This window comes from Homo sapiens, chromosome 15 (assembly GCF_000001405.40).
Source record: "Homo sapiens chromosome 15, GRCh38.p14 Primary Assembly".
Taxonomy (NCBI): domain Eukaryota; kingdom Metazoa; phylum Chordata; class Mammalia; order Primates; family Hominidae; genus Homo; species Homo sapiens.
The window spans coordinates 26793607-27612432 of NC_000015.10; the positions used below are offsets into that span (position 1 = coordinate 26793607).

General features: G+C 40.9%; 2 protein-coding genes, 3 long non-coding RNA genes and 5 pseudogenes across 13 annotated transcripts, besides 20 other annotated features; 4 read left to right on the forward strand and 6 right to left on the reverse strand.

The window, feature by feature from the left end:
- Positions 57508-58004, reverse strand: RPL9P26 (ribosomal protein L9 pseudogene 26; annotated as a pseudogene).
- On the forward strand, positions 73113-155602 carry GABRA5 (gamma-aminobutyric acid type A receptor subunit alpha5). 8 transcript variants are annotated; one of them, NM_001165037.2, is made up of 11 exons: positions 73113-73778; positions 75123-75187; positions 75569-75728; positions 87240-87361; positions 89560-89627; positions 89731-89951; positions 121197-121279; positions 143579-143722; positions 146319-146471; positions 149609-149820; positions 154328-155602. In NM_001165037.2, exons 3-11 carry the CDS (start codon positions 75643-75645, stop codon positions 154625-154627), a joined length of 1389 nt encoding a protein of 462 aa, NP_001158509.1. In that variant the 5' UTR covers positions 73113-73778; positions 75123-75187; positions 75569-75642; the 3' UTR covers positions 154628-155602. The 8 variants fall into 8 exon arrangements, with proteins under 8 accessions (NP_001158509.1, XP_016877544.1, NP_000801.1 ...); NM_000810.4 differs by having other exon boundaries at positions 73456-73505; XM_006720459.3 differs by having other exon boundaries at positions 73553-73812.
- Positions 135485-136033: an enhancer, noted in NCBI's record as "H3K4me1 hESC enhancer chr15:27174238-27174786 (GRCh37/hg19 assembly coordinates)". NCBI's record gives its function as "activates a minimal SCP1, AML or CMV promoter by ChIP-STARR-seq in primed H9 embryonic stem cells {active_cell/tissue: H9 hESC(primed)}" and the evidence as "EXISTENCE:reporter gene assay evidence [ECO:0000049][PMID:30033119]".
- Positions 151010-151589: an enhancer, noted in NCBI's record as "H3K27ac-H3K4me1 hESC enhancer chr15:27189763-27190342 (GRCh37/hg19 assembly coordinates)". NCBI's record gives its function as "activates a minimal SCP1, AML or CMV promoter by ChIP-STARR-seq in naive H9 embryonic stem cells {active_cell/tissue: H9 hESC(naive)}" and the evidence as "EXISTENCE:reporter gene assay evidence [ECO:0000049][PMID:30033119]".
- Positions 171290-171756, forward strand: TVP23BP1 (TVP23B pseudogene 1; annotated as a pseudogene).
- On the forward strand, positions 177575-748378 carry GABRG3 (gamma-aminobutyric acid type A receptor subunit gamma3). Of its 2 annotated transcripts, NM_033223.5 has the most exons (10): positions 177575-177982; positions 183396-183544; positions 233148-233215; positions 533203-533423; positions 535200-535282; positions 687044-687181; positions 726366-726518; positions 733827-734023; positions 734327-734386; positions 738994-748378. In NM_033223.5, exons 1-10 carry the CDS (start codon positions 177930-177932, stop codon positions 739273-739275), a joined length of 1404 nt encoding a protein of 467 aa, NP_150092.2. In that variant the 5' UTR covers positions 177575-177929; the 3' UTR covers positions 739276-748378. The 2 variants fall into 2 exon arrangements, with proteins under 2 accessions (NP_150092.2, NP_001257802.1); NM_001270873.2 differs by lacking the exons at positions 726366-726518; positions 733827-734023; positions 734327-734386; positions 738994-748378 and having other exon boundaries at positions 687044-687731.
- Positions 228281-228782: an enhancer, noted in NCBI's record as "OCT4-NANOG hESC enhancer chr15:27267034-27267535 (GRCh37/hg19 assembly coordinates)". NCBI's record gives its function as "activates a minimal SCP1, AML or CMV promoter by ChIP-STARR-seq in naive H9 embryonic stem cells {active_cell/tissue: H9 hESC(naive)}" and the evidence as "EXISTENCE:reporter gene assay evidence [ECO:0000049][PMID:30033119]".
- On the reverse strand, positions 245372-278499 carry LOC124903449 (uncharacterized). Its single transcript, XR_007064545.1, has 4 exons — positions 278415-278499; positions 272674-272808; positions 246992-247068; positions 245372-246892 (listed from the first exon to the last, which is right to left on the reverse strand). It is a non-coding gene; the product is annotated as an uncharacterized LOC124903449 (long non-coding RNA).
- Positions 246022-246523: an enhancer, noted in NCBI's record as "H3K4me1 hESC enhancer chr15:27284775-27285276 (GRCh37/hg19 assembly coordinates)". NCBI's record gives its function as "activates a minimal SCP1, AML or CMV promoter by ChIP-STARR-seq in naive H9 embryonic stem cells {active_cell/tissue: H9 hESC(naive)}" and the evidence as "EXISTENCE:reporter gene assay evidence [ECO:0000049][PMID:30033119]".
- Positions 246524-247023: an enhancer, noted in NCBI's record as "H3K4me1 hESC enhancer chr15:27285277-27285776 (GRCh37/hg19 assembly coordinates)". NCBI's record gives its function as "activates a minimal SCP1, AML or CMV promoter by ChIP-STARR-seq in naive H9 embryonic stem cells {active_cell/tissue: H9 hESC(naive)}" and the evidence as "EXISTENCE:reporter gene assay evidence [ECO:0000049][PMID:30033119]".
- Positions 258708-259207: an enhancer, noted in NCBI's record as "H3K4me1 hESC enhancer chr15:27297461-27297960 (GRCh37/hg19 assembly coordinates)". NCBI's record gives its function as "activates a minimal SCP1, AML or CMV promoter by ChIP-STARR-seq in primed H9 embryonic stem cells {active_cell/tissue: H9 hESC(primed)}" and the evidence as "EXISTENCE:reporter gene assay evidence [ECO:0000049][PMID:30033119]".
- Positions 264086-265285: an enhancer, noted in NCBI's record as "CDK7 strongly-dependent group 2 enhancer chr15:27302839-27304038 (GRCh37/hg19 assembly coordinates)". NCBI's record gives its function as "activates an origin of replication core promoter dependent on BRD2, BRD4, P300/CBP, MED14 and CDK7 cofactors, with strong dependence on CDK7, by STARR-seq in HCT116 cells {active_cell/tissue: HCT116}" and the evidence as "EXISTENCE:reporter gene assay evidence [ECO:0000049][PMID:35650434]".
- Positions 293586-294086: an enhancer, noted in NCBI's record as "H3K4me1 hESC enhancer chr15:27332339-27332839 (GRCh37/hg19 assembly coordinates)". NCBI's record gives its function as "activates a minimal SCP1, AML or CMV promoter by ChIP-STARR-seq in naive H9 embryonic stem cells {active_cell/tissue: H9 hESC(naive)}" and the evidence as "EXISTENCE:reporter gene assay evidence [ECO:0000049][PMID:30033119]".
- On the reverse strand, positions 293664-307303 carry LOC107984766 (uncharacterized). The gene is made up of 4 exons (XR_001751460.2): positions 307217-307303; positions 305210-305346; positions 295011-295074; positions 293664-293748 (listed from the first exon to the last, which is right to left on the reverse strand). It is a non-coding gene; the product is annotated as an uncharacterized LOC107984766 (long non-coding RNA).
- On the reverse strand, positions 364129-367713 carry GABRG3-AS1 (GABRG3 antisense RNA 1). Its single transcript, NR_120343.1, has 3 exons — positions 367416-367713; positions 364660-364790; positions 364129-364549 (listed from the first exon to the last, which is right to left on the reverse strand). It is a non-coding gene; the product is annotated as a GABRG3 antisense RNA 1 (long non-coding RNA).
- Positions 383536-383830: a silencer, noted in NCBI's record as "tiled region #5301; HepG2 Repressive non-DNase unmatched - State 24:Quies". NCBI's record gives its function as "represses a minimal TATA promoter and a strong SV40 promoter by Sharpr-MPRA in HepG2 cells {active_cell/tissue: HepG2}" and the evidence as "EXISTENCE:reporter gene assay evidence [ECO:0000049][PMID:27701403]".
- Positions 399508-400009: an enhancer, noted in NCBI's record as "H3K4me1 hESC enhancer chr15:27438261-27438762 (GRCh37/hg19 assembly coordinates)". NCBI's record gives its function as "activates a minimal SCP1, AML or CMV promoter by ChIP-STARR-seq in primed H9 embryonic stem cells {active_cell/tissue: H9 hESC(primed)}" and the evidence as "EXISTENCE:reporter gene assay evidence [ECO:0000049][PMID:30033119]".
- On the reverse strand, positions 414483-415023 carry LOC100420466 (dual specificity phosphatase 3 pseudogene; annotated as a pseudogene).
- Positions 432808-433308: an enhancer, noted in NCBI's record as "H3K4me1 hESC enhancer chr15:27471561-27472061 (GRCh37/hg19 assembly coordinates)". NCBI's record gives its function as "activates a minimal SCP1, AML or CMV promoter by ChIP-STARR-seq in primed H9 embryonic stem cells {active_cell/tissue: H9 hESC(primed)}" and the evidence as "EXISTENCE:reporter gene assay evidence [ECO:0000049][PMID:30033119]".
- Positions 460987-461491: an enhancer, noted in NCBI's record as "H3K4me1 hESC enhancer chr15:27499740-27500244 (GRCh37/hg19 assembly coordinates)". NCBI's record gives its function as "activates a minimal SCP1, AML or CMV promoter by ChIP-STARR-seq in naive H9 embryonic stem cells {active_cell/tissue: H9 hESC(naive)}" and the evidence as "EXISTENCE:reporter gene assay evidence [ECO:0000049][PMID:30033119]".
- Positions 477746-478246: an enhancer, noted in NCBI's record as "H3K4me1 hESC enhancer chr15:27516499-27516999 (GRCh37/hg19 assembly coordinates)". NCBI's record gives its function as "activates a minimal SCP1, AML or CMV promoter by ChIP-STARR-seq in naive H9 embryonic stem cells {active_cell/tissue: H9 hESC(naive)}" and the evidence as "EXISTENCE:reporter gene assay evidence [ECO:0000049][PMID:30033119]".
- RNA5SP391 (RNA, 5S ribosomal pseudogene 391) lies at positions 486712-486830 on the reverse strand (annotated as a pseudogene).
- Positions 546920-547636, forward strand: SERPINE4P (serpin family E member 4, pseudogene; annotated as a pseudogene).
- Positions 547161-548360: an enhancer, noted in NCBI's record as "BRD4-independent group 4 enhancer chr15:27585914-27587113 (GRCh37/hg19 assembly coordinates)". NCBI's record gives its function as "activates an origin of replication core promoter dependent on BRD2, P300/CBP, MED14 and CDK7 cofactors, and independent of BRD4, by STARR-seq in HCT116 cells {active_cell/tissue: HCT116}" and the evidence as "EXISTENCE:reporter gene assay evidence [ECO:0000049][PMID:35650434]".
- Positions 564894-565394: an enhancer, noted in NCBI's record as "H3K4me1 hESC enhancer chr15:27603646-27604146 (GRCh37/hg19 assembly coordinates)". NCBI's record gives its function as "activates a minimal SCP1, AML or CMV promoter by ChIP-STARR-seq in primed H9 embryonic stem cells {active_cell/tissue: H9 hESC(primed)}" and the evidence as "EXISTENCE:reporter gene assay evidence [ECO:0000049][PMID:30033119]".
- Positions 618798-619352: an enhancer, noted in NCBI's record as "OCT4-NANOG hESC enhancer chr15:27657550-27658104 (GRCh37/hg19 assembly coordinates)". NCBI's record gives its function as "activates a minimal SCP1, AML or CMV promoter by ChIP-STARR-seq in primed H9 embryonic stem cells {active_cell/tissue: H9 hESC(primed)}" and the evidence as "EXISTENCE:reporter gene assay evidence [ECO:0000049][PMID:30033119]".
- Positions 660248-661447: an enhancer, noted in NCBI's record as "BRD4-independent group 4 enhancer chr15:27699000-27700199 (GRCh37/hg19 assembly coordinates)". NCBI's record gives its function as "activates an origin of replication core promoter dependent on BRD2, P300/CBP, MED14 and CDK7 cofactors, and independent of BRD4, by STARR-seq in HCT116 cells {active_cell/tissue: HCT116}" and the evidence as "EXISTENCE:reporter gene assay evidence [ECO:0000049][PMID:35650434]".
- Positions 674637-674931: an enhancer, noted in NCBI's record as "tiled region #4259; K562 Activating DNase matched - State 5:Enh". NCBI's record gives its function as "activates a minimal TATA promoter and a strong SV40 promoter by Sharpr-MPRA in K562 cells {active_cell/tissue: K562}" and the evidence as "EXISTENCE:reporter gene assay evidence [ECO:0000049][PMID:27701403]".
- Positions 718971-719552: an enhancer, noted in NCBI's record as "NANOG hESC enhancer chr15:27757723-27758304 (GRCh37/hg19 assembly coordinates)". NCBI's record gives its function as "activates a minimal SCP1, AML or CMV promoter by ChIP-STARR-seq in naive H9 embryonic stem cells {active_cell/tissue: H9 hESC(naive)}" and the evidence as "EXISTENCE:reporter gene assay evidence [ECO:0000049][PMID:30033119]".
- Positions 794331-794459: a silencer, noted in NCBI's record as "fragment chr15:27833083-27833211 (GRCh37/hg19 assembly coordinates)". NCBI's record gives its function as "represses an EF-1alpha promoter that drives an FKBP-Casp9 reporter gene in an ReSE screen in phorbol 12-myristate 13-acetate-treated (for megakaryocytic differentiation) K562 erythroleukemia cells {active_cell/tissue: K562(+PMA)}" and the evidence as "EXISTENCE:reporter gene assay evidence [ECO:0000049][PMID:32094911]".

The following is an 818826-nucleotide window of genomic DNA, read 5'->3' on the forward strand; positions in this document are numbered from 1 at the left end:
AATGTATTTATTTATTTAAGAGATGTGGGTCTTGCTGTGCTGTCCAGCCTGGACTTGAACTTTTGGGCTCAAACCATCCTCCCATCTCAGCCTCCTGATAAACTGGAACTATTCAGATGGGTACCACTGTGCCTGGCATGTTTTTTATTCCTGACACTCTTTCAAAACATCTGTGTATGATTCTAGCATTCTGTCTATTGTAACAGGAATATCACTTAAGAATTTTACCACACATCGTTTCATTTAAAAATATACAGCTCTTGGAAACATGCGTCTATTTCCCCTTATGCAAACAGCAACAGAAAAGCATTCTTTCAACAGATGAGCATGTTGAATCTAGCTCCTGGCCAAAGTCTTGTGTGTGATTTTTCAGGCCAACTACAGACAATTACAGATGCTTTACCTGGCAGTCTCATGGGGTAAGCTGCCCTCCCCACACCAGACCTGGTGCACAGTCAGTGCACTGCAGTCTCTGATGGGAGCGGCTGCAACTACCAGGCCCTGGCCAGCCATGCTGTTAGGCATCTCTCTATTCCTATCTCCCAGGCCTGTTGACTGGGGACCCTTCTTATCAGGCATAGATGACTTTGAAGGCACGTTCTCCACTGTGACTCAGGGTTTAGTACTTTTCCACTCCTAGCCCTTGCCCTGACCCATCCTCGTAGCCCCCAGGTTCATAAATGTAAGCAGCCTTTCTTTGGAGAAGAGCTATGATCCCCACCTCTGAGCTGATCCACCTGCCCCACACCTTACACTGTTCTGTGGGGAAAATGGGCTGGTGAGTGGCGGTTAGGACTGACACTTTGTCCTGAGTAGCCTCTTGCTTATACTCTCACAGTTGGTGACCCAAGGCTTGGCCATTACCTTCATTTTGGCTTGTCTTAATCAATGACTTCCAACAACTGGCAGCTCAGCTTTCCAGCTCAGCTCTTGACATACATTTTATAAAAACAGAATACGAAGAACAAAGTGGCCTTCTCCTAGGAAACTGTTAGCTGTATCTAGACATTATACAAGACACATTCTATTTAATATGCAATATTATAAGTCAGTGTCTTGGGGCCAAAACCTTTGCTTCCATTTTGACACTTGCCTTCTAGAACATTTCAAGAAATGAATGATTTAGTCAAATGGTGTGGACCTTATAAAAAGGCTATTGTAATATTTTCAATTATGTTTTCCAAAGTTTATAAGTTGAAGTCACGTGAGGAGTATGACACTCATTAATTCAGAATACCCACCTAGATGTTAGTTTCATCTTCTAATCTGTGAGCATTTGATGATGAGTGAAAAATAGCAACTCAAGGGTTTTTTTAGTACAGCACTTTTATTATTAAGGTAAAATGTTTTAAATGAGACATTTTTACTTTTTCTTAAATTGTGTAATCATGCATTTCTCTAAGGGGATACACACAGATACACACACACAATTGATTTTAAAGCAGTTTTAGATTTACAGAGAAGTTGCAGAATAGGTACAGAAAGTTAACGTATAAACCACACTCAGTTTCCCCTGTTATTAACACCTGACATAACAGGCATATTTGTTACAATTAATTAACCAATATTGATACATTACATAAATAAAGTTTATCCTTTATCTAGGTTTTCTTCCTTTTATCTAATGTCCTTTTTCTGTTCCAGGATACTACTCAGGATCCCCTGTTTTTTTTAGTAGTCGTGTCTTCTTAGGCTACTCTTAATAGTGAGAATTGTTATGCCTTCTTGGAAAGTTGACCCCTTTATCATCATGCAGTCTCCTTTTCTTTTTTTGGAGTTTCGCTCTTGTCACCCAGGCTGGAGTGCAGTGGCACGATCTCGGCTCATGGCAACCACCGCCTTCTAGTTTCAAGCGATTCTCCTGCCTCAGCCTCCCAAGTAGCTGGGATTACAGGCACCCACCACCCTGCCCAGCTAATTTTTGTATTTTTAGTAGAGATGGGGTTTCACCATGTTGATCTGGTCTTGAACTCCTGACCTCATGATCCGCCTGCCTTGGCCTCCCAAAGTGCTGGGATCACAGGTGGGAGTCACCATGCCCAGCCACAGTTTCCCTCTTTACCCTGATAATCTTCTTTCTTGTAAAGTCTACTGTGTCTGAAACGACTGTGGCGATGCTAGCTTTGCTTTCGTAGTGTCAACACAGGGCTTTCCGGGGCTGTGGTCATAAACCTGGGTTGCTAAAATCAACAGAAGTGGGTGCTTTCATGGTTTTGGGGCCAGAAGTCTGAAATCAACACGCAGGCAGGGCCATGCTCCCTCTGAAGGCTCTCGGGAAGAATCCTTCCTTGCCTCTCCCTGGCTTCTGGTGGTGGCTGGAATCCGTGGCACTTCTTGACTGTCAGCTGTGTGACTTCAGCCTCTGCCTTCATCGTCACATGCTGTTCTTCCTGTGTGTCTCTGTGTCCTGTGCATCCACGTTCTTTCTCATAAGGATGCCAGTCTTTCGATTTAGAGCCATTCGAATCCATCTTGACTAATTCCATCTGCAAAGACCCCATTTCAAAGCAAGGTCATGTTCTGAGGTTCTGGTTCTGAGGTTCCGTGCGGACATGATTTAGGGAGGACACTGAACACTATTCCACCCAGCACAGCATTGCTACGTTTTTTCCCACCTTTTTTTATTTTAAGAGATGGGGTCTCACTGTGTTGCCCAGGCTGCAGTGCAGTGACCTAATCTAAGCTTACTGGGGCCTCGAATTCCTGGGCTCAAGCAATCCTCCCGCATCAGCCTCTTGAGTAGCTGGAATTTCAGGTGTATGCCACCACACTTGGTCTCATATTCTTATTTTTTTAACCTATGATTTTTTTTTTTTTTTGAGACGGAGTCTCACTCTGTCGCCCAGGCTGGAGTGCAGTGGCACAATGTTGGCTCACTGCAAGCTCCGCCTCCCGGGTTCACTCCATTCTCCTGCCTCAGCCTCCCAAGTAGCTGGGACTACAGGTGCCAGCCAACACTCCCGGCTAGTTTTTTTGTATTTTTAGTAGAGACGGGGTTTCACCGTGTTAGCCAGGATGGTCTCGATCTCCTGACCTCGTGATCTGCCCGTCTCGGCCTCCCAAAGTGCTGGGATCACAGGCTTGAGCCACCGCGCCCAGCCAATCTACGATTTTTATCTTTATCGTGGGTTTCTTTTAGAAAACATTTATTTGGGTATGGGTTTTCGATCTAGTCTTGTTCTCTGTGTTTTAATTGTTGCACTTACACCATTTCCATTTCCATTTAAAGTAATTATTAATATACAGTAGTTAAATTAATCTCCATCATCTTGGTAACTGTTTTCTGTTCATTGTATTTGTTCTTTGTTTTTTTCTTCTCTCTTTTGTGCTTTAATTGAGCATTTTATGTGGTTTGATTTGTTGCCTTTATTAACACATTATTTTTTATTATTATAAATGTAATAAGTTATTTATTTTTTAATGTTCTTAAGGGTTTCCCTAGAGTTTACTATATATTTTAATAAATCCAAATTCACCTTAAAACAACAATATACTTCATTACACATAACGCAGGGACCTTAAAACTATTTCCAGTTCCCTTATGACACTGCTGTCATTCATTTCAATGATCTATGTGCTATAATCACTCAATACATGGTGACGACACCTACTTTAAAGAAATAGTTACATTTTAGATTAGTTTAATCTACATTCTAACTTCTCTGATCTCTTCCTGTCACTCCAAATCTGACCTATACAATTTTTCTCCTCAGTGAAGAAAGTCTTTTCATATTTCTTGCAAGTCAGGTCTACTGATTTTGAATTCCCTGTTTTTGTTTGTCTTAAAAGAATTGATCTCTGCTTCACATTGGAAGGACAATTTCAGTGGATATAGAATCGTGGGTTGGTTTTTGTTTGTTTGTTCAATATGGTAAATATTTTATTTCACTCCTTTTGCTTGCATGGTTTCTGAACAGCAGTACACTCTAACTCTTATCCTTGCTTCTCTAGAGGTGAAGCTCTCCCCAGCTCCACACTGCCAGCTTCTTTCTAGTTTCTCTTTGTTTTTTGTCTGCTGAAGTTTAAATAAGATATGCCTAGGTGTAGTCTGTTAGTTATGTTGTTGTTGGTTTTTAGTTTTGGTATTCATTCTTCTTGGTGTTCTCTGAACTTCTTGCATCTATTGTTTGGTGTTTGTCATTAATTTCGGGAAATTCTCAGACATTCTCAGTTCAAATATTTCTCTTGCCTCTGCTTTCTCTTTCTTCTGTTTCTGGTATGCCAGTTATGAAAATGTACACCTTTTAAAATTGTCCCAGTGGCCAGGCACGGTGGCTCATGACTAACTGCAGCACTTTGGGAGTCTGAGGCAGGAGGATCATTTGAGGCCAGGAGTTGGAGGCCAGCCTGAGCAACACAGTGAGACAGGATCTTGACAAAATTTTTTTTAAAATTAGCTGGGCATGATGGTGTGAGTCTGTAGTCCCAGCTAGCCTGGAGGCTAAGGCAGCAGAATCACCTGAGCCCAGGAGTCAGAGGCTGCAGTGAGGTGTGACTGTGCCACTGCACTCCAGCCTGGGCAACAGAGTGAGACCTTGCCTCTTAACAAATAATAAAGAAATAATACAATTGCGCCATAGTTCCTGAACGTTCTGCTGATTTTCGTTCTCTTTGCATTTCAGCTTGAGAAGCTTCTGTGCCCTCCATCTGCTGACTCTTCCCTGCCCGTGCCCAGGGTCCTGAGAAGCCCATCGAAAGCATTCTCGATTTTGTTGAATTTTCAATTCTGTTCTTGAGTTTTGAGTTCTAGCATTTCCTTTTGCATTTTTCTTAGAGTTTCCATCTCTCTGCTTACATGATCCATCTGTCCAGGCATGTTTCTACCTTTCCCATGAGGGCTCTAATGGAAACACATTAATCACAGTTATTTAAAGTCCCTCTCTGGTAATGCCAACATCTGTGTCCTATCTGCAGCTAGTTTTGTTGTTTACTTCAGACTATTCTGTTATTCTTGCCTTTTGGCATTATTTGTAGTTATTGTTGAAAGTCAAACTCGTATCATGTAATGGGGGCTGTGGTAAAGAGGCCTTTAGTGTGAGTGTTTGTGTGAACCTGGACGGGAGTTGGCCTTTACTGAATGTGTGCAGTGGCTTTAGTTGCCAGGGGTTTCCAATTCCTCCAGTGTTCTTGTTTTTGTCTCCCCTCTTGATTTTGGGCTCCCAAATTACTCTTTCGTAGACAGACTCTGTGCTTTTCATATTTTTCCACTGCAATTCCTTGTTATTCTACAGAAGCTCTGCTGGTGTAGTGGCCAGGTATGGGAAAGGAGAATAGTTTATAATGTTTTGATTAAGGCTGGGCATAGAGGCTCATGCCTGTAATCTTAGTGCTTTGGAATGCCGAGGCAGGAGGATAGCTGGAGCCCAGGAGTTCAAGACAAGCCTGGCAAAATAGTGGGACCCCATCTCTACAAAAACAAAAAATTAGCTATGCATGGTAGCGTGTGCCTGTAGTCCCAGCTACTCAGGAGGCTGAGATAGGAGGATCCATTGAGCCCAGGAAGTTGAGGCTGCAGTGAGTCCAGATCACACAAGTGTACTGGGTGACAAAGACCCTGCCTCAAACAAATAAAATTGTGCCATGGTTCCTGAACATTCTGCTACACACACACACACACACACACACACACACACACATTTTATTTCCTTTCCTTTATATATATATTTCCTATATATATATTTCCTATATATATATATTTCCTATATATATATGTATATATGTGTGTGTGTGAATATATATACATATATAAAGTATATATAAAATACTTAAATCTCAGCATTTTGCCATCCTGTGTAAAGGCTATGACCTTCACGATTACATTTTTTTTCTCCAAAGTAGTAATGCCCTTTAAAAATAAAAAATAAAAAAAGCCCTTACCACGAGGCAGGTAGTCTAGAGGTGTCTGGTGTGGGAAGAATATCTTTCACCAGCTGGGATAGGACTCAGGGCAATTCTTTTCCCTGGAGTGTAGGCTTTTGTGGCAGAGAAAATAATAATTAATTCCCCCCTTCTCCTGCCAGAACACTAGGGACTGTTTCTCAGATCTTCCCCATGAGAACCTGGTGGCATTTTTGCAGGTAAAATCCACACGAGTGTGGACCACGTCCCAAGACTGCAGCCCCCAGGATTTTCACACCCTGCCTCGTCAGTGCTCAGCCTCCATCAGGTCATCAGAATGACCCTGTACGTGTTCCCACACATGGATGTTGATTTTAAGAATCTTAAAATTCATTCCTAGAAGTAGAGGATAAATTTGTTTTTATACCCTTGCATAAAAATTGAAGTACATTTTAGGCTGTCCATGAGGAATCTTTCTGGGGTGAACTCCAGCAGCCCCCGCTGCACCCCCGGCTCTCTGCTCTGCCCCTCTGAATTGCCCTGTGTCTCCAGATTTCTGGGAGGCGATTTGCCTCGCGACTCCAGTGCTCTGATAGTCCCACAAAAGCTGCTCATTTTCAATTTGCTGGGACTTTTCTTGTTGTAAGGACAGCAGTGACTACTCCAAGTTCCTTTATGTGGTAAGGATGAAATCCGAAGCCTTAAATATATTGTTTAATTAAAAGCAATTGACAAATTGGCTTATACTCATATACAATAGCCTTCTTACATTTTTCTGAGTATAATATCCAGGTGAGCTCATGAAATTAATTTTTTAATATAAGGCATTAACTGATAACAAGTATTATGTGATGGGGTATGATAAAAATAATGAGTGTTCAAAATATTCTCCATCAGTATGACTGTTTAGTGTTACTGTAGGCTTCTTCATGTAGTTCATGCCAGTACCCTAAGCATGATCAAATATTAAAATGTATATCACTTTATTTATAATTCAAAGACAAGAAATGAAATGCAAAATATTATCCATTAAAACTAATTATTAACAATGCATATAGTTCCCCTATCATTTTACACAAACTTGCCCTTATTTAGTCTTTTTAAAATTATACAAATAATAAGTATCATTTTGGAAAATAAAAAAGAATATAAGATTGCTCTTGTTCCCAACACAAAATAATATCATTATTATTTTAGTGTATATTCTTGACTTTTTCAATGTACACTTTCGATATACAAATTATTCTTTTTTATTTTTATTTTTTTTCTGGAGATGAGGTCTTGCTCTGTCGCCCAGGCCAGAGTGCACTGGCACAATCACAGCTCACTGCAACCTCAAACTCCTGGGCTCAGGGAATCCTCTCACCTCAGCCTCCTGAGTAGCTGGGATTACAGGCACATGCCACCATACACACCAAGCTCATTTTTAAAAGTATTTGTAGAGATGTACAGACAGGATCTCACTATGTTACCCAGGCTGATCTTGAACTCCTGGGCTCAAGCCATCCTCCCACTTTGGCCTCCCAAAGTGCTGGGATTGCAGGCATGAGGCACCATGCCCAGCCACTTTTATTACTTTTAAATTTGGATAATTTTATGCCTTATTTCCAAGATCACTAATGGTCTTTCTAAAACATAAGCAATATATGGACATCTTGGAAATGAGTAATCTGCAACATACTCTTGTAATGCAGGTTCTATTTCCTCTTTTATTTCTCTAATGATGTTAATATATGTATATAAAGTAAATGATAAAGATAAATAGTAATGTAAGGAGAAATTGACAAACCCACAAAATTAGTGAGAGATATTAATACAACTCTTTCAGAATAAATAAGAATATAAGAGATTTTTATAACAAGTTTAACTAGCTTGGAGAAAAAAATAACCTAATACGATAATGTACGTATATTTAACCAACAGAAATTTTGCAAACACATACAGACCAGTCACAGGAAAGACATTATGCAAAAGCAAATGTCTACAAATTTTTTAAAGCAGAAATCAATGTGCTCTAACCAATGTGATAAAATTCCATATTAACAACTAAAGGATAGCCAAAATATCTCTTCACCTAAAAATTAAATCACTAGGAGAAAGGAAAACTGAAACAACTATATATTTAGAAACAAGAGAATGTCATAAATTTTAACCTTCCCCCAAAAAACACATGTGAAAATTGTTGCCTTGAATCAATTCATTGTACAGTTAGAAGGAATGAAATTTGGGAACTAAATAAATATTCAAGTCAATGCTTTCTTTAAAAGAACAATAAAATTAATCTAAATGAGGAAGAAGGAAGGAAGGAAAGTAGCCACATTAAAAAGCCAACATGAAAAATAAAAGATTTCCTATACACCATTAGAAAATGTATTCGCAAACAGTCTTACATTAACAATAACTATAAAAGATACAAGATTTCTTGGAATGAACCTAATTACAAAGCTTAAGCTTACATAAAGGAAAAGCTAAAGGAAAGGAAATAAAATGATCCATCTTATTTCTGCACTGGAAGAGTCAACAAGATAAAGGTGTTAATTTTCTATCACTGCTTCCTTAGTTTATCCATTTCCTTACATTAAAAAGGTTAGGATTTAAATTTTTTTTTTATTTTCACTATTACCTACTGCTGAAATAACTATCCTAGTACATAAATCTTAGTGGATGAAAATTTCTTTAGAAATAGAATCATCTATTACTTGTATCTTTAAATTTACTAGTATTGACAAATTGGTTTCCAAAATTGTTGTACCCATTTATACATCATAACCTGTTATACATTATAATGTGTTATCAATAGGCTTACCTATTGTCATCAGTTCCACATAAGGGTTTTTCATTTTCCTACATCATTAACACTCTTGGCATGATAAAACATTAATTTTTACAAATATAATGAATATGAACTAGTAATAGATTACTATTCAATTTGCACTTACTTTATCATTAATTAAATGTAATAACTTTTATGTGCTTATTAGTTATTGGGATTTTTTTTAAATTTGTGAACTAATCATTCATATTTGCTGCCCATTTTGTGTATAATATATATATGTACATACACACACATATATATATTCTGGATATTATTTATGGCTTACTGAAGGTTGCAGACATTTGAATTTTGGGCTTGTATTTTCACATTTTTCCTACAGAAGTTGTAATTTTTGGCAAAGTCGATTTATCAGCCTCCTCTTTTGCAATGTGTGCTTTTGTGTGTGTGTGTGTGTGTGTGTGTGTGTGTGTGCGTACTTCAAGAAAGGCATCTATTCCACCACTATCATCGAGATACTCTCTCGTGTTTTGTTCTATTCAAGTTTTACAATTTATTTCCTCATTTTTTTGTCTTTTGTCCCTCTGGTGCCAATTCTGTGTAAGGGATGAGGTATTCCGTATAAGGGATGAGGTACGGACCTGGCTTTATCCATCTGGTGCCAATTCCGTGTAAGGGACGAGATACGGACCTGGCTTTATTGCTTTTGCATGCATGGCCCGTTATCCTAGTGTCATGAATGAGTAAATCCACATTTTCCTCTCTGATTTATGACACCACCTTTATCACACTCCATATTCTTGTGCTCCTGTTGCTTTATTTTTGGGATTTCTGGTCTAGTCCATTACCTAGTGACCTTCCTGGAACCACATTTTATTTACCATAGCTTTGCTGTAACACCCAAAATGTGGTTGAATTGGTCCCTAGCTACTTCTCCTCTTCTTCAGTTGTCTTATCTGCTCTTGAATTTTAGTATCACCAGGTCAGGTTTTAGAAAGAGCCCTGCTGAATAATTAGAATTATGTTGAATTTACTATCACTTTGAGAAGAAATGCCACGTTTACGATAATACCATCCATGAACATAACATATTTCTGCATTTATTTAGGTCTTCTCTATGCCTTTCAATAAAATTTTAATCTTCTCCACAAGGTCTTCACATATGCTTAGGAATGATATACAACTCAGCTATAAAAAGTTGGAGTTCTTGATTACTATAAAGTCAATTTTCTAATTAGTTGTTGCTGGGGAACTCAAGTATTCTAGAGCTAGACCCTCCGAGTTTGAGCAGTTTTGCTATTATATATATGACTTTATATGCAGCCAGTAACTATGTAAGAAGTTCTAATTCTTTATCTTATTTCCCTCTATCTTTAATTTTGTTCTATTATCTTGTTTTGCTGGTCAGGACCTCCAGTATTCTAATAAATACAAATGCTGATAGCAGATGTTAAAGATTGAAAGGGGTTGTGCTTAATGCTTCCTTATTAACTGTGATGTTAATAGAGCCTTATGCCCCATCATAGCCTTTAGGATGCTGTCTCCTATTGCTAGATTGCTAAATGTTTCTTTGCTTTTTAATGAGCTAGTATTAAGTTTTACCAATTTTTTAATGTGTCTGTTGAGATGAGAATATTTGATTTCTTTAAAGTCAACTATTATGGAGGTATAATTTACATACAGTGAAATGCCACATATTGTGAATGTTACATTTTTGAGTCTGGGCTTTGCTGTATGCCTACGAAGTTTCCTGTGACTGTTCTGGATAAGTTTGATGTTTTCAAGACTGGCTTTTAAGCTTTTTTCATGATGAATTCAGGTGCATATCATATTCCTGAAGGTCTAGTTTCGCCTCATTACTAGGACATCTTTCTGGGGCCTACAGAAAACCTCATGTATTCAAGTGTTCTCCACTCTGGATTTGGGGAATTCAAATGATTCTTGGCCCTGTGTGATCTCTGATGATTTTTTTTCTTTTTTACTTTTAATTTCCCAGTAGTTAGTCTTTCCTGCACATTTTTCTTTGCCTGGCCACGTGGAGGTTTGCCCTACTCACGTGCAGATGGATGTTCAGTCTCAGGTGCACCCAAGCCTGTGTCTGCAGCTCCTTCTCTGTGTATCTGCCTCCACTCTGAGAGTCTTGCACCATGTAATGATGACCTCAGCCTCTGAGGACCCTCTCCTGCTCCTCAGCTCAACCAGGCTGCCGGACTGGGATTCCCCTTTCCTCAGCCAAGTTCTGGAAATTACGTCCAGGCAGAAATCTCAGTGACCAGAAGCCTTATCTCGTTTGCTGCTCCTCTCACAGGGATGACAGCCCTGAGCCCATTAAAGTCCCTGGGTGGAACGTGCAGACAGCTGCCACTCGGCACCGCCCTGACTGCCTCTGTGTGGGAAAGGCTTCTGCAGCTGTCCCACCGCACATTCCTGAGACAGCAGGGGCCAGACAATAAAAGGAGGCTGACTGTAGGCCCACGAAAACCCTGATGGTTTTGTGACTAGTTTCCTAATGCTCTCAAATATATAAACTCAACAGAACTCTTTCTTTCTTCTTTCTTTCTTTGTTTCTTTCTTTCTTTTTCTTTCCTTTCTTTCTTTTTCTCTTTCTTTCTTTCTCTCCTCCCTTCCCTTCCTTCCTTCCTTCCTTCTTTCTTTCTTTCTTTCTTTCTTTCCTTTCTTTTTTTTTCTTTCCTTTCTTTTTTTTTCTTTCTTTCTTTTTTTTGACAGGGTCTTGCTCTGTCATCCAGGCTGGAGGGCAGTGGCACAATCATAGCTCATAGCATCCTGGGCTCAGGTGATCCTCCTGCCTCAGCTTTCCCAGCAGCTATCACCACAGGTGTGTACTACCACAGCTGGCTAATTTTTTTAAAAAAATGTTTGTACAGTTGAGGGTCTCACTAGGTTGCCCAGGGTGGCCTCAAATTACTGGCCTCAATTGATCCTCCTGCGTGGACCCTAAAGTGCTGGAGTTACAGGCATGAGCCACTGCACCCTGCCAGAACTCTTATTTTCAAACTTATTGGTGCCAAATTTATAGGTGGACAGAAAGTGGAAAAAAGCCAGATACAAAAATGATGATAATCACTTTTTTTTTGCCTAATATTCACAACATATTTGCATACAAGCTTTCAAGGAAAGGGAAAGCAGACACTCCTAGGACAAAATATACTCTCCTAAGGTTTAGACCAGATTTTCTCTCGGATCTTGTCGTGATGGGTCAGACACATACGACTGTGAATGGAGCAGAGGCCACTTTCTCTTGGCTACAGTCCCCTGGTTGGAAAATAATTGCAGGTGTTCTCACTCCAGGAGCTTGGTGATGTCAACTTGTCTGGAGTATGGTGTTAATAGATAAGTACCAGGAATAAAGATACGTAAGTCGGAAGCCACCTGATACTCTCCATTTGATGAGAAGGAGGGTCAGGTGGCAGCATGCATCACTGTGCCTCCCACCTGCATGAAGATTGACAAGGAGCCTTGTACTATCTCCTCCTACTGGGGATCCTGCACTAGGTACTGACGGTGATCAAAAGGAACACAAATATTGGCGGCACCTTCACAGTACTAGTCACACTTTTACTATTGCTGCCAAATATAGATGATGTGAAAAACGCTGGACAGGAGAAGCATAAATGCAAAGTTCCCCTGCAAATCTATGCTAACATTTACAACTACCATCCATTGCTTTTTTTTTTCCCAATTCAGCATTAACTGCAAGAGCCAATATCAGATTTTGACTCGTTCAATTTAAACAATGGAACATAAAAGTCATGCTACACTTAATTTCTGCTGTAAGTAAAATGAGATTGAATTGCACCCCAATAGATAGAAAATCCACCCTGATGTTCAGTGTTGGAAAACAGATACAAATATATCTGCACAGTGGAGTGTATCTTGCATTGAATGTAAGGTTTTGAAGGCAAAGAAACTAACTCAGTGCAAGCTCAGGATCTCTTTGGTTTTTCTCACTGGAAACGACACTAATTCTCTACATATTCCACTTCAATTCGAAGCTGCTCATTAACCATTCTGCTTACAGGGCTTAGTTAAGCTCCTCTGAAATTGGATTCTGTCCTGGGGGAAGCTAGTTCAGTGATTGCATCCTGTGGAACTTGGCACACACTGGTCTCTCAGCCTGTTGTCACTTCTACCCCAAGGACTGACCTTGGGTTGCTTTTACAATGGCATTTTTCCAGTTGCAGTGCCTTTGGGTTTCCTGGTACCTGGCTTTCTTCTTGTCTACGTTAATGATTTCCCCAAGAGGTCATTAAAATGGTCCGCTGGAGGTAGAAAATGAGAGCTCTTTTTTTTTTTTTGGACATTAAAAAAATCTCATTTGCATTAATGCGTTTTACAAAAAGCATAATGTATACATGGGTAGAATTGAATTATATTTTACTGTTAGTATGTATGACCAAAAATGCTTGGTGGAAGCTGTTCCTTCAAATTCCTCCTTCCTTAGTCCACATTCCCTGAACTTGCTATGAAGGCGGCTGCTTGCCTGTTGCCCGGTGGCCTCTGACAGTCCACAGAAACTCTCCACTTCTGCACCCCTGATGCACATCCTACTGCTTGGCATGGTCTGTGCTGATAGAATTGTGCACAGAGCATGGGGCAGGAGGTGGGGGGCAGCCCGTCTGGGGAACAAGGAAGTACCTAAGTGGGAGTTCCAGGGATGCCGAGAGACGATGTACATTGACAGTTGTCAATCAGTGGTAAAACACAGCCAAGATGTGGCAGATGCTTCAGAGAGCACGAGAACTGACACCAACGTCAGTACCCAAAAGGGAAACTGAGCTCTCAACAAGTTAGAGGCCAGGATTTCTCAGCAACAGGGCCTGACTGTGGCCTGGAAGCAAGCCCAGGAACATTACAATTCTGCAAGCATGAACACTACAGATCAGGGAGGACTCCTCCCCCGCTTAGCAATTTCCATTTTGTTCTCAAAGTGATTCCATCCATGAACTGTGTGGAAGGATGATACTGGAAGACTTTACTCTGTTTCTTTAATTTTTCATAGATAATCACATATGAAAAAATAACAAACACAGTAGGAGAGACGTTTAATTGGAAGGGACGTACATCAGTAGGTCACTGAGATGAGGAAGTCGGTCTCCAGTGGGTCCGCGTTTGTTGAGAATTGCTTGATGGCCTTTAAAATACTCTCATTTCACTGGTACAAATTGGATAACAGTTATCCAAATTCCAAATCAATAAAAAGATATTTTGGTGTTCAGGCCCATAAATCATTCATTAACATACTTTTAGTGTCCAAAATATAACAACCTAGCTTTCCACTTGTCAGCTATGACTGACTAACTTTCTGGAAGACTAATCTTCCCACTTAGAACAAGAAGAAAATAAATGGATAAAAATAGAAAAAAAAAAAAACAAACTATGTATGTATGAGGGCGTTTGAGAGCTCTTAAAGTAGCCAGGACTGAAGAGACTGAAATGTTGGAAGGAAAACAAATTCATTGAGGTGAACCCGACCTTCTGTGTCACGTTTGCTGTGCTGCAGCTGGCAGCCTTTGGGTATGCTCCAGTAGACCTCCAATGTCTGTGTGTGCATCTCAGTGCGTGACAATTTGGGGTTTGGGGAAGTTTAGAAGGCTCTTCTAAGTGGTGGCAGGCTGGATATGAGGTGGGGGTAGGGTGGGGGATACAGACACCACCTCCCTCCCAACGCAGCCCTTGGGAGTCGGTACAAAACCCCCTAGATCCCTCAAAAATGAAGTATGACAAATGTGAGACAGGTGTTTTGAGCCATTTTCCAGAGTTTCCTTGAAGGGCTCAGCTCCAGTTGCTTCCCGTGGTAACTGGCTTAATGAAATAAATTTATTAGCTGCCCTCCCCTCTCTATCACTTCCCCATGCCATGACCAGTGTCCCTTGAAGCCTCCAAATAAGTGACTTTTACTGTAACATTTATCTCAGCGTCTGCACTAAGGCAGCCCAGTTGATGATTCGTTCGCTGTGTGGGGCAGAGGCTGTGAAGCTGAACAGAAAGCAGCTGCGGAGGGCGCGAGGCTGAGGAGAGCTTTCGTTAGGCTGGCAGGCCTGATGAGATGAAAATGGAGGATCAGGGCTGCCACACAGCCAGGGCCTGGGAGGCCAAGATCCGGGAAAAAAGAAGTGCAGAAAAGTGATTTCAAGAGTTTGACCTGTTACTCTCCTAAGCCCTTTGCCAGTTCCTGAGCAGCACAGGCCAAGAGGCAGAGAAGCTGAGCAGCTGGCAGGTCGTGACAGGCTGGAAGGCTGAGGAGAACCACCAGGGTTCCCATCATTCTAGGAAACAAAAACTGGGATTCGGAACTGGGCAAGGTGGAGAGGCCCAGGTTCTCATGCTGGGCTTTCGTGCATGACCCTGGGGAACGACAAACTAAGAGGCAGGGTAACCAGAGAGAGCAAAGAAACTTCATCTAGAACTGTGCTGACCAATGTCAGCCCCAAGCCACATGTGGCTATTTACATTTAAATTTACTAAAAGTAAATAAAATTAAAAATTACTTCCTCAGTCACACTAATCATAATTCAACCGTTCAAACGCTCCATGTGGCTAATAGTTACCATATCAGACAGCATACACATAGAACATTTCCATCTCCATAGAAAGTTCTATTGCACAGTATTGATCTAGGATTTTTATATTTTAAAGCACATCTCTGGCATTAAATCAAATTTAAAAAACATACCAGGACCTAGAACCTAAAAAACTAGCAATAAAATTGTAACCGTGGTGATCCAGATATTAGAGTTATCAGATGCAGACTTTAACAAAACTTTGATTAATATACTTGACATAGATGACAAGATAGAAAAAGACTTCCAAGAATGAAAATCTGTATGAGCTAATTAAATGGAAAATAAAAAATACAATGGCAAATTAAGAACACAAACTATGGGCCAAATGGCAGATCAGATACAATGAAGAGAGAAATGGTTACGTGGAAGATAGGTCAGTAAGAAATAACCAGACAGAAGTATGGAAAAAAAAAAAAATGAAGTATGGAGACACAGAAAAGAGAATAAAATACCTAAGACTATGATGAAATAGGTGTAACATGGTTCTAATTAAAGTTCCAGGAGGGGAGAACAGATCTAATGGTGTGGAAGCAATATTTGAAGAGATAATGGCTAAGAAGGCATTTCTAAAATTGGTAAAACGAGATTAAGCCACAAATTCACAGGAACTATGAAACCAAAGCATCTAAAAAAAAAAAAAAAGAAAATGACACTGTAGTAAAAGTTTTGGAAATCAGAATAAAAGAAAAATTGTACACACATCCCCAAAATGCACAAATTAACTTCAAAGAGCAGCAGTAAGACTGACGGTAATTGACTTCTTAACAGAAAAAGAACAACAAAGAAGGCACTGGAATCTGATCTTTAAAGTGATGAAAGAAAGTACATGCTAACAAATAATTCTATTCTCAGTGAAAACATGCTTCACTTTTGAAGGAAAAATAAAGACATATCAGACAAAAAACTTAGAGAAATTGCTGTCAGTACACTTGCACTAAGAGATACTGAAAGGAGTCCTTCCCATAGATAATATACTTGCTAAGAGAAACATGGTAGTGTATAAAAAAATTAAGAACTGCACGAGTAGTAAATATGTCAGTAAATCTAAATGAATATTGAATGTGTAAAACATACTTCTAAGCTAATTATAACAACTTGTAGGGTTTAAAATGTATGTAGAATTAAAATTAATGATAATTATGAAGTAGGACAATTATAATTCATATGAGACTCTACTAAAAGAATGCCTACTATAATATCTATGGTAAACAATAAAAGGATAATATAACTTAAAACTATTTGATCATTGGCATAAAAATGAAATACTTAGGGATAAATCTAACATGTAGAAGATCTATGTGAGGAAAACTACAAAACTACAACCTCAATGAAATAAATCAAAGATCTAAATAGAGAGATATTTCAGGTGCATGAACAGGAAAACTCAACACTGCCAAGATGTCAGTTCTTTCTAAGTTGATCTATAGATTAAACATAATACCAATCAAAATTCCAGCAAATTGTTTTCTAAATGTTGACTAACTAATTCTAAAGTTTATATGGAAAGGCAAGAGGGCCAAAATAGCCAACAAAAGACTGAAGGAGAAAAACAAAGTCAGAGGACTGACACTACCCAACTTCAAGACTTCTTATAAAGCATTCCCCTGGAAAACCAGCCCAAGACAAGGAAGCCCTCTCTCACCACTCCTATTCAACATAGCATTGGAAGTCCTGGCCATGGCCATCAGGCAAGAGAAAGAAATAAGGGGCGGCATCTAAACAAGATGAGAGGAAGTGAAACTATCCCTGTTTGCAGATGATATGATCCTATATCTAGGAAACCCCATAGTCTCATTCCAAAAGCTCCTAGGCAATATCATTCTTGGCACAGGAACCAGCAGATTTCATGATAAAGACACCAAAAGCAATCACAACAAAAGTAAAACTTAACAAATGGAATCTAATTAAGCTCAAGAGCTTCTGCACAGCAAAAGTAACTATTAACAGAGTAAACAGACAACCTAGAAAATGGGAAAATTTTTTTGCAAATTATGCATCTGATAAAGGTCTAATGTTCAGAATCTGAAGGAACTTAAAACAAATTGACAAGAAAAAAACAACCCCATTAAAAAGTAGGCAAAGCACATGAATAGACACTTTTCAGAAGAAGACATACATGCAGTGAACAAGCATATGATAAAAAGCTCAATGTCAGTGATCACTAGAGAAATGCAAATAAAAACTACAGTGAGATACTGTCTCACACTAGTCAGAATGGCTCTGAGTCAAAAAATAATGGTGGTGAGTTTGCAGAGAAAAGCGGTTACTTATACACTGTTGGTGGGAGTATAAACTAGTTCAACCATTGTGGAAAGCAGTATGGTGATTTCTCAATGAGCTAAAAACAGAACTACTATTTGACCCGGTAATCCCATTGCATTATAGATCATTCTATTATAAAGTCACATGAACTTGTGTATTCACTGTAGCACTATTCACAATACAAAGAACATGGAATCAACCTAAGTACCCCTCAATGGTAGTTTGGATTTAAAAAATGTGGTACGTATACCCCATGGAATACTATGCAGCCATAAGACCATGTCCTTTGCAGGAACATGGATGGAGGTCATTACCCTTAGCAAACTAATGCAGGAACAGAAAATCAAGTACCACATGTTCTCACTTGTAAGTGGGAGCTAAATGATGAGAACACGTGGACACATAGAGGGGAACAACAGACACCGGGGACCTACCTGAAGGTGGAGGGTGGGAGGGGAGAAGACCAAGAAAAACAATTACTGGGTACTAGGCTTAGTACCTGGGTGATGAAATAATCTGTACAACAAACTCCATGATATGAGTTTCCCTTTATAACAAACCTGCACATGTATCCCTGAACCTAAAATAAAAGTTAAAAATAAAAGACTTCCCATAAAGCTACAATTATCAAAAGGGTGTGGTATTGGTGAAAGAATTCATAAATGTATATAGGGAACAGAACAATGACCTGAGAAACAGACTCACACAAGTGGAGTCAACAGATCTTTGATGAAATAGCAAAGGCCATTCAATGCACGAAGGATAGAATTTTTAACAAATGGTGCTGAAACAATTGCACATCCACATGCAAAGATATGTGTATATATATATATGCCTCATATATATATGTGCTTCATATATATATGCGCCTCATATATACATATGCCTCATAGATATAGATATAGATATGGAGAGAGAGGGGGAGAGATCTCATACCTTCATAAAAATTCATAAAAGTTAACTAAAAATGGATCATACACCTAAATGTAAAATGCAAAAACATTTAGAAGATAATGTAGGAGAAAACCTAGGCAACCTCAGGTTTGGTGTTGACTTTTTAGATACAACACAAAAAGCACTATTAATGACAAAAAATTGGTAAGTCAAACTTCATTAAAATTAAAAACTTCTGCCCCATGAAAGACGTTGTTCAGAGGATGAAAAGACAAGCCACAGACTGGCAGAAAATCTTTGCAAAACACATGTGTTAAAGTACTGATTTCCAAACTATTAAACAAACAAAAAAACCCTTAAACTCAACAACAGAAAAACAAATGTCCCAATTAAAAATTGGACAAAACCAAAGTAATTTATAGATTCAATGCTATTCCCATTAAACTACCATTGACATTCTTCACAGAATTAGACATTCACAAGCAAAAAGACCGAAGCTGGAGGCATCATGCTACCCAACTTCAAACTATACTACAAGGTTACAGTAAGCAAAACAGCATGGCACTTGTACAAAAACAGACACATAGACCACTGGAACAGAATAGAGAGCTCAGAAATAAGACTGCACACCTACAACCATCTGATCTTTGACAAGCTTGACAAAACAAGCAATGGAGAAAGGGTCTTCTATTTAATAAATGGTATTGGGAGAACTGGCTAGCCATATGCAGAGAATTGAAACTGGACCCCTTACTTACACCTTGTACAAAAATTAACTGAAGGTGGATTAAATACTTAAATGTAAAACCCAAAACTATAAAAGCCCTAGGAGGAAATCTAGGCAATACCATTCAAGACATAGGCATGGGCAAAGATTTCATAATGAAAATGTCAAAAGCAATTGCAAAAAAAATAAGCAAAAATTGACAAATGGGATTTAATTAAACTAAAGAGCTTCTGCACAGCAAAAGAAACTATCATCAGAGTGAACAGACAACCTACAGAATGGGAGAAAACTTTTGCAATCTATCCATCTGACACAGGTCTAATATCCAGAATCTACAAGGAGCTTAAACAAATTTACAGGAAAAAAACAAATGACACCATTAAAAAGTGGGCAAAGGACATGAACAGACACTTCTCAAAAGAAGACATTTATGTGGCCAACAAACATATGAAAAAAAGCTCAACATCACTGAGCATTAGAGAAATGTAAATTAAAACCACAATGAGATACCATCTCATGCCAGGCAGAATGGCAATTATTAAAAAGTCAAAGTCAAGAAACAACAGATGTTGGTGAGGCTGTGGAGAGATAGGAACACTTTTACACTGTTAATAGGAATGTAAATTAGTTAAACCGTTGTGGAAGACAGTGTGGCAATTCGTCAAAGACCTAGAACAAGAAATACCATTTGACCCAAGAATCCCATTACTGTGTATATACCCAAAGGAATATAAATTATTCTATTATAAAGATACACTCACATGTATGTTCACTGCAGCACTATTCACAATAGCAAAGACAGAAGATCAACCCAAATGCCCATCAATTATAGACTGGATAAAGAAAATGTGATACATATACACTGTGGAATACTATGCAGCCATAAAAAGAATGAGATCACATCCTTTGCAGGGACATAGATCAGCTAGAAGCCACTGTCCTCAGCAAACTAATGCAGGAAAAGAAAAGCAAACACCGCATGTTCTCACTTGTAAGTGGGAGCTGAACAATGTGAACACATAGACACAGAGGGGAACAACACATACTGGGGCCTATCTGGGGGAGGGGGTAGGAGGGACAGCAAGCTAATGGATGCTAAGCTTAATACCTAGTTGATGGGTTGATAGGTGCAGCAAACCACCATGGCTAACATTTACCTTTGTAACAAATGTGGACATCTTACACATGTATCCCAGAATTTAAAATAAAACAAAAATAAAAATAAACAAAATTGGGCAAAAGACCTGAATAGACACCTCACCAAAGAAGAAACATGGATGGCAAATAAGCATATGAAAAGATGCTCAACATCACATGTCCTCAGGGAATTACAAATAAAACATAAATGCTATGCCCCTACACACCTATTAGATTGGCTACATTGAAAACACTGACAATACCAAATGCTGACTGAGCCATAGAGCAACAGAAACTCTCATTCATTGCTGGCTGGGAGGCAAAGTAGTCCAGCCACTTTGAAAGACAGTTTGGCAGTTTCTTATAAAACTAAAGATACTCTTACCATTTGATATGGTTTTGCTGTGTCCCCACCCAAATCTCATCTTGAATTGTAATAATCCCCATGTACCATGGGTTGTGCCAAGTGGAGATAATTGAATCATGGGGGTGGTTTCCCCCATACTATTCTTGTGGTGAGTAAGTCTCATGAGATCTGATGATTTTATAAATGGGAGTTTCCCTGCACAAGCTGTCTTGCCTGTTGCCATGTAAGACATGACTTTGCTCCTTATTCGCCTTTTGCCTTGATTATGAGCCCTACCTAGCCATGTGGAACTGAGTCAATGAAATCTCTTTCCTTTATAAATGACCTGGTCTCAGGCATGTCTTTATTAGCAGCATGAAAACAGACTAATAAACCATTTAATCCACAATCATGCTTCTTGGTATTTATTAATTTGAGTTGAAAATGTATGTCCACACAAAAATCTGCACACGAAAGTTTATAGTAGCTTTATCCATAATTGTCAAAACTTGAAAGCAGCCAAGATATCCTTCAATAATTGAGGGTCTAAACAAACTGTGGCACATTCATATTATTAAAGATTACTCAGAGATAAAAAGGGATAAGCTATAAAGTCACAGAAATTCATGGAATGTTCTTAAATGCATACTGCTCAGCACAAGAACCCAGTCTTGGCAGGGTACGTGCTGTAGGGTTTCAACTATATGACATTCTGGAAAGGCAAAATGATGGAGACAGGAAGAAGAGATTAATGGTTCTTAAAGCTTCAGGGGGAGGGAAGGAGGGTTGAATAGATTAAGAACAGGAGGTGTTTAGGGCAGTGAAACTACTCTGTATGATACTATAATACACACAGAATATGTTACTATTATACTATACTTGTTCTCAAGTACAGATATGTCATTGCACATTTTTCAAATGCTGTAGAATTTACAACACAAAGTGTGAACCCTAATGTTAATAGTGAATAATAAAAAACATCAATATTTTGGGTATACTTGTCCTGGTTCTCAGAAAAGGGACACTCCCACAAGTGGGCACGTTAATAACCTCAATAACAATGAAGCTATTGTTGCTTGGTCACTTTGGGTTTCTCATGCCAGTAAACTTGATGGCTAAAACTGGAGTTGCCATATGGTCAGGGGAGTTGACCCACGTCATTATGAGGAGGAAGGTTACAGACAGGAATATATTTGATTTTCAGATATCCATTGGAGCATTTCTTGATGCTCACATGTGGATGAGTAAATAAAATTATATATATGCAAAAATGATAAACTAGAATTATGTTTAATAATAAATTATGAATTCTACCAATAATATTTAACAACTACTATAGTTTATATTACAGTACTGAGACTGGGTATATGAAAGGAAGGAAGGAAGGAAAGAAAATAGGAAGGAAGGAGCGGTTATATTTTTACATAGAAAAGCTTTGAACATTAAAAAATAATGGGCCCAGAGAAGAATGAACTTTGGCTGGAATGTTAGCTGATTTGGTTTGGAGGTTGGGAGTGGTTGGTATCTAGAGAAGTCTTAACTGTGAAATTGTAGTGTAGCTGAATCTTTAAAGATTAAAGGAAAGTATTACATGATTAGTTTTCTTTAAATATATGACTTCTAAACAGTTACTGCAAGATTTTGTTGTCAGTTTGTTTCTTTCTAAGAGAATATCAGTTGGAGAATATGATTTTATATGCACAAAATAATTACATGGGCATTTTTTTTTTTTTTTGCCAGTCATTGTGGAGCAATGTGAGAGCATGGTGATAAAGGTAAGGAACATGTTTTCTTTTTTTAACTCCTCTTCTGAGTAGCTGTGTGATCTTGGACAAGCCTAAACTTCGTGGGCTACCTTTCGAAACATGGCAGATGAGGACGTCTGAAGCTCCTTCCCATGCTAAATCACTTGATTTCAAACTTGCATACACTTAGTCCTAGAATCAGATGCCCTGATAGAATTCAACAAAACTTTCATTTAAAATTATAGCAAAATTACACAAGTTAAGGTGATACTATTTCATCATTATATTCTTTTAGTCTCTCTCTATGTATTCCTTAACATAATTTAGACAAGCATTTCAACAACAAAATACATAAAATAAGTTATAGACTTATATTACAATCACTACTAATACTCATAGCATTAGTAAGAAGTGAAAACCTTTCATTGATAAAATGCAGGCATCATGGACGTACCTGGTTTCATAAATGGCATAAAATGTTCTGTGTTCTTTGACTGCGTTCCTGAAAAAAAAAAAAACACAAAGAAGGATAAAAGGTAATCTTCATGATTATTGCTAAGGTCTAAAAGTCCTTTAATAAGCATGTTCCCAAACTCTGTCTATTTAAGATATCTTGACTAGCATTTTGTGAAAATCAAGAAATAATATTTAAAGAAATGTACACACATTTTTAAAAAGTAATACACATCGTATTAGATAAGCTTAGGCCCTGGTTTCTGCTCCAATAGTAGCTAACGTGGTTACTGAACCACTGTTTAAATTTTAGTGAAGGAGACAGAAAACAAACAATAAAGATAATTTCCAATTGTGGTATATCCAGTAACAAAATTAAAATAAAATATTATAATAGAAAATCATGTGAGAGAAGCCATATTAAATAGGATGCAAAAAAATAAGTTTCATTGGCTAGGTTCGGAGGCTCATGCCTGTAATCCCAGCATTTAGAAAGGCCTAGGTGGGAAAATTGCTTGAGTCCAGGAGTCTGAGACCAGCCTGGGCAACATAGTGAGACACTGTCTCTAAAAAACAATACAAAAATTAGCTGGGTTTTGTAGTGCAGGTCTGGTTCCACCTACTTGGGAGACTAAGGTGGGAGGATCACTTGAGTCCAGGAGGCCGAGGCTGCAGTGAGCAAAGATAGCACCACTGCATTCCAGCCTAGGCAACAGAGTAAGACCCTGTCTCAAAAAAGAATAAAGTAAAATAAACAAAATGAACAGGGCATAGTGGCATATGCCTGTAGTCCAGCTACTCAGTAGGCTGGGGTGAGAGGATTGCTTGAGCCCAGAAGGTCAAGGCAGCAGTGAGCCAAGATTGTGCCACTGCATGTTAGCCTTGGCAACACTGTAAGACCCTGTATTAAAAAAAAAAAAAGAAAAGAAAAATTTCCATAGAGAACAAATTTTTAGTTGGAACCCGAGGCATGGAAGAAGTTAACCATGAGATTTGTGGGAAAACAGAGGCAATACAAAGTTCAAAGTTCCTAAGGTATAAATGCATCAAGTATGTTTTGAGAAAAAAATCATCAACATCTTCACCCTTCACCATCATCATACAATGGTGAATGATGATTCACCCTTAACATTTTTAGAATTACTATAAATCCACAGTAAACCAACCTAGACAGTATAGTATTGGTGAAAGGGCGAGACATATAGGTCAATTGAATAAAACAGTGACTCCAGAAATACAGTAAATCATTCTTGACAAAGAACAAGCTTTTCAGCAAAAGGTGTTGGAACAATTGGATATTCATATGCAGAATTAAACCTTATTGTTAATGGTAACAATAGAAATCATAATTATGTATTGATTACTATGTACAAGGCACTGTATTTCTTATGCTGAAAGAGTCGTTTAAAATAAGAAAACTAAGGCAAGTAAACAAGGGAAAGACAAATCCATAACTGAAGGCAGAAAAACTATAACTGATAGTAAAAAAAAAAAAAAAAAAAAAGTGCCATTGTTGTGGAAGGACACATCAATGTGTCCTGAGGCCTGGCCTTTAACCTTCCTCCGACACCTGTCACCAGGCAGGTCAGCTGCTGCCTCACACAGAATTACTGGACATCTAAAAAGTACTTCTAGAATTAAAAAGGAAAAACCAGATAACATTTTTGACATGAAGTGAAATTACTGACAAAGATGGAGCAATAAAGTAAAAGAGGCAAAATAAATATATCAAAGACACAAGAGAATATTAGTAGCATGGGATGAAATGACATAAAAAAGAATATGACAAAGTATCAGTTATAAAATATGAAACTGTTTTAAGAAAGAACATGTGGAGAGGAATAAATAGAATGTAAATGACTGAAGAACAAGTGAGTGGCCTGGAAGATCATACTGGAGTCTCAAAAGCAGCACCGAAGAATCAGGAGTTAGGAATAGCAAAGAGAGAGAAAATATGTAAGTGACAACATCTGGAAAATAGGAAATAACAGAAGTGCAAAAAAAGAAAACTCCCCAGGAAATAAGTTCTGTGATAAAATTAGAACAAATTTCCCAGAATTCAACAAGAACTATTTTAGATTAAATGAGTCTGTACAACACAGAAAATATATGGGCTAATATACCAAAAAAAAAAAAAAAAAAAAAGTTTAAAGGGACCTATAAAGGTTTCTATACTGCACTTAAGCAGGTACAATTTTTATTCTAAATAGACTTTTAAAGATTCAGTATATATATTGTAATCCCTAGAGCAACCACAAAAATAACTATACAAAGAGTTGTATTTAAAATTAAAACATCACTTAAAATGAAAACTTGAGCCAATCTGAACACTACACCTGGGATAGAGACATTAAATGATCTGGTAACATATGCATTATTTAGGCCACAAAGGAAAATCTTCCACCAATTCCAACGAACCAGTGTCATACAGACTGTTTTTTAAATGTAATACAATATATTCCTGCTAAAATTTTACATATTTTGGAAAAATGATTCTTAGATTTAAAATAATTTTGAGGATTATAAATACTTAGAAATGGATGGCAATGAATACACTACAGGCCAAAATTTCATTTAACTAAGAACTGCAAGCAGAATTCACATTAGAAAATCTGTCAGTGGAACATACCATGTTGGAATGCAGGAAAAAAAATACGCTTATCTGAACAGATTCAAAGAAAGATTCTGAAAAGTTCAAAAATTTTTTATGATATTAAAAACTTACTCAACTATTGCAAAAGCTAAAGACACCGCAAAACAACTATTAGAACAGATAAACTAATTCAGTAAAGTTGCAGGATACAAAATCCACAGGCAAAAATCAGTAGCTTTCCTAATGCCAACAGTAAAAAATCTGAAAAGAAATTTAAAAAGTAATCTCATTTACAATAGCCACAAATAAAATTAAATACCTAGGAATTAACTTAACCAAAGAAGTGAAAAAAAAAACTACAATGAAAACCATAAAATACCAAGGAAATAAATTAAAGAAGACAACAGAAAATGGAAAATATTTCATGCTCATGGATTGAAAGAATCAATATTTTTTAAATGGCCATACTACCCAAAGCAATTGCAAAGATTCAGTGCAATTCTTATTAAAATATCAATGACATTCTTCACAGAAATAGAAAAACAAACCTAAAATTAAATGAAATCACAAAACACCCAGAATAGCCAAGCTATCCTAAGCAAAAAGAACAAAACTAGAGGAATCACATTACCTGACTCCAAATTATATTACAGAGTCATAGTAACCAAAATAGCATGGTACTGGCATAAAAACAGACAAACAGACCAATGGAATAGGATAGAGAACCCGGAAATAAATCCACACACCTATAGTGAACTCATTTGCACCAAAGGCGCCTAGAGCATACACTGGGGAAAAGACAGTCTCTTCAATAATTGGTGCTGGGAAAACTGGATATCCCTATGCAGAAGAATAAAACTGGAAAACTATCTTTCACCACATACAAAAATCAAATCAAAATGGAGTGAAGACTTCAGTCTAAGACCTCAAACTGTGAAACTACTACAAAAAAATTGGGGGAAAATCTCCAGGACATTGGTCTGGGCAAAAGTTTCTTGAGCAATACCCCACAAGCACAGGTAACCCAAGCAAAAATGGACAAATGGATCACATTAAGTTAAAAAGCCTCTGCACAGCAAAGAACACAGACAGCAAAGTGAAGAGACAACCCACAGAATGGGAGAAAATATTTGCAAACTACCCATCTGACAAGAGATTAATAACCGGAACATACAGGAAGGTCAAACAACTCCATAGGAAAAAAAAAAAAAGAACAACAACTAATAATCCAATCAAAAAATGGGCAAAAGATTTGAATAGACATTTCCCAAAAGAAGACATACAAATGGGAAACAGGTATATGAAAAGGTGCTCCCCATCACTAGTCATTAGAGAAATGCAAATCAAAACTACAATGAGATATCATCTCACCCCAGTTAAAATGGCTTATACCCAAAAGACAGTCAATAACAAATGCTGGCAAGGATGTGGAGAAAAGGGAACCCTTGTGCATTGTTGAAGGGAATATAAATTAGTTAAACCACTATGGAGAACAGTTTTGAGCTTCCTCAAAAAACTAAAAATAGAGCTGCCATATGATCCAGCAATCCCACTGCTGGGTATATTCCCAAAAGAAAAGAAATGAGTATACGGAAGAGATATCTGCACTCCCGTGTTTGTTACAGCTCTGTTCACAATAGCTATGGTTTGGAAGTAACCTAAGTGTCTATCAACAGATCAATGAATAAAGAAAATGTGGCATATATACACAATGGAATACTGTACAGCCTGCTGTATATAAAGAAATGTGGCATGAAATAAGCCAGGCACAGAAAGACAAACATCACATGTTCTCAATTACTTGTGGGATCTAAACATCAAAACAGTTGAACTCGTGGACATAGAGTAGATGGTTACCAAAAGCTGGGAAGGGGAGTGGGGAGTTGGGGGGGAGGTAAAAATGGTTAGTGGGTACACAAAATAGAAAGAATGAACAAGACCTGCTATTTGATAGCACAACCAGGTGACTATAGTCAATAATAACTTAATTGTACATCTTAACATAACTAAAATAATGTAATTGGATTGTTTGTAACACAAAGGATAAATGCTTGAGGGGATGGATACCCCATTCCCCATGATGTGGTTATTTCACATTGCATGTCTGTATCAAAACATCTCATGCACTTACTATGTACCCACAAAAATTAAACATAAAAGAAGATTTAAAAAGTAACGCAGCGAATTAGAAATAGAAGGAAACTTCTTAATCTTGGAAGATGTTACATTCCAAAAATATATATAGCATATAAAATCTGTAGCATACACATGCTTAACAGAGAACCTTTACATGCCCTCTCTTTAAGATCAGGATAAGGTGAAAATGCCCACTAGAGCCATGTTAATTTAATGTCATTTTGGAGATTCTAGATAATAATCTAGGAAAAGAATAGAATTGTCAGGTGTCAGGATTAGAAAGGAACAGATAAATCTATTGTTATGTTAGATCACATGATAATTTGAATAGAAAAAAATAAGATAATAAACAAATACATTATTAAAACAACAAGAGTTTGGCAAAATGTCAGATTTTGGTCAATTTCCAAAACCAAATATTTCTCTGCAAAAGTAAAACTACTAAAAAATATAATACTTTACAAAATATAAGACCATAATAAAAGTAAAATATAATTAAATATTGTTGCTGTTGCTCTGCAGAAAGAAGATGGACCCTCATCCAAAATCTGGTTTGGCTGTTGCCACACTCAAACTGAGAGGGCGTGAAATGTTTATCACTCGCATAGCAGAGATCTTGGGGGACAGCGTGGCAGGCTCCCCAAACTGGACTTAAAGTGATTTGAGAGAGTGGGGAAAGGGAGGAGACTGGCTAGGTTGTTTTTGTTGATGTTGTTGTTGTTTTGCTTTGTTTTAATACCGACAGGGTCTCACTATGTTGCCCAGGCTAGGTTGGAACTCCTGGGCTCATGCAGTCCTCCTGCCTCAGCTGCTGAGTAGTTGGAACAACAGGTACACACCACTCACTGCACCTGGCTTGGCTAGGGTTTTGTATTGCATATAGGGAGTGAGGCCGCCTGGGTGAGGAATTCCGTACATCAGTAGGTGGTTGCCTGGCTTGAAACCCCAACTGGTGCCAAAGGAGAGAGCACCAGGTTTTTTTCTAAGCTTGCCCAGAAATGAGGCTCAAGGCTAAGAAGAAGGAACGAGGCTTAAAAAGCTGTCTCAGGCCGGGCGCGGGGGCTCACGCCTGTAATCCCAGCACTTTGGGAGGCCGAGGCGGGAGAATCACGAGGTCAGGAGATCGAGACCATCCTGGCTAACACGGTGAAACCCCGTCTCTACTAAAAAATACAAAAAATTAGCCGGGCGTGGTGGCGGGCGCCTGTAGTCCCAGCTACTCGGGAGGCTGAGGCAGGAGAATGGCGTGAACCCGGGAGGCGGAGCTTGCAGTGAGCCGAGATCGCGCCACTGCACTCCAGCCTGGGCGACAGAGCAACACTCCGTCTCAAAAAAAAAAAAAAAGCTGTCTCCGGAGTCAGACATTAAACAATTAGGGTTGGATTCTTTATTACAAACAGCGAAAAAATAAACATAAACACACAATCAACGTTAAAAGTAACTTTTTAAAGTGACTGACAGTTTTCTAAAACAAAAGATATTTCTTGCACATGGTTACGATGAGCTAAAAATAGAAACATGTTAGTTATTCCTAAATTAATCTATAGATTCAAGTCATTTCCATCGAAATTCCCACTGGAGTTTTTGAGAAACTCAATACATTGATTCAAAAATTTATGAGATACAGAATGTTTTGAATAATTAACTCTTTAAAAAAAAGCAAAGAAGAATGATTAAGCATATCAGATACTGTGATATACCATAAAGTTATAAAAATAAGTTATAAAGTTATAAAAATAAGACCAGTAAGGTGCCGGCTCAACAAGAATCTGCAAGGCTAATGTGACACAATAGAGATCTCGATGACATATTTAAACTTAGGCTCATAAAATCTGGAAAAGTTAGTACTAAAAACCAATGGCCAAAGGGACATTTTAGCTTAAGGTTTTGGAAAAACTGAGTCACTACATAAAGAAAAATATAAAAATACAATTTCATGATTGCCTTGAAGTTAGTCTGATATATATATATCAGACTATATATATGATATATGTTATATATACTATGATATATATAATGTATATATATAATATATAATATATTATATTACATATTATATATTACATATTATATATTATATATTATATATTATATATTATATATTATATATTATATATTATATATTATATATATACTATGATATATATATAGTTAATTAAAACGTTAGAAAATTACCTTCCATAGGCCCTAGGTGTGGGCAATGTTATGGGTAGTTTATTTGCCATTATTCTAGGGCAATATGTGTTTGTTTCAAATAACGCAGTAAGTTGGAAAACTAATCAATTCACTTTTTCAAGACATTATACATAATAACACAGTGTAGTCTGAAAGAAACGAAGTAATACATAGATTTTGCTTTTAATAAACATATCTGAAGCATTTGGTTCCAGGTATCTTAAAAACTAAATGTGAAAGGAAAAAAATTGAATAGATGGCAATGTAGGAAAATACATTTGTAACCTAAAAGCAGGGATGGTCTTCATAACCTAAATGCCGAAAGCACAAATCACAAGGTATAATATTGCTATATTTGATATGTGATTATATCAAAAGAAAAAATTATGTTCCATATGGAATATGACACAGTTTACTGACAGATCACAGATTGTGGGGAACTATTTGCCAAGTCTAATACCAAAAAGCATCCATACCCAGATTACACAAGGACTCCTCAAGTAAACAAGAAGAAATGTAGGCACATCAGTTGAAATACTAAGCAAAGGATATGAACAGATAAAGTGATTCAGAAAAGAAGCCAGAAAGCAAAAGAGCATTTGGAGAGTTGTTCAAACATTATAGTAATTAAAGGAATGCAAATTAAAACAATAATCGGATATCATTTCACTCATAAGAGATTGGCAAAAACAGCTGGGTAATGCAGTGTTAGTAAAATTCTGTGGATAGAGGAAACCTAATCTGCAGCCAATAAGAATACAGACAGGTGCAGCCATTCTGCAGAGAACCTGGGGGCCCTGGTCCAGTTAAATATGCCCAGATGTGGTGACCATCAGTCCCGCTGCTGTGACCATATAGAGAACAGTTCTCACACAGTTTGATGATGGGATGTGTACAATTATGTTCATCAGAACATTGTCTTTGGGAGTGGTGGTTAGAGGCAATCAAGTTGTCCATAACTTGGGGAAATTTAAGACATAATGGATTCATACGGAAAATATTACGCAAAAATAATAGGTCACAAAATAGTTGTAAGCACTGAAATAGAAGATAAATTTTAAAAATACAAAAAATTAGCCGGGCATGGTGGCAGGTGCCTGTAATCCCAGGTACTCAGGAGGCTGAGGCAGAAGAATTGCTTGAACCCAGGAGGCAGAGGTTGCAGCGAGCTGAGATCGCACCATTGCACTCCAGCCTGGGTGACAAGAGTGAAATTCTGTCTCAAAAACAAAACAAAACAAAATAGAAACATAGATTGGAGTGGAAAACGAGAAATAGATTAAAGTCTATATCAAAAGCTATTTATTTAATGTAAAAGTGTATGTTTGGAAAGTAATATTACAAACTGGGTAAGAACGAATACAAATGAAAGAATATGTATCAGTGATATTTGAATGGCTGCCTATGGCAGGGGAATGGAATTAGGGTATGAAAGAGAGAGAAAGTAAAATGCCATCTATATTTAGAAATAAAGAAAGAGGGGCTTTGCAATCGCAGTCTTTACTGCGATTCAAGGCACGATTACCTTGAAGTTAGCCTGAAGTTTACATATGTGGTGAAAACTACCTTCTACAAGCTCTAGGTGTGGAAAACTTCATGGGAAATCTTTTCGCAATGATTCTAGGACACTATATATTGTGTTTCAAAGCATGCAGTAAATTAGAAGGTTAATCAACTCATTATATTAAGACAGGTTACACACAATAACCCAGTATAGTTCCAAAGAAAAAGCAATCAATTTTTTTGATTCTCTGGACAAAAATCCCGAAAAGAATTAAGTCAATCTCAACAATAATTTTAAAAGAAAATTTTCAATAACCAAATAGTACTTACTGCAATGAAGGATTTTCTTTCCCATTTTTAAAATCTTACAATATATCACATTGCTTCAAAATAACAAATGAACTAGGCTATGCCATCCCATCAATAGCTGCAGAAGTGATATTTAATAAAAACCAACACTTCTTTTCTTTTATTTTTAAAACAAAATTTTAATAAACTAAGAATAAGAGTTATTATTATTTTAACATAATAAATAATTTACATGTTCTTCAATGAACTATATGTACATCCTCATGGTACTTCCTGCATAGTGCAAGTACTATTATGATTAATGAATGATATGTAAATATCTTAAACTGATAATATCTTCAAAATAATTTATAGTAAAATTAAACAGTGAATAGCTGGGTAGTAATTACAAATGTGGGAATCTGCTTGTAGAAAATAACATGTGCTGATTTCTGATTATTAAAAAAGCTCATGGCCAAAAAGCTGATTATAAAAAAGTTGATATTTATCTCAATACATTTTACTACTAAACTATTAGAAACAGCATATGTGTCCAACAATACAGAAATTGTTCAATAAAATATGGTAACAGACTTTTAAAGGAATATTAATCAGGCATATCATCTATTTCAATAATCTTTAATGATATAAGAAAATGCTCACAACACAATATTAAATGACATCCTAATACTAAACCTTGCCTGTGTATGCTTAGTAAATAGATGAAATTTAAATAATGCATAACTCTGAGTATTGAAATAACGAGTTAATTTTTGTAGTGTCCAAATTCTTATACCATTTCATAATCATAAAGTGACTATAAATTATAGATGAATTTAAAAAATAGAATTGAGATTATAGGAAAATATCTTTCAAAAAAATTTTAAATCTCTTGTAATTTTAAACATAATGTATATTTTACAAAAATTAAAACACTTAGGATATATGTTACATAACGATTATATCAAAAAAATGAATGTAGCTCAAAACAAGTATATGAGCAGTTATGCTGGTATTTCTTTTTCCCAGAACCTGCCAAGCCTTGAGCAGTGTCAGACAATCAACAGTCATTAGAAGACGAAAAAGCCTCGATGACTTTTACAGAATTGCTCTTCAATAATGTAGTTTCTGACTGTTTGACCAGCCTCTTTTTACATTTTCTCCTGAGGCTCTGAAACTTTCTTAATCTTCTTAGTGATGAGAAATCTTTTGCTTTTTTTCTTGCTCAGAAAAATATCTTTGGAGTAAATGGCTGGCAAATTGAATTTCTCTGCCTTGCAAAGCCTTTTTAATGCAATCAATTGCAATGTAAGTGGAAGCTGCCATTGCAAGTCTAGTAACACCAGTAATATTCACAGGAAAAGCTACAAAATCAATCTTGGTATGGAAATATTTGTTGTAAAATCAAACTAGTGCTTATTGCCAAGGCGATTACTATGACTGATCAAATGGGTATCAAGCCTTCCCACAACACATTTAATAGAAGCATGGCTTCTATTAATTATTCTATTAATGCCATTTAATAGAATAATGGCTTACCATCTTCATCTGCAAAAAGCCAACACCTCTCTCCAGTTCCATGACTAGCTGTGCTTTCTGCTTACCTCTTGCTACTTTTTTTTTTTTTTTTTTTTTTTGAGACAGCCTTGCTCTGTCGCTCAGGCTGGAGTGCAGTGGCACGATCTCGGCTCACTGCAACCTCCACCTCCTGGGTTCAAAAGATTCTCCTGCCTCAGCCTCCCGAATAGCTGGGATTACAGACACATGCCACCACGCCCAGCTAATTTTTGTATTTTTAGTAGAGGCAAGGTTTCACCATGTTGGCCAGGCTGGTCTTGAACTCCTGACCTCAGGTGATCTGCCCACCTCAGCCTCCCAAAGTGCTGGGATTACAGGCGTGAGCCACCTCGCCCAGCTACCTCTTGCTACTTTTAAAACATGGCCTTTTTCTGATTATAAAATTAATGCAGGCTTATTACAGAAGTAGTGTGAATTTTACAGTCACAGACTCTGGTGTGCAAACATAACCATTTACTTCAAATAATTGTACTTACCAAGCCCCCACCTGCCAAGTGCAGACAATTTATGTACCTATGTAATTTCCTCAGGCATTTTGTAACTTCCACTTGGTTCTGAGTCTGCTGCTTCCCTTCTCTGCCCTGTCTCCTGGGGTGACCTAAGATTTAGGGATGTTGTTGTCCTGGCATTGTGGGAAGGTGAGACTCTGGGCCCAAGTTTGCAGTCTTTTCTCATGGGTTGGTGAAATGCTACTGTGGAAAGTGTTGACTTCCCCACTTACTTTCTTGATGACAGAAGATAGCTATTTCGGGGCGTGCAAAGTCCCATTAAGTTCAAAGGATGTTGGCCTTTTACTTAATAATGATGTCTCCCTGCCTGTGGGATGTGAAAGTTTATGACCCAGTCTTTGCCAACGCAATCCCAGGGGACGGTCTTTAGGAATCTTCTGCAAAACATTTGGTTCCTACTGATTATGACCCCTTATTTACTCTGCACAATATCTTTGCCATTATCAAACCCTGAGGTATAATGTCTAATCCATAACATCTTGCCTCACCCAGGTAGCTCCCTCCTGCCCCAGCTCACACTGGCTATTTTTCTTGCTTGCTGCACAGCAGCTGTGATCTGAGTGTCAGAGGCTTTCGAACCAGAGCGACTCCATTTTGAGTGACGGCCGGGGAAATAAGGCTGGGACTTGCTGGCCTTCATTCTCAGAAAGTTAGGTATCCTGAGCCTCTAGATATTTAAGATGAAGGGGACAAATTAATAATGTTTACTAAACAGACCCAGACTTGGGAGTGTCTAGATATCACGACATCTGGAGAACAAAGGCATTCCTAATATTGCATTAAAGCTAATAATATTGATTCTTGCAAAATATAGTAAGGATTAAAAAATTAATCCTTTATCACAAATCCTTGTAGCAGAGCACATCTCCCCATATATACAAGCATTGTACCTAGGGTGGATGCGTTCCTCCTCTTATTTTCAGGAATGTCCCACGTCCCACTCTGTCTATGGAGTAGCTGTTCTTTCTCCACTTTACTCTCTTAATAAACTTGCTTTTACTTTGCACTAAGGGCTCTCCCTGAATTCTTTCTTGCAGGAGATCCAAGAACCCTCTCTTGGGGTCTCGATCAGGGCCCCTTTCCTGTAACACCAGGACTTCCAATAGTTGCATTCATTTGTTGGATACAGTTTCCTGAATCTCAGGTGTTTTTTTTTTTTTTTAATGTTGATTTCCTCACCAACTGTACAGAAGCACATGCTGGAGTAAATTCCTCAACATGGTACACAGAAGGTACATCCCATAGGATGGCTCAGATTACCAGTAGCAAAATTTGTTGAAGGAAAAAAATGGGAATTTAATAATTATTTACCTGAAGAGTCTGTAAGTGGGGTAGGTGGGAGACACATTTGGATCCAGACTCTGAGCTGTCCCACTGTTACAGGAAAGGGGTCCCGATCCAGACCCCCAGAGAGGGTTCTTCCATCTCGCACAAGAAAGAATTCAGGGCGAGTCCACAGTGCAAAGCAAAAGCAAGTTTATTAAGAAAGTAAAGTGTTGAAAGTGCAGCTACTCCATAGACAGTCGGGCATTTCTGAAAGTAAGAGGAGGAAACGTGTCCACCCTAGGTACAATGCTCGTGTGTGTATGTATATAGGATAAAAAAAGATCATGAGGAGATGTGCTCTGGTACAAAGGTTTGTGATAAAGAATTAATTTTCTTAATTACTATATTTTGAAATAATATTATTATCTTGAAAGAAAAATTAGGAATGCGTTTGTTCTCCAGATATCAGGATATCTGGGCATTCCCAAGTCTGGGTCTGTTTAGTAAACATTATCAGTCTGTTCCCTTAACCATAAACATCTAGAGGCTAGGAATACCTAACTTTCTGGGAATGCAGCCCAGTAAGTCCCGCCTCATTTTCCCAGCCCTTGCTCAAATGGATTCGCTCTGGTTCCAACGTCTCTAACGTCTCTGGGATCCTCTCTACTCCATCCTTCTTTCTTCAAGCATTCTGATATTTCAGTTAGGCTGACTGTCCACATAAGAGAAAACTGAATGAATGAAGCCCTTCAGGCCGAACATACACGTCGGGCCATCCTGAAAAGGACTGACAGTTTCTTCTCAGCATTCTAAGGGTCCTCACACCTGAGACAATCAATGCAGCCTTTTCCTTCAACATGACTACAACATTTATTTGTAATAGAGTTAGATTCATTGGTCACAGTTTGCTTCGACCTTGGCTTCTATCAATATCCTCGTTGATTTTAAAAATTGGAATAAAATATGCACTTAACTCTTTGTGGTGTATAGTTCCATGGGTTTTCGCAGATGCCTAGGGTTATACATCCATCAGCAAAGTACCATACAGAATAGACAATTCATCACACACACACACACACACACACAAACACACAATTATCCCTGCATGGCCTTTTTTGGCTGTCATCAATCCTTCATCTTCAGCTGCGAGCAACCACCGATCAGTTCTCTGATATAGTACTACCTGTTCCAAAACACTGTAACAGTTGAATCAAACAACATACAGTCATTTGGGTTTGGTTTCTTTCACTAAGCAAAATTCACTCCAGATCCATCCATGTTGCATGAATGAATAAATGTTTCTTTCTTACGACTAAATAGTGCTCCACGTTATGGATGCACTAGAGACTGTTTATCCATTCATTTGCTGAAGGCTGTCTGGGTTGTTTCAGTCTTTGCAAAGCATGAAAAAAGGTGCTACATATTTCATGTTCAGCAGTGGTCCCCAACCACCAGCCATGCACCAGGCCATGGTTACAAACTGGGCCAAACAGCCGATGAGTGTTCCCCAAGCCAGGGAGTGAAGCTTTATCTGTATTTACAGCCGTCCCCTATCACTCACATTACCACCAGCGCTCTGCCTCCTGTAGATCAGTGGGGGCATTAAATTCTTGTGGTGGCATGAACCCTGTTGTCAGCTGCATACACAAGGGATCTACTTTGTATGCTCCTTATGAGACTCTAATGCCTGATGATCTGTCACTGTCTCCCATCGCCCCCAGATAGGACTGTCTAGTTGCAGTGTGTCCGGAATTGGTGAGTTCTTGGTCTCACTGACTTAAAGAATGAAGCCGAGGACTCTTGCAGTGACTGGTACAGCTCTTAAGGTGGCGCGTCTGGAGTTTGTTCCTTCTGATGTCTGGATGTGTTCGGAGTTTGTTCCTTCTGGTGGGTTTCTGGTCTCGCTGGCTCAGGAGTGAAGCTGCACACCTTGGCGGTGAGTGTTACAGCTCTTAAGGCGGTGCTTCTGGAGTTGTTCGTTCCTCCCGGTGGGCTTGTGGTCTCGCTGGCTTCGGGAGTGAAGCTGCAGGCCTTCGCGGTGAATGTTACAGCTCATAAAAGCAGTGTGGACCCAAAGAGTGAGCAGTAGCAAGATTTATTGCAAAGAGCGATAGAACAAAGCTTCCACACTGTGCAAGGAGACCACAGCAGGTTGCCACCGCTGGCTCCCGCAGCCTGCTTTTATTCTCTTATCTGGCCCCACCCACATCCTGCTGATTGGTAGAGCCGACTGGTCTGTTTTGACAGGGCGCTGATTGGTGCGTTTACAATCCCTGAGCTAGACATAAAGGTTCTCCAAGTCCCCACTAGATTAACTAGATACAGAGTGTGGACACAAAGGTTCTCCAAGGCCCCACCAGAGTAGCTAGATACAGAGTGTCGATTGGTGCATTCACAAACCCTGAACTAGACACAGGGTGCTGATTGGTGTGTTTACAAACCCTGAGCTAGACACAGAGTGCCGATTGGCGTATTTACAATCCCTGAGCTAGACACAAAGGTTCTCCAAGGACCCACCAGAGAAGCCAGATACAGAGTGTCAATTGGTGCATTCACAAGCCCTGAACTAGACACAGGGTACTGATTGGTGTGTTTACAAACCTTGAGCTAGATACAGAGTGCCGATTGGTGTATTTACAATCCCTGAGCTAGACATAAAGGTTCTCCACGTCCCCACCAGACTCAGGAGCCCAGCTGGCTTCACCCAGTGGATCCCGCACCAGGGCTGCAGATGGAGCGGCCTGCCAGTCCCGCTCCGTGCACCTGCACTCCCCAGCCCTTGGGTGGTCGATGGGACTGCGCGCCGTGGAGCAGGGGGCGGCGCTCATCCGGGAGGCTCCGGCGGCACAGGAGCCCCTAGACGGGGTGGGAGGCTCGGGCATGGCGGGCTGCAGGTCCCGAGCCCTGCCCCGCGGGAAGGCAGCTAAGGCCCGGTGAGAAATCGAGCGCAGCGCCGGTGGGCTGGCACTGCTGGGGGACCCAGTACACCCTCCGCAGCGGCTGGCCTGGGTGCTAAGCCCCTCATTGCCCGGGGCCGGCAGGGCCGGCTGGCTGCTCCGAGGGTGGGGCCCGCCAAGTCCACGCCCACCCGGAACTCCAGCTGGCCCGCAAGCGCCGCGCGCAGCCCCGGTTCCCGCTTGCCCCTCTCTCTCCACACCTCCCTGCAAGCTGAGGGAGCCGGCTCTGGCCTTGGCCAGCCCGGAAAGGGGCTCCCACAGTGCAGCAGTGGGCTGAAGGGCTCCTCAAGTGCCGCCAAAGTGGGAGCCCAGGCAGAGGAGGCGCCGAGAGCGAGCGACGGCTATGAGGACTGCCAACCCGCTGTCACCTCTCAGCAGGAAAACAAGCTTGGGGCTCCCATTGATTCTACGTTATGGTGAGCTGTATAATTATTCCATTACTACAAGGTAATAATAATATAAATAAAGTGCACAATAACTGTAATGTGCTTGAATCCTCCTGAAACCATCCTCCCCACCGCATCCTGCCCTAATCGGTGGAAAAATTGTCTTCAATGAAACCAGTCCCTGGTGCCAAAAAGGTTGTGTGAATGTAAATTTTCATTCCATTTGTATAAATACTTGGAAGTGGCTTTCCTGGGTTAGGTGGTAAATGTGTGTTTAATTTTAAAAGACTCTGCCAAATGGACTTTCAAAGTTGCATTAGATTAGACTCTAATGCAGCTGCTGATCTGACAGGAGGCGGAGCTCAGGTAGTAATGTGAGCAAAGCGAGGCAGATAAGTACAAAGTTCTCTTGCTGACCGCTCACCTCCTGCTGTGTGGCCCGGTTTGGATGCGAACAGTAATGTGTGAGAGATCCAGTTTCTCTGCATCCTCACCAGGACTTGATGGTTTCAGTTCTTGTTTTTGTTCTGTTTGTTTTGTTTTGTTTTGTTTTTAAGTTTTAGCCAGTCCAGTAGATGCGTAATTGTATCGCATTGTAGGTTACTATGCATTTCTCCAATAACTAGTGATGTTGAACATCTTTTATATGCTTACCTGCCATTCATGTATCCTCTTAGGTAAAATGTCTGTTCAGATCATTTGCCCATTTAAAAAAGTGTGTTGTTTTCTTATTTTTCAGTTTTGAGAGCTTCTTGTATATTCTGGGTAGAATCTGTATCTGATAAATTCGGTTATCAGATATGTGGCTTAAAAATATTTTCTTCCAGCTTGTGGCGTGTCTTTTCGTTTTAACAGTGTATTTCAAAGGGCAAAAATTGCTGAAGGCCAATTTATCATTTTTTCCTTTTATGAATCGTGCTTTTAACATCATATCTACAATTAACTTCTTCCAAAACCAGACTTTCACTGATGTTTATTATTCCTTCTGCTAGAAGTTTTACCACCTTTTATTTTATATTTAGATCCATGATCACTTTTAATTACATCAATTTATGTAAGGTGTTTTTTTAAAATATGAATATTCTATTGTTCCAGCACCGTTTGTAGAAAATTCCATTATTTCTCAATTGAATTGTTTTTGCACTTTTCTCGTAAGTCAGTTGACCTGACTTGTGTTGGTGTATTTCTAGACTGTCTACTCTGTTTCATCGATCTATGTCTCTAAATTTTCATCAATTCCACTCTCTCTTGATTATCGTGATTTTGTTATGAATCTTGAAATCAGGTAGTGCGAATCCTCCAAATTTGTTACTTTTAATGTTTGTATTAGCTATTCTGTTTTCTTTGGCATTCCTTATATTTAAGCATCAGCTTAATATCACTAGAATATCACTAGAAATATCACTAGAAACCTTGCTCAGATTTCAACTGAAATTACATTGCATCTATTGATCAAATTGGGGAAACCTGACATTTTAACATATTGAATCTTCTAAGCCACAAACATGATATATCTCCCTTTATTTAGGTATTCTTTGATTTCTTCCATTACCTCTTTATACGCGTACAGACTTTGCATGTATTTTGTTAAATATATACCTAAGAATTTAAAAATATAAATTATATTTTTAAAATGAAAAAATCCATTTGTCAATAGCTAACCTGTAGACATTATATGGACTTTTGTATATTGACCGTGTTTCATAAGATCTGATTGAACTCACTTTTTCTTGAAGTTTTTCTGTAGATCCTTTTGAATTTTCTAGACAATTATGTCACATGAGTACAGACAGGATTTACCTTTTCATTTACAATATGTAGGTCTATTCTTGACTTACTGCACTGGGTACAGCTTCCAGGAAAATGTCAATTAGCAGTATAAGGAAGGGGCCTCCTAAGGTGGTCTGCTAAGGGTGGAAACATTCATTCTTTCACCATTTAGATTGATGATACCTGTAGATTTTTTTGTAGATGCCCTGGAACGGGTTAAGGAGGTCCCTTTCTAGTAGTTTACTAAGAGTTTTGTATTTGTTTCTTTTATTCATATAAAATTCCCATAACAGAAAATTCATCATTTTAACTATTTTAAAGTTTATGACTCAGTGATTTTTAGTATTTTCACAATGTTGTACAACCACAGCTACTAATTCCAGAATATTTCCACACTCCAGAAGAAACCCGTATTTCCAAATTCCCCTCTCTCCCACTCCCTAGCAACCACTAATCTACTTCCTGTCACTATAGATTTGCGTATTTTGAACATTTCATATAAATGAAATCATAAAGTAGTGTTTGTGTGTGTGTGTGTTTGTCTTCTTTTACTTAGTGCAATGTTTTCGAGATCCATCCTTACTCTACTATGTAGCAGTACTTCATTACTTTTTGTGGCTGAAACAAATTATATGGATGGACTACATTTTGTTTATCCTTTCCTCAGTTGTGGAGCATTTGGGTTGTTTTCACCTTTTGCCTGTTATGAATAATCCTGCTATGAAAAGTCCTATATGTTCATATATGTTTGTATGAACATAAGGTTGCAATTATTTTATGTAAATCCCTAAGAGTGGAGTTGCCGTATCACATGATAAATTCTATTTTTTTTTTTTTTTCCGACACGGAGTCTTGCTCTGTCGCCCAGGCTGGAGTGCAGTGGCGCGATCTCGGCTCACTGCAAGCTCCGCCTCCCAGGTTCAAGCGATTCTCCTGCCTCAGCCTCCCGAGTAGCTAGGATTACAGGCACATGCCACCACGTCCAGCTAATTTTTTGTATTTTTAGTAGAGATGGGGTTTCACCGTGTTAGCCAGGATGGTCTCGATCTCCTGACCTCATGGTCTGCCCTCCTTGGCCTCACAAAGTGTTCGGATTACAGGCGTGAGCCATGGTGCCTGGCCACTTGTCACTTTCTTGATAGTGTCCATTGATACACAAAAGCTTTTGATTTTGATGAAACTCAATTTAGCTTTTTTTTCCTTTGATTACTTGTGCTTTTGGTGTCATATTTAAGAAACTGTTGCCTAATCCAAAGTCACAAATATTTACACCTACATTTCTTTGAAGGAATTTTATAGTTTTATCACCTATATTTATACATGCTATATTTTGAATTAAATGTTGCATATGGTGTGACATGGATATCCATCCTTTTGCATGTGGATATCTGTTTTTCTAGTGCCATTTGTTGAAAAGATTATTCTTTCCTCACAGAATGCTCTTGGCACCCTTGCCAAAAATCAATTGACCAGAGATACATGGATTGATTTCTGGACTCTCAATCTGGTTCCATTGATCTATATGCCTATCTTTATGCCAATATCACACAATTCTGATTATTGTAGCTCTGTAGTAAGTTTTGAAACCAGGACATTTGAGTCCTCAATCTTTGTTCCTCTTCTTCAAGGTTATTTTGACTACTTGAGGTCCCTTGCATTTCCATATGAATTTTAGGATGGATGCATAAATGTCTGCAAAATGAGGCAGTTGGAATTTTTATAGGGATTGCACTGAATCTGTAGTGAATATGGGGAGAAATCCATCTTAATGGTATTAAAATTTCCAATCCATGAACATGGAATATCTTCTCATTTATTTAGGTCCTCTTTAATTTCTTTCAACTATGTTCTGTAGTTTTCAGTATGTTAAGACTTACACTTTCTTGACTTAATATACTGCTAAGTATTTTATCCCATTCAATGCTATTGTGAATGAAATTGTTTTTAAAATATCCTTTTCAGATTGTTCATTGCTAATGTATAGAGATACATGTGATTTTTCATATTGATTTGTATCCTGAAACTTTGCTAAACTAGTTTATTAGTTGTAATAGGTTTTTCAGTATGTATTTGTGGATTCTTTAGAATTTTCTATATATAAGATATGCCATCTGTGAATAGAGACAGTTTTATTTCCTTTTCAATCTAGGTGCTTTTTATTTCTTTTTTCTTGTTTAATTGCCTTGGCTAGAAATTCCAGTACATTGTCAAATAGAAGCAGTGAAAAGGGATACGCTTATCTTCTTCCCGATCTTAGCAGATGTTAGCTGTGGGTTTTTCACACATGCCCTTGATCAAGTTGAGGAAGTTCCCTTCCACTATTAGCTTGTTGAGTGTTTTATTTTTAGTCATGTAAAAGTGTTAAATATTTCCAAACGCTTTTCTGCATCTATTGAAATAATCATATGGTTTATTTTCTATTTATTAATATGGTTTTTTACATCCATTAATTTTTGCTAAGAGTTTTTATCATGAATCGCTTTTGAATTTTGCCTGTTTCTTTCGCACCTATTGAGATAATTATTTGACTTCCTTCTTAGTCTGTTGTACAGTAAACTACATTGATTGATATTTAAATATCGAACTAGGCTTCCATCATTGAGATAAGAACATGATTGTGATGTAAGTTTTTTATATGTTTCTGAATTTGATTTGCTATTATTTTGTCAAGGATTATTTGTATTAGTGGTTTTTTGGGATATTGAACTGTAGTTTTCTTTTGATATAATTATCTGATATTGTTATTAGGGCAATTCTGGCTGAAAATGTGACTGTGAAGTGTTCTCTTTTCTATTTACTGGAGAAAGTATAATAAAGTTAGTATTATTTCTTCCTTAAACGTTTATAGGATCTGTCAATGAAAACATTTGGGCTTGGAATTTTTTTATTGAAGGTTTTGAGCTATCAATTCAACTTATCTAATTGACATAGAACTATTCATTTACATACTTCCCTTTGAGCAAGTTTTGATAGCCTGTATCATTCAAATCATTTTTAGGTTTCATCTAATTTTGTGAATTGATGGGCATAGAGTTGTTGCTATCATTTCTTTGTTATCTTTTTAATGTCTGCAGAGAAGTTGTAATATCCACATGCTTGCTATTGTTGACTATAGTGTTCTATATACACTGATTCAGTCAAGTTGTTGGATAGTATTGTTGAGGTTAGCTAGATCCTTACCAGTTTTCAGCCTACTGTTCTATTATTTCTGAAACACCAGAGGTTCCATCTAGGTCCTGCTGCCCACCGCACAGAAAGCCAATCACTGAGACAACAAGGATTGCCAAGGAAGAAGGCTTTAATTGGGTGCTGCAGCCGAGGAGATGTAAGCTCAGTCTCAAATCCATCTCCCTGACCAAATAAAACTAGGGGTTTGTATAGCAGTGAAGAAATGTAACCATGTGTAAGAAAAAACCTAGGGAGTGGCAAAGACGCAATCATGGTAAATGAGGGTCCTGGCATCTGATGTGGTGATCTGGTGTGTTTCTGTTCTTTTATACTTTTTTGAGAAGACTGATATGGTGAGTTTCAGTTCTTTGATACTTTTTTTAAGAGGCCAGAAGGTCCTTTCCTGGGGAAGGAACGCAGATAAAGCAAATATAACTTTCAAGCTTTAAGACCAAAAGGATACATTTCTATGTGTATTCAAAATGGACAGTCTGTGGGACTATTGGGTTGGTTTCACTGTCAGTTACTGAAAGAGGAATGTTGAAGTCTCAAGTATAATTATGTATGTGTACATTTCCTCTTTAATCCCATCAGTTTTTGCTCCATGTATTTTGTAGCTCTACTGCTAGGTACATAAACATTTTGGATTGTGTGTCTTCCTGGAGACATATTCCCCCTTTATGTATGTCCCTCTTACTAGTATTTTTTTCTATCTCTTCCAACTCATTTTTGTTTTTCCCTCTTGTTTTACCTTTTCTTGGGTTACTTGAGCATTTTGTTACTCATTTAATCTTCTCTATTGACTTTTTTATCTTTTCCATTTTTATAGCTTACCACAGAGTTTTCCATATACATTTTAATTATTCATATGTTCTCTTCATATATCATACCACTTTATAAACAGTGAAAAAATGTACAGTATTTTCCCAATTTATTTCTCATATCCTTTGTGTTATTGTAAATTTTACTTTTTCATAGGCTATAATCATACAATATGCATTTTTCCTTCTTTTGATTTAGGCAGTCAGTAATCTTTTAGAACAATTTGAATAGGAAAAGAATGTAATAAATAATTTTATTTTTACCTTCACTGATTACATTTTAGTGTTCTTTATTCCTTTGTGTATATTAACTTCTATCTGGTATCATCTTTCTCTTCCTGAAGACCTTCCTTAAATTTTCTTCAGGAGAACTGCTGGTAATAAATTCTTACAATTTTTTTTGTCCAACAAAGTCTTTATACCCACTTCATTTTTAATGATACTTTCACTGAATCACAATAGGGGGTTTTGCTTCCTTTCCTTCTTCTAGCACTTTAACAGTGTCACTCTGTTGTCTCTTAGCTGCATGGATTCTGAAGTCAGCCGTAATGCTTATCTTTGTTCCTTTGAATATATCATATTATACTAGTATAAAAGTCATTGCGGTTTTTGCCATTTGAAAATAATGCAAAAACTGCAATGACTTTTGCACCAACCTAATAGTGTATATTTTTTTCCTCCAGCTGCCTTGAAGATTTTCTCTTAGTCTTACACATGTATCACTTTGGCTCTAATATGCCTAGTTGTTTGTTTGTTTCTGTTTTTTCTTGCTTGATGTTCTCTGAACTTAGATCTGTACTTTGGTGTCTTTCATTTATTTTGTAAATAACTTGTCCATTATTTCCTTTGTTCCATTCTTTCCACTTCTCCTTCTGATATTCCAGTTATGACCATGTTCATTTGTCCATTTTCCTGAGAATGGTCCTGCCAAGTTTTGCCACTGTGCACAGGTCTGGTTGTGGGTTATACACATTACCTCTATGCGCAAGTCTGGCTATGGAGTCTCTTGCGTGGCTTCCTCATAGACATAACTAACCTCCTGGTTTCTGTCCCGGTTAGCAATCTTGCCTGGTGTTTCTCCCGCTCTGGGATGCACCTGGCAGTCCCCCTCTGGGATGCACCCGGCAGTCAGCTTCTCCAAGGTTTCCCTCTCTAGGCAGCCAGGTGTTTGCTGCTTCTACTGTTTCATCACTCAAACGTCTTCATCTATTTTGCATTATCTAGATTTTTAAATGTGTGATATATGTTCTCTGATGCCCACGTCTCGTCGTTCAGCTCTTTTGCTGGTACTTAAGGAGTTCTTGGGTCACTCTGCAGGAACACTGGAGCCCGGCGGCCCCACTCTCTTTATTGGCAGCTCTGGCGTCCTTCCATCACCCACTGCGGCGTCTTGGCCACGATCGGACAGTTCTCCTCATGGCCACAAGAGGGCGAAGAGGAGCTCGCCCTGCCCTTCCGAGGAGGCCAGGTCACCCCTCCAGCCTCCTTCAGAAAACTGCGACTCTACCTTCGTGGAAACGGCGCAGAGGGGTGAGATGGAGCGGGAGAGCACGGAGGACGGAGTGGAGACAGGGGCTAGATTATGTAGGGCCTGTGGGGCTCTCAGGTGTCACTGTCATTTTATTCTAAGTGTGAGGAGGACCCATTGAGCTGGGGCTGATGGGATTTCTTTTGTTTGTTTTGTTTTTGTAAAGATCACGCTTGGATTCTCCAAGGAAGAGAGATGGGGCTTGGAGAGGTGTAGGAGGCTGTAGAAGGGCGAGTTAGGGCTCAGCGGAACCCAGCGGGCGGAGACTAGGACTGAGCCCTAGCTCAGACCCTTTGAATGTCAGTTAATTACAATCAAAAGAAGGTGAAAATTTGCAACTTTCATTCATTCTCCAAAAGGACAGTTTTTCCGTATGTGTTCATTTCTCCTTCACCTTCCTTTTTATTTTTTATGTTTTGTTATAATAAATGTCGAATATCAAAGCAATGTATAAAAACAGACACATATGTGAAAGCTCCAATGTTAATGCTTCAAAGTAAGCCTGTGCAATGCACAAAAAATTAAAAGCAGGTCTTTCCCCCTGTTAAGTAACGTGCTGTTTGATATATGCTATCCTTCATTGCAGTGTGCATACATTAGAGATGAAAGCAGACCGAGCTATAACGGTACTAATAATTCTATAATTTAGTGCTTGCTCCCACATTTGGACACGGTAACGTAAAACCTATGGAAACTGACGTATGTTCAATGGGTTTCTCCAGCCAGATATTTTCACTCTTAACCTTTTATTCAACTCTTTTTTACATCTTTCAATGACTTTTTGTGATTCTATTCATTAAAACCTTAGTGTACTTACATTTACTCTAAGGTGTTTTGTCAACTGTGTTTAATGTGAAAGAGATTATCTTTGTATTTTTACATGCTTCTTGATGATTTGTAAGGCTTCACTTAGAACACATGTGGATTAAGTAGCCAGCCACCTTTGTAAACTGTTAAAAACAATTTCTAGTATTTATTGCAGTGTTTGGGCTTTCTCTGTATATAATGACAGCACTTGAAGATGAAAACACACATGCCCTTTCTTTCCTTTCTTGCCCTTTTGCTTTGGAGACAGCATTCTAAATAGTACTAAAAGACAAGGAGGGTAACTTCAACAGAAATACATAAAAATGGTGATTTCATATATGGTTCAAAATTAAATTGAAAAATTGTCAATAAATATGAATAAAATATATAATCCATTTAAAACAATTCTCAGATTGGCTGGATATTTTTCAAACAGCAAAATCCAGCCACATGGTTTACAAGAGACACATCTACCACAGGATACATTGCTTGTGACTCATGTTTACTTACAAAAATGTCTATTTCAACTATGATCCGACTCAATAGAAAGATTAAAAATAGAGAATGCAGAGATATATACTAGAAATAATTACCCTAAAGGAAACTGATGTGGCTGCAGACTTTAAGGCAATCAAAGTAGACTTCTACTTTAAGTAGACTTTAAGGCAAAATAATTACTGGAAATCAAATGGATATTTTAGAATAAAAAAATTATCCAATTTACTGAAAAGATAAACTGTTTGAAATTTGTTTTCATATACCAATGTATTCTTTTAAACTTTTAAAGAAAACATTTATGGAATATGAGGGAAAGCAGATTAATCTACAATAACAATGTAAGAATTTCAGTACACATATCTATTAATAATAGACAAAATATTCGTGAAGCTATAGAAAACTTGAGCGCTATGATTCACAAAATTGACCTTATGAACACATATTGAACACTCTATCCAATAAATGTGAAATACATGCTCTCTGCAAGGTCGGGTGGAATATTTACAAATGTTATTCCATTGTACAGCCTGTCTCAATAAATTTCAAAAGGAGAAAGTAGTGTACTACTTTCCTTAAACATAATGCAATTAATTTCAAAACCAATGGAAAAAGATAAACACAAAATTGCCATTTGCTAGGTAATCAACCCATAGATCAAAGAAGAAATAAGGATTTTTAAAAATCCAAAATGAACTATATTTTTAAAACTACTTTGAACTTGTGGAATACAACTAAAAATTATTTGGAAAAAGTTTATAGCCATAGATGCTTATTTTGGAAGAGAAAAGATGTCCAAAGACTCCTGGAAGGCAGGCAAAGAAAACCAAATTCTCAAAAAATAGAAGACAAGAATAATGAATAAATAAAACAGCAGAGATTAAAGAAAAAGAAAACACACCTATAACAAAGATAATAGAGCCAAAATTCAGTTCTTTGAAAAGACAAAAAATAATGACATCCCTGGTGAAATTCCAACAAGAATGAAAAAAAAAAAACACACTTAATCAATATTAGGAATAAAACATGAGCACCACTACACAAATCACAAAAATAATAAGAGGATATTGTGAAAATCTTTGTTCTAATATTCTTTGACAATGTAGATAAAATGATCACTTTCGGACAAAAATAAATCTTACCAAGACAGACCCAAAAAAGAACAGAGAAAGTCTAGCAGCAAAAATATGGTTGCAACATAGGTTTATTGATTATTGTTTGTTTGTTCCTTTTATGTCTGAGGGTACAGTGGTGAAAGCAAAGCAAGCAAGTAGGGTAGCCGAGGTGACCGTTGGGGCTGACAGCATCTTCAGCAGAACCAGGTGAGAAAGAGTCCCCGTGAGGCCCATGGTAGAGGAAGGCACAGGCAAGCACTGGAGAGCTGCGAGTCTCCGTGGGACCAGCAGCTACTCTGCAGTGGCAGGGAAGATGGAAGCATCGCCTGGCCCTAGGAGTCCTGGAAGGAAAACGAAATACTCACTCGCCCACCACCGCCTCAATAAGAAAACTGTAGGCTGCGCAAAAATCTAAAGGAATGAATCCTAGAAAAACCAGAACAGCCCCAAAGGCTTCCCTCAGTTAGAAGTAAGTTTAACGGATAGGTGAACATTAAACGGGAAACCCACATCACTTGGCATGCCAGGAAGAGCAAACAAACACTTTCTCTCCAAAGGACAAGGATCCACCTGAAAGAAAAACGAATGGCAACAAAACCTAAAGTGGGCATCCTGGGATCCTAGGAAAAAGAAGGCCCCGAGATCGGGGCAGGGGCAGGGGCTGCAGGCGGCCCTACAGAGCCGGTAAAGGTGAAGGCGGTGCTCTGCGGTGGGAACGGGAAGCTTCCCCAATCAGACTGCATCCTGAGGGACAGGAGCGGACACACGAGGGTATTTTTAATAGTTTGAGACAGTTGTCCTTTTAAAAGGGTGTCCTTGAGCCATGAGTTGAAAGGGACCCTGGACAGTCGCTGCTGTCACAGAGTTGTCCTGATAAAAAACAAAAAAGGATTACAAAACACGTACTTGGAAAAATGTTTAAATTCCAACAAATATTGAAACCTACCGGGGAAAAAAATGTGATGAAAAGAAACCTAAAGATGAAAACTGCAGCTGGTGCTGTGAGCCCCCCTCTCTCATGTTCAGGGCATGCCAGCCCACTCCTGGCGTCTGCTCGGCATTGCCGGGGCATTTTCTGTGGCTGCGTCCCTAGAGACACTGGGTCCGCCTTAGAAGTAAACCCTCCTGGAGCGCCCCTCCCCCAGTGGTGGGGGCTGCTGAGCACCTAGCTGGAGTACCCTTCCCCCGGTGGTGGGGGCTGCTGAGTACCCAGCTGGAGCACCCTTCCCCCGGTGGTGGGGGTTGCTGAGTACCCAGCTGGAGCACTCTTCCCCCGGTGGTGGGGGCTGCTGAGTACCCAGCTGGAGCACCCTTCCCCCGGTGGTGGGGGCTGCTGAGTACCCAGCTGGAGCACCCTTCCCCCGGTGGTGGGGGCTGCTGAGCACCCAGCTGGAGCACCCTTCCCCCGGTGGTGGGGGCTGCTGAGCACCTAGCTGGAGCACCCTTCCCCCGGTGGTGGGGGTTGCTGAGTACCCAGCTGGAGCGCCCCTCCCCCGGTCGTGGGGGCTGCTGAGCACTTAGCTGAAGCACCCTTCCCCCGGTGGTGGGGGTTGCTGAGTACCCAGCTGGAGCGCCCCTCCCCCGGTCGTGGGGGCTGCTGAGCACTTAGCTGAAGCACCCTTCCCCCGGTGGTGGGGGTTGCTGAGTACCTAGCTGGAGCACCCTTTGGGTGGCTTGTTCAGGAGAGCACCTTTACCTCAGCTTTCTGAGTTCCCCAGGGGAAGATGCTGCGATTCTACAGAAAGGAAACTTCCTTGACAATGCAGCCTTAATTGGTTATCGTCCTTTCCAAAAAACACTTCACTGTCATCCACTTCCCATGGTCTGCTTCTGGGAAAACCCAAATTAAAGACAAAACCTCTAATCTAATATTTCAGAATGGTTGAAAATTAAAAAAACTATAAGATTGATAAATATCGTAAAAAACACACGAAGAAAAATAAAAAACAAAAAGAAGAGTGAAAATGTTCAACAATAAATAAAAAAAATATAAAAAAGGCAAGAGAGAAATTAATACATGTAAGACAGGCAAGGGAGATCTAACATGTGTAATACTGAAATTCCCAAACCAGTACACTACAGCGATGAAACAGAACAAATATTTAAAATTAGAATTCTAGAAAACTTTAACAAAATAAAAACATTTTATCGAAATATTGAAGACACATTGCATAAATGAAAGAAGCCAGGCTCCAAAGGGCATATACTGCATGATTGCACCTCTATGACATTCTGGAAAAGGTAAAGCAGGGGAGACAGGAAAATGAGCAGTGGGTATCAGGGGTTGGGGGAAAGGCAGGATGAACAGGTGGAACACAGGAGATTTTTTAGGGCAGTGAGACTTCCATATGATACTGTAATGGAGGCTGCATGACATTATACATTTGTTAAAACTCATAAAATATACAAAGAGTGAACTCTAGTATAAGCTGTAGAGTTTAGTTAATTATAAACTATCAGTATTGGTTCATCAACTGAAACAAATGTACCCCAACTATGCAAGATGTAAATAACAGGGGAAACTGTTTGGAGGGAGAAGAGGTGTGTGGGGGCACTGTGGACTCTGCACTCTGGTCAATTTTTGTATCAACTGAGAACTTCTTTTAAAAATTCTCTATTAACTTTAAAAGTGGAGGAATGGTGATTTTTATATTAGGAAAGGTATATAATGTAATAAAAAGTATTAAATGAGAAAAAAGATGGGTATTTTTATAAAAGGCTACCTTCCCATGTGAATATATAGAAGGTATAAATATCTACACCCCAAATAAAAAATAAACAACTTTTGGACACAGAATATGAAAGAGATCCTAGGAGAAATAGAAACTCCTAACAAGAGGCATTAACATGCCTCTCTCAGACAAGGCCAGATCAAAGAGTCAAAGCATTCGTTAGAATATAGAAGATCTAAAATTATTCAACGAAGCAACTCCAATAGAAATATATTAACCTCAAAACTCTGCCATAAGGGAATATACCTTCTTTTCAAGTGCAAATAAAAATTTATAAAAATTGATACAGTATTAGGCCACAAAGAAGAAAACAACTCTATAAATCACAATGAAAGAAATAATGTGCCATACAATAAAACTAGGAAAGAAATAAACAAATAGCAACAACACTGTATTTCTCTACCTATTCCCTAATAATGTCTCCATTTAAAAAGTCTTGGTTTAAAGGGAAAATGCAAATTCTTCGTAAAGTTACACTGTGAAAAAACATGACAAGGCCAGGTGCAGTGGCTTACGCCTGTAATCTCAGCACTTTAGGAGGCTGAGGCAGGCAGATCACTTGAGATCAGGAGTTTGAGACCAGCCTGGCCAGCATGGTGAAACTCCATCTCTACTAAAAATACAAAAATTACGCAGTTGTGGTGGTGTGCCCCTGTAATCCCAGCTACTTGGGAGGCTGAAGCAGGACAGTCACTTGAACCTGGAGGCAAGATTGCACCACTGTACTCCAGCCTGGGTGACAGAGTGAGATTCTATCTCAAAAGCAAACAAAAACCCATCACATAGGAGAAACACAAAAATGTGATATAAAGTATATGCCTGACAAAAAAATAATGTTTAATTTGTTATTAAATTAATATTAAAAGTATTACTTAAATTAGGCATTAAAATAATTTAATATTATAATGCTTTACATATTAATAGTATATATTTAAAATATAAAATTATAAATTGATAATTAAGATTATTCATTATTAAATTTTAATTAATTTTGCATTAGCAAAAAATGATAATAAATGGATTAAACATCCAATTCCAAAGAGTCAGAGGTTGACCATTGTTTCCAAACCATGTGTGTAGGTGAAGCCAGCCTTGGGGATAGAAAAAAATAAAGGCCAACTCCCCTTATGATTTGGGGACATGAAGAAAGACCCTGCTATCTAAATATACTTCTTTCCCCTAACTTAGATATGACAAACACATTAAATTCTACCCTTAGAAAGTATTTCCTTTAGTTTTCCTTTCATATTGCAAAATACCAGGCATAATTAAAGCATATTAAAGTTCATTGGTTAAGAATGAACTGGATAAATATTCCCTTAGCAAGAATGACCTGGGTGAAAACGAACAGGGAGAAACATAATGGAAAATAATCAAAGCAGAAGGGTGAAAAGCCAAAATTGAAACCCAAAGTAATCAATAAATGCAAGCTACTGCTTAATAGTATTCACATCACACATTCCAGCTTTTCTACTGGGAAGTGCTGAATTCCATTGAAAAATAACCTATTCCAGCTCCCGGAAGTGCAGAACGTTGTCTGAGGTCAGTACAGATGTGCACATGAAATGTTGCATAGCACTGCAAGTCCCAATGTCCAACCCAAGACAATCACACACTCGCCCCCTGCAGAGCTCCATCCCTAGTGGGAATGAGTTTGCCGTCGCTTTTTGGGTGGGGTGGATTCACACCGAGCACATACAGAACTCAGCCCTCCCGCTTTCTAAGCACGAGAGCATGCTTTCAGATCAGTTACTTCTGAGCCTTAGTTTCCTTGTGCATCAAAAGGAATAATTAGGGAACCCCCCTCAGGAGGGGTTTGTGATGACTAATAATGAAAGTAGTAGGCCTGCTGCAGTGTCTCATGCCTGTAATCCTAGCACTTTGGGAGGCCGAGGCGGGCGGATAACCAGACACCAGGAGTTCAAGAGCAGCCTGGCCAACATGGTGAAACCCCGTTTCCACCAAAAATACAAAAATTAGTCTGGTGTGGTGGCACGTGCCTGTCATCCCAGCTACTCGGGAGGCTGAAGCAGGAAAATCGCCTGAACCCGGGAGGCAGAGGTTGCAGTGAGCCAAGATCGCGCCACTGCACTCCAGCGAAACTCTATCTCAAAAGACAAAACAAACAAAACAAAAACAACAAACCAACAAAACAATGGTTGTGCAGTGCTCCCAAGCAGCGGGTACTGGGACAAATGCTGTCAGTCTTTAGCTCGCAGACTCCCCACTACACCCTAAGCATCGGGAATTGGTGTTACCTCCAATGTAGAGAAAAGGGAAAGCTGAGACACCCGTTTGAAACGGGGAAGCTGAGGCACACAGTGGACACACCTGTCTGACTCCGAGGCCCGCACCTAACGGCCATGCTGGCCCAGGAGACAGTCAATACACGTTACTTCGGCTAATAGGATTATGATCACAGTCACTTGGCATTTCTGTTGGGTTTGCAGCAAAAAATAACCGAATATGGTCTGTGAAATGCTCTTTGAAAAAGGGATTTTGGTGCTGAGTTACTTCGGGAATCATTGCATTTTTCTCTCTTTTAGACGGTCATAAAACTGATTAGCATATGAAAAGCTCTGAGAAGCCTCAAAATCATGCATCTCTTTAAACCAGAATTTGATGAACTTAGTTGAACCAAAACCCCGCTGATTTTGCTTTTCATATAGTTGCTGCTGTCCTAAATATCCTAAATAATACTTTCACTCACATGTTGGGGGACAGCGTGGCACACTGACCTAATTGCGTTATAATAGCTCTCACTTGCATCGCATTTACAGATTTCCAAACAACTTGCTGTGCATTTCTTTCATCTCGCCAGAACAGATGTTTTCCTTATACTGGAAGAAGCTGAGGCAGAGAAAGCTTTGGAAACTTTGCAAGTTCACTCAGGTCCAGAACTCCTACAGGAACCCACTTCTTGTCACTTTCTGTTGAGTTCTTTAGCTCATCACAGACATGGGAGGACACTTGATGGGATGACGGGTGGGCTGAAGAAACATTTGAGTGCATCCACGTTAACTTTGTCTTGTATTCTGGAAATAAGGAATGGCCCTACAGCGAGGAGGAGCCACCTCTTCAAGGTCCAACAGAGATATACAAATGGCATAGTAAAGAAATGAAGAGAATCATAGTGATAATCCAGTTTAATGTGTTTTTTTTTAATATTTACATAAATGAGGAGACCGAGGCCCAGTGAACTTCAGTGATCTGTCAACTTTGAAGGAGCGCATAGGCTGGTCTGAGTCCAGGAGGCATCAGTGCGCCCAGCCACCTCTGCACCCTACCTGGCTTCTGCTCCTCCCCTGAGTTGGCTGATCACGGTAGTCTCCCTTGTGAATCTTCTTTTCCTCCTTTATTTTTTTTTTTAAATTGTTGGAAGGCCCATTGTTCAGCCACGGAACATCTCATTTCTTTCTATGCATGCTCCCTACGTGATTCACAGTGTCTGCTCTTCTCATTTTGCCTCTCGATACTCCCTGTCCACCCTTCACTGCCGTCTCTGTGTCTTGGATGTTCAATCTGTGGGCTATAACAGGTGGGCTTCCTTGCTGTCTCATTTGGCTCAGTCAATGGCAAGCATCAGCAGTTCATCAGTGAGCAGGTAGAGGGGGATGCTGGGAGTGCCCGTGCTTCAGCTCCTATACTGCCAGGACGTGGTCTGTCCATGGCATTGTCCTGTTACCGGTGACACAGCCCTTTCTGGTGGTCCTGCTCCCATGGCTACAGACCGCTCTCCCAGAGTCTACACCAGCTTCCTACCATTTTTATGCTCTGAGTTCTAATGGTGACCATTGTTGGTGCCCTTCATGAAACTTTTTTCAGTTGCCCCTTAGTCTATGCCATCTTTTTCTTAACAGCATTTCTATGTCTATAGACAAAATTGTTTGAGTAGAAGGACCCTATATGTGCATCTTCATCTCAGACATTTCCCAAGAACTCAAGATTCATGTTTAATAAGCATTTCAAACTTAAAATGCATAAGACTAAGGTGATATTTCTTTCTCCCTTTCAAATTTGATCTTCTCGCAGTCTTCCATGTTTTAAGTAACTGGCAATCTTTCCAGTTGTTCAGAACTTAATTTCTCTGTTTCCCATACAACCTCACGTCTGAATGGCAGCATAGTCTGTGGCTCTGTCTTCAACAGTCTCTTAACACCTCTGCTGCTACTACTTTGGCCAAAACTATCATCATCTCTTACCTCAATTATTGCAACTGGACTCCACCCTTCTGCCCTGGCTCCCAGGCATCTCCTTCTGTTAAATTAAATTAAATGTGGCCTGAAACTGCCTTCGTGTTTCAAGTTCCTGCATAGAGGACTGTAACCCACATTAGTATACAAAAAACAACTGCAACCTAACTTAAGGGTATTATTCTTGTAACAAATATCTTAGTGTCAGCCAGTCACAGCCACTGAGCTTCAGCCAATCACAGGCTGCCAACTCATCAGACCATGCCTGTATAAGGCAAATGCCTCATCACCACGCAATGCCCCAGTAAGGCAAATGCCCAGCCATGACTAATCAAGCTGTTTCTGTATGGCACTTCCCTTTTTAATGTATAAATACTGCCTGCCCATGTTGCTGGGTGGAGCTCTCTGAAACTCTGCCTGTTCAGGGTGCTGCCCAATTCATGACTCAAATCATTCTTTGCTCAATTAAATTCTGTTTAATTTAATTTGTCTAAAGTTTTTCTTTTAACACTTCCCAACACAGATCTTGCTAAAAGAACATCAGACCAAGTCATTGCTCTGCCCAAATCTTCTGGTGGTTTCACTTCTCAGAGTAAATAGCTAAAAGTCTTGCTGTTACCTATAGGGTCATATGGCTGGCCCTAAGACTTCTCTGCCCTGACTGCCTCAAGCTTCAGTCACCTAACCCTCCCACTACACTGGCCTCAGCTCCAAACTTTGAGTATACCTGGTGCCCTCCTGCTGACATCTCCTGAACTTCCAGTACTTTTCTCCTTGTTGTTCTTGTCCTGGATTTCTGAAGGACTCACTGCTTCACTTTCTTCAAGTCATATGTGATTTTTCTCTGGACACCATAGGTAAAATCTCAAACTGTTCCTCCTCCAACACTTCCTGTCTACTTTCATTTTATTTTTCTCCTTATCTTTTATCACTAGCTGACATACCATACCTGCCTTCTTTTGTGTTTGACATCTCTCCACTGGAACATAAGCTCCATAAAGTAAACATTGTTGTCCATTTTACAAAGAGCAAGGCTGGGACTCAGGGAGTTGAAATGACTTGAACAACAGGGCAGGGCTAGCAAGTGAATACACCTGGGTCCAAGTGATGATCTTTCTAGGATTTCCACTAATTGGAGATGCCTTAGAGATGTGATGAAGAACTGGATAAAACTTCTGTGGATGTGGACACATGGGACATGGGAGAATGTTTTAAGGGGACATTAAAAATGATACTTTATAACAATAATTCATACTTTTCGGGGAAGAAGAGTGTTGTTTGTTTTCATTTTATGCCCGAACTTTACCTTCTGTGTTAAAGTGTAGCCCCCTTACTTGGATGAACACGGAGTGTCAAGCGAGCAAAAGAGTGGTCTGAGAGCTGATAGTTACTGGGCACTTGGGCTAGGTGGGCACACCACCTTCACATACATTATCTCAATTTCTCCTCATCTCCCTCCTAGGAGGCAAAGGTCATCATCCTATTTAGAGATGGAAGACCAAAGGGCCCAAATCCCTTGCACGAAGGTCACCCAAATAGTAATTTGGGTCCAATGTCAGTACTTGGACCCAGATCCGTCGGACCCCAAAATCTGTATTCAGAACTGTTTCTCCTGACTGCCAATACTGTTTTTGGTAGAACAGAGTCCCAGGAATCTCAGTTTCCAGTCACTCAGCAGCAGCTTCATCTGTTGAGTGTGTATTGGAAGGCTTCTTTGCTTACGTTAGGAGAAATCATTATGTTTCTTTTAAAACTATGTGGCTCGTTGATGTTAATTTCTTCTAAGCACTTAAGAAGTATTTTAATTTATGCTGGCATTTGAATTAGTATGGCATTATTTCAAAAGATGACAGTAATTCAAAATTCTGAAGGCTGGAAAACATCCAATCAAAACAAAACCAAAAGCTAACAAAGCTAACAACATCATAGTAGGCAGCACCTTTCCTTGAGGAAGGCAAACTGTTCTGCAGGCATATGCCAATCTGGAGATGTCTCTGCTATTTTGTCAAAGTGGGGATTTTAACCACATTTAGCAAGTACTGCTATAGCCTGTGAATGTGAACGATTTAACTCAAATGGAAGTTTAGTGTGAGACTGCGTTTCCCGGGTGCTTGCCACCTCTTTTGTATCACATTCTCAATTCAGATCAGTGTACTGTGGTCTATTTTTACCTCTCCCAACTCAACATACTGTTGGTTCTGTACAAATATGTATTGGGTCTTCCATTGATCAGTAAAATAGTTTTATTGTTCTTAAAAATATATGACAAATTGGTCTTAGGTATCATTCAGCATCTTGTTTCAATGAAGAACTTCTGTATCTTATTCGTCAGCTTTCTTTCTCACAGAAATAGATACCATTCCAAATCTTCTGGTATTCTTTTTATTTTATTTTATTTTATTTTATTTGAGACAGAGTCTCACTCTGTTGCTCAGGCTGGAGTGCCGTGGTTCGGTCATGGCTCACTACAACCTCCACCTCCCAGGTTCAAACGATTCTCCTGCCTCAGCCTCCCAGGTAACTGGAATTACAGGTGCCTGCCAACATGCTCATCTAATTTTTAAATTTTTTTAATTTTTTTTTTTTTTTTTTTTTTTTTTTAGTTGAGACGAGGTTTCGCCATGTTGGCCAGGCTGGTCGTCTTGAACTCCTGACCTCAGGTGATCCACCCACCTTGGCCTCCCAAAGTGCTGAGATTACAGGCATGAGCCACCGCACCCAGCCTCTTCTTTTGATTTTTTTAACCTGTCATGGCTTGCTGAATCAATGCAGCTGAACTTGATACAAGTTCCATGCCATTTCACTTAGGAATTAACTTGTTTTCCTGGGCTTAAAATATCAAGCAACACCCGACCTCATCCAAACTCTGCAGATATATTTTTTATCCAAAAAGTTGTGAATGTCAGCAGGACACCTGGTCTCCTGAATGATAACTTTGTTGGGAAGGTGAATGCAGGCAACTTCATTTTGTAGTGGAGATCCTTGATCATGTTTGGTCAATGACAATATAGAGTGCAAAAATAGCTGATTTCTTTCTTTTTCCTACCATTCATCAACCCAGGGCTGCTTGTTTTTCTTTCCAAGGAAGCTGAGTTTCACATTGATGTGATTGAGGTTCCTCTGCAGGACTCTTCTGGGGTCCTTCATAAAATGTGGATGTCCCTTCTAAGTGATGTTGACATTTTATGAGAGGTCAACTGTCTGGTTGTTGAGAATGATGATCATTCTCACTATAGATGCTGCAAGAATGGACCACGTGCTGATATTCCCACACTCTCCTCTGTTACTTGTTCAGAGCCTTACCGATGGTGTGTGGTGAAGGTATGCTAAACTTTTACATTGGACCTGTTGTCTCTGCCTTTCCCAGCACTTTTACCCTCTTACCTATTTTATTTATCTACAATAAACTATTCCTAGTGTGTGTGTGTGTGTGTGTGTGTGTTTAAGCTACCAGACATGGATATTTCCCCTCCTTCTTGGCAAGTATGTGGTCAACTCTAGATGTATTTGAAGTCCTATTTTTAAATACAGGCTGAAATGGGTATCATAAGGTCCAACATTTGTGTCTAGGGGAAGCAAACAGGGTGTGAAACACTATATCCTGAAAGAAAATAATCTTCCAATTCCTTGTAGAGAAGCAAAACACATTTATATGCTGACTTGATGTGCAAGTTTCCAAGGCTTTCTGTACATGCACCCAAATTAGGCTATAAACACCTAAACCTTTAAAAATAGCTTCATAGTATAAGCATTGTTATGCAATTTGCTTTTTTTAAATTTAAGAATATGTGTATTGAAAACAAAATGAATTATTTATGGATAAAAAGATATGATATCTTAAGTTTGCTTAAAAGTAATTCTGAGGGTATGAGCGAGTGAGGGTAGAGATGTCACAGGACTGGCCGTGAGCTGATAGCAGTTGTGGCCGGGCCATGTGTGCAAGACAGCACGTGTTTGACCCTAGTACCAAATTACCATGGTTATCCTCATAGAAATAGCAGTAGGCATATGCATGATTATTTCTTTTTTTATTTTTGAAACTATTTGTATTGCAAAACAAAATCACATACAAAGTGCACACAACAAAATATTTAGGACAACAATTTATCATCAAGCGAACATCTGTTGAGAAATGGCACTTTGTGCTCTTGCTCTCCTGCTTCTCTATGAGCTTAGTGATTTACATTAATCTTTTCTTCAGAAAGAACTTTTGGCTTAATTTTTCTGTTTTTTCTTCCATTTCATGTATTTCCTGCCTTATATTTAGTATTGTCTTGTTACTTGTTTGGCAGATACTGCTCTTTTTTTAAAAAAAAATTATCTTCTTAAGGTTAAATCTTGGGCAACTGAATTTAGATTCTGTTTCTTATCTAATAGAACCATTTAAAGTTATAAGTTTTCCCCTATACACTGCTTTATCTTCACCGCATAAATTTTCATATATTGCATTTTCATTATTACATTTAAAATATTTTCTAATTTTTCTTGTTTTTTTATGATCTGTAGGTTATATAGAAATGTGTTATTAATTTCCAAATACTTAGGGGACATTTTCAGAAAGCTTTTAATTATTAATTTCTAACTTAATTACATGTGGTCAGAGAACATACTCCATATGATTCTTTAAAATTATTGAGACTTGCTTATTGCTGCAGCATATGCTCTATTTTGGTGAAGGTATCATGCATACTTGAAGAATACAAAAAAGAATATTCTGCAATTGCTGAGTGCGGCCTTATGTAATACCAGCCAAGGCCAGGAGGGCTGTTACTGTTCGTCACTTGCATGTTGCCAATATGTGTAAGTGAAAATTGGTTTTATACCTGAACCTTGTATTCAGCAATCAACTAAACACATGTATTAATATTAATAATTTATCTCTTGATGGTTGGTTTTTCTGTGGACATAACAATATAATCCAGTTATAATGAAAGTTTTATTTCTCATTTTCTTTTCTTTTCTTTTACTTTTTTTTTTTTTTTTTTGAGATGGAGTCTCTGTTGCCCAGGCTGGAGTGCAGTAGTGAGATCTTGGCTCACTGCAACCTCTGCCTCCTGGGCTGAAGTGATTCTCATGTCTCTGCCTCCCGGGTAGCTCGGATTACAGGTGCCCGCCACCATGCCCGGCTAATATTTTTAGTAGAGATGGGGTTTCACCATGTTGGCCAGGCTGGTCTTGAACTCCTGATCTCAGGTTATCTGCCCATCTCGGCCTCCCAAAGTGCTGGGATTACTGGTGTGAGCCATTGCGCCCAGCCTTCTGATGCTCTTTCTTAAGTTTCTGTTTATTTTAACTGATGTGTTGATAATAGATCTTTCATCAGATTAAATATATTCCTTTAGATACTTCATGTTGTTTTTAATTATGAAAGATAATTTAATTTTTTCTATATTTACTAAATGGGAATAAAGTTTTTTGGTTGTTGTTACTTGTGAGCTGTAAGAATTGTGCAAATGTTAAACTAACTTCAGATTCCAGAAATGAGTCCAAGTTGGTCATGATATTTAGCATTCTTATAAATTGCTGGATATTATCTGATATATATTTATTTATACCTCTTTTTATCAAAGAGATTGTCCAGAACATTTTCTTTTTTGCAATTTCCATTTAGATTTTGGTATTGCAGTTTGGCTTTAGAAAAATGTTGGAAAATATTTCTTTATTCTTTGAAGAATATGTAAAGTATTTGTTTTATGTCTTTCTAAAATGTTTTATGGAATCCAGGCCTAGAGTTTTCTCCATTAATTTTAATTATGGATCCAATTTTGTTAGTAGTAATGGTATTCATATTTGTATTTTTAATGCATCAGTTGTGAGAAGTGTGTTTTTCTAGGAACTTCTTCATTTCACCCAAACTGTCAAATTTTGGCATTAATTTTTTATAATTTTTAAAAGTATATTTTAATATTTATAGGATCTGTAGTGATTACCCTTTTAAAATTCATAATAGCAATTATGTATACCTTCCCTACCTTCCCTCCTTTGTTCCTGATCAATCTGGTCAGGAGTGAATCATTTTTATTTATCTTTTCATACCAACTTTTGGCCTTTTCTATTGGATGTTGCTATAATTTGAATATTTGACCTTCCAAACCTCTGTTGAAATCTGATCCCCAGTTTTCAAGGTGGAGCCTAAAGGGCAGTGTTTGGGTTATGGGGGCATATTTCTCGTGAAAAGATTAATGCCCACCCTAGGAGGGAGGGAGAGAGGCAGTTCTCCCTCTGTTTGTTCCCAGGAAAGCTTTTTAAAAAGAGCCTGGCGCCTCCCTCTCTTCTCTCTTGCTTTCTTTCTCACCATGTGATCTCATCACACACGGGCTCCCCCTCCCCTCCCACCTTGAGTGGAAGCAGCCTGAACCCTCCCCAAATGCAGATGCTGGCACTCTGCTTCTTGTACAGCCTCCAGAACCGTGAGCCAAATAAACCTCTTCTCTTTATAAATTATCCAACTTCAAGTATTCCTTTATAGCAACACGAATAGAGACAGCTGTTATTTTAAATTTATTTCTGCTCTTATTTTTATTTTTAAGAGCCAAGTTCTCACTCTTGTCTCCTAGGCTGGAGTGCAGTAGTATGATCATAGCTCAGTACAACCTTGAGCTCCTGGGCTCAAGAAATCCTCCTGCCTCAGTCTCCTGAGTAGCAAGGACTACAGGTGCATAATACTGTGCCCAGACAATTTTTCTATTTTTTTTACTGACAGGGTCTCACTATGTTGTCCATGCTCGTCTTGAACTCCTGGCCTCAAGTGATCCTCCCACCTCAGCCTCCCAAAGTGCTGGGATTACAGCTGTGAGCCACTGTGCCTGGCCTCTTAGTTTTGTATGTATTTCTTTTTACTTTCTTTGTATTTAATATGTTTTCCTTTTTGTAAATTTTTTTATAATTAGGCTTTTTCCGTGTGTATGTAATTTTCAGTTCCCATCAGATCATAACTTTGGCTGTCTCCTGAAGTATTGATGTGGCATATTTTTTATCATTCAGTTTAAAATATTTTAAAATTTCTTTTGTGCATTCTTCTTTGACTCAAGAGTTATTTAGAAGTATGCTTTCTAACTTTCAAATATTTTGAGATTTTACAGGTTTCTTTTTTCTTATTCTGTGAGGTTTTTGCTTGTATGTTTTTTGTTTTTGATTTTCAGCTTAATTCACTATACTCTGAGATCATACTCTTTATTTCTTTGTTACCCAATCGACATATATTCTGCCTTGTAGGGGACAGTGTTTTCAGTGTGTGGCCGTGTAACTTTAAACAGTGTTAAAAACAGGGGATTCTTTAAGTCTTCTGTATATGTACCCGTTCTTTTCAGTTGCTTTTTAAAAATCACTGCTGAGAGAAGTGAGTAAAGCCCTTCCATGATGATTGGAGATTTTTCTGTTTCTCTCTTAAGTTCTGATAATTCTGACAATTTTTATACACTTGAGTCTAATTATTTAAAAGATACTACAACTTTGGAATTATTCAGAAATTTGGAATTATTAATTATTTGAAATATGAAATTACTATATCTTCTTAGTAAATTATGAGATACATCTCTTTATCTCTAGCAAACCTTTTTGCTTTAAAGTCTGGTTTATCTGATATTAATATGACTATATTGGCTTTATTTTGGTTAGTGGCCAAATGGTCTATCTTTTCTCATCCTCTACTTTCAAACTTTCTAAATCCTTGCTTTTAATGTGTATTTCCTTCAACAGCACATATGGAAGTCATCTTTAGCACCTTTGCATGGTTACTTTAGAATTTCATGTATCCTGACATATCAAAGTCTAAGATAAATAATTACTTTTACAAATTTCCAGACAAATGTTGATAAACTTGTGACTTCAGTCTCACATGAGTCTCACTTTTCCCAAAACAATTAGTTGTGATCTGAGCGGTAACTCTAGTCCACAATTCTTATGATTTGTAGGAATTACCTGCTTGATGTAATGGGCCGTAAGACTTGCTTTTGGAGGGTGATCATGACCCTGCTTCTACTGAGCTTTCTATGGAGCTGGGTAAGCTCCCCATTGTGTTTTTTCATAGCTAAAACATAAATGCTCACCAGCTTTACACAGAATTGGCCAGCTGGAGCTCATAAAACACAGAGGATGTGGTGCACACTCCTCATTTATTATCAGAATATGGATGCATCTATTAAAGGTCAATTCATTTTCTTTCTTGATCTCACAATCACATAAAGAAAAAATTAAAACATTTCTAAATGTAACCTGCATTAGAATAGGTATAAAACTAGAATAGAAACTTCTATTTCTGGAAATATAATGGGATTCTCTAAATGGCTACCTACACAATGAAAGTAAATCAAGGATAAATTATGACAGACCTATACCATGTAGTGATGTGCTTCATAGAAAGTAAGTGAAATTCCCAAGGGTGAATGTTGAAGGAAACAACGAGCTGGATCTGCTGAGTAGTTACCTCGGAGACATGGAAGACTATGCATTGGACCCAAGGAAAGTGGGGGCCCAACTGGATATTTCTACATTCAATTAGGACACGTAAATTCTTACAATCGCAGTGAAGGGGAGGGCCAGCTAAAAAGCTGCTTTCCAGAAAAGAGAGTTTTTTAGGAAACTTGTTTCTGCTGTGGCTTCTGAAGAAAAGAAGAAAAAGGAAAGGAGAAGGAGGAGAAGAGGAACAGGAGGAGGAGGAGAGTCTATTATGAATATGTGAGGCTGTAGAACTGCCTTGGAGTTTGGAAATCAACTCTACACCAACCTCTTGGTCAGAGAAAAATCAAAAACGATGACAAAAAATTAGATTAAAGTAAATCCAGGTCGGTAAACCCAACACAAGCAGAAAAAATAGAAATCCTCATGGAAGAAAAGTATTCCCAATTGCAACTTGCAGAATTTACATACATAAGTACACAATTACCCAACACCAAGTAAACGAGGCATCATCACAGAGGCAGTCAATGGGAGAAACAAATTAGACCCACAAAAACTTCAGGTACCGGAATATTCAGACATCTAGATAAAATAGCCATGCTGACATTACTATGTATTTTAAATACAAAATTATATATATGATTTATGTCTATATGCACATAATTATTGTATTTAGAATATATATAAATGTTAGAGGCCAGTGTGGTGGCTCATGTCTGTAATCCCAGCACTTTGGGAGACTGGGTGGGCAGATCACTTAAGGTCAGGAGTTCGAGACCAGCCTGGGCAATATGGTGAAACCTTGTCTCTACTAAAAATATAAAAAATCCTATCAGGGTGAGGTGGTTCATGCCTATAATCCCAGCTACTCAGGAGGCTGAAGCATGAGAATCCCTTGAACCTGGGAGGCAGAGGTTGCAGTGAGCTGAGAGCATGCCACCGCACTCCAGCCTGGGTGACAGAGTGAGACACCATCTCTAAATAAATAAATAAATAAGAAAAGTCAGCAAGGAACAGGAAACTGTCAAAATGAGAAGGCACATCTGACAAACCAAATACAACTTTTGGAAAATAAATGTTGTTATTAAGACTAGATTCTTATCCATAGCTTAAATAAATGAGACAGCATGAAGGAAAATTCACAAACTGGCAAGTAAAAATAAATGTAGCAAGGAAAAGCAAGTTGGAAATATGTGAAATTAAGAAATGTGGATGACAGAGTGAGAAGTCCTAATGATAGCTCATTAATATGCTGGAATGAGAAAATAAGTAGAACAAGGGAGCAGTCCAGATTTTTAAAACTGTATTAGAAACCACAAAATCATAGAATAGAAAAGCATACAATACATTCCACATAGAAAAGCATCTAAAAATGTACACTGAGACACACTGAGTATACTCAAAAAACACTAAAAGAGAGACAAAGAAAGAGAGAAGGGGAGGGTCTTACCAAGATATTTTCAGATTGAAAAAAATCCCAAACACACACACACACACACACACACACACACACACACACACACAAGCATGTAATCCAGCAGACATATACTAAGGAAATCTAAACAATGAACTTCAGCAGAGAAGAGGAAGAAAAAAGACTCCAGGAAAAAGATTTTCGATAGTAAAAATAGTGAAAGAAAAGGTAAAACTTTAAAAAATACTGTGTAGAAATCACAGTAATAATAGTGTCTAATCCATGGTGTTATAAAAATGAGGGATTTAAAATAGTGACTGGAAATGACAGTGTGTCCAGTCAAGGATGATAGGTGCTCAGATTTTAAAAGCACTTAAGTTAATCAGACAGAGGGTGGACTCTTGATGAATTTTTGACTCTTAAAATTTATTTTTTTATTTTTATTTTTTGAAATGGAGCCTTGCTCTGTCACCCAGGCTGGAGCACAGTGGCATGATCTCGGCTCGGCTCACTGCAACCTCCGCCTCCTGGGTTCAAGGGATTCTTGTACCTCAGCCTCCAGAGTAGCTGGAACTACAGGCACCTGCCACCACACCCAGATATATATATATATTTGTATTTTTAGTAGAGAGGGGGTTTCATCTTGTTGGCCAGGCTGATCTCGAACTCCTGACCCCAGGTGATCCGCCTGCCTCAGCCTCCCAAAGTGCTGAGATTACAGGCGTGAGCCACCGCACCCAGCCAGACTCTGAAAATTTAAATGGAAAAACACTTAGTAGAGAAAAAATTCTTCAATTTGTTAGAGGAAAAATAAATGGAATCGGGAAAAAGATAAGAAGGGAAGAATAAAAACGACAGAGCAAATAAAAACATGAAATAAGATGGGAGAAAGTATAAAAATGAATGCAAATGTATACTTGATCATTATCACTGCAAATAGTGTAAACCAGGGGTCAGAATTTTTTTTTCTGTAAAGAACCAGGGAATAAGTATTTTGGGTTTTGCAGACCAGTTGATTTCTGTCACAATTATGCACCTTTGTCATTGCAGCAAGAAAGCATCCATGGACAATGTACAAATGAACAGCTGTCTTCCAATAAAACCTTGTTTATAAAACTAAGCAATGGCTGGATTTCACCAACGGGCCATGGTTTACTGACTCCTGTTCTTAACTTATTTTAAAAATGCGGAAGTTAAAATTGGGAACAAGGCAAGGATGTCCTCTTTTACCACTTCCATTTAATTTCCTACTGAAAGTCCTAGCAAGTGCAAAATGGCAAAACAGGGAAATAAAAGGTATGCAGATTGTGAAGAAGAAATAAAATAGTCTTTGTACATAGATTCCACATTGCAACTGATATTTGAGAAACTGCCGGTTTCTTAAATCTTAAATGTTTTAAACACACACACATGCACACACCCTGTAACTATGTGAGGTGATGGACAGGTTAGATTGATTGTGGTAATTATTTCACAATACATATTTATATCACATTGGGCTGGGGGCAGTGGCATGTTCCTGTAGTCCCAGCTACTCCAGAGACTGAGGTGGGAGGATCGCTGCAGACCAGGAGTTCAAGGTTGCAGTGAGCTATGATGGTGCCACTGCACTCCAGCCTGGGAGGCAGAATGAGGCTGTGTCTCTCAAAAAAAATAAAAAAAAAAAAATGAGGCTGAGGTGGGTGGATCACGAGGTCAGGTGTTCGAGACCATCCTGACCAATATGGTGAAACCCCGTCTCTACTAAAAATACAAAACTTAGACAGACATGGTGGCGCACGCCTGCAATCCCAGCTACTCAGGAAGCTCAGGCAGGAGAATCACTTGAACCCAGGAGGCAGAAGTTGCTGTGAGCAGAGATCATGCCACTGCACTCCAGCCTGGGTGACAGAGCGAGACTCCATCTCAAAAAAAAAAAAAAAAAAAAAAAAAAAGAGAGAGAGAGAGAATCAAGTGGAAGGTCCTTGTTGAATGCCTGGGACATTCAATGGAGTCACCACAGGAGACACATATTAGAGTGGGCTAAACTGGTTCTAGAATAAAGCTATTATAAACCTGCTGTAACAAAGCTTGAAAACAAGCTTCTAAAAGATCCACCTGAACTTCAAGTAATTTAAATTCCTGCCAGCATGAGGTACAACTTTCTTGAAAGGAAGACAACCAAACCTAGACACTCAACAACAGGATATGAACAATGTGTAACCTCCAATACGAAAAATTAGCAGAAGTGACAAGAAGCAGAAAAATGTGGTTCATAATCAGAAGAAAAATCAGTCAAGCAGTCAACATAAATAGAACCAAAAGATGACAAAGTTAGCAGGCAATGGCTTTAAAATAGCTGTGATAAATATGCTCTTAGATTTAAATATGAAAATAACAAGGAGAGACATGAAATATATTAAGGAAAAAAACAAAACTTCCACAGATGAAAAATGCAATGCCTGAAGTGAAAAGCACATTGAATAGGCTCAATAGCAGTCCAGACACTGCAAAAGAAAAGATCAATGAACTTGAAGAAAGAGAAATAAAAAGTATCTAAAGTGAAGTACAGAGGAAAAAAAAACTGACCAAACCTCAGTGACCTATGGGGACAATAGAAAGCAGAAATGGAAGAGGCAGAAAGAAAGATGTAAAAAAAAAAAAAAAGTATAAAAATTTTCCAAATTTGATGAAAACTATAGGCTAACATATCCAAGGCTCAAAGAATTCCAAAACAGAATAGAAAAAAGAAAGAATAAAGGAAAGAAAAATACACCAAGTCACAAATTCTAATTGAAATACTAAAAAAAAAAATGATGAACATCTTGAAATCAGACACAAGAAAAAGACATATTGCGTATAGAGAAATAAAGAGGAGAATGACAGCAGGCTTCATGTTAGAAAAAATGCAAGCCCGAAGACAGTGGAACAGGGCTTTAGCGTACAGTCATGGGTCACTTAATAATAGAAATACGTTCTGAGAAATATATCATTAGTTGATTGGTGTCATTGTGTGACTATCACAGAGTGTATTTACACAAACCTAGATAGTATAGCCTACTACACACCTGGGCTGTATGGCATAGCCTATTGGCATTAAAGATAAAAAATGAAACACCTGTTTAAGGCACTTGCCGTGAGTGGAGCTTGCAGGACTGGAAATTGCTCTGGGTGATTCAGTGAGTGAGTGGTGAGTGAATGTGAAGACCCAGGACATTACTGTAGACTTTTTAAACACTGACTATACACTTAGGCTACACTAAATTTAAAAAAAACTAAGTAGTTGTGCTATGACATTACAATGGCTATGATGTCACTAGCTAATAGGAATTTTTCAGCTCCATTATAATGTTATAGGATCACCATTGTATATTCATTCTATCGTTGACTGAAATGTCATTTTACATTGTATGACTGTATTTGTTTCTTGACCAATGGGCTCACATCCTGATAAATCCATTGCAAGCTGAAACTATCATAAGTCGAAAATGCATTTAATATACCTAACCTACGAAACATCATAGCTTAGCCTAGCCCACCATAAACGTGTTCAGAACATTTACGTTAGCTTATAATTGGGCAAAATAATCTAAAGCAACACCTATTTTATAATAAAGTGTTGAATATCTCATGCAATTTATTGACTACTTACTGAAAGTCAAAGACAGAATGGTTGATGGGTACTTAAGGTATAGTTTCTCCCGAAACATCACTTTTTGCTCCATCGTAAAGTAAAAAATCATAAGTTGAGCCATTGTAAGTTGGTGAACATCTGTACATATAAAAATATCTGTATATACAGATACATACAGATACATTCAAAAATTTTCAGAATTTTGGAATTCTATACTGAGAAAAAGTATCTTTAAAAAGTGAAAAATGAAAGAAAAACGTTTTCAGAGAAATAAGTTTGTAGAACTCATCATAGAACACCTGTGCTGCAGGAAGTAACGAAGGGTTTTCTATGAGCAGAATTAAAGTCATATCCAATAAAATTTTTTTCTCATTTGAAAACCTATTTTAAAAATAATTGATTGTTCTACAAGGAACTCAATCAAAACAGCAAGAAAAACAAATTATCCCATTCATATGAGGGCAAATGACATCAAGAGACATGTTTTAAAAGAAGATGTACAAATGGACAATGAACATATGAAAAAATGCTTGACATGATTAATCATCAAGGAAATGAAAATTAAAGGCGCAATAAGATACCACTTTACTCCTGCAGGAATAGCCCTTATTAAAAAGTCAGCAAACAACAGATGTTGGCAAGAATGTGATGAAAAGGGAGTCCTTATACACTGTTGGTAGGAATGTGAATTAGTACAAGCTCTACAGAAAACAGGACAAAGGTTTCTCCAAGAACTAAAAGTAGATCTACCATTCGATCCAGCAACTCCATACTGTGTATCTATCTAAAGGAAAAGAAGTCACTAAATCAAAAAGACCTGTATATATATGTTTATCACAGCACAATTCACAATTGCAAACATATGGAATCAACTTAAGTGCCCATCAACTGAGTGGATAAAGAAAATTTGGTGCATATATATACCATGGAATACTGCTTATCCATAAAAAAGGATAAAATAACATCACTTGCAGCAGCTTGGATGGAACTGGGGGGCCATTATCCTAAGTAAGTAACTCAGAAACAGATAACCAAATACTGCATGTTCTCACTGATAAGTGGGAGCGAAGCTGTGGGTATGCAGGGACATCCAGAGTAATGAATGCTGGAGACTTAGAAGGGAGAAGGATGGGAGGGAGGTGAAAGATTACCTACTGGATGAAAAGTTACCTACTGGGCACAATGTACACTATTTGGGTGATAGATGCACTAGAAGCCTCGACTTCACCACTGTCCAATTCATCTATGTAACCAAAAACAACTTGTGTCCTTAAATCTACTGAATGTTTTTTTAAAAAGAAAGGACATGTCAACAAGAGTTGGCACCTTCATATTCTACATTCACAAACTAAAAACCAAAAAAAAAAGAAATTGATTGTTAAAGTAAAATATAAGTCACTGAATGCAGAAGTCATATGTGTGATAACAGGAGTGAATAGGACAGGAAGAAAAAAAGAAGTATATTATTGTAAGTTGCATGCACTACACTGTACATGAAATGGTATTATGTTAATTAAAGTTAGACTGTAGGCCGGGCATGGTGGCTCGCGCCTGTAATCCCAACACTTTGGGAGGCCGAGGTGGGAGGATCCCTTGAACCCAGGAGTTCAAGACAAGCCTGGGCAACATAGTGAGACTTGGTCTCTACTAAAAATTCAAAAATTAGCTGGGTGTGATGGTGCATGCCCATAGTTCCAACTAGTTGAGAGGTTAAGATGGGAGGATCACTTGAGAACAGGAGTTCGAGGTTGCAGTGAGCTGAGATTTTACCACTACATTCCAATCTGGGCAAGAGAGCAAGACTCTGTCGCAAAAAAAAAAAAAAAAAAAAAGAAAAGAAAAGAGAAAAAAGATAGGTTATGATGAGTTAAAGATGCCTGCTGTAAACCCTAGAGCCATCACAAAATAAAATGAAATATGGCAAAATAGAGATATGATAAATAAAACACTAAAGAAGATAAAATAGATACAATGAAATTAGAAAAAAATTTAGTATCATTTTAAAAGCCCCATATGCCTCTATTTTCCTAGTTACATAAAGGAGGCAAAGTGTGAAAAAGAATAGACCATGTTCTTCTAAGGACCCATGTCAGGTGTCAGTAGAATGGAGGTGATGCAGGAGGGTGGGAACGGATGCCCCATGTTTTTAAAGCTGTGGGGTGTCTTCTCTTTTTATTTTTTTAAATCCAGAAATGTAGATCTGTTCATTCATCCATTCATTGATGTAAAATCTGGTTTCTGAGGTGTTCAGCTTGATGACTGATACATGTATACTTCACCACCACAATCACATGCACTCACATTTCCATCACCTCGCAGAGCTGCCCTCTTTTGTGTGTGTGATGAGAACCCATAAGATCTACCCTCTTAGCAAGTGTGAAGTATATATCGCAGTGTTGTTAGCTGTAGTCACAATGTTGTATAGTAGATCCCCAGAACTTATTCATCTTGCATAACTGAAATTTTGTACCCTTTGACCCACATCTCCCCGTCTCTCCTTCTCCCAGCCCGTGGCAACCACTATATACCCAGTAACCCCCTTTCTGGGGATATAGTCAAAGGAAATAAAATCAGTATCTGAAAGAGAGATCTGAACTGTCATGTTCATTTTGGCATTTTTTACAATAGCCAAATAATGGAACAACCTAAGCATCTGCCAATGGATAAATGAATAAAGAAACTGTGAGATACGTACACACACACACGCACACACACACACACACACACGTATATGTATAACATACATATACGACAGTATATTATTTAGCCCTAACAAAGAAGGAAATCCTGCCATTTTTGACCACATGGATGAACCTGGAGAACATGCTTGGTGAAATAAGCCAAGCACAGAAAGACAAATAGCACATGATCTCACTTATACCATGGCACTGTGTTCATGTCTCAGCCACATTTACCACACCCAACCACGCAAACACAGCCACTGTCTCAGTTCCTGCCCCTGACCGGGGTACAGGGTGGGTGCTCTGTGAACACGTGTTCTACTCATGGCCCAGCTTCCCCACCTTCAGCTATTTTAGGCTCTGACACTGGAAATGAAATTCTTATGAAGCCCGGGCCAAGGCTGAGGTTGTGTGGAACTAGGGTGCCCTCTACTGTCTTCCACAACGATCACGACATTGCTTAATTTCATTCAATGAAGAGAAAATGCTAATGAAACAAATGGGAATTCAACGGATAGCCTATTATTTCTCAGCACAAATACAGAATTCTATAGTAAAACAAAAATCATTGAAATGGTAGTAAGCACTCTTCTAGCAATGTGAGTTTCTGTAAGGTTCTGATGGGCCTTACGATTTCACTGTCCCCTCAGGGCAGTCCATCTAAAGTGAGGCTATGTTATGTTACATAAACACTAGGAGGAGAGAGAGTGGCATACCGTTTCATTACAGGGAAGAGAAAAGAATTTAAGCAACATGCTGAAATACAATGTTAAAGAATGACTCTAACTTAAAATGATTTTTATATATTCAATAATATGTGTTGTGTGGACATAAAGCTGATAGAAAGTGTACCAAAAAAAGTGGAAGTTTTAAACATAATCCATCAAAAGAACATATTTCCTTACAGCTGACATTTCTTTTATTATTAAGAATTAATGTCTATAACCCTCGCTAATACAAAAATCATCCCTTGTTTATATACATTTATTTTTGCAAACTCACACCGAATGACTTTGTGTGACAAGCTGTGAAGTTTAAAATTTACCAATTCTTCCAACTCTTTGATTTGCATTATGCTGTTTAATCCTGAGAGAAGAGCAGCTGTCGCTGGTATTAGGTGTTAGAATTCCAACACCTAATAGGTGAAAATTATATTAGGCTGATCATAAAACCATGTTGTTAACTTTTTAAAATTTAATGTCTCCCAAGGAATTTCACCCTAGTGGTACATCTTTTGGGAAATTAGAAAATGAAGAAATGCATACGTTCAGTGATCCATTTTAGAATTAGAAAATTCAAATTAGCATCTTATTTCATTCATATTTCCTGAAGAACCACTGGAAACAGTTATTTAATAGTGTGGCTAAATGTATATTCAGAGAAACACTTCCTGTATATTTGCACATTTATGTATATTTATGTCCTATTCCTGGAATAGATTTACAAGTTTTGTTTTTCAGAAAATTTCAGAATTTCTGGAATGTGCAGAAGTATTAACAGGTAACTTAGATTTGGAATACACTGTATTAGAGATAACTGGAAAAATGAGAGGCTTCCTACACTGGAAGGTCAAAGATCTTTCCTGGAGGGGAGTTAGGAATTTGCCTTTACTTACCATTATTCTGTTAAAAGAGATTATGAATAATGCAGTTTCACAAAAGGAATGGGACAATGGTGTAAGTAAACCTCCCCATCACGTTTTCAGTGGCTTTCCTTTGAGTCTTGAACGTTTTCCACTGGGTGTTATAGTCGAGAGTCCCCCACCTCCTGAGGAAGCAAGACCTGGCAAACCCAAGACGATGCGCTCTTACTTGTGTTGTTTGAAGGGGCCCTGCTGCCGCGCAGTTGTCATTAATGCCACCCTCACCTCCCAGGAACTGCACCACTAGGACGGACGACACACCGACGTAATGACCATAGTAAGACCCCATGTACGTGGCTAATGAGGCAGTGACCCGACGTGGCTCGGAAGCCCTGCTGGGGAGATCCCGCCCCGTCACCCCAGAGGCGCTCTCCGACCTGCAGCCCCCAGGGCTCCTGGCCCTTTCCCGTTTGCCACTGCGGCTTGTTGTCAAGAAATGGAACTTCAGAAAACCCCCAGATATACACTGCGTTAGGTAAGGATTTCATTCTAATCGAGTCCAATGTGACCCTGGCTTTCCCTCCCGTAGTTATGCATTCCTGTCTATGAGTGAGATGAAAAGAATGTCCACAGGCCAGCTTCTTTCAGAAGCGCCTAAGAGATGCGCATGTAAGGGGTGCCATGGAGCACCCGGGAAGGACCCAGGCCTGGGCAGGGAGGCGTTGGGGCCGGCTCTAGGGAGCAAAGCTGTCGGAGTCCAGGCCTCTATCACCCGACTGCTGACACTGCCCTCCCATCCCTGCTCTACAAGCGGGCGGTGGTGACTACACGAGGCGCCGAAGATGCTGTTGAGGGCCCTGGAGAAACTTCAGCAGAACAGGGCCTCTCCCCTTGCAGGCCGAGCCGGGGGCCCTGCGCCCTCCCCCTCCGCCCAGCTCGGCCAAGGGCGCATTTGCTGAGCGTCTGGCGGCCTCTACCGGAGCACCTCTGCAGAGGGCCGATCCTCCAGCCCAGAGACGACATGTGGCGCTCGGGCGAGGTGAGAGCGGGCGCGAGTGCGCCGGGGGCGCTGGGGGGCTCTGCGGCGGGCGGCGCGCGGCCCGGGGCGCGGCGCGGAGCGGAGCTGCAGGGCGGCGGCGGGAGCGCGGGGCGCAAGAGCCGCTCCGCCGGGAGTGCCGGGGAAGTTCGCGCTGGCAGCATGGGGCGGTGACGCCGCACCGGCCTTCCGCGCCTGCCAGCCGGGCGAGAGCAGGCGGAGGAGAAGGAGGATGCATCCTCACCGACGGCTCGCCTCCCGGGGCCGGCGCGCAGGGTGAGCCCTGGGCGCGCTGGGCCGGGGCAGTGGGGTAAGAGGACGCGAGCGGGGAAGAGGACCGGCCGCCCCGGCTCGGTCCGCACCCTTCTCCTCGGGGCGCCTGAGCGGCAGGCTGCGTGGCCGGGGAGGAGAGGTGCAGAGCAGGCGGGGCGCGCAGCCAGGCCAGAGCGCAAACTTTACCCTGGCGACTGCGGGGCTGAAGCCGGGCGCGGGAGAGAGCGGGGTCCGGGCGGCTCATCCCTGCCGGACGGGGCACCAGGGCGCGGTGACCGGTTGGGGGTGGGGGACACCCGTTGCCACCATCACGGGAGCCGGAGGGGTGAGATCGCCCACCTGGAAAGCCAGCGTCAGCCCCGGGGCTCTGAGGCGCGCGGCGTCCCGGCGCTGCTCGCGGGGTGGACTCGGACCCCGCGGGGGTGTCGCGCGCGTGTCGCGCGGGCTGCTCGAGGCCAGGGGACTTGGAGTCGCTGCTGCACCGCGCGCTCCCAGCCCAGGAGGAAGGCGCTGCCTGGCGGAGCGCTTGGCTCGTACCCGGGGCAGGAGCAGGGGAAGTCTGCGAAAGCCGGGAGCGAGCCGGGGAGGGCCGGGGAGCTGGAGACCCTCGGCGTGCCGCTGCGGACCGCGCGGGTGGCGACCGCGGGTGCCAGGGCGACCCAGGCTGCGGCTCCGCAGTGCAGCCCCCGCGCCCACCTGCCCTGGCGCGCCGGCCCTGGTGAGCCTCTGTGGGGGTCCGGAGGGTCGTGGGAGCGCAGCCTCTCCTGGGGGTCCCTGGCTCGGGGCTGAGGGGCGGCGGGAGGCGCCGCCCGGGTTTCCCGCATGCAGCGCCGCGTGCTCGCCGCCTGGCTCTGGCCCGGGCCCCGCGACGAGCCCCCCGGACGCGCCCAGGCGACCACCGCATGGCACCCTGCCCTTCTTGGCAGGAGTCGCAGAAGGCCTTCGCTTCCGAGGTGGAAGTACCTGTTGTGTCTCCCAATTCCGGAGTTTGCGGGGGATGGGGGTTGGGGGGGCTTCTTGGGAAAATGCTTCTTTTCGAAGCATACTGTTCGGATGCCTGTGAGCACCTATTTGCGTTATGCGCATACTGAGAAATGCGTGTTTTCAGGAAGGTTAGTCGTTGAGCCCAGGGACAATGTCTGCCTGGATCTCAAATACATTAATTAGGGTCCAGCATTGAGTGGAGAGACTTCCACAGATGCAGTGCTTAAGTTATGTAGTCACGGGGACCGAATGCCGGGAAAGTAGCCACACTCTTTTATAGGCAGTTGTCACAGTATTGTGATCCTGCAGAAAACCTGTTTCTTAAATGTGCTTTTCCCCACTTCTTTCCACGTACTTTCTCAGTGCCTTGCAGAGAGAGGAGTAGCTTGCTGGCTTTGAACGCGTGGCGTGGCAGATATTTCAGAAAGGTAAAATTACTACACTTGTGGATTTGACGGATACAAAATACAGTCGCTCAGATAACTACAGCGTTTATTTTAATAATTGGACTAATGGTTTATTTGATAACATGCTAAAAAACAAAACAGAGTATTTGAGTGGAAAACAACGAATTAGGGTGATTCTGCACCCTGAGTAGAAGTAAAAATAAGCCTCTTGTTACTTATTTTTATGCTCCAACTTACTGCCCAGTGAGGGTGATGGAAAATACCTGGTGTGCAGCTGTCCTGGGGAAGGACAGCGGGCTCCTTTCTTTGCAAATTGTTGTGATAGCAGTGTGATTTGATTCCAGGAACTGTGACACAACAGCATTGATGTTCACGTGCTTCCCCGCTTTGTGTGCTTTTCAGCTTCAAGAACAAGCTGGAGAAGGGAAGAGTTATTCCTCCATATTCACCTGCTTCAACTACTATTCTTATTGGGAATGGACAATGGAATGTTCTCTGGTTTTATCATGATCAAAAACCTCCTTCTCTTTTGTATTTCCATGAACTTATCCAGTCACTTTGGGTAAGTTACCATCTGTGCTTTTATTTTATGATGTTAGGGACACTGGTGCCTTTCAGACATGTTACGGGAGCAGCACATCCATTGAGCAAGTCCTCGCCTGCCACCATTGCAGTCCCAAGCCCTTCACTTGTTGTAAATAAATGAAGTCATTGCCCTGACCCACGCTTTCTTCCTGAGCAAGGCTGCTCCTCACGTGGGGTCTCTGAAGTGAGTCAGAGAAAAAAAGGCAGATTATGTTTTCAGAAATGGAAGCTGAAGATGATATCCGAGTCAGCTGTGATTCTTCCTACTCAGGTTAAAACAAGATTCAGGAGTTCACATGCATGAAGGACAGTCACTGCTTGTTAGACAAGGCAGTGCCAACATTTCAGTTGCCCTCCACGGTTCCATTATGCAATCAAAGTTGCCTTGAAAGCCAGGCCTATGCTACTTGGCATTGAAAAGGACTCACAATGGTCCTGGCCTGAGCCAAGGCCCTAGAACTGTGACCATCTGAATGCAGGTGCAGACACCATAAACCACAGGTGCCTGAAGATCTGAAAGACACCCCTGAGGTTCTGGCACTATCATTTCCAGTAACCCCTCTTTCATTTTAGCCTTTAGTATCCGCATACCAACTCTAACCTTTTTTTTCATGAAACTAGTGATAACCCACATCGTGGATGAATGTTCTTATGAGGCTGCTGTTCCTGTTCTGACCCGTGCCCTAGAATTGTTCTGGTTAATCAAAAGGATTGTAACTTGAAGTTGATGGCATATAATTAAGAAATTAAATGTCAGGACAAAAGTTGCCAAGCGTTAGTGCTGCAAAAATGGGGTCCAGAGGTTTCACAGCCTATCCACATTTATGTAAATAATCACAGGATGGGGAATATCCAGTGGCTTGGCAACAGCCTGTAGACAGCCTTCCCATCTGGGGGGAAAGAAGACATCCCCAGGGCCATGATGTTTTCTGTCTGTCCTCTGTACATTTTCTGCTCTTCTGACTCTTCTGTGCAGAGGAAGGGGTGGGTGTGGGGGCCTTGCTCAGGTGCAGTGGCTGGTAGAAGACAGCATTGGGACTTTAGTCCACATCCACCCCGGGGCAAGCCTGAGCCATCAGCTGAGACTTTGTCCAGCAGAGCTGAGCTAAGGAAGATGCCTGTCCCTCACCAACAGAAGCCAGGCAGTGTGTGCACTCTAACCACACTGACGGGAACAGGTGTGTGGCATGTCTCAGCCCTTTGAGCCATTCTAAGTATTCCCTTGGGAAAGAGCATTGGCCGTGGCTCTTGCCTTGCTTATCTTGAGTGGATGCCTCCCTTCCCATGCCTTCAGATTTTTTTTTATCTATTAAATGAATGTTTTCCTTTACAAGTTCTCTGCAGCTGCCAAAGCCTGTAAACTAGCATGTTCACAATGTTCTTCTGAATGAAATGTCTGTACATAAGTGAAATCGCACAGAATATTCAAATTTGTCATCTAATGCATTAGGTAGTTGGTTTGTTTGATATACCGCATATATTTGGTAGCATTTTGGTGGTGAAGAATATATCAGGATTGGAAACTTATATTTTCTTTAAAATATCTTGGCTAGGCCAGGCGTGATGGCTCATGCTTGTAATCCCAGCACTTTGGGAGGCCAAGCGGGGGGCGGATCGCCTGAGGTCAGGAGTTCGAGATCAGCCTGGCTGACATGGTGAAACCCCATCTCTATTAAAAATACAAAGATTAGCCAGGCCTGGTGGCACATGCCTGTAATCCCAGCCACTTGGGAGGCTGAGGCAGGAGAATCGCTTGAACCCGGGAGGTGGAGGTTGCTGTGAGCTGAGATCATGCCACTGCACTCCAGCTTGGGCGACAGAGCAAGACTTTGTCTCAAAAACAAAACAAAACAAAACAAAACAAACAAAGAAACAAAATCTTAGCCAAATGTATTATGAATTTGCATTGAATAAGCATGAAATGGTTTCACTCCCTGGTAGATGCAGGTCTGAAATAGGAAGTAATGTGTGTAAGTAGTTTAGCCCCAAGAAGCAGGTATGCTTTCTTATTTAGTTCTGTAGCTTGCTGAGGTCATCTTCAAAATAGAGGGGTATCTTAGTCTCTGAAAGCTAACACTGAGTAAGTGGTAAAATACCCCTCAAACTTTCCAGAAAATTAACTGTTGGAGCAGTTTTTAATCTTTTAGGTATATGGCCAGTAATCCATCATAAAACAGCACCGACTAATTGCAGCAAATATGTGCGATACAGAAGTCGATAATGAAAGGAATCTCTTTAATTCCACCACCCAGAGACAACCATGCTTCCCATTTGGTGCACTGACTTCCCCTTGCTTCTGTGCATGTTTTTTATACAGTTGGGATCAGGCTGTGCAGTTTGGTACTGTGCTTTTTTCCTACCCAATACATGATCACAATTTCTTTAAAATGTATTATTTTAAATGGCTGCATATTTGACAGGGCAAGAGCGCCTTGTGTTAGCTTCTTCCCTAATTGGGGATGTTTACGTAGTGAATGATTTTGCTGTTATAAATTTTCCTGTAGTGAACGTATTTGGCTTACAAGTTTTCTTAGGTATTTGAGATTATTTATATTAGAAGATATTTTTGTAAGAGGAATTTTACATCAGGTTCTTTGAGCACTTTTCACTCTTGACCCTGCGCGCCCAATTGCTTTTGAAGAAGTGGGGTTTCTAGCAAAGCGGGAAGCCAGGTTCACACATTCTGGCCAGCAGGGCATGTTTTTCAACAGCCACAAAAGACATCATAAAATACATCAAGCCCCTATTTATTTCCCTTCCTATAGGAGACTCCTCTCACTTGTATATTATCTAAATGGACTTAAGAATAATTGTGTCAAATCCCGATTGAAATTTCCTAATATTTAGTTAACTTTAAATCTTGAAAAAATAGCTACCACAACGTGGAGCACCTGTCTTTATGTTTCGTGTTTTGGTTTTGGATGAATCCTAGGAGCCACTGTATGAGCTGAGCACCGTTAGCCCATCTTCTAGCTGGGAAGGAGGGAGGATGAATGCCTAACCTCAGAAGTCAGGAGTCCTTACTCGGAGCTTCCTGTGTGACTCCGCCCCCTGTCACTTCTTGGGCTCCCTGACTTGAATGCACACATTTTGCAGGGTAGCCCTGGATCAAACCAGTCTAGACAAGAGGGAACGTAATTCTAAAAGGTAGTACCTGCTTCAGAGTGGAGAGAGTTTTCAGTACTTGGGGATTAGCGGGAAAAAAGAGTCTGGGTCAACTCAGTTTATTTTCCCTCCAAAGAAAGAGTTTATGTGATTGGGTTCAAAAGAAAGGGGAAAGGAGAAGCATCAAAGGGTTTAATTTGAACCTGATTCTAGGACAAGAGAAGTGCTGACTCCTGAGAGGCCAGAGAACTGGCAGTGGGTGAGGAGGACTATAGAGAATCAGGCAGGGAAGAAGAAGGAAAAAGAAAAAGAGCAGGGCTATGTGCGTGGACCAAGTCGAAATGCAGTGTTTGTGAAACGTGTGTGGCACTGGCAGTTGGAAAATTTATAGATGTGATAAGTGCAATGTACTTGGTGATTATATAGGATAACTGATATGAAATTGCTTTGAAAATACATGAGTGTTCTTCTCCTTCTCTTGATCATATTCTAAATTTGATTGGAGTCACCAGCAGCTCATTTGCAATAGTCTTCCTAATTCTTCTGTTAGTTTTAAATTATGGAACAGAGACCAAGTCAAGTATACAATACAATAAGGCCCTTTTTGGACACTCAGCCCCGTGCTAAGGTACGTTTGACGACCTGGGATTACTTGAAGTACTATATTTATTTTAGTAAGACCAGTAAACAAAAGTACATAGTATAGAAAAACCAGTACAGAAACAATATTGGCACCAATATAATGTCAAAATACATAATATTAGATTTAAACTGGAATTAATTTATCATCATTAAGAAAATCATACTTTATCAGACCTGATAGACCAGTGACAATTGTGAGATAAAATTGAGGATTATCAGCTTAATAATAAGGTAAAGGCTGAGTCCATTGATTTTATTGTCTTAAATATATTTTGGAGGTTTACTGATTGATAAAAAAATCTGTTGAACAATTTTAATATGTGGGAGCTGCAACTCAAATAGACTTTGGAAAATAAGATTTTATAAGCAGCAATTAAAAGTAGGTTATTGGAGAAGTGGCTTTTGAACATGAACAGACAGAGTCTTCTTTATCTGTCTACACAAGTGTGCCAGTGTGGACGTTTGTTTTTGTGAAGAGAACCATTCCATACCCTCACTCAAGGACAGTTCCCTTCTTTTAAATAGAGCAGAAAGTACATTCTCTGAATCACGCAGGTACTCATGATATCTTTTTAAATGGAAAGTTCTCCCTTGTGAATCCCCAGATGACAAATTCTTCCTGCACCATAGCTGCGGGTTCATGAGGCCCGGGACAGTTATGATAACAATTCTGAAAGCACTCAGAAAGCCCACTGAAGCAGGGAGCAGGAACACAAGTGGTGGTGCACCTAAAGGCTTCAGCGACCCTGGGAGAGCCAAAAGGCAGTTCTTGCACGTGGCAAAAAATGTAGGTGGTTAAAAGAGGACTATAGGGGAATGTCCAACATGTTTTTAAAGGTACCCAAAGTAAATAATTCTCAGTTATCTGCTTTATAAAGGAAACTTTCAGCATGTTCAGCAGGCACTGAGCAGGCAGGAGAGTCGGCCAGCGCAGCTCTCCGCCAAGACTGTCTGGCAGTCAGCTCGGGAGTGAGTCACCGACTCCCTTCAAGGGGAGAAGGAGCATGTGGGCTTTCGGGTTTTTACAAAGGTTCAAATTGCATAAGATGCTCATTTTAATTAATGAGAAATTTCAGAGGAAAGTACTAGAAGCAAAAATAAAAAGAAATCTCATCAGAGAAGTCTGCTGGTACTTCAGCATGTATATGAGTGTATCATATACACTCATTTATCAGCATGTATATGAGTGTATCCCCTTAATATTCACAATGCATTTTTTTTTTAAATGCACTGTTTAATTTACACAAAATTCTTGATTTGCAGGTGAAAAGAGCTCAGGTGTTAGAGCTTAGAGAAGTGTGTCCAAGTTTTACCATCTGAAAGTGATAAAAGCAAGGGATCCCTGAGAATGCAGGCTGGGCTAGCGTGCTCCACTGCAGGGCCTGCTCCAGAATGTCCTAATTTTTATTATAGTGCCCTGAAAAGGGAAGGAATGGGGGGAGGACTATATATGGGAAACCAAAGAATATCCTAATCTAGAACTCACATGTTACCACTATGAAAACATTGTCTACTGCAGCCCAAATAAACTCCAACACGGAATATAGATTGTGAACTGGAATACTGTGGAGAAAGATCATTTGCTAGTGAGAGTAAGACCTGCAGTGAAACAGGCTTCAGCAGTTCATTGAAAACTCTATTTTATTTGTATTTATTTAACAACTTATTTTAAAATAAAAAAAAGTCAACCTAAAAGTGAATGAAGCACAGAACCAGTTAATTTTTAGTTTTAACAAGAACAATTGGGCCATCACTGTACTGTCAGTTCGGTTCCTGTTTCAGGACCGCTGGTGAATATTTAGGATGGCATTAAGTGTCATTTTGACAGAGGGCAGTGTAGCTGCCCGGCTTCGATCTCTGTCCACATGCTCTCTGTGTGACGTCAGAAGAGTTACTTCACCTGCCTGCAACTCAGTTTCTAATCTCAATGTGGGATTAATCATGGGTCTCAATGTGGGATTAATCATGGGTCCAGGATCACAAGGCTGGTATGAAGGATCAATTGCCAACCTATGCCAAATGCTCAAGCAAGCCCAGGTCTGTGTCAGGGGAGGGTATGCTAAGTGCACCAAGCCATTCTGGGTTCTGTGTCCAGGAGACTCCTGGGGTTTACTGGACCCAGAGTGTGAGATGGTGCCTGGCCTCAGCCTGAGCACAGTAAGGTCATTGCCTTGCCCACATCTGCAATGTCTCCCTCGCAGGGGCATCCTGGGGGACATTGCCCTGCAGCTACACCAATGTGGACCATGCTCTCACCATGCACCAGGCACTGTTCCAGGTACTGAGATGCACAGAGCAGAGCAGGGGCAGAGTGGGGCTTGCCTCCCAGGAGGGTACACTCTGGTGTGCATGGAATAAGTGTCAGTAGGTTATGATGATTGCTATGAAGAGTAATTCAGAGTAAGAGACAGTGCGTGTGCTGGAAAGAGATGCTTGAGCAGAGATCTGAGGGAGGTGAGGATGTGAGCAAAGCTGTTGGCAGAGAAACCTGAACTGGCAGGAGGAATGGCGGGTGAATCCCAGGCTGTGTGGCAGGTGCATGCTTGATGTGTTAGGAACAGCGGAGGGGCAGGCGTGAGGAAGTGGGAGACGGGGAGGGAGCGTCGTCAGGGAGGAAGGGCTGGGGTTGGGATCACATTCCGAAAGTGCTATAGGCCATGCAGGGGAGTATCAGGAAGGACAGTTGACTTTTATCTGGAAGGGCAGAGAGGGCCACTGAGTGGTTTTGAGTAGGTTTGAAACATGATCCAATTTAGATGTGATAATGATGTGACTTAAACGTTGAAGCTCACTCTGGGTGCAGAGTGAAAGAATAGAATGGAATCTGGAGTGAGGTGAGAGGGGGTTAACCCGAGATGCAGTGGGGACAGTGAAGAGGTGATTGCAGTGGCCCAGGGGAGTGGCTGTTTTGGCCAGCAGCATTAGCTGATAGGTTATTGTGGGCATGAAGGAAAGAGAGAAGTCAGGGATGACCCCTAGGTATTTTGCTAGAGAACCCAACAGGTATTTTGCTCCATCACCTGCCTATGATCGAGCTGGAGAGGGCAGTAGGGAAGAGGTTTGGGTACAGAAGGTCACAGGTGCAGTGGTGGTGTGGGAAGCCCCTGGAGACACCACTAGGTCTCCCAGTGAATGTAGAGGTCTGGAGGACAGAGAGGGATTGGGCTGGAGGTGTGGACCTGAGGTGTTTCCATACTTTGGGAGGCATTTAAGCCACTGGTTTGGATGAGACAGTCGGAGGTTAAGTGCACACAAAAAGGAAAGGGTGTCTGGATCGTGCCCTGGGGCATGCTTGTGTTCTGAGGTCAGGAAGGTAAGAGAGGCAGCAGGACTGAGGGGAAGAGGCAAGTAAAGGGAAAGACAGACAGAGCCGTGCCCTGAGGCCCAGTGGAAAGGATTGTAGGAATGTTGCCCACAGGTCAACTAAGCTGAGGACCAAGACTTGATCTTCAGATTTGGCCATGTGGAGTTCATTACTGGCCTCCAGAAGAGAAGCTTCCTTGGGATGCAGGTAGTGAAGGCCTGGCAGAGTGGTTACAAGAGAAGGGAGGGGAGGCAGCGGGGGTTGCTCATATGGACAAATCTCCCAGTGAGTTTTCATGGAAGACGGGCAAAGAATGGAGCAGTGACTGGAAGGGAATATGGGGTGAATGAAAGGCTCTTTTAAAGAGCGGTGGTATTAGAGCGGATGTGCTTGCTGATGGGCATGGCAAGAGAATGGGGAGAATGTGTGTAAGGACTGGGATGGAACATCACTGTGTCATCACCTATGCAGGACCCCCAGTGTGGCTGGGAGGAGGAACAGGGCTGAGTCTAGGAAGGAGGGCAGGGTGGGAGAGGTGGCTCTGGCCTGTGGGGCCATAGGGCTTGGGTTTTACCTTGTGGGCAGCAGGATTCTGAGTTGGGCAGCAGTGCCAAGGGCAAGAATGGAGAACCTCCATGAAGATTGAGGAATACACTTCAGTAGGATTTCAGGAGCTGCAGGGAGAACTGGGGGATTTTAGGATTTGGCAGGAATATCGGAGAGTTCTAGCATGATGTTCCATGGCACAGACTCAGAGCCTCATAAAACAATGTGGTGCCTGTCCATGTTTTCCACCTTAAGAGGGGAAAGCTGTTATTTGGAACCCTGGGATTGACCCTCACTGTCCAGCCAGTGTCCATCTTGGTTTTGTTTTTCTGTTACATTGTTGTTGTTTTTCTAATATGGTGCTTAAGTGATCGGTAATGGGCATTTGAGGAAAACATCACACAATGGTGCCATTTAGAGGTACTCATTTAATGACCTGAAAGTAACAGACAAATAAACAGAAGAGACATTTTTCAGAAGTCATTAAATACTGGGGAAGAACAAAGTTTAAGAAGACAGATAAGCTGCAGCTTAAAACAAGCCCAGTTCAAGGTCCAAAGTAATTTCCAGTCAAAATACGTCTGCAGTTGCCATTATCGAACTCACTGTATGTAAGTCAGAAGTGGTCATCCATATAAGAGAAGCACGTCACACACTGCCTTCACTAGCACCCGTGGTGGAATGACAATACCGAAAAGATTTTTTCTTCTCCAGAAATGACGCCACAACTTGTACTCTTTCAAGTACCAAATAAGGAAAATGTTGGAACTGAGAATATGGCATAAGTGGGACATGTTTTGTAGAGAATATGCATTCAATATAAGGAAATAATTCCTATTTTAAGAGAACCTAGTGAATTAACCCAGACTAAAATTGAAGGGTAAGTCACCAAATTTTCAAATATTTCTGTTATGTCTAAGACTGTTGTTAGTAATAGGGATATAATCTCAGCTCACAAAAATTTACTTCCCCAAAGAATGGAGCCTTTATTTGTCCTTGAAGCACTCGTGGACTCTGGTCGACCTCAGGATGAGCAGAGCTCCTGGGCTGTACTCAGTGCAGTTGAGAAAAGCAGAAGTGGCGCGTCGGCGAGTGTAGGCTGCCTGCTGACCCTAAACGGAGTGAGCGCTTTATGGGCTGAGGACATCTTGGTTTCCACCTGTAGGACTCATCCGTCACACGCTGCACATTAGTGCTCACCAAAGGCATAGCCCTGGATTTCTGTGTTATTTTGTTTTTCAAGTGCTTTCAATGAGCCAAAATGGAACAAAGCAAGCTGAAGTTCCTCCTTAGCTTAGCAGCAGTTCTTAAAGATCATACAGCTTGATAGAGGCGCTAGCCAGTTCCCCAGGCATGTGTGAAGGTCTCCTGTATGAAGGCACTTACACACCAGGGGCTGAGAAAACACAGCATTTGCCTTCTATGATACAGCACGAGCCTTTCTCTCCATGGCTGTGAAAGCGGTGTATTTCATAACCACGCACTGCAGATGAAGCATTTTTGAGGATGGCCTATGGACAGAGGAGGGCCTCCAGCTCATGAAAAAACAAAACAAACAAACAAAAAAAAACCCCTCTGCTCCTACCCCGATAGGCATCATCAGAGCTTTTTAAGAATCTGTTTCTTCCCTCCTAGAGGCTATCTTCAGTTAATACAGCAAGGACAACACTGCAAATCCCCAGCCATGGCCCCATCGTACAAAGAAAGGTCTACAGATAAAGGCAAAAGGCAGTATGGCAGGAAAGGGCAGACACTGACATTCCTCCAAGAAAAGTGTAATTATGTGCAAATGTGTGTAGATATACTGAAACTAATGAAAATAATTTTGATCAAGAAGTAGAATCCGAGCTTTGAAATTCTTAAGCATAGCATTCTATTCCGTCACTGTGGGAAATGATTAGGGTATTTGTGAGTGGGATTCAGAGCCCAGTGGGATGGTGTTTCCCTAAAACTGGCAGAGCAGGAGTGTCTTTATCTCCGCTTCTGGAGAGAGCCACGGAAAACAACGCTCACAGAGACATCACTGTGGCTGCACAGCCTCCAAATGGTCAATCATGAAGTCAAGCCCTTGTCTCTGGACAGCCAGGGCTGTTACCATCTAACACAATTTAGGAACATTTTCACAACAGAGAATGGAGTAGCTTAGAAAACTTTAATTTCACCATTAAGATCTGCTTTTTCTACTAGTACCTCAATTGGTAAGATAAAGAGACAGCAAAGACCTTCCAAAAACTGAGCACCTGGACGTGGTCTAAAATTGAGTTGCAAACTCGGTGACAATTATGAAGTCCATGAGAAGTGCATCATGAAGCCAGATCTGGTTTGACCAATAGTTACACAACTGGGCAGGTACAAAATATAACCTTCTTTTTTCCCCCTGCAAAACTCTGAAGAAGAAGGCTGTTCACTGGGAGGAGCTATGCTAGGCTTAGTGCTATGTCTTTCCGAAGTGTGCAACTACCATGGATGTTGGAGAAAGGGGAATTTAATGTTTTTAAATATGAAATCACAGAGTTAAAAAAGTATACATCTGTGGGCTCCGTACTAACAGGAGTGAATTTTAGCTTGTTAGAGCTTCAAGTATATGCATTTTTATGGTGATGTGAAACTTAGATCAAAAGAGCATTATTCCTTTATTCTTTATTCTCTCATTCTATTCAAAAGGGAATAGCTTTAGGGCCAGCAAAGAATTGATCTGTTAGATGCAATCAATAAAAATGACTGACTTTTAAGAACAGGGTGGAGCAGGCCTGCATCGATTCTGACCTCAGCATCTCTCCATGGCTGGTGGCTCTCAGCTCTGATTTCAGCCTTTTCATGGGAGAGAAAGCACTTTAAGCACAGCTAGGGCCCCACAGCTGGGCACTTCAGGGAAGTACCAGGAATCACATGTTCTTCTCCCAAGTGCCCAGGGCACTCGCTTCTTGGGAACCACAGCTGGCTTTCAGTTTGGTAAGTCCCCTTGAAGCCAAATTTGCAGTCAAGTGCTCAGTAATTCAAAACCAGTTGCTATTTGCACATCTGAAAGCAGCTGTAGAAACCTGAGGTGGGATCCATGCTCTTCAGCTGTGGGGCTGTCTTCTGGGCTTGTGGTCTCTCTGTCCCCCCAGATACCATCCTCAGTTTGTCTAGATCTGCTAGGGCAGTTTCTAGTTTTGTTCTGCTCATATTACATAAGCTTTTGGAATCTGGATAACTTGATTGAACAAACAAAAAATGTTCTTGTGTCTTCCCTGAGGGTCAGCCCACTTTTCTTGAGGGCTTATTGTGTGACGCTGGGTCCCACAGAATGTGTTGTGAGCTGGCACACTGAAGGGGCAGGACCCCAGAGATGACACAGACTCCATCATGTCTGTCACTCACTCTCCAATCCTGGCATATTATTCACAGCACAAATGCTCCCAGACCAACTAAGGATGCAGTGAGGTTTGGGAACAACAACCTCGGAAAGTTTCTCAGCGTCCCCTCCATGCCCCAGCGCCCAGTGCAGGTGACTCTAGCAATATGAGAACTCGGTTTTTGTGTGTTTAAACCAAACTTCTGAAATCCCCTGTGAGTGGATTAGGCTCTGCCAGTCCATGCGCAATGGCTAATTGGTTGTTAAAAATGGCTAAAATATTGACATAAACCAATTCCTTAGAATCACAGAATGATAGACTTTGAGCCTCAGGTTAGGTGGTTGGATAACTAGCCCCAAGCAGAGTATCCTTGGATGTTGGAGAACTGAGGTGTATCAAGGCCAAACAATCCCCTAGGCACTATGGGAGCTGTGTTCTCAGATCCTCGTCTCAGGAGACAAGCCTCCACGTGACTCCCTGGTTTCTGTATCTTGAGAAGAATTTGTAAGAAATAATATGTTTTAACGCTTCCTCTTGTTTCTCTTTTTAAAAGCTTTTCACAGATGCCAACCAGTTCAGTGAAAGATGAGACCAATGACAACATCACGATATTTACCAGGATCTTGGATGGGCTCTTGGATGGCTACGACAACAGACTTCGGCCCGGGCTGGGAGGTGAGTGTGCTCTCCTCAGCTGAGCCCAGCAAGGATCCAGGAAGGGCTTAAGTCTCGTCTCAAGCTTGTGTTTGCGCTGATTCAAACAATTCCTAAAAGAGCTTCCCTGCCAGGATTTTGGTATGATGGCTGTTCCACTCTTGCCAAGAATCATGCACCCTTTGTTATTGTCTAGACGCAAGATCCTTTGTTATTTTCTAGACGCAAGATCCTTTGTTATTTCTAGGTGGAAGAAGCTGGGGGAAGTGGTCTTCCCAAACATCTTTGCAAAATCCCCTCTTCCCAGATAATCTTAATGTCTAGTCTGGTTAACTTAAGGAGGAACCAGCTTTTAGGCGTTACTAAAGCTGAGATTACCCTATGTTAAGAAATAATATAAAATCAACCTCATAGTCTTGTATCTATGCGAGTCCTTTTCAGAAATCCACTGTGGAATGCAGTCATCCTTTATATCTTTATGGGTTATGCATTTAGTGCTTCACTATGGCCATAGTCCTAGTATTTACTTTGACTTTGTGGAATTCAATAAAAATGAACTGATGTAGATTGTTCTTGTAGGGCACACCTGGCACAGCTTCATTGTTGTGCTAAGAATTGTGTGCAGTTTCCAGGCATGTGCAATCCCCTTGGCTCTACAGTTTAGATGTGGAGTCTGAACTTGTTGGGTTAGGTGAGGTAGACACTTTCCAGTGAATACATTCTTGGAGGAAAAAATTTAGTTGTCTAGTGTTTGCATTTTTTTTTTATTTGAGATGGAGTTTCGCTCCTGTTGCCCAGGCAGGAGTGCAATGGCATGATCTCGGCTCACTGCAACCTCTGCCTCCCAGGTTTAAGTGATTCTCCTGCCTCAGCCTCCGGAGTAGCTGGGATTACAGGTGCACACCACCATGCCCAGCTAATTTTTGTGTTTTTAGTAGAGATGGGGTTTCACCATGTTGGCCAGGCTGGTCTTAAACTCCAGACCGCAGGCGATCCACCCACCTCGGCCTCCCAAAGTGCTGGGATTACAGGTGTGAGCCACAGTGCCCCGCCTAGTATTTGCATTTTTAACAGGGAGATCCACTTAAAGCATGAGTTGCCACTCTCTGCCTTTTGGGCACAGGCTCCTTAACAGTCTCTTACTCTGCCCTCTGAATTATGTTCCTAGGCCTGTGTGCCCAGCAGTCCAGTCCCTTGAACACACTCAGAAGGGTCAGAGCATCTAGAGGAGCCCTAAGCTGCTGTCAGTGCTTGTGGTATTCTCTCATCCTCTCTGCCTTCCAGTCCTACAGAGTAGGAGGATACCATGGAAAGCCTCCCGGGCCACCCTGCTGGGGCTGGCATCTCAGTGAGGAGACAGGCACACTGCATCATACAACACACAGCATCACACAGACACCTGCCCACGCACAGATGCACGCCATGCAGACGATCATCACACCGCGAGCTGCTGGAGAGGCAGGCCCACAGTGCGGCTGGAAGTTACCCGGTGTGGGCTGCAGTGCACTTTGAATTGCTTCCTACTCATGACCACGGGGACTTACAGGGCTGTGGTAGTGCCCAGGGAAGTACACAGGTTTTCCCCCAAATATTATTAGCCACTTTTATCACTTTACCTATTTCCAATAATTTTGTTTGAAATCACAGTCTCCCATGATAGGGCTTTCTATAATAACAGTTCGAAACGCTACATAAAGAGAAGTGGGTCTTCCTGTCTCAGGGCGCACTGGGCACATTCTCAACATCGTTTCCCGGAGACCACCCAGGACCTCCTGCTTTGATTGGAAAGTCAGCTCCCCTCATCCTGAATTGTCTGATGCTTTTTAAAGCCCCTCTCTGTGGCGACGGCGTGGCCCTGAGCTGCCAGGCTGGCATCATTGCTCCAGGTTTACAGAGGAGGAAATGGAAGCTCGGGTGTTTGCAAAACCCCAAGGCCCCACGGCGAGGCCTCAGCCCAGGTCTTTCCAGGACTGCTCCCCAGGGAGCAGAAGGAGGAGGAGAGCCAAGCTGTGTTCTGTATGATGGGAATTTCATTTCATGGTATAGCGGGGAGCAGCTCGATTTCATCTGGTAATTGTCAAGTCCTCCAAATTTACCAAACGCACTGCAAAAGCCCCCGGTTGCAGAGGGTGACCCTGGTTACTGGACTGAGAGCACGAGAGTGTGCCAGACGCGCAGGGTGGGTCGGTGCAGCCCAGGGACCTGTGTCTGTCTTTCAGAGCGCATCACTCAGGTGAGGACCGACATCTACGTCACCAGCTTCGGCCCGGTGTCCGACACGGAAATGGTAGGTCCCGGGGCATGGCTGGGCAGACAATTCTTACTCCGCGCCGCAGGCCCCCGCCCAGGCCCCGTGCCCTCTGACTGCCTCGTGCCTTCCTTTCCACTAGGAGTACACCATAGACGTGTTTTTCCGACAAAGCTGGAAAGATGAAAGGCTTCGGTTTAAGGGGCCCATGCAGCGCCTCCCTCTCAACAACCTCCTTGCCAGCAAGATCTGGACCCCAGACACGTTCTTCCACAACGGGAAGAAGTCCATCGCTCACAACATGACCACGCCCAACAAGCTGCTGCGGCTGGAGGACGACGGCACCCTGCTCTACACCATGCGGTGAGCGCCGGGCGGGGGCGGGCGGGGCCGGGGGACGGTGCGGGGCAGGCGCGGCTGCCCATCCTGCCGCAAGAGCTGCGCCGCGGAGCTGTTCTGACCATAGGTCTGAGACTGCGGCGCGTGTGTGCTGGGGGTTCCCCGTTGCCATCTGCCCACACCAGCGCTCTTGGACGTTCTTTCCCAGGGCTGCCATAGGTCCGTGGCCGTTTGTCATTTGGACTCGTTTATTCGGTTCAAGCTCAAGAGCATCTTTGGAACCATGGCCCATATAATGTCGGATAGGGAAAAATTATTATATTAAACTTAAACATCTAAGGAGGACCGGGCGTGGTGGCTCATGCCTGTACACCTTTAATCCCAACACTCTGGGAGGCTGAGGTGGGAGGATTGCTTGAGGCCAGAAGTTCGAGATTAGCCTGGACAACATAGCGAGACCTTGTTTCTACCAAAAAAAAAGAAACAAAAAAAAACAAAAAAGAAATTCACCCAGGCGAGGAGGCATGCACCTGTGGTCCTAACTACTTGGCAGGCTGAGGTGGTAGGATCCCTTGAGACCAAGAGTTTGAGGTTGCACTAAGCCATGATTGTACCACTGCGCTCCAGCCTGGGTGACAGAGTGAGATTCTGTCTCGAAAAAAGAAAAAAAAAAGAAGGGAATTTTTTATTTTCTTTTGTTGCAATTGTGTAGCCTTTGGAAGTTTTAAAAGCCTATTTCTCACATGCTTGGATAACATTCCAATGTTGAGGTTAAGTTTTAGTATTTATAATTTAAATGGACTGTTAGTCATTTTTAAAATTTTGAATTATTCATTGCCTTGGATAAATCAACAAATTGGTCAATGAGAAAGGCTCCTTTAGAGTTTTTCAAAGTTTCCAAAGTGGGTCTATGGAAGTAGGCTTCAGAAAATATTTTTTAAATTGAAAAAAACAGCATTAAAGTCAAGTTAAAAAAAAGGAAGCACATTCCTTTTGCATAGGTACTGGAATTTCTCTATCTTGCTACAATTTTTCACGGTAAACTTTATGTTTAAAAAGAGTAATCATAGTGGAAAGTAATATTGATGCTCTCATCTTTGGAGGATCTGTGTTTCCTAGCATATGTTCTGGTGAATACTGTAACACACTGTGTCCTGTTGATTAAAGGGGAAAAAAAAATCAAGCTTTTAAAGAACTAAATTTTGTTCAGAGGTCTTACAAGGGACTGCAGACTGAGGCCTGTAGCCTGGGAGCCGCCTTTTGGAGGGGGTTTACCAACGGCGCGGTGCAGTCTTTCATCCTGCTGCTGTGCACTTGTGGTGGATAATCAGCCTGTGCAACATCTCATTGCAGCTTGGGTGCAAGAGCACATTTGGTTATGGTTTGCGGAGGCATAATCACTAACCCCCTCAGACCCTACCTTCTGTGTAGGAAAACGCAAGGACTGGTGCTCTTATCTTGTAAAGAATGTAGTGACTCAGGGCCAGGCACGGTGGCTCACGCCTGTAATCCCAGCACTTTGGGAGGCCGAGGCGGGAGGATCACGAGATCAGGAGATCGAGACCATCCTGGCTAACTTGGTGAAACCCCGTCTCTACTAAAAAAAATACAAAAAATTAGCCGGGCGTGGTGGCGGATGCCTGCAGTCCCAGCTACTTGGGAGGCTGAGGCAGGAAAATGGCGTGAACCTGGGAGGCGGAGCTTGCAGTGAGCCCAGATCGCACCACTGCACTCCAGCCTGGGCAACAGAGCAAGACTCCGTTTCAAAAAAAAAAAAAAAAAGAATGTGGTGACTCAGGCAAGAGATGTGGGGGGCGTGAGCTCTATCCTGTTTGAGCTTCAAAGCATCTTTCTGGAGACACAATCAGGGACTTTGTGAAATGATGCTGGCAGGTGGAAATGAGCAAAGGTGGCTTCTCTCACATTTGTTACCTTGTCTCACAGTTCCAAATCTATTTGACAGCAGGACTGTCCTGGTAACAGCCCAATAAGGAGCTGTGATGAGTGAGCCTAGAGCACACAACTTGGCATTTTGTCTTTCCTCGCATTGATCTTGAACGTGTTTGCCCATAGATGGAGATGTGAGTTTTGAGCATCAGTGTCCTTGGACATTACCTTGTTGATTTAGAGAGGTTGTTGAAAACCTGAGAAATATTTCAAGGGTTGAGAATAAGTCCTTAGCCATCAGTCCATGGAAAAAGGAAGGGTTTGGAGAGAAGCGAGTGCAGTCTCAGCCCTGTGTGTAGACAGCAGGTGTGGAGACAGAGGCCGAGGTGTTGGAGGATGTCTAGGGGTTCACGTAGGGCTGGGAGGAATGCTGGATGTGGTTACTGTGGGGATGCCTGTGTTCTGCTCATGGAATGAGAATACACTCCTGGTCCTCGTCGGACTAGTGTTCTTGATTCTCATCCTAATTAAATCTAATCTTACTTTAATCTTTGGGTCCAAAGCCTGAAAGGTGTACCATATATATGCAGTTTGCTGTTGTTGTTGTTGTTGTTGTTGAGATGGAGTCTCACTCTGTCACCCAGGCTGGAGTACAATGGCACGATCTCGGTTCACTGCAACCTCCACCTCCCGGGTTCGAGCGATTCTCTTGCCTCAGCCTCCCAAGTAGCTGGGATTACAGGCGTGTGCCACCACACCCGGCTGATTTTTGTATTTTTAGTAGGGAGGGGGTTTCACTACATTGGCCAGGCTGGTATTGAACTCCTGACCTCAGGTGATCCACTGGCCTCGGCCTCCCAAAGTGCTGGGATTACAGGCGTGAGCCACTGTGCCCAGCCAAGGTAAGCAGTTTTAATTCTAGAAGACAATGGGACACACTCTATTCTCTGAAGCATTGTTGTCTGAATGGGATGGAGAGTTAGTGTCATTCCTTACAAGGGGAAGAGGCAGGAATGGGGCCGCCTACTGAGTCTGTATAGCAGGCAACTTCACAGACACAGCGTCCTTCAGCCCTCAGACAGCCCTGCCAACCAGGTGACACTGTGACCATAATGGACAGAGAGAGTAAGGCTTAGGGGTGTTTGGTAACCAGCCCAGGATCACACAGCTAGTGAGGAGGTCACAGGAATTTGAGCTCATTTCTGAGCAATGTTCTTGTTTAATCCACCACATTTGAAAATTCGAGGGACACAACATCATTAGATTGAGAGTGGCTTTTTGGGAGTGTCATGCCCAGAAGGGAGCCAAGGAGAGGTGAGAACCAGAGCGACTTGCCAGTGGTAATTAGTGGCTGTTTGTGCGGAGGAAGAGTCTGCTAATGAGCTGCAAGGTTGATAATGAGTTTTCTTTTTCAGTCATATACAACATTTGGAAAGTGGAAATAGTTCCACTTCCAAGTGTTATGAATTTTAATGCGATAGAGCTATAGCTAGAATGCTACAGCAGTTTTACCTATTGATTTAGCAAAGCTGGTGAAATGGCTATGCAAACTACTGGTGAAATAGGAATCACCAAAGCACGAATCACCCTGTGGTTGAGCACTTCAGTGCCAGGGTCCTTCTGGTTGGGAAGACGCCACACTGTCAAGTCATGGAAAGCCAATGGTATACTTTGATCCAGTCATTCCCACATAGTATCCATCTCAAGGAAATAATTAGGACTATGGAATAAGCTTTATGCACAAAGGTGTCTATTATATTACTTATGATACCAAACACTGGAATAAATATTAAAATTTGGTAAATTTTTCAAATGAAAATGTATCTTTAATTTTTTTTCAGATGTTGGACCTAAGTAAAACGACAAAATATGAAAGTGTAGAACAAACTAGGTTTCCATGATGCCTTTTATTTATTTATTTATTTTTGAGAAAGAGTTTTGCTCTGTCATCCAGACTGGAGGGCAGTGGCGTGATCTCGGCTCATTGCAACCTCTGCCTCCCGGATTCAAGTGATTCTCCTGCCTCAGCCTCCCAAGTAGCTGGGATTACAGGTGCTTGCCACCATGCCCAGCTAATTTTTGTGTTTTTAAAGTAGAGACGGGGTTTCAGCATATTGGCCAGGCTGATCTTGAACTCCTAACCTCAGCCTCGGCCTCCACCCACCTCGGCCTCCACCCACATCGGCCTCCCAAAGTGCTGGGATTACAGGTGTGAGCCACTGCACCCAGCCCCCATGATGCCCTTTTAACCTGAGACAAACATCTAGAAATGTTTGCAGGAGTTCACTTACCATTTTCTTAAAAGTGACTCCATATAGGTTATTGTACTTAAATATATATATTTTTAAATTCCCTTTTATTTTTAATCGACCCATAATAATTGCACATCTAGATGAAATACAGACTGATACGTGTATTCAGTGTATAATGATCAAATCAGGGTGATCAGCATATCCGTCACCTCAAACATGTACCATTTCTTTGTGTTGTAAACATTCAAAACCCTCTCTTCTACCTTTTTGAAAATACACAATAAATTACAGTTAACTGTATTGAATAAGATTTTTTAATGGGAAATCCCTGCCATGTTTCTGAATTCCTTTAAATTAGTATTCAGAGTTACACACAATTGAGTGAGCTGGCATTCTTTACATAAGAGATTCAAAAAAAGCTGAGGGAATGTATGCTGTTTGCTCCCCAAATGTCTGGCAGTGAGCCCGAGGCATTTTTCTGGAACTTATCCATGATGTTGGCTCTGAAGAACTTCCTACCACGAGTGGGTCATGCATTCACTGAATTTTACAAGTGAAATTCAGTAGCTTCTCAGAATCAGCCCAAAGAGAGCAGCAAACATCTCCTGTTGCGTCCTCAAGAGGCTGCCTATAAAGTACTGAACAATTTCTTTGAGGACCATTTTTCAGCAAATGGAGTGAGCCAGTTTACAGAACCATGCCCAGAATTAGGCTTCCAGCACTAGGCAGGGCAGTCAGGTCACTCCAAGGAAGCTCAGAGCAGTTCCTCCCTGCCACGCCTTCCTTTGCAGGGCTGGAGAGGTTAGGGGAGCTGAACCCAGGGACTGGCCCGAGGTCATCTAGGGTCCAGATGGATGACCGTCCCTTAATTGTTTTCTCGGGTGAGGGGAGATAGAGCCTTTGGTTGTCATTACATAGCAGCAGGTCCATAGTCCCCTCCAGATAAGTGCCTGAAGTACAGGGTGGCCACCTGTTTCAGAGACCCCACCAGATCTGACATACATACACCATTACGTAAGTTATAAAGAGCATATAGAGATAATAACCAAGTGAATTGGGAGGCAATGGCTCCCTTTCATCTGCCATCTTCCCACACCTTCTAAAAGTGCCAACTTATGTGAGAACACACAGTGAGGGTCACCTTAGGGAATGTCCCCCTGGTCTTTGGGCCCCTGGCAGGAGAGCAAGTCCCCCCGGTAGGCTCTTGTGTGACTGCAACAGGCAAGGAGGGAGTCCCTAGAAGGCTGGCTCTGCCTGCACCACGTGGTTCTGCCTGGCTCAGAGAACCCGGCCGCTGCTCCACCCAAGGTCACTTGCCCGTGCCTGTTTAATAGAAAGATCTGGGCAAACATTGTAGAATGTTGACATTTTTACATTGTAGTAGATACGCTGCACCAAGTAAAATACCACTAGACAGTCGTGCACTGAATACCGCTCTGCATCATCTCTTTTGCACACTATGTATTCCTCTGTGCTGTTTTTACTTTAAGGAAGACATATTTTGATGATTGCTTACACTCCACTCCATTTGGATTTTCCCCATGAGTGGAAACCCCTGCTTAATTCATGAATTGGGGAAATACGATGTAGTGAAAAGATCGTGGACTTCGGAGTTAGGCTGACTTAAATTCAGGTCCTGACTGTCATTTAGTAGTCATGAGTCCTTGGAAATTATATTTTAATCTCCTAGAGCCACTGTCTTTTTTTTTTTTCTGGTTGGTTGGTTTTGGTTTTTCTCTTTTCTAATGCAGTATAGCTAGCTGCAGTCTGTTTCGTTCTTATTTGAAAACGGCTAGTAAATACACATATTCCTTAAACGGCCACTTGAGGGCAGCATTGTCACATTTTTGCTTCATGATTGGTAGTCAATATCAAATAGCATTAATAGGTAACTTGGATACATACATATCTGGAAGTTTTGAACTAGACACTGAGATGTGTTTGTATATATGTACAAGCATGCATAGCTATACATTGTCAAGTTCAAAGTGTCAAGTTCAAAGCTTCTTTCATGAAACCAGATGTATTGGCTGACTTGCAATTTTTAAGGTAACACATTTTATATTGGCAAGAATCAAAATATGATTTAAAAATTTATAAAACATAGAAAATTACAAAGTGCGGAATATGGTTATGATAACACCAAGACCAAAGAGAATCAATGTTAATATTTTAGTGTGTATCATGTTTATGTGTCCCTGCGTGTAGACATTCATGAATACATATGTGTATGTCTGTGTGTATGCACACATAGTCTCCTATAGTTTTTGAGTGGCCTCATTCACTGAAAACTTTTGTGAATAGCTTTACAATTTTAAAATATACAGCATTGAAAACATTTCCCATGTCATTAAACATTGTTTTGAAACTTTGTGATATAGCACATCCCATCATGTGGTTATCCTGTGTTTATATGATTTCTGTAAAAAAATTCACGATACATCTATTTTTTTTCTCTGTGATAACATTCTGGTCCAAGCACCTACGTATATCCTTTGAACAAATCCCAGGAATTGGACAAAACATAAATTTTTGATATTAATACAGATTTTCAAACTGTTCTCTAGAAAAATAGTACCAGTTTCACTTCCATCAACAGTGAGAGTAGAGACCACCTATTACTTCCTCTCTGGCACCTTATATACAAAAATGAACATGAAATTTCTGCCCATTTTGCTACATGAGATCCAATTAGCCAGTCCATTGAAAACCATGCATAACAGTTACTCATCTCAAGATTTGTAGTCACTTCAATTTTTTTTTTTTTTTTTTGCTTTGGGACGTGCCTCACAGAGCTCCCTTGTCCTGATTTAACTTGAATTGAGCCTTGTTCCCAAGGTTGGAGACATGGAGCCTGCCTGGGACACCACTGCCCTTTCCTCTGTCTGGTCCCGCCGATCTCCCTGTAGGCACGCAGCCACACCATCCTTCATGTCCTCAGTCACTGAAGACAGAGACTTTGCACCAGCCTGCTGTGGCCCCACTGCCTTTGACTTCCCAGCTGAAGTTCTGTGTTCCCCACAGAGCGTCTTTTGGACATATATGTCTCAATCATGTATAACACATGCATGATACACGTGTCCTGTGTAATTCCATATACTCCCTGTCATCCCGGCACTGGGCACTCAGGAGGAACTTATGTGTGTGCTTGTGAATGAATGAACCATAATGGAATGTATGAGATCTCCTTTTCCTAAATGAGGCCATCTCACCACCCAGACCCTAGTATGAGGGACTTGGAAAGAGATCCAGAGAATGTCTGGTTCACAGACATGTTCTGTGCTTAGGTTTCTGCCAATTTAATAAAGAGTCAGATTTAGTTTTGCTAAAATTGTACTTGCAGCATACAAATAAGGACATTTCAACACACATTTCTTGCATATTTGGTTTGAAAACGTGACCAGACATATTCTGGGCCTGTTGAGAAGGCCATCAGTCTGCAGCCACTGCAGGCAGTTCCGTCTGGCCAGGCCATGCTTTGGACTCTCGGGCACACATCTCACACAGGACCACATCACCCTTTGCAAATGGACCATCTCCAGCACATGTTTGCTTTCTTAGGTCCTGACCCCACAAAGGCTGCAGACATCCTCGTCCTAGTGAAACAGAAACCAGAGCTTCAGAAATATAAACGCATTTAAACTACATAACATACATTTGGTAGTATCTTTATCGTCCTTCACAACAGATGTGATAAATGAAACAGGTAAAAATGATCACATGGCAATTAGCCCATCGATAATGTCCAAGTGCCAAACCTCCTGGCCTCTCCCTATTTGCATAGATAGAATATATAGCAAGCATGCAACAGGAAGCTAGCTATGCGCGCTATTCAGCCATGGGGACTGAAAATAATGTCCACGAGGTGGCGCCGTGGCCTCGTGCATCGAGGGGAAGACTGACAGGAGGGCATTCTAGAGCTTGGTTAAAGCCCCGGATTCACCGAAGCACGTTTAGGGAAGACAAAGTGCTTCATGTCTGCAGAGTGTTCCTGAGCCTCTTGGCAGGTCTGCGCGGCCTTGAGGTTGCTCAGAGCCAGGGAGGCTGCGCTCAGCCTCAGGTCCTCCCTAGTGCGCAGCCAGCCTGCACCCACCACCGCGCTTCCGGACACCAGAGTCCCGAGTCAGGGCCACAGTGCTGCTGCAGGCATCCCTCCCCTCCCGGCCAGCGGGGAAAAGTGAGCCAAGTGACCCGCTCTGCTCATTTCAGCTCGGACGGTGGTCCCTTAAGCAGGCCGAAACTGATGGTCTCATCTCCTGCACGCTCTCTGGCCTTGAGCGCAAATGCCCCAGAAACGTTGGCCAAGCGCACCGGGTGGTGGAAAATTCGGAGCAGCCACCGCCTGGCAGGAGTGAGGCAGATGCGATTAGGATTTCCATGTTTACCCTGAGAATAGTTAGGCGTATGCCCCATGCTGCTGGAGAAGGAAGACTTGGCAGAGGCCTCCGTGCCCAAAGTGTTTCCCGGTTGGCCCGGAATCCGGAGTTTTTGTGGTCTTCACTCCTATGATTTGCACTGTCTGAAACGGTGACTAGACATTTATCACACTTTAAAATTAAGGTCGAAAAACATTAATAATCCAGGTCCCCCGTGTGCCAGCCACATTCCCAGCAGTGGGTAGCCGGCTGTGAACGGTGGCTTCCGCGCTGGCGGGCAGTGTGGACGGCGGCGTCACCCAGCCCCGGGGAAATGCAGCCCCGTGGCAGCCCCAGGCTCCCTTCTCCGGGCCCTACCCAGCCCGCGCCCCGGGGGCCCAGCAGTGGGGGGGCTGCCTTCCCCGGCCGCGCGCACATGACCTGCGAGTCCGCGGACACAGGGAAGCTTTAAAATATTTCAAGGCAAGTTAGAGTATTTATGCTACAATCTTTTAACGGAGGCGATTTTTCTAGAGCATTTTAGAAGTTTGAATGATCAAATAAACTATGACATCTAGCAGGAAACTAATACCCATTGCTAATCTAAAGTTTTATTATTGAAATTAGCTTTCTTCTCAGTAGGATCTCAAGTTTTTTGCATTGCTTCAAGCAATATTAATAAGGTCCGAGCAGAGGGGCTGTTACTTTCCGTTAGCATTCACATGGAGAAGAAGAGGATCGTGGGATGGAATCAGCTGAAGGGCCCCTTGGGGCAGGAGAGGTCTGGGCGGCTTCCGGAGGCTTCTCTGAGCAAGTTGTGCGGGGAGGATGGAGCAGTGTGTGGGTGTGTATGGGTATGTGTGGTGTGTGTGTGTATGAGGTTGTGTGTGCGTGATGTGTGTATGGATGCGTGTGTGTAGTGTGTGTATGGTGTGTGGTGCGCGTGGGGGGTGTATAGAGTGTGGCGTGTGTGTGTAGTGTGTTGTGTTTATGGTGCGTTTGTATGTATGGAGTGTGGTGTGTCTGTTGTGTGTGTACGCTGTGTGGCGTGTTTGGGGGTGTATGGTGTGTGGCATGTGTGTGTCTAGTGCGTGTGTATGGCGTGTTTCTAAGTGTATGGTGTGTGGCGTGTGTGGGGTGTGTATGTGGTGTGTGGTGTGTGTGTGTATAGTGTGTTGGGTGTGTATGGTGTGAGCGTATGGTGTGTGGCGTGAGTGTATATGGTGTGTTGTGTGTGTATGGTGTGTGTGTATGGCATATGGCGTGTGTGTATATGGTGTGTTGTGTGTATATGGCGTGTTGTGTGTCTATGGAGTGTCGTGTGTGTGTATGGTGTGTAGCGTGTGGCGGGACTATATGGAGTATGTGTATGGTGTGTTGTGTGTGTTGTGTGTGTATGGTGTGTGGCGTGTGTGTGACTGCCCCTACTCAGGTCCCTATGTGAAGTTATGAGCAGGGCACGGCCTGGGCCTGGACCTCCCTCCTGCGTGTGGATCTGATGGGAGCAGCGGTGGGGAGGACTGCAGCTGGTCGGGCTGCCTAGGGCTCCCCTTCCTCTGCCTCGTGTCCTTCCCGCTCGCCCATCCCTTCGACCACTCACAGTTTCACTAAGCCCTGTCTGCGGAGCCCAGGGCCTGCTCACCCTGGAGTGGCGCAGGGGAAACAGGAGGATCTGGGGGCACAGGAGTGGGCGAGGGGCTGAGTCTGGGGGTGAGGGGAGCAGGGCCCGGCGACCAGGCGGTGGGCACGGAGTCTGGGGTGAGCTCGAGCTGCGAAGGTGGAGAGGCTGGGCCAGGGGACCCGCGTGGGCAGCAGCATGGACCGGGGCGTCAGAGTGCAAGATGTGAGACCTATGTGCGCGCGGGGCGGCGGCAGCCGGTCAAGGGGCAGCAGGAAATCAGACCTCAAAGGTGGCCGGGGACAGATTCCAAGGACCCTTGCTTGAAGGCTGGTCACTGTTTCCTTTGGGCCTCCAGGAGTGTTAGGTCGAGGACTGGAGAGGGGAGGCAGTTCTCTCCGCGCGCCCCCTGTGCTCCCCAGACGCCCTTTGCACTGAAAGCCAAGGGCCGGAGGCTGGAGCGCAGCGGCCCGGGCAGAAGCCCTGCCCAGACGGCGCCGGACCTGGGCCCGGACTCTGCGAGCAGCCCAGCCCTCACTTGGACAAAGGTGGAAACGGAAGCCTTCTGGGAGGGATGCGTATTCCCGCGAATCCACTACACTTCTCTCGGGATGCTTTTCCTTCTTCAGGCCAGGCTAGCAACGCAAACCTCGACTCCAGAGAGGCCGGTGTGCGTCCAGGGGCCACCCCTTCACAGGCCGCGCCTGCACCCAGCGTCTGTTCTCACTGCCGGCCTCGCGGGCAGCCAGTGGGTCCCCGGGTGAGATGGTGCGGGCAGCGCTCCCGGAACGATCCCGGGCCCCTCCTTCCCCCCGGGCTCTTGCCTGCGCCTCTTCCACACAATTTGCGATTTCCGTGGCGTCAGATGGCTGTTCTTTGTCACCTGCTTGTAAGAGCTGGTCCCATGATGTCAAGCCTCTTCTCCTGGTCAAATCCAGTTTCCCCTCAGTTTCCTTCATCGGAATTCCTTGGCCTTCGTCATTCTTGGCTGCATGAACCTTTGATTTCCTGTACTCTCTGGTCCTGGCTCTAGGAATGATGTTATATGTAGCGCCTGGCGGTGTGCTGTGCGCTCACCGGAGGAGGTGTCCCTATTTTGCAGGTGATGGAACTCAGTTCTGGGACCTTTCTGAAGTCCCGCGGATCCATAGGCACAGTCCGGCCGCAGAATATCTGGTTCCTCCAATGTTTTTGTCTTCCAGTCTCCGTCTTGAGTATCTTTTCTGTAAATTCATTTGTTTCCGTGGGTCCGACTTCTGTCTATTTTATTTTCTGACATGGTTTAAAACACACCCAAGCCCTGATTTCATTCTCGGTGGCTCCTTGGGCGCCCCCTCTTAGGCATCCTGCTGGGGTCTGAAACTGAGCCCAGAGCTCTTCTCAAACAGGAGCTGCTGCCTGGTTCTCTGCTAACCAGCTGGTTTTATGTATGGATGGCTCCTTTTCGTTCTTTCTCTACCCGGGGGCACAAGCCCTTCGTTTTTAGCCCCTGGCTACTGCTGCAGGTCGCCCACCACGTCCTGACCCCACCTGCCGCCCCCTTCACCCTTCAGTCCCCCCACCTCATAGATGGCTGCCACTGCCACAGCTGGTTCCTTGTTACCAGATTCTCTCTCCTATTAATATTATTCCTTCTGAATATGGATGCCAGGACCAAGGTAAAAGACCACCCGGACTTACCATGTTAAGGATTTGTAGCTTGTGGACTAACTTGCGCATTCGTAATTCCACTTCTGTGCCTGTGCAGGCTCTGCCACTATTCTGCTTGGGGTGCAATCCGAACTCCGTCACTAACAGTGTGACTTGGGAGAAGTTATCCAACTGCTTCATGCCTTATGGAATAGAAATAGTACCTGTCTTCTAGTCTTGTTGAAAATATAAATGAGGCTGGGCGCGGTGGTTCACGCCTGTAATCCCAGCACTTTGGGTGGCCGAAGCTGGCGGATCACGAGGTCAGGAGATCGACACCATCCTGGCTAACAGGGTGAAACCCCGTCTCTACTAAAAATACAAAAAAAGTAGCCGGGCATGGTGGCACTCGCCTGTAATCCCAGCTACTCGGGAGGCGGAGGCAGGAGAATCGCTTGAACCCGGGAGGCGGAGGTTGCAGAGAGCCAAGATGGCGCCACCGCACACTCCAGCCTGGGCGACAGAGCAAGACTCCGTCAAAAAAAAAAAAAAAAGAAGAAGAAGAAGAAGAAAAAGAAAATATAAGTGAAAAGAGTTTTTTTCACAGCACCCAGCCCAGAGATACTCATTTAGCTCCTGTTGGCCATGCTGGGTACAGAGTCTCCCCGAGAGCTGGACCAGCCTCCCCCTGCCTCCATGCACAGTGGTCCGGATCCCCTTCCACCCTTCCCTGCACCCTGTGGTCGCACATTCTTCCTCCGGGTTATCAGTGCCCATTGCTCCCACCCTTCAGTCATTCCCTTGCTGGGCAACCGCTGACCGCTCCTTTGCCCGACATCATACAGAGTCTTCGATGATTTGGAATGTATTTTCTTCCTTTTTAAGGGCTCTGAAGTGTCTTTGTGTAAGTGTGTTCCTGTTGTCTCCAAAGAAACAAACATTTATCGGTGTCTCTGCAAAGTAGCCAAAAAAAGCTTTACAAAAGAGGTGTATGAAATAGCACATAATTTCTCTCAGAAATTCAAATGTTTTAACCCTGCTTTAAAATCTCCCTGACCAACAATCATGATTCAACTAATTTGAGTAGATTTCCTCATGGTCTGTGTCAGTCTCTCTCCCATCATTTGTCAGGCCAGAAACCCAGTGGGTTTCAATTAATTAAAGGAAAATTAATTGGATATTACTATGGGCTGAATTCTGTTGCTTCCAAATTTGTTTTTATTTTTCTAGGGGAAGAACAAATAATGTTTACTAGAAATAAACAGTCACAAGACTTTCTCCATCTTTTAATTTAACCAGGTCCATGTGTTAAGCAATTACTACTTTGTAATAATTTATTATTTCAATTTATAGTACCCCAAAATAGGAGTTGGTAGGTTTATTTTTACAATGAGAAGTGCTAGTGTGATTATACACACTGGCCTAAAGATGTTGAGGGAGTATATGAAGGAAAAAAGAAATTGCGTAGTGATGAGTGTGAATTAAACATCAGAAGGACGCTAATTTACCACCTGGTTAACCCAGTCATCACCAAGTTGGCCCAAGGTGATTGAGCAAGTATCTATATCACTGCTCCATTTCCTCGGGTGATTTATTTTTCTATATCTTTTCAAAAAGTTTTATTATGTGAATTTAAGCAGTGTAAATTAATATGTAGAGAAAAAAATCTCTACATCTTACAGATGTAGAGAAAAAAATCTCTACATCTTAGAGATGTAGAGAAAAAAATCTCTACATCTTAGAGATGTAGAGATGTAGATTTTTACATCTCTAGATGTAAACACATTTACAACACATTTATGACAGCACCTATGGAAAGAGAGGTCCCTTCACTGCCATTATAGAGAATACATGAGCGTGAATTTTAACCAGCCAAAGCAGCTATGTGACATGCCTATGTTGCTTCCAAATTCTTAAGTCCTAACCTCTCAGTTGTCAGAATGCGACTGCATTTGGCGAAGGGGTTCTAAAGAAGTAATTAAATGAATTTGAGGTCATTAGGAAGGGCCCTCATCCAATATAACTGGATCCTTATACAATGAGGAGAAGATTAGAACACGGGCACCCACAGAAGGAAGACCATGCGAGGACACAGGGAGAGGACAGCCATCTGCAAGCCAAGCACAGAGGCCTCAGAAAGAACCATCCCTGCCAACACCTTGATCTCAGACTTCTACCTCCAGAACTGTGGGAAAATACATGTCTGTAGTTTAAGCCACCCAGCCCGTGGTACTTTGTAATGGCAGCCCCAGCAGACTACTACAGAAGCTCCAGTGCTGTGCAAATGAAGAGCCCTGACTCGGCAGATACGCTGCATCAACTTCACACTCAAGGTGTCAATCCATTTCTTTACAAACTCAACAGGAGTACAAGTTGCCCCTTGATAACACTTAAAGTTTCAGGATTCAAATGTCTTTTAATCATAGAGAGGGTGGAACAAGATGCCTCTCGTTACTTTCCCTGTTACATGTCAATTCCTCCATCACAAGTCTCTGATTCTTTGCTGCACTAACTTAAAAGAAGTAGACCAGTCAACATCACATGTCGAACATCCCCTGTGTCTCGGGGATGCAACTGACCCACGGAGGGGCTTTTTAGTGCCCATTTTATCACATTGTTTTCTAAAAAATAATGCACCTCTTCCAAGTTCATGACACTTGGGGACTGGTAACTCAGAGCTCAATAATTTAAACGACAGCAAGAACAACCTGCAACATTTCCTCATTCACAGAAACTCCAGATATTCCCAGAATATTTGCCTGGCCACTTAGGGGTAATGATAGACTGACATAAAATGAGTTGCCGTGGTAGAAAATAGAGCATTTTGAAACGTGCACTGGAAAGAAGAGATTTAGGGTTGGATCACTTTCTTAGAAATTGAGAAGAATGCTACTGATTGGCAGATAGGTGGAAAATTGCTGTCAAGTTTCCAAGTATGGAAAAACAAATCCTCTGTTCAGTGAGTCAAGGCCCATGGGAAACGTAAACCAAATATTTGCATAGTGGAGGATGCTGTACAGCTGTGCTGGTGAGGCTACCTCAGGTGGGCTTCTGAGTGTCACTTTATACATCAAATTTCTATCCACTCACCCACACGCTTCAACAAGCACCCTTTCTCTCCACTCCCCAGAGAGGGGATGTGGTGCCATCATTTGAAAGAGTCTGCGTTGTTAAAACAAAGTGCTTAAATGGCATTATAAATATTAGCTCAAAGTATTCATTGGTTATCAGAGGCATTCAGAATTGTGGAAGAGGAGATCCAGCGATTGAAAGCAGCAACATCTGTAGGATGGAAGACTGGCACCTGTAGGCAGGGACCCTGTGGGCCTTCACATCCCCAGTCAGCATTCCCTCTGACCTGCCTGTAAGCCCAACAAGCTATGGGCTTTCTTATCTCCATTTCATTTACCCAATCTTTATTTCCTTTTTTCAGTTATCTTTGGGCTTAGCGTGCTCTTTTTTTTTTTTTTCTAATGTGTAAAGTTCCTTAATGTGTAAAGTTCAGTTATCAGTTGAAATCGTTTTTCGTTTTTAATGTGGGCATTCAGAGCTATAAATTTGACTCCAGGCACTGCTTTTGCTAGTCCCATAAGTATTGATAACTTGGGTTTTTGTTGTCATTTATCTCAATATTTTTTTCTTTTTTTAGGGACAGGGTGCCATCATAGCTCAGTGTAGCCTGAACTCCTGGGCTCAAGTGATCCTCCCACCTCAGCCTTCCAAGTAGTTAGGCACATGACACCATGCCCAGCTAATTTCTTTTATTTTTATAGAGACAGGGTCTTGCTATATTGCCCAGGCAGGTTAGGAACTGCTGGTTTCAAGCAATTCTCCTGCCTTGGCTTCTTAAAGTGCTGGGATTACAGGTGTGAGCCACCATTCCTGGCCTCAAAATTTTTAAAATTTCTCTTATGATGTACTCTTTGACCCATTTGTTATTTAGAAATGTGTTTAATTTCCACATATTTGTGAAAGTTTCAATTTTCCTTCTGTTACTGATTTCTAGTTTCATTACATTTGGTCAGAAGAGATACTTTGTATGATTTTACATTTTTAAAGTATGAGATTTGTTTTGTAGTTGAACAGATTGTCTATCCTGGGCATGCTCCCTGTGCGCTTGAGAAGAATGTGTATTCTGCTTTTGTTGGATAGAGTGTTCTATATATGCCTGTTAAGTCCATTTGCTTTATAGTATAGTCAAAGTCTTGTCAATGTTCTCTCTAGATACTCTACTCATTATTGAAAATGGGATATTCAGGTTTCCAACTGATATTGCAGAATAGTGTATTTTTCTCTGAGGTTTGTTAGTTTGGTCTGATATATTTTTGAGTTTCCATTTTGAGTTTCATATAGGTTTATAATTTCTATACATTTTGATGAACAGAGCCACTTATTATCATGTAATATCTTTGTCTCTTGCAACAAATTTTGTCTTAAAGTTCTCTTTGGTTTTGATGTCAATGGAATGCCTTTTTCATCCTTTCACTTTTGACTTTTTTATGGTTTTGGAACTAAAATGAGTCCTCGTACATGATAAAGAATTATTTTATATATCTATATCGATTCTGCCAATACCTGCCTTTTAATTGAAGTATTTAGTCCATTTACATTTAATATAATTGCTGAAAGGAAGGACTTTCTACCTTTTTTCTATTTGCTTTCTATATTGCTTATTCATTTCTTGTTCTACAGTTCTTTCATTTCTTCTTTTGTGTTTAATTGATGTTTTTTAGCGTACCACTTTAATTTTCATGTAATTTCTTTTACTGTATATTTTTAAATTATTCTATTAGTGGTTACCCTGCGGAATAAAATTAACATCTAAATTTATAACAATCTGGTTTGGGTTAAAACCAACTTAGTTTCAGTCATATATAAAAAACTTTGCTCCAGTAGCTCTGTCCTCCCATTGTTATTGTCATAAATTGTATCTTTACACATAGTTTGTGTAACATAGATTTGTAAATATTTATTAACATAGATTTACAATTATTATTTTATGCATTATTTTATGCATTATTAAATAATTATACAATTTTTTTGTATTTAAAGTCATATGGGATAAAAAATGGGTTACAAATCAAAAATATCATCATACTGATTTTATATTTACCTACATCATTACTGTTACTGCTGTTCTTGATATGGTTTTGAGTTATCCTCTTGTGTCCTTTTATCTCTGCCTAAAGGATTCCTTTGGCATTTATTATATGGCAAGTCTTATAGCAACGAACTCCCTCAGTTTTTAAAGAATGTATTTTTTAAAAGAATTTCATTTTTGGAGCAGTTTTAGGTTTACAGACAAATTAAGAGTATGGTACAGAAATTTTCCATAAACCCCTGTCCCTATACATGCATAGCTTCCCTCCTTACACATCCCCAACCAGAGTGGCACATATGTTACAACTGATGAACCTAAATTGACACATCATTATTACCCAAAGTCCATACTTTACATTAGGGTTCACTCTTGGTGGCGTACATTCTGTGTGTTCAGACAAAATTATAATGACATGTACTCACCATTACGATATCACAGGAGTATTTTTGTTGCTCTAAAAATCCTCTGTGCTCTGCTTAATTTTATCCCTCTCTCCCCTGAACCCCTGACAACTACTGACCTTTTTACTTCTTTTATAGTTTTGCCTTTTCCCAGAATGTCAAATAGTTAGAATCATACCGTGTGTCATATTTTCAAACTGGCTCACTTCACTTAGTAAAATGCATTTGAGTTTCCTTGGCACAACACTGCATTATCTGCATACACTATAGTTTATCCATTCATCTATGGAAGGACATCTTGATTGCTTCCGAGTTTTGGTAGTTATGAATAAGGCTGGTATAAACATTCTTGTGAAGGCTTTTGTGTAGGCATAAGTTTTCCATTTCTTTGGGTAAATACAAAGAGCACAATTGCTGATACAGTAAGGGTTTGTTTAGTTTTCTAAGAAGTTGCCAAGCTGCCTTCCAAAGTAGCTGAACCAATTTGCATTCACGTCAGCAGTTAATGAGCAAGTTTCTCTTGCTCCACATCCTCTCCAGTGTTTACTGTTGGCAGTGTTCTGGATTTCGGCCATTTTAGGAGATGTGTAGTGATATCTCAATGTTGCTTTAATTTGTGTTTTTCTGATGACATATGTCGTGGAGCATCTTTTCATATGCTTATTTATCATCTGTATGTCTTTTTTAGTAAGATGTTTGTTAAGGTCTTTTATCATTTTTTAATTGGGTTGTTTTCTTATGACTGAGTTTTATGAGTTCTTTGAATATTTTGGATAACAGCCCTTTGTCATATATGCCTTCTGCAAATATTTTCTCCTACTGTGTGACTTGTCTTTTCATTCTTTTCACAGTGTCTTTCACAGAACAGAAATGTTTAATTTTAATGAAATTTGGCTTATGAATTCTTACTTTCACAGACTGTGCTTTTGGTATCTCATCTAAAAAGTCATCACCAAACCCAAAGTCATTTAGATTTTCTCTTATGTTATAGGAGTTTTATAGTTTTGCATTTACCATTTAGATCTGTGATCCATTTTGAGTTAATTCTTGTGAAGGGTATAAGGTTAGTGTCTAGATTCATCTTTATACATGTGCATGCCCATTTGGTCCAGCACTTGTTGAAAAGACTGTCTCGTCTTCAGTCTGTGGTCTTTTGCTCCTTTGTCAAATATCAGTTGGCTGTATTTTTGGGTGGCTATTTCTGGACTGTGTTCTCTTCTATTTATCTAGTTGTCTATTCTTTCACCAATTCTACACTGTCTTGATTACTATAGCTTTATAAGTCTTGAATTGGGTGGTGTATGTCCTCTGACTTTGTTCTTTTCCCTCGATATCATTATGGCTACTCTGGGTCTTTTGCCTCTTCATATCAATATTAGAATCAGTTTGTTAATATCCACAAAACAACGTGCTTGAATTTTGATTGGCATTGCATAGCATCTGTAGATTGAGTTGAGAGGAACTGAAATCTTGACAATATTGAGTATTCCTATGAATGAACATGGAATTTATCTCCATTTTGTTCTTTAATTTATTTTATTAGAGTTTTCTTGTTTTTCCCCTAAATATTATATACTAATTTTGTTAGATTTATACCTAAAGATTTCACTTTGGGGTGCTAATGTAACTTGTATTGTGTCTTTAAAATTTCATTTGTTCATTGCTGATATATAATAAAATAATTGACTTACATACATTGACCTTGTATCAGCAAGCTTACTCTATTCATGTATTAGTTCCAGGACTTTTCTGTTGTTGATTCTTTCAGATTTTATACATAGACGAGCATGCTCAAGCTCAATTGTGCTCAAGCGCAATTTTGTTTCTTTTTTTCTTTAATCTATATAAATTTTACTTCCTTTACTTGTCTTATTACATTAGCTAGAACTTTCAGTATAATGTGGAAAGGGTAGTGAGAGTAGACATCCTTGCCTTGTTCCTGATCTTAGTGACAAAGCTTTTAATTTCTCACTATTAAGTATGATGTTAGCTGTAGGTTTATGGTAGATTTTTAAAAAATCAAGTTGAGGAAGTTCCCCCATATTCCCAATTTACTGAAAGTTTTTATCATAAACAGGTATTAGATTTTGTTAAATGCTTTTTCTGCATCTATTAATATGAACATGTGATTTTTCTTGTTTAGCCTGTTGATGTAATGGATTACATTAATTGATTTTTGTTTTTTAAAAACTTTCATATTAGGTTCAGGGGTACATGTGCAGATTTGTTATATAGATAAACTGTGTCACAGTGGTTTGTTTATAGATTATTTTGTCACCCTGGTATTAAGCCTAGTAGCCAATAGTTATTTTTCCTGATCCTCTCCCTCATCCCACCCTCCACCCTCAAGAAGGCTCCAGTGTTTGCTGTTCCCCTCATTGCATCCATGTGTTCTCATCATTTAGCTCCCACTTATAAGTGAGAACATGTGGTATTTGGCTTTCTGTTGCTGTGTCAGTTTGCTAAGGATAATGACCTCCAGCTCCATCCATGTCCCCACAAAGGACATGATCTTCTTTTTTATGGCTGCATAGTATTCCATGGTGTATATGTACCACATTTTCTTCATTGATTCTAACTTTGATGGGCATTTAGGTTGGTTCTTTGTCTTTGTATTGTGAATTGTGCTATAATGAATGTAAGTGTGCATGTCTCTTTATCATAGACTGGTTTACATTCCTCTGAGTATATACTCAGTAACAGAATTGCTGGGTCAATGATATTTCTGCCTCTAGGTCTTTGAGGAGTTGCCCCACTGCTTTCCACAATGGTTGAACTAATTTACACTCCAGCCAACAGTGTATAAGCATTCCCCTTTCTCCACAACCTCACCAGCATCTGTTATTTTTTGACCTTTTAGTAATAGCCATTTGACTGGTGTGAGATGATGTCTCATTGTGGTTTTGATTTGCATTTCTCTAATGATCAGTGATATTTAGCTTTTTTTTCATATACTCATTGGCTGCATGTATGTCTTCTTTTGAAAAGTGTCTGTTCACATGCTTTGCTCGCTTTTTAACAGGATGTTTTGTTTTTTTTTCTTGTAAGTTTGTTTAAGTTCCTTATAGATTCTGGATATTAGACTTTTGTCAGATGCATATTAGACTTTTGCAGATATTTTCTCTCATTCTATAGGTTGTCTGCCTACTCTGTTGATAGTTCCCTTTGCTGTGCAGAAGCTCTTTAGTTTAATTAGATCCCATTTGTTCATTTTTGCTTTTTGTTGCAGTTGCTTTTGCTATCTTCATCATGAAATCATTGCCCATTCCTATGACTAGAATGGTATTGCCTAGGTTGTCTTGTAGGGTTTTTATAGTTTTGGGTTTTACTTTTAAGTATTTAATCCATCTTTAATATACTTTTAAGTATATGGTGTAAAAAAGGGGTACAGTTTCAATCTTCTGCATATAGCTAATCAGTTATCCCAGCACCATTTATAGGGAGTCCTTTTCCCATTGCTTATTTTTGTCAGTTGTATTGAAAATCAGATGGTTGTAGGTGTGTGGCCTTATTTCTGGGGTCTCTGTACTGTTCCACTGATCTATGCAGCTATTTTTGTACCAGTACCATGCTGTTTTGGTTACTGTACATCTGTAGTATAGTTTGAAGTTGGGTAGAATGATGTCTCCTGCTTTGTTCTTTTTGCTTAGGGTCGCCTTGGCTATTCAGGCTCTTTTTTGATTCCATATGAATTTTAAAAATAGTTTTTCTACTGTTGTGAAGAATGTCATTGGTAGGTTGATAGGATACAGCATTGAATCTGTAAATTGCTTTCAGCAGTATGGCCATTTTAGTGATATCAATTCTTCCTATCCATGAGCATGGAATGTTTTTCCATTTGTTTGTATTGTCTCTGATTTCTTTCAGCAGTGTTGTATAGTTCTCATTGTAGAGCTCTTTCACCTCCTGGGTGAGCTGTATTCCTAGGTATTTCATTCTTTTTGTGGTAATCATGAATGGGATTACATTCCTGATTTGGCTCTTGGCTTGGCTGTTCCTGATGTATAGGAATGCTACTGATTTTTTATATTGATTTTGTATCCTGAAACTTTGTTATTTATCAGCTGAAGGTGCTTTTGGGCTGAGACTATGGGGTTTTCTAGATGTAGGATCATGTCATCTGCAAACAGGGATAGTTTGACTTCCTTGCTTCCTATTAGGATGTCCTTTATTTCTTTATCTTGCCTGATTGCTCTAGCCAGGACTTCCAGTACTATATCGAATAGGAGTGGTGAGAGAGGGCATTTTTGTCTTGTGCCAGTTTTCAAGGAGAATTCTTCGAGCTTTTGCCCATTCAGAATGATGTTGACTGTGGATTTGTCATAGATGGCTCTTATTATTTTAAGGTATGTTCCTTCAGTACATAGTTTGTTGAGAGTTTTAACATGAAGGGTACATTAATTGATTTTGGAATGCTCCCTCAGTGGCTGTTTATCTGGAATATCATAATTTCTTCTTCATTTTGAAGGATCATTTTGTTGGAAATAGAATTCTTGGTTGACAAGTTTTTTTTTTCTTTCAGCACATTTAGTATTTCCTCCCACCACCTCTGGGCTTCCATGGTTTCTGATAGAAATCACCTGTTTATGTTACTTAGGATCCCTTGTGCATAAGTTTCTTCTCTCTTGCTTCTCTAAAGATTCTCTCTTCATCTTTGACTTTTGAAAGTCTGATTATAATGCAGCTCAGTCTGGATCTCTTAAATTTATACTACTGGAAGTTTATTGAGTTTCTTTTCCTTCATAAAATTTGGGACATTTTCAGCCATAATTTTTTTCAAATATTCTTTCTGTCCCTTTCTTCTTTTTCTCTTGTTCTGGGATTCCCATTATGTATCATTTGATACTGTTGATGGTGTCTTGTTAGTCTGTTAGACTCTGTTCATTTTTCTTCATTTTTTTTCTTTCTGCTCCTCAGAATGGATGATTTCATTTGACTTATCTTCAAATTTGCTGAATCTTAATCTTTCTTCTACCTGAACAATCTGCTGTTGAAACCCTCTAGTGAATTCTTTACTTCAGTTGTTGTTTTTTTTCACCTCCAGAATTTTTTTGGTTCTTTTTATAACTTCTTTTTATTTATATTCTCTATTTGTTGAGACATTGTTCTCCAGGTTTCCTTTATTTTCTTATTTCTTTTAGATCTTTGATATTTAAGACAGTTGATTTAACATGTTTTCTAGTAAGTCTAATGTCTGTGTGTCCTCAGAGACAGTTTTCATTCATTTATTTTTCCCTTTGAACAGGCCATTGTTTCTTTGATGTATTTTATTTTTTTCTTGAAAATAGGATATTTTGATTATTATAATGTGGTGACCCTGGATGTTATATTCTCCCATGTCCATAGTGGTTTTTGTTTGTTTGTTTATGCCTGTTGTGATTATTGTTGTTTGCTTGTTTGGTGAGTTTTTGAGCTAATATTGTGAAATCTGTATTGTTTGTTCTACAGGGCCACTCTTTCCTTAGTTCATTGGTCAACTAATGATTTGACAGAGATATTTTTAATGCCTGAAACCAAAATTTAAAAACCAAAACAATAAAAGCCTCTCTCAGTCTTTGCAGATAGGGTCTGTGTGCATGTTAAAACACTCTTTCAGTGCCTAGCCAGATAGTTTACAACATTGCTATAACTTTGCTTTCTTCTTGTGTGGAGTTTGAAGGTCAGCCAGACATGAAAACTTTGGGTCTTTTTAGGTATTTTTTTAGTATGTGTCCAGCCCTGGGCATGCACGTGACCTCTTAGATTTCCTGGTATAAGTGGGAGCTTTACAGCCCTTGTTCATTATGTATACCTTTCCTCAGCCTCTTCTTTCCTAGCTTTATGATGAAATAAATGCTTTAATTTCTTAACGTTAAACTTTGAATTTTATTGTGAGAAAGAACCTTTTTTGTGGATTTGTGCTGTTTCTCTTTTGTAGTATTTTAAAAAAATCATTCAGGCTTATGTGTATTTTCCTACATTTGATCTGTTAAAAAGATTTATTATGGAGTGTGTAGACGCACATAACAAATTAAACAAAAATAATTCCATTTCACGTCAATTATTACAATGTCCTCCTGAGAAACATGAGCATTAGAAAAAAGCAACAGCTATGTTAATCAAAATAGATCAATATACTTTATATCTCTTTTGGATAAGAAATATACTAACATCTCAAAATTATCAAACTTACGATGGTTTTCCCAACATAAATAGGAATTGCTGACATCTTCTTTTCAGTGGCCAAAGAGGAATGAGGATCCTAATAGTGCAAAGCACAGTGAGAAGTTTTAGCCCAGTATAATTCTGATGGTTGGTCTCATGTACCTCCTTACTACATTCAGGGATACAAAAGAAATCCATTAGCCTTAAAATAATTCATGAAATCTGTAATTCAAACTCAAAGTAAGCCGTATAATTTGGATCTATTTTTAAAAAGGAGACACTTTGTTATCTCAATAGCAGATATTTTAAAGCAAGGAACTCTACAGTAATATAAACCAAAGCGTGGATCATTTTAGTGTATTCTTATTTGAAAGACTTTAAAATTTCAGTAATACCCTAAGTTGACTTTTACAAGCTTGCTCTTCACTGAGTTTAAATTCTATTATGTATAAAATAGGTCAATGTACACTTTATTCTTCTAGCTTTCTGCTGCCTACTCCCCATTCCTGCCCCGCAGCAGGACTTGATGTCTCATCTATTTCTTATGACAGGCAAAATCTTGCTTTGGATTTGACGGGGTCAGACTTAGTGCTAAGGTAAAGATCCTTAGGAGGTTGGCAAACCAGGACAATCACAATGGCCAGGCACTGAAAGAAACTAGGTCTGCAGTTCTTGTCTGGATCAAACACAACTGCAGTGGATCTACAACCATCACAGAATGGGACCAGTACACACGTCACAGTCAGAAAAAAAGGCGAGGGAATTGCTGAACCTGGCAGTGGCCTTTGGGTTCCGACAAACTCTGATCCTGACTTACCAACGTTTCTGTTCCAAAAGTTCAGTTTTCATATAGTTGACTGAGCTTCAGAATACATTTTTCCTTGAAATATTATTGTAAGCTGAAGTTAGGTTCCTAGAAAATCAAGCAGTGCCTAACTACAGGTATACAAATAACACACATGGTACATCGTGATACTGACTGCATATAATAAAACAAATACATCCGTGCATTCTTTTCTTTAGTAAACAAATTTGGAGTTATTTTTATGAGCACAGTAGTACAGGGGAGAAAAGTCTAGCCAGGCAGGATTTGGGCATCAGGCAGGGCTCATGGGAAAGTTTCTGAAGGAGAAACAGGCTACCTGTATTGCTAGCATCAGTAACTTATTAAATATATATGTATGTATGTATTTATACACTTGTATGCATGCATATGTATTTCAGTTCTTTTTAATTGAATATTTGGATCAGTATATCTTCATTTGCTAATCTTGATTTGAGTCAGTTCTAGGGAAACAGGCCTGTAATCCTTACAGCTGGGTTTCCTTTCCAAGACGCCCCACTCATAGCACAAACTATGCTCCGTGTGCATGATGTGAATCTCCTCTTCCATCCTTGCTAAGGATGTGACTCAGGTGTAGAGTGAAAATTCACCAGCAGCATCCCTACTGGTGTGCTGAATAAGCCCTGCACAGACTTGCAGCTATGAGTACACCAGAGGCACCAGAGTCAGGCTGCAGCCCAATAGAAGAATATTGCCTGCCGTCATGCCAGCTGCAGAATGCCAAACGCTGTGTCTCCAAACCCTGCAGGCTTTCCGATGGGGCACAACTCTGGTGCATAGAAAGTTTTCTAAGTTAAGCATTGGTGTGTTTTTTACAAGGCCTCTCAGGACTAGACAAAGATCATGATGAAATTAAGCCTTGTTTCTTTTCTGTAGCATCAATCTTTAGATACTGTGTTGATACTGAATTTCAAGGGTCCCTAAATAAATTCCTGTATTGCCTGAGAGTCACGGGTAGCATCTTCACAGGGAGGTCATGTTTCCAATAATTCCAGCTGAGGCACAGCATGCTGTTCAATAACTGACCCAGCTAGGATGCCTCACATGAGATGTCTATTTCATTATCAAAGTCTGAATTTTCACTGCAGTGAACATGATGTGAGCTACTTACAAATTGGCTAATATTACTAAATTTATTTGTCACCTTTGTGAAAATGATTTCAAAATATGCATGGGGCTGCTCTTTGGCACAATAACTGCTGGTCATTAGACTTGTATGAGCTTCCTGTTGCTGCTTAACAAATTACTACATAGTTAGTGACTTTTCAACACAAATTTATTCTCTCACATCACTGGAGACCAGAAGTCTGGAATGGGTCTTGTGTGTCTGAAATGCAGCTGTGGGCAGGATGGCCTCTCTTCTGGCTTCTCTAGGGGACAATCTGTGTCCTTGCCTCTCCCAGCCTCTGGAGGGGCCAGATTCCTTGGTTCATGGTCCTGCGTCACTCTTGCTTCCACTTCCGCCATCAGATTTCCTGCTCTGATTCTGACACTCCCATTTTCCTCTTCTACGTGGCCTCGTGATGACATTTGTCCCACCCAGATAACCCAGGAAAACCTCCCATCTCTAAAGCTTTAAATTCACCACATCTGAAAAGTCCTTTTTGCTATAAGGGAAACATATTGACAGGTAGGAAGAGTTGGGACATGGACATCTTTGGAGACCACCATTTTGTCATAGCATCAATAGGAAATACAAATTTTGGCTTAAAACACAACAAAGTTATTGTCTTGTAATTCCAAAAGGGTCCCAGGAGGCTACAGTCAAGCTGTTGGCAGGATTGCATTTCTTTTGGACGCTCTAGGGGAGAGGCTGTTTCTTGCCTCTTCCGGTTTCTAGAGGACACTTGTATTCTTAGACTCTTGGCCACTTTGCACCGACCTCTGCTTCCTCATCACATGTTTTTCTCTGAATCTGACACTCTTGTCTCCCTCTTAGAAGGACCTTTGTGATTGTATTGGGCTCACATGGAGAATCCAGGATTATCTCTCCATCCCAAGATCCTTAAATGAATCACATCTGCAAAGCCCTTTTGCTGAGTGAGGTAGCATACTCACAGGTTTGGGGTTTTGTGCATTGGCACATGGACATATTTGCAGTGCTGTTATTTTGCCTGCCACTGTCACACCTACTGCATTGATGCAGGATTTCCACAAGAATAAGGAAGGCTTCGATTTGAAGAAGATTTTAGTAGAATTTTGGAGACTTTCTTTAATCACCTCATTGTCATTGAACTGGTAATAGCCAAAGCCTTTTTACCCTTTTTATACTTATCAATTATTTATTTCAGAGAATGAAATAAATGTTTTTTTTTCTTTTTTTTGACACAAGAAGACTGGACCAGATTGGTTAGGCAGTTTTACAAAGGTCACACAATTAGTTAATAGCAAAGCTACTCTAGAATTTGGCCATTTTACCCATCATAAAGCACTCTTCACCCATCAGCTGCTCCTGACCAAGCAGAGAGCTCTTTCTTGAGTTTAGGACCCTAAGCCCTCAATTACGATGACATAAATCCAAATTGAAGCAATTATCTTAAATTATAAAAATGCCCGACCGGGTGTGGTGGCTCACACCTGTAATCCCAGCACTTTGGGAGGCCGAGGCAGGTGGATCACAAGGTCAGGAGTTTGAGACCAGCCTAGTCAACATGGTGAAAGCCTGTCTCTACTAAAAATACAAAAATTAGGTGGGCGTGATTGCGGACACCTGTAATCCCAGCTACTCTGGAGGCTGGGGCAGGAAAAGAGCTTGAACCTGGGAGGTGGAGGTTGCAGTGAGCCAAGATCATGCCACTGCACTCCAGCCTGGGTGACAGAACGAGACTCCATCAAAAAAAAAAAAAAAATCCCATTTCCTTATCCTAAAATCAAGATGTTCTTCAAAAATGGGACATTATGCTTCAGTAAGTGAATGCTTGAATGTCTTAACAGAAATTGGAAGTAAAACAGAAATTGGACCTTTGTAAAAATACTGGATTCCTGGGTCTTCCAGTAATTCAGTGAAGTCTTTCCACAGTCAAGTTTCTTAACCTTTTGGGCTTGATTTTCTTTATCGAAAAAGTGAGGGTTTCAAGCAGGTGACCTAGCTGTCTCTCTTGCGCTATGACAGTCACCCACTCCACAGAGGCCTTGATCTCAGCTCTGTGTGGAGGCGGCTGGTTCCACATCAAAGCATTCCACATTTCAAGAGCCCCATGAATAGAAGGCTTTCTTTCACTGAGAGATACTTTTTGAGTATTATAAAAGCATAGGCCATTTTTGAAATGTTTAGAGGGATCGAAAATTTAAATTTATTTCCTGACTGAGGCTGAAACAGTTCTTATTGAGAGATTTATCTGAATAATACATTCATGTGTTAGAGGAGAGACACTATCATAGATGAAGTATACTTTCCTGAGGTTTAGAATTCTAAGGGGCTCTATAAAATTGGGAGAAGTCACAAGGCTCTAATAATAGCATTTATTGAGATGGTAATTGTAGAAAAACTGTCTTTTTTACATTTTTACTGGAGTTATTTTTTCTTTAAAAGTGCCTTTTTTTAGATCCAGCTAAATGCTGTCCACCTGTGTTTGTGTACCCTCCCTGCCCCCACCCTTGCTGCATGCACACACACACACACACACACACACAAACACACACACTCCTGCAATATGCTAAAAGCCAGCTCCTTGGTATGCATTCCTTGTCAGAATGCCATCTTTCAACATTGTCAGTGCAGTAATTTTCGGAAGGTGGGCAGTTCTCAGGGCCAAACAGCTAGAATGAAGCCCACCATGGCAGAAGGAGCGGCTCTGGTCCCTTTTATAAACACACGGTATTGGCCAGGAGAGGAGGAGGAATGAACCAGGAGCTGGCAGAGTGCCTCACGGGGCCTTTGGGATGAGGTTTCCCTGGGGTCTGCTCTGAGAGTAGGTGCATGCAACAGAAACGTCACGTCTGGTGCCTGCAATGGCCTGGTGGATTGGAGCTGGATGCCAGCACAGAGCAATGGGTTGGGGGTAACTCGGACTCTCCAAGTTGTCAGGAATTCAGCCCGTAGACTGACTTCTAGGCTGCTTCCAGACCCAGTGGGAAACTGAGTGCCTGCCGGGGTCTGGCAGACATGGCAGTGTCTGGAGAGAAGACAACCATCTCCATATCCACCCTGACGATGGCATAGACTGTGTGGGGTTATAGTGTTGTTAGCATCTTTGTCAGAAGACTCAAAGAGTAAAGCCAGGGCTGCTGGTTGAGGTCTTCAGTAGCACAGCTGGGCTAAGACAGTCAGGTCACTTGAAACGCCCTCCCCTCCACCCCACCTCAGACTGCTCCCGTGTGAGCCCCGCGTGTTCCTGTTACAGCCAAGGCCACAGGCGATCGCAAAGCATGCCTCTCCTGATCAGAAGTGTTCTCTAAACTCCCACAGTGCTGTTTCCTCGTGTGCTCATCTTCACATTTATTGCTATGGATCTAATCTTACAGCTTTGTATATACTTCCTATTTCCTGACTAAAGTCTTCCTTCTTAAGGAAATTCTAGATATTTTCAGATCATTGTGATTTTGTCCTCAAGAACACATCTGACCCGTTGAGATTCTCTGTTCCAGTACTGCATCACTTGACAAATTTGCTAACAACCATATAAAGTAACCTGTTTTCCTTTGTGTTGGCTGAATGCCATCCTTATAGGTGACTTTTTAAAAAGTTCTAATTTTCCTAATTCCAATAAGTTTTTTCTTTATTTACCTTACCAATTTCATAGTCTCTAATAACAGCCCTTTTTCATAATTTATGATTGAAGAGGTCAATTGCAGGTTATTTATCAGGTAAAATAATATAAAAGTCCAGCAACAGCTAATTGATAATTACACATACAGACAGAAACACACACGTACACATGGATGCTAGAATCAAATATTTAACCTTTCAATGTCATGATTATATAAAGATTTTGGTGATGGGGGAAGTACTTCTGTTCTAGTGTTAGGTATAAACAAGACTGACTTTTATATACCAAGAATGAAAAGAAAATATATGTACATGTAGAAAAACTCAGGGCTAAATGAAGGTGAAATCATAAGTGAAGTGGTCGATGTTTATAATTATCTTCTTATTCTGTGAATATGTGTGGAAAATCATTTAAAAATTCCTCTCCCAGCCAGATGCAGTGGCTCACGCCTGTAATCCCAGCACCTTGGGAAGTCGAGGCTGGCAGATCACCTGAGGTCGGGAGTTTGAGACCAGCCTGGCCAACATGGTGAAACCATGATTTCTACTAAAAATACAGAAATTAGCCAGGTGTGGTGTCAGGCGTCTATAATCCCAGCTACTCAGGAGGCTGAGGCAGGAGAATTGCTTGAACCCGGGAGTGGAGATTGTGGTGTGGCAAGATTGCGCCACTGCACTCCAGCCTGGGCAACAGAGCAAGACTCTGTCTCAAAAAAAAAAAAAAAAAAATCCTCTCCTTGCCTGAATGTGAGACTTTTGTGTTGTGTTCTAGGTCATCTACACACACAAGCCTCTGTGAGTCACTCCATCTTTGGGGAAACCTTCCGTCAAAAGTTGTGGCAACAGAAGATTTCGTATCTTTGATGGACACAGACCTCCCTTCCACTGACATGTATTTTAGTTTCATTCAGAAAATACATACATTGACTCCTCAGTCTGCAATTACCATGTGAATTATGTGACCAATTTAACAGCAAAAGGTTAATCTATTTTCACAGAAGGAAGTAGTAAAAGCAAAAATGGATGTTTATGTTTTGATTCTCACCCTAGGCTAATCAGCGACATTCAGTCTTATATAACAAGGAATGAACAATAGCACTACTGTAACCTTGAATTATTATTTGCTCTAAAAATAGAATTATAACATGCACTTGAAGTTGAACGTTTTGTATCTTCATCTTTCATTGTATGTAATTTCATTTATTTTAAATAATGGAAAGAAAAACTAACAAACAGAAGATGGGCTCATTAATAAAATTTAGAATCATCCGTAATTGGCAAAGGTGGTAGAGAAATGAAAGCACCACAGTGTGGCGGCTCTGGGAGTGCACTGGCTTCCTACACAACAGAGCCCTGCCTATGCCGCCTGTGGTGGTGCCTTTCAGGGACCTCTGCAGCCAGGGCCAGGCAGCCTGGGTGATTGTTATTGTCATGGCTCCACCACTGAGCAGCTCTGCATTCTAGGCCCCGAATTCCTTAATATCCGCACCTCACTTTTCTTCTTTGTAAACTGAGATGGTTATAGCACCAGATCTCCCCGTGCTGTTAGGGTGAGATGAGTCAATGCAGGTAGAATCCCTCACAGGCTGCCTGGCACAGACATGCCAGCTCTTGTTACCATCATTATTGTAGTTACCAGTGACAGTGGTAGTGCTCGGTGATATTATAATTTGGAAGACTAGGCCTGGATTAAAAAATAATAATTAGGGTGTACCAGAAGATTGTTATGATATTACAGGTTCACTTACTATACAGTTTCATATTGGCCCATTACACAATGGTTATAGCCAGGTTCCGGTCAAAATTTGGGCGTGTAGGAAAACTCTGCACTAAATGTACCACGTGAAGTTATAAGTGAAATAGTAGATATTTGTAATTGTATTACTTCAACTTTTTCTGTATTTTCCCATATTCTACGAATATATGTGCATTTATTCTACATTTATATTTTTTGAGCTTATAAGCAATTTTAGAAAATGCATGTTTTCAGTCCCGTCAAGGAAAGCTTTATGATAATGCTCAATAAGGGATAGGAAACAAAGAATAAATAACTTTTAAAGGCATCTTAAATTGCTTTACAAGCAGTAATATATGTATAGGTACACACCCTAAGCCACCGAAGTGCTGAGTAGATTTGATTTAAGCCTTATTTCTGAATGATATTCACCTACAACACAAACTTACGTAATTTGGTGGGGATAGTTCAGATAATCTCATAAGAGACATTAATTTTTAAAAGTACTTAATATGGCTTTCTGGGACACGATGGTGGCTCAGTGAATGGCTAGAGTGAGAGAGTCGTTCAAAGGTCTTCATCTTTTATTTTTCAGCTTGACCATCTCTGCAGAGTGCCCCATGCAGCTTGAGGACTTCCCGATGGATGCGCACGCTTGCCCTCTGAAATTTGGCAGCTGTAAGTTATTTTCACAAGTAAGAGCCTTGGACATATACTTTGGGGATCAATTCCACATTTATTCAGAAGAATTTAGGTTCTGCATATACATAAGCACAATAGGATGCAGTCTGTTTAAGAAGCGTGGAGAGTGTATTGTTCTCCCCAGACTAGCTTTCTTGTCTGCAAAATGGGGTCATTAACACCTGCCATACATCACAGATTAGGATAAACTATGACAATGCCAGTGACATCACTGAACAATCTGGAATGTGCCCCTCTGGGGGTGTTTCTCCTCAGATCTCAACCGGGCAGTTCTTTTTTGTTTTTGCATCTCAGATTACAGGTCACCTGGTCAAAGGTGACCAGTGCCCAGTACTCAGCCAGTGATATTTTTTATTGTGCTGTAATCATTGCTGTGTTGACTCACTTCTTCTAGAATGTTCCATAAGAGCAACAGCCTCATCTGTCATGTTCATAGTCAGTGCTCACCCACAACACTCAGCATTTTAGGAAATATGTGCTGCTTGAACAAATAAACAAATTATTCATATCACAATACTATAGGTATACACTTATACAATTCTAATAGGAATTCCTGGATTCCAGCCATTCCAGACAGAGGAATTGACAGTTGAGACAGTTGAAAAGTTCTGTGTCTTACAGGAAAATGTAATCCATTTTCTTTACTGTGACAATTAGAATGTTTAAAAATATTCTTGAAATATTTATTTCTCCAAGTATTAAATTTTGTTACACTTGTTTCAGCATCATCCCCACATGTGAGCTATTGGGAGCAGACTTGAAACTGATCTAGTTTCCATCTTTCTTTCTACTCTTCACTTGTGCACATGCTATATGAAGTTTTCACTTTGAAAGCAGAATGTTCTCCTTGAGATGAAGCATGAAAACTGTGTGGGTTTGAATCCTGGCTATCCCACTCCTCTGCTGAGTAACTGTGGGCAAGTTAATTAGACTCTCTGAGCCTCTTTCCTCATTTGTAAAATAGATGAGGGCTGTTATAATATGTTTGAAACTGGCAGAGTAACACCAGTTAAAGTGTTCAATAAATGCCCATCATCATCATTACCATAAAAGTTCATTATATTTATAGCTTCTTGACAGGATGCATGTCTCATCACTATAAATCATCTCTCTTTCACCATGTAATGCCTATAGAACTAAGTTTTGTCAAATATTAATATTGCCACACCAGTTTCTTCTTTAATTCTTGCCTGGGATATCTTTCTACTCCTTTTTTGTCTGTTTCCTGTTTCATTATATATCCAAGTTGAAAAGTTCTGTGTCTTACTGGAAAATGTAATCCATTTTCCTTACTGTGACAATTAGAATGTTTAAAAATATTCCTGAAATATTTATTTCTCCAAGTATTAATTTTTTTACACTTATTGTTTCAGTTATTTTCCTTTCCTCTTTAAAAAGAAACACCACTTGTTGAAGAGATTATCTTTTCCTCATTTTTGTATTCTTGGCACTCTTGTCAAAGATCAGTTGACTGTATATGCATAGATTGATTTCTGGACCTTCTATTTTGTTCCATTGTTCTCTATGTCAGCCTTTATGCCTGTGCCATACTGTTTTAATTGCTGTGGCTTTGTAACATATTTTGGAGTCAGGACATGTAATGCCTCCAGCTCTCTTTTTTCCCAAGATTGTTTTGGATATTTGGGTTTTTTTGTTATTTCATATGATTTTAAACATTGTTTTTTCTATTTCTATAAAAACTGCTGCTGGAATTTTGATGGGCATTGTATTGAATCTAAAGATCACTTGGGTAGTGTGGACATTTTAATAATATTAAGTTTTTCATCCATGAACGAGTGGCATCTTTCCATTTGTTTGTGTTTTCTTTAATTTATTTCATCACTATTTTGTAGTTTTCAGTGTATAGATTTTTCATCTCCTTGGTTAAGTTTATTAATAAGTATTTTGTTCTTTTTGATGCTATAATAAGTGGGATTGTTTTTCTAATTTCTTTTTCAGATAGTTCATTGTTAATATATAGAAATGGAACTGATTTTTGATGTTGATTTTGTATTGTGAAACTTTAATGAATTTATTGATTAGTTCTAAAAGTCTTTTGGTGGAGTTTTTTGGGTTTTCTGTATGTAAGATGATGTCATCTATAGATAGGGAGAGTTTCACTTCTTCCTTTATGATTTGGATGCCTTTTATTTCCTTTTCTTGTTGAATCGTTCTGGCTAGGTCCTAAAGTATTGTACTGAATAGAGGTGGTAATGGTGGGTGGGTATCTTTGCTTTGTCCCTGATGCTAGAGAAAAAGTTGTCAGTTTTTCACCATTGACTATGCAATTCACTGTGGGATTTTCATATGTGGCATTTATCATATTGAGGTAATTTTCTTCTATTCCTTGTGTATCGAGAATTTTTATCATGAAAGGGTGTGGAATTTTGTCAAACACTTTTTCTGCATCTACTGAGATGATCAAATGGTTTTTGTTTTTCATTCTCTTAATGTGATGTATTACATCAATTGATTTTCATGTGTTGGACCTTCTTTGCATCCCAGAGATAAATTCTGCTTGGATACGAATCTCTTAATGTGTTGCTGAATTCAGTTTGTTGATACTTTATTGAGGAGTTTGGCATCTATATTCATCAAGGACATTGGCCTCTTGTTTTCTTTTCTTGGAATATTTTTGACCACTTTTCATATGAGAGTAATGCAGGACTCATAAGTTTGAGTCTTTGTTCCTCTTTAGTTTTTTTTGAAGAGTTTGAGAAGGATTGGCATTAATTCTTCCTTAAATGTTTGGTAGAATTCACTAGTGAACTATCTGGTCCTGGGCTTTTCTTTGTTGGGAGGTTTTTGATTATAGATTCAACTTCCTTACTAGTTATTGATCTATTTAGACTTCCTATTTCTTTGTGATTCAGTCTTAGTAGGTTGTGTGTATCTAGGAATTTACCAATTTCTTCTAGATTATTCATTTTATTGGCATATAATTGTTCATTGTTGTCTTTTACAAGTCTTTTTATTTCTGTGGCATCAGTTGCAATGTCTCCTTTTATTTCTAATTTATTTGACTTTTCTTTTTTTCTGAATCTACATAAAAGTTTGTCAGTTTTATTTTTTTTCAAGGGACAAACTCTTTGCTGATTCTCTGATTCTGTTTATTGTTTTTAGATTCCCTACTTTGTTTATTTCTGCTCTAATATTTATTATTTTCCTCCCTCTACTACATTTAGACTAGTTTGTGCTTCTTTTTCTAATTCCCGAAGGAGTTAGGTTGTTTATAAATTTTCCTCTTGGTGCTGCTTTTCTTAGATGCCAATAAGTTTTGATATGCTGCATTTTCATTTTTATCTGTTTCAAGGTATCTTCTAAGTTCCCCTTTGATTTCTTCTTTGGCCCATTGGTTGTACAAATGTGTGTTGTGTAATTTCCACATATGTATGAATTTTCTAGTTTTTCTTCTACTGTGGATTTCTGGTTTCATTCCATGTGGTAGGAAATTTCTGTCTTCTTAAATTGATTACATTTGTTTTGTGACATAAAATGTGAATGTTCTGTATGTGCTTTAGAAAAATGTGTATTCTGCTGCAGGTGAAATGTTTTATGTATGTCTGGTGTTGTTCCAGCCCACTGTACCTCTTTGTTGATGTTCTGTCTGGTTGTTTTATCCATAACTGAGAGAGAGGTATTGAAATCTACTACTATTATTGCACTGCTGTTTCTCCCTTCAGTTCTGTCAATGTTTGCATTATATTTTCAGTTGTTCTTACGTTGGGTGCATATTTACTTATAATTGTTATATCTCTCTGGTGAATCAATCTTTTTATCATTACATATTGTTCTTCTTTATCTCTTGTGACAGTTTTTAACTTAAATTTATTTTGTCTTATGTAAATATAGCCATCCCTGCTCTCTTTTCATGGCCCTTTATCATGAGATACCCTTTTCCATCCCTTCATTTTCAGTCTATGTGTGTCCTTAAATCTACTGTGAGTTTCTTGTAGATAAAATAGAGTTGTGTAATCCCAGTACTTTGGGAGGCTGAGATGAGTGGATTGCTTGAGCCCAGGAGTTCAAGACCAGCCTGGGCAATGTGGGAAAACACCATCTCTACAAAAAACAAAGTTTTAAATTAGCTAGACATGGTGGTGCATGCCTGTAGTCACAGCTATTTGGGAGGATGAGGCAGAAGGATCACCTGAACCTAGGAGGCAGAGGCTGAGGTGAGCCATATTTACCCCACTGCACTCCAGCCTAGGCAATAGTGTAACACCCTGTCTCAAGAAACAAAACACACACAAAAAAAGAGTCGGATCTTGTTTTCTTATCCATTCAAACTCTCTTGTGTCTTTTGATTGAGGAGTTTAATTCATTTACATTTAAAGTAAATACTGATTGGGAAGGATTCACTATTGGCATTTTGGTAATTGTTTCTATTTGTCTTTTATCTATTGCTCCTCTTTAACTCTCCTGCTGTCTTTGTGCTTCATTATTTTTTTTGTATTGATATGCTTTGATTCCTTTCTCTTCTTTTCTGTAACTTCTATAGTTATTATCTTCGTGGTTACGGTGTAGCTTATATAAAATATCTTAAACGTATAACACTATCTTATGATAATATCTTAACATCAATTACATATAAAGACTACACTTTACTACTATTTCCCACACACTTATTTACATCCATTTATATTGTGCATCATTAACATTTTTAGTTGTAATTATTTCTAATACTTTTGCCTTTTGACTTTTATACGAGAATTAAAAGTGACTTATTCATCACTGTTACAATAATACAGTATTCTTTATTTGTCTGTGTAAATACAGACAAATACCTGTGTAAATACCTTTCCCAACAAGTTTTATACTTTCTTATGCTATTGTGTTGCTATTTAGCATTCTTTCAACTTGAAAAACTCTCTTTAGTATTTCTTGCAAGTCAGGTCTAGTGGTTTTGTATACTTTCTGCTTTTGTTTTTCTGGAAAAGTTTTTGTCTTGCCTTCATTTTTGAAGGAGAGTTCTGCCAGGTATACTTTTTTTTCAGCACTTTGAATGTGTTTTATCATTCCCTGCTGTCCTGCAAGATTTCTGATAAAAAAAAATCCATTCATAATCTTATGACATGACTATTTATAACAACTGGCTTCTCTCTGGCAGCTTTGAAAATTCTTTCTTTGACTTTTGACAATTTATTTAATGTGTCTTGGTGTGGATTCTGGGTTTGCCTTATTTGGAATCCTCTGTACTTCCTAGATCTGTTTCTCCATTTCCTTTCCCAGGTTTGGAAATTTTCAGCCATTATTTCTTTAAATAAGCTTTTGTTGTTGTTGTTGTTGTTGTTGTTCTTTCTCTCTCTCTTCTCCTTTTGAAACTCAGTATACATATTAGTCACTTGATGGTGTCCCATAAGTCTCTTAAGCTTTCTTTTCTCTTCTTCATTCTTCTTCTTGCTCCTCTGACTGAATAATTTCCAGTGATCTATTTTTGAATTCATTGATCTTTCCTTCTACTTGATCTAGTCTGCTGTTGAATCCCTCTGAGGAATTTTTCAGTTCTGTTATTGTATTCTTTAACTCCGTGATTTCTTTCTGGTAATTTAAAAATATTTTCTGTCTTTTTATTGAAAATTCACTTTGTTCATATATTGTTTTCAGTAAGTATCTCTATGATGGTTATTTTGAATTCTCTGTCAGATAAATTATATAACTCCATTTCATTAGGCTCAGTTTCTGAAGATTTGTCTTCTTTCATTTTATGGAACATATATCCCTGTTCCTCATTTCTTTATATTCTGTATTTGGTGTGCACATTAAATAAAACATTCACCTCTCCCAATCTTCATAAACTGGCATTGTACAGGGAAAGACCTTCACCAGTCCACCTTTGCCAGAGATTCTGGGGACCTCTCCAACCTTGGTGCTAGTCAAACTCACTTTCTTTATTCTAAGCAGCTCCTAGGCATCTAGGGTCTGCTGGATCCCACTAGCACTCAGAGACAAGCAAGACTGAAATCGGTTCCTCCGACAGCCCTCAGAGAAGCTGTCTTTCTGCGTTTTCTGCATTAGTTGATATAATCATGTGAGTTTTCTTTAGCCAGTTAAAATGGTGGGTTACATTCCTGCCTTGCAGCCCTGGAATAAACTCTGTTTGGTTATCACATATAATTATTTTTATATATTGTTGAATTCAATTTGATAATATTTTGTAAATGAGTTTTTGCATATATATTCATTTTTTATAATATCTTTTGTTTTGGTGCCAGGGTAATCCTGGCTTCATAAAGTGGGAAGTATTCCCACCTTTTTTATTTTCTAGAAAATACTGTATAGAATAGGTGTTGATTATTTAAGATGTTTGTTACAATTCTTCACTGAAACCACCAGGGCTTGAAGGTAACTGTTTAGGGAGATATTTATGATTTAAATTTTCTTAGTATTTAAGACTATTTGAATTATGTACTTCTTATTAGGTGAGTTTGGGTAAATTGCGCTTTTTGAGAAATTGGTTTATTTTATCTAAGTTATATTAAATTTGTGTAGAGTTGTTCATAGTTGTTATATTACTGTCTTGATGTCTGCAGTGTCTGTAGTGATATCTCTTATTTCTGACGTTGGTAATTTGTGTTACTCTTTCAGCAAGATTGATAGAGGTTTTTCAATTTTATTGATCTTATTATTTGTAGCTCTTTGTTTCATTGATTTCTCTATTGCTTTTCTATTTTTTATTTCACTGATTTCTGCTTTCATCTTTTTATTTTCTTTCTTTTGCTTACTTTGCATTTAGTTTGCATTTCTTTTTTGTAGATTCTCAAGGTGGGAACTTAGGTTATTGATTTGAGACTTTTTTCCCTTCTAGTGTGCTCATTTAATGCTATAAATGTTTCTATAGCACTGCCTTAGCTGTTTTGCTCAAATTTTTAGTCATTGTATTTTCCTTTCATTCCATTAAATGTATTTCTAAATTTCCCTTAAGACTTTCCCTTTGACCCACGTATTATTTAGATATATGTTATTTAGTTTCCAACTGTTTGTAGATTTTTCTGTTATCTTTTTGTCATTGACTTCTAGTTTAATTCCACCATATCCAGAGAATGCCCTCTGTATAATTACAATTCTTTTAAATTTGTGAGCATTGTTTTATGCACAATATGGCCTACTTGATATTTATTCTGTGAACATCTGAAAAGTATGTGCATTTTGTGGTTGCTGGGTGGATTGTCTACAAATTTTGATTATATTATCTTGATTATGATGGTGCTGACTTCACCTCTATCCTTGATGATTTTCTGTCTCATTGTTGTGGATCAGTTGTTAATAAAGGGGCACTGAAATCTTCAGCTATAATTGTCTATTTGTCTATTTCCACTTTCAAGTAAATCAATTTTTGTTACACATATTTTTTAGCTGTATTATTTGGTGCATACACATATATAATTGTTTGTCTTCACTATTTAATATTTCTCTCTGTCTCTGGAAATTTTTCTCTGCTTTGAAGTCCACATAACTTGATATCAATGTGGCCAGTCTTGCTTTCTTTTGATTAATATTTGAATGATAAATATTTTTTCATGTTTTTACTTTCAGCCTCTATATATCATTAGATAAAAAGTGAGTTTCTTATAAATAGCATAGCTCAGATTTTTAAATTTACTTTCCCAATATTTATCTTTTAATTGATATATTTACACTCTTTATATTTAATGTAATGAATGAAATGTTAAGGCTTAAGTCTGCCATTTCTTTGGCTTTCTGCTTTTTCTGTGTTTTTATTTCTTTGTTTTCTTTTGTCTGTCTTACTGTGGACATTTTTTACTATTCCATTTTGATTTATTTATAATGTTATCATGTGTACATTGCTGTATAGCTTTTTCAGTGGTTCTTCTAGGTGTTACTTACTTAATTAACTAATTAATTAAAGAGACAAGGTCTTGCTTTGTTGCCCAGGCTGGAGTGCAATGGGGTGATCATAGCACACTGCAGCCTCAAACTCTTTGCCTAATGCAATCCTCTAGACTCAGCTTCCCAAAGTTCTGGGATTATAGGCATGAGCCACTGTGCTTGGCCAGTATTACTTTATATATACAAAATTTATCACGGTCTGCTGTATACTCATTTTGCCAGTTCAAGTGAAATATGAAAACCTTACCTCCCTTTATGTCCCTTTACCTTTCCCTAATCTTAACACAGTTGTCTTAAATATTTCCTCTACATACATCTTGAACCACATCAGAGAGAGTTGCAATTTTTGCTTGAACCATCAAACTTAATTTTGAAAACTCAATAGACAAAGGAAATTTTATTATATTTATCCATATTTTTACTTACTGTGTTCTTTTTTCCTTCTCAGTGTTCCAAGATTCATTCTTTTATGGTTATCTTTCTGTTAAGCAAACTTTCTCTAGCCATTATTTCAGGGTAGGTGTGCTGGCAATAAGTTCTCTTAGTTTTTATTCATCTAAGAATGTCTTGACTTCTGCCTTTGATTACTGAAGATATTTCACTGGATATGGGATTAAGCTTTGACAGTTCTTTTGGCGCTTGAAAAATGTGCCACTTCCTTCTTGCCTCCAGGTTTCTGATGAGAAATCTGTCTTTCAAATTTTTTTTCTTTATAGGTAAGGTCTCATTTCTGTCTTGTTACCTTAAAGACTTTTTTTTTCTTTGTTTTTAGTGTTCAGAAGTTTGACTATGATGTTTATTGGTGTAGGCATATGATATTTATAGGTTTATTGGTCTACACCAATAGCCTTTCTGGTGTGCTTGCTTGTTTCTGTAGGTTTTGGTCAAGTTTGGGAAGTTTTATGAATTAATTCTTTGAACACTCTTTCTGGTCCAGCCTGTCTCTGTTCTTCCCTGACCTCCAAGACATGGATCTCAGCTCTTTTGTTACACTGTCATTTTCATCTACTTTCTTTCTGTTTTACAGATTGGACAATTTCTGTTGTTCTGTCTTCAATTCACTGATTCTTTCCTTTTTCCCCTCCATCTTATTTTGTTCCTCTAAGGAACTTTTTATCATGGATATTTTACTTTTTAATTCTAAAACTTCTATTTTTTTTTCTATAGCTTCTGTTCTGTGTTGAGACTTTCAGTTTTTTAAAAGTTTGTTACCAGCATGTTTGTACTTGGTCGTTGCATCATTTTACAATGGCTGCTTTAAAAACATCTTTGTCCAGTAATTCTGATCTCTGTCATCTCTGCTTGATTTATTTTTATTGAGTTTCATCTCCCTCATTCTTGGTTTGACGAATAATTTTCTATCATAACCTGGATATTCTGTATATTATAATACAAGGCTTTTTTTTTTTTTTTTTCTCACTGCTTTGTCAGGGGAAGGTGTGGTACAGCCTCGTTACCACTGGGTCAGGGTAGAAATCAGGTTCCAGCTTAGCCTCTATTGATACAAGAGTTCCTGGGATTCCTTGTTAATGCTAGTGTGTACAGGACTTCCAGATCCATGCTAGGCCTCTACTGATAGTTCCCTAGATGGGAGGAGCTGAGGTGATTTGTCACTTTCCACATAGCTTTCACTGACACCATATGCATGGCCTCATTACTGCCAAGTGGTGGAGAAAGTTTGGAACATCTACTAATCCTCTGACATGACTCCCATAAAGAGCAAGAGGGAGTTGCCCCTGCTGGTTTAGATGAAACTCCAGGCTTCCTACATGGCTTTTACTACCATTAGGGGACGGGCCTCATTGCAGCTTGGCAGGAATCAACGTCCTGGCCCCCTTAGTCTGTGGCCTTCTCTGGTGTCACTCCATCAGTGGGTTGGGCACCTGGTGAGGGCAGAAGTCTTAGCTGTCTGTTCAGCATTTGCTAGCCTGGAATAGGGCAGGGCCACGTTTTTTGGGGGGATGCTTGGTTGGAGTACAGTGGCCAGTGTCTAAAAGGTTTCTTGTCCTACTAGGTTGCACCCTTTCTGGTCCTGTGGCTAGATCGCACAGGCATCAGTTTTTGTCTGTTTGTGCCCGTTGGTGTTTCCAAGTTGCCAGCTTCTTTAGCTCCAAACCTGGGATGTGTAAGACAGGAAGAAAACCAGACAGTCACCACTAGGCCATCCCTTCGGTTCCAAGACCTATCTGCCTGCTTCTTTCTACCATTCAGATTTTTCCTACATTTATTTTATGTATAATATGCACTTTTATTTATAAATATAAATATATGATATTTATTTTTAGTGGGAGGAATAGAGGAAAATGCATTTTCATCTTTCTGAAAGTGGCAATCCCCCTAGATTTGTTTTCATTTTAATTTATACTTCTTGTGGTTTTCTGAGCCTCTTGAATCTAAATTTGTCTTTCACCAAATTTGAGGCATTTTGACCATTATTTCTTCTAATTTTTTTTTTCTGTCTCATCTTCTTCCTCTTTTTTATCTGAGGTTCTAATTACATGTACTACACCTTTTGGTATAATCCCATGGATCACTAGGGGTGTGCTCATGTTTTTAACCATTGTCTTGCCTCTATATTTTTTATATTGGATAATTTATATTTAGTGCCTTAAGTTCACTGATTATTTCTTCAGTCATTTCCAATCTGTTCTTAAGCCTAAACAATAAATTCATTATTCAGTATACAATATGTATCAAGTTTAGCATTTGTATTGGATTCTTTTAAAGTTTCAATTTCTCTACTAGGATTTACTGTTAGTTTTTTATTACAGCAATTTTTTATTATAAAGCATTACATATTCTCTTTTGTATTCTTAAGCATATTTATAATAGCTACTTTGAAATTCTTAGATGCTAAATCCATCATCTGAATCCTATTGGGATTAGTCTGCACTGATTGCGTTTTCTCTTGAGCACAGGTCCTTTTTTTTTGTTTCTTTTACGTATAATAATTTTGAATTGTCTCCTGGATATTTTATGGTTATATTGTACAGGCTCTGGATTCTGTTAAATTTAAAGTGTTCATTTTTATTTATTTGTTTTTAAGCCAGTTAACTTGGCTGAGTGTGAACTCCCAGTTCTGTCTTCCTTGTGGCAGGCAAGCCCTGAAACACAGGTGGTTCTCGCGCTGGAGTTGGGCTGGTATAGGCTTATGCTCCCCGCATGCATATGCATAATTGAGGGGCGAGTTAGAGATCTGGGGAGAGATGATGTACATCTGTATACATCACTGTGGGCCTCTCTTGTGGTTCTTTTCCTTCTAGGATTTTGCACCTCACTCTCCAGCTGCTGCTTTAATAGTTCCAGGCTCTTCTTTAGGTTCTTCAAGCAAGGGAGATGGAGGGGTCCTATCTGAGCATCAGCTGCCTTGCAGCGCTGACCCACAGCTTCTTAAGTGAAAAGCCATTCTTTCCTCTAAATGGCAACTCCTGTCCATTTCTGCTTGTCTTTGAGTCTCTCCGGGGCTTTCAGGGAGTAGTTTTTCATCTGACATCCAGAGATAATGGATGTTACCTCATAGCAGGCATTCTGCCATTCCTGGATGCAGAAAATGTTTTGATTTCAAGAATTTCATTTTATATTACTTCCATCATTCCAAAGAGATTTTTGGAATTAGAAGAGGAATTATAAGTGATGAGCCAAAAGTTAGGTTAGATGGAAATAATTCAACTTTTTCAAACTATGATCTTTAGATATATACAGAGATTAAGATATACATTTATTTGAGGAGGCCAGTATAATGGAAAGGGACTATCTCTGGGATTTATTTAAATCATTTGCTTCCATGGGGTGGTTGGGGACATCATTACTTAGAACAAAGGACCCTCTGAAGATCCCTGAGGCATTTCATTTGGGAATCACTGATTGATGTCTTTGAAAGAAAATTACTTGTTTATATCCTCAGAGGAAGTGGAGTTGTACAACTTGAAATTATGCCACTCTGTATATGAAAATTGTGCTTTTGATGTGATCAAAAATAAAACACTCTAAGTCAAAGATGATTGTTTTTTTGATCATTGGTTAAGTTCAAGTCAACGTGATACCCAGATGTAATGCTACTGGTGAGCAGGGCAGGTAGCACAAAAGTAAGTTTTGGTAAAGAAAACTACGTGATGTCCTGATTATTTCCTAAATTTTCATCTTTAACAATGAACCAACTGCAGTTAAATCATTTATCACACTCAAAGCTAAAATACTCATTCAGTGAAAGCTCTTCACTTTCTATATTCAGTCAAATAAAATAAGATTCATATTATATATAAGAAGTAAAACCAATAGAAGTGCTCCTTGAACTCAGTAGGAATTTTGAACTCTTATGTCAAATTTATTTTTATCTGCCTGCTATTTTTTTTTTCTTTTTTGAGACAGAGTCTCACACTCTCACCCTGGCTGGAGTGAAATGGCACAATCTCTGCTCGCTGCAACCTCCCCCTCCCGGGTTCAAGGGATTCTCCTGCCTCAGCCTCCCAACTAGCTGGGATTACAGGTGCCCGCCACCATGTCCAGCTAATTTTTTTTTTTTTTTGTATTTTTAGTAGAGTTGGGGTTTCACTATGTTGGGCAGCCTGGTCTTGAACTCCTGACCTCGTGATCCACCCACCTCGGCCTCTCAAAGTGCTGGGATTACATGTGTGCACCACTGCGCCCGGCATATCTGCCTGCTATTGAGATTGATATGATTTGCTTCAGAGGTTGATCATTCATTTATATTTACTGTTAATATTATTACTATGAAAAACAATAAGAATGATTTTATTCATATGTCATGTATTGTGTGTAAACTGTTGACCAAGAGCTAGAAAACTGTACACACTTCACCTTTCCTCAGTTATATGATTTCAGCTCAGCACATGATAATTCTAAGAGAAGAATTGCTATTCAACAAAGTTTTTTTCTTACTTGTCTTTCATCTTTTAGATTTACTAAAAATAGATGCTTGGCCAACTTGTTCACTTATACCATTGGCATCTGAGCATGCAGAGGCTAAATGTGATAGTATAATGAGTTTCAAATTACTCAATTCAACAGTTCTCTGCTATTAGGAGACAAAGGAATGCAATATGTGTCATTATTCTAATGAGCCACATGCTCTAGTTTCTCTAATGCAGAACTGAATTAACAGACATTTCTGTTATTGGTATCTCTACTCTTAAGAATTCCATCAAATCTTGAAATTAGTCTCAGCTTACAAAAGGATGTTTCTCGGTCCATAAGGAAATTCCTTAAAAATAATGGCATGGTGTCCATTCGGAAGCAAATACTTAAACACAACAAGACTATTTAGGAAAAAAATATATTTAGATTATGTCATTCATTTTATTTGTGGAGTGATTCATTAAATATTAAGCCATGAGATGACATCTGGATTCACGAAAATATGTACTAAATTAGAACTGGAAGCTTCTTTGGTAGTCATCCAGTAGAGAGAATTTCAGGAAATGAGGGGTGAATTTCACCGGAGTGAGCTACTATTCCATTCAGACACATGAATTATGCCTGCTGTTGCATTCATCATCCCCAGCTTCTAGTGACTCAGGATGAGCGTGGATGATCTAGAACACAGGTTTCTGAGTGCCTCGTGTGAACATGTTACAGTCTCGACAGTTGTAGAAACATACTGAAGTTTTAACTGTGCGGTGTCTGAATTTAGATTGTTTCAACAATCACGTTGATGCGTTAGTTACCCTTGGTTGTCACTGGAATCTGAATGTTTGTTTCCTCCCCAAATCATGTGTTGAAACCCAATCCCCAGTGTATTAAGAAGTGGGGCCCTTACGAGGTGATTAGGACGTGAGGGTGGGGGGTCCTCCTGCGTGGGATTAGTGCTCCTATAAAAGAGGTCCCAGAGAGCTCTCCCGTCCCTTCTGCCATGTGAGGACAATGAGAAGGCACCCAAGCAGACTAAAACAATTACCATCTAAGAGATACTCTGAGTGTTGCTTTAGTCTGGTTTGGCTGTTATAACAGAATACCACAAACTGAGGGACTTAAAAACACCAGAAACTTATTTCTCACAGTTCTGGAGGCTGGAAAGTTTTGGATCAAGTTACCAACAGTTTCAGTGTCTGGTGAGGGCCTGCTTTCTGGTTAAGACAGCATCATCTCACTGTGCCCTCACACGATGGAAGGGGTGAGTGAATTCCCAGGGGCACCTTTTATAAGGGCATTAATCCCATTCATGAGGGCTCCATCCTCATAACATAATCACCTCCCAACGCCCCACCTGCTAATGCCATCATCTTGGGGCTGAGGATTTCAACATATGAATTTTGGGGGGGACACAGTTATTTAGTCTATCACATTCTTCCCCTGGACACCCAGCATTCATGCTCTTCTCACATGGTTTCAGTCCAAAAGTCTAAAGCCCAAAGTCTTAGCTGAATATCCTCTAAATCAGATATGGGTGAGACCCAAGGTATGATTTATCTTTGGGCAGAATTCTTTTCAAGCTGTGAAACTGTGACCAGACAAGTTGTGTGCTTCCAAAATACAATGGGGGCAGGCACAGGATAGACATTCCCATTCCAAAAGGAAGAAGTGAGAAGGAAGAAGGGAGTGAGAGGTGCAGAGAAAGTCCAGAACCGAGCGGGGCAAGTTCCATCAGACCTTAAAGCTTCAGATTAGCCCTCCTTGGCCCACGCTTTGCCCTGCAGACCCATGGGGAAAGAGTTCCATATCTTCCAGTCACACTGGGGCAGCAGCTGTGTCCCAGCAGTTTTGCCAGGCAGGGATTGGGCCGCATGACTTTGGGGATCCCCTGCCCCTGTAGCAGCTTATGCCTGTGCCCCACAGCTCTCTGGGACTGGGGTCCTAATGGCTGTGCTTGGAAGCCCAGTGCTTTGAAATCTAGGTGGAGGCCATTGTGCCCCCTCTGCTCTGTTGAGCGCAGCCCTCACCACACCAGGGCCCCCCAGAACCCCTGCTGGGGTGGCTGAGGAGTGTGGTGCTGGAGAGCAGGGAGCAGAGCCCAAGAGGTAAGGCAGTGCACATCAGGGCAGGGCAGGGCGCCTCTCCGTCCTGCAGGTACCAGCATCCCTCCTTTGCATTCTCCCATTGTCTTGCACAGCAGCTCTTGGCTTCTGTTGGGGTGGCTGACTAATGAATGTCTTTCTTAAATGGTCCTTTGGCCACACCCATCCCGGTATTCTCTCCCAAACAGGCTTTCTCATTCCTTTCAAAATAGATAGGTTGAACATTTCCCAAATCTTTAAATTCTGCTTCTTTCTTCTTCTTCTTCTTCTTCTTCTTTTTTTTTTTTTTTTGTTTTTTGTTTTTTGAGATGGAGTTTCACTCTTGTCACTCAGGATGGAGTGCAATGGCACGATCACTGCAACCTCCACCTCCCGGGTTCAAGCGATTCTCCTGCTTCAGCCTCCCGAGTAGCTGGGATTACAGGTGCCCGCCACTACGCCTGGCTAATTTTTGTATTTTTAGTAAAGACGGGGTTTCACCATATTGGCCAGGCTGGTCACAAACTCCTCAGGTGACCTGCCTGCCTCAGCCTCCCAAAGTGCTGGGATTACAGGTGTGAGCCACCATGCCCAGCCTGCTCCCTTCTTAACTAACAATTCCATCTTTAAGTCATTTCCCTCTCCTCCCATTTTACAATAAGCTATTAGAGAAACAGGTCACTTCAACACTTTGTTTAGCATATTTCCTTAGCCGATATTCAACTCCATTACTCCTAGTTCCACCTTCCACGAAAACTATGACTATAACACGAACATGGTTCAGTCAAGCTCCTTGCCACTTGGTAACAAGGATCACCTGTCTTCCAGTTTCCAATAACATGTTCCTCATTTTTTGTCTGAGACCTCATTGGAATGACCTTTACTGTCCATATTCCAACCAACATTCTGCTCTGGATTGCTTATATATTCTCTAAGAAAATGGAGACTTTCTCTACAACTCTCCTCTTTTCTTTCTGGGCCCTCACCAGAGTTGCTTTAAACAGTCCATTCATGAAAATGTAGGCTTCTTCTAGCACACATCTCTTCCAGCCTCTACCCATAACCTGGTCCCAAAGCCACTTCCACATTTCAAGGTATTTGTTATAGCAGCACCCCAGTCTTGGTGCCAATTTCTTTCTTTTTTTTCTTTCTCTTCTTTTCTTTTTTCTTTCTTTCTTTCTTTTCTTTTTTTTTTTTTTTTTTGAGACAGAGTCTCACTCTGTTGCCCAGGCTGGAGTGCAGTAGCACATTCTTGGCTCACTGCAACCTCCACCTCCCAGGTTCAAGCAATTCTCCTGCCTCAGCCTCCTGAGTAGCTGGGATTACAGGCACCTGCCACAATGCCCCGCTAATTTTTGTATTTTTTTTGGTAGAGACGGGGTTTCACCATGTTGGCCAGGCTGGCCTTGAACTCCTGACCTCAAGTGATCCACCTGTCTCGGCCTCCCAAAGTGCTGGGATTACAAGTGCAAGCCACTGCGCCCGGCCGCCAATTTCTATCTGGGTTCATTCAGTCTGCTATAACAGAATACCAAATATTGGGTAGCTCATACATAACAGGAATGTATTTCTCACAGTTCTGCAGGCTGGGAAGTTCAAGACCAAGGTGCTGGCAGATTTGATATCTGGTCAGGGTCTGCTTCCTGGTTCACAGACGGCCATGTTCTCATTGTGCCCTCACATGGTGGTAGGAGCGAGGGGTCTCTCTGAGACCTCTTTTATGAGGCCTCCCCCATCATGACCTAATCACCTCCCGAAGGCTCTTACAACCAATCCCATTTAGGATTAGATTTTAACATAAGAATTTTGTGAAAGACACAAACTTTCAGTCTATAGCAGGTGTGTTAAGCATTCAGCACTCAGCTAGGTGCAGTGAGGAACACAGAAGCATGAACCATGGCCTGTTTCCAAGGAGCTCATTATGGGCACTTTTGGAAAATTGGGTTAAATACCTTTGTGCAGTTGAAACCATTTGGAATTCATAGATGGGAATATTTATTATGAGGACCATGCTTTGAGCTGAATCTGGTAGGATTTGAATGGAAAGAGGTATAACGGAAAACAGAACAAAACACAAATGGCCACCGATCAGTTGTCAAGATATTGAAACAAAGGAGAAGCCTCATCTGGGGAAGTGACAGGATAGCATCACCACTCAAACAGGAAGGGTCTTAAATATGAAAGAGTCAAAGTAGCAGGCAGGATATGCAGAAAATTGAGAGTGGACTCCTCCCTTACACCTTATACAAAAATCAAATCAAGATGGATTAAAGATTTAAATGTCAAACCCAACACTATAAAAACCCTGGAAGAAAATATAGGCAATGCTATTCACGATATAGGCATGGGCAAAGATTTTATGACAAAAATGTCAAAAGCAGTTTCAAAAAATGCAAAAATTGACAAATGGGACCTAATTAAACTAAAGAGCTTCTGCACAGCAAAAGACACTATCATCAGTGTGAACAGACAACCTACAGAATGAGAGAACATTTTTGCAAGCTATCCATCTGACAATTGTCTAATATCCAGAATCTACAAGGAACTTAAACAAATTTGCAAGGAAAAAAACAACCCCATTAAAAAGTGGGCAAAGGACATGAACAGACAATTCTCAAAAGAAGACGTTTATGCAGCCAACAAACATGAAAAAAAGCTCAACGTCACTGATCATTAGTGAAATGCAAATCAAAACCACAATGAGATACCATCTCACACCAGTCAGAATGGTGATTATTACAAAGTCAAGAAACAACAGATGCTGGTGAGACTGTGGAGAAATAGGAATGAGTTTACACTGTTGGTGAGAATGTAAATTAGTTCAACCATTGTGAAAGACAGCGTGGTGATTCCTCAAAGACCTAGAACCAGAAATACCATTTGACCTGGCAATCCCATAACTGGGTATATACAAAGGAATATAAATCATTATTCTATTATAAAGATACATGCACGCATATGTTCATTGCACCATTCACAACAGCAAAGACATGGAATCAACCCAAATGCCCATCAATGATAGACTGGATAAGGAAAACGTGGTACATATATACCGTGGAATACTGTGCGGCCATAAAAAGGAACAAGATCATGTCCTTTGCTGAAGCCATCATCCTCAGCAAACTAACACAGGAACAGAAAATTAAACACTGCATGTTCTCACTTACAAGTGGGAGCTAGAACAATGAGAACAGATGGACACAGGGTGGGGAATAACACACACTGAGGCCTGTGGTGGGGTAGTGCGGGGAGGGAGAGCATCAGGAAAAATAGCTAATGAATGCTGGGCTTAATACCTAGGTGATGGGTTGATAGATGCAGCAAACCACCATGGCACATGTTTGCCTATGTAACAAACAGGCACATCCTGCACATGTATCCCGGAACTTAAAAAAAAAAAAAAAAGTAGCAGGCAGTGTGAGTGATGTTTGTTGAGCAGACGAAGAACATGCAAAAATCACTATTTGTGGGGCTGAAAGCAAAAGCTGGGAATTCCCATGAAGTCATTAGAAGTGAGGGAGCAGAGAGCAGGGTGGTGGCCAGATATGAAAAGTGGATGTAGAGGGGAAAAGAGGGACGTAATTCAAAGACAGCCACTCCATTTTAAGACCAGATGACTTGGGAAATACTGTTTTCCATGAGGAAATTGGAAATAATTGGAAGGAGCTGGTGCATTGAAGGTAAAAAAGCCAATTGGAGTATGAGGGAGGGGTAAGCAATTGTTACATGAGAGATTTCTTCCTAAACACGGCTGGCCTCCTGCCTTGCTTCTCACTGCTGTCTGCAGGGCAAACAGTCTTTTCTGCTGGGAGAGTGACAGTCCTTTTTCTTCTTTCCTGATCTGGGCCCATTAAGTTCATAAATAGTAACAGCATGGTCTCTGACTCTCTCCCTGTCAGGCCAGTCATGGCCATAACCCTATGTGATTCTGCAAGGTCTTACTGTGGCACAGTGATGGGAGTGTATCTTCACTGGTACCTGGGCAGACGTGTTATCTGTTCATCCCCATTGGCTTATTCCTCTTACTTCCCATTTGATCTTGGGCAAGGGAAAGGGTGTGGCCAAACCCCACTCACGTCATTTTTACTGTCAAATTTAAAGCAGAGATATTGGGTGTCCAGTAGGCCATCAGAGATAACATGTCTTTATCTGTTTGTATTTTTCAAAGTTTTACCATTGATGTGTTAGGTGCTGACCTGGTGTTCAGCTCAGGAGACTGCAGATGGTGTCATTGGGGTGCTGTGACAAGGTCTTGTGCTGCTGTTACTCTGCTCATTCCCACCCAGGCTTTCAAAGAGAGGGGAGGCTGAGGCGGGTGTATCGCTTGAGGCCAGGACTTCAAGACCAGCCTGGCCAACATGGCAAAACCCCATCTATACAAAAAATGCAAAATTATCCAGGCATGGTGGCAGGTACCTGTAATCCCAGCTACTCAGGAGGCTGAGGTGGGAGAATCGCTTGAACCCGGGAAACAGAGATTGCAGTGAGCCAAGATCGTGCCACTGCACTCCAGCCTGGGTGATAGAAAGAGAATGTTTAAAAAAAAAAAAAAAAAAAGAAAGAAAGAAAAAAAAGGAAAGAAAGAAAGAATGGGAAGCCTAGAGATATGGGTTTAGATAACTCAAACCCTGTACCTTTTCAAATCCCAAAAATTCCAAGAACCTGTTACATTCTAATCTGCATTGTCACAAGCAGTGAAAACACAGAGTCACACAGTCGCCGGAGCTTACCAGAGACTCACAAACTGAGTTTGCTTTGGACCAAGAATAAGAAAGTAAATTAAAGTAGAAAGACCTTTTCGGATTTGACACCAAGCAAAAATCATTCCCCACACGGTTATGTCCATTATAGCTGCTGTTGATGAAGTACCTACTGTGAGTCAGGTGCGTGCTAAATACTCGACATTCACATATCCACTTTGTCATCAGTGTATTAGGAGATGGGGGTTTTTTCCCCGATCTACAGATGGGGAAATTGAGGCTGAGAGCTCAAAGAGGTTGCTCAAGTCCACCCTGGTAGTGAGTGTCAGGCCCATGCTGCCTTACTTCCTTTGTAGTTATTCAGAAGACCCATGGTTTCTGAAATACCTTGAGAATTTGTGCCACTGCCACCTCCCACTCAGGATTTGCAAGGCTAGGAGAGGACAGGCAGGGTCAACTCAGGGGAAGAAGCCTGAAGGAAAACGGTGATGAATTTCCAAGCCCGATGCGAGTGAAAATGTTTCAGACCTTCTTGCCTGGCTCTGCTGATGTGTGGTCAGAAGAGGGTGAGCTTTATGTTTTCCAGAGCTCTAAATCATGACAAATGGCACTGCAACCTGATTGCCTCATTTACTCTTGTCCCGGCAAAAAGATTGAACGCCACACTGCTGACACAGAGAAGGAATTTAGTGTTGGTTGCTGAACAGTGGAGCTGAAATGGACACAAGGGGTCATTTATTCCCACCCTTAATGTGATGAGGAGAGCAGAACTTGGTGATGTCCAGCTGACGCACTGCAACCACATTGTCTCTTGCTGCTGTCATTATTAATGCTATTAACATCGTCAATATCAAGAGGTCATTTAATATTCACTAGTAGTTTGAAAAACAAGATCACGTGAATTATGATGATGCATTATATGTCACTCAGTGATTCTAGGTATCTTTCATCCTTACAATGATTATTTCATTGGATTCTTACTGTAAGGTAAGGATTATCATCCAACCTCTGCCCCCTAACCATGGAGAAAGCGGCTCACAGGACTTGCACCCAGCGAGGCCTCAGGTCAGGCTGGCCTCGGCCCCAGCCGGCCTCCCCACAGCTCTCCTTGCTGGCAGTGCTCAGGCACGTGCCCCTGGTCTCGGGTTAGTATGCCACTTGGCCTCGAGTCCAGGAGGAGCCATCAGTGACTGTGCCGTCCCCAGTCCGATTGAGGAAAGTGATGAGTGGGCCACAGCCTCCACACTTCACGAATCCCATCGCGTCTCATGTCCTCAGTCTGCCTCCCTCCAGGCCTTTGCAGGAGGCCTCTCCACCCTCAGACCTCTACAAGTCCCAGAGGACCCCTATATCCTCCCCCCTGCATCTCTCCTTCTCTTCCTCTCCCTGCTTCCCTTTCATCCTTGAGCAGATTTGGCATTGAGTTGTTAGCTCCTCATCGGCTGATGAGGGCAGCATTGTTTCCTGTGCTCTGCACACTGTTTAGGTGAATGTTTGTGTTCTCAGATGGCCCCTGAAATGGCTTGGCTGTGTGTCCCCACCCAAATCTCACCTTGGATTATAATAATCCCTACATGTCAAGGGCGGGACTAGTAGAGGTAATTGGATTATGGGGGCAATTCCCCCATGCTGTTCACGTGATAGTGAGTGAGTCTCACGAGATCTGATGGTTTTATAAGCGTCTGGCATTTCCCCTGCTCGCACTCATTCTCTCTTCTGCCACCCTGTGAAGAGGTGCCTTCCGCCATGATTGTATGTTTCCTGAGGCCTCCCCAGCCATGTGGAACTGTGAGTCAATTATACCTCTTTTCTTGATAAATTACCTAGTCTTGGGTATTTCTTCATAGCAGCGTGAGAACGGACTAATACAGTCCCTGACTCCCAGAACTGCCCTAAGCTTTGGGCTCCTTTGCAAGCTTCCAGATTAATATATTCCAGCCTAGTCACATCTTTTAGAGGTTGCCCACTCTCCTCGGCTTATGGCCCCCCTTACCCCATCCTCAAGCCAGCAGTGGTGAGTGGAGCCCTTTTGTCATGCTTCTAATCTCTCTGATTAGGGAAGTTCTCTGTTTTTAAGGAGGCAAGTGATTAGATTGTGCCCCCTGGGAAAATCACATATAATCTTCTGATATTAAGGTCCAGAACCTGAATTCCATGTGCAACAGTGTCTTTTGCCAAGTAAGGTACCATATTCACAAGTGTGACACCAGGGGTGCAGGTCCTGCTTGCCACACCACCTTCACACCCAGGATGGCGTGGACAGCAGGTGCCTGTTGCAGAGTGGAAGGCTTGGAGTAGGGAATGCGGCCGGGCGCTGCTTCAGGTGCTCTGTGCTTGTAAATCTCGATGTAGGTCATGCAGTCATAGCCAGAGCCCTCAGACATGGTTGCTGTTTTTATCCCATTCTATGATGAAGGGACTGAGGCACAGAGAATAAGTGACCTGCCAAAGTCACAGAGCTGGAGGGACCCAGGCACTCTGGTCTCAGAGCTCATGTTCTCACCTCCTGCACCATCGTGCGCTCTGCAGAGAAACACAAGTGTACCGGGAAGTGCCAGACAGCAGCCTGGCACCCAGGCCTTTAGACATGGGAAGATGCCGAACTGCAGTGGCGTCTGCCCTGGTCCAACCACCCTATGCATTTTTTAGGTCATGGAACCTTGACTTTTCAAACGTTCTCATCCTCTCTCTTGCTACTTTAGTAAAAGCTTCTGTGTTTTCCAGGCTGGGAATGATTTCATGTTTATGTCACTTTCTGCCCCCTCCTCATACAGATGCGTACCCTAATTCTGAAGTCGTTTACGTCTGGACCAACGGCTCCACCAAGTCGGTGGTGGTGGCGGAAGATGGCTCCAGACTGAACCAGTACCACCTGATGGGGCAGACGGTGGGCACTGAGAACATCAGCACCAGCACAGGTGAGGGCTCGGCACGCGCTGTGCTGCCAGGCGCACTCAGGACACCACACCCTTGGAGAGCTTGCTGCTCCCAGCACCTCTCTGCAGGGGCCACGTGGGAGGCCGCACAGCAGCCTCCCACACAACCTGTCCTGGCCAGCTGTGCTCTCCATGGGCCACAGCTGTATGAGAGCTGGCCAAAGGAATCCTCCCAGCCTGCCCCTCCCTGCAGCTGCACACAGAGGCACCAGCTGTGGCCGGGGGTTGCGGTGGACCTGCTTATATAACACCCCCCTAAGCAGGAAAGGTAGACAGCTTCCTACAAATACCCCAGTTACCTGCTTCCCCACCTCCTGCTTTAAACAGTGCAGAGATTTCCCTGGAGTTGAAATTGGGAAAGCACAACCAGGCAGCCTACAGAGAAGAGCTGAAATGTACAAGAAGGAAGCAGATGCTCTCAATGCCAAGTGCCCTGGGCTGGCCTGAGCCCTGCAGGGCCAATATAGCCCCATCCCAGCCTGGCTTCCCTTGACACAAAGTTGGTGGGGAAACCAAAGAAACAGGATGCATTGCATCTCCAGAGCCTGCAAGTTATGTGGCCAGATGTCTCCAGGACAGGAAGGCCCAGCCATAGAGGTCAAGGTCACCAGGGGTGCTGTGAGCAAGGGAGGGGATTTTGAGCTCCAAAGAGCCTCTGCAGCCTTGGAGAAAAGCCTAAAGGGAGGGAGGGGGCCCTGATGGCAGAAAGAGCTCTAAGCCCCAGAGGATATTTTCAGGGGAACGCTCTGTCAGCATAGCTGATTGTCAGCACCCCTACCGTTGCAGCTGGCCGAGCACACAGGCCATTTAGTGCATAGCCTGTTCTGCATGCACACACACGCAGTCAGCACCCTGTTGACCCATGGGCCTGCGCGCTGGGCATCCCTGGGGGATATGAGAGTCTGGGAGGATGGCTTCACCATTTGGTTACCATGCTAAAGGGAAAGGCAGAGGGAACCGGCCGGTTTTATGCAAACCAGTGGAAAGTAGTGCAGCAGGAGTTTGGTGTAAGCAATTGCGATGCTGAGGGAGGATGCTCCAGTTTGGAGCTGTTTCATGTAGTTCTTTAAATATTAATAACTGGGATTTCTACTCCTATTTGCATTCTACAATCTTTTAAAACAAACACTACCAAATTTTCCTACCCTCAACTCAAAAATAAAACAAAATGAAAAGAACTACCGCCAAAATAATTAGAAGTAGGAGAGTAATTTCAAGTCCTACTGTAAAACAGAATGCCATTTCACTTCTTCAAGTGCTAAGGAGACAAAGACTTGGATCACCAGTAGAGATCCAGTCCTTGCTACCAACATACCCTCTGCCTCTTCTTTGCCCATTTCTCGGCTCTGCTCCCTCACCTGCTGCGGACTATGGGGAAAGTGCACCTTTGCACTGCGGGCCTGTCCAGGCACTGCTGAGATTGTTGGCTCCTCTTGTGTTAGAGGGCAGATTTTTGCCACATGTGATTGCTATGGTTCCTTCGTCTCCGACATATGCCATGTTTTGAGTTGGCACTCAGTGAAGCATCCACAGTGGCCCTTGCTGAGCTGTGGGCTTCCATCCCAACAGTAAGCACTGCAACTGTGCTGTCAGACTCTAATGTCCCAACACGCAGTCCCTGCAGCAGCAGACCACTACTCTGACAGACAGACCAGGGCCTGCGCTGATGGAGCCCCCAAAGCCTGTTCTCCCCACGTTCACAGTGCATCCCAGCTCTCTGGCCATACCATCCACTCCTCGCAATTCAGCCAAAGTTTTTTGAATTGCTCTTCCTCCACCCCTCAAAGAACACTTCCCATCTCCCCAAGGTGAGGCAAATCCAGGTAGCAAGAAGACTGGCCCAGCGGGCCTCACACTCCCTGACCACAGCTCCCGACCTCAGCTCCTTACCAGTTCACCGTGAGGACGGCATCATTCTCAGCAATGAATGGGAGGTCTCCTCGTGCCTCCCACACAGCCAGGCAAATCCAGAGAAGGCACTGGGGCATCGCCAATGAAATGCCCCCGATTTCAAAGAACAGGCGACACCTCTCTGGTAGGTGGCAGAAGGGTTGAGCTGCCAGGACCCAGAGCCTCCTGAGCTGCTGCATCTCACTCTGCACCTGCGACACAGCCAGCACAGGGCCTGCTGCTGGTGGGAGTGGTCGTCTCACCTCCCTGGAGCCTCTAGACTGGAAACAGGAAGGACTCTGTCCACCCTCTGCAGGGCTCTGTGAAATCCTGAGTTACATCTGGGGAGGCTAAATCCTGAAATCCTAATTGCAGAAGCAGGCGAGGGAGTGGGGGGAGAGAGGCACAGATTGTGACTGGAGATTAGTAAAACACACAAATCTGATTTTCCCCAGGAAGAGCATCCGTCATCAAAGGCTCTTCAGAGACCAGGGGTCATAAGACTTACTTATAAAATGACCGATAACAAATTCATGCATCCTCCTGTGTCCTCTCCTTAACCCAGATCATACAAATGAATGCTTGTCCAAACCGACAGGGGAGTGGAAGGGAGGCTCCTGGTGAACTCCTTGGATGCAGCAAGCAGAGACTCTAGGGGACTGATGTGCAGTCATTTGCTTATTTGCAGGCGAATACACAATCATGACAGCTCACTTCCACCTGAAAAGGAAGATTGGCTACTTTGTCATCCAGACCTACCTTCCCTGCATAATGACCGTGATCTTATCACAGGTGTCCTTTTGGCTGAACCGGGAATCAGTCCCAGCCAGGACAGTTTTTGGTGAGTGTCCCCAAGCCAGGCCTGGACACTGGTGTTTTGTGACTGACCCTAACCACCCGGAAGCAACAGCAACAACCTCCACGAAACTTCTAGTGCTGCCTCTTTGTTGTGTGACCTGGAAAAGAAATTGACCCACTAATTAAGAATTTAATGTTAAGGATTAGAGTTTAGGATTTCTCTCCAAAGAAGGGTTTAAGGAATATCACATGGTCTATTTGATAGTTATTTACTTGTTGAAAAGCCTTTTTGTGTGGTTTGACATTGCCAGCATGTATCTGTTTTATGTGAGATTTTGCTATGCAGGTTGAGCATTCCTTATCCCAAATGCTTGGGACCGGAAGTGTTTCAGATATCAGATTTTTTTTAAATTTTGGAAGAATTGCATGATACCAGTTGAGCATCCCTAATCTGAAAATCCGAAATGAGCTCCACGGAGCATTTTCTTTGAGCATTACGTCGGTGCCCAAAAAGTTTTGGATTCTGTAGCGTTTCAGGTTTTGGATTTTTAAAATAAGGATACTCAGTCTGTAGAATTTTTGGTTCTCACCAAGTATGACTTTGTAAGTTAGGCAGTTTTCTTTGAAATGTGCCTGCCACTTTAAAATTAACCACCAAATAACAATCAATGAGATACAATAGTAATAAATTAAATATATATACCTGGTAAGAATCTAGAGCAGCATCATTTTACATCCCTAAGACATAAACTAAATTGGGAGAGCTCTAACTCAGGAGGTACCTCGGCCCAGCAGGCACAGTTGAGCGTCTGAGTCTTAATTACCTCGAAGCTCAGCTTCCTCAGATTCAGGAAGATACTAAAGGCAGTTTTGCCAGTCAGTCGTGATCCTGGATGCTCACATCTTTGTAAACTGTAAAGTACGATTCACACATCAGCATTTGCTATTGCAGTTTCCTTTCCAAAGCAGGAAAATATTAGCGTGCATTTTATCTTAATGCTCCCCCAGGGTGTAGGCTGATCAAGAGCACAGGGAGTTCAGGAGTGAGTGGCACAGGGGTGCTCCCGTCTGATCATCACTCTGCCTCCAGTCAAGAGTCCAGCTTCACTTACCAAGCCTGAGCGAGCATCAGGATTGTTTCAGGAAGGTGTGGAGGTTGGCTGGTGGCCAGGCAGTGCTCCCCAAGTTAATGTGCCTGATGAACTCTTTAGGGGAAATTTAGCTGGTAGGCAGAAAAAAAGCTGGGAGGGTATTGCCTGTTATTGTTGGGTTTTTTGGCGGGGGGTGGAGGGAGATTCCCAATGCATGTTAAGATATTAAAGGCCCAAGAAGAAGACTCAAGAGGCTTGTTTAAGATCATGCATAGAACACTTCCCCCGCAACACAGTGATTAAGTGGATTTCTCAAAAAAAAAATCAAAGATTTCTATTGATTCCTTTGGAAGTGTTGATTTCATGCAGGGAATGACGTTCATGGAGTACTTGTAGAGCTGTGAAGGATGGCATTGAATGAAGCCCCAGCCATACTACGTGTCCTTGGTGCTGTGCTGGTCTCCTGGGACTGCCGTAACCAAGTCCCACACACTGGGGACTTATACAGCAGAAATGTATCATCTCACACTTCTGGAGGCTGGAAGGCTGGGATCAGGGTGTTGGCAGGGCTGGCTCCTCCTGAGGCCTGCAAGGGAAGGATCTGTTCCTGGCCTGTCTCCTGGCCTCTGGTAGCTCTTTAGCTCATGGCAGCATCACTCCCGCCCTCACACGGCATGCTCCCTGTGTGCATGTCTGTCTCCAAGGTTCCCCATTTTATAAGGCATCAGTCATAGCAGATGAGGGCCTATCCCAGTGACCTCATTTTAACTTAATTATTTCTTTAAATACTGTATTTCCAAATAAGGCTGTAATCTAGAGTACTGGAGGTTAGGACTTCAACATATGAATTTTGCAGGCCCACAGTTTGACCAATAGCAGGTGTGTTACACCCCCATCGCCCACACAGGTGCACGCTTATGCAGAAGGCAGGGCTAGCAGGTGGAAGCTATGTGAACTGCGAGAGTCCAGCAGGCCTGGCTCCCAGTGTGGGTAGTCTCATCTCCTTGCTGGCGAGCTTGGGCACCTCGCTAAACACTTTTAAATCTTCAGGCTCCTCCACCTGCCAAACAGGGATACTGACACCCATCCAGAGTGCAGCTTAGACGAGAGTCTGACACTCAGTGGACCCAGTAGCTGGTGCATAATCTGCCAGTCCAAAGGACTGTCCCCTTCCAGGGATCCAGCCTGGCTGTGTGGTCACTGCAAAGTTTTCCTAGTGGCCACAGGCACCATGCACAGCAGGCTCCAGGGGATACTGTTCCCTCTTTGAGGGAGTGACATGCCCAGACCCAGATTTAGATATGGCGCTTCTGTTACTCTCTGGCTCTTACAAGTCTGCAGTCGGGTGAAAGTCTGTCTCACCTGTTTGCAGGGAGCCCTCTACTTCCAGGTGCATAGTAAGTCACTGGGAGGCACCTACTGGCTGCGGCATGAATGTGACTGTCATTCTGCCTTGGATCTTGCCTTAGTGCTGCAGAATCGTATCACTCACTCTACACGTCTTTGTTGAGCACTGGCTGTTTGCCTGGCTTTGTTCATGGCAGTGGGAGCCAAAATCAGACCTGAATCCCTGCCCTCCTCAGTTCACATTCTAAAGGGAAGGGACAATCAAGACACAGAACATCAGCAATCATCTATCTAAGTGCAGTGAATGTGCTAGATGTTAGCAAAACAGTAGAGGAAGGCGCAGGCTGGGATTAAAATCACCAGTCCCTTGGGAGGCCGAGGTGGGTGGATCGCATGAGGCCAGGAATTCGAGACCAGCCTGGCCAACTTGGCAAAACCTCGTCTCTATTAAAAATACAGAAATTAGCCAGGTGTGGTGACACCTGCCTGTAATCCCAGCTACTCAGGCAGCTGAGGCACAAGAATCGCTTGAACCAGGGAGGCAGAGCTTGCAGTGAGCCGAGATTGTGCCACTGCACTCCAGCCTGGGCGACAGAGCAAGACTCTGTCTCAAAATAAAAATAAAAATAAAAATGACTAGTCCCCTTTGTGTCTATCACTTTGGGCATGTTGTACTGGGGTCCTGGGTGCCAGCACTGACCCCTGTTTCCGTTTTTCACTCTGCCCTGCCTGACCCCCGCAGGGGTCACCACGGTGCTGACCATGACGACCCTCAGCATCAGCGCCAGGAACTCTCTGCCCAAAGTGGCCTACGCCACCGCCATGGACTGGTTCATAGCCGTGTGCTATGCCTTCGTCTTCTCGGCGCTGATAGAGTTTGCCACGGTCAATTACTTTACCAAGAGAGGCTGGGCCTGGGATGGCAAAAAAGCCTTGGAAGCAGCCAAGATCAAGGTACTGACTATTTCTCCTCCTTTCTTCCAGGTCCCCTTGACAGAGAAAGTGTGCCTGATTCTATCCAAACATGAGACAAGGTGCTGCTCCTTCCTACCCGCCAGCCCCCGAATGCTCCTTTCCTCATATTCAAGGCCCTTACCAAGTCTTACTGACAACAGGTCCAATTTCACTCCAGCAAAAGGCGATGGGGTGTGAATGGCTTGGCCCTATTTATATTCAAGCCTATTATTTTGGCAGAAGTAACTCCTGCATCTTGAGGGACGACTTGTCTGGTTTTAGTTGTGGAATCTGTTCTTACGCTCATTTTATCTCATTTCACCATGCAGGGTGTCCTCTTCAGGTGGCCCTCAGGTCGAGAAGGGGGCACCAATGTAATGGAAGGAGTTCCTCAGCAAAGCACACCCAAGCCCCACCGAGTGCATGATTGAACCCCCTTACACCAGGCACATAAATTGTTGTGAAAGCATTACTCTGTTCAAAGCAAAGAACCACCAAGTATTTAAAGGATGATTTATGCCCAAACATTTGAAGAAAAAATGTTATTCCAAGCTGCACTGTTTCCTTGGGGAGATAAGAATAACATTCGTGGACGGTAAATAAAGCAGCATGTGGTGAACGGCTAATTTCGCCACACAGAAAACAAACACACAAATCTCTGTATGGAGAGAACAGGAGGTCAGAGCCATCGGGGCGACCTGAAAGTAAAACTTAATCTGTCCTTTGGAAAATCAGCATGAAGGGAGTCCTGGAAGGCATTAGAGAGGCCTCGAAGTGTAAGTCCGACCTCCCAGCCAAGGGCCACAAGCCAGTTACAGCAGAGCAGGAGGCCCTGGTTCCACTGGGAGACCTGCTTCCATCCCATCCACAGCCCCGTGCTTGCTCTGAGGGTTTGACTCTGCTGTCAGGAGTTCTGGCCTGACCTCGCCTGTTGGGCCTTCACTATTTCCAAGTGCCAGGAGCCCCTCCCCCACTGTAGTTTCAGCATAGAAGCCCCACTTCCAAGCCTAGCTCCCAGGTTGGAGGAAGGCCTGGCAGGACCCATTCTGGGTGCTCTCATGAAGGGAGGAAAGGGGAAACCGGAGGAAGGGCCTCGGGCATGGGTATGCTTTGAGGGCTGAGAGGAGGGACAGGAGTGATCTGACTGCACTGGGTGATAGGGACTCGGGGGCTGGGAGCAGGCTGTTCTCAGACGATAGAGGTTCTTGGCCGACACGTTTGAACTTGTTCCTGCAGACCAGGGGTCCAGAGAAGGTGCTGTGTGGGGAGGAACGAGAATGGAGTCTGGGGAGACGGGGCTTCCCAACACCCTGCACTGTGTTGCTGGAAGGTGCTTGTTTGTCACCTGCCTGGGACATAGATGGTGCATGATGGATAGTGGGCTGGAGCCTGGTCTGAGGTCAGGGAGGAGCCGGAAGTCCCTGGCAGTCACTGAGGTTGTTGGGCTCATGCCTGTGAGTCTAGGAGGAACGTGAGCCCCCGGGTGAATGGAGAGAGCACACCTGTGGCTGGGTGTTCTTGTTGGGTGTCGCCGACACTGTCAATCACCATGTCCGCCCTGCCTCCTGTGGCGGCTGATCTAATCACCATAGATCTGAATTCTGAATGGAGGGTTGGAGGGAGGAGAGAGGATGAAAGTGACCTGCACTGTCTAATCCGAGGAGAGAAAGGGTCTTCTAGAATAAGCCGCGTGCCTCAAGCTGGCTTGTGGAATGTTCAGACTCGTTCCTGGGAAGGCAGTGGCGCTGGGGGTTCCACCCCTGCTGCCAGGAAGGCTCTGCGTGCTGGAAGCCATGGTGCATCTGCAGGCATGCAGGCCTCACACCCCGCGGTCAGACACTGGCGCGAGCGTGAATACCACAGCCTGGTGTCAGCCTACTCGAGTAAACTGTTCCATGGAAGTAGAGAGGACTTTAAAAAAATAGACTGTGTTCACCATTGTTCCAAGTTGGGATCTCCAGAAGCAAACACTGGGTCAGAGTTTGGGGTGTAAGGCAGTTTTTAGGAGTGAACGTTTGGGAAAGGAAACAGGAGGCAGTGAGATTCAGAGAGGAAGAGATCGAACCATGATGCAGGCCCAGCAAAGCCCAGGCTAACCCGCTGGGGCGTGTGAGCTGATGCCCAGTGGAGTTGCCTCATGTCAGGGATGTGGCCAGGGCTTTAGACTCCTGCCTCGCTGCCCACCAGATGTGTCTGATTTGCCCAGGAAGGGCCTGACTCTGGCCAGACAGCCCTCTGCAACTCAGGCTGCCAGAAGTTCTGACACCTGGCCACACTGCCTGCAGCTGGGGAGCACGTCCTTCTGGCAAGGCGGATTCCAGGGCGCGTGTAAATCTCCACCACCAGCGCCGTGACTATGCTGAGTCCCAGGCGGGTGCTCCCTGCCACCCGCCCCCACCCCTGCTGCACATTCCTTCCCAGTAAAAACGCACACCCTCAGGACAGAGCAGTATCTTCTAAAGGGCTTGCCCTTCACTTGGTTCTACCCAGAGATAGAACCATTCTAAGCAGTAACTCACATGTATGGATTTCTTCTGGCAGATCTGCATGAGCTCTCAGTGATGGTGGGGAAGGCGGGGACGGCAAAACTGCCATCGCATTTCCGAGGTGTGGCCCGCCTCCCTCAAGCTCCCGCACGGTTTCCCCAGGGGGTCCTCATGCCCCTGCCCCTGGCCTGGTTTTGGTTCACCTGTTTCACCTGTTTCCCCTGACGCCTGCTCCACGCTTGGGCTTTCTGCTTTTTATCTTTTCTTTATTCTTAATGGTTGACTTATTTTCTTTACTCTCTTGTGTTTTTCAAGTTTTAATTAATGAGACTATATTACTTTAGTAGTGGAACACAGGTTGTCTAACATTTTATTGTGCACATTTTTAAACATACAGCAATGTTTAAAGAGGTTTACGGTGAAAACCTGTCTGCTGTTAACACTTACGTATGCCTGTGTCCTCACCACCTGTCACCTCTCTCTCTATCTGTCCATCAATACACCCATCCTCAATTTATCTGTTTTTTTTTTTTTTGCTACATTTCAAAATAAATTTCAGATGGCAATGCATTTCCCACTCCATATGTCAGCATGCATGTCATTATAACTAGAGTCCAATACTAGCTTACTGTTTTATTCCTTTGAAGCAAAATTTGTAGTGTGAAACGCACAAGTACTAACAGCACCTTTGCTGAGTGTGGACAAATATGGACATTGTGTGTAACTCAAATCCCTGCCACAGTAGAGGACATCACCAGCCTCCAGAAAGCTCACCATGCCTCTTCCCAGGCAGTGCTTGACCCCACCTCTCCAAACATATCCACTATTTTTATTTCTTCCACCATAATGTAACTTACCTGTTTAGAATTTTATATCCAAAAAAAAAACTTCACAAAAAATGTATACAAGAATGTTCATAGCTGCTTAATCCGTAAGAGTTAAGATTAGAAAGCCCAGGTGTCCATCGATAGGATAGTAAACAAACGGTGGCACATTCATGCAAAGGTAGGTCACTCAGCCATAAAAAGGAGGGGACGACTGATATACACAGCAATATGGGTGATTCTCAAAAGCCTTGTGCTGGGTGGAAGATACCTTCCCAAAAGAATGCATTCTGTACCATGATGTTTAATCGCATCCTTTCCTCCTTCCCAGCAGGCCACATCTTAGGGCTTCCCTTATATCCACACACCGTATTCCCTCCCGCTGGTGCACTTGAAGGTAAAGAAGCGATGGCTGCCTTGCAGGGGGCAAGTCCTAATTCCGTTTATGGCAAGATCTTGAGAAATGCCAGACTTTATTTTTTTTCTTTTATTTTAGGTTCAGAGGTACATGTGCAGGTTTGTTGTATAGGTAACTCATGTCATGGGAGTTTGTTATACAGATCATTTTGTCACCCAGGTACTAAGCCTAGTACCTAATAGTTATTTTTCTGCTCCTCTTCCTCCTCCCACCTTCCACCCCAATGTCTGTTGTTCCTCTCTTTGTGTTCATGAGTTCTCATCATTCAGCTTCCCCTTGTAAGTAAGAACATGTGGTATTTGGTTTTCTGTTTCTGTGTTAGTTTGCTAAAGATAATGGCCTCCAGCTCCATCCATGTTCCTGCAAAAGACAGGATCTCATTCTTTTTATCATTCTTTTTTATGGCTGCACCATTCCATGGTGTATATGTACCACACTTTCTTTATCCAGTCTGTCATTGATGGGCATTTAGGTTGATTCCATGTCTTTGCTATTGTGAATAGTGTTGCAGTGAACATTCTCATGCATGTGTCTTTATGGTAGAATGATCCGTATTCCTCTGGGAATGTATCCCGTTATGGGATTGCCAGACTTTAATAGCAATCATAGCTCTCATGTGTGCCCTGTCTGCAGGCTACCTGGCGACATCAGTGGAGGAGGGCCCTCTCCCAGGCTAAACAGGTGTTTCTCTCTTTTGAGAGGTATACCTTTAGAACTCCAAGGTGAGCTGACCATTGCCTGCAAATGGCGTGTCCTTACATTCGTATTATATTTTGCAGAAAAAGCGTGAAGTCATACTAAATAAGTCAACAAACGCTTTTACAACTGGGAAGATGTCTCACCCCCCAAACATTCCGAAGGAACAGACCCCAGCAGGGACGTCGAATACAACCTCAGTCTCAGTAAAACCCTCTGAAGAGAAGACTTCTGAAAGCAAAAAGACTTACAACAGTATCAGCAAAATTGACAAAATGTCCCGAATCGTATTCCCAGTCTTGTTCGGCACTTTCAACTTAGTTTACTGGGCAACGTATTTGAATAGGGAGCCGGTGATAAAAGGAGCCGCCTCTCCAAAATAACCGGCCACACTCCCAAACTCCAAGACAGCCATACTTCCAGCGAAATGGTACCAAGGAGAGGTCTTGCTCACAGGGACTCTCCATATGTGAGCACTATCTTTCAGGAAATTTTTGCATGTTTAATAATATGTACAAATAATATTGCCTTGATGTTTCTATATGTAACTTCAGATGTTTCCAAGATGTCCCATTGATAATTCGAGCAAACAACTTTCTGGAAAAACAGGATACGATGACTGACACTCAGATGCCCAGTATCATACGTTGATAGTTTACAAACAAGATACGTATATTTTTAACTGCTTCAAGTGTTACCTAACAATGTTTTTTATACTTCAAATGTCATTTCATACAAATTTTCCCAGTGAATAAATATTTTAGGAAACTCTCCATGATTATTAGTTGACCAACTATATTGCGAGAAACAGAGATCATAAAGAGCACGTTTTCCATTATGAGGAAACTTGGACATTTATGTACAAAATGAATTGCCTTTGATAATTCTTACTGTTCTGAAATTAGGAAAGTACTGCATGATCTTACACGAAGAAATAGAATAGGCAAACTTTTATGCAGGCAGATTAATAACAGAAATACATCATATGTTAGATACACAAAATATTTCCCTGAGGAAAAAAAATCAACTGCTTAAATTTTTTGGGAAGAAAAAGAAACATTTCTTACCCCACACCACCCACTACCTGAACAATAGCCAAGAAAGGAAAGGAGATGTTAAAACAAACAGTGTTTTGATGACATTCTCAGCACTTGGCCCATGTGATCGCTGTCTCTGAAACACTGACCACCTCTCCCTACAGCCAGCGTGTAGTGCTTCAGTGGTGAGAAATTGTAATTGAGTTATTTTCCATTTTATTTCCTTGTATGTATTTCATGACTGGACTTACTGCTCTGTCAGCTTTTGTATATGAATCTTAAATGTTCATTAAAAAATAAAAAATGAACTGATCTTGTGGACATATAGGATTCTTTTTTTTTTTTAATTTCATGTTTTGGTGGACTCATTTCCTGAAAGTGGCATAAATGGAACCCACCGTGAAATTGCTTGGGAACGAATCAAAACAAAACAAAACGTTTACTTGGTGGCTTGTCTCTGGTCCAACCTAATTCCACAGAGTAGCACCTGGAGAGAAAACTTACTTAAACCACAGCGAGGGTAGACAGCTAAAAGCAGGTATAGTCCATCACAAATTTCTCAGTGGTGCAGTGTCGCTTGGGCCTCTACTTGACAGAGTCTTCTCTGAGTGTGTTTCAAGGTGGGTGTTTGTTGTGGGCATGGTGACTACTTGGTTCTTTACATATGGGAAGATTTCATTATCCCCCCGTCCCACCCCACTTTTTTTTTGGGACAGGGTCTTGCTCTGTTGCCCAGACTGGCATGCAGTGGCTCAATAATGGCTCACTGTAGCCTCAACCTCATAGGCTAAAGCAATTCTCCCACCTCAGACCCCTAAGTAGCTGGGACCACAGGCATGCACCACCATGCCTGGCTAATTTTTAAATTTTTCAAAGAGACAGGGGTCTCACTATGTTGCCCAGGCTAGTCCTGAACTCCTGCGTTGCCCCTTCATTAACTGGTTTTAGGATCTCACAAATGGAAGGGTAAAGACCAGCAGAAAAGATACTCTTCAGTGCGCACATGAAGAAGCATTTCCCTATTATAAATAATGATGATATTTGTATAATGAGAGTGTTTTCTCTTATACCACAGCAAAAATCCCAGCCAAAAAAAAAAAAACAAAAACAAAAAACAAACCTAAGGCTCAGTAGAAGATCCTGTTTTCGTATACTATATAGTTACATTCCTCTCCTATAGTCTGTAGAGTTTAGCTTTGTGCTGTGGTTTGGAGAAAAATATACTGTAAATTATGTCCAAATGGTTACATGCATAAACACCCTCTTTAAACATCTCAATCCATCGATAGAAGAGTAAGCAACAGGTGTCCTCACCACCTGTCATCTCTCCCTCTATCTGTCCATCAATACACCCATCCTCAATCTATCTCTTTTTTTTTGCTACATTTCAAAATAAATTTCAGATGGCAATGCATTTCCCACTCCATATGTCAGCATGCATGTCATTATAACTAGAGTCCAATACTAGCTTACTGCTTTATTCATTTGAAGCAAAATTTTTAGTGTGAAATACACAAGTATTAACGGCACCTTTGCTGAGTGTGGACAGATACGTACATTGTGTGTAACTCAAATCCCTGCCACAGTAGAAAACGATGTTTTCCATATCAGGTGTCAGTAACTTTCTTGACAAGTTCTAGCCTTCATTACAGAAAACCTCCAATGAGCTCCAGTTTGAAGATACGCCTACCACATTTACAAGCTGCTGAACCTTAATTCTGATGAATATTTAGTGAAAAAGGTCACATTAGCTTTCTACTTTCTGATTTTGTATTGTAGATATTTCAGCATTTGTTATTTTTAATGAGAACATAATAAGAATCACCTTGGGGATAATGATAACAAGGCAAGAAATAAAAAGTTCTGAAAATAATTATAAATTACAGTACCATACTTTTAGAGCAAGGATATTTACACATATATCTTTTGACATCACCACAAATAGAGAGAATATTCTAATGTGTTTTTAATCAGTATTACTTCTGTACTTTCTCTGGAATCTAAAGACCTATCCAGGAAAAGCCTTGACTAATGTTGTCCTCAAAGTATGTGTCTGTATACAAAAAATTGGGTTCAAATGCCCCTGGAGTAACTATCAAACTTAAAATAGCACAGCAAACATCCTCTGTTGAAGATTAACAAGGAGGTTGTAAATCTTCTGACCTACTTGTCATTCTCATGTCTTAGAAATAATGCTTTATGTCTCTCATGGGACTGTGAAAAGAAAATAAGTCTCAAGACCCCAAAATCACTAAAGCAAGGGAAAAGTGAAACTGGGAACTATCTCAGGCAAAGCTGCCTCCCATTTTATTCCTAAATAAGATAGCTACAAAGATAAGAAGCTACATACCTCCCTCACAATTTGCCCACAAAGAAGTTCCTTGTGGACAAAGGACAGGCAAAACCCAAAATCATCCCTCTGCTCACGTGAGACAAATGCATATCTGATTGCTTTCTTTGCTTTACTGGTTCACTAAACCAGGCTGTCTACCTATGACCTGGAAGCGCTGTCCCCGCTTCGAGTTGTCCCACCTTTCTGGACCAAACCAGTGTACATCTTACATATATTGATTGATGTCTCCTGTTTCCCAAACATGTATAAAACCAAGCTGTGCCCCAACCACCTTGGGCACATGTTGTCAGAACCTCCTGAGGCTGTGTCATGCGTACATCCATAAACTTGGCAAAATAAACTTCCTAAATTGATGAAGACCTGTCTCAGTCAGACACTCTTAGTTTACAGGACAAATTATGAGAAGCAGGTACACTAAATGAGTAACCTCTATTTTATAAACAGGGATACTGCAGCCCAAAGAGGTTAATCCATTGGCTCAGAATCGTATCAAAAGTTAGGAGGACATGCAGGCCTAGATCTTAGTCCTCATAATTTCTAACCCAGGGCTCACAATACCATGCGATTGCTTCCAGATGGAAGTTGATTTAGAACAAAAATGTAACCTAAAATGGAAAATCTTGCTTCAAGCCCTGATTGAGTGATTATCTATAAACAATGCCCTAGAGAAACTTTTTTTTTTTGCACTTTTTTGCACTGAAAACATCATCTTTAAGTTTGCCCCTTCTTATATAAAGAAGGGTGTGCTTCTGTGATCTTCAAAACCTCTCCTGATGGAATGGACCTGTGTTAGGGTAGCACTCCCCCCAACTACCATTCAAGGAGAGAGAGAGAGAGAAAGAGAGAGAGAGAGAGGAGCACTGATTGACTAGAGCCAAGGATCTTGATGTGATTGTTCCTCCCAGAGCTCCCACCTGAATGATGATGTGACTGCCTTGGGAGGGATCTGCCTCGAGAGAAAGCATAACTCACTGTGACACTGAGTCTTCAATCAACATCATCCTTCATTGTAAGAACTAACTTCAAATCAAAAAGAACCTTTTCTTTGGAAAATTGGAAATTCCACAGTTTACTCAGTGAAAACAGTATTTTAAATATTTAAAAATTAGTCTTAATGTCTTTTTACCATATACTAGCACATCTGGGACAATCAGTGCCCTGAGCAAACACGTTGAGCATTTGAATATGAATTACTCTGATCACTGATATTACTTGCCAGGTTTGCAGTGATATAAGGTAATGATTTTGAAGTCTGCAAAAAGGTTCATTTCATCAAAGATTTACATGATTATCTGTTTTTCACTGTCATTTTCAATAGACTATCTCTACTCTAAATTCAAATGCTCTGTAGCCTGTTTTGAAATGAGTGTGGGTTCTTTATGGAAACTTGTAATTTGAAAAATATTTACTCTTCACAATTTCCCTAATATAAAAGTCTGAAGAGATATTTAAGGAAAAAAAAAGTCTGAAGAAATGTTTACTTAACTTTTCTGAGTTCAGATTGAAAATCAGATAAACCAAGGATCAGGCACTCTATTTTGCAATGTAAGACCTCAGAAGGAAAAATTTGAAGTGAGCTCTAATTGATCCAATATGCTCATTTAAATCCAATTTATTCTACATTCTTCATGATGCTATCATTGTCTCCCTACCAGCCAGTATTATTCCAGGCCTGTAGCAGGAGCTAGATGAATGTGAACTGACTGAAGAAATGAATCCTGATAAGTGGGTGGACTGGATTTGATGAAACTCCTTCAGGTAGGGATTGCAAATTGGTGGTAATATTCCACCCAAAGGAAATCCTTTCTTAAGAATTTATAAAATAAGAATTTCAAAGATTTGTGTAAACCTATCCATAGTTGACCTAACAACATTAGGAACATGATCCCACAAGGTGACAATTGTCTGGGCTTGAGTGACAGGCTGCTCCTTTAGGTCGGGTGACCACGTAAATTTATCTTCCAGACGTGAGACTTGCATAGTGGTGGATTGAGGTCCTCCGTAAATCCTCTCTCCACAAAAAGCAATGAAAACGCTGGCAAGATTATATAAAAGCAGACATTTCAGAACTCCGGAAATAAAATCAAAGGCATACAACAAATTAAAAGTGTTTACTGAAGAAACAGTACTGAACTTCAATAAGAACAGTGAGGTCTATGCCATTTTAACTTAGAGATTTGCCTATATCCCTCTCAGCTCCTTGGCATGGTACCATGAAGACCAGAAGCCTTGTTGCCACCAGAGGGGGATGATTTAATTTGGAACTCTACAAAATGCCCCATCCCCAGAGTTTTGCCACTATTTGACCCGACTTGGAGCTCCATGGGAAAGTTTTATTCCCAAAGCATTGTTGATGATAATGATGATCAGCATCACTTGAGGAAGGTGAACTCTGAAGCCTTCAAGACAGTGATGCCAGCTAAGGCAAGAAAGACACCAGCCAAACATGTAAAAGGAAGATCTGGGGAATCAGATCTAGTTCACAGTGGACTATAAAAATCTCAGACATATTCCTGAGGATCTGAAAGCCTGTGTGTATGTGCAGGGTCGTGTGAACAGTCAAGAAAGAGCAGAGAGAGTCTTAGTTACTTACTCATCCCTGGCTGACCTTGATGTCCTGTGAAAGCAAAAAGTGAAAGACAAGGAAGACTTAATCTGCCTAAACTTTGAAAGCATGCTCCAAACTACACACAGATCCTCACAGCAAAGGGTGAAAAATGTATTACCATAAAGCATTCAAGAAAATTAAAGACCGATCATTGGCTGCCCTAAGCTATGCTGACATATGGGTGACCCCTATAAAGCCAGGACTAAAAATGAAAACAGACAGAGACTTCAGTATAGGGAATGCAAACACTAGCATACTGGTCCAGGAAAGTAAACAAACAAAGCCTAACCCCAACAACAACAAAATACAACAACAATAAATAGTGGGAGAAAGGGATGATTAGATTTCAATGGTATTAAAATATATGGCTAGTGTTTCCAGTTTATTATATTAGGAGGCATGCAAAGAAATTGCGATGTGCAGCCTGTATACAAGAAACAAAACCATCAAAAGATACTGGCCCTCAAGGTGCCCAGAAGTTGGATTTAGTAAATAGACTTTAAATCAGCTATTTAATAATAATAAGAAGAAAGAATATAATATATAATAATAAGAAATAATGGTTGAACTTCCCATAATTTATTAAAAGCATTAATTTACACTTCTAAGAGGCTCAACTAAGTCTTAATATAGTAAGCTTAAAGAGATACACACCTGGACACAACGTAATTGTTCTGTTGAAAGCCAAAGACAGAGGGAGAATCTTGAAAGCAAGAGAGAAGAGACTCATCATATACAAGGATCCTCAATAAGAATGACAGCTGACTTCTCATAAAAAACCATGGAGGCCAGAAGGCAGTGAGACAACATATTCAAAGTGCTGAAACAAAGCAGGGAACCCCCCACCATCAACCAAAACTTCTATATTGAGCAAAATTACCCTTCAAAACGGCAAGTGAAATAAAGACATGCCCAGGTAAATAAAAATGGAGACAATACATTTATAGCAGCCCTACTCTACAAGAAATACCAAAGGAAGTCTTTTAAGGTATATAGGAATGATAAATCAATGTTAACTTGAACTCACACAAGGAAAGGAAGATCACCATAAAGGAAATTACATGGGTAAATATAAAATGTAAATAAAGTTTTTACTCTTTTCTTCTTTCAACCAATTTAAAAGACAATTGTATGAAACAATAATTATGAAGCTATATTGTTGAGTTTATAAGCATAATTTGTATAACAATACTATCACCTTGGAGAAGGACAAGTCATGATGTTGGAAGGAAATTTCTATATACTTTTGAAATTAAGTTAGTAATAATCAGCACTAAATTGTTTTAAGGTAGGATGCATATTTAATCCCCAGAGCAGCCACAAAAAATAAGTAAAAGAAAAGGTAGTGAACAATCCAAAGAAATTAAAATAGTGTACTAGAAAATAACACAAAAGAAAACAAAGAGCAAAATATCAGCTATAAATTCAACCACATCAATAATTAAATGAAAATGCATTACACAGTCCAATCAAAAGGCAGAGAATGTCAGACTGGATTAATTAAAAAGGACATAACCATATAGTTTCAATAAGAGGTATGTTCTAGATTCAAAGACACAAATAAATGGAAAGTAAAAGGATGGAAAAGATATACTATGCAGACAGTAACTGAAAGACTGCTAGAAGGACTATACCAATATCAGAAAAAATTACTTTAATACAGATAATATTACTAGAGACAAAGAAGGACATTTTATAATGGTAGAACAGTTAATTTATCTGGAATATATAACAATTAAAAACAGATATGTATCTGTGTACCTAACAACAGAGCCCAAAATATATGAAGCAAAAACTGATGGAATTCAAAGGGGAAATAAACAGTACAACAATAGTAGTTGGAAACTTCATTCTCCACTCTTAATAGTTGGTAGGACAACAAGATGCAGAATCAGCCAGGATGTAGAAGGCCAGAACAACACTATCAACCAACTTGATCTGCTGACATCTAAGGAACACTGCACCCAACAGCAGCAGAATACATATCCTTTTCAAGGCCATTCTCCAGAATAGAGCATTTTTTTATGCAATAATACAAGGCTTAATAATTTTATTTTTATTTTTATTTTTTTTGAGTCAGGGTTGTTCTCTGTCACCCAGGCTGGAGTGCAGTGGCATGATCAGGGCTTACTGCAGCCTTGACCTCCCAGGCTCAAGTGACTACAGGCATGCACCACCACACCCAGCTGATTTTTTAATTTTTATTTTTGTAGAGACAGGGTCTCACTATATTGCTCAGTCTGGTCTTGAACTCCTGAGCTCAAGAAATCCACCTGCCTCAGCTTCCCAAAGTGCTAGGATTAAAGGCATAAGCCACTGTGCCCAACCAAGTCTTAATAATTTTAAAGAGATTGAGATCATACAAAGTATGTTCTCAAAAAACAATGGAATTAAATTAGGAATCTATTTTTCAAACCAGGACACTTTTAAGAATCATAACGATAATAATTACATCAGAACAACAGGCATAAATTAAAATGCTCTTGAGCAAATTAGAACCTGTGCTCATCCTGCCTTTAGCAAGGAATCCATCATATAGTTCTCATCCAATCCATACTTTAGTCATCTCCAGTGTGAAGCCTGCCTCACCCTGTAGGCCTTTGAGTTTGCAATGCCTCTGTTAGACCAATTTTAATTGGGTCATTGTAGGAAACATGCACTTTATTTTCCAATGAATTAGTCTTAAATTCTACCATGCCCCATTCCTATTTTATCTTTCACATTTGTATTGGTATTAGGCATAGTGTGTGTATATATTTATGGGGTATAGGAGATATTTTGATACAGGCATTCAGTGCATAGTAATCATTTAAGAGTAAATGGGGCGGGGCATCCATCACCTCAAGCATTTATCATTCTCAAGTACACATGAAAAATCTACAAAATTAATCACATGCTGGGTCATATATCAATATTAAAAATATTGGTACATTCATAATATAGACATTATATATATGTATATTTTTTGAGACCAGGTCATGAAACTGGCCAGTTTTTGTATTTTGGTAGAGACAGGGTTTTACTACATTGCCCAGGCTGGTCTCAAATTCCTGGCCTCAAGCGATCCACCCACCTCAGCCTCCCAAAGTGCTTGATAACAGGCATAAGCCACCATGCAGGCCAATAATATAAAAATGTTATAAAATAACACTTTGGTCATAAGTAATAATATTGCAAATGAAAACAGCTTTTTAAAAAAGTATCTTCCAACTAGAAATTTAAAATTTCTTCTATTTAATAACAAAAGGATGAAAATAAAGATTTTAAAATGTCATAAAATTTCTAAAAGTCAAATTTAATTTAAAATTACACATAAAAATTTATGACATACAAGAAATCATTGCTCAGACTAATGTAGCAAAAGTTTTCCCCTATATTTTCTTTTAATGGTTTTATAGTTTCAGGTCTTACTTTTAAGTCTTTCATCTACTTTGAGTTGATTTTTGTGCATAGTGTGAAATAAGAGCCCAATTTCATTCCTCTACATGTGGCTTCTAGTTTTTCCAACACAATATATTGCAGAGACTGTCCTTTCCTCATTGTGTGTTCTTGATATCTTCATGGAAAATTTATTGACTCTACTTGTGTGAGTATATTCTTGGGCTCTCTATCTCTATCTCTAGCCACTGGTCTATGTATCTGTTCTTATGTGAGTGCCATACTGCTTAAATTACTGTAGTCTTGCAATGTATTTTGAAATCAGGTAATATGATGCCTCCAGCTTCATTCTTTTTGTTCAAGATTCCTTTGATTATGCGGGATCTGTTGTGTTTCCATAAAAATTTTAGAATTGTTTTCTATTTCTATAAAAAAATCATTGGAATTTTGATAGGGATTGCATTGAATCTTTGATGGCTTTGGGTAGTATGGAGATCTAAATAATATTAATTCCTCCAATCCATGGACATAGGACATCTTTCCTTTTATTTGTGTTATTCATAATTTCTTTCATTAATGTTTTATAGATTTCAGTATACAGATCATTCACCTCTTTGATTAAATTTACTCCTAAGTATTTTATTTTATTTTATTTTATGATGGCACTGTAAATGGGATTGTTTCATTAATTATTTTAGGATAGTCTGTTGTTAGTGTATAGATATGCTACTGATTTTTTATGTTGATTTTGTATCCTGTAACTTCCCTGAATTTATTTATCAGTTCTAACACCTTTTGGTGGAGTCTTTTGGGTTTTCTACATAGAAAATCTTTAATAAAAAAGACAATTTTATTTCTTCTTTTACTTTTTGGATGCCTTTACTTGCTTAATTGCTATGGCTAGAACTTCCGGAATTATACTGAATAGAGGTGATAAGAGTGAGCATCCGCATCTTATTTATGAACTTAGAGGAAAAGCTTTGAACTTTTCACTATTGAGTATGATGTTAGCTATGGGCTTGTCATATATGGCCTTCATTGTATACAGTACAAGAAAATTTAAGGGAATTGCTCTGTGACATTGGTCTGGGCAATAATTTTTTGGATAGGACCCCAAAGCACAGGCAATGAAAAGCAAAAATAGACAAATGGGATTGTATCATACTAAAAAGCCTCTGCACAGCAAAGGAAAAAACTAGCAGAGTAAAGATAAAACATATGGACTGGGAGAAAATATTTGCAAATAAAATATTTTCTTTCTTTCTTTTTTTTTTTTTTTTTTTTTTTTTGAGACAGAGTCTTGCTCTGTCACCCAGGCTGGAATGCAGTGGCATAGTTTCGGCTCACTGCAACCTCTGCCTCCCTGGTTCAAGCCATTCTCCTGCCTCAGCCTCCCAAGTAGCCGGGACTATAGGTGCACGCCACCACACCTGGCTAATTTTTATATTTTTAGTAGAGATGGGGTTTCACCATGTTGGCCAGGCTGGTCTTGAACTCCTGGCTTCAAGTGATTCACCCACCTTGGAAGCCTTCCCAGCATTACAGGCCTCAGCCACCACACCCACCTCAAATATTTTCTATAGGAGTTAATATTGAAAATATATAAGGAACTCAAACACTTCGATAGCAAGAAAACAAATAACCTGATTAAAAAATCAACAAAGGACTTGAACAGACATTTCTCAAAAGAAGACACACAAATGAGCAACAGATACATGAAAAAAATGCTCAACATCTCTCATTATCAAGGAAATTCAAATTAAAACAACAAGATATCATTTATACCTGTTAGAATGAGTATTATCAAAAAGACAAAAGATAACAAGTGTTAGGATGTGGAGAAAAGGGAACCCTGGTACACTGTGGGTAGTAATGTTACTTAGTACAGCTATTTTGGGAAAACAGTATGGAAGCTCCTCAAAAAACTAAAAATAAAATTACAATACCATCCAGCAATCTTACTTCTGGGTATATATGCAAAGAAACTGAAATCAGTCTGTCAAAGAGCTCGCTGCACTTCCATGTTCACTGCATAATTATTTCAATAGCCAAAAAATGAATGCAACCTAAGTGTCCATTAGTGGATAAATGGATTGAAAAATGTTGTCTATATACATAGTGGAATACTACACAGTCTTTAAAAGAAGGAAGCTCTGTCATTTGCAACAACATGAATGAACCTAAAGGACATTATGTTAACTAAAGTAAGCCAGGTGGAGAAAGGCAAATACTGCTTGTTTTCACTTATATATGGAACCTAAAAGAGACAAATTCATAGAAGCTGAGAGTAGAACGGCCATTACGAGAGGGTAGGGGTGAGGGTAGGGAAGGGGGAGATGTTCATCAAAGGGTGCAAAGTTTCGGAGAGGAGAAATAAAGTTTTAGTGATCTATTGCACAGCATGGTGACCATAGTTAATAATAATGTATTGACTATTTTAAAACTGCTAAAATAGTTTTTAAATGTTCTTACTGCAAAACATGATCAGCAGGTGAGGTAGTAGATAGGCTAATGAGCTTGATTCAACCTTTTTACAATGCGTATACAAATGGAACATCACATTTTATCCTAAATATATGTCCAATTATTATTTCTCAATTTTTAAAAAGTGGAATTATAAACTAAAAAAGAATAATACTTGATTTTAAAAGTTTATGAGATACTTTTAAAGCATATTAGAAGAACATTCATATTGTTAAGCATATATCAATATCAATAAAAAATATAAGAAAATGAACTAACTTCCCACTCAAAAACTAGAAATAAACCAAAAGAAAGCATAAAGTAAATAAAATAAAGATAAAAGCAGAATTTGATCAGATAGATAATATAAAAACAAGAGATGTAATGAATGAATCAAAACTCTAGTGATTAATAAAATGAAATACACAAACCATTTAAGAAAAAATGGGGAATATAAATAAAATAAGAAATGACACAGTAAAAATAAAAGTCATAACAGATGACTTACCCACCTTTATTCAAAAAATTTAGAACATATACATATTGGAGAATTTCTTGGGGAAATATATTTTACTACTGAAATTGACCCCATTATAGATAGAATGCTTAAGGGGGCCATTTGCTATGGAAAAAAGAGAAAATTACCAAGGAACTTTTACTCGCCAACACACACACACACACACACACACACACACACGCACGCATGCACGCACGCACACACACAGAGAGAGAGAGAGAGAAAGAGAGAGAGACAAAGGGCCCAGGTGCCTTTACAGGGAAATTCTACCAAACATATAAAGATCATGCCAGTCTGATGCCAAATAAATTTTTCCAAAACCTACAAAATTAAGGAAAACTTACAAATTTAGTTTTAGGAGTAGAAGAATGATTCATTAGAAAGAAATTCAATAATATAATTTACTGTGGAGAAGAAATATTTCTCTCCATTGATGCTCCCCATTGGGTCTGACAAGTTTCAACACCCATTCTTGATTTTTTTATAAAAACCCTGAAAATAGTAAGGTATGGGCATCTCCTCTGTTTTCTCCTTCTGTCAGTCTGTCTGCCTCCACAAGAGACCTTTCCAGGATGATCTGGAATAGGAAGAGTGTGCCTATTATCTCCTGCCTTTATCATTTTTACAGAAGGCATTAGCCACTGCAGTTAGACACAAGACATTTATTAGGGGCATGAAAATTGGGTATGATGAAGTACATCTATTTCTGCTTGCAGATAATATGATAGTAAAACTGGAAAACACTGGAGAACCAGTGATAAAACTAACACAATATTAAGAGAATTCAGAAAGCAAGGAGGATATAAAAATTACATAAAATAATAGAAATGCTTATATTCATGATTAGTAAGCAATCAGAGGACACTGGAAGAGAAAATACCATTTAAAATAGTATCAAAAAGATAGATAATATTCTCACAAATGAACTTAGTAAGAAGTATGAAAACCCTATGAGAAGTACTTATGAACAAACAGAAAATGTAATCATTGTTATTGTGTAGGATAACTCAATATTATAAAGATGCAGATTCTCCCTCGGTTAACTTATCCATGTAATAGAACCCCAATAAAATATGAATTTTTTTTCTGAAGCTATATATGTTGAGATTAAAGTTAATTTGGAAGAAAAAATATGCAAGAATACAAGAAAATACTGAATAAGATGAACTGCTAGCCGTAGGCCAACCAGATATTAAAACACACACAAAATCTTTATAATTAACACAGTGGTACAAGCAGATTACTCATTAATTAGCTATTGAAAAGAAATACAAAAATAGATCCAGGTATACATGGAAACTTAGCATATGATAATTATGGTATTTCAAATTAGTGTGACAAAGTTGAACTTTTGAATAAGTAGTATGGGAAGACCTGGATGGTTAGATGGAAAGTATTTAAATTACATCAATACTTTACATATTACTTAAGATTGTGATTCAAATGGATCAGAGATGTAAGTGTAGAAGATGAAATCATAGAGATACCAGAATAATTCATAAGCAAACCCTTTTATAACTTGGGTGAAAGTTATCGGGAAAGGTTCTAATTATTTCCCCAAATCCAGATGCAAAAAATATTGATAAATTTGACTAGAGAAACAGGTGTAAAAATTTCATGATCAGTAAAGTATAACCAAAATCAAAAGACAACGGATAAATGGGAAGAAATTATTTGCAAGTTATGCCACAGAAAAATGCCTGTAACATGTAAAATTTGAGGACAAAATATGAAAAAATTTGATAGAAAATTGTGCAAAGGACAAAAAAGATAATTTGCTAAAATACAAGATGGTCCTAAATATTTCTTTTTCTTTTCTTTTCTTTTTTTTTTTTTTTGAGACGGAGTCTCACCCTGTTGCCCAGGCTGGAGTGCAATGGCACAATCATAGCTCACTGCAACCTCCACCTCCCAGGTTCAAATGATTCTCTTGCCTCAGCCTCCTGAGTAGCTGGGATTACAGGCGCCCACCACCACGCCCAGCTAATTTTTGTATTTTTAGTACAGATGGGGTTTTACCACGTTGGCCAGGCTGGTCTTGAACTCCTGACCTCATGATCCGCCTGCCTCAGCCTCTGAAAGTGCTGGGATTACGGGCATGAGCCACCACGCCCAGCTGGTCCTAAATGTTTTTAAATGTTCAATATACTCATAATTAACAAAACACAAATTAGAACTGTGTTGTGATATCACTTTTTACCCCTTAGCTTGGTAAAATCTAGCAAATTTGAAAATTCACTACTGACAAGACTATTGAAAAATAGGTGTCTTCTTTCATTGATAGTGGGAATGAGAAATGGAGAAAACTTCCCTATGAGAAGGAAATTTGACAATATATGATAAAATTACACATGTACCCTTTGACCTAGAAATCTGACTTCTGGAAATTTACCCTGAAAATACACCTTCAACAGCATAAAAATTGGCATGCACAAAGTTATATGATTCAGTATTATATGTATTTGCAAAATATTGGGAACTATGAAAATACCCCAACAAAGTACATTAATTTAAACATTATGATATTTACATGCAATAGAATACTATGCAGCTATGTAAAAAGGATAAGTAAGAGCTGCATTAACTGGTGTATTTCCAAGGTACAATACTGAAGAAGTTAAAGAATCAGAATGCAAAAGTTTTATATAGCGTGTGATGTTTGATGTCAGAAAGGAAGTAGAATTAGAAAATAGTTATTTTTCTGTTTATTTTTGGAGAAAGAAAAAAATAAAGCAGAAATTCATGAAATGTATTATGTAGAGGAGGTGTCTGTGTATCTGTGTGGCAGAAACAAGTAGAAACAATGGGGTGGGATGGCACTTCTCTTGATATGTCTTGTTTCATTTTGTATAGTGTGGATTTTTGGGATCATGTTAAAATTTCACATATTCAAAAATAGAATTAAATCCATAATAATGAGGAAAAGCCCTAGAGTGTAATACAAATAGAAACTAATGAACTCAGCTCCACTTTAAATTAATAACATAACCGCACTGGAGAAAAAAAAGTAAATCAAATAACTTTTGAGCATAGCATTTTGATTACTCTCTTGTATTCTTAGCTTAAAGGGGGAGAGCAGAAACATCTGAAAACACATTCTGAACTCAACCTAGGGGTCTTCTTTTCATTGTAGCATGGTTACTGTAATTCTGAAACTATATCGTGTATATTGCACGTTGAGCAAATTAAAAAATATATTAATTTTGTTGAAAATTGGGAATCTTATGGAAGGAGTTACAAATAGGGAAAGTTCAAAGACAAGGAAGGATTTTATGGGTGACATAAGTACATCCTCATTAATTCTAGTGTGTGATTAAATAGTATTATTATATCATAATATATGACATTATGCATTCTGTCCTCTAAAAGGTCTGAAAGCAAGAATACTTCAGAGCAACTAGATTTGTTTTCCAAATACCATTCTCTATTAAAAGGAACCAAGGGGAAATTTTGAATTCAAGGGTAGGGAAAAAGAAAATATGAGTGGCAATCCTGTTGCTTCAGAAAGTAAGCGGGGAAAGAAAGGTAACTATGTGAGGTGAAGGCTCTGCTAACTGGTTTATATGGGAACCACTTCCCAATGTATACCTGTATCGAATCATCCCCTTGTATGCCTGCAATACGTACTGTATGATTTGTCTCTTATACCTCAATACACCTGGGGAAAATTTTAAATTTTTTTAAAGATAAAAGAATTGAGACAAATCTCAAACAATAAATATTGGGGGCATGCTAAATACAGGAGTCAGCTTGAAGAGGTTCCTATTGTCAAAATCTTGGATGATTTGAGAACAACAATAAATAATGACAGTAATGGATCAAAGTGCATTAAATAAAACAAGAAACCATGAGTCTCTACAGAAAGTAACACTAGAAAAAGAGGAGGAGTGCTTCCTATAATACCAACTAATAAATGTAGAAGAACAGTAAAGTTAGAAAATCACCATTTTACAAGCAGCAAGCAAGAATCATCAATGCATGTTAAAACTAAGGTAGTTAAACATTTTCAAATAATTTCCCCCAAAGAACAGTCAGCCATTCAGAAAGAAAAAGAAGGAACTTTAAAGTGGAGAAACCTGGCAGATAACAGCTTGACTAAGTGATCAGTGTGATCCACAATGAGATAAACCAACATCGTGTGTTTCCTACAATAACGCATCAAGAAAAGCAACATTACTTATGTCATATTTCTTCCCAAAATACATAACCTGAATCTGATCATGAGAAAGACTCACACAGAGGTACATTCTACAAAATACTTTTGTCTACTGAAACTACTGTGTTGTGAAAGATCAAGAATGGCCACAACCTGTTCTGGACTAAAAACAGACCAAGTGGACACAATAACTAGTGAAATGTGTGATCCTGAATGGGTTCCTGGGCTATATGGGAAAAATGCTATTGAAGGTATTATTAGATCAGTTAGAAAAATTAGTCTATGTACTGTAGATTAGATAATATTATAGAAACTTATAGTATTATTTTTACACATTTATTTGTAAACTTGTGAATACTTCCAAGAGAACAGTTTTAAAAATTGGGGGAAAATTTAAAAGCTGATGTATACGGAGATGCAAACAACCTAGAACAGCAATAAGTAAACAAATAAATGAACAAATTCAGAGCACTAACAATAATAGATATTAAGAAAATGAAAGGCCATAGTAATTTTTTAAATGTGATATTAGGGGGCCGGCACAGGGCTACCATGTTGCATCAGTACAGTAATGATGACACTGAAGACATTTCAGTGTTGGATGTGGAAGAGACAATAACAAAACAAAACAATCCAAAATCAGATATCCAGTGGCCTCACGTTTCCAGCTATTCTTTCAAGTCTGTGCAATTGTGGTCTACCTTCTTTGCAAATTGGTCAGCAGCAGCTTTACTGCTTGTATGGTGACAACTATCTTGTCATGTGACTTTAGGGCAGTGACGAATGTCACAGGTAGACTAGTGGTGGGTCTACGGTGTTGGAATCACATGATGAAGATGGAAAGAGCCATTGGGTGCTTGAGTCCAGAAAGGCATCCTCTCGGGAGGACAAAACTGTCTCAGAGGCTGAATCAAATCTTTTGGTTGGGACTTAATGCCTGTCCAGTGCTGTGGGTGATATTTATCTTTAGTGGCCTCATCTCCTTCAGGGTAAAGTGGTTAGCAGTGGTTATCATGAGTGTGGTGCTACAAGGTGCCAACCTATATGGCTACATCAGGTGTAAATAGGCAACGGAAAGAATGTAACCAGCATGGGTCCCTCATACTTGGAAAGCAGTTTTTAAGACAAAACACTGAGGATGATCAGACTTTGTGAACAGAGAGAGAATGCTTATGTGCTTTGTTACAGTGGGGAGCAAACAGAGATTGTTGACTCTGAACATTTTAGACCTCGGTCCATGATGCAACAAGGAATGTTGGCTTTGTTTTTCACTTAAAATCTTTAGTTAAAGCAAAGCAAAGTAGTTTTCTTATTAAGTTTTTATATCCTTTCCAGTAGTTGGGGCTAGAATGCATGTTGTCACTGAAGACATTGTCAACATTTGTTTTATGGTGTACATAAAATATGCACACAGTCATGTCATATCAATATATCCCAAACTAATGAAAGTGTGTTCATTTACATATGTAATGGAGACCTTTGTATTTTGGTCCATAGAACACAGAAGGATGTTCTTAGTCTATCTCAAGCTCTATATGTTTACATATTACTTCTGTATATTACTTTCCGAAGTAAGTTTTGCTTCCACAGTAAGAGTGAGCAGCTTGGCTCATGTATACCTTAGAAATTATTGTTAATTTTTAATATATACTTCACGTTGACATTTCTTAGACATACGCAAGAAAGTAAAAACCACATTTGGGCCAGTGATGTTAACTAGTTTCTAAAATGTTATTTATTTTTATTCGTAACAAGCCATTTACTTAAGTTTATGTAAAGGGATAGTTTATGCTTAAGGGATAGCAGAGGTTGTTGCTGTTCTGTTTATTGTATAGAAAACATGGCCAGATTTTAATTTAGAACTTCCTGGAAGCTCTTCAGTGGACTTTGAGCTAATACAATATATCTTTTGTCACCAAAAGAGTATTATTCTTATGTCATAATGAGAACAATAATTTGCATGCGTGGCATAATAAATGCCTAAAAGACATTTTATTTTATGACTCTATTCTTTGCTATAATAGGGATATTGTAAATCATATATTTGTATAATATTGGTGGTATTTATTAAAGCAATAGATGTAATGGTAAACAAAAAAATATGAAAACACAAAAGAGCTTCTACAAATAAAAAGAAAGCCAACAGTCTAGTTTTAAAATGGGCAAAAGACTTAAATGACACTTCATAAAAGAAGATATTCCAATGGCTGGTAAAAATTTGAAAGAAGTTCTATGAAATCAAAACCAGAATGAAATACCAGAATGGCAGGCCAGGCGCGGTGGCTCATGCCTGTAATCCCAGCACTTTGGGAGGGCCGAGGTGGTGGATCACGGAGGTCAAGAGATCAAGACCATCCTGGCCAATATGATGAAACCCCGTCTCTATTAAAAATACAAAAAAATTAGCTGGGTGTGGTGATGTGCGCCTGTAGTCACAGCTACTCGGGAGGCTGAGGCAGGAGGATTGCTCGAACCCGGGAGGCAGAGGTTGCAGTGAGCCGGGATCGCGCCACTGCACTCCAGCCTGGTGACAGAGCGAGACTCCGTCTAATAGAAAAAAAAAAAAAAGAAATATCAGAATGGTGACAAAAATAATGGCAAGGCCACATTTCATCAAGGGTATACACCAGAACTCATATATTGCCAATGCGTGATGAATATAACTGCTTTAGAAATCTCTGTAGTAATATTTATAATCATGAAACACATGCCTTCCTTGTGATCTGGACATTCTATTTTCAGTCAGATAACCAAGAGAAATGAACACATATGTCCATCAAAAGACAAGAATATTCATGTTAGCTTTATTCATAACATCCCAAAGTTTCAAACCCAAAAATCCATTGGCATAGGAACAAATAAATAACGTGTGGTGTATTCACACAATGAACTATCATGCACAGCAGTAAAAAGTAATGAATGACTGGTAATGTAGCAATAAGGGTACATCTCACAGACACTGCACTGAGTGAGAGAAGCCGGAGGCTAAGTGGATAATACTGCATGACCACATGTATGCGAGGTGCAAGACTGGGCAAAACCAGGCTTCTGTGGCCAAAGCCTGAATAGTTGGTTACCCAGTGTCGGCACTGACTTGAAGATGGCCCAGCCACTGGGAATTACATAATTATATATTTGTTATATATAATAATCCAGATGCTATACATATGCTATTCATATACATATGGTATACACATGCGAAATAGTTCACTGAGCCATACTTTTAAGATCGGTGCATTTTTGTTGTGTGTGCATTATCCCTTGATAGTACCGTTTTGATTGACAAGGGAAAGGCGCTTTTTCAAAATATAAAACCACGAAACATCATGTAACCCAGAAGTACAGTTTTGGGAGTGGGAGAGATGTTTCTCAAAGCAGAACCTGGGGCAACCACGGAGCAGCGGATGCGCGCTGAAGGGCGCGTGGGCAGCGGGGTGGTTCCGCGGCCTGCGGGGCGCAGCGCGCCACCGCGGGATCTGAAAGGCGCTTCCTGGCAACGCTGCTAGGGTCCCGCCGCCCCCGCCGAGGTGAAGTCCAACCCGCAGCTGCGCGGGCAGCCCAGGTCTTCCCCAGAACCTCCGGAGCCGAGGACCCAGCGCCAAGCCAGGAGCAAAGCAGCGCGCCAGGCTGGAGCTGTTCCGTCATTACCGCCACGTCTGCGCTTCGGTTGTGAGAACCGATTCGTTACCCTAACCTCTTAGGACTAAGAGCCAGTCTTCTGGTGGCGCTCGCTTTCACTTACTTTTTATTTCCCTTTCTATTCCCGCGAGCTAGGGGGAGAAAGTGTAAATCCCGCCCGCTTCTCCAGGGCTGAAAATGGAGAGGCTGAGGCGGCTTGGAGAGTGCGCACTGCGCATGCTCCGCAGAGCATCCCCGCAGGTCAACCGGGGCAAGGGAGAGACATGAAAGCCTGTGGCTTCTCCTTTGAAGATTCTTTTTTTTTTTTTTTTTTTTTTTTTGAGACGGAGTCTCGCTCTGTCGCCCAGGCTGGACTGCGGACTGCAGTGGCGCAATCTCGGCTCACTGCAAGCTCCGCTTCCCGGGTTCACGCCATTCTCCTGCCTCAGCCTCCCGAGTAGCTGGGACTACAGGCGCCCGCCACCGCGCCCGGCTAATTTTTTGTATTTTTAGTAGAGACGGGGTTTCACCTTGTTAGCCAGGATGGTCTCGATCTCCTGACCTCATGATCCACCCGCCTCGGCCTCCCAAAGTGCTGGGATTACAGGCGTGAGCCACCGCGCCCGGCCCCTTTGAAGATTCTTAACCTTGCATTTTGCTTTCACACTTAACGCCTAGAAAGCTTGCTTTGATTTTTCCCCAACCTTTCAGCTCATTTAGCTTTAAAAAACAAAATCTCGTTCCAGGAAGAGGGGAGGGGCTTTCCAAGAGAAAATGTTCAGACGTATCAAGTTGACCTACTCAATCTAATAAATGAAGCGAAGCATTCCAAAGGCCAGAGGGGATCATCTTGCATTCATTCATAATAGCACGTTGAAATATGCAAGAAAGGAAAAGAATAAAGAACACAGGGATGTAAAAACAGTATTGCGTTTTCTTGTTCACTGATTGAATTGTAAAAAAAATAATAACAACAAACAAATCTCAGGACACTTCTTGTTTACTGATATTTTACAAAATCACTCAAGTAACAGTCTATTTCTATTATAAACAACTTGTGAGTATTTTAACTCATGCTCAAAAAATAAATAATATGGTAAGAAGTCCAAAACTTTCATCAACTAGCCCAACAACAAATGTCAGCTGAGCACCTACTCAGGCAGACAGTATGGTATAGTGATTAGGAATGAAACATTGGAGCCAGCTGCCTGGCTTTTAACCCCCAGTCCTCACCTACTAGCTGTGTGATCCTGGGGTAAGCGACTTAACTTCTCTGTGCTTTTTCTCTATATGCGAAACGGAAATAATGTTGTGAGAGTTAAAATGAGTTAATCAATGTAAAGCCTTCCTGTCGGCCCTGGCCCCTGTTATGTGATCAATGTCAGATGGTTATTTTTACTTATGTTCCTATTACTGTGTTAAGAAGGGAAACACAAAAGAATTGTTTCTACTTGCAGCATTCTTGCAGCACACTCAGGCGTGGTGGCTCATGCCTGTAATCTCAGCACTTTGGGAGGCCGAGGCGAGCAGATTACTTGAAGTCAGGAGTTGCAGAAGAGCCTGGCCAACATGGTGAAACCCCATCTTTACTAAAAATACAAAAATTAGCCAGGCGTGGTGGTGGGTGCCTGTAATCCCAGCTACTCAGGAGGATGAGGCACGAGAATCACTTGAACCCGGGAGGTGGAGATTGCAGTGAGTCCAGATGACACTACTGCACTCCAGCCTGGGCGATAGAGTGAGACTCAAGTCTCTTATGTGGAGACGACATAAGCAATGAAGGAACAATAAATCATCATCTAACTGATTTTTAAAGTGCTCAGATTTTGGTACAGAAAATTAGAGATTAGGGCAGAGTATGATAAAGGCTCATATTCCCCTGAAGCCTAAAGGAGTGGTACAGGTGTTGGAAGTGGAAGAATGCAGGAGCGTCAGAGTCTTCATCAAAGAGGGGACCTTATAGGGCATGTGCACCTAAGTAGGAGGGATGTGCTGGGCAGAGGAGGATGAGAATGCCAGAAAGAGTCCTGGAAAGGCGGGGAGCTGGGTGAGTTCAGCACCTCACAGAGACAGAAAGGTGATGCCAGGGAGATGACAGCTCCATTGTTGAAAAACAATATTGTCATTAACAACTGCACTCCCCTCCACTTCATGCCTATCCAGAAACAAGGGGGAACACACCAGAGGAATACAGGCCCATGCCACCATGCCCAGCTAATTCTTTACTATTTTTTGTAGAGACAGGGTTTTTGCACATTGCCTAGGCTGGTCTCGAACTCCTGGGGTCAAGTGATCCGCCTGCCTCGGACTCCCAAAGTGCCGGGGTTACCGGCTTGGGCCACTGTGCCTGGCCGAACAAAGCTATTTGACAATATTAAAGAAACAGTTATCACACCCTTACATAATTCTATGAATAGCAGTTATAAAACATTTTCTAAGAACTTTTTGGGGGTGATAGAAATGTAAAATTCCTAGTGGATTTACTACACTGTTGCGATTGCAATACTTACATGGTGCAAGACTAACTTTCTGAATGATTATGACAAATGAAAGCGTAAATGCCATTTTCGGTTTTTGGAATATGAAAATACATGGAATGAGGCGCACCTCATGCTTCCACCAAACGGAACGTCTTTGGCTTCTTGCCTTAGGATCTTTCTAGCTCCTACCTTTAACATGCCTTTCCACCTCTACTGTTTATTGCTATGTGTTAGTCTCTCTTTTCTGTAAGAAAGGCATAAATCTGGGGTGCTTTTTTCCCAAATATTCCCGCAGAAAGCCACCTTTCCAAGCACAGAATCTTATCAGTGCCTAGGAGTTCAGCCGACTTAGCACGAAGAGTGCGATGGAAGGGCTGCTTTTGGCAAACCGTCTCAACCCCGGGCGACGGCGGGCACGGGAGGTCAGGGAGCGCTGGAGGAAACCTGCACTGGGGTAGAAATGGCTGGAGGAAGGCGGACCGCGGGCTCGCTCTCATGGTGCCAACCCCGGGGACCTTTCTTCAGGCTCCCTGCGGGATCCCCAGCCTCCCCTCCCCCTCGGAGCTCCGCCCCCTTCCTGGCCTCAAACTCCGAGTCCATTCAAACCTCGCCTTCCTCGCCCTGCGCGTTGTCAGGCGTGTAATTGGGGAAACTCCTCCCCGCCGGGACCGCCTCGGAGGCGCTGCCAGGGGACAGCCGCCCAGCTGCCCCCACCTCCCAGCACAGCGCACACAGCCCCGGCCTGGGCACCCGCGCCCGCTCGCGGCTCCAGGCGGGGTGGGCGGCGCCGCGCCAGGGGGTCCCCGGCGCCCATTGCTCCCGCCGCCCGGTTGCGCGGACCGGCGCTAGTGCGCGGGTGGGGGCGGCGCGCCGCGGTGGCCCGGCGTCCCGTGTGCGTCCAGTGTGCGCCCCGCGGGGGCGCGGCCAGCGCCAGAGTAGATACCTGTCCCGCCCGCCGCGGCCAGCAGCCTCGGAGGAAGCCAGGGCAAAGAGGGCCGGCGGAGACCAGGTCCGCGCCGGAGGAAGCCGCGCCCGGCCGAGGCCCCGGACCCTGCGCCCCGAGCTCCACGGCACCATGGCCCCGAAGCTGCTGCTCCTCCTCTGCCTGTTCTCGGGCTTGCACGCGCGGTAAGTGGCGCGGGGGCCGCATCCCCGGAGGCCCCGAGCTGGGCGACAGGGCGGCGGGGGGCGCTGTCTGCTGGAGTCCCTGGCGCGCCAGCCGTCGGCTGGGCTGCGGCACGGCGGGCCGGGAGGGGACTGGGAAGTCGGTCTGCACCTCACCTGTCCCAGCTCCCTTGGACACGGTCATCTGCTTTTTCCTCTGCAGCCGGGAGTGTGGGGACTCAGATTAATGGGCTCGTCTCCTGACGCTTTTAGGATCTGGTGGTTTTAAGGGGTTTTGAGAACCAGGTTCAGGGGGCAGGGGCCATTTCTGGCTCCTTACCGACCCCTAATTCCCACCTCAGCTGTTTCAGGGGCTCACACACACACACACTTTGGCTGACATTCTCTGTCATTTCCATCACTCTGAAATTTCCAAGAACCCGGGAACCGTGGTTCTAACTGCCTAGTTTAGACCGGGCTGGAAAGAGCTAATGCATTGGAGGCAGGCGCGGGGGGATTGGAACCAGGTGGGCAGAAGAAAGCCCTGCTTGTCTGGGAGGACTCCCCTCCCAGGTCCTGCAAACACACACACACACCTTCCACATCAGCCACTTTCACACAGAGGAACACACGCACTCCCACCCCCATAAAGCACGCATGTCGAAATGGATAATAAGGCTTCTGCCTGGTAATGTAAGAAATCATCTCACCATAAATTCCGCAACCTTCCTCCCAGTACACCAACCGGCTAATGGGAGCTTAGAATCACTCTAGAAGAGATGAAGAGGGCGCATGAGGATACAAGGACAGTGGGACCCAAAGGGTTAAATCCTGTTGCTGTAAACACAACTGGAGATTCTGGGTTTAGTTTCTTTAATTCTGTCTCTCTGGCTGGATTTCTGGCTAGAGCTTGCAGACTGTCCTGTTATTTGAAAATTGGAGCAGTGTCTGGCCTTTACCTCTTTCCCCACCCTAGGAAGCTCAGCGTGCCCCTATCCCCCAAACCCTCTTGTTTTGACGCTTCTCCATTTCCTGGGTCTGGGAGCTAGAGAATCAGAGGGCATCCTTGCGTGCACAAGCCTGGCCACCATCAGGAGGCAATGCCAGGAGGCCTTGCCTTTTCATTCCTATTTGTGAACTACCAAGGAGCTAGGAAGACACATGAATAAATCCTACTAAACATGAAGGGGGCCCCCAGTTCTCACTCCTGAATTGGGCAGGGGTGCTTACCCTGAGGAAGGAAGCCCTGGCCCTCCCCCTTGCAACTGCTCCTCTTTGCTGAGTTGAGTGTGGAAGCCGACTCCACCGGTGACTCACAGGCAACTCTTTCAAAGAGACAGAGCACTCCTTGGGCCTTTCAGCTGAAGTTTCTTTCTGTCTCAAGAGGCAGCTGGTGCAAGCAATGGAAACATGCTTTCTGAGGTTGCTTCTTCCTGGTTGTATCTCTGTTTAGAGATGGAGAGGGAGGCAGACAGCACCGGGCATAACGCTGAGGCCGGCAGTCACATCTCTGCCACCTTTCTATTGCCACCAACTCAAACGAGTGACCAGCCGTTCAGGGTTCAGTAATCAACTGTTTAGGTCTCTGGATTCTTAACATTCTAGAAGAAACACTGCCTATTGTCCTCACTACTGCATGTGCTTAGTAGGAAGATACCTCAGCCTCTGCCTTAAAACAGTCCGGTTACTGGGGATTCCCAAATATACACAAAATCTCTTGGGATTCTTCATCCTTCCATTCTACTAAGACAGACATAATGATTTTCATTTGTTCTCTATTTGGGCTCGTTCCCCAGCTTTCATAATAGAGCTTGCAGATCAGTTAAAAAATCCAAATTTTATACTAACTTTATTGCTATATGCCTCTTCTTTGAGAGTGTCTTTGTTCTCTGAATGGGTTTTACAGACATGTGAAATAATCTGATGTGCAGTGTCATCTTTCAAAACTGTTTTAAATTTGGAGGGGTTTCTCATTTGCACTCTGAGTCCCTTCCTGCTGTGGAAGTTCCTTGGATAAGGGTCTGATGGCTGTGCTTTGTGGTGATGGCTCAGCAGCTCCCCAGAAGGGGGGACTCCCCATTTTGACACCCATGGGCATCATAAAACGCACTGATTCCCACTCAGACCTTGGTGATGCCTTAACTGCTTTCTGAGGTTTAGGAACTCCTTTTAATGCTTAAAAATACTTCAGACTTTTTCTCTGTCCTTCCGCTTTAAGCTAAGGTGTAAGACATGAAAATAACATCTGAAGGTTGAGTTGTTGTTTGACTATGACAATACATCACTGATTTATTTTTAAGGAAAAGCTAATTTCAGTAATGGTGTTTAGGATCCAACAATGCAAGTAACAGTGCTCATAAAGATTATATATAACTTACTTAGAATTTAGGGAAAAGAGAATATTTCTATATTATCCACATTCTAATGGGTCCCCTGAGATGAGATTTCATTTTTGTCAAAGCAAGGATTTTCCTGTGGGCCTGGTGGTCTGGCACTAGCAATGTGAGGCTTCTATTTCATTTTCAGGATTTGAGGGAGAAGGGTGCTCACTGCCCAGGGACCTAGAGCATCTCGGCCTCACTCTGCCCACTGCCTACCCAACCAGGCTACACAGCTGGGGCCCTGATATGCCTCCCAAAGGGGTGGAAGAGAACGTTCCTGCTTTCTTTTTCTTGGTCCCCCTCACTGCCACCTGTCCTGGCCTCTAAGGAGGAAGCGCTTGCAATTTCAGGAAAACCCTCTCATCACCACTAGAGGGAGAATTAGGCTTATTACAATACCTGTAAGTAGCTGGAAGTAATTTTTAAAAACTAAGGCTGCGTATATAGAGAATGATGAAAAGCTGGTTACTGTGCTCGGTTTGTGTGTATGTGATTATCAGGGCCATAGACAATAACACAGGGTGGAGGCTGTGGTCTGGCTCTGTAGTGGTGGGGGTAGGAGAGGGGAGGAGAACGGGAGGGGAGGGGAAGAAGAGTGAGGCAGACCCCCTCACAGTGCCCAAGACAGAGACAGCAGAGGGAGGGAGGAAGGCACCTGGGCTGAGTCGCCAAGTGTCCTGAGCATGTTGTGCCTGATTCTGCTGAGATGAGCTACCGGCCTCTCCTCACTGCCCCAGATGCCCTTGCTGTGGAGTGATTTGCCCTGTCCCGTGGGCAGTGCTTGATTCCCAGCTATCTAAATGCTTCAACCTGCTCTTTAAGTTTTAAAAAATTTTTGCAAGATGATAAAATTAACATTTCTGATAATATTTCAGATGACACGAAATATTTTTTAAATTTATTATTATTATTATTATTATTATTATTATTATTATTATTATTATTTGAGATGGAGTCTCGCTCTGTTGCCCAGGCTGGAGTGCAGTGACACTATCTCGGCTCACTGCAACCTCTGCCTCCTGGGTTCAAGCAATTCTCTTGCCTCAGCCTCCTGAATAGCCAGGACTACAGGCATGTGCCACCATGCCCCGCTAATTTTTTTTGTATTTTTAGTAGAGACGGGGTTTCACCCTGTTGGCCAGGCTGGTCTGGAACTCCTGACCTCAGATGACCCACCCGCCTTGGCTTCCCAAAGTGTTGGGATTACAGGCGTGAACAACCATGCCCGGCCAGATGACATGAAATATTTTAGAGTAACATTTAAAATTCTGTAGTATTACTTGTAAATGTTCACTTTAATAAATAATGAAATGCAACATATTCCTTACTGAATAGGTGCCCCACATTTAAAAATTCCTATCGATCGTGAATATCCAATGTGCATAAAAATCAACAGCAATTTATAGTTTCTATGGATGATTCAATTTAACCTTCTAGCCAATAGGTACTCAAGAAATAGAGTTATACTTTAAGATCAGCCTAGGAAAAACGTAAGTGGGGAAGTCATTCTTTGAGACATATGCCGTATACTCATTGTCAACATCTCTCATTTATGTACATGTTCATACAGGTGTAGACTATCTGGCCAACACTCTAGTCTACGTTATGGCTAGTTAACACGCTTTAAAAGACTCATGTATATATTACATAAATATGCATGTGCATATATATGAAGACCTAAATTAAGTGGAAAAAATGAATATGAAATTTTATTTTTTAAATTAACATCTTGTTAATTATAGATAATTTAGACAATTCTCAAAATTAAGTTCCAGAAACTTATATCCCAGAGCACAAGTGTCCTGACATGACACTAACATTCTGGCTCCCATCTGGGAAGCTAAACAGAAAAGAGTTCATATACAGTCAGGACAAATCCGCTTCCGTGCAGTTTTCAATTCTTTTTATTCTCTTCTGTGAAGAAAAAGTCACTAAAGCATCCACACTGACAAACTAGAAAGGAAAAGTTTGGTTTGTTTCACATGCTTTCTTGCTGGGGTCAATGGTAGTCTGCCTGGAAATGCTGCTTTAAGGCAGAAAGAGACTGTCTGCTCTCCAAGCCCAAATAACTATGGTGTTGAGACGGCCTCACTCATTGAGAAAACCAGCTTGTCAAGTACAAGTGTGTGCCAATTATAAACCAAACATTTTTTAAAAAACCCAAAACTGCAGAACCAAAAAAAAAAAAAGGGAAAACTAGCCGGTCATCCTGAGGCCTCTCCATTCAGGCACTCCTGTCAGTGTGTGTCACACGGGAGAGGAGGCTGTCCAGCTCCTCCCTGCACAAAACAAGCTCAGAGATGCCCAGGCATTCACTGAGACTCATTTACTAAGAAGTCAGAATGTTGAAGACTTATTAGAAAGCTTAGTTCTTCATGTCTGTGTTAGCCTGCTGTGCAGGAGATGAATCAGTTTGTGTTGACCGAGGCGTGCAAGATTGCTAGAGGGTCTTCACCAGTCATCAGCGAACATCGCTGTCCTTGCCTCCAATCTGAGTGCCGGCAAAGCAGACCCCCTCACAATGCTCAAGTGCCTAGACCCCCAGATTCCCGCCTCCAAGAGAAGCACTGAGTCAGACTCAACTATTTTGAATGAGTCCACTCTGCAAAAGCTAATCTCACCTTCAACGAAAATGAGGTCTTGGTGGTCAGGGTGGAAACACCACGATGCAGTCACCATATAGAAAACCTCTAGAAGGTTTGTGCCTTGACCTTCACAGGCTATCGGGGTGGATCCAAGGGTGTGTTGCCTGCTGGTTGGCCCTCTGGTGTTGTTTACCTGCCACGTTGTCTGTAGTTTAACTGGGATGGGGGATGGTCTTCTGGCATTTAATAAAAACATACCATGTTAATAGCAGTAGCATTCTTCCTATGGAATCATTCGTATTTTGTGTTTCTTTCTTTTTAGAAAATATTTTCGGGTTTTCACGTGTGTGGTTGGGCTGTGGGTACTGGGGACTTTCTACCCATTTCATGGTACTTGGATAGGACAAACTTAGGCTCTTCCTAGAGCCATTGCTGCCACTTATATGTCGCATTTTTGTGCTGTAACTCCAGGTCCAGAAAGGTGGAAGAGGATGAATATGAAGATTCATCATCAAACCAAAAGTGGGTCTTGGCTCCAAAATCCCAAGACACCGACGTGACTCTTATTCTCAACAAGTTGCTAAGAGAATATGATAAAAAGCTGAGGCCAGATATTGGAAGTGAGTGTTGTTTTTTGTTATTCTAATAGAAAAATATGCTGTAGTGATATGAAGTTTTTACTTTTGAGTAATTGTGAATTCCAAGAGTATTGCAAAGATAGTGCAGAAAGGTTTCCTGTACTTGTCACACAATAGATAACTTAGTGTGATACCAAACCAGGAGACTGACACTGGTGCCATGCAGGAACGTGGCTCTGTGTCATTTTATCCCATGTAGACTTATGTAATGATCCTTGCAGTCAAGATACAGAACTCCTTCATCAACCGAAAGTGGATCTCGTATCACCTCTTGCTATCCCTTTACTGTCACATCTGCTTCCTTCCCCCAAAATTTCTAACCATTGTCAGCCTCAAATTTGTTCAATTTGTTATTTTATTTTTATTTATTTTTTTGTCATTTTGAGAATGTCACGTACATGGAATCATTGACCTTTTGAGACTGGCTTTTCTTTATTCAGCAAAATGATTTTGAGATTCATTCAAGTTGTTACATGTGTCAGTAGTTTGTTCTTTTTTACTGCTGAATGGTTGTTCATGGTATGAGTGTATCACAGCTTCTTTAGCCATTCATCTGTTGGGGAACATTTTGATTGTTTCCTGTTTTTGTCTATTGCAAATAAAATGACTGAGCACATTTATATACAGGTTTCTATGTGAGCATAAGATTGTATTTTTGGGATAAATACCCAGGAGTACGATTGCTGGGTTGTGCGACAGCAGTATGTTTAATTGCTTAAGGAACCGTCAAACTGTTTTCCAAAGTGGATACACTATTTTTCGTTTCCCCCAGCAATATCTGAGAGATCCAGTTTCTTTGTGTCCTCACCAGCAACTGGTATTTTCACTATTTTTTATTTTAGCTGCTCTAATAGGTATATATTTAATAGGTTGATACCTCATTGTTGTCTTAATTTACATTTCCCTAATTGTTAGTGATACTGAACTCTTCTTTTATTTTATTTATTTATTTATTTTGCCATCAGTATAGCCTTCTCATTGAATTGTCCCTTCATGTTATTTGCCCTTTTAAAAATTGGATTATTTGGTCTTATTTTATTTTTTTACTGCTGAAATTGAGAGTTCTCTGTATATCCTAGGTATGATCCTTTATGTCAAATATGTAGTTTGCTTTTCATCCTTTTAATAGCATCTTTCACAGAGGAAAAGTTTCTAATATTGATGAAATCCAATTTATTGATTTTTTTTTTATGGAGCATGCTTTTAGAGTATTGTCTAAGAATTCTGCATGAAGCCCTAGCTCTTGAAAATTTTCTCCTTTGTGTTCTTCTGAAAGTTTTGTAATTTCATCCTTTACATTTTAATTTGTTATGTCTTGATTTTTATATAAAATAAATATGTAAGATTTAGATCTAATTTCTTTTCCCCACCCTCCATGGATGCCCAATTACTCCAGCACCATTTGTTGGAGAGACTATCCTTCCTTGACTGAATTGCTTTTATGAAGTTGTCAAAAATCAGCTGGCTTGACTGGTGTGGGTTATTTCTGGTTCTCTGTTTCGCTCTGTTTTATCTGTGTGTCTGTCACTCTGTCAATACCCACAATTTTTATTACCATAGCTGTATAATAAATCTTCAAATTGGATCAAGTAATTCAACCTCTTTATTCCTCCTTTTCAACATTAGCTCATCTTAACTTCTAATAGTTCGTATGCTTTTCAATATACATTTTAGAATAGTTTTCTCTGTAACTACAGAAAAATCCTGCTGGGATTTGGTAGGAGTTTGTTAAGTGTAGATATCAATCTGGAAAGAACTGGCATCTCTACTATGTTGCATCTTCCAATCCATGCATATGATAGGTCTCTTCATTATTTAGATCTTCTTTATGTTCTTGTATCAGTGGTTTCTAGTTTTCAAGAGGTATGTCCTGAATGTATTTTGTTAGATTTATGACTAAGTATTTTGTTTTTTGGAGCAATTGCGAATAGTACTGTATTTTAACATTTCATTTTGCCTGTGTTAATTTCTAATATACATAAATACAATTGATTTTGGTATGTTGATGTGTTCTCTGACTTGCTGAACTTATTAGTTATAGAAGTTTGGGACTTTTTTTGTTTGTTTGTTTTGTAGGTTCCTTGGCATTTTCTATGTACACCATCATTGTCATCTGCAAATAAGGAGAGTGTTCATTCTTGCTCTCCAATCTGAGTATCTTTTATTTATTTTTTCTTGCCTGTTGCACTGGCTAGAACTCCCAGCACTGTGTTGAACAGCAGTGGTGTGAATGGACATCTCTGCCTTGTTCTAGATCTTAGGGGCAAAGCCTTCAGTCTTTCCCCATAAAGTATGATATTAGCTGGAGGTATTTTGTACATGTTCTTTATCCAGTTGAGAAAGTTCTCTCTATTCCTAGTATTCTGATACATTAAAAAAAAGTTTCATGATACTTAAAAAAATCATGAATGGGCTTTGAATTTCACCAAAGACTTCCTTTTACTGCATCAATTGGTATGATTTTATGATTTTTTTCTTTAGTCTGTCAATATGGTGGATTATATTAATTGATTTTCAAATATTGAATCAGTATTGCATTCCTGGAGTAAATCCCACTTAGTCATGGTGTTTAATAATACCTCCTTTTGTATATTGCTGAATTCTGTTTGTTAATATTTTGTTAAGGATTTTTGCATGTCTATGTTTAAGGGACTATTTTTTTGAGTCTTGGGTAATATGAGCTTTATACAATGGGTTGGGACGTACTCCCTCATCTTCTGTTTTCTAGAAAAGATTATATAAGGGTTTGTGTTAATTCTTTAAATGTTTGATAGAATTCTCCAGTGATACCCTCTGGGCCAGGAGATTTCTTTTCTGGGAGTTATTTCATTTCCTTAATAAGTCTATTCAAATTATCACTTTCATATTAGGGTTGTGGTGGTTTTTTTCAAGAAATTGGTCCATTTCTTTAAAGTTGTCAAATTTATATGTTTAGCATTGTTCATGATATTCCCTCATAATCTTTTGTGATGTCTGTAGGACCTATAATAATATCCCTGCTTCATTTCTGATACTGGTAACTTGTGTCATCTTCCTTTTTTTGTCAGTCTTGCTAGAGGTTTATTTTATTGACCTTTTTAAAGAACCAACTTTTTGTATGATAGTTTTTCTGTTATTTTTGTTCCCAATTACATCAATTTTGCTTTTATACTTATTATTTCCTTTATTTTTCTTGCTTTGGGTTTATTTTGGTTTTCTTCTTTTTGAAGTAGAACTTAGATTCTTTTGGCCGGGTGCGGTGGCTCATGCCTGTAGTCCCAGCACTTTGGGAGGCTAAGGCAGGAGGATCACGAGGTCAGGAGATCAAGGCCATCCTGGCTAACACGGTGAAATCCCGTCTCTACTAAAAAATACAGAAAAATTAGCCAGGCGTGGTGGCGGGCGCCTGTAATCCCAGCTACTGAGGAGGCTGAGGCAGGAGAATGGCGTGAACCTGGGAGGCAGATGTTGCAGTGAGCTGAGATGGCGCCACTGCACTCCAGCCTGGGCCACAGAGCAAGACTCCTCTGTCTCAAAAAAAAAAAAAAAAAAAAAAAAGAACTTAGATTCTTTTATTTGAGACTATTCTTTTCTTATGTAAGAACTTTTCCTTTTTGTACTTCTTTAATTTCATCCCATGAATTTTGGTATGTTGTATTTTCATTTTCATTCAGTTAAATGTATTTTTTAATTTCCCTTGAGATTTTTTTCTTTAACTCATGAATTATTTAGAAGCCTGTTTTGTAGGGGAACAGCAGACACTGGGGTCTATCTGAGGGTGGAGGGTGGGAGGAGGGAAAGGATCAGCAAATATAACTAATGGATACTAGGCTAATTACCTGGGTGATGAAATAATCTGTACAACAAATTTCCATGACATGAGTTTATCTATATAAGAAACCTGCACATGTACCCCTGAAGTTAAAATAAAAGTTTTTTAAAAAAACAAGCTTGGTTTCATAGAGAACTTTCATCCCAACAAGGACATGATTTTTCAACTGAGAAACATTCCCAAATTTTACTCTTGAAGAGGGAGATTAACCATTGTGTTTTAGGTTTTGAAATGGAATTGTTTCCAAATTTTGGCTTTTGTGAATAAAACTGCTGTGAGCATTTCTGTACAAAAAAAGAGAGTGTGCTTTTAGTTTCCAAGTACTTGCACATATTCCTATTATATGTTACGGATTTCTAGCCTGATTCCACTATGATCAGAGAATATACTCTATATGAGTTTAATTCTTTTAAATATGTTAATGTTTGATTTACCATCCAGGATATGGTCTATCTTGGCAAATGCTCCACGGTCTTGAAAAGAGTATGTATCCTGTCATCAATGGATGGACTGGATCCTGTTGTCTGATAGTGTTGTCCAGTTCTATATCCTTGCCTATTTTCTGTCTAGTTTTCTATTGATTATTTGAATAGATTGACAATTGATAGATTAAAAAGTAGATTCTGACCCAAGAGAGGAGTGGTATATTTGGCCAGGAGGGAAGTGGCACATACAATTGCTGGTACAGGCATGCACTGGCCTTGTGGTGACAGTAAGGGGAAGTGGGGATTGCAGCAGACGCACCGTCGGCAGGATGTGCCTGACCGTGGCTTGCTTCTTCTCCTTCAGGAGGCTCCACTGCCTGATAGCTTCCTAGCACTCACACTGCCCAGGCACACTGTCCCTCCATTTTTCCAAGCCCAGGACTCCAGCATGTCTGTAGCAGGACCTAGAACTATGCTGATTCCAGTAGCCATCGAATTTCAAAATCCATGTGTGTAGTGTGGGAGACTTTGAAGATGCGTGTCTAGTGCAGCGTTGGAGAAATCATATCACCCTTCATGCCTCAGTTGCCTCTCCTATGCAATGAAAGAGAGGGACTAAAATGACTCTTAACTTTTCCTTCCAGCTTTAAAATATTTCTTCAGTGAGTGATATATCTAAATTACCATTGCACAAGTTCACAAATTCAATTGTCACCACAGTGTTTGCATCCTAATTAGATAGAAAATCTTTCTAGTGTGAAGAGTGTGCAGCAATTCTGCATTTATATAGAAAGAGATGCTTTAGAATATGTTACTAATTTCCTCCTTGATTGTCAGACACTGGTCAGTCAGAGAGCAAAGATACCCAAGACTGGTTCCTTGCTCCTCTGGATAAGCTAAGTCCAGTTGGAAGTTCATGTATCCTGTGGTAGGCTACAGTGAAGCACCTTCCTCATGGTGTCACTGGGCACCACATGGATCCCCTGAGGTAGAAAATTGCAAATGGGGAGACAGTGGGTGAGCTTGGCTTCCAACCCAGATCTCTCTGGCTCTATAGCAAGATGATTTGACCATTGCACTATTTGTAGAAAACTCAAGGCAAGCCTATTCAAAAATATTCCTCACACCCCAACAATGCAGCGCTTGCAAGAAGATATATTAAGGTGCTGCCATGTGCAATAGGCAAGCAAAATTCACAATTCTAGAGATTTTTCCACTGTGTACACAAGGAATTGTGAATTTCCCAAATAAAACAGCATATGTACACACCAAGAACAAGTGTTCATTTCAAAGAAGGCAACTCCCCTAAAGCATCCTGTCATTTAGTCCTCATAAGTCATCATCACATGTGAGAACATGCTCTGTGCTTTGTGAGTGAAAAGATTTTTAACAAACAACTAAACATAAAGTTATGAGGTAGGATGCTCCTCTTTGGTTTTGTGACTTTAACGTTCCACCATGATCATCATCTGGTCCCTGGGGCAGCAGAGGGGGCTGATGAAAGCACCCATGATCCCTGGGACAAATTAGGACTTGTCTGCCTGTCTCATTTAAATGCTAAATCACGTATCATTGGCAGAACCCAGCAACTTGATGATATTCAATCAGAAAACAGAGTCACTACCCAAGAACAGCTCTCCCGGTAAAAGATACTGAATTAGAAACCATTTTCTTTCATGGCTCAGAAGGGCTCTGCTTTAAAAGAGAACTTCCTATAAACATCTGAATCCCTTTTCTTTTCTCATGACTTTTTTTTTTTTTCAAATCTAGCCAATTTCATTTGCTATAACCATCAGGCCTTCTCATCCCTTATCAAGGTGCAGTGAACTTATATGTACATAATGTGCTGTACATGGATTTACTATTAGTTTGTGGGAGAGGCCAGCTCATTGCTCACTTCCTTTACACCCCCGACCCTGGTACACCCTGGGAGCCCCCGGGAGGCTCTCCACACTTGCGATCTTCTGATGGCGAGAGACAAAGAAGGGGACTCTCCAGATAGCACTTCGGAGTAGATAGGGGCACTCCCACTTTGGTCTAAATTAACCTGTTTAATTTGAAACTCTTGAAAGTTGCACTTCGCTTCTCAGATAAAGACCAAGTCCCTTAAAAATGACATTAAGATGGAAGGCTGAGGCAGGAAGATTGCTTGAGCCCAGGAGTTTGAGACCAGTCTGAGCAACATAAGAGACCTTGTTTCTACAAAAATAATAGTAAAAAATAGTCAGGTGTGGTGGCACATGCCTGTGGTCCCAGCTACTCAGGAGGCTGAGGCAGGAGGATGGCTTGAGTCCAGGAGTTCAAGGCTGTAGTGAGCTATGACTGTGCCACTGCACTCCAGCCTGGTAGATGGTGCAAGAACCTGTCTCTAAAAGGAAAATAATTTTAAAAAGACATAAAGAGACAAACCTCAAGCCTCAAACTATTATCTGTTTCTTTTCTACTTCTCCACTACCATTTGCTGACTCTGTGAATCACGTGCCGGGTACTTCAGGGACACTAGACCTCCTGTTTTCTTCTTCTGGACCCTTGATTTTGCTGCTGTCCTGGCCCGTTTTTCCCCCGTCTGTGCTGAGCTCACCATGCCTGTCTTCGAGCCTCGTTGTCGCCCCCTACAGGAAGCCCTCCCTCATTTCGTGTCCCTTCCCCACCTCCCCACTGTGGTGGTGAGTTTCTTCTAGCATCAGTTTTTTCATCTTTGAAACAATGATAATACATTTTGAAGGCCTGTCTTGAGGATAATGTGGTATGGTGTGACATGAACAGTTTCTACAGCATTGTTGTGTACTTTCCACATTGTACAGCTGAGGACTGGTCTTTTTTTTTCCCTCTAGGGCGCTGTTTCCAATTCCTAACTATAGAGGCATCCATGTATGTTGGCATCTCCCAACATACGTGGTCCAACTGCAGCAGGGCGATCCATCATCAGGAAACAATTGTGCATCACTGTTATTTTTAACAACAAATAGATGGGATTTAATAGACTCGTTCGTTCATGTTGCGTGGAAGTAACAAATCTGCATGGAATCCTCTAATTAGTTTTCATAATACAAATTGTGATCATTATGTTTTAAAAATAATGACTCCTCTCCTAGACATTATTTCTTCTCAACTAACTTCTAAATTATGGATATATCTGTTTTAGTTCCCTTCTTTATCCATCCTTTTAAGTAATGCTTCAGCCCTGTCCTTAGCTGGTTCAGGGTGATGTAGGGTGTCATTTTTCTTGGAACAGATCTTGTCATGTGAGCTGGGAAAGGCTGGAGGAGGATAAACCTTTTAAGAAAATCACGAAAAGGAAGAGAAATGGCCTAAGTAAATTTCACTTCCTTCAGGGTTTCAAGAAACTTAAACCACTCTACTGAAAGCAGATGATTAGAGAATACAGATTCCCTCCCCAGTATGTGGGCAATCAATCTGTGCCAAATATGGTCATGCTGGGAAAAACAGAAGGTTACATATTGGCTTTTAAAAGTGAATAGACACTCTGTGGAGTCCTGGGCAACGCTGACTGATGGGTTCACTGAATCCAGGCAAAACATCTGAATCATCTTGTCTTGGCCGTATCAATGGCTAGAGGGCTTCTTCAAGTGTTTGCATATCTGAACTTCTGTTCCAGGCTTTTCTAAAATGTATTTTCCCAGTTCAGTTGAAACTTCTGCTAAATATGGAATAAGAATATTCAGTATGTGCTGAAGCTGGTTGCATGGTGAGGAGGTGAGGTGTGTTATGGCTGCAGCCCATGGCAGGAGATCCCAGCCTCCTCCTCTGCCAGGGCTGCCCACACACCCCACCTGGGCAGGAATGCTGGAGGAAGGTGCCACCAGGGCTTGCTTTCTTCCAGCTTTCCAGGCTGGACATGACACCGGGCACTGACTCAGGATGGCTGAGATGATGCAGACAACTCCTTGCTGGGCAGCGCGAGAGGAATCCCTGCCCGTTCCTGGATGAGGAAGTGAAAACAGAAAATGACTGTAGAGTGGGGCTGTGTCCCCCAAATAGGTCAGGAGTTAGTTTTGTTGCAGATACTAGGTTTTAAAACAACTAAAAGCAATAAAATATGGGCCTTGAATTATAATTTTTAAATGAGTCTTCTTATGCAGCTCCTTGATGTCTTTCAGTGAAAAATTATAAGCACAGTTGAGTTGCCTTAGAACTCTAGGCTGGAAGCTGAGGGAGCACTGGTCACAGATGGGCCACCTCCAAGAGGATTGGATTAGCCAGTGGAAAGCAGACGAAGCCCCCCACTTGCATTTTTCTGAGCTGGTCTTGGTGTTAATGGAATAACCTCGCCATGCCCCGCCACAGGTTTTGAGAGATTATGTTGGAACGCCCTGTTTAAGTGAAATTTGGAGTGTATGAAGGGCCGTACAAAGAACCAGATGTATGATTAAGATACTATGATTGATAATGAAGGCATACAATAGTCCTTCATCCTGATTGTTTCCGTATTTTAAGAAAAATAGGAGACACAATGTTTTAATCCAAAGGAGTAAAGTACAAATGCCACAGTGTAGGTGAAGGAAGTGGGAGTTGGAGGTAGAGTGTGAGATATTTTGGGGTCCCTCGATCCACTGTGTCCTGATGACTCACCATCTAGGTGCCCCAGGCTGGTGGCTGCCTGCCGGACCACCCCTCTGACTCAATGAATCAAACCAACCTTTTCCTTCTCCATGCACATCTGGTAACTGTGTTAGCTGTTCATGTAGTTCAGCCTGGCCAGTCCTCACCTGAAATCCACAGCCCACCGTGCATACAAATGACTTGTCATTTACCAGCAATTACTGTATATCCAGAAAATAATTCAAATGTATTCACTCCACTCTCGGAACAGATGTAGGAGGAGAGGAAACAGACATTCTTAATTGCTGTGCTTGAAGTAAAAGCTATTACTGTAGAGTTAGTTAACTGATTCTCTCACAAAGTTAATTCAAATGCATAAGGGAGGTGGAGAATAAATTTTGTAGAGAAATTATACCTGTCATCTCCAGGAGAGACTAAGTAGACATCCAAAGGCCGCCGAGTTCAGACCTCAGCTTAACACACGTTGGCGGCTGAACTTTCCCCACCTCTTCCTCACCACTTTGGGCAGCTGACCCTTCGCACACACACCTGAGCACCTAGGATTGCACCATGCCACCCCTATCGAGGTAAAGCTCCGTGTGAGACAGTGCTGTGTTGGAGCCCACTCATGCACTTCACAGTTCATTAAAAATATGTGCTGGATTTCAAAAATAGGGAATATATAATGTGGTTTCAGCATCTAAGTATTTTATTTTTTCTTATATGCTGTTTGGCAAATAACTCAGGTGACATGTCCTGAGGTATAATCTAGTGCTGGTCTTGATTTGAATATTCAGCTCAGTTCATAGAATAACAAATGATCTGTTTCTTATGTTTATTCATTACTGCTCCAGGAATTGAGCAATGTGGATTAGAAAGTGTTTGAGTGAGAAAAGATCTGGACTCACATAATGAGTTATCCCACCAGTTACCAGCAGGTTTCAGAGTGAAAGAGACAGCCTCACTGGACCGTGGGTTTCTGTCTCTAAACGAAATAATTAAACCTATATTCCAAGTCCTGCTGTAAGAATTACAGGTAATGCACTTTGGAAGGCCAAGGTGGGCGGATCACGAGGTCAGGAGATTGAGACCATCCTGGCTAACATGGTGAAACCCCATCTCTACTAAAAATACAAAAAAATTAGCTGGGAGTGGTGGCAGGTGCCTGTAGTCTCAGCTACTCGGGAGGCTGAGGCGGGAGAATGGCGTGAGCCCGGGAGGCGGAGCTTGCAGTGAGCCGAGATCACACCATAATTCATAAGATGGCAGGGGGCATCAGGTGCCTTCCATACTTCCCAGCTCCACACAGTGCTTCGGCTTCTGTTTCGGGTTGGTTTATGAGTACCGGAATAGAGCCCTTAGACAACTTTACTGTCGTAAATGCTTTGCCTTACATTGAACTTTCAGTTCAGCTGTCTGCATTTCATCACTCTGTAATTAACATCCATATCCAAGACATCTTACAGATCCTCTTATGAAGTATTACTGTGCCTATACTGATCAGATTATCGTTCTCATAATCCATAATTCAAGGACCAATGTAAACGCAAGATCATAGTTTCCTAGGATATCATGGTTTGAAGGGATTCTAAAGGACATCTAATCCAACAGTTCACAAACCTGGCATTACGTCAGAACCGCCGGAAGAGCTGGAAGTCAGAGCCCAACCTCAAGAATTACTGAATCGGAATAGTTATTCCGTTTTCTAGTTCCTTGATTTCCATTTTGATAACCGTTCTGCTTACTTTGTGTTTCATGTGTTGTTTTTCTAGTTTTGAGGTGGAAGACGAAGGCATTGATTTGAGACGTTCTTTTCTAATTTTCATATTTAGTGTCATTAATTTCCTCCTGTGTATTACTTTATTAGCATCCTATAGATTTCAGTGTTTTAATTTCACTTACATTCAATAAAAAACAGCTCCTAATTTCCTTTTTGATTTCTTCTTTGACCAATGTAGTATTTAGTGTGGTATTTATTTTTCAAATATTTGAGGTTATTCCAGATATCATTCAGTTATTGATTTCTAATTTAATTTCACTGTGCTTAAAGAACATACTCTGAATAACATAAATCCTTTTAAGCTTATTGAGAGCTGTTTTATGGCACAGAATATGGTCTCTCATGCTGTGTACTTGGAAAGAATGTATATTCTGCTGTTGTTAGATGCAGTTGTTTCATAAATTAGACAAATTAGGTGAAGTTGGTTTATACTTTTGTTAAAGTCTACTTGCTGCTTTTCTATCTATTTCTATTAATCAAGAGTGAAATCTTGATATTTCTAGCAATAACTGTAGCTGTATTTTTCTTTAGTTCTATCAGTGTTTGAGTCATGAATTTTGAAGCATTATTACCAGGGGTAAATGCATTTAGGATTTTTATGTTTTCTTAATTAATTAACCACTTTATCATTGTATAATGAACGTCTTTATACCTAGCAACATTCTTTGCTATGAAATCTACTTTGTCAGGTGTTAAAATAGCCACTTCAGCTTTTCTTTGACTAGTGTTAGTATGGTATATACGTCTTTCCATCCTTTTACTTTTAACCTATGTTTGTCTTTGTGTTTAAAATGTGTTTCTTGTAGATGACATATAGGTGAATCTTGCCTTTAATAAAAAAGCCCAATCTAACAATCTCTGCCTTTAAATTGGAGTCTTTAGACCATTTATATTTACTGTTGCTATTGATGCAGTTTGATTTCAGTTTATGATCTTTTTATTTTTCTTTCTTTTTTTGCTCCTTTCCCCTCTTTTTATGATTGTCTTCCTTTATTTTCCTAATTAGCCGTAACTACAATTTTATATTGTTATTTTAGTGGTTGCATTAAAGATTTATAGTATTGTATACATTTTTAACTTATCACAGTCTACCTTCAATTAATATTATACCCTTTCAGCATGGCTGAAAATATTTTTATTTTGCCTGTGTGAAAACATCTTCATTGAAATATGATTCATATACCATAAAATTCATCCAATTATAGTGTACAGTCCAATGGCTTTCAGTATATTCACAATATTGTGCAGCCATAATTTAGGTTTAGAACATCTTCATCTGTGCAAAAAGGAGAAAGCTACTCACTCAGGGGTAGTCACTCCACATTATCCTTGCCACTCTTCTTTGAGCCCTTGGTAACCAATAGTCTAATTTCCATCACTATGAATTTGCCTGTAATGTACCTTTGATATAAATGGAACCGTTAGAATAGGTGACTGGTTTCTTGAATGTTTTCAAGGTTTATCAATGTGATAGCATGTATCAGTACTTCTTTCATCTTATTCTTAGTTGCCAAATCATATTCTATGTTTGTGTTTTGTTTGTCTCTTCATCAGTTGATACTGATAACATTAAACAGGCATTTTGATTGTTTTTCAATAGTGGATATTCTAAATAATGATGCTATGAATATATGTATATAAGTTTTACATGGATAAATGTTTTGATTTTTCTTAGATATACATGTAAGAGTGGAATTGCTGGATGATTTAGTTTTTGACCGATTTTATTCAACTTTTTTATTGTTAACTTTTGTGGGTATATAGTAGGTATTTATGCTTATGAGGTACATGAGACATTTTGGTACAAGCATGCAATGCATAATAATCACATCGAGGAAAATTGGGTATCCATTGCCTCAAGTGTTTTTTTATGTTACAAACAATTCAGCTATATGCTTTTAATTATTTTAAAATGTACAATTAAATTATTTTTGACTATAGTTCCCCTCTTGTGCTATCAAATACTAGGTCTTGTTCATTCTTTCTAACTATTCTTTTATATTCATTAACTGTCCCCACCTTCCCCTCCTCCTCACCACCCTTCCCAGCCTCTGATAACCATCCTTCTAGTCTCTATGTCCATGACTTCAATTGTTTTGATTTTAGATCCCACAAATAAGTGAGAACATCCAATGTTTGTCTTTCTGTGCCTGGCTTATTTCACCTAATGATCTCCAGTTCTATCTATGGCATTGCAAATGACAGGATCTCATTTTTTAATAGCTGAATAGTATTACATTATGTATATGTGCTGCATTTTCTTTATCCATTCATCTGTTCATGGACACTTAGGTTGCTTCCAAATCTTGGCTATTGTGAACAGTGCTGCAATGAACATCAGAATGAAGATATCTCTTCCATATACTAATTTCCTTTATTTTGGGTATATACCCAGCAGTGGAATTGCTGGATCATATGGCAGCTTTGTTTATAGTTTTTTGAAACACTTCCAAAATGTTCTCTGTAGTGATTTATTAATCTACATTTCCACCAACAGTGTACAAGGGTTCCCTTTTCTCCACATCCTTGCCAGCATTTGTTATTGCTTGACTTTTGGATAAAAGCCATTTTAACTGGGGTGAGAGGATATCTCATAGTTTTGATTTGCATTTCTCTGATTATCAGTGATGTTGAGCATCTTCTCATATGCCTGTTTGCCATTTGTATATCTTCTTTTGAGAAATATCTATTAGAATCTTTTGCCCATTTAAAAATCAGATTATTAGATTTTTTTTCCTATAATGTTTGTGTGAGCTCATTATATATTCTGGCTATTAATCTCTTGTCAGATGGATAGTTTGCAAATATTTTCTCCCATCTGTGAGTTGTCTCTTTACTTTGTTCTTTGTTGATTGTTTGCTTTGCTATGCAGAAGCTTTTTAATGTGACGTGATCTCATTTGGCCATTTTTGTTTTGGTTGCCTTGCTTGTGGGCTATTACTCAGGAAATTTTTGCTCAGACCAGTGTCCTAGAGAGTTTCCCCAGTGTTTTCTTGTAGTACTTGTAGTAGTTCCATATTTTAAGGTCTCGGATTGAAACCTTTAATCCATTTTGATTTTTTTTTTTTTTTTTTTAAGACAGAGTCTTGCTCTGTCATCCAGGCTGAAGTGCAGTGGTGCAATCTCGGCTCATTGAAACCTCCGCCTCCTGGGTTCAAGTGATTCTTTTGCCTCAGCCTCCTGAGTAGCTGGGACTACAGGCATGCGCCACCAGACCTGGCTAACTTTTGTATTTTCAATAGAGATGGGATTTCACCATGTTGGCCAAGCTGTTCTTGAACTCCTGACCTCGTGATCCACTCGCCTTGGCCTCCCAAAGTGCTGTTATTACGTGATGTGATTTTTGTTAAGGCAAGTGATGGGGCCAAGTTTCATTCTTCTGCATATGAATATCGAGTTTTCCTAGCACCATTTATTGAAGACATTCTTTCCCACCAGTGTCTTATATTCTCAGCACCTTTGTCAAAAATGAGTTCACTGTAGGTGTATGGATTTGTTTCCAGGTCCTCTATTCTGTTCCATTGGTTTATGTGTCTGTTTTTTATGCCACTGCCATGCTGTTTTTGTTACTATAGCCTTGTAATGTAATTTGAAGTCAGGTAATATGATTCGTTCAATTTTTTTTTTTCCCCCAGGATAGCTTTGACTATTTTGGGTCTTCTGTGATTCCATATACATTTTAGGATAGTTTTTTAAAATTTTATTTTGGTGAAAACTGTCATTGGTATTTTGATAGGGATTGCATTCAATTTATAGATTGCTTTGGGTAGTATAGACATTTTAACAATATTTATTCTTCCAATCCATGAACATAAAATATCTTTCCATTTTTTGATATCCTCTTCAATTTTTTCATCAGTGTTTCATAGTTTTTATTACAGAGATCTTTCACATCTTTGGTTAATTCCTGGGTATTTAATTTTATGTGTAGCTATTGTAAATGGGATTACTTTTAATATTTCTTTTCTTTTCTTTCTTTCTTTTTTTTTCTGAGACGGAGTCTTGCTCTTTCACCCAGGCTGGGGTGCAGTGGCATGATCTCGGCTCACTGCAACCTCCACCTCCCGGGTTCATGCCATTCTCCAGCCTCAGCCTCCTGAGTAGCTGGGACTACAGGTGCCCGCCACCATGCCCAGCTAATTTTTTGTATTTTTAGTAGAGATGGGGTTTCACCGTGTTAGCCAGGATGGTCTTGATCTCCTGACCTCGTGATCCTCCTGCCTTGGCCTCCCAAAGTGCTGGGATTAAGGCATGAGCCACTGCGCCCAGCCTAAAATTTCTTTTTTATATTGTTCACTTGGCATATAGAGATGTGACTGATTTTTGTATGTCAAACTGTATCCTGCAACTTAACTAAATTTGTCAGTTCTAATAGTTTTCTTGTGGAATCTTTAGTTTCTTCCAAATATAAGATCATATCATCTTTACACCAGGATAATTTGATGACTTCTTTTCCAATTTGGATGTTTTTATTTCTTTCTCTTCTCTGATTGCTTTAGGTAGGACTTCAAATACTATGTAGAATAACAGTGGTGTAAGTAGGCATCCTTGTCATGTTCCAGATCTTAGAGGAAAGGCTTTCAGTTTTTTCCCATTCAATATGATACTAGCTGTGGGTCTGTCATATACAGCTTTTATTGTGTTGAGATATGTTCCTTCTACACCCAGTTTTTTGAGGGTTATCATGTAGTGATATTAAACTTTATCAAATGCTTTTTCAGCATGAAGTGATCATATGTTTTTTGTCCTTTGTTCTGTCGATATATCACATTGATTGATTTGTGTATGTTGAACCCTTCTTGCATTCCTGGAAGAAATCCCACTTGGACATGATGAGTGATCTTCTAAATTCATTGTTGAATTCTGTTTGTTTGTATTTTGTTGAGTATTTTTGCATCAATATCCATCAGAGATATTGGCCTGTAGTTTTCTTTTTTTTGATGTGTCTTTATTTGGTTTTGGTATCAAGGTAATATTGACTTCATAGAATGAATTTGGAAGTATCCCCTCTATTTTTAGGAACAGTTTGAGTAGGATTGCTATTAGTTATTTAAATATTTGGTAGAATTCAGCAGTAAAGACATCAGTTCCCAGGCTTTTATTTACTGGGGAAATTTTTATTATGGCTTTGATCTTATTACTTTTTATTGGTCTGTTCAGGTTTTGGATTTCTTCATGGTTCAATCTTGGTAGGTTGTATGTATCATCTAGGAATTTATTCATTTCTTCTAGATTTTCAAATTTATTCACATATAGTTGATCATAGCAGCCACTAATGATCCTTTAAATTTCTGCTGTATCAGTTGTAATGTCTCCCTTCATTTCCAATGTTACTTATTTGGGTCATCTCTCTTTTTTTCTTAGTCTGGCTAAAGGTTTGTCAATTTTGTTTATCTTTTCAAAAAAACCAACTTTTTGTTTCATTGATCTTTTGCATTATTTTCACTTCAAATTCTTTTATATCTGCTCTGATCTTTATTATTTCTTTTCTTCTACTCATTTTGAGTTTGGTTTGCTCTTGATTTTCTAGTTCTTTAGAGATACATCACTAGGTTACGTATTTGAAGTTTTTCTTTTTCTATGTAGGCACTTACAGCTATAAATTTCCCTCTTAGTACTAATTTTGCTGTTTCCCATAGACTTTGGTATGTTGTGTTTCCATTATCATTTGATTCAAGAAGTTTTTCAATTTTCTTCTTAATTTCCTCATTGACCCACTAGTCTTTCAGGGCCATATTGTTTCATTTCCATTTGTTCATATAGTTTTCAAAATTCCTCTTGTTATTATAGTTTTATTTCATTGCAGTTAGAAAACATGTTTGATAGTATTTTAATTTTTTTGACTGTTTTAAGACATGTTTTGTGACATAACATATGGTATACCCTTGAGTATGATCCATGTGTTGAGGAGAAAAATGTGTTTTCTGCAGCCCTTGAATGCAGTGTTCTGTGAATATCTATCAGGTCCATTTGTTCTATAGTGCAGATTAAGATGAGTGTTTCTTTGTTGATTTTCTGTCTGGGAGATCTTTCAAGTGTTGAAAGTGGGGCATTGAAGTCTCCAGCTATTATTGTGCTATTGTCTGTTTCTCTCTTTAGCTCTAATAATATTTGCTATATATATATATCTGTGTGCTCCAGTGTTGGGTGCATATATATTTAAAATTATTATATCCTCTTGCCGAATTGAACCCTTTATCATTGATAATGATCCTTTTTGTCTCTTCCCATAGTTTTTGTCTTGAAATCTGTTTCGTCTGATATAGCTACCCCTTCTGCTTTTTAGGTTTCCATTGGCATGGAATATCTTTTCCCATCCCTTTATTTTCAGTCTATATGCATCTTTATAGGTGAAGTGTGTTTCTTGTAGGCAACAGATCAGATCATTGGGTCTTTTTTTCCCATCCATTCAGCCCTCCATGTCTTTTGATTGGAAAGTTTAGTCCATTTACATTCAATGTGATTATTGCTAAGTAGGGACTTACTTATGCTGTTTTGTTACAGATATTCTCGGTTTTTTGCAGTCTTCCTTTCCTTCCTGTATTTCTTTTAGTGAGTGTGGTTTTCTCTGGTGGTTTGCTTTAATTTCTTTCTATTCTTTGTGTATACGTTTTATGTTTTTTGATTTGAGGTTCCCATGAGGCTTGCAAATACTCTATAACTCATTATTTGAAACTGATGATAACTCACCACTGATAGTAAAAAAAAATGCATGCAAAAGGAAAACTAATAAAAACTCTACACTTTAAATTTGCCCACTTTCTAACTTTTGTTTCTCTTTATATCTTATTGTACTGTCTATGTCTTCAAAGGTTGTAGTTATTATTATTTATTGGTTCATCATTTATTCTTTCTATTTAAGAGCAAGAGTGGTTTCCACATCACAGTTAGTGTTATACTATTCTGTGTTTTTCTGGGTGCTTGCTATTATCAGTGAGTTTTGTACCTTTAAATGGTGTCTTCTTGCTCATTGTTTGAGTGTGTTCTTCATTTTCCACACTTTTGTTAATTTACCACATTTCCTTCTGTTATTGATTTCTAATATAACTACATTGTGGTTGGAGAATAGACTTCACATGATTTCAGTCTTTTAAAATTTATTGAGGCTTGTTTTATGGCTTAGCATAAGCCATGCTCCGTCCCCTAAAATGTTCTATGTGCACTTAAGAAAAATGTTTATTCTGCTGTTATTGGATGGAGTGTTCTATAGAAGTCTGGTAAGTCTCATCATTTTATAGTTTTGTTAAATCCGTTTTCTTGTTGATCTTCTGTCTAATTGCTCTATTACTGAAAGTGGAGAATTAAGGTCCAATTATTGCACATTGAATTATCTGTTTCCCCTTTCAATTATGTCAGCTTTTTCTTTAGGTTATTTTAGGCTGAGTTGTTAGGTACATAAATATTTACATTTATTATATGTCCCAATACATAGGCTGTTTATCAATATGAAATATTTCTCTTTATTTTCTAGTAGCATTTTCAGTTTAAGGTGTATTTTATCTAATGTTAGTATAGCTACTTTGTATCTTTTATGTTTGGTGTTTGCATTGTATACCTTTTTCCATCTTTTGCATTTTAAACTGTTTGTATCTTTGAATTTAGAATGTGTCTCCCCTAGACAACATGGTGTTGGATCTTGTTTTTATGCCCATTCTCATAATTTCTGCCCATTATATTGTTTAATCAATTTATCTTGAATATTATTGCTAATATGGTTAGACTTAATCTGATGTTTTGCTTTTTTTTCTCTATGTGTCTCAAATCTTTTTGTTCCTCTTTTTCTCGTTTAATATCTTTTTTTTTTTGTTAAGTGGATATTTTCTAGTAGAAGATTTTGGTTTAATGATTAAAAGCTGTTTTGGAATCAGCAAGAGAAGCCTGTAACAGTAGGCTTGTCATTAGCAAGCCTACGGCAATATACATGTCATTGAAATTTTTGCTACTCTTAACAATATATATCTGAGATTATACAAACTTAATTCCAATTGAACATAGAAATTTACTCTAGATACCTCTGTTAATTCACCCTTTTTATACTGTCATACATATTACATCTCAATATATTACAAACCTAAAAATTTATTTTCACATTAGTTGTACAACCTTATGTCTTTTTTATATGCACCATTTAAATAACATATTTATTTATCATTTATGATGTATCATGTCTTCCTGTGAATTAGAGTTACCATCTGGGGTCATTATCTGCTCCAATGCAGCTGTATTCCTACTCACGTCCTTGTGCCGTTATTATTAAATATGTTGCTTGTCTTTTGTTATTGTTAGATATATGTAGTTAAATATATTTTATTATTGTTAAATATATTACTTGTTATAGGCCCAACAATGTAATTATATATGTACTTTTTTATGCAATTGCCTTTTAAGTTAGTTGAGAAGATTTATACAATTATATTATCTTTTATGACAATCTATGTAATTATCTTTATTAGGGCTTTTTGTTTTTTTTGTTTAAATTTGGATTTTTGTTTGTGGTCACTGGCTTTCAGCATAAAGAACTTCCTTAGTGTTTCTTGTAATGCAGGTGCATTAGCAACACATTCTCTGTCTCCTTTCTTGTTTTTTAATGTGGGAATTTTATGTTTACTTTTCAGAGATAGTCTTTTTATATTAATCACTTTGAATATGCAGTCACATTGTCTTCTGGCTTCCATCGTTTTGGTAATAAGTCAGTTGAGCCTCTCTTGTATGTCATAAATTGTTTTTCTCTTGCGGCTTCCAAGATTTTCTCTCTGTGTTTCAACATTTTGACTATGTTGTATCTGGGTATGAATTCCTTTGTGTTTTTCTTCCCTTGGAATTTCTGACCCTTTAACCTCCTTCCTCTGGTAGTCCAATTATGTATATACTGGCTTATTTATTTATTTATTTATTTATTTATTTTATTTTAATTTTTTTTGAGACAGAGTCTTGCTCAGTCACCCAGGCTGGAGTGCAGTGGCTCAATCTCCGCTCACTGCAAGCTCCGCCTCCTGGGTTCATGCCATTCTCCTGCCTCAGCCTCCCGAGTAGCTGGGACTACAGGCCCCTGCCACCACGCCCAGCTAATGTTTTTGTATTTTTTTAGTAGAGACGGGGTTTCACCGTGTTAGCCAGGATGGTTGCAATCTCCTGAACTCGTGATCAGCCCTCCTCGGCCTCCCAAAGTGCTGGGATTACAGGTGTGAGCCACCACGCCCGGCCTATACTGGTGTATTTAATAGCACCACACATCTCTCTGAATCTCTGTTAGTTTTTCATCATTCCTTTTTCTCTGTGTTTCAGATTTCACTTTTTCTATTGATTTATCCACAAGTTTGATGATCCTTTCTTCTGCCAGCTCAAATCTACTGTTGAATGTCTCCTGTGAATTTTTCATTTTGATTATTGTACTTTTTCGTTCTGGAATTTCTATTTGGTTCCTCATATTATTTCTATCTCTTTAATGATATTATCTGTTTCATAAGATTTTGTTATCATATATTCATTTAATTCTTTAGATATGGTTTCCTTGAGTTCTTTGAACCCATTTAATTTGTAATGGCTCTTTTGACATCTTTATTAAGGGCAACATCTGGGACCCCTCAAGAGTAGTTTCTATTGCCTGCTGTTCTTTTTTTCCTGTGTATGAATCGTACTTACCCATTTATTTGCATTTCTCATATTTCAAAAAAACTTTGACATTTGAAAAAATATATAACAACTCTAGATAATAATTCCCCACCCTTCCAACATTTACATTGATTTTGTTTGCTTGTTCCTTTATTTGTTTAGTAACTTACCTGTATTAATCCCAAGAAGTCTACTTCCCCCAGAGAAGGCAACTTCAGATGTATTTGCTCAAATTTCTTCCTCCTTATATTCATTTTTTAGCCCAGCTACCTAGTGTTGCCTCTTGCCTAGGTCAGCATTATCTTCTGCTTATTGACCAATGTTTGTCCATAAGTCATTTTAGACAGTTAGATTTTTCTCTTTATCAATGGATATCTGTGTGTCTTTGAGTTTGTTATCACAATTTAGGAATTTTACATTTTGTCCCATGTTCAGCTAGGGACTAGTAGCTTGGATTTTTCCTCCTTCTAATTCCTGATATATTACAGCCTTAGTTATGTATAGTCTCTCAGATCATGAGAGATGCAAGTAATTTTATTTAAAGCCTAGTTCCCTTAGGAATTGCCTCTGGGTCAGGGTAACTTATTGTTCATCCAGTATTTGGTCAGCAGTTGTGTTTAAGCCCTAGTGAGATTTACAATCTTTATTGATGTATTTGTGGCTTGGGAAATGTTTTCAGCCTACCTTGTGTTTTTCTCCAATTGCTCCTGGGTGAGTATAACTTAGTGCCTGTGCACAGAATTTCTGATGCCCAGTGTTGACTGTGATTCCAGGAGAGCTTTTTGTGATTGCTTCTTTCTCTGGTTCTGTCTGTTAAATTTCTGGTTACTCTACTGCTTTGTTTTTTGTTACTAGTATTGTAAATCTAAGAGCGGCTTCTTGATTGCTCTCCATCAAGAGCTTTGTTGTTTTCAACAACACATTTAGGCATGGAATTCTCCACACTTTGTTCCAAATGATGCCATCCTCCTTGTCCAGAGTTCTTAATCCTTATGGCATTCTTCTTCTTCTGGGCAGAATCCCCATGCCAGTATATAATGCCAGGGCCTGGGACAGCAGCCCAATACTCCCAGAGTGATATCTCTGCTGCACAACAGGCATTGGGGTGGTGCTGGTGGCAACCCCTGATCTTGGCTTGTTCTTTCTGGCATGGAACCCCCACTCTTCAAGTAAACAAGGTGAGAGCACCTGGAATAAACTCCCCCTAACTATGAGGAAGGCCTTGGTGGAGAAAAGGAATATCAGTTCTCTGGACCATGCCTGGCTGGAATAGAACTTCTGAAAAATGGGGCTGGAGAGAGTGAGAAACACTGGTGACCATCCCCTTCTAGAGTGAAATCATTATCTTACACTCAGAGAGCCCAGAGAAATGGGAGGCTTTGCTGTGTTGACCTAACTTACCCAGCATAGAGTATCAGATTCGAGTTTTATAAAACGAATCTAGGGTGGAGGAAGAGGCCACAGGCTCTCATTGTCCTCACAATGATTTAGTAAAGTTTTTTGATTGAATGTTTCTTCCTTTGCTGTATACCCTTAAAACAATTTCCAGGGATTTTAAATGCTTTAAAAAATAATGTTTTTCCGTTAAATGGGTCTTTATTTAAAAGAGAGCTGCCATGCTCCTCATTTTGCCATTCTGGAATTCCTATCCCTTGCCTTTGTTTTTGATGTGGAATTCTGGGTTAACCACTTTTTTGACCTGTCAGTTGGCCCTTCCTTATCCATGGGTTCTGCATCCATGGATTAAACCAACCATGGGTAGAAAATATTTGAAAAAAAAAAAACACAATGAAAAATAACAATATACAATAAAAATAATACAAACAAAAAAGCAATAGAATGTAGTGACTATTTACATAGCATTTACATTGTATTAGGTATTATAAGTAATCTAGAAATAATTTATATAATGGATGGTATGCATAGGTTATATTCAGATACCATGTCATTTTATATATGAGACTTAAGAACTCATGGATTTTGATATAGACAGAATATAGGGGTTCAGGAACCAATCCCCTGCCAATACCAAAGGATGGTTATACTTTAAGGACATTGAAATCCACTGTATTTCACCTGCATTGTTTCTGATGAAGAATCTGCGGTCATAGTTTCCTTTGTTCCTTTGTGTTTCATGTGTTTTTCCCCCCTGTGAATTATTTTAAGTTCTTCTCCTTACTACTGGGTTTGAGCATTTTGATTATAATGTGCCTTAGGGTAGTATTCTTGGTATTTTCCCTAAGTATGAAAAATACTTAGGGATCTTGAGCTACTTAGATTTTTGGCTTCGTACTTTTCATTAAATGTTAAAAATTTCAATCATTATTTCCTCAAATGTATATTTTTCTGGTTCTTCCATCTGTTTCCTCTTTAAAGGCCCCAATTGCACATATTTTGTGGTGTCTGAAGTTGATCTACAGCTTGTTGATGCTCTTTCCTTTAAATATTTTTCTTTTATTTAAGTTTTATTTTAGATTTTATTGCTGTATCTTCAAGTTCACTATTCTTTTCTACTGTGATGTCTAACCTACAGTTAATCTTTTCTAGTATTATTTTTAATCTCAGATATCTTAGTTTTTATCTCTAGAAGTTTGATTTAGGTCTTGTTTATATCTTTTCATGTCTCTACTATTTGAATATCCCTGTTTTTAAAATTTTTTCAACATATGGAATACAGTTAATGACTCTAATTATCTTTGCTTCTAATTCTAATATTTGCTTCATGTCTGTTTTGCTAATCTAATTCTAGCATTTGTATCAGCCTGGTTGAATTTTGATTGATTATTCTTCTCATTATGATTGTGTTTTTCCAGCTTCTTTGCATGCCTACTAATCTTTGTTGACATTTCAGACACTGTGAATTTTATCTTGTTGACTGCTTGATATTTTCATATTCCTATAGATATTCTTGAGTATCATTTTGGTGTATAGTTGAGTTAGTTGGAAGCAGCTTGATTCTTTGAATCTTGTGGTTTAGGTTTGTTAGACAGATCTGGAGAAGTGTTCTGGCAGACTCTAGGGCTAATTACTCCCCACTACTGAGTCAAGATTTTCCTGAGTACTCTACCCAAAGCTGGTATGCCTTGGTTCTGTATCTCCACCCAAATCTCATATTCAATTGTAATTCCCAGTGTTGGAGGTGGTGCCTGATGGAGGTGAATGGATCATGGGGACAGTTGCTCATGAATGGTTTAACACTATCCCCATTTGTACTGCTGTTGTGATAGTGAGTGTGTTCTCATGTGATCCGGTTGTTTACCAGTGTGTATCGCCTCCCCCCACCACCACCTTGCTCCTGCTCTGGCCATGTGACAGTGCTTGCTCCCCCTTTGCCTTCTTCCATGATTGTAAGTTTCCTGAGACTTCCTTAGAAGCTGAGCAGATGCCAGCACCATGCTTCCAGTACAGCCTGCAGAACCGTTAAACCATTAAACGTTTAACCATGAGCCAGTTGAACCTCTTTTCTTCATAAATTGTCCAGTCTCAGATATTTCTTTATAGCAATGCAAGAATGGACTAATATAAAAGCCCTGTGAATTTTGACTATTTCCACTCTAGCTGTTGGGAACAGATCCTGTTCCCAGTCATATGGGGAGACTGGAAACCATTCTTCATCCTTATGGATGGTTTTTGGATGGTTACAAGTAGTCTTCTCACACACATGCACTGGTTACCCAAGCGAGGACCTTTACAGGTCTCCATGTCACGAGCCATAGGCTAGAAACTCTTTCAAGGCCCTAAGCTGGGGCAATTCTAGGGATAATTTTGCATGTTTGCAGCCTCAGTGACCACCGTCCTTCATTGCCTGATATAGATTGTCTTGAAAAACATTGTTTCATATAGTTTGTCTGATTTTTGATTGTTTCAAGTGAAAAAGTAAACCCAGTTCCAGTTACTTCACCTTGAATGTAGAGCAGAAGTGTTCTTCCTTCTGGCTGAGTTTGATGTCACAAGCAATTCTTGCCTTTCCTGTCACCCCTCTGAGGCCCAGGTGGGCCAGTGGAGCCACTGAGCACCGTCCAGCCAGTCCTCCAACTGTCTGTAGACACATTAGGTGTGTCCAACCCAGCTGACTCCCGCACACAATGCCACTCCACACAATCATCAGTTGTTGGCCAATGATGGCTGCTTCTCTGCAGGTTAGCATTTGTGGATGTTGAATTTCTTCTAGACACTGAGTTTGAGGAACTACTTCTTAGATTGGGAGTAGCAGGAGGACTTACTTGCTTTAGCTATGGTTTCACTGGGATACTCTTTATTAGGTCGTGTTTGTCACAGGGCAGGGATGTGCAGTTGTTAGGAGGATAGGTAGAGTCATATTAGCTTTGTGCTCACCACTGTTATGTTTCCAAACAAGCCACTGCTAGGTTGTGGAAAGAATGGAAATAATGAGGTCATATGACCTTTCTCCAGTGGTTTGTTTCCTCCAAGGCAGTCCTTGAATCTGGATTAATCAATTGACCACTGGCTGATTTTAGGAAGAGATGGCAGAAGGGGACTTTTCTTGAAGAGAGGTTCCCATAACTCAGTTTTTTTTTTTTTTTAAGATATGGTCAGTGCAAACTAGAGTGTTTAGGGATTGTTTGGGTATTATGATGTAGATGAAGATATAGTGTGATAACTACTGTATGTGTGGTTATATAAATTTTAAAGTGATTACATAGGAAACCATTTTTACCTGAGTCAACCACAACAGTGAGAAGCTTCAACTTTTAAAATATTCCTACCAGTAAACTCAACCTTCTTCCAACAACAAATAGACTTCAAAAATAGTCAGCATTTTACTAAACTATTTAAAACTTTCCAGCCATTACATCACTCATTGTATAACTGTAATACAATTTGCTGAAGGCTGCTGACTGAACTCGCACTCGAAGGACACACAGTAGTGTTTTCTGTCAGGGCTCACTGGCCCACAGGGGGATTTTCCAGTGTTGTCCAGGACACCAATTCAGTGCCTGAATCATCCACACTTTCCTGGCAGCAAGCTATCCTTCAAAGATAGCACTTCCTCCCTCAGCATGGATTCTGATTTCACAAATAGTTTTAGAAATTTTAGCAGTGGGCTCATGGTGGTATTTGTCTAAACTATTTAACATTTTCTCTCAGCATTTTAATTTGTTAAATATCTTAATGAAGCCATTCTACTTTTAGTGCAGCATTTCATTTTTTTCTTTAGATATTATTTTTATTTTTAAGCTAAGAAATTTATGCTGTAAAAATGTGGGATGTGCGGAATAGTATAAAAACTAGAAATAAAAGCCATGCAGCTGGACATGGGGCTCATGTCTATCATCTCAGCACTTTGGGAGGCCAGGGCAGTAGGATTGCTTAAGGCCAGGAGTTTGAGAGCAGCCTGGGAAACATAGTGAGACCGTGTCTCTCAAAAAAAAAAAAAAAAAAAGGAAGGAAGGAAGGAAGGAAAGAAGGAAAGAGAGAAAGAGAGAAAGAGAGAAATAGCTAGATCTGGTGGTGTGTGCCTGTGGTCCCAGCTACTTGGGAGGCTGAGGTGGGAGGATTGCCTGAGCCCAGGAGTTTGAGGTTACAGTGAGCTACGATTGCATCACTGTATTCCAGCCTGGGTAACAGAATGAGACCCTGACTCGAAAATTAAATAAAATAAAATACAATAAATAAACAAAACAAAACAAAAACCATATGCCCCTATCCAGAAACTATCACATGTGAATATTTAAATATGTTTTCTTCAAGCTTCTATTACATTTATAAATTACAGAATTTGGTTTTTCTCACATAGCCTTATATCGTTGGTATTCAAGTATCATGAAATAGTTTTTATTTTTTTATTTTTTATTTTTTTTAATTTTGTATTTTTATTTTATATTTATTTATTTATTTATTTATTTATTTATTTATTTTTTATTGATCATTCTTGGGTGTTTCTCGCAGAGGGGGATTTGGCAGGGTCATAGGACAATAGTGGAGGGAAGGTCAGCAGATAAACAAGTGAACAAAGGTCTCTGGTTTTCCTAGGCAGAGGTCCCTGCGGCCTTCCGCAGTGTTTGTGTCCCTGGGTACTTGAGATTAGGGAGTGGTGATGACTCTTAACGAGCATGCTGCCTTCAAGCATCTGTTTAACAAAGCACATCTTGCACCGCCCTTAATCCATTTAACCCTGAGTGGACACAGCACATGTTTCAGAGAGCACAGGGCTGGGGGTAAGGTCACAGATCAACAGGATCCCAAGGCAGAAGAATTTTTCTTAGTACAGAACAAAATGAAAAGTCTGCCATGTATACTTCTTTCTACACAGACATGGCAACCATCCGATTTCTCAATCTTTTCCCCACCTTTCCCCCCTTTCTATTCCACAAAACCGCCATTGTCATCATGGCCCGTTCTCAATGAGCTGTTGGGTACACCTCCCAGACGGGGTGGTGGCCTGGCAGAGGGGCTCCTCACTTCCCAGTAGGGGCGGCTGGGCAGAGGCGCCCCTCACCTCCAGGACGGGGTGGCTGGCCGGGCGGGGGGGGCTGACCCCCCCACCTCCCTCCCAGACGGGGCGGCTGGCCGGGCAGAGGGGCTCCTCACTTCCCAGTAGGGGCGGCCGGGCAGAGGCGCCCCTCACCTCCTGGACGGGGCGGCTGGCCGGGCGGGGGGCTGACCCCCCACCTCCCTCCCGGACGGGGCGGCTGTCCGGGCGGGGGGCTGAACCCCCAACTCCCTCCCGGACGGGGCGGCTGACCCGGCGGGGGGCTGACCCCCCTACCTCCCTCCCGGACGGGGCGGCTGGCCGGGCGGGGGGCTGACCCCCCCACCTCCCTCCCGGACGGGGTGGCTGCCGGGCGGAGAGGCTCCTCACTTCCCAGACGGGGTGGCTGCCGGGCGGAGGGGCTCCTCACTTCTCAGATGGGGCAGTTGCCAGGCAGAAGGTCTCCTCACTTCTCAGACGGGGCGGCCGGGCAGAGACGCTCCTCACATCCCAGACGGGGTGGCGGGGCAGAGGCGGTCCCCACATCTCAGACAATGGGCGGCCGGGCAGAGACGCTCCTCACTTCCTGGATGTGATGGCGGCCGGGAAGAGGCGCTCCTCACTTCCTAGATGGGATGGCGGCCGGGCAGAGACGCTCCCCACTTTCCGGACTGGGCAGCCAGGCAGAGGGGCTCCTCACATCCCAGACGATGGGCGGTCAGGCAGAGACACTCCTCACTTCCCAGACGGGGTGGCGGCCGGGCAGAGGCTGCAATCTTGGCATTTTGGGAGGCCAAGGCAGGCGGCTGGGAGGTGGAGGTTGTAGCCAGCCGAGATCACGCCACTGCACTCCAGCCTGGGCACCATTGAGCACTCCATGAAATAGTTTTTAAACTGCATCTTGATTGTTTTATGTTTCCCAGTTGTCGGACATTTATTTGGTCTTAAAATTTTCATTATGATAAACAACACCAATGCAGAAATTTTTTACCTGCATTCGACATTTGTATTAGTTACATATTGCTGTAAAATAAACCGCCTTAAGATTCACTGGCCTACGACTGATGACTGTGTGGACTGGCATTGTGAGCGGGAGTCAGCTGGGCTGGACATACCTAATATGTCTACAGGCAGTTGGAGGACTGGCTGGATGGTGCCCAGTGGCTCCATTGGCCCATCTGGGCCTCAGCGGGGTGACTGGAAAGGCAAGAATAGCTGGGCCCCTCCGGGTGGTCATGCAAAGATAGCATTTTATTTTATTTTATTCTATTTTATTTTTCTGTAAGTTATTGGGGGTACAGGTGGTATAACAGTTTTAGAAATTTTCTAGCAGGATCATGGCAGTATTTGTCTAAACTATTTAACATTTTCCCTCAATATTTAAATTGTTAAATATCTTATTTTATTTTATTTATTTATTTATTTTTGAGATGGAGTCTCTCTCTGTCGCCAGGCTGGAGTGCGGTGGTGCAATCTCGGCTCACTGCAACCTCCGCCTCCCGGGTTCAAGCAATTCTTCTGCCTCAGCCTCCCGAGTAGCTGGGACTACAGGAGCAGGCCACCACGCCCAGCTTTAAATTGTTAAATATCTTAATGAAGCAGTGTGCTTTGAGTGCAGCATTTCATTTTTTTCTTTAGATATTATTTTTATTTTTAAGTTAAAAAGAAATTGTGAGACCTTGAACAAACTTTTGAGTCAATTACTATATAGGAAACAAAATCATGTTATCCTCTTTTACCCTTTCTCTTATTCGTTGTGCTCAAGCCTCTGATCTAGAACTGGAAGAAGCTTCAGCTCTAGCCACGTTGCTGCAAAGGACAGAATTTCACTCTTTTAATTTTGAGACAGGGGCTTGCTCTGTCTCAAGGTGTCTAGTGTGAGCTTATTCATATAGGAGCAGTCGGAATTTGGATGAGACTAGAAGCAAGTCTTGTTCAGAATTCATACAGCATCACTTTTATGATATTCTGTTAGTCAAAGCAAGCTGCAAGTCTGACCTAGATCAAGTAGAGTCTACCCTTGGTGGTAGAGTTTGTGGCCAATTTCAATTTACCATGACAGTTTTTCCCTAATTTGTACCTTTGGAAGTGGAACTACTTGTCCAAAGGATGCAAACTTTCCATAAAAATTAACTTGATATATATGTTCACCAGCAGTGCATCAGAGTGACCATCTCAAAATCTTACCAGCCTTTTACCAGTTCTAGGCAAAGCTTTGAATGTAATGAATAAGAGAAAGGGTAAATGAGAATAACATCATTTGATCTTGTATATAGTTATTGACTCTCATCTGGACCAGTGTTTGTGGACTTTATCTAGACATATATTTTCTCAAAGCAAAATCTGGAAAAAGTTTCTTCAATAAAACTTTTTTTTACATTCCTAGTTTTTTTTTTGTCTTCCAACTTTTTTTGTTTGTTTGTTTTTGAGACAGGGTCTCGCTTTGTCGTCTGGGTTGGAGTGGAGTGGCGCTATCTAGGCTCATTGCAACCTCTGCCTCCTGGGTTCAAGCAATTCTCGTGACTCAGCCTCCCGAGTAGCTGGGACTACAGGTGCCCGCCACCATGCCTGGCTAATTTTTGTATTTTTAGCAGAGATGGGGTCTCACCATGTTGCCAGGCTGGTCTCAAACTCTTGGGCTCAAGTGATCTGCCCACCTTGGCCTCCCAAAGTGCTGGGATTACAGGCGTGAGCCACTGTGCCCGGCCCTCTTCCAACTTTTATTTTAGCTTCAGGGGTACAGATGTAGGTTTGTCATATAGGTAAATTTCATGTCATGGGGATTTGGTGTGTCCAGATTATTTCATCACCCAGGTAATAAGCATAGTAACCGATAGGTAGTTTTTTGATTCTCACCTTCCTTTCATCTCTACTTTCAAATAGGCCTGGTGTCTGTTGTTCCTTTCTATTTGTCTGTGTGTACTCAGTGTTTGGCTCCTCACTTGTAAGTGAGAACATGCAGTATTTGGTTTTCTGTTCCTGCATTAGTTCACTTAGGATAATGGTCTCCAACTCTATGTTGTTGTAAAGGACATGATCTCGTTTGTTTTTTTTTTCTTTTTTTTGAGACAGGGTGTTGCTCTGTTGCCCAGGCCGGAGTGTGGTGGCACAATTGGGCTTACTGCAGCCTCGAACTCCTGGGCTCAAGTAATCCTCCCAGCTCAGCCTCCTGAGTTGCTGGGACCACATGCACACACCACCAATCCAGAGTTGTTGGGTATTTAGTTTGATTCCATATCTTTGCTGTTGTGAATAGTGCTGCAATGAACATACATGTGCATGTGTCTTTTTTTTTTTTGTTTTTTGAGACAGGGTCTTGTTCTGTCATCCTGGCTGGAGCACAGTGGCATAATCTTGGCTCACTGCAGCCTCTGCTCTCCAGGCTCAAGCGATCCTCCCATCTCAGCCTCTTGAGTAGTTGGGACCACAGGTGTGCACCACCATCCCTGGCTAATTTTTCATATTTTTAGTAGGGAAGGGGTCTCACCATGTTGCCCAGGCTGGTCTCGAACTCCTGAGCTCAAGTCAGCCTGCATCAGCCTCTCAAAGTATTGGGATTATAGGTGTGAACCACTGTGCCTGGCCCACATGCATGTGTCTTTATAGTAGAATGATTTGTATTCCTTTGGTTATATACCCAATAATAGGATTGTTGGGGCAAATGTTTGCTCTGTTTTAAGTTCTTTGAGAAATCACCATACTACTTTCCACAGTGGCTGAACTAATTTACATTCCCATCAGCAGTGGATAAGCGTTCCTTTTTCTCTACAACCTCACCAGCATCTGTTATTTTTTGGCTTCCTAATAATAGCCATTCTGACTGGTGTGAGATGGTATCTCATTGTGGTTTTGATTTGCATTTCTCTAATGACCAGTGATGTTGAGCATTTTTTCATATACTGCATATATGTCTTCTTTTGAGAAGTGTTTGTTTCATGTCCTTTACCCATTATTGATGGGGTTTTTTGTTTTTTGCTTGCTGGTTTGTTTAATTTCCTTATAGATTCTGGATATTGGACTTTTATTGGATGCATAGTTTGCAAATATTTTCATCCATTCTGTAGGTTGTTTACTCTGTTGATAGTTTCTTTTACTCTGCAGAAGCTCTTTAGTTTAATTAGGTCCCTTTTGTCAATTTTTGCTTTTTTTGCAATTGCTTTTGATGTATTCATCATGAAATCTTTGTTCAGTATATGTTATCTACTGTCCATCTTCTCTTTCTGGAGCATAATACAAACTCTTACTAAACATACTACAGCTAGTGTTACATATGACAGGTAACTGGTATTGAATTGAAATTAGCCTTAAGTGTTCCCAGCATATGGGCCTTTTAAAATTAATTTAGCTAAATAATTATATTTTATGTGCATTAAAATAACAACAGAAAAATTCACATCCAGAATCAGTGTTGAAAATATGTAAGTATGTATTAACCTACTCAAATGCATTAGAACGTAATCACTAAGTATTTGGCATTAGTTTATACTGTTAATCTGGAAGGTTAAACATGAGCCCACGTGGCTAAAAAGAGTAACTCACTCTCAATAGTCTCATATTCTGAATATTTGTATTGCAGGTTCAGGTGACTTTTTCTTGTCACTCAAAAAATGTGCACATGCCCTTAATTTTCACTCCAAAAATAGATGAACAGTTCTTCCAAATATAGATGGGATAGGAATCTTTTGGCTGACAATCACTCAGAGATTCAGTCGAGAATTGAATCTGGGGTACTCTGCTGTGCTAGAAGTTGGCAGGCCTGTGTGGCCTCCATAAATAAAACTAATTAATCTGGCTGTTTTCTTAAATTCCCATATTGCTTGTCTAAATATCAGGTGCTGGCAGCTTTTTTTTTTATAACATTCTCCCCCCACCACTCCCTACCATCCCCCTGCAAAAGGGCACACACCTCATTTTTTTAAGTTGGAAGGAAAGGGAAGGAGAGAATATTAATCCGGTAAATGGCACCCGCAGAGCAGCCACTGCTCACTTTCAGGGTCGCCGTGAGCGGACATCTCTGCAGTGCTGCTCTGGGGTAAAGCTCAGCTGAGGCGATGATGGGTGTCAGTTGGCCTTTTCAATGGCACCTCGCTAGGGGCTGAGTCAGAAGAAAATCCAGCATCTGTTCCCATTCTCAGTTCAGCTGCAGCCCCCATGGATGAGGAATGTTTCCAGAGAAGAGAGGTAGGGGTGGGACGGGGCGAGGATGTAGAGCAAGGAGAGGGAAGAAAGTGCAGGGGACAGGACGGTAGGCTCTGACAGTCCTAGGCTGAGCTCAGACTCTGCTCACGGTGCCGTCTGGAAGACACTGCGTCCCCAGCTCACTCTTCAGCTGCCCTGAGCATCGACACATACTCCACAGGTGCACACTGGACTGCTGCGGGCTCCTCTAGGTTGACATAAAGAATTCCAAGTTGAGAGAGCTCGAATACTGATAGCAAACCGTGTAGAACAAGCCGTCAGTGTTGTAATAGGGTGGGTTGGTCTTGGGAATCTTTTTGCTTTTCTTCTCAGTTTTGTTCTGATGTCCCCTTACTGAGCTGGTTATATAGACTGGAAAGTACTAGTCCTACCAAGATATTTGCATTTTTGTCAGAGGACACATGACGATTGAAAAAACCGTTAGGATCCAATATATACATCCTACATATTTACATATTTAGATAAACAAACAAGCAAAAGTTCTAGCCAGGTAAGGAAGAAATTTGGGAAAGGCTGAGAAAGGTTTCCAGTATTTTTCAGCTTCTAATATGTATTTGTTTGCCTAGGACTTTACTTAGTGAGCCTACTGCTAAGACCATACTCATGTTCTAAATGCTCAGGGAAAGCTAACAATGCCTACATTAGGACAGTTCTCATCCTCAAGGCAATGAAAGCCTTTTGAGGCCCAAACAGTATCATCAATCCAAATTTGGAGCCAGATTCAAAAGGGCAGCCAGGAAGGTCTGGCCATCCTATGGTGATCACACATATGCCCCAGCACAGAACTGACCATCTCTCCTAAGATGTAAAGCATGCTTAAAGTGGGAGTCCTAGATTCCTCAGGCAACTTCTTCTTCCTCTTCCTCTTCCTTTCCTCCTCCTCCTCCTGCTCCTCCTCCTCCACCACCTCTTCCTCCTTCTGCTTCTGCTGCTTCTTCTTCTTTCTTCATTCTTCTTTCTTCTTCTTTTTTTTGACAGGCTCTCACTCCTTCATCCAGGCTGGAGTGCAGTGGTATGATCATGGCTTACTGCAACCTCTGCCTCCAGGGCTCAAGTGATCCTTCCACCTCAGCCTCCCAAGTAGCTGGAGCTACAGGCACATACTACCAAGCCCAGCTAATTTTTGTAGTTTTTGTAGAGCCGGTGTTGCATACCTAAGCTAAGGTGTTGCACACAAGGCTGATATGTCACATACCTAGGTTGATAGCTTGGGATCTAGGGTAATTTGTTGGATATCCAGAGCTGTGTGCCACCCCTCCTCCATAGGCACCTTCCTAGGAATTTTGTCCTCTCTCTGTTTGTGCTTTCACCTGAAAGAAAGATTCTTCATCAAGGAACGCCCAGGCCACAGAATGAACAGGGTGATAACTTTAGCAATCAGGGTAAGCAGCTAATTAAATATTCTAGAAATGCAGTAACTTGCTTGATTCTTTTACCTAGAACAACTGAGATAGCTTCACTGTGGTCAAAACAATAGCCCCAGGCATTCCTAAATTTAAGAGAAGATCCAGGGTAACATCAGTTTGGCTCTTGGACAATAGCAGGGTTAGATTAAGTTGGGACTGGCCAACTTCATGCTCTCAAGTCATTTCCACACCATTTTCCACCTTCTCTCTTGAAGCTCTTGCCTCCTTTGAGCTTCACTTTCACACATTTCCCTCTCCCCTTTCTCATCTCTGTTGTTCTCTATTTAAAAACACACCCATATCCCAAACTCCTGGTTGTTGTAGATGTGGGACATGCTCAGTTTGAAAGAGCTTAATCTCCATTGCCTTTGCCGTTCCACTATCCTCAGATCTGGTCCTTGACATAACTCAGAGAGGCTTAAATACTGAGGTTGTTTTTGTTTGTTTGTTTGTTCGTTTTGTTTTTGATATGGAGTGTCACTTTGTCGCCCAGGGTGGAGTGCAATGGCGTAATCTTGGCTCACTACAAGCTCTGCCTCCCGGGTTCCAGCGATTCTCCTGCCTCAGCCTCCAGAGTAGCTGGGATTACAGGCCCACACCACCATGCCCAAGCTAATTCTTGTATTTTTAGTAGAGTCAGGGTTTTGCCATGTTGGACATTGACAGCTGGACTCGAACTGGCTGGTCTCGAACTCCTGACCTCAAGTGATCTTCCCGCCTCGGCCTCCCAAAGTGCTGGGATTACAGGTGTGAGCCACTGTTCCCGGGCAAACACTGAGATTCTTATTCTTACTTTAAATTCTAACCACAGCATCTACTTTTTCAATTCTGCAACTCTCTTAGGACTTTCAGAAATGTTCTTTATCTTTATTGTGACGTGTACAACTTTGACACTTTCTTCAGAAGGACCCATTTCTCTGTCTGCTTCAATGAAATATCTTCTCCTCTCTCACTGTCCCCTTCCTGGCTTCTCTTCCTCCTTCCATCACCCATATTCCTGGCCTTTCAATACATTATCTTTCAGTCTCTTCTCTTCATTTTATACAGCATTTTATTTGATAGTAACACCAGCCTTTGTGGCTTCAACCCCCAACCTCATGTATTAAAATATGTTTTCCAATCTGCTAGTTTAGCCTAGGTCAGGATACTACTTAGATCTACAATTCTAGGCTGGGCGCGGTGGCTCACGCCTGTAATCCCAGCACTTTGGGAGGCTGAGGCAGGCGGATCACAAGGTCAGGAGATCGAGACCATCCTGGCTAACACGGTGAAACCCTTTTTCTACTAAAAAATACAAAAAATTAGCCGGGTGTGGTGGTGGGCGCCTGTAGTCCCAGCTACTCAGGAGGCTGAGGCAGGAGAATGGCGTGAACCTGGGAGGCGGAGCTTACAGTGAGCAGAGATCATGCCACTGTACTCCAGGCTGGGCGACAGAGCAAGACTCCGTCTCAAAAAAAAAAAAAAAAGATCTACAATTCTAATTCACCTCTGGAAAATTGAGGTGCATGGCTATTCTGTCAGATTCTTGAAGTTCTCACATATAGACTCTTAACACATTTTCATTGAGTTCAGTAGTGGTGGATAACTAAATAGCTTACTTTTTCTGCTGCTCTTTGTTCCTTCTTGTAGATCCAAGCTTCCATATGCTATAATTTATTAATAGTGTAAAGAATATTTTAAAATATTTTGAATACTGCAGATCAGATGGAGATGAATTCTCTATTATTTTTCTGTGTGAAGATGTTTATTTCATCTTGATTTTTGAAGGTCTTTTTTGGGGGTACAGAATTATAGGCTAATATGTTTTTCTTTCAGTACTTGAAAAAATCTCACACAATTGTTTTTTGATTTCTGTTGTTTCTTATAAGGTGTCAGCCATGATCTTAACTATTTTTGTTATTTATGCAATGTACCTTTTGTTGGGCTCATCTTAAGAATTGTTTCTTTATTAACTTTTCAGCAATTTGATAATGATGTGCCCAGGTATGGTTTTCATAATGTTCATCATTCTTGGAGTTTGATGAAGTGCTCAGATCTGTGATTTGATGTCTTTCATCACTTTTGGGAAATTCTTGACTATAATCTTTACAGATATATTTTAAAATCTCAATATCTTTTTGTGGGATGCATTATATATGTATTCTCTTTGTAATACATTAGATGTTACTGGGTTGTGTGCTTTTTCAAGGCTGTATTAACTCTATAGGAAGGAATGGATATGGGGAGTGAATCACCATATCCAAGGTAGACTCTTCTTTCCCACACCATAGTCAATCTTTATCTCAGTACCTGGTTTTATTCCTTTCATAGTACTCATAACTATAAAAAACAGCTGGTTTATTGATTAGTTTACTTGTTTAATCTCCGTTTCACGCACTGTGATTTAAATGCTAAGAAAGTGGAGACTTTGTGTCTTGATTATGCTCTGTCCTCAGACATTAGAACTCTGTCTAGCTCACCAGTCATCCACTAATTATTTGTAGAATGAATAGTGGTAAGCAGAAAGGCAAAAACAAGATTTACTTACCACTTACACTAGAAGGGAGGCTGTTAAAAGGTACGTATTAATAAAACCCTTCAAACAGTTTATAATACTGGAAATGTTTGAACTGTAAGAATAGATTGGAAGGTGAAAGAAATTTGAAATAATTCAGTGAAAAATAAAATATTTTGTAGTAGTTAGGCTTATCAGCTGTAATGGAATCATAGGACTTCACATCTGGATTTCTAACTACTTTAAGATACTTCATATGAGTGGAATCTTAACATATTCGTCCTTTTATACTTGGCTTATTTCACTTAACATGATGTCCTCAAAGTTCATCCACCTAGTAGAACATGACAGGATTTCTTTGTTTTTCAAGGCTGAACAATATTGTATGTATATGCCACATATTCTTTTTTCATTCACCTGTTGATTGACATTTCTGTTCCTTCTACGTCTTGGCTATTGTGATGTGCAGGAGTTTTTAAGTTTAATGTAGTCCATTTGTCTATTTTTGCTTCTGTTTCCTGAGCTTTTACTGTCATATCCAAGAAATTATTACCAAATTCAATATAATGATCTTTTCCAATGTTTTCTCATAGACATTTTATAGTTTTTGGTCTCATATTTAGGCTTTTGATCCATTTTGAGTTGAATTTTTTATATGATATATAGTAAGAGTGCTAACCTCATTCTTTTGCATATGGAGATACAATTGTCCCTGCATCATTTATAGAGACTGTCCTTTTCTCATTTTGTAGTCTTGGCATCATTGTTGAAATTCATTTGGCTACTTTATGCAAGGATTTAACTATGGGCTCTCTATTCTGTTCCATTGGTCTCTATATCTGTCTTTATACCAGTATCATGCTGTTTGATTTTGTAGTAAGTTTTTGAAATAGGAAGTTTCAGACCTCCAACTTTCTTTTTTTTCCCCCAGGATTGTTTTGGCTATTTGGGGTCCCTTGAGACTCCATATAATTTTGGAATTGGCTTTTCTATTTCTGCCAAAAATGCAGTTGGCGTTTATATTGGAATTATATAGAATCTGTAGATTGCTTTGAATAGGACTGACATCTTAACAATATTAGGCCTTCCAATCTGTGAAAGCAAGATGTCTTTTTACTTACTGGTGTTTTCCTTAATTTCTACAAACAATGTTTTGTAGTTTTTGGTGTATAAGTCCTTTGCCTCTTTAGTACAATTGGCGTACAATTATTCATAATAGTCTCACAATTTTTCTTATTTTTGTGACATCAGTTGTAACATTCTTTCATTTTTAAGTATCGTTATTTGAGTCTTCTCTCATTTTTTTCTTAGTCTAGCTAAGGGTTTATACATTTCATTGATCTTTTCGAAGAATCAGCTCTTGGTTTTGTTGATTTTGTTTCTATTTTCTATTTCCTATTTCATTTATCTCTGTACAATTTGTATTATTTGCTTTCTTCAGCTACATTTCTTTATTTTTTTTTTTTTAGTTTTTTGAGGGTGTAAACTTAGATTGTTGATTTGAGGGTTTTCCTCCTTTTTTAATGTAAGTCTTTACTGCTATAAATTTCTTCCTTTGTACTGCTTTTGTTGTAGCCCATAAGTTTTGATATGTTGTGTTTTCTTTATTTGTCTCCATATATTTTCTAAGTTCCCTTGTGATTTCTCCTTCGACCCTTTGGTTGTTTAAGAGTAAATTATTCAATTTCCATATATTTGTGAATTTTCCTGTTTTGCTTTCCTGTTGATTTGTTTCATTCTATTGTACTTTGAGTGATTTAAATCTTAAATGTGGTAAAACTTGTTTTGTGGACTAACATGTCTTCTATCTTTGAGAATGTCTAGTTGCACTTGAGGAGAAGGTGTATTTTGCTGTTGTTGGGTGGAGTGTTCTGAATATGTCTGTTAGGTCCAGTTGGTTTGTAGTGTTGTTCAAGTCCTCTGTTTCTTTGCTTATCTTCTGTCTGGTTCTTTATATAACTGAAAGTGAGATATTGAAGTCTCCTACTATTATCGTGTTGCTGTCTAGTTGTCTCTTCAGCTCTGCCAATGTTTACCTTATAAAATTGGGAACTCTAACGTTAGGTGTATATATACTTATGGTTGTTATGTCTTTCTTGTGAATGGACCCTTTTATTACTGAATAACAATCTTCTTTGTGTCTTGCGACAGTTTTTGACTTAAAATCTCTTTTGTCCAATACAAATATAGTCACCCTTGCTTTCTTTAGGTTCCCATTTGCATAGAATATCTTTTCTCATCCTTTCACTTTTAACCTATGTATGTCCTTAGATCTAAAGTGAGTCTCTTATAGACAGCATACTCTTTGATCTTTTTAAAATCCATTTAGTCAATCTATATATTTTAATTAGGGTTGTAATCCATTTACTTAGAAAGTAATTACTGATAGGGAAGGACTTACTGTTGCCATTTTGTTAATTTTTTTTTCTGGATGTATTATAACTTTCTGCCCCTCCTTTCCTCTCTTGCCGCTCACTTTCTTTTGTGTTTGATTTTTTTTTTTTTTTTTTTGAGATGGAATCTCGCTCTGTCACCCAGGCTGGAGTGCAGTGGCGCAATCTCGGCTCACTGCAAGCTCCGCCTCCCGGGTTCACGCCATTCTCCTGCCTGAGCCTCCCGAGTAGCTGGGACTACAGGTGCCCACCACCACACCTGGCTAATTTTTTTTTGTATTTTTAGTAGAGACGGGGTTTCACCGTGTTAGCCAGGATGGTCTCGATCTCCTGACCTTGTGATCCACCCGCCTCAGCCTCCCAAAGTGCTGGGATTACAGGTGTGAGCCACCGCGCCCGGCCGTGTTTGATTTTTTTGAGTGACCTGCTTTGATTCCCTTTTGATTTTCCTTTGTGTATACTCTATAGATATTTTCTTCCTGGTTACCATTACATGAAATATAACAATCTCTATTAAACTGATAACTTCAATTGCATATAAAAATTATATTTCTTCTGCTGTTGATTTCTTGTTTCATTCCATTGTGGTCAAATAAAATACTTTGAATAATTTAAATCTTCTTTATATGTTAAGACTTGTCTTAACAAGTCTTAAGTCTTGACATGTCTTTAAGACTTGTCTGCCCACACTTGATGTTGTTGATGACTCCACCTACCTCTTTGTATACTGTGTATGCATTAACGTAGTTTTATAATTACTTTTTATGCTTTTGTTTTTTAAATTCTATACCTGATTTAAAAGTAATTTTTATATATTTATATGGCTTAATGTTGCTGTTTATCATTCTTCCACTTCAATTTGAAGGACTACTTTCAGTATTTCTTATATAGCAGCTCTAGTCATGATGAACTCTCTCAGCTTTCCTTTCCTTCCCTTTTCTTTCTTTCTTTCTTTCTTTTTTTTTTTTTTGAGAGAAAGTCTCACTCTGTCACCTAGGCTGGAGTGCAGTGGCTCTATGACTTCAGCTTTACTTTATCTGAGAATGTCTTACATTCTTATTCATTTTTGAAGGAGAGTTTTTACCATATGTAATATTGTTGGTTGATTTTTTTTCCTTTCAGCATTTTGAATATATTATCCAACTTCATTCTGTCCTGCAAGGTTTCTGCTGAGAAATGAGGTTATAATCTAATACAAGCTCCCTTGTACATGATAAGTCACTTTTCTCTTTCTGCTTTCAAGATTCTCATTGTCTGTGACTTTTGACAGTTGGATTATGATGTGTCTCTTTGTAGATCTCTTTATTTTTATTCTACTTATGGTTCTTTTAGCTTCTTGATTATGTATGTCCATTTCTTTCCTCAGATTTGGGAAGTTTTCAGCCATTATTTCTTCAAATAGTCTCTTTCCCCCTTTCTTCCTTTTAAATTCGCATAATGCATATGTTATTCTGCTCAACACTCTACCGTAAGTCCCTTAGGCTCTCTCTGCTTTGCTTCACTCTTTTTTTTGTTTTTGCTTGTCTTGATAATTTAAAAAGTCCTGTTCTTAAATTTACTGGTTCTTTCTTCTATCTGATCAAGTCTGCTATTGAGTAGTTCTCGTGAATTTTTAAATTCGCTTAATGTATTCCTCACTCCAAGTAGTTTTGTTTGTTTCTTCTTCTTAGTTTCTGTCTCTTTTCTGATATTATCATTTTGTTCATTTTTAAAAATTTCATTAGTTTTTTCCATCTGTGCCTTCTTTTACTCCATTGAACATCCTTACGACAGTTATTTTGAATTATTTATCTGCTAATTCATATATTCCCATGCCTTTAGGGTTAGTTTCAGGATATTTAATTTGTTACCTTGGGCCCAGTCTTTGTGGTCTGGTTTCATGCAGGAAGGACTTTCACCAGTCAGCATGGCCAGAGACTCTAGAGACCTCTAAAGCCTTTTCTGGGGATGCGTACTCCCCGGACTTGCACACTTAATATATTAGGTTGGTACAAAAGTAATTTCGAAGAACCGCAATTACTTTTGCACCAAGTTAATAATGGGTGTGTTGCTTTCTACTCAGGGGTTCACTCTGATGCCTGTTTGTGGTACTGCAGTTTCTTTGGTGGTGTAGCAAACTGAGGTACTGGCACTCCCCCTACTGTCATTCCATCGTACTGCAGACTCTGGTGGTAGAACAAACCCTGTTCATTGCCTCTGTTGTGAGTCCACCAACCTGCCACTCTGTTCCTCTAAGCACTTAAATTCAGAGAACACAGAAACCAGTCACTTGGGCAGCCCCACAAAAAGTCGGAATGTTGAAAATATCCTACTCTTTTCTTTCTTTCCTCAGGGAGAAGTTGGGAATGTTCTGAACACACCCTGTGGTACTTGGCGGGAGGCACTCTGGCACGTTGTGTGCCAAGAATTTTCCTACGGGGACTTCTGTGTGGCTGGCTTTGCACTGGCCAGGGGTGCTGCAGAGACCTCTGAATTGTATTCTAGATTTCTCACAGAGGCAGTTGGTCTGTATCGTGTGGTTAAGTCAGTAGCTTCACATGGAAAGTAGGGTCTGGGGCTTTCTACTCTGCCATCTTGCTGGTGTCACTTTGTTCATGTCACTCAGGTACAGTGAGGTTTGTCAAGCACTGAGGATTTTCATACCATCCTCAGTGCCCTCTTTATTAAAGGCATAGTGCAGTTAGCCCTTCACATCTGCTCTGAACTCACAGCTCTGCTGGTCAGTGCAGTTCTGCATTCCCTGCCAGATGGTGGAAGGGAGAAGCTGCTATTATGAAGGGAGTTGTTAAAAACTTATCTTTCCTGTTATAACGAACAGAATTCATGTTTGGAAAGAGAACTTACTTCAAATATTCAGTTTATAGATGGAGAAAATGAGCCCCATCAAATTTAAGTGACTTTCTCAAGGCCATATGGCTACTTCAGAGTCAAATTTATAACATTACTAGACTTGGCAGATGCCTTCCTCAATTCTCTTATATTCTTATCATCAAATCCTTTCAGGAGGTGGAAATTTAGATCTGAGCTTTCGAGTACCTACCCATCAGAGCTCTGAAGGATTTGTGGTTCTGAACTTAACACCAGTGTTTTTATTCTTTTAAGAATAGGAATTCTCAAGGTCTTTTAATAGTATATTTTATATGAATGTGCAAAAATGTAGAATGTCACTGTTTGCCTCCTTCCCTGTTACTTATCATATCTGACCCACAGTGAAATGACAATAACCTTATCTTTATCTTTGTCAACTCTTGCTGGCCTTCTTGAGATCACATATTTAAAGGGTGTTTGGGAAAGGAGTGAGGGCTTTGGAGTTGACATCTATAGTTCTGGGATTAATGGAAATGGAATTAGCTGTAAACCTTATATTTAAGGGTCTGAGCCAAGTAAATTGGCCAAATTGGACCTTAACTGAGCTGGAATGGGACCTGTGATAGTGACTTTACCGTCTCAGGGCTTCAATACTAAGTTATAGAAAACATTTTTGCATGGACTCAGAGTATTGGCAAAACTGCAATATTGACCAAGTTTGCTTATCCCATGTACCTTTTACCCAAATTCTTCCACTTAGTCCCCATAATAGTATTCTCCAAGTTAGAAAAAAAGCATTTGAAAACAAATCTTCACTGAGATGCTGTGGATAGGTTTAATATAATCCTCAGAGACAGGGAATTTGTGTTTAAAAAATTCTTGAAAGATTATTTGTCACGATAATCATGATGATGATGGTAAAAAACAGTACTAATCCCATTGAAGTATTTGTTCCCTAGAGTCTTTTTTTTTTTTTTTTTTTTTTTTTTTTTTTGAGATGGAGTCTTGCTCTGTCACCCCGGCTGGAGTGCTGTGGTGCGATCTGGGCTCACTGCAAGCTCTGCCTCCCGGGTTCACGCCATTCTCCTGCCTCAGCCTCCCGAGCAGCTGGGACTACAGGCGCCCGCCACCACGCCTGGCTAATTTTTTTTGTATTTTTAGTAGAGACGGGGTTTCACCATGTTAGCCAGGATGGTCTCAATCTCCTGACCTCGTGATCCCCCCGCCTTGGCCTCCCAAAGTGCTGGGATTACAGGCATGAGCCACCGCGCCCAGCCTAGAGTCTCTTGAAGCCTCACTACCAAAATAGAAACTCCGGGAGGTTGAGGGTGGAACCCCGGATTCTCTGCTTTGGTGAAGCTGCAGAATCCCAGTTAAGTCACTCCTCACTCCTATTTTAACTTCCTCTCTGTAAAATGGGAACAGGAATGCTACTGCATACTGATTAAATGCAAACTGCTTATGACAGTGCCATGTAATAAATCTTATCATCCTTCATCTGTGGACATTAGCAGAGGGAGAGAAGGCAGAACTGAAGGAAGGTTGGTGATGGGGTGTAGGGGATCCTCTGCCTAATACATCATTGTGTTCAGTGGGACTCTTAGTTTAGGGAAAGGAAAGGGACAGATGAGCCCCCGTTCCCCACCCTTGTCCCCAAAAGCAGGAAAGATGGAAGGGAGGTTCCCAGTTATTGGAAGAGCCTCTTATGCGTTGGGGGCATGAGAGTTAATGTTATTTATTCATCTTCTGAAAATTCATGTGCTGATATTTAAATAATTACGTCATTTTTACTCTTTTCATGAAAACATAGAAACTTAAGTGCCTAGGGTGATTTTTAAGCATAAACATTATTTGAAAGGCAGCAAATGCAATATTTTGGCATTCTATTCTGCGTTTAATTCCAGGGGCCTTAACAACCATAGCTAAAAATTTACTGAGCACCCACTATTTACTGCGTTAACAGCCCGGCCCTCCACTCTCATCTTGAATTAGGTTCTGTTTTCAGCCTCTCTTCCACGTAGGGGAACTGAGGCACAGAGATCTGAAGAAACTTTTCGAGATGATAGAGCTGGTGAGCAGCTGAGCCCCCCTGCAGTCAGGCCGCACCCTCCATGGGCATGTCCCCTCACTTGACACGTCTGCTCAGAATTCCTCAGGGTCTGCATGCCTCATCCTCACTGCTGGTGTGGGGCAGCTCTTTAGGGATTCCCTTGCATGGACAGCTGTAAACACCTCGACCTCTTCCCCCTCCACCTTTTTGTCCTTGTCAACACCTATTGGTCCTGTAGCTCTTCTGTTGGAATCTCTGTTTCTGTTGTTTTCTATCTCTTTGTTTTTGAGACGGAGTCTCGCTCTTTCGCCCAGGCTGGAGTGCAGTGGCGCTATCTCGGCTCACTGCAAGCTCCGCCTCCTGGGTTCACGCCATTCTCCTGCCTCAGCCTCCTGAGTAGCTGGGACTACAGGCGCCCGCCACCACGCCCGGCTAATTTTTTTTTTTTGTATTTTTAGCAGAGACGGGGTTTCACTGTGTTAGCCAGGATGGTCTCGATCTCCCGACCTCGTGATCCGCCCCCCTCTGCCTCCCAAAGTGCTGGGATTACCGGCTTGAGCCACCGCGCCCGGCCTGTTGTTTTCTATCTCTCGCTTGTTTTTGAATGAATGTTCATGGTTTCATTTGCTCTCGCGATGTCACTCTCTACTTTTTCCTCTCCATGGAGGTGATATAATTTTTGTTGTAACAGATGATTATTTTTAGGAACATCTTTGTCTCAGACGATCTTTTATCAGCTCTTTTCCCGCTTGACTACTTGGGTCAGCTTGTAATCGTCATCATGTTCTAGGGGACATTTAAAAATTATTCTCTTTCAAAAGTAAGACAGTGCTAGGTAATCGGTAAGGTGACTGTTGTTTATAATAATCTATTGTATATTTCAAAATAACTGAAAAGGAATAATTCAGATGTTCCTAGCACAAAGAAAAGACAAATATTTAAGGCAATGGATATTCCAATGACACTGATTTGATCTTTATAGACTATATAAATGTATTAAATTAACACGTGTCCTAAAAATATGTACATCTGTTATGTATCAATAAAAAAAATTAAAAGAGAAAAGAACATATTTTTTCGTGTTGCAATTGGCAAGCTCATGAGCATTTAACATGTAAAGTTAAGTAATTATAACTTTACAACTGCAATTTTTACGAACCATAGTTATGCAACATCCAGGGGTCACCTACAGTGCCAGATGCTGTGGGAAGGGTGAGGGTAAATCACACAGACCTGCCTTCCAATGACCAGCTTTTCTTGTTGAGGGTGCTAAAAGGTGCCCATGACCTAAAAGTAGGAAGTAATCATACAAGGTAGGGATTCAGAGAAAGGAAATACATCTTTTCTTCTCCACTACTGTATGTTAAGTTAATTTCCCTAAAAGACCCCAGACACTTACTCGAAATTTATGTGAGTGGCTGAGTCCAGTGGCTTACACCTGGAATCCCAGCACTTTGGGAGGCCCAAGCGGGAAGGCTGTTTGAATCTGGAAGTTCAAGACCAGCCTGGGCAACATAGCGAGACTCTATTTCTACAAAAAAAATTAAAAAATTAGCCTGATATGTTGGTGTGTGCCTGTAGTCCTAGTTACTTAGGAGGCTGAGATGAGAGGATTGCCTAAGCCCAGGAGGTCCAGGCTGCAGCGAGCCATGATTGCACCACTGCACTCCAGCGTGGGCAACAGAGCAAGACCCTGCCTCAAAATAAATAAGTAATAAAATACAATAAGTTTAAAAATTTGCATGAGAACTATCTTTTGTAAGAGATATTAATCAAAAGACTCAACTCAGAAAGAACTAAGTGACTATGAATACTGGTCCTTGTGGCCCTGGATGCCTGCCACCTCCATGCTCTGGGGCTCTGTGTAAATCCATAGGCTCATTCCTCTGGGATGCCTTCCTGCCCTGCCACCTTCCCCTGGTAGATGACTGCAGAACCCATGCCCTATGAACGCATGCTGAGCCAAGCACAATTTCTCTGTCTTTTTTTCTACCCTTTTCTTCCCCCTCTCCTCAATTTTTCTAAAGTAAATCATGCTGTCATAAGTCTGGTTTTAGAGAGAAACTTCTTGGGGTTTTGAGAAGCCAGCTCAATACAACTTGCCACTTCACGCTGGAAAAGTTAGGAGAACATCTAGAATCAGATCAGCCAGGCTTCTTCTCTTCTTCTTATGAATCATGCCAGGAATTAACCCCATTTTAGAAGGACACAACTTGCTTATTAACCCACCTGACTTATTAAATAACATCTGTGCCCACCTCAGGGGGCCCAGGGCCAAATAAGGAACTATCAAAGTTAGCAAAATGAGACACTTATTACCATATGAAGATCATCAGGAGAGGGGCTGAGGCGAGTTTAGCAGGAATCTTGTACTATATTAAATGTGATTTTACCTGTCAAGTCCCAAAGGAATTGATGTCGGGAACTTTCTTCAAATAAAATACAATTTATTTCCTTTTGACCATGACAGGATTCCTTTAACGTCCACAATAAGCAAGGCAAAGCATCTGCTCACCCCTAGTTTTTGGTACGTGGCTCTAGGTGCATCCACAGACAGACCCGCCCGGCCCTGCATTCCTTCCCCAGCAAGGCTGCTGTCAGGTCCCCCTTCCCACTGGGGCTGTCTCCTCAGCTCATCATGATAGTTCAAATAGCCCTCCACCAAGCTCTCCTCACTGGCTTCTTCCAGGATGAAGACGGCCATGGAGAGTGGAGAAAAACAACCAAGCAAAGGTCTGCTTTAGTGTTGTGACAGAGGCAAAGAGAAAAGGCAGCCCATGTACTCCCCTTAGGACCACCTCAATCCATCAACGGAGCAAATGTGGCTGATGCTTGTTGAGGCTTAGCTGGCGGATCTTTGCAAGGTTCACATATGCTGCACAACTTATGAGTTTATGATTCTTCTCAGACATACTAATTCTCAATTCTTAGGAAATAATAGCAACCAGATAAGTAAGGTAGAATTCAAAGGAAGAATCCATTTTAAACCGAATGTATGGGACTCAGTTCCATCATCCCTATTTTAAAATATTCCTATTTCTTTTAAAAAATAGAATCTGCTTTCTTTCACTCAGAAAATTGCTCCCCACCACCCCATTTCTGGCTTTCCTACCTTCATATCCCCATCTTTCTCTTGGCTACATAGGGCTTATTATATTGTAGTAAAATACACATAACATGAAATTTGCCATCTTAACCATTGTTAAATGTACAGTTGAGTGGCAGTAGGTCTGTTCATATTGCTTTGTAGCCACCACCACCATCCATCTCCAGAACTCTTTTCATCTTGCAGACCTAAAACTCTGTACCCATTAAACAACTCCCATTTCCCCTTCCCCAGTCCCTGGAAACCAACATTGTACTTTCTGTCTCTATGAGTTTGAGTGCCGTAGAAGGCTTATATAAGTGGAATCATAGTATTTGCTCTTTTGTGACTATCTTATTTCACTTAGCATAATGTCCTCAAGGTTTATCCATGTTGTGGCACGTATCACGATATCCTTCCTCTTTAAGGCAAAATAATATTCCATTGTCTATGTATACTACATTTTTTAAATCCATTCATTTGTCGATGAGCACTTGAACTGTTTCTACCTTTTGGCTACTGTGAATAATATTAGCATAGCTATTCAATCTGTTTGAGCCCCTCCTTTTAATTCCTTTGGGTGTATACCCAGAAGTGGAACTACTGGATCATATGGTAATTGTATTTTTAGTTTTTTGAGGAATCATCCTACTATTTTCCACAGTGGGTATATCATTTTTCTTCCCACAAACAGTGCACAAGGATTACAATTTCTTCATATCCAGGCTGGCACTTGTTATTTTCTGTTGCTGTTATTGTTGTGTTTGTTTGTTTTTAATAGTAGCCATCCGAATGGGTGTGAGTGTTATTTTGTGGTTTTGATTTGCATTTCCCTAATAACTAATGATGTTTTCATGTGCTTATTGTCTGCTTGTATATCTTCTTGGGGGAAATGTCTATTTACGTTTTTTTGCCATTTAAATCAGGTTAGTTTGTTTTTGTTGTTGAGTTCTGGGAGTTCTTTATGTATTCTGGATATTAACCACTTATCAGAGATACAATTTACAAATATTTTCTCCCACTCAATGGGTTGTCTTTTCACTCTGTTGTGCCCTATATGCACAGAAGTTTTAAATTTTGTTATAGTCAAATTCATTTATTTTTCTTTTGTTGCCTGATGTTCTGGTGTTATATCCAAGAGATTGTTGTTAAATCCAATGTCAGGAAGCTTTCCGCCGTGTTTTCTTCTGATAGTTTTGTAGTTTTAGGCCTTACAGTTAGGTCTCAAGTCCATTTTGAGTTAATGTTTGTTTATGGCATAAGGTAAGGGTCCAACTTCATTCTTTTGCCTGTGGATATCCAGTTTTCCTAGCACTGTTGGTTGAAAAGACTGTCCGTTCCCTCATTGAATGGTCTTGGCAACTTTGTGAAAGATCATTTGTCAGGGTTTAGTCTTGAGTCTTTGAATTATAAACCTTCAGCTGCCTGTGGCCAATCTCCTTCTTGGATTCTACTGTCAGAGCCACTATTCTAATGCTTCAATTACGTTAGCATGACTGCTTAAAAGAGCATCTACTGGCCGGGCACAGTGGCTCATGCCTGTATTCCCAGCACTTTGGGAGGCTGGGGTGGGCAGATCACCTGAGGTCAGGAGTTCAAGACCAACCTGGCTAACATGGTGAAACCCCGTCTCTACTAAAAATACAAAATTAGCTGGGCGTGGTGGCAGGCGCCTGTAATCCCAGCTATTTGGGAGGCTGAGTCAGGAGAATCGCTTGAACCGGGAGGCAGAGGTTGCCGTGAGCTGAGATTGCGCCATTGCACTCCACCATGGGAGACAAAGCAAGACCCTGTCTCAAAAAAAAAAAAAAAAAAAAGCATCTACTAAAAGCGCTTCATTTTCCTTGGCATTTTGTGAGTGTGTGTGTGTGTGCGCACACTTATTGCAAACTCTTATCTCTTACACCCTTCATGGCACTGTTGCACTTATTACATTTGCCGCTGCTCACTGCAAGCTGTTAAGGCTTTATGTTTGTTGGTTCTTTTTATTTAATGATATACAAATCTCTGGAAGCCCAAAGTCTAATAAGTTGTATGAAACAACCAGAAATCTCTCTCACTAAATGTAGGTCCTTAACCAACTGACTTAACACCCTTTGGTATAGCATAATCAAAGGTTCTGCAGTATTTGGAGATGGAACACTTGTTGAATCCAATAATTTGAAGAAAGATGCTACCTAATTTCCATAGTAGTTAGCAAAGCTTAGTCTAAAATGAAGAGTACTCCTTTTATGAAACTTAAGCACCATATACATAGTGCATGGAATTGTGTTGGGGCATTTTCCAAAATGCCAGCTGCTCTTGCAGCTCACGTGACTTGGCTGTACTGACAGACGTTGTAGGAGTTGGTTCAAAGTCATTATCATTGTTTTCATTACGTGAAGGTCTGGGGATCGTTGCCCAGGGCACAGACCAGTTTATGTGCAATTTTACGAGACCGAGAGCTCAGAGCTGCCATTCATTGTTTCAAAAGTAGAGTGTGGAATTCCATTTGTGAATGTTCAGTTCTTCAGCACAATTGAAGGAAGCACATTCACATAATTGCATAGACTACACTCTTGTTTCTATAGAAACAGTCTGTTTCATGGGGAAAGGTTCAGGAGTCTTGTTCATATTCCTCCTGGGCAGAAATTTTCTGGAATTGGCTCTGCGTCATCCTTTGTCAGCCACTGAGTGCAGGGTGAAGGGAATGTCCTCCTTTCAGAGGACATCAGCCCCCGACTCAGAGGTCCGTGGGCTCAGCTGTCTCATTATCAGGCTTGCTCAGTTCTTTTGCTGCCATCAAAAGAGAAACTGGTTTCCCTTAAAGCCAAGTGAGCCAGGGTAGCCTCTGACATACGGCGTTAGAGAGATCAACCTGTGATTATATAAATGTTATGCCTTCATAGTTGAAACAGTAATTCTTTGACTTATTAACATTCCATTGTGTTTTGAGTTGGATTTAAACTCTGTGATGTATGTGCATATATGTATCTTTAAGTTATATTGATAACAATAAATAATATTTCTCATTTTTTATTGGTGTATAGACTCACTAGAACTTTGCCTTGAGTTGCTTTGCTTTGGAAGGATAGCTTGACAGCTATGTGGTGGACACATAACCCAACAACGTCACTGACATTGCTCCTCTCTTGTGTTGAGTTTTATAGCAAAACTTTGACATTAAATTACTCATGCAGTAGCTCACCTTGTATCTCCTATCTTTGCCATAAAAATCAGCTTAAGTAACGTTACGGTATATCTTTATAGTCTTCTATGACTGGCAAATTGCAGTGTATAAATATTCTATTTTCCTAGATAGAACTGAAAAGATACAAGTAAGAATCTCTCATCCTTCGAGAATTTTGAAAAGAAAGGCAGGCAGGGCTTGAATTATAATTACAAGAGAAGTCCCAAAGAAAGCCCTGCTCATGTGTGTTTCCACCATGTCCTTGTGATGCTATGTATGAGACTTTAGGACTTGAATGTGCTCTCCTCTGTCTTTCTCCGGCACGAAGTATTAACATACATGTATTTTTCTCCACAGTAAAACCGACCGTAATTGACGTTGACATTTATGTTAACAGCATTGGTCCTGTGTCATCAATAAACATGGTAAGAAGCTCCTTTATTTTCTGATCTAACGGCTGTTGCACCTCTTCTTGTTACATTCTCATTGTGGATTTCTGTTTGAGATTTATCATGCCGGTTTAAAACTCACACTGACTTCTTAAATCTGTAACACTTATTGGAATATTGAAAATGGTAAAAAAAAAAATGAAGAAAGATAGCTTGTGATGGTAGTAGCATTTCCACTTTTAGTTTCTTCTTTCAACATCCAAGAGACCTGTCTTTTATAGTGTTTCTTAGGAAAGGATTCGAGATCACTCAGATTATACTTTTGTCTTCAGTTTGGACTTTGAGAGTAAATAAACTGCCTCTGCTTTTTAGTATGGGATCAAATATGTGCTTTCCCCGAGTAGGGTATTCCCACAGGCTTATAAGCAAATTCAGCTCAAGAACTATTGGATGTGAAAGAAGCCCTTCCCTGTGCAAAAGTGCCTGGCTATGAAGTGAGTGTGGGGGTATTGAAATACGTTAGGGTGAGAGCCTTCTGTGGTGGGCTGAAGGCCACAGTCCACCTGCCAGCAAGGGGTTAACAGGACTACCTAGGATCCCCAAGCAGGCCTGTCTATTGCAGCCTCAAGCATTGTCAGGAGCTCCCCCCGCCTGCGGAGGTCCTGCCTGTGCTCCCTGCTGCACATTTGCTCCTGATTTGGGGAGACGTGAGGCCGAGGGAGGGGAATTGCCAAAATGCTGACTTAAATTTCTTCTTTTCATTGCAGTGTTCTGTGGATGGAAATAACCCCTCCAAAATTAGTAGCAAAATCGTTTCTTTTCATTGCCAGATTTTAAAAGTGTTCTTTTCTCTGGTGATATAAGGGTTCCATGCAGGGGTAAAGTTATATTTGTGGGTGATTCACTTAAAAAATCTCCATATCATCCCTAAACTGGAGCAAAGAAGTGGAATGAATAAAGGAGAATTATTTCACACAACCTATGTGCTGCAGATGGCTGTATATTAAAATCAAGTTGTGAGTGTAATATTCCCTTTTCCTGATACATCATTATTCAGTTGACTGCTCAGAGTAACCCTTTCTTATGTATGTTTCTTGTTCTGGAGTTTTATTTTCTTGCATTTGTTCCACAACCGTTTATTCAACACCTTTACGTCTAACATGTGTTTATGTCTAACACTCAAAGAAGAAGTGCCTTCCTGGATATATGGTTACAGAATTATTTCAGGAAGTCAATTGCATTTGCATATAGAGGGATTTTCCTGCAGGCCTTTAACTTTAGAATTTACTTTGTGCCTCGTGTTAGGCTTTGTTATTGGAATAGACGGGAATTTTCATGTGGAAATCACGGGCTGCAGAGAAGGAGGCCGAGTGAGTGACAGGCTCCTTCACGGTGATACGGCCCTGCTGCAGGAGTGGAAGGGACTTCTCCAGTGAGGTCCTCTTCATCTGAAACTTGACGGATAGGCAAGAGTGTGCTAGGTGGGATAAAGTTTGAAGGTCCTTAGTAACACAGGAGGACAGAGTGCGTCACACAGCTGGGGACGAGGGAGTGATGTGTGGAGAGATGCCTGGAGGGGCACATGGGGGCAGCTGTGACCAAGGCCCTGAAGCTGCAGTTAAGGGTCGGACCTCAGCCTTCTCTTCATCCAAAACAGATCCCTGCGTTTGGAAACTGTGAAAACCTTTTCCCATCAGAGATCTGAGCAGGTCATATTTCATGAGATTTGTTCAAATCCAGGCCGGGCACAGTGGCTCACGCCTGTAATCCCAGCACTTTGGGAGGCTGAGGCAGGCAGATCACAAGGTCAGGAGTTCGAGACCAGCCTGGTCAACGTGATGAAACCCTGACTCTACTAAAAATATAAAAAATCAGCTGGGCATGGTGGCAGGCGCCTGTAGTCTCAGCTACTCGAGAGGCTGAGGCAGAAGAATCGCTTGAATCCAGGAGGCGGAGGTTGCAGTGAGCCAAGATTGAGCCACTGCACTCCAGCCTGGGTGACAGAGCTAGACTTCATCTCAAAAAAAAAAAAAAAAAAAAATCCAGTAAGATCGCTAGTCAGACCCCTCTCTCCCTGAAAAAAAACAAAAACTACATGATGATGCAGAGCTCACATTAGGGACTTGAAATCATGAACTCTGATCCTTCCCTGTGGGGTGAGAAACGACCTTAGAATGGCCGGGGGCATTGTAAGCCCTGGGCCCTGGAGAAGAACACGTGTGCACCAGCATCCTGCTCATCTGGAGGCTGACACAGCAGGTTTCCAAGGCTGAGCTGTGGCAGGATGTGGAGTAGAAAGCTATTTTCTATTAACTCTCTCATTTGTAAAACTTGCCCTGAATATTTTGAAACTTCACTTAGTCCAGTTGGTTTTCTTTCTAGCATGGCTCTCTACCCTACTGAAGGGGTGGGGAGCCTGTGTGGCTGCCTGCTGCTGTGTGAGTTGGAAGCAGCTGGCACGCAGCCCTGGGGAAGCCGAATGCTAGCAAGTGCTTTCCTCTGCAAACAGCGCCGAGGCCGCAGTCAGCGCTCAGCAGGGATGGCACTGTCTAGGCCATTCTGGAGTCTGATTTCCTGAGGAAGACACAACGTACTACTAGCCTACCTCGGCTCAGCAAAGCATAGAGGGCAGGCAAGGATTTGTTTAAAATGCACACACACACACACACACGCATGCACACATGCACACACTCGTGCACACACACAGGCACACACGTACGTGTGCACACATGCATCACACGCACACATACAGGCGCACACACACGCACACACACGCACATTTATATGTTTAATTCCCATGTTCTCCTTGGGTGAGTTGCTGTGTGTCTCTCTCTGTTCCTTCACGCACATTTGCCATCCGACTAGTGTGAGGCATTGTCCTGGGTGAAGGTGAGACACGAGGAACCAAGGCCTGCTTTGGTGGGGCAAGTCTGTGGATGAGCTGAGTGCCACAGTGGAGGTAGGTTCCCTTCTAAGCAGCCCCGAGCTGGCAGGCTCTGGCTGGCCTGAGGGAAGTTTCAAAGCCCTCAGGAGGCAGGGGCCTCGGGGACCACTTCTGGAAGAATGAGTGTTTCTTACCTTTGTGCTGGGAATGCTTTGCTGGGACGCCAGAATGATAAGGGCATCTCACATTGCCGAGTGCATCACATAGACCCGCTATATCTGTGCAACCAAACGACGCAATTTTAAAAGAAGTAAAGGGCTTAAAAATGAAACACAGATCTTAGGAAAAATAATAGAAATTTTAAAGTAGAGAACTGACGGTGTAGGTGGGTATTGGGGATTGAGTTAGCAATAAAAAAGGATATAAGAAAGACTAAAACAATCAAAGAATACAAGATGAGAAGAAGCACAATTTAGAGATGCAGACAGGGTTTAAGGATGTAAATTTGTATTGGGGGTTTGACCGTAAAGGTAAAGCCTGGTAAAATTATGGCTTCTTGTCCAAATAGTCATTTAACAATCAATGAAACAGGGAACAATGACTATTTCACTTTCTCCTTCCTCTTCTTCCTCCTCCTTCTTTCACACTTTCTGCCTTTTATTGATATTATTAACACTGAAGATTCTGCCTCAGCCATTCCTTCTGTGGAGTGGAAATGAAGTTGTGTCTCAATCTATTGTTTAATAGATTATCTTTGTCTTGTTTATCCTGGAGCTGTTTATGCTTTTTCTAGTTATCGAGATTAGAAACGGGACCAGGGGAATGTTCCTCTACATGAAGCTTTCACAGCATCCTCTGCCTTTGTCGCTGCAACATACCTAAATGTGTAGCATTCATCAAAGAAAGTGTGTGTGGTTTGTTTCCACACCAGGAAAGCTGCATGCAAGGGGGCTTGTGAGTTTATTTTTGAGAATATCCACTTCAAGCAGCCTTTTAGGAAAGCAAAGAAGAAAACCAATGTTCTGACACTCTGTGCTATTGACCCCAAATCCTTTAATCTTCACAAGACCATAGTGGAGAAGATATTGACCTTCCTGCTTGTTTGAGTCCAGTAAGTGGAAGCTTGTGGAAGACATCTTAGAGCAAGGTTCTGAGTGTGACCTGCTTGGCAACAAAGCCCTGGCTTTGTTTCCTAGTCAATATGGACACACAGCAGCTGTACATACCTGTAGGGCCACAGCCTTAACATAGACACAAAAGGCTCAGTGTTAGGATTACTTTTCTGTGTTTTTTAAAAGAATTAAATTAATAAATTTTTTGAGCATTTTTAGGTTTACATAAAAATTGAGCAGAAAGTAGAGTTCCCCTATATATTTTCCTCTACACACACACAGACACACACACACACACACACACACATACAACACATAACACATTATTATTAACATCTTGCATTAGTGTATTGTATTTGTTACAATGAATGAATGCACCTTAATCCATCTTTATCATGCAAAGCCTATGGCTTACATTAGGATTCACTCTTGGTGTTGTTTATTTTATGGATTTCGACAAATGTCTAATGCCATGTATCTGCCACTATAGTATCTTAAGAACAGTGGCACTGCCCTTAAATCCTCTGTGCTCCACCTGTTTATCCCTTCCTATCCCCAGACGCTGGCAACCACTGATATTTTTACTGTTTCCATAGTTTTGCTTTTTCCTAAGTGTCACATACTTCAAATTATACAATAGTCAACCTTGTAGGATGGCTTTTTTTCCTTCGTTTTAAAAAGTACTGATACCAATTCATCTGAGGAAATCTAAGACTTGTAGCGAGCCACTGTAATGTGACTATAGCGTGACCATGTGTTACCAGAAATTGATGGGATGGCTCTGTGGATTGTGGGACAGGTCCAACATCACCAAATTATACTATATGATAGATCACCTACACATTTAAAACTGAAAAGATGACATGCAGCCAGAGAAATCATAAAGAACACATGAGGCCTCTCAACCCTATCTCTGCTCCATTCCACTTGTGGCTGAAGCTTTAAGAAGTGAAGTCAGGATACCAAGTCCTGATTAGGGCCTGTGGAAGGTAAATTCCATTTGGTCATTACTGGAGGATGATCTATTGCTTTGTGGAACTCTTTTGGAGTCATCTAAGCTCAGGAAAGTTTAAAATAAGTGACAGCTGAAGCACCGTGGTGCTCCTGACCTTGTTTGGTTTTTCTTTGCATTTCTCCTGCGTAAAGTTCATAGCAGTTTTTGCATCTGTAGTTCGATAACTTTCAGCAGTGTTTGAAAAAGAGTGGCCATTATTTCTTAAATATTGTTTTGGCACCGTTCTAGGACTCTGCTCATGTGAAGGTTACATGCTTCTCCCAGGTCCCACTTGCTTTTATGCTTGTGCTGTTTTTTATTTCTTCCTTTGCACTCCATCTTTTGGCATATGAAGTCACTCTTCATCTCTGTTCTGTGATGTTTTAAAGCTGTCTATTGAGTTCTTGATTTCAGTTATTATGTTTTCAGTTCGAAAATTTTAATTTGATTCTTTCTAACGTATGTTAGTTCTCTGGTGCGATTCTCCATCTTGCAATCTGTTTTCTGGAACACATTAACCATGAAGTCCCTTCTGCCATCTCTGGTTCCATTTCTAATGTCTGTTTTCTTGCTTCTTTCTATTACTTGGTATGCCTGATGTATTAGTCTGTTTGTATTGCTGTAAAGGAATATCTGAGACTGGGTAATTTATAAAGAAAAGAGGTTTATTTGGTTCACAGTTCTGCTGGCTGTACAAGCGTGGCACCAGCATCTGCTTCTGATGAGAGCCTCAGGAAGCTTCCAATCATGGCAGAGGTGAAGGGGGAGCCAGCTTGTCAATGGTGAGAGGGAGCAAGAGAGAGAGGGAGGAGGTGCCAGCCTCTTTTAAACAACCAGATCTCTTGTGAACTAACAGTGAGAACTCACTCATTACCATGAGCACAGCACTAAGCCATTCATGAGGGATCCATGTCTATGATGCAAACACCTCCCACCAAACCCCACATCCAACAAGGGAATCACATTTTAACATGAGATTTGGAGGGGATGAAACATCTAAACCATATCACCTGGCAATTTTCATTGTGTACAAAGATTTGTAGAGGCATTGAGTGGTTTTTCCCTTGCCTCTCTGTAGGTCTGAGCTGGCATGGGGCTGACCTGCAGTCTTGCAGAGGCTCCACTGGACTCTGGTTCCCCTGCCTTTCTGCATCGTTCCCCAGAGGTCCCAACTGAGGGCCTGGAATGTGTCAACACCAAAAAATGGCTGAAAATACAGCCCTTCTTTTTAAGCCATTTTTACAATTGTTTTTTAACCTCTTATGTTGTACAACTTAGTCAGTAAATGTGTCGAGGAGATAACCAGTATTGGTTGGCTTTCTTCTCTGACATTCATATTCCCTGAAATTGTGGCCCCTCCTTTTTTGACTTCTTGGCCAGTTTTTCCCTCAAGCTCTCCCGGGTTCTTTATTCTCTCTGTCCAGGTTTTCACATTACGTGCCCTGTCAGCAGAAGACAAGTTCTCGGGGGAAGTGGCGTGCAGGAAATGTTTACCATGGTGAGCCTGCTGCCTCTGTTTTGGCTTCTTCAGATGGATTTTTGCTTAGCTTTCTCGCTTGCTCTTAGTGAGGGTGCCAGTCTACTGCAAGGTATCCCATCCTAGCCATGCATCCTTGATTTGGAAATTTAAGTTTAGGTGTAATAAGGATTGATTCTGGATAGCTAGCAAGGAAGTAAGTTGGAGCAGAGTCAAAGCAGATACAATCTGACTGGGAGATTTTTGTTGTTGCTTTGGTAACCTCCTGAACTGCCTTCAGGTTAGCGAATAAGAGGATTTTCTAGGGTCCATTGTTTTCAGGTTTTTTCTATAAAATAATGATGCTTTGAACGACACTAAAGGATACGAATTATGTATTTCTTTTAGCAATATTAGCTTTAGATGAAAAAAAGCATGTGGCCCTTTTCAGTTGTTTAAGAGGATGATGGTCTTATATGTGGTTTTAATATTATTTTATAAAATGAACAATATTTCATTTTCCACTTGAAAAATGAAAAAATTTTATTGCTGTCGTAGATTTTTTTGTGGTTTTATGCATTAATATAGTATATAGTAAATGTTCAAAAGGATTGTTTGTTGCTATTCTTGCTATTGTATTACAACCTGTAAATTTTGTGACACTTTCAGTTTTATGTCATCCGTGAATTCTCCCCTCAGTGTTCATGGCCTTTGGACCTGAGGAATTGGCATTACTGGCAAGCTTCTTAGAAATGCAGAGAATCATGCCAAACCCCAGATCTCCTTGAATCAGAATCTGCATTTTAACAGGATCTCCAGATCATTGTCATCCACCTTAAAATGTGAGGGATACCATCTAACTCACCATGACTTCTCCATATGAAAAGCATACACAACTTACCCTGTATGAAAACGTATATGCCTGTATTGATGCCTTAATTTGATGTTTTCTATTCTCGAAAAGCATACAACTGCTCTGGCTTTGTGGATCTCCTGTTGTCCTCTTTCTGCAGAGTTAGAGAATAGTCCATCACTGAAGATTCAGGCCACGCATGTAACTCAGGGCCAGTTCTCTTAATGCTCTCATTTTATGTTGGGGCAAATTAAGAAGTCTGCCCATGGCCACGTGGTCAGTGTGTTATTTATTTGTTTTGTTTTATTTAAAAAAAGAAGTGAAAAATAATACCTTTGCACATTAAGTGTGTGTGTTCAAGATTTGTTTCATCACTGGAAGAATAACTCTTTCCACACTAATAACAATAGGAACAATAATATTTAAGGTATACATGTTAGTAAGTAAAACAATAGAGAATAGCCTGGAGGAGCCACACAAGCTTTGTGGGAATGATCTCTGCAAATTAAAAAAAAAATCTCCAAGAACAAAAAAGAAGATGACACTTAAAGGCTTTCGAGCCTGAGATCCATCGAGTCTTGTGTGGCAGATGCCCATGAGCCCTGGACCAAGGCCCACATGTCTTTTTGGTCACTTACTTACCCCAATCATCCAGTCCAGAGGCCCTTGTAAATATGTGTCAAGTGAGTGAATGGATAACAGTCCTTATCTCCCTCTGCCTCTCACGTGCATGCCTGCTAGTCTGTTTTTGTGTGTGAACACATCCTGCTCTACATGCCTGTACACTACTGTCTTCAGTTCACAATTTCCTTAGTTAATAGGCTTCTTTTGCTCCAGTAGTCTTAGCTAACACTGTGTCCAGGGCTTCTGTTGTTTTGAGGATGTAATCCTGACATTAAACCTATGAGGCCATGGCTGTCAGCACCTGAACTCACAGGTAATGGAGCAACGCAGCTTAGGAGACGCCTCTGAGAGTTCATAGGCCGTCCATCTGGAAGATGAAAGGACCACCACGCACATGTCTCCATCCCTGGAAGAAGAAGAGAACCCAGGTGGGCTTGGCTAAAAGGCATGTCTGACATGTAAAACTGCTTAATTTTAAACTCACACTCTGTGTCCTCTTTTCTCTGTCCTCTGGTGTCTTAGAACTTGTCACCATTTTATACAAAATGTCATTAGAGATGCCACCTGGTAGGATGGGGTGTTGTCTATTGTAGGAATGAATGGTAACTTTTCAGTGATTTAGGGACACTGAGATGTCGGTAATCATGATAAGACACCGGATCTTTGTTAGCAGCGATCTCATGCACTGACTCCTTCAAATGTGTGAATAGCTTCTTATTTTCCTTTCATCTTGAACTTTTGCACTTCGATTGGATATTTCACAATTGATTTTCCTCATTCTTCACAATGTGAGCTACATAATGTCCCTCTGACAAGAGCACCGTCTTTATGTTCCACAAAACTCCTTTTGTGAAAAGGTGGGGCTGTTGGGTTGGGCCCCCTATTAGCACATTTGAAGAAACTCTCCCGCTTTACCTTGACAGGTTTGCTGCAAGCCCCCGCACAGGCCCCACTTGCCTAGAGACAGGGAGCCACGTGGAGCTTGCCACAGCTGAGTGTGCGTGGACAGCAGGATTGGGGAAGGACAGGACGAGGCACTGTTATGGGCCCTATGGTGGGTGCTGATGTGCATCTTTCACAGAAGCCCCTTGGGCAGCACTGTGGAGAATGGCGGTGGGGGCTGGAAAGGCTGAGTTACACAGATGTGAGGGGAAATGTGAAATTCCAGGGTGAGAAATGGTGAGTTCTGAGTCTGAAGATTTGCAGTGGGCTGCAGAAGAGGCTGTGGATTTGAGAAATATAACCTCCAAGACAGTGGGAGAAGTCAAGGGTGACTCACATCCTAACAGCATTTGCTAATCCAATAAATATGGCTGAGCACCTGCTATGTGCAAGATGCTGAAGCAGGTAATGGGAACACAGCAGTGAACGGAATTAATAAAGCTGTGGTGTTCATGAGGCTTCAGTTTATTTGAGGTAAGACATCGAATAAACAAATATGCACACTGTTATTTCAAATTGTGGACAGTTTTATAAAGAAATTAAACTCCTGGGTGTGGCCACCCCGTGAAGGTTTCCTTTATAGAATTTGGGCCGGGCAGGAGAGGGGAGGAAGCTTCGACATGAGAGCTCCTAGGCGCCAGATCACAGGGGAGCCCTGCAGACCAGTGTGAGGGGCCTGCGTTTTGTTCTGGGCTCTGGAAGAAGCCTATGCAAGGTAGTAAGCAGGGAAATTGTGTAACGTGTTTCACTTTCAGATGCCGGCCGGGCGCGGTGGCTCATGCCTATAATCCCAGGACTTGGGAAGCTGAGGCGGGCGGATCATGAGGTCAGGAGTTGGAGACCAGCCTGACCAACATGGTGAAATACCGTCTCTACTAGAAATACAAAAATTAGCTGGGCTTTGTGGCATGCACCTGTAATCCCAGCTACTCAGGAGGCTGAGGCAGGAGAATCGCTTGAACCTGGGAGGCAGAGGTTGCAGTGAGCTGAGATTGCACCATTACGCTGCAGGCTGGGCGACAGAACAAGACTCCATCTCAAAAATAATAATAATACTAATAATGCTGTACACTGACTATGTGAGGGGTTGAAAGGCCAGCCTTCCTTGACCTCAGTTCCTTGGAGACAGTAGAATACAGCTATGAATCTTGTTGATGGAGCCTTTCATATGTTGAATTATGTCCCCCACAAAAGGTATACGTTGAGTCTCATCCTCCAGTTCCTTAGAATGTGACTTTATTTGGAAATAGAGTCATTGCAGATGTAATTTATTAAGATCATTCTGGAGAAGGGTGGCCCCTACTGCAGTATGACTGATGTCCTTATGAAGAAGGGAGATTTGGAAACGACTCACACACTCACAGGGAGAACACCAGGTGAAGAAGGAGACAGAGATCAGGGTGATCCTCTATAAGCCAAGGAACACCAAAGATACCAGCAAATACCAGAAGCCAGGGCAGAGCCCTGGAGCAGCTTCTCCCTCACAGCCCCCAGAGAGCACCAGCCCTGCTGACACCTTGATCTCGGCCTTCCACCTTCCAGAACCCGGAGAGAAAACACATTTGTTGTGTGAGCCCCGGGCAGTGGTGCTGCATTACCGTAGCAGCCCAGCACTAGCACTAACACAGGCCTAGCCTACATTTCGCAGGTCCTGTCCATATATAAGAGATTCTGTAAGAATTGAAGAAACAGGAGAGAAACACAAAGGGTGGCTCGACAGTCAACAGGGACAGGTTTATTTTCAATAAACCTGAGAGGGTCGACTGGCTAAGTTAGGTCAGAGGCACTCTGTCTTATAGACTAAGAGTTTGTAAGGATTCAGGGTGGGAGAGTTTATCAGAGTCTTGGACTGCTTCTGTGCCTCTTTGTTGTGCTTATCTGGGAGGGAGAGTTGTGTGTCTCTTCCCATACATCTTTCTGCAGCTGCAGGCATATCCCCTGAGTCTGCTTTTAGCTTCCCTATCTTAGTACACCTGAAGGAAAAGGAAGGTGCTTATTAAGGGCCACTGTTTTACTGGGGCCCATTGGATGAGGGCAAAGTTTGGCAGTTACGCAAGAGACTTTCCTCCCACCTCCTTCTGTGCCCGAGCTGTCTTATCTGTGTTTTACTGTCTGCTCTTTCTGGCTGCTGGTAGTTAGAAGAGAAGTGATTTCCTTGAAATGAAGGAGTCTAGAAAGGGAGCTGGAGTTTAAAGTGACAGTGTTTGTCCAAGATCATGGTGCTCCTGCTCTGTCAGATTCCTACTTTCCACATGCCACCAACTTGCTGCTTGCCTGGGAGGCTGCATTTCACCCTTGCCCTCACCCCGTCCCCAGCATGCAGGGTCCCAGCCAGGCTCTGGCCAGCAGATGCAGGGAAGAGCCTGCAGCATCCCTCTGTGTGCAGCTGCTTAGCAAGGTCGAGAGCTGTCCCGATCGGGTCCTGGTCCATGCTCCGTAACTAGTCCCAGAACAGCCCCATCTCAGTCCGGTTGGCCACTGTAACAAATACCTTAGACTGGGTAGTTTACATACTGCAGACATTTATTGCACACAAGTCTAAGACTGGGAAGTCCAAGTCTAAGACTGGGAAGTCCAAGATCAAGGTGCTGGCAGGTGCAGCGTATGGTGAGGGCTGCTCTCTGCTTCTGTGGTACTTTCTGTGTGTCGTCACATGGTGCAGGGGACATAAATGTGAAGGACGACCTTCCTTCATGTCTGCATGGTCTCTCAGTCATGTCATTCTGTACCAAGGTCTTATTACTCCCCAAACCCAGGCATTCTTTTGAGGCATCAAATTCTGAGGCTGGGAGTTTGATGAGTTTCTTGCCTCTCCTGTCCCGTGGTAGGTGTGCCCACCACCTGTGGACACTGGTGCTGCTCACCACACTCTTCCCTGGCACCACGCTCTTCTCCTGGACACCACCGGCTTCCCTTCCCTGTGTTAGGGTTGGCAGAGCCTGAAAAGCTGGGAAAGTGGCACAGACTGTGTCGATATCTTTCCCACTTTGTGAATGACCTCCTCATATTCTCCAGGACCAACCAAGCTCTTGGGGCCTGGGGCACATGGGAACCATGCAGTGTGGCCTCTCAGGGGTGCAGGGAGCCCCGCCCCAGAAAGGCAGAGGGTAGGGGGCAAGTGTGTTGGGGAGTTGGGGATGTCAGAGTGACAGCAGAAGAGCTGGAGCTCAGCCATGGGAATGTCAGCAAAGAACTGTCAGGAAGAAACTGATCTCCTGAGAGAGGGAAAGGTGTGCCACTCTCCCCTCCCGGGTGGAGCCTGAGGAGATGTGTGCCATGAGCAAGGTGGCGCCTTATCAAAGAAAAGCAGAGCCAGCAGAAATCAAATCAGTGATGGCACATTTTATTCAGGACTATTGCAAAAAAGACTCCAGTGAAGAGCTGGGTTGGGCTCCGTTACAAGTACAACGGGGACGAGTGGGCACTGATGGCCAAGGAGCAGAGGGTCAGTGGGTGTAAAGTTACTCAGAGGAGACGCCAAGTCTGCGGGCAGTTCTGGCCAAACCAGCCTAAAGGGTTTCCTGCTGAAGGCAGGTCAGCATGTCAGCATGTTTCTGTGGGGAATTCTTGCCAGACTGACTTAGCTGGGGTTCTTGCTAATGGGCCTAGGAGAAGGATCAGGGCCTGACTAAAGACTGGCCAAGCACAGGATCTTTGTCACATTGAGGACAGGATGTGGAGCTAGACTGAGCTAGACCATGGGGCTGCCTGCTACAGGAACACTGGGCTTCCTGCACTGAATAAGAGAGGAAGGTACAGGAGTGCAGCCGGCCTGGTGGCCCTGTCATTTCTTAGCCGGCTGCACCACGGAGTGGCCTTAGGTCCCTGCATGCTGCTCAGCAGTTGTGTGTAAGGAATCCCTGCATTGGGAGGAAGCTGAATCCAGTGACTGCCAGCTCCACAAGCATGAAGTGTTATGAAGACGCCACAAAGAGAGTGCTTCACAGCATCATTTGATTCTTCAGCCCCCAAATCCATTTTCCAACTCAACTCTAAGTAGGACCCACTGTTTCCTGACAGTGCATGCAGTTGTCAGGAAAGCACAGAACTTTCTTTTGTCAGCATTCCCTAGTCTTTTATGAGGCAGAACTGTATTCCTGAGGCCTGTGCTAAAGTAAATACCAGACCCTGTCGGTGTGCAGGAGGCACCCCTCGCTGTCACCCCGCGGTCCGCCATTGAGGTTGCGTTGATGTTCCATCCACCCCTATTGCCCCTGGAATCTTACTATGGAGCTGCCCTAGACTTATGCAACCACTCACCGAGGAGAATCTGCCTCTTATTTCATCTTCCCAGGAAGTTCCTCCTTGCTGGGACACTTCTTCTCTTTTCTGCTCCCTCCATCCCACTTAATTCTTGGTTCTCCTTTCCTTACCTTCCCCAAGTCTCCATTGGCCTGGGCCGCTGCCCTTCAGCCCACACCTTGGCAGTTGGTGGTGCCTCGCAGCACGGGATGGCAGAGAAGGGCTGGGCCTGTCAGGATGAGGTGAGTGTCCCAGGCAGGTGGGGGTCCAGAGGACGCATTTCCACTTGCTGTGTTCGGGGTGGCCCATGACAGGTGCTGAGCTGCCAGGCTTCCGTCCACAGAAACCAATCTGACTGTAACTTCTTTGTCCCTTGAAGAGCCCTTGAGATGCAGCCAGGGTACAGAGCAGGCAAATCAAATGGCTGGTCGTTGCAAGCAGGCAGGCAGCTCCTGTGCTTCCCATAGGGCATAGCTGACTGCTCCCAAGTCACTGGGTGTGTCCAGAGGAGAGTGAGTTGCTGGGGGTTGGATGGGGTGGGGAAATACACACATGGGTTGGCCTCTCTGGTCTCATCCAAGATGAATGTCCTATGATTCCATGAGTCTGTGACACAAAAGGAAAATTTGATTTTATAATACAGAAGAAAGTCTTTTAAAATTTCCTACCAACAATTAATTTTGCCAGTGATTTGCAATCACTCACCTTTTGTTTCTTGATGCTCTCATTTCTCCCATCCTCTCTCATAATACAGCAGTCTAAAGATAGAAGCGTCCTTGGAACTGTGCAGGGAAAATGAATTAGAGTTATCAAAGAAAGTATTAAAATACTGTTTTCCTTTCTCTTTTCTCTCTTTTTTGGCTGCAAAGTTACACGTTAGAGATTTTGAGAAAGACATTTAAATGAGGAAAGCAATTAAGGTTTAAGCATTGGAAAGGAATTTACATGAGATAAGAAGGGACCATATGAAGTTGGTTCTCCTTTCTTCTTCTGAAATTGTTCTGAACGACTCTATCATGATAAAACTGATGAGCAAGACCCTGTTTCTGTGAAGAGTAGGCTCTGGCCTCTCTGTGAGGTGTGCTCGTGCGGGGAGAAACCTCTTCCAATATCCAACATTCAAACAGCATTTGTGGACCATATTTACTGAAATTTTTTTCTCTCTTTTGCAATGTCGAATGAACCAAAAACCACTGAAAAGAGACAAATTTAGATGGTATATGCACCATTCACAATGCTTATTATAAAACTCCTATAATTTTTGCATCTTGTTTAGTTTATGTGTGCTTTTTAACGTAAACTTTTTTTGAGGCAGGGTCTCTCTGTGTCACCCAGGCTGGAGCACAGAGGTGCAATCTTGGCTCATTGCAACCTCCTCCTCCCAGACTCAAGCGATCTTCTTACCTCAGCCTCCCAAGTAGCTGGGACCACAGGCACACACCACCATTCTCAGCTAATTTTTGTATTTTTGATAGAGGCAGGGTTTTCCCATGTTGCCCAGCTGGTCTCAAACTCCTGAGCTCAAGCATCTTCCTGCCTTGGCCTCTCAAAGTGCTGGGATTACAGGTGTGAGCCACCACGCCCAGCCAACCTAAACCTTTTTAAACCTATGCTGCAGACATAATTTCTACCATCTTCCTAGATCTCATGGTGTGGCTATCCAGTAAATACTTCTCACTCAGTAAATTCTTAATTGAACATCCTAACTTATTCTAAATAAACTTTCCCTTTTTGGTTTCCATATTATTCGTAGTGTGTTCATGTACTACATTTGCCAATCATCAAAGCCAGAAACACTTGGAATCATCTTTGATCTTGTGTCTTTGACTTTCTGCATGTGTCTGGTCACCAGATGTGTTGGCCAGGTGATCCTACCAGCATGCAGTTTGAGCTCTGAACTCCTCTCTAAGCCTCCAGGAAGACACAGCAAGAGGAGAGGTGCCATCAGTCCCAGGACTTCGGGTCCTGCAGGGGGAGGACTTTGCCGTCCCTCCCTGGTTGAGGTGTTCTGGTACTTGAGGTGGGGGATGAGACCTCTGAGAGGTCTTCATGCAGATGAAGGAAGGGTGGCATCCTTCCAAACATTCCTGTTCTACGTGCAATGCAGGTCTCCTCTTTTAGGCCTTGTTTTGTGTGATTTGATTTCTTCAGTGGAAACTAAGGCAGGGAGCCCAGGCTGACCTCAGTGAACGAGGTTCTCCAAAGGACAGAGCTGCGTGTGAGGACACAGGATACTGTGGTCTGGCTGGATGCAAGCGGCTGCCCATGTGGGTCCCATCTGCCTCCCCTCTCAGCAGCATTTGTCCCCTAGACCAGAGAATTCCGGTTGAGAAGCTCCCGAATCCCCACCCTTCGTTCCTCTAAAGACTTACACAGGAGCCAAGCATATGAAATGAATGAAAGTTGGAGCTTCAGGGATGCGAGTGGGCGGAGGGAGCTGGGGCCTCCCCTGCCACCTGAGGGCCCTCACCCGAATGCTGCAGCCCTCCTGCTGCTCGCTGACTTGGACACATCCTCCTCCATCCCTCTTCCACACTGCTGCCAAGCCGCCCTCCAGAACGGGCCAAGGGGCCTGGCGGCCCTCTGCTGCCAGCTTCAGAGGATGCCCGTTGCCTCCCTGTTGCAGTGCGGTGGTTGCAGCTGGCTCACCCTCCCTGGGTGCTGTTCCTGGCTCCTCCCCTGCCCTCCACCATGTCCCGCACACATCACCACACTCGCTGGTGCAATTCTGTGGGAGCCGCCCCTTGCTTCATGCTCCCTTGGCTTCCAGGCTCAACTCCCAAACTCCCGGTGCCTGGGTGTCAGTCTCTCCACATGCCCTTGGGGCTATGCCCTGGGTGGTGCTGCTCCCTCCCATGGGAATGCTCAGCCACCTGGATGACTCTCACCGTCGGGTCTGACAGCCTGAGTCAGGCTGGCCTGTCCTGGGAAGCTTTCTGCATCACTCTTAGCAGGGCCAGGGCCTCCCTGTGGTGTGGCCTGGAAGTGTGTGCAGACAGGTGCCAGACAGTTGGAGATGCTGTTGTCACTGTCCTGTCTTGAGGCTTGCATGTTGCACTCAGTCATAAGCTGTCAAGGGTGGGGGCCTTGTATCCCTTTCTCCAGCCACGGGCTCCGCGTCCAGCCCTGATCAGATGCTCAATAACTGTCTTGTTCTATATGAACCTAACTTGCTCGTGCTCCTTCCTGTGTCTGGAATCTCTTCCCCCCACCCCATCTTTCCAGCCCCATTCTAATACCCTCCATCTCTTCAGTAAAGCCTTCCTTCACAAAGCCCAGGCAGAATTGTTGATTAGATGGAATTTGGTGGGACCCTCAGTTTTTCTACAACTCAGAACAACACCACATTCCCCGACTGTTGCTTTGATGTAAATATTGTATTTATCCATCAGGCTAGGAGTGTGCAGTTAAGGATTGTTAAAGAGTTTATAGGAGACCGTGGGTTTAGACTGAGCTCCTGCACTAGGCATTGGCAGACCAGACCAGCTCAGAACCAACTCACTCATGTTCTATATCAGCAAACTGAACTCTGAAACAGGCATTTTCCAAGGCAGAGAAGCACAGCAGCCCGTCAGAAGGGGCCAGCTCACCTGAGCTGGTATCATAGGAAGTCCCCTCTGTTTTAACCCAAAAAGGAGAGTAACTTTGAGATGGCTGATCTGCTGTTTGTCCCATGCTTCTGCTTCCTTCCGCCCTTTTCTGCCCGCAGAGCCCCCTCCTCTGCTCAGCTCGCTGGAACACTCATTCTATCTCATGGAATGAGGCATTGCTTGATTCTAGAATTGTCCTAATTTTTGTCTTTTAACAGTGTGAGTTAGTTACCTATTGCTGTGTAACGAAGTACCCCAATGCTTTGTGGCTTCAAAGAACACATTTTTTACCTCGCAGTTTATATGGTCAGGAATTTGGGCAGAGCTTAGCTGGCTCCTCCGCTTCAGGGTCCCTCCCAGTCTGCAGCAGTGCTGGGCCTGCAGTCCTCCCGAGGCTGGGCCCAGAAGAAGCTGCTTCCAGAGCCGTCTCCTGCCTGCCAGCAGGATGCAGCTCCTCTCAGGCTGTCGGGCTGAGAGTCTCAACTCCTCCCTGGCCTTTGCCTGGCCTGGCTCAGTTCCTGGCACAAGGGCCCCTCCACTGGGAAACTGGCTTTATTAGAAGGAAAGAGGAAGGAAGGATCAGGGGAGGTGAGAGAGGAGAGGGGAGGGGAGGATGTTTTTATAATCTAACCTCGGAAGTGATGTCATGTCACTTTGGCCATATCTGTTGGTTAGGAACAACACATCACTAGGCCCAGCCCTCGTGTGCTGGGAGGATATACTCAAAGCCTGAATGTCAGGAGGGGAGATATTCAGGAGTTGTTTTGGAAGCTGAAGACCACACACTTATTTTGTGCCAGTCACTGTTCTAGAAGTAAAACCAGACATGGTTTCTGAAATTAAGGTGATTTCTGTTCTTGCCCTAAACACGGTTTTGATATTTTTAGGCAAATCGAAGCTATCAATAGGTATTGACTAAAAGAAAATATAAATAGATGTCAAAATGCAAACTTGTTGATATCCATTGTTGTCAAAATACTTATAATTTTCACATTTTGAAATCAAATGTTGATATTAAATATACCATTGCAAAAATATTAAGATAAAATATTTGCATGAATGAAGAAAAGCAAAACCTTTTAATACATAATGATAAAGTACAATGCCAGTGTTAAAAGAAAACCTTTAGACAAATTAAATTAACAGAGTTTAACTGAGCAAAGGGTGAATCATGAAGGGGGCAGGCCCTAGAATCAGAATAGGTTCAGAAAGTCTGTTACTACAACCAAAAAGTAGTCAAACAATGTTAATGGACAGAGAAAAGGAAATGAGGGACAGAAACAGCTCCATTGGTTGCCACTCAGTGTGGCCTTATTTGAACCTGGTTTAACCAGTTGGCCGCCTGTGACTGGCTGAAGCTTGGCGGCTGTGATTGGCTGAGACTCAATTATTTGTTACAGAAGCATACTCATAAGTTAGCCTTTCAATTTATTTACATACTGAGTTAGATTGGAGCTTATTACACACAGCTGGTATGGAGGCCTCTAAAGCCCAAATTTAGTTTGATTTAACAGCAGTCTAACAATCAATACTAAAAAGTAATCTTAAATTGGAATACCCATAAAATAAAGCCTAGAAGATGCAGGTAGTCATTAATTCACATAACTACTGAGACAGATTATTATAGAAGTCAGAGGGGTTATTTCAGAAGTGGAATGAGAAGCTCTGAAGCTGCATTATATATAAAGGAGCATGGCCTAGATCAGACCTATTGGAGAATTCCCTGAGGCGCTTATGAGCCCAGAGGGCTGAGCAGAGGTCAGCCAGGCGAAGGGGTGATTTCAGGTTGTCCTGAACAGGACGGAGTGGCAGGTGCAAAGGCCTCGTGCTAGGTGCCGCACAGCACACCCCGAAACTCACATGAGGGTAGAACATACCCACTTCTCTCACCGGGGGAACAAACTCCAGAAGGTCAGTTCCTTATGCTCTGTCATTATTAGTTTGCACACAACCGAATAGTGTCCCTTTATCTGATTTCCCTTTCCGGTGTGCACCCAGCATCTACTGCAAGATAAACTATCTAGAATGAAGGAATTGATATATGCTTTGGCAACAATCAATTTAAGCAGCTCTCAGCTAGAGCACAAAACCGTAAATCTGCTGCAATTGCTGGGCATCAAGGGGCATCAGCAGTTGCTCTGCCTCACTTTATCAGAAGCAGGTGCACACTCATGGAAGGCGAAAGAGAAAGGAATTAGGATCCACTGAGTTTCAATGTGCGCCAGTTTGCACACATTACCTCATTTTGTCCTCAGGGAGCCCACAACGTCTTTTTGGAGACAGGGAACCAAGTGCAGTGAGACAGCGGTCAATGCCCGTGCCCAGGTCTTTCCTCCGGAGGCAGCGTGGGCTCTGCAAGGCCACCTGTCTTCACTTTGCAGCAAAACCAAGTCCTCATGCAGGGGCCGATGAGTTCTAAATGCATGGAGAAACACTGGCTCAGCCTCTTCACCTGCACATGGTGATACTAATTATGTTTGCTTTGCCAGAGGAGGATGTGGGCAGACGTGGGAACTGCAGAGAGCTCCGAGTTCCGAGGGAAGCGTCACGGAAGTGTGAAGGGCGAGGGAAGGGATGCCCTTGAATCCTTACATACTTCTTTTTCTTTTTTTTCTTTTTTATTTTTTTGAGATGGAGTTTCACTCTTGTTGCCGAGGCTGGAGTGCAATGGCACGATCTCAGCTCACCGCAACGTCCGTCTCCGGGGTTCAAGTGATTCTCCTGCCCCAGCCTCCCGAGTAGCTGGGATTACAGGCATGCACCACCATACCTGGCTAATTTTTTTTTTTTTTTTGTATTTTTAGTAGAGACTGGTTTCTCCATGTTTGTCAGGCTGGTCTCGAACTCCTGACCTCAGGTGATCCACCTGCCTCGGTCTCCCAAAGTGCTGGGATTATTGGCGTGAGCCACCACGCTTGGCCCCTTATATACTTCTTAAAGTTGTTTCCCCTTACTCAGTGTCCCCTGGCTCACTCCTGTATTCTCCAGCTGCATGAAGACAGCCACGGGTCTTCCCTTGCCTGTGCTGATCACTGTGTGGTCATTCTCCTGTATCGTTAGTGCTGTGCGCATCCCTTACTGGCTTGTCCATCTTTCATTCACAGCTTTGTGTTGCAAGAGAAAGCTAATCCTTCCCACTTCTGTTGCTCTGTCATGTATTGATAGCAAATTCATTAAACTCCAGTTTCAAAGTCACAGCATGTTGGTGTTACATCCCTTTTGGATATGTGAGGTATCTTTTTTGGAGGTCTGAAAATAGGCACACACCTTTAAAATGTCAGTCCACTCTTGGAGAGGAAGAGGATGTTCATTTTGCCGTTGTCTTTCAGCTTTTTCTTTTGGAGGTAGAATATAATCAGGCACATCTGTGGCTCTCAAACACTTAGAGGAATTTGATGTTTTCAGACAAAGTGATGTTATCAAATGAAGTGTTATTGCCACTGTACTTCTTTCTTGTTTTATCAGTTTTATTATTTATTTAAAATGTCTCTTGAATGACTCTGTTCTTTAATCCTCTGGGATGGTGAAAGACGATGTAAGATAATGTCTGCAGTGGGACCATATGGTGTCAGTTGCTTGCTCAGCTAGTTGTTGCATAATTTTTCATGCTGGTTTCCTCTCCAGAGATAAACCACCACATACTCATTTTAAATCCAACATATAGGGTATCTTCAGGCCGCTGTGTTCTGAAGGAACATTCTGGCCAAATGTTCCATATTCCCCGAGACTTCCCAGTCTTACAGTTATCATACTGCTGACATTATTGGAGAATTAGCAGTCCAGGGTGCACTATGCATGTTTGGGTAAGGGAAACATGTCACCCTCGCAGGTCTCATAATTATCTGTAGAATCACTGAATAAGATGAGGCCCAGCACCTCCATTACTGTAATTCATGGGCACTGACTATCATTTTGATTGAAAATGTGTGCCCATGGCCTGGCTTACAGGGAGCCCTGACGTCATATCATAGTTAATTATGAAAATCAGATATGTGTTCATGATTCTTGGTTCTCATAAATCTGTTGCATGTGAAAAACTTCAGCTAAAAGTCAAGGGCTGTTCCCTTTGTATCAACTTTGTTTAGTGAATAAGAAAGGGAATTTTTAATACTTGAGAAATATTTGGCAATGCACAGTTTAAAGTTTTTCAGATTTATACCTTGCAAGCCTCCTTATAAAACAGTTAATTTTCAGTGTCTGAGACTCATGGTCAGGTCGATTTTAAAAGGACAAGCTGAAAATGATATTGTCTTTGCTATTGGGCTGCTGCCGACTTTGCAGATCTGGGAGAGGCAGTGTGAATCTATTTCTGGGCTAAAAATGGAATCAGGATGGATTACCTTAGTCTAGGAGACAACCTTTAATTGTGCACTTTATCTTTATTTGGATCTATTAAGTTTTAACTGGTGGTCATTTTGCTAAATGTGTTGAACCCAGATAAAAATTTAAATTGTGAAATAACTGAATTACAGAAAACGAGAGAATCAGATGAGCAGGGGTCCCAGAAAATGCATTGAGAATAGGTCGTTTGCATCCAGGCAAGGTACAACACAGATAGTCGGTGAGTGAGGGCCGCCATGGCTCAGGGAGTCTGGAGGGGGCTCCATCCTCTTCCAGCCTGGGGAGAGGCCCCAGCAAGGGGTGCTGCAGGGGGGTGAGTACAGGGGCCCCATACCTGCCAGAGGACTGCACCCCACTGCCCTGGGAGCAGGCTGTGTGCCTCTCATGTGCTCATTTACTCTGAAGAGGGTGTGGAGGCCCAGGCTTCCTTTCCCTCAGAGGTGCCACTGACATGGTTTGTGTGCCAGCCCACCCTCTGATCCAGAACGTCCAGACAGAATCTCTGGGCAAATGCAAGCTCCAGGTGCCAGGCTCCCGGCTGACCTCACAAGCAGACTAGATATGGATGTGTTCGGAAACAGGGAGTTCATCTGGCCCCGGCAGCAGGAGCCAGCTGGGAACTCAGCAGAGGAGCCCAAAGCCCCAGGAGCTGACCTCAGTCCCTCCATAGGGCCTGCAGGCAGGTGGCTGGGGCTTTGCTCTTCCACCCGTCCCCCATGGTCTTATGAAGATCTTAGGTGTCTGAGAAAAACAGGCAGGTTTCGGTCCCCTGAAACTGCCACTGGAGCTAATAGCATCAAATCATAACATTAATCAGCTGCCCACGGGTGGGCAGGCATTGTCAATTTCCTTCAAAAAGAAAGATGTCTTCAATGACGATTTGAAATTTCCTTATACTTAAATCTCTCCTGAGAGATGTGGGGATTAAATATGTCACCATCATGTGGCTTCTGTGCCAGGTTGTGGCAACCTCATCTCAGAGTCCAAGGCACCAGGCCCTGGTTCTCCTAACCCTGACCATCTCTGACTGTATCTCCCTCTCCTTCCTTCCTGCCCCCTGCAAATGGATGGAAGTTGGATTCTTCTGTGACAGCCAGGTCCTGACTTTCCTTCAGGTGTTTGGGGGCTACCCTGGGGCCTGCTGCCCACCACGCTACGGGGCTCTGTGAGCCTCGGACGCACAGCCTGTTAGAGGAAGTCAGTACTCGGACACTAGAGAAAGATGCGGCTTTGCAAGCTCAGAGATTCCCAGGAAGTGCTGAGCTGCCTTTGGGCAGGGTGGCTGCATGAGCATGCATCTCCTGCACATGCAGGGTTGGGTTTAATGCTCTGGTGTCTCTCTCTTGATGTGCGTAACCGTTTTTGATTAGGGAGCCCTGCATTTTTATTTTGTGCTGGGCCCCACAAATTATGTAGGCAGCCCAGCTGCTGATGTGTCTTTGCCTTCAGGTAGTTCATGCTTTCGCGTTACATGGGTCCACAGACTACAGTCGCACAAATCAGAGCTTCATTTATTTAAACCCTCATATGGTCTTAGAATTTCACTATCTTCCTGGAGCACCTGCTAGCTGTCTGTGCTTCACACTGTTTGTATTAGTTTCTTCCAGTTTCTAATCTTACTGCTTCTAACTTGGGAGCTCAATTTCTTCCCAGCAGCCTTACCAATCACTCCCCTGAGCTGAGGACCGACCATAGAAATGAAAGCCACACACCCAGCAGGGATGCCAGTGATCATGGTCACGGAATAAGGCAAACCCGGGCTCAAATGCTCCCTCCCAAGTACTGAACATGACACTTTTCATTTCCCTTATTTGAAGAGCAGGCACAATAAAAACACCTATCAAATATATTTAAGAATTACATCAGAAATGCATAAACAGGTAGATGTGTTTAGTGCAATAGCTCATAGTTAACTCCCTGAAAGAAGAGTAAGAAAGGATGAGTGATGCGTGCACGCTGCTAGACCAGGAGAAGAGCAGGGCTCTGGGAGGGGCACAGTGAGCGGGGATGAAAGGTCATATCCACCTGTGTGACAGCAGGACACCTGTGTGCCCTCCCTGGGCCTCTGTTTTTGTATTTGTTAAACCCTCTTGTGGACGGGCTGATTGTGGATTAATTAGATAATACATCAAATGCCTGTGATGTTGTCTGAAATATGTTGAATAAGACCTATAATAAGTGGGTTTCTCTATTCTGTTCTGAGACGGGCCTTTCCAAAAGCAGAGAGGAAACACACAGCTTTTTGGTAGAGGAAGAAGATTTAAATTTAATCTCTGGTACATCCCGTTCTGATACCTATGTATATGCAGATTCTAAAGTGAGATTTAGTCTCTATATTGGGCATGGACTGAGATAGTCTCCACATGTTCTTTGATGACACACAAAGAGATTAGCCGTAGGGAAAAGACACAATATTTTACTTCCTGTATGAAGGAAGGCATTTGCTTTGAGCTGTTTCCTCCTTCTTCTGTGCTCATGCCTGAAACTCTGTCCCTGGGGCCCCCTGGTGACCCCAAACTGCATTCTCCCCTGCTTCCCGAGGGTGGGTGAAATTACTGTCCCTTTCTCGCAGGCACAGCAGGGCTGTTCAGGTCTCCAGCCAACTCCCTTCACCTGGGAGGTGGCAGGGCAGCCACACACCATTGCCTTGCCCTTCGTCCTGCTGTTCCTAGGATAAGATAGCATCTCAGGGGATCTTAGGAGGATCTCTGGGTTTTACTACCAGTAAAGCTGTAAAGCCCTTATTTGCCCAGGAGAACAAGATTTCCTCGAATACCTAAACTCAGTAATGTAGAAGCAGCTGAGTTATTAAGATTCAGACTTCTGGAGGGGGCTGTTTTTATTCTTGGGTGTTTTATTTCCAAGTGGATGACAATAAGTTATTTTTATAAACTTTTTAAATTTAATTATAATATTATTAACTATTTCTTAAGTTATAGACTAATTATCTGTAATTACAAGGAAATTACTTATAGTAGTCATACAGTATTACCACTGATTACTATATATTAAGCATTACAATTTATTACCAATAGCTGTACATATTTTGCTTATAATATGATGTTTAATATCATGGTCCTGCTATTGCAAATTATGTAGTTTTTAAACTCATGAGAGGAAGAGATTTATCCATTTTATATGGTAAGAGGAAAATGATCCAAATATGGTCAAATTTATACTGCTGTTAGCTGTAGCACATAAAAGTCATACAATGCTAGGTGTAACCAGATAAATTGAGGCAATAGGACTCAGACCACAAATTCTTTGTATTTATTAGATGACCATAGTGCAGTTGTTTTTTACATTTGCCTTAAATTCTATAGACTTTCATTCCAAAGGGAAAAAATCTAGACAAGCTACAATTGTTGACTCTCCTGTTTTCAGTCATTTTAGGTAATGATTAGACCTGACCTAAATTTACTGGCAATTTAGAATCTCAGAAGAAATGCTGTTTTATTGATTTTATTTTTTTTATTGAGGTTATGTCCCTCCAAAATGCATCTATCCATCAATGTCCATCCAGAAGATAAACTATAGTGAATTAGCCATTGTTTATAATGGATACACATTTTGATGAATAGTATATGTTGTGGACTGAATTTTGTGTCTCCCCCAAAATGCATCTGTTGAAATCCTAACTCCCAAGGTGGTGATATTAGGAGGTGTGTCCTTTGGGAAGGGGATTAAGTCATGAGGGTGGAGGCCCCACACATGGGATTAGTGACTTTATAAAAGGGACCTCAGATAACTCTTGTCCCTTCCTCTGTGTGGGGACACAGCAGGAAGATACCATCTAAGACAGTAGTCCCCAACCTTTTTGGCACCAGGGACCGGTTTCATGGAAGACAGTTTTTCCACGGACCAGGGCTGGGGGTTTCAGGATGATTCAAGTGCATTACATTTATTGTGCAGTCTACTTCTATTACTATTATATTGTAATATACAGTGAAATAATTATACAACTTATACAACTCACCATCATGTAGAATCAGTGGAGCCCTGAGCTTGTTTTCTAGCAATTAGATGGTCCCATCTGGGGGTGATGGGAGACGTGACAGATCATCAGGCATTAGATTCTCATAAGGAGTGTGCAACCTAGATCCCTTGCATGTGCAGTTCACAATAGGGTTCGTGCTCCTGTGAGAATCTAATGCTGCCACTGATCTGACAGGAGGCGGAGCTCAGTAATGTGAGTGATGGGCAGCGGCTGTAAATACAGATGAAGCTTCTCTTGCTCGCCCGCCTCTCACCTCCTGCTGTGTGGCCCAGTTCCTGACAGGCCTTGGACTGATACCCGGCCACAGATCGGGCGTTGGGGCCCCCTGATCTAAGAGGAAGAATGCCATGTCTGGTAGAAGGATGGTGTGTTCTCTGTCCCACCCCCATGAAATTTCTGGTGGGGACTGGTCTGTCTTTGTCTCTTGAGAGTGCTGAGTTACGTTGATCACAACACCTCTGATCACCTTGGGGGGGTGCTGTCACTCCCGTGCCGCAAATGGTGACCAGATCAGAGAAAGGACTCAGCCCTCAGGTGGTGGCACCATAGCCAGTGGCCAGTGGGGCCTCGGCGTGTGGCACAGGTGGTAGAAAAACTTGGCATTCTGTGGGCCAATGTGGAGTGTTAGGCCTGGAGAATCACAGAAAATCTAAGCATAAGGCCCTTCATTCCTCCTGTAACTCCTTGACAAAAGAAGTGCCACAGTGCCTGTGAGGGTGCATGATGGCAGGCCACTTCCCTCCTGCTGCTTCTAAAACACACGAAATCTAGTATCAAGACAAACAAAAATAAATGAGCAAGAAGATTCAGCAAATGGATCAGCAGATGATTAAAATACCTAATGTAGAGCTATGCTCATAGTTTAAAAAGTCTAGATACAGTGGACAATTTGGGGGAAAGATTAACCTGGATCAAAAGAAGAGGGAAACACAATTTCATACTATACTGCAAGACTACATTAACCAAAATAGCATGGTACTGGCACAAAAACAGACATACGGACAAGTGGAATAGAGTAGATAACCCAGAAATAAAGCAACACACATGCAACCAGATGATCTTTGATAAAATTGATAAAAATAAGCAATAGGGAAAGGACTCTCTGTTCAGTAAATAGTGCTGGGAAAACAGGCTAGCCACATGCGGAAGAATGAAACTGGACCCTACATATCACCATATACAAAAATTAACTCAAGGCGGATTAAAGGCTTAAATGTAAGACATCAAAATAACAAAATCCTAGAAGAAAACCTAGGAAATACCCTTCTGGATATTGGCCTTGGCAAAGAATTTATGGCTAAGTCCTCAAAAGCAATTGCAACAAAAACAAAAATTGACAGTGGGACCAAATAACTAAAGAACTTCTGTACAGCAACAGAAACTATCAACAACCCACAGAATGGGAGAAAATATTCACTATGCTTCTAATAGAGGCCTAATGTCCAGAATCTATAACTAACTTAAATCAACAAACAAAAACAAATAACCCCACTAGAAAGTGAGTAAAGGACATGGACAGATACTTCTCAAAAGAAGACATACAAGTGACCAACAAATGAAAAAATCCTCAACATCACTAACCGTCAGAGAATTGCAAATCAAAACCACAGTGAGACACCATCTCACGCCAGTCAGAATAGTTATTACTAAAAAGTTAAAAGCCAGCAGGGTTGGAGAGGCTGCAGAGAAAATGGAACACTTATACACTGTTGGTGAGAAGGTAAATTGGTTCAGCCATTGTGGAGAGCATTTTGGAGATTTCTCAAAGAAGTAAAAACAGAACTAGCAATCCCATTACCTAGTATATACCCAGTGGAAAATAAATCATTCTACCAAAACGACATATGCACTTGTATGTTCACTGCACCACTATTCACAATAGCAAAGACATGGAATGAACCAAAGTGCCCATAAATGGTGACAGAAAAAAGAAAATGTGTAAATATACACCGTGAAATACCGCGCAGCCATTAAGAAAGAATGAAGGCATATCCTTTGCAGCTACATGGATGGGAAGGTGGAGGCCGTGATCCTAAGTGAATTAATGCAGAAACAAAAATGAAATACTGCATGTCATCACTTATAAGTGGAAGCTAAATTTTGGATACACATGGACATAAAGATGGGAATAGACACTGGGGACTTCAAAAGGAGGGAGGGGCCGGGTGTGGCGGCTCACGCCTCTAATCCCTGCACTTTGACTAAGGCAGGTGGATCACCTGAGGTCAGGAGTTCGAGACCAGCCTGGCTAACCTGGTGAAACCCCATCTCTACTAAAAAAAATAGCACGCACCTGTAATCCCAGCTACTCAGGAGGCTGAGGTGGGAGAATCCCTTGAGCCCGGGAGGCGGAGGTTGCAGTGAGCCGAGATCGCACCACTATACTCCAGCCTGGGCGAAAGAGCCAAACTCTATCTCAAAAAGAAAAAAAAAAAGAAAAAAGGAGGGAGGGTGTGAGGGGGCCAAGGACTGAAAAACTGCCTGTTGGGTTCTGTGCTCACTACCTGGGAGATGGGACCGATCAAAGCCCAAACCTCAGCATCACGAAACATATCCAGGGAACAAACCTGCACGTGTACCCCCTGAATCTAAAATAAAAATAGAAATAAACAAGGAAGAAGGAAATAAGCAACACTGGAAAAAACTGTAAAAGTTATCAAAGAATTTCCTCCAAAACAGGTTCCAGAGCCAAAGTCACGTTTTTCAGAAGCAACATTCCCAAGGCTGTAAGACTTGACTGAGTGTTACAAGAAAGGCGGAAATGCATCCGTTTATTTTGTGGTGCCGCCCTGACTCCCATACAGAAAACTGGCCAGGACAACGCAGAGCTGCAGATCCGTCAGATGGAATGGATACAGATCAGTCTTGATGCCAGGGACGGTGCTTCAAAAGCAGCTATTACTCTGAAAGGACACTCAGCAGATCCGGGGGCTTCAGGTTGTGAGATGAGCTCTGTATCGAGCGGGGAGGAACAGCTGCTGTGCACCACACTGAAGCCCTGAGACCAGCGGGGAACTACCTGTCTTTATTAAGATCGACTACAAAAGTCTAAGTTACTGTCCTCGTTTTGAGGGGGACTCTGAGTGGACCCTTGGTGGAATGGTTGTCAGCCACAAAGCAAGAGCGTCAAACCTGAGAGTGAAACTGGGCAAAGTTTGTAAGTTACAGCCCAAGGGCCAAGACCTGTTTTTTTTTTTTTTTTTTTTTAAATGACTTGTCAGCTAATAATAGTCTTTACATTCTTAAAGGATTGTGAAAAACAGCAGCAGCAGCAACAACAACTAGCCCCCCAAACAAAAGAAGGCTGTGTAATAGAGACTCCGTGTCCCACACCAGAGCAGCCTGTGATAGAGGCTCCGCGTCCCGCACCGGAGCAGCCTGTGATAGAGACTCTGTGTCCCGCACCGGAGCAGCTTGCTAGCACGTCCCGGGCTTTCACCCCGTAACATCTTAAGAAGGATGGAAAGACCAATCAGTACAAAAAAATAACCTGAACTTGTTACATCTGTAACTCGGGGAAATTAGTTCTAAAGCTATCATTATTTGCTAATGTTATAAGTATTTATTTAGGAAGTCAAAAGGAGATAATGGAAGACTTAGATACAGGCGGAGCATCCCAAATCTGAAAATCGGAAATCCAGAAGGCTCCAAAATCCAAAGCTTTGTGAGCACTGACCTAATGCGACAAATAGAAAATCCCACACCTGACCTCACATGGCAGGTCACAGTCAAACGCTGGCGCAGAACACACGGTGTTTTCAGCGTTCCCATAGGAATAATAAAATTACCTTCAGGCTACATGCATAAGGTGTGTATGAAACATAAATGAATTCCTGTTTATACTTGGTTTCCATTATTAAGATATTTCATTATCTGTATGGAAATATTTTCAAATATGAAATAATCTGAGATCTGAAACACTTCTGGTCCCATGCATTTCAGATAAGGGATACCCAACCAGTAATGATGGAGATTATCAAAGGTTTGAGAACAAAGCAAAAGCATTCTCAAAAGTCATTGAGAAAAAAAAATCATCCCAGAAATACTAGGGAAATATATGGTTTTTAATTTTTAAAGAGTTTTATATTATTTTAATTGGCAAATAATAAATGCACATATTGATGAGGTACAATGTGACACTTTGATACATGTATACATTCTGCAGTGATCAACTCAAGGTAATATTTTTTAAAAATTTGCAGGAGGAGAAAAATCACAAATAGTCACAAACAGAAAATAAATGTACAGGCTGGGTGCAGTGGCTCAAGCCTGTAATCCTAGCACTTTGGGAGGCTGAGGTGGTGGGTTACTTGAGTCCAGGAGTTCGAGATCAGCCTGGGCAACATGGAGAAAACCCATGTCTACAAAAAATGCAAAATAATGAGCCAGGTGTGGTGGTACACACCTGTAGTCCCAGCTACTTGGGAGGCTGAGGTGGGAGGATCACTTGAGCCTGGGGGGAACTGAGGCCGCAGTGAGCTGTGATTGTGCCACTGCACTCCAGCCTGGTTGACAGAGTGAGACCCTGTCTCCAAAAAAAAAAAAAAAAAAAAGAAAAGAAAAAAGAAAATAAACATACATATTGAGATATTGAACCCGTTGTTTGAGTCAGGCATGGTTTTAGGTCCTGAAATGAAAATTAACACCAGACAACCAGCCTGAGAATTTGCAAGAATGTTCTAAAAGTGATCATGCAGTGCTGGAAAAAGCTGTGGAAAGAAAGTGAGAAGTGTTGTCCAGTGTTGGTGGGAGAATGAAACTGGGGTGTGTGGAGAGCGTTTGTGAGAAGCCTCCGCCGGAAGGAGCTCAGATCCTGCTGTTGGTGCTCCAAGCTCAGACTGAATGGGAAGTTCACAAGACCCCCCACGGTGGCTTCCACTGCAAACAGAAAACCAGTGGACGTGAGGATGGGAGAGGTGGTGGATGAGCGTTTTCATTAAAGTTGTTGATTTATTCTGCAATAAATGGAACTCGTTTGTAGGGTAGCTTTTTAAGAATGGCTCCAGCACACTATTCTGGATTCTTCACTGATTTCTCTTGAGACCCAAGACTGTGATCGGGAAAAAGCACCTTCTCATCATCTAGTTCCTCTGTGTGCAGTGTGTGCTTGGGTCCTCCTTAATGAAAAATATTGTCCCTGTCTCCTATCTCCTCTTGTTCAGACTCTATACTCTTCCCTGCTTATTATCAAGGGAAGGATTCAGAGACAGGGTGTGGAGTAAACATTGCTCTCATGTCCATTGTCCAGGTGGAGAAATAAACCTTCCAACAGTGGCCAGAACCCCTAACCCCAGCCCCTTCTTGAAGCTTTTAGTCCTTGATTCCATTTTTTTGGTCATCAGATTTTTAGCTGGTGGTTTTTTCCAAGGGTGGATCTTTCTTCCTAACTCACACACATGAAACTCCTCTGCTTCTTGTGCCCATTGTGGCTGACAACTTCAATAAAGAAGTTTTCCGATCTGGCCAGGACAAAAGTCACAGAACATAATTTTTATGGGATTAAAACCATTTCTGCTCTTGTAGTTTCAGTAGAGAATGTTTTCTGAAACCAGCTTACAGGAAGGCATCAACACTTACGGTGATTTATGCCTCTGATTTTTAGGAGAAAATGGTAAATGACAAGTACAATGCCTGAGATTTATTAAAACAAAAACATTTCAGAGAATGTCATGGGGTGGTTTGAGGTCTGCTCAGTTTCCTGTGCCTTATACATCTACGGGGCTGCACGATCCTAGAAGACGTGTCTGAGCCCCCTGGAAAGGCCTCTGGGCTGTGGAGGGCACCTGTGATGGAGAGAGGTGTCCTGGCCGCCAGGTCACCCTCGGGGCTCCCATTGCTCATGTCCTTCAGGTGTTTCCTAAGTAAAAACTGGTGTTGTTGTCTGGGAATCTTACCACGTACTTATTCTTTGGAAATCTATCATACCAGCAGGTGGAATCGGTGTAGTTCAGGACATTCGCCATTTAATCGAGACATAGAAAAGCCATGTTTACTTGCCTCAAAGAAGTCCCACTGATGAAGAAATAAAGGAAGTTTCCATGCACATCCACTACCAGAAGGAAAGTCATGACAGTCCGCTCCCATTGCAACTCGAGAGGATGTGTGCATTGGCCTCTGCAACCGGGCTTCTTACAGGACATGAGTGCATTCTCCATCCACTGGGAGGCGGCTTGTATACTCACTCTCACAGTGAATCTGCCGACAGTTCTCAAAGCTGAGGAAGCATACAGGCTTTGCCCGTGGTTGGGTGGTGAGGCTGCATTTCGTGCTCATCTGCTCCATCTGCAGAGCCAGCCTTGAATTTTAAAGTCCTGTCTTACTGGACTCCTGTGATGACTCACTATGATAACGCATCAGAACACATGGATCTTAAATACGCAGGGACAAAATAAGAGAAGCGCTGATTTCTCCAAGGAAGTCCAGGTGTTCCCATTTACGGTGCATCTGAGAATGGAGATGATAGGGACAAGAGTCCACACCAGGCTATCTCCGCACAGCAGAGCTCAGAATTACAGATGGCAGAGCCTTGCTGAGCAGTTTAGACGAGGGTAAAGATTTTTGAGTATGCTTTTCATTGTAAGTTTTGGAGGCGTCCATTAGGGCCACTCAGCAGAGGTCTGAATCATCTGATTGCTCTGTTTGACTCAGTGTTGGAAGCCTGTTGAACAGGAAATGAGCTATTTCTTGCTCAACCAGGAGTTGTAGCATCTTTGAAGTTTGGGAAGTTAATTTATAAATTCCCAACTGTCCGGCTACATGTCAAGTGTCTGGTCATTGTTTTGATTTGTTGCAACCTGTGAAAGTACTTTTTTTTTTTTTCAAAGTCAAATTGCCATATTGGAAACCAGGAGCCACCATCTTTAAACAATTAGAGATTAGAGATTTGCTATGACTTTACCTATACAGTGCTTAAGACCGATTTAGTCTATTAGAAACCAGTAAGTTCGCGGGCCTCATCAAAATTGATAAGTGATTAGCACTGTCTATAAAACTATGCCATATCGTATAAAGTAAAATTGCTTCTTAACTATCTTTGTGTTGCTATAGTACATATTTCTGAAAAGCTCTTAGACTAAATGCAACCGTCATCACCAATAAAACCATTAATGAACCCTATACACAAATGAACTTTGAATCCTGTGGCCACTATTAAAACAATTTTAGATCTTGATTTGCCATTTGGGGAATGCTAAGCTGCTGTAACAGCAGGCTCAAACTAATTCACTGAATTGGAAAATATGGAAATTCTTCATATAAGAACTCTGAAGTGAGCATTTCAGGCTGGCAGGCTGCCCTGGTGCCCTCTGCCATTCAGGGAAGCAGAAGACAATGAAGGCTCTGTCACTCCCAACACGAGGCTGCAAAGGTTGCCATACATGCTCTTTCTAGCCAGCAGGAAGGCCTGAAGGGCACCCCTACTGCTCTCTACATTTCCTTTGGGGAGAGCTGAGTCTTGGGGCCACAGCCAGCTACAGGTGGTTTGGAAGCGGGGTTCCCATCTGACAGAGACCATGCTCCCACCTGCAGCCCTTCTGTTGTAGAAAATTGGCAAAACGGATTTTGGTGGACAAATAGCAGTCTCCATCACCGTTCTGTTATTTTATAAGCTGAATCCCAGTTATGAGATACTATGTTGGCTATAATTTCAAAGTTTCTATTGATAGCTGTTATAACACTTTTATTCCAATTTGAAAATTTGGATCAATAAACATTGAATTGGAGATATAGTTCCAAATCAAGAATATAACTGTTCACCTCTTACGCTGTTAAGAAACCTAAAGGCATTTGACATACACTGTTTTGCATTTCTATGTTAGATGTCCAAGAGAGGAGACATGTGTTCCAAGACTGTGGTCCTGAGATGGCATGAAGGCGAGTGATGCAGAGTGAAAGGGTTTCCTGCCATGGGCATAGGTCTGGGTCCTGGCAGACAATGGTGCTTCACTGTGAACAAAGACACAGTTCGATTATTGACCACTAGGTGGCACCACGGAGAATAGAAATGTCTGCACCAATCACCAGGGAGCTGGGAGTGCTCTTTCCTTAAGGATCTGTATTCTATTGTAGCAAAAGGTGGCCATTCCTGCTACCTCTGTGCAGTCAAAGCTTATTGAAGAAAGAACAATGTTCTCTTTTTAGATTTTCTTCTCTTAAGTAGAAATTTATTATAACCTTTAGTAATGCTATAAAATTAAACACTAGACTTTCCACAATGTGGTCATAAACCAAGAGATAAGGAAAAATGGCAACTACATTATTTTAAAATGTGTATTTTGATTTATGTGACAGTAAGGGGAGTTTAAAATCCAGTTGGTTTTTAACATTTTTGTATCTAACTGCTTGTTGTCAAGAGCTTTCCCAGGAGAAGAGATTGTCTAAGACCATTATGCATATTTGTCTAATGTGAACTTTGGTTTTATTTTGCAGCAAGAAAGGGTGGGGTGGCACCTATTTGAATGCAGCCCACTGGCCTGTTGGTGCAATTCCTCCTTGGCCACACTGGCCCCTGAGCAGGGTTGGAGCTTCCCTTTGCAGGTTGGTGCACAAAGATGTGGCATGCTGCTCCAGAAACTGCTCTGGGAAACTGCTGGTGGCCCCACAGGCTCTTGGAACTAACAGACTGTGTCATTATCACATGCTGCAAAGCAAATCCCTGCTTGTAAGGACTCAGCTCAGCTTTAGAAGTTCCCTGAGACTTCGAGAATGTCAACAGATGCATGCTTTCGTGAGTCCGTGCCATTCAGTGAACTTGATGGAATCATTCTGTGTGAAACGTTAAGTGGCGTGGGGATGATGCAGAGACTATTTCTGACGAGTCCCTGCCCAAAAGGAAAATCAAATGATGAGGCAGCAGGAGTCACGTCTAAGTGGAAATACAGAGACCAAGCTGTAGGGTGTAAGGAAGGAGGGACCTTTCTTCCTTTGCCACTTTCACTGGTTATTTTATGTGCTTGAAAATAGCCACAACACTTTCTCCCCTCCATAAAGGGAATGATGGCTTTGGTCTAGTTTTTATATGTCTCTCTTCAGCTCTCATGTCTCCTAGTGGTTCTGACTACAAATAGTTCCATTGTTTCTTCTGTATGGTCCTAATAGGTCTCTGAGGTTTTTTTGGAATCACTAAATGCCACCAAATACTCTCTAGTTTACTTAATAGGGCGATGGCCATACCTCCCTACAATTTTCCTGAGTGACACCATAAGTAGCACATTTTGAATGTAAAAGATGAGAAGGTCATCATACAAAACAGGAGTCTATGAAGAATGAGGCAATTGCCATTGCTTACCTGTGTTTAATATTTTCTTCTCCCAATAAGGTAAACCTATAGACAGGTGTTGTCTATGCTGGTAAGAAGTGAAAGGCCAATTGGTTGAGAGTTTATTGTGTACTTTTACGACCATGGCCGTGTTCATCAGGCGTCTGCTCTTACATCGCTGGTGCAGTGAATGGTGTCCTTGCATCACTCGAACGAGGATGCCCCAGTGGCTAACGGTGTGAGAACACCGCACTGCCTGCTCTCACACTGTATACGGGGCTGGGTGGGTTCTGAACGCTGGCCATCTGGCTGATTAGGGTTTTTAATAAGTCTATCGTAACAAAACAATGCTCCATTGAGGTAACTGCTCTTTTTTTTTTTTTTTGTTAAAATTAAATGTCATATTTTGCCCTTTCACTAGAAAACAAACTGTTCAGCTGCATAAAGCCCTCCAGATTATGATTTAAACTGTCTCAAGTTTCATCCATGTATTTATGAGTGATGTTCCCGCATGCCAGTCACAAGCAGTAGAGATTTATGGGCAGTACTGGTTTCAAAGAAAATGCTCAAGTTGATTGATGGGGCAAGTCTCCCTATCTCCTATCCCCCTGCTCCCCACCAAAGAGAAAAAAAGTCTTTTCCCTGCTAACTGCAGTGCCAGCTTTGACCCTGACTTAGTTGATAACCTTGAATAAATTGCATTCCAGTAGCAAGCCAGATGGATTTTAAAGGGTATCCGGGCCTGGTGGAAGCCTCAGCACCCCTCTCCCGCCCCGTGTGGAAATCCTGCTGTGCTCCCGAGAGGCACTGCCTGCCCTCTGCTCTGGCATTTTCCCTAGGAGGCACTTCCATGTTTGAACAGTTCCTATGACTAACAGATGCTTCTCAGGAAGCTGAAATCAGCCTCCTCCTTCCTTCTGTCCACTGACCCTATACTTTGCCTTCTGGAGTGCTACAGAATCTCTCTCATCCACCATCATGGGCTGCCTTCCGGGCAACTGGCGGCAGCTGTCATGTTCTCTGAGTCTTCCTGTCCCATGAGAGTGCCTGTGATAGAGTTTCCAGACCTGGCCATCCCACAGGACTATTGGCTGTGCAAACGGGGACTCCCCTTTGGAGCCAGAGTCTGTGGATGTGGAGTCACAGGAGAGGGAGCTGGCTCCGCTGTGCTTATATGTGCAGGTGGGCATGTGGGTGCTGGTGAGTTCACCCTGACCACTTTTAAAAGACTGAGTATCGGCTGGGTGTGGTGGCTCACGCCTGTAATCCCAGCACTTCAGGAGGCCGAGGCAGGCAGATCACCTGAGGTCAGGAGTTTAAGACCAGCCTGGCCAACATGGTGAAACTCCATCTCTACTAAAAAAAAAAAAAAAAAAAAAAAATTAGCCTTGCATGATGGCAGGTGCCTGTAATCCCAGCTACTCAGGAGGCTGAGGCAGGAGAATCGCTTGAACCTGGGAGGCAGAGGTTGCAGTGAGCTAAGATCCTGCCATTACACTGCAGCCTGGGCGACAGAGAGAGACTGTGTTTCAAAAAACAAACAAACCAACAAAAACAAAAAACAAACAAAGAAAAATCACTGAGTATGTCAATCTTTAGCTTGAGAGCAGGAATAGATAGTTTTAACTAACTGTGAACAATCCTTTAACCAGATGTTTTATGTTCATGTGCAGGTGCCACAAGGGCCAGGTGTAGAGAGTTAGTACTTACTAGTTAATGCTCCATTAATTTTCACTGAACTGTAAAGGATGTGTTTAAAAGATAAAGTAAATCCTAAAAGAGAAATTTAACAGTTAATTTCTTTGGCGCTATTACTTTATTTGTAAAATAAGTGGATTTGGCCAAAATTATATCTGGGATCTTTTTGGCACTAATATCTGCTGATCCTTTCAATAGAAAAGAAATTCATGTATCATGGTTCAATGTCGTGAGACGGCATTTTGCACTGCAAAATGTAAACAGCAGGTGACGCGTGATGCGTTTTCCCCCCCAATGAGGAATGAGCTCAAAGGATGAAATGTGTAGTTTTAATTACTCCCTTGCCTAAGCCCGACTAAACTGTTGCAAGATGAGGACAAAATTGGAGCCATGACAAAAGTGGAAAGCAGCTGACCAACACAGCTTCCCTTTCAGTGTTATCCCTGCCTGCGCCTCAGGGACACACAGGAGTGTCTTCGGGTGGACGTTTTCAGGTGGAGATCCAGATCTGCAGGTGTCTTTGGCAAACCTTGTGGAGTGCCTGATGTAGTTTGGATGTTTGTCCCCTCCAGATCTCTGTTAAAATGCGATCCTCAGTCTCTGAGGTGGGGCCTGGTGGGAGGTATCTGGATCATGGGGAGGATCCCTCACGAACGGCTTGGGCCATCCCCTTGCTGATGAGTGAGCTCTAGCTCTGAGTTTGCACCAGATCTGGTTGTTTAAGATTGTGTGGGCCCCTGTTTCCCTGGCTTGCTCTGCCCTGACCATGTGATGCGCCTTCTGCCCGTGACTGAAAGGAAGCTTCCTGAGGCCTCCCTAGAAGCAGATGCTTCCTGTACAGCCTGCAGAACTGTGAGCAGTTAAACCTCTTTTCTTCTAAATCACCCAGTCTCAGATATTTCTTTATAGCCTTGCGAGAATGGCCTAAGACAGCACCTTAGGAATGAGCCAGCTCAGGCCAGGTGGGGTTGCCCTGCAGCCTGGCGTCAATCACTGCCATCTTTGCAATGAGCACAGAGTCCGCCCCTGCAGAGCCCCCCAGGTCAGAATGAGCAACACAAGCTGTTCTGGGAGGCAGGAAAGACCTGCTGACCACCCGGCCTGCTCACCCACTTCCCCACACCCCTTCTCCTTTTGCCTCCTTTCCTGACATGGGTGTCATTTCAGGGTTGACATGAAACCCACACAGTCCATCCCTTACTGCCCTCTAGGTGCTGTCCCCAGTCAGAGAAATGATCAACCAAGCAACTGTTTTTGGAGACGCAGTAGATTCGTTTAATGTGTTTATCTCAAGATGCAAATGATCCCTTGAGTTTGGAGAGAGAAATGGAAGGAACTGGACACGTAGTGGGGTGGCAGAGAGTGCAGGGTGGAGGTACAGAGGAAGTCCGCAGCCTCTCCCCAGGAGGGCGCAGGGTGGAAAACATGCTTTTGATACTGGATACTTGCAGTGTTGGCTAGCATGAGGTGTGAGAAGCAGATGGCCACACGTCACTCTGGTTAGAGAAGTGAAATGTTTCAGCCTGAATCGGGTCTTGACCATCAGGTGTGAGAGTCCCTCCAGGCCCGGCGGTAAGGCCTGTGGTTGCGCTGGAGTCATGTGAAATTGGAGCTTGGTGCAGCGTTTCTGACCCTTCTCTTCGTCCATGAATCTCACCCGTTCTCAGGAGCCCCAGCCCACTGGCTCCTCAGGAAAGGGAACGCTGGGCTTTCTGGCCTTTGTCTGGCTTGGTTGGGTGGTCTTGTTGAGGGGTTAGGGCTGAGGTGGGCAGCTGCCTCTTTGTTTGCTGTCCTCTAGCCCCTGTGTTTCAGGAAGCATCCTAAATAATCTGGTGGGGTTGCCTTACTGCTTCCATCATCCTCCAGCCACTCTTCTTTCATCTCAGCTGGGGGCCCAAAGCATTATTTAAAGAATGAGCGTGCAGCACGCAACCCACAGGAGGGCCTCATTTGGGCCTTCTCATCAGAGCAGGGTGTCCACAGGTGCTTTCAGGACTCAGGGCCTCTGCACACCATCCCGTGTGTTAGCAATACTTTATGATTTTGTAGCCATACATGACTGGTTATTGATGGTGCACTGAAAAATCAGGACTGAGTCCCACCTTCTCTTCATGACCATCTAAACATCTTTAAACGTGTGTCAAGTTGTGTTCCTTTTTTAATTAATATACAATTGAGACACTAATTTTAGTCAGTTAAATTTTGTTCCTCCAATAGAGTCACCAGTAAAGAGGCTGACATCATCATTTTTCCTGAGAAGGAGCAGGTGCCGTGTGGTGGGCTCCTGCACCCTCTCTTTGAGGCACCCCATTGCTTCCTTGGCAGCTGGTGACTAGTCTCACGTTGGCTGCCACTCTCAATGGGGACACTCAGGAGGAAAGGCTGTTTATGGCGGTCTACTTTTTACTCACCATAACGAGTGGATGAATGAATGAATGAATGAATACTAAGTGAACAAATGGATGCAGGAATTCTGCTTTATGATCTGCACAATGAAACGTTTAAATAGGACTTGGCTGTTGCTTCTGTGCTGGGGATTCAGCAAAACCTGCTGCTAGACAGTCATCTTTATGTCTAAAAACTGGAAAGGATCTGAGGCTGTTACATTATTATTGCAAGAATTGAAGGCAGAAATCCAGGAATGTGTTTTTCCCTGGTTGGTCGGATGTTTCCCGATGGTGAGGACACAGCAGCCCAATTTCTCTCTCCCTTGGTCCCCGGAGAAGCTGCTGTGAGTAGCCAGTGGGTCTCGGTTCCTTCCATTCCCAATATCCCCTGGGTTTGGACCAGAACATTTACAAGGAAATGTGGAGTCAACTCCAGTAATCTCTGTGTGCTTTGTGTTGTTTTGATAAAAGATGTGTAGCATAAGACTTTCGTTTGCAAAGAACTTACAAGAGAAGAGACCTTAGCTGCCTGCTGAGCAGCCTTCCGGCAGTCACCGGGGTCACCTTGCCACCACTGAACAACCAAAATGCTGCCCAATAGGACACAGCACTTTACTTGCTGCTTTTTGAAAAATAATGGAAAAATAACCTGAACGTTCTTTCAGCCTTGATCTCCATTGGATTCCTCTCCGGGGAATTTAACTAGACAGCTGCAACACTGTGTGGACTTCGGTTTCCAAACAGAGAAAATCCTGGTCAATTTAGACATGTCAACCTGGATTTATACTTTTAATGGGAAAAATATTCTCTGCAGGAAGATGACATTTGCCTCCTATTCTGAGAAAATGACTGATTTTGCATGATCATACTCCTATACTGTTGCTCAATGATAGCTGAAATAAATCAGCGAAAGTGACATTGGCTGTTTGCAATGATTAAACATTAGATGTCTGGAAAACATCCTTTGGTCATTTATATTCAGGATATTTCAGACATCTCTGATACTCCTTTTTTTCCTAAGCCCTGATAGAGCTAATAGTACTTACTATGATATAGTTACGTTCATACAAACCTCACTCAATACTAACAGTGTATCTTTTAAGCATCAAAGTCATCACCTGTTGTAGTTATTCCATCCATTTCTGCATATTCTTGAAGTTGTGTGGCCATTTTTTCTGTGTTTATGTCTTTTGGAGGGATAGGGCTGTTTCAGCGTTGCTGTTGAATGGTCTAGAAGACTGGCTGGTCCAAACCTGAGACAAGAAAGAGCTCCTAACATTAGAAACAATTGGGACTGCTTTCAATGAGATGCCAACACATAGTTGATGCTATGATTTTAAATATGCCTGGAAGAAAAAGAAAAATAGGCCCCATTTAAGTGGAAGCATTTAAAAGTAGACCTCAGGCCACCAGAAGGACTTTCAGAAAAACAAGTGGTATCCACAGGTGCAGGGAAAGACCTCTTAGTCTGAGAGCAGGTATTACAGAATGTGTGGGCTGACCACAGAGAGAGGCCAGAGCCTGATCAGCATTCAGGAGGTCATATGTGGGTCACTTTTCCTGGACGCCCATTCTGTTCTATCTTGAAAAGTGATATCTTGTTCATTTGCATGCTTCCAGAATAATCCCTTTCCTGATTTTATCCCGTTAAATCCTTCAAGTTCTAGGAGTGAAGAAATTTGTATTTCTTTAGAATATCACATAGATACACTGCTGCTATCTGTAATGCTGAGAAATAGAATGTCAAGGGTGAGGCAAACAGAAACCACAACTACATACTACTTCAGTGCAACAGGACTTTGAGGGGCATGGTGGGATAATCTGACTACTAGCTTCTCTCTGGCCAAGAAAAATACAAATATCAGCAAGTACAGGAGTGCACTGTTCCTGGGTTTTAAATCACGTGCACACATGAAAACATAGCACAGCCCTGCCCAGCCTCCCTGCGGCTGCACCTTTGCCGTGGAGGGAGCATTTTGTCGTGTAATGTTCTCCCGTCCCTCCAGTGGGAGCATCTGGGGCTGGTGAAGACGTGGCACTCCAGGAGCCGAGTGGACCTGGGGTCACCCAGATAAAAGCCACCAGGCAGGGCTTCAGCTCTCTGCCTTCTCCTGGAAGTTCGTGTCTGTGTTTCACTACGCAGCTGGCGGGGCAGGGCTAGGTGTTACATGGACTTTGCCTCACTCCCCATCCACCCGCACCCTTCTGTGTCCCCTCTCGTGATGTATGATGGAGGGAGCGTGTTCCTGCTAAGGGCTCGCCTCTGCCCCTTTCCGGAGAACATGGAATCACCTTACCCAGAAGGTTTTGTCCCATGCTCCCCAGGGTGGCCGACAACCGGGTCACACCCAGGGCCTTTGCTGCAGATGGGGTGATTCTGTGATCCTTGGTGCTCCAGAGTGCCCCTGTGGGCCAGGCTGCAGCTGCCTCCAGCTGAGACCGCATCCTTAGCTTTTCCTCCTTTCTCCACTCCCCTTCCCTTTCCTGACTCATCCCATTTCAGGCCCCGATTTTGGGGAGGCTGAGCCCATCAGCTTAGGCACCTGGAACTTTAGGTCTGTTCAGGCGGCTCTGCCTTCCAAGCCTGGCTGTTCAGGCCTCCTCTTTATTTTGTGAACACCCAGCTATCCTGTACTAATCTCTTTTCTGTTCTAAGTCAGCTAGGGTTGGTGTCTCTTGCTTGCAATCAGGAGATCTAACAGCTTTATGCCTGGATCTGCTAGGATCAGATCAGAAGAGGGAAGCTGCATCATACTTTGAACATGAAAAGTTTAATATAGAGAATTACTAATAGGCATTGGAGTAGAGAAGGCTTAGCTAGTAAGTAGAGTGCACAGAAGAATACAGGAATAGCAGAGAAAAGGAGCACATTAAAAAGAAATAGATACCTAAGGAGGGATCATGGCCATGGCTCAATGGATGGCAGAGGGGTTGCTGCAGAGCTGCACCCATGAAACCTGCCAGAAATCTACCCTCCAAGCTACCAGAGAGATCTGCTCACAGGAAGGTGTCTCACTGGGGAATTACTCCACTGAAACATCACCCGAGGAAGGTGCTGGTGGAAGCTGCTGGCTGCGAAGCATAACCACTGCTGTGTAACAGAGGAGCCAGGTGCTGGGGGAGATGCTCGCACTGCAGGAGCTGGGCACTGGGGAAACTGCTGCAGGAGCCTGCGGCTGGAGGAGCCATCCACACTGCAGGAGCAGAGCATTGCAGAAACTCTGTGCACTGTAGGAGCCTGGAGCTGGAAAGGCCCTATGCACTGTAAGAACTGGGCACTGGGGAACTGTATGGGTGGCAGCGGTCTGGCTGCAGGTGTCTGCTCAGACAGCACTGCAGAAACAAGAAGGAAACTTTTGGCAATGTTTCTTCAGCATCCTCTGCTGACAAAGCTTACTGCCAGTTAGCAAAGGAGATATATTTGTAGGGCCCAGATCCATTTTCACAAAACAGTCAATGAAGGGTGAATTCAGAGCTGAGAGGCATGGATTGATACTTGGAAAAATGCCTCATTTCCTTACATGTTGCACTGGCAGGGCCTCTTAGCTAGTCATGGATATGACAGGGAGTCTGTGATAAACATGCAGTGCAGTTGCAAAGAGAAAGACTGAAGTGGGTGAGTTGTATCTTCTTCAAAAATGAAAGTGAAAAACATTTACCTGGGAACTGCAGTTAGGGCATTTTGTTTAATCAGTGCTCCATAATCTCTTACTCTCCCAGTCTCCCTGAACCTTCTGAGAGAGATGATACCTCCTGTTCTGGGTACCACATGCCACTGTTTCCCAGCAAGCACACCACTCAGGCATCATTGCAGGAACTGCTAATTTTAAGTAGGACTTTGTTTCCCCACCTTGCAAATGGGACCCTAAATCCCAAGGGAGAGAAATAACTAAGAGAAGGCATGTTTACGCTGGGTCAAATCATTTTGCCCTCGTTCTTGTTTTGTCAGCTTGCAGTTCTGTGCCACAAGGCAGCTGCAGGGGTGCCGTGTGCCCTTGAGACATGGGTCTGCTCACAGAACCCTCAAGCTGCTCAGTGCTTCTTAACAATGAGTAATACTTCCAGGGTTTTATATTTGTGAATTTTCTAAAGTCAAGTATAATTTTGGGATTAGACACTTGTTCTAGACATTCATGGCATAGTGGAGGGAGCACTGGACATAGAGGCAGGCTACATCCCTCTAGGCACCTGGGCCACCCTGAAAGCCTCTCTGTGTCTCCTGTCTCAATTGCTGTGGGCCCACAATGAATGAGTTACATGAAAAAGTTCTAAAATGTTGTGCACTTCTACGGTTCTACCGTGTATCAGGTAACTGTACACTGTCAGAGAGACTCGCGCAGGAATCAAAACTGTGCATACACATCCATCTCCTCTCTTTCGCTGTGTGCATATAAGGGTCTGAGTGTGTTTATGTGTAAATATGAAAGGGAAAGGCTAGCAGAGTATAAACTAAAATGTTAACTGCCGTTATTATAAGAAACAGGATTATTATTTAAACTATGATTTAAATTTCCACCTGTATACTTTACTGGATCTTCCAAATGTTACACAATCTGGAATCATCACTAGTATTATCAGGAAAAGTAGAACTTATTTAGAAGTAATATTCAGCTCATCTGTTTTCAGAGTATAAATACCCATGTTGAAACACATGCAAAAATCAGATGCCTTGGTCGTTAATATCCACTGGAGAAATGGGCACAGAGAGCTTGCAGTAGTGCCTGTGGATCTTGCAACAGTACATTGTGGAACAGTGCTTTTTCCAAATACCATTCTGTCTCTGCTCATGCTGGTAATTCTATCGTTTCCATTGGAAGACAATGCAAGCTGCCCTTCCCAGAAGAGGCAGGAAGAGAAGTGAATTAGAGAGAGGAAGGAGAGAATTGTGTGTTGTGAAAAAAACAGAAAACCAAGGAAGAACAAGATGGCTATCCAATGCTCCTGGAGGGGAGTCCTCCCCCACGTGAGGACAGGGCAAGTGCCCAGATTCCACTTATGTCATCTTGTCTGCAAAACAAAACCTTTTGCAACAGCCTGAATGCAGTTTGGACCTTTCTCTGTATCTTCAGTGCCGTATACAAAGAGACAGATAATCAAATAAGGATATTGCTTCCCATTGGTAGGATGTGCATTTGGTGTGACCCAGGAACTGTTCTGGAACATTATCAAGAGGTTATGACCATATGCCAAGTTGAAAATGTCTGTTTTCATCATTCAGAGGGACTGTGACCACATAGAACATTCCATTATGCCAGGCTTCCCTCCTCTGTTCAATCCAACTGCACTCCACGTATGAGTGAAACTCATTGAAAAATCTTGTGAATATAAGTTTCACATCAGTAAAATTTCCTCTCTTGCACCCTTAAGAATGGAATTATGCTTGTCACCAACATTTGGAAGAATATTTGGTCAGTTCATATTTTTGCCCTTTTTTGCTTTAGAGATTGAAGTAGAGGATTTGATGAAATGTTAAGGTTTATGACAATTTGTATAAATGAAAAACCTGGAATGTATTTCTTCTTGGCCCTGAGCAAGCAGTGACCCTAAAGGCATTTGGGAAGCCAGAAATGGAGTGCACTGGTAGGGTGATTTATTTAGAAAATAGGAATCTTGGAAATAAATCACTAAAGTAAGTGTTTCAGTGATGGATGGTCACATCTTATTCTGAATTTAGAAAATGAGAACTACCCAATTCACTCCTTTGTGTTCAAAGGTAGCCCCTCAGAGCCTCCCTGTGGCTGGCTGAACCCAGCTCCGCTTTGCAGGTGCAGACGGGACTGCGAGGTCCTCTCCAGCCTAAGGACCTCCTGAAGCGCTGGGAGAACCTGCTTGGTGGCTGCTTTCTAATGCCCTGTTCATCTGAATAACTAGGAGGAAGTCTGAGCTTACAATCAGTGTCTGTGTTGTTTTTCAAAATCTGGGCTCCCTCGTATCCTAGGCAACCATTTAGAGGAGAGAGAATGCAAAGTGGGAGGCGTCCTGTGTGTTTAAGTCACAACCCCTGGTCCCTGGGTAGTAGCTGTGTTGATATTGTCATTTTGACCCTTTGGGGCCAAAGCTGCTAGGAGCCAGTGGTGTTTGGTGGCATTGTGTTGCATGTAGAGGCCAAGGAGGGGGCATTTCTACCCTTTTGCCACCCTACCCCCTTCTCCTCTCTTCCCTCTGAGTCCAGTCGCCTCGGACAGCGCTGATTCGAGGTGAGGCTAGAGGAAGGCCTGTGCTAATTGCACACTAGCTGACATACCTGCCCCACACCTGCTTTGTTGCTTTTGCTGGTAAATGCAGCAACGACACAGCAAACCTGAGTGCTCCCATTAGGGAAGCTGGTGCACCTGTCCTGATAGAGCTCTCCAGCTTGACGGATGTCTGCCTTTCAGTACCGTGTCCATAGATGTGATTGCTTTTCCTGACTGGGGCAGTCTGCACACTGTGGGAAGGCCAGCGCAGGTGCAGCAAAAGCACCTGGCGGCTCTCTCTGGCTGTAGTACGGTGAGGCTGGGGTTTTCTCCCTCAGCGATAAAGCAATATCAACTGGAGATATGCTGAAGACCTATTTTCTAGAGGTGTCAAAATTGTAATGTTTGCAGACAGATATGGATATTTACTCTGAATTTGGGTTGTTAAGGTATTACCTTCTTAAAGTGTATCTTAAGCTTGAAGATTGTATTCAAGCGTACTAAGATGGCTTTTCTGGTGAGCAGTTATTACTTGATTAGTTGATTACTTTCCTCTTTCACAGTTGTGGGGATAAGAAAAAACAGTCTCCACAGCTCCTCTCAGGCTGGAAGATAGATCAGGTCATTTCCTACTAAATCAGGACGGTATTTAAGCCATAAGCAAAGCCGCACAAAGAGCTCACCTGATTGGTTAGCTATTGCAGTTCCTACAGCCTTGATTTTCTCATCCCGCCCTTAAAAGTAAGAGCCTTTCGAAGTACCCCACCTCCAATCATGCTTTCGTAATGACAGCTTCCTTCTGCTCCTGAAGGTCCTGAAGGCTGCCAGCTCTCCTTGTGAGTCTTCTCATGGTCTGAAAACTCAAGCCTGCAAGGAAATACATTATTTATTTTTTCATATTACGAATGGAATTTCTCTCTGTGTCCCCAGTCCACTCGGTAACATTGTGAGGTACATCAACTTTGTCTTCAGCATCCTACCTCCTTCTCCATGGACACCCTTCTTTTTCTTCATTCCTTCATTTCCTTTTCTTCATTCCTTCATTTCCTTTTTCCTTCATTCCTAACCACCCAGGTATTCATCTTAGTCCAAGATTCTAGAGGACACTCAAAATAGCTTCAGATACCACCTCTCTCAGGACATTTCATCTCACTTCATATCAGCCTGTAGGATTCATTTTATTAGGGTATGCTAATTGTTGTGACAGATAGACTCCAGAGGGTACAATGACTCAAATGACACCAGTCCATTTCTTGCACAAGTGACTTACTGCGGAAGGAACAGGTCGGGGGCAGTGCGTCTCCAAGCTGGCCTGAGGGAGAAGGCTGACAAGGACTTTGCCTTCCTCAGCCCCTGGCTCCCAAGGTGCCCCAGGATTGTTTCCATACCACCCACCATGAGGAGGAAGGGGGGTTTGCCAGAGGCACTGTGGGCCAGGCTCAGAAGTGCCACGCTTCTCTCTGCCTGTGGACTCACTCAACTGCAAGACAGCCCAGAAAGTTAATTCCCAGGAGAAATTGTTCCCTGTGGAGTGGAAAATGTGGAATTCTGGGATATGGCTGGCCATCCCTGCCACAGCCCACTGCTCTGGCCAGCAGATAGTCAGACTGACCCTATTTTCCAAATGTAGGCCAAATACATTTACTACCAAACTAGCAACAAACAAACAAACAAACAAAAACAAGTTCCTGTCCAGTGCTGCATCCAGCCCAGGGTCCCGGATACCTGAGCAGTCTGTTGAGTGTGGGGTGACTTGATGTGTCCAGGGATTGAGGACTCCCAGCACACCCATCCAAAGCATGATAGGGAAGCAGAGGCAGAATCCTCTCTAGAAACTCCCTCCTGGAAAGGGAATAGAGGAGTTCACACAGCCTTCAGGAATGGAGCCTCATGAGATCCTGCCTGGCAGATGTCCTGCAGCATGTCTGCCTGGAAGAGGAGGGGACCCCTGGTGCTGGCTGTACTTCTGCAAGGTCTTTCTTGTCCATGGTCCTCCAGGACCTCCAGTGAGGTGTGTCAGCAGCATGCCTCAGGGGTGCCACCCCATGTGCCATTTGCTTCTGCTTCATAGTGGCTGTGTCCAAGGCAGATGAAACAAGAAGCTTGGCTTAGAGATGACATCTTCACCTGGTCATTAATGAAGTGCTGCCACCAGCTGTGACTGGGAATTCTCAACAGGCTTTTGTAGCTTAAAGTCCTTTATAATTCTGCCTGCTATCATATAGCTCCAGATGCACATTCCTGGATTCCCTTTTCTTCTACTGTTTATTTCTGCTTTTGCACAAATCCATGTTTGACTGAGCTCACCTTGTGAACTAGTTAGCTATTGCTATTTAATAATGTCTCCACAAGCTCAGTGGCTAAGATAACACACATGGATTAGCTCACATATTCCAAGGGACAAGAGTCCAAGCTTGACTTGGCTGGGCCTTCTGCAAGGTGGAGATTGGGGTGTCGGCCCTGGCTGGGTTTCCATCTGAAGGCTCAACTGAGGAAGGATCACTGCCAAGCCCTCGTGGTGGTTGTTCACATGGATTTCCTCACATCAACAGATGGCCTTGGTTTCTGTATTAGTTTGTTTTCATGCTGCTTATAAAGACTGGGCAATTTACAAAAGAAAGAGGTTTAATTGGACTTACAGTTCCACGTGGCTGGGGAAGCCTCACAATCATGGTGGAAGGCAGGGAGGAGCAAGTCCCATCTTACATGGATGGCAGCAGGCAAAGAGAGAATGAGGAAGACAGAAAAGGGAGAACCCTAATAAGACCATCAGATCTCTTGAGACTTAATTTACTACCAGGAGAACAGTATTGAGGAAACCGCCCCCATGGTTCAATTATCTGCCACTGGGTCCCTCCCACAACACAGGGGAATTATGGGAGTACAATTCATGATGAGATTTGGGTGAGGACACAGAGCCAAACCATATCAGTTTCTTACTGAGTGTTGACCAGAGACTACCACGTGGCCTTTTCTGACAAGGCTGTGTTTCGTCAGAGCCCCAAGAGAGAGAGTGTTCCAGCAAGGTGGATATCACAGTCATAATCACAGGAGTGACATGTGACCGCTTCCTTCTGTGCTGCTGGCTAGAAGCATGTCTCACACGCTGCCCACGCTCAGTGCAAGGGACAAGAGTCCAAGCTTGGCTTGGCTGGGCCCTGTGCAAGCCAAGCTTGGACTCTTGTCCCTTCCTCGGAGGATGGGACTGCCCAAGGCTGGAGTACCAGGAGGTGGCTCTAATTTCAGCCCATCCTGGAACCTTTATCAAGAACCTACTCTGTGTGAATATATTCCATAGCATTTACTTTTTTTTTTTTTTACAAGATTGAAGCAACTATTATTATCCTTACCTCGCAAATAATAAAATTGAAGTTGAGATCCCTTAGTGTCTGACACTAACTGGTGGAGCAGGTGTTCAAATGTAGGATTTAGTGTAACACATCAGGAGTGTGTGTGTAGGCAGTGAATGGATGGCACAGGTGGAAAGCGAATCGAAGGAAGTGAAGCTGAAAAGAAATGTTGGGGTTGGTTTTTAAAGAGTTGGACATTACATGGAGGCTTTATTCCAAAGTTCCTGGAGGAGCCACTGTGTTTGAATGATGAGAACATGTACTCATCTTCATCAGTTTTAAGTAATAGTTGTGGTCAGACTTAACAGCCTACATTCAAAGGTGAGGTTGAAGGACATTTTTATTGATACTAATATATGAATAAAACCCAATCAACTTCAAGTAAAATGTGAACACGATTTTCAAAAACAATTTTTTAGAATTTCACTTAGATATTGGTGATTTTTTTCTCATTTGTTTAGAGTAATATAACTGACTATTAATAATTCTTAAGATGAGGTGAAAATTATTTAACTGAAAGGCTTCCCTCTTTTATTGAGCAAAACATCTCATGGTATTTAGTGGAATAGGTTTATGCTAATTTTAAGACATATTGAAGCTTTTTAAACAAAGACATTTTATTTGCAAATGATTACGTGTGGAGGCTTTACACTGGTTGAGCTATGCTATGGTTTCTTGAGAAGGGAAATGGAATCTTGGTTTATTTTGGCATCCTAGCATCAGGGATGGTGCCTACCACATTGCAGGAGCTCAGTGCTGGACTATGCAATGAATAAGTTATAAAATTTATCCTCAATCTAGTGCAAAAATGAAGGCAAACCCTAGAGCTGAAGGCTTTGTACATTCGGCAGAGAACTCTTTCCATATTGTTTATATAAGAAATTCATTCTGCCCTCTGAATAATTCATGGGACCTGAGTCAAACAATCCAAAACCCAGAAAGCAAGCTAGAGGAGATGTTCAAAGTCATATCATTTAGACCATTAAAAGAAATCCGTGTCATAAGGCAATATGAGCTTTGCACTTCAGAGGATGTATAAGTCATTTTGTTGAGGAAGAGGTGGATTTTCTATGGAGGTATCAGGATGGCTCCCTGGTGGGGGTGAGACTTGTGCTTGAAGGACAAGTCCTCTGTCAGATCATGAGGAGTGTGAAGGATTCCAGTCCAGGGGAACCCAGTGTAAAGGTCCTGATTTAAGGAACTGTCATCCAGATGCTATGTGTCTGTTCTACCATGTGCTGGTCCTTTCCACAGTGCGAGTCACGGAACGGAAGTGCTGCTAGTGTTTGCGCAGCATGTGAGTTTCTCTGTGTCCCCGCGCTGAGGGTTGCAGAGTCATTTGGGGGGCTTCCTCACAGTCTTGAGCTTGCAGGTGTTTGGTCCTGAGTGTTCATCTTGTAGACTGCTGCATTCTTTTCTGCCATCAGTGGTTTCAGCAAGAGCCCTGGCACCAAGAACTTTGTTTTCATTGGTTGACAGAATGGCAGAACTTGACAGGTCTAGACCTTCTCCCCAGTCCTTTGGCAGGTGGAAAGTGATGTCCCCCAAAACATCCATGCCAAATCCCTGGAAGCTGCAGCAGCTGACATGTTTATAAAAGAGCCTTTGCTGATGACATTGAGCCAACTGTCTTTTTTTTTTTTTTTTTTTTTTTGAGATGGAGTCTCACTCTGTTGCCCAGGCTGGAGTGCAATGGCATGATCTCGGCTCACTGCAACCTCCACCTCCTGGGTTCAAGCGATTCTCCTGCCTCAGCCTCCTGAGCAGCTGGGACTATAGGCGTGCAGCACCACGCCCATCTAATTTTTTTGTATTTTTAGTAGAGATGGGGTTTCACCATGTTGACCAGGATGTTCTCGATCTCCTGACCTCATGATCCACCCACCTCAGCCTCCCAAAGTGTTGGGATTGCAGGCATGAGCCACCGTGCCCGGTGAGCCACCTGTCTCAAGATCATCCTGGACTTCCTGGGTGGGCCCTAATCCAATGCTGAGTGTTCTTAGGAGGGAGGCAGAGAGAGGTGGACAGAAGAGAAGATAAGGCAGGGCATGGAGTGACACTGCCACAAGTCAGCAGACACTAGAGGCCATCAGAAGCCGGAAGAATGGGGAATGATTCTGCCCCAGAGCTCAGGAGGGAGCATGGCCCTACCAGCACTTTGATTTAGGATCTCTGGTGTCCAGAGCTGTGAGAGAAAAACATTTTGTTGCTTTTACCAACCACGTTTGTGGTATTTTGCCATGGCAGCCACAGGAAGCTAATGTATCTTCCTTATGAAAAGTGAAGACATTGGTTTCTGAGCATTCAGGTGACCTGCTCCAACCCGAGGCTGCCCTCTGATGATCCCCAATAGCCTTTGAGTTTGGATTCTGTAACGCTGCTGAAGTTTCATGCTTGACCTATCTGTCTTCCTCTGCAATTTTCCTGAACAGACCACACAGTGAGGCCAAACCATGGGCAGTCTTAGCATGACAGTGGCTGGGTGTTCGTGGAGGAGAGAGTTTCTAGGGAGCACCCTGCATGCCCAGCCTCTCTGGGTATCACTGTGTTGCAGCGCGTTTGTGGTTATGTTTCATTAGCAGAGCGGTTCCAACCGTGCTTGCCTGTCTCTGTTTCATACAGGCTTTCTTCAGATGACAATTAGGATTACCAGGTCCCCATGCACCCAGGGTTTGTGGAGCCACACACCGGCTTGTTAGGATCCTTCCAGCCAGCTGCATTTTCCAGAGCAGCTGGACTCTTACTCTCTCATTTTTTTTTCTGTTCTGTTCTATTCTGGGGTGCATTATCTTTAGAAATGCCAAGACAAATGGAAACTAATTTGCAAATGCCCCTTATGGCTTAATTGATTGCTTTCTGTGCTGACCTTCGTGGGTAAAAGGCAGCCAGCAGGAAAAGGAACATCTTCCCCAGACCCCGTGTGAGCCTTCTTCCCCATCACTCTGTCGATTTCCAGAATGTTTTGAGAAAATTGGGTAAAGATGGAAGCAACCATTTTCTGAGATGGCAAGTGATTTGCCAGGTTTTGTAATGCTCCCCTGATCTCTCTCCTCTTATTCAGCTGCAGATTACTCTGGAAATGAAAGGAAGGACTTTTTTTCTCTCTTGTCCTAAACAGTATTTAAGGCTGAGTCCTATGAGGACCAAAAAGTTAGCACTAAGATTGGGCCACTGTGGAGGGCAGTTCTCAGCATCATCACAGCCCAGCAAATATCAGGGGAGCTATTGTGCACCCCAGCCATTCCTCAGCCTCCCCGCCGGGGGTTTGGGGGAGGTGGCTTCAGGTTCTGAAATATGTGCCATGTTTCTGTTTCTCTGGCGCCCTCTGTGATGCTGGCTGGACACACAGACGGGGCTTTCCTTGTGTGATGATCAGTGTTATATGTCAGCTTCACTGGGGGCCATGGAGTGCCGGATAGTTGGTCAAATATTATTCTGGATGTGTTTGTGAGGGTGTTTTTATATGAGATTAACAATTGAGTCAGTAGACTAGGCTTCCCCAATGTGAGTGGGCCTCATTTGATCTGTTGAAGGGCCGGATAGAAAAATGAAAGGCTGACCTCCTCTAAATGACACTGTCAGTCAGTCAGTCAGGTGCCAGATTTATAATTGTGTGAGCCAGTTCCTTCCAATAAATCTCTCTTTCTCGACATCCTTTTGGTTCCGTTTCTTTGGGGGACCCTAATATACCTTGTTTTGCTTTATTATTTGGGGTTTTGATCACTTACTTCTAACTTTGAAAAACCAAGTTTTTAGCTCTTCTATATGCTATGGAAAAATTTCTTTTTATGAAAGGAAAAACATGCCTTAACCACAGCATATCAGGAAATCTGTAGATGTCAGATGAAACTGCAGTAGAGAAATGGAAACATATGCCAGGCAAAGGGTACCGAGGCTATGATAGGAGAAGCACATCTCTGTAGATGTAACACCAGCTGTCACTGGTCACCGCCCAGGGGCTCCTCGTCTTTAAAGAGGGGATAATAAGAGTGTCTTCTTGATTCCTTTGTTTTCAGGATGAAAGGAGACCATGCTTGAAGTGTCTTTCGCATGAGGACCATATTAAGGGCTCAGTAAACATTGGCTGGCCAGTAAAGTGGTCAGTGTTGGGTTGGATGCTGTCCCCCTGCAATGCATATCCTTCCTGGAACCTCAGAATATGACCTTATTTGGAAATAGGGTCATTGCAGATGTACTTACTTAAGATGAGGTCACACAGGACTAGTAGGGTGGGGCCTTAATCCATTGTAACTCCTCTTATAAGAAGAGAAGAGACAGAGAAAAACACCCAGTGGGGTAGAAGGACTCATGTCCATGGGGGCAGAGACTGGAGTGATGCATCTGTGGGCCAAGAAGTGCAAGGATTGCTGGCAACACCAGAAGCTGACAGAAGGCATAGAACCGTTTCCCCCAGACCCTGCAGAGAGAGCATGGCCCAGCTGATGACTTGTTTTGGACTGTAGGCATGGTCGGGTGTGAGCAAGGCAGCAGCACCTCAGGAGACATGTCCAGTGCTCAGGGAGGCTTCATGAAAATCCCTAATCAAAGAGCCAGGAGTTGCTAAAGGAGCCTGCATATGTAAAGAGTAGAGAAGCAACAAGATAGTGCCAAAAAAAAGGCAAATAATTTTGTTTTTATACAATATTGAGGAACTTTTGGAAGTCAGAATACTTTTAAAAATTAAGTATAATAGGATTTAAAGGACAACAGGAGCAGGGAGGCACATGTGTTTGCAGAACAGATAATCACTGTGATTTTCATACAGAAGCCACAAATAGAGTGAATTTAGAAGATGCCGTGTGGAGTGTGTGTGTTGGGAGTGGGTGAGATTTCACTGCAGGATTGATGTAAGTCTTGGCGAGGGCTAACAATCTATCAAGCAGCTTGGATAAAAGGGACAAATGGAAGTGGAGCCGTTTCAAGAACCCCTGAAGGAGTCTGGCAGGAAGCTTGATGGTTCTCACCAGTGAGACCCAGCCTCGGGCCTTCTATTCATGGACAGAATTAAAAAAATAATAACATTGCCATCACTTTGCTATAAAGCAAGGTAAATTGAACATACAGTCTCCAACACTGTCCCAAAACAGCTCTGAAAACTGGATCATGCAAGCCTCAGACATAGCATCATTAAGACCTCTAATGGCTAAGGATGAGTTAGTGGAGAATTAAATAAAAATCAGCCCGCACTTTCTCAGGTTTGCTTTTCTTTTGATTGTCTTCCTGGAAGAAAGGTATCCTCCCAACATCACTCCCAGCTCACTCAGTATGCAGAGGTGGAGCTTTTGAGGGCTGGCTCAGGCTAAGCATCATCTCTAGGGATCAGGGGAAATGCCAGCTGATCTGCCAATATCTCCAAGAAGCCAAGTCCATTTGGAAGAGAGTCATCTTCCTAGAGTAGATGCGTCCTCTCTAAGGTTGCCTCAAGGCTCCCCAAACCATTTCTGTAGCAAGGGGCCATCTTGCTACAGAAATAGTCTAGAAAGTCAGGCATGGTGGCATGCACCTGTAGTCCCAGCTACTGGGAAACTGAGGCAGGAGGACCACTTGAACCCAAGAGTTCAAGGCCAGCCTGAACAACATAGCGAGAACCTCTCTCTAATAAGTAAATAAATAAATAAATAAAAATTAGCTGAATATGGTGGTGTGTGCCTGTAATCCCAACTACTTGGGAGACTGAGGTGGCAGGATCACTTAAGCCCAGGAATTCAAGTCTGCAGTGAGCCACTCCAGCCTGGGTGACAGAACAAGACTTCATCTCTAAAAAACCAAAAACCAGAAAACAAAACATGATTTATAGTCATTCTGATTAAGCTGGGCATGATGGCTTGCACATGTATTCCGAGCTATTCAGGAGGCCAGGGTGGAAGGATCACTTGAGGCTGGGAGTTTGAGACCAGCCTGGGCAACACAGCGAGACCTTGTCTCTAAAAATAAAATGAAATGAAATTAAAAAGTTTTAAAAAAGAAATGTCCAGGAACACACACTGGAGAATGAGTGATAAGACACCGTAAGAGATTGCTTATAAGCAGTGGCCACAGTTATGGCCCTCTGTCCACATTCTTCTACAGTGTGAGTTTCCAATCTCTCCCATCCAGAGGCAAGTCTCTTTCTGGCCCTGGGACTTGCTTCCAACAAGAGGAGCTGGTGCTAGTTAGCCCTCACCAAGCCTGGGAGGCAAAAGGCCTTGTGGTTCCCAGTGACTTGCTTGGAACCCTTCTAACCACCATAGAAACCAGGCAAGCTAGCCTGCTGGTGGGGGTGGTGGTGGGGAGGGGGACAGAGACCTCTCGGAGAAGAGGCAGGCCACCCCACTCAGGTCCTCTTAGGTGAAATGGTCCCTAACGGGTGGCTGAGGGCACACAGCTGAGTGAGTTGAGCCCACTTTGGCTAAGCCTGGCCCACATCAGCAGGACCACAAGTTGACCTGGAGACTCCTGAGCAGTAATAAATGGCTGTTGCTTTAAGCCAGTGAGTGTTGGTTATAGTAAAAGCTAACAGGTATAGATGCTGCCCCCCACAAACAGGTGGCTTGCAAATTAGAAAGCTGGGGCCCAGAGGCTACAAGGATGCTAGATACATACTGATAGAACTAGGATCTTTTAATTCTCATGTTTTGCTGAGTGCTTCTCCTACTAGATTAGACTGCTTTGGGTTGGGAAACTGATGAATTATAATACATATTCTGGTAGAATTAGTAGTTTCCTTAACTATTGTACTTTTATTAAATATTCATTTGAAATTTATTAAATATTAATAAATTATTGAATATTATTAAATATTCACTCATTTATTCTTGAATAGAAATACATTCATTGATTGAAAAATATGTTCATTGTTTGAGGAGTTCTTGGCCACACAGCTATGTCTTATCAATGTGTGGGTGCAGCAGAGGAGGCTGGCCCCAAATGGATGTCACAGCACGCAGTATGGATCACTGACTTACTCCATGGGCCAGGAGGGAAGGGAGCTGGAGTAAACACTGAGTGGCAGGCAGGACCGAGTCCCCTCCCATGCCACTATGATACCAACAACATGGGCTTCCCAGAACCAGCGGCTGAGAGCCTGTGACTGAATCCAGCTGCTGTGGTCGACCCCGCTCCCCAGGAGACATACTGCAGATGCTCATGCTTTTCCCGTATGGGTATGACATCGATTTTCAATAGAAAGGAGGCTCTTGGAGCTATATTTCCTGGTGTGGTAGATCCCTCCAGTGGCTGTTAACAGGTTACATTTCACTGAATTGAGTTCTAATCTTCAGTGAGAGTTCTCTTGGGGACCCAGAGAGTGCTTAAGTTAGAGTGTTTATCTGAACACATCCTGGTGAATGTTTAGTAGTGAAGCAAGGCACACAGTCACATCACATTACAAATAAAATGCCTCACTGTCATCATGAGAAGCTCTGTGGTCAAGATTCCCTTGCCTGCTTCTGGTGGAGGTAGGTTCAGACATGGCCCTGACCCTGTGGCTGTGTCCTCCCTGAGATGACGGAGAGAGTCCTGTATGCTGATTCACAGGGTCAACAAGTGTCAGGCACAAAAACACTGTGGAAAAATAAGTCACAGTGCATTTGACCTCTGACCTGAAAAGCCACCCAATTTCACATGAAGCCTCTTTCCTGCTTTTCATGAAAGGAAATGAAGTTGCAGGTATAATTGTAGAAGAAAGATTCCAGAATGCCACAAATGCATAACCTTGCATTTATGCGGGGAACGCACGAGCTTGTATGACATTCATCAGCATTCATAGCTGAATTTTAAACATAATAAGACAAAAAAAATTCTGCAGGCAATGTTTCAGATCAGAAATGTTATGAGAGGAATCATGACAAGGGGTGCCCTGCATTAAATGGAACCTGATTAGAAGCCACTTGGGCAAGGGTTGGGTCTGCGTCCCACCCCCACAACTGAAGAAGGATGTTGTGGAGTATTCAAGATCACGATAAAACCACAGAGTCATTCCGTAGTTGCAGAACGTGATTGATGTGGAAAGGATAAAGAAAGCAAACTCATTTAGTTTATGAACAGTAGGATAAGAAATGACTGCCAGGAACCACAGATGCCTTTTAAAGTCCGCTGCAATGAAAGCCGCAGTAGACCCTGGCTTGGTGAATGAAGACCAGCCAGGACAGCAGCAGGAATGTTGATGCTTGCTAGAGCTCTGTTCCCTGAGGGACCTGCTCCCGCTTCTCTGTCACTCATGCCTTCTCTGCTGCAAGAGGTGAGCCTCCCCGAACTCCCTGCATCTTGGCTTCTACTACAGAATTCTCAGGACTACAAGTTTTCTCCGTTAACCATTTATCTTGTGCTTTATAAAGGCTGTCTGTGTGTCTGTGTAGTGCAGCTTGTTTCATCATTATATTTTATCACATAAGGTAAAGATCAAACCAGCCTAAACTATATAAAATACATTTTCATGTTTTTAGTGATAACTTACAAGCTCTAGGCTTGTTAGCATAACACAAATGAGGCAGGGAAAAATAGAGGCAGTTTTTATGACTCAAATGATACTTGCAGACAAGCATTAACAAATGCTGTAGTAACAAAGGCTAAGATCATTTTTTTCCTGACTTTCATTCAGAAAGGAAGTGGCATCAAAATTTTAGTCATCTGAACCGACAAGTGGTAAAATTTGGATTCTTGAAAAGTAAGAGCTATTGATTTTTTTTTTTTTTTTGAGTTCTGTCACCAAGGCTGGCGTGTAGTGGTGCAATCTCTGTTCACTGCAACCTCCGCCACCCGGATTCAAGCGATTCTCCTGCCTCAGCCTCCTGAGTAGCTGGGATTACAGGCACACACCATCATGCCTGGCTAATTTTTATGTTTTTAGTAGAGATTTCACCATGTTGGCCAGGATGGTCTCGATCTCCTGACCTCATGATCCACCTGCCTCGGCCTCCCAAAGTGCTGGGATTACAGGCATGAACCACCGTGCCCAGCCAACTTTTCTATTTTCAATTAATTCCCATGACTTCCAAGTGCCTGCAGTTATATGCAATGGCCAAAAAACCATGGCCTCATGAAGGATGTTGAAATCTACATATGGATCATTCTTTCCAAACAGTGTCACAAAGCCCCAGGTACCATCTGCAGTATGTGTTCACCATGTATGTGGGGCATGGGTGTTTCAAATACCCGTTAGCAGTGTTTAAATAGGTAATTGTTTCCCACACTTCTCTTTCTTTATATTTCTTCAATAAGCCTCCGTGTTGACATGCTGTGAAGGTAAGCTGCCAACCTTTCCCTGTCTACATGATCACAGTCCACCTATGACTTGTCACCACATCATCCACAGCAAAAGTGTGTGCAGGGAAGCCTGGTTTGGTGTCTGGGCTGGAGGCACAGTGGAGAGACTCAGCCTCAGGCCTCACCCCACCTGAGAACCCTGGGTCCCAGTAGGCAAACGTTTCATCTCATCCAGGCCGTCTTGCCTCAACCACTTTGCTCACGCTCCATCCTCCAGCTGAACTGCTCAGATAAACTGATGGAATGTTGATTCTTTCAGTTCAGACTCAAATACCATCTTGTCCTTGAGCCTTTTGGGATTATCCCACGTGCCTCTGAAATCCTGCGGTTCTGTGTCTCTCTTAGACCTTTGGTTACAGCCTCTTTTTCATTTTTGCTTCTGAGTTTTCCAGGCACATTTCTTATTTTTTAGAAAGACAAAATTCTTAGTGTGTGTGTCTCTACCTGGCAAGGTGCCTCCAAATGGGAAATGGAGGTTATTCTGCCCTGACCCTCAGCCAGAATGTTGAGATATGATGGAGATTGCCTCAGTCTTTAACCCAAGGTTCTTTTGTAGTGAGACAAATAAGCAAACACTGAGAAGACTGGTCCTGGTGGTACAACCATGAATGTGAACCTGGGCACTTCAGGCTAGCCTGGGGCTGCATGGCACAAGAGTCAGAGAACCTTCTGGAAAGACTGTTCAGTCTTTAACCATTATAGTCAGTAGTTAACTAAGTATGTCTGTTTTCGTCATGGGGACCAAATAATTAGCAAATTGGGTACTGTGTAGGAAAACCGTCCTCAGCCACATGGAACAGACTCTACGCTAGTTTTACCTGGATTCAGCAACTGACCACTGACCTCCATCACTGCAGAAGCCAGGAGGCCAGGGTCTCCAGGGGGGTGCCACTCTCTCTGAAGAGCTGCTTCCTGGGCTCTTCAGAGCCCCCTGCAAACAGATGGGATCAACATAAAACGTGGCTCTCCTTCTGACACTGTGTCTTCTTAATTCTCTGTGTGAGCACCAGCCCTAGGGGCCACTTCCACAGGCCCTGGGACATGTACAGTAGTTGAAGGGCCTCTGATCTTAGCAATTCATAGAAGTGACTTTTGGCAGTATTCGTCAAGAAGCACTTCAGGCTTATTCGATACTCAGCAGGTGCATGTTTGAATGAGAGTATCATGCACCACATAAGAGGGCAAATAAGGGTTTCATTTCAAGGCTGGTGTGAACAGTCATTCTGACACTTGTGTGAGAACCCTGGAGGAAGTGCTGGAGAGGAGGGGAGTCTGACCTCATGGGATGTCACATCTCTAGGCTGTGATCTTGTTATTTGTAATTTTTTGCATCATAACAGATCACCTTTCACAGACTTAATAGATCTGCCTCATTCTGATTGAGGCAAAATAACCTATAGCACTGGTACACCAGCTATTTTTTAACCAGTGTGCTATTGATGGTGTCTTCAGCTTTTCTCCAAACAAATCAGTTGGAAATATATTTACACAGGCACCCTTAAATACTTTTAGGAATATTTCTCTGGGATATGTGCCTAGAAATTCAACTGCTGTTTTCAAGGTCTATGCACTTATATTTGTATAGTTACTGCAAAATTTCATTTTAAAAAATTTGAAATATATTGTCTCAAATTACTCCCATCAACAGTGTAGAAGGTTGCTGTTTTCCCTCTGACAATCACTGCATAACATCAATTATTCTAACTTAAAAATTGCTAATCTGGTGATCAATAACAAACTTTTTTTTGTTTATGAACTATGATAGGGAGAGATTGAATGAAACAACACAGGCCTGCATTGGAGGGAGGTAGCAAGCTTCAGTTAATTTGAAAATATCAAAATGCTAATTTTAAAATACAATAAAAATTGTTCAGCTTATTTTTTCTCCCTAGCATATTATTTTAGTATACTGAAATCCTTCCTATGTTCTGCAAATCTACAATGATCATCTATGCTCTTTGGATATATCCTGCTTTTAGATTCAGAATAGTGACCTGTGTACTTTATAGTAACTAACATTTTAAACATTTCATTGAAGAACTTAAAACCAACTCCAAATTTGCATTATATATGGCAGAGCTCAACGTAAGAACTTCCTGTTTTATCAGCTTCTAAACTTTCCTTGGTTTTTAAGATTAAATATTACATACAGTTTAACAAAATTGAACCTTTTGGAGTTTTGGCAGTTTTTTTTTTTTTTTTTCTTGTAAAGGACATGGAGTAGAGGGAGTAAGGGGTCAGATAAATGAATATTTGTGGATCCGACATGCCAGGCAACAATTCATAAAATATTCCCTAGGAGCAGGAGGAGGAAGGGTCACTGGTGGAAGAAAGAACCCCCCTTCATCTGTGAGCAGCCTGCTCCTACTGGGGACAGAGCAGGTCAGAGTTCTGCGCATTTACAAAGGCAGCATGGGTTGTGGGGGAGGTGCAGTTCCAGATCCATGTCTGTGTCACTCGGGCACGTCTCTGAGCTTAGACTGGGAAGTCCAACTTTATCTCTGAAAATGAGCGCTGTAGTTACTACCCTGCCTCCCCTGCCAGAATGTATTGAAAATCCAAAGAATAATATGTATGACAGCACTTTTCAAATTGGAAAGTCCTATACAATGGAAAGTTGTCAAAACTGTAATTAATGTCAACATGGAAAGGAAATTGAACAAAAATGAAGTTATTGTATTCAAAGCTTTATAACATACATTTAGGTTAGTTCCACAAGCATTTTTTCAATGGGCGGTTTATTTGAATTGCTGCTGCTTAGGTAAAGCATGCAAAAAACATTCAGGTTTGCCTGGATTTGCTGATTTATTTCTGTCAGATTGAAAATGTTTTGTTTGTAGCAGTTTCTGGTGGGGAGAGTTTTGAGTTCTGGAGGCTCTCTCTGAGGTGCTGTCCTGGCTTCTCTGAGGCCTGCTGGGTGAAGCACTTGCCTTCAGGTCGTCCTTGTGGGCCACTGTGTCTGTGGTTCTTTCCATAGCTGGATGCAGGACAAGGGCAGGGACAGGGAAAGGAACCCCTCTGGGGAGCCCAGACTTCCGTTTCCAGAAAGTGTCTGCAGGCCAAAGAAAACACGCAGTGCCCAAATCACATCTTTGAGTTCTTGCTTCATGAGCCATCACAGTAACAGGTTGCACGGGGCCAGCCCCCGTGCTTGGCTGGACTGACTGGAGACTGAGAGATGGGTGACGTGACCTGAGAGGCCCCTTCCAGTCTGCGTCTTCAGCAGCGAGGGAGTTTGAGCTGATCGAAACCACACTTGACATCGAGCGAGGCTGCTGCTCAGTGAGGTGCAGCGGGCATGTCTATGCCATGCCAGGGCATGGGAGCCTTGACCTCTGGGGACTTGGTGCCAGGGCAGGGGCCTGAGTGGAATCCCGGCCTGCATGCTTCACCTCGGGGTCCACAGTTCGTGTTCTTCTGAGCTCTGTAGGATGAGTGGCTCACTGAGCATTTATTGACAGCCTACTTGTGTCAGACCGCCTTGGGGTGCTGGCAGCACAGTGGTTCACAGAACAGTATCTGTGCACTCACAGAGCTGACACTTGAAAGTGTGGGCCAAGATGACTTTTAAAAAGGACATGTGAACATGCCACATGGTGATAAAGTCTTTGTGGAAAAGTAAAGCAGGAAAAGGAAGTAAGGAGGGCCTGAGGTGTGTGCATGTCAGGGTGAATGTGTGTATGCATGTATGCAAATGTGTGAGATTGTATGTGCTGTGCATGCATCTGTGTGTGCATATGTGGTGTGCTGTGGAATGTATGAGTGGGGGTGTGTACATGTATGTGTGTGGTATGTACATGTACTTGTGTGTCTGGTGTGCTGTAGTGTGTGGTGTGTGTATATGTAGGCACATGTGTGTATGAATGTGATGTGTGTATATGAGTGTGATTATGTGTGGTGTGTGTGCATGTGTATGTGTGTGTAATGTGCTGTGGGGTGTGTGTGGTGTGCTATGGGGTGTGTGTGTGCATGTGTGAGTGTGGTGTGCTGTGGTGTGTGTGTGATGTGCTGTGGTGTGTGGTGTGTGCTGTGGAGTGTGTGTGTGCATGTGCGTGTCTCTGTGTGTGATGTGCCATGGTTGTGTGTGTGCATGTGTATATGAGTGTGTGATATGCTGTGGTGTTTGTGTGTGGTGTGCTGCAGTGTGTGTGTGAGTGTGTGTGATGTGCCGTGGTTGTGTGTGTGTGTGTGTGTGTGCACGCATGTGTGTGGAGAGGCCTGAAGCAGCTGAGGGTGTGAGTGGGCCTGGAAAGGCAGCCTTGCAGGCGGGCTCACGTTTGTTAGATGGGCGCCGCGGTGCGTTCTGGGAGTGCTCGGGGCGGGCGCGGGGGCGGGCGCGGGGGCGGGCGCGGGCCAGGAGTGGGAAGTGGTGGCTAAAGGTGGGGTCCTCGTCCTGGCGCCTCCAGGGCTCTGGGGAAGCCCCAGGAGAAGGAAAGGGTGCGCTATTCAGAGGGCAGGCGCTCGTGGGAGGCAGGGCTGGGAGTCTGCAGCCCCAGGGGCTTTACTCTGGCCAACTGGGGAGGCTGTGTGCCGGGCAGGCTGCGGGTGAACACTGCCTGTATTAGTCCAGTTCTCACACTGCTGTGAAGAACTATCTGAGACTGGGCAACTTTTGAAGAAAAGAGGTTTCATTGGCTCCCAGTTCCGCAGGCCTAACAGCCTGACTGGGAGGCCTCGGAAACTCACAATCCTGGTGGAAGGCGAGGGGGAAGCGGGCTTCTTCGTCACGTGGCCAGGAGAGAGCGAGCACCTGAGGAGGTAAACAACCAGAGCTCCTGAGAACTCACTATGGAGAGCAGCATGGGGGAAACCGTCCCCAAAATCCAGTCACCTCCCACCAGGCCCCTCACAATTGGAGGTGAGATTTGGGTGGGGACGCAGAGCCAAGCCATGTGAGTGCCCGAGGAAGCGGTGCTGCACTTTGCAGTAGAGGACTCTGAAGGGAGACGGGGTGAGCCATGGGGGAGATGCATGGGGAGGATCACAGCCTTGGCTGGGAAGGAGGGGAATGGGGCTGTGCCGGGTCCAGGGCATTGAAGCCCGATGAACACGGGAGAGCCTGGGGGTGTCAGGCTGGCTGGCGCCGGGCTCTGGAGCCCTGAGCAGGGCGTCTGAGAGCAGAATGTCGGTTCTTAAGGCCTGGGCAATGACCAGGCACATCCTCTGGAAGATAAGAGCTGGGGCCATAGGGCAGGAAGGACCGTGGAAGGACCAGACTTGTGGGTGCAAAGAATGGACAGGAAGCAGGGCCTTGGGGTCAGGAGGAGCCGCAGGGAAGGCAGAACGGTGGCCAAGCATTGGGGAATCAGCTGCGGAATCCACAGAGCGCGACATTCCCTTGGATTGGAGAGGACAGCTCGTCTGCAGGCAACTGGGAGGAGCGAGGTGGACCTGCTGCCTGCAGTCCCCATGGTATAGACACTTTGGGAGGAGGGTGCAGGCTGCAGTGTCCTCTGTGGGGAGCACACCAGAGGCTTCTTGTCCACATTCTAAGTCTAGTCTCTAGGGCAGGCTGGCATTAGTATGGTTCAGTCACCTCCCCAGGTGACTCTAGGGTACATCCGGGGTCCATAGCCCTGGAACCAGACTCAGAGTTGAAAGGCAGTTCGGAGACAAGCATGTGTTTGCACAGGACTCTACCGTGTGTGACCATAGTAGCAGCCCCTGCCAGGCCTCAGGGTAGGCGGGGGAGAGAGGCTCTTGGATTGGAGACCCCCGAGCACAGGGCACAGTGGCAGATCATGCAGGAAGGCTGTGGTCATGCGAAGGGAGGACATCTTGCCAGGACGGCAAACACTCATCTGCTTTCTGCCTCTGTGCATTTGTTCGTTCTGAATATTGCATGTGAATGAAATCATATGCCATGTGGCCTCCCTCTTGTGACTGGCTTCTTTCACTCAGCATCATGTTTTCAAGGTTCATCCATGCTGCACCCCGTGTCAGTACTTCATTCCTTTTCATGGCTTAATAATATTCCACTATATGGATATACCACATTGTGTGTGCCCATTCATCTGTTGATGGGCATTTTAGTTGTTTTCACCTTTTAGCCATTTTAAATAGAACTGCTATGAACATCGGTGTACAAGTTTTTGTTTGAACACCTGTTTTCAGTTCTTTTGTGTATAGACAGGTAGTCCCTGACTTAAGATTTTTTGACTTTACAATGGAGTGAGAGCACTACACGCTCAGTAGAAACCATACTTTTGAGTACCCACATAACCATACTGTTTTTCACTTTCAATAAATTACATGTGATATTCAACACTTTATTATAAAGTATGTTTTGTGTTAGATTATTTTGTTGAACTATAGGCTAATAAAGAGCTCTGAGCATGTTTAAGGTAGGCTAGACTAAGCTATGATGTTTGGTAGATTAGTTGTATTAAATGCATATTTTACTTAAAGTATTTTCAGCATATGGTGGGTTATCCGTAGGTAACCCCATTGTAAGCTGAGCAGCACCTGCGTTTAGGAGTGGAATTGTGGGTCATATGGGAATTCTATGTTTAACTGATTGAGAAACTGCCAAAGTGTTTTCTATAGCAGCTGCACCGTTTTACAGTTCCACCAACAACCTATGAGGGTTCCAATTCCTCCACATCCTCTACAACACTTATTTTATTTTAGTTTCATGGTCATCCTAGTGGCTGTGAGGAGGTATGTGATTGTGTTTTTGATTTACATTTTACTAATGAATCTAGGATGTCTTTCTATTTATTTGTGTTTTAAAAAAATGTTTCAACATTTGATAATTTTCAGTATACAAGACTTGTACTTCTTTGGCTAAAATTATCCCTAAGTATTTTTGACTCTATTGTAAATGAAATAGTTTTCCTACTTTTGCTTATTGCTAGTGTGTTTCCTCTTCAGGCTTTTTATTGCTGGCATATGAAATTGGTGCAACTGATTTTTGTTGAGTTGATTTTATATCCTGCAACACTGCTGAGTTTGTCTATTAGCTCTAACTGTGGGTGTGTTCTTATATTTTATACATATAAGGGTGTATCATATGTAAGTAAAGATAGTTTTATTTCTTCCTTTACTATTTGGATGCCTTTTACTTATTTTTCTTGCCTAATTGCTCTGGCTTGAACTTCCAGTAAAATGTTGCAAAAGAGGGCATACTTGTCTCGTTCCTGTTCTTAAGGGAGAAAGGGTGCAGTCTTGTCATTGAGCATGATGTCAGCTGCAGATTTCTCATACATTTTATCATGTTGAGGAAGTTCTGCTTCTAGTTTATTGAGTTAATTTTTCATCATTAACAGATACTGTATTTTGTGAGTTCCTTTTTTGGTATCAATTGATCATTTTGTTTTTCTCTTCATTCTGTTAATGTGATGTATTGCATTAACTTTTTGTATACTGAATGACTGTTGCATTTCTGGGATAAATCCCACTTGATCATGATGTATAATCCCTTACATGCTACTGGATTCAGTTTGCTAGCATTGTGTTAAAGATTTTTGCATATATATTCATAGGGGATATTGTTCTGTCGTTTTCTTTTCTTGTGATGTCTCTTCCTGGCTTTGTAATGATGACCTCATAGAAAGAGTTAGAAGTTTCCTCCTCTTCTATTTTTGGAGGAGTTTGAGAAGGACTGGTGTTGATTCTTCTTTAAATATTTGGTAGGATTCCCAGAAAAGCTATCTGATCGTGGGCTTTTCTTTGCTGGAAAGTTTTGATCACTGATTCAACCTCGCTGTTTGCTCTAGATCTGTTCGGATTTTCCATTTTCTTTGTGAGTCACTTCCCTGCATATGTCTTTCCAGGGAAACCCCTGTCAGGTCAAAACCAACAAACGTGGTTCCTTGGGTATAAGATCCACTCTGCTCTTTCCAGAAATGTCCACATGGGAAACTCGGCCTGCCCTATTCAAGATGGCTGCTGTACTGCATCGTGGGGCAGAGCTACGGCAAGCTAAAATCCTGCAGTGTTCTCCTGTCCTGTTTCAGTGGCAAACATTCCTTGGTTGTTATAACCCTGTGGCTATCTTTCGGCATGCTGGTAAGGTTGATTCTGCCAGTTTTTGTCAAGTTTTTCAGCATTTCTTAGGAGGAACACCCCAGAGGTCCCTGCTCCACCACTTTTGCTGATGTCACACCTGTTAAATAAACTTTTCTTACGCACTCACTGTTTTATGAAGCAACAGTTCTTTTACTGTGGAGTTTAAAGAGTCTCATCATTTTCCTCTCTCACCTGGCCCTCTACGGGAAGCACCCTCTGATGTCCCATTCACCCCGGGCTTCTGTGTCTGGATCACACCAGCCATGTCATTCTGTTATGACTCAGTTTACTAGTTTTTGACTTCCTTTCTGACAGAACTGGGGAATCTTTAGGGGGGATGGTCTCCCAGATTTGAGTCTTATAAAGAATGCTTCTTTGTGTGTGTGCATTTCCAAATAAATGCAAATGAGGCAGGGCGTGTCTTTCATGTTTTCTCTGTTATCCTATTTTTATGTGTCCATGTTCATCTCTCTGCTCTCCTCTCCCACTGTCTGAGACCTCACTATCTGGTCCTGCCTGCCTTGGACAGCTGTTTGCTGTCAGGTAGCTGCTGTGTAAGGACCCGCAGCACTCACAGGTAATGGTTGTTCCTGTGTCTGCAGCAACAAGCGGATGCTCTGGAGGCTCTGTGTCGTGTTGCCCCGTCCGTGTGAGCTGCCGTGCAGCGGACTGTGCTTAATCTCGGGTGATTTAGTGCTGGAGAAAATAACAGTCAGGCCAGCCATTGAAAAATAGATGTGCTTATCAAATATGTGTTTGCTTTGTGTGCAAGTTGAATTACAGAGTTTTCAGAACAGGAAGGGCGGGACCTTTGAGATGACTTGCTCGGTGTCTTTGTTTTACAAAATTAAGGAATGGAATTCACAGAAGTCCATCAAACAGCAGCTCTCTCCCTCCCAGAAGAGTGTCCCCCCTGCAGCCCCACATAATTACCAGTATCTCCATCCACAGGGTCTTCTCCTTGAGTTTTCACTAGACTTGGTCTGGTAGCTGAGTTTGTAGATTCCTGCATGGTGCAGTTGAAAGGGAATTGAGAAGGGGCCTCCTTCTGTAATTTGTTTTCCTGGCACACATCCCCAGTCACTGAACCCTACCCCACGGACTCCTCTAGACAGGCAGCCATTGGGTTGAGAGAGAGGATCTCCTCTAGAGTGGGTGCTCACTCAGAGAGTGCCTGAGCATTGTATCCTGGGCACCTGAGGCTTGAAGCTAGTGAGGAAGGGAGTGTAAAAATGAGAACGGAACAGACCAATGTCACATGTGGCCAGGTTGGTGAGGTGGAGGCAGGAGAGCTGTGATGAAGTGGAGGGGTGCAGCCAGGCTGACTCAGGCTCTGACACTTACTGCATGACAGTGAGCAGACCCTTACATGCCCTCCTCATTGGTTTTCCCATCTGTGCAATGGGATGATGATGATAATAGTCAGGAGTTCTGAGAAGAGCGTATGAAGCACTGAACAGTCCACTGGTGCTCTCTGAGAGTCAGCTGTCATGACATCGTAAGTACTGTTTGTTATGAGCTGCTAAGCCCTGCGGCTCCCTGCTGGAGTCGGGGACTCTGCTGTTCATATACACAAGGCCCAGTCCTGAGTGTGCATTCTCTTGACTTCTAATGTTGATCCTTCTATTGGACATACAGAAAGATTATGCATGGTCGTAGCTATGATGTTTTGTTAAAAGAAAGGCCCTTAAAATTTTTATTTTTAAAAATTTTAGAAAGATATCAGGCTAGAAAATTTTGGCAACAATATTTGGGCACTCAAGATAGAAACCCAATTTCCAGTATGATGGATACTCTGTAAGTCAGAGAGTGACATAAAGAGCCCTAAAAAAGGAACTTCAGAAGGTATTGACACTATTGCACCTTTTTAAATGTCGAGGTCCCTTCAGCGTGTAAATGGGTTCATGCCTTACTTCATGCTGGGAGGCACAGAGCATAGTGGCTCACAGTTTGGTCAGAATACCTGGTTTCAAGGCCAGTGCCATGGGACACCTTCTCAGCCCCATGACCATTCACATAAAAAATAAAGATGTTATTAGCAGTATTAGTCCTCCTGCCATTGTTCTGACACCTGATGTTGGTTTTATGCATGCAGATCACATTGCACAGTCTTTGGCACATGGGAGATGCATATAGTTACCCTTAGTGGTTGCGAGTATTTGCTCCATACAGCCCACAGACCTGAATTAAGCTGGCTGCTTCCACGAGTCCTGTCCTGGGTTCTGTGCCAAGGACCCAGGTGCTTGCCTTTTCCATTTTAGAGTGAAGGCCACAGCAGTCAAGCCTTCAGAGGCTGCAGGGGTGAGCATTATTTCCTCATTACTCCTTTGGAGACCAGGGGTCAGAAAGCCGGAGTGCATGGCCCAAGGCATTTGAGGTGATGAGGGTTTCCAGATGAGGACTATCAGGCTCTGCAGCTTTTTATTGCACCAGCTGCCTTCTTAAAAAATTGTCTGCCTCCATATTTGCAGTGTACTTGGTCTAGAAAACAGTGTCTCCCAGTCTCAGCCCCAGATAATAGATGATCTTGTTTTAATGTGTTTGGAATGTGGCCATACAGATGGGATTGACCTTCCTGGATTCTAAGAAAAGCTTCTGGGCCTGAGGAGGCACAGATTCCTGGGGCTCAGGAAACATAAATAGAGGGAAGCAGTTCTGCAGGGAGCAGGGAGAGCCTTCCCTTGTTGGAATTGGGCCTGAGAGCATTATGTCACCTACATTTGCAGAGATGCCTGTCTCTCAGAGGGTGGAGAGTGTAGGACATAAATTAACTCAATAAACTAGAAGCAGCACTTTTATGCTTTGTGCAGCATAAACTCAAAAGATTTGCTTTTCTGATTACAAATAGATATTTATTGTTAAAATTTAAAAATATAGCAAAGCACAAAGAAGAAAAAATCCTAGATATTACCATTTAAATTTTAGTATATAGTTTTCCAAATATATATATTATGACAACAAACATACACACAATTTACACTGAGAATAGCATTTTCTAGCCTGTTTTATACACAAGACACATAATTATCTGTGTCTATACCATAGTTTCTTTTCTTTACAGCTGTACCTCAAAGCTCTGCCTCAGTGTTTAACCCTAATACACTCTCCACCCTCTGAGAGACAGGCATCTCTGCAAATGAACAGGACTGGATTTTCGCCACACCGATGTCTCCCATTGTCAGTTTTTTAAAAAATGACATTTCAGTAACAAATTCCACCAGGACTTTGGACTTAGACTGTCTTATCACCGTCATGTCAGCAGCAAACAGCTCAGGCCCCTGTGTGGCTGGCTCTTGGCAACTCTGTTGAATGAAGGCATTTATATGGTTGTTTTGGCAAAAGTGCATGGATTACAGAACTTCACTGTGGTATAAGAATTGGTAAATGCATATGCAGACACACACATGCTTCTGTGATGATAAAAGAGAGTTCTGGAAATCAAGACACACCCCATATACTTTCTTGCGACAGGTGTGGGAAACACACGCTTTCTCATCACAGTGATTTCCCTTGTGTAGGTCTCGGTCTCCACATAGATGCTGGCGAATGTGCTGGAAGGTGTGGTATCTCACAGTGAACTTCTTCCTCGTGGCGTTACACGTGGTTGTCCCTCATAATTTAATTATTTGTAAAGCTGTCCCACAATTTTCATAACCGAGTGTATACTCATCACTTTCTAGCAGAGAATGATGCCACAGCATGGGAGAGGAGACAAGTATCATCTGCTCCCTATTCTTTCACTAAACTTAGGTTTTTCTCTTTGGATGTTGTGCTCCAAGCAGTGAGAGGCTGGGACTTTAGTGTCCTCCCAGTGGAGCGCAGGAGGAGAGACCTGGTCCGGGAAGCACGTGCCTTCCTCCTGGCTCTGCCTCTTCTGACTTCCTCTTCCACACCAACCCGTTTTCAGACACGGATGCCTGATCCCTTCTCTGCATGCAGAAACTGAGCTCCTCCTGGCTGCAGGATGTCCCCCAGGACCCGCCTTCCCTTCCTGGGCACCCACAACAACTCTTCCATTTCCAGCGGTTCAGCCCAACCTGGATTATCGCATCTCATCAACAGCCACCATATGGTCAGCCTGGCAGGCTGCAGATCCTTGCATTTGGAAATGCTCCAATTCATCACATACGGTTCCCAGCAAAGTATAGCCAGTCAGCTCATACTAACTCATGACAAATTGTTCTTTCACGATTCACAGTGGGCACCGTCACACAAAGCAGGGTTCTGGTTTCTGCGTGTCTTTTCTTCATGTTTGTCATTTAGTTTAGCAAATATTTATTGAGCACAACTGTGTAGGGGCTCCAGGCTCAGCGCTGCTGAGGATTCTGAGTTTCATCAGAGGAAGTCTCTGCCCTTCAGGAGCATCTAGTGCAGTAAAGGGATAAAACATGTCCACAGACATCTGGTCAACCATATGAATCATTGTTCCTCTGTTGTATTTTGCAGATCAGAAAAAATTGTATCTTTCAGCAGAGAGATGATTAGTTAATTGCTCACCTTTGTGCTCACAGCTTATTCATCTTTGGACTTTGAAGCCAGGGCTGCTGAGCTGGAATCTCAAATTGTCTTAGGACAAGGATCTCTGCACAAGGCATGAAATTAGAACCAGCATTTTCCTTCTCATTGTCAGTAGCTCTGTGTATACATTTCATTTTTGTATCTTCTGGGAGGGACCAATAACTATAAGATACTAACTTCTGTTTGCATATGTTTTTCAAATCTGGAACCAGTTTCCAAATAATTAATAAATTCATACTGGGTCAGAAAAGGGACCAGTTTTGGATCCTGTCCACCTTCTTTTTGTATTTGTTGTTGTTTTTCTATTGCTGTATGTGTCCAACTCTACGTGAAAGCACTTGTGAACCACACAAATGAGATTCTTTTCTTTTCTTTCTATCTTTTTTTTTTTTTTTTTTGGGAGAATGTGTCTCACTCTGTTGCCCAGGCTGGAGTGCAGTGGCCCAATCTCGGCTCACTGCAACCTCCACCTCCTAGGTTCAAGCAATACTCCTGCCTCAGCCTCCCAAGTAGCTGGGATTAAAGGAACATGCCACCATACCCGGCTATTTTTTTTTTTTTTTTTGTATTTTTAATAGAGACAGGGTTTCACCATGTTGGCCAGGCTGGTCTGAAACTCCTGACCTCAGGTGATCCTCCCGCTTTGGCCTCCCAAAGTGCTGGGATTACAGGTGTGAGCCACCGCGCCTGGCCTTGAATGCTTTTCTAGTGTCAGATCCTTCTACCAGACTTTGAGCTCTGGTGGGCAGATACTTGGAGATGCTGGCCCGCTGCTGGGCATGTAAGAAATGGAAAGGCAGAGGAAGCTGCCCAGAAAGGCTGCAGATGTTTTGAGGCAAGAGTATGGGCTCCTGGGGACCCTGGGTACTTGGGGCTTAGAAAGAGGGCCCTATTTCTCTGGGCTTAGGAAGAAAGAGTATCTTCCCTGTAGACACAGCTCACCTCATTCACAACTTTTCCTGAGGCATAGAAAAATTTTATTCAGTTATTTTTACCTTCTCTCCTTCCCTCCTTCCCTCCCTCCTTTACTTCCTTTGTTTTTCTCTTTCTCTTTTTCTTTCTTCTTGTCTCTCCTTCCTTTTTCCAACCACTCCCAATCATTTTTGTCTTTCAGGATTACAGCTTTAATTATAATATTCTCTAAATTTTCTGTTCACCCTGCCGCAGAGACACTTAACTGGTGCGATTCTGTCTCCCACCTACCCAGTCCCCACTGAGTGACTGGAGGTGTTCTGCTGCTGAAGCCTGGGGGAGGTGTGCTACTGGCAGTGAGCGGGTCAAGGCCAAGCAGGCCACTCAACAGCCTGAATATTCAGGAAAGGTCCCTCCCTAAGGAATTAGCTGGCCCAAAATGTCATACTGTCAAGGATTTGAGAAGTGCTGCCCTGGAGAATAAGGATATCTATGATAAATGACATTATGATAATATTACAAGCCTGCTGTCATTATTAGCTAATTTTTTTCTTCTTAAATCTATTATTCTTTTTTTTTTTAAATCAGATGTCTTATAAGAAGAGAAGGAATTAAAAGAAAAAAAAAAAGAAACTGTAACAACAAAGTCCTGGGTAACACACAGAAAGAGTTAGGCCTGAATGATTTGGAGTTATCACAATTTTAGTATTTTAAATTTTTGTTAATATGCTCTGAGAACACAGGAAGAGAAGATTCAGTCTTTTAAAAAATACTGAATGTTGGCCAGGTGTGGTGGCTCACGTCTGTAATCCCAGCACTTTGAGAGGCCAAGGCGAGTGGATCACCTGAGGTCAGGAGTTCAAGACCAGCCTGACCAACATGGTGAAACACCATCTCTACTAAAAACACAAAAAATAGCCAGGCGTGGTGGCAGGCATCTATAGTTCCAGCTACTCGGGAGGCTGATACAGGAGAATTGCTTGAACCTGGGAGGCAGAGGTTGCGGTGAGCTGAGAGCGCACCACTGCACTCCAGCCTGTGTGACAGACAGACACTCCGTCTCAAAAACCAACAACAACAAAAATACACAAAAAAACTGAATGTCAGTATCTCAGAACCTAATTTTGAAGATATGATATCCTTTTTTTAAAGCCAACTTGACTTGGGCATTAGGAAGAGGAAATATTTTGTTCGTTTTTAAATAAGAAGTTTGACAGTTGTCATCAAGATTATTTTAAAGAGTTTGAGCCTTCCCTAAACCTATTCCAGGATTTGGTACTGAAAGTCTCCTAAGTCTAGTAGGACAAGCAAAGTCTCTACTTGTCCAAGTAAATTAGAAATTCTTGCAGAATTCATATGTGGCAAATTATCATATGGAAAATGACAAAAATAAATGATTCCAGAAACATAAAAACCCTCAATATACTAGATAAAATGTGTCATACCAGAGAGTCTTCTAGTGCCAGTCAAGATGGAGCTGCCCCTTTGCTCTTGGTTTCCTCTTAGGACCAAAAGTCCCTGGTCATGACAAAACAAGCCAGCACAGGAAAAGAAGAAGGCGGATTGCCTGGTGACCTTGGGACTTAAGGGACAACACATGATGAGTTAGCCCCAGTCCCGTAATATGTCCAAAGTGCCGAGGATATGATCAAAACTCACTTGAATTACAGCAAAACAGGAAAGACACCCTTGAATAAGAGAACGAAATGAGTTTTGCCAACAGCAAGATGAATGAGATGTTGTAATTATTGGGCAAAATATGTAGTATGCAGAGAAAATACTTAGACAATTACATCTAAATAATGAGGACAGTAAAAGGACCTAAATGGAAGTAAGTTTTCTACACTTCACTCAAAGTGCTAAGCCACTCTGATGACAGTAGACTGTGCTAAGTTGTTGCGTTACTTGCTTGGGCTGCCATAACCAAGCATCACAGCCTGGGCACTTTATTTTCTCACCATTCTGGAGGCTGGAAGTCCAAGATCATCAGGTTTGGTGTCTTCCGAGGCCTCTCTCCTTGGTTCCTAGGTGGCTGTTGTCTTCCTGTGTCTTCGCATGGTTTCCCCTGTTTGTTTGTGCCTGTGTTCAAGTTTTCTCTTCTTATGATTTTTCTTTTTGTATTAGATTAGAACCTACTGTAATAGCCTCATTTTAACATCATTACGTCTTTGAAGACCCAATCTCCAAATGCAATGACACTCTAAAGTGCTGGGGCCTAGGACTTTAACATTCGAATTTTGGAGGGACACAATTCAGCCCCTAACATTTATGTATTCATGTTGTAATATCCAGAGCAACCACAAAGAAAACTGTACAAGTAATATACTAAAAACATTATGAATAAAAAAAAAATCCCATAAAATGTTCAAGAATCCCTGGAAAGATAAGAGAAGTAGAAGAATGAGAAACAAAGGGGAGGAAAACACAAAAAACCACCAATCATCAATATTAGCAATGAAACGTGGTCTATCACTATAGATTCTACAGCCACTAAAGGGATAAGTTGAGAATACTATAATAGACTTTTAACTAATAAATTTGACATTATTCTAAAAATCAGAATTGGCCGGGCACGGTGGCTCACGTCTGTAATCCCAGCACTTTGGGAGGCCGAAGTGGGCAGATCATGAGGCCAAGAGTTCGAGACCAGCCTGGCCAACATGGTGAAACCCCGTCTGTACTAAAAATACAAAAAAAATTAGCTGGGTGTGGTGGTGCATGCCTATAATCTCAGCTACTGGGGAGGCTGAGGCAGGAGAATGGCTTGAACCCAGGAGGTGGAGGTTGCAGTGAGCCAAGATCGTGCCACTGCACTCCAGCCTGGGTGACAGAGCAAGACCCTGTCTCAAAAAAAAAAAAAAAAAAAATCAGAATTAATGGACCAGTTTTTTTAAATTCACTATCTACCAATAAAAGAAGTGGAAACCTGAATATTCTTCTACCGATTAAGTAATTGAATTAGTAATTAATGTTCCCAAAAAAGAAATCTTGAGTTTTATATGGTGTAACTGGAGAATTTTACCAGTCAGCTAAAGAAGAATTAACACCAATTCTACAAAATCTCTTCCAGAAAGCAGAAGAGAAGGAAACATTCCCCATCATTTTTTATGAAGCTAATATTACCTGATACCAAAACCAGATAAAGACAGCATAAAAAAGAAAAACAACAGAGCAGTTTCTTTCATGAACTTGCACGCAAAACTCCTCAACAAATATTAGCAAATAGAGTCCTGCAAAGTTTAAAAGAATTATACATCATGACCAGGTGGGATTTCTTTCAGGTATAGAAGGTTGATTCAGCTTTCAAAATCAATCTGTGTGATCCACCATATTACAGGCAAAAGAAAAAAAATCATACAATTATATCATTTTATGCGAAAATGTATTTGACAAAATATAATACTTATTCATGATAAAAACTCTCAGCAAACTAAGAATAGGGGAAAACTTACTCAGCTTGATACTAAGCATCTACAAAATGCACGCAGAACTACAGGTAGCATCAAACTTGATGGTGAAAGACTGAGGACCAGGAACAAGGCAGGGATGTGTGGTTTCACTGTCATTTTCAATGTCGCACTGGAAGTCCTAGCACCTGCACGTGGCAAGAATAAGCAATTATTAGGCAAGTAGATTGGCAAGAGTAAAATAAGTGTCCTGATTTACAGATAAGCTGATTGTCTACATGAAAGTCACAAGGAATCTACCAGATAATCCTAGGACTTGTGAGTTCAGCAAGGTCTCTGGATAAAAGATTATCACCCAAATTCAGTTACATTTGTATATAATAACAAAAATCATGTGAAAACCAAAATTAAAAACATAATAGTTTTTACAGTTGCTTCAAAAAATGAAATACTTAGGTATAAATCTAACAAACAGGTACAGAATCTATTAATATATGCTGAAAATTATAAAATGCAAATGAAAGAAAGCAGAGAAGCCCTAAGTAAATGGAGAGATGTATTTTTTCATGGATTGGAAGATTTAACATAGTAAAGATGTCCATTTTTCCTTACGTGATCTGCAGGTTTAATGCAATTCCTACCAAAATCCAGACAAGCTTATTTGAAAATTTTCACAGAACAGTACAACACCTAGAATAGCTGAAATAGTTTTGAAAAAGAAGAATGAAATTGGAGGAATTAGTCTGCCTGATTTCAAGCTATATTATATAGCTACATAATCAAGACAGTGTGGTATGGCAGAGGAGTAGACACATAGATCTGAATGGAGAATCCAGAAATGAACCCATGCAATTACATCGACCTGTTTACTGACAAAAGTGCAAGAGCAATTCAATGGAGGAAGAAGGCACTGGAACAACTGGGCATCCATAGACAAAACAAAAACAAAACAACACCCTAGACCAGGGGTGTCCAATCTCTCGGCTTCCCTGGGCCACACTGGAAGACCACAATTGTCTTAGGCCATAGATAAAATACACTAACAGTAACGATAGCTGATGAGCTAAAAAAAAAAAAAAAAAAAAAAAATTCTGAAAAAAATATCATAACGTTTTAAGAAAGTTTATGAATTTGTGTTGGGCTGCATTCAAAGCCATCCTGGGCTGCACGTGGCCTATGGGCCACCAGTTGGACAAGCTTGCCCGAGACTTTAACCTCACATCCTATACAAAAACCAACTAAAAATGAAATATAAAAGATGTACCACGTCCGGCCTCTCTACGTCCATGTGAACCAAGCCACGCCATCGTGGACTCCCCTGATGTGGGATGTCTTCCAAAGTGGATCGGTACTCCTGAGCTCTGTGTTTCAGCAAGGCCCGGGAGTCCCATTACACACATGGGCTGCTGCCAATGTTAGGAGCTGGGAGAGCTAGTCAATTCATTTCAGTCTTAAGAACATAAAATTCTGAAAATTGCTGTGTTCTACACAGTTTTAGAAATGAGTTTGGTTTTTGTTATGACTTGCTTCTTTCTTTGAGGATTTGGAAATGACTAATCAGAATTTCCACGAGGGAGCTAGAAACTCGAACTGAGCTCTAAAAACTGATTAGGAGGCCTATTCCTTCTTATGAGAGGTGTTCAGATAAATGCCTGGGCTCCATAATAACAATAACAACAACAGATCATAATACTAATATTAAATTTTTATAAAATCATGCTTGGTGACAACTCTGTGCTTTTGGCTCACTGGGTGAGAGGATTTTCTATTATGGTCGTGGGGACTGCATTTGTTACTTAAAGTCTATTTGGTAAGTGTATGGAATCTTTGGCTGAAGATTATTCCTTGGTCACATAACTATAAACAAGTTACTTTCTTCACTAGGTGCTTCAGGAATACGATGCTATGGGTTGAATTACAGTATTTCCACCATATAATTGTGAGCTTACTTCTCCTAATAAAAGTACTAACAAGTAAATAGATTTTAATAACCACTAAATGTCATGTGTGGTTGTTAATATCTTATTTACCGACATAAGTATATAATTTGTATGTGTTGATACTTTTTCTTCCATAGTACTCCCCCAAGTACCACCGGCATTAAAAACTAACCATGTCTTAAATATTGAAAATTCCAGGAAGAACAAATAAAACTGCCATTGATAAAAATGATGTAGCTCTATTTCTAATGAATACTTTCTTTAATTGTTTTGGATTATTATCCTGTAAAAAGTTGAAAGCTTGGATTATGCCTTCAGCATTCAGGTTTGTGAATTATGAAACTAGTCTTCGTCCTAGTCTTTCTTAGTTGTCAGTGAATTTGGAAGATTTAACAGGTGTTGTGATCTGTATGAAATTGATGCTGGAGCAACACACTCCACCATGCTCCACAGGTGCTCTTGGAAGGTTCTGGGCCTGCCCAGAAACCTTACCTCTTCTTTGACGTATACATATTTTCCCTGTACTGACAACCCACTCCTCAGGAATGACTCTATTTTGTTCAGGTGTTAGTAATGTTTAAAAGTTAAACCCTTTGCAGTTGGAGGCTCACATGAAACACCACTCCCCAGGCACAGTTAAAGTAGGAGTGTCTGAACCACAGAACCCTGAGTATCCCCACAGCAGGTTCACCCAGGGTCCACAGCAGGTCCATCCAGGGTCCACAGCATGTCCAACTAGGGTGGCCAGCCTTCTGGCACCAGACCGTACAGGGTTGCCCCTGCAGCTGCAGGGAATCAGAAGCAACAGAACCACCTTAATAAATACCAAAGCTCGGTTAGGGAGCATGGAGAAGAGAAAAGCAAAATTAACCCCTCCCCTTTCCCTTTAAGTGTTTTTTCACTTTTAAGATTACAAACATGTTACACATCCATTGTAACAAGCATACAATACAACGGCCTATTAAAGACAATGAATTTGCCTTTCCATTCCTTGTTCTCTCTCAAGGAATGACCAATTCTTGAGGTCATTCTCTCAAGGTGACCGCTCAAGGTGACCTCAGAACTCTTGAGGTTCTCTCTCAAGGTGACCAATATCAATAGCTTGGGGCATATCCACCCACAGTTTTCTAGCTGCTCTTATATATGTCTTCAGCTATAGAATTATACACCTTTCAAATGACTGCCTTGTAAATGCTCTTTTGACATATCTGTTTCCCATGGTGAGGATTTTCTTTAATAATTAGTGGGAAGATAAATAAGCACTTGTATTAATGAACAAAAGGCTGGCTCAGCCAGAACCTTATGGAGCTGTGCTGCTCAATATTTGGAAATTACCAAGTTGAGGTAGTTTCATTGTACCTTACTTGTTTATCGAGGTTATAGAAAATGAAATGGCCCTTGCCTTTTAGTGTTTCAAGAAGAGAAAATTTAATGAAATGTGAAGTCACTTAAAAATATTAGCTTCTGTTTTTAGGATCTTTAGCTATTCTGCCTCAAAACAATTTCACTAATTTTATTTCTATATCACGTTTTCTCATTTCTGCTCATGGCAATTGGCTGAATCAGTGGTACGAGCCAGGACAGATGAAGTTAAATCGACCAAGTGCTGTTGCCTTCCAGAGGCGTGGCATGAGTCAGTCATGGCCAAAGTGGCGCGTGAGTTTGAGTATGAATGTAGATGCTCCCTATCCAGTCTTAGTAGGATGTGGACTTTAAAAATTTGTGTTTGTTTATTGGTTGGTTTGTTGTAGTTTTGTGTATGGGTTTTATTGAAACTGTTCTCTCATTCACTCACTCACTCCCAAGGAAACACTGATATATGGTATGTCTAGTGACGTGCTGTGCATTTGTTCCACAGACACCAACGAGGCATGGCTTAGGTCGCCTGGCCTCAGTGGGTGTTTTGCCTGTAACTTTTTCTTTTGCATCATGATACTTTAAATGAGCTGATCTGCCTAGGTAGGAACAAAAGCCCCAGGTGCTGTTTGCTTCCTCAGCTGAATCGAAGACAGACTGTGCAATACACTGAAATACACTGGGATCACACAAGACAGAGAAAGCCATGGTAACAAATCATAGAATTTCTTTCCACTGTTGTCTATGTGGAACTATACATTTTTCAAACCTTTTAAAAGAATTGAGAGAACCAGAGGAAACAGATAGAATAATTTGATATTAAATGGCAGACATAAGCCCTAACATGTCAATAATCACTTTAAGTCTAAATAATCAAAATACACCAATCAAAAAGTAGAGATTGGCAGAGTGGATTAAAACATTAAAAAATTTCGATGACTCAACTATATGCTGTTTACAAGAAGCCCACTAAAATTTAAATAACATAGATTGAAAGTAAAAGAATGGAAAAAGATATACCATGTAAATATTAATTAAAAATTTAAAAGCAGGAGAAGCTATGGTAATATTCAATGATGTGAAATTCAGAGTAAGAAAACTATTAGAGATGAAGAGGAACGTTACATAATGATAAAAGGATCGATTCACCAGGAAGACATGATGATCCTAAATGTGTACACATCAAGCAACAGAGCCTCAAAATACATGAAGCAAAAACTGATGAAACTGAAAGAAGAAATGTATAAATCTATAATTATACTTGGAAAAGGTATAGTAGTATACACTTCCTGAATTGTCAAGCAGATTTGATCAGCCAATCAACCAACAAGATCTAGGTTACATGTATGGAATACTCCACCCAACAACAGCAAAATACACATTTTTTCAAGGGCTTATAGAATGTTCATTGAGATATACTGTATCTTGGGTCACAAAACAAATCTCAGAAAATTTAAGATAATTGAAATCATAAAGAATTTGTTCTGCAACCATCATGTAATCGGACTAGAAATCATTAACATAACGTTTTAGGATGGCGGTTATCAAAAAGCCAAAAGACAACAAAAGACAACAAATATTGGTGGGGGTATGGAGAAAAGGGAAACTTGAACACTGTTGGTGAAGTGTAGATTGGTGCAGTCATTATGGAAAGCAGTATGCTGATTTTTAACAAAATTAAAAATAGAACTACTATATGACCTCTCTTCTGGGACAAAATGAAATCACCACTTCATATATATATCTGCTTTCCCATGCTCATTATAGCGTATCCACAATAGCCAAGATATGGAAACAACCTAAGTGTATATGGATGGACAAATGGATAAATAAACTGTGGTGTGTATATACAATGCAATATTATTCAGACTTTAAAAAAGAAGAGATCCTGCCATTTGCCACAACATGAATGAACCTGGAGGATATTATGCTAAGTGAAATAAGCCAGATACAGAAAGGAAAAGTTTGCATGATCTCACTTATATATGCAATGTATAAAGTCCGTCAACTATACAGAAACAGAAAATAAAACAATAGTTACCAGCGGTGGGTCCTGAGAAGGAAATAGGGATGTGTATATCAGAGGATACAAAGTAGCAATATGTAGGATGAACAAGTTTCTAGACGTCTAATGCATAACAGGAGATAATAAAATTGTACTGTATTTGGCATTCCTGGGAAATAAGTAGATTTTAGCTGCTCTTGCTACAAAAAACAAAGGGCAACTATGTAAGATGATAGATTTGTTAATTTGCTTTACTATAGTAACCATTTTATTATCTATATGTATCCCATAACATCACATTGTATACATTAAGTATATACAATAAAATTATTTTAAAAATATTCTGAGCAGTCCTGCAGGAAAGAAAGGAAAAAAAGAAGGAATGAAGGAAAGAAAGAAATGAGGAAAGATTTCAAAGGTATCTAAGTTTTTAACTTACAGAAAATAGAAAAAGAAAAGCAAGAAGAATCCAAAGCAGGCAGAAGGAAGACAGTACTAAAGAGCAGAAACTAATGCAAGTGAAAATAGAAAAATAGAGAAAATAAATGAAACAAAAAGCTGGATCTTCAAAAAGTCAATACAATTTATAAGATTTAGCAGGACTGACAAAAATAAAAGGAGAGATGATGCAAATCATCATTATTGGAATGAAATGAGGGATATCACTATAGGTCTGCAGCTATTGAAAAGATAAAAAAGGAACACTCTGAATAATTTTATGCTCATGAATTCAGTAGTTTGAAGAAATGGACTAATTCTTCAAAAACTGCCAACTACTAAAACTCTATCAGGGTTCAATAAACAATCTAGCCCTATAGTCATTAAAGGAATTTAATTTATAATTGTAGTAGTCTGCCAAGGAAATATCCTGGCCTAGATAGCTTCACAAAACAATTCCATACAGTCTCTTCAATTTTACACATTCCTTTTGGAAATGAGAACTAGCACTAGCTAGGCTTTCCAGTAAGATATTGGAGAGAGGTAGAGAAAAAAATCATCCTCGCCATATTCTTAGTCTTAGGAGAAAAGCTTTCAATCTCTTACCATTAAATATTCCTAGTCTTAGGGGAAAAGATTTCAGTCTCTTACCATTAAATATGATGTTAGGTGTAGGATTTTTATATATTACTTTTACTATATTGAGAATGTTTCCCTGTATTTCTGGTTCCTTAAGGTGATCTTCATGAATGAGTGTTCAGTGTTGTCAAGCGGCTTGTCTGCATCAGTGGGTAGAATCGTATGGTTTTTCTTATTTGACTTACTCATATGGTGATTTACATTGATTTATAAATATTGAACCAGCTATACATTTGGGAAATGAAGCCTCCTTGCTTGTGATGACATTTATGTATTCCTAGATTTAATATTTTTAATGATTTTGGCATGTAGCTTTATGAAAAACGTGGATCTCTAGTTTTCTTTTTTTGTAGTGTTTTTATTTATTATTTTTGTTATTAGGGTAATGCTGGCCTCATAAAATTAACTGGAAAAGTTCTCTCTAATTCAATTTTCTGCAACAGTTTATAGAATATTGGTATTATTTCTTCCTAATAGATGTTTGATAGAATTTGCCAGTGAAATAATCTGGGCTTTGTTGTTTTTTTCTCTATGGATGGCATTTAATCACTAATGCAATGTCTTCAATAAATATATGCTGTTCAGGTTGACTATTTCCCATTGAGTGAGTTTTAGTAGTTTGTGTCTTTAAAAGAATTGGTTCATTTCAACTAATTATTAAATTTGTTGATATAGTTTTATTAACAATTTATCAAATTTGCATAGAATTTTATCTAGTATTCCCTTCTTTTAATGTTCATGGGTGATTAGTAATAACCCCTCTTTCATTTCTGGTATTGATAATTTGTGTCTTCTTCATTTTTTTTTCTTGGTTAAACTTGCAAGAAGTTCATTAATTTTATTGATCTTTTCAGAGAACTAGCTTTTGGTTATGTTGATTTTCTCTATTTTCTTTTCAGTTCCATTGTTTTATACTCTTAGTTTTTATCACCTCCTTTCATCTGTTTGTTTTAGGCCTAATTTTCTTTTCATTCTCTAGTTCTCTAAAGTAGGAGCTTAGGAATTTTGATTCTTTTCTAATACATTTGTTTAATGCTACCAGTTTTCCTCTCAGCACTGCTTTAATTTTGACTGACAAATTTTGATCTTTATTTTGTTTTTAATTAGTTCAAATTATTTTAAATTCCTCCTGAGACTTTTTCTGTGATTTATGGGTTATTGCAGAGTATGTTGTTTAATTTTGAAGTTTTAATTTGCCAGCTACCTATTAGTCATTGATTTTTATTTTAATTCCATCATGGACTGAGAATAGACTTTGTATGATTTCTGTTCTTGTAAGTGTGTTAAGATGTACATTATGGTTCAGTGCATGGTCTATTAAGATATACATTATGGTCTAGTGCATGGTCTATGCTGCTCAATGTTGCATGAGACTTGGGAAGAGGGCTTGTTCTGCTGTTGTCGGATGGAGTATTCAATAACTGTCAGTTAGATCAAATTGGTGGATAGTGCTGTCCAGGTCATTTATATCCTTACTGGTTTTCTGCCTGCTTTGTCTGTCAGTTAATGATGCAGTCGAATCTACCTAGAATAGTGGATGTCTCTGTTTCTCCTTTCATTACTATCAGTTTTTCCTTCATTTATTTTGATACCCTGGTATTTAGGTTTCTACACATTTAAGATAATTCTGTCTCCTTGGAGAATTGACCCCTTTATCATGATGGAATGATCCTCCTCATTTCTAATAATTTTTTTTGTTCTGAAACCTGATTTTCTGTAATTAATATGGCTATTCCAACTTTCCTTTGATTAAAGTTAGCACTATGTACCTTATTGGCATAGGAAAATGCTCATAATAAAATAGGCAAAAAGGGAGAGAAAGCAGCTAAGAGATCTCTTAGCTTCGTTTCTCTTTTTCACCTATATTATTATGAGCATTTGTGCACAACATTCTATTGTATGTATGTACCAGAGTTTATTTAAATATTCCTCCGATGTTACACATTTAGATTGTTGTAAATTAAGGTTGCAGAGCATATACTTACCCCACAGTCTTTCTTTGGATATATAATCTTTTTAATTAATAGATTTTATTTTTTGGAGCAGTTTTAGGTTTACAGAAAAATTGAGCAGAGTTTACAGAGAGTTCCCATAGAGTCCTTCTCCCACTACATGCTGTTTCCCTTACTATTAGTGTGGTTAGTTGATTTGGTACAACTGATAAGTCACTATTAATGCATTTTGTTAACTTAAGTTTATAGTTTACCTTAGGGTTCACTCTGTGTTGTACATTCTGTAGGCTTTGCTGAATGTGTAACGCTATGTATCTACTGTTACAGTATCATACAGAATAGTTTCATTACCTCCGATCCCCTGTGTTCTACCTAGGCATCCCTTCCTTCTGACAAATCCCTGGCAACCAATGATTGTTTTCCTGTCGCCATAGTTTTGCCATCCTTTTACTTTTAAATACTCAGAGTTGTCATATTTAAAATGGTTTTCTCAGCCGGGCGCAGTGGCTCACAGCCTATAATCCCAGCATTTTGGGAGGCTGAGGTGGGCGAATCACCCGGACTCAGGAGTTTGAGACCAGCCTGGCCAACATGGCAAAACCTGTCTCTACTAAAAGTACAACAATTAGCCGGATGTGGTGGCACGTGTCTGTGGTCCCAGCTACTCGGGAGGCTGAGGCAGGAAAATCACTTGAACTCGGGAGAGGGAGGTTGTAGTGAGTGGAGATCGCGCCACTGCACTCTAGCCTGGGCGACAGAGCGAGACTGTGTCTCCAGTAAATAAATAAATAAAATAAAATGGTTTTCTTAAAAACAGCATTTAGCTGGGTCTGGGGTTTTTGTTTCTTTGTTTGTGTTTATATCCACTTTGTCTATCTCTGTCTATTAATTGGTGTGTTTAGGCTGTTCATGTTTAAAATGATTATTGATATATTTAGCTATATATCAAAAATCTTTTAACTGTTTTCTATTCCTTGCATTTGATTTTTGTCTCTTTTTCTCTCTTGTTTCCTTTGGTTTAACTGAGCTTTTTATATGATTTCATTTATCTTTTTTTAAGCATATCATTTATGCTTATTTTTAATTTGTTAATAGTCCTAGTGTTCCAATACATGGCTTAAAATAATGTCAAATTACTTTCAAATAACACTATTCTGCACCATGTATAAACCAGGTACCTTGTAACAGTGTATTCCTTATTTCTCCTTCCTATGTCTCATACATTACTGTTGTTAATTTAACTTATATATATACTAATACATTGTTACTGTTATTGCTTCAAAGTTATATTTTAGAGCAATTTAAAATAGTAAACATAAAAGATTTTTTTATTTTACCTCCACTTATTGCTTCTCTGATGTTCTTTCTCTTTTTATGTAGCTCTGAGTTTCTGACCTATGTAATTCTGCTTGTAGAACTTTTTTTTTTTAACATATTTTTTGTAGAGCAGGTATGCTGACAACAAATTCCCTCAATTTTTTTTTTGTCTGAGGAAGTCTTTATTTCTCTTTCATTTTTGGAAGCACAGTTTCACTGGATGTAGAATTTTAAGTTGGTGAGTTTTTTTTTCTTTGAACAATTTAAATATTTTCCTTCACTCTCTTCTTGCTTGCATAATTTCTGATGAGACATCCACTGTAATTCCTAAACTCACACTTCTATAGGTGTGGTGTTCCCCACCCCAACCCATCCGTGGCTTCTATCAGGATATTCCATTTGCCTTTGTTTTTTGCAGTTTGAGTATGAAATGTCCAAGTGGGTTATTTTTGGTATTTTTCCTGCTCAGTGTTTGATGAGCTTTCTGTATCTGTGATTTGGTGTCTGTCACTACTTTTGGAAAGTTCTTACTTTTATTACTTCAAATATTCCTTCTGCTTCATTCTCTCTTTATTCTCCTACTGGTGTTCAAATGATGCATGTGTTATATTAATATATGACATTGCCTCATAGTTCCTGGGTGTTCTATTCCAGTTTAATTTTTTTCTTTTCCCTCTTTCTGTTTCAGTTTGTGCAGTTTCTATTTACTTATGTTAATGTTCAGTGATTCTTTCCTCATCTGTTTTGAGTCTACTCATGAACTTTTCAGAAGCATTCTTCATTTTTCTTGTGCGTGTGTTTTTTTAGTATCTGCTTTTGATTCAGTTTTAGAATTTTCATTTTGCTTCCTTTGCTCTTGCATGTCCTCTGCTTTTTCCCTGAGAGTCCTTAGCATAATCATAGTTACTTCAAATTCCCTGTCTACTATTCCCAACATTTCTGTCATGTCTGATTCTGTTCTGATGATGGTTTGTCCTTTCAGACTGTGTTTTTACTTGCCTATTGATGTGCCTTGTACTTTTTTACTGAAATCCAGACATGATGTGTTGGGTAATAGGATCCAAGGTCAATAGGCCTGTAGGGTGAGGTTTCTCGCTAGACTGCTGGCAGCGGGCTTTGTTTCTTGTGTGTTGTATCTGTAAGTAGCAGAGCTTCACAGCCTTCTGGTGTCCTCATTTTTGTCTTCCCCTTTGGATTTGGGTCTCTCCTGTGTGCTGTTCTTCAGAGAGGGTCTACGCCTTGTAGCTGTTTCAGCTGTAACCCGCTGCTATAGTGGAGCTGCCTTGGTATAGGGGCTGTATATGGGGTGGAGGGAGCATTCTGTACTTTTCTGCTTCAATCTGTCTTGTAGCAGGTCTGCATCTCAGGGCTGTGAGCTTCCTAAGTGTTTCTGTCCCTACTCCAGTGATAGTTTTACCCCCAACCTCCATTCCCCAGGGTGGGATGGATTTTCACAGTTCAGCTCTTGCAAAGTGATTTCCCCAGGAGAGTAGGCCTTTTCATGGAGAAGGTTCTATGAATGTTTTACAACAGTTACACTCCCCATTCCTCTGCCAGGACCAGGAGGGGATCTATTTTGGATCCTTACCATGAGAATCTGGTGGAACGCTTGAAGAAAAGTTCAGTAAAGTGTAGGATCTCCCTTAAGGCAGGGTCCCACAGTGTTTTCTGACTCTCAAGCTAGTCCACACTCAGCCTCCAGCAAGTCATCATTTCAATTCCCATCATTTTATGGCCCTTGTGGATTCTGCTCCAAGCAAGCAGATCTTTGCAGTGTCTCTCAGGATGAACCCATCTCTCCACATTTTAGGGTAACAGTGTTTTCCGGTGACTTCAGTTCTCTGATGGATTTAGAAAGGTCAGTGATTTTCAATTTGTCCAGCTTTTTCTTGTTGTAAAGCAGGAGTAACAACATCCTAGCTCTCAATATATGTATGCGCAGATTCTTGATGTCCTCTTTAATTTCTTTTTTATTTTCCCCTTAACCCCGTATCTTCAGCATTTACTTATTTCATTGATTTTTTTTTTTTTTTGGTATGGGGTCTCACTGTGTTGCCCAGGCTTGGAGTGCTGTGGTACAATCTCAGCTTACTTCAACCTCTGCCTCCTGGGTTCAAGCGATTCTCCTGCCTCAGCCTCCCGAGTAGCTGGGACTACTGGTGCCCCCCACCACAGCCGCTAATTTTTGTATTTTTAGTGGAGATGGGGTTTCACCATGTTGGCCAGGCTGGTCTTGAACTCCTGAGCTCAAGTGATATGCCCTCCTCGGCCTCCCAAAGTGCTGGAATTACAGGTGTGAGCCACCATGCCCAGCCACATTGATTACTTTTTAAAACACAATTTTGTGATGCTTTTATGTCCATTGTGTGGACACCCTATCAATCAGTCAGCTAACCCCTTATGAGCGATTAACTTGCTAGTTTACAGCACTGTGGTTTGTTTACAGACCTTTTTCCCCGTTGTATTATATTTACAGCTAGCAATCCCTTACAACATGGAAACTTTGTTCTTCAATTCTAAGAATAAAGTCTAGAAATGTTTCTTTGATAATTTTCTGTAATATATTTCTTCTGATTTTCCTTTATAGAATTCCTACAATTCAGATGACTTCTGGAGGGAATCATTTATTTTGCATATATTTTCTCCACTGCTTTTCAGCTCTGTTTTCCTAATCATTGGGCCTATATTTTTTCAACTTTATCTTCCTTTCATTCTATTTGGACTATCTTATTTTTTTTCCAACAGTTATTTTTTTTCTGAACTTGTCTCTTGACTGCAATAATGATTATCTCTTTAAGATCAATAATAATAATTTATTGTGTATTATTTCCCTGTACATTCTTTCTGTTTCCTCCAAGTTCCCTTTTCTTCCTGTTGTTTTAGTTTCTGTTTTTGCGTTAATTTTTTCTTTTTAGTTCTCTAGTGACCCCCTTTCTGGTCTGCTCATAGACTGACTTGATAGCCATGTATGTGACAAGTAGATCCAAATCATGTCATGACATAGAATACCAAAGAAGAGTTACCGGATGGTGAATGCAGAAACTGCAGTGGTGTAGTGACCCAGGTGGAGGGCTGGGGGTGATGCTCTGGTCATTGTCCATCAGGGCTTTCATGCCTATAGAGGATATACACTGTGGAGCTTAAAGGCCTCTGCACAGTCATTATACATTTACAGCAGAGTGGCCCTAGCTTCTTCATTGGTCAGTTCTTTATACCTTCCACCCAAGGACCCCAGCTTCCTGCTTTGAGCAGTGGGCCTCTTCAGGTATTCACTTTTAAGTGAAATAAGTTTTACCAAAAATTTAAAATCTGACCTAGAACATAGTCTCCTAGATGACTGAAGTATGTTTAATCGCAGGTGGGGATGTGATACTTCTATGGGGATAAACCTAAGACTGCCTGATTGCCTGGATGCCCTAAGGTGTAATTCGTAGAGGAAAAGGTGGACAAATACTTGAGTCTTTCCCCTTTACTTACTAGTTTGAGTGATGCTAGGGAACCAGCTCATTATTTTGCAAAAATGACCAACATATTTAAAAAATACCTTTCTAAAGGCAAGAGATAAACATATTTGATAGATTTCAATCCATTGTGCTTATTCTTACTAAACCTTATTCTTTCTTATCTTTTGCCAGTGGGCAGAAATTAAAATTTATTTCCAAGACCTTTGGATATACTTTCAATAGTTTTTAATAGATTATTTGCAGTCTGTTATAAAAGATGCTCTAGGCTTGTCTCGTACATTTCTTGGCTCAAACATAGAATGACTAATTATTCAAAGGTCCCTGGTTTCCTTTTCTACCAAATAGTATTTAGAGACTGCTTTCCAGATCCCCTGGGGGTACTGATTGCCATTACAGTAGACATTGTTTCTAGGATTTTTCAGTGGAATGTTGTAGAAAATATATATGTTTAAGCTATAATACATCATGAGCTCACCATGATACTTTAATTCAAATTCAGGGCTACCTGATCTTACCTAACTTCATCAATCTTATAGCTGTGCATTCTTTCTCCCATGGTTGGAGATTCCAGTTCACTGACTTTATTCTTTATTTGCTTTAATCCATAACACATGCATAACAGTCCCAGTATAACCATACCAAGAAGCAGTGATTGTTTGAATTCTGAAGTGCGCTTTGCTGTATTCTCCACAAAAAGAGAATAATTTTAAAATGTTGACTTGAAAAATAGTCATGAAAGTAGCTGAGTGAGCATTAATTAAACATCCTGCTGTGTTTTCTGCATAGTTTTAGCTCATGAATGAAGACAGTGATTTAAAATTGAAAGCAGAAGACAAAGTTAACTGACTAGATAATGAAAGGTGCAGACTTATTAAAGGCATAAGAGAATGCTTACCCAAAGGAGTTATCATTCTTTTTTTTTTTCATTAAACCCCTTCCATTCTAGCACAGAAGGATTATTCTATTTGCTGATGGAAATATACCATCACATGGAACTCGCAGATGTAATTAGCATTTGCAGGTTTCATTGCAAAGATATTTATTATCATTATTACCTGAGTTAAGTCTCTCAATAGATGCTATTGGTCCTTGAATTCTGGAAATATTAATTTTTAGATAAATGTTGATAACTTTCTTGCTGTTAAAATTTATCTTTCATATTATCACAGCCAAGAAATAGTTGTAAATAAAAATGAAATAAAGGGAAGTGAGCTACTTCTGTAATTTTTTTTTTTGTAAGTAGGCTATTCTTTTTCACTAATGGTGGCAGTTAGGCAGGATTCTATTGCTAAGAAGCCTCAGAGGACCCCAAACAACCATGCTTACAAAGCCATGGTTTATTGCAGGAAAAGGGTTCAATTCAGCAGCAGTATTAAATAAAGAATATCCACGGCAGTTAAAGGCTCCCTCCGGGTCCAGCTGCGAGCTCCATTTGGCCTTATGGAAACACCTCTGCTCTGAGATCACGAACCACTGACCAGTGCACAGAACACGGTGGACCCAGGGAGCTGAGGGCGGAATGTGGTCAGGATGTTTTAGTACTCTCCTGATCACGTGGGCATTTTCCTGCCACACATCCAACCCAAACAGCAGATACTTCTGCGTTTCTCATCAATAAACAATGCTGAAAAGTTGGTACGAATCCCCCAAAACTCCTTGGATCTGTGTTTGCCATCAGTATTGCCAATGATTATGTTTCATGCCTTTACTAGGTGCTAAGACTATGCAGGTACATTTCTTATTTCAGTCTGACAGCTCAGGCTAATTACAGGCCTGCTGGAACCAGTCCTCCCAACATACCTTTGAACTTCATATTATCTCAATATATATTCTAAATCAACATTTATTTTCATTGTAATGTCCCAAAATTCTTTCATGCATTTATGAACAGAGTAAAACTTTCAAAATTTTCAATTTTCAAATCAAGGCAGTTACATATACATCTTGTAAACAGGATTTAATGGTGACTCCTGTCAAACGAAAACCAGAGCTAGACAATGAAGGGGTAAAGTCAGATTTTACTCAAGACACTGTTACGGTAGGAAAATGAAGCCCTCAGTGCAGAACTTGGGCTCAACTCCAGATTTAACAAGGAAAAGTGAGAATTTATATGCAAGGAACAGAGGGTGGGATCCAGTGGAGGGAAAATTACTAAGGGGAAACATCAGGGTTAAAGAGATTCTGGCTAAACCAACCTCAACCAACCTGCTGAAGGCAGGCCATGGTGGCCAGATGTCGCCCAGGGGATGGAGGAGGATAGAGAATGTCATCAGATATCAAGGGTGGTGAGTTCTGGCTAAACTGACTTAGCAGGATTCATGCTACACTTGGGCCCCTGGGGAACATGCCCAAAGACGGAACCTAGCTGGACTCAGAGGAGGCTGATTAAAGTTTGGTCAAAGAGAGAGTTTTTGTCATTGTTCCTTCTTCATTTTTTCCGTAACAGTTACAATAATAGCCTTTATGATTTGACTTTTATATATTTTTTTCTCATATATGTCTTGTGTTTGTTCTATATCATTTTATCTTGCATTCCTTAATGGCAAAAACACTAGAAACATCCACTATCTACCTATGTCATCCAAGGCAAATTGCCAGGAATAAGGAAAGATTCTAGCAAAATAATACTAGTACTACCACTTCTACTATGACAACTACTTTTATACTAAGAAAAAGAAGGAGAAGAAAAGTGAGGAGGAAAAGAAGAAACATAGCCACCATTTACTATGGTTGCAGTGTTTGTATTTCTCTAAAATTCATGTTGAGACTTAATCTCCAATGCAATAGTATTAAGAGGGGGGCCTTAAGGAGGTGATTGGGTCATGAGGACTCCTTTCTTGTGAATGGGATTAAGGTTTTCATAAAAGAGGTTTCACACAGCATTTGGCCTTTTTGCCCTTCTACCTCTTCTGCCATGTGAGGACAGACAGCATTCATGCCTTCCTCCCTGTAAGGGTGCATCAAGAGATACCATCTTGGAAGCAGAGAGCTGTCCTCACCAGACACTGAATCCACCAGCACCTTGATCTTGGACTTCCCCACCTCCAGAACCATGAGAAATACATTTATATTATTCATAAACTACCAAGTCTCAGGTATCGTGTTATATCAGTACACACAGAAAGACACCATTTAATCCTCACAACAGCCATCTGAGGTAGGTTCTATTACTGTCCTGAATTTTGGTTAAGCAAATTCAGGCAGAAGGATGTTAAACAATAGCTCAAGGTCACAAAGCTAATAAGGGAAGGAAACAATTTCAACCCAGACAGTTTGGCTTTGCAGCCCAAAGCCTTTGTTTCTTACCTTGAACTCCCTTTTTAAAAAGAAATCTCATTTCATTGAAGTATTTTCTTTGAAACTTTATTCTTGTCTTACATATGTAAATGTCTTTCCCACCCCCTACTCTGTGAATCTGAGCACTAAATTTCAGTTTGAAGTCTTCTCCTCTGGAGCCGAACAATACTCAAAGTTTTTTAGGTGCAGATACTAGCAGACCACAGAGAAGTGAGTCCTCTCTGTGTAGCCTAAATGAGTCATATTATCCCAGCCTTCTCCCAAGACACACGCATTGGTCCTCCTATACCATTTTGGGGTAGGGTTGGGTCAAAGGGACTCCCATGAGGAGCACTTGAATTGAAACAAATAAAATATGTTTTCATATGAACTCTCTCAAAAACGTCATAGAAAATGATTGGCAGATTTCCAGGGGTGAGGTGTTCTTCAGAACAACCCATTCCCATTTCAGGGCTGCTCAGATTATTAGAAAGTTTTTCTTCATCTGCTAATACTATTTCTGACCTCTGGAATGATTCAGACTAAGCCTACTTCTTACTAGCTCTTTATCTAATGAAAAATAATTTAAATAATAATGACAACAATAATAACCAATAATGCTGATAAGTGCTGCTGTGTCCTGTATATCTTTCTAAGCCCAGTGAATGTGCTTATACATTGGCTCTTCAAGAATGCCCTCTAGAGAAAGGGGCTGATATTCTGATCTTTGTTTTACAAATAAGGAAACTTAAGTGTAAAGGGGGTAAGTAACATAACATGCAGGTGTAAGACCTAGATTTGAACCCAAGCAGTCTGGCTCCCGTACTTAACCAATGTACGGAACCAGAATGATACAATGGCACATTGTCCCTCTCACGACCTCTTCTCTTAACCAGTTTCAAGGCTTCATCTTTCCAGACCATTCTTCAATGCTTTAGTTTATAGTCTATCCATTAAGTCAGTCCATAATGTAATTCTTTAATAATAACTTATTGAGTGTCAAACATGCTGCCATGCTTGGTGGAATTCTCCAGATGACTCTAATTTGTGGTACTTCTCAAAAGTGACCATGGTTCTCCAAGGCCTGGAACAGAGAGGGAAGGGACTACTGGCAGCATGGCTTATGTGTACGTATTATATGGTACACGAGATAAGGATGATGGCATTGACTAACATGGCATTTCAACCTACTTGCTTTCCCTCCGAACAACATGTCACTCATGAATTTGGTATCCAGGCCCTCTGTTTTATGTTACTAATTCTGATATTGCAAAAAGAACAGCACCAGGGCAGATGACTGAGACGTGCCATGGCAGCAATGTCCATTAGTGTCATTTGTGCATGTACTTAATATACAACTACTGTGCATCTGACTCGGTTCAATTTGTGAATCACCCAGTGCCTTAAGAGTTCCACTCTGAAGCTGTTTGTCTTACCATGTAGACCACACTGGTGCAGTCTGAATAAAATTGGTAACATAAAATTTTACCAAAAGTCATAGGAAAATCTAGGGTTATGTCTCAGTCATTCTGCTGATTCACTAATGAGGATATGAAATTTAAAAACCATACCCTTCATGCTATATTTACCCTTCATGTATTATTAGGACTTTCTGGGTTCTTCTGTTTTCTTTAGATGCTTTGGAGTCTTGGCCCAGAGAGTTTTATAATTTTGGCAAATACTGATGTCAGGTTTGATGGAATACACCAAATGTTGCAACCTAGTTTCAACCTAGTTGACTGAGGGGATCAGTACACACTGCCCCAAAATATGGCACCGTGGCCTTTGAGGGAACAACAGAAGCAGAAAGGTCACTCACAGACATTCTCCTACCATTCTTCCCTGAAGCAGGCCATAAAATAATTGTCTAATCTTCCACTATCATAAGAACCTCATCCCAGCGGTATTCTCCCTGTACCTCCCTGTACCCGGAGGAAAGGTATGAAATGTGGAGACACCAAGAAGAATCTGAACACACAGACCTTGCTAAGTTCTCCCTGTTTCCTCATTGTCAGATCACACCTCCTTTCATCCAATTACACCTCTATGCAACTGTCCACTCTTCATCAGACCCAAGCATAAACATATGCCATTTTCCCTGTTTGTTTGGGTCTTCGTTTATGAAGGCTCCAGTGTAACATAAATCTTATACTAAATACATTTGTATGTTTTTCTTGATAATCTGTCTTCTGTTATACGAGTTTCAGCCATGAACCTTACAATGGTTAAGGAAAAGATATAACTTTTTCAGTCCTACATGTTTATGGTGAAATATGTCCTGTAGACGTGGTTAGTTTGGTTTGCATGATGATAGTTATCTACTGCTGTGTAACAGGGGAGCACAGTGGTGTAAAGCCGCATACACTTACTGCCTCATGATTTCTGCAGGTCAGGAGTCTGGGCATGTCTTCAGTGAGTTCTTTGGTTAAGGTCTAATGAGGCTGAAGTTATTGTGTCCTTGGGCTGTGTTGTCATCTAGAGTCTCAAATGGGGATGAATGTGCTTCACTCAGGTCATTCATAGAATTCATATTCTTGTGATTTCAGGACTGAGGTCATTGGGTTCGTATGGAAAATCATCTGGAGGCTTATCACAGCTCCCAGCCACTGCTCTCAGCTCCCAGAGGTGCCACAGTTCCAAGAAGCCATCTCCATTTCCTTGGCACATGGGCATTCCCAGCACAGCTGCTGACTTCATTAAGGCAGCAAGGAGAGCCCCTAGAGCACATCTGCTAGCAAGGCAGAGTCCTGTGCAATGTAATGGGATCATGGGAGTGACGTTTGTCACCTTGCTGTACTTTATTGGTTGGAAGCAAGCCACAGGTCCTTGTCATACTCAAGAGGTGGGGATTAACCGAATGTGTGAACACCAGGAGGTGGGGATCATGGAAGATTCCTTTGAGTTCGTCGGTGACAATAATGTTTAAACAACTGAATTCACTGCTAACAGGAAATGTCAGGAAATTTCATATTAAAACTCCATGTGTCCCCAGATCTTAGAAAGCCTGATGCCAGATCTGCTTTTACATGCCAGATCTGCTTTTATGTGACCAGTATCAGTGTGAGCTGAGAAATAGCTGCTTGCTCTGAGCAGTTGCATTGCTACTCATCTCATCACAATCCTTTCTTGCTTATTGTATGTTGCTGTTGTTTATTGTCTTGCATGCATAGGTGCTTTTCACACATCTAGGTGCTTCAATTATTTGTGTTATCTGGCTGGCCTCTGGTGACATTTGTGTTTTTATAACTCCTGGTCTATGTGTGATGTTACTTCTTTCCTTAGGGATGCATACTCTTGTTGACTGTTCTCATTGCTTGTGGAATTCTGGCTATTGCTTTTGCCAGTGATTGTAGGGAAGGTCATGATATTTTATCTTTGGCCCCTGATAAAGTAATTAGTAATTATGGAGTGATAAAAAGTAATAAGCAATTATCAAGGTCTAATTGCGTGTGGGCCTTCTGCTTGTCTATAGGCGCTCCTGGACTGGGCTCCTAGTAAGCAGGCTGCTGGCTGTCATTGCCAACCAATACTCCTTTGGCTGAGGCCAATTCTTGAAGGCCATCTTCTTGTTATCACAAGGTTGACTTACAGGAAATGTATTAAAATCTCTTAAGTTTTTTGACCGTGTCTCACATAATATAGATATTCACCTGGGTCAAAGGCAGCCTGAGATTATAGCTCCATTGTCATAAAAATGTCAGCTAATCTCCCCAGTTGTTAATATCTCAGTACTCTTGGGAGACTTTGCTCATTTTAAAAATCAATTTTTGCTCAAGCGTATGCCAAACTTAGTTGACCTTAAAATAACAAAGTAAGTAATCTGAGGTCATCCACAGCCTGGCATTCAGAGAGTCTGCTGCCTTGGGGAAGGAATGCCATTCAATTTTTGGATTCCATTTTCACTTCGTTTATTATCTCTAGCTAGCAAAATTCTTTTAGACAATGAGAGGGTGGCATTCTTACAGAGTAGCTTATGGGTCTGGTGCACTGCACACGTCAGCCCCATGATGGGAACCAGGTAAGGAATCAAATGTCTGGTTATTCTGGAAGCTGGTTAATTTTCTCACCAACAGAATGGAGTTTGTGTCTGGGGTCAGTCTTTGAAGCTGAACTGAGATGTTCACGGTTGCTGTAAGGTAGATGTTCACAGGCTCCAGATGCCTTTGCCCTTGGAGAGTGCTCACATTCGTACCTAACAGCTTCAGAGATGAGAGCCTTAAAGAGGGGCTCAACTTCCCTTCGGCGATACCACCCTGGTTCCATCATGTCTAATTTCCCTTTGAGCAGATGGCACCTAAGTTATTCAGTCAATAGCTATATGCATAACTACATAGTGACTCTGGGTTGTGCAGCTAATGTGACTAACAGTGACTGTGTAGAGGCTGTGCCTGGGGCTGTTCAGCCAGCCACCACCACAGTGATGCTGTGCACCCCTCTAAATGCTGTGCCACCTACTGTTCCAAGCTCTTTACATACTTAGAAAGGATATGTAATTTGCCCAAGGTCATAACGCTAGAAAATAGTTGAGCCAGTGTATGAACTCAGGCAGTGTGTTTCCACCACAATATTATACATAACCTTAAAAGGTTGAGTCTATAAGATCTGTTTGGCTAATAAAAAAGAGTGAGATTCTGTTTTTTTGCAACAACATGGATGGAACTGGAGATCATTATGTTAAGTGAAATAAGCCAGGCACAGAAAGACAAACACCACATGTTCTTACTTATCTGTGGGATCTAAACATCAAAACAGTGGAACTCATGAAGATAGTAGAAGGATGGTTACCAGAGGCTGGGAAGGGTAGTGGAGATGGAGCGGGGAAGTGGGAATGGCTAATGGATACAAAAAATAGAAAGAATGAATAAGACCTAATATTTGATAGCACAAGAGGGTAACTTTAGTCAAAATAATTGTACATTTTAAAATAACTAAAAGAGTGTAATTGGATTGTTTGTAACACAGAAGATGAAGCCTTGAGGGGATGGATACCCCGTTCTCCATGATGTGATTATTATACATTGCATGCCTGTATCAAAACATCTCATGTACCCCATAAATATATACACCTACTGTGTACCCACAAAAATTAAGAATGAAAAAATGTTTTAAAGATCTGTTGGCCAAATAATATAGATACTAACATTTATGTGCTCAACACTGTACTGTTGTATATGCAGTGTGCCATGGGATTATCAGACCAACCCTGTGATAGAAGCTATTATTATCTTCTTTGACAGTTGAAGAAAGTGAAGCAAAGAAACATGAAATAACTTGTTCAGGTTCCCACAGCTAGAAGTGGGTTCAAACCCAGCATCTGCACTGTTGTTAACCAGTCTGCCACAGATTATTCCATGTGTGGAGGAATTATCCCTATGACTCTGCTTTGCACTTGGTAAAAAATAAAAGCAATTGAGAGAGAAAAGCAATGCAACATGATTTCAGGGAAACTCCTCTCCTACAGAATGGAGGTGCAGACAGCCTGTGCCCTGGAGAAGGTCACTGCACTGCTCGCAAGGCTGGGCTGGCTCCATGGCCACCAGTTGAAAGCCTTACACCAATGGTGTCAGTAGATGCCTTGGTACGACTTTAGCTACTGCCTCATGCTCCACAAAGTAGAGAATTAGGTGACGATTGCACTTGAAGCTTAGTAAAGCAGCGGAGACCCCCTTCACCCAGAGAGCTTCACTCACTTCCCCGTGTAGCTCATTTTGGTATTTGGAAAAGAGGCTGTGTTTAGCATGGAAAGCAAGCCGGGAAATTGTTTCAGGAAGGTTAGGGTGGTCCCCAAAGCCAATCTGGCCCACCTCTAGTAAGATGAAGGGCAAAGATGGGCCTGGCTGGCAGTGATGGTGTGGAGCTCAGGGGATCCCCTTTTTCCCTCTCCCTTTCCATCTTTTTCTAAGAAGCGTATTACCCTCACATGCTGATTTTGCCTAATAGGACATCTGTGAAATCACTCTTTCTCTTTGTCAGTGAAACTTTAATTGAAGGTTGGAATATGCTGATGGGTAAAATAGGTGTGTCAATATGTTAGTGAAAAGAAATAGATGAGTTCTCATTCTTGTAGGTATCAGATATCTTTTTGACTCTTGGACATTGTTATGGTCTGAATGTCTGTGTCCCTGCAAAATTAGTATATAGAAACGTAACCCCCAAGATGATAGTGCTAGGAAGTGGGGCCTTTGGGAGGTGATTAGGTCCTGAGGTTGGAGCCATTATGAATGGGATTAGTGTGCTTATAAAAGAGGCCTGTGGGAACTCACTCACTCCTTCCAGCATGAGAGGACACAGCAGGCACTGTCTATGAGGAACAGGCCTTCGCCAGACACCTCATCTGCTGGAGCCTTGATCTTAGACTTCCCAGTCTCTAGAACTGTGAGCAATACATTTCTGTTGTTTATAAGTTAATCAGCCATAGCAGCACAAATGGACTGGCATAGACATCTCAGCCCGTATTCTTTGTTCTAGCCCATCGGAAAATGATGGGTGCGTATGACACACAGTCCCAGTGGTGTCCCGAGTGATTAGCACAGTGGGAGTGATAAAAATGACTCCCATTCCAGCCCCTGCTCTCAAACGCTTGGTGCTGAGTGGGGTGAAATACACACACGAGGATGATAATGGAGGCATTGCTGCTGTGTACAGCAGGACTCGAACCAGGGAGGCAAGCAAAAGGGGAAGCCGAGGCCACTGTGGAGGCACAGCAGTCCCTGAGGTCACTCAAGGGGTTAAGGAAGCTGGCTTTTGGGCCTGTTCTGGGAAGGGCCATTCACCACTCACTAGACATTTTCTGGACACCCAGGCGGCCGGAGCCTTCCCTGCTGACTCAGCCCTGCCTTGGAAGCCTACGCTTTAGTGGGCTGAATTAAATTCCAGATTGGTAGAGGGGTGTTTGGAGGGCAGCGGTGAGGAGGTCAACCCTCAGCAGTTTAACTCATGTTAAGATCACAGAAGAATGGTCTGTGTGGATATCTTCTTAGAGCCTGGGGACAAATTGCAATGTCCATGATTTCTACCGAAATAGACACTTCTGGATATTGTAAAGCCATAGTGTTAGCCAATAAATATAACTTGTGGAAGGGGATCATTGGAACAACAGTGGTAAGAAATTCCGTTTACCACATTGTATCTAGTTCTGCTGTACCTAATCTTCTAGGATCTTCAGGGCAGCCCTGTGAGGTCTGATTACACTCACTTCACAGGTGGGAAATGAAGGCCAGTGGCTCTGCTGCTGGGCTCTCTGTCCAGGCTGCATGACCAAACCACCTCTCCTCCTAGCATCTGGAGCAGAGCCTTTTTTCCATGCAGGTAAGGCAGATGTCCTTGCCCTAATTTACAGTGTGATCCGGGGAAATGGAGGGAGAGACGATGATGCCCATGACAGAGTCTTGACAATGGGTCATTGCTGAAGTCCTGTTATCATTGATTAATCATCACGGCTTCCTGGTAATGCCTCAGTCTTTCAGAGCCTGACTCAGCGCCTCTTGGCTTTAGATAACAGCTCTACCAGGGAAGCAGGGGAGTAGGGGGAAGGCCCAGTAGACCCTGGGGGCAACAGCTGTGGGTGCTTGAGCCAGCTCACCCCAGGCACCAGCTTGTTGCCTCAGGCAAGGCCCCATAAAGGTTATCTCTGCTTATAAAACCCTGGAGGAGCTGTTCTGGTTCCTTTGAAAAATAGACTTTGAAAGCTTGCCCAACCTTTTTCTTTTTCAGCAGTGCTGCTGAGACTACCTGTTTGATGTGTTATAATTACATTCACTCTAATTATGGCTACTGATTTCTTCAAAACCTCAGCGCACTCTGGTACTATTCTTCCTGCTTGCTTACTGCTGTGTGGGATTATTTCTCCCTAGATGTTCACCAGACTTTGGCTTTTAATGACAGCAGCCAGTTGCATTTCCAAAACATTTTAATTTAATTATATTTCTCAAACCAAAGAGATGTAGTGTGATGATATGCCGAAAGACTTTTTATTAGTAAAAAAAAGAAATATTTCAAATGAAATGTATCGCTGTTTTTTATAGCCACTGTTGTACAGTGGAAGGTAATTCAAAGATAGGTAAAGAAATAGTGTTGTCACAGAAAGATAAATATTGCATGGTCTCACTTATATGTGGGAGCTAAAGAAAAAACTTGAGCTTTCGGAAGCAGAGAGGAGAATAGAGGTTATTAGAGGCTGAGAAGGGAAGGGAGGAGGAGAGGGTGGGGAGAGGTTTGTTAATGCGCACAAAGTTATAGCCAAATAGGAATGAGTGCTGCAGGGCAAGTATTGTTAGCAGTAATTTATTGCATATTTTCAAGAAGCTAAAAGAGAATTTTGACTGTTCACAACACAACTGATAAGTATTTGAGGTGATGGTTATGCTACTTACCAGGATTTGATAATTACATATTATATACGTATATTGAAGTATCACTCTGTATTCCATAAACATGTACAATTTTATGTGTTGACCAAAGATAAAGGAAAAAATAAGATATTAGCATTGTTAGACATTAGCTATTAACTTTGTTCGATATTAGCATTAGGTGTTAGATATTAGTATTCTTTGCGGGAGCGCTGTGTCCCTGAAAGGAAGAGTATCTCTCAGAGGGAAACAGAGACAGCAGCCATGCGCCACATAGCAACTGGCCGCTGTCTGCCGCAAGGCTGGGTTGTGTGCACTGTGGCACTCGTCCTCAAGTCTGCTTGGGACTATTGCAAACACCAAATGAAACACCATCTTCAACTTTGCAGCCAAATGCCTCTTAATAGAATGAGGGCAGATAATATGATCTATTAGGAGCTTCCAAATGGCATGTTCCAGTAAAAAGGAAGAACTGCCTTATGCATGCAACTCAGCAGAGATGATGATTAGACACAGTGATTGCAGATCACAGCGCAATTAAATGTGTCTTCCCTTAGCCTAAATCCACGGGGAGATTGGAGAGACACAATCTCACGTGCTTACAGCAACCAGCGGCATGACATAAAACCAGTGAGTAGCAAGTTGAGAGAACAGGGCTTCTTTATTTTACACTTTCTTTACTAAACACTTTATATATTGTCTTATTGGATCCCCACAAATATCCTAAAGATAAATCATATTATCACCTTAATTTACAGATAAGAAACTGGGGCACGGAGAGGCTCAGTAACTTAGTCAAAGCTACCCAGCATGTAGGCAGGGGAGGGACTCGCGATTAGGTCTTGTCTGACTTGGTGAATCCACCGTAACATTTGACTTGCATTCGGTCCTCAATCTTTCCCACCGACAGTAGCATCAGTACTGTTCTCAGAGTGCTTCCAGGCCTCTGACTTCTGACCATCTTCAGGAGGGCACTTCCTGGCTGTGGCTGTGGCTGCACTGTGGTGCGCCATGGCCAACTGGCTGGGGGAGGCCATGGGTTTTCCATGGAAGCGATGGGTGTCACTTCCAGGCCTGAGCATTGAATGCTGGGGCGAGGCCTTTCCGAGCTCCCCTGCCCTCTGCTGTGGTGAGTCATCTCCCCAAAGTGGAGCAAATCCATGGTGAGGATGGAATAGCACTGAGCCACTGGGCAATAATGCTGTTGTTTGAGGCCTCTGAACTTGCAGCACCGCCTTTTGCCATAGATTAGTTTAGCCCGCCATGATGGATTCGAGACAGGTGCTAGGGATGGATGGCATAATGACCCAAAACCTGAAATATGCAGCATTGGCTTCAGGTGACAGCGATGGTGATGGAGCCCTGAGTAGGTGGAGGACATGGTGACCCTGGCATGTAGTGAGGTAGCATTCGGCCTCAGGGGCAATAACTTGGAAGGCAGGTCAGGCACCTACAGACCTCATGGCCAGCGGAGAGATTGGAAAATAGATTTTTAATAGTATACATTGCTGGGTATTGATTGCATTTGGCAGGGCATTAAAAGAAAAAGATGATCCTAAAAATCAAGTGGTTTCAGCAATTCCACTTCTAAGTGTATATACAAAAGAGTTAAAAACAGGGTCCTGAACACATCTGTGTATACCAGTTTTCCTAGCAGCATTGTTCACAGTAATTAAAACTTGGATGCAACCCAAGGGCTCACTGATGGGATGAATAGATAAAATATGATAGATATATAGAATGGAATATGATTCAGCCCAAAAAAGGAAATTCTTACATGTGCTATAATATGCATGAACCTTGAGGACATTATGCTAAGTAAAATAAGCCAGTCAGAAAGACAAATTCTGTATGATTCTACTTTTATGAAATACTTAGAGTGGTCAAATTCATAGAGACAGAAAGTAGAATGGTGGTTGCCAGGTACTGAGGGGTGGGGGGTGGGAGCCGTTTAATGTGGACAGGGTTCCACTTGGGGAAAGTGGAAAATCTCTGGGGTCTCCTTGGAAATCATGTCTGCTTTTAGGCAGAAAGCACAGCTTCTTCTGTGAATTCTAATTTCTGCACTTCACGGTGGAGGGAGTACTTAAAGATACCAACGAACAGAATGCCAGCCCCCACACCTTTATACCTGCATGGCCAACACGTGCTTAAGCAGTGTTTGTTTTGGTGACCGCATTATTCCCTTTTTCCCCAAGTCATCAACTTAGCATTCAAAGCAATAATCATTCTTTAAAAAACAAAACTCATACTTCATCTATATTTTAAATAACAATACACGTGTTTACAACAAAAATAGCCTTTGGCCTTGGCAGATTTGGACAGCACACAGTCGGCAGTAAGAATAGAGACCCCCCACTGGTAGGTGTGGAGGGTGGAGATGAGCCTGGACAGCTGCTCTGTCCTGTGAGCCAGCCACGTGGGTGCTGGTGATAAAGCGTCTCCTCAGTAGATAAGAGATTACAAAGTGAGAAGCAGGAAATGTGACCTGGGTATGGAAGGCGATAAAATGGACACATCTCATGACATATAAAGGGAAACCTTTCATCCTTTAACATGTGGTTTGAGGCCAGGGATGGTGGCTCACGCCTGTAATCCCAGCATTTTGGGAGGCCCAGGAGGGAGCATGGCTTGAGGCCAGGAATTCAAAATCAGCCTGGGCAACATAGTGAGACCCTGTCTCTACAAAAAAGATAAAATGTGGTTTGTTATTGCGAATAGTGCTTGGCGTCCATATCTGGTGGAGGAGAGCTTGTGGCTGCTGTGGTGCTGTGTGTTGTGTGTCGCTCTACCTTGTGGAGGGTGCTGGATGCCACAGATTCACCACACACGTCTCCCTTCATGCATGATCAACCCATGAGTCAGTGCTTTAAGACTTATCTCAGGTACCGGAATTATTTAAAATAATTGTCCAGAAGGCTTAGTTTTGGGGAGATCCATTGAGCGAGTCATCTGCCCACGCCTTGAAGCCCATAATCCTGAGGTTGAGCTGCAGCCAGCATGGCTTCCCTTCTAGTGTGTGAATGTTTTACAGAGTATGTTGTCACTTGCATTGACACGTTGCTGATATTTTATATATTTGGATGGGGCATTGATGAAATAAGTGCAACACTGAGCATTTGTAAAGCAGAACAATTTGACACAGTTGTTTTGTTAGAACTTCTCCACAACCATGGGAAGAAGGCAGAGATAGAAAGCCGAGTCCAGAACTGAAATGACTTATTCGCAGAGCCCTCTGGCTCTAGACAAGTGACAATTTCTGGGGTTCTCCTACTATTCCTATTGCAGGCTGCAGTTACCTGCCAGCAGAACGATACTGTGTGTCTCATTATTTCAATGAGGTCAATTGGATATTTTTAATTGATTTTCAGTTTTGAATTTTATTTATAAAATGTAATTTACAGTGATGTGAGAATTAGAAGATATGGAATTTATATCTACTTTTAAGTTCTCACATATTTAGATAAAACTAAAAATAATTTAAGTCAATATTGGAGGTTTGGGAAATTTGGGGAGGGTAAAAATATACATAACATAGAACATGTATGGTATGCATATAATATAAAATGTATCATTTTGAGGGTATAGTTCAGTGTCATTAAGAACATTCAGATTGTTGTGCTATTATCACCACTGTTCAGCCAAAGAAATTTTCATCTTCTAAAACTGAAATTTTACCTCCTTTAAACAGTGACTCCCCAGTCCTTGCATTCCCTGGTCCCTGGCAACCACATTCTACTTTCTGTCTCTATGAATCTGATTACTCAAGGTACTTTATATAGTGGAATCATACAGCATCTGTCCTTTTGCTACTGTTTAATTACATTTAGCATTAATGTCTTCAAGGTTCATTCATGTCTTAGCATTTCCTTCCTTTTTAAAGATGAATAATATTCATTATGTGTATATGCCATATTTTATTTAACCATTCAATCTTAGATGGACACCTGTGTTGCTTCTACCTTCTGGTTATTGTGAATAATGCTACTATGTGTACACAAATATCTGCCTGAGTCCCTGCTTTCAATTCTTTTGGGTGTACACCTGCAAGTAAAATTGCGGTCATATGATAATTTATATTTTTCTGAGGAACTCCCATACTGTTTTCCATAGTGGCTATGCCATTTTACATTGTTACCAGCAGTGCAAAGAAATGCCAATTTCTCCACATCCTCGCCAACACTTGTTAGTTTCTGTTTTGTTTTTTTTTTTTTCATAACAGCCATGCTAATGGGTGTGAAGTGGTGTCTCATTGTAGTTTTGATTTGCATTTTCCTAATAACTACTGATACTGCACAACCTTACATGTGTTTATTGGCCATTTCTATATCTTCTTTGGAGAAATACCTATTCAAGTCGTTTGTCCAGTTTAAATCAGGTTGTTGTTGTTGTTGTTTAAATAGTTGCTCTGTTGTAGTTCTTTATATATTCTGGACATTAACCCATTATCAGATATGTAATAATATGTAAATATTGTCTCACATGCTATATGTTGTCTTTTCACTTTGTTGATAGGGACTTTTGATGCATAAAAGTTGATTTTGATGTAGTCCAGTTTATCTATTTTTTTCTTTTGTTGCTTGTGTTCTTGTGTCATATTCAAGAAATAATTGCCAAATTTAATGACATGAAGCTTTTCCCCTTGGTTTTCATCTAACAGTTAAGTTTTAGCTGGTATATGTAGGTCTTTGTTAAAATTTGAATCAATTTTTGTATGTGGTGTAAGATAAAGTCCCAACTTCATTCTTTTGCTTCTGGATATCCAGTTTTTTCAACACCCTTGTGGAAAGACTGTCCATTCTCCATTTAATGGTCTTGGAACCTTTGTCAAAAATCATTTGACAATATTTGTGTGGCTTTATTTCTGGGCTCTTTGTTCCACTGGTCTAGATATCTGTCTTTATATAATTACCATACTTTTTTGATTACTGTAACTTTGTAGTAAGTTTTGAAATCAGAAACTATGAGACCCCCAACTTTGTTCTTCTTCAAGACTATTTTGGATATTTGGAGTCTTTTGAATTTCTATATTAATTCTAGGATTTTCTTTTCAATGTCTGCAAAAATATCATTGGAATTTTAATAGAGATTACATTAAATCTATAGATCACTTTGGGTAGTATTGACATCTTAACAATATTAGATCTTTCGACCTGTAAACACAGAATCTTTCCATTTTTTGGTATCTTCCTTAATTTCTTTCAGCATACACGTCTGTTGTCCATTGGTTCAGTTTATTTGAGTGTCTTATTCTTTTTGGTACTATTGTAAATGGAATTGTTTCTTAATTTTCTTTACAGATTGTTCTTTGTTACGTGAAAATATAACTGATTTGGGGTGTTGACTTTGTATACTGTCCTGTAACTTTACTTACTTCATTTGTTAGTCCTAACAGGTTTTTTTCTTTGTTATTATTTTTTTTGGTGTGAAATCTTTAGGCTTTTCTACATATAAAATCACGTCTGTGAAAAGAGATAATTTTACATCTTCCTTTCCAATTTGTATGCCTTTTAATTTTCTTTTCTTTCCTAATTACTCTGGCTAGAAATTCCAATACTACATTCAATAGAAGTGGTAAAGTGGGCATTCTTGTCCTGTCCGTGATTTTAGAGGAAAAGCTTTCAGTCATTCACTATTGAATGTGATGTTGCCAGCGGGTTTTTATACATGGCTTTTATTGTGGTGCATTCGTTATCTTCTGTTCTGAGTCTTTGAGTGCTTCTTTTCACAAAAGGGCGTTGAAGTTTGTCATATACTTTTTCTGCATCAATTGAGATGATCATGTGCTTTTTTTTCTTCATTCTGTTAATTTGGTTTATTGCACTGATTGATTTTTTTATGTCAAACTATCCTTGTTTTTCAGGAACAAACCATACTTTTTCATGCTCTATGGTCCTTTTAATGTGTTGCTCAATTCTGTTTGATAGCATTTCATTCAGGATTCTTGTATCAGTAGTCAAAAAGATATTGGTTTGTAGTTTTGTCTTCTTAGAGTGTCTTTGTTTGGTGTTGGTGTCAGGATAAACCCAACCTCATATAATGAGTTTGGAAGTGTTCCCTCGTCTTCAATATTTTGAAGCATCTGAGGATAATTGGTATTAATTCTTCTTTAATTTTTTTTAAAGTTTTATTTTTGATGGACATGTAATTGTTATACATACTTACACGGTAAAATGCAGTTCTATTTTTATTTTTTTGAGGAACAGCCATACTGTTTTCTGTTATACCTGTACTAATTTACATTTCTACCTCATCAGCGGTTCTCCTTTCTCCACATCCTCACCAGTGTTTGTTATTTTTCGTCTTTTTGATAATTGGGGTAAGGTGATGTCTTACTGTGGTTTTGATTTTTCATTTCCCTGATGATTAGAGATGTTGAGCATTTTAAAAATATATATTTGGCCATTTTCATGTCTTCTTTTGAGAAATGTATATTCAGGTCTTTTGACCAATTTTAAGTTGGATTATTTATATTTTTGATATTGAGTAGTTCAAGTTTCTTATAAATTCTGGATATTAACCCCTTGTCAGATGTATAATTTGCAAATATTTTCTTCCATTCTGTAGGCTGTGTCTTAACTCTGCTAATTGTTTCCTTTGTTGTACAGAATCTTTTTAGTTTGATGTAATCCAATTTGTCTATTTTTGCTTTTATTGCCTGTGCTTCTGAAATTTTATCCAAAAAAATCCTTCCCCAGACCAATGTCATGTAGCATTTCCCCTATATTTTCTTCTAGTAGTTTCATAGTTTCAGGTCTTACATTTAAATGTTTAATCCATTTGAGTTGTTTGTTGTATAAGGTGAAAGATAGGGGTCTAGTTTTATTATTCTGCCTGTGATTATCCAGTTTTCAGAGCACAATTTATTGAAGAGAATTCTCCTGTGAAGCCATCTGTTCCTGGGCTTTTTCTTGTTTGGAGGTTTATGATTACTGATTCAATCTTCCCAGTAGTTACAGTTTTTTTTTTTTTTTTTTTTTTTTTTTTTGTGGCTTATTTTCTTTTTCTTCCTGATTCAACTTTGAAAGGTTGTACGTTTCCAGAAGTTTTCTATTTCATCTGGGTTTTCTATTTATTGGTGTGCATTTTTTTTAGTATTTTCTTGTAATCCTTTTTATTTCATTAAAATTGGTTGTAATGTCTCTTTCATCTTTTGGTGCTGAGTTTAGTTACATGCATTTTCTTCATTTATTAGTCAGTATAGGTAAAAATTTATCAATTTTGTTGATTTTTTTCAAAGAATCAACTCTTATTTTGTTGATTTTTTTTCCTATTTCTTATTCCATTTATCTGTGCTCTAATCTTTATTATTTTCTTCCTTTGCTAGCTTTGGGGTTAGTTCATTTTTCTTTTTCCAGTTCCTTAGAGTGTAAACTTAGATTATTGATGTGTCATCTTTCTTCTTTTTAATGTAAGCATTTACATCTCTAAATTTCCTTCTCAGCATTGCTTTTATTCTGTTCTATAATTTTTTTTATGTGGTCTTTTAATTTTCATTTACCGCAAGATATTTTCTAATTTCTCTTACGATATTGTTTTTCTAGGACCTGTTGGTTGTTTAAGAGTATGTTGTTTATTTCCACATATTTGTGATTTTTTAAGTTTTTTTCTGCTTTAGATTTATAGTTTTATTCTATTATTGAGATTTTTTTCCCTAAACTATAGAGAAAAGTGAATATGATCATCCTTCCATCTTAACATACAGCTGGCTTTCTATTAGAAAATACTACTTTTTTTCTACCAGCCTATTGAGAAGTTAAGATGTTTTTAAATAATAGATTCATTTTTTAAACATGTGTCCTGAATTAATACCTATGAATGTTCGGGTTCTCCACTTCCACATGCCTTTTCTAATCAGTTATGTATTATTAATGGAGACTCCCACTCCTGTGTGGTGTTACACCCCCATTTCAGAGTCACAGAGTGACTTCCTGTAGCCATTGCCCAAGGCGCTGGTGAGGCAGCCTGTGGATTACTTATGGCTCAATCCTGAGCTATGAATTTCCCTTTCCTTTTTTTCTGTTTTATGCATTTCTACCTTTGAAACAGGCTCCTACTGACATGTTTTTATACTGACAAAAGGCTAGTTGCTCTGCTTCCAAGTATTTAATTTGCTTTCTAAAATCCAAATATGAATTTCTCTGGGAGAGCTTTTTATTAGTTTTTATGACAATGAAGTTTTTCTTGATTAGGCAATTTGTGACAAGTTAATTGAATTTGTCATGTGCAAAGATGAAGAGCAAATTGTTACAAACTGCAAATGCAATTGGGCTGTTAACTTCAACATGATAAATCATTTTTGTTGGTGTAAATGTCTAGGTTCATCTTACGGTATGCACTTTTCAGATTTCACAGTTCAACAAGACCCACACACTTTAGTGGGTAAAACAGTTCTCACAGAGGATTAAACATTTGAAGTTCTTTGGACTTTTTGAATTTTATAATTGCAGAAAAATCAAGAATATTTTACTTATGAATCAAAGAGATTATCATGTAGCACCATGGCTCCTGATTCTTAAGGTCTCTCTGTAATTAAATGCTTTGCTGTTTATCTCCCACCACCAAAGGGAAAGCGAATTTCACATCACTGAGCTTGTCCATAGGCATCAGAAAGAATGATCTTACACTTCCTTCATTTTATTCTTTAGGGAGTTACGAATGTTAGGAAATGGCCTTGGCTGTGAACATGATTGGCCTGAGACCAGGGTTAAAAATGAATGTCATTAACTTAAGCATACACTTTATTAACGAGCAGACTGCAGGTACTAAACACAGGATTTGTGCAAGAGACAAAACAGCCCTTGTCCTAGACATGCTTCAGTTCCAGCCACTCCTTGTCCTCACCATATTAAAAGAACCTCCCCCATCTCCAATTTTCTGTCAGGGCAATCCCCCAAACCTCCCTTTTTTAGAAACACCCTCCTGTTCAAGATGACCACCATGGTGACTCTCCGCTCTGTTCAAAGTTAGCCTCCTCTGTTTGGCTTCTGGGGGCTCTGCAGTGTGACACCCCACTGTCTACCTAGCACTGCTGAGGCCCTGTGGTCACCACACTGGGCTCTGGCCTAGTCCCACCCATGCCCGGCTTCTCCTTTCACTTCCCTCCTCTCCTAGTGTTCACTGTCCTCCTCAGAAAGACCCAGGTGCACGTTGTCATGGTTTTGAAGGTGTCGCTAAAGTCACCTCCTCCAGGAAGCCCTCCAGGGCTTCTGCTGCTCATGTTGGTCTTGCCCTCCACAGAGGTACTATGCGATCATTGTTGGCATTGTGGAATTGAATACTCTTTCCAAAGCAGATGATATTATGAAAGAACAATATTCTCTCTGAGAGAATCAAAATTCCCCTGAAGCTAGGGATCCTTCCTGGAGCTTCTGTGTTGCACTTCCAAATCTTACAGGGCTGGTCCTCCATTGACTAAAAAAATAAGATACAAATTTCCAGGAGTGCATTAAGGTGTTGCCCACGTTAGAGTCAGCTTTACAAAGTGCAATGAGAACAGTTATGACCTTGAATGATAATATGGGACTTTTAGACACCACACAAAGGGACATCAGTAGTCTCTTCTGAAAACTTTTATTCTAACATCTAATTATACTGATGAGCAAACATGTGTTTTTAGCTATAGTAAAGAGAAATGCTTATGTAGGCAGTGATGCCTCTTTTCTATCATGGTAAATTTCACTAGTTTTGATAGATGGGATTGATATATGGCATATGTGTGTGTGTTCCTGCTTAATTAAAGGAACTAGGAACTGATCTTAATCAAGCAGAACTCATTAATAGCTTTGAGAATAAGAGCCAGTGTGGCCAGGTAGAGCTTCTTTGAATGAACATATGAGGGCTAATTTCCTAAGTGGCTGTTCTTATGTGCTTGAAAGCAGTCTGTTCTCATAAGCAGCGAGGGGAATTCTGTGCCCAGTCCTCATTTGTTTAGCAGATCTTTCAAAGTAGCTCCACTATCCAGTACTTAGTGTAGATATTTAAGGCTGATCATTTGGATGGATCAGACAGACCATGTCTCAAAGCATGCTGGTTGTATGAGCTAGGGCAAATAATGTCAAATTTTTAGCACTGACTTGAGGGTTCTTGTGAGAGTTAAAGGAGATAAGGGAGGCCAGGCGCAGTGGCTCAAGCCTGTAATCCTAGCACTTTGGGAGCCCGAGGCAGGTGGGTCACGAGGTCAGGAGTTTGAGACCAGCCTGGCCAATATGGTGAAACCCCATCTCTACTAAAAATACAAAAATTAGCCAGTCATGGTGGTGTGCGCCTATAATCCCAGCTACTCAGGAAGCTGAAGCAGGAGAATCACTCAAACCTGGAAGGAGGAGGATGCAGTGAGCTGAGATCATGCCACTGCACTCCAGCCTGAGCAACAGAGCCAGACTTTGTCTCCAAAACAAAACAAACAAAAAACAAAGCAAAACAAAACAACAAAAAAGAGAGAGATAAGGGAGAGAAAGCACAAGGTTGTACCCAAAGCGGATGCTCAGAAAGCTCAGTTCCTCCCTTCCCTCTAATGGGAGCTGTGAAGAGCTGACAGCACCACGAGGGGTGGCAGGGAGTCCACAGCTCCTTAATGTCCTGAAGGAAGAGTAGTGGTAGGCTCCATCCTTTGAGCTCCAGCATGCCTTGTGAAAGGGGTGCTATGAACATGAATTAAATATGAATGCAGTGATAAAACATTTTATTCTTTTTAAGGCTCTGAAGAGCTATACTTGTCAGAATGATTTCTGCACCAGGGAATCATTTAGATTGGTCTTCAAAGAGTGAAAATTTGGAACTGAGTTCTATAATGGCCAACATGGAATGTAAAATTGACATATATAAGCTTTGAAAGAGTAATTTTCAAGAGATTTTTTTGACTGCATGTTCTAATACCCTTAAATTATGTCTGAACATAATTGAAAGCAGATTCAGATAAAGTGTAGGTTTTAACTTTAGAGGGTGGAAGGTGGCTGTGCTTAATCCATGTATCTTCTGTGTCTTACCAGCTTCTGTTTAAAAGTGTGAGGGCTGGGGTGATCGTGTTTCAGGCATGGGATCAGCTGTGGATGACAGAGACCATTTCTCCAGTGGATGATCTCCCGTAATGTGATCATAGGGCAGCTGCCTTGAATTCTGATTATGTGGAAATGGGCAAACTTTTTTTTAAGAATAAAAAATAGCATTTCCCAATTATGTTATCTTGGATATAGTATTCTAAATTTACTCCCCATCCTAGAAAGTATGAATTAATCCTAGATTCCTCCTCATCCAACTCAAGGGGTAAGTCACAACATCTCACAATTCCAGCACCTGAATGCTCCCAGGGAGCCCACCCTCCCCACCTCACATTTCTCCGATGACTGCTACAGCCCTAACCTAGGGGGCTCTCTCCTGTCGCCCCCGCCTCCAGGTCACTCCTTTTATTAAATACTGTAACAACTCCCACTTGCCTCTTCTCCAAGAGAAGAGCCTGACGCCCACCAGGATGGATGAGATGCTTCCTTACCTGAACCAAGCCCCAGCTCTCGCCGCTCCAGCCCAGCATCCTGAGGAGCTGCCTGACTCGTACCTGCCTATAAAAGGTTCCCTGTTATCTTAATGCTCTGGGCCTTTGCCTGGGCAGCCACCCTGCTTGCCGTCCTCAAGATGCAGTTATCAATACCCCAGGAAGCCTTTTCTGAGCCCTGGCCCCACACTCCCACGGTTAGTCTTTGAGTACTCCTCCATAGCATCTATTGAGAGCTCTCTTTGCATCTCTCTCCTAGTCCATGGACTCTACAGATTCGTCCCTACCACTGTCTCCAATGAAATACACATGGCCTAGCACGTGGTGGGTGCCAAATGAAGGCTCCTGGACAAACAAAGGAGCCTTTCTCTATAAGAACAGAGCTTGAGGAAACTCGTGATAGAATTGTGACCAAGAGAAGCAGTTGATGAAAAAGTCTCCAAATAAATGCTGGCAAGATTCTCTTTCCAAATGTGAAAATACACCTGTGAAAAAAATCACATGATGTGATTTTTCTTTTAAGAATTAGATCAGTGTCCATTTCATATTAGGTCTTCCACACACCCTGCATACATACTCTCTGGACAATGAAGCCTAATGTATAACATGCATTAATACTGAGAGAAGTCGTGTGACCAACTGTTTCATAACACTGACTCCCTAACTTATCTCTGTTTTCAAACACAGAGTTCACAGGACTTGTCTCTAGTTGTAGGACTTTGTGGCTACATCCAAGGCACATGTGGTTTTTCGTTTCATAAAGCGATAGATATTCTGTGGCAAATGCTCAGGTGACTTCTTGTCTTTCTCCCCTTTCCTTTGGTGGTGGTGGGTGGGCAAAGGTTACTTTTATTTTTGTTTAAGGTAAGTAAAGGTTTTCCCTTCTACTTGTTGATCTGCCTCTCCAGGGGCTGTGACAAAGTCTTTGTTAGGATTTGACACCCATGCACCCATCAAAGAAGGTGGTGCAACAGCACTTTCAAAAATATCTTTACATTTTCTGAATTTTCCTTTGTGCTCATTTAACTTGTTATTCCTACCCTATATTATTTGTAAATATTTTAAAGCATAACAACAACAAGAATATTATAATTTTCTTAATCCTATTTCCCAGTGGCAACCACTTTCAGCCTTTTCAGCTATTTATTCTGATATTTATGCCTGTAGTTCAGAATAATCTGCATATCCTGCTCTTCTGATCCAACTTTAGACACAAACAATTTGTCTTCTTATAAGGATTGCTGGGGACTGTGGGTTAGTCATGCCCCTTTTCACACCCCTCCTGGTAACTACATCTAAACTGGATAAACACAAATAAAGGCTTTTTCTTCTGACCACGTAAATATGGTTCACTCTTGGGCTGTACTATAATATATAGCCCAAGTGTAATATAACATCCTTTCTCATCAAACTCTGTTTTTCCTTGGACTAAAAAATGGGCACTTTTTTCCCAATGTTCTTGGAATGCATCACTAAATCTTCCTTCAGCCTCCAAAAGTTTGTAAAATATGTCTCCACAGAGTTCTTTACACATGAGTTCTGCATGCGGATTATCCTTCCCTCTTTTAAGCCTGTCCTGCTTCCTGTGCACTTGGAGTGCCCCCCTGGATGCCTTCATCTGGACACCTTTCTTCACCCTGAAGTGTTGGACGTCCTTTGTGCCAATCCCAGGCTTTCGTCATCTTTTGTTATGTTCCATTGTAGGGTGGAAAATTATTATCCCTCAGGATTCTGAAGGCATAATTCCATTGTCTTTTGGTTTTGCCTGTTGTGAGTCCTATATCATTCTGAATAATTATCCATTGTCCTGTTTTTCTTCTCTCTGGAGGCTTTGGGAACTTTTCTTAATTCCTGGTGTTCCAAAATTTTATTACAATGTGGATAGAAATGTTTTTTTCTCATTCATTTTCTTGAGCATTTTAGGAGCTTTTTTCTGTCTTGGGTACTGTATAACTCAGGGTTCTCCAGAGAGGAAGACCCAACAGGGGATGGGTGGATAGGTGATAGATAGATAGATAGACAGACAGACAGACAGACAGAGAGGTATATGAGAACTGGACAGACAGACAGAGAGAGAGGTGTATGAGAACTGGTTCACAGGATTATGGAGGCTGAAAAGTCCCATGATGAGCTGCCTGCAAGCTGGAGGACTGGGGAGGCCCGGAGCATGGCTCAGTCCAAGCCTGAAGGCCTTAGACCCAGGGAAGCTGATGATGTTACTCTCAGTCCAAGGCCGCAGGCTTGAGAAACTGCGGCTGGTTTGGGGGGTGCAGAGAGGGGATGGTGCAAGTCCTGGAGTCCACAGGCCAGAGAACCTGGCATTCTAATGTTCAGCTGTAAGAAAAGGAGCTTCAGGAGAGAGAGAGAGAGAATTTGCTTTTCCTCTGCCTTTTTGTTCTATCTGGGCCCTCAGCAGAATGGATGGTGCCTGCCCACATCAGGTGATGGGGATCATCCTTTCTCCATTCACTGATTCAAATGCCAATTTCTTTCAGAAACACCCTCACAAACACACTCAGAAGGAATGCTTTCCCAGCTATCTGGGCATCAGTAATCCAATCAAGTTGACACCTAAAATTAACTCTCACAGGTACTTACTTTTTCTGAAATTTTTTCCCAGAAATTCTATATCTGAATTTTTAAACATTATTTGTGATACTATAAAACATATATTTGGTCTGTGACCCTGTTTCCTGGCATACAACTCCCCAAATCCTTAGAATCTCCCAAGAAATGTGTTTTGTATGCTAATGAGCTGACTGATGGCTGGCAGTCCCTAGGTAGGTTTAGGATGGGGCCAGTGACCAGAAAGATCAAGGCAGGATCAAGGGGTTGAGACTTTTAGCCCCACCCCCAACCACTGGGGAGCAGAAAGAGACTGAAGATTAAGCTGATCACCAATGGCCAATGGTTTAATCAATCATACCCACATAGTGAAGTTTCCATAAAAACCCAAAAGGATTGGGTTCAGAGAGCTTCCGGACAGGTGAGGATGAGCAGGGCCCCGGAGGCAGGTGCCAGGGAGGGCTCGGAAGCTCCACTTCCTCCCACAGGCCTTGCCCTGTGCATCACTTTATCTGGATATTTTGCAATATCCTTTATAATAAACCAGTAAAGGTAAGTTTCACTGAGTTCTGTGAGATGTTCTAGCACATTAACCAAACACAAATAGGGGGTTGTGGGACTCCTAACTTGAAGCTGGCTGAGGGCCTGGACTTGTGACTGGTGGCAAGTGCGGGGCAGTCTTGGAGACTGAGCCCTCAACCCGTGAGGGCTGACGCTATCTCCAGGTGGACAGTGTCATAATTGAATTAGAGGACACCCAGCTGGTGTCCATTGTGGGTTGCTTGCTTGCTTGTTGATGGGGAGAAATCCCTACACGTTTGGGCACAGAAGTCTTCTGTGTTCATTGTTGTTGTGGAGTTAGAGAATATCAAAAGAAATTTGAGTTTGAGTGTTTTTAATCTCAGTATTTAATTGATAGTTTATCATTTTATTCCCATTTTCCCCTCCTTTTTAGAACTGACATGAACTGGGATTGGACCATCAGCTAATATTCTGTTTATTAGTCCTTTAGGTTTTTTTAAATTTTATTTTACCTTCTGGGGAATTTCCCCAACTTTAATTTACAAATTTCTATTGAACTTTAATAATATTTCTTATTATATACATTCTAAGACTTATTTTCTTGTTCTCTGATTGTTCCTTCATAATAGTATCTTATTCTTGTTTTATGTATGCATTGACTTTCATCTTTTTGAGAATATTAATTGTAGTTATTTTAATATTTTCTTCTGCGCTGTATGTTGTTTATTCATCTATTGATTTTGTTGTCTGTTTCATGGTTCTGATTCTCTGATTTTTGACATCTCATTTATATTTAAGAGTGAGGGACTGAAAACGGTTAAAATGTTTGTGTGTGAGAGAGAGCTTTACTGTAAGGTTAGCTGTCGTCCTTCATATTTTCTCGCGGTAGAGTCCAAAATTGTCAGCCTTTGTGTGGTTGCTTTTTTTGTTATTGTTGTTCTGTGGTTCCCTATACAGAAAAGTGGGTTCAGATGCCCTGCCTTAGAGGTAGTGTTTTGGGTGGAATAGTGGTGGATAGAAGCTTAGCTTTTGACATTAGCCTTTGTGATTGTGGGAGAATAGATTATTATTCCTGTAAAAAGCCCTAGTTCACTGAGAAGCAGCCCTCACACACCATAAGAATTAGACCGCTTTGTCTAGTTATTTGCTTTGATCTGAAAAGACAGTAAGATATCTCTTATTTCCACAAAAAGGACCAAATTGTTACAGCCCAGACTAGATCCTAGGTTAAGCTCCAAGGTGCAAGGAAGATTGGAGTGTCTGTTTTTCTAGGTATTCATATTTCAAGGAGGAAGGAACTGGAAACATTAGACATATTTCTAGGGCTCTCTGGTTCCTGCGAGATTTTATTCACACATCAAAAGATTGGATTTAGGACTCAGGTCTATTGCATCTTCTAGGAGACTCCTTCAGGAGATGCAAAGGAAAGCTGCCCTCTTCCTATTCATAAGCAAAGAAAAATCAATTTTCCTTGTCCTGCACCTCTGAGGTGTCCAGCTACTCATGTAGGACAAATGGCTTGGTGTCACTCTAGGGATAAGGTCTATGGCAAAGAGGGAGGGTAGTGGCAGTTAACAAACTTCTTATTTACCATAAAGTATTTAATAAAAAATATGTCTCTCTGATCCTGCTCATCCTGAACAATATGTGTGCACCATTCAGGATACAGTGAATGAAGACCCGACTGAAAACCTAGCAATAGGACTACAGAGGAATTAGTCTGTTTTTCTCTTTTGGGGACGTGTTTTTGATGATGCACTGCCTTTCCTGGACTTGTTGGCCGTTTCTGCTGTGTGCTCACCCATCTCTCATCTGTCTTTGCCATTGCTTTCTGTCTTCATGTATTTTAATGGGTTTTAAATATTTCTAGTTTTATTTCAGTTTATAATCCTTTTTCTTTTCTTTGATATTTTTTGAGAAAAGAATTGAGTGGAAAAGTTTTTACACATTCACCTTGATTTTAAAAGTATTTCAGATGTCCTCTTTTTAATTTGAATTTACATTCAGTATTTCACAATTTATAATTTCATAATGGAACTCTAGTTTAACTCATTATATAAAATCTGTATAATTTTTCCATTTTTCATTGATAACTTATTCATTCATTATATTTTGGTCTGATAACTACTCTGTTTAAGAGTAGAACAATGTATTAGTCCGTTTTCACGCTGCTGATAAAGACATATCCAAGACTGGGGATTTACAAACTGAAGAGGTTTAATTGGACTTACAGTTCCACGTGGCTGGGTAAGCCTCACAATCATGGCAGAAGGCAAGGAGGATCGAGTCCCATCTTACATGGATGGCAGTTGGCAAAGAGAGAAATGATGAGGAAGACGCAAAAGTGGAAACCCCTGATCAAACCATGAGATCTCGTGAGACTTATTCACTACCATGAAAACAGTATGGGGAAAACCACCCTCATGATTCAATTATCTCCTACCAGGTCCCTCCCACAACATGTGGGAATTGTGGGAATACAATTCAAGATGAGATTTGGGTGGGGACACAGAGCCAAACCATGGACACTTCAAATGAGTTTACCGTGCATGACTTTTCCCCTTGGTCAAATTTAAATGGCAGTGTTTTGGGCAAGTCAGTCTTCCCTACACACAAGTGTGCTTTATCACTTCACTTTATCCCTTCATGTTGACAGGGGTTACTGAGGATTTGTTTGTTTGTTTGCTTGGTTTTTTTTTTTTGAGACAGGGTTTTGTCTGTTGCCCAGACTGGAGTGCAGTGGTGTAACCATGGCTCCTCAAGTGACGCTCCTACCTCAGCCTTCCCAGTAGCTGGGGGGACTACAGGCGTGAGCTACCACATCTGGCTAATTTTTGTAGTATTTGTAGAGATAAGGTTTTGCCATGTTGCCAAGGCTGGTCTCAAACTCCTGGGCTCAAGTGAGCTGCCTGCCTCAGCCTCCCAAAATGCTAAGATTACAAGCATGAGCTGCTGCAGCTGATAAGATTATTTGGATTTATTTATGTATTTATTTATTTATTTTACAGTCAGTGTCTCACTCTGTCTCACTGCACTGAAGTGCAGTAGCATAATCATAGCTCACCACAGCCTTGATCTTCTGGGCTCAAGTGATCCTCCCACTTCAGCCTCCCAAGTAGCTGGGACTACAGGCATGTGCCACCACGCCTGGATAATTTTTAAATTTTTTGTAGGGATGGGGGTCTCGCTGTGTTGTGTAGGCTGGTCTAGAACTCTTGGACTCAAGCAATATTCCTGCCTTAGCCTCTCTAAGCACTGGGATAACAGGTGTGAGCTACCATATCTGGCTGGGTTTCTTATAAGAAGAAGCAACAAGAGAGTGTAGTGCAACCCTGCCTTAAATAGTAGATTTGTCTCAGCAGTGTTTGTCAGTTATTCTCACAGGTTGACATTTATTTGATTTATCAAATGAAAATTTTACCAAAGAATCTTTCATGCTAGCAGAGAAAAGCAAATCAAGTCATACATTCTCAATAAATGGAAAAGCCCAGGTGACAGGATGATATTTCACAACAACATTTGAGATGATGCCGTGGAAAGCTGCGAGTGTATCCTTTCTATAGACTTGAAAAGTGACTAACATTCTGCTAAAGCTGGAAGGATGTTTTGGGGTGAGCGACCATAACAATAATGTAAAATGTTATATGATTCACTTTGAAATGACCCTTTCTAAAGTAACAACTTGGATTGCTAACCAGCATTGGGTTCTTTTAAAAAACTGATTTGGATGTTTATGTGTCCCTCTCTCAATCAATTCATAAATTTGTTGACCGTGAGGTTTGGTGTGATGAAGATAAATACACCTTCGTAGTGTAGAGAAATAACTAGAAAACGGGAAATTTATTTCTCAAATAAAAGATAAGGCAATATTTTGTTACTTTTTGGAAGACATTTTAACACAACCCAGATTGCCATTAACAAGCCTTATGAAATATTAAGAACCCTAACAGTTGGTAAGAAGAATAGTAGAGTCAGGACCCCCATAATTAAGATACTCCTCCAAAAAAGCAATAACAATGCTGACAATTGGCAAATCATCCTTTCAAAAATATGCAATTAACTAAAGGCTTGCAATAATCTAAGTAGCATTTATTCAAGTAAAATATCTCAGTCTTGGGAAGAACACTGACTGTGTGGCATCTTAACTTGCTTCACTTTCATGACCCCCTCCCCAGCTCTGAGATATCCTTGAAAACCAGCAGCCCACAGATCATGCTGAAAATCAGCAGCCTGGTAGCCCCTGGAAGAGGCAGCATGGGTTTGTAGTTCCCCTAAAGCAACATTCTTAGAGTATTGTCATTATTCAAACTGTCTGGTAGTTCTCAGGAAACCACCATTCAAAGGGCATGTCTTTATTTGACCTAAATCAGAGCTCTCCCAGTAGAAATAGTCTTTTCTTCGGAGTACTTGTTGAAAACTATTTGTCACAACACCTGCCTGAGATGGCAATACAAGTTGGGGGAGAGAAAGCTCACCAAAAAATTCAAAGGAAAAGCTAAGGAGTGAGATGTGCATAAGAGGCCTTTGAAAAGATGGAACATATTCCTGGAAATCCAGAAGTTCACATATATGGCATATGTGCAGGGCTTTGGGCATGCCCAGTGTCATATGCATACCCAGAAAATACCTAAGAAGGCCCTGTGCTCTCACTTATGACTGACCTTGGAATGCTAAGTGAATGTTAATAAAGAATTGTAACATATCTACGTGAGAATTGAAGGTGTATTCCCAAAAAGGACACACAGAGCAACTTGGCAAAGGCTGGGAGATTTATTACTTCTAGGCATTTAAGAAAATTTCTGCCCAACCACTAACTTAGCTAAGATGTCAATAGCCACAGATAACAAAGAATACAGCCTTTACAGAATTAGTTCAGAAAAGCTATTAACAAACAAACAAACAAATACAGCAACAAGAAACAGGAACAACAAACTCTGGGAGAAAAAGGAATTTGATATCACAAGATTTGCCACATTATGTTACTTGAAATGTTCTGTTTCCAACCAACATTGTGAGACAAACCAAGGAAAAATAAGGAATGAACCATATACAGGGAAAAATAAGGAATGAACCATATACAGGGAAAAAACCGTCAATAGAAACTGTCCATGAGGAAGTTCAGTCATTGGACTTCTTAGACAAGGACTTTAAATCAGCTACCTTAAGAACATTCTACAAACTAAGAAAACCATGTATAAAGAACTAAAAAGAAGTAAGAAAGACATCTCACCAAATGGAGATTGTAAAAAAAAAATAGAGCATATAAAAATGAATCAAAATAAAATTCTAGAGTTGAAACATACCATATTTGAAGTGAAAAATTCACTAAAGGTACTCAACAGCAGATGTGAAGTGTGTGAAGTGACAGAAGAGAGCATCAGTTAACATAAAGTTAGGTTGATTGAGATTATCCAGTCTCAGCAACATAAATTTTAAAAATGAAGAAAAGTCAACAGTCTCAGAGACCTATTACTCTCTATTTACTCTACTAGGCATATATACATATATCTATCTCTATCTATCTATCTATCTATCTATCTATCTATCTATCTATCTATCTATCTATCTATCTATTGTGCCAGAAGGAGAGGTGAGAAAGAGAATTAATATTTGAAAAAATAATGACCAAAATCTTCAAACTTGATGAAAACCATTTATTTTCATATCAAGTAATCTCAATGGACTCTCAATAGGAAAAACTCAGAGATTCATGCTGGATACAGTTTAATCAATCTGACAAAAGCCAAGGAGAAAAAATCTTGAAAGCAACAAAGAGAAGCAGCTCATCATGTACAAGGGATCCTCAGTAAGCTTAACAGTTAATTTCTCCTGAAAACACATAGATGTTAGAAAGTGTGGAAAAATAGACTCAAAGTGTTAGAAAAAAAAGACTGTCACATAAGAATTCTATATCCAACAAAGTGATCCTTCAAAAATGAAGAAGTTAGACATCCCAAATAAAAAAGAAAAAACAGAAAACGTATCACTAGCAGACTTGCCTGCAAGAAATACTAAAGAGGGACTATAGGACTTAAATGAAAAAACACCAAACAGTAACTCAAATCTACGTTAAGAAATAACCTGCCAGGCACGGTGGCTCAAACCTGTAATCCCAGCACTTTGGGAGGCCAAGGTGGATGGATCATCAGGTTAGGAGATTGAGACCAGCCTGGCTAACACGTTGAAACCCTGTCTCTACTAAAATAAATACAAAAAGTTAGCCAGGTTTGATGGCCGGTGCCTGTAGTCCCAACTACTCAGGAGGCTGAGGCAGGAGAATGGCTTGAACCTGGGATGCGGAGCTTGCAGTGAGCTGAGATTGTGCCACTGCACTCCAGCCTGCGTGACACGGTGAGACTCTGTCTCAAAAACAACAACAACAACAACAAAAACTAGTAAAGATAGCTAAAAAGGTAAATACAATTCCTCCCTCAATATTTTTATTTGTTTTATTTTTTCTCCTATCAAAATTAAAAAGCAGCTGCATAAAGCAACAATTATATTCTCTGTTGATGGACATCATAATATAAAATGGTTGAGTTGGTATGATAATAGCACAAAAGTGAAGAGGGATGGAACTATATAAGTGCAAAATTTTTGAATATTGTTAAAATTAAGTTGGTTATGCGAGCTAGCTTATTGTAAATTAAGATGTTATTTGTAATTCCTAGGGTAGCAACTAAGAAAATAACTAAAAAATAATGTAGTAAAAGAAAGGACAAGGGGATTAAAGTGATGCACTATAAAATATTCATTTAACACAAAAGAAGGCAAAAGTAAAGGAATAGAACAAAAAAGACATAATATATAATAAATAGCAAAATGCAGATATAAATTCTACCTTATTCATAATTACATTAAATGTAAATAGTTTAAATATTGCAGTCAAAAGGCAGAGATTGGCAGAACGGCTTTTAAAAAATATGACCCATATATATGTTGCTTATGAGAGACAGTTTCAGTTCAAAGACACAAGTAAGTTGTAAATGAAAGGACAGAAGTAAGATATACCATGACAAGAGTACTAAAAGAGAGCTGGGGTTGCTATATTAATCTTGGACAAAGTAGACTTTAACACTATAGGAGGCAAAAAAGATACACATTTATCTTATATGTGTATATAATATTAATGTATATAATGATAAATGAGTCAATTCATCAAGAACACATAATAAATATAAACATATAAGCACCTAAACAAGAGAGCCTTAAAATATATGAAGCAAAAATTGACAGAATTGGAGGTAGAAATACATAATGCTAAAATAGTGGTTGGCTTGTTCAATACCCCACTTTCAGTAATAGTAAGAACAAGTAGACAGAAGATTAACAAGGACATAGAATATTTGAACAACACTCTAAGACAACTAGACCTAACAGACATCTGTACAACCCAATGACAGTGGAATACATATTCTTTTCAAGTGTATTGTAATTCTCCTTTATTCTCTGGGTGAGTGGGGGACACAATTGTGTATTATGCCATTAAATAAGTTTTAAGAAATTTGAAATAATTGAAATCATACCAAGTGTATTTCCCATTCAAAATGGAATGAAATGGGAAATCAACAACAGAAAGAAATTTGGAGAATTCACAAATATATGAAAATTAACCAATATACACCAAAATAAAAAGTGGGTCAAATAAGAAACCATAAGGAAATTAGAAAACACTTTGAAATTTAAAAATGCAGAAACACAGTATTCTAGAACTTATGAGATGCTGCAACAGCAGTGCTTCATAAATAGATAGCTGCAGTTGACTATTTTTAAAAAGTGAGATTTCAAATAAATAACTTTACCTTTCCCCTAAGCAACTAGAAAAAGAAGAGGACAATAATCCAAAGCAAGCAGAAAAAAGAAATAATAAAAATTACATGAGAAACAAATGAAAAAAGAATAGAAAGCAATAAAAATTTAACAAAACCAAAAGTTGTTTTTTTGAAAAGATCAACAAAATTGACAAACTCTTAGCTACACTGATCAAGAGAAAAAGAGTAGACGCACATTACTTAATTAGGGAATGAAAGAGGAGACACTACTACTGACTTCATGGGGTGGGGGAAGAATTACAAAAGAATACTTTGATTATTAGATTATAATCTATAATATTTAGATTATTACCTAAATTAGTTGCAGTGAATTTATTAAACTTAATTAGATGCAATAAATTCCTAGAAAGACACAAACTACCAAAACTGAATCAAGAAAAAGTAAAATCTAAAAAGCCTCATAACATAAAAAAAGAGGTTTATTTTAGTAACCAGAAGCCTTACCATCGAGTAAAGTGTAGACCTAAATGGCTTTGCTGGAGAATTTTACCAAACCTTTTAACAAGGCTTAACACTATTCTTTGACAAGCTTTTCCTAAAAATTGAAGAGAAAGGAATGCTTCCAAGCTCATTCTATGAGGCCAATATTATCCTGATCTCCAAGCCAAAGACATCACAGGAAATGAAAACTACAAATCAACACCTCATACAAATATACAAATACTGTTGCAAAGATTCTCAACAAAATACTAGCAATCTGAATCCAGCAACATATAATATGATTATACACCAGTGACCAAGTAGTATCTAAAAAATGCAAGGATGGTTCAACATAAAAAAATCATTCTATGTAATACTCTGTATTCATAGAATAGGCACAAAAATAACAGAATCATCTCTATGGGCAGAAAAAATCATTTGACAAAATTACGCATTCTTCCATGATGTAAACATCCAACATACTAAGAAAAGAAGGTAGCTTTCTTAACCCAATAAATGTAACCTATGAAAAATCCGCAACTAATATCATACTTAATAATAAAAGTCTAAAAGTGTCCATCTTAAGATCAGGAACAAGGTAAGAATGTTGCTCTCACCATTTCTACTCACAATTTTATTGGAGGTTCTACCTAGTGCAGGCATCTATTAATAATTAAAATGATAAAAGTCGTATTTTTGGAAAGAAGGAAGTAAAACTGTATTTGCAGATGACATGCTCTTGCATATAAAAAATTAAGAGCGTCTGCCCCCTCCAAAAGACATTAAAATAATGAATGAGTTCAACAAGTTGTAGGATACAAAATCAATATAAACAGAACATATTGAATTTTATACATTCGCAGTGAACACTGAAAATTAAGAGAATAATTTCATTTATAGTAATATCAAAAATGTTAAAATATTCAGGAATAAATTTAACAAAATAAGTATAAGACTTGTATACTAGGAACTAAAATATTCTTAAAAGAAATTAACAATCTAAATAAATGGAAAGACAGCTCATGTTCATGGATTGGAAGACTTAACATTGTGAAGATGGTAATAGCTCCAAATTGATCTAGATTCAGTAGAATCCCTGTCAAAATCTCAGCCTCCTTTTTTTTGCAGAAATTGACAAGCTATTCCAAAAATGTGTATGGAAATTGCAAGCAATCCAGAATAGCAAAAAACAATCTTGCAGAAGAACAAAGTTGGAGGATTGACAATTTGCATTTTCTGAATCTACTGCAAAACTACTGCAGTCAAGACAATGTGATACTAGTATAACGATAGGCATATGCATAAATGGAATAGAATTGAACATCCAGAAATAAACTCTTACATTTATGGTTGTATCACATCTCAGATTCTCTCGTAGAACCTCCGGAAGGAGCACAATCCTGCCAAAACCTTGATTTTTGACAAGGGCTAAAGATAATTTACTGGGGAAAAATAGTCTGGCTTCCCTCTAGGCTTCAGTTTCATTTGAAACAAGGATAAGCACCATCCGGACAGCACCTACCTGAGAAGCTAGCCATAAATACTCAAAAGGATAAAGTTTTAAGCACTTGGTTTAGAATTTAACATATAATACTAAGCAGACATTTATTACTACTGTGTGATCTTGGGCAAGTAGGTTAATCTCTGATTTTCAGATTTACTGTGTGTAAAATAAGTGTAATATCTTTCTTACAAGAGTAACCTGAGATAACGTTAGAAACTCAATTAACTACCCCTTACTCCTCCTTCCTGAAGGTGTCCAGAGGTGATACAACCATCATTTAGATGTTTCTTTTGGGAATAGGAAGGGTTGACCTTCTTTCTTTCCTTTTTATCACATTTATTTTTTATTCTGATTATAAAAGTGATATATTTTTAAATACAGAGGAAAAAATGTGAACCTGTTTACACCAAACCATTAAAGTCAGTTTCCTCTGGGGAGTGGGAGTGGCAAATGGGTGTTTTCATTTTGAACCTTATTGTGCTTGTGTAATGTTTGAATATTTTACAACCAAGTATTACTTTAGAATTAAAAAATGCATGTATACTATAAAACAGTATTAACATATCTTTATTTTATTTAGTTCAGCGTTTCTCAAAATGTATTCCGTAGGCAATAGTTAACAAGATGTTTCCATGAAAAAAATGTGAAGGTGGGCTGGCCGGGTTCCATTGTCAAATAATTTTGGAAATGCTATTAAAACACGTTTGTTCTTCTCTAGAGCACTCACAACAACTTCTATCAACTACGTTGATCCCAATGAAAATACAAAATGATTTCACTACTAACCCTTGCCATTTTCCATGTAACTCCTACTCACTCATCAGAAGGCACTTTGTGAATTACCTGTGCACTTTGCCATTAGTGAGTACCTCACACAACTCGTTACTGGCAGAGTGCAGATGAGGGACCTGAGTTTTCCAGCCTGACTACTTACAGCCCGCTCTTCTGACTCTGTAAGTGCAACCTTTAGTAGCAGGGGGTTGGGAAAGGAACAGGCACTTCAGAGAAGAGAGAATTTGGTCAAGCTGCTGAATTGACTGTGAGTTTTCAGAGGGAGGAGTTCAGCAGGGATTTTTACTGGCTGCTCAGGTAATGATGAAGAAATCCTGCACAACATCTCATTTCCAAATTTACTGATTTTTCCCAAGATAGCTGAGATGGGTTTTTTAAAATTAAACATTTTATTTTGGGATAGCTGTAGCTTTATATACAGAAGCAAAAAATAATACAGGGATTCCTCTGTAGCCTTTACCCACTGTCTCTCAATAATGACATCTTGCAAAACTATACTACAGTATCACAACTAGGATGTTGACATTGGTAAAGATAGATAGATCCTGTTCACTGCAGGATCTGTCATGTTGCCCTTTTATGACCACACACATTTCCCTCATGCTCTCACTCCCTACTTAACTCCTGGCAACGACTAATCTGTCCTCCATTTTTATAATTTTGTTAATTAAAGAATATGACACAAAGGGAATCACACAGACTGCTACCTTTTGGGACTGTTTTTTTTTTTTTAATCAACATCTTTCTCTGGAGATTGATCCAGGTTATTGTGAATATCAATAGATGGTTACTTTTTATTGCGAGTAGTATTCCGTAGTATGCTGGGCAGAATAAGAGCCTACCTAAAGATGTTCATTATCTGATCATCAGAACCTGTGAATGTCTTGTGTTATGTGGAAAAAAAGACTTTGAAGGTGTGATTTGGTTAAGAATCTTGAGATGGAAACATTACCCTGAATTTCTTGGTTGACCCAACGTATCACAAGGATCTTTATCAGGGAAAGAGAGTAAAGGGAGAGTCAGAAAAATAAATGTGAAAAGGAAAGCAGAGGCCAGAGTGATTCTGTGTTAGATTAACTCAACCCAAATGGAAGAAGGAGACCCTGACTCAAGGACTGCAGGAGGCCTCTGAAACCAGAAAAGGCAAGGAAACTGATTTTCCCCTAGCGCCTCCAGAAGGAGCACTGTCTGGACAACACCTTGGTTGAAGCCCCTTTTGGCCTTCTGTTGAGTTCTGAGAACACTTTATCTATTCTAGGTACCTAGTCCTTTGTTGGATATGTGGTTTGCAAATATTTTACTCCAGTCTGTAGCTTGTGTTGACATCCTCTTAGCAAAGTTTTTCATACAGCAAATTTTTTAATTTTGATGAAGTCTAACCTGACAACTGATCTTTTTATGGGTCATGCTTTTAGAGAAGTAGACCTTTTTTTATAGGTCTAAATTGCAAATATTTTCTTCCTTAGTTTTCCTAAAGGTTTTATAGTTTCATTAATTCTGTGATACATTTTGAATTACTTTTTGATATAGGTCAAGGTTAGTTAATCTTTTTAAAAATAAATGTCCAATTTTTCCAGCACAATTTGCTGAAAAGACTATGTTTCCTCCATGAAATCCCTTTTACACTTTGGTCAAAAATGAGTTGGCCATATATTTGGGGATGGAGGTCTTTCTGGGTTCTCTATTCTGTTTTATTTATCTATTGTTTTCCTCCACCAGTACCAAAAGGTTTTGTTTACCATAGTTATTAAAAATTCTTGAATTAGGTAAATTCATTCTTCCAACTTTACTTTTTAAAAATTTTAAAAAATTGGTTTTGCTATTCCTGTTCTTTTGCATCTCCATATGCACTTTAGCATAATCTTCTCTGTTTCTACAGAAATCTTGCTGGAATTTTGATAGAATTTTTATTAAACCTGTCTGTCAATTTGTAGAGAATTCATATCTGTATTATGCTGAGTTGTTGAAGTCATAAAAACCATCTGTCTTTCAGTGATTTTAGATCTTCTTTGATTTCTCATCAGTATTAAATGTCTTTTCATATCTTTTGTCCCTTTTCTAATTGGATTTTTTACAACATGAAAAATAATTTTGTTCTTTGCATATTTCAGATATGATTTCCTTAAGTGCTTTTCAGCAATTATTTGACACCAGTGGAGCATCCTACAATTCAATTTTTCTTGTATAGTTTTACATTTAAATCTATGATCCTTTTCGAGTTAATTTTTTTTTTTTTTTTTGAGATGGAGTCTCGCTCTGTCGCCCAGGCTGGAGTGCAGTGGCGCGATCTCGGCTCACTGCAAGCTCCGCCTCCCGGGTTCACGCCGTTCTCCTGCCTCAGCCTCCTGAGTAGCTGGGACCACAGGCACCCGCCACCACTCCCGGCTAATTTTTTGTATTTTTAGTAGAGACGGGGTTTCACAGAGTTAGACCAGGATGGTCTCGATCTCCTGACCTTGTGATCCGCCCGCCTCGGCCTCCCAAAGTGCTGGGATTACAGGCGTGAGCCACGGCGCCTGGCCTGAGTTAGTTTTTGTATAAGATCTCAGGTGTAAGTCAAGGTTCACATTTTTGCTTATGAATATCTCATTATTTCAGATGGTTATTGAGATTATCTTTTTTTCATTGAGTTGTCTTTGCATCTTTATAAAAAACCACTTAGCTCTTTTTGTGTAGGCAGTTTCTAGGTTCTCTATTCTGTTCCATTGATCTATGTGTGTATCCCTCTGACAATATCACACAATGTTGGTTACTGTAGCTATACAATAGGCTGTAATATCTGGTAGAGTGATTCTTCCTGCACTCTTCTTTTTCAGCATTGTTTTAGGTACTTTGCTTTTACCTATAAGTTTTAGAATAATTGTAGCTCTATATATGAAATATTTTTAAATAATTTTTATACAATTCGTGTTAAACTTACACATTAGTTTGGAAAGACATCTTTACGATGTTTAATCTTCTAATCCATGAACATGGAATATCTTTTTATTTAGATCTTCTTTGATTTCTTTCATGAGCATTTTGTAATTTTCAACATATATCTTCTCAACGTATATATTTTTTCTGTTTCCTGGCTTCTTTCAGTATTTTCTCTTATTCTTTGGTGTTCTGAAGTTTACTTATGTTACCCATCTGTTCTAGTGTGTTGTGTACTTATTTAGAGTCCCTTATATTAATTGTAGCTATTTTAAATTCTCTGATAATTCCAAAATCTGTGTCATATCTGAATCATTCTACTCCGATGTTTGCTTTCTCTCTTCAGATTGTGTTTTTTCTTGCCTTTTGACATCACTTGTAAATTTTAGATGAAAGGAAGACATGATACATCAGTAACAGGAAGTGAGGTAAATAGGCCATTTGTGTGAGGCTTTATGTTAACCTTACTAGGAGTTGGGCTGTGCTTAGTATTTGTTGCAGTATATGTAACAGGAACTCCAAATTCTTTATTTTTGCCTCCCCTTCCTGTCTTTTGGCTTCCTTAAGAATCCCTCCTTGTATAGAATCTGCACCTTGAGGTCTTTCAGCTGTAAACTAATGTTATTTATTATAGTGGAGCCCTGTTGATATGTGGCATGGTGTAGCAAGAGGGGAAATTTATATTATCTTATGATCAAATCTGTCTTTTAGTAGCCCTGTATCTTCAGGCTGACTAAATTTTGGTCAAGCAGAGAATCTTTTTCAGTGCCTTTTATTTCTTTCTTTTGCCTTCTTACACTGGCTAGATCTTCTAGTACTGTGATGAATGAGAGTTGAGAGTGGGCATCCCTGAATTGCTACTGAGCTCAAGGGGGGAAATATTCAGTAACTCACCATTACCTGCAATGTTTACTCTATGTTGTAGATGTTTATCAAGTTGAGGAAGTTCTCCTCTGTTCAGTTTGCTGAGAGGTTTTACTAAGAATGGGTGTTGCATTTTGTTTGATACTTGCTCTGCATTGTGACTTATCCAATCATGTTATTTTTCTTCTTGAGCCTGTTAATGTGGAAGATTATATTGATTGATTTTTGAATATTGCATCAGCCAGGAATCCTTGGAATAAACCCCGTGTGGTCATTGTATATAATTATTTTTATATGTTCCTGAATTCTGTTTGTTAATATGTATCTTTAAGGTTTATGCACATATATTCATGAGGAATATTGGTTTATACTTTTTTTTGTCCTTGTCTCTATTATTTTGATATCAGGATGATGGGGCTTCATAAAATTAATTAAATTTAGCAACGTTCCTTCCTTATCTATTTTCTGGAAGAGATTGTATATAATTTGTATTATATTTTTAATATTTGGTAGAATTCTCCTGTAATTGACATGCTTTCTGTCAATTTTTGAGTACTTTTTCATCCTTACTGTCTTTCCATTCTTCCTGGACTTCCATGACACAAATACTAGATCTTTTGTCTGACTGGTCTCTGAGGCTCTGTTTATTTTTTCAGTCTGTTTTCTTGCTGGTTTTTCAGATTGTGCAGTTTCTATTGTTTTATATTAAGTTCCACTGATTCTTTCCTCTTTCCTCAATTCTGCTGCTGAATGCACCAGTGAAGGCTTTTAAAAATTATTTTTGTCATCAAATTTTTTAGTGCTAAGATTTTCACTGGGGTCTTCTTTATGTCTTCTACTGAGAGTTTGTTTCTTTGCTGAGCCTTTTTATTTTTTCATTTGTCTCAAGCATATTAGTAATTGCTTGTTGAAACATTTTTGTGATGGCTGCTTTTATCTTTTATTATTTTTTAAAATCTTTGCCACATAATTTTAACATCTTTGCCTTCTTGGTATAGATGTCAACTGATTATCTTTTTTCCTTCAGTTTGAGAACTTTCTGGTTCTTGGTAGAATGGGCTGAGTGTTTTTCAGTTGAAAACTGAACATTTCAGATATTATTTTATGCAACAGTCTATCTTATTTAAGCTGTCTGTTTTGGCGTTCTGCAACAGCACTCTGGTGGAAAGGGAGTTGGAGTTCATCACTTCCAGGTTGCTACAGAAGTCCAGTTTCCGTCCTTGGGTTTATTTATTGGGTTTATTTACCCTTGGAGGCTGTCTCCTAATCATTGCTGGATAGGGAGGGAGTTCTAGCTTCCCTCTAGGTCCCTGCAGATAGTGTGCTGGCTGGACGGGTACAAGTACCTGCTTCCACGTGGTCTCCAACTATATCATTAGGAGAGGAAGCTCATTACTGTTTAGAGGAAATCAAACGCCTGTCTCCCTCGTCAGCACTCTCTGAAACCACCTTAGTTGAGGGATGGATGCCTTATTGTAGCCCAGTAAGGGTAGAATTCAGGGCTCCTTACTCAGCCTTTGTGAGCGAAGCCAAGTCCACCATTTTATCTATTCTGTTTGGCTAGAAAAGAGTGGTTATTGTTTAAAAGTATTCTGTCGTGGCCAGGCACAGTGGCTCATGCCTGTGATCCCAGCACTTCGGGAGGCTGAGGCAGGCGGATCATGAGGTCAAGAGATCGAGACCATCCTGGCTAACACGGTGAAACCCTGTCTCTACTAAAAATACAAAAAATTAGCTGGGTGTGGTGGTGGGCGCCAGTAGTCCCAGTTACTTGGGAGGCTGAGGCAGGAGAATGGCATGAACCCGGGAGGTGGAGCTTGCAGTGAGCCGAGTTCAAGCCACTGCACTCCAGCCTGAGTGACAGAGCGACACTCTGTCTCAAAAAAAAAAAAAAAAAAAAAAAGAAAGAAATAGAAGTATTCTGTCTTGTTAGGATGCCCCTTTACTTGTCCTTTAACTAGAGAGAGCTGGCTTCTGTTGAGAATTTTTAAAATTCCCATGCATTGGTGTGTCTGAGTTTTTAGCTTCTTCAGTTCCAAATCTGGAATGAAACGAAAAGCAAAGAAAGCCCAAGATACTCGCTACCATGTCATCCCTTGGGTCCTGATGCCCTAACTGGTTTGCCTTTTGTCTAATTCTCAGTCTTATTATGATTGTTTTACATGTAATATCCAGGGATTTTAGTTGCATTTAGCAAGAAAAGTAGAGACAAGTATGTCTCTTCCATCTTACCAAAATGAAATGGATTTATATTTTAAAAAATTTTCCTCAGCTCACTGTTTTCTTGACAAGAGAAATTTTTGATTTTGGTTGAAGATGAATTTGTTTTCCAGCTTTTACTCTGAAGGTGATCAGCAGTCAGAGTTTTGTTCAGCAATAGGGCCATGAACATTTGGAACTTACAGATAGAATTCGATGGTGTGGAGTGTTTTCCTGTCTTTTACAGGCTTATTTGCCACCACTGATTTCTAAGCAGTTCATGCTTTGAAGAAATCCACACCTGACAAGTCATTTCTTCCCATCATTTTCCTGCCTGCCTGTGACTTATGTGTAGAATGACATTATTTTCTAAAAGCAGAGTTGCAGGAGATGAAGACTCCCTCCCCCAGCCCCAAGTCCAACAGAGAAAGAATCATATTTCTGAAGTGGAAGAGAAGAATATGTTATTGGAAAAATTATTTGCACTTGCAGGTAGAGAGTATTGCACTATAAAAAATGAAACACAGATGACTCGAATTCAATTGCTGCATGTCTGGAATGGAAGATTGGGAACTTATATTTGGGAAAAGAAAAAGACTGAATTCTTTTTAAAAATTATAGTTTGCAAACTCATAAGATTTATCTAGCGTTAAACAAATCCTTAGGGCACTGGAGTTTTATTCCCATGTGATAGTTTTCCCCATAATAGTTGGTAATATATGAAATGTAAGTTTTTCAGGATTCAAATACAGGAATCATAAGCTGAAGAAAAGCCAGTAATCATTTGTCATTTGACAGCAGTGGATTAAAAATAATAGACTTGAATTTCTTTAGGCCCTTCCCGTATTTCATATGCCCCCTGTTGTCTATACCCCTGCCTTTCACATATTTTGTTATCAACCTGAACTTTACAAAGCATGTGAGATACTTACCCTTGTGCTCAAGTCAATCCTGAGCTTGGAGAGTAGGCAGACAGGTTCCAACTCTAGTTTGGCCATTACTACCTATGTGACACTGGGTAAGTTATCAGTCTAACCTCCTTACCTATACACTGAGGGTAATAATATAACCTGCCTTAGCGATAGTTCTTACGCAGACATATTGCAATATCAACGCATAAGTGCTCATCATCTTAATCATTACTGTAGTGAGACATCACAACAGACAAGGCACAATATAAGACTGTGTGCACAGTGTCAGAAGTTCTGATGTTTGATAGCAGCTCCCCAAATGTCCTGTTCATGGAGGTCCCTTGCTGAATATAAATGATAACCTGCTTGTTCCATGTGCAGTCATTCATACTCCATGGAATCCTGCCTCACTTTCCTGAATGAAGTGGGTGGCGTTCTTACATTCTTAGTCAGCTCACAAGTACTTCCTGGGCATCCACTTCTAGTACGCAGGCTCTGGCTTCTGGCTGTTAAACAGTGAACCAGACTATGAGCTGGCTCTCCGGGTTTTTTCCTTTGCTTTCTTGGGTCAGGTGAAGTTTTCAGGTGGGAGGAACTTCAGGGATGCAGGTGGAAGGGGAAATACAGCTGCGAGGAATAAGACCTGAGTTGAAAGCTATTTAATACATGGAAAATGGTCTGGTTGATTTAGGGTAAATTACACCAGGACAGAGAAATAGGAGGAAGATAAAATATACCTGGATCTGTAAATTAGACACTGAAGGACATTGTGCAACAGTGGACGGACAGCATCCATGGTGGGGGTGGATGTGTCAAGTCTGTCATTTGGTGCCGAGCCCCTCAATTAAAACCCATACTGATCCTGTACCTAAGAGTCCATGAAGAAGTGACTGTTAAAGATGATTTTCCCTTATTCCATGTTTATTTCAAAGTGATTTTTCATTTACTCTCAAATTATACTTATAAATACTGTTTACATTTGCTTTATGTTAAAGATTTTGTGCAATTATAGCAGTAATTAAAAGGAATTACAATAATCATACCTGTTTTCATAAGATTTCTATCTGAGAGAGACAAATTATTTTATCTTCACCATGGACCTGGGATGAGTTTCTTTTTAAATAATGTGCCAAGGGTTAGAATAAACTGCTATGTAGCTAAGTTAAAAATTTAATAACAAATAAATGGCATTATTGTCAAATATTAAAAAAGGAAAAATAAAACCTTCACTATTTCCATGATAAACCATGTCATGTGGGGAATACCTCCTTATTAGGTGAACACATCTTACAGCTGAAATTTTTCGTATGGCAAATTACCACCTGAATATTTATTTAGAGAATGGTCTCTCATTTCACTCTAGTTTGAAAGATGTTGTCTTTAAAGCCATCATATTCCTCACCCACACACACTGCCCACCTGTTTCCACCAAAGTGCTGTACTTCATCAGCCACAGGCCATTGTAGTCAGGAAGTCATGTACAGTGTTCTCTCCAAACCGCTCACTTTGCTTATGGCACCTACAAAGGACTTTATTTTTTATTTTCTCCTCCCTCTTCCTCCACGCCCTCCTCCTCCATGTTCTGCTATAAAACTTATATTTATCTAAGCAATTTAATTTTTATGGTTAAAAGAATAAGATAATACTAAAAGACTCAAAAAGAAAAATACAGGCCGGGCATGGTGGTTCACGCCTATAATCCCAGCACTTTGGAAGTACGAGGCAGGTGAATCACTTGAGCTCAGGAGTTCAAGACCAATCTGACCAACATGGCAAAACCCCATCTCTACTAAAATTACAAAATTTGGCCAAGTGTGCTGGTGCGCACCTGTAATCCCAGCTACTGGGGAGACTGAGGCATGAGAATCGCTTGAACCTGGGAGGTGGAGATTGCAGTGATCCGAGATTGCGCCACTGCACTTCAGCCTGGGCAATAGAGTGAGACTCCATCTTAAAAAAAAAAAAGTGCAGCTCCCTCCATCCTGCCTGAACCTGGGTTCATTTTCCATTCTTTAAGGGATTTCTTCTCTTATTTTCCATCATGTTCCTAGTAATATCCTTATATGAACATTTGATTATTCGTTCTCAGCTACATTGATGCCTCCTGGAAACGCTAGACTTTCCCTGTCTTACACTCTACCCATTTTCCCCTTTTGTTCCCCCGCTCACCTTCCAAAACAATCATGAACCAAGATTTGGTCAGATACACATTCCCTGCTTACAATGTTACAGTCATGTAATTACTGAACTTTGCAGAATGTCCTAGTGTGACCTGCTTACCTTATGGGGAGGAGGTCGCATAGATTATGTTTGTCCAGAAGGCGATTAAGTCCCTTTAAAAGAAAATAATGTCTGACATCCAAGCACTGTAGTGTTTTGTTGGCAGCTGTGATGGAAGCACACAGCCCTCTCCATGGGTTGGAAGGCTTTAGCCAACCTCCATGGCCACAGACTCAGATTACCCTCCCTCCCATTCCCACAGGGCTGCCTGCCACAGTGGCCCACCTGAACCCCTCACTGTCATACTGCAAGACCCTCCTGCTCTTTCCTGGGTGGACTCCCTGGTTCCCCACCAGATCTTCCCAGTCTTGGTCATTCTGCTTCCTTACTTTGGTGGAGAATATTCTCCAGGAATCTTCTGAGGAATGTTGCATGGAAGGTAACTTTGTGAATGGGTAGAAAATAATTTCCCCTGAGAGTTGTGCAAACATAGATCCACTGCTTGTGGGTGAGTTCTGGGCCATCTTTCCTTAGGTCAGTCTGATTGTGAGCTGCTTCTTGCCCCAACCCCCTTTATCCTCAGCCACAACCAGAAAGGTCTTCCCCCTTTTATTCTGGAATTTCAAATGGTAGTATTTCTGATTTTCTTTTCATATGCCATGGACTAGGCAAGTCTTAACTATATGTAAAGTCATTTGATTATTGAGATTGTTTGGTATTATTTCTTTGATAATTCTTTTATTACTTTTCTCTTTTATAAGACTTCTCTGTTTGGTTTTATGCTAGTTTTTGGGAAATCCCTTCAAATTTACCTTCCAACTACTGATTTTTTTTTAATTTCTGAAGGATCTTTCTAATACTTAGGATGTTTCTTTTTTACAGCATCCTCCTGTTATTTCAATGAACCAGTAACTTTTTTTTTTTCTTTTGGAGGATCTTAACCATAGTTTCTGGAAGTTTTCTTCTGGTCTCACATTGCTTCTGTTTGTTTTGGAGTACATCATTCATGATAGAGCATTTCCCTACTGGCCTCTCATGAATAAGTAGATATGAAGCACTCCTGGCTGGTTGGAAGTTCTCTATGGGCCTCATATTAGGATGAAAACTGGGAATTTCAGAGAAGTACTGCTTGTTAGTATTTCCAGGTCTTTTTACTTTGGCTTGTTAATTTCCTCAGATGGAAGATTTTTTTTTTTCTATTGTTGCCTGGGAAGTTGCAAACCTACAGACAAAATGCTGGGAGCCTGTCAAGGAAAGGGGCTGGTGCACCCACCTGTTGTCTCTGTATGTCACTGAATCCAGGGTTTCTCTGAGTCAGCCTCCAATCAACAGCTCTGTGGCTCGGGAATCTTGAGTTCTCTTTCTTCTGTTTTGGACCCATCGTATGTTACTACTTAGAGATACGTGGAACCTCCAACTCCTGTGGTCCTTCAGAGTTTCCCCTGTCAAAACCTATGATGGTCTGAGATGTTACCTTACTTGAAAGCTAGTAAGTTGGCCTGCCATAGTGTCATGGTTTCTGGAAGAAGACAAGAGATGCCTGGGTCAGAGACAAAGGACATTGTTACACTGTAGGCATTGATGTCACAGCAGGCATTGTGAGCTTCATGTTTGCCTCTGTTCTCCTTGCCCCCCAAGTTCCATGGGGGCAGTGTGAAACAGCCAACCAGTTTGTGCCACAGCAGAGGAACCCTGAACTTAGGAAACCTCCATCTTTTACAATGTCTGCATACGTTTTTAATGATGCTTTTTGATGAAGAAAAGCTCTTAAAGAAGTTAAATTTGCTTGCCAATGTTTTTTCTTTTATGTTTAGTGTTTTTGATGTCCTATTTACAAGTTATTTGCTTATTTAAAAGTCATATACATTTGTATTTGCTTTTTTCTTAAAATTTGAATACTTTAGCATTTTGAATATATTAGCATTCACATTTTGGTCTGTAATTCACCTCAAATTAATTTTTACTTGTGGTATGAGGTAGGAGTTCAAGGTTCATGTTTTTCTCTTCATACTGATATCTAGTTGCTACAGGAACACGTATTAGAAAAATTAGTTTAAAGCATGTGCAGAATCTTAAAGACCAGGAAGGTGATACTGTAGTTAATACATCACAGCTTCTATAAACTAAAGGATGTGAAACCTAATGCAGCTGCCATTATTGTGTGCTACCAAATGACAGGCTCTTCAAAGGAAACAAAGATAAAAGATATCCTCCCTGTCTTTAAGGAACTTAAAAATATATGCATAGAAATAAACTTACACATACACTATAATTTTATTTATAAAAGTGAAGGGAAAATTTATGCAATAAAACTGATAATGATTCTCTAAGACTGTTTACAGCTTACTAGTACTGAAGTTGTCCCATCTGACCCAAAATATCTGGGGATGCTTAGGAAAAAATTAAGGATATAGGAAGAATTGTATATTATGACATATTGAGGAATTTCCTGGGAGAGAGCCCAACCCAAGGACGGTGAACTTGATTCATTAGCAAAGCTTTGGTCCACAGAGTTAGGGATCACGCTGAGTGTAGCATTTGGTACTCTGTTCACTCCTTGGGTACCTGAGAAGGAGGTGGTAAGGGGAAAGCTAAAACTGTTTCACTGAAATCATGGTAAGGTATTGACATGGTAAAGCAGCCATACTTTTGGCCTTCTTAGATATGGGTCTGTACAAAAGGATAAAGTGAATATCTCCTCCCTGTGCCACTGGCCACTGTGCAGCTTTGGTCCTCTTGGGCTAGATGGAATGGTAGTGGCACTTTTTTGACTTGGTAGGTAGGGGCCAGATCGGGTGCAGTACCTGGCAGTAATGGATATCAATGGTATCCAATGGAGAAACACGCCAAATGGAAAAGGGAGTACCTAGGGTTTGCTAGAATTGGAATAGGGAAAGAAAATGGGCATCACAGGATGACTGGCCAGAGACTGGACTGGGCCTGCTCCTTAGCATGTGTGAAGCATCTTCTGATGCCCCTAGATATAGCTGATGAGCTGAAGAAACATTGGCAGGAGGTATGAGGGTTCTGCATTCACAGTTGGGATAAGGGACCAGCAGAAAATTAGCTTGCACACATAAGGGTAAGGCAACATCATTGTTTTCAGAATTCAAAACATTGAAATCCTCTTACTTATTTGATCTTAGTAGCAACCCAAGGGACTGCAGCTGTTTTTCTAAAATGAAGAGCTCCACGTGATCACGTGGAGGTTACGAGATTCACCTACAATCTTAGTAGGTGACCCAGCTCTGGAGCCTGGGCTGGTGGCCATCACTTTCACTCTACCTCTTCTTGCCCTCGCCAGTCTCAGTGTCCCATGTGGCTGCTCCCTACATTACCTCTCAGCTCCCCCGACCCACCTGCCTACCAAGCCTGGTCCCAGATGAACTCTGCTGAAATACACCTCTCACCATGTCTCATCTCTACTCAGTATCCTCAGAGACTCCTACTGCCCTCTAAATTAAATCTAGGCTGGGCACCGTGGCTCATGCCTGTAGTTCCAACACTTTGGAAAACCAAGGAGGGAGGATTTCTTGAGGGCAGGACTTGTGTTCAGCCTGGGCAACTTAGCCTCAGCCTCCCAAGTAGCTAGGACTGCAGGCACATGTCACTATGCCCAGCTAATTTTCCTATTTTTTTGTATAGATAGGGTCTTGCTCTGTTGCCCTGGCTCCAGAGTGGGGTCACCTACTAAGATTGTAGGCAAATCTCATAACCTCCATGTGATCACATGGAGCATTTCATTTTAGAAAAACAGCTGCAATCTCTTGGGCTGTTACTAGGATCAAATAGGTAATAGGCCGAGACCAGAAGATTGGTTGAACCCAGGAATTTGAGGTTACAGTGAGCCTACGATTGTGCCACTGCACTCCAGTGAGACCCTGTCTCATAAATACATAAGTCAGTGCTTCTCAGCATGGTGGCCATATCCACACTCCATTTTTTATCTCTCACTCTCTCTAATTCTCCAGCCTGAGTGATTTCAATTTTCCAAACCTCTTGAGTGTCCCCAAAACTTTTGTGAACTTATCTCTCCTAATGTAAGCATCACTGTCTACCATGTGCGAGTGGGCTTGCTTGTCTTAACCATTCCATGAAGTAAACAGTTCTGTGTGGCAGGGAACGTGCAGGTCTTCTTGGCATCTCTCCCCTGCAGGGGCTGTGAGAGCCTGTGAGGGGTGCCAGTGTCGCTCAGCTGCACCTTAGGAGCGGACCAATTCAGTTACGGGGGGATGGAAGAAGGAAATGTCAGAGGGACCCATGTCCATGTTCGCAAGCAAATTTTATTGTAATTACACATAGAATAAATTAGAATGTTTCACACATAAACATTCCAAAATTGTTTTCCCACTTTTACTTGGAAAATGCTCAAATGTAAAGAAAAGCTGAAGAATAGTATAATAGACACCTATTTACTCTTCACCTAGATTAATTGTTATCCTTTACCACATTTACTGTCTCTCCAAACACACACACACACACAAACACAGCTTCTCTTTTGCCAATCCTTTGAAAATAAGTTGCAGACATTACATGTCAGTCCTGAATATTTCACATGTACCACCTAAGAATGAAAACATTCCCCCGCATACTCACAATACGGTAAATCAAAGTTGTCATTTAGTATCAAATCTACAGTCCAAAAATACTACTACCCCTAATGTTACTGTAATTGGTATTAGCACATTAGTGTTAGTATTAGCACACAAGACAAATAGTACTACTGGGTTCTCAGTTGCAGCTGAAAGATCTTTCATAGCTTTGATCCAGGTTTGATCCAGGAATCAAAGCTTCACCCTTGACATTTTTACTTGTTGTGTCTCTCCAGGCTCTTTTGATCTAGATTGGCACCCTCCTATTCAATTTGATGTATTTGTCATGACATTTACTTTCCTGAAGATTCCAGGGCAGTTATCTGTTAGACGGGTAAAATGTCCTGCATTCTGCAATATCTGATAGCTCTATGATGATGAGATTTACGTCGAACCTTTTGTGGCTGTAATATCACATTGGTGAAATCATTTTAGACATTAAGTATCAAGTATTGCACTGACTACTGTTTTGAAAGGGGATCTTCTCATCATAATCTGTACACATTCGTTAGTTCTTTACAAAATAAGGAAGTGATATTAATACAGGTGGGCTCCTCTCAGTGGAAAGTGATGTCTCTCGTATCAAGCGATGTTGCTTCATGAAGTGTTTAGAAAGCCAGTTCCAAAAGCAGATCAGTAATCAATCTTGGATAAGAACTTTTTTCAAACCATTCATATAAATGTTGTCCAAGACATTTAGGATGGCAAAAGTGCTTCTGAATATTTTTACTAGTGAAATTTGAAAAAAATATAGAATTTAGAATTTGACATACCAAAAACTGATGGTTCTTGAGATCAACCATTCAGGGCTATTTAGTTTCCTCTCCCAGATAATTTTCTTTCCTTTTTGCCTGATATGAGGCAGATGGAGTAGGGCTTCATGCCAGAGTACCTTGTTACTGGTGGTATGTTTACCGACAATTAGACTTCCAGCATTGGGCAGTGCTGGCGAGGTCACCTAACCCAGCATTCCACCTCCGCCCAGGCGCTGATCCCCACCAAGCACACAATGACCTCCATGACAAAGCCTCTGTGTCAGGGCATCTTTGACAATTGAAATGCTGGAAAATTCTGTGTGAAAATGTCCTCATTCTTTCACTGGTCAATCCAGGTTCTAGTTCTTGTCATGCTTTATCCACCTTAAAACCCTTCAAATATTTGAAGATTGCTCTTACATTCTCCAAAGATGTTCTTCTCCAGTGTTAGCATCCTGAGCTCCTTCTGCCTTTCCTCTTCAATCTCCCAAGTGCATCATTTCTGCTTGCTTTCTCTTTAACATGTGTGCTCTAGCATTCTGTCTCCCCTCTCTTCCTACAGTTCTTTCCTCACACAATAATTTAAGTCTGCCATGCACATGTCATGCCTGTGAAAACCAATATAAACTGCTGGTCCTTAGGGAGCTCACCAGTCAGTGAGAGGAGGATCAGGCCAGCAGAGGATGCTATTGACAGTGAGATGGTACCTGTCTGGGGCACCTGTCATACCTGTCGCAAAGGAGGAGGTGGTTGCTAGCCCTAGAGGAAGAAAAGGCAACCTCAGTATTGGAGGAGTGGCTGTTTTCTAGGTAGGGGTGGGCATGGCATAAGTCCAAGAAGTGAGAGATGTAAGAAGACATGCAAAGCTACAAAGCAGGGGAGAGCAAGACACCAGACAGTGGGATGGGGTGGGATGCAGCGAACCAGCACAGTGAGCCTTCTGAGCCTTTCTCAGTGGCTCTGATTACGTCTTTAGGCAATGCGAAGCTTGCAGAATGAGATTCACATTAGAGTGTAGTAACAGGGACAGACACACCTTTTATTTTAGAAGGAAGTTGGATGGAAAATGCATCCATATCCATCTCCATATGAGATAGTGAACTTTCTCAACTAATATTCAGATAATATTCAGAAATAACAGAGGGGAAAAGTACAAAAAGAAGTGTATTCTTCTTTTCTTTGAACAAATTTTCTTATGGTATCTCAGCTGATTGCAAATAGAGTATCACCATTAATTCCATTTTAGTATTGATTTGCTCTTTTAAAAAATCAATTTAAGAAATGCCCTAATGTGGACAACATCTTCTTCTTTGGGTTTTAGAGTGGTTTGTTATTTTGTAGGAAGAGTGAAAGGTGTTTCTGTCTTCTTCTTCCAAGCTTGAGACTCTTCAGGGGAGCCTCTAGGGTAATAAAGGTCTTGCAGGGAGGCCACTGCCTGCGCCCCTGGCTTGGCCCATGCATGAAGGCCGTGTGTGGAATGATGCCTTTCAGCTCCCATGACTCGCAGCCCACCCCCTACACCAGCAGGCACCAGCCACACCTATGATGTTCCAGCTTCCCGCAAGGAACTGGGATTGGGGTGGCAAAGCAAACAGCTCCTGCTGTTTCCTAGGAAATGAAGACACTCCACTTATTATTACAAATAGATTATGCAAATAAAATCACAATTTTACCCAGTGCAGCAAAGAAATCCATTATACTGCAGGGTGCATGTCTCAATGCAAAGACAAAGCACTGAGTTCCTTAGCACGTATTTTAAAGATGATAGGATGTCTCTTCTGGCCTGAAACCCACTCCCTTGTCACCTCCGAGGACTTCATGTTGCAACAAGACTCTTTATTGAAAACCGAAGAGAAACAGAGCTTTATTCTCCCTGGGTTTAACTCTCCTGCTCAGTGTGACCTGCACTAATTTTGCTCAGCTCTTCTGAGTAAATACTTCTTTAGCTATCAGCCCCTCTCTCCAGGCCCTCTCACATAGAGCAGGGGCTGTCTTCTCATGCCTGTGTCCCCGGCTACTGCACACCGAAAGCTTAGTCTCTGTGCTTTGTGCCTGTTGCCTGGGTGAATGGTTGAAGGGATGACTGCAGATAGCCCATGCCCGAGGTCCCCTGGGCCTCCTCTGTCATGGGCCCCCTGATTCTTTTCCTCTCTTTCCACATCTGCTAAAGTAAGAAGTACATTTGTCTTTTGTCCTTTAGAGCACTTGGCCATTTGAAAATTGCTTTCTCTCCCTGGACTTATCTGCTGTAGCTCCCGTGAGAAAGGCAGGGTGGACATTGTCATCCCATGTAGAGAAAGAGCACCCAAGGTGCAAAAACCAAAATTAAAACCAAGATGTCCTGGCTGGGCTCAGCTTAGCTGTGCTCACTGTCTGCTTCAGCACTGCCTGCATGTGGTGGGTGGCTCAGAGTGAGGCTATTGTTCTTAGTTAACAGAGGCTAAAACTAATCAGATTTTAAAAATAACATAAATCCCTCCACATACTACTAGTTGGAGCTCAAAAATGAGACCCCTCTCAAGGGCGCCCACCTGGAGTGTCCCAGAGGAAAGACAGCAGAGGAAACAGCTGCTCCTCCTCTGACGTCCTCACTCCAGCTAGGCCTCCCAGCTCTGCAGGCCTCCCCTCTGTCCTCAAGCCTGGTGAGGTGCACACCGGGAGAAAAGCTTCCAACTGGGAAGAAAGTGACTCTCTCTGATTGCGCTGCATCGGCTGCCAGGGTCCGTAGGGAAGGAGTGGCTGCACCCCATGGCAGTGGGGGTGGAGGTGCGATCAAGGCGATCACTGGTACTGTTACCCTGCACAGTGTGCAGGAACAGAGGCCCTGGCACCTGGGACTGCAGAAGAGGCTCCCTCGCAGTCAGATGCCCGCTAGGCGAGCAGAAGTGATGGAGGGACCCGGCCCAAATCTCACTCTAACACCAGCTGTGTAGCCATAGGAAGGTGACTCAGGGGACCCCCCTTTTCTTTATGGGAAAAACAGCACTTGGTCATAAAGCTGTTGTGAGTGATCTCTGAGACCTTTCTAAAGAAGCTCAGTTAAAAAAAAAAAAAGGGAAAACAGACATCTCCCAATACATGGCTTGACGTCCAAAACCACTTGATGTCATGGGGGAGCAGCTGGAGTTGAGAATGTGCTCATGCAGTGTGAGCATTTGAAGGTTGAAGCTCTCATTCAATCAGATTGAAGCTCTCATTTTTATCATGTTGAAACTCTCATTCAATACCTAAGTTCCCTCCACCACTCCCCAGCAGGCAGTCGCCCCACACATGTCTGAACACACACCGTGATTAAGCAAGTTCCCCTGTGAAGGGCACAACGTTCAGTTGTTTAGGTAAGAAGTTTCTCCTTCTGTTTTTTCTTAGGACTCTTGTATCATCTGAATGTTTGTGACACCCCCCCACCCAAAAACAGTTCACACCATAAAGCCTGTCAACATAATGAACTATCAATCCAGAGTCAGCCCATCAACACAGTATCGCCTAAGGTGATGTGGTAGGAGGTGAGACCTTTGGGAGGTGTTAGGTCCCAGTGGGGAGCCTTCGTGAATGGGATTATTTCCCTCAAAAAGAAACTTCAGAAAGACATCTTATCCCTTCCACTGTGTGGGGACACAGCAAGAAGATGTGGTCTGTGAACCAGGAAGTGGGCCCTCACCAGACACCAAATCTGCTGGTATCTTGATCTTGGACTTTTCAGCCTTCAGAGCGATGAGAAATAAATTTCTCTTGTTTGTAAGTTGCCCAGTCCATATTATTCTGTCATAGCAGAATGAAAGGACTGAGAAAACCATTCTAGCCAAGTTCTTGCAGAGGAATTAAGCCCAGGCCTGAGGAGAGAGCCGTGCAGCCATGACCTAATGTGTTTGGCAGTCAGGTCCTTCTTGCTCTTTGTTAATGAGTCTATTAGAATAGATAGCTGAGCACACAATAGGCATGTGGGCCAAGTACTGTGCCAAGGACTGGGAGTGCAATGGTGAGCAAAATAGACATGGGCACTTGTCTTTGTGGAGCAAGACAAGTGCAGGGAAGAGCCACTAGTCTCATATTCACAGAAAACATACTTGTAGATATTGGTCAGTGCTACAGACAGATGTCATGAAATGTACAATGGGAGAATTTATCTGATTAGTAAAGGCAGAGTAGCCTTCCCTGGATAAGTGCTGGGTGTGTTGGAACCTGGAGGAATATCATGAGTTGAGCAAGTGAATTGTACTTGGGAGTGGAAGAGCACTTCCTGGGGAGGGAGGAGGAATACCTTGCAAAGGTGTGAGGCTGGGGAAGCACCGCCCATTGGAGGAACTGATTGAAGGCCAGTGAGTGAAAGGAGGGGAGGGACGAGAAGCATGTTGGTAGGTGGGTCTGGAAAGGTAGGTTAGGGATAGATCATTTGGGCCTGGTGAGTGCCGAAAGCTATGGGAACCATCTGAGGGGAGGCCGTGGTGATGGGGATGTGATCAAAACTGTGCTGCCGACATTTCCCATGGAGGTCACACACAAGAGGAGCTGCAGTCGATGACCAGCAACAGCATAGCCCAGCCTCTTTAGATAGCAGCCCTCCCGGCCACTCCATCTCGGCAGGCTCAGGCTGCCATAACAGAATACCACGGGCAGGGAGGCTTGGACAAAGGACATTTATTTCTCACAGTTCTTGAAAACTGGGAAAATCATACTCAAATTACTGAAAGACAAAGAAAAAAATCCAAAAGCAGCCAGAGGGGAAGAAAGACATTACACAGAGGAAAGGGAATGTTAGTGAAAAGATGCTTCTGCTATCACAGATACTGCAGACCAAAAACAATGGAAAAACATCCTAAGTACTGATGGAAGAGGGAGAGAGAGAGGAAAGAAATCTTACCAACAAAAATCCTGTATCCGGGAAAATACCTTTTAAAAATAAAGGTCAGATAAAGCTATTTTATGATTAACAAGTGAGAGAATTCATCACTAGCAGAATTGCATTACAAGAAACAGTCAAACTTCTTCAGATTGAAGGAAAATTATACCTTGGATGGAAACGGGAGCCTACTGAAGGAGTGGAGAGCTCAGACAAATGCAGACATGTGGGTAAATTTTTTCCATTCCTTCATTTCTTTAAAAGATGTTTGGCCATCTAAAGCAAAAATAGTTGAGTTTATAACATGGGTAGAAATGACATATGTGACAGCAATAGCCCAGAGGACAAGAGAGGGAAAGTGAAAATATACTGTTGTAAATCACATAGACCATGTAATGTGCACACAAGATGTTCTTTTGTAATAGATACTGATAAATATATACATATATGTATATATACATGTGTGTGCATACATATGTATATATATTATGAACCCTAGAGCCACCATTAAAAACAACACTGTGAGGTAAAGCTTAAGAGTCAATAAGGGAGATAAAGTAGAAACTCTAAAATGCTCAGCTGATCCAAAAGAAAACAAGAGAAGAAGACAGAACAAAAACAGATGGAACAAAGAGAAGAAAAAGCAGGATGAAAGACAGACAGAAACATATAAGTAATTATATCAAGTGTGAACAGACCAAATGCCTCAGTTAATAAGTTCATTCCATCAGTTTCCCAGTGGAGGTATCAGTGCTCTCAATTATTTTGAGAACATGACAGTGGAGGTGTGTTCCATGGACCATGTGAATCATGTAAAGAATGTAACAAATAAGATGTGGGCAAGAAATATATGATCTCATTTTTATTTTCGTAGCACTTTTCCTTAGTTGTCCTGAGTGTTTAAAATGGAAAGGCTGATGTAAAAATGTGCCAATTACCAGTGTATTATTTATGCGTCCCCAAATAGATTTTGAATCTCTCATCTCAAGCAATTTTCAAATTGAAAATATATAATTACTACTTTCAAGTCTGTCCCTTCCAGATTGGGCTTTTAGCACTCGCTCTTAGCTGACTCAGACGATTCATCAGGTGACAGAAAAGCAGGGAGCGGGGCACTGTCTGGTGCTGGCTGAGGATGCTGGGGACCAGAGGAGAGGACCAGTGTCTCACAGCCATGATGCTCAGGTTCACTGCTCAGCAGGGGCTGGGGGTGGGGTGAAAGCCTGGGCATCAAATGTTTCTGCTAAAATATAGTCTGTACACCTAGTAGGACTAATAAAACATCAGGCTTGTAGAATCCAGGCCCCTAGTTAAGAAATGAATTATAGCTTTGAATATCTGCATCAAATTTTTAATCATGGAATCCTTTCACTTTATTTCACCTTGTCTCTTAGTAGTAAATGAAAATTATGTTTTTATTTCCCCTGGCCTACCAATGTAAAAGCTAGAAATAAAGGAACGTTGTCGTACATAGATGCCCTCATTGAGTCACTACATTGAGTCACTTGGAAGTTCCCAAGACATATGCCATGCTATCACTTTTCTCCCCAAATTGTGTGTGTGTGCATGTCTAACATATATATATATATATACATATACAGATGTATACACATGTATATATATGTATATGTATATATATATATAGAGAGAGAGAGATGCTATACCAACAATTAGGAACATAATAGAAAGAAAAATATATTCCTTTTCTTGCTACCTGACACCATAGCTTTTGTCTGTTTCTGTCTAGTATGTGTATATATTCTTAGAGATGTTACCTAATTCTTAGGCCAACCAAGATACATATGTGTGGTGCCTGCTTGAGCCAGGCACTGCCTTTCTATGTGCAGTGAGGAACTATGAATAAAGGAGATTTTAGCTTCCAAGGTGTCTGTCTTACCTAATTTTCTACGACTGTAATAGAATATGCAGACTGGGTAATTTATAAAGAAAAGCTGTCTATTTGGCTTTTGGTTTTTGGAGGCTGGAAAGTCCAAGAGCATGGTGCTGGCATCTGGTGAGAGTCCTCCCGAGGTGGAAGGTGTCACATGCCGAATAAGCACGAAAGACAGAAAAACGGGGCCAAACTTACTTTAATCAGGAGCTCGCTCTTGTGATAACTGACCTGTTCCATGATCATGGCATGAATCCATTTGCCTGATAACCTCTTAAAAGCCATGCCTCTTAATACCATTACAATGGGAGTTAAATTTCAACATGAGTTTTGACAGGACATTCAACCCACAGCAGTGCTCAAAGGAGAAGAGTGTATACGTGGAGCAAAAATGTGATATGACGGGGCTAGGACAGTGTGGACAGGTGCATGGAAGGAAGTGTTATGATAAGTGAAGCTTTGCACAGGTCCTTGGAGTAGCCCTTTTGAAATCTTGGAAGGCTCCTTAGTTCTTAGTGTGCTTGTCACTTAGTGGCTTTCTTGGCTCTAGAGTTCCTCTGGGGATTGTCAGGACTGGGCTCTACGCTGACCCCACCCCCAACTCCCGCCACCACCCTTTCTTTCTCCCTTGGCTCTGAGCCCTTCACTTGACGTTTGTGAATGGGATTGTTTATCCTCAAATTTGCATACTGCACTTTTGCAAATTAAACTCCTCTGCGACACTCTGCTGCCCACTTCCACTGGCTGTTCGGCACTCAGAACATCATTACCTGGTCTCCTCTCTCTTCTAGCTGCAGGAAAAGACCTGGTCATCGCCTCCTGCAGTGTCCAGGTAGTTAATACATAACGGCCAACATGCACTTGAAACCTTAGTCCACAGTGAGCCAGAAGTGGCCACTGAATCCCTTTTAGTCAAGTTAAATATGACTGCAGACCCGGTTACCCAGGGCAGATGCCTTCCTGCCCTTCCAGGTATCCAGGGTTATTCTTGGTATTCTCAACTTTTGAGAAGGGCCCCCACTCCATAGACAGCGTCATCGTCCAGGTCTGTTCACCTGGAAGGAGGGAGCTCATTCCTCTCGGGCCAACTGTGATCCAGGATTAATTAGTGGGTCTGAGAACAGCTACCCTGAGTGAACCACACAAATGAGGCCGCCAGCAGCAATTTGTACCCTGCGTCATTTGGGTGGCCTGAATTCCACTCATTCATCTGTGAATGCACTTAAACAAACATTCCTCCTTCCTGCAAACTTCACTCTGGGATTAGGAGGTCTACATCACATCAAATGGTTAGATTCATCTCCTGTGACAGTGCATCTTAACACTCCATTCTAAAAGTCTAGAATCATTTTCTAGCTCTAAAGTTGATCTGTCAGGTCTTCCTTCCTGTTGTATTTTACCTACCTAATTTATTTCAAAATGTTCTGGATGTGATCTACTTTATAGTTGCAGAGAAATGTATGCAATTAGAGTCCCGTTAGCAGTACAGCAAAGAACTATTGCATCCTAACAGGGCTGCAGCACTGAGAAAGTAACTCAAACTTACATACCCATTATACCTCCTCCTTGGTTAATGATTCTAAGCCATCTGGATATGGGTTGATTTAGTTTTATTGAGAAAGAGAGAGAGATTCTGAACAGCATTCCTCGCTCCAAAATATTTTAAGAGTTTTCTTTTCACCTGAACCTAATTATAAATATGTATATTTGGAGTACTTTTCCCTTACCGTAACACTTGTAAGAAAATTTTGTTATGAAACATTTAGACCAGGCATGGTGCCTCATGTCTGTAATCCCAGTGCTTTGAGAGGCCAAAGCAGGAGGATCACTGGAAAAGAGTTCAGGAGAAGCCTGGGCAACAGAGCAAGATACTATCGCTGCCAAAAAAAAAAAAAAAAAAAATTAAACATTAGTGTGGCATGGTGGCTTGCACCTGTAGTACCATCGACTCAGGAGGCTGAGGCAGGAGCATCAGTTGAGCCCAAGAATTAGAAGTTACAGTGATCTGTGATCATGATACTGTACTCCATCCTGGGCAGCAGAGTGAGACTGTCTCTGAAAATAAAAAAAGAAGATAAAATGTTTAAATACCTACAACATCAAAGAAAACAGTATAATAAAACTCTGTTTACCTATCATCTGATTTGATAGCTATCAAGATGTTTTTGCACCTTTTGATATTTTTGATGGTGAAATATTTTAATGCAAACCCAGGCCTCTTATCATTTTGCTCCTACATACTTGAGAATTCATTGCTAAAAAATACGGACTTAAAAAAAAACGAATGGCAATGTTATTTTACTACCAACACAATTAGCAGCATTTCTCTGGCATCATGTCTTACCCAGCCCATCTCCAAACACCATTGTGTGGTTGCTTTGTTTAAATTAGTATCAGACTGTCCAGTGCATTTGGTGATACCCACATGTCTTTTGAGACATGTCCTTGATTCTCAAGCATTGATTTGTTCAAAAGATTTGTCTGCTTGCTTTCTCATGGTATCATTTAACTTGTTCTATTCCCCACATTTTCTGCATTTCATATGTTGTAACTCATCACAGGCCATTTTTTCCTCTTTTAATAGCCAGAATCCTTTGGTACAAAGCAGCTTTCCCTCATCAGTTAGAACTATTTGGTTCTCCCAGAAAGCCTATTGTACAGGAAAGGGAGGATAAATGCTGAAATCTCTCCCTTTATATTTGCTGAGTGGGTAGTGCCCTAGTTATCTCCAGTGTGGACCAGTGACTGCCTCTCTCTCTCGTCTCTCTCTCTCTCTCTCTCTCTCTCTCTCTCTCACTCTCACATCTTGTTGACTCTCATTATAAACTTGTAGGTCCTTATGTTTTCAATGCATTTTAATCAGATACCATCATTACTCTATATGATTCTCAGATTGTCCTATCTTTGGCTAACGGAAGCCCCTGCAAGTTGGCTTTCATGACTTTTGACCTCTCCTTAGTGGTCCTTGGGCATCACATGCTGTCCCAGCATTTCTGTACATTTCTTTACCAAGCCCTAGAATAGGTTGATCCTCTAAAAGGGACTCTGCCCCTCTCAGAGGGGAATGGCATTTAGAAAATACCATCTGACACCTTGGGCATCGGCACATGGACACGTGGGCATTGCTGTTAGGTCGTCACAGTTTCTAGAACCTTCCATTGCTCTGAGCTAGGAAATACATATTGTTTAAAACCAATCAGGACCAAGATTGGCCCCTAATCCTGTGTCTCTCGGCCTTCCAGGGGACCTTCTTCTGGGGATGGTGGGTTTTGCTGTTGTGAGGTCTCCCTGGCATGTGCTTCCTGTGCACCCCTCCCACCCAGGGCACTGGCTGTCTCCCTTACCCCAGGGCTTCTGCCCTGCTCGAGGAAGGTCCTACCTCCACCTGCAATGTGGAGCCTGCAGGACTCCCCCAGCCTTGTCACCACATGCTGTCTTATTGCCCCTGGTTTAGGGGGTATGTGTTTGTGGACAGCCTGTGGGGCTCAGGTGTCCCTTGCATCATCCACAGCCCTGACACCTTGGTGCTAACCCCTTGCAGGGCTCACTGAAGTAAGTGCTATGGCCACACTGCCAGTATTTGCGGGAGCAGGGGGTTTCCTGATACTTCTTTGTTTGCTTGTTTCTAAATATATCATCCATAGGTTTTCCAGGTTATCCTGTTAATCTGTTTGACTTGCAGTAAGAATTTGGAAAAATTCAGAAACACTGCAGCCACCCTGATTCCATTGCCCACTAATAATGTCTTTAACTAAAAGCAGTCTGATTAGACAAGAGCTAGACATGAGGCTCTCACGGGGACATTACTGGCATTCCCAGTGGAGACGATAAAACAAAGCAAATGGTAAATGGTAGGAAGCATGGCAAATGGGCCCACAGTACTCCAGACATCCCTTGAGATTGCCCTGGAGAGCAGATGCCTGCATTCTTTTCCCTGTACCATGCATTCTGACTTTTGTGCTAAGAATAATTTAGTTGTTGCTTTAAACATTCTAGTTCACCTGTAAGTGCTGGTTACAGTGAAGGAAAAGAGACATTGTTCCTTCCTCTGATCAGCCTGCTGAGCCTCCTCAGAGAGGCCTGGGCAGCAGGCCTGGGGCAAATTATGCACCAGAAAAGGCTTAGAGAGTCAGATCAGCTACTTTGCTTTAAAAAGGCATAGGGCATCAAGCTGGGATTCTGGCCTATGTAAACAGTATGCTGGGAAAAAAAAAAAAAAGAAAGAAAAAAGAAAACAAGCCAAAAATGCATTCTATAGCTCACATTTGAATGCTAATGAAAATTAAACCAGTTCCTTTTTTTAACTTTAAGAGACCACACAGCTTTTACTATGCTAATGTGTAATGTGAATTTCTCAAAGAGCTAGCCTTCAGCATTTCCCATGCTAACTTAAACCACTCATCCCTTTTTATGCCTTTATTTTAAGAGTTCCACCTCTTTCTAAATCCATGCTCCCACAAAGCACTAGTGCAAGTTGAGTGCTGTAGGGGCTATTGTGCTTATTAGCACCAAAACGCTGAGTTCAATAAAAGTAATAGTATTTCTTTTCTAACCACTCATTTTCTGAACCAGTGTTTACTGAATAGCTTAGTGTTGTTCTAGGTTATGCCAAAGGATCTTAAGCTTAGGACTCTACTTTCAAGGAGACACAAGTGTTAATGAATCATGATAATAAAACATGAGGAGTACCAGCAGTTATGGAGTATAAGGAACTGCAAGTAAAGGCATGAGTGATCCTGTGCTAAGAATAACAGTTGTCACTTTAAACATCTCTAGTGATTGACTCTGCCTTAGAAAGTCAGGAAGGCTGCCCAGAAGAGGTGACCAGAAGGTCCAAGTTCTAGAACTTGCATGAAGGTCCTGGGCTTTGTTACCCTTGCCCTAGCCAGGCATCACAGGACAGTAGCATTGATAGAGGCTGGCATGGGGGCTTTTGAAGGAAGTATCTAGAGTCAAAAAAGACTTAGGGCATGCCATAGGGTGGGGAGCTGAGGGAGCTGGGGATGGGCAGCCCAGCTACCTGCGTTTACTATTATGTGCTGGAAAGAGAGCTTGGAAAATGCTAGAGATGAGATGCTGAACTCACTGTCTAACCACCCGACAGTTTCTTGCCCACTGCATAGAAAAGCCAATACACTGAGACAGCAGTGTTGCAATAGAGAGAAAGAGTTTAATTATTGCAAGGCTATTTAGTGGGAGGACAAGAGATATTTTTATAATCATTCTCCCCGAGAACTCAGAGGCTAGGGTTTTTAAGGATAACTTGATGTGCAGGGGGCTAGAGAATAGGTACTGCTGATTTGGTGGGGATGAAGTCACAGGAGTGGCAACACTGTCTTTGTGTGCTGAGTCAATTTCTTGGGCAGCAGCTTATAGGACTGGTTGAGTCAGATCCTTGGTATGAGTTACAGGTCCAGGGGAAGTCAGTTGGTTGCCACAATGCAAAAGTCTGAGAAATATCTCAAAACCAGTCTTAGGTTTTACGATAGTGTTGTTATCTAAAGGAGCAACTGGGGCAGCTAAAAATCTTGTGACCTCCAGCTACATGACTCTTGAGTGGTAAGCAATTATAGAATAGCAAGCAGCTTATCATTTTACTATGCCTATATTTTAGCAGTATTCAAGCCCCATGATCCTAACTTTGGCCTTTTGTTAGTCTTACAAAGGTGGTTTTAGCCCCCAGAGGGGGTCAGTTTTGGGAAGGGACTGTTATCATTCTTGCTTCAAAGTTAAGTTATAAACTAAATTCCTCTCATAGTTAGTTTGGCCTATGCTCAGGAATGAACAAGGGCAGTTATCTTGTGAGGTTAGAAGCAAGATGGAGTTAACTGAGTTTGATTTCTCTTGCTGTTATAATTTTTACAAAGACAATTTCAACTGTTTGATTTTAAATAAGGTAGCAAAATAGCCTCAGAGACTGAGTCAAAGAAAACCAGAGCTGGGCAGTGGTGAAAGCAATAAAAACAGATTTTGTTTTGGACTATTGCAGTAAGGGAAAAGAAGCCTCAGAATAGAACTGGGCTCAACTCTGGACACAGCATGGGCAAGTAGGAATTTGTAGCCAATGAGCACAGTGGTGGTCAGAGGATGGAAAAATTACTAAGAAGAAACATCAAGGGGAAGGGAGATCCTGCCTAAACTCACCTAACAGGACTCTTGCCGGAAGCAGACCAGGGTGATAAGACATCTCCTGGGGGATGGTGGGTGGGAAGCTCAATCAGGTATTGAGGGGGGTCAGATACCCAGATGGAGGATTCTTGTCAATACTGGATTGCACAGGGATGTGCACAGGTGGGCCTTGTTGGGGAAAAGGTTCAGGAGCCTGACTAAAGTTTGGTCAAGAAGAGAATTTTTGTCAACTGTATCCAAGTTATTAACTCTTGGGCTAATGGAGTATTGTGTGGAAAGAGTTGATGGTTTGGTTGTGTGAGTCACACCTACCTGGTTGTCTGACTAGTTTTTGCAGTTCACTAGTTGTGGGATGCTCCTTAACAACTGTGATGTGCATTTCAATCTCTTGACAAAAACTCTGCAAGGATGCTGAAAAGATTAGCTTAAACAAATCCTGGAAAGCCATGCTTGGCATATCACAGGTTCTCCAAACGTGATAAGTATTATTCACTCATTTAATACTTGCTCTTGGTAAATGAACTGTACGGGGCCAAGGAAGAGCTTTCTCTTTGGCTCTCCGAAGGTTTGCTGAAAAGTCGGTTCACAAAAGGAAGGTTAATAGGAGAAAAGACATACACATTTATTTAACATGTATATACAATAACCTTCAGACTGAAGACCCAGAGACACGGGGGAGATTGTCTGTTTTTATAATTAGTTTCAACAAAATATGGACAGTTGTGTAGAAATATGATTAAACAAAAAGGGTGTGATCTAATGGTCATAGACTGAGTGGGAAAATACAGCAAGGCATATCGGTCTAGATTCTTCTTGGGTTCTCTGAAAACATATTCCTCTTTTCTGGGTATGAGGCAGGCCCCTCTCTAGAATGGGGGTCTGATGACCTACAGTCAAACAAAGTAGGGCAGATAATGTCTTTATGGGCCAGGTTTTACACAGATAGGGCAGAGGGAGTGGTACGTAATACTTTTTAGGGTTTATGGCTGGCTTTGTAGGAAAACAGGTTCTGGTTTCTATGACCTGCCTTGGGGAAGAGGGATTCTTGTTTCTATGGCAGCCTCAGAGGAGAATGGGACTGAGAGGAGAGCAGGAGAAGGTCAGAGGAAAACTTTTCTTTTTGGGGCCTTCATTTTGGGTTATAGTTTTCTATCCCCAATAAAACAAATAAACAAAGAAAACTCATGGAAGCTTACAAGTCAGAAATTATGAAAATCCTCTTCAGAAATTCTAATCAATGCCTGTATCAGAAATATTGCTTACTCCTATCATCAATGCATTGCCGTGATTTGCCATTTCAAACATGCCCCGCGTGGCAATCCACCTTCCCCTCAGGAGCAGCTGTAACAATTTCCCACATGTGGCCAATGCACTTTATCATATGTGTCCGTGAGAATAGCACATTAGCCACATTCAAAATAAGGTACGTTGTGCTTTTTCCATTTTTGTTGATAATGATGCCCTCAGTTTTGTAATTGCTTATTTACCTTGTTTGCATAAAATCTTCCCCTGATTTTTGTGATACAATTTCGCTGGCTTTATGCTTGGTCTGGCTCTGAGAAATTTATCATTTTCCCCATTGGTAGAGTATGAAAACTTTAAGCAAGAACTACCCAAGTGAGCAGTTTCCAGTTTCAAATTGTTCAGAATTCACTCATTTCCAGACTACAAAGATGCACAGAACCCTCGAGTCCTGTTGTCCTGCCGGGGGTCCATTCATCTTGTATCTTCAGAAGTTTTGTTTGATTCTCTATTTGTTGCCATCTGTTCTGTGTCTTTTCATGGTGTGAATTTTGAATGCTGTGGGAAAGATGGAAGCCAAAGATGCACCGGGTCTTTGGAAAAGAAAACTATAATGATTAAAGGGAGGAGAGCTGCGTAGAAGAGAGACAGTGGGGTCCTCTTAGGCCTTGTGTGCATAAAATAAGCTGAATGTTTGTGCCCTGTTACCAGATTGTTCTCTTGATTCACAGTTCATCGCCTCCTAGATGAGGCTGGGCGTGGCTCTGAAGAGCTGCAGCACTTCTCTCTGGCGGTACATTTTGCACACTCATGGTTACATGGAAGTGGCTAAATGGCCTTCTGCAGAGCCACTGCCTGATCGAACATCTCTGTGAGTCTTGGCCTTCCCCAGGAGACTGTGGGGCTCGTTGCACTTGTTTTACCAATCACAGAGCTCACAAAGAAGTTGTCCAGGCCCGGGGGGTGAGATACATAAATTGAGCCTGCCCATAATGAACACACACTTTTTCTGAAGGACCTTAGCACGGTCTAAATAAAGTTTGTAAACCACTGATGTAGAAGAGGGAGTAGATGTACATTCTGGTCACAATAGCAACTAGAGTAAACGGGCAAATGGCTTGAGTGAAAGGAAAAAAAAATGAGATTGAACAAGAAGAGCAACTGTAGAATTCTTCAGGTTATGACTGCCATGTGCTTTGAGGCAGTGCATTTGCATCCTGAGGTCACGTTGTGCATCCATTGTCACACTCGGGACTCTCTGCCTACCCTATGCTTGCACTAGATTCATCACGAAGCACCGACTGCTGCGCTTCCCTCAACAAACCCTGCTCCACGTATACCCTCAGGTTCAACTCATCGCTCTAACCATGTCATCCTGATTCACTCAACTTTACCCCAACTCAGATTCTGTTTCTAAGGTGAACTTACACATTGTGCCATGTGTGTGTCTGTCTGTGTGTGTTTGTGTGTGCACGCGCGCGCACCCCAGGTCAGTTCTAGCAATAATTGAAAAACAGAAACCTATTTTCTTTAATTATTTTACTAATTTCTACTTGATACCTCCTGGCCCTAAATCCACTGACTAATGCTCTTATCCACTCACATTTTGTCACTATCAGCATATATACCCCATGTAGCCACTGAAAAGGTCTATCTTATGTCTACTTAAGGCTGGAGGCTTGGACTAACCAATCTAACACAGGATTATCGTTCCAGTTTAGTATTTTAGGGTTGAAAACCCCTCTCGCTTTGGGTGTTACGTTCAGCTGCTGAATTGTGCTGACTTCTTAGGAGGGCCGTAGTTCACAACTTCATGAGATGGCACAGGGCAGTAAAGGCCTAAAGGGTTGAAGGGCTGACCTTGAATAAATAAATATGTGTCCATGAAACCTCTGTGGCTCCCAGCATGCAGGGCTGGAGGCATTGAATGCAGGCACCTGTGGGGAGGAGCAGTTTGTGGCAAGCAGACTTTACACGGGGAAGGACCAATGCTAGCTGCCCACGAGCACAGGCAGTAGGGTAATTGTCTGCAGAGGATCTAGAATCAATACTCCCCAGGCTGTCTCTCATCAAACCCCAAAGTCCTTCATTCTAGAGATTTGCCACCAGGGAGAGAAAAACAAGAGTTAGTTCTCTTACCCATGCACACCTTTATTTGGTAGAGGCTCAACCAAGACTCTTGTTTTGGGGGAAGATTTGTATGAGATTTCTATCCTAATACAAATGGCTGCGGATGCTGCAGATGGGGAAGGCTGTAATACAGACTTGTGGCTGCACAGAGCCACCATACTTAGGGCATCAGGCTGATGTTAGGGCCTGGAAAACAGGTTTGAAGATTTCTGTCTGAATGAATTTCTCCCTCTATTTGTTCTATGCTATATGCAAAGCCATCTGACTCTACTCGTACATCCTGCCCACGTCTTTGTGGAAGCAGTTGTTTCTCTTTCTGTTATATATCTATGGCAAATACTTATTCCTCCACTTAATATACACACTTTAAGTGGCTGCTGCATGTAAGCATTCCTGTGAGTGATGGTAGGAAAACAGCAGTGGACAAAAGATCCCAACGCTCAGAAGTGAGGAGTTCTGGTCATTTTCAGATTATAAGGTCATAGCTAAGATGTTTCTGGGCTTTTTTTATTCCTGTCAAACTCTACCAGATACTTAGCAATCTTTCTCATCCAGTTCTGTACACGAGAAATCATTGTGAATTCTTCAAACTACCAAACACCACTGTAACATAGCATTTCTACTATAATATAATTTCTACTATGATATGCTATATAATATATAATATAATAATATTATAATAATATAATATGAATGTAACTGAAAACAAAATGCAACCCCATTGAGTGTTAGTAGTAAGTAGAAAGCCACAAAGTTGATTGTAGACACAGATGTTAGAGTGATGTGCTGGAGCCAGTACAAATGCAGATTCCAAGACATCAATTTCACATCAGCTCTGGGGATAGTCCCTGGTGGAAGTCACCGTCTACAGTTTCTGCAGCTGACCTTTAGGCCACATGTTCTATGCTGAAATGCAGGCAGGTGCCTGGGAAGCAGGGGTGGCTGGGACCTATGTAATTCACTCTTACTCACTCGTCGTGTTAGGTTGTTATTCGAATGTGTACGGTATTTATTCAAAATTACAGGTGATAAAATGCCATGGACCTAAGAAATTACTCTCAAATACTAAAGACTTTGGCAGCTACATCCATGGATTGTACAGGTTTGGCTGGGCTGTATGATTTTTGTAAATGATGTTTAAAAGCATGTAGCAGGAAATCAAGCTGACTGTGTTTGAATGTGAACCCGCCATGTGAAAGCAGTGACTTTAGAATTGGACACCCCTGGGCTTCCGCTCCTGGTCTATAAAATGGAGGTAATGATTCTCTGTGCCCAGTGTGGTCCTGAGAGTTGAATGAGATGACGGGAGGGGGTGCTTAGCTGAGAGGCTGGTGCACAGAAAAGCACTCCCCACAGGGCCGCCAAGCAAAGAGATTTGTGCTGGAGTCAAGTGCTCCATTGGATGTGCTGTGCGCTCGCTGAATTTGCAACTGCTGGGAATTGAAAGGGCTTCTGCTCGGGGCCAGGCTGTGTGGAGGCTCAATGACCTAATGAACAGGATGTCCATTTGGCCGAGATGAGCTGCTGCTGGTGCAGGCCGCTAATGGGAAACCAGTGTTTACGGGAAACCTGCAAAATCATCCTTTGATAGCTGAGGATGTCGTCTGAGGGTGAGATCAAGCCAAATAGAGCGAAAACAATAGCAAGAACATAAAACTTCTGCTTTTACGAATCATTTTTAGCTTTTAGTGAAGCTGATCAATTCGTTTTAGCGAGAAGAGCCTTAGGTGGTTGTTTTCTTTAAATCCTTAATGTCTAATTTGTGAAATATTATTTTACAGATGACTTTTTTTTTCAATTTTTTTTTCCCTATGAACAGGCAGCGAAATAATCAGCCAGAGGTTAGTGTGTGACAAACATGCTTTATTTTCTTTCTAATATGTATCTGATCATGTTGTTGTGTATCTGAATACAATATAAAAAAGCTATCTTACTCTCCCTAGGCCACAGAACAACTGGAAAGGAGAAAATAAAACAAAACAAAGCATTAGGCTTGGCTTTGCAGCTTATGTTTAGCTCCTGGCCATGAGCTGATGGCAGCGAAAAGGGAGGGAAGGAGTGATGGAGTAGCCTGCCTGAGGTTGCACAGCTGCGTCGGGAGCTGATTGAAAGCCAGGCAGCGTGGATCCAGACTCCATGATTTCATCCACCACACTGCACATTTAATTAACAAAAGTATTATTGTGAAGGGGGTGAAGAGGTGATTGAAATAGCACTGGACCTTAAAAAACTGTTGAAGGCTGTTTGCCTATTGAAGCATGCATTATATTCTTCTTCGAATTATTTTAAAAAACAAACATTGGAGTTTCAGAAGTAATGCACAAGCATACATTTCCAATTAAAAATAAGTATAAAGAGCAGAGAGTTGTATTATGCAAGAGGAATTTTTCCCTCTGTTACTCATCCACATAATCTTGTTCCGTTCCTTTCAGGCAAGCTCTGTTAACAATTTTAAGCGTATTAATCAGACAAATTTAATATATATTTAATCTATGTGTTTTAAATGCATATGTTTGCACATAGTACTCTAGGATGTTCTCTGAGGGATTTTCCTATGCATGGTTATTCATCACCTCACATTTATTCATCACTAACTCTGTGCCAGGCACTTTCCCTCTACCATTCTGAGTAATTAACTCTTACCTGGGGTAACAAAAGACATTAACAAGAGAAAAACAAACAGGAGTTTATTAACGTGTATTTCATATACACATGGGAGATAGCCAGGGAGCAAGTCATTCTCACTGAGGTGGCTTAGAACTCCAACTTATATAACATCTTCACAATGAACAATAAAGTTTTAGCGAAGTGACAAGACAAAGATAAAGGACCTTGAATTTTTAGGGAAGGCAAATTATGGGAAGGAAAAACAAATGGGAAACTAATGATAGATCAAGGATAGGAAGGTTTGTCATGCAGGTGCCTCTGCTGCTGTCTCCAGGCTGAGAAGGATATCAAGTTGTTTTCAGTGGCTACCCTTTCCTCTCCCTGACAGAAAGGGTAACTGGGACATTTGTGAACATTTACATCCTGTTTTCAGGCAAAAAGGGAGAGGGCAGAGAGTTTTTCCTGTATCTGGATTCTTCTCGATTGCCTTCAGCTCAAAGTAATCTTTATGCCAAAACAGCACATTTTGGGGTGGCATATTCTCATCTTCTACACTGGCAACTGAAAATATAGATATAGTTATTGGTCTCATGAAGCTTATGCTCTGGTGGAGGAGGCAGAATTTTTACTTTAAAGGAAGCACCAAACACAAATAATGGAAGAAATTGTATAAAATTGTTGTTGTTAATAAATCTTGAAATGTTTGGTAGAGTTCTCCAGTGAAACCATCTGAGTTCAAACACTTATTTTAAGGAAGCTTTTAAATTATGGATCCAATTTATTTAATGGTTATGGGACCATACAGGTTGTGTTTAATGTAGTTTGAATTTTGGCAGTTTGTGGATTTTGAAGAACTGGTCCACTTCTTTTTAACTGGCAAATTTCTGAGTGTAATATTCTATATGGTCACCACCATTATCCTTTTAATGGCTGCGAGAGGTGTAGCAAGATCCTGTGGTTCACTCCTGATATTTGGCAATTTGCGTCTTATTTTTTTTTCCTTTGTCATTCTTGTTAGATGTTTATTGTTTGCATTGATTTGAAGAACCAGCATTTTGTTTCCTTGATTTTTCCTCTATTGTTTTCTATTTTCAGTTTCATTAATTTTTGTTCTTATTTTCATTATTTCCTTCCTTTTGCTGACTTTAGGTTTATTTTGCTCTTCTTTTTCATGTTGCTTGACATAATAATTTAAATTATTGATTTGAGACCTTCTTTCCTAATATAAGCCTTTACAGCTGTGAATTTCTCTCTCAACAATGCTTTAGCTGCATCCCACATATTTTGATATGTTAAATATTCACTTTCATTCAGTTCTGTGTACTTTTAAAATTTTTCCTTTGACATATGTTCTTCACCCATAGATTATTTTGAAGTATGTCATTTAATTTTCATGTGTTTGGATATTTCCCTTTTGTCTTTCTCTTCTTTATTTCTCTTTTGACTCGTTATGGTCAAAGAACATACTTCCTTCATGTGTTTTCAGTTACTTTAAAATTCTTGAGATTTATTTTATGTTGCAGGATATGGTATATCTTGGTAAATATTTTACACATGTTGGGAGAAAATGTGGATTCCAATGTTATTGGGTAGAGTTTTCGGTATATGTCAATTAGGTTCCATTGGTGGATTGAGTAGGTCAGATTAATGTTCCTGATAATTTTCTGTCTAATGGTTCTGTCAGTTGCTTAAGTAAGGTTTTGATGTTCTCAATGATAGCTATAAATTTGTATCTTTCTTCTTCAGGCCTATTAGTTTTTGCTTCATGTATTTTGATGCTTTTGTTTGGTACATACATATTTGAGATTGTTATGTCTTCCTAGTGGAATAATCTTTTTATCATTATTTAATGTCCATTTGTGTCACTAGTAATTTTTTTCTCTGATGTCTACTTCATGAAATACTAATATAGACACTACTGCTTTTTCTTAAAATTAATTTTATATATTTTTTCATACTTTTACTTTCAACCTACTTACACTGTGAAGATTCTATGCTGTTGAATTTGATGTGAATTTCTTATAAACAATATGCAGTTGCATCAAGGTTTTTAAAATCTGTCTTTTAAATGTTGTATTTAAATCTTTTTTTTTTTTTTTTTCAAATTTTATTGTAGAATCGGGATACATATGCAGGTTGGTAACAAAGGTATATTGTGTGATGCTGGGTTGGAGTATGAATCAATCTGTCACCCAGGTAGTGAGCACAGTACCCAATAGACAGCTTTTCAGATCTTGGCCTGCTCCCTCTTTCCTCGAGTAGTCCCCAGGGTCTATTGACCCCATCTTTATGTCCATGCGTCCTCTTACTTATATGTAAGAACATGTGGTATTTGGTTTTCTGTTTCTGCCTTAGGTCACTTAGGATAATGGCCTCCAGCTGCATCCATGTTGTTCAAGGGACATGACTTCATTATTTTTTATGGTTGCATAGTATTATATGGTATATATGTACCACATTTTCTTTATCCAATCTAGGTGTTGATGGATATGTAAGTTGACTCCCTGTCATTGCTATCATGAATAGTGCTGTGATAAACATGTGGGTGCATCGTATGTCTTTTTGGTAGAATGATTTAGTTTCCTTTGGGTATATATCCAGTAATGGGATTGCTGGGTATAATGGTAGTTCTGCTGTTTTTAGTCCTTTGAGAAATCTCTAAACTGCCCTTCACAGTGGCTGAACTAACATTTTCACCAACAATATTCCCTTTTCTCTGCAGCCTTGCCAACATCTCTTATTTTCTGACGTTTTAACAAAAGCCATTCTGATTGTTCTGAGATAGTATCTCATTGTGGTTTTGATTTGCACTTCTTTGATTACAAGTGATGTTGGGCATTTTTTCACGTTTGGTGTCTTCTTTTACAAAGTGTTCTTAATCTTTGCCCATTTTTCAATGGGGTTATTTGTTTTTTGCTTGTTGATTTCCCATTCCATAGGTTGTCTGTTTACTCCCTTGATAGTTTCTCTTGCTGTGCAGAAGGTCTTTAATTAGGTTTCACTTGTCAATTTTATTTTGTTGTTGCAATTGCTTTTGAGGACTAAGCCATTCAATTCTTTGCCACAACTGATATTGAGAAGGGCATTTCCTAGGTTTTCCTCTGGGATTTTTATAGTTTGAGGTCTTACATTTAAGTCTTTAATCCATCTTGAGTTGATTTTTATATATGGTGATAAATAGGGGTCTAGTTTCAATCTGCTGCATGTGGCTGGCAGACCAGTTATCCCAGCATTATTTATTGAATAGAGAGTCCTTTTTCCATTGCTTTTTATTGTTGGCTTTGTCGAAGATTAAATGGTTGTAGGTGAGGAGCTTTATTTCTGGTTCTGTATTCTGTTCTATGGGTCTATGAGTCTGTTTTCATACCAGTACCATGCATTTTGGTTACTGTAGCCTTGTAGTATAGTTTAAAGTTGGGTAATGTGATTTTTGCTTAGGATTGCTTTGGCTATTCAGGCCCTTTTTTGATTCCATATGAATTTTAGAATTATTTATCTAATTCTGTGAAGAAAATGGCATTGGTAGTTTGATAGGAATAGTGTTGAATATGTAAATCACTTTGAGCAGTATGGCCATTTTAATGATACTGACTTTTCCAATCCATGAGCATGGGATGTTTGTCCATTTGTTTGCATCATCTTTGATTTCTTTCATCAACGTTTTGTTGTTCTCCTTGTAGAGCTCTATTACTTCCCTAGTTAGCTATATTCCTGGATATTTTATTCTTTTTGTAGCTATTGTAAATGGGATTGTGTTATTGATTTGGCTCTCAGCTTCAATGTTAATTTTTTTTATTTTATTTTATTATTATACTTTTAAGTTTTAGGGTACATGTGCACAATGTGCAGGTTAGTTACATATGTATACATGTGACATGCTGGTGTGCTGCACCCACTAACTCGTCATCTAGCATTAGGTATATCTCCCAATGCTATCCTTCCCCCCTCCCCCCACCCCACAACAGTCCCCAGAGTGTGATGTTCCCCTTCCTGTGTCCATGTGTTCTCATTGTTCAATTCCCACCTATGAGCGAGAATATGCGGTGTTTGGTTTTTTGTTCTTGCGACAGTTTACTGAGAATGATGATTTCCAATTTCATCCATGTCCCTACAAAGGACCTGAACTCATCATTTTTTATGGCTGCATAGTATTCCATGGTGTATATGTGCCACATTTTCTTAATCCAGTCTATCATTGTTGGACATTTGGGTTGGTTCCAAGTCTTTGCTTTTGTGAATAGTGCTGCAAGAAACATACGTGTGCATGTGTCTTTATAGCAGCATGATTTATAGTCCTTTGAGTATATACCCAGTAATGGGATGGCTGGGTCAAATGGTATTTCTAGTTCTAGATCCCTGAGGAATTGCCACACTGACTTCCACAATGGTTGAACTAGTTTACAGTCCCACCAACAGTGTAAAATGTTCCTATTTCTCCACATACTCTCCAGCACCTGTTGTTTCCTGACTTTTTCATGATTGCCATTCTAACTGGTGTGAGATGATATCTCATTGTGGTTTTGATTTGCATTTCTCTGATGGCCAGTGATGATGAGCATTTTTTCATGTGTTTTTTGGCTGCATAAATGTCTTCTTTTGAGAAGTGTCTGTTCATGTCCTTTGCCCACTTTTTGATGGGGTTGTTTGTTTTTTTCTTGTAAATTTGTTTGAGTTCATTGTAGATTCTGGATATTAGCCCTTTGTCAGATGAGTAGGTTGTGAAAATTTTCTCCCATTTTGTGGGTTGCCTGTTCACTCTGATGGTAGTTTCTTTTGCTGTGCAGAAGCTCTTTAGTTTCATTAGATCCCATTTGTCAATTTTGGCTTTTGTTGCCATTGCTTTTGGTGTTTTACACATGAAGTCCTTGCCCATGCCTATGTCCTGAATGGTAAAGCCTAGGTTTTCTTCTAGGGTTTTTATGGTTTTAGGTCTAACGTTTAAGTCTTTAATCCATCTTGAATTGATTTTTGTATAAGGTGTAAGGAAGGGATCCAGTTTCAGCTTTCTACATATGGCTAGCCAGTTTTCCCAGCACCATTTATTGAATAGGGAATCCTTTCCCCATTGCTTGTTTTTCTCAGGTTTGTCAAAGATCAGATAGTTGTAGATATATGGCGTTGTTTCTGAGGGCTCTGTTCTGTTCCATTGATCTATATCTCTGTTTTGGTACCAGTACCATGCTGTTTTGGTTACTGTAGCCTTGTAGTATAGTTTGAAGTCAGGTAGCATGATGCCTCCAGCTTTGTTCTTTTGGCTTAGGATTGACTTGGCGATGCGGGCTCTTTTTTGGTTCCATATGAACTTTAAAGTAGTTTTTTCCAATTCTGTGAAGAAAGTCATTGGCAGCTTGATGGGGATGGCATTGAATCTATAAATTACCTTGGGCAGTATGGCCATTTTCACGATATTGATTCTTCCTACCCATGAGCATGGAATGTTCTTCCATTTCTTTGTATCCTCTTTTATTTCATTGAGCAGTGGTTTATAGTTTTCCTTGAAGAGGTCCTTCACGTCCCTTGTAAGGTGGATTCCTAGGTATTTTATTCTCTTTGAAGCAATTGTGAATGGGAGTTCACTCATGATTTGGCTCTCTGTTTGTCTGTTATTGGTGTATAAGAATGCTTGTGATTTTTGTACATTGATTTTGTATCCTGAGACTTTGCTGAAGTTGCTTATCAGGTTAAGGAGATTTTGGGCTGAGACAGTGGGGTTTTCTAGATATACAGTCATGTCGTCTGCAAACAGGGACAATTTGACTTCCTCTTTTCCTAATTGAATACGCTTTATTTCCTTCTGCCTAATTGCCGTGGCCAGAAGTTCCAACACTATGTTGAATAGGAGTGGTGAGACAGGGCATCCCTGTCTTGTGCCAGTTTTCAAAGGGAATGCTTCCAGTTTTTGCCCATTCAGTATGATATTGGCTGTGGGTTTGTCATAGATAGCTCTTATTATTTTGAGATACGTCCCATCAATACCTAATTTATTGAGAGTTTTTAGCATGAAGTGTTGTTGAATTTTATCAAAGGCCTTTTCTGCATCTATTGAGATAATTATGTGGTTTTTGTCTTTGGTTCTGTTTATATGCTGGATTACATTTATAGATTTGTGTATATTGAACCAGCCTTGCATCCCAGGGATGAAGCCCACTTGATCATGGTGGATAAGCTTTTTGATGTGCTGCTGGATTCGGTTTGCCAGTGTTTTATTGAGGATTTTTGCATCAATGTTCATCAAGGATACTGGTCTAAAATTCTCTTTTTTGGTTGTGTCTCTGCTGGGCTTTGGTATCAGGATGATGCTGGCTTCATCAAATGAGTTAGGGAGGATTCCCTCTTTTTCTGTTGATTGGAATAGTTTCAGAAGGAATGGCACCAGTTCCTCCTTGTACCTCTGGTAGAATTCGGCTGTGAATCCATCTGGTCCTGGACTCTTTTTGGTTGGTAAGCTATTGATTATTGCCACAATTTCAGCTCCTGTTATTGGTCTATTCAGAGATTCAACTTTTTCCTGGTTTAGTCTTGGGAGAGTGTATGTGTTGAGGAATTTATCCATTTCTTCTCGATTTTCTGGTTTATTTGCGTAGAGGTGTTTGTAGTATTCTCTGATGGTAGTTTGTATTTCTGTGGGATCAGTGGTGATATCCCCTTTATCATTTTTTATTGCATCTATTTTATTCTTCTCTCTTTTTTTCTTTATTAGTCTTGCTAGCGGTCTATCAATTTTGTTGATCCTTTCAAAAAACCAGCTCCCGGATTCATTAATTTTTTGAAGGGTTTTTTGTGTCTCTATTTCCTTCAGTTCTGCTCTGATTTTAGTTATTTCTTGCCTTCTGCTAGCTTTTGAATGTGTTTGCTCTTGCTTTTCTAGTTCTTTTAATTGTGATGTTAGGGTGTCAATTTTGGATCTTTCCTGCTTTCTCTCGTGGGCATTTAGTGCTGTAAATTTCCCTCTACACACTGCTTTGAATGTGTCCCAGAGATTCTGATATGTCGTGCTTGTTCTCGTTGGTTTCAAAGAACATCTTTATTTCTGCCTTCATTTCGTTATGTACCCAGTAGTCATTTCAGGAGCAGGTTGTTCAGTTTCCATGTAGTTGAGCAGTTTTGAGTGAATTTCTTAATCCTGAGTTCTAGTTTGATTGCACTGTGGTCTGAGAGATAGTTTTGTTATAATTTCTGTTCTTTTACATTTGCTGAGGAGAGCTTTACTTCCAAGTATGTGGTCAATTTTGGAATAGGTGTGTGGTGCTGAAAAAAATGTATATTCTGTTGATTTGGGGTGGAGAGTTCTGTAGATGTCTATTAGGTCAGCTTGGTGCAGAGCTGAGTTGAATTCCTGGGTATCCTTGTTGACTTTCTGTCTCATTGATCTGTCTAATGTTGACAGTGGGGTGTTAAAGTCTCCCATTATTACTGCGTGGGAGTCTAAGTCTCTTTGTAGGTCACTCAGGACTTGCTTTATGAATCTGGGTGCTCCTGTATTGGGTGCATATATATTTAGGATAGTTAGCTCTTCTTGTTGAATTGATCCCTTTACCATTATGTAATGGCCTTCTTTGTCTCTTTTGATCTTTGTTAGTTTAAAGTCTGTTTTATCAGACTAAGATTGCAACCCCTGCCTTTTTTTGTTTTCCATTTGCTTGGTAGATCTTCCTCCATCCTTTTATTTTGAGCCTATGTGTGTCTCTGCATGTGAGATGGGTTTCCTGAATACAACACACTGATGATGGGTCTTGACTCTTTATCCAGTTTGCCAGTCTGTGTCTTTTAATTGGAGCATTTAGTCCATTTACGTTTAAAGTTAATATTGTTATGTATGAATTTGAACCTGTCATTATGATGTTAGCTGGTTATCTTGCTCGCTAGTTGATGCAGTTTCTTCCTAGTCTCGATGGTCTTTACATTTTGGCATGATTTTGCAGTGGCTGGTACCGGTTTTTCCTTTCTATGTTTAGTGCTTCCTTCAGGAGCTCTTTTAGGGCAGGCCTGGTGGTGACAAAATCTCTCAGCATTTGCTTGTCTGTAAAGTATTTTATTTCTCCTTCACTTATGAAGCTTAGTTTGGCTGGATATGAAATTCTGGGTTGAAAATTCTTTTCTTTAAGAATGTTGAATATTGGCCCCCACTCTCTTCTGGCTTGTAGAGTTTCTGCCGAGAGATCCGCTTTAGTCTGATGGGCTTCCCTTTGAGGGTAACCCGACCTTTCTCTCTGGCTGCCCTTAACATTTTTTCCTTCATTTCAACTTTGGTGAATCTGACAATTGTGTGTCTTGGAGTTGCTCTTCTCAAGGAGTATCTTTGTGGCGTTCTCTGTATTTCCTGAATCTGAACGTTGGCCTGCCTTGCTAGATTGGGGAAGTTCTCCTGGATAATATTCTGCAGAGTGTTTTCCAACTTGGTTCCATTCTCCCTGTCACTTTCAGGTACACCAATCAGACGTAGATTTGGTCTTTTCACATAGTCCCGTATTTCTTGGAGGCTTTGTTCGTTTCTTTTTATTCTTTTTTCTCTAAACTTCCCTTCTCGCTTCATTTCATTCATTTCATCTTCCATCGCTGATACCCTTTCTTCCAGTTGATCGCATTGGCTCCTGAGGCTTCTGCATTCTTCACGTAGTTCTTGAGCCTTGGTTTTCAGCTCCATCAGCTCCTTTAAGCAATTCTCTGTATTGGTTATTCTAGTTATACATTCGTCTAAATTGTTTTCAAAGTTTTTAATTTCTTTGCCTTTGGTTTGAATTTCCTCCTGTAGCTCATAGTTTGATCATCTGAAGCCTCCTTCTCTCAACTCGTCATTCTCCGTCCAGCTTTGTTCCATTGCTGGTGAGGAACTGTGATCCTTTGGAGGAGGAGAGGTGCTCTGCTTTTTAGAGTTTCCAGGTTTTCTGCTCTGTTTTTTCCCCATCTTTGTGGTTTTATCTGCTTTTGGTCTTTGATGATGGTGATGTACAGATGGGTTTTTGGTGTGGATGTCCTTTCTGTTTGTTAGTTTTCCTTCTAACAGACAGGACCCTCAGCTGCAGGTCTGTTGGAGTTTGCTAGAGGTCCACTCCAGACCCTGTTTGCCTGGGTATCAGCAGCGGTGTCTGCAGAACAGTGGTTTTTCGTGAACCGCGAATGCTGCTGTCTGATCGTTCCTCTGGAAGTTTTGTCTCAGAGGAGTATCCGGCCGTGTGAGGTGTCAGTCTGCCCCTACTGGGGGGTGCCTCCCAGTTAGGCTGCTCAGGGGTCAGGGGTCAGGGACCCACATGAGGAGGCAGTCTGCCCGTTCTCAGATCTCCAGCTGCGTGCTGGGAGAACCACTGCTCTCTTCAAAGCTGTCAGACAGGGACATTTAAGTCTGCAGAGGTTACTGCTGTCTTTTTGTTTGTCTGTGCCCTGCCCCCAGAGGTGAAGCCTACAGAGGCAGGCAGGCCTCCTTGAGCTGTGGTGGGCTCCACCCAGTTCTAGCTTCCCGGCTGCTTTGTTTACCTAAGCAAGCCTGGGCAATGGCGGGCGCCCCTCCCCCAGCCTCACTGCCGCCTTGCAGTTTGATCTCAGACTGCTGTGCTAGCAATCAGCGAGACTCCGTGGGCGTAGGACCCTCCGAGCCAGGTGCAGGATATAATCTCCTGGTGCGCCGTTTTTTAAGCCCTTGGGAAAAGTGCAGTATTCGGGTGGGAGTAACCCGATTTTCCAGGTGCTGTCTGTCACCCCTTTCTTTGACTAGGAAAGGGAACTCCCTGACCCCTTGCACTTCCCGAGTGAGGCAATGCCTCTCCCTGCTTCGGCTTGTGCACGGTGCGCTGCACCCACTGACCTGCGCCCACTGTCTGGCACTCCCTAGTGAGATGAACCCGGTACCTCAGATGGAAATGCAGAAATCACCCGTTTTCTGCGTCGCTCACGCTGGGAGCTGTAGACTGGAGCTGTTCCTATTCGGCCATCTTGGCTCCTCCCCCGCTTCGATGTTAATTTAAGCTGTTTACATTTAAGGTAGTTATTAATATATTAGGAGATACTTGCATTCTAGTTGCCATTATAATGTTTGTTTTCTCTGTCTCTCATTCCTGTTTCTTTTTACTTGTTTTCACATGGATTACTTGAATAGTTTTTAGAATTTAATCTTAACTTATTTATAATGTCTTTCAATATTTTGTTTTGTATGATTTTCTTCATGGTTACTGTAAGAATAAATACATACATAATTAAATTATAACAGTCTCAATGTTTTACCACATTAAGTAATGTGTAGAAACTTTACTTTCATTTAGTTCCCTAGTTTCTCCTTGCCTTTTGAATATAATTATCTTAGGTATTTCCTGTATATACGTTGAGCACAACATCAGATGGTGTTATGATTCAACCATCAAATGCTGTTTTAGAAACTCATGTAAAGATGGATTGTCAATTATATTTTTATCCTTACTCTTACATATTTCCATACTCTTCTTTCTTTTGTGAAGTTCCAAACCTTCCTTTATTGTCATGTCCTTTCAGTTTAGAGAACTTCCTTTAGCAACTCCTTAAGGGATATTTCCTAGGCACAAATTTGCTTGATAGTTCTTTGGCTGAGAGTGTTTTTATTTGTCCTTTATTTCTAGAGGTATTTCTACTAAATGTAGAATTCATAGTTGACAGCTCTTTACTTTCAGCACTTGAAATATATTGTCCAATTTCCTTCTAGCATTCATGGTTTTAGATGAGAAGTGTGTTATCATTTGCATTTTTTAAACCTATATGCAATGTGTTATTTCTCTCTGGCTGCTTTTAAGATTTTTTACCTTATTTTTCATGATGATATTTCTGAGTATGGATTTTGTTGGGTTTATTTTACTCGAGGTTTGCTTAGCCTCTTGAATATGTAGGCTTATATCTTTCTCCAAGTTTCAGAAGTTTTCAGCCATTATTTCTTGCAATACTTCCAATAGTGTTTCAATCCTCTCTCTCTCTTCTCCTTCCAAAATTCTGACAGTATAAAAGTTAACTCTTTTGAAATTGTCGTACTAGTTCCCTGAGAATGTTTGTTTGTTTATTATTTATTTTACAATCTACTTTGTCTTTGTGGTTTAGATTAGGTAAAATAATTTTAATCTGTCCTCAATTCTATACAGTCTGTTTTGTGGCATCCTCACTATTAAGCTCATCCAGTGAGTTTTTAAAAATTGTGTTTTCATTTAGTTATTTTCTGAGCTTTTTCATTTAGGAATTTCTTTCAGGAATTTCTTTCAAGAGAATGAATAACTGCTTGTTGAAGCATTTTTATGACAACTGCTTTAAAATCCTTGTCCGACAATTTCAGCATCTGTATCATCTTGATGTTGGCATCTGTCAATCTTCTTTTCCATGCATCTTGTGACTTTCTGGTTCTGGGCATGATGAGTAATTTGTTTTCTCTTTCTCTCCCTCTCTTTCTTTCTTTCTCTCTTTCTCTCTGTCTGTCCATCTGTCTCACTCTGTCACCAGGCTGGAGTGCAGTGGTGCAGTCTCAGCTCACTGCAACCTTTGCCTCCCAGGTTCAAGCGATTCTCCTGCCTCAGCCTCCTGAGTAGCTGGGACTACAGGCATGCACCACCACGCCCAGCTAATTTTTGTATTTTTAGTAGAGACAGGTTTTCACCATGTTGGCCAGGATAGTCTCAATCTCTTGACCTCATGATCTGCCCGCCTTGGCCTCCCAAATTCCTGGGTGAGCCACCATGCCTGGCCATGTTTTTGTTTGTTTGTTTTGTTTTTGTTTTTGAGAAAGAGTCTCACTCTGTTCTCTAGGCTGGAGTGTAGTGGCATGATCTCAGCTCACTGCAACCTCTGCCTCCCAGGTTCAAGTGATTCTCCTGCCTCAGCCTCCTGTGTAGCTGGGATTACAGGTGCCCACCACCATGCCTGGCTAATTTTTGTATTTTTAGTAGAGACGGGGTTTCACTATTTTGGCCAGGCTGGCCTCAAACTCCTGGTCTCAAGTGATCTGCCTGTCTCAGCCTCCCAAGGTGCTGGGATTACAGCCATCAGCCACCGCACCCAGCCACCGCACCCAGCCAGCATGATGGGTAATTTTCTATTGTAGACTGAAGATTTGGGATATTATGAGACTCTGGATTCTGTATATACTTTTTTCACAGGCATCTTCCCTTGGAGGTGTAGTTGGAAGGCCACATGGCAGTGAATGCTCAGCATCCCTTCAGCCCCACTGACACCACCCTTGCAAGAGTGGAGCAGTAACCCGATGTCTCATTGCAGATGAGTCCAGTGGCATTTCAGCTCCATCCTAGCCCTGCTTATACATTCCTGGTCAGCTCTTTTGTCTGATTTCCTCTTCTTATAAATAACACCCTCTTCCTTATACCAGTGTTAGGCATCCTTCATGTTTGAGTATCACCAAGACCTTGCTCCCCTGCTCCCCTCAGCCCTCCCAGAGCCCTCCTGTTCCTGCTCTCTCTCTCTCCAGGCCCCTGCCCGACTTGCTGTCTGCTCAAACTGTGCTCGCTGTGAGCTGCTGGGAACTCTCCCAGGGCTCAGCCTTGCCATTTCTTTGCTTAAAATGCCGAAGTGTCTTTTTTGCCTATCAAATTATGTATAACCTCCTCCCCAGGGAATTAAGGGCTCTTGTTTCTAAAATATGCTCTAAACTGCCTCTCTGCCTTTTCTCCTTTCCAAGTGAAAACCTCACAGATCAGTATATTTATAGGAAGACCTTATTATGTAATTTAATAATAATTCCTACTTGGATCCTCTGTGGCAGGCACTGTGTTATGTCCTAATAGACAACATTTAATTAATCTTCATGGTAATCCAATGAAGTAACAGACGCACAAAGAAGTTAAGACTTTGGGATCTGCGGTTGTCAGCCCCAGGTACAAATCCCATCTGGATCGTAGCTCTTCCTCCTGAAATATGGGCAGTAGCCTCAGGATTGTTGTGAAGCCTAAAGAAGGTAATGCATAAGAGCTCTCAGCATGAGGTGCTGTGCACAGTGAGCATTCAGTAGGTGATGTAGTTGCTGCTGTTGCCAGTATTTAGTATTATTGCCATGCTTTAGAGTGAGGCCCAGTGAGGTGAAACAAATAGCCCAAGAGCACACAGCTCTATTAAGTAATAAAAGGCGGATGTCACACTCTGCAACGTTAAAAGCACAGGGTGTGAGAAGGAATGGATAGAACGATCCTTCTCATTCCTCCCAGATATCTACAGATAGGCCCTGATTTATGCTGATTTGAATTGTGATTTTTTTTATTTAATCATGGGTTGATTGGTGTACTAAATGCGTTTTGGATTCCTGATACTTTGGACTTATGATGGATTTATCGGGACATATCTGCATCAGAAGTCAAGGAGCATCTGTACTTATATGAAAATTCTAGACCAAAGACTGAAATATACTTTTCATTTAAAATTCAATGTTAGCTACCCGCTTCTGCCCCAAACAGCTTTCATGATGAAACTTGCCTTTTTGATCCATTATGTGAGCAAGAAGAAGTTTATGTTCACAGAAGGGCTTTTGAGAATACTAATGGCACTCTCCATAGCAACTTAAGCCCCCACTCTATTTCCTTTAACGGCTATTTTTTTTTTTTTTTTATCATCAGTACCATGTGAATGAGAGAGCCACTGCATGAGCCCTGGAGGCAGCGGCCTTCAGGGTTGATGTTCTTAGGGTTGGGGTGATGTTGAGCGGTGCATTTAGAAGTAAACATTGCACGTGCGTTTTTTTTGTAAACTGTCTCAAAAGAAAGAATTAAGGATAAATATTGCTTGGCTTAGTTTTAGAAGGAATGGTACCAGCTCCTGCTTGTACCTCTGGTAGAACTTGGCTGTGAATCTGTCTCGTCCTGGGCTTTTTTTGGTTGGTAGGCTATTAATTACTGCCTCAATTTCAGAACTTGTTATTGGTCTATTCAGGGAGTAGACTTCTTCCTGGTTTAGTCTTGGGAGGATGTGTGTGTCCAGGAATTTATCCATTTCTTCTAGATTTTCTAGTTTATTTGTGTAGAAGTGTTTATAGTATTATCTGGTGGTAGTTTGTATTTCTGTGGGATTAGTAGTGATATCCCCTTTATTATTTTTCTTGTGTCTGATTCTTCTCTCTTTTCATCTTTATTAGTCTGGCTAGCGGTCTATCTATTTTGTCAATCTTTTCAAAAATCCAGCTCCTAGGTAATACCATTCAGGACATAGGCATGGGCAAAGACTTCATGACTAAAACACCAAAAGCAATGACAACAAAAGCCAAAATTGACAAATGGGATCTAATTAAACTAAAGAGCTTCTGCACAGCAAAAGAAACTACCATCAGAGTGAACAGGCAACCTACAGAATGGGAGAAAACTTTTGCAGTCTATCCATCTGACAAAGGGCTAATATCCAGAATCTACAAGGAACTTAAACAAATTTACAAGAAAAAAACAACCCCATCAAAAAGTGGGCGAAGGATATGAACAGACATCTTTCAAAAGAAGACATTTGTGTGGCCAAAAAACATATGAAAAAAAGATCATCATCACTGGTCATTAGAGAAATGCAAATCAAAACCACAATGTGGTACCATCTCAAGCCAGTTAGAATGGTGATCATTAAAATGTCAGGAAATAATAGATGCTGGAGAGGATGTGGAGAAATAGGAATGCTTTTACACTGTTGGTGGGAGTGTAAATTAGTTCAACCATTGTGGAAGACAGTGTGGTGATTCCTCAAGAATCTAGAAGCAGAAATACCATTTGACCCAGCAATCCCATTACTGGGTATACACCCAAAGTATTATAAATAATTCTGCTATAAAGATACATGCACATGTATGTTTATTGCAGCACTATTCACGATAGCAAAGACTTGGAACCAACCCAAATGCCCATCAATGATAGACTGGATAAAGAAAATGTGGCATATATACACCGTGGAATACTGTGCAGCTATAAAAAGAATGAGTTTATGTCCTTTGCAGGGACATGGATGAAGCTGGAAACCATCATTCTCAGCAAACTAACACAAGAACAGAAAACTAAACATCGCATGTTCTCACTCCTAAGTGGGAGTTGAACAATGAGAACCTATGGGCACAGAGAGGGGAACATCACACACTGGGGCCTTTTGGGGGTTGGGGGACAAGGGGAGGGATAGCATTAGGAGAAATACCTAATGTAGATGATGGGTTGATGGGTGCAGCAAACCACCATGGCATATGTATACCTGTGTAACAAACCTGCACGTTCTGCACATGTATCCCAGAACTTAAGCATATAAAAACGAAAGAATTAAGGAAAAATAGAGCCAAAGGTTACTGGAACAAACGAACCACGTATTGACAGACTGCTTTGTTTTTTATTGTGTTGTTAGGATAGCCATTATATGAGTCTGGTCCTGGACGGGATGCACTTTTCTTTTAAATGAATTTGTTCCTTACTGCAACAAAACAACATTTCCCAGAATATTTCTCAATGCTAGGATTAACTTGATTCCCGTTTGATGGAGTATGAGCGAAAGAGAATGTGTTCCCCACTGGGAGGGTGAGGACTCTAGCCCAAACTACATCCACTGGTGTAGTTTGGATATCTGTCCCTTCCAAATCTCATGCTGAATGTGATCGCCAGGGGCCTCGTCAGAGGTGTTTGGGTCATGGAGGTGGATCCCTCATGAAGGGCTTGGTGTCCTCCCAGTGGTAATGGGTGAATTCTTGTTCTATGAGTTTACGAGAGAGCTGGTTAATTAGAAGAGCCTGGCATCTCTCTTGCTCCCTCTCGCCAGCTGATGTGCCTGCTCCCCCTTCCTTTCCACCATGAGTAAAAGTTTCCCAAGGCCTCACCAGAAGCCAAGCAGATGCCAGTGCCTTGTAGAACCATAAACCAAATAAACCTTTTCTTCGTATTAATTACCTAGTCTCAGATATTTCTTTATAGCAATGCAAAATGGACTAAGAAACTTACCCTTTAAATTTTTGTGGCTGGTTTGTATTTTGTTTTGTCTTTTTTTTTCTTTCTTCCTCCCTCCCTGCTTCCTTCCTTCCCTCTTTCCCTTCAGCCATTTCTCTTTCCCTTCATCCTTCTCTCTTTCCTGTCATCATTCTCTCTTTCCCTTCCTTCCTCCCTCTACTCCTCTCTTCCTAGCTTTCTCCTTTCCTTCCTCCCTTACTTTCTCCCTCCCTTTCTCTCTTCCTTCTTTCCTTCCTTTCTTTCCAGAATCCTAAAGCTTTGCCTCTGCCTCTTCCAAACAAAAAGTAAAACAAAGCAACAAGTAGGATTGTTTACCAGCTGCTCTGTGGCCACTAAAAGAAATAAGTTGTAGTGGGTATAGACCAGTAATGTTTATTGATTGACATTGCCTCTGTGCAGCTGTTGACCTGTTAACTTTAAATTTAGTTTATGTGGGGGCAGGCATGGCTGTCACACTCACCCTAAATCTTCTGTCTATTACAGAGGTGGAATTCCATGAGCCATATTAGAAACACTACCTTCTCATTCTTCACTCTTAAAATATATGCTTCCTTTTGGGAGTTTTACATGAAGTAAAATGAGAACCTCATCTGTGTGTTTCCTGGGTGGGCCTTTGAATCAAGAATGCAGGCTGTTCCTTCCGTGTGTTAGGTGCTGCATGCAACCTCGCCTCTCCAGGTGCCCCAGACACATTACTGAATACAGCAGGGACAGACCCCTCCTTCACGGAGCTCATTTTCTGGCACAGGCAAAGTGACCCTTTTCACCTCTTAGAGGAGCAAGTTGGCAAAGTTTTTCTGTAAGGGGCTAGATAATAAATCCTTGGGACGTGTGGACCAGCGGATTTCTATGGTACCTACTACGGCCAGGCAGTGAAAGCAGCTGTAACTTATGTGCAATGATGGGTATGGTGATGTCTCAATAACATTTTACTCACAAAAGCTGGCCTCGGGGTGGACTCGAGCCCAGGTGTGCTACCCGTGGGTTACAGTCTTCACTTCTGACAGAAGTCCTTATTTAAGGCCTCGAGATTTTCTTCACTACAAATTTTTTACTGAGGCTGCCTGCCCTCCTGGCTGCTTTGAGCTGTCTTCAGCTTTTTAGCTCATCCATACTTCATGAGACACAAAGAACAGCATGTCTGCATTCTGTGTACAGATACTCAGCCTTCTCCATGCCCTGCCTCTGGAATAGTCTCCATTAATCCGAACAAATGTAGAGTTGGGGAAAGAAATAGAGCAGAATATTTGTGTTTAGCCCTTGTCTGCTTGGATAATGGTGTCTGCTTTGATTTCTCAAGAAGACTTTAAAAATAAACCATTCTCTGTTGAGCACCTGTTGAGTTCTGGGAGTGTGCTGAGTCCTCAGAATACACAGCTGCAGGACACAGCTTCCCGCCCCTCAAGTATGGACAGGTCAGGGAGAGAGTTAGACAAGCAGATACTCAGCAGAGGTGAACACAGGGAGGTTGGTGGACAGAGCTCAACACCCGATGCCAGTGGGGCATGGGGAGTGAGGGGTGCGTGTGTGTGTGTGTGTGTGAGAGAGAAAGAGAGAGAGAACCACAGAGAGAGAGAGAAGAGAAAGAGAAGAAGACAGAGGAGAGAGAAGAGAGGGAGAAAGAGAAGGAAAAGGAGGATGAGGAGGAAAACAGAGGGAAATAGGGGAGGGAAAGTGAGAGGGAGGGAGGAGGGAGTGTGAGCTGAGGAGAAGCAGCAGAAATTTCCATTAAGGGTCTGTAACACTTACACCTTGAGAGCTGGATTAGTCCAAAGAGGAGGCGCTATTACACAGCATCCCTATAGGGTGTGTAGGAGCTGACTTCAGCCAAGCCACAAGGGGTTTAGGTCACAGAGGATATGGGTCTCTGGTCTTTTATCCTTTTATTCCCCTTTTAGTGCTGTTTATAATCGGAACAATAATGAACTTATAATTCTAAATAATTGTAGATATAAAAGTAAATAATTTAGATACAGATAAAAATGCGACATTATGTGTTCTTAAAATGATACAGAATATACTAAACTAAATTGAATGGCAGAGAGTAAACATGAAGTTAAAAGTAGCAATTTGCACATCAGGGAACAGAAAATCTAAGAGCTGATTTCTGTAAAATAGACAAGTTTGTGGTAAGTTTAATTCATTAAAAGAGCAAAAATGTAAACACAAATACCATCATACAAGTATATTCAGCAGCATTTCATTGCCAATTTTCATTTTGCTATCACCTTTTTACTTCCTTTCCCCATCTCCTCTCTGCTTCTATCTTCTAACTTTTTGTCTTCTCCAAGAGAACCAACGGAAGTGACCCAATGCATACCCTTTCATACATTTCTCTATAATCATATAATCCTATACAAAGACATATACCCATATATATTTTTGTTTCCTTTTTATAAGGTTAGATTCTTATTAAAGATATTTTTCTATACATTCATTTTTTTTCTGTTTCACTTAACAATACATCTTGGTCAATCCTTCAGGTCAACAGACACAGAAATCATTCATTATTTGTAATGGCTACCCGCTTTCGGTTTTCCCCACTACAAGTAATGCTACACAAAACATCTTTGTCTGTATTATATTATGTGTCTCTGTAGAAGGTATTTATGGCATTTGCATTGCTGGCTGGAAGCACATTTGTAAATTTTAATAGATTGGCAGGTTGCTTTCCAGGAGAGATGTGGTAATTCACATTCCCACCAGCACTGTATAAATGTGACCATTTCCCTACATCTTCACCAGAAATTGGCATTATTTTAAGATGTTCCAGTTTTATCAGTGAAAAACTGGTGTCATATTATTGCTTTATATTGCATTTTTTTGCTTCTTTCAGCATTATTTCTTACGTTAATTGGTCATTTGAGTTCATCTTTCGTGAATTGCCTATCATATTCTTACCCATATACCTCTTTTCTCTTTTATATGGTTTTATTATCAAGGAACTGCTCTTTGACTATTATGAACATTTACTCTTTATCTGTTATGTATTTTTGTGAAGTTATTTCCTCAGTCTCTCATTTCCTTTATGATCATACAAAATTTTTAGTTTTTATGTGGTAAAATATGTTCATTTCCCCTCATATATCCTGTCTTGACTAATAGGATATACCTCTCCTAACGGTTACACAGTACTTCTACTAGGTTATCTTCTAAAGTATTTATTGTTCTAATTTTTTACCACTAAGTCTTTAATCTATATGGAACTGTTTTACCTTTCCAACTTTTATTTTAGGTTCAAAGGATACATGTGCAGGTTTTTTACATGGGTAAATTGCATGTTACAGGGATTTGGTGTACAAATAATTTTGTCATCCAAGGAATCAGCATAGTACCCAACAGGTAGTTTTTCAATTCTCACCTTCCACCCTCCACCTTCAAGTAAGCCCCAGTGTATATTGTACCCTTCTTTGTGTCCATGTGTACTCGATGTTTAGCTCCCACTTATAAGTGATAACACGCAGTATTTAGTTTTCTGTTCCTGAGTTAATTCACTTAGGATAATGGCCTCCAGCTCCATCCATGTTGCTGCAAAGGATATGATTTCATTCTTTTTTATAGCTGCAGGTATTCTATGATATGTATGTACCACTTTTTCTTTATCCAGTCCACTGTTAAGCATCTAGGTTGATTCCATGTTTTTGGCATTGTGAATAGTGCTGTGATGAACATGCACATGCGTGTATCTTTATGGTAGAATGATTTATTTTGTCTTTGGGTCTATACCCAGTAATGGGATTGTTGGGTCGAATTATAGTCTGTTTTAAGTTCTTTGAGAAATCTCCAGAAAGCTCTCTACAGTGTCTGAACTAATTTACATTCCCCAGTAGTATATGTGTTCTCTTTTCTTTGCAACCTCACCAGCATCTGTTACTTTTTTGACTTTTTAATAACAGCCAATCTGACGGGTGTGAGGTGGTATCTCATTGTGGTTTTGATTTGCATTTCCCTAAAGAGTAGTGATATTGAGCATTTTTCTATATGCTTGTTGGCTGCATGCATGTCTTCTTTTGAGAGGTGTCTGTTCATATCCTTTGAACATTTTTTAATGGAGTTGTTTGTTTTTTTCTTGTTGATTTGATTAAGTTCCTTATTAAGGAAGTTAAGTTTCTGAAAGTTAGGCCTTTGTCAGGTGTATAGTTTGTGAATATTTTCTCCCATTATGTAGGTTGTCTGTTTACTCTGTTGACAGTTTCTTTTGCTGTGCATAAACTCTTTAGTTTAATTAAGTCTCACTTGTCAATATTTTTGTCGGAATTGCTTTTCAAGTCTTTGTCATGAAGTCTTTGCCACAGTCCATGTCCAGTACAGTATTTCTTAGGTTTTCTTCTAGAGTTTATGTAGTTTTGGGTTTTACATTTAAGTCTTTAATCCATCTTGAGTTGATTTTTGTATGTGGTGAAACAAAGGGGTCCAGTTTCAATCTTCTGCATGTGGCTAGCAAGTTATCCTAACACCATTTATTGAATAGAGAGTGCTTTCCCTATTGCTTGTTATTGTCAGCTTTGTTGAAGATCAGATGGTTGTAGGTATGCAGCTTTATTTCTGGTTTCTCTGACTTGTTGCATTGGTCTGTATGTTTTTGTACCAGTACCATGCTGCTTTACTTAGAGTTATAGTATAGTTTGAAGTGATAGTGTGATGCTTCCAGCTTTGTTCTTTTTGCTTAGGATTGCTTTGGCTATTCAGACTCTTTTTTGGTTCCAAATGAATTTTAGAATAGTTTTTTCTAATTCTGTGAAAAAAATGTTATTGGTAGTTTGATAGAAATGGCATTGAATCTGTAAATTGCTTTGGGCAGTATAGCCATTTTAACAATATTGATTCTTCCCATCCATGAGCATAGAATGTTTTTTCATTTATTTGTGTCATCTCTGATTTCTTTCACCAGTGTTTTATAATTCTCATTGTAGAGATCTTTCACCTCCTTGTCTAGCTGTATTTCTACATATGTCATTCTTTTTGTGGCCATTGTGAGTGAGATTGCATTCTTTATTTGGCTCTCAGCATGAGTGTTATTGGTGTGTAGAAATGCTACTGATTTTTTGTACATTGATTTTTGTATCCTGAAACTTTGGTGAAGTTGTTTATTGGATCTACGAGTCTTTGGGCAGAAACGATGGCATTTTCTGGGTATAGAATCATATAGTCTGTGAAAATGATAGTTCAACTTTTTTTCTTCCTATTTGTGTGTCTTTTTTTTCTATGCCTTTTATTTCTTTCTCTTGCCTTATTGCTCTATCTAGGACTTCCAGTACTATGTTGAATAGCGGTGGCGAGAGAAGGTATCCTTGTCTTGTTCTGGTTTTCAAGAGGATTGCTTCCAGCTTTTACCCATTCGATGTGATTTTGGCTGTGGATTTGTCATAGATGGCTGTTATTATTTTGAGATATGTTCCTTCAATGCCTAGTTTCTTGAGGATTTTTAACAAGAAGGGATGTTGAATTTTACAGAAAGTTTTTTTGTCTCTATTGAGATGATCATGTGCTTTTTGTTTTTAGTTCTGTTTATGTGATGAATCACATTTATTGATTTGCATATGTTGAAGCAATGTTGCATCCCAGGAATAAAGCATACTTGATTGTAGAGGATTAGCTTTTTGATGTGCTACTGGATTTGGTTTGCTAGTATTTTGTTGAAGATTTTTCATCTATGTTCATCAGGTATATTGGCCTAAAGTGTTCTTTTTGTTGTTGTTGCTGTATCTTTGCCTGGTTTTGGTATCAGAATGATGCTGACCTCATAGAATGAGTTAGGGAGGAATCCTTCCTCCTTGATTTTTTTGAAATAATTTCCACAGAATTGGTATAAACTATTCTTTACATACCTGGTAGAATTCAGCTCTGAATTCATTTGGGCCAGGGCTTTTCCCGGTTGGTAGGATTTTTTTTTTTTTATTACTGATTCAATTTTGGAACTTGTTATTGGTCAATTCAGGTTTCAGTTTCTTCCTGGTTCAATCTTGGGAGGTTTTATGTTTCCAGGAATTTATCAATTTCTTCTAGATTTTCTAGTTTGTGTACATAGAGGTGTTCATAACAGACTCTTAGGGTTTTTTGAATTTCTTTATGGTTGGTGGTAATGTCTCCTTTGTCATTTCTGATTGTGTGTTTTTGGATCTTCTCTTTTTAAAAATTAGTCTAGCTACTTGTCTGTCAATGTTACTTATTCTTTCAAAGAACCACCTTTTATTTTTATTGATCTTTTGTAAGCCATTTCGTTCACTTCAGCTCTCATTTTCGTTATTTCCTTTCTTCTGCTAACTTTGGAATTTATTTACTCTTGTTTTTCTAGTTCCTCTAGGTGTGATGTTACATTGTTAATTTGAGATCTTTCTAACTTTTTGATGTGCACATTTAGCACTATAAACTTTCCTCTTAACAGTGCTTTAGCTGTGTCCCAGAGATCTGGCATGTTGTATTTTTGTTTTCATTAGTTTCAAAGAATTTCTTGATTTCTGTCTTAATTTCCTTCTTTACCCAAAAGTCATTCGGGGTCAGATTATTTAATTTCCATCTAATGGTATGGTTTTGAGAGACTTTCTTGGTACTTATTTCTATTTTTATTGTGCTGTGGTCTGAAAGTGTGGCTGGTATGATTTCGTTTTTTGGAATTTGTTGAGAATTGCTTTATGGGCTTAGCATATGGTAAATGTTAGAGTATGTGGCGTGTGCATATGAGAAGACTGTATATTTTGTTATTGGGTGCAGTATTCTGTAGATGTCTTTTAGGTCCATTTGATCAAGTGTCGAATTTTTATCCCGAGATCTTCGTTAGTATTCTGCCTTGATTATAGGTCTAATACTGTCCGTTGGGGGTTGAATTATTTCACTATTATTTTGTGTGGTTATCTAAGTGATTTTATTAGTCTCTACAAACTTGTTTTATGAGTCTGGGTGCTCCAGTGTCGGGTGCATATATATTTAGGATAGTTAAGTGTTTTTATTGAATGGAACCCTTTATTATTAGGTAATATCCTTCTGTGTCCTTTTGATCATTGTTGGTTTAGTCTGTTTTGTCTGAAATAAGAATAGCAACCGGTGCTCTTTTTTTTGTTTTCTGTTTGTCTGATAGATTTTTCTCCATCCCTTTACTTGGAGCCTATGGGTATCACTGCATGTGAGAGGTCTCTTGAAGATAGCATACAATTGGCTTTGGCTTCTTTATCCAAGATGCCACGCTGTGCCTTTTGAGTGGGGTGTTTAGTCCATTTATGTTTAAGATTAATAACAGTATGTGCAGATTTGATCCTGTCATCATGTTGTTAGCTGGTGGTTATGTAGACTTGATTGTGTAGTTGCTTTATAGTGTCAGTGGTTTATCTCCTCCTTCTGATCTTGGACTAGCAACCAAGAAATAAAGCACTTAGCACGAGTGCCTTGGGCTCACCAACACTGTAATTCAGGACAAAACCCTTGTAATTTTGCAAATGATGGGGTTTTTAAATAGGCTGGACTTCAACACCTTGTTTTCTAAAAGGGAAAAATATAACCATGTCCAAGACATAGCTTTTCTCACAAACGAAGTGACTGAGATAGGTCCAAGGGAAATACTCCAAAGCAGTGGATTCCGAACTCAAGCCTTCCAAAGATTCACATTTTGAAAGCTCTATGAATTTAGGAGAGTCCTTCAGGAAAATTTGTTGCCCACCTAAGGGCTTCTTTGTGTAGGTACCATTAATCCTAAGGAAATAATTAAAATACAGCCTCTAGTGGAAAGTTCTGTCCACTGACAACTGATGGATTGTCAGTGGACAAGCTTCAGACCTTATGATGCGACAGCAATATCTCTGCACAGCACGTGGAAACTGTGGGGGACACCAGGGGGGCACAGATGTGGTAAGGAGAAGAGCCTGTGTTTGCACAGCTCCTTTGCTAGCGCTCAAGGTGCTGAGGTATTCACTCAGGAAGTATCCAAGGGTTTGGGAAGGGCAATCATGAGGGGCCCCTTACATCCCAGGCCTTACATTTCTGCAGACCTCCTGCCCTGGCCACTGAGAATCATGCAGGCTATAGGACTTCCCTCTCTGAGTCCCCACTTCAGGGAAAAGACATCATAAGTTACAGAAACAGGACAACCAGGGAGCAAGGATGCCCTCCTTAGCAAGCTTCATGTAGGGAAGTGGCCCAGGACTTGTTGAGACAGACTTGAGGGCAAGTGGCTCGTGATGCTGGGATCAGGGTACAGTGTCACAGGATACCTTCAACCAGGGCCTCTCCCACTGAACCTCTCGAGCAAAGGTGGTAGGGGCACCCCAGGGTTTCACCTTCCCCTCCTTGGCTAGTTTGTCATTGAGATGGCAAAGCTGAGCCAGGAACCCATCATTGGGGCTGATCTCACAGTTCTGCCTCATGATACTCAGGATGGACTTGATGTCCAACTTCTGACAATCATAAGGTACATGATAACTAGAGCTGGAGATGGCTGTAACCTTCCCAGCACTGGACGAGCACCTGGCCATTTTGAGCCAAGGCCTGGTCAGTGAAGTCTGTAGCCCTTTCAAAGTAGGTGCTGAGGTTGAACTCCTGCACTTCATTGGCCTTGATGCCCAGGTAGGTGATGCCAGAGTCCTTGGAGAAGTTGGCATTGTTTATGTGCATGAAAGACCTGCCCTCAGTGGTATTCAGGGCATGAATACTGCCTAGTTTCTGAAGCTTGGGGATATCCTGATCCACAGATGTGTTGCCCATGTAAATCTTCAGGGTGACCTCATTGCAGGGCTGGCTTGGGAGGCTGTAGCAGCCACTGCTGTCTGAGAGCAGGTCACTGAGATCTTCCATGGAGCGTTTGAAAGGGCCTGTCATGGCAGCAGTGGGGCCCGGCATGCTGTGCAGGAGCCAGCAAGGGGGAGTCTGGCAGGCCCTTTTGTCCTTTTTAATTCACTGAAGTTTTCCTACCAAATAAAATAATGCCTGGTACATCATAGGAGATCAATGTTTGTTAAGTGAATGAATGAATGAGTGCTGCTGAGAGCCAGAAATTAATCTTGAGGTCAGTGGGATGTCATATACGGATTCTATGCAAAGAAACTAATATAATCTGATCTGAATTTTTGGAGGACACTACAGAGCAACCCTGGCCACACATATAATTTCACATTTGTATACAAAGAAACTGAAGAAAAAAGAGAGCAAGAAACTCACCCAAGTTCACAGAGCCATTGATTCCCTGAGCCTGGCGGACCTTGTTGCTGATGCTTCCTCCCCACATGGAAATGGAGACAGAGGCCAGCACGGCTGCTCAGGGCACACCCAGCTCACCGTGGCTGAAATGGAGATCTGTGTCTGCGAGGGATTTTGGAACATTTGCATCATTGTCCTGATCATTGGCCATCAGTCACAGCACCCACTTGCTGTCCAAAACAGAATGGAGAGTCCTGTCATCCAAAGAAGGAGTTCAGGCCAGCCAGGCCAAACGAAGAGTGGTTCTGAGCAGCACGCAGATGATGGCCCCTTTCTGGGCAATGGGAAGCAGTGTTCTTAAGCACTGGGAAATGCTCTTTCTTTCTTTCTTTCTTTCCTTCCTTCCTTCCTTCCTTCTTTCTTTTCTTTTCTTTCTTTCTTTTCTTTTTTTTTTGAGATGGACTCTTCTTCTGTTGCCCAGGCTGGAGTGCAGTGGCGCTATCCCGGCCCGGCCGGTGCTTCTTAACAGTTTTGGTCTACGCAAGCAATGTAAGAGGAAGATGTCTCTGAGGCCAGAAACCTGGGTCAGGGCTGCCCTCAAGACAAGGAAAGGCCCCAGTACCCAGCAGGGGCACCACACATGAGCCCATTCCCTTGGGTGCTGGGCTGTGCCCAGGTGGGTGGGCCTCCCTGGTCTTATACAGGGCAGCTGTCTCTGGAGGCCACCAGAGCGAGGCCACAGGAACCCTAGGAAGGGGAATTTGCTGGTGGCTGGGGCAGCTGTAAGAGAATGCCACAGACTGGGGGCTCAAACAGCACACATCTCCTGTTTCACAGTGCTGGAGGCAGGAAGTCCAAGATCAAGATGTCAGCCAGGTTGGTGTCTTCTGAGACCTCTCTCCTTGGCCTGCAGACAGCCACCTTCCTGCTGTGTCCTCACACGGTCTTTCCTCTGCACGTGCATCCCTGGTGTCCGTCTGTGTGTCCCGATCTCCTTCTCATAAGGACATCAGTTATATAGGGTCAGGGCCCACCCTGATGACCTCATTTAACCCAGGTTACCTTTTTAAGGGCTTCACCTCCAAAATCAGTCACTTTGGGGGTTAGGATTTCAACATATGAATTTGGGGGGACACAGTTTGGACCATAACTATGGGATGTTGAAGCAGGATGCTGAAAGCTTCCAAAGGAGGTGGCCTTCCTTTGAAGGGACCTCCAAGGGTCGGGTGAATGTGGACAGGCAGCCACCTCAGAGAAAAGGGCCCCCATTCCTCCTCAGCACCAAGAACACCTGTAACTCCTTTGGAACTTTTATCTCCGTATTTCAGACCACATGCACAGTCTCTGTCTTACAGATGCGAAAATAAGTGAGTTTAGATGAGTAATCATGAACACGTTTTCCTGCATGTGGGAGATTTTCTCCTTTTGACTCATGTAGTTTTCAAGGGCATATCCTGCTATTGTCCTCCTGGCTTTGAGCTGCCTGCCGTGTGTGCATTCTCTTTCCATCACACACGCGCACCTGCGTGCACACACATACACATGCACACACGCGTGCTCACATGACAACCCCAAATTGATACACAATTGCACTTCCAGAGCATTGCCCACCCTGACAAGCACCACGTCTACTGTGCCTGATAAATGGAGACTAGTATGTATTCTCAGAGTGCATGCAGACAGCAGAACATGCACTCAGTGATGGTTTATGTTGAATGTTTAAACACTGCCATTTTGGAAGTCAAGTGTCAGCAGGGTGGGAGGTGTGGTGTTCCCACAGCTCTGAAAAGAACACCCCATGAAGATTCGAGCAGGCCCCTTTGGGGACACAGCCTCCACTGGGAGGAGCCAAGTGGGCTGGCGCTGTGTGAGCATTTTGCTTGACAAGAGTTGTTAGAGTAGACCAGAAGGCCTGTTTCCGGGAAATATTTTCTCCATTTCCTCTCTACATAGGTCTCTCCAAATTTCTTAGAAGATACACAATTAAGGTGTCTCCTTAAGGACTATTTTACTATTTTCCAGAAAGTAGAAATAAAAGAGGGGGTAGAGAAATATCAGAATTATCAGAGCATGTCTTAGCCTGTAAGGGAGTAGATTTTTGTCATTGTAGGAGCTAGAGGTAGAAAAAGACATGGAAAGGAATGAACCAATGAGGAAACACCGCTGCTTGGCAGGCCAGCATCTTGAATGTCCTCATCACACGAGTGTGTCCTGGATCCCACCCAAGGCCCTCCAGGAGTGGATCTGCCTCTAGATTTCCTGCTCTTATCCACTCTGTTGCTAGATCACAGAAGCAGTGCCATGATTTATTATTTAATAACCTACAAAACATTATTATAGAAATGAAACATTCAACAGGAACTGTGAAACCATTTACAATGGAATCAACAAGACAACAAGACGTTTGATGTAAGAGAGAAGGACTGCTTAGGAAACAAATAATCCGTGAAGCGTGGAGCCGCCCCATCCTAAAAACAAATACACTTTAGAGTAACTGAATTTAAATACTTCTAAATCAGATACAGTTTTTAAAAATGTATCCTTTTATATTATAGTCATGCTGAATTAAGTTTGAGGACTATTGCTCTGCAGCTATACACAGATACATTGCAAAATGACTAACAGCTTAAGCTAAAATGGTTTTCCTTTTACTGAATTGATAGTACAATTTAGAATTACAACTTTTTTGAGGCTAGCTAGACTAGCCTGCTAACCACCCCTAAGCATTCTGTGCAGTGTGATAAAAGTTATCCACATCCAAGTCCACCTCTCTGTGGAGCCAGTTCCATCCTCCCACCTAGAATTGTGCTTTTGTGCTTTTCTGCAGGACTTACTATATATTCATGAGCTTGCATGAATTACTGTCATTTATCTGCAAAAACTACTACATTGAGTATATTCTCCTAGAGGATGGAACCACATCTAACTTATTTCTAGATGAGTTACCATGCCCATCCCCTGAGAAACTAGTTCTTGTTTGCTGTTGCAGATCACTCGAGGGTCATCTGTAAGAGCCTGGAGGCCGACCCAGCTACAGTGAAGAAGAATTTCTTAAAATATCCCTTCAGTGTTGGCTCTGTTTCCTTTGAAAAACAGAGCAGAGGCTATGGTGGCTAGACCCAAGGGATGAAAGGAAAATTGGTATATAAACTGCAGTTGTTTTCAAGCTGATGTCAAGTCTAGAGAAAACAAATCAGTGTAACTGTATACACCTGTCTTCCCAGGACCTAAAGGGGAAGACAAGTGATTACGGAAGCAGTAGTGTCTGAGGGACAAACAGTGGCATACATGTAATCTACTGACAGGGACTCAGGAATCTGGCATCGCTCCGGGTGTTTCAGCTCAATTATAAGGCATTTAAATGATCAAGTAGCTGATATTTGGCCCAGCTTCCTCAGTTCTTCACCTCAGTTTCAGTAGGCTTAAATGATAGTTGAAGTCTTGGCTTTGTTTACAGCATATCCATTCAGTATTTGGGGAAATAATTTTTAACTGAAGCCCTAGTTATGGGGTAAGTTTCTTTTAGGAAATCCTTTACACTATTATTTTTTGAGATGTCATTTTCTTCTGTCAGAATGAGATTTTAAAGAAAATCCTCATGCTCATTATTTTGTGGTGAAATACACATCCACCGTACCATCTTAGCCATTTTCATGGGACCATTCACTAGTGTGAAGCACATTCACGTTGTCGTACAACCGTCACCACCGCCCATCTCTAGGACCTTTTCATCTTCCCACACTGAAACTTTGTACTCACGAAACACTAACTCCCTTTCCCTCCCCCTGACCTTGGCAACAACTGTTCTCCTTTCAGTCTCTATGACTTTGATCATTCTGGGGTCATTCTAGGGATCTCATACCAGTGGAGTCTTATGGTATTTGTCCTTTTGTGACTGACTTACTTTACTCAGCATCATGTCCTCAAGGCTCATCCATGTTGTTGCATGTGTCAGAAGGTTCTTCCTTTTGAAGGCTGAATAATATTCTACTGTATAGATATACCACATGCCACATTGTGTTTATCCATCCCCTCTCCAATGTCTCCTGGCCATTCATACTTTAACAATTCCTCTCTAGTTGTACACTCTCTTTACTTCAGTCTACTCTAGTGCTGTATTACATAAGAAAATGCATTTGGGCCAAATGTCTGAAGGTACATGTTTAGCTTAGAGATGTGACTAAGGACCACCAGGGGAGGAGGCATCTAAAACTCCTCAGTGACAAAAAGGAGGAGAAGTACAACTGCCTGGTGTGGGACAAGAGACAACTAGTCACAACTAGTGAGAGGCTTCACATAATTTCAGCTTCTCTTCATGGTTATGTCAAAATACAGTTACCACCAATTTAGTTTAAAGATTAATTGGCTTTTATTTGCAATTCTAGAATTGAGAAGCTCCTCATTCTGTAAAACAGAGTAAGTGTTCAGATGAAATGAGCTGATGAGGTTGGCTTCCTAGGCACAAAAGGGCTGAAGAAAGCAGAAACAGGGAGCAAAGAGTGGACTGGTCATTTCAGTTACTTTCCTCATAGCGTTAAAACACAGGGGACTTCATTGTTACATTAACTCAGATAAACTAGAACCTCTTGGGGATTTTTGAAAACTGGCCTGTTTCAAAGTTCAGTTGGATTATGTGGAACATGAGTGAGGCCATCCTGGTTTGTTCTGAGATGCTGGGGCCTTGTGCAGGGGCTCATCCAAAACAGCGGCCTCCCATAAACTGTAACACTTATGCACAGAGCTTCTTAAAGGAAATCATTCCCATGAAGTTATATTTCCAAAGCTCAGACGGTGAGCACCTTTTGGAACTTTGTTTCAACCATGTAATGTTTCACCACTGTACTGGCCTTCAAACTCCACTGCTCCACATATTCAGCTCCACACTTGTGGTGAAAGCTGCACAGGCAGGAACGTGGAGCAGGTGTGTTTGCTTGTTTGCAACCTGGGATTGGAGGTGAGTTTCAGCGAAGGGGGAAACTCAGAGTTTCCAAAGTTTGTTACGGAGTGCTTCCAAGGTAACAGTCTATTATTGACCATGGATTTGGTGAAGTAGAGCAGTATTTTTTAGCAGGTAAAATCACAGACTTTGGCTTCGCTAAGATGTGTGATTGAGTCTCAGTCTTGCTAACTGAGGCAATCTGGAGAAGTCACCTCACCTCTCGGAGCCAACTTACCTCTGATGGGCTCAATGTCAGGATTCAGTCTATAGGGTTGCTGTGAAGACAGAAGGCATTGTTAAACAGGTGGGGGTTGCCAGTTATCTAGTAATGGTAGTCATAGCAACAGCAGTGTTTTTAACCACGGAATGTGAAATGAACATTCTGATTAGATGCAAGGCTACTTACTTAAGGAGATGGCCATGAGATGCCGACAAGGCCCCTGTAATGGCCATGATGGCCGCGTCGGGTATGCTGGGGACAGATCCTCCTCTCCTCCTGAGCCCTGGTCCCTTTTCCTAAAGGCAAGGTTTACGGTTAAATACTCAAACAAAAACAGTGTAGGCATTTAGGGCGATAGCCTCTGACTTAACTTTTCAGTTTTGGGTAAGCTACGTATGAAGAAAAAAGCTGAATCTTGTTATTAAAAAAAATTCTGTATACTTTCTATACATTTATTTCTATACATTTCTAAATGAATTAGAAGGTTAAATGCAGGTTCCTCATCTTCTTAACTAGCTTCTTTAATTCAAAAATTTCTAAACAAATTTAGCCATAAATCTAACTGAAACTCTCACATCCACATTTTTTTTTTTTTTTGGTAGGAAGCTTGACTCATTTCATCAAATAGCCTTTGAGAATCCTGGTCACTGGTATTGAAACAACATTGCAGGGTATTGAGTATTTGTGCAGGCCCTGCTGGTGAGGTGAGACTCATCTCCTTCTTTGGAGAGCTTCAGGGAGAGTAAAGCTCCTTCTCTGCCAGTCTGTTCTTCGAAAAACAAACTGAAACATAGCAAAACCCAAAAGGTCCAAATCCTGTGATTAGCTATTAAAATGAGTTGCATGGAACCCTATGGCTATTAGTATCGTCGTTGGTATTGTGTAAATGCACACACACTACGAGGATGGCCAGATTGCAGATTTGTGTTTTGCATTTCTTTCCATGGCCTTCATTTCTTTTTCTTTTGTCCTAGATAAGTCTGCCAGTTTCTTAGCTAATTTTTACTCTATGTCATATTCCTCCAATATGCCTTTAAAAAGAAGCAGCTGGCATGTTTTAGATAACTCCTTGCAGGGGGAAGTGAGAACTCTGAAGGAGGAAGAGGAGTCAGGGAGGCTCTTGGCAGGGTGATGAGGGCCCCTTGCCTCCACAGCCCCTGAACTCCCTGGCTTCTCTTTCTCTTGATAACTGTTGGGTGCTCTGACTTTGCTGCCCTCAAAAACATGTTACATTTGCCTTGGCAAGCCCTCCTCATGTACTTTTCAGTGCATTTCCTAAGGGCCAGGATTGGAGAGAAGCAAGGGCTCTCCCAGATGCACCCCATTCTTGCCATTTAACATTATCTATGCTACCCTGCAGTTACACTGTCTGCAAGCTCTGACCCAATTTAGGCTCTATGTCTAACCTTAATAGATTGTTCTAACCTCTTCCTGAACATTGCAAGGATCCTAAGACCCCTTTGTCTTAGGATGGCAAAGGCACAGTTTTCCTCTTCTTAGCTGCACCCGTTATTAAACACATTTGCAAAACTTGCATGGGAGGCTTGAAGTCCATTTCTCAGGTATGAATGACAGGATGAAGACCAGGGCATTCTGATTGCTCGAGTCAGGGGTGTGGGTCATGCCATGACCAGTTTGTGCTGGATGAATGTGGGCAGTGACCCTGTGTGATGTCAGTAAGCTTTGCTGTGCCTTTGTAGTCCCAGGGATGGATTCGACTAAGCCATGTCCTCTCCTTCCAAGTAGTTCTTTGGGCACTGGTGAATATGTGCGTGTTGTTACCTATAATTAGGTGTGCAATTTACAAATAATCTATACTCGTGTCTTTTTCTGAGCTGTGCTTGCTGGCCCAGAAGAGGTGAAGGGTGGCTTCAGTCCCATTTATGTCACTTAATGAATGGAAGGAATTGGCTGGGATAAACCTCCATGCTATCAAGGAGACTCTGCAAAGATCTCTGCCTCACTGATGTTCTAATGGAGCATTTGCTCAGTTGCAGCATGTTGCCCAGAGCAGAGAGTAGCCGTCCTGTAGATGGCAAGAACTAAGGAGGTGGATCCCAGGCTGCCTTTGTGGGCATTGCAGACCAAATTCGGGTGCAGGGCCCTCTGCAAACTCAGGTTGAAAATGCAAATCAGGTAATGGAGTCAGTGATAAATTGATGAGCGAAGGTGAAGTATATCTAGCTTTTAAAAAATAAAAGGGAGGATCTGCCACAAGTGGTAACCCTTAGAGACAGTGAACATGGGAAAGAGGCAGCTAGCTCAGCCCAGCACCTCTGCACACAGGGTTCACTCTGCAGAGCTGCTGGGAGTGGAGAGGGAGTGGGCATTCCACAGCTACATCTGCAAGGCAGGACCGTTGCCCTGGGTGCAGTGCAGAGGCAAAGCATCTTTATGACCAAGGCACATCCTCAGCTTATTCTGACATTTACCTCCATCCGTGTGTTTTTAAGGCAAATCCACCGCACATTTCTGAAACACCCTCCTGGGAATCGATCGTTAGTCACCAAATTTCAATGGAACTCAAAGCAGAGCTCATGCTGTGATGAATGCCTTTTCTGTTTCTACCAGTGTGATCTTCCAGGCTTTAAACTTGCCATTACTTCTGACCAATTCATTTCTTTTTTTTTTTTTATTTTTTATTTATTTATTTATTTATTTTTTAATTTTTTTTTTTATTATACTCTAAGTTTTAGGGTACATGTGCACATTGTGCAGGTTAGTTACATATGTATACATGTGCCATGCTGGTGCGCTGCACCCACTAACGTGTCATCTAGCATTAGGTATATCTCCCAATGCTATCCCTGCCCCCTCCCCCGACCCCACCACAGTCCCCAGAGTGTGATATTCCCCTTCCTGTGTCCATGTGATCTCATTGTTCAATTCCCACCTATGAGTGAGAATATGCGGTGTTTGGTTTTTTGTTATTGCGATAGTTTACTGAGAATGATGGTTTCCAATTTCATCCACGTCCCTACAAAGGACATGAACTCATCATTTTTTATGGCTGCATAGTATTCCATGGTGTATATGTGCCACATTTTCTTAATCCAGTCTATCATTGTTGGACACTTGGACATTTGGGCTATAAAGACACTTGCACACGTATGTTTATTGCGGCACTATTCACAATAGCAAAGACTTGGAACCAACCCAAATGACCAATTCATTTCAATTAAGGAATTTTTGAGTGTCTCCTATGGCCCTTTGTAATATGATCAGTGGACTGGAAGTGAAGCCCCAGCCAACACTGCTCTAGGTATCTGACGGAGAGCTTGATGTCTCTTCTGTTTCTTTTCACCCACCAGTGGGTATCATGCTTCTGAGACACTGGCCCCACTGCCCTGGCTTCCTGGCCCTACATGGGACCTTCTGATGGTCTTGTCCATTTTTATTGTCCTGTGGGATCTGCCCCAGGTTCTAGAAATGAAAGCTCTGCCCAGCCCAGCAGGGAGCCTCCAGGATCCTGCTCCGTGCTGTGGCCTCAGAATTTTGTATCTCACCCTTTCTTACTCCATGTAGTGCTTTGTATTTTACACACCAACGAGTATCATAGTTAAGTGCACTCTCACTACGATTTGAGTCACTGGCACACACAGAGGGACGAAGGAAAGCAAAACATTCTACTCTCAACATAGGCACACATAGTGTCAAAAAGAGGACTTGGCTGTCCTCTCCTGGCAAGGTCACGTGTGGGCACACCCTGAGGTTAGACACAGGCCAAGTCGCCACAGGTGCCTTCTTCCCAGCGGGACGGCTGTCCTGCCTCTCCCTGAGCTGGTTATTGATGGGAGGAGGGTGAACTGCAAACCAGCCGCAGGGACAGAGTAGGGAGGCGGAGGAGAACCAGGGCCAGTCTGTCGCCTTCAGAGGTGACCTGAATTTGGGAACCTCCCCACTTCTCCGAACTGCAGGGGAGCTTCCCGCGCTGTCTCCCAGGCTGGAGTGCAACTCTGCGATTACAGCTCGCTGTAGCCTCCACCCTCCAGCCTCAAGTGATCCTCCCACCTCCGCCTCCCAAGCAGCTGGGACTACCTACAGATGTGTGCTACCATGCCTGCCTAATTTTTTTTTAATGTTTAATATTTGTTAAAGATGAGGTCTCACCATGTTGCCCAGGCTGTCCAGCCTCAGCCTCCCAAAGTGTTAAGAGTCACAGGTGTGACAAAAGCACCCAGCCCTGTTGTCAACGTTCTGTCTTATTCGTGGCAGGAAACTCCCTTAAGAGGGGTTTTATGGCAATCCTCATTTCTCAGAATTTTATGCTCTTATTCAGAAAAGGGGAATTCTGAGAAGGCATCTTTCTGCACTTGTTGATTCTCAATGACCTTTTGCTCAAAATAATCCACATCCCAAAGTGACATATTTTGGGGTGATGTCTTCTGAACCCCTTTACTCAGCAGTGATGGAGGCTTATGTCCCAGGGCTGCTGCTGCTTGTGTTTCCGTTGCTCAGCGTCTCCACTCGGTTCCCATCTGTCTGACTCAGTTGAGTGTGGTGTCCTGGCTGGATGCCTCCTGTCCCTGCTGAGGCCGAGCTCTGAGAGTGATTCTCACATCTCATTCCTACCCTCAATGCAAATCTTATGTGCTGGGTTTTTCATATAAGGAAATGAGGTTTAGCATAGTGCTCGGGAGTCAGATGTCATTGATTTTGAACCGCTGCGACTGATGGTAATGGGTGGTGACCGTGGCCAGGTCACCTTCCAGAGGAGTCTGCCTTTCCTCACCCCACAGTATGATAAAGGCTCTGCATCCATTCACATTCACACACGGAGAGGAAGTTAGCTTCCATTATTGTGAATCACAGAGTAATGAGGAAATGAACAAATGGATGCAAATCCCCCTGGTCTCCTCTCTCCCTGATGACCCTGGCCATACCGGGGTCTGGGAGGGCAAGCATTCTCTCCACCAATCTCCCAATGGAACCACGCGTGCTCTGACCTGGCCTTCTCCTCTGGCTACAGCCCCAAGTCCTAGCTTCTTCCCCTGAGACCCCAGAGTCTTTGATATGCTATCTCTTGGCTAGTTATCATTCTCTCTCGCAGATTTCAAGTCCCAAGGGGACCCTGTGCCATATTATTTTCTATTTCTATTGCTCTACACTGTGGAGAAGCCAGTATTTTCATGTGTGCAGTGCTCTTGGCCTCAGGGCGGGCTGGCCTTGGGGCGGGCTGGGTTTTAGTTTGGGACCATTGTTTGTGCTCCTCCAAGGTAGGCAGAGTCCAATTTGGGCTCAATCCCTCCCTTACTCTGAGTCAGATAAGGTCTGGGCAAGATAACCTCCATTCCCTTTATGGTTTTTAAGTTGTGGAACTGAGTGAGACACATTCTGTGGGTCTGCCTCTTTCCACCCCACAGTCCAGCTCCTGCACCTGTGATGGGGCAGCTCAGGGTGGGCAGGACGAGGACAGTGGTCATGTCCATGGATCCTGTGGCCCTGGATGCAGCATCCCACCCCTCTGTCCACACCCTCCTTAGTCCTCCCCACCTGTGCCCAGCACCTCTGTGCCCACCAGGCAGACAGCGCCCAACCTCCCAGCTGCAGCCCCCAGACTCTTGCTGGCTGGCCACTGTTGGGTGTGCCTAACGGGGAGTGCCACCAGGGACTGGAGCATCAGTGGTTACAGAGTCCAGAAAACTGAATGCCTGTTCCCTCCTCGCCTTGCCTATAAAACATCTGCCTACAATTAGTATGATTTACTTAACACATGTTTTCAGAAATGCATTAATTAGATCAGTGTCTGTATTTGCAGGGACTTGTGCAACTGTTTTTCATAAGAACGACTCCTTATTCTTCACCAGCAATAGAGGAGGGTGGTCATTTTACTAGTTAGTAGGGGATGCTTCTTCTTGTCACCAAACTGAACTTGGGTCGGCTCACCCAGCATGCAGACAAGACCAAATACTGTCACTGGGATTCGCAGCAAGAGAGAGGCATTTATCACAGGGCACCCAACAAGGAGGATGGGCAGCTCACACCTAACCTGACCTTCTTGATGGCTTACAGGCAAGAGTTTTTAAAGGCAGGGTACATTTCAGGAAAGCAGAAGTTACAGGCAAAATTTTATATCAACACATGGAGGTTGTACATTGGTTTGGCCTAAAAAGGTGGGATATCTTGAAGTGGGAGTTTATAGGTCATAGATAGATTGAGATTCTTTTATTTATAGTTGGTTAAGGAACCAAAGCTTTGTCTAAAAGATTTGAGGTGAGCAGAAAGGAATGTTAAGGGCTGACCTTAACATATGGTAGTTAGGATAAGGAACCCTGGTGATTGTCATGTGGTGTTATACCAGAGTCAGGTCACCAGGGTAAGCCACAGTATGCGGGGCCAGATTAGCAAGAGTGATGGCCTGTAGACGTGACCTTCTTTAGGCTCCTCAGGAAGAAATTTAGAACAAAGAACGTGGTCAGAATTCAGTCCCGTTTCCCCCTTATCTGAGGACTGTGTGATGTGACAGCAGTGGGCATTTTCCATCTGGTAGGGGCCTGGGTTTCTGAAAAACAACTCAAGAACATATGCTAAGATGTTCTATAGAGTCCCTAGAACATCTGCAACTCTAACCTGTTTGGAGACTGTTGCTTAAGTTCCTACTGTCTTCTTGCCTATTGGGTTGCCCATTTATTTCTCTGGGGTCACTGGGTGCCTGGAATTTCCCTGGAAGGGACTCAGAACTTGAGGATTCAAGATTTTTCCTTTATTTCCATGCCGAGGGTGGGGTGGCAGGGCCCTAAGGGGGATCTCTGCCCTGTTTCATCATCTTCATTAGCTGTAATCAGTAATCGCAGATCAAGTATTCAGTTCGATCTTCAGAATGGACAATAATGCAAAGCATTATTCAACCTTTCCATTGGATGAACCTGGAATTGCTTCTTTTTTTTTTCTTTTTTCTGCCTTTTATTCAATAAATATTATGATGTCCTTAATAAACAAGATTCAGGGAGGAAATTGCTCAAGCTTATAGGATTAATTAAGGGGAGTCAGAACATGCTCTAACTAGATGGGGCATTTTACAAAACAGATGATTAAAATCTTATGAGACGTTTGAGAGAGATCGACCTGTTCAGAGAGACAGAAGCATGATGCTTCTCCTTTCTTCAGTGACCTTTTTTGTAGACATTTGCTATGCTCCTTGATGGACAGTGTGCTGATCTGGTAGAGCAAGGTTTTATTCTCTTGCCATCTGCTTGCAAAAGAGTGAGAAGACCAGCCAGTTCCCCATGCGTTATTAGTTTATGTTACTGTACTTTCTAACTTTAAATCACAAAGCATATTGATAACCACATGATTTGAAAAAGAGTTGAGGAAATTAGAAAACAAAAACAATCAACAACCACAAACTAAACTAAGGTAGACTGCATGGGTGCTAATTTTTAGTTTGAAAATACACAGAAAATTAGCCTGTTTAAAGTGATGCCATTCTCAAGGTGGTCTCTCAGAGAGACCCGGAGAGTCCCTTGGGGTACAAAGGCTGGGGGGCTCCCATGGCTTACCTATCAAACATTTGATCTAAATCATATTTCCAGTTGTCTCTGTGAATTTTGTCTTGTTACAACCAAGTAGCTGTTTTCTAGAATGTCTAAATGGCCCTTAATAATTTCTCCTGTATTTGTCTGGATCAACGTAGCCTGTTTTAGTTTCATAAAACATTTCTTTCCTGTGTTTCTCAAGAACTCAAAATTTAAGGTCAACAAAATGACCTTGCTCATCCAGATGGCAAATAAAGATGATGAAGATGCTGTTTTCTATCTATATTTTTTTGGTAAAGCCATGCACTAGGAGTTTGTATGATTGTCCCCAAATGGGCTACATGATTGAAATCCATTTAGTTTGAGGATAGCAGGTGCTTTTGGTTTTCCTGAGCTGAAGTTCTACATTATTTTTAAAAATCTTTAATATATTCTTTCTGCCTTTCAAAAGGCAAATTTTCCTCAATCCCATTATCTCTTCCCTCCTCATTTTCTTCCTGGAGAACCTTAGTCCCTTAAATCTCTAGCACGTTCTTCCACAGAAGATGCCCCAAATGGCTCTCTGCTTTGTGAGTGCTACACCTGGGTGGAATCACCCCTCTCCTCTTTCACAGTTGAGAGTCAGCAGCTAGAGACGTCCCAGCCAGCTGCGCAGGCTTGAATGCTGGCTTCATCATTTACTGGCAATGCCATCTAAGGCAGCAGTGCACCCACATGCAAAATGGGGGAACAGAAGAAGTTGTTTTACAGAGATCCAAAGTGCTTAGAAGAGTACCTGAGAGATACTTAATACCAAATAAGTATTACCTATAATTACTATTAATATGATTCCTCTTGGACCTTGGACTTCATGCTGGAACTTTCTGCAAAAGATCCACAAGCAAACTCCTTATTTTCTAAAGTGAATTAGTAGAGGACATGGACTTTGGATTCCAAGTACTTTGATTCGGGTACTTGAGTCATGGGTGCATATTGCAGGAACTTAGTCACTTAGTCTCTCAGTGTAAACAATGACCTAAGAACTAGAAATGGCAAAGGACAGAATGCACAACCCCAAGAGAGGAGCTCTGTGCCCATGAGTGTGATTAAGACCTTAAGAAGTCTTGGAGTGGATTCTTACATTAATTAGATGCTCTACATGACTCATTACAAACCAGATATCATGGTCCTCTGATTCCAGCCATGGCGACTGCAGTGTTCCCGGGAGACCACTGGCTGCTGTCCAGTGAGTGCACTCTCCTGGGAATGGTTCCCCACGGCCCTGGAACACACAGAGTGGCCATGCCTTAATTCTCCACACAGTCTCACTTCAGAATCCTGGCCATACTTGGACATCCAGAGGCCAGAGTGGAATGAAAACAATCAACTTTCAAGCATAAGAGATTCTCCCACTTCTTCCTTTGTTCACAAGTTTTGTTGATTCTTATTTACTTTTCTGAGGATAGATATGGTATAATCCAAAGTCATGATTCATTCATTTTAAAAGGATGAAAAGTGAGGCTGTGAATAATTTAAAGATGCAACATCCATTTGTATCTTTATAGCATTTCATTTTAATCCAATATTAATGTGGGTCAGCCCTGATGAAATTCTCTTATCAGCAACTGTAGTATTTTGTTTATTGTGTCAAAATCTGAGAGCAGTTAATAATTAGAATATATTTTTTCTACTGAAATAATAGAAATGTTACCAAAAGGCCAGGGACTCTGTCTAGGTCCCTTGCATGCTGCACAGAAAGCCAATCGCTGAGACAAGTATTGCCAGGGAGGAGGAGCCTGGATACGGCAATCTGATGAGTTTCAGTTCTTTGCTGGAGGGTGGATTTCCTGAGGAAGGAACTCAGATGAGACAAATGTAAGCTTCAAGTTTTAAGACCAGAGGGTCAATTTCTATGTTTACTTAAAAACTCATAAATATTTATGTGGGACACTTGGGCCAGCTTCAGAAAGGCATTACAAAAAAAATGGAATATGAAGAAAATAATATTTAAAAGATTCACAATCTTACTACTGTAACACAGCCACTTCTCACATTTCTGTAGGGTTTGCAAAAATGTTTAAAATACTAGATGTGCAGATAATGATGCTGGACAGACGGATGGGTATGGAAAGGTGTCTAGTACCTTGTCCCCCGTGCCACACTTCACACTCACTGTGCTCTTGCCTCCCCTGCTGGGCAACACTCAGGTGAACCCAGTGAGTGCTGCCCCTGACCCTCCTGACCCACGTCCTCATTGCAGGCACACTGATTGCCCCCCTTTTTGTGTTACAGAACACTTGCCTCTACCATCTCTTCTGTATTTTGGATCATTTCTTTGAGATAAATTTCAGAACCTGTCTGGGTGTAAGGTGTGCTGTTCCTTAACACTGTATGTCTGCCTTCCCTTTAGTCCCTTTCTCCCACTGGAGCTGGAGAGGGGAAGATGCAGGTGAGAAGCCTGGCACCTGGGTGGGGTACCCAGAGCGTGTGGACTGAGCTCCGAGGAAGTACCAGGTGATGTACGTGGAAGCCGTGGACTGAGCTCCCAGTGGCCTCCAACTTCCCGGGCTGCTCCCTGCATGGCGGTGAGGGCCTTGCTGAGGCCAGGGGTTTGGGGGTGCCGCATGTTTTCATCCCCGGTGCTTTCCGTGTGTGCCAGCACCTAAGAAGTAAAACATTTTTCAAAGGAAAAGATCATGTTTTCACCAAGCTGCTAAATTTAAATCTGGATTTTAGTTTCCCTAAGTGCAGAACCGTTTTCTTAGAAGGCCTGAAATGCTGAGTAGTGTTAGCCAGCCTTACCAGCTGCATAGGAAGTGGTTCTTTGAGAACCTAAATAATGTCTAATGCTACCTGACCCTCACAGCTACCCAGGAAGCAGGTCCTCACCTGGGCCTGCCCTTTCTCCCACCTGCACTGGCAGTGCTGGCTGATGGGGTAGCCTCCAGTTGTCTGTGTTAAAGCCCAGGGTGATGTCATGCAAGGCATCCTCTCTGTGCCTCAGTTTCCTCACCTGAATGCGAGTGGACTGGATTTCAACAGGTTCTTCTTGCAATGCTTTTCACTGTCCTAGCAAGGAATTGCCACAGTCACGACTTATGATGAGAATGTATTTGATCTCTCAGGTATTTAAGATGGAAAGGTTAAGAAGTAACAGATTTGATTATTTTCACATCCCTGCAATGAAACTTTCTTGCATGCTGTGCATATAGGATAACGTTAGTGTATTCCATCTATCATTCTGGCAGTGCTATTTGTGAGCTTAATGGAGCTCCTCTTTCATTCACAAGGCTAAGCATTTCATAGCCATTTCTGTAGGAAGCATTATTTAATGGGACCCTAGGTTTCCTTCCAGGAGGGGAGCTGAACATGGTCACTCAGTTGCTAGGAATGGTGGATGCCTCTGGTGCCACCCACCGCCTGGGGTGAGGAGAGTCTTCACCCTCCTTGGAAGCTCCCACCTCATTCTGTTGCTCTGACAAAGACTAGAGTTCCTTCTTCCTTCCTCCAGGGTGTGGTCATCACATTTATTTGGTGATTAATCATCAAATGATTTGTTCTTCCTAACTGAAGTATCTTAATTCTGTTGACTGACTTAAAATAATCACAATGTAGTACACAGGCTTTTATAATTTTAATTGAAAACAACAGATATACCTGAAAGCTGTCTTCCCTTGTCCTTCCCATGACAGTGCCCATAAACTAAAGCACAGTTGCCTTCGCTTCCCAGACACCGCCCTGCAGGTAGCAGAACTGGAGCCGCCACCTCCCCGCCCCCCTCCACGTGGAGGCAGGCAGGTAGCAGAATCGGAGCCGGTGCTTAGGGTGGACTGCCAATTGTTTAGTCTGAAGATTTTACTTACAAGGGTGGGCTGCCGATTGTTTAGTCTGACGATTTTACTTATAAAGTCGGAGTAAGTTTACCTGTAGATCAAGATTTATGATGTTTTTCATTCCTGTCTGAAGAAGAATCTAAGGGAGAAATGCTGGGCATTTGGGTTGTTCATTCCCTCTATGCTTCCCACCTGCCTTCCACCCAGAGGGATGAAGAGGCAAGCATGGAATCCTGCTTCCCTACCCACCACCAGGCTATTGAGGGCATGGCCCAGGAATGGTGTGAGGGACTTTGTAGCCTGTCTAGTAAAATGCATCTAAAGTTGGCAGCTGCCCTCTAACAGGTGCCCTCCACCTGCCCTGGTCTTCGAGAAGTCCTCCATCAGAATAGGGTGCTGAGAGAGCTGGTGCCCACAGGAAGTGCATGTGGGCTGCTGCAGATGGAGAGGGAGCCCTAAGAACAGACTCCACATGGCCGGAGCTTCCAGGGGAGGAGGAGGAGCCCAGATGAGAGACCCAGAGCCTGTGACTAAGATGATTGGCAGATTAGGGGCTCCCTTTGGAAATGATGACCACTTTTTGCATTTATTTCTCTGGATGTGTCTTGCAGGCAGGCACAGGCACAGAAATGGCAACATGGATGCTTTTGGTGCTGGGATGTCCCAGGCAGGCGTGAGTTGATGCAAATAGGCAAGAGGTTGAGGCCAGGGCAGAGAGGGGCTGAAAGTCAGTAGGGCCCTGAGCTGGCAGAGGGGTGAGAATAGAGCGCCCAGGGATGAGGACCTGGCACTCCTGGGTATGGATGCACAGGCACCCTGGTGATGCCCTCAGGTGACTGTCAGGGCACAGGTCCATACCTCTCACTGCAGCATCCAGGAACTCAAGGGACAGGCTCGGGTGCTGCTGACATGGACAATGTGCTCTCAGGGACTGAGCGTGGTCAGGGAGGATGACATGAGCTTTGTACTCCCGGTGAGCTTGGTCCAGGTCAAAGCAAATCGCGGCCACTAAGTGGAGGGGGTGGGACCGCAGTGTCCTCACCCAGCTTCAGAGACGACGTGGCCCATGCTGATGCAGGACACTGGCTGGGCCCCAGGCAAGCTGGCCAAAGTGATGTGTGGAGAGGAGAACCCTGCACAGCTCCTGCTCCCGGCCTGAGCCACCACTCAGTGGTGACTTGTGGGCTGCCATCCGGATGCCCCGGGCTTCAGAGGAGCCACCGGTGCTTCCCCCAGCAAACGGGCACTATGCGGGGCAGTTGGCTGCCATTTTCAGCCAGTGCATTCACCAGGTCTCTGGTTCCTGGAGTGACGGGCACATAACTCTCCTGACCAGCAGATCCCCCTCTGGCCCTGAGAGATGGGGACAGAGGAATGCTCCCCACTTCTTGGCAGGCACCTTGTCCCTTTGGCCATAGCCAGCATCTTATCTAGTACTCACTTTACTCTCTGGAACAAATGAGGCCTAGAGGGACTTGGCCTAGGATACGTTGTCCCTCACTTTCAGAAAAGAAACAAAAAGCCAGGCCTCTGCCTCCTAAAGCAGTACTATTTATCCCCAAAGAACATTTTATTCTCCTTTAATAAAACGTTGATATCAGGGAAAAAAAACTGAAAGAAAAAGGAAAGTAAACCATGTTTCACATGAGGTGCATAAACAGCCAGCCGCCTGTAAGGTGAGGTCTCTAAGTGTCCTTCAGGCTTAACTTGCATAGAATGTTGTTGATTTAACACTAAGGTATCAAGTTCATTAACAGAAATTAGAACATGTAGTAATTACACAATTAATTAAGAAATAAAAACAGGCCAGGCTTCGTAGCTCATGCCTGTAATCCCAGGGCTTTGGGAGGCCAAGGTAGGAGGATCACTTGAACCCAGGATTTCAGTTTGAGACAAGTCTGGACAACATGGCGAAACCCTGTCTCCTCCAAAAACAGAAAAGTTACCTGGGCCTGGGCGTGGTGGTGTGCACCTGTAGTCCTTTGTTACTTGGGAGGCTGAGGGGGGAGGATCACCTGAGCCTTAGGACATTGAGGCTGCAGTGAGTCATGATAGTGCCAGTGCACTGCAGCCTGGTCAACAGAGTGAGATTCTGTCTCAAAAAAATAAAAAATGTAATAAAATATATATTTTTTAAATTATCTGGCCGTGGTGGCATGCACCTGTAGTCCTAGCTATTTGGAAGGCTGAGGCAGGAGGATTGCTTGAGCCCAGAAGTTCAAGACTCCAGTGAGCTGTGATTGCACCTGCAATCTAGTCTGGGTGACAGTGAGACTCTATTTCTAAAGAAAAAAAAAAGAAAACAACCATGGCAATTTTTTTTTATCTACAAAATTTAATTACTAGATTTTACCCATGGAAATAAGGAAATTTCAGGAAACCTTATTCCACCATAACTACTTTTGAAAAATAACAGATGCTAAGGCAATTATTTGAATATGCCAGCCTACCCAGCATGTTTTTCTTCATCATCTTGATACATCACATGAAACTGCTGGTTTTATTTTTGCTCATAATTAGGAACAAATATTTTTAATTGTCTTAGTGCATGTTTTAAAATTTTTAAATGCTCAAAAGGGTTAAATGAAGGATAATGCTTAGTGCCTGTGAAAACACACTAAATGTAAAATAAATAAAACATTTTAGCACCAATGAAATAATACATAATTTTGTTATTTTAATTTTTATTTTAGGTTTGGGGGTATATGTGAAGGTTTGTTACATAGATAAACACATGTCCTGGGGGTTTGTTGTACATATTAATACATCACCCAGGTATTAAGCTCAGTTCCCAATAGTTGTCTTTTCTGCTCCTCTTCCTCCTGCCTTAAGCAGACCCCAGTATCTGTTGTTTCCTTCTTCATGTTCGTGAGTTCTCATCATTTAGCTCCCACTTATAAATGAGAACATACGGTATCTGGTTTTCTGTTCCTGTGCTAGTTTGCTAAGAGTGGTAGCCTCCAGCTCCATGCATGTTCCCGCAAAAGACATGTTCTCATTCTTTTTTATGGCTGCATAGTATTACATAGTATATATGTACCACATTCTCTGTATCCAGTCTACCGTTGATGGGCATTTAGGTTGATTTCATGTCTTTGCTATTGTGAACAGCGCTGCAATGAACATGCACATGCATGTGTCTTTATGGTGGAATGATTTATATTCCTCTGGGTATATACCCAGTAATGGGATTGCTGCGTTGAATGGTCGTTCTGCTTTTAGCTCTTTGAGGAATCCCCCTATTGCTTTCCAGAATGGTTGAACTAATTTATGCTCCCACCAACAGTGTATAAGGGTTCCCTTTTCTCTGCAACCTTGCCAGTATCTGTCATTTTTCAACTTTTTACTGATAGCCATTCTTACTGCTGTGAGATGGTATCTCATTGTGGTTTTGATTTGCGTTTGTCTAATAATCAGTGATGATGAGCTTTTCTTCATGTTTGTTTGCTGCATGTATGTCTTCTTTTGAGAAGTGTCTGTTCATGTCCTTTGCCCACTTTTTAATGGGGTTTTTTGTTTTTCTCTTGTAAATTTTATTAAGTTCCTTATAGATGGTAGATATTAGACCTTTGTCAGATGCATAGTTTGCAAATATTTTATTCTATTCTGTAGGTTGTCTGTTTAATCTGTTAATATTTCCTTTTGCCGTGCAGAAGCTCTTAAGTTTAATTAGATCCCACTTGTCAATTTTTGCCTTTGTTGCAATTGCTTTTGGTGTCTTTGTCACGAACTTTTTGCCCGTTCCTATGTCCAGGGTGGTATTGCCTAGGTTGTCTTCCAGGGTTGCTATAGTTTTGGGTTTTACATTTAAGTCTTCAATCCATCTTGAGTTGATTCTTGTATATGATATAAGGAAGGGAGTTCAGCTTCAATCTTCTGCATATGGCTAGCCAGTTATCTCAGTTATATCCCAGTTATATCATTTATTGCATAGGCAGTTTTCCCCATGGCTTGTTTTTTTCAGCTTTGTCAAAGATCAGATGCTATAGATGTGCAGCCAGCCTTATTTCTGGGCTCTCTATTCTGTTTCATTGGTCTGTGTGCCTAGGTTTTTTGTGTGTGTGTGTGTGTGTGTTGTTGTTTGTTTGTTTTTTGAGAAGGGGGTCTCACTCTGTCACTCAGGCTGGAGTGCAGTGGTGTGATCTCAGCTCACTGCAACTTCTACCTCCCGGGTTCAAGCAATTCTCCCACCTCAGCCTCCCGAGTAGATGGGATTACAGGGGTGCACCACCACGCCCGGCTAATTTTTGCATTTTTAGTAGAGACAGGGTTTCACCATGTTGGCCAGGCTGGTCTCTAACTCCTGACCTCAGGTGATCTGCCCGCCTCGGACCCCCAAAGTGCTGGGATTACAGGTCTGAGCCTCTGCGCCCAGCTATGTGCCTGTTTTTGTACCAGTACCATGCTGTTTTTGTCACTGTGGCCTTGTAGTATAGTTTCCAGCTTTGTTCTTTTTCCTTAGGATTGCCTCAGCTATTCAGGCTCTTTTTTTGGTTCCATATACATTTTAAAATATTTTTTTCTAGTTCTGTGAAGAATGTTGTTGTCAGTTTGGTAAGAATAGGCTTGAATCTGTAAATTTCTTTGGACAGTATGGACATTTTAATATTGATTCTTCCTATCCATGAGCATGGGAAGTTTTTCATTTGTTTGTGTCTTCTCTGATTTCTTTAAAAAGTGTTTTGTAGTTCTCATCGTAGAGATCTTTCACCTCCCTGGTTAGCTATATTCCTAGGTATTTTATTTAGTGTGTGTGTGGCAATTGTAAATGGGATTGCCTTTCTGATTTGACTCTCAGTTTGGTTGTAATAACATAAAATTCTGAACTTCATATAAATCGAACCAAACCTGTAGAATGATTCTGAGATGCACTATAATGGTAATCACCTGAACTTGATCTACAGCTCAAACTACCTGGTTTTTAAAAAAATAGTCAGTTTATTTCCACATATTTTGACTATTTTCTACCTGTCAGAATGTCACTATAGACGGCCGAGGAGGGGTATGGAAGACATACCCTTTATGTGCTCAGACCTCAGAGGGCACAATTAATTCATTGCTATTCTTACTTTCTGTATTAGATATTACTCCTGTTACTGTTATTTTTTAATTATAGATTTTTTTCCCTAGAAATATGTGTTCTATATGCAAAATGAAGCATAGGCTTTTATAATTTGTATATGTTTGTAAAGTTTGCATATGCTTTATTTTAAACCATTTGCTTATGGTTTGGGTGAATAGGTTTCCTCTGTTTCATTTCACCCTTTAAGAATGAAGAAAATAATTACCCCACCCTCTTTGGAATAGCTGCCATTTGAAAATGGGAAATGCTTCTATTGTGATCTACTTATTTATTTATTTTTACTTTTGGTATTAAGCCACCAAACGACTTAGCTCAGAAAAAAAAATTAAGTGTCTAAAAATAAATTTTACAAATTACAGCCCTGAGTTTACCATTCTGTTGTAGTGTGTCATTAAGAACTGGCTGCAAAGTACCATGCAGCAGGGTGAGGAGCAGCTAAAATCTGGGCTATTGTTTGGTCCTTTGAATAGTGAATGTAATTGTTAAACTATATTTTAAGTGGTTGAGCCAAGTTTAAAACAGTAAAATGTGTGTGTGTGTGTGTGTGTGTGTGTGTGTGTGTGTGTGATTTCTTCCTAATATTAAAGGAAATTCAAGAAAATAGAAAAATTTTAAAAACACTTATTCTATAGGAAATATCAAATATCCATATCTCAAACCTACGTTTTTAGGTACATACATACAAGTGCTACACTGGAGCTATTGTATCAATAAACCAAGAACTTATAAAGTTGCCTTTATATTTCAAAGTATTTTCCAAACATTTACATTTTCAAAAAATCCTCTAACAGTTCTATATGTTCAGTGCCATATGCTCAACATAATAATATAACTGTAGTTAAACTAATGATAACTAAGTCACAATAACATGGATGACTTTGCAGGCTGCTGGAGCAGCAAGGTTTTCTTTGCAGAACAAAGCTTGAAGCTTTGAAGCTCCTCTGATAAAAGTGTTGTGAGCGGGGTAGGGAGAAGAGGAGCAGGAGGCAGAAGAGGGCTTGGTCCATTCCAAGGAGATTTTAGACCTGAGGGAAGTCACCTGTCAATTTCTGAATGTCATTGGATTATCTGCTATAATTCATGAATGTGGGTTTGAAAACCCAACGTTAGTGACTCCCAGAAAATGTCTTTTGGAGATGAAAGGCAGGGGCTGGTCAAGGCTGACATCCTAGAAAATCCCTCATATCCTGGCTGTGGAATTGAAAATAGAGGATTTAACTTACTGTCATTTTCCTTTTTATTTATTCATTTGTTTGATATTGTAACACTTTTAGGTTTTGCTTGGTAGACAGAGAATATCTAAATAGTATTGATTTTTCCACAGTTATATGAAGGAAAGAATGGTCCAATTATCTAAACGTTGTGAAACATATTAAATTTTTTTAACTTAAAGATTTTTTCTACTTCATTGTCTGATCTAAACCATAGATGGAGAAACTGTAATGCTACTCTCATTTACCTGAGGTTCATAAGATTTTCTCATACAAAAATCCAATTTTCATCCAAGTAAATAATAAAGCTGACTGTACAATAAATCATATCATACCAGTGAAGACATCAATAGGCTCTCCCAGCTCTTCCAATTCTAGTAAAAATACTTTTTTAATATATGAAAATGATCGACAAGAAGCAGAATAATTTTAGATTAATTTTTTCAGGAAAAATGGAAACATTGACTTTTATTATAATGGAGTAAAATTCAATTTTATTGTAGGAAATTGTATGTCATAATTCAGTCTAACTTTGAGGTTAAAAATGGTGTTTAACCACCTGGAATATGAATTGAGGGCAGATTATAATAACTCAGTACAATAAAAGAGAATGAACATGACTCATATTGAATTCAGTAGATGCTTAAAGTAACCCACTCTGCACGCGTCTGGTTTGAACTGCAGTCAAGGTGAGTGTGGTGTGAGCAGCTGTCATCTTACCCGGGCGTCCACCTGGAGCCTCCTTCTTGCCTCGTTCCAGAACCCATGTCTCCATGAATAAAGTTAGCATGTGGCCAACTCACTGGATTGAATGTAGCCATCAGTTAGGACCAAGGAAGAGACCCGGGATACTTCAGTGCCTTGGGGTAAATTGGGGCAGCTGTTCTCCTGCCAGACCATGTTCTGAGTGCTGGGACTAGAGGCTTTTCCCTACAATTCTGCTTTTAATCATTCAGTCTTGACTTGGGGATAGGAGACAACAAGGCCTGGCTGAAAAAGGTGAGGCCGTTATTCTCCTTTTCTTGATGAATATGTTTGGAGCCAAAATACATTATGAATTCAAATAATTTTCTACTAATAAACATTTTTAGTGAAAAATGTTACCATTTATTAAACATTCCTTCTGAAATAAGATGAAATAGTCAGGCCCATGGTGGTTAAATTTGTTCCCGTGATCTCTTCTACTACCTGTCCAGAGGAAATGAGCTGGGAGAGCCACTTACCTCCTCATTCCCTCGGAGGCTGTGGTCAGGAGGGGCAGGACTGCCAGGAAGCACAGCCAGAAGCCGGTAGGCTGCTGTGGGCATCAGTCCAGCTGAATGGCACCCAGGCCCCAGGCACCTCCTCTTGTCCCTGGAGTGGAAGAGATGGGGGCTTGGGTTCTGGAGACCCCGATCACTTGTGTTGGAAGCTGCTCCCACCCAGAGGCTTGGTCATGTGAGAGCCTTGGCTCACTGGGGAGAGGGTGGGGAAGGCCTCCTGGAGGACAGGGGCTGTGTTTGTATTTTGCTTTGTGCCCACATACCTGTGTGTTAGGCTTCTATTTTAATTTCCAGTGGTTTTATTTCGTGGAACCTTTCTAGCGAGCGTGAAAACCTTTCTAGCGAGCATAAAAAAGTGGACAAGGGTGTCTGTCTTAGTCAGCTCAGGATGCTCTAACAGAATACCTTGTCCCTGGAGTGGAAGAGAATTCAGGATAGAGTGGGGGCTTGCAAGCAACAGACATTGACTTCTCACGGTTCTGGAGGCTGGAAGGCCAAGGTCAGTGGGCCAGTCTGGTTGGGTTCTTGGTGAGGCCCCTCCAGGTGTGCAGAAGGCCACCTTCTCCTTGTGTCCTCTCAGGATGCGGGCATCTCTCTTCCTCTCTTCATGAGGCACTAATCTCATCACGAAGGCTCCACCCTCATGACCTAATTTCCTCCCAGAGGCCCCACCTCATAAAGCCATCACCTTGGGGAGTCGACTTTCAACACACGAATTTTGGGAGGACACGAACATTTAGTAGATAGCAGTATATGTGACTAAGTGAACCCACTACATGAACATTTTTCTACAAAAGATACCAGACGCCTGTACAAACTACCAGGGAACCCAGATTAGGATACCAATAGAAAGTAGGGTTGAGAGTTCATCCTCATTCAGGTTTTGTATGTTTTCTATAAACAGGGAAGCTATTACACTTCATGTGAATTATGTATTCTATATCAGTTTTATATTTTATACCTAATTATGTGGGTCAAGTTATTTCAATTTACAATATGACATTTTTTCCCTCTACATTTTGTGAACCAAGCATCTCTAATTCAGACAATCACCTATGGGAGAGGGAGCTTTAGAGAGAAATATCCCCAAGACTTTCTTCCTTTTTTTCTGTTAGTCTAAGGAGATTAAAAAATAAGGAATAAAATTCTGTAATTATGTTGAAAAGGAAACCAAAAATCATTTAGAACCAACTACCTCTATTCTGTCTAATTCTATTCTGTCTAGTTCTGTGACATTTGGTTGCTGGATTCTTATTTTTTGGAAATAAAAACAAGCCTCCCACAGCCCACAGAAGCCAGTGCTGCAGACTCCCAGAGGAGGCTCCCTGGCCAGGACCATGATCCAGAGAGCAGACATGTAGCTTTGGGCCCTTCTCAGGAGCCCCATCTCAGCCCTGCTGTGTGTTTGACTGGTGATCTTTGGAGGTACATTTAGAGTCTCTGGGCCTCCGTCTTCTCATCTGTACAATGGAAATAACAATAACACTTCCTTGCTAAGGTTGCTGTGGTGCTTAGACATGTCAGCAGGTCCTGTAAGCTCAGCTCCCTGCCTGTCATGTAATAGGCAAGCTGTGTGATCTGCCTTTCTCCTCTTCTTTATCACACACATGAGGAGGGTACACATTCTCGGTTCTGGAGACCGCGGTGCTCTGAGCCACCTGCTCCTGGGTACTGGTGCTGGACTAATGTGCTCTGGGATGATCACCTTTTAGTTACTAAGTAGGTGTCTCTGTTACAGGATTTATTTGCTCAGCAGTGAAATCTTTATATTGAAGTGGCTTCTCTTATGGATGACTAAAGATTTTGACTCCTGTCCAGTGACCCTCTCTCATGAATGACGTAATAATTAGGAAGCAAAGGGATCTACTCCAAAGCAGGCCTGTGTTGTCAAGGACCTGCTGCCCAGATGGTGAGAGGGGCCACCTGGGCTCCTGCAGCAGCTGAGGTACCCAGCGTGAGGGAAAGGGGGTTGCTGTCAGGGTGGAGGGAGATGAATAAACAGTCCTCTGTGGTCTGGTCCACTCTCCAAATAGCCACAGTTCTGGCCTGTTGGCTGAGGGCGTGGGGGGCTGTTTTGATCCCCTTTCTACCCAAGTAATGAGAGAGAAATGCCTTAATACCCTTAAGGAATCTAGTTGTAACTCAAAGAGGCTCCTACTGGAATCTCCAGATGTCCTAGATTTTGTTTTGTCTTAAAAGCTTGTTAAAAAATGAAATTGTAATTTAAACTCTTTTCACATTTTTTGTAAGAAATAAAACATAATGTCCGCCAAACCAGAAAAAGGTGTAGTCAGTATACCTATCCCTGCACAGAAGATGGTTTGTTCACCTCTGAGAGACAGGAATTTAGAGGTCATAGGTCAACCTAGTTCACAGGTGAACCGCCACAGCCCAGCAAATCCTCAGGCTTTCTTAGATGGTCAGGGGAGATTGCCAGGGTTATCTCTCAGTGACTCCATCATTTGCTCCACATGGCTCACTGTGTTTGTGAGATTATGTACTTATCTTTACAAACCGTCGTTCAATTTAGACTTATTTCTTAAAACTGGCATGTGGAAAGCTGAGGTGTGGGTGGGAATTTTGCCTTCCTGGGGCTGGGTTTGGATCCCTAAAGAAGGAAACATAATTTTCTCCTCCATCCTTCATGAGTTCTTAGCTGGGACTGCCTGTAACCAAAGACAGATTAATAAGAGAAAACAAACAGAAGTTTATTGACACGTATGCCTCCTGTATACATGGGCAATAAACCAGAGAAATGAAAGCAGATCTCAAGGGTAGAGTTCAAAGAAATATCTTAGACTCCAGGCTCAAATGCCATTGTTCTCTGAAACAAAGAACATTGTAGAGGAAAAATCCAGTTAAGGTGGCTTGGGAAAGTGCTGGGAAAACGAGAAACAGATGCAGAGGTTTGCTCTGCAGACCTCTCCACTGATGAGTCTCTAGTGATTAAGATGATGAAAAGTCCTCCTCCTCTTCCTGCTGCAGAGACGGACACACCCTTACTAATGGTTTTTCTTGATAGAAGTAAAGTTCTCTACAAAAGATCACTTTGCAGAGCTTCTTCTGAGTCTGCAGTTGCTCAAAATAATCCTTATATGAGAGAGACATATTTTGGGGTAGCATATTCTGGTCTCCTAGTTATATATATTTTTGGCTGGTGTGTCCTGAGCCCCATCAGATCCATGGTACAGACCCAGAACACTTTTCTGTAAACCGTGTCCGGCGTACATGGAAGCATCTCAGGAGGAAGCCTGCTTATCCCTGTGGAGACTCTGATGTGCTCAGCGCTACATGAGTGAAGTCCCTCAGTCTCCCAGGGTCTACTTGCACAGCACTGGAGGGAGACTGAAGAGCAGAGCTGAGCTTCTGAGAAATAAGCATCAAATGCTAAGGTCCCCAGCCCACTGAATGGACCCCCTGACCCACTGTTGGCTGAGAGAAACCTTAGAAACTGAGTTCCCGGCCATGACAGGACAGGAGGTAGGACACGCCTCAGTGTACCCTTCCTCAGTAACCTTTCACCAGAATTCTCTCTAAGCAGGAAGCAGAAACCAGCTCTGGAAAACAAGAAATGAACAACTTATCCCTTTATCGCCCTTAGCCAGTCACCTGAGGCCAGGATCAGACTCCGCCTCCCTCTTTACAGCCTCAGCGTGACAGCCCACCAGTTTCACAATACACCTGTTCCTGATTAGAGACCACCAGCCACAGAGTGGCTCTGACCAGCCTAGGGAGGATGCACAGTGAGGGTTTCTTGTCCTCTGCTTCACCGTTTGACATCAGAGGGCCAAAAACTCTATCCTCGGATCATGCGAACACTGCCATTTTTTTAACATGGGTCCCATGAAGAGGCATGAAGCGCAATTGCACGTGTGTTTGTTTTATCAATATTCGTGATTCCTCCAATAGCTTATTGAATATACGTATCCATCCCCCCACTCAGCAGACATTCCTGCTCCCTTTACCCCTCCCTTGGAGGACTTGCTCTGGGCTTGTGCTGGAGGTTATGCTTCCCAGCCTGCAGGACGGCCACCCGTATGAAATAAAGCTCTCCTTTCCAAATGGATCGACCTTGCGATTCTTCAGTTGACACTCATTTGACGCACTCTGAATCATTCAGCCATTTCAAATTGATTTCATAACCTGTGCAAATGAAGAGAATTCAAGAGAACATGAAGCCTAGAATGGCTGTGAGGGTGAGAGCCTCCTTCAGACATATTTATCACTTCTCTGGAAGAGGAGATACAGAATGGGTTATTTAAATCCAGTGCTGACCCACGAGCAGAGTTTCAGGACACCAGTATGAGTGAAGACCTAGAACACAGAGGGACTTAAAGAGGTCAGATATGTAAGTATGGATTTTAAAAGAAACATGACCCAATTGTTCTGGAGTCATGCAAACTAGAACAGATGGGAAATCATCCTTCATGTTTTTCCAAGACTTTTGAAATGTGTCCAGTCCTGGGCTGCAGGATCAGGATGCTGAGCTGTGAAGAGGCTGAGCTGGACCTCACGCCAGCAGCCGGCAGTCGCCAACAGCCGGGCAGCAGGACCTTGACCTGCCCCGAGAGGAACAGAAAACAGCTCCATGGGTTCAAAAGACACACAGGGACAGGGATAAGTTAGGAAAGGTGACCACGGCTACAAGAAGCAAATGGTGTCACAGAATAAGTGCAAAGTAATGTATTAAACTGGATGTGATTTTCAAAAGAGAAGCAACAGTGCATGGTTTCAAATCAGCTTAATAAGTTACTTCCTGCCAGCTGCACCCACAACATAAAGCTTTGTTAGAATGTCTGGCTGTGGGAGGCACCTCTTCCCACCCAGCTTGTGTCCTTGCTCATTGGGACTTGGGATGCCACGGCCCATTCAACTGACTTTACAGCCAGGCAGGAAGCACCAAATTTATAGGGTCTCTATGAGGATTAAGTGGATAATATGTGTCTGTAAATTTAATTATATTTACACCTGTTATGCTTAGACTCTGCATGCCCTCTTGAACGCTGTAATACTGTTATTATGTCTGGGAAGAAGGAAAGAAGGAGAAGGTGAGAAGAAGAGTTAATTTAGACCTTGTTTCCATTCAGCGTTTGGAAGCTGAAGCGTTTAGTCGTTCATACTGGACCTGGTGTGATGGGATCATCTTGAGATTCTGTGTCTCGCAGACAGCAGCGGTGGCAGATTCTTGCTTCTTTTTTTCTTTCATTTCTGTTTCCTATCAGTTATGTGATAAATGAGACGTCAGGATGAGGAATGTATGCTTCCCTAGGAAGCAGTCACTGAACTTACAGTTGTTTGATGTGTTTAAGTGGATACAGTTGGGAGAGACAGTGTTGTCTGACCGTGGGCCCTAACGCCCACCGGCCAGAGGAGCAAACTTGCCCAGCAGCCTGCCTTGCCCCACGCCCAGCATCCACGGCTGCCTTAGCTGGAGGGAGCCGCGCGGGGGCGCAGTGCGTCATCACTGCAGCTATTTCACATTATTAGGGAGGCCACCGCGGGAGGCCCTGGAGGATATTGTGGAGTTACATAGATCTGGATGAGAATCTTATTAAATTATGTACTGTGTCCCTCCTTCTCTATTCTGTAACAGGAGGAAAATAAGAGGGAAAGGGATGGATGACAGCCCCCAAATTTCTATACAAACTTTGCCTAAGTTGTATAGACATGTCTTAGGTCTGTGTGTGACATGTAATTGACTAAATAATTATTACTTGTTAATTCTGCATATATTCCCGTTTTCTTTCTTGTTGCAAAGGAGTTGGATATTTTCGAACTTTTCAGTCACTTAAGAGTTTGTTTTCTATGACAAGGCAAAGTAAAGTTCCCTAGAGTTAGCAGTAACTTACATGAGTTTAATTTATCTGAATTTCCAAAGAACAGCCAACGTTGCTATTGTGCTGTACTAACCCAGGGTTAGGATTGCTTCAGATGCTTCCACATATGTCACGATTGTTAGTATCCCAACAAACAAAATAAACAAACAGAAACCAAAATTTGGCATGCGGAAGTGTCAACCTAAATAACAGAGCGAGTCTCTCTAAAAGAAAAGGCATTTATGTGGAATGAAGCATTACAATGGGAATACGCTTGCCATAGTAAACTAGGTGTGTGTTCAGGGAGGAAAAGGAGGACAAAGATTTTTAAAGGAAAAAAATGAGGAAGATTACATACTGATTTTGCAATAATCACTTTTGGATACGAAGATGAAGGAAAGGGTGACACCAGTCCGAGGTTTACACAGGCAGTTGCTTGGCAGATGTCCTTGAAGAAGTATTTTTTTGTCTAAAGCTGCAATGGCCTTTGTCCAAGGCTATGTTTTGTATGGAGTCTTTTTTTGTTATGAGGCATACAAGTGTGAGAACCCTCTCTTCGTGGCCTTCCCTTGCTCTGTTTGTCAAGGTTTTCTCAACATTAGTGATTCTATTTTGATTCTGACAATCACAGAAGAATATTCGCTAAATATTGATTCTTTCAAAGAAAGCATAAGCTCTTTAGTAGTAAAAGTCTTTATAAAGCTTAGGATTATCTTTGCATTTTCTAGCCTTGTACCTCTGAACATGTATATACTTTTAAACACAAAGATGTGCCTGAATTTGTTAGGCTAATTTTAAATATTTATTTTTCTAATATGAAATTTAGAGCATTGGTTTAAATAATAAACATCTATTAAGTGTTCATGAGATGCTTCAGAAATTATGTATGTTATTGATAAAAATTTTTCCCAAGTTGTATCAAGATGTATTTAGGTCTAAAGGATGAAAAATTTTCCCATCTGCTTAAATATATTGGTTTCTGCCATTTTTCTAAAAATGTATTCTCAGTTATCCTAAAAAGTAAATGATAGTCGACAGCCATTTATAAATTCCTCTAATATAAGAATTGTCATTGCCTTAAGCTTTCACAGCAGTTATCTAAGATCTCTTCACATTATAAACCAGTACTAATTTATATGCTTGGACCTCCAGCTAATTGTATTATGATAAATTACCATATCCTTATTATAATACTAGTAATGATTGGTTATGCAGCGGATGTTAAATTCAGTCATTTAGTACTGATGCTTTAAAACATTTATGAAAATGCCTAATTAATTAGTGTCATCAATTACTTAGTAATTTCCCTGAATTTTAAACTTCAGTATGGCAGCCTAGACAAACCCACTGGGATCTCTCACTTGCTCTATTAAATGATCATCGTGACTCTCTTTCTGAGGCCCCCTCAATGTTGTTAAGATCATTCTATAATTTTAAAAAATGAACTAGACTCAGCTCATTATCTTGCTATAGTGAAAGCAGCAGGTGTGGTCCTGAGAGCAAAGGGCAGAGTTGGGGTACACACGTGAGCGCTCAGAACCCTGGAGGTGGGAGCTAGTCCACAGTGCTGGAGGCTAAGAAGACCAGTTAGAGAAGGTAGGAGCCTTGCTTGCCGACTCAGTGAGGCATCATATCGATTTCTGCAAATGACGACTCCATCCAAGTTGTTGATTACATGATTTGGGGAAGTTACATCACAATTAGTTAATATGTTATAAGTCTCATACCATTTCATTAAATGTGCATAAGAACAATGAAATGATTTTGCTTTCCTTTGAATTACCAAAATAAATCATTTACAATATTTATTACATTTTTCCTAATGTTAAAATATAACAGGGAATTATAACTTAATTTTATCCACAAAGAACAACAAAGCAGCTGTTTAAATGCATTAATAGGAGTCTAAGCTTAGATACTGGATACTTTTCAGATAGAACCCTGACTTTAACATTTTTTCGTTTAGATCTGATCAATAACTTTTCACAGAGACTTAAGTGTATTTTCTATTATTATGATAAAATAATGTGTGAAATGCAGGTTTCAACACTTAACTGAACGTGATCAGTTGATACCATTGTGTGTCCCCAGGATCATGATGTTTGTTTTTAATTCATTTATTTTAGACCCTGAATCTTCTTCTCAAATAAAATTTCACATTTCATATGGAATCCTGATAAAAATGGAAATGTTCTTACTGAAGTTGAAACAAGATAAAGCCCTACCATCTCCATCAACCCATGCCTCCCTTCCTGCCACCCTCAACAACCTCTTAGATAATTCCAGATTATCTCAAGCATCCATAGGAAAGGTTGTGACAATAAGTGTTTTAACACACAGTAAAAATGATTGGATTAGATCTTCCTGAAGAGGCAACTATGAATTATGTCTTCTAAAGTCTTTTCAAGGTCAACAGATTTTCACATACTATATGGTACCCGAGGTCACAACAGGTCATTGGTCATGAGGTGTTTGTGTCAGTGTGAGTGTGAGGGAATGGGAAACCTGTATCTCTCCATGGAGTAAAAGTTAGTGGCAGCATTATTTTCTTTGTTTCCTCCTGTATTCTTACCTTTTTAATTGACCAAGTTTAGACATTGGGCAACAGTTTCTAGAACTGTTATACAAACCAGTAAAGGACTTACAGCAGCAATGGCCTTATTTCCATCCTTATTTTGGGTAAAAGAGTGTGACTCCTTTCTAGGAAGTATGCTATTTGTGTGGTGGTGAATGTCACACTTCCTGGAGCAACAGGTTTTCAGCACACGCTCACATTTAGCATGCAAACCAGGCATTCAGTGACAGGACTGTGTTGTCATTAAGACTGTTTGGATGCTGCATCTAAAAATTCACTTTCCATTTAAATGTTTCTCTTTCATGCACTATTTAATTTCTGACACACATCAGCCGCTATTCTAGTGCATAGTTAGTAGTCCACAAACATCCTATAATTAAATTGAACATCTGTCTTTTCCAAGGTGAATAATTCAGGTGAGCCAGATTTCTTCTCACGCTATGTCTCTTTCACTGTCATATGACATTATTGACTTTGTGTTCTTTTAGTTTTTCTCATAAAAGGTTCACTTTTGACAAGAGTTAAAACTAGATTCAATATTACTGTATGTGAATTCTGTATATAAGTTAAGAATTGAATTTGACAAATAGTAACAGAGACTGAATATCAGTGGCTTAACCATACAAGTGGTTATTCTTCCAGAGGATGTTCAGCTGATATGACAGCTTCATTAAAACCACTGGAACCCAGGTTTCTCCCTCAGAGCTCTGCTGTGTCCCGAATTGCTTCCATCCTCCAGCACGAGATGCCTGGTTTGCCTGGCCCAACTGCTGCACCAGCATTTCAAACAGCAGGAATGAGGAAGGGTGTGAGAATGACTCACAGAAATGCTATACAGTAAGCAATCTTTTTAGCAACAGCTCAGATGTGTGGCTGCACCAAGCTGCAGAGGTGGCTGGGAGATTCTGTTCTCTAAGCTGGACATGTTTTATAAGAGTTCCCTTATAAGGATTCAGGGGTTAATGAGAGGCAACCAGGTGTCTCTACCATGCTGTGACATTAGTTTAGTTGCTCTGGGCACAGAATAGTTATTTTTAAAATCTTTGAGTATATGTGATTAAGACAGGTTGTCTCTAACCAAATTATTAATTAACTAGGGACAATCCAGTGAGGTCTTGCCTGAGTGGTCCCTAATTTACATAGAAATTAAAAGTTACTCATATTACTTTGATATTTTTAAAAAATGAGCTTGACATCTCATTTCCTCTGAAAGAATTCATTGCTAATACTTCCCAATCAGAACAAAGTTACTTCTAGAATCCAATGTATTTATCAAACCCATGCTCAATTTACGTTCTATTCAGTTGAAACTGAGAGTAGGTATGTGTTAAGTCTTGATTTGACAGAGTAGGATGAAGAATAGTGCAGTTCGGGCCAGCATTTGCTAAAGAGTGGAGAAAGAGTCTCAACAGAAGAATGCATAGGTGACAAATATTTAATTTGGGGTAATTTGCTGTTTGTTAACTATGAGATTATTCTAAACACTTAAAATAGAGCCATTTCTTCATGTCTCTCAGAGAGATTGGCACATAAATATTGGTTGGGTTATAAATATTAATTGAAAGAATCAATGAATGAATTGAAGCTCTTAGGACATATTTAATTTATTTGTGACTATGTTCGGATTTTTCCTCAACATCCATTAGTAAGAGACAGTGCAGCTGCATAAATCCAAGGTGGGGTGTATGGTCAGAGTCACCATAGATGATTACGACCCGTAGCGTTTTGATCTCTGATAGGAGTTACAGACTTCAGTAGCCAATCAGGTCAACTTCACAAATATCTTCTGCCTCTAGTGATAAAGAACACTCATAATACAACCCCCTTCTTATAATCACTAGAAAAATAAAATGCTAGGTAAGAGGCAGGGTGTGTGTTTTCCATGTAGATGCAAGAAGGAAGACACTCTAATGTTACCATCGTGAACGCTGTGAAAATAACACCCGAAAGAAAACAAGCAAATGTTATGTTTGATTGGGAACTTGCTGTATCAAGGGGTCAGCCAATCTCACTTGCATTTGGCAGAGACTCAAATGTAGGCAGGGGATGGGGAAGAAAGAAGGCATATCTTCAGGCACACCTGAACACATCATGCTTCAGGTATACCCTGCTTGCAGGGGACGCTGGAGGCAAACGGAAGAGGGCATTCCCGTGGGATTGGTTAGGGGGCATATTTGGCTTCCTGGGGTTGTTCTTAAATTGGAAGCAAATGCAAAAATGATGGAAGCTGGCAGTTATTGACCAAGTTGAGAATATTTTGGGCTGACTGTTTGCAGAGTTTGTGGTTTTGCCTCCTGGGCTGGTTGCTGCAAACGTTGTTGCTCAGAGTTCTGTCTTTCTATATGGTTTGGCCATTGTCTATTTGCATATTCATTTTGTTAATACCAATTCAACATCAGTTAATACTAATAAGGTTTAAAGGGCCTTAAAATGCATCTTCTTAAAATGCATGGCAGAAAATTTTAAGAAAAAGGACCCCAATCATGGTTTTTCCAGTAAATGGAAGTTTTTTTCAACTTTACGCACTCAGTGTTTATTTGTTGTTTCTACTTGTTTATTTGTTTTGGCTTTGCTTAATCTGAAATTGATCCATGGGGTTAAGGAAAGTAGAAAAGCATTTAAAATATTTACTAAGTATAGGGTGTGCAAATACTGGTTCCTGGTCACTGTGGAAAGATTTAGAGGGAGTAGAAGACATCATCTCTTAGCCTGCTTGGAGATGAAGAGCATATGGATGTGAAGACATTTAAGAGGTAAGGTTGAAAATATAGCTTCTCCTATCCACCAACCATCTTTTTTAAGCATCATGAGGCTAGGCTGTGTACCAGGGCTTGGAAAATGAAAATGAAAGAGAGGTGCTCACTGAGCTGTGGGAGTTGTGGTTTACATATGGAATGAAATATGTTAACAGGTCTATTAACCGCCCACAGAGTCAGCACCATAGCAAGGTATGGGCGAGGATGGGCAGAGGGCAGAGGTCCCAGGAGACTTACTGCAAAGAAGGGGTAAAAAGGCAACAGAGCCTTGCCTGGTGAGCATGCTGGGAGCATCTCCCCCAGGAGGTGCTGAGGTTCAGGACATCTTCAGAACCACACAGCGCTTAGCTAACAGAGAACATATCATGCCCCATCATGTAACATGGCTTCAACCTAGATAGGTCTGTTGCGTTTACTGCATTTGATGCTTGTTTAACTTGCTGCACATGTGTATTGAATATCTGCAGTATTTTTGAATTACAATATCATTTGAATAAAAATCCCTTTTAAATAAATATTTAAATCTTAGCTGGGCATTGTGGTTGTGGCGTGTTCCTGTAGTCCCAGCTACTCAGGAGGCTGAGGTGGGAGGATCGCTTGAGCCCAGGAGTTTGAGGCTACAGTGAGCTGTGATTGTGCCACTGCCCTCCAGTCTGGCACCTGAGTGAGACCCTGTCTCAAAATTAATTAAATTAAATTAAAATATTTACATAAAATTATTTCCTTAATTTTTTTCTTTTAAAGGAGGGTTATTTTTCTTTTTAAATTATTTGTTTTGAAAATTAAAATTTCATTTTTAAAATTTAGCAACAGTGTGTATGGGGTGGTCATGGCTGGTGTAGGTTTTTAAAAATTTCCACGGGCTCCTTGCTCCTGAAGAAGTGAGTGAAAGTTTGTGGGGGTTTCTGCCTTCTGCAGACATCTCACGGGTCGTGTGGATGAGGTGATAGTGCTGGACCCTCCTCCTTAGTCCTGTGGGATGTCATACAGGGATGCATTGCTTTGACTGATGGAGCCCAGTCCCACAGAGGAGAACTGCCCTCCTCTGCTGCGGTGTGGGAGAAGGGGAGGTGAGGCATAGCCAGGCCTTGGAAGGTGACGATTCTGGGCAGGTAGCAGGTGCCAGGCAGAGTGAGTGACTGAAAAAGCTGGTGAAACAACCCAGCCGTTTGGAAACACCAGATTTTTCAAGGGGCCTGCTTTCTCACTTACAAAAGACCTCATAGGGCAGTGTGGATTTGATGAAATAAGACTGATAAAAGTTGTAACATGAATGTCTAGTACTTAATTAATTTTAGATAAATGGTATGAGTTATATGAGAGCAAATATATTGAGTTGTTGAAATTATTGAGAATCATTTAGCTAAAAATTAGATTTTGCTAAAATCTGTCTTCAAAAATCAGCCAAAATATGTGTTGGATATTGTGTTAGTCTGTTTTGCACTGCTATTAAGGAATACCTGAGACTGGATAATGTATAAAGAAAATAGGCTGGGCATGGTGGCTCACACCTGTAATCCCAGCACTTTGGGAGGCTGAGGCAGGTGAATTACAACGTCAGGAGTTCGAAACCAGCCTGGCCAACATGGTGAAACCCTGTCTCTACTAAAACCACAAAAAATTAGCTGGGCATGGTGGCTGGTGCCTGTAATCCCAGCTACTCGGGAGGCTGAGGCAGGAGAATCGCTTGAACCTGGGAGGCGGAGGTTGCAGTGCACTCCAGCCTGGGTGACAGTGCGAGACTCCATCTCAAAAACAAAAACAGAAACAAAAAGGAAAACAGGTTTATTTGGCTCACGGTTCTGTAGGTTGTACAAGGGCGACACCAGCATCTGCTTCTGGTCAGGACCTCAGGAAGCACTTAATCTTGGTAGAGGTGAAGGGGGAGCAGATGAATCTCATGGCAAGAAAGGGAGCAAGAGAGACGCCATGCTCTTTTAAACAGCCAGCTGCCACGTGGACTCATCACTGCCAGGCACTCATGAGGGATCTGCCCCACGACCCAAACACCTCCCGCCAGGCCTCGTCTCCAACACTGCGGATCATATTTCAACATGAGATTTGGAGGAGGCAGATATCCAAACCATATTCGATCTCCAGGAACCTGATGACATGTGGATGCAGTCTCTTTCTCTCTTTCTTTTTAAAATAAAATAAATATATAAATGTAAATATATTTAGGAAACTTTTAATCCCAAGACAATATGGTATATTCTTTACATGGAGGAAACAAGTTGGACTAGAAGGGAGAATGTTGCTGAATCATGTGGTCTTTTTATGAATAATTACTTTCTACATATATACTTATTCCATTTCCAAATGGAAGCAATGTGCAAAGATAAATAGATAGGTCTAGTATAAGGTGGTTTTCATTCTCTAAAGGTTACGTATCATTTTGTTACGAATGTATAAGACATAACATAAAACATTATCTACAAAACTTTTCTTTTAAGGAAAGTACCCAGAAAACCTTTCTTAGCTTAAATTTTTTTTTATGTTGGCTTTAAGTAATATCAAATTTGGGCAAATGTTATAGTTAAGGGATAACTCTGGCTCCTAACACTAGGATTTCTAATCTAGCATCAGTAGTTGCCTTGAATTAAAATAACCACAGACCTATTTGGATAAATATTGTGGTTATCATGATCTGATTATCAAGCAGTAACTTGCGAGGACCTGCCATGGAAGAAAATTTCTCCTGTTTGTATAAATATTGAAAGGCAGCACCATAACAAAAACAGTGTGACCTGAATGGAAGAACACGTTAAGTAGCGTTGTGATTTGCAAATGTTTCTTGTGCTTGATGATTGCGTGTGTTGCATGTGTGTTCATATTTGAATAAATGTACACATGTACATACTCCTATCTTTTTATTTTTATAAACAGGGTTCCTCTCTTTCACCCAGGCTGAAGTGCAGTGGCACAATCTGGGTGCAAGCAATTCTCCTTTCTCAGCTTCCCGAGTAACTGGGACTGCAGGTGTGCACCACCATGCTGAGCTAATTTTTAAATTTGTATGTAGAGATGGTATCTCACTATGTTCCCCAGGCTGGTCTCAAACTCCTGGCCTCAAGCAGTCCTCCCACTTTGGCCTCCCAAAGTGCTGAGATTATAGGCATGAGCCACCCTGCCTTGCCCACTCATCTTTAAAACCCCCTCATAGAGACTCTTCTCCTTGTGAGTCCTTGCCCCTCTAACCCTCGGGCTTAGTGCTCCTGCCACTCTCTTCCAGCCCCAGCTCTGCAAAGCCCCTCTCAGGTGGCCTTGCTTGACCACATTTTCTCTCCTGGTGCCTCCAAGAACAGTCATCTGTTTCCTAGACCTGACCTGGTGTGGCTGCAGCCACACTGTCCTCTGTAACATTTCTAGATGCCATCTGATGCAGAACACCCCTGAATGGCATGCTTATTCTGAGAGATCTTCTCAAAATTCTACCCCAACTCTACCAGGAAAGGAAAGGCTGTGTATTTTAAGAGATAGAAAGGAGCCCTCACTGCTGTAACATGGTGTATTAGTCCGTTTTCACGCTGCTGGTAAAGACGTACTGGAGACTAGGCAAATTAAAAAAGAAAGAGGTTTATTGGAATTACGGTCTCACATGGCTGGGGAGGCCTCACAATCATGGCAGAGGGTGAAAGGCACATTTCACATGGTGGCAGCAAGAGAGAGAATGAGAGCAAAGTAAAACAAGATTCCCCTTATCAAACCATCAGATCTCATGAGACTTATTCACTACCATGAGAACAGTATGGGGGAAACTGCCCCCATGATTCAATTATCTCCCACTGGGTCCCTTTCACAACACATGGGAATTATGGGAGCCACAATTGAAGATGAGATTTGGGTGGGGACACAGAGCCAAACCATAACGCATGACTACACATAAGTAGATGTCCAATACCAGACATGCAGAGAGAAGGTAGAGACAGGAGTGACTCCACTGTCACTGTCTGTGTTTCTACTTATTTTTCCTCCCATTAACTCTACAGAACACTTCTTCAGATAATTGGCCAAGGAGTTTCCACCTCCTTATTTTCTAACTCTTATTGTGGCTGTGTGGTCCTCTGGACTGGTGGCCTGTCTTGCCTGCAGTTTCTTTCACACGTGGAAGTGCTGCTCTAGATTCTGTTTTAATCTCACTGCTTTCAAAAGGACCTCGCGCCCTCCTAGGAGCAGGTGCCCTGGAAGGGGCTTCTCTGATAACCCCATTTTGGTAGATCCCTGTTCCTAGGGCTCACAGCCACTTGTTTGTTTCCAGTGTGGCTGATGGGTCCACAGGGCTGTCTGCCTCTGTTGACCTCTGGCCTCCCACTAGTCCTGTGGCTACATGGTCAGAGCTGAGTATACCATGTACAATGATTGGATTACTTATTACTCAGCCACTGGTATAAAAAGGCCAGGCAAAGAACTACAGTAAAATTCCAGGACACAGCACACGCATCTCAGACACAAAATATAAGTATTTTCCAACATCCCATATTGGCAGAAGTTAAATGCTCTGTCAGCCTGTGTACCTGCCCTGTACTGCCCACAGAGGTCTAGCATGTGGGTCTTGTCACCTTCTTGGTACTAAGAATGCCTTAAAATATTCAAATCAGTGATCTGTAAAGTTTTCATGATCCCAGCAATGACCTAAAAATGGAAGAGTTTTAGGTGAGAAGGAAAACACACACACACACACACACACACACACACACACACAGAGAGAGAGAGAGAGAGAGAGAGAGAGAGAGACAGAGAGAAGCTGCTGTGGCTCTTGAAGAGGGCAGGGGCTGTGGAAGCTGTCACCTGGGGCTGTACCATGAACGGGGGATTCTTTTAACGCGAAGCCATCGGCGACTGGCCCCGGAGGCTGAGGACCCCGAGACAGGCCCTGCCCTGGGCGGATGTCAAGCAAGGGAGACCCACTGTTTGCCCCGAGGAGAAAGGACACAGAGTTTAGTCAAATGGTCGGAATAACTAGCGACAATGCATACAAAGGAATATTCAACACGCGACCTGGGTGATGTGGGCTGTTGAAGTGACTGGACTCAGGTGATGCGGCTGCGGGAGGTGGTGAGCGATGCTGGAAGCTGCGTCCCGGCCACCCAGATACCCTGGGAGTGCGTGGCGCTCCGGGGAGGCTGCTCCTCCGCGTGGCCAGGAACAGGCCAAGGACCAAAACCAGATGACAGCTGGCATGAAACCGCGGGGCTGGGCACATCCCCTGTTCCTCACATGCATCCCAGAAGCCCCCAGATTTCCTCCGCAATCCCGGCTGCGTGCCCTTCCAGGTCGGGGGCCCCCACCTCACCTGGGCCTTGCAGAGCAGCATGACCCCTGAGTCCCAAATGAGACCATCTCTGTTTTATCAATGACAGATAAAGTACCTTCTTAAATTTTCAGAGTACTGTCGCAGCCAGATGGGCAGCTGCCCCCGGTTACGACATCTGCTTCATAAGGTTCTGTGCTCACCACTGGATGCACTGTAGCTTTTCTTGTTTTCTTGGCCCCTGGTTGAATTAAGTAGGACCTGCTGTGCCCTGAGCCCCTCAACAGTGTGACAGAGTGTGAGTTCAGCCATGCAGAAGGGATGAGTGAGTAAATGTATTAAAGAGAGAATGTGATTTAAAAAGATATCACCTTATGAAAATCATTCCAATTCCTTCAACCCAAGCTGCAAAACCTTTTACCAGACACCGTGGGGGAGGAATGGCAAAAAGAAATCAATGATACTTCACTTAGCTACATCCAGAAGGAAGTTTCTTCATAATTCAATTAGGTGCATTAAGATAATTACATTATCATAATGTGTGGAGGTGGAGTGGGTTGGGTGTGCAGGGGCAGGAAAGAGCTGGCAGCCTCAGTTCAGGGCAGCCTGGAGAAGGCACTGAAGTCTATGGGGTGGGGCTGAGTCAGCACGCACAGGTGGGAGGGGAATGTCAGCATTGCGTCTGTGTGTCCTCCATCCTCCTGTCTGTTCTTTTCCCTCCTCTCCAAAGCCCCCTCACCAGCCCCCACCAGGTGCTCTGTCGCCTCTGCTGGACTGGCCAGCCACGTGTGAGTTCAGGAACTGTGATGCCTGTGCACCTGCCACACTCCCCTCACCGAAACCCCTAGAGGAGCACCATCAGCTCCTCCCTTGAAAGCTCCTCCCTGCTACCTGGAGAGTAAGCTCTGATCACCTCCAGACCCATGCTGTCCAGCGCCACATGCTAGTCACAGGAGGCTGCTTACATTTAATCAAGTTAAAGGTAAATAAAGTCAAGCATTCACTTCCTCAGCAGCACTGGCTGCATTCCAAGTGCTAACCAGTCATGTGTTTTATGTGCACATTTCTAGCCTTGCAGGAAGCGCTGCTTTTTTTTGAAAAGGAGTCTCCCTCTGTTGTCCAGGCTGGAGTGGTGCGATCTTGGCTCACTGCAACCTCTGCCTCCTGGGCTCAAGCGATTCTCCTGCCTCAGCCTCCCTAGTAGCTGAGATTATAGTCGTGTGCCACCATGCCCAGCTAATTTTTGTATTTCTAGTAGAGACGGGGTTTCACCATGTTGGCCAGGCTAGTCCCGAACTCCTGACCTCAAGTGATCCGCCCACCTTGGCCTCCCAAAGTGCTGGGATCACAGGCGTGAGCCACCGCGACTAGCCTCAGGAAGCACTACTTTAGACAGTGCCCGTGACAAGAGTTAAATATCTCACACATTTTCTTAGTCAATTAAGTCGGAGGTGGGAAGAGTGCAGAGGCTGAGGCCACCAGGGTGGCAAGGAGAGGACGTGGACGGCAGCTGCTCCTCCTGGGCAGCACCCGCTGGGTGCAGCGCTTCTCTGTGTTGTTCCTTCCTCCCTGTCTTGCCTTCAGGAGGCCCAGGGAGAACTGGATCTTCAGCCACACTTTACAAACTGCTCGCCATCACAGTGCAGTCCACACTTGCAGGTCGCAGAGAACACACCACTGATTTTCCCACGCTGATAGCTCTGACGTGAATCGACTGCCACGCCTGCTGCCTGGCTCATTCTATTATCCGTGGACTAGTGACTGGGAAGGTCAACCTTGTTGTTCTGATTCTGCTTGGCTGTTTTCGAAAGTTCCCCTAAGAGAGAATGTCTTTCCTCGGCCCAGATTTCCTCTGCTGTGAGGTCTTGAACTTAGTTCCTGCCTCTCTTGTCCTCAGCGGTGCCTGTTTCATTTCAGCTTCTGCTTCCAGATCCTTCCTTCACAACAGATCCCAAGCAACAGACACCTGATTTCCAAGGTGACGGTCAGCCAGGCTTTTCCCAGACAGGTTGGAAGAAGGGAAACACTCCTTCAGATATCTTCTGCTCAGAGACGCAAAGGGAGCCCAGGAAACTTGGACAGTGTAGAATACATGGAGAGTCCAATCTCCCTTGGACACACGTATTTGCATTTTTGTTTTATTTCATTGGCCATTTTATTTACAAAGTGTATTCTTCATACATATAAGTAGTACCATTTTGACTTGAAATCTACAGATGAATTACAGTGCATTTTAAAGAAATCCTAATCAAATATTAAATATTATGTAGTGCACCCTAAGTTCATTTGAATGGGCTTTTCTTCACAATGCAAGCATTTGGGTGAGGTTTTGGTTTATTTTCTTCTAAAAAAAGTAACTGTGTAGCCTTTATGTCTACACAGTGCACAAGTAGAGTTGGTTCTGTAGGGGGAAATGCAGGTTCACCTGAGGGCACGCAGGGTTCAGATGGAAAACAAAGCCAGGACAGAGGGGGCTGGAGGCTTTCTCTGCTGGGTCCTACCCCCTGTCTCTGCCTCTGCCGCCTCTGATAGCCCGGGCCTGCGTCCTTGCCACAGTCAGATGTGGCTCCTCAGCATAGCTGTGCAGTAAGAGCCCTGTGAGCCTGCGGGGACTTACCTGCTGGGCCCTGGGGGCTGAAATGATGCATGCAGATTCAGTGCAGATGTGCCCGCTGGAAAAAGATGGCCCTGAGGGGATCTGTCATTATTTGTTAAAATGAGACTTGACATCTCCCTCACCCTCCCTAGTGCCTGACTCAGCTTTTTGTGAAATCGGGGGACACGAGGGTGATTGTTTGTGAAATCGGGGGACATAAGGATGATGCCTGAGAGACGGGGGGTGGCCGTGGGCTGGCCTGGCCTCCTCACCAGCCCTCCTTCTCACCGATGTGTCCCTCTGTGTCCATGATGCCCTGTCCGAGGAGTTGCAGTCAGAACTGGCCCCCGGTGTCTGGCTCCCGAGGTCCTCCCCTGCTCCCAGACCCCAGGCTGGGCAGTCCTTCTGTGTCAGCACTACCTCCCCATCTCTAAGCAGGACGTCCTGTATGTGGGTGGCTGTGTGGATGCCATGCCAGGAGCCACACAATGTCCTGTGAAGGTTCAAGGCTCAGCATAGAGGAGACCAGATTGTCCAGGTCGGTCAGAACATGATGCATCCGCCCCACCCCAGCCAGGGGATACTAGCGCCGTCTGTTAAACCCGCTGGTCCTCTGAGGAATTTCTACAGCTTCCTTAAACCTCAGGTTTCTGAATTACAGCAGAAATTGAAGACATCTGTGGGGCCTCCTGGGGCCGACTTCCCTTTTGGCTGGGAATTTGACTTAGTGAGAGAGGGCACCTCCCACCTGCAGGTCTGACCCCAGGCAGAATATTGTATCTGGAAGAGATTTCTGAGATAATTCAACCTCATCATCTTATGGATAAAGAAACTCAGGATCCAAAAGGTCCGTGTCTGGAGGATTTTGTTATAAATAATTGCACAGCACACTGTCTAGTGATTTAAAATTCTAAACTGTAATCCATTTGTTAGTCTCCAACACCGGCTTTGTTGTAATCTGGCCATGTGTCTTCAAGGGCTGTGACAGCTTACTTGAGGTCCATTTGCTTTGACCAAAAAAGAGCCTTGGCCCCGACACCAGCCCAGGTCTCAGATGGTTTTGAGGTCACTGCTCCGGGCTGCGCCTTGCACGTTTAGACACCACGCCGAATCGATGCTGCCTATGGCAGGCTCACAGAACGAACACGGAACAGTTCTGGGTGTCACTCATGTAGTCACCGGGCTGCTGGACCCACTGCTGGAGTGTGTGTCTGTCTCTCAGGAAGGGACTCCCTAAGAAGGCACCGCAAAGGCTGGACGCATCAAATCATAGGCCCATCTTTTTCACATGGGAGGGTTTGGGTGTTTAGGGAATGGATTGACTCATGCAAGAATGGCCAGAGCAGCTCCACACCCCAGCCCTGGGATGCTGGGAGGGGCCTGAGGCTGGATTGCAGGGTCATGGTGGCTGCCACCCCTTTCCTGTCCCCTCTCCTTCTGCCTTAGCGTGGAGGCTGCTTGCTCTTCCCTCCCCAAGCTGTCCACTCAGCTGGCCCATTTGTCTCCTTATGGCTTTGAGAATCTGACTGCCACAGGAGAACTCCCCACCTGGGGAAATTCACCTGAGGGTTTCCTGTCCCTGGGAGTATTGATGCCTTCTACTGTAAGTTATGAAATGCATTTTAAAGGCAAGAGCCTCCCTCTGGCTTAAGCATCCTCTGGGAAGCTGGACACAGGGGCAGAGCGGCTGCATCAGGCTCTGAGAGTTCAGGCGCCCACAGCCCTTTCCCATTCCGCAGGAGCTTCCCTCGATGGAAAAGGCAGAATTCTCTTCTTGATCTCCCTGGCAAGTCGGGGGCTCAGGCCTTCATCTGCCACTGTGCCAGCCGGGTTGTCTTTTGCAATATAATGGAATGGGAAGGAATAATTTCCATTTTACCATGAGCTGAGTTTTGGTTCCTTTATTTTCAGCTTCTCGCAGTAGCTCAATTTCACATTAAGGAGAGGAATGAATGACTGGCTGGTGATATTTTAAATTTCCTGGTTTAAATAGAGTCATCCTCAGAGGTTATGTCGCTTTCCAATTGACATTTCTTCCCCATAACGAAAGAAGTGACCTGATCTCATGCTTGAAATTAATTGTCCAAATTACTGACTATAATAACCTTGCTTTGAAGAGTCTCTGAGTTTCTTTGGAGAACTTGTTTTTCTGTAGTTTTTGGATTCTTCAAATAGCTGCAGAAACCCAGCCCTGGAATGCACTGGCGACAATGCAGGTCCCTGGCCTTCAGCGGCTCCACACACTAACAGGCGCCCCTGGAGATATGCCAGGTGGGGATGCAGGCTGGGGAGGAAAGAACCAGGCTGCGAGGTTTCCAGAGGGAGGGAGGCAGGGCCAGGGAGAGGCCAGGGACTCTCGAGAAGGCGCAGGGGAGAGATGCCGTCAGATGGAGCATGTCACACAGGAGGGTTCTCGCCTGTTCTTCTGAGTACGCTACTGTGTTGTTTAGTTAAGGGAGTTGCATTTTCTAGTTTGTATGGATCTTCTCTGTGGTTGCTTGTCTTAGTCTTTTGGGCTGCAGTAACAACATACTACAAATGGGGTATCTTATACACAACAGAAACTCATCTCTCACAGTTTTGGAAGCAGGGAAGTGCAAGATCAAGGTGCTGGCAGATTCAGTGCGTGATGAGGGCCCACCTCCTGGTTTATAGGTGGCCGTTTTCTCACTCTAACCTCACATGGTGGAAAGGACAAGGCCGCTCTCAGGGGCCTCTTTCATAAGAGTGCAGATCCCATTTGTGAGAGCTCCCAAAGGCCCTTCCTTCTTCTAAAATAATCACTTTGGGAGATAGATTTCAATGTATGAATTTGGGGGGGACACAAACACCCAGGTCATAGCACTGCTCTGTGGAAATAGAGCACAGTTGGGTAGGCACAAAGTCAGGGAGCAGGGAGACAAATAGTTAGAGCTTTATTGAGAGAGAGAGAGACAGACACAGACAGACAGACAGACATGGAATGAGAGGTGAGGTGCCTGGGGTGCTCTGAGACAGAATTGGGAGGTGCAACCACAGCCGGCCCTGATACCCCCTGCACCAGATGCCTCCCACGGCCACTCTGGGCTCTGATCCCTCTGCTCAGGCCTTTGCAGTTTGTCCAGGCCCAGCCCCTGCAAAGATCCTGGCTCTACATAGACTCCTTCCTGCTCCCAGGGCTGCCTGACAGCGGCTGCCTCCTGTGGGCTTCACTGTTGATGCCAAGCAGGCAACAAGTTGCACTCCTCCCCACAGGGCTCATCCTCAGGCAAACCTGGGGTGGCGGGAGCAGGAGCCTGTGGATCCACCCTTCTGCCTCTTACCCCCTGGGCTGGATTCCTCCTCGAGAATGTCCTGTGAAATCAAGAGTCCCAAGCTCCAAACACCAAGGGTGGTACAGTCAGTGCCGTGGGATGATTCTCTAACAGACTTTCCTGGCAGGTAGAACCCTTGCCACGTGCCAATTCTATAGGACCCAGACCATGGCAGTGATCAGAGTTGTTAGGATTCTCAGATCTTGTTTCACTCTTAGTTTACTCAGGGACAAAACGGAACTAAATAGGTGTTTGGGTGCTGCCTGTTCTCACAGTTACCATTCTGTTTCAGACCATTCCTTTTACCGATATCTTTTCAAATGGCAGCTTGTATTCCATTTTCATCTTTCCTTTTTTTTTGGAAATGTATTGATGATCTGTCCTCACTCTTTTAAATCCTGGTACTTATTCAGCTCCAGGAAGCACCTTATGTATTTTATCACATGCATCCTCCCAGACCTTGGAAATGCTGATTTCTGAACTTCAGCTCACAGGAGCAGGGGATGATACATCTGCTGAGGGCAGAGCCAGGCTGGTAGCCAGGTCTGCTGCCTTCAGGGTGGGCAGGTTCTGGGGATGCACAGCACCTTTCTTCCAAATTGGCTTTGAAGATGCCAAAGCTCCCTAGAAACGGGAAGAGCATGTGTTTAGTGACTTTTTACCCATTGTTAGTGAGTGTGGAAGGCAGAATAATGACCCTCTCTCTCCACCAAAGATGTTCACTTCTTAATTCCCAGAACCTGTGTCTATGTTATTTTACATGGCAAAAGAGATTTTGCAAATGTGATTGAGTTATGGATTTTGGGATGGGGAGGTTATACTGGATTCTTCACGTGGGCCCAATCCAATCACCAGGGTCTTTGTAAGAGGGAGGCAAGAGGGTCAGAGTAGATGTGACCTAGAAAGAAAGGACAGAGGGGCCGGGTGTGGTGGCTCATGCCTGTAATCCCAGCACTTTGGGAGGCCGAGGCGGGCGGATCAGGAGGTCAGGAGATCAAGACCATCCTGGCTAACATGGTGAAACCCGTCTCTACTAAAAATACAAAAAATTAGCCGGGTGCGATGGAGGGCGCCTGTAGGCCCAGCTACTTGGGAGGCTGAGGCAGGAGAATGGCGTGAACCCGGGAGGCAGTGCTTGCAGTGAGCCGAGATGGCGCCACTGCACTCCAGCCTGGGCGACAGAGCAAGACTCCGTCTCAAAAAAAAAAAAAAAGAAAACAAACCCAAATTTTAGGCTCTTATGTTAAGGGTAGGGGGGGCGGGGAGAAGAGAAGGGGGCTGGGATCAAGATATGACCGATGACCTCAGACATTTCGGGGTGCCAGCAAGGTTCTGAGGAGGGTGGGAACTCCTTTGTCCTTGGTCAGGACAGTCTTTGCTTCTATAAATCATTAACAAAACGTGGTCAGTTGTTTACATACGTCTTCTTTAACCCCAGGTTAGTTTTAAAAACCACATGATTCCTGGTTTTGCCTGTTACCTCAGTGCTCTAAGATTATCCTATCCTATGCACAGGAATGGGTAAAGACCCCTTAAACAAAAATGGAGTGAGTTATGTTAGTTCTTTTGCTGTTCCACTGCTACACTTTGAAGGGCCCTTAGGTCCATGTCATATTGTGAATACTGCTGCAAAGCACGGGACTGCAGACGTCTCCTGGACATACTGATGTCATTTCTTTGGACAGATACCCAGCAGTGGGATTGCTGGATCATTTGGCAGTTCAATTTTTGATTTTGTGAGGAACCTCCATGCTGTTTTTTTCTAATGGCTATACTAATTTACATTCCCATCAACAATGCACTAGGGTTCCCTTTTTACCACATCCTTGCCAAGAATTATCTTTTGTCATTTTGATCATAATCATTCTAACTGTGAAGTGATGCCTCGTTGTGGTTTTAATTTGCATTTCTTCGATGATTAGTGGTATGGATCATTTTTTAATAAACCTGTTGGCCATTTTTTTTTTGAGAGGTGTCTCTTTAGGTCCTTTGTCCTTTTTAAAATCAGTTTATTTTCTTGCTATTGAATTGGGTTCCTTGTATGTTTAGGGTATTAATCCCTTATCGAATGTACAATTTGCAAATATTTTCCCACATTCTATAGGTTGTCTCTTTGTTGATTGTATCCTTTAGTTGGGTGCAGTCTCATTTTTCTGGTTTTGCCTTTATTGTCTGTGCTTTTGGGATCATTTTCAAAAAAATCACTGCCCAGACCAATGTCATGGAGCTTTTTCCCTGTTTTCTCCTAGAAGTTCTATAGTTTCAGGTTTTACATTGAAGTCTTTAAGATATTTCTGAGTTGATTTTCATTTATAGTATAAGGGTCCATCTAGTTTTATTCTTTGCATGGGGATATTTAGTTTTCCCAGCACCATTTATTGAAGAAGCTGTACCTACCATTTCCAGTTCTGGAAAACTGAGAGGATTTTGTAATTTTAAAAAATTTTAGACACATGGTTTTGCTCTGTTGCCCAGGCTGGGGTGCAGTGGCATGATCGTAGCTCACTGCAGGGCTCCAGCCTCAGCCTCCCAAGTAGCTGGGACTATGTGCATGCACCACCACACGTGGCTATTTTTTTTTTTTTTAACTTTTTATAGAGATGAGGTCCTGCTATGTTCCTCAGACTTGTCTTGAACTCCTGGGCTCCAGTGATCCTCCCACCTCTGCCTCTCAAAGTGTTATAGACGTGAGCCTTGTGCCCAGCGTGAGGTCTTTCTTATTTTAGTTAATAAAGTTATAAGGCTTCATAGTTCAAAAGGGAAAATGCTATTTATATTTAAAGAACAATCAAGTGATTTGTGGATTCCCCACAGCTTCCTTGGAAACGCCCTGCTGTCCTTGCTAATGGGTAATGACGGGCTGAGGGGTGGCCATGGCCTCACGAGGGCATTGTAAGGGAAAATTGCAATTTCTGAGGGCAGCCTAAGTGGGGAGGTGACCTCAGGCACCCATGGTTAGTGGGTGCAAACAGGATTAGGCATATAAAGCTATACCTTATTACCTTATTTCAGTATCATGGTAATTTTAATGCCCAACATAAACAATAGTAATGAAAGCATGATATTTTAAAAAGTGCCTGCACCATTCACCTCTGTCTCTCCTCCCCCTCTAGTTTCCAGGTTCACCTTGTTCGCAGCCTGAGAAATGGCTCCTCTGTAACTCCTGGTTCTGAGTGACCCATGCAGCATGCGGGACCATTTTCCAGAGTCTCTGCACCCTCTGCATAGCTGAGTGTGAGCCGTGGGGCACACACTGCACCCTCCTGGCCTTCTCGGGTTACACTGCCAGCCTGATGCTTCCTTTGGCTTGCTCTGAGACCAAAGCAAAAGAAGACTCTTTTGCTTAGCACTTTCTTTGCCCTTTTATTTCTAGTTGACATGTAATTACTGTACATATTTACAGGATACAGAGTGATATTCCCATACATGCATACAGTATGCAATGATCGAATCAGGGTAATTAGCATATCCACCACCTCAAATATTTATCATATCTTTGTAGTAGGAACATTCACAATCCTCTCTTCCAGCTTTTTGAAAATGTACAGTAAGTTATAGTTAACCGTATTCACCCTACAGTGCTGCGGAACACTGGAACTCATTCCTCTTATCTGGCCATAGTTTTGTATCCAATAGCCAACCTCTTCTCTCCGCAGCCTCCTCCAACACGCCTTCCCAGCCTCTAATACTCAGTTTACATCCTACTTCTGTGAGCTCACATTTCCTTTTAGCCTCCACATTTACATGAAAACATGTGGTATTTATCTGAGCCTGACATTTTGCTTAACATAATGAACTCCAGACTCATCCATGTTGCTGCAAATGATAGGGTTTTATTCTTTTTTATGGCTGAATGGTATTCCATGTATACACCACATTTTCTTTATTCGTCTGTTTGGTCACTTAAGTTGATTCTGTCTTGACTATTGTGAATAGTGCTGCAGTAACCATGGGGCTGCAGTATCTCTTTGATGTACTGATTTCCCTTCCTTTGGTTAAAGGAAGTAGTGGCATTGCTGGGTCATGTGGTGACTACTCAGCCTATCAGGAGGCTTTAGCTTCCTGACATCTGCCACTCACTCCCCTGCCAGTTTGGAGGTGCAGCTTTGTGCCATTGGGCTCCGTCCTTCTCTGTCTTGGGGATGTCCTTTGGTAGGGTGAGCAGAGCGGAGGCTTTCTGCAGAGCCTCCTTGTTTCTACTTATTGTAGTCAGGACATAGCTTTACAGGCTCTCCTGTTGTCTCAAAGCCTTGAGAATGTGTCTACTTGAGATGCAAAGAAATCATTATTTCCTTACTTTTACTAATTCCAGGGCAGCAAGGTCCTACTCTCTTAGAGTTCCCAGCTCCTCCACACCCTTCCATTGGTAGTAAGAGTTAAGTTGAGAAGAGCTCTTGGCCTTCTGGGGGTTAACTTGTCAGTAAGTCTCTTCACTTAGCAGATAGAGAGGGAAGGTGCATATTCATCCCTCTTTCCACCATCCTTTCCATTGAATGAGGTATTAAATGGCACTTCATTTACAATGGAGACAAGATATTATGTGAAATATCTTGGAAGGTGGAAGGCAGGTGGAGTAGGGAATCCACATATGGGGAAGATCAAACGCCAAATTCAATGGCTAGAAAAACAGAAATTTGTACCACAACACCTGTCTGTGAAATTTTGCGACCCCAGGGATCAAATTCAGCTGTGAATGGAAAGAGAATTAGATAGATTGAGAATCTTCCTCAGTGACACTGGATGTTGCAAGACAAAGGGCCTGGGAAGATGTGTTGAAACTTCTCCAGAAAAATAATGTTGTGTCCTAATTTCCATCCTCGGGACTCCTGTCTATCATGTGTTGTCCTAGTCTGCCCGGGCTGCTATAACTAAGTACCACAGACAGTGGGGCTTAAACAATGGAAATGTATTTTCTCCATTCTGGAGGCTGGGAATCCAGGATCAATGTGTGGGCAGGGCTGGTTTCCCCTGAGGCCTCTCTCCTTGGCTTGCAGATGCTGCTTGCTGTGTCCTCACATGGCCTTTTCTTACTCAGGCAGTCCCCATCTATTTTTTCGAATGAGGACATCAGTCCTGTTGGATTAGGGCCCACTCTTACTACCTCATTTAACCTTAATCACCTTGTTAAAGGCTCTATCTCTAAACACAGTCACATGGGGGCATAGGACTTCAGCGTATGAATTTTAGGGGACAAAATTCAGTCTATAACATGGTGCACGGTAAAATAAAGACACCTGTAAACAGTAGGTCTTTATCTGCGAGTTCTGCATTCCAAGGATTCAACCAATCGTAAATAAAAAATATTTAAATTGTGCTGGAGGATGTGCATAGGTTAGACGCAAACACCATGCCATTTTATCTCAGGGACTTGAGCATCTGTAGATTTTGGTGTCTGTGGGGTCCTGGAACCCATCCACCACATATACTGAGGGATGATTGTATGTTCAAGGACTCAGACAGTTGGCCTCCTTCCAGCAAAATGGCATGATAAATCAAATGTCAAGAAAGACACTGGATCCAGGAAACAGGAAGGCCAACATAGGGGCCTGATGAAGGGGCCCCAGGTGTTGCTGGGTGGCAGGCTGGAGAACCTGTCCTAATGAGCTGATGTGGTCGGGAGCAGGAGTGAGGCTCTGGGAAGAGGCAGGTGTGCACTGAGAGGTATGACACGGGGCAGCACAGGACAGAAAGAGGAAATCACGGGGAAACGCACAGGATGCATGGAAATACAAGGACACAATGGTATTCTACAGTAGTATTCTACCTGTTTTGTGGGTTTAAAAAAGTATACATTGCATAGTCACAATCATGATAATTATTTATTGATTTTCAACTTTAAAAACAAATACGCAAACTTTAATTATGTTTATAAATGACAGAAATTAGGATCTGAGGAATGGGAGGAAAGGATGGAAGCAAAGGTCAGCTTATTCTATTGCACTAGGAATCAAGGTGTCTCTAGAAGAAGAAAATGGTTGGAGGTAGATTATTTAAAGTTACAAAGGTAACCAATATAACTAATAGTCTTATATCCATATTGGGAAGACTGGTTTGATGTATTGGAGTCTAAAATTGATAAATCAAGATGTATTTTAATGAGAAGGTATTACCTAGAGATCTGCAGTTAACTGTCAGGACTGGAAAGAATGGAAAGAATGAATCTCTCCCCAGTCCCCCCAGTGCCACTGTCTCTGCTCAAGATGGAGGGATTCGGGTTGGTGAGATGGGCAGGGGTGCTGTTAATCCCCATCACACACCCTTACGTACTACAGTATTCATATATATACATATATATATGTATATATATATTTTTAATATATGTGTATGTAATTGAATATGAAGGTGTGTAATTAAATATGTAAAATATTTTTAAAACATATGAAATATATTTGATATTCATCAAACTGACATTTTTGTTGACAAAGACTTATGAGTAAAAACTATCCCTTTCCTTTCTTCTTCATATAAACCTTCCCTGGCGTATTTCCATCTGTGGGAGCAACTTCTTACCTTGCAAGATTATTGAAAAGTTTATTTCAACCCAAACAAAGGATGCTTTTACATTGTTACACTTCTATTAGAATAAAAATGCCTCCACTCTCTATATTTATATCTGAGAGTTTAGGCCAATAATAATGTTTCTTCTGTTATTTTCCCTGTAAGCCTCTGGGTTCCATTTTGGCTGCATCTTATGTATGCCCAAAACCTCTTCACTAAATGGTTTTACTCTTTATGGTTTCTTTCTCCCTCTCTTCCAACGAATCCCCAAGGAAAGATTCCATCATGCCTTCCAGCCAGCCATGCTCTCTCAAATTCTTTCCCTTCTAGACTTCCTTCATTAGAGCAGAAGTCAATGATAAACATCCTGCATCTGGGCATCCTTGCTAAGGCGATGGCAGGAGACCATGTGTCCCTGAAGGAGAAGGAAAGGTCACGTGCACCAGGCAAGGGGAGCTGAGTGCCTCGGTCTTTAATGGGCCCTCCCGCGCATTTGCGTCTGTTTGCTGTTTTGAGGTCTAAGCTGGAGGTAGTCTGTGGACTCTTCTACCCAGTAATCCTGGGTGTCTTTAAACAAGATCCCTCTCCACATTGCTGATGGTAAGAGTGCTATGTCCAAAGCAAGAATGCAACAGGATGTGTAGAGCTCATCACCACTGAGGGCCTTAGTGATTCCTTTCTCCATCTCTACTTCCCTTCTTCAGTGAACAGTTTCTTCTCAGGACCCAGTTCTGCAGCGTCAGAGGTTGATACCTGGGTCACCTTTCTCATTGCCGCCCCTACCCCATCTGAGTATTGAGGAAGCTCACACATTTCCGTCACATGTTTGTCATTCTTACTCATTTGAAGTGGGACGATGTCCTTACCTGGTGTAGATATTGTCTTCGACTATTGGAGAACTTTGTAGGGAAGCGTATGTAGAATCAGAAAACAATTACATGACTTAGAAGAAATCTATTGAATTAAGGTTCTTTTTAAAATTTGCAAATGATTTTGAGAAAATGGAGTCCACGTAATTATATGCCTTGTCTCTGTTTCTTTATTCTGCTTAGTGCCACTTTCCGCACAAAATAAATACATTTTTTTAAATCAGCAAATAATTTTGAGATAACAGAGAGTGCACTAACTTATATGTTTCCTCTTTCTTTCTTCACCATGCCTAGTGCTATTTTCTGCAAGAGAGAAACACATATTTTCTCCACTGATTACTATATTGATTTGGCACAGGTGAGAGCTACTGGTTTTGAATCAACCGGACTCTCATTCCCATTGTAGCCCAGGATAAATATTAAATAAATTCCACTTTGGAAAGGGAACCATCAAAACCCACTTAGGTCAATGCCAGGGGCTGTCACAGATAATGCAGAACGCTAGTGCCGCATCAGCAGTCATGACAAGGTGACAGTGACCGTAAACTTCTCGGAAAGAAATCGATGAGAAATTTACCACTAGGGCTTATACGGAGAAACAAAGGTGATTTAAATTTAGCACAGAAATGTGGCGTTACAGCCAGAATCTTGTTTTCCAGAGTTTAGTGATCCATTGATCTCAACCCCTGTGGTCAGTCATCTGTAAACTGTTAAGTCCTGAGAAAATTAACCTGCAATATGTAATGCTGTTTTCTGCTGAAGTCACCAGGTCCTAATTTCCTCTAGCTGTTCCTTCTATGACAGAAACGACTGATACTAGGATATTTCCCCACATTAAGAGGTTTGAACTTGTCAAACACTTTCTCAAACAAGCAGATGAGACCTGTGATTAGCCATTTTAGGAGCAGATAGGAGCGTCCGATGCACAGATGGAACCCAAAATATTTAAAACCTTTGTTTTCTTTCCATCTATCTGTGGGAAAATTTTTAAACTTCAATTTATAAACCCCAAATGCTATGCCTGACTCATCTCTGCAAAGTTAATGGTATTCAGTTATGATTTCTTACACACATATTTGTGAATTCTTTTTATGTGTGGGGTCATACTGCAGGCTGAGACAGTGCATATGGTCCCATGTTTAGACAACCACCGGACGGACTGTCGCTTAATAAATTGCAGTGGTAAAACGCCTGTAGTCCCCGCTGCTCCGGAGGCTGAGGCAGGAGAATGGCGTGAACCTGGGAGGCGGAGCTTGTAGTGAGCCGAGATCGCGCCACTGCACTCCAGCCTGGGCGAAAGAGCGAGACTCTGTCAAAAAAAAAAAAAAAGAAAAAGAAAAAAAAGAAAAGTGCTGGAAAAGAGAAGCACAGGATGCTTTGAGAACATATACCGGGGAGACGTGCCAGATATAGTAGGGGATGGGAAGGGCCGCTCCCTTGAGCTGAGAGACTGTTGGGCAAGGGAGGGGCACAGAGGAGAGGGCAGGATTCAAATCAGAAGTAACAGCAGAGGGAGGATCTAGAAGCCAGAAGAAACAGACAGCGGCCTCTGGAGAAACTGGAGAAATGGTTAGAGAGTGTGAGATTAGCCCAAATACTAAACATAAAATAAAAGTACCATATCCCTTAGCATCCATCCTTTTCAAAAAATAAAAATAAAAAAAAATCAAACTCTAAAAATCCACCTAACCAAATTAGTCCTAAAAACCCAATTACCCTAAACTAAATGCTTCCCCACTGCCTTATTAAAAATCAAAACTGCCCCTCAAAAATATTAGTTTATCCCCTTATAAAATACTATATGAACTGCCTTATTTACATTGTACTACTAATGTCCCTACATTTAAAACCAAACATCAGTTCCTCAAAACCTATAGTCTACTTTCTTTTCTCTTAAAACAAAGTATCCTAACACAAACACTACCCCTAAAGCTCCCAGCACATCAACACCAACCTAAAAATCACATCCTCGTCAAAAAATTTATAAAAAACCCTCAAACCAGCTTAAAAAAAAAAAAAACCTTATGAATACTCCTAACTACTAAAACTACAATCCAAACAACAACAAAAAAGTAAACTCACCACACCTAAGTCAAAAAACCACCACCATCACCTTCAAAATTATAAGCCATTATTCCAAAGTCAAGCCCTACCAAATTAAAACAAAAAAATCTTAATTCTTAATTCTTTTATACCTTTTATATCGTCTCTCCCTCTTTCCTCACTCTATTACTAATTCACTATTAATATAACTGAATCTAACTCACCCCAAACCATTATTCTTAATACTTATCTTTTATACCTTATAAAAATTTAAAAAAACAAAAACAACCAACTTCTTCAAATAAATATCTCTACCCTATTCCTCTAATTTCTACAATTAACCCTAGTTCTCACCATTATAATCATCTACAACCAAAACACCGTTCCTTTACTCCCACAGCCTAACAACCTTATAATAATTAAAACTACATCCTTTAAACCACCCCATACCAAAGTTAAACCTCTACAAAAAAGTTTACATCAATCTAAAGCCCCTCCTCCATTTTACCAAAAAACCCACTCTCCCTAATTGCCAATCTCACCAATACAAACCTATCCTTATTTCTATTACTACCTCTACCTCCGCTGACCCTAAGCCTGCCCCCAGTCACTTCTATAGTATAAAAGCCAATGTCAGTTGAAAATGAAACGCAAAAACAAGTCATATTAAAAATAAAAACTTCTACTCTCCTTTGTTCTAAATACTCTCATAACAACCAGCCGTACAAAAAACACCCGTCTATGCAAAAATAAATTTATTTTAATAAAAATCCTTTATCTAAATACTCATTTTTCCTTAAAACTCTAAGCCTTATTTCTAACAGACAGCAAAGGGTGGGTACCTGAGATACAGCAATAGAGACAGGTGGAAGACAACCCAGGTTCCCTGGGCTTCACATCGGAGCGAAGGGAAGCGCCGAAAGCATTAGGCAGGGAGTTACATGAACAGACACAGGTCTTCAAGGACCATGCTGGTCCCAACTAGGAAACATGATTTGAGCGAGCACTTCCATTCCAGCTACCAGTCCTTTATCAAGTATGGACGTTGCAAATACTTTCTCTCAGTCTGCAGCTTGCCTTTTCATTCTCTCAGCTGTGTCTTTTAAAAGCAGAAGTTTTCAATTTTGATGAAGTCCAGTTTATCAATTGTTTTCTTTTCATGGATCATGCTTTTGGTGTTTTATCTAAAAACTCATCACCAAATGCAAGGTCAAGAAGATTTTCTCCTGGTTTTTTTTTTTTTTTGAGAGTGACCTTCGCTCTTGTTGCTTAGGCTGGAGTGCAATGGCAGGATCTCGGCTCACTGCAACATCCACCTCCCAGGTTCAAGCAATTCTCCTGCCTCAGCCTCTCAAGTAGCTGGGATTACAGGCATGTGCCACCATGCCTGGCTAATTTTATATTTTTAGAAGAGATGAGTTTTCTCCATGTTGGTCAGGCTGGTCTTGAACTGCCGACCTCAGGTGATCTGCCCGCCTCAGCCTCCCAAAGTGCTGGGATTACAGGCGTGAGCCATCACACCTGGACCTGATTTTTTTTTTCTGGAAGTTTTAGTTTTCAATTTTACATTTACATCAATCATTCATTTTGAGATAATATTTGTATGCAATATGAAGTATGGATTGGAATTCTTTTTTTTTCTGCTTATGGATATCCCATCTTTCAGTACTTTATGCTGAAGATTATCTTCTGCATTGGTTTTTACCTTTGTCAAAAAATTGGTTTTATGGACTTTGTTCTGTTCCATCGATCAATCTGTTTGTCTTTATCACACTGTCTGGATTACTGTAGCTTTCTAATAAACCTTGAAATCAGATTTTGATCCTGCACATTTGTTCTTCTCTTTCAAAGTTACTTTGACTGTTTTAGGTGCTTTGCATTCCTACAAAAATTTTAGAAATAGCCTGTCAATTTCTAAAAAATGTCCTGCTGGGATTTTGATTAGGAATGCATCAAATCTATCATTTGGGAGAATTAGCTCTCAATATTGAGTCTTCTGACATACAAACACAGTCTATTCCTCCATTTATTCCAGTCTTTTAAAATTTCTCCCAGTAATGCTATGTGGTTTCAATGTACATATGTTTTACATCTTCTGCCAGATTTATGCTCATGTATTTTACATTTTTGATGGTATTGTAAATGGTATTTTTTTATTTGAACTTCTAATTGTTTGTGGCTAGTATATAGACATACAATTTATTTTTGTATATTGATATTGTATCCTGAAACTTTGCTAATACCTTTCTTTATAGTTTGCATAAGTAATTATATCATCTATGAATAACTACACTTGTACTTCTTCCTGCCCAATCTATATGTCTTCTATTTCTTTATTTTTTCATGTGTTATTACATTGGCTAGAACCTTCAATATAAAAGTTTAACAGATGGAGAGCAGATATCCTTACATTGTTCCTGATCTTAGGGGGAAAACATCTAGTCTTTTACTTTTTTTTTTTTTTTTTTTTTGAGACAGAGTTTTGCTCTTGTTGCCCAGGCTGGAGTGCAATGGCGTGATCTTGGCCCGCTGCAACCTCCTCCTCCTGGGTTCAAGCAATTCTCTTGCCTCAGCCTCCCAAGTAGCTGAGATTGCAGGCATGCCCCACCATGCCTGGCTAATTTTTGTATTTTTAGTAGTGACAGGGTTTCACCATGTTGGCCAGGCTGGTCACGAACTGCCAACCTCAGATGATCTGCCTGCCTCAGTCTCCCAAAGTGTTGGGATTACAGGCATGAGCCACTGCACCTGGCCATCTTTTACCTTTAGAGTATCATGTTAGCTCAAGGATTTTTTTTTTTCTTTGAGACTGTGTCTTGCTCTCTTGCCCAGGCTGGAGTGCAGTGGTGCAATCATAGTTCACTGCAGTCTCAACTTCCCAGGCTCAAGCAATCCTCCCACATCAGCCTCCCAAGCAGCTGAGACTACAGAGGCCACCAAGTCCAGCTAATCTTAAGAATTTTTTGTAAAGAGGGGTTCTCACTATATTGCCCAAGCTGAGCTCAAGGAATTTATAGATGCCATTTATCTGATTAAGGAAGTTCTCTTCTATTTCTAGTTTACTGAGAGTTTTTTTTAACACAAAAATAGATGAATTTTGACAAATTATTTTTCTGCATCTATTGATATGATTATATGCTTTCCTTTTTTAGTTTATTAATATGATTACTTAAATTATTGCAGTGAATTACATTAATTGATGAGCAGATCCTAGGCCAACCTTACATTCCTGCATTAAACCTCACTTGATCATGATGCATCTTCCTTTTTATGTGTTGTTGGATTCAATATACTATTTTTAAAAAAATTGCTTCTATCCCCAGTGAGGTATATTGCTCTGTAGTTTTCTTTTCTTGCAATGTCATTTTCTGGTTTTGATATCAGGGTAATCCTGGCCTCATATAATGAGTTGGGATGTAGTCCCTCCTTTGTAGTTTTCTGGAAGGTGTGTAGACAGTAGGTTTTATTTTTTACTGATATTGTTAGTACATTCACTAGTGAAGTCATCTTGACATGGAGTTTTTTTATGGGAAGAATTTTTACTGAAATTTCAATTTTAACATAGATATAAAGATACTCAGATTATCTATTTCTTCAGTGCAATTTGGCCATTTGTGTTTTATAAGGAATATGTCCATGTCACTTCAGATACCAATTTATTGTCATAAAGTTCTTTAAAATATCCTCTTATTCTCCTCTTAATATAAGTAGAATCTATGGTAATGTCACCTCTTCTGGTTTTTGATACAACTAATTTGTCTTCTCTTTTTCCTGCTCAGTCTGGATATAGATTTGTCAATTTTATTAATCTCAAATAACCAGCTTTTAGTTCAGTTGATTTTCTCAATTTTTTTATTTCATTAATTTTTACTCTGATTTTTATATTTCCTTTCTTCTATTTTTTGGAGGCAGATGTGGTATCAATTTGCTTTTCTTTTTCCAGTTTCTTAAGGTGAAAGCTGAGGTGATTGATTTAAGGTCTATCTTTAATATTGCCTTTAGTGCAATATATTTTCTACTAGTTCTGGTTTAGATACATTCTGCATGTTTTGCTATGTTGTATTTTTCAAATTCATTTCAAATATTTTATCTCTGTGCAGTTTGCCTTCTAACACTCTGTCTTGCAAACTCTACCCAACTTGGCCTTCCCATACTCTCAGCTTCATTTCTTCACCTCAAGGAGTCCTCTTGGCTTCCCCCTGGGTGTTCCTTTCTCACACTAAGACCCAGAAACTCTTCTAAGCCAGTTAGCTGGGACAATCATAGGGGTCACCTCCTTTGATTTTCATTTCTCAGGGATTACTGAACCTCGTACACTGTTGCCCAGGGTCTGTCTTGCAAATCTCTTGTTTCATTTATCTTGTTCATTTTTTGTAGTTATTTCAGGCAGGAGGGTATATCTAATCCTTCTTCCTTCATCTTGGCCAGAAGCATGAATCACATCCTTCACTTCTGCCAGTGTCCAGCAGGCATGCCTCTCAGCTGGACTACTGCATCGCCTCTCCACTGCCCCCTAACCAATCTGTCATCCTCCTGCCAGGTCAGTTGGCCTCACCCAGAACTCCTCAGTGGTATCCGTGATTTCAGTGTAATATCTACACAACTTTAATTTGTAACCAATACTTTTTTAAAAGTTTCTATTGGTCTACTTTATCCTGTACCTCCCTTAGGCCCCCTGGACCTGCCCACCACCACCTGATTCACTAATTTCAAGTGACATGTTGTTCTTGTTACCCTGTGCTTTCTGTGTGTGCTGTTCTTTTCCTAGCATGGCCTCTAATTCCAGGTTTTCCCAGAAAGTTCCTATCCTAATTTCAAGCATCAGCTCAAAGTTGTATCCTCTAACCATCACTTCCCCACACTGTGTTCTCGCTCTTGTGTTTGCACTGCATTTTCTACATATCTCCCTCCCAGCAAGTTTCATATTTTAAATGAATTTTCACACATCTATGTGACTACAAGACTCTAAAGCCCTTGAAAGCAAACCACAGCATTTATATTTCATCTTTTGTGTCTCAGGCCCTGCGTAGTCCTGACATTAATAGGTGACATGAGTACATTTATGGGCTAAAACATAAGTCAGCTTGAAATCGGCCTGAGGATCATGTATCAAAAGGCATCACTGGGTCAGCAGGAGTGGTGATGGGCAGCCGAATGATCTTTCATTGTTAATTTTCATATATATATATCCATATCTGTCTATCTATCTACATGTCTGTTACAAATATATATGCCTATATTAAGTTTTAAGAATCTTGGGAAATATTTTACTAATATAAACTAATATTAACTATAATATTCACTAATATTAGCTATGTTATTGAAACATTGAAATTTGAATACTTCTGCTATGTCCTCTTATAGAGAAGTGATTCCCTTTCTACCCAAAATTCAAAGAAATTCAAGTCCATTGCAAAAGGGAAGTCAGGAATAGATAATGAGTGTTCTAGATAGAATCCAAAATAGCAGGGTGTAGAGTAATATAAAAATGGTGACAATAATAATACAACTCTTAGAAAAATGAATCAAGTTTTTCTCCATTAATATTATGAATGATGTGTGTTTGGGCTTAGGATCTAGAAATGTCTCTGTTGCAGGAGAGAAAAGCCATGAAGAGGAGGTGTGTAGATGTCTGATAATTGATTTTTGTGTGTGTGCCTTATGTCTTTAAAATACGAACGTTGGTGTTGGTGTGGAGCTTGACCGTGCCAGTTTGTTTAGTAGAGTCCCTCAACAGCTGGTCATGTGGCCCTGTTTGTTCGACTCAGAAATCATAGCCAGACAGATGGAGAGGAAAAGTTCTATTGAAAGATAGTAAGTGAAGTAAGCCCTGCACAGAAATATTAATACTGCCTGATGTCACTCATATGTGGAGTCTGTACAAGTTGATTTCACAGAAGTTGAGAGAAGAATCGTGGTTATCAGAGGCTAGGGAGGGCAGGGAGAAATTGGAGAGGTTGTTCCACGGGTACAAAGTTACAGTTAGAAGGAATAAGTTCTGGTGTTCTGTGACCCAGTGGGGTGACTACAGCAAATAACAATGGAGTGCGTATTTCAAGAGTGTTAGAGATGTAACTCTAAGAGTTATCACCAAAAAGAAATGGCTAAAGTGATAGATATGGTCACGATCCTGATTTGATTATTATACAGCTTATACGTGCACTGAAAGATCACCCTTACCTCATAAATGTGTAACATTATTTCATGTCAATCATAAATGAAAATGTAATTTTTAAAAAGGTGATGCACCATGATTCACTATCCAGGACCAAACATTATAAGGGGAATGGATTAACTCAGGCCATTCTTTGGGGGAATGGGTGGCCAGGAAGAAACAGTAGAGGAAATTCAACGGATGAATTCAAGGTCCTGGGTGGTGAGGATTGTTATTTGTTGTGATTTTACAATAACTTTAAGGACTGAGATATGGAAGCCTGAGCAGAGAGGTGAAGCGCTAACCCTACAGGAGTTTAGCTCTCTGTCCCTCTGTCCTCCCATGCCAGGAGGTCCTGCAGACAACAAGGAGTACCCGAGAGGACAAGGGAGAAAGGCTGTTCCACAAGTGAGTGCTCCCTGCACTTGCCCTGCACGCTGAAAGGGCTTGTCCCGACATCCTGACCCATTCTCCAGCCCTGCGACAGACCTTTGAGGTGTGTGTGGCTCTTCCACCAGAACTGCCTCCGCGGGTGCCTCTCGCTGCCACCCGCACTCTGTCCTCCTCGTGCTCACTGCTTTCCACGGGTCTTACGCAGGGAGCTGCGCAAGCTGGTATGCCAGGTGCTGCAGATGAATGAGGCCTAGACCACGCCCTCGGAGCTCAGGCCATGCCCTCAGAGCAACAGGCCACGCCCCGGAGCCCCCAGGCCACGCCCTTTAGGAGATCTCCCCAGAAGCTGGGGTGAGGGGTACAGAAGAGGATGGCTGCTGGGTATGCAACCTAGAGTCAGTCAGTCAGTCACAAACATGGCAGGAAAATAAGCTGTCTGTAAGTACCTACTCTTACAGCCTCCCCTGGGAACCGTGTGGGAGCAGGTGTGTGGTGGCTGGCACAGCGCCAGAGGGACCTCCTGCACCAAGAGCCAATGCACCTTAGATCAGGAGAGAGGAGAGCGGTCAGGGACGCATAGGCAGGTGATGGGGAGGTCTGGAGGAAGCTTTGCTGTTAAAACTTGTCTTTTCCATCATGCTAACTACTGTTGAGGTTCACATCTAACTTAAACTGGGGTGGCTTAATTGCATAAGTATCCCCTGGGAGCTTGTGCATTCTGGGGCCCTGGGTGGTTCTAGTTAACCAGTTTCCCCAGAGGTGACTATTCCGCTTCCCTCTGACTCTCCTTGAGGGGAGTCTCAGGCCCCGCCTGGTGCACAGGCAGTTTGTTCAGTGGCACTCACAAGAGGGAAGTGGGGAGCAGCTGCTGGCATGGGCCAGATACAGTCAGGTGTCAGATGCCCTGGGCAGGGTTTCCATCCAGACTGTCCTCAGAGGCTAGTGGATTTCTTCCCTCTTTCTTATACTGTATTCATTCCCCGTGGGTAACTAGGTGTTTCCTTGACAAAAGGAGTTTTAGCTATTCTCACAAGGGTGAGCTTTAAGGTTCATGGAAGTTGCATCTGTGCTGAGGTGGCCTCATCTCTTGGGCACCCAGAGTATTTAGGTTCCACTGTCACAAAGACTCAGTCATCACTGGGCCAGGGTTGGAACCCCCAGACGGGGTTGTGTCATATTGCTAAGTGACATACAGTTTGGGCTCTGTGAGATACCTGAGTGGGCTTTATGTTGTCATTGATCTTAGAGCCATGGTATGTCTGTAACAGTATAGTACAGTGGTATTTTCAAAGACCTCTGCAAAGAGGTGTCTATGACTGCACCTACTCTAAGCTGTTCCAAAGAGTGTTTTTGTATTTTTTTGAAAGTCTGACTGCTAAGTCAGGGCTGAATCATCCACACCAAGACAAGAGTTAAAGACTAATTAGAGTGGCTACAGCCCACAGTGCACCATTCCAGCCACCTCTGAAGGGAGCAGAACACTGGTGGGGGTGTGCTTTGCTCTCATTCAGAAAGAAGAGTGCTTCAAAAAGGCATTGCTTGTTTTATTTTTTTCCTTCAAGAAAGTAACAGAAAAAAACCCTGGCTGCTCAGAGATTCAAAATAGAATCAGGACAAGTAGACATTATGAGTTTTAATAATGAGCTAATAGAAAAGTGTTTTCACTAAAATATTTTACCATTGAAACATATACCCTACAACAGGCATTGAAAGATTCTGTCATATAAAGGGTCATAGAGTAAATATTTGGTCTGTTGCCGCCACTCATCCCTGCACTTGTGCAAAAGCAACCATCGACTACACATAAACAAATGAATGTGGCTCTGTTCCAATAAAACTTTATTTACCAAAATAGGTGGTGGGCTAGATTTGGCCATAGTTTGTTGACTCTTATTCTACAATGATAAAAAAAAATACAAGGAGTAAAAATGATAGAGAAATGTGTCCTCTAAGCCCAAAGTAGAATTGTCTCGGGATTCTATCTGATACATGAAAGATGCTGCATTTTTTGGAGTAACTGTATACAGTTTATTTCAATCATGTGTCTAATACATTTTTCTTTTGGATTATAAATTTTGTCAATAAGGTTCAGGCTACAGCAAAGAAACTGAACAGTCAAGGGCTTAAAAAACATAGAAGTTTATTTTTATTATTTCATGTAATGGCCCTGCTTTGAGCCATCAGGTCAGTGGAGTGACTCTGCTCTTGTAAATCAGAAATCCAGGTTTCTAACTTGTTTTGATCCATCACTACCAAGACATTAACATGTTCTGCATGGTTGAAACCAGGTCGAGTCTGTCTTCAGTAGGTAGCAAGAACAAAGGGAGCACAGAAGAGGAAGCTGATGGCTCAAGGCGCAGAAGTCGTATGAGCTATTCTCAGTCCACTGGCAAGAAATGGTTAGTCTTATGCTGTGTTGCATGGGAGATAAGGAAGTACAGTCACCTGAACATAAGACAGGTAACAGGATTATCTGCCTAGTCAGCTGCTGTATATCAGTGCCTGGTGCAGTGCCTGGTTCATAGTATCAGTATAATACACATTTGAATGACTGAAACATTTTCCCGAGTATAATCCTAATCACATTTCCCAGACTTTCTTATCTGGTATATCTATTATCTATTGTTGCATAATACATTGCACCCAAACTTAGCTTAAAACAACAAATGGGATCTTGCCATGTCTGGGGTTCAGGAATTCATGAGTAGCCTAGCTAGGTGGTTCTAGCTCATGGATTCTGAAGAGGTTATAGTCAAGCTCCTTTCTAAAGGTTCAGCTGAAGGAGGATCTCCTCCCAAGCTTGCGCATGTGGTTGTTGGTGTGAGACCTCAGCTCCTTACCGTGTGGATCCTTCCATAGGCTGCCTGAGCTTCCTGACAACATGGCGGTCATGATGCTCTGGAGAAAGAGACATAAGCATTCCAGGAGGACACAGCCTTCACTTATGTATTGTATAGGATCAAGGACAGAGTAGTGACTGGAAGTGACAATCCATGTGCCATTGCATGGTCCGACTGCTTGTCCTGCTGCTGAGCTACCCAAAGACTGTGGTATTTGCTTTTCTGTCTTAGTTTGTTTAGTGTTGCTGTAACACGACACCTGAGGCTGGGTAATTTATAAAGAAAAGAGGCTTGTTGAGCTTCCACAGGCTGAGAAGTTCGAGGGTATGGTCCTGGCTTTTGGCAGGAGCTTTTGTGTCTTGTCATAACATGGCAGGGAAGGTCAAAGGGGAAGTGGACAGGTACAAAGAGGCACCAAATCCAAGGGCTGTCCTGCTTTGCAACAACCCACTCTCTCAAGAACCAGACCAGCCTCACCACAGCAAGAACTCACTCACTACCATGAGAACTGTACCAAGCCCAGTGGCCCAAACACCTCCTATGGGCCCCACCTTTCCATACCACCACACTGGGGATCAAATTTCAACACGAGTTTTGGTGGAGACCAACAAACCATATCCAAACCATAGCAACCCTCAAGACTCACCCACTCCTCCATGGAGCACTTCTACCCTCATCTGATTTACCATCCTTCCTACTTATATAACACAGACATTATACATGCATAGTGCTTTGCTTACTTTTAATGCCCAAACAATTATTATATCATCCTACCTAAAATGACACTGCAATGAGTCATGACAAGTAATAGCATTTTCATTAAAAAATAAATTAGTCTTAAGGCACCACCTTATGAGAGATTTTTTTAATTTAAATATTGTGCATTTTCCACCAGTTCTTAAGTTAGTAAAGTGTTTTTGGTAGACATAAAGACCAACGCCATAGAAATGCCGAGAGTTTCTAAACTGAAGTCTAGTGAGGGCAAGAGGATAGAATTAGAGCTGCAATAACCTGAACTTGGAGCCACAGCGTGCTGCCTGAGCATAGTGAATTTGCTTAACCATGACCTCTAGGATTTAAGCAACAATAAAATGTAAGGATTTTACCCATGATGAGGGGCATTAATGAACTCAGCCATGCATGTGACAGTCTCAAATGTTAAGTAGATTTGCAGTCTATGCATTTTAAAAGTCCCCAGGTTGTCAAGTAACCTTGAGCTTTTGGTGAATACCTAAGTATCATTGTTTAAAATTTCATGGTTCTTTCTATATGTACCTGCTATCCCTTTGAATTATATATGTAGTTTTATCCCATTCTGGCAGGGGGTAAGACCAGCTTTCATATAGCAAATACTTTAAATATTGTAAAATAACAATATTTTTAGTATCTTAAACATTTTGTTGAGATAGAGCTTTTAAACTGGTCCTACTCAGTCAGGACCTATGGGAATTGAATGGAGAAAATGGTGTTTAATGAGCAGTGTCCAGGAAAGTTCATCCCCCTCTTGGGATATACGTGTCTCAGACTGCATCAGCCAGATCAGCCAGTTCAGTTCCCCCAAAGACTGGACTGAATTTCTGATGGTTCCCAGTGCTCATCACTCTTCCTCTGTCTGTTTTGGCATGGGAGAAAATGTATCTTCTTGTTAAGAACAGACAAATGATCAGTTGTCCTCAGTGTGTGGCCAGGTTTCGCATTCCTTTTCCTATGACAAAAGGAAACTAATCATTTAAATTAAAATCACCAAGAGAAATGTAAACATTAGCCCCTGATTTCTGTGACTGCAGGTCCGATGGGGAGGCTTATGGCATTATTTAATGGTGAGAGCAAATGACAATGAGCACAAGGAGGTGGGAGAAAGTAGGGGGCTCTGAGATTGGAGTGGCAGAGAGATCCTGTTGGGCAATAATGACCTTCTGCAGGTTTCTGTTGACTGCACATCAGTCTCTGCATCTGCAAAAAATATGCATGATCCTGCAGGACCACAGGACTTGTGGGAACAAATAAGAACCCGCAAATGAGAACGAGCAAAGGCTGTTCATTCAGAGTTGCTTTAGTAAGGGAGATCAGCCACCATCCCTTGCATTTGGCAGAGACTTAAGAGCAGGCAGGGTGGGAAGGCTCTGTGGTAGAAGGGAAGGCTTTGGGTAGGCCTTCCCTTGAGGAAGCTGGCACAGGCTAACAAAAAGCCAGGCATTCTTTGTGATGGATTTGGGGAACATATTTGGCTTTTTCAGGTTGGTTCTGAGTTGGAAATGACAGCACAAATTAGGGAAGCTTCAGTTATTGACAGATCCCGAATATGCTGTGCCAATGGTGCAAATGTGGTGGTTTAGTTTCCCAGGCTGTTTGCTGCAGAGGTTTCCCAGGCTGTTGGCTGCAGAACTCAGAGTTCTGTGGTCTGGCCATTGTCCGTTGTCTGTTCTTTCAGACTAGAATATTTCATGGATTAAATGAGATGCTGCCAAGCACCCAGAACAGCACTTCATGCACAGTAAAGCTTCAGTGTACTGTATGATAATTTTAAATTATTAAGAAATAAATAAGGCTGGGCCGAGTTACTAAGAGAGTTGGGAATGGGAATGATTAGCTTTTTTTTTTAAGGAATTTTGTTTTATAGTTCACTAATCATAAAGGAACAAGAGTGGCGTGGTGCAGGTCTGTGTTGCCTTCTTGCTCATAGCATCTCAAAACAGGAAATGCCTGGTCCACACAATGCATTAAAGGGTAAGGAAAACATTTGGACAAAGCAAAGTCGAAGCAGGCTCCAAATTTGGATTGTGAGACACGTATTTTATGTAGCTTGTGTAGCTATCATTCCATGCCATTGGGATCACATGTTTTATGAGGGTAGTACAAACACTTCTATTCTATATCACTTCTTCCCAGCTAAAATAGAAACAGGAGTTTGATTGATTGGCTATCTGGGAGAAGTTTGTGGTTTGTTTAGATGAAAGTAAAGGAAGAAAAAAATCAGAACTTGGTAACTAATAAGATGCTCAAGAAGGGAAAGCCAGAGTGAGATAGAGGTCTGCAGCCAGGGGCTGACATCCTTGCCTGTGGCAGGGAAGGAGGAGAGAATCTGCTGGGAAGGTTGGTGATGAGGGCAGGTCCATGTATAGGCTGGCAACAGAGAGACATCTTGCAAACAACTTCATTTTATTTTCCTGATGAAATCCAGAAAGGCAGTTCTTTGAGAAAGGGGCAAATAAAATGAACATTACAGAAGAGGATTTCTATGAGCGGTCATGCAAAAAGTGTGACAGATGGTCACCTGCTGTTTTCCAGCCTTCTCTCCCTTATCCACTTTGTTCATTGTTTACCTGCTCCCTAATAACTATGTAACATTGCAGGGTATAGACATTTGAGTACAAACTAGTTTATATTGTTTAATTATGAAGACAGAGCTTGTAATTAGTTACCTTAAATTCTTTGATGACTTCTGAGAATCAATGATGCCTAACTGGAGGAGATTGATAGCCATAATTAGTGGAATCAGTATAAAAATATTCCCAGACGTTCATTGTTCCAGGACATAAAACTCATAATTATATAATGAGCTATTGATAAACTGACATTGGTGACATTGGTGACTGCAATGGATTCAGCCTTTTTCTCTACTTTTTCTCCTTATTCTCTGCTTCACAACAGTACCTATAAAGATTACAAAAGACTTTGACCTTAATTCTAACTACTGTAATTCTGAATAACTGCAATTAAATCTGCTACTGTTCAACAATAAAAAAGGAAGAAATTTAGAGGCCATTAAAGCATTATCTTTTATTTCTTTAACTTTAAATTTTTATATTATTATAGTTTAAGAGGAATTTGAAAAAATAGTACTGAAAGGTCTAGGTACTATTTACCCCACTTCCCTCAGGGACCACATCTATCATAATAACTATAGTAACAATAGCCAAACCAGAACACTGGCATTGGCACAATTCACAAACCTCATTCAGATTTCACCAGCTTTATACACACGCATCTGTGTGTGTCTGTATATAGCTCGATGCATTTTTTTTTTTTTGAAACGTAGTCTCACTGTGTTGCCCAGGCTGGAGTAAAGTGGCATGATCTCCACTCACTGCAACCTCCCCATCCCGGGTTCAAACGATTCTTCTGCCTTAGCCTCCTGAGTAGCTGGGACTACAGGCATGCACCACCATGCCCGGCTAATTTTTGTATTTTTAGTAGAGACGAGGTTTCGCCATATTGACCAGGCTGGTCTCAAACTCCTGACCTTGTGATCCGCCCGCCTCGGCCTCCCCAAATGCTGAAATTACAGGCGTGAGCCACTGCGCCTGGCCTCGGTGCATTTTTACTATATGTCTGGTGCCTGTAACCACCACTACAGAGGAGACACAGAACTGTCTTGTCACCACAAGGATCTCAGGAAGAATATGTTCTTGTCTGTTCCTTTACAGCCACACCCATGCCACCCCCCATCCCTAATCCCGGACACCACTAATGTGTGCTCCAAGAGTGGGTTTTGAATTGAATTGTATATTAGGTATTGCTCTGAGATTGCCTTTCCTCACTCAGCATAATTCCCTTGACATCTCTCCAACTTATGTGTATCAATAGTTTGTTCCTTTTTAATCCTGAAGAGTATTGCCTGGTATGCATGCCCAACAGTTTGTTTAACCACTCACTCCTTTAAGGCCATTGGTGTTATTTTGGATATTGTGATTATGAGAAAGCTGCTGTGTATAGGTTTTTGTATGGGCATAAGTTTTCATTTCTCTGACATAAAAGCCAAGAGTGTAATTTCTGTGTAATATGGTAAGCGTATGTTGAGTTTTGTATGTTTGCTTTTGTTTTGTTTTGTTTTGTTTTTTGCAGTAACTACCAAGCTGTTTCCCAGAGTGGCTGGATCATTTTACATTCCCAGTAGCAATGCAGGAGAAATCTGAGTTCTGTGCCTCCTCTCCAGCCTGTGCTGTTACGTTCTGTTTCCTTTCTAAGTTTATGGCTTTAATTTGCCTTTCCGGAACTAAGGTTAATGAAGTTGTATGCTTATTTGCCATCAGTATCTCCTCTTTTGTGAAATGTCAGTTAGTTTCTTCTGCTCATTTTCTAAGTGAATTGTTTTTGTATAGTTGGGTTTTGAGAGTTCCTTATATATTCTAGATATGTGGTCTTTGTCAACTATTTTCTCTTAGTTTGTAGACTGTCTTTTCTTCCTCTTAACAGGGTTTTGGAGAGCAAAGATTTTAAATTTTGAAGTCCTGATTTATTGATTTTTTTCCTTTTATGCATTGTGTTTTGGATTTCATGTAGAATAGCTCTTCACCTTGCTAAACATCTTGAAGATTTTCTCTTAGGTTTTCTTCTCAAAGTTTCATAGTTTTACATTTTGCTTTTAAGTCCATGATCAATTTTGAATTAATTTTTGTGTAAAGTATGAGACTTAGTTTTAGGTTCATTTTTTTCCCTATGGATATCCAAGTGCTCCAGCACCATAAATTGAAAAGATTCTCTTTCTTCAAACGAATTGCTTTTGCACTTTTGCTGAAAGTCAGGTGGTTATCCTTTCATGGGTCTATTTCTGGATTCTCTACTCTGTTTTATTGATCGATGTTTCTCTTCTTCTGCTAGTACCACACGGTCTTGATTACTGTAGTTGTATGTATAAGTCTTATAGTCAGGTAAAGTAATAAACTACTACTTATTCTTCTCTTTAAAAAATTTTTTTAGCTACTCTGATTTCTTTGCCTTTCTATATAAATTTAGAATACATTTTTATAGCTATGGGATTTGGGTAGATATTATATTAAACTAACAGGTTAGCGTTATGATTAGAGCAGTGACATCTGAAATATTGAATCTTCCAATCCATGAAAAAAGGATGTCTTTCTGTTTATATCTTTGATTTTTAAAATTCGTGTTTTTTACTTTCAGCATATAGATCCTATATAGATTTTGACATTTTTAAAGCTATATATTTCATATTTTACAGTGATTGGAAACTGTAACAGGTTTGTTATTTATATTGCATTCCTGAAATGAAATTCCTTTGGTAGAACTAGTGATTTTTTTTAATTAGTTCATTTTTTTCCCCTACTGATTTTTTTCCATTACTTCTTTCTTTCTAATTTCATTGATTTCTGCTGTGATTTTTATATTTTCTTTGGAAAAATTTTGCTATTCTTTTTTCTTAAGGTAGGAGCTTAGATTATTGATATGTTTTTCTTTCCTCTTTTAAAAAATGTTTTTATTTTTAAATAAAATGAATACAAAAGTTTAAAATGTTTTAAAAACAATTTTAAAATTTAAGCCTATAGCACCTGGTGTTTCCAGGCAGTCTCCTATTCAAGTGCTGACCAGACCAGGCCCTGCTTAGCTTCTGAGATCAGACTAGATTGGAAATGTTCAGGGTGGTATGGCCATAGAATCTTGTTTTTTAGTGTGAACATTTTGTGCTACACTGTTCCCTCTCAGCACTGAGTTAGCTGCATCTCACACAGTTTGATATGTTTTTTATGTTTTATATTTATTTTCATTCAGTTGAATGTATTTTATTTTCTTTGACTTCTACTTTGACCCATAAGTTATTTAGAAGTATGTTTTATAATTTCCAAATGTTAGCAAACTTTCTTGTAATCTTTCTGTAATTACATTTCAGTTTGAATCTGTTAGGATCAGAAAACAAACTGTATGGTTTCAATTCTTTTAAATTTGTTGAGGTTTGTTTTAGTGTCTAGGATACGGTTTATGTGGGTAAATGTTTGATGACTGCAAGAAAATAATATCTTTTGTTGGTGATGGTAAATTCTACAAATGCCAATTTAAGCCCATTCATTAAATATATTGTCTAACCCTTTTATATTCTCACTCATTTTTTGACTAATTTTTCTGTCAAAGTTGAGAGAGGGGTGTTAAAGCCTCCAACTATAACAGTGGATGTGTCTATTTCTCTTTTCAGTTTTATCAGTTTTTGTTTCATATATTTGAATCTGTGCTGTTTATGTATATACCTTAAGATTGCTGTGTCTTCTGGATAGTTTGACTATTTTATTCTTAGGTAATGTTCCTCTCTGACCTTGGTAATTCTCTTTGCTCTGAAATCTACTTTATCTTATGCTTTTCTGTTGATTAATGCTTGCATGATATATCCTTATCATCCTTTTACTTTCACCCTACCTATATTATTAAATTTCATGGAGTTTCTTGTAGACATCATGCTTTTAAATGCATTCTACCAATATCTTGTATTTGGTGTATTCAGATCATTATATTTAATGTAGCTATGTATGTGCTAAGCCTTCCCTCTGCTATTTTATCACTTGTTTTTTTCTTTTTCCCACCTTTGCCTGTTTTTCCAGATTAAAAATAAATAGACTTCATCTTTTCAGGACAATTTTAGATATACAGAAAAATTGAAAGGATAGCATCTCTCTGTTTTTTATTTGTTTCATTTTCCTGTGGTTAATTTTTTTTTTTTTACAGTTACACTTTGATTTACCTATAGTTTTTAGGGGGTATATCTTTTTGTATAGTTTTTTAAATGGTTTCTCTGGGTGATACATGATACATATACAACTTTTCAAAATCTGTTGGTACTTTGTATTTTTCGGACACTGTACTTTTCCTACTTTGATTTAAATATAGAAATATTACTTTAATTAGGATAAATTTGAATTTATTCCTTTCTTTTATAATATGTTTGTCTTAAATATATCCTCTACATACATAGGGTAATACAGCAGACAATATTATAATTTTTAATAAATATATTTTTTAAAAAACTGAAGAGGAAATAATAATCTATTATATTTACCCATATTTTCACTCTTTCTACTGTTCTTAATTTTTGTGTTCTAAATTTTTTACTTTTATTATTCCCTTTCTGTTTGATAAATTTTATTAAGCTGGCAAGAAATTTTCTCACTATTCCTTCATTTGCAAATGTTTTGTTTTGACCTTCATTCCTAAAGACATTATTTGCTGTGCACAGAATTCTGGGTATGGGCATTTATCTTCTGTTAGCATTGGAAATGCTATACCTTTTCCTTCTGGCCTTCGTGTTTCTGATGAGAAACCTGTTATCATCCAAATCATTGCTCCCCATGAGTGTTTGTTTCTCTTCAGCTGCTTTCAATATTCTCCCTTGGTTTTGGTTTTCAGAAGCTTGATTTTAATGTGTCTTGGTATGGATTACTTTGGGGTTAGCCTGTTTGGGGTTTGCTCAGCTTCTTTAACTGTAGGTTAATGTCTGTTGCCTAAATTCGGAAGTTTAATTGAGTAACTTTCTGTTTTATTTTCTTTCTTCTCTCCTTTCTTGACTCTAATGATGTGAATGTCATATCTTTTGTCACAGAGGCCACAAGTCCCCGAGGCCCTGCTCTTCTTATTTCCCCAGTATCTTTCCTCTGTCGTTAACATTGGGTAATTTCTCTTGCTCTAGCTTCAGTTTACTGATTGCTTCCTCTCTCGCATCCATTCTTCTATTAAGCCCATTTAGTAAGGTTTTAAAGTAGTAGTTACTGTCTTTTTCAGTTCTAACATTTCCATTTGGTTCTACTTTGTATCATAGGTTTTTTTGTGTATGCGATTTTTCATTTTTTCATTTGTGTCCATAGAGTTCTTAACTGCTCACTGGAGCAATTAAATATTTCCTCTACATACATGCTTTATAATTCTTGTCAGATCATTCTAATGTCTTGTCATCTGGTTGTTGGCTTCTGTTGATTATGTTTTTCCATTCAAGTTGAGATAGCATGAGTTAGCATCTACCTGGTTTGGTAGCATGAGTGATTTTCAATTTTATCCTGAGTATTATGCGATGAAACTGGATCTTCTACCTCATCAGTCCTCTGCTAAAATCGTGCTAGGTGGACACCCCCCCAGCCTCACTGGCCCCAGGTAGGGAGGGGCATTCCTAACAGAAGGTGGTGGAGACGGTTCAGGCTACCCTTGGCTCCCTCTGACACCTGAGAAAGTCCTGCTATTCTCAAGTATGTAGATGATCTATCTTAAGTATATAGATGACACTCCACTGCAAGGGAGCAGGGTGCTTTGTTGTGCTGAGTTACAGTGGAAATTCAGGCTGCGCATTCACCCCCAACCCACGTCATCCTCTTGGCAAGGTGGAGGGCTTTTCCTACTGCTGGATGGAGCTCCAAGTCCAAGATTCCCACTTGGTCTCTGCCAGCACCATGAAGGGGTTGGGGCACTTTGTCACTGCCAAGCATTTGTTGATGGTGTTGGGGTGGGGCATGAATTTTCTTCTGGTATTTTGATGGAGTAGGATGTCTACTAGAAAAAGTTGTCTATCTTGGCCGGGCACGGTGGCTCATGCCTGTAATCCCAGCACTTTGGGAGGCCGAGGCGGGTGGATCACCTGAGGTCAGGAGTTCAAGACCAGCCTGGCCAACATGGTGAAACGCCATCTCTACTATAAATACAAAAATTAGCCAGGCTTGATGGTGTGTGCTTGTAATCCCAGCTATCTGGGAGGCTGAGGCAGGAGAATCACTTGAACCCGGGAGGCCGCAGTTGCAGTGGGCAGAGATGGCACACAGTTGCACTCTAGCCCAGGCAACAGAGCAAGACTCCGTCAAAAAATAAAGGTGGTCTATCTTGGTAGGCTATTTTTTCCCATTCCTTTGGTGGGAGATCAGTCTTCGCTCAGGGACTGTATTGTCTGTGCCCAGGAGCATCTCCAGTTTACAGGCTTCCCCAGCACTCTGAGGCATATGAGGCATAAAGGAAATTCAGGAGACTCACAGCCATGTTGGTTTTTGAGTCCTTGGATCTCTAGCCCATCTGCTTTCTTCTTCTTACCTTTCAGGGTCGTCTTTCACAAATTATGAGTGTAATATCCAGAGTTTTAGCTATACTTCATAGGGGATATAAAAATAGATAAGTCTATTTCATCTTCTCCAGAATTAAAAGTTCTCAGTCTCTTTTCTAAGAGAGGAAAACTCAGAGACTTAGATGTAGAGACTTAGACTTTCTTCTTTGCCCAAAGAACTCACCTCATCTGTAACCTGGGGTGCAAGGGGGGAGGCAGAGTACAGGCTCTGTAACCAAGGACTGAGAGAGAGGAAAACTCAGAGATGTAGAATTAGAAGTAGAGACTTATATTAGACTTCAACTGAGAATTAAAAGTTTGTGGCCTGATAAAATAAATGACAAACTAAGCAGTACAGGTATTCTCTTCCTTTCTATTAACAACTGGGGCTTATTATAAAAGGTAAGTTACTTTATTTGATGTTACGAATCACAGAAAAAATATTTAGAAGCCAATTTAGGATGTGCTTCATTGGGAATTAAATTTGTTTGTAAAAGTCTAAGACTTAATTTTAAAAATTCCCCAAATATTTGCCAAGTGACCCTTGATATCAGTGGCATGAAAAAATAGAAACAGGATTTGATAGATAAGAAAAATAAAAGTATCATCTATATACGTAAGAATACCACGACATTTTCTGTGTGTAACCTACATTTCTGTGTCTCACACACTCTCTCTCTCACACACACTGTCCACAGAACCAGAGGAAATGGCATCTTCACCCCTTTTTTATTGTTGAAAGAGCCTGGAAACTAGCAAGAGTTCAAGACCAAGAGAAAGCTGTGGGCACTTGGATAAGTCTAAAAATCCTCAGAGTCCAGATAAGCAAGATTTGACAAGAGTTTCCATGGAGACAGAACATAACTTATTACTGGCCTATAAACTAGATAATTTGACCAGCGATCTGCAGACAGGACTGTTGCTTCTTTCCTCAACTTTGCTCCAGGCCATAATGATGAAAGCAAAAACACTTGTATCTGTGTTTCTAACAGCTTTGAGGAGAGAGGCTGCTCAAGAGAGAAATCAACCTATGGAAATTATATACATATTTTCTTTCCTCTTTTGGAGGTGAGAAACAGGAAAGAAACTTGTTGAAAGCAGAGATTAGATCTAGCTAGAGATGAATCCCAGGCTTTTAGTCTAATGCCTGTATTATTTCCTTAAATTTGTTCTGAGGGTTTCTTTTACTTTGGATATAATAAAGAGTGTTTCCACTGGAGCCTAAGAACTATGGGTCGTAGTTGCCTTGGAGATTTTGTGATGGGTGTATCTCAGAGCAGATCAACCTGCTCCTTCCTACCCAGCTCAGCTGGTGTAGTTTCCAGAATTTTAGACTGAAGTTTTTCTATAATATGTTTTGTATAATGTGGTAGCTGCAGTTTGCATCTTCCCTAGATAAATTTGCTGAGCTTTCAGGTGTGTGTGTGTGTGTGTGTGTGTGTGTGTGTGTGTGTGTGTGTGTGTTTTCTTCTTTGCCCAAAAAAGTCACCTTATCTGTAATCTTGGGTCCAAGGGGGAGGTAGAGGACCAGCTCTCTGCCCAAGGACCGAGAGAGAGGAAAAGTCATTCAACTCCCCTGAACCTCATTGTTCCACCAGAAAAATGGAATTACAATGTCCCCACAAAAATTTTGTCAGAATTTAGTGAACATTTTTTAAGTATCTGAAATTGTATATCATGTTTGAATTATCATAGACATTCAATAAAAGTTATAACAAATAGAAAAATAAATATAGTAGTTATTACTGAGTGGGTAATATAAAACATCAAGTGATGTAGAAGAGATGTCAAGTCTGTTAGCATAAGCTGTTAATATTAGGATGACAGAGGCACTGCCATTAGACACTGAGCTATTCCAGCTTTTTTCATGGTCCTGTTTCTGACTACAGAATCTTTATCTTCTTGAGTAAAATTAAGGCCTATGGTGGGGAAATGGATCCCATTGTCTCTGACATCCACAAGGCAGACTGGCTCACACTGGGCAGGAAGTGAACTGTGTCAGCAGACCTCCACCTTACTTCTGCTCAAGTAGCAGTTCCTTCGTCTCTGTTGCTGCTCTCGACATATGATGACCAATGAGAGTGCATCTCACTCACCTCTCTATCAATGACACAGTGCTTGGCCCATCGTAGGATCTTCGTAAATATTTGATGAATTAATTAGGTTGGGATCTTACTTAGAAATAATCCATTAAAAACTAAGTAATCATGGGGATCGATCACAGAACATGAAATTAATCTTATACTTTATACACCAGGCAAAAGTGCAAATGAAATGAGCTGTGCATTCAACTTTCATTCACTCATCAAGCATTTTCTGAATTCTTCCATGGAAATGAACTGATATGTACGGATATGTACTGATACGTATGGAGCATCAACCCTTTACATGCAGGGCACTGTTTGACTTGCTTTAGGATTTACAAAGTTAAATGAGGTAGCCACTTCTCTCCAGCATAAAGCAGGTGATGATGGTTCAGTTTGGAAGGTCCTGGAATCTGGGCCATTTTCTTTTTCCACGGCTGACTCCTTTGTCTCTTCCACTTTCCACTTGGAAAGCTTCAAACAGTTTCATCTTCTTCCTTCAAGGAGTGATACAGGGACTTCTTGAGACTGTGACTTGGGATAGGGATACAGACAAAGGAAGTCGGTCAAATGTGGAGAGAAAGCAACAATGGAAGAGAAGGGAATGGTAGCGAAAGGAGAGTAGTGTTAGAATTAAATCTTCCCAATAATTAGAGAAATCAAATATAAACAAACTTACATAGAAATGGTACAATTTGTATTTATAGTGTTTGGGAAAATGGACAAGAAGCATCAATAATTCAGTCTAGAGAGCTCAAGTGCTTTTAGAAAAGAAGTTTTGAATTACTACTAATAAATATAAAATCTCACATCAAGTAGTAGAAATATAAGGAGTACCTTGGTGAAGAACAGAAACATGTTATAATTCTGATGAGTGGACCAATTACCTATGGCAGGGAGAGCCCCTCCTTTTTAGACGTGTCCCTGCAAGTCTTAGTTCCACGCCTGCTCTGGGCTGCCCTACTCTCTCCCTCCAGATCCTTCCACAGTGTCGGTCTAGAACTGGGCGTGTAATAGGCGACTGAAGTGATCCGTGGCTCCATGATATAAAGCTCCATGGCACTGTATGCTGCGGTTGTTAAGTGGAGTGTTCTAGAAATAACATTTAAATCTTGTTGGTTGATGGTTTTGTCCAGTTATTCCATACCTTCATTTTTCTACTTAGTAGTTCTATCCTTTTCGAAAATGAGGTGTTGAAGCCCCCAGTTACCATTGTGAATGTGCCTATGTATCCTTCAGCACATTTTCTGTGTATATTTTGCACCCCTGTTGCTTACATAAAATGTACATGGGAAGAATTATTATTCAGAAAATATTAAAAAGTCCTTTAAATCACCTAAGGAAACAAAATGACAGAACATCAGAAAAATGGGCCAAAGGTATGGACCAGGGATTTGGAGAAGAGTTAAACTGAATCAAAAAGAAAAAAGAAACCCATTACTAAACAGTGATCCAGTATTCAGAGATTAATGGTGAAATAATAATTGATTTATTAGATTGCAAATCCTAAAAATCTGACAATACCAAATATTGGGTGAGGATATGCAAAAATAGGAACTCGTATATCTTCCTGAAAGAAATGAAAATTGGCAAATTACTTTGGAGCATAATGTGATATACTTCTATACCTTATAATTATACCATTTTAACTAAATATTTCATTGTGAATGAGTCTTAATGTTTACTATGAATGAAGGAAGGTTTTTCTTGAGCTATTGAGGATCTCTGACAGCCTTTCTCCTTTATAATTTCTGATGTTGAGTTAACCTGAACTCTTGGAATAATATCTATTCATTCAAGATGATTTGCTGTGTCTTTTTTTTTTTTTTTTTTTGAGATGGAGTCTCGCTCTGTTGCCCAGGCTGGAGTGCAGTGGCGCGATCTCGGCTCACTGCAAGCTCCGCCTCCTGGGTTCATACCATTCTCCGGCCTCAGTCTCCCAAGTAGCTGGGACTACAGGCACCCACCACCACACCTGGATAATTTTTTATATTTTTAGTAGAGACAGGTTTCACTGTATTAGCCAGGATGGTCTTGATCTCCTGACCTCGTGATCTGCCTGCCTCGGCCTCCCAAAGTGCTGGGATTACAGGTGTGAGCCACCGTGCCTGGCCAATTTGTTGTGTCTTATACACTGTTAGTTTTGATAAAAGTATTTTATTTAGGAATTTTGCCTTTTTATCTGTGGAAGACAGAATAATGGGCCCCCAGACATGTCTACTTCTCAATCTCTGGAAACTGTGAATATGTTACATCAGTGGTCTTCATGGTTTTCATCTTTTTTGGCACCAGGAACCCATTTTGTGGAAGACAGTTTTTCCACAGACCAGGGGGCAAGGGATGGTTTCAGGATGATTCAAGCACATTACATTCATTGTGTACTTTATTTCTATTATTGTTATATTGTAATATATAATGAAATAATTATACAACTCACCATAATGTAGAATCAGTGGGAGCCCTGAGTTTGTTTCCCTGCAACTAGATGGTCCCATCTGGAGGTGATGGGAGACAGTGACAGATTATCAGTCATTAGATTTTCATAAGGAGTGTGCAACCTAGATCCCTTGCACATGCAGTTCACAATAGGGTTCATGCTCCTCTAAGAATCTAATGCTGCCACTGATCTGACAGGAGGTAGAGCTCAGGCATTAATGTGAGTGATAGGGAGCAGTTGTAATCCCAGAAGCTGAGGCAGGAGAATCACTTGAACCCAGGAGGTGGAGGTTGCAGTGAGTCGAGATCACGCCATTGCACTCCAGCCTGGGCAACAAGAGCAAAACTCCGTCTCACAGAAAAAAAAAAAAAAATAAGAGGAAAAAGTTAAAATATTAATGGTCTTATTTATCCAGTTATGTACCAGTTCTGAAGCTCGTCCAAATTTCCACATAATGTGATTTTCCTTGAGCCTGAAGAACCTTCATCATTTCCTGTAGTGCAAGTCTCTTGGCAATGAATTCTTTTAGTTGTCTTCTCTGAAAGGCCTTTGTTTTACACTAACTTTAGAAGGATGTATTCACTGCGTATAGAATTCTTGGTTAAGAGTTTTCTTTCTGCACTTGAAAAATGTTCCAACATCTTCTTCCATAACTTTGAGGTGAAATCAGTATTCAGTGAAATCATTACTCCTCTGTATATATATAATGTCTTTTATTTGTTACTGTGTTTGAGATTTTATCTGTGGTTTTCACCTGTTTGATTATGATATACCTAGACAAGATCTTCTTCATATTTGTCTTGCTTAGGTTTCCTGTGCATCTTAAATCTGTAACTTTTTTCCTTGATCCATTTAGGTTTGTATTTGTACATTATTTCTTCAATTGCTTTCCGCCCATTCTATGCCTCTACTCTTTTTTTTTTCTGAGAATCCAGTTACACAAATGTTTAAATCTAACAAGTCCCTAAGCCTCTGTATATTTTTATTTTTATTTTTTTATTCTTCAAACTGGATGATCTGTCTTTGAGTTTCTGGCACTTTACCTTGTCATCTATATTATTCTGTTAAGTTGCCCTATAATGAATGTGGAATATGACAAAATAATCTTAACTATTTACAAATGAAACAATCTCAGTGATGGGGGCAGGGGAAAACCTGCTGTCCTAGCTATCTGCAAATGAGTGGCATCTGTAAGACTCAAGACAAAGAATCTAGGACTGTACATAAGCACTGTGCTCTAATTGATCAAGTTGTATCCATGGAGCTATGGTCTAACAATTCTGATACCACTGTACAGTATACAAGAATTAAGTGAATGAATGGAAGATGGTGGGATCTGGGTTTCCCACAGTTGGAATGAGAGTTTACAGATAAACAAGGGGAGGAGGCTGGAATTATGTATGTGTTAATGATTTATAGTTGGAGACATCAGTATGAGCCCACATGTAGCCTAATATAGATATAGATGATTACGTATAGAAATATTTATAGATATGTGTATATACGTGGACTAATACACACACATCATTTCCTTGTTTTGGCCGGGGATAATGAGACTCCAGTGGTAACAAGCATACCTAGTACCCAGATATTGTTTTATAATCCCAATCTCTAATAAAAGGAACCAGAGCCCCTTGGAGAAAGAGCTGATTCTGTCACTGGAGAAGGAAATATATCAGAAGACTCTTCAATACCTTCTAGTGCCAGAAAGCAAGGACATGCTAAAACAAAACAAAACAGAAAATGCACTGATGGAGGTATGTCGGAGCCAGCTGAGAGACCTCCCTTCAAAAAGCTTGAAGATTTTCAGCCATAAAATACATAAAGTAATATTGGATTATAAGCCAAAATATAAAATAAATATTGACGAACAGATATAAATAAAAGATTGAATAAGACATTAGAAGAAGCAAATCTTATATACAGAAAAATTTCAAATGATTTATGTAGGTATTTCCTGCTACGAGATAGAGCTTAACTGCCCCATCCACACACACAATTGAGTGTGGGCTCAGTAAAATGATTTTCTTTTAAAGAATGGAATATGTGAAAGGGGCAAGAAAGTGACTTTACAGTGGAGAAAGCTGGCAAATATGATCTTATCCAGATGATCAAGGGTGACATCAGCAGGGCTAAATCATGGTGACCACTTGTACTCTTGCTATGATACGATGAGAGCACCACTGCACCTCTGTGTATCCCCCCAGGACCATAACACCAATCTAATCACTAGGGAAACAACAGAAAGATCACAGTTTAAGGACATTCTACAAAAGTCCTGACTAGTACCCCTCAAAACTGTCAAGGTCATCAAGAACAAAGAAAATCTAAGAAACTGTCACAACCAAGAGGAGCCTAAGGGGGACATGATGGCTAAATGTGATCTGGTGTCCTGGGCGAAATCCAAAAGTGAAAACAATATTAGGGAAAAACTAAGGAAATCTGAATAAAGTATACACTGTAGTTAATCATACTAGTGTAAAAATACTGGCCCATCAATTGTAACACATATACCATACTAATGTAATATGTCAATAATACGAAAAAGTAGGTGTGGAATATTTAACTGTTTAGCACCACTGCAATTTTTCTGTAAATCTAAAACTCTTATAAAAGTTTGTTTAATATTAAGAAAATAAATAATAAGTCATGGAAAATGCATTTGGAGTTTACTGAATTGTACAATGAATTATAAGTGCCCCAATAACAACGGAAGTGCTCATATTTTCTTGTAACACCTCTTTCAGTAATTATAGAAACGATCATATTCACAGATAATTTTATACAAGGAGTGTGTGTGAATTCTTTGCCAAGTTGCTTGTACTAAACATTTCCAAGATGTTCAGCAACATTTCATAACTGAGTATTCTAAAGTTAGACATAACTCATACTTATGAAAGTAGATCAATGGTTAATGGCTTTGGATTTGGGGATAAATATGGCTTTCTATGTAACTTTAGATATCACTTATATTTTAAGAATGTTATTTTAAATTCACTGTAGGTTGTTCTTGAGTCATCATGCTTTGTATGTTAATATCTGCCCTGTGCTTGGATGAAATATTAGCGTAACCTTGGCTTTTGTGCTAAACATTAATCATTATAATCATTCCCATCTATGATCACTCCCCATATAACTGAGTCCCACCAAAATCCATCAAAGTGGCAGCAGATGTGCTTATTTTAAAACAGTAGTTTCTATTTAATTTCAAGATGAAAAGCTGAACTATACAGTCCACTTCACAAGTTTCTTATTTAATGAAAACAGTTTAAAGAAAATGAGTATCTTGTCTTTTTAGAGTTCATGTTCCAAATTTTGTCAAAATCATTGAACTTCTTTAAAGTGAATTGAAGAACAAACATCTGCGTCCTCAGTGGCAGAGTGGAAACTGTGAACCCACATGGTTTGACTACACACATATGTGTCTACACACTGTTGGATCAGCTCTCCAATAGAGAGAAGAGCCTAGTGTTTTTCTTCTATGTTCAATAAATTTGGGTATTGATCAGATGTATGTGTGTGAGAGAGAAAGGGTATGGCGGTGCCTCTCCACATAACTGACTCTGCAAGTGTCATTGGGACATTTGTATGCAAGGATAGAACAGGTTACCTCCCCATAATTGTTGCTAAATAATAACCCACTGTTCAACTCCCACTTATGAGTGAGAACATGTGGTGTTTGGTTTTCTGTTCTTGTATTAGTTTGCTGAGAATGATGGTTTCCAGCTTCATCCATGTCCCTGCAAAGGACATGAACTCATCCTTTTTTAATGCTGCATAGTATTCCATGGTGTATATGTGCCACATTTTCTTTATCCAGTCTATCATTGATGGGCATTTGGATTGGTTTCAAGTCTTTGCTATTGTGAATAGTGCACATGGACACAGGGAGGGGAACATCGCACACCAGGGCCTGTCGGGGGGTGGGGGGCTAGGGGAGGGATAGCATTAGGAGAAATACCTAATATAGGCAACAGGTTGATGGGTGCAGCAAACCACCATGGCACGTGTATACCTATGTAACAAAACTGCATGTTCTGCACATGTACCCCAGAACCTAAAGTATGATAAAAAAAAAATGAAAAAAAAATCCTTCCCCTAATTCAGATATTCTGAATATAGCAACTTGTTTTTATGTATCATTCTGGAAATTTTCTATTTTAATTATGTATAACCACATATTATGTACATATATGTAATCATACTATAGATGATACAAAAATAGAATTGTACCATAATTTTTTTCTGGAACTTTCTCTATTCAAATAAAGTATAATGGGCATCTTTCTCTATTAGCATAAAACAAAACAAAACAAAAAATAATAATAATTCACTTGAGTTAGCTGAAATGAGGACTGTGTCTGAGCAGACAGATGGGGGAGAAGCAACAATGTGAAAAGCAACTTTTCCGAAGTTGTTACTATAGCTACCAGGATGCAGACTATTTCTATCACAGCAGCAAACAGAAGAGATTTCAGATAAAGGACAAAAGGAAAAGAAATCAGGACTATTTCCATAGCAACTGGGAGATCTGCTGATCGTGGGTAGACTACACTTTTCTCTACCTAACGATATTGATATTAGTCATTAATAATATTACAGGAGGAGATATATAGAAAGCCCTAATCCTGAACTAATAGCTTAAAGCATAAGATAGGGAAACTGCATTCATTGAAAATGCCACGAAGGTTCCTGGGGCGATGCCGTGAACTTGCATGCCTGACACCTTTAAAGGCTGAGGGATTACTGACTGCTACTACTAATGTTGCAATTTGTTTGTTGTGAAATTCAGAGGAAATTTCCTTAGTTTGTTTCTACCAAAGATGATGGTGGATGAGTGTGAGATGTAGAGTAAGTAGAAATTGGAGAAGTGATATAAATAGAATTAGATTTAGAATTAATGGAGGGAATCTGAATGGAATTGCAACATTATATAACAAAGATCTGATAAAAAAGAAAAAATATAATTGATGCAGCTGTGTTTATTGGGAGTAAATGCTGGGGGGAATGCAGAGAGAACAATTAGAGGTTAAGAATTGAGAGCTGGGGCCAGGCATGGTGGCTCACGCCTGTAATCCCAGCACTTTGAGGGATCACTTGAGGCCAGGAGTTGGAGACCAGCCTGGCCAACATGGCGAAACCCTGTCTACTAAAAATACAAAAAAAATTAGCCAGGTGTGGTAGCGTATGCCTGTAATCCCAGCTACTTGGGAGGCTGAAGCAAGAGAATTGCTTGAACCTGGAAGGCACAGAGGTTGCAGTGAGCCAGGATCATGCCACTGTACTCCAGCCTGGGCAACAGAGTGAGATTCTGTCTCAAAAAAAACAAACAAAAAAAAAAACAGAACAAAACTGGAGAGCTGGAAGGCACTTTAGGGATTATGCATATTCAACTTGCAAATGAAATGTTAAGAGGTATTCATTTGTGCACATATTTATTGATTATCTACTACAGGCCAGATACTACTTTCCATTCTTGGGAAATACACATCAGTGATCTAAACAGACAGGAATCCCTATGTCCAGGGAGCTACATTCTCAAGGGAAATCATAGGCCATAAAAAGTAAAGATTATAAATAAGAAAAGTATAAGGTATGTCTGTGCATGTGACAAATGGTAAAACAAAATAAGCAGAATTTAGAGCGGAAAGGTGGGATTGTGATTCAAATTAGGATATCAGAATTGGCTCCATTAAGTATGAAACACTTGAGGGAGTTAGCCATCCCAATATTCTGGGAAGAGCATTCCAGTAAGAAGGGAGAGGACAAATATCACATGCCCAGATTGCAGCAAGTCCAGGCAAGAGCCCAGATCCCTGTCATCTGTAATCTCTGTATCCTGCTACCTTTTCTTTTCTTTTTCCTTTTTTTTTTTTTTTTTTTGAGACAAGCTCTCACCCAGGCTGGAGTAAAGTGGCTCCATCATGGCTCACTGCAGCCTCTGCCTCCTGGGCTCAAGCAATCCTGCCATCTCATCTTCCCAAGTAGCTGGGACCACAGGTGTGCACCACCACGCCCAGCTAATTTTTGTATTTTTGGGTGAGACAGCATTTAGCCATGTTGCCCAGGCTGGTCTCAAGCTCTTGGGTCAAGGGATCCTCCTGCATCAGCCTCCCAAACTGCTGGGATTACAGATGTGAGCCACCACACCTGGCCTCTTTTCCCAGTCTTGGACAATGGTTCACCAATGTCATTTCTTGCTCATTTGTTCCAGTGCAGTGGTTCTTACGGGGTTGTCTTTGGACTCAGCAGCACTGGAATTACCAGGAAGCTTGTTAGAAAGCAGATTCTCAGGCTGTAGCTGGGACTTCCATAATCTAGCACTGTGGAGGGTGAGGCACAGCAGCCTGTCTTAACACGCCCTCAGGTCATTCTGAGAATCACGTCTGTAAACCAGGGGCGCATTCTTTTCAGTGACCCCTCTCACTTCTGACTGTTGTCTGTAGAATCTTTCAGAAACCAGTCCCAATTTGCCAACCGCTATTCTAGGCCTCCTACACCCTGATCTGGATGTTTGTAAGAAGAAAAGGTGCAACAGAATTTATTCCGGAATGGAGAAGACACACCCTCAGCGCGCCCTCGTCAGAACCCAGAATGGTCAGAATAGCTGGCCAAAGAGGAAGGAGACCTGGCCAGGTGCAATTCTCGAAGGACAAATGAAGCACTGGTCAGATTCCGGGGCATCAGTTCACCCAATCTTGAGAAAATTCTGGGGGAAAAGAGTTCCATTCATGGTGAATGAAAGAAGAAGCTTTCTAGAACTAATCTGAAAGCAAAGTGTCCCTAAAGAGAAACCCATCAAAAGTCACTGCTGGATTTTCACCCAAAGTGAGGCAGAGTAAGTTTTAAAATTAAATTTTATTATTTCGCCTTCCTTTCCAGTTCTTAATGTTAGAATGGTACTCCAGCTTGGAGTGGGAAAGTACATGGTTGCCTTGCATCTTCCTACTTCTCTCACTTTAATTGGTGTAAAGCCTTATTTAACTGTCTTTAGATTTTAAGATTTGCTAGACCTCAACTCTCCTGTAACCATTTCAAAAGCACGGGCTGGGCTTCTGCTTCTGATAATGGCGAACGAGGGAGATCAGAACAAGGGACCCAGTGAAGGTAACCACAAGGGCTGGACAAACTGTCAAAATCCTGCTTGAGATGAGAGATGGCTGTGAAAACTTTTGGAACAAAGATTCAAGTGATAAAAAAAATTCACCATGGGTAGCCAGGCAGTTAGGGCCATGCTATTTTAAGAGCATCTTCAGACTTTGAAAATAAGCTGTTAACAATATGCGGAGACTCTCAGCAGAAGTTCTAGGCAGGCCTACAGGCATGGGGGACAAAAATTAGAGTGCAAGCCCCTCCCAGAGGGGGTCTGGTAAAGTCTGCAAACTTCAGGTTGTAACTCTCAGAGTCTACAGCCAAGGAGTAAAAGTGGAATAGAAATAGATGCACCCTGAGTCCCACTCCTAAAAGGGGGAAAGGGTAAGTGTGATCTAGGCCACTTCAAAGGAGCTGGGGTGGGGACAGTAGCATTCTGCTTTTCCCAGAATGCCTCTCTCTGCTCTATGAGCTGGCAATGGGGGAAATGGTAGCCCTTGATCTTCTAGCCTTGCCTTTCCTGGTGTGGAACCTTCGTCCTACAAGTGAATTGTGGCAGGGGTCAGTGGGGCCCTCATTCTTGGTCTTCCGTGCCAGGAGTAGAGCTCTTGCCCTTGGTGAGCAGGACCTGGGTGGAGAAGGAGCCTCTGTCCTCTCAGCTGCACCTGACTTGAAGACCTGCCTTATGAGAAATACTAAAGGACATTCTTCAGGCTGAAAGCAAGTGACCCTAGACAGTAATTTAAATCCACATGAAAAAGGCAAAGGCATGAGTAATGTGATTATGTAATTATGAAATACAGGATACTTGCATATTTCTTTTTCTTTTAACTGACTGAAAAAGAAGTTGCATAAACAATATGTGTAGAATTGTGTTATGGTTATAACATATAGAAATGTCATATACAATAAGACAAGGAAGTGGCTGGGAACAACTGTATTTGAGTAGGATTATTGACACTGGGTGCTAACTTGAGTAACTTTCATTTATTCCATAGGAATAAATGAAAAGAATCAGAAATGGTAAGCAAGATGGTTAATATAATAAATTCTATACGTATAAATAGTCATGTGCTACATAATGATGTGCTACATAATGATGTTTCAGTCAACAGTGGACCACATATGTGACGGTGGTCCCATAAGATTATAATGGAAATGAAAAATTCCTATCGCCTAGTGATAGCATAGTCATTGTAATGTTGTAGCTCAAAGCATTACACGGTGTTGGTGGTGATGCTGGTGCAAACAAACCTACTGCACTGCTATAAAAGTATAGCTCGGGCAATTATGCACAGTACCTGAGACTTCATAATAATAATAAATGACTATGTTACTAGTTTATGTATTTGCTTTACTATACTTTTTATCTTTTTTGTAAAATGTACTCCTTCTACTTTTTTTTTTTTTTAATTTCATTATAAGACAGTCTCAGGCAGGTCCAGGTATCCAGAAGAAGGCGCTGTTATCGTAGGAGATGACGGCTCCATGTGTGCTATTGCCCCTGAAAACCTTCCAGTGGGACAAGGTGTGGAGTTGGAAGACAGTGATATGGAAAATCCTGACCCTGTGTAGGCCTAGGCTAATGTATGTGTTTGTGTCTTAGTTTTTAACAAACAAGTTTAAAAGGTAAAAAAGATTTAAAAATTTTAAAATAAAAGAAAGCTTATAGAATAAGGATGTAGAGAAATAAATCGTTTTTGTATAGTAGTACATATGTTTGCATTTTAAGCTAGATATAACAAAAGAGTCAAAAAGTCAAAAGAAAGTTTATAAAGTAAAAGTGTTACAATTAGCTAAGGTTAATTATTGAATAAATAAAAATATATTTTATACATTTAGTGTAGCCTCTAAGTGTACAGTGTTTCTAAAGTCTACAGTAGCGTACTGGGATGTCTTGGCCTTCACATTCACTCAGCATTCATTCACTGACTCACCCAGGGCTACTTCCAGTTCTGCAAGCACCATTTGTGGTAAATGACCTATACAGGTGTAGCATTTTTTATCTTTTATACTATATTTTTACCATACATTTTTTATGTTTACATATACAAATACTTAACATTGTGTTACAATTCCTTAGAATATTCAGGACAGGAACATGCAATGCAAGTTTGTAAGCTAGGAGCAACAGGCTATACCACATAACCTAGGTTTGTAGAAGGCTATACCATTCTATGTTTGTGTAAGTACACTCTATGATGTTCACACAACAACAGATTTGAACAATGCATTTCTTAGAATGTTAAGCAATGTATGACTATATAGTTGCTTTCCTTTCTTCTTTCAGAGATTTAAAAACATAGATTATATAAAATAATAATTGTAACAATGTGTTGAGTTTGTAACATATGTAAGTTTTATACTATAACAATAATAGCACAGAAAATTGGGGAGGGAGAATAGTGTTATATAGGAGTAAAGTTCTATATTCCACTTGAATAAATTGGAATAAATTTAAAATATATTTTAAAGGGTAACATGTATATTGAAATCCCAAAACAACTACTAATAATATAATTTTTTTAATAAATTAAAAATCATTATAGATCCTCAAACGTTACATCAGAAAATATCCACTTAATCCAAAAGAAGTAAGTAAAGGAGCAAAAGAATAAAAACATACGAATGATGTAAAAAGCAAATGGTAGATGTATATTGAACCCTATGAATAACAAATGTGAATGAATTAAACAATCCAGTCAAAGGCAGAGATTATCAGACTGAATAAAAATAAAAAGACCCTCTAAGATGTTGTCTGTAGCAGGCACACATTAGATTCAGGAATCTAGGCTGAAAGTAAAGGATGAAGAAAGATATACCATGTGTAAACCAGAGAGTATCTGAAGCAGGTCTCAATCAGTTTAGAAGTTTATTTTGCCAAAATCAAGGACGTGCCTGGGAGAAAGGTTTATGCCTTTCTCCAAAGATGATTTTGAGGGCTTCAGCATTTGAAAAGGAAAAGTGGGCTGGAGGGGAAAGAGGGAGGTTGTAGTAATCCATATGTCGCAAGAGAAAAGGAGCAGGTAGGGGAATAGTCAATTATGTATTCGTTGGGTACTCAGTAAATCAGCACGTTACATAAGATAAGGTGAGCATAGCATGGCTAACTGTGGGGATATTTAACCTTTTATTTGTAGGTACTTGCTTAGAAACAAACGGAAAGGTAGCTTCTTGCATGACTCAATTTTAAGCTTAATTTTTAAGTTTAATTTTTTTTTTATATTTCCAATCCTTTATTTTTCTTAATTATACCTTAAGTTCTGGGGTACATCTGCAGAATGTGCAGGTTTGTTACATAAGTATATATGTGCCATGGTGGTTTGCTGCACCCATCAACCTGTCATCTACATTAGGTATTTCTCCTAATGCTATCCCGCCCCTAGCCCCCCACCCCCCAACAGGGGTCAGGTTCCTGACCATATAATTAATATGTTCAAGATCAATGTTTTTTATCCAGCAGCAAAAAATAAGTTCCTGTTCTGGGTTAAATGAACAACAACAACAAAAAATGCTTCATTTTTATCTCCCATTGTGTAAGACATAAAACATGGCCACATGGTGGCTCACATCTGTAATCCCCGCACTTTGAGAGGCCAAGGCAGATGGATCACCTGAGGTCAGGGGTTCGAGACCAGTCTGTTCAACATGGTGAAACCCCTTCTTTACTGAAAATACAAAAACTAGCTGGGTGTGGTGGCAGGTGCCTGTAATCCCAGTTACTCAGGAGGCTGAGGTAGGAGAATCACTTGAACCTAGGAGGCAATGGTTGCAGTGAGTCAAGATTGCACCACTGCATTCCACCTTGGGCAACAAGAGCAAAACTCCATCTCAGAAAAAACAAAAACAAAAACAAACAAAAAAACACCATGGCCCATGGCCATAATGCCTGGAAAAGCTATTTGAAGACACTAAAAATAAAACAATAGGTGGATTGCTGAAGAACACCAGAAATTGAAGTACTGCCAAATCATCAATGAATTTACATTATTTCTCCTTCATTACTTCTTGATTTGAACTCAACACAACTTGAAATCTGAAAGTTGGCACTGTTTTGCAAGCAGTGAGAGTTCTAATGTAAGCCCTCTAGTTCTGGATGGGGAGTTGGAACCGAACACTCCTAATCCTTAGAGGATGTTTAAATCTCCCATTTCCTCCATTCTCTCAAAGTTGAGTCCCCAGGGAATCAATTCCACTCAGGTGATGGCTGTTGCTGCATCTGGAGCCCAGAAACACGAAACTCTGAGACAGAGGGACCTCCTATCCAGTAAGTGGGGCTGCATTCCTAGGACTGCATGCTGGCTTTTCTCTCTGCGTCTTTCCTCACTTGAGAAAGGATATGGGAGTGTGTGACAGAGAGGGGGTAACCAGAGCCCCAAGTTTCTAGCCAGAGGCCCAAAAAACACATGCCAGAGAATAAAAAAGTACTAGGTAGCTTGCAGAAAGAAAAGAGGTCAAGAAAATGACTCCATAAAAATTGTTTATATATTCCAGGTTTGTCTTGGCTTGTGTATGTCTAGATCTAGTTATACTTAGCATATCAAAGACTTTGAGAGCTAACATTGATAGACAGCTGCCTAGGTTCCAGAAACATGTGGAATAAATCTGAGGAGCACACAAATCTTTCAAACTCTTACATACAGCTTCTATTGGAACCACAGAACACCATTGAACCTGCAGTGTGAACCAGATCAGTTAGTTGTTGGCTGAAAACGAAAATATCAACATTTTCTACAGAATTTAAGAAAAACAGTCTTATGATGTTAACATTTAAAATGTGAAGAATACAATCCAAAATTACTTGGCATATGGAGACCCATGGACATTTCAACTCCTATGAGAACAGACTCAACAGACACCCATGCCATTATGAAGTATATGTTGGAATTATCTTACAAAGAATGAAGGCACGTATTTTTAAAAACATGCAGGCCAGGCACGGTCACTCACACCTGTAATCCCAGAACTTTGGGAAGCCGAGTCTGGCAGATCACTTGAGGTCAGGAGTTGGAGACCAGCCTGACCAACATGGTGAAACCCCATCTCTACTAAAAATACAAAAATTAGTGCTGATGCATGCCTGTAATCCCAGCTACTTGAGAGGCTGAGGCAGGAGAATCGCTTGAACCTGGGAGTTGGAAGTTGCAATGAGCCGAGATCACGCCATTGCATTCCAGCCTGGGCAACAAGAGCAAAACTCCATCTCAAAATAAATAAATAAATAAGCAAAAAAAAAAAAAAAAAAACACCTGGATTATTATTTCAACAAATGTTAAAAACAGAAGTTATCAGCAAAGAAATTGAGATTAAGAAAAGAAGCAGCTGGAAATTTTAGAAATAAGAAATAACTACAAAAACTTGTAGGATATGCTGGGCACGGTGGCTCACGCCTGTAATCCCAGCTACTGGGGAGACTGAGGCAGGAGAATTGCTTGAACCTGGGAGATGGAGGTTGCGGTAAGCCAAGATCGCACCACTGTACTCCAGCCTGGGCAACAAGAGGGAAACTCCATCTCAAAAACAAACAAACAAACAAAAACTTGTAGGATAACATCAGTGGGGGAATGGAGATGACATATATGACATATGATCAAGTTAAGTGAACTTTAAGATGGATAAGTAGCAATTATCAAAAGTGACAACAGAGAGAAAAATATTGAAGAAAAAAGAACAGAGGTAGAGGAACCTAAGGGAAAATGACAACATCTAAAGTTCTTGTCATCGAAGAAGGATAAGCGAATGTGATGCTAAAGAAAATTGAGGTAATTATAGTTGAAAACTCCCAGACTATATATAATTTAGTTTTGCTTTATTTTGACCTGTGTGTTGTTTTCTTGGGACTTGCTTTCTAAAGTCACATTTTGTTTCTAGGGTTTATCTATATTATCATATCACTGTAGCTATAGTTTATTCTATTTCACTGCTGAATAATATCTGTGAATATACTACAGTTTATCTGGTTTCCTGCTAATGAAACACTTTGGTTATTTCTAGTTTTTCCTATTACTAAAAAAGCATAATTCAGGAAAATAACTGTCAGGGGAAGAAGGGGAATGGCACAAGGGAAAACATAGGTAAATGGAAGTTAGAAATACTGGTGCTTGAGTTCTTAATTGTTCATTATATCATTATGCTTTATAACTTAATGTTACATATATATGTGTGTGAGTGTGTGTGTGTATATATTATTTCATATGTATCACAATTTATTTAAAAATATAAAACAGTTAAAAACAAAACAAAAACAAACAAAGAAGAAAACTCCCAAACTTTGGTAGATGACTAAAACCTAAAGATTTAGAAGCTAAGCAAACCTCAATAGGGTGATTCCATATTACATTTTTTACAAAAAATATAAAAGCAGTCAGATAAAAATGACACATAACCTATAGTGGAACAGTGATTCAATAATGGTGGCTTTCTCATCAGAAACCATGGAGGCCAGAAAGAAGAGGCATGGCATTTTTCAAGTGCTGAGAGGAAAGAGCTGCCAATCTAGACTTCTACATTCAGTAAGAATATCCTTCAGGGATAAAGGCACTCTCAGATGAAGGTAAACTAGGAATCTGACCATCCTTAAAAATTACACAAGGAAGCTGTTAAAACAGAAAGAATGATACCAGAAGGAAACTTGGAGCATCAGAAATGAAGGAAAAGTGAGAGAAATGGTAGATGTATTAGAAAATAGGATATTCTTTTATACTGAAATTCTTCAAAATATGTTTGATATATAAAAGGAAAAAATACATAAAAGTGTCTGATAGAATTCTCCATGTATGTATAAGACAGCTATAGAATAAAGTGGAGAGGGTAACGGAATCTATAAGATATTAGCTATACATTCCAAATGAAGTGGCAGAATACTCAGTCTAAGCAGATTGTGAAGAGTTGACTTGTTTTATCAGAAAAGTAAACTTCAGAGCATAGAAAATTACCAGGGACAGTTACACTACATAATGAGAAATAGGATAAATTTACCAAGAAGATACGAGTTCTAAATACATATGCATCAAACAACAGAGATGCAACATACATGAAGCAAAACCAGACAAAACTGAAAACAGAAATAGATATATCCACAGTTAAAGTTGGTGACTTCAACATCCACACCTCAGTAATATATGAATCTACTAGGTAGAAAATCAACAAAGATATAGAAAAATCAGTCAGTGCCATGAACCAACCAGATTTAACTGATTTTACAGAACATTCTACCTAAAAACAGCAGAAGGCACAAGTGCCCATAGTTCATTCATAACAAAAATATATTCTGGGTCATAAAACAAACTCCAAAGTTTAAATCATTTGGAATTATTCAGAGTATCATCTCAGATCATAATGCAATTAAACTAGAAATCAATATCAGAAACACAACAGAAAAATATCGAAACCCATGGAAATTAAACAACATACCTTTAAATATGCCGTGGACCAAAGAGGAAGTCTCAAGGGAAATTAGAAAATATTTTGAAATGAGTAAAAATAAAAAATATGGCATAATGAAGATTGTAGAACTCAGCTAAAAGACTGCTTAGAGAGAAATTTATAGTATTAAGTGCTTATATTAGAAAAGAAGAAAGACCTCAGATCACTAACCTAAGCTTCCACCTTTAGAACTGGAAAGCAAAGAGTAAAACAGACTCAAATCAAGCCAAATTAAGGAAATAATAAAGTAAAAATCAATGAAATTGAAAACCAAGAACAGTAGATGAAATTAGTGAAATCAAATCTAATTCTGTGAAAATATTTGTAAATGCATTCAAGACTGACAAAGTTAAAAAAAAAAAAGACACAAATTACCAATATCAGGAATTGAAAAGAAATGGGACTACAAGGCCTTCCAGGATAATAAGGGAGTACTAGAAACACCTCTATGGGAATAACTTCAACAACTTAGATGTAATGGACCAATTCTTCCAGGAACACAAACTATCAAAGCCTACCCAAGATGAAATAGATCATAAGAATGGTCTTATGACCATTAAAGTGATTGATTTCATAGTTTAAAAAAATGTTTTAAAAACCTACCCCAAAATCTGAAAAATAAACTTCCAGGCCTAAATATGGTTTCACTGGTTAATTGAATAAAATATTTAAAGAAATTAGACTAATTCCATAGAACCTTTTCTAGAAAATGGAAGAAAAGGAAACGTATCCCAACTCATTTTATGAGGCTGGCATCAACCTGACACCAAAATCTGACAAGAAAAAAGAAAACTACACAATATATTTCATGGATGTGTATATATATATATCCATGTGTGTGGATATGTATATCCACTATATATATATCCGTGTGTGTATATATATATATACACACACATCTATGTATATACATATATCTATTTGTGTGTGTGTGTGTGTATATATGTATATACACACAAATACAAACTATATTAACAAAGTGATTCCAGCAATATATAAAAAGCATAATACAAAGCACCAAGTGGAATTTAAACTAGGAATACAAGACTAGTTCAGTACTCTGAAAATAATTAATGTAATTGACCATATTAATAACCTAAAGAAGGAAAGCTGCGCGGTCATAGAAATTTAAACAGAAAAAACATTTGACAAAATACATCATCTATTCATGATAAAAACTCGCAGCAAACTAGAGTAGAACGGAACATCCTCAAAAATTCACATCTAGGAAAATCTTATAGCTAAGAATATACTTAATTGTGCAGCATTGAAAGCTTTTCTCTTAAGCTTAGTGGCAAACTCAACATTCCTGTTAACCTAGTAGAAGATCTGGTCAGTGGAAAAGGCAAGAAGAAAATAAAAAGTGTACAAATTGGAGAGGAAGACATGAAAGTGCCATTTGTGGAAGATATGACACTTTATATAAAAATCACAAGAAATCTACAAAAAGTCTCCCAAAACTAATAAATGAAGTTAGTAAATCACAGGATACAAGATCAGCACTCATTATTAATCAGGTATATTTATTTTTTTAAAAAAATCAATTTATTATCTTATAGTTGTGAAGGTCATAAGTTCAAAATGGGTCTTACTAGACTCAAGTCAGTGTGTCAGTGGAGCAGAATTCGTTCTAGAATGGATGCTTGAAGAGGTTCTGGAGGCTCAAAGAGAGAATTCATTCCTAGGCATTTTCTGCCTCTTAAAGCCACCCACATTCCCCCATCCATGACTGCATGACTCTGACCTCTGCTTTCATTGTAAAATCTCCTTCTCTGCCTCTGATCTTACTGTTTTTCTCTTACATGGGCCTCAGTGATTACATTGGGCCCACCCAGATAATTCAAGGTAATCTTCCCATCTCATGGTCTTCAACTTAATGATATCCAAAGTACTATTTGCCAAGTGATATAATGTATTCAGATTCCAGGGATTAGGACACAGACATCTTTAGGGACTATTATTCTGTCTACCACAAGTTGAAAGAGTTCTTTACATATTCTGATATTATGGATACTGGAACCTGACAAGGTGTATGATTTGCATTTTTTTCTCCCATTCTGTGGGTTATTTCACTTATTGTATATCCTTTGATACACCAAAAGTTAGAATTTTCGTAAAGCCTAATTTATCTATTTCTTCCTTTGGTGGCTTTACTTTAGGTGTCACAACTATGAGAATTTTATAGTACTATCTCTGACTTTTAGGTTTTTAATACATTTTGAGTTAACTTTCCATATGGTGTAAGGCAACAGTCCAGTATCATTCCAATGTCTCTGCATCATTAGTTGAAGAGACGATTTTTCTCCATTGAATTATTTTGGTACTCTAATCAAGTATATTTCTATACAGTAGAACGCAGACTGGAAAACAGAAAAATTTTAAAACATCATTTAAAATAACTCCAGAATTGAAATATTTAGGTATAAATGTAACAAAATGTGTACAGTGTAAGTTTATAGGAAACTAAAACTCTAATAAAAGATATTTGAAAAATAAAGAAATAGAGAGTCATACTGTCTTCAAGGAATAGAAGACCCAACGTGGTAAACATGTCAACATGTAAATTCTCCATAAATTTATATATGGATTGTGTGTGTGTGGTCTGTGTGTTTTTTATATATATATAAACATATATAAACATATATATAATATAAACCTATGTTTATATATAAACATAATATAAACCTACGTGTTTATATATAAACATATATATAATATAAACCTACATGTTTATATATAAACATATATATAATATAAACCTATATGTTTATATATAAACATATATAATATAAACCTATATGTTTATATATAAACATATATAATATAAACCTATATGTTTATATATAAACATATATAATATAAACCTATATGTTTATATATAAACATATATAATATAAACCTATATGTTTATATATAAACATATATAATATAAACCTATATGTTTATATATAAACATATATAATATAAACCTATATGTTTATATATAAACATATATAATATAAACCTATATGTTTATATATAAACATATATAATATAAACCTATATGTTTATATATAAACATATATAATATAAACCTATATGTTTATATATAAACATATATAATATAAACCTATATGTTTATATATAAACATATATAATATAAACCTATATGTTTATATATAAACATATATAATATAAACCTATATGTTTATATATAAACATATAATATAAACCTATATGTTTATATATAAACATATATAATATAAACCTATATGTTTATATATAAACATATATAATATAAACCTATATGTTTATATATAAACATATAATATAAACATATTTATAATATAAACATATGTAATATAAACATATGTTCTATATATAAACATAATATAAACATGTCTATATGTAAACATATATAACATAAACATGTCTATATATAAACATATATATAATATAAACATGTCTATATATAAACATAAAATATAAACATGTCTACATATAAACATATATATAATATAAACATGTCTACATGTAAACATATATATAATATAAACATGTCTACATGTAAACATATAATACGAACATATGTCTACATATAAACATAAACATGTCTATATATAAACATATATATAATATAAACATATGTCTATATATAAACATATATAATATAAACATAAACATATAATATAAACATATATAATATAAACATATATGTTTATATATAAACATATAATATAAACATATGTTTATATATAAACATATATAATATAAACATATATTTATATATAAACATATATATGAACATGTTTATATATAAACATATATATGAACATGTTTATATATAAACATATACAATATAAACATGTTTATATATAAACATATACAATATAAACATGTTTATATATAAACATACAATATAAACATGTTTATATATAAACATACAATATAAACATGTTTATATATAAACATACAATATAAACATGTTTATATATAAACATACAATATAAACATGTTTATATATAAACATACAATATAAACATGTTTATATATAAACATACAATATAAACATGTTTATATATAAACATATATAATATAAACATGTTTATATATAAACATATATAATATAAACATGTTTATATATAAACATGTATAAACATGTTTATATATAAACATGTATAAAATAAACATGTTTATATATAAACATGTATAATATAAACATGTTTATATATAAACATATAATATAAACATGTTTATATATAAACATAATATAAACATGTTTATACATATATAAACATATAAAAACATGTTTATACATAATATATAAACATGTTTATATTATAATACAAACATGTTTATATATAACCATGTTTATATTATATGTTTATATATAACCATGTTCATATTATATGTTTATATATAACCATAGGTTTATATATGTTTATATATAACCATAGGTTTATATATGTTTATATATAACCATAGGTTTATATATGTTTATATATAACCATATAGGTTTATATATTTATATATAACCATATAGGTTTATATATTTATATATAAACATATAGGTTTATATATTTATATATAAACATATAGGTTTATATATTTATATATAAACATAGGTTTATAGGTTTATATATTTATATATAAACATAGGTTTATAGGTTTATATATTTATATATAAACATAGGTTTATAGGTTTATATATTTATATATAAACAGGTTTATAGGTTTATATATTTATATATAAACATAGGTTTATAGGTTTATATATTTATATATAAACATAGGTTTATAGGTTTATATATTTATATATAAACATAGGTTTATGTTTATATATTTATATATAAACCTATAGGTTTATATATAAATATATAATCATAGGTTTATATATAAACATATAAAATAAACATATGTTTATATATAAACATATATATAAAATAAACATAAACATATATAAAATAAACATAAACATATATAAAATAAACATGTTTATATATAAATATATATAAATGTATATGTTTATATATAAAATATATATAAAATAAACATGTTTATATATAAACATATGCTTGTATATAAACATATATGTAAAATAAACATGTTTATATATAAACATATATAAAATAAACATATACGTTTATAATAAACGTATATATAAAATAAACATGTTTATATGTAAATGTATATAATATAAACATATATAAACATATATGTTTATACATCCAAACATATATAAACATATATGTTTATACATCCAAACATATATAAACATATATGTTTATACATCCAAACATATATAAACATATATGTTTATATATCCAAACATATATAAACATGTTTATATATCCAAACATATATAAACATGTTTATATATCCAAACATATATAAACATACGTTTATATATAAACATAATATAAACATACGTTTATATATAAACATCATATAAACATATATAAACATACGTTTATATATAAACATAATATAAACATACGTTTATATATAAACATATAAACATTTGTTTATATATAAACATATAATATAAACATATATAAACATGTAATGTAAACATACCTGTTTATATAAACATATGCAAACATACATGTTTATATATAAACATATAATGTAAACATACATGTTTTATATAAACATAATGTAAACATACATGTTTATATAAACATATATAATGTAAACATACATGTTTATATAAACATAATGTAAACATACATTTATATATAAACATAATGTAAACATACGCTTATATATAAACATATAATGTAAACATACGCTTATGTATAAACATATAATGTAAACATACGCTTATGTATAAACATATAATGTAAACATACGTTTATATGTAAACATAATGTAAACATACGTTTATATGTAAACATATAATGTAAACATACGTTTATATATAAAACACAATGTAAACATACGTTTATATAAAAACACATATAGTGTAAACATACGTTTATATAAAAACACAGAATGTAAACATATATGTTTTTATAAAAACAGAATTTAAACATGTTTATATGAAAACAGAATGTAAACATATGTTTATATGAAAACACATATAATGTAAACATGTTTATATGAAAACACATAATGTAAACATGTTTATATGAAAACACATATAATGTAAAAATATATGTTTATATAGAAACATAATGTAAACATATGTTTATATAGAAACACATATAATGTAAACATGTTTATATAGAAATATAATGTAAACACAGATGTTTATATAGAAACATATAATGTAAACATAGATGTTTATATAGAAACACATATAATGTAAACAGATGTTTATATAGAAACACATATAATGTAAACATAGATGTTTGTATAGAAACATAATGTAAACATATATTTATATATAAACACACATATACACGTACACATACATATGTATATGAATTCTGTGTTTTATATATGTGTGTGTGTGTGTGTGTTTGTATATATATATATTTACCAATTTAAACCTTAGCAGAATTTTTGTAGATATGGGTAAGGTATTTCACAATGTATTTGGAAAGGCAGAGGGACTAGCCTATGCAAATCAGTTTTGAAAAAGAACTAGACATCTACATATAAAAAATGAACTTTGACTTAAATACCTTAAACAAAAAACTTGGTAAAAGGCATGAACAAACACTTCACCAAAGAGGATATAAGGATGACAAATAGGCACATTAAAAGATGTTTAACATTCTTAGCTGTTAGGGAAATGCAAATTAAAACCATGACGTGATAGTGCTAAACACCTATTTTAACTTCAATAAAAATTGCTGACAAGAGCAAGGAAAGTAATAGATGTGGAGTAACTTGAAATTTTGTAAATTGCAGGTTGAAATATAAAATTGTACAATCACTGTGGGAAACAGTTTGACAGTTTCTTATAAATGCTAATCTGTTCTAAAATATAACCCAGTGGTCCATTTCTGGATATTCAGCCTAGAGAGATGAAAAATTTATTTCCACATAAAAACCTGTACATTAATATTTACAGCAGCTTTACTAATAAGTGCTAAAACCTGAATACCACCCAAATGTCCTTAATGTGATGGATGGATAAACAAACGGTGACACATCTGAACAGTGGCATAATATTTATAAAAAATAATGAACTTTTAATATATGTAACAACTTGGACAAATCTCAGAGGCATTATGCTAGGGAATGAAGCCACACACCAAAGGTTGATACTATAGTATTCCATGTATATTCTACTCCCTCCCAACGAAAAGAATCCAGTCACACACAGAAAAGTAGAAGGATGGAGAAGTGATCAGTGGTTGGCAGCAGTTATGGGTAGGGAAGGGGCAATGACAAAAGGCTAGCAGAAGGGAGTTTTGGGCAGGGGGTGATAGAACTATTGTGTGTCCTGATTATGTTGATAGCTACACAAATATATACATGTGTCTAAAATTTATGGAAGGTCATGCATGATACATCAATGGAAAAAGTTAATGTATGATATAAAAATAAAACTTGAAAGACACTATTTTCACTAGCATCAAAAACATTAAATGTCTAAGAAAAATCTAGTAAAAGATGAGTATTATTCTATAGAGTTAACTATAAACCATTAATGAGAGAAATTAAAAGAGACCTAAATAAAGGTCAGCATATCTACATTTATGGCTTAGAAGACTCTGTATTGGAAACAAGACAATTATCCATAAACTGATCTGCAGAGTCAATGCAACTCCTTATCAGAATTTCAATGGTTTTTATTTTTTGTGAAAACTTACAACCTGATCCTAAAATGTATATAATATGTAGATGACCAGAAATGGCTAATGCACTTCTGAATAAAAAGAAGAAGTTTGAAGAACTTGCTTCACTGGTTATCAATGTTTATTAGAAAGCTACAATGAGAAGGATAGTGGTATTGAAACAAGGGTACAATAAAAGTCAGTGAAACTGATTAGAGTCTAGAACAAAGCCAAGCATATATACACATTAGGTTGGTGACAAGCATGGCAGGTGGAGCAGTGAGGAAACATAGTCCTGTGAATGAATAGTGTTGGAGTAATTGGATGCTCTTATGAGAAGAAAAGAAAACTTGTCCTCTACTTCACACAACACCCAATTGTAGTAGATTATAGATTTAAATATAAAAGTCAAGAGAATAAAACTTCTGAACATAAATAAGCAGGGCTGTTTTCCTGATTTCAGAGATAGAATTTAATAGGATTTTAAAAGCACTATTCACATGAGTCTTTCCTGAGCAAGAAGACAGAATAGGAAGCCCTGGACCTTCCTTCCACCCTGTGATCTCACCAATTCAGCAACAAAGCATGGACAAATTTCCTGTGAAGTCCAGAATGCAGAAACTAGCTGAGAGGCTTCTGCACCCTAGGTGAGCACAAAACTACCCACATCAAAGTCAGTAGGGAAATTTAAGACACCCTCTTGCCATAATCCCTGCCCTTGGCACTGTGCCTTGTAATTGCAAGGAAACCCCCAGCTCCCAGATTTTCCTTGGGGAGGGAAAAAGATGGACTATGCATCCAGAACCCCACTTTGCTGGGAGATACCTGGAGGACGGGCTTCTGTCTAGCCTGTCTCAGAGTGCTGATGCACCTGCATCATCTAGCCACCCACAAGTAAGTGAGAACAGAGATGACAATTTGATCTAATATGCAGCTAGTCGCCACAGCTTTCTCTCCAGCTTGATGCAGACCAAATAGCTAAAAACCAAAACAAAACAACAACAATAAAACACACACACACAAAACCCAAATGTCAGTTTCTCCCTGGGGATAGGGAAAAAAAAAACAGTTAGACAGGGAATCCAATGATTCAACTTTTCTGGAGGTGGCCTGAGGAACTGGCTTATGTCTTGCTTGTTCTCAGAGCACTGATGGGACACAGTATATTCTAGATGCCTAGGGACTGCTTAAAACCAAGAAAACAGGTTGGACTAACACAAAGGTCCAAGAGGCTCCGAAAATCTCTGCTTGGGCTGATTATAAGGGTCTTTTGTATGAGACTAGTCTGTGAATATTGGGAGAGGTCGCTGTTTTATCTAATGTGCAGACAACACAGAGAGTCAAGGAAAATGAAGAAACGGTAATATTTCCCATACAATGGAAAAAAATAAATTTCCAAAAATTGACCTTAATGAAATGGAGGTATATGATTTGCCTGAAAAAAATTAGAATAACTATTATAAAGATGCTCACCAGGGTAAGGAGAACAATTAATGGATAAAGTGAGAATTTCAACACACAGAAAATACAAAGTACCAAATAGACATTGTAGAGCTGAAGAATAATAACTCAGCCGAAAAATTCACTTGAGGGGTTTAACAGCAGAGTAGATGAAGCAGAAGATAGAAACAGTGAACATGAAGACAGGTCACTGAAGATTATTCAGTCATAGGAGCAAAAATAAGAAAAGAATAAAGAGTAAAGAAAGCTTCAAGGATTTAAAAGACATTATCAAGCAGATCATGGATTGTGAGAATCCTGGAAGAAGAGAAAGAGAAACACCAGAAAGCATATTCAAAGAAACAGTAGCTAATTTTTTTCTAAATCTGAAGATGGAAATGGTCTAGATCCAGGAAACCCAAATGACAATAAAATGAGTCCCCAAAATGCATACTGAGATACATTATAATCAAATTGCCAAAAGTCAGAAAAAGAGAATTTCGAAAAGCAGCAAGAGAAAAGCAAGTTGTCACACACAAGGACACCCCCATAAAACTGTGAGTGGAGTTTCCAGCAGAAACCTTACAGGCCAAAAGGGATTCAGATGATATATTCAGAGTACTAAAATAACTGGAAACCAAGAATACTGTGCCTGGCAAAACTGCCCTTTAAAAATGAGGGAGAGGTGAAGATGTTCAAAAGCTGAGAAAGTTCATCACTACTAGGCCTGCCTTACGGGAAATGTTAATACCTTCAAGATGAAACCAAAAGACACTAAACAGCAACATTATAACATAAGAAAATAAAAAAATCTCATTAGTATAAGTAAATATATAGACAAATATAGACTAATTGTAATAATGGTAGGTAAATCACTTTTAATTCTAGTCTAAAAGTTAAAAAAAAGTATAAAATATAACTAAAAATGTGTTTATGGGTGCACAATATAAATGGATGTAATGGTCTCACTTTATATTTAAAGACATACATAGGCTGAGAATGAAGGGTGGAAAAAAAAAACTCCATGCAAATGGCAACCAAAAGAGAGCAGGGGTGGCTACCTTTATATCAGGCAAAATAGACTAATTCAAAAATGGCTGCAAGACACAAAGATGGCCATAATGTAATGATAAAAGAGTCAATTCAGCAGAAACATATATATATATATGTGTATATATATATATGTATATGTATATATATACGTATATGTATATATGTGTGTGTGTGTGTGTGTGTGTATATATATATATATATATATATATATATATATATATATATATATATACCCAACATCAGCACACCAAAATACATGAAGCAAACATTGATGGAACTGAAGGAAGACACCGATAGAAATACATAGTAGTAGGAGACTTCAGCACCCCACTTTCAATACTGGATAGACCAACCAGACAGAAAATCAACAAAGGAATAATAGACTTAAACACTATAAATCAAATGGACCTAACACAAACGTACAGAACATTCCACCCAACGGCAGCAGAATCTACATTCTTCTCAAGTGCACTTAAAACGTTCCCCAGGATAGATCACATGTTAAATTACAAAGCAAGTCTCAACAAATTAAGAAGAATGAAATCACACCAAATATATTTTCCAAACACAATGAAATGAAGTGACATCAGTAGCAGAAGGAAAATGTAAAATCATAAATATATTAAAATGAATAATTTTGAACAAGCAATAGGTCAAAGAAGAAATCAAAAAGTAAGTTAGAAAATACCTTGAGACCAATGAAACGAAAGCATAACATACCAATACTTATAGGATATGAGGAAAGCAGTACTGTGAGGGAAGTTTTCAGTAATAAACACCTACATTAAAAAGGAATAAATACCTGAAGTAAACAACCTAACTTTACATCTCAAGGCGCTAGAAGAATAACAAACTAGGCCCAAAACTAGTAGAAGGAAGGAAATAAAGATTAGAGGATAAATAAACAAAGAATAGAAAAACAATAGAAAAAATCCACAAAGCTAAGAGTGTTTTCAAAAGATAAACAAAATTGACAAACCTTTAGCTAGACTAAGAAAAGAAAGAAAAAAGAAGCTCGATAATGAAAATCAGAAATAAATAAACGGGATTACATCAAACCAATAAGCTTTTGCACAACAAAGGAAATGATCAACAGAGTGAAAAGGCAACTATAGTGAAGTCCTACAATTTGACACATACAATATTAATAAACTGGTTGAAAAATGGACTAAAGACTTGACTATACATGTCTCCCAAGAAGACATACACACTGCCAACAGGTATATGAAAAGATGTTCAATGTCACTAATCATCAGGGACATGCAAATCAAGACCGCAAGGAGTTATCACTTCACATCTGTTAAAATGGCTATCATCAAAAATTCAGAAGTCAGCAAGGGTTGGCAAGGATGTGGAGAAATTGGAGCCCTTGTACACCCTTGGGGGAATGCAGAATAATACAGCCACTATGGAAAACAGTATGGAGATTCCTCAAAAATTAAAAATAGAACTACCATATAATCCAGCAATTCCAGCTTTGGGTATTTATCCAGAAGCATTGAAATGAGGGTCTTTCAAAGATATCTTAGCACTCCAGTGGTTGTTGCACCAGTAGGAATAACCAAGATATGAAAACAACGTAATGTCCATTGGCAGTTGGCTAAAGAGAATGTGGTATATACATTCAGTGGAATTATTTAACCTTTAAAAAAGAAGAAAATTCTGCACTATGTGACAACACAGTGAACCTTAAGAACATCTTCTAAATGAAATAACACAGTCACAGAAAAATAGTTAAAGCATGATTCCACTTATATGAGTTATTTAAAATAATTAAACTCATGTAATCAGAGAGTACAATGGTTGTTGCCAGGGGCTGCAGGGAGGGAGAAATGGAAAATTTCTAATCAATGAGCATAAAGCCTCAATTATAAAAGATGAATAAGTTCTCTAGATCTATTGTACAACACTGTCATTGTATTTTACAACACTTAAAAAGTGTATCATACGCTTAAAATTTGTTAAGACAGTAGACCTCATGTTAAGTGTACTTACCGCAGTAAAATAAAATTTTTCAAAACCACTACCTATAAGGTGAATGAGTAAGAAATTGGACTTTATTAAAATCAATAATGTCTTTTATTTTAAAAAGAATTAAAAGGAAGAAAAGCAAACTATAAGGTGAAGTTATGTGCAACATCTCTAAGTGATAACAGATTAGCATGTCATTGAGACCTTTTAGTGAACTACTTCAAAATTGTGCTGAGTGCTTACTTTACAGTGTCTAGATAAATCATAGGTTAAATAATGTAATGCCTTTAGCAATCAGAGAAGCCAGAACTCTCTTGAGTAGGACAAAATATACACATTAAATACAGAACTACAAATCTGGAAGACTCATTGCAGTTTTTGAAATGTATGCTCTTTCATGTATATGTAACCATTGCAGTAGAAGGTCCTGGCACAAAATATAGTGATGTGTTTGGAGATACTTTAGGAAAACGTATTATATAGACATATTCCCATTATCATGAATGTTAGTCTTGGGTAATTGGACCTTGGCAAATTGGACCCTGAATACTAAGAATTTTCTTCAAAGGCATTCTTCCTCTTATGGTGACAGACACAAGCAACATTATTTTTATTCACATTATGAATACCATATGAAATCTTGCACTTTAAAATAATTTTGGTAACACCATTTTTATAAGATACATTCATTATACAACTGTTCACACTTTGCAAATAATTAAAATGTTCTTAGATTTATGTGATGATTTCCTATGAAGCCTATATGTAGCTTATACAAGTATATATTCATTTACTTCTGTTTTTGATGTTCATTTCTCCTTATGTAGCTCAAGCTACTTTATATCTTTGAAAATATCCATCTCTTGGTCTTTGTAGATGCAGCATTCCACATTATAATCATAACCTGGGATGAGTTCTTTTTGTAAGCGTTTGTCTGATGCAACTTGACAACTTTGAACGCTATTTTCCTTCTATTGTACTTGTAAATTTCATTTCCTTATTCTGCTTTATAATTAAATGCTATTTTCAGCAAACATAAAAAATGCAAAAATGGGCCGGGCGCGGTGGCTCACGCCTGTAATCCCAGCACTTTGGGAGGCCGAGGTGGGCGGATCACGAGGTCAGGAAATCGAGACCATCCCGGCTAAAAAAACGGTGAAACCCCGTCTCTACTAAAAATACAAAAAAATTAGCCGGGCCTAGTGGCGGGCGCCTGTAGTCCCAGCTACTTGGGAGGCTGAGGCAGGAGAATGGCGTGAACCCGGGAGGCAGAGCTTGCAGTGAGCCGAGATCCCGCCACTGCACTCCAGCCTGGGCGACAGAGCGAGACTCCGTCTCAAAAAAAAAAAAAAAAAAAAAAGCAAAAATGGTTAAACTGTCTTCAAGTTGAAAAGAAAATGTGTCTTTCTTGACACCATCTTTGGATAGAAAATTGGGAAGTCACGAAGACTACCTCACAAGGTCATTGGTCAGATTAAAGAAATAATACCTATCAAATAATATAGTAACTGCACGGTAAATGTCAACTGCTCATGATTTAAAGTGTTTAAGATTGTAGTCCAAGAGGATACTCTACGCTTTTAACTTATGAACATTTTTTATGTGGGGGAAATTCCCCTGAATGATGAGGAATTTCGTTCGTTTTAGGTGGATGGAGTTTCCAGCATGACATTCAATTTCTGTCAAGGCTATGGCTGTGAAACTGAGAGTGTGGTTTCATTAAATGGTGCTTTTAATCTCCCTTAGTTTATGTGAGAAAGTGGTGGATTTTGGTGTGGTTTTTTTTTCATTCCAGTTTCATTTCAGTTTCCAAATTAAATGCTCTTCTTAAATATTTGCAGAGAATCTGAAAATTTTAGTGAGAGGAAGATTAACAGTCTCAGCAGTGTCTTGTGAGGTCACGAAGTACTGTCTATTGTTTATACAGAAAAACCTTCTCACTTTTGCTAAGCCTAATCCCTGAATTCATGGTTTGCACTGCTTTGATTGATTGATTTGTCTTTCTAGGTCAGAGGTGTTGAACTCCGGTGCCCTTTGGACCCCCTCACCATCTTCATAATAATTTTCCTGGCCTCTCCTTGTGTATTTCCACCCTGTTCCCTTCAGTCCATGCCAGCTCACATTCCTTCTGTGTTTCTGTGCTCTTAGCCTGGCATGGCAACTCTGACTCCTCTACCCTCTCCATGGTGGCCTCCCCAGGGTGCCATCTCCCACAGGACTTGCAGCGAGCTGACACTACCCCCCAATTCCATGGCAGGGACTGCTGGGAAGAAACGTCAACAGCGTCTCCTCTGAGGAGCAGCTCAAGCTAATCCTGTTTGTTTTTACCAATGTAGTCGTGGCCTTCTAGTATGCAAGCCTAGGAACCCACTGCTGCCATTTCCTTTGATGGCCACTGTTTCTCTTTATCTCAGTTTCTTCTTCATCAGCCAGACTCAGCCAGACTTCCTTCAGAGGGGCTTTGTGTTTGAGAGGCCTCACTAGGAGGCCCATCCTCATCTTTGGAAAACTGGCTGGTGTCACAAGGCAAGGCTAAGCATGTTCAGTCTAAATATTTTTTTTAAAAGAACATTTCAGTCTGAGGGTAAAACGTGATTTGACAATGTGATTTAACTTGGGATGGTCACCGACTGTGACCAACTTCACGCTGGTGAAGCATTTAGAATGACTTAAATCATTTTCTCATGGAAAAATCAAACCTTTTGGAGCTAAAAAATAAAAAAGTGATTGAGAGGTTTTTTCAAGACATCCCAAATAGGGCATCATTTTCCTGATTTAGACCCTGTGAGCAAGAAAGGCATGGAAAGACTTCTGCACATCCTTAGCTCATGCAGTTTAAATCTGCCACATCCTCAATACAGCAAACACTCACTGCATTCAAAACACGGAACACTCTGAAGTGTGGAATCCCGAGTTTTTGCCATTGTTGATAGGATAAAGAACCCATGCCCATTCTTCAAGGCTACAAAAACCCTAAATTACATACAATAAAAACCGTGCTCCTGTAACGCAGCTGCTACAGCTTCCCTTATAGAGTATTAGAGTAAACCAGCCCCATTCTAATGCTCTCATGATTCCGTTTTGGGTGGCAGTGCACACTTATGAGCACTTTGGAAGGGTACTCAAAGCAGGAGCTTCTGGGAGACTGTGTGTTTAAATATTAAAATATAACCCAGTGTGGAATTGGAATCATTTTCTTCAGGCACAGGAAAGCCACGTCATTTTTTTTCTCCTTCCACTATTACCTTTATAAGGCCTTGTGTAAAACTATGTCCCAGAGAGGAGATTTACTTCTTTAACCTCATCAGTAATACTCATCATTAATACTAAGGGTCCCCTCAGATGGGACTTGCACCCTGCCAGGGAGATGGGGGAAAGACTGTGAGTCCCACCTCCTTCCAGTAGAGCTACCTTGGGATACCGTGTGTTGATGCTCTGAATCAGTAAGGGGAGGCCTGAGTCCAGCAGCTAAAGCATCTGCTTCTGACAGAGTCAGAAATTCCAGCCCATCCCTAGGGCCGATTGTGCCCAGGGAACATTGCAGATCCTCAAGTCAGGTTTCGAACCAGTGCATTTACTGTTGTTTTGTTTTGTTTTGTTTTGTTTTTCCTGGAGGGAATTCAGATGTTTGCAATATGTCCCCTTCACACTGTTTCTAGCTGTGGATCCCAGGCGAGTAGTTCCAGGAATGGGGGCTAGTACTAAGGGCAGAGCTCCGCCTTCTGCCTCCCTCCTCCTCTCTGGGGGTCTAAGGGTCCAAGGCAAGCCTCTCATTATTGCTGAGTGCAGTCATTGGAAACCATTTGGACCAGAGCACAGAAGCGTGGTTACCAGGACCTGGGAACAGAGGAAATAAGGAGATGTTGGTCAGTGGTCCAGACTTGCAGTTAAGTTCCGCAGGCCTAATGTACAGCAGGGAGCCTATAGATAATACTGTATTGTGTACTTGAAATCTGCTAACAATATTGTATACTTGTAACTGGCTAAGAGGGTAGATCATAAATGTTCTCACCACCATAAAAAAATAAAAGGCAACTGTGAGGTGATGGATGTGTTAATTAGCTTGATTGTGGTAACGATTTCACAATGTACACGTATGTCAAATCATCACATCATGCATCTTGAACATAGAGAATTTTTATTTGTCAATTCTAGCTCAGTAAAGCCAGGGGGAAAAAAATGTCTGAAACCAACAAGGGCTCCAGTGAGCCTCGGTCACTGCTCTCTTGATGATGTGGATGGGTGGCTCTTCTTAGTTCCTATCTGTAGAATGGGGATATTCATATTGTTGTGAACATTGGGTACAGTGGGGCTATGTCAATTATTTGGAAAGTGGACTGACTCCTAGTAATTTGTAGTAAGTGCAAGTTATTACCAACACAGGTCACTGCTGACCAGCACTGTGGTGGGGCAGTCTCTATGCGGAATTTGCGGATAATTGTGATACGGCAGTTGAAGACATAGAGTGTTAACATAAGGAGAAAAAATAGTGAGTAATACCATGAGGAGGGGCAGGCTGTTGGCAAATATGCCAATGCCACGGGAAGATGGCAGACAGGAGGATGGAGAGGACTGGACGAGGCTGGATAAGAGGGTGTCCAGGCGTGGGCAGAGCACAAATGGGATGGGGAGGAAGGGAGGTCTGTGCCGGGATGTTGTACCAATGCGTGCACCATGGTGGCTATAGTAACGGGTTGGTTTGTAAGCAAGCACGATACACGGAGCCTTGAGTATCATGCAAAGAATATTAACCCCAATTCTGTAGGCTCTGGGTAGCCATGATACATTTTTTTAATAGCAGCATATATGGTTGAATATAGTTGGAGAATATAGCATTCAATGGGATGCGAATCTGAAAGCAGTCAGTGGGTTGGGGAGGGCAGAGGGAGGATTTCTACACAAGAAAGGAAACTGAGAAAAGGCAGGATGTCTATAGCAATGTGCAAGGGGCACCTGCTTCCACCAGGGGGTCCTGGCCCAGATCTGCTAGCATCACCCGGTTCCCAGGGCCTCCTAGCCAGAGGCAAACTTACCATAGAGCCTGTAAAGGTAAAGCCCAAGGACCCCTCACTAGCAGAAGCCTTCTCCCAGGCCTTGGGGAAGGTCGTAGCTGTGTGTTCACTTGGTCTTTTACTGCTTGTGATATTTACAAGTGCAAGATGTTTTATACAAGGCTGCTGTCTTTTTCTCCTCTGACATCCCCTGTCACCTGCTCCTTTTATTAAGGGCAGGTGATTATCACCCGGCTAAGGGGATGCTTTCCAAACAAGGTTAGTGGAATATGGGGCATGGCGACTTCTGTCTAGGATGAAGTGCACCCCGATGTTATTGTCTGTCAAGGGTCTAGGGCTCCAGAGGTGTGGGTGGCATGAAGGAGAAACCTGGAGCCCACAGCTTGTGTGTGGGAGCCCCAAACTTTACACGAGAGAAACCTGAGGCTTTTTCCACACTGCAGAATCCTAAACATGCAGGTCCTATTTCCAATAATGCTACAAGTTTAAGTAAACTTCTAAAAACTATTTATAATGTAATTCTGCTTCCCCGTGCTGGAGGAAATAAATATATTCTGAGTCTTGCTCCTAAAAAATAATGTTATTAAATCATTGTCATGGAAGGTCGTGATCAAAGAGTTTGCAGCCAAAAGATGCAGGGCAGGTGAGAATGATGAAGGAGGGCCAGTGGTCAGATTAATAAAAATAAGATCTATTCCTTTTAGATGTGATTTTTGTGATATTTGCAGTTTTAAAATATGACATTTTTCTCATTAGAAACAAATATTGATTTTTCATAATTCATATTAATAATTTATATTAATGTTATAATTTTGCATTATTTTCCTAAAAAGGGCCTGGGTTGCATTAACATCAGGTGACTGACATGGCCTCCTCAGGGGAGCCACGTGCCCCTCTGTGGCAACAGGGCGTCACCCCCTGCTATGCTTCCCCGGGCCTGTCACTAACCCTTCACAACCTGCCCTCCTCGGAGCAGCCTTGGTCCTCTGGGCTCTGATGTGGCTCTCTGACTGCTGCACCCCTCACCTTTCCAACTTCAGCCTGGTGGTCTGGGGACCAGATGTGGCCTCCAGCAGAGAGCTCCCATCTTGCCAACAGGGCCTCCTTGTCTGCAGGTGTCTGCCCTCCCCTGGTGCGGGGCCTTCACAGGGCTTACCAGACCCCACGGTGCACCTGTCCTCAGGGGTGTTAGTCTTTATGTAAATCTAGCACAGTGCCCCGCAAAGGACTCTTAATAAGGGAGGTGCCTGGGCTAAGCTGGGAAGAATGCTCAACCAGGCGGCCAGACCTTGGGAAAACCCTTGTGCCTGTGAAGCAGGGACAGGCGCCCAGGGAGAGAGGGAAGCCCACCGTCAAAGCCATGTTTCCCAGGACAACTGAATAAATAACACCTGCAAGAAACAAAAAAACATATATTTGAGTTATGCTTCCATACCTGAGAAGGAAAAAATAAAAATGGTTTTACTCTAATCACTGCATTATACATTGTTAGATAAGAAACCTGAACAACCTTTAATTGGCAAAGGCCTATTACTACCATTTTGTAAAGAAAACAGCCAGTGGCTTCTTTTCCTGATTTGTTTATCTAACTCAAGCTAACGAGCTGAGGCCCAATAGGGGGAAAGAGGCTTTGTCCCCCAGCAAGTGTCTCCTGCAACCAGAATCTCAAGGTTCCCATCCTGCTCTAATCTCCTTTTTTTCATTTGGTCCTCTTCTTTAATAAAGGAAGGGAGAAAAGTGTGAGGAAATAGTTTCCAAATTTTCTAGAAGTTACAGATGGATATTGTGAATAAGCATAACTTTTCTTCTGTTTTCTTAAAATGATCCGCGTGTCGCGGTAATTCGTGGCTTATTTGGAAATTATTGAGCTCTGCAGTGACTGAAACAAATCATGAACTTGGGCTGTTCACCAGCCTGATGGTTTACATTGGAGGGTCCGCATGAGTTTCATCTGTTAGTATTTCAGACACATTAATTTCATAGCATTAAGGAATTATATAGAATCTTTATTTTCAGATAGACATTGTAAGAATTTTTTTTCTTTGCAAAAAGGAAGGATGATTAATGCCATTACAAAGTAAGTTTATGAGAGAAATAAAAATATTTCTATGTGGGTGGGAAGTGTTTCTTCAACATTTAGTCAAATGTAGACACAATAAAACATCCACACCATGCATAGCCTCACTCTGTCTTAAAGTGGCATTCATGGCAAGATTTCAGAACGAAGAAGAGCTTGCACCCGGAACACTGTAGGACGCTCCCCTCTGCTACAGGGAAAGAGTACGATCTTGTGTGGGACAGGGGTGGGGATTCCCGCCTTGCTCTGCAAGCCTCCACCTCATGGATGGTTCTCGAATACTTCATGCAAAATTCAGACCTATGAAAGTCCTTCCAATAATGGAAGATGGGACATAGGAAGAAACCATCCCATCATGTTCTTCTTGCAAAAGTAAGATAGAGAAATGAGAAAAAAGTGGAAAATTAGTTTCAAGAGGGAAAGGCTAACTCTAGGCAGGGATATGGAAATGTAAACTTTTAGAGTCAGAAGGGTCGTTACATTTAATCCAATCCGACACTTGCATTGTACGTATGAGGAGACTGAGGCTAAGGAAGGTAAATGATGTCGCACAGTTTATGAACAGTGTAAATGTGGAGGACACTTCTGCCCTGGGGTTCTTCTACACGCCCCGAGTCTAACACCCAGACTCTGCTGCTGATGCCCCTCTCAGTCGCATCCAGGGAAATGGATTTGAGCTGCAGAGTTTAGAATAATTGGTACTTAGTAGCTGTGTGACTGGATGAAGGTTACTCAATGTCTTAGGCCTCAGTTTACCCTTGGAAGGAAGGGTGGTCACTGTCTCTGTGTCAGGAATCCAGTCGCCTGGCACAGAATGCACCTGTGCCTCCTGGGAGGGATGCTAGAACACGCCTTCCATCCAGCTCTGTGTTCTCCCGATCTCATACTGCATCTTAAAGTGCTTTATGGGGAAGGGGCACAAACTGCTCCTAATGGGGATGGAGACAGAAGATAAGGAGAAAAAGGGCGAACAAGAGGGCCCTGATTGCCAGTCACTCTTTGCCTTACCCTGTGTATAGACTAAAAAGGCTCATTCAGAAATTGTTAGTGGAGGGTCCTGTAATTCAAAATATTTTTGACATATTGAGTAATGTTGGTAAAATTCTTCAAGTTTTCTGAGCTTCAATTTCTCTGTTATACTTAGGTTAAACAAACAAAAAGCTTTGAACAATTTCAGATTCCAAAATTCAGATGGGGCTTTTGTAGAGAATATTGGTTACTTTGACATTATTGATCGCATTGGCGGGCCCTGGATGTGCTTGGGAGGACATTTTCATCCTTCTCGTCTCGTTCCTCAATCCAGTAAACCAGTGTTCAAAGAAAGAAGGGAGTAAAACTTAAAAATGCCCATATGTGCCTCCCTGACCATTCTCACATACTGAATTTTAGTTAAAGTATTGAGTGTGTTCTCTGTGCAAATATAGCCTATTACACATTTTAGTCAGAAATCATCGTTAAGCTCAAATCCTGCCAGGATGGAGGGAAGGCAGCTGTCAGCTCACAGTCTGTTCTGCAGGGATGCCTTTGAACTTGCTGCTGCACCATCTATATGCCTGTCTCACTCTACACCTCACTGAGGTCTTGGCTTCTGTATGGCTTTCCCATGTCTCCAGCACCTGCACACCCCAGAACCCTTTCCCTCCTTCCCCACTCTATCAGTCTGGACGGGCTCCTCTGACAAACTGCTCTGGATGCTTCTCACCCAGGGCACGTGGTTCACGTGAGTCAGCAGAGCTCTGCTCCACACAGTCTCTCAGGGCCTGAATGGGTGAGCAGGTCCCACATGGGCTCTTCCAGGGCCCTCCGAGGAGTGGCACATACCACTCTGCTTGTGTTTCACTTCATCGTGAGTGATGTGGCCACACCCAGCCCCAAACGGGGAACAACAGTTCTATCACATGCCTGCAAGCAGGGAAGCCGCGGTATTTGGCAAACAGCACCAATGACTATCATGATCTGTATCTAGCCACTGAATATTAGCTTCTGTCTTTCTCATCAGAGAAAAATACACTTCTCCCATCTTCAAAGGAGGCAACTCAAAAGGTCAACCTTGTTCCGGCCCAAGGTCAAGGTTATGTATATATGCGTATACCTGTCCTGGTAGAGACATCAAGTCTGGATGTGGTTTTCTTTGATCCACTGACCTGTAAACTAAGAAGACCTATCTGATCTCCCTCCTGCCCCACACGTGCAGTGTATGTACTAAGGTGGAAAAGGGCCAGCCTAAGTCCCCACTGGGCAGATCCTGATGGGCTGGGTTCCATGAGGTGAGGTTTTTCTTAGATTCAGCTCTAATTCTTTCCCTAGGGTGGGGCCCCTGAGGTATGTTTTCACTCTTACTCTTGCCTCCATTGTCTGGGAATATATTCTTTTTCCATTAACCATTTTTGCCATGGTAAAGTGGGCATTGGATAATACACCTCCTTTGGGGTCCAAGCAGAGGCTGCCATTTGCCCATGAAAGACAGGCAGGCAACGGTACCATTCAATCTCAAGTAGTCATTTTTCTTCCTGACTTGTGGTTCCTTTGGCAGAACTTCCTTAAAACCGAGCCAACTTTCTACCTGAGGCCAGCTTCACATGTGCACAGCCACATTCAGAGTTCTTTCTCTGTGCAATGCCAAGAGCTGCTGTGCATCTTTGCTTCTGCAGGCCAGCACCTCTCCCTCTCCAGGGCTTTACTCTGAGCCTTTCTCTCTGAAGTATAGGTATTTGGGCCCTACAGCTTTCAGTGGAAGGGCCACACCTTAGTTTCTTTCCCTTGAGCCATATTTGCATAATTAAAGAGGTTACTGGGTGGCAGCCTAATCCATTTAGAGGCTTTAGCAATGGGTGTGATTATTTCTGCCAGGTTGTTTCAATGGACTTTGGCACTGCAAAGTCCCCTTAGAGATTTCACCCATGCATGACACCAGGCGTCTGGCTTCCAGTCCCACATTCCTGAGCTCTAAGCATCAATGCTACCTGCTTTCGTTTCATTTCACCACTCTTTGAACCCCATTTTTGTATCAGTCAGCACATGCTAGGTTATATGACAGAAACACACACATGCACACACTCACACACACACTTACACACACACCTTCACTGTGTGGCTCTGGGTTCAGAGTCTGTCAGTGAGAGGCATGCCAAGTTTCGGAAGGCAGAAACAAGGCTGAGGCCATTCATCCCCAAGGGCACATTCAGACAGACACATGGACTTGGGAGGGTCCATCTGGTTGCTGAGATGCTACATGTGACCTGCCATGGCTGCTGAGCCATGAGAGGCTTCTGGAAAAGCTCGCTGAGAACCTGCTCCCAGCTGTTGCTTTCCTGCCATTTGCTCCCCCAACTGCACAAATGCTTATGCAAGACTCACATTGCCTGTTCCATAATTCCTCCTCTGCTGGATGCCTGGATACCTTTTGTTTCCTCTAATTTGAATCCTTAATAATACACCAGCCTTATTTTTGTGTGCAGTGTAAATGACCACCAACCTATTTATTTAAGGCCCATCTTCCCTGGATAGAATATAAGCTCTAGGAGGGAGGGGGTTTCTTGTTGGCACAGTGCTGGGTCTTCCTTGCTTTGAAAAGCCTGGCATACTCAGTGAAGCAAAGAAATGATGAATGAATGCATTAGTTAATGAAAGACCAGTTGAATTATAAACCTGAAATTGAATTACCTATCACAGAAAGATTCTTTAATGGGAAACTCAGTGGAAAGGGTAAATATGAGATTTGTTGAGAATCAAAAAATTCAGACTCTGCAAAAGTAATATGTTTATAATATCTAATACATAACAAAAATTATGCAAGATATAAAAATCCCTTACAATCAGCCTCTACATCCTTCTTACCATGAACCTAAAATAATTCTTTAAACTGTGATGAGGGGAGTGGCCTCTGAGGCAGCCCAGTCTGCAGGCACTTCTTTGGGTCTCCTAGAGTGCCCCTAGGATAGAATCAGTCCTATCCTAACCATTTGATGGCTGCACAAAGTCTTACTGGGCACCGTGAACACTGCAGTGGCTTCAACCCTGGGCCTTTGCCTCTGTAATTTGTACCTCTTCAGCCTGCTCTTGGAATTGGCATTTGGCTGGGTGGCCGTCCTCTCTACAGTTCTTTGTTGTATTTTATTTCTTACTTTTCTTTTTGTTTTGCTTTTTGTTGCTTGAGAAGACTCAAGTACAAATAGTCATAACTATTATATGAATGAATATGAATGGATCACTTACTCTCTGCCAGGCACTAAGGGTGCTCATTTAATCACTTCCTTTTATCTTCGTTAACACCTTGAGAAGGTGGACACTATTATGTTCCCCATTTTATAGATCAGAGAACAGAGGCTCCAATAGGTCCTGCTACCTGTCAAGGCTTGGACTTGGGAGCCTAGGGTTTGCCTCCACACCCTGAAATAGATTCTACTGTCTCTCTTAGCCCCTCTTCACACTTTGTATATTTATTGGAACTTAAGATTTATAGTATGTCACATAATGTTACTACACTGTTGACAAATAATATTGGTCATCATTCACTGAGTGCTTGCCATGTTGAACCAGTCTCTATCAGAAAGAGAATTGGGGAGGTGAGGATGTCAACATGGAGAGAACACAACGTTTGACAAAGAGAACAAATTATACAGAACATTTATTAATAGAACTGTCTTGCCTCTCCTTCTGCTCTGTTTCAGGAATACCAAATTGACATATTTTTTGCTCAGACCTGGACAGATAGTCGCCTTCGATTCAACAGCACAATGAAAATTCTTACTCTGAACAGCAACATGGTGGGGTTAATCTGGATCCCAGACACCATCTTCCGCAATTCTAAAACCGCAGAGGCTCACTGGATCACCACACCCAATCAGCTCCTCCGGATTTGGAATGACGGGAAAATCCTTTACACTTTGAGGTAAGATGCTGCATCGATCTTTGATTACTCCTGGTTTAAAATGGGATCCTTAATTTGAATCACTGTAGGAATGAGACCCTATTTTCATCTCTAAGTCTATTCTCTTTCACGTGAGACATACTACAGCATCCTGAGAAAGTCTGCCCTCATGCAACATGTGTAAAAATAAAAGCATACAGATGATCCACAGAGAATATAAGTTCATTTCTTCAGAATCTATTTCTGCTGGAAGTAGGCTGTGAAAGTTATTCTTAATAGATTTACACCATAGGTCCTCTCCCCTAGGAAAATACAGATGTCTTGGTGCACTAATCAACAAATGTAGTTAGAGTAAATCTGAGACCACAAGGAAGAGGGGCAGAGTCAGCCCCTTTCCCAGCACATCCCTAAGGGAAGTGGCAGCTCCCCTGGAGTGTGTCCTCCTGGAGTCAGGGAAGTCTTCGAAGAAACCCAGAGAGGTAAGGGAAACTGAGCTTCCAAGAAGGGAACTGACTCGCCCACAGTCACCACTGGGAGCCTGTCTCTCCCAGGTCTCTCCACTGGGATGGTCAGAGTCTAACTGAACACACAGCAACACAGCACTAGCAATGACGGGCCCTCTGCACTCCTGTCTGCTCGCCCAGCACAGGGACTGGATGGTCCCTCCAGCAGTGTCCTCTGAGCGGGTGGTGCTGCTCCAGAGGACACTGCACTCCCTTCTTCCTGAGGTCTCAGAAGCCCTGGGTGCATCTAGGCTTTGCTGTCATGGGCTCACTCTCACTGCCCCGGGGCACAGGGCTCCTTCTTGCACCTGCTTTGTGGCTGCATCTCCCCACTCTGCTCTTTCTGCCTCAGGGCTTGACCCCTGTCACTTTACTCTCCTTACCCATCCCTGCTGGCTTAGCTCATCCATCCTGAGAATGAAAGCCATGTGCGTACTGAGAATTCCCACAAGGAGAAATCTGATTCCTCACATTAAATAAATGTCCACAGCACCCACACAGGCGCAGATGGACATTAAAATAAGCAGACTGTGAGACAGCATTAAAGTTTCAGGGAAATCCTCATTTTGCCAGGGAGGGAACAATTACAGCAAAAACAAACAAACAAAAAAAAAAACCAAAAAAAAAAAACACGCCACAGCTGGGAACCATGCTGATGAAAAACATTGCGAGCTGGAGTTTGTAGAAGTTGTCTCCTCATCAGTTGTAAAGCCATACACCGGAGACTCTGACATGACACGGAACTTCAGCAAGCCAGGGCGAAGACCTGGCCAGTTCTGGAACCCCGTGTAGACACTGAAATATGGGGCTGCTGCCCTGGGAGGATGCAGGGCCCCCATTTGGCAGAGCTACCACCTGCCTAGTGAAAGAGGGGCAGTTGTCCAAACAGGAAATCCCCCCCGATGCGTGCATTAATTTGGCATAATAGCTGTTTAGATAAACACACCAGTTTCCAAATGGAGGAAGGATTTAATTCAAACAGATTGAAAACAACTTATAAAACAACAGTTGGTTTTGTCTCCTCTCTGACTTGGCGTGTATTTCTAGACACAGTTGGAATTTTACTAACTGGAATTCTCTGTGCCACTGATAGTTAAAAGCAAAACAAAATAACCCAACATGAAAGCAACACAGCACAGTCTCACCGTGAATGGTTCCCGGGCCAAGAGTGAGCCGCACATGCTGCCCTGGGTGACGGAACGGCCCTCTCCATCCCCACATGGGGTGCCGTAACGGCCGCCGGCCTTGCCCTGTGCTGTGTGCTGAGCTAGACTGACACTTGGCTTTTTCGCAGGCTCACCATCAATGCTGAGTGCCAGCTGCAGCTGCACAACTTCCCCATGGACGAACACTCCTGCCCGCTGATTTTCTCCAGCTGTGAGTACCAGTCCAAGCCCGGGGTGTGCATGCTGTGTGAGGGATGCCTAGCCTGGTACTGCTTCTGTCAAACAGTCATGTGATTGATCACAGTGTCCCTGCACACACAGAGAAAACTGATGATGGTTTCAGTATTGACCACCTGGGTGTTTTCACTCTAGACCTTGTCACATAGGAGCCATGTTACAAAATAGGTGATCTCGATAAGGCTGTGAGCAACTTGACCATTGACATGGAAGGATTCAGAAACTGATGAACCATTGATTTACCAAAGACCCTTATGCTAATGAGCTGTGCATACTATTTGGAAGTATACAAAATTCCTATGTAATATTTTAGATTTAACATTATCTTTTTTAAATTTATTTTTAATTTTTATTTATTTATTTATTGAAACTGAGTTTTGCTCTCGTCGCCCAGGCTGGAGTGCAGTAGCACAGCCTTAGCTGACTGCAACCTCTGCCTCCCGGGATTCAAGTGATTCTCCTGCCTCAGCCTCCTAAGTAGCTGGGACTATGGGCACGTGCTACCACACCCAGCTAACTTTTGTATTTTTAGTAGAGACAGGGTTTCACCATGTTGGTCAGGCTAGTCTCAAACTCCTGACCTCAGGTGATCCACCCACCTCGGCCTCCCAAAGTGCTGGGATTACAGATGTGAGCCACTGTGCCCAGCTGATTTAACATTATTTTAAAGTAAGGTGATTTGTCTACCAAGTAGAAAGATACAAATTTTTCTTTAATTTTACTTATATTTGTCTCATTGAACCATTGTAAGATGATTTAATTTTTCGTAGTATTTTATCTTCCAACATTTTACTTATGGTAGATATCACAGTTAATCCTTTACAAGTTCTTAAAGACAACATCTACTGCTTAGTATAAGAGTACATATAAAAGGAATATCAAATATCAAATCTATTTATACAATTTTTAAGTTAAAATCAAAATGGAAAGATATCTGGTGAATGAATTTACAATGGGGCATTTTAAATGAATTAATCACAAGTACTTATGTATGACTCATAAGAATTCAGTTTATTGTATTGGCTTTCTTTAAAATTGCATATGGGGCTGGGCGTGGTGGCTCACGCCTGTAATCCCAGCACTTTGGGAGGCCGAGGTGGGTGGATCCTGAGGTCAGGAGATCAAGATCATCCTGGCTAACACGGTGAAACCCTGTCTCTACTAAAAATACAAAAAATTAGCTGAGCGTGGTGGCAGGTGCTGTAGTCCCAGCTACTTGGGAGGCTGAGGCAGGAGAATTGCTTGAACCCAGGAAGCAGAGGTTGCAGTGAGTTGAGATCGCACCACTGCACTCCAGCCTGGGTGACAGAGGGAGACTCTGTCTCAAAATATAAATAAATAAATAAATAAATAAAATTGCATATGGAACATGACAAATCTGATGAAATCTCATGTAGAAGTTTTTGTGGCTTTCTTCATTGAATGTTATAGATTTTTCCCTGAACCTTCAAATGTAAAATATGTTCATCGCTTATTTTACTTTTGCTTCTGCTCCTCGCAAGTGTGCGGCCCGTGGAGGCCCAGGTCCAGATCCAGAGACCAGCAGAGCTCTGCACACCATGCACGTGTTCTCACTGGAAACCTTATTTCTTTCTGTAATAGCTTCCCTTGTTCTGTCATACTGTAAAAATGTGTTTAAATCATTCACAGAGCCTTTTAAGTGCTCAGTTCCAGGAGGGGATTGTGTGCACATGGACTTACACAATGCTGCCAGAAAGAATAGTGCTTGTATAAATTGTTTTAAAAAGATTTTTATAGAAATAAAATAATTTAAATTCTTAAAGACAATTCACACATAGTACTCAGGGAAATACATGAAAGTGAATGCCTTTCTGGAATTAGTTGGCAATGAGCATAAAGTACTAGGAAGAAATCTGGCATAGTAGTAAAAATGGTTTGTGTGACCAACCACATCTATTTCCCTATTTCTGGTGTGTCGTGGTAGTGATGGGTGGTCAGAGTGAATGTAGGAGCCAGGGGGTGGACAGTCTTATATATAATGTCAGAAAGTGGCACCTTCAATGCATGAGCAAAGAAAAATTATCATATCTGAAAATCAGGGAGTGGCAGGATCAAATTCATGTTCAGGAATAGTATGAAAGATCTTATAAGAGCAAAAGTGGGTGTACACAGTTATATACCTATTGGAATGGCAAAAATCTGAAACACTGGCAACCTTAAATGCAGTGGGGATGTGGGGCAACAGGAACTCTCACTCATCGCTGGGGGGATGCACAGTGTCACAGCCCTTTTGGAAGACACCTGGGTCGTCTCTTACAGAAGTAGACATACTGGTACTATATGATCCAGAATTTGCACTCCTTGGCATTTACCCAAATGAATTAAAACTTATGTCCACACCAAAACTTGCATACAGGTGTTTATAGCAGCTTTCTTCATAATTGCCAAAATTTGGAAGCAACCAAGATGTCCTTTGGTAAGAGAATGGATAAACAAACCACGGCATATTCATGCAATGGAATATTATTCAGCACTACAAAGAAAGGAGCTACCGAGCCATAAAGAGACATGTAGGAAACTTAAATGCATATTTACTAGGTAAAAGAAACCAATCTGAAAAGGCTGCATACTCTGATTCCAGCTATATGATATTCTGGAAAAGGCAAAACTGCGGAAACAATAGAAAGGTCAGTGGTTGCCAGGGGTTGTGGGCAGAGGGAGGAGTTTTAGGACAGTGAAACTATTCTGTATGATACTGTCATGTTGGACATATTTGTCCAAACCCATAGAATGTACAACACTAAGAATGAATGCTAAAATCAGTCCCTGGACTTTGGGTGATAATGATGTGTCAACCTAGGTTCATTGATGGTAACAAATGGACCACTCTGGTGGGGGATGTTGACAGTTGGGGAAAGGAGTACTTGGGAATTCTGTACTTTCTGCTCAATTTTTCTGTGAACCTAAACCTGCTTCTTTTTTAAAAGTCTAGTAAAAACTTATTGGAGGTAAAGAAATCAATTAGGAATCTATTGCAATCATAAACCAAAATGTTCTGATAGAGCCATATTATCAAATTAAAAAAAAAAAACTTGGATGCCCAAAATATAAAACAGTGCTTTAAAGTATAAGTTTTTGAACCACTTTACATGTGTAGCATTAATTCATATGTATAGGATTCACTATTCATAAATGAGAATAATAACACTGTCCTAATGAAAACACTCATTGGTAATTTGGAGTGATGGAGGATACTTGCATCTAAATCAGTTTGGTACCTAAGTTGTTTCCACATGATGGGTGTCCATTTTCAGGAAGAGGCCAATCCTAATACCAATAAGCAACTGAAAGTGAAGTGGGCTGGGCACAGTGGCTCATGCCTGCAATCCCAGAACTTTGGGAGGCCGAGGCGAGCAGATCACGAGGCCAGGAGTTCGAGACCAGCCTGGCCAATATGGTGAAACCCCATCTCTACTAAAAATACAAAAATTAGCCGGGCATAGTGGCATGTGCCAGCTCGGGAGGCTGAGGCAGAAGAATCCCAGCTACTTGGGAGGCTGAGGCAGAAGAATCGCTTGAACCCGGGAGGCAGAGGTTGCAGTGAGCCGAGATCACGCCACTGCACTCCAGCCTGGGCAACAGAGTGAAACTCTGTCTAAAAAAAAGAAAAAGAAGAAAAGAAAAGAAAGTGAAGTGGTGTCCCTGTTTGTGAACAGTTAACCTTGCAATGTCCTGGTATTTTTCAATTAAATACACTCTGAAGCTGTATTTTTCCACTTAAAAATTTTATAGTAACAAAGCTGAACAACTTGTTATATTCACTATCATACAAATAAAAGTTAGGAAAACTGCCCAAAATGTACAGTAAGATATAAAGTGATCATAAAATTGAGTAACAACTTTTAGGCTGGTCTTGGCTCTCTGAGTTTCCAATATATGCACAGAGATGAGGTGGTAACATTTACTATATAACATGTTTGGGTAATAACTTTGATTTTTATGTTTTAAATAGTTGAGATTTTTGAAATAATATTTTAATTAATTAAAAATTTCCTATAGCACTTTCTGTAGTCATTGTGGTTAAGGATCACATTTTAAAAATTCCTAAAATGTAGTTTAAAAGGTAATGTTATTAGTTTATTTAAACTTGTTAAAATTATTAAAACTAAATTTTAAATTACTTATATGGATGAATTAAAAGTGATTTTGATATGGACTCTTGGACAAACATTTTTAGTGTCCAGAACTTGGCCATAATTGTGTATTTAGTGTACTCATAGAAACTGAACCATAAAGAATATTCAATTGCAAACAGCATTGGTTGTTTTATTCATTTCCTATTACTCGTGCAACAAATTACTGCAAACTTAGTGGCTTGAAACAACATCAATTTAATATCTTACATTTCTGTAGATCACAAATCTGAACTGGGCTAAAATCAAGGTGTGGGCAGGGCACCATTGCCGCCTGGAGTCTCTGGGGGAGAATCTGTGCCCCGGCCTTTTTCAAGCTCCTAGAGGCCGCCCGCATTCCATAACGTGGGTCCCCTTCTTCTATCTTTGGAGCCAAAAACAGCACCTCTCTCTGATCCCACTTTTGTTGTCATATCTCTCTTAGACCACAGCAGGAGAGCTCCCCTGGTTTTGAAGACCTGTGTGATTAGGTTGGGCTCACCCACATGGGCCAAGATGATCTCCCATCTAAGATCCTTCACTTACTCACATCTTTGAAGTCCTTTCTGCCGCGTAAAGTGACACAGTAGCAGGTTCTGGGGTTGAGCAAGTGAACGTCCTTGCTGGTTACTAGTTTGCCTGCCACGAGTACTAGTCACTCAGAGCATTCCAAGACCTGGGAACCTGCCTGGTCGATATGCCACTCACAATTCTCAGATTGTCAGGAGAATCTACACAGCAGAACAAGCCCAAAATACATTTCACTAAAAGGAAAAATCATTCCCCAGTGAATTATGACAAACTGTATTGTTTAATCTGTGTCTTAATATATTTTATGGAAAAAATTAAATAAAAAGGCAAAATACAAATTTTGGTCATTTAGTTCCTCATTCCTTAAGTTGTTTTGAAAATAATTTGTTTTCTTCTTGGTTTTCTTTTGATTAAATGTCAGCATTATGAAATAAATGTTTCTTTTTGTCCAGCTGATTGGTTAATATATATTAGTATGAGCTTTATTTTACTCATGATTTCACTTCCAAAAGTTGTATTGCCTTTGAAAAATTAATGTGTCTAGCTTAGTATAGCTGCAGTATATACCTTTAACTAAACGATGCAATATACATAGATGTCATAATCTGTTTTAAGTCAACTAAAAAATTAATGACAAAATGTTAAGAATGCCAGTTTTACAACTCTATGCCATTATTTTTTCTAAAGAGAGGTATCTCTTCACACACATACACACACAGGCACACACATGCATATACACTTCTGTAAGCTAATATAGGGGTTCACCGGACCTCGACATAATCTCTTTCTGTTGTTTAGTTTGAGATATAGAAAATTATATATGCAAAATAAATGATCATTGGCAATTGTTTAAATTATGTACTAGATTAAAATCCCAAAGTTGAGATGCCATTCCTTTAATTAAACTTTCAACAGTAAAATAATTAGTACCCCACTGTTGACTCTTTATTGTGCAATGTTAAATCCTGGGACACTGGTCACACTAATGCATGGCACTGCTGCTGTTAGCGTGTCTTGAACCTTATCTTTAAAATGCTATGGTATGAGAAGTATGCAAGTAGCATATATCATTACTCTATCAAACAACAAGTAAATGATTTCTGAAGTTCGGTTGGATGTCTATGGGCAAAAAAATAAGCTTGAACTTATACGATAGTTAATTCCAAATGAATTGAGGCCCTAAAGTCAACATAAAAACACAATATATTAGAAAAAATACATAGGAAAAAATATTCACGAACTAAGGCTAGCAAAGAGTATTTATACTTGACACTGAAAGCATGATCCCTGCCCCCACAAAAAAGTGATAAATGAGACCTTGTCAAAAGTGAAAACTTTTGGTCTACCAAAAGCTTGTCATGAGGTTGAAAAGGCAAATTAGGCTGGGAGAAAACACTTGCAAACCAGAAATCTGATAAGGCTTGAATCTGTGATATATAAATACCTCTTAAATAATTTCATTTCTTTTTATGACTGAACAATATTATATCATATGCAATACTGTGATTTGTTTGTTCATATTCTGATGGGCACTTGGCTTGCTTTCATCTTTTGACTTTTGTGACTGCTATACCCATTGGTAGACAAGACCCCTTTTGACTGTTGTGACTGCTATACCCATTGGTAGACAAGACCCTGTTTGAGTCCCAGCTTTCAGTTCTTACGGGTATATTCCTAGAAGTGGAATTGCTGGACCATATAATAATTCTATATTTAATTCTCTGAGGAAATGACAACCTGTTTTTCACAGCAGCTGCACCACTTTACATTTTCACCAGCAATGCACAAAGATTTTAGTCTCTTCACATCCTCACCAACACTTGTTATCTTTTCCCTTTTTATTGATAACAGCCATCCTAGTGGATGAGAAATTGTAGCTCATTATGATTTTGATTTGCATTTCCCTAATGACTAAGGATGTTTTAATACATGCTATACCACGGATGTTCAGATGCATGCTATGCCTTTGGAAACATCATTTAAGTCAAATAAGGCCAACAAAAAAGGGATGAGTACTCTATGCCTGCACCTCCATGAGGTATCTAGAGTAGGCAGATTCACAGAGAAAGCAGAGTGGAGGGGACCAGGGAGTGGGGGGAGGAGAGAACGAGGGGAGCACAGAGCTTCTGTGTGGGAGGATGAGCAGGTTCTGGAAATAGAGTGGCGATTGCTGCCCAACATTGGGAATGTACTTACTATGACTGAGTTGTACACTGAAAATGATTAAAATGATACATTTTATATTATGGATTTTTAAATCACATTTTAAATGTATACTAAAAACTGAACAACAACAAAACAATCCAGTTAGAAATGGGTAAAAGACAGGCTGGGCGTGGTGGCTCATGCCTGTAATCTCAGCACTTTGGGAGGCCGAGGTGGGCAGATCACCTGAGGTCAGGAGTTTGAGACCAGCGTGACCAATATGGTGAAACCCCATTTCTACTAACAAACAAACAAATTAGCCGGGTGTGGTGGTGCATGCCTGTAATCCCAGCTACTTGGAAGGCTGAGGCAGGATAATCACTTGAACCCTGGAGGCAGAGGTTGCAGTGAGCCAAGATCGTGCCATTGCACTTCAGCCTGGGAAACAAGAGCAAGAGTCAGTATGAAAAGAAAGAAAGAAAGAAAGAGAGAGAGAGAGAGAGAGAGAGAGGAGAAGAAAAGAAAGAAAGAAAAAGAAAGAAAGAAAGGAAGGAGAGACAGAGAGAGAAAAGAAGAAGGAGAAGGAGAAGAAAAGAAAGAAGATGAAGAAAAAGGAAAGAAAGAAAGAAGAAATTGGTGAGAGACATAGTCATTTGACCAAAGGTGATATTTACATGGAAAATCTGCATGTGAAAAGATGTTCAATGTCATCAGCTATTATTAATAGTAAATGTAAATTAAAACCACAGTAAGCTATCACTACATACCTATTAGAATGGCTAAAATAAAAAAATAGTGGGAACATCAAATCCTGGCAAGGATGTGGAAAACCTGGATACACTGCTGGTGGGAATGTAGAATGACACAGAAAATAGTACAGAAGTGTCTTATAAAACTAAAACTGTACTTACCATATGACCTAGCGATTGCAAGCTTGGGCATTTATCGTGGAGAAATGAATAGTTATGTTGACACAAAAATCTATGTATACATATTCATAGTAGCACTATTCTTAATAGCCTCAAACCAGAAACAGCCCTCATGTTCTTCAGTGGTTAATGGTTAAGCAAACTGTTGGTACATCCTTAAAATGGATGACTACTCCACAAGAAAAACAAATTACTCATATATGCAAGAACTTGGTCTGCAACAGCATTCGAAGCTGAGTGAAGAATGCCAGTCTCCAAAGGTCACATATGTGGGATCCCATTTATATAACATTCTCAAAATAAGCAGGAAGTGAGAGCTAAGGTGGAGTTGTTAAGTGTCTTCTGTTATTTAAAAAATGAAAGAAGACCTAAATAAGTAGAAAAGCATCTTGTGTTCTTGAACTGAAATACTAAATATTATTAAAATGACAGTACTCTACAAGGTGATCTGTATTGGTTTTCCTCTGTTCTGCTTCTCTTTCAAACTTGCAGACACTTTCCTCTTATTCCCTGAGTAGCATCATGGTCTGCTTAGTTCTAAATGTCTTCATTTTCAGATGAACACTTCTTGTATCTTTTACAATATTTCTTAAATCATAGCTGTCTGATTGAAATACAATGCAAGCCACCGATACAATTTTAGATTTTCTAGGAGTCTCATTATAAAAAGCAAAAGGGAACAGGTGGAGTTAATTTTACTGCATTTTATTCAATACAGTCTATACAGAATATTGTCATTTTGCTATGCAATCAATATGAAAAATTATCAATGAACTATTTTAATAAAATAGCCTGAGATATTTTTATGCTAAGTCGTAGACACCAGTGTGTGTTTTATGACATCACACTTCAGTGTAGAGCAGCCACATTTCACAGCTCAGTAGCCTATTGCCTCTCAAGGCCACCGTGCTGCTGGAAAGCACAGTCTGAGACCCACGCAGAGGTCTTCACACAAGATGCACATCTTCAAAACCCTAGATTTTGTTTAGTATCAGTCATGTTCTTCATTCCTCTTTTCCCATTTTTTCTCCCTGTTTATTTCCAGCGTCTTTCTTTATACATGCTCTGCACTCTCTAGTCTCTCAGTTCCAGATTTGAAATCCAACTATGAGATGTCTTGACTAACCTAAAAAAAGCCATAAAATCTATGCAAATATGCATGTATTTGTATGTGCATAAACTAAATCTCTCACACACACAAATAAGCCTTGTGATTCAAAAAGTTCCAGACCACCCGTGCTTCTCTAAACCCCTTCCTATACATTCACTATTGGAACACAGGCTAGAGAAGGGGAGGAAGATACCTTCAAGTGCAACGCCGTCTCTGAATCAACTAGGACTGTTATTAATAGATAATTCAGCACTAAATATGGAGCGAGGGGAGTCTTAAAGCTAAGAAATACTAGTCATTGTTTGTTACTGTTCGGCTCCTCCTTGGGGGAGATTCTGCTATTAATTCATGTGCCCGAGCTGGTCGGGAATGTGGGGTCAGCGCTTCAGGCTGCCCTTGAGTGGGGCCAGTCTGAAAATAAGCCCTGTCCGCCTCAGGAAATGGAAACACATGTCCGCATCACCTGCTGCTTTTGATACTGGTACCCTAAAAGTTATCCATCAACACACTTCTTGTGGACGTGCTGTTAACCAGGAACGTGCTGGAAAGACCTGTGGTTGCTCCTTCTCCCTGCAGTGATGCCCCCCACCCCAGGCATTCTTTCCATCTCTCTTTTTAAACATACTTGCTATGAGGAGATGCCAGAAAACCAAAGGGCAATGGAAACCGATTTAAGATGATCAAGTCCCCTGATGTGGTGGTTCTGTGGTCCTGAGGTTAAGTTCATTGCTATTAAGTTTGATTCAGACGCTGGTTCACGGCACTCGCATCCTTCCAGGCCACAGGTCTGTGCAGAGTGTTGACTTGGGGAAAGATTCTCCATGCATCGCAGGAGGACCATGCTCCTAGTTAGGTGCTCAGTGCCCCCAGGGAGGCACCATGTGCGTTTCATGGTCAGCTTTGTTCCCTCCAGACAGTAAGGTGCCTGAACTGGACAGGACAACTACATTTATCTATGTTGCTATCAGGCTTTGCAATATTGACTGGCCGTGCAGAGGTACAGACAAACCAGCAAATGTATATTTTTGCACTAATACCTCCTTTCTTCCTGTTTGCAGAGCATATAGAGTACAGCAAACTGTATTTCATTCTAAACTCCTGTTGATGTGACCTAGGGAGAGAATCAACCACTCTTTAGTCATCCAAATGCTTCATATCTGGTGTGTGTATTATAATAAGCCAGGTCAAAATCTCCTTGTCTTCTGCCTACTGCCTAAGTGCACTAATGAGGCGGCCCACTGCCAGGTGGGGCATCCCAACAGGTGGGGCCTTCCCCCATGTCTTTTGCTGTGGCAGGAAAGGAGCATACTGCTCCTTTAGGAGACTCCAACTAGGAGGGTCCTGTCTCCTAGTTGGAGGAGTAAATCTCTAAATGGCAGCTTCTGCAAGGTGTCCACAGAGGCCCCGGGTCCTCTCACACAGAGGTAAGAGGTGTGGACATCCAAAAGGAAGTCCACCTTCCCAGGTGAGGGCGGAGCCTACCAGACATGTAGACGTCAAGGTCCTAAATGCTCAAGCATCTTCTTAAATCCACAAACTCTGGAAGCAGCTAGAGGGAGCTCTGCGGCATGTCCAGCATCCTGGACCTGTGAGTAAGAATCAAGCTGTTGCCCTGGGAACCAGGCTTCCCATCAAGGACCATGCTAGGCAGGCCTCTGCCACAGGTGAGGTGGATGTTTATCATCTCCTGCTTTGCCTGTTTCATATGCTCCACCCCTTGCCTTCTCCCACCCCTTCCTGTCCTTGCTTCCCGTTACTGTAGACTTGCACACCTTGTGGAATGGGAGGCTGCTGGTTGCAGTCAGTCGGGCTGGCTGTGCATTCCTGCTAAGATGACAGTGAAGTAACAGGGCTTCAGTATCGTCCCCCAATAACTGACCTCCTTACTTTGGTGGAAACTCACTACAGAGGGCAAACCACTGTACAGGTACACAGGATTGCGCTGGTTCCTTTTGCCCAGTCTTGAAGGTGGGTTATTTTATTCCAGCTTTAGTGACGTAATTTGTTCAGAGAGGTTAAGAACATGATCATAGCATTGATAAGAGACGCCAGCTTCTGAGGATAAGAAGGGGACTTCTCACTTTGAAGGTCATGGCCTTCTCACTCCATTTAGGTGACCCTGCGTGACTTGTAACAGTGAACCTGGAGGCATCGTGCCCCTTCCTCAAACATCCCAGAGTTGATGGAGGGAGGAGGCGTTGGGGCAGGAAGGCTGGGGAGGCGAGCAGTGAGGGTGACTTTCAGCATCTCTCAGGTTCCATCACACAGCAGCTAGCCTCTCCTCTTGTGTCAGGGAACCTTCTTCATCTCTCTAAACCCCTCTAAACCTCCCTTTCCCCATCTGCAAGGTGGGAATGACAGCAAGTTATACGATGATGGAAGGGACTCTAGGTGAAGGTGTTATAGATTCCCACTTAAGTTAGCTCAGAAAGCGTACAACCATGGGAGTGTTGTGGCTACATGGGCAGGAGCGGGTGCGAGGGATAATTGCACAGTTTCTCTGCGGCCTCTGGAATTCCCAGGGGAAAGAAAGTGCAGTTGTGGTAGACACATTCTACACAGGCAAGGTTTTCAAGGGCAGAGAAAATAGCCAAACCCTCACTAAGCCATCAGCCTTTCATACTGGGTTTCTTACTTCTCAATTTTAAATAATCTACCCACCAATGTACATATGTCTGTGCAAAGATTGCAAATACCAAGCTCTCTGTTGAGTTAAACATGCAACCAGGAGTATGATCCATACTCTCCTCTCCATAGTACAAACAACTTGAAGGAGCCACTGAGAGTTCTTGGCATTATTGAGACGTTTGCTCTGTCAAAGGCAAATTTTGCAAAAATAACAAGGTCAGAAAACCTTCATGTTTCTTACATCTTCCATAAAGGAAAAACTGAAGTCAATAAAAATGGAACCAAAGCTTCAGCAACAATTGTAATTCTAATCACATGGTTATCACCTCCTTGCTTTATACTAGTCAGACATTTTCTATTTTTCATGCAATGTAATCCGAAAGTGCTGTCTTACTGATGGGGCAGACAAACCCTGGAGAGTATACAAAAGAAACCATGTAAAGCAAGGACGACTTTGCTAAGAAGAAAAAAGTCCTATGCTACATCTTTCATGGTTCTGTTATGTACTTTTGTGCAGCATTTGCTTTTTGAAAGCTGTTTTTTAAGAACAGAGATTCAATGATGCATGCTTTTGTTTTGGGGTGTGTTTTGGAGGGAAAGAAGGGCAAGATGGCTGGAACACTGTGCTGAGAAATAAACAGACTTCAGAGGCCTGAAAGCTTCTTCAAACTACTGAAGAGTTAGCCAGGTCAGCAACTCTTCCGAGTATTTATTATCTAGTTCCAGATTTTTGTTTTGTTTTGTTTTTATATGTGGCTTTCCAGAATTAATTTTACTAGTGCGATGGTGTAGGAGAAGACATTTAATGGTAGGGTACTTTTTTGTGATAGAAATATTATTTGCCTTTTTAAGTATGTTTTTTCTTTTTTGCCCTAGTCAGAGTTTTAAGATTAGCATTAATTGGGGGTAGAGAGTAAAAGAGCTAACCGCTAGCTTCTTTGTGTGTTTTTGTTATAGTTTATGATGCATGTATTCACTCAAAAAGTTTAGAAAACTTTTATAAACTTTAAAAATCAAACTTGAACCAAGCTGAGTGTCAGGGAAGCCCTGGGTCAGCCCGATGACTGCGCCTGGCCTGCAGGAAGCTCCGTGCTAGAAAATGGAGCCTGCACACTTCCGTAGGTACATTCAGCCCATCATCCCGTTTCATCCTTACCTTGACTTTGAAGTCCCTGTTTTTTTAAGCACCCTTCCCAGCTGAGGAACATCAAGCACGAAGAGATGAGGTCATCTGCCCCTATCACGCAGGGGGCAAGGCTTTGAGCAGAGCAGAATGGCCAGCAAGTCTGCGCTCTCGGGATCAATATATCACGCGCCAGAAAGGGGCTCACGGCTATTGTTACCCCATTATTGTTGTTATTGGTGGAGGACAGTCAGAACCAAAAGACACTCAGGCCATGGAGTGTGAGATGTACACGGCTGCAGCATGCTCTGCCCTGGCTCGCCACTTGGGATGAAGATTAAAAAATATGTGGTGCTGTTTATCTCTGACAACTGTGTTGGCTGCAGCCATATTAGAGCCAGAGAAATTATTAGGAAAATGTCACTGCTGTTGCAGAGCTGTCAGAGATGTCTGAGAATGTTGCCTGGCTTTCTGAGTTTTAAGAGACAATGTTCCATTCTCCCAGGGTGATTAATTTGGAAGAGGAGTAAATGCCAGCGAGTGAAGCTCAGTGTGAGCATGTCAGAGTCCTGCCACTGCCACGTCATCGCAGTCCCAAGGCCATGTCCTGCTTTCCCACTGGCCTGACACAGGCCCAGCGCCAAGCAGTGGCCAAAGAACAGTGAGGATCCCTCTTCTGTGCATGTGTTTCCTGCTGATCTTCAGGGAAGCACATTCTGACCCCAGTCCCCACCTACCAATTTCCTTTTACAGATGCAAAAACCGAGTCTTAGGGAAAGAATTCAAATGCTGGTGCAGGGTCACACAGCTAGTGTGTGGTTGAGCAACCATGTGAACTCAGCTCTTGTTGTCCAAGTGCAGGGTTCTCTCCACTACCCCAGCCTGTGTCTCTGGCTGCTGCTAGCACATCACCCCTCCACAGCGTTCTGTATCATCTCCATTCATATTCTGGCCACTGCCTTCTCAATAAAGGAGTGAAAAACATGGACTCACATGCCAGACAGGACAATGCTGCTGCTTCCATTCCCACAGACCTTCCAGAGAAAAGAAACGTGGAAATGCAAGGGTTCGCAGATTCTCAGGGCATTCCCAAGGGACGGGAAGGATGCCTCTTTCAAGGGGAGAAGCTGGAACATTCTTCATCAGAGTATTGTGGACGTTATTCGAAAACAGCTTATTTAATTGCAGTAGGATTTCTTGGAGCTCCTTTCCCCTGTGCTTTGTCTTTGATCCACAGTGTGAACCAAGGCGGGGAGGCTGCCTCCTGGGTCCTGACTCCTTCCGTTCTACCTGGACCAGGGGCTCCTGGACGCAGAGCGTTGCTCCCGCCTCACCTGCTCCTGCCTCCTAGTCTGGACTCTTGAGAAGCTTCACGTTGTTGCCCATTCTGCTCAGAGCTTAAAGCACAAGGTACAGGGCTGGTTCCAGGATCACCTGGGCAGTGCCAAGGGGATGCGCTCAGCAAGTGACAGCAAGATACAGTAAATTACCTCTCAAAACAGACTTGCTACCAAAACTATCTCCAAGACCCTACCTGTCTACTCTAAAACTTGACATTTTTCTCCTTTAAGCTCCCCTGCCCTTCGCGGTGGCTCATGGATGGTACTGTGCAGTGCCTCGGGCTCATCTGACCATTCACAGTTGGAAACACGAAGGGGAGGGAGGAAGGGGGACTGGGAGCCAGCACCTCCCCCACGTGGCAGCTCTAGCAGGGCGAGACTGTCTTGGCGTGCAGAAGTCCCTGTGGCTGGCCCTGCAGTGCCTCAGTCATGAGCCAGGTGTGTCTCAAACAGACCTGTGCTTTGTTGCCGATTTAACAGCATGAAATGATAGAAATGAGAAATCTGGAAGTGAAATAGTTTCCCCTGCTGGACTGCTGCAGCCTTACTGTAATTAGGAAGAAAGTCTGTCAATGTATTTTGGTTATAAGTTGCTATTTCCATGCACCCAATCAATATTTTCAAAAAAGTTTGGCCTTGTTGATTTTGGAGGTTAGGGAGCATGTCTCCTGTGGGCTACTGAATGCTTCGATCACAGTAGGTGCTTAATAGGTATTTATATGTGTAGGTGGCTGTCTAAGCTAAATCATTTGCGTTAATAGCTTAAGATGATGCAACTCATGTAATGCTTCATTTTGGGAAATGCAATTTAACTAAGTGGGTGGTTAGCTCATTAATGAGGACATGTGCTGTTACCTATTCAGAACACGGTACGTCAACAAATTCTAAAGCCGTGTCTCAAAGAAAAGGAAACAAAATTTAAAAAAGGCATAGTTGAGGCACATTCTAGACTGATTGTGATTATCTGGGAATACAGCCAAACAATCCAATTATTATTTTTTATGGGAGCAAGAACAGAGGACTTGGGTAATGTTTAAATGTGCCAGATGGACTGCCTTCTATACTTCTAGGCACCTTTCCTTTTTTTGGATGACCAGGATCTGGAAAAAATCAGAAAAGTTTATGCATTTTCACCCCTTGTGTTGCAGCCATGCCAGCAAGGCAGAGACTATGGCTTTGAGGATGATGCTTGCATAAAAAGGAGGACATTCAGCTCATGTGGAAGGCTGTACTTCCAGAGAAACCAGCGAGGGTAGCATCTCAGTCCTCATCTTATGAATAATGTGATCTGTTCTGAGGGGTCTGGGGAGTGAGGAGCAGCATGAATTTTCTCCCTAGTTAGGCTTATTCTGACCCCACACTCTTTCTTGTACTAGCATATATGGGGTATCAGAGACACTGGGGCCAAGGCCCAGGCCTGGTTTAAAGGAAGGATTTCCTTGATCATCTTAATACCTTAGCACTGTGAGGTGGTGACCTGTTTTTATTTTTGTCTCTGTAGACATGATGCAGGTTGTAAAGGTCAATATAAATATTTTTTGGTTATTTAGTGTGCAGGCAAGCTCATTCTGTTGACTTGTCTTTCTAAAGAAGTTTCACTAAAGTCTCGTTGCAGTGAAAAGTTAATATTGTATGGAAATCAGTATCTGAAATGTTCTCTCTATTTAGCTAAATTAAATACTGAGAACCTTTGTAAGGATATGTAATTTTTATAATAAAGTTATTTTGATCATTGTATCAAATTCTAGAAAAATTAAGAAATTTGCATACCAACATCAAGCATACCAAGCCACAAATTAGTATACTTCTCTTTGATTGTAGGTTGATTAACTAATTGGGAAATTACCAATTGATAAACCATTTTTTTAATTTAAATTTTAGTCTTGTCTCTGCCATTTGGTAGCTGAGTAAATTTTTGTATTTACTCGGAGGGGTGTTTAAGTCTCTAAGTATAACAGTGGATATATATATATATTTCTCTTTCAATTCTTCCAGTTTTACCTCTTGTCTTTTAATGTTCTTTTGTTAGGTACATGCACGATGAGGATTATTTTGTCTTCTTGGAGAATTAACACATCTATTATTGTGTAAGGCCACTATCTATTCTTGACAAACCTCCTTGTTCTGATGTCCACTTCGTCTGAAATTAATATAGCTTTCTAACTTACTTTTGATTAGTGTTAGCATTGTATATATTTCTCTATCCCTTTCATTTTAACCTGCCTGAGTCTTTATGTTTAAAATGAGTTTCTTTAGACAACATAGAGTTGGGGCTTTTTAAGATTTTAATCTACTGTGACAATCTCTGTCTTTTATTTGACATATTTAGAGCATTTACACTTAAAGTGATTATGAATATAGCTGGATTAATATCTACCATGTTTTCTGTTGCTTGCATTTGTTCTTTGTTTTCCTCTCCATTTTTTAACCTTTTCTGGTTTAATTGAGCATTTTATGTGATTCCATTTCAACTTCTCTCTTTGCACATCAGTTGTACTTCTTATAAAAATATTAGTAGTTGCTTTAAAGTTCACATTTTACATTTTTAACAAAGCAAAGGCTTCTTGCAAATAATATGATACTGCTTCTTATGTAGTACAGAAACCTGGATAGAGAATTCCTAATTATTTTATCCTGTATCCTGCAACATTGCTGCCCTTTATTTTACTTATCCATGTGTTATAATCACACTGTTATAATTATTACTTTACAAAGTTATCCTTTATAAAAATGAAGAAAAAGAAGAAATACATTTTGTTTCCTTTATACTTTCTCTAGTACTCCTTTCTTTTTTATATAGATCTAAGTTTCTGGCACGCCACTTTTCTTCTGCATGATTAAATTCTTTTAACATTTCTTGCAGGGTAGGTCTGCTCTTGACAAATTCCCTTAGTTTTTGTTTGTATGAGAAACTTTTGGCTGAGCACTGTGGCTCACACCTGTAATCCCAGCACTTTGGGAGGCCGAGGCAGGGGGATCCCCTGAGGTCAGGAGTTCAAGACCAGCCTGGCCAATGTGGTGAAACCCCATCTCTACTAAAAATACAAAAATTAGCAGGGCATGGTGGCACACTCAGTAGTCCCAGCTACCCAGGAGGCTGAGGCACAAGAATCACTTGGAACCCAGGAGGTGGAGGTTTCAGTGAGCCAAGATTGCACTGCTGCACTTCAGCCTAGGTGACAGAGTGAGACTCCCTCTCNAAAANNAAAAAAGAGAGAGAAAGAAGAGAGAGAAAGAAAGAAAGGAAAGAAAGAGAAAGGAAAGAAAGAGAAAGAAAGAAAGAAAAGAAAGAAGGAAAAAGAAATTCTATATTTCTCTTTTGAGGGATAATTTATCTGGATATTGAATTCTAGTCTGGAGCTTTTTCTTTCTTTCAACATTTTAAATATTTCACTCACTCTTCTTGCATAGTTTCTGAAGAGAAGTACATTTGAATTCTTGTTCTTCTTTCTCAAATGTTAAAATTTACACCCTTCATTCCCCAGCTTTTTCCAAAATTGACTGTTTTGGCTTCCTGCAGTGTGAATATGGTATGACCAAGTGATCTTTTAATTGCATTTTACATTTATCTCTTTATTTACTTTAATCATGGTGTTATCTGGGCTTCCTGTTTTGTAGTTTTTTTGTCTGTCATTAATTTTGGAAGGTTCTTGGCCATTATTTTTATACTTCAAATATTTCTTCTGCTTTTTTCTCCTCCTTTTGTTATTTCAATTATGTGTACGTTACACCTTTTGTAATTCTCCCATGGTTCATGAATGTTCTAGTCTTGCTTTTTTTGATGCTTTTTTTCCTTATTTGTTTGAGAAGTTTAACTGACCTATTTTTATGCTCAATGTTCTTTCCTTGGCTGTGTCAATTCTACTGATGACCCCTCCTGCTCAAGGACATTCATCATTTCCGTTACAGAGTTTTTCATTTATATCATTTCCTTCTTCTTGTTTCCAGCTCTCTGTTTACATTATCTAACTGCTCTTGCATGTTATTTACTATTTCCATTAGAACCCTTGACATATTAATCACAGTAATTTTAAATTGGTTGTCTAATAATTCCAACAACTGTGGCATATAGGAATGTGGCTCTAATGATTGCTGTGTCTCTTTACATTGATTTTTGTTTGTTTGTTGTTTGTTTCTTTTTGTCTTTCTGGCATGCCTTATAGTTTTTTAAAGCTAGACACACCGTGAGGTAAATAGTCCATTAGGATGAGAATTCATGTTGGTCTGACTAGGAATTGGGCTGTGGTTAATGTCTACTGTAGCTTTGGGTGCCAGAGGCTTAATATTTTTCTAGCATCCTTGTGTTTTTCTCTTCTTTCGACTTTGGGCTTCCCTAGGTACTTCTCCTCACATAGAGTCTGCATCTTGCAGTGCTTCCAGCATTAATCCCCTTTACTATCCTGGAGCCCTGTGGCTGTGATGGTTTAGGGTGGAGCCAACGGAGGTTTGTTCTGTAATCTTACATTTGCACTCTGATCTTTAAGTGGAGCTGTTTTCCTGGGCTGTGGCCTTCAGAAGTTTCTTCAGTGGCATAGGTTTTCCTCCCTTACTCCTTTTCCCTTTCCCAGCTACAGTGCCCCCCAGTCTATTTCCTAGAAGCCCTAATCCCTGCTTACTATGCCCACTCCCTTAAGTGGAACAGGAGGGCTAGAGGAAGTTTGACTGGGAGGGATAAGGCTCTGGTAAGATCTTTCTCTGCTAGAGTAGGTCACTTTTATGGCAAATGCTCTGGTGTATTTCACAATGATTAATTCTGAGATAGCCCTGCCAGAGAAAATATGGGATCTTTCTTGCATTTTCACTTTGAGAACCTTATAGGATTCCTGGAGGAAAAGCTCAGGAAAGTGTTGGGGGACCCCTTGAGGTGGTTGTCCCCCAGAAGTTTCTCAGTCTCATGCCCCTTCACACTCAGCCTCCACTATTCATCAGAATGATTATTTCAGTGTTCCTACCAGCTTATGACTCCTGCAGCTTCTGCTCCAGGTAAACAGATACCTGCTGTGACTCTCTATTAACCTGCCTCTGCAGATTTCAGGGGGGGTTTCCCTGTGGTTGCAGTTGTCTGATGGGTTCAAGAAAAGTCATTGATTTTCATTTAGTGCAGCTTTTTCTCATTGTAAGGATGAGTGTGACAACCTTCAAGCTTTTTTTCATATTAGATTTGATACCATAAGTCCTTGCATATGCCACTTCAGTCACAGTTAATGTTTAAGAGCTGGGGATTTCTGGAGGCGGAGGTCACAGTGAGCCGAGATCATGCCATTGCACTCCAGCCTGGGTGACAGAGCGAGACTCCATCTCAAATAAATAAAGAGTTGGAGATTTTCAAAGGCAGGTGTCATTAAAACTTGAAACCAAAGATTGCTGACTGAAATTGGTGTCATATACACTACTCATTATTGGAAGCAGTAAGAATCTCATGCTGGTGCAATGAAGGAACCAAGCTGCTTGGTCTTTGTCTTCAAGGACCAAACGGGGTCAAGAGAGTCATGTACCTAACCAAGAGTTAAGAACAGTATCTAGCATTTATTGAGCACTTACTAGTCTGAGACAGTTTTAAGTGCTATATTCGTGTATTGATGAACTAATTTAGCCTTTAAAACAACCCACTGTGATAGGATTATGATTCTCTTCATTTTTTCAGATAGGGATACTGAGGTTCAGGGTACATAAGTAACTTGTTCAAGGTTATGTGAGTCATAGGGTGTAGTCAAGGTTCTAAAACAAGCTCCAGACCTCATTCTTTTAACCACTGTACTTTGCCTCTTTCCAATGATTAAGTGCAGATAATCTACTAATACTAATACATAATAATGCAAGCCATGACAAGGGAAATAAAATTTCCTCTAACATTTCAGATGGGAGGTATTACTCCTATCATGGGAAATCAGAGAAGAGTTGACATTTTAAGTTATTAAAGTCAGGATTGGACACACAAGAATAGTGGCAGGGGTTTTTGGAGGCAAGAAAATGATAGAACTGCCCAGGAACTCCTAAGCAGTATGCAGTGGAAAATAGAGGGAAGGCAAAATGTGGGGTGCTTTTGAATTAAGAAGTGATGGGATCACATATATGTTTGAGAAAAATCAGCGTGTAGTGGGACACAGGAAGAACTGGAGAGGGACAGTATAGAGCCAGATAGACCAGTTAGACAGTTGGTGTCAGATGGTTGTTATTAATGGCAGTGGGAGGGGAGCATGGGCAGGAATTGACAAGGAATTGTGAGCCACAGAATAGGAAATAAGAAAGAGGAAGGAGTTAAAATGACTTCAGTATTTGATGTTCATATGATTGGATAATGATAAAATAAGTTGCTAATGACCAAATTTATACATATATATATATCTTTTTTACATACACATTTTATAAATACTATATATACGGTATGTATAAATTATATATAATTGAATTAAAAAATGAAATAGGGGCTTGTAAAGAAGAACACATAAAATATTCCAGGCTTCTGGCTTGTTATACTTAGTTGGGCCTGAACGTAAAATGAAGCTTGAATTTCCCAGTAGCCAGAGAACAAGGGGAAGTGATGTCTGCCTTAACCATTGCCTCTGGGTTGGGATTATGCCATTTCTTCGAAGAGACACTCTTCTAGACTAGGGTTAAAATCTAGAGGGAATTTATTTAACTCAAATACAGAAAACCACAAAAGTCACAAAGGTTGGTGTCCTTGGCTTCCACTCTCAATGGGACACTGCAGAAGCTGCTGGGGTCGACCCTGTCTTTGAATCTTCCAGCAAGAGAACATGCTCGCCAAGCATCTGCTCTGTCTCCTTCTCCTTGCAAACCTCCTAAGGGCATCTCTCTGTTGTTTAGTTAGGATAACAGAATCCTGTCTGCTTCCACAGCCTTGTGGAAAGTTTTGCACAGGCACAGTTTATCAAATAATTACAGAGGAGAACTGAGAGGCTTCATAGAGCCTGTGAATTTAGAGAAACCTAGACTCTGGGAAAGCAGTTGCACTGGATTCTCTCTCCCCGGGACATGTCCTTTCTGGCTCTCTATAAAGTTGCAGAACCATGTTTATCTTTTTGTCATACCTGACTGCATCCTTTACTGCCCTAAGGTCTTTTTTTTTTCTTCAGTGACAATAACAAAAAAAAACCTAACTTTCCCATCGGTACTCACTTCTGGCTACTTAAATAGTAGCCAAAAGATTACCAGGTTAGGGTTGCAGTTTTCCCCTTTATACACACAAAATCTCTAATTTAGATAAATTGTCACTCTTATCACGTTTTTCTTCCCTGCTCACTTTCCCAGCCACCATCTTGGCCTTCAGATTGTCTCTTCATGCATATCGCTGACGTTTAAAAGTTTCAAGCTTGATGGTGTCTTACAGATCACCTCCTCGGAGACTCGCTTCCATTCGTGGGGAAATGAAGGCTCAGAGAGGTTGCATTTGCCTCCATGGGGCCCACAGAGCTGGCTGGTGGTTGCTGTGAATTGGGAAATCACATTTTCTGACTTCTCATCGCGTGTTCTCACTACTCAACACTGGGAGGAACCATTGAATTAAAAGTTCAAAATCAACTCGATATTTTCCAATTGTTTCTTTGTTTTTTCAAATGGATATCAGTAAATAAAAATGGACACATTCAGTATAAGCAGAAGCCTTCTGTCCTCAGGGAGTTCGCAGTGCAGTTGCAGGTAGGACAGATGGCGAAGGCGTGGGAGAGCAGTTACCCACAGATGACCAGATGTGTGTGGAAACCCCCTCCTCTCTACGTCCAGGGAGTCTGGAGGGAGTCTGGAGGGAGTCCAGCGCATCAACACCACCAGGGCCAGCGCTGGAGGATGGACGGTGCATGATGGGCCCAGGAGAGGGAGAGAGCCTGGTGAGGAAGTCCCCAGAGCCATGGGGGAGGAAGACAGCCCCAGACCTGGCAGACACCTGGCACTGGCCTGGGGCGAGTGCTGAGGTGAGGACAGACAGGCTTTGTGGCCTGGGCTGACAAAGGGTCTCCACAGCCCTTTATCAAGCCAGGCAGCCATGTATTTGTCCTTGTGAATGGTGTGTGTGTGTCGTGTGTGTTTGTGTGTGTGTATCATGTGTGTTTGTGTGTGTGTATCGTGTGTGTATGCTGTGTGTGCATATGGTGTGTGTTTGTGTGTGTATGGTGTGTGAATGCATTTACTTGTGTGTATGGTGTGTATGATGTGTTTGTGTGTATGGTGTATGTGCATATGGTGTGTGTGTGTGTATGGTATGTGTGTGTATAGTGTGTGTATGGTGTGTGTGTATGGTGTGTGTGTATGGTGCGTGTGTTTGAGTATGGTGTGTGTGTATGGTGCATGTGCGTATGGTGTATTTGTGTGTATGTATGGTATGTTTGTGTGTATGGTGTTTGTGCGTGTATGGTGTGTGTGTTTGTGTGTATGGTGTTTGTGTGTATGGTGTGTGTGTTTGTGTGTATATGTTGTGTGTATGGTGTGTTTGTGTGTATGGTGTATGTGTATGGTGTGTGTGTGTATGGTATATGTGTGTATGTGTGAGTGCCTTTGTGTGTGTATGGTGTGTGTGTATGGTATATGTGTGTATAGTGTTTGTGTGTGTGTATGTGTGTATGGTGTGTGTGTATATGGTGTGTGTGTTTGTGTGTGTATGTTTGTATGGTGTGTGTATGGTGTGTGTGTGTTGGTATGTGTGTATGGTGTGTTTGTGTGTGTGTTGGTGTGTGTATGGTGTTTGTGTGTGTATGGTGTATGTGTGTATGGTGTGTGTGTATGGCGTTTGTGTGTGTATGGTATGTGTGTGTATGGTATGTGTTTGTGTGTATGGTCTGTGTGTGTGTATGGGGTATTTGTGTGTGTTTGTGTGTATGGTCTGTGTGTGTGTATGGGGTATTTGTGTGTGTGTGTATATATATGTGTGTATGTATGAGTGTGTTTATGGTGTTTGTATAGTGTGTGTTTGTGTGTATGGTGTCTGTATATATGATGTGTGTGTTTATGGTGTATGTGTGTATAGTGTGTGTGTTTGTATGGTGTGTTTGTGTATGGTGTGTGCGTATGTATGATGTGTGTGTATGGTGTATGTATGTATAGTGTGTGTGTGTTTGTGTGTGTATGGTGTGTGTTTATCGTGTGTGTATGGTGTATGTCTGTATAATGTGTGTGTATGGTGTGTGTGTGTATATATGATGTGTGGGTTTATGGTGTATGCGTGTATAGTGTGTGTGTGTATGGTATGTGTGTATCGTGTGTGTGTGTATGGTGCATGTGTGTGTATGATGTGTGTATGTATGGTGTGTGTGTATGTATGATGTGTGTATTGTGTGTTTGTGTATGGTGTGTGTGTTTGTGTATGGTGTGTGTGTTTGTGTGTATCTTGGATCCTTTTAAGACTGCGTGGCAGTGTAGGGATTCTGCCAGACCGTTCAGCTAATCTCCGTCTCGCGCTCACTGTTCACAGCGTAAATCCAGACCCATAGTGAGAGGAAGAGGACCCAGGGAGAGCACGATTATCCCCCGCACACTTCAAGGGGTGATGGGGTGGGATCTCTGCCAATTTCTCTTATTCCGTTAGCTGAAGCTTAGAAAAATAACCCAGGAAATCCCACAAGATGTAAATCCAGGGTGAGCCAAGCAGATTGATAGTCTTCTAATTAGTACGAAAAAGATTCGAGAATTGGATCCTAGGAATGAGAACACAGGGGCCGGCAGTGTGTCTGGATGAGGAACTGTGCCGCCTGCTGTTCAGGTGCTATTTCTGTCCGACCTGTGGGACAGGCGCTCACACCACCCCACACTGCCCCGGGGAGGCAGGCCAAGGAAGCCCCCTGCCAAGGCAGCAGCCACATACCAAACCGTTGGGTGATATCGGTCTTGGTTATTGGTCCCTAGGATTGTGCTTGAGAAAGGAGCTCAGTGTCTTCCCCATATGCCACGTTTCACGCAGATGCATGGGGTGATATAGCGCAAGGTGGAGGGTGCAATATGGGGCCCAGGTATAGCAACACCTAACTCATAGGACTATGGGGGGCGTAAAATAAGACTCCAGCACATGCTCACTTGGTAAGTCATTGCATCTGCATTATCTTATCATCACGATTGCTGACAATGAGCCATTGAAAGCGAGTGGATCGTTTGATGGTTGGGTGTTAGGTATTTGAAGTGTGACGTCTACAAACCTCCCGACTTCTGTGTTCCTTCATGTTCTTTTCCCTTTTTATTACACAAAAACTCCTCCTTTGCAGACCTGAGAATTGTCCTTGATGTTTTTCCTTCCCTCCCTCACTGTCTTTGTAGGGACCCTGGCAGTTCCCTCTTGCCCCTACCTGGGCACCTACACACTGTTCTCATCAGAGTAGACACACTGGTCAGCTGTGTTCCTGTAACCAATCTCCATCTCACTGGGAACAAAAGGCCAGTCCTAACCATGGCCCCAAGGCTTCCCAGTACCTGCCTAGCCACTCTGCTTGCTCCTGCATAGGCTCAGCCACAGGGCGCATGTGTGTCCTACACTTGCTGGGCATGCCTGCCTCAGGACCCTGCAGCAGCTCTTCTCTTACACCGGTGAAATCCTCTTCCCATAGATGTGTGCATAGTTTTCTTTCTTTCTATTTATTTATTTATTTATTTATTTATTTATTTTTGAGATGGAGTTTCGCTCTGTTGCCCAGGCTGGAGTGCAATGGCACGATCTCAGCTCACTGCAACCCCTGCCTCCGGGGTTCAAGCAATTCTCCTACCTCAGCCTCCCGAGTAGCTGAGACTACAGGTGTGCACCACCACATCTGGCTAATTTTCATATTTTTATTAGAGATAGGGTTTTGCCGTGTTGGCCAGGCTGGTCTCGAACTCCTGACCTTAAGTGATCCACCCACCTCACCTCTCAAAGTGCTGGGATTACAGGGGTGAGCCGTGGTGCCCAGCCAGTATGTGCGTAGTTTTCAATCATTCTCCAGATCTTGGCTTCAAAGTAACCATATCCAAGAAGTCTTCCCAGATTCTTTGTGTAAACTAGTACCCGCTCCTCAGCCCTGGACTCCATTTTCTCTGAGATGCTGTGCATGGTCTAGTTTCTGTGTTCATTGCCTCTCCCACCCCATGGGGCACCATAAGGACAAGGAGTTTTCTTTGCTCTCTCCTGCACCTCCAGCCCCTGGGGCAATGCCTGGCTCTGTAAGGGCTCAGGAGGGAAGAAAGAAGGGAGGGAGGAAGGGCTTGATGAGGTAGCTGGCTGATTGCACAGTCATCACTTTGGCTCAGATCCAGGCCTGTACCGACTAAGAAGCTGGATGCCTTTGGGGAATTTACCCTCTAAGCCTTCGTCTCATAGCCTGAAAAATTATGGTAATACTAGAAGGATGAAGTTTATCAAGCCCAGGTAGCATGGTGAGCTACTCTTCACACATAGAAAACTGACAGCATTTGTGAGTTATCATTTGTGCAATTATCACCATGGGAATGCTGCAAGCCCCTGCGTACCTCCTTCTCACCTTCTCAGAAGAGCAGGATGGAATTCAGTGGAGTGCAGGGCTTGCCACACCCTGAATCATTTCTAATCAACAAAAGCAAATCCTTCGCCAACATTCTGACTATGCTTAATGGAATATGACTTGACCCATGCCTACATGGCTATGGAACTGCAAGGGCACCACCCGTCCCCAATCTTAACAGTCCAAGTCCCCGTGTGGGTGGCACTGCCTGTGTGTGGATGCAGGGCTTGAAAGCTGAGCATTCACCAGGGGCCTGAGGAAGGGCAGGAGCACTTAGCTGCACTGAGAAGCACCAGGAGGAGATTTAAGAAATGCTGATGCATTTTCTGATTTTTATGGGTTGCAGTAGCAGTATGCCACAACCAGAGAGACTACTGTAGGAACTCAACAAGCAGGTTTACTGTAAGGTTCTGTTATGTGAGTGGATATCTCACATGCATTTAAAGTATGATTCAATTCCCACAAGCTCAATGTCTATCACAATCTTATGGAAGAGTCTCATTAACTAGACAAAAGCTCCCAAAGTTCAGTGGCTGCAGCTGCTACATTCAGCACCACATGCTCAGTACAAAGTCTAGGTGATTTTTTAAAGATTCCTAAATGAACATTTGATGTCAGGCCATTCTCTGTTCATGCCCAGGACCTGTGTGATATGTGCTTTCTGGTTCTAATCGGAGGATCATTGAGAAGGAGAGAGCTCTGCCAATAATTATGAGAGGGCAACAAAACTCAGTTGTGTGGTGCCAGGAAGACCCAGGGTGTTTGGCCATTGCCGGCAGCTAAAGGCCTGTCTCAGCTGCCTTCCGATGAGCCACACCTGCTTATCTCTTAGACTGTTCATGTCTCAATATGTACCACCAGATGAGAGCTGCTTAGTGATCTTTAGTCTGTAACCTCAAATGGATCTGTTTCCTGTAAATGAACAGACCATGGAAAGAGGGAGAATTAAAGCATGTGAGTGTGCAACTCAACAATAAAAACAAACATAAGGTAATTAAAAATGGGCAAAGGGTTTGAATAGACATTTCTCCAAAGAAGTTATACAAATGACCAATCAGCACAAGCAAAAATGCCCAGCACCATAGGTCATGAGGGAAATGTAAAATCAAACCCACATGAGATGCCACTTCCCACCCACTAGGATGGCTATAACACAAAAGATACCATAACAACAAGTGTTGGTGATGATAGAGAGCAAGCACTTTGCTGGTGGAAATGTCAGGTGGTTCTGCTACTTCGGAAAACAGTTTGGCAGTTCCTCAAACAGTAAAGCATAGAGTTACCATGTAACCTAGCAATTCAAATGTTAAGTATATAGCAGGGAAAACATGAAAACATGTATTTACACAAAAACTTGTACATGAATGTGCATAGCAGCATTATTCATAATATACAAAAAGTGGGGGGAAACCCAGATGTCTATCGCTAATGAATGGGTAAATAGAATGTGGTCTGGACATACAATGAATATTCTTCAGCCTTAAAATGGAAGGAAATTCAAACAGATGCTACAACATAGATAAACTTGGAAACCATGCAAAGTGAAAAAACCAGACACTAAAGGACAGTATGATTCCACTTATATGAAATACCTAGAATAGACAAATTCATAGAGAAAAAAAGTATATTAGTGAATGCCGGGGGTTGGGATTGGGGAATGGGGAATGATACCTAAAAGGCACAGATAGGGTTGTTTTTTGGAGTGATGGAAAAGGTCTGGAATTAGATTGTTACTGAAACCCACCAAATTGTCTACTTTTAAAGGGCGACCTTTATAGTATGTGAATTACAGCTCAATAAAGCTGCTATTTTAAAAAAGAGTATCAGTGATTCAGAAAGTGTATTCATCATAATTAATTTTATAGTCCTATAACAAATTACACTTCACCTTTGATTTCCATGATAATTTCAAAAAACAGTGCCACCTGGAAGAAAAAACAAAGATATGAGGGAAGGGTAGGGGGTGGGGAGAGAGGTCTTCATGTGTAACCAAAGTTGACCTCTCACAACTCTGTGATTCTCATTCTTTGAATCAGTGATTCCAGGGATAAGCCTACATCTCCCGCTGGGCCTCAACATTCGTTATTCATTCCTTTGGCAGCTATTTTTTGAGAATGTACTATATGGCAGGATATCAGAAAGGAGCTAACATGGTCCCTCGGCTCTTCTCTTCAGACTAATCTCCATCTTTTCCCCAACATCTACATATAGGCTCAGTCTGCAAAGGAAAAGCTGTTGATGGAACTTGCCACTATACACAAGAGAAACTCTAGAGAATTCTGCTTCTTAGATTTAATCCTATAAGTCTAAGAAGGAAAATAAAGGATCATTGTTAAGGAAAAACAGGTGCTCCTCAATGTTTATCAAATTAGTAAAGAGTTTAACCAACCCAAACAGTCAACAGTCAGAAATGGGTTAAATAAATCCTGGTGTACCCACACAAAAACAGTAGGCTGCCCACTTTGAACATGATGCTTAGGATTTGCATTTCATTGAGATGGAAGGGGTTTCTTGATACAGGGTTGAGTGATGCATGCAATTAGACCACAGCAAGAGTCACATAACCCTATAGGTTTATTTAATGTCTGCAGGTAAGCAATGAAGTAAATATTTCACCACGTTAATTCTAGGTGATGTTCATTCTATAATGAGTGTTCATTATAAAATCCTTTCAACCTTTTTTGTATATTTGGAATTTTCATAATAGAATGTCATAAAAATAAATGATCACCAACAGTAGGAAGTTTAATTAGACCCAGTTTTTTAGACTTCTAAAAGGGGACTGCATTGGGCTGCACTCCAATATAAAAATTACCCTTGTGATCACGGCGCCTCTCATTGTGTTTTAACACCCATCCTGTCGCTCTGTCTTCCCCAACACTGAGAAGAGACTAGCCCTTCTTGCACTTCCTCCCTGTTCTGCCAGTGGAACCATTCCTAGTGAGTAACTGAATTTCTTAAGATCCACTGAGTCTCAATAGAATCTACATTAGCAGCCATGAAATTCAAGTGGGTAAATTGACGTAGTATAAGATGTAAAGCTACTGGTCTGTGGACACACAAATACTGCAGAAATGCTCTCAGTCCTACACAAGGCTCTTAAACATTATTGGAACACCACCCAAAACTTTTATTTATGTGGATTATCTCTATCATTATTCACTATATTAAAAATTTCAACTTAGACATTCAAAAATATGTATTATTGATTAATCTAAATATAATAAAAAGCCTACATAAGTGACACATTTCTAAAAAAATAACTCTATTATACCACCCAAAAAGAAAATTTAGTAAGGACAGTGACATTGTTTTACATTTTTGCAAATATCTTTAATGTCTGGCTCAATAAAAGACAGATGATTTTCATATCTGCTTCCGCATTCAATCTGTTGCAACATGTAATTTCTGTGAAGGAAATTTACCCTGAGCTGGATATGAAAATGGATGGTGATTTTATTAGACTTTTCAGATAATGATGCATACTCTTCCTTGACATCACATCAAACTCAACAACTAGCAGTTTCTTGGAGTTTAATTCTAATGTGGAACCTGAAACTCTATACTATTCATATCTTGTTACCTTCCCAAACATTGGTTTATCTTGTACTTTAAATGTACCTTTTACCCATGCATGAATTTGTAACTTCAGGCATTGGAAAATATTGGTTCACAGAGTTATGCTGATCATCCAAATGTTGACACGATATTACAAAAACCACATTTATTAGTCTCCCAACCAATTGTGTTAGAAAAGTATTTAAATATTGAGAAGCTACCAGACTCATGAAGGTGGATACGAGCTTTCCAAAATTCCAATTTCCACTGGAAATCTCGACTTTTAGTATTGGCAACAAATACTGCCAGTTGTTTTCTTAGAAGTGACAGACTCCATTCATTTTCAAGAAAATGGCTACCAAACACCCCAGTCTGAAAATAACCATAGTTTGTTGCTCTTACGAGTGAAAATGCTATTTCATACACGAAGCTTTGTCCTTCAGCACCCAAGATTTAAGGATAATTATGGATGAATATTATGGATTCATTTTAAATCCTTTGGCAAATCTGCTCTGGGGGCTTCTCTGTCAGAAGGTCTCTCCTTCCCAACTCTAAGAAACGTTATTCCTATGCAAATGCTGCTGAGTCAAGACGGGGAGGGAAGTGCAGAGAGAAGGGCTGGTGGCATGGTCAGTAAGTCATGAGGGTGAGATTAGGGGTGACACACTGCTTGCCAACGTAGGAGAAGGCTCTGCCCTCACCTAGCAGGTCTGATGGAAGCCCCTTATTCCGTCCTTCCTGCCGGGTTCCACCGAGATCCAAAAAGGAATGCTGTGTAGGAGCACATGATATGTGATAAATGAGAGAAAGGTCAAACATTTAAGGAACGCCCAGAGAAAGTACTGCATAAGAAATGATGCGTTCCATATTCAAACACACAGATCAAGCTCTTTCTATGGGCTAAGTGGTGTGCCCCCGAAAAGCAAGGGCTTTTTGTTTTTCTGCCTTTCTCCCTACGTAGGAGGGCCTGGTTGCTGTGTGCTCTGGGAGCTTGTTGGTTTGAGCACCCTGAAGCTCCGTGCAATGCCCGCTCAGTGGGCCCCGGCAGTGCAGAGGGCGCTTCTCCCGGGGGTCCTGGTAAGAGGATCTAGGCTTTCCCTGGGGAGGACCCGGCGGGGCGAACGCAGGCTCAGCGCAAGAGCCGCAGTGACACCTTCTGGTGGCTGCCTGCACTGCAGGCTCCTTTTATGGACAAGTTTTGGGGGTGAAGCTGCAGAGGGGTACCCCTAAGGTGGCCTCTCCCTTCTCCTATCCAGGTTTGGGAGGCCACCCGGCCTCAGGCCCCTGTCAGGTCTCCCACTGCACCAAGATTGACTACATGCAGGGCGGCTGAGCTGCCTGAGGCCGGGTGGGAAGGAGGGGTGCCCTCCCCGCTACGGTGGGGAGACCTGCCCCTGTCTCTGCTCCTCCAGCTCGCTTGCAGGCACAAGCTGCTTTGCTTAAAATGTTATGTCATTAAAAATGAAATATGTTCCTTTTATTGCTTATTGTTCTATGTCCCTCTTTTTTGTGGTGTGTTTGATTTTATTCAGATTTTAGTATTTTCCACAATGGTCTGTGACTAAAACTTAATTTAATGAGAAGAGATATATTTATTCAGTTCTTTATTTTGAAAGTGATTGAGTTAAACATAAAACAAAGCTAGGATGAACAGTACAATTATATATCATCCAGGATATTATAAATTCTGATTTGAAGCTAAGGAAACAAACATTGGCAATCTAGCCTCATGATTAAGAACATAACAGAACATAAAATTAAATAAAAAGAAAAGCACCTTTATGACTGGCATACTCAGTGTACGCATTCCCATCAAAATGTTTTTGTAAACGTTTCCATAAGTCGCCGTAGGCAAATGGCATGTTGCGGTTTTTGAACGTTACATAGATATCTTCTATTTTCATGCATCTTCCTTGCTGTAAGACAGATTCAAAGCAGAAGCTTACATAACCCAGAGAAGTCATGCCAAGTTTATCTGAACATCTTTTTAAAACTTTCAAGTTCTCTGATTTAGTTCTGATACACATATTTCCATATACGTTTTTCTTGTTTGTTTGTTTGTTTAACTTACCTACTTTGTTCCTCAATTGAACATGTGGTTTTTGAGTGCCAACTACACATTGAGCCCTGTGTGAAGGTTTGGGGACAGAGGGACACTGAGCCCAGCCTCCAAGAGTCAGAAGGGAGCATTTTCAGGCCACAGTGCACTGGGTCAGGAGTGCTGCAGGAAGAGAAGCAAATACTGTGGGACTCACTAGACAATCTCAACAGGGAGGCAGTGACATCCAGGCCCTGCGGAGGACAGGGAAGCTTCTCCAAGGGCTATGGCTGGGGAGACCCTGTAAACAGACTTAGACACACACAGTGTTCATCCAGCACGAGTAGCCCTCTCAGGTGGCCCCACTCTGCCTGAGGCACTGGATTCCAAGCATGGACAGAAGGGAGGACTTGACAAGGTCGGGTGGAATGGGCCGCGACCCCGGCCTGTGTTGGAGATCTCCTGGGCAAAGATAACCAGCTGCTCTCCATCTGGGAGTTATGGAGCCCTGTATTTTACCTGGGAAACTCATGGGCCACCAGAAACACACTTCTCTGAGTGTGTGCTTGCTTTAATGAGACTGCAGGAGATGGAGATTTTATCAGCATGAATCACCAGTGGAGAATAATTCCTAATAGACAACCCATGGCTGTCCAAAGACCTCAAGAGCATTCCCCAATCCGAGATGGGCCGGGATGAGGTGCCCGACCTCTGTCTGGAACCTTGCCCTTGGGTGTGTCCTTGGGTTGGACACTCCCCTTCCAGCCTGCTCCTGCTCCCCTGCAGCCTCTACATAAGATCTGCAAGGGCAGCCCCTTTCTGCCAAAACTGGACTCCTGCTGCAAAGATGACCCTGGGAAGCTCAAGGGTTCCCACATTAGTGTTAACCTGTCTGCCTCAGGCAGGTTCCCAGCCCAAGAACTTTTGGCTCCCTGATGAGTTTGTGGGATGCTCTCTGACGGCACTGTCTGGCCATGAGTGGGGGACTTGAGTTCCAGCTCTCACATTCACAGCTGAGCTCTACCTCTCATGAGCAGTGTGAGCCTGGCAGACTTATTCTGTGACTGACTGGAGGCCTTAGTTTCCCCAACTGAGAAAGGGAGATGGTAAAGGACTGAGGGGCCCGTGTGAGGCTGAGACACAGTCAGCTGTGACCACTCATAGCAAAGCCCTGGCAAGGGGCAGGCCCTCAGTGCCTGCGGTCCATCATGGCTGTGGCGTTTAGCTTTCCTGGCTGTATGGGGCACGAGAGAGCAGGGTACTTCTTAGTGACAGTGGAACTGTGAAGGGAGTGTGTCTTTGTGGCACTTTGAGCTGGAGGATTTAGCAGAGCACTTGGAGTTGTGAATGCGGTGGCCACTGGAGCAAACCTTCTCAAGTGACCCACCATAACACATTTCTGGGTCTTGGGTGCTGCGGTCTCTTTTCCAAATGGTATCTTGGAGGCAGGACCAAGCCAATGTGGCCTTGGGATTCTGAATTAACTTCTTCCCAGGATGACGCTAAGGCCCTGAGACTCAGGACTGCCTTGGTGTTCTCCTCAAACAGCATTCTATTCCAGAGGACAGCATGAAAGGAATAGTATTATTTTCCTGGGTAAACGTCCCATGAAATTGACTTTAGCAACCACCAGAGGAGTAAGATGGCATGCCTTTCATCCCCCTTGAGCTCCCCTGCCAGAGAAGACTGGAGACCTCGCCTGTTGGCTCAGAGCCCAGGGAGAGGTTTCCCAGGACCAGGCATAAGCACACTAACATTTAATGAGGGTGGGTGGTCAACAGTCTTTAAGGATGAGAGGACAAGCAGCTATTTCGGGCTAATCTGTTCTTATAGAAATGTCACTTGCTTTCTGTTATGTTTCTGAATCTGGCTGTCAGCTGGAGTCAGGCTAACAGAACACGACGTGTCAATTAAGCCACATTACAAGATTTCCCATTAGGTCTGTAATTCCAACATTTCTGAAATTATTGTAATCTGTGTCTTTAAATATTAGGATTTATTTAGCTGATGTTCAATAGTCCCTTTAAAGATAATCTGATAAACCTCCTTTTTATTCACTTTTGAGAAAAGACCGAGGTAAAAATTAATATATACATGTATATCTTGCCCACACACGCTCATGATGTTTTCCTAGTTCTGGACTCAATGTATTTAATGATGATAATGACACACGTTAATCATTCAGAATGATTTGTTATTTGTTCGCATGAATTTCTTGCTAGACTGGATGTTCTCCCAAGCTATTGAATGCTTTCAGGAGCTCAAATTGGCTCAATTAAAATGTATGAAAAGAATGTTAAAAGCACAGGAGCAAAGGTAGCAAAGTGACACCTTCTACTATCATCTGTCTGTTTTGCTCATGATCAGAAATACCAGGAAGCTGATTTCACTTCAGTGACAGAATTAGGTGACCATGTAGAATCCAGATGGTAGGTTCAACCAAGAGTGAATTTTTGCATGCAGCAAGTATCCCAGCAAGATTTGTCTGGGAGGTTCAGTTGTCTAATTAAACATGGTGCTGAGGTTTGAATCAGCCTGTGAAGATGTTCTTTGGAAGATACCAAGAATGAAAATCAAAATGCTGTGACCTTATAATTCTGCAAAAGCAGAGGTTTTCAAAGGACTAGTTTTTAGCAAAAAACTACACTGAAAGCCCTTTGATGTAGCATTTTGGCTTTGCATCCAGTGTTTCAAAACATGAAAAATATACACATGGTAAAAATGTTTTTCTCTGTGATTTCACCATATGAAAGGAACTGGGATTTTTTCACCAGGAACACTCTGCTCAGCATGCTGCGATGCTCCCCCAGGAGCCTTTTACTCAGAGGCAACATCATGTTCAGGTTTAAGTTATTCTCATGGCTTCTAACCGTCTAGGGCTTACCTGTCCACCTGAGATTTTAGAGCCAGATATCATTTCTTCAAGGGAGCATCTCTCCAAACAAGGGTGCATCAGAAGTTGTTCATCTGCCAAACATAATGCTTCATTCTTCAAGATTCCCAGGGACGAGAAAGTACATAGGTGAAAAATAGCAATTGTATTGATAAGCAACCACTTAGGAAAAGAATACCATACTGTAAATTGATATAAATTATAGAAATGTTTGCAATAACTTCAATTTTAAGGGCTTAGAAACTGGTACATAATTCATTACAATTTGTATCCTCCTGAGTTTGTGCTCTTTCTGGCCCCCAAAAGAGGCTGTCCCTATTTGCTGGAAGGGGACTCAACATCCCCACATTTCAGACCTCCTCCACAAACACTGCAAAGGCACATTTCTCTCTGTCATATAGGAGTCTGCTCTCCTTCTTGCAGGTGAAATAAGCAGGAATATCATGTGTTTCTCATGGTCTAAGTTGGGCAAGATCTTTATATGTTAAGGGGTCAGAAATGGGGAAGGAGGCCAGTCCCTGCCACCAGGAAGTCCCACCCAGGAGGATTCCAGGTGCAGCTGGCCACAGGAATCATGAAAATCTTAAGACTAGAATGGAGAGCAAAGAAAGGAAACTCATCAAGATCAACAATAGAAGTAGAGAGGACAGGGTGTGGCCCGAGGGACAGAAGCTACTCAGATTGAGTTCCCTGAAAATATTAATGGACTGAGTTGGTGGGCCATATGGAGAGGACTGCTGGAGATTGCCCTCGGGAGTCACCTGCTTAGGGAAGTGAGGGTGCAGGATTCAGCAGAGGGAAAAACTGATCCATAGCACGCCTGCCACCAGGAGCCATGACAGCCCTTCAGGGGAGACCAAAATCGAGGCAGTCAGGCAAGTCTATATCCATCTCCACCTGGGAGGGGCATTTTCTCCCCTCCCCTCTGCACTTACCTAACCATACACCTCTCAAAACAGTCATGCATGAGTTATTAGTATTATTCTAGGGGATATCAGCATGGAAAGCTCTGATAGACTTACATTGCAGGAGCGGCGCTGTCTTTGAAATTTCAGACATGAGCAAATGGAGAGACAGACAGGTTGTGGCAGTGTTTGATCCTCTGGCCATCCTGATCCGTGGCCTGCCCTCTGAAGCCATTGAGTTTTGGTCCAGGAGTGTGAGATCTGATGGACACATATGTTGGGTCCAAATAACCAAAGTGGACTTTCCTTTAGAAGAGCAGGACGCTGATGTTTGTACCAAAAAATGGTGGGTTTGTGACAGAGGACAGTCACTACCGAAACACAAGGTATCATGGTATGTACATGTAATTGTGCAGTGACTTCAGTAAACGTTTTAAAAATCACAGTTTTGTTGTTACATCAAGCTTGCATTATGAAAACCTCCTTCTGGTTTTATATATTTCAAGACGGAAGTGAAACAGACAAATTGCTTCAAATGAAAGGCAGCAGTTTTTGTCTCTAACATTTAATTTGTGCAGCAGTCACATGGCCACATTATGCTTACACACTCTGTGCCTCACTGGGCATTAATAGGACCCCGCAGGGCAGATGCGCCTCTACATGACTCCGGGCTGGACTCTGGGTAATGATGGGCACTCTTATGTTGCCTGATAACAAGTGGTTCAATCACAGGAGGCAAAAGTGTTTCTTCTTTGAGGACAGGATGGCACGTTGAAACATTGAGACAGGACCGTAAATGGAGATACTGTTCAGATATCATTTGGAAAGGCACAGCTCCGCAGATAAGAAAATTACACACATCCTCCCTGCTCTGAGTTGCTGAGTGGTTTTGTGTCTCTGGTTTTTCACCAACACTGAAAGTAGCCTTCATAGTAAGTCACAGCAGTCGGTAGAGGGGAGGAGAGCAGACTGATTTTTGTCAGCTTTCCTGGAGTAGGGTTGGTTTGGGGCAAATTATTAAAAAGATTTGTATAACCTGGCTACATCATGATCACTAACACATTACTGAAGGTTTACTGGTCTACTCAAAGGTAATCATAAAGGAGTAATGCAACTAGCGCAAAGCAGCCAGCCTGCTACACAAGAAAGGGTATCCTATAATACATGGTATTGCTACTTATCTCAGATGTGTCGTGACTTTTTTAGCCTTTTTGTTTTAATTTCAGGCTTACAAGAAACTTGCAAGACTAGGACAAAGAATTTTTGTAGACACATATTCCTCAAATGTTGATATTTTACCACCCAAAGATGGTGAGAGAACTTGGGAGTTCCCTCTCTCTCTACACACACTCACACAGATAAGGTTTGGTTTAATTTTTGTTCTTGCTGATCCATTTGACAGCAAGTGGCAGACATGGTACCTCTTTACCCCTAAATTCTTTAGCATATATTTCCCAAAGCCAGAAATTTTTATGTAATATAAATACATTTACAATAATCAGGGAAATATACTGATACACTACTAAGCATTCTATAGACCTTATTTAAATTTCACCATTTGTCCCAATTACGGCATTTATAGCTAAGACACACACAGACACAGACACACACACACACACACACACACACACACACACATATTAACCTTCCACTCTTCCCTGTCCGCAGTGCAAGATCCAGTCTAGGATAACAAACAAGTAACTCAGTATTTTGCCTTTCTTTTAAATGTCCTTTAATCTGGCCTGGTTCTTCAATCTCTTTAAGACACTGACATTTCGTAGTGGGCACACCAGGTATTTTGCAGGATTTTCTTGATGTTTCCTCCTGGTCAGAGCTGGGCTGTGCATTTTTAGCAGGAACACCCCAGAGGAGAGGTTGGCAGTGCTTATGCCAGGGCACAGGTGACACTGACTCGTCCCCTAACTGGTGATGTTAACTTTGATGACTCATTAGGGAGGTTGCCCAGTTTCCCCACTACCATTATTTTTCTCTCTGTAATTGATTATTACTAGGAAGGTTGTGTGCAAAACATTCCTGTGAGGACAGAATTATTACTCATTAAAAAATAAAGAACCAGAGTACAAAGTCCTATCTTCTGTTGGAGATGAAGCCAAGAATCAAATTCATGTCTCATGCTGAAGTTTAAGCTGCTTTCACTATACTGTGAAAGACAGTAGCATCAAAAGCCAAAAAATAAATAAGTTAAATAGTTCATTTTTTAATTGATTTATAGGGCTTGTTGTTATTCCTCAAATGTACAGATTTTGATTTTTCTAGGCATAAATGGAAGAAGGTTCCCCTTTATGGGAGTTCGTTTTCAGTAGCATCAGATAAGAGGAAGAAGAACGAAAACTTGCAACATGAAGTGGTCTCCTTTCCATCTGTAGTTCGTGGAAACAAACACATGAAGCTTCTTTCAGGTTTAGGCATCTGAATCCAAAGACATCCATGGAAGCACTATCATGAGACACCGATTGCTCTTCTAGTTTAAATAGAGGGCACGCAGGCATGTGGACTCGGGAGATGGCAGAAGGAGCCCCAAGATCATGATGAGCCCACGGTCATGCAGCCAGCTGGGCTCCAGACTTCCAACTCCGGGCTCTTTCCTGCATCATATGGAGAAGATCCTTTGGAGTGGGATAAAGACATATTCCCTAAAGCTCTTGGGTGAAAATAATAAAAGGAAAAGGAATCCCATTATCTTTGATTTCCATGACTGGTCTAAACTTCACAGGGCATCATTCTCATGGATTCTTGTGTGTTAGGAACAGGCCTTTGATCGCCAGTAATTAAAAGTATCCAATCCCATGATCTAGCTTAGCTCCCTGTCTGCGGGGTAGGTCTTTTGAGGCTCTCCTCCCAGCCTCAGCCCTGTTCTGCTGGCTAACATGCATCTGTGAACATCCTGGGTTAAGGAACGAACCCAAGCTGTGTCTTCACGGGGGTGAGAGGAGTCCTGGTCCTCTCACAGATCCAGGTTCAGGAGGTCTCTGCTCATCTCTGCAACAACCACCCTTTTCTCCCCTCATCATAAGCTCCTCCTACATCCGCTGTAGACCTGTATGGCTGCTAAAATTTGGATTTTGCTATGGGTGATAATAGAACCTTGTGCCCATGTGCCCGTGTCCCCCTGCCCACCTTGACCCTGACCTGGCCTCACTGTTTCTGTGCATCCCTCTGTGTCTCTGCAGATCTGCACCTGCAGCAGCCTGCTCCTCAGTGTCACCTCTGTGATGCCCCTGCTTCCTACTATGGGGGCATCGGGACCCTCTGTCAGCTCACTTCCCTATCCCCTGGTGGTTTGGACAGTGGGTCCCCCAGAGGCACCAAGGAGGCCCCAGTGTGTCCCTTCCACCTATGAGGACTAAGCATCCTCACATCCACTGCTTTCCGCAGGTCTCCCTGACTAGCCAGGACCCACTGCCCTGGGATTCCTTCCCAGAGGTGGAGTTTCCATCCTCGTACCCTCCTGGAGCTGCTCACTACCTCCCTCCCCCTACAAGGACACCCTGCACTCTTCCTGTCTCGTGAGAACACCCAGGACCTAGTTGTCCTAGATATTTATTTTAATCATTTAAGTGGAAGATCCCAGTCCTCCTCCTTCATCCCTAGGCCAACACACCTCTTGACCTATCCTGGATGGACCAAAGTCATAATAAAAGAAACCAGCCTACCAATAAAGGTATGTGGTGTCCAAAAGCAAAAAATAGTAGCTGCATTATTCAAAACAATTGACTAATTCTTGATGAGGTTAGGGAGGGAGAATACCACATTTTTTTTCCTAAAAGGTGTTTTATATTGCTTCATAGAGTCTACAATTTTACAATTCTCTTTTAACACAGTGCCTTGGCCATTGCATAGCGAGAGAAAGAGAGAGACTATTTCAGGATTGGGAAGGGGCTGTGCTTTCAAACAACCTTTGAAATCTTTCAGATACAAAGGGAGTATCTGTACATATTAAAGTGAAATTGAGTAGCATTGCATATAATATATGTGGTGACTTTTCTAAACTTTATATGGTTGATTATTTAAATCTGTCACCTAATTATGCATTAATTATAATATCTATTCTGTGCCATGTGGTCCTTGCTGATTAACCTTGATAGCTGCCCCAGTTTCCCTTCTGTTGACCCAAGCAAAAAAGTCTAGATGTGAGAGAAGACAAATTGGACCACTGTGATAAGGTGTGTTTTCACAGAAGGAGAAGTCAAAAGGGCCCAGGGGAGTTGTAGGGTCTTCTTCTGAAATCTCTCTCTCTGCTCTGTCTCCTTTCTAAGCATGCTGTTCTTATCTCCCCTTCATCTCATTGGGGTACTTTCAGGTTTGGGCCTCTCACCTCACACTGCGGCCCCAGAATGGCCAGGAATGGGACGGGAAAGCACTGCTGGGATGGGCCATCCAGCTGTAGGTCTCATAGAGAAGGGCTGTTTCTTTTCTTCATTTAATTTCTGCCACAGTGGAGAAAGGTCAGAGCTCAATGGTCAAGATCAAGGTGTGAGTTTCAGGTAATGGAGACCGGGATGCATAGTATGGGCACCTCTCATCTAGAGTTTGAACTGGTTCCTAAAGCTTGCCACCAGGAAACATGATGGAGGTGTGTGGGCAAAGCAGGTGGACACGCACACATACATGCACTCACGGAGTGCTAGGGTGGTTGGTCAAAACTGTTGCAGGGTAGAAGGTCTAGATATGAGGAATATGGAACTGGGCATGGGCTGTCCTCACAGAACCTGTGGTCTCCCTCAGAAGACAATTACATTTCTGTAAAGTTATTGCATAGCATGAATAATTATAATAAGAACACAAGAAGAGTAATTCTGTCCAAGGTGCATAGTTGGGCATGTCCCTGTCCTGGTCATTGTTGTAGTTTTCTGCAGCATTTCACAGACCCTCACAACACCATGTAAGTTAGGTTCCATTATTGTTACCTCCGGTTCTGCAGGACACTGAGCACAGGGGTGCAGTCACTTCCTCAGGGGCACACAGAGTGGAACCCAGGCTCACTCTGAACCTGGTGCATCATCCTTCAATTACTGAAAAGGACAAGTAGACATGCTTGGGAAGAAACAAATCTATCTGCATGGGAGTCTGGGAGGCTTTATGGTAGAGACACTGAGTAAATGGAGTTTGCTGGGTGTGGGAAGGTACTGGGGAATGGAAGGCATTGAGGGGAAAGCTTGATGCCTCTCCCAATGAAGCTCCAAGTCGAAGGAACCCCACATTCTGAAATGACCTTGGACAGATAGTCAAGGGCCAGGTAATAAGTCATTTATATTTTCTGAAACTTGAGTTTAAGTCATCCTTTCTCCTTCATTGTTTTGAAAAGTTTTATATGTTCACCATCCTCTCTGGCATTTATGCTTTTTAGTTTTACCTTGCTTATGTGTAATATTAAAATGCACTAAGCAACTTAATTACATGGATGATTTAAAGGATTTCTGAATTTTAGAAAGCTTCAGAAGTCACTTTATCCAGCATCAGTAGCTTTATACCATAGATGTTCAGAGTGCTAGCTAGCAGAAAGTTCTAGATAATGCAAGTGAGTTCAGCAAAATAACAGAATGGTGAAAGAATACAAAAACAAGGAGATCTCCCAGAGCAAATGTCATGTAAATGACCTTTCAATTAAGGAGAACGTGAAGGATAACGAGGAAAATTGCCTGACCAGAAAGCTCTGTTAGGAATGATGGTTGAACCAACCTGTAAACAATGCCATTGTAGACAGTTCTGCTTCAACCTGAAATGATGCAGCCATGCTGCCTAAAAACTGGAAGATATTCTAGGAATATCTTTGGTGTATGAACATGGGCTCTCCACTATGAAATTATGGTATTGGCCGGGCGCGGTGGCTCATCCCTCTAATCCCAACACTTTGGGAGGCCAAGGTGGGCGGATCATGAGGTCAGGAGATCGAGACCATCCTGGCTGACACTGTCTCTACTAAAAATACAAAAAATTAACCAGACGTGGTAGCGGGCACCTGTGGTCCCAGCTACTCAGGAGGCTGAGGCAGGAGAATGGCGTGAACCCGGGAGGTGGAGGTTGCAGTGAGCTGAGATTGCACCACTGCACTCCAGCCTGGGCGACAGAGTGAGACTCCGTCTCAAAAAAAAAAAAAAAAAAAAAAAAAAAATTATGGTATCATACTAAGAAAAACCTTTCAGATGTGGGCACGGACCCAGATCTCCACCGTCCTCTTTTCTCACCTTGGGGAGGCTGAGGACAGATGTTCCTTCTGCCCCTTACTCACCAGCTTCTTATGTGAGGCCATCAGTTCCAACGTGGAAGCGTAGTAGGTTGGATGCTGATTGCATACCCCTTTTAGCACGCTCTAATCAATTAAATTTTCAGTTCTTGAAAAACAAAGCCATTCTTTAAAATATGCCTTTAATGGAATTCAGCAGCAAATGCATTGAAAGCAGCATGCTTCCATGGAATTAAATATTGGGGTTACTCACTTATCATCTCAGGTCCTCTGTTTCCACATCTATCAAATGAAGTATTTGCCTGGGTGATCCTGAAGTATCTTTCAGCTTTGACAACCATGAGGTTTGAGCTAGGCATTTAGCAGAGTAGAAAGGGAATCTAAGGAGGATAGCACAATGGACAGGTTGCCAGGAAAGAATCACATGCCAGATGGCCAGCTAGCCACTTAGCCTGCTCATGTAATAGCCTGGAGTACTTGTTCTGCAGCTCTTGCTTGCTTTGTTTTAGCTGTGGACATCAGACAACCTAACGCTGCCAGTCTCCTACCTGTTTGGGTCATCTCCAATTTGTTAATGACTCCACTTGAGATCTGAGCGGCGGAGTCTGGGACCACCCTGGGATCCTGGTCCAGCAGACTTGGTCTGTTAGTGGGAGGCACTGTGACATGCTCCTGTTTTGCCCTGGAATCTCAGGAGACCACCTCAGAGGAGGAGTAGGTTCCTCCAGCTTCATTAGCTGCTCGTTTAAAGAAATCACATGGTCTTTTCCCCATCAGTTACATTTCGATAAAACAAGCCTGCAATGAATTTTAGTTTTCTGGAAAATAATTAGGAATGACACATGAAGTGAGCACTCTGGCACATTCCTCTCTTGCTGTATTTAACATAGAAAATATCTGGGTTTCCCATGCATGCAGATGCAATGAGTGGGTTGTTTTTCCAGCAGTGGCAAAACACGGGTGCAGATCCATGGCCACTTTATCAAAACTGACTAAGCTATGATTTAAATTGTACTGCACAAGTGGGACGCTCACTGCTCTCCCTGCTCCTTCTCAAACTGAAGGTCAAGATAATAGGGGAAAACAGACATGCAAACGTGGTTGTATCCACTGTTGAATTTCGAAGTGACTTGGGTACCCTCATTAATCTATACAATTACACCATCATCCCATAGTAACCAGCTTTGATGGCCAGTACACCAAGTTCCATTGTTGGAAACTCCTACCAGAATTAGAAACAACATTTTGTGGAAAAAAAAAAGGTATGCTGTTTAGACCACACTCTCTGAACATGTTTGCTCCCCAACTAAATTAGCAACCATCGATAGAATATGCCACAATTTTTCTTCCTCTCTTTTCCCTGAGACAGTGAACATTTTTTTTTCTGAATTGTATGTCATGTTTTCCCAGCCTGTCTGCAGTTCCCCAGTTGTGAATGTGTCACTAATCTCTTTCAGCCTTGGTGAGGCGATGCATATAAATTCATAAAGGAAATTCCTGATCACATTCTGTAAAAAGAAGATTATTTAGAAGCAGGAATCTATTTTGATAGAAGGAAAATCTAACCCTTTTTATAACTGCTTCTCTCTCTCCTTGTAGTTTGTGGTATTGAAGGTGGCCATATCTAGTTAATAATGCAAATCACAATACAAGGGCACCATTTGTAGTTAAGGTTAAATGATCTTCCAAGGCTTTTACTAATTGGCTGCCACAGACAAGCTGTAAAGGCAACTCGTTTCTATGGATTCTGACTTTTCTTGTTTGCATCCAAGTCTGTATATGTGAGGAGGACAAAAGGATTAGAAAGGGGTGATCTAGTTCCCTAAATCTCAGTTCTGTGCAAACAATTATAATGAATTCATCATCTCACATATATTAATATTTTATATAAACATATTTTAGAAAACACAAAATAACACTAAATATTCAAAAGTATCATACTATTTAAAATTAGAACATAGACGTGATGGGCAACATACAATTTGATAATGTTAATTCATTTAGATAGGTTAAAAACAAAGTGACATGCTGGATCTTTTTGTAAAACAACAAGAAATAGTCCTAGTAAATATCACTTCGATGTGGGCTTTAATTGCTTTTACTGTAATTAATACTGTTCAGTATTAATTGCTTTAATTGGCTTAGAACATAATTAGTAATATTTTATTAAGTTAATAAAAACCTCACGTATTGCACAAAATTATACTTAAGTATTAACTCAGCATTAAGCTTTAAGCCATGTATGTTTCATATGAGATATATATATATCACTATTATTCTGACTTCATTTTTAATTTTAGGAAAAACCAATATTTGAAATAATATCAGGAGTTTAGATGGGGCTAAAGATAATACTTGTATGTGTTTTGCGTCTGTTTTATCAGTATAACCTAGTTTGATAAACAACTGCACATTATTTACAAGAAGGAGCTGCTTACAGCCATAGAACACTTTGATTTTCATTTAAACTTTTTGTATTTATTTATTTATTTATTTAGTTTTTAGAAACAGGGTCTCGCTCAGTCACCCAGGCTGGAATGCAGTGGAGCAGTCATAGCTTACTGCAGTCTCAAACTCCTGGAGTCAAGCAATCCTCTCACCTCAGCCTCCCAAGTACCTGGGATTACAGGCACATGCCACCAGGTCCAAATCATTTTTTATTTTTTATAGAGATGGGGCCTCGTTTTGCTGCCCAAGCTGTTCTCAAACTCCTGGTTTCAAGTGATCCTCTTGCCTTGGCCTTCCGAAGTACTAGGCCACCGTGCCTGGCTTTAGTCCCCTTCTTAAAACTTAAGTCCACCACTAAATTTAAAGAGTTACTGTCATTGTGCCTGTTTCAATGGTCCAGCTCAAACTCTGTCTCCTCTTTGAATACTTCCCTGGCCTCTTCATACTCACTTCCCTCCTGGTGCCTCTGTCTCTCTCCCAGTCCCAGAACACTGTACCTTGAGTGGTTGTCACTGTACCTGTGAACTCTTTTTAGGCATTAGCCATAGGGTGGTGAGCTTTCTTCTTCTCAGCTACATTGCTTGGCAATGACTTCAGCTGTGGCCTCCAGCAAGCTATTTTCTCAGCTGGTTCAGTTTTCTTCACCTACAAAATGCTCATGACTTCCCTTGCCTACTTTACAGTATTGTAAAAGAGACAGCACGCAAATGCCACTAAAATGCAGTGAGAAGGGTGACGTGTACTAGAGAGACCCTAGCCTGGGATTTAGGATGCTTGGGCTCCAACTCTTAATCAGGAAAAGGTGCCTAATCTTTCTGAGTGTATTTCTACCTAGGAAATAACGAACTTGAATTATATGCTTCTAAATTATAATTTTCAAAAACTTAAGATGATTCTTATGAATATAAAATAAATACTGTCAAGTGTTTTTATCAACTCATTAATAAATAAGGAACTCAGTAAAATGACAATACCAGTTAAAGGAGCATTTAAGGAACTAGGCATTTGTAGAAAATTGAATAAAGATATGTTAAGGGAAAAGATTGCTGTATTAGATACAAACCTAGTAAATCCCTACAGGGAAATAAACCACAATCTTCCAGGCTATCTTTTCTGCCAGACAGAAATTATTTGGATCTCTGCTAGGCAAAAATTTACAAGTTAGCAAGTAACTTCACTATATTTGGGATGTTGAATTAATAGTTTTAACAATGTCTATTAAAAGGGCTTTTCCAATTCTAAAAAGCCCTGAATCAATATTACTAGCACTTAATTATATTAATGGTAATTCAATTACTAAAAAAAAATTACTTTGAAAATCTGACCTTTAGCAACTTCTGGCGCTTACTTTGCTGTTTGTTTTTGTTAACCCTCATATTACAAGAAAGTAAGTTTTCTCTCCGGATGATTTATGATTAAAACATGGATAATTTTATCTATAAACATTCAAATTATCATGAAAACACCAATAAAGGAGAATCCTCATCAGTTCTCCTGATCAGGTCAGCTGATGTTTTTTGTTTTTTTTCTCTGAAACACTATTACGTGTTGGCCACAATCTCCATGTAATATTAATCTGCTACCATCTAATATCTGCTTTCTAATACCATCTAATATCTTCATGTTTCATTATTTTGTTATTTATTTTCTCATCTCAGAGGAGATTCCAAAGTTCTTTAGTTTTTTAAGAATTCTTATGATTTTATAAATGCAATTCTAATTATCTTTGTCAAAAGGAGTTCAATCTGATGTATCCTAGAATTTTCTTTCCTTTTCTTTTCTTCTTTTTTTTTTTTTTTTTTTTTTTCAGTGTGTCACCCAGACTGGTGTGCAGTGGCAAGAACATGGCTCATTGCAGCCTTGACCTCCTCAGGCTCAGGTGATCCCCCCACAACAGCCTCCTGAGTAGCTGAGACTACAGGTTTGCACCACCATGCCTGGCTAATTTTTGTATTTTTTGTAGCAACTGTTTCACAGTGTTGCCCAGGCTAGTCTCGAACTCCTGGACTCAAGCAATCCTCCTGCCTCAGCCTTCTAAAGTGCTGGGATTATAGGCATGCACCACGGCACCAGTGAATTTTCTATTGATATATTTCCAATTTGAAATTTAGGAATCTATCTAATATTTTATTTGCCTGTTTTCAAGTTTGTTCTTGTTACACATAAACTAACATTTTATCCATACACCCTGGTTGTATATTGTCTATGCATTTCTATTGTTTAAGTGTGGGTTTGTGCAGAGCAGAACCTGTAGCAAGCACCGAGTCTGACTAGTGTATCTGGGAGGTGACCAAGGAAGCAAAGGTAGACAATAAGGAAATGAAACAGCCACGCCAAGGTGTGTGTGGAGCAGGTTACCATGTTGTGGACCACACCTCAGAGTTATCCTGATGGAGGACGAGGATGCTGAGGGTTTGTCCTCCAACTCAGTTCATTATTGGCTGAGGTCCTGACACTTCCAGTGGGCGGAAACTGTAGGAGAGAAGGGAAAACTTCCCCATTGCTCTTGGAAGGCTTGATGAACATCAACTGACAAAAGGCAGATGAATAGGAAAAAATGGCATGCAAATTTATTAATGTGCCCTGGGGACAATCACAGACTGATGACCCCCAACACAATGGGGTACAGATGGTCATATACCCCTCTTCTTAGGGGAAAGGGACATGGAGAAAGGTGGATAATTTTGGGGGGGTGGGTAGTAAATGATTTTTAGGGGAATTCAATGGGCCTGAAGAACAAACAGTGGCTTGGGACAAAATCTGTTGGGCCTGCAGAGTAGACAATGATTTGTAACAAAAGTATGTAGGTGTGTTGACAGACTTCAGTCTCCCTTCATGAGATATTAGTTCAGTTCATGTAAATGCTGGGAAGGGACAAGAAATGATTGATTGTTTTTCTTCTCTGTGGGGCCTGGCCTTTAGGCAGACAAGGGAACTTCAGAGAACAACTTCATCCTGTGTTTGGGAGAAACAGAGGATTGAGAGACAGGAGAGCAGGGGAAGGTCAGAGAGAGCTTGAGGTATCTTCTTCAGTTCAATATGTCAAAGTGCCATACTTTGGGCTATTGGTTGATAAGTCCCAGCAAAGCATCAGACGGAGAGTTGCAGGGACAGCCGAGGGCATAAGGCCTGGGGCCATGTATTAGTCCATTTTTATGCTGCTGATAAAGACATGCTTGAGACTGGGAAGAAAAAGAGATTTAATTGGACTCACAGTTCCACATGGCTGGGGAGGCTTCACGATTGTGGTGGAAGGTGAAAGGCACATCTTGCATAGGAGCAGACAAGAGAAGACAGCTTGTGCAGGGAGACTCCCATTTTTAAAACCATCAGGTCATGTGAGACTTATTCATGAGAACAGCATGGGAAAGATCTGCCCCCATGATTCAATTACTTCCTGCTGGGTCCCTCCCACAACATGTGGGAATTCAGAATGAGATTTGGGTGGGGACACAGCCAAACCATATCATTCCACCCCTAGCCCCTCCGAAATCTCATATCTTCACATTTCAAAATCAATCATGCCTTCCCAACAGTCCCTGAAAGTCTCAACTCATTTCAGCATTAACTCAAAAGTCCACAGTTCAAAGTCTCATCCAAGACAAGGCAAGTTCCTTCTGCCTATGAGCCTGTAAAATGAAAAGCAAGTTAGTTACTTCCTAGATACAATAGGGGTACAGGCATTGGGTAAATACAGCCATTCCAAATGGTAGAAATTGGCCAAAACAAAGGGGCTACAGACCCTATTCAAGTGGGACAGCCCAAAACCCAGTGGGGCAGTCAAACCTTAAAGCTCCAAAATAATCTCCTTTGACTCCATGTCTCACATCCAGGTCACACTCATGCAAGAGGTAGACTCCCATGGCTTGGGTGGTTCTGCCCTTGTGGCTTTGCAGGATACAGCCTCCCTTCCAGTTGCCTTCACAGGCTGGCATTGAGTGTCTGTGGCTTTTCCTGGTGCACGATGCAAACCATCAGTGGATCTCCCATCCTGGGGTTTGGAGGACCATGGCCCTCTTCTCACAGCTCCACTAGGCAGTGCCCCAGTAGGGACCAACCCCACATTTTCCTTCTGCACTACACTAGTAGAAGTTCTCCATGAGGGCCCCACCCCTACAGCAAACTTCTGCGTGGGCATCCAGGTGTTTCCATAGCTCTTCTAAAATCTAGGCAGAGGTTCCTAAACCTCAGTTCTTTACTTCTGTGCCCTCACAGGCTCAACACCACGTGGAAGCTGCCAAGGATTGAGGCTTGCACCCTCTGAAGCCATGGCCCGAACTTTATGTTGGCCCCTTTCAGCCATGGCTGGAGCAGCTGGGATGCAGGGCACCAAGTCCCTAGGCTGAACACCACAGGGACCTTGAGCACAGCCCATGAAAACACTTTTTCCTCCTACACCTCCAAGCCTATCATGGGAGGGGCTGTTTCAAAGGTCTCTGACATGCCCTGGAGACATTTTCCCCATTGTCTTTGGGATTAACATTCGACTCCTCATTACTTATGCAAATTTCTGCCACTGGGTTGAATTTCTCCTCAGAAAATGGGATTTTCTTTTCTATTGCATTGTCAGGCTGCAAATTTTCCAAACTTTTATGCTCTGTTTCCCTTTTAAAACTGAATGCCTTTGACAACACCCAACTCACCTCTTGAATGCTTTGCTGCTTAGAAATTTCTCCACCAGATACCCTAAATAATCTCTCTCAAGTTCAAAGTTCCACAGATCTCTAGGGCAGGGGCAAAATGCTGCTAGTCTCTTTGCTAAAACATAACAGGAGTTATGTTTGCTCCAATTCCCAACAAGTTTCTCATCTCCATCTGAAACCACCTCAGCCTGGACCTTATTGTTCATATCACTATAAGCATTTTTGTCAAAGCTATTCAACAAGTTTCCAGGAAGTTCCAAACTTTTTCACATTTTCCTGTCTTCTTCTGAGCCCTCCAAACTGTTACAACCTCTGCCTGTCACCAATTTCCAAAGTCACTTCCACGTTTTCGGGTATCTTTTCAGCATTGCCTCACTCTGCTGGTACCAATTTACTGTTTAGTCAGTTTTCATGCTGCTGATAAAGACATACCCAAGACTGGAAAGAAAAAGAGGTTTAAGGACTCACAGTTCCACATGGCTGGGGAGGCCTCACAATCCTGGCAGACGGTAAAAGGCATGTCTCTTGTGGTGGCAGACAAGAGAAGAGTGCTTGTGCGGGGAGACTCCTGTTTTTAAAACCATCAGATCTTGTGAGACTTATTCACTATCACAAGAACAGCACAGGAAACACCTGCCCCCATGATTCAACTACCTCCCACTGGGTCCCTCCTACAACACATTGGAATTCAAGATGAGATTTGGGTACAGACACAGCCAAATCATACCAGGCCATGAATGCCAAAGGGAGCAGCACCATCTACATGGATGTATCTGTAAAGGTGCCTTTGGTGAATATAACACTTTGTAAAGCTTGTATATATGGAGTCTTTAGAATAATGCCTGTTCCTGGTTTTTCGTGTCTTATTCAGCCAAATTTTAGTTGACCTTTACCCAGTTCTGAACTCCTTTGAGGCTTTTGTGCTAGAACAAGATTTGGGGAATTCAGATAGCAAGTGAGTGATCATACAGCTCTGAATTGTTAAGAGCTGGGAAAGGGAACTTGGAAACCATTTAATACACTTTGAACTTTACAGAGGATTAACTGGCCCCAAAATACCCAGTGTTGCATAGTAAGCTCTTGTACTATGTATGATATCCCTTCCTACGGAAAGAAAAAAAAAAACATTTTAGCTGATGTCATGATTTATCAGCATAGGCTCCAGGTGAGAGTTATGAGTTACTGAAATTGCCTGGAGTTCTTCCATTTCCTTTTAAACAACTAATGTCAGGCATATCTAGAATAAAAGCTGAAATTTAAAAAAATTAAAAAAACCCACAAATTTTCTCTCCCTTCACAGCTTTCCCCAAATCACTCAATTTCCTCCTCTGCTTCTCCTGTGGGCTAGAGTAGGCCCAGATATGGAGTGGCTGGGCCTTGACAACCTTCTCTGACCCCCTCTTACTTAGATAATCAGGACTTTTGATATCTATTAGAGTGGGCAATGGTGAATAATAGATAATCCAGGATTTAGCATGGACAAATTTACCCACTGAGAATAAATCGGATTTGAGTAAGTGAAGGCATTTTTATTATAACTGTATGATCCAGGTATGGATTCCAAAATTTCATAGTTTTGCAACGAAGTGATCTAATATGTCATGCATTTTAAAGGCTCAAGTCTGGTTATTTCTGATGGATGTTTTGGCTTCATAGTTTATTTATGTGATGGCTTGAATACTGATTTATTTAAATCATGATACATAGTCTGATTACTAATGTTTAGGCCAGGGCAACAATTTCACTGACTTTATGAAAGAGATTTCATTTCGCTGGAAAATTACACTCAGATCATGCAAACCTCTGTCCTCTGGAGTTGATATGTAAAGAAAAGAAAGTTATTTGTGAACAGATTGGAGAGGGGATTATGGGATTAAAAGAAAGGGAACTGGATGAAGTGGGTCTTCTCTGAATGCCCTCAGCGGAAAGAACAAATCATGTTGTATGTGTAGGAGAAGTGCTCTTTTATTTTGTCTCCCTGTGCATAAGTTTGTGTATGAATGTGTATGTATGTGGATATGTGAATGTTTGTATGTGTGAATTTTTTACTGTGTTTGTTTCTAAATAAGCCCACTCATCCTAAAGTTCCAAAGAAGAATTCAATCTTTCCCAGTCTCTCAAATGTCATCTCTTCTTTGTTTCTACCTTTTCTTTTCTGCCTTTTCTGGTTTTGAGAATTTTATAAGATTCCATTTTTTAATTCCTTCAGCATATCAATTATTCTTATTTTTCCCCTTGTTTGGGGTTGTACTTGAGTTTGCAATATACAGTGACAACTAATCCAAATCCACTTTCAAATAACACTATACCACTTCACAGGTAGTGTGAGTACTTTACAACAGTATTACCAATTTTCCTCTCCCATCCGTTACTACATTGCTGTCACTCATTTTATCCATAAGCTATAATCATCAAATTCTTTATTGCTGTTATTTTGAACAAACTATTATCTGTCAGATCAATTAAGAATAAGAAAAATAAAATATTTTATTGTATGTTCATTCATTCCTCCTCTAGCGGTCTTCCTTCCTTCCTGTAGATTTGAGTTTCTGACCTATATCATTTTCCGTCTTTCTGAATAGCTTATTTTAACATTTCCTGCAAGGCAGGTCTATTGCCAACAAATGTTCTTAATTTTTATCGAAGTCTTTATTTCTCCTTCATTTTTGAAGGGTAGTTTTCCTGGATGCAGAATGCTAGATGGGTGGATTTTTTCTTTCAACACTATAAATATCTTGCTCCATTCCCTTCTTACTGCCTTGATTTCTGAAGAGAAGTCCAGTGGAACTCTTATCCTCTGCTTCTCTATAGTGAAGGTGGTTTTCCCTCTCTGGCTTCTTTCAAGCTATTCTTTGTGTCTTTGATTTACTGCAGTTTGAATATCATGGGCCTGCTGCTGAGTTCCCGAATCCGTGATTTGGTGTCTGTCATTAATTTTGGAAAATTCTCAGTTATTATAGTTTTAAATATTTCTCCTGTGTTTTCCTATCTTTTTTTTTTTTACTTCTGGTATTCCCATTTGTGTTATACATTTTATAATTATCCGATGGTTTTTTAATGTTCTGTTCTGTCCTCTTAACCCTTTTGTTTTTCTCTACATTTCAGATTTGAAAATTTCTATTGACATTTCTTCAAGCTTACCGTTTTCTCAGCCATGTCCAATCTATTAATGAACCTATCAAGGACATTTTCCATTTTTGATGCAGTATTTTTGACCACTAGCCTTTCCTTTTAATCCTGTCTTAGAGTTACCTGGTTTCTGTTTGCATTATCCATCTGTTTTTACATGTTGTCCACTTTTTCCATTAGATCCTTTAGCATATTAATCATAATTGTTTTAACTTTATGGTCTGATAATCCCAACATCTCTGCTTTATCTGAGTCTGGTTATGATGTCTTTTCTGTTTATTTAAACTGTGTGTGTGTGGTTTTTTTTTTGTCTTTTAGTATGCCTTATAATTTTTTTTATTAAGAGACAGACATAGTGTATTTGTAAAAGGATTGGAAGTAAATTAGTCTTTATTGTGAGGTTTTATGTTTACCTTGCTAGGAATTTGGTTTTATTTTTGCAGTTAGCTGCAGCTATAGGTGTCAGAGGCTAACATTTTCTCTAGCATCCTTGTTTGGTCTCCCCTGTTGTCTTTGGATTTCCCTAGAGAGTTGTTCTTAATAAGGTCTGAGTCATGTAATTCCTTCCATCATATCCCCCTGTTGTTTTACAGGATGTGGTGCTCAGGGGCTACGGGGGGAGAAGTGTTCTGTGTGGTTTTTTTTTTTTTTTTTTGAGACAGCGAGTCTCACTCTGTTGCCCAGGCTGGAGTGCAGTGGCGTAATCTCGGCTCACTGCAAGCTCTGCCTCCTGGGTTCACGCCATTCTCCTGCCTCAGCCTCCCGAGTAGCTGGGACTACAGGCGCCTGCCACCATGCCCAGCTAATTTTTTATATTTTTAGTAGAGACGGGGTTTCACCGTGTTAGCCAGGACGGTCTCAATCTCCTGACCTCGTGATCCACCCGCCTCGGCCTCCCAAAGTGCTAGGATTACAGGCCTGAGCCACCGCGCCTGGCCTCTGTGGTCTTACTGGTAGGTGTCAGTCTTTTATCAAGCCTGTGTTCCTGGGCTGTGACCTTCATAAACAATTCTCCATTGTTGCCCCCATCTTTAAATGAGACAGGAAGGCTAGAGGGGGCTGGAGTTGAGTGTTTCTCTTTCTCCAACTTGGTTTGGCTCTGATAAAGCCCCAGCCAGTTAGATGATGGTGAAACAGTTTACTTGAAGGTAGGCCTCGTTAAGAACAGAATGCTCTCGGCATATTTCAGAATGGTTTCTTATTCCCTCCTCCTTCTGAAGGCATGATGGGATTTTTCTCTGATCTTTACTGTGAGAACCATATAGAGCTCGTGGAAGTAAAATTCATGAAAGTAGGGGGACTCCCCCAAGACTGGACTCCTTGGAGTTTTTAACTCTGAGATTTTTGTCCCCACTGAGTCTCCAGCAATTTGTCCATTACAGTTTAGGTTTTCTCACCCCAGTGCTGGCTGCGGAAGAGATTCCTGCTTGTGGGCTTCTGCTCCAATATGTTGTCATTCTCCGTATCCACCTATCTGTCTCTCCAGTTTTGGAAGCAGTGATTTGCCTTGTGACCTGAATTCTTTGATGGATCTAAGACGAGTTTTTGATTTTTCAATGAGAATAAGAGTGAAGACTTTCAAGCTCCGTATATGCCAGGACTGGAAACCAGAAGTCCTCCTACTTTTTTGTTTCCTGACACTTTCTTATACGTAGGATCCAAGCTGGTGATTTCAGCTTTTTCCCTCAGCAATATGTCTGCTTGGATGTGGGGATGAGAGATGGGAGGCTGAGATGAATTTCAGGGTTCATAATTTGTGTTGAGTGGATGGAAGTATGATTAATTTATAAGCTTTTCACGTGTGTAAATCTGCCCCTTGCCTCTCCATGCCCCAATTACAAGAGTAGCATGAGGAACTTGTTATCTTAGAACATAATTTATCAAATGTTAAATGTAGTTATTATTATTGCTTCCAAATTCTGTGATTTTTGAAATTAGAGTTGCATTGATAAAACTTCATTAAAGATCAAGCAACAGCTAGATGATCCGTCTCTAAGCTTCTACACTCCATTCACTTCAAATTTATTGAGTCTCTAATGTGCTAGGTACTCTTCCAGGCATTGGAAATACAGCAATAAATCAAATGGCCAAAAACTTCTAACTTCCTTGCATGTTGATGCCATATTCTAGGTTAGATAAAAGTTAAAAGCAAGCATGTAAAATATACAGTCTACCAGATGGAGACAAGAGGTAGGGAGAAAAATTTACGGAATATATATTGAGATGTCAGTGAAGGGAGATGGCTCTTTGAAATAGGGCAGTGACAGCTAAGTTAATTAAGTGACAAGAGCCTTCAGGGCAAGGGAAAAAAACAAGTAAAAGTTCTAAGGCAGAAAATACTCAGAAGAGTCAAAGAACAGCTGGAGGGCACCATATGGCTTTCACTCGGAGTGAAAATGGGAGCCACTGGAGAGCTTTGAACACAAAAGAGGCATGACTTGATTCATGCTTTGAAAGGTTTACTCTGACAGTTGTATGGAAAATAAATGGGAGGAGAACGAGAGTACATGCAGGGAGACCAACAGAAGGAAGAGATGATGGTGGTTTGCACTACTGTGTTTCAGAAGTGGTGGGGTGTTTTTGGATTTTGGATACGTTAAGCATATAGTGGATGCTATTTGACGAGGGACTGAGTATGTGGTATGAGCAGAGAGAGGAGTCATAGTATCAAGTTGTTGTTTACAGAGATGAGGACCACCGTGGGAGGAGTTGGTTTCGGTGGAACGATTAGGGAAACATCTGGAGCTTTGCTTGGGGAATAGTTGAAGTGTTTGGCAGACAGCATCGGGAAAATGTTGAGTGTGCTTGGATATATTAATCCTAAATTCAATGCAGAGGTCCAAATATAAATTTGGAAGTCATAAGCAAGGAATAGACTTTTACAGCCTTGAACTGGATGAAATCACCTAGGTGTAAGTGAAGGGAGAAGAAAAGTGATTGATAGAGCACTTCTGTATTAAGGGGCTAGTGAGATGAGGAGAAAGCAGCCCGGGACTCCGTGAGCTGTGCTGATGTGCTAGGGACTGTATCCTGGAAACAACTGACCATGCTGTCTTTAAGATCTTTCTTAGCCAAGGTATAACTGTCTTCATCTGAGGATAGTACTTTAATTTTGAGTTTGTGCTATTACTTATTTGTCATGAGAGTATTAAGTCTGTTCTTTTTTTCTATCAAATTACCAAAGGCCATTCTTTCGCTTGTTGAATCTAGTTCACCAAATAGGCTATGCTTATTTTTATAGAGCCCTGTCTTGTGCTCCTGTGATATGCCCCATAGAAACTAGGAGACTGCACGTCTAGGCTGTGGCTTTGGGCAACTCATTTATGCCTCAGTGTTCCTGTCTGAAAATTCATTCATTTAGTTGCCCAGAAAAATTCTGATGTATGCTTGTTTCCCAGTCATCTGTCCAGTCCAGTATTTGTCTCATTTAAAAAAATTGTCAGTGAAATACAACATTAGATGAAATATTTTCAGCCATCTGGTCAACAGTGTCAAGCCAACCGGAACATGGGTCACCTAGTGTTTGTGAGAGGAAGATACAAAGTCTAAAGGAAAAAAAAAATGACTTTTGCCTTGTAAAAGCTCACTGAGTGTGAAGCATAATACAAATGTGCATGTCATTTTCTTCATTGTTTATTTTCAGAAAAACGTGTTAATTCCAAAAAATAATGTGTGTCTTTTTATAAGTGCTTAAAAGCTTGAAAATAAAGTAACTTGTATATAATAAAACAAAGTGTATGATAACAGCAAAATTCCATGTTCGTTTTCATAATGTCACAAAGCAGAGTGATGCATTCAGTAGTGGAATGTTGGTGGAGGCCAAACAACTGATATTTTTATTGACTGTTCTTCCGGATTTCTTTAGAAACAAGCTATAATTAAGGACTACATGACAGACTTTCCACAATAGATTTCTTCTGCTATTTTTCGGTTAATTAATTATAATTTGTTCAACAAATGGGAAGTGTTTAATTTTACTCAATAGAAATGCAAACATGTCAGCTCAATGCTGTGTACGCGCCTAGTAGTGACTATATGTCTAAATTGTGAGACCCGAAGTCAAGTCATCTCTGCAACAGAAAATACCCAGGATACAGCATCATTGCAAGCAGTGAGAAGATGGCTCAGGCTTCCAAGTTCTGGAGCTTTCCTTGATTAAATGCAAATCATTGTGACTGGAAAAAATTCTCAGAACATTAAAATCTAGTACAAGCCTAGGAAATGAGACTCAGGAATTGCATTAAGTGAAATGATTCCAGTCATCCTATCACAAACCCACCTGCTTGCTGAAAAAGTAAGAGAGCATTTTAATAGAAGGACTTTTGAAAACTACTAAGAACAAATGCAAGTAAAAAGTGAAATACACACGCACACACACACAAGTGCTTGATAAAGGGGACGTTGGAGTCAATTTAATTGACGGAAGAGTTTAATTCATGTTCTAGATAAATTATGAATATTAGAGAATCATGAAATTGCCCTGATGCTTGGTCCTAATTATTTAGTAATATTCTGAGCCTTAGATCATCAGCACAAGTCTGAATTACAGATTAATGTTAAATAGGAAAAAGTGGTGCAAAAGAGAGGAGTCTTGTTAATAATACAAGTAATAGAAATGGCACTAAAATGTTAAACTCATAATATGTATCAAAGTCTTCACTGGAAACTTTCAATATGTGGTATTTGAGCCTAATAATAACTTTCCAATATAGATCTTATTTTTTTATCATACTACATCAGATCACTTCTCTTGATTTATATTTATATTTGTATTATATGTTTTGATTAGAGTATAATTGCTATATAGTACAATGCACATATCTTAGATATTCAGTTGAATGTATTTTCATACTTGCATACATCTGTGTAACCACCATCCAAAAAATATATAGAATATTTTTATTATCCCGAAAATGTTCCTCCTGCCCTTTCATGCAGCAGGTCTTTTCATTCTGATGCTTTGACATCATGAGGACTTCCTGACTCTGGAGTGGTCACCCCTCCTAGGGTTATTTAGCTAATTCTTAAGATAGCAAAACACTTTCTCAGGAGCTTGCTTCTCACATGCAGACCAACTTATCAGAAGCCCACACCTCAACCTTTTAAAACACTTTACACTCGAATTTCTCACAGCCCTGAGGCAACTGTATTGTTTCTATCATCATAGACTACGTTTTTGTCTTTGTCTTTGAACAGTTTGACTATCTTGTGTCTAGGTGTGGATTGCATTGTGTTTCTCCTACTTGGCGTTTCTTAAGCTTATTGGACATGTAGATGGAGGTTTGAATCAAATTTTGAAAGTTTTCAACCATGATTTTTTAGAACATATTTTCTCTCCTTCGCGTCTCTCCTCTCGTTCTGGTACTATCATTTCACCTGTGTTGAAGCACTAACTGACGTCCCACAGGTCTCTGAAGCTGTGTTTATTTTTCTTCATTCTGTTTTCTTTCTGCTGGTTTTGAGAGTGGATCATCTTTACTGAATGATCATTAAGTTCACTGATTATTCTATCAGCTCAAATCTGCTGTTGAGTTCCTCCAGTAAATGTCTAATTTTATTTACTGTCCTTTCAAATCCAGAATTTTCATTTGGTTCATTTTTATCATTCTGTTCTATATTGACAGTCTCTATCTGGTGAACCATCATCATATTTCCCTTAATTCTGCAAGCATGGTTTCCTTCAATTCTTTGAGTATATTTATAATATCTTCTTTGTAGTCTTTGTCTGTTAAACCCAACATCTGGGCCCTCTCAAAGAGAGTTTCTATTGAATGACTTTCCCCCTATGCATGGGTTACACTTTCCTGTTTCTTTTAATGTTTGATAAGTTTTTGTTGAAAACTGCGTATTTTAGATAATATATTGTGGCAACTCTGTATTCTGATATCCCCGGGCTGTGTTATTGCAATGTTTTGTTTGTTTACTGACTTGCCTTGACTAAGTCTGTGGCATGTTTACCTCCATAGGTATGGCCTCTGATGTCGTCTTCTCTCTCTCTCTTTGTTTTCCTGGTGTTTTCTATCTTTTTAAGTCAGGCTTCCTAAGTCTTGCCAGTGGATCAGCACACTTTACTGGTGACAACTGATTAGTCACAGCTTGTCTTTAAACTGCTTGAGTGAGTTTGTTTCCCGTCCTTTGCTGTCGGATTTTTAAAACTGAGGAAGTTAAGAAGTATGGCCTGTGTTCATCCAGGGACTTTTAGTTCCAACGGCCCTCTCTAGCCTCTTCTAAGTTGGTCCAAGATGAGTGACAGCTTAGCAAGGCTCTCTTTTGCTGGATCTTCGTGTTAAATTTCTGGCTGATCAGCTTTTTCTTACTTTCCCCACTGATATCACAGCAATGTTAGCCTCCCAAGATTGTTTGTCACCGAGATCTATATTGTTTGAACAATAACCCTGGGATTTTTCCATGGAACTTGGGGGACTTTTTTTTTCAGGAGAATTTTTCTGTGCTCTGCTCCAAATAAAGTCATCCTTGTGTGGTAGTGCTGTGGAGCTGTCAGTATTCATGGGAGGCCCTGCTTTCCAGGGCAGAATTTACATGTTATGGAGCTTGAATTGGATGTGAGCAACCCCTGGCTAAGATGCTACAGACTCCGCTGTTTATAACCAGACTCAATGGATTTTCTTGAACAAATCCTTTTCAATTTGTTGTGTGTCCTTTGGCCAATATCTAGACATTTTTAATTATAACTGAGAGAGGAATGGCCAAGTTCTTCACACAGATACTCTGCCACCATAGATCACTTTGTTCTTGGATTTCAGAAAAATGGAATCACACAGGATGCACTTGTCTATGTGTGTGTATCTGGCTTCTTTTGACAATTTAAATAACTTTCCATGTTACTGTGCATATAAAAGTTGCTCTACTTTTTAAAACTTTTCATTTACAAATAATTTTACCTTCACTTGGAAACTTCATTAATATTATAGAGAGTTACTTGTGTACCCTTTACCCAGAATCTCCAAATATACTATGATCAGAGCAAGGAAACTGACTGTACAATATATTAACTAAAGTACAAACCTTATTTGAGCACTGCTTTAAAACCCTTGTTAGACAAGGCTACCATGTGTGATCTCTCGGTGTTGATGTCTGCTGATTTCTAATTCCTGTTGTAATTCACGTTTTTTTTTTTATTTGATGAGTCATTCTGTATTGTATTCTGGACATTTTGAGTATGAAATTATGAGACTCTGGTATTTAAATCTATTGTTTTAGCAAGAAATAAATGGGTTAGTTTTTGAGTGCACATTCTGGCCTACTTTTGTGGGCTGTTATTTGAAGTTAATTTTATGTTCGAAGCCTATTCAACACTATTTTGGCCTGCCCTAGTTTGCACTACCCAGAGGCCATTTGTAATTAGGGGGTATTCCATGTTCTAGTTCATTTCTCCAAGCTTTTTTTCTGTTAATTCTGGTTGGTTTCATTTGGTGTATCTCCAGGACTTGATACACATGTGTGAATATGTTTTCTTCCAGATTCCTCCTTTTTAGGTGGCAGCAAAGAGATGGAAGCAGAGACTCTTTGCTGTTGTTTGCTTAGTTTAGTGTGCAGTGGGGATCACAGGCAGGCCTCTGTCCCCCAGTCTCCACAGACCCCAGCAGGGAGGGGGCCAAATGTCACCTCTGCTCATGACAGTACAAAGTCAGTGCACTCTGCAGTGCTGAGAAAGAAGGAGGGAGGGAGGGAGGGAGGGAGAGAGGGAGAGAGGAAGGGGAGGGAAGAGAAGGGAGGAAGGAGGGAGGGAGGGAGGGGAAGGAGGGAAGGAAGGAAGGAGGGAAGGAGGGAAGGAGGGAGGGAGGGAGGGAAGGAGGGAAAGAGGGAGGGAGGGGAAGAAAGGAAGGAAAGGAAGGAGGGAGGGTAAGGAAGGAAGGAAGGAAGGAAAGGGAGGAGGGAGGGAGGAAAGGAAGGAAGGAAGGAAAGGTGGGAGGGAGGGTAAGGAAGGAAGGAAGGAAAGGAGGGAGGAAAGGGAGGGAGGGAAAAGAAGGAAGGAAGGAAAGGAGGGAGGGAGGGTAAGGAAGGAAGGAAGAAAGGAAGGAAGGAAGGAAAGGAGGGAGGGAGGGTAAGGAAGGAAGGAAGGAAAGGAGGAAGGAAGGAAAGGGAGGAGGGAGGGAGGAAAGGAAGGAAGGAAAGGAGGGAGGGAGGGTAAGGAAGGAAGGAAGAAAAGAAGGAAGGAAAGGGAGGGAGGGAAAAGAAGGAAGGAAGGAAAGGTGGGAGGGAGGGTAAGGAAGGAAGGAAGAAAGGAAGGAAGGAAGGAAAGGAGGGAGGGAGGGGAAGGAAGGAAGGGGATAAGATGCAAACGCAGAATTGTTTTGGCTGTGATTCAAACATTGCTGTTGGATTTGCAGCACAGGAAAGGCTAAGAAGGCTCATTTTTAACAAGGTTTCAGAAAAGCCATTCAGTACCATTGATAGCATTCTCCAGGAGCAGGACCACAGAATCGGTCCTTGGCAATGTTTAGGAAAAGTCACTCAAAGAGCTGTGGGGTGCTGGGATGGTAGATGATTGGCTGTGTTATCTTACCCCACAATGCATTAAAACAGGTCTGTTAATGACCTGTCTGCAGTAGAAGTGTGTGGAGTGAGTCCAGACAGACTCAGCGGAGAGTGCACCAACTAAATACCATGGGCCCCAAGAAACAGATCAATGCACAAAATAGAAAACCTTCTGGAGAGTCTGCCTGTGAGTTAAGACCCCATGGAAGAAGAAGAGCTAAGAAATGAAGGTGGAGAGAGGAAGAGAGAGAGACAGAGAGACAGAGAGAGACCTGAATTTTTCCTCGCCTTAACCCATGCCTGGTTCTGATTTTGCTAGTTACACAATCCAATATATTAGCTTTTATTTTCTGCATAAGTTTAATTTACATTTGATTGTATGACTTGTAACTGAAAGTATCCTAACACATAATGTTCCTGCTGAACAGAGCAGTCCCACAAATCGATACCAACAACATGAATCAATAAAACACACAATGCAACAGGGAAGTGTGTATATAATGTAAATGGGAAATTTACACACAAGAAAGATCCAAATAGAAAGTTAACAGAAAAATCAATTCCATTTCATTAAAATAGAAAATACGAATGAAAGCAACAGAAGCTACAGAGAGTTGCCATGTTAAACTATGAGATTAGCAGAAAATAAATGGTTTGAAAATATCCAGTGGTAAGTGTGTGTGGAAAGGGGTAGTTTTATGATAGCGTAGATCAATGTAATCTTTGTGAACATAACTTAATATCCAGTGCAGGTTTCATTTAAGTTTTTCCTGCACCACAGGGAACACACCATATGCTCAAGTAAATGAAAGCTTTTTCAACCAAATTTTGTACCAGCGCCACCACTGTTATCTGCGGTGAAATGGGTTATTTTGATAAATAAAGTATGTTGTTGGAGTGTGTGTAGTCCTCAGAAAAATGGTGTTCACTGCCAACACATCATCATTCACTATACATGCCTGATGTTTTCAGGTAACATCTTGCTTCTAGTACATCCCACAGTCTAACTCTGATTGGTAAAATATACACATGTAATATCATCCTACAGAACAATCCGTCACAGCTACTCAGAGCACGTAATTCAAATGACCCTTCGAGTTAACACATCAACTTATATTTGGTAAAATGCTTAACAAACCAACCAAGTATTTGCTTTTCATCGCTTCCTTTAACAAATGTAAAAAAGTAAAATAATTGAACATGTTGTGGTGTACTCTCTTTTATGGTTGGATTTAAAAGCAGCGCAAAATATGCGGGCATAAAACTGCCTGCAGGGCATAAAAACTGTCATAAAGTTAAGGAAATAGGCAAATAATTATTTGAGGACAAAGAATATATTCTATCTCACCTCTTAGGCTAAATTTTTGTGTGCCAAGAATTTATTAAAGAATGTTTACAAATATGGATGCCAGTGTTAAGGGTATAAATTTCCCATGATGCTCCAAGTGAGATGTTTGTTATTTGTTTCAACTTTTAAAAATTCAAATGCACATTATGATAAAATCAGAACAGATATTGAGCAATACATTTTTAAGTGAATAATGCTTCACAAATCATAACACCTCAAATTGATTTTGCTTCTTTCGTATATTACGCCACTGAAAATTGAGAAAACAAACCACTATTATTTACTGTTAACATTAGTTCTGTAGAAATTAAATTTGACTTCACCAGAAATACGTGGTAAACTGTGAACAGCTTACAATTTGTAATATACAAGTTAAGAATGAACAAGCCAAGAAAAATTTAATATTTTTTTTCTTCTGAAGCACTAGACTTCAAACTGCTGACATAATTTTTGTCTGTTTTGATGAAATACACAAGAACTTATCAGAATATTATTTAACAGCCTAGCACTCCTCAGTGAGTCCAATAAACCTATAATGCCCAGCAATAGAAACAGGGCTCATGGACCATGGGAGTCATTTTGTCAGGGCAAGCCCAGGGAGCACTGGGGTGCACATTGTCTGCCCTCTTGACTCTCAGCACGTCCCTCCCATCTATGTTGGTGTCCTATGGTGAGTCTGGTCAGAGCCAGAGATCACTCCATCTTTGGCCTTCTAGGTAGCGCAGGAAAGAGAAATGAAGAAATTCTATATCAGGGCTTTAGGGTCTGTGTGGAGAGTCTCTCCTCACTTCTAGGAAGTCTATGGACAGCATTCTGATAAAAAGACATAATCAGGCCGGGCACGGTGGCTCATGCCTGTAATCCCAGCACTTTGGGAGGACGTGGCGGGTGGATCACTTGAGGTCAGGAGTTCAAGACCAGCCTGGCCAACATGGTGCAATGCCATCTCTACTAAAAATACAAAAATTAGCCAAGTGTGGTGGCATGTGCCTGTAATCCCAGCTACTAGGAGGCTGAGGCAGGAGAATTGCTTGAGCCCAGGAGACAGGAGTTGCGGTGAGCCAAGATCACACCATTGCACTCTAGCCTGGGTGACAGATGGAGACTCCATCTCAAAAAAAAAAAAGACACAATCCCTCAGGTTACAATGGCACCTGATGCAGATGTGGAGAATAAATGTTCACATAATATTCAGCAGCCCTTGTAAAATAGAAAAATAGCTTCTCTTTTAATATTTTATAGGCTTTATTATAGTTCTATTACACTTGTAAAGCAATATGCTGTTACAGGAAATGAGTTTACATAAATGGCATCTAGACAACTTTAAATCTGAATGCTAAGACATCAGAGCAACTCCCTTAGTTCAGGAGACAGATCCCAAAGTGCAGGTTTAGGTTTGCTTATGATTTCATATATTTAGAGAAGTGGTAATGTAGAACTACAAAAGACTTCAGAACTTAGTTCTGCACTTCATTTTCAGGTAGTAAAAATAATAATAATAATAATATTTAATGCCGATGTTAGAATACCTACTTACTAGGAACTGTTCTAACACCTTCCCTGTATTCGTGCTAATATGCAACTGAAAGTACAGGCCCTGGCTGCCACTGATCAGATCTGTGACCTGGGGAACATGGGGGCCTCTGTTTTGCAAAAAATAGGATTAAAAACTCACCTGATTTCAGAGGATTGTTATGAGGAAAAGGAAGAGAAATCGTATTTTCTTTTCACCTTATGGCTTTGATTTTTGGGTGTAAACACAATCAAAACTGGACCAGGCTTCTATTTTCATGTCCACAGTAATTATTTTAAATTCTTTGTTTAAAACACGGTTATATGATCTCAACCCATTCTCTTGGCAGTGTTGTTCGCTAACCATATAGCTCAATCAGCATGAACTTAGGAGAAGAGCAGCAGAGTGTGGACACTGTCCACGCATTTACTACACACACATACTAGCAGCTTGGATGAGAATCATGTGCTGAAATTTGGTGTGAAAAATTAATTCTCAGTCCTGGTACATACCTTTGCTGTGACATATACCACTGTCTTTAAATTTTTTAAAAATGATCTTTGTATTTTAGAATAGTTTCTGGTTTATAGAAACACTGTGAAGACAGCACAGCATTTCCACATACCACATCCCCATTATCCCCACTGTTAACATCTTACATTTAGTACCATACATTTATCAAGATTCATAACCCAGTATTGATATATTAACTAGCCTCCACGCTTTGTTCATATTCCATCCTTTTCATCTACTACCCTTCCTCTGTTCTAGGATCCTGTCCAAGATACCACATTGCATTTAGCTGTCATGTTCTCCCAGGCTCTGCTTGGCTACAACAGTTTCTCAGACTTACATTGTTTTTGATGACCCTGACATTTTTGGGGATGACTGGTCACATATTTTTTAGAATGCACCTCAATTGGGAATTGTACAATGTTTTTATTATCCATAGACCGGGGTTATGCGTTTTTGAGAGGAAGACTGCATAGGTCAAGTACAGTTCTCATCATACTATCAATGCAACTTGTCACCTTTGATGATAACCTTAAACACCTGGCTGAGGTGGTGTCTGCCACGTTGCTTCCCTGTAAAGTTATTCCCTTCATCATGCAGTACTCTGCATACTTTAGAAGGAAGTCATTATGCCCAACTCACACTTTAAGGACTAGGGCATTATTCTATACCTCCTGAAGGGAAAACTACATAAATCATTTGGAATTCTGAAAGGTAAATTTGTCCTTCTCCCTCATTTATCAATTGACTCAATCATTTGCTTCTATCAGTAGAGACTCCTGGATATTTATTTTATACTCTGGGTTATAACCCAACATTACTGTATTTATTTTGTTACTCAAATTGCTCCAGCGTTGGCCATTGGGAGCACATTCTGTTAGCTCCTTTGTTCCTTTGACATACCCAGCATGATTATATTTTTTATATTACATTTTCTTTCTTACATTCTGGCATTTCAAGATATTCCACACTTATATTCTGTTTTTTTCTCCAATCCTAGAACTAGCCATTTCTAAGAGCCCCGGTTCATTTCAGTAGAGAACGGTATTAGAAATCTGGATGTGGTCTGGGCGCAGTGGCTCATGCCTGTAATCCGAGCACTTTGGGAGGCCAAGGCGGGCAGATCACGAGGTCAGGAGATTGAGACCATCCTGGCAACACGGTGAAACCCCATCTCTACTAAAAATACAAAAAATTAGCCAGGCGTGGTGGCGGGTGCCTGTAGTCCCAGCTACTTGGGAGGCTGAGGCAGGAGAATGGCGTGAACCCGGGAGGTGGAGCTTGCAGTGAGCTGAGATCACATCACTGCACTCCAGCCTGGGTGACAGAGCGAGACTCCGTCTCCAAAAAAAAAAAAAAAAAAGAAAAGAAAAGAAAAGAATCAGGACATGGGCGTGAAGAAAGTTCATTTATACTGGAGTGCTGTTGCTTCTAAGCCCTCTCAGCTTCCAAAGCAGGAGAATATATGTGTTTATAATGACCATATACATATACACATACATATAAACATATCTATAAATATTTCTCTGTATACCCTTCTATATCTATATTTAATCAGTTACATCATGGATCATTCTAGCCTCCTCCCTTGTTTATCTGTAAACTCTCACTTCCACAGATAGAATCCTGGCTTTCCATTTACCACCCACTTGCTTAATTTTTTAAGGCCAGAAAATGTGTAGTGGTTTCAGATAGTACCAGTGAAGCTGCAATTCATTCTTGACTATATCTTCTTATTAATATATGCACTCCTTTCTGTTGAGCATATACTATGGAGTGGCATCTTCTGCCTCTGGCAAGATGGAATAGAAAGGAACAGAATGGCAGCCCCGCTGATACCTTGATTTCAGCCCATTACTGAATGGGCTTACGATCTATGCCAGACTTTTGACCTACAAATCTGTAAGATAATAAATTATCATTATTGGATTAGGGTTAGGGTTTCAGCCTAAGTATTTGAACCTATGTGTATCTTTCAGTCTAAAGTGAATCTCTTATAGACAGCATATAGTCTGATCATGTTCTTGTTTTAATCTATTCTGCCAATCTGTGCCTTTCAACTGTATTATTTTATTGTTTAATATTTAATGTAATGACAGATAAGGTAAGATTTACAACTGGGGTTTTTATATTTGTTTTCTGTATGTCTTAGGTCATTTTTGTTCCTCTCACTGCCTTCTTGTGTATTAAATATGTGTTCTCTAGAGTACACTTTAATTTCCTTGCTGTTTCTTTTACTACATTAAAAAATTATGCTCTTAGTGTTTTCCCTGAAGATTATAATCATCACCATAAAGCAATCCAGCTCAAATTAATACTAACTTTATTTTAGTAGCTTACAGAAATATTGCTTCAAATTTTATCCCCTTTTATATTTATTATTATCATATAAATTACATATTTATGTATGATAAGTATATAAGCACAGTTTAATAACTTTTGGTTTATTCAGTTGTATTTTGATCCCTATGGAAGTAGAAAATTGTTATTAAAGTACATTGGCATTGTCTTTTATATTTACCTATATAATTACATTTACCAGGGTTCTTTATTTGTTGTATGGCTTCTGATTACTCTGTCTATCCATTTGTTTTTTCATTTTAGCCAAAAGACTCTAGAATTTCTTGTAAAGCAGGTGTGTTAATGATGGGTGCTCTCAGTTTTTAAAACCTGGGAATGTCTTAATTTTGCCTTCGTTTTGGAAGGGTAATTTTACTAAATACAAAATTCTTGGTTGACAATCTTTTTCTTATGACAGTGTTAAATATATCATCCCATTGCCTTTTGACTTCCATTAGTTTTCATGACAAGTCAGCTTTTGATCTTGTCGTTAAGCCCTTGTACTATGAGATTTTTTTTTCTTGCTTGCTTTGAAGAGTCTCTCTTTGTCATTGTCTTCTGTCAGCTTGACTATTATGTGCTTAGGTGTGGAGTTCATTGAGTTTTTTATTTTATTTGGAATTTGTCAGGCCTCTTGGATATGCTGATTAACTTTTTATATTATGTTTAGAAAGTATGAGGTCATTATTTCTTCCAGCTATCTTTGTGACCTTTCCCCTCTGCCCTCTCCTTCTGGAGTTCCCATTGTGCATGTGTTTGTACAATTGATGGTGTCTCCCAGTCTCTGAGGCTCTGTTCATTTTTCTTATTCTTTGTATCTGTTTCCCCAGACTGGTAATCTCAATTGACCTATCTTAAAATTTACATTTCCCTGGTTCTTTATTCTGTCAGATCAAATCTGCTGTTGAATCCTTCTTGTGGATTTTCATTTGCTATATTATACTTTTCAAACACAGAATGTCTATTTGGTCCTTGTACGTAATTTCTATCTTTTTATTGCAGTCCCTCATTTGATGACACTTGAAGACTTGTACATATTAACAAGCTAATTCTAAAATTTAGCAGGAAAGGCAGAGAGACTATAATATCTAAAACAATTTTGGAAAAAAAGAACAAATCTTGAAAGCTAACACTACCTAATTTTACCTATTACTATAAAGCTACAGTAATCTTGAAAGTCTTATTGTCAATAGTGTAGATACATAGATCTATGGAACAGAATTGAGAATCTAGAAATTAACCCATACTAATACGGTCATCTGAATTTCAACAAGAGTTCAAGAGAAGAGATAGTCTTTTCAACAAATAGTCCTATAAGAATTGGACATCCATAATAAAAAAATGAACCTAGATATACACCTAGCACCTTACACAAGAGTAACTAAAAAGGGATTATGACCTAAATGTAAACAAATAATTCTAGAGGAAAATATGGGACAAATTCTGCTTCATTTGGGTTGGGCAAGCATTTCTTAGATACTGCACCAAAAACATGACCTATAAATGGAAAGACAATGGATAAATTGGACATTTTTTTTTGAGACAGGGTCTCACTGTGTCACCCAGGCTGGAGTGCAGTGGCATGATCATGGCTCACTGCAGCCTCAACCTCCCAAGCTCAAGGGATCCTCCCACCTCAGCCTCCCACGTAGCTGGGACCACAAGTGCACATCACCATGCCTGGCTAATTTTGTTATTTCTTTGTGTAGAGACAGGGTGTTGACATTTGCCCAGGCTGGTCTCGAACCCCTGGCCCTCAAGCAAACTGCCTGCCTCGGCCTCCCAAAGTGCTGGGATTACAGGCATGAGCCAACATGGTGAGCCTGTACTTACTAAAGTCTTTTGCTCTGCCATAGATACTGTTAAGAGATTATGAAGACAAATTACATACTGGAAGAAAATCATTGCAAATTTCATTTGAACAGAGCTTGTATCCAGAGTATGTAAGGAACACTCAAAAGTCAGCAATAAGAAAACAAGCAACCCAATAAAAAAATGGTAAAAGAGTTAAACAGATACTTTCCCAAAAAAGGTATATAAATGTCAGATATGTGTATGAAAATATGCTCAACATAATCATTAGAGAATGGTGAATTAAAACTAGATTGCAGTACCAATACGCACCTATTAGAATGTCTTTTGAAAAATTGCAGAATAAATGCTGGTGAGGATGTGGTGGAACAACTGAGCTCTTACACATTTCCTCTGGAAAGCAAATGGTATAGCGACTTTAGAAAATAGTTTATCAGGTTACACAAAGTAAAACATACACCTACCGTATTATCAGCATTCTCATTTCTAGGAAATGGAAACTCATGTCTCACACACACAGACTTGTACATAAAAAGTGACAGCTGCTTTATTCATAATTGCCAAAATTTGAAAGCCCTCCAGACTTCCTTCAACTGATTAATTGATAAACAAACTGCTGTACATCCACATAATGAGATGATTTAAAAAAAGCTCTTGATTCATGTAACAAAAATAGATGAATCTAAAAATGAAGGAAGACCAAAAACTACATATTGTATGATTTTATTTACATTCCTCTGAGAAAGGCACAATTATAGGAGAAAAAAGAGGTTGGTGGTTACCTGGGGCTGGAAAATGGGGAGGGGTATTATCAATGAAGAGGTAGCATGGGAAAATGTAGGGAGTGATGGTATCGAAGTGGTGAACACAAGACTATGCATTTGTCAAACCCAATAGAACTGCACAACAAAAAAATACATTTTTACGGTACATAAACTTTAAAAAAATCTGCCAGAGTGTAAGCACAAAGATGAAGTTCATACTTCAACAAATGAATCTGACTGTATTATAAGTGAAACATACGCCTACATGGAAGGGGGCGGGGGTGCAAAGAGCTGGCCAGAGTAACAATATGCTGACTTGATTTTGTAAAGCTAAAGACCAGAACGACTGCAATTTTAGTTTTGACTAACTTGTTTATTTCTACAATCCTGATACATAGGGAAACGATACCTGTGGAAATCTACAGTTCTCTAACAATTTGTTATTTGATCTAGAACTTGTAATTTCTCTATATTTTCTGATTTGCCGTGTCCAACTGCCTCTATGTGGCTTTCAGGCAATATTCACCATCATTAGGACCTACCTCACGTAATTAACTTTACTTTAAACTCTCTTATCACCTTCCTTTCTTAGTCTGTCCATTTTGCCCCCTTCATGTACCACACCATACTTCCTCTGCCAGATTGAGGGCGTATTCCCTTGGATTTTTTAATTCACATTGCTCTGAAATTTGCCTCCGCCTCTGCTCGTCTATGGTTTGTCCCTCACCATTTCTAAACTCTCCTCCAGCCTCCCGCTTCTGCTGATAGTAATTGGCATGTAGCTAATATGAAGTAGAGGATTTTCGTGTGCAGGTATTTTTCTTGGTGTTTATGGTATCACACTTAATCCTCATCTCAAATTCCAAGGCATTTTCTTCTCTGAAAAATTTTTTTTTTTTTTTTTTTTGAGACGGAGTCTCGCTCTGTGGCCCAGGCTGCAGTGCAGTGGTGCGATCTCGGCTCACTGCAAGCTCCGCCTCCCAGGTTCGTGTCATTCTCCTGCCTCAGCCTCCCGAGTAGCTGGGACTACAGGCGCCCGCCACCACGCCCGGCTAAATTTTTGTATTTTTAGTTGAGATGGGGTTTCACCGTGTTAGCCAGGATGGTCTCGATCCCCTGACCTCGTGATCCTCCCGCCTCGGCCTCCCCAAGTGCTGGGATTACAGGTGTGAGCCACTGTGCCCGGCTCTTCTCTGAAATTTTAGTATATAATCTATACCATTTATAAATGTGGGTCAAAGACTTAATGTCTATATCACATATATGTCAAAGTCATTTATAAAAAAGCCTGGGAATGACCTTTGCAGGAACAACAGTTTCTGGATGGCAAGGCCTTACATTGTGCCTGATACATACATATTTAAAGATGATATATTTCAATTTGTAAGTTTTCAGAGGTGGAGCTGAAGAAGTAGGTAATATTGCCATACTGAAAACCATGCTTATTAAATTGACTTATTTACTCTCATGCGACATATTGTACTTTTAATTTATAAATATTTATTGGGAAATCACAAATATATGTATTCATACGTGTGTTTTTGTGTGTGCATGTGTGCAAATTGTGAAAAGTCCTTTGAAGAAAATATTAATATATACCTATCTTGTTTTTTAAAAAGTAATTTGAGCTGAAAATCACAAATATGTGCTGATTTTCTACCAATGTGGTATAGTGGAAGTGTAGAAAGTAAGGCTCCTGAGTTCAAAGAAGTCTTTCCATATGTTTGGGTAGGGGAGATGACAAGCGCGCGCACACACACACACACACACACACCCCTCTATTATAGGACAATGAAAGACATTGTATAATTAAGTAATATTTGAGTTCAGAAAAGGGCTTGCTGACTGGCCAACGTGTACCTGACTATTTGCTTAATTTTTCCAAAGATAGAACGCAGTAGTCCTTGAACTACAGATAAAACCTGCATCGTCAGAGGTAAACAAGAAAGCAGATCAGGCAGAAGACACACTATTACACTATTATTAAGAGCCGGGAAGGGGAAGTTTGAATAGCAAGTGCAGGGCATGCCTGGACTCCTCACAGCAAGGCAGCAATCTGTTTTCTACATTGTGAGTTGAAGCTTCCCACCGTCAGAGCAATTGTTTATGAGCTTTAGTCTTAACTTTGAAAATTGAGCATGGCAGACCTTTCCTCTCATCCACAAATCTAAATGAAAAGAGAACAATGGGTTCAAAAGCTAAAACAATGGCATAGCCCCTCATCAGCTAAAATATGTTATTTATTACCTAAAATTATAGTAAGTTGATTTATTAATAACGGGCTTTCTATTGAACACTTCCTCTGAGTCCCTTCAGAAACTCTTTGAGAAGACCCTGAAAACAAAATGGAGTGATTCAGCTAAAAATGGAAAAATAAATGGATGTCAGTTCTGGCCATTGAAACAGGAAAGAAAGGGCCCTGTGGTTGCTGCAGAAATGAACACGTGCTTTCTCTGCTGGACTCAAACCTGTGCTTAAGATGCATAATAACGGCCTCCAGTCCCTGCGGTTAATCAGTATTCAAGTGCCTTATTTAATTACATGGCAACGGTTCCTTTGTAATTCCTTTGCTTTCCCCAGACATACCTAGTAACATTTGTTCAAACCATAGTGCGTTTCCAATTAATATATCAAAAGGCACAAGCTTAAGCTTTGACATTCGTAGAAACCTTTGACTTGGAAGTATGTTTTCTAAAGAGACTGACTACTGTGCTTGACCTTGGGGCCCTTAGTTAGGAAGGAGAGTATTTTATTTTAGATTCAACTTAAACCGTCGTCTGTACTTGCTATTTGAGTGGCTGACTCTCAGCATTTGGTCCATTTTGTTAAAATGTCTTCAATTTCCTATCTCAAGACTATTAAAATTATTTCCTCTGAATGATGACAGTAGACCCAGATCTTCACACAAAGACAGAAAAGATCGGCGTTGAATCAGAAGTTAAATACCCGCATTTTACTAAGATGCTCTTTCGAAACTCAAGTCCAGAGCAGATGAATCTGGACTTGCTTGCTGGTGAAATATAAGCAGGAGTTATATTCTTGTAAATATCAGTCTATGTGGGTGATCAAAACTGGTGTCTGCTGCATGCTCATTTTATTTTAGTTTTTATTCTCTATTTTCAAGGCTACACATAAATTTTAAATCTTTTATCACTTTGCTATGAAGGGATTTGTCTGAAGCTAATGCCTGATTTTTCAGATGATGTTTTTCTTCTATACAAAAGCCAGATATCGAGAGTTTTAACATTTCTTTTTCCTCTACCTAATAATTGGTAGCTATTAGAACGCTAAAATGAATACTCACCATTATATTTTTTAAATGTTCTTTCAGGGCCTTCTTTCTTAAACTATGTTGTGAGAATAAATAAGTTTATTTGAGAGTTTTACAATTTAAGATTTTTTTGCAAGATACCTCACATTTTGTATTTATTTTGCCATGCTTTAGCAAAGCACTTTGCAGTCATGTACGAAAGTTTCCAATTAATTTATCTGCTTTAAAATACTGTCTTACAATGACTAAAATGCTGCTTTCCTTACCATTGAATAAGATACTATGCTTTGATGTTAAAAATTGATTAGTTCCTTTCACTTTATTACTCTTCCATTCACATGTGGGTTTATTTGTTTTAAATGATATTTAAGAAAGCACTTCATTTTCTTAGAACTAGTCATGTAGGAGAGACCAGTCCAGAATTTTAAACGAGTTTAGAGCTGTATAACCCCATTATTCCTCACCACTAGATGAGGATGTGCAGATTTTGTGCTTTTTCAAATTAGTTATACGTGAGTGTTCCTAGCTCCAGATGAGCTTATCAGACTGAGAGGAAATTGACTGGCTCAAAGAGAACTTCCTATTCTAAATTTCACTGGTATTGTCATCATTGTCTATGGCTGGTTGATTTAACGTGCATTAGTGTAGGGACGTGTGTCCTCTAAACAACGAAGATGTATTTAACCTCAGACCTGGCTCACACAACTACAGAATCCACGACGGGAGACAAAACAGTCTCCCGTTTCATGGATCTTCTCTTCCGCAAGTAGTCCATAGACAGAATTTGGAGGGAATCTTTGAACCTAGATGTAAAGAAAATTTCATTTTTATTTCCACTAACCTCTAACTGAAATTTAGCATGACTTTCAATTTTGAATGAAGCACAAACTACAGCAGTTCCTTAATAAAAATAACAGATTTTCTCACATCGTATTACAATGATTGCAGGAATTTCAAAGTGCCATTTTCGTTCCTTACTACATCAAAATTCTAGTAAATATTGAGCTCACTGGTAGATGTTTTATTTAATGCATCAGCAGAGAGGCGCATATGTTACTGGATTGGAAAAGTGTATTAGTAGGATTATCGTTTACATCAATGTGATTGGATTCCTTAATTACCATATGTATTTTATTTTATTCCTTTAAAAACCAGGGTTCTATTGGCATTATCAGATTGCAAAAAGGCCCCAAGGTGCAAACAAAATTAAGTGCCTCATCCCTAAAGTATTTCACTGGTACTTGAATATTTTCAGGCTTTATCCAAAACAATATTTGAAAATGTGTGAACTTTTTCAATGTAGATTCTGGATCGCATTCAACTTCTTCCTAAGTTTACAGATAATTATGTAGATATTTAAATTTCTCCCTCTCTTGCAGTTATTTCGCTCTCTCACTCCCTTACCCCTGTGACATTCTAACCTTATTTCATGTCTCCTTGTAAGTAACACCAGGTTCACGTCTTGACCTTCTTCCATGCTCTCGCGACCATAGTTAGATTGTCCAGCTGGACTGTAGATTAACTGTGTTCTCTAAGGAGTTGTGCAATGCCAAGATTCATAAAGCTTAAGATGAGAAAATATCCCATATGGAACTTACAAATTCTTCTTCATTATCATGTATTCATTATTGACCAAATAAAAATAAGCAAAGGATAACAATATTTTTAAAGAGGAGAATCATGTCTTTTCAACATATTGTATTCATTCCCTTGAATGAAATCTTAATATGTCTGTGTCTGCCCTAATGCAGACAATTGGCCACAAGCCCAAACACTGAGAAAGAAGAATTTTGACACTGTCAGGGATTTTTAAAAACATAGCTGGTAACCCCATTATTACAGTGATGATTTTATTTTAAAATAGTCATACAGAAAAAGGGCAATGCTTCATAGAGAAGAAAAAATATACAGGGGTGAAATTTTAGGTGTTAATTTAAGTGCTTACAATTGAATGAATAATATTAAAGCCAATCCCTCTTCCAATCTACTTACAAAAGCCATCTAACCAAAGAAAATCTGTAGATGTGATGGGTATTTCAGAGTCTGGTAATAGTGGACTATATAATTCAGATAAACCTCTCTGAAGACAGACAAAAAAAATGCTTGAATATTTCAGAATGCTAACAAGATATTGAAGACTTAAGGGGTTAAGTTCAGGGGAAGGAATAAACAGAAGGATGGCCATTTGGGGCCAACCCTCCTCTATGGATATCAGCATTTTAAGCATCTGAGAGGGTTGAGAGCTAAGGACATCATTTGACAGCCTTGTGAATCTAAGGACAAAATGAGCCTAAGGCCCACCAAGGGGTCAGCCTGGCAAACACCACTTATTTGGCATAGGAATCCTCAAGAAATATATCCTGGGAGTAAGGATAAACTAGAGATATCCTGGCCCTTCCAGGATGGGAAGCTCAGCACTAAATTATGTCAATCTTAAAATCAGATTAAGTGGATCCAGGAGAGCTTGTGCTCCTAGTTACCCAGAATGAAATGCAAATCCTCTCCAAAATATTCTTGTCTTAAGCCCCAAATTATGTTTACAAATTTTCATATTCAATATCCAGGGTTAATAGAAAATGCACAGGCAGAGAAGGAGAAAATATACCATAAGCAACTAACAGGAGGAGAGCAAGAAATAAATAGAAACTGATTCACAAGGACAACTGTGATGGGACGCCCACATCTGGCCACTTGCTCTTTTTTTTCTATCCCCCTGCCTATACATGGGGTCAACCAAATGCCTCACATAGGTCTAGAGCATGTACCTATGTGATCATCCTGGGGTCTTGTGGTCCGGCCTATTTGATAAAGCAGTTATCAATCAGACTGCCAAAGAACCATTACTAGAATGTTCAAGTAAGTAAAAGATAAGATATAAATTTGAACAGTGAACCAGAAACAATAAACAATAAAGAAACAGTGAACTAGAAACAATAAATTATAAAAGAAAAAAATTAAGACTGAAATTTAAGAACTTTGAAGAGAGAATTAGTAAAGTAGAAGATTGGCCAGAATAAAATGACCAAAAAAAAATGTTGAAAAGTTAAAGGATGGAAAATATAGAAGCAGAAGTACCTACCAATCAGGCAATGCTCTTTTACCAAAGAGCCAGGCATATGTAATTGGAATTCAGAAAAAGGAAGAAAATGAGAGAGCAATGATGTTGGAAGCAATGAGAGCTGAGAAATTTTCAAAATGGATGAAAGACACCAAATCAAAAATTCCAAACCCCTATAAACTCCAATCATGGTGAATAAGAATGTGATTAAACACACCTAGGTAATCAGCTGAAAACCAGACCCAACAGAAAATTATTGAAAGCACCTAGAGACAAAACACTAATTTCCTTCCAAGGTGCAGTCATTACCTTGAGAGTTACTTCTCAACTCAGAGGATGGAATTCAGAAGACAACGGAGTGAATTCAAAATGCTTTTAAAGAACTCCTGGCCGGGCTTGGTGGCTCATGTCTGTAATCCCAGCGCTTTGGGAGGCCGAGGTGGGCGGATCACGAGGTCAGGAGATGGAGACCAGCCTGGTCAACATGGTGAAACCCCGTCTCTACTAAAAATAAAAAATTAGCTGGGCGTGGTAGTGCGCGCCTGTAATCCCAGCTACTCAGGAGGCTGAGGCAGGAGAATCGCTTGAACCCAGGAGGCAGAGGTTGCAGTGAGCCGAGATCGCACCGCTGCACTTAAGCCTGGTGACAAAGCCAGACTCAAAAAAAAACAAAAAAAAAAAAAACAAAAAAAAAAAACCGGGCTTGGTAGCTCACGCCTGTAGTCCCAGCACTTTGGGAGGCCGAGGCGGGTGGATCACGAGGTCAGGAGATTAAGACCAACCTGGCTAACATGGTGAAACCCCGTCTCTACTAAAAATATGAAAAATTAGCCACGTGTGGTGGCAGGTGCCTGTAGTCCCAGCTACTTGGGAGGCTGAGGCAGGAGAATGGCACGAACCCGGGAGGCGGAGCTTGCAGTGAGCCTAGATGGTGCCACTGCACTCTAGCCTGGGCGACAGAGGGAGACTCCGTCTGAAGAAAAAACCTATCAGGCCTCCTACCCCAGGAGTCTGCATACTTTGGAGTGCTTTCTTCAAAACTTTTAAGTCCTTCTCTGGTACCTGGGCTGGCTGGGCTGGCAATGCCTACCTTGTAATTGTCCAAGTTCCTCACTGGTAGCTGTGACCTGCAGCATGTCAGTGCTGTCTCACTGGGCTCCCTGAGCCTGGGATGCACCCATCTGGCCCCTGGCTCTTTGCTCTCTGACCTCTTGTTTATACGTGGGCGTCAACCAGATACCCCACATAGCTCTAGAGCTTGTGCCTATGTGATCATCCTGGGGCCCTGGGGCCCGGCCTGGTCTGGGAGGGCTGTCTGGTTAATGGACATTGTCTGCTCACTGGTATGAGCTTGGGCTACAAAAATGATGCTGACACAGGGGTAGCAGTGGGCGTTCTCTACTTGGGGCACCCACCGCCACTGGCCTTCAGGATGTTGGATCTCCCCACTTGGGACTGTGTGACAGGCAGTCATCCAGGGTGGCCACATGTATCTTCTCTGAGGGCTTTTGAGACCACTGCCCAGCAAAGGCAACAAGCCCTGTGCATAAGTGTCCTCTTCTGACTCTGACTGGTGAGGAGTCCTTGTGCTCTTGGTCTGTCTCAGCCGTGTGGGATGCGGGAGGCATGTTCTTTGTGTAAATGGCATGGCTCTTTCTGCTCTGTCATGCCCCCTAGATTCTTACACTGGTATGTCCTCGCAAGTCAGGGTGTGGAGAGTCAAGAATAGCTTATACTTTGAGAGCAAAAGAGCAAGTGTGATATTGATAGAAGAATAAGCAAATGGACAAACCAAATGGAATAGAGATCCCAAGACACAATGATGCTTCCCCAGAAACCTGTTATTCTAAAACTTGCATTGAAAACATGATGAAAGGATGCATTCTTTGGTACATAATTGTAGGACATTACTTTTTTCTGTATAGAACGTAAAATAAAATAAGATCCCTATACACATTACCTAGAAATCAATTCCAGGTTGATTAAGAACATAAATATGAATAAAATAGAAACATTAACACATATGTAAGAAAATATCTCTATGACCACTAAATCCATGATCAGTAGATAATGATATGTTGCTCAGCCTCATTTGTTATTAAAGAAATAATTATAAATGTACACAAAAATGAGATGACATGTCATGCATGTTAGATTGGAAACATTTTGAAGATCCCAGTAAATATGAAGTATTTGTTAAGTGTGGGGGGTCAAGGATTGCTTTACACTGACAGTTGGAAAATCATTATGGGTAATTGGTAAAGCTGATGGTGTTCATCCTCTGTGTCCAAACAATTCTACTTTTAGACAAATATACAAGAAAAATTTCACTTATGCATTCGAGAAGACATTTCTAAAAATGTTCATTGCAATACATCTTGTACTAGTGAAGAATTTATGAGAATCCAAACGTTCATCTGTAGGTGAATTGATAAATAATGGTTGATTTTTTTCTGTATGTGTGTGTGTTTGTGTGCTGAGAGGGTTTTGAAGCGGCAACAGCCCAGTAGCAATGAGTACACCCAGCACCCTTGTCTTGGTCTCTAAATATGATTTTCTAATAAAATAAACTGGGACTCCTTTAAGAAATGGCTGATTCTAGGACTGGGGGAGGGAATATAGGGAAAATAGAGGAAAATGTAGGCAAATGGAGCATCCTGTAGTGCCAGGAAGTAAGAAAATGTTAAAAGACACAAAGATGGGGCATGTAAAAGAAATAAAGGAGCTCCCAATGGCCAAACACTTTGAACAACAAATTAATAATGAAGCCAGCCCAGTGGTGTGCACCTGTAATCCCAGCTACATGAGAAGCTGAGGCAGGAGGATTGCTTGAACCCATGAGTTTGAGACCAATCTGGGCAATGTGTTGAGACTCCATCTCAAAAAAATTGATAATTAAATTTATTGAAATTTAGCCCCCAAAATAAAATATACACGAGTCCATACAGATATAATGATTGAACATATAAATAAATGGGGAGGGAAGAAACACAAATATTCCTGTCAGAAGAATTCAAAATAATTTCTGTAGATACTTCTTGCTAGGAGGCGGAGCTTAACCCCACGCCATTCCCACATGAGTGTGGGCTGGACTTAATGATTTTTTTTAAGACTAGAATATGAAAGGGGGGAAATAAAATATCTTTACAATGGTGAGACCTGACAAACCTAATGGCATCCAAGTGATCAAGGTGACCCTCACCAGTGATGAGCCATGTGGACAGTGTGATATGATGTGTTGAGAATAGCAAATCACCTCTGTGGTAGCCCCTAAAACACTCATGCACATGTTTAGCCACAAGAAAACATCAGGCAAAACCAGATTGAGGATATTTAACAGGATACCTGACCAGTACTCCTCAAAACCGTCCAGGTCGTCAAAAACAAGGCACGATTAAGAAACTGTCACAGATTGGAGGAAACTAAGGAGAGAACACAGATAATCGTAGTGGGATCCAAGGCTGAATTCTGGAACGTCAAGAGGGTACTAGCAAAACTTGGTAAGTCTGGAGCTATTAAAGAGTAGTACACCAATGTAGTTTGTTAGTTTTGTCAATGTACCAGGGTAATGGAAGATTAACAATAGTGGGGAAAGGGTCAAACGTAGATGGGAACTCCGTACCATGTTTGAAACTTTTCTGTAAATCTGATACTATTCTAAAGCAAATTTTTTTTCTTTTTGTTGTTGTTGTTGTTGTTTTGAGACAGAGTCTGGCTCTGTCACCCAGGCTGGAGTGCAGTGGCACAATCTCAGCTCATTGCAACCTCCACCTCCTAGGTTCAAGCAATTCTCCTGCCTCACCCTCGGGAGTAGCTGCGATTAGGGGCACGTGCGACCACGGCCGGCTAATTTTGTAGTTTTAGTAGGGACAGGGTTTCACCATGTTGATCAGACTGGTCTTGAACTCCAGCCTCAAGTGATCCACCCAACTTGGCCTCCCAAATTGCTGAGATTACAGGTGTGAGCCACCGCGCTCGGCTCTAAAGCAAATGTTTATTAAAAAAATAATTGGCTGCCACTTACTACACACCTACTGGAATGGGCAAAATCCGGAACACTGACACCAGCAAATGCTGGCAAGGATATGGAGCAGCAGGAACTCTCATGTATTGCTGGTGGAAATGAACAATGGTAGCACACTTTGGAGACAGTTTGGCAGCTTCTTACAAAACTAAACATACTCTTACCATGTGACCCAGCAGTCACACTCCTTGGTATTTGCCCAAAGGAACTGAAAACATGTCTACCCAAAAGCCTGCACATGGATGTTTGTGGCAGCTTTATTCATAATTACCAACACTTGGAAACAACCAAGATGTTTTTCAGTAGGTAAATGAATAAGTCAACTTTGGTACACCCAGACAATGGAATATTATTCAGGGCTAGTAATAAATGAGCCAACAAGCCATAGAAAAACATGAGTGAAAATTAGATGCATATTACTAAGTGAAAGAAGCCAACTGAAAGGGCTATAACTGTATGATTCTAACTATATGGCATTCTGGAAAAGGTAAAACTATGGAGACTGTATAGAGAACAGTGGTTGCCAGGGGATGGGAGCAAGGTAGGAGGAAAGTGGATGAATAGGTGGAGCCCAGAGAATTTTTTGGGCATTGAAACTACTCTGTACGATATTACAATAGTGGCTATGTGCCATATGTTTGTCCAGATCCATAGAATGTACACAAGAAGAGTGAACCCTATTGTGAACCACGGACTTTGTGTGACAACAATGCGGTAGTAAATGCACCACTCTGGTGTGGGATGTTGGTAATGGGGAGGCCATGCATGTGTAGGGTAGGGCCTCCATGGGGTATCTCTATAACTTTCTCTCAATTTTACTGTGACCCGAAAACTGCTTTAAAAAATAAAGTCTTAAAAAAAAATCACAGACTAGTAGATCTGGGTTGAATCTCACACCAGTGGTTCTATAACAAGAGTAAGTATCAGAAACACTGGAAAATTATTAAATGCAGGTTCCAGGGACTTTTTGCCAGGTCTCAGAAATTGTATTTTAAGAGGACTGCCCTGGGGCCTTGGAATCTGTGTTTTTAGTAAGAGCCCCCAGATGTATTGAATATTAGTGATACATATAAATGAAAATATAGTTGAGAACACTGTTTCCAGAAAATTAATGAAAAGCCAGTGATCGTGCAGCTATTTGTTTGCTGAGCTACAACCAGAAACCAGGTCTCAAAATCCCTCAGGAGAGGCAGGAATGGCTGCTTTATAGTTCTGAAATTATTTCTAACTATTAATGGACCTATGGATCCTATTATCATGAAGAAATGAACATTGACACAAGCAAACCCCGGGACCAAAGCAGGTGAGAAGGTAAGAAATGCAGCGGTAATAGCTGTGAGGGCCGCGGGTCTGCCATGTTTTGGAATTCCAGAGACTTCCAGTGTGGTGTTTTCTACTTCGGGGTGACTGCAGAGGACAATAGAATTTCTCCTCCTCAAGGCACCTGCTGAGCCCTAATTGCCTTCAGACTTCCAGATGTCACTAAGTCTGTTTGCCTGCACATATTATAAGATAAACATTCAAAAAAGACAGGAAACTGGACCCATTGCCTTCTTTTCAGCTTCTGCTGGTAATGCACTTTAAGACCTTGGGTGGTGCAGTGATTTTTTGCCCCATCATCAAGCTTGAAGATATTTTAAGTTTCCATAAATCATCTTGTACAGTATGTATTATACAACTTTACAGAAACAATGTTTAAAGTATTAAGCCAATTAAATGGATTTCTACACAATGGGAATATTTCCAGACCCACCTTTCTGGTCCTTTTTTTTTCTAAATATGTCTGTAGCTTATCTTTTTATCCTAATACCAGGGTTTTTGACAGAGCAAAATTTTAATGTTGATGAAATCCAACTTAATATTTTTTTCTTTAATGGGTCTTGCTTCTGATATCATACCTAAAAATTCATTGTCTAGACTGCTGTCTGAAAGATTTATTCCCATGTTTTTCCAAAATAGTTATAGTTTTATATTTAAATCTATTTTGAATTAATTTTTGTGCATGGCATGCAATATAGATTAAGGTTTGGTGCGGGGGCTATGAATGTCCAATTTTTCAAGCACCATTTGTTGAGAAAGCTATCCTTCCTCCATTGACTTGGTTTTGCTCCTTTGTAAAAAAAAAAATCGCTTAGACATATTTGAATCTACTTATGGAGTCTCTGTTCTGTTTCATTGATCTGTGTATGTACCCTCCACCAATGGTAAACTGTCTCAATTACTGTAGCTATATAATTAATCTTAACATCAGGTAGAGTGCTTCCCCCATTTTAATTCTTTTTTGAAATTGTTTTAGCTAGTCAAATTCCTCTACCTTTCCATATAACTTTTGGAATAGCTTATCTTATGTAGCAAAAAAAACTCTAGCTGGAATTTTATAAGGAACCAGGGAGAATTGACATCTTTGTTATACTGAGTCTTCCAAAACAGGAACACTGTGCATCTCTCCATTATTTATATCTTTATTAGTATGTAGAAAAATATGTAGAAAAAATGACTGATTTTTATGTGTTGATCTTGTATCTTATGACCTTGCTGAACTTACTCATTTGTTCTAGGAGTTAGTTTTTTTACATAGATTTTTGGGGAATTTTGTATGTAGACAATTAGAGAGTGTTTTCTTTCTTTCTTTCCAATCCATATGACTTTGATTTCCTTTTTATGCCTGATTATACTGGCTTAAACTTCCAGTACTGTGCTAGAGTGGTAAGAATGGACATCTTTGCCTTGGTCCTGATATTGGGGATGAAGCATTTAGTCTTCAACCATGAAGTGTGATGTTAGATGAAATATTTTATTTATAAAACCAAGAATGTTTTTCTCTATTCCTAATTTTCTAAGAGTTTCAGTTATAAGTAGATATTAAATTTGTCAAAAGCATTTATCTATCAAATGATAAGATCATGTTAGTTTTTCTTCTTTAGTCTATTGTTACGGTGGATAACATTGATATTTAATCATTGAACTGTTGCTAGAATAAATCCCATTTTGGGGTTGTATAGTCCTTTTAACAAATGGCTGGATTCAATTTACTATTTTTTAAAATCATTTTTCATCTCAATTTATAAAAGATACTATAGTTTTTTTGTACTTTTTTAGTTTAGCTTGGTATTTAGGTGATATTGACCTTATAAAATATTGTGGGAACTATTTCATCCTTATTTGTTTTTGACAAATATTGTCAGAATTGATGCTAATATTTGGTGAAACCTCCATTAAAGCTGTCAGAGCATGAAGCCTTCTTTTCCAGAAGGTTTAAAAATTATATATTTAATTTGTGTAATAGAGTAGTATTCAGATTACTTATTTTATATTGACTGACATTTGACAGTTTCCTTCTGGTGAATCCAAGGTACTGTCTATTATCCTTTTATTTAACCTTTAGTATTTCCCGTAGAGAAGGCTTACTAGTGACATTCTCTCAGTTTTAGTTTATCTGAGAATGTCTTAATTTCTCCTTCATTTTTTTCCAAAGCCATTTTTGCTGACTGTGGAATTCTTGGTTAGCAGTCTTTTTCCTTTAGCACTTTGTTGAGCAGGTTGGTGAAAGAGAGAGAGAGCACACGTGCGCACGCTCGTGTGTGTGTGTGTGTGTGTGTGTGTGTGTGTGTGTGTGTGTGTTGGAATGCTTTCAGTGCTTTGGCAGATAATTTACAGGCCTGCCTTAACCTTCATTCTAAAGTTCGTCTTTCACAGATATTGAAGATCCATCAGCGATGAGACATTAGGACCATTTGTGCCTTTTCTGGGCATGCCTACAGCCCTGCACATGAGTATGCCCTTATAGATCTTCAGTTAGATATTAGAGCTTTTCGAAGCACTGTATTTACAATCTCATCATCCGTGGTATTTATTTAAGGATTTTCACCTGCCTCTTGCTTGCCCGACTAGCGTCACCACCTCAGGCATCCAGGATGTTAAACGACTGTGGTTAGTAGTTTTGGACAAACACTCTGTGGATATGGCTTTCTTCACTGAACAAGCTCTGATTCAGGTCAAATAAAAATAAACCCTATGAATGAGGTTTTCTGACAGAGTGAAGAGGCCAGACAATCCTCCAAAGCTCCTAACCCATTCTGCCCCCGCTACTTGTTGCTAGGCTGCTGGTTTTCATGGTTACCATAGTTATAAAGTTCCTCAATTCAAGGCTGTCACAGAAATGAGAAATGGGGAATGAGAATTGGCCAACTTAAAATATTTAATACCCCATAGCTTCCTTGCATTACTGAGATCCAGCCATTCTTCCTGCATGAACTCTGCTTCAACTGTTCCAAGTGTCTGGTTAATTTTCAAAGTTCTGAATAATTTGATTTTAACTTTTGTTGCTACTGTTACCAGTATTCTTACTGCTTTTATGGGGGGGATTTTCAAAGGCTTTTATATGAGTCAGTTTTTTGCTTCTCTCTTACTGTATTCCTGTGTTTTTAAGTGGTTGCCATAGGATTTACAATATACATATTAAATAAACCAAGCTCCCCTTCAAATAACACCATACCATTTAACATGTACTTCAGGTGCCTTTTCCCGGTGTATCCTCAGCTTCTCCCTCTTGTTCTTTATGTACTGATGGCTACACCCAGTGCATTATTACTATTATCACTTTCAACAGTTACATTTTAGATCAATTGTGAATAAGAAAAATAAAAGATTTTACTTTACCTTAATTTCTTCTTTCTCCAATGCTCTTTCTTTCTTTATGTAGGTTTAATTTTGCATTTTTGTAAATTATTTTTCTTCTGCTTGAAGAACTTCGTATAATATTTATTTCTGGGCAGGTCTGCTGCCATTTTGTTCCCTAACTTTTCATTTTTCTGTGAGTCTGTATTTCTCCTTCACTTTTTTCAGTCATGCAAGTTTCCTAATTAAACTTTGTATTTTGAGATAACTGTAGAGTCACATGCAACCGTAAGAAATAATACAGGAGCTTCCACATTCCCTTCCCTCATTTCCCCAATGGTGACATCCTGCAAAAGGATAGTACAATACCAAAACATGGACACTGATAGAGTCAAGACACAGAACATTTCCACCATCCTATGGATCACTCATGCTGCCCTTTTTTAAGCCACATTCACTCCCTCCTGTCCTTGACCCCTGGAAATCACTAATTTGTTCTCTGTTTCTATAATTTTGGCATTTCAACCATATATAAATGGTATAATACCAGATGTAACCTTTTCGAATTGGCTTACTTTCAGTCAGCAGAATTATCTGATACTCATTCAGATTGTTCTTTGACTCTGTCCTAAATAAATAAAGCGTGTTTATATTGTGTCATCCATTCGCAGAACATAAATCAGTGAACTAAGCTCATGGATTAGAGGTAGGTGGTAAAAATGGGAAGAGGAAATCAGATGTTCTTGGCAGCTCTCACACGCTTGAACGTGGAAGAGGCAGCGTGGTCTTAGACCTTTGTGCTGAGCATTCTAATGCAAAGCCACCCTGCAGGGTTTTGTATTTGCACTGGCTTTCATCTCTCCTCCTGTAACAGTTCAGTAAAGGACTAGGATTTTGTATCATAAATCATTTCTTTGAAGGAAAAAAACAAATATTATGACTTCCCTTAAGGAAATAAAAAATTAATGTGTTATTTTTGCTTCAGTATTTTTTACTCCAAATTTTAACCTTGCATGTCCAGTTACAAATGATATATTTGCTCTCTTAAAAAAATTCACAGTAAAGTAACAGTTTTCTTTGCTTCCTGTTTATTGCAAATCACTGTGGAAATAAATATAATTAATTGCAAAGTTATTTTTAATGTGTTTTGTCTAAATTTGTTTTATATTTATTTTTTCAAGTCAAAGCAACCAAAAAAATGAAAAGATGCATAATCTCTTTAGAACAAACAGCAAGTAAGCCAATAGATTATAAATCATACTTTATCCATTTTAGCAGTGTTTAAAAAAAGTTTTATAGATAATGTACAGTTACAGGAGATTTTTATTTACAATAATTCATGATTAAAGTATATTCAATGAAGTAATTACAACAAGTCTACCATATCATTTTATTTTAAGACTACACATCTCAAATTTGCCATTATTTAAGGCAAAAAATGTAGAAGTAAAGCTTGACCAAGGTTAATAAGGTCAATTAGAGTAAAACAAACTTCACTAGAATTAGAGATATTAGAGAGGATTTACAATTATATGCAGATTGCATAGTTTAGGGGGAAAACGGTATTTTGAAAAGAAAAAGCAACGTGTGTGATAACATTAGAAATGAGCTGTCACCTGTGCTTGATGTAGCACACGAAAAATCATTATTTTCAAGTTGTGGTTACAGCTTAAATCACATTTGAGTAGATAACTTAATGCATACTTTCACATTTAATTGGGCCCTTTTTTTTAAAACTGCATTCAGATCAGTGTGTATAAGTTGTGGTTGATTTTAAGACGGAGAATGCAGAGGGAGCTGAGAATGTAAGTCCCAGCTGCTGAAGCTTGCTCCCAGAATAAAATTATTTATTCATCCAAGGCTGTAATTTTGCAGTTATGTCTAACTCAAGATGCACCCTTTTCATCTTTCGAACAACTATTTCTTTGGTTTGGAAAGAAGGAATGAGATACCAATTTTTCTACATTCCTATTTTTCTCTCAAATATTTTCAGTTAATTAATGTTCATGTTTAGAAGGACTAATTTGAATAAAGTGCTCTACTAGGCATCTGTTAGGTCTCTGATTTATTCTAGAAAATTAAATTTGTATGGATAAAATGTGCAAGGTGGAGTTCCTTAGAGATGTTAATGCTCACAGCCTTTCTTTTTTAATTGTGAAGGAATTGTAGATTTCAGTGCTTATGTGGAATTATTGATTCAAACACTAGGTAACCTCTACTGAACTGAAGTTTTATTCTCAAGCTGCCTAAAGTTTATGGAATAAGTATGTGTAATATTTTTAAAGCAAATGATGTAAACATTTTATTTCTACCTCTTCTCTCCCCTTGGGATCAGTTCATGTTATCTTTCTGGTTCATGAATGTCCCAAAGCCCTCATGGTTTCTCTCTTTCTGGCTCTTCTTGCCGTCACCTGCCTCTTTCTTCCGTGCTGTTATTGTGCTCTCAGGTCACCTCTGTGGGCAGCCTACTCTTTATTCTAGTGAGCCGTGGCTTTCTTAACAGCCTGGAGGGGTTTCATTGGGAGACGGATTTCTTCCAAGTCTGGAAGAGGCCCAGACTCTACCTATTGTGATGCTTTAAGTGGGAAGGTCCTGCTGCTTATTTTAAACAAATAAAAGCTGCTTATTTTAAACAAATGAAACAAGCATTTACAGATGGGGAACTCAAAGGAAATCCAGGGACTAGGGAGGGCTTGGTACTGATGAAGCATCCACTTAATGCATTTAATACCTTGAATTTGTTGGCATGTTCTGCATAGTTTTGCTTAACTGGATGGTTGTGACTAAGTTATCTGGCATCACAGAGACCACACTCTCATGAGCTGTCATGTCCCATGTCAGAGACTCTGAACATCTACTGTCCAGAGTGGCTCCAACATTCTCCTGCTGAAACGTCTTTGCTTTATCGTCATTTTCCTGCCCCGTGTTTTTCAGAAGCTTGGGTGACCCTGCCCTCCTAGCTCTCTAAAGTAGGTGTCAAAGTCTTCAGAATAACAGCAATTCCCTTTCCTTTGGCTTCTTTCCAGATTTTTTCTTTATCTTTGATTTTCGGGAGTGTGAAAGTGATCTGTTCAGGTGAAATTTTTATTTTCGGCATTTATCCTGCTTAAGGTCCTCTGAGCTTCCTGGATCTGTGGTTTCGTATCTGACGTTAATTTGGGTAAATTATCAAGTCAATATTTTAATTTGATTATCAAAATCAGTATTAAAAAGTAAATTAATTTTAAATAAGTATTAAAGATGTTGTCTTTTCCTTTCTCTTTCTCCTCATATTCCCATTATGCATGTGTTTCCCCTTTTATAGTTGTCCCATAGTTCTTGAATATTCTGTTCCATTATTTCTGTTTTTTTCTCTTTGCTTTGCAGTTTTAAAGTTGTCTATTTCTATCTCCTCAAGCTCAGAGATGTTTCTCCTGAGCTGTATCCATCTCCTAGTGAACTCCTGAAGGCATTCCTCATGGCTCTGACAGTGCTTTGGGTCTGGAGCATTTCTTTTTGGTTCTTTCTTAGAATTTCCATCTCTTTGCTTATATCGCCCATCTGTTCTTGCGTGTTGTCTACTTTATCCATTAGATCTCTTAGCATATTCATCATTGTAGTTTTACATTCCTAAATAAGAATGATATGATGGACTCTGGGGACCGGGGGAAAGGGTGGGAGGGGGATGAGTGTACACTGCTCAGGTGATGAATGCGCCACCATCTCAGAAATGCCCACTAAACAACTTGTCCATGTAACCAAACACCACCTGTTCCCCAAAACCTACTGACATTTAAAAAAATAAATAAATTCCTGGTCAAGCAATTCTAATAGCCCTTCCATAGCTGAGTCTCATTCTGACTCTTGCTCTGTTTCTTCTGTGAAAGGAAAACTTAAGACCCCAATTCACTCTGCCAAAAGAAAGATTAAGCTGGAAGTGGGGCCATGCAAGAAAGAGCCTTTCCTTTTGTCCTAAGCAAATAGCCACAGATAAAAGGTTAAAGATCTTCACAGGTAGCTACTCTATGGTCACCTTACTGAGCATGAGATAAATACATAATTGAGTATTTCCCTACCTGCTCCTTTCCTCTTGCAACATATGGATTACCATACCCCCCCTCTTTCTAGCCCACTTTTCCCATTCAAATGTTGAAGCCCTCAAAATCATCTTCGAAGAAAGGCACAGGCATGTGTCTCAGGAATATCCTTAACTTGAGCAAAGTAAACTCCTACATTGGTTGAGACCTGTCTCAGATACTTTTTGGCTTACATGTCAAACTGTGCCTATTAGAATGTCTTGTACTTTTTTCTTCATAGTCAGACAGGATGTACCGGGTAAGAGAAACTGCTTTAAAATGGCCTCTAATCATATGGTGGTAAGGTGTGGGTGGGGAAACTTCATCTAGTCCTGTGATTGGGTCTCAGGCTTTTAATGAGCCTGTGCCACTTGACTGAATTTCCCCGCTTAGGTGGGATGCATGGCCTTTGGTGGGCTGGAGTTGAGTATTTCCCTGCCCTCAGGTCAGTAGGGCTCTGATAAGACCCCAGCAGGTTAGGCTGTGTTTGAACAGTATCTGCTGAGGGCAGCCTTTGCTAAGAAGAACCGATGCTGTGGCATATTTCAAAATGGTTCCTTTTCTTCTCCTTCTGCCAGAGCATGAGGGGCCTCCTATCTGATATTCACTGTAAGAATAAGGTAGAGCTTCGGCAGGTAAAACTCGCAAAAGTGAGGGGGTTTTCGACGGTTGAGTCCCCCTGGAGTTTCTCTCTCTCAGAATCTGCCACACTGAGCCTCCAGCAAGTCCATCAATGATGGTTCAGTTTTCCCTGCCCTGGCACTGGTTCCCACAGAGGTTTTAGCCTCTGGGTTTCTGCCCCGGTAAATTGCGGTTCTTCCTATGTGCCGATCAGCCTGTCCATTTCAGGGATGGTGGTTTTGCCCTGTGACCTCACTTCTCTTAGGAATCCAAGAAGAGTTACTGATTTTCAGTTTGCTCAGCTTTTTACCTGTTTTTCACAATTCTCTTTCTAAGAATGTATATAAATAATAAGAGGTATGTATATCCAAAGCTGCTAATCACAAAGAATCATTGGAAATGACTTAAATGTTCAATGAAGGGTGGCTGTTTAATAAAATAAAGTAATCAACCCCTTAATGGAATTCTCTAGAGCAGTGGTTCTTAGCTGGAGGTGATATTACCATCCCAAAGAACATATGGAAGTATCTGAAGATATTTTTCTTGTCACAATTGGGAACTGTGGGTGCTGCTGGTATGCAGTGGGTAGAGCCTAGGCATGTTGCTAATTATCTTAAAGTTGAGATTTCTGGCCCAGGAGCTGTGGGTGCTGCTGGTATGCAGTGGGTAGAGCCCAGAGATGTTTCTAATTATCTCAAAATTGAGATTTCTGGCCCCATCAGGATACTTCTTAGTTGACGTTCTTGAGATGACTTAATGTGGGTGACACTCATCCCTCTTAAAATAGACAGTATCTGGCCTATGTATTTTCGATGACCTCTAGGTGACTGATGGCTCCCAATCCTCCTTCTACCCCTGTTGGTGTTTCTCTCTCCAGCTCCACAGCTTTGGCTGGGTGCTGGGTGCAGTTTTCTGCTAGCAGGTCATGTTTTCCATCTCTAAAAGTCACTTCTGCTTCTCCCCACTTCCATCCTTCCATCACCCGGGGCTCAGGTGCCCTCAGGTCCACAGCTCATCGGCCTTCACAGTGTGTCCGCTTTCTCTCCTGTCAACCTATTTCCCCACAAGCTCCCTCAAATGCTCCTTCACTCTGGTTACTGCCACTGTCTCTGATGGGGTCTCTACCTCTGTCATTTCAGCAACAAGATCATCTTGGGTCAAGTGTATTTTTCGTTTTTCCCCTTCTTCTCGTGCGAGGACTGGGCAGGGGTTCCCTTTGTATCAGATCTGCCAGGTGCCTGTCACTGATATGCGGTAGCTGGTGGCTTGGTGCACACTTCACAAGCTGTGGCATGGGCTAAAGCCATCTCTCCATCTCCTAGTGACTACCTTTGGACTAGTCCCTTAGCTTCCTTGGGCCTAGGCTCTTGCCTATACTCGAGTCATCCTATTTCCTGTGGGGCTTTTGCGAGGATCAGACAATATGGTGAGTGGGAAAGGTCCATCACCTGCAGAGGCTCAGGAGATGTGCCTGAGATGCTGTGGATTGGCCCGCACTGAAGATCAGCATGAGCAAAAGCAACTCCTACAAAGCACTGAATGCTCACAGGAGAAACAGAGGGAAGGCAGCAGCCCTGCCTCAGATGAATATGAAGGAAGGAGGCCTGATGACCGGCCAGGGGACCCTGTGAGCCCAGTGCTGGCTCCAACAAGAAGTACTCCAGGCCATAGCAGCAGAGCTGGAAGATGGTGTTGCTCTGATGTAGTGAGGGGAAAATGGGAAGGGAAGGAGCAATCTCCTGGGAATTAATTTCACACTAAGAGACAAAACACAGCAAGGCTGTCCAGGAGGAGAGGTGCGTGGCCTCAGGAAGCAGGCCTGGCCACCCAGACTCTTCCTTGACCCCTTTGCACCTGAGCTCCTCCATTCATAATGTGAGGAGGGAGTTACCCGAAAGCAGCAAGGGTACGGCAATGGTGCCCTCCGCAGAGACAGGCACCAGCCCTGACTCTGAGGATGTCACTGATTCAGCTGCCACTGTGCAGCCAAGCCACCCCCGGCCACAGGCACATTCCAATGGCCCCCACCGGTGAGGCTTTTGCCTGTGCAGCAGAGTGAGCCCCAGAGAGTCCCATATCCCCCGTTAGCTTCTAGAGAAAGAGTGCATTAAGGAATTAGTTGGTAAACATATGAATAATAATTTTTAAAGCCATTGTTTTTACCTAAAATAAAATGTTTTCTTTTTCAACCTGGGGGAAGGGGAACCTCCGAGCAATTGTGGCACAAATGGAAGCAATCTTTAAACCAGATTTTATTGCACTATCAATTTATGCCTTTTTAAAAAAAATAAAACTATTTAAGTCAGGACCCAGAGTCTGCAGGCATGAGTATCAAGTCTCAGGAAGTGGTTGCCATGACAACTCGGGGCTTTGCAGAAGCTAGGCAGGCTGGCAGCTCAGGCTGGGTGGACCGCGGCAGGAGATGCCTCTATCAACAGTAATGGTACACCTGCAGTTCCAGTTCTGAATGCACAGGTACTGCTCCTCTCCTAATGTGAATATATCTCATTGTGTTGCAATTCACTTTTCAACTGCCACATTGGTACGATAGGTCTTCATCCTTGGAAAGGGAGAAGGGCTCATTTAATCACAGTCTGATTTGCCTTCTGCCTAAACACGAAGGGCCCCTGCACCTCCTGCACCTTCCAGCTCTGGCCCTACAGTGCCCACTGGCCTTCTCGATGGTCCTGTCCTTGACCAATTCCCAACTTTCCAGGTACCCACGCCACAGCTTTCATGACCACCCGGCCCTCAGGCTTTTTGATATTTTGACCTTTGGTTCTTCTAACTTTTTTTTCATGTTCTGTCCCCTGTTCCTTTTAAGCCATCTCAATTGTCTAGCATAGTCTTTTGTGTTAAACTGATGAGCATTAAGGAATAAATGGTTCCACATGGTCTCTGGATGCTGCCCTTCAATCCTGGCTGCCTAGCCTAGAATTATTTGCACTCACAAGAGGAAATACAAGTTGCTGTTACCAAAGGATGGAGCCTCCGAGTGTCATAGGAAGCAAGGTACTAAACGGAGAATTATTGAGACTTTCAATAACTCCTCCGTAGCCAAATCATGAACACCACATGGGCAGCTTTGTCCACTTAAACATAAAGATGGCCCCATTATGATTTTCACTAAAGGAGAAAATACAGCTTTGAGGTAAGAGATGGTTAGCAGGTAGTCAGCAAGATTCCAGTCCCATTTCACACTCAAGTAACGGAAGGGTGGCTCAAAACCATGTTGAATTTTGATCACTGATGTTTAGAATTGCAACATATCAAGTTGCTCTTCTGACAAATGGGTTGGGAACTTGCTGACAAAAATGTATAGGATAGACTGGAAGAACAAAACTTCTTTGATGTCTTTAAAACACTCCAAGAGACATATATTTCAAATGTTTGATTTTTTAAAAAAAATCATAATCTGTTTTCCACTAACTTAAACACTGGGGTGTTACCATTCTGGGTGTAATAGCCAAGGCTGTGAAGAACACCAAGGGTTGTTTTCTTTCCTTGAAAACAAAAGAAAAACAATCAACTACTTCAATGCAGCATTTCTGTAGAGGGTAGACCCTGCCGTGCAAATCCTTTTTTTAGAATACTCCTTCTCTCAACTTCTTTCTTTTTCCTCTGAATAGACTTTCAGTTAGATTTCTCAAACACAATGAAAGACAGATTTTTAAATTATTAAAATAATATAAATCTCACTAAGAAAAATGCAGGAAAAAGAAGAAAATATGCTATCAAATGTAGCCAAATAAGTGAAATAATCCAGACACAGAAAGACAAATACTGTATGATCTCATTTATAAGTGAAATGTAAAACAGTTGAACTTGGGGTATGAAAGAAATGGGGAGATGTTTGTTGAAGAGTTCAACATTTCAGTTATGCGAGATGAGTACGTTCTGGACACCCAGTGACTATGGTTAGTAATGCCTATTCCACACCGGGAATTTGCTAAGAGAGTAGATCTTAAGAGTTCTCACCGCACACACAAAAAATCTAGTAACCGTGTGAGATGATGGACATGTTAATTAGTTTGATTGTGGTGATCTTTTCACAGTGTATACATATATCAAAACGTCAAGTTTTACACCTTAAAGGTATGTAACTTATTTGTAATTTTACCTCCATAAATCTGGAAACGGTTATAAGTGAGTCAATGGTAAGAAGTTGGTGATTATTAAAGAGGTGCAGGCAGGATACTTTGACTAAATTTATAGTTTCTCACATTATCATTCACAAAACTATGTGGCAAAGAAAAACTAAAAAGTTTAGTTAAAAAATAAAAGTAGTGCCAAGGAAATACACAAAAGAAGAAACAGTTCTGTGTGATAAGTAAATGTGCTCGGGGCTTGTGGATATTTGACACCTTCTTACACTCTTCACTCATTCAGAAAAGTTAAGGAGCCTTGTTTTGTGCCACTCGAATTTAAAACAAACAAAAAAGAAACTCTTAAATTTTGTGGAAAAGCATGGAAAAGTCTATGTTCAGGTGCTTCACCTTCTGAGTCCCTCGTGAAGGGCACACACTGCATCTGAAGACTGGTTTCCCTGGATACTGGCTCCTCGACCGATGACACATGCTGCTCACCACTGCTGAGCTGATAGTTAAGGCCAAGAAGAATGTCTCAATTCCCTGGTGCTCATCAGAAAGAAGGCCCACACATTGAATTAGCTTTGAGGACAGAGGAGTAACTCCCAAAGAGGAAAAATAATGAGTTACTATTTATATCAATGGACAGTCTTCATCTCATTCTGTTTCCATCATTCGAAAACACTGTGGAAGAGAAAATTTGCCCAAAGTTTTAACCTATACAATATTCCCCAAAAGAAGCATCCATGTAAGTGTGTCACATATCCACTGAGTGTTCTAAGGCATCCATGGAGTGGGCTGCGTATCCAACAATACTGAGTATTCTAAGGCGTCCATGGGAGTGGGCTATAAATCCACCAATACTGAGTGTTCTAAGATATCCATTGGAGTGGGCTGCGTATCCATCAATACTGTTTTAAGGCATCCATGGGAGTGGGCTATAAATCCACCAATACTGAGTGTTCTCAGGCATCCATGGGAGTTGGCTGTAAATCCACCAATACTGAGTGTTCTGAGGCATCCATGCAGTGGGCTGCATATCCAACAATACTGAGTGTTCTAAGGCATCCATGGGAGTGGGCTATAAATCCACCAATACTGAGTGTTCTAAGATATCCATGGGAGTGGGCTGCTTATCTACCAATACTGAGTGTTCTAAGATATCCATGGGAGTGGGCTGAGTATCCACCAATACTGAGTGTTCTAAGATATCCATGGGAGTGGGCTGCATATCCACCAATACTGAGTGTTCTAAGATATCCATGGGAGTGGGCTGCATATCCACCAATACTGAGTGTTCTAAGATATCCATGGGAGTGGGCTGCATATCCACCAATACTGGGTGTTCTAAGATATCCATGGGAATGGGCTGAGTATCCACCAATACTGGGTGTTCTAAGATATCCATGGGAGTGGGCTGCATATCCACCAATACTGAGTGTCCTAAGATATCCATGGGAGTGGGCTGCATATCCACCAATACTGGGTGTTCTAAGATATCCAGGGGAGTGGGCTGCATATCCACCAATACTGAGTGTTCTAAGATATCCATGGGAATGGGCTATAAATCCACCAATACTGAGTGTTCTAAGATATCCATGGGAATGGGCTGCATATCCACCAATACTGAGTGTTCTGAGGCATCCAGGGGAGTGAGCTGCGTATCCACCAATACTGAGTGTTCTAAGATATCCATGGGAATGGGCTGCGTATCCACCAATACTGAGTATTCTGAGGCATCCATGCGAGTGGACTGCGTATCCACCAATACTGGGTGTTCTAAGGTATCGATGGGAGTGGGCTGCATATCCACCAATACTGAGTGTTCTAAGGCATCCATGAGAGTGGGCTATAAATCCACCAATACTGAGTACTCTAAGACATCCATGGGAGTGGGCTTTGTATCCACCAATACTGAGTGTTCTGAGGCATCCATGGGAGTGGGTTATCTCTCTGTCAACACTGAGTTTTCTAAGGACACTAAACACTCATCTTTTCTAGTGTTACTTTCCCCCACTGGGTTTCTTTGTCATACTGTTTGTTTTTTGAGGCTTAAAATGTTCAACATTGATATCAATAATGTGACAAAAATCAGTGACTTTAAAGAGAAGACTGCAGGGGTTTAATCTTGTTTGAGGGTCTCAAGACCACCCCCAGGTGTGCTGATTCACTAGGAGAACTCACAAGGCAAAAGAGCAGGTTATACTCACGACTAAGGTTTATTGTAGCCAAGGGATACAGAGCAAGAGCAACTGGGAAAGATGCATTGAATGAAGTCCAAAGTGGCCAAGCACTGGCTTCTGAGACCACCCCTATCCTGGGCCACACAGGAGTGCTTTCTCTCTTGCATGAGTTAAATGTCTCTGCTCAGGGAAGCCAGTGTGAACCTGGGGGTCCAGGGCTTTTATAAAGGGCTGGCCACAGAGACACATCTTACTATATGACCAGCCAGGGTAACTGAAATTCAGGGCTCCCAACAGTGAAACCCAGTGTACATCATCAAGAGTTATGCTTGTGCAAAGGAATCCTGACAAGCTGGAATGGCATGGTTCATTGTCCCAGGTATACAAAAAAAAAAAAAAGTCATTATGATAAAAAAAAAAAAAAAAAAAAAAACCTCTAGAGAGCCAAATTCCCAAGCCTTGGGCAAGAATCAGTCATGCTTTCAGGCTTCCTTAAAGACACACAAATACAGAGAAATGAGACCTGCTCTGTTAACTCTTTCCTTAAGCTTGTGTTATCAATGATGCTTTAAACATCAGTTCACAGTGAGTTCCTATATGTAGGGAAAGGAGCATTATGCAGTCTATTATCAAATCTGGACTCAACATTTTATTATGATCTGTGAGAATTTGAGCAATCCATTTACTTCTCCATTTTCTTGTTTTTTGGTTTTTTTTTTTTTTGAGACGAGGTTTTAGGGTCTTATTCTGTCGCCAAAGCTTGAGTACAGTGGCACAATCACGAAACACTGCAGCCTTGACCTCCTGAGTTCAAATGATTCTCCCACTTCAGCCTCCTGAGTAGCTGGGACTACAGTCTTGCACCACCACACCTGGCTTTTTCTTTTCCTTTTTTTTTTTTTTTTTTTTTTTTTTTGTAGAGATGATGTCTCATTATATTGCCCTGTCTGGTCTCAAACTCCTGGACTCAAGCAATCCTCCCACCTGGTCCCCCAAAGTACTGAAATTACAAGTGTGAGCTACCACACCTAGCTTCCATTTTCTTATTTGCAAAATAGGATTGATGATAGTAGCTAGCATATGCAGTTAAGTGCCAAGTGAGTTAATTGGCATGAATTTTTCAGCATAAAGTTGAAACATAATACACAGACAATAAATGTCAGTAGTGCTCAACTTACTATGCTAGTATATTCTCCTGCAGGAAAGAGTTAACTTTGCCCAAAGAAAGGAGCAAACCTTTGCCCCCAGCTCCTGGAAGGTAATCTCTAAACTCTTGGAATGTCCTGCTTGATGAGAACGTCTTTGCTTACCTGGGGTCCCTGGGCCACTTCAGCTAGTTTATGCTAACAGTGTGATCTATGATGGGGTCTTGGGTCACACCATATAGCCTATGCAAATAGTGTGATTTGTAGCTAGGGCTGTCTTAGTTCATTTGTGCTGCTATAACAAAATACCCAAGACTGGGTAATTTATAAATAACAGAATTCTTTCTCATAGTTAAGGAGGCTAGGAAGTCCAAGATCAAGGTGACAGCAGGTTCAGTGTCTACTGAGGGCTGCCCTCTCCACTTCTAGATGGTGCCTAGCTGCTGTGTCCTCACATGGCAGGGTCGGAGGGCAGATGGGAGGGAGACAGCTCCCTTGTACCTCTTTCATAAGGGCATTAATCCCATTCATGAGAGATCTACTCTCATGACTTAATCACCTCCTAAGGTTTCACCTTTTTTTTTTTTTTTTTTGAGACAGAGTCTCACTCTTGTCACCCAGGCTGGAGTGCAATGGCATGATCTCAGCTCACTGCAACCTCTATCTCCCAGGTTCAAGCAATTCTCCTGCCTCAGCCTCCCGAGTAGTTGAGACTACAGACGCCTGCCACCACACCTGGCTAATTTTTGTATTTTTAGTAGAGATGGGGTTTCACCATGTTGGCCAGGCTGGTCTCGAACTCCTGACTTCAGGTAGTCTGCCCGTCTTGGCCTCCCAAAGTGCTGGGATTACAGGCGTGAACCACCGAACCTGGCCAGGTTTCACCTCTTAATAATATCACATTGGTGATTACATTTCAGCGTATGAACTACGGGGACACATTCAGAGCATAGCAGGGGCCTAGGGCCATGCGATATCAGCTTGACCTCTGGAGGGGCTAAGACTCAACCAGTCACATTTGCACTTGACCATGTCTCCAAGACAAATCTCCAGTGGAATCTCTGGACATCAAGGCCCAGGTGAGCTTCCCTGATTGGCAGTACTCCAGCTGTCTTTTCATACATCTTGCTGAAAGAAGTAAGAGCTGTCCGTACAACTCCCCTGGGAGACGACAGCTGGAGGCCCCTGGCTTGTTGACTGCTGGACCCTGCCGTATGTACTTGTGCCCTGGGCTGACTGTAGTCTGCATTTTTTGCTGTATAGACTCTAACCATGAGTATAAGTGGCTTGACTGAGTTCTGAGTCCTTCTAGTGAATTGTAAACCTGGGGATGGTTTTGGGGATCCCTGACCTTGCAGTTAGTGTCAGAAGTGATGGTGGCCACTGGGAGGCCGAGGCAGGCGGATCACGAGGTCAGGAGATTGAGACCATCCTGGCTAACAAGGTGAAACCGTGTCTCTACTAAAAATACAAAAAAAAAAAAAAAAAATAGGCGTGGTGGTGGGCGCCTGTAGTCCCAGCTACTCGGGAGGCTGAGGCAGGAGAATGATGTCAACCCTGGAGGCAGAGCTTGCAGTGAGCTGAGATCACACCACTGCACACCAGCCTGGGTGACAGAGCGAGACTCCATCTCAAAAAAAAAGAAGTGATGATGGAACCCTCAAACTTTGTATTTCATAAAGCCTAAAATCTATTTATTCTTGCATCAGCTACTTAAAAGTTGTTCCTAAGTTGGTGCAAATAAGGCTTTTGAGAGAATCTTTTCTTATTACTTCTCCTTGGAGAATGTAATTGTTGTTGTGTAATTGGTATGAAGGTTTAGGCCTGGAATGGACTATTTTTAGTAAATTAGATATAACTCTTTTCTAAATCTTCTTCTTTTATTCAATGTTTGAAACTTTGATTTGTTAAACACACAAGAAAGTGGTTCACTTTTTGAAAAGAGCTTGACTTAACAAGTGAAGAAGCTGGTAGAGTGTGGTAAGTACCCTCTCCCATCTGGCTACAATGGCAATGGAGAATGTTATAGAACAATCACTCGTTAGCACAGTCTGAGTTTGCACCAATTTGAATACTGAATTCAAATACTCAGATATACCTGAAGATTCCTCTCCTAGAATAAAAATGTCAGAATCTCTGCAAGGAACTAAGGATATCAGAGCTCTGGTCCAAGATGAAGAGTCTATCACCAAGTGCCTCCTCCCCACAGAAAGAGAAGAGCTGATGATGAAAATGGGCGGTGGGAAAAAAGAGACAAAACTCATCTCCTTTGACTCTGCCCACCTGATAAAGCAGGCCTCGTTTTGTTAAGCCTGGTTTATAATGTGCTTGTCTGGGTTTGCCCACACAAAAGGGCATGAAGGAAAAAAAGAGTTAGTTATTTTAACACTTCCAAAGACGTAACTTTGCAGAAGCCTGGTGTCCAAGCTGAGGACATATGCCAGGCAGTCCCATGGGAAATCCAGTGACAACCTCTAACTCAGCCAAAGCCATGAGGTACGAAACACACGTGCCAAATTATAAAAATGACAGAAAGAAAAGACAAAGCCTTTCTTGGCCAGGCGTGGTGTCTCATGCCAGTAATCCCAGCACTTCGGGAGTCAAGAAGGTAGATGGCCTGAGGCTAGGAGTTCAAGACCAGCCTGGACAACATAATAAGACCTCATATCTACCAAAATAAATAAATAAAAAATAAAAAATAAAATTTAGTTGGGCATAGTGGTACACACCTGTAGTCCCAGCTACTCAGGAGGCTGAGGCAGGAGGATCATTTGAGCCCAAGGCTGTAGTGAGGTATGATGCTGCCCCTCACTCCATCCTGGGTCACAGAGACAGACTCTGTCTCCAAAAGAAATTTCAAAAGAAAGCTGTTCTGAAGTTTCTCAAGGGTTCCTCTGCTGCTTCTCTGGTTGTGGCTTGCACTGCATGATGCTTTCAGTCCCATAAATTTTCCAGGCCATCTGGAATCAGGCCTGTTACATTAGCATTTAGTAGCATTCATGTTTTTTGAAGAGCTCTGAATGACAACCAAACATCTGATGTTTGGGCTCCATTAGAAAAGGAAATAAAATTCTATTGTTTCAATACTCTGTCTTCTGGGAAATGATCCAAATGTGCGAGACTAAATATGTTCCTTTATATAGGATTTATGATGGTGTTATGCAACAATATCATTTTATAATTGTGTTTTATAGTAATTGAGTTTTAATCCTTTAATATTTAATGTGCAATAATTTTAAATGCCTCGTCCTAATTCATCCAAAAGCACTTTCTATATACACAATCTTATCTGATCTTAAAAAATTTGAGGTATATATTTTCCAGTCCATTTTGTAGATAAGGAACCTAAAGCCTAATGAAGTTGGCAATAAACAGTGCAGTGTGGCTGCCAAGAGTTTGCTATTAGAAAGTCTGTGTTCAGGTTCCGCCTTGTGCATTTGGATCAGCTATTTCACTTTTCTAGGCCCTTTGTAAAATGGGGAATTATCCTACCTTCTGCTGTGATGTAGTTTAAACACAGTACACCATATAAACAGCTTCATGTAGGCCTGACACAGAAGAAGTATGTAATTAATGCTTCTATTATTTTCCTTGTTATCATTACTAGGCATGTGGCAAGCAGCTGGCCCCAGATCTATATCTAACAAATGTCATTTACAAGATTTGGATTCAAAGCCCTACCTCTATGTTCAGTTCTCATTTAATCATTTGTTCCAAATTACAAATTCTTGCAGAACAAATTGGAATCAAGCACAGGGATTAAGTAGTTCATTTTTTTCTCTTCAGTATGTTGGAAATTTTATTCTTGTCATACATGCCTGAATATTTTCATAAATCAAGATACATCCCTCCCATCCTCTGGAGTGGCTTGTTAATTTCAACTTCTCTGCAATTTTATGTATTTTACTTATTTATTTATTTTTGAGACATGGACTCGCTTTGTCTCCCAGGCTGGAGTGCAGTGGTGCAAACATCACTAACTCCACCCTTGAACTCCTGGACTCAAGCAATCCTTTTCCTCAGCCTCCTAAAGTGCCGAGATTACAGGCCCATGCCACCATGCCTGGCTAATTTTTTTTTAATTTTTCTTTTGTAGAGATGGAGTCTTGCTATGTTGCCCAGGCTGGTTTCAAACTCCTGGCGTCAAGCAGTCCTCCCGCATTGGCCTCCAAAAGCGCTGGGATTACAGGCATGAGACACTGCTCCTGGACTGTGCAATTTTAAAGACTTGAGCAAATAACCCCTTAAAATGTGAGTTTTAGGATGGTGGGTAGGGCTTCAATTTGAAAACTGTTACCAGGGAATGTGATTATAACATGCACAGTTCCCACTAAGTGTGAAAATATAGCTGAGAAGCATGATTAAGAGTACTGTCATGTAATTCACACCAGAGATATATCGCCAAGGGTTATTTTCATCCTGAATGTATTATTTCTCTGTCTGAAACTATTTGACAGAACATAAGCTGAGCCCTAGCTCCCACCTGTTTTCACATGAATGTGAATTAGGTGGGCAAGAGAAGGAGCTAACCTCCAGTGAGACCACGCACAATTTTCTGCCAATTTATTGACACTTTTTTTATTATTTGAGGAATTTGTGTAATTTTCAAAAATAACATATGTAAGAAGCTGAACTTTTCTTGTTCATTTTTAGGGGGGTTGTCCCTCCCAGTTTAACCTGATATTTTCTAATTTGTCCACCAGACAAAAATGAAGCAGAGACAAACTTAATGGGGGGAAGTCTTCCTTCACCACAGGCCTAGTTAATTTTGCTAGCTGACAGCAAGGAGGGCATGTGGTATTAGGTGTCTTGAGTGAAAAAGCACACAAACAAACAAGAATCTGGAGCTGAGGGAAAAAAAATTAGGTCAATTTAAATTTGTATCAGTTTGCAAATGGATTTCCTATAACTAAATGGTGACATGCTTACATTTTGTCTAAACCTCTCAGAGTTTACAATTCAGGGAGGAAAGTCAGGTACGAATCTGTGAAGCCAAATTCTTTGCCATGTTCAGAAAACATACTGATGAATATATTTTAAAAGATATAGTTTTATACATATAGATAAGGTTCAAATAGATCTTTGCAATCTAGAATGACAGATCTCACTGAGTCTCCTAATTGTTTCATTTACTTAGAAATTGAAATCTAGGAGTGAGAATTACTTGACCACACTAATAGTTTCAAAACACAACTGTTGTATGTGTTGTATATTGTAAAGATTTGGAGATAAATCATTCATATTATTATAGTCTTGAGAAATGGAAGGAAAGGAGATGCCCTTGTTTGACCTTTCCGTGTCCTACATGAAGACAATATATTCATGATTGACCTTGGGTAGGCTTACATGGCGATGAGTCCTTCAGAGTTAGCAGAAGGGCTTGGACTGGGCTCTAAGTCTCCCATAACCTGGTGGTCTGGTGACTCATTTTCAAGTCACAACTTTAATGAGATATAATTCACATGCCATAAATTTCATCATTTTAAAGTATGCAGTTCAGTAATTTTTAGCATGTTCACAGAATTCTGCAACTGTCACCACTGTCTAACTTTAGAATATTTTCATCACCCTAAAAATAAGCCCAGTATACATATTAACTTCCCATTCTCTTTCCCCAGATCCTGGCAATCATGCTCGGTACTTGAATTTGCTTCCTTTCAGACACTTTGTCTAAATGGACGATGTGATATATGGCCTTTTGTGACTGACCTCTTTCACTTAGAATAATGTTTTCATGGTTTGTCTACCTCATAGCTTATATTAGTACCGCATTCCTTTGTATTGCTGAGTAATATTCCATCGCATGGATATACCACAATGTGATTAGCCATGGATCTATTCTGTGGCTGATGGACATTTGGATTGTTTTTACATTTTGGTCCTATAAATAATGTTGCTGTGAAAATTCATGTGCAGGTTTTGATTATTTATTTAGTGCTGTTGGGCTTATACCTAACAGGAGAATTCTGTGGTCCTATGGAAACAATATGTCTACATTTTGAGAAATTACCAGTGGCTTCACCATTTTGCAAGGCCATGAGCAGTGTAAGGGGGTTTCAATTTCTCCACATCCTCACCACTTTGGTATTGCCTGTCATTTCTATTTTAGGCATTCCAATGAGTGTGCAGTGGTATTTATTTCAAGGTGATTGATTTTCATGTTTCTAATGACTAATGATGTTGAGCATCTCTTTAGATGCTTATTGGCCATTCATATATATCCTTTGAAGAGATGTCTACTCAAATCCTCTGCCCATTTTTCAATTGGGTTATCATTTTTATTGTTGAGTTGTAAAATATCTTTACACATTCTGGATGCAACTCCCTTATCATATTGTATGGTAAATAAATAGTTTCTTGTATTCTGTGTGTTGACTTTCCACTTACTAATGGTATCCTTTGAATCACAAACACAGGAATTTTAAATTAAAAATAATTTGACCTTTTTTTTCCTCTTGTTTTTGCTTTTGGTGTATTATCTAAAATTCCATTGTCTAGTGAAGATCATGAAGTTTTATTTCTAATTTTTCTTCTAAGGGTTTTATAGTTTTAACACTGGCATCTAGGCATATGATCCATTTTGAATTAATTTTTGTATATGATGAGAGGAAGAGATATAATTTCATTTGTTTGCATGTGCATATCCCATTGTCCCAGCAACATTTGTTTAAATGACTACTGTTTTGCCCAATTAGTTGTCTTGGCACCCTTGTCAAAAATGAATTGACTAGGCTGGGCACGGTGGCTGACACCTGTAATCCCAGTACTTTGGGAGGCTGAGGCAGGTGGATCGCCTGAAGCCAGGAGTTCATGACCAGCCTGGCCAACATGCCGAAACCCCGTCTCTACTAAAAATACAAAAATTAGCTGGGTGTGGTGGCAGGCGCCTGTAATCCCAGCTACTCAGGAGGCTGAGGCAGGAAGATCATTTGAACCCAAGAGGCAGAGGTTGCAGTAAGCCGAGATCGCTGCACTGTGCTCCAGCCTGGGTGACAGAGCAAGTCCCTGTCTCAATAAATAAATAAATAAATAAATAAATAAATAAATAAATAAATAAATAAATCAGTAGTATAAGGGTTTATTTCTAGACTCTCAATTCTGTTTTACTTGTCTATCCATCTATCCTTATGACAGTAGCACACTATATTTATTAGTGAAGCTCTTTAGTAAGATTTGAAATTGGGATGTTTGAGTCCTCCAATGTTATTTTTCTTTTTCAAGATTGTTTTGGCTAATCTGGGTCCTTTGAATTTCCATATGAACTTTGGAATAAGATTTCCAGTTTCTGGAAAGTGAGTGCCATCTGGAAGTTTTAAAAATTGCATCATTTTTGTAACTCGCCTTTCAGATTTTTCATTGCTATTATATAGAAATACAATTTATTTTTGTATTTTGACCTTGTGAACTGCAGCTTTACTGAACTTTTTTATTCTAATCGTTTTTTTGTGGATTCATTAGGAATTTCTATATATGATATCATGCTCTCTATAAATAGAGATTGTTTTACTTCTTCCTTTCCATATGCATGTCTCTTATTTCATTCTCATGCTTAATTGTCTTGTATTAAACCTGTTGTTCGGTTTTGAATAAAAGTGTTGAGAGCAGGCATTTTGTCTTGTTGGAAGGGGGAAGGATTCCGTTTTGCACCATTCCATTTGCTGCTAGCTGTGAGGTTTTGTAGACACCCTTTATCACTGTGAGGAAAGTACCTTCTATTCCATATCTCCTGACTGCTTTTTTCATGAATGTGTGTTTGTTTTGCTGAGCTTGTTGTGAATCTCTTGAGATGATGATGTTATTTTTATCCTTTATTCTATTAAGAGTGTATTATAGCAGCTGATTTTCATATATTAAACCAACCTTGCATTCACGCTCTTGTTTAAAAGTATTTCCTTTTTCCCCTTGGGATTTCTTCTTTGACCTTTTATTCTTTAGGAGTGTAGTATTTAATTTCCACATTTTTGTGTATTTCCCAAATTTATTCCTATTATTAACTTCTAATTTCATTCCATTGTGGTTGGAGAACATACATAGCATGGTCTCAATAATTTTACATTTATCGAAGCTTATTTTATGGCCTAGTCTATGGCTCATCCTGTAGGATATTCCATGTGTGCTTGAGAATGACGTGTATTGTGTTATTATTGTTTGGTGATGATTTCTATATATGTCTGTTAGGCTAATTAACATCTTAAAACAATGTAGTTGGGATTAATATTGACTTAATTTTGACAGTATAGTATATACAAGCTTTGTTTCGATATGGCTAGCTGCTTTCCTTCATCCTACCTTCGTGCTATTAATTATATAGAAATCACTTATCTGTATATTATAAGCCCATAAACACGTTTATGTAATTATTACTTTATGTAGTTGCCTTTCAAGTTAGACAGGAAAAGAAAAGTGTTACAAACAGAATACATTTACACTGTCTTTTACATTTGCCCCTCAGAGAGCCTTTGGTGCTCTTTATTTCTCTCTGTGGATTTGAATTTCTGTCTAGCATTCTTTCATTAGCTGAGATGGCTGAGTGGATCCAAGAGTCACATGCCTGATCACCTCAGAGAGGCCTCTGTGTGACTGAATATTCTACCTTTTGATGTTTAGAAGGTACAAAGGATAGTCCAGCCACAGTCTCAGGTTTTTCCAGAACACATTTTTCTGACTGAATTTCCTAAATTTAGCATCTTTAGCAATCTGGATGTGCTGAAAATTTCTCATATCATGAAATCCTGGTTCCTTTTTGCTTAGCAGTTTATCTCCTCAATGTATCTCTTTCCTATCACATTTTGCTATTGGCATCAAGAAGAAACCAGGTTGCTCCTTCAACAGGTTGCTTCTTTCTAACTGTGCTTGGAAATCTCCTCACCTAAATATACAACTCATTGTTTACAAATTCTGCATTCCACATGACAGTCTAACACAGTTCTGCTAAGCTTCCTGCCACTGTACAGCAAGAAGTCTTTTCCCCCAGTTTCCAAGAACATGTTCTTCATCTCTTTCTGCACTGTCACCACCAATATTTCTACCAAGAATGTGTTTACGATGATTTATGTATACTCCAAGATGATGTAGATTTTCTCTACTGTGCTCCTCACTTCCTCTGAGTCCTCATTACCAGAGTTGCTAGTGACCATATTGGTACTCAAAATCTTTCCAGGCCAATCTAGGCTTTTTCTAACGTGGTCCTCAAAATGCTTCTAGTTTTTGCCCATGCCCAAAGGCGGAACCCCACTCCAGGTACCAAATATGTGTTAATTTCATATTACTCCTGTAACAAACTACCAAAAACTTAGTGGCTTAAAACAACACAAATTTATTATTTTCAGTTTGGGTGGCCAGGAGTCGAAAATGGCTCTTACCAGGCTAAAATCAACATGTCAGGAAACCTGTGTTTCTTCAGTAGGTTCTAGGAGATGCCTTTCCTTGCCAGCTTTTAGAGGCTGTCCACATTCCCCTGGACATTCTCCTTCAGCTGTTGCCTGGCCTTGGCTAATTTTCAGAGTTCCGAAAAGGTTGATTTTGATATTTTTTGCCAATGTTCTCTTTGCCTTTATGGAGAAGTGGATTTTCAGACGTCTTTACTCTGTCATTCTGGAAGAGCTTCCCCTCTGGTGGCTCTTTTTAAATCTAATTAATCAAAATGATCCCCTAATTCAACAGATGCCATGTAGCCCTCCATGAGTTTAGGGCTAGTATTGTATGTGTGTCGATATGGTTCATATGGCAAACAATTGCTCTATCGCTATGGAAAGAGGCTGCTGAATAAATCAGTACAAGGTATGTGGAAATCCTCACAGGCCACCTGCCTCCAAAGATGCTGACTCTGAACTTTCTGGGGAATCACAGTCATAAATCATTTATTAGACTCTCAAACTTTCTGAAAAAGGTGAATTTCAAGTCGACCTTGTGTCCTGTTTACAAACACTAAAAAGCTAAGATTAATAATTTTCTAGCAAATGTTTACCTCCCCCCAAATGTTTAGGAAACACAATTCTTATAGGACTTTACACGAGCTCTTTTATTTGTAGCATTTTCCTCATTAGTTATCCATGTCAGCGCTGCTATGGAAAGGCCGTGATCTGACCCAGGAAATACATTTTTATAGCAAATTTCATGCAGCTGATTTCTGGCTTCACTAAAGCTTTTTAATAAACATGGAAATTGCTGGAGTGACACTATATTCACACACGTTATAAGTGGCCCAGAATAATGCACAGCATATTGATGCAGATGTTAACAGCAGATTCATTTAGTGTGTTTTAAGTTTGTGTTTGTGGCTATGAAAATGGTGGGACAATGAACATTTATGGATAATCATTTTGTCAAATAAAATTCTAAAAAATAACTTGTCCTTTGAGAACCGGCAGAATTCAAGCACAGAGCAAAAGAAACGTTTAACTTACACAAAGAGGTCTGTACTATACCATTGATCACCTGGGTTCCATCTCTTCAGCCTTTTTGGCCTTTATAGTATGTAGTGAACAGTGAATGATTTGAAACATTTCATATTTTACATAAAATAATTCATAATAAATAATTATACATTATATATATAATTATCAAATCCAGAATGCAGAAATAATCTAATTCATGTTGACTACCTCTTAAAATGAAAACAAATGATAGCACATAATATAACTTACCCAAATAAAGTATAAGTCTGTGGAAATAACAACAGTCCCTTCATATTCCATCAGAGCCGGTGCCACTGGCCATTGAGGGCAGTGAACACCTGGCCAGAGCAGCAGTATGAGGCATAGAGTAGGCAGGGAGTGGAAGGAGCAGTGCCTCCCCTCTGGTGGCTTTGGTTTGGAGGGTCTTCTTTGACGTCTAACAGGAGAAAAGGTATCTTCCTGCATCCTGCCTTAATAATTCCCCTTTGGCAAGTAGCTGGAGTCCGACTGAAGGTTAGCCATGTGTCCATCTATGCATTTACTTCAGTTTCCTTCCTGCTCTCATCTTTCCACTTCTCTCCAATCCAACAGGCCAAGAAGCCCTGATACCCCAGCTGTTCACGCAACATGCCAAGCTCTCTCTGTGCCAGGCCTTTGTGCTCACTCCCCTCTCTTTCTGGACCACTCTTCCCTTGAATATGCAGGACCTGTGCCCCACTTTTGTAGGTCTCTTCTGGAAGTTTTCCTTGTCCTAAGGGTCTTCCCCATCACCCTATATAACAGATCAGTGTCCTTTTATACTATTTTATATAGTCTTTTATATTTTATATATAATTATATAAATTATATTATACTATTTTATATACTCTTCCCCCTTTTATACTATTTTATTTTTCCCTCTAGCAGAGTTTTGCAAGTGTCTACAAATGGTAAAATAGTAAATATTGTTATTTACTTTTTTAAGCCGTTTTGGGCCGTATGGTCTCTCTTGCAACTACTGAACTCTGCCATTGTAGTGTATGTGTAAATAAATAAATGTGTGTTGCTCTGTTTTAATAAAACTTTATTTACAAAAAATGAGTGGAGACCAGATTTTGCACACAGCCATGGTGCACTGACCCTGCTTCTGGGCTTGCACATTCTGCCACTGAGGATTATTGCTGTTTTTAAATTGTCTGTCTCTGACCACCAGAATATAGGTGCTCAATAAATAGGTTGAGTGTATGAGGAATGAATAGAGGGTGTACTTTAAATATTAAAATATTTATGCTAGTCTCTCGTTATCTTATCTGGGTCAAGTAACTTAAGTTTACGGTATTGGAATCACCACTGAGGCCTACTAAAGTGATTATTCTAAACCCGGAGAGAGGCTAGCATCCAGAATTTATAGGCTTCATGCCTCTAAGCTATGTCCATTAGCCATTCTTTAAACATTTATTAGAAATTCCATAAACAGTCCTGTGACCCCTCCCCTGTATCAGGTATGAGGTGGGGAAAGCAGGATCCAACTTGCCTCTGGCTGCTCTATTCCCTGGGCTCTGGGAATGGCACAGGGTCAGGGAGAGGCCAGAGTGGTGTTACCAGTACCAGGTGATGGGACTTTGTTCAACTAGCATAGTGCGGTAGAGATGGAAAGCAGTGACAAGATTCAATATAGATATGGGGATTAGTCCTGATGGCAATTGCTGATGAGTGTCTTCGTCAGGTCAGGCTGCTACAGTAGAATACCAAAGACTGGGGGGCTTAAACAACAAATATTCATTTCTCACAATTCTGGAGGCTGGGAAGTTCAAGATCAAGGCACTAGCAGATTAGACGTCTGGTGAGGGCCCACTTCCTGGTTTGCTAATGGCTGTCTTCAGAGAAAGGAAACAAGCTCTTTCTGTCTCTTCTTATAATAAGGGCACTAATCCCACTTGTGGGGGGAAGGGGCTGCATCCTCATGACTTTGTCACCTCCCAAAGGTAACACCTCCAAATACCACTGGGAATTCGGATTTGAGCACATGAATTTTGGAGGGATGCAAACATTCAGTCCATGGCAAATGAGAGATGGGTGTTACAGAGGAGATGAATAAAAAGTACTGCACATTCACTTTTGGCTTCAACACCGGACATGTACAGTTACCATTTACTGAGATGGTAGATAGGTTTGTGGGGCAATGTCAAACATGTTGGACATAGTAACATGGTAACATGATTACTCTTGTTAAACATACAAGTGGAGATGCTGAGTTACTCACTGGTAGATTAACCTGGAGGGCTGGAAGAGTCTGAAGGAAAAATAATGTGACAATTGTCCACACATCCTTAGGAATTAAAGCCATGGGACTGAATGTGGCTCCTAGTGCAGATCAGAGCAACCAAGACCATGGCTGGGCTTCCCAGCATGAACTGGCCAAAAAGAGCAGTGCAAGGGATGGCAAGAAAAGAACAGAGAACATTCAGAGGGTTGGGAGAAAAAAACCAGGGGCAAGCCGGGCTTGGTGGCGTACACCTGTGGTCCCAGCTACACAGAAGGCTAAGGTGGGAGGATTGCTTGAGTCCAGGAGTTCAATGCTGCAGTGAGCTATGATAATGCCACTGCACTCCAGCCTGGGTGAGACTCCTTCTCCGAAAAATAGAGAGAGAGAGAGAGAGAGAGAGAGAGAGAGAGAGAGCGCCCACATTCTCATGAGGACATCAGCAGTGATATTTGTTTGTTTCCATGTTCTAATGGCTTAGCTTGGATAATGTTGGTTATCACCAAGCATCTTTTAAATTCGTCACAGACACACACATGCTAACCTGTTAAAATTGTAGCTGCTTAGAGAAATTGAAAAAAAAAATCAAAACTCAAACTTTAGAATGAACCTGCTCTCTGCTCACATGATTCAATTTATTTGGCAAACAAGTTTATATGTTTTAGAGTTGCTGAACACAGAACCCCTAAACATGTCTCTAATTAACAAATGGAGTAAAATTAAATTTTATTTTATGTTGGTATTTTTGGTACAAACAAATTTCTTTATTATCTGGAAAATAGATTGGTTGGAATTCCATTTCACTTAGAACAGAGGAAAATGGCTTTTTCTTCCACAGATCTTTTTCTACTTTCAGATTCCCTCTACTCCTTGTCCCTGCTCACTTCCAGTAGAAGCATTTTTTTTCCAGTCATTCTTTTGTTCTGCATATACGTATAGAGCACCCATTATGTCCTGGCCCACAACAAAAACTAGACATGCATTGGAGAAAACTGGACATGGTCACTGCTACTCAGCGAAGCTGCCAGTCTGGAGAAGATGCAGAAGTAAACACAGGATCTGGGCCTATGTAGGTGTTTTCATCCATTCGTGTTGCTGTAAGAGAATACCTAAGGCTGGGTGATTTATTTTTTAAGAAGGTTTATTTGGCTCATGGTTATGCAGGCTGTACAGGAAGCATGGCACCAGCATCTGCCTCTGCTGAGGGCCTCAGGGAGCTTCCACTTATAGCAGAAGGTAAGAGGGGTCCATGTGTGCAGAGATCCCATGGTGAGAAAAGAAGCAAGAGAGAGGAGGAGGTTCCAGGCTCTTTAAACAACCAGCTCTCTCCAAAACAAGTATAGCCAGAACTCGCTCATCACTGACAGGAGGGCACTGAGACATTCATGAGGGATCCATCCCACAACCCAAACGCCTTCCAGCAGGCCCCAACATTGGGGATCAGATTTCAACATGAGATTTGGAGGGGACAAATATCCAAAAGATATCAGAAGCTCCAGGGATCCAAGATGGGCTGCTGAAGGAGACAGTCTTCCTGCATGAACAGGATTTCTGTACGCTAAGTCAGAAGCCAGCCAGGTTCCACTCTCCTGAAAATAGCGTGGGATTATTTAACTGGCACTGGAATTTTTTACTTCTAATAAATTTATCATTCACCAGAGACCTGTTTAGAATTTTCTTAATAGCTTAGCTAAATTTAAAGCTGCTTGCTAACAATTTTATGTGCATTTTACATTTTTATGAAGAATTTCATAAAAAGTAAATAATACTTAAAAGTCAAAGTAAAATAAATACCTTGAAGTCCTGTGCTAACTTTCTAATGGTAATACATAGGCTGGCATTGCCTACGAAGTCGGAGTGAACTTGGGAAAACTACGAAATGCTTCCAGCTCTGGAACAGTCACCCCACATCTCTGCTTGAGGCAGGGGAGGGCTGCCGTCTGCTCAGAGCCCACATTTGTGCAAACACGTCTCTCTGCATGCCAGCATCACCTTCAGAACAGGAGACTGCAGGGAGCCCGCCTCCTGCTCCTCCGGGTGTCCTTCTGCCTTGGAGATCTCTTTTACCGCCTGATGCACACTTCCAGAAGATGAATCACCAAGAGAATGCCAAGAGCTACGTTTTTCTTCAAAACAGCCACTGTTGAATCTCAAAAATCATCATGAGTACATTATGATTTTCTATAACAAGTGGACCGTGACACCCAGCCAGGGTGCTTGGCCCAGGGCACCATGGAGCTTTCTCAGCCTCACCTGGAGGAGCCAGGTGTCTGTTGTCTCCCTGGTGGCTCTGACTCTGCTCTGCTCCGGGAAGCACTTCCCAGCCCAGTGCTGGAATTTCAGACTAAGTGCTGGGAGCATGTTCAGAGTGCACACAGCATTCGGTGGAGAAAGCCTGGGGAGAGCTGAATACCTGGGGAAAGAGGCCAACAGGAAAAGCCACCTTGTTTTTGCTGTTAACTTTCTCCTCCTCCTCTCTACTTCTAATGCAAGGGCCTCCTCCAAGGTCAGAACCAGCAGCCTCCATTTCCTGTGGTTGATCTTGATGCTAACAGGAACTCCTCCAAACGGGAGATGAATCATGGTAATCACAATACTCCCCCAAGTCAGGTCCCTGGGGTGCGACTTTCTTCTCAACAGCATGAGAGGAAAACTGCATTTTCTGGTTAAAAAGTAGAGTTGGACAAAGGAGAGATGGGTGGATGGTGGAAGCGAAAAGTCTTATTGAAAACACTTGATTATATGATTACATTGGGCTAAAGCATGTAACTCTCATTTCCAGTAGATAATACACTGTTTGAAATGAGAAACCAAAACACAAGTCATCTTACTGCAGATTGATGTTGATCATCTGTCCCCCTACAGACAAACACTACCTCAGAATCATTCCCTACACCATTTCTCAGGTGTTTATGAACTGACATCAAAAATAGTGATTCCCACGGGGGTCCATGTATGTATTGTGGTCCATGATCCTCCCAGGGCTGGCTGGACAGTGGTAGTCTCTTGCCCTAGGCCTTTGCAGTCTCTGGACCCTCTGCTAGCTGTGCTGTTTCCACGTGGTCTTGCTCAAGACAGTGTACACAGCACACAACACAGTTCTAGCCATCATAGCTGCAGGCACGTTCTATTTTTTTCTCTCTGAGATTGCAACTGGAATTTGGGATCTCCCAACTCTATTTCCAGACAGATCACTGGGTTATTAGTCCAGGTGATAAATCTCGTCATTTAGGGGTAGACGGCACCAGTATAACCCGCAGGGCATAACATGTGTGATCTGGCACCAGAGACCTTATTGCGTTCCCATGCCTCTGCATCCCTCACTGCATGTGTTAGACCTCTGTCATGTATGAATTATGCCTGTCTGTGGCCTATGTGCACATCCCTGAATGGTGCACTTTGTGACTGAAGTGTCTCCCTCTGCCCGTCCCACTTCTCTCCAGATTCCCACCCATCCTGGGCATCTGCACACACAGTGCTTCGAGGTGCTGATCTTTACAGGCACCGGCCCTGCCACCCTTTCCCCCATCCCCAACACTCTCAAAAATTCCTCTGGGCTTTCCCTGACAGGGCAATGCACCGTCTTAACTCATAGAATAACCATGAAAGATCTTTCCGCGTTGTACATGGGAACAAACCAGCTGCGGAGGATATTCCTGAGCCATTGTGATCCTTCATGCTAAAAAGCTCTACCTGCCTAGACAACATTTTTGTGACCCCTGCGATTCATGTGTATATATTTGAGGTCTTCATCAGTGAACCTTTTTTCTCCACCAAGCTAGGCATATTGGTGAACCATTTGCGCCTTCTGGCTCCCAAATTCCTTTTCAGTAGTACTCATCATTAGCTTTCTCATGGGCATTGGAATGTACCTGATGCCATCCGGAATATCAAAGTCCATCTGTTGGTGGCACTTCTCTTGGCTAAACATTCATAGGCCTGTGTGAATCTTTGTTCCTATAACAGCTAATATTGAGGCAGGGCCTTTCCTGGGCCAGGCACGATCAACCATACTAAATATTCATTATCACCTAATCCTTGTATCACACCGATGAGGTCTGCATTTGTAATATTCCTTCTCTATTTTACAGTTACAGTAGCTGAGATGAGAGATTCATTATTTTGTCCAAGGCAAGGATGGAATTAGAGTTACTCCTTAAAGGCAATATCAATGGAACATAGTTAAGACTAGATCATAATTATTCGATTAATTATTCCATTACTGAAAGCTGTCCTACAATGGAAGTTAAGTGATGATGTAAATAGTATACCCATGGGGTAAACCATAGATTTTAGCACAGAGGGCATGAGATTAGAGATAATCCTGCCTTGGTGTAAAGGACCTCAACTTTAAAGTTGCTACTCATCACAGCGAGGGATCTCCACAGTCTGTTTCAGTTCAAAATATGCCATCCCATCCCCACCTCTATCTCAGAAGCCCAAGTGAGAAAAAAAGATCAAGGGGTTGTTGTTTGTTTTTAAAATTATTATACAAAGGTACAGCAAAAAATAGGGCAGATACTTCTAATTTGTCTTGAGCATTTATTTCAAGCATCCACTTTGCATGACTTCTGAAATATTGCTGCAATTTTCTTTTTCAAAGGAATGGAATACTGTAGAACATTTGTGCACTGTCAGTTTCCTGTACCTGCTGTAGGCTTAAATCTCTAGCAGGGAATATATTGTGTCATCCTAAATTTATCATGTTAAATTATTGATCCTTGTAAACCACGTGGCAGGTATTTTATTGCTTGGCTCTAGATTTAGCCAGCAAAGCACAGAACAGCTTTTGAGATGGTTTTGTTTCTTCATGTTTGACATGAAGAGCAGCCCTGGAAAGATACCTGTGTCCCTGAATCTCCCACTGCAGAGCAATCAGGTATTCCCAACGCCTAGTCCCAAGAGGAGCATGATGATCAATCATGTCTCTTCTCCTCTCCTGGCATCACAGAGCAATTCCTGCAGACCCATCTTCATTCGCTCTGATGAGAACCAAAACCTGATCTGGAAAATCTTGGGGTCTTCCAATCTACCCTGAGAGCTTGTTCAAATCAGGGGGATTGGGGGAGGCAGGACAGGCCAGCCAGGGCCACCACTGAGACCCTTCCCCTGTGCTTTCTTCTCTGCGCCTTGACCTCCTGGGGAGAAGCAGGCATGCCCACACAGTCTACGGAGTTGTTCCCATGACACTCACAGATTTAATGTTATGTTTTTTTTAAAGCTTGTGATCAGGCTTGGCAACCACTGGATTAAACACATTTCAACAAGGTTTGCTACTTCAGGATTACTCGCACCAGCTGTGAATGTTGGAGAGCATAATGTGCAGATTTCCCAAATTATGTTGCCACAGACCCCTTTATAAAAAAGCAGTGGTGGGGCTTACACTATGGGACACCTTGAACCCAAGGCTAAGACCTACTGAAGCATGGCCAGGTTCAGAGAAGCCCAGTCTCCAGTGTTCCTCCCTGCCATGGACCTGCCAGGAGCTGAGGGTTTGGGAGATCTGAGTTCCTGGGGCTGCTGGGAGCTTGGGAGCAAGTCCACACCCAGCCTTGGCAGAGGGCACAGGTGATGCACCAAGCCGGGCTCTTGGTCTCAGCTCCTACTCCCCAGCCAGGCCCCATAGCCAGGATTCAGCTAAATCAGCTCCCCTTCATCTGAAGTGGCTTATACACACCACTTTCCCCTGAGAGCTCCACAAGAGGGATGCACTCCATACCCACAGCCTCAGGAAGATGGGCAATGCCTGGGCAGTTCTGAGGAGAAGCTGGCTGAGAGACGGACCAAAGGAGTGACAGAATACACTCCTGTGCACATGTCCGCCTTATAGCACACACAGATGTGTGCTCCACAGCTCTGCTGCTCCGGGCGGCACAAGCCCTGGGGAGAGGAACCCACCAAAGGTGCCCAGCATACACGCATCCTAGTCCAGGCTTCTCATCAAGCCACCTGAACAAAACCAGGCACCCTGGCAGCTAGAGCCCACATGTAGTCCCCTTATGCAAAGCGCACTTTGGAAACCAGTCAAGTGATCTCTTCCACATATTCTGCCGTGTCTTCTAGTTTTCTTCCTCCTACAAGGAACTTCAAAGTTATTTTTTCGACTTTTTCTACAATCTGACCCCTTTATACAGAGAAGTTGAAATGGTGAGGGTGTCAATTCTAATAACATTTTTATATTTCAGAGGAATAGAGAAAAATAGTCCATACATACAATCATTTTCTTCCAAGGGGTAGAACTTCAAGAGGTCAGTGCATCAGCTCAGCAAGGCAGATCAGCTGCCCAATGCCAGAGCCTTCCAATGAGGTTGCTCTGTGTGCCATCAGAGCGGGGACAGGGCCCTTTATGGCACCAGAGCTTGGCCCTCCCCAAATAAAGTCGGTTATGGGCTGCAATGCGGTCAGTCCCCCAAATCCCTGTGTTGAAGCCCTAACCCCCAGTACTTCAGAATGTGACTATATTTGGAGGTAGAGTCTTTAAAGAGGAAATTAAGTTAAAATGAGGTGATGAGCGTGGGCCCTAATCCAATAAAACTGGTGTCCTTTTAAGAGATTAGGACACCGATATACCCAAAGGGAAGACCCTGTGAGGACCTAGGAGGAAGACGACCATCTTCAAGCCAAGGGGAGAGGCCTCAGAAGGAGTCAGCATTAAATTAATAGGCCAATTTGCAAAGAATTGAGAATTCAAAAGCAATGAGTCTTTCCATGTGCTACATTGGTATATCTCTTTATTTAGTTAGGTCTTCTTTAATTTTTCTAAACAGTGTTCAGTATACAGGTCTTGCACCACACATTCTGTTAAAATTATCCATAAAATTTTCATGCTTATTACAAGTGGTATTGCACTTTAAAATTCATTTTGAATCATATATTGCTAATATTCTGTTTACTGACCTTGTACCTGTGACATTGCTAAGCTGTCACATAAATTTAAGTAACCTTTTATAGATAAATTAAATATGTTCTACATACAGGATTATGTTTTGCTTCTTCTTTTCCAAAACACCTGCATTTTATTTCTTCTCCTTGTCTGATTGAACTTTCTAGAATGTCCAGCATAACACTGAATGAGAGTGGCAAGAGAAGATATCCTTCTCTTATTCATGATCTTAGAGGGAATGTTGGGAGCCTTTCATCATTAAGTGTGATATTAGTTGGAGGGTTTTGTCAGGTACCCTTTATCAAGTTGAAGAAATTTCTTCTATTTCAAATTTGCCTGGAGGTTTTATAATGAACCGGTGTCAAATTTTGGGAAATGCTTTTACCTCATCTATTGAGATGATCATACTGTTTTCTCTTTTACTCTGTTAATAAGGTAAAACATATCTATTAATCAACAAATGTTATAGTAATTTCCTGGGGTAATCATTTATTGCTATCATTTATTGCTAGATTCGGATAGTTAATATTTTGTTGAAGTGTTCATGTCAATTTCCTTTCTTGAAATATCATTATCTGGTTCTAGTGTCATGGCAATGCTATCCTCACAAAATTTGTTGGAAACAGTTGACTTTTCATGTTAACCTTCTGAGTGAAAGAATTTACTGTTATTTTTCTGAATTCTTAGGAAGTGGGATCAACTTCATCAATCATGTTTTTCAAATCTTCTTACTATGTAGTGATTTTTTTGTCTATTTATTCAAAAAGTATATAAAGATCTTCCAAAATGATTGAGGATTTCTCTATTTCTACATGTGATTTTGTCCATTGAGGTTTATGCAAATTTAGAATTATCATTAACTCCCCCAAATTAAAATATTTAACCACTATTAAATATTATTTATTTTCTCTTAAAGTCCATATATTGTAATGCTAATATGGGTACACATGCTTTATTTTGGTTAATGATGTCATGATATATTTTTTACCTTCACTGGACTTCGAAGTTTCTGTATCTTTATGTTTTAAATATGTTTCTTGAAAATAGTATATTGTTGATTTTCAGGATTTCTCAAAGTTCAATCTGATAATCTTTGTCTTTTAATTATAGCTATTAGTCCTTTTTAATATATCTAATATGTTTGGACTTAAATCTGCCAGCTTACTATCAAATTTTTAATTTGCTCCACTTTGCTGTTTCTCCTCCTTTATTCTCTTCCTACTTTCTTTTGAATAGATTATATTTCGTCAGTTTACTTTCACTCTCTATTGGGAGTTATACAGTATCTTTTATACTTTAGAAGTTTGCTCATTCATCAATTGATGCACATTTCCAAAGCCAGCTTTAATCCTATATGAATAATATTGTTAAGAACATTCATGTTCAAGATTTTTTTTTTTGGGACAGAGTCACCCAGGCTGCAGTGCAATTGTGCAATCTTGGCTCACTGCAACCTCCACCTCCCAGGTTCAAGCAATTCTCCTGCCTCAGCCTCCCAAGTAGCTGTGATTACAGGCGCCTGCCACCATGCCTGGCTAATTTTTTGTATTTTTAGTAGAGATGAGGTTTTGCCATGTTGGCCAGGCTGGTCTCGAACTCCTGACCTGAGGTGATCCACCCGCCTCGGCTTCCCAAAGTGCTGGGATTACAGGTGTGAGCCACCATGCCCAGTCATGTTCAAGATTTTATGTAGACATGTTTTTATTTTACCTTGGCTAGAAGTGAAACTGCTGGGTCATACAGTATCTCCTTGCTTAATCTCTTGAGGAACTGCCAGACTGTCTTCCAAAGTAGCTATATGATTTTACATACCCACCAGCAATTTATCCACCTCCTCATGAGCAGTTTTCATTTTTGATTTTTATTAGAGCCATCCTGGTAAGTGTGAAGTGGCATCACTTTGTGGTTTTGATTTAAATTCCCTACATAGTCATTGATGTTGAGCATCTTTTTATGTGTTTATTGGCCACCTGTACATCTTCTTTGGAAAAATTATCTATTCCCATCTGCTGACCATTTTAAAATTGTACTATTTGTCTTTTATTACTAAGTTGTAGTGGTTTAAAATATGTCCTATATAGAAGTCCCTTATCAGATTATGTGGTTTGCAAACATTTGCTCCCATTCTGAGCATCATTTTTTCTCTTTCTTAATGATAATTTTTGAGGTGCAAAATTTAAAATTTAATAAAGTGTATTTTTATATTTATATCTTTGGTGTCATATCTAAGAGGGTTTTTTTAACCTGAGACTTATTGCTGTGTTTTCTTCTGAAAGTTTTGCAGTACCAGTTATGTCCCATTTTGAATTCATATTTGCATATGGTGAGATGAAGTAGTCCAATTTCATTCTTTTTAGCATGTGGATATCCAATTGTGCCAGCACCATTTGTTGAAAAGACTTTTTTTTTTCCTATTGAATAGTCTTGGGACCCTTTGTAGGAACTAATTGGCTGTAAATAAGAGGATTTATTTGTGAACTCTCAATTCTATTTTGTTGATCTATATTTCTATCCTGATTTCAGTACCACTTTTTTAATAACTCTAACTTTGCCACTAGGTTTGGAAATAAGAGAATTGTGAATTCTTCAACTTCATTCTTCTTTTTCTTTGTTTTAGCTATTCTGGGTCTCTTGCATTTTCATATGAATTTTAGAATAATCTTGTCCATGTCTACACAAGAGTCAGCTAAGCTTTTCATATAAATTGCATCGTATCTATAGACTACTTTGAGTAGTATTATCATCTTAACAATATTAAATCTTCTGATCAATGAACATAGTATACCTTTTCATTTATTTAGGTCTTTAATTTCTTTAAAATATTTTGTAGGACATTCGTGTGCTTCTGATTTGATTGAAGATTGAATTAATGTCCTAACACCAGACCGACCCCTGAAATATCTTAGGAAACACAAGTGCAATAGCATTCCAAATGAAAGCAATTTTCTTATCTTGCTGTTTTCAGCCACCGTCCATATATCAGCATGAAGGAAAATATTCATTTAAATGAGACAAGACTGTTACATTATCTATATGTTTTCATAAAAATTTCTAGCAGAAAAAAAAATTTTGTAGTTTTCAGAGTATAAAATTTTTACTTATTTTGTTTAATTAATCTTATGTATTTTATTCTTTTTGAGGCTATTGTAACTGGAATTGTTTTCTTAATTTTATTTTTGGAATGGTATTGTTGTTTATATAAATACAATTTGGGAATTCTTGTTGATCTCATTGGACAGGTGTGCTCAAGTATTACTAGGATGGATGACTCTTTTAGAGACAGAAAGACTTTCTGAATCCAGGGGAGTCAGTGGCCCTCCATTGAGGCTCAGTTTTAAAAAGCACAGAGGAAGCTAGAAATATGGCATTCTGTGAGAATACACATACACCCCCAACACACATTCACACACATATACTCATGCCCGCACCGACTCACACACTTTGTGCCTTACTTCTCCACACAGAGTTAGCTTTCCCACCCTCTCTGATGCTCCTCCCATGCACCAGGGGCAGTACTATGCATTGAGGGTCTAGGGATGAACCCCACACAAAGCCTACATGGGAAGACACATCTGCAAAATATTAACATCTGGTAGACAAGGGCAGCAATCCCAATGTTCATAAAATGTTCCAGCAGCACAGAGGACGGAACAACTAATTCTATGTGGAGGAGTAAGGCAAGGCTTGGGAAGAAGGTTCCCATTCCAACCAGAGACATAATTATAGGCAAAATCAGAGTCAAAAGAGACAGGCATGTCCCAGAAGCATCAGACTAACCTGCAGCACCCCAGGGAAAGGAGTCGAGCATGGCTGAGACTGGGCATGTAGGCAGACATACTCACAGGCCTGGTGGCCTCGCTTAGCAAGGGGACATTTATGCTATGGGAAATGGGGAGTCACTGAGGATTTTAGTCAGAAAAATTGTATAATTAGGGTTTCTTAAGGTGAATAAACCTGAAGTGTCCAAGTGGGGGAGATGCCATAATTATAGTGAGAAATTAGAAGACTGCTATTGTCCAGAATAGAGTTAGGGAGGATCTGAACTAGGCCAGAGATGACAGGGCTGAGAGATGGGGACAGATTTGACACAGACCTACACATGCTGATGATGAGATAAAAGGACTGGATAAAGAAAACATGGCACATATACACTGTGGAATACTATGCAGCCATAAAAAAGGATGAGTTCATTTCCTTTGCAGAGACATGGATGACACTGGAAACCATCATTCTCAGCAGACTAATACAAGAATAGAAAAACAAACACTGCATGTTCTCACTCATAAGTGGGAGTTGAACAATGAGAACACATGGACACAGGGAGGGGAACATCACACACCAGGGCCTGTCAGGGGTAAGGGGGCTGGGGGAGAGATAGCATTAGGAAAAATACCTAATGTAGATGACAGGTTGATGGGTGCAGCAAACCACCATGGCACGTGTATACCTATGTAGCAAACCTGTATGTTCTGCACATGTATCCCAGAACTTAAAGTATAATAAGATAAAATACACAAATAAATATTTATAAAAACAAAGCTAGGTCTCTGGTAACAGAGAAAGATAGAGGAACTTACATTTGTTATTAAGGTGCCATGTATTAAGTAAAACACCAAACACGTTTTTTTTAAAAAAAGGACAAATGGGTGACAACTGATATTTTTTACCTGCATATCTGAGAAAACTGTAATATATTTACCCAAGGGGTAGTGAAGGAAAGACGATTTTGTTATAAAGAGAACAAACTTGGTTTTAGACACACTGAAATAATTGTCCATCCCCTTTCCCAATGGACGTGGAGGGCACAAATGGGATCTGGAATTCACGTGACTGGGGCTGGATCTGGAAGGCACTATTTCCCAGGAAGTAGAAGACATGGCATGGAAGAATACAAGGAGGAATCACGTGTAAATGCAACCCATTTCATGTGAATACCACTCATGACGTAATTATTCACATGATTATGCCTGAAAAAATAGAATATGAGCACACTTACGTGGCACTGGGATGTGATGATACTATATTCTGTTTTAAAGAAACTTGATTCAAATCAGTTTGGCAAGTTTTGATGGATACACACTATGTAATCCCTGCCAGGGAAAGTATTACAAAGAAAAGGTAGGGATTTCTGTTATGCCCTATGTCATAGATTCCACAAGGAAGATATTCAGAAAATGTATGTTTGTTGATTGAAATGATTGCCTCAAAGAACTTACAAAACTACACAAAAAGCAGAAAATACATAACTACAGAAAGTATTTCACATAGGAGTGCCATGCCTGTACATGTGTGCATGTGTGCATGCACACACACAAAATAAGTTACGAAGTTATTTAAAAAAAAAACAGATAAAAATTATTTAAAAGTAGCCACCTTATTGTATGGTCTAGGTCAGGGATTTCCCAAATTGTCTTTCACAGTTCTTTCAGGCAGACTCAGGAAACAGCTGGATAATAAATTTAGTAAGTTTCTTTACTATCAGTCTTTTAAGAGCCTCCAGTGTAATAGTGTATTGGAATCTCCAAGAGGGGAGTAGAGTGGGTGCCCTGTCCAAAATGTGTTTGTGACAGATACATGGTCTGACTTCCTTTCTTTTCGTGCTAATCCCTCATCCTTGCCCTGCTTTTCTTCTGAAATAGGTGCCTCCCTGCACCAATAAGTGAAGGAAAGGAGTGTTCTGGGAGCTGTAGCCTTTCCAACAGAACTCTGCCTGTGCATACTCGCACTGGAATGTTACAGCTCCCCACACTTCCTCATGCTCCAGCCAAGCCACCTCCTCCCGCATCCAGGCACCTCTCTAGCATCACTCCTGACCTCTCTCAGGAAGGCTGGTGAAGCCCGGAGAATTCAATCAGCAAGAGCCCAGCTCTGCAGAAGGTTTCCTTATCCTCTGACCCTATTTTGGACAAGCCATTCTATAAGGTTGTAATAATGAAATCTAATTTTTATAAAAATCTCCATTTTGAAGTTAAGATGATAAATGCCATGAAAATAGGAAGATGTAAAAAATGTTTACATTTTGTGATGGTAGTTAAGCCAGAAAAGAGTTTCATTATTTTGAGATTCCTCCATGTTGTCCAAGGTGAGTCAGACAATCTGGTTAAAATAGTGAAAAACAAAAAGAAATATTTAATTGCTATGTTGGCTCTAACTCCAGAAGAATGAGTCTGTTTATGTGAGTAGTAAAAGAAAAGTTATCCACATGTACTAGGGTGTTGGCATGGTTAATGACAATGAAGGCTGACTCTAAAAATATTAAAACACCTACACGCTGAGTCGTACGGCAGTCAATTCAATTTGTGTAAAGTTCATCAATTCAATTTGTGTGAAGTTCAATTAGAAATAATCTTGTGTTCTCAAATGCTTGCTGCACTCTCTCAGTAGAAAATGAAATGCACTTCTTAAGGTATATGAAAGTGCTGGTAAGTTTATGTACTTTTTCTATAGGTGTACATATGTCACTCTTTTAAAATATTCACAATATATGAAACATGATTTTGTAAACTCACCCTGCTATCTGTCATTTTGCACTGCAGAAAGCCTGGATAAATGTTCAGTTTATAAATGGAGATTCCAGAGAAACTGCCCGCTCCACAAGAGCAGAGCTGTTTTCTGGCAGACACACACTTGTGGGGGTGGAGTTTCATAGGCCTGACACCCTCCCCACACAAGAAAAACCTGTCTTTTGCAACTTCCTCTCCTGCCGTCATTTTTTTCGTGTTTAATCTACCGCATATGTTGCTTCAAAATATGAAAATACAAAGAAAAACTGACAGGCCAACATCCCCGATGAACACAGATGCAAAAATCCTCAACAAAAGACTAGCCAAATGAATTTCACAGCACCTTAAAGAGATCGTACACCATGAGCAAGTGGGACTTATCCCAGGGCTCCAAGGATGGTTCAGTACATGCAAATCAATCCACATGATACATCACATTAACAGAACAAAGGACAAAAACCTTATGATCATCTCAACAGATGCAGAAAAAGCATTTGCCAAAAATTCAACATATTTTCATGAAAAAACTCAACAAATTAGGTGTAGAAAAAATGTACCTCAAAATAATAAAGACCATATATGACTAGCCCACATTTATTACACTCAATGGTGAAAGGCTGAAGGCTTTTCCTGTAAGATCAGGAACAAGACAAGGATGTCCACTCTTGCCACTTCAGTTCAACATAGGAAGTCCTAGCCAGAGCAATAAGGCAATAAAAATGTCGGGGGTGGGGGGGTGGCATCCAAATCTTCTGAAAAAAAGAACTAAAAATGTCTCAGGTTGCAAATGACATGATCTTATATGTAGAAAACCCTAGTCCCCCAAATTGTTAAAACTAATAAACAAATTCAGTACAGTTGTGAGGCAGAAAATCAACATGCAAAAATCAGTTGCCTTTCTATACATTAACAATGGACTATCTGAAAAGGATATTAAGAAAACAATCTCATTTAAAATAGCATCAAAAATATTAGGAATAAATGTAGCCAAACTGAAAACTATAAAATATTCATGAAAGAAATTAAAGAAGACACAAATAAATGAAAAAATACCCCATGTTCATGGATTGGAAGCATTAATATTGTCAAAACGTTCATACTACCCAAAGTGATCACCCAAAGTGATTCAGTGTAATCCCAATCAAAATTTCAATGATATATTTCTCAGAAATAGAAAAATAAAATCCTAAAACTTATATGGAACCACAAAAGATCCCAAATATCCAGAACAATTCTCATAAAGAACAACAAAGTTGGAGGCATCATACTTCTTGATTTCAAGTTATATCATAAAGTTACAGTTTAAAAAATAGCATACTACTGACACAAAAACAGAAACACAAACCAATGGAACAGAATAGAGAACTCAGAAATAAATTTATGCATTTCTGGTCAATTAATTTTTAAAAAAAGATGACAAGAACATGAAATGGGGAAAGGACAGTCTCTTCAATAAACGATGTTGGGAAAACTGTATAGACATATGCAAAAGAATGAAATTGGACCCTTATCTCACACCATATACAAAAATTAACTCAAAATGGATTAAAATCTTAAAGGTAAGAACTGAAACTATAAATTTCTGGAAGAAAACATATGGGGAAAACTCAATGACATTAATCTGTGTGATAATGTTTTAAATATGAACCCAAAAGCACAGGCAACAAAAGCAACTATAAACAACTGGGATTATATCAAACTAAAAACCTGCACAGCAAAGGAAACAATCAACAAAGTCAAAGAAAATCTATGGATTGGGGGAAAATATCTGCAAACTACACACCTGATAAGAAGTTGATATCCAAAATATGAAAGGAACTCAACAACAAAAGCAATTAAAAATGGGCCAAGGGACACATGGCTGCAACTTGACTGATGGAGAAAATATAAGCATATCTGGTGGAGAGAGATGGAGAGAGAAAGGGACAATACAAATGTAGTAAAATGTTGTCATAATATTTGGTGATCTGCTGGTTATCTGAGAGATCTTTGTACTATTCTTATAACTTTTCTTAAGCCTAAAATAATGTCAAATTGGAAGAAAATTTTTAAGTTGAACAAAAGTGCGCAGGACCTAAACATTTCTCAAAAGCAGACATCCAAATGAACAACAGGCATATGAAAAACAGTCAACATCACTAATTGTCGGGGAAATGCAAATCTAAACCTCAGTGAGATATCACCTCACGCCTGTTAGAATGGCTGTTACCCAAAAGGCAAAAGATAACAAGTGTTGGTGAGCATGTGAAGAAAAGGGAACCATTGCACACTGTTGGTGGAATTGTAAATTGATACAGCCATGATGGAAAACAGTATGGTGGTTCCTCAAAATACTAAAAATAGAACTGTCATATGATCCAGCAATCCCAATATAGAGTTGACCCTTAAACAACATGGGGATTGTGGGGGCCAATACCCCCACAGTGGAAAATACATGTATAGCTTTTGACTTCCCAGAAACTTAACTCCTAACAGCCTACTGTTGACTGAGAGCCCTACCTATAACAAAAACAGTCAATTAACACACATTTCATTTGTTATATGCATTATATACTGGATTCTTACCACAAAATAAGCTAGAGAAAAGAAAATGTTGTTAAGAAAACCAGAAAGTGGAAGTAAGTGGATCATCATAGAGGTCTTCATCCTCATTGTCTTCCCATTGAGTAGGCTGAGGGGGAGGAAGAAGAGGAAGGGTTGGTCTGGCTGTCTCAGGGATGACAGAGACAGACTAAAATCCATGTGTAAGTGCACTTGTGCAGTTCAAACCCATGTTGTGCAAGAGTCCACTTTATATCCAAAGGCAGTGCAATCAGTATGCCGAAGAGGTAGCTGCAATTCCATGTTAATTGCAGCAGCATTATTCACAATAACCAAGGTCACCCTAAGTGTTCATACACATATGAATGGATGAAGAAATGTCTATGCACACACAGACACAGGAATACTATTCAGTCTTAAAAAGGAAGGAAATCCTGTCATTTGCAACAACATGGGATGAACCTGAAGGACATTATGCTAAGTAAAATAAGCCACAGAAAGACAAATATTGCATGACCTCATTTATATGTGGAATCTAAAAGAGTCCAACTCCTAGAAGCAGAGATTAGAATAGTGGTTGCCAAGGGCTGAGGGCAGGGAATGTGAGAAAATGTTGGTCAAACTGTACAAAACTTCAGTTATGCGGGGTTAGTTCTGAGATGTAATGTACAGCACCATGACTATAGTGAGCAATAATGTACACCTGGAATTTCTAAGAGAGTAGATATTAAGCATTCTCCTCACACACACATACTCACATACGAAGGTAACTATGGGAAGTGATGGATATGTTAATTAGCTTAATTATGGGAATGATTTTGCAATGTATATCAAAATCTCAAGTTATACACCTTAAATATATACAATATTTATTTGTCAATTATATAAAGCTAGAAGAATATGAAAATACATGTTATTCATATACTCAGGAATAGAATAGTTGCATGTGTCTTGAAGTTAAAGCATATTCATTTAATTATCTCAGTAACCTTTGAAATCTCACAGTATCCTTCAAAGGATTTTAAATGCAAAACAACACAGACTTTATTCTTTTCTTGTTTGTTTGTTTGTTTGTTTAGACAGAGTTTCACTCTGTCACCTAGGCTGGAGTGCAATGGCGCAATCTTGGCTCACTGCAACCTCCACCTCCCAGATTCAAGCAATTCTCCTGCTTCAGCCTCCTGAGTAGCTGGGATTACAGGCACCTGCCAACATGGCTGGCTAATTTTTGTATTTTTAGTACTGGCAGGGTTTCACCATGCTGCCCAGGCTGGTCTTCCACTCCTGACCTCAGGTGATCTGCCCACCACGGCCTCCCAAATTGCTGGTATCACAGGCATGAGCCACCACACCCAGCCAACTTCTTAAGCCCTTCTCTCCATTCCCTTGTCCAGCATTCCCATTGTCCCTTTAACTGTTTCTCAGCTATGCCTGTGTGCTTCCCTCCGTGGTCCTGTCTTAAGGCTAGAGAGCTCCACAGTCCACTCCATGTCCACACCGGGAGGTAGTTCCACAGAGGCAGCTGCCACACTGAGCAGGCTCACCCAGAAGTTAGAGGAAAAAGTCTTGCACAAGGTCAATTTGGGGTTGTACCTTGTTTATGTGACTCCAGTATGTGCCTGTCTTTAAGATATGCCTTTTGGTATGCCTTTAATATTTTCTCAAGAATTATACACCATTTCCTTGAACACTTCAGAAAAATGAAGCGTGTGGTCCAACATGGACATGAATGGATTCTGTAGTCTGTCCCTCTGCCTGCACAGAAATGGGAGAAAAGCCACAAAGCATCATAAGCCCACGCCTTATCTAAGCATTTACAAGGCTGTCCTGGGAGATTTGATAGTAGAGGTCTACATGCAGGAAAGTTGAGTAATGGATTTTTAATAACGTTGCTTCTAAACTGAAAAACATGGTAGAAAGGTCATTGACCACCCTGGTGACACGGGTGTGACTATCTCTCCAGCAGAGTGAATGATATGGTCCCAGAGTCCAAGGCGCCTCATGACTCAGTAATGCATCACCATCCTGACGCCCAGTGCTGCTGATGTAATGCCATTTCTTTCATGCTGGGAGGATTCAGAAAGGTGAAACCCACACATCACATTTTGTTTTTTAGCTATCTGGAACAGTAAGGCCACAGAAACAAAGCAGCTACTGTATTATGATGGGTATTCCATTCATGCATTTCAGTCCTTAGCAAGTAAGTCATCCCTGTCCACATTTGGAAAAGCGCTCATTTCTGCCTCTTGCAAAGAAACTTCAGTGTCAACACATACGTACGTTGACAAAGTAGAAAACTGCAAGCAGTAACCCCCGCAGGAAGCAATAATGAGTTCATTCAGTTCTGTACCAAATCTTGTATGAACCACAATGCCTGGCATGTTACACGGTCATTATTCATCTCTTTTTCTCTCCCTTCAGGCAGTTAGCTCTACGTGCATTCGTTTGACTTCAATAAACATAGGCATCATTCGCATTTACTGTGGCATCTTAAGGTAGCTCAGTAAACATTTTCCATTATCATTTTAATAATGTTCTTCCTGAGGCCTGAAACTGTCTAAAGAGAATATTCTTTTCATTGAAGTCATTTTCCCTTAACAGAATCTTGACTTTGTGAGGTCTTAGAAGGTGATACACTGCTGACACTCCTGGCTATCACGGTCCTGTGGGCTAGCAGCATGAGGGGCTGGTAAACAGCCCCAAGACTAGGTCAGCTCTGGCTGCTGCAAAACCTTACACCTTCCGCCCTTTAATCTACTAGTGTGTATGTGTGCTGTGCATCTGCGCATTTGTGTATATGTGCATGGTGTGTGTATGCCGTGGGTGGTTCGTGTATGGGGTGTATGTGGTGTGTATGTGTGCTATGTGTGTGTGCATTTGTGTATATGTGCATGGTATGTATGCCATGTGTGATTCGTGAGTTTGCATGGTATGTGTGTGATATGTGTGCTGTGTGTGTGTGCATTTGTGTATATGTGCATGGTGTGTGTATGCTATGTGTGGTTTGTGAGTTTGTGTGTGGTGTGTGTGTGGTGTGTATGTGTGCTATGTGTGTGTGCATTTGTATATATGTGCATGGTATATGTATGCCGTGGGTGGTTTGTGTGTGTGATGTGTGTGTGTATGTGTGCTGTGTGTGTGCATTTGTGTATATGTGCATGGTGTGTGCATGCTATGTGTGGTTTGTGAGTTTGTGTGTGGTGTGTGTGTGGTGTGTATGTGTGCTATGTGTGTGTGCATTTGTATATATGTGCATGGTATATGTATGCCGTAGGTGGTTTGTGAGTGTGTGTGATGTGTGTGTGTTGTGTGTAAACACTTTCTGAAGGTGCTTTGCCTCCAATTCTGGGACCCCTGGGGCTCTGGTCACTGTCCCACTTTGCCCGTGTCCAGACTCTAGGATAAGCCTGGTCACTGGACATGAATTTGAGAAGCCTGTGGTTGAGAGTCCACAGCCATCTTACCCCAGTGTGTTCTGACATCTGGGGCCCACCCTTAGCTTTCTATGATTGAGACCTGCCCTGAACTGGGTGACTATGGTCCCGCACTGCTTCTGGTCCTGCAGGTGATTCTGTTTTCTGACTCACTATGACCAGGTGCCAGTAACTGCTGTTGGGCCTCCCAGTGGTCACCTCCCTGCCTGCTTGGGCCTGGGCTGTCACATCTACTGCCCTGGACAGGTAGAAACCCAGGCCTCAAGTCTTACCCCTTCCCATGACAGCTGCCATCCTCTGTAGATCTCAAGAACTGTAGGACAATAGTTGGTCATGACACCCACAGATGAGAGAATGTCTGTGAAAACACTGGGTCAACTGCTAATTCCCAAGAGTCGCTGAGTGACCAGCATGGTGTGCAGAAGGTGAAGTGTGAGTCCCCTGGCATCCTTAGTGGCGCTGTGCTTTATTCACACCCCAAATAAAGGCACTGGGCCCCCCCGGGAAGGACCCGCAGAGGGACTGTGATGCATTCAGTTCAGCTCCTGCTGCACATTATACAAGAAGAGGCCAGGAGTCCACCAGTGGGTCGAGAATGCAGAGGTTCAGCATTCCCTCCCCTCCCACGGACAAAGGAAGGAGGATGTCTTCCCAAGGAACGGCCAATCTGGAAAGAGTGACAGGGCTGCCCTGGAGTTTGGGGACTGCAGGGCTCATAGCGGAGGAAATAGGCAGGCTGTACTGGGTGATGGGACCCACCGTCTCCTGGGTCTCAGATACTTGTGGGCCTGGAAGAGAGCCTGCTCCTTAATCCTTGATCAGGGCCCCTCCCTAGGAGGCTTGCTGCCCGTGCCAGGAGGAGCCCAAAGTCCTCAGAGGGGTTGCCACCTGCAGCAGCAGGAAGAAGGGCCCTCCCTACCACAGGCACCTGCAGTGCTGCCCAGAGATCAAGGAGCCAGCCCCAAGGCACAGGCACAGTGGCCATCCTACCAGCCCCAGAAGAGCTCCCCACTTTCCCGAGCTCCACCTACCACGCCGACCTCAGAAGGACCTGTGACAGCAGGGGTGTGGAAGTAGAAGGAGCTGGAGGAGGGGAGCTGCAGGCCTCACCTTCTCCAGCAGCTTGACACCAACACGGTGGGTGTGAGTGGAGGGTGGGGAGTTGTAGCATTCATTAGAGACCACAGTGGCGGCATGCAGCTGGACTGGGAGTGACTGCAAGGCTGCAAGAACTGCCCACGCTCCGACAGATGTACAGTGCAGGGCCGGCGGGGTGGTGGAGAGAAAGGAGGCATTTCCTTTCTACTTGCATCTCACAGGAAGGAGGCTTGGAAGATATTTGGACTAAGTCCTTGCTAGCATTTGACGTTTTGTTTTTTGCGTTTGTAGAAACATCACCTTCAGACCTACATCCATCCAAAGGCTACCTGTTCCTTTTTTCTTTCATCCTTCTCTATCTTTGTTCACTGACAATCTTCTTGGGCACATTTCTTTCTTGAGATAAACAATCTTTTAACACAGCAATGGGTCTGGGCTTTAAATGAAGAGCTTCACACTTGGCAGAGGAGGACCTGCGATTAGATACGGACACGTTCCCTGCCCCGTATCTAAAGTGGCTTGGCCAGGATTGATCCACTGTACCAGCCCTGCCCTCTCTAGGACGGGCTGCCTCCTTGGAGTCTGCAGCCTCACATCAGCCTAGACGCCTGGTCCAGCCTTCCTTACTCTGACCTGATGGTTGCAGTCGCCGTGTTTTCTGGCCAGTGGTATAACGAGTACCCACTGCTTTTTCTGCCTGTGTTTCACAAGGGGCTCTAAAGGACAGAATGTATTTGTCAAAGCACCTGTGCAGTGACTCCCACTCAGGGAAACCATCAGCTTTCAATTGGAGTGTTCTCCTGACTCCACATCTTTAAACAAAGCTTCCAGGCTCCAGGGCTTTGGGGTCTCTCGTGGGACCTTATTGATGTAGCTGAAAGAGGAGGCAGAAACAGCCTGTGACCATCTGCTTTTGTCGTGAACTCCTTGGACGGTGCAGGAACTATGCTCAGGCCCCCCGACTCTGGGTTCTCTCTTCTCCTCTGAGTCCCCACCTGTCTCAGTCCCCCCTCCCTGTATTGGTCAGCTGTGTGGCACATGCTGGACACTGGCGCACACACAGTGCACACACATCCAGGCCGCATCTTCACCGAAAGCACCCGCAGATCGTGATAAGTGCGGCCACCAAAAGGCGGCTTGTAGGAGAAGTGTCTCTCCTATTCTTCAAAGCTGCTAACTGACACATAATATGACATCGCTCCATCCTCATAAATTGTATTGGCCTTGACGCTGTTTATCTTCATTACACTTTAGGGGAAGGAAATGCAAGGCCATTTAATAATAGTACTTTTTGACTGGTGACGTGCATGTGTCTAGCCAATTCTCACCCTGATTGAAATAGTCGAAATGGCCTAATTTAATACAGCCTTGGTTACTGGGAATGTAATCATCTTTCCCTGAAATTGCATCCCTGTTCACAAGCTCGTCAAGTCTGGAGAGGTATCCACAGCTGCCTCGCAATTTGAGGAGATGCAAGCTCCATCTCATTATCCAGCTGAGAGGCAATCAATGCCTGGTGGCGCCTTCGAATCAGAGATTGGGTGGCAATAACGTGTCCCTCTTAGGGAAGGCTCTGTGAACTGAGCAGGGCTCACTTTCTCCATATGCCTCTGACAAAAAAAAAAATAACCAAAAGGAGAAAAATCCAGGCTTATTTTCCAGAGGCAATTTCTAATGTGAGCTAGCTAGATAAAAATGGCTGCAGGTTACTACAGCAGAGGCTGCAATTGCAATGACGAGAGCCTCATCTGCCCAGTCTTCTAGATGAGCTCGGGCTCCTGTGGCCCTGGGCATGTAGGAGTGGGTGCAGCTGGCCTCAGGCCCTGGGCCCATTGGTCAGTGTCTCTGTCCCGTCTCCGGCACATTCTCTTCCTCTCTGGCTGTGGTGTGCCCCATCCTCTGCAGGCATCATTGCTCGATTCTTCCAACACCCTTAAGTCTTCTCTTCGATTCTTCCAACACCCATAAGTCTTCTCTCTCCACCTTTCCCCAGAAATACTTCCCCCGTCAGCATGTGTTTGTGAACCTCAAAAGCCGATTGTTTCCTGCCCTCTGTCTCAACAAGGTTTCGATGTGATGTGTGATACCTTAGAGGACTATGTCTTTCCAAAATGCTGCTCTCCTGGTGAGAAAGAGAGCCTTGGCAGGCTCGGTCCCATACAGTAGAGTCTTGTGTTCCTGCTGCTGGGAGTCCCTGAGCATCAAGGTGAGCACACATCACCGCATGCATGGACAGCTGCATGCCTCAAGTGGCACAGGTGACAATTCAGGAGTTTTCCAAAAGGAAAGAAAAATTCATCTCTAGGGTATCATCACCCAAACCATGTCATCCTCTACCTCCGTAAAGGCAAAATGAAACTGGGAAACAGCATTGTGCCTGTTGGTAACACTACTGAATTACACACTTAACAGTCTGCTAAGAGGCAGATCTCATGTGCTCATATTAAGTGTTCTTACTGCAGTAAAATAAAATTTTAAAAAACATATCTAATTGTATACCTGAAAAGGATGATTATACTAATGTAAATTGTATCTCAATAAACCTGACAAAATATTTTTTAAAAAAGAAAAAGGAAACTATAAAAAAATATAATTAGCATAGTGAAACTTGATCAAAGTGAAAATTTCAACACTGGTCATTAGATGGTCTTTGCAATTTCATGGTTGCGCATGTGCACACACACCCACACTTCCTTGTAAGTAAAATTAAATACCTCAGACTGATATACATTTCCTTTTGGTTCAATTTTCAGAAGTTTTTCCCTCTCATTTCTTGCTAGCAAGTGTAACTTTTCATTATCATCCAAGAGTTGAACTTGCATTTTTTTCATTTATTTATAGTCGCTTGTTTCTGGATTTTGAGAGTGAGGGAAAGGTGAGTGTGGTTGGCTGACTTACAGGAGTCCCTCTATGTCGTAATGGTGGTCCTTTGAATGGAATTGGACTGCCTTATTACTGTTGTCATTACTCGAAGGCCATGTCTCTGAAGCCACAGCTGCATTCCTGAAGACTGAGTTTACCTAAATGCTAACCTTTGGATAAATTTAAGTATTATAATAGTATTATAACCGGAAGTACCTCAAATACATCACAGTTGTTAATATTTTTGTCCAACAACAACAACAAAAACAATATTTCAAGCCTTTTTTGTGGTAAGTTGCATACTGCAACCATTCAAACAAAGTCTAAAAGCAGAGTAAAAACTTTCCACTCCTCTTCATGCCACCCGTGTCCCTGCTGGAGGCTGAGCCATGGTTGGTGTGACTGAGCCAGACTGGGGTCTGCTTGGCAGGTGCACTGAGGCCAAACACAAACATCAAAGTTTTGCTGCAGGAGAAAGGAGGGTGTTTATTTGCAGGGCGCCCCGCAAGGAGAACCAGGAAACTCACACTGAAGACCTGACCTCCTCAGTGGATTGTGAGCAGGAGTTTTTAAAGGCAGGGGTAAATTTCAGGGAAACAGAAGTTACAGGCAAAACTGCAAGTCAGTACATAATACATGGAGATTACATGCTGGTTTGGCCTGAACAGGCAGGAGGGTATCTTGAAGCAGAAGCTTACAGGTCAGAGGTGGATTCAGAGACTCTCTGATTTGTGATCGGCTAAGGAAGTGAAACTTTGTCTAAAAAATCTGGGGTGGACAGAAAGGAATGTTAAGATCTGGCCCGAGGACATGACTACCTCCAGGCCCCTCAGGAAGAAATTGGGAACAAAGAGCAAAGTCAGAGTGCAGCCCTCAGCTCCTGTCCCTGAGGTCTGCCTTCCAGCCCATCCATTTGGTGGGGGTCCAGGTTCCTTCCATCAGGTTGCTTATTTACTTCTCAGGGCTAGATAGCTAGGTGCCTGGAATATCCCGCAAAGGGACTCAAGATTTTTATTTCCATGCTTTGCAGGTTTGGTAGGCCCTAAAACAGGTCTCTGCTCGTTCCTGTACATCTGTTTGCTCATGCAAACTTATACAAACATATCTACTCTCCCACTTGTACACACGAGATTGTTTTTGCTAAGATGAACTCACTCACTCCCTCCTCACCACTCAGGGTCCCGCAGTTCAAGATGTGCGGCAGGCGCCTTTCCCACTCAGAGCACTGCTGCTGCTGCTTCCTTATTAATGGCATCATCCTCTCCCATAGGATGCAGAATTCCTGCCTTCATTCAAGCTGTCAAAAATAGCACAGCAACCCACATGTGTGCGTTATTTTTATTACTTTTTTTTTGCTGGCACTGTATTTCTGTCATGCAAATTTCACAAATCAAAGTTTACAAACATTGACTAGTCTGATAGTGCTGCATTCCGTGCCATTGTGTCCAGAATTGGTTCCTTCTGGTGGGTTCTTGGTCTCTCTGACTTCAAGAATGAAGCCTCGGACCCTCGGGTGAGTGTTACAGCACTTAAAGATAGTGCCCACCCAAAGAGTGAACAGCAGCAAGAGTTATTGCGAAGAGAAACAACAAAGCTTACACAGCATGGAAGAGGACTCCAGGAGGTTGTCACTGCTGGCATGGGTGGCCAGCTTTTATTCCCTTATTTGGCCCCACTCATATCCTGCCGGTTGGTCCATTTTACAGAGAGCTGATTGGTCCATTTTACAGAGAGTGATTGGTCCGTTTTACAGAGAGCTGATTGGTCGGTTTTTACAGAGTGCTGATTGGTGCATTTACAAACCTTTAGCTAGACAGAAAAATTCGCCAAGTCCCCGCCAGACCCATAAGCCCAGCGGGCTTCAATTCTCACCATGGTTTTGCATTCAATACTAGAGCCAAAAACAGTGTAGAGAGACTTCTTTTTCACCACTTTTGTCTACACTGGATGTTTCGATACATGTGTTAAAAGTTGCCCATCTCACGAGAAAAGTGAACCTCAGTTGATTTATTTTCATTTCCCTGACTCTTGGATTCTTGGTGAACATGCCCATTGTCTGCCATGCTTCTTGGCCAGTTGCTGCTTCTAGAACCAGTTCTCCTTTCCCTCATCTGCCCTTGCTCAGTTGTCTTCCTCGTTCTTCCTGAAGCACACCCAGCCCCTTGCTCACCGTCTTTGATGGTTTCCTGGAGAAGTCCTCATCTCCTTCCGGGTCTTATAGGGAATTTTTGGATCACCTCCCCTCTGAGCCGGCTCCTCACTCCCACCACTCTCATCCCCTGCCTCCACTCTAAGCTTATCAGCATCTGCCTGTGTGCAATCTTGTCCCCCAAGGATAAGCCCAGGAGAGCAGGGACCTTGCTATATCCGTGTTATTTCTGCAGCATTTAGAAATGTGCCAGGAACTGACTAAAATGGAAACAGAGCAAAACCAATAAATAACCGGAACTCTGGGTTTGGAAGGAAGCTAAATAAAAGCCAAGCCCCAGCAGATTGGATAGAGAAAAGTAAAACAGAAATGTCTAAAATATGAAAGAACACAGAAATGATACTCATATATAATATTCTGTGTATATTATTTCAAGGCCCTAGTCTTATATATAGTATTAGAGATAAGTTCTACCAAACTTTTAAGAAACCAGTGTTTATTATTCTAATTAAAATTGTAAGTTGAAATACTGTGTTTTATTCCAGTGTTAACTTCTCCTATCACTTGATATAGAGGGTTTTTAAATAACTTTTGTGCTACAATGTGAAATACATGGCATACCACAATTTAGTATCCTACTAAATCTGCAAAGATTAATATACTGTCTGCTTAATTCGGCATTTATCCCAAAACTGGCATACTATAATTCCAGAAAGATGACAATAATGCAACATTAGAATATCTTTCAAAATAATTTGTTAAATAAACAAATTGAAATTTTTAAAATATGATTCAGTGACCTATTTCAATAAAAACACTATGTATTAAAGAGAGAAATATTGGATGTAAAACACATGGCAGGTATCAGGAACGTTGTCTCTGCTTTAGTGATATATGAAGGAAATAAAAATAAGCACCACAAGTTTTGTAAAAGTTAATATTATTGTTTACAGATGATATGATCAGATATCTTGAAAAAATAATGCATGCTACTAAAATTATTAAAATTAATATATGTTTTGAAGTGAGCTTGATTCAAAATTAATACATAAGGTTTAACAGATTTTATTTGAATTACAAACATTGTATAAAAATGTAAATAAAACACCTCTTTATATTAGACAAAAAAGGAAAGCAAAAGCAAACATATGTTCTAAGACTCATGATATATATAAAGAAAATTGTTAAAATTCTATTGAAGAATGTGAAACAAGTACTATAAGATAGGCATATATTCTTGACAGGAAAGATTTGATATTGCAAAGATATCTGACCTCCCATCACTAATTTGGTATGTAAATATTTCAATCAGAATTCCAATTTTTCTTTAAAATTATTTGTGTTATTTTTTGGTATCACCGAAGTGTGGATCTTTAACAGTGGGCCAGAAGCAGATGACTGTGAAGATGAAAGCTGAAACTCCCTGGCCCTCATTCACACGGCTGATTCCAAGACCCTGGGAGAGGCCCTAGCACAATTTGCAAAAGTGAGATATTGAAACCATGCTGTGTGACCAGCCCTGCCCCTTTCCCAGTGGCCTCCCTAGCACCTTCTTCTGTGGGGGTGTGCTGTGTCCATGTTTAGGATGTGAGCTCAGAAGTGTGTGCATTTCACAGCTGTGCCTTCTCCTGGAGACACGGAGCCGAGTCCAGACACTGCTCCTTTGGGGGTGCCATGAAAAGCTTGGCAATTTAGAAGCACTGTGCAGGGGGAGGCTGACAGCTGTTCTGTTGCTCCTTAAAGCTAGATGTTCACTACATCACTCCAACTTCTCTCTTCGCTCTTCTCTCAGGGAGTGGGCTCAGTTCAGACAGGACCAGCAAACCCACGTGCCCCTCCCATAAGGCATCATTGTTCATGTCACACATGAGCAGCTGTGTGTGGGTGTGCAAGTGAGAAAACGAGCTGGTGTCACCCATGCATCGTGGCCCCCTAAACAGCTGTGGGAGCACCAGCACTCCGCATTTTCATACTACTCCAGGTTTTTTTAAATGACTGCTTTATTGAGATATATTTCACATACCATAAAATGCACCAATTTTATACCTTGGCATAAAGGTGTACAGTTCAGTGGTGTTTAGTATATTCACAGAATTGCTTAACTATTATCACTTCCTAATTTGATAACATTGTCATCACCCCAAAATGAAACCCTGTACCCATTAAGCAGTTACTCCCTATCCCCTTCCTCCCAGTCCCAGGCAACCACTGATCTATTTTCTGCTCCTCCAAACTTGCCTATTCTGGACATTTTATATAAAGTGAATTATACATTATGTGGTTTACTTAACCCATTCTTCCATTGGTACCTCTTGGGTTATTTCCACTTTTTGGCTATTATGACTATTGCTGCTGTAAACTTTCATGTACAAGTTTTGGTGTGATTGTGTACATGTAGGACTGGAATTTCTGGGTCCTACGGTAACTCTGCATTTAATATTTTAGAGAACTGTGAAATGGCTTTCCAAAGTGGCTTCACCATTTTGCACTCCCACCAGCACGGTATGAGGGTTCTAATTTTCCCTAACCCCTCAAATACTGTACTTCCTTGTTAAAATCCTAGCCATCCTAGCGGGTATGAAGTGATATCTTGTACTATTTATTTGCATCTCTTGGTGACTAATGATGCTAAACATCTTTTCATGCACTTATTACCCATTTGTATATCTTCCTTTAAAAAATTCTATTTAAATTCTTTGCCCATTTTTAAATGGACTATTTGTCTTTGTATTGTTGACGTGTGAAAGTTCTTCATATATTCTGGGTGAAAATATCTTATCAGATACATGATTTGGAAATATTTTCTCTCATTCTGTGCCAGCACTCTTTTAAATTTGCATTGACTTTTTTTAATCTTGTGGATTATTAAAATTGTACAAAGCTAACAATTTCAAATTAATAAATATGTAAGTCTTTATGAATAGCTTAATTTTCACAACTACCAAGGCAGTAAACCTCAGAGGACTTAAGAAGGCACATGCTTCCAGGCACAGAGCCCGTGAATGTTTCCCCAGCCTGCACGGATCAAGGGTGATGAAGCTGCTGCCTCTCTCAGCTGCTGGTGGAGGGGGGTCTCCCCTTGCCACGTCAGCCCACTTGCCTCAGCAGAGCCCATTTTTCTCCCATTTGATGGGACCAAGGATCAGTGGCACTCTTTGGAGAATTACTAAAGAGAGTAATGTGTAAGCATGTCTAGACTTGCGTTTTCACGTTTTTAAAGCTACTGAAATCCTGAAAAATTACATGAAAATGGATACAAACGTAAGGTCTCTGCGTGACTAACCCCTTCCTACCAGCTCAGCTGCTTTCCCTCAGGGAACACAATTGGAAAACCTTTCCTTTGTGCCAACTGATGCCCCACAATGCAGCATCCGTTCCAAGGACACACTTTGCTTGTTTTTTAAAAGATGAGTCAGTGGCCAACATTTAAAAGTCAGGAGATTTTATACCGAATTCCCTATTTCTGCCTCTTTTTGAAAGGCCAGATGATTTCGTGACCATAGGCAGATTCTTTCCAGAGAGGAGGGACACTGCTTTGCCTAGGGCAGTGGCTCCAGGTCCCTGTGGCACTTACACTTCATTCCAGTCACCCAATCTCTTATTTATCCTCCCTGCACTGAGTTTGCAAATTCACCTCTAGGTAGTCTCTTTCAATGGCTCATACCAAATCTCTCTGGAAAAGACATTTTCCATTCCACAACAAGGATACATACAGTTATATACACATAGTGAAAATAACACAAAATAATATTTACTGGCACTCTGCATGATGCCTTCTGATATGTTCTTTTGTATTCTGCTGTATTTCATTTTAAAATGCTGGACATGATCCACTGAACTGATTCTAAAGACCCAGTGTTTCAAAAATACTGTTGTAGACCACCCTGTTGTATTTTAAAAAGATAAAGCCCCAAGAGATTGAGTGGGTTGGTTAATATCTAGAAACCTGGTAAAGAAGGAGCTGAGGCTAAACAACCTGTAGGCTTCAATTCAAGGCCCCTTATTTCATAAGGAAAAACACTGAATGCCAGACCGCACTGAGTTGAGAAATCTCTGAAGAAATTTAAAGAAGAGTCTGGCGTAGTTTCTAAACAGTGGGCGAAGGGCTTGTGACCCAGCAGCAGACTTTACAATATTCCATAGAAGACCACAGAATATTCAGTAGAATCTACAATGTCTCTTAATCTCTAGAGCCTCCTACCCCCAACAGTGGTAAATTTGTAACTGATGATTCCCCTGAGTCAATTCCAAGCCCTGGGACATTGGTGTGACATATGCATGGGGAAAATAGCATTGTTCATAGAATCAGTAAAATTATTATTATACTTGGACACATTAACAACTACAGACAAGAAAATGATCCCAATTTCCAAAGCAGAACTTATTTCTTATTGCACAGAAACAAAAATAAATTTGGAACAGCTTGATATTGCATCTTTTAAATCAATGCTTGTCTTCTTTTCCTTCTAAACATTTCTCAAAGTAGGTCAAATGCAACAGACCGGGAAGCTACCACTTAACACTTATCATTCAAAACAAATATCACTCTTCTGTAGACAAAAGGCTGTGCACAGTGTAATTTTTCTCTGAGGCTGCTGCTCCTCTTAAACCGTTGTATCCTAGTTGGAAGCACAGAGAGAGGAGGAAAGTGGCAGAGGGAAGAGGAAGGGACCCCAAGGGTAAGCATGGTGGCAGTGGGGCGACTGCTGCTCTCCAAGCCTCCCCACCACCCTCTTTAGCAGCCAAGGGCTGGAGACCCATAGAGGGAGAGCTTTCCAGAGAGCCCAGTGAAAAGGGAAAAGAACTTTTTAATATGGTATTTTGAGTAAGGGATGTAGTTTTTATGTTTTTTGGCAGCACAATAAACACTACAGTTAACATCAACTCAGTAATGACTGGCCTGGAACACTGCTGTGCATTTAATATAGCATCTTAGTCATCTGGGGCTATTATAACAAAAACCCAAAAACTGGGTGGCTTAAACCACCAACATGCATTTCTCACAGTTCTGGAGGTGGGGAAGTACCATGATCTGAGTGTCAGCAGACCCGGTGTCTGGTGAGGGCCCTCTTCCTGGCCTGCAGATGTGCACCCTGGCTGGGTCCTCACACGGAGGGAGAAACATCATCTCTTTCATATCTCTTATTATAATGGCACTAATCCCATCCGGTCACTCTCATGGCCTCATTAACCTCCCAAATGCCCCACCTTCAAATACCGTCACACTGGGGATTAGGACTTCAACGTATGAATTTGTGGGGGGGACACAGATGTTCAGACCATAGCATATAGTTACATGCCATCTTCAGTACCACTGCACTTTTAGGAGGTGGGAGTCCCGTCCACATTCTCTGCAGTTCACAGACAGGAGGTCTGAGATCTAGAAAGGTCTTGAATTACTTAATGGGATCGTAGTCTTACAGCTTGTGAGTACAGGACAGAGTCTGAATCCAGGGCCTAAGATTGCAGGTACTGCTGTTTGGGGCCTACCTATGTTGTTTTATGTTGATAAACTTTTTGAGCATTAAAACAGCTATTTCATTGGCTAAATATAGCCTTTAGTTCTATTTTTTATGGATAAAAGAGTGCAATGAAACCTCATGTGCCAGTTATTCCACATCAACTTTCTTCTATTTTGGCTGCATGTATCTCCTCTCATATTTGTGAAAGAGTACTTTAAAGTAAATGGTACATTGTATGGATTTTCCTAGAAATGTAGTCGTCTCCCCTAATCCACGTTTTGCTTTCTGCAGTTTCACTTACCTTCAGTCAACCTGGGTCCAAAAATGCTAAACAGAAAATTCCAGAAATAAACAATTCATAAGTTTTACATTGGGCACCACACTGAGTAGTGTGATGAAGTCTCTTACCATCCAGCTCCATCCCACCCAGGATGCAAATCGTCCCCTTCTCCAGGGTATCCACAGTGTACACACTGTCCACCCATTAGTCACTTCGGTACAGTTATCAAATCAACGGTCACAGTACTGATACCAGCGGGTCAGGGGAAGTCCCCATACACCTGTGGGACCTCCACCCCTGCCGGTGTCCAGGCTCTTGACACCATCGTGAGAAGGAATTCAAGGATGAGTCAGAATACAGTGAAAATACAGAGATTTATCACAAGGTGAAAAGTACACACTCAAGAAAGGGGAGTGTGGCATACTCAAGAGAGAGTCATGCCATGGGATTTGGGGCTTTTATCTTTATGGGTTTCTTTAACCAAGTGGTGGAATATTCCTGGAAAAACGTGGAGACTTCTCAGAACTGTGGTGCCACCCATTTTTACAACAAATATGGGTGTTCCTGGAACTGTCATGGGGTTGGTGGTTGTGTGGTTTACTGTGTTAATGAGTTGATAATGAGGTCCTAGGGGAAACCTAAGTCAAATTCAGTGCCGTGTTGGATCCAGTTGGTCTTAGCCAGTTTGGTCCACATCCTGGTATTTCAGGGTCTTATCAGCTCATAGCATCTGCAGCTATTGCAAGTTCCCTTTTGCTCATGATGTGAAACTACTGCCTGGATTTTCTATTCTCTTGTGACCACACTGTATTACTCCTCACTGTATTATTATGTCTCAGTATCACAGGGCTTGTGTTCAAGTATAATTTTTATTTGACTTAATGATCCCAAAGTTCAAGAGTAGTGATGCTGGCAATTTGGATATGCCAAAGAGAAGCCATGAAGTGCTTCCTTTAAGAGAAAAGATGAAAGTTATCAGCTTAATAAGAAAAGAAAAAAAATCATATGCTGTGGTTGTTAATATCTGCAGTAAAAAAAATCTTCTATTCATGAAATTGTGAACAATGAAAAAGAAATTTGTGCTAGTATTGCTGTTGCACCTCAAACTGCAAAAGTTACAGCCATAGTGCATGATAAATTCTTAGTTGAGCTGAATAAGGCATTAAATGTGTAGGCGGAAGATATAAATAGAAACACCTTCCAACCAACAGCAGTAGATTCAGCACTATCCATGGTTTCCAGCATCCACTAAGGGTATTAGAACATATCCCCCATGGAGGCTACTGCAGGGGACTGCTGTGCTTCATTAGCTACCTCTAACAGACATGCCTCTGTTAATCCAATGTCATAATTACACAAAGTTAGTATGGGTTCCTTACTGTCATAGAACACTCAGCCCACGTGCCATTTCTGCAGTTGTCTTTTTTACAGTTGGCTTGTTTGAAGCAGTACCAGTCAAGATCTACACATCACATCCTGCTAATACTTCTCTCAAGTCTCTCTTCTTTTTTATTTTATTTTATTTTTTTGGAGATGGAGTCTTGCTCTGTCGCACAGGCTAGAGTGCAGTGGCACAATCTCGGCTCTCTGCAACCTCTGCCTCTTAGGTTCAAGCGATTCTCCGGCCTCAGCCTCCCAAGTAGCTGGGATTATAGGCGCCCACCACCACACCGGACTAATTTTTGTATTTTTAGTAGAGATGTGGTTTTACCATGTTGATCAGGCTGGTCTCGAACTCCTGACCTCAGGTGATCTGCCTGCCTCGGCCTCCCAAAGTGCTGGGATCACAGACGTGAGCCACCGCGCCTGGCCTCAAGTCTCTTTTAATCAATAAAAATTCCTTCTATTTATTTGGGCAGAAACTAGGCCATTTTGCCCATCAAATCTCACACATCCTAGGTTTGGCTGACTATATTCTCATGGTGTCATGTAAGGTGTTTCTCTATCCCCCACATTTTCTGTAAACAGTAGTTAATTCTAGAACTTTGCTTAGCTTCAAGTTGAACTCTTGGGATAAGAACATATCATAGGCAGCCCTGTATAATTCTTTGCCTTACAATGGAAAGAACATAATATCTGTTCCTGCTGCCTTGACGACATAAGACAGACTCTTCAGTGGGTAACAGCCTTGGCCTCTGGTGCTCCCAGATTCATCGGACGCTGTGAAGTGGCATATTCTAATTATATCATTCCTCCTGCATTTGTTAGTGGTTTGTTTATTGAAAAAACTTGCACATCAGTACTTATTTAGCCTGAAATTCAGTATCTACAGGAAAGACAGGGAAAATGCTTAATTCTTTCCCTTTACTTATCAAATTTCAGTGTGATTTGTTGGTGCCCAGTACCTTGCATTTCTCTTATTAGGAGTGAATTTGGGTGTCTTTTTTTCTTTTTCTTTTTTCTTTCTTTCTCTCTCTTTTTTTTTTTCTTGAGGCGGAGTCTCGCTCTGTAATGGCGCGATCTTAGCTCACTGCAACCTCCGCCTCCTGGGTTCAAGCAGTTCTTCTACCTCAGCCTCCCAAGTAACTGAGATTACAGGTGCACGCCGCCATGCCCAGCTATTTTTTTTTTAAATTTGTATTTTAGTAGAGATGGGGTTTCACCGTGTTGGCTATGCTGGTCTCGAACTCCTGAGCTCAGGCAATCCACTCACCTCAGCCTCCCAAAGTGCTAGGATTACAGGTGTGAGGGTGTAATCCTTTTTTTTTTTTTATTGGCTTATGGGCCATTTTTATTTCTTCCTTTGTTAACTGTTTATTCACAGTTTCTACCTTTTCATCCTATTGGATTTTTGGTCTTATTTTTCTTGTGCCTATAAATCATTCTTTATTAGCATAATTAGTCCTTTTCCTGTTACATATTAACTCTGTTTTCCCCAAATTGTTATTTGCCATTTTTACTTTTCTTATAGGGTACTTTTTTGCCATGCTTTTTTTAAATCATTTTTTTAATGTAGACAATTTTGTAAGTATAGTTTTTAATTACCTCTAGATTTTGAGTCATTGCTAGAAAAGTTTTTCCAAAGCCAAAGCTATAAAGGAATTTATTCATATTTCTCAAATCCTAGTATATGGCTGTTTTTTTTGTTTGTTTGTTTAATATTTAGATCCCTGATCCATTTGGAATTGTAACTGCCCAGTGGGTTCATCTTGCCTGCATCCCAGATAGAGGTGATTTATCAAGACAGAGGAACTGCATTAGAGAAAGAGTTTAATTTTAATCCACACAGAGCCAGCTGAACAAGAGACCAGAGTTTTATTACTCAGATCAGCCTCTCCCAAAATTTAGAGGCCAGAGTTTTTTAAAGATCGTTTAGGGGGTGGGGGCTAGGGAATGGGTGCTGCTGATTAGTAGGGAATGAAATCATAGGGTTGTGGAAAGTGGTCCTCCTAGGCTGAGTTTGCTTCTAGGTGTGGGCACCAGAGGAGTGGCTGGTCCCAGTGGAGTCATCCAGGCATCAGAAATGCAAAAGTCTGAAAAGACATCTCAAAGGGCCAATCTTAGGTTCCACTATAGTGATGTTATTTACGGGAGTAATTGAAGTTACAAATCTTGTGACCTCCAGACAATGCCTGGTTATCATTTAACTACACCTACATCTTAGTAGAATTCAGGCCCCTCTCATAATCCTAAACTTGTGGTCTTTCATTGGTTTCATAAAGGCAGTTTAGTTTTGGCAAGGGCTAAAACTATAAACTAAATTTTCCCCAAAGTTATTTTAGCCCATGCTCAGGTGAACACAGGCAGCTTGGAGGTTAAAGGCAAGGTGGAGTCAGTTAGGTCATATCTGTTTCCCTATCATAATTTTCTTGCTGTTATAATTTTTGCAAATGTGGTTTCAGAATTTATTCTCATATGTGATATAAGAATGGATCCAAATTGATTTTTTCTCATATGGCTTCCACTGATCATAAACACCTTCTTCCTCCTACTAATTTAAGTAACCACCTTCATCATAAACTAATCCCAAGAGAAGTTTCATCTTTCCTGTTTCTTTGATCAGTCTAGCACCAATACACAATAGGTTTAGTGTAGAGTTTTATAATAGTTAATAACCTATGAAAAGCTAGCCCCACTCACTGTACTTCTCCTGGCCATTCTTGCTTGATTGTTCTTACAAATAAAATTTATCATCAACTTTGGAAACATAAAAAAAGTTAATAATCTTCTTATTGAGATCACATGTAATTCATAATTAAACTTGGAGAGAATCAGCATCTTTCTGTTGTATGTCATACAGTCTTCCTATGCAAGAATATAGTGTGTCTTTACATTTTTTTAATCTATGTTTGGCTCAGTAATAACTTACGAACTTCCTCTCATAGGATTTGAATGTTTTTTTTTAAGTTTATGCCTGGGTATTTTATGATAATTTAGGAAAATATTTCTACTAGTTTATTAATTAATTCCTTTCTGTCTTCTGGATATGTAAACATTTCTTTTCTTTTCTTTTCTTTCTTTTTGGAAAATGGAGTCTCACTCTATTGCCCAGGCTGGAGTGCAGTGGTGCAATCTCAGCTCACTGCAACCTCTGCCTCCCGGGTTCAAGCGATTCTCCAGCCTCAACCTCCTGAGTAGCTGGAACTACAGGCACATACCACCATGCCCTGCTAATTTTTGTATTTTTAGTGGAGATGGTGTTTCACCATGTTGGCCAGGCTGGTCTTGAACTCCTGACCTCAAATGACCTGCCCACCTTGGCCTCCCAAAGCCCTGGGATTACAGGTGTGAGCCACCGCTCCTGGCAACATATGTTGCTTTCTAGTCTGTATGCCTCTAATTGTTTTATATATTTATTTATTTACTTTCCTAAGAGTATGTTAACTAATATGTACAACGTAATGACAAATAGTAAGGAAGGCAATGGATATGATCTTGCTTTCAATTTTAAAAGGAAAAGGAACTCTATTTTCCTATTAATTTAAGTTATTGGATCTTAGGAACATATGTACTCTCTCTCTGTCTCTACATATATACATATGTATGTATGTATATATGTATGTTGACTAATATATTTTAGCTTAATCAGTGTTCTTAACACAAACATACACTGCATTTTATCAAATATGTTTTGCTTTCTATGGAGATGAATGTATGATGGATTATACTCATGAATTTCTACTCTCATTCCTGCGTAAATCCTATTAGATCATAATATATTAATGTATTAAAAGAATGTGCTGATGGATTCCGTTAACTATCATTTTATGTGAGATTTTACATTCATATTTTTAAGCAAGAATGCTTTTCTTGTGCATTCATTATTAGGTTGTATATCATTGTAATACTCACTATATAAAAATATAATTAGATATTTTTCTTGCATTTCCTACTCTCTGGGCTGGCTGAAATGGCACTAACAGCATCTGAATGTTAAAGGTTTGGTAGAATTCCCTGCATACCCATTGGCCTGGTGCTTTCTCATACTTGCCCTCTTTTTGCAGCCCTTATATGTTTCTTCTATAGGACCCAAATTGATTTGCAAGGAAATTTGAAACTATGGAAAAGGGGAGAAATACACCTGTCATTGAGAATTAGAACTAGTAAAGTGCAATTTTTTACAGGGGAAAGTGCTATGTAATTGTTCAGTAGTGTGTTGACTAAGACTGAATGTGTTAGAAGGTAGTTAGAAATGATTACCTTTCTGACAGATTTGACCAGCCACTGAAATTATAAACGTCTGGTCCAAAAATCATTGATAGTTTTACTTAATCTATGAAGTATTAAATTTAATAAGCTGGCTGATCAGCTTTTAGTTTTCTTTTTTCAAATGCCTAACTTTGTATATTTTATTGTTATTTAAGAAAAAAGAAGTGGCTTTCATATTTTTATCATAGGTTGATAAGTCAGGTAATAGATGAAATGTATCAGGTTTCCAAAAGAATCTATGATTATGACTAGAACTGTGATTTCTCTGCGATGCTGTAGTGAATATTACACTCAAACTGATAATTTAGGAATTAACCTGTTATCTCATGATGTGTGTGGAAGAACTAATAGTTAAAAACAGTATCCCTTCACTTTCATGAAAACACAAGGCAACCATGAAGTTAACACAAAGTATATGTAAGGGTTAAACTCTGTCTTGTCTGTCTTAAAGTTTTCTTAATATTGGTTTCTAGGTTCAAAAATCAGGAAATGCCTTGTTTCATAGGCTTTACACAGAGGCCCTGAAGAGGGACTTCTCTATCCCAAGAGCCAGGGAGCAGGCCTGAACAGGTCCAGCCATCACGGCCATGCTCTCAGGGCTGACTGCAGCCACACCACCCACCACATGAGGCTAGACAGACAGACTGATGGAGCAGATTAGGAATTACCTGATATGAAGACTTCATTTTCCTAAACACAGGCATTTTCTTCTTCAAAAATTTGGTGACAAGTAGTATTTGTTAATATCACAAATATACCCAATTGGCAGTCAGTAGAAAGGCCCAGACCAAAATAATTTCAGAATGACTAACAAATGAAATATAAAAATATCTGAGCATGTTTCAGGGAAGTATTACTTAAACATAAATACAAAGATAAATATAGAAATTAATGATGAATTTAATATAAGAATGCTAAAATTCAGTATGTCAAACATCCAACAAAAAATACCAAGAGAGGAAACAAATGGGACAGGAGGTCTTTTCTAATGATTCAAAATTATCCACAAAAAAAGCTGCTGTGTCCCTCCAGCGCTTTGGAAGGGCCCCTGCAAGCAAGGGCTCTGTGTTCCCAGCTTCATTAGCTTAGTGGCATGTCAATCTCTGATCAAATGCATTCACGACCTTGATTTGGGGACCCTGAAGCCTTCTCAAGAGTAGGAAGTGTTTTATAAAAAGCCCTGCAAAGAACAAAAGTGTTTCTATTAAGTCTTTGAGAAAACTATGGAAGACAGGCTGTATTTTAAATGATTGATAATCTTAATGTTCTTTTGAAACATTACCTGTATTTCCATAAAGGTCAAGACAATAAGCAGTTTGGAAACAATCACCTCCCTACTCTTGAGAAAAGTGGATTTATAAAAAGGGTGGCTGGCTGGGTGCAGTGGTTCACGCCTGTAATCCCTGCACTTTGGGAGGCTGAGGCAGGCAGATCATGAGGTCAGGAGTTTGAGACCAGCCTGACCAACATGGTGAAACCCCATCTCTACTGAAAATACAAACATTAGCTGGGCATGGTGGCAGGCACCTGTAATCCCAGCTACTCAGGAGGCTGAGGCAGGAGAATCGCTTGAACCTGGAAGGTGGAGGTTGCAGTGAGCTGAGATCGCGCCAGTGCACTCCAACCTGGGCAACAGAGTTTGACTCCATCTCAAAAAAAATCTGTCTAAGTTGAGGAACTTGGATTTGGGGAACATGACAATCAGAAGAACAGATGGAGACCAGTGTTGTGCAGCGGGTGAAGGGATGGACACTAGAGTCATACATCCTAACCTTATACTCTGTCTCTTCCTTATGTACATTACTTAGTGTCTCAGTGCCTCAGCTTTCTTATCTGTAAAATGGAGACAGTAATGTCTATGTCATTAGAATTATTGTGAGACTTACCATATAGAAAGCCCTTGGAATAGTTCGTAGACTATAATTACAGTTATATGGACAGTGGTATGGTGATGATGACCGTGATGATGATGGCGATGATTGTGATGATGATGGCAATGATGATAGTAGTGGTGATGGTGACGATGATATTGTTGATGATGATGGTCATCATGATGGTGATAGTGGTGATGATGATGGTATGATGATAGTAACAGTGGTGGTGATGGTGATGACATTGGTGATAGTAATAATGGTGGTGGTGATGATGATGGTAATGATTGTGATGGTGATAGTGATGATGTTGGTGATAGTAATCATGTTGGTGGTGTTGGTGATGATGATGGTGATAGTAATAATGGTAGTGGTGATGGTGATGATGGTATTGATGATCGTGATGGTGACAATGATGGTGATAGTAATGGTGGTGGTGGTGATGGTGATGATGGTAATGATGATTATGATGGTGATGGTGATGATGGTATTGATGATTGTGATGGTGATGATGATGGAGGTGGTGATAATGTTAATAGTGATGTGGTGGTGGTGACTGTAGTGATGATGACACTGATGATGACAAAGGTAGGAAGAAGTAGGGGCGAGGAATTCGAGGAAATATTGTGGCTGATTATTGGATGACCACTACATTATAATGAACCAAGGTGAACCAAAGGAGACCCGGCTCAAAAGAACATAAAAGCAACAACAACCACAAAAAGCCAGCAAAGAACTCAATGGCTACTGCAGCAAACACATAATCTATAAAATTAGTCCAGGAAAGTCACTTAGCAAATAAGTGGCAAGAAGAGAAACAACAGAAATAGGGACAACAACAAACTCTGGAGTGGAGGAAGGTATCTGATATCAGAGTTGTTCCAATATGTTGTCTAAAAGCAACAAAGAAATAACAAAATCTTAAAAGACACAGAAAAGCATGCCACACACAAAGGAAAAAGCTATTAATAGAAACTATCATTGGAGAATTCTAGATATTGAATGTATCAGACAAACACTTTAAAAATGTGTGTAAAGAACTTAAGGAAATCATGCCTTAAAAAAATCAAAGGAAAGTATAACAACTAGATATCACCAAGTAGACAATATCAGTGAAAAGGTAGAAATTGTTAAAAAGAACCCAGTAGAAATTCTAGAGTTGAAAAGTACAATGACTGCAATAAAAAAAAAATCACTGGGTTGACATAATAACAGATCTTAGTATAAAGAAGAAAGAATCAGCAAACTTGAACATAGACCAATGGAGATTATCCAGTGAGTGGAACAAAATGAAAAATGAATGAAGAAAAATATACAGAAATGAATATACCTGTGGCACATCATGAAGAATGCCAACAAACACATAATGGGAATCTCAGAGGAGAAGAGAAGAGAAGAGAAGCAGGGGCAAAATTACTTGAAAAAATAGTGGCCAAAAATTTGACAAAACAATTCATTTTTACATCTAAGAATGTCAACAAATCCCAACGAACTTAATGAGATTGACATCTGTACACATTATAGTCAAACTAACAATGTTAAAGACAGAGAACATTTTGAAAACAGCAAGAGAAAAGCAATATTTACTTACAGGTGAGTCACAATATGATTAGCAGCAGATTTCTAATGAGAAACCATGGAAGCCATTAAGAATATTAGATCATGCCTTCAGAGTGTTGGAAGAAATGACTGTCAACAAGTAATTATATTCCTAGCAAAATTTTCCTCAAAAAACAAAGGAAAAATCAAAAGACAAGTCACATCCACAAAAAACTTGCACCTGTATGTTTGTAGCAGCTTTATTCATAATTGCCCAAATGTAGAAGCAACCAAGATGGCTTTCAGTAGGTGAATTAATAAATAAAATGCAATACATCTAGATAATGGAAATTATTCAGCACTAAAATTAAATGAGCTATTAAGCCATGAAGACAGGGAAAAAATTAAATGCATATTACTAATAAGCAAACCTGAAATAGCTACATACTATATGAGTCCAACCTTAAGACAGTCTAGAAAAGAAAAACCATGGAGACGGTAAAAGGATCAGTAGTTGCTGCAGGGAAGGGTTGGAGGGAGGAATGAATAGGTGGAGCACAGGGGATTTGTAGGGCAGGAAAGATACTCTGTACAATACTGCAGTGGTGGATACATGTCATTATTCATTTGTCCAAACCCATAGAACGTGCAACACCAAAAGGAAACCCTAAGGTAAACTATGGACTCTTAGTAATAACGACATGATTAATCAATTGTAACCAATGTACCATTCTGCAGCAGGATATTGACAATGGAGGAGGCTGTGCATGTGTGGGGCAGGGGGTATACAGGAAATCTCTGAACTTTCCACTCAGTTTTGCTGTGAACCTAGAAGTACACTCGAAAATAAATTCTATTAAAAAGAAAAGGAGGCCGGGCACAGTGGCTCACACCTGTAATCCCAGCACTTTGGAAGGCCAAGGCGGGCAGATCACAAGGTCAGGAGATCAAGACCATCCTGGCTAACATGGTGAAACCCCGTCTCTACCCAAAATACAAAAGATAAAAATTAGCTGGGCATGGTGGCAGGTGCCTGCAGTCCCAGCTACTCAAGAGGCTGAGGTAGGAGAATGGCGTGAACCCGGAGGCGGAGCTTGCAGTGAGCTGAGATCGCACCACTGCACTCCACAGCCTGGGTGACAGAGGGAGACTCCATGTCACAAAAAAAAAAAAAAGAAAGAAAGAAAGAAAAGGAATTCTGGAGATGGATGCGCCATTGCGAATGTACTTTATGCCGCCAAATTGTGCCCTCAAAAATGATTCAAATGATACACTTTACATTATGTGTATATTACCACAATAAAAAAATTCCAGTCGCTTCAAAAGAAAAGATGAACCACAGAAAGGGAGAAAATATTTTAAAACATATATCTGATAAAGGACTTGTACCCAAAATATACAAATAACTCTTAAAACTCAACAATATAAAAACAACCCAATTAAAAAATCAGCAAAAGATCTCAACAAACACCTCACCAAAGAAAACATACATATGGCCAACAAAAGCATGAGAATATGCTCAGTATTATCAGTCATTGGAGAAATACAAATCAAACAATGATGATATGCCACGTCACACCTGCTACCATTGTTATCACTAAAAAGACAGAAACTAACAAGTGTTGCAGAGGATATGGAGAAATAGAAACCCTTGTACATTGCTATAGAATTTTATGTTCCAGCCACTTTGGAAGACAATCTGGCAGTTCCTCAATATGTTAAATGTAGTTACCCAGACTCAACAATTCTACTCCTAGGTGTATAACCAAGAGAACTGAAAACATATATCAACACAAAATCCTGTATACAAATGCCCATAACAACATTCATAATCGTGAAAAAATGGACTCAACCAAAAGATCTATCAACTGATGAATGGATAAACAAAATATGGTATATCTGTACAATAAAATATTATTTGGCAATAAATGAGAATGGAGTACTGATGTGTGCTACGATAGGAGTGAATTTTGAACACATTATGCTAAGTGAAATAAGCTATTTACAGAAGGTCACATATCGTATGATCCCATTTATATAAAATGTCCAGAATAGACCAAACTATAGTGACAGAAAATATATAAGTGACTGCCTAGGACTAGGTGAGATGGGTGGTGGATGTGGGCAGGAAAGGGGGGAAAAGGGGAGTGACCACTACTTGGTCAGGTGGTTCATTTTGGTGATGAAAATATTCTAAAATTAGATTAGGGTGATGGTTCCACCATTCAGAGAATATGTGAAAAAAAAAAAACCCTGATTTGGACACATTAAATGTGTGAATTTTATGTATGTGCATTATGTCTCAAATAAAGGTGATTTAAAAACAAAGTTAAAAAGGAAGAATTGTAGCATAGAGCACCTTTTGTAATTATGGGGATAGGAAGCAATTGGGACATGGCCAATGGCCAAGGACAGTGTTTGATTCCTTCATAGAAATGCTTCAGACTGGCTCTGGGTCCCTTGAGCTTAGCATTTTCAAGTTAAGGGAGAGCATGTATCCCTGCTGTGTTGACAATAATTTCACCGGGCAACCCACAATCAGAAAGCAGGGCATGCCTGTGCCTGTACTTTATTTTAGTCTTTCAATGGTGGAGCCAAGCCAGCAATGTCAGGCAGAGAGGGAAAAAAATGAAGAAGGCAGATTGCCTCTAAGAATTTTGCAAACTGATTTAAATGTTTAATCAGCACATTTCAACCACTTTATTAATATGTTTGCATACATATGTGTGCACTAAGGCAGTGCTTTTAGTATTCAGCATAACTCATCAAGATGGTGCATACATTTCTTCCAGAGCCATGCCATCAGTGTCTGTATGAATCAATGAAGGCTGAGAATGCCAATGCTGTCACGTGTTGCCAATGACATAAGGCCTAGACCTGTTCTTGAGAGTAGGGCATGCCCTGTGAGGCAGACAGAGCTGCAGAGCCTGCAGATCAGGCAGTAAAAAGAGAGCAGGTGCACCAGGTCAAAGAGCTCCAGCAGAGAGGGGATGGTGTTGTTCCAAGCATGGTTCAGAAATGGGGAATCCAGGAGTACAGTTGCAGGTAGAAAAGCAGGCATCTGGCAAATAGCCAGCTCTGGCTCAGGGAGCCAGGGAGCCCTGGTGACAGTGCCCGCAGGAGCGGGACAGAGCACCTGCCTGATGTCATGATCTAGGCAGTCACCAACCTGGGTCCCAGGCAGCAGAAACACCAGGCTTACCCTTCCTGGAATAATTAACCACATGAGAAGGGGTCCCTGAAGCAGGTCAACATTCACCTATCAAAGCTGAAGACTGATAGGAGAAAGGGTCTATCAAATCCTGGAGTGATTACCTTAGTGAGCTCCTCTTTCCTGAGATCTGGATGGACTACATTTTGGGGAAGGATGGAAGGTGTGTGGGCATGGGCCATGTAGTTAGATCTGCATGGCGAGGACTCAGAGTCTGGGAGCCATTGACAAGCACCTCCACTCCTCGAAGGCCGACGGCAGCTGTGGCTCTCCAAGGTTGAAGAAATGAAGACACCACTCCCTGTGTGTTGTCAGTGGCCAGGCCTATGCAGTGGAGTGCCTGGCCATTCGTGAAGATCTACAGCTGGATTAGGTGGCATTTAGCCATTCATTTTTCAAGTTTCTGTGTCTTGGAGGAAAATTGAGAGTGCACATATGGCCTAAAAGTTTAACTCCTAACTCCTGTAATTCATTGATCAGAATTATAATTTTCACTTTAATGATTTATAAATGTGTACCTTCAAGTGCTAATGTTTGCTCTGTGTTTTTAGATGGCTATCCCAAAGAAGAAATGATTTATAGATGGAGAAAAAATTCAGTGGAGGCAGCTGACCAGAAATCATGGCGGCTTTATCAGTTTGACTTCATGGGCCTCAGAAACACCACAGAAATCGTGACAACGTCTGCAGGTAGGAATTTACTGAAAGAGGCACAGCTCTCAAAAGCCAGAGAGGCCTAAGGCCATATGTAGTCATATCCTTAATGTACAAGCCTTTTGGGCAACCATGATACATAAGTGATATTTGAGACAAAACAAGTGATTCAAAGTGAAACTATGTTTTCATGTTTTAATTGGTATGGGAGAGGGATGTTAGAAATAATTCATATTTTTGAATCCAGGCTGTGTTTGCATAATGTCTATAAACCTAGCTATAAACTTAACCTAACTCATTACTGACCATATTTACATAAACCAATTTTGCTGATGGGGAGAGTTCTGCAAATTTCCACGTACATAAGAAGAATCAAATATTATTGAGAATCCACACATAAAAGAAGCTGGTGTGATATGTCCTTTGAGTTTCAATTGCTTTTATTTACTCTAAGTTTTATCTTTAACTTTGAGTTTCTTTTTCAATGATTGAAAGTAATTACCTACCAATTTGATTTTATGAAGTGATCATTATATGCATATTCAAAATCCTGTAATTAAATAAAAAGAGTTGTTCTGCCTATGAATATATGTGAATGTGTTTTGTTTTGCTTTTTGTCTTATGTCTTATGTTGTTTTTTGCTTTGGGTATTTAATTATTCCTAGGGTCCACTATTTCACAACTGATTTTCTTTTGGTAGGGTGTGGGGTGCAGATGGGGGTAGAGTCAGCTTTTCTACTGATATTATTTGTTAGTATGAAGAATTTGTTGGGTCTTCAAATTATCTAATAATTTATTTTATGGGTGACTAGATTAAGATGCCAGTTTTGAGAATTAATTGTAAATATCTTTAAAGCCCAGTCTTAATTCTTGGTGCAACTGTAAAATAGAGAGCTATTGACACATCAAGAAAAGTTCTGAAAAAGTTACCTGATTAAGGGAGAAAAACAAAAGATTCTCTATGAGTGTCATGGTAGAAAATCTGAGAAATGGGATCTGTGTTTAAATATTAAACAATGACGATGTTAAATAATGGAACACCACAATTTATTTAAATGAACTGTGGAGGCAGCGCAAAGGGAAACGTTTTGGGATGCTTGCTCCCAATTAAGAGGCACCTACCTTAGTAATGTAATTCCCTGTCTTAGAGGCTGCAATGTACCAGCAGACCTTTGGGGTCTAAGGCCGCCTGAAGGGAGTCACCAAGCAGCAGGGAGGACTGCTCTAGCATTTAAATCCCAAAGGCCTTTCCTGGTGTTCTCAAAACAAAAGGAAATGCAAAGTTAAGCTGAACCCAACTAACTCAGGGGATTTTGAAACTGATTGCAAGCAAATACTAGCTCAGAAAAGTGGCAAATAGAAGGAGACAACAGATTTGAGGCAACAGTCTGAACAATTCTTGTGCTAGGTGTTACTGTGGCTCTTAACGAAATTATAATCAATCTCTAAAGTCATATTTTTAATAAGTTTTACAACCACATTCAATCTTTTGTATAATTACACTTGTAAGGAAAATGTCCTTTGGATAATAAAAAAATTCCCATTTCATACGCTCGGGACGGACGCATGGTGGCTGTAGCCCACAAGCATGAGAAGTCACGCCCTGCCTGCAGCTGGGGTGTGTTGTTGCGTGTGTGCTTTTCAGGCCATATCCAGCATCAATTCAAGTGTCAACAGTTCACTGTTTAATGAATATTCATGAAACACCATTGCTTGCTAAATGATTGACATTTTCACAATGTGGAGGATCACTCATGGGACTGTGTTGGCATTTTAAAGGATCCCTCTCAGATAAATGCCCTTTTATAGGCAAATGTTATTCCTTGTTTCTCAATCTCCTAACTCAACATTATGACTATGGCAGTAACACACTTACTTACATAATCCCTTTTTTCCAAGAATAAAGCATTTGCAACACTGTCTACTTGGTTCTCACAAGTCGTTGTAAAGTTTGAAAAGGATGGATATGATTGTGCCAAGTTTTCAAGCTTATGTAAATAATTCTACTAGGGAACTTATCTGTGAAATGGAAACACTTTGGGAAACCTCAGAATCAGGAGAAAGAGATGTGAAGCCTGCAGGTGCATTGCCGAGTCCAGGCCCTGTGAGGTGGTCTCTGTCCATTATCGCCTCCCACCATCTTCTCACTGTGGCCACTCTGGCCCCGCCATGCTTTGGGCACAGCCCTAAACAGCTGCATTTATTTGACTGGACCCATTTTTCTCTATTGGGATAACATAAATATCAAAAATATTATTTATGACATTCTGAGACTTGGATGTAATATATTAAATATGTTTATTTAAAATGCACAAAGACTGTTCAAAAACATTAGTCACTGAATTAGTTTCCTGGAGCTACTTTAACAGTTCTACCAACTGTGTGGCTCAAACAACAGAAACAACGTGTTGTCTCTCAGTTCTGGAGGCTGGAAGTCTAAAATCAAGATGGCAGGCTTGGCATCTTCCGAGTGCCGTGAAGGAAGGATCTGCTCCAGGCCTCTCTCGTCGGCTTGCAGGTAGTATTCTTTCCACGTCCTTCTAACCTGCAGCAAATTCAAGGAAGTGAATTCTGTTCTATTGTCTTCTCCCTGGAGGTGTTGATCCCTGTATCTGCATTTCCTCTTTCTATAGAAACACCAGTCATATTGGATTAGCCTGCCTTCATGACCTCAACTTAACCATTTTCAAAGTCTCTATTTCCAGATAAGGTCATGTTCACAGGTACTGAGGGTTAGGACTCTAACATCTTCAGGTGAATACAATTTAACCCGTGGCAGTAACCCAGAAAGTTTAGCACTTTGTGAGGAGTGGCATTTCAGTTGCACTGGGAAATGAGGCGTTCCCTTGTCCCAGACACATCCTTTTTACTTGGACTTCCTTGCAGGTGTCAGCGTTCCCCCTCTGGGTGAATCTGATGATGATGAAGTTTGGAAGGCATTGGGCTAGGCTAACTTAATGAGTACAGCTGGTGGATGGTATAGAAATCACATTCAAATGGGATCACAGCTTAGTGTACTAAGACTTCTGACTGGCACAGCAGTGTGCTTTGTCATGTTACTGATGGTCTTGAACAGTCTCTCTGCCGTCTTTATGCCTTCCTCAGCTATTCTCCAAGGACAATTGCAGCTGACCTTTCCCTTGCACTAGCCAAAGGCCACCATGCATAATAAAAATCACATACTTTTTTTTCTTTTTTTTGAGACGGAGTTTCACTCTTGCTACCCACGCTGGAGTGCAATGGCACGATCTCGACTCACTGCGACCTCCACTTCCTAGGTTCAAGCAATTCTCCTGCCTCAGCCTCTCGAGTAGCTGGGATTACAGGCTCCTGCCACCACGCCTGGCTAATTTTTTGTATTTTTAGTAGAGACGCAGTTTCGCCATGTTGGCCAGGCTGGTCTCGAACTCCTGACCTCAGGTGGTCCACGCATCTGGGCCTCCCAAAGTGCTGGGATTACAGGTGTGAGCCACTGCGCCCAGCAAATCAGAGACTTTTTGTTATCTCTTCTATATATCTATATCTATCTACCAATTGCAATAAGTAAACCTCCTACATTTTTTTATTCTGATAATTTAAAATATCTGTAGGCTTACCGACACTGAGAATAACCTGCAGCGAATTCAAGGAAGTGTACCTTGGAATTATCGGAAACAGGCTGATGGCAAGATGTTCAGCTTTGGTTTTCATTAAATGTTATTAATTAAAAAGAAGCTAAATATATATGGATATGCATACATGTATGAGTTGATAGACACACGTATATTTCCTGCTCTGTCAGCTGAGAAGTCCTAGGAGCAACAACACTGCAGGAGCAATAAGTACCCTTAGTGCCCAGATCTTGGTTTCTAATATCATTCTCCAATTAAAGGAACCAGGGCTCCTTGGAGAAGTGGCAGATTGTGAGGCTGCAGCAGTGAATATACAAGATGAGCCTAGAGAATCTTGCAGTTCCAGAAACTAAGGCATGCTAAACACTCACCTCACACCCAGCCACCTACACACAAAATCATGGGGCTATATCAACAGACGCCAACTAAAAGATATCACAATGGTCAAAGCTAAAAATGTGAGCAGCAAGATAAATACAGTAGTATTGGATTATAACCCAAGAATAAAATAAATATCCATGAGGCCACATTGATGCAAATAAATGATTGAATAAATACATACAAACATGGGAGAACACAGATAAATCCCCCATGCAGAATTTCACATGATTTATGTGGATGTTATTCCCTCAAGGAGGTAGGGCATAGCCCCCACTCTTTAATTGTGGGCTGCACCTGGTGACTTTCTTCCAAAGAGCGCAGGAGGAGACAAAGGAAGGACATGTATAGGGGATAACGTCTGGTGAACACCACTTGGCCACGTGATCGGTGAACATGGTCAGTGATTATAGATGGTGATCCTATGTGCCATGCATATGATGCGATGAAAATCCACCTTACGAGTCTGGCAAGAAGGTGGCTATGGAAAGTTATCCTCTTGGGTTGGCGCATCAGTGAAAGTCAATAATTAAAATACCTATAAGCCATTATCTCAGAGAGAAAGGAAGGAAAGGCAAATGGACTCTATACTCCAGACATTTTCTGAATTTCAAAACTGTGAAAAGAAGAAAGCGAAGAAAACAAGGAGAAAGGGTCTGAAAAGCAGACTCTATCAGGGAGGGCAAGATAAGGAAAGAGCATCACTGAGGTTGCACCAGGAGGGGGCGTCACGGTGAGCATGCCACTGGAGCTAGAGCCCCTGGAGTTATCTGTACAGCAAGTGCAAAATAGACTGAAAAACCTGTTAAACTACAGCTCAGCCTTCAGTCACCCCAGCCCCTGATGGCATTAAGGTGATTAGTCCCAATCTTTGGCCTGGAAAAGAGAATGATGGGCTCCCCTTGAAGGATAATAAATTTTTTTATTACAGATTTTCATACAGAAAAGTGCACTGTTGCCAAATGATCAAAACCCAAAAATAACACAGGTATCTGACTTTTTACCAGAAATCATGGCAACCAGAAGACAATGGAATTCCAAATGTGAAAAGAAACAGAATTTTCTGTTAAAAAGCCAATAAAAATAATGGTGAAATAGTGATGTTTTCAGGCTAAAGAAAAACAGGAAGAGAGAAAGAGATTGACTCTATGATCTCTATAGCAAGCTGCTTCTCTCCTTTGTGTAAAACCTTTATGACATTTGCAGGTTAATCCATATCTTTGCCATATCAAGGCTGCCCATAATGCCTATTTGAACCTGAGTCCAGTTGTCTAAAATAATTTGGGTAGAATGCGCAGCGTTTTTTTCTTACCCACAGCAGGTTTTGTGAGATAGGACTGGAAATGTGAAGGCTGCTTTGCAGTGGGCATACTTATGGCAAACTGAGGGGTGCTCGGGTCAGGCTCAGAGCACGCTTAGAAGCGGCTTTGTAGTGGAAGTGATCCTGGCAAAGGCTCCCTGACGTCAGAGGAAGAGATCAAGGAAGAAGCCTGGGGCTCCAGATTAATTGCACTAGGAGCTTTCCCTCTGGTGCCTGGTTTATTATAAGACCACAAATAGGCTTCCCCAGAGACTAGTTATTATAGTCAAAACAATCAGGAGAAAGGCTGCTCTCGCATGGCTATGGCAAAAGCCACATGGCTTGATGTGGACATCTGATGTTTTTGAAGTTGATTCAGTCTTTACGTGTAGAAGCTTCTGTAAGTAATTCTCCAAACTCAAAAAAAGTATTCTATATATGAAGTTTTTGATACTGTGTGTTTAACATTCCAGCTAATTAAAAAATACATATATTTCCTCCAGCAGTGCCCACTGGGAGGGAGGGAGCACAGGGGGCAGGAGCTCCAGCACTAGAGTCAGACCACACTGTACTTGAACATATCTGCACCACTTACCTCCTATGTGACCTTGGGCAATTCCTCTGACCCATCCACGCACTCCTCTCATAAGTGAGAGGGAAACTGCCTTCTCCTTTATATGGGTATTGTGAATTTAGGTGAATCAACACATGCCAAGTACATAATTGCAATATATATATACAAATATTGCCTATTATTATTGACTCAATGTAGTTCCCGTGAGGAGAATTGAGAGATTTACGCATTGTCTTTCTTTAGTAATCATCCACTAAACCAGCTGCCAGCATTTTATTCAATGAGACATGCTCCAACAGGATGCTATAGTGAGATTTATATCTTGAATGCAAATAGGAATATATGTTTAAATAGCTCTTGTAGAAGAAATTCAAGAAGTGGTTTCTTCTTGGCTTTTTGTCATATTTTTCTGAATGCAATCTGGGTAATATATCAGTCTGGGTTTGAAAGTCATAATTTTAAAAATAGTGTCAGTATCTTTGTTCACAAGATTGAGTGAAAAATCTTTCAAACCCACTGTGAGTCATCCTCCATCTCTAATTCAGACGGGAAATGCAGAAAAAACCTCTTCTTGGTCTAATGAACTGCTCGTCTGCTAAGAAAATTGAAATCCTGTGATACAAATCATATCTGAATATGTCTGTTCTTTTAAAATCAGATTTAATTAATTACTCCTTCCATGGGACCTGAATAAATTATAACATTTAATATATTATGACAGTAATATTTCTACATAAGAGAATTTTATGGTTTTTATTTGGCTCTCGCTCTATACTTTGAGCAAGGTGGGACATGAGCCAATACCTTTATTTATAGATGAGGAACCAGTCTCAGCAAGATCTCAGGCATGGCCTTCAGCAGTCCACACAATATGTACTGTAGCTAGCATTAGACCCTCTCATTCTGAGGCCAGTGGCTTTTTCATGATGCCAGGGCCACAAAGAGTTAATTTGACTTCCTGTATCTGACTCCCGGTTTCCAGAACATTTTATTTATCTATCCAGTGTTGGACTGTATATACCAAACAGTACATCCCCTGGCATGGATGATATTTTATATCATCATTTTTCCATTGTAGGATTATATTACTGCTTCCAATATTTGATCAGAAGGAAAGTCTTAAATCTGTACCATGACATAAGAGAGGAGGATGATTTAAAATTATCTATAAAAGTACATTATTGTTGAGATTTAGGGCTCTGGAAACTGTTTCTCTGGAATATCGCCATGCTGAAGATGCTTAGGAACACTCATTGTTTTACATGCTTTTTTGATGACACTACAACCCTTTAAGGTAGTTAGGCCACTATCCCATGACGCAAATGACAAACTGAATCTTAAAAGTATCTTAGTTCATGAAATGCGAGGGCGAGCCGTCCTGTAGCCTCGAGATAGCTGTGGAGCGCAGCACTCTAGAATGCGCCAGGAGAAACCTGCACTGGATAAAAGCCAAACAGCCTTTGACGCCTGAGCTGAAGCTCCTGGAGCACTTGTTCCTGCCCACATCCTAGCAAGCGCTCATGCCACACTCCCATACCCTCCCAGCCCACCTGGATAACTTAGTAGTCCCTGGGCTTTTAAGCATTGATGTCATTCCTCCAGGAGGCCATTTTCAGGAGCCGCTCCCACGTCCCTCAAAGGCCAAGACAGGTTGACAGCCATTTACTTCCATAATGCCCTGATTTTGCCCCATAGTGACACTTAGCACATAGCATTGTACTGTGATTGTAACCAAGGAGGACTTGGAAAACGGAGGTTGAGAATGTGATGCTGGAGCCATCCTACCTGGGTTTAAATTCCAGGCCTGCACTCATAAGGTCTGTCATCTTGGATGCATTGTCTTACTTCTGAGACACAGTTTCCTCATCTGCAAAATGGGGAAGACAATTCTAGTGCCGGCCTCAGAGATAAGGACCTTGTGAGGATTGAGCTTCAAAGCAGACAGCAATCATTGTCTGGCATTCATTTTACACATTTCCCAATGAATCCACCTGTTGGTATCCCAGGGAGCTAGCAAAATAATTAGCTCAAAGAAAGTACTTGAATGTTTGGAAGAGAAAATGACCCTTAATTTGTTTAGCAAATGAGTCTAAAGGATAAATATATCCCTTTGCAAATATTTAGTTGTCATCTTAGAAAAATTAATATGGAAGCATTAATGAGACATAGGAGTGAAGATATTGTTTTGATATTTTAGTAGCTACACTTCACTCCTGTTTATATTAATAGTTTCATTATTTAAAATTTATCCAACAAGGGACTTTAAAAAATTTTTTTTATTTTACTTTAAGTTCTAGGATACATGTGCAGAACCTGCAGGTTTGTTACATAGGTATACACGTGCCATGGTGGTTTGCTGCACCCATCAACCTGTCAGCTACATTAGGTATTTCTCCTAATGCTATCCTCCCCCATCCCCCCACCCCCCGACAGGCTCTGGTGTGTGATGTTCCCCGCCCTGAGTCCATGTGTTCTCATTGTTCAACTCCCACTTATGAGTGAGAACATGCAGTGTTTGGTTTTCTGTTCTTATGCTAGTTTGCTGAGAATGATGGTTTCCAGCTTCATCCATGTCCCTGCAAAGGACATGAACTCATCCTTTTTTATGGCTGCATAGTATTCCATGGTGTATATGTGCCACATTTTCTTTATCCAGTCTATCATTGATGGGCATTTGGGTTGGTTCCAAGTCTTTGCTATTGTGAACTGTGCTGCAATAAACATACGTGTGCTTGTGTCTTTATAGTAGAATGATTTATAATCCTTTGGGTATATACCCAGTTACGGGATTGCTGGATCAAATGGTATTTCTGGTTCTGGATCCTTGAGGAATCACCACAGCCTTCCACAATGATTGAACTAATTTACACTCCCACCAATAGTGTAAAAGCTTTCCTATTTCTCCACATCCTCTCCAGCATCTGTTGTTTCCTGACTTTTTAATGATCACTATTCTAACTGACATGAGAGGGTATCTCATTGTGGTCTTGATTTGCATTTCTCTAATGACCAGTGATGATGAGCTTTTTTTCATGTTTGTTGGCTGCATAAATGTCTTCTTTTGGGAAGTGTCTGTTCATATCCTTCACCTACTTTTTGATGGGGTTGTTTGTTTTATTCCTGTAAATTTAAGTTCTTTGTAGATTCTGGATATTAGCCCTCTGTCAGATGGATAGATTGCAAAAATTTCCTCCCATTCTATAGGTCGCCTGTTCATTCTGATGATAGTTTCTTTTGCTGTGCAGAAGCTCTTTAGTTTAATTAGATCCCATTTGTCAATTTTGGCTTTTGTTGCCATTGCTTTTGGTGTTTTAGTCATGAAGTCTTTGCCCATGCCTATGTCCTGAATGGTATTTCCTAGGTTTTCTTCTAGGGTTTGTATGGTTTTAGGTCTTATGCTTAAGTCTTTAATGTATCTTGAGTTAATTCTTGTTAAAGGTTGTAAGGAAGGGGTCTATTTTCAGTTTTCTGCATATGGCTAGCCAGTTTTCCCAACACCATTTATGTACTTTTCAGATAAGCCTAGTTTTGCCATATGGATACAAATAAATGAACCAAAATTTTTGAAAGGGGCAGAGCAGATTGATTTTAGTTGGTTGATATTTATTTTTATAAACTCACACAGGCATGTAGCTTACCACAAATTCGTTTTCTATGAAAGTACTGAGTGCTTTCAGCAGGATTCAGATTTTAAAAGTCCACACTGCTTCTGTGCAGACAAGGGATGCTGTGGACCTATTTGGAGGCTGGCTGCCTAGGTGGGGAATTGATTCCTTAGGAGTCCCCTGGGGAGTCAGGAGCTTACATAGGTGATGTCCATCCAGCTCACCTGAAGACTCTTGGCCAGACGTCCATTTTCCATCTTAGTCAACACAGAATCTGAAGAAATGCAGGCCTGTTTCCTGAGATAACGAAGCTTTTGCCAGCCAGGGTCAATCTCTCTCTACCATTATTATCACAGTAGCCGTCAATTAGATAACCTGGGTGCGTTTCCTCTTTGTCCAATGAAACTTTTCTTACTGGTTCTATTTCAGCTGGTTGTCACTGATCAGACACTTCTGTGCAGGAAATTTTGAATGCACCCAAAATAGTTCCTTCCAGACCCCAACTTTCCCTGGACAACAGCACTGCTCTTCGGATGTTGCTCAGTTCCCACTTCGCTCTCCATAACAAATAAAGATATATTTATCTTTTAGACTCATTTGCTAAACAACTGACAGAGACAGGAGCATGGAAATTGTGTGGCCCCACGTGTGGCCCTTGTCCTGCCACCACCCCCACCACCACCCCCCCTTCACACTGCTCTTGCCGCATTTCTGTGGCCATTGAAGATGTCTGTCGTCGGAGTCATACTACATTGGACTTAGTAGTTCACCTTCTCCTTTTGATTTGCTCTAAACCAAGAGGAGACTCACTCCATTTATCAGAACACCACGCATGAGAGGAATGCAGGAATGCAGTCGTTTTGCAAGCACCTGGCCCTTGGCAGGGGTGCTCTCATGCCCTCCTTCCTTGCTGTGCTACTGAGATGCTCACGCTGGTCTGGGTGGAAGCATGCAAGCCCAGCTCCCTCAGCCCTCAGTGGCACAGCATCAGCCCCACACTGCGGCCCCTGCCTTCAGTGGCCTCGGGGCTCCCCTTCCCAGAGGGTATCCAAACATTCATTCAGTCAACCTACTTACTCTTCCCAGGGAAGAAAAATTCATAATTAGAGAAGCCACGCAGTCAGCTATGCTCCAGCCAAGCACCTCCCAGCCTCAGACAGGCAGCCCAGTCCAGTCCTGGCTAGGGTTTTCCTCGTAATCACAACTCAAAGTTTACATCTTTCTTCCTGTCCGTAGGGGGTTTCCTTGAGTATCACCTCATGTGTCATCATACAGAAACCAAAAAATTCTACTACCACCTTGATTCTACAGTTGATATTTGTTTTATTACTTCCTTTAAGCTATCCATCCGTTAATCTTTGGATTTCAAACATCTGCTGATTGGCCGTAAGACCAGTATATACTTGTGTTCAGTTAGTATTTTATGGTAAAATTTAAGTATGAGGACAATAAAATGTAAAAATTATATGTCCACGTAATGCTTAAATGTCTATTCCTCAAAGAAGTAATTACCAGTAAAAAAGTGTGATCAGAACAAAAAACCGACAAACAAAAAGGAGTCTGAGGAAAAGCCTCACTGAAGAATTACGAGGACATTGAAAGTCACCTCTGTTACTCCCTGTAGTCGTACTTCAAATATGCGGGCTATTTAGGCAGTATGCATCGCTCTAAATTTTCTTCTTATTACCCCATATGCCCAATGCTACTGTTATTTACAGAATTAATTTTTTAGTCATATCCCATATGACTTGTGTAATTTTATTTATCAAAGCCTTGTTATCAAACCACGTTGGGGTAATTTATTGGTCTTTCATACCAAAAGCCTTTGTTTTATCAATACAAAACAAAAAGCTCTAGAGGTTTGGAGTTTATCCAGAATTGCACGGCATTGTGATTAGCCCATTTGTCAGGACTAATTATGCTCAACTTAGAACAAAGTCTCTTTTTAAAAAGTAGCTAGCCAGCCCCCAATTCTAATGAGGACTTAGAGCCACAGACTTGGCTTAGAATTCATCACAGCTCTCTGAGTATGTGTCAAGTAGAAAGAGAGGGCACATTCCAACTGCTCTTTATTTCTTCTGTAATAAAGTCACAGATAAAAGGAGCATAAAAAGCATGCTTTGGTCTTGGTTTAAGTCTCACTTCAAAAGAATCTGAAGATGATGTGAAGTTAATGCGCTGCTCCCAGCACATCATAAGATGGCTAGGCATGCAGCCCAGGGTGACTGCAGCAGCTGCCAGCCCTGGCTGTGGGATCCGGGGCAAGTCTAAGGAGAGAGAGCAGTTGAGCCTGGAAGCCCTGTCCCAGCCTCTGGCTAGCACAGGGCTTCTTTTTCTTTCTGCCATTTTAACTAAGCTGGAGGCCCCAGTGTATTCCAGGGAATCAATCTTCAAAATAACTGCTGATTCCATGCAGTGATATTGTTTGTTTCATAAGCAGATTTGCTTTTATAAAGTAGAACATCTATTTGTTCAAGACATATATTCATGTTGTTCTTTGTGTTGATGAGAGAACCACTGACCGACATCTGTGCACTCACTTTGTGCGTGTAAAGGCTGGCCTTAGGCCCTGCATTTCCTGGTTAACTTGTCTGCCATCTATGAGATTCTGTGTCTTCAATTCACAAGCTGTTCAACAATTTGTATTGAATAAGAAGACTAAGAAAGATTTAGTCATTTTGAAAAAGAAAATGCTCATAATATAATGTTAGGTAAAAATAGTTGTATAAAAATCTTCTGTATTGTTTTATGTGTTTGTATTGGGGTGTGGAGATGCACCAAGATAAAAAATACCCTTGAGACAAAATAGTAGTGGTGGCTTTTCTCTCATATCTCCATAATGCTTTTCTTCTTAAATTATTGATGCATATTCCAAATGATTTAAAATTTTGCTTTAAAAAATCTTTAAAATCACAGAAAAATACGTAGAAGAAAACAACAAATCTGCATCTCCACCAGTTTTTGTTAATATCTTGGTACATATGTTTCCAGAGTTTTGTTTTAACATGAGACATACTCTTTTCCATACAATAGACTCGATTTCATATTTTTAAAAAAATCTCAAAAGTGGGGAAAAATATAAACATGAGAATTTTTTTTTTAAAAAACTTAAATTCTATCTCCTAGTAAAGATCACAGCTAATATCAGGTAGATAGCTTTCAAAATAATCTTCAATGAATTCACACAGAGAGATTCATAGACCAGTATGCAGATAGAAAATGTAGCAATGTTTGATAACAATTTTGTACGATTGATGTTATTTTAAAAAGTAAATGGGATTTTTCTGGATTCTATTAGAATAAAAAAAGAAATAGAGGAATTAAAACTTCAAACAAGTGGGTTTTTTAATCAACAAATATATTATTTTCTGAAAGACTGCTCTGAAGTTAAGAAAAACAATTTTAAAGATTCAGAGATAGAAATATATTATTATCTGAAAGATTGCTCTGAAGTTAAAAACATTTTTAAAAGATTCAGAGATAACTATTAGTTATATTCTTCAATTTTAGACAGAATCGATAGTCTCAACACTATGAAAAATGAAGTAACGCCAATACCTACCAGCCAGAGATTGTTAAGAACACACTGACAGTTGATTGATTGGGATGATTATTTGTTGCGGTGAAAGAACACATACCATGGGGAACCGTGGGGCACCTCAGTAAGAGGGAAATAAAGGAATTATTGTAGGTCTTAGGTGTTTGGATGGAAGGTTTGAGGGACTAAGGCTTGGCTCTCGATTGGATTTTATCAGGAAGCTGTGGTTATTCTGGTTTTATAAAAGAATGGATGTTGAATTTTGTCTACTTTTTCTTTATCATTTGATGTGATCATATGATTTTTTTCTTCGTTAATATTGTGGGTTGCATTGATCGATTTTCAAATATTGAACCAACCTCAAATCCCTGGAATAAATCTCATTTGGTCATTGTAAATAATTATGTCTATAAATTACTGAGGGTATAACTACTCTTATAAATATTAATGCAAAATTCTTAAAATATTAATATTGTTAATATTATTAACAATACAACATTAATATCAATTCAATATTAATATTGTATCAATTTGATGATATTTGTTTATATCTTGTTGAGAGTTTTTAAATAATATTTATGAGAGTAATTCTGGCCTCATAAAATGAAGAGAGAAGTGTTCCCTCCTCTCATACGTCCTGGAAGAGTTTGTGTAGAATTGGTGTTAATTCTTCTTTAAATGTTTGGTAGGATTCTCTAGGAAATAATCTGGGACTGAAGATTTTTTGTCGGGAATTCTAAAATTATGAATTCACTTTACTTAATGATTATAAGACTATCCAAATGCCTTATTTTATATTAAGTGAACTAGGGCAGTTTGTCGTTTCCTATAAATTGGTTTATTTCAGCTAAGTTACCACATTTATGTTTGAGAAGTTGTTACACTATTCCCTGATTATCCCTCTGATGTCCTTACAAGATCTGTAGTTTTCTGTTTTATTTCCAATATTGGCAATTTGCTATTATCTTTTTGGGGGGGCCGGTTCTCCTAGTGGTTTGTTAATCTTATTGATAGTTTGGAGAATCATCTCTTTGTTTCTTGTTTTTCTTCTATATCATTCTGAGTCATCAATTCCATTAATTTCTGTTCTTTATTGTTTCCCTGATTCTACTTGATTTGGGTTTATTTTGTTCTTGTTTTTCTGGTTTCTAAAAGTGGGAGTTTAGATTATTGATTTCAGACTTTTCCTCTTTCCTGAAGTGTACATTTAGTGCTATAAAACTCTCATTAAGCACTACTTTAGCTGTATCCCACACAGTTTGATGTCTTTTATTTCACACTCTACTAGTATGGACATTTTATCAGTTTAATTGTAGTGTAGAAGCCACATCTCATTTTACATCTTCTATAGCCACTAAACAGTAATTCCTCCTCCCCCCAACCCATGGGAACCACCTTACTACCTTCTCTTTCTATGACTTTGACTACTTTAGATACTTCATATAAGTGGCATCATACAGTATTTGTCCCTTTGTGCCTGGCTTATTTCACTTAGCATAACGTCCTGGATGTTCATCCACGTTGTAGCCATGTGACAGGATTTTCTTCTTTTCTAAGGTTGCATAATATTCCATTGTAAGTATATGCCATATTTTTAAAATTCATTCATGCTTTGATGGATATTTGAGATGATTCCACCTCTTGGCTATTGTGAATGATGCTGTTGTGAACATGGGTATGCAAATATCTCTTTGAGATCCTGATTTGAGTTCTCTTGGATACACATACATTTAGAACCACATTGAACAGTTTTATAATATTTGCTTCAACTATCAACATAAATTAGAAGACTCAAGACAAGGAAAGTCTGTTGTATAATTCTTTCCACTGATCTCCTCTGTGTTCTGAGGAGAACACAATTCATGTTCAATTCATCCATTGAATTTTTAATTTTGTTTATCATACATTTCAATTTTAAAATTTCCTTTGATTATTTTTGTGTCTCCTATACCTTTGCTGAGACTCTCTATTTGTTTCCGAAGTGTTTGTAATCACTTGTGAAAGCATTTTTTGAGGGCGACTTTAAAAATTCATGTAAAATTCCTCACATCTTTGTCACCCTGGTATTGGCATCTGTTGATTGTCCCTTTCTTGTTCTATGTTTAGCAAACTGTTTTTTATTGAAAGCTGGACATTTTGGATGTTTTACTATTAGGCTCTGAATCTTTCTAAAATGTTGTATGAAGCCTCTTTTGACACTGCTCTAGTGAGGAGGAGAGGGACATTGTCTCCTTACTTGCAGGTGGGGGTAGAAGTCCAGGTTACCTACTTGGCCTTCAGTGATACTCCATGGGTGAGGTGCTCCTTGGTCTTTCTGGGCAGAGGTAGGAATTTGATTTCTGCACTAGGCCTCTGCTGATGCCACTCTGGCTTGGAGGGGTTTGGATTTGACACCGTGCCAGGAGCGCTCATGGCCATCTGGCAGGTATGGAAGTCTTGGGTCCTCTCTTGAGCTTCTCTCATGCTGCCCTAGTGGAGGAGTTGGGGGATCACATTACAACAGAACAGTGGGCAAGCCTAGCTTCCTTATTTGGCCTTGGCAGGAGTGAGTGAGGCTGAGGCCACAGGCTTTTTCTGGGATGTGTGGCTGGAATCGGGTGATTATTGTCTGAAGTGTTCTGTTGTGTGAGGCTGCCACTTTCTTGTGTCTTTACCTAGAGAGAATCAGCCTTTGTTGGGCATTGCTTTTTGGTCTGTACTTGTTGGTGCTTCCAGGTTGCTGGCTTTTTCAGCCCCTATTCTGGGTTATGTGATGCAAAAAGACAACCCAGGGAAATAATCTTCATGTCTTTCCTCGGGTCCCAAAGTCCCTAGTTGGTCTTCTCCACATTTCGAAGCGTTATGATTATTTCATATAAATATGTAGGTTTATTAGTTTTATTTAACTTAGTGGATAGGGTAAAGTATGTAGACTTCATCTTCTCAGAAGCAAATGTCCAAAAAAGAGGTAATTGTATGCTTGGGTATCATAATAAATCATATCTAAAAGGGAAGACGAGGCCAAGGCTGAGTCTGTAATCAGTAGAGGAGCAGCAGCCACTCACATGGCAGGATGTAGAAAAATGTTTGGTGATTCTTGTGGCTTAGACAATGTTTATGCTTTGTCTCTGTTTAGATAAAGTGGTCTTCTTTTGGTCTTGATATATCAGGGTCACAAAATATCCTTGTCTGATGATGATGTTCTGTGAAAATTTTATGCTCAAAAGGAAAACACCAAGTCTATCTGTGAGTGCCAGGCCAGGTCTCAGCAGCACCAAGCCCTGGCCCATTGCACCAGTCCATAGCCCAGATGCAGGAGGCTGCTGTCCTCTTTCCCACAGACACGGTCACTCTCAGATTTCCTCTCATCAGTATCCCCCTCATGGCTAGTTAGTGCTTACATTATTAGTTTTTCATTGTTAGGTTCTATAAATGCCAAGTTATCTTTTAAAATTCTGTTTTCCAAGGTTGTTTTGCACTGGTTTATATTTAAGTGAATTCAGTGATTACTGTGCTTCCTGATATAATACTTCCTTCCTCTCTGAGTTCTTAACTTGGGTGGGATTTATTTTTAAGTAATTTCTCTTACGAAAGACTCACGGGTGCTGTATTCCAGAATTTGTTTCCTTTTGAGAATGTCTGCCCATGTATTGATTCTTTAATTATACCTTGACTGAGTCACAGTGTCTTTCCCGCAATATCTTATAGACATTGTTCTAGTGTCTTCAGACCTTGATTATCGTTTTGGAGAACTTGGAGGCCAAACTCATGCTTTCGCCTTGGAAAAAATTTGCCTTATTTTACTGAATGCCTAAATTTCTTTATTCTTAAATGAGAAAATTTTATTTTAAAAAAGCTTAAATGTGAAAATGACTCGGAGTTCAGAAAAGTATGTATTATTTTAATTGGCAGATTTGGTGTTCCTATTTCTTTGATTAGGGTAGAGTTTTATGTATGATATTTTTTGATATGTTGTGTGTTTCATATGAGTGTTTCCTACCCTATGAACACCAGGTAATTTAGATTGGATTGCCTTTCTGGCTTTCATATTTTTGTCTTACTTCTAATGGCTTTAATTCCATTTTCCCCTGTGTGTGCTACATTCACCATGATTTCTTCCAGGTCCATCATTGAAACTTCACCATTGTTTCTTCATTCCTCAATGTTTCTGACAAAGGTAATCATCTGCAACAGGTTTTTGATTCCAAGTTTGTTTACTTAGGTCTGCAATCAGCATATCCTGTTTGTCTCATTCTGTTGTTTCATTTTAAATTATTTTTATAAATTATTCATTTCTTTTCTTATGCTACTGTGTGAATAAACTCAGGGAAGTCACTTTCCTTTTCTCTGAGTTGTGTTTTCTTAGGATTTATGTCTTGATTTGTCATATATGTGATATGCCTATCCATGTTCCCTTCCTTCTGTTTCTTTCCTTCTCCCTCTTTCTTTCTTCTTCCTTCCCTCCACCACCTGGCATGGAGTGTCTGTTCCTTTCTTCCCTCAGACTGTGAGACTAGTGTTTGCTGCTTTTACGCTACACTTTGCATTTCCATAGCTAGTCTGGCTTCTCGGGAGAAGGCTGGGAACTCTCCTCTCTGCTTCTAAATTATTTGTTTCTTTCTGATTTTAAAGCTTTGTGATTGATTGTAACATTTGTTTTTATTTTCTTCTGCATAACATTTTCTCCTTTACTTCTTTGGTCATTGTGTGTGACGTCCAACTCCAATTCCATTAGATGTGGGTTCATCTTTTTTTTAAATTAATTAATTTATTTTTTGAGACAAAGTTCCATTCTGTCTCCCAGGCTGGAGTGCAGTGGCGTGATGTCGGCTCACTGCAACCTCTGCCTCCCAGGTTCAAGCAATTTTCCCGCCCCAGCCTCCTGCTGGGACTACAGGTGCACGCCACCATGCCTGGCTAACTTTTTGTGTTTTTAGTAGAGACAGGGTTTCACCGTGAGGCCAGGCTATTTGAGGCCAGGCTGGTCTCAAACTCCTGACCTCAGGTAATCCACCCACCTCAGCCTCCCAAAGTGCTGAGATTACAGGTGTGAGCCACCACGCCCGGCCAGATGTGGGTTCATCTTTGACTCCAACTTCCTGGAAAGCTGAATCATAAGTCTTATCAGAAAGATGGCAGCTTTACAGTTTTCACGGTGATCACTGTGACTGTCCGCCACTCTGTCCAGAAGGCTTGTCTCTGACTCCCACGACAAGCATCACCTTTTCTGTGATGTGGCTGCGCTTAGTCCAGCCTTTGGCTGTAATGTGGGAAGAAGATATCTGCTCATCAGTACTTTCTCACGGAGCAGACCTCGTCAGTTGCAGTGGTGCTAAGGGCGGTGTTTTCGGCATCCCAAGATAACCAACCTCATATGCCTTGGGGTATGCATTTGTCATATTGATAATTACAAATTAAAACAGTTCTTAGAATGTTCAGGATTTAATTTGATACAAAGATATAAGACTAATTCTAGGATATTGAAAACTCAGATCAATGAAGTGGTTCTTTGTTCTTATTCTAAGCACTTATCGATCTCAGACAAAAAATTCCCCAGGAGTCTCAGGAAACAAAACACAGTGCATGGGGAGATTGGCCTCCTGACGCCCTCCTGTCCATTCAGATCTCCCATTATTGAAACAATAGCGCCACATAGCAAGACAAATCACTAACTATAAACAATGCAGTCCCTGGCAAGAGGACACTCAATTTAAAAAAAGTCCAGCCCCAGTCTGAGGATTAGGCTTGCATTTGTTTTCAGCAGCCAACTCCCTTTTGATATAAAGCTATTGTTTTAATGGAAATGTTTATGTCGGAGTAAGAGGCAGTACAGTTCTGAGAATATTTGATAAGCCATAAGCATGAGCATCAATTAAGCTCGTAGCTCTTATTGAAGGAATTCAATACAAATCATAAATTTCACTCACCTCATTCTGAAAAGCCTGAAAAGTGTCACACAATGTCTACAACTTCAGCACATTTTAAAAGCAAAGCTAACACGTGCTGGTACTTCCCATGGCTTAGGCCCTGTTCTGGGGGCCGAGGAAAGCCCACAGGCAGAATTCTCCATAAGCAGATGTGGATGGGGAGCCTGAGCTCACCCCAGGAGTCAAGAAAGAGACCTTGAAACTGAGACCCAAAGGATGGGAGGAGCTTGCCAGGCAAAGGCTGCCTCGGACCTGGTGGAACAGGTGACTCTGGGCAGCTGGGCTGCTTGAGAGCCAAGTCCCCTGGCAGAGGATGCACAGTGTGTCCCCGCTGCAAAAAGAGGGTCAGTGTCTGGAACACACAGAGCAAGGAGGCATGGAAGAGCAGCACTCAGAGAAGCAAGCTCATTTCTCTCTGCGTGGGGAGTGGACTTTACGTTATCAGCTGATTTGAGCTGGGCAGAGAGTGACCAGGAAATGAACACGAGGGAACTGAATGCAGGGAATTCAAGGCTGAACTGAAGGGCAGGGAAGACAGGGGATAGTGAGATACCCCAGAGATGATAAAGGATGGAAGCACCCTCATGCCCAGCCTGGTAGGACAGAGGCAGCAGGCACTGTTGCTAGAGGCCCGGTTCACAGCAGCTCCCAGAAGCCAAGACAGCACCCGACACACAGCCCGAGGCAGAAGGGGAGGAGAACCGCCCTGACTTCCCTCCTGCTCCACGCTGTCAGCTACGTTTCCCACCGCGACTCCACCGCGACTTCCCTTAGCCATGCACTGGGGAGCTGCAGAAACAGCCGCACCTGTCAACCTTCGAAAGGTACAGAGTGGTGCAAGAGAGAGGTGAGGAATGGATCTGTGGGCAAAGGCCCAGCACCAGCCAGACGTTACGTAAACGTGCTAAATAAAGCAGGCCCTTATATTCCCAGCCCCTAAGACGCCTTTCCTGTTGGGATCTTCCCTAAGCCCCACCTGCTAATTTAGTCCTAAAAATGTATCCAGCCTACTCCATGTTCTCATTTATTTTTATTTTAGGATACATTCCCCTGTTGTATCAGTTAAGTGAGTGCAAACTTTGCAGTGTTCAGTACCACAGTCTGATCATCTGCATTCATCATATCACTAAGTTTCTAATATTTTTAGTGACCTGCAGGTGTAATTTGTATTTGCTGTTAAAAAAAAAAAATTAATCCAGGAATCTTATATAAGGGGGAATGGAAAGGTAAAAGATGACGTTAGATTTAGCCTGGGGAGGCTGTCTGAGAAAAATAGGAAGTAACGTATGTTTTTTTTTTTTTTTTTTGAGACGGAGTCTCACTCTGTCCCCAGGCTGGAGTGCAGTGGCGCGATCTCGGCTCACTGCAAGCTCCGCCTCCCGGGTTCACACCATTCTCCTGCCTCAGCCTCCCGAGTAGCTGGGACTACAGGCGCCCGCCACCACGCCCAGCAAATTTTTTGTATTTTTAGTAGAGACAGGGTTTCACCGTGTTAACCAGGATGGTCTCGATCTCCTGACCTCGTGATCTGCCCACCTTGGCCTCCCAAAGTGCTAGGATTACAGGCGTGAGCCACCGTGCCCGGCCAAAGTAATGTATGTTTCTAAATGTTGAAATGGGTGGTAGAAGCAGATTAACACCTTTGTCCCTGAAGAGCACAGACATCAACCACAGTGATGTAACCAGAACAGACTCTTTTCTAAGCAAGCTCTACAAGTCTTCCTGGAATATTCCCTGCAGATAGTTATGGGACGAAACGAGCATCAGGTTAGTCTTCGAGGCTGCCTTTTAGAGCCTCAATGTCAGTCACCTCAGAGATGTTTTAAGCCCTTCTCCCAGATATAATAAGTTCCATTCCAAATGAGGCTCAGTCTCCTGCAATCTACTGCATTTAAGTCAGGTCTCCTAACTGACAGCTCATCTCTCACTCTTGAGTTGAATGGATTCCATCACCCATGAAAAATCCTGAAGCCTTAGGACACACGATCTGAGCGGATTTATACAAAGGAAAATATGCTTATGAAACATCTTAGCCTGGCTCTCCTCATCTTCTGCATCCTTCAGGTATTTATAGCTGAGTCCAAGTTCTGTCTCGTTTGGTTGTGTGCAAGCACCTTTGAACACTTAGGGATGAGAAACAAAGAGTTTTCATTTCAGGTACACCTCTGGTTTGTCATATTGGAATCACCTACAAGCAGGAGAAGAGTGTGGGATGTGATATTGAGACAATGACAGCTTTTAGGGGACAGCACTTGCTTCCTTCCCCATGAGTCTTGCATACCCATGTTGAAGCATTCTCACACATTGGCTATCAGGGATCTCAACCCATAGGGGCCAAGTAACAAGGTGAGTCCTCCCAGGACTGAAGCCACAATCACTAGCATCAGAACACTCTAAAAGTAAGGTCAAGCTCAAGGTAGGAGAGTGTGTAATGTGTAGACAATAAAAATTAGATGGCTTAGGTCAAAGAAGCTAATCAAATTTAACATGAAGTCTAAATTACAACCATGGATCATGTTAACTAAGTTTATTTTCATTCAGTGTTTGTATTCAATATCATTGTTATTCAATGAATAATACTTTGTAGCTTATATTTTGATTTATTGTTTGATCCATAGGCTGTTTAATGATTTTATTTAAAAATGATTTTATATTGAAATTTAGTTGTAAGAAAAAATACTGAGATCCCATGCATCCTTATTCATTTGCCCCAGTGGTAATTGTAGCTGGAAAAACACACACTCAAAGTGCTTTATCCTATTCCCTCACTCAACAGCAACAATCAATACAGATTTCTGTGACCAAATGTGTGGCTTTTTTCCCCAGATCTGAAGTGTGCAATCAGTTCTGCAGGGGACACCAGCTGGGTGTCCACCTATTCAATTCTAACACTCTCCACCTGGAGATAGCATCAAATCCTAAAGGTTGAGGGCTCTGTCCTTAAAACCACCCCACACTTAAGACACCAGTCCCAAGTCTAGGTCTCCAGAGCTTCTGACCAACGGGCTTCAAGTTGGGGTTCTCACAACCCCCTCTTTGGGTTTGATCAATTTTCTGGAATGGCTCACAGAACTCAGGGAAATACTTATTTCAGATTACTAATTTATTACAAAGGATATTTAACAGGATACAAATAACCAGGCTGATGAAGAGATACGTAGGGCGAGGTCTGGAAGGGTCTCAGGGCAGGAGCTTCCCTCCCCATGGAGTTGGGGTGCGCCACCTGCATCCGCACATGGGTGAGTTCTCGTTCCTGTTCCTGCCAGCCTCCACATGTTCGGCCATCTGGAAGTGCTCAGAACTCTGTCCTTTGGGGCCTCTTACAGAGACTTTATTACATAGGCATGGCTGGTTAAACCGATGGCCATTGGTGATCAACTTAACTTTCAGCTTTCTCCTCTCCCTAGAGGTTGGGGAGTGAGGCTGAAAGTCCCAGCCTTCTAATCCTGCCTTGGTCTTTCAAGTGACCAGCTCCATCCTGAAGGTGCCTAGAGGCTGCCAGCCATCAGTCAATTATTAGCACACAAAACAGGCATCACCTGGGAGATGCCAAGGATTTCTGGAGTTGCATGACAGAAAATGGGGATGAAGCCAAATATATATTTCACAATGTTATAGTAATGCTTTGGGGAAAAGCGGACCACCACAACCATAATACAGGCATGAATCCAGTCAAGATACAAAACATTTCGATCACCACATGGGCCTCTCATTGAGACCTTTTATACCACACCCACTTTGCTCCCACCTTCACACCCTCTTTAACTCTCTGCAACCCCTAATCTGCTCTCCATTTCAGGAATCCTGTATCAGTGGAATCATATAAAATGGAACTTTTGGATTTGGCTTTTTTTTCCCTTTTTTTCACTCAGCATAATCTTCTGGAGATTTGTCCAAGTTATTGAGTGTACAATAATTTGGCTTATCCCAAGGCTCAGAATACAGTCTATTTGATGTGCACATACCAAGAATGTGTACTCTGCTGACATTGGGTAGAGTGTTCTATAAATGCAAATTAGCTCAAGTTGATTGCTAGTGTTGTTCAAATCTTTTGTGTTCTCACTTATTTCCTGTCTGCATGTTCAAGCATTTATTGAGAGAGAAGTACTGAAATCACTAAGCATAATTGTAGATTCATCTATTTCTCCTTGCAATTCTGTCCATTTTTATTTCATGAATTTGGAAGCTCTATTATTAGGTGCATGAATGTTTAGGGTGATTTTTTATCTTGTGGCACTGACCCTTTTTCATTAGGAAATGAATTTCTTTATCTGTTGTGGTGTTCTTTGCTTTAAAATCTACTTCCAGATTAATATAGGCTCTTGAGCTTCCTTTGATTATTATTACCACAGTAAAACTTTTATTTAATCCTTTTACTTTTAATCTATTATTGTCTTTATTATTAAACTTTTTTTCTTATAGGTAACCTGTAGTTGGGTCTTGCTTATATATCCAAATTGAAAAACTATGACTTAATTTGGGTATTTGCACAATTTAAATTTGATGTAATTATTGACACTTTTGGTTTTAATCTGTGATCCTCCTTTTTTGTTCTATTTCTCCTCTTTTTCTCATCTTTTGTTCTTTTTCTCCTCTACTTCTCGTCTATTTTTTGTTCACATTTTTCCTCTTCTTCTACCTTCTTTCATATTGATTGAACATATTTTATGATGCCATTTTATCTTCGTAGTTACCTTTTGAGATAAAACTTTTTGACTTGTTATTTTAGCAGTTTATTTTAGAGCTTATTGTATACATCTTGAACTTACCACAGGGTACCCTTAAATATTTTGCCACTTTATGTATGATGTAAGAATTTTACAAGAGTACACTTATATTTCTCCATTCCCAAACTTTGTGCTATTGTGATTATACATTTTACTTTTGCATATGTTAAATATCATATTACATAGTTACTATTTTTGTTAAAGAGATTTAAATAGGATGAAAATAAACTTTATTTCCCTATGTAGTTACCATTTCCGGGACTGACATTTCATTGGTGTGGATCCAGATTTCCATTTGGTGTCTTTTTTTTTCTTCCCCCACCACCGCCCCAACAAAGATTTCCTCTAACATTTATTGTAGTGTGGGTTTGCTAGTGATCAATTCAGCTTTCATGTCTAGGAAAGTCTTTATTTTGCCTTCATTCTTTGAACATATATTTGCTGAGTATAAGCTTACAAGTTAACAGGTTTTTAAAAATTTCTCCTTTGAAATAATTTTTGATTTACAAGAGAATTTATTTACATTTTGCTCACTTTCCCTTCATGTTAATATTTTACTTTGCCATAGCGAGGTTATCAAAACTAAAAAATTAACATAGCCACAATACTCTTAGCTAAACTACAGTCTCTATTCAGACTTGACCAGTTTTTCCACTAACGTATTTTTTCTGTTCTAGGATCCAATTATTGATACCACGTTGCTTTTAGTTTTCACATCTCTTTAGTCTCTTCAAATCTATGATAATTTGTTTTTTTTATGACCTTGACACTTTTGGTCACTACTGGTGAAATATTTTGTAGAATGTCCTCAACTTGGTCTTGTCTGTTTTCTCATGTTAGACACTTCTCATTGTATCACATAGGGATTACATGATGCCAATATAACTTATTACTGGTGATGTTAACCTTGATCACTTGGTTAAAGTGCTGTCTGCCAGATTTCCCCACTGTAAAGTTACAATATTTTCTTTGCAATTTTCTACTTGTTAGTACTGAGCCACTAAGTCTAGCCTGTAATCAATTAAGGAGATAATATTAGCTGTAGTATTTCTGTAGATGTTCTTTATTGGTTAATGATGTTCCTTTCTATTCCCAGTTTGCTAGAAGCTTTTAATTATAAATGGATGTTTCAATTTATCAAAAAATTTGTTTACATTTTCTGAATAATTGTGTTTCCTCTTTAGTGTGTTAATATGTTGAGTTACATTGATTGATTTTTGAATGTCACCAGCCTTGTATTCCTGTCATGTGGTGTGTGTGTGTTTAGTTAGATTCAATTTGCTATTATTCTGTTGGTGATTTTTGTGTCTACATTAATTAAGTATATTAGCCTGTGGTTTTCAGAAAATACCTGTGTCTGGTTTTGCTATTAAGGCCTAATAGAGTAAGTTGGGTATAGTTCCCTTTTATTCAATTTTCTGAGAAAAAAGATTACATAGAATTGGTGCTATTTCTTTCTTAGATCCTTGGTATAATTTGCTAGTGAAGCCTTCTGTGATTTGAATGGTATTTTTAGAAAGATTAAAATGTAACTTAATAGATATAGGTTTATTCAGGTTATTTATTTCTTCTTGAGTGAGTCTTAATAGTTTGTGTTTTTCAGGGGATATGTTCATTTCACCTAAGCTGTAGAATTATTGGCATAGTGTTATGCATTCAGCATTGTTCCCTTACCTTCCCGTAATGTTGCCCCACTACCTTCATTCCTGATATTGGTAATTTGTGTCTTATCTCTTTCTCTTGCTCGGACTGTCTAGAGGTTTATCAGTTGCAATGGGGAGAATTCTAAAATGGCCTCCAGGATTTCCCACCTGCTACATAATCTTTCACACTGTGAACTTGATGGATTTGACTCCCATGACTAAGTTATTTATATGAGACAGTTGAATTTAAGACATGGAAATTATCTGGGTGGGCTTTAATTGATTATACAAGCCCTTTACAAATGGAGTCTTCTGTGACTGGTTCCAGAAGGGGAACTCAGAGAGTTGAGGCACCAGAAGAATTGGATATGGTCTTGCTGGCTTAAATAAGAACGCTGCCATATGGAAAGGAAAGGGGGAGCTGAGTGCAACCACTGGCCAACAGACAGTGGAGAAACAAGGGACTCAATCTTGTAGCCACAGGGAGCTGAATTCTGCCAAAACCTGAATGATATTAGAAGGAGATTTTTCCCTAGAGCCCCCAGAAAAGAATGCAGCCCTGCTGGTATATGGATTTCACCCTTTTGTGACCCTAAGGAGAGAATGCAGTAATATCATGCCTGGATGACTGACCCATGGAATTGTGACATAATAATGAGTGTTTTCTTAAAACACTACATCTGCAATCAATTGTTAATGTAGCAGTAGAAAAACTAATACATTAATTTTATTTACTTTTTGAAAAAGCAACTTTTGGGTTTTTTTTTCTTTTAAATTTCACTAACTTCTTTTATAATCTTAATTTTTTTCATTTCTCTGGTTTTTTTTCACTAAAGTGACTATTTTTTTTCTAGTTTCTTAAGGTGGTAGCTTAGATTACTGATTCAAGGGTCTTTTATTCTTTGCAATATTGCAATATAAGCATTTAATGCTATAAATGTGCATCTATGCAGTTTTTACTTGTGTTACACAATTTTCATAAATTGTATTTTAATTTTCAGTTCAAAATATTTTTAATTTCCCCTGAGATTTTCTTCCTGACCCATAAAATCCTACAAATGTGTTGTTTAATTGTAAAATATTTGGAAAACTTCTAGTTATCTTTCTGTTACTTATTTTTAGTTTATTTGTACTATAGTCTAAGGACTTACTTTGTATGATTTATATTCTTTTAAATATGTTAAGTTTTGGCCCAGCACGATGGCTCACACCTGTAATCCCAGTATTTTTCAGGCTGAGGCAGGTGAACCACCTGAGGTCAGGAGTTCAAGACCAGCCTGGCCAAAATGGTGAAACCCCATATCTACTAAAAATACAAAAATTAGCCAGGCGTGGTGGTGTGAGCCTGTAGTCTCAGCTACTCAGGAGGCTGAGGTAGGAGAATGGCTTGAACTCAGCAAGCAGAGGCTGCAGTGAGCCAAGATCCTACCACTGCACTACAGCTTGGGTGACAGAGTGAGACTTCATCTTAAAAAATAAAAATAATAAATAAATAAATAAATAAACAAATAAATATGTTAAGCTTCGGTTTGTGGCCCAGAATATGTTCTATTTTGCCGAACATTCTATATGTATTTCAGAAGAATATGTATTCTGCTGTTTTGTTGCCTGGAGTATTATATAATTATAAATAATGTCAAACTGGTTGATACGATTGTTCAAGTCTTCCATATCCTTACATATTTTCTGTTTGTTTGTCCTTTCAATCACTTAGAAAAGATTATTAAATTTTCCAACTATATTTATTTCTTTGTGTCTGTCTCTTCTTTCAGATCTGTCAGTTTTTGCATCATATATTTTGAATCTCTGTTGATAAGTACATACACATTAAAAATTATGTTCTGTTAGAGAATCCATCCTTTTATCATTATGTAACATTCCTTTTTATTCCTAAAAATAACCTTTGTTCTGAAGTCTACTCTGTTCAAAATTCATGTAACTACTCCAGCTTTCTTTTGCTTAATGTTGCATGGTATTCCTTTCTCTATTTTTTAACTTTTAACCTAAATATGCCTTTATACTTAAAGTGGCTTTTATGCAGCATATAGTTTAGTCTTGATTTTTATCCAAGCTGACAACCTGTGTGTTTCATCTGGGATGTTTAGATCATTAACATATAAAGTGATTATTGATAAGGTCAGATTAAAATATACGATCTCGCTCTCATTTGTAAAAACATATTCCAGCTGTTGTTTCCTTTCCCTCTTGCTACTTTGATTACATTTAATTAACAATGCTCCAATTTTGTTTTCTGTTTAGACTTATTGTGTATAACAATCTTTTAAAACTTTTTAGTTTTAAATAATCTGAGTTGACCTCCAAATAGTATTATGCTGATATATATGTAGTATAAAAACCTTTTAACAGTATATTCCCTATTACTTTCTTCCATCTCTTGTATAATTGCTATTATACATTTCATTTTTTCTTATGCTATAAACATAAAATATATTGTATATTTTTGCTTTAAACAGTTAACTTTTAAAGTCAATATTATCAAAGCATAAATACACTCATTTATTACATTTCCAACACTCTTCATTTCTTTGCATGTATGCAAGTTTCTGAATATATTATATTCCATATCTCTGAAGAACTTCCTTTCCATTTCTCGTTGATTAGATCTTCTGCCAATGAATTCCCTCAGTTTTTTTTGTTTTGTTTTGTTTTTGTTGTTGTTGCTGTTGTTGTTGTTGTTGAGATGGAGTCTCGCTCCATCACCCAGGCTGGAGTACAGTGGCGTGATCTCGGCTCACTGCAAACTCTGCCTCCCAGGTTCACGCCATTCTCTCACCCCAGCCTCCCGAGTAGCTGGGACCACAGGCACCCACCACCACACCCAGCTAATTTTGTTTCTTTGTATTTTTAGTAGAGATGGGGTTTCACCGTGTTAGCCGGGATGCTTTCAATCTCCTGACCTCCTGATCCGCCCGCCTTGGCCTCCTAAAGTGCTGGGATTATAGGCTTGAGCCACCGTGCCCGGCTGAATTCCCTCAGTTTTTGTTTTTCTGAGAAACTGTTTATGTCTATTTCACTTTTGGAAAGTGTTTTTACTGAGTTTCACTGTGGGTTTACTTTTTCTTTCAGAAACTTAAAGATTTTATTCCATTGTCTTCTTTCTTGCATGATTTCTGAAGAGAAGTCTGCTGTGAATCTTATCCTTTTTGCTCCTCTGGTGAGGGAAAAAGCAAAAAGCAAAAATGTATCTTTTTTTCCCTTGGCTGCTTCCAAAATGTTCCCTTTGTATCTGGTTTTCAGCACTTTTAATATGATATATGTAGTTGGGGGGTTTGTTATTTGTTTGTTTTCTTTTGATTCTGGCTGATATTTGAGCCTCTTGGATTTGTACTTTGGTGTCTGTCATTATTTTGCAAAATTCTCAGCCATTATTTCTTCAAATATATTGTTTTCTCTTCTTCTTTTGGAATTCAAATAATATGTATATTAGACAGTTTGTTATTTTTTCACAGCTCTTGGTTTCTCTGTCCTGATTTTTTAACTCATATTTCTCTTTTTGTTTTAGATTGGCTAATTTCTACTCACCTATAGTAAAGCTCACTGGGTCTTTCTTTGGCTATGATAAGTTTACTAATGTGCCTATCAAAAGCATGCTTAACCTCTCTTACTACATTTTTGATTTCTTGTACTTCCATTAGATTCTTTCTTATAATTTCCATTGATCTGCTAATTTCCATTATGCTAATTTCCATTGATTGACCAAATCACCTCTTTGGTCTTGCATGTTGCCTATTTCTCCATTAGAGCCATTAACATATTAAATAATTATTTAAATACCCTCTTTCCTATCTGGTTCTGTTCTTAGTAATTATTTTGCCTTTTCAGGCTGCTATTTTTGGTTTTTGTATGTCCCATAATTTTATCTGGAAGCTAGACATGTTTTATAGAATAGTAGATACTCAGATACATTTTATGTATGCTTAGAAATAAGCATGCCTTTCATTTTGCCCTGCTTTTAGTGTGAGGGTTCTTGCTTATGTAGTTAGAAGTTAAGCCAGGTTTGAAGTTGACTATCTGCTTGACTCCAGGTCCTGTGGCTCAGTTTTGACTCTTCCCCTTGCACTTTTCCCAGGGAACATCTGTCTCTTGCAGTCACCACCTGGACTACACTGCTGTTTTCATTCTATGCTTGTTGCGTGTGGGTGGTTGGATCAAGGGATGGTGAGATGTTATCTATGTTTGGAGTAAGGCTCAGTCTTAGGCATGATTTGTAAACCTAGTTCTTAGAGTGTGACCTTCCCAAGTGTTCCTGTGCCTTCTGCAGATGTAATGATGTTGGGCCCAACGGTACTGCCATCTCTCCCCCAGGGGTAGTGCTTGCTTGCTTTTCTACTCACATACACACAGCTGCAGTAGATTTCCACCATTCCCCTGTTGCACCAGTTTTTGTTGCCCTTCCCCCTGTGTACTGAGACATTTGCTTCACAGGGGACACAATGATGTGGACGTGGGTGGAGTTCTCACAATGAGTTCTGTCATCCTCTCCCAGGCGGCCCCATGGGGAGGCTTTCTCAGGATTCTCCTTTATCCTCCATTTAAAAAGATGGTGGTGTTCAGACTCAGCATTTAGTGATCAGATAGAAATTTCTAGCTGAATAAAGTTACTGAATTATATTATATTTGGTGGTGCCTGTAATTATCCTAAAGTTTCCTCCAGCACCTCATATGTAGACAATCATATTAACTGATTAACTTTTTACATTATATTTATACCTCAATTTGGCCAAGAATTACTTGTTCTAAAAACTATCCGTTACTTTACGGTTAAACAGGATTACGGGCATGAAGTTAAAAACTGATTGTAATAAAAATTAGCACTTTTTGTTTCAAAATATGTAATACTTTAAATATTTTTTTCTTGCAGTGGTCATAAAAGTGAATGGTAAGGATGTGGGTATAAACTCAACTCTTTATATATATAAAAACACTTGTGTGATTCTTCTTTTAAAAATGATGTAGTGTGCGATAGAGAAGATTTTTACCACACATTCCTCTCTGGAAACAATAGAATGCCAGAACACAAGTGAAAAGAAAAGGAAGAAAAAACAATTATCATTGACTGTAGGAAGTAACCACAAATCTGCCAATACAAGGAATAAAAGGAGCAAGGTAAATTAGTGACTAAATTAAAAGAAGCACCAAAAGCGCATGGAATTATCTACAATTCTTTTGTAAGGTGCAGAGTTTTGTAAACAATAGATGGGCCCTTCAAGAAACTTCTGACCTACCTAACACCGTGTATATGTGTGTGAGAGCTGGCTGGGGCAAGGAGGATGCAGTCTAGAGGAGCATCCCTGAGCCGTGTCCCCTCTGATAGCGAAAGGGAGGTGTTGGTGATGCTGAAGAAGGGACAGGCCCATTCCATGAATTAGGCAATTAATACATGAGTTACAAAAGAGATTAGCTATACTGCTACTAACCATGGAAAAGGAAACACTACATCACTATACCTACCCCTGTAGCTTATAAAGATCTTTTTAAATCCACACTGATATACTGCTCAACGCAAAATCCCAGGAGGTATGATGATGAGAAGATTAAAAGATCATTGAACAAACATTCACAGAAGGCCTACAAGAGCTCAGGAAGCAAAGAAAACGGACGAAGTGTCATCACGGAACTTGTATTCTATGGGGTAGAGGGAATAGATGATAAACAAGTAAATATGCATCTCATATATTTCAAGAGGATAAGTGCTACAGAGAGAAACAGAGCAGGGAAAGGGGTAACAGATTCCCACTGTTCATAGATCCATTGTGTCTCCAATGGCAAACCGTTCTTACTTTACACAGGTAGTCAATAATCTAATAGGGTCACATTTGGACAACTGAGTCAGTGAGGAAGTAAGCAACGCTGGAGATTTGTGGGAGGAACGTTCTAGCAACTAGAAATGCAAGAGCAAGGGAGCAAGATCAAGTGTGTGGGGGACAGCAGAAGGGACAGTGGGGCAAGAGCTGTTTCCTTGACTGGGAGGGAGCCCAAACCATGAAGGAGTTTGTAGTCCAAGCCACGCTCTTAGTATTAATCTCAATGAGATAGAAAGTCCCTGGAGTGAGCTTGGAAAGGCTTGATTTGACCCCTATTTTAAAAGGATTATGTTGGCTGTTAGATAGAAAATAATCTGCAGAAGGACAAATTAAGCAACGATTACAATTATTATTATATTGCAATAATATTATATTGTATTATTATTATTACAATAATCAAGTGCGATGTCATTGGTGCATTAGAGTAGTAAAATGTGGTTGGAATCTGAGCATGTTTAATGCATTTTTATGGAGTAAATATATAATATGAGGATAAGAGAAGAAGAAAGGCTGACTGTGAGGTTGAAGGTCAGAGCAACTAGGACAGAGTGAATGTTTGTTGAGCACAGTGCACTGCAGGTGGAGCTGCTTGTTACAGAGCAGGAGGCACGAGAAGCAGGACTCACGTGGCCTGTTGATTTTGAAATGCCTGTTATACCTGTATGGACACATTGAGATGATGCAAGGGTAGATGAGTCTAAAGTTCCCGAAAGTAGTCAACACTATGCAAAGCACTGATAGTATTTAAACTCCTGCAACTAGTTGAGATCCTCTAGAAAATTAAAGAATAGAAGGGAGAAGGTCTCCAGGCTGAGCCACTGGCACACTCACATATGGAGGTTGTGGAGAAGAAAAGAACTCACAAACAGGGCTCAGATACACTGCTCAAGGGCAAAGCCCAGGGGAGTAGATGGCCAGGGGCTCCAGAAACCTGCTGAGGCAACCCATTTGTGCTGAGTTGACCCCTGCAGGCACTATTCATACCCTAGGGCTGACCTCCAAAAAGTGCCCCCTGTCAACTTTAGTTAGAAATGCAAATGGGACCCATGCAGAGATTCCAAAGAAAGACAAAACGTAAAACACTACAAATGCTGATGGAGGACATGTATATTAAGAACATTCCAAACAAATACTTCCCTATGATCTTGGACCAAGTGAAGAAAATTTTAGCTCAAAACTGAAGTCACTCAAAAGAGGATAAAAGAAACATAGACAGAGATGAAAAGATGAGAGGAGATATCAAGCAGGCCAGGAGATATTTGGGGGAGGGAAGGAGAAGAAATAAAATCATAAAAAATGAAAGCCACGGACAGGCGCAGTAGCTCATGCCTGTAATCCCATCACTTTGGGAGGCCGAGGCAAGCAGATCACGAGGTCAGGAGATCGAGACCATCCTGGCTAACACGGTGAAACCCTGTCTCTACTAAAAAAATACAAAAACATTAGCCAGGCGTGGTGGTGGGCGCCTGTAGTCCCAGCTACTCGGGAGGCTGAGGCAGGAGAATGGCGTGAACCTGGGAGGCGGAGCTTGCAGTGAGCCAAGATGGCGCCAGTGCACTCCAGCCTGGGAGACAGAGTAAGACTCCGTCTCAAAAAAAAAGAAAAAAAAAATGAAAGCCACATTACAAGTAGCTGTTACAGAATCTAACCTGCTGATAATATTGTCAGGAATATGAAGAACAGGTTTAGTAATACCGAGGAATGCACTCAGTGAATAGTAAGAAAAAAATGATAGATGTGTAAATCAAACAGAGTACTCACAAACACATAATTAATGTTTGTGAGACGAGGAAAAGAATAAAACAAATAGGACAAACTGTTTAAAGGCTGTATTGGAAAAAAAATCCTGAAATGAAGGAAGACGTGAATCTGCCAACCAGGTCCCAGGAAAACAGGACACGAGACACATGTTAATAAAGTTATAACAAATCAGGAAGAAAGAAAAAAATTAAAACACGAACTTAAATATAAATGTAATGTAATTTAATTTAAATACATCATCCATAGCAACAGAAATATACATGTATCAAGAACTAAATCTAACAAAAGACTTGCCAAAGCTTTATGGAAGTAATTCAATATTTCATTGAAGGATATGCAAATTGAAATAGCTAAAACTTCATGATGACAAAAACTTTTTCTTAACTGCTGTACTTTCAGGCAGCTACACTGATTATCTAAATAAATGAGGATGCATAATTTATTCCAATCAAAATACCAACAGTGTTTATGAAAAATTTTTAAACTGATTCTACAATTTTATAAGCACAAAGACCGAAGAAGAGCCAAGGCATCCATGGAGAAGAATACAAAGATTGGCAGCTTCTGTACTTGTGACCAATGCTATTGTATTAGTTTTCCATTTCAGTTTAACAAATTGCCACAAACTTAGTAGTTTAAAACAAAACACATTTATGACCTTATAATTTCTGTGAATTAGGTGTGGCTTAGCGGGGAACTTTGTTTAGGCTCTTAGGGCTGCAATTAAGGAGTTGGCTGAGCTTCAGTCTCATCTGGAGACTTGACTGCAGAAGAATCAATTTCCAAACTCAAGTTGTGGACAGAATTATTATTCGCAGCTGTAGAGACCAGAGGACAGTCTCTCTCTTCATGAAAGGCTCAGTCTTTCTTTTAACATCTTTCACCTGATTAAGTCAGGGCCACCCAAGATAATCTTTCTTTGATTAACTTGAAATCAACAGATTTTGGGTCTTAATTACATTTGCAAAATTTATTCATCTTTGCCGTATAAAGAAATTCAATCAAGGGAGTTGATCCATTAAGTGAAACCAAATCAGGTTTTGCCCACACTCACGAGGAAGGAACAATACAACTATATGACTAACTGGGGTCACTTTAGGGTGTGTCTGCCACAGTTATGCTGATTAAGACAGTGTGGTTATGTGGCAGAATCAAAATGCACACACAGATTCATACAGATACGAACACACAAATAAAAGAGAGGTGGGCCTGCAGATGACTGGAAGTGGCAATAAATGATGGTGTAGCCACTAATCACAGAATTCAGAAAACTTGAATTGGAGAAGAAGTAATTGCATAGAAGGAAAACTAGGAGAAAAGCAAAACTTGTGTAAGGGAACTTAATGGTCCTGGGTTATTAAGGAACAAATTCTCAAGAATGACACAAATGGTATGAATGGTAAAATAAAAGGTTGATAAATTTAATTTCCCTAAAATTAGGAACTTCTTTTTTAATGTTTCTTAATTTTTTTGTTTTTTTTGAGACGGAGTTTTGCTCTCGTTGCCCAGGCTGGAATGCAGTGGCATTCCGAGATAGTTCTCGGCTCACTGCAACCTCTGCCTCCCAGGTTCAAGAGATTCTCCTGCCTCAGCCTCCTAAGTAGCTGGGATTACAGGCATCCACCACCACACCCAACTAACTTTTTGTATTTTTAGTAGAGACGGGGTTTCACCATGTTGGCCAGGTGGATTTTGAACTCCTGACCTCGGGTTATCCACCTAACCCGGCTTCCCAAATTGCTGGGATTACAGGTTGAGCCACCGCGACCGGCTGGAACTTCTTTTTATAAACAAATGTAATAAAGAGAAGAAAAAGACAAGTCACCTCAGGGCAAACTTGAAGAATAAGATGGAGAACATTAGGCTTTTTGGCTGAGCATTGCTTGCTAATCTCCAGGCCTCAGGTGGCTTTTCAGAGAGTATTAAGCTTAGGCAATTTTGAAAGGAAACCAGGCTGGATGTATCTGTAAGTTGGTGGGGTTGGGAGGATGGGCAAGAGATGGCCATGAGAAAGAGAGGAGATGGAGGGAAATAACAACGTTTAAAGGAGACTCAAAGGATGTTTTTGGTGCCAGAGATGCAATAAAGAAATGTGGTATCTATGGCATGAGTAAATAATGGTTTTGAAATAGTATACTCTGGGAATAATGCAATTACAAAAGATTCACCTAGTCCGTAGAGGAGTTGGAGTATTGAAAATATCTATATGAACTTCCAAACTTACCAATTAAATGGGATGATAAATTCAGGTGGGAACATCTTTAGAGCTCATACATTAGAAATACATTCTGTGAAGGGTTTTCCTTTTTTAAATTTTCTGTGAAGATCTCTTTCTGAAACTCGACTGGACTTTTAAAGCATAAGATGCTATGTTGCTGTCAAATTTCAAAACAGAAACCTAGAATTTAAAAATTGTAAATTTGCTTATATATTTGGTATTTTATTAATGTGGCCCACAAGATGTTATCTAGCAGCCGGTTAGCATTTTCAGAAAAAAAAAAAAACACCCCTACCAACTTCCTTTTTCAATAATAATTTATTATCTACCTACTGATTCATTAAAATAATAATTTTGCAAACATAAAGTTTAGTAAAATGAAGAAAAAGGTCTTTAAATGTACCATGTCCTTGTATTTTACAATAAACTAATTGTATGAAGTGTGAATAAAGAATAATTTTATGTTCTCTGAGAAACATGGAAATATACTTCAATATAGAGTCATTAAATGATACGACAAAGAAAATTTGTACACTTACTTCCTTTGGTGTTTCCAAGCCAGATTACCTCTGTTATTCCTACCCGTCAACCTATCTTTCTTCTGGGGATAAAGCCCCATCTTCTGGGAACTGCTCCTCCTTCCACAGCCAGCCTGGGAGCTGCCATGTTCTTACCTGAACCTGCCTCAGTTGAAGTTGATTTGTCCAAGATGGGCAGCAATCTAATCTAAGCCAATACAATCTTCTACACCACTGGTTTTATTTATCTGATTCTGACCTGTCTGAAATTGACCGTGTCAGAGGCTTTCTGAGAATGTGAACATGGAATCACTGAGAGCAAATAAATGCATGTCAGTCTCTCTCTGGTGGTGGGAACTACCAGATATGGAACTTACTAACTCTAAAATAAATGAATAAGTAAGTAAATAGAAAAGCCCCAACTAGTCCACTGTGACGTTTCAAAACATCATCCTGGGGCAAATTTTATTTCTATGTTTAATGCTAAAAAGCAATTATTGAGAATGGATTGCTATCTAATGAAATAAATAAAACAAGTATTTGGGATTGGAAATAACAAGTTTCAGGTCCTGACTTTCCTCTGAATATGAGCTGAGGAAGAAGTCATCTTCATGGGTCATTCTGCTGCCTCCTCCATCACTGACAGCATCGTGCACACCTCCAGTCATGCGCCTAGCACTAGGACTTTGGTGCCACTGCCTCCTCCATCACTGACAACATCGTGCCCACCTCCATGCATGCGCCCAGCACTGGGACTTTGACTAGTGCCGCCTCTATCATTGCCAGTATCATGCACTCCTCCACGCATGTGCCCAACACTGGGACTTTGTCTGAGGCTGCCTCCTCCGTCATTGCCAGTATCATGCACACCTCCATATTGTGCCCAGCACTGGGACTTTGTCTGATGCTGCCTCCTCCGTCATTGCCAGTATCGTGCACACCTCCATATTGTGCATACCTCCAGTCATGCACCCAACACTGGGACTTTCACTGGTGCTACTGCCTCCCTCCTGCAAAGCACCCATGTCTGGGAAAGGCAGAGCCTCAGTAGGATGACCATGGAAGCTAATAACCATGGATGCCCAGGTAGACTTCTGAATTAGGCAAGGGAGTATACTGAGCATAGGCATGGGGAGCTCCTCTCACCCCAGGCAGGGAGAAAGCAGGTGGATTTGCTGTAATAAATTGTGCGTCTTGTCTGGAGTTGTCTTTCTGTTTATCTTGTCAGTAACCTGCAGTGGTGATAAATGAAATTACTCTTTGGATGTTCCATTTGGACTCTGCATAACTCCTAGGGTGATTTATTGTCCTTTGTTTTTCTGTATGTTAGCTTGTTGGTTTATTCCTCTAGGGTTTTGATTGCAATTTTATGCCAAAAATTAATAGACATTAAGAATCACACATAATTCAAATCACATTTCCTTAGGAAATGATGTAATTTTAGCATTCACATTACATTAAAATATATACTTGTGCTCTTTTATTGCTTCAGGCTAATCATCCTAATTCCTTTGTACTGAAATACTAATTTGTTTAAATTTTTAAATGTTTCTTGGTAAATGATATCAAAGTTGATGTTTCTATCAACAACTCTAAATATTGCTACAACAGAATATTTCATCCTGCAAAAAATTCTAATTTATTGGGAGCATAGTTTTCATCTGAGACCAATACCATCTCCCTGTCAATCTTTTAAGTAAAAATGGGACTTTGGGCTGGGCGTGGTGGCTCATGCCTGTAATCCCAGCACTTTGGGAGGCCAACACAGGTGGATCACCTGAGGTCAGGAGTTCGAGACCAGCATGATCAACATGTGAAACCCCAACTCTACTAAAAATACAAAAAAAAAAAAAAAAAAAAAGAATTAGCCAGACGTGGTGGCACATGCCTGTAATCCCAGCTACTTGAAAGGCTGGGGCAAGAGAATTGCTTGAACCTGGAAGGCGGAGGTTGCAGTGAGCCAAGATTGTGCCATTGCACTCTAGCCTGGGTGACAAGAGTGAAACTCTGTCTCAAAAAAAAAAAAATGGGACATCAGTGATAGTCTTTTTCATTCAGCAAATATTAATTAATTTATTATGGTTAGCCAACGTTGGTAAACAAGAGAGACATATTCTATAAACCAACCAGTTTATTGGTTTTAAGATAGATATTGTACCAGTAATTATAGAAACAAATCCATCCAATTTATGGGAAGGTGTCAGGGAAGATTTCCTGGGGAAGTAAGTGATTTTTAAGCTAAGTGAGTGAATAGGAACTATCTAGATGCTGGGGAAATAAAAAGAAGAGCATGCTATGCAGATGGGAAGGAATTCAGAGGAGTGTGGGAAGGGTTTTGGCAAGTCTGAGGCCCTGGGTAGACAAGATGCCAAGAGTGTAGAGAGCACAGGGCAAGGAGTGTTTAATGCAGAATGATGTGGACCACATAAAAGTGTCACAGCTGTGCAAGGGCAGCTAATAAGGAGAAGGCTAAAATGATACTAGTGTTTTACAAAGTTCCTTTTGATGGCAGTAGGTAGAATGATTTAGAGCAAAAAGGACTGGTCATTAGGAGATAAGCTTGGATCTATGGCAGAAGGTGGTAGCTTGGACTAGATGGGGAAAGGATTTGAGAGCAATGGATCATATAGAACCATTGAGAAGAGAAAAGGAGGAGTCAGAGGTGGCTTTTTGGTTTCCTCTTTGAACAAGTGAGAGATGGACCTGAAAGAAGAGGAGGTATTGGCACGGGGAAGGTGATAGTTCAGTTCTGGACATGGTGGATTTCGGGCACTGGATGACTGAATCCAGCAGGCTAAAGGGGTGGAGGATTCAAATGGGGAGGATGAGGATGAGGAGATAATCTCAGCAAGAGGTGGCCTAGACAAGAAATCAATGGAGATGCTTTGGGGAGAAAATGTACAATGTATTAAGCATGCACCCTCTTTCAAGCCCCCGGGGGATCTTATGGAATCTCTAGTCACATCTGCATTGCTCCCAACTTCTTTATGGTGTGGTTCTGCTTTGGTAGAAGAGAGTGGAATGTCAGGAAATGATTACTCCTTTTTGTTTCTGGGTTGGCACAGCTTAAGTCCTGGGTTACAAAAGGATCAGATAAATATACATACATTAATTAAAACAAAGTGCGAAGTTGATAAGCAAAACTTAAAGATATAAATAAATAAAAATATAAAATGGTTACACAAGTTTATGTAAGATATGATAGCTTTGTTGTCATTGGAAAAGCATCCCTTAAAATGACCCTGGGTCTGTTTGAGGGTTGAGTTTACCTGTTACTCTTGAATTTAATTGTACAACCTATGGAAGGACTCAAGTGATAATAGCTCATCAACTCATGGCCTGTCGTGGAAGAGATCTGCATGTGTTCTCACTCTATCCGTGAATATGTTCGTTTTGTGCCCTTTACACTGACCGATTAAATGCCTGGTACAGCCATGGTTACTATGAAAATTAAGTTTAAGAAAACCAGCATTTTGATCCATTTCCTGATTTGATATTGTTGTAGTTGTGCATTTTTATCCAAGTCATTCACTTAACAAAATAAATTGTAAATTATTTTCCTGAATTATTTTTGACCCATCAAAGTTGTCTTAATTTTGACAATATTTTATTACAGGTGATTATGTTGTCATGACTATATATTTTGAATTGAGTAGAAGAATGGGATACTTCACCATTCAGACATACATTCCCTGTATACTGACTGTGGTTTTATCCTGGGTGTCATTTTGGATCAAAAAAGATGCTACGCCAGCAAGAACAGCATTAGGTGAGTTTCAAAAAATCTCTTCCACAAATTTGCGTAATTGTAATATAGAAGCATTCATAAAAAATACCTTCAATGTAAAAGACTATTTAAATGTGAATGATCTCATTTGAGGGTGACTTGAACCATGCTTAGAATTTTCTCTTAAGAAGCCAAGCAAGGCTGTTCTTTCTCACAATGGGATTCTATGTATGCCACTTAAATCAAGACGGCGTAGGAGATTCACAGTAAATCCATTGTGATAGTATCCTGTATCACAGGCTGATATGATCACAAAAACACAGGCACATCCCAGAACCTGTCAACTCAAAAGTCCCCATACGTTAATGTCAGGAAACAGAATTTGCCACACACCTCTGAGGACTGAAGACATAGTATTGGTAAAAAATAGTTGATCAATAATTGAAGCTCTGCTTGTATATAGCAACTTTATCAGCAAACGAGAAAATGATCATTCTTTTCAGCTGTGAGCACACACTAAAACTCAGTCTTTTCATGAATTTTTCTCTGGTTCCCAAAATCTTCTTAATAAAACACTAACTTTCAGTAGTTTTAGAACTGTGCAACGTGTATTATGTCAGGTTTCCTTTCTGACAGGAATTTTGCTTAACTTTCAATGTTTTGATTTTTTGAAGGCAGGTAATATATAAGACTGAATATAGAGATTGTTTTCCCCTAAAAAAAATCCTATAGAAAAGAGGAAGCTGTCTCAATTTCAAATTTCTGCAACATCTCTCATATTTGCATTGTTATTTCTCTGTGTTTTTTTTTTATTTGTTTGTTCAAGAACAAAGCACTGGGCCTGGGTAGACCAGATGCCAAGAGATTAATTAGCCTGTAATATCCTCTACCTATACTAGATTTGCATGCTTATAGAAAATACGTGGTAGAATTGTAGGCAAATCAACACAGATTTCGTGACTAACCCTTGGGGTTATGGCTTCATAGTTACATATATTAGATGTCACTGTACACAAGACATCTAAAGATAAGCTTCAAAGTGATATAATATATAACTATGTTTGTACAAATTGAGACTATGAAAATCCTACAGAGAATAGTTGTTCTGGGCTCAAGACACAGAAGCTAGAATTTCACGGTGCAGTCAGATAATAAATTTATAGCCAGAAGAATTGAGGAACTTTATTAACAATAAGATGTTTAGTTTAGACACCAAAAAGTCTGTGCCTAGAAATAAAGGGGGTACCCTAGACGTCCTTTAATGAAGCTTGAACCAAGCAATAACAAGATCAAGGAGAACCATCAGTAAATTAACTGTTTGTCAGAAGAATTCAAAGAGCTTCTTAAAAAGATAATATAGTGCAGACTCTTTACATTGTAAGGAGTTATAATAAGAACTTATTAGACATTCTAAGATGTAGAAAAATGTTACCCATGATTACAAAGAAAGAAGGATTAATAAAAAGCAAAGAGAAGTCTATTGCTGACTCAGTAGGCATGGACTTTAACAACAGCTATTATAACAATGAAGACTTAAAGGATAATATGATTTTAATTAATGAATAGATGGGTTATCTCATCACAGAAAGTATATAAAAAGAAATTCTAGAGTGAAATGTATAATATCTTGATTGAAAAATTCACTAACTAGACTTAAGAGCAGATTGAAGATGGCAGAAATAAAAGTTTATATAAAATTGAAGACCACCAGATGAAATTTATCTAATCTGAAGATCAAAGGAATAAAAGATTAAAAAGAAAGAAGTCCCAGTGACCTGTGATACAATATGAATATGCATAACATAACTATAACTGACTATAACTGAGGTGATAGTTAAAAGCAGAATAAGAAGAGAAAAAGAATGAGGACAAATATTTTTGAAAACAAGTGGTTAAGAAATTCCAATGTTTGGTGAAAAACATCAGCCTACAAATTCAAATAGCTTAGTGAGATACAAGTAAGATAAATACGAAGAAAACCATCATAGTCCAAATGATGACAATCAAAAATAAAGAGAATACTTGAAAGTAGATAAATAAAAATGTCCTGTCATGTGGATGAGCAAAAATATGACTGACTGATTCTTCATGTGCAATAATGGAGACCAGAAGATAGTCAGTTGCCATCTTTAAAGTACTGAAATTCTATATCCAGAGAAAATATACTTCAAAAATTTCATCAGAATGAAGATTTTTTTAGATAAACAAAATCTGTGCTAATTTATCACAGAAAATCTAAAACCATAGTGAAAATTCTAAAGCAAGCTAATTAGGTTAATAGAAATAATCAATAGAAAAATGGATTTACAAGAAGTAATGAAAAACATCAGAAATGGTAAGTGTGCGGTGAAGTTTAAAAAAAACTAGTTTTCTATTTTTATTCTTTCAATTAAAGTGAAAATAATAATATTGCAAGATGGGACTTATGACATCAGAAAAAATAAAATGTAAGCCATAAATAGCAATGAGGTTGGGGGACATATGGAACTATGTTCCTATGTGGTATAAAAATGGGTGAAGTAATTCTAAAAAAATTCTAAGTAGATATATTAAGAAATCTTATTGTAATCTGTTAAAAATGTATGAAAATATAGTAAAAAGCATAGCTAAGAATTCAATGTAGAAATAAATAGGAGCATATAATAATAATAAAAGGGTAAATTCAACAGAAAGACAAAACATTCATAAATGTGCCTGTGCCTAGTATTAGAGCTTCATATTAAAAGCAACAAAAACTGAGAAGAGGATAAATTTTTAAAATCAATCACAGTTTGATATTTAAATATACTTCTATCAGCAGTGTACACAAACAAGCACATTTGTCCACTTATTTAAGTGATTAAACCAGTCAACAACCAAAAAGCCAGTAAAGGAATGGAGGATCTGAACACCAATATCAATGTCCTTGAGCTATTGGATATTACAGAACTCTGCACCTAATAATTACATCATGAAAGTGAATTTCAATATCCACCTCCTGCCATACACAAAAAATTACTTAAAATGGATTATACTCAAATGGTAAAACTAGAAATGTTAAATTTCTAGAAAAATGTTAGGATTATATTAGATTAGATAAAGATTTCTCAGACCAGAAAGTGAATCTTAGGTGAGGAAAACTTTAAAACATTTCTGACATGAAAACACACTTGAATAGATATTTCATGTTATTAGATAAAAAGAAACATCATGAAGATTTGTGGTTTTGTATTTATATAAAATAAATACATTTTTACAATGAATAGCATCTTTCTCCTCTTTTTATGCATTTGATATGCAGAAATTTTAATTTAATTTATTAGTCTTTATATTAATATTTTTGTTCTAAATATGTTGTAAATATGACTACTTTAAAGATTTTCTATATAATATTTTAGTCTGATAAAATTATACCAGAAATGTCCAGGATACAATAAAATATCACTCATCATATCAAAAAGAAAATGCCAAAATCAAGATGACACAGTTGTTAGAATTATCTGACTAGGATTTTAAAATAATCAGTCATAAATGTGCTTCAATGAGCGAATGCACACATGCTTCAACTAAATGAAAAAATAGAAAAGCTCCACAAAGAAATAGAGGATATAAAGAAGAACTCAATGAAATTTTTAGAACTGAAAAATACAATGCCAAAATGAAAAACTCACTGGATGTGCTTAACAAAAGAAGATAAGACAGAGGAAAGAATCAGTGAACCATGAGATAGAACAACAAAAATTTACCAATCTGAGCAACAGAGAGGGAATATATTGAAAAAAATAATAATCAACTGAGTTTAGGGATATCTTCAAATGTTGACACAAATATTGGAGAGGGAAATGATCCAACATTTGTGTCACTGGAGTTCCAGAAAAAGAGAAATAGAATGGGGCTAAAAAAAATATTCAAAGAAACAATGGATAAAAAATACTCAAATTTGCCAAAAGGCATAAATCTAGAGATCCAAGAAGCTGAATTAATCCCAAATAGGTTAAATCCAAAGAATGTTAGGTAAAGACACATCATAATCAAACTCTTAAAAACTGAAGAAAAATTATTAAGAGTAGCAAAGAAATGTCACCTTGCCTATATAGAAAAAACAAATTGAATGACAATGGATTTCTCATCCAAACCATGGAGGCAAGGAGGAAGTAGCACAGCATTTTTTAATGCTGAATGGAAATAATAGTCAACCCAGAATTCTATACCCAATGAGAGTATCATTTAAGAATAAAGGAGAAATCCATTCTCGGACAAAGAAGAACAAAGAGAATTTGTCACTAGCAGATGTCCCCTAAAATGATGGCTAATGGAATTTCTTGAAATAGAAAATGATGAGAAGAAATTTTTAACAAAAGAAATAAAGAAAAAATACAAAAAGTGAAAATATGGGCAAGTAAAATGGACTTTCCTTTGCCTTTTGAGTTTTCTAAATTACTTATAATGGTTGAAGCAAAAAATCATAATGCTACTTGATGTAATTACTAAACTAATTAAAGGAAATATTTAAGACAATTATATTAAAATCAAGGAAGAGTAAGGGGAAATAAAGTTTCTACATTTCAGTCACATTGGTAAAATGTTAAATATGCTAAATTATGTATTTATAATACTGGAGGAACCACTAAAAAGGCTACAAAGAGTGACACGCCTCAAAAACACTGTAGGTAAAGCAAAATCAAGTTCTAAAATATGTTGAGATAACCCATGGGAAGGCAGGAAAAAGAAAACAATATATTATAAAGGAACAAACAAACAGGAAACACAATATAAAATGGGATAGTTACATCTTAAATATTAATAACTACATTCAATGTAAATTGCTGGAACGTACCAGTAAAAAAGCAGAAATTAGCAGAGAGGATTAAAAAAATAAAGCATGATCCAACTACAATGTGTCTCCAAGAAAGTCACTTGAAATAGGATGACATTATTACACTGACATGAATGTTCATGTAATCACCAGGAACTGGAAAGAACCAAAATATCCCGCAACAAGTGAAAGGCTAACGAAACTATGGAACACCCAAACCATGAAATACTACTCAGCAGTAGGAAAGAACAAACTATCGATGAAGCAGCAGTTTAAATGTGTCAAGGGCATTGTGCTGAATGAAAAAAAAACAAAGCCAATATCAAAATGTGTTATTTTAGTTTGTGTTTAAATTAGGAGGTTTACTTCTGACTGCAGTAAGATGCCAGGATTTATATTCACTCATCCCTCCAAAGTCAAGAAGAAAGTTGTTCTAGGATTCTGTGAGACCAGAATCATCCCCAAAGCATCCTATATGTACTAGACTCAGCTGAGATAACCTTCCTGAAGTCCTTTGTGCTTTCCCCAAAGAGGAAGTCATGCCAACAGGTGTTTTTGCAGAGCACTCTTCTTTACTAGGTAGCTTAGATCCCTGAACTAAATAGAAATGCCTAAGGTTTATTTTTCTTCAGCAGGGTGAAGTTTCAGGGTGGGGGTGGAAGTGGGGAGGATAAAGCACACGGCCATTGCCTACATCTGGAATACAGGCCACTCATGACAACTGATGGACAAGGTCTATGGAAATTACAGACACAAACAGTTTGTATTTCTATTGAAATAGAAGCTAAGATTTTGAACTTCTTCTTAGACATGATGTGGTCACATTTTTAAAAGCTGAATTGGATGTTTATTAAAAGAGGATAATGGCTTCCAGCTTCATCCATGTCCCTGCAAAGGACATGATCTCATTCTTTTTTTGGCTGCATAGTATTCCCTGGGGGAGAACATTAGGGAAAAGAGCTAATGCATGCTGGGCTTAATACCTAGGTGATGGGTTGATAGGTGCAGCAAACCACCATGGCACATGTTTATGTAATAAACATGTACATTCTGCACATGTTCCATAGAACTTAAAAAAGTAAATAAAATAATTTTTTTCTAAAGAGCTTTTTCCATAAAACTACATCTGACATAAGTATAGACTTTTCCAGTTTACATAGCGTTTTTACATGAAATTTTACCACCTATATTAAAGAGTGCCTGGCATTCTATTTTCACTGCACAAGTTAAGGAAACTGATTCAAAGATGGTAAGTGACTCCTCATGGCCAAATGCTGAGAAGGCCCAGAGCAAGGTGGAGGGCTTGGATTTTCAGGTGATACTCTTTACACCTCTACAAGCTGTCCACCCCATGCTTTGAGACCCATTCTCCACCTGGCCCTGGCAGAACTGCCTTGAGTAGATGCAGGGAGGAATTAAACAGAGGCCGTGATGCTGCAGCAAAGGTGGAAAGTAATGTGTCCTCATCTGTCCTGTGTACCTACTCTCTGACTAGTACTGCGATGCAGATATTTTACTGTAGTCCCATTGAGCTACAGAGGTGGTGACTGTTAAAATTCAGATTCCTGTGATTCTGGGGCCCATGAATCTGGGGTCACTAACCTTCCCTGTCTAGTAGTCCTGACAGGTCCTGATTTCTTGGGAAGACTCGGGAGAGTCAGTCTTAGCCTGTTTCACATGATAATCACTCTTCTTCATTTTATTCTTATGTTCAATAGTCTCCATGTCTTTTTTCATGTTTTCCCTTCTAAGCTATCCATCTCGTGTGTGTCTGTGTCTCTTTTCTGAATGTTTTCCACAATATTTGCTTAAACATCCAGTGTTGACCCATGCATATAAAATAGTCTAAGTCAAACCAACATTGAGTATTACCAATTAATTGATTCATTCGATGCAAATCATTCATTTAAATGCCTCAAATGTGCTAGCGTCTGTGCTGGGGGACAAGCAAACAAAGACAAGTAAGGGACTGTTTTTGTCTTAAAGACCACACAATCTATCTAGGAGACAGGTATGTAAAGACATATGCGATTCCCTGTGATAATGAAAACAAAAAAAGCTGAGATAGTAGAAGGTACAGGGATACTGCAGATGTGCATGTTGTCAGCTCTGCGTGGAAGGCAAGAGTGGTGCTGGAGCCGGGTCTTCAAGAATAGTGAGGGTTTTCAAACTGGGGAGGTGAGGAGAAGTCAGAAATAAAAGGATTTAGCTGGGCAGAAATGTGAGGTGTGGAACAGCACGGAACATATAGGACTGCCAAAAAGAGCGTCTACGTTAAAAATTACCAACAATGAGCGAATTACTGAATGAATTGAAAGGTGTTGATTTGATTCAGGCACTTTAATGTTATTGTGAAGACTATAATAAGAAATTTCATTGAAACATTGCTTATAAAATTGTATGGACATTAAAATTCAAAGTAACATTACATGAGGTATGCAGCATCAGGGATTCCTGTAAGGCAGCCGTGCTGGGGTGGAGGGATGTGGGTGACCGTCTGGGATTCCTGTTGCGTGTTGCACCCTTTTACAACATGCTACCCGTCCCCTGTTCAGGCATCACCACGGTGCTGACCATGACCACCCTGAGCACCATCGCCAGGAAGTCCTTGCCACGCGTGTCCTACGTGACCGCCATGGACCTTTTTGTGACCGTGTGCTTCCTGTTTGTCTTCGCCGCGCTGATGGAGTATGCCACCCTCAACTACTATTCCAGCTGTAGAAAACCAACCACCACGAAGAAGACAACATCGGTGAGCTGCAGTAGCAAAGGTTCTCCGGGAGGTAATGGGGGCGCTGTTTGAGATGAGTGTGTACTTAAATGCAGTTGTATTCCTAAGGATCGTACAAAGCATGATACAAATACCCAGTTCAACAAGACTTTTCAAAACCAGACAGGGATTCTGAAGATGTGAATGTGACTCTAAGACATCTCTGGTGTCACCTACCGGTGACGTGGCTTGGTTTAGTCATACCCTAAAGATTGCTCTTAAGAGTGATCTTGGATGCAAATGTTCATGACAGTTTCCTAGTTATTTTTTCTTCTTTTCTTGTAGTTACTACATCCAGATTCCTCAAGATGGATTCCTGAGCGAATAAGCCTACAAGCCCCTTCCGTACGTATAGCATTGCAGGTGCCAATATTTCTGAGAACTTTCACTAAACTAAGATTGCATTTGAAAGATAGATTGCTGTTGATGCATGCATGTATTGAAGACCAATGAGTGATGCACATGCTGACTTCAAAAATGTGTTTAGTATTAGGTTAAAAATCCAACTTTGACAATTTGGAAATTAGAGGAGAAAAGTAATCATAATCCTTCTACATGGGGATTAGTGTATGGCATATATAGTTCTGACTCTTTTAGCCATTCAAATAATATAGGTTCATGCATTTTAGCAAAACTGAATTATGATCTTTATATTGTTTTATAGCCTCTTTTATAACTCAAAAATATGTACTTATATGTACTTAAGTTTTGTGCCACAAATATTATTTTATAGGATCATTTTAATGACCATATCATATGCTCATGATTGATGCACAAGCAATCTTGGCAGGACACTGGGCTTATCCACATTTTTCACTTGCATTTACATTCTTTTCACTACCAATTTGTATATACCTGTGACTATTTATTTGGTTATAAATTCCTAGGAGCAGAATGTTTGGGCAGAGGCGTTGCATGGTCTTTGCCAAATAGCACTCCACCAGCTCCATCAGCAATGCCAGACACCTCATCCCGAACTTTCCCTGCATTCAGTTTGGTAGTCACGCAGGAAAATGAGCTCTGCAAACTTTTCCCATTGGCATTTCTTTGACTATTGACAATATTGTCACTCGTTTATTTTTGATTTGCATTTCCATTTTTGGGAATTGCTTTTAAATATTTTTTAACTTTCATTAGTATTTTAAGGTAGCAATCTGACAGTGGTGTATATGTTACATATTATATAAATTGTATTTTATAAAATATATAATTTATATAGTCACATATAGGATATATTCATGATATTAATGTTTGTCATGTGGTTTTTATTCCAACTTGAATTGGCAACATTGCCACTATCCTATTTTGTGCCTTTCTCTATGTGTATTATTTTGTTTCATGTGGTCAAATCTGTTAGTGTTTTCTTTTGTAGTTTCTGCTTCTTGTGTTCTGCTTTGGAAGGTCCTTCCTACCCTCAAAATGACATGACCACCCTCACTTTCTTTTGAGCACTATGCTTGACATTATGTTCTCTGTGTTTTCATGTATCAACTCACTTTATTCTCACAACAAACCTTTCTACAAATGAGGAAATTAAAGTGTGGATAAATTAAGCCCTATAAATATTGACCAAGGTTTGACAATTTAAAAACAAATTTGTTACATTTAACTATTAACAAGTCCGAATTTCTTTTGGCTAGAGGGTAGAGTGTAGCTTTACTGAAAAATCGAGAAACATATTTTTAAATTAATGATGTGAACAACTTTTATCATATAACAACTTTTATTTACAATAATGACTTTTATTCCTTTATACATATGTATACTAATTACAATTTACTAATTAAATCGAATGTTTCAAGCCCCCCCATAAGCCGCAGGTGGTTTCCTACTTGCTAATCAGGACCTCATATGCAGTGCCAGGTGGTTTGCTACTTGTTAATCGGGACCTCATATGCAGCGCACTTCCAGCCCATTGTCAGGAGACTACATAGTTATCTGCACTCTGCAAGTGTGGATCGTGATAGTTCTTCCAGAACGTTAGTGGGCAAATCACTGTTACAGCTGCGGGGAGCTACAGAGAACATAACAGATTTTGCCAACAAATGCTTCCAAGTGGCGTGGGACCAAAACAGAGGGGAGAGGGGAAGGGTGCACATCATCACACATAGCCAGCACCTGGGTGTTGAAAGAAGGAGAGAAACATTGACCTCTTTAGTACAGAAATGATGCTGCCAAAAGAAGAAAAAAAATCCTTTAACACAGACAGAAAAAGATATTATCACAAAATGAGCAGAAAATTAAAAAAAAAAAAAAAAGAGAAAGTGGGAAAGTTTAATGACCTTAAAGGAAGTACAAAGAAAAATAATTCACAGACAGAAAGGGTGCCAGGCCTGGTGAGAAGACACAACCAGAGAGACCTGTAGCAAGAATAATGCTAAGCCAAAGAAAAAGGAAGTCTGTCCTCCGGTCTGCAGCCTTATGCTAGTGAAGGAGCCACCGTTACCAATAGAAAGAAGCAGAAATTGGCAGCCTCTGAGTAATGAGGGACAGGGGCCAGACTCCGTGAACTGTCACATGTGTGGCCTGGGGCAAGCTGTTCCAATTGCTCTGTGCCCCTTTCCTAACATGTCAAATGCAAGGCTGAGGAACTTCACATGTGCCCAGGAAGCACGGTGCTCTGGGACACTCACGGGGCTGCGCTATACACACACACAAAAGAGGAGGGAGTCAGGGACCCAGCTGGGCCAAAGAGGACTTTGGGAATCGTTAATTAAAATCTCTATCTTGGGTACAGTTTGAAATTTTCATGACAAATGAAAAGGAGGCAAGTAAAGAAGTTCTTAAGCTGTTTAGGGCTCTTAACATCTTACGTTTTGCTTCAGTCTTATAAAATGGAATTTGTTTCATTTCGAAGCAGTGAACTATGAAGACATAATAAGAGCTATTTTCAATATTGTAAATATGATATCCAGGTGTTTTTTGGCTCCCTAAATGAAGTGAAATGGAGGTTTCTCTTGCTCCAGAAGCCATCCTGCTGCCCTGCCTGTGGCCTCCAAGGGTTGCCCTTTAGATCTCTGGTGAGCCATCCCCGCATCAGCAGAGCCTTCTGCCTCCCCGTCTAAGTCAGAATCTTCCTGTGTGGCTGCCTTACCTTGCAAATGGCCAGACTTCTCCTCTGTGTCTCCGGTAGCTCCCAGTTCCATCCACATAGCAAGGGACTACACAGAGGCATGAAGCAACGAGTGGATGAATGTCTGGCTGATCACTGTCAAAGCACACGTGTAGGAAACCTTTATTGCAATTGTTTGTTAATAAAGGCAGATCTTTCAACCGGAGGTTGTCAAAAGGAGGCAGATCCCTTCAATGCAGTGGGGTAGAGGAAGGGAACTGCTATGTTTTAGCAAATGCTTGGCGATGTTTACACCCACTCGGGACAAAGAACATTAACCTAGAAGAGATGTGTCCACATTAGGCCCATAGACACAGCGGGACTTTTATTTCTGCCTACTCATCAGGATTGTGGAGGAGGAGGAGGGTGGGCAGCCGCACCGTGAGGCCCCAATGGTAGCAGAGGGAGATGGCCACACGTGTGAGGAGCAAGCAACACCCTGTGAACATGTGGTCCAGGCCATCCTGCTAATTTAGGTCTGTCCTCACACACAGATGCTTCGCATTTACAAGAACGCACCAAAGGCTGCAAGTCCTGAATCTGAGTGCCTGATCAACACTTCCACCCCTCCCCGATTTATGACCCCATGACTATGAGCATGTCCAATCAAATTGAGGCCCAAAAGTAGGAGGGAAAGCAGTGCCATGTCTTCTTGGAATCGTATTTTTGGATGAAAGTATAAGAGGTTGTTACGATGCTTTCTAATGAATTCTGAATGGCCTCTGTCCCAGCAGTGTGCCACACCCAGGCAAAGGCCCTTGCCAGGAAGCCCACTGAGAAGGGTTCCCTCTCCACCTCCTCCTTGGTGTCACCCTCCATGGCTGCCATTGGCATCCCATCTCAGATCAACCAGCACAGATGAAACCAAAGCAGAAAGGCAAACATGCTTTTTAGTTCCCTTCCATTATTCAGTCCAATTTAGAAACGTATCCCCTTAACAGAATTCAATGTAGTGCACACTTCATAGTTTTTTAGAAGAGCTCAGCCTCTGTCTGAAGAATTGACAAGTCTATTTGCAGCCATGTCTCAGGGTTAGGAATGATTCTTCTCATTTAGGAGTGAATAGTATGTTGTTCTCTCTCCTTTATCTGCCCCACTTGGACTTTTCCACTGCAGGAGGAGGGCTTGGGAGGTAGAAAAGCAAGCATTGTAGGTGGGCACATTTTTGGTTATGCTTCTTGAGATGGTAAGCGGTGTCCAGCCACCTCACACTGAAAGCTCACTGTCACCAGAATCACATGGGACATGAGGATCCTCTCATCATTCCTGCAAGTCATAGCTTTTACTCTTCACTAATTAGAAAAAAGTAACATATTTGTCTCTCCCCACTTCAATATACATACTGTTTCACATTTAAGGGATAAATATATGTCCATACTTACTACAAAACCACAGAAAAGTAGGCAGAATAGGGACTTCAAATGACTAATACACATTTGAAAATATGCTTAACCTTCTTCATTAATAATCCGGGAAATACAAGATTTGAAACTGCAATGCAATTTTCCTTGCATTAGAATTGCAAGGATTGAAAAGACCAGGGGTCTCCTCTCTCAGCTTTGGAGTCCCCCTCCCTCTGCCTCTATACAGGGAAGCTTCCTCCTTTCTTCCTTCTTTCTTCTCTTCTTCCTTCCTTCTTGCCTATTAAACTCTCTGCTCCTTAAAACCAAAAAAAAAAAAAAAAAAAAGACCAACTCTCTCCAGCATGGGGGGAAGGGCACACCCACGCATCCTCTTTATCTATAGGAGACAGATGTAATATGGACCTACTGCTTCATACACCTCAGGGTGTTTTTATTGCATTTTACAATGGTTGTTGTGTCATTTTTGTTGCTTGCAGAACTATTCCCTCCTGGACATGAGGCCACCACCAACTGCGATGATCACTTTAAACAATTCCGTTTACTGGCAGGAATTTGAAGATACCTGTGTCTATGAGTGTCTGGATGGCAAAGACTGTCAGAGCTTCTTCTGCTGCTATGAAGAATGTAAATCAGGATCCTGGAGGAAAGGGCGTATTCACATAGACATCTTGGAGCTGGACTCGTACTCCCGGGTCTTTTTCCCCACGTCCTTCCTGCTCTTTAACCTGGTCTACTGGGTTGGATACCTGTATCTCTAAGTGTTGCTCAGAGTGAAGAGTGAAGAGCATTTGGTACACACTTGACCTTCTGTCGTCCCCAGACCAGTAGTGACCAATCGGGAGTAGCAAGGAAGGACACTGCCCAGTGTATCTTGTTATAAATGACCTTTCAGCAACACAGGAAGTACCCAGCAAAGGTTTCTATTATGTATTTTACACACACACATACATACACACACACAGCTAATTGAGTTTTAAAGTAATATTCTTGCTAATCCCTACTGAATTGTAGCTTGGTGTTGTTTCTGAATGGTTTTTGGATATTGGAAGCAGCCGCTGATTACCCTTGCAAAGAAATCTGTAAAATGTGCACGTGAATGTCTGAGATGCTCTCTCAGGCCTCTAGTCCTTCTGTATCTTTCCTTTGCAGCCCTGGGTGTAGTAGCACTCAGGAGTGTTGAATCACCCCTGGCCGAGACCCACTCCTGCTGGCTCAGCCTGGGCATGTGTGTGCTCCAGTGTGAACAGCAGTGGGTTCCAACCCCAGTCTCCTTTCTCTGTGGCCTCTCTGGCTCCAGCACCATCATCGTTAGCTGGCACTCCTTTACCTAATAACCTCGTTCTAGGCCTGGGGAGAGTACACTCGCATTGTCTACGGTTTCCATTGGAGGAGAAAATAAGATTTTCAAAATGCTCATGTTGTTGGGGTCAAAGATGATTATCTCTGAACATCAGAAGGTTATTACTTTATTCCAACTTACTGAGAGTCAACAATATTTGAACTTTGGGTTCTTGGACTAGTTCAACAGCATTTCACCTTAAGAGCTGTTTTTCACTAGACCAACGCTCAACCCTCGAGTATGTGTCCAGCTTATGTTATATTATTATGGGTTCGGTAATTGTCATTTTGCAAAGAAAGGTATACAGTGAACACAACCTGTTATCTTGAAGACATACACCGGAATGTGAAAGACATGTAGATAAAATTTTATTTTTATTTTATTTTTTTGAGACAGAGTCATGCTCTGTCACCTGGCCAGGCTGGAGTGCAGTGGCACAATCTTAGCTCACTGCAACCTCTGCCTCCCATGTTCAAGCGATTTTCCTGCCTCAGTTTCCCAAGTGGCTGGGACTACAGGTGTGCGCTACCACACCCGGCTAATTTTTGTATTTTTGTTTTTTGTTTTTTGGGTTTTTTTAGTAGAGACGGGGTTTCACCATGTTGGCCTGGCTGGTCTCGAACTCCTGACCTCAGGTGATCTGCCCGCCTCAGCCTCCCAAAGTGCTAGGATTACAGGCATGAGCCACCATGCCCGGCCAAAATTAAAAAAAAAAAATTAGTGAATATTAATTTTCAACTCAAACCAACTTTAGATGCAAAAAAATGGGCAATGGTGATCATCAAGTACATATTTTGATGAACAAGATTATTTTATACTTTGAAATATGGATACATAGCAAAATCCCAAAGAAAAAATATCCCCCCAAATCAATACTCTTTTGATATTTTTATAATACAAAACCAACTTGCTGCTTGCTGTTAGTTCTTTGTTATAACTGGATGCCAATGTGAACTGCAGAAGACTGTTTTGAAACTTCTCCTCACCAATAGGCAAAACACAAGTCCTACCAGTTAGTTAATAATGCTTTGGCATTGTTAAAATTTGAAACCAGAATCTCTGTGCTTCTCATCTTTCTCACATAGAAAACTGAATTAATTTGACCTAGAAACCGTAATTTTTAAAATTATCTATTGTGCATACCATAATTACCCAGAAACGTAAAATATTTTGCAGAGAAAGTATAGAAAAGTATCAATTTCACACAATGTCCTGGATGTATACCAGACACAGAAGAGGATGGGAGCAGAAGAGGCCAGAAAAAGTGAAATTAGATTCATCTGCTTATTCCTATTAAGATTGTTGCATATTAAACGGATGCAAAGATATAGATATGTCTGAATTTCCAAAGATGGAGTCTATACAGCGTGAGACATTCAAACCCATTGTTTCTCTCCCTGTCAACTCTCTGTCTTTTGGTTTGGTAGTTGCTACATAATCCACAAGCCAATTGGCTTCAGTTTAGCAAATTCAGTTTTAAAAATAAAAGAGTATTTGTGGAGAAACAGGTTGAAAATATTGTCTTAGATGCAATGTCTCCTCTATTGGAGAATTTCACACTCTGGTACTCTAGTTCTGTCTCTCATGCATAAGCAACCCCCGCCTTGGCAGAAGTATTCTGCAAGGACCCTGACCAAAGGAATCCAAGTCACACCACAGCACTGAGCGCCAAGGGAAGGTGGCCCAAGGGCAGTCTTAAGACACAATGTCAAACGTTATGAATGGGTAATTTCTAACAAGCTGAAGAACTGCAACCTGCTACATTGTAAACGAAGTTCTGGAGAGAACTGAATTTTCTAGAAAAATTCTTATTGGGAGGAAAATAACCTAAAACAACTTTTTATAACATGGATTTGTTTGATTTTACCTTAAAAGAATTTTACTGATGCCTTGTGTTTCAAAACCACTCAACATTTGGATATTGTTAGCAACCCTCCTGAAATTTTACATGTAGGATAAATACACCAATAACCTCAGTTTTCTGAATCCAGCCATTCTCTTCTTCCCAACCTCAGCAGCCCTCCTGATCAAAACAGATGAGTTCAGCGCTCCTTTTCTAGGAAGGAGAACCTTCATCTCAAGAAAGTCCAATGGATTTCACTAACTGAGCATCATAGTGTGGATTCCTGCATATACAGCAGGCTCCCCACTAGGGGGTCTCAATAAAAAGAGCTAAAGCACCCCCTAAGAGCATGTCCATGCCGGGTTCTCCGCAGGCTTGCATAATTCAAGTTCTCCATATCAGTCTCAACTCCTGAGATGAGCCTTTTCAGTCCACAATGAGGAAGAGATGGGTGTGCCTTGGTGAGGTGCAGAGCTCAGGGGATTTTTAATCATGTACATGTTTACTTTCTAGAGGAAGGAGAGGAGCAGTGTGGGGAGAGTGGGAAGGAAGTACGCTTTCTTTCACTAAAGACTCTCTTTGCCAGGATGCCTGATCAGGAGGGACGTGTGTGGGCACGAGGTGCAAGGCTGTTCCACACAGCTAAGCCCCAGCTTGCTTTGCATGCAGAATTGGGAAATATTTGGGGTGGAAGTTGTCTGAGTGATCTGCATTCCAAAGGTGCTACTGTGTTCCTCACTTTCAGAAATACTCTAAGTTGAGGAGATGACAGTTCTGTATTTTGACATGGAATCCAAATTTCTGACCACTGTGGATCACACTTAAAACTGTGACTGTCTGTCTTTTAAGCTGCATACTGGGTGGGGGGAAAGCAAAGAAAAGGCATTTCACATTAATGGAATTGGAGAAAAATGTCTCTTCAGAGCCTAGAAAGCTTCAGCTTCTGCAAAGTCCCAACACCACCTACCAGAACAGAGACTCCCTACATACCAGACAGAGAAGGACAAAGTTAGTATAATTTACTCTGGACCCAGCCAATACTGCCCCCAATTTACCCAAAACATGCCTTAAAATGAAACAGAAAGCTCAAATAATACACATCTTTTAAGATTTTCCATTTCCTGCAGTTAGCTATATTTCATGCCAAGTTTTATTTATCTTTTATGAATGGATGGAAATAGGATTTCATTTCTTTATATGCCAAACAGTCTTACCCTTAATTTTACATCAAACCAATTAAGTACAAAGATTTTGCAGGCTCTTTGACTGAGAAAATGCGTGTTCTCAAGAGCAAAGCATTTTCACTCTACATAAGGGAAATTGGGGCCAATCTAAAATGTCAGCAACACAGTCCTGATGGGGATGAGTGTCTCTAATAGAAACTCCGCACCAAATCATTTTACCTGGTGATAGCTTGCTGCAGTAAGTTTGCAGGCATGTTGCTTCGTTGTTCTGCAATATAACCACACTCGAAGCAACAGGAGAGGGGCCGGTAACCCATTCTGCATTGACTCCAGCTCCCTATGACTAGGAAGCAATGAGCCACTCTATCTAAAGGGCTAGAACACAAAACAGACAAAACCTCTTCTTCCTTGATCATTTTTATCTCAGCTGCCAAAATGGAAATTTTCTGTGATTTCCTTTGAGACTTGAAGAATTACACCTGGTCTCCAACCATTATTCTTATCACCGTATCGGTTCAGTGCTCTCAAGGCACAAAGCACTTGGAATTCACTCCATGATCTTGCAACTCTTTTTGAGTGCTTTTCCTGAGCGATTTTAAACTCTACCCGTAAGAAATTTCATCTGCAATTTCTGTAAAAAAAAAAAAAAAAAAAAAGAATGGCTTAAGCTCCACATAATCTGATGTAAATATACATTGAAACGTTAAGTTCTATTTGTACTGAAACACTGTCCACCTTAGACTTTAGAACACTATCATTTAACAGATATTCAGAAAGGTTCCGGAAATACGGGGGAAAGAACCAGACTACGAATACATTGGAAATGTTAAATTTACAATATTCTCCTGAGCCCCCTTCCAATTTCCCAAAATTGAGAAAGTGTGTAATCTGTACCTATTTTTTTTCTCAAATTGGCCTGGAGGAAACATTCAGGTTCAGAGAGTTTAGCAGTGCCTCTATGTTTGTGTTCTCTGTGTAATCACATGAAAGAACCAACAAATAACTCTTCAGGATAAATGACACCTGCATCGCTGATCCCTTGTTGACTTATGTTTTATTATAAAAATAGATCTCTATCATTATAGGGATAAAACGTGTATGTTTTGAGATGATTTGGTAAGAACTCAGCCATTCAGTATTTCTGGAAGAATTAAAAACTTGGCTTTCTTTTTCTTAATGTCTAATAGTTTTGAAGACTAGATATTAGGGCATTTTCTTTCCTCCTTTTAAAATTTCTACTGATTACAAGCTAGCAATTTCAGGATATCAGCTTGATCTAGTTGTATTAAGGCCAAAAGGCAGACTTTCTTTATATTTATTTTTATTATTTATTTATTTATTTATTTATTTATTTATTTATTTATTTTGAGATGAAGTTTTACTCTTGTTGCCCAGGCTGGAGTGCAGTGGCGCCATCTCGGCTCACTGCAACCTCCACCTCCCGGGTTCAAGCAATTCTCTTGCCTCAGCTTCCCGAGTAGCTGGGATTACAGGCACCCACCACCATGTCTGGCTAATTTTTTATATTTTTAGTAGAGATGGGCTTTCACCATGTTGGCCAGGCTGGTCTCGAACTCCTGACCTTCAGGTGATCCACCCGCCTTGGCCTCCCAAAGTACTGGGATTACAGGCGTGAGCCACCGCGCCCAACCTGTATTTACTTTTTTAATGCCACCTAGCTGAATAATGCTTTGGGTTTTACTGTTGTCAATAAAACCCCTTATACCTTTTATTGTCCTGCTTACTTATAAAAGCCAAATTTTAGGCGAACTTAAATAAATCAGTGCTGAAAAACTAGTTGAACAATCAGTCACTGACAAGTTTTCAATGTTTTGAGTTAACCAAGTGGGCTTTTCAGATTAGGTTATTCAAGAGCATGAGCTAGAAAATAATTAGGCAGACAAAACATATGTTCTCACACACACACCACTTCCAAAACAGACATGATTTGAATGTAGCATTCAGGTTATTGAGGTGAACGTAAATTGCTTTGCTTGAACAATTGAGATAATCACCTACTTTCGCCACTTCACTTTTCACATTTGTAAACACACACAGGGTTTTTCCAGCCCAGTGAGCAGGCTACACAATGTGAGGATGATAATGGTTCCTGCAGGGAAGCCAGAGCCTCTATGTCTGCCGAACAGTTTAAATTGAACAGGTTGGAAAGAACATTGATTGCCAATAATTAAATGCCCCAGACTGAGCAGGTAGCTGCTACATTTTCTCTTCTCTTTTCTAGTTATTCAGGGTTCCTTCTTTGATTTTCATGAGAAAGGAACATTTACACTTCCTGTGAGGGGCTTAGACTCCGATTTCTCCCAGTTGCCTCACTTACTGAAGTTCGATCCCAGTGAATGATGTGTATGTACCCAACACATCCAATTTGTATTTTCTTAAATATGTGTTTCTTAGGTATCTAAGGATACATGAGCGAGCCCACAGCACAATTATTGCAGTCCCCAAGATGTCAGTCTTCTCAAAATGACAACATTGTCACTAACCACTTTTTAAAAAAGAACTGAAATTCCCATTTTTTGTTAAACGTTTTTCCAATACATAGCAATGTGTAAAATAGACTCCCAAATCTCCTTTGGGAAAGGAACCTGTGGACCCTGGAGCTAAGTTGTCATTTTAGGGACATGGTGATAATCAGGACTGATGCCAGTAAGTGGGAAGTTCATTACGGCAAGGCAGTGGGAAGGTGCCAGCATCCCCTTTCCACCTGAGATGGGCTGAATTTTCACCCGGAAGTCTGAAGCCTCTGGAAGGGCAGGTGGAATCGCTCCTGGCAAGGGCATGACCGTGCACAGGCTGACATGATTTTCCTTTTGGGTGGATTGGAGTTTTACAACTGGATTCATTAGCACACGTGTGGGAACATGTGCCTGTGCCCACCCACAGCACTTCCTTGGAACTCTAAGCTGCTTCTCTAATCTAAGGAGGTCTATTCGAAAGGATAGTGCTTGACTTTCAATTTATAAAAGATTATTGGAAACACCTTAAGTAGTCCTAACCCACTGTCAGCTTCCAATTTTCAGGAGCAAATGATGACTGCTTTGATTTGGTTAGGCTTTCTTACAACAGGTTTTTATAAAATATTGTTTATATTTGTAACAGGAAGGATTTTCAATGTCAATTTCATCCATGAGTGAAGACCCCCCACTGCACAGAGCAGCACTTCTGTCACTCTCATGGGGAGATCAGGGTACCCACTCCTCTACGTAGCTTGGCAGACCCAGACCACCCTGAGCCAGCCTGCCACATCCGCTAGTCCATGCACCTCCAGGGTGGCCTTGGGAGCTACAGAGAGGAAAAAAAGAAAAAATGTTGCATTCTTAAGCAATTAAAGACTCCTTCCAATGTAATTAAAAAATAAGTAATGTGGCAAAAGATGCACATAACTTGCTCCCTCAAGTTCTAAATTGTCACCAAATATGAAAGGTTTTTAGATGAAGTACATCTACATCATAACCATCATCACCCTCATTGTCCTCTTCCATGTTTCTACTAGTACTCAGCTATTGATTCAACACAAAGGCTTAGAGCCTTTTCTGAACTATAACGAAATCAGAACTTACATCGTGGAAAAAGCGAAAAAGTTTCATTAGAGTTTAAACATTAAGTATACAGATCCTACTCCAAAATTTTGCTCGCCTAAAACATTTCCAGAACTGCTGTGTTCCCCAGCAGTCCTGCCTGCCCTGCCTCAATCAGAATTTCAAATTACTATTTAGAAGAACATTCCATTCAATTGTTGTTTGTTGATTGCTTTCTCTCTTTTTTTTTCCGTTTTTACCTTAGTTGGCTATTTTATTCCTTTTCGTAAAGATAACGTTTGAATTGTCTAACAACTATCTTTTTTCACTAAAATACATGCATCTTTGGAAACTGCAAATTTTGTGAGCTCAAAAAGACAATCACTGTGCTTCTTATCATCTAATTTGAGTCTAGGCTTTGTTTCCCCCTAACTTATCCTGGCATTTTTACTTTGAATAGAAATAGTCACAGGCAAAATATATTCATGAAATGTACAGTGCTTACTATTATATGATCTCTGTTTAGAATAACTATTTTATTAAAACAGTCTAAAAGACACTGTCCATCATTCTTGACATTTGATATGTCTAATTTTGTGCTAGTGAACCAAGTTTACCTGCTCACACGTTTGTACAACTACACAATGTGTTTTCCTTTACGTGCAGCTCCGGTACTGAGCAAAAGGTTCGTTGTTTAGGAGTGAAATTTTCTGTGAAAGTTTTGGGAGAGTAATTATTTTCAGGGATCAGACCTATGTGTTGTTAGGAGCAAGAGGCCATCTTGTGTTTACATGCAGTGGTCTGTGTATTTGTGTCTGTACGTACAGTGGTAAAACTGAAACAACTTATTAATAATGTGTGTCACTCTACCCATCACCCCAAATTTAGCTGAAACAAGTAGAAAGGAGCGCAGTTTTCTAGCGATAGCGTATTAGCACTAAGCCTCTGGTTAGGATAAAAAGGAGCAAGGGAGAGGGAGAAAGAGAGGACAGAGGGAGAGAGAGAAAGTGGCAATCTGTACATTTCCTGACAAAGTGGGATCATGTTCTTTCCAAGAAAAGGAAAAGAAATCCAGCTTCACTACCTGATCAGGAGTCCCTCTGGGGTCCACACAAGCCTGCCTCCTTTGGAGAGCCCTTGAGCATCACTGTTGTGACCGGGGTGCACACCTGGGCGACTCCTTGATCATTCGTGCATTCTGGTCAAGTTGACCCGATAAGCCAAAAGTACTTTTCAAGATTTAGATGGCAAACAGCCATCCCCACCCTTGTCTAGGAAGTCGTATTCGCAGGTCACAGGAAGGCGTCAGGTCAGGCTTGAAGCAGCCGGGGTGTGGGCAGGGTCCTCTCTCTGTGAAGCCTGTGTGGGAGGTGAAACTGTCAGGGGTCCTGGGAGATGGCCCAGGCAGGAAGGGAAGGAGAGAGGCGCGGACTGCTCTCTGTTCCCATGGAATCCTTCCTGCCTGTGAAGCCATTGTCCTCCAGATGGGAGGTAGGCCGGGAGATTCCAGAATCCGAAAACATTTTGGAATCATCTTAGAGCACCGGTGTGGATGCGCTTGGCCCCGAGGGGGCCGCGCCCTGCCCCAGTGCGTGCGCCTCCTGCCCCAGCAGGGACCCGCCCTCACCAAGTGGCCTCCAGTAGCCCCTGTGTCCCTGTCGTCCCGCGAGGGATTGGAGGCCCTGGCTCCGGGCGGTCCCGAGGTCCCGCCGCCCTCCTCCCCTGCGCAGAGGACGTGGCTCCCCGCTATCCGTGCGGCTCGTGGTGTCCTAGTGAAATGAGGGCGCACTGGCGCCCGACGTGCCTTGGCGACACGGGCGGCGCCGCGCCCCGCTTCGTGCGTCCCGTCCCCGCCGTGCCCTCAGCTGGGCCTCGTGGCTGGGCCGCCCTCTGTATTTGTATTTGGATTCCTACGTTTGTACTTCTAATACAAATAAATGCACATGTTGTCAGAAATACCTGAGCTGGAAGTGGACGTCTTTCTGGTTTGGGTGGCCGACTGGGAGCGTGCGGGATGGGGTCAAGGGCACTGTGTTGCACGGAGCCCTGATGCCCGCAGGGGTGTGACCCAACTGCCCCTCTCAGATGCTTACTTCTGGGGAGCCCAGCCCAGGGGCAGACTCTGCAAATGGGGTTCGGGGAGTGACTTTTCTCTGGCAGGAAGGGTACAAGTGGCTTTTCTAAGGGAAACGTCCTCCTCCACTCTTGCAAAACTCCATGAACAGAGACCCCCAAGCCACCCTTGGAGAGCCGGACACTCTGCTCCAGCCAAGCCAGGTGGCAGGTGCCCGCCTCCAGGCCACACCTGCAGCTGGGGAGTGGATTAAATCGTGGGGGGAAGGGTTCTGGGACCCGCCCTCAACACATCTGGAAGCCAGGCTGGACACCCTAAAGTCCTAACAGTGGCTCCTGGAGAAGATGCCGCAGGCTCATGTTAAAGTTAGGGCACACCATCACAGACAAACGGAAAACCGACGGTGACCGCGACCACCGCAGACAACACACATTAGAGGATTTTAGGTACTGTTCTTTGGTCTATTTTTTTTTTCTTTCTTTCTTTTTTTTTTTTAGATGGAGTCTCCCTTTGTCGCCCAGGCTGGAGTGCAATGGCCCGATCTCGGCTCACTGTACCCTCCGCCTCCCGGGTTCAAGCAATTCTCTGCCTCAGCCTCACGAGTAGCTGGGATTACAGGCGCCCGCCACCACGCCCAGCTAATTTTTGTATTTTTAGTAGAGACGGGGTTTCACCATCTTGGCCAGGCTGCTCTTGAACTCCTGACCTCGTGATCCACCAGCCCCAGCCTCCCAAAGTGCTGGGATTACAGGCGTGAACCACCGCACCCGGCCGAAACACATTTTAATAAAAACAAACAATTCCAGGTCCCCTAGCTCACCCATGACTTCAACACAATCACCCCTCCCGGATGGGGGCTGCACTTACACAAGGGGGTGGGGGTGGGGGGACTATGAGACATTTTTTGCAGCCTCTGGCTGATTCTGTGGGAACCCTCAGCCCTAAAAGAGGGTTTTCTGACATCCGGCCCCTGGGAAGTATCTGTTTTGGCGCTCGCAGCAATTCCTTCTTGGATTGCTGTAATCTAGGCTTGAACAACAGTGAACATTTTATGTGCATTCATTCCCTCCCTTGCTAGAACTGCCACCTTCGCCCTGCTTTGTGACCAAAGCTGCAGGCCCCTCCAGAGGTACATTAAAACAACAGCTGATGCTTATTGAGGGCTGAGCTCGTGCTAAGAACTTGGCACACACTGAATCATTCAGTCCTGAGAGTACCATATAAAGAGGGTATTCGTCTTACCACAATTTTATTGATGAGAAAATGGAGACTTGCCCAATATTCTAAACCTAGAAAAAAGCAGAAAAAGAACTGAAACTCTGGAAATGTAACTTCAAACACCTCGAGCTGCTACACTCTGCCAGTGCATGTCTCCAAAACCTTGGGACTGTGGAGTGAACTTCGGAGAAAATTAATAGGGCAGACATTCACTTTTTAGTTAATTTAAACCCACTTTTTTGGTGGGGGGGAAGATATCACTTTCTTTCTTTTTCTTTTTTTCTTTTTTTTTTTTGAAACGGTGTCTCGCTCTGTCGCCCAGGCTGGAGTGCAATGACGCAATCTCGGCTCACTGCAAGCTCCGCCTCCCGGGTTTACGCCATTCTCCTGCCTCAGCCTCCGGAGTAGCTGGGACTACAGATGCCCACCACCACACCCGGCTAATTTTTTGTATCTTTAGTAGAGACGGGGTTTCACCATGTTAGCCAGGATGGTCTCGATCTCCTGACCTCGTGATCCGCCCGCCTCTGCCTCCCAAAGTGCTGGGATTACAGGCGTGAGCCACCACGCCCAGCCAGAGGATATCACTTTCAAAGTGGTATCTTACAAATGTGCACAAATGGCACAATGAGGTCAGCTGTGTTTGTTCAGGACCCACAGAAATCAGCAAGCTCCTTTCAAGGAAAAGTCACACACAGAAGACTCTCTGGCTGGGCTGCTTGATTTGTAAGTGAGGGATGGGGTGATCTCTTGCACAGAAGTAGAGCAGTGGAGACTGCAAATCATGCCAAGGGCCTGACTGTACTCATTGCCAGGTTGGAACTGAAACTGTACCCCAAAGAGTTAAAGAAACCAGTAACTAACAGAAATTCTTGAGCTTGCAGGGTGGCAGGTAAGAAAAGAAACAGCCTGCTGAAACGCTCATGAGATAAAACTTGCTGAAGTCCATTGGAACCAATATGGCCAACTAGAGTCTGCACAGAATGAGGCTGGCAACACAACAGCCTCATTCCATCACAGGTTTCATACTAGCTCCCCCCAGTGTGCACATGTGACCCACGGGGTAACATGAAGAGATAAATGCCCATGTCCAGGGACTTCCCAGACCTCCCCTTTCCTTCTACCAGTCACCTCCTAACCTCAGAAACCAGCTCCTGAAACATTCCTAGTAAAAATACTGCCTTGAAGCCAGCACAGGGAGATAGATTTGAGCTTGATTTCCAAGGTACACTATTTCCAAGAACGGCATCATCCACCCATTACCTCAGGCCCTAAACAAGGTCACATTCACACACAGCCTGGAAGGAGCACCCCAAGATCTGTTCCCAGGAGGTGCACTGAAGAAGCTGCAGGATCTGTAATATCTGTATTGGCAAGAGCCTGGGGGCATGCATGGGAATTTATTTTAAGGGTGTTAGAACCAGAAAGGACCAACTTTAAAGCTGGTGTGACTGCATTTATATATAAAGGGATTAAACAACACTGGAACCTTGAAAACTAAAGCAAACTATCACAAGGACAGAAAACCAAACACCTCATGTTCTCACTCATAGGTGGGAATTGAACAATGAGAACACTTGGACGCAGGAAGGGGAACATCACACACCAGGGCCTGTCGTGGGGTGGGGGGAGGGGGAGGGATAGCATTAGGAGATATGCCTAATGTAAATGATGAGTTAATGGGTGCAGCACACCAACATGGCACATGTATACATACGTAACAAACCTGCATGTTGTGCACATGTACCCTAGAATTTAAAGTATAATAAAAAAAAGAAAAAATTTAAAAAAAGAAAAAAGAAAACTAAACCTTTGTTTTCAAGGTTGATGAACTGTTTGTTCAGGTAAAGTGACTGCTGAAACTCTGATTTCCAGTTGCCTACAGCCAAAGAAAATGAGGTGCCAGCCCCTCAGATACACTGTAAGGGGGAAAGGCTAAGTCTGTGGAAAACGGGGATGTCAGGGTGGGTTTCCCAAGTGCAACTCACTTGAACATAGGTGGGGGACTCAGGAGTATCCCCCCAACCACCTAGAGTCTGAGAAAGGCATTCATGAGCAACCACCAAAGCTCTGGAGCAGGTTGCAGATGATGCCACCATGGGAGGTGCCACCGTGAACCTGGGATCTGTGGTTCCAGCAGGAATCATCAAATCTGAGAGTCGCAGGGCCAGGTGGTATGACCTGACCTTCAATGACTATAATAAGCCCTAGGGACCGAGGAGAGCTCAGAGCCTGTTTACCCAGAGGCATGAACGCTGTGGCTCTGATGCAGCCCCATTCTCTAGGACACTAGCTATCTGCCTGGCTGCAGTTTCACTGCATTGAGCACTTTGCATCCTTGCTCTGGCGGTTAAGTGGTTCTTCCTCTTCAGAACAGATAAGTATTCCACGTATAAATTTGCCTTTCCTGTCCACACAGCACATGTATGTTTACAGAGGGCCTCTTCATTGCCATGGCAGACCACATCACATTGCCAATTAAACCAGAATTTCAGGTGTTCTCATAGATTTCTTAATGGCCTAGAAACACGTGCTTTTACTGGAGGTGAATGTTTAAATAGCAATGTACAATCAACACAAAAATACACCCACAACTCTCCAGTCAGGTAAGTCATATTTTCTAATAGTGATGGCTGTAATCCACTGAGGACCAATAGAATGGAAACAAAAGGCCAAAGACGTAAGTGTCAGAGGAGTTCTGGTGTTAACAAAGGGTGACTCATCAAAAAGAGAGCTGCCAAGGTTTCTGGACACTCACTTGAATCTGACCTGTCACACCCACCACCTTCAACCACGCCATACAAATTTGAATAAAGCATAAGTCTCCTCACCATATATACCCAAAAGGGAGCAGAAAACCACTGCAGGCGGGTGAAGTAGCAAACATGGGTATCAGCAGCCAACTGCATATACCTGTTAAAAAGGTAAACTGAGGCACAAGAATTTTAGAGTTTATTTGAGTGGGTAGTGTTTCATGAATCAGACAACTTCGAACCAGAAGTAGTTTGGGAGCCCCACTGAGGAACCCAAGTGAGAGGCTTTTGTGAGACCAACAGGGAGGTAAAAGAAAGGAAATGTTTGATTAACTACAGTTACAAGGTTGCCTTACTTAGTCTATCCCACTGGAAAGTTCCTAGTTATATAATTTAAGTGAGTTTGCTCCTTGTTAAGGTTTAAGCTTAAGTGTTTTTTTTTTTTAACATTTATTTTAGAAACAGAATCTCAGGCCAAGGCGGGCGGATCACAAGGTGAGGAGATCGAGACCATCCTGGGTGAAACCCCATCTCTACTAAAAATACAAAAAATTAGCCAGGCGTGGTGGCGGGCGCCTGTAGTTCCAGCTACTCGGGAGACTGAGGCAGGAGAATGGCCTGAACCCAGGAGGTGGAGCTTGCAGTGAGCCGAGATGGCGCCACTGCACTCCAGCCCGGGCGACAGTGCGAGACCCCGTCTCAAAAAAAAAAAAGAAACAGGGTCTCACTCTGTCACCCAGACTGGAGTGCAGTGGCACCTTCTTAGCTCACTGCAGCCTCGAGATCCTGGGCTCAAGCCATCCTCCTGCATCAGCCTCATGAGTTGCTGGGGCTACAGGTGTGCACCTGTAAAATTAGCACAGCCGGCTGATTTTTTTTTGTTTTTATGTTTGTAGATATGAGGTCTCTCTGTGTTGCCCAGGCTGGTCTTGAGTTCCTGGCCTCCCAGCCTCAGCCTCCAAAACTGCTGGGATTACAGAGACAAACCACTACACTCGGCCGATTTCTTTTTTTCTTTAATACAGGCATTTACAAGAATTAGCCCAAGTTAAGTTTTCCTTGTGTTTTTGAAATCAAGCAGGGTTAGGGTCACGTATGAGGCCTGACCTAATTTGTTTGCTCAAGGATTTTTCAGGTCTGGTTTTCATTTTATTTTACTCCAACGCACCAGGCCCAACAAGAAGCAGTATTAGGCATTTTTAAAGCAAAATGCAAAAATGTTCAAATTACTTGGTGATGGAAAGTTAAATTTTAAGAGTTTAACTCTGGCAGAGCAGTGGCTCACGCCTGTAATCCCAGCACTTTGGGAGGCCGAGGTGGGCAGATCACGAGGTCAGGAGTTCAAGACCAGCCTGAGTAACATGGTGAAACCTCGACTCTACCAAAAAGGCAAAAATTAGCTGGGCATGGTGGTGCGTACCTGTAATCCCACCTACTTGGGAGGCTGAGACAGGAGAATCGCTTGAACACAGGAGGCAGAGGTTGCAATGAGCCAAGATCACGCTACTGCACTCCAGCCTGGGCGACAGAGCAAGACTCTGTCTCAAAAAATAAAAATAAAATTTAATTTAAAAAAAAAACTTTACTCCTACAGATTTTTTTCCAAAGGGGAAAAATAATTGAATAAACCAAACAAGAGAGAAAATTCAAACCTGAGGGGAATAATTTTTCCATAAAAGAAAAGCCCTTTTAAAAACGAAAAGTTTAAAAAGTTAGTCATTTCCAATCCATTTTTTCCTTCCGTTACACAGCCATTGTGCCTAATCCCTCATTTCCAAAACGTGGTTGCTGAAAAGCATGACACCTGCAGCTAAAGTTAGGTTCCTAAGCACTTCTCAGAAGACAGTCTGATTTGTTAGGTCTGGAGCAGGACCCAGGAACATGCACTTGGGAACCATGGGCCTAACTGGACTGGGAGGAAGTGAAGAGGAAGCCCAAGGGAGGTGTGAATCTGAGTGAATCTCCAAGCTCCTCCCCTTGAAATGAGGGTACACATCAATCAACTAGATAGGTAATTGAGAAAGCATCTTGAAATTAGATTGAAATAAGAAGTGTTCTCGGTAAGCAATATAATCCCGAAATTCAGCAGTCTAGCCTTGCATGCTGTATTGGCCAGGGTAGGCTGATACAACAAATAAACTCTGAAATCTCAGGGGTTTCACATCAACCAGTTTTCTCACCTCACAGTCCAGAACTTCTCAGCAGACAGCCCCAGCCCCACCCACCATGCAGAGACTCACGTTTCCCTTTCTTTGCTGTGTCCAGCCATTGGGGAAGGGAGGACAAGAGGGTTCCTTGTGGAAGCAGTGTGTGGGCTAGGCCTGAAAAGGCAACTTTTCATCAGCCAGAACCGAGGAGGCTGTGTCCACAGTCACTCCTGGCTCACTGCAGAGGAGGCTGGAAAACAGCATCCCCAGGAAGAAGAGAACATGGATTTTGGTGAGCGAAGGCCCCTGCCATGCAGGTGCACAGAATTAAAGGGTGAACCTCTGCAATTCAAATGTCAGAAGGCCATATCAGAAATCGCTGTAGATCATATGCACACTGCCTGGTCTCTGGGGGACCCGCAGCATCACAGTGCCTGACATTGGAAATGCAGACTGGGCTCATCCAGATGCACTGAAGTCGATTGACATTTGCAGTTACATTAAAATGTGAGAGGCACTGCTTGTGCCAATTTAAAATTGTCTTCAAATAGTTTTAGTCTTAGGGTAACTTTCAAGGTCAGTGGAAATAAAAAGACTCCAATTTGATTAACATTTGACAGACATTTCCATGCATGTCACCTCAAATTTAACAGTGATTAAAATAATGATTTCGTAGCACGATGACACATTTCAAATTCAGATCCCCTGGTTCCTGTATATATCTTAAGTTCCAAGTCCTAAGAACTATCCTGAAAATTCTGTAAGCACACAAGGAATACATAAACCTCAGAATGCATATAAAACAGCCCTGTTTACAGATAATTGAGGCTGTTTGAGATGAAATTCAGATCAAACTCAGCACTTGCATCACCTGCACCAATACATTAGGAAGCCCAGGCAGTAACTTACATTGATGATTGATTGGGTAAAAGTCCAGGGTTACTAAGAGATCTGAGCACCTGTGAGTGTGGGCCTAATCTGATTTTCATTCACAAACCAAGCTCTGTTAGGCAGCATTGGCAGGACTGAGGATCCACATTATTTCTCTAGGGAAAACCTTTCCATCTGTCAAACAACGAGCTCACTGACAAACTCACTACCACCGGATCCACAAGACACAGAACATCTTGTGCTCCACACGGGAGGCACGGGGGGAAATTATCCCAGAAGATAACAGAAGGGTGTTCTGGAACTTCAAATAATTTCCCCAGAGCAGGTTGCTTTTTGCCTTATTTCTAAATTATCCACCAAACATATTCTCTAGAAAAAACAAAATTTCATACCTTGGTTATTGTAATTCTCCCTTAAAAACAAATGGGACAGAAAGAAGTCCCACACGGCCGGAGCACAAGTAGTTGCAACAGATAATAAACTCTTCCGGGCTTAAGATCCGTATCAATGGAATCAGTTTTATGATTCTCAGTGCCTCCTTTCCTACTTGTTTTATTTGTGAACCATCAGGAAAGTAAACACGAGGAGGAAAAAAAATGGAAATTCATATTAAAACTCAACCCAGCTAGGGCTAATAACACACACCATGACCCCAGGACAAGGGTGCTCAGGGCCTCAATAAAGCTAATGTCTTCGATGTGGGGATGCCAGGTATGTCGCTGAGCTCTCAGAAATCTTGAGCAAAAATCATATTGCATTTAGAACACATCTGACCTGCACTGTTATGAGCCCAAACTTGTCACTGGTTCACGGGTGCTCCATGGGTAATGAGAAACAGACTAGCTGATCTCATTCCAAACCTCCTGCAAGCTAGATGCAAAGAGGCATGTAAATATTAACTAGGTGAAATATCTAAATGATGTTTCACCTAGAAACATCATTTAGTGTTTTTCATTTGTTGGGGGAAGTTCCCGTAGAATACTTTTATAATGGATATTATACATTGGTGAAATTTTGGCTTCACTCTGTACAAATGAGATTAGGATTTCTCTAATAAATGAAGAGGCATACAGATATTTAGCCTGGGCGTGGTGGCTTATGGCTACAATCTCAGCACTTTGGGAGGTCAAGAGGGGAGAATTGTTTGAGGCCAGGAGTTCAAGACCAGCCTGGGCAACATAGGGAGAACCTGTCTCTACAAAAATAAAAATAAAAAAGTCAGCCTGATGTGGTGGTGCACACCTATAGTCCCAGCTGCTCAGGAGGGTGAGGCAGGAGGCTCACTTGAGCACAGAAGTTTGAGGCTGTAGTGAGCTAAGAAGGTACCACTGCTCTCTAGCCTGGGCCACAAAGCAAGGCTCCGTCTCTAAAACATAAATAAATAATATATTTAGACATATATAAGAGAAGAGAAAGATGCTGAGAGCTGAGAGTTCCATACTTTTCAAACTGTGTGGGGAGCATCAGGGAATTTGCACCAGTAGCTGCCTCCGCCTGAGGAGCTTTGCTAAGGATTTAATGGATATGCTCCTTTATAGGATTGGAAAACTGAACAGAGAAGGGTTGGGAACCGTGAATGCTATTTAAGTTGGCCTCTCTGTCCTTCTGTCAATGTGATGAATGGGCATGGTAACGGAGAAACCCTGGATGACAAGAGGTAACGCATGTTGGGTCAACAGGACAGGGCCTCACACACAGAAAGCACACCATGCACGTTGGACACCACTGTTACTGCCCCACCATTGTTGATTGACAGGGCTTGGCGGTGTTCCAGAGGAAACACACCTTCCCCGGGAGTGTGACTCCAGGGCATGTACCTGACACCTTTGGTACTTTTCTTGGTTCTTTTCACTTTTCTCTCCAAATGTAAAGGTTGGCTGTAGCAAACTCAGACACTAGGTAAAATATACTAGGCACAGAGTTTAGAAATACTAAATTCCTTCACTCATGAAATATTCTATGGAGTTGTCTCATGAAAAAACACACATGCACACACATACATATGGGTGCACACACACGTTTACACACACATACACCTTAAGAAGAATTTTCCCTTCTTTTTGCTTTTCACTTGATGACTGAGTGGTGGAATTTAAACACTGAGGACACCTGAGAACTGCAAAAGAACTGTGGACACATAGTGACTCCATCCAAACCTCTGCACGAAACCATTTCACCAAACACCGGCATGGCTTTCAGCAGCATGAGGCTATGTCCCTGGGATGTTCACAACCCCCCGGCCTTAAAATACCTGCAAGTGAAAACTCAATGCTTCCAGCATTTACTTGTCCCAACAAAGTTTAGTATTTGTTCCAACCAAAACCTAGTGATAGGCAAGAGGCCACTAAACCTCACCATAGGGCAGTTACTTTAGAAAGCTTGCAATTATACATTCTTCATCTGCCCTTGAGAATGTAAATCTTCTATCACCCAGAACTGTCTCTACAAGGACCTGGAAGACATCTCTTTGAAATGGCAACTTCCAAGGTAATCCCTTTGCCCTGGCTTTGCTCCCAGTCACCGGGGGAAAGGACGGCCTGATGGCTGAGTGGGGGAGAGGACAGCCCTCCCTCTAACCTGCCTCACTGCCTCCTGTCAGGAAGACAGGAGGAGTTTGCTTCTCCTCCAGATGAGCCCCAATTAGCATGCCCAGGTGGCCTAGACACATGGACCAACCCTCCTTAACACCCTCAGTGCCTTTCCCTGAGTACAGCCTTTATGTAGATAATGCCAGTTGTGGGAAGGCAGGACCTGGGACTAGCAAGTAGCTGCTGATGGATGAATGAATGTAGCGATATGGTTTGGATCTGTGTCCCCATCAAATCTCATGTCACATTGTAATCCCCAGGGTTGGAGGTGAGACAGGTGGGAGGTGATTGGATCATGGGGGCAGAGTTCTCATGAGAGGGCTAGCACCATCTCCTAGGTGCTGTTCTCGTGACCGTGACTGAGTGAGTTTTCATGAGATCTGCTTGTTTAAAGGTGTGCGGCACCAGCCGCCTCTCTCTCTCTTCCTCCTACTCCAGCCATGTGAAGTGCTGGCTCCCTCTTCATCTTTCACCAAGACTGTAAGTTTCCTGAGGCTTCCCCAGAAGCAGAAGCCACGATGCTTCCTGCATAGCCTGCAGAACCGTGAGCCAATTAAACCCCTTTTCCTTATAAATTACCCAGTCTCAGGCATTTCTTTATAGCAATGCAAGAATGGACTAATACATATGTCAATCAGCATTGCTCATTGCCCCAGATCCAAGCCAGCAGGCCTGAAGTGAAACCTCACATTTATAGGGAAGGTCCCTTGACTTTTTCTCATCACAGGTGCCCAGGCTGGGCTAAGTTCTTATTACAAGTCCTCCACACCACCATTCCCCTTCCATGGAAGCCATTCATTCATGATTATATGTTGTTGTTTATTTCCCCCATAAGACTGTTGGTGCTGTTCCCTGACTTAAAAATATGTGTGCAGGCCAGAGAATAGTTCAATAGTTCCAGGAAAAAAATTGAAGCAACATATGGGTGAACCCTACCTTTGAGAAAGTCAGTTTTTATAAGACTGTGAGATAATAATAAGCAACCTATTTGTAGTCTTTACTTTTTAAAATGCTTCCCTATACACCATGGTCATAGTGGCGATATTCACAATAACCAAAAGGTAGAACAATCCAAGTGTCAATCAGTGAATGAATGGTTGAACAAGATGTGGTATATATATATACAGTGGAATCGGATTCAGCTGCCAAGAGGAAGGAAATTCTGACATGTGCTACTACATGGATGAAACTTGAAAACATGATGCTAAGTGAAAGAATCCAGTTATGAAAGGGCTATTCCTGTATGATTCCACTTATGTGAGGTCCCTAGAGTGGCCCAATTCATAGACAGAGAAAGTAACATTCAGATTACCAGGGGCTGGGGAGTTAGTGGTACAGAGTTTTCGTTTTGCAAGATGAAAAGAGTTACGGAGATCGGCTGCACAACAATGTCAACACTACTGAACTGTACACTTACAAATGGTGAAGATGGTACATTTTAGGCTTTGTATATTTTACCATGATTTTTTAAAGACCAAAATAAATAAGTAAATAAAATGTTTCCCTGCATTAGCTGATTTGTACCATGCACCAACTTGGATAGGTTAGGAAGCAGCAACAGAAGATCCTCTCTCCTACTCAGGCAGCTCTCCCAGTCAGGCCCACCACGGCCTCTGTACATGTCCACACGTGGGAACACCTCTGCCACCACCGGCCACACTGCTCCAGTGCTGGGATCAAGGAAAAGCAGGGTTGTTTCGTAGACATCACTGACTCCTCAGGACCTCTCACAGTATAGGTACAGGTCTGGCTCTGCATAAATGTGTGCTGAATAAGTGATGGATCCCAATGTTATGCATGGGGCAACTCAGCCAAGGAGTTGCTTGATTTTTTAAAGACCATGTGGCTTTAAAGCTCAGTGGCTTACCTGAGCCTGCTCAGCTAGTCAGAGGGTCAGAGCTCACACTTCTTTCCTTTGCCTCCAAAATATAAACTAGATAAATCAAGGAGAAAAAATTATGTTCGTACAGATGGAGCTCATGGCACTTTCTAACACTTGTCCAAGTTTTTTACACAAGCTTCAGGAGTGTATTAAAAATACATCATCTAATTCAAGAAAAATGAGAATGAAAATTCATATTCCTACCTAGTTTGAGGTATGAAAAGGTAGTACCCCTGTATTATTTATATCATTCTTTAATATCTCTCAGTTCTGATTCTGAGAGATCAGACTGTCATCCCTCAGACAGTGATGGGAACAACCCCAGGCAGCTGGTCCCCTGAAATCACCCTCAAGACTCATAAAGCCAAGGCCCTCCAGCAGCTGTGTGTGAATCACGCCAGCACTGCAGCAACCTTACATGAGGTGCACTGCTTTAACCTCCAAGACTCAATTCACAGAGACCACCTAGAACGCAGAAGACTGGCAGGAGCTCCCTTAGAAAACATGTGCAGCTCTCTTCTGTGAGCACACCGAGGAGGTGGGACAGCTCTGCGTGCCAGAGCTGTCCAGCCTGACCGCAGGTCTGAGAGAATGCACTTAGAGAGATGCTTCAGGGATGAGAAGGAAGACAGTTCACTGCACCAGGGGCCCTGAGACCACAGTGCATCCTCCTTGTGGCAGGATCCCAGGAACAGCACCTGGCACAACCGCAGCACCCAATACCTTGAGTGAGTAGAAGCTTGAGTGGATGAGTCCATCAAGATCAAAGCCTCTGATCTGGACGTCCTGCTTCTTCCCAACAACTGCACCTATACACTTTTGGAAGCAAGACTCAAAGGTGGAGAGCACTGTTTTCTGTGGAAATGGTGAATGTTCTTTTTCAAAGGTGTCCCTTGGGTACATCCCATAAATACATGCACAGCAGTCCTAGACGGATGCTACTTAAGAGAATGGGGTCTTTATGAAGAAGGCTTAGGAGAAAGGCAAAGTGGACATAAAACTGATTTTGTGGGTCTTATTTGCAGAAGGAGAAAAGGATCTGGGGAGTCCGGTTATTTTCCTAGTGTACTGGCAGTTTCACATACCCCGGAAATGGGGGAATGACACATCTGCCAGCTCTCCCCGTTTGCTCTTGCCCTGACCTGGAGGCAGGTGTGCAAAGCAGAGCAGGTGTGAGTGGACAACGTGCACCCCCTTGTCTTCCACTATGATAACTCTACTCACAGAGCAGCCATTGGCGGCCTCTTCTGACTGATTCTGAAGGATGGAGACCTCAAAATTCAGCTTAAGCCACTAAGCATAATTTGTATTTTGGAAATACTTCGTCTAAGACTTGTGACTAACAATCCCCCCTCAAGATCTCTTATTGGGTCCCCTGAAACCCTGAATGTCACCAGAGCTGCCTGGAGGACCCTAGGAATAGTCACAGGTATCACTCGCCTCTTGCCCTTAGCCTCAACCTTTCTCAGAAAACTTAGGTAAATAGGGAGGCTCAGTAAATGACACAGGATGAAAAATGGCTATTACTTCTGAGTCTTCTGAAAGTAGAAGATGCCACATCCAATGTGTCAAGACATTTCTATCCTAGCTGCTGGGCCTGAACACCATCCTACCACAAAATACATGACATCCACACTCCCAAAGCCTTCCCAAAATACTTCACAGGGAAGGGAGTAAATGGCACTGCACACTAGTGTTAAGTATACTGCATACACTCTGGCTCTTACTACTAATATAACAAAGAAGAAGTATGCATGAAGCTTTATTTGTACCCAAAAGTATTCATTTTCTAAATGTTTTAGTGTATTTTAGATGCAGTGGAGTACATGTGCATGTTTGTTACATGGATATACTGTGAAGTGGCGGGGATTAGCCTTTGAGTGTAGCCATTATCTAACTAGTAAACATTGTACCTGATAGGTAATTTCTCAGCCTCTGACCTCCTCCCGCCTCCCTGCTTCTGGAGTCCCCAGTGTCTATTCTTTCCATCTTTATGTCCATGTGTACCCAGTGTTTGCTCTCACTTATATGTGAGAATATGCAGTATTTGTTCTTCTGTTCCTGCACTAGTTCACTTAGGAAATTAGCCTCCAGCTCCATCCATGTTGCTGAAAGGGACATGATTTCATTCATTTTCATGGCTGCATAGTATTCCATGATGTATATATGCCACATTTTCTTTATGCAGTCAACCACTGGTGGGTAATTATATTAGTTCACGACTCATGACTTTGCTATTGAGAAGAGTGTGCAATGAATATATGAGTGCAGTTGTCTTTTTGATACAATGATTTCTTTTTTTGGGGGGTTACATACTCCGTAGTAGGATTGCTGGATCTAATGGTAGTTCTATTTTTAGTCTAGAAATAACATTTATTCATTCATCTGCTCAATATTATGCACGTTTAAGGAGTACTTACTGCGTACTGAACTACAATGAACAAAACAAAAATCTCTGCCTTTATGTAACCTTAAAGGGGCAGACAGAGGATAAATCAGTGCTCCAAGCACTTGTGGCATTAACTTACTTAATCCTTACCTCAAACCTGTGAAATAATATCTGTTGCGCTCCTAAGTCTAAGATGATGAGAGAGAGCCACAAACTGGTTAGATTTGCCCAAGGCCACCTGGGTAGGGAAGGAGAGTTACAGAGTCATTTTCTCACCATAAAAGTGTTTCTTGTCTGTTCTCCTGACAAATCATCACTTCATGTGGAATTATAAATAACTATAATACATCTAATTTTTAAAATTGAACTTCTTATCTGATAGGAATTGCCCTCAGCTGTCAGTAACAGGGAACTAACTGTGGTGGATAAAGCAAATGGATGTAATATTCTTCACACAGGACACGAAGTCTGGAGTTTGGGACTCCAGGGTAGCTGCAGCAGCTGCAAAATGCTTTTGGAGACTGGGGCTTCTTTTCCTATTCCACTCAGTCATGCTCTGTATGTGACTTTTATCCACTGTGTTTCACCTCATTCTCATTCACTTCACCTTCACATTTCAGACAAGAAAAAAAGGAAAAAACCTCTTATCAACAAAATCTGCCACCTTTTTTTCCTTTCTTTTCTTTTCTTTTATTCTTTTCTTTTTTTTTTTTTTTTTTTGGAAATAGATTCTCCCTCTGTCACCCAGGCTGCAGTGCAGTGGCATGATCACAGTTGACTGCATCCTTTACCTCAAGGTCTCAAGCCATCTTTCTGCCTCAGCCTCCTGAGTAGCTGTGACAACAGGCATGTGCCACCACACCCAACTATTTTTTTAAGTTTTTTTAGAGAGGGAGTCTCACTATGTTGCCCAGTCTGGTCTCAAACTCTTGGCCTCAAGTGATCCTCCTGCCTCTGCCTCCCAAAGTGTTGAGATTGCAGGCATGACCCACTGCTCCCAGCCAAATCTGCCACATTGAAAATTTTCCCAGCAGCCTAACTAGTGACATGTTTACAACTCATCCATGAGAATCATGTCTGGTGGTCGCCTCTACCTAGGGACACCATCACCCAAAACAAAGTTGGGAGTGTTGTCCCTTAGAAGATGAAAAGAACAGACATGTGCAAGACTCCTCAGGATCATCTTGGGCATTCTTGGACCTTCATATTTTCAAATGTAATTTAGTCAATTTCTACAAAAAAAAATGCTGAGATTTTTATTGCAATTGTATTGACTATTATGATCTTAAGGAGAACTGATATCTTTACAATATTGAATCTTATAGTCAATAAATAGGGTTTCCCATGAAATTTAATATCTCTCAACAATCTTTTGTAGTTTTCTGTGTAGAATCTCATGCACATTTTATTGGATATATTCCTAGCTAGTTAAGACTTTTGTTGTTATGGTAAATGTGATTGCATTTTATTTTATAAGCATTTGTTGCCAGTACACGGAAATAAAGTTGACTTTTTTATTGATCTTAAATCCAATGACATGGCTGAGTTAATTTAATTTTTCTGATACTTGGCTTAGACTCCTTGGACTTCTGCAGAAACCAGATGTCTGTGGTGAAAAATTGTAACTTTATTTTTTCCTCTACAATACTTCCCCACCCTCATCGTATTGCTTTTTCCTTTCTTATAATGTTCTTGTCATATTATGATGGCAAAATTATGTTGACTTCATAAAGTGAATTAGTAAATGTTCCTTTTTTCTATCCTCTAGGAGTTGAGAGTAATTGGAATTATTTCTATCGTAACACTTTGTAAGATTTCATTGGAGAAGCCATCTGAACCTAAAGCTCACTTTGGGAGGAGGATTTTAGTTATCTATTCAGTTTTTGTTAATACTTGATGAGATTTTTAAGAAGTATTTTTATTTTGGTGCTATTGTTAATTGTATTGTATTTTAAATTTCAAATTCCTTGTATAATAACCTTGATAATTTCACTTATTAGTTCTAGGAGCTTTTTGTGTGGCTACCTTAGAGTTCTGTATACAGTGTATAAACAGTTTTATTTCTTGATTTTTCCATGTGTATTCCTTTTACATCTCTTGGGTACCTTATTGAACTGGTTAGAACTTATCTTGGGATGTTGAGTAGGAGTGGTAAGAAAGGACAATCTTGCTTTGTTCTAATTATCAGAGGGAAAGAATTTAGTCTCTCATAATTTTAGTATTATGCTAGCTGTAGGATTGTTGTTTTTCTTTGGTCAACTGTGTTTATGAGGTTAAGAAAGTTGCTTTCTGTTTCCAGTTTGTTGAGAGTTTTTATCATGAATGTATATTAAATTTTCTTGTTTGCTTTTTCTGCGTCTTTTGAAGTGATCAGATTTTTTTTCTTTAGTAATGTAATGGCACATTACATTTTAATGTAGAATGTTGAACCAGTCTTGCATTCCTGAGAAGAAGCCCAGTTGGTCATAGTGTATTCTATTTTTGTGTATTGCTGGACACTATTTTCTAATATTTTATTGAGGCTTGCATCTATGCTGACAAGGGATATTGGACTATTCTTTTATAGTGATGTCTTTGTTCATTACAGTATATGGGTAATGCTAGTCTGTAGAATTGATACCTTTATCTTTAGTTAATGTCCTCCACTTTCCTTAATGGTTTCTGTTCTAAAATCTGCTTTGCTTAAATTAGCGTTGATACTCCAGCCTTCTTTAGGTTCATGTTTCCATTTTATATATTTATCTCTCCTTTTATTTTTAACTTATTTATGCCTTTATATTCAAAGTGGGTTTTTTTTTGTAGAAAGCATATAGTTGGGTCATACTTTTGTATCTAATATGATGATTTCTGTCTTTTAAATGCTGTGTTTAGAACATTCATATTTAATATGATTCTTGAAATGGTTAAATTTAAAACTACCATCTTGCTAGTAATTGTATACTAGTTTCATATTTTCTTTATTTAAACAAACTTTCTGCCATGTGGTGTTTAACACCTTTTTATGATTTCATTTTATATACTCTATTGAATTGCTATTTAAAAACTTTTACTTTTAGTGTTTGCCCTCAGATTTACAATATACATCTTTAATCAGAGTCTAACTTTAAATAATATTATGCTACTTCCCATATATTTTAAGAAACTTACAGCAAAATATTCCAAATTCTACCCTCTTATCCTTTCTGTCATATATTGTGCTCTTACATGTAGTATGAATACACAATACATTTCTCCTATTTTTGTTTTAGAGTTCACTATCTTTTGGACCAATTAAAAGTTTAAAAAATCAACTTTAATTATTCTATTCTCAGTGCTGTTTATTTATGTGTGTAGATCTAATTTTTAGTCTGATACCAATTCTTTCTGCCTGAAAAATGCCCTGTAATTTCCTGGCAAGTGAGTATGCCAGCTATGAATTCTTTCCGTTTTTGTTTCTCCAAGAAAGTCTTTATTTCTCCTTTATTTGGGGAAAATATTTTTGTGGCATATAGAATTCTGGGTTGACAGCTTTTTTACTTTCAGCACTTTGAAATTCTCACTCCATTGCCTTTTGGTTTGCATAATTTGTATTAAAAGTCTCCTAAATTATTTCCCACGTTCCTCTGTAGTTAATGTATCTGATCAGTTCTCTATTCCCATAGGTTTATCTTTTCAAGAATGTCATCTAAATGCAATTATACACTATGTAACCTTTTAAAATTAGTGTCTTTCACTCAGCATAATGCCTTCCTCTAGGTTATTGCATGTATCAACAGTCTATTCCTTTTATTTATGAGTAATAGTGCCTTGTATAAATATATCTCAGTCTGTTTACCCAACCATCCATTGATAGACATTTGGATCATTTCCAGTTTTCAACTATTACAAATAAAGCTGCTGTGAATATTCATGTGCAGGCTTTGTGTGAAACATAAATTTTCATTTCTCTATCCAGGAGCAGAATTTTAAGTTTATGTTTGAATTTATAAAATACTGAAAAACTATTTTTCACAGTCACTGTAGCAGTTTTCATTCCCACCAGAAACTTATGAACATTCCATACATCACATCCACGCCAGTCCTTCATATTTCAGTCTTTTTTATTCTAGCCACTCGAATTGATGTGTGGTGGTGTCTCATTATGTTTTTAATTTGCATTTCCATAATGGCTAATGTTATTTAACAGCTATTTGTATGCTTATTTGCCACAATTATATCCTCTTTGGTAAAAAGTCTGTTCAAGTTCTTTGCCCATTTTTAAAATTGGGTTGTTTGTTTTTATGTGGTTGAAAATTGACAGTTCTTTATGTATTTTGGATACAAACCTTTGTTGAATATATAATATGTAAACATTTTCTGTGTATGCCTCAGATTTTCATTCATTTCCTTTTTTCTTCTCTTTTTTTTTCTGAGGCAGGATCTTACTTTGTCACCCAGGCTGAACTACAGTGGCACAATCACAGCTCACTGTAACCTCTAATTTCTGGGCTTAAACAATCCTCCTGCCTCTGCCTCCTAAGTAGCTTGGACTACAGGCAAATTCTTTAAACTTTTTTGTGTAGAGATGGTGGTCTCACTATGTTGCCTAACCTGATCTCAAACTCCTGGTTTTAAGTGCTCTCCTGGCTTGGCCTCCCAAAGCACTGGGATTACAGGCATAAGCCACCATGCCTAGCCAGATTTTCATTATTTTAGCAATGCTTTACAAAGAGCAGAGGTTCATAGCTCTGATACAATTCAATTTATATATTTTTTTCTCTTATGGACCATGCTTTTAGTGTTGAGTCTAAGAAATAGTTGTGTAAGTGACTTTCTCTTATGTTTTCTTTAGAAGTTTTATAGATTTAGGTTTTACATTTTCACTTTTGAACTATTTTTAGTTAATTTTCTATGTAGTGCAAGGTAGGGATTGATGTTTACATTTTTGCGTATGTACATGTAATTGTCTCAATACCCCCTATTGATTCCATTGTATTGTGGTTTCTATTGTTTTCTGGAGATGTCTGTAGTCAGGCTTACTGTTGCTCCTTTAAAGGCAAATTTTTTTTGGTCTTTTTCTTTGGGCTGTTTTAACTTCGTTCTTTGTGGTTTAGTTTTCATTAGTTTAACTTTGATGTGTTCAGGAGTGATTATTTGTATTTACCCAAGCTGGCTTTCTTAGAAATTCTTGAATCTGAGATTTGATGTCATTCATCAGTTTTGAAAACTCTCAACCAGTATCTCTTCAATTATTTTACCTACCCCATTTTTTGCTACTGTCTGCTAGGCCTTTAATTACACATAATTTAGATCTCTACCCTATGTTGAATATGCTTCTTTTGTTTTTTCTCCTATTTCCCACAGTTTAAAATGTTCTTTATGCTTCAGTATAAACATTTTCTCTTGACACATCATTCCATTTCTCTAATTATTTCTTCTGGTATTTTTAATCTCCTGTTTAAAACATATGTTCTTAATTTCAGTTCTAGAAATTCTCTTTTATTCTTTTTGGCAGATTATAGTTCTCTATTGATATTTTCCTTCTTGCTCACTAGTTTTTTGGTATTTATAATTAAAATTACTTTAAAAATCAAGTTAATATCATCTGTGGGCCTGTTTTTATTGTCTGTTTTGTCATCTTTGTCAACTTCTTGGCATACATACTAGATACCAGATTGTAAGACAGAAATTCTTCATGGAGGACTATAGAGGCTCCAGATATCATTACGTTTTAAGAAAGGATTCATCCTATCTTCCACAAATTGCTGGTGTAGGACAGATTGATCTCCTCAACTTAAACAGGCATAACCTGACCTCAGATCTCTTTCAGACTTTTTAATGCCTGGTCTACATTTATTTTATTCTCAATTCTAATATGAAGCCTTCAAGGGATTCACATGAGAGTCTGAGATGTTTACCAGGGAGACTTCTATGTAGAGGACACTAAACTTCAGTTTTTTCTCTCCCCCACAATGATTGCTGAAAGCTCCACTCAGCTTTTAATCTCATTACTCATTTTTTGTTGTTGTTGTTTTTGGGCTTCTCACCCTGTGAAGCCTATGAATCAGCAGATGCTTTTAAGAAAATCTTAGAGCAAAATGTAGTGCTTATTTCTCTGAAATACCCTTCTCTATGAGACCTTAGCTACTCATGATCTGGCTATCTTGGCAAACATAAACTATAAGGTTTGTCCCCTTAGCCCCAAGTAACTGCCAAAGAGTATTGTGGCTTCCTGGCTTCTGGAATCTATCCTCTACCCTCTCTTTTCAGATTCCTGCCCTCTGCTCATGTTCCAAGGAGAGAAATAGTGCATATAAGGTTTGTGTCATTTCAATAAGCTTTTCTTCTCTCCACATTCTTGGAACTTCAATTCCAATTGCCTCTACATCTCTCTAATTAGTCCAAGTGAAGTTCTTTCCCTGTGGATATATTGTTGGATTGAATTGACTAATATTTTGTTTAGGATTTTTTGCATCTATTTTTACAACAGATATTACTACTTTATTATGGTATCTATATATTGTTTTGGTACATTCATCAAGCCTTTATTGCAAGGCCAGAACCAAGGGTGACTTGACATTAATTTTCATAGTAGTAAGTTATATCTTAGGGTTCTCTTCAGCAGGATACCTAGTGCCTCAGGTAGGGTAGGTGTCAGGCTAGAATTGACACTAGAATTATGATTCACTATAAGATGATATCTGTTTTACAGGAACTGGGGGATGGTCTGTGTGTGTTTATTTGTTTTACCACAACAGCTACTTATAGAACCTTCATTGAAGATTCCTTTGAAAGTTCACCATCAAAAAGAAAACATGTAAAAACATATCACATATTGTCATTGCTCTGTTTTTATTAATTCTCTTTGACTAAAGGATGACCTCTATTTTCTTACTTTGGTATTTAAGGTTTCCCATAATCTGACACCAATCTTGTTTCAATTCCCATGTAATCCCTTGTTCTGTTATCTATATTCCAATCAAATTAACATTAGCCATTTTTTACATGGTTTTCATTTCCCAACATGAATGTCTCTGTTGATATTGTTTCTCTGGCTTAGAGAGCACTTCCTTACTGTCAATCAGGACATGTTCAATTCCTATCCCCACTTTAAGGCTCTACTTGGAGGTCACAACCAGTGTGGAATTTCTTCAGCATGAATAATCTCCCAAGCTTAATTCCTACAACAATTTATGAGTATCTGTCCTGTGTCAATTAACACTTTCTGCTTTACATTTTAGTTACCTAGCCATGTCCTGTTAGGGCATTTCCAAAGTTTGGTGAGTGAACTACCCTGGTGGCCTGGAGAGCTCAAGATCTTCCTACCATAAACTTTTCCAAGTTCATCACCAGCACCACTGCTGCTACCTACCAGATATTTCAGAAATAAATCAAACATAGTATCTGGTTTGTTTTCTAAGGCAGGAACATATGTTAGGAGCAGCATCCAAAAACCCACTTTGGGGTTATCAGCAATGGCTCCAGTCCATCTGGGACTCAAACTCATATTCACCCTCCAGGCCAGAGAGGGGTCAGGCAAGTGATCTGCTACACATGCCATAATAGCCACCTCCTAAACCCATTTCCCTCACCTTACTGGTGAGGAAATTTTGACCAAAAGGATGGGTCCCTGCAGGGAGTGGGGCTTCTGTTGGTAGGCGTCTGTGATGGGGAGATGAGCAACATAGGACTCATCAAATGTCATTTACAGGGCTGGACATTCCAGGAATGAAGAGCCCACATTGATTCATTTTTGTGTATCCAAAATCACCTGGTGCAGTGCTACCTGTGTTCAATAAACATGCAAAAAATGAACCCTATGTCCATTCACAATACAAGAAAATGTTTAAAATATTAATCCCTGCCAATAAGTTTAGAAGTCATGAGATGCCAAACACTATGCAGAACAAAATGCTTGCTGCTTACTGTGTTGGCAGTAAATCGTAAGCTATATTTCCTCTTCCTCTCATCCCTTTGTGTACTCTACCCTGGCTTGCAATATTCCTTCATTGCTAAGTCTAATTTTCCAAGCCTCCTGGGACATAAGCTGTGGTTGGAATGATGTTCTTGAGCTGCGATTGCATTAGCACAGGCAGGGAACATCTTATTCCTTGGTTCATTTTAGCAGCCAAGGGATCCTGAAGTTCAAAGCCCTGATTAGTGGCACTGCACTCCTTTCCCATTCCTCCTTCCTTTCATTAAAGTTATGAGAGCAAGAGAGGGATAAATGAAAGGAATCTCACCCAAGGAGACTGTGTCTGAAAATCGTAATAAAGACTCATTTTGTGCCTCAGCTTTCACATCATTTGTAAAAATACCTTTTGATCTGCTGCACAGTCTTCTTATTTTCTGTTAATTTCTCATGGGAAGAAAAGATTGGCAGTTCAGGGTTACAGACAAAATTGAGAATCCTGCAGTAAATTTCTTGCCTACAGAACTGGTTTTACGGTATCTAACAATACAGAGATGACAGACCCTGACTCATTCTGAGTGCAGCCAGGAAATCTGTGCCAAAGGACCCCACAACCTGGGACAGATGTCATCTGTATGCACAGGCGGGTCCCGGGTTCTGGCCCGACTCTTTCTTACAGACAGATAATGTTGGATTCTTGCTGACCCCTCCTGAATTCAGTTTCCCATAGGACACTGGATCTAATGGGATTTAAGGATCTAATGAGATTGTGCATGGGAAAGCAAAAAGGGCTGCTGCCATCCATATTAAGTTTTTGGTATTGCCCTAATCTCTTCTGTTTTTATCAGGCATCAGTCCCTTCCCTTTGTCTCAGAGATGCCCCAACTAGCCCTGCAAGGATGGGATGAGTGGAATTAGGAGCACAGGGGGAAGACCCACACACACAGCCCCACAGAGCCACAGCCTCCCCCCACCCCCCTCTCAGTGCTCTCCTCTGGCCACTGTGTCAGGTCGAGGTGCCATCCTGCGGTGCAGGTGCCAGGGAGGACACAACCCCATTGTGTCCTCTTATGTGTACAGAAGGAAGCACAGCTGACACACACACACAGTGTGTGGGTGCTGATGTGTCCACACTGAGCCTTTAAGTTGAATTTTTCTCCATAAAACTGTAGTTTTCAAAGTGGCATATGGGTACTGCCTGATCTGGTACTTATCTCAGTGCTGAATTCAGAAGCCCTCTGCCTGCACAAGGCCTAGTGAACTGGAAAGCTCCGCCACAGAACATCTTCTCCCCGTATTCTCCTTCCTGACTATTAGCTACTGCTGAGATTTAGGGGCAAGTGGTGTAGTCAGTACCAGCTGACAGAGTGGCCTCAGTTGTGGTGTGTTTTGGACCAGTTCTTTATTTTTCAAGTTGAGCCTTGGTTTCTGATGTATGTTAGTAACTACATAAATATCTAGTAAACAAATAACCACTACTATGTGCCAAGCATCAAGAATATAAAAACCACAATATAGCAGAGAGAAGAAATCTACGTATGAAGGGATGTTGTCTGGAACAACTCCCTGCACCCAGGAGCTCTCAACCTGGGCACTCCTGACCCTTGGCTTGTGGGGAGCTGCCCTGTCCCTTGTAGGGTGTTTAGTGGCACCCCTGGCTTCCTCCCACTGGATGTTAGCAGCAGCCACTCCCAAGTGTGCCAGCCACAGTTGTCTCCAGACATTGTCCAGTGTCCCTTGGCAAGGGAGGGTGGGTGAAACAACTCTGAGTGAGAACTGCCACCCTTGTTCCAGGATTGGGAAGTGGGAACTGAAGCCGAGGACAAAGAAGACCACGTCTCCCACACCCTGAATTCAGACACATCCCATTCTTATTAAGAGTCTGCTCAACCGGCCCTGCCATCCCTGCCATTACCCCCATTCCTCTGCAATTTACTTAAAAGAAGGGGAGGAAAAAGAGGGAAGGAGAGACAGGAAGCGTTCTTATCGGCTGGGGAAGGCTGAAACCCAAGTAAGAGAGCATCTGAGAGGATGAGTCACCAAGAATGACCACGGAGAACCTGTGCAGCTGCCTCCAGCTAAGAAAAACACTCCCTGATCTCCCTACTAACTGATTCAATAAGCAAAAGGGGAAGAACCCAGAAACAGAGGGGAGGAAAAGCTCAAAGGCAGAGAAGCCCTCTTTCCTTTCAAGTCCTTGGACTTGATCCAATGTGGAAAGCAGAATAGCATTTTAAATCATCATGGAGGAACTTCTGCTTCATTGCCAAGATGGAGTAACAGGAACAAAATTTACTCTTGTACCTGACATAAAAAAAATGAGATGCGGCGGGTGCAGTGGCTCATGCCTGTAATCCCAGCACTTTGGGAGGCCGAGGCAGCGGATCACCTGAGGTTGGGAGTTTGAGACCAGCCTGACCAACATGGAGAAACCCCATCTCTACTAAAAATACAAAATTAGCTGGGCATGTGGCGCATGCCTGTAATTCCAGCTACTTGGGAGGCTGAGGCAGAATCACTTGAACCCAGGAAGTGGAGGTTGTGGTGAACCGAGATTGTACCACTGCACTCCAGCCTGGGCGACAAGAGTGAAACTCCATCTCAAGAAAAAAGAGAGAGAGAGAGAGAGAGAGAATATTTGAACAAGTTTTCAAGAGCTTGCACATCAGAAAATGAGGGACAGTAATCTCTAAGAGATGAGAAGCAGACAAGGTGAGCCCTGTGATTGCTCCAGTTTGGTACCTTGAGAGAGTTTCCTGGTTAAAGTGCGGGGACCCATGCCTGGTCCCGCAGTGGGTGGATCCATGCCTCGTCCTGCAGTGGAAGAGGCTTTGCTGAGTCCAGGAGACCAGACAGCTGGAGTGCAGAGGACAGAACACAGAGATGCAAGCAGTGTAGATACTCCAGTCAAGGCAGAGTTTGTCAGTGTGGGTAAATAGCAAGTCACACTGTAGGCTAGCTGCAAGAAAGACATTTTAAATATTAAGACACAAATAGGACAAAAGCAAAAAAGTGAGAAATTCCATTCTAAAACTAATCACGAGAAAGTTGGAGTGGCTATATTACCATCAGTTGAAGCAGGTTTCAGAGCGAGAAATACTGTAACTGAATGCCAGTCTGGCTGCTTGCTGCCCAGAAGCCAAAATACAACAAAGACTACAGAGAAGAAAACACTTTTTAAATTTTTTTTTTTTTTTTTTTTTTGAGACAGAGTCTTACTCTGTCTCCCAGGCTGGAGAGCAGTGGTACCATCTCATCTCACTGCAACCTCCGCCTCCCCGGTTCGGGCAATTCTCATACCTCAGCCTTCCAAGTAGCTGGGACTACAGGCATGCACCACCACACCCAGCTAATTTTGTATTTTTAGTAGACATGGGATTTCACCATGTTGCCCAGGCTGGTCTAGAACTCCTAACCTCCAGTTATCAGCCCACCTTGGCCTCCCAAAGTGCTGGGATTCTGGGCGTGAGCCACCACACCAAGCCTAAAATGCATTTTGAAACTAAGCTACTTGATTATGATATCACCGTGGATAATTAAAGTCATTTTATCTTGATAAAGGAATCAGTTCATCAAGTGGACAAAACAGTCTTAAATGTTTATGTAGCTAATAACAGGGCTTCAAAATATATAAAGCAGAAGTGGCTAGAACTACAAGCAGAAACACTTCTTTTATGTATGTATGTATGTATTTCAATAGGTTTTTGGGGAACAGGTGGTGTTTGGTTATATAAATAAGTTATTTAATGGTGATTTCTGAGATTTGGTGTACCCATCACCCAAGAAGTGTAATCTTTTATCCCTCACCCTCCTCCCGCCCTTTCCCCGGAGTCCCCAAAGTCCATTGTATCATTCTTACACCTTTGCATCCTCATAGCTTAGCTCCCAATTATGAGTGAGAACATACGATGTTTGGTTTTCCATTCCTGGGTTACTTCACTTAGAATAATAGTCTTCAATTCCCTCCAGGTCGCTGCAAATGTGAAACAGGCAAAACACTTCTGATGAAGAAGAAGAATCTTGGAGGACTCACATTACCCAATTTCAAGACTATTAAGCAATGAAGACTTAGTGAGACCAGCATCAAGATACACAAATAGATCAATGGAACAGAAGAGAGTTGAGAATAGACGTACATATAGTCAGACAATGAATTTTTGACAAAGGTATAAAGGCAATTCAGAAACAAAGGATAATCTTTTAAAGAAATGTCATCAAGAATTTTAAAAAAGAACAGAAAAACATGAACTTGGATCCACATTCTTGCACCACATACAAAATGAATGCAAGATAGATTTAGACCAAGATATAAATCCTAAAATTATAAAACTTCTCAAGGAAAACATAGAAGAAACACCTTTCTAACTTTGATTTAGATAAAGATTTCTCAGAAATGACACTGAAAGTATGGTTCATAAAGAGAAACAAATGATAATTTGTTTGATTTCATCAGAATAAAAAACTTCTGCTCTTTGCCTTTTTTTTTTTCATTAAGAGAATGAAAATCAAGCCGGGGACATTGGAAGGGTGCAAGTAAAGACCATGTCCTCATCATCTGATGACACCCCAGTCCCTGTCCACTGTGCTCTGTGGAGTCTTCTTCAACCAGCATCTTCCCTTTACCTCGTAAAGGTCAAGGCATGGCCAATGTGCCAGTGGGCAGGACGAGCCCAGGCACTGCTCTGAGGTGGTTCCAGTCCAGAGCTGATCCTACTCAAGCCTGGGCTTGGCACTGATCTAACACCTGCATTGTCTCTGGCTGGATTTTCAACTGCTTTGTGACATACAGCCAGAATTGTAACATTCAAATTCTCTGATTAACAGAATGAGTACTTAAATGTTAGATAGTTTTGTTTAAATAAAACTAAATTTCCTGTTCTGAAAGAAGCAAATCCAAATCCATTTAAAATAAATTGATTGATTGATTTTTGCTACATCCAAGAGATGGCAGTGCTCTAGCTACTATTAACAGTATAGAGACAAATCCTTCAAAACCCAGAATGGATTACTCAGGTTAGTCTGGGCTGTTTTGTTGTTTTCATGTTCACTGCAGTTAGGTGAGCCTGGCCCATTGTTTACATCTCACCCCTGGGGTCCTGAGGATGGGGCAGCTTCGAGCTCAGAACTGCACACCTTCATATGTGTTCAGCCCGGAGGGCTCCCGAGGAGGGAAGGCACCATGCTTTGATGAACTTCCTCTTCCATTCCTTAAAGATAGCCTAGGCAGATTCCAGAAATTTCAGGACCTTGTCTTACTAGAAATCCACATTTTTTTAAAATAACAGTTATATCACAGTCTAACTGACATGCATTACCTGGCATATATTTAAAATGTATACTTTAATATTTTCATTTTTGTAATCACACACTATCACCACAATCGAGATGGAAAATGAATCTATTATTTCTAGAAGTTTCCTCCTACCTATCCCCAAACCACTTGTCCACAAGCAAGCACTGATCTCCTTTTTGTCACTATAAATTAGTTTGCATTTTCTAGAGTTTGAGGCAAATAAAATCATATAGAATGTACTGCTTTTTGTTTAACTTCTTTCACTCAGATAAATATTCATTCTTGTTGTATCAACAGTTCTTTCTCTTTTAGTGAATGAACATAGCAAAATTTGTTTATCCATTTTTCTGTTGATGGAAATTTAGGTTGTTTCCAGTTTGAGGCTATTACAAATAAAGCTGCTATGAATATCTGTGTATACAGTCTTTGCACAAATATACGTTTTTTGTTCCCTTGGATATATAAGAGTGAAATGGATCATATGGTAGGTATATGTTTAAATCTTAAAGAGACTGCCAAACATCCCGAAGAATTAAACCATTTTACGTTTACATTTACATCTTTGACAACACTTGGTATCACCAATCTTTTACATTTTATCCATTCTAATTTCACAGTGTTATCTCATCTTGGTTTTAATTTGCATTTCTCTCCTGACTAATAATATTGAGCATTGCTTCTTTGTTACTCAGGTTATCTTCTTTGGTGAAGTGCCTTTTCCAGTCTTTTGCCCATGTTTTAATTGGGTATTTGTTTTCCTATTATTAAGTTTTGAAGGGTCTTTCTATATTCTGGATACAGCTACTTTATTAAATACATGCTGGGCAAACATTTTCTCCCAAGCTACAGCTTTTTATTCCCTCAACTGCATTTTGAAAAACAAACATTTTTATGTATATTAAGTCTCATTTATCATTTTTACTTTTATGAATTATGCTTTTGGTAACATGCCTAAGAACTCTTTACCTAACTAACCCAAGGTAAGGTAAATGGTATCCCATTCTCTTTAAAAAAAAAAAAAAGGGTTTATGCTTCTACATTTTGCATTTAGATGTGCTCCATTTTTAGTTTTTATAGAGAATGTGAAGTAGTTGAGGTTCTTTTTTTTTTTGGAATATGGATGTCCAGTTGTTCCAACATTTGCTGAAAGCAATGTTTTATTGCCTTTGATTGTTTTCAATATTTATAAAAAATATCAATTGACCATGATTGTATGACTCTCCTTCTGGACTGTATTCCATTCCACTGATGTAGGTATGAGTCTTCCAAATCATGAGCACAATACACCTATTCATTTATTTAGCAATTTGATTTCTTTCATTAGCATGGTGTAGTTTCAGCATATACATGCTCTATTAGATTTATACATAAGTATTTTTGAAGTTTTTAAACATGGCTTTTTTTTGTTTTTGTTTTTGTTTTTTTTGGAGATAGAGTCTTGCTTTGTCACCCAGGCTGCAGTGCAGTGGCACAACCTCGGCTCACTGCAACCTCCACCTCCCAGGTTCAAGCGATTCTCCTGCCTCAGCCTCCGGAGTAGCAGGGATTATAGGGGCCCATACATGACATTTTAAAAAAATTTCAGTTTTCAATTACCTTGTTAAACTCACTTTTTTTGGTTGTTCCAGGATCTTTTTGGCAGATTCTTTGTCATTCTCTATGTAAAGAATTATGTCACCTACAAATAGGGATTTCTTTTGTCCTTTCCAATCTGTCTTTTCTTTTTCCTTATTGTATTGCACAACGAGGATTTTCAGTACAATATTAAATAGAAACGGTCAGAGCAGACGTCCTTGCCTTGTTCCTGATCATAGGGAGTAAACATTCATTTCCTTACCATTAAGTATAACATCTGCTCTACTGTTGTTTTTTTCCCATAGATGCCCTTTGTCGGGTTAAAGATGTTCTTTCCCTTCTACTTCCAGTTTGCTGCTGACAGTTTTTACCATTGGGTGGATGTTGAAATTGTCAATGCCTGTTCTGTGTCAACTAATATGATCAAGTGGTTTTGCTTCTTTGATCTGTTAATATGATGGCTTTTACTGATCGATTTCTAGATATCAAATTGGCCTTGTGTTCCTGAAATTAACCCCAGTTGGTCATAATGTATTAATTTTTTTAATACATTGCTGTACTTGATATGCTATTTTCTTGTGTATTTTTGTGCCTGTGTTTATGGGGGATAGTCGAGTATAGTTCTCTTTAATCATCTTTCTTTAAGTTTGATATCAGACATAAAAAGAATTGGGAAGTGTTTCCTTTTCCACTTACTGGAAAATAAATATAGATTTTCTGTTCTTTTTGATTTTTTATTTTGTGTGTGTGTGTGTGTGTGTTTGGTTGTTTGTTTGTTGAGACAGGGACTCACTCTGTCATCAAGGCTGGAGTGTAGTGTCATGATCTTGGCTCACCGCAACCTCCACCTCCTGGGCTCAAGTGAGCCTTTCACCTCAGCTTCCCGAGCAGCTGGGACCACAGGCACGCACCACCAGGCCTGGCTAATTTTTGTACTTTATGCAGAGACAGGATTTCACCATGATGTCCAGGCTGGACTTGCACTCGTAGGCTCAAGCAATCGCCTGCCTCAGCCTCCCAAAATGCTAGGTTAATAGATGTGAGCACCACACCTGGCCTATTATTTCTTTTTTAAATGTTTGATGTAATTCACTAATAAAAATGCACAGACCCGGGATTTTTTTCTTAAGGTCTTTAATTATGAATTCAATTTATTGAGCAGATATAAAACTAGACAGTTTGTTGGTCTTTTTATGAATGAGTTTTGATAGTTTTCAGCTTCTAAATAATTATCAAATATATGTACACAGTGCTTTTGTATTTCCCTATTGTCTGCATTAATAAATAATCATCCTTCTTTAATTTTGATATCAGACATAAAATGAATTGGGAAGTGTTTTTCATTTACTGAAAACAGATATAGAATTTTTGTTATTTCTTTTTTCTTTTTATTTTCTGTTGTTTGTGTTGTTTGTTTGTCTTTGTTTGTTGAGACAGGATGTCACTCTGTCATCCTGGCTGGAGTGCAGTGGCAAATTGTTTAATAAACAATGAAGACAATAGTAAGGGATACTAATAATATTTCTTGTTATCTATGGAGATTAGAGTGATATCCTTGCTGATACTGGTAATTTTTTTCTCTTTTTGAGGTTTATCAATTGTTTTGATCTTTTTAAAGAAATTGCTTTTAATAATTTTTATATTTATTTTATTCTAGGTTCATAGATTTCTGTTTTATCTCTAGTACTCCTTCTGCTTACATTGGGTTTCTTTTGTTCTTTTTTCCTCCTTATTTCTTATGGTGAAAATTTTGTTGATTTGAGTTTTTTCTTCTTTATCAATAAGCATTTAACGCTATAAACTCCCCTCTAAACACTGTAATAGGTGCATTCTACAAATGTTGATATGTTATATTTTCACTTTCATTTGGATCAAAATAATTACTAACTTCCTTTGACTTGTAAATTTTTTAAAGTATGTTGTTTAATTTTAGAGTATAGGGAAATTTTCCAAATTTCTTACTGTTATCCATAGCTATTTAATTCCGCTATGGTCAGAAAACATACTTTGTAGGATTTCAATTATTTTAAAATTGTTTGTTTTATGATATGGGTTATGCAGTATCCTAAAATGTGTTCCCTGAACTTTTGAAAGGAATATGTGTTCTGCAGTTGGATGGGGTTTTCCCATGTTTTGAAAGGAATATGTGTGCTGCAGTTGGATGGGGTTTTCCCATGTTTTGAAAGGAATATGTGTGCTGCAGTTGGATGGGGTTTTCCCATGTTTTGAAAGGAATATGTGTGCTGCAGTTGGATGGGGTCCCATGTTCATGGGACCCAGTTGATTGATGGTATCATTTAGTTTCTCTACAAGCTTACTGATTTTGTAATTACTGATTGAGGAGAGGTGAAGTGTCCCGATTATAATTGTGGATTTGTCTATTTCACCTTTCAGCTCTACCTTCATGTTTCTGACCTGTTGTTAGGTGCATACACTTCTAGAATTTTTGTGTCTTCCTGGTAAATTTACCTTTTTATCATTATGCAATGACCACCTTTATCCCTGGTAATTTTCCTAGCTCTGAAATTCACTTTATCTGACGTTATTGTAGAGATTATTATGGAGATAGAAAAATTACTTATTCCATATTTTATTCTGCAAATAGATCTGCCTTGGTTCTATATGCTTTTTAGTGATCTACATATCCATAAGCTAAGAGAAGGTCAAGCCCTGTCTGAAGCAAATACGCAACCTTTAAGATTAATATTTAGGGAATTCAGTCACTTCAGTCAAAACATCAATGGACATTCACTTGGTTTAACAAATCTAACATCCTGGATGCTTTGGACACACCGCAAACACACTTTAGCATGTAGTGACACTGATTTAAATTCCTCAGGAAATCAAACAAAAATGAATGAAAATCCTGGCGTGTACGTTACATTTCCCACTAACCTACTCTTCAGTTCTCCTTTGAGATCTTGTCTTATAAACCCGTTCTTGTTATCACTGCTCAGTAAACCCAGGAGACTGTGCGATAGGTGTTTTCATCAAATGTGACCTCAGCTTTGGTTCTTCTTGGTCCCACCAACTCAGGTGGGACTTCTTGGCTCTTGTGAACGGCAGCCTGAAGGTGTATGTGTGGGAAAAGCATGGAAAGGTCTCAGCCTTCTCTGGGAGGGCTTGTGCTTTGAGCGCCATGCTGCACTGCTGTTCTGCTTTGCAAGAGAGCTCCGACACAGGATGTGTGTGCAGGGGACCAGCTCTCCTGGCAGTAGCTCCCCCTTGCCCTATTCCACTCGGCAGGGCCATTAAGGTCCTGGGACGCAGCCAGCCTAAAGCTGCAGGCCGTTTGGTTGCAACACGGAGGTAAATGATTCCTTATGTCAATAAAAGTCACGGTAAGGTCTTTCAATGATTAAGTTGTCCCGTCGGGCTTAATCATTGAATTAGAGCAATGGCTCTAAGCCGTCGGCATAGCGATCCCCGTGGGGTCCTCAGAATAATCTCCCGAGCTAGGCTTTACTTTAGTCCGTTTCACTGATACGAAAACAGAGGCAGGGATGAGTGAAACAGCCTATTCTGGGAGCTGGTGGCCTCCGGGTCGCAGGTGGCGCTGCGGCGGGTCGGGGCTTTTCGGAGGCCCCAGCGTGTGTGGGGTGCCAGGCACCTGCTGCTCCACCTTGTCACCCAGGGACTTACTTTTCTGGCTCCATTTCCTCCTGGTATTATTTTTTATTTAAGAAAGCCCTGGCTGCCTCACCCCACCCTGTAAACAAGCTCCCGTCCCTTCCTCCCGGCAGTCTTGTTATTGCAAAGCCCCCAAAGAGCTTTCTGCAACACAGTGCAGGCACTTCGGCACAGGCCCGTACCTTTCCTGGCAGGGCCCCACCGCCCCTCGTACCCGCTTCCTCCCTGGGGCTCACGTGCACTTCCCCACAACCCCCACTCCACTCCGATCATGCCGAGCCCCTCCTGCCCCTCCTTCCCCTCCTTGGTCTCTGCTCAGGAGTCCCCTTTCTCTGAGGTCTTCCCAAACCGCTTCATTCAAAATTGCAACCGCTTATCTGTCTCCACCACACTCTTAGTGTGCCCAGTGCCTAGAAGGATGCCAGGTGCAGCGGGCACACGGTGGTCGCTCCTTAAGCGGTGCTCCTTAGGCGGTAGCTGAAGCCCGGGCCCCAGGCTGGGAGCCGCGGAGCGCCTCAGATCTCACCCGCACCTGGGTCCCTGGCATGCACCCACCTGACTCTGTGGTCACAGCCCTGTTTGCCAAATCAAATAGTTCCTTCAGGACTCAGAAACCGGGCCCTGTGGCTTGCCCCTATGAATCTCTTCCTTCTGATATGTTTGGTTCATCTGATTGCAAATCCTAATGATTTTCTAGATCTTACGTTATTATTTCAGTAATTCCCAGATGAGGTTTTGTTTGCTAGAACTCATTTCCCAAATATCTGGAACATATATGAAGAACAACCTTCCACTGGGACGGGAGTCACAGGTCAAAGGCTTGAAAACACAGTGAGGATTATTTTCAGTCCCTCAAGTGTATAGACATTTTTAAAGATTAACTGATCACTTTGTAGGAATTATAGGAACACATTTGAAATTAGAAGAAATGGCACATTTAGGGAGCGAGGTAAATGAGGTAACAAATAAAGTTTGTGAGAGGCCATTGTTTTGACTATCCTCCTGCATTAGGCCCCCTGCAGACCAGACCAAACCAGAATGGAGTCCACTCATGCTAAGCGCCACACAATTAAACTGAATTTAGAAATGGGCCAGTTTTCCAAAAAACAGGAGAGTCCCAGCAACCCATCAAAAGACTCCCAGTCAACAGGAGCAAGCCTGACAAGGAATTTCCTCTGCTTTAACCCATACCAGGAAAGCCACTTTAAAATGAAAAATCTGCTTTTTCTTCCTTGTTTCTGCTTTCTTCGATCTTTTCTGTCTATGAAGCCCACCCGCTGTGCTCAGCTTCGAGAACCCCTTTCTGTTTCATACAGGAGTTGCTGCCTGGTCCATGAAACCACTCATAAAAGCCAATTAGATCTTCAAAGTCAATTTGTTGAAATGTTATTTGACACCAACTACAGTGACTCTAGGGAACTTTCCCACATCCTCATCTGTTATACTTGTAGAATAATTGGCCCTTATTAATAAAGGCAATGCTTACAGAAGAGGGTTGAGGGAATTGTCTGGGTAATGAAAATAAAGCAACCTGTTTTTTATGCTAAAAGAAGTTGCTTTGGGCACTCAGCCTCATTCAGGATCTGTTTTTCAGCCCCTCAGTATCCCAGAGTTTATTGGGTCCAGAAAAATTATTTCACTATAACCAACCTCCTAAGGGTCTAAATGAAAAACACTAGACCACTAATACATTGATTTCCAGTGAGATTATTGTACTTTAGTGACCAAAATACCTTCGTCCATGATTCAAGTCACCTCCCTCTTGCCTTGTTACATTTGGAAGGCCAGGTGAGCCGAGAGACTTTTGAAGCTACGACCAGAGCAATGGGAGCAAAGTTTTGAAGGTCCTTCTGTCCACTCATGGTCAACCTGGAGCAGTGGCCCCAGCACAGTCCTGAGAGAGTTCGGTGGGGGCTGCCTGCAGGACACATAAGGAAAAGGGTGGACGAGGGGCTGCCCCAGCACAGACCATCTCTTGTGTACTTGCCAGGCCTGACCTGAGCTCTCCGTCTTCTTTATGTCCATGGAGCATTTCTCTGGGTGGTCTCACACAATCGTTTAGCACTCTGTTTTCCAGATTACCATCATATTCCAGGCCTAAGTCACTGATGTTAAGTGCCTGTTACCTCCATTAAAGTTTGGGTTACTGAAGTTTCCAGTCCCACCATCTTTCTGGAAAGGAGAAGATCATGGAGATGGTACTGAAGGCATCAGAGACACGCACAATGGATGGAAGGTGGTGAGAGGAGTCACTGCAAGAAGCAAAGGCTCTGATATGAAGCCCTCAGAATTTGCCTGAGGACCAAAGAAAAGCCACTCAGAATGGTTGTTTGTTCCCACTGTCTCTCAACCAACAATGTGACCTCCAAAGGCTGTGTCAATCTGTAGTTAGCAAAAATGAATAGGATGTACTCAGAGGACACTTCCTCTCAAACTAATGCTCTGTTTATTTAACCAAAGTTCAATTAGCTGGGCCTACTGGCATGTTGACATGATTGCTGAGAGACTAACAAAATAGAACCTCACTGCTGGGCTTATTTTCCTCCAAGCCACACTGTGATTATAAACATCTTTTTGACACTCTATAGATCCCTTAACAACAAAAAAAACTTGATTAAAATATTTGACCGAAAGTTTTAATTAGTGATTCAATTAATGATTTGCTGATCATTAATAATAAATGGGTTATAGACCTTAGAATAAAAAGTATGTCACATGTTTATCTCATATGTCTATATGTCTGTCTCAAGCTAATAACTCACAAAATGCCTGCCGATTGTTAGGAACTTGCAAGATTTAATTATGGTTGAATTATGTTTCTTAATCACACAGTTAGTGTATGTAGTCATATGTCATACAACTTTCTTTTTTGTTTTTGTTTGTTTGTTTGTTTGTTTTTTGTTTTGAAACGGAGTTTTGACTCTTGTCACCCAGGCTGGAATGCAATGGCACAATCTCAGGTCACTGCAACCTCTGCCTCCCAGGGTCAAGCGATTCTCCAGCCTTGCCTCCTGAGTAGCTGGGATTACAGGCATGCACCACCACGCCTAGCTAATTTTGTATTTTTAGTAGAGACGGGGTCTCACCACGTTGCCCAGGCTGCTCTTGAACACCTGACCTCAAGTGATCTGCCTCACTTGAGGCGCCTCACCTCAGCCTCCCAAACTGCTGGGATAACAGGCATGAGCCCCTGCGCCTGGCTGTCATACAACTTTCAAATGAAGTAATAAGCCAATGAGCAAATTCATTATTTGTTATCCTGTGCTTAATATTAGTTTTGTCAATTTCAGTTTTTATAAATACATTGACTTTTAAGCATCTGAGATTTGATTTGTGTTTTGGTGATTTAATCGTGATATAAAGAATTATTAAAGAAAAATTTGAATATGACTTTTACTTCACAGGATTATTTTGATCATAATTCACGTGTAAGATGCAATCCACTATTAGTGTAATAAATACAATCAACCACTCAGATCAGTCTATGTGATACATGATATCAACAGAATGAAAGACAAATACCAAAAGATCATTTATTTCAATTGATGCTGAAAAAGCATTTGATAAAGTTCAACATCCCTTCATGACAAAAACCCTCAAAAAACTGGGTATAGAAGAAACATACCTCAACATAATAAAAGCCATATATGACAGACCCACAGCTAGTATCATACAGAGTGGGGGAAAACTAAAAGCCTTTTTCCTCTTAGATCTGGAACATGAGAAAGATGCCAGCTTTCACTGATGTTATTCAACATAGTACTGGAAGTCTTAGAGCAATCAGACAAGAGAAAGAAAGACCATTCAAATTGGAAAGAAGTCAAATTATCCATGTTTACAGATGATATAATCTTATATTTGAAAAAACCTAAAGATTCCACCAAAAAGCTATTAGAACTAATAAACAAATTCAGTAAAGTTGCAAGATACAAAATCAACATACAAAAATCGGTAGTAGCATTTCTATATGCTACAATGAACAATAGGAAAAAGAAATAAAAAAGTAATCCCATTTATAGTAGCCAAAAATAAAATTAAATACCTAAAAATTAACTTAACTAAAGAAGTGAAAGTTCTCCACAATGAAAACTATAAAACACTGATGAAAGAAATTGCAGAGGATACAAAGAATGGAAAGGTATTCCATGTTCATGGATTAGGAGAATCAATTTTGTTAAAATGTCCCTTCTGCACAAACCAATCTACAGATTCAATACAATCCCTATCAAAATACCAATGACATTCTTCACAGAAATGGAAAAAACAATCCTTAAATTTATATGGACCGATAAAAGACCCAGAATAGCCAAAGCTATCCTGAGCAAAAGGAACAAAACTGGAGGAATCACATTACCTGACTTCAAATTATACTAGAGTTATAGTAACCAAAAGAGCACGGTACTGGCATAAAAAACAAACACATAGACAAATGGAACAGAATACAAAACCCAGAAACAAACCCAGACGACTAGAGTGAACTCAGAACCTGAGCTGCCACTTCCTCTCCATGACCCCATAATACAGGAAGCTCCTCTTTTGTCAGATTTCCAGACATGTGATGAGGTCTAGCAGGGACTTGCCAAGTGTTCTCCATACCCGTCTCATTATTCTAGGCACAGAGCTTGTAAGAGGGGTGGTTATGTGGCCACAGGAACACGAACAGAATTGCTGTCCATCCAGGCCCATAGACACTTCTCGTGTGCCATATTTCATTCCCTTCCCACATGCAGGCAACATCAGGTAACAGGAGAGGACAGAGCCTCAGACAAGGAAGCTGAGTGCCAAAAACTACCCTGTAATAGTCCACACTGAATGCAGCATTTAAGCAAGAAATAAGCCCAGTCATGTCAGGTCATTGAGGCCAAGGGCTTTATCTACTAGAGTTGTTAGCATTACTAAGTCATACTAGGGTTTTACTCTGCTTACCAGGATATGGTCCACAGCGAGACCCTCCCCAACATCTTCCCAACTCTGTTTTTCCTCTCAAGCTTGGGGGTAACCTCATTGGTCTAGGGATAAGGTAAATGGAAGGTTAAGATGGGGACAGAGCTGGTTCTCTCAGAATTCATCTGTTTTTAAATCTTATATTGATCCTAGAAGCACACAGAATGTGATGTCTTTGCTGTTTGCATCAATCTGACAATTATTCTCAGGACTAAATGGCAGCTTTAAATCTCAAGACTAGAATCAAGCATCTTCATAAGGGAAAGCAGACTATGCCTCGCATTAGGATCAGCCACACATACTCCAAGTAAGCATTCTTAGAAGCAGTAGTGGTGGCACAGCACGTAACAACTAACATAGTCACAGAAGCAAGGATACAGAAATGGAACTTCAGTTTGGCAAAACTGTGATGATTGCATGACTCCAGGCCTGCAGCCGCCTAGGGCGGGAGTATAACCCTCATGATTGCCAGGTGAACTCAGTAACAATGTAAGGATGTACTGGTTAATTTCAGTTTAAGCACAGTCTCAAAGTGACCCTTGGCCCTCTGGATGTTCTCCCACCCACATTACCCCGACGTCGATTCTACACTTCTTGTCCTTATGTAACTGTGGCCACATGTGGGACTCTTCTCCTTGGTTCCAAGGTGACTCATGCACAGTTTTACTGATGTTATCTTGTCTGGTCATGGCCAGACTATGTGGGGCCCTCTTCACACCAGCAGCAGCCAGTGCACAGTGGTCCGCACTCACCTCCAGCATTGGGGGTGCAGGAACCTGGAGCTCATCCTCACCCCTCCCAGTGCAGACCTTTCATCGCATGTTTTTGTAACAGAAGCCCTTCATCATGGCCTCAGTGCCCCAGCTCTCTTTGTGTCCCACTGAAGTCCAGATCTTACCTGGGGCCCTTCTTGACTCTATAAACCAAAGGGGAGCTGAGGTCATGACCTTTCACGCAGCCATATTTATGTCCTCCAGACTCTGTAGTGATGGGACATAGGCCACTAATGCCTTCTGAAATTCAAAGTAGAAAAGGGGCAATTCCAACCCTCTCTTGGGTTCCAAAGTTCCCCTTTCCTATCTTAGTTAGATTTCTCCAGAGAACAGAATCAATAGGATATACAGTCTTCTCTTGGTATCTGCAGGGGATTGGTTCCAGGACCCACCTCATAGATACAAAAATCTATGCATACTCTAGTCCCATGGTCAGCCCTGGAGAACCCACATACATAAAATCAGCCCTCCATATACTCAAGTTTGCATCCCAAGAAGTGCGGTATTTTCAATCCACATTTGCTTGTAAATGCAGAGCCTGTGGATACAGAGGGCTGACTACATTCATTGAAAGCAATCTTTGTATAAGTGCAGTTCAAACCCCACGTTGTTCGAGGGTCAACTGTATATAAATATACAAAAGGAGACTTATTATGAGAGTGGGTTCACACAGTTAGGAAAGCTGAGAAGTCCCACACTCTGCCATCTGCAGGCTGGAGAACGAGGAGAGCTGGTAGTGTAATTCAGTTTTAAGTCCAAAGGCCTGAGAATCAGGGGTGCTGAGGGCCAAAGGCAGAAGATGGATGTCCTAGCTCAAGACAGAAAGAGCAAATTCACTCTTCCTCTGCCTTTTTGTTCTACTGGAGCCCTCAGTGGACTGCATGATGCCCGCCCACACTGGTGAGGGTGATTTTTTCTTTACTCAGTCCACCAATTCAGTTGCTAACCTCCTGCAGAAACAGCCTCATAGACACTCCTTGAAAGAATATTTTACCAACTATCTGGGCATCCCTTAGTCTCATCAACTAGTCACATGAAATTAACCATCACACCCTTCAAGACTCATTTTTTAAAAAAAAAAATGTTCCCCTTTTGAAGGTGAATTATTTTTCTAATTGATGCAAAAATAGGTTATGCTAGATTGTAAAAATGATTCCAAATATACATCTAGATATTTTTAATAATAAATTAGCTATTGCTTTCATCCAAACCATGTGTTCTTGATCATAAACTTTGAAAGTTCTTCTACCCTGGTATCCTCTGGGGTTAATAGCAACTCCATGACTCCAGACTCAGATGAAAGCTGGCAATCATTAAGTGAAAAAAAAGATGGTCAATGTCTCAAATTGTGTGGGTCCATGCATGTATTAGTGACACAGGACTAATCAGTGCAGATAGCTGCTCTGTTCTAGTCAAGAGTGTCAATTATTTCAGCAACTTGCTTTGGTGATTATTTGGAAAAATTGACATTTTAGGGTAATTTTTATCTAGAAAAAGGATAATTTTCTCCCATCTTCTAAGTCTTCTTTTTTCTTAACTGCATAGACAAAAAATCAAGACAAAAAAGCTGGCTCAGGTTTCTAGAGGTTCACTGCGTAAAAACAATATATTGTTTTAGGCACAGGGAAAAGAACCATTAGGAACAGATGTACAAACTATTTTTGTGTGCGGTAAGAAAAATACATTGGGTGCATCGCCTAAGACATAAAAAGGCCGAGCACTTCCATGTGGGAACACCCAGTCAACACGGTGTTCTGATGGAGAGATGAGGATTGTTCTGACGGAGAGATGAGGATGCTCGGGGCAAGGCACCTGCAGCTGGGGTGTGCTGTCCTGGCTGGGAACGTGCATACATAGGCAGACGCTCTTCACCACCATTGAGTACGTCTCTCCAGTGTCTCTGGGTATTTTATTCTGTGTAGGATTGAAGTGAACCCAAGAAATAGGCTGGACAAAAAAAGAAAAATAAGAAAGGCAACAAAAAACCTCTCTTTGAAGATACGATATAATTAGATCTCAGTAAAAGTTATTTTCTTAAGAACAATCAGGAGGTCAGTTGCATCAGGTGGGCATACTTACCAAAATATGAAAGCCTAATCAAAAACAAGCATGCCACTTTCCACTTATAGAACTTGAAATTTACAAAACAATAAAATATACTCATGTGCATGCACGTGCATGTGTACACACACACACACACACACACACACTTAATAAAGGAGGAGTAAAACCTAAAATGACCCTTCTGCCAAAGACAAGGATAAAAATTAGCAGGGCATAGAGCATGCCCAGCCACCTGCCATCTGCAATCTCCCTTCCTCCCTTCTTCTCATAGCCCTCTGCCAATGGACCCTATTTTATTCCCGAATAATTACAGCAGTGCCTCTAATTCTACACCATAAGTAGTCCTGAAGCCTACAATGGTAAGATCAATCGTCATGTTTCACTGATTTGCAGCAGACTCATCTTTATTTGAATTATTCCTGATGCTTTTGTCATCTATAAGAGAAAATTTCATCTTCCCACTTCAAAAGAAGGCAGTGAAGCATATAACAAATTATAAAACAAAATTGTTAACATCAATATAAACCAATCTTTAAAAAGCAGGCCTACTAATATGGTTTAAAGTGGCCACCGACGTTTTAAATCCCATCAAAGTAAACGATTGCCTTTTTCTCACCTCTAAAGGTTGCAGTTTGAATGTTAATGGGAAGAATTAGAGAATTCATTTTCCATCTTTGATGGTCTTGCCTGTAAAGTGTTGGCAGCAATTCCTCCAGTCTGCTGGTGTGTTACCCATTCCATTTCCTCTGCAGAGTAGCCCTCTCATTCTATTCATGAAGTTACATCTCACCTCATTTGGATTCTGTCTCAAATGAGTTGCTGATGTCAGCTGGATTTAGCTAAGAATACATTAAATTTTATTCAATTAGTCAAAAACAAGTATGTTTTCAAAATCGGGTGTATATATAAAGCAATGTTAGCTGTTATGACACAAAGTTTTAGAACAAAAAAGTTATAAATCTAGTTAAGATGTAGGATTTATTATATGTAACATATATTGTACATATTATATGACAAATGTTAGCTGCTAGAACACGACACTGGTGTTTTCGAATTCCTGCGAGCTGAGTGTTTATTACGCCTGCTGGAATCTGGACCACTTCCTCCCTGGCAAACAATGTTGCTGTTGGAATTGCATCCCAGATCACAGACTTAAAATCAAATTATAAGTAAAGCACAGCCATGAGTTTTAAATTTTAAAAAGGTAGAAATGTCTAATTTCTATAAATTAAGCATAGATCACAGAATTTTCATGCTTAGAAGGACATCAGTAACTATCAGATCCAAAGCCCTTATCTTGCACATAAGGAAGTATGTACAGCTGATAAATTCAGCAAAGTCGCAGGATACAAATCAACATGCCAAAATTAGTTGTATTTCATATACTAGCAATGAACAATATGAAAAAGAAATCAAGAAAACAATTTCATTTACAATAGCATCAAACAAGAATAAAATAGGAATAAATTTAACCAAGGAAGTGAAACCCAAGAAATGCAGTTTTGTACACCAAAAACTACAAAACATTGCTGGAAGAAATTAAAGACAATCTAAATAAATAGAAACACATTCCTTGTTCACGGACTGGAAGACTTAACATTATCAAAATGACCATATTGCCAAAAGATATTTACATACTAAGTGCATTCCTTAGCAAAATCCCAGTGGTATGTTTTGCAGAAATAGGAAAATCCATCCTAAAATTCATATGGAATCTCAAGGGGCCCAGAATTGCCAAAACAATCTTGAAAAAGAACAACAAAGTTCAGACTCACACTTCCTGATTTCAAAATTTACTACAAAGCTAGAGTAATCAAAATGGTGTGATTATTGACATTAGGACAGATACATACAGTAGCAACAGAATAAAATAGAGAGCTCAGAAGTAAACCTTCACATTTGATTTTTGGCAAGGCCACAAGAACATTTAACAGGGAAAGGACAGTCTGTTCAACAATGGTGCAGGAAAAACAATGTCGACCTACAAAAGAAGTTGGGGCCTTACTTTGTACCACATACAAAAATTAACTCAAAATGGATCAAAGACCTAAATAGAAAAGCTAAAACTAACTTTTAGTAGAAAACACACAGACAGATATTTACAACATTGGTTTTGGTGATGATTTCCTCAAAATGACACCAAAAACACAGACAAAAACGACCAAAATAAACTGGATTTCATTCAAATTAAGAACTTTCGTGCATCAAAGGACACTATCAGGTGAGTGAAAATACAACCCACAGAATGAAAGAAAATATTTTCAAATCATATATCCAGTAAGAGATTAATATCTAGAATATACAAAGAACTCCTACAACTGAGCAACAACAACAATAAAAAGAAAATTTTAAAGTGAACAAAGGACTTGAATGGACATTTCTCCAAAGTTATACAAATGACCAATAAACACATGGAAATACGCTTAGCATCATTAGTCATTAGGGAAATGCAATTAAAACCATAATGAGAAATCACTTTGCACCCAGTAGGATGACTATTATCAAAAAATACAAACAAAAAATGGGAAACAAGTGTTGGCAAGGATGTGGAGAAATTCGAACCCCTGTCCTTTGCTGACAGGTGTGTGAAGTGGTGCAGCCACTGTGGAAAATGGTTTGATGGTTCCTTTAAATGTTCAACTTAGAATTATCATAAAACCCAGAAGCATACTCAAATAATTGAAAACATATTTTTATGTTCATCTTCATAGCAGCATTATTCACCATAGCCAAAAGGTATCAACAACCAAAATGCCCATCAGCAGGTGATATATAATATATATCACATTTTGCTTATCCATTATATACATTACCTATATCACACATATATATGAGATAAAGTTTACAAGGACTGAGAGTCATTGTTGCAGAAATGAAGCAGTGGGTTTCCTTGCTTGAGAGCAAGCGTTGCAGAGTGGAGGCTCCTGACGGGGAGAAAAATAGCCAGATATATATATATATATTTCTCACAATGGAATATTATTTATGTATATAAAGAAGGCAATTCTGACACATGCTACAACATGATGAACCTTGAAGACATTATACTAAGTGAAATAAGCCAAACACAGAAGGCCAAACATCATATGATTCCACTTATAGAAGACGTCAGGATAAGCACATTCAGAGACAGAAAGAATAGAAGTTGCCAGGGGCGGGAGGGTGGGAGAATTTTGGAGTTATTTTTAATGGCTACAGAGTTTCTGTGTTGGGTGATGGACATTTTTCTGGAAATAGATACTGGCAATGGTTACACAACATTATAAATGGACTTAATGCCACTGAATTGTAAACTTAAATATGATCGAAACTTCATGTTATTATATTTTACTACAAAATAATCATGCCTTTAGCAAACAGAAACAGTCTTCTTCTTTCTGTCCAAGCTTTATGCCTTTGATTGCTCACTCTGTTTCAAAGGCGAGTGCTCCAGTACAACACGGAAGTGATGATGTGAAGTGTTCTTTCTTTTTCTTCCATCCTTCAGATGGAAAGTGTTATTTCAACATAAAGTGGGATGTCGCCAGTAGGACTTTTGTAGATGCCCTACATCTTAATGATGAAGTGCCCATCTATTCCTAGTTTGCTAAGTGTTTTTGTCATGAATGGGTTGTTAAATTTTTTTTTAGATGAAATCTGGCTCTGTTGCCCAGGCTAGGCTGGAGTGCAGTGGCACAATCTTGGCTCACTGCAACCTCCGCCTCCTGGGTTTAAGCAATTCTCCTGCCTCAGCCTACTGAGTAGCTGGGACTCCGGGCATGTGCCACCACGCCCAGCTAATTTTTATATTTTTAGTAGAGACAGGGTCTCACCATGTTGGCCAGGCTGGTCTCAAACTCCTGACCTCAAGTGATCCACCTGCCTCAACCTCCCAAAGTGCTGGGATTACAGGCATGAGCCACTGCGCCTGGCTGGGTTGTTGAATTCCTTGTAAATGCTTTTATGCTCCATTAAAATTGGTCATAGAAGGGTTTTTCCCATTTTTTTATTATGGCAAACTAGACTGACAAATTTTTCAGTGTTAAACCTGTACTCCTGGGAACCACCCTACTTGGTTGATCGTGAGGCAATACCCATTTACATGTTTCTAGATTCAATATGCTATTGCTTTGTTAAATATTTTTGTGTCTAGGTTTATGAGGGATTTTTTTCCAAAATTTTAATTTTTACAATGTCTGTCTCAGTTTTTGGTAATAGGGTTGTTTTGGCTTCATAAAATGAGTTAGGAAATGTTTTGCTATCGCTGAACGTATCTGTGTAAAATCGGTTCTATTCCTTCTTTTAATGTGTGGTAAAATTTACCAGCGAAACTCTCTAGGCCCAGAATGTGCTTGTGGGGAGAATTTTCATAATGATTTCAAATCCTTTAATTAACACAGAGATATTCGTATTTTCTCTAATATCTTGTATTAGCTTTGCTCAGCTGTATTTATAAAGGAATTTGTCTATATCATCTATGTTTTCACAATGTTGCTATAAAGTTTTTCTTAATATTTGCTTATTATGTTTGCTGTGTCTTTAGGCTCTCTTTCATTCCTGATAGACAATCCGTGTTTCTCTTCCTATTTATCCACCTAGGAAAGTACCAATCAGTTTTGCTGCTATTTTAAATTAATCAGCTTTAGCTTTGTTTTCACTATTGCTTATCTCTTTTCTAACTCGCAGATTCATGCTCTAATACAAGTGTTTAAAGCTGTAAATTTCTCTGTCAACATTGCTTTATCATATCAACAGATTTTTATATATTTTCATTATCACTCAGTTCAAAATACAGTCTCATTTCTTTTGTAATTTTTGGTGCTCTTCTAGATATCTTATGACTGATTTCTAATTTAATTTCACTGTGAGCAGAAAAGACACACTGTATGGTTTCAGTCTTTCTAACTTTACCAAGTTTATCTTGGTGAACCACGTGCACTTGGGAAGAAAGTGCTTGAGCCGCAATTTGAGGGGTCAGTATTTTTTACGAGTATCCAATCCATCAAGCGGGCTGACTGCTCTTCGTATCCACGTTTTTACGAACACATTGGTCTATTGATTCTGTAGGTGTCTGACAGAAGATGTTAAAATCTTTACTATTAATTGGGTTTGTGAATTTCTCCTTTCATTTCTGTTAGCTTTTGCTCTACACATTTTGAAACTCTGTGGTTAAGTGCATGCATATCAATATTCGCAACGTCTTCTTGAAAAAATTGACCCTTTCCTAACTATAAAATGTCACTATCTTTGGGAATACTCCTTGTCTTGAGGTCTCTTTTATTTGATTTTTAAATAGCCTTCCCAGCTTTCTTATGCTTTTGTTTTCTTGGTACGGCTTTTGTCCAGCTAGTTAAATATAGAATAATAGATATGTTTGGAAGCAAATAAAATAATGGCAAGAATAGTTTTGAAGTGAATGACAGTGAGCCAGAGATAAAGTTTACAAGGACTGAGACTCCTTGTTGCAGAAATGAAGCAGTGGGTTTCCTCGCCTGGGAGCAAGAGTTGCAGAGTGGAGGCTCCTGGGGGGAGAAAACTGGCCACGAATGGCAACAAGAACATCTGTGACGCGCGCACCCCAGGTGAGGGAAAAGCAACAGCCACCACTGGATTAGTGACTGCCATAGGAGAAGCAGATTCTCATGAGGGTAGGGTCAGGGCGGGGGAGTGTTCATTCTCACAAAAAGGTGAAGAGAATATTCAGAGAAACAGTTTGGGTGGATAAAACAAAGTTACCGGCGGACCAGGAACTCCAGAAGGTACAGTGGAAGGGCTTCAGGATTCGGAGAGGGCGGAGGGTTGGGATTCGGAAAGGATACCTAGAGCCATATGGTGAAAAGGAGTGGGAAGGCTGGCCTGGGCTTCCCTGTGAGACCACGCCCGCGAGGATGAGAGGCAGCCCGGAATCGTCCCCTCCTACCCGAGGCCAGTAGGGACCACACCTCCTCAGGGGGTGGGACTGCTGCAATGGCTCAGATCTTAGGTAATCCTTTTAACTTCCACCGAGAAAGTCTTGGGGTTAGGAGAGGCGGGACCACACTCTCATCTCTTGCAAGACAGCTCGGGCAGTGATACTCATTTTTGCAGGGCTATTTGTTCAATTTCAGTCTTTCTCATTAGCTTGTCAGCACTTTTAAAGCAGGTACTATTTCTGTGTTTGTTCACAATTGTATTTCTGCTACTTAGCTCAGTGTCTAACACAAAGGAGATACTCAAATATTTGTTGGTAGTATTCTGAATGAATGCTGCAAACTGTTGGAAAGCAATTTGGCAATTTGTATCAACTATTGTAATATAAATAATATAACTTTCCTAATCATATAAATATTTATATGATTTTGAGAGCCATAATTTTACTTCTGAGAATCTGTTTAAAAAAAAGCAAAATGTTTTAATGTTTGTTGCATTATTTTAAAATGCAAATAACTATTTAAAATCCTCCCAACAGGAAAATGCTTTAATAAATTATAGTCACAGAATTAAAATATAATATAGTTAGGAAAGTTTTGTTTAAAATTTATGATAATGTTTACTCTTCTTTTATAATGCTCAGTAACAAAAATCCTTTTATGTTGTTTCAAAAAAAGATAGATGCAAAATTAGAAAGAGAATGTAGACTATGTATGTAAAATATAGAAAATATTATATCTACATATTGTAACTATGTGTGAGTTCTGGAAATACAAAAATTTTCATTTTCCTTATTAAATTCTATATGTTTTATACTGTATCATCCCTCTATTTTATACTCAGAAAGGATAGCCATAGATGAGGGAAGAGTGTGGAGATTGACTGTCCAGGGAAACATAAATTGAACTGTTACTTTCCTTTCATGTTAGCAAAATTCCCTGTTAGCCAACAAGTGAAAGCACCGACATGTATTCTAGTTATTTTGCTTTTCAACGAAGCTATTAGAGCATATTTAAATGTGAGGGCATCAAAGGAAGCACTTGATGAAGTGTTTGGAGAGCAAACTTTGGTCCTGTTCATCTTTTTCTTAATTTCCTTCCTCATTTTTATCTTTGGTCGTTCAATAACTTCTATTTCCTGTATCTTTCCAGCTCCCCCCACTGCTCACCCATCCCTCAACAATATCAGGGCTCTGTGACAAGGCGGCAGGGGTTGCATCGAGGCATTTTTTGGACATGCACCCTGTGCCATCTTCTGTGCCAACCCTGATGGTGCAAGGAATGAGGCCAGATACACTCCCTGTTGTCCTCAAGCATCAGAAGGCCTCCTAGGTGAGTGAAAAAGGACTGTCTACCCGTCGGACACAATACCAACCACCTCCTCGTTGGAGAAGCAGCGAGTGTCTGCAGTCTTGTTTTGTGTCCCTGCCTTCTGCACAGAGCAGCTGGGGTGGCCTCCTGCGGCCGGCAGCCTCTGAGGCATCGCCAGGTGGCACACAGCTGCAGAAACCCAGCATGGGAAAGACGCAGGTTTCTTCTTTTTATTTTCAAAGTGAAAGTAACATTAATCGCTTGTTGTGATATAAAGATAGCACAATCTCAGGTGGCAAATTCATGCTGCTGCTAAGAAAACTAAGGAATTGTGTAAAACTCACTCTCAAAAACCATCAGTCAGACGTAACTACATTTTCCATATTGTTGAGTATTCTGTTTATCTGTGGATGCAAACACATACACACACTAACACACGCACTAACACACACTCACGCACACATACAGACTCCCACACACTCCCAACCACGCACCCACTCACACACTCACACTGAGACACACACTCCACACACACATGCTCACACTCACATTCACACACATGCAGTCACACACACAAACCCTCTTACACACACACTGACATTCAGATACACACACCCTCATACACTCAGAAACACACTCTGCTCACACACATCACACACACTAATACACACTCCACTCACACACATTCACACTCACATGCTCATAGAAACACAAACCATCACACATTCACACACATACTTATTCACACACTCACACACTCTCACACTCATTCACACACACTTATTCACATACACACTCACACACCCACACTCATTCACATACACACTCACACTCAGACTCCAGCTTATACTCTTCATGGGACATCATATTAGCACAGCTCAACCTTTGTTCCACGTCATTAATTATAAGTGGATGTCATTCTGCTAACAGACTATTGCCTTCCATGTGAAGCAGAGGTTTGCATTGGAGAGATTTGACTGCTGACAGCAGAAACCGTCTTTCCATGCTAGGAAGAAAAATGAGTGCTACTAGCACAAGTTCTGGAGAAGAGTGAAACCACTCCCAGCTGAGGCAGCCAGAAAAGACTTCCTCACCACTGGTACCATTCCACTGGCTCCACCGCACATCTGAACCTCCGCATCTCACTTCTTCCACTAGTACCATCTACTCTAAGGGCAGAGATAATGCCTTTAAACCCTAAGATGAGTAGTGAAGCTCTGCAGAGAGCAGATGTCACATACAGCTAAGCGTCAGAAGGTGATATTGAGAACACACAATTTTGGAGATATTGGCTGTAGATAAATAATGATCATTGTTGATAGTCCCAGAATTTCCATGCTTGAACTGGCAATTCTGAGAAACATGTGTCTTTGGTTCCTGGGTCTTCTTTTCTACACTGCCATTTGATTCAGATCAAAAAGCATAAGCTGCCACTGGCCTCCTTCCTTCCCTTCATGCTAGATGAGCATAATCTCCACTCTTGTTTTCGTTTCCCCATCTTTGACACATCACATGCTCCACCTTGTTTGCAGTGACAAGCAGTGTGGAAGGGAACGCTGGCTTCCCTGATCAAAGAGGCAAGGCTGGTTCTGCAGCAAAGACATTCCAGGAATAGAGGTTCAAAGATTTCATCTGTTTGTCCAACTGTCCCCATCTTAAGCCTACTCCTTTTCAATCATGGCCTCTACTGTAACAAAGGGGACTGGTTCCAACTGTCTGCCTTGGGCCTGCGCTTCAGCCACACCTGCTTTGGCTGTAGGAGGTACAGTATTCCTTTGTGACCTCTGTGAGGGTTTCTTCACAATTCCTCTTGTGCCTTAAATCAGGTGTTCAATTCTTAAGCTTGGATTAAACTGTCATAGCTCTCTGGAACTGTTGCAGCAGGTGGCCCATGACTGCAGACCCTCCATTATCACAACAGCTACTGTGCACTGGGCTGCCCTGGCCTGGCCACTTCCAGCACCCCACTGCACATGGTGAATCCCCAGCATGTCTTTCCCCCAGCAAAAATATCCTGTGACCACTCACCAGGTATGTCAACAACCTAATTCTGGAGTCTCCTACTGAGGATATATTTCTGGGGCTACTCCTTGTTCCAATTACTGTATAAATCAGGATCTGGGCAAGAAACAGATGGTACCCACAAAGCATCCAAGTGCAGATCATTGGTTGGAAAAGCAGTTTATAAGGCATAAGTACAAATAATGCTCCAATAAGGGATGATAAGGCTGAGAGATGCCCAGGCATAGCAACAGTTAGGACAATGACAATTTTGGCTTGGAGTGACAAGAGGAGGAAGTGTTTTCACCAGAGGCTGGGGAGAGCTGGAGCCATGGAAACCTATCCAACAGGAGCTGTGGCCATAGAGGAACACAACCACTGCCAGACCCACAGTCAGGCAAGATCAGATCAGCCTGACATCTTTATCTCTATACCAACCCACAGTTTCCTGCTGATGCCCATTGTCTGAATCCACCCTGAAGCCAGCATGCAAGGAAACCCAGTGATGCAGTCGAAATGTCAGCCTCCCACACGCAGCAGAGTGCAGGATCAACCTAACGGGACAAGTGGAGAATAATCTGCACCTGTATTAGGAGAAAGAATGAAAATTAGTGGGTAATTTTCATAGGCTATTCCTGAAGTTGATGCACATCCCACTGTCCTGCATTTCACAGGTTGGAACTCAGCCACATCTCAAGGGAAGCACTAAAACCCAGTCTTGTGTACCCAGCATCAGAGGCTCTAGTGAATGACTAGCCAGTCTCTGCCATGGATATTTTCTAATATCTTTACTCCAAAGTTTGAGTGAAAAAGGAAGAGGGGAGGAGATCCAAATAAAAAGGAAAAGTGGGTGCTCTACTGAATATTCACTGGGCCTGTTGCACTTCTCAAGGCAGGCAAAGGCTGGTAGGGTATTGCTTCACACTTCTTAGCATGACAATGATATGCTTATCTGACAAAATTATAGCAACATGCAGTCAAGCCTTTCAGTAGCCTTTGAGTATCATCATGAAAAACTACATGCCCCTCACAAAGGCACATGTGTATTCAATGACAGAACCCTTAAACTTCCAAAGAAAAGATAGAGGCAAATTCCCAGAGTACAAGTAATCAGGGAAGCAGGACAAATCTCTTGAGATTCTAGTGAGGATGTTGCTGTCAAGGCTGTGTATGAAGAGAGACCTCATGTTTGGAGACCTTGGACAGCTCCATTCACGCAGCATTGAGTTTTGCTTTAGGCTCATGCCCAGGCTCAGGCTAACCTCATGGTGCTTGTCTTATATTAGAATATTTTTAAAGCTCTCTTTGCGAAATCTGATGTCAGAGTTAGAATGTCAACTGCTTGTCAAAACGTACATAATTTGATGCCAGATTTTTTAATGTCAAGCATAATCACAGATATCATCCACATATGCCCAGAGAAGCTACCCAAAGGAAACTGAAACCATATTGCTAACATCACTGACTGTGGCAAGAAAATGTAATCAACAAAGGCATCTTGAGATTAAGAAAGTTGAAACCTCAGTGAGGCTGCTTCTCTGTAAAAAAGAACTCCAAAGACCCACAACACAGTGGGACCTGTCCACAGTCCCAATCCAATTGATGGTATGAAAGCATTGTTTTTCTCTAAAGCATTTTCAGGTCTCAGCAGTATTCAAGGGCACCTTTAAAAGCAGTGCACATGTGTCAGGTGAGCATCAGGGCAGCTCAACCTGGTGCCCCCGGTGCAGTTGTGGGTGATGAAGACACAGGATAGTGCTAAGCCAGAGGAGGAAAGGAGAAAGAGCATAGCTCAAGCCCAGACCCAAGGGTGAATATATTTTGAGAATCACTCTGTGTTGGTTTCCATTGGATTTCCTGACTGTGTGGAAAGGTGGTGCTTTGTCTCTCTTGGGCAAAAGCTGAACAGAAACAGACTTACCTGCATTATGCCAAGTGCCTGAGGACTTCTAAAGTCCATGTATTTTTCCATGAGAGGTGAGTGGTGCCGGTTAAGAGTTGCCAGAATGTGGAGAGAGAGGAAAGTAGAGGGGGAAGCCGATGTGCCTGCAGGAAGCAGGGTAAAGTTGAGGTGAGGGGTGGGCTGGCGAGTGAAGGGAGTTTGCTAGAGAGTAAGAGAGAAAGGCGAGCACGTGAGGAAGAGCAATCTTTCCAGCAATCAGGACAAGCAGAACGTGCTTGCATCTCCAGCACTGCAGTGGCTGCTGAATGCCACTGGGGCATTCAGTATGACCACCCACACCCAAGCACGCGTGAGCAGGCAGTGTGTATTTCAGCACAGATAATGTTTTCGGGTGTGTATAGAGGAAAAAAGCAAATCATTTCCTCCTCTTACTATACTCTCTGCACTCTCCATACGTCACATCTGACATCAGTTATGTAAGTATCTGCCACACCAAGCAATTCCTCAATTCTCTGTGGACACCGGCAGGGCATCTTACAGTTTAACTCAATTCTGGTGCTATCTCCTTGTGATAGCATCAGATCCTGCAGGTTAAGGGCTCAGGTTCACAAAGCTTCCCCCACTTCAGACGCCAGTCACAAACAGCAGGACCCTAGGCTACCTGCAACTTCTGTCTGACTTGCTTACAAGTCGGAGGTCCCCACAGCACCCACTTTATGTCTGATAATAGCAAATTATCCATAGCAATGGAGGCTCACTGAACTTAGGCAAACATTACTATTATTGGTTTATTATAAAGCATGCAAATCAACAGCTAGGTGAAGAGATACATAGGGTGAGGTTTGGAAGGGTTCCAAGCACAGCAGCCTCTGTCCCAGTGGATTTGGGTTGCATGACCACCTCACAACATGTGGATGTCTGCAGCATCCCAAAAGCTCCCAGAATCCCATTGTTCAGGGATTCTTATGGAGGCTTCATCATCTAGGTATGACAGATTATTAACTCAAACTCCGTGTTTCTCCCTTTCCCTGAGGATGGTGGAAGGAGGAAATTGAAAGCTCCAAGCTTCTAATCACGGCTTGGACTTTCTGGTGACCAGTGCCTATCCAGGAACCATGAAGAGTTGCCTAAGAGCAAGAGATGCGGCCGGGCGCGGTGGCTCACGCCTGTAATCCCAGCACTTTGGGAGGCCAAGGTGGGCAGATCACCTCCTGAGGTCTGAACTTCGAGACCAGCCTGACCAACGTGGAGAAACCCCGTCTCTACTAAAAATACAAAATTAGCTGGGCATGGTGGTGCATGCCTGTAATTCCAGCTACTCAGGAGGCTGAGGCAAGAGAATCACTTGAACCCAGGAGGTGGAGGTTGCAGTGAGCAGAGATTGTGCCATTGCACTCCAGCCTGGGCAACAAGAGCAAAACTCCATCTGAAAAAAAAAGAAAAAAAAAAGAACAAGAGATCCTCCAGTCACCCAGGACATTTCAAGGGATTTAGGAGATTTGTGCCAGGAACTGGCTTCAAAAACCAAATATTAGAACAAAAGATTCTCCTAATATCTCTATCTACAAGGGTTTTAGGAGCCTTATGTCAGAAATGGCGGATAGATTATATGCATAGTCTTATTATTCACAGGGTTGAATGTATGTTTATAGTAGAGGAGAAATATCTATGGTTGGTGGTAGAAACCAAGGTGCTTAGCGTGCTCTGAGGCAGGAAATGCAGGCTTTAATAGCCTATCCTGTTCCTTTCCTGAACACCCAAGCAATGCATCAGGTACAGAGCAAAACACCATCTGGGTACAAATGGCAAGTCCCTAACTTTCCTTTCTTTTCATGAATAGGGTAGGTGCACCCTTGATTAGTTAACCATACCCACAAATCAAGTACCTAGATATGCATTCGTTTCCTCTAAGGGCCATCTCAAAGTACAGAGCTGCTCACCTCCCTTTAGAGAATCCAGTTTAAAGAACACGTATTGTAATCCTGGAGAGCGTCCTAGAAACTCACAAATAGGTGTAACTGAACACTTCTCCCAGGACTTACTGGATTTGACAGATCTAATTCAAGATTGTAGGAAACATCTTTTCTCTAGCGGGTTGTTGTTGAAAATTGAAACAATTTCTCTAGTCTCACCATAGTTTGAAAAAAAATCCCCCTGAGGCGGCTCGAGGAGGTTTAACTAAATTCACTCAGAAGTCTCAAAATAACCACTGCTGTGAGGTGCACGTGCTCGCATGCTTCCAGTGGCTAACACTGAATTAACAAGCTGACTCCCTGCGGAGGCTGTGGCTAGTTGGCCATGTAAGTTGAGTCCAAGGGACTCATCTGAGCTGTTTCCATAAAAGACAAACAGTCTTATAAACAAAATAAATGAACCACACGATAAACATTTCTGGCCAGAATCTGGAGCTTGAATTTTTCTAAACAATCTCTCAGGAAGGTAATTTTCAGGTGAAGACATGATGACAACATATCCCCTTAAAAGTGACAAAAACATATGAACTATTGGTCACTCTATATGAATCCATCATTATTTTTGGCCACATCAGTAAAGAAACTAAAAACTTCAGAGGAACAAGATGATCTAAAGCTGGTGAGAATATTAGGAGTTTAAATGATTTTTTCAATGTAAGAAACTGTTGGGAAATGTACCTGGACAATCACACGCGTGTAGAGACTCCAGCTGCACATATTCAATCTGTCATTAGAAGGAAGCCCTTCCAGACAGCACCCTCATCATCAAATGAAAAAGCACCTCCCTGGGGCCCGTTCTCCGCTCTGTCTCACTGACGGGCCTGACGATTTCTCCACGGTAGAAGCTAGACTAAGTTCTTATCACCTGCCTCCCCAGAAGCTACCCCAGCACCTCAAGCGGCCAGGGCATTCTGTGTTTCCCAATTCCAGGATTGTGTATGGTTCAGCACATCCACTAGGGACTAAGCCCTTTACAACAGCACTCACTGAGGGAGGCTGTGAACTGGGTATGGTAAGAAAAAAACCCATGTTTTTCTGTTTGTTTTGTTCCTTGGCCTTCAGCATTCATTTATTTTCTGGGAATCACATTCATCTTTTCCTCTGGGAAAAGAAATGCACCTTGACTCTCAGCCCATGTGCACCCAAGACTGGAGACTGAATTGCTTCAAGGATAACCATATGACTAGATCAGAGCCAGTGAATGCAAAGATAGGCATTCAGGGGGACCTGGGACTCTTGTTCCTTCCTGCTGGATGCCAGGACCTCTACCAGAATGACAGAAATGAAAAAGAGTGACAACACCAAATGCTGGTGAGGATGCAGAGGAATGGGATCCTTCGGACACTGCTGGTGGAAACACGAAATGGTGTAACCACTGTGGAAAACAGTTTAGCAGGTGGTTTTAAAAAGTACATAACATGTCAATTGGTACATTTTAGCAGATGTTAAAATTAACTAAGAACTTCTGTTGTAGTGGTGCAAAAATCAATGGTGTCCTTCTATTGCCTTGCTTTATACATTCTTTTAGAAAATGTCAGATTTCCAATTGAACTAAATTGTGGACCTTTCTATTAATTTAATGGTTTTGTCACAGCTTTTGGTTTCTGCCTTCCTCCAAATCACTTGCACTGAGGATTTCTGGGTGGTTATGGGAGAGCTCTGAGGTCCTGATGGCCCACTTCTTTCTCCAGGAAGGTCAGTCAATATCCCTGGGCTTGAGGTCCGCATCCAGTGAGACCTTTTTATCTATGACACAGGTGGTGGTCATCAGTCCCCGGATCTCACGGTTAGCCCTTCGACATGCTGGGGAGCAGCAATCCTGCACAAAGCCTGGGCACACTGGCTGGGGCTTTAAGGTTGAGAGAGCAGCTGGCTACTACATGCTCTACATGCTCCCCAGCCTTTTTCATCATCAGTGCTGGACCATGCACTGACGTGGAGGTACACCTCAGTATCCCTGGGGGTCAGGAGAACGGGAACAATAGAAGGAGAAGCAGAAGACCATCAGGGTCTTACCTGAACAACAACCAGGGGGCCATACTAAACTCTCCCTGGAGTGGTGATTCCAGTCCATCTTCAAACCTCACAAAGGGCCCTCCCCGGCCTGTTGTGGGGTGTACAATCACAGACACTGTTCGTATGTTGTTCAAAGCTGCCATGAGGCTAAACGTGCACCCAGAGAGCTTAACCAGACCATGGTACGGGGGGCTCAAGTGATGACTGGTTTGGGTGCTGTCTTAGTCTATTCAGCTGCTGTAACAAAATGCAATAGACCAAGGGGATTACAAACAACAAAAATGTATTCCTCATAGTTCATGAGGCTGGGAAGTTCACAGTCAAGGGGCTGGCAGATTCAGTGTCTGGTGAGTGTGGACTGCCTGGTTCACAGAATGGCACCTTCTCACTGTGTCCTCACACAGTGGGCAGAGCCACAGAGCTCTCTGTTCCTGACATAGGGGCAGTAATTCCATTTTGGGGGCTTCATCCTCATGACCTAATCACCACCCAAAGACCCCACCTCCTAATACCATCACCTTGGAGGTTAGGATTTCAACATACAGGTTTTGGAGGGACACACATGTTAAGTCCCGTGCAGGTGTTGATCGCCTGCCACACACTGGATGAGCCTGGGTGCACATCACACTGGGGTGGCGTCCATTAACTAGCACCCTAGCCTTGGGGATGAGAGCGCTTTACGATGGGGGGAAAGAGATAACACCTGACAGACAGGACAAGGCCATGCAGGCCAAAGCACAAGTCCATCAGCCATTGGTGGGCCCATCCCAGGAGGCCTTCACTGTATCACGGATTGGTTGTATAGCCGAGAAAAGCTAGTAAAAGCTGACCAAGCCTCCTTGGGAATGGGTGGGCCATCCTTTTGATCATCTACTTCTTACCTCATGAAGGGGGAGATTCCCATTCTAGGGTTATGGGGATGGCTGGATCCAGGACACTAACCCTGGACACAAGAGACAGACAGCAATTTATTAGTCACACACACATCCCAGAGCATGGGAGACACCACATGCCGTGCACAGCCAGACGCAGGTTTCTCTTGGGAACAGAGTGGACCACCAGGGGCTGTGGGAGGCAGGCTTTGTTGTAACAGGAGGGTGAGGGGACCCTAGTTCCCACGGGAGGATGTGATGGGCTTGTTTGAATAATTCCATGGGCTGCAGGGAGCTGAAGCCCGCTACTCAGAGATGAGGAGGGTGGTGCCTGGTCCCCGAGATAAGCTGGGTTGTCTAGCATTGAGAACTTATCCATGGGAGAAGAATAGGGAGAGGACCTTGCAGTGAGGCCATACAAGCTCCTCCTGATTTTACCACGTGTCAAGACAGCACATAATACCAATTGGAGCCTTAAACCACACTTAAGCTTTCCAGATATAACTATAGATTTAACTGCATACACAAAGGGGTGCATTTGAGAAAGGCTTTGCCAAATTATATTCAGAGCAGGCTAGAATTGAAGAGAAAACCAATATCTTTCAAGCTGTTGCTACGATGCATAAAACCAATATCCTTGCAAAATGTCCGTATTTCATCAGCATTTCGTCTACAGCAGGAAGAAAATTGGCCTCGAATTCACAGTACAGCTGCAGCAGTAGGGTTCAATTGGACAATCATTAACCAAGCTTTCATGGCCTGTGTCTGGGTGAGCAGAGGGCCCGAAACAATCAGGCAGGCCTGACCAGGATGGGCTCAGTGAGGATCACTATCCTGGGCACCAAGGCTAAAATCTGTTACCTAATCTGCTGCCACACTCCACCTCCCAGTGGGGAGCAGAAACGGTCAGTATAGAATGAGAGCCACATCACGATTATTTATGGATCTCAAAGGAACAGGGCCCAGCAAAAATGAGCAAAATAATGTTTCAGCAAGTACTGGCTTCTTAAAACGAGCCAGTCAAAGACGGCTCTTTCCCCTTTGAACACTATGCATGCTCCTACAGTCCTCATGCCTCCAGTCAGAAGCAGGACCAGCATGCCCAGAGCCAATCACAGTCATCAGTTTGCTGCTGCAGAGAGGGTCACGTGCCTGCCCGGCAACGTGCTAAGCCCTTGATTCATGTCCCTCTTGTTCCACTAGGCAACGGTACAGTGTTAATTGGAAAAGCAAAGGAGAGTGCTGCTGCCGCCGCCTTGAATGTCATTTTCCCTGACACTCCACCAGGCCATGGTGGAGTGGCAATTAGAGAAGACTGGGAGGGAAGGGCAGCTCCCACAGGCCAGTGCTCTGCCTCAAGCCAAGTGAACAAGGGAAGGAAATGCAGTATTTCTTCCCCATTGGCAGCCAAGGAAAACTCTGTAAAAACGGACCATGAAAAGGTAAGTGCCACACAAGGGGAGTAGCTACGGGGGTACATGGGGACCTAGAGAGAGCTAATGGAGCAATAATGGGAATAGAAGGCTTGACATGCAGCACATGTCCCGCGCTCACTGTGAGCCTCTGGACACCTGCGGTGTCATGAAGGGAACACAGCACATCAGGGCCAACACCTTGGAGCAGCCGCCAGGAGGGACTGACGCCAGAGACATGGTTTACAGCTAGCTCGTATTTACAAAAAGCTTTCAACATAGAGTATATGTGGCATGTATACACAATGGATACTACTCAGCCATTAAAAAGAATGAAATCTGGTCATTTGCAGCAACATGGATGAACCAGGAGGACATTCTGTCAAGCGGAATAAGCCAGGCACAGAACGAGAAACACTCCATGTCCTCACTCACTTGTGGAATCTATAAACATTGAGCTCATAGACGGACAGGGTGGAATATGGGTTACCAGAGGCCGAGAAGGGTAGGCAGAGGAGACAATGGGGAGAGAGATTGGTGAACACGTACACAAGTACAGTTAGATGGGAAGATGGGAGGAATAAGTTCCAGTGTTCTATGGCACAGCACGGTGACTATAGAAAGTAATGTTACCGTGCGTATTTCAACAGAAGAAGATTCTGAATGTTCTCACCACAAAAGAAAATGTCGAGGTAATGATTATGCTAAGTACTATGATCATGACATAACGTATACATGTATCAAAACATCATGCTATTTCCCACAGAAATGTACAAATATTATGCATCAATTAAAAACAAACAAAAAAAAAAACAAAAAGGAAACTAGGAAGGAAGCCTGGGACAGTTTTGCCTTTGCAGCCCTCAGAAGGAACCAACCTTGGCAACAACTTGATCTTGGACTTCCAGGCTCTGAACTGGAAGGCAATTAACTCCTGTTGCTTAGCCCAAAAAATAAAAATTAAAAAATTAGAGTTTAAGATTAGGGTAATATGCACAGCATTTCCATACCGAAGGAAGCCAACCAGCTTGGACATGCCTGATAGTTTTCTTAGCTCCAAGAACAGTTGTGAATTTCCAGGTTCCTTGCCTGTGATGTAGGCCGATGGCATCCTCTACTCAGGTAGACTTCCTGGCCTCCTGGTCCAGGAGAGGGAATGCTGTCAGCTGGTTACCAGCTTCAAACGGCCTCCCAGAAGGTCCCTTCTCTTGACTCTTATTTTCTTTCTCAGGGGTAGCTGAGTACTTACTACACGCCTAGGGACACTGTCATAAGCAAGGAGCAACATTCATGCTCACAGGCCAATTACAGGGATGTACATGTGCTCACAGGGAGCTGGCCTGGCAGGGGCGGGGCTAGCTGAGGGACCCCAGGAGGGTCTCAGAGGAGTCCTGAGGTTTTTGGCCTCAAGCAAGGGGACCTCAGCAGAGACCCCAATGCACTGACAAAAGTAAAGTCAATACATAAAAAAGAATGCAGAGCAATGTCAGTGCCCTCCTGTTGGGAGTGGGGGAAGCATTCCAAGGTGACTTCTTCCCAGGGGCATGCACACCAGGACTCCCATGTGAGCGCCATGTGGCCTGCACTGTGCACCTTCCCCAGGGTGTGCTGGGCACCGAATCCGTGATGGCCAGCAGAGCAGCCCAGCTCCTGCCCTCAGATCGCCCATCACTTATGGACTCAATAAAATAATAACAAAAACACAGGTACAACCCCAACAATGGCAACTGACACAGAGAGATATAAGACCCTGAAGTCCTGCCATCAGAGGGTGGACCCTGTCTGGGAGATCAGCAAGATGCCACTGTCCAAGCTGAGACCTCAGGATGTGAGAGAGAATGAAGCACAGCCAGATGGGAACGGAAGGAGGATCAGCACCTGCAAAGGTCCTGTGGTGAGAAGGCCGACATGACAAAACCAGGTTGAAACAACCGCAAGGCTGAAGCCCAAGCTGGAGGTGCACCAGCTGGGCCATGAGTTAGCTGGTGTGGATCCATGCGGGGTGGTTGCATCAGGGAAACTGACCATAAGCAGTGGAGCTGCGGTCCCTCAGGGAGGCTGGCTGACGCAGGGAAAGAAGAAAATTACCTAAGAGGAGGAAGACAGGGTGCCCGGAGGCCTCAGGGTAGGACAGCAAGAGGCAGACACTGAGGCATCTTAACTTGGTGCATGGGAAACAAGGGGATGTTTGCACAATGAGAAGGCAGAGGAGTGGCCTCTGACTGCGAGAGCTTACATAGGGTATGCATGTGTATTGTGTGCACGAGGCACTGAGCCTTGGTGTTGAGCCAGGCAGAGACAGCAAGAGCTCTCTCCAGCACAGCAGAGTGTGCCCAGCTGCGACTTCCTGAGATGTGAAGAAGACTTGAAAGCGTTAGGAATAGTCGCAGCTTTCTGTTTCCATAAGCTCTGTCTGAGGCTTTATTGAAAGAACTGAACTCTATTTATGGTCTCCCTAATGTCAATCTGCACACTTAGGCAAAGTGTTTTCTGTTTCCCTGGAACATACCACACTTGTCAATTGTCCCTAAGCCCACGAAGCACAAAGCCACCTCAAGGCTTAAGCTTTTACTTAACGTTATAAAAATGTTATTTATTCTCAAATTATTCTATAAATTTAACATAATAATAAAAACTCACAGCTGGAATTCTTGAGAAACTGAAAACACTTATACTAAAATTAAGTGGAAGAATGAATATCCATGACAAGCCAAGTAAACTTTGAAAATGCAATTATAAAGTGTGTATGTGAAATATTATGACGTTAAATTTTTTTATATTGGACTTGTATTTCTGTTTTGAATTCCAGGTATATATTTGTATTTGCATTTTTTAAAATTCATCTTGGTTTCAAAAGGAACCCTTTTGCATAACAGTGGAACATATTCATGCCAGGGAGCATTTCAGATCCTCTTGAGAAGCAAGCTTACTTGTCTTCAGAAAAGGAGATTTGTAGCTTTCAGCCCAGTGAACAAGTGGGCTAAAAAGGCAATATTGCCATTTTAAATGTGAATAAACAGTCAGCAACCACCCCTTCACATTTTATGTTCAATTTTGAAATGCCACACAATTAATCTTTGAAAACTGTTTTAATACACGCATTTATAAAGAAAGACACACAGGTGGGAGGTGCAGTTAAGCACTTCACAGAGTCAGCTGGGGACTATTTTTCTGAGCCAGAGCTCTGCCATCGACATGTCTGGACAAAAGTCCTGTGCTCTAAGACCATGCTTCCCTCCTCAGAGAATCAGCATGAAAACAACAAAAAGAACCCCACAGATTTTTTTCCTTTGTGCAGCAATTTTTTAAAAATGCATGAACAGAATGAATGCCACCATTTTCTCTCTGTCTCTTTCTCTCCCTCTTTCTGTGTGTGTGTGTGTGTGTGTGTGTGTGTGTGTGTGTGTGTGAATGGAGACTATTTCTCCTGTTATTCATCTGCCTCCATCCCCCTGACCACAGTGGAGTGGCAGTAGCAGAGATGGAAGCATAGGGAGGTGCTGTGGTTTGAGTTTGTCCTCATCAAACTCCACGCTGAAATGGGATCCCTAATATGATGGTGTTGGGAGGTTGCAGGCCTAGTGTGAGGCGTTTGGGTCATGGGGACAGATCCCTTATGAATGTTACTACCTTCTCATGGTAGTGAGTGAATGCTCACTATAATGAGACCAGGTCAGTTTTCCTAAGAATGGATTAACTCCCACCAGAGTGGGTTGTTACAAAGCCAGGATTCCCCTTGGTTTTTGCTTCCTCACAAGTGTTCACTTCCCCTTTGACCTTCTCTGCCATATTGTGATGCAGCACAAAAGCCCTCGCCAGAAGCCAGGGCCATGCACTTCAACTTCCCAGCCTGCAGAATCAAGAGGTAAATAAACCTCTTTTCTTTACAAATTACCCAGCCTCAGCTATTCTATAATAACAACACTGAATTGACTAAGACAACAGTCAAAGGAAGAAGGGCCCTGGGATTCATCCTGGATCCACTCAACCCTTTATCTTACTTGTCTGAGCCTCTCAGAGGGAGATGAATTAATTCACCAATTACAGGTCTCCCTTGAGAATTTGCTATGTGTCACACACTCTAAGTATTGCAAACCTAAAAAGCTGGGCCTTATAAATAAAATTGGTACTTGCAAGACATGGAAGAAAATGATGAACACCCCATCTCATGGATTTAGAGCTTCGAAAGGCCCAAAGAACCAAGATTATGGTTCCAGATCTGGCTAAGCATCATAACCATCAAGAATACCACAGATTAATTTTACAGATGGCCCAGACCCAACTCAAGGCACTGAATATGTCTAGGTTTCCATTGAAAATTACTTTTCATACTAAGAACCTGGAAGATCCCATATTGAATAAGAAGAGACCACCAGTTGATGCTAAGGCTGAGATGACAGAGATGTCAGAACTTTCTGATAAAGGAAAAACGCAGGATCATAAAAATACTTCCATGAGCAGTTGTAAACATGCTTGAAGCACACATAAACAAAAACACAGAAAGCCTCAGCGAAAAAAGAGAAGGCTTAAAGAGAAACTAAGTAGAATCTCAGAACTGAAAAACACAACCAAAATAAGAAGCTTGGTGAATGAATTCAAAGGCAGAATGGAGGAGACCGAGGAGAGAATCAGAAAACTTGAAGATAGAACAATAGAATTACCTAGTGCAGACAGCAGAGAAAACAAAAGAGAAGAAAAATGAACAGTGCCTAGGAACCTATGCAAGGGCCCAGTAAAAGATCTAACATTTGTGTCATGGGAATCCCTTATTACTGACAGATGAGGTGGTAGCTATAGCCCCTACATGGTCTCTACCAACATTCTGTACATGTACGGGTTGTGTGGGGTAGGGGATGTTCATTTCCAGCTGGCAAAGGATCAGTGCCCTAGCTCCCCATGTGACCTTCTTTGACACACCATGGTGGGGGATTGGGGCCCCCCATTACAGCCTCTTGAAGGTAGAAATGGAGGCTGCCCATAAGCTTTTGCTAGTGTGGGCTGTGGTAGGGCCATAGTTTGTGGTGTTGGCTGGAGTAGAACATTTACTGTCTTAATGTTTTCTGTCTTGCTAGGTTCCCCTTTTTCCTGGTCCTCTTGCTAGAGACAGCAGGTGTGTGTGTGTGTGTGTGTGTGTGTGTGTGTTCTATGCTCATTGGGGTTTCTGGGTTGCTGGCTTCACCAGGGTATGGCCTTGGGATACAAGAGGTAAAATGAAGCTCAGGGAACTCATTGGTGTGCTATTGTTCTTCAAGTTCCCTTACTGATCTGTCTTCCTTTACCATTCAGTCTTCTTATATTTACTGTCCTTAGGAGGAGGACTAGAGAACAGAATTTCTACTCCATTTTTTGGAAGCGGAACTTAAAAGATTTTTTAACAATTCAGATCCCTTGTTATAAACGTGAAAACTCATATACCTCCCTAGAGTTTCAGATAGTCTCTCGTCTAGTGGGATTGTTTTTGCTTCTCCAATCCCCACTCAGAGTCTTTGCCCACTGGCAATCATTCTTTATGATTTTGCATTATGTCAGAAACATGACAGACAATCTTACCTAATTCTGAACACAAACAGATTGTATTCTAATAATTAACATGAGTCTTAATTTATGCACACATTCCTAGCAATAGTGTCATGTCCTTGGGGATGGCTGGAGGTCAATCCTCTTTTCCACCGTTTGAAAGCTATCATCCCTGAAGGTTCCCTTTCCTTTCAAAATTCAAGGCTGTATTTATTAGAGCATGTGTTATTTGTCCTTATCTTGCCAGCACTAAGAAGAGAATCTCAATTCCAAAATGGAATTCTTGGGCTGCCAAGCCCAAGGAGGAGAAAACACAATGTGATATTAATTTCCTTAGAACTTAAACCTGTGCATCATTTAAGGATAACATCTTTAATAATCAATCATCTTCTGTCTCAAGTCTGACTTTATGGTTTAAAGGATGTCACATGTACTGTGATCTCAGCCCTGTTCACGGCCCAGTCATAGGAGCCATTGCTACCATACCCATCGGCTAGAGAACATTGTTGAATCTCAGATAATAGAAGCCATTTGACCTTCTAAAACACAGAGAGGAGTCTGGCCTGGAACACATTTTTTGCCCAACAGTTCAGGAGTCTTTCAACCAAACTTGACTTCCCCTGTATGTGGATCCAAATTGGACCTATCTGTTTCCCAAGTGTCTGTGTGGTTCTCAACCTAGGACAGCTTTGCCACCTGGAGCTCATTTGGCAATGTCTGGAGACATTTTGGGCTGTAAAACTGGGAGCATGCTCCTGACAACTGGAGGGTAGTGGACAGGAATGCCGTTGAACATCCTGCACCACACTGGGCAGCTTCCACCACAGAGATGTACCTGGTTCAAAACCCAAGGATCAAGATGGAGAAACGCTACTAGGTGCAAATTATCAGGGGCCTGTTCATGAGAATTGCTCCAAGATACACGTATTAGCCAAGGTTCTCTAGAGGGACAGAACTAATAGGACAGATGTATATGTAAACGGGAGTTTATTAAGAGTACTGACTCTCACAATCACAAGGTGAGGTCCCACAATAGGCCCTCTGCAAGCTGAGGAGCAAGGAAGCCAGTCCGAGTCCGAAAGCTGAAGAACTTGGAGTCCAATGTTAGAGAGCAGGAAGCACCCAGCACAGGAGAAGGCTGTAGGCTGGGAGGCTAAACCAGTCTAGTCTTTTGACGTTCTTCTGCCTGCTTTTATTCTGGCTGCACTGGCAGCTGATTGGATGGTGCCCACCCAGATTGAGGGTGGGTCTGCCTCTCCAGGTCCACTGACTCAAATGTTAATCTCCTTTGGCAACACCCTCACAGACACACCCAGGATTAATATTTTGCATTCTTCAGTCCAATCAAGTTGATACTCAATGTTAACCATCACAATACACAACACCCGCCCCCCAGCAGCATTCCTCAAACCGATTTTTTGTAACACTTGTTCTCAGTAGCCTCCAAAAATGGGGAAGGGCATAGCCAAACTATGTGGGAAACCCTCCAAAATATATGCTTCTTTTAGAGATTTTCAGTGCTCATGAGCATTAAAGAGACATGTAAGAATCCTCTTAAAAAGAAAAAAAAATACTTTCTATTTGTTCAGTGCATCATTACCCAAAATAATGTGTCCCTGAACTCCCCTTGGCCCTGCTTATTGTTCTGTGTAACACAAATTAGCATCCAAATGACCTTCAGAAAATGCTTTAAATAAAGATTTCTAACAAGAGTGGCCATTATCAGTATTGTTATTTTAAGGAAATTTTCATTTTAACACCTATAGGAAGTACTGCAATGAGAGATAAAATCATCAAATACAGAAAGTCTATTAACCTTAGTTCTAAATTTCTACTAAGGTGGTATTATTGTAAAAAAAAAGAGAGAGAGAGAAAAAAGAGCTTAACACTTCACCTCTGATGTTATTTTCCATCTTTAAAAAATTGCTTTCAGCCCACCATACTATCCTAAGTATCATTTGTTTTTTTGTTGTTTTTTTTTTTTTTTTTTTTTTTTGAGACGGAGTCTCGCTCTGTCGCCCAGGCCGGACTGCGGACTGCAGTGGCGCAATCTCGGCTCACTGCAAGCTCCGCTTCCCGGGTTCACGCCATTCTCCTGCCTCAGCCTCCCGAGTAGCTGGGACTACAGGCGCCTGCCACCACGCCCGGCTAATTTTTTTTATTTTTAGTAGAGATGGGGTTTCACCTTGTTAGCCAGGATGGTCTCGATCTCCTGACCTCATGATCCACCCGCCTCAGCCTCCCAAAGTGCTGGGATTACAGGCGTGAGCCACCGCGCCCGGCCGTATCATTTGTTTTCGTCACTGTGAGAAACCAAGACATCAGGAGCCTGCCCTTCTTGGTTCCACCATAAACAGCACACATCTAGTAAACTAACAGTATTAAATCTCAAAGTAAAGATCTACTTACGGATTTATTTTAAAATTTTTAAATATAATAATGGCCCAATACAGCTAGGCAGGAGGAATCAGTTCTAGCATTCTATAGCACTGCAGGTTGACTATAGTTAACAATAATGTAGAGTTTCCAATGGCTACAAGGAGAATATTGGATGTTCCCATCACAAAGAAGTGATCGATGTTTCAGACGGTCAATATGCTAACCACCCTGATCTGATCACCATACATTATATGTATTGAAACATCACTATGTAGCCCATGAATATGTGCAATTTGTCAATAACTAATGGCCCAGCACAACTGAGAGAAGTAAAAGAAATTTGAAATCATGCATATAGAACCAAAGCAAAATGCTCTATCCTTTCAGCGAACATCTTCTAGTTAACCCAAGCATTGTATGCACAAACAATATTTAACATTAAGAGGTTAATTACACTTTCTACAAACATTAGAATACTATGTAGCCATTAAAATGGTGATTAGGGATTTATAATAATGAGCTGACTCCAGAAAGATATTGTCAACACACGGTTTAGCTTCAAAAGAGGTGAGTCTTCGAACAGAAAACATAATCAGATACTATTACTGGGAAACTTTTTTATCTGGGGGTGGTGGCTCACACCTGTAATCCCAGTGCTTTGGAAGTCTGAAGCAGGAGAAACGACTGAGCCCAAGAGTGACAATTTACAGTAAGCTATAACTGATTGCACCACTATGCTGCAGCTTGGGCAACAGAGCAAGACCCTGTCTCAAAAATATGAAATAAAATGAAATAAAATAAAGATAAAATAAGCAACTTTAGCAGAGGAAAGTCAGAAACAACAGATGTATTGAGTTCTTCCACCATTAAAACACATTCTAACAGTTTTGTCCCCCCAGCTGAATTTGTTGCCAATGAGAAAATCTTACCTGTGTCCTTTCAAAGACAGGCCAATCCCGGGTTTTGTCTTTCTTTACAATGAAAACAAGTTGCTCCTCTTTTTCCTGGGGCAGTCAGAATGCAGCCAGCACCCCCACCATCAGGGTGTCATCACCCTGCATACCAGGCCCTTCCCATGTAAAATGGACTTTGCAGCAAGGCAGCTGAGGATGGCTCTATTCTGTGTCAGCATCATTCCACCAACTTCAACAAAGACACTTAGCCAAAATGCAGGCTTTCGTCCTTTTGTGACTTTCTACATCATTCTTTTGTTTCAAGACGTTCTTCAAACTCCACTTCATCTACCACCAGCAGATCTACTCCATCTTGCCCCTACTGTGTCTGTAGTTAGCTCCTTCTAGTGCATTTGTGGTCTGGCTGACTTCAAGAATAGAGCCACGGACCTTTGCCATGTGTGTTACAGTTCTCAAAGGTGGCACCGACCCAAACACTGAGCAGCAGCAAGATTTATTGCAAACAGCAAAGAACAAAGCCTCCACAACATGGAAAACGACCCTGGCAGATTGGCGCTGCTGGCTGCGGTGGCCAGCTTTTATTCCCTTATTTGTCCCTGCCCAAATTCTGCTGATTGGTCCATTTTACAGAGTGCTGATTGGTCCATTTTACAGAGTGCTGATTGGTCCATTTTACAAACCTCTAGCTAGCCACAGAGCACTGATTGGTGCGTTTTTACAGAGCACTGATTGGCACATTTTACGAACGTCTAGCTTGCCACAGAGTGCTGATTGGTGCATTTTACAATCCTAGCTACAGAGTGCTGATTGGTGCATTTTACAATCCTCTTGTAATACAGAAAAGTTCTAGGAGTCCCCACCCGACCCAGAAGGCCAGCTGCCTTCACCTCTCACTACCACGAAAGTAGTAGAGCTTGGGTTTGGCTGCCATGACTCCTGGCTCAGGGTTTTCAAGGACACAGATGAAGAGATGCAGAGGGTGACATACGGGGCAAGATGCCTGGATTTCCTGTGCCCTCCCCAGGTACTACCCTCCAGGTACCTCCAGGTGATCAGCTAACTGGAAGCTCCTAATTCTTTTTTTTTGTATTTTAACAATTTTTTCCATGAACTAATTGCTTAGTTGCTCAGAATGTAAAATTTTTCTATTTTGATACAGATTTTTACATAAATATTTGACAAATTCACATTTCACAAACAGGTATTAAAATTTCTATTCTCACTTCAATATTATGCCAGTGATATTTAATCTTTGTCATTCTAATGAGTAAAAACAAATATTCAATTTTTTCACCTTAACTGATTGTGAACAAGTGAATATTTTCATAGTAATTATTTAAAGTCACTACTGATACATGAAAGAGACTGTAGCAAAGGAAGCAGCAAATATATACCCAGTTCTTACTAATTATTCAATAGCTCATTCTAAGTTTGTGATAAAGAAAAGCATAATAATAGGAACTTTTGTGATAACTCTTTCCACAATGTGTAAGCTTTGGTTCAATTGGAGAAGAACAGAATTTTAGATGATATGAAATCATAAACTGTCTTTAAAATTCAAATCCACCAGTAGACAGGTGAGAAGATTCAGGTTCAGAGAGGTGTGATGACTCACCTCAGCACATTCTGGGCCAGCAACCCAGCAGGCACTGTGCTCACCATGCCACAGCTGCCCTCAGCGTGAGGGGACTCATCCTCACCTCCAAAGACAACATTCAACGACAGCACAACGGGTGCCGCGAATCTGATAAGTTAAGGGGACCATTTAGCAGTTTCTGGCATATTCTTAATAGCCATGTGTTAAAAATCAAATTTCCATGGACAAAGCCAAAGCCAACTGTCACTTTTATGAAATGAATTTTGGGATATAGAAATAAATACGGGCTGGGCGCGGTGGCTCACACCTGTAATCCCAGCACTTTGGGAGGCCGAGGCAGGCAGATCACGAGGTCAGGAGATCAAGACCATCCTGGTTAACACGGTGAAACCCCGTCTCTACTAAAAATACAAAAAATTAGCCAGGCGTGGTGGCGGGCACCTGTAGTCCCAGCTACTCAGGAGGCTGAGGCAGGAGAATGGTGTGAACCCAGGAGGCAGAGCTTGCAGTGAGCCAAGATCGCGCCACTGCACTCCATCCAGCCAGGGTGACAGAGCGAGACTCCGTCTCAAAAAAAAAAAAAAGAAAGAAAAAAAGAAAGAAAGAAATACATCAAAGTTAATTATAGTTACAATATTATTATGATAAATTTGAGTAGTCATGCTGCAATGGTTTGTCATAATACTGTAGGAAAATCACTGTTCAACGCCTGCATCACTAAACTAAGAACTTAGGATACCAAACAGATATTTACTTTAAACTTACTCATAAAATGTCACAAATGTTTTGATTCACAGCAGAATGTAATTCAGAAAATATTTTAGTCACATCGTTTTTGGAAGGGACTATCTTTCAAGGATTAGTACCTAGGGCATATTTCAAAACCAATTTATCTTCAACTACTGGGAAAGTAAATATTTTCATATGTTCCACAGATTTAAACTTATGAGGAATGGCCTTTTTTGATATTACTTTAAAATATATCATCTTAGCAGGATCATTGGATAGTTTGAGTAGCTATTTTTTCTCTCTTTATTATGTTTGGATCAAAAATAAGTTGCCATAGATGTTGTGAAAAAGATTTTGATGTTTGTTTTCTTTGTAAAATCTGAAGTGGTGAAACTGACATTCTGCTTTTAATTCATCCTAAGGAGGTGGGAATAATTACTAAATAAGATTTTATAGCACTTATGGATTAAATTGAATTAAATATCTAAATATTAAACAGATTTCATACATGCCATAACTAAATCTAAATAATTGCTTAAAAACAGAATTATAATAAATATAATATTCATTATTTTGCCTTAATATGGTCTTTAAATTTTTATGTATTTTTTTAACTTAAAAAGGACACAATTAGAAACTTAGAGGAGCCCAGAGTAATTTTGGCTGCTTAAATCAAAAGGTCTCCATATATCTTTCAAAAAGTCTACACAGATCACAGGGAGAATAAATATCACCATTTAAACCTCACAGCTTCATCATGAGTTGAAGAGAAAGAAAGCACGACAGATTTTAGATTATTTATATGTAGAAAAACAAATGCCAATGTCCAGCAGGGCTTCTTGGTACTATTCCTAAACCTATTCTGTATGTTTGAAATTATATTTAAATGAAAAATAAATAAAATATAAGTAAAAGAATGTTGAATTTATTTCAAGCTAGTGGAACCAAAAAAGGTATAAACATGAAAGAAGAAAAACTGCAATACAAACCAAAAGTACTGGCTATGCACACGCAAACACACACACACACACACACACACACACAGAGATACCTTTTAATGTTAAAAACAGTAATTCACAATAACAATATAATAATTATGAATATTTATGCACCAAGTAACACAGCAACCACCAATACAAGGCAGAAACTTGTAGGAGATGTAAGGATACACAGATAGAAACAAAATAACAAGAGTAGACTTTGCCATACCACCCTCAAAATGAGACAGATCAAGTGAACAAAAACCAGCAATGATATAATACATAAACAACATAATTTTGTCTCAAATTTTGCACCTTGATACAAGAAAATACAACTTTTTCTTAAACACACATAACATTCCCCAAAACCAAACTCACGTTACAGGCATCAGCACACTTTTTTATAAAAGACCAAGCAGTAAATATTTCAGGCTTCACAGGCACTACTAGACTGTTGCAACTCTGCTGCTGTCACACAAAAGCAGCCATACATAACACAAAAAGGAATATGATGGTGTTCCAAAAAGATTTAATTCATAAACACTAAAATTTGAATTTCATATACTTTCACATCTTGAAATACTATTCTTTTAATTTAAAAATTTTATTTAAAAATGTACAAATTCTTTTTTAGTTCGCAAGTCATACAAAACAGTCAGTGGATGAATCTGGAATAAGGTTTGTAGTTTGCTGAACTCTGACATATTAAGTCATAAAGAAAGAAATGGTAAGTTCTACGAAGCAGGAACTTTAAAAACACCATTACTCTCTGGGCCCAGTGCAATAATTCTAAAATGAACAACAACATCTAAAGGGGTCTT

Bases quoted from the DNA above. Each gene is read 5' to 3' on its own strand.
- GABRG3 (NM_033223.5), top strand. From the start codon at position 177,930: ATGGCCCCGAAGCTGCTGCTCCTCCTCTGCCTGTTCTCGGGCTTGCAC. The intron at 535,283-687,043 runs GTGAGTACCAGT...CTGTGTTTTTAG, and splicing joins CCCGCTGATTTTCTCCAGCT to ATGGCTATCCCAAAGAAGAA. The intron at 726,519-733,826 runs GTGAGTTTCAAA...TCCCCTGTTCAG, and splicing joins GCCAGCAAGAACAGCATTAG to GCATCACCACGGTGCTGACC.
- GABRA5 (NM_001165037.2), top strand. From the start codon at position 75,643: ATGGACAATGGAATGTTCTCTGGTTTTATCATGATCAAAAACCTCCTT. The intron at 89,952-121,196 runs GTGAGCGCCGGG...TTTATTTTTCAG, and splicing joins ACCCTGCTCTACACCATGCG to CTTGACCATCTCTGCAGAGT. The intron at 121,280-143,578 runs GTAAGTTATTTT...CTCCTCATACAG, and splicing joins CCCTCTGAAATTTGGCAGCT to ATGCGTACCCTAATTCTGAA.